General features: G+C 36.8%; 3 protein-coding genes across 17 annotated transcripts in view; 1 reads left to right on the top strand and 2 right to left on the bottom strand.

The window, feature by feature from the left end:
- The window catches only part of LRMDA (leucine rich melanocyte differentiation associated), a 686193-nt gene extending 326319 nt beyond the window's left edge, over window positions 1-359874 (top strand). The window contains exons 3-7 of the mRNA XM_075154405.1: window positions 51778-51904; window positions 62396-62535; window positions 72773-72899; window positions 249646-249730; window positions 357687-359874. Coding sequence (XP_075010506.1) covers window positions 51778-51904; window positions 62396-62535; window positions 72773-72899; window positions 249646-249730; window positions 357687-357766 — 559 coding nt within the window. The 3' untranslated portion in view covers window positions 357767-359874. The remainder of the gene's footprint in view (window positions 1-51777; window positions 51905-62395; window positions 62536-72772; window positions 72900-249645; window positions 249731-357686) is intronic.
- Window positions 359875-495479: 135605 nt separating this feature from the next.
- KCNMA1 (potassium calcium-activated channel subfamily M alpha 1) lies at window positions 495480-1022049 on the bottom strand. 15 transcript variants are annotated; one of them, XM_075154402.1, is made up of 33 exons: window positions 1020907-1022049; window positions 883249-883413; window positions 777336-777397; window positions 709535-709628; window positions 705721-705832; window positions 677151-677226; window positions 672934-673009; window positions 671020-671190; window positions 669292-669383; window positions 653525-653635; window positions 651535-651640; window positions 650009-650091; window positions 647611-647680; window positions 644431-644586; window positions 631481-631590; window positions 621474-621542; window positions 608520-608606; window positions 605349-605425; window positions 603967-604119; window positions 601804-601812; window positions 595728-595901; window positions 567613-567706; window positions 555373-555496; window positions 552205-552429; window positions 548776-548968; window positions 521601-521714; window positions 520811-520894; window positions 518213-518343; window positions 509595-509789; window positions 507884-508002; window positions 505834-506058; window positions 503763-503791; window positions 495480-498029 (listed from the first exon to the last, which is right to left on the bottom strand). In XM_075154402.1, the coding sequence occupies exons 1-33, from the start codon at window positions 1021234-1021236 to the stop codon at window positions 497875-497877; spliced, it is 4071 nt and encodes a 1356-aa protein (XP_075010503.1). In that variant the 5' UTR covers window positions 1021237-1022049; the 3' UTR covers window positions 495480-497874. The 15 variants fall into 15 exon arrangements, with proteins under 15 accessions (XP_075010503.1, XP_075010487.1, XP_075010488.1 ...); XM_075154386.1 differs by lacking the exons at window positions 520811-520894; window positions 601804-601812; window positions 603967-604119 and having other exon boundaries at window positions 495480-498026; XM_075154387.1 differs by lacking the exons at window positions 595728-595901; window positions 601804-601812; window positions 603967-604119 and having other exon boundaries at window positions 495480-498026.
- A 72073-nt stretch (window positions 1022050-1094122) lies between these two features.
- Window positions 1094123-1102500, bottom strand: part of DLG5 (discs large MAGUK scaffold protein 5) — a 115213-nt gene continuing 106835 nt past the window's right edge. Inside the window, exons 28-33 of the mRNA XM_075154385.1 lie at window positions 1101552-1101748; window positions 1100693-1100836; window positions 1100372-1100499; window positions 1099479-1099588; window positions 1097574-1097683; window positions 1094123-1095179 (exon numbers count right to left, since the gene is read on the bottom strand). Coding sequence (XP_075010486.1) covers window positions 1095076-1095179; window positions 1097574-1097683; window positions 1099479-1099588; window positions 1100372-1100499; window positions 1100693-1100836; window positions 1101552-1101748 — 793 coding nt within the window. The 3' untranslated portion in view covers window positions 1094123-1095075. The remainder of the gene's footprint in view (window positions 1095180-1097573; window positions 1097684-1099478; window positions 1099589-1100371; window positions 1100500-1100692; window positions 1100837-1101551; window positions 1101749-1102500) is intronic.

Raw genomic sequence — 1102500 nt, 5'->3', positions numbered from 1 at the left:
ATATATCTAACAGCAAAAGACATCTGCATATACAAAAGAAAACGGGCATTCTTTTTAATTGTGTATTAGCATACAAAGTGTATATGGGAGTGAATCTGCTTTAAAGGCTTCCCTAAGGAGAGAGAACAATATAGAGCAAAGTAGTAGTAAAACCCTGTGTTATGTATTCATCTGAATAATGCTATGTTAGGAAGGTAAATTTAAATTTTGTTCTCAGTTGGGATAGAAGATGCTGCAGATGTACCATGTAATAGATAAAACCTTGTTTTATATTCTTAAAAGAAGGGGTGGGGGGAAAGTGTGTGGGGTTTTTTCCACAACTGGTGCTACTGAGCCCAACTTATTGGCTGTGGAATGAGAAGGCCATGTTAGTCTGTTTCTTGGTGAATAGCCATTAACATCTTTGCAATTAACACAGACTGAAACCAGAGAATAGATGCTTGGTTTAAGTGAGATCAATCTCTTTAAAGTCTACATAAATTAGACCTCCATTTTTAGTGTCTTGTCTGAGAGTACCTTGCCATAAACAGTGTAGTAATTATTTAGTTGTCTTCGGGAATGAAGATGTGAATGAACTCTTGACTAGTTTTGAACACAACCCAGCAAAAATAGGAGTTATATCTAATCTGATATTTTGACCTGTATGACATCTGCATTAAAGCTGGAAATCCAGTTGTCACCTACATATCTTTTTGTCTTTTTTGGGGAGACAATTCTTCTTCCAAATGAATCTTCCCTGCCTAAGTTCAGATGATAATGTCACTTAGGATGGCTCTGATGGATGCACGACAATCAATGGATTTGGTTCTGTCCCCAAACACCATAGAAGGCCTAACAGAATAGGATATTTGGGATCTGTCTTAACAACTGATGCACACACTCTAGAATGTCAATATTAACTCCATAACAAATGTGCTTCTTCTAAGATGTTAAACAGTGAACGGGGTAAGCTGAGATAAGCTTTGTTATCCATCCCAGCCAGAGGGAAAGGAAGAAACAGACAACTGAGCTGCAACTGAGGTGGCTGTCAAGATCCCAAAGCTAATTCCATGTTTGTGTGTGCTAGAATTACTACTTTAATATTAATTATTTTATCCTGCACTTTTGTCAAGGTACTTGCAGTTTTGCAGGTATCGGTTTTTACTATGTCCAAAATAAACATTGTTCATCATGAACTGGGAACATCTTGGACAGTGAAGACTGAAAATCACTCATCTTTCAAAAAAAATTTAAATTTAATCCTCCATATCTCCCCACCTAAAAAACCCCAAACCATTCTTTTCCTCTCTCTCACAAAAACAACCACCAAAACTTTTTGATAGAAAATCTTGCTTCAGATTTGAAAGTTACTTCTTCTCTTAGGAATACTAGGATTTATTTTTATTCAAATATGTTGTTTGTCCACATCAGGGAGTAGAAAAGTTATCTTCATGCTGGAAGCAGTTCTTAATTTTAACTGTACTCTGATGGTGTTCTGCTGCCATATCTCAGTCATTTTTAAGAATCTAGAAAGACGTCCTAGTTGTGAAAACCTGGCGGTGACACATGGATACTAGAAAAGCTTTTTCCTCGTTGTTGAAAGCCAAACAAAAACATTTACTTCCCCTCCTTCTATTTTTGGCCTTTTTTTCTCTTTAGCGAGGTATGATTTTTTTTCTTCCTGTGTATTGGCAGCTGTGTGTGAAGGTAGAAGTGGAAGGAGGACAGGGTGCGGTTTCATTGTAGAGCTGCTTTGAGCCGCTTGAGAGGAAATTTCTCCTATCTACAAATTTTCTCTGATCTTCATCAGCATCTGCATTGGGCTGATTCTAACAGCATTGGTTAGATGATTACGTTGTAGTCTCTTAGAGGTGTTAAGGATTTATTTCGTGCTTGTAGATTGATGGCTAATGGGCTTTGTTGAGCTGTTTAAATGGAAGTTTCCCACAATCTGATACTAAAATGGAGGCTGAGTGGAGCTTTTATCACTCTTTCACCAGTCTCATCAAGAACTTCCCTTTCCTCGCTGGAAATGGAATTTCATGCTGTGTATTTCTAATCCCAATGTTACATCAATCAGCAATCTAGTAGAAGTTTGTGGTTCTAACAAAAAGAGCATTTCACATGCTGTGAAGTAGTTTCCTAGTCTGGTATTTATGTCTATCCCACACCCTACGGAAACTACTTAAACTGGAACTTGCCTTCGATTTACTATGCTCAACATTTATAACTTGATATCAAACACGTTTTCACAGCTGGTTCTCAGTGCCTTTCCCGCAATTAGAGAGATTATATGCAGGATGTGTTTGACAAGTGGGCAGTGTCCAAAGTCCACGTTCCTTGTGTGGCATTAAAATACCAGAGTAAACAAATCAGCAATGAGTGCAATTGCCAACCCCAGCAGAAAGGAATACATGCTTGTTGTACAGCACGTTTGTGTTGTCAGCAAATCTCAGTGCACTTGGCAAGGAAGTCCGTGCCCATTTAAAAATGAGGAAAATGAGTTACTGAGAGGTGAATTGTCTTAATATAACAGGCTACAATTACAAGCCATTCTCCTGTGTCTGGAGTAACATTAGACAACGCTATCTCCCTTTTAAAAAAAACAGCAAAAAAAAAAATCAATTACCTATGGTAGTCATTTCTTCACAAATAAAAGAAAACTCTGTAACCTTAAGACATTTTTGTGAACTTCCCAATTATTATTTGGACATTGGAACTGCAGAAAAAGTGGGGCACTTCAGGAAGTGGTACTGACTTGTAATAGATGCTGATCTTCTGTTTGCTAATGGGACAACACCCTAGCATGCAGGTGGGGAGCATTGCCATCATGTCGATACCATATTATACTGAAGTTCTGACTAGATATATGTCCCCTGTAGAACTTTGTGAAAAAGTAGTAGTAAGTGTCAATTCTGATGCCAATTTTGTAACAAAGCAGTCATGTCAATTCTGATTCTTAGCCAAATTCAAAGTTTGATAATAATTTCGTACTTAAAGTGGGAAGTGGACACTGAGAAGCAGCAGCTGCATTTCAGCAATGGCCCAAGAAACTGGAGTTTAGCAAAGACATTAGAGCAAATCTAATCTGCCTTGCTGGCAGGCCAGAGCAACATTAATAAAGCCATTTTGCAAATATTCTTGAATTAACTTCTTGGTTGAAATTTTGCAAGTGTAGTGGAGAAGAAGGGTTTCACGACACACGTGTTCATTGTATATTGCACCGTTTTTGATTTAAAGATCCTTGGTGTTAGTTTGGTTTGACGTTTTAAGAATTTACGATTATGCAGAAAGGCAAATTTTGGAAGATAATGGCTGTTAACTATTATTTCTAGAGGGAAAAGAGTCATATGTATAAGTCTTACTCAGGATTTAACCACGACTTTGATATTGTAGGACAGGCAGTTAAAGGATAATTTGTTTCTGTTTTGTGTGGTGTTTTGGTTTTGGTTTTTGGTTTTTTTTTTTGCTTTTGTGTTTTGTTCTTTTTTAAAAAAAAAAAGAAATGGGGAACTGTGAGGGGTCTTTTTAATCACATAAAATATATTTTGAATGTGCGGGGTCTTTTTAATCACGTAAAATCACATAAAATATATTTTGCATGTAGAATGTGGGATTGAACTAAGTTTTTGCTTTCTGTGTTTCAGTTCCAAAGTTGACCAGAAGATTTGATGGTACTAGTTAATGTACATAATTCCTAATTCAGTGAGGCAGTCAGCATTCATAACACCAATGCGAGTTGTAATTTTTTTCGGGATCAGGTCACAGATTTATTAGTGCAGCCTCAGTTATTATAGTAGTTTCAAGAGGGGAAAAAAAAACCAAAACACCTTTATAAAAATATTATGAGATTTTGTTAAGAGTAGAAGGCAAAGTTTTGGGCAACTTTTTCTTTCCCCTTAAGCTTTTAGTAACCCCTACCTCACGTACTGACAGGGACATCAGTGCTGTCCGCATTTTTTTCTTCAAAAGTTTTATCTCTCCTTCTTTCAGAAGAGTAATTTTTGAAGCAGCCATGACAGGTCTGTCATTCAGTCACACCTCTAAATTTCTCTTTCTGTTGTCAGTCAGCAGACAGCAGTCACAGTATCTTGATATTCATGATTGATGGCAAAATATATGAGAGTTGTAAAAAGGGCATTGAACATTATGGCTAAAACAATCATTTTATGCTTTTATTTTTGTAAGTACAATAAGAAGTTAGAAAAGCACCTGTTTACCTGTAGGTCTTACATTCATTTTTTGCATTATATAGAATGGTGTAGATATATCTATAGATATATCTATAAATTTTTTTTTTATCACAAACCTAAGTACTGAAAGTTGTCTGCACATTTAGTCTCAGTTCAGTATTTATGATACTTTGCCAATGTTTTACTGTTTTTCAAATTTCCTTTTAAGTGACTAATTTCCCATCAAACTCCAGGGCTTAAATGACAAGCAAGGAGCTGAGAGCAATAGCAAAAAGAATCTGAGTCATATTTTCCTTGAAAGAGCTTTATGTGTTCTTGGAAAATAAAACACATCAATTATATTGTAAGTAAATACAACACATATTTGGGGAAGGAGAAGTGGCTATTGGGCTTTCATGTCAGCAACATTTCTATACAGAATGGGATAGAAAACACCAAAAAAGGCATTTTTTTTCCAGTCGGTCCTCTGCGTGAAATTTGTTACAGATTATTTTTAGGAAAAAAGAAACCAAGCTCTATGAGTTTGAGGGCTGTACAATGGCCATTGGATTTTTTTCATTTATATGAAGTAATTGCCTATTGAACTTTGAAAATCAGCATATTCCAGTAGCTGGTGTGTGTGCCTGTTAAACAGCAATATTTGAGGCTGAATAAACAGCACTTGCACTCCATTACTACTACATTGTCTATACTGATGGCTATAGTCTTGTTTGCTTACAGGCATCTATATACAGTATCTGTCTTCTATGTTTTTTGACAGCTATATGAGGCAAAAGGGCTATTTTTGCTCTGTATGATGATTAGTTGTGTGAGAGTTCAGTTGTTTATTTTTTAAATGCTTGCAAGTGGCGTAACTACATAGGCAAATTGTTTAACGTGAATACAATCTTACCACGAAAAAGAAGTCTTGCTTGGCATATAACTTATTCTGAGCAGAGAACTAACAGAAGTTGTACCTGCAAAAGATCTCTTACTGATACAAGCTGCGTGTCCAGAGGGAAGTTGATTCTAGGGGTGATGTTCTGGCAGCTATACTGGCAAATCCTTTTATATCTGGGCCATGTATCGCGAGAGCTGTCATGTTATCCACCAGCGTGCAGTAATTATTAAATGTGGGTCCTATGGAAACTGGTGCTGTGAAGAGAGGCACCTTCTAGATGATAGCTGGTAACAGGTAACAGTCTAGGATTTTCAGAGGGCTCAGAGGTATTTACCTACTCCTTTAGGGATGAGAAATGAAGATACTGGGGAGAAGCCAGCAGATTCCAGTAAATTTTTTGAAGAATGCTGCAAAGCGAAGGGGTAAAGATTCATCTTTTCCATTTGGAATAGGTCTTAAAAGTGTCTCTGGCCACAAATTTAAAACATGCTCTAGTGTTATCCAGAAATAACTTGAAAAACTTGTCTTTGCCGTTTGTTTGAAATGAACATTGTGCACAGCTTCCACACGGGGCATAGATTCCCTACCTCTGCTGTAATGGGAATGGGTTGTAGCAGTTACTTTGTCTCTTCGTGGCATAATCTTTCTTGGAGGTTTCTCCGGTTTCAGTCCCTATTCTGGCTGAAAATTGAGGAGTTTGTGAAACTCATGTTGTGAGGTTATATGATAGGTTTATCTGCAAGACAATATAAAAGTATATTCTACTTTTAATAGCACATGTGCATCCCATCTGGGTTGGGCTGGGCTACAACATTGGGGACTGAATTGTATGTATTCCAGGCTAAAAGATGTGTGGCTCCAGGAAAATCTTACTGTTTTCAGTTTCTTAGCTTGTTTTCTTGGGACCGTTTGCAGAAATGCAAAAAAATGCCCTCTTCAAACGACCTTGTCATTTTTATAAACAACTCCCCTATTTCTTGGGAAACTGCAAGGTGGCATTTTACTTCATAATAAAGTAGTCAAATTCAGGAAATGTTAACATTACTAATGACACATATACAGTGGGAAAAAAAATGAATATTAAGTGAGTGAATACAAAAGGTGAATCTAAGACACATGAATCACTGAAAGTTCCTTGGCACAAAAATTACTCACGAAGTTGTTTAAAGACATGAACAGAAGGGTTGGGGGGTAAAGGAGATTTGTTTTATATCGCTATTTGATTTTATATTCAAATTGTAGAAATCTGGTTTGATGATCATTTTTGAACATGGAATCATGGGAAATATTTTGTTTTCCCTGAGAGCCAAGGCGATGTATTTATTTCAAGTTTTATTAAATGAGTTATAAATTTTCCCAGCAATTTACTCATAGCTCAAGAGGTTTAATTTGCATGTGTTGCCTTTTACAATATGCTTTTCGTAATGTTGCAGATGCTTCTTCCCTAGCTTCAGTAAACAACAGGCAGTTGGCCAGGTTTTTGACTGAACGTTTGCCAACTCTGGGAAATATTAGTTAACTCTTTAGTGGCCACTGAATGATTTTTAGCTGACTTTACCCAAAAGAATCTCTGAAGATTAAAAATAATATGAAGTAAAAAATAAGATACAAACCCAGTAATTTGCTGGACTAAACACAGGAAAAGAGGTTTCTTTCTGCATTATAATAATTTCAGATTTTCTTTTTTTAACATTTATTTCCAAAATGGGTTGTTTTCAGAAATCTGTTTGAAAATTGATGATAATATGATAATAATAAGAAGAAGCAACATTTCTTCATTCAAATTAGTGAAGATTCTTTAGCCTTAGAGGCACTCAAGTACAATGACGTTCACCCCTAGTGTTCTGCTCTAATTTTGAAAAGCCTACAAGGAGAGTTTTTTCTTCAACATAGTAACCCAGTCCATAGCAGGGATATTTTGCAGGTGGGATGGCAGGTTGTTTCGTGAGCAATGGAGGTACAAAGTCTGGTTTCCTGCGGATTTATGCCCCAGAGCTACGATGCAGTAGAGCTCAGGTCCCATCTCAGTGTTCCCTGTGGTGCTTTCAGCTTTCTTCCATGATTCTTACATACTTTTTGGGGCTGTCTCTTGAGCAAGTCATGTATATTCTTTTCCAATCTGGAGCTACCTGCTTGCTGATTGTTCAGGTACTGCCAGTATAATGTGTGGTGACCAAATTTATGTTTCTTCCTGTTAGTGAGAGATTCAGTAGTGTTTCACTTTCTTTCATTCAGCCTCTCATCATCGTGGTATTTCTAGGAATGCTATGTGATTTCAAACTTGGTTGAAGTTGGTGAATTTGTCCCAAAGCTACGGTTCAAAAGACGTATGCAAGGATGGCTTGTCATCATGCTTGCATAAGGACATAAGGAAATGAGGCCAATCATGAATAAAAAAGAAATGTTAAACATCTTCAGCATCTTGCATGATGTGCACTTGGAAATAATTACAGGTGGTCCCGTGATTAAATGCTCTTAGTGTAAGTGGGGCAAAAGGCCAGGCTGAAGGAATGAGTTGAGTTTGAATTACCTGACTTGACATTCACTACCTATGAAAAACTTTTATCTGTGGGTCTGTGAACACATTTTGGATAACTGTTTTGAACAGATGGTCATAAATGAAGCATGGTGCAACATCCATTGAAAGGGGATGAGACTTAAAAGGTGGAAAATTCTGAATCCTTTTGGTAGTTATCTAGGTTACCCAAGGCTCTTTCTTTGGGTATCTGAGTACGTTTGCGTTTTTTTTTTTGGTGTTACTTTTTGCTCCCTAAGTACTCTGATGATGTGGCTAGCTTTGGGCTGAAATTAAATACAGTGAAGATAACACATCAACCAGTGATTCTTCCTGCCTGATCCACTGCTATATTCCTCAGATTCATTTAATCATATTACCCCTTCCATAGTTCCTCATCAACTCAATGCCTTAAGACTGTAGTGGACTAGGAGAAATGAAATATTCTGGAGAGCAGATGATTGCTTGTACACACCCTACTAAACTTGTTTTCAAGCTGTAAGGCAAAGCAGTGTCTATTTAAAAAAAGAAAAAAAGTTGTGATTTTACAAGTTTAGTGTTAGAAAAGTTACCTTGTAGTTTCTCAAGCAAATTTAAAGTGAGGCTCGAGTGGTGCCACTGTTAGGATCCAGAGAAGATGAATATCAGATGATTTGTTCTGTCTTTCATACTAGAAACATCGCGCATGGCTAGCATGATGTCATAAACTGATGTCTTAGGGTGTCCTGCAGGAATTATGTGCCCTTTTACTTTTCTAACAAATAGCACCTATGACCCATTGAATTTCACTTAGACTGGATGAATCTGTTTTCCCCAACATTTCTCATTTTTTGCTTCCCTCTGTCTTTTCCCTTACGTGATACTGGGGAGGGAGGAGTGTTGCTTAGCAACCAGTCAGAAACGGTCAATACAGGTATAAATATTAAACCTTTTCAACCATGGTGAGTTTATGGTAGAAAATGGAAGAGTGTTGCAATTTTTCCTCATGAAAATGCAGGCAAAGTGGTAATCTAAATCCTTTTTGATAATCGGGACAAAATTGGGACCTCAGTTTCTCTGAGTTTGACTCCTGTACATGGAGAAGTAAACTTTTTCTTCTCTGGTAACTAAGAGGATGCCCACGCAGAGCCCCATGGACCTCCAGTATGGTGCTTTTCTTGTGGTGGTTTTTGGTTTGGGGTTTTGTTTGGTTTTTTTTTCTTAAATTGTGTTAGAGCCCAAGACTCTTACTTTCTACTGTCTTCCATCTAAAAATTATAAAGCACATTAAAAATATTTAGAAAATATAGTAATATTGTGTTAGTGGCTAGAAGACTCGGTCAAGACCAAGGCCTGTGTTTACCTAGGCACCAAACATTTTGTGCCCCACAAGGTGAGGAGAGTGCGTGAGCAGTAAAATACCTTGCCAAAAATCCTTTATTAATCATTTAACTACGGCAACAGAAGCCTGGCCTCTGACTCTCAGTGCCCCAGTTGCCCAGCCCACACTTCTCTGTTCAGGCAGCATCATACCATTTGGGGCTGTCTGCCCCGTGGATGTGCATGGGTTATTGATCTCAAGCATTACTGGTTGCCCAAAAGTGTAAGCTGGAAAAATTGGAAAAAACATGTTGGATTTTGCTAGCTTCAAACCCCACTGGAAGTTGCTCCTGGAATACAGTGTTTATTGAAATGATATGTGCAATCATATTCCAATCATTTCATAATGAGGAAATGAGAATATTTAAGATTTGTCAATAGTATTTTCTTGAGAAGCAGACTGTGTGAATTTTGATTGATATGACACTTTAGAACTGTAACTGAAACTGTTTTTCTTACAAAGGAATGACTACTGAATCAATTTTTTTAGTATATATTTCTTTAGACTTGCATCATTAATATTCAAAGGGGAATGTCTTTTACATTGTGCTGTAGTTTATACTAATGTGGGCTCATTTGCTTTCATGTTATTAAATCACTTTTTTCTATTGAAAAGATAAAATGAAGCAGCATTGTTCATGGGCTGCATAGAACTGTAGCGACGTGCAGTTTGGAATCTACTGCATTTCCAAAGCAATAAATACATGAATAAAAAATCAAAGATAGGAGGCAGGATTTTCCTGCCTTTGATTTCCACAGACAGCATGCCATTGTTATAACAGAAATCTAATAGGGAGATAAAAATTTACTTGTATTTGCCAGCTGTTTAATGCAACCAACTAGTGTAGTCTGTATTATTTCTAAGATGATTAGAAGTTGCAAAACCACTTCTTAACTCAAAATTAATATATATATATATTGGAAATAAATTGAATCTTATTGCATAAAACACATACTCTTAAAACTATTTTCTGTATATAACACTTCAGGTGTTTGGCTCAGGCTGTATGTTTCACTGAAAGTCTATTTACAACCATCAACACTTTTCTCAAATAACAATTAGATGCAGTTTAGTATTCTCTTCTGCTTCTATCCTACAGTCATGCACGTTTAACTGATTATATGTGACTAATGTCTTTGAAGCAATTGAGTATTACTCTAATAAGTAGAAATTTAGAACACACATAGCTTTATCATGGCTTTGTTGACTTAAATTCTTTAATGGTTTAACTTCAGAAAAAATCGTGGGCAGCCTGAATTCTACCTCGGAGCCCATTTAGAGTGTTTCTGTTTGGCTGTCTCTGGTTGGTCAGAGGAAACTTGCCAAAAGGAAATGCAACCCTCAAGGGCTTAAGCTGTCTGAACATGGATGCTCCCTCCTTAGAAAACTATCAGGGTCTTGCTTTTGAACTGAAAAGTTCATATTTTCCTCCAGGTTTTAATGGAAGTAAGGTTAATATTTCCCTATACACCTTAAATTTGAAAATGCTTTATAGATATCTGTGAGGTGTCTATACTGAAACCATAGTTTAGTTTAAAAAGAAAATATTTTCCTTCTATCCTCCCAAATAATCTTGTGAGCTGTAATGTAATACTTTTCCTTTTGGTGTCATTTGCAGAATATCTGTAATGAATCTTAAAGGGGAAAAAGAAATCTCCGTGCCACAAAAAGAAAACCTTCAATTATTATTATTTTTAAAACTAGGGATGCACCTATAGGTGGGAAGAGTTAGACTGAGCAGTCTTCTTAATAAGAATTTGTTTGGCAAACAGAATTTTCAGAAAATTCTATTTTTTAAATATATCATTACAGAGCTGGCTGATACTTTATGCTCTTACGTTCCAGTCTGGGAACACTTAAATTTATATCTTTATCATAATGAATTTTAGCAAATCTGATACCAATACAGTATTGTTCATGTGTCTATACAAATAAATTAGATGTATAAAGTTCTTCATAACTCCTAATTTTCAGTTTTTGTCAGTATTTTAGGCTTTAAATAGTTTGCTTACAAGCTAACATTAATCAACAATGCTATTGAGAAATGTGCCAGTTTTATCAATACCTTGTTTTATTTTGGTTTATGATATGTCTTCTGTTTCTATTTTAAATCTTATATCTTTGCTCTCACTTGTGTAATATGATCTCTTTAGTGCTTTGAATTAGAAGTGATGGTTTGGAGATTCCATATGTACTACTAAAGGGTCAATAGCGAAAGAAAAATACTTAAATATGGTAGAGAAAATGGTTTTGTCTTGATTTTTATATGTTTCCTACATTGATTAGTGGTGAACTGCTGTCAAGAGCTCAGTCCTCTGCAAGCACACGCCGTGTCAGGTGATGAGTGCATGTACGCTTACCATTCCTGTATTACTATTATTTTTTTAAAGGCTCTCAATGGTTGATTAGCTGATTTTCGTGCTTGATGTAAAGCTGCACACATTGCGGATTTTATTCTGAAACCATTATATCCAATTGTGTAGGCAAACATTTAAATGTTCTGATAACTTCTGGATCCAAACCAACAGGTTGTGAAACAGCTAGAAGAGCAAGAGAGCCATGCTACGCTGAACTGCCTTGGCAATGGAGGCTTCACTCATGGAGTGAGGAAAAAAGAGAGATGTAGATCCGTCAGTATGTACTTCACAAGGCCTATCCCACTTGCATGAGATGGTGAGAACCTGATGGTCCTGCTGCTTTAACAAGTACTGTCATTTGTCACTGTCTTGACATGCACATTTCTGCATGAGGGACACAAAGAGAAAGAAGGCATTAGCATCTTTCATGCAGGAAGAGCATTGCTGTTTTTTGCACATTGGGAAGCATAAATCTTGGTTTTGCTACTGAACAAAACTATTCCTGTTAATTCAGCAGGCATCATTTAAATGAGAGATCTGAGAAATGAGCTTTGGATACTTTTTGCAAAGCGTCTTGTATTAACCTCTGTTTTCACCATAATATGTGTTTATAGTGCAAAATAGTAACATTGCTGAAACTTCAGGAAATATTCTTTGTAGTTAATATTCAGTTTCCTCCTGAGGAAAAGGCAGAGGCTGTGGAAGTAGAACAGAACCAACTGTGGAGGTTGCTGCTTCTGGGGAGGTTCTTTCCTCTCTCGTGTGTGTGGCTTGTTGCAGCTGCTTACAGTGGTTACTATTTCATGATCTTCACTACTGTAATTGTGTGTCCTTATCTATCCATGCATTTTTATTTTATTTAAAAAACAATGGGTAAAAAAAAGTTTTGAGTAAACTAAATGTAACTTCAAGTGTTTAAGGGAATTAAATGTATTCTGTGACACAAGGTGTTAGGCTTCAGGGATGCTGACAAGAGTGAGGAGATCTGAGTTAAAATAGCTTAAATGGGATCAAGGTGCCTGGACTTGCTTTGATTCTGTTCACTGGTAGAGGTTCATATGAGGTGCTGAATTTTACAGTTAGGTTTTAAAATAAAATATATTAAAGTGAGGAGAAATGCACACTAAGACCTTCCTTGACGCCCTCTGTCAGTAGGACAACAAAATACGCTTGGTAAGGTTATATATAGATGCAGTCTTCACAAACATCTTGAGTTCCTTAAAATATTTTATTTCAAAAGAGATTTAGATAAGTATGTCCTAACACATAGCCAGTTAACAACATGTGATCTTAAATTCCTCCAGATTGCAATACTTGAAAAAATTATGGTGACCCTAAACACTCCTGAGCATCTATCCCAGCTGTGAAGATACAAAACCAAGCTAAAACATCAGTTTCTCTTTTTTTTTACTGAGTTTTAAGCCAAGTTACGTATCTTAGCCCATTCCAACTGTAAAAAGAAGGCACAGATTCAATTATTATAGCTCAGCTGATGAGAGGTAACTTCTTAAGTTGCCATAAATTTGTCCCTTCCCTATTAAGGTGTATGTGTACCATGGGAATTAACAGACTGAAGCTTGGTCTAATATAATACGCAAATTACATGTCAAATGATGGAGCTATATCTGTACAGCCTTATCCCTGCTGAGTTTGTTGTGTCATTCCATGCCTCTTGTCCAGAAATTGTGATCTTTAAGGCTTCTCACATAGATGTCTTTGGAAAACTTTTATTTTGTTTTGACACTTTCTCAATTTATACAGAAGGGGTATTCATAGACTGCAAAAGGCTGAGAACAGAAAAAAAATTAGTAATAAAAGAAAGACAGAAATGAAAGAATGCATAAAATATCAAGTGATTTTTGCAGGGAAAAAGAAAAGAAAATGGAGAAAAGAAAGAAAGAGTGAGGCAACTAGAAATTAAACCACTGATTTCTCTGAAGCTAATACAGGTCAGGTAAATAGACACGGGGGAAAAAAATCACTAAGAAAACCCCTCCAACTGTATATGCATAATTGCATATTATAAAGATAAACACAAGTAAATGAAGTTAAAGATGCTAAGGCATCTTACTTCTTCCCCTGCTTTCCACCAACCTCATACCTTGTCAGTAATATTGTGCTTCTCTGATTTTGACTTATAGTGCATGCATGGTGAACGACCAAGGTTTAAACATTCATTCAATATTAGCATGTGTAAGAAATGTAGGATACTTTCATTAATTGGATTAGGGTTATATGTGTTTCATTTAAAAGCTGCAGTGATCACTAATGGAATGACCTTGAAGTCATTATCTGTTAAGAACCAGGAGAAAAGATTGTTCTTCATGTTCAGTTGTATTTGTCATTACTTGTGAATATAATTTTCAGATAAAATATAATTCCAGCTCTCTAATTACTTTTTTTTTTTTAAGCTAAGGTTTGATGGTCTAAGTTCTTTCAACTATTGTTTTATTTTGTCTCACTGACTCTAAATAGTGCATTTTTTGGCCAGCTTTATTTGTAAGCTGTGGTTTTTAAACCAAGAACACTGAATACTATTCATTATATCCTTTTTTCCTTTTGAGTGCTCTTTTTTAAATTTTCATGTCATAGCCTTTCCAAAACCAGTGTAGCCAGGAGGGCTACATATATTTCAGATACCGTAGTGTTACTCAGAGATCCAGTAATTGGTATTACAAAAATATGCTGTGCTGTACCTACCAGGTGGTTCACAGCACCATTCCTTTGGGTTTTGTGCTTTATCTAAAAAGTATGTAGCAAATGACTATTGTCACTAAGATTTTCAGTCTTTTTCCCCCCTTGCCCCTCCTGACATGCAGATCTTTTTGCTACTGAGAGACGAGACTGGCTGCTGTGATTCATGTAATCATTTTATTTGTCTACCACTGTTGAGATTGCCACTCAGCATTTGCAGAAATGCATGTACACAGAAGAAGAAAAAAAAATTTACAGACTTAGTAATAGAAATTATTTCTTCACTTTTTTTTTCAGAAAGTTTTCCTCAAACAAGGATCAGCAGTAACATTGTATGACTTGGGTGATGAGGTGCACAACACAATGTTGGTTTGTGATGAAGAAGACAGAGGTAGTACATCCATAGATTTTAGGGTAAAGAAACAATTTCCTGAACAGCAGTTGTATTACCTAATATCTGGATAAATCCTTAGGCCTAGCAAAGTTTAATCCTGACAATTTTTCTGTTCTGATTGAATCAAGTTAAGAGCATCTTTGGATTGACTTTAATTTTATAACTCAGCACCATGGCCAGACCCAACTCTATTGAGTCAGGAAGAAGCACAATGAAGGGTCTGTACTGTTGTTCCAGGAGACAGAGAGTGAGCATGTTGTGTTAATAGTGAAGAATCTTCTTCCCTTCAGTAAAACTCCCTCTGATTCGTCGGGATAGTAATGGGGCTTTCTAAGAGCTGAGTAGTACTTTTGAATATGCTGTATCTCTTTAGGACAGAGCTTTTATCTGTCTCATTATAGTAACAAATACAGGAGTTTTTAAAAAAAAAAAAAAAAGTCCTGGATATCTACCTCAGCTTGGTGGTGAGTGTAGCTTATTTAGAAGACTTTGCAGGTGTATTGCATCAGTTCACCAAAGCAAAAGGCAATAAATGTGGTCAGCTGATAACTATTTTAAAAAGGAAGAAAGAAAAATGCTCTTTTCTGAAGGAAAAGGGATTGGGTGACTGATGAGGAAGTGCTTTCTGGGCACATTTTCATATTGAATGGTAGCACTGAATCTGATTAATTTAAAAAATCATTTATTGTTCTGGTAGGTTTTCATTAAGATTGTAGAAAAGCCAGGACAGCCTTCCTTAGGAGAGCCTTCCTTTTCTTAGTATCATACTTGTTTTCAGTTCTCATTTAATATTTAAATTTCCCCTTTGTCACGCTACCAACTGGGCATTAATTTCTGGTATTCAGGGAAGAGGGAAGATGGATGAAATATTTCAGGTGAGTCATCTGATCTAATTTGGAAAGGTTTCTGTGAGGAAAGAACTGCTTTTGATTTATAAGGGAAGGTTGTCTGTTATCAAGATATACATGTTGGAATTTATTATCAAGAATCTGCTTTTAATTTTAGAGATTGTTTACCTAAACTACTATATGTCAGAGCTCAGGACAAATTTTTGCTTAGCATTTAATTTTAGATACTTGCCATAGTGGACAGTAAAAAATGGGTCCCCAGAATTCGTGGCATCATTATGAATCTTACCTTCTGGCAGAGCCTGCCCGCAGTTCGTCTTTGAAATCTCCTTGGTGCTTGTTAACCCTGCTCTGACATGTAAGAGCTCCCATTTATTTATTGGACTTTGCCCATTTATGAAAAAGTACAGGAATTATTAATGGTTTAGTATCTATTAATGCATTACTTGGGTGGAATTCAAATTCCAGTATTTATGGTAAACCCCTTTATAATGAAATGAGCATAGAAACAGGAAGGCTGATTCTTAAAGTTAAGTGTCTTTTGCTATAAGAACAATTGTCTGTAAAATATGGCAGCTTTTTATTTATAATCATAAATAAGAAATAAGCACTTTATGTATGAAGGGAAATGATTAAGAATATTTGTGTGGATGATTCAATGAACCGCATATTGGTACATCGTCATGGACTCTGGTTTTCTGCAGAAAGCTGATACTGCTCTCCATCCAGCAGTGAGTTCCTATCACAGGATTGGGCTCATGTGGTATGCCACATCAGGTAGCACGTACACCTTCTGTGTCAGACCAGAACATCCAAAAACTGAAACTAACCCAGGGAAATGCAACTTTTATGTAATTTGGTTTCCATCTTAAGGGCGTGATTTTGTTCTCACTTACCCTGGTGTAGTGCAGGAGGAATTTACACTCTCTTGCACTGTGTAAAATCCCATCCTTTTGCTTTCTCTTGAGGGAAACGTATGAAGCCTTGGGCTTTGATTTTCATTGATAGCATCTTTTAAATTATAGTATAGAACATAATGACAAGAATGGATTCAAACCAAAGGTCTGTACAGCCCAGTACTGTGGTCAGTAGTAGAAAGAGAAGAAAACAAAACCAGGCAAACCTATAGTGATACTTACTATATGTTTCCAGTGATTTGCTGAGACTGGGTGAGAGAGAGAGGCATTAGTGCATTTGAAAGACATCCTATTTATATGAGCACTGTACAAAAAAATCAAGCAGTGAGCAATTGTGGTGTATATAATAGATGTTAAACTGGGAGAGGACAGAGATAGCTGTGTGAAGCAGAGTGGATGAATGTTGTAGAGTTTATAAATCAAGAGATGATGCAAAAAAGAGAGCAATTCTGTGTAATGTAAATAGCAGTACAGCTTTTGTTCATTTGGCTGAACTTTTCACACTGTGCGGAACATGCAAAAGAAGTGCTTTAAAGGTAATGGCATTTCTGTATTTTTATAACTTTCTTTTTTAGTAGTGTTTTATTGAATGAAATGTTAATCTTGAAAATATTAATCATCAATGCTAAGTATGAACAATAGTAATCAAATTCCATGGCTCTTCATATAAAAGCCGAGCCCATCCATCACAAAGCATGCCCTATGGCTATATATCAATTTTAAGCATTAAAGTTACACAGTATTATCTTAGCATTAGGTTAACTGTCAAATAAAAATAAAAATTAATAAGCTGGAAAAAAGAAAGAAGAGGAGACATTCCTCATTTAAAATCCTTAACTGATTTGGCATAATTGAAATGTCTTTTAGCAGAAATGTTAGCTTTAATTCAGATAAAACTCAGCTCTCAATACCATTTTTATGGTAGTCCAATAATTCCTGGGGTACAAAACTACCAGGGATAAATGCTGATAAAGTCCAGCCTTCTTCCTCATATCTCATATTGACAAGAAGCATATGTTTGGAATTAAAGAAGATCCAGGCAAGCTTTCAACCTTGAGGTCTCTGCCTCTTTGCTCAGAGAGGTTAGTGAAGTTTAAAATTCCACGCAGTCACCAGTTTTCAAACTGCTGCTGCCATTTCTGTTGCAGTCTCTCAGAGACATTGTGGAGTTGGGGCATCTGGCTGCAATGTTTTGAAAAAAATTGTGCGGAAGAGCTGAACACTGGTTTTGGTTTACAGTTTAATAATTGTTAAAGCAACTGTGATAGATTTTTTTGTCTGGTTAAATATATGTCTATGACTAGATGGAGTATAGCTTGCTTTCTCTCTTTTTTTTTTCTTTTCCTTCCCTCCTTTCCTGTTCTCTAGGTACCCAGATAAGGTATTTACTCTCTGAAAGTATCAGAGCAATATAATATTGTTGTTATGTTCTCATTTACTTGCCTTTAGTTGAACGTGATATGGGAAATATAATCTTTAATGTCTTTTCCTAAAATTAAGCATATCTAAGGAAAGAAATTGTCAAATTCTGTCTCTCATATTCCATTTGAAATACTAAAACCATATGTATTTCTTTCATCTGACTTGTCTTAATAAGAATCCAATGCAAGAAAATAATCAGTCAAGCCTTTAATTTTTCAAGCCTTGTAGCGAGGCAGTCTGTTCATCAATGTTGGCTCTGCATTTTTCTAAATTGCGTGGTTTTGTCATCACAGTTGTTTCGTATATAATTCCAATATATTTGTATGGCACTGGATATGTAGCATTTTTCTTGCTATTGTTTATATTTATTTATTTTAAATTTGCTGGGTGTGCCTTGCTTGTAATGAAATTATTAGTGATAACATTGTAGTCTTCATGAAGTTTGCACATTTCTTGTAAATTCTGAATGTCAAAGTTCTAGTAAAGCAAATTAAAAAAAGCTCCTTCTCTTGGTTCACTTTAACGCTAAAAAAACCCCTTGTTGATCATTCTATTTTTGCTGGTAGTTAGGTTTAAGCTATAAAATAAAAATAAATCTATGTGGAGTAAGTTAAGTTTTGATCTTCTCATTTCTGCAATATCTGTCTTACTTAAACAGCTTTTAACATTCCAAATGCATTTAAAGACATAATAGAAACAATTTTCCCCTTGCTACTAAAAGGAACATGTTGGTGTTGTGAATATACCATATCCCTTTCACTGCCTCTACTGTTTGTTCTCTGCTTTGTTTTGAAGAAGAGAAACTTGGGTCTCTGTCCAGTGAGCTAATGAATAGGAATCTATGGAAATTAAAATGGTCTCTTCCCATCTCTAATTTAAAATAAAAAAGTAAGCAAAAACGTTTTTCTTAATGTACTGTGAACTTGAACAGTAAGCAAATATTTTTGTTCCGGTATCAACCGAAGAATGAGCACCAAAAATATTTTGTCTGATGATCGTGGGGTGCAGGTGGGATAGGAGTGATATTGTATCATATTGCATTAAGAAACAATCAGGTGAAGCTGTATGCTGGTAGTTCAAAAAGATCTATAAAACATGAATGTCACTGCTAAATAAGTTACTTAACCTTGCACTATAAATGCTTAAGATTTTGTTCCTTTCAAGTGTGATGACAAAAGACCAAAAACATTTCTAATGGAAATGTCTAATGCATTACTGTCATAAATGTTCTCTCAATGTGTATATATAGAAATAGAACAATGGACTGCAATGTACTGCATATCCTGATAAAATTCACTTAACAGCTGAATAAGCGATCTTAAAAGCCCTTGTTTCAGGCCTCTACTTTATATAATTATTTTGTTCACTTTTTGACTGCTCTCAAACTTGGCTGTTGTCTTGTTATTTATATTTGCTATGTGAATGTTTTACATTGGCAGAGGTCTTTAATAAGAGGTTGCTAACTCTCCTCTCCTAGGTATTAATTGTGTAATAGGCATAATTAGCAAAATCCGATAAAGCAAAAGGTTTAAGTAAATGGCTAATTTTCCCTGTTCTGAAAGATTGGAGGTAGGATAACTCACCGTTCTGTAGCTCTGTACCAGTGACGGTAAGCGACAAGATAATGACATTTGTTGCTGATGATATTTTTTAGGTTAGTTATGACCCTTTTCTAGGTATAATTAGGATAGGTGTGTAAGCAATATGACAGCACATAAAATTCATTGCTGATGAAAATAACGCACATTAGTTTGAAAGAAATGGTACTGTTCACACATCCGACAATTCAAAAATAACTATCCTGTTATGGAGATTGACCTGAGTTTTGCTTCATGTGAAAAATATAAATTTGCAGAAGAAATGAAGTAAAGAAAGACTACTAAAACTTTACAGTGGAGTGGCCTTACCTATAAAGCTGTATTGAATCTGGTCACCTTACCTAGATTTATAAATATACATGATAGTTGTAATAACGGTTTGACTTTGAGTATAACAGATTATAAAACTAATTCCAAAATTAATTCTCATGTAAAATACAGTTTGTGTTTTTGTCTTGATTTAAAAAACAAAACAAAACAAAACAAAAAAAAACCCAGCACAAGAGAGCTTTAAACTCTGTCCTGCTAAAAACATGCTGCTTATTCCCAGTCTGGAGTTCGGTAGCTTCATTCTCTAAGCATTCAATATTGTTACACTGTCTGTTGCGTTGAAGAACCCATTACTGAAATTTCATACTCTTTGTACACACTTGCTAACTGTTTTCAAGTCGCTCCTTAATTTTATTGTACTAGTGTTGAAACAGACTGATCTCTTTGGGTTTTTGATACAAGAGACGCTACCTACCATTCTAAACTTTTCTTGTGATTCTTCTCCAAACCCTTTCAGTTTATCAACCTTCTCTAATTGTGGATGCTCTGGTTGAAAATGATATTCACATCTTATTTGCCCTTGTGCCAAATATAAAAGATAGTTTCCTTACTCCTCAATATTCTTATAAATATATACCTAGTCATCTTATTAGCCTTTCAGTGTTGTTTTGTGTAACTCAGGAACAGCTGATTACCCATCATGGCCCTCAAGTCTTCTCAGAGGTTTGGAAGGTCTCCACACAGCAGTGTGTTCAATCATGTCCTGTGCTTCTACAAGAATGAATTTACATTGTACAATATTATAAAATAAATATTTTGCTTTTCAAAAGGGATATTACGGAACAGGAAAGACTTCACACAACAGTGATGATAAATGGTATGAGACACGGAAAAACTCATGAATGGAGCAAGAAGAGATTATAATAGCTTTATGTTAGAATGGGCACGAATAATAAAAGATGAAAACTATTCATTTGTTTAGAAAAGATAGACATAGAATGCTCTGTCTTTATAACAGCAGTAAAAAAATAAGAGGGAGTTCAGTTAAACAGGCACATTTGCAACTGGTAAATGTTTTCATTTGAAGGGTGACCAGATTATGCAGTTTGGTATGGAGTGTCATTGGTATCAAGAAACAGAAAAAAACCCCACCCACCTCAGAGTGTTAATAAGATTATATGAATGATAAGCTATTATATGAATTATATGATTATTATATGATTATATGAATGATAAGCTATTAACACAAGGGTGTTTGGAAATGGTGAAGGAACTTGGTTCAGAGTCTGAACCAAATTCAAATTAACATGAAATCTTAACTTCTGCCTAGTCTATTCTGAAGCATTTCCTTAATGTTGCTTAAGGCAGTGTGGGGAACTGTATGAACTGAGTGTGACGATCCTAGTGCAGTTTTAACCCATTAATATTAGGCCAATCTAACCTTGTAATAGAATATCAGCATTTAATATTCCTATGTTTAAGACTGAGCTAATTTTAGGTACAGAAAATGTTGGGTCTTGTGGAACGGGAGAAATGAATCCTGAAAGCTTTTGGAGCCTTCTGAGCCATGTCAGTTCACAAAGGGAGTGGGTTTTGCTAATCTCAAAGTAGGTAACACAGCCTATTTTCTCTTCAGGAAATATTCAAAAAAGGGTTTATAGAAACTGTTTTTGGGGGTAAAATTAGAAACATGTTTAAGTAACAAAACATAAAGTAAATGGTTAGGCAATTCTTGGCTCTGTCCATGAGAGTACCTCCAAATATCACAACAAAATCTATAGAACAAATGAACAAACAAGTAATATAATAGCAATTCTAGTCAGATCCTGAATCAATCCTACTTACCTATAGTATTTAACATGAATTCTACTTGCAATAGTGTTGTACCTGTTAGGCAGTTTCATAAAGGCACTATGTTTTTTATATAACATTTTGTCCCTTTAGAAATTATCATGACGCATGTCAGGAGCTTTCACACTGAAAAAAATATGTCACATTAGCTTCCAAGTTTCTGATTGTCTAAATAACACAGTAACTCAACATACAGCTGTCTGGCATTTTGACAGTACAATAACCCATAATTCTTTCTGCCACTCAACACTTCAAGGTTAGCATTTTGTAGTTTGCTCTCAAGGAGTATTCATTTAAATTTTCAAGAGGCAAAGAGTTGAATGCTGTCTTATACAGCTCTCTTGATTTATTTTTTATTTACTTTTCAAATGTATTCAATTTTTTTTAACCCTATATATATATATTTTATTTTTAACCTGCAACTTTCCAGGAGGTAGGATGTTCATCTACATTTCTGTTTTTCAGAATATTGGAGGCAGTAAGTATTTACAGCAGAACTTCCTATAGCAGGAGTTTATCATACGATATTGGAAGCATCACCTCCCTTGGTATATTACAGGGGACCATACACTTGCTTAGTTATTGAGCAATTTGTTCACAGGAAAATGTGGAGTGAATCAGTGGCCTTTGGGAAGAGTTGCTTTCAATTCCAAACTTAAATCTTGAGATTTTGAGGCAAATGGAAATTTTGAAATTTGTAATGAGATGTTTGAGCAAAGTCTTGTTTGTGAACTTAATGTAGTTTAATTTTGTTGGAACTGACTTGTAAATCAAAAGTTTAATGTTAGGCAAATCCTTCAGTCGTATAAGCTCTCAGATACAGAGACTGACTTCACTTGAGGTTTTAATAGCTCAGACTCCTCAGTGACAAAAGAAACAATTTTTCTTGTAACAGGAAGTTTTTGTTGAGAAAATGGGGATGAGTAAGGAATGAGAGGTCTACATTAGAAAAAATGTTAATATTGTAGATTTTGGTGCAGATAACATTTTAAGTTTTTGGTGCAAGTTATACCTTAGATAAGTGTTCTGGCCTGCATTGATGCATATCAGTATGCATGTCCAAAGACCTTCTACCATGTCTGGCTGAACTTCTTGGTAAAGAAAACACAGAAAGACAAGAGATGCTGAACTTCCATCTTTTTTGGAACAATCCACCTAGGGCAAATTGTTAGAATTGTCCCATTAAGACAGAGCCCCCACCTGATTCAGTACAGAATTCGTACAGTACAAATTCATGTTTCAGTGAAGACATTCAGGCATAAGGCCAAGCATTGTGTTATTTTTGCAAAGATCAACACATTAAAACTTGACCTAAACATGTCAGAACCTCAGAAACTGCAAGGCTGTTGACACTAATTTTCTGGCTTTTTTGAACTTAGGCTTGCAAGCCACACCATGTATATTTAAGGTAACAATGATACTGTATTAAAAAATATTTAGGTTTTGTTATTAGAAAATAAATAGGTTTTGTATATTGCAAGTGAATGAGATAAAATACAAATATACCATGATATAGATACAGAAAAAACATTTTTTTGTTATTGAAAAAAACCCCCAACTTTCCATGCATTCCCCCCCCAAATATTCTTTGGCTATCAAGAATTAATTACAGCTTTTAAAGAATCAAACCCCCCATGTATTACTAGCATGTGTGTGCATGTGCAGAGTACAAATATGTCCTAGAAATGCACAAGAATACATTAAGTGGATTTTTTTTTTCTTTAGTGCGATTACTTTTCCTATGGTTCTGTGAGGAATATAATTCAATCTTTTAAGTCTTGGGAAAACAAGGTAGTTTTTGAGCTCTTTAAAAGAGCAGTTTGACCTGTTTTGACCAAAAGAATTGTCAGCAGCATATCTGAATAAACCGGGGTGAAATTAAGAACTGTTTAAAATTCACTGTTGAGAAACAAAACAGCCTTTCTATTACTGCCAAGTTCCTCCCAAACACACTTAAACTTTTACGTGATTACTCCTTTCTTCTCTTGTGCTATTTTTCCCTTTCGCTTCTTGAGCTGAACTGGAAAAGAGAGGCCATACACTTAAAAGATTGAAGAAGTTAACTTAAAAAAAAAGAATCCTTAACTAGTAGTACAAATAACAGAAACTGAATACTATTCCAAAGCGTGCCTGAATACCTAGGTAAACACATAACGGTTGTTGTAAGGTAAGGCATCTGGGGGTTTCTCACCGAATTCTTGCTGAAGCTCAGTGTTATAACTTCTGAAGGCATAAAAATATGTCTGTGGCTAGTGCCTTCTTCAAGGCGTAAACCCCAGTGGACAGTATGAAACATGGCTTTATTGTGCTCCCTTTCCTTCTCCACCTTTGCTTAGTCTTTATCTCTTGCTGTCTCTCACTTGCTGAGTTCTTTTACTGTCATTCTCATAAGTTTTGATTGCTCTTTCTATTGTTACTCTTTTGGACAGGCTTTCTCTCCCTCTACATCTCCTCTTTATCTTCTGGGGAACATCATTTCTGCTTCAGGGTTTTCTGTTCTTTGAGGAGTATTTGTACATGATGGAGGAGATGCTGGACCGCAGGATTATGTAAGTGACTGCGACACGCATGTACCTGTAATCGCGTGACACACGACAAGCTGGGTATTGGGGTGTTTGTCAAGGGAGAGTAGAAATATTGCCTTGCAGCTAAAGAGTGTGCTCCTTATCAGGGCTTTGTTGATCACAAGGCAGCAGCAGAAAGTGCATAGATCCTGACTTGAGGGAGAGCCCTGTTGAGGCAGATACAGCCGGTCAATGGGTGAAGTCACTGAGCTGTCTGACTTCTGAGATAAATGGACTGAGAAGAGGGGTCATAGCTGTTCATTGAAATCCATAAGATACAGGTGGGAGGGTAGCACAAGAGGTATCATGAGTCTTTTTAGAGGCCTCTTGCTTTTTGTGTTTCTTACAAGATTTCTTTTTCCTGTATCTGGAAGATGCCAAGTGTTTTTTTCAGTTTGTGGTGTTTTATTACTCCTCCTATTTTTGACTCTCACATAAAACATTTTGCTTCCTATACGACCTGAATAAAATTTTGCATAGAATAAAATAAATTTGTTCACAAATACAGTATTGAGAATGGGGGAAAGAGCAGGTGCACGTTTTGTCTACTGCTGGGATTGTAGCTTGTGAATCTACAGGAATACTTTTGTTTAAAATTTTTGTTCAGAAGAATAATAGCATGTTCCAAAGCGTACAACTGATGCATTTATTCAGCTCATCTGGCAAAACCTCCTATCCCGTCCCATCCCATCCCATTTTGATTTCCAATACCTTTCAGATGTTTAAAAAACCTTTGCCTAGTATTCTTACACTAAGCCTATATATTAGTTAACTCTGTGAACCTGTCACATCTTGTCTTGGAAAACTGATTATGAAAGCTGTGACTTACTGTTTTGTGATGCACTTGGCTACCAAAAATAGGCTTTAAGAAATAGATGCCATAAGGAAAACAAAAATTAAAAAGGAAAGCATTGGAGACTGTGGATTTTAAAACTTATATAATTATATGTTTCTTGGATGCCTTTTGACTGATTAAAAATAAAAATAAGATTGGAACAAAGCAAACCTTTAAGTGTGTGCCTGCAGTTCCTCTTCTCCAAGTAATTGAATACAGGATTTCTTCTCTAACCCTGTTCCAGCAAGAATATGCACTGCTTAGGTATTCATTTCAGTGGCATTGACAATACTGACAATATAATTGACCTAAAAAGTTCTGGATTTCCTGTTAATGCACTTTAGAAATGTACATCAACTACAAAAAAATCATTTCTATCTACATTTCACTTGATTTCCATTTTCAAGAAAGGAGGTTTCATCATTATTATTCTATTTGAATAGCATTGATATCTTGAGAGATGGAAGGAGACTTCTATTGTATGCAGGAGTACTTTATTTCGATATTTTCTTTGTCTGATTATACATGATAAACACACATTAGTGACATTCCGTGCATGTTTTGAAGATAAATGGGATATCTCTTTAAACCATTCCTGACACTTCCTAACCTGTGGGCTTAATGGCATATTCTTTCTTTGATTCAATAATTTGTCTGTCAAAAAAGCTGTGCTGACATTCTCGTTGTTGTGGGACTGAAATGGAAAGAAATCTCTTATCTTTAAGATAATTTTTGAAAAATTGAGGCGAACATTTTAGGATAAAAATGTTTTAAAAATGATTTCAGTTGGAAAAAAAGATGTAAGTGTTGACATTATACCAACTGCTAGATGGCAAGTGATAAAAGGAAGAATGTTATCTAAAACTGTAAGTCCCCTTGAATTAATTAGGGAATGTGTGAAATCTTAGAAATGAAGACAGCTTCTACTACTATGCCTTGCATAAGTATTAGTTCTGTCAAATAACTAGTAAGTTTTAAAATAATGGACTATAGATGTAGCTAAAAGAGTCTGGTTTGCCAAACCCATGTCTCTTCTCTGTGTAAGGCAAATATTAATATATGCATGCACATATGAACATGTACTTGTGTATGCATATTGTCTGTGTATGTATTGATAACTATATGAATATACTGGTATGCTGTCTATCTAAAATAATCTACTCGAGACTATTTTACTCACAGAACTGATATAGAGAGGATTGGTTCAGACAGGCTATGCAGAACCCTTTCATTTTTCTTAGCACAGTCCTTTCTAAGGTGCTGGTGTAATGTGGAAAATAAAGGGCATATGCTCTGCATGAAACAAAATAGTCTCTCCTCAACCCCCTAACTCTCCAGTTTTACTCTGATCAAGTAACGCAGAGCAATATCAGAGGCCAAGGGTTCAAACAGTGTTATATGATTGTGGAAGCTGCTTTCGTGCTTTGAAAGTTTTCACTTGAACCTTGTGAGCTGAGCCTGAATTCTGTCTGCTGGGCATGCCAGTTTTACTTACCATTTTTCAGGGACATGACAGATGTAGCAACTCTAATAGTTTTAAACTTAAAATATTATGCTTTTATGAGAGGTAGTTTAGGCAATAGGCTCCACAAGAGAATTAACTAATTCCAAGCATTTGATTAAACACTCAGGTCGTCTTTTCGTCATCGTTTTCCCTGAGTTTCATTTTTGCCAATGAGTACTCCTCAGCGCTTTTTCCAGAGCTGAGGATTCCTCAGAGCTCCTGTCAAATGTGCCTCTGGCTGGATGGCTGACTAACAGGGATTGATCGTGCACAGGGTGTCTGCCTTAATTTGTCTTTCCTGATGATTAGTCTTGTCCCGTGTAAGTTATAATTGTGAAAGGCTGACCTGGTGACTGTAGCCTCTAAGTTATGATTTGAGGCTGAAGCTCCTTGGTTCACAATGCTTGCAAGGGCTGGAGAGCTACAATGTGTTTTGAGATGCTTGTCACCATGGTAGAGTTCAGAGAACTCAGGTGGTTTTAAATAAATCAGCCAACCAGCAGACCTGCTGGCACAATATGTGGAATTGATAGGGAAGGAGCAAAAGCGATGCAGACCTGTTTGAATTAAGAGAGAGAATAACAGAATTACCTGGAGTCCTCCTTTCCAAGATTCATAACAGAGAGGTCAGGTTCTCACCTAACTATGCTCAAAGGCAAAGAGAGAATATAATTTTAGCAACAGACATAAACAAGATGGAAACCCCTCCCTCAAATAATTCTTACCCTCCAAGAAAACCCCACAACCAAAACCAAAAACCCACAAACCTAAAAAAGATGCAAGGGCTGTGTTGGTCTAAAGGAAACCAGGGGGTTAGAGATCAGAACACTGAAATGAACTTTGTTCAGAGTTTGAAACTTTTCTACCCTGTAGCTGCCACCATTGTAAATTCTAGTTAAGGTGCTTTCTAGACCACCTCTGACACCTATTGTGGGGTGCCCCTTTGGTCAATCTCAGCAGAAAGCTATTCTTTCCTCCTATGCTCGCATGATTGAACAACAGTTCTTGAGATGTTCTAGGGGATAGCTATCTTGGGGCCTAATAAAATTATTTACAATATAGCTGTATTTAGAATCATGAAATGTGTATTGCCAGCTCAGTAGTCTATTAAAGTTTATGAAAATGTCTCTTAATTCTCTAGTAGCGTTGTTCTTAAGTGTAAAGTTATCAGGTGTGCTAACATGCTTTCTATTAGTCCTTTGTTGTACTATGTGATATATTTAAAATAGGAGGGTATTTTCAGGGAAGGTGTTTGCAGATATCTTACTTTTAAAAGGAAAAGGTGGATTTTCCTAGTAGCAGCACAGAATCTAAAACCTGTGGTCATATTATGAGATTTCATTGGCTGATTCTGAAATTATCCATAGACTTTTGGGTAAGCACAGTGTCGTATTTACATATGCTGTGACTTTTCCTTCACAGTTCTTTTTCATCCAGATGGAATGAAGTCTAAGGTCTGAGTAGTTTGGGAAAGAGTGTTACAGATGTGATATGTGGGAAAAAGGTAGTAGCTTGCTTTCTTGACAGTGGTGAAACTTGTGCACAAGCTGAAAAATCTAATTCAGCATGCTATCAGCATTAATAAGCAAATATTTACATTTCCGAGGTCTGACATCACAAATGTTAATCCTTAAACCTAGACTTCACAGTTAAGCAGCAAAATTTGCTGGTAGATTGATATTTGGTTGAAAATTTTTTGAATAATAGAAACTAAGGTTAGGATCAATGTAAATGTTGTTGTAAGCTTATCTATTTTTAATCTTTTCAGTCTGGACCAGAACTGGCAGTGTTTAGTTACCATCAATATGAAATAGTAGCAGTTTGTATATTAATGTCCTCTAGAATGAGACAAAAGCTTTTGATCTGATTGCATATTAAACCTTAAGCTATTATTGCAGCAGTGTTAACAGGTTCCATTGATGTGAAACGGCCTGCGTAGGGTTGACTGATCTGTCTTTGCACTTACCAACTGCTGAAGTATTCAAATAAAATGATCACTCATAGATCCCTCAAAGGAGGAGTGGGGGAAAGAAGCAGGAGGGGGAGCTCCACACAATAAACAAAGCAAAAGCACTCAATCCTTTTCAAAGACTTATAAATATTTAATAATCATCTGTCTACAGCCAATCTAGAAAAAGAAATCTTAAAATAGACTGTTCTAAAGGCCAAAACCTGAATTTTAATTGAGGTGGTTCGAAGTACACATTAGTTAGTCTGGCTTTTCTTGGATGTAAAGGCAATATTTTCCTGGGGCAGGGTGCAAATCTTTCAAAATGTAGATATCATAACTGTAGGCAGATTTGGATTTTTGGTGTGGCAAAATAATGCTGCATGAGACAGTATTTTTTGCTGCTGGAAAAATACTTTTAGCCTGGTCACTTTCATTTTGACTGAAGGTAAATCTCAGCTGCTGTGATTATGTACAAAAAATTCTATGTCTCTATATACAGATATAAAAAAAAAAAAGTGTGAAATGGCATGATCTTTAATAACATTAACAAGTTTTTAAGAACTGCCTTTATTCTCCCCATCCTTTCTCCTAGGTCATATCACTGAAGCACCTAATTCAAATGTCCCCTTGGATGAACCTTTCGTATCTCACGCTAGCCAATTTCAACAGTCTAAGTGGTCAAATTGAGCCATTTTGTTCTCTGTAAAATAAACCCAGGCCCATTATGCGTGATTTTTCATTCACACACCCCTCCCCTTCTCTTCATTTTCTCCCTCCTTTCCTTACTACAGCTCTGTGAATGTAGAGTGGCAACATTGTGAGGACCAGTGTTTTCACTCTAGGCATGTCAACTTCAATCTGCTGCGATTTGGTGTGAAATCTGTGCCATGGTGTGGGGCAGAAAGGTCAACCCCCCCATAATTGATGTTGCTTATTCATCTGCTTCCCGTGTATTTTTCTCTCCACACACTGGCCTTTGTTTGGATAAATTGTTTGAAGATTTACTGTAGTTCTTAAAGCCTGAGAAGCGGCTCCTGCTGTACAACTTCAATGTCCCCGCTAGGCAGGAGGCTCAGCTAGGATGACACATAATGGCATTTAGATAGAAAGATCCTTTTCTCCCAAGACAAAACGTAGAGGACATCTTCTGGCATAACAATTAAGGCAATTTTCAGACTAATTTACTATGGAATCACTTTGTACAGTCCTCTTGTACACTGATATTTAATATGTTAATTGCTATTAAAACCTGAAATAATATTTTAAAGAATTCATAGACTGCAGCAAGTCAGTGTATATCTGGAGAGGGTGAGAAGGCAGGGATAGAGAAGGAAGAGAAACTTTTAATGAATGTGATGACTTAAATTCCACATAGGTACTTTTCAGATTGTTAAGGAAAACCCTCAATGATCATAAAGAATCTGAATGTAGTAATTTATTGTATTTTGGGTCATCAACCTTTGTTCTGCTTATATTAGCAAATGGCATCATTTGATGAAGAAAAAAAACAGTGCTATTTAGATACTTGGAGGAGCTTAATGGAGATTTGAAAATAAGTTTTAGTAAATGTAATAATATTAAAATTCCTTGCATTTTCAGATTTCCAGTAAGCATACATGTAAATATTTGAGCCCTGCGGTAAAACGTACAAGGACATAAACCTATAAACTTTAAAGAATGTCTGTGTCCTTGTGGCTGTAGTCCTGAAAAGGGTGCATAATTTACTGAAAGAAATCGTTTAAAATAAGAGAAAATCTTCCTTCTTCAGTAAAGAAAAGAAGGAAAAAGCTTTATCACCTAGTAATCCTGCCTGTAGATTGAATAAAATAGTTTGAAATCATTGTTTTGATTCCCATTGACTGAAGGCTAGAGTAGCTTTATTGGTTAAGCTGTTAAATCTGCTGTGGTTTAAACACTTTTTTTTTCCTGATACACCCTTGCTTCAGTTGACCTTGAAACCCATTATCTCTTTTTTATTCCTTATTTTTCAGAAGAAAATGTCTATTGCATCAGATCATTTGAACCTGTCTTAAAACACTGAATAAATATGCTTTACTACTATTCTTCTAATCTTTTCAAGGATAATATGAAAGTATAATCCATGAGTATTTCTTCTGCAATTCACTAGACTGTGCTGGCTCCTCTTAGTGATTCACTAAGGAGACTCTACCTGCGACTAATAAGCAGAGTCTAAGATATGTGTGGCACTGTGAATACTTCTGTAGTTTAGTTATGGAATACAAATAAACTGCATCTGGAAAAACACCTGGCACTTTCTTACTTAAGGTGGCCAATACAGGGTAATGCTAAGATGTTAGAATTCTGAAAAGTCATTATTTTGATCAAGAATAATGGATTAAAGAAAATTCTTTTAGAATTGAAAGTAATTGACAGTAAAATTCAAATAATTGAAGCATTATAGAATGCCCATTGCTTAGAATCTAGAGCAGGTTTATGGTAGTGCATGCACCTAAAAGCAAACCTCTCATGCGATCATACTGGTTTCATCCTAAGTGTAATTCTGTTCATGGACTGAAAATCTAGCTGCTTTTTCAAGCTCAAATATAGTTACTGCAACATTTTTGTATGAGTATTTTGCTTTGCAATATTTTCTTGTTATATGTCTGTCATAACGAGTTTACGTGAAAAGAATATGCAAAGATTCTTATTACAGAATTTATACGTATCTTAGTACTAGCTGTGACATTTATTTTACGGATTTGGCATTTCTGTATGTTCTTATTAGTTCAGGTTTTGTTTGTGCTCATTCTTTAAATTAAAAATGCCTGTCATTAACTGAAATCTTCTAAAAAACCCCACATGTCTTCTGTCATTTTTAAGACCACCAGTATGCATCAATAATTGAAATTTCACTTCCTTTTTACTCCTTTTAAATAATACACATGCAGTCTTGGAAATATGTGAAATTGTATTTTGAACAACAATAAATCTGAGATACAGACATCAGTAGGAAAATACTAAAGCATTTCATACAACTCCACCCAGTTTATTAGACAGTCTGACCATTAAAATATTGGTGCAAAGAATCTATAGCATTGAAAAAATAGCAACACATACCTAATTTATTTTTACATATATGTTCCATTGTGAAATGAGGGGGAAAAAATCATATAGTATCTTAGATATCTGTAAACAAAAGTTAAATGAAATGCTTAGCAGAAATTACCCTTCCTTTAGCTTCCTAGCTACTTTAATCCAGGCTGTTCTCATCCCTTTTAATAGTCAAAAAAACTTTTAATTTATGCACATTCTGCTTCCTGCCAAACTTGGAATATAAACTTGCAGAATAAGGCTAATTTCCTTTCCTTTCTTCATTTAGAAGTGGTTGGAAAGCCTAAAAATAGGGTATCTCTTTGCAGGGTAGTATGCCTTTCCTGTCAGGTAAAGCAGCAATATTTGAATTTATTTAGGATTATTTTTAGTGAAATGGCAGCTATAATGCCAGGAACAACTGCTTCTTGTACACTTTTAGAGATGCACTATAGTGGATCTAAGCAATCTGATGGCCTGGGTGGATGTTTTGCTAGGGCTTTGTTTGCTTAAAACTTTTAAGTGTTTTGGAGCAGGCTGGATTAACAGGAGAATTAGAAATACAAAGCATGTTAAAATCTGGGTGACTGAGCTTTCTCGTGAGCAGCCTTGCCAAAAAACTGTACAGCTCCCAGGACTAAAAAGCACATATTTCATGTTCACTTCTATGCTTTATTGTTATATATTTGTACCCGCCTTTTCTTTTTGCAAATACTGAGTATGAGGAACATTCAGAGTGTTTTTTCCCAGGCAGTTTAGACCTAACATTTGCAGAAAGGAAAGATTCTACAGTTTTGTGGCATGGGAAGTTGGATTTTGGAGGAAGGTTTGTTAGTGATAGGAGGAATAGGTTAAGCAGATTTTTATTTATTTATTTATTTAAACAGGTTTTGTCCATTGTATATAAATAAATGAGACTACAAATTTGCCCTGTGGTCAGAACACATGGTAAATATGGAGACTAGCTGCATTCCTAAATTGTGAATTTTTAAGACTCTCTACATAGTAAATATACTTTAAGGCATAGTTTGTGATGCCTGTGTAATACTAGTCCAAACCTTGTCTACTCTTGTAGTCTTTGTAATTCCAATCCGTTTTATAAGTGCTAGATCAATTCACATTGAGTTGGCTTGTTACCTCACATACTTCTGTGCCCAACTTGTATTGCTAGTAGCAAGCCAGATAATGTCACACTTTCTTTGGGAGTAGGATTAGTTATTTTTGTTTAAATTAAGTGTGAATTCAGCATTGGTGAAAAGTGCCAGACTGACACCTCTTGAAGATGAGCTCCTGGATCTCTGTGGAACAGGGAACAGAATTGCTTTGCTTTACTGGTATACCTTTGCCCTGACCTTGGACATATCACTGCTAATAATTGGGCGAGTTTGGTCTCCAAGTTGATTTTGAACCTGTCCTCTGCTTTGAATCTGATGGCACACTGCAAGATGAATTTGCTTGAAATGAATCTCCTCACTGGCAGCTGGACTAAGATTACAAAAAATTTGTTCACTTTGTCCATCAAATAGTCTTCAGTATCAACTTAGGGCAGTTTAGCTTGCTGCAGTTCTCCTGCTTCCTGCCTTCCCTTCCAGCTCAATTTTAACTGGATCATATCCCTGAACTGCTTAACCGTGGGATTGCACGAGAGTCAGTATATAGCTGAAGGGAGGAGGTGAGGTCTAACAGTAAAAGCAAAGAATAGGAATATAGAATGTGGCAGTCTAGATTCAGATTGGCTTAATTATTGTGACACACTAACATTGCAAATTAGTGGTCTGAGCTTGGTTTAAACTAATAATTTAGGGTGAAAATGTCTAGCATTGAAGCCCTATTATGGCCAAAGGCACCCAGCTTAGCTGTGTCATTCTAAAATGAGTTAAAATAACACATATCCAAACAAAACTTTACAGATTCCTACAGAAAAAATCATTTCTTCCAGCCTTTTCATTTTATATTGAAACTCACACCATACTGAATTATGAAAAAGACCCTTGAATTATTTTGTATGTGTGACGTGGTTATATTGACCGTATTGCATTAATCTTGCCTGTTGTAGTCCCATTATGTTTTCAAAAAGTTGGGTCCCTCTGTGTCTGCTTGTTGGCTTTTTTTTCCTTTTTAAAAATCTCACCCTGAATGAGTTTTGTAAATATTCAGTCTTGACTTCAGCTTGCATTGCGATGTCATCAATTATGACAGACTGCTGCCTCTTCTCTCCACTCTTCATCTTTTCCCTGTCAAAATGCACCCTTTGGCAGAATATTTTTCAAGGGCTAAATGTGAGTCTAAGGGAGTCGCTGTCAAGGTATTTTTCATAATTTCAAAAATATTTTTCTCTTCCTCTTGTTTATAATTACCTCTTTGAAACTTCAAATTGAAATGTTTCTTTACTGTTTTTTCATCGCATGCACACTGTAGTGAGATGGCAGGGCAGATTTGAAGGTTATTAATGTATTTTTTACCCTTTGGGGTTGGGAGAGAAGAAGGGAAGAGACATATGGCATAGTATATATAATGTATTCCCTCCTCAGATCCCCATCTCAATAAATACCAAAGATTTTTTATGAGTATCAAAAACTGGTCTGATACCCCTTTCGTGGGAGGACTTTTCCTCCCTTCCTCCTATATGTTAAAAGGCCAGCTGCTCATGGTCCTTGCATCCCATAGTAGATGAATAATGAAACCCTAAGCCACAACAACTGTTTGCGGTCTGGAAAGAGCCACAACTGAATACCTAGGGAAGATAGGGACTTTGTCCCTCTTCTCTGCTGTTCTGATAACTGGGGATTTGTTTAGATCCCAAGGTATCTAAAAAGCTTGTAAGGTAGCCAAGCAAGTTTTGCTTACCAAGAAGCCTATCAGATATTTTCATTTTATTTTTTGATCTCCTTAGTAAATATTGAGATAGCTTCATGCACAATCTCTGAAGCATTAAACACGACACTCATTGTAATTCTGAATTTAATTGGAATCGAAGAATTTGGTAAACATGAAAACCTGTACCCAAGACACGTTATATTGAGTGTAGAAATAGCTGTGCTGTTTCTAAAGGCTACTCTGGTGGAAGAGAACAGTGTAAATATGTTTTTGCATGGCTTACACAGCTGCCTAGGTTTGGCTGAGGGTTCCACGTGATCCGTTTTGCTTGTGTGTGCTAAGAGCTGAGGTATGGTATTCTCTTAACTCGTGTTGGTTTTGCAGGGATTGCCTGACATTTTAAGGCAATGTTGACCATGCACTAAGAAGGTGAGGAGACTAGAACCATTCCATTAGGTGATTCAGAGACTGTTGATTTTGCTTTCTTCATTTAGCATTTTGAATCTATAACAAATTATTTGAAAGTCTTGTGTTTGTGAAAAACCTTTTTCAGCATTTCCGTGGCTGAAAGGCTAATCCAATCTCCTGCTTCTAAGACTGTTGATTATTGTGCATTCATAGAGGAGGAGTATGGCCTGCTGGTTAAAACAGGGAACTACTAGGATACTGAAAAGTGCAATTCCTGGCCCTGCCATATAATTTCCATATGACCTTGGGCGAGATATGTTAGATAAAACTTACTTCGCAGGGGCATAATATAGCTGAATTGATGAGATTGTAGTGCTTTTAGATCCTCTTGAGGAAAGTTACACAAAAAGAAATTACTACCATAGTAGAATAGTTGTGAAAGTAAAGTAGAAGAGCTGGCGTGATTAGGAGACAATTTATTGACTTTCCTTTCCAGCTATCTAAAAACTTTTCTAACTTAGTTCAGGTTAGAAAAGTTGGAGCAGTTGGTTTGTTTCTGTCCTTGATATACACGTGCAACTCCCATTAGTGCCAGCAGGAGCCCTGTGCTTGCATCGCGAGAGGAGAATAGACCCCTGTGCGTGTAATGATAAGTTAGATAGCCTCTTGTGGCTCTGTGTATGATTTCTGATCTATTGTTCCAGAGATACTACAGCATGAGAGAGAGCTGCTGTCATTTTCAATAGGAAGTGAGAACTTTAAGAGCTTGAGAACTGTCCTCTTTTTTGAATAGCACTTTTGCTGCATGAAGTGTAATTTATTTTTATCACAGCAGGCATAAAGCTTCCAGGTTTTCATAAAGAAAAATGATCCATATAGTGCCCATGTCGATTGAACGATCATTTGAAAACCTGTGAATTCAAAACACAGCCCTTTTTCAATGCAAAGTATTGTTCCTTTTTGCTGCAGCTTTTAATTTTTTTAATCTTGGACTTTCATTAGTACTTCAGACATACTATAAAACAGTGTTTTCATCTCAGTAATTATTTTTCCAGCCATCAGTTTGCCTGTAGCAGGACACATTATTTAATTATAGTAAAAAAAACTTCCTCAGACAAGACTTTCTGTGCTTTCAAAATCTTTCAAGGTGGTACTTTGTAAACTTTCTATTTTTTTAGGTAGCAAATGTGAATCAGTCATTAAAATTTGGGAAGAAAGGAGAAAGGAGAGGAAAGGGTGGGAGAAGAGGGGAAGAGAAAGAAATTGTTTGTATCTTGCTTGATACACAAACACACAAAAAGAAAAGAAAACAAAGCAAGACCTATTATTAGTCCTACAACTTGACAGAACGGTTGCCTCTCTCTCTTCTGAGAAAACACTACATCTTTAAATTATGTCCATTCTTAAATGTAGAAAACCCCGCATTGTGTCTGTTAGTCCATAATTGGACTGTCTTTTAATACAAGCAGAGGCACTTGTTTCTGAATATAAACCCTGCACCTCAACAGGTCAGGGAGATAGTAAAAACCTGTTGTTTGGCTTTGTCTTGGGGAATAATGGAGTCACTAATCTACTTGATCTCTGGGAGTCAGATAAAGAAGAAAGTGAACGATGCATACATTTCAAAGATGGAAGGCACTTGTAAAAGCAATTTCTTTGGAGGGAAAAAGTAGAGCAAAGGCTGTTGGAAACCTTTTAATTAGTACTAATTACCTCAGCAGAAAACGTTGGAGGCTTGAAAGGATTTGTGTCAGCAAGTGAAAGATCAAAGATTGCGGCACTCGCATTTTAATCTGTTGGCTATAAAAACGAATAAGGGGGTGGTAATGGGGCCCATGAGAATGACAACCCAGGTGGTGGAGGCCTTAATCCCTTCTTTACTGCTAGCGCCTGAGGCCTAGTTCCAATTACATAATAAGATGATTTAATTTTTGCTTTAATTTTAACAAAAATTAAGTTTATTTTAGCCTTCAGTAAGGACGAGACAAGGCTTCCAGACAAAATCCTGTCAATATATTTCTTTTAATGTTTGAAGTCCAAGCCTTTATTTAGCCATTTTTTTCCTAAGTGGCTGAAGTTGCTCTATAAAAGGCCATGAGGCGGCAAAGGTGCTTTGATGTGGTCAGGCGACTGGTGGCCACTGTGGCGGCACTTGGAAATCCGGTAATGCCATGAGTGAGCCTTCTTTCTTTTATTTATTTATTTGTTTGGGGTTTTGGTGGGGTTTTTTTTTGTTGTTGTTGTTGGTTTTGTTGGTTGTTTTTTTTTTTTTTTAAACAAACTGCCTAATTGCGTCAGCAAGGAATAGTTCACAGGCATGCTTGCTGTGATACTTCACTTCTCTGTTTTCTTTCAAAACACTCTGGGCGGGTTCACATGATCATGTGTGAGGTAAATTACATCTTTATTTTTGTGGCTTGAGCAGATTATATGCCCCTCAGAAATCTAATTGTCATCAAATTCCTCCACGGACAAAGAGTGAGCATATGGCTTAGGCTGAAGATAGGCTGATGGCTGCAATGTAGACTTCAAATGGATAAATTTATATCCGGGAATCTCCAGCACTTCCACACAGCCAGGCCCAGCTGTTGTGTCGACAGGGGGGGTGGATGCATCTTGAAGTAGCATTGGGTTTACAATTCAGCTCATGCAGGCAAGTGTTATCTGTACTTAGTGAAGTGGTAGGGTTTGAGTTTTTTATTAATTTGACTTGTACAAAAGGTTTTATTATTTACGTTCTATGGATTCAAGCATAGTAAGTTGCAGCCGCTCATGTATTTGTTTTTATAGGTAAAAACCTAAAAATCTGGAGGCAGTGGCAACACAAATAATCAGGCCTTTATTCTGGATTACACCTTAAAATTTCTTATTGAATGTTTATTCAGCAACTAAAGCTTGAAATAAACTTTGAACTACATACTTTATTGAGTTTTATACTGGATTTTTATACTCAAAATATGTTAAATGTCTATATGACTTAGATAATTGTTTGACAGCGTATATAATAGCACATCCTCAGCTACCAGCCTATTCTGCTTGTAATTCAGCCTTCAACCTCAGGTTCTTAGGGTGTTTGATTTTATTCTGATGTGATGGAAAACAGTGTTGATTTTTAAATAATGTTGTTTTGAATGAAGTCTTGTGGTCCCTCCATAGGCTCTGTATCTATTGGCATGACAGTAAAATATGAAAAAAACCCAGATATCGAAGTTCAGTGTTGTCTTCCTTTTGCTTGCCTTAATCTGTGGAATATCTTTTGTCTTTAAGAATGGTTCAAAGCTGCGCCAGGCTAGGTTTAGACTGGACATTAGGAAGCATTTCTTTACTGAGAGGGTGGTCAAACACTGGAACAGGCTTCCTAGAGAGGTGGTCGATGCCCCAAGCCTGTCAGTGTTTAAGAGGCATTTGGACAATGCCCTAATAACATGCTTTAACTTTTGGTCAGCCCTGAATCGGTCAGGCAGTTGGACTAGATGATAGTTGTAGGTCCCTTCCAACTGGACAATAGTATTGCATTTCTTGGGCATGGAAAAATAACTGAATTGAGACCTGAGCCTCCTTCCAGGGCAGTGTAGGAGAATAACACTAGCTTGTTTTTTCGATGGTTCTTTCCTGTCAGAGCGCTCCATCATGGGCCATGGTGGGTGACTCAGCTGCTCAGAACGACCCAAGGTGCTACAGGGTTATTTGTTGCTCCAGGGTATGTCAGGGTGATCCCTTTACTCTAACATGATCCTAGGACTTTTTGTATTGCTGTCTGCTGTGAAGAGCATTTGACGGGCATAGTGACCAACTAAGAGTCTATTGATACAATCTGTGTTTTGGTAATTGTTTGCCATCTTCTTCCTCACCCCTAGCCTATCAAATCCACAGTTGTGTGTCTTCTGAAGGTGGGATTTATGCTGGACTGTACTTTCCCAATCATAGTTTAGACAATCTTACTAATTTTAGGGATTGAAGGAGGAAAAAAACCCAACACAAAAAAGCCTACCATAGGTTCTCAAGTCCATCCTCTTGGACTGTAAGATTGTTACCTGCTATCTTTCCCTGCCAGTGTTTTGTATGGTTCAATTTTAAATATACTTGCTGTGTAGAAATGGAGGACACTGACAGGACACTATCCAGAATTTTTTGTGATGTTGTGCATGTTCCTTTTTTATTTTTTTCCCCGAATTATGTATGAATTGGAAGAAATGTATTTGTTGTCTACCATGTACATTTCTAGGAAATTTTATTTGCTCACGTTTCAGAGTGTGATAATCTTTGTAATTTCAGAGACTGAATTCTAGAATCTTGTTTTGACCAAATGCTTTTCACTATTAAATACTGTATGCTTCTATTGCTGAGGTAATGTGTTAATATCACTCATTATTTTGCATAATATGAGCAATGGGAAAAATAACCAAAATGAAAACCAAAATGAACTTTAAGGTAAACTCATAACTTTGTTTTGAGCGTGCATTTATTGTTTACTTATGTAAACACTTATGTAAACAATTTTCGTGCATGTTGCAGGAGTTTAATTGAAATGCAACCCCCCCCCCAATTTGACTAAACAGATTTAATGAACAGTTTAGTATATTAAAGCATTATCAAAAATCAAAAAGATATAAGCATATGCTTTTGTCTGAATTTGAACTCTCATATATAAATCTTTGCAGGATTACCATAAGGCCCAATAACACAAAAAAGTTGTACAAACATTTAGTCCTGAGCAGTTATCATGCAACAGTGTTTGACTGAGTGCAATGTGTGGTAACGATTCCCAAAAGTCATGGGGTGTTTCCTTGCTTTCTGCTCTTTGTAAGGGTGATTTATGAGTTTACAAGTTCCTTCCCAAACTCTATAATTGCCCCGACAGTTCCCCAGATGGACTATATCCAAGTTGATATAAAACAGTACTCATTGCAGCTGGGCCTTCTAATTCATCTTGAGTTAGGTACCGGATTTCTTGTTCTTTTTGTCTTTATTTAGATTTGTTACCTCTCTAGAAACTCTGTACCATGGTAATTGGTACTACCTTCCCCTCAAACACCAGATATGCCTGAAAGCAAAACAAAGTTCTATTTAGTAAGACTTAGCCGAAAGCTTTTAGTTTTACGATTGGAAACAAGGACAAATACTAAACTCGGTCTTTGCATATACTTAGCAGGTCGCCTTTCCACTTGCTGAATCCATCTTCTCTAGGATTCCTGGAATGGATTCCAGCAGGTACCGCTTTGGGTCCAGGTGTCTCAGCAATGCATCTTCTCAGTCCTGCCTTTAGTTCTGATTTAGTGCTGTCAGAAACCAGAAACTTTGGTGATCATGTTTGGAAACTGTTGGTGATTCTCTGTTTTGTATCAATTGAGTGGTTCTTCCTTGCCCTGAACACGACTATTTCCTCTTTCTCCCCGGGAGTGTCAAACTGGCCAGTTACCTCCCACTCCAGCTGGACTTGTCCTCCTATACGGGATTCATACCGTCCTGCCAAGTATTATACAAGACACATACATACATTTCACAAATGATCTCTGGTATGCCGTTAGCTTTCTAGAAAGAGATGAAACAGCATATAATGTTAACACTGATGACAGACCCAGTAACACAGCTACTTTGTTTAAACAAGCCCATGAAAAAGTGTTTCCCCTCTTACAGCTTTTCTGGTGTTGCAAGCTTCCACTTGCATAATGTAAAATTCACTGGAGATTGCGCAGACATAACTAAAAGAAAAAGTTCTCTTGCTTGTGTATACTTGCATTTTTAGAGTAAAGCACATCCGTGTGGAAGATGTGCTGTTTAGCAGTTAGGTAGTCTCCTTGAAAGGATTCTAGTTATTCTTATTTGGCTCCGTTGTGCATAGATCATGTACGCTTTTATCCTAAGTTTTATAGATCTAATAATCTGTTTACTAGCTTTTGGGGCTTAAATGCTAGTTACAGTAAGGAAATTCATTACAAATAATGGTTTGAGTGCAAAAAGAAACATTGAAGAGTAAAGATGAAAATTTGCCTTACACTTGGAGATTGTTAAAAGGTTTTTAAATATACACCAAAAGTTAAATTTCCTATGGTTATTAAGGCACCTAAGTGATCTGATCTTCTTAAGGCACTAATGTCCCAGCATTTTCTTTTAAGGTCTGTGAGAACTGTTGTTTGCTCAATACTTTTAAAAATAAAAGTGTTCTAATTTCAAAACTAGATGTGTAGCTTCCTGATTCAGGCACCTGTGCTAACATAAAGCTTAAACCTGCAAAGCTTGAACAGTCACCTTTTTGCCATCCTTGGACATCTCTGGACTGATATTTTACCTTAAACTTTTTTTTTTTAAAGTATGCTGTGAACTTAGTGTGTAACAAGTGCTTGAGCATTAAGGATGCTGAGGAGCAAAATGTTTAGGAAGAGGATATTAAAAGTTGTACTGTGATTAAAATAAATATTGAAGGACAACCTAGATCCTTGCTCCAGAAACATAGGGGTGTAAAATATTCTTGAACAAAATTTTTATATATATAATAAATTTGGAAGCTTGTGTGAACAATTTTATTAGTGTAATTGGCAAAACTCTCATGTCAATAATCAGAAGCTATGTGATTTTTGGAAGCTTACCAACAGTGGCTTACGTGTTGATTCAGTTACTCATATTTGTTTGAGAAAGTGTGCAGTTTAAGTAGATCTTATCAAAAAACATTAACACAATGAATCTCACTTCAGTACTTTATTAAACATATTTAAATATGCATTAAAATATTTCAGAGACATTAAACTGAGGACACCATTGAGTGTTTAGAAAGAGATGAATACAGTGGCTGTTAAGTTTTAATTGTCTCTAATCTCTTGCTACTATGGCAATAAAAATAAAAACTTTTTAGAGCAATATTCTATATAATGCATTATTTGCTAGGAGTATTCTTAGTCAGCAAATCCATGTAAGCTGGAACATACATTTTCTACTTTTCCATCATTTTAATATGTAAGTTGTACGCTTCTAATAATCTTTGTGTTCTTCTTATCTGCATTTAGCAGCATTTAGAAATCTTTCTTAATATTATTGAAAGCTGAAATACCTTTTAATCGTCTTCTCCTTCTTCCCCCTTCTCAACAAATTTCATGAGAAAATTAAAAATTTGAAATGAATCTACTCTATCTTATTTTGCTGTGCAGTTCTAAAATATTCTGATGAGCCTGGATAAGCTGATGTGGCCTTTCGGGAGAGACACATCAAATATAGGCAGACAGCTCCTGTGTCTGATAACAAAGACTGAGGAGGTCAAAACTATCCCAACAGGCCTGAGCAGGTCAGTCAGAGGCAAATGTTGGAAATAAAATTTGGTGGGGAGGGGAGTAAGGGTCCTGGGTCAAGTCCTGTTCAAAAAGTCAGCTTTGTCAAAAGCTTCAGTCACATTCTTACCTACAGGCAACCTCTGCTGATCCCAACTCATTAATCGAACTGGAGAGCCGTCTTGACCCTGGCTCCTTCCCTTTGAAGTGTGGTGTCCTCTGCAGCATGAGGAAATAATTTGCTGCCTGATTCAATGAGCCATCAGTAGAGCCAGCAGACCTAATGACATGTGAGAATATTAACCTCCTACCACGAAGAGCTGTGAATCTTGAGAGGCAGTCTATAATTCACCCAGCACTCCTGAGCCTTCCCTTTCTGTCTTATTCTTGCACTCACTTTCTCACTCACAGGGAGAGAGGGAGGGAGAGAGAGAGAGGAGAGACCCCCTTGTCATAAAACTTTATTTTCTTCAGTAGTGGGAGCCTTACTGAGCTGCTTGATAATGAGTTACTTTCCTTTTGCAGTTGGATAAAATTTATACTGCAAACTAGACATCCGTCTTGCATATAATCATTTCTGTTTAAAATATGACACAGGCTGCATAACTGACATCAAGGGGGTGGTAATCTGAATACTTACCCAAGTAGACTATTTTATGTTTCCTTATTTATTTTTCATCATTAAAGGAAAAAAAGTAAAAACAAGAAAACAAACATGCATAACAATGATGTTATTCTGTATAATGTATTTTCTGGCTGCCCTCAGTCAAGAGGATCTTTCTGCAGTCTCCTTCTTCCTTCATTTTTTTTTTTCCTACCTAAAAGGAAAAACAGTTCTGCCTGGCCAAGTACTGTGTGTTACATGCACACACAAGGGTGTGTTCTTGTCCTTTGATTCTTAACAAAGAAATAGATTGTTGGTCTAATCCCGGTGCTTTAAAAGTCAGGGCTGGTTTTTCTCTTGTTGACTCCTTTAGCATGTTCAGTCACAGATTCAGGTCTCAATGTCTGGTAAGCTTCAGGAAGTGAGCCACTGTTATTCACGTGGCTAAATAATGAGAAAGGAAAAGCAAAAATGGCCCTGTGTGTATATGCTACTCACCGTGAAAATCGCGGTGATTACCAGACTTTACACTGTTATATACCCATATACAGTAAAATACTGTAAGAGTTTTGTTTTGTTTTTAATGTCTCTTCTTAGTGCTGATTGGTGCTGCAAAAGGTCAAAACTTAGAGGTTACAGGTACAGATGGGGCACAGTGTCCAACATAGCAAATCCCAGACTAAAAGGACTATTGCTGGCAACTTAGTCTTGTCTGTGCTAGAAAGGTTTTGGTTTTTTTTTTCTATAACTGTTGTGGCACATTTCTCACATTTGGTGGAAACATAGCTTGCAAAAGCAAATGAAATTATACCAAGTGTGACCACTTCTGATGGTAAAAGATGTTTCTCCACTGGGAGTGAAAGTTAGTGGTATAGTTGTGCAGCCAAAACCTTTCTATTGAAAATTGAGCCTGAATTCTGTTGGGTTACAATTAGAGGGTTATTTTGATTCTGAGGAGTTGCGGTAAAAGTATTGGTGTGTTGTGTGGATCTGGGTGCAGACTAAGATAACGTGCAGAGGGGATAAAGGAGGTTAGGGAGACAAAGCAGGGTAGGTAGCAGAAGGAAATAATAAATACATGGCAGTTATATGCTGTGTAAGAAGTACTACAGTGCTGTGGTTTGCGCATATGTAGATTCCTGTGATTTTAAGTTGTTCTAAAGATATTTTTTAACATCGAGGGATTCGGTGTTATGTCCATTAACCATTCTCTGCTATCATGCTTGAGCAGTCTATTAGTCGTTCTCACCTCTTATAGCTGGTCACAAAGGCCAGTCCCCTTGCCTCTCTCTGCTTCATCTTTTTTATTAAGTTTATTAAAACTAGCCAGATTATACTTTCTTATGGCACAGGCTGTGCTTGGTCCATTCATTATGGTTTCTTATCTTGGCAGGCAATCTGAATTGAACGGCAGCTAGTCCATTATGCACATATGAAGCCCATCACTCCTCCAGCAATGGCCAATTCATCAAACATTTATCTTTTGCCCTCTGAGCAGTGCGTCAATTTGCTTGTCAATCCTCAGCCTTGGTTGTTGTGGAAGATGGGAGAAAAATTACTTTTCTTTTCCCCCTTCTCACTGAACTCTAGTAGTCGAAATGGGCTTTACTCTACTCACTCTACAGGCTTGTTACTCCCCCCTTCTCTGTGCAAAAAGGGGAGGGGTCAGGTTACTATCTGAATTGCAGAGTGACAGATTGATCCAAGATACAGTAAAGCTTTCATTACGGCACTGCCTTTGCACTTGAATTTGCTCATATTTCCATTATAATACTGTTTTTTAGAGGGTTTATAAATAGGTTCTCAACTTGGCACATGGAGCTGAGAGGAGCTTTTAAGGAAAAATACATTATAGGGTTTTAGTTTTTGGGTTTGTTGTTTGTTTGTTTTTTAAAATAGGTAGGTTTATATTTTGTAAACCCTGGCTTCTTCTTTTGCTATTTCTAATCACTAATACTTCCTTGAATTCTTTCAAGTTCAGGAAATGGCAGTGTTGCATTTTTTTTAAAAATGCCATTTGTTTTATTAGGACTGAATTCTGTGTTAAGATTGGGAAAAAAGACAAAAGAATCAAGAGACACTTACATCCAAGTTTTTCTCTTTAATCCTCTAACCTTGTTATTCTTCATCAAATACTTTCAAGAAATTTTAGCAGAAGGATGCTTTAAGTCCATACTTAGGAATATTATTGAAGTGATGCATCCACTGAACTGCAAGGACTTCCTAGTGGTGTTTTTTCCAGAACGCCCTTTAATAAAATATGAATGCATACAGTCACTTGCTCTATGCTTGGTAATTTTTAGCTGTGTTTTGCAAACTGTATTTTGTTATATGATACTTGTTCAATCATTAGATGACTAAGACCTCATTTTCTGATCCATTTTGTATTATTTTAAAATATTTTATATGGCTTATGTGAAAAGCGCCTTGCCACAGGCTATGGTATTACATTGATTGTCATTTTATTTAAATTTACACAAAATTGTAACAGTAATATCAGATAAAATCTTGGCATGTTTAATCCTAAAGATGTAATATAAAAACTTCAGCAAAAAGAAGCCTAACATGAAGGATAAAGCTTGAGCTGTATTAATGGGATATCCTCTTGAGTAGAGCTGTATTAAATACACATAGTGAAATCTGAGAGTTTAAGAGGTTCATAAGAAGAGACGTTGAACCCCACGCCAGTCAGCCTGGTTGCTTTGTGGTAGAGTTAGGCCAGGAAAATAAATTTTCTTCTTCTTTTCTTTTTCTTTTTTTTTTTTTTTTTTTTGTGGACTAGAGTCTTGGTAGGAGAAGAATGGTGGTTAAACGACTGAATGGTTGACTCTAACATGTTTTTGTGAGCTACTGAAAACTCTAATTGGGATTTGTAGTTTATTTCACTAGGTAAATAATCCACCTGTATGGAGTACAGCTGAAACAGTTTATTTTACCTTAATGTTGCAATTTCTTCTAATTTCATTGTAAGACTTTGGACAAATAGGTTACATTCATCCCTCCCAAACGTATGTACTTCACTGAGCCTCACCTGAAGGTCTGATTCACCTTGTGGAAGTGCCCATCTTTTGTCGCTGGCTGTAAGGAGTTACTGGGCTTCTAGAGATGGATGAGATAAATCTGCATTGCTGCTTTTCAGATAATTTGAGGAGCTGCAGCTTAATAGCAAAATCTCTTTCTCAAGAAATTCTGCATTTCTGTTTTATAATTGGTAGGAAAGTGTTTGAAATGTGAATTTAACATTTAGAATTCAGAAGGCCTCTTATCTCTTTTTGTCTATCTATTTATTGACTGTACCTTGCTTGTGTTTTCTTTGAGGTTTGGGGGTGGCTGGTGGCTTGGAGGGGTTGAGTAGTTTGGGCTTTTATTTTTTAAGCAATGGAATTTGGTGTGTAAGACTCAGAACAAGACTATGAAAACCAGATGAAGATTCTGGGTTTTTGTGAATCCCCACCATTTTAATGTGCTTACATAGCTTGAGTTTATGATCGTTGTGCAAGATGTTTTCATCCCAATCTTTTTTGGTAATAAGGTGTCCCACGTAGTCTTGTATGCTTTCAGTGTATAAGGAAGGGGGAAAAACAAGGGATGGATATTCATTTTATTGTATGTCTGAAATTTAAGTATGACCTTTATAGGAAAAGACTCAGAAACTAATTGTAGATCCAGTTCATAACACAGGTTTAATCTTTCTTATGGACATACTTTCTTCCCAGGTGTTTAATGATTCTGCTCGTTCATTTCTTTCTATTTTCCTTTTGCTGACCATATTTACAGGCTTGTCTTACGTTTTATTCAAAGAGCTGCTTCCAGATATTTTCCATCTAGCAACAGAAAACTGGAAACAGATTGACTGGAAGTGATGCAAAATGCTACCTCTTGATAGCCTGCAAAATACTAACATTCCCTCTGATATTAGACAAAACAAAGCATTTCATGTTTTGGAAACACTGGTAAACTTGTTCTCCATTGAGCAGAATTTTGTGATTCCTGTTTTATGACTTATCTGGTGTAACTTGGGGCCTGGCCCACACTAGAAATTTTGGAGGTTCTTTACTTTTACTGGGGCGCTTTTTTTTTTGTTCTGCTTTGGTCCAGAAGTTGTGTCAGAACTGTCCGTTACATACGCCATTCTATTTTCTTTTTGGATGTATTATCATGCAGAAAAATGGGTATAAACACTGAATAGGACTGCAGAAAAGAAAAGCTATTACGCTTGAACAGCATAGAGGTCATTTTTTGATGCTTTACTTGTAGTTTATCTGCCATTACTATCTCTGTGCAGGAAATACATAAACCTTCGATTTGCAGTATTTTTGTGATTATAATAGTGAGAGTGGTTTTTCTTCCTGGAATTTGAACTGAATTCTAGCCACTCTGTTTTCTTTAAAATGGGTTATTTATTTTTTTTCCTCACAGGTGAGAGGTGTGTTTAGAGCAGAACCCCCCAAAGCAGGTTTGAGAGTAGAATTCTGACAGAGGCCTCAGCCTGAGGGAGTTTGCACAGAAGATTCACTGAACCCCTTCCACCGTCAGAACAGAACTGGAAATAGCTTGGGTTTTTTGCCTTATTTGTATGCTATATTTCAGATTAAATGGCATTTAAAATTGAGCAGGAATCAAAGCAAATAAACCTGAAATGATTTGCAGATTCCCAGGGAATTATCCAAAATCTGAACTTACACATGTGTCTGTCTTATGTTTTTTTATATATAGCATTTATTTATTGCTCTTTGTTTTGTTTTGGTGAGGTTAAGTCAAAGGACTAGAAGTCAGGAGCTCTGGGTTTTATTTCTTGTCTCTTAGAAAATTGCTGGAGGTCACCTTTCGTTAGTCACTTAACCTCTCTCTGCTTTACTACAAAATGGAATTTTAAGCTCAGCAGGTTTTTGAAGAGTAATTCATTAATGTTTAAAAAAAAAAAAGCTTTGTGCGCCTTGGCTGGCAGGTGCTGGAAAAATGGAAATTACATTTCTATTCTTTAAATACTGAAATTATCTAGTACTAGGGTTCTCATGTTGATTCTGCTCTCCTGTAATCTGTTAAAACATAAAAGGCAAGAAAAAAGGTATTTTTTCGTAACAGCTCTGTCTTTAACTTCTGGTAATGGCTATCTCTTGTCAACAGAGTGCAAATCAATTTCAAGGCAAAAGCCAAACTCTCTCATTTACATATTGTTAACTGCTCTCTCTTTTCCTGTTAAACAGGAGGAAAAAGTCATTAGATGTGAGGCAGCTGTCTTATTAATGGAGGGGTGGGGTAAAACGTGAGGAACACTTCTTTTTCAGCATATACTTCTGAACAGCTTGTTCTTCCAGGCAAGGACAAGAGTACCAAGGTTTGTCCATTACTTGAGAGGCTTCTGCTTTTTTTCATTTATAAAATCTTGTGTTTTCATTGTCAAATATTACCAAAATGAAGAGCTGCTCTTTAGTTTCATGGTAACTAAATCCCTGTCAGGCCAGAGGGATCGTATGAAATTGTGTAGTTGACAATTGCCATGCACACACATAGAAAAAAAAAAATCTCTGCCATGACATTCCTTTATGATTAAAACTTTGTTACCAACCATGAATGAATTATGGAAAAGAAAGCTGGAAGAAATCATACTGATTAGCCAAAGGACTTGGATAAAATGACATTTCTGAGACCTTTGTATTCTAAAGGATTATTTACTGTCTGCTTACAGAACATCTTAAGTCCTTTTGCAGAGGGAGTCAGTTTCCCGTTTAGCGCAGTGTTTTTGTAAGCTAATGAGGGCAAAGCGTGAGCCATAGGCAATGATGCTGTGATATTAGCTGTGACAGGGAGCTTGATCATAATTATCTTAACGAGGATAGGGTTAATTACAGTGGAAACTTAAAGTTTTTTCTGTTTGAGTGAGGCAGCACTGAATACGTTGTGATGTTTTGTCGGTTTGATGTGACTTTGGAAATTGCAATGGAAATCTCTTGGCAGCACTTGCTCTCCTCTGGGAGCAGAGTGTGAGCCCTGCAATGAGGTAACAGAGATGGTACCTGTGGGTGAGATAATGGGCAGCTTTCATGTCATTAGAGCAGGGAAAAGCAACCTGCAATACACCTTAGTGGTGGTTATTAGTCTTTTGAAACTAGGGAAAACAACTGCTTGCCACTGCCCCTTCAGTGCTGGTTGTATTGTGGTGGTAAGATTGTGTGTTTGTTTTAATATAGCAATACGGGGAGACATTTTTTCTGCTGTGAACTATGAGAAAACAGCACAGATTTAATTTTAGACCAGTTCTCTTTCTCAGGGGATTTCCCTCTTTTTATACTTGTCTCTTTTAGGGTGTTTGAGTGCTTCTTGTTATGCTGTGTATATATACACACTCCTTTCCTATTTTGTAATGGGCTTATAAGGAAATACTTGGAGTATATTAATATAACTATCTTACACTCATTAAAATAAAAATGCCAGTATTTGGTACTGATTTCTACCTCAGCTTCTCAAAAATGCTTTCTATATACTAATTCACGATTGCAATCCTTTCTTAGGTGAGTGATGTTATCTCCCATCTGCAGGTGGGAAATTGAGGCATATAGAAGTTATGGGACTTGCTGAAATTTGTACCATAAAACCTATTGTGTGGATTGTACTTAAAACTTTTAAATTGTGGAGTACAACAGCTGGGCAATATTTCCTTATATATTATGATGGTAGAGATTGTTGCCTTGAATTTAGTAGCTAGTATCGCTGAATGATAGCAAACACATTTTTTCCTTTTTTGTTTCTTTACCAACTGTTTTACCAGTTTTGTGTTGGTGCTAGTTTTTTCTTCTGTTTAAGATGAAAAAATAAGAATTCTGTGAATAGCAAAATAACATATGGATGTAAATTTATGTTAATGGCTACACCCTCTCTCTGTACTGTGGCAACCCCTCCCATCTCCCTGGACTGTGAATTTAGGTGATTAAATCACCAAGTGCTCACTACTCTGATGACATGAAAACAACAATTAATAAGCAACCCCCTGTGTAACATGGCTCCTTTTTAACTGAGCAGCTAATAACATTACATGGCAAAAATTATCAAAACCAGACAGGTGTAAGGAGATTTGCGCACAATTTTCTCTGCCTGTCTATGAAACTAGTACCCTTGTGTTCAGCCCAGGCTTGTGAAAGAAAGGCTGTTTCAATAGGCAACTCCCTCTAGTGTTTCAAGGCCTTTTGTCCCACTTCATGGCTTGTCATTTTGTTTTATGCCTCCCCTGCAGCAGTTTTGGATGTGTGCTTTCTTCTCCTTGCCAGTTGCCAACCATTTGCTGATTCTCATGATAAGAGTATTATATTTGCATAACATAACTCAGGAACAATGTGCATTTTGATGCTGACACTGACCAGAGCCCAAGCAATGTTTTTTCACAAAGGACCTATTAACGTCCCATAAGGCTCTGTGGTGTTGACAAGGAGGTGGCCTTCTCTGAACTCCTTTGGCAAGTCAAAGTCTTACATTGAAATGTGAGGTTTGGAAATAATCCACTATTTATATAATACAGAGTATTTAAGGGGAATTTGCTAAACTAGGTTTGTCAAATAAACTGAAATGAAAACTCATAACAGCTTGATAAACTCACTGCTACTTCCTCTGCGTTATTTTGCCTTTTAAAGATACTTGGGGGAAAGCACTGGCTGAAATGTTTGCTGATCTCTCTTCTGATCTTGACTTTGGCAAAACCAAGTCTGTTGTGACCCTTTGCTGGAATAGCTAGCTTAATATACAGCATGCTAGCACAGCTCTTAACGGTGTACAGTTTATGTAGGCTGAATCGAGTTTTTTCCGAAACAGCTTGTTAAAGGCAAATGCAAAAAGTGTGACTGTTGCTGTAGTGGTTGTTTCAGTATAATGTTTATAATAGAGGCTTTGTTCTTTCAGCTTCAGAAATTGTAGTCTCAATGCATTGTAATGTGTAGATATGCTATAGGGTGTAGTCATGGCAAATTTTCTTCAGGTCTGGCTGCCCAGCATCAAAATGGCATTAGTAATAGTTGTACCTCCCTTTCAGAATGCCAAGTCAATAGACTGTGAGCGCTTTGGAGTCCTTGGACTGAAATACACTGTTTCAGTGTTGTGCAAATGTTACTTGAATATTCATAGTTTCGTGTACAGTACCCAGTGCAAAAGTCATGGACTTGATTTCTTTTGGTTGTTTGAACCCTCTAACTGTGATTTATATGTGGTCAGTAAGTTGTATCTACAAAAGTGGTATCTTGTTTTTGTTGGACAGATGAATGTTAAATTCTCTAATTTGAAACCCATATACTTTCTAATAATATTTGTATTTTCTTCCAGTAGTAGTGCCTGTAGAACTCTCTAACAGGGACCTTGGCAGTATTTTGATCTTTGCCAAAAACTGGGGGGAGGGTGAGGAAATCCCCTCAGTATAAATGTCATTGGAAACTGAGTAAGTAGTATAGGCTGCATCTCCCTTATTAATCACATTTTATAAAACAGCCAGGAGATACAGTGATGATCTTCCCACTGGTAGGCGTAGTAGATCAGCTGTCAGGTCATGCAATCTCAGCATATCTTTAGGTGTCTGGTAGGTGAACGAGCTGTGAATGCGTGTCTGTGCGTATGCTCTGTATACCATGTATCTTAGTTGATTCATGTGTGGGGTTTTTTTTTCCTGTTGGAATGTGTAAGCATTAAGAATTAAGTTTGGAATAGATGCCTTAACAAGGTACCAAAGTGGTTTTTTTTAGGGTTTTTCCCTGTACTTTGCTATCAGAGGAATGAATACCTCCAGAATCTTGTTTATTTACAACCCGTCATCTGCACTTCCATGTTGTGAAATGCTCCTTTTTAAAGCTGCTCTCTGCAGTCTGACCTGTGGCTTGACAGTGGGACAGTAAGTTCCAAGAAGAAAGCAAATGCCTTTTCTGTCTGGAGTAATTCTGAATTTTATTTTGTAGAGAACATTTTCTTTTGTTTGCAGGGACTCAAGAAGCAAATTAAGTGGTTAATAAAAACGAAAACAAAAAAAAATATCCCTTGTCCATTTCCTATTATTGCATGTAAGGTAACTGCTAAGAAATGATACTTGAAGTTGTATTTATTATTGTTAGCGGGGTATGATATTTCTTGGCAGAAATGATGGATGACAACTTAAATTTGTGTCCAGGGAATGAAGGTGAACTGTGACAGAGTTATTTATCTTGGGAATGGAGGTTAGGGTCAGGCGAGGCTGGGTGCCTGAAGGCACAAGACATTGACAAATTCATCCTGCAGGCCCCATATCTGAAGCCTTTTGTTTTGGATCCTGGCTACTCACTAAGTGACCCCCATCCTTCATCCTGCCAGCATATGAAGGATGTGTTGCAGTGCCAGCACTCCCCTTGCCACTAATGCTTGTCATTCACTCTTCCGACAGGCCCAAACCAAAACTATTCCCACTCCTGAAAGGGAAGGTTAAAATATTTATTTCAGCTCATAATGGCCTCCCTGATTTAGTGGAGTATCATTTTTCCTGTTGCCTTTGTCGTTTGCAGGTCACTAGAAGGACTGAAAACATTCAGTTACTTGGAAGAGCTGATCTTGGACAACAATCTACTCGGAAATGACCTTCTGTTACCCAGGTTACCCCACCTCCATACCTTAATGCTCAACAAGAACCAAATATCCTTTCAAAGAAATACCTGCAAAATGTCAAATGAGTTTTATGTGTCAGCCAAATTAAAGTATGTGAAATATAGTTCATGTGCAGACAAAGCATTCTCTCGTTTGGCACCGGGAATACTTCATAGTAATTTATTATAGGTCATTCATAAATGAAATGCACCATTATATCTTCCTGTTGCTCCATTTTAGTGAGAGATCTAAGTTATGGCTCTGAAGAAATCTTTCTAATAGATAAAATAGAGAAAGAAAATAATGTCAGTGCTACCAGCGTGCAGCAGTTCCTGTGTTTGCTTGGGGTTCTGTTGCAGGCTGACCTCTAGTGGAATAGAGAGTGCAGTGAAACGCTATTAAGTTTTTATACTTTAAATAGCTCTTAAAACATTAAAGTAAAATAAAATACGCCTCCCCCCTCCCCCCCTGAAATATAATACCTTTCTCTATTTTAATGAAGTTGGTAATATGCACAGTTTGGTAGCTGCTGCGCAACCGCAACTGTAAAAGCAAGTCACTGTATTCTTGGTATTTCAACTCTGTATAAATTCATATAAAATCAAGTTCTTAATACATTAAAGTATTTAGATAGCTGGTTAAGTCCATTGATAACCAATCAGGCACTTCTCCATATGCCTGAAGTTAGTGCCTGCTTAAGTTTATTCAGCATAAATATTTCAGCATTTGCCCCAAGTACTCTGCTGAATCAGAGCCCCTTGTCTGTAGGCTTGCAGATAATGGTCTGTAAAAACTAATTATCTGCAAGGGCTGGGCATGGACTTGATTATTAAATAATTTTCCCATACTTTGACCCTTCTGGAGATTTGAAGATGCGTAATATACGGGTTTACAAAAATGAAGGGCGATCAAATTGTGGCCAAAAGGCCAACTGAGGCCTGCAGAGTCTTAGAGCACAGACCATGAAAGCCCTCTCCTTGCAATTGCAGCGTGAGGACAAGGCTGCTCAACTGCAGGCTTTTATTACAGACAATGTAAACAGAGAGCAATTTACCTCCTACTAAAGCAAAATCCTCCTGCTGAGGAGAATAAAAATAACTGCAGATTCTACGATTTCTGCACTTATTTTTGACTTTATAAATAAATAAAAATCAGCAGAGTAACTTTCATTCTTGGGGCCCTGGAAATTTGCCAAGAGTGTCTCTTGAGCACTGATGATCATTACTGTACTAGGTATTTGGCTAGATTTCTGCTTAATGCCAGGATTCTGTGGGTTGAATTTGAGTAACTGGTCTTATTGTTTGCTGCCATGGTAAAATCTGAACCGGGCATGCTTTGATGAAGAATGTACAAGAACATTTCTGCTGATGCTATGAGTGATGGTATGATGGTATGTCTGGTACAACATATCTCCTACAAAGCATGAAATGTGAATTTGGCCGTAAGACCCAAAAGCATGTGAGTATATTTGTCCTTTGGGGGTGCGTCAAGGAGGAGCTTTGCACTTGCTAAAAAGAGGGCAGGTACATTGAATAAGAACTCAGAGAACAAAATCAGAGGGGAAAAAATGATCCTGTCAGTAGCATTCTTTAAAGAGTTTCTGCTGGTCTCACAGACATACTTAAAATACTATTGTCAAGTGAGTAAGCTCTCAAAGTCAATGATAACATAATAAGAAGGATTTGATCTATCCTGGGATTTTTTTTAATTCAATCTTAAAACTATGAAGTTAGAGCTTTGAGAGTATTGAGCTACTCAGGCTATAGAAATAATGTGTACATTTTGTAGTGTGCTGCCAATAATTGTAACAGAGGAGTTGCAGAAATGCTTGTAAAGCACCTAATGTATACAAACTGCCTAGAGAAGAAAAAATAACCGCTGTCCATCATTAACATTTTGAGCCCTAGGGAGTAGTGATCTCTTGTAGGGAAGATACAGCAGTCTTCAGAAGGACGGAGACCTTCCAGATTCCTCTCTTCAGTGTGGATACCATATTTGAAAAAGGTGTCTTTTGAACTTGAATCACTTCTTCTAATGAATGATTTCTCTATAGAATTCTTTTAAAAATGTTCAAATAAAAATGTACATTTAATGGAATACTGAAATACATTACAGGAAAGATTGTTTAGTATATGACAGTAGCACTAGAGAAAGGACACAAGTGAACAAAGAATACTGATCTGAAACAAAACTTCAATTGGTGGAATATTACCATGTATACATAAATATATACATATGGAGAGAGAGAGAAAAACAAACAAAAAGCCAAATCAAGCCCTGTGAAAACTGGAATAACATGTAAACTTTAAAACTCATATGAGAGCTTTCCTGGGTATCTCTTAATATTACTGTACTCTTTGCTATTTCTCTTCTTTTATTTTGGCTTCATTTTGATCCAGATCCTGTTTTGATGGTTCTGATAAAAGCTTTCTACTCCTTTTACATGGTTCACTTATTGTGTGACATTGTATGTGTAAATAACATTTGGCCCCTCCTAACATAATGTCTGGATACAGTGTACAAATGTGAAACTTTATCTCTAAATCAGGTAAATACTTAGAAGAACCATCTAGTATTTTTTTCTTCAAATAGTGGTTACATATTTCAGTTACAGTTAGGCCACTACCAGTTTTTCTACTAGAAGTGGAAGAAGCAAATTTAAATATTACTATTTTAAAAACAGTTTCCTAGTGTTATACCTCAACTTTTCTGTAATGTGTAATCTGTTAAAAATATTTTAAAATGCAGTCTATATATCTGAAATACATAAAGGATAGTTACCAACATTGTGCAGTACTGGATTACATGTGTCTAACATGCTTTTTTCATGTGTATAGTATGTTTGTTTTTACAAAAGTCTGATTTACTTTGGGAAACATATCATCTTAGTTTCTCTATCAGACACAATGGATGGCAGAAAGCAGTACAGACTAAGATGGATGGGTGGTAGGTAGGAAGTTGGTTTTGGAGGAGGACTCACGATTGCAATCACCCATGCTTGTAATAGGAAGCCTCTTTTCTCCTTTTAAGTGTGTTCACTAGATACCAAGAATCAGTCAGGAAACTTCTAAATCGATTTATTCCTGTGTGTTATTGTAGTGTGAGGTTTCTTGGTTTTTCACTGTGCTGATCATGTGTGTTGTTATAGTGGGACTATATAGTATAGACATTTCAATTTCCTTTACATTTCAATCTTTTTAGTATTTGTTAAAACTACTCAAAAGGGCAGCAGTGATAGCTTGTCAAATATATATACATGTATGCTGAAAAGTAGATGGTGTTCACTGCCTCACTTCAAAATAGACAAGTCTGATCATGAACCAGATCTATGATTCTCTGAAGTAAAAACCCTATTTCTTTATTAGTCTAGTGAGCTGGTCATCCATTTAACATACATTCTGTATACTTCTAAAGAACTGATACCAAAATTGATCTAGCATGAAGGTGCTGAATGTAGATGTAGAATGTAGACATTGAATCTAGGTCTAGGTTATGAATGGTTTAGAGAAAAAACAAAATATTTCACACCATAGAGTGGGAAATTGAGAGCTGGGCAGAATGCCCATAATGGTATATGCATTACTTATGTCAAGAGGAGTTATCAGTGTGGTTCAGATCTAAGGATTATATGTTCTTGAGTCTTTGAAAACAGCGTGGATCGAGTACCTCAGCTGAAGAATGTTTTAATAAGTACTTCTGGTATAATCTGTCTTCATAGAAGTCTCATCATAATGCCTAACAGTTACGGATTTGTTTAACCCCCAAACTGTAGATTGTAATTTATTTTGCTTTTGTGCTTGATCCTACATTGTCCTGAAGTGCTTGAAGACCTAGAAGTCCCAGTCTGACCAGAATCTTATTATGTTAAGTGCTGAGGACTTGATGTTTAGATTGAGTGAATACGTTAAATACATAAATTGTCTCCTATTATGCACAGATCCCTATCTCCACTAAACAAAGATCTAAGCTGAAATGGTACAGCAGCCTTCCTGCATATCTTCTGAGCTCTCCATGCCACAACTGCAAATTTGGCTTGTTAGAAAACCGCAGTACCTGATGAGCCAAAAATCTTTCTTCTAGAATAAAGTGTACCTGAAGTAAAAATCAAGTAATGTGAATACCTGATGCCAAATATCTATGGAAGTGGGAGGTAGTCTTCAGTCCAGGCGATTCCTTATCCTGTTCTACAGCAATGCTTGGACCAGTTCAACTCCAGGTGTCAGAACTTTTAAAAAAATGGCGAGCTGCTGCTTTATTCTTGATTGTCTTTGTGTTGCCTTGGGAACCTTGAGCAGCATTTGGGCAGAATAGTGTTTAAAAAAAAAAATCCAGACAAACACCAAACTTTTAAAGAAAGGAAATATGGTTTCAGGATGAACCTCTCTAGAAAACCAGAAATGTCGTTTGATTGCAGGAATAGAAACATTTCTTCTTTTTCTCACATTTGTATACCTAACAACATTGAAACCTGGTCTTCAAATCTGCAGCCTTGGAACCATGGGCTTTCTGAAATACTCTTAAAAGCACTGGCAACTCCAGCTACACAGAGAAAACTGATGCTGCTCCAGTAGGCAAAATGGGATTTTTTTCCCCCAAGTATTCAGTACGCAGAAAGTTCTCCATGAGATGTATGGACTTAGTTAATTACCACCTGTGCTGCACCTTTTCCTTCTTGAGCAAAATGGTTTTAAAGTCAGTGAACAAGGCCTTACCTGAAGGCCCTAGCTCCCTACCAGATAGAGTTCAGGCCAGAAGATGGCATACAAATGACTGTGCGTGACATCCTATTGCACATAGAGAAGGGAAAGATATATACTTGCATATTGCAAACTATTTCTGTGGTTATCCAACCTTGAAGACCTAGCACATTCTAATGGAAAAGCGTTCAGGTGGCAAAGATCTTTTCACACTGCATTCAGAGCAGAATTGGTAACTTCTGCTTCAAGGCTATTTGCCTGTGGAATAGCTTGTGATTGCTACATCGTGTTTGTGATAAATTTAATTGAAGCAAATGTTTCAAATGGGAATAAATATAGGTACCTTGCTCATTTATGACTCTGGTAGAAGTGCTATTCAGCCGCTTTAATGTTAGGTTGATTGCAGCACCTGCATGACAGATGGTTAGCTGGCAGAAGACTTTTGAATGACAGTTTTGGGTCTTTCTACGTGGCGGTCTGGAATTCTGTGTGATATTTCTGACAGTCTCTATGTACGTATTTCAAAAATATTTTGAATGTAAAGCTGATCGCTCTTTACTTTGTCTCTTTGCTTTCAAGAACCTCCAAAAGCTGTAATCACAAAAGGTCATTAACATGAAAAACTCTCCTGCGACTCTTTTGGGGAAGTAGGATGGCTAAAAATTTGAAAAGAGTAAGTACAAACTTTTTGAAAGAAAATGGTGGAGCAACTTGGAAAGCACTGAGAGAAAGAAAAAGAGTGGTTATTTTTCTTATAAAGTCAATGTATTTGAGTGTGTGACTAGTAAAAAGAACAGCTGGCAGAGAAAAAGGTTACAGAAAGAAATCCCAGATTCTTTTGCATGCTTCAAACTATATGCAAAAAATAATTGAGTGGTGAGATGGGAAATATGTATAGGTCTGTTTGGAAAGTTATATGTTAGCATAGCATTTGTATAGAGTTATATAGAATAATTTCATTTAGAAACTGTTAGCAAAGGTTGTGTTTCTGCATAGGTTTGACCAGCAGTTGTCCCTGAAGAACAACCATGAATATGGTTATATCAAGAACACCACTAAGAGAAGAAACAGTATGGAGTTTGGGGATGACCAGCATCAGTCCTTGGTACTTAAAGCAGCTGGACCCTTATATTACTCTCTATAAAGGATTCATGCAGTGTCTGTGCCCTGAAAATATACTGGAGGGGATAGTGAAAGGACACAGCTAAAGAGACTCTTGAGAATACAGAGGTCTGGAATAGTGGAACACATGAGACATTATGCAGCAGTTTCTGTGTGAATCCACACAACCTCTCAGAAGTATAACAGAATGGTCTTCTTACTATGCTGGCTGTCACAAGACACAGCTTAGATGGCTGTCCTTGCTTGTGAGGGTCTCCTAAAATTGACTAAGCAAAGTGGCATTATACTATCCACTCAGAGTTTACAACTTTGACCTTGTTCAAATGTGATATCCCCTGGGGACAATTTAACTTTGAATCACACCAATCCTTCCTTGGTAGTAGTCTTCAATACTGTGGAACTAATCTTTGAAGGGTTTGTAAGGGGCCATAGTCCTGACTAGCACTAGAATTTTAATCTACAAAACAAACAAACACAAATGTTATGACCTTGCATAGACAGTTAATTCTTAGCCAGAGAAGGGAGATGCATGATTTGCTTTGGGCTTCTGCTTGTTCTTTTTGCCTTCTGGAGAACCTCAAAAATTATGGTATTTGGTACCAGATAGTGAGTGAAAATAGACAAGTCAGAACATACTTATTTGTAGGAAATTTTTGGTTGCCTAAAATTTGGAAAAAAATATATTGCTCTGCAGCTTAATTGGACCCACCATAGTACTCTATTTTCCAACTAATTCTATTGCTAATGTCTCAGTGTTGCTGGTAGCATTTGTTTTTCTGAACAGAAAATATGGTGACATAGTTGTGTATACTTGTGTGTATGTATGCTGTGAACAGTCTACTGTAAATATGCATGTGTGGTATACATACGTGTAACAAAGAAAGAGGCTTAAAAAAGTTGATCTGAGTATGAGAGATATCCAGTTCTTGTAAATGTTTCCCTAATTTAAAACTAGAAGTAGTGCAAGAAGTTAGTATAGTCTCTTGATGAGGATGAAATTTTAAAGTATGTCTAGTATGTTTCTGTTAATTATTCACGGAGGTCAAGTTGTGTTTTTGGAGGGGACCATTGTTGTATAATTGCTGAGAATGAATGTTTTATGTTATGAACTAAAGAGCTGAAGAGTGTAAAACTTTTGTTACAGATTTGTATTTCAGTCAATGTCTGTTAGAAAGAGAGGCATTAATAGATTGGTAATGATGACACTGTTGAATTAGGAGATGGATCGCTACACTTTAATTGTCATAACAGTGACACTTTAAACCAGTTTTCAAACAATAGACTATAGTGTAAGTTTTTGCATCACTGTTAAATATTCACCTGGTGACCAGTGACACTGACTTCAGAAAGATCAGTTCAGGGCTGTTGTCACAGAGCTTTAAATAAATAAATATTCACTAGCACTATCCATGGATTTCATTGTGGCTTTCCTTTTTGGAGAGAATGGAGCTGAAACTGGTCTTAGAAATGGCACAGCAGGATTTTGCAGCTCTTTGGCTCTGATTGCACCAATATGACACTCCTTAGGCTGCAATAATAAACCGTAAAAGGGAAGCTGGCAATAAAATTTCAGACTTGCTTTTGATTTTCTCCCTCTGTATTTTCCTAGCATTGTTTTAGAAAGACTTTACACTTTTGGTGGCATTGTATAGTTCCCATATTGTGATTAAAATAAGTATATGACATGCTAATTAACTAAACAGTACATGAGAAGTGCAGCATGACTTATGACTCATCTCTGAGATACACTTAATCATGAGAATTTGAACAGGATATTATTTATTTTTTCCTACATGCTTTGTAAAAAATAACTGTGATGGCAGGTGGATGAGCCTTCTTGGAAAAATAATCTGTACCTTGCATTTTGTTTTGTTTTTAAGAGGGACGAGAAAAGATAGTTAAAGTCCTAAAGAACAGAAATTTTAATTATTTTATTTATGATGTAACTGCTGATTCTGGCACGAAAAAGTTGACTATCATAAGCCACAGGTTGATTTTTTCTCAAGTGTTGCTGGTGTCCTGTTATTTTTGGGCTGTCCAAGCCTACAAAGCTTCAACTTTTCTGTGAATTAGTAACCTTCTACTTTTGAGGTGATTATGTCTGATTCTTGGGATTTGTCCTGTGCACATGTTTCTGTTGCAGCTGAAATTGAAATAATGCTAGGATGTAAATATCTATTTCAGGAGAGGGAGATGAGTAAATGATAACAAAGAAAAGATCTGGGGAGTCTCACACAGAACTGCATGCTAAGAGGTCTGTATGTGATTCCTGGTCATCCTTGCCTGAGATAATTTTTAGGGGGGTGTTTCTGCATCTAAAATCAATGGTCAGGGTTTAGATATGAGATATTAGAATCTAGACACTAATTTCAAAATTTGGGGAGATTTAGATTTTTGAGATGTAGACTATCAACTACTGTTATTTAACCAAAACTCTTAGTGAATTTGGTGTCTCTCCCTTTTGCTTTCCATAGGATTTGATGCATAGTCTTACACTTTTTGCAAATCTAAGCTGACACTGCTCTTCATCATTACATATCTAAATACATTTTGATATTTCCCCCTAAGTCTGCATGGTCAGATGGGAGTTAGAATACATGTCATACTCCACATTCAATTGTTGGGGAGAAAAGCTTCTACCCCAGAAAAATCTCTACAGAATTGACAAGCAAAAATTACTCCATAGAAGAAGAAAAAAGTTTGGGGTTTTTGTGGGTTTTTTTCTTTTCAATAGGAAATAGCCAGATACAATCTAAGCCTTGCAATAGCTACCCCCCTGCGTGCGATTGCTGTTATGGAAATAACTGTCTTTTGTAATAATAAACTATTTCTCTCGGGGAACCTTTTTGCAACTTAAGCAATCCTGCAAGAAATTAAGTGTTTCTCCTGGCTGAGGGAGGGTGCCAGATTCAAGCACTTCTCTAACAGTCTTAGGAAATTTTAAAAAAGCCTTTCACTTAAACATGTGTGGGAAAACAGTTTGTGACCTTCCTATCACAGTCACATTTCACATCACTTTCATTTCCTGAAAGAGCCGTGAAAAAGTTTATATATGAGCTTGAGGTCCAGATATGAGCAGATGAGAATTAGTACCAAATTTTGATTGGGAATTCATCCTGGCTAACAAAGAAGGTTTATATCATATGGTGCTACAAAAAGACACTACAAAAAGACACTACAAAAGATTACTTACTGGTGTATAGCATTCCATAATGTGGCTTTGCCAAATTAAAAGTTAGCATTTTTACCTTTTTAATTAATTCATAGAACTAATTTCAAACCCTCATTTTTCTCACTTATGCAAAATATTTGAGTGTGATTCCTCAGATCTTATGGGACAGAACATTAACTATGAGTCTAGATACATTGATTTTAATATATTAAAATTAGTAATTGTCAGCACGATCTTCATGTCTGTTTGGAAACAAAATAAAATTTCAGACTTAGAAAAGGAAGACCGCGTTTTTAACAATGAAGCTGCCCTTTCCATTCTGTATTGCTTCTGTTGCCCTTAAGATATCGAGGTGAAGAAATAAAGTAAATTCCATCAGCTAAAAATAACAAAGATAACAGAAACACATAAATCAAGTATAAATAATAGCAACACAAGTGAACTGAGAATTTAAAACAATAGTTGTGGTTTCTAACAGCAGGAGTGGATAAAAACAGAGCAATGAAATGCCCTGTAATGGTTTTGAATAATTATTACTATTGTCTAAGTCAGTCAATTTTTAAACATTGAAAACTTTTACACGTGTATGCATGGCATCTTTTTTGACAATCACGCCTTTTTCTTTGTGTGTATATTGAAGTAAATAAGAATGTATAGTTCGACTCTTAGACTGTCACACTATAACAAAATAATTTGCTTTATTTGATCAATCAACAGGGTGAAAATGGTTGAATATTGTTGTTATGCTTAAACCTAAGCTGTGATTTCTGATATTGCAGTGGTTAAAAGATAGTTTAACCTTTGTTTGCTTGTTTGTTTTAAAAATTGTAGTTTACAATATTGAAGGTGTATCATCATTATTTATGTTCTGAGCAATATAGTTAAGTTAAAAAGCCTTGTGAACACCAAAATATAAGGCTATTTTAATGAAAAATTTTATGCTTTACAAGACTTTAGAGCTTCATATGTAAAATACTTGTAACACTGAAGTCTTCAAGTTGCACTTAGTGAAGCATTAATTCACATATACTAATTGAGTAATTACGAATGTGTTGCTGTGGCACTCGAAGCGTTTATATGCTGGGAGTGAAAGTGCGTTGTTGTGGTTTGACTTTTTTCTTTTTTCTTTTTTTTTTTTTTTTTTTTAAAAACTCATTTTCCAGTGGGCTGAATATATTAGTGATGAATGTGCTGTGAAACTAACTGTTTGTTTCCATGCTGGAAAAGTTTCATGGCTCCAGCAATTGCTAGCCATTTTACCACACAGCATCCATCATTTTGTCAAAGTTTTAATGTTTTGTAGTGAACCACCTAGGAAAAAAAGAGGAGAAAAGAATGACAAAACAGCCAAATTCTTTCAATCCATGCCAAAAAACTGACTGAAGTTTATCCCTGTTTGCCCTTGGAATAATTAATGTGACATTTTCCCGAATGCCATACTAAATTTGATTGTCAGTTATTGAAATGTATGTTTAAATCAGCAGTGATGCAACTCTAAGTGCTTTTTTCATTAATGTCATTGAATCCTTAACCCACAACCTTTGACACATAACAGAATTAGAAAGCCTTTTGGACCATTTGGCTGAAGTTGTGCCCTCACTACAGTATCTCAGTTTGCTTGGAAACATGGCCTGCCCAAATGAACTAGTCTGCAAAGAAAAGGATGAAGATGACTACCAGAGGTACAGGTTAGTGTTTTCATTTGTAGATATGCTAAGGTATGCCAGTTTTGTTTTATTACCAGAAAAATATTGAACTAAAACCAACTCAGAGTCTCAAAGAAACATCTATTCTATTCTGAAAGCATTGTGGCATATTCTGCCATGAAACACCTGGGAATTTGAGTAACCCCATTTCAGCGAGATCACTCTCAGCAGCCCTATTTCAAGAAATATTTCAGTGCTGTACAGCACATGTTTGAGTTGAGCAGGTGTGCACAAGGGTTTCCTGAATGTGGGTGCTCATATGTGCCTACTTATGGCCTTTCCTTGTTTAAGGCCAAGGTAAGGCAACATTTATATATTCTATGGGTGACAGTTAATTTAAAAAAAAAAAAATCACTACACTCAGATAGCCAGTTGCATTGTCTTCTGCTAACTTTCGGTTATGGTGATGAGTTTCTTCTACCATGGTTATCAAGGCACTATTAAAGACCACAGAAAAAAGGACTCCTTCTGTGTATTGTGCTGCTTTACTCAGAGCAGTTAGTGTTTAGATTCAAATAAAAAACCCCAAACTATCTCTATAATGTAATTTTAATGAACTAGATTACAGAAAAGGTAATCTGGAAATTTATATGGAAGCCTGATAAAATGCTATATGGCCAACTGATCCAACTGAAATGTTGCTAAAAATTACAAGGGTTATTTTTTTGAAAATAAAAATACTTATGACTGATGATGACTGGTAGTATAGATCCCAAACTTATGGAATGTCTGCTGAAGTGACATAATTTTCATAGCTATGATCTTTAGGCAAGTGAGACATTGGTTATTAAAAAAAAAAAAAAGCCATTGGATTTCTTTTTCCTTGCTCACATCTGATACAAGATTTCAGTCTTTGTGTGCTGGCATTTTTCACATAGGCTGAAAATGGCTGTCTGAGGCAAGTCAGAGCTAAGCAGCACTGGTCACCACTCTGCTGACCTTGCAGAGCCTGAGCTTACTTTTTATTAGCAGATCACCTGCAGTATTCAGAGTTATATAATAAAACTCTGATTTTATCTTTGTGTAATCCAAACCCTGCTGTAGGAGTTAGTATAAAACAATTCAAAGTGGCGGAGACTAAAAGCAGGTTTATTGGGAAGTGGCATGAATTTGATGCACCAGTTTATTGCTCATAAATGCTATAGGTTGAAACAACAGCAAGCTGTCTTGGGTGTGCATATACTTTTTTCTTTGTTCCAAATTTTTGCAAAGGTTTTCTAGGCTATCATTAGCCTAAAGACTTTCAGCTTTTGAATCCAGCTTAGCTGTAGCATTTTGGTTTTCACCAAGTAGAGCAGCCTAGATTTAATAAAATATTTTCCCATTGCTTTCACACTTAAGTGGAAGGTATGCCTACTATCCAGCTTATGAGAGTGTAATAGTGCTGTCTCTATGTAAATTTATGTGACATTTGCACTAGAGAATTGCTTAAAAAATGAATGATATTTCTACAGTTTACTGTTTTTCACTTTAAGTATGTTTTCTGACAATATGTCTCCTATTAATCATTTAAGCAAAAGTAGTACGTTAAAGGAGCCATTCAGAAGCAAGAACCCATGGTTCATTTAGTGCTGTCTGAAAAAATTCTTTATTGATTGACATCCTCTGTGGTTATGTGATGTAATATTTATAATATGTCACACAGCCATACATCAAAACAAGCATGTCTGTTGTTTCATTTCAATGCAAAAATGTTGATTTCAGAGAGGTCAAGGTAGTTTTAGGTCACATTGTGGCAAACCACCGTGTCAAAGTGTGAAAAGATTGTATTTATGCATCTGCTGGAAACTGCAACATTGCTTCCATTTTCTTTCCCCTCAATTTTTCAAAAATTTGGTTTTTTTTTTCCATATAAACTAAGTTAATTAAAGCTTTTTTAAGAAAGAAGAGTGGACTTCTAATTATTTAAATGATTTATGGTTCTGCTGCTATAATGAAAGCTTCCTGATCCTTCTTCATAATTATTTGTCACGTTATATGAAATGTGTTTGCCAGACAACATTAGACTCAAAACCCAAAAGTATCTATCTATCTGTCTGTCTGTCTTTAGGGGAATATATTCACTACAAGGTGGAACTGATTAAAAGTACTCTGCTAATTTCACTCTGAATAGCTAATTCAGAGTTTTGAGTACACATTCTGAATCATCTTGGACACAACTTTTTTCTTCCTTCCCGCAAATGTACAGATTTATCTCTCGGATTTAACAGCAGCAAGCTCTTCTGAGTGAGAAAGTATTTATATTTTATCAAATGTATTGCTTCAAATCTCAAAAGCAAACATTTGAAATGGCCAGTTTCAGCATTTTTTAATGGGTTGAAGTAATTTTTTTTTCATAAATTTTTTTTTTGAGAAAATTTGTCACACAGAAAGCACAAAAGATTGCATTTTAGTGAACCTGAATTATGTAAACATTTGGCTTTACCATAAACTTTAACTGGTTTTGTTTTGTTCTGAATAGGAACTTCTTTTTGTAAATTTTTGCAGTGACCATTGGAACCACAGCTTCATTTTTCATTGAGCTTCAATTTCATTCCTACTGAGTTCAATTAGAGTTCAGGCTATTTAATTCCTCAACCAGAAAGAGAAAGGTGCTAGAAATCAAAGCTTTACTTAATCTTGTCATTCCAACAAACTGAAAAGATCTGTAAAACCCCCAAAATCTCAACCTTAAAAAAATGTGGAAAATAAAATTTTTAAAAACTCAAGGTCTAGTGATTTACTGTGATATTAATAACAGAGATAAAAAGTAATATTACATCTTTTAAAAATAATTAGCTTTTATCATAAATACTTGGAAAATGTATAAAACTATGCTTTTGTCAAGAAGTTACGATCTGGCTCCTCAGGTAATCCATTGGTATACCATTTCTATCAATTTCAATACTAAAGCTTTTCCCTAGTTTTTCATTAATAATAGGTTTTATACAAAAACATTGTTGTGACTTTTTTTCAAAGTAGGTTTTTTTTTTCCAAGAAAGTGGGATATATTTTTAGGAAAAAAAAAAAGAAAACCTATTTTTTTTTCCCATCCCTGTTATTTCTCCTTAGCTTCCAAATGTGTAGGAGAACAAATTGATGAAAACATTTCTATGTTTGTTATTGGAATTTTTGCTTGGACAGGAAAAGAAAATGGAAAATTCCCTGCTGCGATATTTTTATAAGCAAACTTGTTTGGTTCATTTTAAAACCTCATGGTTTTTTCCATCATTGTAAAAAATGGCTTTCATTTCTTTCTGTAACAAGAAAAAAAAAGTGCCATAAGTTCTTACTTTTTATCTTATTTTTTAAGCTTTCTGTATGTGGGAGGTGATCTTTTGTAAAGGGGTATCCTTGGCGGTGAGGGCAAGGGAAAGCAGAATATCTAAAATATAATCGTGATAGGAAAGTTTTAAAAGCTTTTGGCTCAAACAGGAAGCAAGAAACACAGAAAAATAGCTTGCAAAACAGTGCATCCTCTAAAATAACCTATTCTACAATCTCTACTTTGAAGATTGCGTGAAAGCAAAGGTCATGACCCGGAGATCAAAGTAACAGAAGTCAACACAGTAATTGCTGGTTGCTTCTCTTGTACCCGCACTTGGTCAGTCCTGTGGGTGTATTGTTTGCAGTGAAAACTTCAAACGTGGTGTTACTGAACTGTGAAAAATCATCTGGGTCAGAGTGTATTACAAAGCATTTGCTAATGCTGCAGGTGACCTCACCTATTTTCATTAAAGTGATATGATTGTGAAGGATGTATGCTGTGTGTGAAGTTTTCAGTGCTTGTTCACTCTTCTTTGCTCTTTATTGACATTTCCTGGAATGATGCATTCATTAAGAGCTGTTGACATGGAAACAAGGGCAAGTGGAAACAAATGCCTGAGTTTATTTTAAATTAGCTTAAAAGTACATATACTAGATATGCTATCTTTGGCAGGGGGAGCAAATGGTGATAACCTTATGAAGTCCTCTTAAGATATAACAGCAAGGAAGGAAGTGCATGCATTTTGTATGGATTAACTTTTCAAGCTAAATCAGCTATTCCCATCCCACAGGTTTGATTGTGTGAAATGCTGGGTCCTCTTATAGCATTTTCAGTTTCCTTGCAGTTTTGGTTTGTTTTATTGTGGTTTTGTTTTGTTTTCATGTTTTTTTTTTTTTTTTTTTAATTGAGACAGAACCTACTCATCTATTTTAAATAGTCTTGTTTTTGAATTTGGATGGTAATATAAATACATAAATCCATATTCAAGAAGCAATAGGAGACTAGAAGTCCTCACTCTGTAATGAAAATAATGCTAATATACTTGGTCAATATCAGTGAACTTACTGTTGAGGCTCTCTTTTAGCAGAAGGGATTGAAGTCTGTGGTACTTCTGTATATTTTCTATCTGCTTCATGAGACATTAGGGTACTCCCTTACATCTGCATAATCTATGAATCTGTGCTAGTTCACTGTTTGCAGGAGGCCTTGTCATTTCTACAGTACCTGGAAGAAAAAAAACTGGATTTGGTAGATATCAAATAGACACAACTTCCATCTGAGATTAGTCACTGTAAAGATTTATGAACAAGGGCTATTATAATGTTTTTGTTCAGCCAAATAAATTGAAGTCCATAATACCCCAATTTGTCCATACTAAGCCAGTAAGTCAAGACATAACTATAATTATTGTTACATGTATAGAGAGATTTTTTCTAATTCACAAAGATGTTTGCTACATTGAAGTAGAGCAGAGGATGTTAAAGTATTAGGAGGCAGTCTGTCTTGAGAGCCCCTCAGAATTACATGGTCATCACCAAGCGGTGCCAAGGTTGCACAGAGGCTATGTCATCTTCTAACATACATCATGCCCTCTGTTCTGGAAGGTGTTGGTTTAAGTTTATGACCTGGCTTCCTTAACTCTGTATTGAGGAAGTTTTGTTGCAGATGGAAATTCTGCAGCCAGCTATATGCTGTTTGGTGGGGCAGGGGTGGGGGTAGGAGTTAAACTTTTTGGTGGTGCAGAAGAAACAATTACAGGAGATAATCTAGTTCAGTGTCATAAACATGTTTGCTCAATCCTTCTGATTTTTGTTTTCATCTCTCACCATTTGAATGCTGATGTAACTTTGCCAACTTAAGGTTATTTGTTATTTCTAGTTTAGAGTAATGTAACTGAGAGCATAATCAGCCCTTCAAAGTTTGAAATAGGTATATTATTTTTATGTTCTATGATTGTCAAACAAAGGAAATGCAATAGCACAGAAAATAGAAAAATGAAAGTAAACACTTTCTGAAACAAAGAGGATGTTGCAGGTATGGTATGGGTAGAGCTAGACATTTCCCCATTCTCTGGGCAAATATTTCTCAATTTTTCAGTGCCAGATTAATTTTGCATTTTAAACTTAAATATTGATGCATATAGTACAGTTTTTGTTAATAAAAGTACAAAATAAAGGACTATACAGAATCTAGTTCTTACCGTAGTCTTTCACTAAAGGTTCAGTGGAAGAATTTATTTTCTCTGAAACTCTAACATAAACAAATTTACTATACTTTTCTTGTAGCAGAAAAAAAAAAAAAAACCCAAAACATTCTTTCCCCAAGTAATTTATTGCCACTTCTAAGATTTTCTTATAGTGTGGCTCACGGGTGATGCCATTATCTTTCAGTATCAGGAGGCCAAGCATGTTCTACAACTTGTCTGCTTTTCCAAGGGAGGTAATAAATGAATCGAGGCCCAGAGATGCTATGATATTATATGTGGTTTTGTTTTTTTTTTTTTTTTTTTGTTATGGTGTTCACAGCTCTGGAATAAAAGTTTCTTAGAACTGTTTGATAATAGTAAGAAGTAGTGTACCAAAACTCATTAAGACTGAAGGAGTTTTTATGCCTGAACCTAAATGGCTACTGAAAAAATAGATCAGAATGAAATTATACAGTAGCTATTTAACAAAAATAAGGAGTTGACATAAAAGTTATTTACACCTCTGTGTTTTGGATCAGGACTGACAAATTTCTTGCATATGTTTAAAATAGATTTGTTCCTTTCTTCCATGTGATCTTTTTCAGGAACACTTACACATTCTCTTTGAACCCTTTTGCTTCACCTGTGAAACTCTCTCCTAAGATTGTGTGAACCATCACTTATTTTTGGGGGGTGAGGGAATAACCCAAGGACTATGTTTTAAGTAATGACTGTTACACAGTAAAGAACTAGAACCATACACAGAATATACCTGCAAGGTAACTGATAGGTCTTAGTTTCCGTGTTCGTATGGCAGAGTTAAGATGACAAGTCTGATTCATTAAAGGCTGTAGAGTGAGTCAGTATCAGAGACAGTATTTCTTTATATAAAAACTAGAGTCGTGTATTGTTTAATAAATAGCAGTAGCTGATCTCAAAGTTGTCTTTGTTCTGTCCCTTTCTGAACTCCAACATGTTTCTTCAAAGGAAGGCTTTGCCCCATTGAGCTTTTGCCAATGTCAATAGCAGCTGAATCCCAAACTCACCGCATTCCTTTGCAAATGCCCCCTCAAGCCTGTCCCTCTTTTCCAATATCTTGACAGGTCTGTGTAAAAACTGTTAAAATAATACTAATCACATGCAACATTTACAAAATTGGTAAATGAGTTGTTAATCTTTATTGTCATTTTCACTTAACTACGACTGAAATAACATGAAATGTGATATTCTCTGGTCTTTTTCCATCTCTGAGTATTCCTGTTTGTGTGTGATGGATATCTGTTATTAGCTTATTTTCATGGGACTCTTGGCACTGGGAGTCAAGGGCGGGAGATGATTCTGGACAAAAGATGCAACTTTACTTACATAGTTCATTTCCTTAATCCATCATGAATTAGAAGATCACTTTACAGGCAGTGATAAATGGATCTCTAAACACCTTCCTGGTGTTTCTGTTTTTTTTTGTCTCTCTGGAGCTCACCTTTATCCTCATCACTGAAGATAATAACCTTTTTTCACACCACCGCAAAGATGTTAAAACCCAGTATCAGCAGTCTCAGAGCACATGGAGCAGTGCTAAGTTTTAAAATGATTAAAAAAAAAAAGGAGGGGGGAGGGAGGGAGACCCTGCCCCCCAACCTCGAACATAAAATAAACCTTTCTAAACTTATAATGTAAAATTTAGATGGATTTTTCTTCATTAAACAGCATTCTCTTAACTAGTGATTTTACAAGTCTGAAACAGGTGCAATGCATCGTGCAATTTATGGATCCTAGTACCTGCCATAAAGTATTTTATGATGGCTGCATTCTGTGTTATTAGTAGCTGTCTTTTTCTGCAGCCATTGGTGTTTGATAATAGTCTTAAAACACCCAAAATTACTTACCTGCAAGCAACATTCCAGATAGTCCCTGTTGACAGTTTGAGTAAGTTTAGTGCCCTTTTGTTGTACTTTACCTTCAAAACAAACTGATTGAACCATCAATAGCTCCTGAAAGCTGACAGAGGCATGTCATCTGGTCTAACCCTCTGATAGTAGGTTATCTGTGGGAGTTAACCTCCCTGCATTGTTAACTGAAATGTTTTATGTACTATGCAACTTTAGGATACTGCTGTGATAACCTTAGTAACTAAGCCATACATCACAGTAAAGAGATTTTGTGCAACAAATAACCCTGGATTAAATTTACAAGGGTTGAATTGATATTGTAAAGTATTCATTCTGGGGCTTTGGTAATCCTTTCCTGTATTTTTTATGGCAAACTTGTGTTCCATTTAGATTGAAGCTGCATCTTCATATTTCTAGCTAAAATATATCCAGGAAGCTCAATGCTTTTCTTCAGCCATTTAATAAAAAAGTATCGTATTATTTTCATATTATATAGATTCTTTTTATCCCACATTTAGTAAAAGCAATATGAATAAATGGGATTGTACTTTGAATCACCTTTTAAAAGAATTAATCACTGATATATCTTTGTTCTACTGGTGGGATAACCTTTATGGTACTTGCTTTTTAATATTTGCTTTCCTTAAGGAGTGCAATTTAAAAAAAAAAAAAAAAATCAACCCCAAACCAGTGACTGGTGGTGTAGTCTGCTGTTTGGTTTCTGTGGGTAGGGTTTTTTGGTTTTGTTTTTGGAATTAGCAAGTACTGGTGCTAATTCTGTTTTTTGAAGTGCAGTCAGGATGGCTTAAAAATACAAAAATACGTTTGTATCAAGGAATGCTATTATAATTTTAAGCTCTTTTGAAATGATTGAGAGACTGACATTAGGGCTGTGATCCAAAGTCAGCATAGATGACAGTGCTGTCTTAGTCTGTTGTCATTTTTGTTGCAGCCTGCTTTTCAATGGCATATTTCATTCCATCATTAAACATTTGCTGATTTTCTAATACCGATGTTTTCTTCACCTGAATATTCATCTTTTCTCACCCTACACTTAGTGGGTGTCTTTACTCATTTTTAGCTTCACTCTTCTTCGCTCTTGACATATTGTTTCCTTCTGTACATGTCTTCATTTGAAAGAATCTGTTGTCATCAGAGCTTTTCTGCCAGTAACACAAGATGGATAGCTTCTCCTCCACTGAAAGATAAGGGCCAGCAAAATGCCAGGGAGGACTGGAAGGGCAGCCAGGAAAGCTGGGAGGAGTCTGAGAATGTATCAGTCTTTTAGATCTGTAGCTGTTGTTTAATAACTGGTCTTAGGACATGTTCTGTTTTGTAAAGTGACTCTCTTTTTCTTCTAATATCATTGAAAATCATAGATTTGAGGATTCACATTTAAATTGTCTGAGCATTTCAGTACTGAGCATTTTCAGTTCACTTGTTAAAAATTTACGAAGCTGTTGCCTCAGAGGAAAGGTGTTCTTGACGGAAAGGTTTCTTTGCAGCATTAAATTTTGCTTGGTTTTAGAAGGGGAGTCTTACAGTCTTTTGCACATGTTTATCTGGTCTTGAGAACAGTATTATAAGATAACTCTTACCTTTTAAAACACATTTTTTGTGTGTTGTTCTTTTTTAAAATGTTATGCTATGCAGAGTTTTCTACTACTACGATTTCCTCCTCCCAGTGTCAGAAAGGATTGGTATGATTAGGAGACTCTCTGACTGACTGGAGTTTTATGCAAAGCAGCTAGGCATGGGGAACATTATCAATCACCTTTCTACCCCCTGACAGGAAAAGTCTGGCACTTCCCTCACTTTGCAATGTCTCCTTCATATTTGGTTGACTAAATGCAAATAATGTGTACTTGAGGTGGTTAGATATTTTGATTTGCCATGGTTGTGTGCCTTGCTTTGTTTCTGATCTGCCATGTTCTCTCCCTCTGCAAGCAAGGAGAAAATGGTATTTTCTTGAGGCTAAAAAGCTGCTATACTTTGAGTAAAAAGGTTAAATAGAATACAGTCCTGATGGGTCCTAAAAAGAACTTTGAATTCTTAAAGTGTTTTTCATAAAAATAGTCTCTTCCTGTGTGCCTTCTACATTTAATCCTGAGCTGGGATCCATATGCCATAAGGATACCTTGTCTCTCTGGCAGGACCAAATTGGAATTCTCCTTCCAAATGATGCCTGTGTCAAAATATAGTCCTGGAAAGCAGAGGCCAGGAATAACTCTCCATGCTTTCTCTTGACAAATTCTTTTTTTTTAATGTTAAGAGTTTTGAATATTGACATACACTCCTTTCAAGACAAAGGATGGTGTTTTAGGATGTATGGTAGAAGACAAATTACACTCCTCCCTGATTTGCTGCTGTTCACATGTCTCTAATATTGGTGATCATTGTGCTTTTAGGAAAATATAACAAAAATCTGAAGAAGTGTTGGCAAATGGATGTTTTCTGAGAATTCTTTCAGAGAAAATAGCTGGCAGTTTCCCCTGTCTTAGATTGGTTTTCCCCTGCAATGTGGGATGGAATCTTTGGAATCACTCAAAAGTCCCTTTTCCAAACTGGCAATTAAAAACAATTTCCAATTTATTCTATTTCTGGGTATACCTTATACCTCACTAGTACCTATAGAGAATATATACGCCCATGGTGATAATTTTCTTATCTGTCTGATCCACCCAGCATTAAATTGTTATGGGCAGCTTACAACATGCTTCATTTGAGAGAGTAAAGTAAGTATAATAACTTTTTACGTAAGCTACGTTGCATGAAAAACGTGAACAGAGAGAGGAAACAAAGGCTATTGATGTTTATTGCTGTTATTTTTTAGTCATTTAGTCTGCGAGTATGTCTTTATTACTGGATTTTAACTGTGTGCATTTTGCTATCTGTCAGATATTTTGTCCTGCACAAATTGACAAACCTGAAATTTCTTGATACTCGGAAAGTGACCAGGCGGGAGAGAGAGGAAGCCTTGGTAAGAGGTGCATTCATGAAAGTGGTTAAGCCCAAGGATGCTAAGGTAGGAGAGTAAATGGAAGAAGTAACAACAATGTGATTCGTTAACACTGTTTTAAAATAACTCCAAAAGCTTGGCTGCGTCTTTTGCTAAAGTAACAGACAAAAGCTTTCAATTGAAAGGACTGGTAAATGTGGTCAGGTGAGGGACAAAAGTCTTAGTAATTTTTCTGTGGTTTAATATCGAACTTTACTGTTACATCTGGTTAATGGACTGTGGTTATGTTATCAAATTTCTGGTTTCCAACCTGTTTCATATAACAAAGTAACTAATATGTGTCACTGAGCTTAGAAGAATATTTTTACCCTGTCTAAAGATATGTACCAACTGTGTGATATGCTTTTGTGAAAGAATGCAATTTTTCTGACAAGTTGTCCCCTGCCTTGTATGTTAAACACAAATATCTATCGCAGAGCTCACACCTATGGTGTTATTGGCTTTTAATGGACCAGCTGATTCTAATTTTGTATGATGTTACTTAATGTGGTGTCCTCCTAATAAGCATTGACAACATCAGAGAGACAGTTTCAGTATCTGAGGTTTTGATACCACTTGCATCAACTCTGGGCATATTGCATACTGCTGATGCAAACAGAATGCGAATGTGAATTCTCCACTTTACCCTCTTTTTCCATTGTTGATCAATACACGATAACAGAAATCTGAGCTTCAGAGTGCTTTAGTGCTGCAGATCTTTCTTAAACCTCCACTTATGTTTTCAGTCTACTTGCTTTCTGTTTGCTATTTTGTTCTCTAAAATATACCATCAATAATTTATTGCAGAATTCCAATAATGCTGAATAATAATGTAGAGGTTATGGAAATGCACTCTTTGGTAGCATAACAGTGTTGCTAGATAAATGCATTATCACAACTACAATTGCAGTGCATAACAAATTAATTCAGACTGATTCATTTATAACTACTAAAATGTTAACAGTTCTATACAAGCGTAGTTTTGATATATCGTTTACCACTGCCTTTAGTTATTTCAGCTTCATATATGTAATAAATGAAATAATTTATTTCTAAGCTGTTGTGGATATCTTATTCACCGCAAATCATCTTTACTGAATCTGACCAAATGCAACAGCTGAAATGTGTTAGATATAGCATATGTATGTTATCTTCTTTTATAATTCTTCTTATCTAATCAGATTTTGGATCTGGTGAAGTGTTTTTTTTTTAAATTTTGTTAGCAATTAGATTTTTCATTTAAGAGTCTGGTCTTTGAATTTTAACCAACTTAATAGTGTAAGAGAAGAAAAAAAGTGTCTGTTTCCGAAATTTGAACTTCCTTTTCTGGATGAAACCTCTTCTTAAGTCAATAGCTAAGGGTAAATTACTTCACAAATGTAGGGATAACATCTTTATCTTTTATATCTGTAATTGAACCTTTTGTATAGTTTTGAATTATTTACCCACTAAGTCTTATGATAAAACATACATTTATTTCAGCAAATTGCAGAAGGCTCAAATTTACTGTTGTTATTGCCATACTAAAGGTTTTTTTTTTTTTTCTTCTTTATAAATGGTTTGGTACAAATTGCTGATGGTAAAATCATTGTAAATGCTTCTCATGGCATGAATTAATGCTTCTTAAGGTGCTACAAAATTACCCTCATCATACAATATTATATACATATTACAGAAGTGGCTAATTTAAAATAAATATTAAATTGGATGCAGAACAGATATTATAAACCTCTTTAAATTGTTTTGAATTTGTGCTTGTTTCCTAGGATATTCATGCTTATAGTACACATGCATGCAAACTCTTTTTATGTCTAAGAACACTCATAGAGTCCTCTCTGCATATATGTTTTCAGATGCAGATATGTATGTATATAGCTATTTATAGTTATACTCAAAGACCATAACAAGCAGCATTCCTCTATATATCACAAAGATGATGTGCACAATAACTGTACTTTCAAATTCTATCATATGTTATATATTGAATACATAATGTTTTTTTATTCTTCAGCGTTCAGGTTTCCTGAATTTTGTGCTCTCTGTCTGTTCATCAGTTCCCCTCCCATATAGTTGCTGAGATTTTTGACCAACTTCAGCCAAATTTAACAGGCAGCTAGTGGTAATATATTCTAAGCTTTCTGAAACCAGTTAGAGGAGAAGGGATCTTGATCCAAACTAAGAGGAAGACTGCAACACATCCAGTATTGGTCATCAGAAAAACTCCTTAAGAAGTTGACCTAGTCATATAAAACCCTGCTGATAGTGAACTTCCTAAGAATGTTTTTTTCCTTCCCCCTAAGAGAGTAGCCACTGTTTTGGCCTATGCTTGCCAGGAATGGAGTTGGACTGATTAGTTTTTATCTTGGTGGATGCCACACGGAAATGTTGTTCTGCCGGATGTAGTAACAACAGTGAGCCTATCAGACTTGCTTTTTCAGGAAAAAAAAAAAACCAAAATCCTAAGTTAGGTGGGTTTTTTTTTTCCCCATTATGATAAGCAGGAGATGGTATGGCTTATTCAGCATAAAAAGCAAACTGATGATCTAAAGAGGCTGTGATGTGGGGAGTTGTTTTCATTTTAGTCTTGACATGAAATACTTGGGAGAGCAAAGTACCCCACCAAGAAAAAATACACAAAATGAGAATAAAAGCAAGAAATTTCCATTTGACTAGCTTGTGTTTACTCAAATGCAAAAGTATCTAGCAATCACCAGTCATCACTAAGTCATAAATATTTTATTTTGTATAAATTTTGACTTTCATTTTTCCCTATTTTTTCTTTTTTTTTTAACAGAACACTGCACTTTCTTGTGCTTTGCTTCATTTCATCCTTTGTTTAAAATGCATCTGTTTGTGATATGACTGTCTTATGGAAAGATGCAGTCATTTATTAGAAAACAGTTTAATGTTACAGTGCAGTGTTCCATCTCACTATGTAAGTGAGCTAAACTTCATTATTCTGTGATGTTTATGTTTTCTTTTGTCAAAATATTGAACATTGTATCATGCCTGATTTTAATAAAGATTGGGTAAGCCTGGCTGGATAAGAGGCATTAAGCCAGTTGAGGAAGCCTTGTTTAATGACCAGACCATGACCTCATTTCACTGGTATAAGTATAGATCAAAGTAGAAGATGCCTGTCCAGTATGGAGTGTATTTCTGGGTATGACAGCACTTCACATCAGAAAGACAGCTCAAGAATACGACAGTCAAAATTGCTTAATTATGTCCCAGCTTTGTAATTATTCATCCCTGCTTCTACAAAGAGTACGGTTGTCGTTTCTTGACAATAATTATATAAAACTGTACCCTTCTTTGGTTTATAGGTATATGAATTGTGCTTCCAACTGTTTAATCTTTAAAACTTACAGATGCAAAACAATGTGATTTGAAAATACATTTTAAGGCTCCATATTTTTACGTTGCATATGATATAAATAAACAAAATGAAATTATGATGTATCAAAGCACATCATAATTTCATATTTTAAAGGTCTATATTCATGATCATTTAATCTAGATGATAAAATGTGGAGATATCCATTATATCTAAAGTGTGTTGCTATGAATAGATACACACTGTCATAAGTCTCTTTAACTATAAATTTCACTGCTTAATTCTGGGACAATGCACTTGCTTTTATAAAATACATATATTTCCCAATATTTTGCAACCCCTCTGCCCAACAATAATTTTTTAGCTCACTGCATTTTTAAGGTTCACATTTTTATCAGTTTTAATTATAGTGGCAAAAGCAAGCAGTATGCATTTGGTCACCTGTAACAATCTTGCAGCTTATAAGATCAAATCATCAGCAGGTATCCATGGGTATACTTCCAAGTAACTGACTTAATATTATCTGGAGTTATTCTGCTTTCTTGCAACTTTACAAAGAGCATCGTGTCCACTGGGTATAAAGGAAACTGTACAACAAAAGATGGCAGTACAGGTGTTTTGAATTTCCTCCCCCTCCCCCCAGATGCATTGTTTTCATCACAAGTTATAATTATAAAACCTGACATAGCATTTGTTCTCTAAGGGACTAAGATGGAGACACTTAAGCAGAAAGGCAAGTCTAATATCTGCATTTCATGTAATGAGTGTATGTGATTCTTGCTCACACCGTTACTTGTAGGGTAGACGGAGGTTATTTTATTATGATAGGAAGAGTAAATATTTGGGCAGTACAGCTTAAGAAATAAGGTGAGCTAAAATCTACAGTGTGCTTTCAGATCATTGTCAGTATTCTTGTGTTTAAGCTCATAGGAAAAGCTCATTATCAAAGTGACCAATGCTGATATATGCTTTTCCAAACTCTATTAAAATCATATGAAGCATAAAGAGTGATTTTAGTAATTTTTGTCCTTAACTATTTAACAAGAATCATATTTTTCTTAAATAGATATATCCTATCTGCTTCCAAGAATTTAGGCAAGGCTTTTTTGCTAATGCATCTGATGGACTTTTTTTGCCCCTCCCTAAATGAGGAAGATGGGGCTGGTTTTAAAAAGTAAATAAAAGGTGACAGATAAACCTTTGGAGAACATCTGCATTGCTCATTTTTTTTCCTTTTACCAGCACAATTGTGTAAAGATCTTGGCTTATGAACTTACAGCATTTGAAGTAGATGTAGAGCAAAGGGCTTTTAAAGTGTAAAGAATCATTGTGTCAATGAACTGCTAGCGAGTAAGATACCTCTTTGAGACCGCTTCTATGTAATAGGGTTTCTTATCGTCCAGACGTCAAGGTTTCACATACTAAAACAGAACGACGTCACAAATTTAAGACTCCAACCTAGACTGTGATGCAGTAAATAATATTGGCTTCAAAGACATTGTAGCAGTCATGCTACTATTTGGCACACTGAAGTATCCATTTTGCTCTTTGGAATGTTTAAGTATTTTAAGCAAGAGTCAGTAACATGATTGGCTCATAATCCCCTAATGACTCATCAAAATTAGGAATAAAGAGTAACTGAAAAAAAATGCCAGAATTTATGTTTTATGTATGAACACTTTGGTGGTTTAGAAGAAAACATTGCTGAGTAGGATCTGCCAGATACAAGAGTGTACTTGCCAGAAGTAAGCTGACAGAGCTAAGTTCAGTCATTTAAAAATTTTCATTTTTGAAATCCCATTATCTCAAGCAAATCCCATGATCCAAAATGTAAGCAAACACACCTATATAAAAATTTTATTAAATAACTGTGTGTGAATAACATTTGCATATTTTTTTCTAAACTGGTGGATTTTACTTATTTTCTAAAACTGGGGCATGACATCTTGAACTAAGCCTTTCTTTGGCCTGCAGGGGAATAGGTATGATGATTAATTTGGTAGAATAAGAAATAAGAAAAGCATTGTGAAATTCCAACATTAAGTAGTGATCAAGGTGTTGGAGAACTGAGATGACCTGTTTTCCAGTTCCTTATGGTATACTGATCCACATTTTCATTTTTTTTACTTAATTTGGAAGTTTAGATTCTTGTATGTTTGTATTATCCAATTAGTTGAAAAGAAGACCAGAAGAAACTTTTAGCAGAAAAAGATATGATCCAGTCCTTGAAACATCCAATAGTATTTTCTACCTCTCTGTCTCTGAGAATATCTATATGTCCCCTTGATAGTCACATTGCAATAATAGCCATCTATTTGGTATGTCTATGTGTGCGTGAGCTCACCACGAAGCACAGTGAATCCAGAAATGGAATTTGAGCTGTGATAAATTCATAAATTCAAGAATACTTTGTTCATAAGACTTTAAAAAGCTCACTAAAGCTGTCCTCAATCAAAGCAACAAAAAATCAGTTCCCAAAGTATGGATATGTCTTGATCCAATGTTGAGAGATAAAACCTGCTATCACATCTCATGGTGCTTGTAGGGTAAATTAGTGACATGAGATTTTAAGAAAAGGGAAATCTAATTATTGGAGCTGTGCAAGTGATAAGGGGCTTAAGGGTGTAGCTGAAAAGTTATATACTAGACTAATAAGCAGAAAGCTGGTAGTTCATCAAATGAAGTTCTATAGAAGACAACTGTGAGACACTGTGGAGAATGATATGTGAACCTGTGAACATACAGTTACAGTATATAAGGATACAGGTCAACAAGCAGTGCTACTGTAGTTTGGATCTTGCTTAATATGTAGTCTTTGGATGAAATAAGTCAGCAATTAGCAATATGTGATAGCTTCTTACACATTTCCTTTGATTATATATCAAATTAAATGTGCATATGAAGGATAGCCATAGACTCTTCAAATTATCGTGCAATAGATCCCACTGTCTTCACATATGATCAGTAGCAGACCAGTATTGCACTTGCTACATAGCATGTTGTCATAGTAGTGAAAAAACCTAACAATAAATTTCATCTGGCTGTGAATTTGTGCATCATGTGAGGAAGCTCTTGCTCCTGAAAAAGGTGGAATTAATAACAGGATCTAGAGTAGTCTGCTAAGGCCAGTTGGTGAAGAGTTGCCTTCAAAGAGCCTGCAAGGGCAGCTGCGTTAAAGCAAACTGAAAGGCAGGCTTGGGGAAAAAACAGCGAACAGAGGGAAGAGAAGGGTCAGTATCCAAAGAGGAAGCAAAGACAGTTATGATAGTAAAGTTGAAGATGGGAATCTGAGCTACAAAGAGCTTGGAAGGTAAGAAGCTTGCATGCAATACTTGAATCTGCAAACTAAGACATTTAAAGGGAGTTGATTGCTATATTTTGCGTCTTCACGTATGACAGGTCACGTGATTAGAGAGAAAGAACCTCAGTCAGTAAATGAGAGAAAAGCAATGAGTTTAAACAGTGAGCACTAAGCTGCAAACATGCAGCTGCTGAAATTGCAAAGGAATGTATTCTCTTTGCTTAGCCTGCTGTAATTCCAGCTGTCAGGAAGGAAGAATAGACGTGTGGGTCATGTGTGTTAGGGTAGGGGGAAAGACTCTTCTTCATTGTTTGTTCTTGTGGTGATAATTCTTGAAAAACTGGTATATATTTAGTTCTTTGGGAAGTTATTATGTGGACTACATTTCAGTATCTAATTGCTATTAAAGGTACAGAATGCAAAAGGTAATGTCTCTTTCCTAAAATTATTCCTTTAAAAAGAAGTATATGATTGTCATGAAGCCAGTGTCCTTTTAGCCATTAATGATCCCAATGCACTTTTCACATAGGAAGGGGTGTTACTCCTGGAGCCCTGGCCTGATTCCAATTCAGGTAATTACCATCTGCCTCCATGGATTTCTCTGCAGTCTCAATTTACTAAGGCATTCTTCTCCACCTTCTGCCCTAAACCGTTATGTAGTGTTGCAGTGTGCTAGTTAACCAGCTGCTACTTTGCACCTGAAAGGTGTCTGTCTTTCAGTAGTAGTGAGCAAATTGATCCCTTTGTAAGACTTATTTAATATTTGTAAAGCACTTGGAGGTTCTCTGATGAATGGCAATAGGCACTGTATATCATTAACACATGTATTTAATTGAAGAAGCTAGCATGACAACTTGTTTATTACTGCTGTTATTTTATTTTTTTGTTAATTTTGTTTTTTATTTGTGGGTTCAGAACTATGGAAACTTCAATTATTAGATGCTGCAAGCATATGGTCTGGCTTTTGTCTTGTGATCAGCCTATTCAGTCTACTTAACAAAATGCCATTCAGCAGAATGTAATACTGTCTGTGATATCAGACAGTAGGGCAAGAATCATGATTGGTTTAAATTCCCAATAGATCAATATGGCTAGAATTTTATCCTGTAAGTTTTGTTTCTTTTTCTTTTGGAAATGGAAACACTGCTGCTGTGCAATCAGAGCTCACTGCACTCTTCTGTAGTTCCTCTTTTCAGAAAAACTAATGCAATGGATCTCGTTATCGGATGACACCACTGTTAGGCATAGGAGTTGTTCATACGTTGCATTTTGTCAAAAAAAAAATATTGTATTTAATATGGCATTGGCAAAACTCTGGGCCAGCTTATGTCTATTCTTTTGTTGCTATAGGTGATTCTCCCCTTCCCCCCCTCCCCAGTCTTTGAGGCATTATATATCTTATGTACTCTCAATCAAGCTGATAAGTCATTCCCACTGAAATAGTAGTAGTCTTAAGTGTGATGGTTGGAATATATGTTAATTCCTAACTATGAAACAAAGGTCCAATTATAAAATTTAATATTTTTTTTTCTGAAAGCTGCTTGTCACAGCAGATTTCTGAGAGAGAAAATCAGTGGCAAACTACCACTACCAAAGGGGTCTACTTGTAATTTTGTAAATGTGGAGCACCTGGTTCAAAAGTTGGAACGAACTGTCATGGCTGAGTTTACATTTATTGCTTGTTTTGACTATGATTGGATGTCATATAGGCTGGCTCTGCAGTGTATGTGTATGCTGTGTTAAGACCTGGCTTCGCTGTTTCACTGACCCATCAAAAGCTCGCCAGCTGTTAGAGATAAATGTGGTCACAATGAAGACAAAAATGATTTGTTTTTGTGATCTTCTCAGTAGTCTATCTTGCAGTAAGGGACAACATACTATCAGGAAGATCATGACGTAAACGGAGTTGTATTTTATGTTAACTTAACCAAGTTCATTGGCATCCTCCCTGGCAGAGGTTACTACTGCATGGTTTTTAGAAAGGTGATTCTCACATACAAAGCAACATTGTGTGAACTTTTAAATAATTTTTTATATCATGCTCTCACAATTATGACTTGTTCTTTCACACCAACTTATGTTGCCACATAGTTTTAGGTTGCTGATACTTTGAAGAAGGAAAAAAAGCTGAAGGTTTATAGAGTTTTAGATAATAAGATCTGTTTAGTTGAACAGCCATATTCAATTTAACATCCATGAAAAGAATAATTGCAAGTCACGTTATATAGATTATTATAGTTGTTGTCATTACATCTCTGTGTACTCTTCTGTTTTTCAGTAAGCCTTTCTCTTGGTAAATCCTAGGATCTAAATTGCTGAAAGCTTCCTCCATGGTATTTTTCATGGTACTTTTCTATTTCTCTGCTGTAAATTTCCTCCTTAATTCTTCTTGCCGCCTTCTCCTCTCCTTGATTCTTAAGGAGCATGAAAGCTGAACAGAAAGTATTTATTTGGAGCATTTTACCAGATCTTTGCGATTCAAATGACTATTCTTTTTTCTTCTTTTCTGCCTTGAAGTACTACTTTCCTTCATTAATGTAAATCTTTCAGGAAACTTTCTCTTATGATGTAGTTGACAACTTTGTGGTAGTGAAATTTCTATATCCAGACCAAAGTAGTAAATAAACAATAAGAAATAGAGTGCCTTCATCATATCATTTGCTGCAAATTGTTATTCCCCTAGTATTCTTAGTATTCTTTGGTTTTGCTTGCCATTAGCAAAATGTTTTTGGTTGCACAATGATATTTTTAATGATGTCTGTGATAACGCTGTAGCCTCTGATTCTACAGAAGTGGATTTTATCTTCCATGTGTTTCCTTTTGACGTCAGTGGGATCGTGGTCAAAAGAACAGTCTGCGGGTTACAAGTTCAGGTGTGAAGACCTAAGTTGTATTGGGGGATAAAGGACCATGTCTTCATCATGTAAAATGTGGTGCAAGCACATTATATAGCATCTTGTTGTGAAATGAATGCTAGATTGTTTTTAGTGTTGCCATAGTCAAATTGGATGGATGGAATGAGAGGACAGGAACAAAAGGGGAGGTAAAATGAATGCACCTGGTATTGGCTAATATTTCTAACCACTTTGGAAACAATGCAAGTGCCTAAAAATAGCAGTCTAGTGCCATTTCAGATGCCCTAAAGTATACAGCAGGTCCATGTAGGGATGGCAGATAAGTATCTATGGGAGATGCAAGCTTTTCTGGAGCTACCATGGGAGGCTGGGCCCAGATACTGTAGGGTGACTAAAATGGCAGTAGAAGCTTGTGTTTAAGCAGCTGAATCCTGCCTTTCCTGTTGCACTAAAAGAGAGACCGTGTGCTGCAAAATATCGACAGGTCAGGAACACCAGAGCATTATAATAATAATCCTCCCCCACGCTAACGTCAGCCAGAGTGTGGTCCAAGAGGCATACAGGGCTGGTAGTGATGAGGTCATCCTCTAAAAGCTCAAGCATATCAGTCATTCTCTCTTCATTAATGACTAAGAACATGACCAATTTCTAGGTGGTTTATGAGTTATTTCAGGAAAAAGAATTAATAATTCGTTTTCAAAGAAGGACTAATATTTCTCCCCTTGTCTCCACCCTTACCAGAAATGTATAGGCCAAAGGAATACTTTGTAAGAAATCCTGAACTTTTTTTGCCTAATGAGTTTCTAAAACTGCTCCCTTTGTCAAAGAAAAAGAATGCACCACAGTTTCATCTGCTCCCTTAAAATCATATTGAACTTACAGATTCTGATTCCAGTTCCTGAATGTTAGTTGAAGCTGATGCTAACCTCATCATGTTAAAATACAGGGAGAATAATTCTATTGAATTCTGTGCCTGGTTGCAGAACACAGTGCTAATTATAGCTTGTCCTAATCAGGCTGGCCATTGAAAATCTTACCCAGTTTTGAATGAAGCAACAGATTTTCAGTTGACTTTAGGGGCAGTGGAATAGTCTTTATACAGTCAGTTTGCACACCTGGAATCTTTATTGATCTAGGTGAAAGGCTTACACAAACTGACCCTGATCCAAGCATCCTTTAAAACTCTTAAGAAATCTTCCACCAAAATCACATTGTGATTTCTCTGAACTTTGAATTTTCTTTTTTTTTTCATTTTTTAAATTTTTCCTGTCCATTTTACAGACCAATATTTTAACTTCCTTGAAAACCTTGACTGAAGAGCATTTTGCCCATCTTGCAGACAATGGACCTGACATAAAAAATTTAAGATTTGGTGACTTTGGTTACACATCCTTGTTTCAGGGGAAAATGAGGGGTTCATTGTGTGGATAAAAAGCTCAAAAACGTTTGTGACTGAGAACTGGTGTTCTGTTTGAAGGAATTAGTGAGCGTATAAAGCTTTTGCTGAAAACTGTTGTCCTAATTTATCTCTGTTATTCACAGCATCCAAGGACAAAATGTTCACAGGAAAACATAAAAATTGTAATTAACTCTGCCATTAGGAACTTCTCTGATCAAGAAAATTTCAATCATGTTTCAAAAATGGCATTGCTTTGAATCCTATTCTGTGAATGATCTGTTTTGGAGCTAGGGTTTCTGTGACTTTAGCAGGCAGGGAATCCGTCCTTAAGTTATGTGCATTTAATTTTTAAGTGCATTTAAGGTATGCTTCAGTTCTAATGTATCAAATGTCATTATATAAGGCGCCTAGTAAATGCATGTGCATTGTCCCAAAGATGATTCATTTCTCTTTCAACCTTGGTAGGACTTGAAAACCTTAGTCGTTCTTTCTTGTAAAAGAACCTGTGGGATATTTGCTTAATGATTACATTACAATTGCCTTTGTGTTTCTAATTTATGAGCTTGAAGCAGAAGGAGATGAAGTTTTCTGTTACGTCAATACAGCAAACTATCCTACGTATCTTACTCTGGCAAGTTTCATTAGGAAATGTATCATTTGGTTTAAAATAAAAGTAAATTCAGGATTGAGAAATTAAGACTTTTTTTTTCTTCCCACATTGTAAGACTAAATATACAACTTTGTTCACATAATGGTTACAAACAGTTCACTGTGTAGGCCAAATGCTCTCTAATGCAGTAAAATTAAGAAATAATATGCTTTGAAAGTGATTTATGAGTGTGGTTAAACTGCCAGATTTACAAAGAAATAGTTCAGATCTTGGGAAGCCTCAGGAGTCACGTCAAAAATGAATTTGACCATGATTTAAACTACTACTTTTCTTACATGACATTTAATATGTGTACTTTGGAGGCCCATATGTCTTTAATAAAATAGCATTAAGTTTTAAATATGATATGAATGCAGTCAGTTTCTAAATTCATAACCTTTTCCACAACTCCAAAATGCTAACCAATAAGGGAGTCATACATGCAATAAAACATAAACCTTAGAAAATAGTTTTTTATTAGAATGGTTAGACAGTTGGCAGCTGTGTTGTAATGTAATAAATACAGGCAGCCAATGTGGGTTTATCAGCCTTTGTTTACACTGTAAGCAACTGGGACCAGACAACTAATTATAACTGAGGACCAAAGGTCATGAAAAGGATATTTTGTCTATTGAATGTGTACTTGCTAGGTGAACCTTATAATGCTAAGAAAAGTAATTTATTAAATAAGGAACACTAGTATGCTTCCCAGTTGAATTTGTCTGAGAATATAGTGTTTATTAGAGAGTCATATACTTTAAGACTGTTCTGAAGTACTAAGTGTTTCAAAAATTGTGAAAAGACATACACAGTTTACAAAGGCTTTCAATGTTTAGCAAATGGTGGCCAAAAGAGTTCAGTGTTTTGTGAAAACAGAAGTATGGGAGTCTGGTTTATGCTGAAGTTTATACTCAATAACAAAAGAATGTTAGCATATTTTGAGGGGTATTTCTTTGCAATGTGAGGTATTTTATCAATTTTGTTAAAATAATGTATTTTAAGATTACTTTCTGAAAGAGAAGCTAGCCCACAGCAAAACCAGCTTTCCAGATAGCTTGAGCTTTTATTCAGAACAACAGGTTCTGGTTTGCTTGCGGAGTTACCCATTTATTCAACATGCATAGAACAATACTGCAAGCCTGATCACACATTCTAGGTAGTCTGACATTCTAATGAAAGCTATTGAAATGGTGTGGGAGTCGGGAAAAGACAGATTTTCTGTGTACTCTTAAGAGTGTGTGGGGGTGGGGGATAAAAACTTGATTGTGGTATACTTTTTCCTCCAAAATGCTTTCAGTGATTTGACTTCTGGTTAGTGTGGTTCTAGAAAAATGGCAAAAAATAAATTAAAAAAGTCTGCTTTGAGATGTATTACAAAGCATATATTCAAATGCTAATCTGTAGTCCTCCAGAATTATGGGTCCCCTAGAGCATCCAGAAAATTATTAACAGCATGTAATCCAGCTCAGTGTGAATGCATCTTTACTCTGTTAGCCAAATCTTTACATAATACAAATCATTCTACCTATAAAAGCACAAATATGTTATTGTTCTCAACAGGCAATTTAAAGCAGCTATAGGGAGGAGAGTAAGAGAAAAGAAGATTACAAGCTAGCTGATCGTGCTTTTATTTCTCTTAAATCTCTCAGCATTTCTCTGTGGTTGTACTTGCTTAAAGATTGTACACAACTGTGCTGTCTATATGATTTGGAAAGCAAATCAGCCTAAATATAAAGTTTCAATGGGTGTAGTTTTTAGGGGATTTGATACATTTATGACAAATACACATTTTACCTCAGAAGCACTGCTGAACCTGTAATCTTTTTTTTCTTATAATTCTTTTGAAGACTTAAGTTTTACTGTAGAAAGCTCATTTATATTTGCCACCCAGTTGTGCAGCTTTAGCTGCAGAAGAGCTATTAAAGTTAATTATTTTCTGGAGGGTTTTATCAAAAGGACTATTAGTGTGAATACATACAAAAAGTGTGTGAATGAGGAAGAAAAACGTTTTATTGAAATAATACACAACTATCTCCAGTCATGCTGTGGAGTCAGGATCCTGCTCCAGTGCTGTTATGTGAATGTGACTGAGTTTAACTGGTAATTCTTGTAAGCAAGGAGGTGGATCCACTCTAGCATACATGCGCAGATTGTGGTTGTCTTTTATTGTTGCATTCTGCTATTTTTTTCCCTGCTATTATTTTGCCACCAGACTGTGGCTTGTGACTCTCAATGTAATGTTTTGCATCTATGTGGAAATAATACTTTTGATCTTTGTATTGCTTTTGTTATTCTCCACTAAGCATGTGTTGTTATGGTGTATGGGTACTACCTAATCACCAATGATTGGAAATTTATGTAAAACGTTTAGATATGAGTAAGCAGTCAGCCTATTATGATTATTAGTTGCCAACAGAAAAAGTGAACTAAATGTTTGTTTTAAAGTGAAAGGTGGAGGTACTACCACCAGAGAAGCAGTCTCTCTAGGAAAAAGAATGGAGTGGTAGAGGCAATGAACATTCCTGTTCTACCTGTTCTTGTCAAGCCCATCAAGCATGAACTGGAAGAAACTGTGTACATAGTTCTGTGGAAAAATAGCATTCCTGAGTTTGAAACAGGATGTCACTTGCATGTTTTGCAGTTAGCTACAGGTCAAGTCCATTGGACTGTTGAACATAAAGCATAAAAAATTTATGCTTCTGGGTCTTAGAGCTGTTCTTGGAGAACTTGCTCACTTTGCATGCATTTTGGCAGGAGTTTTGTGCTTTGTTTCACATTGCGTATTGTTCCAGAGATGTCTAGCAGGCCACAATATTAATCCATTGCCCCAGGTCTGCTCAAATTTATAACTATGTTGCTTTTGTATAATATCCCCCAGCTTTTCCCCTTCCTGTTATGTGATGATTTTTCATGTCTTTATGGTCTGAATAAGACTCTACAGTGCTATTTACTTCTAAATAACGAGTCGAAGATGTGTGCAATTTTCAAAGATGGAATGCTATAACAGGACTAGGCAAAAGCACTGTATGTGTGGCACAAAATTCTTCTTTCATATGAAGAAAACTTTTGAATCCACTTTTACTCCTGTTGAATAGACTCTGAAATAGTCTGCTGTGTCAATGTGAGCAAGAAAAACAAATGTAGATCTGTGCCATGTCAAATGGTCTTTCCAAAGCAGAACCCCTTAAAATGTCTGCACATGTGATTCTAGTTTCAAAACAAAGAAACAATCATTCTCTAAATATAAAGAAATATTGCATTAGCGAGATTTTCAGCAGCACCTATACAGGTAATTTGCTGATAAGAGTACTTTGGATTTTATTGTTTATCTCTGACAGTAGAGAATTCTTACAAGGTGAGAAAATAATTCATATTGTCAATAGAAAAATATCTTTAAATTGAGTTCCTGTGCCAGGCCAGAATGGCGCATGGTTTCTTAGTAAAGGACACACCTAACTTTCTGGGAAGCATTGCTGCAAGGCCGCTGACAGTTGCAAAGTAAGGAAAGAAAAAGAACAGAATGGATTTTATTTTCCTGATTTATTTTTGAACATGAAACTAGAGATGTTATTTTTCATAGCAACTTCTTGATTTCAGGGCAAGAGCAACATAGCTTTTGGGTCTTTTTTTCCCCCATATGTTTACCAGTTTCGCTGGAGAGAACTTCAGAAGAACTGTTGTTTATGTGAAGTGCTCTTTTTCTCCGCCCTCTCCTCCACCTCCCCCCAAGTAGAAATGAATAGATATGTTGTTGGTAGAGAACTTACTTGGTTTGTCCTCTTGAGGTCATATTTTGGCAAGTGGGAAGTCTATTTTTTGACTTGATAAACCCCTAGTGGAATATGGTTTGGCTTGTAAAAACTGCCGTATACAGAGCCAATGGTTGTCTTGTCCTTTACAGCCTGTCTTCTACCTTCTGCCCAGAATGCAGGGGAAACCAATGATCACTGGCTGAGGCAGTGTCATAGTAGGACTACTGAAAATTTATGGAGCTCTAATTAAACCTAAAATGCACTAATTCAAGCCCTATAAATCTTGTGTAATGCTGGTACAGTGAGTTAACATGAGGGCTGGTGTGGTCTGGGAGAACAAGGCACATGCCTAGTATTCTTTGCAGTTTTACAGCTGGGAAGCAATTATGTTGCAATCTAGACTGTCCAGTGGTCCCAAAGAAGGTTCACGGAAGTTAATTTCAAGTTTATTTTCAGTCAGGGGATGTCAAAATGTTGTAGTAGATAGACCAGCTATTGCAAATTTTAAAAATCAGATTTCTTTTTTGGCTCATATGTGGAGAAAAGGTTCAGCTAAATATTTTGCCTATACTGTAGTTACCTGAAGATGAGAGTAGTCTCTTCCAATCCCTGTATTGATAATAATGATGAAAACACTGCATTATCAGGGCTGGTGTTTAGCTGAATACATGATATATCTGTTGTGTATGGCAGAAAATATTGTTCTTTCATATGCTCTCTTAAAGAAATAGATTAATCAAATACTAATATGCCATGTAAATTGAAAATGGTAGCTACTTGATCTCAAGGTGGAGAAGAGCTTAAATTGCTGGTGTATCATATTCTCATCTATAATATTGGCATGGTGGTATAGTTTTAGTTGGTAGAAACTTGCTATAGTGGGAATAAAATAAATCATTTACTTATCCTGTGGCTGAAGTTTTGGGCCTAGGCTGAAAGGCCACTGCTTTGTAGTAAAATCCTGCCTGCCGTGCGGTGGCTAGAAACGTTTGCATTATCAGTGGAGACAGGATTTCATGCTTTCTCTTCTGCACTATTCAAAGACATGCTTACTTTTCTGCTGTAATTTGTATTGGCGAAGACTTATTTTTTTAAAAAGGAGAAGGGACTGCGTGTTTGGCTTTCATGTAGGCTTTCAGTACTGTTCTTCTCCACTCAGAAACAAGTCAGAAAAATAGCATAATCACTTTTTCCTTTGTTAGGGGCATGGAAAAAGCTGTCTATCAAGAAAAGCAGATGGGCCAGGTAAGAAGAAAATCTTATAAGGCAGCCTGCAAGCATAAGATATCACTATTGGAAGGCTGGTAGCCTGGCCCTGATGCGAATCTTGTGTGCAGATTCAGACATATGTTTGTGTGCCCTCCAGGATTTAAGAGGGGTTTTTTGAGGGCTAAGAGTTGCATTGTCTTTACAAAATCTTTTCTTTCTCCAGGTTCTGTATATGTTGAGAAGTCTTTTAAAGCCCTGTGTCAGATTTGCTCTTCGTGTGAAGTCTTTATAAATATTTATATAGCCCTACTGAGGAAGAGTCAATCCATTAGAATGCTTTAGGCTAAGATTAGTACTCATGAAGCCTATTTAGCCAGATGCGAGCTTACTTTATTTAATAACATTAAAGAGATAGTAAAAGAAAGCTTCTTTATCAGATAGTGGCAAGATCCATGAAACAGGTTTATTAATGTCTAACTATCAAATTATACTTGCCTCAGAATTCATGGAAGTAGCAGAGTAATTGCCTATTTGATTTGAGGCAGATTAGCATGTTTGTTAATGTCAAAGCTGCTTCCCATGTGTGCAGGCCCTTGATGAGGTCATCAACAGCGGCCCTGCTTTTTTGACTCCCATACCTAATGGAGCAATGCTGGTCTGAGATTGTATGGCAGCTAATGCTGATTTTTTTTTTTCCTTCTCAAATACATACTAATACTGATTTTATGGCATTTGTGCAGAAGTATCTTGTGATTCATAGTTGACTCATGCAGATATCTATAAAACAATGAATATTTGCCAGAGACAACTTGGACACAGTAGATGGAAGTGAACTAGCATCAAGGTAGTGATATTGGGAACCGCTGGTCTGCTACTGGTCCAGTACTGCTGGCAGGCTGAAGATTCCTTGTATTACTGTTAGCTTTTGAGATAAGGAAAAAAAAAAAGTGTATTTTTGCATAGTACAGACCTCTGGCAACATTGGAGACAAATCTTCCAGGCAGAGCATAACTTTATGGTTATTCTTGCAGATCTATATAAAGGGTAAGTAATTTGGGTTCAGTCACGTATGCCATATAAGGGACATCAGCCATTGCATGTGTGGATGTCTACTTTTAGTAACCATCCAACCATAGACCCTCTGAAACAACCATTTCCTTTAATGTTCTATATATTCATTAGCCCTGAATCACTGGTATGTTTTCAGAATCTTACAGTGTTCTCTTGGCAGCAATATAAATGAAGGGGTTGTAGCTCCTGAAACCATCATATTGTCATATTTTGCATGTAACCTTAGAGGATTATCCAATCCAGAAACCAGTTCTTGCTATTCTTTTGTTCTCTTCCCCCCTGTATCTAGAACATGTTGGTTCCAAATTCCTTCTATGTCACTCAGAGAAAGAGGTTTTGAGAGACAATTGTTGCAATGTGAATCTTTATCCTTCTAATTACTGTCTCTGAAATAAGAATAGATGAATGCAGTTTCTCAGTTCAGAGCCATTCCCGCCACACACATTGTTTTTTCCTTTTCTTTGCAACAAAGATATTCAGATCTCCCTTTCTATCTTTCTCTACCTGTCCTTGCTTCCCAAAGTAGGGCAAATTGACTCTCATATAAATAGTAGGATTTGGAATGATCTTAAAGATGATGTCAGAAGGGCATGATCAAAGTACTTTTCTAGAGTAAGAAAATGCAATAATACTGAAACATTTCTTTTCTTTGCAGTCACGACGGTTCGGGTTAGTTTGCCTTCTGCTGTGCCTCCCCTTTGCCACCCCCTCAAGAAGAAATGTAGGCTGTATTAGAAAAGCTTATATTTTCAAGAATAACTTTTTCCCTATTTAATGTGCGTTTTGAAGCCCTAAGAACATAAATTGCGTAGACTGTTTCAATTTCATACATTTGACTTTTTTTTCCATGAACCTCCTGCAGACAATTCTGGAACCACTAAGTACAAGTTTTATAGTTGACTCCTCTCTTAGTTCCCTTTGAGTTTTATTCTGTTAACTGGGCTTTTTTTCTCTTTTTCTTTCATATTTGATTCTCTAACTAAGGTCATTACAGGAAGTAAGTCTCAAAGTAGCAAATGTAGGATTTTAATGTTTAATTTATTTACCTTAATTTCATTTTCTGAACACTTCTAAAGTTAGTTTGGTACAATCATACCTCCAGGTTCTTCCAGATGAAAAAAGTAATTTTTATTTATCTAATTCTCTCTCTTTTTTAATGACTCTAAAATATAGTAATTTAGTTTGTAAAGAGGAGATGTGCTGGTTTTTGTCACCTTAGATCTGCGCTTTGATAGGTAATGAGTAGACTAAACTAGAACTGCAGCAACTGCTCTTGAGAAGTGAAAACAGGCTGTAGCTGTGGAGAGGAGGTGACTGGGAAAATCTGAACAGTAAGCCCACTATCCCTTTTTGTTTAAAATAACATGCCTGTAAGTTGCTTTGAGCAGCAATGATAGAAAAAAGTTGTAAAAAACCCAAGATAAACATTGAAAAGACAAGACTGAGTGTTAACTGGATGGGAGGAAGCTAGAAGTGTCAAGCAGTTTATATTTATTTATCTTGTAGGATCAGAAAAGTACATCATCTTGAGTGAAGTTAAGAAAATTTTAGATAATGCAAATGTTTCCATTACAGAGAAGTTGCACAGAAGAAAAGCACTCTTTAAAACCTTCTTAGCACAATTCATTTAAAGAAGTGTTATGTTTCCTGGCCACTTCAACAGCTGAAATACACCAAGTTAACACACATTTATGAAAGTCAGGGACTTTTGTTAATTGTAATTCAATAGATACCAGTTTCATTAACAAATTCTATCTTTTGAAGAACTACATCCCCAGGTCCAGGTAGTTGGTGATCACAACTGCTTGTGCCTGTTTTAAAGTACTTCTGGGTGAATTTAATCCTATCTAGTATTGAAACCTCTTTAAGTTCCATTTAAAATATAGCACTTCTATGTAAGCCTCATTCATCAAAAATGAACAAATTTTTAATAGAAACTCCGTGAGTATTGTTTTATCACTGCATTTGTCTGACTAATATTAAGAAAGATTGCCAAAACCCTTTAAGTTTTACATATAATCTCAAAGATAACAAGAGGTCACACAGTAAGCCCCACGTTAGTTGCATTTGAAGAGCTGAGTCGTGTTTTTGATATAAATCACATGGAATAGCCCATTATGAACACCTTGTAAAACTCAAAGGGCTTTATGATTTTTAATAGCTTCTGCAATAGTGATTTACTGGCTAATTTGAGACAAAATATGTTGCAGAGTGGGCTAAGAGAATGTGTTATCCTATCTGCATAAATAATAGTATGTTATTGGTTGTGCACTTTGGAAGCAAGCGGAATGTCTATTACCTTATATCTTCCAAGTAGATTTGACATTTCAACTTTTACTTATGAATTAAATCAACCTGGTTAGTGACAAACTGTAAAGTTGAATCATGCATTTTTTCTTCCCATGCATGTTATCCATCACTGTACTAACCTGTGAACTAAATGTAAGTGGTAACAGTGGTAATCACTCTGTAACTGCAATTTATTCAATTGAAGACCATCTTATTAGTGTAAAAATAGTTTGAAGCGACATTTTTATAATGACTGTGATAAAACTTTGATGTATCCTAAATGTGTGCAATGTAAGACATTTATAATGGCCCCAAGTGTAATATTAACACAGCCTTTTAATGCACGTAAAAAGAGATCAGTTAGTTTTGATTATATTACCCAATATAGGTTAGATTCTCATGTGGAGTTAAAGCATTGCTTGCTGGTTCTAAATGTCAAAATTAGTGGAATTTCAAGACAGATAAATGAATTCACATCTTTTGAGATGTACTGGACAGGTAGCATTGCAAAGAGGAGTTAAATATTCAGTTCATACACGTGATGGCCAATGTCACTTTATCCCTACTCTGTACACATGGGTTCTGCTAGGGGTACTGTGTCCTATATTGACAAAAACCTCAAGAGTTGTAACTGCTATGTCAGCTCAATTCTCAGCTTCTCTGTTGGAAATGTTAAAGCATAATGTTCAAGCAATGAACAGATATGAATACTGTCAATAACATGGATGTTGGTCCCTGAAGAGTGCTGTAATGGGATCTTGCCCACTACAGATCTTATGATAGATTCCAAATAATAGATCAAGAGGTAAAAGGATGAATATCCCATCATCCTGTGTGGATTCTTGAATATCATGGGCTTTTCTGCCTTTTTTTTTTTAATTTGTTATTTAAAAATATTTACATTATGCCCTTGTAAATACAAGCAAGAATTGAAATTCTCAGAACAGCTGACATGAGCAATGATTGGCTTTTGTAGAAAACTTCTCTGAAAGATATGAAGAGACAGGAAAGAATATTATCAAACACTTCCAGTTCAAAGATTGTCTCATAATTGCGTGCCTCTATGTCTGCTGAAGATTTTGCAAAACTCTGCAGAATCTCTTCTTAAGATTCAAATTTTCTTTATAATCTCCAGATTTTAAGAATAAAAGCCCCTTCATTAAAAGCAAAGAGATGCCTTAATGTACACTTACATTACTAACACATGATTTTTCACTTGGAATGACATTATTACATTAATGTTTCTTTTTAATCCTTCAAGTGTGTCACTTTTCCTAAATATTTCTTCAGTGACCTTCTTATCTCCCACAAATTCATATTTTCTCAGAATTTCCCTTATTTTTCTTTTTTCTACCTGTGATGAAGTTTCATTAAAGTAACCAAACACAAAATTGCTTGTATTTCCAGGAATTCCCTCTGTATTTGATAAGCCAGTAATTGCAGGTTATTTTTACTTCTATGTAAGGTGATGAAATAATTAATCATATTAACTGTTCAAAGTATTGTTGTCAGATTTTGGATTCTGTAACCTTTAGATAAATGAACTTGCCTTTAGAGTGGTGGCATAACGATTTCACCGAATAAGAATGACTTTGAGGTGGTCTGTAAGATCATTGGGGGGGGGGGAGGGGAAGGGACAAAAAAAATTCTACTGAAAACAGTGGTTATTTAAATGTATAGTGTGTCAAGATATCCCCAAAAGCCTGCTGTAAATACTGAAGATTTCAAGAAATCACCTAATTGTCAGATGGCTTTGTTGTAAGGGTGTATTTCTCAGTGATTTTTCTCTCATAGTAAAATTCTTGATAGAATAGTTGCACCAGTCGTTCAAACATTGTATGACTGAATCCTTTCAGAGTTGATAGTGGTAATGGATGAGGTTTCCTAAATGTCAAAAGAAACTAGTATTTTGGCATTATACAAGACACATTTTTATTTGTATTGGCATTTTAGGCATAAAATTCTTCAGTTTATTGACATTTCATGAGAAATATTTTAAACATTAATTTCATTTAACAATATTAAAAATATTAAAACTATGTCACAGACTGTTGAATGTACTTCTATACTTTGTTTGCTGTGCAAACCTCATCGTCTCTTTGTGAAGTAGGTAAGATATCTGGAGATAATATTCCTGAGTTGAGCTATTGTTCATCAGAAGACTCATCCTAGGATGATTATAGTAGAAAATCATTTCCCATAAACCTTGCTGTAAATCACTTGAGTAAAACCCACTATGCTTATTATAGGCAGTCTGTCTTACCTGATGATGGTCTTAGTAAGCTGTGATGGGTCACTGGCAACATGTGGAGAGGTTCGATGGGAGTCAACTTCCACAGTTAAGATTCTGCTTTCATATTCCCAGCTATGTGAGTAGTCTGAATTCCATCTCAGGAGAGAAATAATTAAATTTACTTTCCCAATTAAGATCAGACTGCAGAGTAGCAATTGGCTTCAGAAAAAGCCTGCTATTATTCAAGCTAAAAATTACTCTCAGTGGCCAGGTCTTGGCAGATAGTTGGACATCACTATTTTTGGAGGGATGTGCTGCCCCCACCTAGTACAGAATGGAAAGTTTCATACCTAATTTAATAAACTCATAGTTAGGCTTGTCAGGATTTCAGTTATGTCCCTAGTTCAAAAGCTTTATATGTACCAATAAGAAATAACATCTTCCCCAAATGTTATTTTGGGGAATAAAATTTATTCCTCCTTGCTCCAAAACCCTGCTCAAGACATTACTGAAAAATAAATGCAAAAACTGAATGATTTATTTGTACAGAGACAACTGTAGAGAAAACTCCTGTGACTTTAGGATTGCTGGAAGAATTAGCTGTTATAAACCACAAAAACATCTACATATGGTAAAGAAAGTAGCTCAACAATAATGTAAAATCTGAGATAAAACTTACGTTTACAGATACATATTACTTTAAAATGTAAACTAAGGAACATAATAAAAAAGATGCTAGTGTGAGACAGAAAACCATTAACATTATACTGTTTCTCAAAGTTTATAGGAAAATACAAAGTCAAAGATAATTTTTACCAAGAAAGATACAGAAGTTCCTTTACAATGTTTTTTTATCAGAAAATTTGTATGAACTTCCCACCTCATCATAGTAAAAAAATAATCATTCCATAGGTAAGAAATGACTACTGCATGCCTCCCCAGACTTTCATCAGCTGGATGAGGTAGCTACCTAACAGTTAAGGACAGAGGAAAAGGAGTATGAAACAGGATAAATTATAAGTCTTTGAATATGAAAAGTTAAATTGTTAAGTGCATCTTTTTAACCACAAATAGAATGCTAATGTATGTTTCATATTAACTTTATACTAGGCAAAATTGCAGTGTATAGCAGGAGATAACATCTACAGGCTGATTAGAATATTTTCTCCCTTTGTCAGGCAAAGAGGGGACGTGTCCATCTTTTGAATACAGTAAACAAAACCAGAACTTCATAATTTCAGCAATGAAGCCCAGTTTGATATATGCTACAGAAAAAACAGTAATTTAAGAATAATTCAATTCCCATTACTTTTTTTTCGTCTTTTATCTTGGGTATCTTTGTCCACATAGTATTCAGATGAAGCTGAATTGCATTACCAGTTTAGTTTCTTGGTAGACCAGCTTCCAATGAATTATTTTTGTGGATGTCTCTGTGTGCTTTTTAAACTTTTATTCGGACAAGGTAACTTGCTATATAGAAGCAAGGGCTACATCTAATGCACCATTAAATGATCTTGTTCTAATCAGTTTAACAAACCTGAATGGCATCAATGCCACTGAATCGTATAGTTTTCCAAGTAGCAGTATTTTTGACTTTTAAATGCAAGTCTGTTTCTTTGCGTCTGTACTTCACAAAGTACAAATACCTTTGAGTGTTGATGCCTTACAGGTTGAAGTGCCTTACAAACAGTAATGAATATTTCTGTCTTGAAACTGCAGCCACATTCCTGTGACAAAACACAGTATTCTTTTAAGCTTCTTCCTCCCATTTCAGTGAGTCAGAGTGTTGTGTTATTGTTGAAATGCCTACGGTCTTCTTTAGAGATTCCCAAGTCAGAACAGCCTGAAACTTTCTCAGGACATGGCTGACAAGTCCTATGATTTATGAAGTGAGCAGCATGGGAAGGAAAGAAATTCTTAACAGCAAATTCTCCCTTTGACCGTTTGCCTTAACAGTTACAATTTTTACGGTAGTTACTTTATTTCTTAAATCTCTGAAGCTGGTTAGAGATGTAAAACTTCAAGGAGGAAAAATACTATATATGTGTGTATATATATATATACACACATATGTATATACATATATATATGTTCCCAGTTCAAAAAATAACCTCCTCTGGTTAAAAGGGCAAGGCAAGAGTAGTGCTGAGTAGCTGGTTTTCAAGTGGAAGCCTCAACTTATATGGGAAAACTGCTCAATTTTTCTGTATGTTTGGGACTATGTTGTTACTTCTTGAAAGCTTAATAATGTTTATATTATGCACAGATGTAGGAAATGTTAAGAATTAATTTTATGTTGCTACTGTTCGACTCGTGCATCAATATTGCTGGGAAATGTGGAATGGTTACTGAGAATTTCTACCTTTGTGAATACATGACAAGATATACCTGGAATCTACATAGCTCTTCAGATCTATTGTTTATGTTCTGAAGATGCATGCCACCTTTATGGTGCTCAAGATATTAATCTCAAGAGTCAGCTTTCACTTTTTAAGGTAAAATCACGATACCTCTAGTTGCTAGATCTGTTACAGGGACAATTTTGGCTGTGCCTACATTGTAGTTTTGATTTGGGCTTGATTTGGGCTTAATTTAGGCTTTGATTTTTAAGCTTTGACCATGTGAGTTTAGCCTCTAAGTTGTTCCTGGGAGGTGGGTCCTGCCGACTGGGATTCTGCCATAAACACTGCCTCTCAGCAGTGCCTGTTTACATGCCCCTGTTGCTCCCTACTGTTCTGGCTAAGCTTATCTGATTGCAGGCATGAGTTTTCATAGGACGGCAGGAGACTCATCTGAGACTGATGCTAGCACGTGAGTGTCTTTTGTTTAAATACCATCAGAGCAGGGGGTGAAGATATGTGTGCTAGTCATAGCTGAGAAGCAGTCATTTTTGCTACCCAGAAGAAAATGGTTCCTCTCTGCACCTATGCGGAATGGTTGTTCCACTGACTTTATTTGGAATAGCAGCACTATTTCCTACCTGAATTCAGAGCCCATTTGCATAAGCACAGTGACCTTATTCCTGGGAAAAGGCGCATGTTGATTCCAAGTTGGTCCTTTTTGTTCCAGCTTCCCGTAGATGTAGCAAAGAATGAGTATGCGTGCAGTCAAGCTCTGATTTTATCTGAGAAGCAGCAGCTAGAGCTTTCTAAGCCTTCACAGTTATGACTTGCCATTTTGCGATCAAAACTCAGTATAGCACCATAGCACTCAGATTCGCATAGCTTAAAGGGGCGGGGGAATACATCCTTGGGTTTAACAATAAGCATGCAAACTGTGGCACAATCTGCGCTCAGAGTGTGGGCAAGTATACAATACAGAAAAATAGCTTGCGTGTTCCCCCAGGAAAAAACTAGGGAATTATTTCTCCTGCTTCTTTTAACCTAAACCAGCTCACTGAGACTGAAAGAATATAGCCACTTTCTAGGTAAAGCTAGACAATTTTTAGAAAGGCATAACACTGTAAAGGAACTGTCTGTAAAATGAAGACCTCAAGGAGATATAATCAAAATTAGCTCAGAGTAAGGGTAGACAGACAGTTGCATCTGACTTGGTCATATTTTTAGAGAAAAATATTTAGGACCTGTGAAATGGATCTAATAAAGAGACCAAAATTATAAAATCAAAGCAGCAAAAATGGTTCCTCTTGCATTTTTTTCTCTTCCTCATTCCAGACTCTTGGCAATATTTGGGTATTATCTAAAAAGCAATTAAATTACTTGTCTTAATGAATTAATCTTTGATATTTTTTCATGTGAGCTTTATGCCACATTTCTAGTGCGTTCCATTCGTTTTTTAGAAAGGTGTGTTTAGTATAATCTGTATTTATTTTTGCATGTTTCCTCTGTTGGACTTTAGCCATATAAAATAAATGCTATGTTTATTATCCCCTTTGACTGCAGTATTTCAAGGACTTTCCCTCTTGGCCCTTCTCTTGGAGGCTCCTTTTCCAAGGCTCTTTATGTCCAGGCCTGTTAGACTTTACAAACTGGGATGAAAAGATGTGTGTTTGACTTGCCTCCCTTGAATGCATGTTCACTTGTATCTGAACTAATAATGTGGAATTTGGAGCTGTTTTGATAAAAATTTAAAAATTCTTAGAAGGTTTGGTGCAAAATGGGCAGTGGAGTAAAGCTTTTTGGAAAGTAGATTTGCCACAAAAATATACATGTACATATAAAATATTTCTGTGTTGTTAAAATTGTTATGCATTATCAGATACTTGTATGCCTGACAAGTTCTGAAATTAGGCTGTTTTAACGTACACTTTAAAACAGTTATTTTAAAACCATATCATTTTCATGAAATTGTAATTTTTTGTTGTATGTTCATGTGCTTTACAAAGCTGATGGAATTGACACCTCATCCAGAGGACCTCAAGGCTTCCTTTGTGCTTGAACGGCAACTCAAATGGTACTAAGAACCAAAGAAGCTATAGTCACACAAAAATTAACTTCTGAGAAGAGGTGCGAGCTGAGTTACAGAGCTGATTATGTTGGTGTAACCCCAAGGATAGTATGCTGATACAGTGTTCACTTAGCCTAAATTTGAGGACTTAAGCATCCTCAAACAGCATTCATAATTTCAAAAGAGAGGAGATGTGATTGTTTCTTGGAATAAGATTACTTTTCCCACACACTGTTTTAAGGGGCTAATATTAAGTATTTGCTTTATGAGTGACTGCTCTTTCTTATCCTACGACTTCGTGGCTTTACTATAAATTTTACTTAAGTAAAAACAATAGCCACTTTTCTGCAATTTGATGTTCTGTCTGTAAATGTGAATCAGCTACATCTTAATTTACTTTTCACTAATACTGAAGGACAGTGATGTGGAATGCAACTACAAAATCAGGTACAAATAAGGGAAAGGATAATTTTTATTAAATAGAAACATTAAAGTGATAAGAGTACAAACTGTAACAAAGCCACAGTTGAATAAGCTTTTGGAAAAATCTGAAGGAATTAAAAAAAAAGGAAAGAAATGACTGAAGTTCCCCCCAAAATTCCTAATTCCTTCTGTTCTCCTCAAAAGCCAGGTAGGTCTCAAAACCATGTTTGACTTTAAGATTCATATCCGGTTTCAGTACATCAGAATCTACAGAGCAGTTGATATACTGTTGGAAGCATAGGTGAGTTTAGACTTTTAAATCAGTCTGGTACATACTTTCTCTCGGCTCATACTGTGTACTGAATAGAGAAGTGCAATAGAGAAGTGCAAAGCCAAGCAACAGTGAAATACTGGTCTTGCCTCTAATGCAGCAGGGATTGCCTTTCATTACAATCGTTAGGCCTGAATTTACAGGGGTGTTGAGGCAGATTTTAAGAGGCATCTTGACAGGCTTAGAAATCCAGCCCTGGTTTCTCAATACCCATTCCAAGTCAGGGGGAGTTGTGTTTCTATCTGCCTGAGGAGTTACTAGAAATCTTGGCTGGCATGTGTCTCAATATCTGTACGGATGTAGAATTTAGTAAATCAGAACATTCTCCTACCAGTGGAGGGGTAATTGTGATTAATGTTATCCTCTACCAAGGTTGCAAGTGGGGCAAATGGTTTGAAAAAAGCTATGTGAAGGTGGGAAAGGACTAATTTTAGTAGGAATGGCTTCATGGCAGTGGTTAAAGAAATGATGGATAGTTCTTAAAGAAAAAAATTGTTCTTCCATCTTACATTGTTCTTCTAGATGCTCCAAAGGTTCATTTCTTTCCACATCTATCCCCAATAGTGTGGACTGTGCAGTCCTTTGAGAATGCAAGATTTTAGGAGCAATGTTAAATTTTACTTGATATCTTGTGCCTAAAATTGTCCAAACACTAGGCATTGTTGGTTCCTAGCAAAACCAATGAAACCTGGGAATGCTTGGCAGGTAATGTGTTGAAACCCCATAAAAGTATGGCATAGATTAGCTTCATATTTACTAGACAGATGTGGTCTTTTAGAATAAAAAAAAAAAAACAACCCAGTATATTTGGCAGTACAGATACGATTGCAATGTGCTATAATAAGTATATCAACTTATAGGAGACAGTATGGATTTATTAAGGGTTGTTTTACAATCAATCTCTGATGCTTTAGGATGATGAAATCCTAATTTAAATTCCATTTATCAAACCTGCTAAAATAAACTTAACAGGGAAATAGCAGCATTAAGGAATTGCTTTCCCTAATCTTAATTTGGAGATTGCTATTTTCTTGACAAAGTACTGCACCTGGCAAGAAAGTCAAATCAGTATTTGATAGATGTAGCCTGTTTGAAGGTATTTACAAACAATTTGAAATTACAGTCATTATTTACTTTATTGGAAACCTTTTAGAGAATATGATTTACGCCAGTGACAAGCTTTTTGGTGCAGTGTAAGAATCTAGAACTGCAGGCTAGAAACTAGAGAGCTTAGACTGCAGAAAGTTCATTTAAAAGTCATGTTTCCAATATAAATTATATGCAGTTGTGCAAACATGTCAAAGTTTGGTAAATTGGATTTGTTTAATGTAAACAATCTTTGACCAAAATAATAACATAGCTTCAGAAAAAGACATTATGCTCCCACTTTCAAAAAGTTTGTATAACTCAATGCAAGAAAGAGCTCAACTGTAATTCTATGGAGAACTATGATTTATTAGACCCAAACTCCATAAAGCAAGCTCATAAACATGTTTTAATTTCTTTTATTGGTCTATGTTCTGGAGACAGTACTAAGAGACAAGAACATAGATACATTGCTTGGACGTCAAGGTTATAATAGGTGCTATTAGAACTAACTGCTTAAACAAAGAATTAATTTGTGCAGGCTAAAAGAGTGGAAAGAAATTTAATAATAGCCATGTCTTCTAGATGTAGCAAAAAGCAATGCATGGAATTTTACTTTTAAAAAGACATATCTTCAATGTGAAGAGGCACCTACAGTTGTAGCATCAATAAATACTTTTGGATGAATCAATATTATTGTCACTCTCCAGATTTCTGTGTGTTCTAGGAGCTGTATAAACATGGAACAGAAGTGGCAACTCCTTTCCCAATGAATTTAACATTTCATTTGTTGACCATGGGAGAATCTGAAATTTGCATGTAGGCCTAGAACTAATCCAATTTGTGGTTTTTTTTTTTTAAATGTGTATAAATTTGTGAACAACATTGCTGACAAGTACAGGCTTTTGGCCGAATCCCATGAAGCATTGAGTATTGTGGCCCTAATCCAGAACATTACCATGGCATATTGTAAATGGTTCTGTTGATGTCTTCAAAAGTTAACCTTATCCTAAATTCCTAATTGTCTAAATGAAGGCTTTTCAAGATAGAAACCGAGGTGAATTAGTGAAATGTTATGATTGTTGTGGAATTGAGGAAGAATTCTTCATATCAACCTGGTTCAAAAGAGTAGAGTCCAAAAGCATGGGGCAATGAACAGTGGGTTCTTTCCAAAGAAGTCTGTGCAGTGTCACAGTTTGCCAAGGGGATTAAAGGTCAGTACATACCAAAGTAATGAGTCTAACCTAATCCCTGGAAGAAATAGGCTTTCCAGCTAGAACTGGAAAGTTTAATTACATTTTGAATTATGCAGATTCAGGAGATATCTTTTCCCATTAACTAGGGAGGTTGGGAAGGGGCTGCAAAGTGAAAACGAGATGAAGTTTGTTGTTCCTGGTTTGAGGAGGGAAGGAGAGCTCCACCAGTCAGGAGATGTCTGAGGCATCTGTATTGTCTTATACTAATATGGTCTGAAACGTCTGCACTGAATCTATCAGGATTTTTCAAAGCAGAAGAGGGAACATAAATTCACATTGACTTTACCCTCCCCCAAAGCAAAGTTAAAACTCACCATTACAGTCCCATTATTAGTTAATGAGTCATTCATCTGCAAACCTGTGCTTAACTGTGACATGGGGCCTACCTTTTACTTTCCCTTTAAAAAGGGAGAAAATGTATATGGCTGTTCCAGTTTATCAGCAGTTGAAATGGCTAACTAGTATGTATTGAAGCATGCAAAACTGTATGGGCTCAAAGTCAGTTTTTGTGTCCTCATTTATAGGTCAAATCCCATGCAACTTTACTTGTTTTGCAGTTCCAACTACCACTTGTGTGTAGATTCTCTGGAGAGAGCTTTGGTTTAAAAGGAAGAGAAAATGCTGCTCTGTTGTTGACACCGCCATCAGGGACGTTTTGCCTTCCACGGAGGTCATGAGTTGTCACTGAATCCCATTGTTGGCAAGGAAGGGTCTGGTTTTCATGGCATTGCTATTTGTTTTGATTTGGTCTCCTCCTGGGTGCACAGATTATAGGCCAGTAAACCTCTCTTTCACTGACTAGTGTGGGAAGTTCCAGTCTCTCATAAACCTTAAGTGAGTCTTAACTCCAGAATGCTGCCTTTTGGAGATTAAATTTCTCAATGTTTTGCTGTGTTTTTAGCCCAAGTGTGCTGTTGACAGAAAGCAGCGTTTTTACTCCCCGATTGCTGTCTCTCTTTACAATTTTTTGTGTTGCATTTTTCTGCATTAGTGGAGGTATCTGTGTTTGAAAAAGGATTACGTTAGTCAAAACTTATGACAGATGATTTGCCCCCTTTCCTTACTGACTGACAGGAGCCTAAGCCACACATAATCTTTTGCAAAATACAGCCCTTTTGCAGCACATCGGAAATTTCAGAACCAGAAGATTTAACCTCTTAATTAATCTAATTGAAAAGCTGTTGATTTTTTGACAGTGCCGGTGTCAATGGTGTTGTAAGCTGCCTGAGATTTGCTGACGTTGATATTTTTTTTTTAACTAAACAGAAAATTTTCCCCTATATTTCCCTTATTTAGGATAACTTATAGTCTTTACTGCAGTGGAGGCAAAAATGAGCCTTCCTTAAAAAGTTGCCTTGAAGGCAAAGAGAAATCATTGCTTTAAACCTGAATTTTGAACACTGTAATTTTGGAGAAGCAAACTTAAACAGATCACCAATGTTCTATAGAGAATTTCCTGTAATGTAGATATATCAAAGGCTTTCAAGTACTCGAAGAGAGTCTTTCAAATATTTTTCAAATACTCTGAAGAAAGAGTTATCAAATCTCAGCATTTTCAGTCACATGTAAAACTGTTTTGAATGCAAAGTACTAGAGCTGCCTCTCAGTGCAGATGCTTGTGTCACATTTTATTTTTCTTCAGGAATAGCTTCCAGAATTTTCACAATCCTCTGTCTTGTGTTCCTCCGTCCCAGCATGAATCTCTAATGCAAAACTGGTACCGACTTTCTGGAGAACTATTTCCTAAGGCCTTCATTGATAAGGCGTTGAAGTAGGGTGCATTCTGCACTCCGATAAGAAGAATTTTTGTCCTGCAGTAGTTCACAAGTTCACAGGTAAAGTTAAAAGTTACTTGCTGCTTCTCTCGCAAAGAAAGCTGTCTGTTTGCCTGCCATGGAAACCTTTCCTGAGATTTCCTGGTTGTCAGGGATGGGTTCAGAGTTCACAGAGCTTTTTATTGTGCCCCTTTTGAGGGATAGAGGCTGATTTGCAGCACTATTTAAAGCAAAGATGCCAAATGAAAGTTCCTCGTTTTAAGTTTGTGCTTACACAAAGCTTCTTTGTGGTTTTTTAGGCCTGTCAGACTTGTCAGGCTTGGTAAGAAAAAGTATATTGTTTCCAGCACTTGGATTCCTTTCCTTCTGACATCTGCCACTCTGTAAAGATGATAAATTCCTGCCTCATTAGCCAGGGGTGTGGGATTACAGGCTGACAACACATTAATCACCAGCTTCTGTGGCAGGCTGACTAGCAATAGGCATTGTTAACAAAACTTTTCTAATATGTCACTCTTCTCTATGACAGCCTGTAATCAATCATCTTGATTGACAGTGCTGATAGATTACACTATTTATACTTTGTGTAATGAAAGATAGCGTTTCCACCTACTGTCATTTCTAGGCTAGCAATGGAGGATCACTGAATAGAAACAAACACAACAAAAAACCCCAGGCCTCAGCTTGGCATTGTGAAGTTAAGTCAGACAGCGTTGTAGGTCTTTTGTGGTAGCTTTCAGAGGAGGTGTATTATTGGGGAACCTGGTAAGCACATGCCTTTAAGTAACTCTTGAACTGAGTGTTTCTTTGCTGTCTTTGTTGCAATAAGCTGTCAGGTCAAGTTCAGGCAGGTAGGAGACCGTGTTAATCATATGGTGGCTATAGCTTCATTTTTCCATCCTGTCTGTCTTCTCCCGCTGACACCCCCCCAACCCCAGCCAAGACGAGAGATGATTTAGATGCTGATGAAGTATGTGTGTTTCATGATTTAGAAGGCAAAACTATACGTGTTTCCTGTAATTGTATGGTGCAGGGAAAGTAAACACAGGGAGGAAGTGCAAAGCCAACTTGCCAAGACACAGCAGAATCTGTGTTGGAACTTGTTTGCCTTTTGAAACTTAGAAACTTAGAAAAAAGATCAGGATTAAAGTGCATAACCAAATTAATTTGGTGTTTTGGTTTTGATATAGCTGTTTCTTGTTCTAGAATCACTTGATTATTACCTTTAATTATTCTTTACCTCCTGAAGTTTTTTCATTTGGCTGTAGTGGAAGATTTAACATCGACTATAATAGGAGGTTAAAAGTTTCTTGTAGCAAATGTCTGTTAGAATGGATTTTTTTTTTACAGTTGACTCCTTTAATTTCATGTTGATTAAGTACAAATAGATGTTGCCTTAATGTTATTATAGTGGCTCAGTTACCTTTATATATCTTCATTTGTATATGCATCCTGAGAATTTTTGTAATATAGTTTATCAGTAAATTTATTTCTTTCTCTCTCTATCTGCCTCTATAAGTATATGTGTATTTTTTTCTCATTGGAAAGGTTCATGTGCTCAATCACAATAAGAAACTTAATATCAACTTTTGCATTTTAGGAAATAGGAGTTGGAGCTTAAATTATAGTACTTGGGAGCTGAGCTAAATTTAGGCAGTTGGACAGGAACAGGGGTGGAGAAGATCATCTAAACTTTAATCTCCCTGAGAAGAGTTTCATTGTGAGGCCACAATGATTAATGAGAAACCTGACCATCTGATTAAGCCCCTCTGTGTCACAGGACATGATTAGTAGGTGACAGACACTGTAACAGTATCCAGCCAAGCCTTGTTTCTTTCACAGCTCAGACTGTTATATGATTAATGTCCCCAAGGGCTATCTCCAGGTCAGGCAGGGAGAACCTGTCAGAACAGGTGGAAGTGACAAATTCTGCAGAAACTCCTTTTGCAAGAGAGGCAGCACGCAAGAATGGATGAATGGGGAGGATTCCAGATGGGCTGGTTGACCTTTCTGTACTCTGAACAGGCACCAAGAGCATCATGGGAATGAAACATAGTAAGTATCAAAAAACTGCAGATGTTCCATAGTTATTGAAGAATTATAGCATTGCCAAGTTGGGTTGGTAAAATGCACAACACATCATATTATTGCCACTGGTTTACGCTTTCTGATATGCTACAGGAGACTGTAGATCTAGCGTGTGTGTGTATAGACTAGATAAAATACCACACACTGTGTTTTATGGCAAGAGAGGAAGATTCTTTGCTTCGGTACAGATAAGGCTTGATAGAGGTGATGCTTTAGTATAGTATTTTCCTATGCTAGTATATATAATTTATCTCATTCTCATCAATACTGCTCCATTTAGGGCAAGACAATCTTGGAAGTTAAAATAGTTTATAAAAATCCTCATTCCTTTTTATTAGGTGGTGGTGATCTAATAAAGTATTTTATATCTTCCAGAGTACCTTCACCTCTTAGGTCATAGGCTCAAATCCCCGGCTTAAGTATCCTGACATGCTCTACCTTGCAATATCACACAACACAGAATTAGCAAGGGGATTGCTAAAGTATCATCTTTCAGATAAACGGACCTTTTCATTTTATCATAGGAATGGTATAAAATATATTTGTAGTAGTATAGAGGCAGAGAAGGGAATGTTAGCACCGGGGTCCTTGTGGAATTCCCTCTGCACATGGTTAATATTCAACACAAAACCAAAAGTGAAACCAGAGAATAGGATTCCCCCCCTCCCCAAATGAAGAAGATTATTCTGTGCAAATTTTATTGCTGTTATACTGTTGTTATTAGTGTTTGGTACTATTTTTAATTATTTATAGTGTTGCTTGCTTCGGCTTCTGTTTTAACATATGCAGAGTATCATCTACCTCAGTTTAACTTTAATAGGTCTGTAATTTTTAACTGTAATTTTAACTGTAATTTTTTTTTTACATAATGAATGTGTTTTTCTCAGCCTTACATACCTTGGAGAAGAATGGCTTCTTTCCATTTTACAGATGAAAATGTGGAGTACAGAAATCTGACATAGTACGATCAAGCCAGCACAAGTTAAGTTATTGTGCTCCAACATTAGGCTTTTGCATTTAATTGAACTTCTTTAGTCTATATTTTCACCACTTTAAGGGGAGCCATTCTGAATAAAGGCTCTTATTTCTGTGGTTCTAAGACTGACTTTTTGTTCTTTGCCACTGCTTAAGCTGTCAGAGCCAGCTTTGGGTATGGTAAATGCCATGCTCCCTTGAGCAAATCGGCTGCCATATGCTATAATTTACACTTTCTGAATCTTTACTGGCTAGGCAAAAGGTCATTTTTCAGAGTGGTTTTCCCAATATAGAATTAATAGAGGAAACAGACACACTTCAGTGGACCAGTGACTGGAGATGGCAAAGCTCCTCTATGTGCATAGTCACAGAGTGGCAAGTAGAGAGAATATAGGTAAGAATAAGCTCTAAAAGCTACAGACGGAGTGAACCAAAATCCCTCACTTGAACACTCCAGATTTTGAAGTCCAAGTCTGTTCAATTTTTACTTTGTATTTTTGTTAAAAAATCCACAAACGCACAAATCTCTGGTAGCATAAAGATTTTAATAGCAATTTCAAGTACTATCTCTTACTGTGTTCCCACAAAAATGATAGACTTTGATAAATTGTGACAACTTATCTTGTAAATAGTTTGCCTAGCTATTGTTTGTTTCAAACTTTGCTATCAGTTTTTCAGACTCTTGTCACTGTATATCCTTTCCCGTAGGTTGATCAGTAAATCAGAAAGTAAGCCTGGATATGAATTGCTTGTCAGATAGAAGAGGAGACAAGACTGACTTTTTAACCCTCTATGCAAACCTGGGGGGAAATGAAAGCTATATCAGTTAGCAAAATGCATAGAATTTTACTATCCAAAAGAGGTTAAAGAAGGGCATGTTAATTTTAGGGGTAATCTGCTAATCCAGATGCAGAAAATCAGTATCATGGTGGAATATTCCAAAGTGACCCAAGTCCTTCAATGAGCTTTGAAAACCTTTGCTTTTTTGAATGTGATTGCATTAGCAACCATCTCATACAGTGTGGTGCCTGAGGCACTCTAGCTGAATTTAGAATTATCCTAATGATTCTTAGGAGTAGGGAGGTGCAGGTGTGCATCTGTTCTATTTCGTAATATGCTCAGGTGTGTTTCTGTTGTTATCAGTAACACTAATGAAAGCTTAATGTCGCTTTCCATAGAGAGTTGCAAGGATGTCTCTGTTTCCTTAACTTGTAGGATGTGTGCTTATAGTGTGAAAGGATCTTGTGAAATAGTTGTAATTAAGACATATGATTCCAAGACTGATTAAACATTCCTGTGGAAGAGCACCTGCAATAGAATGGACATTATCATCCAGAGAAAATGCAAGATGCAGCTGTAATAGAGTTAAAAATTTTACAAACCTATGTCTCTACAAAAAGGTGCATTAAAATTTTTCAATCTAGTGTATATAGTTGTAGGGTATAAAAGGCTGTCCATGTTGTGCATACAACTTGTACAGTGATATTTCCCTCCAGACCTGTATTGAGCCTTGTAGAGAACTGCTGCTGCATTGCCTAATGAATGAATTGTGCAGGGGTATTTCTGGTTTTCATTTGACATACTGGCAATACCAGGAGTGGGAGGAGGAAGGAGAATCACGCTCCTCACTAGTGTAGCTAAGCCCACAATGAACTTAATGCGCACTCCTGCTCCTTCAAAAAAACCTATTTCACTGAGGACTAGCTGAAACTATGCAAGCAGGATAATTCTTTGAGCTGACGTAGCTGCATGGAGAGGACTTGTGTGTAGACCGTAGAGCTGTTCTGGTGTAGCTGTATCTAAATTATTTCTAGTACACGCATGGCCACAGTTTATGACAAAGTCTGTGTGCATGGTCAGCAGCCTCAAAGATACAGCTAGGTCTGTCTTGCCACTGCTGCATTGCCACGGGACATCTCAGCTATTCTTCACAACCATATCCTTCTTTCCCAAGAGAGAATATAAACTGAAAATGAGTTGGCATTTTCATCATATTGCAGCTTGCAGGAAGACCATAGTGCTCCGTCAGCAGGGCTGAAATGCTTGGGTTCCCTGTAACCACAGACCTGAGTTCTATCTGAGCTGCTGCTGTGGAAGATAACTTCAAGTTTCATGCAGTTTAATCCCAAGTAGGTACTTCTAATACATCTCATTTTACCTGTCACCTTTACAATATGTAATAACCATGAGGACAGTTTCTCTTGTAATAAAGATGAGTTTGTCCCTGTATTCTTGGCCAAATTAGGAGTAATGCTAATTATCAGCCTGTGAACATGGGCACAAAAATGGCCATTTAAAATTTTGGATTCTGGTGATTAATATATGTAGTAGGTAGAGAGGATCTTGATCATCAGCTTCTTTTTGTTACAGGGAAATCCAAAATGTGGCTTTGGGCATTCCTGAATGCCCAAGTATTATAACATGTCTGGATTTTCTTTATATTAGCAGTTCTTTTTAAAATATACATTTATGGTGTGAATGCTGCTGTGCTTCATTTCTACCTGAAACAGTACTGTGCTAATAACGATGTATAATTTTTCTTGGCACAATCCGTTGTGAAATTCAGATCAGGACTGTGCAAAAAAGAATCTTTCTAATACTGTGCCAGCTACCATACCACTTTTTAGCGTTTTTCAGAGAACACAGGGCAACATGCCAATAATGAGCTTAGAAAGTATGTATGAAGTTCCTGATAATGTGACATGATTTTTTTTCTTACTTTTGCTCTTCATTTCATCTTAATTAGTCCCAGTAGGAAAGATTGATTTTTCTTTTTTTTCTTTTAAAGCCTTGTAGCTAACATCTGTTGGTATTCCTGGGGTCATTCTTGCACTGTACTATGTTTGACATTTCTTGTAAAAGAAGAGGCATTTGTTCATATTGACATTAGCTGCCTCGGTATCTCTCAGTGGTGCAGATGGCCTGTGAATAAAGACATCAAGCTAATAGGCAAGATGACAAGCCTTGATAGCACTGGTGCTCCTCATGCTTAAGTGGCAGGGCAGCATAGATTGCTTTTGCTGGGGAGGTGCTAGGTCTGCTGGCACTAAAGCATATGGAATTAGTTAAAAATACAGTGGGATCCTGGGAAAAGAATAGTACCATGAAAATCCCTGGCTGACTGTAACAGTTGCTTTTTTTCAATGTAGTATTTTATATTTCCTTGAATGGCAACACTTAAAGAAAAGTGTGTGCATATGGAAGAGAGATCCCTAATTTATTCTAGGTTTTTAGTGATTGTGACTGTTTAATGCATCAGAATAAGACATTGCTGAAAGATTTCTTCATTACATTGTTTGCTTGTGTGGTGTTATTAGATGAAAATAACGAGCGTCTTGTGTGACAAGAAAGGCAAACCAAAAAATATGAATCTAAATGAAGGTGTGCAAGATACACTGTAAGTGCATATTAAAATATTATTGTGGGAGTGTTTTGGAAAATGTCGTAGAGTCCCAAATATGGAAAGTCTGTTTCTTCCGCAGTGGACATTTATAGTATCCTCTGGAGAAGGCACACTGGAAAACTCGGCATTTCAAAGTCAGCTGATTGCTTCTTGGGGTAGAATATAATGAAAAGCCGGAAATTCAAAGGCTAACAAACAAAGCATGAAAGAGAAAGATAATTAAGCTCTCAAGAAGCAAAAGATTAATAAGTTGCTATAATTTTAACAAGGCAGTTAGTTGGCAGAGCTAGTGGCTTGGGAATCCTATGTCTGTATGGTGTGTAGGTCCTTTTCCTAGGGCTCATTTGGGATAAAATACAGCTTAGGAAAGTTCAGAGAAATCAAAGGGATTTTGCCTAATCAGCGTAGGCTCCAAACGTAGGCTTTTTAAAGGAAGCATTTACAAAGACTGACTTTAAATATTATTGTCATGGTGTTAAAACTAGAAAAAGGGGGAAGGAAGGAACAGAGCTTTTCCCTCCCCTTACTTCTAATAGGAATAACTTTGTTTTAAATAGAAGGACAACATTCTTCTCCAACAAGGTTTGACACAGAAACGCTGGTAGTAAGCTCCTCTATAATAAAGGAAGAGCAATCTTGGTTGAAATATTTCCATTTCATGAAAAGCAGAAAGCCAACAAATATATAAATAAAAGCCAGATTTTATTTTTAAATTCAGTTTGCGTAATCTAGGGTATATATAACTATAATTGGGTGAAATTATTGTTAAAAAAGCAAAGCAAAAAAGGACAGTCACTTAAAAGTATTTTGGGATCAATTTTGACCACATAAAAAAGCCAGTATTTTCTTCAAGTTGTACCTTTTGAAAAATCACGTTTGAATTTACCAAAAACTCAGTGAGCGATGCAATCAAGAATGATCATATATATTGTTGCGGTGTGTTTGAGTCTACTGTAGCTAGAAACAGCAGATTGTGTTCTTGTTTTTCAGGAGCTTAGAATCATCTGTTCTCACTTGCTTTGGACAATGTTTTTGAACTTCTCAAGATGAAAAGTGATTTCAACTACTTTAAAAAGGGATTTTAACAGTTTATTTGCTTTTTTATAGGGCTCTGAAGGCAAATACCTGCACCAAAAAAATGTTTATATCAGTGAGGATTTAGGAGTGTTTGTATCTGTAATGTGTAATGATATACATGTTGCTGACATTGAGCAATATTGTATTTCTCCTCTGCCTTCTCCCCTCATCTCAACTCTAAGAATTCATTGTGGGGCAGCCACGTAGTAACTTTTATATGAGGATCCCAGAACTTTTCAAATGTGGATCAATTAAGATTCTTTGTATACTTCTTTGAAGGAGAGGAGAAATTTGAAAATTACCCTTGCACAGTTTGTTGAGATTATGGCATACATTAGATATATGAAGTGACATGGGAGCAAAATGTTCAATGGCAAACTTTCAAAAGGTTCAGGTCTGAAGTCACAGAACTGCTTATTCCAAAAGGTGGATGTTCAAAGAGCTACCTGGTAACCAAAATAGACTTGTTAAAGCAGAAAGTCATACAAGCGGGCTTGGCAGTTGGCATAGCTTCTGAGAGAGGTGTGTGAAGCTTTACATGCAAAGATTTTCATGCACACAGTTGGTTCAGGATGGTGCAAGTCCAGGGATGTTGGCAGAAATGGTGTCTTATTCTATATGTCAGATGTTAGGCCATCTATCACACTTGAAAGACAGCCATGATTAAGGCTTGTTAGCGTTCAGTTTACTGAGCTCAAGGACAGTTTTTGCATAAATGGTCTTGTATACCAGACCTCTTAGCAGCTGAATTACTCCACTTTATCTACAGCTAGAGAGCTGCTCTTTAGTTGCTTCTTTGCCAGACTTGTTGCCCTTTGCACACCTGCTGACATAATTTTTCCTCTTCTCCTGGTGTCTCTTCTAAGCACTTCATATGGTGCACAACATCGTCACAACAAGATACAGGTCATCATTCGAGGGACCTGCTTTGCTCTTTCTGAAAATAAAGGACTTTTTCACAGATTTCACTCTTTGCATTCCTTCCTCTATTAACATTAGCAGTGAAGGTAGATCCAATAGACCTATTAGGACATCATCTGCTGTTCTTTAGCTGGTGGCTTTGTTTGTGAATGGCTGATTTAGCTATTGGCAATTTATTCATATATATCTTAAAGCCACATGATTTTAATGGGGAAATTTTGTTGTTCATGCCTGTATCTTGAAAGTGGTGCTAACTGCACAGCCATAAAAAAAATTGACAGCCACAATGATGATGCTTGAAGACCAGGTGGCAAATTAATCCTGAAAGTGAGCAAAGTCTTCAGTTTAATAGTCACATAGTAGGCTGTCTTTCACTATAAATATGATCTGTTTTACACTAAGGAATTTTTACATCCCTTTGTTACAGGTGATTCCATAGTTCTTAAATGGCTCTCAAGGAATCTGCTTTTCAAAGTCTTCCTAGTGCTCAAAATACATTTATAGTGTGTCAGAAGACATCCTGAAAACCTGAAAAGAGACTGATTTTTGTACAAATAAGACATAAAATTTATATCTTCAAGTTTCACTATATGCAGGCTCAACATTTCTGGAAAATGGCTAAATTTCATTTATGCTGAAGAACCTGGAAAGCTGAAAGAAAGTGTAGGGAAAAAAACACATTGCTAGTTCTTGGTTCTAGCCAGTAGAACTTAGATGCTTATGGATGTACTTGAGGGATGTGTGTACATATAGGTTTTATAATCAGTGCATATGCATATATATACTATATGTGAAATCATGCAATATTTCATTTTAAGAAAGCTGGCTGAAAAATAACTGTGATTAAGACTGATTGCAGAGCATTATTTTGCTTTTAAGTCTAAGCTTCATTTAGAACAGAACTATGGTCAGAGAGAGGCTGGATAGATCTGTTTCCTTAGAGCAGAATTTTACAGTCCAAGTGTAGAGCTCTGCTCTTTTGGAGCCACTTCTTCATCTCAACACAGGAAAAAAACAGCCATTGTCAATAAGGTACGGATTTTCATTTGTGGGTTTATATACTGCTACTGCTTCCTACTTTAATTTATTTTGTTAGGGGCTTGTTGCTGTATTTTACTGGAATTTATAAGCAAAAATTTTCCATGTAGGCTGGGTTAGGCCCCTTGTCTTTCAGTCACATGTTCTCGTATAACTTGTGCTTCCATTTGTCCCTCAGGGGTCTGTATTGGGACCAGTACTGTTTAATATCTTCATCAGTGACATAGACAGTGGCATCAAGTGCACCCTCAGCAAGTTTGCAGATGACACCAAGCTGAGTGGTGCAGTTGACATGCCTGAGGGACGGGATGCCATCCAGAATGACCTGGACAAGCTCGAGAACTGGGCCCATGTGAACCTTATGAGGTTCAACAAGGCCAAGTGCAAGGTCCTGCACCTGGGTCGGGACAAGCCCCGAGTATCAATACAGGCTGGGGCATGATGGGATTAAGAGCAGCCCTGCCGAGAAGGACTTGGGGGTACTGGTGGATGAAAAGCTGGACATGAGCCGACAATGTGTGCTCGCAGCCCAGAAGGCCAACCATATCCTGGGCTGCATCAAAAGCAGCGTGGCCAGCAGGTCAAGGGAGGTGATTTTGCCCCTCTACTCTGCGCTGGTGAGACCCCACCTTGAGTACTGTGTCCAGCTCTGGAGCCCTCAGCACAGGAAAGCCATGGACCTGTTGCAGCGGGTCCAGAGGAGGGCCACAAAAATGATCAGGGGGATGGAACACCTCTCCTATGAGGAAAGGCTGAGGGGTTGTTCAGCCTGGAGAAGAGAAGGCTTCGGGGAGACCTTATTGCAGCCTTCCAGTACCTGAAGGAGGCTTGTAAGAAAGATGGGGACAAACTTTTTAGCAGGGCCTGTTGCAACAGGACAAAGGGGAATGGTTTTAAATGAAAAGAGGGTAGATTTAGACTAGATATAAGGAGGAAATTTTTTACAATGAGGGTGGTGAAACACTGGCACAGGTTGCCCAGAGCGGTGGTAGATGCCCCATCCCTGGAAACATTCAAGGTCAGGTTGGACGGGGCTCTGAGCAACCTGATCTAGTTGAAGATGTCCCTGCTTTTTGCAGGGGGGTTGGATTAGATGATCTTTGGCGGTCCCTTCCAACCTAAACTATTCTATGATTCTATACGCATGGATCTCCTTTCAGAGAGAGCTCGTTCTGGTTTAAAGTGACTTTGACATGGCAATGGCTTTTACTTAAAAGCATCTTAAAGATATGTGTTGTATTGAAATGAACTAAGTAGGTGCTGGTTAATCTGCACATGGATATGCTCTGGATGAGATGCTACTTGCTGTAATCGCTGGTAATGTGCTGCTATCTTATAGTTTCATGAGGCACTGGAAACCTTGTACCAATCAAGTTATGATAAGTTTTCATACAGTAAGTGAGCCCTGTGCCCTCAATGTGATCCTGTCATTGTACAATACATTGTACTTCTGAGGTACCACAAGGTGTTGCATGATGGGAAAGCTCATTAACTTTAGTGTATTCCTAAAGCCTCCTTTAAAGTATTCTGATATAAAACAATAGAAAGTGAGTTTTATACCTTTGTTTCTTACATGTGTTAAATCTGATTTGTCACATGCCACTTTCATATAATTGATTTCTTATTCTACTAAGTAGTTTTTTTGATAATGAGACTCTTAACATTTTTTGTATTTATTCAGTCTTTGTCTCCACAATGTCCCAGATAATTTTATAGCACATAATTTTTGAGCTATGTGTTTGCACAATGATGTATTTTGCTGCAGCTTCTTGTAATATTCCAACGGGACTGTACAACACCCCAGCAACAATCAGCTTGACATGATCTTATGGGTGGAGCCCTGCCAATGCTGGTTTGCCGAACTGAAGTCTTCAGAGGCAAATCCAAGGACTTGCATGTATCTTGAATGAAAGGATTACGTGGCAGGTGCAAAATGAACACCAGGAGATAGTTTTCAGATACACTTTCTGTTTTTTATTGTGGATCCCATTGCCACAGGATGTGATAGATGCTGCAAGATTTAGAGGGTTCTAAAATATGACTGGTGATAGTTATGGAACCCCCCCGCACATTCAGATGCACATAAGCAAACACATAAAAAGGGACTTTAATAATTAAGGAAGTCCTTGAGCCATGGACTCATGAAGCTGTGGAGAATATAATGGGAAAGTGATCACAGTATACTTGTGCTGTTCTACCTTTTCAAGGCACCTGGAATTGACCAGGCCACTGTCAGAGAGTGGCTGAATAGATTTCTTTTCTTCTGATCAGTACAGCTGCTTTTATGCTTAATTTACTGTTTAATAATTTAGGAGAGGAGTGAGGTTTAGGGATTGAATATGGGCCACTGCATCTCAAGGTGACTTAGTGTATTCTAGTACAAACTGGTAGTAGTTATGTCCTGTCGTTTTCTTACTCTCCACGGCTGGTGCATCCAGTGAACATATGAGACAGTCCAGCGCTGGAACTGACACTAATTGGAACATATGTTGTCAATCATGGACAAAGAGCTGATGAATACTCTTTCTCAATAAGGATAAATGGAGCAACAAATTAGAGATCTAAACAGAGTTCTGTGAAAAATGATGTTTTGAATTATGTAGAGGCTTGTGTAACTTTAATCTGGAATGTGCCATTTGCAGAGTTTTCCATCACCTCGAATTTGCATTTTGGTTTGGTCTTGGACAAAAGTTTGGCCAAGCCTCAGAATTCAAACTGGACTGAAGTTGCCGAAAGCTCAGGTCAAAACCACGTAGAGAAACAATCTGATGTTGCAATATTTGCTACACAGGACAACGGTTGGGATTGGAAACTATTACACTGGATTAAGAGTAAATGAACCTGCACAGCTGTGGCCCTGTCTAGACAAAGCAAAAGGAGTCAATCAAGGTTTGATACCTTTATAATGAATATATTTTATATCAAAAATCTGTACATGAGTTTGTGTTTTTCCTCCCTGTAAGATGTCGAGACAGTTGTTAATGATGTTATATAACAATACATTTTTGTTCTTAATTCCATTGTTTTGCTTCATCCTAACGCCTTTATTAGTTAAAAATAAATAAATAAATAGTCAATCCCTTGTTATTAAATATCCTCTGTCATACAGAGAACAGCATAGGAATGTGGAGAAGCCATAGGAGGAAAGAACTTGGATTTCTTGCTTGGCATCTTATCCATAACATCTCTAAAGGCAGTGCGAAGAGGAAACATGATGTGCCACTTCTATTTTAACACTTTCAGCAATAATATTTCTTCAGTGGTTTACACTGCAGTGTGCAAGTACATCATGGCTGAAATGAAAATGTTTTTCTCAAGCTGAATCTCTACGGACTGTGCATACTGCCCTTTAAGTGTCATAGCTATTGAACAAAAAAAGAAGTCATGTTCAGAAGGCAGCTAGTGTTACATCTGTTGCAATTTTTTATAATGCATGTATTTAGCAGGCTATTTACATTTGATTGAGTTCCAGTTTTATTACTTCTAATTTTGGTTGCTGTTTCTCTCCAGCACTCATTGTACCTATTATTATTTTTGCCATATATTTTTAAAAATTGCTTAACTTTTTTGCTATTGTGAAACTTCTTTTCTGTACATTAAAATCTGTCACTATGTATGTATACAAAACTAACAATCATCATTCCTTAAAACAAGCAATAATCTTTGTTCCTTTGAGTTTTAATTTGTGAAATATGGATTTTTAGGAAGCTTTATTATTCCCAAAAGAAACAGGGTGCAGTTTGAGTTAAGAGGAGGTTTATCTGGTACAAATCTTTGCATGATACTTGTTTATTGATTATGATCTACTTGCAAGTAATCCAAGTGTCAGGTCCTTTCAGCTGAAGCCGCTTGAAATGTATATTGGGTGTTTGTAAGGCTTTTTAATCCAGTTGAAAGAATTGGGAGACGGTGTGAAAAGCCTCAAGCAATAACTCCTTCAAGTAAGCAATCCGCTTGTATTGCTGAATGAATTGCTGATATGGATACAGCCTGCGTGTCACATTCTGGAAGGTTTTGGTCTATTACGTTACTAGCTTTTTCTAGTTACTGAGAATTGTCTTGTTTCAGACAGTTGTCTCATAACTGTAACTATTTTTTTCAAGTAAAGATTAGCTTTCTTGTTAGCAGAGTCCTTTGAAAGAATTAAAACTAAGACTTTGATCTATGTTGTATACGCTGAAACTGTTTATATGTAAACCAGTCTATAGAATCTTCAAAGAAATTTGGGAAGCTGGTAAAGTGGATTTAAAACTTTTAAAGGTCTATGTGCAGTACAGACAAGTTCTAACATATTCTTAACTCTTAGAATGGAACCTGGAAGTGTTTGTCAAGGCTTAATCCCTCTACTTAACCACTAAAAGGCTTAGTTCTCACATTGAAAGTTTTACAAGTTTTACTTTGAGGTGTACAATATATATTTGCTTCATTTTATGGAAACAGCAGAAGCATGCTGCAGCAAAGCTGTTGCCATAGCTTGTTTCTCAGATGTGTATTTAAAGATTCATACCTCTAGTTTTGGTCCCAGGCTGATTTCTTTCTTAACTGTAGCGATTTTGCACTCCTTTTGAAAGAGGACAATGTTTTAAAACTAAATATGGCACAAATCTGAAATTTCCACATCAGGTAAAGATCAGAAACATCCTTCTTTGTTCCACTTCTGTTAATCAACAGAATAGAAACATACCCACTTATCTTTTAATAATTTTACTTTTCAACTAAGAGTTTTGCAATTGATATGGTTAATATAATTCTGAAAGTCTGTGTCCATATTATATATTGCTGACATTAAAACATATTTGTTTACCGTTACCAGATTTTTTTTTCCCATCTGTCCACCGGTATTCAAATATGTATCTACTGCACATTGGGTATTTTTATTTCAACTTCGGTGAGTTAATTTTTGCTGCTTCTGCTGTTGCTGGAACTAGAGACAGGTGTCTCTGCATTTGTACTAATTATTGGAGTAATGAAAGAAGATGGGCCCACCAGACAGTTATTTTTCTGAGGCTGTTGTTAAGAGTTAGTTGTCCCAAAAGGTGAATATTGATTGAGAAGTGTAGCATTTTATGCTAACTTTTAAAGTGCCTAATGCACTGTGATACTCTGCCAACGGATAGTAAATAAATTTTCCCTTTAAGAGTTCTTATTTAACTGAAAAAGTCTCTTAAAGGCTTGATTTAGATTCTGACTTACTGTGTGATTGTTATACTGAATATCTGCATTGTTTTTAACAATAATTAACGGCAGCATGACACAGAAAGAAGTACTGTGTTGTGAACATGAAAATTGCTGTATTTGGATAGTGAGTAAAGGAAATACCATTTAATTCGGGTCTCAATTAGGTTAGCTATCTGGTTTACATGGTTACTACAAAATGAAATAGATCGAGATTGTAAGAGAGTAAATAATTTAACATATGTGAGATGGAGATGCTTTTTGAGGAGACCAAAGATAGGAAATTTCATGGATTTTTGTAAAATCCATTCAAATACTCCTTAAATGTCCTATTCAGTAAGCATATCCGTGGCTCAAGACAATGCTCAGAACTAATGGCCGAAGGACTAAAGCTGTGTTCATTACACATGACACATATAAGAAAACATTAATTTTGCTTAGAGTTTTTAAACACATAGCTGTTACTGGTAGCAACTACAGTAAAAACATAAATTTAACCCAAAGGAAATAAATTGGGTACTCCTGAGTAACTACCACATAGTTAGAGTTTATGCTTCTCTACCCTCACAACTGCTGTTCTAGTGAACTCTCCACCCTTAACCTGTCTTTCTCTACTTACCATTTTCTCCCAAACATTAGAGGCTTTACACCTGGTATTATTATTTTTTTCTTAAACTAGCATGTGAATGAAAGCAATGTGGTATCCCCAGCCTCCTTTTTGGGCTCAGTGACTCACAGGACTAAACATGGCTGAATGAGACTATTGTCTAAGTGCCAGTTTCACAGTGGGATAAATCTTGTAAACTCAGATGAATCTTCTTCATTGACAAGAACTGCAAAAACCTGACTTGGTCATGTAAACATTTTAAGTTTCTGTCTAAAACTTTTTGATACTAGAGCAGTGCTATTTGTGCTTGCTGTTTCTAAGGTCTGAGACAGCTTTTCTAGGGCTTCGGAAGTGATCCATAAAGAACATTTCAGGACCTGGCCTTTCCGCGGAAGGGCTTAGCAACAGTTATAGTTTCTGTCCTAGCATTTGTAATTATTATTAATTGGAATATCAATTTAATTAAACCACACAGAAAAAAAAGAGAAGAAGAACTGGAATTTTATGGGTTATGTGAGCATATGGAACGTGCAACCTATGTTTCATATTTATGAATCCATGAAGGATAATATTAGGTAAGTGTACATGTAGACATCTTAGACAAGCCTGGATGTGTTCTGCCAGAATGAGCAAATATTCTTTATGTTAGTTATCTTGTTCCTTAGTTCTGGTTACCTGCCTCTAGCACCGTCCAGTGTTCACACGATGACCCCAAATCCCCAAAATGCAGCAGGGAATTAGTGTAGCGTTATGCATGGGGAAGACCTGTTCCTTAATGTCTCCATCATGACATTTTATTATACTTGTCTTAACGTGTATAACTGCAGAATGGTGTTATTGATCAGAAAATCATCCAGTCTTGAATTACCTGTCTGTGTTTTCTCTGATCTCCTGTAGCGATGAAAATAAATGCAGAAAAAGTGTGCAACTCAGCGATATTTCAGCTTCAGTGATAAACATGTTTCCAAATGTGTTTTACAAGCTGAAGGATGCTTTCACCCATAGACCAGCTCAAAGAACTTGTTCGCATTTTTTTCCATACCAAAAATAATTGTGATGTACTCTTAACAGCAACAACAAAAGAATGCAAAGACCTTGCGCAGAAAGTACAGAGTCTAAGCCAATGTAAAAAGCACCTCCATTAGCTGCTGCCTTATGAATCATAAATTGTACATTATTTTTACTCTTATTATAGTATATTAGTACAGAGAATAGTAAGGGCAGTGTCCAATATCCATCGCTATAGTAAAACTTCATTTTGAATCTTGCTTAAGTAATTGCAGCTATCTTAGATCCTGTATCCTTAAAGATGCCCCAGCATGTAGGGTTGCTTGTTCCCAAGTACTTTAATCTTTTTTTTTTTTCCCCTCCTTTGGCTTTTTGATTGAATTTCTGCAAAAGACAATGAGGCAACAATGACATTGTCTTCATCTCTTGTGACTCACCCAGCTCTATGGGAAGAGTTAAAGGCAGGCCGTTGTGATTTGGCCACGTGCAGCGCTCAGCCCTCTCTGTCCTGTAACAGAGGTACAATTTGAACTGACTTTCTAAGAAGATTGTTTCCTGATCCTTCAGGGTTGATGAAGTGTTCAATGGGATTTTTTAGTTCTTTTTCACAGTGTGCTTCTGTCCTGCTTTTACGGGAATAAGACATGAATTTTAAAGCTGTCTAGTTTTAAGTGGTAAGGGGAGTTTGGTATGCCAAGCTTGATCTTCAGTCCTAGTGGGATGCTCAAAGAGGCCGTGTCTCTTGAAGTAACACAAAAGATCCAGGATCCCATTAGTCTCAAAATAGAAAATTGTAAGGGTTTTGAAAGAGTTTGGAATAATTACATTCTCTATTATGGAGTAGTGTGGTGGAATTTGATGTGATGGAGCATGAGGAAGGTTGTGCTCAATTTTGAGCATTAGGCAAAAGTGGGCATTTCTTGAGGCAGGTGTGCTTTGCCCTTGCTTGGATAGTTGTTGGGTTGTGTGGTTTGTTTTCTGGTATTTTGTGGTGGTTTTTGTTTTTGTTTTTTGGTTTTTTTTTAATTTTCTGTTTTTCATAATACTTGATGAGACCTGATACTTTAAAATTCTGTATCTACATTCTTCTTCTTTGTCCTGTTAGCCACTTGGCTTATGGTTTAGAAGATGACACTTAAACAGTAGTTGTTGTAGCACTGATGATCTAAGGATATATGCAGGCCAAATTTATAAGGAAATGTACTATCTTTTGTTAGCCCAGCTGACATAGAAAAAACAGGAGAGCTTTTAGATGCACTAATCCTTCTTCAGGCTACAGGAATATGCATTTCTACAAGTAACCACAGTAAATTTGAGAGATTGTCTCTTGGGTAAGTAATGCAGGTTCAGTAGTGTATTATGGTTTGAGGTTTTTAAGATTTTTTTTTTTCCCTTGAAGACTATTTTTTTTTAGTTTAACTCTTTCCATAGAAATGCCCCTAATCCTGTGCAACAACAGCCTGTGTGGCAGAAAGGAAAAATTACTTTAGTCAGCTTTGGTGTTGAATTTCAGAGTATTCTGTTAGATTGTTATAGCCATATTATTATATAAACATTTCCTAGGCTTTCATTGCCTGTTCATTGGGAGTGCGAGCAAATAAAATAGAACAGGTATTTGCTCTCAGCAGTTGCCAAGTGGAAACCATCTTTCATGAAACATATATGAATAGTAGTGATTTTCTTAGTTTGTACTTCTGGAAATTAGGTAGTAGATTGAAATGCATCATTCAAGCTACTGTGCTATTTCTTTTTACTTTTTTTTTTCTTTTTTTTTTTTTTCCTTATTTTCTCCCCAAACTGCTAAATAAATGGTTTATAGTTGACCTTAACTTCTGTGGTTTTTTTTCTCTTTGGTTTGGAAGAAGACATTTGAAAAATGTTAAGCTAAATTTTCCAAACTTGTTGACTTGAGGGCAGTTTACAAATTTTATTGAAAATAGTTCAAGTGAGTATATGTGTGTCTGCACCTAAAGAATGTGATTTTCACTTATATTCATTAAACTCAAATAGCCTGTAAGCTTTGATCTAAGGTCACGCTGCTGTAGTTAGCTTGCTTAGAAAAAGTCACATTATAGGTCATGTATTACATACTTTTAAAAATATACCAATATCATCAAGCAAGGACATCTTTAAAAGCAGGCAGAAGTCTTCTTAGGATCTTTTTTATTCCTGATCTGTTTCTAATCTTTTTTTTTTTTGCCATAGACAAGTAATCACTCAGAAGATAGATATATGCTCCAGTCCCTGTCCATCTGCAGAATAATTTAAGGCAGTACTTTTCATCATATTTGTGAAACATTTTCCTGTAAACTTAAAACCTGAGTAGGCCCAAGAGCAGCACAAAAGCAATAGAGGCAATTATTCATAAAATATTTTGTTCATACTATAAAATAAAATTGGAGTCATGCCAGCTTTCTCTTTGGGAGGATTACTAAATGCTTCTGCTACAAATGTCCTTTAAGGATTGTTGAGGGCAGTGGCAGTCTATGTCCTCTGAACAAAACATCTGTAGAGAAACATGGATTTCTATACTTTACATAGGATAGCTGTTTAATGCTCTACAATGCTAGACAATGTGGTAAACTTTCTGGTTCTCATTCAGAAAGCAATATTTTGTGAACCAGCTTTGAAGTTCAGGATATGTAGTGAAGAGTGTTGGCATGAAAAATGCATTTTCTCCATTAAGTTGTCTTGCTCTCTGCTATTCAGTAGACTTGAGGCAAGTTTATAGGAAAAGTGGTAATCTTCATGGAAATTCGTTACACTTGCAGGGGTAGGAGAAAATGCTCTTCCCCACATTCATGCTGAATTTTTCTTTAGAATAATTTTTTTTTTTTAGTAAATCAAAGGAGAAACTGATTTAAATGAGAGGTTACAAATTACATACTTCTCCTTATGAAAATGCTTAATTTTTAAAAGTTTATCTTGTAATTCGGGTTGTCTCTCTCCATAAAGTTATGGTGCTTTTCCCTTCCTCACACTGAAAAGAAAACATTTGCAGCTGTGTTTATCTTCTGGCCAGCTCCCATTGCTTTTTATCTTAAATATTCTTGTATGAATGTTAATAACTCTTAATACAGTTTCTAATAAGCATCTATCCAAATAGCAGTGTGTTACATTTCAGCATAAAAATGGAAGCTTGAATAGGGGCTCAGTTTTGGGGCTGGTCCTGTTCAATATCTTTATCAATGATCTGAATCAAGTGCTCCCTCAGTAAGTTTGCAGATGACACCAAGTTCGGCAGGAGTGTTGATCTGCTGGAGGGTAGGAAGGCCCTGCAGAGGGACCTGGACAGGCTGGATCGATGGGCTGAGGCCAACTGTATGAGGTTCAACAAGGCCAAGTGCCGGGTCCTGCACTTCGGCCACAACAACCCCAGGCAACGCTACAGGCTTGGGGAAGAGTGGCTGGAAAGCTGCCCAGAGGAAAAGGACCTGGGGGTGCTGGTTGACAGCCGGCTGAACATGAGCCGGCAGTGTGCCCGGGTGGCCAATGGCATCCTGGCCTGTATCAGAAACAGTGTGGCCAGCAGGAGTAGAGAGGTGATCGTGCCCCTGTACTCAGCACTGGTGAGGCCGCACCTCGAATACTGTGTTCAGTTTTGGGCCCCTCACTACAAGAAGGACATGGAGGTGCTGGAGCGTGTCCAGAGGAGGGCAATGAAGCTGGTGAAGGGCCTGGAGCACAAGTCTTGTGAGGAGCGGCTGAGGGAACTGGGACTGTTTAGCCTGGAGAAGAGGAGGCTGAGGGGAGACCTCATCGCGCTCTACAACTACCTGAAAGGAGGTTGTAGCGAGGTGGGTGTTGGTCTCTTCTGCCAAGTAACAGGCGATAGGATGAGAGGAAATGGCCTCAAGCTGCACAGGGGAGGTTTAGATTGGACATTAGGAGAAATTTCTTTACTGAAAGAGTGGTCAGGCCTTGGAACAGGCTGCCCAGGGAAGTGGTTGAGTCACCATCCCTGGAAGTATTTAAAAGACGTATAGATGAGGCGCTTAGGGACACGGTGTAGTGGGCATGGTGGTGTTGGGTTGACGGTTGGACTTGATGATCTTAAAGGTCTTTTCCAGCCTTAATGATTCTATGCTTCTATGATTCTAATAGAATCTGAATTGTTCTTTTCCTTGCTGCCCCCATACCCCACTCTGGAAATCAGGTTTGGGGCACATTGTTAAAGTAATTGGGATCAGCTTAAGTCTTGTTCTGCATAAACTGGACCAGTTCATAAAAGTACAAGAAAGCATAATTGCGGGTGATACCAACCAGCACGTTTTCACTAGCATGGTATTAATTTTAAGTCATTTGCGTGACTGAATCAGTGGTAATCATTAGATGATAATTTTTGATTTGCAGTAGTTGTATGATAATGAAAAGAGTGCTTCTCTTGGGTACTGCACTTGAGATATTTCATGATCTGTTTTTAGGGGTTTTTATATGATACATTATATGGTGATAAATTTATTCTGTGTAATGTTCGCACACTTAGAGCACAGACTGTAAGTCAAAGGCAATACATTTTCATCAGCTTGTTTGAGCAAGTGACTACTTTGTTTTTCACCAACATAAAGTTAGAATAAAACATTCTTTTATTTCTTTACACACAGCAAAGCTTAATTTAATTAGTAAGTTTATGCAGTTTGAGAATTGCCAACAAGGGTGATGATGCCCAAAACAGTTTTCTAGAAATCATGCTAAGTAGTCAAATGCTCAATAAAATTGGAAATTAATTAATGGTGTGGAATCCTAGTTTATGAACTATGATGATTAATATCAGAGGAAAGTCTGATTCTCTAGTTCAGTAAATACAGTGTTGCCTTGTAGTAAGGTAGAGGATCTGACTAGCTCAGGAACCAGATTCTAGGTGGAACTGCCTCTAGGTGAGATGCTCTACCCTTTATCTGTTTGAAGTGCCAGCAAAAGCTGGTTCACACCATTAGGAAAAAATTACTGCCTACACAATCCTGAGTACAGTAGTTGGTGAGAAGGACCTTGTGCTGCCTAGAACCATTGAGTAATTTACATCACTAAGGACCAAGAATAATTTTCCTGGAGTAATCAAATTTACTGAGTTGAACTTCAAAGCCAGTGGGAGGTCAGTCACACAGAATTTGGAGTACCAGAATACGAAGGACAATCTCTCAGAAATGAATAATTAAATACAGTGCAATTAAATTAAAATATTGAAGTAGATTATGCAAGCATAATCTATTCCTATTGGCCAGCCTATTGCAGAAAAGTTTTGTTCAGGGTTTGGAAGAGCAAGAATCTTGATGAGAGGGTAGAAATCTATGGGTTCAGTGGTTTTATTTGATTCAGTAGATGGATCTTGAGAGTGCTGTATAGCAGAGTGCTATGTGTGTATCTTTTCTCATATATATTCATAAAATGTTTCATGTTCATGTCAAATGCTTATATTATCCATTACCTGTGTGTTTGAGATGGTGAATATAATTTTAAGTTTTCATTATTCTTCATAATCATATTTATCAATATATGTGTGTACATATATTTATTCTTGAGGCTACATATATTTATGATGGTTTATTTAGCTAGATATCAAGGATACCCTTAATTGTGAGGAATAGTTGATCTGGGAATCAACAGGCTGGAGAAAACTTGCTAGTTAAATTGCTAGTAAAAACTTGTCTGTGATATGGGCTCAACTTATCAGTCTAATACCAGTCAAGTTAGAAATGAAGAAAAGTAGAGTTGTATGTGGAACCTTTGACATTTGCCAACTTGAAGCCTTGCTGTCAGAGAAAGAGTTGCCAGTTGGAATAAACAAAAAGCCTTTTTCAGGGCTGATAAAATGTGTTGGAAGTGGCAGCTGGATTAAAGACTCCACATCAAAATGAATGCAGGAAAAGCTCTTTTCAGGACTAAAGAGGAGATTGAAGTTGTCAGCAGCCAGTCTGAGTCTGGCAAACAACGTAAAGCACTTAGGGCTAGAGAACTTTAATTAGAGCTCTCTTCAGGCAAAACAAAAGTTCTTAGTCTTCATCCTTGATAACTCACTGATTGGCTTCTGTTGTACCGACAAATATTGATATTAACTTTGACAAGAGTTCGTGTATGTGTGCCATGCAATCAAGCCCTATATTGTTATCTGAGCAAAAAGTTCAGTCTTATTGGGTGCAATGGGTATGTGAGTGATATATTGCCGCAGTGGCTCAAAAACAAGATTGTTGAACTTCTGTTTCTTTTTATTGTGTGGGTGCTGTGTTTTATATAAAAGAGCCTTTGAGTGATAAATTCCTTTATATTTTAACTTTCCCTCACAGCAAAATCTCTGTGTATAATTTTTACTGAAGTTTATTAGCCTTATGAAGTGAACTGATCTTGGCAAGTATTGTAGATAGATCAGGAGTATTATTATAATCTATTAGTTTCAGTGTCGAAAGAGTTTTAAAAGAGATAATTTGGTTCAAAAGCATGTTCTTGTGACTTGAAAAATTAATTAGAAATATATACTAACCAATAGTATACTATAAAATGAGGTATATTATTTATGAAATACATTAGAATTTGATCAGGAATGTTTTAGAAACAATATTTTTGTACTTTGATCAAAATGTGATTATTGTGACCTTGAGTGAAATTATTCATTAATTTTTTTTCTTAGATAGTAAGGAAAGATCCCTGTTTTCCTAGAAATGACTCAGTTTATTTTTCAGATTTTACCTCAATTTTTTTTCTCAGTGTATGTCATGTATACATAATGGTGAGGCTAAAATTTAATATTCAGTACTTTCTTCTTTAATATAGGAAGCACACCTTTTCTTTGGAGAATAAAGGGATACATGTTGTTGCTGAGTTGTTACCATATCCATTGTATGGTAGTATGTAGTTATTAGTTTTGGTAGAAGCAAGATATACCGCACTTGACTAATCAGTGAAAGAGATGTTTCACTATAGCAAATCTATACTATTACAATTAGCTACAGAGATGAAACGCTATTTAGAGTTTTGCAAATGTTTCATTGAATTCAGACCTATAAATACCTACATTATTTGAAGTAACTTTATGTTCTAGAGAAACGATTTAATGAATTTGTCATATTTGTCAAAAAGAGATTTGTCATAACTGTGAAGCAAAATGGGTCCTCTTTAGGAGGTCTATTTGCTAATGATTTTTGTGATCTTAGTCCTCATATGGAAAGTGTGTAAGTTCCTCAAATATGGAGAAAGCTCTTGAAAGGTCTTACCATTTAAAAATGTAAATAATACTCTTATGAGAATGTTTCTGCTTTAAATTCCTTATGTATTTTATCTGCAGATTTTAATTCCTTTGCCAGGAAAAGCAGCATAAAATTAATAAGAACAAGACAACTTCAAGACGTACATTTCTTTGATCTATTTAAGGCCTTTTAGACAGGCAACTAACAACAGTAGCTTTCATTATATTTCCTGTGTTCTTTGAGTATTTATTTATGGTACTCCTTTAGACCAAGGCACCTGAAAAATTCCAATTCTTACTGGAATTATTTTAAAGATTTGCAATTTCTTTTCCTTTAAAGTGTTGAATGATTCATATGCATTTCTTTGTCCCTAATACATTTCCATCCCCCTCTACCCTGCTTTTTTTTTTTTTTAATTGTTCTGCTTAAGGTAATCCCTTTAGAAATCAGTAGATGCAGTCTCTTTTCTTAATAAATTGATTTTCCTCTTTTATTCATCAGGGAGGCAGCTGATCTTTTCAGGATCTTTCCTCTACCCTTTTCTAGTGTAGGATTTCTTAACTTTGGTCTATTATTTTTATGCTTGGCATCATACTTTCATAGTTTGATTTTTCATGTTTTTTTACTTTTTTCTTCTCCATGATCTAAGCTTCTTTTCTTGGAGCGTTTCAGAATGGAAGTGACAGTAATTCACAGATCTCTGTCTAACACTTCCTTCTTGCTGCTCAGATTAGCCTCAAACTATGCCAGGGGTATTTTAAATTCTGGTTCATTCTGAAAATTGCTATGACCACTGTTTTTTGATAGCTAATATATAATCAGTTGTCTCTGGGCCTCACTAAGATTGGTTTTGAAACTAATGGGGACCATGGGACTTTGGACTAGCCTTTTGTCTTTCTGTTTTCAGTGACAAATGAGGTGAAAGCTTTTCTCCCCCTGCAGTCCATCTGTGTTGTGTTTGGGAGCATTGTGCTAGTAAGCCAAAGATTTACAGGGCCTTTGAGTTGGCAATATTGAGTAATTCATGGAAGAAGCTCTTCTGTGTCAATGTTGATGAATCTGTCAAGCACTATTTGCTTGGATTTGCACTGACTGTTTCCAGCCCAAACTGGGAAGATATAGAAGATCATGAAGATATAGAACATTATCAGCACAAAACTTCCTTTAACACTTAACTTTCACCTCCACCCACAATGTAACAGTGGGTGCTGTGCCATCCTTCAATAGCACTGTGTCTCAATTCTGGTGTTCAGCATCTTGTCAGAGAAACGCTGTTTCAGTTGTGGTGGAAAAGCTCAGCTCCTGTCTACATAGAATGCTTAATTACATTAAGGATAGCGTCTAATATTGTGAGATTCCACATGCAGGATTTAACAGGTTTATATCTTCCAATGGATTTCCAGAGTAAATAGTAGCTAGCATAAATTACAAAGAACTGATATAGTGTGCTTAACTGCAAGAGGAAAAAAACCAAACCAAAACAAGTGATGCAGTCACTCACCATGTCACATGGGTAGGCCAATGCCCCGCTAGTTCCCGAGCAAAAGATGGCTAACATACCTAAACCCACCTCCTCGCTGTTTATTTGCTGAGTGTGATATTATATGGCATGGAATATCTTTTTAGTTATTTTGGGTCATATGTCTGGTCGTGTCTCCCCCTAACCCCTTGCGCACACCCGATGTATTCACTGGGGGGACAGAGTGAGAAGCAGGGAATGACTTGATGCTGGGCAAAATCTGTTCAGCAATAGCTAAAACATTTGTGTATTGTCAGCACTGTTTTGGTCATGAATCTAAACCACAGCACTATGTAAGCTGCTGTGAAGAAAATTAACTCCATCCCGGCCAGACCCAGTACAATTTCCTACCTCCCCCTTCTCTGCCCCTCCCTCAGTTTTTAATTTTAAAATTCTCTGTTCAAAGCCAAGAAATATAAGCAGGTCGAGAGGTGTAGTTAAATGGAGTAAAGATGATAACCGAAGGAAAAAGTCTGTATATTTAGTATCCTAGATTGGTCAGAACCTAACTCACTAGACAGATAATTGCCTGACAAGCAGTGTCTTTGATGTTAAGCTTCAGTGAAGTAGAAAGTAAGTTCCTCAGCTGCTCCCCAACAGTCTTTGGGTGGTCTGTTGCTGTCCGATGCTGGAGCACCCTCTCACCCTGCTGAAGGGATCTTTTTTTGTGCGACACATTGAGTACAGACTGTTACACACCACTTTCTCTATGAGGTCTTGGGGGGAGAGAGGAAGAGAGAGAAAGAATGGGAGGGAGCTAGACCAGCCAAATACAGTCTAAAATAAACAAATTCTAAATTAAAAAGAATGTTAAATACAGATCATCTGCTCAAACCATGACAGCAGATTTAATTCCTTCCTCCTTTTACCTGATGGAGATGCGCCTGCAGGGCTCGCATCAATTACCTGTCGACATGTGGAAAATGATTGATGAGCTGCCTCAGGCACTGGAGTATACTTTGTCAACCACTCATAATTTATACATCTTATCTCTGCCAGAACAAAAGACAGGACAGCATGCACACTGAAAGGGGGAAAAAAAAAAAAAAAAGAAAAAAGATAAGAGAAAGAAAGAAAAAAAGGCTGTTTTGGGTTCCAGTACGTAGCATGAGTTGGTAACGTTGATGCCTATCTATTTGCTCCCTCATCAGACATCTCCTGCCACTTTCTACTGTGGCTGCTTGGGTTTGCCAGGCTATCTGGCCATTCCCTGCTGGAAAGATGCTGACATAGAAAGCATGGAGCAGTCTAGAGTTACATTTTAATTACACTGCTATCTACAAGAGTCTCTGGAGCGCTGATGTTTGCTCTGACCTTTTGTTTTAATCAGCACTCTCAAAGCATGCTGTTAACCACCACTGACAGAGATTGATAATTTATACAGTGGGGTCTTCTTAAGAAGTTTTAATTTAGAACCACTACGGAAATCAGATACGTTTACTTTTGCATTCAGACATCATTTTAGAATGTACTTCAGATAGGCGAGTCTTACAGTAACATAGAAACCAAATTTAAACTTTGAGCTCAAACTGCAATCAAACCCAAAATAATATTTTTTAATATCCGGGGGGGGAGATAAAATATTATTTGTATTTCTTTGAGGCTCTTGAAAGCACTTTCAATCGCAATCTTTATTCAGTACTTGCTAAGAACTTGCAGATAAGCCTCAAATTCTAGTCTAACTTTTCAGGAATAGCTATTAATTTAGGGGGAGGAAGGAGGCTTGTTTGAGTGCCAACCTGAGACAGGTGAACAGGGCTAATTTCCAAAACACCTGGTATTTAGTGTTGTTCAAGTGTCTCAAAATGAAAGGCAAAAATCTCTTATGAGTTCTGAAAATTTTATTTTCCAGTTTAATATATTAATGAAATTTAATGCGATCCTTTCTCCACCTGGATAAGATAGTATACTACCTCCTCAGTGTCTACTAAGTGGGGAACAAAATAAGCCTTTTAGGGGTATTACTCTGTGTTTGCTTGGAAAGTTGTACTGAAGTTGTCTACAAGTCATATTCATCCTAGTGTATGATTGTAAGCATCTGTGCTGTTCTGAACCCACATGGTTATAGTGAAGGATTAAAAAAAAGTTTAATACAAAAGCAACTTGAGTTGAAAATTTCATGGTACAATGTTTTAGAATATTGGAAGTTTTACTAAATGTCATGCACTGTAAAGTCCTGTGGTATATCAAGTCCAGTGCTCGTATACTGGTAAATTTAGTTTATATAGTCATATTTTCAGGTACTTGTCCTCTGTTTTCGTCTTACTATTTTTAGAGGCAGTTGCCCAGACATGTCAGGATGTTTTCCAGATTTCTAAGAAATATTTAATTTATGTGTATGTTTTTTCTGACACTGTGTTTCAGCATGTCTGGATTGAATGGGGTTATAAGGCATCTTGAGACCAGCTTACTACGGAAGTTGTTGTTCTGTAGCTCAGCATTTGAAGAATTAGATGGTGTAACAAAGAATGCTTCTGGATATAGACATAATTTTCTCAGTTATAGTTGTACTGTACTCAGTGAAAGTGTAAGCAAAGCTTTCAACCAAATAGATCTATTTTGTCTGTATTTTTTATGTTAAACTGCTCCAATACAGTTTTCTTCCTTCTATCATGTTACACATCCAATAGTGGATCAGATTACCAAGTTGCAAAGAATTAAATTAATTACCACAAGCCCGAACTTGCAGTCATGCATGGACTTGAGTAACAGTTAAGTATGCACAATAGCCACTGGTTGTTTAAATCCCACATGACTATTCGTATTTTGTTCAAAATGCTATTTAGTTGTCTCAATAGAACTGCTAGAAAAATGTGACTCTTTGTACCCTAACTAAATAAAAGACTTCTCTTTCCTGATAACAGCATATATGTGTTTGTGCTTCCTTGTAACCAAAATAGACTTAAAATTCAGAATTGGTAAATGTAGACGCAAACAAGAAAGAGGCTGTATTCTGAGACTGGCACTTGCATAGAGCGGCAGCCAAACAGGTTAAGCTACAGAATATGAGAAACTGGGACTGAAGAAAGCAAATTAAAAGTTTTGATCAGGCAGGTCGTTTTGATGATTACAAGTAGCATTGTAACATTGCTGCAGCCCTTATAGTAAAAATAAAATAGGAATTGCTTATTCAACTTGTTAAACCCATGAGACTAATAAGTGGTGAAACAGAAACTTCCTTTTGCCCAAATTCTGAGCAGTTGTAAGCTTGCTTTGCTTGTGCTTCAAGCTGAGAAAAAGCTAATAAATGTAGTCAGTGTGAGCCTCAGCCTGTGAATCCAACTTCTCCGCATGATTTATTAGCTTCAGTATAGCACAAGAGTAATACAGGTATATGACATTCTTTGGTTTGATGTGGACAGGTTAAGTTCCTTTCTGTCTGTAATGCAGTGTGTAAGCACATTAGAATCTTGTTTAGAGAGGGAAACTGCTGAAAATCATAGAACTAACATGCACTGATCAATATGAAAAAGAATTTCATACAATATTGCTTTGAGAGACAAGAATATATATTACAAAGGCAGTTTAAAGAGACAGCAATTTCCAGTCAGTGGGGGCAAGAGATTTCAATGTGGGAGAAACACTAGTTTCTTCCTTTGCCATCAACCTGCTATATGACCTTGAACAAGATACTTATATCTGTGCTTTATGCCATTTTTTGTCTGTCTTGTCAAGTTAGATTGTATGCTGTTCAAGGCAGGGCCTGCATGCTATTCTGTGATTGTGAAGAGCCCAGCACTGGCGGTATCTGACCTTGGATAAAGCCTGTAGGTGTTGCTCTAAAATGAATGAGTAACAATAACGGTGTCTTTGGGTAATAGGAACTACACTGTTCCTGTTATGTATGACAGATCAGTAGCAATCATTTAAAAAACCGAAAAAGGTCAACCAGCTTTGTGAAAATCTTATCTAATTATAGGGTTATAGCTGCTAAGCTATGAAAATAACACCTTTGTTTCATTGCTGTGCTCTCTCATTCTTCTATGCAGCAGTCCTTCATTTTGGGAGTAGTCTAACTTCTAAGGAAGCTAATATTCCTTTCCAGGTAATGCCATACTTATGTCTTTTTATAAAAGCACACGTTCTTATCCAGCTTCTGTGAATGGTGTTTTAGAGATGTGTGGTACGCCTTCCCATAGTTACCTCTCTACATTCCTGTACTCCTTCCCCTCTGCCCTGCTCCCCAAGCCCGCATCCCATTCTCTGTGGTAAACCAGTCCTCACAGATATCTGAAATGGACTTTTTTTAAAAAGAAAGTGTCCTTACTTTGTTTTTAAGTATTTTATTTCTTCCTAGTGCTGAGCTGCTTTTTTGTTTTTGTTGTTTTGTTTGACAGGCCGCTTGTAGATAGAACAGTTTTCCATTAGGAATTGAAATCATACATCAAATGTATTGTTTTATATGTAAGCCACTTGAGAACAATGAAAGCAGTTGCTGGAACCCAAATACCATTACAAATAGATTTATTGTAGTATGTTTTCTCCCACCTTTTTCTAGAAGTTATTACTTTAATCTTAAGAATTTATGTAAGTAGGCTTGTAGCTTTTATATGCTTTATGCATTCACTTTTGAGACTTTTTAGCTATTTAGTGGCATGGTGTTTAAAACAAGTGTTATCAAGGAAATAATTTCAGCTTTACATCATTTTTTTTATATTTCCCTCTGAATGCTACATATAAAATAGCCAGATGGTAATATAAAAGAGTTATAGTAAATGTCATGGAAACTTATCTTCACAGTGCCCTTTAGCTTGGTGTGTTCATCTCAACCTGCAAACATCAAGAAGAGATAAAGATGTCCCTTTGTCACAAAATTATATAAAATTTCAATGTCTTCAAACTTTAAATGTATCTAAGAAAAATCTTACTAGAAATATGTGCAATTAAAGTCATTCCAGCATTTGTAAAAGAGTAGAAATGCTTTTAAACTGCTCTCCCCTCTTCAGCAAGAACAAAGCTGTTTTGAAGTGAAAATAATTCCCAAACTATAATTATGACAAACTAGATCAGATGTTCCTAAGAGAATATATCTTTATTTTTCTGTCATTTTAATATTGCGTCTAAAAAGGGGGAGAAAGTTATTTACATATTACTGACGCAGAATTTAATACATTCAATAAGCATCAAAATGGAACAACATTTCATTTCAGTAATATCTTAAATGCTTTAGTCATCATACTGGATGAACTAGTGTCTTGATAATTTTTTTTTTGTCTCCTGGTTTCAGAGGATACAAGATTGCCAATTGCTCGGGAAATATATTTGAAGTTCACTGTGTTGATAGGTAAAAAACCTGCTGATTAGATAGTTGTTATAAAAGGTGGTGTGTTTCCCCAGCATTTCTCACACTTTTCCTGTCCCAATAGCCTTATGTATTAAAATGGTGTCAAATGGAGTTGTTACTGATCTTAATTTATTTTACGTGAGCTGTAGGGTGAAATGTAGTACTGATAAAGCTGGCAATACAATAGAAATGCAGCATTCTTGTTGACTATTCAACTGATGTCCAAAAATACTGGAGGTAATGTAAATGGTAGGTTGTGAAGCCATACTCATCATTGTTAATGGACACAGGCTTATTAAACTGCTCTGAGTTTCCACCTAGAGGAGGTGCTTACATTCTTTCAAATGTTGTAGCTTTCTACAGATTGACATGAAGAAATTGGAGAAGTAAATATCTCAGTGAAAAAATAACAGTAATGATCAAATGAAGACAAAAACCACGAAAACAAATTAAGGAGGCTAAAAAAGCCAAAATTGTAGCTGTGTTGAACTAGACTGGCAATCAAGATGTTGTGATTGAAACGTGAGCAATTTCCTGCTGTCTAGGGCAGTCCTTACCTTCTCTGTGAAAGTGGCACAGAATTAATTGTTATATTTCAGAAATACATTTCTTGGGGAAAAGAAAAAGGCTATTTTACTTTATGGATCTAGTCATGTAGCACCATTAAAGTTTGCTGAAGCGATGTCAGCAGCATCTCAGTCTTGCTATTAAGTAACCCTCTGCCTTGAGGTCTATGGTATATATTTGAGTTAAAATTTGGAAGAAAGTGAGGTACAGGTTTAATGTTAGTCTCACTCCTACCTTACAGCCACTGGAATATATTTTTTAAAAAAATAAGAGAAAACTTTTGACACTTGCTCTTGTTGAATTTCTTAGATTGAGGCTGAAAACAAATGACATCGGATGCCAGAAAGCAAGAGTGGACTTTCTGCTTGTTTGAAGACAACTCCTTTGAAAGTCTTTGTTTCATAAAGAAATCAAAATGACACCTAACTGTACCTAAGTGATTCTACTACCTTGTACTTTAGGGTAGATACATAGATAGATCTATGATTTGACAATTCTTCTTTTTTCCTTCATGAAGAATCTCATGAATGCTACTTGCTACTGCAACAGTTTTGTTAAGATCTCTTTTATTAATTAAAAATGAATCACTATTAAAGGGCAACAGCTATCCTGTGGACACCATAGCAGACCAAATCCAAACTGCTTCCATGGCTACCTACTAAAAAGTCTGGAGGGAGAGTGACCTGAAATAACTGTGTGAGTATCACAGGGCCTTTTGGCATTTTGTTTTTGGCTTTTCTTATATTAAACTTTTCTGATAACAAGTCCTTACTTTCACCATGTTCCACCAGTTTTTCCTCAAAATCTTTGTCTTTAAACACTAAGCTTTCCATGGCCCTTCCTTAATATTGAGGGTAAGAAGTTATTTCTTTCTGTCTAAAGAAACATGCAGGTAATATCAGCTTCTTTACAATATTCTTTGGAGGGAAGAAAAGATAAAACCACCCACTTTTGGCCCAGTGTCTTTACTGGTCAGTAAAGCTGATGTGAAGAGGAAACAGATGTATAATGCTTCTTCACTTCACTTGTTTTTTGCATATTTTCTCTCAAGGGCATCAAAACAAAAATGCGGACACAATGAAATCATAATAGATCTTGTAATGAAAGATGGCATTGGTGATGTCAGACCCTTGCATAGGTGTGAGTCGATGGATTCCTGTTTAGTTAACCCTGATTTAGGTTTCTAAGCATTAATCCTTTACAAGGAAGTTTTCCTGCATACCTTCGGTCTCCTTGGGATTCTGTGGTTGCGTGATAAGTGTTATATCCAATCTTACAGAAATTTTGCTGGTTGGTTTTGGCTTTGCATTTGTAAAAATAAGTTCCTTTTTTTTTTTTTCCATAAGAAATAACTATAGGCTGAGAAAAACAGCACATCATCTAGGCTGAGCTTGTTATGTATTGAAAGGTAGGAATCATCTTCCCTTTTTTCCTTTTAATCCTGGAGCAAATGGTGGACACAGCAATTCAGAACCCAAGCTCCCATTTATTTTCCAATATGTAACAGAATTTGAAATGTAGTTTCAAGTTCCAGGCCAAGAACCTCAATTAGTGCCCTGTGGCCATAGAATATTCCTAAAAAACTGAAGTTGCCAGGTTAGAGTATATTTCTGGAAGTAGCCAGTAGCAAAAAATCACAGGAGCAAAATGCCCTAATTCCTAATAAAACGTGCTGCTATGCTTGCCCACATGGTAACTAATAAAGAGGTTTTCTTTTTTATATATGTGTGTAATATAATACATAAAAACAATCCTCCTTCACTATATCGCTTTAGAGGCAAATGGCTTATCATTTTTGCATGCATATCAATGACAGTTAAAAAAAAAAAAAAGGAAAAAGGAAGTCTGAATGAATGATGCATGAAAAAATGAGTATGTAAACAGCATTTTCTTTTTCATTTTTTGAAAATATGAGTAAAAATGTATTCAGACTACTGTTTTCTGTTAACTGGTCAAGACAGACATTTTTCTCTGTTCTTTCAAGAAAATTTGGATTGAACATAGCTGCTCTTATTTAGCATGATCACTTTCATGGAAGGAACTGTATTTCTGTCGGTGTAGTAGTTCTTTCATTTGATTCTCATTTTCAGTCTCTCTAGTTTCTACTTTAGAGAGTTGCAGAACCCAGCATCCTGAATCCATTGTCTCTTTATTGTGATGCATGCAGGGAAAGCAGTTTTAACCTTCCAATCTAAAGTATAAAAAAATTGGATTGCACATTTGAAGTGGAATGAAAATGATGCATAGAGAAGTAGATCATTTTATAGGCTACTGTTCTATTTTATGGAATGATAAATAATGATGTAAAATATATTTTCCTCTGCATGTTTAAATTGCTCAGTGTACATAACTGAATTTAAAATAAATTCAAAAATGAGTGCTCAGCCTTGCTGAAGGACTTGGAGAAGTGCTTTATTCTTACTGTCTTTCCTAATAAATAAGCTGCTATGAATACAGCTTCTTGTTTAGATCTTAAATTTTAACTGGACTTTGACAGATTTAAATTTAATCTGGGCACTGTAAGAGTCTATACTGTCACTATTTGTCTGCCGAGTTTCAAGTGACTGATTTCTTCTTCCCATCCCCCAGCAGTTTTCTATACCTTCCTTTCAAGAGCCAGCTATGCTATATAAACTGACTGACTAATTTCTTTAAGTATATAAACTTGTACTTGGTCTGGCTGGGATGGAGTTAGGGTTTTTTTGGATTTGTGAATGAAGCAGTGTTGATAGCACACCAAAGTTTTGGCTGTTGCTGAACAGTGCTTGCACAGCGCCAAGGCTTTCTCTCTTTGCCAGACAAGCAGGCTGGGAGTGTGCGAGGGGTTGGAGGGGACATAGGTGGAACTAAACTTTATAATGAGCTCAGTAGCATCAATTAATGTAATTAATTTGATTTAAAAACTGTGAAGAGATATTATGACTCCACCAAGAAAACAATGTTAAATCTATAAATTCTTCCTTGCACATGCACTTTTCCTAAGCATGTGATGTTAGTTCAAATTAAATCTTGTCTAAAGAAATGTTTACTTTGCAGGTGGTGCATCAGAAAAAAGAGAAATGAAAGTTCAATGTTTTTATTTTGGTTTATGGAACTTACCTTGTATTCCCTTATTACTTTGCCTTACTCTTTCTTTTTGTCTTTGGAGTGACGCAAGTGAACACAAATCGCTTATTCTGAGATTAGCAAACTCAAAATGGAGGTCGTAGATCAAAAGAGAGGGTTAAGGCATTACTAAATAGACAAATTTCTATTCACTTTTCCTGTTATTTTCAACTACATTTTCATATAATATAAAGCTATTTTAAGTGCTGAGGATTGATGCTTATATTTGTTCTTTGATATTAGTATTGCCTTGCTGTTTTAAGAAGGACATTGTTTGGTTTATACATGCGTGTACACACATATATAGGAAAGCGTTGTGATAGAGTAAATTAGCAGCAACATTCTTTGGGCACTTTTCTTAAAAACAAGACAAGTCCCTTCACTGGACACAGTGACTCTTCTCACAAGATTTTTTTACCCTCGTGATTCACTGTTTGTGAGATGCATGCCTGAGTTAACAGGAATAAATATATGTGGCTAAGAAAAGTTTTGGTTGTTCCAGAGATTTGAATGCTTGACAGTGTAGATGTGGCATAAATGTCTTGATTTTCACTTTATTTTATTTGCTGTTAGAGTGTGTGTCACACTTGGTTATCATTTTTAAAGCTTCAGCTGTGAGAGAATGATACTGCTGTGAGAATGATGTCACAGCACGAAAAATCTGGAGAGGCTTTTCCAGTCATTATTCATTTAAGTACACCTCACCCACTAGCAGAGATGTGGACTAGATGACCCAATATGTCTCCTCTGCTTCTACCTTCTGTGACTCTATGAGTGATAGGGCAGTACAGGAGATCAACAGTGAGTTTATTGGCAGTTGCAGAAAGACAAGGCACTAAAAATGCCTGCACATCCTAGATGTGGATATACGATTGCATGTGGCAGTTACTTGTAGAGATCACACTTGAACACTGAGAGGTTACTTATTTCCCTCTTTCTGCCGGACCCCCAGAAAAATATGGCTTTCACTATTGAAGCTGATACCTCTTAGTTACTCAGATGATCAGTTTTCATTGCATTCCTAAAGTAAAAACAGTATGTTGGTATGTGTGAGAACTGATACAGAACACTTCCTTACGTTGTCTCTCACCTCGTAGGACATCTGGAGAAGAACCCTTACCACCCCCCCCCACCCCCGCATTTCAAATTTTACATCAAAGCTTTTTAAAGAAATTGCAATAGGCAAGAGGAGAAACTATTTCTGAAAAGTATTATACATTAAAATAAGATCTGCCCAGCTTTGATATTTAATCAGAACTGGACTAAGAAATCAAAACTTGGAAGGCTTAGGCAAATTCTACAGTGTTTCTGTTATATAGCACATTCTGTATTTTGAGATATATACCAAGAGGGGTTTTAGCTCAGAGTATATATAATCCATCTAGAGCTTTCAAAGGAATCTAGAGCAGTTAGTTACTCAAGTTTAATTGGAGATTTGACTTTGAATGGGCATTATTTCTAAAAATATAACATATGAAAGAAAATAATTGTTCTGACTAACTGTCCAAAATGTGATTGCATTTTTTTTTTTTTTTGATACAGGAAATAACATAAAAAACCAGTCTTGAAACTCAGGAGAATTGGGCATGGTAAGGGAGAGTTCTCTTTAGTCTCCTTTGAAGGCCTTTGGTAAATTAAAAAAGTTATTGCACTGTATAAGCTGGTCCAGATAACATCAGCATATGATCTGGACTCACCAATGCAGATTCAGTTGCTAGCTGAAGTTTTTTGCAATAAACAAGTATCTGAAGATTCCTTACAAAGTGAGAGCAGCTTTGGTATAAGGAGTTTTGCCATGGCTTAAAAATGGGAAGGAAGAGGATGGTTTCATATGCTTCTCTGCTTACTTTACATACTAAATATCTTTCTCCAGGGCTCATTATGAGTCTTCAGAAAGCACTATCCTGAATGCATAGTGGAAAAGGGCAAATTGTATTGTGGTAGTTCTCGTATTACTTGATCTAACTTTACTAATATTTGGGAATAAAAACGAATCCTTCAAAATTCACATTGTTTTCTCTACAAGTTGCTCTGATAACTGTGGATTGCCTTATTTGTTGAAAATACATCTGATATTGACACTTCTCAAAGAGTTACAGTTCTCTGTGAATGGAGTTTGAAACAAAGTTTTGCTTTTTGACTTAGGAGATATTATGCAGTTGATGGAGAAAATTTAAATATTGTAGAGATGGTATGTGTTTGATGGAAGTGAAAGTAGAAGCCTGAACAAGTTTGTTCTCGCAGAGGAAGATGAGGGTCTTTAGCAGAAAATGTGGAATGCTTTTTGTGCATGATCTCACCTTAAGTTTTGAGCATGTTCAGTTTTCAGATCATCAAGCTGTTTATTAGAAGGGGCTTTCTTTGCCAGTCATAAGGGTATCAGTTTTGGGTGTCTTGCATTATGGTAGAGAGAAGAATTTAAGTAATATAGGATGGCTTTCTGCTCCAGCTTATTTTCACAGACATTGCAGTGAGAAAACCAAGTGGTGAAGCATACAAAAAGAAGCTATGCAGTAGGAGGATGGATGAGAGGATGATATTGTATGGTGAAAAAAGCATGGACAGGAAGCTTAAAGCAATATTAGTGATGATTTGAGAGGATAAAAACATCTCTACTAAAAATGTAAAATTCAGTACAAAAAATCTCTGTAGATCAGTTGTATTTATCTAATAAATAAATTGTATAACAGTATGGAAAGAGTAAAGAATTATTTTTGACATTGCAGGGATACAATATTGAATCCATAGCAACACGAGAAAGTTTTTATTCTCATTTGTCAGTAACAACAAAATATTTACATACTGTGTTGTCTTGTTAGAAGATGTGGCTACTTATGGCATTACTTATGCAATTATGCACTTACGGCACTATAAGATGGAGAAAAAGTTGTTTTCTTTATCTTATTATGGCACTTGTTCATGTGTTGCGGCGTTTTCATTGTGGTTTTCTTTTTAACATTTTCTGTACTTTGCTGTATATCCCATTTTATTAGAGGTTTATTAGATTTGTCCAGTGCATTGGGTAGCTGATGAAGGGAAACAGACTATTTGTGAAAGTTACTACTTTTATTTAAAAAAAAAAAAAAAGAAAATCTCTACCTAACAAAAGAAAAGACAAAATAACTCAAATTAAAGTATATATTTAATTTGTCTCTGTTAAAGTTAAAGTTTGAAAATGGGCTAAGCAATAAAGGTGCTGGACTCCATTGTGTTTATCAACTTTATTGCAGGGTTTTTCATTCAGAAATCATAGCCGTTTATACAGGATATTAGATATGTGTAGTAATCTGTGGAGAGAATGTTCATCTGTGAGGAGAATGTTCATTAGCTCATTTAATGGGAAAAAAGCGAGTATAACTTGCTTTAAATTTAAAAGCTGTCACAATTTTTGTAATCTGAAAGGCGTCTGTCTAAAATGTAGCCATTTGAAGAGAAGGATAGGGCCTGTCAAGCTACTTCTCCTGGGCCGCTTGTGTTAGTGCTTCGTCTGCTTTGTTTGACATCTCTAAACAACTCTTTAAAAATGTCGATTTTGGCATGCTCCACAAAGGAGAACTGAAGGGTGTTGTTTAAGTTATTTGGGCCTTCTCTGTTTTTCTTTCTGTGGCACGAAAATGTGCATTTTTTTCTCTGCCTTTCCCCCCAACAAATGTGTGTTTTAGCCTCAAATGACCCTGGCATCTTAACATGTCAGAGTGTTAATAAAGCGCTGAGGCTGTCATAATGTGGGGTTAAATAAAGTCTTCATGAGCTGTCTATTAAGCTGATTTTTTGTTTGTCACTTTCTGTAGTTTCTTTATGGATGCAGCTTGTCTTGGTTTGCGGGCAGCCAAGCAAACGGGCTTTGTCTTTGTTCACTGCTCTGTTTAATTCTCCCCCTCATTCATTAATCATCCCTTTGACTATTTATACCAGTGGCAAGTATAGCTAACACACTTAACGTTTTCCTTTGTCTCAGTGGCACTCTTTGTGCAGGCCAGAGGAGGGCTAATTATTAACTGTAAAGTGACATTAAAAACCTGTAGATAAGCATACAAATGCTGCATCCAGTGAAATGCAGCTTTTTTCTTTTTTTTTTAACCTTCAAGTGCTTGTGGCCAAATGAATTTTTCTTGCTCTGTATAGTTGGGAGTTCACAGTAGCAGTGCCAATGTCTAGATAATTAATGAAGAAGCTCTGTTAAACCCAGAGAGTCTCCCAGCGTCAGGTTTTTTAGTTTCATCTCTGGACAGCTTAGCTGGATAGTTTGTACCTTATCAAGCAAAAGCAGGGTTTTAAATTGCTGCTATTTAGTTGGAGGCAGTTCCTCTTCTCTTTAAAGGTCCCATTCCTGTGTTTATTAGTATTCTGTACATACAAGTCTTGGAATGCGTTTTTTGTTCCGATTTCTTACGATGTGAGAGTTCTTAGCGTTTTCTTTCCAGCTCCCTTCTATTTATGAGGTTGTCCTGAATTTAGAAGTTTGATCTTTGTTTTTTTGAAACACTGGCACTGATCACACCTTTCTTGCTTATTGAAAGTCTTTCTGACCCTCTTCCTTCTCACTCATGATTTCATGATATCAGCACGACAACTATTCTGGAAAGACTTCTTTGAAAAGGTAATATTTAGAAAACGTGTTATGTTCTAGCTGTTTGAGGGAACTCAAGATGTCATAGGATCTTTGGTGCATTAACCATCTTTATTTGTATTTTGTTTGTACTATAGCGTCCACCTAATTCCATCACTTGCTATAGGTTTGAAACAAGATTTTCTGTTTTTCTGTGCCTTGAAAGTAAAGTGCTGCTCTGTGAGGTGGGTTCAGAGACGTTACTGCAGGATTTAAGTAATGTCGCAATCAGCTCTATTAACCTGGAAGTAGAAGGGACTTTTCCATTGACTGATGTTGCGACTGGAGCCATGTGTTCATGATTCATTGTCGTGAATATAACACATAAATGAGGCCTGAAGTTACAGCTAATTCTTTCAGTGGGTGAAAGAATATGGTCCAGTAGTGATCCACTGAACAGAGTTTGAGCATTCCTGGCTTGTGTCATAGCTGACATTTTTCTGGCTCCCAGCGTGAGCAAAGATCCTACTGAGTGAACATAAAGCATAATATCCACTGAGATAGGTCTGTGATAACAGAGCTAGGAAGAGGTTATGCTCTCTTATTCAAGCCTGTATATAAATGCATAAACCTATTACTTCATTCTATTGTTATTGCCAAATTGAATGTCTTTCAAAAAATTTCAAACAAGCGATAACGTTGTGAGGGTATGACAGGGCAGTCTGCTTCTGGCTAATTTAGGCAGATTACAGCTCCAGCTAAAGCAGTAGATCAATAGTTACAGATTGCTTTCTGCATGTTTCAGTTAGGAAATTGGTATGTTGAATACAGAGAATCCTTACTTAGGATGAAATTGTGAGTGGTGGGAAAATTCTCTGCTGAAAAAAAAGTATGGTGATGACAGAAGACTGTGTTGCATAAATATCTTTGTATTTGTTTTCTGTGCTGTGTAACTGAATAGGTTCTAACATTTTAACATAAAAATGAACCACTTTAAAATGTTGTGGGGGTTTTTGTGTTTGTTGGTTTTTTTTTTTTTTTAAAGAACAAAGATTGCTTCTGTACCTCATGCTATTTTCTTGTTTTCACACGCACTAGGTACAACTCTCTCTTCCTCTGCATTATAAGTCAGCTTGAATGAACTAAACAGAATGAGCTTTGCTGTGGTATTATGGAAGAACATTTACTTTTCCAGACTAAACTTCCAGCACTTAAATTCTTATTATTTTGCCATCCTGAATGCTGATATATTTCATATCTATTTTTAGTAGCAAGGTCCTGAAAATAAGAATTCTTATTTAAGGAAGTTTTCCTGGCATGATGAATCAAATTGGTCTTCAGGTAGGTAAGTCTCCTGCTGCAAGAAAGCAAAGCTTATTGACTTTTCATTAAGGTTTTGAGTGTGCAGTTTACACAAGACTGGGCCTGTCCTTCAGGTAGACTGCCAGCAGCCCAATAACAAAAATGAGGTTAGAGTCTTTGATATTTTAATATACTAAAAGTAAGAGATAAAATCTCTGCACAGAGAGAGGTAAATACAATTAATTCATCTAGCCTGAATATATAAATATGCAGTACCTCAGCCTATGGCATGCACAGGCAATCCCTTAGATGAGATCATACCAACTTTGTGATAACTTGATTCATTAACAGAGAGCTGTTAGTTTTAGCAAGGTAACAGTTTGAAATAATATTACACTTTTTTTTTTTTCTGGGTGTCGGTTACCAGAAGATGTTTGTTGATAACAATCTTATGGAAGTATACAGTATTTTAATAGCTAGAAGCACTTGTGAAATGGTGCTGGACTTCTGGCATCAGAAGATGCTAGGATTTGATTGTAAGGAATGTGGAGACGGTCAAATGCAGATTTGATCTTCTTGGGTAGAGAAAAGCTGTAATGATATAATAGGTGAAAATGACTATTGAGTTGACATTGAGTTGAAGGAGCAGTATGTGATACTGAGTTTTTTACACATTGTTCTGTTCTACTGATGTCTCTGCTGGGTTTGCTTTTGAGTCAAGGTAGATGAAGTGTGTATTCACAGATTTATTATGCTTATTCATTTAAATGTGCTATGCCGTTATGGATCCCTTCATTTCTTATAGACTGCATTTTCTTAGTTGTGTTTATTGCATCAACACCACTACACAATATTGGCATTTCTGTACACTGAGAAAGCTGTATTGAGAGAGATGAGTCCATAACTCAAGTTACATCACACTGAATACTTGGTGCTGTGGTGAATAAATTTTTAAAAAAATGCAATCATTCTAATATGTCACCTTTTTCCTGAAGTGTTTCTCTCATAGAGAACATTTTTCATGTTAAAATTATTTATGAAGTATTTTTAAAAAATAAATAACAATGATTTACACAATGTCAGCAGATGTACCCTGGGCATCCTCTGGCATAATGAAGAGTGTCGACTCCTGTGACCCAAGGGTGACAGTTTTGATCAGCTTTGCTTTGCAGTTCTCTCATCCTATGCAAGTGTGAGGCAACACTCACGATTAGCCAAGAGGCACCAGATTACAGCTACATGCACACACATGTGCATGCAGACTATTTAAAATAATTGCAAAACGCCAGGATTAGAAGTTCCATAGATTTTTGGCAATGGAGTTAATACTAATTTTTCATTGGAGAGCTTTTTTTGTGTCAGGTTTAAAAAATCAGCATAGTCTGGTGTTCATAGTTGGTGTTTTCCAACTGTGTTGGAAAGCTAGGGGAGTTGTTTCCAGTTCACATTTCTGCCTTTGACCTGTTACATAGCCTTGGGCAAATGATTTAATCACTGTCTACCTCTGTTTTCTGTCTCCTTTTTTGTCTTGTCTGCTCAACTCTTAACTTTTAGAAGTCTAGAACTGTTTTGTATTACACTTTTGTATTCTATTAAGGTATGTAATCATTAATATGACAAAACAGTAGTTTTATGTAAAATATTAAAACTTCCCAATTGCTGTTATAAATATAGCTGACAGTTGCTTTTTCTGTAATACTTTTTGCTATAAAAATAGCTTACAGAGATCAAAATTAGAAACTGTTAAATCTTCTTTGGTGCTTTAATGTTATTAGAAGATATAGTCAGAAGTTTTTTGTGCCTAGACACTAGACTGGACTAGACTATCAAGAAAATGGAGGTTCATCTTCCACTTTTGAGTAACTGTTGAGACACATGTGTGAGATATGGGGAAAAAACAAGGAAAAACGAAACACTTGTCAAATGTTTGGCTCTAAAAAGAGAGTATATATTAGAAGATTAATTGGAGAAATATAAAAGGGAGAAAGATTCTGTCCAAGTCTCAGGTATTTCCATTTAAATGAATAAACAATGACCGAGAAATTATAAGTTTCATTTTCTTTGAAAAGTTTCTTCCTTTTCTGATTATTACTGAGTCTAATCCTACTTTATGAGGTAGAAGGGCCCTAAGCATTGATCTTACTTGAGGATTTCCTTTCCTTCCCTGTGTCATTTTTTTTTTCAAGTTAAGCTATTTTTAAAATTTGCAGAACTGCACAGAGTGAATTGTATCTATGCACAAAGGTTGCCAGCTGGGATTTAACATCTTTTCCATACACATAAATCTTTACTTCTTTATATTCCATCACAATTCAGGCAGCCTGTTACTGTGACTTTGCCTTTATGGTATGGATATTTTTATTTTTATTTGCCTGACTGTTCAGCCCAATTATATTTGACAACACTAGGAATAGGATTGAGTATAAAACAAATTAGCAGGTCAGCATTTATGCCCACATTGGGGCAGAGAAGAAGTAAAGAAGTGAGAAATCTAACTACAAAGTAATTTCAGCCTTAAGATTTCTTATTTGTTGAGCTGAGGTCACAAACCATGCCTTTTTAAAAATTAAAAAAAGGGGGAGAAAGGACTAGATTTACTTTCCTCTTTCACTTGTCACACCTAATTATAATTATTCATTTCTGCCAGTTCTATATGGATGCTTTCGAGCTTAATTTAATATGTTGAATCTTGAAAAGATTAAATCCAAGCAGAGACTACATGACTGTCCTTGAGTTTCATTTTCTATATTCAGTCTTGAAGATATTCCTTGTTATTGAATCTTGTTTTCCAGTGGTTTAAGGGTCATCATCTAGAAGGAGTTTGTGCAAGTAATTCATCTGAGTTCAAGGAGGCATAACCTAGGCATCAATATTCTCTAGTTTATGGTAATTATTCTTTCATACAATCAGTTTGTTCATGTTTAGGAAAAGCACATAAATGAGATTGTTGATAGAGGAGTAGAACTGAACACGTGCTGAGTGGTGCCCTGATGTAAGTATCAATGACTGTTATTTGTACATACGTGGCAGGTAGATCTATGCCTCCTTGTAATACTGTCAGAGAAACAGAACTGTAGCTTTATTTTCAATATGTGTTACTTGTGTTAGGCTGCTTGTTGATGGATATTATAATTTTTAATTCCAGTATGTGATGTCAGAGAAGTGAGCTGTTTAGTTTAAATGCTATAGATCTCATTTATCAATTGTGAGTGCTGGGAAATTGAGAAACCTGAACAAAGATGTGTCCATCTGTGCAAAAGTAAAAATATTGCATTAATACTATTTAATATTAATACTAGTTACTTTAATTTTACTGTAAAGTTCCAATATGTGGATCTGGATTTAATCATGAAGCACTATTGATCTTAAAGCTTATTGAATGAAAGTGCATTTCTAGAACTGAAGACAATTCCCTGTTTAAGGGAAGTTTATGGTCAGGAGGGAAGGAGAAAAGTGCTATTGGTCGAGAGGAGTAACTGGTAAGTCTGAAAAGCATTGAATGTAGTACTTTTTAATTATAGAGAGAAAGTCTGAAAAGCATTGAATGTAGTACTTTTTAATTATAGAGAGAAAGATGGAAAATGTAGTAAGTGTGTTGAGCTGCACAGCAGAAGAATCTACTTTTTAAAAGGTTTTATGTGAGCTAAGATTATGTCTGTAAAGTTGGTATTTTTCAGGACAAATTATTGGCTTAACTTGCTTGATCTTCTGTCAGTTACCAGAGAAAAGGGCAAATGTCTAGATCTTAAGCTGGGACAGAGTGAGGACTCCAAACAGGATTCCTATTTTTCTACATGCGCTCTATAAAGAAGTGGATATTAGTTGCTTCAGTCTCTGAAGTAGATACCTGTTACTCCAAATGGAAAGCTCTAAATAGTAACTGAAAACATCAGCAAAACTAGCAACTTATTTATTAGGTTTTACAGCCTGATATTATCCTCACAATATACAATTGTGATTTTTTCTGGGTGTTTTTTTTTGTTTGTTTTTACTTCAAGAGATCTAGGTTTAGCTTTCCTAACAATAGAAATTGCTGCTTGTGAATTCCTTTCTTTCCATAGTGCTCGTTTCTCATTCCTGGGTTTTTAGCCAAGACTGCACAGAAATAGTTTCTGCTTACATGCTACAGAGTATTTCATAGATTCATGAAAGATCTTACCTAATAACCTACCTTGTATGAGAAAGAAACCTCACATTTTATCCTGAGCACTTATAAACTGCATAACACCTTATTACTACTACTATTAGTAATGATAACTGTAATAACATTAATGTTATACTGTTCTTCTAAACCTTGGTCCCGCAGACCGTGGTTGTATATTTATTTTTGCACATTCTGCATTATCCTAGTGCAGAGATCACTTCTAAGTATAAATCCTTGTAACATGATGCTTCCTGATGCATATATAGGTATTAAAACTTGAATCCCAGAGGAATCTAAAACACCAAAAGGAAAATCTGGCATATAGACAACAATAATTCGTGTGTCATTGCTGGTCAAACACCACTGAGTGTTACCCTCTCTGGTTATATGGGGTACATACATAACAATAATATATCTAACATTATCATCTTCCAACAATTTTCCCTCCTTGTACTTTTTTTTTTTCCCCCCCAATAAGCTGAATATGGATGTCATCACTACTGTGTTGGCAGTGTTAAAAACATCCTTGGTTATAAAAATGAATGAAGTTTGTAATATAAAGGAGGAATAAATTATTTTGACGTATCATATCAGGCTTTTCAGTTTTGCTGCTTAATCACTTGTCCTCACGCTGAAGTAGAGAGGGGAAAAAAATCTTCACTGTATTTTACTATTGCAGGGGATGGCAGAGGCTGGGAATTGTAGAGAAAAGGACTGGCCACTGATAATTTGTTACCAAAACTATGGTGAGAAATATTATTCTGTAGCAGCCAACAGACTTCACCTGGTGTCTGTTTTCACAAGCCCCAAAAGACACATCTTTAAGGGAGAATGCTATTAGCCAGTACAGATTGAACATCTTCATCAGCAGTGCGAATGGAGGCCTATTCTATAATTGAGACGCATGTGGCTCTGTCAGCAGGTGATGGCAGACAGACACACCTGAATGACAGTGTGACAGGGAGCAGAGACAGGGGGCCCCATCTAGCCACTCTTACTGCCGGAGTGATGAGCGCAGGGGAACACAGTCTGTGAATTATCAGCAGGCCAGAATGAGATGAGGCTTAGGGAGGGCTGCCAGACAGTTTGCAATGTGCTACACATTTCTTTCAGCAGTTACTATTTTGCTATGCATAGCCCCTTGCTATTAAGCAGACAGAACAGCTCATATCCTGTGGACGGATGATAGATATGTCATATCACTGAAAAATTGTTTGTCTTCCACAGGTGTATGGGATGCCTTCTAAAGCAGACAGAGCACATGACACTTTTCAACACTCTTTTCGATACTGATTTGGCATTCAAGGTCTATCAAAGGAGAAATCTTTCACATGCAATTATGACAGAAAATAAAGGTGATGAAGTGTTGTATACAAAGAATGGAGAGAGATCAAAGGACTGTAATGAAAACTGATTACAATAAAAGAGCTGCTTCAACCCTGAGAACTCCACAGAACTGCTTGGGGCATGACAACACACACACTTGCATGCACAAAGGAGAAGTTGTAGATAAAATCGCAGACACTAATTCATAGGAATAAATGAGGAAAACTGTACATAGCTGCTTGCTTGGATATCATACAGCATGTTAAGACACTAAAGTGATGTGAAGCCACCATTCTAACTTGGGAGATCGGATCCTTTTGTAAAGCCTTCTTTACTGTAGTATGGGCATAATGTGAAAGTTTTGTAAATTTATAACTTCTGATAAGATTGTAGGATAGATGATTGTTTTCAATTCTTCTATTGTTTTCTTGATTAATCTCCTGGGGATCATGCACAGAATTAGTCACTCATTTAAGTTTAAATATTAGCAAGGAGACTGTTTAGTACTGTTAGTTGCATAGAAATGAAGAAATTAATCAAGTTTAGTCATCTATCCTTTTGACTCCTGTTCTGATTTAAAGCCTATTCAAATGAATTTTTATTGACTTCACTGTGTCTTTCCCAAATTCCTGAGCTGAGTATTGAAACCATTAATTGGCCAGTTTCAGTTAAGTGCCAAGCAATTTTGTTTCCTATCAAATTTAGGGAACTTTATGCTAAGCACCTTTCACATGGCTCAAAAGTCTTGTGCTACAATTGAGTGCTAAACAGAATTCTTTTTTTTTTTTTTTATACATGTATTCTTTAATAACTTGCCAATGTCTTTGTAGTGCAAGAACTATCATTTTACACAAGGTGAAGAATTGACACTCTTTGCAACTGTGTTGTTTCAAATTTTTACGTTATGTCAAGATTTCTCATAAATAGTGAGCTTAGCTTCAAACCCAGAAGGAAGAAGCATTTTTGAAAACTCTGCAGAGCTTGCTTTTTTCCCCACTTATATTCTGAATGAATGCTTTTACTTTTAGTCCCAGAGCGGAGAGTGTTACCTGGAGCAACATTGACTCAAAACACTTATTTTTGCTAGGAGTTTTATAAGTGATTTAGCTCCTTGACTTGTGTGAAACGAACATTTCATTGTTTGAAAACTCAGCTACAAAACTAGAAATGTTACCCACAGCACCGATGAAATTTTAACTAATTCCAGAAAAGCAGCTTACCAGTCCTAATATCTTTTCAAGGTCTGGCTTCTCCTCTCAAAAACTGTCTCCATGAACATAAGGCTTACTACTACTTATAGCAATATATTTTGCCCACCAGTTAGTATTTTAAAAATAGTCTTGCATAATAAGCAAAACTACTGTTTTTTCTCAGCTCTTATGTCATGCAAAAGTAAGTAAGAGCTTTGTAAAGGCTATGGTGTGTCCCAGAATGAACATCCAAAACGTAATTAGAAATGTGCTTGTGTGAAGTGCTAAAACGTTCTACAAAATTTGTTGTTAGACACCTACTAGTGTGTTCTAATGAATGCTGGCCATATCAGAGCATTTTCTTTTTTTCCCCAGTTTATTTCCTACTGTTAAATACAACTATTAGAATACCAGATTTAAACTCTATTTATTGTGGTTTCTCTCTTTCTCTCTCAGGCAGCGTTCCTTTCTTTGTATTGCTGTCAAAGTCAAGAAAACCTCTCTAGAGAGGTCAGTTTTCAGAGAGGTGACTCTTGATAGAAGAGTGTCTTTAAAAGTGATGGCAAAACCAAGCCCAACCCAAAATGAGCCAGGAGACTTTGATAAATTCTCCTTTTTGCTCTTAAGTTGTTCCAAACAGAATGATTGTAAGGTGACTCCCTCTTTCTGTGTTGAATAACTTTCCCTGGCTAATGATGGCTACAGCCATCTTATATCATAAGCCCATGTACCACTGGCTGTGGAGAATGTCTGTGTCTGTTGCATCAGGCATTTTGAGTTTTATTATTGTATGTTTTTGGCAGAGCTTTCAATACTATTTAGACTCATGATCTTAATTTCAAATAAGGAAAATACACATAATTAGCAAATGGACTGGGCTCGTTGGAAAGAGTTTTAAGGCATTTCATTTGATACAATGCTCACACTTTTAAGGATAGTTATTTAAAATCACTAAACCCATAGCAACAGCTTATGCTCCAGAGAAAAGGACACAGCAGGCTAGCATTATCTTAATTTTGTTGCCCTTTTCATGGTCATGATATTAATATTTCAAACTGAGTATCATTTGGTTAATGAGAGATTTACAGTATAGATTGTCAGAAAGTGGAGCTAGTACAGATTTAAACAAATTGACCTCTGCAAGATTAGCTAGCTGAGCTTTGACTTGGCCTTCTGAGAGAGAAGACATCTCTAAATTTTTAAAGGCAGAAGGCAACTTATTTTGCATCCGAATAGCACTATTTTTTTTATTTGTGTAATATAAATCTGCAAATGCAGGTGTTACCAAGTTTTCAGGGTGAAATGAGTTGGAACAGATATCTAAGTGTTGTATACAGTAAGCAAACAGTGTAAAGCACATCCACAAAAGTACACATGAATATTCGGGAGGGTGTGTGTGTGTGTTCCTCTCTGTTTAAACTACATAAAAAGTTCCTCACATTGTCAAATGTTGTTGATCTGAAAAAATGCTTTTGTCACATGTATGTGCAATAAAATTTTTGGAAGCTGGGCAATCAACACTGTTCACAAAAAAAGCTAATCCACATTTATTGAACTTAAGATACTACTACTACTGCTTAGCACAGTAGAAGTTGCAATGCTAGCAAAAATTGGCACTCAGTGTTTAGTCTTTCCTATATCTTTAAAAGATATCTTTTTTAAGTTATGAAAAAAGGATGTTGACTCTCTAATGTACTTCTTGAGAGGGAAATCTATTGATGTTTTTCATAATTGTATGTATAGAACTAGCACAATAAATAGCAGAAAAATCTTGTGAATTAATTGTGCTGTAGTCACTCTTGTATGTTCCTAGCAAGTTATAGTACTTGCACTAAAATGAGATTTCCATAATAAAGAAAATAAAGAGCACTAATTCATTGTTAGATCTCTGTCCACTGAGAAAAGATCTTCTTGAATTGTCCCTATCCTGTAGTAATGGTTTGAAAATCAGCGAGTCGTTCATTGAAATCTCTAAATAGCCTATACAGATCATTCCAAAGTGAATAGCTTACAACTTAATACACGTTGTTCAATCTTTGTATACATTGTTCAGTAGCTTCAAAAATAACTTTATCTTTATGTGGAAAACAAAATGTGCTCAGAAAGTAATTTAATTAGATGATTATTATGTACTAAGGTTCACTTATATTAGATTGAGAATAATGGTCAGATTTTTTAAAAAAGATGACTTTTAAAAATAGCCTTTCATGATCTTTGACAGTGGTGGAGAGACGCAGTGAATAATTCTGGGCCTGTTGTAACACAGTAAGATGCTCCTGTGTAGTTTAGAGCTGCTAAATTAGGTTTTAAATTACATCTGCTTTCAGGTATGGGGAGAGCTAAGGTACCTAAAAGCCTTCTCTTCAGCCGTCTCTTACAGTTGCACTTTTTTGGAAAGCAGGTGATCTGGGGATGTCTGCACCAATTCTGTGCTGCCATAGCACTCTCATGTAGCCCTATCTGCTCAGTGAAGCTCTATTTTCAATTTCTTACAGTAAAGGTGACACAAAATGTGCCAACCACTGGATTGGGGCCTTTATAGTAAGTGTAAACTTTCTGCTAAATTTTGTACGTATTACTTATTTACAGTTCCCTGACAACCCATTTATATTTCTCTGACAAATTCTTTTTAGTTAAAATTTTCTATTTTTGCATGTTTATTTTTGCATATGAAGGCAAAATATGAATCCTTTTTGCTGTGAGATCGTTAAAGACTACTTTTACACTCCTCCCTTCAAAATTATCAAAATGCATATATGAAGTTCACAAGCTAAACATTCCTTGTGCTATTTCTCAGGAGCCTAATGTCTATACTAATTTTGGAAAAGGGCTTTGTGGCAGAAGGAGAAATGGTTATTTATAAAGGCAGAGTATTAAATGCCCTCCAAGTATATTTCCATAGAGTGTTAGCTTTGTAGTAACTGTGTATTGTCAGCTTTTTAAAGTTTTATTTATTGTCTTCTGCAATGCCATATTGCATATATTTTGGATGTGCCACTGTGTAATTGTAAACAATTTAATTGACCTGTATAAAATACTCAGAAAAACCTGGACTGTGAGGGTCCAGTGGACCAAAGCTTTAGGAGGACTTGTGACTTTGGAAATATCAGTCTTCATCTGTTGAAGATAATGCCATTTGTGGATGTTTGTAGAGATGCCAAAAATTCCTTCCCAACCACATGCCTGTAGTTGATTTGGCTCTTCTGCTAAAGAAGCAGCATAAGAGTTGCTGAAGTGAAGGGAAAGTGCGGTAGTGCAAAAAGCAGCCTAGTCTGAGAAACTGAGATCAAAGGATCCCCTGTGGCTTCTAATCCTGGCTCTGACTTCAACTTCCATTTAATTAGAGTCAAATCACTGAGGCCTACATTTTAAACTGTCTGCTAATTTTGGTGAGTTATTTTTTGGCTACCTGACTTTGAGATATGTAGGGTTATTTTTCTTTGTGCATCTGCATCTTTCATGAACTACAGGGAATTATGGATACTTAGTACCTTTAAAAATCCAGTAATATCTTATTTCACAGTAAATTAAGGATTGAAATGCTGTAAACCTGTGGACTTGTTAATGTCAGCCCTCCCTTCTCTCTGGGTTAATTTTCCAAACTGTGGGCAATATATGACATATATCACAATACTGTGTTAATATCTATAAAGGAGTAGACAAAATATTGAATTCAAGGGAATCCATAAATAAGCGATTGAACAGTTATTCAAATATACAAAGTTCTTGCTGTTCTTTTTTTTTTAAATGAGCGCTGGGTAAAGGTCCTAGTACAGTTTCTAGGGCCAACATATGTTTTCATAGAGATATTATGTTTTTATAGTTGCAGCCTACAAAACTATTTATTTAACTTTGGAGAAAGTCACCTCTTGCCTTTGCAGTGTAATCACAATTAGTTATGCTTAGAGGGAGAATTTTTTTTTAAGAATGATCAATCATGATAAGGCCAGACTTGTCTGGATCTATATTATTGTACAATAGAACTACTGTATACTATATGGATGTATGTTGTGTACTGCATGGTATATGCCTAACAACTTTCGTGCATTAAAGTATAAAAATAAAGTTTGCTGCTCAGGAGTAAATCTAACTTGAGGGCAAGTTAGATCCTAACTATGCACTGTAGACAAGGTATGATATTCTTAATTTTCATATCTTCTGAATTTTGCATTTAGAATAATAAATTTATATTCACATTAATGAAAGTTTGGGCACAGAGAAAGGGAATAGAGGTCTATAAACACACCAAGTTGCTTCTGCTCTCTTTCTGCATTTGTAAGGGTTATTCCTGTACAGACCTCACGTATACCTACTTCCGTGAACAATATCTGCATTCTCAAGTCTTATAAAAGTCAATTTTGTTTCTAATTAAAGTTCTAAGCATTTAATGTGCTTAGTCTCCTCCTTCACCCTTAAAGGAAAACAAAAACAAAGAAAAAAAAAGTTTATTGCTTCCTCACTGCCAGGAATACTAAAATATATACAATCCCATAATACCAATAATACCAATGGCTGCTATGTAGTATGACTTATTAAAATGGAGTTTATTGTCAACTTAACAAAATACATTGTTTAATCTTACGCTCTGTATAGCTTTTACAAACACAATGTGCACCTTGTTAAAAATACCTGCAGATAATGTGATATTTATTAAACAGATCTCTTTTATATTACTATGAAGTACTCATTTGTACTCACTGTCTCATTTGCCATATCCAGGAGAAATTTTGTAAACCAAAAATAATGTGTAGCCTGAGGTGTGGAATATTGTCTGCTACATTGAGGCTGTTTTTATTTTGAGTCAGATGGGCAGGACAGGCTTCTAGCAGCAGTCATCTTTAGCCACTGAAAAGGTGTTACTAGATCCTCACTCCCACGTAACTCAGTCCAGATCTGGGGTAGGGATGCCTTCTTAAGTGCCCAGACAGCTCAGTCCTCATATTTCTTTTGTTTTTTTGCACTTAGTCTTGAGAACATAGTATCTCTTGTGCTGCTATTAGCAGGGCCTTCAGTGTATATATTTTTCATATTTTTTGGTTGAAATATCACTCCAAAAGAGTGAAGGTTAAGTTCCTGGACTAATTCAAAATGAGAATTTTTCTTTGAAAAATATCTAGTTATATTGGAAAACCCCACTGACAAATATCAAAATTGCAAAAACCCAAAAGTCTTTTGTAACGTGGAAAGAGAAGTGCGATAGCCTAGCTAAAATACAGGTTGCAGGAATTTTCAGTCATCTCAGAAGTACTTAATTTTCAGAAGTGCAGCCCAGCAGCACTGCTTAGTTTATTTCTGTCTTGGGTATTGCAATCTACATTTATAGGGAAGCAAAGTGGTAGTTTTCACTTTTTGTCGCAGCATGGCTGATTCATTGAGGCATTAGAAGTGGTTAATGACTATCAAGGTACCAACATTTTGTGGTTGGAATGTAGAAGTAAGCAGTCAGCAATTGGTAGCTCAAATGTTTTATTGCAACCTGTCTAGTTTAAGTAGAATCACCTGTTTCTGTCAAGTAAACACCAGGCATTTTATTTTACTCAAATACGGAACTCTTGGTCAGTACAAAAGTTACTTTTCTGCACCAATAGGGTATGAAAGATTTCTCAATTTTTACATGCAATTGTCTACTGCATCCTTTCTAGGTTGAGTTGCTGTGATAAAAAGTTAAAGCCCATTTGAAGAGTGTCCTGGAAAAGAACTGTACTGATCTCTTTCAGATCAAAAAAGAAAAAGCAAAAACAGAACTAGGAAACCCAATACAAATCTTAAAGGTCTGCATAGAGTATAGGGCTGGTTTTCTGGCATAGCTCTGTTAAGTTTTGGACTGCATCTTTTCACAGCTTCTGAGTGACTGAACGGAATAAAGAGCATCACATGTGGTGGTAGGAGCTCTGGCTATGGTGCAAAGGACTCAAAACTCTGCAATTTAGTTCTGTAGCAAATCTGCATGGGACAAGTGTGTGTGTGATGTGGATCAATGTTAGCGTTATGTACTTTCTCAATTTTTTTTTTTCCTTAAGCAATGACAGTTGCCTTACATTCAAGGCTGTCTGTGTTCAGACCAATCAAATTATCTGTCTGTCTCTCTGTCTTTTCCTTCTCCACCAGAGGAGGAGGAGTAGACCTCTGAACTTTTCAGTCTAGTACTTGATTGGTTGATTCTTCATTGTCCAGGAGATAACAAAGACTTGATGCTTCAAAAGTAACTTTCTGTGGTTTCTGAAACATGCTTGTGCAGCCTATTAACTGGGAGGATGTTTAAGAATTTTATTGTGTGTGTGTTGATGATAAAGCTTACTGAATTTATGGCTTTGGCTTAATTTTACACTGGTGGTTGAAAACTGTGCTGGTGATAATGGAGCTCCACATCATGCTTCCTTGTGCTCCAAGACGGAACTCCTGGGAGACTTCTTCAGGGAAATAACATCCTTCCACACAGATGTGCTTCTGCTGGGAGAAGGAGCTTCTAGGGTGCTTTTGAAAAAGACAAGCCTTGCTTTACAGGTAGCACATGGATATGCTGCTGTTCTACACCCCATACCCACTTGCAAACTTTTCCTTGGAGCTGCTGTAATCAACCCTTTTGTTTCAGAACAAATGGCTTCAAGGAATTAACTTTTTGTGAGACTTTACTTAGTGTTTGTATGAACACAGTGACAGGTAGAAGCCAGTTTAAAGTCAGGAAGTTGTACAGTCAAAGCCATGGCATTTATTTGCCATGGCACAGTCTCTTTGGCAGTACAAAACTGAATCCTGAAATACTTGCTGCCAATTCAAAAGATGTGCTCATTCTGCTGAAGCTCCAGTATGTTTATAATGAAGGTATAGAGAATCTTTTCTCAGTTTTTAGTACAGCTGTCTCACCAGGCTTGCTTGAGCTGTAGGCAAAGTAGTTACTTGCCTAGAGCAGCAGACAAATAGGGAAGGTAAAATCATGGCTTTAGGCGTGTGTGAGCCAGGCACCCTCTCCTTGTTAACACTCCTTTCTGCACCACCGATATTAACTGTTTTTTCTCTCAGATTATCTCACTGATTGGCATAATCTGGCTAAATTCCTAGCAGCTTTTCTCAACTAGTATTTAGATCAAACGGTGCTGATTCTGCTTCAGATGCGAAGAATGATATGCATGTCAAAAGGCTTGTCCAGTTTTCATAATTATTCCCCTTGGTCTAATAAGTTATTACCTCTACCATTCTTTGCGCTGCTTATAGTGTATTCTTGCGTATTGTGTATCCTTGAGTTTACAACAACTCAGTTAGTTGCCTCTTGATATAATAGCAGCCTTGAAGAGGTGGGGTTCATCTTATTTGTTGAATTGATTTCCTTTGCTGCTGTCTATTTGAGAGCAGTTTCCTTGTTTTTAGGTTTGCTGTGAAAGCTTTGCTACCTAGTAGTTTTTGCCTGCTAGGGAATATGAGGACAGGAATTTAGTGTTCCTAAATCAAAGCATGGTGCCCTTGGGCACAAGGTGCTTGCTTTGAGTAATTAGAAACAAAAGTAAATTTTACTAAGGTTTTTTGTCTAGCTAACAACTGCATTGCTTGGTTGAATTACAAACTGTAGTCAGTTTATCTTCCTGGATTTACACTGCTGAGCCTTTTGTATTTCAGGAGCTTCACATTTTCTGGACTGTTATGACTTTATATATATCTTGTTGCAACCCTGAGTGGCTATCTACACCAAGGTTTTCATAAAATTTCTCCTTGGTGAAGCACTGCTATGGGTAGCAATGATGAGAGTTGTAGTATAAAAAAGGCATCAGCATTTTTACCACTGTGTCATCTATTGTTTCTCAGACTGACCCCATAGTGGTAATATTCTGGCAGCTGATGGTATCTTGTCTTTTTTTAGTATCCACACTGTTGTTCCTGTTGGGAGTGGTGTGCTGGTGGGAAATTTCAAAGGAAAAGCTGTTGTAAGCAAGCTACAAAAAGCATACTGTCAATCTTCAGAATAGCAAAGACAGTACTGCAAAAGAGAATGACTCCTACTTTTAAGGACAGTGCAACAATTTTATATCCTTAAAAAAGGAAACGATAATTTAAATGTCTGTATTCTCTGAGCGGTTGCCAGAGCGAACCATGAAATCCACATCCACTGTTCCTTCCGTGTGTTCACACTAGTAGCAGCCTACTCAAGTGTTCAAAGTCTGCTCCACCTTTTTTTAACGTATGCAGTAGAGGGAGAAGGTGGGTATTTTTTCAATCAGGGAAGTGACCTCTGTTTGGATTTGTTGACAAATATGAGCAGGCCTTTTAGTATCCATAAACCTAAATGTAAAGGATTGGCTTCTTAAAGTGATTCTTGAGTGTTCATAGGCATTGGTGGGCCTATTACAGGGTGGCAAAAGATGCAGTTAATTGGTAATGATTAAAGCTGTCTGAAACCTGATTCCCTGAGTTTTTAGAACACATAATTGTTCTATGTAATCCAGAGCGGCAGTACTCTTTCATCTATATGAAGAGATCAGAAAAGAGAGATTTACAGCTTAGGTTGCCCCAAGCCACACATAGCTGACTTAATTTTCCTTTTCAAGGGAATTTAAAGATTGTTGTTGTGACTGGTTCTTGGTGGATTATGTGTTATTTTGAGGTCACCTGTGAGTTTTTGTTAAATGATTGATTGACTGAAATTAATTATTCTGTCAGGGCTGTAATGGAGGTAAGATTGAGGACACTGATAAATACAAAAGCTAAAGCAATTCTTATAAATGCACTTATGTCTTTTTCAATTTAAATAAATCAGGCAGAATACATTATATCCTTTATGGTGTTTTGTGTCCATATATTTTTTCCCTGCATAGCCAGAATGTTTTTTCTTTGCGGATCCCTAGCTTTGAAGAGAAAAGTCAGCCTGCTTACAATGGAACAGTACTTAGTAGTTAAATGTGTTCTCTGACATATCCTAAACATCTGAACTCAAATTCTCTTTCTCTGTTTTTTTTTTCCTCAGATAAGGCCTTTTGTTCTCAATCACAGACTAATTTCAATTAAAGTTATGGATTAAGTGAACAAAGTGCAGACAAAACACACAAGATTAACAATTGATTTAACACTGGAAGTGATACTGGAAAAGTAGAAACCTTGTATGAGTTATATGTGTTAGACTGACCTTCATTTAAAAAGGTGAGAGGGGAGGAAGACAAGGAGGGACCTTTTAGCTCCTTATCCTTGTCTAAAATATGCCTGGTCAATTGACCTCTTTTAAACGCGTGGCAAGGTGAACGTATTTTTGTTGGCTGTTAAAGGAGATGGGAGTTAGTACTGTATGGCAGAAAGGAACGTTCTGTGTTTTGCAGGTGTACAGTGCTGAGGTTGTGTGACAAGTGCGGAGGGGCTACCTGCTATTAATTTTTACTCTTGAATCGTGTTGGAGATATCTAGGGTTTTGGATGAGAATCAGATTTAGTTTCACTGTGGAATGCAAGGCAGTGACTTAAAGGCAGGATGAAATTGTTCACCTAAGACCTTTTAGGCCTTTTGGAACATTCTGGTCAATGTAAATATGTTTGTTCTCTTCTAAAAATAATTCTTTTTTTTTTTTTTTTAAAGTAATGTAAAGGACATATTTAAAGTGTGCTGCTATATATCTTACTTTATGTGAAGGTTCTTATTAAACAAGTGGTCCTGTTCTCTTCAGGAAGAATGATATCAAGAGCCATGCCTGTCTTTGTGAGTTTGGGTTCTGTGATTGGTTTATAGATAACTTTATTAAATTTTGCCATTTTGTCCATTTTTTTCTAGCTTGCAGTAACAACTAAAGATTACAAAATCCTTTAATATGCTGTATATACCTCTGAAAGCATTAAATTGTTAGTGAATCAGTGAGTTCATCAGATGTACCTATTTTACCGATTGCTGACTGTTCTCTTTTGACTAATAGCGTGAGATAGGAGGTCCCTAAAAGTGTATATCCATTTTAGTAACATATCATTGAAAAGAAGCTGTGTTAACAGTGTAATACTGCACAGGCGCTACCACGATGGCAGATGATCACATATGTGTTATCTCTCTTAATAAAGCTGTTTTGCAGCTGCAAAAACAAAAGTTTAAAGGGTAATAAAACGTTTTCTTGTACAAGTCAGTGTGTTTTTATGATTAGAGTGTGACCCAGTTTCCCCTTGAGAGTCTCAATATATGTGTGGGCAAGGGTTCACTGAGCACAGTAGTAATCTTTCTCATACTTGTGTGTAGAAGATGCCAGGCTTTTCTTCAGTTCATAGTCCAGCAGTAGGAGAAAAGAGTTGATTCATATCTTGGTTCCTGAAGACATAGAGGCCTTTGTATCACGTAAATTTTTTTTTTTTTCATTTTTGTCTATTCGTTTCATCCTTATTCCATCTTTTAGATGGTCATGAAGTAATAGTTTAAATGACATTTAGGAGGACAAGATCTAATACATTGAACACATCTGTTCCATGAGGTCTTGCATCAGGTCTGCACAGAATACTGCACTCTAAAATGTAATAAATGCTTTTCATGTGAGATTACTAATTTATTGTCTACCCCTTTCCTTGAATTTTTAGGTAAGTTTTGGCCGTATTACTATAATCCTTTCTTTGTTGTATATTTTTCAAATTTATGTTTTATTTAAAAATTAGAAGAAAGAAAAAAGTTGCTCCAGTTTGGCACTATTGGAAAAAAATCAATCTTTATCGTATAAATCTACTGTAGTATTATGCATTTTTACAGTATTAAATAGTTGTGTGGTAGTTAACTATAGTCAGGAAACCTCAAAAATTTGTTTCTGCAAATTACATTCATTGACAGAATCATAAATGGAACAATAATTTGGTCCAGTGTATGTTTGACCTAAGTTGAAATTGATATGTAATTTATACATAACTAAGTTTTGAGTGAGTGTGTGTTAATGAAAAAGGGCTGCTCATTTTGAAAAACAAGCATGAGAACTGAGTGCAAATGCCCTATTAATTGTGACTTTCAATATTGGAACTTAGTTTTAAAAGCAAATCAAATGCTGTGAAAAATATTTAAACCTGAGGTTTACTCTTTAACATTTATTGCTGCTCAGCATGTCTTATAAGAAGCCCTGTAGGCTGCTCATTGTCAATCTTGGATACATTGCATAAATATTTAGCTGTAGATAAGACTGTGTTTCTTGAAATCCAACATGTGTCTGGGTTACGTTAGCAATATTTTAAGTTTGCTTTATTTTTAAATATAAACTGGAAACAAGTTAGAGAGAGACACTTTTGAAAATTTAAACACAGAAAGAACATTTTAATTTTTAAATACGTTAATTGTGTTTTTTAAGAGAGGCCTCAGTCTTGGCCTTGTTTGCAGTTCCAGCAACTATTTCATATACGCTATTTTGTTTGCACTGCATTATTTGCACTGGGTTTTTTATTCTTGTAGATTCTGTTATAACTAGTATCTTGTCTAAAACTGGCCTGATTTGAATACGTCTTCAGAAAATTGGTGTTGGAGAATTTGCAGGTGTGTCAGTCAGAGGAGTTGGGTATGTGGTTAGTGCAGCCTTGACCAAGAAGTGGTTAAGATGTTTGCCTTGCACAGTCCTTTTACAGTATCAGACACCAGCCAGTTCCAGACCGGAGACTCAAAGAAACTCCACAGAGGACAGTTATTGAAATCTCCTGCTCCTGGGTAAAGTTTATACTTAACCTCATCAGTTAGTTGTTGACTGATGCATAAAAGCTTATGCTCCCGTGGAGTCTGATCTAACTGTGCATGTATTCAAGTCTGTTGGGATAGCTGGAAATGAATGATGTACTCAGCATTTGAATGTGTAAGAGAGACCATAATTTAACAGTAATTTGATAGAAAGAAACTAATGTTAGAGTCCCCACTAAAACTAATACGCGTAGTTAGAGAAACAAATTACAGGTTTTCAGAATTTTGTGTCATTCTCGGGCATCTATCTCTGGTTTAGTGGTACTTAGCAAGCTTCACAAACCAATTGTATCACCTTCTGGGGAATTAAATAGATTTTGTTGCAGGTTTTTTCCTTCATGGAGGTAAGTATGAACTGTCTGGGACGAGTCACTGCAGATGTGACTTAAATATATTTCTTAAAATCTATTCAGTTGAAACTCTGGGGTTTATCATAATTGAGCAATCAGCTCACCTCACAAACTTCAGAGCGATCTTATGCCTTTTAAACAAATTCCAGGGATATTACTTTTTTGAACTGTCATATTGAGCATCTGAAATTAGAACTTGGGCCTTTATGTATACCTATTATAAGACCCTTCCAATTCCTATGCTTGCCTCTTAATTTTCATCTGTTTTCTCAGTTCTGTTACCTGCAATTTTTGCTATGGGTTTTGTCATAAATTCTCAATCTGAAGCTGTAAGTCTGTCAGACAAGATTCTGAATTCTTCTGACAAGATTCTGACATTCTTCTGAATAAGACCAAGATGCTATTATAAAACAGCAAAAACTTTGGTGCAAGAGAAACCAGTTTAATGTTCATTGATTCATTTAAGAAATTCAGTTATTCAAAATGCAGAACCAAAACGGTACAGAATCTGAAGAACAAACATGCAAGTTAAAGGACTGTTTTGTGAATCAACCCCCTCTTTTAATCCCCGCTTGGTAGATATATATGACCCGTTTCTTATAGAGTTTAATACAACTTTTTCAAAGATGTCGCTAAATAAACTGGGATAGGAAATTTGTATTAATATCACTGTCAGTGTTTCACGACAGAAAAATGCCATCCAGCACGTCGATGAGAAGATACTAAACATATTCATGTGATGTCAATTAGTGTTTTGCTGAGGAAATCTTGTGATCTGTGCCCTGAGGGGTAAATTACAAGAGTTACTCAAGTGGTAGATGTGGTTAGCAGTGTTAACAAAGTGGGCCTTCAGGGTGAGTACAGCTGATGCAGCAAACTACGATTACTAGTTGCAAAGATCTGCGCTCTCTCTTTGTGGATGATTTGTCCTTCCCTTCCTCTCCCCTGTTCCCCTCAAAATATGGAAGCAGGACCACAGTATCTTTTCATAATGCCTCAAGAATTTTTCTTACTATTCACCTTTATTTTGAATTGAAAATAACAGCACTTATAGACACTCACTTATAAAGAAGAGCTGTGAGATCAATCCAGTGGATGATAAAGTACATAGAGGTACTGCTGATGACCTCCACACATCTGGATTTGGATCTGTGTCTATTTGCTTCCAAAAGCCTTTTTCTTTGGTTTTCCATCATCATAAATATATAATTTTGCTGCATTGTTTGGTGAGTATACACTCACATTCATTCCTAATGCTTTTCTTTTTTTCCTCTGTTTTTTTTTTCTTTTTTCATAAGCTTCAGTCCACAAAGTTAAAGCACCATATTTTTGCCTGTGCTAGTTGGCCATTTTGTATATAAGCATTTCATACCAGGATCTTGATATCTTTTGGGCATTAGCAATAAAGGCAAAATAAAATGCTTCACATGAGTGTTAGCCAAGAGATGAGAGAAGATTTGTATTGCCATGTGACTTATGATGTAAAAAGTGGGGTTTGTGAATTTTTAAAAGCTCTATGAGAGAGAATTCTGGGAGAACAAGAGTTGTATCTTCTAAGGACACCAGGCGTTTACCAGCAGAATAATACCAACACATCTGAAATTCATGAATTAAAGTATATATTCTTTTTTGAAAATGTGACCCATCTGGTGCATTGTTGAACTGTTTAATTGGTTTGTTTCGAATTTGATCTATGTGGACTATATATTCTATTAAAAAAAAAAAAACAAACCAAAACAACATACAAAAAAAACCCCCAGAACAAAACCCTGTGTAGCCGAACAGAGAGAGAAGAAAGTTCTTTGTTTACACTCCGTAGTGCTGCACTCATTGTGGGTTAGATGGGACCCTCTGGAGGTAGTGAGAGGTCGGTTCTTGCTTGAAAGCAACCATGCTTGGTAATCAGAAAACCCACCTAAGCATAAGCTGAGGCAGACAAGGAGTGAAAGAACCAGCAAACAGGGAGCTTGCAGCAGGAATTAGAGGCATGGGAGGCTGTTGGAAGGAACAAGGAACAGACAAAAAGCCAGCCTTCATCAGTGATGGAAAGAAGGAGGCTGCTTCTGGGAGAGTTTGGCCTAGAGAACCATTGATGCTGCTGGTCTTGAGAGTAAGAAAGGAGAGAGACCTCACTTTAGAGAGACAACGTGGGTCCAGGATAAAGGAATCAAGATTCATTGGGCTGAAAGTGGGGGAACTTCTTTAACATTGAATTAAGATTATACTTTTGAATGCCATGTATTATCTTTTAAAGATATTTATAGTATAATGACTCATTGACAGGTTTACGGTATTTATATGTTGAATCATGCAAGGTTATTGAGCATCCAGTAGGAAAAACATGGCAATGGGTTTAGATAACTAACCCTGGAAAAGCAGTGGTTATCCCATTCTGAAATAGCTGTAGGCTGTTAAAAAGAAGTTGTGTTGGATGAAAATGACTGTTATTGAACTGTTTTCTCCAAACAGGTGGTAGTCTTCTGCCTTTTGAGTCCTTCTGGCTAGAAGGATGTCTGGGGTGGGAAATCTGCAACTTTGGGCAAGAAGGAGTGGCAGGTGATAATCTGTGAATCTTACAATGTGCACAGAATGTTTCTCTTCTCCCCTCTAGGGAGACTTTTCTCTGCACAGCATAAGCATGCTTCTCTCTCTCTTCTGCTGCATTCTTATTTAGGTAGCTGCTGCGAGTACCACAGCTTTAGATGCACATGGAAACTGAGACATTATTTGCTCTAATGTTTAAAATTCCACAACCCTTAATGCTTCTCTAACGCAATAGTAACAACTGAGTGAACTGTGGTCACCAGTCTAAGCCACTGGTCCCAAGTGTTTCAAGGGGTGACCTATGGGACTAAACTCACTGAGCCTGCAGAATATTCATCACTGGTGTATGAGGTTGCAGGCTTGATGTTCTGCCCAAGTATTCAACTCAGTAGCAGCTCTCCACACCTGTACTGGGAATGACAAGATAGGTGCATTTAGAGAATTAACAGAAAAGGTCAGTGGTTCAACGAACTGTTACTTTGACAAGTGTTACACCTATCTTTTCACATCTAGACAAAGGTGGGTAGACAGCCCACTGCTTTACATTATCAATTACTACACAAAGGTGGTGTAGACTCCACCAGTGTTTTCTGTTTCTACCATATGAAGCTACTGTGGTATCTGGTGTAATTGTCTGTAAAAGTGAAATTGTTACAAGTGGCCACCATATGGATGTATGGTAGAGATTATGGAGTACAATGTGTGCATATATTATAATATTGGTTTATAGATGGTTATTCAATAACATGTTTCTTACTAAACAAAATACACTGAGACTTAAGAAGGGAAATATTCTTCTTTCTATGTTTTGGATTCTAGACTTGTATGTTGGGCATCTCTAGTTTTGCACGTTTCTCTTTATTCTGTCAGTCAGTAGTAGGTGTATTTTGACAGCTGCGTTTTCCTTATGTTCAGCTTCCTAGTTCTGAGTAGGAAGAAGTTTTCCTTCTGAGATGATAACAAGCCCAGTGCTGACTGTCAGGAATCTCACTCTTTTGCCATGTTACCTGGCATTACTAATTGTTGGTCATCCTTCTGCAGAAAATCATTCATATCGGTCTTCCTTTGGGAACTCTACCTTTATTCTCTACCAGAAGAAAATAAGCTTTTCTTCTATTCCAATCTGAATATTTTCTGATGTTGCTGTTTTCCTCATGCGACCCTCTCAGTAGCTAATAACTTTTAACCCTGCTTGCCTTGAAACAAAATGAGTAGATGATGACTGAAAAATAAGCTTAAGGAAAGTGATACTAGTTCTTTGCCCATTACTTTCATGCCTTGGTGAAGGCTGTACCTTTATTGGGGAAATGAGAACACTGAATTAAATGTACTCAACATCTGTTTCTCAAGAGACACTTGAGCAGTGTGGAAGTAGTGCTTTTCCTCTGTGGTACTAGCAGGGTCTAATCCCGTGACTGTGTCTCTGTCAGTAGCAATTATTCAGCTTTTGGTTTACCCATCCCAGGGACTTAGAGGAATGGGAGAAGGGTCTTTGAACTGACAGGCTAACTAGCTTTACAACATTGAAGAGCGCAATTAATTCAACAATTTTGGAATCTTTCCCTCTGTTCTGTTTTGTTATGTCTTCTGTTCCAGAGACATTGTCTTCTTTCTCCCTCCCTCCCACCCTCTCCACACTATGCTTCTCTCTCCCCCTATCCTCCCTGCCCCCACCGTCTAATTTTAGATTAATTACTTGCATGAAAAAATCATTGGAAGTACACTTTGAACTGAATATTTTTTCCAGTTACTGAAATAACCATACAGTTAGGCTAGATACATTCCTCACCTTGAGAGAGGTTTGCAATTGGAACATTTTTTTTTTCTTTTTTATTCAGGTGTAACTGAAAGGGTTAATATGAACTGGTAACAATACCATTATTGAGTTACCAAAAAAAAAAAGCCTACATAAATAATTTCTACAAAAGAAGTTATTTCCACATGGTTTGCAACTCCCTCCTATAATTTTTAGCATCTTGCTTTTGTCACTTGTCACATTTCAAAAGGCATTTCTTTACATTGAGAAGAGCCTGAGAAAAGGCTTTTGAATAAATTCAAGAACATATCCTCATAATAGTGGTAAAAAATAATTTTTTTCAAAATCTAACAATCTAATTTTTGTCATCTGAGGGTTTTGGGATTTTTTTGGGGGGGGGAAAATAAAAAACCCAAAACCACACAAACCAAACCAAAAAAAAACCCCAAAAGACAAACAACTTGAAAAACTTATTAAAAGAAGATTTGGGGTATGCAGTGGCTGCTTCTCTAAAGACATCAATTGAATCCAGAGATAAAACACATTTGTAGGACTGTGATACTCATGAGTGATACCATCATTACCAAAGAAACACAGATTTCCTTTTGTCAGCTTTCTGTGTGAAGGCAATGATATTTTCCTGCAAAGGAGAATATTCTGCAATAAGATAGAAGTAGTAAAAAATAATCTGACCAAAATAATAATTATAATGGCCTCAGTCGTAGGTGCATGATAAACAGAATCTCAGAAAAGGAGAGCAAATTTTGAACAGCGGTTGAATTGGTGAGGAGACTTTATGAAGATCTGGGACAGGTGAGGCTTATAAAACCCTGAATTCACTGCGGTGAGATATCAATTGGATAGATGTGATTGAGTAGGAAAGGATGTAAGCTGTGCTTGATCTGGATCTTGGGAGCTGTGATCACTAGGGTGGTGGTTAGTTTCATTAAGTTACTCTCTTAGCCATGTTCCCATGAAGACTACTGAATATTTCTGTTTGAAAGTTTGACTTGGTTGCTGGAATTTAAGTTCTGATCCCTGTCAAAGTGGTCTAATAGGAAACACCTGTTGTGAAAAGGGAAAGGTTATCTTGTTGTTACCTTGATTGTCATATAGCTTTTGTATCTCCTGGACATATCTTCCCTTCCAGGACCATCTTTTGTTCACTGCTGTCACAGAAAACTGAGTTTTACATTCTGGTTTTCCAGCACTGTATCAGCAGAATACTGACAGGGTCTGTACCTCTGTAGGTTGTGAGGTTCATTATGCATAACTAAAATAACCTCAAGAAACTATTTTTACAGTGTTGTCTTGTGCTTACATTAATGAGAAACAAAGGCTGGGAAAGACTTCTAAAGCCGCCTGCCCCTTCCCTATGGCAGAGGCATACTGGTAACTCATACTTAAACTTGTAGATACAGCTCTGTTGTAAAATTTCAATATGAAAAATGTTTTGGATCTCTTAAAGATGGATAGTGGCCTGGAAATTCAGTATTCCTGCTTCTGATCATGCTTGAAGGTCAGGATATTCAGCAATTAAAAGTTTTGTTTTAATATTTAGTTGAAATGTTTTTAATCACGCATTGGGTCCTTCTGTCACTCAGTTCCACCCTTGGAGTTTTATTGTCTGACTCTTCACTCTTCAAAATTTTTTTAAGAAAGCAGCTTTCCTTATATCACAATAACAATAGAAGCTTTTTTTTTTAAGAAAAGCAATGCACCTTTGAGTTGGATTACTGTCACAGTACTCACGGGGTATTAACATGGATAGTCATTTATGCATTAGTGCAGCCAAAGAAACGCAGCCCCTAATGGACTGGTGTAATGATGCCCAGCCCACAATGTCACACAGTCGACAGGCACTTTTATTTAATTATAACATGGTACTTGCAAATTAAAAAAAAAACAATGACAAACCACTGTTTTTGTGTGGAAACTGTAACTGGAAAACATTTCTGTAATGAAAACTAAAGGAAAACACTCTAATCACAAGTAATGGAGTGTAATTTTCACTTGTTTGTTTTTCAATGTGACACATCCTTTGTGAGTATTTATAAATTATTCTAGGTGTTGATTTTATAACCTTTGACTATAGAATCATCCTGTGGTGAATGTAGTATTAAATCCCTTCTGGCCCCTTCTTGTTATGAATTTCATGGATGAGGTAATAAATCAGGCCAGTTTGTACCATTGTGTATCAAAATTGTTTAATGAGTTCTTTGAGTTAGTGAAATCAAATAGCTCTATTCTTATATCTATCATTACATTGTTTGTTTATCATCAATTCAAAACAGAACTTTCAGGATAAAATGTAATGGGTTATCCATTAGAAGTACAAAAACATAATCAAACACCCTTCCTGAATCTGGACCTTATGGAAAGGGGAAGTCCACAGCAAGTTGTGGCGGCTGTTGCCTCTGTCTATTTTGTGTAATGACAAGTTGCAGTGTTTCTATTTCAGTTCTTTGCCAAGGTTTGTGAATTTTGTGTTAAGCTTTTTTCTTGTTCTTTTTGGTGCTCTTTGGGGTTTTTTGTTGTTGTTGCTGTTGGTTTGGTTTGTTTTGGGGTTTTTTAATACCTTGTTTAAGTAAAGCTTCCTCTCTTAGCACTTGGGAGGGGACTTTTATGTAAAATTATTGGCAGCTGAGCTTGGATATTTTTTAAACTAAGACAGACAAAAGCTTGAAAATAAAAACATATGTTTGTTTTTTTAAAGAAAAAAGAAAACAAACCCAAAAACTTGTCATGATATTATGCTGTATATTTAATGAATTATTAACATCCAAGACTGTAGTGCCTGCTTCAGCGCTGTTAAATTTTATCATGTTAATCTTTTGCTGTGAATGTGAATATGCTAAATTCCATATAAAATTTCAGAGATGGGGAAAAACTTACAAAAGAAAAGCAAGTATATTTTATGAAAATCATATTTCCACAGCAAATAATTCAATCTCTTTTTTATTGGTTTGTTTTTCATAGCTCCCACAGGCACTGGTCTATAGTGTAAACATCCACCTTGTAAATATGTGGGCTATTTTTAGCTGGTTTTGTATTTGTAGGAAATAAGGTCTGAAGCTGAGAAATAGCGTCCTCATTTTCTCTCATCACTTACAATTATTTCCTCTTCAATGTATTTTTCTCCTTTCCTATCCTCTAAATATTCTTTTAAGTCAGCTTGATTAAAATTATTAAAAATGAGGATTCATGTAGGACTGTTCTGTAACTTTACTTTTAAAATTAAAGCCTTCCATGTGACATAGTAGTCATCCTGGTACATTCTAGCCTGCCATCCAATATGTAATGCTGAAAAATATCAAGAAGGATAACGTCCAGAAGCAGGACAGTATCAGGAGCTGTGAGGCCAAGGTTGATGATGCATTCTGTGAGAATATATGGTGAAAGCAAAGAAGCCAGCAGTGTGCGCATTCCAGGAGTGTAGCAGTATCAGAGCAAATAGCTGGCCTAAGTTCTTGTGTTACTTTCCAGTGTAGTCAAGATTCAAATTGCATATTAAAAAAGGACTTCCAAGCCTAAGTCCTATTGAAAGTTAGAAACAGTTTTTCAAATATCCAAATATGCCTGTTAGAAATGGGAATACACCCACCTAATTTACATGGAGGGTTTTGAAAACATTTTATTGAATTTGCTGCTTACAGTAGTATACATCTGCATTTCTTGTAACTCCATCATCATAGTCCTTATTTGTGGTATTTCGCAGTGTTAATATTATGAACTTACTTTGTTTTACTGTTAATGTACTGTTATGAGATTGCATAAAAGGCAAAAAAACTTACAGAATAGAACCAAACATATTTTATGAAAAGCACAATCCCAGAGCAAGAAATTTAAGTAATTTAAATTAGTTGATTTTATTGTGGTTTTTTTTTTCCTTCCCAGAGCACTGCTCTTAGTAGTGTGGTTTTGTTTCCTTTTTATCAGTTTTCCTGTTTAGAAATGTGCTTGGTCATATGAGGAAACAATGAAATGACAAGTACAGTTTTTTAAGATGGCTTTTTATTAAAAAAAAAAAAGCTAGCTAGCTTGTGGGTCAAAAACCACTCAAAAACTATAGCTAAGCCCACTTAATGACTTTTTAATTCTTACCTGAAGTCTTTGTTGAGGGCTTAGGCTTATATGAGACAACTGTTAGTGATGTGAAATCTGGAAAATGAGCAGTGTATCAGTTGACTGTTTATGACTGTTTATTAACAGATGAAAAAGAATACTTTAAGTTCTTCGGATCCATGTGAAATCTTTGGGTACTAGTAATAGATGACAGCTATAACCCTTAAAACCTAAGGGAAAATAATTCACTTCGTCAGATAATTATGCCAAGAATATCTTGTCATGTTTTCCCAAAACTAATTGCAAACATTGATATAACTTTTTGATGACTGAAGATGAAATCTCACCTCCTTTCTAAGTCATTATCATTTAGAAGTGTAAGTATTATCAACTGAAGAGATGTATGTGTAGTATTGTTAAGACATAGGTGACTGGGTTTTGTATTTGGAGCAGAGGATCCTTATTACATAACGCTGGATTTACACAGTGAAGCACACTGAGAGTTGTGCATTGTGAATGTTGAAGAAAAGCTTTTAAATGTGATTTATTGGTCCATCCTGTGTTTTATATGTAGTGCAACACACATGTCCTGCCCTCCTGCTAGCTTTTGCAGACAGCACTCACTCTTCTGCACTCTTGATTTTTGCACAATGGAAAATTAACACCAGTAGATGGAATAAAATTGACCAGTCTTGAGAATGCATAATGGAACCACCAAGAGACAAGTCGTTTCAGAAAATGCAACACACCGTCTTTACAGCTCTAATTTTTCAGTTTCCATGTCATGTGGAGCATTGGGCATCCTATTCTCTCACTAGTCATATTGACATATAGGTGCTGTGCAGTGAGGGGATTTGTGTTTGCGTATACCCAACATTATATCAGTTTATGTTATTTTTTGGGTAAATATGAGTCAGAATTCTCAGAGTCAAGTACACTTTTACATCTGGAAAGATCTAGCTTGCTGCATTTAACCTGGAAGAAATATTCCTCAGGTTGCAGTCTAGAGAAATCTGCTGAATAATACTTTGTAAGGATTGTTGCCCCTGGGCTGCTTAGATATTGGGATCATAGAAGAAAAAATCTGTATAATTCTATTTTCCATTGGATTGCTTTCATAAATATTTTAATTGCATATGTTGGAGATATTACTTGAAATTGGCAAAACCTGCAGTTTCAGTCACAGCATATTTGTGTCTTAAGTTTATTGTTGGATTCCTGTGTGACAAAGCTTGACAAGGAGTTTATTCTTCAATTTATTCTTAGATAGAGCCTTTGTATTTTTATCAACCGATTGAATTGTGACACGTGTTATTTGGGGATACCAGCGCTCTTCTGGTATGTTTTCTTACAAATTCTTAATGTGACTGGATGCAATTGAGGTACTATAACAGTGACAGACATCGTACTGCCTCTTGGCAGTGTCAAGCATTATACAAAATAGCAAGGTAATAATTAGCAGATAATAACACGTATATGTCTTTGTGCAGATAAAATGGAGTGTGAGGGCTACAACAAACTGTACTTCCTACTTTTTGTTAAAAGCCTGTTTTCAGTGCCTACAACTTGGCCAAGCATTGACCATGCTGACTGGAAAACATAAATGCAGCTTAATTGCATCTAGGAATCTGCTTTTATGTGGACATTTGCTAAAAATTCCCCTTCAAACTTGCTAATAGAGCCCATCTTTTCTGAGTCTCGGACATTTCCTTATGACATACAGTGGCATGTGCAAGCCACTCGGTAGTCTTTTGTCTGGTTCAAAAAAGAGAAGCAGCTAGTTTTGTTTTCATGGTATACCTCTTGGCTGTGCATATCAAGGTACTGATTATCAGGGTTATTTTTGACCTTTGCAAGATATCAGTGTTATAGTATGTAACTTAACTTATTTTAATCTAGGAAATTGCATATACTAAAATATCTTTTAGGTGATGAAATTAAGTACTCAATGTTTGTGCAATATTAGAAATAGCTTCCTTTAATTTTTTACTCCTCGTCTGCATTGCATCTTATGTCCAATTTATAATTATACAGCCTCATTTTTCTTGTCTTGCTAGGTCTAAGCATGATGCATTTGGGGATAGGAAGTAAATAGAAAGATTACTACAGAACCAAGGAGACTGTTGTCTTGTATTTCAGATATTAACCTAAGAGAAAAGGTTTATACTCTGTGCTCTGCTATTAGATTTGCTAATATTGCTGTCATGTGAAGAGTAGTTGTACAAAGGAGGTTTCAATTACACTTGCAAAAGCAACATTAATCCTGGCATTTCTAATTGCTTTTTTTTTTTTTATATATATATCTTATTTTATTTTGCAGCCTCTTATAGAATATCTCTTTATGTGCATTCTGTCTTTATGTGTATTATCTAGAAGGACGGATACAGGTAAAATTAATGAACACAACTGTAAACAGTAATAATTCACTTTGATGACAGTTTTAGCAGGGTATAATTCAAATTCTTTTTTCACCTCAAGCAATTCTTCAAAACAGAGGGCTAATGTTTTCTCTGAAAACAAAGTCTTCAATAACCATCACAAGATCTTAGAGAAAATCACATGGGATATTGCTGGAGGGCAGGAATGAAATTCAAACATGACACCAATGTATGACATGTAACAGAACTGCAAAGTAAATAAAAGAATCAAAACAAGCTCTCTGTCTTGGGAATAATTATTAAATAATTTTCGATACCATGAGAAAGGTGTGTGATTGTTTGTTAATGTGGTGCTGAACAAATGTGAAGCAAAATACAGTACCTAGAAAACTTTGTGAGCTAAACGGACATATGATGAAATAAGAATTGAATTGAACTTCTGGCTGAGGAATTTTTCAGCTTAAATATATATTTCCCAGAATGTTGAAGAGCCAGTATTATAGTTAATGCATAAGAAATGTTCTCAGATTTCTTGGTGAAAAAATTTGTATGTGTGCAAAGGTTTATTTTGATTTATTATTTGTTTTATTTAGATAATGGTGACTCCTTAACACTCTTTCCTTGTTCTAGTCCTATAGTCAGTATTTCATTTCTATTAGCACATAGTATACTCCAACTAACTGTCTTATTATCATGATATTGATAATTCTGCTGTGATATCAGCAGTGCTTCAGTCTTGAGAGTAACCAAACTAATACAAAATGTATGCTATTGTGCTCAGTAGACATATTGGACAAAGTATGCCTAACTGGGAAAAAGCAGTTTTGGAATTTTTTTTCTGGCTTTCAAATCCATTGCTCAGAACTATTGAAATATACTATTTCAGCCCATTATTATTTTTCTCTGAGCTTATTTGAGAGCCTGCAGTGTATATATATATGTAACATTCTAGCAGAAAAAAATAGCGGTTTTGCTTTTTGGTAATTCTTTATCATGCAGTTTAATTTTGCTAATTCTGAACTCTTCCTTTAATTCTTCATGTCACTAAATTATGAGATGTTCCAGAGCCAAGACATCTGCCTTCTATAAAAGCCACAGAAAGATCAAGGACATCTCCAACTGTTTTTATTGACCAGAGTGCTTCATGAGCCTTTAATGGGAATAGTGGGGGTGGGCAGAAAGTTTGGTTTTCTTAGCTTAAAATGCTCTTACTGATGAGCCTCAGAAGTGAAGTTGGCTTTCTACACTGTGTTTCATAAACCTTTTATGACTAGAAGAGTGTAAACAAGGTAAAGGTCCACTGTATTTCTTGCTGAAAAAAGGATATTCTGAAAATTTGATATGTTTCTTTATTTAAAAAAGTTCTTCACGAGCTTCATACGATATTCATACTACAGTCACTTTGAATTGAAATGTCCCAGTCTTTAATGACTTGAAATGAAAGAGAAACAAAAAATCTACCTAGGAGTTGGAATACAAATGGTGGTTGGCTAAGACTTTTTTTTGTATGTTTATATCTTGTGTCTGTCACAGTAAATTTAGGTAGAGAATGCTCCTTGTGCTTATAAAAGGCAAAGCCTGTGAAGAAGTTTTAGCCGTTTGGGGAACTGTGCGATCACTGACAGTATTTCTGCATTAAAAATCATTGGCTTATTGCAAGTCCATTATAAGTGGCTAAGTTAGCTTACTCTCTAGTCTCAATTTTACTTTCAACATTATTTAGCAAAGAAGAGTTGGGATATTGATGGCTGTTTTTGACAGCATTTTACAACTGTGTAGAAAGTTTTTATTTGTGAATAAAAAAAAGGCTGTTAATGTTATAGCAGTAAAAAAAAAAGGTAGAAGAATAGGAATAGTGAAGCTCTTTATCTTTGTTACTTTTTGCAAGGTGCCCAAGACATATTTAGGATCTTCTTTGTCTTTTGACTAGGTGAAGGTTTGTTCCCTTGAGTAAGTGACTTGTAAGAATATAGTTATAAATCAGGGCTCAATAGAAAGATCACAAATATATATCTTCAGTTGTTTCATTCATAATTTGAGCCCCTTGCTTTCGTACTTCTTTGAAATGTCTATATGCCCTGTCTGCCCTATGACATCTTGATGCAGCTGATAAATATATAGAGCTTTATGACCCTGACTGTCTAGAAGCCAGGGCATGGCCTAATGTCAGGCACCTTCAAGGCTTGATTGCAGAAGATATACCTTAAATGATTTTAAGACCTATTAACTAGGTTAACTACGTTAACTATTATTGAGTTGATCCATATATTTCCATTGTTTGTTTTGCTTCAGGTGGTTTTGGAATGATGCTGAAGTTAAAAAAAAAAAAATTTAAAAAAGTATCATTAGAATCCATGAGATATGATAGAAGAAGATACAGCCAAATATCTTAGTCCCCTAGAAACCTGAAATTGCAGCATTTTAAAGCAAGTGTAAGAACAACTTCAAGCCTGCTGAAATCAGTTACAACTATTAATTTAACAAAATACAGCACACCTTCCAATGAGATACTGATGTGGGCCAGTGCTGCTGACAATGTGAAGCATGTGTGCACATATCAGTAGTAGCCTCCAAGCATTAACGGCAAGCTTCACAGGAGAGTGTTAGAACTGCTGGGGAGTTCAAGAAATATCTTCATTATACCAACAGATTACCTTAGCTGTTGTGCCCCGGCAAAAACTTGATCCAGGGTTCTCAGGTAGGTTTGGCATCGGTTTCCAACTCCAGGAGTGTGTAGAACAAAAAATGCCAATCTCTTCCAAGTTCTATATGCTTCAATGCAGTACCTGCCCTGAACAAGAGTAAGACACAAGTAAATTTTTTTTTTCTAGAAGTAGTTTTGTACAGATATTGAGTGAGGAAGTAGAACAATGAGACAGCAAGCAGTTTCACACTGGTGCTCCGATTACCACAGCAGCAGAATAAATTGCATAAGGACAAGAGTTCATCCATTTTGTTGTTAGATAAATTCAGAACATTTTATTTCTGCAGCATAACCATCTATTCTGCATTACAGACTAATAGAGAAATTCAAAGTATGAATACACTGATACATGCAGTACATGAATAAAGCATAATAGGAAAATACAACAGATAGAAAAGAGTGGGCAGATTTACCACCCACCACCCAGAACTATGAATCTGTCTGACATCATCACTGGTTAAAAGAGAGACAGATCTCTGCTTTGGCTTAATTACACATAATTTGGCTGACAGTTGAAATACAAACCTAAACAGTCAGTCAGATAAAGATACACAAAATTAAGTATTTCACACAGTGTCCAACCCCCTCAATCTTTATTAATAACTTAATTACATTAATTACACCATAGTTTAAAGTATTGCTAGTACAAGAGGGGGAAAAATGATAGATCCCCTAAGTAATGAGCTGCATAGCAATTTTGTTAGAATTAAGACTATTAGCAAAATGTAAAGTAGCAGTAATTTGTAAATATATACTCCACAGTTTATAATTCCTGTTGTTCCACCCCATAATTCTTTTCTTTAGCAAACTCCAGCAGACATCATTTTGGAGGTCAATAGAAACATGCCAGAACCATTATGAATAGACTATTCTCAGGCTGAGCAGATATCTGAATAACTTGGTATTTCCACTACATTTTCAGTCCTTTGGGTTTGTTGCTGCTGTTGTTTAGAGGGTTTTTGGGCCCTATCTTCAGCAACCATCTGTAGCACTACAGTAACCTGAATTTTCCTTATTCTGTTCCATTCCATGATGCAACACAACTGTCTTGCTTTGAAGTACTGAAGCAAGTATATATCAAGTCACGTCTAAAGATAGTCTGGTAGATCCATGTAGTGGATCAGGTTTACTGGCTTTTAGCCTCTTGTCTAGCTAATGCTCCCCTTGAACAGGATAAATACATGGGCAGTTCTTCAGAGAAGTTATGTCTGTTCTAACCTGTTGGGCCTAGCAAGACTATATAAAATAGCAATTTGACAGTAAACTTTGAGAGTTAGGAATTATAAGCACTCTATTGTACTTTCTTATGGAAGCAGGCTGAGTATAGTCATATAGCCTATAATAATCATGATTAAGAGATATTTATAAATATAACTTCTCTATTTCACCTATATTACCATACATCTGACAATGCTGAATTGTAAGGGTGTTTGCTTTCTCTGTCATTTAACTAAAGAACTTATTTGAATCCTTGAAATAAAATTGGAGTATGTTTAGTTTAAGTAGGAAAAGTAAGTATTCCCAAGTTGTAAACTGCTTAAAATCAAAGGGATGGCACCTCCTTAATGGCCAAGTTATAGCTGGGATATTTGGTTAAGCATCTTTTCTAATCAAATTAGAATTTGCTTCTTAAGTCAGGTTTCTAACTTTAAAATGCCCTTTAAAGGTTCTTTCTTTGAGGCATTACCTTTGGCGAGAAAGCTGATATCCCTTTCAAGTGATTCTCTTAGAGTGAATTATTCTGATGACTGCAAATACCCATTACTATAAGAATATTCCTGTAAACTTTTGTAAATTGTTTCAAGATGTAAAATTATGGAAATTATTTCTATTGTCTCCAGAATAAGGTTTGCCCTTATTAAAATTTAGAGCCAAGTGTTATTCATAGGGGAAATCTTAGTATACCTCTTGGCTGGAACTGACAGGGATAATTTGAGAGATCCTGCTAACTGTAACATTTTAAAATGTAAAGATGCAACAAAATGGGAAGGTATTTAAAGCATTCATATTTGGGCTTGCTTGACTAGTCATTCAAAGTTAAGGAGTCAGTTGCATTTGCAGTTTGTCAATGATTTTGGTGCTTTGTCATTTCCATGATACTTCACTGAGTGTGTCAGTGTGTTTGCCTCGGAGACATCGGTAACTAAATCACTGAAGTGCCTGCCTGAAGTGCTTGACTATTGTTCTAGTTACCATCTAAAGAAGCTGAATAGCTCTATGGTATACACTGCATGAGCTACAGAAAGGTGCTTTTCTTATTTTTGCCATGATAAATTATGGAAGTGTCCATATAGTCACTTTATTACCTTTCTTTCTTTTACTATAGTCATCTGCCTTTATCATTCAGATGATTTGATGCTTATTCTTTGAAGATTCCCCAGATGTGGTATTTTTATATTCTTTAATACTTCTGAACTTTTTAATACCTAGTTAAAAAGCAGTCAACAGTGATAGATATCTACATAGATGTCTCTGTATTGTCACAATGGTGATTCTGCATACCTTCAAAATTATAATAAAAATATTTTTCATGGTAGAACTGTTAGATTAAAATATGCTATCCAAGGTTGCGTGTTTGGGATGGAAGAAGTCAAAGGCACGCTACATAGACTGCTTATTTGTCTAGGAGTAATTCAATGGTGATGGCAAGAAATAAAGAAATGTTCTTTGCTTATTTGTACCCCAAGACTCTAGATCTCATTTTCCTAGATTTTAATTAAAGTACTCTTCATAAATTTATTTTGAAACTGAAAAATGCAAAGATTATCACATTAAAAAGAAAAAAAAGGAAAGCCTGTTACTTTTAAAATTAACTTTTCTGAAAAGGAAAACTATGGTTTGTTTAGCTTAGTTGTGTTTGTCTTTAGGAAATGCTGCTGCATATCTGAGAATATTGCTGTATGTTCCCATTGGAAATCTTGAACTAGCACAACCATATGAACTAGAAAGTATGAATATGGTCCTGAATAGTGCAGCATTACCTTTATACTTCTTTTATTGAACCTTGATTAATACAAACACAATTTTTATTTTTTGTTTGATTTTGGAATATCTTTTCTCAGCCTTCTGTAGCCTCGTTCCTGGAAGTGTATATGGATGAATACAATTGAGTGATATGTTAATTGTTCTGCCTAGTGAATGGTGCTACAATACATACTATAGACTCCATAGGAGGTATCTTTTCATGATAGATTCCTAAAATTCATTTTAGTTACTTTACTATTGTTATTTTTGTAACATGGTAGAAAGAGGGAAACTCTGGGAAACTTGCATTTTGAGGCTGTTCGGTTTTAATTGAAAACTGCTATCTTTTTTTTATAAACTTAATATGCCCAGTTTAGAACTCTAGGCATAGAATTCCCAAAGGCAGTTCTTTATGCAGTGTTTTTTCACAGAGTCCTAGTCTTTACTTCTTTTAATCAATGGGTACAGAGTTACTGTTTCCTGAAGAGTATTGCATGAGAAAAATTTATACTGAATTATGAGACACAGCACGTGTGTAAGTTCTCTGATAATTTTTATTCCTTTTTGTAAGATTGTCTTGATGATGTAATGATACAGGCAAATAAATATAGGCTAATAAATATAAAATATAGCTGGACATAACTGTTTTTTATTAAAGAATGTTGAGTTTCTTTTATTTGAGTTTTATTTTGCTGCAAAGGTATCTAATTTTGAACTTTGTAAGACATTCAAAATGTAGTTAGGCCACTGTTTGGTGTTTTAATGGATTTGTGAATCTAGAGGAATTACGCCACAGAGTAACAGTCACTATATATCTGCATTATGGCTGGCTGTTAAAGAAAAGCAGTAGGAAAATGGTATATTGAGAAAGTATCATGACAGTATTTGCTTTCTCAGTTTCTTCTTAACTTGCTCCTTCACTGAACCTGTTGGGCATTTATCTCTAACACTGATGAATATTGGAGCAGTGAATGTTCAGGTGTGTCTAAGGTTGGATCAGAGCTGTTTGTCCAGCCCTGAAAAAGCACCAGTATTTGAAGTGGATTCTGCTATTGTAATATTTGTTGAATAGGATTTCACTGGGAACTGATCTGTGCACAGTGAGAAATAGGTCCTTTTACACACTATTTGTAATGGAGTGGAAAATTACATTTGCCATTGCAAGAACAGCCCCATTAGTGGGAAAGCAGATTCTCTTGCAGAGAGCTGGAATGCACCTCAGGCAGTGTCAGGGTGACAGTCCAAATAATGGGAGTTTGGAATGAACCGGGAGATACTAAAATGAAAAAATGCTTCTCTTCATACATTGTGATTCCTTCATAAACTTATTGCTACATAAGGAACAGTTTGATTTAAAACAGCATGAAACTAAAAAACTCCACACATTTGAACAACTGTTTATAACTTGTTTTGAGGATGAAACCTACTGTTGTGCAAAGGAAATGCAGCAATTTTATTCCTAGACCATTATCTAAACCAGTGTGAAGCTACTAATGTAAACACGAATGCTAAAGTGTTTTGTTAGAGGGTTTTTTGGTTTTGCTTTTGTTTTTAAATAACACTGCAAGTGTTGCCAATTCTATCTCAACCATATGGATTCTTTAGAAATTGAGTAAAGGATCTTCTGTGCAAGTGCAAGCATCTAAGACATGGTGCAGCCATCCCTGACCTACGCTTTCTAACACCTTTTCTTCTCAGTGAAACTGTTTTAATCTTACTCCACCAATGAATGATTAACTTCTGAGTAGGTATGTAAAAGGAATGGTGTCAGTTGTATTTTAAAGTACTTACAAGTCTCTGGCAATGAAGATAAATTGCAGATGCTGGCAGTCCAAAGAGAAAAAATCATTTATATTACCTTGATGCTTAAAAAAAAAAAATTAGAACTCTTAATGACTGAAATATGTAATATCAAGAACACTGGGGACTGCAGTTCACTGCGCTTCTGTAAATGTGTTAGAGTGTTAGAAGTAGTTCTGGTAGAGCTAGACTGCACTCTAGAATGACAGTCAAACTTGATTTTATTTAAAATCTGCCATTTCTCTATTGAAGTTGTACCCTTGCTGATTGAAGTAAAAAAAAGAAGGAAAAAGTATTCACCAGAATTTTTTTTTTTTGACTGAACTGTAGTAACTAACAACTGCTGCAAAGTCCAGTACAAACAGTTGTGAGGTAGCAATGTAGAGAAACAGTAGTTCTGTTGTACAGACCAGAGTTTAGAGAGAATTAAAAGGTCTTAGGTTTCATTGTCATTCTTCTGTCAGAGTTACCCGCTGAGTTTGTAGTCATTAACTTCTCTAGGAACTGATCTAAATGGTAAAATTCATATCGACATTTGAATGAAATATTTGCTCTCAAAGACTGCTGCAACTAATTAAGCATATGAGCCTCAATGATTCACAGATCCCAGGCCATTTAGACTAAATTAGCTGTTAGGGTTTTCTTATCCGTCCACTGTTTTGCAACAGAATTTCACTGTAGAGCTTCTTACTCCCGTAGTAATTTCTGTTACTGTTTTTCTTATTAGTGTTATTATGTGATTATTCTGTGCTGTGAGCAAAAGCTCATTTTTATTTTTTGGATAAGAAACTTCAATCATTAGAATATTAACAAATTTGTTAGGGCCAGTATCCTTACCTGTGCTTAAGAGAAGTATCTATAATGCAATTAAGTTGCAGCTTTTTAATTCAACTGAAAAGGTAGGCATCAGACATTACGTATAGTGAATTTGTAGATGATGGATTTTGTATGGGGTCACCAAAAGTAAGAGAGATACTTGAGCTTCATGCCTGTTACAGGAATGACCTGATTTTTGCTTTGTTCGTCTTCTGCAGCATACCTCTGACATGTCTTTGTCTTAGGAATGGCACCTTCTAATTACCAGCTTAAATTTTGAATAGGTTCCCTATTCTAACCCAGGTGTGAGAGAATTGAAACTCAGGAGTAGTTGGTATTTGTAGTCATTATGGGCTCCATCCACCTTCTTTTCTGGTCCTCAGGAGTGAGATTTGTATGTGTAGCCAACACATAGAAATCTCACTCCTGAGGAGGACCAAAAAAGATATAAGGAAATGCTTAGTGTCAGGCTGATTTGTGTGTTTCTGATAAAAATATTTTTCATCATCAGGGCAGATTACCTCTCTGATAGGTTTCCATTGGATTTATCCCAGCAGTGATTCTAAGATGTGGTTTATGTAGGAGGGTCTGCAGTTTGTAGCATTGAGCAAAGACTGAGGCTTTCCTTATCCAGATCAGATTCTTCTGATAAGTTGGGATAATTGGGATAAAAATACAAAAAGTGAGCAGGACCTGATACCCATGCCTTGTAAAAGGCTAAGTATAGCATCTTTTGGTTGTTATGATGTCTTGAAAATCTGAGTGAGTAAATGCCAGTTAGTCTCTGGGCCCATTAAGGCAACTCTTACAGTTCATGGTGGACAAATGAGCAGCTTACATAAATTTTAGTCTTTGTTGAAACATAATCAATTTTTGAGCTAAGAAGATCTTTATCAATGGGGAATATCCACAGCTGCACAGTGCAAGTCCCTGTACTGTACGGTTTTAGACTAGAACTGTAATTGAAATACTTAAACAATCTTGTTAGTGATAAACATTTTTTTTCCCCAATATTTCTTCAAAAACTTAAAATCCTGAGAACTTTTAATTGAAATCATATATCCTGGTTTTATTTTCTCTGATAAGAAGGTGCAAACTGTGTGGGGTGAAATAAATATATGTTTCTGGATGACACCATCTTGGCATTTCTACATATTCTTTTCTAAATATATTCTTTATCTTAGCTGTCTTGAAATACTTTTAATATAATTAAAAGCACAGAATGAGTGCCAGACTTGTCAATTCCAACAACAAAGTGCTGAAATTTTCAGTGAAACCGAGAGATCCATCTCCCACACATTGTAATGAATAGGTTCATAAAAGGAAAATAGTTTAATTACATTTCAGTTCATGGATTGTTAATAGGCTGGAGTATCTAAATTGAATAATGTGATTCTGGTAATAATTATGTGTAAATGAACTTGTTTAAATGATATTTTACAGCTTCTTTATAAAATTACAGCTAGAGGCAATCCAGTGATAGACAGACAAAGGCCATGCAAAAATTATCATAAACTATTAGCTTGTTTGCAAAGGGTTTTATGTTAATCTTTTAGTACTTAAAGCACTCTGCAATTAACATATCACGGGGAACTGCCTTGCAGCAAAGGCATGCAAATTAAAGTGCTCAGATAAAAAGCCATTCACATAAAAAAAATCAAAGAAAGGGTGGCATAGCACTCAAAGGGTACTGGTTTTATATTTGAGATTAAGGAGGTGTAATGATTGTGTTATCTAACTAGGGTTGTAATTAAAGCTTTTCTCCTGCAGACATGACAATAGATACAGCATTGATTTCGGTGTTTTAATTGTGAAAGTCATTTTATTTCAGGGCAGAAGATATGAATAGCCTAAATCAAAGGGCTAGAAGATTGCTTTGTTGATAGTACTTGTTCAACAGCTGCCTTGTTGCTTAATACACAAATGGGGAGAATGGTGAAAGATCCTGGGAGGTGATCCGTATTGTAATTCTCCTGCTGGTTTCCTTTCCTTTCATGAAAAAGGCAAGGATCTGTGTACTGATTGTAAACAAGCAATCTTTTCATACACCACCAATGTTTTTCCTCCCTTAGTTTCCTCTGAACAAAAGAAGTCATAAAAGCCTTGAACTAACTTTTACTGCTGCTCTTTCCAAACTACAAAAGTTTTTGTGATAAAACCATCATCTCTTCTCGGAGATACCACACTTTTAGTGGGGAACAAAAAGTCTCCATGTGGCTGTAACTCCTGTTATCAGAAATGCCACTGTAACAAAAGGGATGTGCTGTGGGGAACTGGATGCTAGATTTTATTTACATTATGTTTGTGGCTGTACAGTCTCCACAGCGTTAGATTGGGAAGGGGTGACTTTTTTTTTCCAATCTCTGTAGTAACAGAGTAGAAAATGAATGATCAAAATAAATACTGGCTAGATTCTCAACTGGCATATGTAGCTGTCTTGTCTACTTGTGCTAGGGGGGAATTACACGCTCAGAACGGGCAAGGGCTGGGAGCTGATGTGGGAATAAACTGGACTGGTGGATACAGTTGATCAATTTGAAACTCTCACAAGCTCCTATATTTGCAGGCTTCTACCCATCTAATTACAGAGGACTTTAAAGTAGGATACCCTCTCTGGTATGGAAGGAGTTAACTCAATATGACATGTCAATGTAGCTTGTTTCGTCTCTAATGTGGAAGAAGTTAACTCCATATGTAACTACATGCATGCAAGAGGAATTGTATCATTTTTCATTGTACCAGTATACTTGAAGTGTCTACAGTGTTTCTATTACAGACAAGATGCGAGTAGTAAATGTGTGTGTTTTCTCTTTCCTTAACAGAACCAAAATAGGGATTAAAATGGTGCAGGGTCTCACATAAGAAGAACTATCCCAAATTCCCTCGGAGCCTTTCTGAGAGACTCAAATGTACAGAAATAAGTTTGGCTTTCTGCCAGCAGACCTGCAGATTTCCTAATTTGGGTTTAAAGTAGGAGCCAGTATGTCGCAAGAGAAACCATTCTCTTGTAATTATAAGCAGTAAGGACTGGTGACACTTTGTCTCTGGGGCTACACTCCACTGCCGGTCCCCACCCTTATTGCTGCTGGAATATTGGGTTAAATTTGTATTTTTTCCTCATAATTTTCAAAGCCCTTCATGGAACTGCTCAAACTATCTAAGAAATTGCTTTTCTCCAACTGTAGTGACAGATTGCCTTGACAGCTACGTTTCACAGGAACTATGAAACCATCAACCTTGAGGATGATGCTTGTGAGAGCAACAGACAGAGCTTTCTCAGCAGCGGGCTCAAGGCTGTGGAGCCTAGTTCTGGAGGAGAATAGAATGACCACAAATCTTCCTCCTTTCAAAGCTGTGTAAAATTTGCTCATTCAGCTGATGTTATCCACAGCCAGAGGAGAAACAATGATGATTAAAGTAAAAGGTGGAAGAGACTGCGGGCAGAAAAAGTACCTGGGGAAAGTGAAGAGACAAGACCATCTGACAACTTGTGTAGCAGGGTGGTTATAACCTTTGTTCAAATAAGACATACTGAGAAGCATGGCTTGCTTATTTTGGAAGCTCTGAAAATAAAAATGTTATAAAGATGGTTTGAGATTTCTAGCCTGACTTCTAAGCCAAGGGCTTCAATAGATTCCATCTATGTGTGGTGCCATAACTAAGATAGCATACCTCGATGAGCATTTAGGAATACAGTGTGGTCCCTATTTATTTATATTTACGTATGTATATATAGACTGTTGAAATTCATCTGTGTGTGATATTATTAATGTAAAAAGATTTTAGATTTTGGGATCGTTATATCATTACTTTAAATCCAGCCCTGAATGGAAGAATCGCACAGCTACATTTGCATAAGCTTCATTACTACCCCCTCCCACCTTCAAATGTTTAATGGAGTAGCTACTTCTTGCCTGAAATATTTAGAAAAAGTTTGAGGAGAAATAAAAAAGATCTTGTGGGTGTTTTGCAGTAGATTGTGTAAGAATTTCCAGTGTGGTTTTTTGGAAGGTAGAGATTTTTGTAGCTGTTATATAGACTTTGTTGGATCTTACTGAGATTTAATCTTTACTCTCACAAGCTCCTATATTTGCAGGCTTCTACCCATCTAATTACAGAGGACTTTAAAGTAGGATACCCTCTCACTGGATCTGGCTCTTAATTCTTTATGAAAAGTCAGACTGAAGATAAAGATATGTCTAGATAGGTTGTGGTAGATTTATCTGTAGCTCTGTGTGGCTGTTTTCAATATGTACTTTTTAAGCAGGGAAGATTATAGGATAATACTGTCTAAGAAGGCACACCAGAGAGCATAAAAGCATTTTAGGAAGCTTCTTCTGCTTAAAGAATTGGTGTAACCTCTTTGCATAGAATGAGATTATTTCTAAAATGTATTCCTTGATTCTGGAAAAAAAAATTAAAGAAAAGCATTTTAAGAGCTGTTAACCGCATTAAAGATATTTAGCAATGCAGCGAAACCTGTATCGGCAAGATCTTTAAAGCATTTGCAGAGGTCTCTGAACAGGGCTTTGTAGATTTCTTTTTTGTTATTTTTGAGAGACCGTTTCCAATGTAACTCCAACTGGAAATGTACATGATCTGCATATTACTCTATAGGAAAAGGAGTTCTTGGAAGCCAAGTGCCTTAGGCTCTTAAGAACTGTACTGATCACTAGGAACTTGCCAGTAGCTTGAGTCTGTGACAGGACTAGACCTCTGAGATTAAAAAAAAAAGGGTTTACAGTGCCTCTCATTAGGATTATGTGTATATAGTAATTGACACAAGCAGATGCACATTTTGAAAGCATTCCAAGAGTAATCTCCTTTTGTCTAAGTGGTAAAGTTCTAGTCAAATAATACTGTCTGCCTGTAACTTCTGGCTTTGGATTTCTTCCAGTCTTGAATGCTCATTACATTTAACCTGGAGTCAAAGATCTGATTCTTTTCAGACATTATTTCTCATGTAAGGCCTTTGTTGCTCTCCCATGAACACAACTCTCCTTTTGGCTTGGTTGTTTCTCAGTTAAACCAAAACCTTCTATGAAAGTGTATTCCTCTGTTATGCTCTCCTGATCAAATTTTCTGTGGTTTTGTTAGTGCTTTAGTGGAACATACTGAATTCACTCCCAACTGTCTCAGGCTTGGTGTTTTTTCAAATACAGCATCAATTCGCTCTTAAATTTTCTAATGAGGAATTCTGCTGCTGAAGACACTGTTAGTTCGCTGGGACTAAAGTTGTTTTGCTGAAGTTTCTTTCTTTGTAATAACTGATGGGAAGAACTTTGGTCAATGGCCATCTGTGCTTGTGCTTAATGCTTGCTTATTATTGTCATGTCACTGCTCTGAATTCTGAAACTCTCGTATTAATATACAGACATTGTAACTGTGCACTTAGTAAAAACTGTCTTCTAAGTTATTGTAGGGAAAAAAACCTAATGGATGAATAAAATGGCCACTGCCATCTTTAGCAGTTGTTAAAGATGTAGGATAAGACAGTGGAAGATTAGTATAATTCCAGTTCATTCAGTGTTGCAGAAAGAATATGAATTCCTTAGAGGTTATGAAATTCTTGCATCATTGAACATCTCAGTTTATGTGGATCAAGTCATATGCTATATATCTCCCATATCAGGGACAACGGAAGGTCATCATCCATAATGACTTCTATTTGACTGCGCAATCTATGGAAATCAGTACAGCTAAACCCTCACATTAGAACACCTTTATCTTCAGAAAGCTGCAAAAAAAAAAAGGGGGGGGGGCCACTGTGATTTTAAGTGTGGTATTGATTCATTACATTCAGGGAAACTACTTTCTTAATTTTAGGTATGTGTTTAAAGTTTCTGGCTATCTCACAACTCTGGATCAGACTTTTGCTCATAGAACTGGCTTCAAGTTGACTGCATTTCTGAAATACATCAGATAAGCTTCTTTTGCAGGATCCGTCCCTATAAGTTATCCTAACTGGCAATTTCCATTTTAGGGCTGAACACTTTTATCTCCCCATGTATTAGAGCATCCTGTGGAAGAATTCTTCAGTGGGACGAAACTATTATTCACTGGGAATTGTGAGCTTGGAGGACTTACAGCACTAGTTCCTGAATCAACAGGCCTTTGGTTTTCTGTCCAAGTTTTGTTTTATTTTTCTGAGCTTTGCAGAGTGTCAACTTAGAAGTATGTTTTAAAAAATATTTTCTCTGAATGGCTTGCTAACTACCATGTAGTACTATGGGCTATCAATTTATTTTACAAGAAGTTAGAATGTCAGAAATATAAGATCATTCAGGGTTACTAATGGACATTTTATGTAGTACTGACATGGGGATTTGTTATCTAGCAGCAGAAGTGAGTGCCGACTTCATTAAAGTGAAAAAAAAAAGCCTACCCAAAGAAACAACAAAAAATCCTATACCTTATTTATCACTTCTACTCTTACTTTTTAATGCTAATGAGTTTCTTATTAACCTCACCATTTTTATTTTGCAATGTGTATGTTCATGCAGCAATGCAAATTTAACAGAATAGTTAATAGACGATGGCCTTTTTTTTTCTTTGATTAAAAAAACATTCTTCCTCCACTACATTGTGGGTTATGAAATAGTCACAACCATAGGAAAACTGCAATCAAGGCTTGCCATGGATTACATGATTTTTACAGGTATTCTGCAATTTTCAGGCCTAGTTTCTTTCCTAAAAGTTTTATGAACAGTCATCATCTTAGTTTTTTTCTTATGTGAATCTCTCTAGGCTTATACTGCTTGGTATTTTGAAAAATGCTGGTCTTCTTGGTACGGAGATGGAAAGGATTGCAAAAAAGCAGCTTTAAAATTGCTCTAACAAAGTCTGAAATTGAAAGCAGCAGCTAGGGTAAATATTAGAAGTGAGTGAAGTGATGCTGGCTGGGGAAAGAATTGCTGGAGGACTGACCAGGCATAGCCTTACAGAGTGTTCCACAGTTTATAAAAATATGCAGTCATGAAGTCAAAGGCATCACAGATGATAGACTCATCACAGACCTGCATACAAAAATAGGGATAATCTCTATCTCTTTCCCTCGAAGCAACATTAACAATTCTTTATGTATTATGGTCAAAACATGATGTTTATTCAATAGAAGTCTCTTTGGTAACTCAGTTATTAGTCAAGCTAGAGAGTTCCCGAAGAAACTAGTCTTTCATTCAAGAGACTGTTTCCAGGGCAGGACAAATATGAAGTATGTTCGGGCACTGGCTCTACAGCTGAAAATAGATGGTCACCAAGACCGGAATATTTTGTGTATTAGGAAAGGGTAATAATCTGAAAAGAGTACCCATTTCTAAAAATTAAGCTTATTCTTAATGGTATATAGATTACGTATCACATATCTCAGCCATGAGCAGACAAGACAGGTTTTCTTGTGCTTCCTCCAAATTCTACTCTTGTAGTCTGTGTTTGTCCTGCCAGATTCTACGTGTACTGCTACATTTTTCCAGTAAGAATTGTTGTTTCTTTTTGCAAGTAGTTGGTTTTTGGGGGGTTTTGTGGTTTTTTTTCCTTTTCTTGTGGGCTAGGTGTCTATCCACAAGAAACACAGAGAATTAAAAACAGCAGAAAATGGTCTTTGTTGTTAAAACAGGAACATATTCTTGGGCAAATGCTGGCCCAGTCTGTAGAGGCAGGTGTCTGAGAGGCACCTTTGTGCCAGATCAGCCCTTGGCATTGGATCAGGCGATGTGGGCCCATCTGCTGTGTACTAATTTTCAGACAGGGGTGTTTTTCCTTCACTTGGTCATTTCTGAGTCTTCTGCAGGATTACAATTTATTTCAACTTCCAGAAACCTAAGGCAAGCTGTAGTGCTGAGACAGAAATATGCAGTACACCTGCAAAAATGGGGGTAATCCTACTCTTTGATGGGGGGGTAGTATGTTTTATAGCAGGTTAATGGAAGTTAGGGTCTTTTAGGAGATCCAGTCTATCTGTGGTTGCTATGCCTTGACCAACAGAGACAGAACCAAGAATTTATGTCATCTTCTAGACAGCTGTCAGTGTCTCAAATGTATACATGGCAGCTAGAAGAAATGAGAAAATTTGATTTGGAAATTTAGCAGGAATGTTATGGGAGAAATGGAGATCTGGAACAGTGGATAGACAGGCGGCAGTGGGGTGGAAGTCCTCTAGTTCCAGCCCAGGCCAGAATCTTTGGTTGTTGAGATAGTTTGATGTCCTTGAACTTGTGGGATGATTCAGTTGTCATTGCACTCTAAAAGACAAAATCTGAAATCTGAAACAAACTAAGGGGCATGGTAATTGAGCTTCTGCTTTCAGGTCAGGGTAAGCAAGCAAAGGAAAAGTTTTCCCCACTTTTCAGTGTATCTTCCTTCACAGTCACTCTAGTAATGTCTGTTCATCTGCACCAAGGGAAAAAAACCAACCTGAAATGAGGAAAATGAATTAAAGAGGGAAAATTGTGATCTAGCATTCGGCTCAAAAATGAGCTGAATGCTTAGAAAGGAAAAAGCTTACTAAGCAGTTCTAACAAGAGAAACACACAGTGCTATATGTTAACTTCACCTTGTGTTTAGTCTGAGAGGAACAAAGCAATCCCTGGAAAAGACAGACAATATCCTCCCCCACACTTAGCAGCACAAAAGATGGGTGGCACCACTATGGTGGGAAACCTGCTCAGCTCATGTAACACTTTTATTTAAACTGTGCAGAACAGAAATCTCTGAATACACAGAAATGCTCTTTTGAGTTAAATAGCAAAGCTGCGCTGAATCCTTCAGTACTTGCATTTATAACAGAAATAGCCTCCAGAGTCGACTGTTTATTTATCAATTGTTAATTGAGTTGATGTTTACTCATGATTGCAAACAGATGATTAATTTATAGCTGAGTGTTATTACTATGATAGCGAAGAGATCATTAGAAAGAAGGATTATAATAGGGTTCTCTGCACTTGTGAAGCTAGTAATAAAGATTGACTAATATAATTAGATAAAGCTTTGTAACAAATACTATTAAATTGAATCTGGACTTTATTTAAATGCACTGGCCTGTTATCTAAAATGTATTAGCAGAGTGTGTGCGTTAAGTAGAACCCCTGCCTACACTGTTTACTGTCTCCTTCAGAGATTAAAATGGCTCTAGACTCAGTGGTTAAATTGCAATATTATGGTCTATGCATGAGTATTATTTCTATTGAAAACTCTAAAAAATGTTATCATAACAAAAGAAAAATATGATATTTGCTTTCAATTTTAACGTGATTTCCAACTTTAATTTTGATGATAGGTTAACCAAACTGAACTCAGGAAGATGATGTTAGGCTTCTTTATTTGCTGAGCCTGGTAACTCTTTTGCATAATTCTATTTAATGGAAGTCAGAGTAAGACTTTTGTGGGAATCCAATGACAATCTTATGGAGCATTTGATTTTTTAATTTTCACAGAAGCATGGAAGGCAACAACAGAAGCTGAAGTGGGATGGGATGAAGCATTTAAAAATGTAGATCTACCTCCATCCCCCTTCTCCCCCACTGTCTTTTTTCCTTCTGTTTGTTGGGGTTTTTTTTTGTTTGTTTGGCCCCCCCCCCCCCCCCCCCCCCCCGCCTTTCCCCTTTTTGGAACAGTGTATATTATTTCATTGGCTAGAATTGGCTAGAGCTCTATAAAGATTTATCTGTTATGTTCCAGCATAAGTTTAGCATGGAGAGGCTCTTCTTTGGCCCATTTGTAGTTGTGGATACAAATGTAATGTGAATCTAGTGTGAACAAGAATAGGTGAATGTGTTAATAGTATTTTAATGTAGGATGGGAAGAAATACAGACAGAACTTGCAGCTGTAATGTAAACATCATTCTAGCAGCGGGCATTTCAAATTGTTTGAAAATGCAATGACATCATAGCAAATAGTGAAATAATATTACAGGGACTATAAAACCATGCATTTTTTTTAGAATCTTAATAGGTTACACTCTAACTACTCTGTGGTTTCATGAAAACTGAATGCAAAATTTCCACTCTTTATTGTCGGATTCTTTATGGGTAGAGAAACACAGTTCTCACCTTCTGTGGCCTGAGTACTTGAAGACTTAGCATCTTCTGGAGTTGCTTCAGCTACAGACTGCCAAATTGTGAACCCTCAGGCTATGCAAAAATGCTCTCATCCTGATAGGTGCTGAGTCTCAAATGACATAGCTTGAGATCGGTGCTTGCTAAGCACCTATCAGTATCTGTCTCCAAATGACCACAAAGCGTTTCTGTGCTCAGCTGAGACTTGAAACCCTTATAATATTTATAATGGGAAATGAAAAGTTCTTGCCCTGTGGTTAGAAAGGGCTCCCACTGGGCTGTGCAATTACTGTTGTGCTGCTCGGCTAGCTGTGTGCTCTGTGCTCAGACACACAATACTCTTCACAGTTAGCAAAGCCGACAGGTCTACAGCCATGTTGCCACTCCCGTCCAGAAGTTACTCAAGTATTTTAGTGCTGAAAAACATATTTGGGTTATTTTCATTCTGCTTGATGGAATTTCTTTGCTGGAAGAAGAGATTTGGAATAGATTAATTTATATAAACTATTTGATTACTTAAAAGGCATTTAGAAGAAATGTTGAAATCCTGAGGTTCAAAAGTAACAAACTGGACAAATGCTTGAGCTACAGGTTCCTTGCACAAAATATTGTCACTGTCAGTTGAGTGAATAGTTTAAATGCTCTTCATAGAAATGACTCGGGAAGGATTAATAATGGCTCAAAATAGTCTCAGAGAGCCTCTGGACATGTTCATAGAGAGTTTCCACAGAAAGAGTCTGCTGGTTTGAGCCTTGCACAGCAAGTGAAGAGAGCCTTTTGATCTTGACTGACTTGATGGGACATGGGATGAAGCAGACTTTAGTCACAAGTGATTAATAAATCACTCCCAATATGGTTTGTCTTTCCTACAGAAAGTCAATTTTTTTTGAAACTCTGTGGGGAAAATAGAATTTTTTAATGCTTTATATAAATCTGTTGGCAAGTTTTAGCATTATCAGTTTTCACCAGCACTCTGTCCCAGGGGTGTCAATTTGACTATGCTGAAAAGTAAGTTGTCATTCTCAAACAACTCTTGTCACCTGCTTGCCTTCTGAAATAGTGCAAAGGGAGGTATTAAAAAAAAGGTGGGATGAGAAATGAAGAGGGAAGCATCCAAGAATGGAATTGAAGACAAAGTAGAGAAATGTAGAAAAATAACATTTGCAGCTGAGTTTGAGAAACTTAGATGTTAGAAATACATTTGAGGAAACAAATGCAGGTTGGTAGAGACTGTGTCATCCTATTTAGATTTTGTTCCTTTATGAGAATAAAACATGCTTTGTTTTCCCTGTGAAAAATGTGCAGTCTGAAGCCCAGCACACAGGGTGAGTTTTGAATGAGTCTCAAGGAAGCAAAATAGCCACTTCCAGGCAATTCACAGAAACCCAGTGCTACTGAAGGGAAAAACTTGGGTTTCAGATCAAATTTGTACGGAAACAGCTCAAAGTTGTTTCTCAGAAGCCAAACCCAGGGATAATAATTGTATTAAATGCTGTTCCGTATGAGCTGATGAAGCCTTTAGTTTTAAAATAACAAGTAATAATGTTGGTGGAGCACCTTTCATAGAGATTTTAGTTTTCATTCTAGAATTTGTGTCTTCTTCCAAGTACCTGGTCCTAGCGGTGCTTGTAATCAGGATCCCAGTTGCAACAGGCCAGTAATTTGCATTTTACATTATTTTTACTCTTAGAAATCCTGTGTTAAGGTGTAAATGAAAAGACTCCAAATTTTTCTACTATTAATAATATAGAATTTAACCTGTAAAAAAAAAAAAGTCATTATTGTTATTCCTTTATTCAACTTTCTGCTATTCCTTTGGATTTAGATCCTTTATTGTTACGTTATATAATCTGGAGACATTAAACAAGGGGGAAAAAAAAGGTAGGCATTCTTTATGGAAGTTTATGAAAACTGGCACATAATTGACATGAGAGAAGCTGTCATGATAATCAAATCTTTGATAGATTTGACAATGGTATACTTGGATACATAAATCCACGCAATCCCAAAAGACTTCAAATGGGTACTTAAATCCTCTCAAATACAGACCATTTTATTCAGTTGCTGAACATTAAGCATAGAAGAATTAGATAATTTTAGCTAGTGTATATAGAGCAGCTACAAGTTGTCTTGTTTTGTTTTCCTCTAATCTTCTTCAAAGTTTCCAGGCCAGCCTTTCACTGAAGACTATACAATATTTTAGTTGTTTGATAAGTCTTGCAACAAGAGAAGAAGAAAAGGCGGCATAGTACAGCTGGTGTTTTTAAAGTAAGTAGTTGTTTGACAACCATAGAGATATTATAATTGTAATTCATTGAGCAGGGCTCTATGAGGAAGCAGAAGTCCCTGTTGGAATTACTCCACCGTTTCCCAGCTGTTATCTGTTTTCTTCACACAAGCAGGGCTTGAATCGCATCTTAAGCCTTGAAGAATGTATGGTGCGCTGGATATAGTGTGTATTTAGTTCTGGACTGGAAAACGAAGCCAATGTAAACTCCAGTTATTGCTGGGCCTTTTCATTTCTCTGACATCAAACACAAAAGGTCATGACTGCTTATGTCCCATTTAAAACAGCAGTAAAGATTCACAAAAGTAAAAAATGGCAGTGTCTTAATTAAACATATCCAGAGAAACTGTCTGTTTACAAGTGCAACCTGTAGCTCTGTTTACATTCATATGCCATTTTTTACAGTGATGAGATTTGGAGATATGTGGAAGAAAATGGCCCTCATCTCCAAAATCGAATGGTATTTGAACAGTCTTCATTCCACATTTACTGAGGAGGGCTTTTTCAAACAAACCGTCTTGTAAGCCTGTTGTCTGTCTGACTGGGGTGGAACCATGGAATTGCGTTTTGCTTTTCTAGGATTGAGATTTGCACAAAAGTGTGAAGCAGAAGTGATCAAAATCCCCAAACTCACTATGGACTTGTGATCCAGTATGCACTGTTAGCCCTGTTGAGCCTGCTATGCTTTTTTACAAATCAGAAAAGCTAGCTTAGGATCACTCAGTCTACAAAAGAACTGTGGAGCGTAGGATTAGCTCAGCTGATGTTTGTTCTTTCTAATACTTTCTGTTTATATTAAGGAAAGGAGGTTGTCATTTGTATTACAGTCTCAAAGAGTGTGTAAGATTGAAACAAGATGGGTTTAAATGAGGAAAAGACAACCATTTACAACAAAGAAATAACTTCAGATTATTTTTCTCACTTAAAATAGAGAAGAAAAAGAAACTGGACCCAGCAGAGCTTATAATTGATTTGGAAAAGAAAATCACTAAATGCCTATGCATATAGCTAAAGAGAGAGCAATCTTAATCAATATAGAATAAGTAAACTATTTATTCAACCTGGTGAACAGTAGAAAATAAAAACCACTTAGGTTTAGAAAATTATAGTGAAATGTGTCCTGAAAATTATTCACTGGTGGTGCTGAACATTGTCATCTCTTATAATGAATTTGTAGTATACATTTTCATATCTAATTCAAACATTAGAACTGCTGAAGAAATTTTCATTGACAACTTCTTCTTTAAATTAGTATCGTTGTGAAAGAGCTGTTAAAGAAGGCCAGATAATGAAAACATACTTATTTATGTGAGATTTTTTTTTAAATCACTTGATATGATATTTTTCACTGAATGTTTGCTTTACAATGTCTTACGTAATTAAGTCTTATTGACTTTAGATTTATTAAATATATATAATAGCTAGAGGAACCGCCATTGTTAACTAACTATCCGAAATGTAATGAAAATTTGGCTCAGGTGATAATTTTTTGCTTCTATTGGGGGAAAAAAAGCAAAAATTTGTTCCCCTAGGAAGACACATATGAGATGCCTTGAAGTTAGCTTTTAATTAACATTCTTGCATCTGTCTCAAAACCAGATAGAAGTCCTGTATTACTGCTAAAAGGTATAGGTAGATATTCCGTTATTTATCTTTCTTTTGTTTCTCCTCTTTCTTAACAAACGACAAGAAAAAGCAATGAGCACTAAGTTAGAAAAGCCAAGTGCCTTACAAGTAACTGAAATTTGTAATATTTCCTAGGATAAAGTATAGCATGTTGTCACCTTAGACTGCAGAATTTTAAGACTTGTTTAATACAGAAAGCTGGACAAATCCTTTCAAGTATAGCCTGTGTGACCAAGTCTGCGTGGTCAAAGGGCTTGTGCCAGGAATATGATTTTGGAGTCTCTTTAGCAGGAACCACATTAATGTTCTATTTCTAAAATGCTGGATCAGATTTGGTGTTGGTGTCAGACATAGTGTTACACTTATTTGATGTATTTAATTAATTTGAAAATACTCTCTTTTGTTTGGCCTTCATTTCTGAATGTCCCAAATGCTAAATAGAAGTGAAAGCAAGGAATTCCAAAAGAGGCTGAGTGGATAAGCTGTTTGCTTTGTGCTAATTTTCAGTGAAATTTGACTGTTCATCTCCCCTATGCTCTTTAAAAATTCTAGTCAAAGTGTATGCATAGAGGAAGAAAAAAGCCAACAACTTTCTGATGAATACAGTGACATTTGGTTTTAGGAGGTCATGTAGTGGGGAAGTCACGGGACTCTGCCCTGTCTATATAAACTGTACTTTACTTGGTTTCTGAGTGCTTAGCTAGTGATGGATGATTCAGTCCGAATGTTAGCTTTGTGTACTGACAGTCTGTCTCTCTGATATACTTTGAACTCTGGATGAATTTTTATATGGCTTTACATGAGTACTCATGAAAACAGGAGCAAGCTATTTCATTGCCAAATCTCAGGTGGCCAACCTGGCGCAACTGCTATAATTTTTGTAGGTGACTTGAGAAATATAGTTATTATCCAGCAGTGGGGAACAATGAATGTGTTAATGGCTAGACTGGCAGGGCTGCACTTGAGGTATTCAGAACAAACACCTTAGTCAGCAGTCACAGGTGGGAAAAAAGACCTTTGACTGTGAAAAATATCACAAATGCTTGATTCAGTTTTTTACAGTACTTTATCAAATAACTTTTCCTGAGGCTTAGTCCTCAGCAGCAACAGGAAGGTTTGTTCAGAGAAGGCTGAATGGGTGTAAAGAAAAGAAGGAAAGAGTCTATTGAATCTTTGAGGATGGTTTCCAAACTCTAACCATTAGCTTTCTCTTTGTAGGGAGTTGTTCTTGATCAATCAAGAGATCAGAGATATTTTCCCTTCATTCTTAATGCCTGGTGTTTGCAGGATCTGGACTTTCATGGTCTATCTTAAGCACGGTATCTGTAGAATGTCTTTATGAGAGATTTATTTCTGGGAGAGGGGCTAAAACTACTAAATTTTTAGCTGCTTCTGCAGAAAAAACATGAAGTATAAGACCTTGTTTCTTCAGGCTCTATTAAATCACTGTATACTTTGTTGAGGGAATGGTTGGTTATGGCCAGTGTATTACAGCTGTAAGTCCATTTCCCAAATGAAAATCACCATGTGATGGTGAATATTTGAGAGCTTTGTAGCACAGAACAAGACCTAATAAATGGTATCTTAATGCTGGCATATACCTGTGTGTTGAATGGGCTGTGTAAAGGAGAGATGTGGTGGAAGGCATCATGGACACATGATTTCTAGCAAAATAGCCATCAATGCAGAAGCCCTCTAAATAATGGAGATTTTGTTGCAGTCTAGCCCTGGAATCTCTACAAAGCTCTCTTTTTCTCCCCCTCCAGTTGCAGGCAAATAGTGAATTAGAAATTTTTTTTGGACACGCCGAGATGTGAGGTTGTGCAGTGAGAGAGGGACCTTTTACCTTAAAAAGAAAGTGAGATGGAAGTGCAGCAGGCAAGAATACAAGACAGGGGCCAAGTGAGTAAATCCCATATGAAAAGCATAGCACTGGAAAACCCTACTGTCTTGCCATCAACTGCACAGATGTATGGTCCGATGACTGGTGCAAATATGTTAATTACAATTTCCCACATCTCATGTGATAATGAATCTTTTTTATTTTAAATCCCATCAACTGTGGGATTTAAAAACATCAACTTTTTTTAAACTTGTTTAGTTCATGGTGGTTACAACAAGAAAAAAAATTTGAAATATATATTTGAAATGTTATTAGAGAGGAAATACCCCAAATCAGTGCTGCTTTAATTATCTGGGATGAACAGATGAAAGAAAAGTGGTTTCTAAGTAGATTACTTTCAAGATAAAATGTTTCATTTTATTAATGTTTAACCAAATCTGACATATACATTTTCAAATTTTAGGCATGTGAACAAGACCCGATACTATTAAACACAAGATTTCTTAAGGTTTTAGGCAATGTGGTATGCCATGTGATCCTGTGAAATATCATTCGTGATTTTCAAGTTGACATTGAAATGAAAGTTGAAACAGCATTTGTATATTGCAGATTAATGAAATCAAAAGTATCTCTAACTGTCCTGCCCACATGCATTCATAGATAGAAAGCTGGATCAATGTTTGATGAGATGATGATACTACTGTGTGTAGTAAGACTAAGTGAAGTTAGATTTTCCCAAGAAGTCTTTTCTATATTGTATTAGCCTCTGGAATTAGATTTAAGGATGAAACGAGTACTGTTTTCTAGTGCTTTTTTTACATTTACTATTGATCACAAAGATTATCAAAGCAAACTTCTGTGGGGTTTGATACTAAATCTTCTTTAAAATAGTTTGGCAAAAAGTGTACAGATATTTAATGTCTTTAGCATACATTTTTGATTTCAGTGTGCTAGGGTTGTGGGACATGCTTGTCTGGTTTAGACTCTTTGAAGATGCCCCATAGGCTTCTTTCAGATCAAATCACACCTCACAAAAACACTTAATTGAGTCCAAGTTCCTCTTTTGTTGGTCTTCAAAAGCATTAAAAATAGTCACTGAAAATAAGCTATCCTTTTAGGGGAGATACAGTGTGAATTGGATCTCTGTGAAGCTGTTTAGAAAACACGCTTCCTATTTAAGGTTATCTTCACTTATTTCTTTCAGTATCATGTGAACATTTAACAAAAAAGCTGACATTCCTATCATAGTGCTGTGTGTATTCTTCTCCTGTCCTACGCGGCTATTTCCCACATTTGTCAAGGCAAAGGTTGAAGGGGGTATGGACAAGGGAAATAGGTCTCCCATTCATTCCTATCTGTCAGGAGTTCACTTTGTCATGATAACATTCAAGGAGTATATTTATCTATCCTGCTACTGGAGGTTAAAGCAAGGGTAAAAAAAGGAGAAGGGAAGAAATCATGTTTTAAAAGTTTACAAATTCTGCTGCAAAGACTGTAAACAGAGAGAGGCTTGCAGTGGAATGTGTAAAATACTGCTGCATTGATAGCGATGCGGCGGCTAGCTGCTACAAATCCGCTCGTATAAACAGAGGAACTCTTGCTGCAGATTGGGTCTGTTTTGGCTTAAAGTCTGAGGAACACATTGCTTTCAAAGTGAATTCTTAGGTGTCACTTCCCATAACTTATAGCAGAAGATTACAAAGCTACTGATATAACATATTAGTTTGATGGACAGAATTATACCCCCAACGCTTCCTGCTCTCCCCAATGACGCACACTAACTTAGTGTGCTGTGACAGCTGCCTTGATTTACCACCAGGCTGGGAGGCCAAGTGGGAGAGGGAACATTCACATGAACGCAGGGGCTGATACTGGCCCACAGCCTAGTTTATAAAGCTGCCCTGTAATTCACCACAAATGTGTCACCATTAAAAGGGAAAAAAGGATTGCAGATAATAAATACTCTTTAATTTATTAGCTAACAACAAAGAGATCAGAGCCAGTTGTGATGTGATTGTTTGACATAATATTGTCAAGGAAAAAAGCTAAGTTGACCAAAGATGTATATTACACATTCAAGCAGATGCATCAACTCTTGGCTTGTCACAAGCGGAGCTAAACAAAACGCCAAACAGAGGAGAGAACTGGCAAACAGCACAGTCATTTATCTCTGAAAGAGACATATTCAAGAGCAAGTGAAATAAGACATAGTTCTTTGGGCTTGGTCAAGGGCCAAGTTCTAACTATTATAAATTAAATGTTTTGTGTATCGTATTTGGCAACTGCAGCAGCTCTTACCATCTTGGTCATGGTAGGAGAGTGTTAGATTTTCCTGTCTCCTTTTGCCGGAATGATGGCTTTTGTTGTGGGGGACAATATTAGAATGTGTCCATGCATACCAATAGCCACAATGCGTGCTATAAAAAGGCATATAGGTTTTGCAAATACAAATAAGAGCTGTTAGGCTAGACACCCTGCAGAATTTGAATTTTCCAAAGAAAACTTTAAAAAGTCATGACTCTCAAAATCTTGCTCTCTGGATTGTTTGAGTTCACAGAATATAGTCATCAATAAAATTATTTCAGGTTCATATGTTTTTAATCTGAGTTTTGAACTACATGTAGTTTATTTTAAGGAACCTTTGCTTTTTGTTTTACATGAGCATTGTTCATGCCACCACAGTTAGCTTGGTGTCAGCATTTCCATTATAAATTATGCTTGAGTGGTTTGGATGTCAGCTGTAAAAATTTTTGCCCTGGTTTGAAAACTGATGCACAGAATCAGAGCATGCAGATTATATGTTTATGCAAGCACATGCACACATTTTAAAAAAAAATAAAAAGAATATTTAAAATTAGATTCATTAATGTTATCCCAGAACATGGATATCATGTTATACAGTCCCTAATGTGTCTCATCAATGCTGCACATTATATTCTAATATTGGAGGCAAGTAAGTAACATGCACAACCCCAGCTCTTGATTGTTCGTCTTTCAGTGCAAAACTGGAGTAAATTCAGTGGAGTACCATCAGACGTATTGTAGTCTAACTGTATGCCAAAATTTCCAAACGGTGTAATGTAATCTACATTCTGTATGATACTCTTATACACACACTTAAGACGCATTAAACATGTAAATCTGTAGCTGAAAAATATGTTGATCAAGCCAAAAGAACGTTTTCTCATATTATTAGAATAAAAGCTGGGGGATCAGGTATTATTTGGAGTGCTTTTATGTGTGTCTCTTGGAAAAAGAATGTAGTTCTGTTCCCTCACCTCTCCACCTTTCAGAAGTATGAAAACTTAGGAAGTGTTATGTTACTTGTGTTAAACAGAAAATGTTAATTTCTGTAAAGATCACGCCAGCACAAGACCTGAGCATTATTTAAACTTCCAAGCAAAAGCCCAAACCAATTTTTTGTAGTACATGGTCCTCATGTTGAGCCTTTATACAGGTATAAAAATTCTCCCATAGTTAAAGGTCTATGAAATTATTTGCTTCGACATCAGAAATATCGTCCTACAAACCTGAAAAGACTGAACTGCTGGAATTTTGTCTGCTTTTAGTACCCTGACATTGTCTTAGAAACTTTCACAGATTAAATTTAGAATGGAAATTGAAACTCCATATATATTCTTTAAGGACTTGCCCTTTCTCTAGCTCTCTTGACAGCTAGATCATACAGTAGTTCTCTGAAATAGGACAGGAAAGGTATAATGCACAGTGAGGAAAGGAGAGATGCTCAAGTCATCCCCTGCATTGTTGGGAGGCTGAAAATTCTCTGGATGATCCAGGTCAGCAGCTCTGAAGGTGAATGGGCTTCTTAGCACACAGATGTGTGTGGGTCTCTACAGTTATATGGCTTTTTGGATGTTGAGCAGCCAGGGAATAGGAGCCTCTGTGGAGGTATGGATGGAGCAGGGCGCCTTCCTACAGCAGTTCCTAGCACATTTAATAATCTCTGTCCTCAGGGCGACATATATCATGTGTTTCACCAACCTATCTGTGATGAATAGTTAAAGGAAACTTTTTAGATGATTTCCTAAATTAAAAAGAGAGGAGAGGGTATGAAGGCTCTACAGAGGGACCTGGACAGGCTGTATCAATGGGCTGAGGCCAATTGTATGAGGTTTAACAAGGCCAAGTGCCGGGTCCTGCACTTCGGCCACAACAACCCCAGGCAACGCTACAGGCTTGGGGAAGAGTGGCTGGAAAGCTGCCCAGAGGAAAAGGACCTGGGGGTGCTGGTTGACAGCCGGCTGAACATGAGCCGGCAGTGTGCCCGGGTGGCCAAGAAGGCCAACGGCATCCTGGCCTGTATCAGAAATAGTGTGGCCAGCATGAGTAGGGAGGTGATCATGCCCCTGTACTCGGCACTGGTGAGGCTGCACCTCGAATACTGTGTTCAGTTTTGGGCCCCTCACTACAAGAAGGACATGGAGGTGCTGGAGCATGTCCAGAGGAGGGCAACGAAGCTGGTGAAGGGTCTGGAGAACAAGCCTTATGAGGAACGGCTGAGGGAACTGGGGTGGTTTAGCCTGGAGAAGAGGAGGCTGAGGGGAGACCTCATCGCGCTCTACAACTACCTGCAAGGAGGTTGTAGCGAGGTGGGTGTTGGTCTCTTCTCCCAAGTAACAGGCGATAGGATGAGAGGACATGGCCTCAAGTTGCACCAGGGGAGGTTTAGATTGGACATTAGGAGAAATTTCTTTACTGAAAGAGTGGTCAGGCCTTGGAACAGGCTGCCCAGGGAAGTGGTTGAGTCACCATCCCTGGAAGTATTTAAAAGGCGTGTAGATGAGGCGCTTAGGGACATGGTGTAGTGGGCATGGTGGTGGTGGGTTGACGGTTGGACTCAATGATCTTAGAGGTCTTTTCCAGCCTTAATGATTCTATGATTCTATGAGGACAAGCTGTGCCAAAATCGATAACTTAAATTGCTCCATTTTGATGAGCAGGGCAGTCAATTTCCAGGAAGAGGGAACCAGCATGTGCTAAACATGGAAAAACATGATTTGGGATAGAGAAAGAGCAGTGTGGAGTCCACTTTGTGGCATTGCCTGGGATAATAGCAAGCCAGATGGATATATAGCAGAAGTACTTTACCATTTGTTAGAGGTAATACATGCGAGTGTTTCATATTTGTGCAAAGACATAGGAAAAAACAACTTCTGCTTTAAAAGTCTGATGGTCTCGCAGTCCGTCTCTTCATTCCCAATGCAAGGGACATAGCTGCAGATAAGGCCAAAGTTCGTCTTCTGCTTATATGGCAAATTAATTTTGATTTTATGCTGATTTTCATTACTAACATCATAGTTCTTAATACTCATCTTGATAGTTAATAATTTCTTATACTCCTGTCTTCTGAGTCAAATTATTGTTAGAATCTCAAGTGCTTTTTAATAAAAAGAGGCAGAGATTTAAAATTTCTACTTCTCGTGTGTGCAAAAAATCCCTCAAATATGGCCAAATTTCCCCCCCAAATCAAATCTAGAAAAAGGGAAGGAATCTACATTTCACTAGTATTTAAAACCTAAAGGCTAAAAACCAGAACTGTTTCAAAATCATACATCCTGATTTGCAGGGATTATGTTCTTTAAATGAAGAGTTATGTTCTTTAAATGCTTGGAGTTTGCTGTTTTATTTCCTTATGAAACGGAATTCCACTTCTTATTCCTTAAATTCATGAAAGAGAAGAGCATGGATATTTGAAGGTGAAATATAATATATAGGAGACTATTCTAGTTTTCAAAAGAAACATTATAGTCTTAACTCCCACTGAATATGACATTTAGAAATTCAGACACAGTTCAAATGAATTCAACAGCACACCATGGTGTCTTCTAGGAATCATTCTTTATGAAGTTAAAGACTAAATTGTACGTGTTCATGCTCATTAACAGTAACCACATTATATTTTACCTCACTGCTCTTTAAATATGAGGTAGCTTACAGAAAATTAATGCAGGAGCAGGTGAAAAACAAATCACATTAATACCACACAAATGCTGTAAAAAAAATTAGGAGCAGGATGTAAAACCATATCAAAACAGATACAACGACAAAATGGATGTAGCAGATGAAGAAATGGATACAACATGCTGAGGGCTTAACGTAACATACAGCAAAATTGATATAACTCATACTGAAATAAATAAAACATAGCATAATATATACATTGCAATGAATTGAATAAAGCAGATAAGAGAATTGATTAGAAAGTGTACTGAACTGAATAAAACACAACAATATTATGGATTGAATCAAATAAAAATATAACAGATTGAACTATATTGAAATTACTTAAAACAAAAAGGCTGGCTCTAAACCATGCTGAGTTGAAATAAAGAAAATATGCAATGTGTAAAGCTCAGTAAAATGCTGGGTACTAGTCTATCGAGGTCACATGACTCATTTCATCGGTTTGGCTGCATGCCACAAGCAGAGAAGATCATTAAGGTACTGAGTTTTGGATAAAGAAGGTGTAAGTTTCATATCTGGCTCTACCAGCCAAACTTTTAATTTGATTTTATAAAAATATCTTGTTTTCTCTCAAGTGCTTTTTATCCCTCCTTCTCTTGCCCTTCCTTTCTCTCTCCCCACCCTTTATTTCCCTCCTTCCCCCCGTTCCTCTTCTTTCCTCCCTCCGTTTCACCCTCTTGCGCATGTGTCCTGGTTTCGGCTGGGATAAGAGTTAAGTTTCTTCCTAGTGCTGTGTTTTGGATTTAAACCACAACAGTATGCTTTCTCTTCTCATGTGCTCTTTCACTTCCCTGCACGCTTTCTCTCTTTCACATCTGCTCCTCCTCTCTCCCCTCTCTCTTCCTCCCCCCCGCCTCACGCCCTCTCGCCCTTTCACATGCCCTCTCTTTCTTGCTCTTGCTTGTACCTCTTGCTCATGCACTCTCTCTTTCTTTCTTCCTCTCTGCATGTCGTCTGGGTAACAATGATTCCTGTATCCTGGTTTTCTGTATATTTTGAATATCTAAGCAATTGAGATGACCGATAGAAATTATTACATATAAACTTGATTTGAAGTCAAATGTGAAAATACCAATATTTTGTGTGGTGATGATGTACAGAAATGGAAATTGAACAAAACCCATCTCTCTCTAGGCTATATTGTTTGCATTTGAGCAGCCATCCTCCCTGCTCCACTCTTCTCATGTTTGTCAAAACTTGAGTTTAAGTTCAGATGTGGAGCCTGAGTTTGATTGGAGCACTTTTCTTCTAATTCATTAAAAATCAGACCTGAGGTTTAGATTTTACTTGCTCCATATTGTGAATAGATGATCCATGTTTTGGCTATGTTATTGAGTAGAGAGATTCATTGATCTCATTGTTTTTCTTTGGTTTGATTATATCACAAGCTTTAAAAAAACCTACCCTGTACTTCAAGCTTTGCCAAGACAGATTTTAAAATTTAGATTTTCTCTTCTTTCTTTTTAAAATTCAACCATTAAAAGTCTTAAAAGCTGGAAGGCCAACCAGCTCCTATCTTTGTAGTTTTATTTCTTAGCTATTAATCTCAGACTGTAAATGAAAACTGTATTCATGCCAAGACTGGCTTCAGAAGTTTGCCCTATTAAGTTCATTTTATTGTAATCTTTATTCTAAATGAAGTGTTCATTCTGGTTTAACCACAGCTGATGATGACTTGATAGTTTTCTAGTGAAGTAATACTTGACATAGGAAGTCCTCAGATAAAGAAAGAGGGACAAGAGAAACTTGGTTTTGTTTGTTTCATATTGGTATCTGTGTGGAAGGAATTTGACTTTTGCAGCTGTTTGGTCATGAAGTGTTAAAAAGAAAGCAATGTTTATGGACTCTTATCTTCAAAGAACGTCAAATGTGTATCACAGTAGAATACCTGAGCTTCTCTTCCAGTAATGAAGTTGGCATGCTATGTCCATGTTGGTAAATACCACAATGTAATAGGTGCTTGAAGACTCAGTATCCCCACTGGAGGCATTGGAGTAACAGAGGTGGAGGACTTTGTTTTATATTCTGTATTTCCATAATACACACACAGAGTAGTGTCTGGATAGAGAGGGCACCATATTAAATGGCTGTTAGAATTTGCAGAACATTTCTTTCCTCTGTATACAGTTTAAAAATCACTTTATTAGAGAACACAAATAGTCCTATCAATTCAGCTGCAATTCTTGAATATGTTTTTCAATAAGTAAACTCTTAAATAAATAAATAAATAAATACTGATTTCAACAGAAGCATGATGTTATTAGATGCTGCCCTGTCTTTCCAGGAACATTGTGAAGTATTTGAAAGCTGTAGTGGGTAAATAATTTAGAAGTGTAAGTGCTGAAGGTAGACAGATTCTAGGAAAAAAACATGGGGATGAGAAAGCCATCTGTGTGTTTTCTTTATTTGGTATTGCATAGAATCATCCTATATTTAGTATTTCACATAATTAAATAGCTGGTTTCTAACTCTGCTTCATTTTGGGGTTGCACTGAAGAGGCTTATTTGAAAGTCAGTGTAGGATGTTAGTCAAGATGGGTACCTTCAGCTGGTGTTTTCTTGTGAATTCTTGAAGCTTGACAGTAGCTGCATAAGGAAGCTTGAAGAATGCCCTATATGCAGTAATTTTTACCAGCTTAGGTTTTGTTTTACTCTCTAACACTTAAAAATTTTTTCTTATGAGCCCAGGTGGGCTGTTATACAAATGAAACAGCAACAAATTTTGAGCTGTGAACTCCAGCTGCAACTCTGTCTTTTTCTGCTAGGATGTCTTGTCTTCTTTTTTGCATTGTATTTTACTTTGTTATTACTTTCTGTAGATTGTGTATTTAAAAGTTCTCATCTCATTGCCCTTCACCATTCTTTCTGGGGGTAACTGACAGTATATCAACAGAAATGGGAATAAATACCCTACTCCTAACTTAACCTTTTGTGCTTATATCTCTGACACTTGTTGACCATTCCAATCCATTAAACAAGCATTAGTCAACTGTATACTGAAACAGCCACAACTCTCCATCAAATGGAAAGACATTAAGCTTTCACAGCAGGAATCAGCCAGTCTTCGAAATGTAAAGGAATCTGTTTAATTTTTAAACATTCAAACTGTATTAATTCCAGTGACAGTTATCCCTTAAGTCATTTCAGGCAGTTGCACACTTCTCAACTTTCACAGCTTTCATGTGGAGATCATGATTTTTTTCTGATTGAAATATTTCCCCCATCTCTCATACTTGTATTCATACTGGGAATGTTTTGAATCTGAAAAAAATACTTGGTAAGTTCACAGGTAATGGATTAAACAACTGGTAGTTCCTTTTAATGACACTTTAACTGACGCTTACGATATTCTAATCCTCTTGGTTTCAATGGATTCACTGGCTGATACTGAGTAACTTTCAAAGACAGACCCACCATCTCTTAGTTCCAGTGAAGTTTATTGGGTATTTTTTACTAAATGCTTGGGGAAAAACAAGTAAGTGAACTAAACAAAAATATTTTTTTCTGGCTTGCTTGATCTCTTCCATGCCCCTTCCATAAACTCGTATTCAAAAGATGTTAATTTACATAGAGAAATTTTAAGAAGTTGTCTGCTCTGGATTTGGAAGCCTAATCTGAGGAGTGTATTGTTTGTGTCTTGATCTAACTGTTCTTTTCTGGAGCAGTTGAGGGAGTAAATGAAAATTTAGTGTGGTTAAAGAAAACAAACAAACAGAAAGCATATGCATAACTTCAATGTAATGCATCTGCTGTAATAATTTTTGTGAGCCAGTCTTACAGTGGCTTTGACTGCTGACCTCTGAAAACTTAGTCATTATGTATTACTGGTCGTGAATTTACTTCTCCAAAGAGCGTAATCTTTGCTTGCACTACGAATCATCTTTTCCCTTTGCCCTTTTTCCCACTGGGCTAAATTATCAAGGTGTATTTAATCATTTTCATTTTTTTCGTAGTTTTCATTTTTGACACTAGGTCTGCATCAAGGACATCACTTAACTTCATTTCAAACTGTGGCCACAATGACTATGTCCATTTCCAACTACCATAAACCAGCCATAAATCAGGAAAAAGTGCCGTGATGCTTAAAACTGCTGAAATGAGCTTTTGAGCATTATGCTTACAGGAATGTCAGCCTGTCACAGAGTAAATCAACAAAGTGTCCTTAAACCTTTGTTGCATCAGGGAAATCTCTGACTTCATGGCTTGAAGCCTGGTTATTCATTTTACTGCCCTATTTCCTCCCATTGCAATGCACACATGTGATTATTATTTTGTTTGGACACTGCATTATGCTTATTTCTACTTTATTTATGGCTAGTAATTATAGGTTTTATTGCTTACTCCTCTTTAGATTTTGTCCGAAAATATTAAATGAAAGTTCTGGTGACTTCTAGGCTCTGAAAGGCCACAGATTTACATTAATGCTTTAGGAACTGTGAGTTTATTTTACAGTATTACTAGATGCTAATTCTACAGATTTTTACAATTCCCATTCCTGCCTTTCTTGTAATGTTTTATCTCTGCTCTTTGAGGTCAAAGTTCATGTGTTGAAAGCAATCATGCCTGGAGATTGCCACTTAATACTGATGCTGAGTAGTAGTGCAACATACACATCAGATTTATTGGTTATATTTGCACTATTTGAACCTGGCCTGCTGTTACTGGGCTTGTCATTCATCTCTGAATTACTCTGTCCCCTATGAAAATTTGCATGAGCCCAGTGTATTTCTTATTGTTTGCTATTCACTGTCATTGAAAATCACTTTTGTTATGTCCAGCTACTGTTAATCAATCTCTGGGATTGATTTACCCCTGAAGCACTAATCTTTTGTAAGAATATTCTAGGAGTTGAGTTCTTCTCCAACATAAGAAGCGGCTGTATTCCACTATAATCTTTAAAATAGCCAAAAGCTGAGTAGGGGTATGTGGCAGAGTCAAAAATCCTGGATAGTATTTCCATTGCCAAGCAACAATTTATTCCTGTTACTACTGAATCCCAAGGAGTTGGGAAAAGGAGATTGTTCAGAGGTAGTTCATTGTGGCTTGAAGTAGTTCAGGGGGTGACTTCAACACAGTGTAATTGATAGTGATTGCTTAATTGGGTTTTGAAATTTTCTTTTTGTTTTTGTTCCGTTCTCTCTGACAAAGTAGAGTTGAGAATAATTTTGTTTTCATCAATCACAGATGTCATTTAGCAAGTTCAACGCATCAATATAGATCAGAATTAAAGTTTGCATTTTCATGCTTTACAATGTTTCAATTTCTGCTAAAGCTTGTGTTTAATCTCTAGGTTTGTTTATGAATGATCAGTTTTAGGAATATGTTGGCATTCTTCTGATATATATTATTGTCAATTGTTAATATTCAAGTAATTTAATCTTCAAATATAATTTAATATTAAATTGGATTTTGCAATGGGATTTTTTTCCTCTTCAGTAGGATAAAAAAACCCCACCCAAAACAATTTCAGAAAATTTGATTATGAAACGTATTCGGAGAATCTTCAGATGAAGACAATTTAGAAACAAGATAGGGAGGCTAGAGCAGTAGAATGACAAGTAATTTTTTTAAAGATCCACTTTATTTAATTTATAAATTAAACAGCAGTTTACCTATACATTAATAACCAATTCATTCTGTGATCAAAGAGTATATATTTGAATTTTATGGAATATACTTTACATTCTTCATTAACAGCAACATATGTAAGTCTTGTTTTTCTCCAGAGTGAAAATTTCAATTTATCCTTAAATGTTGTGCTCTAAGAACTACTTTGGGAACATATTTGTCTATATGGAGAGAGAAAGAAATTACTTGAAGGCAGTGGTATTCTGAGCTGTACTTGTGAAATGTTAGTTTATCTTAAATCTGTTTAAGTAGCTGCAAAGTATTCTTACAAGAGGACTGCAAGTCAGTCTTGACTTTTTTCTTTTTTGGAGTGTCTTCTTTTAACAGTCTTTTGCCTGTTTCCTTATATTTGTCAATTGTCTTTGTTCAGGTGGATAGGGTTGTCACACAGGGTGCATAGCGGTGACAAAGTAAATCAAGTGTTAAGTAGGCCATATTAATTTGCATAATCCTTTTGCAAATCCTTCTAGGTGCATATTTGTTAATGACTTAGATATAATATTAGGAGAATATGGTAGAAAAAGCGTATTAATGGAAGCCTAATATTTCAACTTTTTAATTTGTTCACAGCTAATTTTGTTTTAATTATAGATTTACTAGCAAATGTTATATTGTTAAACAACTTTTTAAATCTGGTAACATTAAAAATTAAATATAATAAATAATATCATGAATACAATTAATAAAATATTCCAACAGTACTATATAAAATGATTAATAGGTTATATCTTAAACTCATAGAGAATAAGCCAACACTATATTGCCTTTTCTGAGTTTATATGGGTTACTCTTTTACCTCTGTCTCTAACGGGAAAGTTCCTCGTGGCTCAAGTCACTGAAATTAAACAAAAAAGCAAACTCCAACATTGCTTAAGTTATTCGGAAGGATGTTTTTGTTCAATCTCCTCCTCCCTAAACTGATGTGGGGTTTTTTTGTTGTTGTTTGTTTTGTTTTTTTTTTTTTTCTTTTGTACTAGTATTTTTTCCTGGGAAGAAATTTAATTGTAACTTTTTCCTAAAATAGTTATTGAAATAATTTGTGAGCGATTGCTTCCTCAATACGTATCATGATGAAAAAGGAAAAATGTATGTGCAGTAATTTAAAAAATGGCTGTTTCTGAAAATGTCTTGTTTGGGCTCAATTAATCTACAAGCTTGAAAATAGATGTGGTATTTACATAGAAGCATTGGGTTTCTAGCTGGTTTTGATTTACCATATATCGTGGGGATTTTTCAGATAGAACCTGAAGAAATTTTCATTATCCTAGTTGCTTGCCTGTGTTCTAATTGTTGTAAGTACTTTGTCAATCCTAGTTATAAATTTTAAAATAATATTACACATGGCTAATTAGATGTTTAGAATTGCATTTTAACAATCTGACAAATGCAAAAATGTATCATTTATGCAATTTTTTTTTAGTCTTAATCAGCAAATATTTTTTGTTGTCATTCATACGTATCAGTAGGATGAACAGTTAAGTTGGACTTAACTTCCTGAGGAAAAGACAGTTTATGTACACTCAAATGCTAGTGAATAGGACAAGACTATACGTAGTGGTTCTCTATCTGCACCAGTCTCCTCCTCCTATGTCTCTTCCACAGTTTGTCTCCCCACATTTTCTGAGAAGTCACTTCACAGGGCCTCAGTGAGGAATATAGCAAAAACTGTTTTCAGAAAAGATGTAAAAGTTGGGGCCGACCTATCTTTGCACAGCCTAGTCCAGCTTGGGTGTCTGGTTCTTGACCCTTTTTTTTGGGAATACCCCTGCCATGATGGCAGAGTCCCATTGTGCTACCTCTAAGGATACCGCCATGTTGCAGTCCTCAAGGACCTAGCTGCCTGGTTGTCTCAGTGGTTCAGAAAAAAAGAGAAGGGGCCTGTGACAGTGCTAGAACATAAAATACAACAGATATGAACACTATGGAAAGCAAAGGAATACTGATGATTAATAATACAGCGCAAATTCCATAAACTGTCTAAAGTATTGCTTCTCATTAGTTCAGGTGGTGAAAGGAGTTTCTGTGTAGTATATCCCCCCTGTCTCCCCTCCTTTTTTTTTTTTTAGCTTGCACAGCCTGTGTCAGAGCTCAGGACTATAATGCCAATTTTTGATCTGTGTAATTTGTTTTGTGGGTTGAAATTTATCCACTCAAATGGAGAAAGATGGGGTACTGCTTCTTAATTAAGTAAATTTACACCTGGAATGAATTATTCTTATGTATAAAGAAGGAAGTGAAGCATTCTGAAAGATTGCTTATGCTCCTTTAAACAAGCTATAATTTTACCAAACTGAATAGTTAATCAAAACAAGATTGTTCTGCTCACAACAATATCTCCAAAATGGAGTGTTGTATTACGTTAACCATACCTCAAAATAGTGTTCTTCATTGGAATGCAGTTACAGTCTAGAAATAAGTTTGTGGCCATTTCTATCAACTAATTCTTTTAATTCTTTATAAGATAGGCATTACCTGTGTTACTTCCAATTAATCTCTGGCATATTTTACTTGAGGCATTAGGACACTAATGAATCTTAAGAGACCTTTAGTAAATTGATCCAGTAACAGATCACATCAATAGTTTCTCATTCCGTGTTTTTCTTGTTTTCTGCCAAGACTTTTTGCTCCACATTCCTATTTTCAATATAATTACTAAACGGCTGTTATGTACTGTATTATCTTATGCTCCTGCATGGATGGACTTCTGTAAGATGAAAGGAGCTTTAGCTTCTAGGTCTCTGGAGCAGACACTGTTTTCCCTTCTGTCTGTGTATAATGGTTACCTAGTGAAGGCATGGAAATTTTACTGGTATTTGTAGGTGATCTCACAATCTACGTACACAGTGATGCTAATCATATGATCTCATTTTATAAGTGCCTTGTTAAATATAATAACCATGCTCAGAATAGAAAAAGATGTTGCTCTTTGATGATTTTATCCAGTTTATTCAGTAATATTACTGTAGCTTTAATTACACTTTAATAACATTGCTAAAACCTGAAAAGAAATTAATGGTGTTCCCTGTAATATCTAGAACAAATATACTTTCAACTCACAAGGAATGAGTACTTGCCAAAAACCCATATATGAATAAGGTCATATTTCTTATTCCTCATTCCTCTTTCTATTGTTTCCTAATGGACAAAATCAGTTATGCTTATTCAGCTGGGAAGATACTTAGGTATCTGGGCATCTTTTGCCTATTTTGGGTCTACTTTGTGTCTTATAAAACAGGGTTTGCGTGTATGGGAATTGAACTTTTGCTACATGCAGTTTAAATAAAAAATTCCTGGCAGAATTAATGCTGCTGCCATAGTAAAACACCGAGATGTGGACAAATGAAAAGAGTGAAGAACAGAGGAGAATGTTTCACAGAGATGGTAACAAGGAAAATATAATACTTAAAACTGCAAGTATAGATGTCATTTGATTTTGGTTGGTACCTTAGGGACACAGCCTTGTAAGTTTACCTCATTCTTCAAGAACTTAAGTAGCATGAATCCTTTGTAGTCATCTTGTAGTTTAGGAATGAGGACTACAAGTCAAAGTTGGGATGCTTTTGCTATTGTATAGATACGAATTAAATACTGGAATATAGAATTTAATGTTTTTAGTGTTTAAATTTTGAATGAACTTACACGTGGCATCATTAGAAGTGAATATGTAGATTTTCCTCAACTGTTTGGTCGTTCCATTTTTTTCTTCTCTACCTTAAAGAGTGGTGGGAAGGGATTAGATGATTTCGTGTTCATATGCTTCTCTTTCTTGATGTTTTTGCTTTGTAATGGGAAAAATAGTGTCATTTGTAGGAGGTCAGTTAATAAAATTTGAAATTTATATTGTGGTTTGGTAAGTACAATTATTTTTGATGGCTCTCATGACTACAGTGTGAGGGGAAGACACCATGCAGTTTGATAAAATTTCAGCCAAACTGTTATTTTAGAAAAATATTATTAAGCCAAATTATATACTCATTCTGGTGACTAGAATGATCCCAGATGTAAATATGATGCAGAATATGAAAATTTTCTTTTTCCCCACTTCTCAAGGAGAGGACATAATGAAGAACACTTTTCTATAATCTGTGAAGTCACCTCCAAATTATTTTTTTTCCTCTAAAGTATTTAAGTAGCTCAGTTTAGTTGTAGTAATTATCAAATACACAGAATTCTGCATCTTTTCCCCAAGCATTTTTTCCCAGATTTCCTTTAAGGATTTCACAAATTCTTCCAGAAATCTTGAATAACCAAAACATTCAGTGGATGCTCACGGTCTCTTGGGATACTCAAAGCCTAGTGAGTAACATTGTATCAAGTTGCAGATAATACGTGAAATAATAATAATAAAAAAGTTTATGCATTGCACAGAAAGTGCACAAGAAGTACTTTAATGTTTACCGTTATAATGTAGTTTGGATGGAGAATACCGCCCCTCTCACTCCACCCCACCAGTTTATAAAGCTTAGCCTGAAAAGTGTTTTTTTTTTTTTCCTTGAAGCTAGAATATGGTAGTTTGTTGTCCATTTTGCAATTGTTTTGATAAAAGATTTCTTAATTATGCATACTTATTCTTAAGCAAGCCTAAGATATTTTTCAGTGTAATCACTCTGAATTATCAAAGCATTTTTTCATGGAAATTTTGTTCTCTATTTTTGGGAGAGCTTTTTATTGGTACTGTCTCCCCAAAATTCTGCATCTGTTTGGTTGTATAGTTTGCATCTACTTTTTTTGCCCCTTTTTTTCTTCTTTGGCCATTTCCCATTTTTTACTGAAAAGTTCAATTTTCTCTGTATAGGAGAGAAGTGTAAGAAAGTCCTTGACATGGAAATACCTGATTATTTGATAGTAACTAAAGTAAAACTTACCTTGCATTCTTTTGTAACTATTTCTAGAAAATTGAGAAGTCACATAATATTATTGAACAGCTTTGACAACTAATTTCAGAAGTGCAAGTTCTGAAAGATACTAAAGAGTCTGCTTGTTTTTAGGCATGTTCCAAACTCTTACTTTCTCCAGACAAATATCTATCTACTTTAGAAACAGGGATAGTCAGTGAGGGGTGTTTAAGTGTTTTATTATTCTTACATTATTCTTTGCTAAATGGAAAATACTTTGAAATGTTTTTCTTGTATACTATTTGAAGATTGTTCCAAACACCATGAGCCATCTATCTCCTAGACTTTGTGTTTGTTTTTTGTTTTCTTTTTTTTTCTCTCTCTCCAGAAAGAAAAAATGTCTTGAATCAGTCATTAGAAGAGTTCACAACTCATGTCAGACTAGTGTAGCGCTCAGGAAAAGGTCTAAAATAAACCAAGCTGACTCTTCTTCAAAAGAAAATGAAAACAACAGCCCTTAAAATGAAAACAACTGTCCTTCAGACTACTCACCCTCCACACATTGTCTTTGATCAGAACCATTAGACCTTCAGTTAAGGTTAAGAGTGTAGCTTTGTAACATTAAAAAAAAAGCACAAAGCCAAAAAAAAAAAGCCCAACAATCTGGAGAAAGTCATAGTTTTACTTTAGTTTTAGTTCAAACTGCAAGAAAAACCTGTACAGTATGGCTCTTTGTCTTGTGAACCTGTGTAGATGCATATGAATGACACTGTTCCTTTGTTACTGTGCTCTCTGGGTGGTGTGGAAATTAATTTTGGTCAATTCTGTCATCAAAGAGTCTTTATCTTTTCAACATTTTGCACCTTGACATCTTGTTCTTGGCTGTGGTGGGACCTTAACTCCATCAGAACTTTGAGGAAAATTTTCCTTTCTTCCTTTCAGAGAGTCCCCCCCAAAAACACTTATCAGTTTGTGAATCACATGGTTTTGTTAGATCATAAGTAAGAACGATGAACATAGAATAAAGAAACCCAGGAAGCAAACCAAATAAAATTAGATGAAGTTTGTCTACATATTTCTCCCTATGCCCACCTCATTCTTTGGAGCAGGTCCTTTTCTTCAAGCTTGTTCCTTGTCACGACTTCTTGGCTTTATAGATGATACAAAACCCATACAGTCCCCCATGGATACCTTGAGGGTTGGAGGGGAACTTGTTTTCTGTCAACTTTAAGGCCTGGCTAGTCTGCTCAGTGATCTGCCGATCTTCTTCTATGGCAGATTCGCTGATGGCTGAATTCCTCCCCCTTCAGCTCTAACCTGCATCCCAGAAACTTATCCCAGCTATGCCTTCTTGAATGAGCTCAGTTGCTCATGGCAGTAGTGGTCTCCTCCCCTCAGAAGGGTCCCATGCTGTTATCCAGAGGGCTGCAGCAAGAACAAATAAAAGTTCTTCAACTTCCAAGCTCCCCAAATAGTTTTGATGTCACCCTTGAGTGATCAACCTTTCCTAGATATTTCCTACTATGATTTCCCATCTGCAACAGGTACAATTAGTGTAGGTTTTAAAGTTAGAGTTCCCTTGGTATAACTAAGAGTACTTTTTTCCAGGAGCTCTGACCTGTGGTGCTTGCTTCCTGAACGGCTCTGCCATAATTGTACTTCAAGTTATTCTGTAAGGCCCACCTATTCACTCAAACTCTTTGTAATGAGAAGAATAATGGGGAGGTGGTATTTGCAGATTGGTTTATTTAAATCTTCTTTCTTAGGCATTTTTTCCCCACTTGGAATTGTACGATGAGGAATTTTTGCTTTTTTGTGTTGATTACACCATTAATTATTAATCTTTCAAAGATTTCTACAGCTGATTCATTATATATTAATGAAATATATAATATTTATATCTTAATTTTACTGAAGACAGACTAACAGAAATGCACGCAAGTTAAAAAAAAAAAAATTAAAAAAGTCACATAACCACCACTGTCAAACCATTTTGTCCATGTTGTTTCTTAGGGTCACTGCCTACCTCTAATAAAAGTGAACCATCTACACAGAGGCAAAAGCCACTCTGTATTTTAATTAATACTCTGATTTTTATCTGTTGGAAAACGCTATTTCATCTCATAGTTAGCTGTGACTGGGATATATTTGCTTTCACTTCAGGAAGAATGTGTGCATGGGGGAAGAGGGTGAAAGAAGGTTAAAATAAAAATTATGAAGTACTTACAAATGTGCATGTTCTCATACAGACTGGTTTTATGTCTATAATAACCCAAAGTAAGTAGCTGTATTCATGCCTCTGTCAATCTGCCCACTTTGATTTGTATGGAGGGCATAGTTCTAAATTTTCTCTTGCACTGCACTGCAAAAAATGTTTTAACTGATGTGAAGACCCTTTGGAAAGAATAACTTTTCTTCATTGTTGGCGGTGAGAAAACACCCAATTATCTCCACCCACTAATTATGACTACTTTATATGTTTTTGTGTGTATGCAATAAATATGCATGCAAAATGCACTTTCAGAAGCTTGAAAACAAAGTAATTTTAAAAGCACGCCTAATCGACAATGTTTTACTTACTATAGTTCTCAGCTTTGATAATGAGTCATTTTTTTCCAAAAAAAAAATTCTGTATCCTTTTGAGCACTGTTCATGTTTAAATACAGTGTTTTAGAGGAAAACTTGCATATTTTTAAGGAGGAAATTTCATATTCCTGTGAAGCTTCTGTAAATGTGTGAAGTTTATTTCTGTCCCCAGATGTCAGCAATGAAAATCTGCATAAATATATTTTGTGTAAATCTGTTGGCAGCTGCTCTCCAGTCAGGTTCCTCAAGATATTAGCCTGTCTTTGAGTTTATGACAAAGTTAAAAATTATTCATTAAACTGACCTGCAGTATATTCAGTAACTGTAAAATTGCCTTGCAGTTCTATTTGGTTTGTAGATGTGATCACGAGTAAATTTTTAACTTAATTAATTGGCCGTTTCTGTTGACAAGAAATTTATGTGGTAATAATTTGCTCGAAATAGATGCCGACTGTAGGAAATGAGATATCCATCATAGGCTTGTGTTCCACCAGCTGCACAGTGGCTATTATGAAAGTATTTCAGGCTGCGACGACCCCACTGTTTGTGCAGTCAGGATTATATATACCCACGATCCATTGCCTGCCTGAGAGGCGCTCATGGAGGTCTATGATAACAAAGACTTTGTGATTTATGGCTTGCTGTGAAAGCAGAGCTTGATGAGATTAAACAATTTCATAGCACAAGTGTTTCTTAAGACCTGATTTGTAGTTGCAAGCTGATGGTAAATCACATTTATATATCTGAAAGCATGCTCAGCAGAGGAGTGCAATTACAGTTTAAGACAGCTACTTTTTATTTAATTTTTATCCTGGTTTTGTCTCTTTTATATCCCCTTCGTCTGCAAACCATTCACCTTCACAAGTCCTTTCTTGGTTAGAAGGCCAGAGACTGAAGTCACTGATGTTCTTCCTGTCTTGTGTGCACTCTTATTAAAAAAAGAAAAAGAAAAGAAAACTCTCTGAGTCTTTTCACAGTAGCTTTTACTGGTTCATCTTGGCTGAACTGGGTTACCGGGTTTGGCTACAGTTCTTGATATGCTTGATCATGTTCAAAATCAAGCACGCTTTTAGGCAATTTCTAATCACACAGATACATTTAAATTTTAAATACAGTGATTAAAATACAGAGAAGTAAAAGAAACCAGTTTTAGTATCTTGCACTTTGTTTTTTATATCTAATAATTTTTACATTCCTTTTTTCTTATAAACAATAGAAAACAAGACTATTTCTAGTAATATCAACTTGCTTTGGGTTTGAATAAATATTGGCATTATCAGTGACATCTTTGCTATGCTTCATAAGCAGCTCCTGCTAAATATTGCAGCAAAGCTGTTTGCATCAATATTAAACCATGATTTGTGGGGCTGAATGCTTCAAAAACAAAATCAAATGCTTATGATACACTTGGTTTAGACGGGTATGTTTTGGAGTCTTTTTTTATATGGAGTCTCTTTTGACTCAAGATCAGGTTGGAGTCCAACATGAAATCCCCAATAAAACTGAATGTTTTCAGCTGTTGCTACAAAAAGACTTTCATGTTGGTGAACACATTAAAAGAAGAAAAGTAGAATAAGCCATGAAGTGAATTTTCAAACTCTTTCTCCATTCGCTGCTATAATAGAAGACCTAGTTTCTCAATATGCCAAACATTTCCTGTGGGGCTGTGAGCAGCTCCTCAGCTCCCATCTGTTCTCCCCAAAGGCTCTCATCTTGTCTAGTCAGCAGGCCAAGGTTAGTTTTGTATCGAGAGAGGTGGTGAAGAGAAGTTTTTCATAATGCAGTTTCTGCATTCTGAAATCTTTTGTTTATGCATCACATTCTTGGAATAAATTTCTGTGCCACAAATAAAAACAATAATCCTATTACAGGAGCAAATAGAGGGAGAAGACTGAATTTCAGGAGGGTATTATTCTTTAAATTGCTTTATAACAAGTCAGCTCTCAAACCTCATAAGGCACTTGAGAGGTAAATGCATGCTTTTACAGATGTTTAGATGTTAGAAATTCTAATGGTGAGGAGTATAACTCAAACAGGCATATTGTTTTTACGGTCAGTTTTTCACACCCGTTTCTCATCACAGACAGTCCACTTGGAGTTAGCTGTTGGAGTGATAGAAATTGAGAGGTCTTTGCCATAGCATCTAGGAAGTGTTCATAAGAGACTAAGCTTAAAAAAGAAAGAGACTTACAAGGAATTTTTCATTGCTTGCATATTTTTTTCCCCAAATTTTCAACCAAATTTCCAAGTTAAAAATTTTAGTCAGGCGATAAATTATACGCTGGAAAATGCACAAAAGTTGAATGGATGTATTTCAAAGTTTAATCCTCTGTTCCATAAGCCTCCCCCTTTGCCAACATATTAATTGTGAAATAATAGGATGGAAGACCATGTTCATGGAATGCTTACTGTTTCACATTGCAGTGATAAGGTTTTGAAAGTATGTGGGGTTTTATCCAAAACTATTTGAAATAAAAAGCTCTTATTGCCTTTTGTGGATTTTGGATAATCCCCATGATGATTCTTGTCCAAAGTTTTAAACCCCGATGTAAAAATTTGAGAAAATAAAACCTCATGGCATCGCTGTTAGACCAATACCTGTTTTGCATATGCAGTGACTGAGATTACTAATCCGTTTTGCCCCAGATGATGATAAATTTCTTCTAAATAAGACAGGAGAGTCAGCAAATTAGGATTTATAATAAAATGTGCATTTGAGCTACAGAAAAAAGAGCAGTTTCGTAGAGAAAAAGACAGGCAACTCGCCACCACTGCTATTTTTTATCAGGTACTAAGTACCAGATTCTACCTTCTCTCTTTAATCAATGGGAGAAAGATGGGAAAAAGATATTTCCCTTGCCTCTTGCAGCCAAAGTGAATTACCAGCCCTCTTGCTAGTCATCCCTGCCAAATTTCCCCCCCCAGGGTTACTTTTCCTAGAGGAAGCCAATCTACCAGAATGTGCTATAAGGGTTTGAAGAGCTGATGTTAATGATACTATACAAGGTGGAGTTGAAGAAAGGAAAAGGAATGCTTGGCTTCTGCTGAGGCAGATGCCTTGGGTTCCTTGAGGCTGTACAACACATCTGCAATTGAGATGATCTCTTTATTACCGAGTTCGACTCTCCTATTTCATTTTAGGCTTACAGAAAACATGCCATGAAAAGGCTGCTCAGTGCTGCACGTATTTGTTACCTACTGGAAAAAAGTTTAATCTATTTTACCCTCTTAAACTTAGGCTAATCCACTTCCAGTTAGCCTTTTCAAAGGACCTGACATAATAAAAAATACACTCAACATGCATTCAGTTCCGTAGAAGTTGAATTTTGGCAAGAATTTTGTGGCTTAGGACAGCGAAATTTTAAATTTTGGGGTATAGGCATTAGTGTTTCCTTGATTAGGGTTCTGGCAAATTGTGGTATCACACAACTATGCTTTTTGGAGAAAACTGGTTGGGGGGGATGTTTGGGGGCTTTTTTGCTTTTGTGTCTGTTTTTATTATTAATATGTCTGCCAAGAAGTGTGGCCAAGAGTACATGATGATTTGTTTGGACCTTTTTCTGGTGGTTGGTGATTGTACTAATTTGAATCTCTGAATTATTTACTTGTATAGTTTTAAAGCCACATCTATAATGTTATTCTCAGTCATAAGGAGTCATAAATGTTACAGGTGAAATGCTTCAAGCAGGTGCAGTGTCACACCTGACAAAAGAAATTTTTCTAAGATCTTATTGGTGAGCATTAGTATAAATGCAATTTGCAGAATGGGCTGTAATAATATGGTTCCAGTATAATTTTGAGTTTCAAATCTACTCCATTTGGCAAATCTTATCACTTTCTTGTGCCTCTATTTCTTTGGCTGTAAGAAAGACTTAAGAAATTCTTATTTGTGGAAAGTTCTTTCTGGTTTTTTGAGCCTCTCATGAGACCCATGTTGAAAACTTTTACAAATTTTTAAAAATTTTCTTTATTCTCTTATTCTTTGTTCTTTTTTCTTCATTCTTGTTCTTCCTTTCTTACCTTTTCTTTTTTCTTTCTGTTTTTCTTTCTTTTTTTCTTTTATTCCTCTTTCTTTTTTCTTCCTTTTCTTCTTATCTTGTCTCTAATTATGAATTAGTTATTAGATTTCATTCACATTTTTTTTTCTTTTGAATGAGTTTTAGACAAAACAATGTGTTCAGGTGGGGTTTAGCCTGCAGAGTCAAAGTTTTCTTCTCTGAAGTGAATAACAGCCTCAGCCTAGTGTATCACAGCGAAGAAAACATTAAAAGAACATGACAGAGCCTTGTAAGAAATGGGAACCCAGAAACACCTGAAGCCCAGATGGCAAAAGCGGGTGTTTGGCAAAAGCTGTGTAGATTTCCAGTCTTTTGAAGTCATTCTCATTCTAACATTCCTTGAGAGCAGGCTAATACGTTTGACCAGACATGCTAGAATGGATCAGTTCTCATCCTGAAGCACAGGAGAACGTAATTCCATTCTTTTGTGAGCTTGCCTGTCTCTGATGTAAATAAAAATAATCTTGTGTTATTTAGCTAGAAAACTGGGATGTATTTATGCTGGAAAGGATGTGGTCTGGCTAGATTTCATATTTTTTAACTTGTTATTTAAAATATATATTTTTTGAAACATAAAACTGTAATGTTTGCAGCATGCTGATGCTTTGGTCTCGACTGATTTATTTATTATTGTAGAGTTGTTCGTGAGTTATGAACCTTGGTGACAGCATTTGACATAGTTTGTATTCAGCTAATCTTGAACATTAAAAACACTGAGGAATGAAATCTGTTTCTATTGGAGTCAGTGGCAAAAATTGCAGCATTTCAATCCTAAAATTAAAAAAAAAGAAGAAAAAGCAAAAAGTTGGGAAAAAGCTGTGCCTGGAAATAGAGTGAATCAGAGAGATAAGTTGCTTGCTTTTTGTACATCTGTGACTCTATTAGAAAATATGTTTTCGTGCTGTGTGTGTAGATAATGTATACACACACAGTGACAAGCAATCCTGTATAGAAGAAATGAGAATTCAAAAGACAAGACTGACAAATGCTGGAATGGGGAACAGACATGCAGAGAGCTGAAACAGTGAGTGTAAGGTTAGTGGGAATGCCAGGAGTCGAGTGTAAGACTCATGGTTCTACATCCAGTCACCAGTGGGTCTACTGCTAGACAACACACTGCTGTGTCATGCCTTTCCTCTTGTTCCTTCAAACTGGTTTACCTTGTTGGATGCTCTAAGACTATGCTGCCACTGAAAGGAATGGTCCTCTTCTCTGCCTGTGTTTTTGGCTGATGACTGCACAGTGGGTCAGTTTAGTTTGTTGACCTGATGGAAAATTAATGGAAAATTCTTATTTATGTATTATTTTTCTTTGGAAACTTTCAGATGGGTCAGAGGTCATCCAACGTGCTGTGTGCAAGTGCCAGCTCATGGGAGAGAAGTGCATTTCAGGCATGACTGGGAGGGCAGGAAAGCCTTTTTTTCTTGGTGGAAATGCATCTTAACTGGCTTAATCCAATTGTGAAATTGCATTTTTTTTTTTAGCACAGAGCATTATTGTGCATCTCTAGCACGACAGTGACTGTCCAGTACAAACTTTTAGCTCATAGCAAATGCAAGGTAATTTGTTTTAGATCAGCTGTCTTCTAATCTAGCTTAAGTTGACTCAAATTTCTTCACACTGACTGTGAGTTAAGAGCTTGCCCACTGACAATTATGGGAATACTGGTGATGCTCCCTAATTTATTAACTCAGAAATTTGATCATGTGCCAACGCCAAAGGGGGGAAGTGAATTGAAATGCGTTTTAATGATAAAATTCAAATCTTGTTTGACAGTGTAGATAAAGAAAAAATAAAGAAGCACAGAAATTATCTTCATGTACACAGGCAACTAAATTTGTGTAAATAGACAGCATACCATTAGAAACAGAGAGAATAATATAATTTGAAAAGTCCTTCTGTATCTTTTGTTATTAAAGTTGATATCCATATGTGCAGTGTTTGATGTTCATTAAGTATTTTCCTTATTTGGAAAACAGGAGTTTAGGAAATATAAGATTTAAAAATCTTTGATTTCTTTTACTATTTCACATAACAAATGGGGCTGACTTAAAGCTTACAATAAAAAGAAACAAGACCTCATTTTCAGTGATATCATAGTAAATGAATGAGCATCATTACAAATAAATTTGAAGTTCTCTCCTGTCTCAGGATTGATGTTACATTTGCTACATCTGGCTTTGTCTTTCTTTTCTTTAAGTTCTTAGAACAAATAATACATGCACTTCATCTTTAACTTCAGATAATCAGAGTTACCGACACCTGGGATAATGTGATGAGCAATGTAAATTTTATACACAGATAATAATTTAGAATGTCATCTTAATCTATTTATGATTGGCTAATGACTGAAATGTTTTACCATTGTGTGGGATATTTTATAACTGAAGTTTTAATGGGTGAATCAGTAACACCTGGCTGTCTGGAATGCTTTTTTTTTCCCCCTGTTAGACATTTAAATACATCTCTGGAAGGCCCAAGGGGTGTGATGTGACATGTAAGCTCTTAAAAGGAGGAAAATTAGTTCTTGATACCATAATGATCAGTGGGATGAACGTTTGCATACTTAGCATTAAAGCTGTTAAATGTAGGAGTTTGATTAAGACTCTTAAGAAGGTTTTTTTTTTTTCTTCCTCTTTTTTAATGCCCTTTCTAGTTTCACTTTGTGAAATTACAAAAGGAGCTGATGTTTTTACTTCTGCCTCTGGAGGAATCTTGAATCTTTTTATAGACTTTTCTCTTTTAGTGCCATTGTCTCTGTTTTCTTCTCAAACCATCTATAACACCAGCAGAACTTCTTAGCTGGTAAGTATATTAGACACCTAGGTGCCAACAATGCAACGATGCAAATTCAGTAAGGCACTGCTCCTAACAGAGTATCTAGTATTGCATTCTTAAATCCAAAAATATCACTCCAGTGGCAGTCCACTTTCTATTATTGCATGAAAATAATGTTTGTAACTTTTTATTCCTTGCTCTTTTTCCGTATAAAGGTTATGCTTTGAAGTGTACAATGCTAAGAATGATAAAATCACAATAATTACAACTTCTTCTCTTAAGTGACTAAGTCTATGACTTTTTTCTTCATAAGCGCACATGCATATTTACTCATGTTGTACCAACTTTATTTTCTTGCTTTAGTGTGCCTTCTGGGTGGATTTAACTGTTGTTTTTATGAGGTAACACTGAGGGTCTCGGCAGTCTTTCTACTTAGTGATACCTACCATCTGATAAATTTCTAATAAGAACTTTTTTAAAAAAAAAGTGTATCATACATAATTTTCCAGTTAAGTAGTTAACCTTCTCAGGCATTTTGATATTGCAGAGTCAGTCCTATAAACTATAGAATGACAACTAGTAGCATTCTTCTGAGAAGACCACAGCCACTGTGGTAAACAGGAAGATGGCTTGGGGGAGAACTCTGGTGTTAGTAACAGAAGAGTTATTAAATATTGGGAATAAAGGTATACTTTGAGAAATAAGGAAAAGGAAATATATTGTTGTATTCTATACTGTTATTTTTCCAGAGGATACTCTAAAATACAATCACATTCTGTGCCAGATGCATCAAGGAAGAAAACAGCTTTGAAATATGGGTGGATTGGCTTGCTCATACATATTTTGGGAGGAGATTTATTGTCATTTGAACTTCTGTTAGGCAGATGAATGAATGACAAAGAATAGCTAGTTTCTAGACCTGTTGGCACCTTGCTTGTCACATTTTGTTGTTCAGGTGAAATATTTGAGAAGTGGGCATCCAGCTTTGTCTCAAGCTATCTGGTCTGTGATAGACTTGGACTCTATAAATTTAAGTGCCGTGTATATTTATAAACGCGTTTTAATGGTCATAAATGGATGTTTTCTACAATAGTTTCCCTCATGCTCTATGGAGAAGTTTCATGGTAAACTTTTGATCCTCAAACACTTCAAATATTCAAACACTTCCTCCACCAAATGACCCTCTAATTACAGTTAATTTTAAGGGAAAAGTATCTAAACAGAGCAATTTTCTATGCAAGAATGAAGATATTTTATCTGCTCTTACAAGTGTAATATATAAGCTTTATTTCTGTTTGAATTCCACATACCTTGGCCCTGTTCATACTCATTACTGTGGCACTATTTCCCTGTTCCTTCTCTTCCCTGCTGTTGAAGAGATAGCCTCCAGTTTGGAGTAGAAATGAAGGGGACCTTTGATTTGTAGAAACTCTCAGATGCATATTCGGTCAGATAGAGAAGAGAGATGACAGATGTATGTTTCAAAAGTCATTTTCACAAAAGCCATTTTAGGTAACAGTTATCTAAGAGTACGTGAGCACCCAAGAAGTGAGGCTGCCCAACATCACTGGTTACCTTCAGTGTAAGACACTGGGATGCTGGATTTTGGCTCATCTGTTGCTAAGTGTTAGATTGCTAAGTGCAATGGAAGGAATAGTGTGGCCACGTGATTACTTTCCTTTATTCTTGCTGCATGGGATAGATTTTCTAGGAATCTATTAATTTGTGGCTACTTTATGACAGTTAGAAGTCCTGGGATGTTAAGAAAGCCTGACAATTTTAATTCCTCTTGTGATGTCTCCTGTTGCTGTCTGTCACCTTAAGTGTTTTTATATGTACACCACTTAATTTTAAGGTTCAACATGTGTTATAAATAAAATAGATGTGCTTCCAGTGTACTGATTTATAATGATCAGCAAAGAAAGTTAGGCTTTTAATCTTTTCTGTAAAGTAGTGAAAATAACATTTCTTCTGCTTTTAATTATATTTCTTTGGAAGCACTACTTCTGATCACTGCAAATAAGTAGTGAATTTTCATCTTTAGTTGAATGACAAGAGAAATAGCATACTTCACATGGGTCTGGAAGGCCAATGTATTATGTATCTGTGATGCATGGAACTTGCACAGCCCTTTTCTTAATGGATTTCAAAGCACTTTCCAAGGCTGATTAGGAATCCAGAAACACCACAGCCAGGGAAGCCTTAGATTCCTCAATTTACAGAAAGAAAAGAAGAAGGAGCCAATGATTTAGTAGCAAGCTAGAGACAGAAACCAGACATTCCCTTATATTAAGGCTCCTGCTAATCAACAGACATTCCCTTTCTAGAGAGATGCTAAAACAATTGTGTTCCATTTTACACAGAAAACTTATGCCCACAAATACTGCATGTATGCCCTCAGGTTCTCACAATTGCATGCTTATTTTCAGAATCAGCCCCTAAACACATATAAGGGAATAATTTGATCCTTTTCCAAATCAAACTCAACCTGCAACTTTTAATATTTTTAATAGTTTAATGTGCAAATTACTATACAGATGTTGTTTTTCCAGTCGTCTTTATTACTGAGTTAGGCTTTGTTTCTGAGTCTCAGTTTAAATTGTAAACAAATTATTTTTACATATGGATCAATGTAAATTTAATAAACTTTATTAAAAATTTATATTAGAACCAAGATACTTTTTTCTATATCATGGTATTTTCTAGCTACATTAGAATGAGAAATGTAATTTTAATGTAAGGGTATTTTTTTTGCCATTAATACTTTAAGTATCAAAAAACTGTGGATGACATCGTACAACAACTAGCAAGTATTACTTTTGGTTATTGAATTATTTATACAACTACATTCAAATAAATGAATGATTTTAAAATGTTATTAATTTCTCATCATTAAATGTGATTTTAATTTTCTTTTTGGAATGTTTTTAATACACGTGGTAATTTTACAGATTTTTATGTCATATCTTTTGTATTCAAAGTGTATTCAAATAGTTTACAACTAATTAGAAAGTAAATAATAGGATGGCTCAGAAAACGATTAAATCTGTGCTCAAATTCCAGCAGGTTCTCCTGATGTGAAATATTGCTATCAGTTTTTAGATTTTTGCCTTCTGTCTGGTACTGTTTCTGTTGTTTATGTCTTGTACAAGGGCCTTTCTGATACTCAAGGGGGAAAATCCTTCTAGCTCTTGGTTCTCGTCAAAACAGCTCCTCGCAGGGAGTCTTTGCAGGAGCGTTCCCTGGTTCCCAGGTACCCCTACAGAAATCATCTTGAAGTGCAGGTGCTCCAGGGTTGCCTGCAACACTGCTTTTGTTGAGTTTTTCTTTGATTTGGATTTCCTCCTTCCCTGAAGGTATTATGAGTTTGACAGTTACACTCTGATTTACTTATTCCCCAACATCAGACTGTCTTACTGGTAAAACGAAGATCTGTATTAAGCAAGACTTAAGGCTAAGCATTTAGGTACCATGTTGGAAATGAAGTTTACAAGTGATGCTAGTACAGCCTTCCCTTTCTCCTGCATTGCAGTCTGTCCTTAGCTTCTGAACACTCTTCCCACTGTTACGAAGAAGTTCCCAGGTGAATCTAGTCAGGGCTTTTGCTCAGGGGTTTAGGTACACACTCATCTTGTGTGTGCTGTTTTTTGCCTTGTCCCTAAAGCTAGGTCAGATCGCCATACTTTCCAAACTCCCTCCATCTTTCTCTTTTATCCTAATCATTGTTTCTACTTCATATCTAATAACTCTGCAGCCGTGATGACTCATGTCTTTAGGAGTTCAGGCTGTAAGCAGAGATGTAGATGATTTAAACATCTCTTAGTAAAATGGAACTGTTTTATTTTGGATGCTCTGTGACTATGAGTTCTTTGTTCATAGCTTTACTATGGCCTCATTTGTCACACAACCTGGACAGTCTTCCAGGCCCAGTTGAGGCCTGCCAGCATACTTCTATTAAATCTGATGCAAGACATCAGTTAAGCATATAATCTTGTCAGGTTCTTGACGTCTAGACAGACAGTTTCTAATGCACACAGATAATAGATGTGGCAGCAAGTTGCTTTGCCTGGGCACGCTTCTGCTTCTTCCCCCTGTATTTCCTGAGCTTTCTGTTTTGCAACAATCATAAAGCAGACAGGTAAATGTTAGCAAGAAGCAGTATTCAAATAGGCCTTATTTACAGTCGTATTTTAGTAGAATGTTTCTTTTCAAGGGGATGGACAAAGCATTAGAGGTTCTGTATTTTGTAACACCTTTGCAGCTAAAACCTGTCTAACTTTGGTGAGACTAACATGTGAAGGTAAAGTTTTGAACTGAATACTGGTGTTCTCTTCAAGTTGAAAAGCAGTTAATAATTTTTAATAATTTGAAAAGCAGTTAATTCGTTTTGACCTGTCTAAAATCTACGATGTGGTAAAGCAGTTTTAGACGATTGAAGACAAACTTTTAAAACAGCAATTATATTGTACTAAAATTTAAAATTCTTTAGCGAAGGCATATTCTTTTTAGATTTTATATAATCTGACACAAGGATCTCCTCACTTGTCTTTTATTCATATAGTATCAGAAATAATATTATTTGCATTATGAGTTTTAGGTGCTTGATTTTGTTAGGTGCAGATAATAGATTTTCCAAGAATGGGTTATTACCTTTGTAGGTTGCATTCCAAACAGACATGCAAGATTGAAGAGAGGAAGGGACTGTTCTATTCTGCTACACGATCAAAATTTTAACACATGAAGTACAGGTTTGTGCTCTTTCATTTAAATGGGGTGCTGTTGTCTACTAGATTTTAAAGGTAATGAATTGAAGTTCGATGCTCTTTTTGAGTTAGAAGTCAGTGCAAGATACTGACTGGTTTATGATGGGAGATGGAGGCGTCTTGTTGCTGCTGGGTTGAATTCATGGACAGGGGAATAAATAGAGAAGAACTTAAATTCTAGGGTTTAGTGCCTCTACTTAGAGGGAAGAGAAGGTTTGACTTCACAACATATGGATATTAGCAAGCCATCAAATGTCAGGTCCTGGACTGTCAGCTAGAAAATAAACTGAGAGGTGTGAAGTGCATTTTTGCTACCATGCCACTCAACTGAGATAACGCATGCTTCATAGTGGCTGAGGGCTACATCCCCCTTGCCCTTCCTTCTCCTCGTCCAACATCTATTTATCAGGTATCTTAAAATATATCTATATGTGCATGTAGAAGAATACTGGGCAGCTATGGAAGCTATGAAAGTGTTGGCATTGTTCTTCTGTTGTCTACAAAATAGATGAAATACAGGTTGCAGGGAAAAATAATAAAATAAACTAGGGATCCTAAAAAAACCTTTTACCTAGGATAGTATGCTAAAATTCATGTGGAACAATCTATAAAATGAGTAAGAAGTCTTTAGCCCAGAAGTTGTTTTTGACCTTGAAACCTTTTGACCTTCCTCACATAACTACTGCCAGTTCTTTAAACTATGAAATAGCCACACTTGACGGAGAAAACCATTAATTCTTCATTAGTTTCAACAGCAGTACTGAGAAAAATATTAAACACGGAGATGAAGGCGTAGGGCTGAGGATCACTCCCTTATAATGTCTCTTACATTTAGACATCACTTGTGTTTTCTGCAACATGAACGATGAACATTTTTTGTTAGGTTCAAGCTATGTAACTAGCAGTTTGCTGATCAGTTATTCTTTTAATTTCATCTACATGAGATGAACCTTTCTGAGCTATTTTGGTTTACATTGTATTTGTCCTTTTTGCTGTGACTGTAATGTTTCTACCATTTTTAGAAGAATTCAGTATTTTTTTAATGGCTGAAGCACTCATTAGAAATGGAGGGTAAGGCAACATTAAGTTTAAAATTAATGGAATTGTTTATTGCAGTTTTACCTTTGTGTTACCTGAAGCAGAGAATTTTTTGTTTTGTTTTGTTTTCATTTTGAGTCCTTTCATCCACAGAGAATGGGGATTAGCCTTTGGCTAAAATAGTGCTTTCAGGCCCTTTCAGCATTCAGTAACTGTTTACTTATCCAGGTATAAATGGGTAAAAACACAGTTAAGGCTCCCAGCTGCAAGGTCAGCTACCTTTTTAAAATTCAACCTCATGAGCTCCATTCAGTTGAGGGCTTGCTGGTATGAGCCATTAACTGCCTGTTGCATGTAACCTTCCCTTGTCTTACACAGAGCTGCACACGAACCTCTGGTACTCTACAACAGACCCTCGGTTCATGCCATACGAGAAACAAAAGCAGTTTAACTTGTGATCAGTGATCATATGATCCATTTACAGGGTGCAAGCTCAGTCAAGCAGAACTGAGTAAATCATTAAAAATTCACTCAACACCATTCCTGCTGAGTAGAACATCACAATAATATCATTTTCTCTAAGTTGCCAGTCCAACACTATTAGCAGCTTTGCTTGGTGTAACAACAAGCTTTTCAAATCCCAAATTAACTTTAAAAGTATAAAATCCATTGCAAAGCACAGTATATTAGTTAAAAGCTATAATGCATGGCAAAAAATCTCTTGGACTAAAATTGTCTCTGAGGAAGCTAAAACACTGGGACATGCACAGCTACTGGGACAGTAGCTGCTATGACTCTTGCATTAGGCCTACTTCAGGAAAACGCTTAAACTCACCTCCGTTCAGAATATTAGGTAAAAATATGGTTAAATGCTGGCCTGAACAAAATAAAGCTACGCAGAGGTCTCCAGCCCTGACCAAGTGGTTTCTGTATGTTTTACTTTTACCAATTATCATGCAAAGATTCTTGCCTTTTTTTTTTTTTTTTTAGTAAATTTTTGCAATGCCTTTCATCCAACATCTGGAATCAGCATTTTTCCTTGTTTTTATTAGCTTTGTTAATTTTTCTTTAACTGTGGTTATTTCAGAAAGCAGCTGCTGTGCATAAAAAAAAACCACCCTCTTTTTCATCAGTCTTCTAATGATTTTAGTTATTTGGGGAAATGTATTTTGGGGCCGTATTAACTAGTGATAGATGAATCTTGCCGTTTTAATTCCTCTTAGATGAGTATCCAACATTCAGAAACATATCGAGTGCTCCTTGTTCTGTGAAGCTGGAAAAGTCTTCCTTTAAGATTCATTCACTAAAAAACTGTAAAAGTTTTGAAACAAACAAGCAACTTTTTCCTCTGTAAATGGAAATGGAGAGAAAGGGAGTGGATAAGGTAATGCTGTAGTATTAAAAGTAGAAAGAAAAAGTCAAGTACATTCTGCAAGATGAGAAACCAGTAAATGAGTATTTGTTTCACTGAAAAGTCTTCTGCTTACTTTAGTTTTATGCTGCTTTTTCTTGATGAATCTGAGCCTGATGAAAGAGGTTCTGTACAAGTAGTAATGGTGGTGTGTGATGATTGCCTTTTTATTTTAAATAGCTGAGCTGGAAAAGATTTTTTTCTGTCTCCAGGTAGATTTCTGATGTTCCTGTATTTGTGGCTCTTCATTTCAGAGAGGGCCAGTGTGGTTACAAAAAAATATAACTTTGGAAATATGTTCAAATGTGTAACAGGGTTTTTTCCCCCCCTCAGATGAAAATCGAGGTTAAAGTGTTCATATATTAAGCACTGTGTTTACGGTAACCATTACTTAGTTGGCTGTTTCTCTTCTTTCAAAATTATATCCATAAACGAACAAATGGATTGAGAAAGCATCTGTATTAGCTTCTTTCACTAGTACAGAAGCACACTTAGCAGTTCTGTTTGAGAGACATGTTCTATGGGGAAAAAGAAAATAATTTTAATATCCATAGAGCAGTTTGAAAAATAGGAACTTGAAGAAAATAAGATACAAAAGAATTTACATACACAATAACATTTTAGACAGCAAAACGAGAGAGGGGATGGAAGAGTCTTAATCAAGTCAACATTTTAACCAACCTAGGACATGCCATTTTTCTCTTATACCAATGTACTTGCAGTTCTGCTAAGTACAAATGCCTAAATCTCTGTGTGTTAACATGGGAATAATTTGCTAAATGATGCAACAGTTTAAGGATCATGCTAATGGGAATAAACTTAGTTCCTCTGGTGTTTCGATAGGAAATTAATGAAGTGGTGCTAGCCTACAGGTGTCTGCCTGCAAGGGAAAGGCATATGTCTTCTGATCTTCTCTAGCCAAAATGCATAGAAGTGAGACTGCTAAAAAGTGACCATCTGTTGGGTGCTCCTCTTGGGGAGGAATATGAAATAGCTGTTGGGCATTTTATTTGCTACGTAACTGGACATTTCTCAGGTACTTTTTGTGATGATGGCACTGCAAGAAACAAAATAACATTAAAACCAGAAATTCAGTATGTATAACTACGTAAACTACTGGGGACATTTTTCTCATCCTGCTGTGTTGTATTGCCCTGCCCTATTAACACGTCATCTTCTGCATGTGGAATCAACAGGAGCTTTGACTTCAGTTTTTTGATTTAACATTCACTATTAGGTGAGACAGTTATTGAAGGCACAATTTAATAATATATTTTGCAGTGGAAAGTGCAGTTATATTGCAGTAACGAAGTATTTCTGAGTAATAAAATCATATTGTATATAAAGTGCCAGATTCAATGGGGAAAAAAAAAAAAAAAAGAAAAAAGGAAAAAGTGTCCTTTAGCACAAAGGTGCTTCAATGAGAGAAAATAAGTGAACTCCAGATGCAATAGTTGTACTTTAAGGAACTAAGCAGTTTCAGTTTTTTAAATAAGGTTGTTGGAGCAATTGTTTTGCAAAGTGTAAAACATTTAGTGCATCAGGCTGTTTCTAATAATTTAATCTAAAGGTATGAGTAACAGAAAATGAGTTCTGACATGAATAGTCAAAATATGTCATTTTCTTTTTAACTTTGATACTTTATGCAGCCTATAGATATAACATTAACAAAAAAAGTCATGCCAGGAGGTAGATGCTGAGACCAAAGTCCAATGCTGAAACAACAGAATGTTATGAATGATCTTTTTTTAGCATTTCTTCCAAAAGTTTCCGAATAAGTGTAACTGGAAATAAATCTTTCATTTAAATCTGAATGTCTGAAGATATTTGCCGTGATATTTATTTCTGTTATTCCACGCATGAAGCCAGATAACTGGAGCAGAGAAGTCAGAGATATGAAAGCTGGCTCTGTTCATTTTGTTTCATTATGTTCTGTGAGAATTTATGGTTATAGAACAATTAACTCAGTGTTCTAAAAAGTAGACCTAAATGTTAGATTTTCTACCACAACCGCCATCTTCCACTTCTGTATTAATAGATAAAAAAAAAAAAAAAGAAAGAAAGAAAAAAAAAGAACAAATCAAAAACATCCAGATAATCATTTTGGAGTATAATTTATGTAAATTAACAGAGTCACAACTTGAAGAATTTATTTCCCTTCCTCCCCCCAAACTATTACTGCCAACGGATGCCATAGCAATGGTATGTTTTCTGTTGCTATGCAAGAGACTTTTATTTGGGGTCTGATCTTGAGGCACTTGTCAGAATGGAAGAAAGTGATCAGAATATGATATACAGAGCTGAAAAACTTTTTGCATCAGGATTGTGTTAAAGTCTGCTATGAGAAGTTCACAGATACCAATGCGAAACTGAGAGAGTGCCTAGAGTATCACCTCTTTCTCTGTGAGGCTACCAGTCCTGCTTCAGACGGGTATGCAAATTCTGGTTCTGATCCCTCCTGTCAAATTCTGACCCTATGCAAACAGCAAAAACCCTCAAACATTGATGCAAATGGAATTGCCCTTTATAAAGCTAACTCAATGTAGGAAATGTAACTTCTGAGGAATACATGAATCATGTTCAAACAGTGGGAAGGACTATATCTCAGAAATGCTGCTGTGCCTTAAGAAAACACTGTCAATACAGAATTGCAGACAATGATGAATCTTGATATTTAGTTGGCTAGCTTAAACTCACAGTATCTCTTTTGATCACACAGAAACAGTAGTTTAGGAAAAAGGTAACTCCATATATGTAAGTACAGTGGAATAATTTTGGATCATTTTAGTTTTATGCCGCTGTTTTGTGCACTTGGTTGTGCTCCAAACATGAACGCAAGCAGCTCTCGAAATTATCTGCTGTATAACCGAGGCTTATTTTCTCTTCCTGTTTAATTTCAGTTCCACAGTAGTTTTACTTTGTCTGAAGTAATTCTGAGTTGTCTGCTTGTGGTATCAGTATTGTTGCTACCCAGTTTTGTATATTCAGGGTGGGGAAAAGGGAAATACTCTTTGCATTCCCTCTACCCACCCAGTTTAATAATCCATGCTTATACCCATAATCTTCAGGGTTCCTTTGATGTTTCTACTATTATGAAATGTGAGTACTTCCAACTTCTGTGAACAATATTACAATTCACAATGCATTTGTTACATTCTGTAAAATGCATATGCTTTTTCTGAAAGTGTCGTCTTATTGACAAGTGGTAGATTCAACTGCTGGTGAAAAGAAAGACGGACAGGTGAGAACAGAAATGGAAGAAGGATGTCTTGTTCCTTTAGTCCATCTTCTCTTTGGTCAGCACAAGCTGTGGGCTTCAGTATTGATAACAACAATGACTTTCGTTTGGTTTTATTATATAATTAAGCAAATATAGCATACATTATTTTGATTAAGAAGCCAGAATAGTACAAATTCAACATGGCATATGTTCAATGAATTAAGTACCAGTGAATAGGTTTTGTGTTGATAAAAGTAGACATGCTTTCATGGAGATCAGTTCTGGTGCTATGTAACCTTTTTATTAGTGAGATAAAACATAAAATCATTAGATTTTAGTACACACATCTGATACTCCTTTAAGGTGTCAAGTATGAGGAGAAATTTTAATATTATCATTGCATTTGTTAGTGGTACAACTGCTACTAGAACACCATGTTTAGATTTGGAGAAGCCTGTGGTTCTAGAAAGTTGCTGGGAGACTGAAGAGAGAACTGAGGGGGACAAGGTAAGTGATTTCTTAGAAGACTGGATAACATAACTTATGGTGAGAAATTCCAGGAAATTCTGTCTATCTTGAGTAACCAAAGGGGAATGAAGAAGAGAGTTGGTCACAGTATCTCAATAGCATCACCTCAAGTGAACAGCAATATGAGGAATAAGATTCAGAGCTTCCATCCTAATGGGCAGTGGATATGAAAACAACCAGCTGTTGTAACTGAAGCTTATGCACCCAGAGTAGAAAAAAGATTTTTAACAACAATGCTAATTTGTTGGAACAGATTTCCTAGAATTATGACAAACTGTACATAGATGGCAGTATTTTAGCCAAGACTGGAAGTGCTCAGTACATGTCAGCTGTGTAAGTAACCATAGGAACAGCTGAAACCAAGAAAAGTTCAATAGTCCTTAAATGAGCAGTTACTCCATCTGTCTTACAAAACACCCTCCCCTCATCCCTCAGGACATTGTAGTATGTCCTGCAGTTATGCAAATTTGGGGGAATAGTTTACAGAGCTGAGGGATAGACTTTGTCAAGTGCTTTCTGCATTTTATGGAGAGGGACCGCTAGTTAGAGCATTTCTTCGGTGGGAACATGGAAAGCCTCTCAACGAGGCAGAACCCAATTCATTAAATCCATCACCTCAAGAAACAAAAAGTTCTCACTTACCGGTATTTCATGGCCAGATCGAACTCCAAAAATCCACACAGAGCTTGGAAAAGGACTTTTGAAATAAAACAACTCTTCTGCTGTCTTTTCTCTCCTCTCTTGCAGGGTGAAGGTATCTTCCAAATAAAATTAAAAAATGGACATCACTTATTAATAAGTTCAAGAAAAGTAATTATAAAAATTAACGAGGTTAATTATGTTACGGAGTTCACCTCCCTCTTGTTATGCATTTCTGATATATAAATATGGACAAGAAGTCTCAGACAGCTCTGAACTACTTTATGTAGGATATTTCTTTATTTTAGGTAGAGTTAAGAAATCCTAAAGCATTAGCGCTGCAACAGTGTTTCTTGTGTACTCCAGTTTTGCCTTAGTGTTTGTTTTTTTTTTTAACATATATAAAAATATTTTCCATAGCTGTTTTTGATTGCCTCCCCCTCTTTTAGTGTCTAGTGTCTCCCATTGTTTTTAGTTTTTTTGAATTACTAAAAACTAGATAAATACACTGATGTGTTACTGTCATACGGCACTGCAGTTTAATGCTTTTGTATCTGAATTCTTTACCTCTCATGCCTTAATTTGTGAAGATCCTAAAATTACTTCCTGTTCCTGTGGTTAATCATTCCCATCAGAGTTTGTTTTCTAAGCAGGTGCTTTACAAATTAATAATATATTGGTTAACCACATTATTTATATCCCCCAAATTCCTGTATTTCTATTGTATTGTGTCATGTAAGTCGTAAAGCCTAAATTTCCATTATAGGTCAGCTTTAAAATTGACTGTGACATCGCCTTCTTTCGGCTATCCACTGTGGAAACAAATCTGAATGTAGACACACTTTTAAAATCATCAACTTTTAAGAAGGTTTTACATATTGACAGGTGGTAGCTGAAAAGAGGCAAAATGAGTCTTGCATACTTGCTGGGTCTTCTGTCTGGGAAAGAAAAAGTCATAGGAAAGGGAACTCTCACTTTATAAACACATGAACAGTTCACCCTGCCAACTGTCAGGACATGACAGGGACTCCGGTTCTTCTAATTGGGATCTAGGTGTGAAACCCTTCAGAAGATATTTTTTCTGCCTCTTGCTCCTGCCCCACCCCCATCCCTCCAAACCTTACAAAGTTTATCTTCAGTCGGATCATCAACTCTATTAAGGAAGACAGAAGTAGGAACAGAGACAAAACCAGAAATCTGTTCTGTATTCTTCCTTTTTTTTTTTTCCTGACAGGGCTGTTCGTGAGTATTTCTAACTGGAACAACACTAGCTTCATCTTTGCCTCCTCTCTGTTTCCTGTGAGCATACTCAATTAAATATTATTTTTCATGTATCTGGAAAAAGTCCCTTGAAAGGTTGCCGTTGTAGACCAGTGCTCCTATGCCTATTTTATTGCCTGATGGCTTTGATGCAGTGCACTCATTCTCGTATTATCATGATGATACAGCACAAAACTATGAGGCAGTAGGTCTTTTTTCACAGATGTGTTAGTGTTTTTTTCAGTTTGCTCATGTCGAAAAGTACTTTAAAAACCCATTGGATATTTGACAAATACAACAAATTGCACATACAAGCTATTCCAGCAAAATTATCCCTAGAAATACTAGGATGGATGTCATGTTTGCGTTACTCATATGACATTTTCTAACTGGAATTGTGTTTTGCTTTGGTTTGTTTGTTGGTGGTTGGTGGTTTTTTTTGTGTGCGTGTGGGTTTTTTTTAACATAATTTTGTACCCTCTAGTATGTTCTGAAGGAAATGATGCTTCCATAGGTTAGCCCCCATAGTAAGCAGTACCCACACTAGCTTTAAAATTCAAACCTTTCATTAGACTACCTTTTCAACTGGCAGCTTTCCTTGTATTCTGAAATCCTTCAAAAGACACTGTAGAACATGCAGCTATCATATAAAGTTGATTTAATGTTTTCCCAGTCTCAAGCTACTTAGTGCAAATAAAATTTTCTGCCAGTCAGCCCAGATGTGTTACAGCACTGTTAAAGCCCAGCCTGTTAATTACAAATGTTTTGCACTGTTTGTGTGATGCACAGATTTCTTGGAAATAGGTTTCCTTCAGCAGTATCTAGTTTTACAGTACAGTCAACAGAATGTTGCAGAATAGCAATTATGGGAATAAGGAGAATGCACAAGCTATTGGAGTGAATGCTTTAATGCTGATACATTTTTTTCTGATAAAAGCAACTCGCATAAGAGGATATTCAAGTCATTGTAGCAATTAGTTTTTCTAAAATGTCTACGTATATGAAATGTCTCATGGTGGGGAAAAAACCCAACCAACTCTGTAGTAGAATACAAAGTTTATTACATTTCTAGACTACATTATCCTTGTCAGCTAGATTAAAGCATTCTCCTAGTTTCTGTCCTATATTACCATAACAAGTGAGGAAATAATGTAGTGTTGTTACACAGAGCAGCTTATAAATTTTGACATAAGTGTGAGACAAATCACTTGAAATGTGAAGCAACCAAGAGGAATAATTAGGAACAGCAGAATGATCTCAGTAATATGACAACAGTTTCTAAAGCACCCCACAGGATTGAAATCATCAGGTTTGCTTGACCTATATCTTTAATAATACAGCTCATTGCCCTTGTATTGAAGCTAGAGGGTAGGACAAAGTATGAGCTTTATCATGTTTTAGGAGAAATTGCAAAAAGTTTATTTATTAACACAGCACAAAATGGCCCATTTCTATGATTACCAAACAGGAAAGCAAGTTGGGCCACAGTTCACCACACAGAACACTTTATAGTCAGGCTTGGCTGGCAAAAAATATTATGTAACACTCAAATAAGATAAATGGCTGCATTGGCAGTGGAAATAACCTTCTGTTTAATTAGAAAGTAAGAGCTATATGGGACAATAAAAATGGTTACTGCTGCCCTCAGTCACTGTTTAATAAATATGATAGTGCTGAAGATAATGCTAAGTGTTATTTATTTGTGCAATATCACGGGCTTAGTAATTGTTCATGTTCTTGATAGTTACCCTGCATGTAGAATGAGTCCATTTCATCTTTTCTTTGTTTAATTCTTAAAAAGGGAAGAGGATTTTTTAAACTTTTTAACTGTTTTTAAAAGCCAAAGATGTGTGATCAAAGTTCATTCACCTCTCGGTGGTGCTGTAACCAAACTACTGGTTTTCTTAGCTTACCTTCAGGATAATTAAGCTTTGAAACTAATTGTTTCATACTTTTCAGGCTGGATTGTCTATCTGCTTTGGATATGTTTCTACATCTGAGAGAGGAGAGCATAATTCGAATTTTGTGCTGTCCCTTTCATCAAGGCTGTATTTATAATTAGTGTAGTTCTAAGGCCTGACTTTAGCATGGTTTTACTTTCCTTTGGCTTTATTTGGAGTTTTAAGCACTAAACATGTACAAATCAAGTCCTGCAGGGCACAGTGTGGAAGACTGATGATTTCAGTGAGGGCTTCTCTCTAAAGGGAATAGTTTTTACTAGTAAATTGAGCATCAAATTGTGTTATGTGCATATGTATCAATAATTTCCTTTCTCTGTAGAGCATGTTTATTAGATATGGACATTGTTGCTGGTTTCACGTATTTAGGAACATACATGTATTTATCAAATGCTTGACAGAAATGCAGGGCATGGGATGCATTTCACAATACACTTTCAACAGGCTTGGTATCCCAGCCCTATTGCTTTTGGTCACAGTCTTCCTATTTTGAATCTACAGTAAGTACAGGGATTTGAAAAAGGATATCAAAGACTTTGCTTGGTTTTGTCCAAGGGGAAAATTCAGAAGATGTTTCATCAACAAGTTTTAACCCCTCTTTCCTCCCCTACTTCCCCCCCCCCCCAAATGTAGACTGTATGTCAAGAGGCAAAACAAAACAAACCAAACCCCTTTTTCTTCACACAATTCACTTTAAGCTTCAAAATCCTCCAAAATCCCCAATCTCCCTTTGCAGTCTGGTTCCCACTCTCCAGCTTTCTGCATCTCCCTCTGAAAGAAAAAAGCTCTTCTTTAAGGGACTGATAGGTTGTAGAGCGATGCTTAGCAACAACATTCCTGTGCCTTAAGTAGCTGCAAGCCCCTAGCTGAACCCTTTGATGTGACTGTCAGGGCAGATTTATTTTGTTTTAGCACATTGTCTACTTGTCCAGATGTATCAGGAGATAAAAAGGAGTCATGTTTACACTCTTTTTGGGAGGGGGAGGGAGGAGAAGAGATGTAATTAAATCGCATTTTTGATGAATCTCTGAGAGATCGAGATGAAGAACACAGGAATTGGACCGAATATAGAGGAGAAACCCACTTGCCTGCCCTAACACCTGACGTTGTAAGAAAATGAAATGTAAAGCCATAGCACAGTGTGTTGATTTGGTTCTGCTGAAGCCTTTGACTTTGTGTTTTCTCACGTGCTGGTAGTTCACGAGAGTCCAGAAAGGCCTATTAGAAAGTAGCGGTTATGCGCCATAGACTCTTTCCTGTGTGTCTTATTTAATAGATTTATTTGTCCAGGTTGAACATAATTCTGTTTTTCTCTAGAATGTTAATGTTATAGATCACATATCCCAGAACTTCTGGCTGTTGTAAGCGGCTGTCAATCAAATACTTTAAAAAAAAAAAAATTGAGCCTCAGTGATCTTGGATAAACAAATGTGCAGTGTAAGGCAGGCCTTGCTGAATTCTCCCAGAGAATAAATACCACAGATAAATCCATTTTTGTTTATTTGCTTTTAACTTGCACATTTAGCAACACCATTCTGAGCTCTATTAATAACCTGCGGTGCGCAGTGACGAGTCTGATTCCAGCATTCAGTATGCTGTGGGTATGCCAAGTGAATAAAATGCTAGTTTTAATCTGCTGTTACAAAAGTTACTCCATTTGCATTTTAAATAGGTTACACTACAGCACCCCCTTCTGCTGACTAAATAGTGTGACAAGAGGTTTTAGCTGCAATTCAGTTTTATTCCCACATGACAGAATAAAAATGCCTTGAAAGCATTTTTAACCTTCCCATTTCTTAATTCCTGCGCCTATTAAGCAAAGAGATCAGTGCAACTCAACAATAGTCGTTAAACTACTGTTATCTTATAATTTTTAGGATTTAGCTTTCATTTTTGCAGCATTGTCCCTGCTTCTGAAAAAATTAAGCAAGCAGGGGACACCAGAATGAGTAGCAAAGCAAAGTAAACCCTCTAATGTTGCAAACAATTATGCTTGGTCAGTGAAACATATACGCAGTTCTGCGTTCCTCTGATTGTCATTGAATGTGTTTGCAAGTGATATTGTGTTACTGACTTAATTTATGGAACAGTCTGAGAGGTTCCTATCCAAAAAAAAGCAATTTACCTTGCTGATTCTGTCTTCACTTTTGAAGAATCTATGGATATCAGATTGGCAAAAACAAGTGTAGAAGTTCTGAATTGTCTATATTTCAAAATACAGGTCTATGAAAAGTAATAAGTAACTGTATTGTATGTAATAGGTATTTGAGTTCTGCATCTGTGTTTATATGTAGCTTGTATACTGTTGCTGTGCCATAGCATAGCATAATCTGAGTAATTACTCCAGTAGTGCTGTGTTTTGCAGTTGTGATATAATTGGTTGAAAAATATTGCAGGGAATGACTGAAAGAAACTTGAGATCTAATACATTATCAATGTACTTCCCTTCACATAAGTGACTTGCCTATGCTTTTGCACCTTCTGTTGAAGTTGTAGTATCTGAAAACTCAGTACTGTTCCTTCAGAGCTGTTGGGCGATGAGTGAAATGCAATAAGTGGCATGTTTGGGCATTGCTGAGGTGGGAATTTAGAAAAAGGTTAGCATCTGTTAGCATCTAGAAGTTAATTGGTGATTCACTTTACAAGATACCTCAAAGAATAGTTGTCTATGGCAACTCTAAATTCTCTAGCAAGGGTTGCAGAGTTTTCTGACTTGGGGTATGACAAGCTTATTTTCTTTTTTTTTCCCTTGCACTTTATTTTACTAGAGTGTAAGCCTATTGAATCCTGCATACTGTAAATGAAAAGAAGGCAGCATGTGTGTTCCCAGAAGGTAAAGAAGGTAAAAGTGCTGGTAAAGCACTGCAAGATAAAATATTTACTTCTTGCTTGAACTTATTTTCCCTAACTCAGATCAGGAGTCAAGACCAGCAGATTTTCCTTTATTGTTTTATGCTTTTGGGGGGTCTTTTGTCGATTTCCTAATTTTCATTGATACCAGTCTAAGAGAAGAAAAAGCATTCAAAAAGTCTGTTTTAGAGATGAGTACGATTTAGCTACTTTAAATTTATTTTGTACTGTGATTTTAAATGGATTTATTTTTATTTTAAAACTTTTACAGTGAATAGATTGCTTGTTGGATTATATTAATGGGTATTCCTTTCATTCACTGTTGTGTGCTAGAATGTTTAAGTGCTCCTGTAGGGACAGATCCTGTTACCTACCATAATGAAAGATACTGAGCCACTTGAGCAGCAAAGTTTAACTCATCACAAAAGAAAATATTAGAATCTGGTATATGATTAGGGAGAGGTGGTAATAATGAAGTTAAACAGAACTGAGTGAGCAGCAGAACCTCTTGCATCCTTCTGCTTTTAAATGTAGGTAGCTAAGATACAATTTTTAAAAAGATACAAGGCAAATACCATGCAATAAGAAGTCACTTTTTTTCCTACTGAGCTTGAAAAAATAGTGTTAAGAAGATGCTATAATTCTTGGCTTTGAGTGATAAAAGTTGAAAAAGAATGGTCTTGGAAGTCAAAAAACCTAACGGGTGTTTTTGTATGCTATATGTTACAGTAGAACAGATCAATTCAGGCTCCTTAGATGCACTCATTGCCTTGTGATTACGTTTGTGTAAAGTCTTGGAGCCTTTGATCAAAGAAAGGCATTTGTGACTAGGTCTAATCCAAGCTCTTTAAGGTGTTTAACTTGCACGGGGGGGAAGAGGTTGATAACAGCTGGGATTTAAATTTAGTTTTGCTGAACTTTTGTTTTGAAAGCATTTCTATTATACACTGCTTCCTTTTCCATACAGAAGATGGATCATTGAGTAAACCTAAAAGGGAAAGAGGATATGGGAGGAAATGGGTGGGGACTTTGAATTAATCTTCTGAAGAAAAATGTTTGATCAGCGGGTAGGAGAGGATGAAAACCTCTGATGTTGACAGCAGGCAACTTTCTGACTAGTGTGTGATTGACAACTTTGATGCTCCAGTGGGGAGCGAGTGTCCAGCCGTGCTCAGGCATCCTCTGTCTGTGGGTGGTAGTGTTAATAATGTGGCAACTGGAAAGATTAATTGTGGACAAGCAGCAGGATTACGAGGAGGGCTTCACAGGTCTAAAAAGAACAGTGGTAGGAAGGCCTCTGATCTGTCAGCCCAAAAGGAAATTAGTTAGGGCAGGCTGGAGCAGGCTTTAAAAAAAGGGGGCGGGGGGAGGGGGAAGATGGAGTAATGGGAGAAGGGAAGCATTTAGGATATTAAAGCAATATGAAGAGGATATTGAAAAAGGTCAGAAGGGGATGGGGCCGATGTTCTTGAAAGACCTTAATACACTACATCCTCTTACAGTACATGCAGATTTCGGCTTGTTTTGCAGGGAACTGCAAAGTGACTTTTGTTTAGAGCTGCCTCATAAGGTAAAACTTGTTACTTGTTTTCAAAATGAACCCGAGTATAAACTCAAATCACGAATTTTCACAGATTTCTAAATGCAGAATATATAGGAGAGAGTTTACTTAAGCTGTTTCTGCAAGTTACTAGCTGCTGTGTGTTTTACTTCCCACCCTTTTTGGTAGAAGTAGGGATTTTGCCAATAAATTCTGTGTTACCATTAAAGAGGCCATTCATCATGCTTACTAATGTTATTAATCAAGATACACCACAGTACTCTTAAAATGAGATCATTTTGATAAATCATGTATGACATGAAAAGACTTTATTCCTTTTAAGTGCAATTTAGACTGTAATTTTTTTCCTCATTTATGATTCATGGGAGAAACATGGGTAAAATTCCCTTGCACATTTACACCTTATCTTCAGTAATAATTCAAAACTGCTCTTAAATGAAAATTCAAGGACTGATTCACCAAAGCTGAATGCCAGCTCATTATTTTCTGGCATTCAGTAGTCCAAAAATAATGTCCATACATTAGGTGCTTTTCACAATAGTTGAATTTGGCTGCGCACCAGACGTATCGATTACACTCAATTAAGCCTAAATGCATAAGAATTATCTGATGTTCATTTACATTTTTGATCCAGTTGCACCCTGCTTTCAACCTTGCAATTTAACATTAAGTGAAAACCAAATGGTAAAGTAAATCCAAGTGAGAAGTGATAATCTCTCTTATATAAGAATAAGGGAGATATATTCTGAAATGCTTTGAATCTTCTTAAGTTCCACTACTTCTGTTACATAAGCAAAATTCTTTTGCCTTTTCTTGTTAAAGGTCATTGGAATTGGAAGGCCAACCAAAATATAAGATCACTGTTCTCCTTGTCTTTCCAATACTACAATAATTTGGCCTACTCTATTAATAGCATCACATATGAAAATAGGCTGCTAAAATGTCTGGACTGAATATTTGCTAAATTCAAAGTTACACTCTTGGTTATAGATGAAATACTTGTGTTATTTATTAAATTTAAAAATGTCAGAAATGGGTTGCAACATTTTTTTCTAACGTAGGTTAGTAAATATTTGTCTAAATATTAGATATTTTTTTGTTTATTCTTGTGTTTAGAAATATAAAAAAGAAATGTCTAGTAAAGAGATTTGGAAAATTTGGAAAACAGAGTCATTTAAATTTTACTGTTTCTCAAACCATGATTCGAAGAGGATTAGCTTATCTGAATTACAGTCCCCCCTTTACTTCCTTCAGCAGCTGAAAGTATTTGAAGGAACGTGTGTGGTTGCCAAAAACAGCAGACCATTTGTATTTTTGAACCACTGGTTTCTACAAATTTGTTTCAAGGTAGCAGATGTACAGTATATGCTGATATAGTGATATGTTCCCTTACTAGTACCATCTAAATATTGGGGGTTTTATTCCTTGAAAAGTGGAATTCAGGAATTAAACAAACGAAACTTTTCTTTAGTCTAATTAGATTCCCTGACTCTTGAGAGCCTGTTGCCAGTGTGTGGCTGACTTCATTTTCTTCTAAATGTTACAAAGTGTTATTCTTTTTTTTTCCCCTTCACGCTTTACTTTGTGTTTGCGTACTAGAAAAACATTTTTCACTTCCACGTCATACTAAAAGTTATGCATCACAGACTTAGAAGGTCAGACTCCTGATGATTTTTTGAAAGATTATTATTATAAGTATTAGATTAGTAGGCAAAAGAAGCACAAAGCCACTTATCCTACCAATACCTGCCCTTAAGTTCTTTTCTTGTCTCATGAATTCTTTTTATTATTAATAAGAAAAAAAAGACTTGGGAAAAAGATTCCCTATATTTCCCTAGGAAATTCTTTCTAATGAGATACTTTTGTAAAAATAAATTAAAATGGCATATTAGCTCAGGGTAATCAGATTGTGTTTGCCTTCTGTATTAGGACTGGTTAAATTACTATTTTTAATTCTTTAAAAAATGGCTGCTGATGAAAGAAAGTAATTCAGATCTTTGTGACATTCAGCAAAGTATGAGAAGCACAGTTATTTTAAGGCATGACATTGAGACAGAAGTGGGCAATACCCTTTTCCTTCCTTCCCACCTTCCACCTAATACTCATCTGCTATGTCCTTCTATTTTTCAAATGTCTAAAACCAGATTTTAAAATAAATCACTATTTCTATGCCGGGTTAGGAGGTCATCTCAGTAAGCCTATAGAGATCAGGCTAGTTGTGATAACACCACGCATTTGCTTCCCCCTCTCCCCCTCCATTAAAGTGACACTCATTTATGCTGGAGGTTTAGTAAAGGCAACTGCTAACTCGTAGTTAACTATGCTTGGCTGTGGAGCAGGGGAATTGGGAAATCCCATTTCATCAGGGAAAGCTGTCTCTCCCACGTAAGCATGCCATGCTACCTGTTGGTTTTCTGGAACAGAGCAGTGTATTGGGATTGGTCGCAAACTCAGGCTGGCCCATTGGAGACCTCTAGGCTAGTTCACAGTTAGGAAGAAGAAAGCAAGACCTTTTGTAGCCTGCCATATATAGTGGTCCTGTCAGGTCCTGCTTTTGCATATTTTCTAGTCTCTTTATCCCTTCTTTCACACTTTATCCCTTTCTTTCACTGGCTGTATGGTTCCTGAGTTCATAGAAAAGCAAATACATTGTAAATAAAGTTGTTCTTCCCTAACCGTTCCCTAGGTTGCAATGGTTAAATACTTGGTGTATTGTTGCTTCCTGTAATGTTTTCTGCTATCAAGAGGCTCTCAAAGACTTCAGAGTGAAATCAAAGCCCTATTGTGCTTGGTGCTCTGCAAGCTCATGGGAAGAAACAGTCTCTCTGAAGAAGTGTTTTTATACTCTCTGCAAGCATGTAATAAATTCAACCCCAAATGAATACATTTAAATCTTTTTCCATTATTAGGCAGACTATGTTCCTCATCACACATTTATACATGATTTATATATATATTTAATCTGTAAACAATTAATTTCTAGTTAGTTATGTCTAAAATTTTGGGGAAAAAAGTCTTGAGGAGGAGTTCCGTGGAAAGTTTCTGTACATTTTATCACAAATACGAACAAATCCTGATGGTCCAATATACCCATGGGTTAAGACACTGCTGCCGTCAGTGTTACAAAGCGGTTGAATTGACACATTGCTGACATATTGGTACACAGATACTTAGGCAAGTTTTCAAAATATATATGAATTATTGAAGACTGTGCCATTGTGTTTCTTGGGGAAGATATGTGTGCCCAAGAGATCCAAAATGAGTCCTTAGCCTAAGTAGATGTTTATGCAGACATTTCTTAATATTATAATAAGCCATCTATCTGTTAAAGTATGATTAATTTTAAGCATTGAGTGCATTTGAGACAGAATAAGCTTATCAGGAAAATATTACTGTTTGTTTACATAAAAGGAAAAGTTTTTCAAAAGCAAGTAGGAGTTGATCCTTTAAGTTGGAACTGTACCACAGATTGTCTCATTAATCATATACCTTTCTGGAGAAATGTTTTTGTCAGTTTAAAAAATGGATAATGGCAGTGATTTCCTTCATTCTTAATTGCAGTTTCTCTGTGGATATATTAAAAATCTTTTGAAATAAATCATACTTTCTTACTAAATCCAAGTTTTGCATCTTATAATGTGATATATACCATTGGGCTGATCACTGCAATGTCACAATATTGTTTTCCATTTTTATTTGAATGTAAATCACCAAATGAGAAGCAACGAGCTTTCAAATTGCTAAGGTCATTTCTCTGTGACCTTACTAGATGACTTTGACAAGTGTTAAAACTGTGATGAATGGAAATAAACAATAGTATCACAGAACACAAGATTTATTGATAATTGTGGGTCAGACTTAGAGAATGAGTATCATGCTGTCCCCAAGAAATTTGCCTCTTCATCAGTTCCCTGAAAAAAATGAGTTACACACTGAAATGCTAGAGATTTGAGATATATTTCCATACTAGATGAGAAACATTTTGCAAAGGAGAAATCCCAAACACTTAAAATCTTTCTAAGGTAACAGATACAAGAGAATCCTTAGTCTATGTCTTGAGCTCCATAGTTAATAATATTTTCTTAATTATTTTGGTTTTTGCTACTTCTCATTCTGCACTCTACCATCTCTCTTTTGGGTGATGTCTTGATCAAACTAAGATTTCTCTCTGTGGCGTCCTCTGAAAATATTTTGGAATTAAATGTACTTAGCTAAGGAAATCTTCCTTTGCATGTATGTGTGTATTGAAAGAATTTTACTTACCACACCTTTCCGTAAGTGTGTTGTATATCTATTGAACCCTTGTCAGGAACGTGCCAACATGTTGCTGTTCTTCCTGTATTGTAAAATTTGTCAGGTATAATACTACAGTTACTGATGTGTATAGGTGTGTAAAGGATTTGTGGCATGCCTTAGAAATAAGGGTAAATATTAGTGGAGAAATACTAGGATACAAATACAAGCCGTGTGACACAAATAGAATATCATCAGCTATCAACAGGTATTAATGATATTCCATTATAACCAATATATCCTAATATCAAGCCACATCTTACTCATCAACAGAAAGTAAAATTTCCTAAACAATAACCATTGCTTTAATTAAAATGACTCAAAGTTTAGGTTTTGGGGGGATTTTGTTTGTTTGTTTGTGTGTTTGTTTGTTATTTGTTTTTTTTCCTACTGCAGCTTCTACAGTATGTGTAATTTTGATGAACATAGTTTGAAAACCTGGTACTCTTTCACAATCTGTCTATTTAGTATGAAGTGCAACAATTCTTAGCTCGGACAAAACTTACAGGTTAATATGAAGACAGAGATACCTCAATTTAGCAAATTTTTGGTTATGTGCATAACCTAGGCTGTGAATAGTCTAACTTTATTGGACTTGTAACTTTTATACCTTGTACTATGATATACTGCAAAATTTGGATTACTATAATGCTTGCAAGAATACAAGTTTCTCCTGTAATAATACTGTTAGAATTTCTTTACTGAGCTATTTGGTGACTTCTTCCTATAAAACTGAAGCTACTACCCATTTTAACCATCTTTCCTCAAAGCTATTTGTATTTGTTGTTACTTTGCACTGCAATAAGAACTTCTGATGCATATGTCACCAATACTTGAAGACATAACTGTCACATGTTAATGCTGTCACTGTCAAAATATTTCTGTGAATATTAAGAGTAATACAATCTATACAAATCTCTTTGGAAAACAGCTTAGGGCCAAACGTCAGTATGTGGTATGGAAAACAAATAGCTGTCTTTCTGCTGGTGCACAGGCTTACTCAGAAATGTGATTCAGAACTCCAGCCAGTGTTTGTGCAAAACAATCCTAACCCTGGATGATATTCCATAGAATTAAAGTTGCTCTAACTGAATGCTTAGCTCAGAGGTAATGAAAACTGTTCTATATTTGACAGGGAATTATATACTGTACATAAAATAACAGCAAAACACCAATAAACAAACCCTCTTGTTCTTGCTTTTCCTAAAATTGGAAATAAAGCTAAATTGCCCCTTCACTCCAATATCCTTTTTAGAAGCTCTTGAATTTTGCTCACTCAGTGGTATATTGCTGAAAAGGCAAAGTCTCTTCCAGTATTTTTAGGAAAAGCTATCATCAAGCTGTCAACAGTCTAAATTGAGATTAAAAGTACCAAAGAGAAACCTTCACTATTATCAGAGTCCCAAATAAGTACACTTGAATAGGCAGATAACATCTAGAGTGTACAGTATGAGACCACTTATTCCTCCAGCTTTTGGAGTGATTTACAGGGATGAAGTCTTATGTTAAATAGTTAGTGACATTTTTCTTCTTGTCTTACCCGGAACGACTAGGCCCAAAGAAAATAGATGGTTCTGAACAGATGCCTGTTTTTAGAATTCATTTCAGATGTTACATTGCTGGATGTTAGGGGCATCTATCTCATCCTCTGAGATGTTATGTGCCCTCAGCTCATATTGGTCATGAGAGGGAAGATTTCCAATACTTCATAGTCTAGGGTAGATTGATCTGCATGTTTACAGTTCGCTAAAATCAAAGGATTGTTCACTCTAGCTGAAGGTAAAAGTTGTGTCTATAACATTACCTCTCTGAAAATCCATCTAACTTAAGCTAAATTTTAAAAACTGTGATGATGATTCATATTCATTGACATGATCCTTTATTTCTCCTCCTAACAATGCAACACTGCTGCTCTATAACTAAAAAGCAAGAAGGTAAATGTGGCTTGTCTTGGCTTTGTATTGCTCTTTCCTTCAGATGAAACCTCCAACTGGATGAAGATCAGTTTATTGCAAACTGTAGCTCCACAGTCTAATCTTTTTAAATCGGAATCATAGGATCTTGAAATTTTTCTTATGGGGAAAGATTTGGGTTTCCTCTCTTCTCCCTTAACATTTTGCTTTTAAGGATTCTGAGCGAGTCTTTTTGGCACTTACTTCTTTAAATGCATTAGACTTCTGGTGTGGGTTTTAAGTGTTTATTATTAACAATTCTATATACTTGTCCACTTTTTTGCATTAAAGGTATTATAATTTTTAAGAGATCCTTTCATTTAGCTCACAGGACAGTGGAATGGCAGTTGTTCTGGTTAGTTTTGAAAAGTATGGTATCTTATCCCAGCTTTCTATTTTCTGTCTCCTTTCCTACATGTGGATTCACTCATAACTTCCTTCAGGTAAATTTTAGCCTGTTTCACCAAGAGAAACATTTTTAACGTTTCCCAAAGATTTCCTGATAAAGATGGTAATTTTTTGAAGCTGTGAACTGTATGAAAATATTCTTTTAGTGATGAAACCCAATATCATTGTGTGAACTCTTATGAGTACAACTACCTTGAAGGATTGCAGGCAGCCTTAACAAAAACAAATTAATCCTCCATGGCTGGTGACTCTGTGCACCTGAACCATATCATAGAACTCATCTTGCAGGTGCAGCCTCTTTGTGTAATCATTGACTTTCACTCAGAGTACTGATAATACTTGTTTTGTCACACAGGCCTCTAGTGATGCTGCCTCCACTTCTCCAGAGATGCACTATACGCCTCTGCCTTCGGGATCCAGAGACCTCACCAATCACAGAGGTATGAACTCAGCTTTTATTGGTATGAACTGCTGCAAGGTGGTAAGCTTTGCTGTAAGGCCTTCTCAGTGCTAGTTGCTGCTGCATTGGCGCTTTACAGAGAACACTGTGCCTTTCAAGCACTAGATGAGAAAACCATACCTGTCAAGACTACAGATTTTAACTTGTATTAAGTAGGATTTAAAGGTAGTCTACTGGGAAAGCAAATATATCTACAGATAATAACATTCAATGATTTTTTTTTTGTGTGAGAGAAAAACATGAAGAGATTAGAGTACTTAAATATTGCTAAGTAGCTGATTACATGCAGCATTGGTAATTTTGAGAGAATTTGTAAACTTTCTAATATTTGTAAAGAGGGAGCTTTTTGGCAGTTTAACAATTTAGGGCTATAATTTTGAAATGTTAACACGTTTTCATTGCAATAAAAAGGGATTCTTTTCCATTTTTCAACATCAAAGGCAGATCAGTGTTCAATTTCCTTTTTCACCAATCCTTAGAACTTACGAAGTACCTTGGGCAAATTCTCAAATTCCTTCTGCATACCTATGGAGCAAAAAGTTCAGGGAACAGGTGAAAAACTGAAGCAGTCAGGAAGGGTGCATTCCAAGCTCTTTCACCTTTGTTCTAAAAAGAAGAAATTTATAAAGCTTGCAGCATTTTTCAGCTTAAAACCAGAGCAACAATACCCTTATTTATTTCCCACATTACACATTGATTCCATGTTGATCATGTAAACCATTTGCATAGAGGCAGGTTTTGTAAAGGATATCAGAATCAAAGTCAGTCTTACATTTATGAATTCATGGTAGCTTAGTTTTTGTGTATGTTCAAATTCTGCAGCACTGCAGAAGATTGAGACAGTGTTATAGAATGCCTTATTACTTGAAACCTTCTGAAAGAATCAGGCAGGCAATGCAACTGAACAAGGATCCGTGATTCAGGTGGGAAGGATGAGGAAAGCAACTGATTAGACTTTAATTCATTGCAACTTATATCACTGTCGTTGTGCCAGGGCTAAAGATGGGTGTGAAGCTACATCCTGGTCTGGGTATAAATTGATACGGTGTATTGGAAATCAGATGTCTTGAAAGTGCTGTAGTGTGTTGTGTTCTGACAATGAGCTCACGTAGTAACAGTACTTTTTTAAGGGAAAGGACCAAACCAAAATCCTGGATTTGAGCACACACCTGGTCTTCAGAGATTAAAAAAAAAAAACAAACAAAACAAATTAAAATAACTCCAACACCTGCCCCACCCCCTGATTCCCAAGATATGTGTTGTGGCTTTGATTTTCAGGTAAGCATATTTGCTTTGAGTTGGGTTTCTGGTGTTGGATTAAATGGCTAGGGTCTAGTAAGTAAGTAGAATGACGGAATGTTGTAAATGCTTAAGTTCTATAAAAATACATAAAACCTACCATTAAAAGCCAGGTATCCTCAGATCTGTTTATTTAGATGATAGTGAATTAGAAGTGTGGCTTTATGGCTGATTTTGCAATCTGACTTGGCAAAAGAAATGCCAGTTGCAGTAAGCATCGAAAGTTGTGTTCCTGTATTATTGATTGACTTCTCTTGCAATAAAGCAATTGTGTGGCTCTAGTAGGTGTTGCAAGCATGTCCATTCAGAGCTGGAGCTTACCAGCTTCTGAGTACCACTGTCTTCACTAGGGTTTGAGAATGCCTGCTCTCTTACTATAAAAGGGGAAAAGTATATTCCCCAAATTATCAACATTTACCCTTGGCTGTTCACATAATTCTTTATTACTTCTGTCTTTACTCTTCCCAGAAATATTCTGCTTTGCATGCTAAACATGTGCTGAAAATTTCCTTGATGATTAAGTACAGTTATAAATAAAGTGAATGGAGAAGAAAGTGTCATCCAAAAAAAGGGTAAAATTGGCCCTAAAAGAGACATTGTTAGCATGATCCAATAACTTTATATATACATATATGTATATATAAAATATATTCACAAGGAAATAATTAAGAAAACTTTCCAAAATTCCAGGTGTTGTAAATAAAGCTTGGAACAACCTGCTGGCAGGGCCCATTAACTCAATCAACTCCTCCTATACAAAGAAAAATCTCTAAGTTCATAAGCCCATAAAAGGTTAATTGGAGTCAATAGAAAAATCTCCAAGAAAAGAATGAAATACTTAAACATGCTATTTTAGGTTCTGAATATCTTCAATTTTTTTCTTCACTGAATGCTTTCAGTGTTGTAAAAAATGATTGAATCAGCTGTTCCATATGTAAATATTGGCAGTTTTCAATGCAAACTGGAAAGAAGAATGCTGTAAGTTTGGAGTGCTCTTATTTGTCCCTGGAGAAACTTGTGTTTACCAGAATCTGAAAGCCTGGCAAATGGTTTGGTACAGCTGTAAATTGATTTTTGGGGTACTGGGAGGGGGAGCAGGAGCAAGCTGACTGTGTTTGAATGGTACAGTTTTACTTGGACATTTCTCACTCTATTTAGCTATGAATTTTGCAGAGAGAGCAAAAGCATGTAATTCTGCATGTGTTGCACCATGCATCTTATAGCTTTCGTGTTCATGCATACAGGATATTATTTCCAGACAGGATCTGGTCTTTTTGGGTTGACTCCATATTTTGTACAGACAATATTCAGGAATTGTAAAAATCTCTCTCTTGCTTTCAGAGCCCACAGAAACAGCATATGACAGTGCGGCATCAGTGTGGAATGATATGGAATAATCACTGTAAATATTATATCAAGTGTTATGATGCTTGAGTATATAAGCACATGAAGAAAGCAATAAATTTTGGATACACATTTTTAAGCTTTAGAAAATTTCTCCCTCTCTTAGGAAAGTTGTTTTCCATGAAATTACTTGGTTGCTTAGATCCACTTTTCTAAGTTGAACCTTTACTTGGTCCCACTGTTCATATTTTTTAGCAGAAAATATATTGGCCTTCTATGCAGGTTTTTGGGCACCTGACAGCAATATGACTTGATTCTTTATGAGGTCTAATTGCAGTCCCATTAGCCAAGCCTTCCAAAGTGGTAATTTTATAGCTAGTTTTATTTTTGTTTTGATTCCAAAACAATGATCTCAAATTCCTAAGGGTCTTTCCTTGGTCTTTGTTAAACTAGCATTTTGTGTTTCGCTTTATATAGTTTTAGACACCAGTGATTTACTTGTGTGAAATTTGTACAATTCTCTTACCCAGATAAAACAAGTCAGTTTAAAGACACGTCCTTCTGTCATACAATGCGCTTCATTTATTTTTAAATTCCATTGCTTGTATTGTTCTAGTTTTCAAATTTTCTGATGAAACAAAATAAAATAGGCCCCACCTTTCTTTCTGCTTGTCCAGATCTACCTACCTTTAAGAAAAAAAAATCAGTTATTTATTGTTGTTTTTAAATAGAAATGGCCATGCTTCCAATACACAAAAGTAATGAAAAGTAGTGCATTTTAGTAGAAACTTGCTCCAAAAATTTTTTCTCATTTTTTTTAGTGGTTTGTATGTATGGCCCAAGAACCCTTCTGTTCCTTATTGACAATTTATTAACTGGGTACATATAAAATCTTAAAATAGAGCTTTCAATTCTTAACTTAGTTGAAATTGATGGAAAAAGAAATTTTAAAATTGTAATAATGTAATTTTAAGGATAATTTGCTTGATGTGTGGAAAAAGGCTCCCCACTCTCCACTCCCCTCAGGTTATATATTCCTTTTTCATAATGGTGTCTTTGGTAAGGAAGTTCCTTTGTTATGTGTAAGCATTCAAACTCAAATTGCCTTCTAAAAAGAACAGTGCTTTCCAGTTGGTGGGGAAAATAGTAATTCATCATTCTGTCTCTTGAGAAGCAATATTACTAAATCATGACTATCATGAAAATCTGTTTTTCCCATATAAAAAAAAAGTGCTGGATGCACTTTGTATAAACAGATATTTTATAACATTGTCTATTACCTGATTTGCTTGAAAACCTATTCATTTGCCAAAGCCATTTGGTTTCCAGTAACATTTTACAAATGACTCCTTCTCTTGCGCTCTTGTTTCTGGGAACAACCAGTGGTAAGTCTGCCCCATAGCTTACTGGTAAAAGGAAGAAGAAGCAGTTTCCATTAAAAACTAAGCCTGTATTTATGTAAGTAGTTTTTAGAGCCTTAGCTTGGATTTATGCCAAGGTTTAATAGTTCCAATCTATTCTGGCTTGTAAGAACTTCCTGAACAAATCCACTCTCCTGTTTTGGTGTCTATTCAGTTAATTATCCAAGTGTTCTGGTATGCACAGACATCACATTTTCTCATTTTATATTTGAATGATGAGTGGCCAAATGAAAAATTGTTATTTATTCTACCAATATGTTTGAGTCAACTGACAGACACATTTTCTTATTTTCTGAAACAGTCTAATCTGAGTTTGAAAGTCATAAACTGCATTCAGAAGCAATGCTCAGAAATCCAGAATATTTTTAAGCTTCCTATTAAGCCTCTGAAGGTAATTTTGTAAAGCATTTTTGAAAAAACAGAAAGAGAGGTCCCTTCTGCTCTCAGTTTCTCTTTTTGTCTAATGGGTGTGCTGAAGATTTGTTTTGGTATTAAGATCTTTCTAAACTTTTGCATCACTAAGCAAGCAAAAGCATGTAGGCGTATAATCTGTTAGACACTTGAACTTGATCTGTTTTTTTTCTCTAATCATTATACTGTGCTATTATATTCAGAGTGTTTGGCATATTAAATTTTTAGTAATGACTGGTATGACTATACAGAATGCATTCTAACTGATTTTTAGGGTGTACCATACATAAAAGCTAGCTACTAGCTTTGTAGGAGTTGAGATACGCACTAGGTCAAGACAGAAGTGTACTTTAGAGTGCACAACAAGCATTGGGTCATCCAGTTGTGCTGGAATTTACAATCCAATAGATGTCAAAGGAGACCTAATACTTTCAAAATTTGGTGTTGAAGGAAAAAGGTAGAATTTTTGGAGAGCTAGAGGGAGTAATATAATTGATGTGATGCATGAAAGCCCTAAACTATCCTCTGGGTATTTATCTGTTCTACCTCAATTTGCTCAACCTGCTAATATTTTAGAAATAAATATTCTCAGGTTCATCTGGAACTAATAATGTCTATCGATCCTTCAAGAATTAGGCCTAGAGTTTTAAGATAATACTTTAAACTTTCTGAAGTAAAATTATAAAATTGACACACACTTAATAATAAATGTTAATACACAAAGTTCTTATTTTTGAAGGCTTTTAACTCAATACACATGCACTCTGAAAAGCCATGCTGTCTTTAAATCACAGACACAAAAAGAAAAGGAAATCACTTTGCATAAAAACTTACTTCCAGAAAGATAATTATCCTGTTTATATTATCATTGCAGCCTTCTCTGTTGTTGTTATTGACACAGTTGTTAGGTACTCATTGTGTTTTCAAGCCAGAGGCTTATTTAGAGTTTGAAATTGATTGCTGGGAAAGTCACAAAGTAATTTATGTAGCAACTTATCATAATTAGTTAGTTTTCTTAATGTGAATTGCACTTTATTCTTATCAATTGATTTTTCTGTATATCTGCATAAAGTAGCTCATTGTATGCTGTCCAAAAAGATGATAATAATAATAATAATAATAAAAAACCTGTGGGTAGTACTTTATCATTCAGTTAATCTAAGGAATCCTGAGCAATTCTTTAACAAAAGGTGTCTATATATGTATATAAGAAGTATTTGCTTTAACTTGTCTAATAACTAATAAGGGAATTAATAAGAGAACTACAAGCAGATGCAAAATATGGAATTCTGTATCAGGCAGAGATGCTGTGAATAGTGAGAAATTTTCTTTGTTGGTTTACATGAGGTGTCCTTTGAAAATACCATATTTTTTAAGCTGCATGATGTTATGGTGAGTGATAGACTGCATACCTCTTAGGCCAGGATCTTCTGACCATAAGATGAATAACCTTAAAACAAACAAACAAAAAAAGTTCACAGTAGCCTGGAACAGACAAGATCATATTTTCCAGGGGCAGGAACACTCAAAAATAAGCTGTGACATTTCCTATTAATGCCAGGAAATATGTCCCAACAGTGAGTTGTGCTGTGCTCATGACTTAGCCCCAAGGGGAGTGGGTGGAAATCCTCTTCTGTTGGCACTGTGGGAGAAGACTAAAATAAGGAGTCTGTTATGAGAGAGAAAAAAAAAAAGAAAAAGAAAAAAAAATCTCATTTGGCTTGCCTGTATGAAATGAGAAATTGGATTCTAGTGCCTTGCTTAGTTTTTCAGTTTGGAAAATGAACATTAATGGAAGCATGAAAGATGTGGGAGAAGCATGGAAAGCAAGGTGATGGTAAAGATGAGTGCCAATGTGAGGGAAGACTTGGTTAAGAAAAGGTTTTGTTTTCCTGTCTTAGCTAGTTTCTCTTAGTTAAAGGGATTTGAAAGAGAAAATCTGTCAGAGGTGGTTGGGGTCCTTGCAGTCTGGAGGTGTGGGAAGGTAATGTCAGTTGTTTAAAGACCTCTGTTGTGAGCTCTTTCTGGTGCAGTTGAGAGAAAGGCAGGCCAGGCCTTTCTCAAAGCCACTGCTGAATGGCCGCTGCTTGTGCCCGTAGACCTGCCAAACGTTAGACTTGGAGATAACAGTACTGACCCATGTCTATTTCTTCGGTGGTGCAGCTGATTTCATACCTCTAACTGCGATTTTTCCCTTCCAAGCTGCACTCTAGTTTACTGCCTCCTCAGATTTTCTGATATGTTTTTTTTTGTGGGGAGAAGAATAGGTAGAAAGGATGAGTGAAACAACGTAGGTGGGGAGAAATGATAGAAGGCATTAGAGAGGCTAGTTTCCTTAGAGAGGCTTACTGCTGTGAAATGCTTCCATCTGATAACAGAAGCCCACCTGTATGGTATTCGCCCCAAGTCTGCAAATGCATTAGACATCTGTCCCCGTTGTGTGAATTGACATACAGTCACAGATGTTGCCTTTCAAAGGAATCCAGAGATCTGGTACACATACACGTGATCCATTCAGCTCTCAGCCATGGAGTGGTTTATTGCTGGGCAGTAATGAAAGAGCAGCTTAAGGAGGGTCTCATGTAGTACCGCTCCTGAGCCCTAATCTATTTGCTTACTGGAATCTATTTGTTTACTGGAACCACCACCCATAGCAGTGGTCTTTTGTGTACAAATTTACCTCACTTGCTCAGTAGTAATAGTCTCTGCCAGCGCCTGCATGTTACTCTGTAAAGCACAAAGACTTAACCAAATGTGGAATAAATTGTGGTTGGATTTAAGTGTGATCTTAACTAATATGGTTCAAGAAATATATTTTCTGGGTCATTGGATTCATGTTCTTGTCACTTACAGGGTCAACAATTTCTTGTCTGTGTATACAAGGAATGTTGGATTTGAATCAGGATACTGTAGATTATTAAAACTTCAGCTTAAAAATGCACTGTTATCTTGTTGTATATTGCAATGATGAGAGCAACTAGTCATGTGTAACTAGGGTGGGGTGAATGAGTTGGGGATAATATATAAAGTGACTTGCAGTTTTGTGCAAAGTCTTTCTTGATGGTCAGAAAAGTTAAGATTTGGTTTTAAATGACAGGATATTTTAATTTGTGAGCCTTCTCTGTGTTCTGTGGTTTGAAAGTGAACCCAAGGGGTGTGACCACACTGACCAGTTCTGATCCTCCAGTTCTAGGAGGATGACTTGCTGGAGTCTCTGTGGGAATAAAATACTTTCTCTGCAGCAAGACTTTAAAAGACAAGAAGAGAGTAATTAAGTGGTTAATCAAATTTACGTTAAAATTTTATTAAATATCTAAGGAGTTGAGCACAAAATCCCTATTCTGCATCTAATGGGAATTAGGAGTCTAAGACTTAGGCAGCCTTTCAAAATTGTCAGCATTTTTTTTCCAAATATTATAGAGACTTTCATTTTTCCACAGTGCACATTCCCCAATCTGACTGTTGAAGACCTGACGGTTTTCCATATTTTTGTCACTATTCCCATAATTTCTGAGGTTTTCATTGCAACTTTTCCTATATTTGCCAAAACTAACCTAGCAGCCTGGGCCTCAGTCACACATACAAGTGTCACATCAGAGGGAATATGATTAATGAGGAAAAAACTGTAACTTCATATTTTTGGGTAGACTAGAAAGTGTCTGATGTTTCACAACATAGCTCATTTTGTCATGCTGGCAATAAGAAACCATGAGAATGCTCAAGCTCCAAGCAGCGTGACTCTAAAGTGGCAGAAAAACATAGAAAACATTGGCTTCTATAAGTGGAAACTTGGGATCCAAAACCATAAACCTATCTAAAATCTTCTTTAGATATGTAGGAGAACTAATGATGCAACTAGCAATTTAAAAAAAAAAAAAAAAAAAAGGCAAGTAAATTTGCCACTTGGCTTTATAATCTTTTACAGTAACGAAGTCCAGTCATGGGGCCGCAGTATTACAGCCCTTCCAGAGAAATCAAGTTCAAAGCACAGGCAATGCTGTGCAAATACAGTCTCCTGAGAGATCCCCATGTTTAGTTAGCACTCCAGCCTAGCCTGTTTTTGCAGGAGTCCTCCAATTTTATCATTCAGGCATTTTTACAGCCTCATTGGAACAAATAAACAAACATCTGGAATCATGTGGTATATTTAATTAAAAACTTTTTGTTTGGCCAGAAATAGTAAAATCATGAAAAATTGCCTGTCTCCAAGCTCAGAAAGGCCAAATGATGAAGCTGTTGGCTACAGACAGTTTTACAATGTATTGAAATTCATAGATATGCACACCTGCTACATGGCCCCCCCCTTTATTTTGATTCATAACCATTAATGAGTGTTTAGTGCACAGATTGTAACCCTTGTTTAAATGGGAATTTACTGTTTTTAATAACATATAGACATGTGTTGCTGTATTCCATACAGCCTGTACTGTTCTGTAGTACACAGACAGGATAAAGCTTTATACTGTTGGTTAAAAAAAAAAAAAAAATCTTTACAGTACACGTTCCATTTGAATATTCTGTCATATGAGCATGTTTTAATTCCAGAGGCAGTAAATATCTGCCCCATGGTATGTATCAAATGTTGGAAATCTGAAAGATGGTGTTTTCTCATTAAAATTAGAGCCTGTAATGAAAATATAAATTTTCATTGTTTCATTTAATGCATTTTTTGAGGAAAATTTCAGGAGATTTTTGATGCGTTTGCAGATGAAACTGCTCGCTGTCATCTGAGATATTATTGTATGGTCACAAAATATTCTACAGACCAGGATTATTATTTATGAAAACTAATTTGCCTAATGGACTGCTACCATTTTGGATGCACAAATATAGGCCTTTGAACAAATGGGACATAGAATCTTATTTTTGAGTTTCTACATCTCAACTTCTGAACAGCTGAACCCTCTATTGAGAAAAAGAAAATGACCTGCGCACAGAAAGTACTACTGCATCTGAATATTGTTCACAATTCTTCATACTGCTTATGATTAAAATCATTTGGACATTCCATGTTTAGCTGCATTTTTCTGAGGACTTAGACTACTTAGCAGGGTGGGATGCTTACGTGACCTTGGCCGCTGTCCTGTGGTTGGTGTTACTGGGCTGAATGAAGAGGACGTGGGTGTCATCAGAAACCGAGTGCTAATTCCCACCTAGTGAATACATGTAGAAGCCTACTTTAAAACTGGGGACGGGGCTGGGCGGGGAAGGGAAATGTCCCTGCACAGTCAGAAGGGCAGCTATCTGCATAACAGCCATGAAACTATTTTATCCCCTTGTGCGTTAGTTCTTTATGGTGCGCACATCTTGCTATAACACGTACATTTCTTCCAAACTATGAACAGCCAAAAAGATGCAATGTATTTTGCATTTCTGTGTTCAGAGTGTGTGCTGTGCTAGGAGTGGGCGAAGGTTCCTTTCTTTAATTTTGCAGGAAAGATTTCATTGCATGCTCTTATGCAAGAAGAGAAAGCTGTCAACATTTTATAGGATATGAATATCTGTATTCATGATCTAATGATATGTTTGCTGATCAAAGTTCCTTTCAGAGCTCTGAAAGCAAATGTTAAGCAGGTTGACAACTTCCCCTTTTTTCCTGTTTTGTGATATTTTTGTGGTCTGTTAGTAGCCTCAGCGCTAGAAGTAAATGATAGGAAGTACCATGATATCCTTCATTAGCTTTGTATGCCCTGAAGCAGAGAGATCACACCTGGGGAGAAGAAGGGGAGGAGAGAGAGAGGTAAACAATAAGTATAAACAAGTGAAATTGTTTTGTGTCCCTTACCAAACAGAGGATGGCTGATCCTTTTTTTGTTGATATTCATTGTGTTGCCTTTTACAGTTTGGGAGATTTTGAAAGTTATTTCTATTTACACAGGATGACATTTTTTTACTGCATGATTGACAACATTGGTGTGGTTTGTAAGACCCTTTTAAGAACGCTTGTGTATGACTCTAAAGTGCCTAGTAAACCTAGGCAACCACCTGAAAGACCCCCCACCTGTGGCTGCGTAAAACTGAAATAAAGAATGGAAAATAACCCATTGAGTATGCACTTTCCCACCTACTGAGAGCAAAATGCAATGCAGTGCAACTTTAGTACTTGCGTGCCACTGGGGAAAATAGACTCCTAAAATCACATAGTGAAGCACTGGAAAGATTCAGCGAATTTGTATTAAGCGCTATGTTATAAAACCTAAGGAACCATAGACTATGCTTCTCAAGTGAAACAGATTTGTATTGCAGTTCTGTTAGAATGTCTACCAAATGTAATGATGATATTTAGCACAGTAGGCTGAAAAAATGTAAGACTAGTGAATAAAAGTCCTTTTACAGGAATGCAGTACGGGGAGGGGTGCAAGCAACCCTTGTGATGTCTAATTAAAGACCAAGCAAGACTGCAATCCCTGAATTTGTTTTACTTTTGTTCAGTGTCGGGTCACATACAGAGAGGTGGAAAGAGCACATGGCCCTAGTTAGGTCTTTCAAAACTATTTGTAGCAGTAGACATGGCTTCTCACAATTAATAGAGAACTAAATTAGTGTTCATGTCTGGTCTGAGTGGAGATAGAATATGTGTGTACAAAATTACCATGCCAGCGTGCTGGATTTCCCCACACTAGCTTAGCTTCCTCACCACCAGCTGCTGTAGTAGTGGCAACTGTAGCAGCTTTAGCACCGTATTTAGTCAGAGATGTGCTTAGAAAAACTGCATCTATCCCATCTCTACCTCTTCCTCATAGGAGGGAGGCAACTCCCAGATGGTATTTTTGCTGAACTGTGAGTGGAGGCAGCCTGTCTTAACAGTCATTTTTGCTACCATGAAATAAAAGGAGCAGGCTCAATAGAAATAATCCCTTGGGCCCTGATGGAAGAGCCGGAATCCGTCTTAAAGCAAAAAGGTTGGCAAACAACCCTCCCCCAAAATCAACCAAACGCACCCCACCGCCCCTCCCAAACCCACCCAGTTAATTAAGTTGGCAGATTGTCTCCTTTTTCTTAAAGGCAGTGAATGATAAATTCCATGAGGGGGGAAAAGAGAGCAACTTTATAATAAATATATTAAATATAAGCTATTAGATCATTCAGAAGCAATTTGGTGCTGTCTAATGCCAACCATTACTGATGTAAAATACATGATGTGTCAAGAAAAAGAAATACCAGGTGAAATTATAGTAAGGTAAAAAAGAGATATATAGACATCCACTTAGCTGCTAATTGTGGATGTAAAGTTTGCCTCTGCCCTGTAATCTGATGCTAGATAACAATGACAGTAGAAACATGGAGTATAGCTGAAGGGGTCCCTCTCCTAGCTGTTAATCATCACACTACTTTCTTTTCACTTTTGTTCCACTCTGTCATTATAAAAAGTAATCCCTTTACCAAGGTGAGTTTAATAATAAAGTGAAAGAGAAGCTGTCAGCTAAATTATTTTTTGTGTTGAAAATTCTGTTTGCAATAAAGGAGTTATAATGGTTTTATTCAGTGGTCCCACAAATGAGCAGAATTAGAACATCAAGAGATGCTGCAAAGGAGCGAGTGCTTGAAATATTGTTAATGTCTGTAAATTCTCTTATTCTGCCAGACCTTATGTGCTTTTTTTCTGCTGTCTGCATGTTGAGGGAAGATAGCTGTTCAGATCTGAACGAAGTGAACTAGTTAAAATAGATTGCAAGACTTGTAAATGACATTCATTTGGGAGATACAGGAAACATCATTCAGGCAGAAAAAGTTCCCATGAGAGCTAAAATATGAATTGCAGTTTTGTAAATAAATAAAGAAAAAAATGCAAAGTGCAGGTATTTTCTGCAGAGTACAAAGAAAACTTGATAGAGCTCTGGTGGTGACTTAGTGAGAATAGATGCCAGCTTGCTGCAGCTGATATGGTAGCTAGAAATGCACTGAGCGGGAGATCCATGTAAGAAAAGTCACAAGCAGGAATGCACTTGTAACCTTAAATCGTCCATCCTGCAAAGAGACAGTATTTTCCTGACAGATTAATATTTAGGATCTAGAATCATTCCTTGTCAACATACCCCCTAAAGAAGCTACAGTGTTTCACCATGGAGTCGAACCTTACTCTGTCATTCTTTTTTTCACTACCACAGGCAGGAAAGATGAGGCATTGATACTGCTACCGTGAAGTTTTGGAGGTTGTTCGGGCTTTGTTCTTGTGTATGTGAGAGACCAAATGTAGAGCTATTCTGCAGAAATTTTAGAAGGTGCCAGTTTCTAAGTTAGCTTGAAAGGTTGTGCACTACTTCAATCCCATGTAGACAGTTTGGGAAGGCAAACAGCATCTGATTCATAAAATGAGGCCTTGACAGTAAGGAACCCAGTTTTAAAATCTATGTAACTATTTTGGTGGATGTTATAGGAGTTATTTAAAATTCAAACAGAATTATTCTGATAACACTGAATTTAAACTGGTTCCTTCTTCAGAAAGTACTTTTAAATAAATAAAGGCGCAACAGCAAGTTCTAGTCATTTTGATCTGTGAAGTTCAAACTCGCTTTACCTTTCATTGTAAGTATTTTTAAGTATGGTGATGGAGCAAAGAGTGAAATGCAAAGCAAAACGCAAAACATGTATGGTTGAGCTAACATTTATACTTTTTAAGTAAAAGAACTAGTGCATTCCTTACCTTAAGTTTTTACTTGTTTTGTTATTGTTTTTGCTTCAGAGGTTTGGAAGATTTTTCTTAAGTTCCAAAGCAAACTATGTAATACCAGTTTGTAGGTATTTTGAACTGCCCTAATTTATGGATTTTGAGATAACTCTTATTCTTTTTCAAATACTATTCTATTATTTCCTAATAAAAAAAAGACATCTGATTTTTGTTTCTTGTCAATTCCCCGATTTCGTAAACTTAATACAAAAGATTTTTCAATCAGTCTAGGAAATGGTTTCTCTGATCTATAGGTTAGAAGTACTGTGTTGGAAGAAAATACGTTGGTACAAGAGGGGAATCTCTAGGCAGTTTCTCCCCCTGGCTGTAGTTAAACCTGCACAGATTATGGGGAGGAAATCCCCACATGCTAGGCATCTTTATGCTTTAAAACAACTACCTGCAGGTGTTTTTTAGCTATGCGCATATGACTGGATACATGATGAGGCTTTTCAGATTTTCAGCCAAGTCTTCACTTGCAGGGTAATGTAATGTTGAGGGAGGGGGGAAACAAGATACATATACATGTAGAGGTTATGATGTCATATGTAGTGAGTTATTGCTGCGTTGATATTTCTTGTAAGTTCATTCCAAATCAATTGCTGAGCAATATTTTTGTACTATTAATTTAAAATCTTTGAGGATGAGAGGTGCTATGTATGCATACATGTAATATGCTTTCTGTATTAGTCAGCGATTATCTGCTGAGCTTCTGAGGAAAGCACCTTCATCTCTACAGAGCTTCCCTGCCTACTCACTAAGCTACAGCTATATTCCTTACTACTAAGCTCAGGCATCTTGGGAGCAAATTTAGGTCAGTGTGGAAGTATCTAAATACTCCTTTCCCTATAGCTAAAACGCAGTCAGCTGGCCACAGATTTTTGAGCATCACAGCTAGAAAATATGTCAGTTTTGTATCACATCCTAAAGCATAATCCCAAGTAGCTTAAAAGTTTGTTGACAGTATAGTAGGAGAGTAACTCAGAAGGATAATTACATCTTCGTAAGTGTGAACATTTCCTGTAGTGCCTAGATAGATACTAGGAAGCCTTCATCCAAATATTGATCTTGGGTATTTTGATCTTGTTTGCCAAGCTCTACATGGCAACAGAATAAATGGAAGCTTATGGGTGAATTTTATTCAAGATATATGCAAACTTTATGCTCCTCTTTTAAAGTAGTTTAAATGTTTTGATTGATCATCATCAGGATTAATATTTTGGTGATTCTTGATTTGGAAATAGACTCAGAGATGCCGAAGAACAGCTTGATGAGATTTAACCTCCCTAATGAGAGCTTGATAGATAACATGTTTAAATTAGGAGGGGGAGGGGGGCAGTGTGAAATAGATCATATTGTAATTTCCGTAATCAAATGCACTGAAATATGTCATTGAGAAGATACTTAGGAATCTTAAATCTTAGGATGGCTGTCAGATTTCTTTTAGTCTATGAACAATGACAATCATAATTTGAAGATGAAATACGGTCAGAGCTTCTGTATCCTTGACAATCACTCCAATATTTAGACAAAAAAGTACGCTCTTACAGATTTCATTAGTCAACTCATGCTTTTTACCTTTTCCCTCGTGTAACTCTAATACCCTGTGAGAAGCCTAGACAAGCAGAATTGAGTGTTATCTCATACAAACATAGAAGAAATTACCTATGAGTATGTAAAGCCAGAGGAACTTTAAGCACAATCCCACAGATTGCTTGTATGACCCAGGAAATAATAGGATTGCATTTGATGAGTTTGGGTGTGCTTTTGAGCAATTACAAAACCTTTTCTAACTGATATAAAGCTTCCCCCTATACATTTCTATGCTTGTTGCATAGCTGAATTAAATTTATTAGTTCATTTTTTCATATGTTGTTGCCTTGATGCTTAATAAAGAAAAGGACGGGGAAAAAAAAAAGAAAAGAAAAATTAGCAGCACTGGGAAAGGCTTGAAGAGCTGCTTTGGCTAACAAGCCAGAGAGGGTGAAGAGATTCTGATTAACAAAGCAATCTGCGTTTATGAAGTATCTTTTATGTAGAGTGTGTCTGGGCACTTACAATGCAATAATCTGTGGAGCTTGGCTAAGCAAGTCAAAAAGCTTGAAAGAATGGGAATTTTGAAAGCAGGGAAAGAAGGGAGCTTGATCTAATGTCATAAGGCTTTGGAGCCTTGGGGCACAATCAACAAAGTGTCTGGCACCTGCCGTCTCCAGTCTTTGCATTTGTTTAGAGAAAGATTTAGTAATTCTGCTTATAGGATGTGTTTCCTTTTCTTGACTTCAAGCCACCGTGGCTCAGAATCTATCTGAATACCTGTGTGGTAATAACATGTCATATGCATCCCTGACTCGGGTGAGAGTAACAGGGAAGGGTTACTTACTGAAGCTCACGAGAGAATTGCCTTCTGTTTTGTCTTTTTTTTTCCCCCTCTTTTTAACATCAGAAAGATGGTTCTGAGAGAAAACAAACAAAGGAATTTATGCTGCTTTTCACAGCAGGATTATTGCGGAACTTACCAAGTTTATTTATTTATTTTTTATCTGCTACTGATGTAAATGGCATGTCTACTGAAAAGTCAATGCTGGCCACTACTGTTTCCTGCTGAAACACAGGAAGAATTTTAATGACTTATATGCTGCTTTGGAGAAAAGTTGAGGCATTTGAGTACTACTGTGTTTCCTTTACTGTTCTTGAGGAGGTTATGCTTTCTTCTTTTGAATGTATAATATATATTGTCACCTTATTTGAGTATCATGAAATCTTTTATGGGCCCATTGTCAAGCATGTATGTAGCAAGAAGTTATCCATGGCCCAGTGCATTTACTTAGTTAATGGACAAGATAGGCAGTGAATAAAAGAAAGAAAATACTGTTTTCCTTATTTTTATATTTGAGAAAGTGAGGCAGAAAACACCATATACAGTGGTTATGCCAAAATGCCTTTGGCACTGTATGGACTTATGTATCCTAATTCTTGGTCTGCGGATTTAATAACTAGAACACCCCGTCCAATACAAATGTTTACGTCAAAGACATACATGCTTCTTAGATAATTTTAATGATATGTCCTTTATCACTGCTGTCTCCAAAGTCCTTGTTTTCATGGTATCAAGAGTTAGTTCTCCTGTCTGGATCCCATGTCACTTATCTTCTGTTTTTGTAATCTGGCAATATATTTGTGCATCTTTTAAAACTTCCCACAGGACAAAATGAGCATATTAAACATGATCTGAAGCACTGTATAGACATTGCAGCCTGTGTAGTTCAATACATAGTTGTTAATCCTGATGAATAAATCTCATCAAGTATAAAAATAAATAAAAGAAACAGGTGAGAGGGGATGTAGACAGGCAGGTGAGAATTAACAATTCTGGGCATTTGACATCATTACCCTCCTGAACATGCCAAGGAGCCTTCAATGCACGTAGGCTACAATTTTCAAAGTAACCTATAGAGGTTAGTTTCTTCTGAATCATATGGAACTTTCTAGGAGAATCGTATCTGTGGTGGGTTGTTGGGGTTTTTTTTTTTGGTGATGTACAATTTGCATTTTAATAAATGGTTTTCATTTGCATATGTGATATAGTGCCCTTAAAAAGATTTTTGATTTTACTAAAGGATCCCTCTTTTTGAAACAGCCTTTCTTTTCAGCAATTACAAAACAGAGTTTCTGGAAAGGAGCAATACCGTATCATTTAGTCTGCTCAAACCCACTCTTCTCTAAAGGTATTGTGAAGAGAGTGACAGCAGCCCAGCTCAGCTTTAATGGGTAGATGATGAGCAAGCCAAGGGCTTTTTCATCAAAGCACAAGTTTTTTCCTGTCCAGTAAACCCAAAAATCAAAATGATCCACACTATACTTTTCTGAGTTGTTCACAAAAATAATTAAGTGTTATGAGATCACTTCTGATGCTGTGTCATTTCTTTGCTGAAGCTGATGCTATTATGGCTATAAACTACTATAGCATAACAGCTGTTTATCAAAATATTCATGAAAATTTTCTGTGACAGGAGAAATGGGCATACTTGTAATACTGTTTCCATGGAAAAAGATGCATGTGCTTAGATTTAGTCAAAATTATGGCATACTGTTCTAAACTTGACAGAACTAGTTCAGTACATAATCCGTAATAAAATAGCAACTGTGGTATTTAAACACTAATTCAGTGCATATCGGTTTGTATGCAAAGACTCTGTTTAAGATACTGCAAAACAGGTTTTCTTAGTAAATGCTACCCAAGCTATGGCATATATCCCAGTCTGGGATATGAGCAACGTCTTTATCTGGGGTCCAAGCTATGGTTCCGTGGTTTGCTGTCTCTGCCCAGTATAACAACTCATGGATGTTACATGCATTTTCGATTGATGAGGTATTGAGGAGGATTTGGAAATCTAAAAAACCATATTATTATAAAGACTACAGAACAGTGGGAAATGGAGCCAGGAATGTACCTATAATTTAGGGTAAAGAGTAATAATGAGTGCCCATAAAAATAAATAACCATGATGTTAAATAGACTGCAGATCATTTGCACCTTGAGGCTTTTCTCAGATTTTGTGCCAGTAAAGAAATGTGGTAATAAGCCCTCATGTTTTTAGCCAAAAGAGTTTCTTATGCACAAATTTTATTTGTTTTAAGTCATTTGGATAGTCCCAGAAATATTTAGGAGCATGGAGGGGAGGAGAAGAGGAAGATGAAGGCAGAAGTCATAAAAAGCCTGCACTACTCTGAAGAAGTACTTCATGTTCAGATTGTCCTTGATCATACTTTTTTTAATATTGCTTCTGACTCTTTCATAGCTGATAATGCCATTCTGAAATCTGTTCTGAGCAGTTGTAATTATTTCAGTTCTATTCAGTAAGAGATCATTTTTGATCACTTTAGACATGCAAAATGAATCGGTGTGATTGCTGGTCAATTCTTATAACAATCTTGAAAGTTCTCTCTTAGCTTGTCCTCCTCAGTCAAAAAGAAAAATACTTTGTGTCTTTCTTCCCTTGGAGATATGTTATTGCATGTAGGTACTTTGGCCTACAAAATGAAGGTTAGCTTTCCCTGTACTCGCAAGTGTAGGAGAAAGTGTAAGATCAGCTTTCATAGTTGAGGAATTAAAAGCTTCTGTCCAGTGTGTGGCCTTACTTGTTGCTTCTGCTTTATCACAGAAGAATTTGTCTGATTAAAAATTGCCACAATGCTCATTTTTAAAAAACATTCATCCATGTCAATATTTATTCACAGCCCATGTTGTAATCAAATTTGTTTATAGTAGAGTCTGTATGTGCTAATCAACATTGGAACCACGTTTTACAGCTTCCCTTCTTTCATTCTTGAAGTTTCATAGAATTTGTAAGTTAGTTATGTGTTAAACATTGCAGATCAGTGATTTCCATCTTCTGTACAGATTCAGGCAGTTTACAAATCACTTGGTTGTCATGCTGTTTTGTAAGAATTTTTGTGGACATCTTCTTTCTCTCTGACTAAATTTATTGAGCCACAGTGAAAGGGAAATTTGAAAAGCAACATATTTTTAGTAAAATGTTGTTAGTTCGGTGAGAGGTGGAATGGTCAACAGCTTTCTCCATACCTCAAGTTCCCAAAGCAAAAAGGAAATTTATCCTTTCCATTGAGATATAAACTAGTTTATTTTCAGTCATTTATCTGCAAAGCTGATGCTCACCATAGTAATTCATCAAACATTTTTTGTGAAGTGTATCTGGCAGGTCTTCTTGGCCCTGCCAGCCTTTGAAATTCTAAGAGTTCTTGCATCCTCTGGGAACAGAGTGACTCTTTCTTCTTATTGCACATCTGGAAGGAATGTTGCTGCCTTTTTGTTTCAACAGGGAGAGATTGCTAGGATAGTGATTTCACCTCTCTAAACTGTGTGCTAGTATCTTCAAATTTTTGCAGATGAAAGAGAAAAAATGCTATTATTTATAAAATCTATTCATATTGCAGTTTCTAATTGCAAACCATAAAATAATAATTATTGCATAAGAATAACAATGGGACCATAAAAAATAGCAGGAAAGATTTATTAAGTGTTATCATTAAATTAAAGATTTCAGTGACTATATCAGTACTTTACTGGGCTTTTCATGAGGAGTGAGAGGCTATTTAGTGGGTATATTTATTTAATGTAATGTGTGTTAACCCTATTGTGTAATTTAACCTCATCAGGCACTCCGGTTAAACAAAACATAGGTGCTTACTTCTGTTGAATATAATTGTCCTTTTTAATGATCTAGAAAGCTTAGTAACACTTCAGACAAAAAAAGAATTTTCATTGTAAATTTAAGATTTTTTTTTTTTTAAGAGTGAATTTAGCTATTAGGAAAAGTTCCCACTTAGTACTCAATTCTATGGCCTTGTCTGAATGACAAGTGTCTTAATTCCTTGTTGCAAAAAATCAGTTGTGAATGTTTATGCTTAATTATTTAAATTATTTATTCCAATTAAAAAAATCTTAATTCAGTTTGCTAATGTAAACATAATTATCTAAAAGCTGATCCTCCTTATTGTGAAGGTTTTTTTTTTTATTTAATAGGATCAATTACATTGCTTACCCTAATCCAGCAAAACATCTGAACCATCACTTAAATTCCATTATGTGCTTTTGTCTTTTGCTGAATATGGATGGTTTTAAGCATATGCCTAAAAAGACTTATTGAATGAGAGACTATTTATTGGAACAGGGATTAATGCTGTTTGCAAGCTTTATATTACTAAAAATCTAGAAAAGATTGAATTTGGTTTAATATTTCAATGAAAAATGGCATAAGGCAGAATGCCAACAGGAGATGCATTAATAATCCATAAACTTGTGGTAGCCAACTAATTTGGGACATTATAGGAAATCTTGGCTTTATGCTGGCTGATATTTCTAACATGAGTTTCCATCAATAAGTGCAGGATATACTAAACTGGGTTATTAATCTGCAATGAAGAAACTAAAATTCAGAGAGATCTGATTTCTGTTCAGGAAGAACATTTCTTTTAGGCATTACATTTTAATCCAGTTTATTAAAAAAAAGAAAAGGAGTTCTATATTGGTATTGTGGACACCAGTAGAATGTTTTCACATTATTGATTAATGGCAAAATGTCAGATCTGGTGTGTTGTTTTTTTTTTTTTCCTTCTGTCTTTGTTAGACCAAAGCTTAGTGGGCTCTGACATTGTACCCTGGATTTTCCCTATCTGTTTCAAATGACAATGTTTTTAATCTAGGAAGATTTGGAAGCAGCACCAATATGATATGATCACACACTGTGATATGCAGTGTGATCTGACAGTGGTCAGAAACTGTCCCTGTGGAATTATATCCATTAGGCCATCCCTCTGAGACTTTCATTCGTAGGCTCTTAGTCTCTCTCTGAACATTTTGCCTGAGTTGACTCATCTGAACTAACTTCTGAAGAACTTAATAAATCTGTCCTCAAGAGTAGTTTACTATCAATGCATCAGCATTAAGAATATAACAAATATATTGACTGTTTTGAGAAGAACGTGAAATCAATAGGTTTATTATAGTCCTTTTAGACTAAAAATTCGTATACAGCAGCATGGTCACTATGGATTCCATGACTGCTGATCTCCTAAGAGAGACTAATTAATATTTTGACTCTATTCCGCATTACTGCAAATAACAGATTTTCAGAAAACACTGCATCATTTGGTAGAAAGTTCCTTTTCACCTGTGTGAAAGCTTATTAGAAGCTTGCTGATAGAAAACATGTATTGGAGTAAATATTGATGATTTTACAAAATATTCCTATATAGTTTTACTAATTTTATACTTGGGCTTCCCTCTTGCCGTAGCAAAGTATTCTTTTAGTGGATTCTGTAGTGCTAATCTCCTTGGAATTTAGTGATTATCACACCCAAAGTAAATATTAAGTGTGACATTCCAGAAAGGATTATCACCTTCTATCATCTGAGTAAGCAGGAGCTATGACTAGCACTTTTCTTTTCAAAGAGAGATGGACAAATGAGGCATTTCTAGTTTCAAATCATACTGCAGCCACCACCACTAGAAAGTGAGGAGAAACGTTCTGCGAATATCTGCAGGCAGCAGAACGAGATACGTCCAGGGGTGGGTTGTGCTTTTTCCAGCATTCATACTTACAAGAAACAAATGGAAAAACAGTGTGATTAAAGATAATGTTTATTACTAGTTGTTTGTGTTCTTGATCTGCATATAACTCGTCAAAGAAATTATATAACTTTCCCGGCTTGATCTGAAATAGATAGCAACATCTAGGATAAAGATAGTGTGATACATTCCCCTGTAATAGTCCTTATTCCATGAAGCTTATAGAGTTTTATGGTTTCCATCAAGGGTACCCAAAAGCTGCCTTCAGCCATATGTGGCCCGCTAGACCAATTTGTCCATCCTCTGTTCTGTTTCTGGCTGCTCCCTTTCTCAAGAGCCCCTCCAACGCTGGCATGGAGAACGCAGTAGCCCTGATGAATTGTTCTGGCAGTGACAGCCCGTTCTTGGCTAGTCTTTTTCCCATGAGCCCTTCAGGAATGGGCAAAGACTTAGCTGTGTAAATGTGCTATAAAGTTAACACTTAAAGTCTGGACCTGCTGCTCACGTACAGATCAACTTACCATATTGTGTATGTGCTGTAGGTCTGGTCACTCGACAGAGAACGCGATCAAGCTAGGGCTAACTGCTGCCCCAGAAAAGCTGAATGAGTACTCCTGGTTTAGGGAGTGAATGAAAGCTGAATTTTCTAGGAATGCATTTATAGTCCTCATTTTCCATCTTAAAATGAGAATTCTGATGTAGTGTTTGAAATTTAAAAAACTATTTAAGATTTAATTATAGTAACTTCTTAAAACATTAAAAGCAATTAAAATCAAGTTCAGTAGCATTAAAAATGTAAATAATGAAAATTTAAAACAATGAAATTAATAAATGGTAAAAATTTAATTTGGAATAAAACTTTTTAAAATTGATACGGAACTCTTTGAGCTGTTGTCTTGCTAATGTTTTCTTGCAAAAATTCCAAGGTTATGATCAAATTTTTGAAGGGATTTTCTCAATCTTGAAAATACCCTAGGTACCTAAGAACCTTTTCATACCCAGGCATCATTTGAATCAAGAAAAAAGTTCTTGATTTTTTTTCTGGTACTTTTACATTATTATCACAGGGAAAAAAAAAATCTTTTTAACCACCATTTGGGGATTCACTTGACTTTTATGTTTTTGGTTTAAGAGCAATCTTAAAATTATTTCTGAGTTACAATACCAATGTTTACAATTTGCTTTGGCTTTTACCTCCTTAAGGGTAAGGGTATTAAGCTAAAGGCAATTTCAAATATGTTCTTCCTATAGTAGTATAACAACTAGTTGGCTGTCCATCTTTTACAGCAGTCAGTACACTATGAAAGGAAATTATATTCTTATTGGATTTTATAATAGATAATAAACATAAATAAGTTTAGATTTAGAACACTCAAGAAATTAGTACTACTGATGGTGTGTTTTGTACTCAAACAGAGTATTGATGAAGTTTTACCTCATATAGCTGCTCCAGCCACTGTGCTCAGTTCTAGTCCAGCAAAGACTTTGGTAAAGAACTTTTAGGTCTTGTGAAACAAAAAGTGAAAATTAACCTTCAGCTCTAAATGCTGAGCTGTTTGGTTTTTGGTTTTGATTGGGTTTTTTTTTATTGTTTTGTTGTAGGTTTTTTCCCCCTGGGAATTTATTTAATCTCATTTTTTTATGGTCTAAACTATTATCATAATTCTGTTGTGTAGTTAATTCATTCCTCTGGATTTTTAGAGAACTGCTAGAGGGATTGATTGAACATAAAGCGATCAAATATTAGTGAAAGTCTTATAGTAGATATTTCAGTAAATGGAACTTGTTAGCTGCAAGTAGGAAAAAATAGAGTTCTATATTTCACTAATAATTTTTCCCACTTTCAAGTAATGATGCCTATAAAAGATGCAATGTATTGAACATTTCATAAGATATTCAGAAGTCTATCTATAAAGTATAACATAGTTTGGATACTAAAAGTTAGACTGGATTCTGAAGCAAGTGAAAAAGCACAGGTCTTTACAATAAGATAAAAATGTAAATTTTATAAAAGAGCACCAATACAAACATTGATCTCCTGTCTCTTTATAGTCTAGTAATTGCTGAGGAAAAGGTGTCTTCCCATTTGGATTACAGCTTTCACGTGCATGCTGTAATCACTGGAACAGGGTAATGACTTAATCTCCCTAAGGAGTTATCCCATTGTAGTTTTCTGAGATGTTAGGTATTTACCCACGTGGCGTACACCATGAAATTTGAATTGAGCAATGAAAGAGATGTGATTCAATTCTCTACTACCTTCTGCTGGATGCAATTCCCAGAACTACAGTACATGTAAAGAAAGAAGTAAGATAATATCACAGTTTGACTGAAGTTATGTGCTTCCTGCTGGAATCCTGGGATATCATTCTGGTGAACATGAATTGAGTGTGAATTGCATGTTGACTTCTTCACTTGGATCCAAAGGAAAAGTAGAAATAAATGAACGTGAATGGATCATGTGAAATCCCAGATGATGCCTAAATTTTCTGTGCACTTATCCTTTCCCATATGATTATTTCAGTATTTCTGTCTGCCAGAGTAGTGCAGACTACCCTTTGTTTAGTTATGGGTCCTTTGGATTTGCTCCACAACCTTTTGTCTTGATGGCATTTGCTTAGTCCGGTCCCGTAGCCCTGCTTCTCTGTTTCTCTCTGCTAGACCCTGTGCGACTTCCATCTATTTTATCCCTTATCCTAATCGTTAGTGCAAGATTTGAGTGATGTTAGGAGCCTCTTATGATTTTTTTGTTGATGATGGGGAAAATTAATTGTGAGGACAAAGGGGAACAAAACAGGCTGAAAATAGAATTAGTCTTGAAAACAATGCAAGGTAAAATTTTAAAGTGAATGGTTTAAATAGATTCACAGAGACAAACCTACAAAATATATGTATGTGTCATGACACCCACCGATATATGTGAGAATGAATAGGAAAATTATTTTCCAGTCCTATCATATCATAAACTTCTAAAGGCAGTTGAGTAGGGACTGGACACGTGTAACCCCTATATTACTCTCAATAAGTGTCCCTGAGAGATCTGAATATTGCAGTAACTTGAGTAACTTGTTTGAAAGATATCTGTAGACTGTTCAATATATGGTAAAGAAAATGGTCAGATGTCTAGAAAAATTGCTTTTGCACAAAAAGAAGAGTTAAATACAAGATACTTGATATATCTTTGCTAAACAACAGGAAGAACATTGGTTGGATAGGAGGCAATGCATTTGTGAGTAATTAAGTACTGTATATATAGCAAGGACATAGAATAATCATCCACATCTTTCACTACTGATGAATAGCTGAACAGTAGAATGGAATGAGAAAAATAAAATTAATATCCAGAAACAAATGGGGAATAAGTAAAAAAGAAAATAATGCAGGGCATATCAGAGAGAACTCTTGAAGAATGGTAAAAATAATGTGTATCGCTGGCCAAAAAAGAGTCTGTAACTGTCTAGTGAAAGGCGACAGAATTATCACTGGGATGAGGAAATGGGAAGAAATTGAGTGAAGTAAAAGCAGAAGCTGAGTACTGGGAAAAGCTGTAACATTATTACCTGGAGAAAAGCCTTCTAAATTCGGTTACAGAACCTTTGCATTGAAATGGACTTTAGCTAGCAAAGGTCAATATGTAAGGGAGAGGGAATTTAGAGCTGACTATTTAAATGCCTGAGACATTACAGAGAGAAGTTTTGAGAAATTATTTATAGTTCCTATCTTGTTTGGCAAAACAATGAAAAGGAACAGGTATACCCTTTGCAATCCATAGGAATGCAATTAATGTTGGTGAAAATGTTGAAAGATTAAAAGATTTTATTCACCTTTGCTGCAGTTTACCAAACTTTAGATTATGTCCCCAGAAGATTTTTCTTTTTAATTTTTTCATTTAAAAAAAACTTTAATGAAAACTGCCCTCTGCTTGGTTGAGGTGCATTTGACATTTTTAGGTGTCATCAATTGGAGTGAATAGAAGGTTCAGTATTTGCCCTTTTCTATATTAGAAACATTGGCATGAGAAAATTAATACAAATTTTATACCGAAACTTGGTTTTGTACCTTTGGCTAAGCGTGGAAGTTTTATGCTGAGATATAGTGAAGTTTATGTGGCTTTTTATCTGCATAAAATTAGAGCTGTTTTTATTATTGTCTTTGCCATAACCCCTCAGATTTTCCAGTCTAATTTAATCTATCCTTAATAATGACACGCTGACAAAATATGAATTGAGTTATCAAAGGATGTCATAATTTCTATCATGGCCATTTCAAGCTTTCTGCTTTGTCTGGATGAAGATGGAATTGTAGAGATAAAAACAAACTAACTACCAAAAAAACCCAAACCAAACCCAAGCCAAACAACAAAACAAACAACAAAAAAACGTACTCCAAAGGCTTCTTTGGAAAACTCAGGACCTCTAGTTGCACATCAACAAACTGATCTGAAGCTGTATATATCTGGTAAAAGGCAGTAAAGAAAATTAATTTTTTTTTTAAATCTGGAGAGAAATTCTGATGAGTCCAAACCTCTTTTTTTGGGGTTGGGTTTTTTGTTTGTTTGTTTGGGTTTTTTTGCAATCAGGCTTTCTCTAAATATACTGCACCCTGCAGGTCAGAATTATTTACTTCTATATTTTGGACATCTGAGTTCTATTCTACTGTTGCCAGTGTGTTTTCAGCTGTGCCAAAAATGAGCAGGTCTGTGGTTCCTTTGTAACATCAAAAGGAAGACATTTATCATTGAGATTTATCATGGGACAGCCAGCCAGATGGTTTGATATTTTAAAGGTGAACTGTTTGGGTCTTGATTAGCTCATGTGATCTTTTAGTTAAAGACAACTATATCAGCTGCTCACTGGAAAGGCTTTTTTTTTTTTTTTCTCTTTTTAGTAACGCGGAAAACATAAACATTAATATAATAGCAGATGTGGCATAGATTGTCATTTTAGAAAAGAAACCAAGTCATAACCAATTCTACTGATTGCATTCCAATTCTAATGTGACCTCCTGTTGCTTTGCATTGAAGCAGCATTCATTTCAGACACATGCTGATAAACAACATGCACAATAAATGACCCTTTAGCGGGGCAATTGCAAGACTCAAGTTTGGAATTTTTGCTCATGCCAAAGGCATTTCTTTTGCCAAGTCTGTAGTATTAGGCCAGAAGGAATGCATTTCATTATATAGAGACCAGGCTTATTGGGAACAGAGCCCTGTGAGCTTTGAAATGCTTTCATTCAAACTATATTCAGATTTTAAGTCATTATTGATTATGATATTAACTAGCCATTGTAAGGCACTGAGAAGACAAATGAAAGACTAGACTCTTGTCTGTTTTCTTAGTCAAGTTAGAAGAACCTTCAGCTGTTTGCATTATTATGTTAACTTATTAATAAGTTAACTTATTGGTAACGAAGATGAGAATCCTTATTTGACCCTGAGTTGTAAACCAGTTTGGAAATCTCAAGAGAAGACTATTTCCCATGAGATTTCTAGTACTTCCTGGTGCTTGTCAAAGTGTAAGTATCATGACAGTATCTTTTCCTATAGCATTTTGGTACTTTGGATTCTGGTCTTTGCATGAATAAACAATGCAGAGATGAGGAGAAGCAGGTATTTCTTCCCTTGCATCTGAATTACTTGAAGGAATTTTCAGAATTTGTGCAGGATGTGAAAAGGAAGTGAGGCAAGGTTTACAATGGCAGGTAAATACCTTTCTTTAGAACAACTGATGTGGAAGAAAGAAGTGTTTAAACTTTTTGCATACATATGCCCTTCTTCAGGTCTGTTGTCAGGCCACAAAACTTATCTGTTTGATCAACTGACAAAAATGAATGAAATAGATAAAGTCTGGGAGGAAGAGCAAGCCTGAAGAAGGGCATATGTGGCCAAAAGCTTGTCTATCTCTTTTCTCTACATGAGTTGCTCTAATAAAAGGTATTATCTTCTGCTACAAATGATATCTTGCCTCCCCCTGCCCTTAATTTTACTTGATTCATTGTTCCCTAATTTTCTATTCTAATTCTGGCATTCTCAATACTCTGGTGTATTCTTCTTAGCAGCCTTGCAATATCTCTCAGACACACTTCACAGTGGAAATGGGACTGTTGGCTTGAGTGGCTCTTTGTATAGCATGATCCCAGACTGGAAATTAAGGAAAGGAGGTATGAATTCCCACCTGATGTCTAAGATGAGCTGGTCGTGGCCTTAAGGATATTGGTCTTTCGTTTTTTTATCCAACAATTGGGTTTACAGAATCTTGATAAATGGCATCAGATAGATAGTGAAAATAATCTGGCAGCAGACAAATTTTTAGTGTCTTTATGGGTGATACTGGATTTTTCTTTTTATTTTTTGCATTATTTGTCTTTAGAGTTAAGACTGTGTATTTCAATTAAAAACAATATTATTTCTATAAAAAATAAAATAAAAGGGGTATGGTAGAGATATTAGATTAATGGATCTATTATTATAAAAGGTCACCTGGCAGTATGAAAGGGGAGTATAAAACTCCTCTTTTACCTGCCACCACCTTTGCTTGGAAAGTAAAAGCAACAGCAGATTGATACATTCTGCAGTTGTCACTCTTTAATCAACATTTCCAGTCTTGGGTACCATTGATGACATATAAAGGCACTGATATATTTTAGGCCTAAAACACCTGAACAGTAGCCTTTACCACTTATGGTCTCATGTTTGCATTGTTTGCAAAGTAGCTGAAGTCCATGGGATTTGTCCTGTTCGCTCTTCCATTTTTCTTTCTCAGTTGGAAACTTTTTCTATGCAAGGTTTGACTGCATTCAAGTCAGAGTTTGTTTGTTCTAGGCATATTACTCTTGGTCTCTTTTAAGAGTAGTTTAAGTAAATAGAAAAATTCTTGTTGTTTTCTCCTCTCATTAGAATCTTGTGTTTCAAATCATTAAATGTTCCTTTTTATCGCATCATCTCTTTTTGATAATATTTGTCCTGTTGCAGCCATACAGTCTTCAAAATAATTTCTTACCCCAAGCCCCGCTATTTTTTTTTCCGATTTCACAAGAAATTTGTCACATGAACTGAATCTCAGCTAGTCTATGAGATTGCAAAATTGCACACAGTCATAGTCTGTATTGTACACAGTTGACTGAAATTAAATCTGTTCTTAATCAAAATTACTTCATAGATCTCCAAACTGCTTAGGCCTTCTTATAAATACTGTGGTCTTGGGGAGTAAAGTTAGACTGTATGTAAAATCTGTTGCTGGATCAGAACCAGCAGAAAAATGCATATTCCTTGTTTTGGAACAAATATGGAAGAAATGATAATACATTCCCATAGGTTGACTATGTTTCTTTAAATAAGTCAAAGCTTCCTTCCAACCTTAATATTCAAGGACTAATTTTTTTTTTTTGACTCAGAAAAGGCAGTAGGATTTGATGATTATTTTCTTTTCCAAAAGGCAGGCATTCTTCTTCTGTATATATCAGTGGTATATAGTTAAATGTGTTTTGGGAATTGAAGAATGGAAAATCAAATTATTTTCTGCTTAATAGCAAAAACTTCTTATTCAAAGAAAATAAGAAATGTGGTGACAAATTTCTGTTGTAGGGGTGTTTTTTTTAAGTTTTAGCTTTCTGTCAGACTGCAAAACAAGAGACAGAAAGGAATGTTTTATTGAAATAGTTTTCACTGTTGATAAGTCAGAAGTATAAAAGTTATTTTATTGACATTTCAATATTGTTTATGTGTGTTAAGTCTCTTGGCTATCAATCCTGGTTCAGTAGCAGATATTTCTTTTAGATTATGTTCAGATTATTTTATGCTTAGGACTAGGGTCTTAATTCCACATTCACAAAAAAAAAAGGCAGAAATGTCTCAATTTTTTACATGTCCTCTTCCTGTCAAGAATAGTTGGAAAACTTTCTGCATTGTTGAGTCAAGATGGAGTACTATGGAGCACAGTACTGAAAAGTCTTTAAAGTGTACACTCCATCCTCTTTACTCATTTAATCCTCGTGTTTCCTTTCTGACATTAGTCCTCTAACAGGAGGAGTTGTGTCAAGTTTTTTATGAAAAAGTCTTTCATTTAGAAAAGAATGACAGAATCTTAATCCCAATTTTAGTAATTTAAGGCCCTGTTCTGTGCGATGTCACAGCTCTCAATGTAGTTTTTGAAACTTGTGATGTTTGCTGATTTCAATAACTGATACAGGTATCACTTTTATAGTCTTTAGAAATCAGACAAGAATGTATTATGCACAACTTTGTCTTGTGATGATAGTGTAGCAGAGCAGGGATGCAGCAATACTTCCTGCAATATATATTAGATGTGAATTTGGCATACAAATAGTAATCAGGAATATCACGTTAGATAATCATGTCAGGTGTATATATATTTAATACATTTTAAGAAAGTATCAAGTAATATTTTATCTCCAAGGGTCTCTTCATTATTCCTTTGTGGCAGCTTGTATCAGTATGTGTGTGTATAAATAAAAGAAAGATGGAAAATAAGTTAGAAGAGATGGAAAACTAATGATTCAAGAAATCACATAGCGTCAGATAATTCTATTTTGAAATCACAGCAGTAGCACCCAGAGGCATAAACTCCCCAAATTGTTAGTAAAACCCCCCTTTGATGTATCCAGTGCTACAGAAGCCTGAAGGCACTTTTTTTTATTAGTGCCTAATGTTTCTTGAAAGAAACATTTAGCAGACATTAAAATCTATATATACCTGTTTAATTTTATAATCCAGTTTCTTTGACACTTATTTACCGATGCTTCATCTCGCTACTTGGCTTTAATGTTTGGTATTATCTTTACAGCTTTGAGTATTTCGGGATTCTCTAACAAATTGGTACGTGTAATTTAGGAAAGCAATTTTTATCCTATCTTCAAGACTGTCTTTTACCTTCACCTTTCCATGCACCTTTTTAAGTGCCCCTTTCCTACCTACTGCGCTATATGGCTCTCAGTAGAGCAAAGTGAAAGCCTGGGAAGCCCATATCCACATTTCTTAGCCAACTCTTTAATATTTGCAGTGGGATTTCTCTTCAGCTGTAGACGGTTATACTAAACTCCCTTCCCTGTCTCTCCTCCAGTCCCATGGCACAAAGATGGATTAGTTTGTGTTTTGACAAAACATTCCTCATATGCCTTTTCAGCCTTTTCTCTGCCATCACATTTATGCAGAAATATGTAGTCTAGGATTGTTATTTAGAAATGCAATCGGTCTTACGAGTCTTAGACTCAAAACATTCTGGTCACCACCAAGTGAAGAGGTAGAGAAACAAATTAAATGGACAGACATTACTAAACTGCTCCTTTTCAAGAATCAGCTGTTGCTCTTAATGAATTGAGGCCTCCTCTAGCTTTGCCCAAAATAAGATTCGTAAGTGTAAGCTCTCTATACAGGAAAGTATCTCTTCAAGAAGTGATACATGAGCATATGCTTTCATCCTACTGAAGTGAGACTTAAGCACAGTTTTCTGGCAGAATGGATGGAGGGTTGGGATCTCACTTTTCAGAAAAGTTTTGTTTGGGCTCAGCTAACTATACTGAAGAAATGTTGCTGGGAAGGGACCAGCATGCAGGTCTGTCATTCTGCTTACAGTAAAATCTCCATCAAAGAGAGAATTTGTAGCGCTTTTCCTTAAAAAGGACAGAATTTATTGCCCTGAAGTTGAATATGTGAGCATGACTGGGAACAAGGGAAGAAAGAGGGGAACGGCAGGGAGAGTGATTCCTGAGGTTTCAGAAATTGGCACGAGTTCCTCTTTGTTTCCCATCTGGTTTAAAATGAAGACATCTTAGAACACAATAGAAATATTCTCACCTACTTTGTCATTCATTCAAATTGTGTCAATTCGTCAAAGAGAATTTCGATTACATGCCCCCTCCCCCTCGCCCTTTGGAAGATTAAGGGATAAATACTTGGATTGTGATAAAGTTCCTGAAAATGAAGTTGGTCCTGACAGAAAAGCACAATGCAACTTTTGTATGGAAAAACTGGGGTAAAGTATCATTTTAATTTGAGAGGACAACTCACTTCAGTTTAAGAATTTGATTGGCTGATGAGTTTTGACAAGCAATGTCACTTCAAGAAGATTCAGATGAATGAATTCCAGAGGTCAGATCTAACAGCTGACTCCAAAATATTGTAATGGATTGATTTGAATGAGGGGGAAAAAAAAAAGAAATGGTATGTAATTATGTGGTTAACGTTAGCAGTTAGGGTTTTTTCTGTCTTTCCAAAGCCAGTAATTTAAGAAGGTGATCAGAACAGCCAAAAGCCTCAAATTTTCCTTTTTTCATCCTTATAAAAACCCATCTGATTAATGATGGAACTCAATAAATTATGAAATAAAAAATCAAGCTGGTAGATTTGGTTTACAGTCTCATGTGTTATTTATTTAAAAATTGGATTGCACTGGAAAACTCCTGACTCTGTGGGCAAAGGAAATATTGGTGGAAGGTTCAGAAAAGGGGGAGATGTGTAATCATATATTTGTTTCTATTAATCTGATATATTGAAAAGGAGAAAGTATTGTTATGTTTTTGCAACTGGAGGCTGGATAGGTAGGGAAGAAGCAGCTTGATTCCTAGCACACTTCCTTTAAGCTGCTGCAGTAATTCTGTGTGTCAGTCTTTGGACTTGGACGTGTGACTTATGCATACTTTGGTGTGGTACCTGTTCATTCAAGCTTTAAATTTATATAGAAAAGTTGTTTTACGTGGATGTGGAACAGTATGATAAATGCTTCTTTTGGTCTCTACTCCTGTTTAGATTTGACTTTGGATCTGTCGTGGTCAGTCTGTGACAGGGTAAATAGATCTATTTTACAGCAATCTGAGGAACAATCCGGAAGCAATCTACATCTCCAGATTTTGGCAACAGGGGGTATTATCAGTGTCATTCTCAAGATTTTCTTTTATACTGTTTGGTTATTCATTTTTAAGATCACTTTCTTTTTCTGCCATATCTTTATTTGAATTTTATTACAGTTCCCTTCTAGTTTGTGTAAGGCAAACTCATGAAATAGGCACATGGCCCCCTGAAGCCATGACAAAAGGGATCATTAGAGTCCAAATCTTAAAAGGTTGACAATATTTGCTGGACAAATTTTTAATAGACTATAGGTCACTAAAACAATGTTTCTATTTGTTATTTATTTCTTATGGCTTTTGGTTTCCCTACCCTTTTCCCAAAACATTATATCCTTGTTTAATATTCTCTCTAACAAGCTGTGACTTGGGAAAAGGTTTAAAGGGAGGAGTTATTGCCAGAAGGGTTCCAAAAGTACAAACTGGTGAAACTATTTGAAGTAATCATCATAGCTCGAAGCTTAGATTTTCCCTCTAAAGTGCTTTTGAGCTGGAATCTGCTGTCTTTGAAGTCAATGAAGAGTTTTGCTATTGACCTTATTGATTAGCCAATTGGTCTGTGTTTCTGCAGGGTGGGGATGGCAAAAATGCATTTGTTACTATTTTTAGTATTACCAAAATTAATTAAATTTTCAGTTTTATTTATTTGCAACGCTTTCTTGATATGCTACAATTGGCATTACTGATTAACATACCAATTTTTCCTCTTTCTAGTAAAAGAATTTAGATTCAAGCTGTAATTCAGACAAGAACTTTGTGCCATTGTCAGGCCTTCAACAGCAGCATGTCAGATACCCTTAGTTCCCCCTCTCTCCCACGCCACGTTAGTCATTTTTCTCTTTGGAAGTCTGCATTTCCAGAGATAGGTCCAGCTGGCAGGCAACTTTTAGGTAAGAGTTGGCTGAAAACTATTTTCAACAAATAATAACTCTTATTGGAAACTGTGTGTTTTCCACAATGATGGTTTTAATATCTGTGTGTGTGAGATGGGGTGGGTAAGGAAAGTGGGGTAGACCAAGATATATATTAAGGTATGTTGGAACAGTGCCACATGGAAATTGTAATTTGGTTCCCTCATGTCCTCATTCTCTTTGATGGTCTATGAGTCTCAGCTGGAGTAGAAATCTATTTTATAGACACATTTCTCTCCTTTGTAAGTCAGTAATGTGTCAATAAAGTAACATAGTACCTTTTCAATTCATTGGCAATTAAAAATAATTGAACAACCTGGGAAATTTCAAAACTGCTTTAAACCAATATTGAAAATAGTTAAAAAATAGTGATACAAAACATTGGGGTTTTTCCAAGATTTATGTTAGTGTGCCTCCCTCTTTTTACCAAATTTAAATCGAACTGACACATTCACAAAACACTTTAGTGTCACTAAGTCTCCATTTTGTTGCCAAAGAAGTTTTGTGTCAAAAGTTTTTCTTGGCACTATCCTGGTGACACTTACAACAATTAATTTATAGAAAAGAAACATTAGGAAATGTATTGAAAAAAATAAGCTGTGCCTTACTCATCTCTTAGTTTGCTTTTAGTATTGAAAAGGACAGCAAAAGGCCAATTTTTTTTTTTCTTTTCTATGGTACCAGTAAATTGTTTGTTCAGTACTTATGCGTTGACCATCACTTGGTAGCTAACGTTACAGAAAAGTCTCACGTCAAATGCTGAATTTTGCTATCACCAAATTTTACCTCCTACATAGGAGTGGCTGATAATTTCTTTAGAGCTAAAAGGTGAAAGATTTATTTTTTCCCCTTAATCTTCTCCTTGAGGAAAAGTTTAGAGAGTATCCAATATTCTCTGACTATATTTTGAAAACACTTCTGTATTTTGCACAGTATCTCTGCATGTTCAGCTAAACGAGGGATTATTTATTTACTTCTTTTCCCCCACTGTAGATTAAACTGTAACTTTTTTATAACTGGGATAGGCTAATCCATTCTGTACATAAACAGTATTCCCACTTTGTTTCTCGTTGACATGTTCTTGCCAACTTCCAAAACTTCCTTCTAAAGGTTATTTGTGCTACCAGAAGAACATAATGAAGAGCCTTTGTTGCATGTTTCATTCAGTATTCAATACTGAATATTTCATTCACCGATAGTATTTTATATTATCTAGTGTAAGTGCTGAAAATCCATGGAAGCGATTGTATCTTTTTTTACCTTGTTCTTTATTTTACTATAACAGTTCCCTGTTCATTTATTTGTCTTTCAGGTCATCCCCTTATTATAGGTTCTTTGTCTTCAAGATTGGATGCACAATATGGGGATCTCATTTCCCCTTTTGGCTACTACTCTTAATTGTCTTTTATTTTTTTTTATTGTGTTTTCTGGAGAGTGTCCCAGTTCCGTCTTTTCTATGGTTGATATTATCAATGTCATGTTGTCCACATTAATTACCACTAGGTGGAAAACACCTAGCCATGTGTACCTCACGTTTTGTTACTTGAATTAGGTGCCTTGCAATGCATAGCTCTGAAATATATTGAGCTGATATCATGTGCCTGGCCCTGTTAGTTTCAAAGCAATTTTGGCAATAAAAATGTTTTGTGGTTTTGGGCATGACATTAACATTTGTTTTCCCTTAGTTCTTGTTCCATTTCCTTGATAAAAAGTCTTTGATGCCCAAGGGGGTGACCTTTTCCTTCATATTTCCATAAATTGAGTATTCATATAGTTGCTTAAGAAATTACATGTGTAGCCCGCCTGTTCACAATCTGCATTTTGGTCTCTGTGCTTTGGCTGAGTTTTGGTGGCCCTGTTTTCCCTGCATGCATCTTAGGGTCTTTCCATGCCACTCATATGTTAGTTACCAGAAGCTTGCAGGACAGTGGGAAGTTTTAAATTAACAACTCATTTTAAGAGGAAGAATTTTACAGCTGTCGCACACGACATTTTGCTTCTCTTTCCTAGTTTAATGGCTCACTACCTGACTGGTTTCTCATCAGCTGAATAACTGCCAGTCTGCCAGTTATTGCTATACTATTCTAGGGTTTTTTTTTCTGCTGTATTTTTTTTTTTCCCTCCTCTAGGTCTTGATTACTTCACTGTTTCCTTTGTGCTGCTGGAATCTAACCTCAGCAAAAAATGCTTTTAACCATGAATGTTACTCCTGGAGAGAGGCAGGGCCTAACATCTTCCTATTTGTATCTGTAGTCATCTTCCAAGAACTTTTTTGTACCCCTTTGCTGATACGGAGGTGAAAACTTGAATCAAATTCTTTTGAAGTATCACACTGTGGGAGGTCTTAAACTTAAATACAAAGCCATACAAGCTTTCTACATGCTACCCAACTTCAGATGGGATTCTTTCAGAAGCAAAACACAGTAGACATAGTTAGCAAAATGTAAACTTATAAAAAAGATGAGCAGACTAAGCTATTTTAAAAGGATGGCATAATTTCTGACACAACATAGTTTGTAAAATTTACTACACTGGGAAAAAAGAAAAGATATTTTTAGGAGTGTGCTTACCAGTGCAGTTCACTTTTTATCTTTTTTTTCCTTTTTTTTTTTCCCCCAAAAGGGTAGCCTGTAAATACGTTGTTATGAATAATGTTTGTTTTTTTTTTTTGACAGGAGAACAATTACAGTAAATAGATAACTGAAGCTGCCGAGATGTGAGGTCTCAGTCTGACAATATCCCTCAAGTTACATGTTTATGCATATGTTGAATCTCACTGTAGCCAAACAATGGTGCAAAAACTTGCTGAGAGCAAAGATGTTTTTTGGAATTGGGATCCATTAGTTGGGATGGCTTCTGTACCCTTCCTTCAAACAAGGAAAATGCAGATCCATGAACAGCATGATTTGCCATAGAATCATTATGTCATACTGATTAGTGTTTTTATAAAATAAGAAATGCCCCCCATCACAAATATACAATATAATTTACTCTAGGGCACTAACATCATATATTGCAGTTCTGGAACTATTGTAAGAGAGAAGTTTTTGCTTCCCACCTGAAAGGTAGACATGAATAAAACTTAACAAGGAGTTAAAAAGAAATTAAAAAATAAATTTATAAGCTAGTTTTTAAAAAAAAAAACCACAAAGACCCAAAACAATAACAACAAAAACCCCAAGAAGCCTGCTACTTGTTCAGTGTATTAGTTTAGTGATTTATATTGATTGTTTATCTAAAGACACAATGCTTTTTTTTTTTGGCTGTTCTCCCTTTTAATGTAAGGGAATAGCCAGTAAAGGATTAGGAGCTGCATTTGTACCAAACATCCTAGACCAGAAATGGACTGTGTCTAACTGCCAGGCGACTGAGGATTAGTAGGCATTGCATAGAGTAGGGAAGTATATTGGGGAAAGGAAGTTGCTATAGAGAAAAGCAAGATAAAAATGAATTTCTTTTGCAAAATAAGAGGCATTTCACTGGAGGCTTACATGGCTTCGGATATGTAGAAAATACTGTGGCAGTATGTATTAGCTGTGTTCAAATTTTGGACTATCTTTCAGTTTGCTGTGTGTATATGTATAGATACTCTTTTGGGGGGTGATGGAAGGGCAGGGAAGATGTGATTTAAGTCTTACAAGTAAAAAGGACTGCATTACTATGGATTAGCCTTTGTTTCTTCAAGAGTTAAGTACTTCCAAATGGAAAGAGATTTGAATTCAGAAATTCGCACTGCTTGCTTGCTTATGATGAGTGTATGAATATAATATGTATAAAACATTAAACAATAAAAGTAATAGCCTCTAAGGGAAAGGGAATTATTTTCTTTTGAAACCATGATGTCATGGTCTTACCTCACCTTTAGTTTCAGCCAAGCAAATAATGTGTACTGAGCTCTCTATCATGTACTGTTATAATTAGCTCTGTCAGGTCTTAGCCCTGCAACCCTCATGCAGATAATATGATAATATGTCTTCATAACCAAGTGACCTTACATGCACAATATTTCTCCCCTTATGAAGATTGCATGTCAATAAAGTAATTGAGTCTCAGAGGCTGCAGCGAGTGAAGATTTAGATGATTGGACTTTCAGGGCAGTGATGTATGACCGTTATTATTCTACTTGTCAGAGAGCTGCGTACAAGCGAGGATGGTCAGAAGATGACAGGGATGAAAGGTTGTGTTTCATTAAAAAAAATATTGCTGTTAATCACCACTCTATTCTTTTCAAAGTCATGGAGGAAAGAAACTCCTTTTTCATTTTAGCTCTGGTTAAGAATTTAAACACGAACACGTAGCAGGCTTTCAGAGCCCAGTTATCCGGCTTCATTATTGCTTAATTAGGGAAATAAATTATTATTTCAGTTGATAAAATACAACAAAATGCTAGACACTGAGACCACCTGTATACTTTTATTGCATCATTTTAAATTAATATTAAATGCATCATGCTAAGCTTTAAATCACATTTTGCCTACAGCTTTAAGTAATTATAACAAGTGCTGTGAAGCTGGTACAAAATCAAACCGTACTGAATTCAACTATTTTTGCTTGTACTAATTTGTTTGGACAGTTGCAGTGCTTGAAACATTTATATTTCCATACTTTGTAAAAGCAAATATTTTTTTTCTCACCAAGCTGTTTTGTAGCTGTAAATTTATCTTATGATATCATAACAGCTGGAAACTTGTAGCTTGACAAGGTTTTGTTTCATATTTAAACAGCTCAGAAATTATGTTTGAAACATAGTATATTTCTTTCTCTCTGTGAGACTTTTCTCATTTTGTTGCACATTATCTTGGAAATATCTGCAATGTATTTTAAAACAGATTATTTATGCAATCGTTTAGTTAATAATTCCTAATGATTTATATATGTAGCAGACCCTTTCTTATATACAAAAAAAAAAAAAAAAGGACCAAACTAGCCCAAAATAGTATTTACTGGCAAATGCTATATAATGAAATACAGATATAGATTCTGGAAGGCTGATGAGCAAAGGAGCTTGACAGTGCTTTTAGTGAGTGGAAAATCCTAATAGAAGCACATCTTTTCTGAGGAACTAGTTTCAGAAGTCCTTAAATCTTCAGTGTTAGGAAACTGACTGAGATAGAGCAGCTCTGATGGAGAAAGAGCTTATCAGATAATTTTTGGCTATACATAGTAAAGTAATAATTTATTAACTAAAATTAGCCACTGCATCTTTTCAGGATTGTCTCCCATAAGGACAATTTTATAAGCACAAACAAGAGAAAAAGAGAACGAAATCCTTGTATGAAAAGTAAAAAAAATCAAGTTCTTTTACGCTTCGTCCTGAACACATTCTTAACCTAGCATGTAATTGTAAAGATGCAGAGTCAAGCTTGTTTGGAAACTCATCTTCGCTATTATTAATGATTTTTTCAACAGTAATGCTCCATGTGATATAGGCCCTGTTGTTCTGTGTGCTGTAAGAGAAGTGATTTTTCTCTGTTCCAAGACAAAATGGATATTTGAGTAAGAAAATAGAAGCCAAAAAAATTACAAGTATTTAATATCTGTATTACCATGTTGTTGGTTAGCGGCAGTCAGGAACACAAGTCTCAGTCTCTTGAGTTCTCTGTTAGATAAACTGACTGCTGCTTCTCCCAGTTTTCCTGCATATATATGTAGCATTAGGAATACAACTGTTGGTAAACCAAGCAAAATTCATACTTCATAGATAAAGCTGGTGTCTCTTGGCATAGGCTTTCTTGAGTCAAATCACTATACTGTTAAGTCAGCCCCAGCATTAACAAGAACGTTAGCTGCTTTCACTCATGTGGCTGTAGAACAAAGTCTTTAAAGCCCTGAAAGTCCTGAAGTGTTCAAAATGCACAGGGATCACTAAGGAACTGGAGGGGAATGAAGAACTTACCAAAACTAACTTAAATAGCAATGCAAAAAGAAGAGTTAATAGCCTATTATATTTTTATATGTCCTTTTAGATAAGGGAAGACGACTGATACCTTCCAGTCAAATGGAAGACTGACATGAGTGATCTGACTCGTCTATCAATGTGACATCTTACTCGCTGTTAACAGTTATTGGTGTTGATAGGCACACCCCACACAAAGAGCCAAATGCAGTTGTTTTGATCCCTTGTTCTTTTAGTTCTATCCCTTCTCCCTGTTTTCTGTCACAATGTCATGTTGAATCATTGTTTGGTGGCACATGCAGGACCTCTCAAGTACTGAGGTATCAGACTTCAGGAACCGCACTGAAATGAATATAATAATGAGAACCAGAAGGCAGCACAAACCCACTTCTCAGGGAAGGAGGCAGCTAATAAGCGTCGTTAGTGGATTCTGGGGAGAAGAACCAGAGGTGCATCCTGTGGACAAGCAGGTGTAGACTGGCTGGTCTCAGGGTCCAGTTACAGGCACGCTGAGAAGATCAGTGCTGATATCTGTCACTTTGTACATATCAAGATGCTTATTTGAGAAAACAGAATAGTCAGTGTTTATCTTGTAATCAACCCTGGTATGAAGAACAGCATTATATTAAAAAAAAAAAAAAGAAAAAAAAAAAAGAAAGAAAAAAGTACTGTGCTTTTTAGATGTCTATGTATGATTTGCTAGCTCAGCTTTCTGTATTGTCTTTGAAGGGAATGGATCTATATCTTCCTCCCCTGTTGCTTTTACTAGGTTTATTACCTTATGAGCCTGAACTGTCTAGATCTGTGCATATTCTGTCTGTATTCAACATGCATAATGTGTGCTCTTTTCTCACACTGTTTAGGCATTTAGTTGGGACTCAGCTTTCAGATCAATTAATGGTGCTTTCTGTGTATGCCTGTTTGGAGGGTAGATTACAAATTTGCTTTCTGATTTTGTAAGCTTTTAGCTGGAACTTTGGATACGTGTTCCATTTTGTCTAAGTCAAAAAGTTTGACAAGGATGAGGAGTTTGAATAATATTCCAGCTATAGCCTATTTTTGTATGTGTTGATATATATATATATATACATGCTCACACGACAATAATTCTATTTACAGCAACAGCAACAGCAATGATTGATGTGGCCTAAGTGTTTCCATTTGCTTATAATTATATGACATTTTTAGCTATGTGAGATAATTTAGTGCCTTATTTCTGTCCGGAGGAGAAGGTTCTTTCAGTATTTTTTTTTCCTAATATTTAATCAGATAGTCCCATTGTTTTTCACATGTTTATAGATTCATGCAATCCAAAGCTATTCAGACTGGCTTGATGTTCTGCACCTCACAGGCCTATCTTCCACAAAAGCACTGGCTTGATTCAAAAATGTAGACTCCACCAATTTACCTGATGGTCAGTTCAAATTGTTAATCACCATATGGTAAAAAATGTGTCTAATTTTGTCTGGCTTCCACTTTCAGCCTTGGGAGCTACTTTTCTAATATTAATACTGAATATTAGTCCTTTAATATTTAGTATTTTGTCCTTGTGTAGGGTAGTTATGCAGTGTAATGAAATAGCCCCCCAGTCATTTTTTTTGTAAATTAAAAGCGTTGTACTGTTGAAACCCCTCACTCTGAGGTATTTTCTCCAATCCTTAAGTAAGAATTGTGGCTCTCTTCACCACCTTTTCTAATTTTTCAACGTGCTTTAAAAAATACGGCCATCAGAACCGTTTGTACTAATCTAGTCTCATAAATGAACAGAAGTAAAATAATTTTCCACGCTTACTCTGTTCTATTATTCATTTCCTCTCCCAAAGCGATTACTTTAACCCATCTTGCTTTACATCATGTTAGGACTTTCTGTTGAATTGCTTGCCCACCATGTTCCCTAAATTATTTTCAAAGGCTCTGCTTTGTGTTATACAGTCTCACATTTTATGGATGTGGCCAGTCCTTTCTCAATCCCTGATAAACACCCTTAGATGATGATGACACATTGATGACTGGCATTTCAGCCAATTTCTAATGTATTTAACTTTTATTTTCTTGCTAATGCATGGTACTAATTTAGTATTAGTTACTTGTTACAAAGTGAATTTGTATCTCCTTTTTGCTTTTTCATCAAAACTAAAACCATCCATTACTAGTGACTTGGACAAGGATCTCTTTTGTTTGTAAATCAGCCTCTACCAGGTGCTTCCAGCACCACCGGAACCTGGGAGGTATTCTGTGCCCAGGCAGAAGTAGGAAAATGTTAGGGTAATGCAATTGTAGTGCTCATTCACCCACCTTCCAGAAGTGTCCAAAGATTGTGCCAGGAGGCTAGATAGGTTGATCTGGGGCAGAAAGTGAGAACGCCCTTGAAGCCATTTTTTCTTCCTGCCTCCTCCTCATTTTGAGGAAGTGTATAATGAGAATCTGCCTCGCTTTGTCTCTAGCAGCGTGTATCTTTCCATATAAGTATATACTGTACCATCTTTACTTAAATTATGAATATATTTATCTGTTTTTCCTTAATGAAACAGCTAGCTCTTCCAATCCTTTCTGCTTCTTTTACCTTGAACTTGCAGCCTGCCTTGGGTTTAGTCTTTAATGTAATTAGTTTGTAACAGAAATAAAAGTGATTGGTGGCTTACCAATGTTTTCTTCACACCCATCTGTTTTCTTTTCTGCCTTTTAGTACTGGGGAAAGAATGCACTCTTTCATTAAATCTAACACAACTCAAAGGTCACTTTTAATTCGCATTTTGAAAAAGAAACTGTATAAAAATTAATCAAATACTCTTGGCCTAGTCACAGACAAGTCTAAGGACAAAATGTCTTAACTTTCTTGTTTGTCTTTTCGAGATACAATCAATTTATTTATAAATGACTTTGTAATCCCAATCTCAACACCACTGCCCTTCACATTTCAGGAGTTATAATTACACGCAGAAATATCTGTAGTTTTCAAGATGCTGACAGGAAGTCAGATTTACAGTTATTTAATATTAAAGAGAAATTATCTATATGGTCCAAAAGTGTTCCACCTGGAGATATCTTTTAAGTGTCCCTGCTAGAAGACAGTGGAGACCTTGCAAAACTGAATGGCTTCTACGTGCTGATGATCTTGAACGGAAGAAAGACTAGCTGGGGAAGTTATTTACATTTCCATATTTATTTCTTCCTCTAAGTTTTGCTAATTATATCATCATTTGTATTTTAAAATCTCTTTACAACTATCATGGAGGTTACCAAAAGGGTGATTTCCAAAAACATTGGAAGTAGTGACATTTTACTAATCATATAGCAGTTAAGCTATCTGAAATACAGAATGACATCCACAGGATAGGACAAGACACTGAACAATTCTTTCTTCAACAAGAGGATATTGGCTGCCAAGTGTGTATCTGGATTTTTATTTTTGAGTATGTCTTTCATTTAAATATCCTCTTCTGGCCAATTCTTAAGATATGCAAAAAACATGCTGAAAAGGTCATGCTGGACTGACCAACTAGAAGCATCTGCAGGAAAATTGTAAATTTTATCAAAGAAAACTTGTAGATTTCTTCAGCTGTGTCAGCTTCACATGTGGCCAGCCACAATCTTTTTGTGTGACTCAGCATTAGAATTCAACCAGTGACCAAGGAACATTTTTTAGTGGTTCTGACATATTTTGTCAATCAAGGTATCCCTGTGTAGTAACAGTTGTTGACTGGAATTCAGTACTGTTTTCCTTATCAGCGTTAAGTGCTATTTTTGAAGTATTTAACTGTGTTAAAAACTAGGTAACATCTTAAAAAAGTTAACAGTGGAGAATACAGATTCTTTAAGAAGTTATTTTTATTCGTGTTTTGTGTCCCTCCATGTGTTCTTTGTTCCTCACTTCCCAAGTACTTCTGTGGTTTAGAAAGAAATAAAACACAAATGTTCCTACTCTATTGCTTCCTTTTAAAATCTTAGTTTTTAACCAGTTTTTCACACATAGTCTTTGATACCTGCCGGAGTAGTTACTCATCAGAAAATGGATTCTGTGAGTATCTGATTTAATGAAAACATATGTTATAACTGTAAGCCCCTGTGGCTGCCAACCATAACATTATCCAAGTCTTGCTCATGTGTTTGCATTATTTGTCAAATTCTTTGATAATAGTGTTCCTTCACTCAAAAAGATATGAAGAGCCCCCCAAACTGCTTTAAATGGTAGCCAGCTGAAACCAGACTTTGAGCTGATCAACATTTTAAAACCCGAAACGTACCGAGCCTGTCACTGGCCACAAAAATATGCTCCAAGTTTTTTTACCTTTGCATGCTGTCCTGGAAAGAGGTGCTGGGGAAGATGTCCTCTGAAGACTCATATAAGTCTATCTGTATCTGTCTATCTGTGAGAGCAATATATCTGTTCAGAGCAACTACAACCTTTAAGAGCTTCTGCTCTTCAAGGTGAGTTGGAGAAGCTCATGAGAATAAGTATTACAATAGAAATACATGGTTGTTCAGTGTGTGTTTGGCCTGATCAGTGAGGTGAATCAGTCCTGCTGACGTTTACAAATAAATAATTAGAAAGTATATATATGTAATCTAGGAATCTTTTAATGTAACATTTTTCTTAGGTACATATCTGAAAAATCTGGGTGGCTTCTTATTGTTACACAATTTTAACATGTAGAACAGAATATTCGCAACTTCTTTCAATGTTTTTGAGGGCCTGTGTTAGGGCATTTACATGGGCAAATAATACTTTTCACTTGTAAGGCTCTTTTCATTTGGTGTTCTCAAAATACTTTACAGTCTAGAAATAATTTCTCTAGATTTGATGTTGACTGACATTGCTTCTGGTAATTTTGTTTTAAAGCATATAGCACGTCAGCTCTGTGTCAGTGCAAACTAAGAATTGTAACATGAGTCCTGTACTATGGACCTTTTGCAGAAGGTTAGTTAGGTTATAGGAATAATGTATCTTTTTTTTTTTTTTTTTTTTACGGAATAGAACCAAGTGGTATATCATCATAGTACCATAACATGTATGCACAGAAGTAGAAATCCCTGCAGTTTATGGGGTATAGCTGTTATCTCTTTTCAGTGGAGTTCTGTGGTAACTATGAGTATCAGGAAGAATGTTTGCAAAAGTGACTTGTGAAAGTGCTGTGCTTAAGCTTCAAAACTTGAGCTGAAACTCTTCTAACTGTTGTTTCATGAGCATGTGCTGTGTTATACTCACTGTGGACCTTCTAAACCACTCCATCTGAATTATTTTCTGTCTAGCAGCAACTGCCCCATAGGGGAGAGTGATTCTGTACTCTGGCACATGAAGATTAAAAAGCTTGCTCCAACTAGAAGTCTTAGGCCAAACCTCCAGCACAGCAGAACAAAGCACAAGTACAAAGACATTTTGACGTGTGAGTGTATGTAGCTTCTATATTAAATCAAAGGCGGGTGGTAAAGTATTCTGATAGCCAAAGCACAAGTAACAGGGTTGGGAGAGTGGAGGGAGAGAGTTTCTTTGCAAAGCTGATGTTGTTTGCAAAAATAGCAACTTAGATCCAGCCTGTTTCCTCCTTAAACTAGAGATTTGAGCAAAATTGCTGCTAATCAAATACAGTAAAACAGCAGGGTTATCTCAGTTTATGAGGATTGTGGATTTTGTTTCATTTATCAATACCTGAGGATAGTGCAAATAAGCATAACAAGAGGATGAATATGACATTAAGTTGCATGTTTTAGGCAGATTAACTGCAAGTGGGAGTCAGAAGAAAGAAATCTTATTTTATGTCCAATATCTTACGATACAGGGCTCTTTCAGACAAGAACAATAAAGCCCAAGATTTTGGAATGATAGTTAGAAGTATGTGTCAGCAATCACTGTTTCCTCATTGGATTTATGATACTGTTTGTTGTTGTTTACACCAAAGAAAGTACCAAATTATTCAATGAAACACTAGTACATATTCAGTTAATTGTATGTGTAAAAAAAAAAAAAAAAAAAAAAAAAAAAAAAACAAAAAAAAACCTCCAAGACATGATAAAATTCCGTGCTGGTTTACAGTGGAGTAAAAAATGCAGTGCTACCAGTTCCTGAAGACAGCTGAATTTCTGAATGTGACTGAAAACTTAAAAAGAATATTTTAAAAATTTATGATATTTAATTAGTTGTTTAAAAGGGATTTGAGAAACAGATACGCTTCAAAGAAAGTGTAAATAAATAAACTCTGCTAAGGAAATCTGAAGGTATTAGTTTATAAGTGGAAATGGAGAGGAAGCATTCTGTCAGGGTTGGAAAGGGGTCAGTCTCCAGAACAGAGCAGAATTTGACCAAGAAATTCAAATATAGTTTCAGTTGTGTTGGTACATGCATGGAAACAGTGCAGCAAATAACTTTTTGTTAATTTTCTGGTGCTAAATTCAAACTAATGAATACTTATTCCTTTAAAATCAGTGATGTGAGTTGGATGAGATGATGACATTTTTTATGATTTCTCTTTCTAACTAGCTAGGCTCTTGCAAGCTAATTTAAAGGGTGTGAATGTGTTTTGTTTGATGTGTATTTTGGATGTCCAAAAATGTAACATTTTGTGGTCCTTTATTCTACCTCCTTGCCCCATTTTTTCCTTTCCATAATATTTCATTTGAAGAGTCATTAGTGTATGATTCCCAGCCAGGAGGGGTGTGGCAAACTGTTTTCTCAGACAGTATTCAGTCCCATAATATTGATTGTGAAATACTATACGGCTAGGTATATTGCAGTTGATCCTCCTTACTATAGGCTAAGCACATTAAGGTTTCTGGTAAAGGTGAGAGGGCTCTGTCTGTATCTGATGTTGTATAAACAGAGGGAGAACATAACACGGCAACTCATGTATCAGGTCTTGTAATTAATTCAGTTCTTTTTTGGCACTGTGTCTTTACTTGCTATCGAAAATTTGTAGAAAACGATAGTTCTGAGCAAATGGAGTGTCTGGGAAACTAAATTTGGAAATTTAAATTTTGAAATGAAATGTTGTCGTGAATTCCATATATTTACTTATAATACAAATATAAATATAAAAATATATTAATATTTAAGCAGAAAAGGCAAAAACAAAAGCATGCTATCCTAACAAAACAATCTACTGCAAAGGTGACTGCTTCCTTAGTTGTTTTCACTTCTTCATAAAATATCTGTCTTGGACAAGAAGACTTAACTTTATAGCCCTTTCCAGCTGTCATAAATTGAAAATAGTGTTGCATTATTATTATTATTATTATTCATCTCTGCTATGTAAAGAAATACTAAAACCTAAGAAGCAAAGGATTTTCCATAGATAGAAAGCAACCTGACATTGCTTACTGTTCTCTAGCTGTTGACAGGTTACTACCTTGACAAAGAATTATATTAATAAACGTCTTCAACTAGGAAACTTGATCTGAGACAGCATACTGAAAGGACCTGTAGGAAGGGGGGATATGTGCCAGGATTATCATCCAGAATTCAGAAAAGGAAAGAGAGGCCTAAAATGACCTGACATACCTCTCAAAGGGAAGCTGTATCACTCGAGGGCTGATGCTCCAGCCTCCATGCCACAACTTTTCTGTGCTCCACCTGCCTGGGATAGAGACAGGGCTTTTCACAGAACCAGTCAGAGCATGACGAACGCTCGTTAGGTTTAGGTAGCTAATGGGTCTGATGCCTCATGGACTATTTCTATTCTTGTGTTTCAACTAAGTCGTTCTGCATTCAAATGAACACCTGTGTAGACTGCTGTCATTCAGGATTTTAAAGGACACTACCTTTTTTTTGACGGTTTGTTTCGGTAGCAATGGAGCACAAGTTTTTCTGGGACCTATTTTCAGCAGCCTGAGGCTAGGAAGCTCAATTTTTCAACAAGATTGTTTACCGGAAAGAAAAGGCTACATGATCTTTGTGACAACTTGAAGACCATTGTCTCAATAACTAGTGATAGGACTCTGTTACAGACAGGGCAATGCTAGCAAGAAGCAGCTCCTTATTTTTACTGTGATGCTGTGATAGCAAGCTTGTAACACCAGGATGGCACTAGAGAAGAATAAAATGTATTAAAAGAATTATAAAGTCCATTCTTGTGTGCTACACTCTTTCTCATGTTAGAAACTGTTTTTGAGAATGCAAGAAATGTGATCTGTGATTTACGCTAAATGACCTTTAATGAATTCTAGTCCTACTTTTGCCATCAAGACATATGACTTAATCTCTCTAAGCCTTTGTTTACTCTTTTAAGTGAAGTTAAAAGCTTCATAACGGAGACCTCAAATGGACATTTGTTTAGTAAACATGTATGAAATACCTGAGAGGTAGTTCTGGAAAATGATAGGTCAATTTATTGCTGTTGCTGTAAAGCAAACAATACTTTTCAGGTGTTGTGAAAAGTTAAAAGGTATTTAGAGATTTCTATTATCTAATTCAGGTTCATCAAAAATATTGACTCAAAATGCATGTTAACATCAACTTTTATTAGTTTTTACCTAAAAGAAATCCTAGCATCCAATAAAAATTTGGACATTTGGGTATCTATTTTATTATTCAGTGTTTATTCCTAATTGATCTTGGCTGATTAGAAGCATAGCATCCTTAGCCAAAGAAGACAGTCCTCTATAAGATGCTTTTTATAATAGTGGAGTCAAGAGTTAATGCCATCATTTTATCTATTTCAGAGCACTGATTACTTCAGCAGCTTGGGGAGAGATTTGCTTGACCCAGGACTTCCCTGGCTTTCAATGTTTCTTTGCTTATGAAAAATGTTGATTCAGTGATTGTAGTCTTTTATACGCTTTCTGGGAAGTTGCAGCCGAGAAGATTAGTAGCGCTGGCCTTCATATAGGAAGCATAAGATGGTCATCATAATTATTGATATTTCCCTTTGGTTACATCAATCTTTCTAATTCTTGTGCTGTTGTTGCTTTTCTCAACTCCTTTCTTCTTCTCATTCTGTCTTGAAGTCACTTTAGTCTCATGACTAAACTAACTAACTAACTAACTCTGCCTGCCATTACTTCAACACTTTTTTTAATTTTCTTTCTTCTGAAACATGGCTCATGGTGCCACCCGAGACTGTCTTTAATCTTTCACGATCAGTGGCCATCCGGCGTCAGAGATGAGCAAAACAGTGATGTCAAATCAGTACCAGCTCTGTGTTAGCCCAGTTATTTGTTTAAAAAAACCCAACACCTGAATTCCTTATCAGAGAGAAAAATAACAATATGTGTAAATGGTATATATCATCCATATATAGTAATGAGAAGAATTTTCTAAAATTCTGTTGGAATTACTAAATTGCTCTGTGCATCATGTGGAGCACAAGTGGTTTTTAAAAATGTCACTGTACAACCCATGGTAAACCTCATCTCTTTTCACCATAGTATTGCTGTCACTTTAGTCTGGCCTAAATGATTTTATTTCATGATTTACCTTTAGCAGTAGGTTAATGCTGCTTGCACTGTAATGCTGCTGCTTGTGCATACTACAGTGGCATTACAAAGACTCATAAATTAGTTTGTCCACCGCATCAGTATCATCATATCTACTAAGGATGTGCAAGTTTAAGCTCTATAGTAGCATTAACAACACTACAGGAATTGAAAGGTCATATCAAACTGAATATAGACAGCAGCATAATAGGGGTTGGCAAAATAGAATAATTACCTGAAATCTGATTTTGACACTATTTCAAAATTGATGAAGAGGTCAATTAACCCTGAGATCCTGAAATTAACCCTGAGACTTTTAAAACAAAATGATACCTACTCCCACACACCCAAAAAACCTTTTACATAGGATTCTCTCCTTTAGATTTCTTTCTGAAATTGTAACATAAATTCAGGTCAATTTTCAAATTTTTGTTAAAAAGCAGGAAGGCTAAAAGCTTACACAAATACCTCAGAAAAATGACGTCTTGATTCCATCAGCTGGAAGTTAAAGACAAACGCAGACTTGGAAAAAAATAGGAAATGCTACCGTTTCAGATACATAGCCATATTACTGACTTAGAAACATTAATGCGTGGGTTCATTAACACATTTATAGAACTTTCTTATTCAAATAACAGGTTAAAAAAAAAAAAATGCATGCCTAGTTTGTGTAAATAAGGAAGTGGTTCATTTGGGTTTTTTCACAGTAATGTGAGCTTAAATTAGTGCATATAAATAAAATTAAACTTTTGGAAATCATAGCAGTATAGCTGAAATTATGAAATTCAGAGTTAAAAATAGTGGTATCACAGTAATTATTTTTGTGTTTAACATATCTTGAAATAATCATCTTTGCCTTTTATTCTTAGCTGAAATTTCTTAAGCACTTTATTTTCACAGGAAACTAAAATCCCATCAACTTCCAATAAGACTTAGGATGTACAGTGCATTGGGAAATGAGACCAATGAAAATATGCCTTGATAGTTTTAAACATTTTTTTCCTTATGCCCTCCTGGGGATTGGATGAGGTTTGATTTAATTTGTGCATATATAATAAATTATATTTTAGGATACATAAATAGAAGAGTAAAGCAAGCTTACTGGAGGTGATTACTGGTCTTGTGTCAGTGACTTTCAGTGTAACATTGGAGCTACTTTATTTTTAACCTTGAAAATAAGGTTGCCAAGATCAAGAATTCTACACTGCAGCTGCTTTTTTCTTTTTCCTCCTAGGTAAGCAATCAGCTGCAGAATTGAAATGTTGCAAAGAAATTTACTTGTGCAAGTATTTTAGGAGACACTGACATTCTTACTAGCCACTGAGGCTCAGATAGACAAGCTCTTCTTATGCTGTCGAATACCAGAAGATTACCTGGCTGCTGACGATCATTTTAGGTTATGGCAGGAGGAGATTAGCTCACATTTATAACAGCTCACATTTTCCATTTTTTCTCTGTTTTCAGAGTGGCATGGAAATTATATTTGTGAATCCCTGGGGACTCTCACATTGGTGTCAGTTTTCAGATTTTGCCAGATACATCTAAATGTGGACATAAAATGTAATGGAAATAAATTGAAAAAAAAAAAATCTGTTTCTTGATTCTTTATTACTAAAGAGTTAAGAAAGCAATTTCTCAGGCTATTACACAAATCTTAAACTGGGAATAAATGTTAGGATTAAATCAGATCGCCTAAGACTCTTTTGCCTGGGCATCTCTTAAAAAAAATCATAGCAGGTACATGTGCTTTGACCATTTTTTGGAAAGATCGTACTCCAATAAGAATTTGGATAAAATCTTTATTTTAAGACTAATTTTATAACAAAAGCTAAGTGTATTATATGCATATGGTGCCAAAGAATCTTTCATCACCGCACTTACACATTCAGCAACTCTTTATCTACCTCAGTATTAACAGCTGGTGATCAAAATATAGTGGAAAAAATAGAAAAATCAGAAATTAGAAAATAGTCGTTTTAAACTGGCAGTGTACAGGAATATGCTGAATTAAGTAAATAAGTTACATAGTTATTTCTGTGCTACATTTTGTATAAAAGCCATGCATTAAAATGGAGCTGGTTACCCTCCTTGAAAAGTACTGTGTAAGTGGTACATAATATCAGTACGTAATAAAAAACATGTCAGGTACTTTCTCTAGCATTCTCATGATATGTCTCCATGGATGCTAATATTGTAAAGAAGCTAGATAAAGCTGCTGCCTAAGAGTTGAAGTGACAAAAAGCATTTCAAATATTCAAAGTGAAGATTGACTCAAACTTCATTTTTCCAATATTTGGGATCACTCAAAATGGAGAACTGGCTTTTTCCAAATAATCCTGGTCTTTATGTTGAGCTGCATGTGACCATGCCAGGTCCTGAACTTTGGAAAGTTTATCTTCAGATACTGATGTCACAGCTTTGATTTTTCCTTAAAAATTTTAATGTATATCTGAAACTATAAAAGGAGAGAGCTTTTATCATTCTTAAAATTATTGTTGGAACTTATATTGAACTGGATTTAAGATACGTTGGGGAAGCCAGAGGGAAGGAAAAGGCTTTTTATAATTTCAGTGGTATTTCATCAGATTCCACTGGCCAAAATGTTGGAGAAGTGTTGGGACTTCTCCAGTACGTATGGAAACTCAGAACAGATAAAGGACATCTTTTACTATACAGCAATCTCTTAAAAAAACACCAGAAACTTGCTGAAATGGAGACAAAAGGTGCCAACAAGGTAATTACATTATTATTTATGTATCTTTTCAGTATCACTTGACAAAGAGAAATTTCTCATATACAATTTAAGTAGTTCCCAAGAAAATTGTTTTGAGGAATGGCCACGTTATACTTTTACAAAGATAAGGCTTCTGGTGTGTAGGTGAAGTCAAGTGGGGAGGATCCTGAGACCACTCTAGAGCAGGTTAGAACCTCCCTCCTATCTTTTCTTTTCCTTGCTCTGCCTTTCTGTCAAAACTTCCCTTTATCCCACTTGGAAGGGAAGGATCTTGTTGTAATCAACTTCCTTCCCTCAACCTCCCCAGTATAGTCCTGCAATAGTGATGATAATTTAGTCCATGTGTATGTATGTATCTTTCCTTTTTTCACTTTGTAGTATCTCTTGTAGTGTATTAAGTTGTGTAGTAAGTGATTCTCCCTGGACACTGTTACTGGGAAGTCTGGACTAATATTTGACAGCTGTAGCTTGGAAATGTGTCTGAACTTGCTGGTTTGTGTTACAGCTTAAAGGTGATTGATTGCATTTGATTTTTTGAAAGGTGCTACAAGAAATGGTTTGATAAATAATTGTTCATAGCAGGATAATTAACAGAAGATACTTTTAAGTTCTACTAGATAGTGCTATTGCTATTCCAATTTAAAGATGCTGACTTCATTTCTAGATGGTGTGTATGCCCTTCAGTGCCTGTTTTGGTAGGAGGATATGTCAAATATTAAATCTCCATCAGTAGACAGGTGTGCATTATTTACAAGTTTCTAGCTGTAAGAAACATAATTGACCAGTTCAATCCTTACAATATTTTGAAATCTGAAATGTGCCTGTTCTTCTAAAACTTAGACGTTATTTTATATATTAAATAAAACCAAACCTGATAGAATTATTAACATTATTATTATTATTATTACTTTACTTCTATGTTTTACAGTTATGCCACCTTGATTTGACTGTTGTGCCAGTATTTAGTTGAATCTGTGAAAACTTGGTTTGATACTTGCAGAGCACAGAGTGGTGACAGTAACTATAGTTCAGATTCCATTATATGTGGATTTTCAGTTACTCATAACTAAAATATTTACAAGCCTGGGTGATTTTTTTAGTTACATTTTCTCCAAAGGTGAGCATTTTTTTAAAATAAAAATTTTTAAAACAGTTCAGTGACATGGAGATGTAAAGAATTTGAGGTATAAAAAGAGAAGGAATACAGAGTACAGAATGAAAATCTTTTTTTTCTTAAGGAGAACACCTTTGGAAGTTCCAAAGTTGGTTTGGATTTGATTTACTACACACTGAAAATTCAAGTCTCAGGTCTTTGTGCTGGATTTCAAAAAGCATTTTTAGGAAATCTTATGTCATGAGGGTCTTCACCTGAGTTTATATGCCATGCTATTTCATGAGCCTGCCAGAAATTTGTGCTCAATCATCTACTATATGTCAGTCTGCACCCCTTTTTGGGTGTGGGGTAAGCCAGCTGGCTCTCCAAGGAGAGGAATTCTGGTAAGAGGAATTAGCTTGAATTTGAACCTTATCTTGATGGGGCTCAGGATGGAACATGGTTGCCTTAAATCATAAGGAATTGCACACACAAACCTGCCCTTGGATTCAATAAAAAGAGTGGATATAGATTAATCCTTAGGACTATTTACATTTCTAAAAATGAACCTGCAGTTAAAACTGTATTCAGGAAAAGACTGGAATTATTATTATTATTTTAAGATTGCATTTGTGTGGAAACTTCCCTTTGGCTTCCCAAACTTAATAGTTGTCTGTGCAAACAGACAGTAACCACTCAATTCTCATGAATTTCAACAAAGGACAGGTTTTGTAGCAGTCAGCTGTGGATGTTTCAATTGCATTTTTCAGAAATCCTTTAAGTATGTAACCCTTGTAAGGATGTTAGCTGCATGTGCATACTTAACTATGTAGTAAAAATTATTCAAGAGATATTATAAGTTGAGGTAAGAGGCTTCTTCCTACAATCCTCGCTCTTTGCCACACACTAAATGTCTGTATAATCTAATGTGTTGGGCCAGGAATTCCTTCGACTTTTAGCCAAATATTTCAAAAGTGAGGTGTTGCAAAGTGAGCTTTTCTTATGAACCAGAAAAGCTTCAAAGTCTTGGAGAGTACAATTTATGTTTTGTTTTTTGAAAATAAGAATAAAGAGTTCCCTATCAAAAACATTTTAAAGATGCTAATATTTCACTTTTTATCTAAAAAAGGCTCTATCATTTAATTGTGCAAGTAGGAAGAGCTATGTTAAAAATAATATTTATTCTTAATTTTTTGCTTTTGTATATATCCAATTATAGTTTTTCAAATGAAACTTTTTCCCTGTAACTTTTCATTTAGAAAAGATCTTAGAATGTTCTACAATAGTTAGATTTAAGGTAAAGTTATTTACTACGTAACTTGGGAAGCATTGTAAAAAGTACAGTGAAGTCCTTTCACTTAAAATTACACCCATGTCTAAGTCTTCTCAACCTGAAGGGCAGATTTATGTGATTCCCTGCATGGAGATTCTTTTCTGACATGTGCTAATAATTTTATGACTTTTTTTCAGAAATTCTAAACAAAACAGACTATAGCTCTTGTAGACGAGTAGTAATGAGATTTTATCATATCTGTATTTGTTACTTTAAACGAATGAATTTTTGGTTTGTTCTTAAGATCATGATCTACATGAACACTAGTAACAAAAGTTAGTAGTTAGTTACTTTCTTCTCTACACAGTGTGTAGAGAGATCACTGTTACCTGTCAGTAAGAAAAAAAATTAAATAGTAGCAAATGCAAGTAGCAAATATTTACTTAATATATTATTATTGTTAAATATTATTTAAATACTTATTTATTTAAATGCTAATATTAAATAATATTTAAGTTGTTAGTAAAATAAAGAAAAAGTTTATGTGAAGTAGCTGGAAAGTAACTTAGTATTCAGATGATGTACAGTATTATCAGAGAAATAGTGTGGCATCACTTGACCAAGATGTATGAAATCAATTGACCTGGGCACACAGATTGGTATTAAAATTTCAAGCAGGGAGCATTAATTTGGATATGTACCTTTAATTTGTTCTTTTCCTCTTTTAATATTTTCAGTGTATTCACTATTTATGCGAAGTATCCACATATTGAGTGAAGTGTAGAGCTCCGGAAGTCCTCATTTGGAACTGACTTCAGTTTTCTTTGCATTCCAGTAGCTTTGTACTTTTTAGCCAGAAATAGAGAAAATGACAATATCTGCATGTAACTCTCAATTCTATAGTTTCCTGGTATTTTTAAGATTTTAAGATGTGCAATTGCTAGTTATAAATCTGCAACTTTGTCCTGGTTTTGGCTGGGATGGAGTTGATTTTCTTCCTATTAACTGGTATAGTGCTGTGTTTTGGATGTAGTGTGAGAATAATGTTGATGACACGCTGATGTTTTGGTTGTTGCTAGGTAATGTTTACGCTAGTCAAGGACTTTTCATCTTCCCATGCCCTGCCAGGTGTGCAGGGGGCTGGGAGGGAGTGTGGCCAGGGCGGCTGGCCCAGCTGGCCAATAGGCTATTCCATACCATATGACGTCATGCTCAGCATATAAGGCTGGGTGAAGAAGAAGGAGGGGGGGCGTTCGGAGTGATGGCGTGTGTCTTCCCAAGTAACCGTTACGCGTGATGGAGCCCTGCTTTCCTGGCGATGGCTGAACACCTGCCTGCCGATGGGAAGTGGTGAATGAATTCCTTGTTTTGCTTTGCTTGCGTGCACGGCTTTTGCTTTCCCTATTAAACTGTCTTTATCTCAACCCGCGAGTTTTTCTCACTCTTACCCTTCCGATTCTCTCCCTGTCCCGCTGGGGGTGGGGGGAGTGAGTGAGCGGCTGCGTGGTATTTGGCTGCTGCCAGGTTAAACCACGACAAACTTGGATTAAGTCACTATTAATATGAAGATAAGGGACACAGATCTTGATGGGCTGAGCTAATTTAAGCATCTTAAAGTTTTTGTATCAGAAAGTAATTTTAAGTGTCTAAAAGTTCTAACAATGGTCAAGTTTCTAGTGTATATTGTGTAATCTACTAGTGCTTATACTAAATATACGTACCACTGTCTCAAGCTTTATGCTTGTTTTCCCATATCAATACTATATGGGGCATAAAAGAACTTGGATCAAATTAGCATTTTTGTCTGTTTAAGTAAGTTTTTCATATAGCTTCACTATCAGGATTCTGCTTGTTTCATTTCCACAGTAAACACTCTTTCTCATCACAGATAGTTTTATTTAGCCCTTTTCAATCAATACCCCTCCTTATTTTATAAAGGCTTCTTGTTTTCTTTTAAATAATGAGATTTCTCCTCATTATTTATATAACGTCGCCATGATTGTGATGTAACTTTGTATAGTACTCATTATATGCGTTTTTGAATACTTGCTTTGATTACTTCCAAACTGGTGATTTTAATGCTCTACTTTCTAGTATCCACTGGAGACGCCTTCAGCTGGGGCTGTTGCCTTCAAGGTCTTGCTTTCTCAGCTATTCAGAAAAGCTAAGAATACTGAACACCGTACATCATCTTTAATATCAATTCTCTGCTCGTCAGTTCATTGTAGAATTGAGTCAAGTGTGTTATTATTTCTGCTTATTCCAGTAAGTCCTTTGCATCTTCTTACTTAGCTGAGTTGGTGGCTCCACCTTCCCCTCAAGCTCTACAGTTTTTGCTCCTTGTTCTCTTCTGGGTATCATAGCACCAAGAAGGTGATTTTTAAAATCTGAGTGAACGTTACTATTTTGATATTTTTCTGTATATTTGAGCTGTCTCTTTTACACAGTGTTGATTTGGTGTTTAAAGAGTGTATGTAGGCTTGGATCTTTAAAACTAACAGCAACTTATACAGTTGATTATAATTGTATGAATAATATTGCACAATTAATATACTTCTAGTGAAGCATAGATGCAAGGGCTGGTAAGATTCATTTTAATGTGCTCACTAATAAGTAAAAGCTGTATTCATGCAGCTGATGGCTGATATGGACCCTGATAGTTAATCTGCTACATATTCTTACTGCTGTGTAAGACTTATTGCTACTACTGCCTTTTATGGTGCTGTAGTTTTTTCATTCTTACAGTTAGCTAGCACTGTTCTGGCTGATGGAGGTGGTTTTTGTACTGTAACCCATACATTGTCACCTCAGCATCAATTACACTATAGTCGTTAGTATCCTCAACAACTGCCACAGTAGTTTTTGCCATTGGACTTGGGGGCATGAAGAGAGCAGAGACAGTTTTGGGTGAGGAGGTGTTTTAATATAAAGGTCTCATAGGTAACTTTCTATGACTGTGTTCTGTTTGTACCCATCTGTATTTCAGCTCACGACTCCTCCTTTCCTGTGAGGAATCCAAATAAACCTGGCCTTCAGTATTTACCATTTCTGTCAGTATTGGTAAATACGTAAGTCCCCCTGATTTGGAAAATGCAATATCCTCTGTGCTTTATAGCTGTGTTAGAAACAACAGAAATACTTTTGTATAATTAGCTTTATATATAAAGTGCATGAGGAAAAATAGTTGCCTTAGATACTAATCTTTCATGCCTGGTCCTTACAGCCTACCTACAGTGTTACTGCTACAATAGCACTTCCTTTTTATCCCTTTCTTGCCGTTAGAGTTATGGGATGCTGTATCAAGGAAGTGCTTTTTCCCCTTTCTCTGTCAGGTCATCTTCATCTACTGTGGTCATGTTAGAAAGCCTTTGCTGTCTCAAAGGACAATTACTTCTTTTCTCTTTATTTCAAGGCCTTTATCCAGCTCAGACTGGTAAATTAGTACAAAGTGCTTGCTCAGAACAAAACTGGAATGATGTGATTTTATTAAATGGGGTTTGCAAAGGCTACCGTAAAAGTGAGGAATGATTTTCAGTCACTTCTTCTGGACCGTGTTCAAGTTCATGTCCCTGAGAGAGCTTAAAAGAGCTGCAAGCACTAATTGTTTGTTTAATGATTTGGCCACCTTTATAAAAACTACAAAACTAAGTTTTTCATTACTGCTTTGAGTCATTGCTCTAAAACCTCTGTGTTAAACAGTTAATCATAAATCTTAAGTCTTTATTTTTGATGGTACTTTTTGATATTTCCTAGTACTTTCACAGCCATCCACAATTGCCATTAAAACAATAATTACACTGGTAGAGATGCAAGCCAAGAGTAAAACATAACTGATGGGTGATCGCAATGATTAATTTTACAGTCTTGTTTTTGATTAAAAACATAGTGTTTCACATAATGCTAGTAAATATTCAAACTATTACCTACTGTAAATTGCAATTTTTTTAACCTGTATCCCCAGGATTTCAACAGCGGAACATCTGTTTTATTTTGAGAAAAATATGATAAGCATCTGTTTGCATGGAAGATGTGAATGAAACCAGACCACATTTGTTTGCAGCGTTATGGATTATCTGGTCTTACACTGTTTATGAATAAATCATGCAGGATGGATAGCGCTGGTAACCACCACAGTATGTTTTATACTTGGTTTGAAACATAAATTTATGTATTTGTGATTTTTCCTGTAGACACTCAAAAAATTTATTCCTTAAATAAAGAAGCAGGCAGTTGCATTTCTAGGCCAGTATTTAAGCTCACGGATACCAGAAATTCTTTTAAGCCAAGCCATGCCTGCTGCTGTTAGTAGGTATGAGAATATAGGGTGAGACTTAAAAACAAAGCAAAAAAAAAAAATTACTGTGATGCAGGGAAAAAATGCTATAATATATTTTATTATTTGAGAAATAGTGTGCTCTCATGTAACTGGATTGTGACATAATGCACATGTGGATAGAGTTAAGTTTGCATGTGTAGCCTGGAAGACACATTTTGCAAACCCTCATGCCTAGTTGTGGTACTTACTGTCATGAATCCTTTGTACAGATTCCAAAATAGTTTCTATTCAAGGGAGTGGGTGGATGTACAAACATTTTTGTGTTCAAAACAATGGGAAGACGCTCAGGTTTGAACAGGCCAGTGGTTTGTGCGAGTGTTTGAGTTGCGTCCACTTGTCTGACAGTATCTGTACTAACATGTTTAAAGACTTCAGGCTGCATTTGGTCATAGCTGTCAAACTAACAGGGTCTGTTGGTTCTGCAATATGAAAAGATATGTTCTACATGACAGTTTGTGGGCTGATTTTATACTTAGTAGCCTGCGAATGTCATATGGAGGCTTTGGTATTTGGTTGTTGCTCTATCACCTCTGATATTCCTTGGAGCCAGCACTGCTGGGCTCAGTGCTTTCAGGATACCTTTGCAAAGGCAACCCAGCAAAGCCTTAAAATACCTTGTAAGGATATGTAAACCTTTTGGTGCATGTGTGGGGTGAAGTCCAACATGCATGAAGGATTCCAGTGGAGAAAGTAGATCAGGACTCTAGACCTAGTACTAACCACTGGCTTTGTGAAATGTGGACATCAAATTCAATGTTTGAACATGAAGTTCAAGTTAGCTTCACCCATACAGCTACGAGGTGATTTAAGGCAACTGCTGCCTCTCAGTGGTTAGTTACTGTCTCTCCTTTGATGTGTTGCATGTGACTTTGTGTAAATGACATGGTACATATTAAGATGGCAAATGTTAGCACAAGTTTGGTGTGTTAGCGTGAATGCTGGAATGCATTTGGGATTGAGTGAAATCTCTTAACCATGTATGCACACCCTTAATATTAGCCACTGATTTATCTCTTTAGCTGCTTGGCTACAACTGGAGATGGAATACGTATTTCAATTAGGCAAGTGTGTCTATATTATGTATTAGTTAATTGAGTTTCTCTATCCATCAGGAGTAATTTTTTCTGACAAGTTGAATCTTTCCTCTTTCCCCTTGTTTTGGGGTACTTTGGTACCATCTTGTTATGGTTCTGGCTTTGGGGCTTTTTTCCCCTCACTTCTCATAGTTCATCTCCTCAGTCAATTCACCTTCAAAACAGACTGTACAAAATCTAGTGCAATATTCCTCCAACATTGTAAGTTGGATGCAGATTTCTTTATCCTGTCTTCCAGTGATGTGAAAATACATTGCTCTTTTGTAGTCTGCTCCAGGTAGGCTAAAGGTAAAAAGCCAAGGGAAATAATTTATATGCACCCATAGGAGATGGGAAAAGAGGTTTTGCATGGAAAATTGGTAGGGGGAGATACTGGATAACTTCATATAATGTTCCCTGTTAGGTTTTTTAATCAGTTAAAACAAAGAGGGCCTTCCTTCCCCAGTAACTCTAGCTGTTCAAAAAAGCTGGATCCTTGCTGTAAAGGGCCAGTGGAGTATTCCTTTTATGGGAACACTTGTTGATGTAAAGTGTCTGGGGTCAATGTTCAGGGCAGCAGGATCTTTCCCTCTTCTGTCACAGCTTTCTAATAGCAGGAAGAAGGAGGGTGAGGTAGAATTTTACTGTGCTCTGTCAGTTCACAATTGATTTAAGGTTCCTAAAGGAACATGTGCTAGAGAAACAACATAGAAAATACTTATGTTCTGACAGCTTCTGTAGGAGCAGAATAAAAGCTCTCCGTGCTGCATCTTTCCTGTGCAGCAGCCCAGCTCAGTTGCTCAGAGGATCGAGACAGCTATTTTGAGATTCTTTCTTAAAAGCTGCCGTTTAGATATAAACAAGGGCTTAAATTACATCAGTTTAGATAATACATGATAATTACTATAAAGTGTAAGTCTTTATAAAGGTATAAAGTATCTGTGATTTAAACTATGTTTTTTAAATGTTCCTATGAATTTATTGTTTGGGAATAGGAATAGGAGCAAATAAATTAATCTAAGAAAACATTCCAGACTTTTTAGTTTACTTTAGTTTTAGTGGTACTTGTGTGTACCACTTAATTTAGCTGGATATTTAAAAGTTTAGTATGATTTTATTACTGCTCTGTACTTACCATTTTGACAATACTGTTGCTTTTTAGCTAAGATAACTACAAACTGGGGGGGGGGATAGTTTATATTGGGGTTGACAAAGCAGTTCACTAACAGTGATCTTCAAAACATTTTAGTCAAAGCCTTGAAAATCATGGCTTTAAATTCCTGAGATTTAAAACCAGTGCACTTGGAGTTTCTTTTGTTTGGTTACTGGGTCTTGAACTTTTGGGTTCAGAGTCCTAAAAAGTTTAGTCCTAAAGCATGTCTAGTGAAAGCAAATAATTCCTTGTTACCACATGACTCTGGAAGTTGAGGTTTAATGAGGAGCACTAAGCTGAACAGGAATTGACAATACCAGAACTGCTTCCTTCCCAAAGGAACTTTGGCGAATGAAGTGCAGAGACTATGTTGCAGCAGAGAGGGAAGATTATTGCCTATGGTTGAATACTGAATGGGACAAACTAATCATCAGCAAATCCCACTTTGCTAGAAAGGTCACATCTCTTTTCTCTGCCATGGTTTTTCAATGGTATTCCAAGTACTTTTTTTTTTCCTAATCCTTAGGAAAAAAATAGATGTGTGGGGTAATTACATTTCCAGTACTTTAATTTAGGCCAAAAATCGAGTCCTGGAACAGAAAACTTCCCAACACATACATCTACTCTTGGAAAAGTTATTTCATGAAAACCGAAGCTTTTAGTCAGCAAATCAAGTTTTTGACTCATGATGCTTTGAAGTAGCAGAGGTGATGCCTCAAGCTCTTGAAGTGTAACTGCTGAAGCAATTATAGAGCAGCGTTAACATGATGAGAAAAAAGATCTACTCTCACTCAGGCCAATTTGGATTAAATGATAAGAATAAGGAAAATTCCAGTAAGAGTTTAATAATAAAAATTGTTGTTGAAGTAGTGATCAGTGTTTGTGGTTTAGCCATCTATACTTTTTATATTCTAAGTATAAACTATTTCTAATATATTATAAAATATTATAATAATATAATACATATTTTAATATATATTTTATAATAAATAAAAGGAAAATAACCCCGATTAAAAAAGGCCTTTTATTAATGGAATGACTTTTCAATGAGGTTCATGTTACAGATGCAGATGCATGGTGAGATAGGATTTGAGATTGAGTAAAAGAAACACACACACAGTTCCTGTAATAGTTCTTGTCAGTAATGATGGTTTGTGTTTTCAAGAGCTTCTTTTGTTGTTGTGATCGATGACATTTTTTCTCTCCTCTTGGATCTGTTGCTGTAGCTGAAATGTTCAGCTGAAGATGTTTGCCTAGTGCCCTGTGGGATGGTGGAATTTTGACACTGTAGATGTATTTTTTACTCTCTTCAGAATCTGTCTGTCTTCATTCTTGCCATTTCTATGGTAGTTTTGTGATGGGACCTGTTCACTTTTCCCTCTTGTGTAGGCAAAACTCTCCTACCTGGTATGCACATAGAGAGGGAATGGAGTGATGACAAGGAGTTGTGTGTTATTACAAAGCTGCTTGGCCTGATTTCTTGTTCTAATTCTTCCTTCCAGGAGTGTCTGGCAAATGTGCTGGAGTAGAACGATCCAGGCAGAAAGTCTCCAGACTGAGGTTGTGAATGCTTGAAAGTGTTTATTCACATGTTGGACAGAGAGTCTGACAGCTCATGATTATGTCTGTGATGACTTAATTGCAGGTGTAGAGAAGCCCTTATCCATAAAGTCAGTTACCACCAGATTAATCATAGGCTTGCAAGTGTGGAGGTGCTTAAGTCGACAGAGATGGTTATGATTGGGTTGGTAATATCACCTGTGGTGGCACTCATCTGCACCACGATGAGGCCTTTTACCTTGAGAGGATACAGAGCCCAGACATTGCTTCCACCTCTACAGCCTGTTGTGCTGTGTCCTGGAGCATCTGGAGTAGGAGCTCAGAGGGTGCAAGAACCCCTACTTCCAGCTCAGGGCAGAGCACAGGGGACCAAGGAGGTGCTGAGAGCTACATGCTGTAGGTCACAGAGGAGATCAGTGTCCCAAGTTGGGGATGTATTGTAGGAAAGGCGTGGGGGCAAGCTAGGTGATGCAGTTTTCATAGTGGGGGTGTACCTGGAAAGTGAGAAATGCAGGACTGTAGGAGTGGGCGTGATTTTGTGGCAATTAAAGGACTGGAAAGAGAATGTTGTCTGTTTGGGATGCACCAGCACAGCACAAGTGGGTTGGCATCCTGTTTTGAGTGGTACACAGTAAGATGCTGGGAAATGAAAATGGAAGCCTATCACTTCCAGTAAGTGCCTGGCTAAGAACCAGAAGCTGTCATTGCTCTAGCTTGTTACCTGTACTGCCGGTGGTGCCAGGATGAGATTGTGAGCTGTCTTCACTACAATTTCACTTGCTTTCTAAGCCAGACTTACATATCTTATTCTTAACCCAATGTTCTTGTCTCATTACGGACAGTTACGTGTTTCTCGGCCAGGCTTTGGCTGATTTCAGTGAGTAATGTGTGGGTTCAGCCTTTGCTCCCTTTTCTGCAGGCAAGCTAGTGCAATACAGTTGAAACAAAGTAAACGAGCTTCGTGTAGGCCTTGGCAGTCCCTTGCAAAACAGGGGGAAAATGGGCACTTCCTATAACAATACATATCAGAATGGGGGAAAATTTTGCATGATCCTACCCTTTTATTTAGCTTATTGTGTCACTTCCAGAAAGGATTATTGTTCATGTCCAACACCCAGACCATGTTCAGGACATATTTGAAACCTGAATGCCAGGAAAGGGTTATAAGAAGATAATATGGATTTTATTGAGTTCTAGGTTAAGGTTCAGGCTGTTAAAATAAATCTTCGGAGTCAAAGCCATATTATCTAATATTCAGTACTGTTTGTGTTTCCAGTACTATCAGTCTTGAGACTCCATTGTGTTTTTTACATGTAAACATTTAGATAAATATTAAGGAGCTTATTGATTTTCTATACACAGAATGATGTATTGATACTTTTCTCAGATTTTATAATATTCATTTGCTAATAGCTCCATTGATTTGTTTTCAGCAAAGAAACCTCCAAACAACAAAAAACCAAACCAAACCATCCAAAACCTGAGGAAACTGAAGATGCTCTTTTCCCATGTAGTATAGCTGCGTGCAGAAATATGTACTTAGAGATAATAGGAACATAGGTAGTTGTAAACCAATGCAGTTGGTTCTGAATACGAAACCACAATCTGGGCTAGGTGCATTCCTGCAAAGAGTTGCCAGGAACACGTGTCACTGTTTGTGACGTTACCATAGGCTGCACTGGTGGCTTTGCAATTTAATTGTTCATGTTTGAAGGAACATTTAATCTCCTTTGGGACTGAATGCTTAAAGGAGACTGATCTTAGTTTGGGATTTTTTTTGTGTATGTAGGCAGGCTGACCTGCCTGTGCAGAACTCTGTTAATGTCTGTGGGATTTTGGGCAAGTTCTGCCACCTCCCTTTCTGTAACAGCTTGCAGCAGCCTGTAGTATATGTTCCCCCACTTCAAGGCAGCTGCCTCAACTTCGTGAAGTATGTGAAAGTTGCAACTTCTCAACCTTGTTTCATCTTTACTTGAAGACTCCCTTTTAAAACATTTTCATTCTGCATTTAGTCTTTAGTATATTGAATAAAGAACACAACTGGCTTGTCACCTAAATCAGCACAGCAATGGCCCATTGTTACAGTGTCTTAGGATGATATATTTATTTATTTAACATATGTTAAATTCAGCATTTCTGAACTTCCCATTTTGTATTTACTTGGCAGACAAAATAATAAAAACATTTAAACACACTTTGAATTTCCTTTTGTTGCTATCTGAAAACTTCATAAAGGAGACAGTGGAGCTGCATGCTTCCAAATGTTATGAAAGTTTTTAACCTCGAGTGCATGAGTTAACTCATCTGCACTCACGGAATGCAATGAGTTCAAGGAGACGTAAAATTGAGTATGTACTTTGCAGTTTTCAGAATTAAGGCTAAATTGTGTGCTGCTGTAGTGTTTGTCCTTTAAAGGTAATACACTGGAGAAGAGAGGTTCCACTGACGGTTAAGTTCCTGCAACTCAATATTTTGTTCCTCATATTAAAAAGACTATATGTGTTTTAATATTGGGACCAAAATAGTAGTAAAAAGCTCATTACTGTCTCTCACAGAATGTACTGACTTCTCTTATATGGCGTTGTATGAGCAGGAGTAGCATGGAACTTAACTAAGTGGAGCATTTTGCCCTTAGTACTGTTTCACTCTGTCCCACAATACAAAACCTAATTAGTGCGTCCAAAGAAGCGTTAAATAGATTTCATGCTGTTTAATAAAGGCATTACGTGTTTTTGTCTATTGCAAAACATTAGAGGGAACGTTCATAGTGCATGTTTCTGCTGCCTCTTTCACAATTAAGGTGCAGTTTTACATTGTGTCTGCCTCAGGAAGGCTCAGTAACTTTTTTACTCATCAAATGTTTCCTCTCATTGTTATGCTCTATTTGTTTTGGTGTTATTGCATAATGGTATTGAAATAGACTCCCAGTGAACATCTTTGCTAGTCATTTCAAATTGGGGGCGGGGGACAGCTCTTAGCGCTAAAATATATCAGGTTGTCGTGACATGAAGTTCAGTAATTCTTTTTTGGTGCTGATCTTTAACTAGTAACTGAGAAGGAAGAGTTTACTTCGTGACATCTGTAGCCTGAACCTTTTCATTCTTGTGAGTTCTCATTAAAATGTGAGATTTCTTCCCGAGGGTCACCATTACTGTCAGGTTACACAGCCCTAATGGTGACGTTTTGTTTCTGATTTCATCCCTTAGCTGGCCTTGTCTGGCCTAAAGTGTCTGAAGTGCAGACCTTCTAGACTATATATGCTGAAGTTCAAAAGAAGAGAAATACCACCTTAGGGAGGGGTAGAAAGGCTTCCTGAATTCTGCCAAATCTTGCCTTGTTGTACGTGAACCTGTAAAACTAAGCAACTCAGTAAGGAATATCTCATTGCATCTAGCTAATCTGTTGCCTGCCTGTTGGCAAGGTCTCCATTTGATTTTTTTGGTTTTGTGGGTTTATCTTTACCTTTAGCTCAGTTTCTTCAGATGTGTTTAAGTGATCTGGTTTTGGGTTTTTATTAGGAAGTTTATATGAAATGTTATACATTACTGATCTAACATGTTTTGCAAAATATTTCTAAGACTTTGCAAATTGTACTGAATTAATCTTCATAACCTGTATTTTATTTAGCTTCATGGCAGTGTGAATTGGTGTAAAGAGCATCAGTGTGAAAGCTGTGAACTGACTCTAGAGTTTTGGTTTCCCGTAGCCCACTGTAGACATTTGATCCGGATTTAGTGGTACATGAACATAACTATCATAGCATAACTTCTGCTTAGAGTATTTTGAGAATGGGTATTTGCCAGCTCAATACTTACCTGGAAAGCAGCTAAAGCTGTACCATAGCACTTAAAGATCAAAATGCTGTGGGAACTGTTCCATCATTATGCTTTCAACTGTTGATGTAATATATAAATCTGTTCAGGCAGCATTTTTCTGCATCTTGTTCAACTAATCAGCGTAAAATAGGTCTGATTTTTGCAACAGTCTTTATTCATAGCTAGCACAACTTCCCACCTTGGAGTCACCACCTCCTTAAATGTATGTTGTTTCAGGAATACTGAAACAGCTAGCTGCTCCCAGAAACACTGAAAACATAATAAAGGGCAACACAAGAAAGCACTTAATCAAGTCCAGAGACAACCTGTGTCCTTATGTTGTTGCTTTGCGTGAGCCTACAAAACCACACAAGTAGGATTGTGATCTGAAGGTCACGGAGTGCAGTGAATTTTCCAAATGTTATGTAATTAAAGAAACACCTGTGCCCCAGCCAAATAACTTCATGCTGATCTGCTGTGAAAATGTTGTGCTTAATAACCCTAAAAATGTCTAATTTCTTACGCCCAGTGGAGGTTGCAAACAGAGCAGCAGTATATAAAACATAAGAAACATTAATTCAAGATGTCTTAAAGGGTCTTCTAAGATCGATTTACTAGTGTCCCAGTGTATGTTTCTTAGTTTCTGCAATTATGTTTAACATGCTTCACATGGGACAAAATAGGATTTAAGACTGCTGATGATTTATGAAGACTTAAATTTTACTCCTGAACTCCTGATATTCTTAAGCCAACAGAGGTTTTAAAGGAGATCACAAGTCACATATCTTTTCCTAAGGAGAAAGCAAAAAATCCATATTGCTTGATGTTGGTCATGATATCTGTGTCCTCATTTTGCACTAGAGAGAGTGCTGTTGATAAGACATCTGAATGTTATAGGTTCATATCAGGAGGGAAGAAAATCAGTGCCACTGTTCTATATGGAAAGAAGGAAAGAAGAGGAAGGAGGGATGACACTGTTAACATTTCAGGACTATGAAGGATCTGTAGAAAGTTGGAGGGAAATCCTGCATAAGCGAAATAAGATTCCAATGGGAACAGAATACATTGAAAAAGCAGGAAAAACAAGATAAATGAAAAGGCAGGACTGATAAGCTGGATGGATGTTTTTCTGTCTCTAAATTTTACATATGCATTTCTTTGAAACCTTCCCCACTGAGTGCCAAACTACTGCCACCAAGCACATGAGGGCAGAGCAGTAAAAGGTGTGGTGACAATCCTTTATTCGTAGTCAATTCATCTCAAGGTGCACATATCTGTGCACGTTATAGGCGTAGAGACTTATTTTGCTATTACTGACCACATTCCAAATTTTAAAGCAGATTTGTAAGGATAAATTGTCAAATGATACTTCTGATTTCACAACTGAGAAGTTTTGCCCATGACTGATAACAGCACTAGTTGGAAGAGAAATGCAGATCTATCTCTCTCCCTCCCCCAATCTAGAGCACGTCCTTTCTGTTAAGTTCAGAAAACACTGTTAACTATCTGCTTAATTGTAAACAGCTAAATTGTAAAGACTAGGTAGTTTGTGAGAAGTCACTGAATGACTGACCTGGTTCTCATTTAGTCTCTGGTTGCTTTTGACAGTAACTGAAAATCATAGTGTTTTAATGCTTGCTAAGTGGAATTTATTAAATGAATAAAGGCCATAAGCCAGTGGGTAGTAGTGGTATCCAGGTGTTCATATCTCTAAACCTGCACATCACCCACTAAGGAAAAAAAAAAAAAAAAACATCTTATGTTTGAAAAGTCAGGGGTTCAAATAGCTACAAAGACAGTTTTACAGTCATTACTAGTTCCTAAAATGTATGGTATGGAATAAAGGCCCATTGAAAGGTAAGTGGTGGTGGTGGTATTGAATTGGGCAAGCAGAAACAAGCAAAAAGGAAGGTGGGTCCCAGATCCCTAGCAGTGAAAGTGCCTGTCCTGGTTTCGGCTGGGATAGATTTAATTTTCTTTCTAGTAGCTGGTATAGTGCTGTGTTTTGGATTTAGGGTGAGAATAATGTTGATATCACACCGATGTTTTAGTTCCTGCTGAGCAGTGCTTACACAGAGCCAAGGCCTTTTCTGCTCCTCACACCACCTCACCAGCGAGTAGGCTGGGGGTGCACAAGAAGTTGGGAGGGGACACAGCCGGGACAGCTGACCCCAACTGACCAAAGGGATATCCCATACCATATGACGTCATGCTCAGTATATAAACTAGGGGAAAAGTGGGCAGGGGTCTGCTGCTCAGGCACTGGCTGGGCATCGGTCTGTGGGTGGAGAGCAATTGCATTGTGCATCACTTGTTTTGTATATTCTTTTATCATTATTATTTTTTTCCCTTTCTTTTCTGTCCTATTAAATTGTCTTTATCTCAACCCATGAGTTTTACCTTTTTTTTCGCCGATTCTCTCCCCCATCCCACTGGGGGGGAGTAAGCGAATGGCTGTGTGGTGTTTAGCTGCCTGCTGGATTAAACTATAACAGTGCCTTTAAGATTCACGGGTATTTTGTGTAGTACTTGTCACCTGTCTGTATAGATCAGAAACAGAATGAGGACCTTTAGGATAGTCATTTACCAAAATTGTGGTGAACTGTGAAGGCAAAGGCAATATCTTTGCTTGGACCAGGAAACATGTGTGTGTACACACTGCACTCTGCAAAGTGCAGATAATTCATTTGTGAAATTACTTGTGAATTCAGTAATGACACAGGTAGTCTACTTCGACACAGTCTGAAGTTTCTAGTGGGTTCTCTTGAGTGCCTCTTGACAGGAGCATGCTGAGTATACATTCCTGAAGTTACAAAGGTGGGAAAACCAATGGCAAGGTCTGAGGACACTGTCTATTACCCAAACAAAGATAAAGGCAGAAAAAGCAGAAAGCAAAAAAAGCTGCAGGAATCCAATGCTGCATATGCCATTAGCCATATTATAATACACAGCCCTTTAAGCTAGGAAAATTCAGTATGTCCCCTACCCTCTCCAGTCGATTTGCTAAATCCTCCAGTGTGCTGCTCTTCCAATGATCTGCTTCTCTGTATGTAAAGAAGACAGAGCATAAGAGTCTGAACAACTGGCCCCTTTTACCAGTTCTAAATTTGTCTCAAAATCTGTATCTTTACTGACCATTGCTATTTGAATACTAACCTTTCCATGTTTTTGGGTTATCTCAAGTTTAGATATTCTCACCCAAGATATTCTTTTACTCTCACTATCATTTTGTTCTTATGCATTATAGGAATTTAATATCAGTGTGAATATTCCTGCTTTAAATTCATGATGGTACAGATCATATCTACAGTTTATTTGTTGATTTACAATTCTTCCTTTTTAATGTTGAAACTCTTTGGCATAGCTTGTTTCACTGTCTTCCTTATTTGAATATGGAAATGTATGACCCTTCAACCCTCTACTGCTGTCACCATGTTGGTTTTTTTTTTTATTCAAGATACATAGCAAAGGTGTGAGGTCATTGGGGATATCCATAACGTGGATGTGTTATATCTGTTTAGTACACAGCTCATACGGCTTCCTTCTGTGGCCTCATCCTGAAATGAGGCATCTTCTAGCCTGCCCTTCCTATCAAGACATGAGATTTTTGTCCAAACCAGAGGATAGTTTAAATCAATTTGGTATTTTCTTTTTATATTCCCTCCTCTGACAGTTGATAGGCAACCATGTCTTGCCCTGCATCTGGGTGATGCCCCATCTGTTTCCTTCAATTTTGTAATTTGTACGTACAAAAACTCAGGGTCTGATTGTGCAAGATGCTCTGTGACCATTGTGAAAGATTGCCACTTTTCCAGAGAAGTTGGAACCTAAACCGGCAAGATGTAGGAAGGATGCAGTAAAGTGATTATATTGTTGCTCTGTTGATGTGATATAAAAGGGGATATTTTAAAATGGAGTTTGGATATTCAGCCACCGTTGTGTCTATCCTTGGTCCATCTGAAAACTCTTTTACCAGTGATGACTTAGGTGACAGAGAAAAAATGACTCACTGGGTTTCTGCTCTCAATTTTATCTAGAAGATAGTTATTTTTTCCTCTCCAGAAAGGGTTTTTTACTACCTTATCCCTCATGCTTATCAGTCCATGTATAGATCAATCAAGGAGAAACATCTTCCTTCCACACAGGAGTGAATAAAACAGCCACACTGCTCTGAGCAATTTTCAGTGCTGCATGGTGAAATCTTACAAATTAATTAAGTTGGATCATATGTGTATAGGCATGAATGTCTTCAAGGTATATAACCAGATTTATATGTGCTGTAGGTTGAAATTAGCTTATTAACAAGTCCATACTTTGCCTTAGATCCTCACTGAATCAGGCCCTAAAAGGTGAAGCATCAGCATTTATAAATAAAGTAGGTGATTATAGTTTATGCTCATTTTAAAGGAATGTTGCATATTAGTTTAAGAAATCTTTATAAGTGATTTTACTCCAGAGAATTAAATTCTTCCAAAGTTATGGTGCTTTGGAAATTGGTTGTTTTACCTAGATTTATTTCCAGAGCAAAATGTTGAAATCTATTTTGGCATACTTTGAAAGCTAACTTTTTTTTTTTTGTAAGTGAAGCTTTGACTTTGACTTCTTTAACTGGATTACAATGTTAATTTAAGAATGATGAAATTTAGAGAAGAGAATCTAGTTGAACACAAATGGATTTGTTTTGGAATTTTCTCTCACGGAAGGTATCAATATTATAGATTATGTTCTCAGGTGGACTCAACACAGATCTTAGGATATTTAAATTCTTGCTAAAACAGAGTTTTTGTCTTATGTAAGTTGTTAAGCCATAGTAAGTTGCTCATAGGAAAAGTGCCAATAAATGGTGTTCAGGAACAGGGAATATATTTCTGGGCTTTGTAGGGTGAATAAAATGGTTAAATGATTTCTGTACTCCAAATGCCTTCTTCCAGCAACAATTTTCATCAGATGTTGACAATGTCTACATTTTTTTTCCCCCTTTTTTTTTTTTCCTTTTATACACCTAATCAAGCAGGCTGATTTTTCAAATATGAGATACTCAGAAGCTCCTAGTCAGTTTGGCTAAGTCATGGAAAGTTGCTGGACACCAAAACAAGGATTTAATAGCTTAGCACTCAGTTTTGCAGTGTCGCCTAACAGAGAATAAATAAAATATTTGTAAAGGAATAGTTTTCAAAAACCAAACAGACTTTGAGTACATCAGGAATACATCAGAAATAATAGAAAGCTGAACACTTCAGCAAAATGAATATAGTGACTAGTTTTAGTTTGAGAGCACTTAGGTCAAATCAGTATCTGCAAAAACATTGTTTCTGCTGCAGTTGGAATAGGAAGTGATTTTGTGACGTGTTATACACCTTTATGTGATAACTCTGTGTGAATTGCTGGCTTTTTAATAGAGATCACTGCAATCTACTCCACCAGCCCTATTTAATAAAAACCAGTATAACCCCAGTACTGGTTCTTTTATACACATTAAAGCAGTAGTTCTGTTTTTTGCATGGTGAATTCATGCATTTGACTTGTGTTCTACGATGTTCTGAAATGGATCTTGGATCCTGAGGTCTTGAAAGTTTTATTCAGAATGTATTTCTTAGATGATGTACTTGCTGCTTGGAGGACAGATATGATTTATGGCGCCTAGAGATTTTGGTCTGTTGTAACATTCTTGTAGGAAGTAAAGGGCACTGGTAATAGTAACAGAAGGGAAAAAAGTACTGGAGAGGGAAATATCAGAGAAATTTTCAAGTTCTGAGGATGGGGTTTATTATTTCAGTATCAGATCTTAGCAAGCACGTTTTCAAAATGATGCCAGAGTGCCTATTTAAGAAAGTGGTTATTAAAGAATGATGGATAATCAAACATCGGTGTGGCTTCATGCTTTTGGCTCAGATACTGTGTGCTGATGCATGAAAGCAATTCTTAGATGCTACCATGTTTTTAAACCAAGCCCAGAAAATGTAGTTTGCCCTGCAAAAAAACTTTATTTTTCCAACATACAGAGTTACAGGCAGGACTGGTATGTGCACATACACGTCACTATTATAGAAACCAGAATGTTGAAGCCATAAGGAAAACCATTTTTAATGCCCCATAAATCTGTAAAGATTGCCGTGTTTTCAGTTCTATTATTAGTTTCTAATAATAGAAATTATCTATCCTAAGGATAGATAGATAATTAAAAATCCATATAATAAAATAATACACCATACTCTTTTCATTTTTCTCTAGGCATACCGTGTATTTTTGACACACGTTCGGTAATTTCTGTTTAAGGACTGCATGTTTATAAAAATTTTCTTTTCCCCTACTGTAATTAAGGATAGTAATTAAAAATTTTGATAGATGCTAATATGGCCTACATTTTCTCTAAGCAAGAGTTTCTTACTGTTTCTTTGCTTTTATTTATTAATTTGAAAAAGAGTACTGCAGTAATCTTGCACATTTTGTATTCTGTTTCTGACGATAGTGATAAGCTAGGTTTTTTTATCCAACCAAATAAATTGATAAATATAGCTGATTCAGAGCGTTTACATAATCTTTGCAATGTCAACAGTCATTTAAATTATCCTAACTTTATACCGACTCTCCAAAATCCAATTACCAGCTAATAATAATTGTCAGTTTTACTCTAAACCTTTAATGATAGGTCACAAGGGATGTTGTACCAGAAGGATTAAATCGTTGTAGACTGTAGCTATGCCCAGCCTTAAATTACTAACCTCTTATCTCATGGTAACAGAGCTACTATATGTGTTGTCGCCATTTTTGCTAAATAGAATAAATGTCACCAAAATTAATTTCATCTTTCTTAAATTAGCTTCTTAGTGTGATTTCTCACTTCAGTCAAAATTTATTTCTTGAAGAATTTAATTTCCTTCTTAATCTATTTTATTTGAGAAAAAGGAGGAAGAACATTCAGGAACAAATGCCTTTTAAATCATTCTGTGGCTAATTTTGAAATTTACCCTTCATTAATAATTGCTGACCCCTGCAGGATTGAGTTTTTTAAGTCACTGTATACTTAAAATCAAACTGGTTCTGCCTAGTTTATCCTGGCTATGTTCAAGGCGCTAAAAGATAAAAGGGGATAAATCCTACTTGTAAGGAAAGGTAGCGCTTAATCATGTGAATACAAGATTTCCCATGTGATGGATGATCCAAGAGAATGTTGTAATTAGATGGTTTAGTTTAGTTGCATTTATTAGTTTCTAATCATATTAAGAACACATACAAGTGAAGGAAAATATACTTAATGTAAGGAATAGTATAGCTGGAAGAAATGCTGCCTTGAAAAGAAGGCATTGAGAGTTGGCATTGTCGTACAATATAGTGACAGCAGTTTCAATCTGAATTGCTGGCTTGCTTAAAAATATTTCCAATGAAATGTGTATTTTAAAATAATTTTAAAAATTGCAGCTATTGGCTTTCTATTACATTTCCCATTCTTTGGGTTTTGATGAGCTCAGTTGAAAACTTTATAGAAAGTTGCAATGTAATAGTGACTTGCGGAAACTGGACTCCACAATCTATGAGATTGTAAAGTAGGTATGTTTATTCAGCGCTGGGCGGCACGGGGGGGTAGTCCCACCAAAGTCGTGCGCATCTCAACGCAGCACTTACCATAAATATATACAGTAAAATATTACATATTCATAGAGTTTCGTATTACGCCTACACATATGTATGACCTGTCCCCGCTTTGTATTAAAATGAGTTCCAAGAAGTCATTTCCATAGACCCCTCCTATCTGCGCTTGCGCATTGCCTCCTAGTGGTGGTCGTCGGGGGTCGTGGGGATGAAGGGTAGTGGTTCCTCTTCGTCACCGCTAGTAACCTTTTGTTCTTGCGCAGGCTCAGTTGTTCCTTGGCTCTCGCTCAAACTGCAGGGTCGGTTTTAGCTGGTTCTTGAGGCAAGTTCTCAGTTTTTATCAGGAACTGTCCTTGTGAGGCGCCTCAGTTAATTTACACAACAAAGTATCAGACTTTGCCTACTAATACAATCCTTTACCTACTAAAATTCCCTTAACACCCTTCTCTCAATAGTTCTTTTAAAGAAAAGAAATTGAAAGGATGGGGCAATTGAAAAAGGGAGGATTCAAAAGATAAACCTTAAGTGACAGGCTGTGTCTGAAATTATCACTCAACTGGTGTTAAGTAAAGAACACAATATAAGGCAAAATGAGGGGGTGGGGGAAGGATTTTTAATGCTCATAAATAAATTCTATTTGAAAATATTGAAATCTAGAGAGAGTATATTGGCTGGAATAGTAAAATCTATTAAATGCCTATGATTTCCTTTTGGAAACATGCTCCTGTTTAAGAATCTATAGCATAAAGAACAGGGATGACTAGAAAAAAAAAAAAGTAATTTCTTCTGTCAGCTGCACATGATTATCAAGGTTTTGTAAACTCAATTAGTAGAGAAGAATATATACAAAATCTGATTAAATATTAGTGCCAGCAGGGCAGAAAATTAAACAGAGCATACGCATTAATAATCTATTAAACGTTCTATCAACTTTGAACAGCTGTAGCAGTTGTAATCAGGCATTTCTCTGTGGCATCCTACAGATTTGTATAGGACTAGGAAGTCACTACTAGATTATTGCAGTGGGTGAAAAGTCAGAAGTGTCTGTCACTCTTCTGACTGTGGAGGGTATCTGTGTATAGGAAAATACTGCTTTTGTGTTTAGCAGAGCTGTCATCTCCACTTTTATTTGAGGTGTTGACATTTATCTGTGTCATGGCACTGTATCTGTATCATGATATTTGTCTATAAGATGGCTGAAATAAGACCTCGGAGGAGAGCATTGGAAAATCATTAGAACCTATGCAGAAATATGGCTACTGTTACTACCTTGCCATTTCTAAAAAAGAAAGCATACAGTCATGTTGGTAAAATGGTAGGTTGCTTTGCAAACAGAATGATATTTGGAGGAATTGAGCTTTTAATACTTTCATAGAAGATGGATGATACCCACCAGCCAAGATAAGTGAAAACAGAAATATGGATAGTCTCCAGAATAATAGAATTAATTATAACTTCTGGAGTTAAGATGGGAAACCAACTATGATTGATAATTTCAATGCTTTTGAGAAAGCATTATAGGGACTATAAGTGGTGTGTTCATATTGGTAACCAATCCTGTGCATGACGGGGACCTGCACCAAGAAAAAAGAAATAAACTGGTGAAGAGTAAAGGACTTTGATGATCATGTGGTTCCCAAAACATAACGTAAGAACACGTAGAATGCTCACGTAGCAGCCCAACTGGCCCAATATTCTCTCTTTCAGTGTGGCCAGAAGCAGATGTCTGGAGAGGAACTTAGCAAGTGTATATGATCCTTCCCCTTAGTACTCTTCCAGCCTTTGACTCTTTTCAGCTAAGTTTGTTTACTAACCTGTAATGGATCTCCACTTTCCTTTGGAGTTCATATAAGCTTCTATGTTCAGCAGCCTTTGGCAAGGAATTTCACAGGTCTACTACTTGTTCTGTAAAGAGCCATATCCTTCTGTTTGTTTTGAACCTGTTTCCCACTGCTTTCTTTTGATGAGCCCCAGCTCTTGAACTGGAAAAGACAGTTGAAACTTAATCTCTCCTAACCTTTTTTAAATCACCTGAAATTCTGTAGGCCTTCAGCAATTTTAAGCCTAAACCTAGTATGGGAAGATTTCTGCATGGGAATCATGAAGCAAAATTGAACATGTGTATGCCTAGGTTTCTGACAAATTTAATGTATGTGTCCTTGAATAATTTTTATATGACATAACCCTATATGTACAATTCAGAAAAAAATATTTAATTTCTTTCATCTTTTATTTGTTTGTTGCTTGTTCTATTCCAGACTGTATTTACGTAAAGAGGACTGTGGTCCTAGAGTACTGTCTCCAGAATAAGCAATTGATCTGAATCAATCTCTACAATTGCTGGTACTGCGTGTAGTAGGAAGGAGAGCTCTTTGTTAGTTAGTCACTACTTGCTCTCAAGTCCTTCTTCCCCTGCTTTTATATAAAAACAAAAATGCAACAACTACCACCAAGAGATTTTGAAAATGGAAGGAGGTTTCTCCCTTTGTAAATGCCCTTTCTTTGTTTTTGTTCTCCTCTTGGGGGTATTGCTTTAGTGTTCCCTTGGAGTTTGTTTGTTTGGGTTTTGTTTGGGTTTGGTTTTGTTTTGGTTTTTTTGTTTTTTTTTTTTTTTTTTTAATTTAAGACTTGTTTGCTTTGTTTCCGCTTGATAGAAGTGGAAGGAGACAGTATAACTTTGGAAAAACTGAAGTCTTTACCATTTATGAAACCACAGAAGTCCCTGTTGGAGTGAGAACCTAGAAAGGCTATAAAAATGGGCCGAGGCCAATTGCATGAGATTCAACAAGGCCAAGTGCCGGATCCTGCACTTGGGTCACAACAACCCCATGCAATGCTACAGGATTGGGAAAGATGGCTGAAAAGCTGCCCAGAGGAAAAGGAGCTGGGGGTGTTGATTGCTGGGGGAGCTGGCTGAATATGAGCCGGCAGTGTGCCCAGGTGGCCAAGACAACCAACGGCATCCTGGCCTGTATCAGAAATAGTGTGGCCAGCAGGAGTAGGGAGGTGATCGTGCCCCTGTACTTGGCACTGGTGAGGCCGCACCTCGAATACTGTGTTCAGTTTTGGGCCCCTCGCTACAAGAAAGATATTGAGGGTGCTGGGGCACGTCCAAAGAAGAGCAACAAAACTGGTGAAGGGCCTGGAGCACAAGTCTTATGAGGAGCAGCTAAGGGAACTGGGACTGTTTAGCCTGGAGAAGAGGAGGCTGAGGGGAGACCTCATTGCTCTCTACAGCTACCTGCAAGGAGGTTGTAGCAAGGTGGGTGTTGGTCTCTGCTCCCAAGTAACAAGTGATAGGACGAGAGGAAATGGCCTCAAGTTGTGCCAAGGGAGGTTTAGATTGGACGTTAGGAAAAATTTCTTCACCGAAAGGGTTGTCAACCCTTGGAACAGGCTGCCCAGGGAAGTGGTTGAGTCACCATCCCCAGAAGTATTTAAAAGACGTGTAGATGTGGCACTTAGGGACATGGTTTAGTGGTGGATTTGGCAGTGTTAGGTTAATGGTTGGACTCGATGATCTTAGAGGTCTCTTCCAGCCTTAATGATTCTGTGATTCTATGAAATAAAGTTTGGGAATGGAACAGCAGGTTGAAGTTCTGACTTTAATTTACGCCCGAGAGCCAAGTTATAGCAAAGTTTTGAAAACGGTTCATGATGACTAATAGTATGTTTCTTACATGTTCTAAAACATACTCCAAAGAGCAATTTTCCAAAATATATTTCTGGTCTAGTTTAGTGTTCATTTTGATTTGTTAGAAACCTGTGCTCTCATGGTTGTAAATAATCATAATAATTTGGGTAATGCTAAATGTTTTCTTCCAAATTCTGATTGTAACTGGGTTTAGTTATAGTCACATCCAGCTAAAAATCATTTTTGTAAGATTGAATTGCATATTTCTAACCTAGGAAATGTTCTGGATTGAGTTATGAGGCATCATTTCTAAGAATAGCTTTTACAGTGACCGTAAGTAATCCTTATTACATTAGTCATCTATCCTTTGTTCCTTTTTAGTCTTTCCTTTGAGTTGTTTTTCTGTTCATCCTTATACAGGCTAGATTATAAAGGAAAAAGATTGTTCTGTTTTGACCTTAAAAATCCAAGTGTAAGTATTTCTTTCTCTCATCTTTTCACTTAGCAGGAGTACAATTTACTGCACAATGGCACAATCCCAAATGTCTGTGCTGTGCAATGAACTCAAATTAGGATTAAAGATTGTCAATTTTATTCTGAAAAGCAATGCTAGGATAATATTGGCCATCTACCAAAGCTGTACAGGCTTGAAAAGTTTTGCTGAATGTGCACAGAACTCCATTCAAGCATGGGCAGTTCACACTGGCAAAGGTCAGCTCTCTTTCTCGTTCTGTAAGGCCTCTAATTTTTCATCATTAGCGTCTTTAAAGATTGCTATGGGGGTTTCTCAGGAAATAAGGGGTGAACATTGGTTTGTGATACGATGGCACAAGGACTGTTAAATATTTAGAGGTAGGTGTCAGGGAATATCTGGAGATTGAGTAGGGTGTGGCGAATGCTAAAAAATTGGAGCATTACTTTCTTGCCTGTAGAAAACTGGGCTTTTCACAGAATAACATATGTAAAATCCGTGCTGATATGATCATATAAGTACATTTGTCATATGAATATATGCAACAAACATGGGAGTTACTCAGTTTGGGGGTGGGAAAGAAGGGAAATTAATTGTGCGGTAACAAGGAAATAAAACTAAGCAAACAGGACCAAAACTAAGTACTCAAGAGTGAATGTTACATTGCATAATGTTGTGTAATACACGTGTTATAGCAAATAGTAATAACTGACTCCTTACTGCAAGTTTGCTATTTTTCCTCCTCCCCACAGCTATAGTGTTACACTGTGTTGAGATGCCTTCTTACTTTCAGGTGGGAGTTATTTCGTATCACACTGAGTTATGTTCTATTCGAGTTCTTGACCTTTTCATGGCAAGGCTGTAATGGAAACCTTTCCTGCATTATCTTTTATAGTGATATGGCTATGCAAACATGGATATATCTCTCTAGTGAAGAGACAGCCTATGACAACAGACGGGATTTTTCTAAATCTAGGCACAGCATCTCCTTGAACAATATAAGCTAAATCTGTGGTGTGATGGTCACTGCAGAAACATCTGCACTGGTTTGCAATGTTACAAATTATGGGCAAAGTCAGAAGGTTAAACTGGGTCACAGTTAAGCTGGAAGAGGTTAGCTTAGCTCACCGTTGAAGATTTTGCAAATTCAGTCAGCTGACTTTGTAGTGGAGCAGATGATGGGTCTTGCACAGGCTATTCCACTGGCTCAGATGTAATGGTAGTGACCCTCAGCAAAGGGTGTCAAAAGCAGTTAGAAACTGAAATGGGGATTAGCATCCTAAATAGGCACAGGCTTTTCTCCAGTGGCCATTTGTCATGGCTTGCAGGATTGATAGATTCAGCAACAGCACTACGTTGTAAAATTCAATATTGTCCTGAATGTGGAACATCATCAAGTGGTCTGCTTCTGTACATTGATTCTTATCCGTGCCACATGTGCAGGGATAGCTGTGAGCATTTGTTTTTAACAATAGGCAAAATCTGAAATATCGGAGGAAAGAGCTTGTAGGGGATGTCTCAGTTGAGCCACTCACCAAAGTTCACTAACAACAGCTAGCTCAAATCTTGATATTCCACCTTTTATACATGGTGCTGTTCTAAGTATGTCGAAATCTGCTCAACTTCTGAAAGCAATTTAGCCGCATTCAAATGGAACAGCACCAAAGCTAAAAGCTTTTCTTTACTGACAGACTGACTAAGTTTAGGTGCATGTCAAAACTGCTGCTGTTTCTGTAATAGCATAGTGACCTGGATCTCCCTTATAGTCTGTTGCAAGATGCAGCTATGCTTTCCCTTCACTTATTCCATTGGGTATCGTGTCTATTGTTGTTTCCTTTTATGTGGTGCTTATGGCTTCTCCAGGAAAAGGAAATGTGAAAAGAGATACAGTCACATTTTTTGAGTCTGCTTTTGTGCCATTAATCAGAATATATTTCCTTCTGACCCTGAGAATATTCAGGGTTATCCTGGGGCTTGGTGGTTGCAGGTGATTCCTCATTCTCTCAAACTGCCTCCACATATCTAATTTCCAGACATAATGAAGGAAACATTCATGGTACTCTCTCTTTCTTCCTTTGAAGGTAGGTGAGTAGGCTATGGACAAATCTTTGCTTCCTTCTCTGCTTGCTATTTCTAGCAGTGAAGTAATCTGCTAACCTGAAAGGCAGAAGGACATGATGCGTCCCCACCCTAGCAAGCAATAAAGGGAAAGCTTCTCTGTGCACCAGCCGTTCCCTGCATGTGCTAATAAAATAGTTTCTACTGCTGTTAAATCATCCCAAGAGGAATCAAAGTAGAATTGTGCGCGTACTCTTTGTAAGGCCCCATACCTCATGTAAATGGTTCCCCAGCCTTTAGCCACTTCCAGTGTGGTTTCAGTCCACCAGTAGTTCTGTCCAGAGCCAGATTAATTATGCTAAGCGAAGATGTGGATGTCTATTGCGTGAAAAATGAGAAACCATGTGACAATAGACATCTCTTTCTTGCAGTGCTGAAAGTTTTTATTTGGCTTACAGAATTTTGAATAGAAGTTTAACAGGCTTGGGTTGGGTAGGGTGTGTGTATATCTTCACTGGATACAGTAATTAAACACAATACTGGCTGGCTGCTGAATTTGAAGAGGCTTAGATAATATGACAATGTCTTTTCAGTTCTTACATAGAAGAGATTTACTATGCATGTATTATAAACCTGTGATTTATAAACCTCATTGACTTCATTAGTCCCCAGGGGCTTCATTCTTGTTAGCCTGGAAATGCCTGTTAAATTTTTTTCTTTTTTTTTTTTTTTTAAATTATGACCTCATTAGAGTGAAAACATGGCTCCAGATCCTTGCCTTGTGTAAATCAGCCAAGTCTTGTGACTAACCCCAGCTGAAGATCCAGGCTGTAAATTGAAAACCTGTCCTTTCCAGTTGCCTCTTTCAATCCCAAAGGCTGGCCCTAGTGTTAGAAACACCCTCATACCAATGTAAAAGGGCATTTCAGTAACTTGTTTTGTGTGGCTTCTCCCAGTTAATGCAGTAGTCTCTCAGTGTGCCTAAGACTTAGGCAGACACATGTATGAGACGTAACGCAGTAAATTTCTTCAAAGGAGAAATTAGACGTGGGATGTTTAAAAATAATATGCAGAAGTGCTGAAGGCTGGGATTGCAAAAACTGTGAATGGCCAAGTGAGATTAGGTTTCAGTCTGTCCCATTTTTTTGAGTGGTAAGAGGAGTTTCAATTTCATAGTTTTCTAAAGTAATGCAGTTAATCTGAAGAGCATCTCCTAAAAAGTTGCTCAAGGTAAAACAGAAAAATGGCTTTGCTAAAGTTGTCAAACTCCACTTAATGAGTGTCTTTTTTTTTAATGCTCCATTATTCAAATTGAAAACCATCTTGAGATTATTGTTGGATTGTGGCAGTTGCACAAGTTGTTGGGGATTTGCTCTTCTTAACAGGTTTCTTTTTCTTTCTCTGTTTTAAGATATTGAAAAACCTTTCTACCTAATCTTTTACACTAAATCCCAAACAGTTTTATTTATCATTGCCAGAAGTAAGTTCCTAATGTCATCTTAATTAGGAACATGTGGTGAAAAAGAGGCAACTTTTAAGCTGACACTGTTTTTGAGTTAAAATCTGGCATCCACTTTCTACTGACAAGCCTGACAACTGCAGCAGCAATCACCTCATCAAATCTCTCCGTTGTGTCTCTCCTGGTTTTTGGCATCCTTCCTGTCTAAATTTTTATCAGATGAGTGCTTTTTTCTTGGCAAGTATTTTAAATACCTTCTTGTTGCTTTATCTCTGCACCGTCACCCTTTGCCCTTAATGTCATTTCTCACATGTAAGACTGTGGCAGAATTTGAAACAAATTAGTTAGGAACGTAGATTCAAAGACCAGTTTTTCCTCTTGGCTCACCAGTCTCTTCTCCCCCCACTTTTTAAACACCAGCATGTCACAGATACCACAGGAACACTCAGTTTTTAAGATGCATTTTTGATGCTTTAAATCCTCAATGCTGCATCTAATTTCTTTCCGCTATGGCGTGTCCTGTGTGGCTTTTCTTTATCGTGCTTCTTCACACCATTGAAAGGTTTTCAGCTGGTGATATCTGGATCTTTAATCCTGAGTTTTGGAAATACTCAGTAGACTATGTCAGAAGAATCTTTAGGTATAGATGCTTTAGACCACAGCCAAACTAGATATCCTTTCTGCAGCTTTTCTCAAAGCTGGGCTGGAATAGACTTTCTTGCAAGAATTCTGGTATTTCCTCTTCTAGTTGCTGTTGATTGCAAAGTTGGTTCTGAACCTTGAAATTCAGATGAAACCAAGAAAAATGTTTTTAGGAAAGTTATCCAAATAATTTGTTTCTTGAAATAAATACATAAATACTGGATGACATTTGCAAGATGAGTTCATATGAATAAAGATAATTTTAGCATGTGTCCAAAGAAAATTCTTGCTTATCCTACTAGACTTCAGTTACGTGTCTTTGCTAAAGATTAGAAAAGGGCTGAATCTCAGCTGACATTTGTAAGTAAGTAAAGGAATAGAAAAGTAGAATTCTGTCTTCCCCTTTATATATTGTTTAAAAATGAAAAATAAGTTTCATGGAAGCAGAATCCTATCGGCCTTTTATTTCTCAGTTGAGGTGTATCAGACTCTTAGGCTGAGTGTTGAACCATAAATTCTAAGTTGAGACTGCTTTTTTGTAGCTTAGATGGAAAAAAGAAAAGAAAGGGAAAAAAAAAGAAAGGCAAGAAAAAAATTAACAGTTTTTGAGCCTTAAACAAATCCGTGGTTCCCAAAGCAGTGTTACAGAGGCAGCCTTGTTTTGTGATAAGCTGATTTAAGAATTTCTAGAGTTAACCTATCAGCAAAATAGACTTTGACTACAAGGAAATGGACAAGTAATGTGGGCTTCTGTGGTCTGAGCCTTAATTCAAATGTGCGGTCTGCAGCATAGGTAAAACATCCTGTGTGAAAAATGTAATGCATGGACACAACTAGCAATCATTGCCCACATATAATATGGACAGGACTCTTTAGAAGAAAAAACATTGTTACTAGGACTTCATTCTATATAGTACTAGAGAGATGTTAAAACCTTTTTGATACCTTTTTATCATTTAACTTTTGTGACCAAAGGGCTGTTAACTGCTTGTTAAACAATATGACTGTGCAAATCTTCATTAAGTTCCAGTTGCTGCCCCACCAGTTTTCTTGTGAGACTGTTGTATTAATATAAAAAGTGAGATACAACTGCCTTGAAATAAGTTTTAACCCTGAATGGGTACACAAAATTGGTGACAGTATAGACAGCTCTAATTGCTGATGTCAAGGATAGCCTCTGTGGGCAAGGGTCCATATCCAGTAATTCTTGCCCAGTAATGAGAGTTGGTACCAATGGTAGTTGTGTCTGCAAAACTGAATCCATTTCTCATAGAAACCATACCAACATTGCAGAATCCTATTTAAAAGCTGCTGGATTGCCATTAGGTTTTAATGTAGTTATTTTTACATTACTAAACAGGCTGTATTTAAGCAATTGAATTCAGTGATGAAAGATGCTGGCTCCAATTTCCAACTATTTCTGTATTGTTAAATTGGTCCTTCTTATGCACAGTTGTTTAGGAAAAAAATATTTCTCCTGTTTCAAAGGCTGCATTGAAATTAAAATTTTGATTGAAAAGAGGAAACTTATTTACTAAATTCCATTTTCTTTGATACTGGCATCTTCATTCTGTAGGAATATAGGAAATAATAATTGTTTGTTGTCTGGGGTAGGGTTTGTTTTGGGTTGTGCTCTGTTTTGAAATTAAATTTTTAAAGATGCTGTGTTACAATAGAGATTAGGCTTCTTTGCTTGCAAAAAGAAAAATAAGGTGTTCAAGTTGGAAAAAAATTATATTCAAATAATTCAGCCACTTTTCAAGAGGACTTTAACAGCAAAAATCTGTAAAATCTAAGTTGTGCTATTCTAAACCTACTTCCAGAGGGCACCGTACGTCGTAACACCTCTTTGTAATTTGCAGATCTGTACTGCAGTGCTGTCATTTTATGGATGTTCTTGAAGTGTGCAAAATGCTGTCTAAGAATATGTCTTTTGTAGACCCCAGGCTGTCAGTTTGTCCCCTCTACTACATGGGAAAGGAGTGGAGGAGAGGCTAACTGTGCTTTAAGATGTAATCCATTCTATTGAAGTAAAGTATTCCCTCAGTGTATTACATTTGTGACCTGTGTCATACCTGAAGGTTAAGTTTTTCGAAATGTGAGCCTAAAATGAATTTTGCACAATTGTATTTGCAAAAATAAATTAACGTAGTAGCTCTCACTGAGAACACTGTAAGCTGACGAATGCTCAGCAAATGAAACCCCTCTTCAGGGTGCCATGAACAGGCAATAAACTTCAAATGGTTTTGAATTTGAGTAATGGAGCATTAAGGAAACATACTAATTAAGGTAAATTTGGCAATTTTATTGGAGCCAATTTTCTGATTTCTTTAGTCAACGAAGAGCAGTGTAAGCTGCTGGACACAACATTTTGAGATGCTGGCTGCTTCTTTTCATTGCCTAATGGGAGTTAAGCTCTTCTGAATATCCAGCCACAAGTTCTTTTGAAAACTCCAGCCGTAAATCCCAACTTAGGCAACTAATGAAGTGGGCTCATTTTCCAGTGCTAGCAGCAACCCCCTGTGAAGGCAGTAGAAGCAGCGAAGTATGCAGGGTTCATTTCTATAGATACACATCTAAACTCTAGGGGCAGGTGTTTTGAAAGTGGCTAAACGCTAGGCTCTAAGGGCAAGATCAATGTTGTTCAAGCTTTTAAGAGCAAGAGAATAATGCATAAAATGCTGATCAGGTGCATAAGTGACTAGTTGTCTATGTTCTCATTAGTGAAGTTGCCTAAGCATTTAATGCTCTGCTGCTGCACATGTCAGCAGAGGCTGCCATTTTGGCTGTGCTGGGGCTTTGATGGCTGAGTCCTTCCCCGGCCCCTTGTGATTTGCAAATTCTAAGTCCCTTAAGAGTAACAATGCATGTCAGAAGGGTAACGGCATGCTAGTCACAGGGTTGGAGTGTATTCTGAATATCCGGGAGAGAAACAGGATTTTTCTCTACCTCTCCAGTGTTATCTGACAATTTATTTTCACCTTCCTTTCTCACGCTATGACCTCTGTTGAGAATCCTCTCTGTTAGTTCTCCCTTACGCTGTGGGTCACAGTGCTCAGTGATGTGCCCAGTTGTTCTGATTTCAGCAAGTGCATCCAGGCCACACCCCAGCTGGGGGAATGTGTTCCCCATGGAGCACCATGGGGCTCGAGCTTGTCCCATCAGAGCCTGTGCAGCAGCTTCCTGCCCAGCTGGTCAGGGAAATGGAGCAGAGACTTGTTTCTTCCCGGTATAGAGATGTGCATGGGGACCAGCATTGCAGTGTATTGCAGAACACAGGTTTAGCCTCTGGATATCTGCTTTTCTTTACAATCGTGTTATGGGGATCTTAGGTGCTACCTGTTAACTCAGAAAGGTGTAATGGTTCTCTTTGTTGCCAGTTTAATACCTTCCTGGGTTAAGGCCTATGTTTGATTTTTTTTTTTTTTCCCCCCAAGCACCTAAATTAGTTAAAAATAGGATTTAGGGACTCTTGTAAATTTAATCGTAAAATACTTTAAATTCATTTGAAAATATTATCATATGAACATTCATAAGATTTTCTTTGACACTCATGGTATAATATGCAGTTGTTTTAGTAATCATGTTGCAGAAGAGTAATCGAACATTAAAATGCATACAATCCTGCTTCACAGTGTAGAGCCTTCCTATGACTGCACGCCCAAAGGGTGATTCAGTCACCACTTTGCATCACAGTGCCATGTTGTTACTTAACAAGCAAAAGTATTTTTGGATGCTTTGTATACGACAGCCAAGGCTTTAACTGATCTGTCCATGGAAATGAAGATGAATGATAACTCTCCAGTCTGCTACCAAATGTTATTCGTAGTTATTTTATCTTACGTAGAACATGTGCCGCAAGGCAAAGGCCATGGCACAAATGGACAATCAGCCTTCTTTTGAATTTCTAACTCCGTCATTTTGAGTTACTTAAATTTTGATGTTACTTAAAATAGCATGTAACTATGTGGAGAAGAGAAAGTTACAATCTTATGTGTTAATAGAAGAAAGTATTAGGAACTGAGATGCTGATTTATTAAAAGATCTTGTGGAATAGCAAACCAAAGCTCTTAAAGCCTTTGTTCAAAGGGAATGCTTAATATAAGGATTTAAGACCAAATACACTTCTTTTTCAGTATAATGTAATGCTGATTTGTAGAATCAGTGCACAGAAAAAATATTATAATAATAATGTTGTTGGAAGAAGGTTAAGCACATCTTTATGAAAAACCAACATCGCACGAGCAGTCTTATTGCCGATATTGTTCTCTTATTGCACTCCAGCATGTGCAACATCCAGGTCATTGCCAGTGCAAACCAGACAAGCTTAAGCTGCGATGAGTGATACTGAAGTGGGGGCAGGGTAAGGGGGGCTGTGTGTGTGGATCTGGATTGTCTCAAACTCAGACCCCAAGCAGAGATCCAGTGCTGGCAAATACAGCGAGAGTCTGTGGGGAAACTCTGCAACTGAAGTCTGCAGGGAATGGGAAAGAGTAGTTCCAGATAGGCCACCTTGACAAAGGTATTAGGTGTAGGAGGACATGCTGGTGTTCTGAACACATTGACAGTTACGAGCTTTTTAAGCAAATGTTTCTCATTGCTTTTTTCTCTTTGTTAGTTAAGTTGGATTGGGTGGCTGGTGCTGAAACAATTTAATCCTTGTCTACAAAGCAATTTATTGCAAGTTATTGCATCCTATTCCAATTGATTGCTTTATTGTTGTTGGCGTGTTCTGTGCTTTTTCTCTTAGAAATTTCATTTTGCAAATGTAGTAATAATATTTTACATGTGTAGAGTGCCTTTCATCACAAAATACTTCACAAACTAGATAGGGTTTTTGCAGTCAGTTGTTTGAAAGGAACTTATGCTGGTATCAGGACATATAGCCATCTTCCCCCATGTAGTCCGGCCAGGCTGAAGCTTTATCATGCTATCTACTTTCTTGTAACCTCTATTGTCACCTGAGTAATAAATAGCCAACTTCCATTCCTGAATCTGATGCATTTACTGCTGTGACTCAGAAACTCCCTACTTGCTGGGTAGGAAACCAGTTTCAATTATACTAGCTGCCACCCTGATTGACCACCAAACTAAGAAAAAAAAGTGTAAGAAAGGAACTTGAGACCTAAACAAATATATTTTTAAGTCTTGTTATTTTATTTTGTGCATTGTTTTAGGAGGATATGATTTTAAAAAATGTTACTGATCAAGATCCTGTGTTTATTTGACCAACTTCTGTTGGTTTTCAAATTTGCATTTGTTTTATTGTCTGCTATGGCCTAAAGCTAAGATACTGTGTTAATAAAGTTGACCAGCTAGAGGTAAGGGCACAAGATTCTGTTCTCTGTGGTAAGCTGGCCTTAAATTTGAGCAAATCCTTGGAAATTCTATGGCATTCAGTGAAAGAACTTAATTAATTTAAACTGAACTGCACACAACCTTTTAAAAATTAAATCTGCTACATATATGGATAATACTACTCTAAAATATCCAGCCTCTGTTACTTACTTTAATTCAGTGGATTTTTTGCTGTCTGCACATAACTTCCATGTAAAAGGAAAGGCTAATCTACTGGTTCAGACAAAAGGCTTAAGCTCAGCTGATCTGTGTTCTGTTTCCTTTTTATCATGTTCTTGCATTTTTTTCTCCATCTGTAAAAAGGAGATGACAGCACTTCGCTGCATCATGATTGTGTAAGGATAAATACATTGATTGTGAGATGTTCAAAATGATTGAGCCAAGTATGTAACTAGGCCAATTTATGTATAGAGATGCTTTCAAATTAGAAGTTGGGATATTTTGTTTTGGAGGAGTGTGGAGGAACAGATTAACTATCTTGCTCAAAGTATTTAGTAGTAAATAGTTAACAAAATATATATATACACGCAATGTTTAGGTTTCAGAGTTAACACCCTATTGAGATGATTGAAAATAGTTCACATCTTGCTGAACTGTCATTTTGAGCTGTCTGCCAATTTAAGAACATATTGCTGCCTCAGTTAACATATGGTTCGAGTTGATACAGTTTTCTGTGCAACCATGAGAGCTAGACACATCATTATATGAAAATGAAAACAAATGGCTGAGTCCTGAGCTCGCTGCTTTAGGCCCCCCGGTGTAAGCATGAGTTCAAAGCCACCTAGTCTCCCCATTTGGAGATTCCTGCAGCATGAGAGAGTCCGGGTGCGACGGTGAGCCGCAAGAGCCGGCTCCTGTGCCACAGAGCCATGGCACGCAGCCTGTAAGGGACGTTCCCAGAAAAGAAATTTTACAGCCTGGGCACAATGGCAAATGATCCCCTGGGTTGCTGTACCTAATTTGTCAAGATTTAATTAGATCCTGAGATTGGTGAGCCTCCCTTTGTGATTTCTACCCCTTTACTGTATCACTGGTGTCGCAGGTATTTTATACTGGGCACATTAAAGAACTGAACCCCAAGCTCTTGCTGCATCTTAACTGTGTTGTATTCTAAGTTAATGCTAGCAAATAGAAAAAGAAAGGGGAAAGTTTCTAAGAAAACACTCTCTTTAGTGAGCACCATGAGGTAGCTTTTGATATCTGCAGAAATAAAGTTGAAAAACTTTCCACTGAATTTATAATGGCTCCATTCTAGGAGCAATTGTTTTGCATACTATCTAAGGTTTTTTTTTTCTGATGTGATAGAAACTCCATGGTTGTGCTACAATTTGCTTTTCTTAATTAAGTTACAGTTTTAGCTCTGCATCTTTTTTCTACTTAGACTAGGTAAATTTTGCAATATTTCCAACTCACTTGTTATCCAGGTGTTTTCATTGCTAAAGTTCCTCGTATGTCTCCTGTCATAGTAGAAAATTAATACAGTACAAACAAATTATATTTAAATTATTTTGAAGGTCTAACTAAAGCTGACAAAACCAAAACAAAATAAAAATATCGAAACTGAGATTTCATCTTTTCCTTGTGCAGTGGGGCAAGATGCAGACCAGAGTGACCCAGGTTAAGTGTACAGCATAAAACTATCCAGATTTGGGTAAATGGAATTTATTCCTTGTACATATGGCGTTGTAACTGGCTCATTTCCCAACAATCTTTTTGACTTGACTTTCAGATTCAAAGGAATCCAAATATCTGACCAAAACTCATTTAATTTTCTCCTGCCTATTAGAAGTAAGTATTTGCGCAAAATGAAACCACAAATCAACTCAGGTTTGCTTGATGAACCATAATGAATCTTCCGATGAACTCAGTCTAAATTTCAAGCTTGTAATAAAACACAAAAGCATATGCAAAAGTCACTTTGAGTATATCCCTGTGTATCTGGTAATTTATTTTTAGGTCACTTATTTTGGGGCATTTACAAGCCAGTCAATTGACAGAGAAATGCCATTTAGAAATGCCACCTGCAGATTGCCTATATACATACTGGTATACAAATTGCAGAGGCATGCACCAAATGGCTGATTTTTGGCTGATGAGATAATGGCAGGGCAGTATTTATTTCTTTGGAGTACGCTGCTGGAGGATGTAGGCCAAAATCTCTTGCTGCTCCACAGATCAGTTGTTCAGATACACCGTCACCTCCTGTGCGTTCCTTGGACTTGATTAAAGCCTGCTGCTCCCCGCTGTGCCTTAGCAGAGAACGTCCTGTGGTGGGAGCACAATTCGCTGTGGGTGTAAAGGGGCCAGGCTGGACTGTGCAGGCAAGTTGAGCATGGCATCAACCTTACATTATGAGGATTACAATAAACAGGACAACACGTTCACAACACATGTTTTGTCATTGACACATATAATGTTTGCCTTTTCTAAATCTTTGTAGAAAACCTTTATTTGGCCAAGTTGGCAAATCATCTCCCAGAGTTCCAGGGCTGTGTTTTTGATTGTCGTCTTCACTCCCACAAACTTTCTGAAGCGATGTCCTTGTGTAGCTTACTGTATTGGTTCTTTTGTACCCATGCTATGTCTGGGATTATGCTGGATTCGGGTGCTCTCTCCAGGGTTCTCTTCACCCAGGTTATATTTAACAGTAAGCAGATCACTGATATTAGAAGCAAATTGTCTCATCCTTTCTTGTTTTCAAATGTATGCATAAATCCACATTTTAAAATGGCAGCACAGTGACCGTTGCTGTTAGGTGGAGATCATGACATCCTAAATGAATATATTAGGCCTACATGGAGATTTCTTTGTTTGTTACAGGGTGCTATTATGCTTATGTTCCTGTCTGCAGCAGGGAACCTGTCGGATTTGTCTTAGATGAGATCTTCATTTTTGGAATCTAGATTACTGCCATTAGGCTCAGAGAGTCTAATGCCCTACCACTATGCGTTTACCTAGCACAGTGACACTACGTTTTATTTATAGGTAGCGAAGAGGAAAGAAACCAGGATGCATTTCATTGATCTTTCCATGTTGTAAATGTAAAATTCATGTGCATTTTTGTTTGCTTTATAGCTGTTCTCTTTCCTTTTCCTTATTTAATATGCACTTCATACTGTGCCAAGAGGTCAGTAGGGCAAATCAAGGAGCCAGATGGCTTACCTCTACCCTAAGGAAACATACCAATATTTAGCTGGGCATTTTACCAAATAAAGGCAGGACTAGAATCCACAATAAATGTGAGAGTTGGTTAAAACTGCATCCTTTTCTTAGATTCACAGCTACAACCTCCTTGAGGCATGAGCTTTTTATACTTCACTGCCGCTTTCTAGCTTTCTTCAAGTAACTGCATTTTAGAAGATATTAGAGGGGGGTGCAACTCATTTTATTTATGGCCTTTGCACAGAAACAAGTTTCAGTTATTTTAATCTGACTGAAATAAGAAACCATAATCCATGGATGAAAAGACAGTGGACAAACTCAGTTAAATCCCTAGTACCCTGAGGACGTATATTTTGTCCATTTCTGGTTTTTTATGTTCCCTTTTTTCTGCTGTTATTCCTAACTTTAACTTTTGAAAAGCCAAGCAGTTTAAGTGGCCGGGCCTGGGGAGCTTATTTGTATGCAGCACAAATTTCAGGATCTGTTCCCAAGCCTGTGCAGAGTGAAAAATGGCCTGCATTTTCTTGATAGCCCATGTGGTTGTAAAGAATAAATGGCTAATGAATTACAGATGAACATTGACGCAAATTAATCTTCCTGATGTCCCTGGGTTATATGGCAGCCATTTAAAAGTTTAATCAATACACTAAAGTTGAAAACATGCAGGCACTGCAGTTGTTTGGATGTAATAAACATCAGAGGGAAACGGGAGGCTTGTACCCAGTCCATGTATCATAATGACAGGTATTTATGTTTAATGGACTAAATATTTTTTATTGGAAGAGAGCAAATGTCAGCTTAACTTTGTAAGCCCTGCATTCAACTTTCCTTTGAGGTTGGTGAGAGACGGCTGACATGTCATTGAAAATGAAATGTAAAAAAACCAATTGAGACAAAGCGAGGATAAGGAGCTGTTTTGCCGACAAGATGTTGCTTTAATGCTCTGCAACTATTCATTAAATAAAATGTAAACTCTACCATTTCAAACATTGCAGTAAAATGGTTTACTAGGGCAGACTTTTAATGGTTATTAAGGAAAACAAGAGCCAACCGCTGCCAAATATTCTTTTCTGGGAAACATTTTATTTGAAAAGTCTTTTCCTGAGTTACAATTTCAGAAGATTTATAATTATGGAGTGTCCCCCTCCCCCTGTCCTTTTCGAGACAAAGAAAAACAGAAAAATAACTTTCAGAATAAGCATTTGATGGTCCTTTTTTTCCCCTTTGAACAGAGTAATAGCTTTATATAAGCTTCCCAGAGGCTTGGATATTAATTGCACTTGAAGTCAATAAATTTTAGAGCCATGTGTGTCCAGGACTTACCCATCATTGCTATAAATGGGGAAGGATGCTATACAAGACTGCCAGATTCACCAGGCCTGCACAGTTGCTTGGCTATGTGAAAGACCACATGAATTTATTTTCTTTAGATAAAGAAAAATGTTGCTGTCATATCATTTGGTCTTATAAGAAGACAAACTTCTTCCATGTTAAACAAAAAACTCAAATAAATGAAAGAAAAAGGGAAGATCACGTTTTACCATCTTTATGTATTCTGTTTTAGTACCCCGTTTGTTGGCTGATCTTACCTGAATGGACCCTTGATGCTCTAGAGTGGTCTCATGAAGCTTCTGGTAATGTCTTCTGTGGAACCACTTCAGAAAGGGAGGATGGTTTTCTTTGCTTCTTTGGTGATTGGTTGAACTGGTTCTCTCTTGACTTCATCATCTCTCTAAAATGTTCCATTCAGTTAAATAATTGCTCTTAATAACAGTGCAGTGAGTCATCTGGTGGAGGTTTGATGCTTCATGATCTCCAAGCGTATTGTGTTGGCTTTACCAAAAACTGTTTAAGGCAGACAAGTGCATTGGGGGAGTGGTACAAATCTCATATTACTACAGAGGCACCCGATATATCTAACTTCTGTTTGGCAGGCAGACAATTTTATTTTAACAGCAATATTTATCTCAACATCTCCTTGTTATGTGGTATCAGGTTCTACTTCAGATAAGGTGGCTGCTAATATTGTGAATAAAGCCAGATTTGGCTAAATAATGTTGTAGATTGATAGTGTCATGTTTATAAGAGATCATACACTGCTTCCTGATAACAAAATAATTGTGGAAGAAGCATCTGAAAATGTTATTCTTGTCTACTCCCTGGATGATGAGCTATTTGCATTTTTGAGCAAGCCCATAAATAAATATGTGTTTACACCATGAAAAGTAAAAGAATGAAATGAGTACATTGGCCAGACAGTCTGTGAAGGCTGAAGAACACATAGTGCAGCACAAGATTGAAATCACACAAAAAATGGCCTTTTTCCCTCCCCCTCTTCTTCTGACCCTGTGTCTCTTGTCCCAAATAGAGTAGCTTCCTAGTCTCAAGGACCCAGTATGGCCTAATCTGGTGATGCTTCCAGACATGCTACTTTCTCCGGATCTTATATCCTGTGTAAGAGTGGGTTGCTCCTTCCATTGTATGGTCACACCGCACTATGGCTAGGATTTACCTGGAATACAGTGCAAGGCAACTGAGCCACGACGTACTGTTTTATGGCCATTAGAAATGGTCTATTGAGTAGTTCTGAGCTGACTTTGATATGACTGGTGAAGGGGAAGGTTGGAGCCTTATTATTGTTATAATGAAGCATCAAAGCAGGGTTGCAGTGTCCTGCTGAATTAAGTTACAGTTTGGTTTAGTTTCAAAAATTGTTTCTGTTTCATAAAGCTCAAAAGCAGTTTTCCAAAACTGCTCAAAAGCAGTAAGCTTTAGTGGCACATGAAGTAAAACAGCAGGTATCTACAGTAAAACATTAACAAGATTGTACCAGACAGAGGTGGTGCTAGCAGAAAATTGGAGGTAAAGAGTGGGTGACATTAGATTGATTCTCTCTGTCAGATGGAAAACTCTCTTTTCAGTAACTATTCACAACAAAACATGAAGTCCTCTGTAAAATGGTATGTTGGGGAGTGCAAGCTGCCACTATCCAGCACACTACTCCCACAGCAGAAGTCATAAGTTATTTTCTTGGTCAACCCATTATACCATTTGACTAAATTACTCCAAGTTAGGTTTTTAAAACAAGAAGCTTGGATTTCAGACAAAGAAATCCCTTTTACCGTTGTTTCTGAATATTTAAATTCTGTAGAGAGGCTGCTGCTATGTATTATAGGCTTAATGGATAAAATACAGAAATAAAAAAAAATCTGCTGCAAAAGATTTCTTTTGAAGCAAAAAGCAGAAAACGTGAGAACTCCAAGACTTCACATTTGAAGTGAGGTTCAACTTCATTGAGAGAAAGCATCTAAGGATGTATGAAAAAATATTGTCAAATGACAGAATTATTAATGATTAAACATGGCTTTTTGAGAGCACTTTTCTTTCAGTTCAAAGTTACGTGGGTGTATATATGTACCTAAGTACAGCAGCCTCACACAACTGTCTTGAAGATTTACCAGCCCAGACACACAAATCTACCTGCTCACCCTTTGCCTTAATAAGTGACGAAGAAAAAATTTAATGGTGTTTTATCTGTCCATCAAAAAAATTGCCTCTGACTACTGGCTGGATAATGTTTTGGAAGGCTGATATGTACCGTGCATTTAAGTACATATTTGTGTTTCAGTTTTTTCCTACGTAGTACCAGTGAAACAAAGATACATGGTATGTCTGTCATATAGTCAAAATCTTTAAATAGTGATACAAAACTATTTATCTAAAATAATTTTAATCTAAGTGAAAAAGAAGATGGGGAACTGTGATTTGGCAAAGTACCTTCTTCTTTACCATGTTCATTTTGAATTCATCAGGAATATGAATGTGATGTTAAAGGGTGAAAGCAGTTTGAGAATTATGCCAGACGCAGCCTTCTTGAACTGGGACCCACAGCCCTGACAGCTATTAAAAAATGAAGTAACTTTTGGTTCTGATTTTGTATAATGAGCGTGTGACAAAAAAAGGGTTTACTTCTACATTATCCTGCAGGTGTAACTCTGCTGTCTGCCAGTTTATCCTGTATTTTATTTTGATGAAGAGAGAACATTAGGGAGAAAAAAAAAAAATCTCTTCATCAAAAAGCTTAACAGGAAAGAAAAAAGTCTCAAGACGATGTCATGTATTGCTGTTTATTTGTGATGGTTAAAAGAATTATCTGAAAACAAAGAAGTCTTTCACAATGAATCTAAAACACAAAAGCTTTAATAACATTTACATCTGTGTATCATCCATGTCTCCAAATGCGAGTCATGAATAACACATAAACTAGAGTATATAGGGAACAGAAGTGCTAGCACATCATTTAAAATCCAACACACCCCATCGTCAGTGGAATCAAATACACAGCGGGAATGGTTCCAGTTGATAGACACACAATGAAGTCATTGAAAATGAAAACATGTTAATTATGTTCCTAAAGGTTAAGATAGTAATGGCTGAATTCTCTAATCCTGGACTAATATTAATGGCCCAAATCCATGCAGGAAAAGTGTGTAACGTTTCAAAAATTGTGGAAAATTTAGTTTTGAATTCACTTACTTGTGTCTCACCCATGACTGCCTCACAGCATGGGGGGTAGCAGAGAGAAGAGCAGGAAGTGCAAGACAAAGACAAAACCAGGGAGAATTATCAACAAAAAAAGATGTTCTTGGTCCAAACAAGCCACTTGCGCTACATGAGCTAATTGTAAGAATAGACCATTTCTAAACTGCAGCTGTTATGTGCTTAAGCAAACCCTGCTGGGAGAACTGCTTTGTAGAACACCTCTGCTAACACAGACACACAGAGAGCCCTTTAACAGAGGAATTCGAAGTGCAGTGTTTAAGGGAAACCTTTTCCGCTTCCAAATTTTCCTGAGCTTATTACAGGATGTGATCCTAGCTTGTCACTCTGACATAGGTTTCCCTTAAATGTTTTCTATTTTTCATTATCTTTATGCCTATGTTAAATCAAAACAATGGAGGCTGAAGGCTGCGTGTGTGTGTGTTGGGAAATGAGTAAGGGGGGGGCTGAGGGGGAATGCTCAGGTTGTGTGATAGAAAATGATAGGTGTCAAAAAACCCCACAAAGCACCTAGCTTGGTTGTGGTTACTTTCTTTGTATAACAACATTTTTTTGTTTGTCCCTGGGGACTAGCAAGATCCCTCCTATGGTACTTAATTTTAAATGTATTCTTTCTCTACTCTTCTCTTTTCTTCTCCCTCCCCAGATCCTCATCCATGCATCTCTGACGCAAGACTATTGCACCTGGGTTCCTAACTGTATTAACTCCATTGTGTTGGTGTGCTGAGTGCCCCTGATCCTTAACGTCTTTATGCTAAAACCCAAATCCTCCCAACAGCAAGGGGTTAATTGTCTCCTTTCAATGTACTTTAAAACTCTCAGCTCTTGGGAATGATGTTTCCATGAGGGTTGAATGTAATTACAAAATAATATAGGCACTCTGTCTTATTTTCAGTGAGTGATACTTAAGTCCTTGCTGTTGTTGCTGCGTGTGTTTATATTGGGGCTCTTCCTTCAGTGTACTTGATGCAAGGTATTTGCAAATTTGAGCCTTTGGGCTTTAAATGTTGTGCTGCTTCTTCTGTTCCTTATTCACTACAGATTATGTATAATTGATGACCTGCATTTACAGACATGGGTGGTATACAGATGTAAATGTTATTATAGCTTTTATATTTTATGTTCTCTCTGAAAGATCATTTTGTCTTTGAATAATACTCCTGTTCAGATTTTGGGGGGTTTATCTCTAAAAGAGAATATGAAATGGATATTGCACGTCGTATATTTCTTAAAAGTAATTTGGAATTTTAGGGTATGGGATTGGTGGTGACTGATACACTGCCTGGATGAGATATATCCCTTTGAAAATAACAGCGCCAGTACATGCCTGCATCTGTCTAACCTCATAATTCACTTTCACATTGGGTTATGGATGTCTGCATTCAGTGAGTCTATCTTCCCTTTAGGTATTATTTCAGCCCTTTGAGATAATAAGGAAAGTTTAATTGCGTTGTTAATTGATTTTTTGCACAACATTATTACCTTGATTGATTGCAGAGTTGATGAAAATGTTAGACACAGGCAGTGTAAAGTATCAGCCCAGTAAGGAGTGGGAGCCTTGTGGAGAATAGATAACCTTGATGTTAAGAGCTATATCCTTCAGATATGTCTTCCCTTGACATATTGATGGCCCTTGAAAAGGGAAAAGCTGATTGTATGCAGAATGTAATCATTAAACCCACTTCAGCTGGCTGTTGATTAATTTGTTTTTTCCTGAAGGATCTAGTTAAAGAGAAGGCCTCACTAGTATCAACAGCAGCCATTTTCCAAGCTTCAGATTATTCTTAACCCTCTCCTAGAAGAAAGAAAAATGATACTGTCTTAGTTTAGACAGGCAAATTGTCTGAAAACATTCAGTCCAACTGCAATTTGGGGATTATAACACTCACTTTACCCCGTTAACTACTGCTTCCTCTATGACCTCTCCTCCCCCCTGCCTTCAGTATTCAGCTTCACCACAGCCACAGCTAGCAGAAAGTCACGTTTGATGTTTTCTGAGTAAGGCCAGTGTCTGTTCTCCGCAGAGATGCCAACAGGGATGTCAAGCTTATTTTGCCCAAAGACTGAAATACTTCAGTAGCATATAGCTGCTTTCCAGGAGCCTCTCTGAAAGGACCAGAGGGTTCACTGCAGACACGTAAGTGGTTAAGCTTTCCTTATCCCTGAAAAGATCTTTCTTGTATAATTTTTTGTTATTGCTTTTGAGACCTTTGAGGTCCTCAGTAGGGCAGTTGTGCTGTGCATTGCTTCTGTCAGAGAGCACAAAGGATGCTGTGGAAGTCAGTGTGCCCGGTACTTACTCCTTCAGGACAGAGACTGTTCAGCGCTGCCCCAGGCTTAACAGCAGCAGCCACGTACCCTGCTGTTGGATACGTTTAACCAAACAGTGACTGTATGTGACTAGCTTTCCCACTGTGAATTCATGTGTTGGTCTAATCCTGGACTACCTGCTACCTTCAGAGCACTTTCTGTTTTAATGGCACCCACTCTGAGAGCGAAGGCTTCCTTGATGGGGCTTCCTTGGCCGAAAAAAAACATTCTCTAGATTGAGGGACAGCTTCTGTCTTAAGCATTTCTTCCATTTGTATCAGCAAATGACCCAAGACATCTAAAATATTGATGCAGCTTTAACCAAGCAATTGAATGTCTCGGAAACAGAGAGGTGGTGGAGGTTTTATCCTTCAGTTAACCATTTAAAGGATATTTGGTAAAGTAGTAGGTAGCAGGTTATTGCTTCCTGTTTAGCTTGGTAGTCTCAAAGACAGTCGCTGTTAATTTGTGCTTGTGAGTGATACAGCGATCAGTGTTGCTTGATTGTTTGGCCAGATGTGTTTTATTAGGTCCAATGTGCACATTTGCCAGTTGGCTCCTTTTTAATATGGGGACATGTTAACTTATGACATAGTCAAGTCTGACAAATTTGAACCAGCCAAATAAGTGAGTAATATTTCAAGCTGTCAAAGCGGGTGAATACTGATTAACTGACACACTCCAAAAGCTCTCACCAATATCCGTGCTCCAGTGGAAAACGTTTACTAAGCGTAATGCTTGTTAGAAAGTCTTTGGTGCTTTGACTAAACTTTAATGCCTCTGACCCTAATGGAGGCGTTTTAATGTTCCTCTCTCGAAATATGTCTTAGCCCCCTATCTTTTACCTTTAGCAAAAGCTTCCATAGAGGCTAAAAGTGCACTTGTAAACTATGTTCTGCTGTCCACTGTGAGTTAACCTTCAGCCTCCCTCTCATGAGCATGTTTTTAAAAGGAGGCTGAGGATGGGGAAAAGAGTTGAGGATAGGAAACAATGACAATGTTTTGGCATGCAGTACTGGAGGCACTCAGTGTTTGGGAACTAGACTATGGCCACTAAGTATTTAGCAATAGCAGATGGTGTTATATGCAATATAGCATAGAACAAACCTGCTAAAAGGCAAGCCCAGATGTAGCCCAGAGAACAAGATATTTGCTGAACACTTCGGATGTTTGGATCCAGATGCATTTCTGATTTCATTTGGTGCTATACAGCAACAGCTATAGAAGAGAGAAAGGAGCTCACCAGTTGTGTGGGGTCTATATGTGTCTTACAAAGTGCCAAATGCCTTCAGCTTCCACTGGAAATCAAGGGAATCCAGGGCCTTGTAGAATCAGCTTTTTAAAAAACGCATGTTTTTGTATTAGGAAGAATCATAGCAATCCTATCATTAGCAATTAGTTAAATGTTTCCTTTGTTTCTGAGGAAAGGCTTATGGAAAGGAGCAAGTAATGGCATGCAAAGAAGGTTCCCTTAACTGTATCATAATGTGACAGCAGCACTATTTCATTATGCTCTTTAATTTTATTTGAGAGACTTTCTTTCCCAGCTTTAAAAATAAAAAGCAACTTGTCTTTATTTCAGATGACTCTCTTGAGAAATTTCAAACCAATTGAGCCAGACTGAATTTTGTATGGCTTTTTTTTTCCTAATGTGAACTCCTCCAGCAGGAACACATTTGAGATCCAAAAGCAAGTTTTACTCATGAGATGAGCCAAATTTATGTCTAAACTCTCCAGAAGGGCCCTGCTGCTCAAATTTTTTTCACATAAGAATTTGTAATTTTATTGGAATGCTTGCAGACTTTCCGAACAATTATTCCAAAAGTTTGCTTTCTGCCCCATAAATCATGGTACATTTGTTTAATTCTATCACAGTTACTAAAAGAGCTTACTTCCCTCTTTTTTTCCCCTCACATTTTACTGCTAATGCAATCTGTGCATGGTTAAAGTTTGTGAAGTACAATATAATTATACTCGCTTTCTGTTTTCTTAATGACCCTGTCATTCTTTATGGTTTAACTCCATTGCTGATTAATGTAAGTATTATTAGTAGAATGTAGCCCAAAGTATAAAGCAGCCTACAGAAATGCCATTTTTGCATATGTTAGCCAAATTAACTGAAAATCTTCTAAGTTAATATGGTGAGTGTACACTGAACAGCTGAACTTTAATATATGGTAAGGATGGGATTTTACAGCCTCCTTTTCCTCCACCATTTTGAATACATTAAAAGTGCATCTTACGTCACTTCAGTGATCATACTGTTGCATTATCAAAAGTAATAGAAAGATCATTCCAAACAGTGCTAGAATTTCTATTTGAATGTGAGAGAATAGCAAGTGCCACCCCAGCTGCAGTGGAAACCAGTGGTGTAGACGGACGGTCACCTACCCCCCATAGAACATTTTGAGCCTTTTGTTCAGACCGCTACCCAGTGACATCCTTTTGTAGCCATCTGTATACACAAACTGATGCTCACTGAGATTAGTCCACCAGAAGTCAGGCTCCTGGACGAAAGGCTGAAAGCAGAGGTTGTATAAATATAGGCTTTGATCATGACAGAACAAGAAATTGACTGCAAAACTAACAAACAGTATTGCTTTAATTGTCGTCTCGGATTATTTAGTTTGCTGGCGTGGTCCGTTTTTTAGACAAATGCATGCTGCCCTCTAGTGCTGATGCTCTCGGCTTGAAGCTGCCTGATGGGAGGGAAGCCGGCGAGATGGGTCTGTTTTGGCAGGGAGTGGCTTTTTGCTTGGTTACTAAAATTGCTAGTCCAGTTTGCAGTATTTGGTCATTAATAGAAAGCAATTAAGCTCTTGTGACATTAGTTTAGAGATGAAGGGTATTTAACACATGTAACCTGACTTGCATTGGCATTTACAGTAATTTGTTCTGCTTTTACTCTACTACTTTTATTTAGACCATATATGAGAGAATGAGATATATGAAGAAGTGTTTAAAAGACTAAAAGAACCGTGAACCTATACTTCCTTTCCTCCACCTCCTTCAAGGGTATTCAATATATCCAAATTTAAGCATCAGTTCACCCATAATATCTGGCGTGCTGATGCTTTCTGTGCAGCTGGGTTTCTTTGACTGCAGTACCTAGCTGACTATACAATTTATGCTTCCGAGTACTGAAAAAAAATTGCTTTAAAATTTCAACATATTCAACAAGAAATATTTCATCATAAAGCCGGCATTAATTCCATCCATGACATTATTTGAGAGTGCAAAAATGGTAAAGATACACTGAAGAGACAAAAGCATTTGGTTTTTTTTGTTTGGTGCTTGTTGCTTCATTTTCGCTAGAGAGAGACATCCCCCCCAACATATTTCTCTGGTGATGGTTACGATAAACATGGAAAGATTCCAAAGAAATCCCAAGTGTGGGACCTTAAATTGTAACAATGATACCCAGAGGAGTACGGAACTGGTTAATGATTTAAAGTATTATGCCCTAAATGCTCCTATTTTAGCCAACAGTAGAGAATCTGTAGACAGCACATGCCCAGATCAAAGCTGATCATGTCAATGTCATTCAAGGAGGGAAAGATACCCTCTTTTCCCCCTTCTCTCCCCCCTACCCTTTTTTTAAACAAAGTATGACATCTGAGGAACAGTGTGTTGATTGTTCCACTGCCAGGATACGCATAATGGAAACATTAGCTCCAAGATAACTTTTAATCTGTCAGCCTAATGGCTCCTTAATGTGTAGGGGGCTTTAAATGTATGTCAGCCAGGGCTGTATAAAGTAATATAGTTTGTGGCCTGAATGGATCTAGATGACTCCGCACCATGACACAATATGGTTTATTATTAAGTATCAGCTCATCAGCTTATTCCCACGGACTTGGACAAGCTTCTCAATTTTCCAGTAACAGATTATGTGAGAAAAAGCTTGCAGTGCATTTTTTCTTTCTTCTTTTTTCTTTTACTTTTCTTTTTTCTTTTTTTTTTCCTTCCCCCCCTTCCAAATTACAAGTTTCATCTCCAGCTTCATTGGGAGCCCTGAAGTGTATTTACAGCAGGCTGCACTTTATCACACATCAGCTTGACTGCTAGTTTACACTGAACATTTATGCAGCTCCCTTGGCCCGGGATGCAAACTTCACATCTTTGTATTCCTATCACCTTCATTGCAAATTTTTCCAACATCCTCTCCCTGTTGACTGCTTTCCTTCCCCTCCCCTACTCTCACTTCCCCACATACTCCCCCTTTTTTCCCCCCTTCCTACAAACAAGCCAGTGAGACTTGACATGTCACAGTACTTGTCTGTGCAGGATACTTGCAATAATTCAGTGTCTTAGTTTGCCTGCTCTGATTCCTCTCAGCTCTCGCTTAGGAGTATAATTCCAACACCGTTGCTGTAGACTGGATACAGATTTGATTTTGTGCCTTTCGGTAATTTCTTTCAGTCTGAAAAAACACTTTGTGCCCCATGCTGTAGAGTGTCCAGAGGAAAATATTATCGTTTTTTGGCATTCCTGTGCAGGGAGCAGAGCAAAGAGGTAATTAATTCTCCCCTGAATGTGCAGGTTACCTTCCTTTAGTGTTGTTATCCACAGAGGGAGGGGAGAATCAGGATCAGCAGTTTGTTACTGAAGGAATGTCCTCCTTCTCCAGGAAACCTGCAATGGACCACATTCCTTGATCCATGGGGATGTCTGGGGACTCCCATTGGGAGTATTTGAGGACCACTTTGTGTCCACTCCCAATTGGGAGTATTGTGGCCACGGTGTGGAAATTCTGCTTGAGTCACAGTGAGCTCTGTCCTCACCCTTCTCAAGCACAACTTCATCCCTTTAGATAGTTTTGGAGGAATTATGCATTATTTTTGCTTACATTTAATGTTTCTATCCTCTTAAAAATAAATTAATTAGTTTATAACATAAGGGAAGTTAATATTGTGCATTTGTTGTTTGAGAACTTGTGAGTATTTTATGATACTATTTTAGGGAATTTTTGTTTGGTTTTGGTTTATTGCTATGATATTTCAAGTCTTTATAAGATAACCCTTCTACAGCATTCAGCTGTAGCATGACCAAAGGCGCTCACGTCCTTATCTGTTGTATGTCCCTCTTTCTGTTGCTCCCTCTGCTCTGATTTAAGGAGCCTAGACTCTGTGTCTTGACTCCAACCTGTAGTCTGGCATTCTGGAAACTGCAATTGCAACAAATGGATTTCATTGTGGCAGTCAGAGATCCCGTCACATTAGCAAGGACAGCTGCAACTCTTCTCCTCTTTTCCTATGTCACATTGCAGTTTTTGAGCTTGAGCTTCTCCATGCTACCAGTGGTTTGTTTGCTGGGGCGGGGTGAAAGTCTGAGTGGACCTCTCTGAGTTACGTACTTGGCTGCTTTTGGGAGGATGTAGTGACCCAGGTGATCTTTTACACCTTTTCTTATCTTCCAAGTGATCTTCTCGGACAGATTCCTGTGTCAGAGAATTCATGGGCTGGATCATATTCCATAGAAACAATTGTTCTGTTCCACCAAAAGTCAACATGAAGTACAAAAAGTCTGTCTATAATTCCCCCCCTTCTCGTCCTATAAGTTTATAGTTATAAATTTTTGATTAAATTTGGTCCATTTTAAGAACATGGACCAACAACAAGCGTTCTTTTCCGCTTTTGGCTCTAACAGATCTCCAAAAGTAAAGGATTTCTTGTTTCTAATTGCTCAAACTATTGTTCTTGTTTATAAAAATATATTTCTACATAAACAACTATGAAGGCCCAACTATAAATAAATAAATGTCTGCAAGTTAAAGCAGATGAATGAACCTTAGAAGACTGAGTGACTTGGACAAAAACTCAACATTTTTGGAAGGAAAAAGAAAAAAAATCCTTTTTTTTGCATTTGTGAAGTATCTCCCTGGTGTTACAGCCACAAGACTCAATAGAACTAAAAATGGACTACTAGGGTCCAAGTGAACTTCCTGTTTATTCTTTTTTTCCTATCACTGTTAAATATTTAGCATTTCTCCTCTTCTCCCCTCCCAGCCCCCCACCCTTGTGTGCTCTGAAGCTTTGTGTGGATCTGTGCTCCCCAAATTTCAAGCTGATTTGGCTGAATGTCAGGCTGATGTTTTTGTGGGTTTGGGTTTGGTTTTGCGGGGGTTTGTTTGTTTGGTTGGTTGGTTTTTTTAATGATTCATTGAGGATTACAAAGCAAATAATTTGAAGGAGCATGTTTGGAAATATTTTGATACTTTTTAAAACATCCGGTTGTTTTAATGTTCTTAATGATGAATATAAAATAGATAGCTCAGGTACAATTAGATGGAGTGATTTTTTTTTTTTTAACTAAAATGACTGTCAGAGTATATATAATTTAATTATCCTGATTTAGCAGAAAAAAATAACCTACACGCCACTAAAGGTGAGAGGATTAGGCTCCTAATTTCTTGAAAATATCTAGTACTTAATTTCTCATAGAAAGTCAAAGTAGAATTGAAAATAGGAAGTTGTCAACTAGACAGCTAGTTAAAGTTGTTAGAATTTCCATTAAGATAAATATAAAATGAAAAATTATTAAACTCCTGTACAAAAGGATTTTTTGTTTCAAACCAGCTTTACTTATCCATTAGATGAAAAGGTTTTTAAGAGTTTTAAATTAATTCAACTGATGGAGGTGTTTTGCCTAAATCAATAGCATTGTAGACTTGAAAATGTTTGTAGATAGGTATTTATTCTCCTCTAAATGTTGTAGGTAGGGAATTATTTTCCTTTAAAGGAAGTTTATATTAATATTTAAGGGAATTTTGCAACTTCTGTTCATTAATTGTAGAAAATGCCCAAGTGCCTATGAAAAAAATGATAATGATATTGATATTTCATCCTGAAGGGTCTCAAAACAATTTACAGACTGGTAGTATAACCACACTGAAATGCACCCAGCTTCTTGGTGGAACATGGCAGCTGTTTAATAGCCCGTAGCAAAACTATACAACAGCAGGTTGTGGAAAAAGAGATGAATATGGATCAAATACAAATTAGCAGTGGAGGATTTAGGTACTGTACTCAAATTAAAGTTAGGCAAAGTGGAATTCTGCTAGAATATTGAGTCTGTGTATGGAGTGCTACACTTTATCTGACCACAGCTCCTCGCATGAGGACCTGTAGTTAGCCCGCGTGAAAGACAGGCAGAGGCCTGTATGCTGAAATGTAATCCCTGATGTATTCTGTAGACCAATGTGTTTGACAAACAAATTTAATTGTGAATACTTTGCTATTTGCACTTGCAGAGGGGCTTATTAAAAACATTAGATGTTAAAGTCGCTTGAGGGCGATCTTGGGCAGATGTGGCAATAGATTTTGATGGGGGTGGCAAAAGTTTTGGCTTGACTACTTAGTTTTAGTAATTACTTTTTAAAGAAAAAGGAATGCTCCTGGAGAAGGCTGTGTTCCTAACAGCTGCCCCAGCTGTGATGGCTGAGAGGTGTTTCTTTATAGATGTAGAGCATTTGTTTGCTAGGGAAAAAAGCGAACCAAGAAAGGCAACGAGATGCTACCCAGACAATTCCCTTAGGTCACGGTTGGCCTGAGCTGAATTTTGACCTGTGGTCTCTAGGTATGATCTGTATGATCTCTAGGTCTAGCACATCCCATTGCAACTTCTTTTTACCATTTTCCATATAATATATGAAGATCTGCAAACTTTTTTTGCTCTAGGAAAGTGTATGGAGGTCCAACTGCACCATAGCTCTCTGCAACACATGCCCAATTTAAAAGGAGCAAACATGACTTGAACAATTTTTCATGTCCTTTAGTATGCATTTATGTATTTATTTATTTATTTGGATAATTGGGTTTTCCCTCAGCTAAGGAAAAGCCGGCGTTGCTGACATTACAATGTGTTTGTGAAGAAAGACTGATACCACAACACATGCAAGCAACTGCAAGGCCATTACTTACGCAGCATAATTAGAACATCCATTCCGAAGGGGGAAAACATTTAAAAGATAAAGAGTTAATTTAAAAATGATTCTTCCCTATGCATTTTTTTCATAATTATAGTTTTAACAGCTTGTGGTGATGGTAGAAGCAGCTACTTAAGAAAAATTAGAGGCCTCATTCGGGGAAGATGATCCCTCAAGAGACCTTGTGTTGTCATTTCTTAAGAACCGCAAGCAGAAACCTCATTCAGGATGCTGTGTGTTGTTTTGATATATAGGGGGTATACTTAGCTTATTATGGCCAATGCTGGATATTTTAATTAAAAAACACCACAACAGCCACAGATGTATTGTTTCCCCCTTATTCCTCCCCTTGTCTGTGTGCAAAAAGACAAGTGTACTCCTGCCCCTGAACTGCAAGGAGTGACTACCACAGCAGATAGGCAGGAGAGAAGCAGTAGGTTTCCTAAATTCATGTGTGGCACATCTTAGCATCAAAATCTCATTGCAGTACACAAGTGTTTTGTAGTTCTCCGAGTTTTCTGCGGTTGCCAGAGGGAGGTGGGAAATGGAGAGGGAAAACAAAACAAAACAAAAAAACAACCAGCCGCCGCGTTTAATTTATGAGCAAGATTATTGTTTTACAAATAACCTTCATCATAAGTAAAGTCTCATGGCAACATTTTCAACCGTGCTTTTATCAAGACTCTCTGAGCAGTGTGTGTAATATGCCTGGCAATCGAATCACAGCTGTGTGCCTGGGTAGGGAGTCTCTGCGGAGACAACACTTCCTTAATTTAAACAATTGTAGGCTGCAGGAGTTCAAAAATTTCAGCTGACTTTAACTGTCACTAGCCCAAGCACCTTTATCCCCAGGCGAGCAGCAGCAGCTGGATTTCATTTCCTGCTGCCAGACTGTCCGACATCTTTGCTGAACATCCCGGGAACTGAGCGTCTTTACTTTAAGGATTTTATTCAAGGTGACAGCTCCTCACACTTTAGCGTTCAGATCACCTCAAGTAGCTGAGATATCAGTGAAAATGAGAGCACTTCTCCAGCAAACTCCAAATTTAGATTGACTGAGGTTATCCTTAGGCCTCTAGACCCAGCCTCCACAACAGCACAGGCCTGCCAGTAACTTTAAAACTACAGTGGAGTTTGTAATGATGTCTGGGGAGAAATATTCTGCCGGAGCAGTGGAGGATACTATAAGCGATAGGAAATGATGTCAGATTTAGTTAGGGCTGGAGACAGTGTTAGAATACACTTGGCATAATATGGCACCGGTATCTCTGTCAGCATCTCTGTTTTCTGTCACCGCACACAATCCCGGGCCTGTCTGTAGTCCTGACAGTGTCTTTTCAGATCAGGTTATTGCCAGCTCGGAGACTGGCTCAGCGCAGCACCATACAGCCCCTTTGTTTGAAGTCTGCCCTTTTGTCATTAATGCACTTGATGTCTATTTAAATCTGACGGTGAATGCGGTATCTGTTTTCCTGTCAAGAGATCATTGACAATATTAATACCTCATGTCCTTGCCTCATTTTCTAAGCGCTGACACCTAGCTACAGTCTCCAGCATTCATCAAACAGCACTCTCTCACCAGCATCTCTATAAACAGTCTTGCTTCCAGTCCTTAAGAAATGCGGCAGACCTCAAACAGGACTTTTATCAATGCCACTGAAAAAGGAGCCTGAAGAATGCCATTAATAAACTGTTTGTATCCTTTACATTTAGAGCTCTAGAGCCTTGTTACCAACCTAATGCCTGCTGCAGTTTGACTTGGAATATCATTGGTTTAGGGGGAGAAGAACCTTGCTTTTCATTAGACACTTGTTTAGGAATGATAATATCATCCCTTGAATGTGGAAACTGCTCCACTAGTGAAATTATTGAAATTGAAATTATTGAATAAAGCTCCATGGAAGAGGGGAAAGGGATCAGGCACTGCACCATATAGTCCCCATTTGTGTTATCCTGAAAAGGAATGTGTTTTTCACAACAAATGACAGGCCTATCAATTTATATTTTTTTTTCCATAGGAGTGTGTTACTATCCTGATGTCTTAGAAGGAAAGAAGACCATGGGTTAACATTAATCTTGCACAGCCCATGCCTTCCAAGGCTTTAGTTGCTTATCTGATGCATGTTATACTGGAAAAATAGATGCAGAATATGAAATCTTGCATACGTAAGTCATACTGAGCAGAGTATTTGCTATGCGAGTCCTGGAAAGCTAAACCAGCAATGAACTGAGGATCTGCTCCTCCCCCATCTTTACCCTTTATATAAGGCAGTGTTTGTCTCCTTTGGGCAGGATTATGTTTGCCCTTATGGGGGTGAGCTAGGTACTTCAGTGATTGCTGTGTTAAGACACTCCCAAGGTAGAGGAGACTCTTTCACCTTCCTTCTGTGCATGGGAGATGACTTTAATTTGACTATTTGTACCTGAGGGCATAAAGAACAACTCTGCTAGTAAAATTTAGCATCTTTGAGGATGTTCACAGGTGGGATGTGACTGTGAACTTACGCTTTCACATACCACTTAGTACCACCAGAGGGGATGCTTTTGAATAAGGTACTGAGATCTGCAGGTACGTGTGTCTCACCCATAGCAGTTAAGGCTTCCTCAGGCATCTTGCCGCCTGTACCCACTGAGAATAATGTGCCTTGTCTCCCAAAAGCGGTGTTCTGGCTAATTTTTGAAAGCATCCTCTATGTACCCATATTTAGCATAATTTATAATTGCATCTTGCTCATGGGATGTTATTCGGAGAGCTACTTTGGAAATGTTTTTACTAAATGTTTATTTGTATGTCTGGGAAAAATGATGGAGTCTGGAGGGCTAGCCGCTAAGAAGTCCCAAGTTCTAGCCCACGTCTGTCAATGACTTCCCGTGGGGGTTTCAGCTGGTCACTTCAGTTCTCTGCCACTGCAAAGCAGGGATGGCTTTAGGTGCTTGCAGGGTGACTTTGTGAAGATTTGAAAGGTTTTTCCTGGATCCACATTAACCTGTAACTATTTGCTGCTTTTTTCTTTTTGGTTTTAATCATCAGGAAAACGCTGTAAACATGTAGCAGGGAGATTACAGAGAGTACAAAATGTAACTTCAACCCAGACTTTCTGGTTTTCAAAAGCAGGAGAGAGGTACTGTGATTTAAAATACAGTATATGATGTTTCGGTGCTATGTCATTCCATTTTTGAAGACACTTGTGGATGTGTGTTTAACAGGATAGGTCATGTGGGTATTTGAACACGTTTTCCCAGTGGATTCAAAACTGCCGATTGAAATGGTAATACTGAATATTTCAAATGCACAAACTTTCTTTTGTAGGACAAGAGAAAACTGTTCCCTTCCCTCCTTCAAATTTCCCTAGTTATATGCTTTATTTGTGTACTATGCCACTGCAGTGCTAATTGTAATTAATTTCCTTTTTATTGTAGGCATTTTGGGAAAATGCCGCTACATTTACTATGGAAAACATTCTGAGGGCAACAGATTCATCCGAGACGACCAGCTATAAAACACAGCATTGTTTTGTGCCTCTTCAGTCCCTCCACATAAGAAGCACCAATTGCATCTAAATTTTAAGCATGTAACTAAAGTCCTCTAGTCCCTTCTGCTGACTTTGCCAAGCCTGTCAAGATCATCCTTCTATCTTAGTCTGAGTAGTCACATAGAGATTGACATGATTGCCTTTAAGCAGGTCCCATCCACCAGTGTGACAGACAGCTGCAGCCGAGCACCCGGCCTGACAGGAGGAGCACGGTGATGGATTGCCTGGTCCAATTGCTGTTCGCAGAAGAGCAGGGGTCACACCTGGGGCTTCAGTGAGCATGCTCCATCGGTCGGCGCCTTAGCAAAAGCAGCGCGTTTATCTCCCTCTTGCCTCTTGAGCGAAAGTGGCTGGTGATATCAAAGTGTTTATAAAAGAGAGAGGCTATAATTTCAGATGAAAAAGCCCTTATCTGTTCTTATTTTTTCCTTGTGAATTAAGTGCTCGTGTTTCTATCACCTCACACATGCTTACACAAATCTTTTCACAGGGGTTTTTTTTGGTTTGGTGCTCGTGCCCCCAAATGAGTCTAGATGGATTATTTTTTCTTTCAACAGGGAAAAAAAAATATCCTGAAAATATTTTGGCCATGCAGAGTACTATCAATTTGTATAGTTGTTTATATGCAGAGGAAAAGGATTTAAGCAATTTTGCAGACAAACAAAATTTGCTAATTCTTAAATTACATCTCAACATTTACTAACACTGACCTTCAGAAAAGCGATCATTTTTTAATGCTATAGAATAGTGGCACAGCTTAATTGTATATACTTGGAAGAAGCCCTCATATTGACAGTGTGTATTATTCCTGGTTTATTGCACAAGATATTTTTAACTTGTACAGAGATTACATTTAGAATTAAATGCTTAAATTTGGAAAGAAAAAAGTGCTTAAAAAGAGTGATAAAAAATAAAATTGCCACCAGATGAGTATGATTATTCAGAAGGGAAAAAAGTCAATAAAAGTAACTGGTGGAATTAACATAATTAACAGCTTTACTAATACGTTCTATAGAAGAATTCTGATTAATCCCTTTTGATGCCTATGTAAGAAAGGCTATTGTCAAATTTTCAGTGGAAAAAATAAAAATGCACGGCATATTGCCTGCTTTTCTGATAAACAGGTTGGACATATTTAGAAGCATGAACTTGTTACTGTGAAAAAAAATCTCAATACTTCATGCATATATCGTGTTAAGTGCTACTAGATACAATGGGATTGACCAAGGAATATGCAAAAATTCTGACCTCTGGGCTGTTCCAAACCCACGCATACTGGTCCCAGTTGAGAGCCGTCACTGTCCAGCTGTTCTTGGCTTGTTTGGAATTACTTGGTGGTCTTTATTCACTTTCCTGTTTGAAAAAATATCAGCTTTTAGAAGTTGACCACTTTTGAAGGGCTATTATCAGCTATTGTTGCAGGTGGAAGCGAACTGGATATTGAAGCCAATCATGAAATCAGGTTTGACCAATGAAAAAGAATGAGGTACTGGCAGGGTGACAAAGGAAAGCTTGCTGCTGCTGAGCGTTTTAGGCCTTACTCTAGTAAATGGAAGCCTTCCTCACTCTGAAAGTCTATAATAAATCTTTAACAGATTCTTAAAATTAGTGATGAACATAGAATGATCCAGTTCACACCACCTGTGGCTCAAATTGAGCTCCAAGCTGTTTGCCATACAAATTGGTGTCTGGAAAGTGCATTTTGGCCACTTGTAACACCTCTGCTAATGTCATACATGGCTACGAATGAAATGCCAATTCACATTAGAAGTCCTAGGAGATATTAGACACAGGAAAACTACATGCCCTTTTTTTCATCAAAAATATCATTAGAAATATTTAGGGCACTTGTCGTCTCTCTTGGTTACTAAAATAACAGCAATCCTAGTTTGTTCATATCACATTATCTGTTTTGAAGCCTCCACACATTTTGGCCACAGCATATTACAAGCAGCAGGGTTCTGAATAGGGGTGTTTAGAATAACCTAATGTCACTTTCAGTCTGGTTGCATATATGTTCTTGTCTTTATAAAAGGCTTTAACCCTGCCTCAAACAATAAACAGCATTTGCAAACTGACCGCATGATTTTTCCATCTTTATTTTGCTTGTTTACTTTTCCTAATGTCAAAACCATTTGTATCATTTTCTTCCCAGTAAAGCTTTGGAGGCAAAAATATTTTTGAAATGACATGTGATCAAAGTCTCTTCCATTTTGGTTTTTGTTTTCACTTGGGGATAATATACCTATAGTTAAATATGATAAAGCCCTAATTAAAATTTGCTCAAAGGGAATTCACACAAATGTCACTGATTCTGGAAAATCAAAAAGATAATCTATGAATAATTATTTTTTATTGCTAACATGTATTAGGATATTATTTAAAAACAAGCATGGATGTTTATTACTGTTTATGCTAACGTAATTTTTTTTAATATGCAGAGCATTTTATTTTCAGATGTCTTCTGCTGAAGTTCTGTTTTAAGAGATGGCAAACTTTTCAAACCTAGGACTGCTATCTACACTTGATAGAACTGCGCCTGAATTTCTTAACTGAACTAAGTATCATTTAGGATCAAAGTTGCAGTAAAGTAATCCAAGAAGAGATTCCACTCTCTCTCCTTTACTCCCCCTTCTCCATATATGGTACATCTTTCCTTCTCAAGATTAACTAGGCTATGAAAAATAAAAGATTTGCCTACAAAGCTATAAGGATTTAAAAATGTGTATCTTTCCAAGGAACCACTGCATTCTTAATTCTTTGTGTGGTCACAAGAAAAATTTTGGCCAGCCTGTTTCTTGATGGTTAACAAGGTTTGAGATCCGAGGTGTGCGTGAATAAGTAACCTTCAAATACTAAAAACAACCAAACTTCAGTCTTATGCTCAGTCTTGTGATGACCAGTACTTCGGCTTTTGGCAGACATCACGCCTTTACAAATGAAGACTAGGAGGCGAGTGGTTTTTACTAGGAGCTGCCTGTAGTAGCTGTGCTGAGTGCATTCCTAACTTTATGTATTGAAAATGTTAATTCCTAACCTTTTAGTTAAAAATAAGAAAAAAAATCCAAACTACAATACTGAAGTGAAATTTTAAAGATAAATGAACTTCAGTGAAAATCCTACTGTTATGGATACACAGACCTAACTTTAGAGCAAACTGGCTCTAATTGCATGTGTTCCATGCATAAAAGATTTATGGATGAAATTATGTTGCTACTGAAACCATTTTTTTCTCCTTTGTTAGGGCTGAGTCTCACAAGACTTATTCTAGTATTTGCTTTACTCAAACCGTGAGTCTCTTTGAAGTCAATGTCATTATCCATGAGAGTTAGGGTTACTAGTATTAGAAGGCTGGTATGCAGCTCCCTTTTTAATATATTTGGTTCTTTGAGCAGAACATTACACGATTGCTGCATGTTCAATTCTCACATCTTCTTTGCAAATGTATGTTGATCTTACGTTGCTCCCATTTAAGTCAGAAGAAAGAAACAAACCTGTCTGTGCTTTTGAAAATTCTTTCTGTAAATTACAGGGTTCACTTGCTGCCAGTGGATATATTAATATTTTTTATTCCTGCCAACAATATGAGTATGTTGGGAAATGTTTACCCCCTGCAGAACTTTGCTAGATGCAGCCTTTGTGGTGAGGTTCTGAATCAGCCCATTTTATACTGACTCAGACTGAGTCTTACCACGTATTTCTTCTTTATGTGGTGTGATAGTTGGCACATGAGTTTCTGCTTGCCCCGTTTGGGAAAGTTTATTCTCTTTACTCTGTGTACAACTGTCTTTCTGCTTTGTTAAATGGTTGGCATATGTGAAAGAAAGAGATGAAATTCAGCTTTCCAGAGGTGTAACCATATAGCCAAGACTGAGGCTGTATAGTTGGCACTTAGATTTCTAAGTATCCATTTGCAGGTTCAGTCTGGGGAATCTGACAGTGAATCAGGTGATGTGAGGTCAGGGGTCTTGCATGGCTTGCTAGCTGTTGTCCTCTGTTCCTAAAGATCTCTAGCTGTGTCCTTGTCTGCTTCAATTGCCATGTCAGTGCTCTGCAAGCAAGTGATAGCACGAAATAGGTAAGTGCTCCCCTTTTGTTTTTAAAGTGAAATTTCTGCTTCACTGCTTGTAGTATAAAATTGAAATGCATAGTTTGCTTTTTCAGTGTTTTTATACATACACCTGGTAACTGTTACATCTCACTGACGAGTCTTTTTCTGCTGTCTAGTTAAAAATCTGTTTTCTACATTCCTTTCTACTCCTACTAATGAGAATAAAACAAAACAAACAAGATACAATTGTGAGAAAACAATAATCTAAAGATGCTACTGTGGGACCATGCCTATGCTAAGAACTCTGTGTGACAGGTGAGCATTGTTACACACAAACATGTCTAAATGGCTTGAAGGACTGAGATGTCCTATGCCTTCTGCTTTGGAGCCTTCTTGGAGTTAGCCTGTGACCATGAACAACTGATACAGCCTTTGATTTCCTTATGCCACTCTGGCAGTATTAGGTAGTTAGAGAATGTTGTCTTACCTACAGTTAATGCTCATTTTACTTATAGTATTATCCAAATAACCTACCAAGATCTTGGGTTATGAGAGTTAGGCCCAAGAAAAATGGCTTCTTCCAATCATTTATAACCTGTTCTTAAGAAGTCTTAAGAGTATTTTCTTTGGTGTTTGTTATGTGAGAATGTTCAGGATATATCTAGCACTCCTACTTCATCAAAGCTGGTTGAATTAATACATTTTCCCTATGCAGTACTAAAGCAGCAGAATCTTTCTGAAAGTTACCTTTTAGGTTAGGTGACTCTGATGGACTTGCCTCTGGTGGTGTTGTCAACCTGAAGCTGACCCTTTCTTAGAGTTGCTGACAATTAGATTAAGGTTTCAGAACAGGATTTTCACAAGCCTTCAAGGAGCAGATATTTGCAAGGACAAGCTAAGTCGTGGTCATGGCACATTCACAAAATATCATCATCATCTCAGCATCCTCAGTATTTTAAGGGAACAGCATCTTGGAAAATATGTTTAGTTCTAGGTTAGTTGTGTTCATAGGTTTTAATGTAAAATATATTCTATGTTATCACATTACATGGAATGTTTGGGCTGTGAAAGCAAGTTCTTAAATGTGTTCAAAACATCCTCCCAGCACAAGTTTAAAATTTCTTGCAAATATTTTGCATTCTGGTTAAAAGTTTTGCTGCCAATTCAAAAACAAAACTGTAAAGTCAAGGGTTTTTTAAACTTAGTTATATCTTAATCCAGAAGATTTTTAACAGATCATCTCACCTCTCATCTAGAATTCCATGGATCCTCTTAGAACAGAAATAATTCCTTATGGTATTATAGTTTTATAATAAAATATATAGAAAGGAATCTGTTTGGAAATGTCAGTATTATATGTAAGTTTTAATTCAGTATTACATTTGGAAGTAAAGAGGAGCTTCACAAGATCCTTCAGATCATATTCTGGAGAAAATCAGTGACAGAAGAGTGCAGCTTAAGAAATTCTACATTACTTTTACATTTGAATGGGGAAAATAAAATAAAGAATACCAAGGTAACTGAGATTGATATTGCTGGCATAATTTTTACCTATAATTGTCCTCCTACTTTTAAATTAACATTATTTTTGCAATTGAATGTTTAAGATTCAATATAGCGAAAACAAAGGAAGGAGATCTGTGAAGACAATCTGCTTATTCATTTTATAGGCTTCTCTGATTTTATAAGACCTTTGAAACAATGCGTGCACTCAATTATCTAGCATTCAGTGTATCTACCGAGTAAGCAGACAGTTGTGGACTTCAGGGAATTTCAAACACACGTGCTGTTCAACCTTAGCAATTTTCTTTTACCTAGGAATTGTTTTCAGAAATTCCCATATAATGAAATTTCTGTTTAAGTTGATAGCTGTAAATGAGGGCACAGTTGCTTCATTTCCTTTTGACAATAAGCCAAATTCATCCCTGGTGGAACTCCATTGATTTAACTCTACTTGAGCTAAGCTACACTGGGGATGAATTTGGCCCAGCTTGAGATTTTTTTATTCATCTTTTCTTTAATTTCCTTTAGCTTAGTAGTCGATTTAGGGCTGGTCAGAGGATTACAATGCAGGAGAGGGGAAAAGCAAAACTTCTCTGCTCAAGAGTCATTTCCTTTTTAATACCCTACTGATTTAACCATGACTTGTAATGTGTTTCAGGTAGCCAAATTTCAACATCAATTTTGGAAGAAAGTTCACTATACTTTGAGTCTCCTTCCTTGGCTACTTCCCAAACCACCAAATCACCACCTACTATACAATGCACATATTATAAAAGGCAATGGAAATGTCAGTGCACTGGGAAATGATTTGGATAAACTGCAGTTATCAGCTGGTGCCTGATATGGTTAGCCTGAGCTCCACTGATTACACACCTCTTTGGCCGTTACTTCAGATGGTGGTGAAGCCTAGCATACCTTCCCCCAGCTACTGCTTGCTGTACTTGGGTTTCTGAGGGTCTTGGGTGGTTTCTGTCCATGTGGTGCTCATGCCAGTCTTTTTTTTTTTTTTTCTTTTTGATGAGTCTTGGTTATTGTGGGTTCACACCCAATAAGTTTCAAGTTTGAGCAAAAGCTGAAAGCATCATTCAGCCAAAACCACTACTGAGCTGTATGTGGTTTTCATCTGAAACTGTAAATCAGCTACGTTCACTGAGGGGTTAGCAAACCTGGCCTGAATGTCAAACCTCTAGCAGCTCTCCCAAATCAGGCTAGTTCTGGCTTTCATTATGAAAGGTTTGCACAGCTCTAGCTAAGCTCTCATTTTCCACTTTCAGATAAATGCTTTTTCAGCTGTATTTATGAGGCTTAAGAGTAAAAAAACCTACCAGCTGTTACTGTTAATCACAAGTTTATATCATAACCACATACTGACTCTTATCCTCTTTCCATTCGTGTCAGTGGCAAAGCTTTCAACATCAATGGCAGTAGGAGCAAGTATTACAAAATATAGGAATACACATCCAGTTTAAAAGGAGAAAATAGAGGTCTGCCTTAAACTAACAAAGACAGGAATAGGATGCTGTACCTTCAGATGTTTTGCTCCATTTGTACACTCACTTTTGCACCAAGAAGTACTTAGAGGTAATATATAAGCAAGCACAAATTTCAGCTTCGTGCTGGAATGGTTTGCATTTTCTTATGGGGCATCAGAATACACACTAAAGCAGGGCCTTTGACATAAGGAATCAAAATATGGGATATAAAAAATGAGTGTCTATCACCCGTGCTAAGAAAGAAACTGAGATTTGTTAGTTCTGAAGTAGATACTGCTGATAAATTTCCACACAGTGGAAACATTCTGTTATCTATCAAAATGGAAATTAATATTATTTTACAAAATCTTAATCTGTTCCATTATATTTAAGCATTTAGTTGAGGTCTGATGGGTTTTGTTTTTTCTCAAATCAAAACACGAAAGATTTAGTCCGTAAGGCATTCTGCTACATTTGCCATTTGGGTTTTGAGGCTGAGCAGTTCACATTTTACCTAACTGGAAGGCCAGCTTCACTGAAATGTTTGAAATCTGAACAAGTGCTTTAGACCTGCAGACTGCTAATGAATGTTTTACAGGAGGGTAGAAAAGTAGATTTCAGGACTATGAGGCAGGATAGGTGGTTTCAGTTTGTGCCTGTTTCAGTGGTTGACTTTTAAAAGTTACTAAAATAAAAATATATGTCCTAGTTTCCCTATTGGAATAATATAGCTAATATAACCTTGCCTGAGAGGATGCTGAAACTTAGTTAACTAAAACTTTCCAATCTCTATTGCAATAATATACCAAAAGAATTGTGTTCTCTCTCTCTTTTTATTTTGTACAAAATGCTAGATTTAAACAATTTTTTCCCCCTCTCTTTGTAGTAAAACTAAATCCTAAATAAATGTAATTGTTAACGCCATTGTTAAAGCCATTGTTAAAATTCACCCTTAAGTACATTCCAACATAAATAGCAATGATAACTGTTGTATCTTCTTGGAGCAGTTTGAATTTGAGGCCACAGTACGCCGTATTTTCTGAACGTTATTTTCATGCATTCCTCCTGCTCATGTGTTTGAAAACATATCTGTAAGTACAACAGAAAGCTGTGGCTACGTTTTCTTGTTTAATCATGGCTGTGTCATGCTTGCATAAATTGTAGTAGTTCATTGGCTAGAATGCAGAATGCTACTTTTTATGAGAAGTCTCATCTCCTGCTGGGAGGTCACCTCGCCTCTTCCCCACAGAGAAGAAAGGTAGTGTCATGAAAGGCTTGGGAATTTTGTTTATCCTTACCTAACCATCGCTGTATAATTGAGGATAATAAATATATTCTGGCCTTACTGACCTTTTTCTCTGCTACTCACTGATTCCCTAATTATATGGAATGCTAAGGTAAATTCTTGATTGTGTGCAGTGATAGTTCTCGTTATTTGTTTGGTATTAACTTTTTCATGTAGCCTTCAGTGCATCAAAGAAAAGGTGACTGCAGAAGCATTTGCTTTTAAAGTAACTTATCTGGAGTTTAATAGAGGTTAATGTATTTTTATGTTTGGAATTACGGTCTTTCATCTAGCAATGAAACAAATGGTGAAGCAGTGCCTCAGAGGAAAACCAGAACAAGAAAACTGGGGGCCCTGAACGTCAGGATTGAATGCACGGTGCGTTGGGTACCCAGCAAAGACTGGGCACAGCACTGAGGACTGGAATGCTCATCCATCCAGAGGGAGAGTGGCTGCATTTTATTTGAAGGTTTGGCAATGCCCTCTGCAATGTCTCCGGTTACCCTCTGCTAAATGAGCATCTTCAATCTGAGCCCAGCTTTCTCCACAGTCAGATATAAATAGGCAGAATGCTCCCCCTAAAAAGCAATCCATCTCTCTAGGATCCCCTTACGACTAGTAGGGAAATGGGCATATATGATATAGTTGCAAAAAACAAGATTAAACTACATGTTTGCACATATGTGCAAGCTCATGTGCCATCATTGCATTTCTAATTTCTTTTTAAAATAAGTTTAACGAGGAGCCCAAATAATTATTTTAAGATGATAAAATTTTTTAAGTCTAACTGCTAGTCAAAACCAGCTGAAATATGGCCAGCTGAAATGGGGAAAGAGAGCCCCAGAGTAAAATTACACAGTGTTTAACTGTGTGAAACATGTCTGGCTGCCCATACACAGTCACAAATAACTCTAGGAGAATCTGAAGAACTCAGGCTGCCCAGGGAAAAGGAAGAAAAATGACTATTTATTATATCAATTAAACCCAAAGGGAAAACGTCATAATCAAGGAGTTCAGAGTTTTAGACTTTTTTTTTTTTTTTTTAAATTTTGAAAGACAAAGAAATCCCAATCTGATCTTAAAAATGACATGTATTTATTTTAAATGAATGATAATGATACAAGACTGCTCTCCTCTTCTTCTGAATTGTGTTTTCAACTCCTGGAGTCCCGCCCTGAGACTCCTTAGTGTCCATTAGCAGATCTATTTTCTACCCTTAAACTATGCATTCTTATAAAAATGTTAATTCTTCCAAGCCTTGAAAAAAACACCCTGATACACTGTGTATTTTATATGCCAAATTATTCCACTTTAATGGAAAAAGAACAGAAATGTTAAGGAATTCATTTGTATCTGAGTTGTGCACATCAATCTTCTAAGGCGGCACATAACAAAGGTCAGAAATAGCCTAGCGCTGTGTTTTGTGTAGCGCATCATTCTATGAGAAAATGTGCCCAAGTTCCTCCTAAAACATTGTTTTCAAGCATGGTTACTACTGAATATATTTCTAAATGACAAGGTTTATTTGTCTGTATTTTGATATGTTTAGGGGAAACTCAGGCTGACAGTTAGAGGAGGCAGGAAGAGGGAACCACAACAAGTTCCACCCAAACACAAAATGTCATCTCTTCCCTAGCTAGGATACAGAAGCATCCTGATGAAAAAAAGAGCAGACATTTAAAAGTTTCTGACATGTGTCACAGATGCAGCCATTGAGCCACTGTTCCTGATGTAGCTCGAAATGACAGCATCCAAGCCATTGGAACTGGCTGCGGGACATTCAAAGTTTGGTGCGTGTCGCATTTAATCCTTGTCATGGCACATCTAGAGAATAAAAAAGACAAATGGACACAGGCAGTAGTGATAGCTCAAAAAACTTAAAATAAAGCTTCCCAGTCTAATTGATATTATCAAGCTGTGCTAACATTTACCAGCCACCAAGTAGACAGACAGGAGGTCAGCACCCTTTTTTCTGCAATTTTCCCCCCAAGTCAGAAGGATAAGTCTTTCAAGATTTCTCTAAGGGTGACCCAAATACATGAACTCTTTACTCAGAAATAGCACTGACTTGCCAAAGATACTCCTTAATAATCAAAACATATAAAGACAAAAAGGCTTCAACCACTGATGAAGCAACTTGTCGTGCATGGCCCATGTTATTTATTTACACTAGCTTAGGATCCAGCCAATAATGATGATTATTGAACCAAAGATTTGATAATTTATTGATTGTACTACTTCTGGATATTTTACAACCTTCATTTCTGATTATATCCTTGTAAAGTTGAGGTGCAGGCAGCATAAAATAACATTCTTTTTAAGTTATGTTGGCATCTTCTTTCAAGTACTGCATCTTTTAATGCTGGCCCAAAAAAGTTTGCGTAAATAAAACTGATCATCTGCAATGGCTCAAGGATTGCAGGACAGATCACTTGAATCAAGAGCTTCATCTAGGTTTCCAGAGAATTTAAAGTCAGCAGCCCATTAGCTTGTCATTGATTGCAGGGGATGAGTGCCTGCTCCTCATCTCACTTCCAGTTTAACATAGGGGATACTTTTCCATTTAACAGCCTGAGAGGTGAATACAGAGGATTCAGTTTTAGCATTTTCCAAATACAATCAGCCTCTGATAATGTGAATCCCCTGGCAAGTTGAAGTTGAAAAAACCATATCTTGTGTATTAAAAAGTCAGTGGTACCTAGAGGTTATTGGTCTGGTTTCTACTTAAATCTTCCGGCTACCTAGGCATAGTGATAAATCAAGCATAGGCTTAACAGTACTTCCTTCTGTTTGTTAAAACAGACTTGTAAGACATCCACAACATATGGTGGTGGAAGGGAAGGTTCAGTGAAGGAATGTGTTTAATATACACATTTTTGTGTGCAGTTTTATTAGAGTATTAACAAATATATTTGTTACCACCCATCTATCCATCACAGGAAGGAAGGTTGTATTGTTTTGTTGTCTGAAGTTCAAAAATATTTTTTAAACAGTCTTTTTTCTTTCTATCTTTGCATCCAACAGCAGAGCCAAAAGCTTGAAAACATTGTAAAAAACATACATTGCTATATTTGTATCCCAGGTCAGAAATGTGAAAACAATATATCCCAAAACACCCCTTTTTTTCTCTCTCATAAAAATAGCTTTAGGAGAAGTCAAGTTAATGTGCTAACTTAGACACGAACTCTGAATGTTTTCAGGTTCTCCCTTTGACAACCTTAATACTAGCTACACTGACATTCAAACTTGGTTGACTTGGTTGCCCTCCAGAGGAAAAGAATGCTCAGAACTGGACTTCTTAATTTCACATGATTTCTTATGCCTTGGAGGGTATGTTCATGAGGTATTCACCTCATGAACCTCTTCCTGTGTCTAAATTAGAGAATGGTGAGGCTCATGGTTCAGTGGGGAGGTTGCAGCAGGTACCAGTGTTGCTGACGAACAGAACAGGTAACTGCTGGCTTGCCCACAGAGACTCTCTGTGGAAGATAGGGCAGGGCAGATAGTCCCCCCTCAGTACCAGCGAAGAGGAAAACAGGTCCCTTCTGCATGCAACAGGTAAATTGGAGTTCCCATGGAACATTGAGCTCGCCTCCCAAATTCTCCTCCTGGATGATCTGCTGTCGAGGCCTGCAGGGATGCCAGAGCAAAACCTAGGTAATATATCTTTCTTAATGGCACCTCACAGAGGAAGTAAGCCTTGGTCATGTTTCAGCTGCGTCTAAGAGCATAAATGTCAATCGAGCTTGTTCTGTGACAAGTCAAGTTGTAACTTGAGAGGCAAACCGCATCCCTTTGTCCCCATTTACAGTGGCACAGGGTGGCTTCATTGCTGGCGGAGAATAACATTTGAAGTTGCTTTGCTGAGGCTGTGTACCATTTCTGTGTCATGGAGACTCAGAATGGGAGTGTGTGGTGTAAGCTGAGATGATAGATTCTTTGCTCTTTTTGGTGACGCTGTACAGTCCTCCTGTTAAGCTGCTCAGATTGTGGAAGTGTTGTGGCTGCACATCTACCTTCTCCAATAAGAGCTTTTGTATGTATTTTATGTTCCTACATACAGCGAAATTAGAAAGTAACAACAGAAAATTAAACTAGTAAGAAGAAAGGGGTAGAGGGGAAAGGACTTGGGCAATGCCTCATTCTTTTACAGTAATGACAATGATGAACAGTATGAAAGGACATAGTGAGTGGAAAAATGTTTTTTAAAACAGTTTTTCTAATTCTGTTGGCTATAGTTGGCAATCTTTATAAATCATGTATAAGTGTTTAATGATCTTTGGTAGTAACTGTGTTCCACAGGGCAGAGTTAAGGTTGTGGCAGAAAGCCCATTTCTAAATTTCTTTCTTCATTGTGCATAATAATCCTGTTAAAGACAGGACGTGGTTATTCTTTCCCTCTATCATAAATGAGCTATCATCTCAAAGAAACTAAAGTGCAGGAGAGAAACTCCTCATTCAAATTATCATGTGGATTCCATCCACTCATTTTTGTGTCATTGGAGGACCTGTTTGCATGCTTGACAGCAATATAAATTCATTATTTTTCACTGCAACAGAAACTCAGTTTTCTTTTCTGCCAGATAATTCCAGAGGATTTATGTAAGCTAGGGATTTCCCATTTGCCTTAATGGGAGTTACCCCGCGCTTGTACAATAGATTGGTGGCACAGCAAAGGAAGATAAGTCAAAAGACCCCTAGGGAGCAATGTTGATTTTAAATATTTCTCTTCTGCTGTAATAACTTCCATAGCATCCTATGCATTATGAAATGCCTGATTGAGTTAATTTGCTGCCTTGTAAAATAAAGCCATAATTATCATTATTAAGTGTAATTAACTGTACATCTGATCACTGTGAAGAATAGAAAAAGCATGAAAACACTTTAAGATCATAATTACTGGTCCATTTGTATTGTCCTTGTTAAATATGCATATGCTAAATAATTTGATTTAATGTGTTGAGCTATGTTGCACTTTGCTTATCCTATCCTGATTACAAAGACCCCACCTTTTCTGGGAACATTTTTGGCTCAAGACCTTTTTTAATGGCAACCTGTGGGAAGGAGTAAAAATAAACAACCCTGTAAAGTTTGCTGGGGCCACTCCATAGTGTCATTTCCTAGACTTGTACTTTCTAAGTAAAAATTTTTTTAATGACTCTATGTATTTAATCTGTAGAGTCAAGACTTCCAATGGCAAACCTAGTTCAACAGAGATTCAGTTGGAAAACAGTTTTCATTAGAGAAGAGGAAGGAAAATAATCTTGTGCTATGCAGCAGTAAGTCACAACATTGTCAACCAGATTCTGCAGGTAAATGGAGCAGCCTTAACTGCAGGTCCAGCGTGGAGTTACTAGTTTTATCAGTCTGTTGAGGGCCCTTGATACCAGTGCTGGTTGTCTGGCTAGTGAAAAGAAGTAGAGTTCCAAAGTTTTTGTGGCCTTCAAAATGTCAATCTTCGAAAAAGCTTTCCCCTTTAAGCCTCATAAATTAAGATGGGCCAAAGCTTGAAAGACTTCTTAAAACTAGATAAAATGGTCTGGATCTTTTCTTCTTTTGGGAATTGAGCATTTTTGTCTGCATTGATTAAAGAGTCTAAATTCAATGAGATTGTTTGGGAAATGAGCTAATTAATGAGAAAAGATTTCAGGATTTGGCACTTTTGTAGGAATGTCACAGACTTAATGGGATTATTGACCAGGGGAAGAGGTTGCAGGACCTCACCATAGGCAGTTTATGTAAAAGAATCCATTTAACTTGCCTCTGAAATGAAACCACTGTAATGATTTCTGAGATCTGCCTCTTGTTCTGGTCAGGTGCCATCTCTTTCTGCAGCACTGTTATAGCAGAATTATTTGTGGTATTTTCTGCTTAACTCAGAGTATCACTGATTGATTCCCAGAAGCATCAAATCTCCAGTTTCCCTTGAGATCTGGTAGTAATGCAGTTGAGGTTTGGGGTGCTTTGTTTTGATTTATTTCTTTAACAGTCACTCCAGTAAAGGAAGGTAGCAGTTACAAAAAGGTTTCAGCGAGGAGTATCTGGAGGGGCACTCGTGAGAAATTTGCTCACGAATGGGTAAGCAACTTACTGTGGTGCTGGACTTTTTCCTGTACTCTCTCGCAGAGGTTGGTTACCTTTTTTAATATAATAAAGGATGAAATGGTTAAATACATCACAGGTTTGCCAATAATAGGTGTTGGTGCATAAGTCTAACTGGCAGTCAGACTGCCCAGGTTATTGATTTTACTGTCTAATGGCTGAAAGAGATGTTATCTTGATTAATTAGAAGTCAAAAACAAATGCATCTTGCTTCTATTAGATCTCCTGGCAGTTGCTTTCTTTTTTTCCTCCCTCGCCAATGTTGTTGTACATGTACCTTTAAAATGTTTTAAACTAAAAAGCTATCAAGGTCAGCAGTATACAAGCCCTAGTGACTTTATTTCAGCTGTCAATGAGTCCTTAAAGCATACACTTATTTTGGTGGTGGAAGGTACTCTTTTAAAGCATAAGGCTATTCATTTAACCTCAACAAATGAAAATCCAGTAGGCTATTATTCTTAGTGCTCTTGAAGTAACTTATCACCTCATTATCCTATTGGGCAGAAATGCTGACATGTTATCTGAGTATTACTTTATATGTTTACTAATGGCTTTACAGGAAAACATATTTTTCTCTTTTGGAATATTTAGTGTTCTGCAAAGGTGTTTAGTGCTTAATGTGACCATTGCAACAGTGAAACATAACAAAGTAGACAATTTTCCATCAGCTTCTCTGAATTGGTCAGTAAGATGATAGAAAAAAATGATAGATGATAGGGGGAAAAAAAGTCTAGGTTTAGTCAGCAATAACAAAATCTGTAGAATTATAATATATCATATTAATAATCACGTCCTGGTGGTTTACATGCTCTCAGACTGCCAAGCACTGAGGAAAAAAAGAGAATCTTGCTGCATTTATAAACAATTTACATCTCACAGAGTTTACTTCAAGCACGTGAGTAGTCGTTTGTTTTTACTGTAGTTTTATTTGTGTTTAACATGAGCGTGATCTAGAACTAAAATTGCCTTACAAAGTATACAGAAGTATAATATATTGCACATGCTGTTGTGAAGCAAAGTGAAATTGCCATGTTTGCATTTCATAACTCTAGAAGAGATCCTTGTTGTCGCAACTGGTCTGATTCTGAAAATGCTATAAAAATACCAGGGACACATTTTATTTCTTTTCAAAATCTTGGGAATCCTATAAATGCAGTAGCATTCTGCTCACAATAGTGTGCAATGTGTAATAGAAAAACACAAAGCACTGACACAAACTTTGCTGCATCATCTACTGAGCAGATGGTTTACATGACTTCCTTTCTTCTTACTTTCTCCACAATATTTTAGCATACAGTTAATCTGTTTATCGAGTTCTCAATTCTCTCCTCTAGGTCTTCTTGTCAGGAGAGATAGTGTCTAAAGAAAGATGGCCTACAGCACTGCACAATTTATAGGTGTGGAGTGGTTTAAGTAGCCAATTTGTAAAGCTTCAGACTCAATTTATGTGCTGTTTTTCCCGTGGACTTTACGTAGAAAAAGTGTAAAATGCACAAGACTTCTACTCAGCTACAACCCTCACTTTGCTTGGCAACTTGGTGTTCACGAAAAAAAACCCAGGAGCGTGTGCAGTCCAACTAAGGAACTGTAAGTGTTTTTTGAAATAAGGACGTAAAAGGACAGGATGTAAATCAAGGCAGCCCTGTGGTCATTTGAATTGGCATTCTTACCATTTATGCAGGTCCATACAACTTCTTACTGTGCTGTTGAATAAAATGAGACGTTACCACAGCAACTGCAATGTCCACAGCCATTTTTGACTATAGGCCTACTGAAATATTGACCTCAATTTTATTTAGTTGAAATTCGCAGTACAATTTCAGTAAATTTAGTGCTGCTGATAGCTGTCAGACTGAGTGCATTGGATAGCGGGTTTAGGTAGTGGTAAGATTAGCTATCTTGCATTGTACTGCCACCAGCATCCCTTGTCTCCGATCTGAAAGAGCTTCACCTAGGCAGGGGTATAATTCAGTATTTCTTTTTTTATTTGGAGACTAGGGGTGCCTGCTAGTATCAGTTGTAATGCTGAATCCTGTTAACCGGACTGAAATTCACTCTATATCAGCTGTACGTAGTGTATAAATACAATGTATATATATGGTTGTTTCCATCCAGAAGAGACATTGACTCCTTGCCTGTTACCAGCCACCACATCCATTTCAAATTCTATGACAGACAAGGAACTGAACTGGAGGGCGAATTAATAGATACTGAGGACTGCATACCTAGGTGGGTGTTGTGATCATTGTCATTTTTATTACTCTATGTGAATGGGAATCTGTTAAGAATTGTGAGATTTTGTCACAGTGTAGGTGTTCCAGGGTTTAATCTTTAAAAAAAAAGAGAAACAAACAAAAAACCCAGAGATGCTTAAAACCCTTATGGTTACAAATAAAATATTGAATAAATATATAATATATATATTTTTATATATACAAAATATTGAAAAATGGAAAAGAGCAACTGGTTTTGGGTTAGGTGGTGCATAACAGTTTACAGCAGCTCACGTTATGGCACGACAACACAGGGGCCCTGAAAAGGTATGCGTCCAGGGCACCAGGCTGCTTTAACGTGATCCTGAGCTCCGATGGAGGTAAGAGTGTCGTGTTGATCAGGTCCTTTCTTTTCCTCTGGCATTTCCCCTCTTTTCCAGGATGTCTCCCCCCTCACAGCAGTACTCCCGATTTCCTTGCTCCAAAAGGAACATCCTTTTCTGGGCAATGTCACCCTCCATTTGTGGAATAAAGGGAAATAAAAGCTGTAAAATATTGATTCTGGAAGTTTACATGAGGGAAATACAAAGTCTTTCTTGTGAGCCTTGGAATGGCTGTCAGAGGCCTGCCTCAGCTGTTAGGAAGGGCCCAGCTAATGCAGTCAGGTTTGCTCCGTCTGCCACGGCTTTGAGTGACAGCTATGGCCCGGTGCACATCCACTGAAAACTAGCATCAGGGAATGACATACAGTTTGATAACATAAGATGCTTAGGTTTTTTGGCTCAAGTGAGATGTTCAGAGCTAATAGCCCTGTGAGCAGAGTTTCAGCTGTGATCTGTACCTTGAGATATCGGTTGTGTCTGGCTCAGGAAAAAGGGGAAAGAATGAAAGCTTATTTCTAGAAAGGTTTCCGATGAGCAGCATTTGTCATTGAAGGGGAAGATGGGTATAATTAGCTTGTCAGTCTAGTTTGGGCTGAGCTGGCTTTCTGTGGTAAGAAAGATGGACTAACTGCCAGAAGAGCTGACAGGCAGTCGATAATGCAGCAATTAATGTCATAAATAATTCTGGAACCAATTATATCAAAATGGACTCCAAGCTTTAAAAAGGAACAGAATTCCCTTATTCTTCCTGCTAACAGCAAGAAGCAGCTTTCATTTTTCTCTGTAATTACTTTTCATTGTATATAGCAATAAAGTAGGGCTTTTCTGTCCATATTTAAAACTTGTCTTTCTTGCCTTCCCCCACCTCCTAAACACTCTTTACCCCATAGGACAAGGCTGTTACAGCAGATATTCACTGAAGTGAATGTATAATCTTTTCACATGGCTGTTACATGATAATTTCTGCTGCACCTAAATGACTAAGAGCCAAGTTTTCTCAAATGTCATGGGCAATGACAGCAAAAAGCACCAAACAATGGCATTTGGAAATAAAGACATTTGTGAAATAAATTGATTTGTCTTATTATTTTAAAGGTTGCTCTGACTTGCTTACACTAAACTTATTGATTTTTTTCCTCCTCTCTCCCTGTACAGTTACAGCTACGGAATCTGAGCCAAGCTATTCCCTTTATGCTGCAAACACAATTCAGAACAGCCCTGCGAGTTAATGGGCATTCCCTTACAAAAGACACCGAGTTACAAACGCTCTCTAGAGTGATATTCTCCTTAGCTGTTTCTCCATGTGCTGTAATACATATGTAGATAACACAAAGCCTGTACTGGCAAAACCCCCACAGTACTGCTTTTGCTAATGGTCTTTTCTGTAGTCTCATCCGCTGTTTTTTAAAAAAATGGACTGTAGAAGTAGTAAATTACTGTAGCATTCGTTCACAGCTTTGTTCAGAGCCTGACAAACGTTTCCAACTTTTCAACTATGGTGGCATTTACTCCTGGGAGGTTGGGGAAAACAGTTCATGAAGTTCCCACTGTTTTAAAACCAGAAACATCTGTTGGTGTCACATGCAGTTTGTTGGCTGAGTCCAGGAGTAAAGAAATCCTGCAGCTGATCAGCTCTCTCCTTAGCAGTAGGTGTCAGTATGGTGAGCAGTAATTACAGCGGAGAGTTTTAGAGGACACACGATAATTAGACCAGCTAACAAAAACATAAACACTGACATTTACCATACTTAAAACCAGAAACATGTCTGCTGTCTGTACATTGTTTCAGACCATGACAATAGAGCCATAACTAGTTTAATCAAGCTTTCAAGGAACAAACGCTTTCAGATTTTGGATATACAGCTCAGTGTTTCAGCAGGAAGAATGGGAGAAGGAGTGAGAGCAGTCTGTGGTGTGCAAAGCCCAGGCATTCAGCGGTGCAGAGCTGGGAGAGCTGGATTCCCTTCCAAGTCCTGCTACAGGGATGCTGCTGAGTGACTGCTGGGAAATCGGTGTGTCTGTCGTCACGGCTTCCCCACGCCAGAGGGACAGGGAACGCTCACCTCGCAATGGCAGTGTGCATATAAACGCGTTTAAGGTCTTTTTAAGCATTTAGAGATCATCTGTAGGAAAGGACGATGGAAATTCAGTATTATTGAGGGGAAAAGACCATCTGTTTCACATCTCATTAAGAACTATATCCTGTTTCTACTCTGTGGCCCAGCAAGGCCTGAAAACAAGGAGCTGTGTTTAAACAATACTACCACAGTTAAACTATAGTGCATATAAATTAAACTCAGTTTGGGTCCAAATGACCCACCTTTTACAGCTCACAGGAGTTGTTACAAAATGTAGTGGTAAGATTTTGGCAGAATCTTTGCAGGTCAGCTCTGTAGCCCTTCAGTGGTCTTGCTGTCATCATTTTCTTTGCTATGCTTCTGCATTTCTAGCGAAAGTACTTCACCGTCCTCACGCCTCAGATCATTCAGTGCACTCTTTCTCTTCCATAGAAAGGAGGTTTTAATGCTTTCCTTGTCTTCATAAGAATGATTTCAAACATAAAGGTAAAATCTGTTTGATCTAGTCTAGAAAGAATGGTCTAGCATGTAGTATCTCTATTTTGTCTGCAGAACTCTATTGACTTCCATTTTGGGGAAATTCAGTTCCATGCTAAAGTGGACTTTATAAACAAGCCAAGTGATTTAGCATGAAATGGCAAATTAAATGAACTTAATTTACCCACCATCACCTGCAATGTTACCCTAATAATTCAGCTTTTCTATTTTAACTGCCAATATCATTGATGCTACTGTAGGAAACTTATGGCTAAGTGAGCAACTGCTATTGTTTAAAGAAGTAACAGATTTCCAGTTCATCAGGAAGGTAAGTTGTCAAAGACCAATTAATATTACCTAAGACATCTAGTATCATCACTTGTACTTCTAACAAAAATACAGAATGAGTTTTTATTTTATTCTTAAATAGTTTTAAATAATCATTTTTATTAGGTATATTTTAATGATTCCTAAAGAAAGAATGAAAATCCTGTGAGATATTTTGTAGTCCTGAAAGGCAAATACAAGGTAAACTAATGGCACTACTGTTGTGGTTTAACCTGGCAGGCAGCTAAACACCACACAGCCGCTCGCACACTCCCCCCACACCCCGCAGTGGGATGGGGGGGAGAATCGGGAGGGAAAAAAAAAGTGAAATTCGTGGATTGAGATAGACAGTTTAATAGAACAGAAAAAAGAAATAATAATAATAATAATAGAATATAGAAAGTGCGCGATGCACAATGCAAGTGCTCACCACCCACGCTGACCAATAACCAAGTAGCGATCGCTACTTCCTGGAACATGCCTACAATTCATATACTGAGCATGATGTCACATGGTATGGAATACCCTGTTGGCCAGCTGTCCCGGCTATGCGCTCTCCCAGTCTGTTCCAGAGCATGGAAGCTGGATGTCCTTGACTAGCAGGGAACTTAGCAACAACTAAAAACATCAGTGTGTTATCAACATTCTTCTCATACTAAATCCAAAACACAGCACTAGGAATAAATTTAACTCCATCCCAGCCGAAACCAACTACTTACTTAGATATTGCTGCTCTTTTATCCTCTAAATGCCTGAAAATAGCTCTTTGTAGAGGTGAAGTGCAGAATCCAATGACTTTAGCACCTTGGTTTAGCTCAAGGTGGGAGATATTATCTAGTTTTATTCTGTGTGTGTCAGGGTGTTATGTGTTTTTATCTGTTGCTTGAAGTGGCACACTAAAGTTCCAAGCTCTTATGGCTATTTACTACTGAGACTATTGAAATCATACATACTCGTAATAACTTAGTGAATTTGGGCTGATAATACAGTAATGACCAGGTTTTCATCATGAACTAGCATAAGCATCCTTTTGGATTAACCTTTGGGTATACAAAAATACAGCGCCCTATGTCTGAAACACGAATGCAGCAGCGGTGTTAATGGAGTAACACAACACAGAGAAACAGGAAGGTGGGGAAGGGGCAAGAATTCAGCCTCAGTAGGTAGATGAAAGAGGCTCACAGACATCAGTATAATTGATGTGATTTTCAGTTACTTTTTTTTTAATGACTGACTGATTTACATAATCATGTAAAATTTTAAACATACTCCTCCTCTTTCCTTTAGGTCTAATTAGCTGCCATTACATCAGAGCTGGTGTCCTGGTTTCGGCTGGGATGGAGTTGATTTTCTTCCTATTAACTGGTATAGTGCTGTGTTTTGGATGTAGTGTGAGAATAATGTTGGTAGCACACTGATGTTTTGGTTGTTGCTAGGTAATGTTTACGCTAGTCAAGGACTTTTCATCTTCCCATGCCCTGCCAGATGTGCAGGGGGCTGGGAAGGAGCGTGGCCAGGACGGCTGGCCCAGCTGGCCAATGGGCTATTCCATACCATATGACGTCATGTTCAGCATATAAGGCTGGGTGAAGAAGAAGGAGGGGGGGCGTTCGGAGTGATGGCGTTTGTCTTCCCAAGTAACCATTACGCGTGATGGAGCCCTGCTTTCCTGGCGATGGCTGAACACCTGCCTGCCGATGGGAAGTGGTGAATGAATTCCTTGTTTTGCTTTGCTTGCGTGTGCGGCTTTTGCTTTCCCTATTAAACTGTCTTTATCTCAACCCACGAGTTTTTCTCACTTTTACCCTTCTGATTCTCTCCCCCATCCCACCCGGCGGGGCGGGGAGCGAGCGGCTGCGTGGTGCTCAGTGGCCGGCTGGGGTTAAACCACGACAGTTGGGTTTCCTCAGACCCTCTTTTGCAGCATCACTGTTTGCATTTCTTAGATCTAGCTTGTCTGAAGGGCCCAGCATGTCCAAACATTAACAGATTTTTCTGAAGGTCAGTTTTCTATCATGCAGCTAATTAAGAAGGCAAGCTGATGGTGGGCAGAGGATGGAAGGGAAGGGGAGCGGGGAGAGGATAGATGAAAAAAAGTTTTACTAGTTCAGCATATCTAGAGCTTTGAAATCTGGTTGTACATATCACAGACATTGATAATGGGGGTTTGAAAACCTGGCCTTCATTAGGTACTTAAGTTAGAACTAAGGAACTGATATTGTTCTCTTTGGAGCATGAGCTCGGAGGGCAGTGACTTTTCATGTGAGTTCGTACAGCACTGTTTCTGAAGGGATTTTTCTGAATGACTTTAATAGAAACAGTAAATAATAAAGCATGAGTGCACAGGATATGAGTTTCTCCCTAGCACTTTTGTTATTGAGAGGAGTGTTTTACCTTCTACGGTGTCTCCAACAGCCAGACTAATGTACGTATAGTTTTGAAACATCTATCATACTTTATGGCTTTGGTAGATAGGTGTGCTTAAAAATGTTTTAGTTCTTGGTATATATTTTCTTTACTTTTCTGAATCTTTCTAGATCAGTTCTTTAAATTGCAGGAAACGGATCAAGGAAAAAAGGGAACACAGAGCAGGTTAATTGAGAGCATGCTAATTACTCATAATAGCAAAACGTAGTATGGACAATAATGTGAGCAGACTGATGAACCTATCTTTGGCTAAAAAGAGGAGAAAAATAAGTCTTCCTGAAGAAAAAAAAAGGAAATTGAGGCAGGTGTGTAGAGTGTTATCTACTGCAGCATATAGGGACTATTGTCTACCAAAGTACCAGTCTGTACCAGCTAAGTTATGGGGGACGATGCTAGCACTTCTGCTGATGCTGATGATATAGGCTCCGTGCAGAGCTGAAGAATTTATATTATTGAATGCTGCAATTTATTTTATTTTACACAATTCTTGAGTAAAGAGAATGGACATCTAAGTTAGTCTTATTATGAGATTATACATCCTCACCAAAACTCTGCTCTTGGAGTTAATTTTAGGTTTGTAATAGCTTTGACTTTCCTGGTTGTTAAAGGAAAACTTAAAAATTAACCAATCCCTTCTAATACTGCTACAGAAGTTATACATTTTTAGTGTTTTGATTTTTGAAGAGGAGTAACTCACCACAACCTGAATTCTTGGACTCAGCAGTCATGCATTTCTCTGGATGAGAAACAATGCCAGCTTGGATGAAAGATGAAAAAGATGTGGTCTTGGGGTAAGACCCAAGTGTGAAGCTACATTGGGACTCAGAGAGCTCATATCTTCCAGTACTGAAAAAAAAGACAGCATAGTCAAAAGGTGTAAGAGAATGATGCTGAGACTGTCTTTTCTCATTAGAAGTAGTATCTATTGATAATATAGTGCTAGCTACCTTTCTCTCAGAGATGTAATGCTTGCATGCTGCTGTTCTAAATGGAAGAATAGTAAAGTCACTAGAAGAATTAGGGCACCCTGAGAACATAATGATGTTATCTTATTCAGTTCCTCTTCAGAGTGGAGAGCAGAAGGGTGTTAAGTTATTATCCAGAGTATTTAAACATTTTTCCTTTCAGGGACTTTTGCAGGATTAATGCAGATATCCAGTAATAAATTTGAATTTCACCCATGTTTTCTCCTGAGGTGCCTTTTTTCTTGGCAGACTCCAGGTAAGGTTAATTGCTCCTGATTCAACATTAGCAGGATTAAGTTTTCTCTCCTCCTGCTGATGGGGTTCAGTTTCTTTCCTTTGGTTAATGTGTAAAACACCAATCCACCTCCCTCTCCCCTTACCCTCCCCAGTAACTAACTATGTTGAAATACATAAGACAATAAGAGAATACACTGTATAATCAAGAATGAAAAATAATATCATCTACCACAGTAAATCATAACCAAACAACACAGTTGTAATAGAAATACCTTTCCTATGTCTGATCCACTAACACATACTTAGTCAGATAACAAATAACTTATTCTTGGAGAGAGTGCCCTGGATTTGATTTATCTCTGAGTGTAAGTAAATATGAAAAGGCTGCCAAATCTGCCTATATAAATCTCAGCTATCTCAAAATGTCATGTATGGGGGAAGTGAAAAATTAAGAAGGTGTTTCTGTCCTAATAGGGTATGGAGGCAAAAGGTTCTGCTTTTAATCCTTCTTAGGGATGCTATTTCTCTGGTTGATACCTGGGAAGAATTCAAGCAGAGCTGGAAAAAAACCATGTATATATTGTGCCAAATTCTGGTCTTATTTTTGCTGATGTAAATCTGGAGTAGATCCACTAAAGACTCTGGAATTAGTCTGGCTTTGTCCCAGTGTAGCTGACAGCAAACTGAGAGCCTTTCAAATTAAATAATGGTTAAATCTCAGCGTTGTTAAGATTTTTCATTTTGGTTATAGTGACCATTGTTTGTTTGAACAAATGGAACAAAAAGAAGTCATCTGAAGATACTTATATACTGCTGCACAAGTAAGAATAGAAAGAAGACTGGGACAATGCGAAAATCAAGGGTAAGAAAATAGTTTCCGTAACCATTGTTTGCATATGTATATTCTTGTCTGGCAACACCACACCACACTTAAGGACCCATTTAGACAGGAAAGAAAGAGGAGGCATGCAGGGCTGGATTATGCCACTTTAACTCAAGTATTAAGTAGTATCATAATCCAGGCATAAATCCTGCCAGTTTGTGAATTCTCGCCCATGGGCTTTATATTTCTCTCACTTAATTCAGTGGACATCATTGGAGTTACTCCTGACTTGTACCAGGGTGGTGAATGTCAGAATTAGGCCTTCTGTCTCCTGCATAGGTTGGTGAACCGGACGCTCTGCATGACAAAGTGTGTCAATTAGCTTGAAGTACTTGCTGAGCCTCAGTCCATCTGGGATTCAAAGGTAGTTTGTTACCTCCGAGGTGGGGGGTTTTAGTTGAACGTGTCATCCTACTCAAATTCATTAGATGAAAAGTGAGTATCATCTTACATTACATAAGTTCAGTTGGAATGTATACAATGTCAGCAGTACGGGAGAAGAAAACATGTGTTGAATACATCTAGTGTGTCTTGGGTCTCTGAAGGTCACTCCACTAAAGTAATATATAGTGCTAGTGCTAGTGGCTCAAGGTCAAGTCAGCTTGCTTTTCATAATGCATAAACCTGAAGCTCGCTCAGACACCAATCATCTGACCTAAGCCTTGGAACAAATATTTTACTAAGTAAATCAGTGAGCATGCTGGCATTTCTATTAACCTTCAATGCACTGGTGACAGAAAATGAATAATGATAAATAATAACTCAGGCCTGTAAATCATGCTTAGCATCAGAGGCAAAAAAAAAAAAAAAAGGAAAAAAAAAGAAAAAGGAAAAAGGTCTGGTGTACTACCATCTGCTAAGCTGGATGAGCCTGTAGGGAGAAACCCACAACAAAGGGAAACGTGCTTGCTCCCTCCCACAGCAGTTCCCTGGGCTTGAAAGTGGGGGGTGGGATGGAGGGGGCTTTGCAGAGACTGGTGAAGGAAACACTTGAAAGTGAAAAGCTGAATGTACACAAACAGTAGGGAGTCAAAGTAAGAAGTGCTCAGTTTCACAAGGTGGTAGGATTGTTTGGCAAGCCTTGAAATGGATGAACTCTTTTTTTGTCCTCCTCTCCCACTGTCTGACTCTCAGCGGCTGTCTGGTGGTAAACGGAAGATAACAGACCTACAGCAATTTACCAGGGTTGAGGAGCTGCTTGTTTTTCTTCCCCAGTACTCTTTATTTCCTTTTCTTCTGTTTTTCCTTTCAGTTCTTTTGCTATTGGCTAGGGTCACCATAGTCACAAAATGTCCTTAAAAAAAATTAAGCCCATAAGTAGGAAGAACTGAAACACTTACATTTAGCTACCTCTCCCACCCTGTGATACCTTCAAATGTTTCAGCTTCATTCAGAAGTGCTCCGTCTCTCATATCCTTTGGATTTTTAGTCAGTCTAATTTTAGACAATACAAATCTTGAACATTAATTTATTATAGAGCCTTTTACAAGGAGGATTTTTCTTAGCCATGTTGTTTAAATTATTTGCACTTCACAATCAGAATCTATGATTCTTCAGTGCTCAGAATCTATGGGGTTTTTTTCCTTCTGAACTATTTTTGATAAAAAAAATAAGAAGTGCTGATGAATCAGTGGTTCAAATTACATATTGTGTTGAGTTCACACCTCTGGCTGGGAATGCATTTGTAATGGATTGTCAGGTTGGAGACCCTGAGCACACTTCGTGTCCCTGCTACAAGAAGAGAACACAGCATGCATAACATCAGGTTGCTGCTGCCAAAAAACACACTGGACTTTCATTCATTGAGCAGTCTTGTCCTTTCACAGAGGTGTGTGCTGTGACCCTGGGATGGGAACAAATATAGGGAGCAGAAGCACAGACTGATGTTTGCTTTCTGTGGGATCGCAGCAGGAGATATGCTCAGCACCTGATATGGGTTGATAGGAAGAATGTAACAAACAGTTGTGGCTAGGCACAGTTCGTTACTATGCTTTAGTCTGTTGTGGAAAAACCAAACCAACCAAATCTAACCAGATATATGTGGAAGAGTGAAGCCTAACTCCTGAGAGGCGAGCATAAAGAGAGTTAGAGGCTTGAGTTCATATCTGTAATTCATTTTTTGTCAGAAATGGGTGTAGAGCAGCGTTTGAACTTTTCAAAGAGTAAAGGCATTCTTTGCCTTCACAGGACTTCAGTCTGAAATGCAGGCAATGACGTAAGATTTGTGTCTGAGTTCAAACTCCAGACCGATCTTTGGCAGAAAAATCCCAGGTGCTTGAATCTAGTGTTCTTTTTGACTATTTTTCTCTTTTGACCAAAATAAAAATAAATGTATTGTTCACCAGCTGGACTTGTGTTACTTCCAATGATTGTGTTTAAATTATATTGCAAATTGGATTACAATAACGTGATAATACCGCTTACAATACAGTCACCATCTGACATTATAAACAAAAAAATGAGTGAGTCTACACTGCTCTAAAAGTATTTTGTATGTATACGTAAAATTCTATCTTGGATGCAGCTCCTATTAATTTGGGTTCTTTTCGCTCCACATGTAATTGTTTGCATGAATCTCATCCCTGCACCTGACCTCCAGAAGGCTCCCTACTCAAAAAATTAATAATAAACTAATAATGCTCGTTGCAATCCTGATGCAGGAAGTCCAAATTAACTTCTGTTGTACCTATTGCATTCTCCAAACTAAAATGTACTTCTTAATTCAGTGCTCTCTGAGTAAAATAAAGGTACATACAAATACACTCACTTTTAAGTGATTCTTGACAAGTAGAGAGTATAAGGTTGAGTTCTTTGAGGACTTTGAAGTTTCTTCTCTCTCTTTAGTTACCAGCCAATTCTCATTTGAGGTCTGATGTTTAAAGAAATGTGTGAACTATTGACTTTCTGTATGGAAATTAACAAGTGAACAAAAGAAGGAAGAATGAACTGCTCTATCAATATCTAGGACTAAATACAATCAAAGCTAAAATCTATAGAAGGTGCAAGATATTTTAATGGTGTAATTGGAAAGTCTGAACGATAGTCTTGGGATATTAGACCACCAAGGAGAATCCAGCATTTTTACCATGTCAGATGATCACAAATAGAAGCCTTTTTAACTGAGTCAGTAGAACTTCTCATCTGTCTTTCCTGTTATGGTTTAGGTATGGTGCAATTCTGTGTTTGCCGTTTTGCCAATAATGCTGTAAAATATTCTTCATGTTGAGTAGTGAACTGCAATATTAGGCCCCTAAAATATGTACACGATGTATGCTAAACATTATATCTGTATCAAAGGAATGCAAAACTACCTAAGCCTAATATGGATAATTGGTAGAACCATTTTATTTTCCTGTTTGAGGATAACACGGACTGTCTGTGTACCTTGCTTTTGCACACCAGCTTTCATTTCAGATTGGCTGCGCCTTGATCTCCATTGGCAGTAGGTATCTGTTCCTACCACGGTCTTTCCCAGCCTTCAAATATATTTCCTTATAACTTTGCCTATAGTTTCTTGTTCATGCCTCCTGTGATAGTAACCTTCATAATAGCATATTACTTTTCAAACTGAAGTCTAAAACGATACATACCCCATGATGGGAGTAAATCTGCCCTAGTGAAAATGTATTAAGTAGCTCTATTTACTATCTCTTTCTGGAAACCTACTTTCCTGTCAAATATGGCTAATCATATAGATATCAGTTGCCAGAGGTAACTCTTGCTATCAGCATTTAAAATGTTTTATCTCTACCACTTCTGTTTTGTAACTGAGCTGCTGCTGAGTGAATGGCAAAAGTTTCTATTTACAATATTTGTTGCATCATCTGTTTGTTCCTGAGAGAAACTCTGTTTACCTACACAGATGAGATAGTAATGTAGCCTAATTTCACATATGAATGAAAAAATCATTCAGTCCTTGCCAGATTTGTTTGCTAGAAGTATTTTTAGATGTCTCATTTTAATTTTCTTTCACTTACATACATAGTAATGCATGGAGAAAACAATGAATGTGGTTATGTTAGTTTGCTTTGTTTGCTTTTGTTTCTAACTATTTGCTATTAGAACATATTATAGGCCACCTATTTTTTTGTAGATCAGTTTCTGCATGTCTGGAAATTTTGTGTTGTAACATTGAGACATGGTAAAAGATACCACTACCACCTCAGGTTATGGATGGAAGCCAGGAAAGGTTGCAGCAAAGGAAAGTATTCAACTAAATGACGGCGTATTCACCAACGAGGATGGACGTCAGTAGTAGTGACTAGAAGATGACTCCTGGCACAATGGAAAAGGTAAAACACTTTGTAGATAAGAACGTATGCTATATAGCTCCAGCTACACACAGTGGGAAAGCACGCTGCATCAGGTCCTGAGCAAGCCACATGTGAAAAGATACAACTTTAAAAACAGCCTTTGTATAACTGAAGTGAACTTGGTTTTGAAGCAGGTGGCATAGGGGTCATATTGTCTATTTATAACATAGTTGGCTAGTAAGTTCATCTCCATCGACATAAATAAACGCTTACTTGATTCTAATGACTCATATGCTATGGAATACAAGAGAAAGTATGGAAAGCCTGTATTCTGTCATTGCCAAAGTACCGGGTGTTTAAAACCAATTTGGAAAGGGGCCTTAACATAAAAAAATTAAGTGAAAAAGAATGCTAAAAACCAGCCTCCACATGCCAAACTCTGAGCAAGTAGAATGAGTAATAGTCAATTTCTAAACTTTGGCTAAAGTTTTTATTTTATTAATAAATTTTATTATTTTCATGAAAAATGTCACAACCTCAGAAAAAGACATCAGCAGATTATTCCACTAAAATGGATGTGTGGACACTACTTCCAAGAGAAAACTTATTATCCTGAGAAATTACGCAGAGTTAGCTGCTACGTTAATATACATGCATTTTGCAGCTCTCTTTAGGAAAAATTAGCCTTATCCCAAAGGGACCATCACTAAACATAATTTATTCTGTCCTTTGCTACATCCTGACTTGCCCTTGAGAAGGCATTGCCCATTAAGCAAAAGTAAGCTTAGTTTATATATGTTAGGTGGCTGATGTTGACCATTCCCTGTAAAAGACTGACAAATTAATTTTCAAGTCTCAACATTCTGTAAGGGGATTGGTAATGTAAACCTTAGCATCTCTATCCTCATATTTTTCTGAACAGAACAGAAATAATTTAACCAAGACTGAATAAGCTCTGAAAAAGGGTAGTAAAACAGGTTGTGAATAAGAGTTTATATTATTTTGTTTGTACTTAATTTAGCTATCTTATGCCTCTTTCCTGAGATTGTTTACTACTTTGGAGATTTGTTTTTTAATTTTATTTTGTGCCCGAAATGAACTATGGCTGAAAATAATAATTCAATTAATATACTATCAACAATAAGTAGATTTATATTTGTCTTAATAGTAATACCTAAAATCTGCAGAGATTTTTTGCCTATTAGTTCATTTCAAGTGTTGAAAAGAAATTAATAGAAATCACCTGCTTTTTACAAATTAAGAAACTAAAATACAAAGAGTTCAAGTGGTTTGCCCAAGGTTTTGCAGCAAATCCATACAAGAACCTTAAATTATTTTTTCTATTAGCTGCAAACTATAATAAAGAAATGAAGATATTGTAAACAGGGAATCCCAATTTGCTTAGCTGGAAAGTACTTAGCCTGATATCTGTGGTAAATTTTTCTTTCTGACCGAGTTGTTGTCAGTCCTATGCATTTACACACACACCCCCCGATGAAAAAAAAACCCCACATGAATCCGAGTTGAAATAATCATGCACAAATGAGCACTCTGACCTTCTTTTTAAACTTTTGAGGAAATTGCCCCTAACCAGCTGTAGGCAGACAAGGGGAAAAAAATCCTTAGTAATTAGTATTTACTAACTCCTTTACAGTGGAACTCTATCAATTTAAAAATGACGGTCTGTAGTTAAGATCTGGCGTGTATCTTTAGCCATTCAGATTTCTATTGAAAGGAAGGACAGTGTGCTGAGCAGAGTTTTTGGGCACGTGGTGATTACTTACCCACCTTTATTGAAATCTTAATACAAAGCTTTAAAATATCATTTACCTGAAAGGGTAGGGTGAGAGGCTGGAGCATACATGGATAAGCTTGCATGCATAAATATGACAGCCATAGAGGCAGTTGTGATTTGGTAGTGGACCTATCCACAATTATGTGCTCCTCATCACATAATTGGGGACCTAATTTTATTGAGCATTGCTAATGAGAGAGACAAAAAGTGGGCCTTTACATCTAGCCATCCCTTTTCCCAGTAAATTTGCCCTAGTGTGTGTACAAGTGTGTAATGAAAAAGAAAGTTCTAATTAGAGTAGGGCACAGCATCTTTTGTCTTCTCATGAAAATCATGTTATATATGGAAAACTTTCTAATAACTAACCATTTTCATCTGTATAAGCAGACCTGCTTGCCAGTTCTGCTGAGCTAATAGAATGAGCCCAAAGATTTTGCTGGAAATACATTTTGAGTTGGGAGAGGAGTGAAAAATCCTGGAAGTTTTCAGAAAGAATTAAACTCCTAATTATAAAGGACCAGCAGATTTTTTTCCTCTAGTGTCACCTTTTAAAAAAAATATTTTCTGAAAAGAAGGTATATGTGAAGATGATGCTACATAAAGGAGCTGCTTTATTTTTTTTTCCTAAATGGCCCCCTCTCTATAGCTGCTATTATTTTTTTTAACATGGATCTTCAAGCCCCCATTGTAAGTTTCTTTGTGCATCAAACTGTTCAAAATACAATAAACTTACAAGAAAATACAATACACTTACAAGGAAGACAAATATTTGTTTCATAACTGAGATATGTTACAACTGGTTGGGAGTGCATCTACCTCATGATTTAGATACTGACAAAAGCCATTATTTTGTACATGATATCTGTGCATAATGCTCTTTAAAGAATTCAGTAGTGTTGACGTTTGGATAATAATTGTTGCGCATAGTATCTGTCTCTGCACCCCAAAGAGTGGATTTTTCCAAACAGGAGAATCATGGACTGGGTTTAATATTAGGACAAAAGAGAAAATAAATGTCTTGTGATGTTGTGTCTACCTAGCTTACACGTTTGAAATTTCCCAGGGTAATAATATACATTTTATCTTCTAGAATGTCTATGCGCTCTCTGAACTCTCAAAATAATATGCCAAGTACCCAAGCCTCAATAGGCCCTGATCCACATGAATGTTAGCTGGAGTTTTCTAAAAGTACTTTCATTAAAATTAAACAGTGGCTTCTTCTTTTGCGCTGATGGGTCTATGACTGATAGCCCTGAAATTCGTGTCACAAATAAATGATTGGCCCTTCAACTATTTCATATGTCCTTACAGACAGGCAAATGTGATATATGGCATCCACAGACATCTCAATGAACATAATCATGATATCACAATAGATCATCTTACACTAGTATGTGTTCAGGTCACATAATTTACCATCAGCGGTGTGAGGATTAACAGGGCAAAATTATATGGATGCTGCATAGAACAGTTTGGGTGCATTATGCTGATGCTTTGGACTTTAAAATGTTAATATTGCAAATGAAAGGTACACTTTGTGTATCATAAATCTAAGTGTCTATTCTTCCTGTGTGCTCAATAAATACACTTCTCATCAACTTTTAATTATGCTGTTTGCATTATTCTGTCCTGAAGAGGATAACACTCTGTAAATCATCCACTTCTAATGTACACTACAGCATAAGTTTAGTTAATTAAACCATATATTTTATTAGTACTTGCACTTCCATCTTGTAAAACTGCTGGGAAAAAATAATATAGAGAGGTTTTTATTTATTGCAGCTGAATTTAAGATAGCATTAGAAAAGTTTAACAGGGTTAGATGTGCATATTGCTGTTGCCTGGTAGCTTACTTATGAATATCCAGTCTTGAAAACTTATTGTCTACCTATTGCTACAAGAGTGGGAAGCTTCTTGAACAAGTTGACTTTCCCACAGAAATGGTTGGTATTATCAGAACTGAATCAGGTATATGCTCATCCCTTTACGTAATTTGTTATGTTAACTCACCAAAGAGAGATTTCTCTTGTAATGAAATTCATAGCTAGTGGAATTATGAGATCCTTTCTATTCTTCTTACTTTTGAGTTTCCACTTTTTTATTGGACCCAGAGCCACCTCCTGTTTTTAAAAGCACAGTTTTCAGAGCAGAGCCACTTTATGGTCCTATGTAGGTGCCAGTGCAGTGGGGAGTCATTCCTGTTTGAGGATTCCAGGAGATGCCATGATACATATGAAAAATAGTAATAAAATATTGTGTGACAGTAACATAATTTCATGAGAAGTGTAAACACTTGCCACAGCAGCTATAACTCTGCGAATTAAACCCAGCTTTGGGTAAAGTCCCTAGTATTTTCTGTTCAGATGTAAAAAAAAAAAAAAAAAAAAAATCTTTTGAACTTCCAGATACAAGTGCCCAGAGAGAAGGTTTGACTTCAAGAGACTGTTTCTGGTTGACATAAAGACACTATCATACTGCCAAAGACGATTCTGAACTAGATCCCCTGAATGACTTAGCACTTACCGCCCCAGCTTGAATGTCTAAATAAAAAATTTTCAGAAGGATTTTATCTGCAGAATGGTTTGAAAGTCTCTTCCTTGAAGCCAAGTAAAGTTGCTCCACCTACAGAGTGTACAGTTATACAGTGTGCTCAGTTGGAAGTACAACACTGCTGAAAAAGAGGAAGTGTGTTACATTTTGCTCTCTAGATGTTCTTTTCCTTATCTCAGAAGGGTATTAGGAAAAAAGCCTCAATAAATGGCAACTTTCTAACATCAAATTACAATAGTTTTAACTGCAAGAAAAAAAAAATTTAAAAAGACCTCCCAAACAACAGCAAACCCAAGAGTACAGTGTTCAAGAAACTAGTTAGCGTGGTGTAGAAATCGCATGATTAGGATCAAGCTTATGGACTATTTTCTCACTCTTTATTTGAGGCTGTCCTTCCATATGATTTCAGGATCATTGATTATATAAAAATAGGAGGTAGAAGTTAAAATGTTATCCTTTTCTTACAAGTAAGAAGGAAAGGACTGGGCAATTTTCAGCCCTGTGTGATGAAGACTAAGGGATCAAGAGTGAGCAATTGCTTAAAATATGCTCATTTTGAGTGCTCCTGTCCTGCAGGTTGAGGCAGCAGAGATGTTTCTGTTGTATAAATATAAGACCGCAGTCTTGTTAATAGATTCCTGTTACCTCTGGCTGAAATCACTAGGTCTTGGCTCACATGTGATGTAATTAAAACTCCTAATTTACTTGCACTTGAATTTGATAAGGACTTTGGTATTAAGCTCTTTGTCTATGTTTCTTGACTGCTGTCTGTATTGTCATGTAGGATGGTTCAAATTAAGAAGTAAGCCAAATGAAAGAGGCTTCTTTTCCACTCATGATTCTACAGCATCATGCCCTAAATAAAAAAGAGCAACTTCTGCAAAATAAGTGGGAGTTGAGGAGGCTTATTCCTTCATATTTCTTCATAGTTGATATTACTTCATAGTTGATATTGTCTTTTTAGATCAGCCTTTGCTTTTTTTTGTATGTTTGACTTCCATACATGGAAAAGGGCCTAGGTATTAATGTGAGGTATACTAGGACAGGGAGCCATTTCTATGCATTTTGTTCTCTTTTGACACAACGGCCTCAACATGCTTTGTTACGTGGTAAGTCACGGCCTGGCACCATTGGTTAAAACACAGCGACATTAGCTGGTTTCTTCCATGTTTGTTTGATTTTTGCACAAAAATACATATTTTTAGTTCATATGGTGGCATGAAAGCACAAGGGCATAAAAGGAAAGGCAAAACTATGGTTGTAAGCCAGCAAAAGCACTTAGAAAACTGGTGAGTTTTAGGGAGGTTTTTAAATGCTTATAAGGAACTGTAACGCCCTAGGAAAACTGGCAGGATATATGTTTGGTTCAGTCTAAAACAGCATAGGAAGGTTCTTTAGTTAAGAACAGTAGAAGCTTCTTTTTCTCTTAACTACTGCTGAGGCAGTTAAGAACCCTTTATACTTTTTATGCCCCTCAGGGCGACTGTGTTTCATTGATGGCGTGGACTCTTCCCTAACCCCAGCGTACTCTGTGCTGTGGCTAACATCAGCCTGGCCTGGAGCTCTGAATCAGCATGCCTGACTTTAAACACAAACAGCAATGCTGCAGCTTGCTGCAGACTATGACATTTACTCACATTATTATCACCAGCCAGAGAGGGTCACAGGGGGAGAAACTGCTCTTTCTTTTGACTGCGGGGAGGGGGCACTGTGCCCCCTGAGGCAGACGTTGCCTCTGTAATGGATGTCAGCTGACCGGGGCTGCTCGGTGATATTCTCCAGTCGCAGAGCACCTACAGCTTTGATTTTGTGCGCATAGGGTTGGGGTCTATGATCCTGAAGCGGCAGTTGCAGGCTGAAGTAAGCTGATGTTCGGAAACGAGCCTCTGCAAAGCGGCTCCACTTCCTCTCCCTCATCAATTTTTTACAAGCCTCCATTCCATCTTCAGGGGTGTTTTAAATATGTTTTAAATGTATTTTCCTTCTACAGACTGCAATTGAAATGCTTCAAGAAAAGTGATTTTTTTCATAAAGTGACTGGGGTGTCTCGAAATGTCAGGGTTTTGCTCTGAGTGAGGACAGTTGGCAACATCTGCCAGGGCTGTGCTCGCGCCAGGTTGGGGGCTCGGTAAGCCCCGCAGATCACCACGTTCAGGGAGCGTCGGGCTTCACGCTGAGGGCAAGTGCTCAGGGTTACAGCTTAAACACCGAGATTTTCTCTCTATCTGTCCTACACGCATATATGACCACATTCATTATTTGGATCAGCAGAGCTGGGATTTGGGGAGCTGGGGAAAGCGAGACTGAGGAGTTAAATCCTAACGGGGATTGCAGGGCCTCAGCTGGAGAATCTCCACAAGCTTGGAGCAATCAAATGCAGCTGAGGCCAATTTAAAACAAAACAACAACAACAACAACAACAAAAAATCTGCCTGTTCTCATGGCAGGGGGAAATGGGGATTTGCAGAGCTGTTCTCAGAACAATAGCTCTAATGGTATAAAAGGCGTGCTCGGAAGTTACCCCCTTTTAAGCACGTTAAGGTATGTGGCGAGTAGAATGTCTGCGTCTGCAAGTGTGCGTGAGTAAAAGCTGGGTATTTGTTTGAATAAGAAACCCAGAAATAAACACTTAACATCAGAGGAGTTTTTCATTGTTTAATCAGAGTGCCATCTGATATTTCTGACAGTGGTTATTTTCTGGCCCTGCCATAAAACCTGAAGGACAGAAGAAAAAGAACAACTGTCCTTTTTTTTCAACATACATAGTTTCTCTGACCAGTGAAAGTCCTCTTGTTTTATATTGGGTTTGTTCAGGATGTTGAAATTCAGGGGTTTTTTTTTAAATTGCTAATTAAATTTCCTGTAAAATCTTGCAAGTAACTCAGAATTGCATTTAGTAGCTTTCTTATGAAGTTACTGTATTTAAGATTTGAGCTTTGGTAAGTTGAAATCAGTCATGTGAATCAATGGATATGCACCTTTTTTTTCCTGTTAAGTATATCTACCAGAACTAGCATATTGATATCAATATTTATGGCTAAGTGCCTTTTAATCCTATACTTATTTAAAGTTTGCCATTTCTGCTTGCACTAATGTCAATAGACCGATTTGTTAGATTTATGTAAAGTGTGCAGTAAATCTTAACACTAAATTTTAACTGGTCCTTTCAGCAGTTTGAAAAAAGTTTCAACCATTTTTTGCCGGGGAGGGACTTGGGTTTTTTACATTTGCTTCACATTTTCTCTGCTTCTAGGTAGGATAAGGTAAGTCTCAAGTGATTATATTGCCAATTGTATCATACCATCTTACACTATCTTAAAATGCCCTGCATATATCTGGTGTCATTGTAGAAGAGAATTCAAATTTGAATACCATAGTAATTGTACTCAACAGAAACCTACGTTCCTGATAAAATTACAACTTGTGTTCTATCTTTTTCTTTCTTTTTTTTTTTTTTAAGGAAAACCTCACGCTATATTCATTCAAAACTTTCTGAAGCTTTGTTTTTCCTTAGAAGATGTCCTAGATTTTATTCTTTAATGTTGTTCCTGATTTATTGAATGTCCATGTTTCCCTGGATAGTACCATCTTTTGAGTTATACATCATCGGAGTGACTCATTCCAATGATGTATTGCATTAATACATCATCAAAGCGCCTTGCTCTGCTGTTGCACTAATGATATGTTAGTATAATACATCATCAGAGTGAACTGCACTGATGATGTATTACTTAGATGGTGATGGCATTCTGTGAAGAAAAGGTTGAGGAGCAGGTTCAATACAGTCACAGGAGAAAAATTAGTCAATACAGAGTATAACTGTTTCCCTGGTAGTGATGCTGATGCTAAATTAGCACCATAGCCCCTGATCTGTACCCCTGCAGAAACACTGAGACATGCATTATCCCCGAAAGAGGAATGAATTCAGAACACTCAGCTAAAGGATTTTACAGAAGAGAGGAGAGGTGTAACTATACATATCGCTGGAAAGCTAAAGGTTATACATATAGCTATAATTACTGGCTACAGAGAGATGGAATGAATCAAACAGGGCCAAAATAGGACCAAAGTCTACATATGTTCAGAAGCTACCTCTCTGTTGGAGAATGTGACACACAGAAAGACAGAGATATAAGGGCTATAAATATGCTGTCTGAATTAAAATAGCTGCCATTTAGGAACGTCTACCAGGAATATTTAAATATTCTGAGGCGTCTAGGAAGGCTATGCCATAGTATTTTTTTTTTAACTTTTAATTACTTCCTTGTTTTAGTCATGCCATGTCAGAATAACAGGCAGCCTCAGCCTCATACCGCCTCAGTGCAGTGTGAGCTCCATGTGCGCTCAGTAACAGATAAAATTTCCAAGTTAGGTGTGTACAGCTGGTATACGTAGAAATTAAAAGGCATTAAAACTTTTGGTCTTCAAGTTGCTTAAAATTGTCTTTGTCGGGGACTAGAAGGAGAATATTGCGTATGTGCATGTATGGCTGGAAATCCTCCTGCAAAGTCAGACTGTATTATGCCGGTATCTTTCTAAAAGTGACATTTTCTATAAATCACACTTAATTTTTTTTACATATATCTATCTATCTATCTATATATATATATCTTCAGGTTCATTTTGTTTTTATACAAAATTGCATGCTCTCCTTATTCTTTTTGTTTAATTAGAAATAATGAGTTATTGGCTTTCTCACTGCTGGGGTTGTCTGACTTCAGGGAGGGCAGTTCCTTTTTTCTTAATCCTGGTAGTTTTAGAGGTTTCCCAAAATGATCTCTGGAAGAAGAAAGCACCTGCTTTCTGAGTTCACTTTCCTGACAGGTGGGGGTGAAAATAGAGTTAAAATGAAAGCTGTCAGGGTTGTAGGGAACAGAGGGAAGGTATTATACCTGAATTTATTTATTTAATACAAGGGCAGGCTGTGACATATTTTTCTTTTCTAAATGAGAACAAAATATAATATAGGTACAAAGAGGGTTGTGGCATTGTGTTCACATTCCGCAGACTTTGCTTTCCCATCTTCTCCCTCATTCTGCTAACACCTAATTCCCTCCTTCATTTTTTTCATCTTCCTTCATTTTTTTTTCAGCTGCTTTGCAGCTAGTGCCACTTGGGCTTCGTGCCCCACCATTCCTTGTGCCCTGTTTCCCACCCCGAGCAGGGCCTGAGTGGGCATTTCTCTGTGATGTGAGGGAGCATGCAGGGCCTTTAGGTAAGAGCACCCTTTGCGGGAGGCTCTGTGCACAGCATGGTGCTGCGTCCTTGCCCCAGAACCGTACTTTGGCTGGGCTGGCAAAAGGTTCAGCTCCCAGGCTGGGTAACTTTCTGCTCTGAAACTGTTGGGAGAAATTTCCGTTGTAATCATGGATTCCCCTCTATCATCACACAGGTGATTCCCACACTTGCCATTGCCTTCATAGTCTCCTTCTTGATGCCAGACCAAAAAGAAATAAAGTGGCTAGCACTGCTTTTGTCTATCCAGGCAGCTTTGAAGAGTGGTAATGCAGTGAGGGAGGACAAGCATGCCATTGAGGTGCACAGCAGTGTGTGGCCATGCCTCCTGACAGTGTGAAGGGGAACACTCTTGCCTGTCTCAGCAGTCTCCTTACAAAACTATTTGAGGACTCCTATTCTTGGCTGGTTCACATTGTGTAATAGAAACTTCCAAACCAGTCCTTCTTTCTTCCATTTCTCTCCTGATCATCTGTCTTCTACAACTTGAAGAAAGACAGGGAGAGTGTGGCTTAAGATACTCTTTTGTTCTCTCTCTCTCTGTCTTTTTCCTTTTATTCTCCCCTTCCTTTCCTTCTCTCTCATTTGTTTCCTGCTTCTGCTCCAGCTCTTTCTTTGTATAGGTGATTGCTTTAAACTTGAATTATGTGGTCAAGATACACTTTAGATATGAGTTAGCTTTTAAAAAAAACCATATTGTACCAGTTCTTAAAAAGCCACAATACTTTGTGGCAATATTCCCAAGATATTTATCAATGCAGCAAGTCATTGTTTCTCATTACTTTCAAATATTGCTAGACACTGCTCTCAGGGACTGAAATCACTGTTTCAAGCTTTTATTTGGAAATGAATGCTTCAGAGCTACTCAATATTTCTATCACTACTGCAGGTATTTTTAGAACAGCTCTCTGTTCTGATCCTTTACTGTCTCTTCAGAAGAAACAGAACAATAGAAAAGATTAAAAAAAAAAATCAGGAAATTAATGGACTTATTTTGTGTCTGAAGATTTCTGATGTTACTGTTAGGCAAAATAAAGGTGATGGTGTTTCATAAAATGCAGCAGAAACAACTGAAATATTTTAAAAATTATGTTTTCAGTAATATTTTCAGCATTCAGATTTAGTATCTGATTTGTCATGTTCCATTTGTAGAGTTGCACTAAAGTCAGATGATATTGCAAACATTGAGGCTTATTTAGGAAAACTGCAGATGCCATGAAAAGTAATGAGGTTCCCACTAGATATGTTAAACTATTACGAACCTTTTTCTTGAACCCGTTTGCTTGACTTCTGTACCCTAATTAGTGGTAATAAGGTTTAATAATATAAAAAGTAAAACATACCCTTTGGGTCTGTTAAACTAAGCCTTAGTTTTTAATGTGGCTCATACATATGTGTTTTGTATCATCTAAAACAGTCTGCCATAACACAGGACAAAACAAGATGTTCTAATTTTTTATAAATAAAGCTTGCTTTCTTTAAGATAGAAACTGCCAATTGCAGCAATACACACGTTGTTCATAATTTATAAACAATAAACACTCCTTTTGGCAGGCTGCCATGCAGTTCCTTTTCTGCTCAAGGTCTAAACTGTGAGTGAGAAATGATGTGAAAGTTACAAATGGTATGGCTAAGGGACCTGGCAGGGTTTGAAGTGATATTGGTGCCAGTCCAAATACATGTTAGACTCCGTTAGGGTAGGCCAGTCCAAAGATGTAATACAACTTACTGAAAGTGACTATATCGATGAAATGTAAAGTGAAATGTATAGTAGTCTTATTGCCATGTGGTCATGACAGAACATCATCTGAGGCTTTTCTCATTCCTGCCTTTAATATCGTTGTGGAGATGCAGATAAGCAGTTAGTTGTGCATCTGGATTTCAAATGGTTCAAACTTCAGTTAGCTTTATGTTTATAAGGGTGATGTTGCATGAAATGAACCTTTTGGGGGAAAAATGTGGGGGATTTAGGCATCGGACATGCCATATCTGGCAAACTGCCGGACGCTCATTGCTTTGAACCTGCAACTGGCCCTTTTGAAGCAATTTGCTTCCCTTCTCTGGCCTCCTCTGCCGCAGCTTACTTGTGGCTCTAGCTTGGGATCGCCCCTCATGTTCTTTCCTTCCTCTCCTGCTTGTCTGCCAGCACAAAGGTGATACCCTATTTGAAATGGGTCCCCCAATCTGCCTTATGTCATATGAACATCACACTCAGGTTTTTTATGTGACTGGTGGGCTGGTTTTCCTGTGCCAGGAGTCCCAACACTTATTTCTTCCCACTCCTTCGGGGGTGGGGAGGTGCTAACCATTCAGGTTTTTCTATTTGGCTTTATCCATGCAGAAAGTAGTTAGATTTGGGTTGGGGGGAGGACCTTCTTTTAAAAATGTTTATACTTCTGTCAAGTGGTCAGCATGTCACACTGTTCTCATAGCCTTCCTGCACCTGAATACTTGCAAGGCTGCACTGGTAGAGGTCTGCTATAAAAAGAACCAATGCTCTCAAATTTTTCTGAGATGGTTGGGTTTAAGTAGGCTCCAGCATTTTCTTGCCCACTCTGAGAGTTTTCCTGGGTATATTTCCTATAGCCTATTGCTACACTATAGGAGTATATTTATTTGACCTGGTTTTCTGACACTGCACAAAACACGTTCGCCTCCTCAGAGAGCGTACATACAGTTTACTGAAGTTCATATATTTAGTGAATTCTTTTTAAGTGTTGACTTTAAGTGAATTAAAAATCTGAACATTATTTTTGTTCATTTGCAATTTACCATGTCTATGCAGAATCAGTACATCTTTCAGTGTCTGCTACTCTCCCACTTCTGTAACCTAATCTCCTCTACCTGTATAATTCATATACTGGAATTGTAATTCTCCATTGATTCAAAATCAAAAAGCCCATTGATTTTTGTCAGAAAAAAATCAGAAAAGTTTCAGAAATGGTTTGTTACATTGATTAAAGGCCTGAGCTGAAGCTCGCTGAAGTCAATGGAAGTCTTTCAGCTGACTCTTAACAAGCACTGGATCAAATTCTAAAATGCAACTCTTTCTACTAAAAAACCAACAGCAAAATTTTTCAGATCCTCAGTAGAGGAGTGCTGTAGGAAGAAGACCAAATTTGTGTGTACATATGCATTTTACTTCAGGAATGTTCCCCTAGAATTGTGGACAGCAGTATAATAAATCAATTATCTGATTAAAACCAAAATAATTAATATGCAATTATGACAGATGTCAGGCCCATTAATATGTAAATATTCATAAACTACCTGACAAATTGCACATATGCAAGAAGAAATCTTTAAATATGAACATCCCACTGTGTTTGCTGAACATAAGGACAGGAAGTTTCTAATTTGGTTGGGGAAAATAGCAACATGTATTTCAAAATAATTTTGTTTTCGTTTATCAAATGCACATTCCCAAGAGTGAACAATGAGCTGTGATGTGTGTAAATAAGTAAAGTCTTTATGTATCTCAGCACTCCAAAACTTAAAATGTTTACTTAAAATTGGCAGAACTAATATAAATCCGAGAGTCATTCAAGCTATAATAACATAAAAGAAAAATATATACGTGTTCAGTTGAGAAGCTACAGTTCTTCACCAAGATAACTAGTTTCACTAGTTAATGACTCATTAATTAGCAACCTGGGTTAATTGGTATTCCCCCATCAATCATTAATTTTTTCATTCGTTGATCACTTTGTTTAATTCTTCATTCATTGCATATTAACCACCCATAACCAGATTTACACATTAACTGCTTTTAAGATAACCTACACAAATTAATTTCTTTTCTGAATTAATTATTAGTTAATTCCCTTGGTAATTTTTCACTAGCTTAATTATTTTCTACCTTACAATCATTATCTAGTCTTCAGTTAATAATTGTATAAACTCTTTTCTCTGTTAACTTTTAACTAGACATCCCTTATTAACCATTAAATAACCCCATCACTAGCATATCTGTTCCAAACCTCAGTTTACCTATGGCTGGGCTAGTCTCATTGCCATGTATCAGTAAATTAACCCTGCATTTGGCAACTTTGTTAAACGTGACAGGCCAATGTCTGAGCTGGACTAAATTATGTCTCCTTTACTAATGACTATCCCGCTGTCAGAATGAAAGCGCTGCTCAGGAATGTTATTCTGTTTTCGGACAAAACATGGACATAGTGATTTCTATGACGCTTCTTGTTTCTTTTTTTCAAGATGTCTAAGACTGAAGTTTTCCCCCAGCTTTGCCATAGTTGCAAAGGTGACTTCAGACCTCAGACCTTAAGTCCAAAAGGAGGAATTTTTTTCAGTCAGAGAACTTGCTTAACAAAGTGTGGCAAGACAGATGAATAGGAGGAGCATTGTGAAATATCCAGGACAAAAGAGTTTAATGACAACTCTTCTGTTGAGATTTTTTCAACATAGTACAGAAAGGTAATTCTCATGAGTAATTAAATCTCTTTTTCTCCTAATTTAACAAATTTCATGATTGTATGGCTGGAGACCCAATCCTGCTTTGAGACATACAGGTGACTCTTTCTTCATCTGCACACTATGGATCTCACATAAACAGATATAATTAGAACTAGTTAGAGTTTCTCTATTAAAACATTTCTCTAAGAATACAGAATCTTCTCTAAGAAAGTAGCTATAAAAATGCAGCTTTTACATTGTAGAAGATATAGGCCATAGCAAAAAGTAGTACAAGTGCCGACAGAGGGAAGATAAATGCTAGGTATCTGTGAGGTACCTAATCTTGTGAAGCAATCAGGTGGATTGGTGCAATATAAAATGCTTTGCTATTTTTAAATGGCTGTATCTTTCTTTAATAATTTTCCACTCCACAAACGCTTTCCTCATGTTTTCTTCTAATTTCTTGTGGAAAAGAACGCTGTAATTATGTTTTCTGTAAAGGGATAGATGCTGTGAAGAGTTGAATGTTTTTCATCTAACTCCACGCAGAGATTCAGACTGTTACTGGGAATATAGCTTAAATGTTTCCAGATATTAATATGATATTTTGAAATCCATTATTTAACATTTTATTTGAGACCTTTTAATCAAATTTTTGGAAACTGTAAGTTACTTGATGGAGTGTAAGCAGAAGTTTAGCTGAGAAGAAAGCAAACGGAACATAAGTCTGAGATCTTCCAATACCACATTTGGGTTGCATAATCTGTCCACCTGACAAAACTGATGCATTTTGAATTTTCTTTTGGAGAGGTGGGCATTTGAAAATAAAAGTTAAGAAGTTGACTTCTTAACAGTGACATTGCAGAGTCATTGAGGTTTCAACACACTGGCATTTATATTAAAGTTCTTCTGTTTTTTTGACCAAAAGAATATGCTTCAGATGGGGTAAACATGATTTCCTAAAATAAGAAGAAAATTACTAAGATACTTGCTTTCAGAGCTGGTGACAGATATGAGAAGACAGAATGCAACAGAGAATAAATTGAAGCATGTTATATGTTAAACACAATTGCTTGAAAATTTATTATTTTAAATTCTTATAAATATCTTCATATTACATCTGCTGAATTTTTGTAGAAAAACATGAGAATTTCTATTGGTTGCTAGCAATTTAATCTATTTATACATATATTTTTATATATGTATATATTTTTATATACTTACATTTTATAAAAATATAAAAAATAAAAGTGCATATATATACATTAGAGAGAGTGAGACAGAGATGCATTTTTCTTTTCCTCCACAAAACTGAAACCAAATATCTCCATAGTGTTTATAGCCATTTTGATATCAAAAGCAACTATTATAAAATTTAAAAAATCTTATTTTGACCATAACTACTTGCGGAAGTAGAGTAGGAACATGATGTGTGAGTTATGACAGATGTTCAGAGCAGAATACGTTCTTAAGGTTTCACCCTTTGAATGAATTTAAGTATAATAAGCTTTTAGACTTCACAGTGATTTCATTCCTTGGTTCGGTTTACATTAATATCTAAATCATGATGTGGACCTGATTTCATCCTCTTTCACAGTACTTAGTGTAATAAGGAATACCCTGTTTCAGTCACTAATATTGCAGCAGGAAAAAGAAATTAAAAGATATGTTTCAGGCATAATATATCTGAGTTAACAAAAAAAGAAAAGGAAACACCAGGTATATAAAATAATTTTCTAGAGGGGCAAACTAATTTGTTAAAAAGAAAGCGCACTCCAAATTAGAGGTGTTTGTTTTATTAGTATCAATTTGCTGATCTTCTATACATTGAAACCAAAACCCTTTTCTCGATATGCAAGGCTGAATCTCTGGTCTTTGATTGAGAATGAATGTGTGGCAGTAATTTGTATAGTAAACAGGTGACAGCAGATAGCAATTTCCTTGCCCTTTATATTTTCTGTATGAGAGTTCAGAGTGGGTGTCTGTGTAAATGAGAAAGGGAATCATTAGCAGTTCCCAACATGGAAATGAATTAAAACTGTTTGTGTAAAGAATTGGGACAATGGTGTCTGCTTGCTTCAGTTTAGTTAAACAAATAAGATTATTATATTGTACTTTATTTACTTTTGATTATTAAAGCCTTTTCCTAAATTATCCAGGGAAAGTTTTTCAAAAGGGCCTAAGTGATTGAGCATAAAGTACTCCTGGATAACCTAAATACTTCAAAAAAAATCCTGTGTGACTTTTATTACTTATAAAACACCATTTTGCAGTGTATTAAGGTGCTAAATGTTGTTATATATAGCAATTTGATGGTCTTATCTGGTGCTGGCCTTTCACTCCTTAACAACTGGCTGATCTAAATGTGAAGCATGGTATATACCTTCAACATCCAGCAGCGGTCCCATCCATATCATCTGGGTATTTGTTACATAGATCTTAAATGTTCAGGAGAGAAATCCCCATATGCTTACATGTTAACTATGACTTCACCTCGGTGTCAGAGATATCTCTTGGCAGTGAAGAAAAACTGTTACAGAAGCTCTAAAATCATGCATGTGATTAAGTGCAGACCTAATGACTATGCAAGAAATTACTTTCATGGGCTTAAAGACACTTCTTTTTGAAGGTAAAACAAACCATGAAATTAGATGATAACAAGGTTGAGATTTATATATTTAATCCCTTCCAGGCAAAGCTCTGGATGAATTACAATCAGAAGAAAACTATCTTAAGATAGCCAATATAACCAGCAGAATATTTAAAAAAAAAAAAAAAAGATCATGAGGGATTAAGAAGCTAGCATAAAAGGGGAAAAAACACCCTAAACAAGTCAGAAGCTAATGAAATTACTTTAGAAATACAGCCTTCGGTTATGAAGATAAATCCGTAAACAGCCCTATGGGCAAAAGAAGCTACTTAAAGATTTTTGTAAAAAGAAATAAAAACAGGGAAAGCGAATAAACAGATGCAAATCCAAAGAAGGAGGTGAATTCCTTCTGTGGCCAAATGCATCAAAGGGCAAACTAAAACTAGTCTTAAAATTAAGACTACTTTGGTAGGTACAAAGGCAATACTCTGTTACATTTACTCTTTTGTTATTTGTAAGTTGTCTGCAAGCAGCCCCTACAATCTTTTACCATGCAATTGTTTTAAAGCAGCGTTTTGATTTTGTAGTGAACCTAGTTCTTCTTAAACAAACTCTTTCCAAATTTTTGTGACACATTTTTGATCTTGTCAATTATCTGACTCCATGGAAATAGCTTAGCACTTGGACAAGAAGACTGTGCTGGATCTGCACATGTCATGAAAGAAAATGCTATGAAACTTTGTTCAATGGGAATAGGAGCTATTCTTTGTTCGGATAAGGATTTCTTGTTACTAACTGATATTTCAGGACCAACTTGCTGTACCTACTGCTTCTTTACTACTTAAACTTATCTGCCACTATTTCAATATCTTTCCTCTGGTAATGAATCTCCCCACGCCATCCTAAAAGGTCATGCTTTGTACTAAGCTATCGCATTTCCAAGGAAATGAATCTCATCACAGCTTTGGTGTCATAGGCTGAGTGCCCAGAGCGTGTTACTCCTTCTTTACAGATTCTTTTCCCTTACATGATGTAAGGCATAAAGCAGTTTCCCCAAGATGTTTTGGAAAATATAGCCTTAATGTATTGGTCTTGCTCTCCAAGTTCAAGGAGATGGACAAAGTCCATTTCGGTATTGTCACAGGCGAGGTTTATAGCTAAAATGAGGAATTAGACCTATCTAAGCTTGTGTTATTCATACCTTTCTAAATGATATTTGTTTCTGCTAACAGGTTTCTCTAGTATGCTATTGCACTAAATTATGGAATGTATATAACCATCAGCAGTTAAAATATCTAGTAATGTTTTCAGTTCTTCATTCTAGTGTTATCTGCTAGGCTTTATACATAGCTTAGGAACCAATAATCTGTTTATCTCGCTATTTATTGCTTCATTTAATAGTTGACAAAAGAAATATCGTATCAGCCAAATCCAAGTAAAAAAATTTCTCAGGCTACAATATCATGAGAGTTCAGTACTGAACGTTGTTCTTACTGGTAATACAGAACTATCATTATTGATTTCATTACTGATTGCAGAATGCTCTTCATGAAAATTAAGATATTCACATTATGACTTTTGAGTGCTTGATTTCACTTCTGATATAGCTGAAAAACGAAACTTATATTATATGTCTGTCCCTGTAAAAATAATAAAGATGATAAAAATAATTCTGGACTATAATGTTTCTCATATTCCTTTAATTTCAAGGAAGAATAAGAGAAATATTATTTACTTTGTTACAAAGTAAGTTTATAAGAATAATCACAAGATGAGAAATTATTATTTATATTATTTGTGTGTATTACATGTAGATTTCTGTTGGCTATACATTGAAGCAGGCTCAGAATTATACTTTTTTTTATATTTGGTTTGTCTAAACTTTCATAGCTACAGTGGAATAAAGAGCACTAAACTTTGAGCGCTGTAACTGATGACATATTTCCTTGTTAATTAGCTGCATCTGGAATAGAGGACTTTTACAAAACTGAGTACGTACAGCTGTTGTTAGAAAGTCTGAAACTATTCAGCTTCTAAAATGTATCACTTCAGTAAGAGTAAGAGAGGTAGGGGTCAACTAAGCTAGAAAGCTTTTGTATATAAAGTCATGGTCAGATAGGTAAAACAAAATGCCTGGCACCAGCAGCTAGACATGAAAGTCTGAAAGACAGACATTGTATATGATTATTCTCATTGAAGTTTGTTGCAAACCAAAGTGTAGAAAAAGTAATTTTGTATCAAGTGGAATTATTTTGATAATTAGGCCATTATTTACTTGTCTTTTTGGGCATGTCTGACAAGAACAATTAGACAAATACCATTGATAATTGCTTAAAGATTTTAAAAAGGTTCAAGTTAAAAGTAAACATAGAGATTGGTCTACAATATTTGGCTGTAAGCTGCATTTATTAAAGACTGCTAACACCACATTTTGTTATTACGAGATATGGAACTAGAAGAGATAATATGTTCCACTTTGGATTGCAAGTCTGAGAGCCAGACTTGAGCTAAAAGATGCTGTTAGTTAATCCAGTTGTAAATGGGTATCTGATCTTCTGGGCTTAGGAGCTCAAGGCAGACAGATATTAGGCACTCTTGCTATACCATTCCTTCATGTACCTTTAGGTTCAGTGACAAATATATTTTTAATAAGATCAAAGCGATACTGAAATGGCTGGGTAGCATGAAATTATATAGATTTCCCAAATATTTCAAAAAAATATTTTCTTAGGGGAAAAAAAAACGTGTTCATTGAAATTAAAATATGTTTTCATTTTTTTCTGTGTAAGGTAGAACTCTGATTTACTACTTCAAAGAACTGGCAGTTTTCTAGATGCAACTATTAAAAATAACCAAACTAATATTGATTTTTTTTTTCCTTACAATATAGAAAACTGTGAATAATTTTATTAAAATTAAAGGATTTTAAAAATATAAACTGGAGTCAAACCTTTCAATATTTTTCTCACATACTTTACCCCAACCTTTTTTTTTTTTTTTAGGGGGAAAAAAAAAAATCTGTCTAACCTGGAACAGATTGTTTTGTCTGTATGGGATCTTGTGTAGATTTGATTAACACTACACTGTCAAGTCTTTAGGGTCAGGGCAGATTGTATTAGAAGCATGAGAAGTAGTTAATGAATTTGCATTGACTAATCCATACAAAGCTAAAGATTTTTCTGTCAGGATTAATGTCCAAAAAGAGTAGGACACACTATTTGATACATTATCTTACACTGAATCATACTGTTATTGGACATAAGATTAAGGAACTATGTTATTTTGTCTGCTTCCATAGATATGCAACTGTTTTTTGCTATGGCACTGATGTATAGTCATTACATTAAGAATTCATTTAATCATCAGTAATGTCCTGTTGTAATTCCTCTGTATATGGTATGTGTACTTGCAGTAACTGGATAAATACTGAGTCTTGCAAACATTCACTTTATAATAGCTCCTGCTGTGTAGCCATTCAGAATGCAGCATGGAATCAGAGATGCATGTTCCACGTTTTGATCTATGCCTTCAGTTTGAACCGAACTGTCAGAAGACCTGATGATGAAACATATTTTAAGCTTTCAGATGCTGTCTAGATATATTGTGACCAAAAGTGTTGCTGTTTCTCAAAAATTTAGTGGCCTAAGTGAAATGAATACTTGGTGATCCTGTCATATTTCAGGAGGCAGATTTTGGTGAAAAGAATTGCTGGAATGCTTTTACCAGGGAAATTAGGCATGCTAGTCTTGTCAAAATGGTAAGAAGAGATAGGGCACGCCCTTAGTTCTGAAGAAGAAAAAGGGTTTAAGAAAGATTTCTTATCAAGTTTTGAATAAAATTCCAGAGACTACGCAAAATAAGCAAGTGAAAAAGTGTAGGATCCTTCTCATAAGGGGTGTCCATTTAAATGCCGATAAAGAAATTACAGTCCACAATAGCAATAAATGCAAGAAGGGAGCACAAGAGGGAAGAAATAGGGCAAGATACTCTCTTTGAACAGTTTTTTCTTTATTTTTAAAAGGTGATTCTTCTGTTTAGGAATAAACCACATGAATGACAAACTGAGGCACTTATCAGATCTAACGCTGCACCTGTAGCTAGTGCCATTGTGCTAGTTATGTTTCTAAGAGGACAGTGGAAAAAAAAATCATAAATTTGCATTGAATAAGGTTATTTTTAAAAAATGTCATGCAAATTCTTAATTGACATCTTCAGTATATCCAGTTGTCTGTGTTATATATAGGAATGTCTATATAAACAAAGCAAAATTCCCAAACAATGAAACAAAGTGATTACTGTGTTCAAAAGATGTTCAAATTCAATATCAAGGCAAAATACATTTCTTAGCAAGGAAACAGGTGATTTGGTTGGTTTTTTTTATTAAATTTAGAAGGTGATAACTTGATCACTTTTTAAGAATATTTCTTAAGGAAAAACATGAATTATATAGATTACAAGATATCTTGATATTCAGAATCAAGGCTTTGGGTTTACGATAGTTAAATGAAACAGGTAGTTCTCAGTAACGGTCAAAAAGAATAGAATATTAGGATTTACTAGGGAAAGATTAGAAAGTAAACTGGGAAATTATAATGCTGCTGTACAAATCCAAGACCTGCATTTTAGCACTGTGCGCAGTACGTTTTTTTCCAATTTAAAAAAGATGAAGTAGAATTAGAGAAAATTCAGAAAAACACCATGGTCAATATGGATGATGTAAGAGATGGAACAATTTCCATGTGAGCTAAAAATTAAACTGAGTGGGAATTTTCGATCTGGAATGAGAGAAATTAAAAGGCATGCAGAGAGAAGAATATGAAAAAAGCCTGTCAAATTGTTCCAGATATAGAAAGATGAGTAATTATTCACTCTCCCTTCCAATATGAAGGGGTTGCATCAAGTGAAAGTAATGGGTATAAACAGAAATTGTTTCTATTCACAAAGCAAACTTACGTTGTGGAACTTATTTGCCACAGGCCATTGTGACTGCTTAAACTACATATGGCCTTTAAAAACTACCTGATAGCAAGAAAGAAAAGTTCTTCAAATGCTGTGAAGTCCAAAGATGATGTCTCTAGCTCAGGGATTTGTTGGAGGTTGAATAAATGTGATGGAAAGATGTTTGTGCGCTTTGCATTATTTTGTGAGAACTGGTAGTAGATGGGAGTTATTTGATTATGAGTCCACTTCTGTCTCCCTCTGACATCTAAAGGCGTAGGTTCAGATCCTATGAAAGAATATCTGTAATGAAGTCCTCTTATTTTGTCTTGGTTTTCCTTTTTAGGAGACAGCTACATCTTTTAGTTCAACTAGTTAAGTTGCTCTTTGGGAAATGTTTTGTTGTCTGAGGCCTGACTCTGGTTTACTGCATATATGAAGTCATTACACAGGAAATGTCTGGCAACATCTAAAAAGCTTCAGTAGACTCAGTGCTGCTTAAAAGTATCCAGAGCAAAATATGATAATATAAAGGCTGAAAATTAGTTCATGAATAATATTGGCCTATAAGATAAGAGCAATGGAAGGTTGTAAATTAATATTTAGGGCACATCCTTCAAAAGTGGAGAATGCTAAATATGATTTACCTCGCTAGTAAAGCTGTTGGCTGTGTGGATTACATTCATCATTATCACTTATTATAGCCATCTCAAGATGGATGTCACAGGCTGACACCAACCATTTGGTTCCTGAGGTGAATATGATCATACGCTTCTCGTAAATAGTACTCATTCATGTCTCCAGCCTTCTTTTTTTGATCAACTCTGCTGTAAATACCACCTGCCTACTTCCGTACCACATGGTACATCACAGTGCATTTAAGTATTGTATTTAAGTGCTTTCACAGCTGCTGCAGCTTTTTTGTCTGTGTACAGATCTCTGTAACTTAGATAAATCAAATGATAACTATCTCTTCAGAGAGAACTTTACCACTCCCATCGTTCAAGAGCCTCCTTAGGCTCTATTACATCTGTGTGCTCCTCAGTTTCCCATTTGAGACCATGCAATTCATCCATGCCAAATGTTGTCTCCTTTATACTCTCTAAATGTTAGAGAGTTGGGTTTTTCGTTTCTCCTAATTGCACATATACTTTGTGAAATCATTGTTTGCATGCCTCTTTCTTCCTCTGTTTTGCCTTTGACTTTTTGAGTTTGATGGGTTTGATATTAAATTAAAATAATATTGTTTGCAAATGTGAAATATCAGCTATTACAGTGTACTGGTTTAAAGCTTATTTAAAATAATTTTACAGGTTAATGTTTGGAGGGAGTGCAAAACAAATGAACTTATCATGGAAGCAGTGGGGTTCATCAACCCAAAAATATTAGCAACCTCTCTAAAATCTTTCACTGCTACTCTGCCTTACTAGTTGCATGCTGTGGCAGATTAGTGCTGTAGAGGTTTAGGTCTGTTGTACAATGGAGGAAGCTACAAACTTCTTGTAACACGTAATGAGTTACAAATGATTCATTACTGCAGAGTTACTCTGTGTAGCAGAGTTCTCATGAAGTTGTGTGCTTGCATAGTAGCCATCTGGGGATTTCTGCAGAAGTACGCGTTTGGCAACAAGGACGATGTGTGAAAAGAGGCATGCAGGAAAAAGTTACAAGGTCCTTTAAAAGGTAATGGACTTTTTTTTTCTGTTTTCAAGCATATACCAAATAAATATTCTCATCTTGTTAAAGAATAACTAATACTGCCTTGGTTGGTACGATACTGATCTCTTAAAACTTTTGCCTTATAAGTGTCTGTGCACTTGTGGAAGTGCATGCACACACGCTCTACGTGTGTTAAATGTACTGGAACATTTTCTGTCGAGATTACCACCTGAAGAAAAGCATTAGAGCTACCATTGAATGCAAGGCTGGTCTGGATAACCTCCAGAGATCTCTTCCAACCAACGTTTCTAAAATGAGTCTCTGGGTCACTCTTCAGGAACAGGTGAATACTGTCAGACTAGAATTGATTTAAGACTGCCTCAAGGTCAGAGGCAGACAATTCTGTAGGCATTTTGAACCATTCAAGCACATTAACAAGCAACAGTTTACACACTAAGAATTCTTGTCTTTTCTAGGGATTTATTTACTAATGGGTCTCCGCACTTGCATCCAAGTTGCATTGATGAAGCAAGTACGTGGCTGTCTACATTTTTGAGACTTGCTTTAAAGTTATGTAAGGACTTTATGGTAGGCACTACTGTTTATGTTTGCATGGTCCATGATTAGTGTCTCCCAGCACTGTTATTTTGCAAATGAAAGAATCCTGCATTTACAGAATCTTTGCACAACAACCTCTGTAATGTGTGACTAAGGATCTGGGGCGGGGCTGGGGGGAAGAGAGAATTATATCTTCATGGAATGACAATAAGGCTACTGAGGATCAAATTCAAGAAATTTGCTTGAGGCAAATGGGAATGGTGAAGGAATAATTCATATATATCTTTTTTTTTTTTTAAATTATGGGTTGCCAGGCTGTTTTCATAGTTCAGTGAAGCTCTTATTTTGCAACTAAATAGTATCATTGTCAGTACTAGTTCATTAATATCATCAAAGAGTGGGCTAATTTCTGTTGGCTCAAACTCCTCTTAGTCAGAAGGATTTAAAAAAAAAAGGTCTTGATTTTTTTGTATTTCACTTTGCTTCTAAGGAGTTTTATTTCTAGTATTTATATAATGACTTAGTGAGGATCTTTGAATATACCATACATTCACTAGCTGTGGCATACAGTGTAGCATGGCAGAGAGAATGCACACAAAGATATTGCTAGAAGATAATTACGTGGATTTCACCACTTGACATCAAACTGTAATGAATCTAGCAAAAACTCCATTGTAGATCTTATTAGATTTTAGATACATCATAGCTTATGTTCAAGAGAATAAAAGAGGATTTCATAACAATGCTGTAAGACGTAGCTGTGTTATTAGAAGGAGGAGAAATTTTAAAGTGAATGTTTACTTGTGTGGGTGGGCTTGCAGCATTATTTTACTGCCTAAAACTAGTGGTTTTTTTCAGAGCTCACTGATTGTGCTTCCTTACACTATATTTTAATTGTGTGCCCTTTCCTCTCCTTGCACATTTTGAAAATATGGTATTGCTAATCTGGGCCGAGATTTTTCTGCTGTGTATAACTTGCCATACTAAATGTGAATGAACCAATGTAAAAGAAAGCTGTTTTAATTGTGTGCTTCTTTCCTGATGAGATTTCAGTTCCAGAAGTGTATAAAAGTCAGAATCCCAAATGCTTAATTTCACTGCCTCTCACTTTGTGTACTGTTTCATCAGATAACTACAAAAAGAAGACTTGGGGGAAGTTTGTAGGGATATATACAGAATTAATGCAAACCAAGAAAAAAATGAAAAGATTTATTTTCTAGTGGAAGTCTATACTACTGATGTGTATGTGAATTCATACTTTTACATACAAACATGGTGGACTTGTAACTCAGATTGGTTGTTCTGGTACTGTCTGAATAGCGATTCAAAAGGGCAATGCATTTCTCTTGGTCCATCAAGGGAGTTTGCTGCTGCTCTTCATCAGTTCACACAAACTGCCAAAGCCAATGTCTGCCTAGCCCTCCTTACGTCTAATGCACTTTCTGTATAAACTCTGGGGATTACACCAAGCTTTTATAACTGGCAGCGTGGCATAGCAAGGGAGGAAGGCAAGGGGAGAAATAAAGATATTAAAGCTTCTTACTAGGACACCAGGACCATCGCTCATCATCAGAGCTGTCCTTGTGAAACGGTGATCCTTCTAGCAGCCCTTGGAAAGTCATACTTTGCCACTAAATGGAAAACAACAATTATGCTCTGATGGATGTTCAAGATTACAGTATTTCTTATTCTCGATTTTTACAGTTTCAAATAAATGTCTCCCTTGTTTCCTGCTGTCTTCCTGCTCCCAAAGAGTACATTCACATGAGTGAAGAAGTCCTTATGAATGCTCACAGAGTTGCTAGACTATCTGTTTGTGTTATGTCTTTTTCTACTATCATGAGAAGTCAATATTTCATTTACATCTCTTTCCTCTGAAACCCCAATCTCCTTCATGCTCTCCATTTTCTGAAGTTTAGAATCAGGGTGGGTTTTTCCAGCTTGCTTATTTACCTGTGAACAAACTCCTTTGTCTTATCTTGCTGGTTTTTCCTTTTAAAGTTTCAGTCCTGCTTATAACTCACAATTGATGCTGCTCTTGTTTCATTACTAAAACCTTCTTGGAAAAAGTAACATATCTCTGTGATAGTTTTGTCATAGAGACCAATTGCTACAGCTCCTGCTAGACACCCACAATTTTCTAATTTTTAGCCCTATTCCTTTGACATTTCTCTACCTAGAATTTACTGACTGCTCAAGGAAAAAATTGTCAAGATGTAGACATCTGAATACCTTAGGTTTAGTTTTCAGGTTCTGCATATATTTTTGAGGGACTAGACTAAAATCATAGATGGATATAGGCTGTGTGCTGTAGTTATTTATTAATCTTTAGGTGCCTCCTTCCTAGACTGGTATTGAGACCCTTAAGTGAGATTTCTAAATTCTGTATTGTATGCATGGGAGATGTTAGGAATCTGATTGTGGCACCTATAGCAGATACCCCACTGAGTGGGAACACAAGGATATAAGAAATTCACAGGAGAGGAGTGCCTGACTTGTAGATATACATATCCATAAGGAATATGCATATCTTCATAAAGATACACGTATCTCCATAAGGAATGTAGAGACTTAAATCCTTTCTGGGTTGTAGAGGAAGAGCATGCCTTTAAAATTGTATGCATCCCAAATGGGGGAGATACACTTTCAAACCCACTCTTTCCACCTCCACAGAGCTTACTGATTCCTTATCAGAATCTCCCAGTCCTTAGTACTGCATAGGATTTTCTAGCCTGTAGGTACCCTCCTGGCCTTAAGGATACACCACCCATTTTGCATAAAAGAATTACAGATTCATTGGTGGACTCAGTGAACATGGTCCTTCATCCCTGAGGCTTAATGGTCATATGTGGCAGAAGGTGTAAGGTTTCAGTCCCAGTCTCTCTGCAGGGACTATCCTGTACAGTGAACAAATGAAGAAGTTTTTCTTTGCTGGTTGTTATGAAAAAATTCTTCACTGAAAGAGTGGTCAGGCCTTGGAACAGGCTGCCCCGGGAAGTGGTTAAGTCACCATCCCTGGACGTATTTAAAAGACATGTAGATGAGGCGCTTAGGGACATGGTGTAGTGGGCATGGTGGTGTTGGGTTGACGGTTGGACTCGATGATCTTAGAGGTGTTTTCCAACTTTAATGATTCTATGAAAAGTATTCAGCTGTGAAAAACTAAAACAAAACCATGGATGGAAGCCTTGATGGTTCTCTTCTAATTAATTTGTTAAACTAGTTAATTCCACAAACAAAGAAATTGTGATACAACTTATGACTGTAAAAATGCATTTTTTTTCCCTCAAGGAGATCCCCTTTGTAGGTGTGATCTACAGAGCAATCCAGCCATCAGACTTTGTGTCTTAAATATTCCATAGGTTCAGATGAATTGGCTGTAGCTGCAGTGGTGGTAGTTTGCAATTACTCTCTGTGCATTTATAAATCATAGTATATTGAAAACAATATACTTACACCATATTTGAAGCTTTATCCTGTTTTTTTTTTTTTAATTATTGTTTTTAATGGCCTCTGTTAACATCTCATGATAGATGTTTAAACAAGGATCAAAAAATATGTAATGATATAGAATTAGGATCGCTGTGAAAGCAGTGCATGGTTTTAAAATGTCAATGCTTATTCAGAATGAGTTTTGAGCACCACGCAGAACTGATTGCAGGACAGGAAAGATTGGTGGGATTTGCAGGTCTCAAGTGTTGCAGTAATGTGACAGGAAATAAGCACAAGTTAATATGAAATCTACCAATTTCTGTCAAGTGGTAATTTTTCTCTTTCAGTGTTGTAGCAACCTTTTACAAGTTTGAATTTGATTGTGGTGATTTCCTTTTTATTCACTAGTTTTACACCAGTACAACCTGATTGGTTTCAGTGGAGTATCTCCTGATTTACATTACTGAAAGACAGAATACTCATTTCTTACGTGAAATAAATTTCACACCATTTTTCACTTTCCTGTTATTGCTGTTTATTCCGTGTGGTATATTGTCTTTTTCAGTAATTTTAAAATTTCTCCTTCTTTTACCCTTACACATCTATTTCTAAAAGGCTCTTCAGTTTCCCTTTCCCACAAAGAGTTAAAAACACAAGCAAGGAATGAGTACAAATAAAATGTTAAAAAAGATATGCAGATGGATCTCTATAATGGTATCTCAATATTTCCAAGATAATGGAGCTGTTAGATCCACATCAGATCCTGCTTCCTTATGAGTAGTCAGTCAGTACAGTTTGCTGCCATGAGATCATGTATTGAGAGTTCTTTTAATATAGATTTTTTTTAAAGTTCTGTGTTGCTACCCAGATTTCTATTTCTTCTTGCCTAGTAAGCAGCATCCATTTTCTCCTTGTGTTGCAGATGCCTTTTGCTTACTTTATTGACTTCGTGCCTTTATCACAAAGCACAGCTTTTAATGTAACTAGTAAGCCTGTCATTAGGGACTTGATGGAAGCCTTCCTCAAATTGTAAATAAATTATACTTTATGTATGGCCATTATCATCTTTCTCTAGGGGTTTCAATGTCTCCAAGCTTTTGTGGTATAGACCATATCCCTTTAGGCAAGATATCCCTTCAGGATATTTCCCTTCAGGCATGATACGCTGGTTGTAGTCATTACAATATTACTTTGATTATTCTCTAAATTACCCCTCATTACTGTACTTTTTCTTTGCTTTTCTCATCACAGATGTAAACATTGTGAGTCTGTTGTGTTTTCAGTCATCCTCCATTCAACTCTTTAATGTACAGCTTTTCTCAGTGATTTTTGATGGATTAAAAAAAAAAAAAGCATGTTTCTAGCCATGCATGTTAAGTTTAAAAATAAAGGGAAATCAGAATATGGTTTGTTATTTAATTTAGTGTGCTTAAGTAACTAATTAGCCACACTAGCATATTAAAAGGCATCTTTATGGCTCTGTTGGGAAGTATTATGAAAGAGGCCTTGCTCTACATCTTGATTGTCAACTGACCTGGGCTCTGTCAAAGCTATAATAAGAATTCCAGAGGTGAAGGGCTTTTGCTGAGAATTTCCTGTCAACATCCCCTGACATTTATGTTTAGGGACTCAAGTGTTGCAGCTGACCTCAGCTGTCATGGTGGAACACAAGGAGAGAAGTAGGTTACTTAATTACAGTCATTCAAAACCTAGCCGATGCTTAACAAGTTCTCTGTTATGATTCCCATTGGGTTACATGATTTCATGGACATGAACGCTGTTGTCCGTTACATCACATCCTATGGGAGCATACGAGGATTTATTATGGAGAGTAAAATTTGTACGACAGCATCTTAAGCTGACATACTCAGAAAGTTCTTATGACCTTAATGACTTCATTTTTAGTTCTTTTTAATATAAGGGTTATGCCCCTACTACACACATGTAACAGATACAATACATTTCTGTCGGTACCAGTCTGTACTTTCTCCACTGTTTTTAACAGAACTCTTGAAGATTCACAGAAATTTGAGTCTCCATTTAAAAAGCTCTTCTTTCTTCAATGTCTGTAACAGTCCAAAGACCATTTATGAGTGTCAAGTGTTCTTCTTGTCATCACTTTTCATAAGCTCACAGATTAATCTTCATTTCCAGCAATCTTTTCACTCACTGTCCGTATATAATGTGGATTATATCCTGTTTCCACAGAAGACATTGCCATTGTATTTTAATTTGTGCTCCAAAGAACTAATGAAAAAAGATTCTTGGATAAATTTCCTCTTCCTTTGGAGGACTTCAGGTTTTATAAAATCCACTGGAACTACCATTTTTCTGTGAAGCAGAATTAATAAAATAACAGTTCCTGTACACTTTTTTTTTTTTTTAGACACCCCCCCCCCCCTTCCCCCTCCGCAATGCTTGATAGTGTTGCAATTTCTCAGGAACATTAGCCATACTTTCAGGAAGAAACCTGGCACCATGTGGAATTTCAACATTATTGTTCTAATGCTGACTGAGTCCCACTTTGGAAGTCAGACCATGAGGCTCATAATATTTTAATAATAACAGCTAAATATTGTGATATATCTTTCCTTATTGTTGCATGGACAGTTGGTAAGTAGTAGGGGTGTTCATGAAAACAGAGTCCAAATTAATCCATAAGATAGTACCACAGTTCGCCTTGAACCGTTTCAGTAGCTGATGGAGTTTTCCAGCTGGAAGCTGTGAAGGATGAAGATAGACTTTGATCATCATCAGAGATTTTTGTGTTATCCCTTTGTTTTTGTTTATTAGTTTATATTACCTTTATGTGGCTATATCCGGGATGTTGACAGGCTAAATTATGTCATACTAAGAACGTCAGAACAGATCAGGTATGACTTTTCCACCCTCTTTCAGTGAAGCAACAAATCTTTCCTTTTGAACCTTAAGGTATATTCCACCAGGACAAAGGAAATGTTTGCTTTAGTTCTTATGATTCTTAAAGACCAATTTTTGAGGTCTTTGAAGTGGCTACATGTAGCATCTTACTACCTTTTATTAGACGCTGTGTAGTTAGTATGTCATTTAAATTGCATATCAAATTGAAGAGAGCCTTCAGTCTCTGTTTGCCTGGTGCTATTATAACTACCGTCTTGAGGAAATTTTGTTTGCCACATGGACACATACATGATAAGCAAATAACATTCTTTGAGATGTCGCAGTACCTAAAGCTCTTCAGTCCTGCCCCCATTGTGAACCTTTGAGGGTTGTGGTAGCAATGAGCTCTGAATTGAGACAGAACTGTGAAAAAGTAAAGAATAGTAAAGTAAAGGCTCTTGATGCCTTCCTGTGGAACCTAATAGATTTAAGCAAATGTATAGTTCTGAAGAACTCTATTAGTTTTAAAAACAGCCTTTCTCCCCGTCAGGCCTTTTGTTCTCTTTGAGTCACAATTTTCATGGAATTTGCAAGAACATTTATGAGGTTTGTCAAACTTAACTTACGGGGCCAAAAAATTCAAACGTTATTCTTGGGGGACTGAGGTCCTGCTCACAAGAGAAACCTGCCCTGTGGGATGTGTTTAATGATTACAAAATCTCAAAGAGCCTAAAATGGCAATATAAGATAAGCGGGTTTTTTTCTTTATTCTGTAGAAACCCTGATAAGCTATGGCCTTTCCTCCTGGTTTTTATGACTAGCCATCTCTCTATCTCTTGGTAGTCCTGAGCGTAATTTGTTTTCAATTCCTGAAGGCTTTCGAATCTGTGGCAGTGTTTCAGGATCAACGTGGCTTTGCTGCAGGCAAAAGATGCTTGGTCCTAGCTTTAGCTTGACGTACATGGATTATTATGCTAATAATTTTAGGCTACTTCTTTGTCTTGTTAGTTTGCTTTTTTTTGCAAGCCTCCTAAAAGGATATTCTACAAATAAAAAAAATTGTAATTTGTTTAAAAAAAAAAAAATTACTTGTTGCTAAAATCTATTTGCTTTCATTATAGAGGACCCTGCTAAAAGGGATTGTTAAATGTTTACACACACATGCACATTTATACATATGTGTGTATAAAGAAAATTATTGTTTAGAGAACTTCCTGTGACTTCAAGGTATAAACTGACATGTTTGAAATAGAAGTCTAGATTTGGGGTTTCTGAAGCAATAATATACTCAAAATTATTTTTGCTAAGAGTATTTAAACCTCCAAAGTCAGTTCAAGCTTTTAAAGAAAACATATGCTAATATGCTCAAATTCTGCCTTCAAAATTAAGCACTTCTGCTTTACACTGAACACCTAATTCTAGAATAGGCAACAGAGGTCTGAGGTTTTAGTCTCCATGACCTTTGGTTTTGATAAGATAGGATGTCACCCTTAAAGTGTCGATTGTGGCCTTGGAGGAATTAGGTACTACAGATTTTTTTTTTTACTATTATTATTACTTTTTAAATAGCAACGCTGCTTGAACAAGGACTTTAAATAGGCATATGTAAAGCATCACGCCAAGATACACATTGTTTTCAAGATTCTTCTCCAATAGGCATTTAAAACTTCTTTTGTTTTCTAGTTTCTGTTTGATCTATGATGGGATAGTTTAGTAATAATTGCAACCTTTATTTATACACAAATGTCAGGAAAGGTATATTTCTTTCTCACTAATTCCTCTCGTTGGTGAGGGCATCATTTGAATTAAAATTAAAATATTGTTTCCTGATAGAGACAGTAATTGTCATCACTGATGATTATGAACTACCCAGAAGAGTTCCTGCCTAACAATCAGGGAATGACTCAATTTTGATGTCATCTACGCTTGTTAGAAACCTGAAAGAAATGCCTCTTCTTTATTGTCTTTTAAGATCCATGTAGTATCACAAATACAAGTTTCTGTTTTCTAGGAGCTAATGGTTAATGGAAAATATCACTTAATTTTAAGAAAATCAGCTTTGTTTTTTCAGTTGTTGGAATTCTAGTTTGTTTGCCTCCCCGCCCCCTCTCCCCCCCCCCTTTAGAATGGTCTGCCATCATGTCAGCTTTAATTTGCATGTAGAAATAGATCATTTTACCTCATTATTTTTTGGCTAAATTGAAGTGGAGTTTCAATCATCATATAAAATGAGAGAGCTCTTAGTCACGTTTTAGAATTAATATATAAAATCCTGTCTTTCCCCAGTGTTCTTTCTCTTGCGTGCATGTACTGTCAGATTAGAAAGTAATTCAAGATTAGTGAAACATGGTCAGGTTGATTAACAACCAACAATTAAATCATTCCCCAGTGAAAGACCTTAATACTTTTTAATTCTTGCTATTGGGTTATATAGATCTAGTACCTATTACAGAGGCTGCCACCAGGGACATAGGGAATAGTGTTAGCTGTACTTTGTCAAACTCCAGCAGAGCATGCTGGAACACCATGGACAGTATATATGTAAATGTCTATGATCCTATCCAGAGAATCTTTTATGCAAAGCATTTACATAAAATATATCTAAACAATTATATATGATTATCTATGTCAATGAAAATTTCATGCTACAATGGTAAATTTGTACTCAAATAACAAATTTTTACTTTGCCTGAAAGCAAACTGCACAGGCTTACTGATGTATATGTGCTTCACCCAATTATGTAAAATAATGAGCACTAATGTGAACCTTTTGTGAAACATAAACTAATCAAGGTAAGAGTGCAATTGTCAACTGGTGTAGAGAAACACACATCATAAAACCTAATGTTGAAAGAATTAAAGTAACCACTGCACATATGACTACATATGATACACCACTATTAAATTGTTTAGAGCACAGAATGAGAATTTCAGAAGGAAGTCTAAGATTCTGTATATTTCCTGTCTAAGGCTTGCTCTCACTGCAATTGTTACTGGGAATTCACTCTTAAAATGGTGCCTTTTCCTATTTGAAGTTGTGTGAATGAGCAACTATTTAAAATTTTCACTGCCTGTTGAATAAAACCAGAATCAAGTGCTGAAATATTTAAATTTATTCTCTGTTTTCTAACCTGTGCAGTTCAGTTCAGAGCCTGCTAGATTTGAGACATAGCAAGAAAAGTCCTCTGTCACATGCAGCACAGCCAGCATTGTGGCAGCACTGCAAACTTTCCCTGTCTGATCTGTCAACCTCTGGAGGCATGATGCTCAGCAGCTGATAAAGTGCTCTGTGCTGAAACCAAAATTATGGGTTCTAATGAACATCAGAAATGCTGCTGTCTTTGAAATGTGACTCCCTGTCCAGCGAGAAGTGGGCTGTTTTCACAATATTGAACAGCCACTGGATGATAATGACCTTCAATAGCTACAGCTTGGGGCTAGATTTGAGTTTGATACTAAGAGGTGAAAAGCTTTCAAACTCAGTACCAGTCCCTTGAGCTATTTAGTCCTTCCAATGACTTATTTCTTGGTAAACATAAATCCCCTTTGTCCTCATCATGCTTGTTACTCTGCAGCAGGTTTTGTACAGGCTTTGTATCATATCTTTATGGTAGATTTTCTGTAGATTTGAACCCTATTCTACTCTCATTCACATAATCTGAAAAAAAAAAAATAGTGCTCTTGGAATGAGGATTTGTTTCAAAGTCCACCAACATCAATTAACTCTGGCTCTGCTGGGTTTTGAGGCTTCAGTGAAAAGAATTTGGACAGCTGTGTATTTCTTCATCCTTTTTCTCAGTGCAATCCACAGTTCAATCTCATTGGTACGGTGCATATTTCTCAGAAATCTAACTGGTTAAATTCAGCTCAACTCTGTTGCCAATGTTGTGGGTAAAAGTACATCTTTAAAGCAGTATGTGCATGAGTGGAGTAAAGAAAGATAATCTCCCAGTTTTGCTAACAGCTCAGATATTCTCTTTAACATAGATGAAATATTCTTCCAAGGATTCTTCTTCCCTCCTCATAACTTCTGTCTTCCTCTTGATTGAGTAGGTCAGTAATGTAAACTGATAAACTGCTGAGAAACATGATGTGGACATGAAGACTTTCATCAAGCTCATCAGTTTTTAATGGCCTCGGGTGAAAAGCATGTATATCTACATGCTTATATGTGTTTGCTTCATATCAACTATTTGTTGTTTTTTTTTTATATCAACTATTTTGTTGTTTTTTCATGTTTTCATGATAGATATAAAATAATAAGGTACATACTATGCCCCTATATTTTGGGGGATGTACTGTAACACTATGTACTCCCATTAAAAGCTACAGATGTAAAGCATCTTTAATGTTTGTATTGAATATATCCTTTCCTTAACTCAAATAGCACCCACACGTGTAGGCTGGCAAGTACAGAATAGTTGTTTCCTTTAAACATTTCCTTCACTTTTTTTTTTTTTTTAACCCACCGGCTGATTATTACTGTATTTAGATTATACTTTGTCTCTGCACATATACTCACTTAAAATAGTCTCCGTTTACAAATAGATTAATTCAGATCCATTCAAATGTAGCTTGGCATGGAATACATATTTTCATTGTACTTGATTGTAAAGACCCTAGTAGATTGCAAGCATTATCAAACTAAGAATATAAACCATAAAACCTTGTGTGCCTTTGTTGTTGTACTTTAATTCTGTTTATCGCCCTAGGTAAAGATTAGCTGCTGTTGTCAATTTAATTCAGCTTCAAACAAAGCAACAAGGTCACTTTTTTTTTTTTTAAGCAAACAGGATTGAGTTGTCATGTAGTTCTAATAGGCAGCACAGGGAATCATTAGTCCACCTCAGCTCCCTGACTGATGGGCATTTCACTTCAGTCATCTGACTGAGCACTAGTGGCCCAGTACTATTGACACCGTGTCAGAGCTGAGAGAAGATGCCTTAATCGGCCCAGACACTCTCTGCATTGATTTGACAAGTTGCTGTAATGACCTTCTTGTTTTTCTGAAGGATTACTGTTTACCCAGGGAGGTGCTGCTGAGCGCATGTACTGCATTGTCATGGAAACTATTATTGTTGCATCTTGAGCCCATTAATGCTGTGGTGTGTGACACTGATATGAGACACTGAATATTTCAATGAAGCACATTCCACCTCAATAATACTAATCGCTGACCATTCATTAGGCTTACATAACTTGCAGCTAGTTCTGTGTAGCTTAGCCAACAGGAATTAAAGGGATGTGGGTGCTTAGGGCACTTTCCTGCCTTGTTTGGGTATTTTATGAGGTTCAGGTAGCTTCTTTACTTTGAAGTAAGAAAGTACCACTGTTTATTTTGTTTGCTTGTTTTCTTTTCTAATTTTTGCTCTTTGACTTAGGTAGCTTGCCAGTAATTTAGGGTGCTTCTGGTTGAAGAAAGAATAAGAAAATCAAGATGGGAAGGAAAAAAACCCTCATACCTGAGACATGTATATCCATCAAGGAAAAACAGTATTTTGAGGAGGAGAGGGTTAGGTGATGAATGGAACTTTTTCTGGATCACGTTGAAAGTGTAGCAGCCTATAACTAATATTTTTTTCCCTATTTCCTTGTAGCTTTAAGATAATGGCAAGTGGAAGACATATCTCACACTTTACAACTCTAAATTCTCCCTTGTTCAGTGAAAGCATATTTTTCTTTGCCGTTTCCTTCTTGCATTTGGTATATGAGTGTGTGATCTTTACTATCTCTAGAAATTAGTTTCTTAGTACACCACATTTGGGAACAGGCTGAAACAAGCATGGTTCCACCAGTGATTTAGGCAAAACAGAGTGGAAAAGAGCCACAGATATGAAGCAAATAATTCTAACAGGTTAGTCTGTAAGACATGGTAGCTCTTTTCTTGGAAAAGGCAGTATAGCAGGCTCTGTTGCAGGCTAGATCTAATGATTAAGCTGCAACAGAAGTGGTTGTTCTGACAAATTTGAGCAATTTCCTGTACATCGATTTTTGATGAGAAGAAAAGAAAATCCCCAAAGTTTTTTACGTGAAGAATCATCTTTCATACATGGCTTAGTAATTGGGAAATATTGTTTGAAAACATGTCGATAGAAGATGAGCTCTTAGCTAGTGGCCATGAGCTGCGAATGAAAGAATGATGCTATAGAAGTAGCACTTTAGGAAAAGGGTTTTTTATTTGAAAATTAAGAATTATTTCAGTTTTATTCTTCACTCTTCATCTTACATGTTGCAAGGCTACCCAGGCTTAGAACCTGTTATATCTTAAGATATCTGAGTGAATGAGATGTTGAAATCAGTGCCTAGCTGCAGTAACACCTACCATTTCTCTGAATTGAATCCAATACACAATCATCTAGTCATCAGCTAATAGTTTGGGTTATTGACAGATGTGTCTTATTGACTTCCTTGTTTAACCTAATGAATAATGAAATGCCTTTGACAATATTTGAGAAAGTACCGAGTAATATTTCCCGCACCGTGCAATCAATTTTTATCTGAACACACAGTCATTAATATTTCTGCTTTGATTCCAAGTTTTCTTGGCAAGATATTGTCACATAGATTCTCAGCACTTCGTTGCATGGTACAGTGTACTTAATGCTCTTTGTGACATTCTCCTTTGAGAAAGATGTGCAAACATCACAGTTTTTGAAAGATTTATTTCTCAGAACACAAGCTAGGAAGGTTTTCCAGTAACATCATCTGGAACCAAAAATACAGACATCTAAGGTTTTTCCTATTGATTAACTATTTCAAATGCTGTACTAAGGTCAAAGATGGTTATGATTACATTTTCCTTTCTATGGAGAGGAATAAATCCTTCACAAGTATAGAATGTCCCAAAATCTTTTGAGAAGAGCTATTCTTGAAAGGCAGAATGTGTTACTGTATTTGCACTTATAGTTATTTCTTGGTGGCCTCTGGGGTCATTCTTAAGGTGGGAAATGTTTTCTTTGTGTTAAGAAAGTGTTTTGGTTGAGGGTCTGCTCTTTACTTAAGCAAGACTAAGTTTATAAAATGAGTTCTGGCTTAGAAAATATTTGTCAGGTTCAGATTCTGAGCTTTTGTTTGCTTGGAACTTCCTAGTCCTCCATTGCAACAATGAAAATTCCGGATAGCAGTAGTTTAGCATTACTTCGCAAATGCATCTTGCAGTGAGTAAGCTCTGGAACAAGTTGGGTTCTGAGACTGTAAGGAAGCACTGTCTTCATTGTTTGACTTTCACAGGTGTAGAAGTGTGCTTGGTTCCATTAGACAGAAGAAATTATCTGAGCGGGACAAATAAACGGTTCCTTCATCTTCTGCATTCAGCCCAATATACAGGCAGTTGCTTGTTACATAAACCAGGAAACAGAATCCGGGAATTCTTCCTTTTCTGATTCAAATGAACCTGCCATTCTCTTATGCCACACACACTTACTTACTTAGTAAAAATACAGCCTTAGGTTGTCAACATTAAACAACCAGGCATAAATAAATATAATTAGTATTATTGCACATTTTAAAACTCTTCAGGGGTTAAATAAATATAATTAGTAGTATTCAGTATTCTAAAATTCTGTAGGGGATAACCTTATGCATTTAGAAATGTATTTATGTGTGATATATATACATATTTCATGTACTAAATAAAATGTGTTTCTATACAGTGAAGTCAGACAGGAAAAGACAAGAATATGTACTATGTTGAAGTAGATTATATGGAGTTCAGTTAAATAAATATTAAAATTACAGACTCTAGAAAAGATTCACTGTAATACTGGTAGGAGACAGTATGTTGTCTGCTGTATCCGTATTGCATTGCCTGCAATTCAAATTAAAGACTGAGTGAATGTGGGATTATTGTATCACTTTAAATTGAAACATATTTCAAAGTGATAGCTCAGCATAACTGAAGAATACCTATATGGCATCAAAATGTTGACTTAGCCAAGAGGCATACTGCATGCAGCCAAAATAACACTTAATGACATTGAAATTAGCACTGTAATCATCTTTCCTCCCCCCCCCCCCCCCCCCCCCCGACATACTCTTGAATGATACCCTTAAGGCTAAAATAGAATATTTAGGCTTAAATTTTTTTGCTTGCCTATCTACTAAAAAATGCCTTGGTCTTGTTCAAGAGCTGAAGTGGATGTTTTTACATTTGGAAGAAGTTTTTCCTGAATGCTAATTTTGTGAGACTTCAAAAGTAAAGGCATTTTTGAGGCCTTTTCTACCTGTCAAGATAAAGCAGCTTGCACCTAACACTAACTTGCTATTTAACCACTCAGTATGTTTGTGTTTCATTTTAATAAAGATGCAAGATCTAAGGGACATTTATCAATCTTTTTGATGAAGTCCTTTCAGAATTGCTATTCAAGTGCTAAACATTTAATGTCATCTTAAAAAACTGCTCCCTAATCAAATCAAGTTCTTAGGTTTTACATGCCAAAAGTGAAAACCTTTGTGTGACAATATTTTCCCTAGAATGTTGGCCTTTTGTCCTTTTAAGAAAAACTTGATCCTTTTCAAGGATGCCTCTTCATTCTGTTTGTTTTTTATATGATCAATATACACAGCTGTTGGTGACTTATGCAAAATAGTTATATTTAGAGATTAATTTTAAAATCCAGATCTGAAAATCAATAAAACTGCATTCTACATCTTTAAAGCCTGCCTCAAATTTTTTCTGGTAGGCTTAAATGATGATCCTCATTAGAGCTTGATATTCAGAGAGGCAAGGAAAGGGGGTATCTTTCCCATTTAAATGAGCCAGTAGAGTTGTATAACTGGCTGGTCCTGGGGCTTCTTTGCGGTGGCATGGTTCTGCTCTAGTAAATTAAAGGACTTTGTCATAATCTAAACCCAGTTTAACAAACTAATGAATAAGTTCTCTTGCTTTACTCACTGAGTCCCTTCTTGAAAGGTTCATTCCTATGTTTGAATAGAATACATGGATTTGGAACCACCAGATTTCTGCTGCAATTTTAAAGCCAGTAGTTGTTTAACTACTGTTGTGTGGAAAGACTAGGTCATGACAGCTAAGCACTAATCTTTTAGAACTCTAGACTTGATAAATTATCTCCAAAAGCTAGTAACTGTAACTTCAGGATGGGTCTGCTGAGGAGAGGCAAGGTCTGGGAAAACAGCAAGACAAAGTCATCCATTAAGCTTCCTTATTTTATTGTAGTATTTCTGCCCTTCATACAATCTTGCTGTTACTACAGTTTAAAATGGTATTAAAAAAGCACCGGTGAAGCATTTGATATTATTAGGTACAAAGTGTGAACTTTAAGGCTAGGCTGACAGAAAGATAACTTGACACGCAAAGTAAGACAAAACTGCAAGTAGACCAGCTACTGTCTTGCATCTGAATGAGTCTGGAAGACGAGAAAGATGATTCTTCCTACAATCAAGCTGTGAACTTGTCTCAGCTGAGCATGAATTGCAAATCTTTCCCCCGTCCAAAACATACAAAAAGTTTGTGTGTTAAAAAATTCAAATTTTTTTTTGAGGCATGAGTCAGTTCTTGTATTCACTTGCCATGTCTCAGGTGTCGTAAAGGTCTGCTCTACCTTAGAATAGTCTTAGAAGACTGTTATGCCATGTATTCATGGGGCTGTTTCATCTCCCCTGACGCCCTTTTAAAGCGTGATTAGCCGTATGATGTGCCAGTTTTCATGCCACTATAAAACTGGAGAGAATTGAAAATAGGCCACTAGATACTGTTTGTGATGAGATATATTAGACCATATCTGCAGTCAGACTGTTAAAGGCTAAGTTTATACAATTAAAACCAGATTGGACAAAGAACTTGTAAATATAGAATGATGAATAAGTTTTCACTGGCATGACAGTGGGCTGCTTATTGGAATTTCAGTTGCATTTGAGATGATTATTTTTGTCTGTAATATGTAATTTCACAGGGCCAGAATATTCAACATCAAGCCACAGAAAAGGCAACAGAGGTTTTCCAAAATAAATCCCTCTTGCGGTATGCCAGAATTTGCATTATCTGTAATGACTAGTCCCAATTTGAACAACTGCTTGCTGCTGGCCAACCACTGTAACAACTTTTTTCAGGTGAGACTTCAATAGTCACTAGATTTCTGGTTTCTCCCAACAAGAATATACTGGCTTGCTGAAACGGGTACCTCCACATTTTCAAGCAGACGTTCCAATTGCCAGTCTAGTAGTGTTAAAAGATTCCTTATATCAAGATTAAAATTTTTAGCAATATTTCATAATATATGAGATATAAAGATCATTCCAGCTGTGTATTGCGTACAAAGTATCTAATTTAATTGGTTCTGAATGATGTTTCCTCCTGTTTCTCATAGCAGAGTACCACATATTCTCAAACTGAGGTCTGATCAGTTTTCATTTTGCTGTTTACAATCAAGTATCCTGTAGCTATCCAACTTTTCCAAGCTGAATAACTATGAATTTTGCCAGTATTCAATAGATATATGTTCCATCATGCTTCTCAAAAGCTCTATTTCCCTTTTGTGGATCTTTTCAATTCCACTCTATTGTACTTCTGATGAAGCAAAAACATACAATACTTCATACAGGGGCATCCTATTGTGCAGCACAAAAAGCCTCAGCGCTTCCAAATAATTTGTTTAGGCTTTTATTATTATTATTCTATACTAATTGCACTTCATTTAGGAGTCATAGAAAATAAGAATTTCCCAAAGACATTTCTGTTGAAGGCCATTGGGAAAGTACAAATCTGTTAGCAGTTAGGTGGAGCTCTTGGAGAGTAAGAATACAAGCAACTATTCCTCTAAATAGTTCATTGAAAATGTAACTTTTCTGGCACACATAAAACATTTGTTTAGCTAAGGGGAGTTGGACAGTGAGTTATGTTTTTTTGTTTATTTGGTTGGTTTTTTTAAGGAAAGCGTATAAATAAATTATTGTTTGTGGCTCTACCAGACCTGCCATAATTAACATTGCAGTGGGAAATCATTTTAGGCAGCCGTAGGGAACAGGCCTAGGTCTCTCTGTGTCTTTTGGCAGCATACAGTATCATTGCATAGAATGCACAGCAATAAAAAATTATTACTTTACAGAGCTTTATTTTTGCCTCTTTGTTCAAAATGATGCTCTTTTTTGTTCACCAAGTTTTTTGATTCCTTTAGTACACTTGATATTTGCCCTTAGTTGCATTTTTCCCTTATGTAAATGCACAGCACAAACTGTATTTAATTGCAAGAGCTTATGTAGAACTTTGCGTCCAGAATCTGGACTTTAGTTCAGCTCATACCTTTATGACACTGCTCCTTGAGGTACTTTTCACATGTCATTAGGGTGAATACATTGTGGTTTTTCTTTCAGCAGGTCCCATCAGGCACTCTTTAGTCTTTTCCTGCCTTTGGTTATTTAAACCTAAGATATGACCATGCCAACAGACGTCCAGAAAGTAAACAGGAGCGTACTCATGAAACAGCAGTTGTGCTGTGGTAGTTGCCAGCATACATGGTAGGTGTGACATAGCTCAGGCCCCTGGGTGATGGGGGCAGGTGACAATGTATTGGGGGTTTAGCAGAACATCCACAGCTGTGGCTACAGAGTAGGGAAGAACATAAGGCTTCCTCACCTTAAGGTAAGTCTTTTATATATGCTACCTTTGCTTCTTCAAAGCAGGAAGCCTGAAAGTATTCTTGGTAGAATAACCTTTCAGGTTGCCAAGGGTCTGCTGTAACTCCTTTTGAAACCAAGAGTAGGCAGAATTCTTGTGTCAGCATTCCTGGCTTGACTTTCCTCTCTTGTGTCAGTGTGAACAACTAGTAGGCACATCAAACTCAAGATCAAGTTTGGATTGTTTCTGTCCATTATTTCTGTAACTACCGTTGCTTGCATGCTTTTGAGAAATTGCAAGATTTCCGATGTTTTCTTATTCCATCCTTTTGCAAGATTCCTTCTAAGATTATTAAATCATATTCTATATATGGTGAGGATTGTGGGTGATATTTTTTCCTTTAGTAATATGTCTAAATAATACTATTTGATTTATTAGTGTAAATGTTTCATTACTACTTTGATCTGTTTCCTTTGCAACTTTTCCATTTTGTTTGTTGCTGTGTTTGCTATTGAATTGCCTGGTCTTTATAAGTTAGTAGAGCTTTGAGCAAAGGACTATCGTGTTTTCTGCTCACTCTTCAAAGTTTCTTTTTGAGAATATTTTCAATACCTTTTAATATTCTAAATTTCTTAAGAGCGAACTTACTTGTAGTTTTACTAACACATTTTGGCAGCACTTTGAATTTTTTTGTGGTGAGAGAATGTTTCATGACTTTTCTTTGGCTATGTCTATGTACCGCTCAATCTAGAGAACAGACATTTTCTTATCGTTTTGTGATGGGCCTTTCACATCTTCTGTTGGGATGTGGCAGTCTTTAGAATTTTTCTGTGTATTCTACCACAGAGCAAAGAGTGGTACACCTGTCAGCAAAGAAAGGAAAAGAGCCTTTGCTGATACTGCGAATTGCAGTTCATCTCATTGTGTCACGGAAAATGTTATTTATTGATTGTGCTGACAGTGGCAGTAAATAGAGCTAAGTCTGTTTTACATCGCTGATGAGAATGTGTATCTCATAACTCTTGATGCACAAACTCTGACTTCAAATCACTTCTTCTTATCCCCTTCCCACATTTAAACCAAACACATGGTTTTTTATTTCATTATATGATCATGAATTAATACAGAGAGGAAATATGAGAAGTCATTTTTATTGCATATTTTTTTGACATGCAAGTCTTCTTTGACTTCTTAGTAAAAACTAACAACTACAAATTCCATTTCATCTGTGAACCCTGTTATAGATTGCATTATTCACTCAATTGACTGTAACAGTTAAGACGATTACCATCTGTGATCTAAATATATGTTTATATTGGAATGCAGAAACTATTTCATTATTAATGCCTTCTTATAAATCCAACTCTCATTTAAATGACAATCAGTTCACTTTATGACAACCAGAGTGTGTTCCAGTTCTTGCTTGTGTTTGATCATTGTGTGCAGACTCATTTAAAATGTCTTTGAATAAGGCATACAGGTATGCATTAATCTTGCATTTTCCTAGGTAGATCATATGTCCATGATAGATGTAGAATCATACACTAAAATATTCATGGCAAGTTTGTGTAAAGGACTGTGAAATATTGTATTTTAATCAAGAGGGAAAAAAACCATTTACTTTGCAGTAATTGGAGTAACAGTTCATGAATGTGATTTCTCAAAGCTGTGGAGAACCCATTGTAATTTATTTAAACAAATATTCAGTCAAACAGAATTCTTGGAGGTTTTTTGATACATAAGGACCAACAAGTGGTTTCTAGTCTCAATATCATTTCATCTTTACTTTCAATCAATTTACAAATGCATCTTCAAGGCTAGATGGATTTTATGGTACTATAATTTCAATTTCTGTGTGTCTGCCATGCTAATATATTGATTTGTTTAAAAAAAGTCAGGCAAAGTTAGTACGATTTACAGGATGTTTCCTGGTCCCTTTTTCTGATACCTTTGCATTATTGTAGAAAAATAAAGACTGGGAATCTGCATATTTCTTATAGAGGTTGGAAGTCTCTCCAGCTGGCAATAGGCAGAGCCAAGAGTGTTATGATGCCCTACCAACATCTCTTGAAGCTCTCCATGGTCAAAAGAAATGCAGGAGGAAAAAGGGTGCACTGATGGGATCATCATGCTCATGCCTAACTGAGTATTCCTTTTGGAGCACAAGCATCTAATAAATGTGAGGTGAGTCCTTGAAGGTCCTAAGCTGTACTGGAGCTTGATATTGCACTTTCATTATTTTCAGAAGTTTGTTTCTGCTGTAAGTAATGAATCAATTTTTTATCATTCTTCCCTAAAAGATTTGCCGGTTCTTTCTTTATTACAACTCCTGTAATTGCTCATGTTTAGAGAGACGCTGTAACTTAGGTTCATATAGTGTGTTCTGTGGTGAGAAAACCCACTGCCCCTTCCCTTTTAACGAATGCCAGAATTATCACAAAGCTATGCCTCATGAATAATGTATATAGACCAATTAAATGAAACCGCTGTATTAGTTTTCATGGGAGGTATCTGGTAGAAACGAGAATCTTGTAGGCAATGGCACTATGTTTTGACACCTGAAGCTAACCACATGTAGCTATCTGTAACGTTTTGAATCCTATGAATTTATACCTTTTGTTTTCAAGCAAACATAATAATTGTAATTCTAAATTATGAGTGCCTGAATTTATTTCTTTGCATGCTCTGAGGCTGTAAAATAACTTACACTGCTGTCCTGGTTTCGGCTGGGATGGGGTTAAATTTCTTCCTAGTGCTGTGTTTTGGATTTAGTGTGAGGAGAATGTTGATAACACACTGATGTTTTCAGTTGTTGCTAAGTGCCCTCCTAGTCCAAGGACAGCTCCCCTGCCTACTGACTGAGCTAGGTGCACAAGGTGGGAGGGAACATAATCAGGACAGCCAGCCCAGCTGGCTAATGGGGTATTCCATACCATGTGACGTCATGCTCAGTATATGAAGGGTAGGCGTGATCCAGGAAGTACCGATTGCTACTTGGTTATCGGTCAGCGCGGGTGGTGAGCAATTGCATTGTGCATCACTCATTTTGTATATTTTATCATTATCATTATTATTTTCCCTTTTTTCCCCTGTTCTATTAAACTGTCTTTATCTCAACCCACGAGTTTTTCTCACTCTTACCCTTCCGATTCTCTCCCCGTCCCGCTGGGGGTGGAGGGGAGTGAGTGAGCTGCTGCATGGTATTTGGCTGCCTGCCAGGTTAAACCACGACAGTCCTTTTTGGCGCCCAACGTGGGGCTCGAAGGGTTGAGATAACGACACATCTGACCCGAACGGGTTAAAACAAATTTGTTATAAGCATTCATTATATCAGTTTAGTACTCGATGTTCACAATGTTGATTTATTTGCTCTCAGAGTTTTTGGATCTGTTTTTGGAGTTGTGGTATATAGCACCTTACTGGCTGTCTATACTGCTGATTATCAGTTTGTATGTGGGGTTGGTCATCTCTGGGAAATGGATTAAGGTCATTGCTTTGCTATGCTGTGTGACCTGGCTTTATGTTATGATAAAATTATTGGTCACGAGCCTGTACTCAGCACTGCCATTATTCCTGTTCTTCGGGAGCTATCTTTTGGAAACTATTAATAATTACACTTCTTACGTCTTCACCTCAGAGGATGAATTTAGTGGGGAGACAGGATGGGACACTTTCTCCCACTTGTTCACCTTCCCTTCCATATCTTCAGAAACTCCTTTTTCTTCTATCCTCTTCATGAAGACGTCCACAATATTCCCTGAGAATTTTGAATATCCTTGGGATGTTCAAACGAGCATGTTCATATTGCTATGTCTTCTGAATGTGGTTCAGGCCTTGTTTAGAGTTAAACAACTATTCAGGAATACTGTCCAGAGATCAACCCCAGCAACAGACACGGTGACTACTCAAACCCCCACGACAGGCACTGTAGCTACTTCAACCCGCACGACAACCACTGTGGCTACTCAAACCCCTGCGAACAGGCACCGTGGCTACTTCAACCCCCACAACAACCACTATGGCTACTCAGACCCCAGCAACAGTCACTACAGTTACTCCAACCCCCGCAATAGGCACTGCAGCTACTCAAACTCCGCCAACAGTCACTGCAGTTACTCCAACCAGTGCGACAAGCACTGCAGCCACTCAAACCCCAGCAACAGTCACTACAATTACTCCAACCCCCGCGACAGGCACTGCAGCTACCCAAACCCTCGCGACGGGTACTACAGCTGAACCAGAGGACCAACCGTCGCTGGTATCCGTCGCCCCTGTACAGAAGAAGAAATCTTTGAAGCGGAAGTCAGGTCATGTAGAAAAGGATGATGGAAAACCAGGGCCATCACAAGGAGGGGAGGAGGAAGAGGAAGAACTCATAAACGAGACGGAAACCACCCGATCCTTATCCCTGAATGAGTTGCGAGATATGCGGAAAGATTTCGGCCGTCGTCCAGGCGAGCATATTGTTACCTGGCTGCTCCGATGCTGGGATAATGGGGCCAGTAGCCTGGAATTAGAGGGGAAGGAGGCCAAACAGCTGGGATCCCTTGCTAGGGAAGCAGGTATTGACAAAGCAATTGGAAAAGGGACACAGGTCCTCAGCCTCTGGAGGCGACTGCTGTCAGGCGTAAAGGAAAGGTATCCCTTCAAGGAAGATGTTATATATCGCCTAGGCAAATGGACCACTATGGAGAGAGGTATCCAGTACCTGAGAGAACTAGGTGTGCTGGAGGTGGTTTATAGTGACCTGGACGATGCCCAAACACCCAAAGATCCAGATGACGTCCAGTGCACCCGACCCATGTGGTGGAAATTGGTATGGAGTGCACCAGCATCGTATGCCAGTTCGTTGGCAGTACTGTGCTGGAAAGAGGAAGAAGCACCAACGGTGGATGAGGTGGTTAGCAGACTTCGGGATTTTGAAGAAACTATCTCCCCCTCCCTTGTCTCGGCTGTGGAGAAACTGTCCCGGGAGTTCCAGCAATTCAAAGAGGATATGTCCTATTCTCCACCTGTACGGACCAGTATCTCAGCCATTAGGAGTCAGCGTTTTTCTCCTCAAGAGAGAGGATATCGAAAGTACACACCATGGGGCACCCTGTGGTTTTACCTGCATGACCACGGAGAGGACATGAGGCAGTGGGATGGAAAACCTACCTTCATCCTAGAGGCACGTGTACGTGAGTTGCAAGGAAAAACAATCACACAAGGGGCTTCTCCCAGGAAAAATGCTGCTCCAGTTGTCAGGAAAAACCTGTCTCACGACGGTCCAGTTTCCAGTGAACAGTTCCCCAGACAGAGTAGAAGGGCTGATCTTACTTTGGATTGTAATTGCAATGAAGAAATTCTTGACTCACGTTTGCAAGAAGTGAGAGATGAATACTATGACCAGAACTAGAGGGGCCCTGCCTCCAGCCAGGTGGAGGAAAGGGACAACCGGGTTTACTGGACTGTGTGGATTCGATGGCCTGGCACATCAGACTCACAGGAGTATAAGGCTCTCGTAGACACCGGTGCACAGTGTACCCTAATGCCATCAAGCTATAAAGGGGCAGAACCCATTTGTATTTCTGGAGTGACAGGGGGATCCCAAGAGTTAACTGTATTGGAGGCCGAAGTGAGCCTGACCGGGAATGAGTGGCAGAAGCACCCTATTGTGACTGGCCCAGAGGCTCCGTGCATCCTTGGCATAGACTACCTCAGGAGAGGGTATTTCAAGGACCCAAAAGGGTACCGGTGGGCTTTTGGTATAGCTGCCCTGGAGACAGAGGAAATTAAACAGCTGTCCACCTTGCCTGGTCTCTCGGAGGACTCTTCTTTTGTGGGGTTGCTGAGGGTTGAAGAACAACAAGTACCAATCGCTACCACAACAGTGCACCGGCGGCAATACCGCACCAACTGAGACTCTCTGATCCCCATCCATGAGCTGATTCGACGACTGGAGAGCCAAGGAGTGATCAGCAAGACTCGCTCACCCTTTAACAGTCCCATATGGCCAGTGCGAAAGTCTAATGGAGAGTGGAGACTAACAGTAGACTACCGTGGCCTGAACGAAGTCACGCCGCCGCTGAGTGCTGCCGTGCCGGACATGCTAGAACTTCAATACGAACTGGAGTCAAAGGCAGCCAAGTGGTACGCCACAATTGACATTGCTAATGCCTTCTTCTCCATCCCTTTGGCGGCAGAGTGCAGGCCACAGTTTGCTTTCACTTGGAGGGGCGTCCAGTACGCCTGGAACCGACTGCCCCAGGGGTGGAAACACAGCCCTACCATTTGCCATGGACTGATCCACACCGCACTGGAACAGGGTGAGGCTCCAGAGCACCTGCAGTACATTGATGACATCATCGTATGGGGCAACACAGCAGAGGAAGTTTTTGAGAAAGGGAAGAAAATAATTCAAATCCTTCTGAAATCTGGTTTTGCCATAAAACAAAGTAAGGTCAAGGGACCTGCACAGGAGATCTAGTTTTTAGGAATAAAATGGCAAGATGGACGTCGTCAGGTCCCAACAGATGTGATCAACAAAATAACAGCCATGTCCCCACCAACTAGCGAAAAGGAAACACAAGCTTTCTTAGGCGTTGTGGGTTTTTGGAGAATGCATATTCCAAATTACAGTCAGATCGTAAGCCCTCTCTATCAAGTGACCAGGAAGAAGAACGACTTCAAATGGGGCCCTGAGCAACGACAAGCCTTTGAACAAATTAAACAGGAGATAGTTCAGGCAGTAGCCCTTGGGCCAGTCCGGGCAGGACAAGATGTAAAGAATGTGCTCTACACCGCAGCCGGGGAGAATGATCCCACCTGGAGCCTCTGGCAGAAAGCACCAGGGGAGACTCGAGGTCGACCCTTAGGGTTCTGGAGTCGGGGATACAGAGGATCCGAGGCCCGCTACACTCCAACTGAAAAGGAGATATTGGCAGCATATGAAGGGGTTCAAGCTGCTTCGGAAGTGGTTGGCACTGAAGCACAGCTCCTCCTGGCACCCCGACTGCCGGTGCTGGGCTGGATGTTCAAAGGGAGGGTCCCCTCTACACATCATGCAACCGATGCTACGTGGAGTAAGTGGGTCGCACTGATCACACAACGGGCCCGAATAGGAAACCCCAGTCGCCCAGGAATCTTGGAGGTGATCACGAACTGGCCAGAAGGCAAAGATTTTGGCATATCCACAGAGGAGGAGGTGACACATGCTGAAGAGGCCCCACTGTATAATAAACTACCAGAAAACGAGAAGCAATATGCCCTGTTCACTGATGGGTCCTGTCGCCTTGTGGGAAAACATCGGAGGTGGAAAGCTGCGGTATGGAGTCCTATACGCCAAGTTGCAGAAACTGCTGAAGGAGAAGGTGAATCGAGCCAGTTTGCAGAGGTGAAAGCCATCCAGCTGGCCTTGGACAACTGCCAACTTTCAATGAAGTGTAGTGGGCCTGACTAATATTGGATTCACTTAGGAGGTAGAAGTAAAACAGTCCAAGTGAAAGTTTCTGTCTGTGAAAAGACATACTGATTTGATATCCCCATTTCAATAAGAGTAATGTCTTGAAAACTATAGGCTTTTAAATGTTTTACTGAAGTTGCTGCAATCATAGTGGATGGAGAAATCTATTCCTCTGTGAACATGACTCCATCACTGGTTGAGAAATGTTAAAGGTATATAAACCTGTGTCAGCCATAGAACTGGCAGAGTAAAGTAAGCACAAGTGCTGAGACATCCAGTTCACTGCAGCCTTGCCAGCTCTGCTCCAAAAATAGTACTGAAAGAAATCCCTGCTGCCATGGGACTTCCAGTCCTGAGCAGGTAAGTCTGTTCAGCATAGCCTTATTTAACTGTTCAGATCCCCAAGCTGCTAGGAACCTATAACTGATAATCCACAAAATCAATTTGTTCTCTCAAGAAGACATCTTGAGATGAAAAGCTGAAATTCAGCTTGCTTATAGTTATTAAACCACATATGGTGCTTTTTAGAACAGCCAATGGACAGAATAGTCCAGGATGGGATTTTCAAAAGTGCTTAAGGCATTTAGGAGCATAACTGACACTAAAAGTCTATGGGATTTACGCTCTTACACGCCTCTGGCACTTGATTAAAAAAATCCAATTTCAGCAGATAGTACTCTAGACTGTTACTGGGAGTTAAGTTCTGTTGATTCAGCTACGACCTGCTGTTGTGGACCTGCTGTTTCAGCGCTCTCTGCAACTCATCCTATATTGACCTATTTAGGCAGGCATTTTCAATGACCTCTGGAGTTATATCATGCTATGGAATGCCCATATCTCCCTGGTTCTTTCTTTTGAAGAGATCAGCTGTGGATTGTACAGTTTCATAAAATGAAGACTATGTCTTAGAATAGGTTTTGGATGGGCGTAGCATAGACCTGGGTTTTGATTGTGGCATCTGAATGAAGCTACAATTCAAACAACAACATTGCCGTTCTTCATGAGATTAAGATGCTTTGATTGTGAATGTGAAGAATTTTATTTTCTTTTATAGAATCATTCTAATTGCAGCTAACAATTTGTTTTTATTCTAACATTTTTTGTGCTTTGAGTCCCATTACCATACTAAGAATGCTCTATGGATTCATAGTCATTCAAGGAATAAATCTCACTTGAGCATTAATGCAATAGTGAACACATAATGGCATATAGAGTATTTCATCTCTGGGTCACTACCTTGAATTTGGCTCCAAGATTATTGACAGAACCTAATTATCAGCTGACAGTTCTGTGTTGGCCTATCTGAAAACTGGTGATTTCAGTCTAAGTGGTCATGTTGCAAAAAAAAAAACCACCCAGCTTCCTGTGCTATTCTGAGAATACACTTAATCTTGAAGTAGAGATATATTAAGACACTTGTTTGCATGTTTCCTTCATCCACACTCCCTGGTCTTTGTGAGTTTTAAACCCCAAAGCCTTCGGTGGAAGGGTTCTCTCCCTCTGCCATGTTTGCACAACATCTAGTGCAATAGCCACTATTCCTATCTAATTTCTGCAATAATCTGAGAAGCTGAACACGGGTCTTAGATTTGCAGGTGTATTGTTCAAACTAACAAGTAAATACTTTTGGGCATTGTTTCTGTCACTGCATAGCAGTTTCAGCAGTCAGCAGATGTTCAACATGTGTGTGACATAATATACTCATCACATCAATTTTAGAAGAACTGACCAGGGACTAGAGGTTGTCGCCTGTTTTAGAACATTAACCGAGAAATCCTTTGTGGAATAATTAACTGAATATAATGCAAATATTGGCTGAGAAACTCAAAAATGGAGGGGAAAAAAACGAAAAACCAAACCAAACTTTGTCGATTTGTATATTTCCCTAATAGAAGTCTGTCATAGGAAACTGCTCAATCCAGCTATGACCCACATGTTACATGCTCAGTTTCCTTTGTCCAGATCTTTCATGAAACAGGGAAAATATTTGGGCATAATTTCAGCATATTAAGATAAAAAGTAGGTTTTATTTCTTCTCAGAATAGCAAGAGATGTCATTACTTCACACAGATCCTAAGCATCCAGAAATTGTCTGAAGTCCTGCTACGTCTGATGTTTGGGGCATAGCTATATCTTGCACTTAAAAGCAGAAGAGTTGCATATGCAAAGTTTTTGCAAGTGGCTCAGAACTCTAACTTATTTTATTTCTTCACAAGCACCCAGCCTTAAATTAAAAGCAGTTCTGTAAACACTAGCACGAAGAGAAGATTAAATATTTGAGCCTCCTTGTTAATTGCAACTTTTGATTAAGCTTTTCCGTGAGGTTGGCACCTACAAGATCAATTTTGTTTACATCCGAAGAAATTTAAAAGGGATATATAAAATAAGCCAGTAACATCAATAACGTTATTAGGAGAAGCCTGTTGGAACTGAGCATTTGCAAAAGGGAATTCTGGAATCTCTCTTTTTGTAGATTCTTTCTTAAACAAAGGAGACAAAGCAAACTAATCTCTCAACATTTAGATAAGTCACTGTGTCACTGTCATCCTTTTAAGAAAATGGAAGTTGAAAGAATTCAGGTGCAGAAGAACTACATTTATTGATTCCTTCTTCAAAAAACAGAAAGGCTATATTATTCAGGGACTTAGAAGTTAACTTTATTTTCAAGTCAATGAGTTGCTGTCAAATCAAGTTACTCAGTTGTATATTATCTCCTGTTTATGGCTTTTGTGTGGTTAAGCATAAGTCAATTTTTCCCCCAATTTTCTTTACTGGCAGGGACAACGGAAGGGTGTTCATGTTTGTTTGTTTATATTCAAATTGTATATCATATCATGAAGGATATACAGCCAAGCACAAAGCACACACTTTAGTGTATAAACTGTACCATTGCATTGTATAGGCCTTGAACATCACATGCTGGCATTACTTTCCATTTTTTAAATAAATGTGTACTTTTATTTTATGTTGACAGTTCCTTTCACAGTCCATTCTGTCAAAGAGTTCTAACACTGCTCTAGGTCTGCCTATAGATTGTTATTGATGTTACAGCTTTGCTGATCTGAAACAGTTTTTTCCCACCAATTAACTTTTTTCAAAACTCAGAAAAGATAAATACAGTAATTACATGTAATAATTAGAAAGCCTTGTATAATGAAGCAAGAATTTTAAGATTAATAAATAGCTGAACATGAGCCTGATAGCCTGCTTAATTAATCACTAAACTGTGGAACCACTGCAATTCATATGTCAATCCAGGCTCTTTTATGGAAGTGATTTGAATCAATTGTTAATGAAATTGAGAAATTTAGAAGGAGCTTTCTGACTTTCAAGTGACAGGGCTCATATTTAACTCAAGAAATGTGACAGTTAATGACAACATAAAAGTACTGTGAATTATTTGCCAGATCATGTGAGAATTACAGCGTCAACCTATTGAAATAGCTCATAGCTGATCAGTGTGAAAATAAACAGTCATAATGACATATCTAGAAATCTATGATGCTGCTTTAAATATAAGAGTTTCTGTCTGAAATAAACCAAGGACGTAATCCCACAAGTATAAGAATAATATTTCAAGAATTCTTCTACTTTGCCAAATAGACAAATTTACTCTTACTACTGTTAAAACTATAATCCTTTAGAAATTATCATTATCTTTATTAAATCAATTTATTAAATCAATTAATTAAAATTTATTAAAATTAAAATTTATTAAATCAATTAAATCAATTAAATCAATTTATTAAATCAATTACTTTAAACTGCCAAAGTAGTTTCATGGCTAATTCTTCTTTTTAAATGTAATTAACATGCTTACTCTTACTCAGTTACTTGAATTTAAATGATTCTGCTGTTGAATTTGTTTCCTTAACTTTGCACTTCCAGCCATGCTTTAATTAATTAAAACTTCATCCAGATATAATGAGACAGTTATGGTGTGTTAATGAAATATCAGTGGAGAGTGCACTAATCAATAATTAATTTAATTAAGGTGTATATGAGACAATATTGCTATATAATTAACTGAAAACCACGTAAGTAACACATGCATATTTAAATTTTCATTAATAAGTTTGTTAGGAATTTCAGATCATGCTGTTTTATGGATTTACATGAGATGTATAAAATTAAAGTGTTTGTCAAAGAGATTCTGAAATACGCATTAAATGTAGTCCTGAACCATTTCGACAGTCATGGAGCAATTGAAGCCACACTAAGAATGAGAGTGTGCCTTCTTGGAAATGAGATAAAAATCTGCAGGAGATTTCTTTTAACCTTTGAGAGTCAGATATGTAAAAAACCCTATGAGATGAAGTTACATGTAAGAAAACATATTCTATACTTGAAAAATGTGCCTTAGAAAAGATTATGAATAATGGAAGTATTTTTGCAATTCCACAGCTAAAGCTGGATCATCCCACTAACATGCTGTTCAGGCACCCTACTTATTAAGGACTATGTTCTATTAATATTGATGAAGTTATCTCATTTGCTCATTGTGAATAATTTTTTTATGAGAATTTACCAATTAATCTGCTCTTTAAAGGTGCTGTGAATTTGATACATTTGCTAAACTTTTATATTCCAAATGAATAATACTCTTCATGTTTCCTGTATGTTCAAAATTCATTTGTGTTATTAATGATTATTTGACCTAATAGTGACTATTATTAGCAAGGTATTTCAAATCCAAAAAGTTTTATAATTAAAAAGATAATCTCTTCCTTGGATATCCTAAACATATTCTAACTACCCGATGTTCAGCATAAAAGCTTGACTTTATGGAGGACTTTTAAAATTGGGGTACAAATCTGAGACTCAGACTGAGAGTCTCTAAGGTAAAACATCATTATTGTATATTAACAATTGCTAACGAAGAGTTTTACAAGGTTAAGTAATTGTTATGAAGAATAGTGGTGTTTTTCATAACGGAGTCCGACCATAGTTAGCAGATGGAAGATTGAGAGATTCATGATGATGAATGTCTTTACAAAGTGCAGCCCCTGTTTTGGATCCATGTCAAATTTTTAAGTTGAGTTAATGTGCATGTTTTTCCTCTCTTTAGGTGAAGCACATTGATAGCTGTTCTGTTGTTTTTGTTTATCAGGAGATCTTCAGCAATCTTGGGAGCATGCAGTCCTCCTCAAGCATAAATGAGAATGAATTTTTTTTCAGACTTTTATGCAAAAAAGCGTAGTAGGAAGGAATCTAGTCAGTTCAAGCTGTTGGTGATTGGTTCAGGCTATATATCCTTTAAAGAAAGGTGATGTGGAAGGCCAGTGTTTCCTACTGGAACAGATTACAGATGTCAGTGCATTCTATCTGTTATTTCAGGGAGAAGGAGCATTTCTAAGTGGGAGTAGGCAGTATGTACTGTAAGATGTCTCACATTTTTATTTCATTGCTTTTAGAGTATGTGCAAAGTGTGTTAGTTGGCAAGGCTACTGCACAAGCAAAAGTCTTGACAGTTGCTGAAATTTCAGTGGACTTTTTTTTCTTCTACTGTATTCAAACATCTCCAAATTTGTTTCTTTGTTTGTTGGGTTTTTCTTTTTTTTTTTTTTTGTTAGAAGTTAAAAACTGACTGTAGCCCAATAAATATCGTGTTGGCATTGCCTGTTACAGGCCACAGGCTTCGTGTTAAGCTCACAATAGAGACTTTGGGACTTGTCAGGACCTCTCTGGACTTACTTTGGCCTGCCTGGAGAATTGTTTTAGCTTGTAACAGCTTGTCTAACAATTGGGTGATTATTTTTCTGATTTGTTTTAAATTTGGCCTAGCACAACACAATTGTGTTTTAATTCTTAGTATTGTATGTATTTTTGTAACTGATAGACAGTGATAGCACGTAATTATTCTTTGTAGGATGAACCATCTATGACCCTAGAATAAAATGCAGCAGGGAAGAATCTTCACTGAGAAGGTGCGTCTTCACCAGGAGACTGAGCATAGCAGGAGAGCACAGGTACTGGCCTGGAATAGTGCCAGGGATGTAAGTAACTCACTAGCTGGTTGTTGTCGAAGGAATGCACCTTTGGGAGAATGCAACCAATTTTAGGGCTAATAAAGGGAACAAAGAACTACATAATCGACACTCTCTCTACATACAGTAAATTCAGATGTAACGTGAAATTTCTAGCCAATGAAGAAAGAGGAAAGTGTGAAAATATTTCAGGGGAGAAAACAACTTCCAAGTCAATCTTAGAATGAGGAGGAAAAAATCGTCAATATCAACATCATGCCCTCGCAGCAAAGAAGAAAAAGAAACACCTACCATCAACATCTTACTTCTGTTGAGGAAGCAGGTAACATCAAAATCTTGCCATAATACACCCTGCTGACATAGATCCTCAACTTCATGATCTGGAAGAGTAAGTATGATAGCAGAGAAAGGGGTAGATACAGGGAGTGTGTATAATAATTTCAACTGTATTCTTATTATTAAGATTTATTCTGTAATACTGTTCTTTATTTTCTTTCTTTTTTCCTATCCTTTTCTGTAATAGTTAGACTTGAGCTAACAGTAATTCTTTAATTAGACTGTTATTATTTTAATTACATTAACTATTAATTACTAGCTTTATATGCAAAGCGAATTGCCTTTTTGCCCATAATAAGATTTTTGAGTGTAACAACTGAAAAAAAAGGCTATATCAAACAGTGATAAAATAAAAATACTCCCAAATGTTGGTGATGCCTCCTACAAAATGGAATCTAGATGTCTTGTGCCTCATCCAGACTCTCCAAACTTCCATGAGGTTTCATGGCAACAGAAGTGGAAATAGATTTACACTTGCACTGACCTGAGACTAAATATTTTGGCTCAGTTCCATGAGCTGCAATACTTCAATTTAGATCCGTTTGAGCCAAATCTAATGTTTCTATTGTAAATTTCAAGATTTTGTTTTTTAGTTGGGTTTTTTTTTTGGGTTGTTGTTTTTTTGTTTTTCATTTTGAATCATAAACACTTGCAGGGCTTTGATTAAAAAGGTCATGCTTCAGTAGAGAATTACATTTCAATAAAAATGATTCAGGGAATCATTTCAGTAAAATCTTTTTTCTGCTTCTTTAAAATAATGGCAGAAAATACCGCAGTCGGTTCCAGTCGGTATAACATTCCTATATAAAACTAAACCATACTACAACATACACAACTAACATATACAAGTCCATATCAAATGAGCTGAAATAGTTTTTAAAGAGGTATTTGGAGATAACTTAAGTAGTTCTCCCAAGAATTAGCTCAATCCTGCTTTGTAAGGAAAGCATGCCACAGCATGCAAAAGTATCAAATTAGAGTAAAATTGTTTTTAAAAATAATTTCTATCTATACAAAATAAAGGTGATATTTATTTTCATGCCTTATGGATCATATCTTTTGTCTCAGGAAGAGCTGTAAACATATGGTAAGAAATAAAAAAATTTGAGATCACGGGGGTTTAAAAAGAAATTTTAATGATACCTGTTTGGTGTTGTGAAATAAGTGCATGCCACTCTTGTGCCATTTATTGTACAGGTGAGGTGCTTTTTTTAGCTGAGTTCGGGTTTCACCTGTAAGAAGGGAGAGTTTTCAAAAGGTGATATACCTCGTTCTGAAAGAGGTGTTTAAGATGTAGGGAGAATTAATTGTCCTCAGTAGCTCTCTTTATATCTCAGTTTTGGAGGGAGACTTGACAACTAGCTTACAGTTGCTGGCTAATTTTAAATGGCTTATATTAGGTAAGATGAATTTTCACCTATATTCCTTGCATATTCAGTATATGGTTGGAAGTAATTTAAGTTACTAACAGCTGGGATTTTTTTTTTTTTTAAGTTATTTCATGTGGATACAATAGCTTGAACAATAGCTTTAAAAACTAAAAACTACTCACGTTATTTCTCTGGCCAACTGCTGTGAATCAGTACACCCATTAACTATATGATTAATTGTTTTATATGTTTAGCAATGCAGTTTTTAGAATTGGAGTCGTAAGGCAATATTCTGTATAAGCATCGATTAATAAGTGTTACAATATTGCAAAGGGATGCTGTTTACATAGAGATTTCATATAACCATATGCTTATACTCTTAAATATTGTATAGGCCTTCTTTTTTACACCTAGGAAGAGGAAAGATTGCAAGCTTTCTATTTCAAAATGGTGTATATTAATTATACATTGTTTATACAGTATAGCTTATTTAAAAAAAAAATAATTGAGCAATTTCTCCCCCAACTCCTCTCCACTTTGTTAAATCACACATTTCAAACACTGGTCAGTACTTTTCCAGGAAGCTGTTAATCACAGTACTGGATAAGACTGATTTCAAAATACATTTTCAGAATCTCAGATTCCTATTCAGCTTTTACGTTAGAATATACTAGTCCTCCTTCAGCATCTGAACATGTTATTTAAAGTGGGAAATAATACTGGAAATTGCAGTGTTATGGAGATTGTAACTTCACCGCTGAAATTGAAGAACTGACCCAGAGAGCTGCGCTTGGCTGGTTTTCTGACCTCTGTTCAAGCTCACGTCAGCTCCTGTGAAGCCCGGGTGTGACCTCACAGCATGGGACCATGAAGACTCCATCCAAAACTGAAAGCTTTCTCCTGCTGGCAGGTCTGCTGAGCAACTGAGCCCCCAGCCACAGCCATCTCCTGGCAAATGCAGAGACTCTGGTAAGCTCCCACCTGGGGGGCAGAAATCTTCCCAGGGAATTGCACTCCCAACTTGAAGAGTCCCAATAACCTAGATCCGGGGTTGTCCTCGGTATCAAATACTTGCTGCATTTTAACAATGTAGGTCTCCTGCTCAGCTCTGTTAAACTCCAACTTGTCTATTTTCAGGTCTGCATTCAGCTGTAATTGCTTCTGTTTTACATACAGGTTGATTTTCCACTTGAAATACAGAGGGTTTCCCCTGCAATGTGTCTCAACATGCTACAAATACTGCCTTGGTACAAAAAAAAAAGGTCATCTTTTCACTACAGACACAGCAAGCTTTGAGCATTCATGGCTCTACAACATCCCTCGGTGAGAGGGGGAACTCTGATGTCACCTGAAATTCATCTAATAGTAATTTCAGGACTCTGCCTGAGCTGAATAGTTAACATGCCTGTCACCTTCTCAAAATCACATTGAATACAGGGAAAAGGAGGTACATGTGTGACTTCATTACTCCAGGAAGACTAACACATTCACAGAGAATTGGGCAGTTCCTTTCGGAAACAGGAATATGGCAGACAGAGGCAAGCTACCTCCTTGCAGAATCCCAAAATGCATGGTATGGTTCAGCCTCTTTCGGAACCCACGGGTTAGCATTCTTTAACCACTGAGCATAGAGGTTTGTTCTATTCTGTTCTTGCAACTTCTTCCACCAGCACACTTAAGCCCCCCTTCTTAGAGCCCTTGGCTGTTAGGGCCTGTCAATTATAAAAAAAAAAAAAAGCAGAGGTCTCATTTCCTCTGTCAGGAGCTTAATGGAACCCCCAACCCCAAACACATTATTTTGTGCAAAACACAAGTTTATCCATAGTTGAAACCTCACTAATAGTAGTATCTCAAGAACCACATTAAAAAAAAAATTGTTACTCTTTTGCTAGGGAAATAACCCCCACAAGTTGTAATAGTAAATTGCCTGAAGTAGCTATAAGGCCTCAGTTGAATGTGAAATAATAATACAGTATGTGGCACACAGAAAAATTTATTTTGTAACTGTAAAAATATAACCAAAGAAAACTCTCACCCCCAACCCCAGTAAGAATACAAAATATGTAATACATCATCATTTTTCCACTATGTGTTTTGCTGTAGATCTCAGGGTTTTATGCAGACTCTTTACCTCGGGATCTAGTGTTGGTATAATATCTGTGGAGAGGCAAACTTTTTTCCCTTCTTTCATTGCTGATGTTGGGGATGAAAACCTAACACTAGCATAACTTTGCTTCCATACCAAAGTAAACTATATTTGTTCTCTGAGAGAAAGCCAAGCAACAAGTCTAGGGCAGCTTATTTTCATGCCTTGTAGCAACTGGAGTGACATACTGCTCTTGTTGACCTATGTCAGAAAAGACAGGCTTTTGCTCTAGTCTTAAGATCTGTTTGCGTTTACTTGTTTCTCATGAAGCTCATATAGTATGGCTCAAATGCTATAAAAATAGTGACTGGTAGATGGTGTTTCTTGTTGCTGCCTGCAACATCCCTGTTCATTTGCTTTTTTCAGGGCTTGATGGTCCACTTAAGCTTTGTTTCTAAACTTGTCCTCCTTTTGCTTCGCATCCCAGGAAGAGACTCCTCTTTAAAGTATCACGCAGAATTGTGAAAAAAATGTTCAGGGGGGATGAAAACATTACAAATTGTTCTCATAATGTCACAGATTCTATTATTTTTATCTCTTTATATCATAAACATTTTCTGGTAAAGAACTCTAACATACTATGTCATACATAGAGCCTCATAAGACCGTGGTAAGGTAAACTTTTTTAATGTTCATTGACAAAACAGAAAAAGGCCTTCCCAATCAGGCCAGTCCATTTGGTTAACACACATAGACAAATGCCTTTTTGTACCTCTAGCACATGAAAGTGTGATGTGGCTAGCTCTGTCCAGACTCCCCGTTGAAAGTCCCAGTTCATATTACATCCTGGGCAGTTCTGAGAAGACAGGCATATTCCCCTTCCTGGTGCCAAAGAAATATATCTTAACTGCTCTCTTATGAGGCTGTTTATTGTAAAGGTAGTACCAAATATAAAGTACAGCCCAGAAACAATTTAACTATAAGGCCTATGGGGAAAAAAAGAAAAAAAAATTCTTTCATTTTCTTACTTTTCAAGCCTAAGGATGGTGACATGACATTAGTCCAATTTTCTGGGTATAAAACTAAATTAAATCAATGCTTGAAGCTTTCCTTAAATATGCCTCAATTTCAGTTCATCTACCATTATTGAAAAGTATCACATTTAAGTCTTAATAATTCTTTACACTAGAGTGCTATTAATGTCATCATTATTATTATACTTCCCTATCTTCAATATATTATAGCTGTTAGAATTCAAGTACAAAAATCAATGGGAAATTTGCATTTGATATAAAATATTCTAATCTATCACAATTAATTTCCTTTCCTGAATTATGTTAATTATCCTTTTCCCCACCTGGGAAGAAACCCCTATTGCATTCTTGACTAGATTTAGATCTAAAGCTGGTTCCCTGAAGTGCAAATCTTTGATAAAAATTCCATACTTACTCTTTCTTTTCTTCTGTCTTTTGTATGCACAGCACAGTGAGAAATATTAAATGAAAGGTTTGGTTTGACCAACAGTTTTTGAATACAGAAGACATCTGGTCTTCCTTTAAATAAAAAAAAAAATACTTCTTCAGTTCTTGCCGACGGGCAATTAAGCTGTACGTATGCAATTTTAAGATTAAAAGCAGCATTGAAAACCTACTCATGATTGACTGCTCAACAGTTTATATACATCTAAAGAAATATCTTTGACATGCAGTTTTCTTTCAGTTGTTTTCAAAAATTAACTTATCTCCTTCTCTTCCTAGCTTGAGAACTTCTCATCCCCAAAAGTCCTAGAAACTCTTCTTTATTAAGAAATTATTTTAGATAAATGTTCAGTTATTGTTTGAGGACTTACACTCCTGTCAGTGAAAAATTGAATGTTTCATTTATTGTAAGGATGATTCCTTTAATCTGTTGACAATCAACATCATACTAATCATTGCTGGCTTTTCCAGACCTTTCCCCAAATGTTAGAGTAACAGAGTTTGCATCAGTTTCTACCATTTGCACTGTTTTATATAAGTCTTAGTTACCTCTATTTTTTACTTTCCGCCATGAATTTTGCTTAAGGAATCCTTCTTTCTACCCTGTTCCTCACATCTGACTGATGCTGTGGTCATTTCAGTTTAAAACATACTTCCAAATTCACTGAAATCTTTATGGTCAACACTTTTTTTTCCTCCTCCAATTTTGCTCACACGGGTGAATCTTATAGTGCATGGTCATGAACCCTGGCCAGTCTGGGACCTTGAAAGAGTTATATGTACCAAAGCAAAGTGGTCCATTGAAAAAAAACTGTTCAGTGCCAGGTCTGTAAGAACAGGGCTTTAGCCTAAAGATTTAGGCTGGATATATATCTGCCTCTTTGCTCATTTTTAACAGCTTATTTACATGATTATAAGGTTACCACCACAACTAACAGAAAAGAATTATTAATGCTGACATCTGCTCAAATGCTAAGTTTCTTCTGAATTGACAGCCAGGAAATGTACATTATTTAATATTTTTTCCCACTGGCTTGCAGTTAGTATAGAAAACTTTCTAGTGTAATTTGTTTGTTTCCCTTTGTATACCGGATCTGGGGAAATTTTATAAAAGACTGGTGAAATGTCACCACATCTCTCACTTTAGAATTTGATTTGCAGTTTGACTGAGGTTATGAAGGCAAAATGCAGGACAATGTGGCTCTTTTGATTGCAGCTAAAAGATATGAGGAAAAATCTAGTTCTTTAAACATGTAGTTTTACTGGAATGTGTTTTCCTGATATTTTTGCTTTTGTAAAACTATCATTTACAGAGAGTCACAGGTTCAGAGGCTAGTTAACACAGGAACTGTTTTGGCAAGGGAGATTCTGCTAGGTTCAAAGTGGCCCAGTGTTATAGTATATAAATAGTTAGGTCATTGATTACAGTGATTATGTAGGGTTTTTTTCACTCCTCTGACCTCATTTAGTTTTTGTTTCCTTAGCAAATAGCAGATAACTACAGAATAATTAATCTTCCTCTGGAATTCCTAGCAATTACATTTTTGAACAAGGGAAATGATTGCTAGTAACCTACAGGGAACAGATAGAAATTCCTGTGTACTTAACCTATACTTTTATACTTAAAAGTTACAAATTATTACATTATACATATTATTAGACAAATAATAAAAAGACATGGCTTTCTATTCAGTGGTTTTCCATTTGTTTTCTTTGCATGTACCTGAAGTTCATTAAAATAAAAGACTCTTCTGATGGCAGCTTGATACAGTTCAAACAAACACTGCTGGACTGGGTAAATGATATAAGGACTGGAGATTTCATCCTTGTTTGAATAAGTCTGCATAGAATGAAAAGAGGTTTTGGGACTCTGCTCTTTCCTGAGCAGAAGACCCTCAGCCTCTTACATGCACTGCAGTGGTGTTTGCCCAGAGCGCCACATGCTTGTGTTCGCAGCATGCTTAGCATGCTCGGGGCTATCCTTTGAGTGTTCAAATGGCAATAGACTGTATTCAAACAGTACTCAGGAAAGAGCATAAGAAATGTGTAGGGTAAGCTGTGAAATATGAAAGTGATGGTGTGTTTCCAACTGTTTTTGATGTGGAGATTCAACTTCAAAATATAGTAAAGGGCTGTGAACAAGAGAAAAGGAACTCCAAGCCACAGCACACTAGCAGCACTAGTACTGCCTTGTTCTTGTGCAATTCTGAACCATCTTTTAAAAGATTTTACTAGCTGAAACAGACTTTCATAGACATGAAACTGGTTTGATAGTGAGGCTTAGTAGTATAGAGCTAGATTTATCACATCTAGTCATATGGTTGTGGTAGCTCAGAACTGGCTTCATAATCATGCCCACAGTAGCAGATGTGGTGAGGAAGATGTTCATTAGGGTTGGATTTCAGTTGACTTCTTTCTCGCTTTGAAAGATATTCACGAGATGTATGACTTGAAAATTGCAGCAGTTAGAGCTTTTGCATTAAAGAATTTGAGACGTCAACTATATTTGCAATTCATGTTTCAAAGCATACAACTGCTACTAACAAATGAGATGTGGCTTATTTTTACATATTCATGCTTTCAATCATCTTTTTACTTTTGTGTGGAAATGAAAGATACCTGTGATTCTTTATTCCCAGGGGCATCAGAGTGGTTGTGAGAGAATGTGGTAACACTGGGGGAGGTGACCAAAGATGTACTTTAATCCAAAAATAGGAGCCTGAGTTGGAGAGAGTCATGAACCACATTTTCATATGTGATGGAAAAGTACCTCTGGAGATACCATACTCTGTCCCTGTTTCTTCAGTTGATACATAGTACATGTGGCAAAGGGCAGTGCAATTGCATTGGTGATGGTATATCACAGCACACTAGTAATTTCTTAAGCAGGTGCAATGTAAATATTAATGAGCAAGATGGTGGGGAAGACATGTTATTCTGGTCTAAAGTCAGTGTTAACAGTTCCTTGTTTATAGCAGTAAGTTCATTTACAATCAGATTCTATATGTGTATAATGTATGTATCATAAAAGATGTGGAAAATTTCTGTCTGCTACCCAAATGTTTAAAAAAAGCTAGCTAAGACCTCTGCACAGCAAAGGTTGATTTTTCAATAGGTTTTGAAACTGTGGAAGTTCCAGAGAGCTAGAAGAATGCTCATCATTAGAAAGGGTGAAGAGGACAAACCAGACTGTCAGCCTCAACACTGATCCTGAGCAAAATAAGGTTTCTTTTGACATAGGACTTCATTAAATTAAAAGATTGTAGTGCAGATCAACAGGTTTTTATGAAAAACACTAAGAACAAAAGGGGTAACATCTATAAGAGGAATACTGAATGTGAAGACAGGCAAAATCTTCTCTGGATACTAATGCAGTTGTTTCTGGAATATATATCTGAACTTCATGTCAGTTAAGAAGAAAACAGAAAAACTGGAGAAGGTAAAAAGACATGCTAGACAAATGATTAAAGGATTAGAAAATATGCTTTATAGTAAAAGAGTCCGTTTAGCTTACCGGAACATGGCTAAAGGACTGTCTGATATCATTTGCAAGTATATCCATAGGAAACAAGTTTGGTAGGAGTTGCAATGTTGCTGGCTGACTTAGAATTTCAGCTCTGATCAGAACAGATTTTCCTATGCAGACTAACTGCACAAATATAATGAGAATCACTGAACATGAATTTTGACTGATTTTTTTTTTTTAAGTTAATAGTATTTATTCAGACTGCAGTGGATTTTTCATTTTTTCAAATTAAAATCTTTTCCCAAATGTCCTAGTTCAGTCAAAAATTAGTTTAGGGAAGTCTCAGAGGAGGGTCTGCAGTCAATGTGGGAATCAGGTGACATCATCAGTATCCAGAAGATGTAAAGGTGTAAGGAAACTGAAAGTGGCAATATGCACTGACTCAGTTTGGAATTGCTATTGCTCTCATCTAAACCCAGAATGAAACAGGTTGTGCTTTGTGATTCTTCTTCCCTTCTCATGACCTCATCATCCCACATTACTTGGGTGGTTGATAAGCTTTTTCTTGAGTTTTCCACTAAATTTTGTTATGTACAATACATCTATGTATTAATTGTCTCAAATACTCAGGCAGCAAAAGTTTGAAATGTGTCTCTGTGTCTGTACTACATACATGTGAACCAAACTCTGTGTGATAGATCATGCTCAATGCCTGTGTTTGGTTGTCCAAGCAGCTGCTGTTTTTGAATTGCCAATCTTATCTTGAAGAAACATGTCTTGTTCAGTTCAGAACCAGGTAGCTTATCTCACCTCTGAGACTGCACATCAACTTGAGGTCTGAAGTGAAATGACTTCAGCACTATCAGATCAATTTGCTGTGAGCAGCCCACATCACAATACCAGCACACATAATTCAGCTGGCTTTGGCAGTTTGCTCAGGAGAGAGCTAGGCCTACATTTGCAGGAGCACTGAATTATTTCTTCTCTCTGGAGACGGGGTTGAGACTCAAAAGGGAGCCAGCAATGAGGCAGCTAAATTTTACTTCAGTATGCTGGGCATTCAAAACTTTTCAAGGCTAAAACAGTGAAGGTCAAGATGCTAATCTTCTCAAGAACAGATGATCATAGAAACTAATGTGACACATCCAAAGATTGCATGTGGCTTCCTGCTTATCCTACTTAATAATTGCTTTCTCTTAAATTAGAGTCCTTTCTTTTCTTGGCAAATAGTAACATTTATTCTGTGAGTATCCAGACATGTGGTTGATCAGCTCAAAAGAGTTTTGTTTTGATTCTCCTTTTTAGACACAAATGTATTGCCCTTCACAAACTTATTTCATAATAAAGACATGCTCGACTATTTTTGACATTTAGCATGCATACAGGCTATACAGGTAATATATTGTTTTCCTTTATTACTGACAATCAAGTTTTACTTTCCTTTCTGTAGCATTAAAAAAGCAGCTTTAGCAGCACATCTGTCAAAATATTTACCTCCTAGGCCACCAAATGTGATGTCAGTATTTGCTTAGTATTTTAATTTCTATGTTATCAATACCAGAGGAAAGCAGATGATAGCAAGACAGTACATTATGCATCTCACAAGTTACAATAAAATAACAATTTCGATTTGTGGCACATCTTGGTGTCTCTCCTTAAATGTGTGCGAGTAATAAGTCAGATTGACAGTGATCTTAATGCTTACAGGACTGATGTATCTAAATGTTATGTTTCTTTAAGGTAAACACTGGTGTTAGTGCAGCACTTTCCAATGACTGCTTTTAATTTGAATCAGTTTGGTACGTATTGACAGTTGTCAGGTGGATTGGGTTTTTTTTTTTTTGTTTTTAACCCCAGCTGCCATGAGTTGCTCTCAGATCATAAATGGGGCACATAAAAAGGCCCTCAAAATTGCTAACAATTATCACTCTGTTAGTCAATCTCTGCAGAGAGACTATGAACTGAACAGGTTCAGAGAAGCCTAACTTTTTTCTGTCTCCCTCCTTTTTCCAGGTAAGCCTGAAAAGGCTGGTGAAGAGGAACTTGTTTGGTAGGTTAGCTAAAACTCATTTGCTAACACCATCATCGCTAACACCATCATCTCTACCCCCTGCTGTGAACAACACAATGCTGTTTGCATTGGGGCATACTTAGTATTTTTCTGCAGCTTTAAATGTAATAGACATACCCCATATGTTAATGCAGGATGGGGGAGGAAGGATAAAAAAAAAAATCACAGATTTTTCAAATGCCAGAGAGATGTTGTATGAAGGAAGCATTATGGATGAGAGATGGTTAGAATTATTTTGCTAAGACCCTACCCCTCTCATGCCCCTGCTCTTGTTATCAGCTCTGAGGCAGGGAATATCTATTCTCCTTTCACTTATCCACATTCTCTCTGATACCTTTCACTTACCCACATACACTGTGTTCCCCATGGAGTTTTTCATCTTGTTGTAAAAATGACACTTTCAGGGCTATGACTGTAGAGGCTGAAATGTTGATTACCTAGCATTAATCATTTCTGGAAATACCAGTCTCTAAAGATGCTAGTCCTCTGGTGTGCATATAATATGCATGGAGAGGGACAGACTGATAGGGTGTGTGGGAGGGCGTGGGACAGGGGAGGAAGAAACAGTATATATTTACTCTTGGCCATTTTGGCATTGATTTATCCTTTTGTGGTCACATTTAAAAAATATTGTTGACTTTCCACTCCGGTTAATTAATTAAAGGAGTCCTCTTCATTTGGTGGTGCTCTCCACTGGTTTCATTAATATGTAATGAAATTTCCCCTTGTGTCTTTATTGTCAATCTCTGAAAGCACATCTGCAGGGAAGGCTTTATACCATCAGTCTGGAATCCCACTTCCCTCTCAGCTGCTTCTCTCTGTATTGATGGCATACAGGATAAACAGAACAAGTTAATTTGTAATCTTAGGTAGAAAATGATAGCTGCACTGTTTCTGTCATTGAGCACTCTGCCAGTTTAAACAGCTGATTAGTCAGCTTCTGTGGAATCGATCTGAATCAGTTCCACCTGCGTGCACCCACCAGGAGCCACTTTATTGTAAATCAATCATTCTGAAAACATCTCACAAAGGGGCCAGTCCTCACTAACAAGCCATCAATTTAAACTGTCTGTCTGGAGCACTCTAGAAATTAGAAGTGCAACAAACATTTATTCTAAAATTATGGAGAAGTTGTTACTTTTTTTTAAACCACAGCCTGTAAGTATTTGGTGCTGGTGGTGATTTTCTTACTTTTTTTTTTTATTATTATTCATATGCATCAGGTCACTTTTCAGACATCCCAAAATTGTGAGTGCTTTCTCGTAGGAAAAAAACAATAGGTTGAGAATTTTAAGAACTATGGATGGAATGGATGGCCTTTATTACTAGAAGGCAACATTAACAGTAACTCAGAGACTTTATATCCTGCCCTTGTGCCCCTTGGGTGTTAAGATCGATCCCCAGAGTCAGAGAAGTTCTCCTTATTCTTTGACATGATGAATTGCTAAATTTTGCCTGTGCAGAGAGTGGGTCTTCCAGCTGGCAGTGGTTGGAGAAGCTGCCCCAGGGGGGAGATACAGATATATGGCTTGGTCTCCAAACTCTTCCTTTAAGACACTTCATACTACCCTAAATAAAAGAGAGTGGAGAAGGTATAGTCTACCTTTTTTTTTAATTGGCCTGTCTGGGCATTTCACTTATGTCAACAAAAAAGCTGTGAGAATCATGTTTTCAGGTTGAGTGCATTGTTTAGAATCTCCGGAGTCTTATTCAGCTTGAGAAAAAAATATGGCAGCACTTAGTTTGCAAGGTGTAGTGCAAAATACTGCATACAATGTTATGCTGTGTAATTACACATTGCCACATGATTGCATTGTCAACACTGTGTCTGATTACAAGGTAATTGCTTAGTTACTAATTTTGATGCAAAGCCTCTCAGAGACTTGCATATTAAACAAGTGTCCCACTCTTGGAAATATAGTCAAAATAAAAGTTAAATGAGACCTCATGTGATTCTATGGAAACTAATTTTACACTCAGATGATGCTGGGCCTGATCTATCTCCGATTAATCTCAGCTGAAATCCTTTCATTTATCCTCTCATTTATTGTAGGATACTTTGGTGAGATACCTCTTATCAAACAGTGTAGAGTATTCACAGCAAGTTTGGAGCTTCAGCTTCTCCCTCTTGCAGGGTTTGAATGTGAGGGGGCTTCATACATTTAATATGGCTGTATGTCTTGCTGTCTTCCAGCCTACACATGTGACTTCTGCAGTTAGTCTCTCTAACCAGCCTTACTTATTTTTTAAAAAGTGATAAATATGAACAAGGCAACATCAGCTGTTAATCCACATCATTAACTATGACTTTTGACTTTTTGACTACATGGATATCCCCCCCAAAATGTACCATGTTACTATTAAAAAGTAGAGTGCCAGAAATTTGGGTGACATGTCTCTTACATGTACTTTGCTAACACCCATTTATGTGTCAGTCAGCTGTCACTGAGGGGACAGGCTGTGCCTCTACATCAAAGCTGCAGAACACGGCAGTGCTCCCTTCCCGAGCACAAATCCTGCCTTTCCTTGCCCGCTGGTCTCATGGAGCTTGGGAAGCCTCTTCCTTCTCTGTTGCAGAAATTCCCTTCAGTAGTCTGTTAGAAAGGGAGACGAGTGAAAAGTTGTGCAGCTGCCTTCCCCCAGTCTTGTCTCCCTCTGGCTTTTAGGCCACAGAGGGCAAAACATAAAAAAGTGCAGTAATCATGTCCTCAGGTGTTGCACTCGAGATGCTCTGAAACTGTGGCAGGATTGATATTACTTAAATTTGGAACCTGTGCCAGAGCTCATTGATTTCTAATCCAAGCCATCAAACACGAGAAACTATTTTGGCAGGTAAGTGAGCTGTTTCTGGGCTGACAGAGGACAAGATGTGTGTGGGATCCTTTTTCCTGTATAGAAAGTTCCCATGCAACATTTGTGGTGTTAGGGCTTTCTCACTTTTCTTCAGAGAACATTAGCAATTCATTCAGCTAATGAGAATCCTGCTCCTCAGCTGACTTCCAACACTATTTTCAGTTAGAGCTGGTCCAGCTGTTGCTGAGTCTGTAAAGGTGCTCTGTTTAAATGATGACTTCTGGTATGATGGGCTTGTGCTACAGAAGCAAGATGACCACTCTTTGGTCTTATCAGTCAACTCGCATATTTTTGCCAGTGATGGCCATGACTTCTATTTAATTCATTTTGTATTATCTGATCGTCAACAAAATCCCTGAGCTCATTTGTCATCGTGATATTTATAATGACAGGTTTTGAGTGGAACTTAAGTACCACATAGAAACTGTGCAAGACTGGTTATGGTTTCCTGGAAGGGGAATGATTTCAATCCAGAGATGAAAAAATAGGAAAAAAAAAAATCTCTTACACCTAGTTAGGAAAATAATTTATTTCTGTATGTGTATTATTTACTGTCTGCCCCCCGCCTTTACAGAATTATGCTGTGTATCCTTATCCCAGTTCCATGGGTTACCATCAGGGTGTGGATCTTTACTTCTATTTAGTTCTCCTGTGGCTTCTAAACTCATAAAAATCACCATTAGAAGCAAATTCCCCATGAGCCATCAAACTATGGATGCAGTCAATGTATGTCTCCATGACCATGTAGCAGACTTCACCATCTCGGAATCGAGTCGCCACCTTGGAATTCCATCAGTGTTGCCCAGAAGATAGTCTATATTATCTGAATATAATAGCAAAAGTGAAGCAAATACACTTACAGAAAATGTAAGTTAAATCACATATGCACCATAATGATTTTAAATTAAAAAAAAAAAACCCTTACAAATAATAGAAACTTCTAATTACCAGGAGGATGACATTTCTTTAAATACCTGATTATGTCACCCTGATTCTTTGTGAAAATGTCTTCAGAAGTCTGAGAATTAAAATGAATAGAGGCACTGATCTTCTGGCTCCTGAGGTGATATCATGATACCTGGTCTGTGACTAGGGCTCCCAGGACCTACAACAATACAAATAATAACACATTATTACCTATGACTAAAGTTTTTTTTTCAGCTCACAAAAGTAATACTGCCAATAATCTTCCCAAATTCTGTGCTTTCTCTCTCTGATACAGTTGCCTCCTATCTGACGCTGAGTTCTGTGTCCTGTCGGTACAGGAAGATATGGCTTTAATTACCTATTTGGTTTATTATTGCTATTTTAATATGACCATTCTGATGATTTTACAGTGTGTACCCACTTGATCCTGCATATGGAATGTCTCACCATAGACACTTGAAGATCATCATGAAAACTGTCTCTTGGAGACATAGGGAAGAAGGAGATGTTACAAAGCAAGGACTTGTCTGCTTCCAAGGTAAAGGAAATAGGAAAAAAGGTAGTCTGGGACAGTTATGCAGCTCAAACTCAGTACAGCAGAAACATATGCAAAGCAATTTTAAGCAGTGCAATTCTGATTCTGAAATTACGGCACAGGTTAAAGAAAGCTAAGCTATGTACACAAGCATGGGCTTAATAAGGCAATAGCATAAGCTAGCGGAAACACTGATACATTCATGAAATACTGACACAGACTACTTTGTCCAGCTCTGTTATCCTACTGGTCTTCTTAAGAGATGAGAATGTATTAATGGGCTGTTATTGGTAGCTCTGCGAATTATCTTTGGCATGTTGCATGAGTTATGTAGTGACTGCTGGGTGCTTATAAGGATCTTGTTTCTCTTTGTGCTCTTTATAATAAGGCAAATGCTTAAATGAACAATGCATTTCAGTATCTCTTTCCTGAGTTATTTTTTGCTAATTAGGACTTCTCTCTTCTGTGTTCTTTATTTGTTGATGTTGAGTGCTTTGCACTACCTTGTAACTCTTAATATATTTTTTACTAGTGTCTTGCTGCTAGTTAGCAAGAATGTTATGCATTGATATTATTGGACGGAATGCTCAGGGGGTACAACAAGAGGGTGCAAATATCATTTTTTTTGTTAATGACAGCAATTTCTAGAATGTTTAAAATGGAAGATGAAGATGAGGAAAAGTGCAAACATGGTTACTCTCAGATTATTTAATTTCATTATCACAGGATGCTGAGTTATAATAAATTACAGTTGTAATGCCCGCATTAAACTGATACTGAATCATAACTGCATCAATCGAAAATATAATGAAAATTACAACTACTACGTGGTAAAAAAATATTTTAATAGAAAGAGGTGTCATTAGCTTACTAAGGGAGATTGTTGATATCTGTATGCATCTAGTTCATAGTAGCTACTTCTGAAAATTTGATTTGCAAAATCTTTCAGGAAACTCTAGTCTGACCCTAGTGGCTGACTTACTGGCTGTGTTTCAGTACATTTCAGGATGAAATGGGACAACTGAACACAGTGTAACATGCAGAGCCATCTATTTTCCCTTCCCCATCAAATAGTTAATGCATTATGGATTTTTTTCATGCTTTTGATCAGGAAACAAGTAAGGAGGTGACTAGCAAAGACAGAATAATGTGTGTGATGGGGCAATGTGGTTTTACTGAGCATAAGAAGTTGCAATTTTTTGGGGGGACCCTAGTATGCAAGATCCCACCATGGGATGTGCACACTGGCAGTCTGCGAGACTGTGCAGATCTCTCTTGAGATGTCAGAGTTCCCTGGCATGAGGTGTTGACTTCCCTAATATAAAGCAAAACCCTGGGCACATCTGCCATTCCAATAGCTGCCAGAGTCTGGAAGAGCTGCATTAACCAATATCAAAAAAGCTCGGAAGTGCAAGGAGTTGCATTGTAGGTACAGTGAAAGTTATTAGCATGGTGATAGCTTGTGCACAAGGGACCAAAGGGCTGAAAAATGAAAACAGCTCCATCTGTTCTTGCCAAAAGGAACCAAAGTAGAAAATCCCAAATTTCTTACTGTATTTAGTACACAAGGTGTATGATCCCTCGGTTGGCTTGGTTAGATTTCCAGTATAAAAAAGACACTTACTTAAACAGTGAAAAACTTCCATAATTTTAATCCATACTTATCCATATTTTTTCCTCGTCCATCAGTGGTTAGAATACCTTCTGTTGTAGCTCACCCACACTCTAACTGCATATGTAGTATAGCATTGAAAGGGGCTCCATTATATGCTATTTAGGGCTTCATATTTATTATATTGCAGCATTATTTGTGCTCAGTTTGCAAGCAAAATAAACTATATTTACTTTAAATGCCAATTCTGCAAATTTGACTTGGGAACTGGGAATAACAGTTTCTTTTTGGAACTGTATTTTGACCCTGACAATAAAAGTGAGAATTGGCAGAAATTTCCGTAGCTCAGTTGAAGCAATTCTCTGGTCCAAAGTCTAAATAGAGAACATATTTCAAAATAGTATGGATTATGTGTGAACTAAAAAGAATTGTGCTCCAGTCACTGTGGTATTTCAGAGCCAGTTGAGCTACAATAATAAAAAGTGTTAAAATGTATTTGTATCCGTCAAGTGAGCAGATCTAATTTAGGATACATGTGCAAGAAGCGATAAGCAAATTCTGTTCTGTTACTTTGGTTTAAGTCTTTTATTATTCCATTGATTTAAACTGAACTTCTGTGGACTTATGCCAGCGTAACTGCGATCACATTCAAGTCTGTGAAGTAAAACTCAGCATTGACGTGAATGATGATCTAAATTACACTACTTGATCATTTATAATGTCTTTTTGATCAATACTTGATGAACTTCTTATCAATGCTATTCGCATCCTGACACATTTTGACCCAGACTATTATCTAGCATATGTAGCCATTTATTCCAGGCTATATTTTACCAAATTTGACTTCAAGTGGGTCACTTCAACCTCCTTTTTGCACTGTACTCTAACAGTGTTGTGTGGTCTAACAGAATTTGGACTGAAGGCTGAAGGGCAGCAAGAATTAGAGAAGATAGGATAAAGATGATAGGATAGGGAATAAGATAAAAAGACTGTGAAATCTGTATAATTTCTAAAAGGCACCAAATGGTGTCTTTAGAAGCTCTTATGTCATATCCCTTGCTTATATTAGAAATCCAAATGTAATATTTATCTCTGATGGAGACCTTCATTGAAGCACTTTGATTTGCTTATTTGAGAAGAGTTTGTTTTTTCTCAGGTCTCAGCTAGTAGGTTTTTAGATGAGATGGACTGCTCGCTGAATTAAAAAGCAAAGAAACAGAACTGCTCTTGGGAAGCTTTGTATTTCTGTTATTTACTGATATGGTATTATTGTTGGACTAAATGCAGAGCTGTGTGTAAAGAATAACTCTCTGCTTAGGCATCCAGTCCAACATAACACTCTACAAAAGACTACTCTATTAATTACAAAATATATTGGTCTCACTAGCAAGAGCAACAAGACTGATCAATCCTCCTCAGCAATGAAAAATCAGACAGTCTAAAACGCTAGTATGACAACAATGTATAGTTTGGGACCTAAGAAGTGCAATGACAATAACAATAAAAATCCCCATTTATGGGGCACTTTATCAAACAAACATCTCAAGGCACCACACAATAAAAACATAAGAAAATGAAATCAAACAGAGCTGTGGGCTTGATTGAAGGGAAATCATTGATCCTTATTCCTAAACGCATAATGAAAAAAACCCTTCATCTCTTGAGGTCTAGCATAAAAGTTAGAAATCTGCTTCAGAAGCCTAGTACTAATATTGCGGGGAGAATTTATTTTCTTGCTGATTCTAGATTTGTTCTGGCATGACACAGAATAGGGTGCCTGAAACAGCAGATTGAAACTGATTTAGAGAGTATGGTTATCACCTTCTAGTCCAAAAAGTTATTAATGATTATAGAAATAATGCCTTAAATTTGACAAATAGTGCAAGAGTTTAACTCAGATAAGTTCTTTAGCTATTTTCTCTCCTTTTTTGATGTGCAGCCTTCTGCCTTTGCTTCAGATTCATGCAGGCGGTTCTACTATATGACTGTACCAAGTCACAAAACAGTTCTGTCCTTTTTTCCTGTTCTCCCAGCCCCAAGTCCCTTTCTGTTGATACTGGATTCCTGTCCTGCATCCAGCTGCATGATGCAATTACGTCTGTAAACCCAAGTACAAACCTTCTTGTCCATTCTTCATATGCAAGAGTAGGCACACCAGAGACTGTGTCAGTTTTCCTCTTGGCAGATCTGCTAGGTGAAGAGACTTAAATATAGAAAAAGTCATCACTAATGACTCATTCCACTGCCCACCAGCATGTGAGTTGGGAGGGAGAAAGTTCTATTAATCATTCTTTTAAATTTCTTATAATTTAGACTGAAGCACATATTAGTTCAATGGGGCTTTCAAAGGTAAAGAAAAGATTAATGTATGGAAACCAGGGTTTTATTGATGCTTTATGTTTCCATATCATAAGCAAATTTCATTAGCTAAAAAACATAAGGCAAAAATATACACAAAGTTTTTATGCAGTCACTTTCTGAATAGAAAGCGAAATAATATACAGTTACAAGGCTGGTAAACTTCTTCAGCCTGGCTCTGAGTAAGTATATTTAACATTTGAAATACTTTTATATGGAATGTAGTTTTCCCCTTCATATATCAGTTCCTATCATTTGATAGAGAGACATATCTTCAAAAATTATTTAATGTAATAATGTGGGCCAAGCTGTAGAATAGAATTCTATCAGTGATGATTCTAATTTGAGTAGTTTTTCCTGCCCAGAAGAGTGGAAATATTCTTTCCAGAACACTTAAAGGAACACTAGGCAGTCATGCATTTTGGAAGGTAAAAGCGGTTATCGGCAGGTTTTTTTGCTTGGGTTACTTTGGCTGGGTGTTTGGGGTTTTGGGGAGATTTGGTGGATTTTTTGGGGGTGGGTGGGATGTGTCGGTTTTGGAGCTTTTTCTTGTTGTTGTTGTTCCTCCTTAAAAACTAAGGATTTTTTTAATCGAGGGTTTTTTTCATGACAAAATCCTGAATTTTGAAGCCACAGCTGCTCACATATGCAAGCTGTTTATGGATACCCCCTCATAAATCCAATGGCATAATAATAATAATAATAATAACAATAATAATAATAATAGTAATATAATAATGATAATTGCCATTTTTTTTATTCTTAATTTTCAGTTAGTTGTGATTTTAAAGTTGAAAGCTTATGCAAGTAAGCTAACAGATAGCAATCTACCACCAGTAGTGTTATGAGATATTATTGCTATTGGAGGACTCCTATGGGTTTCCTACTGTAATTGCTAGAAAGTATACACCAACATCTGTTGTGAGAAAGAGCCCTGAATGGAGTTCATCATAGTTATTTTGTTATTCAGAGTGTGAAGTCATGAATAATGAGTCTTCACTGAGTACAGAATATAATTGTGATTTTTTTTCCTCGCATTTCTAAATGTGTAATTCTTTGCACTGGTTTTACTGGTTCCATTGATAAGGAAATACTTGAGCCGTAAGGTACTGAAAAGTGTGTCAGAACCAATAATTGATACTTCTTCTGAGTGTAAGTTAATATTTATTTTATTGCCATTGATGCCTCATGTCTAGCAGGAGCAGTTCAGTATTTAGACAGAACACAAATACAATTTCTGGATATCTGTCTCATTCATGCATTAAGACTGTCTCACCAGGACCTGATGCAGTGGGAGCTCCAACCATGTCCTCTATCCATGGTTCAGAACTCGAAATAGACATACTGTAAGGAAAAGAGCTAGAATGAAGCTCTGATGAGTAGTATCTCCAGAATGGCAGTAGGAACAGTTATAGGGCTTCCTGCAATAAGAAATTGAGACCAGTGAGAAAATAGACACCAACAGCTGAATTAATTCAAGTTTTTAAATTTTATAAGAAAAGTATATGGAGTGCCTTGGCAATGACCACAAAGAACCTTCATCTTCCCTTCAGGCAACCAAGAGCGTGTTTCGCTGACAGGTAGCAACTGCTGAAATAGAAATCAAAACTTTCTTGGCTCAGAGCTTGTGCTTCATGAACTTCAGCACCATGAAACACAAAGAATGGGCCAGACAAAATTGGCAGGACACTGAGTCCAGAGACTGCCACAGACTTTGTGCTAGATTTTATGGGTCCTGGTCACACAAAATCAGCCAAACCAAAACTGAACCAAGTGCTTCCTGAGGCTGAATGTCAGCAGATGTGGCTTTACATCTCATCTGTGATACCAGTACAGCTGGAGAAGCCTATATGCTAACCAACTGCTACAAGCTTCCTCTGTGCCTATCCCTCAGATGTAGCATGGGTTGATAACCTATGACCACCAACCTTTCAAATGGTTCAGGTGGCTGTCTCAATGCTGAACTGATTGACAAAGAAGCTGTGGGAGTCTCTGCCAGTTCTCTAACAAAAAAAAAGGTAAATCTCATTTCCATGCTGTGCTGGTTTTGGCTGGGATAGTTAATTTTCTTCATAGTAACTAGTATGGGGCTATGTTTTGGATTTGTTGATAATGCAAAGATGTTTTAGTTACTGCTGAGCAGTGAGTCAAGGCCTTTTCTGCTCCTCACCCCACCCCACCAGTGAGTAGGCTGGAGGTGCACAAGAAGTTGGGAGGGGACACAGCTGGGACAGCTGACCCCAACTGACCAAAGGGATATTCCATACCATATGACGTCATGCTCAGCATATAAAGCTGTGGGAAGAAGGAGGAAGGGGGTGACATTCAGAATGATGGCGTTTTGTCTTCCCAAGTAACCGTTATGCGTGGTGGAACCCTGCTTTCCTGGAGATGGCTGAACACCTGCCTGCTGATGGGAAGTAGTAAATGAGTTCATTGTTTTACTTTGCTTATGTGCACGGCTTTTGCTTTACCTATTCAACTGTCTTTATCTCAACCCGTGAGTTTTCTCACTTTCACCCTTCTGATTCTCTCCCCCATCCCACCGGGGGGAGTGGGGGAGAGTGAGCGAGCGGCTGTGTGGGGCTTAGTTGCTGGCTGGGGTTAAACCACAACACATGCTCAGTGGGATGTCTATGTCAACTATCAGGTGCAATGAATAAGCAGTAAGCTCAATAGAGCTCTCCATTAATATCCTTTTCCTCAGGTTCAGCCATCATTGACATTTCTCCCACGTTTACTTGAACAATCTGCTACCTTCAGTCATCTTTATTTGTATGAACCCAGATACTGTAGAAAAGATGCCGAGTAAACAAAGGCATCTGTAAAGTCATCACCATGGACGAGTTTCATGAAACTGATCAGTCCAAACTGCATTAGCTCTGTTGTGTGAATTCTGTCTGAGCAGCACAGTTGAATGCTAGAAACTGTTCACTAGAAACAGAAGACAGATGACAGTCCAGGCAAACAGTGCTTATGCCAGGTGGTAGTCTAGAAAAAGAAGCTGGTGATCTGCACAAGGGGTGCATTCTTTTGTTCAGCAATATAAAGCAAACATTCGTACAGAAAAGTCTATAAATAGGTTTTTCTCCATCTTTGAAACTAAATTTCATTTCTGTAGATTTCAGAGGCACTTGCAAAAGAGCAAATCTGTTTTACTAAAGGTAATGAATAAACATCCTTTTTTCCCTCATCAAGTTTAATCTCTAAGCTATTAATTTTTAAAAAAACTTATTTTTTTTACTCAAAACATATTGTAAAATACTAATGCTTGTGGCTTCAGATAAGTTTGTAATAAGCTTCTGTAAAAAAGTGGTTGAATTTTATCTAGGTTGAAGTCAATGAAAAACCAGAAAGAAAGAGATTCCTGAATGTATTTTGCAGCAGTTGCAAACATTCATTGAATTCATTACACATTCATTAACATTCATTAAATACCCTTGCTGGAATATTAGTCACTATCAAGAAGTACTATGCTGACTGTGTGTACTGGTACTTGGAAATTTTACCTCTAGATATACTATAGAGATTACAACAGGTTTTCCTTCCAAATACGCTGATATGAACAAACTTCTATTAACTTCAGTAACCTGTTAAAGGAAATTGTGTTTCAGGTCTCTGGGACCATTCTCTAGTTCTGCATCACTGTGAAAGTTTCATGAAGGTTTGTTTAGGCTACCTGGATAGGGCATACTCAGAACAGTAGCAAGTGTAATAAGAAGGGGTGCTTTCAGGTTCTTGCTGAGGCAGAATGATCATGAAGGAGCACATCCTGGTCCACCTGGATGTCTTCTTTGGCTTAGCAACAGTGGATCCAAAATGCTGACAAGCAACAGCCAGCCTGCATAGGCATAAGATACCAGTTATTTTAAAGACGGTAATTTGCTTTTTTCTAATTTGCACTGGAAAAAAGCCATGCTTCACTGAGGAAAACCTTATATAATAAAATTCAGTTTGACAAAGTTCAGCCTGGGGCAGAACCTCTACTCTAAACTTTCAGTCCTACTTTACATTCTTTTCTTCTATGTCTACAATTAATATACCTTCTTGTAGCTCCCAGGTTATCACCTTGTAGGACCATCAAGAAAAAAGACCATTTTTCCCCCATTGGGTTTGATGGAGTTGTGCAAACATGCTGTGTTTCTTTTTGCAGTCATTCATACCCTGCCACGCTAGTCATACTGATGTGATTTGTTGGAGAAAACATCAAAAATTTTCTCTCCCTCCAGAAACCAAAAAAATTAACAGATCTAATATTGTTCATATTTAGTGATGACATTGTCAGAGACGTTTTTGTTTTGGGCTTGCAATAGAGCATGTGCTACACAGTACATGCAAAGGCTTAATCACAAGTCCTTTCCATTAATGACAGCTTAAACATGAAAGAGTCCAAGCACTTTCTGCCCCCAAAGAGGGAGCTGTCACATGTACAGTTTGAGAAATCTACATTTTAATAATCCTCTATTTTGAAACGTAGAGGTTCTTTAATGACGGATTTTAATTAAAAAAAGACTTCTACTTATAACTTTATTAATGTTCTCTTTTAACACACCTCCTTTTGCAGTATAAGATCTTTTTAATGACAATGAAACATATATGCAATGTTTATGATCTGATTTAATGCCATTTTTAAATGAGAAAGTTATTAAAATATTAATCATGTTGCAGCTAATAAAAATGAGAGGAATCACAGGAGCAAAGGCCCAGTCAGAAAGCTGTGGCTCTTTAATGCAGAAATATTTATTGTGTGATGCTGTTAAATGAATCACAGGAACTAATCTTTTAATTCTTTACCAAGGCCTATAGGGGAGGAATGAGATTCAGACTAGATGCATATGATTCATGGGATTCTGCATTTGCATTTGAGTCTTACATAAAAACTGCATCTCAAAATGCTTCAGGGATTGAATACAATTCAACAAATTGACTACAACACAATGAATGAGTTGCAAATTAGTAAATTGCCATTTGCTTGTGCGGTTGATAGAACATTTAAAAAGAGGATATCTAAGCAGTAGGTGCTGTGATACATGGCACACCTGTGAGAGCAGCCAGCCTTAATCTGGGGTTTGAAAGCCATGGGGACAGACTCTGGGGCATGTGGGTGGAGTGAGGAGGAGAGAGGAATGGGAAGCTGAAGTAGCAAAGAGTCCTTTGAACCAATTCTCATCATTTTTGTAGCTTTATTTAATACTAGGAAGTGTCAGCATTGGCACCACTATAGAAGAACCAGTAAGGGGAAAGAAGGAGGGGTGTGCACCAAGAGTGAAAAGGTTTTTTGTGGTTTTTTTTTTGTTGTGGTTTTTTTTTTTTGTTTATGCATATGTCCATCAAAACCTGGCAGCCTGCAGTGATGGCAAAGATACATAATATGATAAAGTTTGGTAACCAGCATGTGTGATTGAACAAACCAATGAAGAGATAACATTTGAAAGCTTTACAGCTTGGAAAGCTGTTAGCAAGCTGGTGTCCCCTTCATCATTTTTAATTTTACTTTTACTGCCCTTCATTTGCTTTGACGGGTTGATGTTGCCATGGTGCAGTTGAAATTCTCATAAAAGTGCTGTTACCCTTTCAAGATGGCTATTTTTTCCTAGGGTTTATACCACATTTTATAGTTATGTCAGAAGGTTTACTTGGTTTATGAATTCTCCAAGCTCTGAAACTGCTCTAAAAACTCTGGGTTGCAGTTCAGCTTTTGCGTTTTAATTTGTGAGATTTAACAACCACTACAACAGTGTGTTATATCCCTACGTAATTAGAAAACTCATTTTAAATGTATCCTTTTGTTAATAAGGATAAATAAAATTTCACCTTGTCCCTCACTGCTTTGATTGCTAGTTTCTTTAAGAAAGAAAAAAAAAAAAAAAGATTTTTTTTTTCTCACTAAAGCTATGTGGTTCCTTTTTATACTAATCCCCCAACTTTTAAATGATTTATCTCATGTAGGAAAATAATTTTAAAAGGTCTTTCTACTCCCTATGAAATACCATACCCAGTGTTCATAGAGATACTCTCATGCTTGCAGTGGAAGTTGGTTCATGTCTTTCTACTCCCTATGAAATACCATACCCAGTGTTCATAGAGATACTCTCATGGTTGCAGTGGAAGTTGATTCATGTCAGATGTTAATTGGTCCCATGGCACTTTCGCAATCACAATTAATTTCCCCTTTGCTTGCTCTGTAGCTATTCAGGTTAAGGATCTACGGAGTGAAACTCTCGCCAATGGTGTTGCGAGTTACACTTTTTGCAAGATGTTTTTTAAAATGAACATACACGTTTTGATAAACCTGAAAGCCTGTTAGTCATTAAGAACTGTGCTACATGACCCCTACTCAGTGTGAACAACAGACCAACTTCACAACCTAGTGGAACTTTGGGATGGGAGAGGATGGAAGGGGCAAGAAGAGAATGAAGTATGATCCAGTATGAGAAAGGATTTCAGATTTACATTAAAGTCTAGAAAAATTGTTCAGGAAAGATAAGCCCTGAAGGGCAGCCGGTGAGATTCGTTTATTAATTACCATTTCTGTTATTGTTTGGAAGAAAAAGTGAATTTAATAAGTGAACTGTAGCTGGCTTTCATTGTAATACTGGTGCTAAAGGAAGGAAGGAAAGTTTTGGACACAACTCTACTGAATTGGCATTTATTGCCTTCAGCAGAATTAGAAGCAAAAATTAGAAGCTCTGATTTTGCTGTCTCTTCCAAAAAGCCCTCCTGTAAGGCTCTGGGAAAGATATTAAGCAGTGTCATTAAAGGCAGCATAAACTAATCCAGAGATGAACACAAGTTGCACCTGGACATAACTTTGAATAATCAAAATTTTCAACCTGCTCAGACCTGGTTTTGTTCAATTTCTGGCACTAACATAAAATTAAATGAGCAAACAATGTTTAAATGTCAAGTATGAGTCAACAAGCAAACAGAGTAAGACCCAGAATTGGCGTCTTACTACTACAAGTAGTATCAGATACATCAATTCTTGTGAGTAAATACCTTGCTGGAACAATGTGTTGAAGAGTTACAATTAAGCATAATTTCATGATGCCTCGGGGAAAAACTAAATAAAATCTCAGATATCTACACCTCAGGAGACCTACCCTGCTATAATGTGTAGTCCAGCTCTAACAGGAACAACTATTACTAGTGCCTTTCACAGCTCTGTTTTTATTTGGAAGTGGAAGCACTTACTTATTTTACACTATAGTGTACTGACCAGTACTGTCATATATATATTACATTTGTGCATAGCACAAGGACTGTTTCCTCACATATAATTGAGTTATATCCTCTAAACAATAGAAGAACTCAACTAATTTTTCTGGATTTATTATGCACTGAAGTAGTTTCCCCCAAATTTGAATGATACATTTAAAACTCTGGAATTTAGAGGAAAGCTTGTCTTTGAAAAATAGAAGATTAGATCTAGGTATATGAGTTGTCCAGCTATAGATTTGATCAGGTCATCTGAATAAGGAACATATATTTGCTCCCATTTGCACTTGTAATTTAGGGAGGAGTGAAAAGGAAGTGAAAAACAAATGTTCTTGATTCAAAGGTGTTATTACAGCGTGAAGTGTTTTTTTTCCTCCTAAGTTAATAGGTTTGTTCCCATCACCCTTGCCAGAGTCCCATGCAGCTTTATATTGTTATTTTATTTTAGCTGAATGACAGTTTAAATGTCATTGTAATCATGATCTGTCCTTAAAACTGTATCATTTTGTTTTGGTCTCTTGTTAAATACTTTCCTCCTTAATTGCCTTTTCATTCAACCAGAAGACTTATAATGGCAACCACAGCACAGCTGAAAAACAATTCATTGTATCAGACACAGACTCTCATAATGGAGCACCTTAATAAGAGCAAGTTCTGTACTTCTTGAAGGCACAAGATAAATTAGGTTCATAGTCCATTATTTGAACAAGGGTATCTGACTTATGGCAAATCTATTTGAAAGAGTATTGTAGAATTGTATTTTATCTTTAAGAAATGTGTTTTCTAAAAGTAAGATATTTACTTCTGTTGCAGTAAGGGATTTAAACAGAAGAATTTCTCTTTAATGTTTGTTGAATCATACTAGAATGATGAGGTAGAACAGAGCCATACATCAAACAACCAATGTGAAAAACTTAGCGTTGTATTTTATTTCAGGAGGGAAGGCTAGGCACAGAATGCCCAATGGTTTTGCCAAGTGCACACACTCTCTTCCTTATTTACCAAGCTATATATACAATGAAGAAGGTGACAGCACTCTTAAACTTTTTTCTACTGCTGAAATTTACGGATGTGCACATTTACTTTTTCTTTTGCAAAGAACATCAGAACGGCGGTGCTGGAGACTGCATTTCTCTAGCTCTGTAGAAAAGCTATAATGTAAAGAGAAGCAAGGCAGTTGTTTGGTGTTTTTTTTCTGTAGATGTCCTATCAGTTTGTCCTCTTTGTCAGGTAGAGAGCTGAGAATGGGTGAAAAGAGAACTCCGGCTTTCTTCCCAAACCTGGTTTTTTTGGCTTTTCCTTGCTGTGTAGTAACAACTAACAAGTACCACAGGTAGTATTTACTCTGGTGGCCATTTTCTAATGAGGAGTCTTCTACCTTAAACGTTGGACTGACATTAAAAACTTTTTTTGGGTGCCAGTCAGGCATCATCAGATGACCACTGGGTTTTAGTATGACCTGGAAGGGATTCAGACTCACAGTTTAACATCTGAGAAATGCTATAATGCACTGAAATTTCCTGTACAAGTTCCTTTGGTTTTGGCTCAAATAACACAGACTTAATCTTCTCATGTAAACACTTGCTCCTAATCTTTACCAGAAGTGTCAAAAGGTCAGCCAATCCTTTCTTGATATTTCTTGATCCACGACTAGGATACAGATAAGGTTTGAGGCAATCAGTTACTCTTTATACAAAGTTTCTTAAGGTATAAATGGAAAGGAGGCTTACTGTGATTTTCGATCCCATCTTACTGACCCCTTCATTCAACTGCCTCAGCATCTTTGATTGGCATTTTGAACTCCTACTCCTGGAGTAGGGCTATTTCACTTAGAATAAATAGATGAGATATCATGTAAAAAAATGTATTTATTGTAAGGATGTAGCTCTCCATTCTTGCTATGTTATCTGCTACGGTAATTCTCTGTACAATTTTACCTTCTAAATACTGAGCCAATGAACTGTGCTCAATCACTCACAGTCTCCTTAGTCCTAATGAGAAGGCATTCTGTAGACTGACTGCCAAGTCAGTGAGGTAAAGTAGAGACTTAGGAACAAAAGCAAGGTGAATCAGTAAACCCTGGCTGCAAATGGGTCTACTAGTGTTAACATCATACTGTTAACAAGAGTTGAGTTCAGTGGTGCAGTTTCTCCCTGTCATGGATAGGTAATGGTAGGTGGAGGTAATGGATCACATAAGTCCTTCTGGTAAAGCAGCTTTGAATTCAGAGTAGTAGATATGCGATGTTGTGGGCATTTACAGTGATTATTGGAAAATCTGCAATAGAAATTATATATGTGGAAGTAGGGAGCAGGAAGATCGAGAAAAGCCTTACAGCTGCTTCTCCCAGCCGTCAAGGGTCCATAGCTATTGGGTGCCTTTCTTCTCTTTCTCTCTCGAATAAGGAAACAAAGTTGAGCTCTTTCCTAAATACTGGGCCAGATGCTGCGCTGCTATCACACCTGCAACATTGTGCTCCGTTTCCTTTGAATTGCAGACAAGACTTCTGGCCTAAGGATCTGTAAGTGAAATTAGGAGGGCTGTGCATCCATGTATAATTATTGCTGTTGTTGCAAGACATCTGACATTTAAAACTTCAGTTTATGAGGCCACTTTGGGAACAGACTTCCTGAGTTGTGAGAATAATTAACTCCTGCCCTTCTTGAAAATTTTGATTTGCATGTGGCCCTCCTCTGTCTAGTATTCCTCTATGCTTTGAGTGCCTCCTGGGTCAATCTGTCTGTCTTCTGTGTGTTTTCCACTGGTTCAGGATGGCAATAACCAGCTAATACATCTCCTTCTGAGTGTTGGTGCTTCAATATATGGGACTCTTCTGTAATGTAAGTTTGAGGTAAGTTCATCTCTCTGGCTTCTAAAAATATATTTTTATCAACAAAGGTTTCAGCTGAAGTTCTGGACTGTCCCATGTCCTGGGAAGATAGACGCATCTTAGTTTGTATAAACTAAAAGAAACATGAGATTTGGGGTGAAAAATGGCTTTCTGAACAGATGAAAGAGATTTTGATGCCTGTTGTATTGCAGCATGAGGAAAAAACAGGTCTAAAATGAACACGGCCATTAGATACATCACGGTCTGCAGTTACATAATGAGTTTGTCTGTAAGGTACGTGGCAAATGTCATGGAGAACTCTCTTGAATATGCTAGTAAAGACAGTTTCCAAGGTGCAAGGAAGATCTCCATAAAGTCTAATGTCTAGTACTTTCAGACATTCCAGTAGGAGTATTACTTTCATTAGACTTTCATTAAGTTTACTCATGGTGATAGAGACTCTTTCCATGATGTGGAAAGGTTACCACAACTTCTTACAATTTTGAGTGTTTATTGTTACTTTTTGAATAACTGCTTTCTCAGAAGGGACTGAGAAGTCTGTTGTTTTATCACATTTGTATATTGACAAGTTTAGTGGATCTGTGGTGTGGCTGACATGACAGTACTTCTGCAGCTGAGTATTTTACAATAGTAAAACTTCTCCTGGCATACAATATCAATCGTATGATTCAACACAGAAGAAGATATATGGTATCAGGATTAGAATAGAGGCAATATTATTGCTGGAAAAAATATTCGCTGGGAAAAAAATCACTAACGTTGTTTTTCCTTCAAAAACTTAACAAACAAAGCATTCTGTTTGTCATATTGATGATATAGACCTCATCTTATGCTTTAATAGCATCCTGTTGACTTCAGTCATATTAATGGAATGCCTCTGTATCATAGATAGCAAGATTAGGATCACAGCAACAATTGAACATAGGGTCAGCTCTGCTAGATCTAGCCTTCTGTTTTATGTGCACATGGATGCTAATGTAGTGGGCCTCTGATCTGGAGGTTTATACACTGGAAATAATAATACTAGATAGACAGTGTTTGCTTGTTTGCCTCAAACATATGCTTCTCTGGGTTGGGACAGTGATAGACATCTTTGGGATGATCAGTGTTCAGAAGAACGAATGTTTGTTTTGCATGATTTTACTAGGCTGCTCTAAACGAAGGATAGGTTGGTACAAACAGTAAATACGAGGAAATTGTCCTGTTCCATTTCTGAATCCAAAGTTGTTACATTTCTGAATCCTGGGATAGCAATTTTGTTCTCAGCTTTTCCTCTCCAGCCTCTATTGTATTTTGAAGTGTCTGTGCCTGGTTTTATATCCAAGGCTTCCTAAGATTGGAGTTTGGTGATCCTGGGAGTGTGTTTCTGGTGAAGATTTTTTCTTGAAGGAAATTTATCATGAATGGCTGGGTGGATTCTGGTGCAGCTGAAGTGTCTGATACCAAGGCAAATGACATTGCTTGAAAATGATGGCCATGAAACGAAAGTACATTGCAAATCACTCAGCTGCAGAGTCTTGGAGTAAGAGCACTGCAGAGCTGATGTATGGACTGATGTTGCCATTTAATGTGGTTTCCCAGCAAACCTTTCATAAAATTCATGACTGTAGCTGACCTCTGTTACTGTGTTCCTCTTAAGGGAAAAAAAAAAAGGCTATAACCCAGCTCTCTATGGCAGTGCACTGAAAAGTGATGTGTGATGTGAAGCAAGGTGAGGCGAATCATGTTCACTTCACCACAGACACTAGAGGTGAGCCTGTAGTCAAACAGTTGATTAAATGTCACAGCATATTCGACAGTCTTCCAGGCTAACACGGTCCTATTCTGACCAGCTTCAAACTAGGAGACTGATTCAAATCACATTTTCTGCCAGCTTTACTCCATTGCCAGTGTTGCTTTACACCTATGAAAGTAAAAGCAAAATCAGCTATCAGCTGCCAGCAGGAAACACATAGCTTCTTTACGTTATTATTACCAGAAAATACGAGACAAGACACTGCTTATAGTATTTTGCTCTTGTATTAGATATAGTTATTCGGCTTCTGGTTTATGTGTGTTTGTGAGTGCTGTGTTTCCTGAAATCAGCAATTCTGGTCTGTCCTAGAAAGTTTGGCTTCTTGTGTAAAAACTGGTGTCCTGTTTTTTCACTTCCACTATAGCTCACAGTCAAGGGACAGTTGCTGATATATGTTAAGTTAATGAATGTCACAGCAAGCTGAATCTGAGGCAAAAGGACTAGTGACATGGTCATGTCTGAGCCACCTCCAGAGAGAATGGGAAACAGTGCAGATGGGGGAAAATGTAATAGCTTGAGGTGCTCAGGTGCCATGAAAATGCGAAAAGAGGCAAAGAGTATCTAGTCAGACAGATGGCATATTTAAAAGGGAGGGGAGACAGATGCTGAAGAAGCACTTGTTTTCCTCCTTCCTCTGTCTAAAATGGTAAATCAAAATCCACCTCTCATTCCTCCTTTCCTGTCTTTCAACTTCCCACCTTCCTCAGAGTACCTCTTTAAACTATGAGAGCTGAGAAGACATAGTCTTTCATATGTAAGATGATTCCCATATTTTGGGAAATGGAAAATTAATAGCTACCAGTGCACACCTTTGTCACTATCACCAACTAAAAATAATTTAGCCCTTCCATTCCCTCAGATAAATTTAATAAACAAATGTGTGCATAATGCTTTTGTCCACATTTGAATCTCTACCTTCCTGACGAAAATGATTTGTGAATACCAATTGAGGGTACTATGTGAATCCTCATCACCTGTGTGATCTTGATACCCACACTATCTACCAGTAGAGCATGCCACGTTGTATTTGCTTCTCTAGGAGGGTGATGTATTAGTCCCTAAAGGTCTGTGGCACAGTTGAGAGCAATTGCTTTCTTCTCCCTAACTCCACTTTGTTTCTTCCAGTGCATGTGTGTGTGTGTATAATGAGGGAGGTAAGGCAGGAAGAAGATGTAGAACAGAGCATGTTTCCGTGGAGGAGAGGAATATATCTTGTTCTAGTTCAGTGATGATGAGTTAGGGTTTACCTATTGAACAATGTGCCTAAAGTTTTTTCAGATTAGCTACCAAAACTCTTCTCCCCGATAGTGATTTGGTAATATGTGGAGGCAACTGCAAGTCAGAGCTTCCACAGTTCCATCCCATTTCTAGCCCAAACAAGCTGTATGTATAGCAATATGGTGCAATTGTGTAAAAAAATTTACAATATAATTATTTTTTTTATTCTAGTTCTCTCTGGGCTATATAGTCCCTGCCTGTTTTTTTATTTACTCCATAGCTATTCTCATTTTGTAGCTATTTCCCTTAGCTTGTAGCTCTAAGGTCAGTCTAAGGACAAGATGTTCCTTCCAGAGATTAATTGTGAACAGTAAGAAGTAGGTTGTGTAAATGCTTCTTTTTTTCTGTGTCATTCTGAAAACCTAGTTTGGGAAAAGCAAAGTCTCCTTCAGCTCAGGACTTAGGTCCTAAATTCAGATTTTGAGGTTGACATCATTCCTTTGATACCTCTGAGTAAATTACAACAGAATTGTTGCAAGGCGATCCAAGCCATGTCCATGTAAGTTGTAATTCTCCAGATTGAGACTGGTTTTTGTAGCCACTAAAGTGTACGGGGCAGAATTAATTCTTTTTTTTCTATTTTGCTATATTATTTTTTTCAATAATTTCATGTCATTATTTTTAAAATAATGTCTTGATTCATAAACAATGTTATGGACCTTGCATCGTGCTGGAATCATCTGTGCTTTGCTAGGACATTAATACAAGTGTAATAGTTATGGCTACTATTCTAAATATTTGCTCTTTGAGGGCAGAGCATTTTCACATCCAGCCAGAACAATTGATTAATAGAAATGGAAAGAGTAGTAGTACCACACTCAGCTCTTCTTTCTCTTTCTTTTTCTGGACAATATAAATGTACTAGTGGTGCTAAATGCCTTCATTCATAAGCAAGTACAATAAAGATTAGTCTTTAATTATTTCTGACATATGTCCTTTAAATTCAAAGCCTGTAAATCGCAATGGGCAAAGGGTAATATGTCTTAACAGGTTACACCTCCCAAAGGATTTGTTGATTGACATCAAAATTGTTTCCCCTCCCTCTCTTCTGACTGACAGAATGGCAGGTGTGAAGTGATGGCAGTGTGCTGTAATAATGTGTCAAAAGACCTTAAATCAAGACTAATGTGGCTTCAATGATAAGCTCCCAAATGTTTGTATGGCAGAAAATGGAACTGTAGGGCAGATTAATCTTGGGACTATTATAACTTTGCTCTTTCTAAAAGTGCTTTTTAGTTAGGGTCCTTGGATGATTACGGGGCAGAGGTTTTAGAAGTATTTCTTACAAAGTCATCATAAGGAGAAAAACTTTTCTATGCTTACTACTGTGGAGAGCTTACATCTAGTGGGTTTTTTGCACAGTGATCTTTTAATATAAACATAGTCCAGGACCTGAAATAGATAAAAATATACTTGTTTCAGCAGCTACTGATGGTCACTCCTTTGAACAAAACTCAACATTTAATGCTTGAAGAAACAGTAGAAAGGCAGTGAGCATAAATAAGGGTGAATATACAGAGAGACAGTTTCAGGTAAGCCACCTCTCATGTGCAGTTTGTGCAGAATTTCCTGACCTACAGGGAAACCTAACTCACGGTCGAAAGGATAATGGGTCATTAAATCTCCATTTTATTCTACAGGAGTGGGTCTTCGCATGCATACATATAAAAAATTGAATAAAATAGCACAGAAGCTGCTGAAGTCCAGTCAAATGGTGATGCAAAAAACCTAGAGACTCTGTGTAAGGAGTCCAGCACTGGTCTGAATTCTGCCCTAAGGGGCAGACAGATGTTGATAGGGAGCAATATCATAAGTCTCAAATTAAGGTGATAGATATAGTTTGTTAAGATTTGTTGTTTAAAGATAAGTAACTAACAGGTGTTGTGTTTGTAGGTATGTAGATAAATTGTGTATCTTGAAAGCATTGTTAGGCTCCAGTAAGCAGTAATCGCGGAAACGGAACAACCTTATAAGGGAGGAAAGGAACAGTGAAAAGACATGAGATTCCTTGGTTCAGATGATGTAGATGGGTTAGGAATGCTTCATGAATAGATAGGCCGGACATTCAATAGATAAAAGAACCTTGAAACTTTGTACTTTAGGTTAATTAGATGGAGAAGCTAACATTGTAGGGTTGATAGGGAAGGGTATACTGGAATAAGCTAGCTTGTTACAAGTGAAAAACATGTAAACTAAGCCAAGGGACTAACGGAGCATGCGTGAAGACTGAGTTCAACCAGAGGGCACCGTGATGAAGACTATCGACGACCACCAGAGGACCCCAAAAGACCACCAAAGAGCACAAGAGCGCATGCGTCGGGGACATTTGCATATGTTAATGAATTCTGGGAAATAACATGAATATTTAGATTATTTCTCAGAAATGTAATGAATATGTATATTCTAATTGTATTTAACCCCTATGGTTACACGATTTGGCACGCACACTAGTTGGAGCGATCCCCTGTGCGTCCAGCGCTGCAATAAAGAATACCTGCTTTCTAAAACTCCAAATTGAGTCTTAGAGAGTTTTTTGGAGACTTCTTTGTTTCAATATTCTCTGACCTTCCCAAAGTTTCAGATCAGGGCCTTATTCCTCAGTTTCTGTATTTGACAGTACTTGAGCGGAGTACTTGAGAGTACCAAATGCAAATTTTTGTGTACAAAACTCAAAATGCTTTTATACGTTGTTACAATGTCTCTCAAGACAAGAGATTTTGCATTTGTTATACAGGTTTAGCCAGAATGTTATAAATTTTAATGAGGAAAAAATGGCAGTCCTGTTGATTATTTCTCTTCTTTGTAAAGCAATTTTTGTGCATTAAAACTGTAGGACATTTTAAGATAATCATTATCCAGAGAACTTCATGCTGAAAATTTATAGAAAACCTGCAATTGGATTTTTGGCATTGTCTATATAAGTAAAAGCTTTTCTGTATTAAAAAATGCAAATATATATTTATTATTTATATAGATAAACAAACAGGAAAATCGTTTTATGATAGGTACAAGGCATGGGTGTGGGAAGACAGAGATTTTTCCTGTTAACTACTCAGCATTTACACAGGATGCTAACGATGGATGGAAAACCACCACTGTTTCACAAATGGTGTCATAGCTGATACTGAAATGTGCTGGCCAACACAATCCAGTTGGAACTGAATGAATGTTATAGGAATACCATGTCAGTGTGGGGAACGTATGAAGGTTAAATTAGAAACTCTGTGTATGAACACCAAACTGGCAAATTATTGCTTTGGCCTTAGACAGCATCCACTATGGGTAAGAGATGAACCATGTTAGCAGGGCAGGTGGGAGAAATTTCCAACAATTCCTCATATGCCATTCCTGACCTGTGAGAAAACAGAGGGTTTATGTTATCAGGGCTCTCTAAATAAATTAAACCGAAGATAAAACAATTTAAGATCTTTACTTAATGCGTTTATGTGTGGCCTCTTGTTTCAGGCTCAATCTGCCTGGTGACAATTAGCTAGGACAAGAGGCACCAGAGAGCAGGTCTTTATGGAGAATTCCAAGGAATTTTGTGCTTCCTTGGAGACAGCATTGTTCAGGGGTGTTTCCCAGCAGTGTGGTGGTGCATTCCTCCCCCCCTCTTTTTCTCTGGGTTACGCTACGATCTCAGAACCTTCTGTTAAGCTTTAGCCATTGTGTATGAGTTGGGTGGTTAAGCGTCCCTTGGCCGTACCAAGCACTCTTGCATGGCTAAGGTGGGGAACAACACTGATTGTACCAGGGACACTAGCTACATGATCAAGGTAGGGAACAGAAACAAGAGATAATTCGTCATCTCTGACAGCTCTGAAGCTCTCCCCACCTGGATCATAGCTCAAGTGGAACAATACCATTGTTACCGTAAAACAATACCATAATTACTACCCTGGACCACCTCGGATAGTAGCCAAAATGGAAATTTACTGATGACTAAAGCCAATCATCTTGCAAACTTATAAACAGCGGTACCAAGTGAGACCCGTTGAGCTCTCCTGGACTGCAGCGGGCTGCATCCAGAACCTCCCTCTGAGTGGGACGCCTCTCAGGGTCCGCAAACTCGAATTTGCGATACTCGGAGGATCCCCGAGATTTTGGGCTGGGACACTCCTTGGGGCTCAACTCTTCGCCCGTTGGGAAATGCCAAAACATTTGACGTGAGTATTTCACGGGACTCGAGGGGAATTTTAACAGGCATACCTTTATAAATTAACTAACTCTAGGCCTTTCATTAAGCTTTGGTACCATATTCATATGCATATATATATGTGTGTGTGTATTGATAAATCTAGATCTTTTGCACGCTTACAGTTATAATCTGTAGTTACATATATATGTATTGATTGATCTAGATCTTTTGCGCGCTTACAGTTATCTGTAGTTATTGATTGATCTAGATCTTTTTGCACGCTTACAGTTATAATCTGTAGTTATATATATATGTATAAATTGATCTAGATCTTTTTGCGCGCTTATCTATATAGTTATTAACAAGGACAACCTGTAGTTAAGTTGTTTTAATCTTTGTAGTATTTGTAGCAACTTGACTAATTCTTTGTGCAAGCTGTCAAATTGATCCATGTTTAAGCATTGTAAGACTCTAAGTTGCTGCTAAAAAACCCTTAAACCTTTAGTCATAAACTGTTGCCCAGGTCTGAGACTAAGGGTAGATCCAGCCGCACCTAGGTTCCCTTTTGAGAAGGAGTTTAGAAAACAAAGGGATCTACTCTGAACCTCGTGGCCCAACGGGAGGTCCTCCCTATCCCTTTCTGTATTAGACATAAACCGTTGTCCAAGTCTGAGACTAAGATTGGCTCCAGTTTGATCTCTTCTGAACGTTGTGACTCAACGGGAGGGTCTCCCTTTCATCTTTTACCTTTTACCTTTTATCCTTTTATCTTTGAACCCTTTTACTCCTAATCTCTGTACAAATCATTCCAACACAATTCTAATACGATTTTCCCCCTGTGTAACTTAATCCATGTAATAAGTAATAGGGTGAACCTTGCCATCAAATTCTGTTAAGTCACGTTTCTATAAATTTCTGTTAAAATCACCCTTTGCAAATACCTTGCCAGTGATTCTTTATGCAGCCTTAAAACCACCCATTCGTGACAAGCAGGTCTGTATGGAAAACTTTTAATTAGTTCTCAGCAATATGATGACACATACTGGGAAGAAAGAAGGACTTATATGATAATACTGCATTCTGGGTCAGAAAAAACCCTTACCACGCTGTGGTTTCTGGAAACGCCCAGAAAACTGCTGCAACTCCAACTGCCTGCTTTATTCCTGATGAAACAGGTGTGAAAAAATTAGGTTAGAAGGCAAACCAACTCAGGCAAAAAATGAAATAAATAAAATAAAGTTACAAAACAAAAGGAAAACCAAGACAGTCTCTTCACATTACAATTGTAGGTCAGTTTAAGAAAAAAAAATTACCCCCAAAAATTCTTGCTGACTGATAGCAAAGTAATGGTCATGACAACTTTGGAGAAACCTGTTCTACCCACCTTTCAGAACACAACTGGGAGTTATTTCTGGCAGAGGGGAGTCTATGCTAGAAAGAGAAAAGAGCTGATTCCAACTTTTATACAATAGCATGAGTGAAATTGGACTTCTGGGAAGGAAGGATCTGTGGTCATGGACATAAATTAACACAAAAGGTGTAAATTAAGCACAAGCAGAATGCAAAATTAAGACTTCATAAAAATTATTGCATAAATAATCTGGCTTGAAAGTAAGAGTATTAAACAACAAAAAAACCACCTTATTATGTCCTAGTACTTCCTCATTACTGCAGCTGAAAACAGGTTTAGAAAGTGAAGAAAGTATTAAGTTAACAAAGAACTAAATTGTGTCACTAGTCTGAAGAAGATACATGGAAGCATCTATTTATTTGAAGAAATAAATTTTTTACAAAGACTGAGAATGAAACAGGTCTTCATATAATGTGAAGGTCTTGTCATCTGGCAAGACACAATATAATACGAATGAATACTGCCAGACTGACTGCTCCATTTGCATCATCCATCTACAGTTTATCTCCAGTTTTCTTTTCATATAACTATGTTTTAAAGATGACCTCATCCTAAGCAGTCACTCTTTATCTCCCCAGCTTCCCAGCCACAGACTTCATATGTATTTAATCCTTACTTCTTAAAAAAAACCCCAAACACCACAATTCCCTCCTCCTTATCCCAAAGCAAGGCCTAGCAAGTGAGCTGCATTGTTCCCTTCCTCCCTCCCTCCTCTGCAATCACCTTTTACTAAACCCACACTCTAAGCTTCATATTTTCGGCTGCTTACATACAATGGTCCCTAACTTAGGTGACTTCTACCGAAAGCGACTCCCAGACTCTAACAGGATCCCAGTCCCTGCTCCAGGGACCTACAACTAATTTTTCACTCTGTGTTGCTAGTTTCTGTTTTATCTCTTCCTTATCAAGTGACTGAATCTCCTTGCTGTTCGATAGCCTGTGTGAAATGACAAACTAATTTCATTTTTTATATATATATACACATACACACACATATATATATGTCCCAGTGGGCATATCTATGGTCCACCTTGTTCTGGTTTACCCAGCAATCAGGAAACAAGTACTGAATGCTGTTTGAAATTTGTTTCCATTGCTGAAGAGGGTAATGGGAACTGGAGGGGTGTCAATCTTTCTGCTGTCTCCTACCTATGACAACTTTAAGATAAATAATCAAAAAAAAAAATCAACAAAGCAACAAAACACTAGATGGTCACTGCAGTTTGCAGTGCACTGTATTTAAATGTACACAGCCCCTTCGTACCTCTGTAAAATTCCCCACCCAATGACCCAGTTTCATGGAAGCATTACGGTCCCCTGGCCCATAATCATGGTCTAGGAGCAACATTTGATTCACAGTACTGATTTTCAAGTTAGGCTGCTCAGATACGCTTACAATCAATAAACGACAAGGCCACCAGCACAAGAAAACAAAGCACACTAACATACAGTTGGTAATTCACATTATATACACCATTCAAATGGCAGTACATTAAATGGCTGTAGAAGAACGTTTCCTTTTCACTATCCAAACACTTAAACTGAAGAATGGGGTTTGAAAACTTTTTTTCTTTTCAATTTCTTTTCTTTTCTTTATTTATTAAAAAAATCTGTTAAAAATAATTGGCCTTTCTTTCTCCCCAAAGAAGTTTTTTTTTTCTTTTTTTTTTTTTTTTGTGGGGGTGTGTGTGAAAGAGAGCTGGTTATTTTGTTTGATTGTCTATTTCTTATATTAAAAAAAAAAACGTGAAAACGTGCACTATGGTGAAGTCTCAACCATCCGCCCAAGCAGCCATTTCAGGAAATGTTTCCATTGGAAAAGTTGGTAAAATATGACAATATTCCTAAACCTCGTTTTTCCTCTGAAGCATTACTTAACCCTCAGGCAATAAATTTAATCACTGTGGTGAGAAATGGACCCTTTTAGTAAGGCTTTTAACTACACATCTTAATGAAACCTAAACAAATGGTGTCCCTGCCACTATGCTGGTTGCATATGTGTTTATGTATACTATGAGAACAAAATAAATATTTTTCATACTTAGAGATTTATTGTTCTATGGTAATTTCCAAACAGCACTGGAATATAAACAGACAATTCTTTCTTTTTAAGAACTGCAGTTTGCCGGCTTTCTTCTGTACGTGACTAATGACCACCATGAGGGCTTCACAGAAGATTGGTTTGTTACTAGATCCAGAAAACATGTGATTTTGCCTGCAAGGACAGTGTGTGCATTTTAAGGTACGTTTATCTTTATTTGACTTGTTTATTTGTTTGTTTGTTTGTTTTCTTTAAAGACAACTCACATCTCTGACCTCTGACACTGGCTAACCCATGCTGGAGGCTGTGGAAATGGAAATTTCCTACATCCAAGAGTTCATTTTGCATTAGTTAAATCCCTGCATGCTACTCTTGTCCCCCCTCCTTTCTAATTCTAGTGGATTTTGTGCTTTATAAAATCAAGCTGTTTCAAATATGAATAAATCTGTATGTCAAACCCACCTTCTTCCCCACAAATACAAATCTGAATATGAATGTCAGGACCCATGCACATGCCTAGTTTCTGTATGAGAGCATTCTGCCTATCTGGGGAAGTGATTTGACTTCTCTGTATTGCATTAGACCACTGTCATTAACGACAGAGGTGTCATTTTGATGTGATCTGTGAGGCAGTAGAAGCTTTGAAGTTGAAAGATAGAATAGACATGGATAAATTGTGCTCTGAGTATGCTGCTATTGCACCATTATTGCTGGCAATTATTTCACCAAGTGACACATCTGATAAAAAGTCTTCTGCCTTGCTATGGAAAGAAACCACAGTTCGCTGAAGCACATGGTAGATCTGTTGATTTTAAAGCCTGACAAAAAGCTCATTAGTTTTGGCCTGATCTTTCTGCACCAATCTTGAAATCTTTTGTATTGTTCCACCCTGCCCTTGTGTTTTCAGTTGGTTTCCTTTTCCGAGATAGCACTTTTGCTTTTCTGTTTTAATGTTTGGCCATTTGTGCTCTCTTCTCCATACCGCTTTCCCCAACACACCCCTTCCTAATGATGTTCTTCATATGCCTCCCCCTTCTCTCACCCCTTCCTTAACTGTCCTGAACAATGTTTATCTCTTTGTTGGTCTCATAAAGTGGGGTTTTTACAACTTTTTTTTTAATCTGCAGAGCATGTGAAATCTAACTTCTCCAAATAAATAGCAGCAGATTCCAGGTAATGAAATTTCAGGTTAGTTTTAAGTTAAACATGGAATACAGATTTGTTCCTTCAGCTATGCCCCATCGGCTAAATTCCCATGGGAATTTATTTATATTGATTCCTTGGATGATGATATGGAGACGTGATGAAGAAAAGGGAAGAGGAGCATGCAGACAGGAATCTTTTAAATAAAAAATATATAATAAATACTAATAAATAATATAATAAATAAAAATAATAAATAAATAATATAATTTAAAATAAAGAAAAAGCCAGTGGCTGTATAGCAAAAGTGGATGTATAGAGGATGAATTGTATGTACATTAGAAAGGAGTTCCTTGTCACATTAAAGGATTCTGGGCAAATTTCTCAAAAGCACAAGTTTTGAGGAACAGAGGAGTGGAAAGTACAGAGGTATCATAGGTTTTAGAGGTTCTTCCTATTTCTAAGCTGAAAAACAACTTTGTTATAACACAAGCTCATGTTCTGTGCTTCAATTACATTTTCCTGAATAAGTGAGCTGTAAAAGAAGGTGGCCTCAAGCCATCCACCTTACAAAAAGGACTTTCATCACAGTGCATCAGAACTGGTCTTCCATAAAGGGGTCACAGAGTATGTGGCATAGATTCATTCCACCTAAACTCAAGTGTCTCAGATATCCAGTTACATTGGGCTCCCTTCATAGACAATCAGAACTGATAGTCTTCTTCAGAAGGCAGTTTATGTTAAATAACTGCTGTTTGCTGGGATAACCATGGTCCACATGCTAAAGTTATTATGAAATAAGACAATGGTAGAGTCCATGGAAAGCAACCACAGCTTTGGAGCATGCTCTGTGAGACTTGGACACAGCAATAGGTCACTGTCCAACAACATAAAATTTACCAGGATTGTGCTACTCAGTCTGGAGGATTTAAATCTTCAAAGTCTGACAGACAATATTATTTTTGCTCTAAATTAATGGTCTCAGTCTAATCCTTATAATTATGTCTTCCCTATGGCATTTATAGCCAAGGGACAGGTGATTTAACTGGCTGGAGAGTCTCAGTCCCACTAGGAACAGGCCTGTAGGTCAGAGGTGTATTAATGAGAGAACTGCTGGAGGATGATGAGCTGATCCTGCAGCCTCCAACAGCACTGAATTGATTACAAGGGACTCTATAGAAAAAATGGTTCAGCTAATAACTATGCAAATCATACTGCAGATACAGCTATTATCATGACTGCAAGCACTTTTGTTGTTTGTTTTGGAGGGGGCCAGGGAGGTTGCATCAAAGCCCAGGCCACATATAAACTTTCCAGTGGTCACGGTGTAGCACACTATAATGTTTGAAAGGGGCAATAGGAATAAAGTTTACATCCATTTCTTCCAGGATTCATATCCTGTGCCAGCTGAGGTGGAAAAGGTCCTGTTTTGTAGAGGGCTTCTCTGATTAGTATTCTTTAGGTATATCCTACTGGTAGGAAGTATTAATACAAGTATTAAAACTACCACATACAACTAAGCTACATGTTATAGGGGATAAAACTAAGCATGTTCTACTGCTAGTAGTTGGTACTATTTGCATTAGAAAAGCACGTTGTGGTTAGGCATGTCATACTCCGGCCCTTTTCATTCGGAAAGGGATCTCCAGGTGTATTTTGGATATTTCTAACAAAGGTGGATGAAACGCATAGTTTATAACAAGTACAGGTCTTCACAGTGTTTATAGAGACAGTTTTGATTTGTTAGTTGCAAGCAAAGGGCGTGAGGCTGGTAATTGACTTGAACAAAGAATGTAAACTAGAAAGGACAATAATCCTTTACTTACTTACTTAGAGCTTCTCCTGCACCTGGCAAGCAGTTGGTTTCATCCTGGGCAAAGCAATGCTTTTCAGTGAGATTCGAGATGTCAAAGAAGCATTACAAAGCCCAGCCTGCTGATTTCCCTACAAAGCACCCTGCAGGCATTCAAGCACACATTAACAGAACTATTTCTTGAAAGTCCAGCTACGACAAATTGAATCAAATGGCTGTAAGGAGTTTCATTGCATGATGCTATGATCTTCCCTGCAAATTCTTTGGACAGAGTCCAAGTACGAGAAAACATCTGGAGAACCTAAAGTGAGGAAGTAATGTATCCTTGCAGAAACTCATGCAACGCTGCAGGGAAAGATGAATGCTGAAGCAATCGGTGAATTTAAAAGGGTTTCTTTGTCACACTTGCCATCCATGCAAACAACTGAGTTACCCAGCTACCCAAACCTCTACCCAGCTCCAAATCCCCTCTCCAGCTCCACTGTCAGATGTAATTTTCTACACACCTAAACATCTCTTCTTCTTCTCCTTCCAGGTTTCCCAGTCAGGCGATGAGTTTTTAAATAATTTGATAATTTTAATAAATTGTTTAGATTTGATTCTGTAAAATGGTGTTTCTCAAGAAGTAATTCATCAGCGTGGGAGACTATATGGTAGCCTAACCTGATGACTTTCTGTGTTTTCCTAAATTCCACTATATCTTGCACATTTTTATTATTTCTCCATTGCAGCAATGTCTGTATAGAGGATGATGACAGCATGGGAGTTTGCATTATCTGACTAGAATATTGCAGAAGAAGCAATGAAGTTTGCACGTTATGAAAAGACAGAGTAGGGATGGCTGATCATGTGCAGTGGGGGGATAGGAAATGACTTTTATAGCACACTTCAGAAAGTATCATAAGGAAAAGTTGTCATTGAAGTGAGCGCTTCCTCAGTGCAAAAATATTATACATGTGCAAATCATGGCCTTTCTTGGCTTTAACTGGTATCACCAAAGTTATCTTTGAAGTAAAGGAACCAGTCCTGTTTCCATCAATCCCAAACATTAAACCACTATGGTATTGGCTTTTAAAAAAGCTTTGCATTCGAGCTGGAGGCCTGGGGTAGAGGGCTACCTAATTCAGCCTGAAGACATGGATTATGCACCCTACATGTAAAGTCTTTGGTCCATGATAAAACCAACATTTACTGATTTGTTTTGCACTGTCCCTTGTGATAAACACATTTCAAAATATATATCGTATTGTATCTGATATCTAACTAGAAGAGTTTGCTGGATAACACTTGAATGAGTGCACTGAAAAAAATAGGTATGTTTACAGTTTCTCAACAATCAGAATTTTCAATTACAATATATTATTTTACAAGACTTTACTGTGGTTTGATTTGCAAAACTCTGTGGAGAGTCTAAGAAGACAAAGATGTTGGAAATAAAGAGTTTCTTCTTCCAAGCAGGCAAAGAAAGTGGAAACTGAATAAAGTCATAAAAAGAAGTGCTTTGGAGTGTTCATCTCTCTCCAACACATCCACTGGGACACTTTGAACTCACTCTTCCACTGACTGTAAGATGTTTTTGACAGAGACTGAAAGTGTCTGGTTACTGGACACTAGTGTCTACTTGCTGGAAATAAATGAGAAAGTAAAAACAGGCAAACTGCTCCCAGAGGTAGAGGAAAATTTTTGCATAATGGATGTTCTGAAAAGAAGTTATAATAATATATACATGTTTTCAGGCCTGGGGGGAGGGGAAGGGGAGTGTTTTCTAAAGAGGTCAGTCAAGTACATATAGCCAGAAGTCATGCTTAGGACCTAGCTTAGCTGCAGAAACACTACATACTTCAGGTCCTCATGGCTAGATAACTAAAGTTTTTTTCTGACCTAACCAAGACTGCACAAAATCTTTGCTGATGAAATCTGCCTATGTTATTTCCCACTTTGTTATGTTTGGATATGGTTTAGTTATTTGTCCCTGCTCTTCTTTCCCCATTTTCTTTCACAGCTAGAGGTTATTAGATACATAGTGCCTATTTGGAAGGCTAGGTCTTTGTGCTAGCTTAGGAAACAGCCAGGCACAGTGAACTCGCTGTATAAAAGAGTAAAGATCACATAGAACCATTACAGAAAACAAAGAAAGCAATTGACTTAATAAATGCCAGCGTATTTGCCAGTTGCATTTTAAGAATAAGCACTGGCTTCAGAAATTGAGTTCCTCCTTAGCAGGAAGCTATGAGACAGATAAGCGACAGAGGATAGACATGAGACTATCACGTTCTATATTTTCTCGTTTTGGCCCCCTTGATGGGGATAGTAACAGGTTTCCATCCCCTGTCAGTCACCATTATTGAAGAGGATGAGGAGGGAGGGAAGAGCCAGGATCAAACCCTGCATAGTTTTGTCAGATACTCACCATGAATGCACAACTCCTTTTCATCCGATACACTGTAAAGATTTTCTCACTTGATTTCACTCACTCACATTTGTAACTTATCTATCTCCTTAGGATGTAATTACATGATAAATTCTCTCTAGTAGCAAATCCAGGTTAAGAAGGTGCAGGTCCCAGCCATACAGCCTTTCCCCAGACTCGCCAGATGTGGTTATACACAAGAGAGCCAGCAAACAGCGAGTCAGGTAGTAAGCAGACCAAGCAAAGGGCCCTGAGAAACCATGCTGTTGATTTGGGCTCAAAGCCTCCCTCCTTCCACCCACCCTATGCCCTGAGCAAGATGCATATGGGTAAGGGCGTGCCTCACATCCCAGCTTGCTTAGGACAGTTCTGAGGACACTGTAGGTTTTTTGTCCTTCTGGCCCGCAGTCACTTATCGCTTGCACTGTAGGACAACAGAGGCCCCACTGAATATGAGTAGCAGGATTTGCTCGCGTCCTTTGTCTGCCTGGCACACAGCTTTTGAGGCAATAACACGTCAAGCTTTCTGTGGCTATTCAGGTGCTTTATTGCAAGTTATATCACAGCTCTTATATACTTCTAGAAAAGAATAAGGTGGCAGGAACTGCTGAAACATCTTCTATTTCAATGGTAAGTTACATTACTTCTATCTTCCTCCTCATCCTTTTTTTTTTTTTTTTTTTTTTTTTTTTTTCCTCACCAACCTGTTCACATCATAGAGGTTTTTAGAGTGGCTTCGTGTTCCTGTTTGGAATAGGACCTCCTTGCAGCCAAATACTGCGGCATTGGCAGTCAGTCTAGTCCCAAGACATTCAAGTCCCTCACACTCACCAGTTACTCACTGCCTTCTCCGGTTAGTCTTCTAGTATAAGTGTAGGACTTGGTAGTCTGGCTCTGCATTACATGATCGCTGCATGCCAAAGCGCACTTCACCATTAAGGTCCTCGCAGTTATCTAGATGAGCCAGCTGTGCTGTTAAACTGAGCCTCCCTCACTGCGCCCTTCCCCTGCCCCAGCTTGCTTTCCAAAGGGGAAAAATTCTTTAGTCAAGTTACAGGTGTGCTAAACAGCCATTTATTTGAAAGATACCTATATTTATTGTATCTATGTTTATGTACATATAGATAGATAGACATATATGTGTGTCTGTCTGTAAAAAAAATGTACTACCCTTTTTAGGCCAGAATGACTCACCTTTACATAAAAGCAGAGTACAGATTCCAGTGCCCTCTACCAAAAACTTTTGCTACAAAAAGCTCAGTGCTGTGATCCCTAAAATGTATTACAGAGGAAGAGTGATCAAAAGTGTCCTCATGGTAAGGCTTAACTGCGTGACTAAAAGGGAACCTGTTGGCTCTAGGTGACTCCAGGAGGTAAACTGCAGCCTACAGTGCAGGTGGTGGACTATCTGTCACCTACTATAACGCTCAATAATGCATTTTACATTATTATTATTGTTGTTGATGATGATGTTGTTGTTATATTCTTTGTATTTAAAGAAATTTTAGTGATGTTCTCTATACTTAGAGCTCAAGGCTGCAAGATTAAATTGATTTATGAATTTTCCAAAGAAGTTACAAACGGCATACCTGTAGCTAGGCCGCACAAGTCAGTATTGATTAGAAGCGGGGGTTTACATCTGTACTACCAACCCATCCGACCCATACCTATTCCTCTAACAGAGTAGCACATATCAATGTACAGCCCTCTATCGGCTTCTGCTGCTCAACGAACATTCCCACCACCAAACAAAACGAAATAAATCCACACCCCTAGAAAATGCTCAGAAAGCTTGATTTTTGGCTACTAGAGTATATATACACACATTTCTCTTCTCACCTCAAGATGCCTTTTTGTTCTTTCTTTATTTATTGTTTATTCATTTATTTATTTATTTGAAATACTATGTGTCAGTCCATTCTGTTTGTATTCAGGGAATGGGGAAAATGAACTGATTCTGTATAAATCTGGCTTTCCAATGTATGTTGTTCCCTTAGCCTATAACATACAGGCCACCTGGTGTAACCGCACTGCGATGCACTCTGGTTTAGTGCTGTTTAGCAAGCAGTACCGTAATGGCATGACGTGCTGTCAGCTAATCCCCGCAGCTGCAGTGCTGTGCATGACTAAAGTGGAGGTTAAAGGCCATAAACCCGGCACATACACTGCCCACACCTGTTCAGTCGTGATGTTTAGCAGATACTGTACACCCACAGTGTGGTGACAAGATTCACATTTTTCTTTTTTAGTTGTTAGCCATGTCTAAAAGTTGTTAAGGTTCAGGGAGAGAGAGAGAGACAATCAAAGGTTAGCCCTCACTGTTTTGCCTTTAAGCTGTAAGATCTAGGAAGGAAGCAGAGTTCTTCCATGGTCTAGGGAAAAAAAAAACGTTGGTAACTTTTTGACAGCAGTGCATTATGCCACAAAATTTTCATCTCTCCCTCTGTCATTAACTGACTACTATTTCACTGTTGCTGGCAAAACTTGTGATCTTGCAAAGATGAAAGCTGGGATGGCTGTAATGCACAATAACTGTTAATTGGTCAAGGAATCACTTAATAAGATCTTTGATTGCCTTTCCCTTAATTTTTAGAAATAGGCCTGAACATCCTCTACCTTTGAAGTGAGAGAAGATTTACAGTCTTTCTTAAAATAACATTTTTTTTAGGGGCTGCAGGTAGGGCAAAGGGTGGTGTTGTGGTAAGTGTGGGAGGACCGGAAAGAGGCTCATTTTTTGTATGTGTGGTTTTTTTGTATTGCTATAGAAGATTATGGCAAACGTTTGACCTTGCCTTTGGGCTGTGAGGCAAAGGTTTGTTTCACAGTTCCCCTACCCCTCAATGGCACTCCTTCAATTCACAAAGCTATGCTTATGAAATCAGCTCTCTAGCTTGAACCATATATTTGCAGTTAAAATAAATAAAATTTATATTTAACATCATATACAGCAAAAGGCAATTGCATCCTAATTAAAGTACTGTGAAAGAGTAGCAGGACTGCCTCATAGTCCAGAAAAGGTGTGAGCAGCCTGTTCATTCACTGCAACCACTTGCTGACTTGGACTATTATATCATTTCGGGGGCACTGCATAGGGTGCTGCCCAATCTAACCTTTGTGCCAATGAGTAACAGGGCTGTAGATACAAAACAAAACAGCTTCTTACCTTAGCTAGTCTATGGCCACGTTTGATTTAAGTGTTTTTGACTGCAAGCTGTTACATCTAGGAGACAAGACCCTAAAAAAATTAGTAGGTAGTGACATATATGCGTAGATATAAATATACGTGTCCAAATGCACACACATATATTCATGGATGACTATGTGTGGATAAATACCTCTTTTGTGATGTCGATCCTTGTGCAGGGAGCAGACACCAAATAAAACTTGTGATGAATTATCTTCCCATCTTAAAATGGGTACCGGTTCATGATGACTTATGATGTGGCTGTCCCTCACTTCCTTGTTATCATTCTCGTGCAGTAATTAGAAGTCAAGCTTACTAGTTAGTGCCTGACACCACGAAGGGATGATGTGGAGGAGTAACGTCTAAAGTAGACCTAGTATATAGCTCCATGCTGATTAACTAACATAGAGCAGTCCTTTCATTGAACTGTTCTAGACAGACATCATGGCTTTTATGGTACATAAATTCCCTTCCCCAGTGACAGTATCTAAGGATGGTTTTGACAGGTGTACTCAATGAGGGCCAGACCAGTTTGCTTCACTGACAGTGGTACTGAACCAGTTTGTTACACAGGTCTCCATAGTCCTGCACAAATACTGTTGTGCATTGATTTTTTTTTTTTCCCCTGAAACACTCTATTTGCTTAGAAAACACCAGTGTAGCCATTTATACCAGGTTCTTTACGTTATTTACTTCCAAGTTAGGACCAAATTAAGTATTTGTACTTTTTTGGTTTTGTGAATGTTTAACTGAGTCTTTTGTAGTGCTCTGCTCTTCTTCTTTCCTCTCCGCGATTTAGAATCAAAGAAGGTTTATCATACTGTGGTTGATTACAAATCACTGTGGTGATGCTGCTGCACAGAAGATTAATGATGTCAACTTTAATGACAAGGTTATTTTAAATAGCAAAATGCCAGCTGCATGCAAGCAATCTTACAGACACCAAAGGGAGGCTAAGTTTTTCTTAAACTTAAAAACATACAGTTGCATGTAGGATTATACCTAGTTCCTGCACTGCAGTAGAAGCAGCATAGTCCAAATCTTGCAAATAACTTTTAAATGTACTCATGAGAGATTAGAAAATCTTTGGACTGCTTAGCAAAATTATCAATCCATCATAACCTGACCTATCAGAGGTAAAGGTGTCATTAGATGCTCTGTTCAACCATGTAAAGTAGCTCAGTTATGCCAGATTATAATTGTATTTGACAACATATAACTGGTGTTAGGGTGATGTTTGTTGTTACTGCAGAGTTATTCACTTACAGCCTTCACAGCATCCTCCATGGCAGTTGATATTAATTATTATTAGGAAGGGGCTGATTCTGGAGACTGAGCAAGAGAGAAAGGCAGCTGCGTTACTCTCAGTTCAAAGCATTAATAGCATTCATTTCGTGAGTAAAGTATTATTTGTGACTTGGTGATACATGTTCTATAACTTTATGGGACACAGCCTGACTTGAAGAGAAAAAAGAAAACACATCAATCTCTCCGTCTTTTAGAACACAAATACATAAATTTTAATCTGAGAAAAATACAAAATGAAACCATGTACAAGTTATGTACAAACCCTTTTTACAGGACAATATATTTATCACTGGATATTACATATGACAAAGTCAGGTAGATCATCTCTGAGCACCAGCATTTGTTCTCTCTCACCAACCCATAATGGTAAAAAGTAAAATGATGAAGTCGTACTCCTTTTTCTTGATGAACTTTTAAGTTAAGTTGATAGCTGGTTCTCAGCATACCCCCCCGCCAACCCCACTCCCAAATTACAACTAAATAGACATGTGTAGCCATCAAAATATATTGTATATATGTGTCTGCGTTTGTGCGGGTTTTTCTGAAGGAAGAAAAAACCCATCAGCCTTGAACTCTACAGAAATGCAAAAGTTAAAATTATATCAACTTTTTTTTCTTTTGGACAGAGGTTAGATTATTTGCATTGGCTAAGCATGTGTGTCGTCCCAAGCTATACCATGCAGAAGCGGCATTTTTTAGCTGCTACTTAAGGAAAACTTGACACAACTTCTGCTGACCTTTTTGTGTGGTTCCTGTTAGTTATTGTCCAGTCAACGAAGTGCTCATATGCCAAATTTTTTCTATTACATATATTCAACTGCCTGTATGTTGTGTTGTGGGTTTTTTTTTTAGTTTTTGTTACAAAGTTCTCCTCTAAAATGCATTGACTGAAGCAGTAAGAAGCTTTCTCTCAACCTCACTATGGTTCTAATTAGATGCAGCGTTACTGGGTTTAGCTTCTTAAGGTAGATATTGTTCTTAATTAGACCCAAAGTGATAAAAAAGTATTTTATATTTTATATTTTCTTCCTTCCCCCTACGCCTTCTCATTTTGACAGTTAACAGTAGTACACCATTATGTAAAACAGAAACATTAGACCAGTGGTCCTATCTGTTAACTTCAGTTGAATTTCCTTGGTTATATAGAGTACTGCACATATTATAGACTATACAGTTTCAATGTGGCTGCATGTTCTATAGCAGAGAATATCTGTACAGAATAGATACATTACTTATATAAATATAGCTTTGATAAATGCTGGGACAGAATTGTCAATACTGTAGGCCTATGTACCATCCTAGGCAGTGGTCACAGCTGAACAGCTAGTCCATTCCTTTCATTATCTCACATGGGGGCTGTATCCGCACCTACTATTATTGCTCAGTACAAATATTATGCCTGGTGTGCATATATAATGAATTTTAAAAAACTATATCCCTAAGCCTGGGATTGTTCAAACATCCTTAGAAATAAAAAAAAAAATGAAAGAAGTGCTTGTTCAAAAGTTGGGGATATTGGTGGTTCACATGGCAGGGAGAGGAAAACAAAAGAAGGAATATAAAAAACCTCTCCTTTCCCCTGAATTTTTCTATACATCTGCCATTGACTTTAACAGATATTCGCAGGCCAATCCACTGTAACACAGGGAAAGGATTTCTGTTTTCACTCTGTCCTGTTCATCGCCTTTCACACACTCGGATATTTTGTTTAAGCACATTTAAAACTAGAAATTAAAGGTGAGACACACACTTCTTTTGGTGTTAAAGAAATTCACAATGATAGCAGCTTTAAAAACAAAATACCACACCACCCCGCCCCGACCTCAATATGTGTTCTTTTCAAATACATTGGGATCCAGAAGCCCTTACGAACCTGCTTCTTGATAAAACCATTTAAGCGCCTGCTCTGTGTTTAACTTTGAGCCCATGTGAGTCAGCTAGAACAGGGCAGTCGCTAATATGTTTATGGATTCGCCAGTGGGTACCAAGCAGTGAAAACATGCATAATTACCGATTTGTAAATTATTGCTTTTTATTTGTCATGCATCCAATTATTGCAGTAGTTGTTAGATGTAGTTTACACACACACCCCCACACGCACACGCACACACACACCCCACCCTCCCCCCCCCAAAAAAACAGTCCTCTCTGAATGAGAACACGCTGTTATACTTTCTCCTTCTTGTCCTACTCTATGAAGAGTTCAAGAAATGCAAATCTTCCTTACACTAGCCAAAAAAACCCAACAACAAAAACAACCTTGCCTACCACCACAGAACAAGCTATAATAAAAGGCTATAGACAATATTTTTGTAGTGCCTTTCGCACATTACATGCAAACTACTTTTCCCCTTTTCCACATTTCGCTGAGGCCAATTAAGTCTTTTCACATCCATTCACATCCTGAGCTATTGCGTGGCCTTTTTCTTTTTAAAATTCAAAAATAGGGGAAAAAATATCTTTAGTATGGCTAAACCTGGCTTCATGTACAGCCCCAGCTGTCACAACAGCCTGTAAGCTGCTGAAGACTCATCAACTCTTTCAAGACATCTGTGTGGCTTAATAAGGCTACACAGGATCCTCATTATCCTGAAGCTCATGGCCTTCACCTTGTGTAAGCAGTACTGGCTTTCCCACCAAAGGTGAATTGGAAATAACCACGTGCTTACATTTGCTTGAGGACCTGGATGTGTCGTGTCCCTCTCACCCCCTGCTTTCTCTGTCCCTATGCTCCTGGCTTTTGGGCTAGTAGGGCTTGCAGGGTCCCTTTGTGTTACAAGGGGAATAACAACGTTGTCCATGAACCTGTGGCACTGAATAACTGATCACGCCCCAGATCAAGGGGCTTTCTGCCACATGTACTTCCTACTGTTTTGCCATTGACACTGATTTGAAAGAAGAGGAGCTGTTTTGGAAAAGTACAAGGAAATGTTTGCAACTTTTTTTTTTTCCTATTAATAAATACATCGTATACTTATCATCTTACAAGCAACAGTAAGACAGTCACATTGAGGCCTTAAAAATTGCATTTAGACTCTGAAAAATCATCTTTTCTTTACACCTGGACTTTTGCTGTGCGTGGCACTCGCCACCCAAACAACATCCCATCAGAGGACAGTTTTATCCTTTCATCTTAGTGCTCACAGGCTTCGGGGGGACAGATTAAACTAACAGCCATGAGGCAGAGCGGCAGCAGATTTTCTGGCAACGTGGGAGCACACGTGTGCATGGGTGTGAGCAGGGGCCAGGAGCACACGCCTGCTTCAGCAGCGAGAGGTTTCTGCAGTGTCCTGTCAGAGCACTGCCAACATAACTAACAGGAACGGCTGCTTTTTGGTCAAACCAGGAGGAAACAGCAGGTACAATTCCTCCATGTGCTAGCCTGTAAGTCATGTATTTTTTTTTTCTTTGTGTCTTTCTTCACCCTACCCCACCCCTCAAAAAAAAATAATGACCACCTTCTTGTGATGACTCTGTATCAAATACATATACACCCCCATATATATCCACACATACATATATGTGTGTATGTGTGGACATGCATATATGCAAAAACATACACAGACACACACTCTATCCAATACATGAGTTACAAAAAAAAATATATTGTTTAGCCTGTATTAATTGTGCATGCAATTAATGAAAAAGCTGAAATTCCTTTTTTTTCCCCCTCCCTCCCCCCCCCCTTTTGTTGTCTTTTGAGAAAGGAGTAAGAATTATTAATAAAGATCAAAAACTTATTTCTACATCAATCATGATGCAGTGTGTCAGCTGTCACTTAGGCCACTTTCCCAGCCACTTGCCTTGATGTAACTTCATATATCCAAATACTGGTGCTGGCCTTGTTGTAGTCTTTAATGGCTGAATGTCAAAGAAGATCTCCAACAGGTTTTCTACATGTTCCTCCATCTAATTGCCAGAAGTCAGTCCTGCATCTTTGATTACCAGAAAGAGCAATAAGAAAAGATTATTGATTGCTTTTAGCTTTTCTATAAATGGGAAATGCAAAACCGTAACTATACCTGTTTCTCTCTGTCTCACTTGCTCTCTACAGGTGTTCTCTTTAGCTATCGTTACATATGGAATGATCTGTGGTGGGAGAGAGCTGAGTGTATTCAGATCTTGTCCAGTTGGCAGCATGATATTTTCGGGTGTGACAGTTAAACTGGACAGACACACACAAACCTTAGCTATGTAGGCGTGTTGTATTTGATTCATTAGTATGTTTTATCCAGTGAATGCTCACTTCTGAAGGAAGGACACTCAGAGATGGCACTTTGTATGATAAAATATAAGATACAATGTTCTATGCCCCTGCATTAAACACCAGTTTTTCTAAGAAAAAAAAAAAATCTCACATGTACTTGGTGAAGTTGAACACAAATTTCAAAAATTCTCCTGTACTCAGGACCAGCTTTTTTCACTCTGGTTATAATATGAATGCAGTTCATAAATGAAAAAGGAGCACTGACTTCAAAGTAAAGGCTTAACATGACCCAACGCAGAAACTGGATGTAGATTATAATGTGGCACTAGCTGAAGCAGCATAGATTGGAAGAACTCACCAGAATCATCTTCTGTTTTGGGACTGTGAAATGGGTTAAACATGGTCTAAATAATAATGAAAAACTGCTTAAATTGTTTTGTTACTTTGTAGGAGAGTGAAATATTTTAAACAATCCAATTTTACAGATACTGTATTAACAATTCTTGTTATTGTCTTTAAATAGCTATTCTACAAAATGTAACAACAAAGTAGTCACAGTCCAAGAAGTCACTCCAGAATAAAGCCTATTAGGTGTTAGTATGGTTATATTTGTACTGCAGCTAGTGGACAAACATTAAAGCTGAGAAAGTTTAGCTTAAATGTTGGATTATATGGTGGACATCATTGTTTTCACAGTAAATTCAACTGCTTTGTATTTGTTTGATTGACTGATATTTCTCTAATGATAAAAGTACCACAGTATGTTTTATTGTGGTTTTTACAATTCTGCAAAATTACAAAGCCTAAAGTTAACTTGCACAATGAAAATCTGCCTTTCCTGATGACTGGGTCCTGTTTTTTTTTTGTTTTAATCCTTATTAGCACAGCCTTTTTTTTTTTTTTTCTCTTCACACAATTGTGTCAGATGTTGCTAATTTGAGATAGAGTTACTAAATCAGTTAGAACATCAAATGCTTGGGTGGATAGATACTGCAGCACACATATGAAACATCACATTTTTGTCTGATGGCTATAAAGCTTGCTGGCAACTTTATGAAACTGCTGACACAAAAGGCACCCATCAAAGGCCTTTTGTAAGTTATCATAGTAAATACATTCATTATTTTTATTTTGATTTGGTTATTACTGTAGTTTTATGTGTGGTGTCCCAGCAAAGTGAAAATAAATTAAAGAAAAAAAGAAAAAAAAAAAAAAGCAACTGCTAAAATAAGATGTTGCTTTGTGCAGGAATTAACTGAGAACAGCAAGTTGTGAGATTATAGAGCTAAGGCTAAACCAGTTTTTATCCTGAACTGAACTCACCAAAAGGAGGTTCAGTGTGCCTTTTACCAAGGTATGAGCTATCACCAAAGTGCAAAGATCTGGAGCTAAACTTCTATACGTATCAGGAAGAATTTGAACCAAATAAGCCGATGCAAGGCCATCAGCACTTTTGAAGTAAGGAACCAACAAAATATGGTAGATGAGAAGGCTTATATCTTATGATTTCATGCATTATTTATGCACTCTGCATTAAAGCACTGTAATACATGGCAAAAGAAGAGGAATTGCCAAGCTTGCCTTCCTGGAATTAGCAACTGTTGATGGCTAATGGGAAGCGGTGTGGAATTGCCAGATTTGCCATTTATAGCAAGTGCTGCCTAGGAGCAACATGGCCCTCGGTTTAGGGTAGTGATGCTTACTATGCTAGTGTCATAGAAAGTTATCGAGGATGCTGACTTCTCTGTGGGTGTCTGTGTGGGTGTGTAGTGGGGTGGGGGGCACGGGGTGTGTGTGGGGGTGGTTGGACCTTAACATAACTGGCAATTAAGATGATCTATATATGGTAATAAAACAAAGAATATTTCAGAAGAATGTTACATGTACAAAAATATGACTTTCAACTTTGAAAATAAATAAGTTCAGTTTATTAAGAGCTGGTGTCAATGCTGAACAAAATACACATCCTCCAGTAAAGAAACATTTTGGTGAACTGTTCTCTTTTTTTTTTTTTTCTTCTTTTTTTGATTTACTAAAATACAACTTGGACCTTTTTTTTTTTTTTTTAAATATATCATTTGTCTCCCTTAATTACATGTCCTTATAACTGTGACCATCATTCTCCTTTAGGCCAAAAACTGAGGTTTGGGGGGTTTTTTAATTCTTAGGAGTCTGGCCACATATGCAGTTTTTTTAAGGGAAAATACTTGACAATGAAAAAAAAAAAGAAAAATATATTTTTTTCTAATAAATAAAAATAATTTAAAATGCTAGAGGCTATACATGACTAGTTTTGATTATGTTCATTTATAAATGAAATAGTTTCCAAAATACGTGGAAGCAATATTAAAGGCAGACAAACAAAGATCTGTCTACTTTATTTTCCCATTAAGCTTGCCCTTCTCCATCAGTGGTTCAGCATGTAAGAGGAATAAATGTCACATCACCATTCATGAAGTTTGTCAGGCTTTAAAAAAATAGTTCTGGCCTCGAAGGAGTCAACATTCATCTTCAACTTCTCTGATTGGTGGTATCAAGCTGCTTGTCGATTTATATTGATTGATCTGATTGGCCATGTGAGTGCTCATGGGCTTGATTTGAATGTTTCTGGGATAGGCATTATCCGGTTCATCTGTAAACCATTTCTTTTCTGCTAAGGAGCAAAATGGGTAGAGACAGAATAAGGAGGGAAAATGAGAGTTTTAATTAGTGAAGCACATATACACATAAACACCAAAAAAAAAAAAAAAAAAAGGAGGGGGAGCAGTCAGTAAAGTTTATAGAGAAAAGGCAATCAATAGAAGGTGACTTTGGCTAATTACTAGCAGTACAGTGCATTCGATTAATACCTCTGAAAATACTTTTCATGAAAGGAGGATGACATGTTTGCAGATTTGATAGGAGAAACTAAAGAAAACTGTCAATATGCTAGTTTGCTTGCTGAATGTAAGAGAGCTCTTTTTTTTTTTTTCCATGCTCAGGTGAACACCCTCTAATTCATTTATGGAAAAAATGATACAAATAAAAGGCTAAACTGAGAAGCCAGGGAGAGCAGAAGGGATAAGGGTAATGCAGAAAAGAGCATGTGAGTCCATATCCAGAGGAGCACCATAAAGAGTCAGAGGCTTCTCTGAACCATTTCAGCCTCAGGGTGGTCACTACCCCTGGCTCAGAAATCATGCAGGAGAATGTAAAGAAGAACTTTCCACAGTTGGTGCTAGAATAAATACGGCTTGCATTCATGCTGCCAGATGGCTGTGTTCCTGCACAGGATGGCCATTATATTGGCACTTAGCAACCTGGCTGCTCGGGCGCTGCTGAACTCTCCAGTTTGGGAAGGGGTATGGACATACCTGATCCTGCAGATGACTGTAGTAAGGGCTCAAGTGAATGGATTGGTAGCAATACATGACAGCAAGGCAAAGGAAGCAAGGACTTAAAGGAAGATTAGAGTTCCTTTTATATCTTTGGGCAATGTCTGTTTCCATGATCATAGGAGGAATTTTATGGTACCAATTTAGGGTGGGCCGGGAGCAATGTGGGAGGGAGTGAGGATGCTGAGAGGCTGCAGCATTGCAGCCATTCCCTAGCGGCTTATCACTGTAACCACTATATTGCATTTTTCATACACAGATGTTGACAAAAACTTCTTAAAATTCACAAAAGAAAAAAAAAAAGTCAAAAGAATTTTCTTAAGCCCTTTAGAGAGCAATTACTGCTGTCATTTCTTAATTACAGGCGTGCAACTTTGCAAAACAGCTCTATTCAAAGACTTAGAAACTCCTGGTCTTACAGTGGCATATAGCCAGTAGGTGCTTGTGCTTTGACAAGCATTTGTGAACAGGGGTCTCCGTTCTTGCCCTCCTTCCCCAAATTCCAGAGGTGGGTGTGCAGAGCAGTGGGCACAAATGGTTCTGGGCACAGGATTCTGCAACTGGGGCACATCAGAGCTGCTCTCTAATGTTTATGCACTACCTCTCATTCCAGTGGGAACCCAAAATGCTTCGGAATCCTTAGTGTCTCACTTGCATAATACAAACTGCCACTTTTGCTTACCACTGAAATGCTGCTGTATCTGGGCTGGAATCAGTGCAGGAGTGGAAGGAGTGCTCATGTTAAATAAATAAATAAATAAAAATAAGCAAAGCAAAATCCACCTCAGAAACCCAAGGATCAAGCACAAAAGTTCAGGAGGTAAAGAAGCAGAGAAGAGAAACTGGAAGACCAGGAAGAATAAAGGACAAATATCTGGACATAAATGCATAAAAATAAGCAACTAGCTTCCAAGATAGGGCCTCTAAAGAAGTGGATTGATTTCCAGAATTACTGGACTTCTCAGTCACTTTCAGAAATATGAAATTTAAACGCTTATACTTGCTATGGACTTTAAGCAACACCCCCACCCCCCAACAACAAACCCCAAACTCATGAGGGTTTAATCTGCTTATGTTTTTTAAAAAATTTAAATTGAAACAAAGGAATTGTATTAATTTTTAGTGGTTTATTACTAAAGGTAAACAGAACTACTGTATTGTTTTTCTTGTCATTTTCTAAAACGTATTTTACTTCTTTTTAAAATATCCTACTCTTTTGTGGTCGGGGTAAATAGTTCCCTGCCCCCTTAAAGTTGCCTGAGTCTGAACAATGTTCAATCTCCCATCTCTCTCTCTCTCTCTTACCTATTATAATTAAGTTCCCTTTGATTTGAACAGATTGGATGATAGGAATTCATAATGTTACATCCTGCACACTGAAGCTAACTGATTAAGTGCTTTAAATTATTCTTCCTGACAGAATGATAAAGTTACAATCTGTTCAGAAATGATCTACAGCTTGCCAGACTCCTACCGCTTCTTTCTACATTCATTTATCTTTTTGTCAAGCAGTTAAAAAAAAAAAAAAAAAAGCCTCAATTCCATAGATCTTTTAAAGTCATCAGAACATCTGAATTATTAATGAGACTTTAAGGGAATGGTTCCTGATGGGGGCTGGTTTAAGAAAGGTTGTAGGAAAAAAAAAATCTGGGAATGTGTACACATCAAAATAATTTCAGCTCCATTTAAAAAACCATTTAGTTCAAGTGTGACATATGAACCATTATGCATTTGTGGAAACCAATTTTATGTGATCTACGATTAAACTAACCTTTCAGAGAGGTGTAAAGTGTGATGGTTATCATGTTTTAAAAGCCTTGCAAGATCACATAAACAATTTCAAACTAACAGTTTTCTAATGGTTTGTGTTTAAAATGATTTTGAGGCAAGTTAAGCACTGTGAACTTTTATCTCTACCTTCTTTTTTTTAACATATGGTGCACAAACTTTCCTTACAAACAGAACTTGGTGCAAGTTAATTCAATCTCACAGCAAGAAAAGGGAGAACTGTGTGAGTGCTAAGGATCAGGGATGAACTGCACTGTGTTTCTCAGCAGCCAGTGTAAAGCACTTCCATCTCCCCTGCTTTCTCTGGAATTTTCAAATCAAGGCAATTATTTATATGTTAATCTTTACAATAAAACTTATATCCAGGGAGCTGATCTTTAAAAAGACACCATCAAGTCTCTTTTTGCCTTTACCTGGCAAGTAATAAATACAGAAAATAAAAAATAAATGCAGAAACCAGTAGATTCTAATTTCTTTTGCTGTTTAAATTTCTTCTTGCCAGTGCTGAAACCTTGATCCAGGTATTATCATCCCCAGCATCAAATGCTTGGACTCAGCTCTATACCTTTCCTGTTCCTTTTCTGCTGTTAAAATTGTCTTTGACCACGTAATGACGAATCTCCTGTGAAAGTCTGTCAACCTCTATACTTACCTTTGAAATGTGAGCTTGACACTCGTCACCTTCACTCTTGGCCACTAAGATATTCTGCTCCCAGTTACTAAATGTCCTTCTTGAACCCGTTACCCACTTTTCAATCTTTTTTGTTATGCTCGCAGTCTGACTTTGATATGTCTTCCAAAGTCGTAGCACAGCTTTTTATGTATCTTAAACAAACTACTTACTCTTTCCTTCAAATCAGTCCAGAAAACCCTTTTTTAAATCTTTCTATATTGTTATATTCACCAACTTTTTTTTAGTTCTCTGTCATGTTCAGGCTGTTTCTCTCCCTTTTGGAATATGCATATTGATCCTTAGCGTATGTGTTTCTACGTTATAGTGAGAACAGGCATAGTTTTGTATTTTATTTTTTAAGAGCTGTTCAAGAGAGTCCCTGATCTTCCTATGCTATTTGATGGGTTTGTTTTTAACAGCATCACCTGAGAGATGTTGGAACAGCTAAGTAACTTCACGTATCAGAAAGTAGAAAACATTTACTTTCCTCTCAAACACCTGCGTTTGCAGTGGGCTATCAACATCCCAGTGCGTCCATGAAGGTTCTAAAGGCTTCATGCTCTTATTACAAATAAATCAGAATTAACATCTTGTGTAAGACTGTTGCCAGCAGCATAAAAACATATAAATAATTAAAGTAAAATGATCAAAATACAGATTTCTTCAACTTGTGTGAGACTCTAGCAATTCTCTCCAACAGATTTATTGTTCCGGTGCTTTAAAATGTCTGTCATTAATTCTGGATTGAGTAATTACATTTGAATAAATGTCACTGTGAAACACCCTCTCTTCTGAGCAGAGGCAAAGAAAGTACTAGCTAAACATGACACAAAGATTTACTAAATCTGTATTCTCACCATAATCCCAGGTTACCTCACAATTGTTTTAAACATGCATTTTTTTTCTTTCGTGACACTTGCAGTTTCAAGTAAGTCTGTATGTATGTGTTTGTGTGCCTCCCCCCCTCCACACAAGCAGCTTATTTATAGCTAAGCTGAAAATTCTCCCATGCAATTTCTTCCTGTATGAGAAAAAAGTAATGAAAGTTTCTCCACCCACCTGCTCAGCAATTCTTTGTTTGGCAGATGAATATTTTACATGTAGCAGGCAGTAAGTAATTTGCAGGGAGAGAGAGAAGAAACTACTTACGTTCTGTGAAGGTCTTTATTTTGCTCCAAGGCAACTAAAGTTTTGGGACAACAATGCTATTCTGGACTTGCTCTTGTTGATTTTTGATTTTTTAAACTAGCAAAATTCTTACTTTTGACAACAGGAATTTCACTGGAAAATGCCTTACTCTGCCAGTTTAGGTCAGTGGGAACCCGTGCCAAGAACCTGCAGGTTTGCTAGATGTGATTTTGTGTCAACACTCATATCAACAAAGTTACTAAGAACCTAGTTTCCAGTGTTCAAACCATACTGGGACTGATAGAAGTGGCAGGATCTCCATTTAAAGCTCTAAAATGTCATCTCTTGACATTAGTGCTGCTTTTCCACTTTCAAAATCTGACCAGGGTAGTTACTAAGAATGTTTGGCTTGGGATAGGTTTCTGAACAAACGGGAGATTTCCTGTTACTTTCAATATAAAAAATTTTGACAACATAACATAGTTGATTTAAACATTCCTCTACTTCTAATGACCAACCTTTCAATTTCATTAGTATATCCACACCAGAAAATCTTCTCCTCCGCAATAAACTATTGATCAATTTGACTATAGTTAGCAGTAAAAATCGCACATGGTAACTAAAAGTCAAAACTTTAAGACTTCTGACTTTAGGACAGAAGGCGGAGGAGAATTACACTTCAATATGATTTGAAGAATTCAGATTTGCATCCATATTAGATGTTCCTCTTCTGTTGCTCAGAAAGTAGACCAGTTGCTTCTCTAATGTACACTGCTTATATTTTTTCTTTTTGAGCTGCACAGTTATACAAATACTATTTTTTTGATAAAATCATTATGTAGTATGTGACAAGTGGCTTCATATTAACACCCTTCCTTCCTCTGCTAAATGGAAAACAGATAAAACATTAATGGAAAAGCATTTTGGTGTGAAAGCCATTAACATTCTTCCAAAATGCATAACTGCTCTTGACTATCTTCAGTCAATACTGCCAACATAAAAAGATGCTCATGAACATACACGGGGGACAGAGGAGTAGGAAGGGGAAGGGAGGAAAGGAATTGGAATGAGGAATGGGAAATTAAAGTAATGTCTGCACCAGGGTAGGCATCTTCATTGAGCAGGAACCTGGGTTTTACAAAAGGACACGTGCAATTAGAAAGGCAAGCAGATGAGAGGATAAAAAATAAAACAGGGTTGAGCAACAGCAGCAGCAGCAGCAGCAGCCAGTTTTACTTCTGGTTTGGAGGGAAAAAAAAAGGCAAAAGAAAACCAACAAAACAACCAACCAAACAAACAAACCAATAACTGAATAAAGTTTGTAACTATATTGTTTTTAATTTCACAAGTTTTCACAAGGACAAAGTTATAGAAGGAAACCCACAGCAGTTGCTAGGTCATGCAGAACCATTAATTGTCATACCTTGGCCCATTCTATTCATCCTTGTTGCACTTTAGAAAAAGAAGTAAGCTATGTAAGTTTTACAATGCTTTTAAACTGTCATATTTCCTGTAGAGCACTTTAACTGGCACATCCTTGTAGTAATAAATATTCTTAGGGCAAAATATGATAACTTTCTTTGCAAAAAGAAACACATGAATTTGTCTTTATGAGGAAGAGCAACTGTAGTAGACTCATTTGTGGGGAGCATCCATAATTTGCAACGTATTTCACTGATAGGACTTACAGCTGCATTTGAATGCACACACACATATATACTGTATTCCAATCATTATGCTTAACACTGCACAGTGGTACTCTCTGTAGCCCACTTATATGGTTCCAGGTTTTGTCAGTAAAAGTGCTTGGCTTCATTGTCAATTCACACAGCAAGCATATCTTCAAAATTATCATGCTTGGGGAAGGGAAAGGTAGAAAACAACACTAACCATAAAAGCACCTTGTCTGGGTTGGCAGTTACAATGCTAATCACTCCCACATCCAAATATTTATTTTCTGCCTGCATGCTTTCTTGCTGGGTAGCCAGGGAAGGTGATATGTGTTTCTGGTCTCCCCACCCTGGGAATCTCTTCATACCACCTAGAACTAGTTCTATATTTCAAAAGGTTGGCATTTGAAAATAAAAAAAACAAGCTTGAAATATAATTTCTATGGCTGTCTAGGACAGGTTCCTTTTCACTACTTTATTTAATTGCCTGCGACAATTTTTGTTTGGCTAGGTGTGTCATTGGTGAGAATCTAGAACATGTCCCTAGAACATGATCTCTCAGCACAGTGAATATTTCCACCCCAGCCCCCTTGTTCTGCTCATTAGCTGTCTAGGGCACAGCACCTTTTCTTCCCAAATGGGAGAGACCTTAAAGGCACTCAGTTGTCTTCCCCTGTATTCCTGTGTACTGGCATGCACCTGTTGAAAAGAACCAGCTAGAACACGGAGCAGGATTTCTGGAGGATCTTCACATATTAGGATTCTTGTTGGAAGATTTATACCACCACTCTAACTTGGAAAAGTTAAACTACCATCTGGGGAAAGGAACAAAGTCCCTTGAGATCTGATACTTAAGCATAGAAAAATGCTTGCTCTTTTCTGAACATTATTTATTCTGTACATAAGGTGACTAATTCACCTTTTAAAGACGTAAAAGTCCCAGGAAGGCAGTTTTTAATGACTTACATCCAGTATTTATGATACATATGGCTTTTTATCCCAAATGTCAAAAGTGAAAGAAAATATAGCTATTCATGTGGCAGTATAAATAGACAGAATAATAATTTAATATGCAGTTAGACTCTTTCTAAACTTAAATTAAACCATTGGAGTTTTACAACTCCATGCCCAGACAATTTCAGTGTTAAAGGGAAAAGACACTATCTCCAAAAGGCTTGTATTTTAGAGAAAGTCCTTAAACAAGCAGAAAAGTCCCTGATGTTGCTTTGGTATAAAGCAGGTGCGTAGCAATAATCTATACAAAGAGTGTAAGCCCTATACAATATAAGCTTTGAGAGTGAAAAATCAGTAGGGATTTTTTTTTTTCCTCCAATGGGTTAGTTTTGTAAGCTTCAAATAAATGTAGCAACTCCTGTAAATACGAATATAAAAAAAACCTACCGCAACATACATCAACACTTCTGCACTAAATGACTTTCTTTGTGTAACTCTGACATCAAGAGTAAGTGTTCATGTTAAATATACTCTATTTTCTGATATGTAGAGTAACTGCAGTGAGTTATTTATGTTTTCAGTGTGCCTATGGGTTTAGAATTTTTTTTCTCCCCTAGCATCATAAATAACTTTTGGTCCGTCTGCTTTGTTGCTGTTGTGCTTAAGGGTTTTATGGTGGTGAAATAAAAATGACAATCACATGCACACTGTCATACATATGCAAAATATGTGTACAAAAAGGGAGAACTCCATGGGAAAACAGGGAACATTACTGCTGGAAACATTAACTGGGGAGAATGGGTGGTGAATGCAAGTTTCACACACAGTGGGAGCAGGTACACATATCAAAGTCTATCTTCCTGCACATACTTCTGTTTTTCCCGGGAATCCCTGGTCTTGGTGCGGTTCGGTCGGTTTGCTGTTGATGGGATGGAGTGAACTGATGAACTCTTCTTGCTGGAAGAATAGGAGGAATGGGAGGAATGAGAAAGACTGGCCCGGGACTGGCCAGCATTGTGGTCAAATTGCATCAAACAGAAGATCAAGTCTGTCGGCACAAGCTCAAATTCATATGGTGGGTTTGTGATAACATAACTGGAAAGAAAGGAAAAAAAGAAAGAAAGAAAGAAAGAGAAAGCAGGTTTAGATCTGTACTAAAAAAAAAACCTTCTAGAGTTGTTATCTCATGAAAATTTACCCAGATTTTTTGCATTTCTGTTTCTTTCAGTGTGTACCTAATTTTAGCTTGCATAATACCCGTTATGATTTAGGACCTTCTTATGTCAGATATCATTTTTTGTATGTTTTCAGTTGCACAGACATACTGTCTGAGTAGGATGTTCTTCAAGTTAATCACGTCATGATTTTTCAGAGCAAATACCACGCAAATCACCCTCCTTTCTCTAGCTGCACCGTAATGCAATGACTCTAGCAAACAGATTTACATATTCACAAAAACCAGTAATGTACCCACCAGCAACAGTATTTAAAAGAATCGCTGAAAATCAGGGAGAGGAGGATTTTAGGTGCAGTTATATTTAAATATGTATTTACTATGTATTTATTAAATATTTAAATACTGTCAATAGAGCAAGGGATATAATTATTTGTTTGGATTGTGACTGTACATAGAACAAGTTAAGGAAAACATATCAGCAAATTTGCAGTGAGGTTAATTTTGTTAATTCATTCCATGTGTACATTCATGGCCTCAAAGAGCATTTATAAAGAGAAATCTGCACATCCAAGAATCCAGCATTGCTAAGTATACATCCCAGGCCTGAAATAAAAATTCTATCAATTTCAAGAATCCCTACCTTCAACTAACCCCCTTTCAGGGTGGGAAGGGCTTATAGACCCTGCTGCTAAGTTTTTTCATGCATGTGAAAAACACATTTGAGCAAGGCAATAGGCATTTTCTGTCCAAGCAAGAAATGAGTAAAAATTGATCATGAAGCTCACAACTTCTTTTCAAATTAATTCAGTGCTCGTAAGAAATCTGGCTTAGCTGCCTCAGGGACAGAAGTCACTTATTAATCCAACAAATAATCCCAAGTATAGCAAGTACAGTGTAAATCTAAACTGAAAATCATTTTTTCTACCCAATTTGTCCAAATCCTTACAGAAGAAACTGCTTTGGTGGGCTGCAGGGTTGTTTATTGCCATGTTCACCCAATAATGATGTTTTTTGTAGAGAATGAAACAGTAACAGATGGTAGATTTGTGATAGTTCTGGTATGGGTCTGTGTGTGTATTTCTTGTAGGCACTTAATTAAGACACATTTCAAGTAAGCTGCTAAATGGCCTTCGGTTTGCAAAGATGGAAATGTGTATGATCTATTTAAAGCACTGAGGTCAGCCTTGGTGCTACTGAAGTAAAAATCCAGCCTACCAAGAGAAGAGTTTCCATTTCCTGGAAGAAACTATGATTAGATACAAATAGTACCAATGGGAAGCCCACAGGTGTATTTCTTGAGCATTCGGAAAAAAGAACGTCTAGCTACTAGAGTTTCTGATCTAGACTTTCTGATTTAGACTGATCTAAATCATTACCCAGTAACTTACAGCTGATTGATATAAGCAAACTGAAGTCCTTTCCTTGTATGCAAGCAGTGGATCATCATAAACCAAACAAGATAAAGATATGTTCTGAAAATTTACTTTAAATTTTTTTATTAAAATTAGCTGAAAACTTATACTATGATATTGTCAAATATGCTGAAACCAGGACAGATATCCAGCCTATGATTTAAACTCAGCTAAAGAGTCATCATGAAGTCCTCAAAGAGTTAGCTTTTGTGGCAAAGTTATGTAAAAAATGGAGAAAGCTATTTTTTAGATATTTACAGGCACTGGGATCTTCCTCTCCAAGAAGACTGAAGAACAGTGAAGCAGAGATGTTCTAAAAGAATGGACTTACCGTTTAGTGCATTGGCTGGGAGTACTTAGATGTGCATCCCTTAATCGATAAATTCCAAAGCAAAGCATATTGTATGTTTTCAGTGCTTTACAAAATAGATCTCCATAACAACCTCCATCCTAGGAGAAAGAAAGGAGAGGGGAAAAAAAAAAAGAGAACAGCACATTTTTTTTTCCTTTCTTTTCTCTGTTCACAAAATGTCAGGGAACAGGATTTTTAGTATGAGCTTGTACAAAAAGGACAATGCATAGACAGTCTGTTGTTTGTCACAAATGAGAATCTTTTACCGAAGGAAATTAATAATCTAAATGTTTTATTTCAAATAAGTAATTATGTAAAGTGATCATTATTTTGGAGAGCCTTGGTCCATGAAATGATGGTAAATTAGGGAGAGTGAGGGATTTGCTTTAAGCTGGAAATATAAATTTTGGTACCAAAGAATGTGTATTCTACAAATTACGTTAACTGTGGTATTAAACTTGTTAGTATTTTTGACCCTTTTTTTGGCAGTAGTCATACTGTCATCTAGACAAATAAATTCACTGGAGAGCATGACAGAAATTAGAGTTCTGAGGGGTTACATGGATAATAAAATATCTCTTACTCTAAAATAATGATGACATGTATGCCATTTTTCATATATAATATAAAATGTTTTGATTAGCAAAAAAAAAGTTTAGATTTGATAATTTGAATATCTAAAACATTGATTCTTAAGTAATGATGAGAGTTAATGCATTCTACCTTCACTGATGTAGTGCAATTGAGGTTCTGGCAAAATAGCATTTGAAGGATTGGTATTGCCTGTTTTATTTGTGAAAATGTTACGCCGCATGCCCAAGTGTTTTGATGAGCTGTTAATCTTAGCTATGAATGACTTCTGCATGAACTGAAAGGCTGTTTACTTCTATCTGTGCACTCTCATCACCCTTAACCCTTAAACTGGGATTCCCTGTCATTTCTGTGAAGAAAGTTGCTCCATTCTTTTTGAACAGAGCTGGTGAACACAAGGTTAATTTAAGAAATATCAAATCCTACATCATCATCAAAACAAAGTGGATGCTTTGGGATTCGCCTCAAGATTACAAGATTTGGTCCAGAAAACATTGCTAAGTACTTCTTTATCCAAATGCACTGTTTTTTAAAGATGGTTTGTTTATTTGTTTTTGGTTTTGTTTTGGTTTTTTTTTTTTTTACTTCACTCTTAGGATAGTGGAGTCAAAATGTCAGAAAATTAGGATTTCACAAGAATTTTAGTTCATCCAGAAACAGCAGAAAACAAACCTTATAGCTTTGTTTTCAAACTAATAAGCATATTTTAAACAAGAACTGGAAGCTCCGTGGAAAGACTAAATAAGCTTATAAAAACCCAGCAAAGGTATAGATATTGCTCATGTTTACAATGGATTATTGTTGTAGTGGTTATATCATCCAAGTCAGTTCATCCATCTCTTTAGCTGACAACTAAGAAGAACCACGGGATTTTCTGTATGAAATAGCCAGGCAAGGAGTCTGGGAAGTCATATAGCTTCTTAAAAAGGGTGAGAGCAAACCCAGCACCCTGTGCTGTAAATTGTCAAAGGATCCAAAAGCTCTATTAAATTAAATAATAGAAATTATATGCTAATGAAGATAGATTTTTAATTCAGTCTGAGAGAAAACAAACAGATTGCAGCCCAGCCTTGGTCCTACATTTCCCTTATGATCTTACCCCTAGGTCTGCAAACGGCCCGTCATACAAAGCCAACTGAGCAACTCGACACCTGTCCCTGTTCGCAAGTGTCTGGGGCGTGCTGTAACCTCCTCTCAATGCATTTTCCTCAGCAATCAGTGCTTCCAGCTCTGGTGTGGCTCCTCCTGTTACCAATGTCCGTATCAGTGTGAGGATATTGTCATTGAAGTATGTCTGCAGAGATAAAAGAAAGCTCTTTAAGCAAACACCATTAAAGTCACAACTGAAGACATCCAAATTACAACTTTTCTGGGTTTCTGCTGTTTAAAGTTCTTGGCTGTCTCTTCAAATAATTTTGTATAGAAAGTGAAAAGACAGCAGCCTCCAATTTTCTTCTATCCCATTAGGCTCCTATACTAGATCCTTCCTTTTAAACACCAATTCAGGCTGATTTTTATTAAAGTACAAAAATTTGAATGATTTATGTTTCCTATAATTGGTGTTAGTAGTGATGCAATGACTGCTTTCCTTCTCATTGCCTTCATGTCTAATAATGGGCTTTAGGACATGTAATTGTAAAATTCAGACCACATTTAAAGCTTACACAGGCTAGATTGCCTTTTTACTCTTGTCACCAATTCGTTGGGGAGCTGCCTTTGCGCTGCAAATGTCATTACTTATTACTGTGGCTGGACTCTAGCAGTCTAACCGATGTATTGTACTAAACATCTTATTACGAGACTTGACAGTGTTCAGACATAAGCATGTATCAATTAAACATCTTGAGTTCATTCCAGATAAATGTATGATGAGTTTGGGATCCTGGTGGTCCTTTTAAAAAACTCTAGGGTATAGGGTAAGTGTGGTTTATTAGGGAAGATTTACTCCACACTGACATTTTGCCAGCATCTGTAGCATTGCTGGTCTGTCAGGCAAACAATGGGTATTTTAAATATTAATTTAATGCCAGATGAATGACTTTCAAGTTCACTTAAAAGTATACTGGTATAGTTCAGAGATACTCAGTTAAATATCTGCAATGTAATGTACTGGGCAAAAAATGATGTTGAACAAAAAAAGGAGGCACCATCACTTAGGATGTCACTAATGTCTGTGTTTTCAGAAGCTTTGCAAGTGTGGGGGACATATGAGAAGAGAATGAGCTCACTGTAGAGTACACAGGATTGACATTACTGGATTTGTGGATTCCATTACTAGATTTGTGACTTTTGTTGAACTTAGGACTTGGAACAAATGTCTGTAATCCAACCAAGTAAAAATGAATACTGAATTCTCAAACAGTGCTTGTTGTCCAAAGATAATACTTTTTAAATAATACTTTTCAATGAAATTCATTGCTCTATCCATATAATGTAATTGTATTTAACACATGGGTAAACTGAGGTACAGGTTGAAATATTTTATCCTGAGATCAAAAAGCAGAACTGGCTTCCTATCCATGTTACTTTGATATTCTTTCTTTGTATGATGAAACTTCAGTTTTATTGTTCACTTGAGACGACAGATAAAACAGGAGAAAATGAATTCTATGTGGGAACGTTTTTCACTGTTACATTGAAGTTTCATAACTTCTCTGCTTATTTACATAGGCATATATGCCATTCACCTGTTGACTAAACTAAAATGAGAGGAACATGCCCTAAAGCAAATATTTGCATCTCATCAACTCCAATTATTTTAAATTAGCCCGGGTAAGGCACTACATATTTTAAATACAAAGTGTACTGTAAAGAGTTGTCTGACATTAGCAGGGGTTCAGGAAGTTTCAGTTAGTCTAAAACAACAGTTAATCTCAAATCAGCTCTTACATATGCGGAGGCATTGTGTAACAATTCAAGTGTAATACTCAAACCTTCCTTAACATATAGAAAAATCAATGTGACCCCTAGCAGGAATGTAACTCTGGAGTGATTACATGATGTTTAATAGGAATTGCTGTGGTGAGAGAGAGAAGACATTCAGGCATGATTGTTTATTCTTCAATTATTTCTTCCTTGATGTCCCTGAGGTGAGAATCAGAGTTGCCCTCTTTAGCAACTCTTCCCACTGTGCTACACTTTTCCAACATGGAAGTACTCAGAATAAAAAAATCAGCATTAAGTTTAGTCTCTTTTCTTAGCCTTTGTCAGTGTATACTATATACCACTCAGAACTAAAATAATTCGGACAATTCCTTTGCTCCTGCAGTTAGGCAGCAATGTTACTTGACACCAGTTTCATGGATATAAAGCCAAATTCTGCCAGATCTAGAGGTTGGAGGCACTGCAATTGTAGAAGCTGGAAAAGCCCCTTTCAGTAAAAATGTGCTTCAACATATTCTATATGGCACTTTAAGCACACATCTTCACAAAAGCATACCACTTTCTGCAATGGTATCTTTTCTCATGCCTTCCCCGCTCTTTCATTCAGTATTTTTAATTTGTTTTTCTTCTCTAAGTAGTGGTATTTGGTATTATTCAAAAATGCTATTCTCAGTTTTACATCTATGAATCGAGATAGAAGAACATGAAACAAAAGTAAAGCATATCTTCAGTGGTAGATTTTTCAAGTCTGGTTTACAATGAGGCCAACTATGGTAAGAAATGTTCACCTGCTCTAAGACTGATGGATGCTGGTTCGTGTAAAATAGCCTGGTTTTACAGACTGCTGACTTGCAGTGATTGGTAAAACCTGCAAAAGTCTAAAATTGTACTAATAATTTTATTACTCTTTAGGAGGTATCATTAGCCCAGCCTTCACTGATTTCCAACTCTTTCTCTCTCTCTTTATTCTGTAATTCAAATTATAGCAACTATAGCCAGAATCCAAGATTTAAACACATATACTCTTAGCTCATCTGAATTTTGTACCGTGCAAGTGTACAATTACCCCTTATCATAAATTCAGTTGTAGCTCACTAGAGCATGATCTACTAAGAAATTATACTGTGGCCATATCGCTCATTTTACTACAGGTCTCGTATTAAACCAAGAAATGAAAGCAGTAGTAAAATAATGTATCAAGTCAGGCACCTGTCACAAATTCATTAATACAAACAAAACAAAACAAAACAAAGTACGCCCCCTAAACCCCAGTGCAATTAAGACATACTGGGCCCAATTCTGACTTATGTCATGTGCCAACCAGGAGTAACTCTGGGAGCCATACACTACTGTGAAACTGATGCAACTGAAAAAAGAATCAGGTCTATTGTCGATGGAGCAGAATGCTGTCACCGAGGAAAGGCCTCCCACTGCTAGACAAATGTTAAGGCAAAGCTAAGACACTTATTAGCAAGGGAGGCAACATTTATCTTGGAACAATGGCTTAATTTGGGTTTCACACCATGACTGATGTGGATGTCACCATTTAATCAGATGGATGAGTGCAGCCAAATGATGGTTTTTGGTTTTTTGCCATCAATGAGTGAAAAGATTCCAACTTTCAGGGCGGCCTGCTCTGGCATTGCAACCGATCAGAAAATGCCCAACCATAAGGAAGAAAGGATGGATGAATAGGAAGCTGTAACTTGTCACCTTCTGCTAAATAGGGCTGCTTCCTCCTGTACTAATATATTTAACACTCCTCAGGAAAAACCCGTCTGTCCATGCTTTTGTTGTCACGAAAATCAGACTCATCTCATTACCTCTTGCCAGTTTGGAACTGGGGGACACTGAAAAGCTGAACTAGCTGATATCCATTTCCTTGGAATAATAATACACTGAAATTAATTTGAGAGTGATCTTCTACTTGCTCTGTGGGAGGGTACATGGCCTGGATATGCCAGTACTTATAAGAAACAGATCTACAGAATGTCTTTGGAAAGGTGCTGCTGTGCTTAAAGTAACAAGACACTTTCCAGTGATGGTAGTGAATCCCTTTTGTTGACTGTAAAATCATAACTGAAGAAATACTTGTTTGCTGCTGCCATTAACTGAACCCCACACTGGACACCTGTATGACATCGCTATAATCAGCATCTGGAATGAGAATATGAAATAGGTGTAGTCCAAATACAGAAAAAAGGAAATGCATCATAGACACTGAAACTGGGTAAATAGCAATGAAATTCTGACATAGATATCTGAGCTAGCAGTGCCACCTAGCCTATGCTCTGGAATTGTAGTGCAGCTCTTTCAAACATTTCAGGGATGCTTTCCCATTTGTTCAATCATTTTTTAAAGTATAATTACCAGAGTGCTTATGTTTTGCAGTTAATGCTGTCAAGCCTTTTAAACTAATTGGTCTTTTACAGAAAATTTAACTGAAAATTAGCACATCTTTTAATAACATTGCTTTAACTTTAATAGCACTTTGCCTTTCCTTTGTAATTACTCTAAAATTGTCATTTTCCAAGTCATATCTGCCATTTTTTTTGTGTTTGCTAGTGTTTTTTTATGGATTTCTTTTAAGAAGACTCCTCCTCCATTGCATGCAGTTTTTAGCATCGCTTTCAAACAAATATTTTAACTTGCTTTTCTTTGTCAGTTGGAGGAATTCAGTTGAATGAATAATATATATCCAAACATGAGGAACAACTGAGCTAACATCAGTAACTTATACCAATAACAAAACCAACAGAAAATAAATAACAGCATTTCATAGTTTGAAAATCTAACGATTCTCAAAATATTGTCCAAACTTTAAAGACGTTTGGGACACTTTAGGTTACAAGATGCTGCTTGCTAATTCCCTGAACAGACTTGCACAAAAAATAGTCTTGTGTTTCAAAATGTCCATACCATAGATTAGAACAGTTTCTTTTCTGTATATACAAGACTGTGAGGATCCCTGAGGGAGAACTCTTGAGTAAGGGATATACTGAAAAGTTATTTTTAACTGTTTTAACTATTGTCTTCCATTCTGTGCTTTCATTTATATGAAGAAAAAGTAGAACTCAGTATTATAGAACAAAAATCATGACCTAACGTTCTAGCACAAGGAAATAAATTCTAGGATATCGAATGTTAAATGGTATAACCTGGTTCCCGAGATCCTTGCCTCTAATGTTACCACTCTGACAGTATATCAAGTCTGTTGTCATCAGTATGTATGGGAGGGATGCCAACCTGCCAGAACTTCTGTGGTTCTCATAGCTTCAGCACCAAAAGGAATAACAGAGAAGCTTTGGCTCTCAGGCCAACTGTTCAAACCTTTGAAGGTACTGTGTGTTGATAAAACTGGTTTCCTTGCACACACAGGATTTTCTAAAATAACTATCTCAACAAGACCCAGAAAAGGAAAAAGTACTTCTCCTCAAAAATTTGCTTCTCTTAAGCTATCCTATGTCATGTAACTTTTTTATAGCTGAAGATAATCTTTTTACAAAACATCCACATTATCTAAAAGATGCTTCCAGTCCCAAGTTTTTTAGTCACATTCAATTTGATGATGAGAATGTGCTTTGCTTTTCAGGAGCGGCGCCACCTTGAGACTGACAGACTACATACATTCTTTCCCTAGATTTGCATATGTTATGACAAAACAAATATTAATATATCATTCAAGCCTCTGATGGCAGTAGATGTCTCTTCAAAGATGTAATAATGATTAGCTGGTGCGATTTAACAATAGCCATTGCCACACTTAAAACATGAACCATGCCTACAGTCTTCACGCAGAGTACAATAATGCACTTTAACCGAAGCCTGGAGAGACCACTGTTACCAACTCATCAAAAAGACAATGCAGTTTTTGAGCTCGTTATTGTCTTCTGAGCAATGATCTTCGAACTACCACACTGTGAATCACAGGCTTGTGGAATATATTGCCTTTGCTGCAGAGGACAATCTGTGTAGATAGCCTGTAGATAGCATTTTAAAAAGTAAACTTCATTAAGCCTTTTATCTTTGAAATAATAAAATAACAGACAATTTCAAATTTAAAACATCTAATACTGTCATCTTATAGGAAAGAATGCTAAACTAGCAGAACGTAATGATCTTCAGCATTCAGATTTGAATCAGACAGTGACAACACATCATTTTCTAATCTGTGATTCATTAGTAGGGTTTAGTCCACTACTTCTATATTAATAAAATTATATAAAAGAAAATAATAATTTATCATTGATTAATACTGTTGAATTACTATTATTAACTGAATACTTCAGCAAATTATTTTAAATATATTTTGTGCTTCTTTTTTATATACATACATTTATATGTATGTTTCAAATTACCTGCAGGTCAGAAAGAATACTGTATGCATGGGTACTATTCCACTTTCTAATCTTCCTTACACCTGTTTTACCCTACTACTGTGAGAAGAGATTCATTCTTAATGGAGCAGTTCATACATTGTACGTTTGTATTGTAGACCATGTAAGGAATTTGCATTCCAGAGATATCAACAGAGATCATAAATTGGAATTTTTCTATAAAAATTAAGCAATAAAAAGCCTTGAATCACTAAGCGGATCAAATAATGAACTATATCCTTGTCTCAAAGTGAGCTGGCACAGGCCAGCACAGTGTGAATTATTTCCTTCTTACAGAATTCCTGTGCAATTAATAGGATGAAAGAATGACGCAGATCTCACAATTTTTTTAGGATTTTGGGTTCAGTTTGCCGGTACTGGCTTGAAGTTAGGCAGAATAAATAGAAGCTGGTCCCTAAAAACAAGCGTACTCTAGGAAAAAAAGAGATAATATAGTGCAAGTAGATTAGTTTGCATGAGAAACACTCTTTTCCTCGGAGAAGAAAGGAGAATACATCCTTCCCATGAGAATAGAGATAGTAAAGGGAAAACATCTCACACATCTTACACTTTCTGAAGGGTCAGGAAGAATTGTACTTTTCCAACTCTTTACTAGGCCTTTGAGGAATAAAAGAGAAAATAATTCTGCCACTGATCAGCAAAGTGGTGAAAGAAAAGATAGGATGGTGAACAATTCTAACTGACTGAATCCTTGGCTTGTCTTCTTGATTAGTATTTTTTCTAAGTTAGAATTTTCTACTGTTGTTATCACATTTACTTCTCTGGCTTCAGGCTGCACTGTCCCTGACATAAAATATGACCACTTAGATGTGAAAATATTTGAAAAAAAGACTCTGTTGAAGAAAGGAATGGCAGAAACAGAGGGGCATGTTGTCAAAAACTAAAAGTTAATAAAAGCTAGCAGTAACTAAAAATATTGTGAGGATTATATATGAGTTCCAAGTAAAAATTTCTGAACAGTCACGTTCCACATATTTCTTATTGCCTCACTATTATCTACATGATATACCTTTGCACAAGAAAGCAATGGTGTCCACAACATTTCGCTCACTCTTTGTGGCGATGCCAGTGGGAAGCAGAAGAATTAACCCTACTTTTTCCAAGATTCTGGAAGTGCCCTACTGAACGATTCATTCAGGGACATTGATTTAGATAATAATGTGAGTAGATAAACAGCTTTCAGTATAACAATTTGGAGCTTTCATGTTAAATTATTCCCATTTATAATGTGAAAATGCTAAATGTTTTATTCATAGAGATTTTAATTAGAGAAGGTATAGAGTTTAAGTGTGCTTGCTTAGGCTTTTTAAATTTGTCACGTCTGCAGAATATGGTCAATAACCTTCAAAAAAAGTATTTTCTGAGTTTATTGCAAACTCTAGGCTGCATTATAATAAAATAATATCAGTGTAGACTGATATTATTCATCTGTGGATGGAACATATGAGGAATATAGCAGGGAATAAAAATATGAAATACAGATACATAAACATGAAATACAAATAAAATATCAAATAATAAAGATCACCGTGAATTTTCCTTAAAAGTAAAAAGCTTCATTCTGAATTTAGGTGAAGGTCAGATTCGGCTCCTTTAAGGAAATCTATTTGCTCATTTCTAATATTACGTGGGATTTACAACAGATGATTCCCAGCACCATGGAACTTTATTCCATGGGGAGTTCAGAAAGCCTATGCTTAGATTTTAAAAAGGCTTTGTCCTTGCTACATCTTAAGGTCCCTCTGAGAGAAGTGCAGCTCGCAGAGAGCAAGACTGGTCTGAAAACCTAGCCAATATGAAGCAAGGGAAGATGAAAAGGTGTATGACTGAGGCGTTTGCTTCAAAACTATACTATGGCTGCAAACCAAAAACCTTAATGTAGACATAACCAAAGGCCACCATCTGTAGTTTCTGGCATGCACTTATGTTTTCATTCACAAGACAACTCATGTGAAAAAGAGATGATGACCTCTTTTCACACAAGTAGAGTTCACTTGATGTGTACAATGGCTTTCGTATAGTTCTATCAGTGTCCCCCAGCGCTCATACTCAGGGCATTGTTCATGGCTACAGGAAATTAAAAGCTTAAAACACAGTTGATGCTGTCTGACATGAACAGTGACCATAGGAACTGACACACTGAATTTGGGTCTGGGTTTCAGGAGGAAGATATAACATTTTTTTGAAAATATTATCCTTAAAGCTGGACATGAGACTCTCTGCTTTTAAAATTGTGGACTCGTGGTAGTCCTAGATATCTCAGTTGTTTTAAGGTCTCTGTGTCCAACTACAAAATAACCTGTTTAGGCTCTGAAATTCTCTTGACATCTAAAAGAAAGGTGTCTTCTTCTGACTACCTGTGGAAAAGGGACTACGCTTTCATACTCTTTCACAATAAGTCTGATGGAAGAGAATGAAAAAGGTTTTATTTGCTTACTGCGCTCATCAGAGAGTCCAGCACACTGACAGCAAATGCGGTTCCACATGCAAAGGGCTGCGTGAGATACAGTTCTGTGTCTGGATCATCATCATCATCTTGGTCCAAGAACTGAACATTTGAATCATTTACTGAAAATAATAATAATAATAAAATCATCAGGTGCTTCTGGGTCAGCAGGATGTGACCTTACACATTAGACAGTCAGAAAGAAAAAGAAACGGCATATGTCTGGAAACACAGACTTGTGTCTTTGACGTCACTGAAAATGAAATCAAGATGGATGTGAAAATGTGCATTTAAAAATCTGTTGATCATTATCCTGCTCATAAGAGGTGACTTGCTTGCTCTTGAGAGGTGACTATCCCTTTGCTGTAAAAGTAGCTTCATGGCACCAGCTGCCTGCACTCAAAATGAGAATCATGATACTCTTGGTATTGGTCGGGTACAGTGGCTAAGGCTGTATGCATATATAGTGAAATGTTATCACAAGACACCAAGTCAGAACCCCTTTGTAAAATAAAGGCTGTCCATAAAACTCTGATATAGCCCACAGGCATCTGTTAGATGTGCTGCTGTGATTCTTACTGGAGTGGTGTTAATGCACTTACAGCTCGAAAGAGGATAAACTGTCGCTTTAACATGCATCTATCTGAATGAATGAGCAATACTCCAGCCATCCTCTTGCAGCACTGCCTTTTATTCAAATATTTGTCTCCATAACTTCACTTCCTTAGTCACAAATTCTATATTAGCCAGTGTGAAAAAGAATCTACATCAGGCTGTTTTAAAGAAAAAGCCCAAATAAAGTAATATTTGGCATTTAGACTTTCTCTGGCATTTCATTGTCACAGTTAAGCTCTTTGCCTCCACCTCATTCCACTAAAAATAGTGGTTTCCTTGAGATCAGTGTATCAAGTGGATCACATTTCATGAAATACTTCATTTCCATATTAGTCCTCCTCAGGCATGAAAGCAAAGACTGCTTAGCTATGCCATCAAAATATCCTTTAACTTACTAGATGATAAATTAATTTCAGTTGCCATGCTAGGAAGGGAAATTAAAAAATTTTTCAGCATTTGAAACTACGCACATTGACTATGTCCCTATTCCTATGTTCCCTATGTGAAGACATCTCCTGAGCCAGCCCAGGGAGCTTTGAAACCAACATGAGAGCTGCTGTTAACTTGATCAGGTTTCAGCTCTGGACTTTTTAGGTTAGAAAGTCTTCTGTCTGCTATTCTGATCTTCCTTCCTATACAGTTTCATTTTCCATCCACTCCTTTTCCAACCTGTATACACTATTGTGCTTGCCATGCTTAGCTTACAAAACATGAATAACTATAGATAAAGTCTCACAATAGTTGGCTAAAAGAGATGAGAATCGTTATCCTTTTTTTTAGAGCCCTGTTGAGCCAGTACTTGGCCATGATCATAGAGTAAGTCAGGACCTGAGCTGAAGTAGGATTTAAAATTCCTGCCTTCCCTCTCCTTGATGTAACCAGGAAAACATAACACATCAGCGTTGTAAATGGAGAAGTGGTCTGCCCTGGGAGTCAGAAGAATTTCATCAATATCCACAATACTCCCTTCTTTGTACAATGGCTATCAATTTGTTCTCCAGATTCTTGAGCAAAATAGTATTTGAAAGCCTGACGTATCATTTCAAAATGTACTTTTTGAAGAGCTTGTGCCTTAGTTTAATTTGCTAGTTGAAAGTAGGCACTATTGACAGTAGCATTCTTTCTCACTTACATCCAGCAGACGAATACCTGACTTTGACACCAGCTTGCTAGCCGTGCGTGGTGTCAGTTTCCAAGGTACTACAAACCTAATGTGAATTCTGCAAGTGTGATTTTATCCTCAATATCTTTATCTTCCTGATGCAAGTTAGCACGCTAGGATTTCTACAAAAAGGTCTCCGGGCTAGGGAAGGTAGCCTTGAACGTGTGGTGCTGCGCCATAGGAAACGCTCATCAAACGCTGCTCGCAAAGGCTGGCGAGAGCTCTCTTTATTGAGAGGGAGCAACACAGAAGCTTGGCTGCTTTTTTACAGCTTCAAAACCTGAGCTTCTGAGAAAAGGCCTACTCCCCAAAATAAACAAACAAATAGCTTAAGGGAAAGTATGATGCTGGGGTTTCTTTTCTGATATCTTTTACTTCTTCTTTGACTTCCTGTGAGAACTGCTAAGGCATGTCCACCAAATTGACAATAGGCTGAAACAACAAAAAGAGAAAGAGAGAGAGGGAGAAAAGGAGAGAAAAACTGGGAGGGGGGAGGGGAGGGGAGTAGGGCCCGGGAGGTGGGCACCCAGGCCAAAGAAAATGAATTGGTGAGAAGGTGCTATGAAAACAGCCGGCAGGTCAGACGGGTGTGATCAAAGGTTTACTGATGCTGCGTGAAAAAAAAAATCATTAAGAAAGGCCAGAACAAGACAGTCAATTTCAACCAGAACCACAAATAAAACACATTCAAAGCAGTGCCATGAGGGTAGCCCCTCTGATACAGCCAGATAAATAAAGAAAAAGCTGATGACAGTAAGAACAACAACAACAGAAAATAAGACAGTGATGTGAAGGAAAAAGGCACTTCTTACCCAGTTCAGTTATCATTAGAATGTGGGTTCCACTGTTTTTTTCCTGACTGATTGAAACCAAAGGCAGAAGTTTGCCAGGCTTAGCTAATAAGTAAAGTATTTAGGGGGAAAAGAAAGTACAGAAAGAGAATGAAGTAAGGGAAAAAGACAGGTAAGGCTCTAAAAAATAAAACTGAAAAGGAAAATAAAAGGACAAAGGACCACAAATCAAGTTTGTATTTGCCATGAAAAAAACAGAACAGCTTCTGCACTTCACATCACACCACTTGACAACATAAATACCCACAGCTAGAGTGGAAATCAGAGCCTGGTTACCTACCATCATCATATTCTCAGGAGTAAAATGTCTCATACTATTATACAGAGTTTGGTTACACATGATTAAACAGTTCTGGACCACGAAGAAATAAACAAATGGCCTCTTACTATTGATTAAATGCACAGGAAATGTCTGCTCATACTTACTGTGGTTTTTTTCTTTTCTAACCTTAGCCCAAAGACCCCTGCTTATTTGTTACACTATATAAAAAGCATCTTGTCTGATAGAGTGTTTATTTAAGAAAACGGAGAAAACCCAAAGGAAAGAGAGAAATATATTTCAGTTATTCAAATAAAGTGAAACAACTGTTACTAATCTTTCTTTAGAGAGAGTAATTCAAAACAGTTATCAGAAGAGAAAACATAGCAGTGTAAGATACAGTACAGGTAATTTTCCTGAGACTGCATAACAAGTGAAGTGGGAAAAAGATATGGGAATGTACATGAAAGGATAAATGTTAGCTTTTCTTACCTAGCTCTGTTATAATAGGGATGTTGGCTCCTGTTGTAATGGAGGGTTGACGTAACAGGCCATGGACTGGACTGTTGTCTGGAGATGACCGATCCATCCCAGGGGGTGTAAAGCCTAAAAGAAAAAAAAAAAAAAAAGAAAAAAAGAGAAATTTTACACAGGACAAACTATACATAAAAAAAAAAATCCCCACCAACAGGGAATTTCCCATCTCTAATTATTTTTTTTCCAGAAAAGTATGGGAAACAAATTGTCATTTAAAAAAAAAAAGACTTTATTTTCAACAATTATTTCATAAAAGCATAATCCTTCACAAATATGCAGGTCATTTCTACTGTAAGGTATCTGGTAGCTAATGGAGAAACTGAAATTTATTTTGTTATCCTAGGTAGCTTTTGCATCAAAACATGCAAAATGGAAATAATAATATAAATAATAAAATAAAGACTTCAGTGTTAGAGAGGTTTAATTTTGTCCTATTAGTATTTCAAATAATCCTGAAACAAACACCTTTCCTTAAATCTCAATTAACATTTAGAGAGTATTGGTTGTAAACAGTAGTACAACTATGAGGAACACATTGCTTCCATCAGCAGGTTTTAGGTTTGATCAACATGCAGGATTTAAAATTTTCTAACTGTTTTCCATGAGCAATACAACCCACAAAAAGTTTTTTTTTTTTTCTTTTCAGGTGTACCACTCATAATATGTATTTTTATGAGTATTACAATTATAGGAACACTGGGATGGAAGGGCCCATTCTAACAGGGAAAAAAAAGATAGGATGGAAGAAAAAAGACACAGGATTTCAAACGGTATATAAGAGGAATGCTTGAAAAGAAACTAGAAAGAGTTTTATACTTTTGAGGATGTAAAGGAAACAAAGGTGGAAGAGGAAACATATTGGCAGGCACTCAAAGAAAAAAGAGATCTGGAGAGCAGCAAGGTTCACCTCTAAAAAAGATTGTGTTTTCAGCCTGATTCTCTAGAAAGTTTGAAATGGAGCTCTTGACACAGCATTTTGTAATCTTTTTTTTTTTTTTTTTTTAAATAAAAAATACCCAGGCCAAGCCTTTTGGAGTTTGATTGTAAGTACTGAAAAATAGGCAGTTATACAAAAGCCCATGCAACAGTTGGACTGGAAATTCACAGTTGAAGCTAATGCATTCTATCTCCCTGTCCATTAAAGCTGCGGAAAGCATGTTCATTTAATGTCATTATTGCAGAAGTGATGGTGAAGCCAGAGTTTGACTTTAGGGTTTCATGTAGACCAATGCCAAGGCAGCATTTTTAAGCAAATATTTGTCTGCTAGGAATAGGATTGAGCCAAGCTCACTTTAAAACACACATTTCTGAGAAAACATTCATTTTTTTGGCACATCATGCCCGAGTTCTTTGACTTCACATGTGACATCCAGGGACAGACTTTTGATCCTTTGTCATTACTGATCTGAACTAGTTTTGAATTCTCCATATACTGATTCTAAATTAATCACAGCCAAATTAATTCCTAACGTAACTTCATTATCTTCTTGCAGTGTGGAAACTGTTTCACTGGGTTAAATTAATTGATACATTCATCTGCTACTGAATTCAGAAGAAGATGATATGATATTATCTACTTTACCTTTCTTCAGTTTGGGGACTGATTTACAAACCAGGAAATCTGTAAACAAAACTGTACTTGTTATCATGTGGTACTGGCTTTACATTGTCTTTCTGAGGGATTTATGGTTCTTTTCCAGTGATAATTACCATCACTCTTAAACTGTCCCTAAACAAGACAAACTATAAGAACCACTAGATCTGGACTTCTTGATATAATGGGATTTAAATTTTTATTTGATACTCAGTTCATTTCTCCCTATGTTTTGCTATACCACATATAGAATATATAGGTAATAAAACTAGAATCACTGAGAAGAGAGACTTACTTAGCCCTCCAGAAGGTACCAGTATGAATTTTCTTCTGACTATCACATGAAAGTTAGATACAACATGAGGATTGTAAGGACAGGATAAGTAAAAAGGGAGTGAAAAGTCTGTGAAGAAATTCCTTGGGAGAAAAGAAGTGGATGTGGTTTCTTCAACAGGCTTGCAAGACAGAAACATCGCCATAGGCAAACCTAAGACAGCAAAGCAATTCTATTTAATATTACCAGTGCATAGAAAATCTTTAGAAAGCAGATTTCTTAGAGACAGTCGGAAATGTTGAAAATATTAACAGTCATAGAATCATAGAATCATTAGGGTTGGAAAAGACCTCTAAGATCATCGAGTCCAAACGTCAACCCAACACCACCATGCCCACTAAACCTTGTCCCTAAGCGCCACATCTACACATCTTCTGAATACCTCCAGGGATGGTGACTTAACCACTTCCCTGGGCAGCCTGTTCCAAGGCCTGACCACTCTTTCAGTAAAGAAATTTTTCCTAATGTCCAATCTAAACCTCCCTTGGCACAACCTGAAGCCATTTCCTCTTGTCCTATCGCTAGTTACTTGGGAGAAGAGACCAACACCCACCTCGCTACAACCTCCTTTTTAGGTAGTTGTAGAGAGCGATAAGGTCTCCCCTCAGCCTCCTCTTCTCCAGACTAAACAGTCCCAGTTCCTTCAGACGATCCTCATAAGACTTGTTGTCCAGATCCTTCACCAGCTTCGTTGCCCTCCTCTGGACACGCTCCAGCACCTCCATGTCCTTCTTGTAGTGAGGGGCCCAAAACTGAACACAGTATTCGAGGTGCGGCCTCACCAGTGCCGAGTACAGGGGCATGACCACCTCCCTACCCCTGCTGGCCACACTATTTCTGATAAAAGCCAGGATGCCGTTGGCCTTCTTGGCCACCTGAGCACACTGCCGGCTCGTGTTCAGCCGGCTGTCAAACAGCACCCCCAGGTCCTTTTCCAGCTTTCCAGCCGCTCTTCCCCAAGCCTGTAGCGTTGCCTGGGGTTGTTGTGGCTGGCACTTGGCCTTATTGAACCTCATACAGTTGGCCTCAGCCCATCGATCCAGCCTGTCCAGGTCCCTCTGCAGAGCCTTCCTACCCTCCAGCAGATCAACACTCCTGCCGAACTTGGTGTCATCTGCAAACTTACTGAGGGAGCACTCGATCCCCCTCGTCCAGATCACTGATAAAGATACTGAACAAGACCAGCCCCAAAACTGAGCCCTGGGGAACACCGCTTGTGACCAGCTGCCAACTGGATTTAACTCCGTTCACCACAACTCTCTGGGCTTGGCCGCCCAGCCAGTTTTTTACCCAGCGAAGAGTGTACCTGTCTAAGGCGTGAGCTGCCAGCTTCTCTAGGAGAATGCTGTGGGAGACAGTGTCAAAGGCTTTACTGAAGTCCAGGTAGACCACATCCACAGTCGGTCATTTAATATTACTCGTTGTGCTGAAACTAGTTCGGTAAGACCGGCATGGTGACGGTGAGTTGCATTCCCAACTGGTATTGGTTTGCAAATGTTTCCTTGTGTCTGGCACTGTGACTGATAGCCGTATTGGCTCTTTGAATGCTTACTTCTGCATGGCAGAGCCTAGGATTTCTCAGACTCACAAAGTGAGTCTAATGGAATTCCTTCAGGCACCACCTCATGAGTTAAAGGTAACCCTGACACTCTCACAACAGCAGGAAAATTAAAGTGGGACTCCAAAGGGAGGGAATGCTATCTGAGGACAGGTGGGTATTAGTGTGACACCTCCTTCTGCAGCAGGCTCCAGTGTTTAAGTTTTGCATTCTGTTATGCTACCTAAACTTTGTTTAAGTTTTGCATTCTGTTATGCTACAAGAAAGGCAAGACACGGCTTTTGTCACACTACATTAAAAAAAGCTCAAGTAGGTGTAGACTCCTTGAGCAGTTAAAGTGACAGGCCCAGTTGGGTCCTCTGCAGAATTACAAGTCAAAATGGCAACAGCAAGACTTTTTACACTTGCTTACCTGAGAGCAGAGAAAACTAATCTTGTTCCCATGCACCCTAGGGGTTGTACTGCTGGAGCATCCCTAGAGGCCCTGGGTCTCCCTTTTTCCTGAAGGCTTTTCTCTCCCCATATCAGGATGCATTCCCTAAAACATCTTGCAGTGAATCAGGCTCTTCAGATGGTAAGAGCACATCGGTATTTCCCTACCAGCTAAAAGCACATTGAAGAAAGTTAGCATAACTGCATCTAAATGTGTAAGTCCTTCTTGCCCTCCCTCTACTGCAATGTGCACACACACAGAGGCAGACACACGCACACGCTCCATCGAAGGCTATTTGTAGCCACCTCTCTAACCCTTCAAATATTTGTCTTCCTAGGATGGTGTTAGAAGATTGAAGTAAATGTGTCATTTCTGGTAGGCACAGACTGTCAGGAGCTCTGTAATTGCACACTGCACACATAGTGCATTCAGTCTGAAATGCAGGAAGCATGTTAAAGGGATTTTGTTTTCTCCTTGAATGAAAAATAGACTCAGGCCTTAATATTTTTTATCCTATGGACTTGGAAGATGTGAGAAATATCTGTTATCTTAATTTAATTTCCTTGTCTGTGCTTAATTCAGACACTTCCAAAAATCCACTTTTTAAAAATATAAAAATCTTCCAATATTTTCAGGAGAGGAAAATTGGAGTACTTGGGGATTTTGTGTGCCTATGTTTGGAGTCACAAGGCATTGTACACCTTCAGACCACATTCCTGCTCCGAAGTCACAATGCAAATTCTATAGATAGGCTCTCTATTTTTTCCCTCCAGAAGAGAAAAAAAAAGTGCAGGAAAACTAACCTGCTTTATCAGAACTTTCATTTAAACGCATGAAAAACTACAAGTGACAGCTGTGCAGATTCAGTGAATGTGACATTTCTGAATTTCTTCAACTTGACAAGTAAACACCTTAAATCGGTAATGCTATATGCATAATACATGACCTGTATTTTGACATCCATCATCAAATGCTGACTTGAGAAAATACAGGTTTGTACGTCAAGGAATAGCACCCATAAAGCAGGCAGAAATTCAGGTCACAGGTATTAGGAAAACTCTATTTCATTACAGAAGCTGAAACAAGCTAAGGCATCAGATTTAAGATCCGTTTTCAGCTGTGAAAAGATTCAATTCCTCTGCACAGAGCATTCATTTAGAAATGACATGCTTTCCTCACAGCCTCTTTTCATTTCCCTTTTCATATTCCATTTTCTCCTTCAGTCCCCAAACCTTGTTCCATTAACACTCATAAAAATCGTAAAACAGGGCCAATAGTTGTGATCTTCTTATAACCACAGTGTCTCCTTGTTCAACAAACCACTGAGGGAGCTGTGGCTACAATTGCTTAACAGGATCAACCTCCAGAATAAAATTCACATGGCCTGTGCAAGCCCGAGTACAGTCCCTGTGTAAGGAAATACAGTGACAGTGGTGGGCTTCTGCAGAAGGGAATTCTCTTTGCCAACAATTAGGAGGTAAGGTGCAGCACAATCATATCTGTTCCTGCAGCCACTGCATCTGATACTAAATTGCTGTACTGGGTGAGTGATTGCCTTTGCATCAACTGATTTTTGGTTTTTTTTGTGTTTTGTTTTGTTTTGTTTTTCTCTTCACTCATTAAATTGTCTTTACCCATGAGTTTTTCCTCTCACTTTTGCCCTTCTGCTTCTCTCCCTCATCCCACTGTGGGGAAGCGAGCAAGAGACTGGGTAGGGTCTTAGTTGCCAGCCAGGGTCAACCCACCACCATTGGCTATAGGGATAACCACCACAACATCAAACTGAGGAAATGGCGTGGACTTCAATAGAAGGTAGCAAGCCCCGGCCCCTCTCTGAAACAAGATGCTGCCAATCAGTGGATTAAATATATCACGCCTCTGAGAGGAACACGGGCTCTGGGTTCCTAACGTGCTCAAAATCAGTGAGGACTGGCAGTTGGGAGTCACTGCTTCCCTCCCTCTTTGAGAGGCAGGGACTCCCGTGCCCTAACTCAGCTACCTGCTCTGAAGGAGTTTGAGCCTCCTGCAGTTCTCTGCAGAAAACAGCGGGTTCAATGTCTTGATTCTGTGCAAAGAAATATTTCCCAGCTCCCTCTGGGATACTACTGCTCACAAAAGTAGGTGAAACAACAAAATAATTGCATTAGAGGCAAGATCCTACCTCTTTAAGATGTTCTCATCTTTGTGGAGGGAGAACCTCGGGGAAACTTCCTCCCCACAAGAAGACGAGATCTTTTTCCCAAGACTTAATGGGGATTTCCCAAGAGTGACTGAGCTGTCCTGCACAGAGCTCAGCAGGGCCAGTTGGCTACAAACCCTCCTTGTCTCTTACAAAGTCCCACCTACAAAGTGATGAGCAGTACTGGGCTTCCGTGAGACCTGTGCCTCCTGAGCCAGGCTGATCCATGGTCCTCTCAGGAACTCAGGGGGACACTAACCGCGGTTCAGCAGTAACATGCAGGTATTCTGGGAGCCACACTGGCACTGTGATGAAGTTCAGAATTAAGGAATGCTGGCACGGCTTAACAGTGACTTCTGCCCACTGAAAGCACCAGCAATAATTATAGTTTGCCCTGCTTACGTGCTGTTTGGAGCAACTGGCCTGATGGCCAAGTGATCTGCTGATTGTGCTGGCCATAAACCACTGGTTTTTGTTCCTGTGCAATTCACTTGACTGAGTAATGTCATGAAATGCAGGAAGGTTTGCTCTACATAGCAGTAAATATATCCTTTTAGTTTGCTGAGGGGCCAGTAAAGGTTTACTGGGATTTTATTGTAGAAACAAATTTGGCTCTTGGATGTGCACTGCTTCTGTTCCACTGACTTCACCGAGACCCAGATGGGCATATTCTCAAACCGGATTTTTATGTTACGTTTATAGAATATCTTCTGTTCTGAAGGATCATAATGGATCCTTTACGATCCTCTTCCTATTTCCCCCTGCCCCTTTCCTCTTTGCCTCCCTTCCCTTTCAAAGATGTATGTTTTACTAAACTGGAATTCTATGCAGGCAGAATGCAGTTTCCCAAACTGAAGATCCACTTGGCAGACCTAAAGGTTGTGGCCTTGTCATTAAAGTGCCATGTAAATTGATAGTGCCCTTTAAATAATGCTTTTCTAAGGAAAGGTGCCATGGGATTCACTGGGTAAATGTATGCACTAAAGTCCTCAAAAATATAATTTTAAAAGCATACATACTATTAACTAGCTCTGGCTCATCTAAGAAGCATAAACAACAATCATATTTTGAGCATATATGAATAACAGACAGGTGGTGAACTGCCAAACACGCCCCCAACAAGTTATCATGCAGGAATATGGGATAAGGATTTTCATTAAGCAGAGCCAGACAAAAAGAAATAATTCTCTTACAAAAGGACCTCACAGCTATATCCCTTTGCTACTGTTTGCTGACAATGTCCATTAATATTCCAGTGAATTCAATTGAATGATAGACTATACCTGTTATTCTCCAAAGTACAGCCACTCGGGTATACCTGGAAAGTTCAGCAGCAGTCATGCAGCTAAAGAGCTGCTGACATTCATGGGAATCTGTTACAGCCATTCAATTCAGAAACAATTCTAGCTTCAATGTCCCATGTGGTCTGAGACAGAGAGTTGTAGTTTGGCCTCAGAACTTGGAATCCTAAATTCTGGTTTCAGTTCTGACTTTTACTGTAATTTGTGCCTGAAGATCTAATAATCTCTCGGAGATTATCTGTAAAGCTCTGGAAAAGGAGAGGAATGTGGGAGAGCAGATGTGACTGTGTAAGCTCCCAGCTCCCTCAGAGACTGCAGCATCTTCAGAGATGCTCTGGGGCCAAACATAGGCCAAGCTAAATCTACAGAGTGGAGGATGAAGAAGGATAGCTTTCTCAGTTTTAACAACCCTCCAATGCTTTGGGACTGGAAAAAACCCTGGAGCATTGAACGCTGAGAGACACTGTTACAGAGAACAAGCTGCCACCTTCCTCCCAAGAAAGTGCTCTTCTCTAACGTCTGTTCATTCCCATACTGTTGAATTACAGAAACCTATAGTGAAAATGTCCAAATCAAAGCTCTAATGAAAGCACAGTGGGATCAATGCTAGTTTCTGCTCCCCAAAGTGTGAGAACCGTTCCTGGGGTGGGTTAGTGGTCCCACATGCTGAAAGTGCAAAGGATTTATAAGTCTACTGGTTCTTGCGCTGCTCTAGCGAGGTAAGATTAAGCTGTAAAAACAAAGATCAAGAGAAGGATTGGAGTTTCATCATCTTGAAGTCTAGCATTGAATGATATCACATTGTTTCCATTTTCAATTGGGAACAGCATAATATGTTAGAAATGGCATTATATTTTAGCATAGTGCTGAATCATGTATAACTTAGAGGGTTTTACTCACAGATACTTATACGAGTCTTTTCCCAGTTTAAGCATCATTTTGAGTTTCACTATCAAACACACACAAAAAATCAAGATTAAGTCCATCTGAAACTGCCTGGGGTTTGTTTGTTTGTTTGTTTGTTTGTTTGTTTTTTCCACAAAATCTCATGTGGTAATTACCCAAACCATAGCTTGCCAAGGTTCACCACAAGCTTACACACCCAAAGCTACCAAAACAAATGGGCTTTCTTTACTAATGCTTTGCAGAGCATAGCCTTGATGTTCTCTCCTTGCTGTTTTGCTCACATTAAGTGAGATAAGATGTAGTTACTAGCCATAGCACCTCCCTCATGGCTGCTAGAATGGAAACTTTGTTTCTCTAGATAGTAAATATTCCTGGCCAGTATTAGTCTGACAAGAACTTCTCACTCTCAGTGGAATCATGCACAATTTTACTGGATTTATTTTTGTATTTGGTAAAGGGAAAATAAAATTAAATTTCCTTTTTTTGAGTTTTCAGCCTTATTTTTTCAGTGCTATAGCAATTTTGTAAAGCTCTAAGCAAGTTTTTGCCTAGGTTACTGATTCCTTTGGCCTGACATATCCTATTCAGTGGGTTGTTTTTTTTTTCAGCCAGTAAAGCCAAGGTTGAACTAGAACTCCTGTTATGCAATGCAGCCATCTTGTTTTATACACATCTGTCTTGGGAACATAAAATGTATTCCAGGAGTACATCAGTGACTTCTTATTCAGTCTCTAGTGCATAAGCAAACAATTCCAAAAGAGTAAAACTTAGGAAAATAATTTCTTATTTTTTAAAGCACTGTACGGCACAGAGAAGAGTAAATCACAGAAACCTGTGAGGGCCCTGAAGACAGGCATAATGGTTACAGCCAAGTAAACCAGGAGAATTGCTTGGGACTTTTAGGCTATCAAGAAAGGAAATTAAATATTAAACTGAGACACTCTGCAGGTTCTCCATTGTGCAACAAGAAGAAGGGACAGGCCATCAGGAGTTTATTGCCTGATAGCTTGCACCATCTTGTAGCTGTCTTTAAGCATCTATTTTCCAAGCCATCCCCAGAAAGAGAGGAATGATTGGGTAACTCCCTAATTGAAAACACCTAGGACAACACAGTAAAATACAAACGACTTCTAGAATGCAGAGAACAACGGTTTCCAAACTACTTCACACTTACCCTATTGTGTGGGATGTGTTCACATTAATTTTCTGCTATGTTTTTACAATGATTAGAGAATATTTTAACCCCTACAATATACTATGTGCTTTGGACTTGTTAAATTCTTGTTTTGTTTTGTAATTGTAATGTCATCTTTAGTTTTCCAGCTGTTTTCCCCCCTTTCTCTGTTGTCATGAACCTGCTTTTCCAAAGCCTGCCTACTCCTGTTGTGAAAGAATTTAATTGTCTCACATCGTTCTTCTAGTGGAGATTAATCTCTTGGTGGCGAGTGACTATTCATTCTTTCTGGTGGATTGCACCTCTAGGTATAGCACCTACTCCTAATACTACTGACCAGGTGCTAGAGAGTAGTTTGGCTACTTCTCACAGACTTTTGTTTCTTTGCTTTTTCTTCTCTTAGTTCAGAAAGAACCACTAGAACTATACAGATATTTGGAAAGAGAGAGAAGAAATAGTAACCTGTGTTCATTCAGCAATTACTACAGAATACACTTTAATTCATAATAACATCAGAAATTATAATTCCTGTGTTTTTTAGCCACTTTCATTACAAACTTAATTTTTGAATTGTCCCTACTCTTCACTTACCATTTAATAGCTTTCTACACTAGGTACTTCTAGGGCACAAAGTTGGTAGCATCTAAGTGTAGCACAGGTTTGCAGCTAAAATAATTTAGTATAAAATGATGCCAAATTCTTTTCAGTTTAATCATTAATCAACCTTGCATATTTAGACCTCAGGCAAAAACAAATAAAGATGCTGAATAAAACTTATCAAATAAATTAAGCTATATTACCTAGTTCAGAAAGACCGGTATTCAATAACTACAAATAAAACGGAAACCTCACCATTAAAAATGATATATTGGCATGTTAGGCGAGACTTTACATTATGTCATTATATCCTACATTATATCAAATAAAGTAAATTTTTCCTTAGTGAAAAAGGAAGAGCAAAGCTAGATGTTATAGCAAGCAATCAATAAAAATATTTTGATAAATAAATGTAACAATGCTGTCCAACACATGATTGGCAACTGCTGAAACATAAATTAAACAAATTTCCCATTGCTGCTTATGGGAAAATTATGCAGATTAGAATTTGATTAGGTTTATATCATGAGACTCAATTTGGACTTTTAATCTATTAAGCTCCAATAAATGAGGCATCTGAATAGCTCCCCTGAGCAGCAACAGTAATAACCACAGCAGTCATTTTTTGCAATATGTATTCCGACAATTTCTTTAGCAGATGATTCCACGTCTTTAAGTACAATTACTTTGTAACTTCTACAAAAATTTCAGGTGTATGCAGTGAGGAAATGGATCCATACAAAACGCTTAAACAGACATTTTGTGGTAATCAACATCTGTCACTCTGTTCTAGCAATATTGTTTTTCCATCAACTTGGACTTACTTACGGTCGACTTCATGATCTGTGTGGGCTAAATAGTGCCAGCAGACTTGTAAATTACTCAAGCTGGAACTGAGCTGGAAACCTATGGTAAAATGTCATTAAGTTCTCTATAGGCTGGGTCAAAACCAAAATCCCACATTCAAGGCTGTCTTGGGGATCAAAGATTTAACTGTGAAGGCTAAAGGCTCATTTTATCAAAGAAATCTGAACTGGATTCCCAGAGCAGAGCTCTGAGACAGGTTGGATTCAGATCAAGACCACCTCCAATTTATCTGGCAGGTATGCTCCATAGGCCTCCTGCACATTTCCTGCAGTCTAATCTATTTGCAAGTATCCAAAAGCTCTTCTCCTGTCTTACTCCATATTGTAAAAAAGCAACTCTTAACAAAGCCTGCCGACTAGAGAGCATGTTGTGCCCATGTCCAATCCTGCCAGATTTCACCAAATCCTGTCACAACTTTTTAGTGGACAGATTGTCATAAAGGCAGTATGCCGGTGATTTCCAAAGATTAAGTTTGTAGTTTAAAAACTTCAGGGCTTGGTTAAAAACTCAGAGTAAAGGAATGTGGATTTTGTGTTCGTGTGTGAATACATTTTTTTAAAGAGATGCTTAACAGAGAATTTCCTTCTGGCATTCATGCTTTCAGCATATCACTACAAAGATTCTCCGCAAGCCACAACTTTTTACCAGAAATCCAAATTGAACACCATAAATAGGGGGAAAAAAATCAGTGTCATGCTCTTTGTCACTCAAATACTGCCTTCTGTGACACACACAACTTCAGAGTAGCATGTCTGTTAAAGACGTCTTAGTAGATATCATGTATGAAAATGAATATCGAGTTGTTTTGAACTATGCTAGTCTGCGTAACACTAACTCAACCAACTTTTCCATAGAAAGCCCAAGAAACCACTTGCACCCAGGTGCAGCTACCATTGTGGGGAATGATAATCACCTAAGGAGTATTTGTATATTTCTTTAAACAAAACCCTTCTGATCCAAACAGGTAGCTTACCACATCCCTGCTGCAGTTTAATCTGAGCCTTGCAAATAACTTATGGTGCCCAATTTGAAATGGGAATAAGGAAACACCATCCGAGGGCTTGGAGTATATTTTCAAAACACGCACATCATCCCATCAGCACAATCATTTGCACTTCAGAATTATTGGTGTTACCGGCCAGTATGAAAACCATCCCTGCCATGCACGATAACATAATAGGAAGGTAAGTAGCTCCAGAAAGTACTTCCATTAAAAGAAATGTCAACCCTCTGATACTGAAGTTCACAGGAATGGCTAACACATCAAACCAGCCTTATACTCTGTTCAGCTCGTAATATTATCCCTGTTTTATATGTCACATATGCATTATGCCACATTCTATTCCAGTTTCAATATAGGCCTACCAAATATTAAAATTGGCTAACTTATTGCAATTACTCTTGACTGACTGGAAATATACAGACAATGAAGATTTCCTTTTCTTTCTACTTCTCTTTTTTCACATTAAAAAAAAAATTCTAAATAGAAATTGCAGTTACAGAATCAGGATGACTCCGAAGTAGTTCTCTAATTGTATATTCTTGAATGATATACCAGTAGCAATATATTAGCTACTAATTATACCTAAGGTTGTGTAGACACAACTGCCTGAAGAACAGCAGTGATACGACTGCTAGTACCCAATCTGTAAAGTTTGGAAACCTCTGCTTTAATCAGTACAGAATCCAGAATCAAGAAGCCAGAAAGCAACTTACGCCTCTGATGGCCATTCTGAGGGGAAGAATATTCAAAGCATACAGCCATCAGTGTAAATAGACAGATAATTTGCTCAAATGTATCAAGAAAAAAGGAAAAGTATACACAAAACCAGTGAAGTACTGTCTGCTCTTAAGAAAAAATGAACTTTCCATTGCTAAGTTTGCATTATTTTGGCTCACAGTTTTTCCCCTCTTCAGTCGATATTAATCTTAGAAAGAAAAGTAACTCATTATCATGATAGAATGACTCATACTATTCTATTAGAGCTTTTACTAAAATCTTTAAGTGTTTTGCCTGCCTTGCACAGTTCAAATGTCTTTTTATATTTAAAGAAGTACCAGCAGAAGTGTCTCTACACCAGCTCCATATTTATTTTATTTATATATGGGATCCAAAACCCATTACACTAGCAACCAAGCTGGTAAAGACAATGATAGCAGTAAAATGTAATGTGGTATTCTTTAAGTAGTGAAAATTAAGTGGCAACCATAAAATATATGCCGTGGTATCCAGTGCAGTCATACTGAAAACTTCTAGCAAGCAGGTTTTTTTTTTACTTTTCAGCATTATATTGACTATTTACTGTCATTCACGCATCTAAATACTACTGTTGGATTTAAAAATGGCATAACCTCTATAAACACTTAAACAACACATTAACTTTCCTACCTATTATTATTTACTGGAGAGTTAAATGGGTTGATAAAAAATACGTTTACTTCCTTGTTTGAATTTTATTAGCGCCAATATCAGTGAAAATAGCTGTCCTTTCAACTAGGGGTTTTTAATATTTCTGAGAGTCTTTAGTCTATTTCTTGTTATTTGATCAGATTCTAAGAATAAATATTAAAGTTGCAATGTGGATTTTTGTAGGTAGTCAGGTAGTTTAAGAAGTTTGAATCTGTAGTTTTGGGCAAGGCCAATCTGAAATATAAATCTGCAGATAAATTTTAAGGCCTATTTACATTTGACACTGCAAAGCACATTACCATAAAATAAAAAAAAAAAAATCAAGATATATTCCAGATTTTAAGAAGCACCCTCTTTGTCTATATAATTCAGTCTACAGCTGTCTCACTCAAAATGGAAGATATGTCCAGACAGACAGAGTTTACATTGCCACTCAGGAACTGAATGGAAGATTTAATTGAAGAGTTGATAATAATCAAATTCTCAAATGTTGATAAACCTGGGAGTCACAAAGGTAAGGTTGCACTTCTTGAGCAAGTAAGCAGAATCACTTCTCTCTCTTGCAAGGAGAGTATTTTGAAATGTGCATCATGAGATACTTTGCATAAGCACTTCCCCACCTTTTTCTCCTGACAGACTTCCCATTGCTTACCAAAGGGTAGCTCCTGCTTTGACTCACATGAAGGGAATCCTATGAAGAAACGAGTCAAGAGAGTTACTAGTCTTGGAGGAAAAGCTCAGGAAGGCACTGCTGTCCCCTGCCTCCCTTCACTGATCAGCAAGGGAGAGCAGAGAGGTCTTCAATCCCCAGTCCACCCTCTCATGAACACCTGGAAGGAAACACTCGCAGTCCTTTCCACATTGCTAGCTATCAACTTGGTCTCTACTGTTTGACAAGAAAAAAGATGAGGACATTTATTCCCTTTCATGAATGTTAGGTCTCACACGAGGCTTATCAATACCTAATAATGAAATTTAAAAACAAAAAGTCTGCAATTTTCATTAGTTTTTAGTAAAATTACTGTAGTGCTAGACACTAAAAATAAACAAGAGCAGTTGACAATGGAAACATTACTTTACATGCCACATGTCTGGCTAAGAAAATGTTATAAATAAGACTTCAAATCTGTGTTTAAAAACTCCATGAATGTCATACTTCAAGGAATCCTTTTCCAAGATTTTGTGGCAATATCCCTTTTTTATGAACTCTCAAGAAGATTTGGTAGCAAGGGGCAGGCAATGAAACCAACTAGGATATAACAGAGTATCTGAGATTTATCTGTTTGCTTAGGCACATTTATTAAACTGGAAATAGCAAGGTTGCTAAATTGGAGTTACATGGAAAAATCTTTTTGATATTTGTCCTTTAAGAGTTCACCAAAATGTTATTTTAAGCAGTTGTCAAACACTGATTTCAAGCCAGGGTAGATTAGATAAATCAATTCAATAGGGATTTTTTTATATAGCTGAACTTATTTCTGAAAAGTTTGAAGTTACTGTTCTAGGAAGACATCTTCTTCACACATGAAAAGTTAGAATGGGAACAATACAAATTATTGAGGATTTACAACAGATATAGTTTCTAAAATATACAGCTTAATATGCTAAACAAAATCATTCAAGTACCTTTTCTGAATTTAATTTTGGTTATAGCATAAACTGTTTTTGAGCAAGCTCACACTTGTGACTAATGGAACATTTGTCCTTAAGAATATCTCCTATAACTGTAGGGTTATTAATCCAATCCATCTGTCCTAAAACAAACAAGAAACAATTCCACCAACGTTTTCTCAGCCCCCACATGACACTGTCCAATTCCAGTGAAACCTCTCCTTTGTTTTTAGAGAAGGAGTTATTTCAAAAATGTCTGGCTGTCTTTGCCCTCACTTGGAGACTCATTCTAAGTCACGGAACAAGCAGACTGACATAAACTTGGGAGAGATAGGAAATCCTATGAGGACATCCAATCACATTATAATCCTGCCTATGCATTTAAGCAAAAACTCTGTGAAGTCAAACTTACAGAAAATATATATGCTGTTACACTGTAGAGATCCTTCGCCTCTCACTACTAACCAGTAATCATGCTCTTGTATTAGTACTGAAAGTATTTGACATTTAAAGTTGAATACAAAATTTAACCAGCAACCAAACCTCAAATCAATATGAAACGTCCAATCTCAATTATACTTTCATGGGATCTACTTTAAAGCTCTAAGAAAAGTTTGCAAACGATCAGATATTCCTATGACATTACAGAAATTTTACATAATCTTAATCTTGTATCCAAAAAAGTCAGTACGAAAATTCCCAGTAACCGTAATCTTATTGGGGTGTGTTGAATAAAAATAAATCACAATAACTAGTCAAGAACAAAGTTTATCCTTCTTCCTTCAATAAAAATTCCTACCATACCATTTGCAAAATTCATAGATTTACTTTTTCAGGTTTGGCTTGTTCAGATGTTAAAAAGAAAAGCTGCAAAAATACATTATTAGGAGCACAGCAGTATTGATTTTCAAATGAAGGTAGTGCCCCAGTTCAGCCTGCATATCCAACTCTGCAGATGCTGAAAGGTTTGGAAGGTTCTTGATAACAAGAAGCTACCAAGTTTTTAGAGACTGCCTATTATGGAAAGTCTGGCCTGCCTCAAATTTAACCATGTCAAACTTAAAAATCAACAGGTCTGTCTAAATAAAAGAATGCCAACTATTTTGTAAGTTTTACCCTAAAGCTGTCAAAGTTCTGCAACTCACTAGCAAGTGTTAGATTCTGCTTTTCTACAATGGACATCACAGACTAGGATTTAACTGGAAAGAACAAAGAACTAAAATTTAGCTTTCTCCTGTAACGTTATTAAACTGCTGGAATCTGCTGGATATTGATGCTTTGTATCTCTTCCACACTAAAGCAAACCGAGTGACACTGATCTCCGAATTCATGTATGTCCTTTAAAAAAAAACAGCCACTTTTATGCATATAAATAACCATTTATTAAACAAACAATACATTCTGAAGCAAAGAGAGATACCAGAATTACGCTCATGAGGCTGCCTGCTATGGTATATAACTTTCAAACTATGTTGTAATCCTGTAATATATTATCTATATGTTCCATTTTCTTGAAGTTATCTTCATAATCAAGATGCTATCACAAGTATCGTGGGCATTGGAACTATTTTTAATTTTCATTTAAAGAGCAATTAAAGAAAGACAATGGATACACAAGATAATAAAGTAAGTGATTAGCAGCATGCAAATGACATAGGCTTAATGATAATACCCTGTTCTATTCTCCAAAGGGCTTGTCGAGAGAAACCCTTCCTACATGTGGTTGTGCAGCTAATGTGCCTCAGCCTACAATTACAACATTGCTGACATCATTAACCACTGAAACAACATCACTTCATGAACTCCTTGTTGTCTCATTAAAATGCAAAGGGTCAGGTAATTTACCAGCATTGTGTGTCTACTTTTGTTGTGGGTAATTAGCAAGCATTACCCAGCATGGACTCCTACTGGGAAACAGTGAAACTGTGAAATATTAAAAAGAATTTTTTTTTTAATTTGATAGGAATTTGAAAGATTCACAGTTATAACCTCAACACACCTTTGTATTCAAGGGGCCATGAAATACAGACCTTTTATACATTTAATGTCACAAGATTTTATGGTTGGTTATTTTATAAATTAAACTTCAAATTTTAAAAAATTTACTCATATATAATTGGATCTAGATATGTATCTCCTTCTGCAATTAAGAACTTTTAAAAAATACAGAGACAGAGAAGCAAAACACCTTACAGTTTCTTAAAGACTTAAAAAAACCCAAATAGTTTCTTCAAAAAGACTTTGTTTAAAGTTAAAACACAGAGATTGGTGTAGTACATTCTAATACCCATGTTCCCTTTCTTCTAGCTAATTGAAGTCCCATATCATCATTTAAAGCAACCTTGGTAACATTCACTATTGGCCCACATCTTGTCAGGGAGCAGAATGGTCTCCTATTCTTTAAATGGAAGTTTTGGAACATAAAACACATTCCAATAAAAGTGAACAGAAAATTATGAATTCATTAAACTACTTTGGTATCTTGTGCTATATATAATATTTATATTCCAACTACTGTAAAATATGCTTTAATATCTTTAGGCAACTATAAGGACTTAAATATTTATAAAATGGCTAAAGATAAAGTATAGCTCTCTTATTCCTACATACAGATGATGTAAGGCATGCAATCAAAGACAATAACACTTTCAACCCATTTGTCATCTTAAAGGAGCCTTTCAACTTCAGATCCCTTGTGTGCAATCTACATAAGAGTTGTTGCCTACATAGGCAACTCCAGAGGAGTTTGCTCCTTAAAAACTACCAAGAGTGCTATACTTCACATAAAACAGGGTTTTCTGAAAATGGAGACAAAACTATAAATTTGCAGGCAAAACAGCTCCAAGTGGGGCTTCAAAATACTGCTGTATTTATCTCTGGGACATCTGGGAACAGGAAGCATTTTGATTTAATATTTCATAACATAGAGGCAATTGCTTCCTTGCCTGGTGTATAATTAATGCTCATAAAAAGAGCGGGATTTTTTTTATTCCTCAGCATCAGAAATGCACAAAATAGTACCCCTTCATAATAGGGGGTTTGCTTTCAAGATGTTGAACAGCAAATAATAATAACATAGAGTCACCATGAATTTATAGCAGTCTTGGGATGGTTAAATATATTTAAGTGTGAAATCACGTGCTTGATGTACTGTACTATCTACCTCCTTTGCCTGGTTTTATCTTTCTCTGGCTGAAGCAGAAGGTTTCTTGAAAGCAGAGGAGAAAGAGGCAATTGTGAAAGCTTGAAGGTATTTGGGCTAAGACTTTGCAGCATTTCTCAAATACTGAAATTCTGTCAAAGAAACGTGTCTCTCCAGCCATTCCCCAACACATTTTTTGTTTATAAGCAACAGAAATGAAAACCTCTTTTCTTAATAGTTTTTTTCTCTTCCTAGGAAAACTTTGAGAGAGAGAGGAAACTTCTCCGTGTGTGTAAGTTCCAGCAGCTAATGTTAGCGTCCAGCTGCAAGGAAAATACAAGAAATGCAAACGGTGCTGCGTGGGAACTTTTCTCTGAAAGGTTTCTTGTGAAGGCTGGAAGGCTAGCAAGGTCCTGTTTGACAGAAGGGGATGACTCCTGACATAGATGGATTCTATAGCACAGGAAACAAAGTTAAGTGAACAGCCTCTCTCCCACCCAGCCTCTTTAGTTTATTAAAGTCCAAATCTTGCAAAGACTTGCACATAATCTAACTTTACACAGGTGGATAGTTTCACTGAAGTCAGAGAGATTTATTAACCTGTATAACATTGAGCACATAACTTAAGTTTTGGAACAAGCAAGGCATCAGATTGTAAACTTGCCAGGGCAAAGGCCATATTTTATTCTTGTATATATCAGGACTATGACAACAAGCTCTTAATCCCATCTAGAGCTCCAGTGTGCTACCATAAAATAAATAACAGCTATCAGCTGATCCATCTGGTTCAGCAGGATAAGAAATTATGTGCATGTTGCAAAAAGGTAGCACTGAGTTATTTATCACAGTGACCTGATCTTCAAAAATTGGATATTTTTGTGAGCAAATGGTGATGTGGGACACGTGCTGGGAAGTTAGGATACCCTTATCTCATTTTTCAGTTATTAACTTAATTACTTAGGATGGTCAGACTTTGTTTTGAAAAATAATAATGAAACTGAACTACAACAAACATTTCAAAATTCAGTTAGTTAAACAATAACCAACCAACCAAGTAGAAAATTTTGTTAATTGGATTATTATTTTTGTCACTTACAACAACCAATGCTAGCAAAAACACAAGGAGCATTCAGAAACACATACCATGAAAACATCCTTAATAGGGTGTAACCCCTACACTAAACTATCAATCCTGACAAACCAATAACCCTGACGTCAAATGCAAAATACTTGCCATTTTTGCAAATGTGACTGGCAGGAGTGATATTGTCTAGGATAAAATTTTTCAAAACATCTATGTGATTTAGGAAATTATGAGCTATCTTTAAGTATAACAAGCATTCTGTAGCCTAAATTACATTGATTTGCAAAGACACATAGGAATCTAAGTGTTTAAAAGATTAAAGTTAGTGTCATAGCTCGCTTTGACACTTAAAAAAACTACCCCAAATCTTTCACTTTTTGCCAGCACTATTCATTTTTTTTTTAATATTACATCTATATTTAATATTCTACATTTACTTACATGCTTTCCTAAGGAGGTTAAGTAACTCCTTAAACTCTGAAATTATTTAGTTGGCTTAAGTAGAGTTTGATTTTCTGTATTTGAAAGTAAGGCTCGTTATTTCTACATTTTCATGTAATGTAACAAATTAAGCATAGGAAAGAGTGCTGGAGTTGCCACAGAATATTGAATTCCATAACAGCCTAAAAAGTAACTGCATCTATGATTATCAAACCCTATATTTTGAAATCTTCACTTAAAAACTTTATCTTATGACTATAAAATAAGAGAAATAATATTCAACATTCACGAAAAAACCCTCTTTCAGGAATAAAACTATTGTTTTGAACTTACAATAAACATCTCTAAGAACACTACAATACAGTTATCTCTGAAAGTGACACAAAACCTTTGCTAACCAAGCATTTCAGACAGTATTTATCCTTTCCCCTTACTTAAGAATTTTCTTTCATTTCCAATCTTGATAATACTATTGTTGTTCTCTCTCTTTTGCTAACATTTCAGAGATAAAACAATCAAGAACTATTAATTAGTAGAGGTGAAAAAGAATATATATTACCTGCAAACTCAATAGAATGTACATCTCAAATTCGTTTTAATAGGAAATTTCTTGCAGCAGATTGCGAGACTGAGTCCACGAAAAATTGCAATAATTTAAGAATTAATCAACAGACTATGAAATAAATCTAATGAAACTCAGTGGCTATCTGCTTTTGTCCTTTCAATCGAAGTTTAAGCCAGCTCCAACAAAAAATGATGATGAAGCCACAAGTGATTTTTAAAGGAACTGGATCAAATGAAACTAAACTTGTACAAGGTTATTTTAGCTTGTGTAATCTGTTACACTTGAAAGTCAGTGTGTAAAATTCTGAGTATGTTTACTTGATTTTATAGGATTTTCCCCAGAAGAATCCTGCCATGATGTATGAGATGTATTACCCAGGAGTTCATCCCCTCTTTATTTTTTTTCTTTTTATTCTTTCTCGTTGGAGGATCTATTACAAAAACTGTAAATGGAAGCCTTAAAAAGATCTCACATGTGTTGAAATAGTGTTCCTAGGGAAAATTCTCATAAGTTGAAGTCATTCAGAAAACAGCTGCAATTGTTACTATGCTGAAATACATCTACCCTGCTGTACTGTGATCTGTCTTGTAATGTCCATAGAAAAAATGTTACTATACAGCCTCCCCTTTCTGTACTTTAGACCTGCTTGGAGCCATAAGATCGCTTTTCTTTATTGTTTAGTAAGTGTTTTTTAATGAAATGTACTGCTCTTATTATATAGGACTCAAAATAAGATCTAAATCACTATCCAATAAAGGAAAATTATTGAGTTGGATATCTAAAGTTACTACCCAGAGGCTACTCTGGTACAGTATTTATAAATCTCTAAACAGTTAAGTATAATTGTCTTTCTGGGTTTTTGGGAAGAAAGCCAAATAGCAGTTTTAGTTACAACTGAAGAAAAATATTTTGTGTTGGGCCCTGTTCATCTGGTGGGTAAAACAACAAGTAAAATTCCCACAATGTACGACTCTGGAAAAAAAAGACAAGAAACATGAAAAACTAAATGGGGCCAGTCAATAGGTGCTACTTGAAGAAGAAAGGATGGAAAGGTCAACAGAATGAGGGAAAGGAGAATTACTGCAGCTCTCCCAACGTAACTGCCAAGGCAGAGCCCATCCCAGACTCAATCTTCCTGGGTGCTTTGGAAAAATGTTATGGCTAGGGAGTACAAATGCTTAATATGGATCTAATATTCTTTGGTCTTCTCTCCAAAATACTTCATGATAATGAACTATCCATCATATTTGAGAAGTCGTGGCAGTTCGATGAAGTTCCCACTGACTGGAAAAGCGGAAACATAACCCCCATTTTTAAAAAGGGAAAAAAGGAAGACCCAGGGAAGTACAGGCCAGTCAGTCTCACCCCTGTGCCTGGGAAGATCACGAAACAGATCCTCCTGGAAGCTATGCTAAGCCACATGGAGGACAGGGAGCTGATTCGAGACAGCCAGCATGACTTCACTAAGGGCAAGTCCTGCCTGACCAACCTAGTGGCCTTCTATGGTGGAGTGACTACATGAGTGGACAGGGGAAGAGCTACAGATGTCATCTGTCTGGACCTCTGTAAGGCTTTTGACATGGTCCACCACAACATCCTTCTCTCTAAACTGGAGAGATATGGATTTGATGGGTGGACTGTCCAGTGGATGACGAATTGGTTAGATGCCCTGCCGAGAAGGACTTGGGGTACTGGTGGATGAAAAGCTGGACATGACCTGGCAATGTGCACTCGCAGCCCAGAAGGCCAACCATATCCTGGGCTGCATCAAAAGAAGCGTGGTCAGCAGGTCGAGGGAGGTGATTCTGCCCCTCTACTCCACTCTGGTGAGACCCCACCTGGAGTACTGCATCCAGGTCTGGAACCCTCAGCACAAGAAAGCCATGGACCTGTTGGAGCTGGTCCAGAGGAGGGCCACAAAAATGATCAGAGGGATGGAACACCTCTCCTATGAGGAAAGGCTGAGAGAGTTGGGGTTGTTCAGTCTGGAGAAGACAAGGCTTCAGGGAGACCTTATTGCAGCCTTCCAGTAATTAAAGAGGGCTTATAAGAAATACGGGGACAAACATTTTAGCAGGGCCTGTTGCGGTAGGACAAGGGGGAATGGTTTTAAACTAAAAGAGGGTAGATTTAGACTAGATATAAGGAAGAACTTTTTTACAATGAGGGTGGTGAAACACTAGCACAGGTTGCCCAGAGAGGTGGTAGATGCCCCATCCCTGGAAACATTCAAGGTCAGGTTGGACGGGGCTCAGAGCAACCTGATCTAGTTGAAGATGTCCCTGCCCACGGCAGGCGGGTTGGAGTAGATGACCTTTAAAGGTCCCTTCCAACCTAAACTATTCTATGATTCTATGATAAAATAATGTCACTTTGTATTTGAGGGGACAGAATGAGAATCAGGAAGGATCAAGGGACAATAAAAACAAATCTCCAGTATCTGAGGGTGACTTTTTTTCTCCACCATAAACATACCTCTTTACAAACCTTTCTAGGAAGACAATCAACATCTATAAAAGGAACTGCAAAATAAAAACGGGACTTCCCTTGTCACAAATAAGACATCTGACCGAGTATATGAGTCATTTTGTGAAGAGGTGGGCCAAGCTCTGACTTTACAGCATTTTGTATCTCAGAAGCTGAGATATCTTAATGAAAGCGATAGTTTGCTGCGGCTTCAGTGGGATACACTTTGGCCTTTCTGTCCTTGGAATCTAGGTCTCTCAAAGCCAACAAACTGCCCTGATGATTTCCAAAAGCTCATTTTCAGAACATGAGAGTCTGCACCGCTAACCTCTAGTGAGCCTAAGGAGTTGCCCAGTCAGCTTTGAAACGTTCAATGCAGACAGCCATGAGAATGCTTTCAACATGAGAGCTCTCAACAACTCAGGTCCAATTTGAAAGAGTTTCTTGTTCTTTTTGAGTAGAATTACACATTTTATGGAAAGGAGACTAGCAAATCCTTCCAGAACAGTAAGCTTTTCCTTCGAAGGAAGGCACCTTGTTTCCATTCACAGTTCTGTGTAGTCATGTGTTTGGTCATATGCTGCTAGACAGCTGATGATGAACATAGATTTGACAACTTAGATAGTTTACTGTCATCTGCTCTAGGTGCTCCAGGGTCCTTTGTAGCTCTGGTCCAGAATATTTTTCTTTCTTCTGTGCCTTGGAACTGTGAGCTATTTTTTCTTCTTCAGAAGGTCAAGGCAGAGCACTCCGGTTGGTTAAGATGCAATTCTGGCAGGATCAGACAGGACTCAAGGCAGGCAGACTAGAGGACAAAAGTGTTGTCACACTACTTATAGAAGGTCCAGATAATTAATGCTACCCAGTCCAAAAGCCTGGGAATATTTTAACACTATAAGGAGACACTAGCAAGTCTTTGTTCCTGTATGAGAGCTGCTGTGTGAGTATTAAGTTCATCTTGAACTAGTAATGAGAAAATCCTTTGTTGATATAAACCAGATTAATTCAGTAGACTTTCTTTCAGCAGTTAACTTAATCCATTGGGAATCGGTGATCCTATTGTTACAGAACTTTTCCTATCAGGAAGCCTTACTGTCATATGTCCACCCTCCTGTTTCTTTTACAAGGCCTTTCCTCTCAGATTGCATCTGGGTTCAGTTGTTGGTGCAACGCTATGTCCCTGTTTGGAAAGGACATGTTTGGATGGATATAGAAGGTTGGCTAGCGGTGAATGTTTCTATGCCTAGGACTAGAAGTGACTTTGGTGTTAAAGTAGGTTACGAGGGTGAGGGTCTGGGGAAAAGGGAATGAAATCCCCAAATTTGTGGGTTCTTTTTCTGCTACCAACTTAGAACAAAGGAGTTATAGGTATGGCCCTGTACTTCAGCACTGGCCAATGATTATGGTTTCTCTTATGGCTTCTCTGATGGTTAAATAAATTTGCATCCTCTTGTACTGGTGCCATCTTTTGTCTGACGCGGGAGTGAAATAATCACGGATGAAAACTGGAAAGATCCTTGTCCATTCAATAACCTATCAATTAAATGACTGTAATTTTTTTTCTTTTTCAGAGTCATAAACATAAATTATATATCAGGTTTTCATATGAGATTCCACTGCTTAGTGACTACAGAATTATACTAGCTTATTACTTAGAATAGCAAGGGTAAGATTTCACTGTTAATTCCCTCACCAAAAATCTCACAGCTTAGCCCATATGTTTCTCAGGCTGTTCACATATTTTGTTTTGTTTCTTCTCTTTTCAACACCCTGTCACAGGTCAAATGACATTCTTCCACACACCCAGATTTTCTAATGTCAGTGTTTCCTATGATCACATAAAAGAGTCACGTAAAAGAACAGCACAGAACACTTTTTCAAGGGATGGTGTTGGTGAGCAATGTTTTAATTCAAAATCATACATTCAGACCTAGAAAAATTCAGATTGGCAATACTTAAGGTTTGTACTAATGTGTTAAGGATAAGTAAGAATGTCAAATAATACACAAATGTTTAAGCAAAAGTAAAATGACAACTTGCTCTGTAAATAAAGGTACTTAATTGCCAGCAAGGACCTGTGAGGTGGTTCTAGTACGCTGCTTGTTGACCAGCAAAAGTTGAATCACCTGGTTTATATAATTCCCATGATAGTTGTGTCCTCCGTACTTTAAAGCTGCATTTCATAGACAAAAGTGTCACATTGGATATAACTTCCAGTAAAGTTTGTGCTATCTATTGATCTAATTGTTTCTGACAGTCTAACCACTGTATTCAAGGTCTTTCAAGAAAATTTACTGTACTGAAAGCAATGCAACCAATTCAGGAGTTGTGGATACCATAAGCAGAGAATTTACTGGGAAGAAAATTATTTTCTGAAGCAACTGGTTTTAGAAGAACCCCTCCCTAGTCAGTTAGGCTGCTGGTTACCTGCCTTATGTTATGCCTTGTTTCCCCAGAAAAGCTACAGAAAGGCTCACCTTTTTTTTGACTTGCAGACTGATATTTACCTGAAGAAATGTCCAAAATTTCTATGTGCTAACCTATTGTGCCTCTGCTTCTCTGCATCAGCAACATTGAATAGGGCTGAAGGGATTTGGACCATGGTCCCAGTCTACGCTTCCTGACCTATAGGGGCTATGCTGTAGCAGCAACCTGGATATTATAGAATCATAGAACAATTCAGGCTGGAAGGGACATCAGAAGGTCTCTAGTCTGACTTCCTGCTCCAAGCAGGGTCAGTTAAGAGGTCAGATTATGTTCTTCAGGGCTTTATGCAGTCAGGTCTTGAATTCCTCTGAGGATGGCGAGTAAAAAATGACAGGTGTTCCTGTGGTGCACAAGACTGTGATATTGGTAGGTTTTTCCATCCTCATTCAGGGATGGTCTAAGATCCAGTGTACTCCCAGAGGTAAAATACAACAGCCAAGTGTTGGAAATATCACTAACCTCTGAGCAAAGGCAGAAGAAGGAAATTCTCTCAGACTGCTCGTGCTCAAGAACAGGAAAGAAGGGAGGAAAGGGGCGAGACAAACAGATTCTATTTCTTGATGATTTTAATTACATGTGTGATAGGAGACTGAGAGAGACCCACCAAAGAATAGCCAATAGCCTGATAGTGAAAGTACACATTTGGTTTTGAGATATAAAATTTCAAATCCCAGGTCTAAATGGGGGACTGTTTCCAGCAAAACAAGGAAACTCAATGCCTGTCTTCCACTTCTGCAATGAGTTTCCTAATCATGACTATAAGTTATCATAGTGTGAGCAAGTCAGTCTCACAATTTTTTAAGGGAAGAACGCTAAAATATTTGGGGTTGTGTTGCTTCCAGACCACAGATTTGAAACTTCAAACACCCATGGGATTGAAAAAACACTTCCTTCTTGTTCTTCTCTAAATCTACTTGATATTCAGAGAACTAAGAAAGATGATTCTAAGAAAGAATTTTTCAAGAAGTTTCCGTATTCAACAAGTTACACCCAAGCTGATTTTTGGCTCATAATTCCTATTTCCTGATTAGAGTGCAAAGAGGAAAAACTGAACTTAATCTTAGTTCTCACAGAACTTGAGGGAAAACTATGTCTAGGTCAGGCTCATGGGGAAATTGCAGACAAAAGCACTATCCTTTCTACACCTACATTTATAGCAGGACTAGATCCAGAGGGAATATTTACTGCAGCACTTAATAGGTTTATCAAAGGTAGGACTTCAGCTGCATAAGCTGGAGGACCCTTCAGGGATGGCAAGATGATTGTTTTTACACTGATGGTCTTTGCCAGGGTGCTTATGACTGCTTTGAAGCTGCTTTACACAGGCACAGTTGGTGTAAAATAGCCTTTGGCTGCCTATGAAACAGTTCCCTACTCTCAGCAAAGACTGACGGATTTTGTTCAATGTCCTTAAATGGGACGAGTACATGTCAAACCATGGGAAGAAATCAGCTTTCAGTTAATTCTAAGTGGCTTTTTGAGCAAGAAGGCACAGGAACTATAAAGACAATTTAAAATTCTTGTTCTTTTTATTTTTCTTTTTGGCTTGTACTACTCAGCTCTTTTTCTCTGTGATTGCAATGTGCTTTACATAAAAAAGAAATCTTGTTAGACAGAGGCTTCAGGTATTCCAAAGTGAGTATGACTTAGCTTTGGCTATATAACAGCAATTGCCCTGGTAAGAAAGCTGCAGAACAGGGCAGGGTGAGAAAGCAATAACTTTATATATTTTTTAGGAAAATTTTAAAATGAGAAAAAACGCTAGTTTCATGTTCATTCATTTTTCCTTTGCCAGATATGCTTTGTGATGTAGCAGAGAAACTAGGTGACTGTCCCTTTAAAAGCCATCATACCAATCAGCAGGTTTAACTGTCAAGCAAGCTGATGTAGGGCTCTTTGAATTACTGAGTGAGGGATATTCTTCCTGCCAGGTCCTGTCCCCTGTAGGCACTGCAGAGAAGTATTATAGGGCAGTCCTTACCTTGGGAATTAGCCTGCAAGACCCCAATGCTGTCATCAAACTGCATAGATTTGATGTTGAGTGACGCCAAGATGCATTCCTTGTCCTGCAGCGAAGCATCATCAATATTATTCTGATTGGCTGACAGGATAACGCACATGTCGCAGAGGTTGATGTTGACAGCCCTTAAATCAGCCCGACTTAATGGTGTACCCTTCGGCACAGAGAAAAAAAGGGGAGGGGCAGGCAGGAGAGGAAAAAAAGAAAAACAAATTAAAGATTGAGAAGGAGCTTTGGGAAATTATTTAACAAGTATCTTTTTTATGCTCTGACATTAAGCTGGTCTAACTATGTGCCAGGGAATAGGAGATGTGTGCTAATCTAAAGGGTAGTTGGTGCTGATAGCAGCATTTTAGGTTCAGTCTCAATACTCAGTCAAGCTATTACTAACAAACAAGAAACAGGAATAATGCCAGCATTCTACATCTCATAAGTGACTTGAAATTGTCTTGATTTAAGTTGCTATCATGTGGGAACCTCTGGCTCTCTGAAAATAACAAGGGGTGTGTTTTTAATGTCTATTTATCTACTACCAAGTCACAATGGTCTTGGGCAAAAGAATAGCAATTTAAAGAGGAAAGCATTATGTGTCTTACACATTTGAAATGCAATCAGGATAAAGCTATTTTTTTCTACCTGAAGCAATACACAGAAAAGGTTAATCCTTTTCAATGCATGTTTTTGGTGCTTCTAGAAGAAAAACACACTGATCTTCAAAGTTGTGTGATTAAACCCTTTGAAACAGAAGCACAACTTTATCTTAATGAGCACAACTCATGCAACATTCCCTGCTTCCACATTCTCAATCAGAGAATGCAATAATTAAAATGAAATGTTGTGGTAGTCCGTGGGTTTTTTCATAGTTAACACAAACGAGACATGACACTTAACCCATTATGTTTTGTTTAAAGATAACACTTGCCTTTCACATCCAACAGTCCACATCTCTAGTCATAGAATATTAAGTGTATGTCACAGGGGCTGCGAGGTCCAGGAAAAAAAAGATTTTTTTATGGAAACTAGATTCTGCTCTGCTGCCTCCTATAGTTTGGTACCCAAAAACCCTAATGATGATGAGGAACTAAGCTGCCCCTTTGTCACACAGCGACTTTCATAAAACCGAGTCAAGACCCTACTCTTCCGTCTCCTAATCACTCATGGTGAACGTCTCCTGAACTCCACTGAGAATACTCAATGCAAAAGTGAATTTAAAATGCACAAAGTGAAGGCAGAGCTCAATTCTTATTCAGTGATTGCCATCTAGTTTCAGATACCAGCCTCACTATTCCACGTTAGTTTCAATAATTTGAGGCATGAAACCTTGTGGAAAACAGTATATATTGAACAGATATGATTTAGTTATAAAGTACTCAAAAATTAGGATATGATTATTCCTGCCACCTTAATTCTGCCCTTTGTGTCTGTACTGTGCACCAAATGAAGCAGGATTCCTGTGGGGAAAAATAATATGCAATCATGTAATTAATTAAAGGCTTACTCCTAATTATTTTATGCAAAGGGACAGAATTAAGGCTGCCTGAGGATATTTAAAATTGGCATTTGCCTACTTTTTAAGAGCTTATTCAGCAGCTTAAATGCCTCTTTTAATACAGACTTTAAATGAAATTTCCACTTTTTTTTTAAACTAGAACAAATGTTTTTATATTCAGCTGTAACCACATCCCCATCAGATATCAGCAGCAAGTTTTACCTCGTGAACCAAAGCACAGACAAGTAGGAAATGAGTTTGAGTGGCCTCCCTTTACCACATGATTCCTACCAGTATGATCTCAGAAACTTTAGTAGACTTTTGGATTAGTATAATTAGATCAGAATAATGCTAATATTTTTAACTTTGTATGGCCATTTTGAACCAGATAGGCTGAAAAAAAAAGAAGAAAAAGCAGTAATAAAGTCTGTGTGGTCTTCAGCACCCTTGATTACTGTGTAAGATACAATTTCTTTACATATTCTGTATTTTTAAAGGTGCATTAACTAACTATTTAAGCTGTTTAACTTGAAATTAGTCCAAAACTCTTCTGAATTTGGGTGCAAACTGATTGGGGAATGTAAAGGTGGTGTATTTCCTTAATGCCTCTTCAGAATTCAGAATCGAAACTTTATAAATATGCATTATAATAATGGATACACATTATATACTGGATAGTTTGGAAGTAGTAGCTGGCTTCTATTCTGCTCCACAGTTTAACATATTATTAATTTAATTCCGATTCCTCAGTCTTTAGCCTTCACAGTGACTGGAATTAAAAGGGATTGGCAGGAAGAGGAGGATATTAACTGACCAAATCTGATATTGACACCATTTTTGTGACAGCAGAGAATCTTGTGACACCATCTGTTGGATCAGTTTACAGGAAAAAAGCCACGGGCTAACACTAAAACTGCATTTACAGTAACAAAGACCTACAGCCTGAATTAATCAGAAGTGAAGGCAGTCTTTCCATTCTATAGCTATTTTCCCAATTATTCAGTTTAGGTTATATTCATCATTGATTTATTTAGTTTTAATGCTGAAATGTAATCGTTAAGAACTGGTAAATTCATAATTTTTCATTCTGACAAAAACATACAAACTAACTTTACTCTGTAACGTACAGAGCATTCTCCTTCATACTTACACTGTGGGCTCGTTTCCCTTCTGCCTACATCTTTGTGGGTCATTTAATAGCTATGACCACCTAAGATCACTAGCTTGGAGGGCTTCATTTGTTTGTCCCAGAGCTCATGTTTCTACATTTTGGGCACACGAGTGAATGATAATGATATATAGGAGAAAAAGGACCTCTGAATTGTGGTTTTAGTGGTTGTCCCTACTAAAATCAATAGGAGCTTTTCATCGATTTCAAAAGGGTCAGGTTTTGCCATACTTCCATACATGAGTATGGTAGGACTCTGAACTGAAATGCTATGACAATGTTCCTTATAAAGTAGGCCAGCCTACAGGAAGTTTTTATGAATATAGATAGATATTATGTAGATAGAGTAACAATAATTTTTTTCAAAGGTTTTGTAGGTATAAATACATAAATAATGTCATAAATAACTACTGTCATTCTGTCAGGGAAATCACAACATCAGAACTGGCTACATGCAGTGCACTACAGTGAATGTTCGATATATAACACAGCTAATACATTTGATGGCAGCTGAAATTCATCCGGTGAGGATGATGAGGAACCGAACACTGCAGCAAGTATCTTCTAATAAGGTCTCACAGGGCTGTGTTTTCATAGACACAGTAAAGGGAAAATCTAAGTCCTCAGGCCTATAAGTAGACAAAAGTAAAAAACCCTAAGATCAAAGTCAATATGAATCTGTCCACTTGGTGTCCTAAATAACAAAGTATCAATAATATGGCTTTGGACTTACAGGCAAGATTGAAACCTTGGGGAAGTTATGCAGTGTCTCCCATTCCCTTCTCAGGTATTCAAGTGAACCCACAAACACAATGTGTTTGAGTTCATGGTAGTGAAAGTTGCTGGCTCGTAATGGCATCACTAAATTTCTTAATCCAATCAAAGCAGATTTAACATCTCCAAATATGCAAACGACTACATGCCCACTTAAAACTGTCATCGCTGCTTCACTTCGAGTCTAAAAAGAAAAACAGAACAAAAAGACAAAGGAGAAATGAGACAAAGGGAAGCTTAAATCATATATTGAGTTTTAAACCAGGAAAAACACAACTGTCAATATTGTTCATGCACAAAGAAGCGGTTTGATAATAGCTGTTCATTTTACCCTTATTTATCCTTCATTAAACGTGCACAGCGGAAGAAAATTTTGTTCTTGTTTGCAAATCCTTCAGTGTTTGGGAAGACATTGTACTGAATCACATTCTGGTCCTATATCTGCTTCTACACATGTGGATTAAGACTCTGGTTACAATCAAAGTACTATGGGTTTAGCTAGAAACAAAATTTGATCTACTATGCATTTAGCCATTAGATGGATTATAGAAAAGAGATGCAAAACCATGCCTTAGCTGACGAGTCACTAGCGGAGTTTTTTCAGGACCAATTTGAAAAGGAAAATGTGAGTGCCCAATGATCTTAGTAGGGCTTTGTCACATATCTTGTGAATTGAGGACTATATTCTCTTAGAGTCAAAGTTCTTATTTTAGGACAAGCTGCTACTGCCCTGAGAAGCAATCAGAAAACACTCTACACTGCTCTGCTTTAAAATGGATGCCCATCATACTCCACAGAGCTTCTCTCAGTAAGAAAAAACGAGTGTGCAAGATCGTGACTGATACTAACTTTTCAGGCCCACTGGACTTCCTGAGTTGTTGAATAGATAGAAGGAAAAAAGTCTCATGGAGAACATTTGAATGATATTCAGAATTATCTTCTTGTCTCAGTGACAAGAATAAATTTTTGCACTAATTTCATCAGTGGTAATGTCAGTTGAGCAGGCAACTCAAACACTAAGATGATTAAATAAAGTCATTAGGAAAAAATGACCTTCATTTCTGGAGCCAGTCTTAGCATTATTGCACTCCATCAAGTAGCTGCAGATCCACTGATATCATATGGCCAAGAAGTTGTACACTCAGTACCATTACGTAGAAGTTTTGCCAATTAATAAAACTAAGACAATGGTGAACTACAAAATTTTCCCTTCACTTATCCATAGTATATGTCCTTTCTCTAACTTATGGAAGCATGACAATGTGCAACACAGATTGGAATATGCAGCAGAGGTGTTCACTATGTAAGAATAACAGAAACTCTGAGTAGAAGTTTTCTCATCAGTTAAAAAATACATGAACTTTAATTTCTCTGAGACAATTAGACTGATTTTCATACAACTCTACCAAGAGAGTGGCCCTTCGAACAGCAGAAGACATGAGTGAATGCTCAAGTGAAGCATGTAAGTTGTCCTATGCCTCTGCCTATGGGTCTGGAACACTCAAACTTTACAAGACAGAGACCAAGTCTTGAAAGAAATTATGTAAAAAATGTCACTCTATAGTCATTGATCTGTATGTAGCCACGTACATTTGACTGCATGTCAAAAAAAGTTCTTACGACCTGATACTGCTGGAACCTCACAGGGCCAAAATAAACCTTGGGCAGAAAAATGAATTCTTTTCTGATTGAGGCATCATCAAGTATCAATTAGAAGACAACCTGGGAAATCCCATTATCTTCAAATTATGTACTAATTTGTACTTTTGTGGTCTCTAAGGAAAGCATTAAATTTGCATGGATACGAATGTAGACATAAATTGTGGACTGTGAGTTTGAAAAGGTGTAGGGAAGCATTTTGCTGACAGTGTCTTTATTGGTGATGATGCATGAAGCAGAAAGAACCTGGCCAGACTTACAGATGCACAGGCTAGTAGGGGGAAAAATTAACATGGCATCACCAAGAGATGATAAATGAGGCACTCCACAGCGCCATTTTCGGAGAAACACTTTTCAAAGTGGGACAACATGTAAAGGTTGTCTGCTAAAATGTTTAGAGCATGAAGGCAGATTTCTATCTCTGTCTATTACAAAGTACTGTACAGCAGGGCTGCCTCTCCTTGCCTGATGAATACACATAAATACATACTATTTAAAGCTGTTCAGCCAAACTCCGTCTCACAAGTCAGTCTCTAGAACTTGGAATTTAATTGCTTGACTGTTTAAACACCGATATTGCAATTCCAGGCAATGTCACGGTTATTACAGAAACCCCAGAGGAGAAGTGGAGACAAGCTTTTAACCCCTGATAGAATAAACCGGGGCTGTCACCATCGTCGGCTACACCACACCACAGTGCAGGAAAATCTAAGAGAGCAGAGCCAGGAAAAGCTTTATGAAGTGCGACAAAGTGAAGATCCACCAGGGAGTTCGTTTCAAATATCATCAGTTTTGCGTATAAGATCTGGAGTTAGTTACTTGTTACTCTTAGGTATGAGTACATGAACACAAGTGGCACAAACTTTCACTGAGCAAAATAGACTGTGATAGGCCTTCTAATTATTTTTAATGACTTGAGTCAGTTTGATGGTTTCCCCAGTTAAACAAACAAAACAAACATAGACTAGGCTCACTGCAACATGCTTGAAAGGCAGAGTAGTAGTACTACTTACTCTGGCCTATTTGGGCATCTTGAAATGTTGGAAATTGAGAGAGAAGTTCTAAGAGAGCAAAATTCACATAAATAAATAAGAGATAATGCAAAGCAACACTTGCCTGTATTAGAATCATTACTGCCTTGTGTAAAGAGATAAATGGGGTATGTAAACATTTAAATATTTCCAATCTTAATTCTCTAAAGATTTAAACTCAATATGCAATATGCAAATTTAAGCTTATGAAAAAGAAATTCTCTATTTTGGACCAATTTTTATTGTTGCATTTGGCATACAGATTTATATAATCACAATTCTTTAACCAAAATGCTAGCTTTGATTTCACCATGCTGTGTTTCTGATTTCAATATGCTGGATTTAATGATAGTAGAGATTAATTTATTAATCTATTAGACATCAGTTCTATGGTTCAGATAACCTCTTTTCAAACACAACTTATCATCAATACCTACCAAAATGACCTTTTCAATGTCCTTGGCTGGACACCAATGAAACATCCCTGTAGAGTCGTATTTTTTCACATTGGCATCCATATTGTCAATCTGCTCATTGCCAGGAATTAACAAGGGGTCATGCCTGGGGAAAAACAAGTTGAGGACAACACAAGTGGAAAATATTATGAATTATAGATGGAAAGATATCCCGAGAGCTGTGTACAAAGAGGTATAAAAAGTAAAAAAAATGAAATGTATTTACGCTTTTAACATGCTTTCAATGTGAACACTTTTAAACAAAAGCTGAAAAGAAAAAGAAGTTAATTTTTAAATTTTGGGTGCAGTTTCAAAGATTTTCTATACTCTTTCTACACCAATAACCATTTAATTTTAAACAGGGCTTTCTGACACCATCACATCCATAAAAATTTTTTTTCTTTCCAGTCCCACCCCTCCAAAATAAATATCGGAGTTGCTATTAGCATCTGCAATGAAGTAGAAGGGAGAGGAACAGAACCCCATACTGACTGACTGGCACAAGTATGGAAAGCCAATTACTTGCTTTTACCACATACAACTTCTGACGTGATGCTCTTCACAGTAAAAGCTTTAACAGGCTGCACTTTAAATATTTTAGCAATTTGCCCAATCATATTTTGCTTTCCCAAACTGAAGCCCTTTAAAGATTCAACAGTATGTCATTTTAGAGCAGACTAACAAATGCCCACATCCGGAGTACATGATTTTAATACCAAACAACAATGTCCATTTTCTTGGACAACTCTACCTGTGATAACCTTTTAAGTGTTTTTGCAGCAAGATTTTAAAGCACAAGGCTTCTCAAAGGAGAAGAAAACAAAAGACATTTTTATAAACTTGCTCTCCAGCAATATAGTTATCTAAGCACAAACACATACAGTTCTTTAATTTATATGCTAAAATCAAACATTAAGCTACGTACTAAGTGACTCCAACACTCTCAGATGCTAGTGAGGACCCCTAAGTAACTGCATTATAGAAGAACATTAGACATAAGATGGTGTTTACAAGGCACAGGGTAAGCTGACCCTAAAATCTTAAATTCAAGGAAGGAAAAGAGCTTTGGCAAAACTACAGTCTTTACTTAAGGTTTCTGTCATGAATGCTTGAAATATCCTGATACAGAATTGTAACATTTCAAAGAAGAAAATATTTGCAATATAGGAATATGCTAAGTACTCTGAGACAAGTAGCCAAATTTTAAAGCAGTTTGCCTTTTGAAGTCTGTTAAAGAAATGCCTGTATTGGCTGAACTCTCAAAACTGGAAAGTTTTCTGCTTTTAAAGCATATGAGCCAGCAGACTGTGGTAAGAACCTCTCTTCTGCATTGTCTACTAAAGCAGACTTTGAACACTGTGTATGATATAGGTTAATTTACCCCGAATATAGTATGATAAGTTACCATTCCTAAAAAAGTTATGCTTACGTGCCTAAGAAAGGCATAATCTCTAATTCCACCAGGGTGATTAACGTGTGTAACTTTATAGCCACTGATTATATATCCATTGAAATCAGTGGAAAATTCTCATTCATTTCACTCAAACAGGATCAACTCCATATAAAGTGGCTTAAAAGAATTTGAGAAACTATTAATACAATGTTCCATTTAAACCAGAATCTTTTGATGCTTTAAGAAAAAGCAATGCACTACATGGCAAAGGCATAAATCAAACTCATCTGGAAAAAGAAGCACTATGTTTTCAAAGTTTTTTACATTCACTCAAGAGAGAGACAGCTCAGTGCATTTCACTATCAACACGCTGGCACAGAGGAGTCTCTAGGGGACTACCTGGAGTCTCTGACCCTACTCCAGGTTTAGTAATGAAAGGCCTTGAGTAAGTGTGCTCCCTCTTTTGTGGGAAGCGGTGACTTCTTGGTGCAAAAGCTGTACCAAAGGGTTTTGTTGTGGTTTTTTTGGTATTTTTTTTAATTTCTAGAAAAATATCTAGACTCTGCATTCTCTTACTCCATTCATCAGCAAGCTGCAGCCATGGTAGTTTTGGCTGAGAGCTAACTGTGATGCTGTTCATAGGGCACTCCTTGCTGCTCATAGTTGCATGTGGTACAGTAAGGTCTGCAAGCATGGATACAATTCCATTTGAAGGTTGCACTAATGTTCAGACAACATTTAGTGGTACTCTGTCCTAGCTATTTTTCCTGATGGAATGTGTTAGTTATGTGTTTCAAAATAAGAAATTTTGCCAAAAGGTTAGGAAGCTTCAGGAGCTTCCACTGTGAAAAGTTTTTCTTTCTGTTTTGGTTTTTTTTCCCCCCTAAACTTTCACAGGATGTTTCTCCACCAGCCTTTTGTAGCACAGCACTGAAACAAAAGCAAAATTCACTGATCAAATCTCCTCCTTTTTGTTTCAGAAATTGGATGCATATAGGAAGGAATTTTCCTTTTCCCTTTCCCTTCATCAGGGAAACTATAATAAATCAATTTGTAAAAAATGTCACATTCTAATTTTCTAATCAGTGTTTCTCTTCTGCTCTGAGATTTAAAACGAAATAGATCATCTGAAGCTTTCACACAAATGAGTATTTAGCAATACCCTAATCCCAGTCACAGAAATGATACAAATTGAAAGGCATCTTATAACAAAGCAAGTGATAACAGATATCTGACATCAACTACCTTGAAGTCTGAGGCAATTTTGTGTGTGTGTGTGCTTAAAGCCTAGCGCAGTTCTCTTTTGGGCAAGGGTCTTGCATCCTAAAAGGGAATATTCAAAGCTTTATTAGAATTTTACCTCAATACTATATTTTCTAGTTATTTTAGGTTTAAACAGAAGTGTGCAATGGAAGGGGCGAAGAATGTAAATCATCAGATATAACTCCCTTTTAAAAAATTTTAATTTTTTTTTAAATCAACACTTGCACTTATTTGCAACATGATAAACTGTTTGGATCCTCTGCTTCACTGCTTTAAGTACAGCAAGTGGGAGCCTTAAAAGAAGCAAACAGGATGGGTCACACAACAAGAAAGTATGCTAATAGACACTGTTGTGCTACTTTTACCCTAGGAGAATGGATTATTGCCTGAAAAGGAAACCATGGTAAGACTAGCCACGCTTTGTGGTTTTTTTTTTTTTTTATATATAAGTGTGTTTATTAAATTTCAATCTTCTGGGCTAAGCTACTATTTTAATCCGTCTTTAATCAATGATTTTTCATTCTCAGAAAAGCGATCCCTGAAGATGTCTATGGAGGTTGAAAATTGTTTACTACTAAGGTCCAACTTTGTCCTCAGATGTTCGAAGATACGCTGGCTTATGTACTTAAAAACTGAATTGATCTTTGGCCTTTTTTTCTTTTTTTTTTAGAAACCATGGTCATTTTATGAAGTAATACAGTAATAAAATAGTATCACTACTTTGGACATACACACTCTCATTAATCTGATGATCGAAACCTGTTTTGCAAATACTAAAAATTAATTAATACAGACACACAGAGGCCAAGGCTGTCAAATTTGCCTAAGGGGTTTGGACACCCTCTTCCCATTAAAATTCATGTTACACAAAGCATTAGAGTTGTTGCCCTTACAGCCAAATCATGGACTGAATGTTTCTAGAGCCTCTGCCCCCTCACCCTTGAAGATGGCCCTGTCAAGCCATGCTTGACTCACATTGGCAGGTTACTGTGGAAATGCTTGTATTAGTGCTACAGCTATTATGTTCTCCAGGGCTGTAAAGTCATCTGCTTGAAAAATTCAAATTATAGAAAGAAAACCACGTTCTACCAATTAAAATCCATAGTGTTTGTTTTAATTGAGATGCTGGCTATTATGGCTTGCAGTGACCAAAGCATTTGGTCATTCCAGCTAGGAAAAGACAGCATGTACAGCATGCATGGGAGAAAAGGAGCAAAAGTTAATTTTCCCTCATCCATAACCCCCGTTTAAACATAGCTTCTCTGGTTCTTATGGCAGACATTACATACGCATGACTTAAAATGAAGAGCAAAATACCATCTTTTCAAGGCTTTGAAAAGCATATAATGCCACTTATGATCAATTAAACTTGAAAACAACGCTAAATGCCATACTACAGCTGCAACCCCAAAAAGCCTGCCTGGAAGACAACAGCCTAAAGCAAAACCATAAACCCACTTCCAGCAAACCTATTGTGAGGAAGTCAACATTACATTTTAAAGAGCACTGCTTTCCTAGCACACATTTATAACTACTGCAAACTTATTTACTTGGGAGTTTTTGAGTCTGGAACTTCTGAGTAATGACTGGGGACGGACAGAACTGAAAAGACCATTTGGGGCCAAATGGCTGCCTCATTAAATGACTGTTGTTCAGCATATCCTTGGATTCTGTCACCTTTGTCTTAACCCTCTTGCTATCATTCATATGCAATTTTGAGCATTAAAGCAATATACCCTCATTGATCTGCAGTGGAACTGCTCCTTATGTTGAGCACTGGGAACGAGAATACTATATGACCAACAGGGACCCTGGTATTGTTTGAAAATAAACTGTAATCTGTTAGTCTTTGCACATCACAGTAAAACAATGTCTTGGCTACTTTTTATTCTGCCCTACAATAACATTCTCCTTATATAAAATCAACACCAAAACACGCCTGGGAACAACACAACTCCTCTTTAACCTGTGTTTGTTAAAGTCTGCAATTATGCCTTTCTCAGGTAGATATACTATATTTGGATTTTGCCCACAAAAATCATAGAATCATAGAATCATACAGGTTGGAAAAGACCTCTAAGATCATTGTGTCCGACCGTCAACCCAACACACCATGTCCACTAAACCATGTCCCTAAGGGCCTCATCTACACGTCTTTTAAATACTGCCAGGGATGGTGACTCCACCACTTCCCTGGGCAGCCTGTTCCAAGGCCTGATCACTCTTTCAGTAAAGAAATTTTTCCTAATGTCCAATCTAAACCTCCCTTGGCGCAACTTGAGGCCATTTCCTCTCGTCCTATCGCCTGTTACTTGGGAGAAGAGACCAACACCCACCTCGCTACAACCTCCTTTCAGGTTGTTGTAGAGCATGATGAGGTCTCCCCTCAGCCTCCTCTTCTCCAGGCTAAACAACCCCAGTTCCCTCAGCCGCTCCTCATAAGACTTGTGCTCCAGGCCCTTCACCAGCTTCGTTGTCCTTCTCTGGACACGCTCCAGCACCTCCATGTCCTTCTTGTAGTGAGGGGCCCAAAACTGAACACAGTATTCGAGGTGCGGCCTCACCAGTGCCGAGTACAGTCTACTGCTTGAGATTCGGGGTCCTGGAACTATCCTTGTGTGTGGGCCAGGATTTTTGAGTTTTCCTGACTTTGGATGTGGATGTGTGTTCTCGAGTGTATGCACACACATACTTAATTTTAGGAGGAAGAAGTGGGTTTGCTGAAGGTAAGATAGGAACTGAAGACACACTAGAGAATGTCTCATGCCTTTGAAATTTCTCCTACAACTACCCTAACAAATTGTGGCAATTAACATGCTGTTAGTGTTAGATGTATGCAGCCAGTGCAGGTGCTAATAATTGAAAAAGCATTTAGAGCTTTTACACCCTGGCTGAATATTTCATGATGTGCTGCATGTTTCACTATTTACTCAGTGGGCCTCTGTCACTTCAATCTTCTCTGACTGCTTTGACTGGTGCTATAAAGCTCAACCAAGATAGAGTGACGGCTTGTCACAGGCAAACTCCACTGACTCCGGCAGCTCGCTGGGACTAGCTGTGAAGGTTGTCACGACATTCAGATGGAATTCCGCAAATGTTTTGTGACTAATACACCCAACATTTGTCGGCTACCATTAGCCATTCCCTGTGACCCTCTGCAGTCTGTGTGGATGGCATTAAGTTGTAATGAGAATTTGTTGCCTATGTGTGTTACACTTATGACACACTCTTACTGATCCTTCCTTTCACAGGTTAATCAGCAATGAAATTTGTAAGGATTCAGTGCCCAGATGCACAGGGCTTTAGAGAAGAAAACCCAGTGCGACAGAGAAAGAAAACCTGCAGTTTACTGTTAAATGCTTTCATTGTCATATTCAGAAGCTACCCTAATATTGGCTACAATCTCACACTCTGACTTTTTCCCTAAATCTACAAAGAAGAATATATCTAATACAGTGGTTGGTACCTAGTGCCCTGTGCAAACTTATGGGCTGAATTACAGTGCTTTCTTCTTCCTTCCCTCTCTCTCTGCCCAGAGGTCGTTGAAGTTTTTTTTTATCCTCAGAAGCCTTATTGAAGAGTTCACATTAATTCTCAAGACTACTAAGGACACTGATATAGAGCTGTTTACTGTAAGAATCTTGCTCATTAAAGTATCTTGATACCAAGGACATGCTAAGAATATGCTTCTAAAGCATGAATCCTCTCACATAGAAAAGTAACAAAATAGTTAACTTTTAGACTTTTATATAAGCAATTTAATGAGGGGGAGACAAGGCACACAGCCAATGTATCTTCTGGTTTTAATATTTCCCATTTATATCTACTCAAGCTGCAGAACTAGCAGTCTTTGAGGGGTAGAAGAATGTACCTGAAGAAATAATTTTTCATTTGTAAAAAAATAAACCCACAGTGAAGTGACATCATAAAATATAGGAGTGTTTTTTGCCACTTAAATGAAGTGTGTAGCCTTTATACCTTATGATAAAAGCTACCACTTTCGCAAGTCAAAGTTTATAAGAATAAGTTATTTTCTTTAAACCCAGTTTAAAGCTAAAGAGTTTTTTCTTTCCATAGCCTTGATCTGAGTGGCTCTTCTGTTACCCTGAACTTTACAAAAAAGCCTGTTGATTTTTTCTGCCGGAAAATTCTCCTTTTCTTTCGTGACACTGGTCTCTCATCTCAAAAACACTTGTGCAAGATTTCACAGTACTGAAAAAAAAGAAATCTGATACTGTTCTTATTCCCATGGTTTATAGCACAACTACCCGCTATCATTCAAACTTTTTCATTCTATAACCTTGTTAAAAACACGTCTAAGATAACACAGTGATTACTGAGCTACTCCTGTTGCTCATGTTGGTTGTAGTGAACTTGTAAAACAGAAGCAGAAAGTGAAATCTGCTGTTGCAGCTTAGTTATCATTGCATAGTAGCACTGCATAAAGTTAGCCTTGTAAATCCTTAACAAAGGATGTAAATTTTAGAGTACATGATGGAAATCTCCAAAGCTGAGGGACATAAATATAAACCATTATTATGGTTAACCAGTGACCTTTCACCTCTTCAAACCTTACCTTCATGACTGGTTTAGGGGAATCATGGAAAATGATCACATTGAGCTTATTTTACCAGTTTTTCCTTGAGAAATGTTCCCCTCTAGACCTCCCATCGCTTTTTTTGGTTCCTATGAAAGCTCACAGTTTCAGCTCATGAAAGGGCAGCACTACAATGGCAGGGGCAACACAAATTCATCCTGAGTGGCACTTAGCAGAAATGTGTGTGTACATTTGAGTGTATGTAGCTGGGTGGGCAGATGAGGAGATAAATGTGCACAGCCATTATTCATATACTTAGAATACTATACTCAACTTCAAGAAAAAAGACAGGAGGTTCCCCCCTCAACTTCAGGTAAATAATCTCATTAGGTTTCCAGAAACATATGCCAAAAAGCTCACTTTTTTCCGTGTCACTTAGCTGGGTGTTGACAATCTCTGAGCAAGTTTTATGGTTTGGTTGGGAACTATTTTAGACCCTTGATCAAGAAAAATCCTCAGGCTTATGAAATTCTCCTTGGCAACACACTGAAAACCCAGCGTCCTCTGATGCCTCTGATTCTTATGTGATCAGGGACACTAATGATGACGACCCTTTGCTGAGTATGCTACTTGTCTAGAGGCCTATGTCAACTACACCACTACATTCAGAGTGGACAGGGACAAACTATTTGTTTGCTCTTCAGGCCCCTTGGGCCCTGTCATATGCTATTTGTTCTTGCATTAAGAGGTAGTTTGACTCAGCTGGGCTGACATTTCCTTCAAGTCAGTGTATTCCACTCATGCAGTAGCAGCTACCAAAGCACTAAGTGCGGACTTGAGCCCCAGCAACAATCCTTTTAAGTGGCTTTTTTGATTCATATCCAGGGCTTTTCACATTTTTACTGGTCATTCTAGAATCCAAAATGACACATTTTTTTAAAAACTAGCTTTGCTATTTGATATTCGGGTGACATAGCCTCCTCATTTTAACATGGCTGTTCATTAATAACAGGCATCAAAACCTATGACTGTGAGATGATGAACAGGTGACTTGATATCACTGCATGACACCAGAGGCATCAAATGGTTCTACTTTTCTTCTCTGTCTCATGAAGAAGGAGACCTGATATGTGATTACTCTGCTGCTCACACCTTTTCTTCCTTTTCCTTCCACTTCCTATTTTAATTTTACTTTTTATTTAATAGGTTTTCCTTGTGTTCACATTTCCACAGGAGAAGTATCCATTCTTTCCTGTTGGAGTTTAAGTTATTTTTAAACAATACCCCTGTTCTCGTGGGTTTAATGGGACAGACTTCTGTTAATATAAACCAGATAGAAATAACCATGACAATGCAGAGTATTTTTCTAGTTAATTTGCATTTGTAGCTATAGTTGGAATTTGAAGAATTTGTTTCTGATTGATTAGATTCTTCCTGTATTGCATCAATGTGATTCTGCTCATGCCATTTGATGCGATGCAGGATTCAGTTGGAACAGTGACTTTCTAAATGTGAATCTAGACCATTTGTGATGTATACAAAGAACATTTGTATGCCTACAATCTATTTATTTCACTTAGTGATTTATTGGCATTTAGACACAATAACATCAAAAAGATGACATTGAAAAGAGGTCTTCAATCTATTTGTCTGGATCATATAGTAATACAGCTTTCTACGGTAATACAGCTTTCTACTTATGTGTGAGTAAATCTCAAAAATTCCCACTTTCTGACCAGGTCTAAATAAGCACCTGTCAGATCTCTTGTCATGATGTCCCAGGGAATCCCTATGATATAGCTTCTGTCCTCTCTTCTACTCCAGTGATAACAGAAGTCATAAAGTTTTTCATGGCATAATACCCTCTTCCCTGACTTGCCCCAGCCACTGTGGAAATCTAAAATCTACGCAGCATTTTCAACATTATCTTAACTGTAGGGCTGCTCAGAAAGTGATTCTAAAGTCACAACTCTCATTACAATTTATAAATGAACTGTTCACATATTCCTCCTTTACATGCTCCACACTTCTTGTCCTCCAGGGCCCCTCCAGGACCACAGCTGAGGAAAAGTCCGCAAAGTAGCCAGCTGTTTCTGTGGGAGGGACAGGGGTGAGGCTGGCTTTGAAAAGGAGATTTTAAAGTAAATTTAAGAAAAATACTGCAAAGATAAATATCAGCGACAGACATGACAGTGCTTTAGCTGATTTACCTCTTGTGTACTTTTAGCTGACATACACTAAAGATTTCTGGGCAGGAAAGCAAGTACCTGTCACTTTAGGTAATTTACGAGGATACAAAATAGCAGAGAATACAGCCCACCTTTGTTTACCGGAAAGGAGAAAAGCGTTTGGCCATTGCACACAAAACTTAACAGACTTCTCTTCTGATTCAATCCACTTTCTCTTATTTAGCACCTTGAACCAAAGTTAAGTCAGTGTAGATAAAGGGTAAGACAAAGAGACGGTTGGGTCTGGGGAGAGGCTGAGGGTGCTAACACAGGGCTGGTGAATAAATTTAGCAGCAAGGGAGAAGAGGATGAAAACAATGTCTGGATTTGGAAGCCTGGCAAGTTCTCCACTCGCTGCTCGACCTGTATTTAGCAATTCTGATGTGCTACTGAGCAGACAGCTCAGGCTCAGGATGACTACTCTCCCTCAGTCCCTCTTCAGCAGGCAATGAAAGCAGGCTCCACTTTGAAAATCTTCCCCCATCATGCAAACTGACACAGGCATGCTTTTCAAAAACCCACAGTCAATCTGTTGATCATTACTTATTTACAAAGGCCTTCGGGCAGAAAGTCCTGTAAAAACCATACTTGATACGGTATACACTAGCTTTTTCTGCTTGTGGAAAAAAGTACCCCTAAGGCTACCTCAAACCATCACTTTCTATTGCACATAAAATGTACCGTGTAACACTAAAGTATTTAATATATATGGTATAATATATCTACAGGAAAGGCATTTGTGTAGAAGTATGTTACCCTGTATTTGGTAATTTGATGTTTTGCTGAAGGCTATGACTTGAAAAAGCCTGCACCTAGTACAGAGGACCTGTCATCTCAGTACCCAAGAGCCAATAGAATAAAGAAGTACCCTTAAGCAGCAAAACTTTGACACAGCTTTGAAGCATATGAAAACAGTATAACTCCCCAGAATTATTATTACTCAAGATCAAAGAAATGAGGCATACTTTACATAGCAAACAGGGACAGTGTGCTCGGCTCCAAATGTTTCAGCTCTTTCTCTCTCTATCCCGCTCTTTCTTTTTATTTCTACTTCCCCCAAATTAGGATTTGGTAAGGGGGCTGGGGGGGGCAGAATCTCCCACATGTTTAAAACTTTAAGTGGTTAAAACTATTAGCACCAGATAAGACGACTGTCCAAAGGTAAGTAAATTGAAAATGATGCTAGCATGACAACTGGCACCATAAAAATGAGAAGCTTGCCAGTATGTTCATTTTATTCTTCCCCATAAACTGTAAACAAGCATGTAAATCAGTGTCATATGGGAAAGGCTGAGCTAACAGGAAGGCAGAGAACTTTTAATGATACATTTAACAGAAATAGATGGTCAATAGGAAAAAAAGCCACAGCTGGGTGCATTTTCCTCTGTGAATCAATCTCACTTTTGGTTCTGTAGCCTAAACAGAGATGAAGACAACTTGTAGAAGTTACGTCCTTGAATATGCCCTATATTGCAGTAACAATAAACAAATATGGATGCTTCTGTAACTGGCCAAAGAAAATTCTAGTCTACTGACTAAAATACAAATACAAATAAAATACTGACTAAAATACAAATATTACCTAGCTGTACCCAGAATTGTTAAAGGAACAAAATCATTGTCAACAATAAAAGTCATGAGTGATTTTATATATGGAAGGAACTATATATTCATATTAATTTTTTTCACTTAACCTCTGTGATTGCAGAGCAGTTACAGTTATACGTACACCCAAACCCCAAACTGCACAAATGTGTCTGTTTATACATGTAAATAAGTTTACATTTTTCTGTATGTGTATATATATATGCGCAGTGGAAAATCTCTGCTATGGTATGTAGTTCTGGATACAATTATGGACTGAGGTTCTAGCCTGGCTACTTTAGATATGCAAAACCAGAGCAGGAGCAGCCTCCTTGTAGAAAACTCCACGTCTGCTATCTGATTCTGTTCTCCCTGACTTGAGAAGGTAAAAGGTGAAGCACAGTGAGACAGAATGCAAATGCCATATTATTTTAATAGATTTCAATTTCTTGTTGCAGCTCTAGTTTTAACAAATGTCTTAGAGGCAGTTTGTCCTATAGAAGGAAACTACGTAGTTATACAAAGGCATATCGGTGTAAAATAATGCACACATAGCAACAAGGGAAAAATATCACTAACAAGATGATGTTTTCATCACCCAGTTTTAAAGTATATACTACCCTCTTAAAAATCCCTGTATTTCATAATTAATGTGCTTTTAGCCTGAGTAAAACGGCATTAGTTTTGAACTTTGCTTTGGCAAGTACATAGATTATTAGACTTTTTTATCAGTCTAAATCAATTAACAGAAATTTGATTTCAATCGACAGGATAAAAGGAAGGTAATATTCAGGTTCATTTTTGATTGTGATGATACATCTCACATATGGCCTTAAGTACAGAAAACAGTACTCAGAGGGAATCCAACAAAAAGAGAATTGCCTGAGGCAAACTAACCACATGAGTTCCCCTGATTGGTTAGTGCTATCATTAGTGCCACTGCTGTTTAAGAACTACACACGGACAGGACAGGGTGACAGCTAAGACTTTAAAGCCTATGTATTTTTCAAACAGCTTTTCAAACTGTTTTTCATGACAGAATTTTTTTCAGCTCTATCATTAACTGCTGACAAGCTGACAGAATAAATACTTCAGCCTTTCAGAAACCATCTAACAATCTTTTTTTTCCACCCCCTCCCCTTATTTTTGATGTGGGGGGAGGAGAAGAAGAAGGAAGGAAGAAAGGAGATGAAGATATGAGTTTCTTACAGTCTTACCTCATCAGTTTGGGTGAGGAGTTGGGTGAATTTCGCATGCCTCCGTTTCGCTGCTTTTTTTTGGGTGATAGTGTCGACGGCTGCTCATCTTCAACTGGAAATATAAGGAACTCATGAGATTAAGTACTGCTCTAAGTGCAAGATGAAATACAAGTGAAGTAGCAAAGAACACACACTCTATGTCCATTCACGCACTGATACTTCATTGCTAACACAGGCCCAACAGTAATAAAAATCAAATACATGTTAGTCGAAGAGATTGGTTTGAAGGAGAAGCAGGGAAGAATACCAGGGGTTTGAACACAGGCGTTCAAATTGGTTTTATACTTCAAAAACAAAGAGGGGGAACCACATTCGGGTTATTCTTAGAGTTATTTTCAGTTAATCTGTGCTACAGAAAAGTAGAATTAGCGCTCTGCTATATTCCCAGAAAGATAAAGTACTATTTGTAATACCAACATAACAGCTGCCAGCCTGCTTTTGCTAATGAACTAGACACCAGTTGGTTCTTGCTCCTCACATGCCAAACAACAGAGTCTTCATGAAGAGATGTAAAATATTCAATGCCTTGGTGTTCAATGATTCAGTTAGTCGGGAATGTGAATGTAGCCTGCCATTGTGCACAGATCTCCAGCACAAGTCAGACCTCATCGCTCTACCCTTCTCACAAAAGGGAGTTTTAACAGGAGTGAACAGAATGAGGTTGAATGGAAGTGGGGAGACAATACCTGTATAACAGAGGATGCATGTCTTATGCAATCTTTTAATGAGGATGAGGTGCATTTTCAATGACAGATCAATTTCCAGATGTAAAATCACTTACAGTTTTGCCAATCAAAAACTACTCTTGGATAACCTACGTCACAATATGTATCGCTTAAACAAGTGCAGCTTCCAAATAACTCATCTATAAGAATTAACCATCACCATTACTGTTTCAAGATGGTTACTGCACTTGATAATCTGCGCATAAGGTTTACATGTGCTATCAAAGGGAATTATCTTATGCTTTCTTTCTCAAATTCACACTAATTCTGAATTATTCTAATATAAAGAAGGAAAAATGCACTTTTTTTCCGATCCTATTATTAACTGAAAAATTAACTAGAAGATAATATAACTGATGCCTAGGAAGCTGTTACTTTAAAGCTAAAAGGAAAGAGATTAGTAGTAGTAGTAGTAGTAGCTATATTAGAAGAGCTTAATACACATTAGCAGTGCACAAGCAGAGGCTGGAAAAAAAATTCTATTTGCAACGAGCTAAGTAGGAACAACAACAAAACCTGGATATATGTCACGTGCCCTCGACTTATCTGGGAAGAAATTAAGCAATATCCTTCTGCTATAACCTTCTTCTGACACTGTTTTATTAGAGACTGCATTCTAGCCTGTCATGTCTGTCTGTTTGCCCAAGTCTGCTATGGAACTTCATTTTGCCTTGGTCAAGACCGAAGGACTGGGCCCTGAAAAGACAGATGTGCTGTCTTTTTAAATGACCTGGTCTCACCTAACACATCAAGGGAATCAAAACAAAAGAAATACCAAAAAAGAAAAAAAAAGCTAACCCCAAAACAAATGCCCCAAAGAGTGATGTAAAAAGTAATACTTAGATCAGAGCAATGACTGTCTAATAATGATTTATTTCACTAACTTAACTTTCTTTTCTTCTCGGGCAGCATCCCCAAAGACAGAGCCATTTCCTTATCATTTGACTTTTCTTTTTTTCCAAGTCAGAGTCCTATAATGGAAAAGCTTATTGATGTTTAGTCAAGTACCATTCTTGGTTTGGCTAAGAGATAAATAAGCCCATAGAAAATTCTCAAAAATATACAAATTGAAATTTTCTTTCTGTGACAGTTTGTTTGGATCACTTCAGTATTTAGCTGTTTGTAACATGAAGTGAATATGCACAGAATTATTTTGTTAGTAATATTTCTATTTCTGATTATTACAAAGTGCAAGTATTTGTGCATTTCAGAACACCCTCTGCAAATCACTCTCTTGGAAATGGCCTAGTCTTGTATTTGCATGCTATTCCACACAAACAATAGCTTTCTTTCAAGATATACACTGTGCTCTCTTGTTCTTTATAAGATATAAATATTCAGTGCAAATCTGATGAATCCACCACTTAAAAGATCAAAGGAACAAGAACCATGCAAAATGTTCCTTCCAGAAACCAGCTGCTCTCTTGGTAGTAAAAATTCTAAATTTCACTTAATTTAATCTGCTACCATGGGGTTACAGAATGTTTGTCAAGAGATTCAGTATTGCACTAGAACTAAAGTGTATTGTTATACTATTTTAACAGTTTAAGGAAGATATATAGTCATCAGAACCACGTGTAAAAATCCTATGTTAACACAAGTTAACTGTAGATCATATTATAGCCAGAAATAATTCTCTGAACAACAGAAAACAATATCAAAAAAGAGTACTTTTCCAAGTTTTCATCTAGCTAATAAGACTCCCATCTGATCCTTTCAAATACTGAAAGTTAGTACAATAAGGATCTTTTGTACTATATGGTCCAACATTTCTGTTCTCCAGTGCTGCCAGGTGATGCTACCCTGCTTTCCAATTAAAAACCAAAGTCTTACTAGTAATCATCCAAAATAACCATTTCTAGAACTAGATTTCCAGCAGTCTGCAGTTATTTTTGGTACTGCATCTACAATAAATAAGCTTCCTCTTTTGATATGGGCTTGTCATATTCAAACTACGTTACTGTCACCAAGTGCCTGGAAAGCCCAAGGTTAATGTGACTTGCTAGTTAATACCTGTTAGCAAAGCCTTCTGAGGGATCTCAATTTGTTGCTAAAGCAAGGAAAACCATTTATTCTCATTGCAGCAATGAAAGGTGATCTATCTTAATCATATCACATCCAAACAAGATTTTGTTTTTCAATGAAATCTGTGCGCAGAGTTTACAGGGCATCTGCAGTTTAGAAACGCAGCTCCGTAAGAATGGGGGAAGGGAATCCATGAAGCTGAAATATGTGAATGGTATATAATGGACACCATTACCTATGGCTTGGTTCCCAAAAGTGTTGCAATGATAACTCACAAGTGGCTTCTTAGTAGTAAGTAGGATATAAAACTTATTTAATTATTATCCTTCAGATACTCTTATCAATTTCCTGCATATTTAAAGAAATAGATCTAGCAAAATTTTTAGTAAAGCCATAAAATACCATTTTAGTTTCATGGTTCCTGTGTCTGCATTAATTTAAAAGGGAGTCTTAAATTTGCTTGTTCTTATGAAAGACAACCATATTTGAATAATGGACTGTGATATATGACAACTCAACTCTGATGTTGTATGTTTGACCTAGTGCTTTTGTTAATGAGAATGTGTCCCCATTTTTAGTATTTTTGATGTCTTTATGCTACAGGATTTGTATTAAAATACAGTCATATTATATTATGCAGACTTTCTTTACCAGCTTTCGTAAAAATTGCAAATAAGTACAAGAATTGGACACAGAATTTTATAGAATCAGAACTCAATCCAGCCTCTGAGTTCTAATAAAATTCAAGAGCTTGTTTGCACATCCCTAAGTATAACACTTAATGTACTGTTGTAACAACCCAGTGCTCACTTGTCTAATAGGCAGAGAATCTAACAGTTTTGCAGTTCAGGAAGACTCAGTGCTAGAAAAATGTCAGGCATGTCTAATGAGGCTTCAGATGCTCTGGTTTATGCTGGAGTTTAATTTAAAGTTACACTGATGTTTTAACATGTTTGCTTATTCTTGAATAAAGAGGATTCATTATTTCAATGACATAACCTCCAGACAATGTTCCATGAATTGATTTAAGATGTGCTGGTAATTTTAACAGCCTTAATGTGGAGCTGAACATCTGTAACAACATATTACTTGACTTTTATCCTCATTTCATTTTTTAAGCAAAATAAAGGGAATGTCTTTCAGAAACAGTGGACAAGTTCATAACTTTTTTCTTTGTTATTTTGTTACTATTTTTTAAACAAATCTGTCTCCTTCACTGCCTCTCCCAGGTCACTAGCAGAACAGTTTACAGACACTGGTTTTTAGGCCCCAAAAAGAGCTGGAATTTGAGATAACATCTACGTTACTGAACATCACATGAACTGGAATACCTGGTGAACTCATTCTGCCTGGCATGTAAATGCTTCAGGGCAAATAAACCATACGAAAGGTAAAGCACAAACCACCCAGAAACATTAGTTGACTAGCTATCTTGATTAACTTATTAATCACTGCATCTGGAGAAACCCACATCTGTAAGCACTTAACAGAGCATTAGTAATGTCATAGTCACATTGAAAACAGACTGCAAAACCATGCACAAACCAGTCTGTATTGCCTTATGCATCCAACTACGGAGCTACCTACGGAGATCTTGGTTCAACCCAGGCTTTTGGGAGTGGCAGCGGTATTTTACAGGCAAGCTGAGTGCCCTTTGCAATCTACAGTACGTAGATTTTCCTTGTTCAACAGAACTCAATAAGTTAAGGTGCAGCAGCGAGGGGTTGTTGGGTAGGAAGAGGCTCCCTTTACGGTTATTAACAAGTGGAACAGGTTCCGGGATTCCTGCAGTGGACGTGGCACCAACCAATGCATTAGTAGTTGCATTCTTGAATTGATATGAACATTTTGGGTAACTTGATCTAGCTGCATTCTTTACTTCTAAATAATAAGAAAAAATTTAAATTAATGTCTTTGCATTAAAAATTATTTCAAACCACAGGCATGAATAAATTTTGATATTATGTGGAATTACAGACTTTAAAGCTTAAAGTATCAGTTTCTACAGCTGAAATAAAGGTTTATACCTACAGATTTCTTAACTTTTTTCCTAAAAATGGCTTTTTATAAAAGAATACTTATAAAAGGATTATTCCACAATATCATCATCTTTAAGCAATAATCCCATCCTAGGGTAAGAGTGTCTGAGGCAATGCTTATTTCCCACATGTTGATAAGAGCTTTGAGATTTACTAGCTGTGGAGGATGTTTATTCCTTTGATTCTACTGAAAATGACGGGGGAGGTAGAGCACGCTGCTGCTATTAAAATAAATAAGGAATAATAGAAAAAAGTAAGGTCAACACTTCAAAATTGTGCAATTGAATTAAACTGATGTTTAGGAACCTACATAAAAGTTGTTGGGTATTCAGAACTGCTGAATACTGTAAATTTCAGGAGGTCATACATAGCACCTCTGAAAAGAAAGCTAATAAATTTAATTTCCTAAATACGGATTTAGCTTGAAACTGTGATTCTTAGTCTTGCATTTCTAACATATCAAAGCTAATTAAACAAAAAATCCCATATTAATACCTCTAACAAATGCCATTCTCTGTAAAAGACAATAACAAAAATATTTTTCAGCTAAAAATATGCAGTAATGATCTTCTCCTGATGCTTGTTTCATTCTGAATGAGTATATTATAGAGAAGAAGGTGTCTTACTGAGCCACTAAGATCTTATATTCTGTTATGTATTATGAAGTGAGGAGGTTAGGTAGGGAGTAGTTTATGGACTGATAATCTTGCAGCTTTATTTCCATATGTTTCAATTGCCTTAAAGTTTCCAAGGAGAAGTTCAAGTAGACAGTAGCTCAAAATTGTTTGAGCAGGTTGGCATGTTTTTTGGCATCTTTGTCTAGTTTACCATCAGCTAGAAACACTATCTGGTAATGGGAAAGATATGTAAATAGCATCCACATGCTTGCCATTTGTGTTCAAGCACAAAATCTGTCTCTCACAAAAAAGATGATTATATGTGAATTACAAGAGTCACTTGAATGTACTTTTTAACAAGGTTCAACTATTTGGTGACAAAGTGTCCATTCCCAATCAACAATCTCTGAATTGATGGCTTGCTACTACTCTGACTAAGGTGGACAGCAAAATCAGTGAGAACAGAACTAGAGCCTAACTCGCAATGTTATTCTGGTCTTTGCTAATAGTAGTAACATTTAAAGTATAATGATAATAATGCACTCTCATGAGAGTTCACACAGATTTTAAATCATTGGGGAGTAGCATATATCTTTGATTAGCAAAACCGCCACAAAAAATGCTGTGTATCATATTGGATACACTACTTGAAAATTATCAATTTTACCTCGGAGTTACTGGGTTTTTGTCAAATCTTGTACTTCTGTTTTTGATATTCCTCCAGTGAAACAATTTTCAGATGATAAAATATATCTGCAGAGACCTATCTCCCTACACAAGTCACTGGTCAAGCATGTATTTGAACACTCTGAAATGCATCAATTCGGTTCTATTTTTAAACTACAGAGAGTAATATTGGAAATAATCTTTATAAATCTACATGCCTGCATCAAAGTATCTTCACATACAATGGAAGAAGACCAAAATCTATTAACAATGCTTATCCACCCTCCAATCAAGTTGTTTAAGAAACATCATAATCTTTTTACAGTCTCTTCTGGAGTTCAATAAGTGGTGGTTTCAGATACCAGACCTGACTATTAAGCACTAAACTTCCATAACAGTGTATGTCTTATTGCATATTCTGTGCAGACATAAGCAAGCTTTCCCAAGATTTTGTGCTTGCAGTGGCACAGCATGAGCCAGAACTAAAATACCTTGGCTTTCGATACGGCTTAATAGCTTGAGCTTGGCATCATATTTAATAGCATCACATGATCTTGTTCAGCATGAAGGCACACCGAGCTGCTTAAAACATATCCCACTTCCCCTTATTTCCAACAGTGTGGATATGGTACTACCACTGAAAAGCAAAACATTAAACAATGGGGATAAAAGAGTTGCCATTTTTTTGTCAAATTATTCCAGATTTAAAAATTCTAACTACCAGTTTCATCCCATGACCTCTAACCTCCTGCCTCTGACAAGAGCTCAGCTGCTTCAGATGAAAATGGAAGAAGCCCCACAGCGGATGACTATGAAATACCTTGTTCATAGAACAAGTTTCTTTCTGACTCCAACAGTTTATGGCTCATGTCTTTTTATTCAATCTTGAAAAGCAAAGATTATGATATAATATCTGAATAACCTATCTTTGGTAGAGATCATTATCTCTTTCTCCATTCCTCTAAAACAATTATATATTTTTTACCCTAGAGGAGTAAAACTGGTTATTTTTAGTCTAAATAGCCTGTCAAGTTGTAGATGCACACTGCGCCTCACACACAAGCATGTCAGGATACACATGGGACTACACGTGCAAGCACAGAGGTGTAATTTTGAACACAAGATATGACTGTGCTTCCAGATTCAGCAGCATTGTACAGCTAGGTGAGAAATACAGGCCAACACCTGTCACTTCTGCAGGTACATACTATAATGCGCAGAACCTAAAACACTTATGTTTTTTTATAAGATCCTTCTGTTCAGCAAAAGCAGATTCTTTTTATTAATAATTTCTTAAAAATCTGATTGGGTGCTTCCACCACTATGTGGGCTGATTTCCATAGAAAACATATTTGGGAAACAAAGATTGCTGTTAATTATATGGAACTAAATACATCCTTACATACTGCCACTGCCTCACTAGGTTTGGCAACCAAACTGTCTGGACTGGGGTAATTTGTTGTATCACTGCGCAATGTTAAACCACAACCTCCACAAGGGTTCTCTTCCAAGAATGTGATGAGTTTAGCACCAGCAAGTCTACTACAAGATAACTATTTTCTAGTCATAGCTAGATTAGTTTCTCTTTATCTAATATGACACGTCTTTATTTTCAATGCAAATGGCCACAGGACGAGTGTGCTGCCTGCATTGTTTATTCTGCCAAAGTTCATTAGAACTATTCAGAACACTTGTCGTGTATCCATAAGGCATTGCTATTGTTAACTATGAATAGAGATACTTACTGGTCATTTTGAGAGTAAATTTTGAATAGCTTTTTGAGAATGGCAAACAATAAGGAAGTGGATAAGAGCAGAGTAAGAGTAAAAAATTCCATGTTTTCTGTAGTATTTCCTAATTGCACCCTGGGTGAACACTACCTGCTTTTGGTAAATGCTGTACAGAAGTTGCCTAAGAAACCTGTCAACATTAGACAGATAAAAAATAATGTCTATAAACTGTGAGATATTAATGCGATTTATGTAAAGGTATTTTGAAACTGCATACATTCCTATTCCTTCTCCCCACCCTCAAGAACTCCCTTTCAAGCTCAATGAATATACACTTGCCTACAGACTGCATTAGGGAATCATGCCCGTTTCTATTTCTATACATTTTATTTATTATAATGAAGATAATTTGAAATGCAATCTGCAACTCCCTGAACATTTTTAAAACAACCAATGTAGTTAATCTAATGCCTATGGCATTCTCTATTTATTCTTTGTGAGCATACACTTGCCATAACTTAAAATTGGGCTGAGCTTTAATTTACATGTAACAGGGCAGAATACCAGTACAGTGCTTTCAACAAAATGGCTGAAACTGGCTTCAGCATGATTTGCCTGGAAGGGAAGATGAAAATGTGTTTTAAAGGAGAAAAAATATCCTGACCAAAACCAGACATTCTAAACAACCACCACCGATACCCACTGCTCGTTTCCTCCCCCATCTCTATCAGCTGCTAGGCTTTCAGCACTGTTTTTCACCAGACACTAGCACAGTGTTTTCCTTCATAGTCAGCCATCAGCCAGAGCTGTCACTTGCAGATACTTCATTTTTGTTTCAGTCTAATTCATACTGCACCCCCTTAATCTCTGTAGTGAGTAATACCATGTCACTGTACAGATATGCCAGATCCAGCACTAGAAGTATAGAGAGTGTTTTTAACAGTTAAACTATCTTGGTTTGAAAAAATATTTTATTTCTCCCCCCAACTTAACTGTTCTCTTTCTCCTAAGCATCTTCCCAGCTGACCTCCAAAGGAGCAATCACTGTTCTGCCATCCGGCACGTCTTCCATAAAGCTCAGCTTTCACGTGGTGGGTGAAGACAAGCTGCAGCTCTCTATTACTAAATGCAAATAATCAATATGTTGATTGAGCTTTTGGCTACCAGAGTTGTTCTGATGGGAGTGACAGTGAGCACGACTTCCCTCTTTCAATGACAAGCCTGTTTAGACTTTGCTACCTACCACTTTGTGAATCAGGCAACTGAAAATACCCACAGCAATTCCTCCAAACTGTCAGCTATTGCTGTGATTCCACCCAGCACCCCCTGTACAAGACAACAGATTAACCATTAGGCTAGATATGTTGAAAATATACAGCTTCAACCTTTCCCCAGCTAGCTCAGAGCAATGTATAGATGATTATTTCAACCGTCAGCTGCCGCATAGACTTAAACCCCTGCACAATAACTCCTGGATTCATCTGCCCCTTGTCAAACTTGCACAGCTTTAGTTTGAGCATACATAGTGTGGCAGTTTCACTGCGGATCTAGAATAATCCAGACGGCTGCTGTCTCTTTGTTAACAGGAAGCTAAACTGATGAGTTTGTAATGCATTTCTTATCAAAGGTAGTTTCAGAAAAGAAAATGTGCCCAATCAGTTGGGGTTGGAATTTAGCATAGTATCAAAATATGGTTTAATCAGAACATTTGTTATTTGTTGGGAAAAAAATATTATTCATCCCCTTTAAAAATCACTTTATGCTAATGAACTATTTATTTTACAAATTTATAATTATTATTTGATTTTTTGGTGGTAACATGTAATGAAATCTTTGACTAGAAACTACAATGCAATGGTGCTTGATGAGATACAAGAATGTTAATTTTAGAAACTGCAGAGCAGTGTTTGCTTGGTGTCTGAAATGGTAATTCAAACGAAACGGGATTGCTGTTTCTATGTGCATTACAAACTCAGGAAATGCATTTCATTGCTTTTTTTTATACAAAAAGAAACAGATATGCTGCATATCTCTAAACACTAGTACCATTAGAAAAACAGGTGAGGCTCACTGGCTTTTAGTTGCAGTGTGTGCCATGTGAAGCAGATAAGAAAACATCAAGATATGAGAATGTCAAGAATGCGCCATCTCAGAACATTTTACAAATACTGAATGGTGCTTACATGAGACATTCTCTTTGAAACAGTGCAGCCCAAGAAATATCTTTTTTTCTTTTTTTTTTTTTTGTCTCATTTTGTCCCAGGCTTGCACCTTTTGTCTAAAGGCACATAAATTGAATGACAAATGCATTGCTGTACTGTTTGTGGGGTTTTTTTTGCTATTGGCATTCAATGTTTAAATTTTATATTAATAATACACAGTCTTGCAGTCTTAATTCTCCTCACACATAAAGGACTGAAATTCAGCTACAGATATAGTCCTCATCTTTGCTTTTCCCTGAATGCTGTAAAAAGACGGTTAATAGAAAATGTGGAATGTTGCTAGGCTGTATTCTAGACGGCTGCTCTGATGTTCTGTGAAACCATGATAAACTTTAAGTTCCTGAGCTTTTAGGGTTACACGTGTCTATAGAACAAAAGATAGACTGCAAAGGTGTTTGGAAACCCAGTAAACTTTCAACTTGAATCTTTTGGTAAAAAAAGTCCAGGATATGGTTTTACACTACTTTAATTTATTTTTAGGGGTAGAGCAACGCCCTAAGGTTAACGTAGAACTTTGATATTTTTTTTTTTTCTTTGCTCCTCCAGCTTAATTCAAGAGCATAATTATTACAAATGCTTTCCAGAGATACCAGTTGCTATCACTTCGCTATTACTACAACTTCAGCAAGCAAAGAAGTGGTTTAAGGCTGTTCAAATCGTGGTTGATCTAAAGTGCATTGAAGTCAGAGAAAACACTTACATTGATTTCGGTGGACTTTAGATCAGGAGATGTTCATATCTCATGCTTCAGGGTCAAGCTGATAAAATGAGGCAAGAAGAAAGCCTTTCCTATATATACAGCATTTCACAATTGGCTTGGGCAATTTAGAGAAGAAAGGCTTCAGATTTCATGGACCTGGTTTTTTGTTCCTATACAGCAGTATATACACAACGTGACACTATTTGTACGTAACAACCATCTTCTCTTTCCCCTGACAAATGTGCACAGTAGAAAAAAGCTACTTTATTTAATTCCTAATCAAATCCTAATTTATATTTAGACTAAGTCAAGGTCATTGAACCTTGAACATCTTTTCTGATTAGATTTTAGTATTCCCTCATAAGTTTTTCTTGATTTTTATTCTCTATTCTCCATTGCCTTCTCAATTTATGATTCACTCTGTAATTGTTTATTCAAGTCATTATATTGTTATTGGAAAACTTTTAAATGAAAAATTTAAAAAAGCATCAGTGGACTTTTTTTCCCCTGTCCATTTAATTGTCCAATTGACTTCTCCACATGTTGCACCCATACAGAATACCATGTGGGTAAAGTTAAGTTTATTTTGGGAAAGAGTGAAGAAAGGGAGATGTGTCTAAATTGTAGAACTTAAAACCGAACACGGTATGCGTTCATGGGGGTCTGTTCTCCAGACAAACATCAAAGTGAAGGGAATTGACTTTGTCTTTTGAGAGTGCACTTTGGAGAATAAGGAAACTCCAAGTCTCTCACTGAGTATGGCGAGTGTAAATATTCTCCGAGTTAAATTTTAAACTCTGTTATTTCATTATGACAAGTTGTCCTGCTACCTGATCACTGAGGAGGAGCAACAGCAAAATGTTACCTCTCTGTGTCAGAAAAGAGCTGTTCAGATCTTGTGTGTCCTACTGTGTCACAGCAGCTATGAACTCCAATTTTAGGGCTTCAGCTGCTGCGTCTGGCAGAAGCAAAGTACAAAAGGATTGCTCAAAGCCACATGTTAACTTTTTAATAGACTACCTGATGATCCCATGGCTACGAACAGAAGACTGGGAATCTCTTGATTGAGAATTTAGTTCTAGTACTGATCTCTTACACAGCCTTGGGTTGCTCACTTGCAGTCAATTCCCTTTTAACGGAGTTCCTTACTTATAGCTCTTGCTAAGACTCAAATGAGCAAATTATCTGAAAATGTGCTGATAATCTCTAATTTTCTCAGATCTACTAGGTATAAGATGGTGAGGTTGCTATTGCTGTTTGGAAAGTACACTGGGAATACATTCCATAAAAACATACCACATGCATATGTGATAAGAGTAAATTGTTATTACAGCGTTTTGGTTTTTTTTTTAATTAGACATGAAAATGTATCTCTTTAACATCAAATAACTGTAACATCTTTTTTATTTCTATGTTTCTTTTTTCTTTCCTTAAAAAAATACAGTGTCGATTAAAGGACACCAATTTCCTTATGAATGGTCCTTTGACAGTTCCCCAATGCATGACATGTAAAGCCAAAAGGCACATCTTTGGGGGATTCTTTAAGAGTAGCATCACACAGCTAATTGTAATTCCACACCCATCGTTCTAAATTCAGTGCGTTGTCATAGACTATCCTTGTCTCAATACACAGTAACCCAAAGTGCATTGTTCTTTGTCCTATTGCCTCAGAGAGGATTTTGACACCAACTGTAAGGCACACAGAGGGAGAAGTTGCAGCACTAGCGAGGGCAGACTGTAGTTATGTAGTTCTGTCAAACTGTAGGAGGAATCTGTCCTGTTTTCACAAAGTAAAAGACGTTTCCCCTTTGTGACTGAATACACTCACAATCTGATGAGTCACTGCTAAAACCAGTGAAGTTCTCTATGTGGACAAAAAATAAGCTCCTATTGAAAAAAAAATTAAAATAAAAATTTGAAAGGCCACTCACCATTGTGCCTATGAACAGGTTGCTGTTTACACTCCCACAGCTCCATTAAATTCAGTGGGAAAATATACAATGCCTAGAAGTATCTAAGGGAAAAAGTAAGCACAGGAGTCCTTGGTGATTGCTCTGCTCCTTGGGATTAGAAATCTTGTATTTACTGCATAGATTGTGTTCCTCAGGAAGAGAGAATATTTCAGTGCATAGGAAAGGGATAGTTATATGCCAACTTCTTTGGAGCAGGACTCCACAAAATTTCAGCCAGGTCTTGCTGCAACTGTTTCCTTCCTGAAAACATTGGGAAGTGCAGATTTCATCCTGCATAAATCTCTTTAGAATTATTACTTTGTTTTCCAGTTCAAAGTGCCAATTTATCTCAACATCTTAAAAATACACATTTCCAATGTAATCCCAACCTGCATATCCTGAAATTTTAAACTGAAATAACCTTTCCTCTACCCTGCTCATGACAAGTTTAAAAATAAATTTGTAACGATGGTGTTTTCATTAACACATTTCGTGAAGAAGACATACTAGGTCCCCGTGCCCATTTCCCTGCCAGTGCAGCACTGTTGAGTAAAGAAGAGATTTTCATAAACTTCTTATAAATCTAGAGGACTGTATTTTTAACTTCTAAGATTTTTTTTTTTTAATTCTTCTTCTGCTTCCCAGTGAGTTGTCTTACTTCTGAAACACACAATTTAGAGGACATTGCTCAGTTTCGTTTTTTTAGTAGGTGATTAATATGCCACCAATAAATTGGATTTTTTTTTTTTTTAGTTTTTAAACTTTGATACCATTGAATTTCTTTTCCATTTTGGCTGTTGTTTACCCTTGTAAAAAAGGGTGTATAAGTGTCTGTGTCTCTGAACAAGAAGAATTGAAATCTTGACATTTAACTCTGGCTTTCTTATCGTCAGTCTTATCCGACTTTCATCCACATCAGTGGAAATCTTCCATTTATTAGATGTTAATAGGATCAGGCTCAGTGATCCCCAATATCTTTCTGGTTCAGCTGTAATATTCCTCTGGGATGGAGGTCTTCACACGACTGTTACCTGTGAGGTCATAATATCATTTTCATATGTAAACTAAGTATAAAATGCTGTGCATGTTTACATACATGCTGGTTTTATATACAAGTGCTTACACTGTATATACCTATTCTATACAATTAAAATGAGCCATCTGAAATATTAGAATTTTTTTTTTTTTTTAAATGAAATTGTTTCCTCACAAAACCAATACATAAAAAAAGTTCTTGGAGACTTTTCAGTCGCTACTTATTCCTAAGCCAGCACTACCACCTGCTGGTTACATGGAGTTTCAAGCCCTAGTGCTGTTTTTCTATCTTCAAATCTATGCATAAGTATAGAACAGTATTTCTCAGCTGTTCTTATGCATAGAAATTTTATTGTCAGAAGACAGATTTTTAGCACATTGGTTGCAGTTTAACAATACTCTATTACCTGAAGTACTTCTTTCATAAAAGTGGGGAATGTTAATTGTTGACAAACCAATTCTTTTATGCAAAATACTGTAACTCACAGGGTAAACATCCAAATTAATCAAATAGATTGAACCTGTTGTATTAAAATGCCTATTGTAACATATGCTGGTTTTATCACTTACAGATATACAACTAAATAGACTTCACGACACTAAAAGATCAGTATATTTTTTTTTCTAAGTGCTCCTTACTTTAGTGAGTTCTACAATGTACTCCATTCTTGTAAAGCTCTGTTTTTCTCTGAACAAATGTCTCCAAAAAACCAATATCACCTGGTAAATATATTAATATAAAAAGCAACCAAGGTATAAATAACTAAGATTAAATCTATAAAATAATAGCAAAAATAGCAATAGCAAAAATAGAGATGGAATATAATTCATTGCTATGGAAAATTATGGGAGTATAGCACATAATTTCTAGGTAAACAATGGCAAAACAAAGGAAGTGAAACAACAATAATTATAATAATAATAAAAAAAAAAAGAAATGGAAATGTGATGTCTACCTCTGACTCTATCTGCAAAAGAACCCGCAAAAGAATTAATACTCACATCTATGCCAAAGCATACAGTAGCTTGGCTGAAATCAATTGCTATGGGGAAGCAAGGGCTGGCAATTTCATAAGGGTGGAAAATAAAGCATAAGCTAAGAAATCCAGTGGTAATAACTAATAACAATGTTACTTACAACAGTGTTTTGATCTCTAACTCAAAAAGATGCATGTATTTAGCAAGGATCATATTTTTCAAATAAAACCTAAATAGGATCAAAATACCTCCACACAAAATAAAAAAAATACTTATAAATTCCCTCTGATTACTTCTCTAATATTCAAAAATATTGCACTGATAACACTGAAATACAAGCAGAAGTTAGGGTTGAACTATTCAATATTATTGTAAGAGGGAAATGCATGCCATCTCACATTCACTTCGTGTAAGACAAACTCCAATGGTATAAAAGTATGCAGATTAACAACTGAGAAAGAAAGGAAGTAATACTGAATATACCAAACTAAATTGATAGTCAGCTTTAAAAAAAAAATATTAAATATGTTTTGTCCTTTTATTTTTCACTTTGTTACTAAAGCTACACAGAGATGTCAAGCTTGCTTAGTTCACGACAAGGATCAGGCAGATCACGCAAAGAGATCACAACCCACGATGAGGAACAGCTTTAGAAAGAAAACTCCATCAAAGATAAATGCATTGTGCTACATACCTCTCGTTTCATTAACCAAACCCTGATGAGAACATGGACATTAGTAGAGAAAGCAAAGGTAGCCTACCAGCAGCACCCTCACTGTTAGGACACAATGCACTGAAACAAGAGGAGAGGAAAGAAGGCAATGGAGAATTTTTGAGAGAGGATTGTCAAAGTGTTGAATTAGCCGCTCAGGTTGCTTAGCTATGTTCTGCAGAACGCTTGGTGTTATACCAGGGAAATCACTTATACTCTGCGAGTATAAAATTAAATACAGATGATGTTCCTTTTCAAAGAAGGTAGCATGATAAAGAGGAAAGAAGACTGATCAGAAAAAAAAAAAAAAAAAGAAAGAAAATTCTGCAGGAAACCACTGAACTGCCAGTATTTCTGTTATAATTATCACACCAATTTCACAATAAAGTCCACAATCACCTGGAGGAGGATGAACTCTCTCCAACAAAGAGAAAATTGACATATAAGATTTCGTAAGATTACGGGTCAGTTACTATCCTGAAAGTAACTATATCAACCACAAATGCCACAGGATGTCAATATATTTGGAAATAGTGTTGCTGCCAGATGTTTTGAGAGTCAGATACTGAAAGCATCCAGAAATCCAGTGCTCAGGGGACACTGACAGCTGTCAAGAAAGTCATCTTCCAAAAGTGAATTGCTTGGAGCTCTACCTCTGAGGATTTTATTTTGTCCTGCTTGAGGAGAAGAAGAGGGCAGACAAAAGACTCATATGCTAAAGGCAGATTAAAAACAAATGCATATTTTGACATACTTTATATTCCTCATGGGCAGAACTCAAGGATACTGCTGAGGAAATCTGTGGACCCAAGGGACAACTTCAGGATATTTCTTGAGGAGTATGTGGGGCTTGAGTATTGAGGCTGAATATATAAGCCTAAAGATACAATTCTTTCACTCCCTCAAGTTACAATTTGAGATGCAAACCAAAAGCTTATCTATCTATTTAGAAGGAGAAATCCCAGTAAAACTGTGGATGAATGAGCTGCAGCATGCAAAGATTCAACCAGCCAATCAAAAAGACCATTAAAGCTTGATCAGCTACTAGACATAACACTAGAAATCGTGAATCCAAAAACAGAGTATGTATTTTCATTCAAGTAGGAGATAGTATTTTCAGGAATTATTCAGAAAAGAAAGAAAGAAAAAAAAAAGTTCCACAGACCATGTTATAGTAAAAAAGAACACATGGTGGTGATCACAGGGGAGATCTGAAACAAAAATTAAAATAATTCCATGCTTAAAAAGAGGCAAATTTAGGTGTAGGGAGTTCTAAGAATGCAGAATTATACAATAATGGCATATTGAAGTGCACAGATCAGGCACAGAATTCATACTACAGAAATCATGCAGAAGTATCAGGTGCCAATGGGTTAAAAGAATGCCAGTTCCTGCTCCTGCAGAATTTCAGACTGATCAGACAAATCTAGACTACGCGATCACAGATCCTTGGCTTGAGTCCCTGTCATTGCAAATTGTGTGTTCATTTATTTCTCTTCCAAATGTAACCAAAGGCTTTTGCTGAGTCATATAACTCTCCAAAGCGTAAGATGCCTGTAAGTTGGACTCCTTGTATGGAAGGATCCTCTCAAACAGCTAGGGTTACATTACTGATTCCAGTCTCTGCAGATCCTTGCATTACGATTATCACCACAGAATCTGTGCTGAGACTGACATCTGTCCCAAGTCTACCGTTCTCTCGTCTTTTCTCCTTTGTCTGAATGAAGAAATCAATAAAGTGTATCTTGTTACCCAGGGCAGTGAGACTCTTGACTAGAAACAACCAAAATATGCACAATGAAATGCTTTAAAAAAAAAAAAAATTCATTTTTCTTTGGACAATTATTCTATGGAACACAAGCTCTTGGTGCAAAAAAATCCAGCTTTTAAGAACTACGGAAAAATTTAGACCTTTACCAAATGAAAACTGATTTAATTTTCAGCAGATTTTTTGTACATAAAATGAAACAAAAATTACATTTTCATGTCTCAATTTACACAAAATATAATTTAGCAACAATTAAAATTTAATTTGAATAGTACTCTGAAAATGTGCAACCTCACACAATAGGATAAATATTTTTCTGTGGAATATCAGAAGCAGTTCTTAGCATCCAAGAGTTAATAAAAGGTATTTTGCTATTTCGTTGCTTGCCCTGACATTGGAAAGCTTATTGGCTTTGTTCAGAACCACGTAAAAAAAGCAGCATTTTCATGTCAAATACAAGACAAGATGCAAGAATGGCTATGAGTCCAATTCCATTATTAGTGAGAAATATTAGCATGTCATCTGAAAATTTGGGAAATGTTTCCCATATGTTGTAAAGGACACTATGTAGTGGAAGCCAGAAAAGTACATCCTGTTCTATTCAGCGGTGCATCTCACTTCTTTTCACTCTTCTGCTGCCTCATCATGTGAATTATATTCATTTTCACACCCTGCGATTCTAAATAAATACTGTATCACTTCTTTGCTGACACCCATCTTGTGACTGCCTGATCACAGATAACCTGACAGTCCTTGCATTTTTTGGTAGATCAGGAATGATTCTAACAGAGATAAAGAGTGAATAAAAAAATCACTGGACAAATGCCTCTTAATGAAACATGCTACCAGTTTGCAACTGTGAATTTACCTCACAGAATCATAGAATAGTTTAGGTTGGAAGGGACCTTTAAAGGTCATCTACTCCAACCCCCCCCATCGTGGGCAGGGACATCTTCAACTAGATCAGGTTGCTCTGAGCCCCGTCCAACCTGACCTTGAATGTTTCCATGGGGCATCTACCACCTCTCTGGGCAACCTGTGCTAGTGTTTCACCACCCTCATTGTAAAAAAATTCTTCCTTATATCTAGTCTCTTTTAGTTTAAAACTAACTCTTTTAGTTTAAAACCATTCCCCCTTGTCCTGCCGTAACAGGCCCTGCTAAACAGTTTGACCCCATCTTTCTTATAAACCCCCTTTAAGCACTGGAAGGCTGCAGTAAGGTCTCCCTGAAGCCTTCTCTTTTCCAGGCTGAACAACCCCAGCTCTCTCAGCCTTTCCTCATAGGAGAGGTGTTCCATCCCCCTGATCATTTTTGTAGCCCTCCTCATGGAATAGGAATAAGCATCATCTCTAAATTAGGCTCCAAACTTGTAACTGTTTTTATTCTTTGCTAGAAGAATCTTAGTTCTATTAGCTGATGAAACTTTATCAGCTAGGCAAATGTTTATCTTGACTTCTAAGTTGTGTCCGTATGTTGTAACTTCTATTTTTACTAAAAGTCCAAGCAATATATACCATAGGGGATCATGTAAGTACTACAGAACAGGGGCTAGTTGTAGAATAAACCATCTACGTTGCCAGATGGCACACCTGCTAGTCCATTCTGGCAAGAGTTTGCTTAAGAACAGAACCTCCGTATCTTGTTGCCAGTCTTCCTCCATAGCAGAGCTATGGTGATGTAAAATTTCTCTCCATATTGCAGTGCCGTGTCAGACAAGACATAACACCACTGAGTTAGAGAGTGAAGATAATAATGTCAGGAACATGGGAATGGAGAAAGCAACATGCCTAGTGCAAGCAAAATCTTTTATGCAAGAACGAACAAAGGAAATTGCATGACAAAGATCAAAGACACTATAATGATTTTTTGTATTTCCTTCAGCAGTGCTTCACAGTAAACAAGAACTGCGTTCCAATTAAAGTTCAGAAGCAGCTAAAAACTGCAGATGATTTTTAACATTTTTTTTCCAGAAATCTAAAAAGAGATTCTTCCCTGCTGATGCAGATAAACAGAAGGTATTCATGCCCTCTTAAAGAGTATCCCCTTTCAAAACCTCCCTAAATTAGACAGCAGCAAGGCAATTCTGGTAATTTCCCCATTCCTTCTTTCTGTCATGTACCCCATTTCACTTTCCTCTCCTCCTTGCCGTGTGTCTATGACCTCCTTCAGCAAAGATCAGAAGACATGAAAATCGGCCTCCGCAGGGGAATCATTATGTTAAAAGGACACCCAGGCTTATATTTAGTACTTCAAAATTTAAGGATCTCAAAGCACTTCTTAGCACAAAATGTAATATAATATATAGAGAATACAATATTCTCAGTCTCTGGGTAGAAAAGGAACTATAGTCATGTAGTAAGTCAGTGGCACAGTCAAGATTGGGATCTTTGCCTTGTGCCATTTGCCTATGTAGAATTTCCAGTCAAACTAAAACATCCACATGAATTTTTAACCAGATGACACTGGCCATTTCTTACACAGTAATAATGCTTTTTCTACCCTTCCTTTTCAAAATAATTGTACTGTGCTAACAAGGTCTGATCAGTATCAGTGAAGCATATGTGTGTGAGGTAGCACAGAGTATGTTTCTTAAAGTCATTGATAAAAAGTGAATTACAGCATTACAGCATTCACTAATATACAAAATATCGCAAGGAAAGCTATATCATTGTATTATAAAAAGGTATGCTAACAGAAGCTGGTAAATAGTCTCAAACAGCAAAAGTACAACAACTGAACTTTAACCTATTTTAAAGTATACCGTCAACATATTTAAGAAATTGCACACTAAAAAGATATAGCTATGATTTCTTAAAAATCAATTAAAAGTTTTCCTTTTCTGCTCAACTCCCTCCTCTCTATCATAATTTCAATCAAAGCAATGATACAGAATGGGTGCTTGTTTTGTGGCACTTCAAGAACCACATACAGAGTTGTGTGACAACAATCTCTTTTCATGTAGCACACACAAAAATCATAAGGTTATGTATCCCGGCATATGCAGATACCTGGAAAGATTCTAGGTACTCAGTAGAAAATATGATGACCCAGAAAAAATTGTCTTGCAAGTTGCTTCTGGCTTCCAGGCTAAGGGCTGGACCTACACTGAACTTGATAAGATCTGAAGATCTCTGCTTCTAATTCAGTGGACTCTCCTGGCTTAGGTAAGCATTAGGTTGGTTCCCTCTAGCTCCAATTCTAGAAGTATGAATCACATTGTATGTGCCTTTGTGCTCACACTACAGATAATGTGACTACTTACCTGATTAAAGGTATGCATATGTTAAAGATGCTGGGGGTTTTAATGGAATAATCAGATGGTGGAAACACTGTACTTGATTTTTTCCTTATTTCTCTTGTTTTTACATCAAAAGCAATAACACACCCATACATAGTGCAAGCCAACCACATTTTAACTTGGAGGGCTTTTATTCTAGTTTTTTTTTAATAATAAACTGCATTCCACTTTACATGTTGCTACTATATTGTGGTCTGTTGTATATTTCAATAAACACCTCCTTCTATACATTACAATAACGTCAAATCACATGAAATGTAGATTAGGCCAGAGGACTTCTTTTTCTATGAATCTGAGGGACAATATTCCAAGTCAGTGAACATATTTTTCCCTGAATTATGAAAGGAGCCAACCAATAAGGATATCAAATGAAAAAAATATTATAATACAAGAGTACGAGAAGTACTGACTTTATGAATCAACCGTCCATTTTAGTTTGGCAGCAATTTCAAAAGAATACAAGTTACACATCAAAGTGTATCTGCATGAGCTGATAGCTTTCTGCTGTTATTGGTTCAATATTAATTTGAGACCTTGCCCAATAACATCAACACAAATTAGCTAAGACTCAAAATGGCAATCAACTTGGGGGACCTATCCTGAAAAGTGGTACTAACAACTTCCCGGCATCAATGAGCTTCTCAATCCTGCAGCTGTTTTTTAAAAGCTTCCTCCCAAAGGCACATTTAGAACTAAATTAAATGCAACTTTGACTTAATTAACGTTTTAAATGATAATGAATACAATGTAGATTCATAGAAGGCATTTACATTGTGTTATAAAACTGATAAAAATTTAATAACTCTTTGTTAATAAGTTATGTCTCTCTAGACCCATAAAGCCTAAGGCAGTCGGTGCTGTAGTCTAGGGTCTAATCTAGGTTCCTAATGCAGGTGGAATAAGGAAGCAGGAGACTGACTTGACACTTGACATTTGCTCTAAGCCTGCTCTGGATCAAGCCACTGCTTGTTCACAAGTACTTTATTTCATATAGTAAAGGTCAGAATTTGGGCTCAAGGCAGGGCTATGACAGAAATACTCAAGCTGAAACCGAGCCAGCTCTGGCATCTGTCGCTTGAAATAGCTTGGAAACAGTAGAGAAGGAGAGCTAACTGGCTAGCATCTGTCCCACACCAAGGAGGTAACAGGAAGAATCTGCTGCCTGGTGGTAAGAAACTGTCATGGTGAGTTTCATGACAACCAGACACACTCAGGAACTAAAAATGCAAACATAATTTCCATGTCACCTTGCATAAGACCTTCTGCTAAATTCACTCCACAGGATGCAGACAGCATCTTTTCTAGCTTGTCCCCATCAAAGCAAGCCACTCACTAGTCTCTTCCCTGGTAAGAATCACTACTCAACGTAAAGGTCTAAAGGAATTAAATGCAGACTTCTTGATCTCTCCCTCCCCCACCCTCCCAATTCTTCAAAAGATTTGCTGCTAAACTTAGTAGTGCCTCCATCCCATGGTGATGCGAGAGTTCATCTCCTTGTTACAGACATCACAAATTGGGCAGAGTATCCTCTCATCAGCCTAGTGGTATATACTGCATCACAAAACTCATGTAAAAAAGTGTGTGCTTCATTATTTATATTTTCTGGTTAGGAGTAACAAGTTAGATTGTCTTACTTTTACCATTCTACTGTCTGAAAAGGAACAGCTTGGTTTGGGGCGTTGTTTTGGTTTTTTTCTACTCTTGCATTTCTACATCTTAGTGTTCATCTATATTCTCGTATGATATGCAGAAGAAAGTTAAATAATTTAGCAGCACTTAGGTTCTATTAAAATACAGAACAATAAAAGGGATTCATTTTTTGAGTGTTCGAGTCAAATGATATACTTGAAGTCACCTATTGTAAAATACCTATTGTTTCATATTACTTCCCCTCCCATAATTAATGTTGTCTATTCAGTGTTTGAAAAGGAAATATAAAAGTCCCAGTGCATTCATTCACAGGAAAAAATGACAGAATAGATACTTGGAGTCTCAGGAGGGCATATGCCAGCCCATTCTGATCGCAGCTTCTATCTCTATGTTAGCAATGCAGAAAATCCTACAGTTGCATCAAGGAGAGGATCACCTGAAGGTCTGCACATCAAGAGTGAGAGAAAGTCAGACAAATCAAAGGGTTGGTTCAGTGAAACTACTGTTCCAGCAAGCAGTTCTGGAATGCTGGTTAAGACTGTGATTGCATATATTGAGTCAATTCATCCTATCTTCTTTAGCTCATCCATAAAAGCAAGTATTTCTTCTTGTCTTGGCTACTTCAGCAGGACTAGAGTAGTAGGAGGTTACTTTTGTTCTGTAGAAACTTGTATCTTAACTGAGTTATCTAAAATAATATTTTCTCTGCAAAATTGAACACTCTAAAATATACACAGGTGTCCATTTTTACATTATTTTCAGTATTTTGAAAGGGGACACATGCAGTCTTGCAGAGGTATTTAGAGGAAATGCCATAGCCATGTCAATTCTCAGGAACACAACCCTGAATACATGGGAACTGATGTAACTGAAGTAAAAACCTGTCATCCTAAAAGAAAGAACAATATTTGGAACTAGGTTTACGTAATTCAATCTGTTACCCACAGTGTGGTACACAGGCTTATAATTTATATTCTCTGTGGCTTTAAATTAACAGGAATTTATTTGGCACTATGTCTCATTCTAATGTTCCTTTTTCATTAATCTTATTAAAAAAATCCCAGGCTACCCAATATCATTCTCCAGTATACAGAGGTGGGGTCATTCCATAGAAGTGAGCTGTAAAAGCATAACAATCTGATTATAATCACTTTCTTATGACATTATGATGCCATCCCTGAGGGGCAACATCTGTCTTTCCTTTCCAAGCAGATCCGATCGCTTATTCACTCCTTCAATTTCTTTTTCCTCAAAACATAAAAAAACATTGGCTTTTTGTGCAGGACACAGACAAGACAGTGTGACCACACAGGGATCAGTAGGTTATATTAAAGAGAAAGGTGTTTATGCAGCATATGTAAAAGTAAGAATTTCAGAGCAAATGAGTCTCCACCCCTCCTGTGGCCACAATAGAATTCTCACAGCTCAGAAAAGGTGTGCAGTGGGAGAAAGCAATGGTAGTACCCCACCTTTTCCTCTTCAGAGTATTATAAATATAATGTAAATGGGATCATATTTATAGCTGGTTTGAGAATCTCAAAGTCTCTAGCCATCACAAGGTGGTATATGTATACTGTAAAAGGGAAGCCATTACTGCTAAATGGTGAAAAGAGAATTCTAGCACTGAAAGTTGTCTTTTGACAGGGCACACATAGGTCCTTCCTGCACTTTTGCTCATCCATAAAAGCAAGTATTTCTTGTTGTCTTGGCTACTAGCAGGATTAGAGTAGTAGGAGGTTACTTTTGTTCTGTAGAAAGCAGAGGTTACGGTTCTTGCATTCTAGGAGAAATCAAGACTATGCTGTCTTTTCAGCTAGTAATTTAGGAATCCAGGACATAATAGTCAACTCATTTAGAAAAGCTCAAGCATAGTTATACAACTGATGAGTTTTAGATACACTGACCAATGTGTGTGTGTGTTATGCCTTCTTCTCTCTGGCTAAATCAATAAGTGACATCATTTCAACTCTCATTATAGAATTTGGATTTTAAAGTTGTAAAGACGCACTGGCAGGGTCTACACTGCCCTAAGTGGCACAGGTTAACAAAGCAGATAGAGTGTTCCTTGACCTAACTTGCTAAACCACATTGCCAGACAGCTTCAGCACAGTGTACCATCCTTGGTTCAACAGCCATCCTTATTCAAGCTACCCAACATGTTCATCTAATCTTGCAGAATGCAATTTTAGGTCCTTTGAGAAAAACTCAGCAGCTAACGTGTCTGTTCAGCATAAACCACGTGATGGCACTAGAAGACCAGACAGAATATACGGATCTAAACTGGGCTTGGCACACAGGTAGGTACATGCTTTGGCTACTTCCAAAAGTTAAGCTTTCTCCAGCTTGTCTTAGCATGGTCTTTCTTTCCAAATAGGATGGCTAGGAGTTTGGGCTGAACCCTGAATTCAAAATATAGTGATAATTAGTCTGGTCTTTTGTCTCCGGAGATCCCTGATATTCACCAAAGCCAAATCTTCACATAAAGCTTCTCAGAACTATTAGAGCATGCCAAAGCATATTTTCTCACAAGCTGAATTAGATATGCCTGGGCCTAATATCAAGAATGTCCTTGGAAGTTTAGATTCCCATGGCAGTGGGCACAGTGACAAGTTTTCCTTTTGGAACATGAACTTTTGATGTTCCTGAGAAGCAGCAGCCATATGGTGATACAGAAACACAGAAATTAAATGGTTCAGGTTAAGATTCTGTCTGTATCAATTAATCATTTGAATGGCACTCCCCAAGATTTGGCACAGACTTAAGCAGAAACATCACACTTATTAGTAACAGAATTTCATTGTATAAACCAGCCCAGGTTTTTCAGTGGCTAAGTGACTCTCTTCACTCTAATTCACTTGAGTTTCCAGCATAAAATATGCTTGGACTGTTGTTCATGTAGCAATCTACCAAAAGCAGCTAAACCTGAAAAAATGTAAACACACAAAAAAATTTAAAATTCTACTTCCTTACATTTAGAAAGATCATATCCATTTTTTTTCCAGACATATAAATTTTTTTCCTGCCTATAAACTCAAAAGCTATTTTAATGTAATTATATTTAATCAAATTATGATTTTCATTTGCTGGAAGTACAGGCAACAATATAATAACAGAGAAACTGATTCACAGTGAAAAATACACCGCAAGTGTCACTTTCTCTACCTATTATACAATTAGTACACTAAATCCTGTGTACATCATTGAATATGTAAATTGATATATTCTACTTAACACAGATTCTTACAAACAGTATTAATTCTTACAAAAGCTACTCATTGTTTCAAGAAGTTTCATACAGTGGTCTGTGATTTTATTTACCTTGAAAAAAAAAGCCTGCTTTTATAACCAAAAGTAAAAAAAAAAAAAAAAAAAAAGGAAAGAAATGCATTAAGCAATTGTAGAAGCAAACCAACCCAACTGGGGCACCACGACCAAAGCAAGCCCTGTAATAGTATAATGACCTTTAATGAGTGTCTGGGGAAACAATACAGTCCTAGCATAAAAGACAAAGGGCAAAACCCATCATGGCTCCACTGACACTAATTCAAAATGATTTTCAGAACAACTAAAGAATGTAAGAGAGGTAATCTGATCCACCAATCTGACCTCACTTTGATTCTGGGGCCCTGCTGCTGCCATTTCTAATTGTCAAACACTCTACATTTCACATCTGCTCATATTTAATGAAAAGCTGACTCTCACCACCATTCTTTGAGTTAACTAGCTCTGTCAAGATGGGCATCATACGACCCCTGTGCACTGCAAAGAAAACACACTGATTTCTATTGAAGTCTTGCCAGTGAAACGTTGCATGTGTGTATATATATATTTTAATTGAAAAAGAAAGGCTTATGTTGCTTTGCAAAGAGCATGAATTGGTATTGATTTTTGTACTTATTACTAACAGTCAAAGGTGACTAGTCTCACAAGGGGAAGAGTGAGATCTCTTTTGATTTGATGGAGTGATGAAGAGAGGAAAAGGCCCTTACAAGATAGGATGCTAAAAATCCTCAAAGCTGTCAATATCACTTATCCTTCAAAATAGATCCAACGTGTTTCCCAACAGTATTGGTTTTGGTGGCAGTAATACCATTATTGTGGAGGGTTTTGGCTCAGCAGGCAACACAATCAAAAATGTTTACTTTATCTGCCTCTGTAGAGTCTTAAGTGAACTTGAAAGCTATGGTAAACCTACAAATTATGGTTTTTCTTTCCTTGCCAAACAGTGCTAATGGCAGAAATTTTACCCATTTGTAGGGGACATAGTCATTTAGCCCGGTCTGGTTGCCGTTAACACCAGTGCCGGGACCCACCACATACTCTCTGTACTACTCTGTATTAATGCAAACTATACCAGACTGTGTTACTGACGCTGTTAGGCTGTGCAAGTAACACTGCCTGCAGTAATTCTCAATCCAGGAAGGTTTCTTGTTCACTTTTCTCAATAAAATATGTTTTGCTATGTTTTACTCTGATAAAGGTCTCTCTAAAGGATAAAAACTCCTGTAACTTAGAATAGGACTTAAAACTGGGAACCATCTCCCCTCAGGTGATGCATGAGTTGCAACCAAGTAGATAAAAAGGACATTCAGAGGGCTCATACATATACAGAGAAAAGATTTCTGGTAAAATCTCTAAGTCGTCCTACTAGAATCAGTTTAATTGACAGAGTCTTCAGACAAAAAATGCTAACAAAAATCATAGTACTGTTATATACTCCACATTTGTATCTGGAAAAATAGTTCAAATATTGAAATAGTTAAAGCAAAATTTTTCATCACTTGGGCTATATACTGCAATACACATATAGTATCAAAAGGCAACCAGATGCATAATCTCCTAACTACATTATACTCTTAGTAGTGGAAGGCATTTTTATCTGTGATGACTGATCAAAACTCTTAATGCTCCCTATAGATGTATCTGAATAATTTTATAGTTTTTCTTTGCCATTTGGGTAGGGAAAGGAAAACAGTTCCTGTCCCAAGACATAGTTTTGCCTGTTATGAATGTCTAAGAAAATGAAAAAAGAAAAAAAAAAAATCACCATTTTATTTAACAGTCTTCCTCAATTGTTGACATCACACTGATAAAGGAAGCTTTGGAATCCCTACAGCTTGTCCAAAGAATTAATGGCTACGCAGAATTGTTCTAACTTCTCTATCTTCTCCCTCTCAACTCTGATTTTTCAAAAGACTTTTGGGGCATATTCCAGAATGGTACTGTCCTATAGGACAGTATAGATCCTATAGATCTATATAGATCTATACCTATAGATCCTATAAGTATAGATTCTAGTGTTAATTTCAAAAAGTTTGCATCAGGAAATTTGCATCAGGCTAGCCCTTCTAAAAAGGCACTACAAAAAGTACAACCCTTTTTACTAAGATTTCTGCTGTTTCAGTATTAGATAGAAGGTCCTGCCTTATTGAGAATGAAGAGTTACAAACAAAACTAAAGATAACGGTAGCAGTATAGAATAGAATTCCAGCTACTACAGTTCAGCTACTAAATTGTATCCTGTATATTTATTCACTGCCTATTGTATGCTGCTTTAGTGCCAGCACTATTAAAGCTGTCCACTTAGCACCAGTATAGATTTAGACACAAGTCTGTTCCTCCACTGAAGCACTTATTGTTTAATTAATGGCAATTTATATTGTATGAATTAAATAAAAAAGATGTCACCAAACTGCACTACTAAGGTCCTGCATGCTGTCGCAAGAGCATGCTTCATAAAGAGCACACAAAGCAAAATAATGAATAACAATTTTCGTATTAAAAATAAATTAGAACAGAAATATAAATACAGAGCTGTAGTAAAATTTGAGTTTGACTTTTTTAAAAAGCATCAGCCCAGTAAAACTCACAGAACTACAATGTACGACACAAGACGGGGATGATACCACAGACACCACAGACATGGAACAGCATGTGTTGGTGTTAAAACTTACAGGCACGTAAACTGGTGGAGCAATCATTAACAGAGACAGAAGAAAGTGGGAAGGCTCTCTCAAGGGTGTCCATGTTACTATGTACACTGCCTGACATGCAAGAGCAGTCACGCTCAGAGCGTCCGCAATCAAAACAACATGCCAGTTTCATTCTCTTGTAGATGGACATCTTGGCTATAACCATGTGTTGGATGGGAGGAGAGGAAGAGCAGCAGGTTAATGGCAAGGTTATATATATATAACAAGGCAGCTGGAAGGTAATTTAAGGGATTTAATACAGGCCTTAGTTTATGTTAACAGTCTTGACCCAGGAAAAAAAAATGCAATGAGATTATTGATAACACTTTGGCTGTACATTAAAAGTAGGGCAAAAGATATATTGCTCTTTATTTCTGTTCAGTCTTATAGGGTGACCGCAGACATGGGGAAGAATTACTGTTTACAGTCAAGTGTTTGGATCAAAAAAGAACATAGTAAAAGCAGAGAATCCTAAGAATATATTTTTCCCTTGGCACAATTAATACTACTGGGCTAAAATGAAAAGAAAAATCTAAAGTTGTTAATTCATTAAATATTTTTGGCCTATCCTGCTTCCTGTAAAAATCAAAGACTTTTATATATCTATATATATATATGTATGTATACACACACAAAACCACACATACACATATATTCTTACATACACACACTCACACACATATATACATTATACACATACATATATATACATATATAAAAATATATTTATTCTTAAATATATGCTAATAATTTCTCTGTATTAAACTGTGCCAGGGAACTCCTTTATTGCAACAAATTACACATTACTAGCGAGTTACAAGATGTTAATAAAATTTTCTGAAAAATTTACTTTGTTTACATTATATCTCCAGGAATTCAAATTAACTCTTGACAGAATACCAAAATTTGCCCATATAAGAGACATAACTAATAATGGTAAATATGCTTGACATTAAAATCAGTTCACAAATAAGGCATCACCAAAAGCACACAGAGCATTGGTCCATTGAAACATGCTGAACCAATCACTGGCATGTTTTCTGCTCTGGAATCAAAGGTAGATCGAGAACCAAATAACTGAATGTAGAATTAGGGGCTAATTCCAAAAGGAGTGCCATGTTAGAACAGAACATTTATATCCTTCAGTCATGGGAATGTCCTTGTTATATATATCTAGAAACATACAGCATCCTATTTTATAAATGCATCATGCAATTTTGGATGTTACCTGAATCACAGGTACATTTAAGTCTGAAGAAATGCAAAGGCCACTTAGATTGTTTCACATGTTGCACTGAACCAACACTTTTGGTAATGGTTTAGATTGAACTGACTCAATTATACTAAAAACAAAACAGAACACTGACAGGCAAAAACAAAACCTTAAAAGCAAATGCAGAAAATAAGGTAATGTTTCTCTGGCCTGTACCTTCAGTTTAGGATGTCTTTTTTGCATTATGGTAATGACATTAAATTTAAAATAATTTCTCTTATTTTTCTTCCGGTTTCTTAATGCCACAGTCACCAGGGAAGAGGGATTGAAATCGCTCAAATGGGTCAAGTCCTGTTCTAAGGCCTTGATGACTTGCCATACAGTATACTTGTCAAGCAAGGGTAACATTATGATTGTGGAAAACAGGCATTGAGGGAGATGAATGAGTGATCTCTTCAGCAGCGACTCCATTCCTCTAAAACTTTGCTCACATGACTAATGCCATGTTCTTTTAGCATCCTAGTAGAGTTATCTTACAGCTGTTCAGAAAGTCATCATGCAGCATCAGGCTTGTTCATTGCATGGTACATCATTCCTCAGAGCTTGGCTTTTAGTAAGAAGGTTTCCACTGCAGCTTTTGATGCATACACATTCAAACTACACAGAAAATTCAAAACAGCATTTGTTTTCCCATGTTTCCCTCTGTCTAACTCTTCCCAACACATTCTTTAAAATTGAAAAGTTGGGCAGAAAAAGAAAAGTGAAATATGTTACCAAAAATGTGGAAGTCTTTCCATTACGCCTATTTTATTATTTTCACTTTAAGGAAATGAAAGAAAAATAAAGGGCATTTGTGAGATACACTAACAGTAGGGTGAGGCAAAAGGCAGGCCCATTTTGTTTTAATTATAGCTGTTTTGAAGGACTTTTTCTAATCAAATGCTGTAGCAAAACACACTGCTCAGAAATTCTCAACTGCTATGTCATTGGTTAGTAACAGTCCCTGGTTTTCATTTACTTGTAGCCATATCTTGTCAACAGTCAATAATAGGATAGGACACATTTATGAAAATTAAAAGACATCATCCTTAAGGGCAAAGAGGGTTGGGAAGGAAAACTTTTTGTACCATTTTCATCAGACTTAAACCAATGAAGTGGGAAATTTAAGCCCTTCTGCTCAATAGGGGAAGGACTCCATGGCGCTTCTCAAAAGCAATGCCCTTTCAGGGACTGTTTTTAACTATTATTATCAGTTGTTCCGGAGATCATGCATCATTTTAATATTTCACATCATTAACATGCAGGAAACAGGCTTGGACCTGGAAATATAAGTAGCAGAAAGGACTTGCTATAAGGGTTTCGACCAGTATATAAGCAACTGCATATCAGAGCAATACATTTTGGAAAGAAAACATGCTGTTACTCTTCATTCCTTTTATACAGTCATTGTTACATTCATACCAAATACAATACTTATTTTCTTTTAAATAAAACAAAACATGGATTATTAGTAGGGATGATTAGTGACAAGATCAAAGACAAGACAGAAATGATTTTAAACGGTTCAGCCACACACATACCATTTCCTATAAAACTTCCATAAACATTAACAAAAAATGGGAATTATCAGAGAGACAAAGGGACCTTAAGAACAGCTTCTGTGTGGGTGTTAAATTCACTTGACACCTGTAGCACCTGCATAAGAATCAACTCATTTCTATTCATAGAAATGTTATGGATGTTGAATAGAACTGTTATTTGCAACTAGTAAAAATGTAAGTTGGGACATAAAGGAAATTACTTCCCTATTTTCAATTGAATAATAAATGGACAAAAAGGAAGAACAGATCCTTCTACTTTGTATAATGACAATCCCACAGCATTTGTAAAACGAATTAGTAAAAATATCAGGGGAAATTATCATGGACACGGAAATCAGACTACTTAAATAATTTACTAACAAAACAAGGCATATATGAACTAGTCATTTTCTGATTTGTTAAGAGTAAAAGGAAAGCAAAATTTCTGTCAATTATTTATAAAGTAAATAAATTCTTTTAAAAACTTTTTTTGTTGCAATTTTTCTCAGAAGGCTATAGCCTTCCATTCTAATAAGGAAGGAATGTCTAAGCTTCTAGCAGTACCTTGCTTTCTGATCTCAAAAACTCAAAAAGTCCAGTTAAAATTTCTAGATTGTCTGGATCTGAGGTGTTGCTTAGAGTTCACAAACAGTAATGGGAAATATTTCCAGCTGCAAAAATAAGCAAAGGAAACTGCAGATTATTCTCTACCTAAGATGTCAAGGAACAGCTCCTTTTTTTTTAAAGCAAGCAGAACAAAGTATCCCTTCATCTTTGCTGACTTTTTTTTTTTTTAAAAACCATACAGTCTACCCAATCCTCCTATTCCACCCATCACTATAGCAGTTTTCCTTGTGACCTCAACGGTAACAAAAAGTAGATCTACGAGGACATCTAGTGGATCTCTATGAGATAACAGCTGGTTAAGAAGATGAACTGGGGGTTTCTCGACCAGCAAATGGTAAAAAAAGGTCCCACTACACTTAGGAATTGAAATGCATATAGTGTCATTTCAATTCATCAAGTTCTCATGATCCACACTATGAGTAGAATAACAGCAGCATTAAAGACGACCAGACTGATTTGATCGCCTTTTAGCAATGCTGGTTAGCATCACGAGACTGAAATATTGAAAGGACTTCCCCCAGCACAATTTCAGTTTCCTGAAAAATACAGCAGTGTATCTTAAACTGTTTGTGAGAATTTATTTTCTCTTAACACAACAGGCAAAGCTATCTCTCCATTATTTAATTTTACAAAACAACTTCAAGACCACCAAGTCAGCTTGTTCCCTATCTTGCGATTTTTGCAATCAAAGGCAATTGGTTAGTAGTTTGCTGTAATTCATACGGTGCTGTTCTTTGTCAAAACTGTAGAAACAGCAGGTGACCTGAGTGGACATTTTGCGCTATTTTAGTAGCTATAAGAATGATTCACAGGTTTTGAAGTAATGGCACATTTATAGACCAATTCATTTTAATTTTCAAATCTGATCATGACCTTTCCTTCGTTACCTTAAAGAAGACTCTCAGCCAGTGTACTCTCAAAGCTAACTGCATTTCTGAACAAACTGAAGCTATTGGGAAATGGAAAAAAAACAGCCAAAGCCACATGACCTTTTCTTTTTTAATACTTTCTTAGCATGAAGAGCTTTTTTATTTGTTTATTTATTACTATTTAACTAATTTCTCTGGTTTAGAAATGCCTCAACATAGAAACATATTTAAAATAAATACATTGCTTCAAATAAATCCAAATTACTTGCATTATTTTGCCTCAAAGTCAATAGGATTCATCATTTTATCCACAGAAATTAGTTTCTTTCTGGTTTGTTATTAAAGTATTGATTCTTATCATGCTGACCTGTTTCACAATCTGCTTTTCTGTGCTGCCCCATCTTTCTGCTGTGTCATTCTGTTGGCTGAAAACAGACTTTTGGAGAAATTTCTGTTCTCTGTCTGAATGCTTTCTACCACAATAGGATCTCCATCCTTTAGTGTAGTTTGCAGGCACAAGATAAATAGTAAATAATGATAATCATAATGAAGGCCATCACAATTCCAAACACTTTGTCACACAGCTCCAGGAGTGTCAACTTTTCCTTGATTCTTTGCAAGATCCTATGGTGTGTACAACTGAGAGGGGAAAAATATCTCAATCCTGATTAAGACCTGAAGTGATATCACACAAAAAATACAGGATATCTGGTGAAATGTTAAAAAAGTTTCATAGCCTCACTTATTTAGAATAGCTGCAGTTACACGATATGGTTAGCAGCCTCAATCTGGTACAGTAATGCCTTACTGCAGCTATGAAATATTGATCCCTCTTGCTGATTGAAAGAACAAGCCCATATAATCCCAACACTGTCCTATAACCAGTACATCTCTCTGCAGTGCTTGTATTTCTAAGCAGCAAATTCTTTCCATGTCCCAAATGCTGTGTTTATTTAAATTATCACAACTGTACACACTAAAAGTGGCTAATGAGAGCCTTCACAGATCTTGTACACTTTAAAGTGGTATGGCTTAGATTGACATGAAGTGGTCTATAAAGTTCATATTCTATATATAATAATAAAGTAAAACTTTACAGCTTAGGTCCTGAAAAGTCAGTGTGGCTCTACTCATGTAATTAATTTCAAAACAAGCAAGCTGGGGAAAATAATCACTGTAGCTTGTTTCCTGTTGAAGATACCTGTAGGTTTATACATTAAAAGTTAGCCACACATTTAATTCATTGTCTGGCTTTACCCCCATCACCTTTTTTTTTGGCGATGGGGAGAAAGGAGTTAGATAAGGACAGTAGAAGCCTGCTGTGTTGCTCTGTGTGTCAGCTATGCAATGGAAAAGACAAAGTACAAAAAATTGAACATGGGTCTGACAATGAATTGCACTTAACCAGGCAAACAGTGCTATAGTGGTAATTATCCCAGCCTAACCGACATCCCTAAAAATTCGTGACATATCTCTAGAATCATTTCAAGGAAATGCCATTGCCAAGGTCTCATTTTCAAATAGGGATAAAAAATAAGGTTGTGGGAAAAAAGGGGCAAAAAAGGTGGAAGTAGGGAAAACTGCTGTATTTTCTTCAACGACACCCTAATCTCCGTGGGTGTAAACGATGAGAAACTTGTGGGTATGACGTCACTGCTACATGCAACATAAAGAAAGAAAAGAACCAAAATACTGAACAAAAATACTCTCTGCTAGAGAAAGACAGGTTGGACCGCACTCTGGGCTACAGGGAACCCATTTTTACTCACAATAGATCACTATCAGTGTGCAGTTAAAATATAGTAGGGGCCGTGTTCCAAGGCAGCAAGAGGAAAAATAAATCAAAAGTTTGTCAATTGTCATAGATTACAAGAAATTCCTTCAAACACATCAATGTACACATGATATGTCCCCTCTGGGGTTCAACCCCCACCATTCACAGCAAGCACTGTCACTGGAAAAAATATATAGAGAATTAGACCATAGCTGTTGCACAAAATGAAAGAAACAGAAGTAGGAGGTCATCCAGTTTAGAGATTTCATCCCAACATGGCTGTGTTTTATATATAGACATGTATGTGGCCCCTTGCTGCAAAAACTACAGTTAAATAGAATAGGAAAGAGATTGAAAACATTAAAAAAAAAATTAACAATCTGTGAATAAAATTTCCACATAAGCATTTCTCTGGACATTGTGACATCAGCATTCATATGTTATTCAGGGAGTGGGATGGGTAAGGAGAAAGGGATGGCAAAGAAACTGCAAAAGGAAAGCGAGGTTACTGTAATTATCCCTGGCCTTGTGGAAACGTACTGATCTGCCCTGAATTATTAATATTAGGCCTAACAGATTTGGACAAATGGCTATGTAGGTCAGACTCACATTTAGACCCCAACAATGACCCCACAAGCTAATGTTCAGACTGTACCTAAATTGATGTGCAACCTCAGATGCATTATTTAAAGAATGTGGTTTTCAAATGTCACAGGAAGCTGCATTAATTAATGCCACCATAATTAAGTTTTCCATGTAAAGATACTCTTTCACATTTAATTCACCTAAACGTGTCAATATTTTTACATACAACCTTTCACTTCATCTTACATATTTTCTGCATTCAGCTGCCTATAATTGCTATGTTACTTGCTAATTAAAATATATCTTTATCATATAGGAGTACATATATGCATGTGTGACTATTTGCAGTGTCTTTGAAAGTCAAATTGACATATTAGCTGTTGACAGATCAGTTGACAGTTTCCTAATTCAATAGGGAAAGAGTTTTCTTAACTTACGCTTCGTTTTGGTTAGACTGCATTTTTAAGACAAATGATATGTGTAGCTTACAGATGGATAACATAGTTAAGATTTTCAAAAGTGATTAGTGATTTGAAAGCTAGAGCTAAGACATTTTACGTGAATGATAGACTGCACTAAAAACTTACCTTTAAAAAAAATCAGGTCCCATAAAAGGGATCTCAAGATTGTCATCAAAATTTGAAAGACCAAAAATCACTAATTACTGTTGAAATTTTTCATTTACATTTTTTGCTGATTGACAGAACTTTAAAAGCAAAGCAATTGTATTATTCCTAATAGTTGTGAGCATGCTCCTAAGTGGAAGCTGTTCTCAGCTGTACTGACAGCTGCCAGCTATCATGGTATCTGTGACCATATCTGTGTGTATGTAGGAAAGGAGGGGGAGAGGGCAAATGGGGGGAGAGGGAGAGGGGAGACAATGAAAGGGAAATTTAAGATTTTACTCTTACTGACCATTTTTTTTTTTCTTTTTCATCTGACTCAGAGGATTCCCTCCTTACTGTTCAGTGCTCACTGCAGCAGCTCTGACAGGCGCCTCCTTCAGCCTCACTAACCCCATCATTTTGTTTCTTCATCTGTCCAACGCCCTTTCATTTATTGGACTGATACGTGTGACCATGCCATTTGGAACATTTCCTAGTGCTACACACAGAAGTTGTCAGTCTCACCTCTCCATGGCCCTACTGCTGGTAATACACCCATTGTGTTGGTTGGGTCACAGGATACTCTCTTTTCTCCCTGGTTTCCTAGTACTGAAGAAGTTAATTGATTTTCATTCATGTAAAATAATAAAGGGCTCTTGCCCTTTATACTGTGAATTCCTGATTCCTATCTTCTAACAGATTTCAATGAAAAGTGTAGATCTCCCATTAAAATGATAGAACTTTGGGAATTTTTTTTTTTTTTTATCAGCACATCTGTGAAAAGCATACACAATGTGAAGGAGGAGTAGAGAAGAAAATACAAATAAAAGAGGTCTTTTTTGACAGAATCTGATAAAGTTAAACAGGTAACATACTTCTCTTTAACTGTTGGGTAATTTGGAAAAAAGATTGGGTTTGAGAGTTACAGGCACCCTGAGGCATCTGTAACTGGCTTTACCAGAACTTACTCAGCAGCCTCATTGGCTTTGGCAGCAGTTCAGAGGTCACATTCTCACATGGATAAACTGTTCTTGAACAATTTTTTTCCAATATGTTAGGCAATGCATACATTCCTTCCACATCAGGCATGTTTTCCATGTGCTTTGCTCTCCTTGTGGCTACTGGGAGGATAAATACCATTTTCTGTCAGTGTTTCAGCTGCTTTCTCTCAATTATACTACTTTGTTCCACACTCCTGTTTCTTGCAGGGAGGGGAGTTTCTTTAAAAACTCCAGTGACATATTTTTTCTTTTTAAAATCATCTTCAAGAATTCATCAATTTCAGGCACCCCTTAAAGGCAGAGAAGGTCCAGTTTAGGCTTTCTTCCATCCTCTAAGACAGTGCAGTGATAACACTATGACTGGATCTATAAATAAGAGAGTTTTTTCCCTTTTGAAAGTAATGGTAAAATAGACATGATAAAACTCTTCTGAGATCTTTCAAATTTACCTAATCAGTACTTTTGAACTGAATGATCTTTTTGACGGCATAATACCACAGAATGCACATAAATATTCACATATCCATTGAGAAATGGATCCCTAAATCCTTTTGATATCAGTATTACAAGTACGCATACATCAAACACATCTTTGGCCAAAATGTGGTTGTGATAGTTCCTGCAAAAAGTCCGTTCAAAGTATACACAGATAAAATGCTAATTTCTATATATTTACAAAAACATAGATGCAAAGTCTGATCCCAATTCCAAAACTCAATTATTTCTTCCTGCAAAATTTTCCAAACAATTTAAAAAGCAGACCCAAGAATGTAACTAAACCAAATATTAACATTACAGCTATGGAATCTTCTAAAAGGATATATATAAGAAGCACTAATATGTATTTTCTTCCAGACAATCCCTTCCTCCCGTAAAATTGATCATTTATTTCAATAATAATTTATTTCAATAGTTATATGATGGAATATTATTCCCTAGTTTCTTCTTTTATAGAATCACGTTCAGCAAGATAGACAAAAGTTCTTTACTTTACACAAAACTGTTGAAATTCCTGGATTTCTGCATGGTATGAATGAGAGTAGAACTTCACGGTTAGCTCATTCTTAACTCAGAAACCTCCACAGTTAGATGTAACTTGATTTAATTCTTCAGGTCTTAGCTTTGGACCATAACGGACTTTTTAATGAAGAAACAGGTGTGAGTGGTGTGAAATGTAATAAAAATATATGGACTTCAGAAATGCAAATGGCACTTACTATGTTGCTGTGCATTTATTTCTTAGCTTTTCTGTACCACTGTGTAAAACATGTAAATTTATGTACAAATATTCTTCAAGGCTGCACAGTTCATGAAAAGGAGAGGAAGGGAGCAATAGAAATATTACTTACGCCGTTTGCAGCCACATTTTTTTATTCTTTTGGGATCCGTGATGTCATCATGACAGGCCTTGCAGTAAAAAAATGCCCTAGAGAGACAGAATGGAAAAACTGACACATTTCTTAATCCATACAAATGAAATTAGGCCCACATTTCCTCTTGTTGCAGTGCCAAATTAATGAAACATGCCAGCACTAATTTCCTTTAATTTTTGAAAAGGTTTAGACATTTAAAGTAGGAAATATTTGCTGCAAGATCATTAATTTCAAACATAAGACTCCAAATTAGTGTTTCTTTTAATATACTTTTATTTGAAAAGTAATTGGGAGAAGGGATGCTAATTATGACACAGTGTATCAGTTCATTTGTCTTTCATCTTAGAAAAAGCATCCAATGAATTTTGTCACGAAAATATATATATAATGAATTCTCTGTTTTTATCGGATATATCAGATTCTTTTTTTTTTTTTTTAAAGACTGTCTAGCACCCTGGGCCAATTTTTCAGCCTGGTCACAAGTAGAACTTTATTTTGAATACAGTGAGAGATTGCAATGAGATCAATGTGCCAATAGCATCATATATGCTATTTACAAAAAAAACCCCAACCCAAACCAGAAAGGGAAAGTCCTATCAAAATAAGTTCCTAAAGGAACATATAAATGAAAGAACTGAAATAATCTTGATTCAGACTATTTTTTTGTCTTTTATATAGGAATAGAGCAGAACCATTTTGGTTTTGAACAGACAAAAGCCAAAATTTCAAACGAAAATACACAATTAACAAGGTGAACCATCTAGGTTTCCATTTAATGCTTTTGGTTATGAACTTCTACTCTTTTGTATGAGAATAAAATAGTTTTCAAACTGTGAGTCGATGTCAAGACATAAGCAAGGAGAAGAAAACTGTCTCCAATTTTTACCATTTCTCCCCAATCCAGCTGTAAGCCCCTCTATTGAACAAGAATCCACTATCACAAATATTCCCTCACAAAACTTCATGACACGAATGGGACATAGGTCATTTCTACAGATCATGTTTCTGTAGTCCACTGCAGGACAAATGTCCCAAAGAGTACTTTCAATCCTATGTGCAAAGTCAAGAGTAAACCCCTGAAGTGACTGCTGTAATAAAATTATCCTTCTATATAATTGGGTTTAATTAAGTGGATTTGAAGCGTGCGGATTTCTGATGTTAGTACATGTAAACGGATAAAGAATAACAACGGTGCAATTCATAGTTTGTGTTATATTTAAACACTCAACATTTTAAATGAAGCTATGTACCTAGGCATAATTGTTTCTAAGTTTAGTGGTTTCTAAAGTGAAACTATTGTTCTAAAAATGCAAAAGTAGTTCTAGCAAGAAGAGCAATTGAACATTGCATGTTATATTTTATTGTGAAATATATATTTGATAAATATGAATAGCTTTAGCTTAAAGGAGCTGAAATTTCTGCATTAGCATGTAACACAAAACTAAAATAATTTAATTTGAATTTCAGGTATATAACATGTTTAATTTTGCTTTATTAAAAAAACCACTTTTTTTCCCCTCCAAAAAACCTCAATTTTAGAACATTTTTTTGACTCTGATTCATAGCTCAAAAGGGTGAAATCAACACTTTACATAATTGGTTTTGTTAGTTGAAACACATCTGATAATCATTTGCTTCACACAGAACAGCTAAGAAGCGTGGTAAGGGAGGCAGCATGTTTATAAACAGAGCCTTCTGCAAAAAGCAAGGCAGAATTGGGAATTTTGTTTCAGCTTACTATTAGATAAAATGTGCTAGATGAATGATGTATAAATTTTCTCTAAACACATTAATAACGGTCAACTTCTCCCTGTTAAAAATGCTATGCCAGGTAATTTTTACTTACAGTCTGAAATCATTTCATAGGAGTGTAAAATGCCTTGTAAATGAAAAGAAGCTAGCATCTCAGTAAAGGGATATGAAGACAGTTCTGTATATTCAAATGGAGAAAAGCACCAGAGAGGAAAAGAACTATACGCTAAAAGGCAGCGTACCTGAGGCAATGCTGGATGCAAATACTCCAAAGATGGTGCTAGAAATATGAGAGGACAGGAGCACTGCTGTGCTGTTCTGTATGCTTCACCTAGCCAAAAACTATCCTAGCTATTTCAATGAAAATAGAATTCAAGTTCTCAGTGATTTCATTGTTTTCATGTTTTGACTTTCTTTAAATATTCGTGGCAAACATGCATTGCGTAAATATTCTTTTCACTGTAATTTAATCATAAAAAGTTTAGGACTTAGTAAAGGTTATCACTTGAATATTTCATCATTCTAAGCATAGGATTTAGTTAAAATATCTACCTCAAGAAGAACATCAAGTAAAAATCAGATTCTTGATAGCATGACTTAAAACAAAAATACAAGTTATGAGGAAGCACTCAGCTGCAAATATTCCTTTTCTTTTTTTTTTTTCTTAAATCTTACAGACATTGAATAATTATTTATTTTAAAAATTATTTTCTCATTGCTCTTTTATTCCTTCAAAGCATATTATAATCCTAACAAACAAGAGTACACAGATTTGGTCCTAAACACAATACCATAAAACCCCTTTTCTTTCAAACCAAATCTAATACAGCCAAGTACAATGAACCAGTCTGCAATGGTTGGGATACACTGCACTGTTGTGGTTTGATTTATTATTATGAGGACATAAGAATATGTAGTTCTAGTAAAGAAAAATGACAAGAACATAAATATTATTCTTCTAATGCTATTACCAAATGAATACAGCAGCTTCCTCACATCAAATATTTGCTAGAGTCTATGTAAATAAGAACTACGCTAAACCTGAAACTCAGACAAAACTGTAATCCCTGTCCTCTCTCAAAGTAATTAAACTGAGACAAATTAATTATAGAGAAATCAGATCAAAATATTTTACATTTTCTAGTAGGACTCAGAAAAAAAAGCCTCTTCATTTCTTTTCACATCTGCTGTAAAATTATTTCATTTCCTTGATATTTAGGACTGTAGTTAAGAAAATGGCATGCACACGATTGGTTGACTAGAGTACCAACTCAATTCCTCCTGAGAATCTTTAAACAGATTATAATGAAAATTAGGTGAGGTGTTTACATGTAAAGAAAAAACAGAAATTAAATACTATATGTTTAAATTTAGAGATAAAAATATATGAATTACCTTTTTACTTCTTTGGCATCACTCGCAATGAAGAATCCTAAAGTACCTTCTTGAATCTTGACGTGGTTTCCAGGATTGATTAATATACTGCTCAGTGAAACAAGAACAAAAACAACAAAACCATAAGTTTAAATTACTTTTAACTGAATGTTCCAAAATAGCTTTATTTGGTTCTGTTATAGGGGACCCACTAGTTAGGAAAGGCTGCAAGGAAATTTTAAGCCATTCTTCCTTGAAATTTCCAATCAAATAACAGTTTCACATGCTTTTTACAAAAACTTAAGTTTGAGACAGCCACACGCCTCCGCCTATAATCACATCATTTAAGTGTTTACATCTGTTTTCTTATGGTTTTGCATTAAATATAGACTATACAAAATCACAAAGCCTCTCAGAAACATGATGTGTGAAGCTGAGCATTTCAGCTTTCTTGCTCTGTCATGCAAAGTGGTGAAAAATTCACAATACGGTGAAAAGGGAAGAAACAGCAACCACCACTCAATAACAATACAAAATATAATTTATGAAGCTAAACCTTTTGATGCAAATTTTTGCCAATTTCTAGTGAAATAGAATGTTAATGGGACCCCTATCTGGACATATAATATTATTGTTTAAAATAATAAATGCACACATACACTCAAGGGGAATGGTACAAGACAACCAGTCACGATAGCTGAAAAAACATAAAATGAATAGAAAATTTTTAAAACACTGCTATGCAGCAATGGAAGAACAAAAATAACCCAACCACGCTGACAGAATAGCCGCAGCTAAATTTGATGAAGGAAACTATAAACTGCTATCAAGAAGTGAGGTACTCCATGCCAGTCTACGAAATCTCTTTTTTATTTTCACAATAATTTAATGCTAGACTTTAGGTAAAGCAATTTGCAAAGTACCAAGCTAAATATGAATATACAGATAGAGATAGATGAAAATATATTCTCCAATAAGTTTTATTAATGTGTAATACCACTAAGCTTTTGACCTGCTAAAACTTAATAGAGCTTGTCAAAAGTTCTCCCTTTTTTGTCTTTTATTAAAGCTTAGCCTTTTTAAGTCAAAATGTAGTAATGGCACACATACGGAATTTACAGTAAATAAAGACTACCAGCAATTTAAACGCTTGAGGATTTAGCAAAAATTGATTTTGGGGAAGTATATATATACAAAAATAAATAAAGCACATTTCTGAACAGACATACATTACTAAAATTTGAAGGCCAAAAATCTTTCATGTTATTGTTAGGAGGGAAAATTGGTCTTGGCAGATCTTTTATTCAAGATGTTATTTATCGTCTATATATTAGTAATAAATTAGTGTGACAAAAATTATACCTGAAAGCTTTAAAATAAGCACATTGTTTTTTGTGATTATACATGACCACAAGGCCCTATGAAAAGAATATGCAGGCTGCAAACTAAAGCGCTCATGAGTTAAGCATTAAAAGTTGGTCATGCAGCCATAATTTAGCTCCCATTATGTAGATGTTATGATACAATTCTTAATTTAATAGCCACAAACTACTTTTTTCTCACAATCTGGAACTTCATTCAGTGGTGTTTTACTGCCATTACTCTAGGCATGGCTTCATGTAGTTTATCTTTCTTTAAAATCAGCATCATATTTTTCCTACGTGTTTTTCTGCAGTGTTCATCACTATAGCATGCAAAAGATTCACAAACACATAATTTATTTTACAAGAAGAATGAAGATATAGTATTATCCCATTTTACAGATGAGAGATTAAGTCACTATGAGATATAGTGGCTATTAATTTGGGATGCCTACAGGCCATTTTTTGAAAGTATTTAGCATTGCATAGCTCCATATATGCCTTCTAGGGATTTTTGCTGTAAGAATGCTCAGCATTTCCAAACCCAGCCTTTGGTTCCCAAAATAATAAACACTTAATCACAAGTCATCTGTAAAAGGTTTGATTTAAATTATTAGCTCGCTCTCACACAGATATTCTGTGGCAGTGGCTGGAGCAGAAATTATATCTCAAAGGCGGCATTTACCCAGATATCCTTCCTTTTCCTTCATTCAGTTTCAAGCTTTGCAACAAAAACGAGAAGAGAACTACAGAAAATGGAAGTCATCACCACAGAAAGCATGTTCATCTCCACAGCACACTTCAGTAATATTGCAAAAAATGAAATATAATGGTGTAAATAATGCCTTTGTTATGCACACAGATAAATGGGATGAATTAAAGTTGCACAGCTAAACTTCACATCTGGTATTTGTTTTGTTAGTGTATTGGGCTTAATGGTTGCGCTTGCAACCAAAACATTTACCTAATGCAGTTTTAAAATGCAATTTCACAGGCTTTAAAATGGAATAAAACAGAGAGGAAAAAAACCCAAACAACCCCACAAGAATTTCTTCATATGAAACCAGTCAATCAAGTCACGAACAGGTTGGAAAATTTAGATTCCCTGCACAAACTTTTGTCACTTGAGCCAACAGAGCACTTACTAGCTATTACAGAGGTACCTTAACAGGCCATCACTAAGGGAGATGAGACACACACTCTAGCAGCCTGCGTGAGCCTAGATAAGACACTTCTCAAGAACCAGGAGAGAATCTTTCTGCCACTAACTCTCCAAAGTCTTTCTGCCAAAACTTTCTATCATGTCTGTAACTGCATTCATGTTGCAGTCTCCACCTTTCCTCTTCCCTGTCTGCTAATCCTTAATGTGCCATTATGCTGAGTATTTAGCTGTTAAACTCAAAAATCTTCTACAGATGCTAGTCTCATCTATTTCTACTATACTGTTCCTTCTAAAATATGTGAAGACTTGTAACATGGTTAGAAAAATTGGCTATTTTTATTAGGTACAAATGGGTACTGCTCTCTCAGAAAAACATTTTTTTTGCCCTTATTTCGTTCTTTGCCCTTAATCACAGAAGGATTACAGCTTTTCAGTGAAAACAGATGAACATGTTTCTTTACATAGACCCATTTCCCGCCCCCCCCCCTCATTCCATTCTTGGAGATAGATAAACCATACCCAAACAGTAAAAAATCCTACCAAAAGCTCAACAACCCATACTTCACAAGCTGAGGTAACCACTAGATATGTAAATGTTCACTCCGCCTCACAGAACTTAAAATCTGACAAAGTCATAAGCAAATGAAGCAGTTCTTTTAAGAGGTAGTGAACATAATCTTAAATCAGAAGTAACTGGCTTCATTTAGGGTGTAATGAATTGTGAGCATGATTTTGTATCTCAGGGTTTTCTGAGACACATGAAATCAATTCAGATGGGTCAGCGTAGAGACTTTATTTTTGTCAGATCTTATACTTCATTCACATATACTTATTTTCACAAATACAATGTATTTATAGCCACAAAATATAGATGTGATCACAGTTAATGCAGTATGACCCAGCAGCAAAATCTTCTGTTGGGAATAAAAATTAATTTGCCTCATCACTGGTATTGGCAAAGAGTTACAGCAAAGGCTCATAAAGCTTTGGGTTTATATACAGACTGATATTTAACCAAAGCCAAATCATGAGCAATTTCTACTGAGTCTATATGGATTTATTAAATACGCTGCTTATTAAAGCAGCAATTGAATTATTTCTTATGAGACCTTTAGTCATTAGGTAAAGTTATGCTTTGATAAGCACTCACTCCAATATGTACAGCAAGGGAAATGTTTTGAATTAAAAGAATAGAATATAAGGAACAAAGAGGACAGAGAAAAATAAAACAGGCTTATGAGCATACCAAGAAGAATGCATCCATCAGTTATTTGGAGATGCATGTATCTGTTTATGCATCTCATGAAAATATGCATATATATAGCCCCACAGTTGAGAAGATAAGTACATGGCAAAGTAAATTGGAGTTTTAAGAGAGAAAGCTTCAGCTAATGTCTCATTTTTATGTATCTCCAAGGCTGGGGAGTTTTGCAGATATAGGAAGACATAGGAAAAGGGAAAAAAGGACAGAAACTCATTACGTTTAATAGCAATACATATAGCTAATCCATATACATTCTGTGCCACACATTGGAAAAAATGCTGTTGAAAACGACATCCCTGATTTTTCCAAATATATGTTTTTATCATAAAATATAATTTTACTTTTAATCTCCTAAATCAGCTCATGAAATCAAGCAAAGGATGCCAAATACTTTAAAAGCTTCAAAGATTTTGATCAGATTTTATAATTTTATAACATTTCTAGTTTAGGTTACCTCAGAAACTAATCAAGTAATAGCAAGCTCAAAAAACTTTTTGTCATAGCTTCCTTAACAATTCCAGTTCCAGAAATACATTCCTCAAGACAAAGCTTTTTATGACAGGCGTCACATGTCACTGCAAAAAAACCAGATTATCTTTTGACTTGCTTGCTCCTTCACACATAAACATTTAGAACACATGGCAATTACAGCCATGTAAATTGAATATGTGTAAATTAAATATGATTTAATGTGTTTAACGGGAATTTAGTGTACTTCACCAGCATGAACTTAGGAGAAGCCAGTTCCATTACTCTATGATAATACAACAATTTGGAAGCCAAACAGAATATGCAGTTTGGAAACCTCTGCTTTACATTTATCTGACATCTAGCAAAAGTTAGTCCATTTGCTAAACAAGATTCACTTGGTAATTAGGTGCAAGATCACGCATCTAAGAGCAATGAAAACGTGACACATCAAAAAGTAGAAATCACCCTTGAATTCAGTTGTACTCTCAGGAATCAGAATGAATCGTAGAATGGTTTGGGTTGGAAGGGATCATTAAAGACCATCTAGTTCCAACCCCCTTGCCATAGTAAGGGATATTTTTCACTAGAACAGATTGCTCAAAGCCCCACCCAACCTGACATTGAACACTTAAAGCTCAGGAAAGAATCAGGAACAACAGTATCTATACAGTTGAAACTGAGTTCCCAGACTGAAATATAAGCAGGTGAAGCACAAATGGGAATTAGCGCACATTTGAGATGCACAGTTTAAAAAAAATGAAAAATTCAAATGTGGTCAGAAAAATTCTAGACAAATGCTTATGGATCTCTTTACACAGATTGTTCAATGCAAAGTTAAGATAGGATATGATGACTTTTTCATATGTCAGTGGAGAACAGACATCTGTTAGTAACTCTGACAGTGTGTTAATTTTGATCAATTCAACTCACTTGGATTATATCTTTCTGATGTTTTAAGTATACATGCTACCTTCAGTAAAATACAGATACATGTAAATATCTCTTCATCCATTCTTATTTACCTCAAACTATCCCAGAACATGAGCATTGCTCAATGCCTTTTTGGTAGTGCATGGATGATTGGCTGCACAATACAACAATATTGTGACCTAGATAAAGAATACCGTATTATGTCTTCCCTTAAAGCATTAAAAGTGAGCTAAGGTTTTGATTACTAATTGCAGGTCTTCCATGTTTTGCAGAACTTAAAGATATTTGATGAAGAACCTGATTGTTGGAGGTTTGCACTGTAGGACAATTTGTGAACTGACACTTTGGGGCAGGACTAATTCCCTCCAACTATTTATTTTTTACTCATTTCTGCTGTTGAGTGATTTTTATTTGTCTCCTGCTTTCAAATATCATACGTGTTGGACTCAAATTATGTTTCTTAGGTTGAAACAGCATTAGAAAGTTTGATGGCTGATATCTTTTCATGTTATTAGAATATACAAAATGGTATTTCTAATGAATTTTCAGCATACAAAAATTTCAGTTGAAAGAAGAAAAATGTTCCCTGTAGCTTTCTATAATATTCAGCTATCTTCTATGTGAACCACATGGAAAAAACAACCAATCAGCTTTAGAGTCTGAACCGTCATTACACGGTATGTATTTATTGGTAGGCCACTTGCTAAGTGGCATGGCTCCACAATTTGCTTTGCACAGCTTGAAACTGAGTAGGCTTCCTTTACTGCTGAAGTTGTAAATGGACATAACTTTGAACTCTTAATCTAGACATAGCATTTATACAGTAGATGACTCTCAGATTTGTATAATTCAGTCTTCTCTGAGAAAAAAATGAGGAATCTTATTAAGATGGAAGAGGTGCAGTAAAGGTCTTAAAACTGCGCTGACAAAGGCATGTGGAGATGCCCAGCAAGTACAGCACAGAAAATAGGGAAGGGTAACAACATTTTACCAGCACTATATGGAGACTAAAAACTGGAAGACATAGATAAGGTCAATCAGTAGAGACATAAACTGGAAGAGTTCTTTGAAAATTTTCCTTGTCAGCAGCCTCAGTTATGTACTATTCTTGTTTGTTCTTAGTTTCAAGGTTACATTTTAGACAGCACTAAAGGTGGGATTAATCTCATCTATCTTAGAATGGAAGCTGCTTTCAAGAACTGTTTCTCTCTTCCCTTGCAATCATGGATTAAGTCTGGAGAACTAAAAGGACATTAGACATCTAACATTTAGATTGATAAAGGTAGGCGAGATGAATCCCATTATCAGTGACCAATTGAACAGTTCATCCCTGCATCAAGGAAACTTGTCTGATTCAAGTAACACTCCCTTTTACTCCCTTGTAACTGCCATCATCCCTGTCTAAAAAAAGATCAATTGTTGAATTAAATGAAACACAAACGGCAAAATTTTGACTAAACAAATGACAAAAGCTGTAACAACTCTGTTTTAAACCTTGTGGTAGATGTACTGTACCATTCCCCATGTGATTGAAACAGTAGCAATATCATCTAGTAATCAGGAAGATATAATACTGTTTAAGAACTATTAATAATTATCTAAAACTAGATATGTGGTATTACTGACTATAGCTACCACATTTTTAAATAAAACCAGCTATTATTCTTGATTGCTTCATGCCATGCCCAGATGAAATGCACCACTATTAGCATAATGGCCTTTTAAAATGTGCCATGTCGTTCACACAACTATAGAATTAGAATCACAAAATTAGTTTGAGACAATATTTTTTGTTTCAGGGTATGTTTTGGAGCGTGAAGGTAGGTGCACAAATCCCACAGTGGGAGTTGCGTGCATACCAGCTTCACACTGATCGTAACTCATAAGTATTGCTTCTTTCTTCTGGGCTCTATCATTGATGTTAATTCAGATCCATATTGCTCCACACAGAAAAATCCAGTAAGACACTAAAAAGAATACAAGGCAAAAGACACAGTGCACATTACATGCTACCGTATATTAAAGCTTAATTACTACAAGCATATAAAAGGTTGCTCCCAGGAGTTAAGTTCTTTACAATAGCAACTACTAAGTCATGGTCTATAGGATGTGCATAAGGTATTTTATTGGGGCATAGTCCAAACTAGTTCAATGGTGCTGGTGAATTCAATACACTTTGAAACAATTAAATTATTCCTTCTAGTTCCAGATGTGATTGATTATCAGTACAATGAAGCAGCACAATATACTTTATTCTGGGAGCAAGCAACTTCACTGGGTACAACACTTCTTCATATTGCTCATCATGCCAGCGTTAACATGCCTTCACCACAAGATAATATATACTTAAAAGCAAGAAGCGAAGTAGAGGTGCAACAACTGCAGATCCTTGAAGATGCTAAGTGTTGCAGTAACTTCTCTGCAGTTGGATCATATCAATAATGCCAAACTGACAGGAAGCCACCTCTCTTTTCACACATTTACTCAGAAACCACAGGAGAATAAGACTAAAAATAAATATAACACAACACACGCAACAGAACAGACATGGAAAGTAAAGTTTGGAGAGTATGATGAAGAAGTGTCTGGACAATGAGAAGGGGTCTCCAAAGAGCACCACTGACAGTCGGACAGACTGCTATAAGCAATTAGAAAAACAAAGCTGGGAGGGGGAAGACAGATGAGGAGAGGAGAGGATATGGAAGAGCATGCCTTATTTACTTCATCCAAACCAATAGCAGCAAGATAGAACGTAGACTAGAGAGGGGCTCACAGCATGGTATACCAAAAGAAAATGCAAAACATGCCATCCCGAAGAAAAACCCAAACTGAGAAACAAACACATTCAGTAACATCTTCATAAATGAGCTTAATAAATGTCATTAAAATGAATGTGACATATAGTACAAACTATCCATGGCACTTTCACTGGAAGAGTACAATAGCTTTAATGAGTACTGTATTATGAATAACTGGGCTTAAAACAGGACCAGCAATGCAAAGAATCAGGTATTTGGTTGTTGTTAATGGAAGGTGAGATTACAAGAGAACATGAACTACTGTATTGGAAGACGTGTTTTGAAGGAGGACTCTGGGGAAAGAAGGACATCAATGAAGGTGTGAATATGGAGACAATATGGCATCACAAGGGCTGGTAAAGACGAAATATACATCGTCACAACACAGTACAAATGAAAAAAGAGGAGGGGAGATGTTAAAAGTATAGTTGGCTTTTCAAATGCAACAATCTGATACACCAATGACTCCACAAGGGCAAAAAAAAAAAGCCTAAAAAACTTATACTGTTTCATTTTGTACTTCCTGCAAAGAAGTTAGTGCATGAGTCACAAGAACCAATGGAGAGAAAAACGCTGTTCTCTCTCCTCTTTAGAGATTGGGGGGCTCATATATAAATATATAAATATACACGCAGATATATATATATACACACACAGACAGATGAAAATATATATATGTGTGTGTGTGTATATACAGAGAAAGATAGACAAAGATGTTATCTTCCTGTGTTCTTGGCAAGGAATTAGTCCTGAAGTTAGAAGGAGTGGAGGTAGGATTGAGGTTGGAAGGAAAGGTAACGAAGAGGGCATACCGCTTTCGGCTTCTGCAAACGACAAGAAAAAAATTGCAAATCAAACACTTTGATAAGAAATCAACTGACACCAAAGCAAAAGCAAAAAAACCCTTTATTTAAAAGTCTTCAAGGCTCAAAGGTTTTTCTGCTGAGAATGAGAACAAATATATGGATAGACAAAGAGAAAATTTAACAAGAGGAGTAAACATGGGGTGCAGGAGGGAAGAATCCCGGTTAGGCTTTCCTTCTTGCTTACTCATGTGGAAAAAAAAAATAAAGGGAAAAAGGAAGGTAAAAATATCTCTAAAAGGGATTTCAGATGAGGCGTTTGAATGTCTGCATTTTGAACTGATATTTTTTGCTATCTATTCAGCAAGCTCTACTGGGACATTTTCAGGTTGATGTTCTCAACGTTCCTTCAGCATTTTTCCTACAGAAGAAACAAAACCTCTCTACAAATGAACCAAGACAGACCATTTTTTAAGCTAAAGTATTTGGCTTGCATCAGGGACACAAAAACTTATTTAAGAAGTGCTTCCTACTCTTAATAACTGATTTTAATATTCCCAGATACTAATTAGAGATGAAGGAATGGCTAACTCATATTGTGACATGGAACCACTAAAGTACAGACTTTAGTAGCTGGTCAGAAGCCCACTAAATTCAGCCACGTTTTGTAAACTCAGAGGTTTCTTTGATAACTGAGCTCTAATTTAAACATTATTAAATATATAAATGTAAAGGTAAAAAAAAAATTAATCGTGGCTATTTTAATTAATCTTTAAGATACCTTGATGAGAAACAGTTGCCTAAAAAGATAAACATACTACAGATACTTTACCCATTATTTGAAAATTAGTTTGTATTTATTATATCTATGACTATATTACCTATATTTAGGCTTGAAAACGTTTAAATTCTGCTTTTAAGCAATCTTGTAAAATCACAAATTGTTTATAATTAACAATCTAATACTGTCAAAACATGCTATCAAGGTGTGCTTACTGTTTTTTGTAGCTTTATTAGGAGTCAAGAAAAAACGAGAAAAAATCCAACTGCAAGCAGTTGGAAGCTCAGCCACTGCTAACTTGTACATTAATATTAGCTTGGATAGAGTTCTGATGATTTATAATTACTATTGATCTCAAATTCCCTATGGTAGAGTTAACAGAATTTGGCTGTAAATCAGAACACTTTAGAAAACCAACATCTAGGAGACTGCCTGCATAGGTAAGTGAGTATTTATGCCATTCTACATGTAATGAAGACATTAACAAAGTCAATGAAAATTCTGCCATTGACTTAAAATGGTACTAGGATTTATCCTTAACACTGAGGTGAAAACTTAGAGAGGGGATTAGGAAATCTAGAATGCTCTCACATTACCACTTTTGAGAGCTGCACACACTTCTGAATTCACTTTGCGTTGCTTTAGCTCTGAGTGCAACGTGATGAAGGCAGATGAAACTAATCTTAAAAGGAAACTCCCTGTGTAAGTAAAAAATCAGATATATAATTTACTTATATAGATATTCTATTATGACTAGTAACGAAAATTAAACTGGTGGGAGTAAGATCTTCTCATCTCTTAGGTAGAAAGAATGCTTTGAAAATTTTCTCTGCTCCTGAAAATACCGGTCCTAGACCTGTCTCAGCTCTGGCAGGAAATACTTGCTCTTAATAAAAGGGTGCCACCCTAGATAATATTCTAAATTTTCATTTATATTTGCCATTATGGCTCTAAATAGTAAACTATGTAAAACGTCTCAATAGTTTTACAAAATATGAATCTAAACTATAATCATAAAATAAATCAGCACATATCTACTGTTGGTCACTCTCATAAAGAGTGAAAGCTAAAAGGGTACCATAATCAGTTTCCCCCTCATCTTTATGAAGAATTACCAAATAAGAACTTAAGATATGAAGTAGAATAAAATATTTCAAAAATCAACAACAAATATAATTGGCAAATGTCAAATTTATCTTGTTCAAAGACAGCTTGCACTTGTAAACCATGTTATTCTAATTTTTATCTTAATTCCCCATCTTTTCATTTAATAAGATGCAAGGAAATGCAAGTATACCTAAGAAGCGAGAAACTGAAGTTTTGTTCCATTACCTTTCTAGTTAGACTAAAAGGCTCCAGCTCAGAAAACCAAAAATATGTACTTAACATATTTGGGTTGAAGAGCACAGGAATAAGTAGAACAGTAAAGATATGCTGCAGGTAGCTTTGTGATTCACCGAACAGTGACTATAAAATTATCACTGGTTAATAAAGTCAGCAAATATTACTGTGGATCAGGGTTATAAGAAAATGTGAATATCTAGCTTACATGCTCTCCTCTTGTTACATAGGTATTCACAAAATCCAGCTGTTTACATCCTTTTGTTAGTATTGTTTCCTGCAATTTTTAGGCTCTTTTTTTCTACCACATTAATTAATTGTGAACTGTTACCTGCGTGGCTTTAAGTAAGGAGGAATATATGATTGTGTTATTGGATCACATTGTGTTACTTTTTGTGGGATCCTCTGCATCACCTTGTGATTAAGAACTCAATCCAACTCCCACTGAAGTTAGTGCAAAGAATGATATGGAAGCCATGAATAATCTGTTATTACTGAAAAAGACTGTAATATTAGCACTCATGTAAGTAAATGACAACTGAAGTAATGACAACCGAAAGTTGGGCAATAATTCTTAGGACAACCAACAGAAACCAAATATTTTCTAATATGAGAAATACAAAATCTGGTAAATACTTCCACTGCTGTTACTATCGTATTTTTCTTTTTTCTAGGAAGAGATTAAACTGTTCAGAGACAAAAGAATAATAAATTATTTGCTTTCCATTAGCTAATGCGGAATGAAATCATTCAATGAAAAAGTATTTTAAGAGCCCATGGGAGCCGGAAACATTAAAAAAAATCTGGTATTTAAAAAAAAAAAAAAAGGATTTCTTAATCAGCATAGTGTAGACAAAAATAATATCCAATAGCACATACACCACTTCACATATCACTGTATAACACAGGAAAGAGTCAAGCAAAATCAACTAAAGGGCATCGAAATAATCTTATAAGCAGTTGTAACATTGCATTTTCCATGTCAAATGCCCCACATAGGTTTTATAGATATTTTTAATAAAGAAAAATGACAACATATAATTACAAACATTAAAATAAACTTTCAAACCCTCAGAAATTGTGGCATGAGCTCAAATGACAGAATTGGTTCTCCTGTGAGGAGAAACAATTGCCCTCAAAAGTTTTAGGTAATTAGTGGCCAAAAATAAGATGAACTAGTATGTATCGTTCCAGATTTGCCACAGTGGTACAGAATATAGTTTTTGACAGAGGAAAATAGAATTCAGCTCAGAGTGAGTATTGTCATATTTTTATTATATGCCCCTCCACATGTTGCAGAGCACATTTATAACATTTTTGTTATACAAAAATGGATGTGGTGTAAAGCACTGATGGACAAGTTGATAGAAGATTGACTCCAATGTTCACTCGGATTTTTATGAATTTTTGTACAAAAAAAACGCAAGAAACACTTCTTTTCCTGTCTGTGAATCTGTACTAATAATAACGAATTTTTTTTCTTTTTGGTTGAGGAAAGGAATCAGCCAGTAAGTAATTTCAAGGCTAAATTAATCTTTTCCAGTTTCATGATATTATTCATACATGCAAGATTTGTCAGAACAGATACCATATAAATACTATGTTTATCCTGTATCCTATCTAAATTGGTTCTTCCAAACTCATTTAAATGACATTTTGAGAATACACATCACCATAACGAGTTTTGATATCACATCTGTTTTCCACTTTTCCATTTTCAGTAAAATAAGTTGGACCTCCAATTAAAACTGATAGACTATGAACAAAAACATTGTAAATTTTTGTTTAAGTAAAAATGAATTGCACTTCTGGAGATGGGACATATGTATCACTGTCCCCCCCACCTTCTATTAAATGTTCTGACTTAAATTAACTTTAGGGAAGAAGCATGGGGCAGAAATAAAAGCCTTTCAGTGCTATGCGAAATGGTGTAATGTGATGGCATGCTAATTATACTCTGAAATGTTTCAAAAATATAATAGCTATGTTCACTCTGAAAAAAAAGCAAGCAAAATTCTCGACAGTGCATTCCAGAACTTCAAAATTTTTAGGCATTGGACATACCTGCTTTCTCGTTTTTCCGACTTGTATTCTATGGCTATCATTAAGAGCTTTAGTTTCGCAAACACCAGTCTGCAGAAAGAGAAGAGGCCAAGAGTCAGTCCTTTTTCATAACCAACATCACATATGTAGAGATGGCTGTAGGGTATGTATTTTCTTTGAGAACTTACACTAAGATCTTTTCCCATTTTTTCAGTTAGGTATACACAGAACATATATTTAGGTCTATTTTGAAGATAATAAACACATATTTTCCTAAAAATATAAACTGACAAATTGAGAACAGTAGCATAAGCACCAACACTGTGTTCCTAAGTCTACTTAAGTAATAATAACAAAGGTCATGATACACAATATAAAATTGCATTTGGCTATAGTTGTGGATGTCTTGAGGAAATTTTTCAAATCTTTGCTGGAATTCAGCCATATGTTGATTGTAGTGTGCATTCCTTAGAAAATATGTATGTACTGAATTAAAATGACAGTACACTATTAATAAATCAATATTTGCCAAATACCATCACAGAGAAACAGGATAACTGGAAGCAATTCGTGACCAATATATAGGAAGTACACTCTGATACTGTAATATACATTTTTTTAAGTTGTAAAAGTCTGTACAAGTGGCTATTTATTAAAACAACTCAAGGGTGATATTCATAGACTTGCAGAACTGTGAGTTAGCACAACACCATTTGCTTCAAGCTAATAGGCTCTCTGAGAATAAACAAAGAAACCAACCATTTTTAAAAAAATAACTAGAAGCCATTTTCCAATTTTTTCATTGAAGTGTATGCAAATTCAGTGCTACTTGCTTCCTGTTCTATGAATTTGTCACAAATTATTCTAGGGCTCACCTTTCAATGAGATGGCTGCCATCTTCTATATCATACACTAACTTTTCCAGTGCTCAGTGCTTCGCTACAAATGTCCTTCCTTCAGTGTTATTAATATTTTTGCATATATTTTGAGAATATTTATTTTCTTTAAGCAAATCTAAGCAATATTCTGCATACTTTGCATAAGTCACATACTTAGCAGAAAACAAGGAATTGGCTGCTGAACTGATAATATTCCATTTCTATAATAAGTTTCAGAAATCACTGTGAACACTTAATTTCTGCTATTTCTTCAGGATAAAAGAATAATTACAGATAAACATAGATGTAAGGGTGCTGACAACACTGAGGCAATGTGCTGCATATCACATAAGGATATGTACAATAGAATTTACTTTGCACTAAGTTTTGCAATGTAATGCTTGAGTATATTTTTTCTTCAAAAATTTTCCTTTTAAAGGATTGTAAAAGTACCTCTGTAGTCTCCTTGTCTGGGGAGGCAGGTGATATCTCAGTATTGGGAAGTAACACAGAAAGACAAATAGGGGCAAGATTCATTTAACTTTTGTTCAAAATCAATTAAAACTCTTATTCTACCCCCAGAACTCCAACAAATGTCAGAAATGGGCAGACAAAATCCTGATCGTTACTGAATTCTTGATTAGCCCATCACCTCCCACAATATTAACAAGTTAGTGAAGCCTGACTATCAGCTTCAAAAAAAAAGAAAAATAAAATCAAAAATCAATTTTCAAACATTTTAACTCTAGAGTACCCTATATGTTGTATTAAGACTATTAGGTATCTATTTTAAAAGAGATGATATAATAAAATACAACTTCATGAGCCATGAATGTCAAGAGTTCTAAAACTATTTTTTTTATTTTGACCACCTACATTCCTTTAGGAAACACACTTAACTTCTCTTCCTTGTTTTTTTAGTATTTGATAATCTATCTATCTATCTTCCTAAAAAGAAAAAAACCCAACAAACCCAACATAAAGATATAAGCACAATGCTACCCTAATATTTGGCATCAGTATCTCATTCCAATCTATAGATTTACTAAAAATATTTAAGTGGTAAAATAAATAGGTTTACATGCACTTGGCCATGCAATTAAACATTAGGATTAATAAGTCTCACCATTTAACTGTATTGTGGAAATGTAGTTTGATATGATTAAAATGAGAAACAGAAAGACCTTATACCTGCTTTTTTTCCCCAAATACATAAAGAACCTTGTAATAAGAAGTTAGAACACTTTTTACCTCAAATTATTATGTAGAAGTCCACAAAAATTGTCAATGACAGTACATGAGGCATCAATTTCTATTTTATTTTCAACTGTCAGCATCATCTGCTAACTACTGATGAACACAGATGGTCATGAACAAAGGCTCTTAAGAATTTGAATCCGACTGTTTCTATCTACCAGAGACAAATAAATTGTGTTTGACATTATATCTTCCTTCTTTACTGGTAAGACTATCATTGGCATAAATTAACCATAGATACCTGCTGTATTACTTGCATGTGAAAGTACTGGGATATTTAGAAATTAAAGAAGTTATAATTCTCCTTTCTGAGCAGCAAAACATGAAGATATAACCTTTATTAGTTCTTAATTATTTAATTTTGTACCAAACATTTAAGAAAGAATTTTAATTAGGAAATCTACTGGAAGGAAGTTTTTTCTTTTCAAACAAATTTTTGATTAAAATCTTGTACACCATAAAACATTCAGGTTTCTCCTCAGGGTCAGTTATAACACTTTTAGCTGAACTACTTTTGACAAAGGAATAGGTACTTTCCTCAGGAGAGAAAAAGTACTTTCAATCTACTTCCATACTTTGGTTCAGCTGCAGTTAGCAAAAGTATTTTGATATAGGATAAATCACGTTGCTATTCACCTAATGAAAAATGTATGGAAAAATATAATTCCTGATAAAAAAGTAGTATCTTATGGTAGCATCTTAAGCTGAACAAATTACTTACAGTATCAGAATTCTTTCATAAATTTTTTTTTCTTCTTTTCAAACTATTTTTTATGCACATTGGCAACTGGTGCTTTCTTTGGTACTTGCTAGTACACTGTGTTCCTTAGGAGTTGGAAGTATGAGAATATCAGGTACTTTACTTTTATGGAGCAGCAGTGTCTAAAACCAGTGCAGTCAATAAAGTTCATATGTTGGAATAGAAATTATCATAATATCTATTTAATAACCAAAATATCTATTTTTAAGGTTTTTTAATGTCAGGCTCAGCTAATTTCCAATCACATGAAACTGGCAAAAGCATGGGCACCTTGTGCTTTCAAGCTACAGCTGGGTTCTTCCAGATGTTAAGCACTCATGTATTGCTCAGGCAAGGAAAAAAATTTAAGCAAATACTGCAATAGTAGAATTTCACATAACTTCTCAAAAATGTAAAAGTAAGCACTGATGTAAATGGTTATCTGATCAAGTGTAAAATGATAAGTTTGTTAGCAAGAGTTTTGGGGGTCTTGTTAAAATATTTGAGATGTATTTTACAGGTGTATTACTAGATCATTATACGCACTTCTACTACTGCATTAGAATTGCTGGACCTTTTTAAGTATGCTACAAGAGAGCATGTGAAAAGAGAAGTTAGAGGAGGAATCAGAAATTAGAGATGCTAAGAAATGGAAAGCCACTGGCTGAAATCTATCACATACATAATACAGAAGGCACTGGTGTTGTCGCAATATTAGTTGCAACTCCTGTAGTTTCATATAAATTAGGAAAAATTCACTGGCTACCAGTGGAAAATTTGCTCAAAAAGTAAGAGTACTTAACTACTATTACACTTATAATACTGTTTAACTTGCATGGTGTTGACTTATTATTTACACCTCAGAAAGACAGCAAAAACTTTAAACATTCTGCAAAAGGATAAGAAATCCTAACAGGCAGCTCAGACATATAGGAGAATGAAAAAAATAAGGCTGTGCAGTGTGTATCTGTAATCATGCAGATGTTTCTGAATCTGTGATTGCTATATATCTTACATTGATGTGGAGTAGAAGTAACTCCAATGAAATAATGGAATCATTAGCTTAATGATTAGTGAACAATGCCAGTGTGGAGTTTAGTTTACTAGACAGGCTTTAGTTAAGTGGGCAGTTCCATGTTAGATTAGAATTTTAACCATAATCTCAGCGGTGAAGAGATACAGAGATACCACATATTCAAGGTATGTTTTCCAGTCTAATCCCATCTCACCAATAAAATGAAACACAATAGAATTTTATATTTTGCAAGTTATGAATCACTGGCTACAAAGCAATACTCATTGCCAGGTTCAGTGCATGAAAAACATTGTTCACACTTACTGTCAAAACACTGAAGAATGCACTTTTTAATTTCTTTAGTCAGAGTCAGGAACCAATAGATGTATCAGAGGAAGATTTGAAACTGATGAAAAGTATTACATGCAAACAATGCCTAAGGCACCTGCATGGCAACACTTTAAATGTACTTTAGTACTTCAAGTAAACATTTCCCTGATGTATCTGAATACAATACACAAGTTTTGAACTCTCTTCTTTTGTTTGGTGTCGTGGTTTAACCCCAGTCAGCAACTAAGCACCACACAGCTGCTTGCTCACTCCCCCCGGTGGGATGGGGGAGAGAATCAGAAGGGTGAAAGTGAGAAAACTCGTGGGTTGAGATAAAGACAGTTGAATAGGTAAAGCAAAAGCTGCGCGCGCAAGCAAAGCAAAACAAGGAATTCATTCCCTGCTTCCCATTGGCAGGCAGGTGTTCAGCCATCCCCAGGAAAGTAGGGCTCCATCACACATAACGGTTACTTGGGAAGACAAACGCCATCACTCCCAACATCCCCCCCTTCCTTCTTCTTCCCCCAGCTTTATATGCTGAGCATGATGTCATATGATATGGGATATCCCTTTGGTCAGTTGGGGTCAGCTGCCCCAGCTGTGTCCCCTCCCAGCTTCTTGTGCACCCCCAGCCTCCTCGCTGGTGGGGTGGGGTGAGGAGCAGAAAAGGCCTTGACTCTGTGTAAGCACTGCTCAGCAGGAATGAAAACATCCCTGTGTTATCAACACTGTTTCCAGCACAAATCCAAAACACAGCCCCGTACTAGCTTCTATGAAGAAAATGAACTCTACCCCAGCCAAAACCAGCACACTTAGTTAAATCATAATATGAAGCTACTTTATCTTTGAAGGCTCATCATGGGAAGTATCTGGAAAGGGTTCTTGTCTCCCCAGTCTTTAAATGATCTTGTGGTTGAAGGTTACAATACATGAGCTTCCTGTCTCCAACAGGGTAACAGATGGGAGAGGGGGAAAAAAAAAGGCAAAAAGAAAAAAAAAGGAAAGGGGGGGGGAAGGGTGGGAAAGGGGGGGAAGGGGGGGAAAGGAGGGGAAGGGAGGGAAGGGAGGGGAAGGGGAAGGAAAAAAGGAAAAAGGAAAAAAGGAAAAAAGGAAAAAGGAAAAAGAAAGAAAAAGAAAAAAAAAGAAAAAAGAAAAAAAAAAGAAAAAGAAAAAAAAGGCCAAGGTTTGCATAAATCAATCAAAAAAGTTAAAGTACTCTTTAAACCTAGCACAGTGGAAAAAGACCTCCACAACTGGAACTCTACTAGGATAATTTGAAATTCATGGTAGCAGGAAAAGTAGACATCCAGAGGGACTACAGAATACCAAGTATACATTTTAATACAAAAGCATATAGAAAATATGGGTAAATCTTGATAAAGATCAGGCTCTTTTCTAGTGGGTTCATGAGTCATTACATAAACAATCTAATAGAGTGTGTAGAGAGTGACTTATGTCACTCATGATAATATGACGTGCATCACTCATAATGACATACATTACTCTCTCTATATACACATATACATACACAGAAGCACTTCATACAAATTAATTATTTGTACCAGTTCCAGTCAGTGGCTGCTGATAAGACCAAGAGCAGGTGAGCAAATAAATCTGCTGCTCACGGTAGTGGATACCACTACCATTACTAGGATGGTAGTGAGAACGTGAGCTGAATATTTAACAGTGTTTGGTTGCTGACCTGTCAGTCTGTTATGAAAATACTGAATGTAAGAAATGTCAATGCAGAACACTACATTGATTTTTCTCTGTATTTCCCACATCAAATACTATCTTGGTTCACGAGATGGTTCCTGATTTGAAATGCAATGGAAGTGCTGTGAAGTGTTATGGAATACATCCTACTGCAATACACACTAGGCCAAAATAGTTTCATAAATATTTGTCTTTCGTTAATTTTGTGTACTTTTAACCTGCTAAACAAAACTATCACTCCACTGTTTTTTCTGGCTTCCATAAAGCTGATCTTGTTGGAATAAGAAAACTAAGTAAGGATGTTGTTCCTGTAAGAGCTCTACTGAAGGTTTTAAGCACAAAGAAACTAAGCTTGCTTTATAGAAGTGGGCATTGTTAGTTTTCTAGGTATGGACAGGAAACATGGCTGCCACATATACAGAATTTTGAATTAATAAACCAAAATTTGTCCAGCAATTACTAACCCCCTAGTTATTGTTTGTACCAAGTGTAGTAAAATCCAGGTTATCCAAAACTATGGTGTAAGCATTGGTAACGGTAACATAGGCCTCCATACTTTAAATGCATTAAAGAAGAAAGAACTGTGGGAAGCTGCAAGGCCTCTGTGCTGATCTATGGATACTTTTCTACTGAAGCAGCCTTTTCATACTTGTGAAAAGGTTGCTGTCCACTGAGATGAAGTTAGGGAGCGCAGTGGGACATCTGTTTTCACGTGTTGGCTCTTGCTGTCTCACAGGTGTGCCTGAGGAGGCTATTTAGCACACATTCGTTGGCTGGCTGGAGGCAGTGGGAGCGGCCAACCTTTTGCTGGGGGGGCCCAGAGGAGAGTTTCTGAGAGCACTTGGAGGAAAGTGTAAAATATAGGAAACATCTCTGGCAGAATCAGATGGAGTCTGATTTTAATCACAGTCAGAAGATGGAAAGCTTCATTTAGAGTCATGTCAGTCTAGAAGCTGTCTTGTGGCTTGGCCACTACCTGAGCTGAGCTTAGGTTTGTGGAGTCTAAAATTTGACACCCACCTGCAATAAAATCCTGGGTTCAGGCAAAAGTTCTTAATTTGACTGGTATGGACTGATCCAGCATCACTGCTTCAGAGAGGCAGAAAACTGTACTGGTCATATTATGTGTGGCTTAAGTCTTGAGAGTTCAAAAGTGCCTAAGATTTACCTCACCCTCTGAGACAAGTCAGAAATCTAGTCGAAAAGAATGATACAAAGATAGAAGCAAGAACTTGACAGTTACAGGTAGCCCATGCTGTTCTTGCTCTGTGAAAGACTGGCTTAATTTGGAGTCACTCTCAGACTAGGAAGTGCTACTACTATGAATATATCCAGAAGCGAAATAGTCTGTTGTGGAGCTGAGACAGAATGCAGACAAGTGCTGAGTGACACCTACTCGCCTAACTTAGTTCTCCTTTGTCAGGACAGTGAAGTTTCTAAAATTTCTGTCATTAGCTCCCCAAACAGTCTGTTATAAAAACATACAAAAAATTTCATGACAAATGTGGGAATATAGTTATAAACCATGCAACAATAGGCTGCACAAATACAGAGATAATGACATCTCTATAATTTTGCCTTTTATTAAAACATGGCTATGACATTTGATTGAATGAGTGACTTCAAAAATAGAACCAACAGCAAATGGGCCCAATTTAACATATATTAAGAGAAGTGGACACCTTTCATATGCAGTTTCCACTGCTAGGTCACAAGTGTGAACCCATAGAGGCAATCCTACCCCCCCCAGGAAACTTTTTGGGTGGAGAATGGTGAGCCTAGAACCTGGGTGAATGTTAGTCTTGCATTAGTAAATATTAGAAGGCCCACTAGAAGATTCTGTGCTAGTGGGGAATAGTTTGGCTAGTTTACTCTTCAGTCAGCATCATCCACACCTGGTCCAATAATATCCAAGGGCACAATGTGATAGGAATTACATTCATGTATTGAAAACATATTAGTGGGAATATGTTCACACAGTACACACACATATACTCAGAGTTATAAATAAAACTTGCAGACTGATATTAACTTCTATTTCTATCTAATTCTTCACCCTGGTGTTGACAACAAAAGCTTGAAATTCTTCAACAATATTGAGTGTCCCATCCCCAATGAAAGAGGAGATGTTTCTGCACTCTCTTTATGTTTGTTATCCAAATCATATGGCAGCCTATTTACCAAAGAATCACATTCCTAGACTGGCAATCAAGACCAATAACCTGAGGAAGCAGCACATCTCATTTAGTTTCAGGGTTTTAAAATGTCATTAACTACATGAATTTTAAAAGCTAAACTACAAAAACTGTTCTCAAAGTCTGTATATCACACTAAGCCTGTCCACTGATTTTATTTCCCCTTCACAAACCAATGCAACGGACTTTTTGCTGTCCTTTGGTTCTTCTGGAAATTGAATAGCCAATTCTTACGGTAATGAAAATACCTATGCACCAATCTCATTAATATGTAACACTACATTTTAACTTTCAATGTGCTTTAATAGATTTTAATAGAGTTATTAAACCGTTGGAAAATTTGAGATAAATCTTTTTCCTTAATTTAAACTAGGAAACACAGTTAATTAAGCCTCCAGATAATCAAATGCTTGAGGAGAGCTTCGAAGTTTAGACGTGTTTCTAAATCTCAATAATCGCCCTTTCTTTATTGATTATTTTATCTCAGCTCTACCTGCACAGTTAAATGACTGTCAGCTTCATGTCAATTACCGTCTCAGTCACATGTTTCTAAGAACTCCTATAGAAACTCTATGTTTGACAGTGGTTTGGCACGGAGATTTAGTTTTCATGATTGTAGGTAGTATAAACAGCACAAATTACCGTTCATTCTGAATATAATACAAATTCCTACAATATGTTATGAGATTTTCAATTTCAAGATATCCAGGCAAAGTTTTGTGCTTATGGTAATAAACACTTTCCCTCAATAACCTAGTCACAGTCTAGTTAACACAGTGGGGGAATGGATTGTGAGCCCCTTCATTTGACTAGCAAATTGAAGACTGGGCTCTGTCATAGCTACATTCGAGAAAAAGACAGGTTTCTAAATGGATAACATTTGTCTAACGGTTGTTTCTTCCTCATTCTTACGCCATAACCTATGTTTATGATACTGTAAAAATCAGAAAAGGTGGGAGAAATGAGAGGAGTTAAAGCAAAATCATTCTCCTTTACATAAGAGATAATATCTTCATCCTTTATTTCCTCCTCTAAGAACGGAGTCTGCAGAAGTTTTTCTATGTTATCTAGTTAGACATCAAACTCTTCAGAGTAGGGTCTGTTTCTTTTTAAGCACTTGAACAGTGCCTAGCAAAAGCTGTCCACAGTCTTTGTTGTGACCTTTTGCTATGGCTGTAATGAAGAATGATGCCAACAGAAGAGGAAATATGACTGTGCTAAACTATCCTGACTATGTTTGTGGCCACAGTATTTACCATAGAAACCTTGTGCGTACAAATCTCTCATTCACAGAATCATTCTAGGACAAATATAAGGATTTCTCTAGAAACAAAGTTGTAGCATGGCTTATGCTATGGTTATATACTATATGCTTTAAATACTCCTTTCTCATTACAGAATAGACATATTTTTTCTGACATATTTCACTTGTTAAAAGTGGTTTGCAACCAGTTCCACAGAGCTCTGGATGCCACACTGCTTATATGACTCTACTACATCTGTTTCAATTAATGAATAGTTTCCTTGGAATGGGACATAAGCCAAGACAGTGACACTGACAACCACTATTCAAAGAATGGGAATCATTAGAAGAAACAATAGGACAGCACTTACAAGTAAATAATTCAGTTTAAATGGATTGCTGATGAATTTGTTCAACACTGAAAACATTTATGCATTCATTTACAATCACTTAATTCCAAATCTCTTCTGAAAACAGGCATTACAATGTTTGGAATGCTTCCATGCAGTGATTGCTTTAATGTTTATCTTATTGGATCCCATCTGATGTAGCAACATTAGGACTGTAGCGGAGTGAAAAGGTCTCCTGCAGAAACCTTAGATTTCACTTGAGAGAAGGCAAATACTTATGTATATTAATACGTATTTCTACTTACTCACAAACTGCAGGGAAGGACAAACCCACAAAGGCACTAGACAGATATTCTGTATACATTTCATTTGCAACTCCTTCCAGGTAGTATTTCTGCCACGTATCCTCCTCAATCTAAAACAAAGAAACACAGATGCAGAGTTCTGAATAAAACCAAAAGCTTTCTTTAAAATTTACAAATAACTGCTTAAACATGAATCAGATTTTAACAAATAAGTCAGTAGACTGTTATGGCAAGTAATATTGCTTATTTTTACAGGATTTCCTGGAATACAAAAAAAAAAGTCCATGCAGTCAGTAAATCAAGTACCCTATGTAAAAATAACACACTCAATTCTTGGCAAGCACATTCAGCATGAGGTGAAATAAGGCTGTAGAGAGCTTGAGGAAAAAAGTTTCTCAGTTTTCTCTTTCTGAAAATTCTCTAGTGAAATGGATGCATTATATTGTTATTTGAGTCTCTCTAACAATGTTTCAATTATTTTCACCTTGTTTAGAAGTCCATCAGCATTTAAAACTCATCGTTTAAAATTATAATTTTTTTTCTTCTCTGCATCTATAACTAACAAGGAAACATGAGAAACATATTGAAACAATTTCTTCAATGGTCATCAGTGCTTTAGGACAACCACTGAAGAAAACTGTTATTGCTCAATTCAGAGATATTTTACTGTTGAAGGTATGAAGGAAAACAAGTCAGAGGTGCTACAGGACTACCATCAAAAGCTCAATATATTTGCCTAATCAGAAGTTTCTAGTGATATTTGAGATGTGCATGCAATCCCACCTAGCTTGCAGCTGCTGCCCTGGGGGTCTGTGGATGCTGTGTCATATCTATAAAGCTTATGTCTCAGACACTCTACAAGGTCTTTCAATTAGCATCAAACACCTACATTAAGGTAACTGGATCAAGCCGCTTAGTATCCATCAGTAGGAACAGCACTATAATTCAGAAGAGCAAATAAAAAGCTAGCTGATATGACTGGAAATATAGCATATGCTGAACCTGTTCACTGTTGAAATCCCAGTTCTCTATACAGTAATTTGTGCCCTCATCCAAAGTTTGTTTGAGATTTGACTGTCATTCCCAATGAGACCTTCCTAGGCAAACTACGGAAACCACCACAAACACACAGCCTGAAATATCTAAGGCTTCACGTCAAACAGTTGCTTCCCTATTTATTACATCACATTAAAATAGAGCAAAAATTTCAACCACAATGGGACATTCCTGCGTGTAATTATCTCTTTGGCTTTATTCACTAATTGTGTTATATAAATTCTGCGAACAGAGAAATTCATGCTTGCAAGAATTACACACAGCACCAAAAATGTATGTATGATAATACAGTATATATGAAATTAGCGAGAAACATGTCAATTACATCAGACTAGCAAAAATAATGTGTTTTTTTTTTTACATTACTACATTTTCATCAGGAAACAAGTAAAAAGAGAGAGATTGAGAGATCAAAGATTTTAATTTTCTTAAATAAGGCACATGATTTTACGAATCATGGAAATATTTATCTTGTAATTTAGTTCATGTATAAAAGCTATATATTATTCTTTGCAGAAAAATAAACTCAGTTCCACTGTTTAGGTAGCCCCATTCTGGTCTTCATCTTACAGAGCAGAAAGTAAGACAGTATCGAGTTTAGGTGTGAAGGCCATATAAAAACATTTTTTTAAAAACTATTGGTAGAGATTTGCAAAGCTACCTGAAAAGATGAATTACCAAATACCGACTGTTTTGAGAAGGACTTGGATAACTATATATCTCTTAAACATTTCACAAATTGTCTTTTTCTGATATCCCCAGCTCTTCCTGAAGCTCAGTCTATGTTGTAAAGAGATGATGATAGCAATCCTAGCAGGAAACAGAGCTGCAGCCAGGCCCAATGAAGTGGCAAAAAGGATGCTTCAGGAACATCCATCCTCATAAATTACTGCAGGTAAGGCTCAAGTGCTTTAATCTACACTGCTGATCTTGCTTGCCTAAAGTCCCAGAGCCAGTGTAATGGCAACCAGCAAAGTATGAGCCAGCTTTTTTTTCCCATTACATAGAGAACTCTCAGCATTTCAGAAATTCTTATCAAAGGATTCAGTCCAATAAGATAAACAACTTATGACCGCTTTAAAATTTTGTGCAGCTACATTACTGCCCACTATGCCAAATGCTTTGGATAATATCCAGTCAATGATTTTAATGGTATGAAATGCCTTATGGCCGCAAAACATAGGCCTGTATATTCTTTATGGTAAAAGCATTACAGTATGTTAGGAGGAGTGTGGGGTTTGTTATGAACATATATTCCAAACAGCAATATTAGTGTACATCTCTGTCAGTAGTTAAGAAAAGAAATTAATACATGGGGTGTAAGCGACTTGGGTAAAGGTGTCCAAATTAATTTTTCAGCTATTCAGCAATAAATCAAATTCAGAAAAGCATCTTTAAGCAACAATTTGTCCTCGCCTGTTGTGTCAAACTACAACTGTTTTAAAACAGCATTAAAGCAAGAGGTTCTTGCATAACATACAGGACTTAAAGGAAAACTCACCATGTAAATTCAAAAAAGGATAAAAATTTAAGATGGGAAAAATTAAAGCACATACTCTAATCACCAGACAGACATACTCTAATCACCAGTGTGACAAACAACACACTCTATGCATTTATGATAGATCCAGCAACTGGCTTTCTGCCTCTTAAATTTAAAAATGAACTCATGCCTACATAGATATCATTCAAGACTTTTTTCTGGATATTAATTCTATTTTTCCTTTAACTGGTTTGTTTACATTGTTGTTTCATTAGTTGTAGTTCTTATTCTACTCTAAATTGTGCTTCTAAACAAGGTATAATCAGATGAAAACGTTAAGTGTTTAACAAAACTTTAAGTAATTTATTTTTAAATTTTAAGTTAAATCTTTATGAACTTTTTAAAACTTACATGCTTTAGGAAATAAAATTTTATAAACACAAGCTGTAAAAGCAAACTACATTTTAAAAACAACAGCTGTAATGGTTACAGAGTCCTACTCATTCTCCAAGAGTCTAGAACAGATTTTTGTTATTCTTTCTTATACATTTTTACTAAACACTTAATATTTTCTAAAAGTTTTAAATTTAGTTCTGTATTCCATATTCTTACTCCAGTTCGAAATCATGAAGCTCACAAAAACCCCATTAAAAAAGTATTCTATAGAAATACAGTGATGTTGCTCTTCCTACTTCTTTTTTCTCTCTTTTGGAGAGCTGCCTTCATCCCCGCTTCCCCTGCCTGCAGTTCCATAAGTCTCTGCCCTTGACTCTGCCTCTTTGCTTCTCTTCTCTACCATATCATTACCTAAGGTCACCCACAATACCAACCGAACTGTTTCTCTAGGCTAATGTCCTGTGTATCTTGCTTTCTATTTCCCTCTTAACTCCTTTATCCAAATGGAAATGTCGGCCTGCCTAACTGACAGGTGCTGGAGGATGTATAGCCACCAACTGACAGTGCTTTCACCGATAGAGTTCTTTATCTTCCCCATCAGCAGTGTTACCACCTCCTCTTTCAAACTCCTCTTTTAGGCTCATAACATGGTTATGTTCTTTGCCTGCTTCAACCCAGTCACTTATTCTGTGCTTAAATCATACAGACAACTTGTCTTCCCATTAATCAGGATAATCTGTGAAAAAATGTCTAAATCATGTTAGAAAAAATGTCACCTTTAAAAGCTTTAAGAGACAACAAGGCCAACTCCACGTCAAACTAGCATTTTATGGATAGCCAGTAGCAAAAAAGTGAGGGATTCAGTACTGTCATACATACTAAGCTCAGCGAGCAAAACCAGGATTATATTATTCATTACCAGGAAATAAAGCAACAGCCACATTAAAAGGCTTCGAGAAAGGGAATTACAGCTGAGCCTCTACGGTTGCAGAAGCACATGTCAGGAGTGTAGTGTCCTAGCAGCATACATAAGAGCTACAACTCTGCTGTCTAACTTAAGGAAGTGTTTCCATACCACATCCACACATGGCTTGTACTGAAATGCTATAATAATAATAATAATACTGAGCTTTTCAAACTCTTTTACAACTTAAAAGCACCTCTTCCCTGTAATAGTCTGATCCACAGTTCGTTTAAACCACTCAAACATTCTCTACTGATTCTGACATGCTTAGGATCATTATCTGAACAGCACAAAGCAGAAAGAAACAGTGTGTTTTGACGTAATGATTTCAGTTAGGGGAAAAAAATCAAAATAAATTTCAGATCATATCATTATTACGTTATAATATTATATTCTTAAATAAAATTTATTACCTTGTCATATTATATTATCAAATATTACTATTACTTTTATATTATATTATTAGATATTATTTTATAGTATAATATAACTTTCATTGGAATTTGGTGTGACACAAATCTCTCTTGGACAAACAATTTTCCAACATTAAAAAAAAAAAAAATCTGAATTCCACAGCTATTTTGACAGGTCTTTTATAGTATTTTATATAAGTTTGCATTTTTATCCTACAGGCTGAGTACTAATTTGGGATTCACTGATCTTTTCCCCATACTAAACTAGTCAAAAGGCATTCTTTCAAAAGAATGTTCTAAAGAACAGAAGGATTGGAAACTTTTTAAGAAACCAATGAAATATAAATTACAATGAATTTATTTCTTTTAAATTTTCTTCTCCTGTTGATAGGCTGCCAGGTGACCAGTTACTTTAGTTCTGGAGAAGTAAACAACTGCAAGAATAAATTGCAATATGGAGATGTTCCAAATCACACACTCCCTGACAAGTGGGTTGCAAACAATCAAGAGAAATTTCTTCCACAGAAATTGTTTCACCATTCAGAGACCATGTGGGATGCTAAAAGGGATTTGCATTGTGTTATTCTCCACCACACACAGAGAAGTCACATCACATTTTTTATAATCCTTTTATTTATGTTAAGCTTGCAAATGTTGCTGATCAACATCTCTTCATATACAGAAAACAGATAAAGTGCAGGCTTGGTAAAAAATAAAAGTGATGATAACAAGGACATGTTTGTAACTTATGTTCTATTTTGTGGCTTTTTTTTTTTTGACAGACACCACCTGGGGTTGGAAAAAATATACAAATACATTACATGTTTCTCTTTTCTATTTTCTTCCCTTGCTTTCTTTTCTTTAGGCAGATATTTTGCTTTGGAGGAACGAACTGCAGATCAGACTTATAGTTAAGTGCTCACCCTTAGTCAAGGACCAAGAAAGGACTGGAAAAAACCAAACTCATTCACAAAGCAGCGATCAAGCTTCATAGATACTGGTTAGTGTTAAGTTAACCTTCATGAAGTAATTGGAATGTTTAAGATATGTTCTGTTAGGATACCATGAAATGTTGATTAATGAATTTCAAGAATTGCTGATATTTGGGATGCTATAAAATGTTATAATAAGATAATGATAATAATGGACTAAAGATGATCTTTGCATTTTATCTCCGCCTGAACCATGATGTTTTCCCTGTGATTTCAAAGAGAAACATGGTCACCTGTCTGGTATTTTTTGAAAGGCAATACCTGCTGGTCTGCTGGAAATGAAACAATTATTAAGAACCTCCAGTGTTCAATATTGCTTTCCTAATTCCTTGAGTCTTGCAGTTACCCTGAGTTTTAATAAAGGTTCCACAGATAAACATAACCAGTTTCTCCCATGATCCGTGACATTAAGGTACTAATTTCAAAATCCTTAAAGTGAGAAAAAATACTTTAGGACTCACTGTGTTCTTGACTAATTTAAGCCTTCATGATGATATTTTAAAGTCTGCTGCTGCAGTTAACCTCAAAAACTGAATCCCTAAACAAATCTGATTCTTCATAACGTGTGTTTATTTTCCTTTAAAATACTTAACCATAACTTAAGTGATTGTTATCCAGTCCATCTCCAGATGTACTGATACCTATCTACTATTTACCCATACTTATCTATACATTAAGAGTAAGTTGCCAAAACTTAGCTGTTAATGTAGAGATGAAAAAATCTCCCCCATATGCACTTACAAAATGGATGTTTCACATGCGAGTTGCCGGAAAACAAGGGGGAATAGTTAAATGTTATGTAAACTTTATAGAAGCAAAAAGAGCTGAATTTGGGGCGAGTTTGGTTCAAGATGTTACTAATCAAGGTTACCACAAATGTCATTCAGTAAAACTATGAAAGTTATTTACCTGGTTAGTGAAATTTATACCTTGATTTTAGCCTACCTGAAAATATTGCTTACAAAGACAAAAACAACCTTGATTTTAACCTGAAAAACAAGGAAAAACCTACAGTAGTTTCAATTTTATGGCTTTAAAGATAATTTTGTTTCTGCAAATAATTACTGGTCTATCCTATTTCAGCTCCTGACAGCTGGATACTTGTATTTTCTACCTTTGTACAGTACAGACTAATACAGTTGAGACAAAGAGAATAGATTTCATTTCAGTGGAAAGTTTTCTGTGGTAAAGCTTTGCTTGTTGGTCGAACAAACACATTCCAGCAGAAAGCATAAATCTATCTTTATTAAGTATTGTGGGTTCCAGGAAGCCAAATGTGCTAGTTTAGTTCTTATATCAGAAGGTGACCACAGGCTCCTGTTCATCGTTAGTTACCTCTGTGGATAACTGCCAGTTTGAGAAGTTAGGAATTTAGATCATAGAATCACAGAATGGTTTGGGTTGGAAGAGACCTTTAAAGATCACCTAGTTCCGACCCTCCTGCCATGGGCAGGGACGTCTTTCACTAGATCAGGTTGCTTGAAGTTCCATCCAACCTGACCTTGAGCACTTCCAGGGATGGGTCATGCCATCCACAGATAAAACCTTTATTGTTTACCAGAAAATACTGCCTTGGTAACAAAAATTGTGAATAATTAAGCAGTCAAATACTGCTTTGGAATGAGGGGATGTGTCTTTGCTGGCAGAGTAATTAAAGCAGAAGTTAACGCCACCCAATATTTAGAATTGAATAAATGTGGCAGAAAAGCTGCAGTGAGGAACAACATGAGAATACCAGAAGGCATGAAGTATACAAACACAATAGCAGTGTACCACTTCAGTGCGGGAAAAATAACCAACAAAAAACCTTGATATTACTGATATTATAAATGATACTGCTATCATTTATTCTTTTCCCTTTTACCTCTTCTCATTTCTGGCATGTTATTTCCTTTTGCATTTAGCCTCATACATAAGCCTCTGCAGATCTTATGTAAGACATAACTGTTGAATGAAGACACAATAATTGAGGACAATTCTATTCCCCTTTTTTAATTTCGACCTCTTCCTTTACTCATCAAATATTGTACACCTCAAGCATATCACCAAGCAATGACAAAAGGCACTTCTACATGCCTTTCCTTACAGAAAATGAGCATCTGTCTTTATGAAAGACCTTCCCCTGCATGATCCTAAGGAGAAGGCTTTGCAGGTCATTCTGTTATTTTTATCACTTAAGTTAAATAACTAACATACTTCAAGCCAATACGCTGCAACATGAGTAAATGTAACCTTCTAGAAAGATAACAAGACAGTACAATTAGTGGTTGATGCAGCAACAAGGAATCATTCACTATCTTCTACTGGTGACCACACTATAAATTATTAAGAATAAGAATAAGTACATAGCATTTTCTTTTGACTTTGATGTTAAATCATAGCAAAATGTTATCACAGGAGGCTGTGTTGGTACAAACAGTAAGAAGTAATTATTTTATTCAGAGACCTTACAAACTCAAGAGGAAATTTTAACGAATAACAACAAAAATTTAAGTTATTCCAATCACAGCTATGAAGCAAAGTAAAGAGAGTTTAGGTAACTGTTGGACCTCACACAGATGTGCCATACCACCACAGTGACTTGAATCTGTATCTCCCAAGTTCCTCTCTAGTACTGTAAGCATGTGATTATCTTCCCCTGACTATGTTACACCGCAATTCTGTCTCCTGGATAGTCATAAAACAAATTACCCAAATTCAATAGCCTACATGAAGAATAGCTGGAAAATGACATAGTGTATCCCAAGAGAAGAAATCTAATTTTCATCTATATCTTTTTTTAAGTCGGAATGCTCCCCTGCTCTTCTCTATCTGTATATAGATACAATGTTGCTATCTGCAAATATATTTACATAATACAATCATTTCCTAGTGAGACATGGTGACAGAGAGATGAAAAAGCGATGTACATCTTGCAAGCACAACCATTAGTATTGTCAGGAAAAAACCTAAACCCTTAATACACCCAGTCCTACCCCTGGCAGTGTAATTATCAGGAGCTCTGTAGCCCCAACTGATCTATCTTGTTCACAGCATTTGCTTCTCAGTGTAATGACGTAAATAGTTACATGAAAGAGATTGAGTATATCTGAACCTGATAATGCTATATAATCTCTTCTGTCAAGTCTCACCATCAAGACGGAGAACTAATGCTAGAGTTGTAGCATGACCTAGGATCTTTTATTGCATTTTGCAAGGAAAAACAGGGAGAGGATGGTGGGGTATTTTTAAAATATTAAGGAAGTGACACAATGAAAATTCCTTTATAGCACAATGAAAGCAGCTGTAAAGTCTGCTCCCTAGCATTGAATAAGCTCAGCTCATCATCACCAAGGAAAGAGCACGAAACAGTACAAAGCTTTTGAGAATAATTTCAGATGTTTGGACAAAGATCATCCATTTGATATTTTAGACATATATTTACCTTGATAAACAACCCTATTTAACTGAATAATAATAATAAAAAAAAAACCCACAAAAAGTACAGTAAATTAATGAGTTAATTTTATTCGTTATCTCTCTAGAATAGCACTTGAATATTTTAGTTCTTGTTTTATTCTGGTGGTCTAACTTTTTTGTTCAGCATATGTGTCCCAGTATGCAGTACTTTGTCTAAGTGCATGCAATTCAGAAATTCTGAACAGTCTTCCCAAAATTATAAGGTTTATATAAAAGAATTAAATAAAGTGTTGTATAAACAACATGAAAGTTATTACCTATTTCCTTTCTAAAATACATACAAAATTTTCTCTTCAAAGATGCCCAGAAGGCCACGAAGAGAAATGTTTTACAAAAAATGCCTAGAAAATAACATCTTTCCTGAGGCAACTTTCTTGAGCCCTTGCCAAGCTGTTTTCATCCACTTCCATCTAACACAGGGACACCTGCCTCCCCCCAGCCTCAGAACGCTTCCAGGGCTTCATGACGTTTAATTTTACAATTCTCTTCTTCACAGCATTGTGGGTTTTTCCCTAACAACATAGATGAGAATAAAAAGAAAGTACACACAGAATATTCTTGATTGGTAGTTGAAAAGATGTTGTATATTGAAAGCAATGTATTTTAAACATTTCCTCATGTTCACCTATAATGACCTTTCCGTCCACCCAAATTGCTTGTGTGAATGTCTGGTTTTATTATGCCTTTTGATACGGATATCAAAATCTGACAGATAAGTACTAGGCTGAAAGCAGCTCATACATTCCTAGCAAAGAGTTAAACTTCTTAGATTTACGGTCTTATAATTGAATTTCCTTAAGTATTATAAATTATCAACTATCTCTTTACTCAATTCCATTGTCTGCTTAAATCAAAGCTAACCAGTATCCTTAGTGGTATAAAAATTTTACAACCTCAGGCAACTATTCCCACAGTTTTTTCTGTGTGCAAGAATGTTATTTAAAATTGGCATGTTTTATAAAACATAAAATATGCTAATTAAGATTAGCTCTAATTTCAAACGAGACATATATGCACTTTCTCATTGTTCATACAAATGTAGTGTCTTGTAGTAGGTCAAAGCAGAGAGAGTATTCTTGAAATATTATGACACCTAATTCTTCGTTAGATGTTGGCCTGGATGGGTTTGAACTCGAAGGCATATAGGCTCTACTTTTAATACTTTCAAATTTACAAAACAGGGCAGTATTTCTATCCAATCATAATGCAAAAGATAGATCTTTTAGAAAATAAATGTCTTTGGGAACAGGCTACATTAATATTTTGTCTAAATCTTATGAGGAGGATCAGCTAATCCATTTATTATGCAGCCTCCTGAAGAACTTCACAAGTTCAGAAGTTGCATTTCCTCCCCACTCCCCCCTTTTAAAGTTTTACTTAATTTGAAGAAATCCACTGTGCATACCCTAGTCTCATACTTTAAAACAGTTCAAGGCTGCCTAGATGGCCAAAAATAAATAGCAAATCAGTTGATGTGTTCCATCACTGTAAGTAAGCACTGATGTAAATCTGTGTGGCTTTATTATGTCTCTCTTTCAGCCTGGACTAGAAAGGAATGCAGCGGGAGAAGTGGGCATTGCATATGTGTGGGTGTGAGCAACAGCTGCCAAAAGAGCCCACAGAACATTCCTGCTCTCAAAATAACTTAGAGGAGAATTGAGGAAGCTCTAGATCATTTTTCAGATCTGGTATGAGGTGTACCATTTTACCAACAGAGCAAAGACAAAACTAATTCATTTGTGGACTTGTGTTACACTGAAGAACCACATTCCACGTTTTATTAATTTACATAACAATACTAACTCATACTGGCTTGCATGGTTGTAATAAAGGGACAAAATTTGACCACCTCTGCCTTGTATTCTATTTACTTACTCTTTGCAATGTTTTTCATATGGGTAGACTTCTGGTATACGTTTGCTAATCCAAACAATAAAAAAATTGTGGTACAGTATAGTATTTCCATCTTTTTCTGAGACTATGCAAGTAATAAAGAGTCCCAATTCCTTTATTAATACACCAATGATAACATTCTGTGCTATAAAAAGAATGGACTGTTGAAATAGAGTTTACAGGTGTAAAGTTGGGTGGGTGGGTTTTTTTTTTCGCTTAACATATCATTTGTTATGCAATCTATCTTTCTTCCTTTAAGAGTTTACAGAACCTTAATCTTTTTGAGCTGATTTTCTTTTTGTTCAGTATGGTGCCAAAGAGAACATAAAGACTCCACATGAGATTACATCGCTAAAACAAAAAGGAAAATATTAGGAACAAATATAATATTTTGAGGTTTCTTAGTTTTACCTCTAATACTGGGCAGACTGTTTACACAAATCACTTTGCTGTAAAGTAACACATAATGAGATAAATGTGTGCAATGTCACCATCAATCATGTTCATTTGTGTTTGACTGACCAAACATTTATGGCACATTAAATCACTTTCTAATCACGTTATGAAGGAGGAACAAACACACATTTCAAGCTTTCTTTAAAAATACAGAAGTTTCAGTACATTTTCCTGACGATCTCCTAACTAGTGGGAGTCTCCACTAATAACGTTTGCTCAAGGAATTTATGAAGGTCTGACAGTACCTAAAATTAGTACTCTAAATGAAAAGGAGTGGAAATTCTTTCAGGGAATGGACATCTTTCTTTTCAATAGAGTCCTCTAACAATTCCATTCAATGTAGCTGCTCTCCTAAAATACACTGTTGATTCACAGCCACCACTAAGTAATATTTTTCTCTTTCAAATACAGTTTTAAGAGTGAGACAGCTTGGAGAAAGAACATCCTTTCAGCTAAATAAAAAAAAAAACCTTTTGCTGTCGCCAATTGAGTTGGATTCTCATGAAGAAATATGTCTCAGTTCTTGTATGCTTATTTTGCTTTAGATTGTAATATACACAGAGATCTTTGGAAATGACGATATGCATTTTACTTGCCTGGACAATTCATTCTTAGTTAAGTAGCAGACATCTTTTTAACAAGTACTAACAGAGTCTTGCATTCTCCCAATGCACTATTTAAGGGCATTTTTTCTCTCAGTGCCATCCGAAGATGATATCTGAAGTAACACAAGTTAAGGTATGTCTGCATCCTATTCTTTTTCTAACTGTATATAATCACAGATACAAGAGCAAAACTGACATTGATAGCTCCCTCCAAAACAAAATCATTGCTATTTTTATGCTTATTCTGTGTATATAGAAATACTCAGATGTAATCTGAGTAGTTCCTTGCAAAGCTGAGCCTTCATCTTAAAACTGTTCATCAGTGAGAGTCCAATCTGTCACTATACTGAAATTATTATAAGAATATCTTATAAAATAAGAAAATATAGGATTGAAGGTGGGTAAGATAATGGCATAAGTGGTTAGATATATTTTCTGGAAAGATGACACCTTTACATTTGCAGTTTTTGACTTGTCTAAACATTTTAACTACAAATCCAGACCATAAATGTGTCTCCCTCTAGTTCCCCCACAGTCAGATATCTGTACACTTTACCACATTCTGAATCTCTCAATTTTCTCACTGCCAGTTTAAATTCAGTATTAAAACAACTTGCATTAAGACTGGGGCTTCTGAAGATACCCATATATTTGGATCTCCTAGGAATAACTGGGTTAAAATTTTGGCATGTAAGTCCAAAAGAGCTCTTTGACTGAGGAGAAACAAATACATGAATGATGTTGTAGGAAGTTCAGGCTTCAGTTCCAACACATGTTCCTTATTTACTCTCACAGAGGTCCACTAGTCACTTGATGTAAAAGACCAAAATGATCAGTCCTTTTTTCTGGGCACTTTGTTGCTATGTGGCACATACATAAAACATATTTTTGTTTTAGCAGCAGGGGTTTTTCTCAGAGATAAACATGTGTTTTGTCTAAAACAAAGCAAAACACAAAACACCAGAAATATCTCCCTAGAAATGGATAATGCTTTGAACAATCATTTAAAGGCCAAACACTTGCTGAATAAAAATAAAAACATAACTCGACAGAACCTGGCTCATTGCCCAATTTGCAGCAGAGAATTTTTGTATGTGAGTGTCCACTGGTTTTTTTGTCTTACAAAATCTATGAATGTCTTCCTGTCTGTTTCATATTTGAGCCATGTTCTCTACTCAGCTCTCTGACAAACTGAATTGTGGACTAATACATTCTAATGAGACAAGACATTACCTTTATGAATGACCTCATAGAGAAGAGGTTGGCTAACATTGTTGAAAGGCCCGGTGCCAGGCAGCTCTGTGCTATGAAACCCAGCTTGAGCTCAGCAAGACAGATTGCATCATCCCCTTCTTTCCAGTTCCAGCTTGGGATATTTAGCAGATGAGCCTGGAAAACAAAAAAAAAAACAAACAAAAATCCCCACTGGTGAAGAACCAGAAATACTTCCTCAAATACAGTACAGTATTGAAGGAGGTAGCAATGAATGATTTTCTTTGTTACTGGCTTGACTTTTTCTGAGCAGGCAAAAGCACTCCAAGCATTTTACAGTTCCGAAGTCTATGCTAAGAAATGTTCCAATCTTACTTATTATAGACAAAATCTTACATTTCTCAAACCATATTCTGGCTGTGACACTCTGCCAGGCCCATCCTCACATCTGAATGAACCATAGAATGTTGTAAAGGTTTTTCCTTCCCTTCTATGTATTTGTTTTACAGCACTTTGAGCTACTCTCTGACTGATAAGGCACATACATAATATACAGGAATCCAATATAATTTAGATTACAACTTTTGTGAAGCTGCAACCTTCATAAGACATTGTCATTTAATAAGGTATACAACATCTTCTGTCTTTTCTCTTTCATTCCTTCCATCCTGAAGGATAGCACTTGACTTAGAGAAAATCCAAACTTCCTAAGACAGCTAATTATAAGGATAGAATAAAGAAAACAGCTGATCAAGACAGACCTCCAGTATTGACGCTTGTCAGTTAGATAGGTATTAATATTGTTCAGTTATTGGCATAACTCTATCGGATTCCCTCTTCCACCTGCCTTAGACATAAGGAAACACAGAGGCCTTCATGCTTGTTTCCCTTCATAAGTTAATATTACAGTTCAGCGCTTTGATAAAAGCTATTCTTGAAGACACATTCATTGGAAATACAAAGGAAAAATGCAGTATTTAAAAGATCTTCCCCGCTGAACCTATTTAAAGCAGAGAAACACCTTTTATTCTATAAAAAGACAGGCTCCTTCCATTCACATACAGGAAGAGGACATCACAACAGTAACAGCAACAGCAATTGCTCTTGTTCTAGCCAAAGGTTACAGGTATAAGGAGTTGTTAGCAGTCAAACCTTCTGAGTACCAGGATTATTGTATTTCATTGAATGAAGGTCTACCCAGCCAAGCTTTTTCTCCAACACTGGGCAGTGGTTGATGCTTTTAGAAATAATGAAAGAAGCAGGTCACATACGAGTAGTCCATCCTCTGATGTGCTCTTCCCAACCCTGTTAATCAGCAGTTTATGGACTTCCTCATTTCAGGATTAAATGAATTGGTCCTGCTTGACCAACCTGATCTCCTTCTATGACCAGGTGACCCGCCTGTGGATGTGGTCTACCCGGACTTTAGTAAAGCTTTTGATAATGTCTCCCACAGCATTCTCCTAGAGAAGCTGGCGGCTCATGCCTTAGACAGGTACACTCTTCACTGGGTAAAAAATTGGCTGGACGGCCAAGCCCAGAGAGTTGTGGTGAACAGAGTTAAATCCAGTTGGCAGCCGGTCACGAGCGGTGTTCCCCAGGGCTCAGGACTGGGACCAGTCCTGTTCAATATCTTTATCAATGATCTGGACGAGGGGATCGAGTGCTCCCTCAGTAAGTTTGCAGATGACACCAAGTTGGGTGGGAGTGTTGATCTGCTGGAGGGTAGGAAGGCTCTGCAGAGGGACCTGGACAGGCTGGATCGATGGGCTGAGGCCAACTGTATGAGATTCAACAAGGCCAAGTGCCGGGTCCTGCACTTCGGCCACAACAACCCCATGCAACGCTACAGGCTTGGGGAAGAGTGGCTGGAAAGCTGCCCGGAGGAAAAGGACCCAGGGGTGCTGGTTGACAGCTGGCTGAACATGGGCCTGCAGTGTGCCCAGGTGGCCAAGAAGGCCAATGGCATCCTGGCTTTTATCAGAAATAGTGTGGCCAGCAGGAATAGGGAGGTGATCATGCCCCTGTACTCAGCACTGGTGAGGCCGTATCTTGAATACTGTGTTCAGTTTTGGGCCCCTCACTACAGGAAGGACATTGAGGTGCTGGAGCGTGTCCAAAGAAGGGCAATGAAGCTGGTGAAGGGTTTGGAGAACAAGTATTATGAGGAGCGGCTGAGGGAACTGGGACTGTTTAGCCTGGAGAAGAGGAGGCTGAGGGGAGACCTTATCACGCTCTACAACTACCTAAAAAGGAGGTTGTAGTGAGGTGGGTGGTGGTCTCTTCTGCCAAGTAACTAGTGATAGGATGAGAGGAAATGGCCTCAAGTTGCGCCAAGGGAGGTTTAGATTGGACATTAGGAAAAATTTCTTTACTGAAAGCGTGGTTAAACATTGGAACAGGCTGCCCAGGGAAGTGGTTGAGTTACCATCCCTGGAAGTATTTAAAAGACGTGTAGATGTGGCGCTTAGGGACATGGTTTAGTGGGCATGGTGGTGTTGGGTTGATGGTTGGACACAATGATCTTAGAGGTCTTTTCCAACCTTAATGATTCTATGACTTCATTGCATTTAAAGGCCACAGATTTACCACCAAAAATTTGCCAAATTCCTTTCCAAAGTGGATTTATAATTTTGATCTCCACAATATTTTTAGAAACAAATTCCACAAAGTTTTGAATTACGTTTTACATGAAAAAACACTTAATTTTATTTATTTTGTACCTGCTACTTAGCAATTTCAGGTCTAAATTGTCATGCAAGAAATACAAAATCACAATAAATCTCCAATAAGACAACAATCCTATGGTTTGTTTGGTTTTTTTTAAGTATCCACAAAGAACTGACTTCAAATGACTTGCCTAGAGGTCACCAATTCATCTTGCGTAGCTCTAGTGTAATAAGATGAGCAAAACTTTTGAGTGGTTAAAAGCTCATCTGGAATCAATAGCAACTATGGACACTGTAGCTTTGAGAATTAGACCCTAGGCAATGAATACATGTCAGAGGATTTTGATAAGGTGCCTTGCATACATAAATAAAACTGAATTACCTTGTAACTGGATTACGTGACAAGGATTATTAGGACAGTTTTGGTTGGAAAGAAAAATACTTACTATTAGTGGAGACAGAAAAATTGTGTATGAGTGAATGCAATGTAGCAAAAAACTCTGGGGAGAGACACTATCGGTTGCCACGTTACCTTATTGTGATACTGCAACATCTGAGTGATAATCCTTATCTTCGGATGATAATTCTTTATTGAAATAACTCTAAAAAATAAAAGAAAAAACAAAATAACTTTTAGCTGGTGGGATACTTGGATTATGTATCCCAATACCTTTACTTTATTGTGTTGCCAAGTCCCACAATTAAAACTGTACCCTCTTATTCATCTGGCTGTAAAGCATACCGATTGAAGTCAGACCTATGCAATATTTACATCTAGTCAAATTCAGTTAATAACCATCAGCTAATACTAGAGAACATCAAGCTTCAGGAATTATTTAGTCGAATGGTTTACTCTTATGGAATTTGCAGAAAGAGAAACTTGTTTTAGCAGCTCTGTTCAGTTACTGTACTCATTCTGTTAAGCAAATAATACACTTGCAATTATTACGTCACCTTCAGTGATTATTTTCGTGTCTTTGAATCAACATAATTGATCAAGTTTTCCAATAACAAATGTCTGAAAAGAATCTGTTTCTTTCTGTTCCACCACATATTATTTATTTATAGTTGCTAGACATTCAACATATTTAAACACCTTGAATATGATTTTGTTTGCCATAAATCTACATGCAAATTCATCTTAATTTTTATGGATTATTCCAAAGCTCTATATTGAAACTGATATTTGAAGTCTGAATTTATCAAAGATGGGGCTACTTCCATAATCTGCAGCTTGACTGCATTCTTAATTATTTAATGAGCCTAAGATATACTCAACTGCGTACAGCTTAAAATTGCCTGGAAAGAAAAATGTTTGGGAAATGAGTGGATTGATAACGTGTTATGAAGAGAGGAACATACAATTTAAAAATTAAAAAAGCATTGAGCAAAATTAAAGAGAGAAACAGGCCAAAAAAAATCAGTTCTGCATGTACAAACTAAAGGCAGAAAAAGAAGATAAAACAATCAAAACTTAAAAATAATCTGAACTATTATGGAATCACCAGTCTCATAAGACTCTGAATGCCGTAACTGTTTACACTGGTGTTTTGTAGGAAGTATCTTGCAAACTGCTGCTCTGGCTTGTGCTTTGAAGCATATCAAAGCTAGAGCATGAAACAGATAAAAAAAGTTGTACGCATGATTGTAATTTACGTTCTGTCTTGGAAGGAGAAAACAAGTCTTCCTTCTAATTTTCCATTTCTCATTGAATCATTTAATTAAACTTTCAATTTTGTTGAATTAAATTTGTTTAAATGTGAGAAAACACAAGAGAATTCCACTCTCAAAATAACACTTTTGCATTTTATTACATTAAATGTATTAAATCTATTAAGAATGCACTAATCTGCACCTGGAATATTTTTAATGTACTTATGCAATTAATGTCAAAATAAAGTTTCTTGCACTGAAACTCAAAAACATGTTTGGAAAATGAAATCAGGCATATTTAAGCCCTGCACTTTCCACAGACAGCCAGATCTCTTGCACACACTGAACTTCTTCCAGAGGAGTAATTTCATTAATTTTTTTTTTATTTCTCCCCTTTCTTCAGTTCACAGCACGCAAACATCTGACAGGCCAGTAAAATTGGTTCATAACAGTGGCTAATTCTATGTTAGAGAATTTTTAACAAATCATTGACATTTTAGTTTTAAAAAGCAGAGACTGGTCTCAATAAAACTAGGTTTGTATAAACAAAACACAAAAAATGGAATGGCTTAGCTTTGTTGTAATTCTAGCTGCCATATACTTACTGACTCTTTCATCTTCTTCCTTCAGAGAATATAGGGAGGAAAGCAGGACAAGATCTGGTGATCTCTAACGTGGTGAGTGTCTTGTCAATCAAAATAAGCAATGTTTGGTTTTCAATGTAAAAAAGGGGGATGGAGCTAGGAGACCACTGTATTGTTACCGTCATGAAGTGTATACCTTCCTTTATCCCAAGCAGCGTAATTACTTGTAGAAGCAGATATACCGAGGAGCAATGAAGTATGAAGTGATTAAGGGTCCTTCTGTCCCATCGTTAATACCAGCCCACGCAGTACATGTACGCACATAACATATTATTGCAACACATAACTGCGTTCCCTTTCCTCTCATTTCTATTGGGACTGCGTTCAGCTATGAATATTTAAACCCTAGGTCCTGCAAAATTACTAAGAGTACCAAAGCTTGTGGTCCAAGCGTCTCTTAGATACTCTTTCTAAAGCAGCTAAATTAAAACAGTTTAGGCAGGAATTTAGGGTATCCTTATCTTTGAACTTTTGAGACAATCTTGTAATTTGTCCCCTAAAAAAAATCCCACAATGTTCTTTAAGTGCAACAGATCAGCAATAAAGCTGTGTGTGGCTATAGCCTATCTGGACACCAGAAGTTGGCTAATCAAAGTTAAGAACCAAAAACCTATTAAAAACTAATGAGTTTACCTCATAATATTGGAGGCATCTTCAGCATCTGGGTCAGCGCAGTATTTATTGGCAAGGATTAGGCACGCATCTGCTGACTCTATCTGAGACACCAAAGAAAAAGCAAACATAAATAGCAACCTCTCTTTCCAGCTCTTTTTTCGTCATAAAGTATTAGGAAATCCAACACTGCCATCATGAGTGCGAATGTCAGTTCTTAGTACTGCTAATCAAAAATGGTTCTTAGTACTGCTAATCAAAAATGTTACAAGGCTAACATGAGTTAATGTGAATGATGATAACAGCTCTCATATACACATAGGAACTTCCTGAAACTTGCTTATGATGCTCAGACTAGGTCAGTAGTTCAATTATTGACTCTTACGTTCTATCAGCTGAGGCCTGAAGGTGTTAATGGACATATCTTTTGTAACCAGATACTGAAATTGAGACCCCTAAATCCATAGGAAGTTCCTGTTATATCAGTACAGTGCTCCCACAAGTCCTGCAGCTTCATTTGGGAATTTAAGTACCTTCCTATTAGAGACAGGAAGAGGTGGCTGAACTGATGATTTAAAATCTGAGCACCAGTTTTAGAATACATGAGAAGGAGAACTGATCTGTTCACAGGTCCTCTATGTTCACACAAACCATAGCTCTATTTAACTCAAAGCAGATGACAGAAGTATTTTTCAGTATATACAACAAAATACCAACACAAAAAAGGGTGGAATACAGAACACAAAATACCAACACACAATTTTATAGTCATAATTAGAACATTTTGTTCTGATAAACTGAAACAGTGTGTGTTGGGCTACAAAAGGTTAAGCAATCTCTGCAGCCAAAATGGACAAAACACATGATTAATACTCCAGAAAGTGTTAACATTGCACTAAAATATTCTTGGCTTAAGTAGCCGGTTTATATTCCATTAAAAAAAAAAAAAAGGAAAGAAAAAGAAACATAAAAGAGTTAATGTTGTATCTGACAGCTTGCTATCTTTTTTTTTTCATTTAAGCTTCATGCTTTGCTTTAAGAGTACAAAATAATTTACCATAGAGAATTCTAGACAATAAAACCATCTCCTTTTAGCAACCAAAAATTTTAAATTGTATTTTTTTTTGCAGGATTCTAGACAATAGAAAAAGGGTTTGACAGGTGAAAAATTATTTTCTAATCATTCTGATGAAGGTAAGACAATAGCATTTTAAGCAATTACTGTAAGACAATGTACTATTATATCAAACATTAATGTAAAATAGACTCTTGAACTAAACCCCAATGAAAAATTCATAAAAAGTTAAATGGAATGGCAGACAGTGTATCTTAAGTCACAGTGTTACCGTAGCTTTGAACACTTAAAGATATAGGGAAAACAAGGTTTATAAGTACAGATATAATAATTTATTAGGCAAGCTAATAGAGATGGAAAAACAATCTTTTGGGGTTACCTGAAGAAGAGCTTTACTGTTTTTTTCCAAATAATGCAATGAGTACTGTAAAAAAAGTCAATTAGCAGGAGAACAGAACAACAGAGCTGTTACCTTCACTCTCGCCAGGTCATGGGGATTAAGGACGGAACCCTGATAAAATTCCACCTGAGTGAAGTGTCTTTTAAAAAGAGCTTCCAGCTCAAGGTTAGGGGAGATACTGCATTGGGAAGAGAAAGAAAACACAAGAGCAAATGAGAAGTCAGTTTCTGTAACTGCCCCATTTCCTTTGCCCCTCATTTATAAACCAACCCATTTATTTATTTTAGGTATTCAGACTTCTGCTGATGCTTTTCCTGTGGTGCGGAAAGAGCGTGCAGTACTTAAAAGACAAATACTATACTGCTTTCACTTCCTTCCTTCTGTCTATAGAGCTTCTGGCCCACTTCATTGTGCTACACTGCACGTTCATCATTCGTCAGTTTCTCAGAGACATGAATCCAGAAGAATTGGTGCAAACATTTGAAAACATGCTCACAGAGCATTCTCCACAGAAATTGTCTAATAAGACAATCATCCTAGTAAGACAATCATTTGATCGCATCAAATAAGAGAGCTCAATGCAAAATCACTAAAAGCCAGAAAAGGAACCCTATAGGGACCGTCTGGCTTGCATGAACTATAATTAAAACAAAGATAATTATGTTGTGACTTTCTGTCTCATTTCATTTTGCCATAAACAAACAAAAAAAAAAGAGGATCACAATGTATTATATAATGTGGCACCAACCTTGTAAATACCTTTTCTGATCCCACTCATTAAAACAGAAGGGATTTAACAGCTACATAGTCATGATCTTTGTCATGTCAGATACTAAATTTAATAAGAAAATAAAACAGATACATGCAAACATTTGTCTGTGAAGGTACAGAAAAAAGGTACAGGCACAAACAAGTAGCCAGGTGCCAAACTCCTTTCATGTGCATATGCAGTTTCCTGATTCCTATCACCATGCTTTTTCACTGTGGAAATCTGGATCTCTGCTTTCCTCTGCCAGTCAGTTCTTGTTATTACTTAGAGAGGGGAAACAAGCAAATAAACAATGTAGTTACTTGAGGATATAATCTTTAGTTCAATTTGAAAGGACTAGATAAAAAAATTATGCAAGTGCTGCTGATGCTTAGTTTTTCAGCTTCCTTTGTTGAATCATCATAAATGATTCTTTAACTTTTTAATCATTTTCTTTGACAAGAAGAAAAGTGTGGAACTTGCTGCTAAATGCAAAAATATTGCTCATTCATAGCTTGCAACGCTTCTAAACAGATGCCATTCCAGAGCAGAAAAGACCTTTCATACTGTCTCTCTCTCTAGCACTTGGCTATTTCTAGCAGCTTCTCCCATAGGCACGCCTATTTGATGTTGTATTACGTGTAATGCAGAGCCTGCAACAAACAGCGACCACCTTAAGACACCTTTTCAAATCCCATATCAGAAAAATGCAAGAGACTATGTGTGTGTAGGAATGTATATATGTGTAAAAGAGCAGTACTAATTATCACTGTGCCAAGAATTTCTTTTCTATCTTCACTATATCTGTAAAGTAATGTATCTCATTTATATTAAAACTACATCTGCAGCGACATTTTTCTTTTTATAAATAGTTTGCAATATGAAATAAGCGTTTGTTCCTAGTGAAATAAAGGTGAAAATGTGTTTTCAGACAGCATAAGTTCATATGACATACGGTATTTTTCACCAATTTTACTGATTTTACCAATTTTGGTAGTTTCACTAGAAATATTTGCCACTAATATTTCAGTATTTTTTATTTCATAATTCCATTCCCACTTCAACTATGCGTTTAGCTATCTACCTCACGATTGATGTGATTGGGTCTGAAGTCTGCTTGAAACACCTATACTTAGCAATGGGTTATAAAACCATTGCAGAAAACAACTTTTTTTCAAAATACATTGTTAACAAAAGTAATTGCAAACATTAATTTTATGGTTATTTGGAGCTTGAAAGATCTCAAAAAAGATACAGCCCAATTTAATGAGTTTTAGTAACAGACGATAAGACTAATCTTGAAAGATTACTTACTTATGCAGAAAGACAATTTCTACGTTGACATCATCCCTATCCTTGTGCAGGAAGTCCTTCAGGAAGTTGGACACACTTTCAAGTGTTATGTGACCACAGACAACTATGTGCCTGTTACAGAAAAATCAGAGTTAATCTTGCAAAGAAGATAAAACAAAAAAGCAAGAAAGCAAAGAAGAAAATTATAATTTATTGGCCAAAAAAAGAGTATTAGTCTCTTCTTGATGTTTCTCTAGATCCTATTCCATGAAGTCAGGAAGAAAAACATCCGTTCCAAAAGGTGCTTTGCAATTGCAAATACATATACACTCTCACTTGCAAAGACTAATATTAACAAACCATTTGGCCAAGTTGTATTACACATTTAACAGTAAGTGGCATCATTTATATATATGTTTATACTCTGTATTAACCAGTCCCTTTCAAAGTCATATTTCTTTATTTTACACACCTTTCTCCACTTCTTAACCTCCTCTACTTGGATTTACTGTTTAAATTTTTGGTTTAGGACATTAAAAGACAGCAAATCTCCCTAAAATGATTCAATATTTTTCCATGGTTGAAAGCAGATACTTATGGAATGAAGGCAGTGCACAGCTTGCCAATTATAGGCCTTAAGCATTAAAAAAGAAATCTTTGTCCTACCATCACTCCTACAAGGAGAGTACTTTACAATAAGAAATCATTATTTATTGCACCATTGCAATAGATTGCTTAGAAAAATCAAAGTTTGCAAAGACTGCGATGTCCCAAAGGTTTCTACTGCTTCACGTTTCCATTAATAGATGTATCTGACCATGTAAGATGAAGCACAATATATACCTATATACATATTCTTGAACTCGACATCTTAAATTCTGAGAGGCTGAAGAAAAGGTCTAGGAAATTGCACTCTTCCCCATTTAAGGGATCTTTACTCCTTTATTATTGTAAAGCAAAGTCCAAAAACCCTTAGAATGATTAGAATATCCTACAATGTCTCACAATTTCCTTCATGGAATAAACTCAACCCCAGCTTCCATTACTGTCATGGATTTAAGACAGGCGGTGATTTTGATATGCCTATTGCTAACACTTCCAATTACCACATTGCTCACAGAAGTCAGGAAGAGGGACAAGGTGGTATAGATACAATTCCTGAACTAACAGAAAGTCAACTTCATCACAGTCATATAGTTTATGCACAAACACTACAAACACACAATTTCACAAACTTATTTGGCACATGAACTGCCAAATGTGAAGCAAAGTAATTCCAAGGGTGAGAAGCAGACCATCCAAGTCTCATCTACTTCATAAATGTTCTGTTGAAAACTCAGTAATGCAGAAACCTCATTGGCTGGAAACAACAAATAATAGGTAGCAGAAATGAATACTTATGTAATGGGCTATTATAGGAATCTGTTCTAGCTTCATAATTTGATGCTTGATGAAATGTGTGAAAAGTGCATAGAACTCATTGGAAAAGGGATAATTATGCAGAACAAAGAATAAACCAGTAATATGCATCACACAGTGAATAATATCACTATCACGTGCTGTTACTTTTGCAGTAGTTCAGATGGTCACTAGAAAAGCAAAACACAATGAACTGTTATACCAGTCCAGCACACCTTGTATTGTTCTACTATTACCACTTTTATAACTAGCGTAGCACAGAATTTTAAAGCTTTATTTAGAAATATGACAAACTCAAACACTCCTTTTGCATGAGTTCTTAGTGACATCCCCAGGACTCGGATATAATTTTAGAAATAGCAGTAGTCAAAAACTTCAATGGTTTCATTCTTTTTAACAGGCAAGGAATATATGTTTATATGAGAGTCTGATCGTGCTGTTTTGTATTTAACCTAAGACTCAATACTATGAATTTTTATTGCTAAACTAGCTACCCAGAGTGTCTGCTTTGGCTTCAGTAAGATTTTGCTCAATTTTCACTTAAGTTTTTGGTGCAGTAGGTGTACAGAGCACTGAGTTCTCAGACCATAAACACTTAAAACTACAAAAATCCCTGAGTTAAAGCTTTCCTGTTTTATGAGGTGGTAAACACAATATCAGAAAACAAGACATAAAACATATTAGCTCATCCTTTTTTGGTGCAAGGTGTCCTTAAGAGGTTTCCTCTGGGATCTTTGCAGCTTGGCAGAGTTTGCAGCAGCCTCTGTACTGGATAAACCCATGCCTATATTCCCCCCTTCAGAAGCAATCTTCCTCAGTTTCCCTGGTGGTCAATTGCCTGAGCTGCCAGCACTATGTCTGCATGTGTTATTGCACTCACAGTTAGGTCAGGATAACAACCTTCAACACAGAAGGGTAAAATATGATTTCAAGCACTAAGATTCACTCCCCACCAAATGGATGAATCTCCATCCAATATATCAATGTAATTGGAAAACCTCAAGAAAGTTCAGATTCTGAAGAGATGTTTAAACCTGAGTAGTTTACTAGATCCAAATTCTGAACAGACTGTGTTTGATATACTACATTACACTAACATATTGGGAAGTTCTAGCTGTCTAGTGGTATTCAGCACTTTTCCTGAGCGTAAACCCATCTAGCATCAAAAACCACAAAGGCCCAAGAAAATGATAAATAGCAGCTAAAAATATTCATCTGTATTCCCTATACTGTCTGTACACGTTTTCTAAGATGACTAATTTTAAACTATGGGTATTATTTTCTTCAAATGTTTCCATCTATTACTAATTAAGAAATTGAACTTTCCATTTGCATAGTTGATACATTATTTTTAATAATAGAAATAATTTCTTCTTGTAGACAACTGCTCTGTACAGACCCTGTGCTGTTACCTTTAGCAGAGTCTCTTCCTGAATGCTCTTGTGCTACACTGCATTCCTGTGCAGAAAATTTACTCCGTTCCTGGGAGTAATTTCACTTCATATGGGTTCTTTTCTGTCATTGATTAGAGTCCACATTTTAAAAATATGGGTAATCTGAAGAGAAAAACTACAAGCCAGATAGCGTGTGCAATTCAAATTACTCTATTGCAGAAGAAATTTTCATAGGATCATAAGATTACAAGATAATTCAGTTTGGAAGAGACCTCCAGAGGTTATCTACTCCAAAAACCTCCTGCTAAAAGCAGATGCATTTGGTACAATAATTCAATCCTGTTATGATTCTCATTCAGTAGGGTTTCATAGCAATCTGATCCAGTGAAAATAAAACATTTAGCTGTCATATACTCTTGCATTTGAGCATCAGGGCTGATTCTTTTGAAAGTGTCAGAAGGCATCTGCATCATGGTTTCATTTAGCACTCTGATTTGGGGCTGGACATGATCTATTCTCCTCTTTGCTGTTCTTACATAGTGCAAGACAATGTCCTGTGCAGTGATTGCAACAGAAACTCCTGGTTTTCAAACAATATTTTCTGATGAGATACTTGCATTAATTTTTGGTTGAAAACTCCCACCACAAAAAAAAAAAAAAAATCTCCTTTTAACTTAAATTATATTTTTGCTTAGAAGTAGAAGAAATTGAAAACAGATTTCCTACTTGCCCAGAGAGAGTTATTAGGTACATTATTTAAGAAAACTTGGAGAGCTTATATTGTTCCAATCTGTCCTGTGTATGATTTGAAGATTTATAACTTCCTCTGTTTGTTCCAACAACCATTCCCTTCCCATGTACTACCCATTTTTTTCCACGCACCAAGAGTTTAAGTAAAGCCAACATATTGGATATCTTTTGCTTTCAGCTAGAGTTGGTTGGTAGGAAAATATTGTATTAATAATTTTGGGTCAATAACCTCTGCATTAAGCTTTTGCTTATGAAAAACCTCAAAAGTAATACAGTATTCAGCTAAATTATTACAATTTCCAATTTTTTTTTTTTTGTTCCTTAAAAACAAAATTTAGAAATTCCCTTACAATACTGAAAACCACGATTCAGGAATTTAGACATTTTTATTGCTGATAAATATTCAGGAGGACTAAGGTTTTCTGTTAAGTAATAGTTGTCAATGGTATCATGTATCAGAGGTGCAACTGGTTTAATATACTAATGGAAATCCATATTACACGATTGTCATGCTGCAAAAAGACTCTTTTACAGAGAATCAAAAGCTTATCAAGAGCCATATTCTATCAACCAATAAAGCCAGACTAATCCATTCTCTCCCATATGTAATTATCATTCTCAAAAGTAATTACAGTGACCAAATATGAAAAATTAGTACAGTTATACACAGTTGATTTCAACGGTAATTCTATACAGTTGAAATTCTCTTTTTTTCCACTCAAGTATTGACATAATGATACATTTGCTAAAAATACACTACCTTCTTATAAAGTAAACAAAAATGGTGATAAAAGGTCCAAAGCTACCACAGATACAAACAGTTTCAGGAAGAAAAAAATGAAAAAAGCAAAAGCTAAACCATCTAGAATTCTGACATGAGATAATTGAGAACATACACTTAATCCATGTAAATAGCACTGTAAATGAAAACAGATCCACTGTGAATAGGATTCTTCAAAAAGGATCTTTGCATGATTCTTCCTTCAGAGGACACAATATGAAAGGCAAATCTTTTGCCTGTTTATTTTGAAAGAAATTATATCCATTTTATTGGAACAAGTATAAAGAACTTGAAAAAACTCACTCTAACTAGTCTGTCATAATAAATCAAAGATAATAAATACAAAATTCTGTTCAGCATTCAGCTGAATACATGGTGTTCACTTGTCAAGTAACTAAATGAAGTGTGGCGCATATTGATCTAGATGTCTCTATAAAACTATAATATTTATATCAAATACATATGCTAAATCTCTTTATGGTCTTTCTGTTTAGTGTTCTGATCATGCCTTCATCTATCAACCATCTAAATTCTTTCTTTGTATACCAGTAGCAGGCTGCTGTGGTTGAAGTAAACAGGTTCTTGTAAAGTCTAACTGGTTTTCTTCAACAAAGGATGGGTCTCACTCACTTTTTCTTATTGAGAAAAGTCAATAAGAGTCTGTACAATAAGGGTCTGTACATATGGTCTTCTTGTTTATCTATTAGTGGTATGCATTCTTTAAATATACCAGTTCACAATACATTTCTAGCTGCTTGTGACAATACATTTCTAGCTGCTTGTGCTTTTTATGATTTAACCCAACATTACTCAAGATTCTATTAATTCAGTTCAATTAAGTGAAAACTTTATGCATGCGCTTATGTGTCTCTCTCTTATTCGGTTAAACACTTATTTTAATATAAAGTCCCCTCTCAGATTAATACAGATAGACTAATAGGTGCTGTACAGTCATGGTTTCATGTTTTTCTCTTTTTTCACAGAAGATGTGAACCCAAGGATGGTCCTCTAAGGACCACTTATTTAGCCAATGTATATAGTGAACTAGAACAACATGTTATAATATTTTAACCATTAAAAAAACTTGCCTGTGTATTGCATATATGACAAAAGCAAAGACTGAGAACAACTCATCTAGAAAGGACACACCAGGTTGGTTTTTAAAAAATAACTCTAGCAGGTATGAAACTAAAAAGTGTTACTCCCAAAATTGCCTTTTTGCCTCAGTCATTCATATCTGTGAAGACAGAACATAAAATACTCTGAAATCAAGACATGATTTTTTTTTAAAATTCAAGTGTAAGCTACTCTCTCACTCTGATTCTCAAATCATGCTCTAGAAATCTTCTAGTACAAAGGAGACGAATCAAAAATATTCAAGGATATAACAAATTGTCTGTCAAGTGTGTAACATCCTGGCAACTTTATTTTAACATTTGTTCTCATTCAACCGTTTGTTAGAAAGTAGGTTTTCATTATTCTCTCTACTCCTGAAGGATTAAAAATTTTGAAACTGTTGAAGTTACGGAGAAGCCAAAAGCACTGACTTTCAAATATGTATCAACATTGAATGTATAAAAGAATATGACTGGAAATGTGATTGCAGTGAGAACATGTCTGAGGTACCTTTAATTTCTGTAAATTGGACCTGATAGCTTCAGCTGCCAACTATTTAGGAACCAGCGTGAACTCATGCAGCCTGTACTGAAGCTGCTGTGATTAATTCTGACAGAAACTATCTGTTCTTTCCAACAGGTTCCACGCTCTTTGGAAACTCTCTTATATTGTGAGTAAAGAAAAAGGAATTAGTTAATACCAGAAAATGCTCAAAGAGCTACATTCATTATGTGGTGTACAGCACTGGATTATACATCAGATTAACATAAATGGGAAATCATTAATGTCAGGCATTTGAAAGTTACCTCTGATGCAGATATTAATTTACTTTGTGACCAATGTAAGTACGTAAAATCAAGAATCAAGAAGGAATAGTTTCAAATTCTCTTAAACATAAAATTGGTAATGTGTGACAAACATAGTGTCACACACAAGACCCTAATCAGTTGTGAATTATTACAGCTATGAAACTATCAAGTGCACTTATACAAATCCAGGTTTCAATCTTGCTCAGTGAATATTGGTGGTGTGTCACTGGCAATCTTTAAACATTAGAAATTGTTTCTGAAGCGCATAGAAATAGTACAGAGGAATTCACTTATACAGGTCTTCAAATATTTTATGCCCACCTAAGTGAGATTTCTACTAGAGAACAGGCCGATAGAGTGCATTTCAGATACTTTAATCCTGGATAAATAGCACAGTCATTTGTTTAAACGGCATATTAGAGCTTGCATCTAAATCTGTTTGCAATAGCATGCTACCATAAGTGATTCACTGCGAGCTGCTTTGTTTATTTCAACTTCCTTGCTCAGTTACAGCTAAATGAGTTTATCTTACATTTTTATGATCTAAGGAATTGCACAAAGCTTGTCTATAAAGCAAGTTAAGAAATAAAAGTTAATATTCTTTGCTTGATGCATACCTCTGAAACTGCAATAATAAGAAGAAAAGCACAGAGATTTGTTTCTTCCAGGGACTGGATTAGTTAAGAAGCTTCCACTGTAGCTTTAAGTAAAGGATGAATATTCATCCTTTCATTCAGTCTTGATGGTAATATTATCTACAGTATTTCATAAAAAATACCACAACATTTAGACACAACACAAATATATCACCATAAGAAATAAGTAAGTAATTTAGTATAAATAGAAATAAAAACTGTTAAATGCTACAGCATGCACAAGAAGTCCATACTAGAAAGCTTACAGTAAAATGCAGGAGTTAACTACATCTCCAACATTAGCACCTCAGTTGCAAACAGACCTTAATCTACTATTCTAATCCCTCCAAACCCTGGGCTTCCTTCTCGTACTATTTTGTGCAGCAGATAACACACGCACAAGACACTCTGTTATTACTTTTGAAATCAATTGAAAATATTTTCCCTTAAATAAATTGTTTTCTACGTTCCCACCATTTCCCATTTTCAAATTGCCTTACGCATTTTTTAAATGATCAGTAAGTCAAAAATAATCAAATCCTTTGTAAGCAATGCAGGAGTTAGCAAATGCTTTAAGATTTTTGAGCATTTCATTCAGGACTAGAGCCAATGCATTTCTTTCCATAGAAATCACCCCAAAATGTCATGACTAATTTTCTGCAACAGAACCTGAGTGAAAACAAAAAGTCATAATTCACTAAAACTTGCTGATCAATTCATCACTTCTGCCATCTCACATTGCACTCCCTGGAATGTCCACACTTAAAGTCATGGTCTGTATATTTTGTAGAATATGGTAGATCAGCAGATTTATAAATCAGATTCAGTCTTTCTTGGGTCAAAATTTGGACAGCAACAACTGCTATTTTGATGTCAAACCCAAAAGTTTTTTTAAAGTTTAGGCAGATAGAATGAAAAGTTGAATTTTTTACCTTTTTTAACCAGATATATAAAATTAGTGCTGTTATTGTAGGAACAGAACGTGATTTGAAACCTAGAATACACAATTTTTTAAGTCACAATATTGTTTTATGTCACTTCCCACATTTCCTTTCTTGCTTTCATAAGAATGGATATAGTTTAATAAGCATGCAAAATTGAAAAAAAAAAAAGGTTTGTCCTATTAGTTCTATCTGTCAGTCTATTTAACACTCATCAGATTTTCTTTATCACTAAGTGAGACTTCATTTGAAACAGTGGGATTAGAAGAATGGCTAGCAGATGGGAAATAGAGACACCCCTGGGGATCATAATGCAATCCATGTCACATTCTCTTATTACATTCTCATCCCACTGGAAAATAATCTCTTACATATTGTATCAAATCATTTAATATAATAATCTAATGTCACTTTCTTTGGAGCTATGCCTCTCATTACTGCAGTAAATGGACCTTTGCCAAAGTATTTGGATAAGCCTTAATTTTTTTTTTCTAATTTTTAATCAAATTCAAATGTCTAATGAGTCCAAGGTGGCCTGTCAACTTAAATTATCTGTTTGTCTTTCTGTTTACCATATCTATCTGTCTACAGTTTTTATTTTTCTTTGTGAAGTTTAGTTATTGGATCCCATGTTTCCTTCTGGAAGGAATCTCTAACATATGATTCTTCCTGTTGATATGTTGATGATTTGCTAATTTATGGCTTGTAAATTTAAGAAATCTGAAGAAACCTCTGGGAAGCAGAGCAGATCATGAGAGAAGAGAATGAAGAGGTTTTAATAGCTTATACAGTAAAGAACTGTGATTTCATTAAAATACAATTTTTAATCTTATATATTAACTACAGTAATGCCTCTGGATCTTTTTTTTAAAAATCTTTGAAAATTTAACGAAGTTTAGCATAAATATTTACTATTAGGACAAGACAAGCAGTTTATATATACACATACATGTGTATAAAATAATAATAATCCCTCTCTCTGCCAATATCTATTCATGTGAAGCTGTGTTCTGCTTGCTGCCCTCATAAAGAGTTTCCATTGGATTTGATAGCAGTTTCACATGAAAAAGGCAAAAAGAATTTAGTCCATGGAATTAAAAGTCAATAATTCAATGTAAAGGAAAGACTGAAAAAAATCATTAAGTTACCCAGTCTCTTTTTCAGTCCATCAGTTTGCAAATGTTCTTTCCATATGCTTTCTAGAGCTTTGGGCAGGCTGATTTACAATAAGCTAATGTCTTCAACTAGAAACTATTTCACAGAATTAAAATCCAGTCTGATCATATGAACACATGAATACAGAAATGAAACAACTGAATAAGGACAATCTTGATTCTCAAGTAAACTAGTAAATGCAGAATAAAAGGTTAATTCTAAATTAGTAGAGGTAAAACAAATCTGGATCTTTAGCCAAATCTCAGACCAGACCCGAGTAATATGAACATTATAAATAAACCTTTTTTTTTTTTTTTTTTTTTTGGCTTAAAAGAAGTAACAGAGATGATCTTGTAAGTTCTATTTTGGCTAGGACTGAATGTGTAAGTTCCAAATATCAAAAAAGAGTGCAACATCAGAATTCTACTTATCCCAAACCAAGAATTTCCTGAACAAAACCCCTGAACTTTATAGTTAAGAGGTTAGTTGGAGCACTTCAGAAAATCATCCAAAGCCAATGTGATCACTGACTGTTCCAGCCTTCCAGAGGTATGCATGCATGAATTAACCTGTAGGCTTATTGCTACGTTCTAAAAACAATAGTTTATCAGCTATGGTGATAGAGTAGCAGATACCTTTTCATCCTTCTATGGTACTTCACTTTGAAAATATCACTTTAAAATGATCCCTTGATCATGAGTTCTACAGATAGATTACAGAAGGAGCCTAAACAGAGTAAGTCAAATCGAAACCCTTAAAAAGAAAAGAGCTAAATGGAGATAGGGTGTAGGGAACCAGCTGCTGGTCTCAAAATTATTAAGAAAAATAGAGGAAATATCATTAATACTCGAACTGTATACCATTTCAGTTTGTAACTGATGAAAAAAATGTCAAACAAACAAAAAAGCATAAAACTTCCCCTGCTTATATATATAAAACTATACATTATTTTCTAATCTAAAGTCTAATCTATAGACTTTTTATAATACTGTAATAAAAGGTCAGATTTTTTCCTTCTCCACCCAACTACATGTTATATCTAGCTTTTATTTCCAGTATTTGTATCCAGTATTTTGTCATTACAAAATACTTTATCTGTTCATCATGATACTAGTTTGTCACTAATTTACTTTATGAAATTACCTGAATATAACTTCTTTCAAGTATATGCTTTAATTAGTTATTTCTTAGTGATCTAGCAAGTGTCACAATGTTTTAGTGAGATATTGTGGTGGTGCATTCCCCCGCTTCTCCCGGGCCACTCGTTGATCTCAGAAATTCCCATGAAACCTCGGCCTTGGTGTACTGAATCTGACGGTTGAGTGCTCCTTGATCATATCAGAAACTTTGCATGGCTGAGGCTGGGAACATACTCCCACTGCCTGGCCCAGGCACCATCTTATCCGAGTTGTAGCTCAACTGTAACAACACCGAAACCTTAAGAATTTTAGTCACTACTGCCTCAGACTGTGGCCAGGATGGAAATTTACAGATGACTAAAGTCAATCATCTTGCGACCCTATAAACAGCGGTCCCAAGTGAGACCACAGCGGGTTGCGCCCAGAATCTCCCTCTGAGATGGATGCTCCTCAGAGTTTGCAAACTCTCGAGTCTGCGATATTCAGAGGACCGTCGCTGGCCGGCACAGGACCTGGGCTGCAATACTCCTCGAGGCTCAACTCTTCGCCCGTTGAGAAATGCCAAGACATTTTACGTGAGTATTTCACTGAACTCGAGGGGGATTTTGAACAGGTATATTTTTGTATATTTATCTATCTTTGCCTCCGTGTGCATGTGTATGTATTGACGGAAGTATCTGCTAGCAAATATAGTCTGCTAAAATCTTATGATCTATCTTAAGATTGTGAATGAACCTTAGACTGCTGCTAAACACATATAATCTCTTAGACATATACCGTTGACCAAGTCTGGGACTAGGGGTAAATCTAGCCAGGTCTACTCTGAATCTCGTGACTCAACGGGAGGGTCTCCTTACCCTTTTGTATCAGACATAAACCGTTGTCCAAATCTGAGACTAAGATTAGATCCAGCTGAGTCTTCTCTGAACCTCATGACTCAACAGGAGGGTCTCCCTTAACCTTTTCGTCCTCAGCCTCTGTATAAATCATTCCAACTCAATTCTAACACTGTACCCTGGTTTCAGCTGGGATAGAGTTAATTTTCTCGCTAATAGCTGGTGTAGTGCTGTGTTTTGGATTTAGTATGAGAATAATGTTGATAACATGCTGATGTTTTAGTTGTTGCTAAGTAGTGTTTACACTAGCCAAAGACTTTTCAGCTTCCCATACTCTTTTGCTTTGTATGCTTCATCCGTGTAGTAAGTGAAAGAGTGGACCTTGCCATCGAACTCTGTTAAGTTGCGCTTTATAAATTTCTATTAAAATCACTTTCTGCTAATAATTTCAACAGTGATTCTTTGAGCGGCCTCTAAACCACTCATTTGCAACAGATATGACCTATATAATGTTGCAGATATTTTTCAGCGTGACGACATAATGCTTGGTGATGAAGCAATTAATTAAGAGTTAACCTTCATTAAATATTTGTCTACTTTGCATTCTAAAAGCATTTCTCATCTTCAGAAAGCATAAACTTGACTCCATTAAATCTCACAAAAACTCTGTCAGGTAGTTACTAGTCTATTAATAATAAAAATATGCCAACTGCTCTACAGAGAAAGTAAATTACGTTGTTACCTACTTCTACAGAAATCAGCAGAACATTGGCTAACATGTAAATAATACTATGTAATATACCTGCCTTACAAAAAGTATTTCCCAAAACGTAAAATCACGTATTACAGAATTCATCCAGGGAAAAGCACAGGAAGCACAAACAGTAGTGACTGAATTGCTCATGTAAAAGAACAGAAAAACTACGTAGGACTCAATGTGGAAAATACTGGAAGCCACATCACTGTTATCCTAAGATACCTCTTAGCAGTATTAGAAAATAATATTTTTTACAGTTCTGACTGCTTCTTATGCCTGAATTTTATTTCCCAGTTACATCTTATTTTTTTAAATATATAGATATATATTTATTATCACCTATTTTCTGTCTTTGTAACTAGAGTCTGGTTTTCTCTGTATCGTTTGTATTTAGTAGAGACTATAGCAAGAAGCAATTGTTTGTTTGTTCTGAGTATAACTAAACTAAGAAGGCCAGTTTTTTCTTGTCTACTGACCATCTGATTCTGTTGTATTAGGGTACACAGTAAAAACATTAGAGTCTTCTGATGAGCTAATTTGTAAACAGTAGCAAAACAGCTGTTTAGCAGTAATCTCATTACCTACAGAGCAGATCTCATTCCTTACAAATCTGAAATTCAAGACAAGGATTGTTACCTTTTTTAGTAACTTCTTAATTTTTTTTGCACTAGGTTGTAATTGTGCCAAAGTCATTACCCTACTTGTCATTAAATGTGTATGTTTGGTCTCAGTCACATTTTGTATAAATATATTGGTATGCATTTTGGTATATATGCAACAGTGAGTACTGTTGTTTATTTAACAGGTGAAACTTCAATCAAAGACTATAGTAAAATTCCTGCTTTGTGTTCTATGAGACCTTAGAAGTCTCATTAAAGGACTATATCACAAAGCAGAGATTATAAATTAAATTTAAAATTCCCCATGGACTTGTGTAACAAAACTACCTAATATCTACTAAATTTAACCAGTGATAATTGCATACTGCCTACAAACTACTTCTGTTTCCAAACTCTGTATGTATGTGTCTCATCTAAGAGAGAAGTAAGCCTCTTTATTGTGCAAAATGATTCCTATATAGTTTATGAGTCCTTTGGGGACTTTATTGACTGAAAAGCAAAATGAAATGTGGGATCAAACTTGCTGGTGTGTTGGTTGTTTCTCTTCTTTAGTAAGTGGAGCTTGTAGAAATAATTTTTATGCATACATTCTAGCTGCTTCAATAGTTAAAATTCTACAGCAAGGCTCTCCTTAGTATTAAAGTGATGTAGTGCAATCCTCAAAACATACATAATCATATGTTAATTTTAACTTCCCACCTAAATGTTTAATAATCATATGGAAGCATGTTATTCCACAGACATAGTTCACGAGGCAACATGTATAAACATATATATAAATGCTACAAAGCAGATTCCATGTATTTATCTATTTTGGAGAAAGTTAAAAAGTATACACATTTGCTATTTTAAGAGCTGAAACTACATCTTTTAACAAAATCTAGCTGCTTTCATTTTGTACATGCATTTGATTTTATCTAGAAACTTTTTCACATTAGGAATAGAACAACTGTAGTTTCTCATTATGTTTGCTGCCAGAATCTATGCTTGGTTGCTCAACTAAAGACCTTATATTGCTAATTACTACCACATGCCCATATTCCAAGCAAAGGAAAACTTATTGGTTCTGACAATCCATTCTCTCAACACTGAATTTCAAATGAAAACTTAAAATTTGGCCAAACATAACATTTCATCAATCTTGTTCTACTGACTGCAAAAGCAACATCAAACAAGGGGTGTTAATGGCTTTTTACTGTGCAGTTCCCAAGCTTAGATTCTCCGATGAAAGACACACATGAGCAACGGACGACTTTAAACTACTTAGTAATTAATAATTGAACCAGAAAACAATGCATAAAGTAAATGGAACAGTTTGTATGCTGATGACAGAGCTGAGTTTCAAACGAAAAGTTATATGGGCAGTAGAGATCAGCAGAGAAAGCACTGACAACAGAGTGAGCTAAAAACAGATAGTGCATATAAATAAAGACAAAAAGAAAAGGTGAAAAAGTAAAATTAAGCACGCCCCAAAGCTAGCAGAAGCCTGTAATCTGGAGTTGAGCTTTTCAGGATGTAGGGTTCTGACTGAAGATCAGGTCCAAATTTAGAAACATCTGAGCAATGCTGGGTACTAGTGACAATGTAGAAGGGGAGAGACTAAAACTTTGTATGTAAAGTAGTTTTTAACCATGTTCCCCTCTGCTATAACTCCTTTGGAGCCTCAAAAACAGAGGTGTAAGTTCTGTGTTTGAAAACTTCTCTTTTTGAGAAACCAAGTATGAATACAAATATGAAACTGAGTAGGCTTCTGTCATAAATAAACATTTTGGGAAATTAATTATACTACTCTGTCTCAGAAATAAATGAAGGCATTTTGTTAATCTGGATAAGTGAATTATGATTAAAGTTTCCAACATTAGTGTTTACAGTAAAAAAAAAAAAACTTTAGACATTTGAGGGTATCTCAAAAAATGAAAGTATTGAAGTTTTCAATTTTGTCATCTAATTGCTTGAACATTATTGAACATAAAATAGTATAAGCTATAACTTATAGAGTATAATAGTATAAGCTATAACTTTTTCTTATAAAGAAAAAACTTTGCTTTATCTACCCCGTGATGTAAAACAGTACTCTAGAATTGGGTCTGTGGGACATTTACTGTCTTTCTGCTCCACAGAGATGAGAAACAACTTGATAAAACCATAATCCATACTTATGAAATCATGCATGGGTGATTATTTGAAAGGAATAAAGTAAAAAACATATCTTCTTAAAGTAAAGAGAGGGACAATTAGTTAGATGCATTGCTTGCAGTACCTTCTTTACGATATGTGGAAAGGATTCTATATGACTAGTCTTTTAGGACAAATATATCTCTACCAATGAATATCACAATGATACATAATGAAACAAAAGATGGCAACACTAAAGGTGATATAGAGGAGAAACTACTGTATTGCCAAGTACATCTAGTTCATTAAAGGCTATATCCCAGCAGGTCTAGACGCTGGGAATGCCAGAAAGAGCTGGTTTTAACTTGGGTCAAGAAAACAAGCAGACTTTCAATCGAAATGTAATGAGCTAATGTGATCCAATAAAATTTAATTTCTGCTACCAGGTAAAAATAGTATTTTTTACAGGTTTGGTTTTTTTCCCATGCTATATTGATACTAAGGCTACTACTTGCTCTTAGGATAAGTTTTATATGGTGTGTGGAAGAGAATCACTTTAAAATCCCTGGTCATAGATCCTAAAATCACGAGTGTTTGCAATATTCATATGAAGTCAATAGGAGCTGCATGAGATCTGAATCTGCTGTTTGAACAATGAGAAACAGCACTATCAGACTTCTGACATAGTCAGTCTAATGGAATAACCCAATCAACATAAATCTCATATTTTGCACTCCAGTAAGCCCAAGTTTTCTAAAGAACTGACTTGTTGGAAAATCATGTGAATTTTCATTGTCACTTAGTTAAGAGATGACCACATGATAATCTGACGCCCAAAACTGTGAAGTGACAAGACAATCTTGTTCCAGAAGCTAACTGCATATGCAATAGCAGCATTTTTTATAAGATATGTCACTGTAGTCTTAGTGGTATCCAGGTTCTCTTGAAGTAGGGACAAAATGTTGTGACTTGTACCATAGCATAGCCCAGGTCTCTAATTATAGTGTGACAACTCTCCAGTGGTAACATCTGATATCAAGGCGTGCAGCCTTATAAGCCATGAGTCAGCTATTACCACCTTCAGGGGCTCTTTGAAGTCACACAACCACACCTGGTCTTTTTTGACTTACTTTCTGCCTCGGGTTGAGTTAAAAGTCCCGCCGTATTTCTTCCGATTAAGGATGAGAGCAGCAATTTCTGGCACGTAGCGAGCAAACATTGCCTACATGCATGAAACAAAAACACAAAAAAAAAAAAAGAAAATGGCATGCAGAGAGTGTTCTACTGCAGCAGAGGCAGCAGAGCCTCTTGGGATACTTACTTTCTTCCACTAACCGCACTATAGGAACCACCATATTTCTTGCGGTTTCCTATTAACTCTATGATTTCAGGGACGTAGCTGGCAAACATGGCCTAAGAAGAAGATAGGAGACAGAAGAAAAGACTAAAAAGAGAGGCCAAGGAAAGGGGGATGATGAATATTTTCAGAAGATATATATCTTTAAGATCTGAAAATGCAAAAGAATTAGATCTATGAAGTTGTTTAAAAAGAAGATTTAAAAAATGTAAAAGTTCTTATCAAATAAAACAAGAGGGCTCAATGTAAAAGTTGGTGTTGGAGAAGGTGTACACTTTATAAATTAAGAAAATGGTCAAAAGAGGAAAAATAGGCACACAAAACAAAACAAAAACAAAATTAATTCAAATTGGTATCTAATCATGAAATGCAGTTATATCTAATTCTTCCTGAAGAAGGAAGAGGAAAAAAAACCTATCCAAGCTCCACTGCAAAAAACAAAACTAAGTATTATCATTACTGTTACATTTCTATTTTAAAAGACAGACTTTCTTCCCCCATGATTAGGATTCAAAAGAAGATAAAACCAAGATGGACTCAGGGGTTATTGCCCCTGTCAAGAAACAAAAATGTCACCCCCCTGCCCCCAAAAAAAACCTTTTCCAAAAGTTTATGTTTTTAAAAGGATTGTAATGACATGTGATAGAAAAAAGGTTTTGAGGAGAAAATAAAAATTATTCTGCCATGTTTTGTCCAACAAACATCTTCCTTGTGGCTGGATACTTCGAAGAGCTACTGCCAGTTGACATGGTCTTTGTCTTCGTATGTCAATAAACATAGATCGGAATGCATATATGTATCTGTATGTGTTTCATATATGGCATTCATAACATTAGTTATATACATATCACCTCTGTAAGATGTATGTATATGTGAAATCTATATATGAGAATAAAGTAACAATATACGTATGTATTTATGTGCACAATATATTTTATGAGTCATCCATAAAGCACTTACCTTGCACAGTGTAAATATTAAAATAAACCTTGCTGTTCTAGAGAATAACATTGCAACAGGTCCGATAATATTACTAACACTGATAAGTAATAGAAAAGTTGACATAGGACAATTAGTAACTTTGGTGCTATGTACACACAGGACAAAGAACACGAGAATTTGCCAATATAAAAGGATACTGGTTATGGCCGTGTGATAAATTGTGAGTTAAAATTGTGCTACATGACATGAAAGGATGTTTGAAATTAACGAGAATGTGGTTTGCCATCATCTGGATCAGGCAAGCTGCTCTTTAAGGCAGTCCAAAGCCACAGTGTTTGTTGGAATTCTGGGAAGGAACACAGAAGGGTGGGTAGGACTTCTGAAACCGCAAAGTGCCTTTAAGTATCAATAGCAGCCTCAAAAAAATGCACTATAGTCAGTCACTAAAAAGTAAAGGACTACAAATAACATTATAAGTTGAAATATTAAGGCACTTCATATAAAAACATGCATTACTTATTTAAATGGATTAGAAAAATTCTGACTCTACTAAATTGAACTGCCAAAATATTTATCTATAAAAAAAAAATGAGGTGCATTAAACATATTTAAAAGTTTTATAATTAATTTTAATTCACTAAACTAGATATTATTATTTCTTTAATCACAGCATTGAGATATATAGAATCAAGTATTAAGGTAGCTGGAATAATAATAATAACAATAATAACAATAATAATGAGTTTTTACCAATCCCCCAAGGATGAAGAAGACCATGAAAAGGCGACCAAGGGTTGTTTTTGCATAAACATCTCCATAGCCAACAGTGGACATTGTAACCATCAGTAAATAAACACATTCCCAATACGTTAGCGGTTGATTATTTTGGAAATTTTCCCATGGATCCCCTGAGTTCTCCACCTAAAATGTACAAGAAAACACATCTTGGATTAATAGCGTTGTACCACAAATTAACTGTACTGATATATGTGTGCACACGTGTGTGTATATATATAATTTAGCATATAATATAAACTCTGGATCCTTTCCTGTGATTTATTTTGAACAAATACAGAACCTAACCCAGTCCTAATTATAGCATTACAGTTCTTTTGCCAATATGCATAGCCTTGCCACTCATACTTTTTATGGAAAGTATCTTTTCCATTCACCGCTAAATAATATAACTTACTAATGCAGCTAAGTTAAGTTCATTTTATAGCAATTTGTTCAGAACTTTTTCAGAATGAATCTTACTTGTAATGCAATTATACTTAATGTTTGCTTTAAAACATTATGTAGCTATTAAAGGCATTCATGACATGTTAAGTTTAGTGATACACTATTACTTTTCCAAGAAGCCAGCTACTCTATGTGATAAAGTTATAAATTTATCAGTGGGAAAGGAGCAAGCCCTCTAAAATTTGTTCCACAGTAAAAAGTTGGAAGTTTGAGGATTCCTACAGTAGAATAGAGAAACTCATGCTGAAAAGCAAAGGAAAAAAAAAAAAAAAAAAAAAACCACACACAAAACCCAAGCCCTAGAAAATAGCATTTCCTCCCTCCTGATGTGATTTTAATTTTAAAAAGCTTGCTTTTTTTTTTTTTTTGGTTCAAAAATAGAAAAAGCTAATGTTTCTATGATAAAAATGCTATATTTGCCCAGAGGAGTGTAAAAATGTGGTCATCCGTGAATGAGAAGTATATCACAAATGAAAACATGCAAAATTTAGGTGCACCTTTATAAGAGTGAAAATTAAATTACTATCTGGTGTCACAAGAAGATAAACATTCTGCATTTAATCTTATATAGCTGGATGAAGCTCAAGGTAATTCAAGAGAAGCCAATTAAATTGCTCTGGACTAACATCAATATCATTACATTATAATATAAGTCCCAAACCATTCCTGAATAATTTATTACTACTAGCACCTAGAAATTTTCCTGATTCTAAGTTGATCATAAAATGTACTTAACGGACAAACACTTAACCATATTTAATTACCAAACAAATCAGTAAAAGCTATTAGTTTAAAATGTTTAAAATACACAATTGACATATACCTATCATATATATGCATATTCACATTTATGAACTCATATGTACTTCTATACTATCTATCTTACATTTTCCAGGTATTGTTAAGTGTGGAATAAAAGTCTATTACAAAAATCTATGTTACCAGTGAGTGAAAGCTACACCAAAAAATCTGAAATTTAAAAACAAAAGAGAAGGAAATAAGCTCCCCGGAATGCTAGCAATCCCATTACTTCCTGTGGAAATACAGAACTGCTTTCTTCTGGCACAGCCATTGATTTCCCAGGACCTCAGTATTATTTCAGCTCTGCCAACCCCTTCCAGGAAGCACTCCGGATAGTTATTTAGGAAACATTGCCACCTACTGGTAAATTGTAATCATTCAAGAAGTTGCATCCGTTCAAGTCTCATATTTTATTGCTGAAGTTAATGATATATTACTTACTATCCAGAATTAGTTTTGAGTAAAAGCCTAAAATTCGGGAAGTTGTGATGTCTTTTTTTATTGTACTCTATAGATGTGTTAAGGGATTATCCAGAGCAAGGCAATTTCAGGTAATAAAGTAGCTCAGAGAACAGATGATCCATGAGAAAAAGTCAATGAAGTATGTTCAAATATACTTACCAAATGTATGAACCCAGCTGCTGTCAGCCACGTGCTGATAAATATAGAGCACAGATTCACTAGCTTGATGGAATTACTGAAAATAAACAAAACCCAACAACAAATAGGAACTTAGACTGGAATTTATCACACATTTTTAATATGTACCTGTACACAACTGCATACGTTAGACTGAAAGAGTCTGATGATGATTTCTGAAGAGATGCAGTCTGCCTAAAACAATTAATCAAAAGCCTATGCAAAAAATGTATGATTTTGTTTTTGCAGAGTTCACATTTGCATAATTTAGATAGCTTAAAAAAAAATTCCAACGCATTTGAGAGCTGAAAGACAAATGGAAACCTTAGCTACATCTGTACTCATAATCAAACAAATAGAAATAAATAGTGCTTTTTCACAAATAATTTGGTTGCCTCTCAGTACACTCACCTTCTCATTTTTCATTTCTATATATCTCAGCAATTATTTACATGTAAATATTCTGCTACCTGGAATACATCCATGCAGGTCCAATGAATTAAACTGAGCAATGCCAATTAACATTAGCGGCTGAACACTGCATTTATATGTACAATTGACTGATAATTTTTTATTTCATTTTTGGTTAGCTTGTATGCTGCTTCTATATCCATTGTGCTTTTGACCCCAGACCTGTGGCCACTTTAAAAACTAACAGCAAGAGGATGCTTTTGTTGCATATTCACCACATGTTAACACTTGCATACATGACCACAGGGCAAGACTATTTCCCTACAGTTATAGCAAACAATTAGTGAACTATTGCAGCCAATCTGTAAATGTCATGCTGCTTTTGTGAAAAAATTATGATTCCCAAATTAAAGAACTTAGGTATTTTACACTTCCTGTGTAAAGTCCTAAATAATTTTCATATTATTCTGCTTGCATGAACTCCTATCGACTTCTTTGTGGAAATTCATACGGAGCTAGAGTGTTTCATACTTCACATTCACATTGCGGGGGGAGGGAGGGGGGAAGAGAGAGTGAGAGAGAGAGACCTACCAGTCAAACTCTGCAAACTCTTTTTAGTCCCACTGAGTAGTATGTTTCCTATTGTAGCAAGAAGTGATTTTGAAGCAAGGACCTCGCTCAGTTCAGCAGGAAAATACCATACTTAAAAGTTTGTGGAAGAAATATAAGTAAAGCTCACTCCCTCTCATCTTACAAAAATCACTATGATTTCAAAAGCTAAGAAGGATATTCAACAAATACACAAGGAACTGAAGTCTGTGTATTACTATGTCTAAATAAGCTTACCCATTCATGGAACTGTATTGGAAATAGCTCTCCTTTGTTTTTGAAAACATTTCTAAGAAAGAATAATGCCTCAGAGAAATCACTATTATTCCTAAAGCAATATATTCCAAAAGAATAAAAATTGTGAAAAATTCACTATCAGTGTTAGTAGTAGTAGTTTTGCAGTAGAATTAACTAATATTTCTGTTTATAACTACCCTAAGGACAATAAGAATACATTATTTTCTAAACAAAGTTGAGAAATGAACATGGAAAATTAATCAGACCAGCTCCATTAAAAATATTTTTAAGAGTTACAGTTAGTGAAGTGGGCAACTGTGGGTACTAGGAAAGAAATACAAAAATACTCAAAAATAAGATAATATACCAGCAGTTTTGCAATTAATTAGTGTTCACCTGCATCAACACATATTCCCTATTTCTCTATTTCTTAAGGTATGGTTGATTAATGTTCATATTTTGCTGGTGATAAAATTCAGTGATAGCACAGGACCCTAAACAACAGGTTCCTAGATTAAACAAAATGATAGAAATTATGCTGATGCAAAGCTCCATTATGAATGGCTAAATATCACCCTTTGCCTGAACTTAGAACAGGAGTGGCTCCCGATACAATAATGTGTCAGTTGGTCTCCACATATTACTGTAATACAAGTAAATGACAGCAGTCATTACAAATAACTATTTACATGACTTGTTTGGTACATTTTTTTTTTTTGTAGATTTATTAAACATTGTACCTTATCTCTCCTCTATGAAATACTCTTGTGTTTCTGCCAGAGTCTAAATATAGATGAAGGATTAGTCACAAACATTTTCCTGCTCTTTAAGCTCTTCTCAACATCTGTGCAAAATCCCTCAGAGCGAGCCCTGCCTAAGCCCTTGTAGTTTTGTGGAAAAATATTAGAAAACAGTGAAGTGAAAGAGAGAAATTTTCAACCGAACACCACACAATTCATTCTATTTCATAAGACTTGGGAACAAAAATATTGAGTAAAATACATTTAATTTCAAATTAGGGAAACAAATAGATCCTTGGCAGAGTACAGTCTTTTAATATGCCGCAGTAAAATTTTGCTTTGCCTTACTAGTTCTTTTTAAATATAATTAATAATTTTTCTGATATTCTAATAATTATCTAACACTCCCACACTATTTTGCTAGTCTTCTCACTGCCTCTATTTTTGCATTGTTTAGCTTCTTCCTTTGGATTTCAGTGTTGAATGGCCCCTTCTGCCCATTCTGTAAACAATATATGCTCCTTTAATCCTCATATCTCCATCACTAATTCCAGGAGTAATTTTAATTTATAGGTTAGAATAAACCTTTTTCTTTACTGGAGGAAAGAGGAAAAGGAGGACAGAATTTCTTCTCTAATTGCACCAAATATTAAAAACACAGCAGTGCCCTTTATACCCTAACAGTTTCTCATCTTGTCAGTAGTTACTTGTTATTAATGTCAAGCACACTGAAACGCTTCTAGTCGAAAACAGTCATATAAGGAAGCTCTGCTTTACAGGCTTTCTAATAATCAACATTTTGGCTTTACAGATAATATTAATTATCACAGAGATGATGATATCTAACCTAAGAGTAAATTTTGCACCAGAGAAATGCTATTTAAATGAACAGGTCAATCTTGAATAAGCCAGCTCTAAATACACGGAATGCGATTAATGCAGTATCCCTTCATTTATGGATCTGGAAGTTTACAAATCCACCAGTCCTGAAGGGGCTTTTAGCCTTTATCCAAAATCCTTTGAGTTTATGGGTGTTTCCATTGACTGCCATTTCTTTTGGTGAGGTTGTTCTGTGTGTTAAATGCAAACTCATTGGATATTCTGAGCTCCTGCACAAATTACTCTTCTTTACTATGCTGGCAGCATTCTAAGCTACTGGACTACATCTTCACTGCACATTCTTGGATTTCTTTATTTGACAAAAACTGGATTCCTTACAGTCATACAGCGAAAGACAGATAGTGTGAGAGTTTTACAGCAAAGAGAATAGTTTCAAGGGTAAGGGTTGAAGAAACAGCTGTTTACCATGAGTGTGTACAAATCTCAAGGATCTATTTCCCCATCACCACTAATTAACATAGCAAGTAAATGGAGTTACTTGCATATAAAGCCTTCAGACATGCATCATCAACTGGTGGAGAGAGCACAGGATTTCAGAATGGAACTGAGTTTACAGTAATTATTGGAAGCTGGATTCAATACTTCTGCTGGGGCATTTTAGGGAATGATGAAAGGAAATGTATCTTCAACTGCAAGGCATGGGAAGGTTCCTTTTTTTTTTTTTCCCTTCAAAGTGATCTTTTGTTCAAAGTTGTGCTGCTTCTGCACAACTTTCATGTATTAATAGCCTGAAGAATCAGTGAAAGCCAGAAGGTTACTTGGAATATTTTAAATATTCTTTGAAAGAAATGCTGATGACAATGAACACAATATAAAGATAGCTGAGTGTCAAATTAATTTTTAATGTTTTTGATATGAAGAAGGATGCTCAGTTCAAAAACACTGAGATAGAGCCGCAATGATTATTTCTCAGAATAGAGAAACTTCTTAGCTGTATTCTGTTCAATGAATTGTGATTTCTGTTTTTCCAAGGCAGCAGAATATGGACTGATTATGTGGAAAGAAGCAATACTGAATCAGTGCAGAGCTCTGTAATTCATTCTGCTTTTAATTTATCACTCAGCACTCAGTCTTGCTGAGATATTTCAAATGTAACAACACATCAAGTAAAATCTTCTACTGATCACATGGCAAAAGATGCTGACACTGATAAATCATTCATCAGCAGAAAAATGTTTAAAGAACAGATAACAAGTGTTTTTTTTCCAGAAAAGAGAATCATATATTACTAGGACCACAAACATAAGCCATTTATGTTCTGTCACCAATGCAACTAACTCAGTATGTAAGAAAAGGTCTTACCTTGTTTTAAGGATATTCAGAAACTGTAAAATTTCTGAAAACTGTATCAATCTAAGGGCTCTTAAAAATCTTAAACCTGCAGCAGAGAAAAAAAAAAGGCTCTAGTAAAGAATAATTCAAATTATAACAACATTTCACTCACAATAACAGTGATCAATGAAATCAACATAGATAGCATGCAAAACATCAAATACCTTTGAAATGTTCTTCCATATTTAACAGTTCCAAAATCCTTACCAGGTCTTTTTCAAATTGTTTTAATCTTATTGCCTTAATAACTGACGTATCCTACGAGGAAGCCTTAGTTTATGTAGGAAGCCATGGGAGGAGACATACAGGCTGAAAGCTAAGGGGAAAAAACCTCACTGAGGTTCTGTTGGTAGTTCTAGTGCACATGTCCTTCTCTTCCAGGTTGTCAAAGACACACACAGATCTGAAACTCCTCAGTCCTCCAAGCTCCCACATCGCTTAGTGAAAAGTAAGAGATTATGGGAAAGAGATCTGATAACCTGGATAAAGCAGACTGAGTATATGCCTGATTAAATTGGTAAATCTTAATGACGTAAAATCTTTTATTGTAATAATGCTCCCTATCTCCACCCTAATTTCCAAAAACTCAAGCAGGAGAACAGAGGAATGACACATTCTCTCTTAAAACTGACAAATCCACTATAACTCTTTCCATTGGACTATAACTATTAAAGAAGTAACTATTTTTACAAAGAAATAGCATTTTTATGTTGAAATCAGGTTGCATGAATAGCAATTCCCAGACAACTGCAAAGCCAGCGAGACACACACAGAGAGTGTGTGCGCAAAAGAAAATACTATGGAAGATTAAGGACTTAAATTATAAAAGAGACTTACGCTGATAGTAAATAATTTGGCTGCAGATCTTTGGCATATGAATAAAAGTACATTGTGTATTATACACATACACAGCTTATAAAATTAAAATAAGGCTTTGAGGATAATTTTTATTAGACAGTACAGCCAAGAGTTACATAAAAGTTGCGTAACATGGTATTGCAACTGTTACAGTTAGGTCCAGGGCAGCTTCTTCTCATGCTTCCTCTTTATTCACATTTTACCCACTTCCAGTGCTGTATATCACTTTTTGTTTCTAGAAACTTAAGGAAAGACTGGTCCTGGCAAACATATAAACCTGGTCACAACCTTCATCATCTCAGTGGAGCCAAGAAGTTCCCCTCAAGAGCAAAGATGCATGTGGTGATATGTGTTTATTTCTGCAGTATTCTTGGAAAGTTGTTAAACTAAAATTTTTACTCTTTTTAAGGCTCATAAGGAGCCTTATTGAGTAGCCTTTTTAAGGCTCATAACAAAGTAGAGTGTTAAGCCTTAACAAAGTAGAAAATCACTCCTGTCTGTGGATGACATGGATATAAGGTTTCTTTTTAATTACTGACTGTGGGGAACTCTGAAGATTAATCACAACTTGAAAACTGGATTTGGGGATCTAGATGAAAAGCAAAAAAATGATGCTTAATAATTATAAATTTCAGATCCATTTGCAATTAGAGGATGATCATTTTGGATCATAGTGCTGAAACTGTGAGAGACACTTCCCTCTGCTCCACTTGCAGTAGTTCCCACAGTTGATACTTCTGTCCAAAGAGATGTGGCTGGATTTTTGAAAAATGGCTGGTGGGAGAAAAATCCTCCCTTCCAAATGTTTTGCATTGCATCTGAAGTTACCCATTGCAATGTTTCAAAAAGAAGCCTGAGAAACATCAAAGTTAGCAATAAAACCTCTATCTCCAAACTCTTACAATGCTTAAGACATATTTTAGTTGCTGAGACTCAAATGATAGAACAAAAAAACTGTCATCAATGCATTTTTTGTGGAAGAAGAAAATCATTATGGATGAAGTTCTGCATTTGCTATAGCCTACACTATTTTAAAGAATTTCCTTCAGAGAATAGAATTTTGAAAGAGAAAATAGTGGAGTTTGTTTGAACACTTTACTTGAACTACAGATGGAACTGGCTTGTAATTTTGAAAGGTTACCATCACCTTGTAAGCTCTGTATCTTTTCTAGGACATTACTTTTGGGGCTGTGTTTTATATCTAAAGGAATTATTACACAGAAAGGATCAAATTTTGATCTTCAGAAACCTCAGTGTATTAGTGTTCTTCAAATATGAAGAACAGAAATAAATTAAAATAATAGTTTTCCTTATCATGATGGCAAATGAATTCTTTCCACTGTTCTACCCTTTTCAAGGCCCAAATAGTTTTGTTATTAGGTTCCTATACACATGCCGTTTTATATGATTTTCTGTACTTTCTGTCTTGCAAATAATCTGCAACTTCCACCGTCCTAGCAAGAAAGTGATATTTAATAAGAATCTCTTCCTATGTTCATAGTATCAGGACATAACAAGGCATAAGCCTTATTAAAAGGCACTAAGAAAAGGCAGATTCTCTAGATGAGATATTGAAAACTTCATAGACAAACTACCATGATCCTGTATGATGTTACCTCCTCGTATTTTATAGAAAAGGTGTTTATATTTAATTAGCTTTTGTAGAAACATCAGTCATGTTAGAAATACTGTATTTTTGTATTTACTACAAAATACTTTCTATATTAGTCAAAAAAGTCCTCTGGTAGATCAATATATATAGGAAATAGAGATTAGGAAAACCCTTCATGACAATACACCTTTGAAGCCTATAAAAATTATGTATTTCAAGTATTTTCAATGTCCATTAAAATTATATTTTCGGTTTTGCTTCAAAGGACCTCTAAAGGTCTTTTTTATGAAAATCTAATTGGAATATAATATTCTTTCCAGCTATGTAGAGACATCAACTCATATAAATTTCATCAGCAGAATGAACATTGCAGGAAAACACACTTGTTTGCCCTGACAGTCACTGCTCCTGTTCAGGTGCTGAACAAGGAGTGCAGTCTGCCTCAGTGGGATAAAGTGTTAGGGTACTGGATTTAGTAATGAATCTACTGGTTCACTTCTGAGTTTTATAATCCCCTTCAGCAGAAAATCTAGCCAACTGAGGGCTTTAAAATCCATTTGACATTGACTGATGTCAGAGTCAAGGAAAACCTGGCTCAAGAGGAAACAAGCAGAGACTGGGAGTAGCATTCTTAGTATAAACCATGGTGAGAAGGGCAGACAGTTTGCAAATAGGGCTGAAAGGCTTATAGTTGAGCAGGGAAGAAGCCTGTTTAAAGTAAGAAAATAAGGAATATTCATAAGAGGTGGGTATTCCAGAACAGTGTAAAAAAACCCTCTGAAAACACAAAAGAACTCTGAACAAAACACATAAAAGGACTGGACAACGGTAGGGCTGCAGCTGGTAGGTTTAAGTAATCTTGTTTCCATGTATTCACAGTACCTTGCTCTCAGGGACTGAGCGTACAAGCATTGGTTAGTTTAGTGTTTGCAAGTGAAACCCACCATGCCTGCAGTGTTTACTCCCCATAAAACTATTAACACAAAGAGTCAGTCAGCAAAAACAACTCTACGTAGTTTACACTGTACAATGCACCAGTGTGCACACCTCCCCAGTAGCTTATACCATGTGAAGACTGTGTGTGGTCTATTGACAACATCCACTAATACTAGCTGAACTGAAACAAGGAAGAAGGGGAATTCCCATTCTTGAATAGTTATTTCTAAAACTTGACTGTGAAAGGGATAAGAGGTGCTGTTTTTGAATGAATCTGTTTGGCACTCTAAAACATTTAATAGCATTGACTGCTTGCCGTTCTAGTAAATTATGCTCATTTTGAAAGACTGCAGCTAATTCAGAGGTTTCAGCCTTATTCTTCAAATAGACTACAAAAAGCTGCTGCTGAGAATAAACTGTAAGCATAAAACTCAGATGAAATGAGTTTGCCCCTAAATGTATGATTATTTTTATCACCTTGAACTTAGCAAGGCGATGAATCAACTGAATAATTCCCAGAGGAAAAGTCCACACAGCACTTCATTCTGGTGCTGGTATTAATGACATGCGAAAGTGTGCTTGCAATCATACATGCATCCATAAACTGGTGACACAGTAATCCTCACAGCAATAACCTTGTTGCAATGAGACTGCTGTCAAACTAAAAATAGCCTAAATTATTCAGTAGGTAGCTCACTATGAATCCACACAAGATCAAAGTTAAAACAAGTTAAATAGAAAAGATTTTGATGGGTCTAACTCAAGAGTAATTATTGACAAAGCATCTGTAAAAAACAGCCTGTCTGAAAACTAATCACATGTAACCAGTAACTCAATGCCCCGTGCTATGCTCTCTCACTGTTTTCAAATCAAATTTGACTCACAACTAAGAAAATGTTATCTCTTTTAGGCCCACTGACTCACCAAGAATAGAAATTTTGGATGTTTGTTTATGCATCAAGAATAGTAAGCAAAATTCTATAATAGGAGCACTAACAGAAATTCCCATTTTCCAAAATCTGTCTCAGCTACTTAGACAAATGTGTACATCTCTCTTTCCTTCACAATATTAGGGAATGTATTTTATACATGTGGGGAAGAAGAATTTCTTTTAACATGAAATAACAAAAAACTGTTTTACATTTAAATGATATAATCAATAGTTGAGAAACGGTAAGTTTCTTATGTATTACAGTAAAGTCTATTCTAATTTTGCACATTTAATAGGATCCTGTGTGCTAAAGTTAATTGAGCAAACTGCTGAATAGAATGCTCAGGAAGTACTTGCTGTTTTATCTCCATCATGTCACTCACCTTTTTCTTGGCAAGAGGTTTTATATTGGAATTTTCTTATAGCATTTAACTGGAATAGGATGTAATCTTCTATACTACAATTTATACAAAAAATAAGTATAAAAAGATTTAATTTACCTAGATCTCTCTAATCATGGAAAAATATACTGAAAAAATGAAGGGCCTCTTCAGTTTGTCAGTCTTCTGCTTCTAAATGGATGACTAAAGTACATGTCTGAGCTGGAGTTTCTCTGAGCTGCAATGCCCAGGATAAAGCTAAGAGTGTCATGGATTTCTAGACCAGAAAAAACTTTTAGGATTATCAAACCTGATTTAATAATATGAGACAAAGAATTTTAGTCAAAAGTTTCTGCTTCTAGTACAATAATTTGAGTTGTAGGTATGACGATTCAAATGAACCTCCAAGTATACCACGGGATTGTTTTATTACTCTGAAAATATTTGTTTAGCTACCTGTGTGGCCTGTACAGCTAACGGACCATTTTCAAAAGTCCTGAAAATGTAAAATATGTGTGTAATATGTTCTATTATTTTTACTAGGTGATTTCCTAGATAACATGTGTGCTGCAATTTTATTTCAGATTCTGAGTGTTCAACTTGGAATCTATGAAAAAAAAAAAAAAACCAACAACAAAAAAACCCCCAACAACCACACCTGACTCCCAGAGATCAAATGCCTACCTCCTGAAATTCTATACACTGAATTTAGATACGAAAAATGGACACATCCACATCTTTCAGGCCAATTTTGAAAGGTCACTAAGAGAGGCCAAATACCACCCAAAAAAACTTAAATAAATTTTAAATATTACAGAAACCAATGATCTATGCAACAGGAAATAATATGTCTTGTTGAAATATTGGGCTAGATGTAGAATACAACAGGAGTATTTTTATTCATTTCACTACATACTTGTTCAGTTCTGTGAGGTGAGGTGCAAATACTCTCTAGCTATAGCTTTCTGACTCTTTACTAGGGACCCAGTAAAATGGATGCTTTAGACCAGAATAGTGATATAAACATGACCAATTTATGTTTATATATGAATGACCAATAAATTATGTGCCAGCAGCAATGCAATTACAGTAGAAAATTATTTTCTCTATAAAGTTTACAGCAAAACAAACTACATTATTTTAAGCTTTATTTGACTTTACAGTCTTAAAGGTGCTGAAATATGGTATTTTCCTGTCTGTCAGACAGTTTTGCAGTCTCTTGGCTGAACTGACGCTTTCCACTGGATTAATATACAGCAGCAATCAGGATTACCCATAAGTTACAAACCTCCAAAAAAGGAAATTTACAATTTTTAATCTATAAAGGGGAAGAGGAGGAAATCACGACAACTAAACTTATTTGTCTTTAATAAGATTCTAAAAATAGAAACAGGAATTGGGATATTTCTTCATTCAACATGAGAAGTCAATCTACCTGAACACCATCAAGCATTACATTATTTCTCATCAATGAGATACATAATCCCTTTCTTATTGCCATATCTTGCTTTTTCAGTAAATAGCATATCCAAAATATTGGTATAAGGGTCCAACCCACAGAGATTCTGTATACCATTTCTATTCCTGACAAACCATTCACCCATTCATCAGAATGGTATCTTCATCAAACCTATCAATGGCTACTTCCACCCTATGTTTGATTAAGACCATATGGTTTACTGAAGACTGAAAAAACCAGAATCCGTATTTAGGAAATCAGAACCTTTTCTGAGATGCATATAATGGCGAGGTAATTTTTAGGATGCAAAATAATCCTAATCTGAACACATTCACACAATGCCACAGAGCAACCTGAGATTCCACTCCCTGTAGATAGGTTTGAAAATGAAAGCTCAAAGAGCAAGACAAGAAGAAATAGCATGGGAGGGAAAGAATCTGCCATTTCTTGGAAGCAACACAGCCAAAATATTTTGATACCTCTCCCTGCTTCTGTTACGCAAACGTATGAGCAGGGAAAACAGCCCACAGCATGAAAAAATCAATACCCTATGAACCAGAACAGCAAAAATGCATCGAATTCAGAATCTACATAGGTTGTATACTAATTGCTTTCAAGCAATGCTGTATCAAAGACTTGTTAATAAATCTCTCTGCTGCATATTTCTTTAACTTACTTTTATACCTGTTAAAATAATGACAGCCATTTTAAAAATAATTTCTTAATAACTCCACCATTGCAGATTATTACATTCCATCCTTCAATAAAGACTGGATTACTTGATTCTAGGTGAATACCGAACCCCTTTGATGAAATATTGGAGATATAGGCACATTACAGCATGTGAGTTTGGGAAGGAATTTTTCCTATAAAGCAACTGAAATCCTGTAGCATTATTTTGAAGTTGAAAAATTAAATATAATATCTTTTTAGAAAAGAGTAACACTAGCACCAGAGACAGAATCACAAACTACAGTTCTAGAACAAAAAGTTTAGAGTTGGACCTTACCCCAGTACGAGCCGACCCTATAACAAGACACCAAGGAGTTTCGAAAAGTGTGTTGTTCTTCCTTTTCAGGGATATTAAGTCCAGCTTTGACACGATATCCATTTTGGAACAATTCTCCAAGAGATTTTTTACGCCTTCTAGCACTTTTATAAGTTTCTGTACGCGTGCCCCCAGAAGGGTTGTGGTAGACTAAAATCTTGCCAGGAATCATGACTATGTATCTTCAGCTTCAGGAGCACTGCACATAAGTATTGTGGTCCCGTCTTCAGTCACAGCATCCACTAATAGCAAAGATAGTCATATATTTACCCTTCTTTTTGCTAATTCAGTATCAACGTGGAGAGACAGCTCAGAGTTCTTTCTTTAACAGAACTTCTCTTTGGAAGCAGATGTATTTAACTGGACACAGGATAATGCGAAGTTCACCTTTACACGTTGCTACCAAAAGATAATTCAGTATAATCTAGTCCATTTCTGTTAGCATAAAACAGAATTAATTCAGATACAAAACTGAGCCTCACAGAACAGACTAAGAGTATCACAAACTGGATGGACAAAACAAATCACAGAAGCAGGCAGACAGTGCAGATGCTCCTCTGATCCATGATGTATTAGAGCTTAAAAGCCATCTTCTATCCGGATATTACCATATAAGCTTCTTTCAGATACACCAAAGAACCACACCCATTGATCCAAAACCCACAAATGTGATGCTGTTCACTTGGAATGAACAGGTACTCTCGTAAAGAATATAGTTGTAGTTCATGTACATAAAGGAAATTGTTTACTGTGTATTATTTTCTTTGGCAACTTTACATATCTGTCTTCCGGTTAAAGCTAGTATGCAGAAGGCAGAGGTCGCATAATCAGCCAACTCTTACAGGATTTATCCCAGATGAGATAAAAAAAAAAAAACCCACAACCACAATAACCCTTCATCTAATCCCAGTTAATGACAGCTATATTACTGGAGGAAAAAAAAAAAAAAAACAAAACACCAATTTAACCATCAAGCAAGAGCACAAAGAATAGAGCACATTAGTTCTCTCAAGCAGACTTGCTCTGTGAATATTCAACAAAACTGGATTTTTGTTCAGTCAGCTACCACCTCATTCAATTAGAAAAAACTCTTCAAAATAAAATGTAAATGTGAGATATTACCTTCCATGATACACAATATGCTTGCTTAGTCAACTTTTCTGCTTTAAGCATAACATACAAACTTCATCTTGAAAAGCTATCTTCATTTTGAGGAATATGCTTATCATTTCTATTTTTTGTCCCCAGAGGAGCCACAAAGATGTATATGCCAAAACTATATCAATATCTGGAGTACAATGCAAAGCAGACACAAAAATAGACTGCACCATGTGCTTATAGGAAACGTACAGGATCTCAAAGCATTTTGGAAATGTTATTAAAGCTTGACAATGCCAAATATAGAAATGGGGAGAACCGTACACTCAAATTTCAAGTAATATGCAGTGAGTGAATCAGAGGCAAACCACTTCTGGGACTCCTTTACATTGTAACCTTTACGCTATGTTCTTACAAACAACCCGGTCATGTTCCCACATGTTCCCACGTTCACAATAATAAAGTTCCACTGAGTCTAGTGGGAACAGTTTTTGATTCTATACATACGCATGCAGACATATGTATATCTGTGAGAACTTGAATCATTCCTCTCAAATTGGAAGGATTTGAACAAGGTAATACTTATCTGTGTTACTAATCACATCTTGTACAGCTCAAACTGAAATAATGTCCTACTTAGTTTTTACCATATAAGGCATACTATTTTTCTTTCTTTTTGTATTTCTTCTTGCATAGTATTATAATCTTGTTATTATCCAATTTTAAACCTATCATTAGTGTACTTTGTACTTAGCACAGCAAATGTGTGGGTGTAGAAACCATTTACCTTGTGAGCCTGGAACATCTCTAAAGGAAAACAGTACCCAAGTAATAAATAGCAAGAGTCAAGCTGTTTAGTTTACATAACCTATATTTTGGTTTTACTAATTTGACAGTATTCCTTAAACTCTCTTGGCTCCCTGGCATAGCCAGATTTTTATCAATTTTCTCTCTTTTTCTGTCAGTGCACTGTAAATCAGTTGCATACATCAAAATCTGAAAACAAGAATCAGATGACAAAATCTGGAAATAAATCTAAAATAAACCTGTTCCACAAGTTAAAAATCTGAATCTAAATTTCAGCAGCAGCAGGATGATGACACATTGGGCTGAGAAGCACTATTCAGCATCACAGAGTCACACAAAGATGCTTGTATTACTTTCCTGTGCAGAAGTTTCTGCTTTCCAAGGGAATGTTTTTTAGCATTTTGTTCTACAATCTGATTATGCAAGACAGCTTATTGTTTTCAGCGAGAGTACAGTTCTCTACCATCTATATTATCTACCTATTACTTGGCCAAATTTTTCATATTAGATGTAAAATTAGATTACAGAAAATTGTTCTCTGTAGGCTATTTTTTTTTTCTTCAGTTGTCAAGAAAAGCACCTTTTAGATATCTCATCATGTAGCTCAGATGAGCATCTGACTAAAAGTCTGAAGTCCAATTAAGCAGATGATGTCATTAGGAAAATGGCACTGTTTCCAGTGTTTCTGTACTTTTTCCTACCCCTGTGAAGGACACGGTTGAGTTTCCTGGTCTGAGGTAGACTTAAAACTCCTAAACTCTGTGTTATCAGAAGCACCAGAGATGTGTGCAATCAGCTTAAAAGTATTTACTCCAAACTAATCAACATTCATTCTGTTCTAAAGAGCTCTAGGATGACTTGTTAAAACCTACTGTACCTTCCATGAACCCAACCTATTTAAAGTATGTTATGAGCGAAGTTTTCTGTATTTTCAACAGAAGTGTATCCTTGGAGCATATCACTCCATGACCCTCTCTGAATTTGCCATAAAAATGGATTGATATACTTATGGAGGCATTGCTATCATTAAATAACAACTTGCTTTCAAAGTCCATCCACATGTGAAACTATTAATCTCAAGTACGCAGGAGAAAAAGGAAGACTTCTCAGCAGCTGAGCTCCACTTTACTTTTGGCTACTCAGGAACTAGGTGCTTGCTACACCATCTTGCAAGAGGGCAAGGGAAGAGCAGATCTTTGGCATAGACAACCAATGTATTAGGTAGAAGTGGGTATCAAATTATTGTCCTCTAAAGCACAGGTTAGACAGGGATGACTGATTTGCTGTGCTTTTGTAGGATACTATCTGCTTACAGTTGTGCCCAAAAGCACAATCTAGAAAAAACACAAAACACAAGGAAACCTGCCAAGGAGAAACTTGCTGTAGAGAAAAATAACTTTGACCATCCAGTGACCATTCTCTCCTTGAAAATTACTTTTTAATTTATTTTATGGTAAGGCAACACAGAATGTTCCACATGTTATCTTTCCTCTCTTTCAGGTTGCTACTTCTGAAACTACAGTGTAAAAGCCATTGTTCTGCAAGAAATGGCCCTTAAAATTTCCATTGGTCCTACTTCAAAAAGAGTAAAAGTATTATTCATAACACAAAAAAAAAATAACCTGGTGTATGTAAATATAAAAACTCTACAGGTTGGCCAACAACTATTTGGTACAGCTTTGTAGCATCGTCTTATGACAAAACCAAAACACTCTAATGTCCATTCTGCTAAGCACTTACCACTCATTAATCTCACTAATTGATTTAGAAGGTAAATTTACAATCCAAACTTAAGTTCCTGAAGAAATGCATATAGTTGCATTATTTTTTTTTCTATCTCCCCGTCTCAAAGTCTCAAGATATTAAACCATTTTCAGAAAGCTTGGCACTAGCAATAAGAAAAACAGAGTCACTACATATGTAAACATGAACTTTGCTGTTTTATATCACTTCAAGCAATGACTATGTCATATTCCATAAGACAAGCAGAGATATACCCAGTAGTGAATGAATAGCAGATCTTTACATAAAATCAGAGTGTATTATCCTGTAAGCAACATACTTTATAAAGGAAGTATTATCCCACCAAACTGATGGTGGTGCCATTTTTAATGAAAGGCTGAAAGCATGAAGGAAGCATAGACAATATTCATACTTAACTCATGGAAAAAAGAGCTAGGGAGAAAAGGAATTTATTCATTGGTCATTTTGTTATTTTTTTATCTTACAGTTGCATAATCCTTTCTAGATACTGAAGTCCTTATTCAAAAAGGATGCAAAATATGCTTTTTTTAATTCTTTGATTTTTGGAGAATAACTTAATTGGACAATTTACTGATGATGCTACTAAAATCAAGATGACCCTTGAAATAAGAGGATACACCTCAGCAAGCTAACCTTGCAGAGAGGTGGCACTGAAGGTTGGAAACTTGGGGTTTGTTTTTTAAAGTGCCCATTACAACTCAATATACAGTAGTTTCACTTCCTGAAGAACAACAAGTTAGCATCTTGTATAATTTTCCCCGGCATTCATCAGGAACAAATTGCACTAAAATCAGGAATATACTATTCTGAGAGGCTGTGACTGTGGGGTAGGACAAATGATAAGAACAAAGGCAAAGGAAGGACAAAGGCCAGATCTAAAGCCTGACTCACACTGCAGGCCTCACGTTGGTTTAAAAAAAGACTTGCAATTCTGCCTGTCTTTGCTGCTGTGAGTCACAAGGCAGGGGCCATAACTGCCAAAGAAACAATGAGCATACTATGAAATAAGACTTGAAAAGAAGTCAAATATTTCAGTTCTAATCAACTGGTATGATATAATGCATCCTAGCCATTGAACCTTCTTTAGCCTTTGAATTGCACCAAGAAAATATTTAAAGAATAGATATGGGCAGATACATGCAGATATATTAATTATGAAAAACTGGTTATGAAAATGATACACCACGAACTTCTATACATGATTATGATCCAAGTGCAATTAAAAAAAAAAAAAAATCAGTTTTCTGACCAGATGGGTGCCAAACTTCATAAAATATTTATGCTTGTCCAAGAGAAGTGATGCCCTTTTACTCAGTGTACAGAAAGATTCTTTGCACGTAGTTTAAATTTATATTGTAATAACAACAAATAGAGTATTTCATATCAGTTGTCAGATTAAGAATTTAGGCATAAAATTTCATAGAAATCAAAGATTGTGTTTTAACAGCTTTTTTTTTTAATATAGCAGTCATGTAGGTTCATACACCACCTATCAGTATCCCTTATTTCACCCCATGCCAGCACTAAAAAGTAGTCTTCACCTATTCAGTATTGTATCATGTTTAAATACAAAGTCTGAGAACTGCAAGTTCAGCACTAAGGCTGAATGAAGAATAAATCCAATAAAGGGCGTAGCATTTAAAACTCCTCTCTTCAAACTCATGTCAGACAGAAAATCTATCCGTGATCTGCCTACTGAGAAGCAAATTCTCAGTGAGTTTCAAGTGCACACAAATGCTTGCACTAATAGGCCAATGCTACCGAATCGCTAAGAATAGATAGGGAAAATTTCTATGCACTATCACAGTAGATTAGAACCAGTGCCTAGAAAAGTAGGTGTCTCATGTTTTTCTAGAAGATGCTGTTCCTTCAAATCTATATATCATTTGCTATTTTCCGCTGAATACAACATATTTCTTATACGATCCACCTTGCATGCAACTGTGTATCATTTTCTTTAGATGAATTTCCAAGTTAAGAGTGAGCATGAGAGAATCCAGATTAACCTATCTTGGTTTGTTTTTATTTTCTAGATGTCTCTGCTTTTACAGTGCTCATATCTACACTTTGCCCACAATAGGAAGGAAAGTGAAACAATGCAGAAGCATCCAAACTCAGTGTTAATATGGGATTTAATAGAAAATAAAAGCTGGGATCACACTATTTTCTTTACAAATTATCCCATCTCATTTGAATTTATACTTGCAATATCTTACATGTAGACACTCAGATGTTCATTGACTGCCATGCCATCATGATAGATATTGCCTGCCAACTAACCACTATAAAAATAACTTTTTCTTAAGAGTTAGGAGTGTCTTAACCACATATCTAGTCATTACTAACCACTTTGTTAACTATTGTTTAATATTAAGTATTTGAATTTTAAATAATTAAATTATATAAAAAGTATATATAAATTGTATATATACACAATACAAATTTTAATATGTAATAATATAAATTATCTTTATTTTATTACATACATAATTAATCACTTAAGCACATAATTAAAAAGTGAACTTCTAAATAATGTCATATCTATTGCCTACAGTAGCCTTTACATAACAGAACATTGGTAAGAACACCTATAGGATTTAGAATTTTAATAGCAGCTATGGAAGTTGGATGTTGAATAGGAAAGGGTCACAAAGGTTGAATTTTGAAAAAAGAATAAATACGAAGGTTGTGAAAGGCATTCATATCATATTAGGATTTTATATTTATCCCACTGTGATTATTTCCTCTTCTGTCACAAGGCTGAAGAGGCATTACATCCTTGAACTTCACTGACTCACTTGACTTACCTCAGAGAAAAGCATTCCAGATCAGAATTAAGTAAAAGTGAGCAAACTGATGCAGTGTGAAAATAATATTCACTCCGACATCAGCACATAGTGTCAATGCCATACTTGGCCATTAACATTAGAGCTATCTCATAGCAATAAAAGACCTTTCTGCTAGGCTATGGAGATATGCATCCGCATCCCCTAAGTCTAGCATCAACTGAAATTATTCTACATCTTGAAGCACACGACACTTCGAACGACCAAGGGGCTGCAGTGTAGATGAATGAGATTGACATTAACTGCTGGATGCACAGTGATTGGAAAGGAACCAGTGTATCTCTGTAGCACAGCATGAACACACCTGTACATAAAACTCATACAGTTCTGAAGGAAAATGTTCCACACAGTAAGAGGGTGACCAAAGAAAAACATAACCAGCAATTAGGAAGACAATAAAGCTGATAGATAATTTATACTGAGCAGCAGAGTAATTAGATGATAATGGGGAAATAACCACTGGAGTTTTGAGTACCTTGGAAACCTCATAATGCAGTAGACTAAACCATTTTGCTCTCAGTCATCTTTGCTTATGAGGGACTACAACATTTTCCTTTTGATTATGCAGATTATTGTCTCCAGATATCCTGACTTGAATGCAAAACCTCTTGAAAATGAACTTGACAGGTAAGATACTAAATGGCTGATTCTTTTCAGCTAAACCTCCACAGTGATGCTAAAATATTATTATTTTTAATAAAAACAGCACTCAGAATCATAGAATCGTTTAGTTGGAAAAGACCTCTAAGATCATCAAGTCCAATCGTTAATCTAGCACTGCCAAGTTCTAGAAACCATGTTCCTAAGCACCACATCTACAGGTCTCGTAAATGCCTCCAGGGATGGTGACTCAACCACTTCCCTGGGCAGCCTGTTCCAAGGCCTGACCACTCTTTCAGTAAAGAAATTTTTCCTGATGTCCAATCTAAACCTCCCTTGGCGCAACTTGAGGCCACTTCCTCTTGGCCTATTGCTTGATACTTGGGAGAAGAGACTGACACCCACCTCGCTACAACCTCCTTTCAGGTAGTTGTAGAGAGTGATAAGGTCTCCCCTGAGCATCCTTTTCTCCAGGCTAAACCCCAGTTCCCTCAGCTGCTCCTCATAAGACTTGTGCTCCAGACCCTTCACTAGTTTCACTGCCCTTCTTTGGACATGCTCATGTCCTTCCTGTAGTGAGGGGCCCAAAACTGAACACAGGATTCGAGGTGCGGCCTCACCAGTGACGAGTACAGGGGGACAATCACCTCCCTACTCCTGCTGGCCACACTATTTCTGATACAGGCCAGGATGCCGTTGGCCTTCTTGGCCACCTGGGCACACTGCTGGCCCATGTTCAGCCGGCTGTCAATCAGCACCCCCAGGTCCTTTTCCTCCGGGCAGCTTTCCAGCCACTCTTCCCCAAGCCTGTAGCTGCCTGTTGTGGCCGAAGTGCAGGACCCGGCACTTGGCCTTGTTGAACCTCATACAGTTGGCCTCGGCCCATCGATCCAGCCTGTCCAGGTCCCTCTGCAGAGCCTTCCTACCCTCCAGCAGATCAACACTCCCGCCCTACTTGGTGTCATCTGCAAACTTACTGAGGGAGCACTCGATCCCCTCATCCAGATCGTTGATAAAGGTATTAAACAGAACTGGCTGCAATACTGAGCCCTGGGGAACACCACTTGTGACCGGCCACCAACTGGATTTAACTCCATTTACCACAACTCTCTGGGCTTGGCCATCCAGCCAGTTTTTTACCCAGTGAAGAGTACGCCTGCCCAAGCAGTAAGCAGCCACTTTCTCCATGAGAATGCTGTGGGAAACACTGTCAAAGGCTTTACTAAAGTCTAGGTAGACAACATCGACAGCCTTTCCCTCATCCACCAACCGGGTCACCTTGTCGCAGAAGGAGATCAGGTTAGTCAAGCAGGACCCTGCCTTTCATGCTGACTGGGCCTGATCACCTGGTTGTCCTGTACGTGCCACGTGATGGCACTCACGATGATCTGCTCCATAACCGGCCCCAGCATCAAGGGCAGACTGATAGGCTTGTAGTTCCCCGGATCCTCCTTCCGGCCCTTCTTGTAGATGGGCATCACATTTGCTAACTTCCAGTCAACTGGAACCTCCCCGGTTAGCCAGGACTGCTGATAAAGGATTGAAAGTGGCTTGGTGAGCACTTCTGCCAGCTCCCACAGTACCCTTGGGTGGATCCCACTGGTCCCATGTGTGTCTAAGTGATGTAGCAGGTCGCTAACCATTTCCCCTTGGATTATGGGGGCTTCATTCTGCTCCCTGTCCCTGATTTCCAGCTCAGGGGGCTGGGTACCCTGAGAACAACTCAGCTTGCTATTAAAGACTGAGGCAAAGAAGGCATTAAGTACCTCAGCCTTTTCCTCATCCTTTGTCACTATATTTCCCCCCGCATCCAAGAAAGGATGGAGATTCTCCTTAGACCTCCATTTGTTGCTAATGTATTTATAGAAACATTTTTTTATTGTCTTTTACAGCAGTAGCCAGATCAAGTTCTAGCTGGGCTTTGGCCCCTCTAATTTTCTCCCTGCATAAACTCACGACATCTTTGTAGTCCTCCTGAGTTGCTTGCCCCTTCTTCCAAAGTTCATAAACTCTCCTTTTTTTCCCTGAGTTCCAGCCAAAGCTCTCTGTTCAGCCGGCTCGTCTTTTGGCACATGGGGACGGCCTGCTCCTATGCCTTTATGATCTCCTTCTTGAAGAATGTCCAGCCTTCCTGGACTCCTTTGCCCTTCAGAACTGCCTCCCAAGGGACTCTGTCAACCAGGCTCCTGAACAGGCCAAAGTCTGTCCTCCAGAAGCCCAAGGTGGCAGTTCTGCTGACCCCCCTCCTTACTTCTTCAAGAATTGAAAACTCATTTCGTGATTGCTATGCCCAAGACAGCCTCCAACTATCACATCACCCACAAGTCCTTCTCTGCTTGCAAACAACAGGTCCAGCGGGGCACCTTCCCTAGGTTGGCTCACTCACCAGCTGTGTCAGGAAGTTATCTTCCACACACTCCAGGAACCTCCTAGACTGTATCTTCTCTGTTGTATTGTATTTCCAGCAAACATCTGGCAAGTTGAAGTCCCCCATGAAAATAAGGGCTAGTGATTGCCCTTACAGGATAATGCTGAACAAAATGCTGTGTACTAGACCTACCTCTGTACAGTACACTTCCATCTGCCTTACTTTATAGAAGCTGATTTAAAAAGAAGACAAAATCATTTTACCTATGTAAAAAAAGACAATTTTAGAAGTTTAAATACTGTTTTTAAATTAAAAGATGCATTATTCTATTTTTGATCTTTATCTGCCATCTGCTATATTTTTACTAGCAACAAACAAAAGAGCTGATAAAGTCAAATAGGCTGCTTTTCCAATATCTCAGCTTTTGCCCTGAAGTAGCAACTAGAGAGATTTTACAAGAAAGCCTACTTCTGGCAAATGCCCGTGCAATTTTGAAGACAAGATAAGCTTAGATAGTTGGAACCTAAAATAACAAGAAAATTCAAGTTCTTTGGCTTCATATCCCTTTATACATATTAAATCAGAGAAGTAAGATCGGTAAACAGATTTAGAGCAAAATGTTTCATAACTAACATAAGCCTATATAAAATTTGCAAACACAATGTACTGACTTTTTCAAAAAGAGTTAAGAACTAAATGTCTGAATGAAAAAAAGCGCACTCCAATGTTTGGTAGCAGCTTATTTAACACTGCTCCATATTAAAAAGTTCCCTGAACAGAAGAAACTGGAAAAAGCAGCAGGAAGAGCCAAAAGCATGCATTTATAAAGAACAAGCAAATACTGCCCTCTGAGTACCATTAGCTTTATTGGCAAAGACCTTCTGGCAATCCATCAGGTACACCACTGCAGTGCAAGTAGTTGTGGAGGAGTCAATGATGTCAGAGACACTTTTGTGATGCAAAGAAATGTCCTTACATTTATGGACTGGATTTTCTCTGCTGTGTTTCTATTTTTATTTTATTATTTAGAATTGGAGATAGTATGATACTAAACACTGCTGAAGGTGATAACAAGGTTAATGAATGCTGTGTCTAGAGGTCAGCAGTGAATCAAGAATAAGCCCTGCATAATGTAAGCATGGACACTATAAATACAGAAGTACTAGAGAACCTTAGGCATTCAAAAATCAATGGCAAAACAAGTGGCAAAAAGTGGCAAACTATGAAAGATACTGTTTTCTTGACTTAAGTCAATATTGTATGAAACTCTGCCAGATGGTATAAATATCCTGCAGTCCAAAACCTCAGAAAAAGCCTTAAATAATTTAGCTGGAAGAACACCTATCTCTATATGGCAAATTTTCCTTCTCTACGTGTCACCTGACTTTGTATAGCAAATTACTGCAATTGCAAAAATTGAATAGTGGATCAAGAAACACATTGAGGAGGAATGTAGCATTGTTACAAACTGTTATCCATCCAGCTGTTACTTCTGAACTGTCACATAAGCAGGAAGGTCAGAATTTTGTTCATATTGATACCTGAAGCATAGAAGCACAAGAAGTAATCTTACCTAATCCCAATGGGTTTTTGGCCTATCAGGTGATAGGCAGTCATCTAAATAAATGTATTAATGAAGTTTCCCCTTTTGAGTTTGGAATTATAAGAGTGAAAATCTCAAATCCTCTCTTGACTTTTCTTATATTCATACATATAAAGTTGAGCGAAGGAATTGCCAAAAGATTATTAAAAGGATATGAATGATCTGGTTTAAATAAACCTCCAATCTCAGTTGAGTATGTAAGCTCATTCAGAGTTCTCTGATATTCAGTAAGAACAACCACAACATGAACTTTCTAAAGTCTTGTATGGAATTCCTAACTTCTAATCTTTCTAGTGAGATCCCAACTATCTTTGCATCAGTTCATATCAATTCCAGTCTCAATAGGATTTTCTTGTGACTAATTCAGTCTTGCAAAAAGGTCAGAAGGAATATGGCTAGGTTTTTGGTTTTGTTTTTTGTTTTTGTTTTTTTTTTTTTTTAAATTACTTAAACTGCATAATGCATCTTTTCTTAATTCCACATAAACCAAGCCTCGTGCACTACAGAGCACACTAGACAACTGTTGCTGAATTAATGAGAGCTACATGGACATTTCAGCACATTTAGTCCAGGGCTTAGAAGGTAAAAGAGATCCTTTAAGCTGTGTTACAGAAGTTAGATGCTTAGAAATACAAAATGAGCTAAAGCTCATTTGAGCTAAAAGCTCAAAAATGGTCACCAGAAATCATAAAACTTACGTTAAAATTACCAGAATATAAACTCTCATGTTCTAGGTATAAGGACTTCTGGTTTGGGGCTTATGCAGATATTAATTATATTACTTGTAAAGTATAAAATAGTGTAAACAACAAGCATTGAAAATTCAAAGTTGAGAAGATCACGCTCTGCAACAACATTACGCAGATTCAATGTATTAAAAAAAACAGTTACCAAGAAATCAGTGAAAGAAGATATCGGGGGAAAAAACTACTGGATAATGTATAACAAATAGATTGAATGCCTACAAGGTACTGTAGAAGTTAACATACTATCTTGGAGCCAAGACATGAAATTCTATTTTCAACTGGTCTTTCAGCTGACTTTTAAAAATAAGAAACAATTAGTTAAATAAAAAAAATTAATCTTATCTCTCACATTACCATTCAGGAAAGTGTGCAGGTTAGTTACATGCTGTAGATACCTCAGGAAAATTTAGAAAGCATCTGACTAATGATAATGCAATGATCTTTTTGGACACTACAAGTAGTATTTTTAAATGCCCCTCATGCAAAGGAATACAAATGCCAAAAGACAGCATAAGTGAATTATGGGTTCCATAAGCAGTTTGAGGAAAGGGGATTCTTCTTTTAGAACAATATTCCATATTCCGCTAAAGACAAAACTGTACAGTTTGCATAGCCTTCATTTGAGTAGTAGGGACTTTATCACAGAGTCTGTAAGACCACTGAAACCATTAAAGAACACAAGAGCAGTAAATAGTAATAAAGTAATTAAACTGATAATAAAAAGCAGGGTAAAAAGAAAACATTAGCATGTTTTTTCACATAATATCCAGATATTAAGAACATATTTTGATTAGACAAGAAGGGTTATGGAGAGAAGAAAATTACATAACATCTTACCAAAAAATGCAAAATGTTTGGTTATTAAGAGGAATTGCAGTGATTTATTTTCATAGAATCATAGAATCATAGAATCATACAGGTTGGAAAAGACCTCTAAGATCATCGTGTCCAACCGTCAACCCAACACCACCATGCCCACTACACCATGTCCCTAAGGGCCTCATCTACACGTCTTTTAAATACCTCCAGGGATGGTGACTCCACCACTTCCCTGGGCAGCCTGTTCCAAGGCCTGACCACTCTTTCAGTAAAGAAATTTTTCCTAATGTTCAATCTAAACCTCCCTTGGCACAACTTGAGGCCATTTCCTCTTGTCCTATCGCTTGTTACTTGGGAGAAGAGACCAACACCCACCTCGCTACACCCTCCTTTCAGGTAGTTGTAGAGTGCGATGAGGTCTCCCCTCAGCCTCCTCTTCTCCAGGCTAAACAACCCCAGTTCCCTCAGCCGCTCCTCATAAGACTTGTGCTCCAGGCCCTTCACCAGCTTCGTTGCCCTCCTCTGGACGCGCTCCAGCACCTCCATGTCCTTCTTGTAGTGAGGGGCCCAAAACTGAACACAGTATTCGAGGTGCGGCCTCACCAGTGCCGAGTACAGGGGCACGATCACCTCCCTATTCCTGCTGGCCACACTATTTCTGATACAGGCCAGGATGCCGTTGGCCTTCTTGGCCACCTGAGCACACTGCCGGCTCATGTTCAGCCGGCTGTCAACCAGTACCCCCAGGTCCTTTTCCTCTGGGCAGCTTTCCAGCCACTCTTCCCCAAGCCTGTAGCGTTGCCTGGGGTTGTTGTGGCCGAAGTGCAGGACCCGGCACTTGGCTTTGTTGAATCTCATACAGTTGGCCTCGGCCCATCGATCCAGCCTGTCCAGGTCCCTCTGCAGAGCCTTCCTACCCTCCAGCAGATCAACACTCCCGCCCAACTTGGTGTCGTCTGCAAACTTACTGAGGGAGCACTCGATCCCCTCGTCCAGATCATTGATGAAGATATTGAACAGGACCGGCCCCAAAACTGAGCCCTGGGGAACACCGCTCGTGACTGGCCGCCAACTGGATTTAACTCCGTTCACCACAACTCTCTGGGCTCGGCCGTCCAGCCAGTTTTTTACCCAGCGAAGAGTGTACCTGTCTAGGCCGTGAGCCGCCAGCTTCTCTAGGAGAATGCTGTGGGAGACAGTGTCAAAGGCCTTACTGAAGTCCAAGTAGACCACATCCACTGCCTTTCCCTCATCCACTAGGCGGGTCACCTGGTCATAGAAGGAGATCAGGTTGGTCAAGCAGGACCTGCCTTCCATGAACCCGTGCTGGCTGGGCCTGATCCCCTGGTTGTCCCGGACATGGCTCGTGAGCACCCTCAAAACCAACCGCTCCATGATCTTCCCCGGCACCGAGGTCAGGCTGACCGGCCTGTAGTTCCCCGGATCCTCCTTCCGGCCCTTCTTGTAGATGGGAGTCACATTGGTGAGCCTCCAGTCGTCCGGGACTTCCCCAGTTAACCAGGACTGCTGGTAAATGATGGAGAGCGGCTCGGCAAGCTCCTCCGCCAGCTCCCTCAGAACCCTCGGGTGGATCCCATCCGGCCCCATAGACTTGTGAACATCCAGGTGGCATAGCAGGTCATGAACTTCATCCTCTTGAATTATGGGGGGTTTATCCTGCTTGTCGTCCCTGTCTTCCAGCTCAGGGGGCTGAGTACCCTGAGGACAACTGCTCTGACTATTAAAGACTGAAGACTATTTTCAGCATAAATCCCATAAACTTGATATTACCATACTATTAGTATCCTAGAGGGAGTATGACTGAATGAAATATGAGTGAAAAAGTTAAAATCACTTATTTAAAGCAATATAACTGGTATCAGCTATGCTATTAAGTTGCAATAGCTCCTCAACATTCAGAGAATATGACTACTTTTGGGCTAAGCCTGCCACTCATTCACACAGGAAAAATGAAGGTACCCCCCTACCTATGGCCCCTCCCAATCAGAGTAGAGTAGAAAACAGAATGAATTTAGGGTCAATTTTCTATGCAGTGTTAAGTACCACTCACAGAGAGTGATAGACTGGGAACAGATGATTTAAATTATCCAGTTTACTTTGAATTCAGAGTTGTAGGGAAGCAAGCACACAGTTTCTACGAATGTCAGCTAGATGACAGGAACTAATGACACTTGAGACACTGTCCTTGTGTTTCTCCTCTGCTCCAGTTGTCTTTTGGCTAATTTGTTTGAGCTATCAGGAGGAGAGAAGAGAAGCATATTTTCAGACTTGTGTGCAACAATATTCATAAGAATTGGTTGTGGATGTTATGACAAATACATATTTGTCACAAGGTTACCTTTTGCTATTAATATTGTAACAACTAAAAGGCTGTTGTGAAGTATCACTTTAACTGATACCCGTCAAAACGTACACGCTCTGTGAAAAATGAACTGATTAAGGTATCTAGAAGAAAGCAAAGAATTGTTGTCTTCAATATAATACAGATGTGATACAGTCCATTCAATGACACAGTATTGACAAATCACCAAGCAGATTGAGTATTCAGAACTATTTTCATTAAATTCATTCTGATACCTGTTTGAAGGCATTTGAAGTGTACGAAGAAATGTCACTGCACAGAAAAGTAGTGCATGTGCACATATATATAAAATACAATTCTCCTAGGAAATTTTACATAATTTAGCTTCCATTATATATAAAATAACTTCTAATGTAAGTAAAATGACACGAAATGTTTTAAAGCTGTATAAAATACACTAGCTTTGTAAGTTGTATTGTAGAATTTGGATGTGTATTCAAAGTTTTTGCCAACAGATGGCAGAAATGCACAATACTTAACCAACAAAATCATTGCAAATGATTGCAAATTTAAGGTGCTAAGAAAGGGACAGTTTTGAGACTTGTGGATGCATCAAAAGACAGTGAATTATTATAGAGTTTTGGAGCTCATAATTCCTCTCTCACACAGGTAGCTCTACAATTTAGTTATCAGAGCACTTCTTTGTGTCAGTATAACTAAGGTACTGCTCTAAGTTCCACCAAAAGATATATGTTTTCCAAAAGGAATAAAGTGTTCTGCAGATTCAAATATGGTTTCAGGCTGAGCTGTTCCATAGAAGTTATGTCAAAAAAGTCTACAGGGTATGGAAACAAATGTTGTTTTCGCGTCACAGATTTTTAACTAAAGCTTCATCTTGAAGCACACTTGCTGGATGGCCAGGAGACCATCACACCATCAGCTTAACTATCTTAATAAGACACACTGCTTTTTCTCCAAAGCCATTTATCTCTTTCCACAGAGGGAAACCAATTTCATTCTTTGACTCACAAAAATAGCTGAATGTCTACCAGAGATGTTGGACTTCTCAGACCAGAAATTTATCATCCAAAATTACTCGAGTTGTCTGTCACAGGACCTGGACAGAATTTGAGCAAGGACTGGAAAAAAGGATCCCCTCTTTTCCATAACTATGCTAATCAACACACAAAGGGATTTGTTTGCTATGCTGTGTATGTGTCTATGTTTGCATCTGTTGTCTGTCTTCTTTTCCCCATTGTAAATCTTCAATTATTTTCTGAAAAAATAGCATGACTTCAGCAGCAGCCTAGACTAAAGGGGATGTCAGGGAAGAAGGATCATGAAAAAATCTTCCTGATAATAGAATCTATTAGGAATCAAACAGTTTCTATCGCTTGAAATTTTGTACAGTAGAATAGATGAAGCACTGAAAGTACATGGTCAGGCAAAGGAAATGGATTGTTCAATAGATCTTTTCTATCTTTAATTTCTGTGATTCAATAATATGAGACACAATCAAATCCATATATTAGCCTTTATTTAAATCACTGTAGTTCTAAGGCCGATTGTTCCTCATTTGCGTGTCCTTGTAAATGCGAAGCCAAGATTATATTTTATATGTTTAATCTTCCTCTAACAATACCATCCTGTCAAGGCAATTTATTCCAATACAGGCTGCTCATAAAATCAGTATTTCCTTTTTCATAAGCATGCAAGTACATGATAAAAGGCATTTCAGTTATTTTAAGTGCCTTTGCTATCATAGAAGATAGAATAACAGTTTTAAGTTGTGTGTAGAGTGTTTGTAAATCATTACTGAATACAACTGAAAGATGTTCATTTGTTGCAGGGCTCTCCAACTTGGCAGACTGCAAGCTATCCAAAGAAACAAAGATCTGAAACTGAAACTTAGCTATGATACTCAGATCATTATGACTTTGTGTTAAAAAAAAAGTTTTACTGTGACATTATTTCTCCCGTTGCAATTTTTTTGTTGTCGTGGTTTAACCTGGCAGGCAGCCAAATACCACGCAGCCGCTCACTCACTCCCCCCACCCCCAGCGGGACGGGGAGAGAATCGGAAGGGTAAGAGTGAGAAAAACTCGTGGGTTGAGATAAAGACAGTTTAATAGAACAGAAAAAGGGAAAATAATAATGATAATGATAAAATATACAAAATGAGTGATGCACAATGCAATTGCTCACCACCCGTGCTGACCGATAACCAAGTAGCGATCGGTACTTCCTGGATCACGCCTACCCTTCATATACTGAGCATGACGTCACATGGTATGGAATACCCCCTTAGCCAGCTGGGCTGGCTGTCCTGATTATGTTCCCTCCCATCTTGTGTACCTAGCTCAGTCAGTAAGCACGGGAGCTGTCCTTGGACTAGGAGGCCACTTAGCAACAACTGAAAACATCAGTGTGTTATCAACATTCTCCTCATACTAAATCCAAAACACAGCACTAGGAAGAAATTTAACCCTATCCCAGCTGAAATCAGGACATTTGTTTTCATCCAACCACCTTTTTAGCCTACCTTCAGTTAGACTGTAAAGACAGTATCTAGACTCAGTAGTGCACTGAAATAATTTGGTTGAAATTAACTGTCAAAATTACCTGTAAAATCTCAAGAGCCAGAAACTCCACCCTTTCTGTTTATCATTCTTTCCTTGGGAAGATTCTCTCCACTCCACAGAAGCCTGCACTTGAAGTGGAGAATTGTTCTTCTATCACTATCAGAAAGTTTCTTGTACAGTGTTGTGCAAGAAATATTTATGATTTTATAAAGCAGAGCTTTAGTTTATGTGTAAGTATCTACATAAATGCTACAAAACAGTACTGGAAAAGTATCAAGGGGATCTACATGCAAATGAACATCAGAAAACACACCGATGTTTGTATCTCTTACAGTTTTAAGTCAGAGCATAACAAATTTTTATATCTACTGTCAAGGAATGTACATCACTGAATTACAGATTCATTAAAATTTTCCTCCCTTTCTCTACTCTCCCCCAATCTTTCAATAATATGTAGATTATTCCATGTGCCAGCTGTATTCTGCTCATGTAGTTCCTTTTCTTATGCTACCCTATGCTAGCAAAAATGATACCCTAGAAATCCTTTCTAAAGGATTTATCAAATCTAAAAATTTGGTATTTTGCAGGTTTAAAGTGCTGTTGTGCTTTCAGCTGTACATTAGACAGTGAACACCCTACCATTCCTAGAAACCTTTTGATGGAAAAGCCTAACCTGATCCATCTTGCATATTGAATTTTCTTTGCATACTGGAATCCAGGTGGAAGATTAGCTTTGAAACAACATCCTTTATGAATACTGATTGAAAATTTCATTCATATATGTTTTGAGATACAAAAATACATTTTATGAACAACTGAATGCAAAAGAGCAGCAGGGAAAGTGGAAGGCCTCACATACTAAGAGTTACATAATAGCTGAACGGTGGCATTTCTGAACTAGTGTAAGAAAAGGAAAAATCCCACTGGCTTTCCGGTATAGTACATTAAAAGATGATACATTCAGACCACATGTCCTCTGCTATACTTCACATTTTTCTATAAGCATTTAGTGCTCTCCAAAGGCAAAGTTTATTTTTTATTTAGGATGGTTTGGGTTTTTTGAATCCTGTTTAAACTGTGTGTTCGAACTTACTTCATTGTCAGTTAGCTAAACCAGGACAGTTCTTGTGAAATAGGGAATTCAGGGAGTCACATTCTGGTGACTTTAATTCTGCCTAGTACTTAGATGAACTTATCACAGCTGACTTACATGAATCAATAGCGAAATAAACTGGAAAGATCCTGATGCACAATACATACCAGACAATGTATTGTATTTGGGCTCCTAAATGATCTCGAAATTTAAAGCATATAAAGGAATCCTGCTTAATCAGTAACAAATTCTTAAAACATACACAGAATTATTGGGATACATTGAAGTCCGAACCTGTTAAATGATTTTCACATTGCCTAACATTAAGCACTCCCTATTTACTTGCCCTGCTAGAAGGCTAACCTCCCCGAGATTCCTATTTCCACAGGGATACTTGGTGCAGAAACCAGAACTTACGTGTCCTCAATCATCCTCCGCTCAAGGATATCTCTCTCAATTACAAAAATTATATAAAAGGAAAAGTAGGCATCTAACCTGAAACTGTAAATAATATGGTCCAAACACCCTCCCTTCCCCTCCACTCACACTCCCAGTCCTGCCACTGTATTACCTACAAGTATGTCCAAAGTATTTGAGCTCCACAGACAGAGTAAATTTTGCCATCTCTTTAAAAGGTGTAAAGGAATAGACAATCTTCATTAATATACTTCAGTGTATTTGCTTAAAAATGCTTTCATCACAGCATCTCAAAATAATAATTTGCTGATCTAAATTACAGCTATGTCAGGGACTCCAGTAATTCACATTTTTGAATTAGTGAATTATTTCACCAGGGATGATTTCCCCTAAAGTGAAAACCCCTTTGGAATAAACACAGTAGAAGCAGGTGCAAAGCTCAAACATTGTAAACATGTCACTCCTAAGATGACTACATTAAAAAAAAAAAAAAATCTGTGCCTCAGCAGATGCTAAATGTCTCAGGAGGATTCCATGAGAAAACAGGTAAAGTGGGACTATAAACAAGAAACCAATAAAAAGTGACATTGGTGTAATTAAGAGAGATGGAAATCCTTTCAGCCTTATGAATAAATGTAAGTACAATGCTTAAGTCTGCTTGCAAAATGACATAAATCTTGTAAAAACTATCCAGCAGAAACTGCTAAACGGGCAACTCTCTCATTATTCCTGTTGGTACTGTTAGATTGCTGTGTCACCATGAGTCAGTCAATTATGCATTCACTTTCACAAAGGGTATTAATCTCAAATAATTCTCTCTTCGCCTCATTTCCCAAATTTTGCAGTTTTGCTATTTTCTCATTTCATATTCCTTTTCTATGGATCCTGCGATTCTAGTTTTTGCTCTTAGATAGTCTTCACCTCCAATGATTTCAATCTCAAAGTTCTGGGAAATTCTGATATGTCACATTCAAATGTGAAAATACATCCCGTCAATTCACATAATACGAAGAAACTGGGATTGAGTTATAGCTAGTGAAATCAGCAATTTTCTTTTAAGCATATGCTTGTTTTTTATTTACATACCTTCTTTTTTTTATTTGATTTCCTATCATAATATGGAACTGTATGACATTTTCTCCTTCAAAAAGCATTACTTTGTTTTATGTACATGACAGAAGTATGTGATGAAGACAGTAATCGTATGAGGATCTCTAGTGATCTTTTCTGGCTGTTTTACTGCTTTCTTCTTCGGCATACTAATAACCACTGATGTATACAGTATGAACTCTAATGTGGTTATATATTTATTAATCTCTTTTCATACAACAGTAATTCATCAATAATTTTTGGATCTTTGCACTTCTGTATCAAGTTGAAAATATTATAATACTACAAAAGATCCTCTGTTTTATTTTCCTTTCCATGTGATTTAAGATGACACTCTCTTCAGTTTTCAGGGACAATGAGTGCCTGTATTTCTGGAGAAATGGATTGTCAAATTGTGAGGTTTCATATGTTGTCTAAAGGCATGGCATTCACAAAGTATGCCATTTTTAGGAAGTTTTCCCTGAATAAAAACTCCCAAATTTTGACCTTCATATTACTTAACTAGAGAGAATACGCAATTTGTACAAGAAACTTCATATGCCAAACTTCATACGGTGTTCTTTAATTGATTTATTTTGTCTGCTCTGCTTCATTTTGTATTCCCTTTTACATGTGGCATTGTCTTCTCTAATGCATTCCTAGCAGTCCTACACAAACGTTAAGCCCAGTAAGTGTCTAAACAAATCTTCCAAATGTGTTGTTTCAGTGGATTTAAAATTTAGCTATGTTGGCTCAAAATGTGAAGAAAATTTGTTGATTTCATTGTTGACAATGATGCATAGCAATCCAATTCAGTGAATGAATGGTCTGGATCACCTGTTAAGGTTGTAAGCTGAGACAATTACATCAAATTCACCGTTTTATAAAAACAGCCTCATGTTATGCAGTACTTCCAGCTGGAGTTCACCACCACTTAAGAGTAGGAGATTATATTAACGAATCAAGAACAAAATGGACTTAGTAAATGCTTTTTCTGACATAACCCACCTGTCTGCTGAAATAGCAAGTTCACTGCAAAAACAACTTTGGTAACATTCTTCTGCTTACGCGATGCCACAAGATGAAGAAATTCTCCATCAAAACGTGCAAGGTTTAAGTAATTTTATAACAGCTATTAAAAGGAAAAACTATTTTACTTACCAAGCCAACTTCTGTTTAAATATACTGACACAAACACTGGAGGGACCGTGAAGAAATCTACTACTGAGTTAACTTCTAGCCAAAACCATAGCTTGTCATTGGCTGCTATGAACTGAAAAAAAAAAGAGGGGGAGGGATGAAAGAATCAGATTATGCTCATGGTGGTTGCAAGTATGTGCAATATTTTCGATTCTAAAATATTAAACTCCAAAGTTAGTGAAGAAATAACTGATGTTTTAGGTTAGTCCAAACAAAACAACATGTCTCACTGGAAGGAAGTCTGTATTGTGTATTGCTTGATAACCACATTGAGATTAAAATGAAAGGTCTAACTAAAGAGACAGATCATTTATATAATGACTCGTAATATCTGTGCTAAAAAACATCTTCTCCACATATATTAATAATGTATCAGTAATATTAGAAAAGTGTAGGTAAGTATAAAATATTTCAAAGTATATCACCTTTGCTCTAGCACACCAAACATGTTGGTAGTAGTCTCATCATGTATTTGCTGTTCACATGTTTCTAAATACATGATAGTTTACAAAGAGTCCCATTATCATCCTATCCAGAGGTAATCACCAGGATGACTCCTACAAGGCATAATTCAGGATTGCAGCAGCACTTCAGTCCTTCAAATTGTGACATGGATGAGGTCATGAGAGAGTCAGGTCTCTCTCTTGACTACGAAATCAGCCTAGGGAAACTGGCAAACTTAGATGCCAAGGACATCATAGTTTGAACTTGCCTATTCATCTATGTACTTAAATAAGGTCAAACTACTATTCACATTCAAGTAATAATTAAAACATATGCTTTATATAAATATGAAATCTAAATATACAAATAAATATAAAATTTTAGTGCATCACGAAGATATTTAATGGAACAGTTTTACTTATGTAAGTCTTAAAACCTAGACTAATGTATTTCAAAACAGTGCTTGTATTTTTTGAATGACAGATAATATCCATTGTCTTTCTTCCAAAGCAAATACTGACATTCTCCTACTATTTCATCCACTTAATCTCCTTGCTTTAGAATTACTTTAAAACTTTAACAGCACATGTTTATGGTGCATACCAACTTTGCTAGAATCCCAGATAAAATATTGGAAAGGGGACTCTATTGATGTCAAGAACCTTGAAATCATACTTAAAAAGAAGACAGACAACATAAGCAGTATTTGCCTCAGAGAAGACTCAAAACCAAAAATAAATTGACGTTTTGTTAGTCTTTATTGCTCAATATCAATGCTCCAGCATGAAAACTGAACAAAAACATCCAGTTTCAGCAGAAGCTTTCAATTCCCCTCTGTTGAATTTAGAAGTAGTCAGAATATTTGGAACTAAAAGCTTTTTAAGATGTCAGATCAATATTTTCCTAACCTGCAACATATGTTCTAATCATCATTTTATCTTTCCACAGGGCACAACTTTTAGGCTTTGAAAAAGGTTAAAGTGACTTATTCAACAATGAAAATGAAGTCTGTCGACTGTAAAGGCCAATCATACTTTTCTGTGGAAGTATTTGAACAGTTATTCATTTAGGTAATTAGTGACTAATAAAAGCCCATTTCATTACAGAAGCAATCCTACCATGCTTGAAGAGATATCATGTTCTTCTAGAAGCACTAACATAATTCTGTCACTTCCAAAGAAGGATTACTTCCATACTTGCCATATCTCTGCCAGACCCTACTGCTTGATTATGTGCTAACTCATGCAATTTGGCCTTAGTCTTCATCAGCAGCTTGCAAACTTCACTTCTGAGTTCTCACATAGTTGGATACTAGCCAACAAAGATTTTAAAGTGGATATACGTGTGTTTGAAAACAAATATCTTCTAGAACTGGAGAGATGGTAATATTTATATGATTTTGAGTTGCAACACCATTTCATGGAGAACAGATGGAAGAGGATGAGATTTTAAAATATTTCTTCAAATACTTTAATTTGCCAGTGAGTCCTCACAGGAGGTATTTATCAGGGGGAAAAAAAAAACACCCCACCACAACAATAACCCGAAAAACCCCTAAAATAGCTAAAGGTATGAGATGCTTATTACATAACTAGCAAATTCATTATCGATCCAATTCTTGCATCCACACAACCAAGTATCACCTTTTCCTCAGGAACTCCTGTTTAGTTCAGCAGGACTTCTTGGAGAACTGAAGTTACACCTATATTAGCATCTTAACTTAGATGAGGAGCACTAATCTGAAGTAAATCCTTATCAACCCCACTTACTGCACTTCAGCTTGCATCACAAAGCAGTTTTGGATAAATCGAAGATTTCTTTTGGTTGAAACTAAAACTGGACAAGGTGTTCTAGCAGTGCATCTCACATATTGTAACTGCTAAAGTGCGTTCAGTCAACGGGACCAGAGCCTACTCTACAGTACTCTCTCCCCTTCCAAAAACCACACAGTGTGGATATGAAAGTATTAGCATCAACTCCCAGTATATTCTCTTTTATTGTGCTCGGCTTCTTGATAATATATCCTAAGTTACTGCTTTGAGTAAGTAAGAAGGGCCAATACGTAATTTTAATTCTCTCGGTAAGAACGTACAACCTTATCACTAGCACAAAATTACAAGGCAATTGGATACTTGTGAAAAAAGGGTTCTTGGAAGTTCACAAGTACTATGCATTGAATCTGTTATGTCAAAAAGTTAACCTACATTGCAGGCCTGGTGGACATCTACAAAAGCCCCCTAAATCCTTAAGAATTCAGGGCTATTACACTATATGCTTTTAAAATACAGTTTAGAATCCATACATAGAGTGTAAATACTGAAGGAATTTATCTGTTTAGCTAAAGGAGAGATGATGCACCTAGACTTGGTAATGAAATAACCTATATTTTCAACAAAATTCCGCATTGGATCATCGGAAAAAGTTGGTCGGAAGTGAAATAGGAGGAACTCAACTATCATTGTGACATAGGAGCTCCTATGATTCAGGGGCAAAATAGACAAAGGAAGATCATGAGGTAATACTTGTTTCAAGTTTAAAGACCAATGTGGCAGCCTTTCTGCTCACATGAGGTTGTCCTTGTAGTTCTGTTATGTTTGAGGCCTTTTTTCCCTGATTTTCCAATTAACAACAAGCATAGTTTTCAAAGCGTATTTAAAAAAAAAAAAACAAACAACGAAACAAAAAAAAAAAACCCAACAGCTTGATTTGCAAGCATTACTGGCCCAAACTTTTAAAAGTGCCTACCTGTTTCAGACGTCCCAACTTTTAGATCCTGAAACAGCATTACTGCATTTTCAGAAAGTGATAAGTATATTCTAAGGATAAACATTTCAGCATGTTGACTAGTATTTACAGCTTCTGCAAAGCATTCATTAGCAGTCTGGAAAAGTGGATGTGCATAGAACTGAATACAGCAGATCTACATCTCCACAGCAGCCGTTATCTCAACCTTCGACTGCCAAAGACATATCTAGCAGCAGAGGAATAGATCAAGTATTCACTAGTCTTGCTAAGGTAGTTATCACTCCATTGAGAACACAGAAACATTTGACGTCACTGACCAGCACTGAACTATAATAGTTTTCACCTTCTACCACACAAGAACATTCTGGAACAGACGGCTTAGCTTATAAACTATCGGTCTCCTTAGCAATCTTAGATGCTTATTATTATTACCTAAATGTTCTCAATCAAATGCTTGGGCTCATGCATTTTAGAAATCTGCTTAATTTTGTCTAGCCATTGTAAAGTCAGGCTGTATTCAAAGACTCTCTCTATCTAATAGCTATATTCCCTTCCTGACTCATGCTATCAAAGACACACTACTTACACGCAAGCCGAAGTAGAGTAGGAAGAACACATTGAAAGCCATGTCGATCTGTAATGTGAAATCTTTGTAGAAATTCTGGCAGGATTCTATTGGGCTATTTGAAAGAAAAAGAAATAGGAGTAAATTGTCAGTATAAGTTTCTACTCTGGTGAGATTTTTATGCGTTTTATTAAAGACCTTGATTCAGAAATCACATTTCTGTTTTCCAGTCGTTTACAAGATACAAGCAAGCATTTCAAATGAATTATTTCATTCATTCAATTAGTCATTCATACAGTCTTTATATTCACCTTTATATTCAGGTAATATCTGAGAATTAACATGCAGATACCTTTAAGAAAGGACAAGCAGGAGAATACCTCAGGATTCCTTAACCCCATATTAACCCTTAAAGAACTGACTTCTTTCTATAGGAGACATACCTACAATACTTTAGAAACAAACCTAACAAGCACACAGCTACAGTGAAACATTATATGTTTTTAATTCATGCCATAATATAAAACCTTAAAAAAAAAAAAAAAAAGTAGTTGCTTAGGAATACGTTACCCATTAGCAACCTGGGGTACTTAGTCTTCTAGAATCCCTTGTTTATAAGAAGTTGGGTTTGGGTGTTTTTTTCCTTTTTCTCACTTCTTTTTTGTGTATGGCTATTTAATGTACTTTATGTACAGTACTATGAGCTGAGTAGAAAAGCAGCATAGCTCACTGGTAAAATTAAATAACAAAATAAATTGAGGAATTTGAAGCAGTACTCTAAGGGTTAATTTCTGCATGCAGGTTAATTAAAATACATTTGTGTGTGTCAGGCAGCCGTTGCAATTTCTAGCTTATTATATTATGCTTTTTTAAAGAGTGGGACAGGTCCAAAGCATACTCTATACAAACTGGTACTTTATAGATATACTTTTATCTAAGGAAGGAGATAACTTCCACAAGTATGATTAGTGATTTATTTGTGACATTTCTAAAATAGGTTGGTGAAGCCACAGAACAATGTTGAAGTCACAGACCAAAATGAAAGTCATGTCCCAATATATGCTGATGTATATACTACATATACAAAATGTCCCACCATATGTACATAAATATACACATATATATTGCAAATGATCACGTATTCATCACAAAGTCAAAAACTAGAATGTAGATCATTTGATCATGTAGAACCCTAGAAAACATCCTTTTAGAAAAGAAGAAATTCTCTGGCTTCCCAGGTTAAATAAATCACTGAATGGGAATGTAATACCAGTTAGTATAGAGGTAGCTCTGCAAATATAATGCTAGACTGCTCAACAAGCAAGATTCTATGCGTTATGAATATCGGTTACCTAATTTAAGGCATAAAGGAAATTACCTGGGCTACCAGGTCATTACACATGCAGCCAAATTTTCCATTCCTTCTATACATTACAAGTCAAACAAGTTAAGTACAACATGCCCTCTCCTGTCTTTAGATGCATGAACATATAGAGCAAAATTTTCCTTGATGTACAATAGCTTTATACTTTAAAAGGCTTCAGTGCTATAGGAAATTATATTAAAATGGTTTTTAAAAAGCTATTTGCAAAGACATTGAAGTGATGAAACATTTCTGTTATAGTTCAAATAAAACTGATTTACAAAAGCAGGCAGAAGGGAAGAGAAGCCAAATGTTAACACATAGGACAGAAGACAGCACCTCATACTTTACAAATACAGCTTTAGCTACAAAAAGAGGATGTAATCCGAGAGCCCAACAGGATCATTTTCTGTATGGCATTATTGAGAGCAAAGGATTTTGTCAAAATAAGGTAGACTACACATTGAGTCACTATGCACCCTATCAACAGAAATCACAGGAAGTACAGTAGAAGCAGAATGAACAACCCCTGCACCACACAGAGGCTTGGACCCTTAGTTCCAGGTTAGGTTCTTGTAAAAGCTGCAGAAATTCACTGAAGCCAATGGAATTGCACAGATTTATAACTAGGATAGAGAGCGTCATTATCTTCCTTTCCAGAGTTATTTGGTACTTGTCACGATTGTTAGATAAGGTCAGTTAAGGTTGCAGCTAACAGCTGTACTTTTGTACCATTGTCCTTTACAAAAAACCTACAAGTTCTGACAAATTAGCTAATGCATAATGGATCTTCGTCTTGTTTGCAAACCACTTAGCACAGTGGATCACAATCCTGATTTGGGACTTCTGTAGCTAATACCAGAGCTACTTTTTCTGCTAGTCATATCCCTAAAACGTCCTTCATTTCAGATATCATCTCTCTTTCAATTTCTAAGTTATCCATTTCAAAGACAAATACAATGTCCTTTCCTTTTTATTTTAAATGATGATTTTGTCACTAAGGCTAAAGAAATTATTATTTATACTCACAGGATGGATTATACAAGATTTTAAATTTTCTAAATTAAATTTTTGTGATATTCTTCAGTTTGGATTTTTTGTTTTCATCAGTAGCTCACATTTGAACTGAGAGAAAAATATGGCCACTAATCTTTATCATTGCACCATTCAGCCTGCTGCAAAAAGGAAACCAATTTGAAATTCCTCTTTACATCAAGTTTCCCAAAACCGGAAGTGCTATAGTTCTTAGAGTTCCAGACAATAGTGTGCTGGGGTCTCCAGGACTAATAATATATTCCCTGTTTTAAACTAAAATCAGATGGCTCATCCTATGGGATTTCACCCCTTTAGGTCAGCAAAGGTTTCACCTTTGAAGGAGGCAACAGACTGTTAGAACTGCTTTTATTACTCTTCCATGTAAGCATGCTTCATTGTAAGTGTGGTTTCATGCATTTATACGGCTAAAAACCAGGAGAAACTACACTAAAATCAATGGAATAACATTATACTAACAATGATAGGAAAGATTTAACATAACTGGATAAAAATTACAGTAATGATGTAACTCTAAATGCAATATTTATGTGCACTTTGAAAGAATGTTTTTAATTTGCTACATAAAAATTGAAAAAATCCACTGTAGCCATTACTTCTTGCATTTTGAAAAGAAAAACTCACAGCACCAGTTTTATTTTACTTAACATAGGGATATCCTGCTGATTATCAAGGAATCTAATTCCCCTTTGCCCTGCCATTTTTTTCTATGTAATAAACTAAATGCTACAAGCAATGCCTGGGCTACACAAGATTTGAGAGACTGACAGTTTTCTTCAGGTCAACATTTATATCAAGTTATCATCTGCTGCAACTGTGTGCTCTGTGCTACAATTTAATATACAAATCGCATCTAAAGAAATAAAGTGGGCTTAGTTTGCCTAATCCGCAGTAAAGACAGAACCTTATTTGATTTTTCAGGCATGGACTACACTCTTAATTCTCTTCCTTCCTCTCCTGCTCTTTAAACACTGCCATTTATTTCAGTTTCACATAACCTCTATTTACTTGTTCTGTTTATTATTACAGCATTTTTACAGCAACACTAGTAGTTATAAAGCCCTGTTATACAGGTATCATAGGCATAAACTAGTTCAATGAGCAAGAGTGACTACAAGAGAAGTAACAAAATTACTACAGTTTAACTTTACACAGATGAGGCAAAATTGTGACAAAGTGTTCCCAGCATCCTTGAACCTTTTTTGCAATCGACACTGAAGTCAACACTTTACATAACACTTTTACCACAGCTGAACAAACAAATGAACCCCTTGTCACTTGAATTCAAAAGAATTTACTGCTGTTTAAATAACTACTTTTGTCACAAGTTTATTTCATGTATTTATTCTCACTTCTTTCTGGTTCATTTAATATACTTCTAATGCATTTGAAATGGTTCTACTAGGATTATTCTTTGAATAGTCATAGAATGACTGGGAGAGGGCAAAAAATAGTATGCATTTTAATGTTTTATGAAATTATTTGTTTCTGTGAGTATATTAATATGAAACTTCCCACAGAAGAAGCTTTCACAGAATATTTCCAGGATTTTGCAATTGCAACAGAGTTGAAAATATCTTGAGTGTTTTTCCCTGTATCATTTCACCTCTTGATAGGAGCTGTAAAGCCCCTTTCCAACTTCACATCAAAGCCTTGGCATGACATATCAATCTATGTCACAGTGCAATCACTGCCATTATGACCACACAGAAGTAAGGGGAAGAAATTCTACATTCATTCAGATTTAGGCCAGCTTTGCAATCATAGTGACATCTACCTGGATGATTTTACATAAGATGGTTGCACAATAATGGGAAAGGTCGTGCACACCCAATTCAGTACTTGAAATAACTACCCAATATGCAATTTACAGTTCTCTATTTTTTCTGTGTAAGGAAGCGGACTCTTGTATTTTTGGCACATGTCATGTCAGTCTGCTCCTAATGTTTTTTGCCTTTTTTTTTTTCTTTTTAATGACAAGGCCTGCAAAGACTAAGATGGATGCCAATTTTTATCGATGTATAATTATATACCAAAATGCGAAAGGTTAATTTTAAGACATATTAATCTAGTTACAGTTTGCCAAGTGTTTAGAAGATACAAGTTCTATGTAAAATGCTCATAAACCACCACAAAAGAAAATTACTTCTACTGTAACTTCAGGAAAGTACTGATGTTAATATTGTACCACAGCTGCTACATCTTTGGAACTTTAAGAAGTTATTGGAACTTTTAGAAATTCAGAGAATTGTCTTAATTTACAATTTTAATTTTCGGAAGCAAAGCTGTCTTCTGAATGGTGGAGGAAAACTAAATCCATTATTGAAATGAGGTAAAATATATTTTAATTCTTAATATTAAGTAAATAAAATGTAAAGTTGGAACTAAAAAAAATTGTTACAAACTTAACATGCCTGAGAAAGAAAGACAACCTGATACTATGATAAATTAGGAAGTTTTTCATTTTCTTTGCTCATGACAGTTTTTAGATTGCACAATAGTACATTATATGAAAAAACAGTAAAATGTGCAGTTTCTATCAGAAGGAATGTCCATTGATGAGAGGGAACTTTAAAATCAAATTATTATTATGTACAAGTAGAGGCTGCTAAAATATAATCAACACAAATTAATAAATAATTGAGAGAAAACACTCAATATTTAGAAGTTCTTTAGTATTTCACCATTTGAAGACATTCCATTCACTTCTTTCTTTCAAATTGTATTTGAATGCTATTAGTATTTTTAATTTGGGCAAGTAAATTTTCTTTGTTCATAAAACTGTCTATAGTGGTCTCTTTTTTTTTTCCTAAACTATTTTGTTTTACTGGAAGCTCCTCTGTAATACTGAATTCCTTCAAATTTATTTATAGGACAAACCCAACTTTATGAAGTTTAGAGTAAAAAATAAGTTTGGCACAAATTTGATATGACAGTATCCATTTATACTCCTTTAATACATATTTTTAACAGTACAGAAAAAAAAAATTAAGGGGGTTATAGTTAGGCTTTTTAACTGTGTTTCAGTGACGTAATACTAAAGCAAAACTAAGAGAAAACCCAGATGTATCATTTAGTAAAAGCAATATTCATTCAATGCAGAATACTTTCTGTTGCCTTAACTATGGTTTAGTTGCACAACTCAGAAGGGAATAAGCAGTTAAAAGCTTCTTTACTGAAACAGGCATGAACATATAGCAAAATTATAAACATGGATGTCTATCAAGTGCCAATCTAGTGAAACAAATACCATAATTAAAATAAATCAGCAAGACTAAATAAGAACCAAAGGTGTCAAACATCTCACAGAGTGATAGCGTAACAATTTTTTTCTTACTTCAAATGGCTTTCATTTATTAACCAAGTTAGTCCCACAGTAAGAAAACAAAAACTATTTTCTTGCAGTATGTGTACTGATCTTCTAAATGCAAGATGCCTTGGTAAATGCCTCAGTTTAGAAGGCATTTCTCTGAGTCATAACATCAATAAGCTCATTAATTTTTTGATGGCAAATGTCTTCTAAATTACTTCACTCTCCCTTGACATGATGCGGTCCACCACTGGGGAAGTTTTGCTACTAGCATTTTCAGTTAGCACTACAGGATATGCAGGAAGAGTTAAGTTGGTTTCCTTCCCAAAAAGGAAGAGCAAGCCAGCTGGATCAGAGCAATGCTTTAGTGAAGGCAAGGGGAAGACCCACTTTGCCCATAGCAGAAGTGCAGTGTAATCTGCTGTCACAGCCCTAAGTCTTGGGATCCATAAAACTCCACGGGATCATTACGTCCCTAGTTATAGACATTTTCTAAGAGGTTTTGTGTACCTGGAGCTAGTGAGCGAGGGAGGAACAATCCCTTTCTCACTGAATTTTGTGGACAGTTATGACCTGATAGACAAGGATGATGCTGTGACCATTTCCTGTATCTTCTTATCTTGTCATTGATAATGATACGTTTAAATCCTTTTTGACCACTCAACTTCCTACCTCTAAATCCTTAGCTTACTGTTTCTCCTATGCACACATACGTACTTACCCAGAGAATCTTCTGCTCCCAACACGTTTCAGTGTCAAATCCTGGAGCTTCTTTTTATACTTATAGTTAAGATGCTGACCATGCTTGGTTGTCTCTCTCACACCTTTTTTTTATTGTACCTTCCTCCTGTCTGGACTCCATATTGCCTATTACTTTATCCTCCTCTTCCTTCAGAAAGCTTCAGATAAATATTCCTGCATAACTCCTTGGGACTTTGCCAAGGAGTCAGAACAGACTTTGCCAAGTCTATTCTGACTCTCCTTCGCTTAATGAATTAAACCGTATTTGTCTTTCCAGTCACAAAAACTCCTCAACTTCAGTGTGCGATGAATTTATTTTGGATTACTTTATGTCTTTGTTTCCACCTCCATTCCTGCCTTTTCTACATGTGGAGTGGCCTCCCTTCTTCACTTTGATATGCATCTTTCACGTTCCTTTTGAAAATGCATTGCTGACCTTAGGCTCATACACACTAAGCTGTCTTTGAATTACATCAACAATCAGTATCCTCTTTGTTCAATTTTAAAGTAAATAAGCAAAATACAAATCTGATCAAAATAAAAGATGAACTGCCAAATAATGTGAAATAAAGCTATCTTCCAAGATTCCTTAGACTATTGCTTAATTTACACCTTATAAATTGGAAGCACCTCAAGGGAACTACTTTTCAGAAAAAAGCAGGAACAATGCAAGTGCCTGTCCTTATTTCCCTTTCCTATTTTCTATCGCAACATCTTCTGTTATTCGTTAAAGTCTGACAGATCACAAGCTGGCATTAGAATATTACCCTTCTATTTCTAACCTAATTAACAAATGCATCATGACTCATCTGTTCTGCAGATGCTTTCTACAACTAAGTACTTCTATATTATCTCCCTAGCACACTGGGGAACCTTGACAAGCTTTTAGACTAATTTGGGGTAAAATTAACAGGTTTCCTCATCCTCCTTCAAAAAAAATCCACTGTCAGAAGAAATAAGCAACAACAAAAGCAGATAAATGAATTGGTACAACAGCATGATTTAGTAAAGATTTTTCTACGAATCAGAGACAGAGACGTATGGTTTTTCCTTTTGAGTCTTTCACTTTTCTAGATCACGTGATAAGGAACAGGGCGTACAAGTTTTTTTTTCTTCCTTTGAATGTTAACTTGTTTTAAATTTAAAGATATATTTAAATGCTGTGACTTGATAGTTTTTAATGCAAAATTAATTCAGTTTAGAAACTGAGATAGAGAAGGACTTCCAGTGGGAAAGGAAGAGAGGCTCTTAATTTTAATTTCTGTCACATCCATATACAAAATTAAGAGCCAAATTAAGTTGGTACAACTGCATAACAAAGGTATACTTTCCTGATGCCCATCTCAGATGCATAAAATTTTTCCTGGCATAACTCTACTGACTTTTACAGAGCTATTTGCGACTGACAACATACCAAGTGACAGAGTCAAATAACATTGCTAGTACTTATTTTATCTAAATGAACTAATACAACTTGGTAGAATTCAGTATAATGTTATCAGTTTTCATCTTTCTTTTTCAAGTTTTCCATGAAATTGAAGTACATCATGCTTCTTCATAAACTGCCCTAGTAAAAGATAAGCCAACCTACCACAGAAACTCAAGCAAAATAAAATTCTTATCTTCCTCAGCCCAAACACAAAATTGTATACAAGTATGATAACAAGAAACATTTATTTACATTTTTATATTGAATTGCTGGGATATACAGAAAATTCGCACATTAAAATTGCTTACTCTGATAGCAGCATATTTCATAATTTCGTCAGGATGTATGTACATCCACTACTGCCTGCAGCATATGTCTTCTCTAATTACCGACTTTCACAAACAAAAGCTATAGAAGATTCCTGCAGAACTGCTAAACAACCAGGAACTGATTGCTAAAACAGGTATAAGTAAATGGCCCAGAGTCAACCTCCATAACTCTTCTACGTTCTTTCAATAGTGTACAGAAGACAGAGCATGTGTTTTCTTGCAAAAAAAACCATTAAGATCTTTATCCTACCTAAGATAACTGCATTTGAAAAGGTTTGCTGAGAACCACATAGGTAAGTAGGAAGAGTATACTATTTTGTTTCGCTTTAGATTTGTTAATTGTTTACCATAAGCTGAGAACACTGGCAACTACAAATAGTATTACTTTACTTTGACAAAACAATCTCCCTGTTGACAAGTCAGTTCTAAGAGAACAGAGCAACAATGCCAGGGATCACATTTTTAATCAAAGGTTTTTATGTGAGGCTATTAACATATTAAAGAGAAAAACATCAGTATACTGTTTCAACTAACATTGTATTATTACCTTTTTTGACAACATTTAATAAGTCACTTCAGTTATATCTACTATGCTGACTGCATTATAGAAAGATTCTGTTAAACTGCATATCCTATTTACTAAAGTTGACAATCTTGAATGTTTCTACTTCTACCCCTTCTAGAAAGGGGTAAGACGACCCCTTTCTATTACTTCTCCTCTGGTATTATTTAATATAATTGTTCTTTAATATTCTTTATCAAAGTGTATCAAGGAGTAATAAATTGTTGTAGCTGTTTACTCCAGAGAACAGAAAATAATTGGTGACATGAAAATGAAAACACATCATACGATGCTGCAAAAAGAATACTAATCCCTTTTCCATGTTCACATTGAATTGAACAAATGGAAATGGATCAACTTAGTCAGAAGTATATCAGAAGCATAAAACTTTTTCAGTTAAAACATGTAGTTGAACACTGGAATAGGTTCTTTAGGGAGAATGATGGATCTCAGATTTTTAAACGGTTGTAAATACTTTTCAGCCTAGGATATATGGACCATTTACAGTCCTTGCATTTGCATATGTCAATACAATGATCTACACACATGACATTTCTAAAATTTCCTCATTCTGTAGGAAGGGACCTACAAACCATCAATCTCTTATCTAAGTGTCTGTTTGAATAAATTTATGTATAGCCACTCTTACCTCGCAGCAGAAGGAAGAGTGACTTCCTGAGATTCCTTCTTGCTCTATTTTATGTGATTCTATTTTGCAGCTGCTGTCTTTTAAAATTACCCAAAGGTGCTTTTCACATTTGCTATCCACTTTACTCAAACTCAAAGTTTTCAACAGCCCACCATCATCATCAGTTTCCAGCTCTAACTACTCTTCCATCTCAGTGCCTTTTATTACCCTTTTATTCTGTTGATACTGTTGTCCAACTTCTAAAAGTCTCCCTCATCTGACTGCACTCTTTGAAAAAAATCATACAATCTTCAAAAATGAGAATGTCCTCTACCTATCCTGACTCCAAATTAAGATTATTAATCATTTCTCTTTTGTGTATCATCATAAAACTGAGCTCTGATTTTCTGCTTGATATGTGCAACAAACAGATTTCTCTAGATGATTTTGAGTATTCTTTCTATATGTTTCTTGCTTGCTTACACACTATAATTAAAAAAAAATTAATCTCGTCCCATGAAATATAGTCTAAATTCAACTATCCTAACTGAAAATGACAAGAGTACCAGATGAATTGAAGTGTTAAAATATTTCCAGTTCATTTACCTGACTGTCTTTTCTGGAATTCCCTCCTGTGATACTTTAATGAAAATATCTGGCTACTATCTAGTTTTTACTGAGTAATAATAAACTTGAACCTAAGGTATATTATTTGACTTTATTGTCAGTAAATAATGTAATTGAGCAATGAAAGCCACAAGTACTGCAAAGTGGTAGAAACTTGACATTACATTACTGGATCAGCTTTTTTGGTCATGCTTTTTAGTGCATGCACCCAAATCCATTATTACCCATAAAAAGCTACCCATATTGTGTTAATGGCAATACTAAAGCAGTCCTAATACAGAGTTACACCAGGCAGGATATATTGTTTCATATTTCAAATGAAGGCATAACTGTAAACATGACCCATGTACATTGCTTCAAAAAATCTACATAAAACTAGAAAATATATTAGTCCCAAACAAATTTTCATAATTTCAGATTCTCTGTCTCATTCCTCCTGAGGACCTTTTAGCCTTATCTATCCCATCAGCATAAGAGTCCTTTTAAGCACCTCAGTAATTTAATATCTAAGATACATTTAGGGTGCCATAGGTCATGCAACTCAACTACTCCCAATCCAAGCTATTACACATCTAGCATCCTTGTAAATTACCATGGGGAAGTCTGTATTTGCATACTTGTTCCACTTTACTGGAAATAATGGTCAACTGAGTTGAAGTAAAAAACCTTTCAACTACCAAGAGTAACCATCTGAGATCTTTGAATATATCCTGAGCACCACAGTATATCTGTTTAAATTCCTCTGCCTTAAACCAGCTGCAGGCAATATTCACTCCCATCATGTATAAACACTTATGAAAGTCCTTTCTATCGGTTTCCCTTTTTCTTTCCCTGGACTCCTGGAAAGTCTTTATTGCACACATACAGTAAAAGTAAAGTAAAGTAAAACACACATACAGTTTCTCTACCCATACACTCGTCCACCGTGGCTTACTTTCCACATGTATATAACTGCAATCTAGTAAATTTTCCTACTTAGAAATTTTCATGTCAGAGCTGTTACAGCTGTGGGACCTGATTATTTACCAGGACTGCCTTAAGAGCAAATTATCATATTCCTAAGGCAAAATGCTCATTCTATGAAAGACTAACTGAATAGCCACATTTACTTTGCAAAAGAAGAAATTAAAAAAATAACTCAACTCTTTCCTAGTTCAACTTTTCAGACAAGAAAACTAGCCTGGAGGCTGAGTGACAGTCTCAATCACAGTGGCTTTTCATAATGGGAAAGGCAAAGCCCTTTTTAGGCAGATTAATGACAGTATGCCTTTTTTTTTCGGCAGTCACTTTATCTTCGTTGACAAATGGAATAAGGTATTGCCAACACCTTAGCAGTTGCTTAAATCAATTATCACAAGCCTGGTATAAAACTATACCTCAATGTAAGAAGAAGATTATAATGATGTTAAAAATGAATATATAGTGCCCCCTTTTTTCGAACACCATCTCAAAATGGCTTGCACTGTATCATCCAACACTTTTTTATCCTGGCTGCTGTGCATGGGAAAACAGATGTGTAGTTAGGTTTACACACTGAGCTACTGGCAAGTCAAAAGGACTGGTGTAATAATCCATTTTGCACCTATTTCAGGAGGAAGAACTTCATGTTGGTATATAGATATATGTCTGATCAGTTTTACAGTCCTAAAAGAATTTTCCTTCATTATAAGAAAAAAAATAGTAACTGTCATTACGTGGACTATAGGAATAACATAAAACAAAATAAAATCCTAAGTAATCCTAAATAATAAACATTTTCAGGGCAGCACAGTATCAGCATGTGGGTGACATGACAACAGTTGTGGAAATTACTTCCCTTTTTTATTGTTTTGAATATATTGCATGTTTTCAGTTACCTGCTTAAAAGTACACACTAAAAGCATATTTTGGCTTTATATATGTATCTGTTCACAATTATCATTTTTCAAACATCATAATATTTTATATTAAATGTATGGGATAAATAATGTTTATTCACCAAGTTGAATATTCATTTGCAATCTGTAAATTAATTTTGACCCCCAAAAAAGCACAAAATTGAACTTCTGAACACATACACTCAACATCTGCACTGATCGACAGCACTACAAAATTGTGTTCAGACACAACGTTTCAAGTCACTTTCCAAAGTGTTGTTTCATCATTTTATCGGGAAACAGTAGGATTAGCATTAAATCATATCTTCTACTGTGCTGATGAAGGATTTATTTGAATACATTTAAGAACATACAAATAACAGGTTGCTTAGGATGGTTACAACATCATTTGTAAAAGAACCTTAGAGCAGTGTTACAATTCTTCATATGAAATTTCATTTTAGTGGTGTTTTGTAAATCAATACATTTTATATTATTTTGCAGCCTATTTAATATTATTAAAAAAAACCAAACCTGTTGCACTTCAAAATTCTTCCCAAATTCTCACTTTTAATAAGTTATTACGTATAATCTTACCTCTTTTCACTGTCACCTGCTGCTAAAGTTGACAGCAGGGAAAGGTTTATCTTTCTAAACACTACTGGCATCATTCAGCCATTGTCACGACAGAATAGGTAGTACACTTTTTCTTTCCCACATCTTGACCTCACTGCAATTGTCTATCTAGTCAATAAACTACTGTAATATGCTGCAAATTTTAAATATGTAGATCTGATATATACTACGTCTGTACATACATTCTGTAAAAGCTTAACTAAAGATATTGATAAGCATAATTTACATTTGCTCAAACTTTCTAATTTTATGGGTTCTTTTAATTCCAGTTCATGCACTTAATGCTTAGACTGCATTCAGTGTATACACCATTATGGTAAGCACATTGGCATGCACAGGCAATACAAGAATAGATTATAATTAATCCCATAGACAACCAAAAAAGGTGAAGTTGCATCATGCAATGAAACCACAGCTTGGCCTGGACTGCCATGCAGAAAAAAACCTACATCAATGAATCTGCTGTACGGCTCCTAGGTAAGAGTTGATATGAAAGAGGTGAGTTATTTCAGCAATGAAGTCACAGGCTGAAAATGTTTACACTACTGTAAATAAAATACTGTACATAGCACCAGTATTACTCTGGGGGGAAAAAGATTCTTGTAGAGGAGGACAAAAAGGATAAGAAAGAGAAGAAGGTGGAGAAGGAATTATAAATTACAGTAACAAGTCTGAAATCCAATCGGTCCTTTTTAATAAGCATTTTGTTATTTCATTCAAAATAATCTCATTTGAGCTTTCAAAGCAAACCTGAATTTTCAATGTATTTTGCAAAAAGCAATGGATGAAATAGTGAGATACAGGGTAATTTCAAAATGTTGATGGTGTTCAGTAACTGATGAATAACTGAAGATAATAAACACACAGATATGTAGAGGTGAATTTTTCAATGCAGTCCACAGGATCTAAACCACACAACTTCCACTGATTTGAATGGATAATGTATTGGACTGAATGAATATGGGTAATATCAGGGATGCATTGATAAGAGTGATTTATTCAGCCACCTTCCGCTGGTTTTCTAGTAAAAGACATCTTTCTGCTGAATAAAGCATTTTTTTTTGCAGAAATTGTGGTAATTCTGAATTGCCTTTACCTTACTCACCTTCATAGTTGTTCTGAATGTAAAAATGTGACCTGAATAATAGGGTGACCACCTAGCCTGTTTTAAGGCATGTACTTTAGGCCCAGTACTTCACAGCCTGATTCCAGTAAGCTCAGAAAGAAATAGTTAACCAGGAATTTAATTTAAAGCAACACTCACATAAGAGATCCTACCCTGTGATGAAAAAAGTATGATTCTGTAACACTATAACATATCAGGTGTGTGTCCCATTACAAGAAGATTTGTTCCATGTTTTTCAACAGGTATACTGTTTTTGAGCAATTTTTCTTAATTACCCCTAATTGTAGGTGGTCACTCTATTTTTATCACAGTTCCCAAATATATCAACTAATTATGCAGGGCAACAATTCAGGGAACACCAAAAATAGTCTTCTCAAGAAAACTAAAATTTCACTTACTGTATAAAGTTTTTAATAGAACCTATTGTTGTTCCAGTTGCAGAACAATAGCTTTTGGTATCTCTGTTTTTATACACTGATAAATTTTAAATATATTATTCTTTTTATTTAGCAAATTGCCACAGAAATTTAGATCAAAATAAAATCAGCTTAATTGACAGTAGAAATTATTTTCTGGCCTCTTGAAATTGCTCAGAAGATTTGCAGAAAAACCTGTCAGCACCTTTTGAATTTGACAGGTAAAAAAATTTACATATTCCAGTTATAAAACCTCCAGTTGTACTATTCTTTAATAGTGAAATACACATTCTTTTTCCAGCCAAACACTTTCATTCTTTTCACAGGAACAGAACTTACAGTCATGATTCATACCACTTTTGGCTACTGTGTGCTATTTAACAAGACTAGTAGGATGTTTCATTAACTGTTTATTAAAGATGTGAACATTTTCTTGGGTGTACAGGTATGCACTTACAAACTGTTGCAGTGTGCATGCAAATGTTATCTACTAGGAAAAAGGTTACTGAGTCAAGATAGATTTAAGCACTGCTGACAAAACCAGCAACCTAGTAAATTGTTTAAGGCAAGCCTAAAGGAGCCCAAAAATTTAGAAACCAAACTTGCAGACTTCCAAAGTGTCCCATCCAAATAGGTACTGTACAGTCAGTAATGGGAATTATGGCATACACAGTATGTACTATAACATACATGTATGTATCACAACATAAATGATACATATTATGTATGTATACATTCCCATTGTTGTGAAAATAAAATAATTTATCTTTTCTTACTTGACAAACATTGATTTAGCAAAAGATGAAAAACAGTCCTTATATTTATTCTTAATAAAAATAATACACAGGTAATTTTTCATCTAGTCACAATAGAAAAGTTGTCGAGACATGGACAGAACACAGAGCTGACCTTATTCCTACAATCTCATCACTCTGAATAATATGAACATAACAATGTAAAAACAAAATGAGAAGAATCATATCCTTGGTATCTGCTACTAATGCAGTAGAGAATGATGGAAGCTACAAATGTAAGGATCTCTGAAGATCAGGTTAAATTACAGTTTACCACACATCTTTACAACAGTTTATTGTCCTGTAAACAGTGACTTTTGGTATAAAACCAGCTAGTCTTGAGAGATCAAATTATTAGGTTCAAGAATAGATTCAGTCTTCCATTTTCAGATTGTTGCTATGAACCAACCTCATGTTAGAAAAGTTTCTCTGCTTCAGCTGCAGAGAAGCTATCAAACTCATTAATTTCCTAAGAAGTTAAAATGGCAGAAGTTTCTCCCTTTTAGTATAGCCACAAGCCATAACAAACTTTATGTAGTTCATACAAGCCTGTTGCAAATCATAAATTCTAATCACTATGAAGGATGCTGTACTGTTGAAACTAAATGACCAGAGCTATCGAATTTAACTAAATTGTTGGGGTATTTTGCTCTGGAGTTCAATTCTTTCCAATCCCTGAATACGAAATTCCTTTTAATAAATCAACTACTGGCAAAGTTTAGTCTGGCAACACAGGGCATCTGATTCTACCTTTCTGTTTTCTCCTAGGCATACTGTGATGCATAGCAAAGAAATCAGATGAGTCAAACTACAGTCTCAACGTTGTGAATATTTCTGCTTATATACTCCATGGATTTCAGCTAGATTATTCACATGCAGACTTAAGCACATTGGATGGAGCCTTGCATAAATAGTGACCAAAAATACCGTAAAAATCTTCAACTGGTAAGAATACAATAAAATTAACTGATCCAACCCACTCATTAAAGAAAGCTCAGTTGTATTCAGAGTCTTTTTGTCTAACCTGTTCTGAATGCTTGCACCAACAAAGATTTCAAATCTCTAGATAGCTTATAATTCATTGCTCTTACAAACACAGAAAAGCCTAATTATTAGTAGTATCAATAATTAATAACAAGCTTTAACCTTTATTATTCTTACTGCTCTTGTCTGTACTGAAGAAAATGTTCTGACTTCAGAGGGAACTTTCTAACATGTTGATATCCTGACCTTCACTTAATTTCAGTACATCTAAGCTTCCAGAATCTAAACAGAACACTGCATTAGCAACCTGTTGTCATTTTTTTGCTTAAGTTTGTTAAAACTAAAGGTTGATATTTTTAAGAAATCTAATGACTGAAGCTCTTGAGTGCTTTTGAAAAATTTAATTCATTACATATTCCATACTTTAGGAGATGTATATGGACGTGTCAATATTTTTCTATACATTGCCTTTTTCTATGCACACTGTATTGGTATTTCACAAATTCAGTTCCTTGTTCTTAGTAAGATATGCTGTTAAAGTGAAATCACAATTCAACAAAGGTACAATAAAGACATAATTAAATGTTCATCCTTATTTTTCTAAACCTAAAAAAGAACAAAGACAAAACATTAAAGCTCACTGCATTTAAAATTGAAGATTTATATCAATGAGACTGCTAAATATTTACTATGTAAGGTGGTACATATCGCTTCAAGAAGGAATTTGACAAAACACACTGATACTTTTAATAAAAAGTATAAATTGCTAGGAAAAATAGTCAAGAGAGAATGTCATTGATATTTCACTAGTATTCACTGAAAATTAGCTTACTCGTAAAGTGGTGTTAGAAAAAATGGCAGACTATGGATAATCTATTTTCCCTATGATGGAAACACTTAAGCCTGACAATTAGAATGAAGATTTGCAACAATGGTGCAATAAGCAACCTGTACTCTTAACATAGAAAACATCCATCAACAACTATTATTACATTTTCATTATATCATGTAGTATAATAGAAATAAAATGATTGTAAAAACATTATTGTCACAGGAGTTTTTGCTTTGGAAAATAAATAGCCAGCAAAGGAGGTCACTATCTGTTATCTCTATATTCCATAATACAGAATAGATGGTTACTCTTCAATGAGAATCTATCAAATTACATCAAACTATTTTAACTGTTTAGTAGAAAGCTAAAAAGATTTAAAAATTATTAATGTAATTTAAAACAACAAATACTTACTCCACAGTTGCTTTTCCAAAATATGATCTAATTTTTATTTTGATATTTTACAATATCAGAATAAAATTCTATATTATAGAATTCTACATCTATCTACATATGTTATAGAATTCTATATCTATATATCTACATCTGTAATCCAGTTCTAAGTCTATGGAAATTATAATATGAAATTAAGAAAAGAATTTATCCTTCGACAATATAGGACCTAATATTTAACACCGGAGCCAGAGGAATTAGTTACAATTATATACACTAGACTGAAGCTGGGAAAGAAGGAAAATGAAAAAAGAGCAGATATGAACTTACAGATGTAGAAATTTCACATCACAGATCATGCACTAAAAGATTACTGAGAACAATCTAATCTCTGTCTCTCCAGATAGAAAAATGATGGCAAACACAATGAAATTAAAAAGAAAACGAGTAAAAACAGTCAAACAGGCTGATTCAAGGGGAAATGCATAATTAGTTACCTAACTTCGAAGCACAATGTACACTGAAGAAAATAATTGCAAAAAAATGAGAATAAGCTGCCTAGGAAGCTTTGATGACATGTGTTTAATGTAACAAATATCGCATTACAAAACTGTGAAGTCAAATCACTAAATAAAAGTGGTATGAGAAATATTCTGCAAAGCTGTGTGCTAACATAACTGTTATTGTCTGTATGATCCCTTTAAGCCTTTGGACTTGATTTCACTTAACCAGGTAGCTGAGTAAGAAGTTTGAGTAACTTGACTGAAGAAGGCCATAAGCAAGTCACTGGAACTATAGGGAGACTGTATTCATATCCATTAAACCATGGTGATTTGAACAATTACATTGCCACTGCATTTTAGCTACAAAAACAAATGCATTGGAGTTTCAGCTTTTCCCTAGGTGGCCAAGCTTATTCAATTCATGTCAGGCATTCGTGTTGATAATGGAGAGCTGGTCTAGAGAAAAGGCTTTCTTTCCCATGAACTAACAGTGCCTTGAGACAAGCCTTGAGATATCATGCTAAAACAGTTCTCAGCGAGTGTACTTAGTAGTCATCCTTTCACATACAAGGGTAGACTAACACCAGCCTGTCCTGATTGCTGTAGCTGTTTATCTCACCTTTTTCCCCCACCTCCATCAAGCCCATTACATTTCCTTTCCAGAACTCACTCTTTTCCCAGCCAGTCTCCCTCACACAAATTAAAAAAAAATATAAAAAAATACCTCCCTAATTCTCCCTATAAACACTATTTAAGGACCACACCACAGTTTGTCCCTGTCTGCCCAGGATTTTCTCTGTAATGTGCTTCTATACCGTTTTGTAATTATTTCTGACAGGTCTTGCTTTTCCTCAGATCTGTAGAAGGTGAAAGGATTGACATGTGGGTTAATTAAAGAAAAACAGAAAGAGGAGGCAAGACCTAGCTGCCTTCTGACCAGGAAACTGCAGTTGCCTCTCATCAACTGAAATGAGTTAGACCTGGTCAAGAGCATTGGCCTCTGATGAAAGGGCAGACTGTTCATCTTTGCTTCCTACAGGACAACTCTGCCTTTCTTCCCTGCATTCAGTCCTTAGCCTCACTCCTACTGCCGTTGCCAAGAGAAACTGGAGGGGAAAATACACTAGATTTTGTCTTGTACTAAAAATTGGAAAAAAACCCTAACTCCCAATTTGTAACACTTGCATCACTGTTTCCATGTAAGTGAATTAGCACAACAAATATTACCAGCTGTTAAGTTAAAGCAAGGGCAGAAACTTCTGGCTCTGCAGAATGTGTGTTTTGGATAAGATGCACAACCACTGCACAGGTGTCGAATTTTTAATTTATGAAGGATGGTACAGAAAAAAACAGAAGATGAATAATTTTCTCTAAGTCAAGATTGCAAAACAGAATTTAAAAAATAAGTAAAATCATTTTACATCCTCTTGAAGGAGCATATCTGCATAAACACACTTGGCAAGGAAGAGCACTGATATAACCTGGAAGCTTAGAAATACCAAGGAGAAAAGAAGGACACAGCAAGTGACATCAGAACCCAATGGCTGAGCTTCCAAATTCTTGTCTAGTCAAGGGCTTAGGAAGAAGAACAGATGAGAATTGTAAGCTACAACTTATTCATGGAAATAACATGAGTTTCTATTAGAACATGATTTAGTAGGGTTCTACACTGCTGACTGGGAATACCATAAAGACTATTACTAGAATACTCAAATCACCTTTAATCCCTAAGGGCTTGTCTAGACAGAAACAGGGAGAAACTAAGTCAAATCTGTTGGAGAACTAGGAAGAGCAGTGTCCCAGGAAAAGGCAAAAGCAAGTGTAGCATAGTAGCAGATAATGCAGTAAGGACCGAAATACATACTTTATAATCTATCTCTGATGATGGCTATAAAGAACATATTTCTATTCAATACCTGCTTATCTAAAAAAAGTATGCTGCAATGATCATTAGGCATTAAATGGGCTAGTATGATGGAAGATTTATTAAGATTCTGCTTTATGGAACTGTTGGATCCTTAAGCATTCTTTTAACGCAAGACGTTTGATCACAGACTTTGTGATCAAACCACGTATGACAAACTTTTGCACAGTATTATTAATTAGCATGTTAGCACACCCACCATCCCATCACTATTGCAAAATCCTAGACTGACTGGCCTACGTGTAAAGCGGTGTTATGAAAATTTGTGTGGGTAGGTCTATTTTCATGATGACACTGCCCAAAGATGTTTTTTAACAAAGGTATCAGATTGACAGACCTAAAATTCCAAGTTGAATAAGAGCTGGAGAGGAGTTGCAGCTAATTGAAAAACATTTTCACAATAGTTTTATTAAGAAACAAATATGCCAACAAAACCTCAAACAAAAATTCACTATTTAAAAGTAATTACAATTATTTTTATTAGAATTGCTGAAAACGAAAATTCTCATACTTATGTGAAGTTTAGGCATTTGACTCCAAAGCAATATGATCTGTGGGCTGAACCTTCATATCCCACCAAATTCAGCAGCAGTTCTGAGTGCTCAGTACTTCTTTAAATTAGAACATTAAAACATTGGACTCAGATGCTTATTTTTGGATACTAAATTTTGAAAATTACCATAGGTAACAATTATTTGTGTATTATAATCTGAGGGGCTTTTTATTTCTAATGCGGTAGAAAATTATGCAAGTATTTGAATCATTTCATCACATCATCACAAGCAATAAAAAAAACCCTCACCTGGGAGAAAATATGTGAAGCCTGCTTTTTGTATGTTCACCTAATGCTGCAGTACTACAAGTCCCTTCTATCTGTGTAGCAACAGAATCCATGCACCTACATTTAGTTCATGGCATGGTAATTCTTTCACTTATGACTCTATTAGTAATTCCCTATATTTTTCATTACCTCTTTGGCACATCCCACGGAAGACACTCTGGAAAGTTAGAAGAATTAGCATTTTGAATACTAAGGAAAATAATCTCCAAACTTCATTACCCACAGAATCATCAACCCATCAGTACTGTAAATCTTGGCACTAGCTGAATAAAAGTAATTAGACTGGCCCTCTAAGTCCATAGGGGGCTTCCCTCCCTTCTTGCTGCTTGTTTAGATGGAACGCAGAGTACCAGAACCAATATTCTGTAATTCATTCAACCTCTTCTAGCAGCTTGCATGCATCTGAGGCCTTAAAATGGGTTATATTTATTATACATAATGGCAGTAACATATTGCAACTTCACTGACAGACATGTTTTTACACTCACACTAAGTCTGATGGTGAATTGTGGCCTTAGGAAAAACAAGAGTTGAAAGACATGTTCCTGACTGTGACACTAGTTCAGTTCCATACCAGTAAACAGACATCTACACATGGAACAACCTCTGTGCTTCCGTAAGTATCAAGGTTTGTAGTCTCAGGTACTTTGAAAAGCTATACACTAGCCCTATTCAAGCAATATTTTTGTTTTATATGTATTTCTTCCCTTTCCCAAAATGCATTAGTATTACTAATGTATTTCTAGACTAAAAAAAGTAAAATAAAGTATCTTAAACTCCCTCCTCTGATTAATTCTTGAGAAAAAAATGAGAAAAGTTTTCATGCCAGCATTACTATTCTGTATGTGCAGCAAGGAACACTGCAGTTAAAAATGTCTAAGAATTTAATACTATGGAAATGCATAACTGAAGAGTGACAGATATTCAAATACACGCACAGCTCAAATAATCTCTGCATCTGCAAAGTATGAAAACTTTTTCATTTACCTTTCATTTAGAGGGGCATAATTAATTTGCTTTGATATAGACTGGCCATATGCAATAATTGTTTATGCCTTTCTCTCTTACTGATGACATGAGCAGTTATAATGAGCAGCATAACAACTTTGTTATGTTAAAGTGTAAATTGTACAGTAATTAAGAAACAAAATATTTTTGGGTTTCATACAAATGTGTTACACTACTTTCGTTTTGGACGAACAACAAAGACTGAACACTCCATAAGAAAGAAATTACTATATTTTTTCACTGAAAAAGGGTCTCTGTCTTTAGGCTCATGCATATTTAAAAATCTAATCCTTTTCTGCCTAGTCATTTTTCACTGCATATAGTGAGTGTACAGGGCCAGATATAAACTTCATTTTAAAAGAAACAAATGAAAGACTTAAAGCTAATATAGTTGGCAGGAGAATAAAAGAGCATATGAGGTACTTAAAATTACTTAAAATATGTTTCAACTTTTTCTTATATTAACTACATTTCAAGTTCATGATGTTTCTATAAATTACATTCTAGAAATATACAGCACCCATGCTCCAAGTCCTGTGTTGCTTTCCAACTTATTGTAAGAAACTATACAAAATGTTTATGACATGTACTAATGGACTACCTTTTTCAATATTATGTTAACATAACATTATGAGATTATTAATCAAGATGATTGACAATTTTCATAGTCAGTATTTTCTGTGAGGGATTTCTCTTATTAATTTCTTCAATCCACTTGACAAAGTTCAAATCTGAGTTCAAAGTTGAGCTGAAGGTACACACTGCAACTCAATTTTCCTCATTTCTATTTCTTTTACTCTGTGAGGATGCAGATGGAAGCATATAAAAGGTGGCACGATAGTCTTGCAGTTTTTATTGATGAGTATACCCCATCTAGATTGACTTTTATGGAAATTTCACACATGTTAATAAGATCATAAGTATGGATATTAGTATTTGTGAAAACAGAAATGTATGAATAGTAAACACTATGCATCTGAAGACATGTATGTAAAATAAAAATTCTACATATGATTTGAAATGGTAATTTATTTATCTGAAATACATATTGAAATAACTTTGAGCTACATTAGAACACGGGTTAGTTTAGTCCTGCCTATATGTACTACCCTTGCATGATATGTATTTGCCATACAATGGACACTTGAGCGACTAAACAAGAGGAAAAGCATTTTAGAAGCTAAATCAGAACAGGAAACAAAACATTATTTTTATCCTAGCTCTACACTTACTAGGTTAACCTAGATACACCAATGAGCAGGGCAGGTTGGGAGGTAAAGTGTTCCCACTTTAATTTTTACTAGTGGAGAAGAAAAAAAAAAAACAAACCAAAAAAAACCCCAAAAAAAACACAAACGCACAACACACACAAAACCACAGAAAACCTTTTTTAGAAGGCACAAGCTCGACTTCTGTACAGTTCCTGTCTCTCAATACTCTATCCTGAGAAGGGAAGGGATCTTAGATATCTGTGTTCCACATAGATGTTTCCATGACATAGATTGTCATTATTCTTTACACAGGTACATCAAGAAAAGATAGTAGGATCCCAAAATAAACATTCATAGGACTTAAAACTGGAAACTCTTAATGAATTTAGCTGGATGTCTTGGACACCACAAGCCATTGAGCTTCACCAGCTTACTTCTGAAGGGAGTAAAGTATTAGCATTTTAATTGAAGTATAATTTAGGTCTTGATAAAGTGCATCTTTCAGGAAAAAAACAATCATTCCCAACATGAACAAACAGGGAGGTGAAAAGTCCTCATTTTCTCTTCATAGAATATGTCAGTGGACAGTCACTCAACACTATTAACATTTTACACCTTATTTTCCATTTGAGTTTGTCCAGCATCAGCTTCAAGACATTGATTTTTGTCGAGCCTTTATTATATTAAACAGCCTTTTACTTTCTTCCACAAAGATACTTACTACAGTATAACCAAATCACACATCAATCCTCTTCTCAATAAACCAAAGTGATTAAGCTCTTTAAATCTGCTACTCTAAGAAATTTTCTCCAGCGACCTAGTTTCCTATGCTCTCCACCATTCACTTTTTGTGTCCCTACACAGAGTGAGTATCTGCAATCTTCAGTATATGCTTCCACAGAATGGAGATGATAAACCGAGCCTCACAGAGCTTTGGGTATTTAGAACTATAAAGCACTATAAATTCTGTTTGATGGAAGTTACTTTTTAAGTGGAAGACACTGCTATCAACACTGATGTCAATAGCATGCTTTAGACAGTGTGCATCTCATCTTCTCATATGATTCAGGAAGATGTAAACATTAGAAAACACTGGTCCTCAGACGTACATTTCAAATCACATGCTCCCAAGCCTTTTAAAAAAGCTTCCAGATACCTATGTGACTTGAAACATTGCAAATTTCACACCTTGAACCTTTCCTTTTCTTAAAAAAAGGAAGATAGGCTTAAAAAAAAGAATGAAGACATTCAATTATCTAGTATAAATGTACTCGGGGTCATGACAGCTTCACATTTGATAGAATACTGCACATAATAAATCTCTTGTACAATTAGACTGCTTACCTGGCAGACCTACATCAATCCCTGGGGCACAAATTAGATTGAAACTGGTCACTGCATTTTCTCCTTTCATGTCAGTAATGATATAACTAGGACACTACAAATATCATCATTTGATCTGGGAAAAAGCCTTATCTTTTCCCCTTCTTTTACCTAGAGTTCAGATCAACTGTTCTTTTCTGTACTGAAGTATGGGTGAAAAAATAGATGTAATACTTCGTTATATGCAGGTGGCACTTTCTTTTCCCTTTAGAAGTGTATGAAAGTTCTCTGAAGGAGTATGACTAGCACTTCAATAGCAGAATAGAGCTCATTCTATTTTAGTCCTTGATTCCATAAGCCTGACTGTAGTGTTCTCATTTAGAATTAAATCTAAGCTTACAAGGCAAATAATACCCATATGATATCAAGAGTTAAAAACATAGGAAGGCACTTAATCACCTGTCTTGCAATAAGAAATTTCTGTCTGATATTGTACTTTCTGAACTTTAGAAGTAGTAATAAAGGTTTTCCTCCTTCCTCAATAGAGCTAAAATCTTTATTGTTGCAACCAATTGTAAGTTTTCAATAAATAAAGGAAGACTGACTGGGTTTTATATTTGGTAACTGATTTGACAACAGTGATCCTGGCAAATCGTAGTCAATACAACTTCAGAAAGCAAAAAAAAAGTCGAGAAGAGAATCAGTAAAATAGGTCAGCAAGCTGCAGCAGTTTGCTGCCATCATCATGCTGTCTTAACCTAGAACTTATTATGTAAAGGCTGATCCCCAGTATGAACCGGGCACCTAAAAGCTGACTCCAACTTCTACCTGGTTGCCGATTTCTAAGAAACCTAATATCCACACAAAAATCTGATAACAATTTGCCATGTCTCATTTCTGAATAAGACACTGGTATAGAAACTAATATGGAAACTCCATCACCCACACTTGCTTTTTTTGCTTTCTCTGAGCCATCTAAATGACGCAAAGGAACAGAAATTAATAGAGTTCATCAAGAGATAGTCTGCATTCATCGGATAATATTAAAAACCTTTGAAAAATATATGAGTAAAACATGCCAAAAATTTCTTTACTTTTATATATTTTATAACAAAGAGACTCTGGTCACTTTTTATGAAGAAGTAGAAAGCTCTCATTTCAGGCTAATGCTCTTCCCTTATTCTCCCATCACCATCTTGATTTGTTATAGGCACAACAACTTTAGCTGAAGATTAGGTTGTTTCTAAGCTGTGTCTCTTCACTTTGAGTTCTTTCTTTATAGAGTTAAGGGACACAATTTTGTCAGTCATTCATACGTTGCAAATCACCATTAGATTTATTTCATTCTAAGCTAGATTATGCAAGTCCTTGGAGGGGAAAGGAGTGGCAGGAAGTTGGAGGGAAAATTAGGCTGTACAAAAAAGTCCTGATAGCTTTAAGGCCCTTACAGATGTGCTTATTAAAGATGATAAAAACCTAGAGACTGTTGAAACCAATATTAAATCTTTTAATATCTGAACATTTAGATGTCTTTTTTTTTTTTAATTTGCCTTTGGAGATAGCAGGAGGAAATGTGCTTGAACCATCTTTTCCAGATGGTTTAAACATTTTCTATGAATCTTAAATTCTTTTCTCTGATTTTTGCTCTGCCAGTTACAAATAGATAGGCTGGCTGATAGTCACAGCAAGTCCTATAGAGACCCAAACATAAAGTAGACTTTAATCTTAGACGACTCTTCAACTTAACATGACCTTCATTTCCAAGAACAGACATGAAAGTGAACAAGAAGGTTTAGAAAGACTTGTAACAAAGGCGCTAAGGACACCCACAAATCCTATACATTTTCATTGCCATAATCCCCACATCCTTTGCTTCCTTCCCTTCACATGTGTGTGTTTCAGCCAGCAAACAGTTTGACAAATTCCCAGCTGGAGTACCAGCTTCCTTGTATCTGTTAGGAATCAAGACCTAGCTGCATATGAACTTCATATAACTACTAGTTGTATTCAGATGGCAGTGCAGACAGTGAAAAAAATTAAAGTGACTTCTGCGTTCTCTTCAGCAGAAAGCTGCTTTCCTCATCACTCAAACCAAATTGCTGGGGAGCGCATAAGCTATCTAGAGTCAGAAGACGTACAAGATGAACCCAAGTAAATGAGAGAAGTACCACAGATCCCTTCCTACTCCCAACAATGTTTTCAAGGAATGATGAGAGTAGACTGACTGCATAGCTCTCTTTAAATGACCGCTTGATTCCTTTCCCCATTTTGTCAGACGAGATCCTACTCAGAGAGTCTGTGTCATGCTCTCCACAGTGACAGCATGCTACTGCAAGGGTAATACTTCCCTTGTTCCCCTCAGCAGAGCAACAACTCTTTAGAAAGTAGCGAGGTGCAGACAGGGGAAGTCTGTCTATTAACAGTTAGGCTTGAGCTAGGATGACCCTGGGTTTTCAAAACTCATCTTGTGAAACTGATATCCTGATCAATGTATCAGCACGGTGCTGCCAGCAGTTAGTATTTCCCGACTACAGGTTCCCACCTGCTGTTTTTCATTTGGTTATGAGCTTCAGTTCTTTGCCCACATCAGTAGTTTGAAAAAGGAATAAAGTTTATTTTATTTATTTTAACAAACCACCATTGAACCCCTCTCCTTCTCTACCAAAATATTTTTCAAGGATTCATTATGATCATGACAAAGATTTAAATAAATAGCTATGCACCTGCATGGAATTTTACTAGCCACATGCTGTGAAGTTAATGTTCAGAATATTAATTTGCTTAACAGGTCTGCTGTCATGCTAAGGTCTATTTTCATTGTGTGTAACCACATTTAGTTGCATGGAAATGTTTCCTTGGATAATTTTGTTTCTATGCAAGTAACTGTTCCTTTGGGAGAAGCTTATTTAAGTACTATACATGCATTTATATGTACTTCACAGACTTTTCTTCATACTGTATCACCTACTTGCTACTCTCTGTGAATGCCAAAAAGAATATAACTCCAAAGACTGCTTTCCAAAATGTTGAGAAAAAGCAATCTTCAGTGTAATGTCTGCCAATTCTAAGATGTAAAACTCAGAGAATGAAAAATCTGCCTTTAAATAAATGTTGTCAGCCTGCCAAATATACTATATTTTTTTTTTTTACCATTTTTGTGGTATTTCTTTACACAAACCTGTAGCTGTCTGCTTGTTTACTAATATTTTAGACTTAATTTTCTGTTCTCTTCTTCCTGTCCTCTCTCTGTCCTGGAGGCATTCAGCTTTGGGGTTTTTTTTTTTGTTTGCGCCCAGAAAAGAGGAAAGCTCCAAATGTTCATCAGGTACTAGCCTTTGAGTGAGATACTTATGATATTAGACTAGTCTCAACAGACTTTGTTCTTGTGCAGGCAAGTAATTTATTTTCATTTATCTCCTGCCTGAGAGGTTATTCCACTGATTAATCTACACAGGCAGGTTCATTCCCATCTCTCCAAACCTGATAAAACTGTTAGTGACACTCCTAATCAATACAAAAGAAATCTGATTTACTTTTCAGTGTTAGTCACTTGCATGCAAAAACTTGCTTTCTCCATAAACCCAAGTTTTATCCATGTAGCAACCAGAGTCAGAAAACTTCTTTCCGGAGTATTAATCAAACTCAGCCACACATCAACCATTACTGAGCTTTGGTGCAAAACTTCCAGAAGGCTGTCAGTATCCTGTTTGCTCTTGTACCATTGGGTGGCATCATCGCATCTCAACACTTTGTCTTCAATTTATTGATAGATTGTTGAGTTGACAAGCACAGACTTTGTCTACAATGCAAAAATGTTTTGTGCTTGACAGCTGTATTAATTATGATAACTAAGGACAAATAATAGGAATAATCATCTCAACAATTCTTTTAATACAGCTTGTCCCTGTCAATAGTGACCATCAATGAGACAAATGAATTCTGAACAAGTAGTCTTCCGACAAGATATATGAAGAAACTCTTGTGACCGGAAGTAAAAAAATAAACCTATACAGCTCTATGTATCAGTGAAGAAAACCAGTCCACTAAATATATGAAGTCTCAAAGGAGAAAGATAATGGTTTTAATAATTTCTCAGCCTTCCTCACAGTTTCTGAGAGAATTTTCCAAGACCAAGTAGAATAAAGGAAAATACACCAAAAGCACCCTTGTTAATGTATTAAGTCCAGCTGCCACGCTTTCAACTTTACAGATATGTAGATTTACTGATTCTTAAAAAGTTATTTTGAAACTCAGCTTCATAAACTGGGAGGGGGAGGGCATAAATATGTCCAATGCTCTGTGAGACCAGAATACCTTAAATTTGACATTCAATATAAACACCACAAACAATATTTTTATAGTTTAAGCAATCTTCTTTCATAACTCACTGGCTCCATAATAGTTACAGAGTAGGTCTAACATTTACGAGTTAGGAGGGGCTCAGCCGAGTTAAACATTATAATTTTCTTTAAATATACTATAAACAAGTTTAAATGCCATTTATGGCACTAATTACAAATTTTGTGAGGGAACATGTCTATGTGGTGAAAGAACCTGTTGACCAGTCTGCTGCCAAATTTGTTCACATTTCCATCCCACAACATGGCTCCTCCTCCTCCCAAAATATTGGAAGATTATTGTTTTTTATTGTTTTAACTGGATACTAAACAGCCATGACAGTGTTCTGTTGGCAGAGAAAATCATGGTTCTTGTGCCAGCTCCTGGAACAGCATGCTTATTAGTCACGGCTTTATAAATTCTCTCACATACAATATCTGAACAACTTGAAAAGAAATTCCCAGATTTCTCATTGCAAGCATGTACTACCAGCTGCACCTTAAAGTACTAATGCTTAATACAAAAATAAAAAAGCATTGTCTCCTAATGGTAGATAAAAAAGCTACAGATTCTCGCAAAAGCAATTCTCTTACCATCATACTACAAACTCACTGGGATTCAGTTCTGCCTACATTTCCACTTACCAAGATCCAAAATCTTGAAGAAATCTGGTGTTGAGTACACAGAAAACAGTCTCTAAGAATCTTCATATTTTTGCACTTACATGAACCCCAATAATCTTATCTTTCACTGATTAACAAGCAGGTACTATTAACATACGTCTTAAAAACTGAACTGGAAACTAGGGTGTTTTTAGCAATAACTGCCTACAGAGAAATGCACACCACGTTAGTAGACACCATAACTATCCCGCCTTTTCAGATATAACTCCCATTGTATTCGCCATTTCCCTATCATACCTGCATCACAGGGAATTTTCACCTGCTGCTGCCAAAAGGGGATCTTTCAGAAGTTATCAGTCACATGGCCACAGATGTACCCAACTGCCACAGTTTCTTCATAGTCAAATTGCCTATGACCTCTACTTGTAAACTAACTGCTCAAGCAAGTACTAAACCAAAATAATTTAAATATTCAGGAAGCTAAAGGTTACCGCCTGGGTTAGAAGATTCTGCAGTCCCAATGGCTTAGCAAGAGACACTAGTCTGACCATTGGTCAGGACTCGCAGATCATAGCTTGATGTCTTTAATGGGCCTACCTTCCGAGCAAGACTCTTAAACTCATACAGACCAAAGAAAATCGCATATTTTTTTTTTTCTTGCACATCCAAAATATTACTATGAATGCCAAGGAATTAGTTTCTGTTATCATCTAAAGTAATTAATATATCACTATTTCCTTATGTTGATTTTCAGTTAAGTATGAAGTGGATCAGTTTTGCCAACTCAAGGAAAAGTAAAAGCAGAGCAAAAGCACCACCAGGGGATGCCCTTAAAAATCAAAGGGTGATCCTTCTTAGTCTGTTTTCAAAATTCTGATTCCAAAACTGGCACCCACACCTTTGTCAATGTAAGTCATGCATACTACCTTCTCCTACCCTGCTCATGCGTCCTCCCCAACTCTACAGTTGGCAGAAGTAGATGGAAAGAGCAGAGAGAAGAACAAAACAAGTCTACTAGCAAATACTAGTTCAATTTTGGGGGAAGATGACTAGTGATATCGCTCCATTGTTTGATGGTCTCTTCTGCCTTTGCTGGTGATAACCCTAATTGTTCTCTTGGCAAACTCCAATTTGCCTTTCCCTTCTGCACAAAAAAGAGGAAACTGACTGAGTTGCTATTAGGAAATACACAATCTAAGAACAGAAGCTTCTGTTGGTGGCAGGTGAGACCTGCAACCCACAATTACCAGCTGGAGCTGTAACTGCAATCTCACAAGAAAAACAGCCAGAAATTCCTGAGCTAACAGCAGCTGTTCAAGAGATTGTGAGCAGCTGCCAAAAGTGACAGAAAGTCGTGGGAGTCCCAAATATTTTGAGAGATCTGGCAAGTAAGACAATAATCATTACATGTTAAGCCAGAGCTCTTGATCCAAAAAGAAGGTGTGGCATATTACCCAAAATGAATAAGCTTAGTGATCTTAATTTATTTTGCATGGGTCAAATGATCACATCATTTAGGGAAGAGGTGAAGAGAGACATTTTCTTTCTTTCAATTTATTTCCTTCCCCTTTCTGCTTGTCTTTCTGTCTGTTCTCTACATCCATATATTTTTTGACCCTACTTGTGGGTTTTGTAGGGAAGAGATTACTTTCTCATTCTTTTATGTAGCACAGAAAACAGACAGGTTCTAAAGGTTAAGATACATAGGCCTCAGGCTTACCACTAACAATAACAACAACAATCTTAAAATCCATTAAATACATTTTGTAATCACACCAACTGTTGCTGGAATGATCAACATGCTTCATGGACACTGAAAATTTACTGTCTTTTCTACCAGAGATTGTTTTTCCAAACACCACTAGGAAAAATTAGCTTGCAGTACTGCTGCTGTATTGCTTACAAAAGATTACATTTCCTATGTTTGTCATTCAAACCTTTCTTACAGACACGTAATCAAAATTTGAACTATGAAGAATTATCTAAGCTACAATATTCAACCAAAACTGTAGTTTTGCTATGGGGCAGGTTAAACCACCAGGGATAACGCACTTAAGTTTGGCCAGTACTAAACGAAAAAAAAAAAAAATACTGAGGGTATGAAACTCTAAAATGGAGCACTGATTCTGTACGAAAGGCAAATTACTAAAAAGCAAATGAATATATTGATTCTCCTCTCCTCAAATCATTCTGACTATGTCTCTTTCCTCCAGCTGTAAAACTAGGTTTATAGGTTTATAGGTTTGGGGTTGTTTGGGATTTTTTTCCTTCCATTTGTTATTCATCTTACCCTATGCTCATACCATAGTCTGTATTTTACCTTGCATTTGTGCTCAAAAGCCAATCAATTAGAACCTTGGTCTTGCAGACTTACAGTGTCTACAGTAACAAATACAGCACAGCAGGAAAACTATCAGTCTTCTCCCAGGATGCCCTAGAAAACTTTGGGATTACATGAAAATCCTGCTGTGTTTTGGTGTACAAAGCCCACAATTTCCTGAATTCACAGTCTCAGCTTTTCCAATATAAATGCTGTCTTAGTGTTGAAGCAAATTGTAGCTGACTACAGTTTATTTGTACAATTAATGTAACTGCACTACATCTTGGTGAAAGTCTGAATTATTATATATTAGCAGGTATTCTCCTTGCATGAAATCACATTATTATGCCATAGAATAGTACAACTATGTAATAATGAGGTAAAAAATCACTAGGGAGATTTGTGAGGATAAAAAACCCCAGTATTCTGTGCCTGGTTGGTAGCCCACATAAAGGTACTGCCCAGGAAACTTAACATTTTCACCTACCACTTAAAGGTATGCTTAAAGGAAGAACTAGGAGAGCAAACTAGAGAGGAAGAAAGACCATAAAATTTAATACAAAGTTTGGAATAACTATTTCAAGGCAAGCAATTAATTATTTTAATTTAAGATCTCCTTGACTTCTGAATACTCCCAAAATTCATTTTTAACTGCTTTCAGCAATTGAGGCTCCACAGACTGTCTAGCAAATTTCAGGCAGAGTGCTCTGGTGCCTCTTCACATGTTCATCTTTAAACTGATCACCAGGTTTTGAAACAGAAGGCTGCCCGCCCGCCCCGCCCCAGCTAAGATGACTGGGAATTGTTGCCAAGCTCTCTGGTTATTTCCTGTGATGGGTTGGGATTTTAATCTAATTTTTATTTTATTTTAATTATCAATTAAAAGTGTCTAAACATTTAAAATGCATGTTTGTGTCACTACCACATCTCACAAAAGTGGTTGAATGGCTTACCTTAAGGTAAGCCTCAGGGCCCTGAGGGCACCAGTAGGCCTTCATGGCCTGGGCCAGCCTCACAGGACGCCCTGCCCAGGTGCCCCAGGAGCCCCATCCCGCGCTGACCATCAGGGAACAGCGAGGGCGGCTGCTCCCTGGGGGTAACCAGTGGCCCAGGGTGGCCGCGACATAGGCCTGGCCGGGCCCTCACCCACAGCGCGGTCCTCCTTCAGTGCCACCGGCCCGGGCCAGTGCAGCAAGGTGCTGCCAGAAATGGGTGCTGCCAAGGGTCCTGATCCTCAGGGGAAGGGCAAGGCGGGGGGAGGTCTGGGTGGACCAGGCTGGGGCAGCACCCCTACAGCCTGGCCGGGGCTGAGCACAGGTGGCCTCCTGGGCCATGTGCGGGGGGAGGCGCCCAGGCAGCCTGCCAGGGCCATTAAGGCCTGTTGATGCCAGAATGAAATTTCTTCTGGGCCAAAACCTAGCAAGCGAGTATTTAACCCTGTGGAAAATTTTAATGGCTGAGATGCAAAGGCATTTTTTTGATGGAAATATTATCGCAGGCTTTTGGATAGGAGGTTAGCCAGGAGCTGCAAGATTATAAATTGCTGCTTTTACTTTTAAATAAAAGCTGCAAAGTATTATTTGTGAAATTGCTTTCTTAATCTGTCTTCCCCAGTAAGTGCTCTCAAAATTGACTTCTGCACTAAAAATTAATTTACAGGGCTTTAAGCGGTGAAAAAAGGACAACAAAAATACAATCTTATGGCTGTTATGCTAAGGACATAAATGAGATGGAACAAACTCAAAATGAGCATTTATCTGCATTATTTTATTTTGTAATCACTACCTAGTGTTATTTTCCATTAAAGGAAAAAAGTAATTACAAAAATGTGTATCATTAAGAAAATGCCATTCCTACAATATATCCTATGTGTTCTGAGGGCTCTGGCAAACATACAGCTGTAGTTTGATCACACATAAAAATGAATAGAAAAGAGGGATTGCATTTTCCTGATCCATCTCGTAGTATAAAGCTACCCTGCTCTGTTTCAGAGGAAGACCACGAATAAAGCAATGTAATTCTCCTGTGGTTTAGAGATGAGTGCATTTTTTCAAAACATATTTGTACAAATATTAGCAAAAGTTATTTTAATATTAAAAGACAACAATAATATGAAAGAAAGGAAAGTCAATGTAAAGTGCTAAATGGTACTTTGATAACAGAAAAAAGCAACATGAATACATGTAGGAATAAAATATTCTGAACTCAGTTTACAAAAGTCCTGGAATGACTATTAGGCTGCAAAAATTATGTCACCGTTTTCTTGGGAAAACATTGACAAAAAGTCATAGCTCCACTTTTTGCTACACAGAAAAGAATGGTATTTCATAGCAACGCTGGCTCTACAGACTTAAATATTGGAGTTAAACTTAAGATTGAAATTTAACACCAATATTAACATAGGTGCAGAAGGACATACAGATTTTTAGCATTTTTTTAACATCTTAATTTGTAAATCTTGATAGAATCTTATGTAGGTTTAACTTCTAAATGGCAAGCATTGAAATGAAACCTACAGAAACCAACTCCTTGGCTGTGTGTTTCCTGAAACACTTCGAGCTTTTAGCTCTCCAAGCAGTCTGACCTTTACTACCAATTTTTAGTAGCATACTCCTATTTTTACGGTCAAACACATAATTATCAACATGTGTCAATAGAAATCAATTACAAAGAGATTAGCCAGTGGTTGGGGCATCTTTCATTTTCTGTCAACTTTTTCCCTTATTAACATCTTACATATTAAGATTGCCTGAAAGCTTAGAGAGTGATACACCATCACAGTGACAGCTTACTGAAGTTGTGCAATAATTGAGTCTCTTGATAACAATGTTCTCGGTGCCAGCCAGTGAGCTACTGGAAGCCTGAAAGGTTCCTTGAGAATGAAAGGACACACATCACCATTATTACAGTAGACAGTTTTGCTATAAGTCCATAGCTTTGAAGTTCTCAGTGTAAAACATCTGCCCTTAATTCAGCAGTCAAAAATCCTTCAGCTCTCTACCCACAAACTCCTCAGTCAGCCTTGTCAAGTTACCTATATTTTGACGCCCTACAGAATCTTAATAGAGATTTCCAAGCCTGCCATGTAATACAATCTAAGTTGCTGGCAGCCACGACTGCCTTCACATGCCATATCTTTCTGATCTCTGCTGTTAACAATACTTTAAGTGTCAACAGATTTCATCATGTGTAACGTGTCAGGAAGAGCCAACGCATGTGTGCTGCAGTTGACAGATTTCCTTCCAAAGATATATAGCATGTATATTATGCAGGCAGGTCCATTATAGCCATTCTGACACTGTAAGTGCACTAGCTGCTTTGCAAGTTTGCTTCAGTGTTCACTTTTAAAGTGAACTGATTCAACTTACTTTGGAAAGGGGTTAGATGGAAAAGAAAAAAAAAAAAAGAGGAAAAAAAAGCCCCTAAAACAGACCACTGACAGTTCCTTCCTGCCTGCCCATGAATATATCACAGTTCTTTGGCAGCTGGAGATGTTGACCTCTTACATCATGCGCTAGACTCTTTGGCGGTTTAACCATAGTGTTAACGTTAAACCACCAAAGCTCAAGGCAAACTGTGAATTCCACCATGTGCTACGCTATAGCATTTGCATACATATAAGAAAATGTTCCAGTATGATTTCCAGACCACAGACATTGAACTTCAAGAGATAGTGGGTGTTTGCAGATTAGAAACATCTGTGTGCCTTACCCATATATCTATCAAATGCATGGAAATTCTATTTCATTTCAACAAATGTGTTCATCTAATCCTGTTATGACTGGAACCAATAACTTCCAATCTATTTAATAATTTTCTGAATATACTTAGAACTAAATTTGCATATATGCCAGTCCACAAGTGATCAACAAAACATTAACATAAGTGATCACAGTCTGAGACACTCAAGTCAGGAAGCTAATACATTGAACCCATCAAAAATTATAAGAGGCCTTAGCCGGTATTGTTTTGAAATGTACACAGCTATTTGGTCAGCTGCATTCAGATCACTTAATATGGTCAGCTCTTTTTTCTTTTATTTTCTTTTCAGAAAGTAGCAGTTCTCTGAAAACAATCTATTCACGTAAAAGAAAGATATTCTCACCAGAGCAGAACTATTTACTATTCCTCTAATTTAGAATGATTCCACTCTCCAATACAATGAAAAGGTTAAATTTTTAGAGGCCACATCAGCCAAAAGGAACAGTTCACAAATAAACTCTAGTCTACAGTGTGATACCCAGTCAATTACTTGACAGTTTTCTGATTTAATTTGTCAAAGGCTAACAAATAGTTTTGAGAAACTGAAGAATTAGTTTAAAATGGTAACCTTTTGACAAGTACTTACACAAGTGAAAAGTTTTCAGTCTTGACATAACTGATCAATATTATTATGAATTATTTAACAATAGATGTTGATCTTATTTTAAATGATATACACTTTACATACAAAGAATGGCACTGCACTATACTCAAATAAGAGGGCTTAAGGAAATTATTACCACGTTAAACAATGATTCATTAATGTGCAGTTTAAGAGATTCATGTTTCCACCAGCATTGCTTAAAGCAGTGAAGCAAGGAAAAAAATTCTAAAAAAATACAGATTTTTTTACATATTGGATGAGATTGTAGAGGTCTATAGTTCAATTAACCTGTAAGGTACCTCAAGGGATAAAACATATTCTTTGCTGAAAAGAATTATTACAAATTAACATTACCAAAAAAAAAAAAAAAAGAGGAGTCATAATACACATATGGAGGGCCACTGTGAATGAAAAATAATGAAAGAACATGCACTTGACTGAATATATAGGAGGTCAACATTTGGCGAAATACTGTAACATTTGGAGGCCATTTGGTGATCTCTTTGAAGCTAAGCAAGAAACACCAGTGTTTCTAAGGAAAATAAACCCAACAAGTTCAGCAATCCCTTTGGCAGCATTGTAAATAAAATAAATGACTGGCTAGGTCATTATGGTGCTTCTATCTTACACTAGAGTCCATTAACATATGCATATAAACAGGTGGATCTGTCTATATTGTGCTGGAATGCCTAATGCACTTCTGTTATATTCACTTTTCATAAGTGGCAGACAGACCCAAGTATTTTCAATGACTAAAATTATTATACAATAACTGGATAGATAAATACGTAGATATAATTCAACCTCTCTTTCAAGGATTAAATAGAGAAAATTAAAACATTTAGACAAAGTCCTACAAAAATGGGAGTTACTTGCCAAATGTGTATGTGAATTCTTATTTCGTGCATCTGTAAAATTAACACCATTCAAATACTTTTGGAAAAAGGGACGTTTAGCTCAGAGGCAGACAGCTACCATCTTAGAAAGAACATAAAAGAATTATAAGTAGAATTATAATGCTTATAAGCATTATAAGTAGAATAACACTTGAAAATACAAGCCTGTAAAATAACATTAAAAAATAAAAAGAACTTGCATAATTACTTTAGTCAGCAAACAGATCTGCAGTACCATGTTCTCAGTACAAATCTGTTCATTAAATATATATATAATTCCTTATGCTGACAGCTGCTATAAAAATTCTTGTAAAAAGCACCTAAGTATAGCAGTTTTGACTCCCAAGTATATTGTTACACTGCTTATATTAAAAAGGGCATAAAAAGTATTGCCATGAACTTTAAGGTCTTACAGCTCTGAAGAATTTAGTTTCTATTCTTGCTATGCATAACTTCATTTAAATTGTAACTGTCAAAGTGATTACATGTTTTTACTGAATTACTTTAAAGCAGGAATCATAAAAAAATCTCACATATGTGCCAGAGTCCACTTAAGGTTCCCATCCTTTTGCGAGTGACCACATCAAAGCTTTTGTCTATAACCAGGTTTTGATACTCTGAAGTGGTAAATATTCTTCAATATTAGAATGAGCTTTACAGAACTAATTTGATTACTAATGCATGTATATATTCTAGTCACCAATTAAATATCTTTCAATTGCTTCATGCATTTCTTTGCAAAGCTCCAGACAGCTTCAAATTACACTTGACTGGGAGAAATGGATCACTTTCCTTCGGGGGGAAGTGGTTGGGAATGGTGGGAAATGCTGGGAAAACCAAAAGAAATGTCAGAGCATAAGATCAGGGAAGTGGTCTGGGAAAAACAGTTTGGGAATGGGAACTCTGTATTGGAAAACACTGTGAGGTGCTGGACATAATGGGCCATTTGACATCCAACCTTGGCCACTATAGCCAGCTTCTCTTATAACAAACTCTGATTTGGGTGCAAGGACAAGGATTTTATCTGATTCCTCCACTCTTTTTTTCCTTTTTCTTTCCTTTTTCCTGTTAGAAAGATGTAGCCCTAGATAACAGGATATAACTGAAAGGTGAAATATCCAAAAGAAAAATAGCGTATTTCTGTTAAAGCCCTTTTTTCCTCACTCACATCCTGAGTGTAAAGTAAATCTTCCACAGTTTTAGTGAAGAAAGTGATTATGTATGACTTAGTTTGGTTTTTTGAAAGTGACAAGGCCTACCACATTAAAAAGAGAGACAAAGGAAAAAAGTGGATCTTCTTTAAGTAAGAAAGAGGTCAGGTTTATTGGAATGTGAGAGAACAACTTAATAATTTGAATTGGCAAAAACCTGCAAATTCTTGTAACAGTCTAGCAGCTTAGAAAAAAAATACCACAAACTCCAATTGTTTTTTATGCTATAAATCTTCAAAGGAAATCGAAGGTTAAGTAGTATCAATCTCATGTAAGACCCAAATCAACTTTTTTAATGACTTTCCATTCTCTTCACAAACTGTCCGTTAATTCTTTTTCTACATCATGTTTTAAAAGTCTGATCTTATATTTAATGCAGACTACCAACGAAGGGAGCTATATACCAAGCACTTCTGCAAATTTTGTGCAAAGATCTTGTGGAAAACAAAGGAATCAATTAATTAAATCAATCAGCAAAACAGTTTATAACAACCAGCTTTAGAAAGTCTAGTCTATATTACACCTATACAGGTTAAATTTCCCAATAAGGAGAGAAATATCTGCATTTTGGAAGGTTTTGAATCATACTATGTATCACCTGGGGGGGGGTTGGAAATCAGTCCTTTTTAAACATGGAACAAAATGTTCCTCTACAGACCCTTAGGGTCTGAACACTCTTAGCTTATAAAGACTGCAGATCAGACTTTCCCCCCTCCTTCTGATATCTTCCCAGCACAATCTCTTTTCTTCAGGTTGCCACTGATCCTATCCTGCCTGATGTCAGGTTCCATCAGTTTGGCTAGAGCACTCCAATAACTAAAGATGAGCCATAATCACAATTCTGGATCTGGATACTCCAAATCCATCAAGCATATGTATCAAGATCTCTGAAGATGACAAATGGATTATTATTATACTTTTATAAATACGTATTTAGCATTTCTATAGCAGCAGCACACTGTGGTGCACTAAGTAGCCCCAAGGGACATGGTAACTATTCTGGGTAGTAAAAGAATATTCCCATAGGTCACTTATGAAAGCTTACATAAATGCTGTAGGTCTGGCTAGATTTTTTTGTCTTCTAATGCTACTACTAACATAGATGAGTTTTGTGTGGTTTTGCTATAGTGTAAATTCAGTTTAGTAAAGATGAGGATAACATTGAAGAGAATAATACAAAATTGTTTACATTAAAAAATTATTATTTTTAGCTCTCTTTAAAGTCACTTGGGTTAAGAAAATAAGCAGTACGGGTGTTGGCTTCATACAGTGGTCAATTGACTAGGAAAGAACTAAAAATGCTGGTTTACATCTTTAATCACTATAACTTTAAGAAAATACTTTTAAAAAGGTTTCTAAACCCCTGCTGAGGTAAACCATAGCTATAACTTCTTGAACAGCTCTTTCCTCTGTTCTTAGAATTTATGAAAAGTGCTTGGTTGTTAGATTGAGCCAAGTCCTCTAATGCTTTAATTTCTAGAACAGGTACAGCATGACTGTAACATCAACTGTGTCTCTGAGACCTGAAGTCAAACAACTCTCTAGAGAATTGTGCTAACTGTAATGAATACTAAAATTGTACCAGAACAAATATTCTTCAGAAAAAAGCATACAGAAATGTATCTAATGAACTCACTTTACATATTAGCGTGCCAAATAACGCTGACTTCCTCAGTGTTTCAAGTTGTAGGTTGCCCTCTTTGTTTATATGTAAAATTCAAATACCCAGTGGAAGGACTAAGAGATGGTGGGGAGGGGTTGCTATTCTTTTCTGGGCTAGTGCAAAGAGGTAAAAGGATCCCCTTCTCACACTACTGGCAATACATAAAATAACAGGCAATATACAATCAACACTAGATCACCACTTACTCTTGTTAAACTGTGGGGTTAGTATTATATATATGCATCCCCTTTTGAAACACCTTTTCTTCTCTGACTTTCTGGTTAAATTGTGGATCTATGTATTTGTCTGAATACAGTGGCCTGGATTTCTCCTTTTCTTCTCTCTGTTTCTGTTGGCCTCTGATAGCTTTGTATGTCTCATATAGAATGTGTCAGGGCTTATCTTGTTTCTGTTGCATCTATCATACAATCCCTCTGTTCAACCTTCACCTCTCTTGTAATGCCTTTTCAGACACATGGCTTTAAAGAGTTTCTGTCCTAATGTGTTTCTACATTAGTTCCTTTGAGCTGACTCTGAAGTTATGTTAGAGAATCCGTTATGAGTTACATCATGATCACGTCATGCTTCCTTCCTCATGTTGCATGGGATCTATTTCAGACTCCACGAGTTCAGGTGGTCTCCCTTTGTGTTAACAAATATCAGTCTCCTGAATCAGATTAAGGTCCACATAGAGTATATTCCATTCTATCAGCATTTGATGTAAAAACCTACATCAGACGCCAAGTGGGGGTTGGAAAAATCTGGCAGCTGGCATGAGTGGGAGTAAGCAGCCTAAGGACAGTGTGCAAAATGCAGCAATGAATGACACTTCCATTTTTATCAGAAACTGAGCCTGGGTTTGCTAAAGAATCTGATCTGCTGCTTAAAATTATATTTCTAACCTGCAATTCTTTCTTAATGCTACTTCCAGCACTGATGTGAATTGAAATTCAGTACAAATGGGGCTCATTAATATCTGGAAAAGATGGGCAAGTTATCACCCTAAAGAGTTTTATTGTTCCTCCCCTTTTGATTGAGGCCTGAATCTGATTTAGAGCTGAGTGGCTATGAATCTTCTTTGCTTTACTTGTGTTCAGTGGTTATCTACAGAATACATAAGATTTTAAACATATACACATGTATGCATACACACACACATCTAGAGAAAAGAGAATATGTATTACATGCTGAAAAGCTTAGTTTAATATAAATCCCTAATGGAAAAAAGAATAGAAACATTAATACATATTTTGTATTTCAGACAGTGATACTTCAGGTAGCATACCCTATATATTGATATTAAAGACTTATTAAATGAACTTCCTGTAGGGGAAAAAAATTGCTACTAAGCAAAGATCTGTTTATGCAATATATAACACCTGAGCCTCTAAGGTGCCAATAATCTTCAATTCCTATTGATCTGAATAAAATCAGAACCATAAAATATTCCTTTTCTATTATTTGAGCGAGTGTTTGCACAGAAAATGCTTGGTTCTGTGTCTGCAATTAATATAGATAACTAATTAAGGGAATAATATTTTATAATTCAAAACACTAACACTGCATTACGATAAGCAGACATCAAAATTATTTGCCTATTACTATAAGGTCCTCCTGGTGCCATTTCATTTTGCTTTAAAAGTTAATCTCTCTTAAAAACATGAAGAAACAAACACATTTGTGAAATGCCTAAACATAATTGAGTGCAGCTCTTCGTTTTGTACACATGGATCTTATCTAAACAATTTCTAGCTATATCTGTTGTCTCCTCATTATCTTCTATATATAGCAGTCTCCTTAGCTGTTAAAAGACATTTCAGGATAGACCTGTTTCAATTTCATATTGAAAGTAATTTCTTAGTATGAAAATCATTTATCAAAGGTGCCCCATCTAAAATAATGCCATTTCTATCACTGTTAGGAGGAAAAGTGGTAACTGACAGCAGGTAATCTACAACATGACCACTGGGGGTCATTCATTTTACACAAATAGTACAGTGAAGTATTTACTGTTTTTGAGTAGGAATAATATTTTTAATAGAAATAATTATTTCTAAAGAGAAGAACACTCAGAGATTAATATCCAGAGATATTAACCACCTGCGTTCTCTGATTTTAAATAGTAAGTGGGGAAAATGAATACTACATTGTTCAAAGAGCTAGCCAAAATAATATCAAGAAACTGAAAAAACAGGCACATCATTTAATACCTATATAGAAAGAAAAAACCCCACCTTTTCCTGACTTTTTATTATGTTTTTAAGGGGACAAACAGGAAATTGTAACTGCTCTGACATGGATTATGAAAAATGAAACACTGTGAACTCCGATTTACCTTGTATGATTTACTTGTGCTTTTATCAAATTGTCTGCAATCCTTCTAAGCACTATATAGAGGTCTCAGTGAAAACAGAGCTGAATGCTAACATTCAGAGCAAAACAAGCATTTGATTCATAAAATTCTACGTGCTAAATAAAAGCCAATATAGTCCTTAGAAGCATAAAACCTATATATTTGTTTGCCAGTCAACTGTAAATATGACTTAAAAATCAAACCACACTTTAAAAATAAAACAAACGTAACATGCTCACCAAAGGTTCAAAAAATTTAAAGTAAGAAAATAAACGGTAGGTACTAGGTACCTGCACATCTCACATCCAAACTTTTTAGAACTTCAGGAAGTAGCTCATTTTATTTTGTATATAAGCTTTATTCATATACATATTTATGTGTACTCATAGTTAAGAAAATGAAGCACACAAAAACTCTGATTTTTTTCAGTAAGAAAATACCAAGCATACATTGACAATGAATGACATTGAAGACTTTTTTCCAGTGAAGCACTAAACTTAGTTCTTTACCTACTTGTTTAAACAGTATCTGTACCTGCAAACAGATCACTAGACATACATTTTAAAATTTTTATTTTAAAACTTGAAAATTCTGTCCAGCATAATATTGACACTAGATATTTTGGCTGCTAATTTCTGATCAAGAAATCATATGCTTACAGAGAAAGACCAGGCCTCCACTTCAGTTTATATTCTGACCCATTACTAGCTCCTGTCTATTAGTCCTCATTCTCTCCCAGACATATCTACTCTCTTTTCTATAGGCACACTCTTATTACTATTAAGAGGACATAAATTCACCATTAAGCTAATATGCTCAAAAAAGTTTCACATCTATAAAATGATAGGTCTTATAAACTATTCTAACAGATTTATTACCACTTAAGCACAATAAACCTAATAAACACAAACCCAAACCCCAGCCCAATCAAATATATACATCCCACACCTTTAAGACTACTCCTCTCTCTCCCATCTTCAGCATTCCAAAATGACTTTTGCTACAGATATTTTTTTTTTTTTCTTCAGTCATCTGCAAGCCCTGAAGTCTCATCAGGAATTTTAGACTTGGCCAGATAACTTTTTCCTTTGCCAAAAGAGAAGGAAGTTCACACAGTATACACCCAGTAATCAAACATGAATATTGTATAATGGGAAGAATGACTCCCTGTCTTTCTTTACATCTCCTGGTGTGTTCATTTTCATTGTTTTTAGTTAATTAAGTTGAGTTGCTCATTTTAGAAGTGAATATCTCTCATTTGCTTTACAAGTAAATAATTTCCACTGGGGGGGGGGGGGGGGAATCAACCCGTAAGTTCTGTATAAGGCATCCTCAACAACACGAATACCTCTTATGCTCTTTGTTTAGTGATAACAATGAATGCCTCAGCAACAGTAACTCTTTCGATATTTTTTATGTGAATGCACTAGAATCCCATAATAAAACATGTACATCTTTTTGTCCACCAAGTTATCACTAAGCCTTCTAAATAATTTGAATTCTTGTCCTAAAACTCTATAATGATCTGCCAATTTATTTAATTTTTGAAAAATCAAGGTCATGAGGGGCATGAATATGAACTGCGCTGAGAACAAGGGAAAAAGCAGCAATCTCCATAAAAATAAATTCTACCTGCCAGGATATTCTTTATAAAGTAGAAACTACCTGCAGTGAAGTTAGATAAAGAAATTAGAAAGGAAGAGCACCCAGGTTGTTTACTCTCAGTTTTTAAATTAAATACACAACTTGCCCCGAAGTTTATCATAGTGCAAGTCTGGTTACATTTACAGTGCTTCAGAAAGAAATGGAGCAACCTCAGAGTTCAGACATCTTCAAAATATTTTGCTCTGTGTAGTGCCAGTTTGCCACAGTTTGGAATTAAATTGAGTGGAAAAATATTTCATGCAATAAGGATCTAACTAAATGCTGTTGAGTAGCTAGTTAAATGAGGCCTACTATTCTGGGACCCACTCAGTACACTGAATTGGCCTAGCCAATTCAATTTATCATAGAATCATTAAGGTTGGAAAAGACCTCTAAGATCATCAAGTCCAAAGATCATCGAGTCCAAATTATCCAATTTGTCAACTATCCTAGGAAGCTCACCTTCAGTAAATGGCATCTTCTTTCCTCTTTTGCATAGACCAATGTATCGGTCAGTGACAACAGAAGAAATTTCATTGCAAAAATCTGGAGTTTTATAAAGTTACAAGAAAAAAAAAAAAAGCTGAGTTCTATCACTTAAGGAGCATAGAGTTTAGATCAACAATCTAATAATCCAACTCTCACAAACACCAACTTATATGTGATCGTAATCATCATCACAGATCACAATATGAGACAACTCATCTGAGTCTTAGTACCATCATGGGCCACCTAGATGGTGCCTTGTTGCCAGTTCAAACAAGAATTTCTATTGCAGAGAAAAAGGACAAGCAGGAAAACATCACACCGAGCCAATAAAATAAATTAACTTGCTATGAACTTTCTGAATTCTGTATCTAAAAATACGTAATTTCTTATAAAACAGCAGTCCAGGGTGGCTAGATTCTGCTGTGATCAGCAACAGTTTCCCTGAAGCTAATACTAAGATGGGAATCCTGTCCAACAAGGCTTGGCACACTAACCACAAGATGTCCAACACTGCAGCTTGGACACGTTTAAAGTCCACAGAGGGATTCACATTACTGGAACTCAAAGCTCATCTTCAGCCATTTGAAAGAGGCTTCCTTTAACTAGGACTTTGAAATTCCATATTACTTGGGCTACTAAAACCAAAGCACAGGGGAAGAGGAATGATTGTTCAGGTAATCTACAGGAATTCACCTGTTCCTAACACAAGATCCCACCACTCTCCCCAAAATCACTAGTTTTGGCAAAGTGAAGCAAGTACATTGCATTTTGATCTTGAGTTACATAGAAACAAGTTTGTGGTCAGGCAAAGCTCATATGATGCCTGATATGGCAGGAAACCTGGACTGTTGGAGCCACAAAGGAGCACTACAGGGAGCAGAGGCAGAGGCTAGCTAAGTTGCTAAAGAGCTAGTGTATGCCTCTCCAACAGTGCCAACGGGGTTCCTATGCCATCCTTACTAAACCTTAAATCTGACTTTCACAGGAAAACCTCCTGGGAAACACAAATGTGTAAACAACATCTGTCCCACCTTTGGAGCGAATCCAAGCTACTGCAAACTCTCTTGGTGCCATGAATCTGCAACTAGCACCATAGGGATGTAAAGAGTAAATCAAACTAATTTTTACTTAAGTATTCGGATGATTATATATCTCAGTTCAAATGCAATGTATTGCTGAGCAAAACATTTTGTCTTAACCAAACATTATAAACTTGTTATTTTTCCCCTTTCTTTTCAACCTGAACAATCTAGTGTCCATATATAAGAAAGATTGTACACTACACTTGGACACAGAGGAAAAACAACACAATAAAATATGACATAAAGCACACTGCAGGTTGTTTTATGTAACATATTGGCACCATATTAAAATTATGCATTCTTTATAGAGTAATAGTATTCTAGGTTTTAAACCACACAGAGATGAAATTTCATATCTCTGCAAAATCAGCCATGAAGGATTCAGTGTGGTAAAGCCTCCCCTTAAGCTGATCTAGCAAATGTGGTTAATTTCTTAATTTCTGATAAAGAATTCATCATTAATGTAAGATGTCTGAGATAACTTGTAAATACTTCATTTTCATATCTTCACTGAGAAACTGATGCTGACATGAACGCTTATCAGCATACTACATGTCTGTAAATAAGATGTAAAAGCTATATGTAAATACATAAATGAGAGCCATAAATGGGATAGATAACATTTTGATGAATTCCTATTCACTCTACTCATCAATGTACCTCATGTAAATTATAAGTCGGTTTGTTGTAGATTACTTACTTGAATTTTGATTTTACCTAAGTGAATTTTGCAAGTGCCATATGCCTGACATTGCTGGAACCTGGAAAACTTAAGTCCCTTGTTCCTTTATAGAAAAAAAGAGTAGCCATTACTCATTTTCCAAAAACCAAGAAGCTTCGGATAATCAAGGTCACATACTTATACGATTAATTCTAAGGTATCAGGTGAGGCAGATAGTAGAGGATGACTAATAAAAAGAAGATATCAGGAGGAAAAAAAAAATCCAATAAAAATTACGTCCAAACTCCTACTTTTGACTAGGAAATACAAAATGCAAACATATGGTTGAATAAAGGGGAAGAAGGGAGACAGTGCAACATCTGGCAGAGACCAATAAACATCTCAGTTTTTGAAGAAATGTACATGTTTGTCACAGACATTTCTCTCAAGTCAGTCTTCAAAAGATCAGAAAAATCTTTTTTATGTTCCCCTTCCTACTGTATCATTATTCTTTTTTAAGGTAATATCTCAAGTGACAATGTAGCACTAGCGATAACTAGTGCCAGCTGGTGATATGTTACTGCATAGCACTTGCAGCAAGATCTTAAATACTTTTACACTTCTTTTTTGTATTAATTGTCTTAGAGACTGAAATCAAGGGAAGTTTCATATCACCACAAAAACAGAAAAGGAAGCAACTACGGATACGCATGCAGAGTCACGATGAGAAATATAAAATAGATTCCCTTCAGTTCTTTGGGAAGTCCCAGCATTATTAGTGCCTGAGTAACCAGAGGAAAGAGAACTTTGGCTTCACTGACTCACATCAAGATGTTCCAGCGATTTTTTTTTTTCTTTTGGTCCCATTTTTAATCTGAACATTATAAAAAATCCCAAACACAATTATTTCTGTACTGGTATCAATTTATTTCCTAACTACAATTACCTAATTGCTGCATACCTTTTCCCATGTTGTGTCTTTCACTGAGCAACATCAAACTACAGGAATAAGTCTCACTTTAAGCTCTCGCTGCATTACAGAAACTAAGACACAGAAATTAGGTTTTCTTCAACTCTCTGATCACACATCAGGACTGAGGTACAGAATTTAGATGTCCCACACTGAAGTCTCAGAGTCTTATCCTATTTACCTTATCTCCCAATTACAACATGAATAATATATATCATAAAAATCTAGGAAAAAAAAAAAAATCAGAACAAACAAACAAAAAACCATACACACCAGGACTGGAAGCTAGATTTTTCTAGCATAACTTTTCCAATAAAGTCAATAGAAGCTACATATTTGGCACCTCTGAAAAACAGTCTGTAAGCAGGTTGCAAATGGTAATAACAAAAGTTTGAGACAGAGCTAAAATACAGTCCAGATCTCCGGGTTTTCTGTGATTCACTACTAGGCTGGGAATAGTAAAATAGGATCGGTAACATATCACAGGTAATTCTACAACATCTCACTAACTGTATTCAACTAAGATGGGAAAATCATTTCAGCAAAGGTGGCCTTAATTTCAAGTAATATGGGGTCAATTTCTGGCTCTGTGTTGAAACAAAAAAAAAGTGTCTTAAAGTAAAAAAAAGAAAAAAAAAAAAGCTGTGAATTTGGGCCATAGAGAAACAACATATGAGATTCTTAAAAAGTATAAACAAAAAAGTAATTCTATGAATCTTTATTAAGAGAAGTTACAGCATTTTACAATAGTGATGCATAGCTGTTCATCCTACTATCAAAGCCATAATTGTGAGAGTCAAGAAGAACGTGTGGAAATTCTGAGTTCTGTGATGTTTGAGGGGAAAATGTTGGCAACAAAGCGCATTGATTTTCACCAGGCTAACAAGGTATTAAAAACTATTCCCTATATCCTGCCAATATTCGTCTGTTATTCAGCAGTTTCTGCTCACCTTACAATAGAAGGGGTCTGGAAGATCTTAGAGCTAGAATTTGAATTTGGATCAAAACCATGTTTTTGAAGTTAATCTCTTGCCTGCCTACTGAATTTTATTTTGTATTGCAGAAAAGTGTGAGAGCACACAAAGCAGATTCCTTTACAATGAAACTAAGTAGGAGGATGTGCTCCAGGGACACACCTAATAGCCCTCAATTGCGAAGGAATCTTCACTCCCTGGGAGTCGACTAGATTTAGTCTGAAGTGAACTCCCTTCAAGGTACATAGGATCCTCAGCACCAACTGTTTTAGTCAAAGAGCAAGTACTACTTTTGGACAACTACTTGCTAGTGTAGACACAGCTTTTGTTTTCATGTTTGCAATTTTCATTTTTTTTATTTATAGACAAGTGATTTCTTATTCTGACAAGCATTGCTTAAAAGGTCAGACATTAGAATCTGATTCCTTTGCCATTTATTCCAGATGTACGCTATGCAATGTTTTTGACTTCAAGTTGCTCCAGTCTTGCATAGGTATGAGAGAAGAATTAAGCAGACTTTCTCCTAAGTTCCCTGCTACCTTTAAAATCCCACTAATCCCTATGATGCTTATCCAGTACCCTTGTTCTCCTTTGTGCTGATGAATCTGCCATATGCTCTTGTCTCTGAAGTGGATGATGTAAAGATTCTTTGAAGAAAGGGGATTGGCATTTGGTATAGTCCTGGCTATCCTTACACAGATGCTACCAAATCCATTGACACAGAATATAGAGCTGCTATGACGAGTCAGAGGGGAAAAAAAAAAAAAGGCTTCAAAAACTTCTCATGTTAAAAAGCCGTGAAAGTTCATTCCCAAATCATTTGAAACTGAAAAGAAATAATCAACTACAGAAAATCAATTTCATCCCTTGTCAATTTTCACTGACTTCTATAAGTTAAATAAAAAAAAAGAATCTGTTTTGTGGACAATTCACTTGCAATGTGATAAGGAAAAAATACGCTAATAAATTACTAACAGAAAAGCTGTTATGCAAAGACAGAACCTTTTCTACCTCAGTATGTCTTCCAATACACGGTCTCGCTAAACGGCATGCATTTCATGGAGAAGGTCACCAACATATATGTAGGAGAATAAGTTTGCTTAATCTACAGTCTGTCAGCATACCTCATCAAAATATCATTTAGAATTCATCTGTAAAAGCTTTAGTGTTAATGACGACTGCAAGACACACAGAATCCAGACTGATTTACAAATCTTAGTTTCTGGATGGTCAGACAGAGAATGCACACTTTGTCTTTGAAAAAAAAATGAATTTGGGGGTTGAAGTCCATTACAGAAATGCCTATGACATCAAATATTTTTGGAATAATTACACTTTCTAATCTGTTTTGAGAAATATTTATTCTGTCTGCATTTTATTAGTGTGTTTCAGTACTACCATACCTACCTAATAACGGCATCACTGCATTAAAAAAAACCCTTCAACTTCGTTTCAAAGCCAGCTAATCCTACACATCTTTGTTTAAAATATTAGGTTGACAGAAAACAGAAACAAGTGCCTCCCTCCTGCTTAAGGAATTCAGTAGTTTAAGTGGAATATAGACTCATTTCCATTTACGTCCTGGAAAATATATCCCGTCAGTGTTCACAACCCTGTGACTTAGCAACAGTGTTTGGAGAAAAAAGAAAGGGGCGGAGGGGGAGACAGAGAGAGAAGAAAAAGCCCAACCCACACACCACACATACTCCAAACAATACTGTTTATATTCACTGGTCTACATCCCATATTGTATTCAGTGATGACTTGTATGAAATTATATTTATCTTTTTGAAGTTTAATAAAAAGTTGATTTATTTACAGATTATACAGTCAAGCAGTATAAAATATCCTGAATTTACTGATCATCTTTTATCATTACATGACTATGAATTTATTCTAAAAAAGAAAATCCATATCCAAGAAGAATAATGCCTCTTTCTAATGGTTTACAGAGTGTGTACTACTATTCTGCTCCTTTCTCTTTCACAGGCTTTTACAAGCAGTCACAAACTAATGCTACTGCAGTGAAACTGTCCAGGAAAAATAAAAACAAAAATTTTTTATTCTATTCATTAAATTCTTTGTACCTTTTTCTTCATATTCTCTACATAACAGGAGTTGAGAGACAAACTGGGAGAACAAAGAATATATAAGCAGCTATAGCAAAGTACTGTGCTGATCTATGCGTGCAGACTATTCAGATCAATTCAAGTTTTAAGAGCACATTTTCAGAAATGGGATTTCCATACATACACACAAAAATAAAGTATTATGTAATATGTCCTGACCTACACATACAGTATGTGAGCATGCATACAGCTATCACTGAAGACAGGTTTCATCAGTTTGAATGAAACTGAATCCTGGGCTTCAATTCAAGTAATAAACAGCTTCTACAAGGCAAACTAAAGGAAAAGTTTTCTTCACAACTAATAGCATGATACTGTTTTTGTTTTGCCTAAATGGGCAGCAGTAAAAACAAAAAGCACTACATTAACTTTGCCTTTGATAAATAGTTATCGTGCCTTTCATAAATAACTAGAGGAGAATAAGAAAATGCAGAGTTTTCATTGAAATGTAGTACTCAAAATCACTGAAATATTAATGTCCAGTAATATCCAATTTGGACTGTAAAATGCTTGAACTGAAATGTTAGAAATAAAATGGAAATGCCAAAGAGTTCAGGAAAAAAAGCTGCTACAATGATTCAGTCTAAAAACTTGTACTATTTTAAGAAACTGAAAATGAGCTTAGTAAGTTCAGTTAACATAAAAAAAAATAAAGGGGATTAAAATGTCATTTGCACATGCCGAGAGATATCTTCTACAAAATATTACAGTGGAAAGATCACTAACAGGAAAAAAGGAGGTAAGTGGAGGATGAAGCCAGATGTTTGGATTGAAAGTTAACACACATTTTTAACAGCAAGGTCAGTTAACCACTGCAATTAGTTCTCTAGGTAAATGGAAAACTTTGTATCACATCACATCTTTAAAATGAAGTCTGAATATCTTTCTGATCAGAAGATACTTGCTTAAAGCTAAATACCGTAGGAACTGCTATATTAAGAAATGTGACAAAATTATCACAATAGGCCCTTTGGCTTAAATTCTGAAACCAGTGGTATTTCACAATCTCATTTAGCCTTTTTCCCAGTCTACAACCACAGTAATTAAAAAAAAAAACCTATTTAAGAAATCCTTAACATAAGATATCACAATATCTTCATATGCATTCAAGCATGAAATGAAAAATGTGAAATATGCCATAATTTTATAATAGATAAGCAATCACCAATAGTGGTCAGGAGGAACTTAATTCTTAGCTTTATTTCTTTATAAAATTTTCAAAATCAGTAAACAATAAAATCCATTTCAACTGATGATTCCTCCAATTATAGTTCACAGTTCAAAAAATTTCTCTGGTACCCTGCTGCAAATTAATTTTAATTAAGGCAAGCCAAGATAACCCTGAAGTTACTTTCACTCTTTCTTTTTCCCCCACTTTTATTCTACTCTCTTTTTTAATTTTACACAGAAGGTTTGCAACACTTCAGATCTACAGTAGAAGTGTAATACTGTAAAAGTGTTATAGGGATTTATACAGAGTGACTGATAATCTGACTGATACTCAGAAGAGGCGTTTATTTATTTTCTTTTTTAATCTGATACCAGTTTATGGATCCTAATTATTTCTCACTTGAATTTTATGATGATAACATAATGCATGTCACTGAACACAAATTTCAAATATAAGATAAGAAAAATTAAGGTTAAAATTAAGTTCTCAAAGAGCTTTACAAGAATTTTTTTAAGTATTAGTATTAGTCAGAAAGATTATGTGCAGTGAGGAATGGATTTTCTGTAAATAATAGTATACCAACTGTTGACTTCAGTACGGTCTTCTATTTTTTAAAATCTAAGTCACCTAAGAGTGTTTTGACTAATATGACTATTTGTGAATAGCAAAACTAGTTATCTAAGTGCACTTTTACTCAGAATGAATACTGTTTAATAGTATAAATATAAACAATATTAAAACATACTTCATATACTCAACATAATTTTATTCTTATAATTCCATTTTCTCATAGGAATAGATAGAAACTGAGTCATCTGTTGAAAAATGTTAATCTTTTTCCATAGACATAGAGTATAATTAATACAAATTTGAACAATTACATGTGACTAGAAAATTCCTTTGTTTTGAGAAAACATTAAATTCAAAAGGGTAACAAGAACACCACATATGGCCGATGCAATGTCTTTTAGGGCTATTATCATCAGACTATCAGACTCGCATTGTCTAATGAATCTTACAGGTATCACACTGTCTCTAGCAAACTTCTGCAATTTTCTGAATTATAAGAATTAATTATTTTATGGATGTTGCAAAGAAATCAGCTTGCACAGAATCCACTATTTCTAATGCTTACCAGTGCAGATCCTGTGAGAAAAACAAGTCTGCAAATCTCCAGAAAAAACAATGCATTGATATGGTTTTATGCTCCATCAAGTTGTTCCACACAAGTGGCTGGCCCTCATTTTTGAGGCCAAATATTTCCCATCAGTACCAAATGAATAAATATTCCATAAGCTAACAATTTTGCTAAAGAACAGAGTCTGCCTGACTCCCTCTAATTGCACTAGGTCTGATAAGAGTAAAAAAAAAAGCTTTATGAGTGTTAGAGTGAGCAAGATCTGCTACAATGCAACAAATTGCCATTTTTAATAATCACATTTGTATTTTATGCTTTCTATCTTATTGAGGCTTGTATAGGGTACCCTATCACATGCACACAGCTGAATACAGCTGATCATTTGATCAGTGTTCCCTTGCAGCACTCTTCCTGTGCATATTTCAAGTGCCTCACAAATAAAAGGATAACAATATTGTAATGCTCCATTACAGCTTTTCTTCTGTACACATTAATCAGATCTTACAATTCCCTTTGTGAAGCTGGTGTTCTGTCAGGTCTCAGCGGGTTTTAAAAAAGGGGGGGGGGGGAGGAAATAGAAGAGAAAGGTGGGATAGTGATGTTCATTAAATTGCACCAGCTATGTAAGAAAGGCTCAAAACGTCAGCAGCATATGGGGAAACGGGGGAAGCATGTAGGTATTCATGTTCACGTATATGGAATTTCCTTTTTCTTTTTTTCAGTGTTGTTGGATTCCAGCTCTGGTATTAACAGAAGAGATACTTTTTTTTTCCCTAGTTGCTTAATTAACATGGCATAGTTGGCCCTGTGACTCTGTCAGAAACAACATATGTATCAAAAGTGGAATGGGTGTTCTTGCTGCAAGGAATTCTATTTTTAAGCAGAAATGACTCATCAGCTACTGGGGTGTCCCAAAAGCTAGAAATTGTCAAGCTGTCAGGAGAAAAGGGAGAAGAAAAAAAGGAAAAGAGGTCACATCTTTATTTGTATCTGTAGCTTGAAAAGCAGAAGGTAAGACACTGATTGTAGACTCTGAAAGGCAATCTTCTATGCAAGCCATGTTTTGATAACAGCTACATGGTATCTGGTATTTCCAAAGCCTCATCTGAGTTATCTTCTCTTTTATATTAGATAGATTTGTAAATTTGTCCAGTGGTAAGGAAGAATGTTGTTAATTCAATGTGCACAACTAATCTATCTACAGGGAAAGCAAGCACGGGATGAAATATTTGCAGATGCATTGTCAGATGAAACAGGATGAAACAAAATATGCAGAGATTCATTTGAAAAGAAGAAAACAATGAAAACTAAAGAAAGGTTCTAACCTGTATATCAATTATATACCGGTATGGTTTTTAAAAGAATTTAAAATATAATTTAAGAATATGTTCTCACTGCAATACTGGAAACACATGAAGCAGCATGGTATGAGTTTGTAAAAATGGAGAAGTGAAACTGAGTATGCCATAAATGTGATCTATAGAGTTTCATTACACAAACTGACCTCCAAATTATTGCATACAGTAGGTGGTGAAAATAAACACAGGACAGATTTCCTGAGAACTTGTGCCCACTGAAAGCTACTGGAATCTAAGCTGCAATTAAATGCTAGTCTAAATTTTTTTTTATCCATATTTCCTAAGCTCAGATCCAAGTCATTACCAAAAAAATGTGTATATAAGCATAATGGTGTCAACAAACTTATTATTTTATTGCTGTTGTGTAGACAGTAATTTATTATTCAGACAGACAGCCATGATTAGTAAATTATAACTAAAGCCACCAAGTTATAGTTTGCTCTTCAGATGCAGCATAACGTGTAGTGTGGTAACACAAATATTATATATAATTTTCAAAATAAATATAAATTTATAAGACTAGCAAACCACACAATAAGAAACTGAGAAGATCTATTGCAATCATTTTTTCATCCCAGGGAAACACCATACGATTATTCCCTGAAGCACATTCTTCAGATTAATTTCAAGTGTCCAAGGGAGGAACATTTCATATTACTATCTATAGAAGACAAGGAAAATACTAGTGGTAGCACCAGTTCCTGCGTTGGATCAAAAAAGAAATGAATAGACATGGATAGAAATTTAAAAAGGACATTGGTTCTGGGGTTTTGAGATAACAGAGAAACTTTTAGCACTCTGGTTTCACTGGCCTCACACACCTATGAGTTCATGCAAAGAGATGAATTGAGTATGGTATCAAAACCAATGCAAGATTTACATATTTTAGAAGTACGGTTTTCTAGACATGCCTGATTATACCTGACATCTGCTCCGAACCTTCAGGTGAATGAGAAACTTTTCGTACTCTTGCACAAATCAAACTCTGAGATCCTACCCTACAAAAACTAATGGAATTTAGAGCAGATGGGGACAATCTTCCCAAAACAGAGCTAGAAAGCAACGAAGACTGCCAGGAATCAACTAGAAGCAGCTGTCAATTTGCAGTCCTTTTTCACCCTGATGTTTAACCTGATGTCTTTTGATTTCTCAGTATGCAAAAGCAGAAGCAATCCATTGGGAAAGCAAGATGCAGTTTGGCGCATAGGAATGTTGAATACCAGCCAGTGGTATTCAAATGGGCTGTATCAATGGGCCCTTGCTTGGAAAAAAGTTGCCAGGTGAGGCAACAATCTGCTATAGTCTTTGTCAAGCCACTGTCTTCCCCCCACTCCTTGAAGGATCTCGGGTATCCGACATAAAACATAACAGCATCCAAAACCAAACCAAACCAAACAAACAATAACAAAGTTTTTTTTTTTTCCTTAAATACAGCAGAGATGAAAGAATTTGACTCAAAAGCAGATTATAACATAGATATACAAACCCATGCTTTTAAATCTACTTCTGACAAACAGTTCCGGAACCACCAATATAAACTTTCTTGCCATGAATGCCATGTGTCATGAGATGACAGAACTGACTTGCAACACATTAAGGGGAAAAAAGAATTTTCCACCTGTTAGTACTATATACTTGTTGGATTTGTTATTCATTTTCAGACAAGCCATAAAATACTAACATCTAACATCAAATCCTCAGAAACATTCCTGTGTGCCTGCACACAGCCTCTGGATCTAAAAAAAAAATATTTCTCACTGATCAGCTACACTAAAAGACCAAACTCTTATCTGAGTAATTGTGACCTTGAACTGCAGAGCAACATGTTATGAAAAGAGAGTCTGCCCTGGGCCAGAAAGGATCACACATCTTCCTTGGGCTTGGATCCATTTCAGTCTTTTGAGAGTCTCCGAGTTCATCATCATAAATAATAAACTGTGTTACAGAAGGCGAGGGTGTTAAATATTAACTTTTTATCAAGAGTATTTTTTAGGCAAAAAATATTTTTGTAAGATTGAAATCCTATAGATAACCTTGCCGCTCTACAGGCTTAGATCCTCAGAGCAACAAAGTAGTCTTCATTTCCTTTCAGTGTCCCAGTCACACCTTTACATTACAGAAGACATAATAATCAGATAGTCCATCATCCTACCAAACAGAGCATTGCCAAGTATATGTACAACTGAGATACCAGGTATTTTATTTTCTTCAGAGCTCCTTTTGCAGGAAATTCCACAACCATTCTAGGTTATCTTTTCCAATATTTCACCACTGTCACAGCTATCAAACTTTCCTTAAGATCCAAACTAAATCTGCAAAGTTGTAAATTATACAGACTTTATAGTTTCTCCAGACACCATGGAGATGACCTTTGGTTACCCTTCCATTTACATATTGGAATGGTGCCAAGTCTGCCCTCCCTACATCACAAGGTGGAGGGTTTTTTTTTCTTCCCCAGGCTGAACAAATCCTTTTCCAACAACCACTCCTCATTCCTTTAACTTATCTGTCACAAGAAGTTTCCTAAACTTTTCATCATTCCTGTTTTTCTCCAGACTCTCTTATTCATTTTTCTACATATTTCTGATATGATGGTGTGTAAAAAGAAGCATGCTTTGAGGCCTTACTAAGGCTTAAGATATTCTACTGGTGTTAGTCTAGAAATTTCACTGCTGTGAAATTTTTCCTTTCCCCTCCACAAAAAACATGAAGCCAGGTTTTAGGGTAAAATCCTGCTCCCTTCAAAAAGCCTTGTTATGTAAATATAGTTAACAGGCTATTCAACACTTAATTTAAAGCTGAATTTCCTCCATTCATCCTTAAAAGAGAGAAACTAGAGAGCGCAACATGTCATGCCCTCCTGCAAACATGCCAGTGATACAGATTTTTGTCCATATCACAACCAAATTTCTGGCTATCCAGTACAAATTGGGGAAGGAAAAACTAATGGTAAAGTGCTTCAAAAAACCATTAGCAAATTCCATCTTGCCCTTAAAAAAAAAGGATCCAATTCTTGAAATACGATACTCTCATTTGCCCAGCTAATATTCTAAGAATGCTGAAAATCTAAATCATATAAGAATTGGCTCACGAAAAATGAGGACTTAGCTTCTTGAAGATCAAACTCTTAAGCCTGCTATGTTCAGTATAAACACTATTAATTCAAGTGACAGATATTTACATAGAGGCCTATCTGGCAACATTTTAATACAAAAAAAGTCACTAAATATCACTGCATGTATAAAGTTTTGTTATTTACAATTACTGACTTATTTTTGGAATAACAAAATGATACAATGAACTTCAGTGATTCCTTAGCATGCAACTGGCTGCAGCTGGAAAGCAACTTTGCAGAAAAGGACCTGAGGGTTTAATATAAGCCAGCAATGTGCCCCTGTAGTAAAGAAGGTCAGCAGCATCCTGGGCCATTAGGAAATGTATCTCCAGCATGGAGACATAGACATACAGGAGTGAGCCCAGTGAAGGGTCATAAAGATGATTAAGGGACTAGTGCACTGTCATATGAGGAGGGCTGAGAGAGCTGGAACTGTTTTGTCTGGAAAAAAGAAGGCTCAGGAGGATCTTATCAATGTGTATAAATACCTAATGGAGCCTCCTTTAGGAGTAAAGAAAACAGAGCCAGACTCTTCTCAGTGATACCCAATGACAGGACAAGAGGAAATGACATTAGCTGAAATACATGGAATCCTAATTAAACATAAGGAAAAAAAAAAAACCAACCACATTTGACTGTGAGGGTGATCAAACACCAGAACAGGTTGCCCAGAGAGACTGTGGAATCTCCATCTTTGGAGATATTCAAAACCCTACTAGACACAGTCCTGAGCAACCTGCTCTAGGTAACCCTGCTTGAAGCAGGAGGGTTGGACTAAACAATCTCTTGAGGTCCCTTCCAATCTCAACAATTCAGAGATTCTGCATCAAAACAGCTGAAACAAAATTGCATGTTGAAATATAAGCTGGGTAGTAAAATACTGCAACCAAACGAAATAGAAGATGATAATGGCTTTTTTCCACAACTGCATATACAAAACAGATGTGATTTATGCCACAAATGTATTAATTCCTCATTTTTTAGATATTTTCCAGAAATTTCCACCTTACTGAAATGTTTTACAAGGCCTAACACTTCAGAAAACGTACCCCATTGCAATTTATCACATCATCAAGGTTGTATTCTTATTAATCATGATTAATAAGAATATCTGTATAATACCAAGGAGTAAAAACAGTAACCAAAAATTTCCCCCGAGCTTGATTTGCCAATTAGTATAGAAGTAAACTTCTTTTTTTTGCCATTTTATCTGAAACTCATTGTCATGGTTTAATCCCAGCCAGCAACTAACCACCACACAGCCGCTCGCTCACTACCCCCCACAATGGGATGGGGGAGAGAATCGGAAGAGTAAAAGTGAGAAAACTCATGGGTTGAGATAAAGACAGTTTAATAGGTAAAGCAAAAGCCGCGCACACAAGCAAAGCAAAACAAGGAATTCATTCACTACTTCCCATTGGCAGGCAGGTGTTCAGCCACCTCCGGGAAAGCAGGGCTCCATCACACATAACGGTTACTTGGGAAGACAAACGCCATCACTCCGAACATCCCCCCCTTCCTTGTTCTTCCCCCAGCTTTATATGCTGAGCATGACGTCATATGATATGGGATATCCCTTTGGTCAGTTGGGCTCAGATGCACCGGCTGCGTCCACTCCCAACTTCTTGTGCACCCCCAGCCTCCTCGCTGGTGGGGTGGGGTGAGGAGCAGAAAAGGCCTTGACTCTGTGTAAGCACTGCTCAGCAGGAACTAAGACATCCCTGTATTATCAGCACTGTTTTCGGCACAAATCCAAAACATAGTCCCATGCTAGCTACTATGAAGAAAATTAACTCTATCCCAGCCAAAACCAGCACATTCTAACAACTGACACATCAGCGTGTTATCAACATTATTCTCATCCTAAATCCAAAACACAGTACTATACCAGCTACTAGGAAGAAAATGACCTCTATCCCAGCCAAAACCAGCACACACACTCACAGTATTTCTCATTCAATTCATTTGCAACAATTAATTTTGACCATTGAGCAAACACAATCTACTGGCATTGATTAATAGAAACTTCATTGCATTGTTTTGTCTGGAGAAAACAGGATATTTCCATATTGCCTACCCAGCGATTATGTACAACTAGTGAAAATCATTGCAATCCAATGTTGATTCATCAATATGATAAACATATACAGAGGAATTAGCTCTATTTATATTATAATCTAGCTGAAGAATACTAGAAAGTTTTATGAAGGAGTTTTACAATCTTCCTCAACTCCTAAGTAGATTGGAAGGGTTATTCAGGTAGTGTTTCACAAATTTTATCTGCATATAATTTACCAAACTTGAGGTCTCTGAGCATGTCAGAGAATAAATGCAAACATTGAGCTAAGAGATGGACAGCACATAAAACATGCCTCTAATTTCTACAGGTATGCCTCACTATATCCAACTTTTTTAATAATTCAAGAAAGATAACGCTTATAATGATTGGTTGCTGTATCTTAAGGGACAGATTTCTATCAACAAACCTAGAAAACATACAATCATACCCAATCCCTTTGTCCTAGACAGCTAAGTGCATACTAATACATGGAGGGTAATCATCTGGATTTTTTATCCCCATTGTGGTTTGTTTCTTTTGCTTTTTGCCTTATAATAATCACATCACTGTTGTTGCTGGATTTCACTCATAATTAACACCATCTGTACCTAATAAAAGCCTTCCATCTCTCTAGTACTCAATTGCCTGCAGAGGCCATGCATTGCATTGCATACCAACCTGGCTTCAACTGTAGCATGCTATTATGAAAGCAATGAATCTTAGCTATGGACATTTTCCCATGAAACTTTGCAGAGCAATGAAGAAAATTAATGTTCATTGCCACAAATAAGGCTTTCTTCAGCAAATTGCTTTTCAATTAAACCAACAATGGTGTACACTCAGTTATCTCTTACAAACACAGTAAAGATAAAATTAGCCCTTAGTTATGACTGAAAATCTTATTTTTTGCTGTATCAGTTTAAAGGGTGCTGACAGAGTCTTTATAAACCATACATTTTGTCATTTGCTGAGAATCAGCAGTAGTAAGTTATAATTCTGTTGTAGTGAAAACCAAGTGACTTGAAAGTAAGGTCTCGAGAAATTAATTCACATATTTAACCTAAATTTTCTTTACATCAGAAAATTACATCTATCACTCCATTTGACTATAGAGCAGTTAATAAAACTAAGAGTTGTTTTTAGGAATTAACTCTTTATTTTTCCCTTTTTTGTAAAGGAGAGGTGGGGAGAACAAATTCAACCGGATTTACTTATCACCTCACAGAAATGGCTGCAGTATTAAAAAAATTAAAATCAACAAAAAAATCAAAATTGACAAGGAGACTGGCTGCAGCATACCATGGGGGATTTGGATAGTCTGTATGAGACTGTCTGTATTATTTCCCAAGAATTCTCATTATGGAGGGAATAACACTGTTTTAATCTACTTGCGAAGATACAGACCATTGTAATTTTAGCAATTTGAGCAATGGTAAATATCATCTAACAACATTTCCTTGAACCAGATCCCAGAATTTAAGGTCAGCTTCTTCATCTCTATTCATGCATCATGAAAAAATGTATATATATTAACTCTAATGTGTACGTAAGGTATGAAGGAATGCTCCAGTGGCCACTTAGTGTGGGTTAATGAGTGTAGTAAGACAAAGAAGAGTTTTATAAACATAATGAAAATATTTTTGCATGAGTAAATTTCACTATAAGTAGGAAGAGTTGACAGAAAGCTTAGTGTTATTTAAGCCCTACTTACTTAATTCCTTAAATACGAAGACTGAAATGCTATGCAGAGTCTGTACACACTCAAAATACTGGTAAATGCAATACTTAAGAGAATAGGAGCCTGAACTGCAAAGGATGTCCTCAGCAAAATGATACAGCATAGCCCTAAAACACTGAACTTTCTCTAAGAACTGTATTTCTGATCATCTTAGATACATCTTAATTTTTTTTATATATCAGGCCACTGGGATTCACTCAAAATTCAGATATAGCACCATTGAATTGTTTGTTTTACAATTGAAATTTCAATTGCTTTTTCCCCCAAGGGCCATGAAACTGAGAAAGAGTCATGAAAATGTTCTGCAGATTAGTCCAGGTGATGTGGAAAAGCTGACTGATTTGTAATGAAAATATGAGATTGGTATCTAAAAATACTTGATTTTTGGTGTTTACACAGACTTACTGAACTACTCAGTTAAGCTTCATACCTCAAACATATCTGTAAAAGGGGTAACACAGCCTAAAGAAATGAGAAGGATGTGAATTCTCTTGGGCAGTGACAGTCTGTGTCTGTAACAGATTTAAATAAATAATCCTCATCAGGCTTGTAGTATTTCTATAGAACATTTTGCTGTACTAAATCAAATGGCTTTCACAAGACAAAATGGCAGCAGTAGCAAACAAGCAGCAAAGCCAAACATGGTACACAATCACAACTTATCCTCAAATATTCCCACAGAATAACAGAGTTCACAAGGACTTGAAATAAAGTGCCGCTTAGGAAAAAAAAAAAATTTTGCTAGTAAAACATTCCAAGAGAACTTGCTAATGACATTTTTCTCCTTGTGCTGTCACACAGGAAATTCCTCAAATAGAATATCTATTTCCAATGCATCCTTCCTAATCTATTCCCATAGAATGGCAAAAACCAGTGTGCATCCTCCAAAACAAGAAACCAGACTTTTCATTTTGCATTGTTTTGTTAAACAATTTCCAGTATAGCATCTCTGACATCTGTGTTTTCAGCTAACATTGCTACTAAGCAAGTAGGTAAAAGACTTGCTTCACTCTAAATAATAAAAACAAGGTCAAAAAATTGAACTGAAAAGCACCACAGGCAACAGATGACGCTCAAGAAAACTGTATTCCAGGACGGAATGACAATCTTTTCTAAAAGTCATCCACATATAGAACAGAACACAAGAATACAATTAATGTGTCATTAAGTGAGAGTGCATTTTTATGCAGTCAAATATGTATGTGGATACTTTTTATATATATATTTAATAAAAGCCAGACGAAAGAATGAATAATGATGCACTAGTCAGAATGTCAGTAGTTAAGCTGCAGACATGGCAAAGTAGCTTAACAATTAAAGATGTCTTCTTTTTTCTTATAAAATTATTTGATTAATGTTTGAAATTAACTTTTTGGTTCATTGTCACAGAACACTACCTCAATAAACTATATCCTAGAACAGAGCTGTAAAGATAATTAATCTGATCAATTAATACCGTGTTTTAAATTGCATTATCCCATACTCCGCAGGGATTAATTCACAATTAATGCAATCCCAAATGGGCAAGCTCTCACACTCCCACAGAGCACAGCATGATCAGTGTCAATCAAACCTTAGTTCGTGGTGGCTAAAAGCACATCTTTGTGCTCTCTCTCCTGTCATAGCATTGATGAAAGGGGTATGAAGATGAGGAGGATATGTAGGGTATTTTCTGATAGCTTTAGAAACTTGGAAAGCTTTAAGGAGAGTCTAGAATAGACACATCTGCAAAAAGCACAAAGTTTATTTTAAAAAATTAGTTTAGAAATCAAGCTGAGAATCAGAATAAGGGCATTTTCCTTATGGTATATTTAAGACAAACTTGGTAGTTTTACATTTGGGTAGTATTCAGGTTCCCTGGATATTAGATCTAGACAAATGGGATTTTATACAATCAGTATACACAAGAAGCAAGTACTTCTGAAATCTTCTCAGATATACAGATATATAGAACATTAAAAAAAAGTAGAGTTGTCTACAAGTTTAACTTTTTTATTTTTTATGCATAAAAAGAAATAAAGCTGTCTGATTAAGAAAGCAACAGTTGGTAACAAGCTCAGGGCTCAGCATGAACCTATATGTCTGTGTGCATATTTGTATAAATCTTCCTATTCACAGTGCCACTGTTATTCTTAGATCCAGCTGTTTTACACTCATTGCCAGATGGCACTTTTATGTACAATTCTAATCAAGTACTATGTGACAGAGTATTGGAAATAATTAGCTATTTAGGAATAACTACACTGGTGCCTCTGAAAATACAAACAACTCCAAAAAAACTAATCTGAAAAACACATGTTTTTATGTTTTCACCTTGCCATTGATGGGCTCTATTATTTCTACATTGACATCAGTTTTTAGTGAAGGGACTCCAGTAAATGAGGTAAACTTCAAGAGACAGGACAGTAATAACTAGCTTTTTAGCAAAAAAATTAAATTTCTGTGACTGAAAAGCACAGCTTAGATCTGTGATTGCATATTACATTGTATTGCACCCCGGAAGAGAAAACAGAACCAGAGTACAAAAGGATATTCTCAACACAAACAGCTTCCATGCTACTGCCATTACAAGAAATAGAAAACGTGAGCCCTGAGTTACCAGTTTAGTGAGAAATTGAGTTCTCTGCTAGTGCTTTTACTGACCATGCCTAAAGATGATCATGGCAAGCAAATATTATTCTCTACTCTATTTGAGTCACTAATTTAGTATGATAGACAGAGGTCAGGATGACAAATGGAAATGAAAATAGGCAATTCATCTTTAACGCTGATGTAAATAAAAGTCAGAGAAGTACTTCTATATGTATTTGTTAAAGCACCTTTTACATGCAGAAAAATAAACAGAAGTGGACACAGGAAGGAAGAAGGTTGTAAAAACTACGTATAAAAAAGCATAGAAAATGAAAAAGTATTGGCAGACATCAAGCTCCCTATTCTATTGCAGCACATTCAGCAGACTCTAGAGAACCATCTAAAAAGTGCACATAAGTCAGATTTTCCTCTTAAGAATAAAGGATAATTCCATTATCTCCTTATCTTGAAGAATTAAATGATAAAAAATTTTAAAGGAAACATGAATTGGAAAAGAACATAGCATATATGATGCTATTCTATACTAAAGTAGATCACTTTCTTAATCAAAACTCTTCTAAGTAACTGCTTATGACTTCTTTGAATGTTTTGCTTTTATTCAAACTCAAAATGGAAGACAGATGTTAAAGTGAATGAATCTCTAAAAATAAAAATTTAATTAGTTGGTTATTTGTTACCTAAAGATTAAAATAATTATGTGGGTGATATTTATAATATCTCTTTGGCAAATGTTTCACATTTAACTGCTATTTCCAGTATTGAAAAATACTATTGTATTTTTCAGTATTTTATGAATGAGACTCTACAAATAAAGGAAGGAAGGAGTCTAGTCCTTAGTAATAAATGAAACATTTCCTACCAGGATATGACTGGATTTAATTGACAGGGATGCCAAGATAGTAATTTCTCTGCTAAATAAATTCTCAGTTTAAGGACTGAAATCTTCCATTAGTTGCTACCATGCATCACTGAAAGTGTACATATCCACTTTAAAGAAGAATGTTCTATATACATCTCGTGGTACTAGGAGACAACAATTCAGGCTGGTGGCTTGTAAAAAGTAGAAGCATTGAATAAACAACAGAATAATGTTAACAAAGGGTATTGGAATAATCCCTATAGTTTTCAAAATTAATAACCTTCATTCTTTCCACCAAGAATGATTATTTTTGTGATTTTGTTTAGAACCTTTCTTAAAAGGCGAGTTAACTACTGCTTCTTACTAAGAAAAGTCAATTCAGATTAATGCAGATGTATTGGATCACAACTGTGCCCATATTTTGTAATGGAGTATGGTGCAGAGATCCCTAAATTTGTGCCAGAACCAGAATTAGTACAGACATATTGTATAGCAACACAAAGCTCTGCTGAGATGTAGGACTAACTGGTATGGAGGATACTATGTTGATGAAGCTGCACTATTTTCTGATCTCGGATGTCTCCAAACAGCATTGCACTAGACATACCATTTGGTACGGGCGGGAGTGTTGATCTGCTGGAGAGTAGGAAGGCTCTGCAGAGGGACCTGGACAGGCTGGATCGATGGGCCAAGGACAACTGTATGAGGTTCAACAAGGCCAAGTGCCGGGTCCTGCACTTCGGCCACAACAACCCCAGGTAACACTACAGGCTTGGGGAAGAGTGGCTGGAAAGCTGCCTGGAGGAAAAGGACCTGGGGATGCTGACTGACAGCCGGCTGAACATGGGCCAGCAGTGTGCCCAGGTGGCCAAGAAGGCCAACGGCATCCTGGCCTGTATCAGAAATAGTGTGGCCAGCAGGAGTAGGGAGGTGATCGTGCCCCTGTACTCGGCACTGGTGAGGCCGCACCTCGAATCCTGTGTTCAGTTTTGGGCCCCTCACTACAAGAAGGACATGGAGGTGCTGGAGCATGTCCAGAGGAGGGCAACGAAGCTGGTGAAGGGCCTGGAGCACAAGTCTTATAAGGAGTGGCTGAGGGAACTGGGACTGTTGAGTCTGGAGAAGAGGAGGCTGAGGGGAGACCTCATCGCGCTCTACAACTACCTGAAAGGAGGTTGTAGCGAGGTGGGTGTTGGTCTCTTCTGCCAAGTAACTAGCGATAGGACAAGAGGAAATGGCCTCAAGTTGCGCCAAGGGAGGTTTAGATTGGACATTAGGAGAAATTTCTTTACTGAAAGAGTGGTGAGGCCTTGGAACAGGCTGCCCAGGGAAGTGGTTGAGTTACCATCCCTGGAAGTATTTAAAAGACGTGTAGATGAGGCCCTTAGGGACATGGTTTAGTGGACGTGGTGTGTTGGGTTGACGGTTGGACACGATGATCTTAGAGGTCTTTTCCAATCTGTATGATTCTATGATTTCATGTGGTACTAGTCTGGAAGAACGTCTATTAGAATGATGAACTGGGTAGCATAGAAATGCTCTTAATTTACCCTCCTCTGACAGCTGTGACAGCATTCATTTTGCCTCCAGTCACCTTCCCTGTATCATGAATATAGCAGAGGGAGCAATGGGTAGTATCTTCAGTATAAGCCTTATTGATTTCCTCAGTGTCTTCCACTAGAATTAATCATGACACACATCCTTGCCTGACAGAAGTCAGTGGTCCTTTCACTTTTTCCCCTTCCTTCACTATCTAAGAAAGTGGTGGTGTTATCCCATCTTTCGTGATGCCCCTTATGTACGAAGTCATGTAGGATTCCTTTGTGGACATACCTGCCGTTGCATCCGCAAATCTACTGACAGATTAAGAATCTTGGATGAATAGATCACTATCATTTTAGACAAATGCTCACAGTAGTACTCTTCAGCTCTGGATTGAAGACATGTTTTTTGTCACTCTCTGCCTAAGATCAAACGACAGCTAAGTGTCTGTGGCACAGGTGGAATACAACAGCTATAGAATGCATTGACAAGGGAAAGCCCACAATGGTATATGCCACTATCTGTCTGGTGTGAGCACTAGATCCTGTTTGTCTCCACTGCTCCTGGCCAAGCCATAGTCTCTGTTCCAGCTGTTTTGTTGAGGATATCACAAGCCTTCCCTTCACCCTATCTTCATTATTTCCTGTTTGACCAAATTCTAAAAGGAATTACTATTACTAATCGTGCACTTGGGAATCTTAAATAGACTGATATATCGCTACATTTGATTCTACATTGCTGAAATGGGTGTCAGGTCAGCTGCTAATACAGAATAAAGCAGAATTTTTCACTTCAGGGATATATCTGGGGAGTTTCTAACCAGAATTAAACTACTAATGAGTACTTACCAAAAAAAAAAAAAAAAAAAAAAAGACAAAGACGTATGTGTGGGAAGAAAGAGGAGTAAGAGAGAAGGAGGAGAAAACAAAGAAGAAGTGTGCAAGTAGAGTATATTAACTTGAGGTTGCTGAATTTAAACTGCAGCCAGGATTTAAACTGTGGCTGAAAACCCAGAAGAATCTACAGTTAAAACAGTTTTCTATCCCCACTGACAGAGCAGCTAATAAGCTGGTAGCAGTACATGGATTAGGTGGCCCACAGAAAGCTTAAGCACCCAGAGAAATCTCCCATGTTGTCAGTTTTGCTCTCCTTGAGGAAAACATTCAAAAAAAGGCTTCTAGAATGCGATGCCTAAAAATTATTATATAATCCATTAGTTTCACAAAAGACAATTGCCCTGACAAATAGCTGTATTTTGTTGGTTTGAAATTGAAACATAAGTGGAAACAGGTTTTATTCTATTTACTACTTTTCACCTGGATATGTTGGGCACCCAGAAGCTTTGCCATTGTGCTTTAAAAAGTTTTTAAAAAGATCTTCAGAAAAGTACCACCTTATGTACTTCAGTGGTGACATATTAAAGAAAAAATTGCTAAAATTAATAAGAACACTCACCGCAATGTTAAGAAGGAAAAATGATTGTCCTCACTTCAAGGGAGCTCAAGATAGAACTTGAGTTTTCCCACCACTTGGCTCCTCTCCACAAAAAAAGTACCTTAGTTATTTGTGTTATGCTTGACACATCTAGGCTAGAAGGGTTTGGTTTGAAACTCACACGATATAAAGCTGACATCCATGTGTTCAAGAATGCCTTTTGCTGGTTCACATAAGGAGTTTTTGCTGAGTCACATAAGGATTGTTTTAGAACGTAACCACTGCCATTACAGGCAGCTAGGCTGGCTCACATGACTCCAGCATACTATCTCAACCATTGCAGTAATGGCAAGCCTAAAACTTGCTTGGAGAAATCAAATATGTAGTCCTAGAGCTTTAAAATGCTATTGATACTTCAGAATATCATCCTCCCAAAATAACTGGATTCAACAAAATAATATTCTATTAAGTCCCTTTTTATTGGTTTCTTCTGTGCTAGGCTACCAATCTGCCTGTTATACCACTGACAGTGTCCAGCTTGATATGAAAACAAGGGTGGAGTATGAGTGATATCAAAGAGAGGATATTCCTAGTTACACTGTTTTGTATCAAACCATCAAATACCTCAAAAGGTCAGGATGAAACTTTCTATTGCCTGGCCAAAATTACAACACTATATCATAATCTTGGTGTAAATCTGAAAAATATTCAGATGCTTTGCAGATTTTTACTGGCTCATCTTATCTTGGGAGAAATCTATCAAACCCAGGAGTTGGAAATCTGAACAGATATGCAAGATATAATGCTCATACTGTCTAATTCACTCAGAGTTTTTCAGAAGTGTTCCTAAGACACTTTTTTGCAAACTGTAATTTTTTGGCAAATATTCTTCCTCTGTATTTCTTATCCTAGTCTTGAATTTGAAAGATTCTACAGTGAACATAAAAACTATAATTTTGCAACAGTATGTATAATCTCAACATACAAAAGTAGTTTTTCTACAGATCCAATGTGACTGTGTTCCACATAGTTTATATAAGATCTTTTTCCCATTCTTGAGTTACTTTGGTAGACCATTCACTATTATAAAGTTCTTCACACTCGGGCGATGAAACCAAGCACTGATTTGAAGTAGATGAATGGAGCAATTTAAAGATGTATAATTGCTGCAGGAAAGGAGGGAAAGGAAAATGTACTAGAATACTCACTTTGACGAATCTATGAAGTATATTACAAGAGCACCAATACTAAGAGCGAAGACTAAGACAACCTACAAAAGAAAAGAAGAGAGTGATTATTTAACAGTGTTAAAGTGAAACATTGATTCTTTTACACACAAAAAAAAAGACAAGGAAAATAAATCATATACTAGCATTTTATTATTTCAGCTGTAGTTTTCTTTAGTAAGCTACTCCTACTTGAATTTCACACTATATATTATCATAGAATGCTTTCTGGCATTGAAAAAGAGACACAAACAAGTTGAATCCTAGCTCGGGGAAAGCCAGTATACAATTAGGTCCTAGATCCTAACCTCTGCTAAACTATATTCTTTAATTACAAATGGCAAGCAATCCTACTGCATGGCATTCAAATCACACTATAGCTTTATCAGATCTATCCTTCAGGACTTCAGTAAGTTTCTGCTCATTGGTAGGTAAACCAAGAGTGATGACATCTTAGACTGAATTTCCATTTATATACATGGTTGTGAAATCCACAGGATAAGTGTAAGGCTATGTAAAAATATGTATTTACTCTGCACTCCTGTCCACTGAGACTATAGTTAACTTTCAAACAGGTTAAAAAAAATAGCTTGATGCAGCACGTCCTGATACAACGAATACATACCCCGCTCACCTCGTAGTCCCAATGTTTCCCCCCCTTTAAATCTCCAAGTTTTTGAACCAAATAATTTTGTTAGGTCTAGCATCCAGCACTTATTAACAAGGCAGAACTTGCTTTTTTGGCTGGTGCAGCAGAAGCTGGATTAATCACATCTCCATCTGTCTCTCTTCTTTTTTCTGAACATAAAGCCAATACAATTGTCTGCTCTGCTGGCTCCCAAAGATTCTCCAACATTGTGGGAAGATTTAGTTTCACATCCTACCCAAAGTAGGTCTGCATCTACACAGGACAGCATAACTGAAATTTCTGCACTCAAATTTTGGCTTGAGGAATCATGAAGTACACAATAGTTTGTGTACCCATTCTCACTTAGATATCCTTACTCTATGTTTCTGTCTCTTGAACAATGCCACCCACTAGGTAATTTGGAGTCTGAAAACATGAACCCAATAAGCTATTTTTTGTATCTTAGAATGCAATTCTTCTGGAAGAAATCAGAAAATATTCCTGTCTGCTGCACTGAGTATGGGAAACATGGAAAATTATGTCTCCTGCAACTCATCTGATCTGCTGGTCTACAGAATCAAAACAAAATATCTCTTAGTCTTCTGACAGGTACTTCTCAGTAGCTACTTAGAAGTAACGTCCCTCAAAATAAACCTAGAGAATTGATTTCTCAGTATTGGGTAAACCAGGGTACTAACTAAGGGAACATGCAGCTCCTCAAACTGCCAGTTAAAATACAACTTCTTAGGTCAGAAGTGGCTAAAATTTAAGACACTATCTCAACAACAGCATGTGTGAAATAAACTGGTGGTAACATTCCAGTTCTGACTGAGCAGATTTATTAATCTGTATGAATACCATAACTAACGCATACTACCACCACTATTGCTACTTTTGTTGACAATCTCAACTGTTCAAGCAACAGATGATCACTGAAACAAAAATTTCTTCATTCAATACAGGCTTCAGATCTCCTTCTGAAGCTGCTGTATTAGGAAGGAGCCTGACAGTCATAGTGCAAGCAATACAAGGGAACATGCAATGTGTTAATCTTAAGAGACTTACTGAAACAACAATGTAGAAGGTTTCTCTACACTCAGCTATCATTCAATGCTGTAATGGCAGCAGTATCTGAAGCAAGATATAATTATATAACCAAACTCTGGAGCTCTGCAGGGCCAAAATCAAACATGCACATATTTTCCAATAAAAGAAACTCATTATTTCTTAATATTATGTAATCACTAAAACTTGTTAAAAAAGTTCTGTTAAACAGAAAGTTTAAATTAATTTTTCATTCCTTTTAGATCTTGCTGACCATAGCTTTTTGCTTTGTGAATGTCTGAGAAAGAGTATTTTGCCTGAGTACAAGTACTTATTGTCTTATCTGATGTATTATCACCCAAATCAATGAGATCAGTCAAATTCAAGGACTGAAGCACGAAACTCTTCAAATAACATTTTTACTACCTAAGTCTAATATAATGTTAACATTTAGAGTTTGAATCTTCTTTCATTAAACAACATTATTGATGAGATGTATAGGTGTTGCAAGATGAAATAAGCTAATAAATCCGTATCAACTGGTAAGAGTCTGTGCTGGTTTTGGCTGGGATAGAGTTAATTTTCTTCATAGTAGCTAGCATGGGACTATGTTTTGGATTTGTGCCGAAAACAGTGCTGATAATACAGGGATGTCTTAGTTCCTGCTGAGCAGTGCTTACACAGAGTCAAGGCCTTTTCTGCTCCTCACACCACCCCACCAGCAAGTAGGCTGGGGGTGCACAAGAAGTTGGGAGGGGACGCAGCCGGTACAGCTGAGCCCAACTGACCAAAGGGATATCCCATATCATATGACGTCATGCTCTGCATATAAAGCTGGGGGAAGAACAAGGAAGGGGGGGATGTTCGGAGTGATGGCGTTTGTCTTCCCAAGTAACCGTTATGTGTGATGGAGCCCTGCTTTCCCGGAGGTGGCTGAACACCTGCCTGCCAATGGGAAGTAGTGAATGAATTCCTTGTTTTGCTTTGCTTGTGTGCGCGGCTTTTGCTTTACCTATTAAACTGTCTTTATCTCAACCCATGAGTTTTCTCACTTTTACTCTTCCGATTCTCTCCCCCATCCCACCGGGAGGGAGTGAGCGAGCGGCTGTGTGGTGGTTAGTTGCCGGCTGGGGTTAAACCACGACAGAGTCTCATCATCTCATAAGAAACTAATTTGGTGAATAGAACTTGTGGATTGCCACCTTACAATACAGGTGTATTACACCTGTACACAATACACCCTGAATTATGATTAGCAGTAATCTCAAGGCCCGTTTTTCTCTGAATTAAGTTACTGCAAATCGAATTGATTGTGCAACCATGCCCCACCCCTTGCAGTATTCCAAGCCATGCACAATCACAGCTTGGATCTGAATCAAATCTGCTCCATTGTCTAGCTCTAGAATTATTTATTATCAATACATTTAATGGGAATTGTTTATATTTTTTTTAAAAAACAGAATTAACCAAGGTGCTTAGGGTTCTGGGAATACAGTGCTCACATTTTTGGTGAAAATTTTGATTTGACCCAAACCAGTTTTAAACATAGCTATTCAATCTTACATGGTTTAAAGTCAAGTATTAATGGGGATGTTTTAGCCTACATTCTGTGGTATCTTTCATATACTAACAGCACCATCAAAACCACTATTAAATAGAGATCTCTCCTTAAAAAAAGAAAACAGAAACAAAGCAAACTACTCAGCCAACCAACAAACCACCAAAAAAACCAACCCAGAAAAAACCCTAAAATCGAAACAGATTCACTCTTTAGCAGGAGTTTTGAGCTGAAAAATGCTGAAATGACCATTAAAGCTGAAAATGAAATTTGAGAAACTAAACTTTTAATCTGTTTGGGACTCTATGATACTCTTCTCATTCTTTCAAGTTTTACAAAGTACACAAGTAAAGCTGGGCTCTTCTCTTCCGTTTCACATAGTAAATCTTAGGTCACAACATTCAGTCATTGCCTACTAGCCAAAGGAGTCCTCTAGAACAAAACCGGCATAACTGTATACCAGCCTTGAATTTTAGTTATATCCAATCCCTTAATAATCATCACTGTGCTGCTTAAATAATGTTATATAGACTCTGGGTAAGATCTTCCAAGACACTTAAGGAATTCATATAACTGCCACTAAAATGCAAATATATAAATTTTGCAAGAAGCTCCAGATTCCCATGCTACACCAAACAGTGAGATATGTATGCAAAACTACACCATTCCCCTCCTGTAATATATATCTGATTTTAAATCAAGGCTTGTTTTCTCTTCTATTGCCCCAAAACACATACCTAACATTACAATTCATAATGTCCCCAAAAATCACAGAAGGGGCATGAGAAGCGAATGGAATCTTAAACTCCATTTTTATCCCGCTAGCAGAGAAACATGTTTTTCCTTTGCTAAGCGACAGAGGTATTGAGCTGAACTAGAATACATCAAGCGTGTGGAAAAAAGCAGGGCCTGAACCAATCAGGTTAGAGTTATAGTAAAATTTAAAACAAAAAATTAGTATCTTCCATGCTATATAAACATATTTGGTAGAGTCTCAGATGCAAGTTTTTTGCTGTATTCCCACCTAAAAAAGCTGAATGCAACCTGGTTATTCAGATCCACGGACACAATTATTGAGTTTAGGTCTAGATTCACATTAGAGTCTTTGCTAGATTGTCATGGGCGATAACCTATTTTGGGGAACTTACTATGCTTGAAGAGAGGTATGAATATAGACAGGCTGATACCACAAACTCACAGCTACTATAATCTAAGAGAGAAAAAAAGCATATATGTATGTGAATAATTGCCTTTTTTGTTAACCAGGCCATGGGGAGAAGCTTGCTTGCTCTGTTTATTATTCCAATGCATTCGGCAGAACATTGCAAATGCTACACATCTATTATAACTTCTCTCTGTCTGGAAGGAAAGAATCTTTTAATTTATAATAACTTACTGTTTGCTTAAGATTGAGAAACATGAAGTCATATGCTAGCAGCTACACTGACTAAGCAGTTAGTATCAAGTTAAAAATAAACACCAGCATGATTAAAGGAAAGAGGGGGAAAAAAATGGAATAGTTGATGCATATCCCTAAATTTTTCAAAAAAAAAAAAAAAAATCCAGCCACAGAATTCAACAAAAGTGTACAATGCCTTTTTGAGGCAGGAGTAAAAGAAACTGCAGATAAAATCCACTTAAAGAAAACTGTAAAAATGTTTTCCTCTTCACTGCTAGCAAGATGCTCCAGAAGAGCTTTGACTGCTCTGTTGCAGTCAAACTTTATGCATCCACATTAAGGACAGAAAAGAAAAAAAAAAACACCGGAATTTTTAATAAGGGTGTAGCAACGTAATAAAACTGCAGGGAAAGTATAGGCATTGAGAAAACACTATCAGAATTAAGCCATGAAAACCGTAAAGGGGATCAGCACACCTTCCAGGACCAGGCCTATCTGAAAAAAGGATGATAGTGATAATCCAACGGGTGGCACTGTTTCCCCTACAACTGCATTGAACTAATGTCCTGGCGTTATTGAAGAAAGATGGGAAAATGCAAAGGCTGTTCACATTAGAGAGGAGGACTACAGTTAATACATCCACAACAACGAGTAATGTAAGGACTCTAGAGCAGGAACTTCAATCTCTCATTACCCTGTAACGTCTGAACGTTCTGTGGAACATGAAACAGAACTCATGGAAGTTTCAAAGGCAGATTCTTATAAAATATTGAACTATCCAAACATCATTAATACAAAATAGCATAGAACTCAAGAGGTAAAGCAGGAAATAAAAAAGCAATAGTTGTCTATTGTTATATTCCTCTCAACGTTAAGTATTAAAATAAGTAGTACACAGTGAAAAGAAAAAAACTTGCAGGAAACCTGTAACCCCTAACAATTCAGGACATCAGAGGGTCCTTATTTTGTTATCTGATGACAATCTGTTGTGTGTTGTTCTTCAGAAATCTGTGTCTGAAACTCTTATTATTCTAAGGTTAAATTTTTCAACCCTAAGCCTACTGTACTGCTTAGAATATATTCAGTTGCTCATTATTAATATTTTTAGAATTTAACTTAATTTTAATTTCTACATCCATACAGTAAATTCTGTTAATGAGCTACTGAGCTTTTTCATATGATGCTTTAAAATAAAGCTCTATTAGCTTTTATATTTCAAATTACTTAAGGAGAATACAAATTATTTCTTACGTCCATAAAGCTACAACCTCAAGGATCCACTAATTTTGGAACACTGAAGTTTGCATTAAGATGATGTCAATATCCTGAGGTTTTGACCTAATTTGGATCACAATTTACGTATTTTAAATATAAAAAACAAACTTCCTTTAACCATAGAAATGGAAATAAATTGTATTTCTTTTATAGACAAACAGAATTTACTTGTCTGGACTTGCTAGGAATGAAAACCTGCATTTCTAAGGAAACACCAGCTGCAAGTCACATTTCTGAAGTAGGAATTACTTAATCCTTGCTTGGCAATCCCTGCATTAATTTGCAGACTCCAGGAGATGCACCAGCATCTGTGCAATTATTCAGTTTAACAAAAGTAAGACTTAAGCAAGTCTAGACCACAGAAGAGCCAAAATAGCTTACTTAAATTGATGTCTCATTAATTGATACCCTATATGCAAACAACAAAATTCAGAAAGCATTCCATGTAGGCAAAGCCCTAAGTGGTAAGAAATTATGCGCTGCAGCTGATATAAACAGCTGAGCAATTAATATCTCTTAGGTCACTATAAATACAAATGAAGTGAGTGCTATTTACTATAATGCAATATAGATTCTTGCTCTAAAAATCAGTGTTCTCCACTCATTTTTTTTTTTGTAGCACTTGCTTCATTAAGATGTTTTTATTAATATTATCTATGGACTTATCACAGTGAACTAAAGCAGCTGCATGATGTTAAATTATACAATTCATATGAGTTCATCCAACAAAATGTTCTTCAGAACCTTGTCATTTGTCAAAACAAATTAAATGTTATATATATTTTTATAGCAATCAACAGTAAATTTCTGTTTAAAGACTTTTTTCCCACTATACCCTGATACACAGAAGTAAAGCAGGAGTGAGGATCTCTAAAATCCACCAGCAGGACCTAGCACCATACTCTGGATGGAGCTGTACGCTGACTTTTCTCTGGGCTTAAACACATTGCCTTGCCTCCAGTCTTTCTGCCTCTGCTTCTTTACCTGGTCCCTCTCAGACCAATATATAAATACCGAAAACAACGAAGGCAAAAGTACAAAATATCCACCACCTGCTCTATAAGGTCATGAATTCCCAGGGGCTCTTAGAAGGTCATTCTACCTCATTCAGGTTTGCAAGATCATATTTCTTATTGATGAAATGCTCTCTTAATATCTTCCAGAACAACTGCATACAATGCCAGCTTCTCTTTAAAGAGAACTATCTAACCATGCACCAGTAGTCGTGAGCCACCTTACAAGAGCAAACCAGGAAATGCAAGCAAATGAGAGCTGAAGTGGGTGAACAGGAGGAGAAAGATAAAGTGATAAAACAACGAAAAGATAAAATAAGATTCCATCTTGTTCCTACCAGCAATTAATAATAAATGAAAAGTTCAAACAAGGATTCTAAGAAAGTGGGAAATTTCCTGTCATTTACCTTTTATTCACAAAATAGGGAAACAGATTTTGCAGTTAATGTACTCCCTATATAAGAGCCATGCTTGATGGAACATAATACTATGAAGAAGAAGCAGTGGTATATGCATTGGTTCTCATGTGAGTACAAGCAAAGTGCAAATTCTACAGTCAGCACCCGCTGTTGACCACAGGATACATGCTAACAGCTATGAATCTTAAAGGATGTGTCTGCTGGGTAGTGTGCTAGCTAGTAAATCTGTCTGATCCTGCCATTTTGCACGCAGAAAAGGCAGGTGGTGCGGGAGGGGAGGGGAGGGGGACGGACAACAAAACAAAAAACCCCACAAAAAACCCCAACACATTTCTACTATTTCTTCCACACTTTGAATGTTGGCTAGAATTTAGCATCCAATTCTAGAAGGAACTAAGCACCTCCAAGCTAGACAGTGAGCAACTTCTTTCAGGGAAGTCAGAAAAGGTTCAAGAGCACACAACTCTGAAGAGCCTTTACTAACCCTTAGTTTTGAGCCTGAAGCAATTAAAGTACTAAATCCAAACTTTGCAATTTTGATAGTCACATTAAAAACTTCTCAGAAATCCAGACTTGAAAATGTTTGCATGGAAGTTATTTCCTTTCAATTACATTTCCTGCATTTTGATTTTGTTTACCTTTATTACAGAACAAGGAGTTAACTAAAAAGTTAATTAGCTATTAAATTCTACAGTAACTAAATTAGTCACCAACACGCAATAAAGAGACTACTGAAAACTTTGGCAGTTTTATGAGATTCTTCGCTACATAAATTTTCCCTCTTGGCAAAGCTCATATAGACTTACCATTTACCAAGAAAAGTCAAAGTTTATCCAAAAGAGGAGGTGAAGGGGAGAGAGAAATGACTATTTGATAAACCAATAGGCAGTAAGGTCCCAGTGAACTTCTCTAGGAAAATTCATAGCAAGGATTTCATTTTAAAAATAAAAGGCAGCAGTAAAGTAGGTCAGCATGAGCTCTGGTTGACGATCATGAGCAATCAGATGACTTGGTTATTATCCCTAGTTCTGCCACTCATGTGGTGTGAGACCTAAAGCATATTACTTGACCTCTCCAAGCTTCCGAATCTCCCTCTTGATTTCATTTGGCAAGGATACTGCATGTCAACTCATTAGGGCAACAGCTGTCTTTCATTACAGGTGTTTGCAATGGATCTAGCACAGCTGGGACCTCTACTGCTGCCACAATACTAATAAAAAGCTTGAGTAGGACACTGTGTAACAATGTCAGCACTATCTATGACAGCAAAGGGACTTTATTTACTACAGGGTTTTATTTAAATAGAAAGGTGTCAATATCCCCTTCTAAGATAAACTTCTTGTTTATCTTTCTGGAATTACATTTTTGGTCCCATTAAGCCACTACCCAGTATAGTAGGGTTTTAATTTATTACTGAAACTAAAATTATGTATTTATTGTAAATATATCTTAAAAAAATACAGTTCATACTTAATGCATCTCTTTTTATAGACTTGCATTACAGTGATAAGAAACATAGAAACAAAATTGCTGGGAGAGAACACAGATACAGCAGATACAGAAGAGTTACCAAAAAAAAGAAAAATTAGCCACATATTCAGTTCCCACATATTGAACTTATGCATCAGAACAGTAATTTGAGTATTATCTGAAAGGTACAGGTAAGATGCGTGGTAAAGGCCTGAATCACTGTGAGCTTGCCTAACTATTCATAACTGTAGTAAGTCATTAAGGTAACAGGTCACCGGGAGTAGGATATGCTACATCTCTGAATAAAACCACACAAAACAGAACTAGCAAATTCAGCCTGTCTGCCATCAGCTGCATTTTATTCTCTCTCCAATAAAGGATCACTTGAAATTAAGAAGAGTCTTTCTTATTAAAGGGATGCTGTAGGATCAAAATTCAAGAATCTTTAGAGTAGACACCAGACTCAGGAATATGAAAAATCAAAGCAGGAAATAAACCAAAGAAAATCAGTATCTTAATGCACTTTTGTTTTCCACACACATTCCCAATCTCATTTGAGGAAGAATTTTAAAAAAGGAAATCTTTGCTGTGTCCTGTTCTGTACATGCTTCTAATATGTGTTAATATTTCAGCTTTATTTTTCTTTCTTTATCAAAGCGATTTTTTTTCCCTTGACTTTCCACTGACATATTAACAATAAAATGAAAAATTCTATTCAATCCATAAATTTGAAAGACTGAGATTTTCTAATTAGTGAAAAAATACATGACAAAAAGTCCCATCTGTTAATGGTGCTCTGTAGCTTGAAGTTAATTAGGTTTGCTGGGAGAGTGCCTGGCAATATGACCAATTAAAGTGCATGCAACTTTTCCAATTCAGTATTTAATTTCATCAGTCAGAAAAAATAGCAGTAGTTTCTATCACAATGTGCCATTTTCTAGAGCTAAATGCATAGCATTATATGTATGTAAATATGTGTGTGTGCGCGCATATATATATATATATATTTTTCCTCCAACCTAAAAGGTTCTTCCTCCTGACTACCTAGAAGTCATCGAAATCACCTCCCATTAAGGTCAACAAAAAAAGAATTCACTTTTGTACATTGGTAAAAGCATAACTCACACTGATTTCCAGTGGATGCATGACTGGCTCTACGGTCACACTGATCAAGAGAATTATTGGTAACAGTTACCTACAAACTATTCTTCCAGTTGTCAATGTTCTTATTTTCAAGTTCCTCATAGTCTGACTAGATAAGGGCCATCAGTGAGCCTACTGCAATGTCATTTTAGAGAAATGAGTGGCTGACCTGTCAAACAATCAAATCATGCTAACTGAAAAGCAAACACGCTCAATTGCAAAAACTGCTCAAAGGCAAAAGAACCCAGATCTAGAGCATGGTCCCCCTACCATATACAACACAGCAGGAGAGTAGCACTCATAATGATGGTTGATTATTCACAGTCCCATCCCCAGTGCTAGGCCTGGGGAAAGCCTCTGCTCATTGTGTCATGCTCTGAAATGCAGTATATGATGTTCCTGTGTTTCAGTTGTGACAGAATGCTTTTTATCTCCAGATGAAGAATTGGAACCAAATAACTTCAGATGGAACTCTTTTTTCTAATAATACATCATCCCACCTCTGGATAAAGAAAGCGATCGAGGTAAGTGAGATGAAGCAGCAAGCAAAGACTCTTGCACTTTCTGGTATAGTTCCTACAGAAAAAAATCTCCCCCTGTGCATGGAACATCTTGAAAAGCACAGAAGTGCGCTAACTTATGTAAAGAATAAAAGAGACAAGATATTGCCCCAAAATCATAACCGGAATCTGTATAATTAATTTAGAAAATAATCTAACTACAGTGTTTCACCATCAGGGAAATTAATCACCTGAAAAAAAGAGGAAATCAAAAAAGGTCTATACCAGTAAAAAGTAATCATTGGCCAACAGTTAACCCACCCTTGTATCTGGAATACCACAATACAGAACTGAAAATTACTAAACTGTAAAAAAAAAAATATACTGGCAAATGCTGTCTTTTTAAATTAAGCAATTTTCTATTTCTTAATTAGTATTTGTTCCAAACAAACAAACAAAAAACCCCAAACCCAAGCAAACAAATTTCACAGCTCTTCTTCTCTTTACTTCAATATATCGTACTCCTCACCAGTTCCCATCAGCAATTTGTTAACTGAGCAACAACATAACAGAACATCCAAGAAACTGTCAAGGAAAAAACAAGATGGAAACCAAAGAATGGTGGTAAAAATGCCAGAAAAGAATAAGGTAAAAAAAATGCTGTGTCTCTTAAATGTTGAAATCAGAACTACATTTCTGGAGATAAGGGTTTGGGGTAAAAAAATACTAGCAAGTGCTCTCAAGAATGAATAAAGTTGCAAATACGGACCTTCTGAGAATTTAGGCCTGATCCTGCAATCCATAGTGTGTTGTTAAAATATTATACATATTAACACTGCTGCTAAAGGAACTTCAAGCTTTATTGCCATGTCATAAGAAATGACAGAAAGGAACTACATTTCTTTGTGAATGGATCACTTCAAGGATTACATTTAATGAAATTATTTACCTTACACATGCAAATTAATGCTAGATTGTATGGCAGACAAAAAGAATTCTCACATTCCTCAGTCATTTGGACATTAGGGTCTGACATGCAACCTACACAACAGACAGTCATATCACTAAATGTTGAAAGAGGAATTAGAGAAGGACTAATTAAAAGAGGTTACTTCCTCTTGCTAAGGTTTTATGATTGCATGGGTTGGGTAAGTTCACTTACTCAGATTTGCTGTTACTATTCCTAAATTTTCAAATAGCAGAACTCCACAAACACAGAAACAATTACCTCCCTTTTCAATTGTTTAAATTCTTAGTCACAAGAACTCACACATACAACAAAGGGGGAGGCAGCTGTGGAGATATTCTCTGAAAAAATGGAAAGCTCTTGGCTTCAGTAAAGCCTAGTGAAATTTCATTCAAGAAAAAGACTGAATGGAGAAGAAATGATCAAATCATTCAGCATACAAAAAAGCATTTGAATGCTTGTCAAGGACTGTACTTTAAAACAGTATGAAAACAAGACAACAGTCTTCAGAAGGGAAAAGAATCACTGCTAAATGCATCTAATTAAGTGCAAAAACAGTTTTCTGCTGCACTACTCAACATTACAGCTCTCATCTTCCATTTAACATTACCTAATGTGGTGGGTTTTTTCTTAAATCTTTTGTAATATAAAGATCATTTCCAGAATTGTAATATTTCCACTTCCGTTTCCAGAACAAAGATAGAATTGCCGATACCTGCAAATGAATGAATCCTTGTATTCATTGGTCAAGTTCTACTATAAGTCTAGGAAAATCCATAGCTGTTTTCATAGACTTCTAAAGAAAGGTAGCCATCAACAACTTGACTTTTTAATAGGGACCACTATATCATCAGAGATTTGCATGAGGATTTGCAGGAGCTCACTCAAGTCACATTGTCTACTCAGCAATTAGGCACAGCTTACTGTCAAATACATCAGAAGCTTTCTTGTGGCAATTAAATGAAATATCAAACACTGGACATCAATGAACAAAATCAATGTGAGGAAACCATGCTAAATAGGAGGGGGAAAACTATTGTTGATGGAGTTAAACAACATTGTATTTTTGAAAGTCACCTTTGTAAGCATGTTTTTCCTTCTTTTTCTCTGGCATTGTTTGTCCTTCAGTCATTTTGCCAAATTTGATAGCTTTGACTGATAGCCACAGGAAAACATCTCTCACACCAATCTGCTTTCAAAACTGAAAAATTGACTTTTTTGATCATTAGGAATAAATCTAAACCTACTTAACCACCCAGCTTTATATGAGAATTTGTGAATACAAAACTCTGCCTTTAATTAGTGTACAAAAGAAAACTACAGAGAGAGCAATCTGAGTAGTGACTGTAAATTGTAGACTGACTAAATTTTAGTCATTGTACAGACTTAAGATGTCTGATAATTCTATATAAGAGCATATGCATCAACTTATCTGAAAACAGAAAATAAAGCCAGCATAATACTTTTCCAGGGGCTATTCAAAACATAATTCTAATCAGAACTTTCAATTTCCCATGGCAACACAAATACAGACAATGTGAGCTCTTTTGTTTTTAGACTAATCTGAACTGAAAAGCCTGCCAATTAATTCTTTGACACAGTCATTAATCATGCAATATGAGATCTCTACATAATTAGCTAATAAAATTTAGCAATTTCACTGGAGCAGCTAAACCTAAAGTAGACAAATATTCAGAGTTGTGGTGATCTTGGTTTATGGGGAAGCATTCACTCATGGCAAGAAAACCATTTTCAATGGGTTTTGGAAGTAAACTGAACAAATGTTCATATAGTGGTTTCTGCGCCTTTAAAAAACATGAGCATAAATTTCCATTTTATCTTATGGAAAATCTGCACAAGTATAGTTATATGCGACTACAGGTGAAATCTTGATTCACAATTTGGTGCAAGGCTGCACGGCTACATGGAGATTTCTTCACACTTTGGTATTTCAGAGAAAGGCACAGAAGCCTTTGATACTATCAATTACAGGCATTAGTGATTTCCATACTATAATCATCAATGCTGATGGTATGTTGTGGGTATTGTTAATCTGGAATTATGCTTCAACATCATGTACCAAATGATGAGAAATTCACGTGAAGTGTGAAATGGAATCAATGATTTGCAGCTATCACTGAAGACCAATGCAGGAAAATAAATGATGTAGCAAGCAGTAATGTAGATAATGATACAGCAAGCAAAGGTAAAAAGTTATTTTTACACAACAAACCTTTACTTGTGGTGAATATTTTTTCTATTTTTTGAGGGGTAGGATGGAAAGAGCAATTTCTCTGTAAGGATGCAAAGACTGATTTATTCAGCAAACTTGTTTCCTGCAGATGAGTCTTCCTGTGTTACTATGTGGCTATAAATCTAAAACTGAAAGCTATTTTATAAGCCTTTTTAACATGGTTTAAAGATAAAAATCATATAATCATATGATTAAAGGTTTGCAGAACCAACTTCCAGTGTAAGTCTAATAGTCTTATTTGCTACCCTTGCTTTTAAATAACATGCAGCAGTGACCGCTAAATCTGGCCTTGAAACCAACTGTTACCTCAGCTGACCTTTTCTTTTGTTAGTGACAACACTATGTCAGGTCCTTTAACTTTCACCCTCTGGTGTTGTGGCTTTTGTTGTTCTTTTTACATAACATGAAGAGTTTAATTCAAAGATAACTTTTCAAAGTCATCCCTTCCTCTGGGTCCACAGTCTTTGCATCTTTACCTGGCTTTGCTAGCCTGTGGTATCTCCCATCAGCATCTTTATTCTTCTTACAGACGTCCTCTTGAGGGTGGAGACCTAGAAAATTGTCTGTCTTCCTGCATGCTTTATATGGTCCCTTGTGAAGGTATAAGACTGTAAGACTACTGAGTTCCACTCTGGAGTGGTCTTATTCACAGACATAAAAAACAGAGGGTGGAAAATGAGGAACATGCAACTTCAGCTTATGTTCTGTCTCATAACTGTCAGTTATTTTAGATTTTTCCTCTTTTCTGCATGCTTGTTTCAGCCTGGCTATATTCTCTTTTTGAGGAACTACAAGAGCTTTTATTCTGAAAACCCCCAAAACCCAAAATTGGACAAACCACCAGGTAATCAAATACCTATCCTGGCCAAAGAGATTTATAAGAGGTATTGCTGCAACTCCACATCTTTATGTTAGTATGCAGTTTTAGTTCACATTTTAAAATTTTACAGAATGGGCAGAAGTTGAAAGTACATATTGGGTTTTAAGGATTTTTTAAGTGTTGCAAGAAAAAGAAATATATCTTGCATGAATTACACAAAATCTACAGCAAACTTCATGAAAGACAAAGGGTTTTTCTCTGAATGAGTAGTGCAGAATCTGGCTGAGATTCTGGCCTGGTAAATAATGCCATTGAAATCAAAATGCTCTTCTTCCCCCCCAACCCCCCTCATGTTCTTTCCTTCCCTCCCTCCTGAAACTCTACTTAACTATTGATCACCTACACAGATTCAGTCCTATGTTGCCTTATTCAAAAAATGTTTTAGTTTAAAATAGGTCATCTTCCTAGACTCTATTCTAGAGCAGAAAATTTGAAAGCCAGATATGGGGAAATTACCTTTTTAACACATTTTTCAGATATAACAACAGTTTAAGTCTTTAGTCTGGGATGAGAAGTTTCTCTCTCCAAGCTGTAGGCCCAGCTCCTTTCCTCCATTGTACTGCATCACCAGAACCGCTTCCCTGATGCTCAGCCTCCCCTAAAGACACTGCTGTTCTTCTCTTTTAGTGAAGAGTGAAGGAAAACGTGGCAGGTGAAAGAGAAGGAGCACCAGTGGTGGGTGGGCTATTTGTTTTTGTATCAAACCAAAATCCCATCAACCCCTGGGCTCTGTCAATGACCTCCCCCCTCCACTGAACCAGCTCACTGTACATACACCCCCCTGCACAAGACCAAAAAGTGGAAAAAAACAAGAGAATCAAAGGTAGTCCAATGACACTTAAAAAATGCTTATACCAAATCTCAGATGAGAACTATTTATACTCTGGTGATGACACTGCACAAGAACAAACACTATCAAGTCCTAATACTAACAAATAATTTGTTTTCTCAACAGCTTGGCTGACATGCTTCCTCTCTGACTCCCAGACAAAGCTGGAATGCTTTCAGCATTCATAATTTCAAACACTAAATTAAGTTAAAATTCCTTTTGCTGATTGCCTAAAACCTCAGAATCCCTCTCTGATCAAAACAATCTTATGACAAAGTCCTATGTAAAAGCATGCCAAGGCAAGTGAACACTGCTGACTCAGAAAGGAAGTCCACCTACTGATTCATTAACATGACCGCCAGCAACACTGATGTATTCCTTGGAAATCTCTTGTTTAAGCAGTTTCTCAGTTCATAGTTTGGTTTCTTATCGTGGTTCCAGATATATTCAACACCAGGAGGACCAAACACACATCCATATCTGCTTACATACTTGACTTTAAAGCTGCAGCTTTTTCTTAACTACAACAGCTGTAGTAGGATGTCACTAATAACAAGAACATGCTGCAGGGCTATTCCACGATGTAAAACACGGCCAGGAGGACAGGCTTTTGTGAAGAGCAAAGCCTTTGTTAGAATGGGTGATACACACAGTTTGCACTGGCAAGGCAACCCTGAGGCAGGCGCTCTGCCACTGACAATGGAGTTACAAGCTGCACATTAACAGAGCAAGCTGTTTTATCTTTGTTCCAGTTCTTTCGTGGATTAGAAGCAAATGACCACTGTACTGAATATATAGAGCACCTGTTTAGATTCTGTTAACTCTGACCACTTTACATATTTTCCCAGAACAAAGCCCTTTGTGTGATTCAACAGAACTTAAGCACAGCCCCTTTATTTGCAAACACAGTAGTCAGTAATTCACCTTCTTCTCAAATCTGCCAACCAAATCTGAAAAAAGGCAAGCCTGTGCTGCAAAGATTTTTGGACGATACCTGCATGGCCATGTTTGAACTATAAGGAGTTAATTAATTATATGAAAATAAAATATTAAACTAAACTAGTTGAATAATAGCTTATTAATTTTAATTTCTGAAATATTTTTTTGGAAAAAGTAGAATAACAATTAAATAGATGCATAAAGATAACACAAGTAAACCCCTTCTTCCTCTCCCCATCCAAAAAGAATGAAGGCTGAAAAAAAATCAAGTCCTCCAATGCCCTTCAAAAATTTAACATTTTATAAAAATCTTACACTTTTAAAGCAAAAAAATTCTTATATAGAAATGTAACAGATATCAGATCAAAACTTTCTCCCAATTGCCCCAGAATTCTAAATTTATAATCTAACCCTTCATTTAAGACTCTAACAATTTTAACTTCTTATTAAAAGTTTTTTGATTCCTTGCAAACAATAGGAATCAGTGCATTCACTTACGCTCAGTTCATGTTTTGACAGATTTCTTCAAGACCATAGAGGCTAGAAACTTACTGTGTTAAAATTAGAACTTAGGGAAAGCATTCTGATACCCAGGAAAAAAAAACAATTAACAGTGCCTGTTTTAAAAAGGAGCTTTTTTCCTCTGTGATTTTATGAAAAAAATCCTGCATTTTTGTTTCTGCAACCCAAGAGGTACTGAGTGATCAAAGCTCAAATACCATTTTAAATGATAAAATTCTCAGTCTGTTACCTTGAGAAAATGCCTATTTTATATTAAGGCCCCAAGACTCCTGAAGGAGCTCTTCTAGCACTTGTAAAAGCAGCTGAGCGTGCCTAAGTTACTATTTTTGAGAGAGAGGTAAATTGTTCATAAACAAAGGTATCTTGGAGCTACTACATTTACATGCTGTTTCAAAAAAGGATTAAATGCAGATTAGAAGCATTTGAGAGAAGTTCGTATCAAGAGGTTTGATGAACTTGCAGAAACATTGCCCTCCATAAACTCACAGGAACACTACAGCTGACCAATACCAATACCATAATAATTATGTTCAGTGAAATAAGTATTATGATCCATATATTTCTAAAGAGGTAGATGACCCAAAAAATGCAGAAGAATGAGCACAAAGATATTGTCAGGTTGCAATGATAAATTTGTACTTTTCTCCTCATAAATACCAACAAATGAAGAATGTTTTAATACGTATGATTATATATGATGACTGAATCAACTTGTCCTCCTGGAAATTTTCAGACAAAACAGGTATGTTTAATAGCATTATATTTTAAGGAAAAAAAAGAAATCAATTAATCAAACAACACTTCAGTGGAAGCATACCTATAGGGATAAGAATTTCATCAGAGGTGGGAAGTCCATCCATTTCAGAACAGCCAATGGTCAGCGAGAAGGGTATTTACCTAAGATTCATAAGATTTTTTTTTTTTTTTTTTAAATCAGATTAGGGTGTTAAATCTCAGTCTTTGAACATGAGAACCTCCACTGCATCTCTCTCAATTCCTCTCATCTGAGGTGTTCTATTTTGTGTAAATAATTAAATGTCCTTTGGAAGAGGAACATGCCACATCTCCCACAACTAAGTTTAAGTTAAGTGCTATAATTAGTCTGCTGCTGAGAGTTCTTCTTACAGTCTCCTTTCTCTCAGTCTCTCCTTCTTTCAATTTTGAATGATTATTTTCAAGTAATTTGGTTTATCGCAAAGCATATTGAAAATTTTGCAGAACTGGTCAGCTCTTTACTACTGAGATTCTAGGTTCTTACCTTTTAGTTTTGGGGGGTCTTTTGCTCAGGACTATATAGACAACATTTAGATTAGGACACTTTTTACTTTAGTAGTTTAGAGCTACTGTGAAACTGACCTGTGGAAAGATACATCCCTAGGGACAGTGCAAAGGTACCTCATTACAATTAGTCTATTATTAGGTAGGGGGAATTGCACAATTCAGGTATAAACATAAGTGGGGACTCCTCTGAATTTTATACATTGCAGTCTTGTGCAAGAGATGAGATTTATCAAGTCATTTATATCTTTGGCCAAAAATGTCTGAACATATTTGAGTATACCTCCTTCAAGGACTCAAGCTGCATTACAGAACAATTTTGTGTCAGGGAGGCTGATGCTGGGCCTTAAGTGTCCTGACTTTGAGGCCAAATCCTGCATTTCAAAACACCTCTGTCCACATCCATGAAAGGAAAGATTATGTTTTGCTTGTCTGATAAATCTCTAAACTAACATTACTAGTTTGTTTAAATTCAATTTTCAAATATATGTGAATGTGTACATATTTTACTCTTTCATAAATGTAGATATTTATGCAAACACCTGTTTTGATGAAGTTAGATAGTAACTAGCAAAGAGTAACTTGTGGGCACTATGTGAAAGGTGACAGGAAGAAACAGTTATTTTCTTTTTTTATAGTTGCCAGTTCTGCTCATTTATCTGGTTTTGGCAATGAACCATATTAACTTTTGCCAAAGAAAATATAAGCACTGACATTGTGCTGAGGCTAGCAAATTATGTAGGACTTCATTTCATCAAAGGAAATTGCAACAAAACTACCAAAAAAACAAGTGATCCATTACACATCAAAAGACAGACAGCTTAAGTCCAACTCCATTTACTATGCAACAATCTGAAGAGTCTAATACCTTCAGCATAAAGCTTTGATAAGTAGTTGTCCATTTTAATCAGATTTGTGCAAACTGTATTATTTAGCTGGTTATGGTGTTTGAATTTTCGTGGTTTTTTTACACAGTCAAATTTATTTTACGATGTATGTCTTCAATTGAAAAAGATTTATTAAGTAAATCCAATCGCTCCAGACAAAATTCTCAATTTATCATTTAAAAGGTGACATTAAATTTTATAATTCACAGAATAGCATAGTACCTTCACCACTAAATAACCTCCTTTTCTGACACTCCAAAAGATTTTCTACAAGGAAGAGGAAAGAAAAAAAAAGAAAAAAAAAAAAAAAGGCAGTTTCACACCACAGAAAATCAAAATTAAAGGGAAAAAAGGGGCCTGTAGTGATAAGACAAGGCGACAAGGCGTAATGATTTTAAACTGAAAGAGGGTAGATTTAGATTAGATATAAGGAAGAAATTCTTTACTATCATGGTGGTGAGACACTGGAACAGGTTGCCCAAAGCAGCTGTGGATGCCCTGACCCTGGAAGTGTTCAAGGTCAGGTTGGATAGGGCTTTGAAAAACCTGATCTAATGAAAGATTTCCCTGCCCATGGCATGGGGGTTGGAACTAGTTGATCTTTAAAGGTTCCTTACAGCCCAAACCATTCTGTGATTCTATGATTCTAAATGTTCATTATTTTCCATTACTCATAAAGCCATAGTGTAAAAAAAAAAAAAAAAAAAAATCACTGTTCCAGTTAGCTACTAAATAGGTCCCAAGAAGCAAGATAAAAGCACAGTAAGCAGAGGTGTAAAATCAGGGAGTTTATCGTAATAACTTTAAATAACAGTTATCATAACAACTTTAAATAGTTTTCATTTGGTCTTTTTTTTTTTCTTTTTCTTCGAGGGCAGCGAGTATGCTTTTTACGGAGAGGCAGGAGCACATGACAGAATTTACTCCTTTCTCCTTTTTCTTTATCTGTATCCAGCCAACTACTGAACACCCTGGGTTCCTGTCAGCCTCAGTGGAATCTAGATTTCTTAGTTTCACTATACTGCATTACTGACGGCAAAGGATTTTTCCAGAATGCAATAAATCACATTAATAACTAATATTTACATTATAAATAAATGAAGTAAATAATATGGTATAAAAATAATCAAAGCAAAATAGAGGCTGACTATCAGCTAAACAATGAGTTCTATTGATCTGCACATAGAATCTAAAGGGAAGTGATGCTACTCCCATCACAAGTAACTTCAGTTTGAAATAAACTAATCTTGGCATATGTAAACCAGATGCTTGCAGTCTAAATACTTTAGAGAAGTTACATCAGAGAGTCAAAGAACATGTAATGCATGGGAGTAGCAACACGATTAGCAAGAGCATGACTGAGACCTGGCTAACAAAAGTCTTCCTTCAATGGCTGAACAAATTAAAGGTACACCAAACTATTGGTCATTAATTCGTGTGTCCTCCAGTAGTAATGGAGTACATAGAACTCATGCTTTCTATTATATTTGGTTTTGTTTTTCATTTAATTCATGAAAATATTATGGAACTTTTTATCTAGAAATTATATTTAATAAAGTATAAGCTATATTTTAAAATATATATGTACACAATTAAAATTGGCTCAACAAGGTACCTTAAAATGATATGCTATAGCTAGTGGTCCTGCAGCAATAAAAAGGTAGACAAGAACGACCAAACTCTCTCTCTGGTGCTATAAGGCCAGATGTTTAAGGTTAGTAACAAATTAAATTTAGGTTTTTTAAAAAGGGAGCAAGATTTTCATATGAATCATCTCCCATTTCAATAATCTTGACACTAAAAAATGCTTGGCAAAGTTAGTATCTGAGCACTTTTTAAAATCCAGTCTTTAATAGAAATGATTCAGTTACAGGATTTTCTCATTTTGTCCAGAAGCTTTTAAACCCTGTGGCCAGATCAATGTCCATACGTTTGATGCTCATTCCATGGTCTCCTGAGGCATGCACAAACTAGAAAAGAAGAATGTACGTTACACAAGTGCATTGCTATGCCTTTGTCACAGAAAAAAATACTCTCCGACACCAAAGTGTTTTCAGTATATGAATAGCATTTTCTCATGTTGACATAGACTGAAAGTATGAGGATTTTATAATCTTAGTTTGGTTTATTCCGTATTTGTTCATGTCCTCAAAATACTGCCTCTAGCAGACTGAAGAAAAGCCCGGGCTTTCATCCTTTTCACAATGATAGAAAACATTTTAATGGACAAAAGCTCTTGCCTTCAACTAAAGCAACTGAAGCTGCCTAACTGTGATGCAGAATTCAAAGGAGAATCTGAAATACTACTTTCAAGAATGCTCTGATACAGTAGTGGAAAACACAAGAATTCAGGGAATTTTGAAGATTTCCAAGCTCAGACTATACATGGCAGTTTAGATTCTAGATTGCTATAAAACTGTATTGGGCTTGCGTGGCAAGGTTTTGGTAGCAGGGGGCTACAGGGGTGGCTTCTCTGAGAAGCTTGCCCCCCATGTCTGATAGAGCCGCTGGCCAAGGCTGAGCCCATCAGCAATGGTGGTAGCACCTCTGGGATAACATATTTTAAAAGGGGGAAAAAACTGCTGCAGAACAGCAGCCAGGAGAGAGGAGTGAGAATATGTGAAAGAAACGACTCTGCAGACACCCAGGTCAGTGAAGAAGGAGGGGAGGAGGTGCTCCAGGCGCCAGAGCAGAGATTCCCCTGCAGCCCCTGGTGAAGACCATGGTGAGGCAGGCTGTCCCTCTGCAGCCCATGGAGGTCCACAGTGGAGCAGATGTCCACCTGCACCCCACGGAGGACCCCACGCTCGAGCAGGTGGATGCACCCAAAGGAGACTGTAGCCCCATGGGAAGCCCGCGCTGGAGCAGGCTCCTGGCAGGACCTGTGGACCCGTGGAGAGAGGAGCCGATGCTGGAGCAGGTTTGCTGGCAGGACTTGTGACCCTATGAGGGACCCACGCTAGAGCAGTTCATAAAGAACTGCAGCCCATGGGAAGGACTCACTTTGGAGAAGTTCGTGGAGGACTGTCTCCCATGGGAGGCACCCCACGCTGGAGCAGGGGAAGAGTGTGAGGAATCCTCCCCCTGAGGAGGAAGGAGCAGCAGAGACAACATGTGATGAACCGACTGCAACCCCATTCCCTGTCCCCCTGTGCTGCTGGAGAGGACAGGAGGTAAAGAAAATCGGGAGTGAAGTTGAGCCCGGGAAGAAGGGAGAGGTGGGGGGAAGGTGTTTTAAGATTTAGTTTTTATTTCTCATTATCCTACTCTGATTTGATTGGCAATAAATTAAATTAATTTTCCCGAAGTTGAGTCTGGTTTGCCCGTACGGGTGAGTGATCTCTCCCTGTCCTTACCTCGACCCACGAGCCTTTTGTTGTATTTTCCCTCTCCTGTCAAGTTGAGGAGGGGAGTAATAGAGCAGCTTGGTGGGCACCTGGCATCCAGCCGGGGTCAATCCACCACAAAAACATGGAACAACTCCATTCCCTTGCATTTACCCCCATTTCTGTGAGATGATGATCTTCCAGTATCTAGGTCTCGGAATTCTCTAAGACGCTTTCTTGTATTTTAGTTCTAGATGTCTTTCTCTATCACAAGGCAGAACATTCTCCCTAACGTATTATTCAGTTCTCCATAAATAACAATTCTATTCAAACATTATAGGTACTAGAGGTTCAGTATCACAAGTAATTCCACAGTTTTGAGGCTAAATTTCTAACTGCGTTGGGTGGCCCTGTTGGAAGGAGATAGACTACTCTGTAGTTTAGATCCACTGCCCTCTTTGTGGCACAGAAGGAGGAAGGCTGTGTCTGGGGAAAGGTAGGAAGCAAAGCACAGGCAGAGCTAAACAAAAAATAACGGAATACACCCAGTGTATACGTTAACTTCTATTTAGCTTTAAAATCCCACACACTTCTTACATTTTTCTGTTTATAGCACGCACACTTTCTTCACACTATTTCTTTCACACCATGTGGGCTGACACAGTTGAAAAGTAGGCCATACAAGTTTTGCATGAATAGTGTACTTCAAAAATTGTTCTGGCACTTTGTTTAAGGAGCCAGGTTTTCTCTGCTGGTCCTTGTGCAGCAAGGTATGTTTTGAATCTGTGACCTATTACATTTGAACTTCCTGTTGGAAGACTACAATAAACCGTGGTTGTGTGAAAACTGAACTTGTTTTAAAAATGCACAAACATTTTCAAAAGAGATTAGCTTTATACTTATTTTGAATTTCTTCTACCCATTGTATGTTTGGCTAAAATTCACTTCAATTTCCACTTCAAGTAATGAACTTGAGAGAACCTGGATTATCTTTTTCCCTGTACCAAATCAAACTCCAATTTAAACCAACAACTCACACTCATCAGCTTCATTATCCTATTTTTCAGTGGTGCGATAACTTCAAGCTCTTCAGTTTTAACGATCAACAGTATTGCAGCATGCATTAGTCAGTTTTTTAATGTCACTGCAATAAAGTTGCATTAGGCATGAGCTTGAGAGCTCCTTTAGTCGCAATTTCATGGACTCTAGTTTATAATACATCCATGTGTATTTTTCCTCGCCATATGGAAGCAACTTGCCACTCATTACCAATCAACCAAAAGTGAACTTCTTAATCAAATCCCTTCTTTTTTTCGATTAAATTAAATTGCATGCTTTCATTGATAGTTTTGTGTGATTTCTTGGAGTTATAATTTGGAGAGGCCTGTAAAGCTGAGTGATATGACAATAATAAATATAAAACAGATACAAGCAAAAAGTGTCAAGTTTGGATGCTGAAGATGATGGAAATTGTGCATGTTCAGCAGTGTCAAAATGAGACATTTGCTCAGATATCTTAATAGATTAAGCTCCCAAATATCTAAAAAACTGGTGCACACAAACAGAGAACAGAAAATAACATTCAACAACACTTAAAAACTTGAAAAATGAATTAAAAAATGTTAGTATTGATATGCTACTTTTGCCACTTAGGAATAAACACACACAGACTTACCGGCATCATTCAGTTCAGAAAGCTTATTTAAAACATGGTTAAAGGTAAATCTTACAGCATAAAGTACTGTCCTTTTGCATTCATCAGCTGGATAAACTGTTTTCGTCCAATATTTTTTTCTTCAAAAAATACACATTTGGTGCAACCAAAGTTATGAAAACTTGTATGTATTTTTCTGTATTATTTGGTGTAGAAAAGAACGTCAAAGTATTATTTCAACCATTTCAAAATGATATTTGCGGTTTTCTTTTATTTCAGAAATTATTGTATCCTAATAGATAAATGTTATTTGATAAGTTAGAAAATTATTTACTGCTTTGTGCAAAATCTAAAATAGTATCAAATGCAACTTTAATTGCACCAACTCGTCAGATATCACAAAAATAACCTGGCCTGTTGTCTATTTCCATCAGTCTAATTATTCTTTTACAGCCTCTACTTTGTTTCAAAGTGCAGCTGCTTATTACTGTTAAAAGTATTATCCATCTGGAAATACATCTTCCTCTCAAGGGCCTTGCTGATTTACTACCTAGCAACAACTAACTTCCTCAGCGAGTTTCCAGTTTGCAAAGGAACTCATTAAAATTCACGTTTTTAAGTGTTTACTGCTTTGTTCCCAAAGCAAACACTGGAAAGTGCTGTTGGGGGAAGGAAAATAAATAAAACTTCCAAAGAATCTTATGAATAAAAGTAACAAAACAGAAAGTACATTATCAGGTTTGGCTTCTTAGCTGTTCTTAGCTCCAATATGGTGTCACGGCATAACAAGGCAATTAATGTATAATGCATTAGTAGTAAAAGGATCACTTTCCATTACACGAATGAAACCATATCTACGTTCTGTCTCAGTGTATGCCTTTTTATGAACTCTGCATAGCTGGTATAGGGGCAAAGAGAAATTAATTTTGTTTGATTTTGTGATGTTTGGAATGACATTAAAGTTTCAATTCCTCTGAGAGATCCAACTTGAATTTAGACTGAATAGCCAACTGTATCTTTATTCTAATGTAATGCCCCTGTCAAGCAGTATCTAACTGTCTTGGTTTCAGCTGGGATGGAGTCAATTTTCTTCCTAGTAGCTGGCACAGTGCTGTGTTTTGGATTTAGGATGAGAATAATGTTGATAACACACTGATGTTTTAGTTATTGCTGAGCAATGCTTACATTAAGTCAAGGACTTTTCAGCTTCTCGTACTGCCCTGCCAGCAAGGAGGCTAGAGGTGCACAAGAAGCTGGGAGGGGACACAGCTGTGACAGCTGACCCAGACTGGCCAAAGGGATATTCCATACCATAGGACGTCATGCTGAACAAAAAAAAAAACTGGGGGGAGTTGGCCAGGGGGGCGTGGTCGCCACTCAGGAACTGGCTGGGGATCAGTCAGCGGGTGGTGAGCAATTGCATTTGCATCACTTGTTTTGTATGTTCTTTTGTCATTATTATGATTTTCACTTCCTATTAAATTGTCTTTATCTCAACCCACTAGTTTTACCTTTTTTCCGATTCTCTCCCCCATCCCACTGGAGGGGAGTGAGCGAACAGCTGTGTGGTGTTTAGCTGCCTGCCAGGTTAAACCACAACACTAACTTAAGCATACACTAGCAAATATCTTCTAAGCCTTTATGAAACTTTAACAAGCAAAAATATTTACAGAGTTTTACCCCATACCAACATAATCCACTTTTAGCAAATTTCTTGTCATCTTAAATTACATTCCACAGGCTAGAAAGAAGGGGCAGCCTATTCTCTGTTGTCTCTTCCATTGATATTTTTTCTATCAGATTCTGTTCTCCTTTCTTTTATTGCCTTACATTATCCCACAGTATTTCCACAGATATTTTCTTCTTCACGAAAGATGTTCTTCAGACTTTTAGGTAAGAAAGATTTGTGCTCCATGTATATAGATCACTCTAAACAAGTATGCCTGGGTTGTTCGTATGACTGGGGACAGTGTCTGACTCCGCCAGTGTGGAGATTCTTACCCGGCTCCCTGCTTCCCCACTGCCTGTTAAGTGGCCATAACTACTTGTGGCAAATGCACTTGTTCAGCCTTTCACAAAAGAGCTTCCACACAGGAAATACCTCCTATCCACAGTAATTATTTGGGTAGACATACTTATCTGAGCCATGGATCAGTGATTGCACACAGATAGATACTAGCCCTGGACTGAGAGATGGTAAATTTCTGGAGCACGTGCATGGCTACGCCAAGTCTGCCTTTCTGTGGTCCACAGGGCTAGGAGAAACACAGGTAGGAAAGCAGGACCCGAATGCATAGACATAGAGACGTAGTGAAAGTAAGGAAAGAAATCCAGGTGAGCTTTGGGTGGAAGAGTAGTTTAGGGTCCTAACTTAAGGATGTGGAGATGTGCAATAAGATGATGAGGAAAACAGGTGAGTCCTCTAGTAGTTTGTGGGAGAAGAGTGTGGATAAGAGAATGAGTTGTTCCCTGCAAAGGACATTTGATAATCCTTATTTGAAACTATTCTGAAATTCAGCAAGTCAAGCTGCCAAGTCTCCTGCTCTTCAGCCATCATTAGCTATGCTAAAATTACCTTCTCAGATGAGCTGCTTCCTTATCATCTGTTACAATGCTTCCCAAAAAAACTTCATAGCAGCGAGTCCACAAAATTAATGACAAAAGCAATAGCCCAAGGAAGCAAACAAGCTAAAAGTGAATGAAATGACTAATAAATGGGTTGGGAAAATGGAATGATAGGTATCGGTGATAGAATTTGAGATCTGAATGCAGTTATTCACCCTTAAAACATTTGGATTACCATAGATATATCCTGACCTCAGAACAGTAAAAGAACTTCCCCTTTTCAAAAAGTCAACAGCTGACAGCCTACTCAAAAGAAGAGTCTTTACAACAATCTCAGCACAGTCTCTTCTACTTCATCCTAATGCAAATTATCTAAGCACTGCTCAGTTTCAGGCTCTGTCCAGGGCTGGCTGAATATATAGGACTTGGCATTCCACTATTATTCAAAATACCAGAGGATAAGGATTATTTTATTGAACACACTCAAGATACAAAGCAAACTTTACATGAAAGAAGCAGAGAGAATGTTTCCATTAACTTTAAAAAAGGTAAAACAGGCTATGGACTTTGACAAATACTTGTTTTACAAGGTATTAAAGCCCAGACTAGTTTAAGACTTACGAGACAAAATTGTACTTTGAATTTTAACCAACCTGTTTATCGTGCTCTACTCCTTCAAGGACAGATATATTCTTTCATACAGGCTCTCACAGTCTTCACAAAACCCTGGGGGAAGTTTATTACTAATAAAGCCTGGCACTTGGTATGTACTAATATTTGGGTGTACCTGGTAGAATAGCTCTGAAAAGATTTTCCCACAAAATAAATTATTTGTTAGCCTTAGCAAGAACAAAATAACTTCAGCTAGGTATCAACCACGCATTCCCTTCCAGTTTCACGAAACATCCTGGATGATTTTAATCTCTACTGCCTCCTAACAGACGGCAAAGTGTCACTTGAATTTGCAAATATAACACTGGCAAATAGACATGGTGATAGATACAGGAGCCAATCTTCTATTTAGAGCAGGTAAAATCCACATGTTTTAGCAGTAATGAGAAATAACACATTTTCTTTAAGGAAAGTTTTACCTGGAGACTTGGTTTAATTGATTAATTGATTATAAAGCACTAAGGAGGCATTTCAATTTTTTTTACAGTGGACATTGCATAAGAACTTGATTAAATGAAAGCTATTTTTCTGTTTTGGCACACAGACATCCAGCTGTTTTAAAAGAAAGTTCATTTAAGTGAGGACATCAGCGTAATCTCCTTGGAGCATATCTAAACTTCCCAAGCTCCCTAATATTTCAGCCTGCAAACTGGAGGAGACAAAAACCTTACCATCATCTTTGTGTCAAAGCATCTTCAAGTTCTTTGCCAAATCAGGTGGAGTGTTTCTTTGACAAGTCTGAAATTATTGGCAAAGACAACTATAATATTAGTATAGCGTTTTTTGTTACTGTTAATTAACAGTAGACAGGAGTTTATTTCAGATGTGCTCTAATATCAGTCTTTATAAAATAAGATACTAATTAATAACAACTAAGTAGGACATGTCAATTTTCAGGATATGTCAATAATCTAGACCCTATCCAAGGCCATATCCAAGCCATTTTCATATAGCTAAGCTGCTTTACTTGATTTAGATGACAGCAGCTCCATGGCAGCATGGTACACAACACAAAAACTTCCCAAGAAACTAGATAAATAGTCAGGCATCTAACGTATATTAAGCTCCATCTGCCCTTTCTATACTGCCAGAAGTACCTCATCTGGTTTTTCATAAAATTAGCTTCGATACCCCAAACTACCAATTATACTTTAAAGAACAGATCCGATTCATTCTAGCTGAAAAATAACACCTGTGCTGTCCTAATGGACAACGTAACATAGATGTACAAATAACATTGTATTGACATTATCAAAACTGAATAACGGCATTATGTCTGAGTGGGTTTACGGGATAAATTAAAAGCAACAAAGAGCATTACTCAAACAACTGCTGAAGACTGTCACCTTTCTTATTAAATACTACTTTACTTTATATACCAAATTTCTCACTGAAACAGAAAGAATTATTTGGAAGATACTGCGTAATACCTGAATGAGGATAGGTGTGTATGTGGTTTTTTTCAACACAAACATGCATGAAGTTCACACAAAAAGCTACTCAACCTACATGAACATCCTACACGGATGTTCACTGCAAAGTTATACAGTTTTGTCACCCAAAACACATTAAAAGTAAGAAAAATAATACAGATGTGATAGTGAGAAATAAGATTGTTTTAAAAAAATGAAGATGCTACAGTATTTTAAACTTTGTATTAGCATGTCCTGATACATATCCATACCTCTAAGCACTGTTACATGAATATGTCTTCCAAAACCTCAGTCCTAATCACACACTTGCCTCCAGCATTTCTGTTCTACTACTTCTGTTCCATCTATTAGTGGAAAAGATGTCTGCCAGAACATAAATAACCTCACTAACATATTTGCAGGGCTTCTTGATTGACATTACTTTGACTCCAATTTAAATCTGTTTTCGTAATCCATTTTACTGTGTTGTAGGGGGAGCTGTGGATATTCTGATTCAATGTGGTCTAATGACTTCCAGAGAAAAAAGAGAACAATTTTGATTCCAGAGATGATAATACAATTGATGACATACAGCTTTGAGTCAGTCATGGTTTCCTATGTATGTCATTTCTCCCATTTTCAATCTCATCTGTTTAAAAAAAAGTTTCTCTTTATTGAGGTATTCATGTCACTGGAATGCCACAAAAATTCAACATATGATATTTATATTGAGTTCAATAAGTTTTAAACAATCATTTTTTTAAAAAAAATATATTGTACAATATCCCATAGCGCAAAGAAGGACATACTTGGAATCAGACCACATTGTGCTTACCTAAGAGATTAGCTACCTAATGGGATTAACAAAGAGATTTACAGCCTTTCACTTAGAAGACAAAGTTTGACAATAAACAAAGTTATCACATGAGTTGTTCAACAAAGTATAATATATTTCTTAATGAATACACATTCCTCATCTTATGTACTTACAGTGTAAATATTAACTTTTCCTTTGCTAAAACTTTTGAGAGGCTAAATATGAGAATGGGGACTGAAATGTCTCTCTTGAAAAGCATTTCTCCTGTATATCTGGAGAAGCGGATAATCACATATCCTAAGTTAGCTCCTCAGTTTCCAGGTGCTTCAATCTATTTCAATTTATGGGCCTTAGAAGAATAATTGATAAAAACAAACTTCCAATATACTTACAAGCATTACATATTAAATACATTCTAACAAAACTGTAAAATTTGTGCACATATTTCAAGAAAAATGTACTCTTGCAGACTGTTACAGATTGGTGAAACCAATTTGAATTTCTAAGCCTTTGCTTCTCACCTTTATTGCTCTATTTTTTGTTGAGATTCAGCCAATTAAAAATGTGCTTTCTTAATTGAGGTGAAGCTTGTGGTTTTATTCCTTTTTAGAGGGGTAGAAGAATCCTTGTAAAAGAACTGTAAAAAGTATGCCCCTATGGACAACATGATGTTGATTCTGTGTTCACTTTAATTGGCATATCTTTCCTTCTGTGTTCTTCCTTCAAAATCTCCCGTGGCTTTTTTCCACTCTCCCTACTATGTTTTTCACTGATTTTTTTTTCCTCTGTCTCCAACCCACACTTCAACTTCTGTCAAGAGAATTTTAAGCCATTAACCGCTGAATCAGATTTCCATACTCACAATATTTAACTGAATTCAACAACTCATTCATCCATATCACAGTAAAATAAATGAAGAAAAAAAAATAGAAAAACTACTTCAGAATAATGGAGCGCCTTAGCTTTCTAGAGTTTGATAATTTCACTTGGTATATAAACATACTGAAGGGATAAACATACATTAATCAGGACTGGAATTCCCATCTAATCATGATTTTTTTTGTTCTTTTTTTTTTAGACATTTACATTAAGAGGATCAGAATAAAGAAGAATGACACAAGAGTGATTAGACACTTACTGCATTGTGCTTACTTTTCAGACACTGAAATATTGTTTGAAATGCAGAATTTCACCAGGAATACCATCCTAATACGTCAATTGCCAGTCATTAAGAAAAAAATTTCCATAAGAGGTCAGTGGAACACTGGAACCGTTTCCCCAGAGAGATTATGGAATCTCTGTCCTTGAAGACTTTCAAGACTCAGTTAAATAAAACCACAGCTGACCTAATCCCTTTAGTAGATCACCACTGCAAGGATTCATTCCTACAAAAACTTTACAAAGTTCTCCAAGTTGTGTTAAAATGATGTGTTAGGGAGTCCCTAACTGAAGGGATATGAACAGCTCACAATGGTCAAATTTAACCTGGAGAGTAAACTAAAGTTCATTTTATTATACAGTTGCAGTCTGAGTCTCTTTTATATCCGAACTATGACATTATTTTATTTTACCAAAATTGCAAAATAAAAAAACAAGACAAACCAAATTGCATTAACTGCAGTTAACTGCAAAATAGAATACTCTTATTTTAGATAAGATGATGAGGAAAAAAAGTTAAAAAACATAAAAAGAAAAGAATTACTTATACGAAAAAGTAAACAAAACCAGCATATATTTTACAACATAAGTTTGAAACTTGAGACCAAGAGAACTATCAGCAAGATACAAGTAGAAACCGAAATGACTGGAAAATAAAATAGAGCAAGTTCAATATCACTACCCTACAGATGAACTACAAAATGAAACCATAATATAATGGCTGAAAATTAAGATTTAGGGTTTTTTTTATTGAAGTATTTTATTATATCCCTTTCAAGGTAATGATAGTAATGTGGATGGTTTGATATTTTCAAATTGTGTGATGTTGTTTCTCATAGTAATGTTCCCTTAAAATCAAGGGTTTTGGTAGTTATGAATGATCACAAACATAAAACTATTTTAATTTTAAATAGTCTTTTCAGCTGGAGGCCCTAAGCTCTTTGTTGCAGTTCTTATAAATAGACCTTGACCTAAATATCCTGAGATTAGGCAAGCCCTTAAAGAGTTACACCTAAAAGCATTACCTTCAGAGGATTAGAGTAGGCACATTTCATACCAAACTATGACCTTCATCTAACACAAATGTCACGTTCATTTAGGAAAGGTATCTGTATTAGGAAAACAGCAGTCCTCTCAACCAGTTTTCTCTAATCCATGTGGATCAGCATATTTGATTTCATTCAGTAAGTGCCATCCATAATAGGGACCTGATTATGAAACTTTACAATGCTGCATATTGCACTGAATGGAAAGCTAAACAAACACTCAGGACTCTCTTCTCCCCTTAATGCATATGTAACTTCTGCCATTGCAAATGAAGCCTAATTACACTCATTAGTCCTATTCAACACTTCCTATTCAACTTACGGATTGCAATAGGACTTGTGCTTTAGTGTGTAGCACCAACTAAAGCCCACATAAAGGAAAACAATCACCTTATCTCCGTATTATTAGATTCTTGTTCATCTTCCAAACATGGCTTTCTATTTAGAGGTTGGAGGACAGCAAATATAAGAAATCAGAAAACAAATTTAAATTTAATAATATTTATTTAAATTTAATAATTTTGCCTCCTCTTTGTTGCCTACTGTATCCTGGAGTCAGGATAATACCATGGATTAACTGCATCATTTCAGAGCATCAGTCTTCTGATGGAAACGTACACAGAAGACAAGCAGCATAATCACCTTGCTTCAAACCAAGTTAATTTATCGTGAAAAGGTGCAGAAAACAAAGAAATCCTTTGATGGATAGTAAGTTAAATAGGGCAGAGGGATAAATAAATTATAATGCAAAGCACTGGTAATATATGGAGGAAGAGGAGAGAATAGTTTATGATGAGAAATTACTAAGCATTAGCCAGGCTTCCCCGACTGTATTACAGAAAGAAAAGCTACTACCACTATGAAATCACTTTGAAAATGAAATGATTTTTTAAAACAAGGCTGTTGAGGACTCGGCAATTTAAATATAGACTAGGTTGAACCTATTATTTTTACTTGTAGGCCATTCTACTTTATATTAATGAGGCCATAGCATTGAAAATACTTGCAAAGCTATCAACTGTAACTAGGGCCTGAGCATTCCATGGCTTCCTAGCATCATCATTTGTTGCTGAACTGGGATCCAAAACCTGAGCTTTGATTTGTTTAACTATCATTACCATTTACTCTGGAAAGGTGAATTAGTGCAGTGTTATCTGCCTCACAGATGCAGACAACATGAAGCAATAGCTTGGAGAAATACAAGCTGTCAAAACCATCTCAGAGCTTGTAAACACATTCCATAAATATAGGATTATGTATATGATTTTTTTATTACAAGTCAGTAATTCACATTATGCTGAAGCCAAGCGCATCAATATTTTGTTTTCTTCCTTCTATTTTGTCCAACTCTAACTTCCCACACCAGTTCATACTTCTGGCATTAGCCCTTAGAGGTCAGCAGGAGTTATCAAGGAGACAGAGCAATAGTGATGGGAGCCAAAAGAATAATCTACCTAAAATAATAAATTTAGTTGCTTAGGAAATAATGTGTTATTTCCTCAAGCACAGAGAGACAGAAAGTGGAGTAATAGAATGTGACTGTAAATTCCCTTCCTTTCTCCCTTTGTTCTAAGTGGAGAACAAGGGTACCACTGCAAGAACTGAGGAGTGGCAGAATGATGAGCAGAGCTGAGAGTCTTTGAAACTATTTTCCTGGGTATATATTTATTATACTTATAACATGCACTACAGAGAATAACACTGTATCACAATAAAATAAGTTAAAATAAATAGTCAGAGAAATTAGGTGTAACTGAGCAAATTCACCTTGCTAAATATCAGAGTTGCTATTTGTATATTATAAGATCATAGAAAATATTTGAGATGTCAACATTTTTGTAAAGTTAAAAAGAAAAACATAATCATTCAATAGCTTTTTCTGCCCCGAGTTCTGTCCAACTTCAAATACCTCTCTATACACTTAAGAAATACTTTCTGGGCTTGTTAAAGCTTTTATCACAGTCCCATGGTCATGGTAAATCACCTAACTAAATGGGAATATACATGCCAAACCCAGAGCTGGCATAAGCAGAAGCACCTCCATTAACACCAGTTATACTGTGCCTACTTTCACGATAGTGCTTTGAGCCTTAAGAGTCCAAAGCTTTAGGGATCTCCTATAATGAAAAGCTCTTACAACATTTTGATAAATTACCAGCATATTCTAACATTTAAATAACAAAGCAGTGCTACAACTAACCATTTATCTTCTCAGAACTCCAGGGGCAATACAGTAAAGGTGTTCTAAGCAAGAATGTGTTCCATATATTGCACATACATACCAGCACCATCAGCATGTTTGTTTGTTTCTTGCTTTGTCAGGTGGACTTCCTGCCAAGATTTCTACAAATTGCCTGAATTTAGAATATTACTAGGAAAAAAAAAAATTATCTTTTTTTTGTATTAACGTATATTTTTGGTATAAAACATATATTTTTGGTAATAATATATGGATGATATAAAACTAATATTTTGCTTAGTTCTGTAACAGGTTCAAGCTAAAATGTCACATACAGACTTGCAAAATTTTTGAAAAACAGCTTGGTGTGAGAGCTTTCTCAACCAGTTATCACAAACGGCAGATGATTCTCAGTCCTGCTTCAGGAATGGGACTTAAAGCAACATGGCAACGTTGCCTGAGCAGCTGAATATTACGTACACCTCCTTCATCTCTGCATTTTCTTTGCAGACTCAGACAATCTTAGTTAGTCTTGACTGAAACAGAGAAAACTCATACCATTAATCTCAGAATTGTTTGGGAACATACTCATTAAGTAAAAAGCACCAATTATTATAATTGGCCTGAGGGAAAAGATAAATGTAAAGTAATACCTAATTCTATGATCTGATTTCATTAAAATAAAATTAATTTGGGGGGTTTGGATTATTTGCCTTTTTAAAAAAAAAAAAAGAAAAAAAAGAAAAAACAAAAAACAAACAGGAGTACCACTATTGTTTTTCTAGTAGAGTGAACTTTATTTATTTTCTCAAAAAATCAGGCTCATTTTTGTTGCGGCCTCCAGAAACTCTACTCATGGGTTAAACTCCTAGGCTGTTAAAGACGATATTATTAGCCTATCAGGTTAAAGAGAGCAAAATGTCGTTAAGGGTGTACTGCATTTTCTGTAATTCTTTTCATATTGAAAGCACATACCCTGCTGCGGTCTTGCTGCAGCTGAGCCCGTGCCTGGCTATGTACCTCATGGACCCAGACCCTGATCCTGAACCTGCGGACCTGACTTTTCCCAGCTTCACCTCAGACCTGCTTCATTGCTTGTCTGGGAATCTGAACTCTTGGCTGAACATGGTTACGGTTGCCAAACCTACTTTGTTGTTCTTGTTGGGGTACTGTAGGATGATGCCCTGATTGGTGAGGGCATGGCCCTGCCTGCCTGCCACCCTCAGCTCATTTTCCCTACGGGGCAGCCAGCCCCATTGCTCCCTGACACAAGCCATTGAGGTGTAACAGACAAAATGGAAGGTAATAGTTCTCCACTTAATGGGCACATATGGGGAAAAAAAAATAACTGAGATATGCCTCTAATAATCCACGCCCAACTCTGATTCTGACAGCAAAAGATCTAATGGACCAGGAGACACATAACACTCTAGAAAGTCATATCTATAACGCTGAAGACTCTTTCTCGATTCATAGGTACGATTCTAACCTGCAAAAAGAGTTACGATGCATGGGCCTTCAAATTATTCTTTTTTTAAGCAGATTTTTTTTAAAATAAAATTTGCATATTCCCAGCCTCAAGAATAGGCTTGACAGTGCAATTCAACCACAGAGCAGGAAAAAAGCCAAAAGAAAACCCAAAGAATCTACATACTCTGTTTGAGATGCTGTGAAACTTGACGGATTTCAGCTGGACTTCTAGGAACTTAATAACTCAGGAAGCCAAGTGAAATTTGTGCATATACAAAACACTATTTAGGAAGCCTTTCCATCAGTGATGTCTTACTGGATGTTGTACAGGTAAGCACTCTGTCATTTACACAGAGCACAGTGAAGACTTTGGTTTGCCTCCTCACTCTATTTTGCTCTCTTTTATGCAAGTGAATACAGAAACAACAACAGTTACTTTGCAGCCATAAGCTGAGAATTTGTTAAGCAAGACTGACCATAGAAAGTACTCGAGAGAAACAAATATGCTTTAAAAATTTTAACAAAAGATACCTGAATTTTACACAGTACAAAGCTATTATTAATTTTCTTCAGAACATATCCCTTAGGGCACAGATATCCTTTTCTTTGTTCCTTTTATATTTCCTCTTACCTGTGAGCTACTGAATATGTATTTCAATTTTTAAAATGTCACGAGCTAGCCTATGACTTTATTACATGATCGTGTGACATGGTCAGCATTAGAAAATGTACTCATTTTACAAAGGTACCGTATGGCAAACAAAATTGAGTATTTTAAGATTATCCTTCCCAAATGTACAAGGCTCACAAGACAGGTATCAATTATTAAAAGACTTTGTTTTAAAATCGAATTCAGTGTTCTTTTTAGTCATCTTCTGCTGTGAATTATCTAGAGATCATGTTTTTAGGTTTGGTTCTGAGATTTTTTAATATATCTTTAATTATCTTTAATGTCTTAAGAAGAAAAAAAAAAATTCTTAGACACATGATAAAATTGTCATATTTGTAACACAGTTGTATACTGCCTTTCCACAAATACGTATTTAAGTAAAGCCTTCTTTAGTAAAGCATTCTGAGATGAAAACAAGCCATCATTAATATATCCTAAAAATCAGTCTTCAAAGTTGAATACAATTCTTTACTCTGATCAAAGATGATTTAAGGCTGACATGTAATGCTCTAAAATATAGGGAGATTATTAGAGGCCAATAAAGCTGGATGAACTGACACATTCAATTTTTGGAGGCAACAGAAGAGCCAGAAAGAGCAGAGCTATTTTAATATTAGTTAATAACAAAAATTGAATAGTCTTTAGTTTTGTTACCAGCAGTCAGCAAAACCCTTAGGACATCTTTTTCCTAATTTATTCCACAGCAAACTACTTCAAAGATATGTGATGTGTCCTCCATTTTTAAAGGGTATATTTTATAATATTATTTTATTTCAAGACAAAACTTAGAAATTCATTAGCCCAGCTTCATTTACCTTCTTTCACTATATCTGTTCATAGACACAGAGGTCAACGACACAGCTTATAAAATAAATCATATCAAAACAAAATGCAAACAGCTAGCCAAAGTGTCATGCTCCCAACACTGCAAATTACAAGACTGTAAAAAAATATTTCAAGAGAAACACAGTTAACAGATAATTAGTATTTTGTGTAGAAAAACAAAATACTATGGAGTGTGGACAAAAGCAGGTTTTTTTTCAGTAGATCATTCTAATTACTTGAGAGCTATTCATTTATTTCACAAGTATCCATAGGACTTTTTGAAATCTCAATATCTAGATGGAAAAAAAGGATTCTTGTGATGAAATCTATTCGCTCATCTAATCTTTTTAGACAGCTGCAATCAGAGATCATAAGCTCTTCAGGTAAAGGACCATTTTTTTTATGGTGGATTTATACATTGTCTTTTGCAAAAAGTGCAAAGCATAAACTAGTACTTTATTTTACATAATAAAAAATAGTGACAGTTAGAGACTTGACAGTGATGTGTGCATTTTCTCCCCATAACATTCCTGTCTTACAAGGTGCTTGGGCTTCTGGCAAGGTATCTTCCACTGCACTGCATATTTGGGAAGAAATACTACCTTACTTTTTTTCCATTGCTAACGCTTCCTTTCCCCCAGTGAATCTAGACTCATTACAATCCATTTAGCACTTCCTCTATAACATTCATAAGGTGATTTCTCAACACTGTGACATGACTATATAAAAGAAACAGATGCAAAGTCCCAGACACTGGCCCAATTAACAAGGAGAACAAAGTGTAATGAGAATTTCTAGTGGCTAACGTAGCAGCAAGAAAGAATCAAAAATAAACAAAGACTCTTCTGGCACAGACTACTTCATATTAGAACTGCACGAAATACGACAATACTTGTCTAAGTCTGTGAACCTGTCTAAACCAACAATAGTGAAATAGTTCTAAATCATGTCAAAGTTACATGATTAAAAAACAAAACAAAACAAACTTAAGCATATACTTTGAAATGTGCTATAACAGTACCAAACATTTGCGACTGTCCAGAGTTTACACAGATGCTCAGGTTTTTTTATTGGCAAGATTTGCCTTTTTCTTCACAGTAGAATGAAGTTGGAACCAGAAAAATCATTAAGCAGTGGACATCGCTGAATGAGGGAAGCTAATTGGAGATTTTCTGCTCTGAGGAAACTTAGGATACATGTGGTCTAATTTTAAGAGGTGATGAAGCACAATGCGTGCTCAACACGTTGCATGAAATGAGACACTCAGAAGTGGAAACAAATTCACTACTTCTGTCTTAGGTTGTTTCCCCCTTCTGTCAGACTACCAGCAATTACCTTGCATATCCCAGCAGACAAACAAGAAAACTCTTAATCCGGAGTCTGGTCTGGAGTCTACTGGCGTTAACTAAGCACTGAAAGTTGAGGACTAACTATTTTGGGAAATTTGCACGCTGCGTATGTAGTCACAGAAGGTTGAATGCAGAAGTATAGAAGAAATTAGAGTAAAAAGGCAAGTCGTTCCATAGTAAAACTTATTAAGTGTACTTTAATACTCAGTAGAGATCGCTGATAATCAGATGGAAGTAACCTATACTGAGTGAGCTACTAGACTGTCGAGAGATTCTGACCTTCAGATTGTTTCTTCAGAAAAGGCTATATCGTTCCTGAAAAGCGTAGCGTCTGGCTAGCTCACTATTTTGAGGAAAAAAGGTAACATACTGCAACATACATTAATTTTACTAAAGTAATTTTTTCTCTTTTATCACCTGACTTACTGGCTAAGTTCAATGTTCAAGTTACTGGCCTAGTTCAGTGTTCTGAACTAGGAAAAAAAGCATTACAAAATCATATATAGACCACAGACACACAATTCTATCTTTTTCTAAGATGATGTATCGCCACTGATTGTGGCCAAAAGGTAAGCATTTGATGCTGTTCTCACTTTGAACTAAAATTTTCAAAACTGTGACCTAGGAACCTCTTTTGTTAAAGTTAATAATATATTTATGTTTTTCAAATACTTTCATTTATTTAAGGCTCACATTTTTAAGATGTCTCAGGTGGCAAATCAGAACATGTAAACCAGGCTCTTGCTCTTAAATGACCACTGGAGTGAGAAACTTACTCTCACTTTCTTCCTGTTTTTCTTATCCTCTCCCCAGTGTCATGGTATTAGAAGGAGCAGTTTACCTGTCCACTGAAGGTTTCTCTTAGAATTAAATGAGCTAGGTGCTGCCTTACCTATCTCCTTTAAAAATTCCGTCCAACCTTACTACGTATCCATTAGGACTACAGTCTTATTTATTGTTCTGGAAATTCTGGATAATAAGCATAACCCAAGCTTACATTCCTTCCCAATCTTATTTTTACATTCTTCCCAATCCACTGTTACCAGTGGAATAAGACATTATGCTGACTATGGTATGGCCAGCCTATATTCCTCCAAAACTTTTTCTTCTGTTTCCAAGTTCAACCAAATTTGACAAAGCAATTAAGATCTCAAACTTATTAATATCTTGTATTCTTGATAATCAGCATTTGGAGAGAGTGTAGTAATCCTATTAATGCTCCTTCTGAGGAAACAGCAGAGAGCTGACCCTTTAGCCGCTTTTATCCATAGGGCAAATAGACAATGGCTAACTAGGCCATTAGCACACACCTAGTTCCAGACCACTATAGTATGTCATCTATAATCTTCCTGATAGGCCACACAACTGAATTAAACAAATTTAAGAAGGATTTTAGGACATGGGGGAAAGAGGGATGGGATAGCACTGAGACGATTATATGAAATAGGTAATATATGGAAGAGATAACTGCTGGGACAGTTTCACTGACATGGAAAAAAATAAGTTGAGTGTAAGTTTTAGGTCAAAAGGGGAGCAAGGAGGTCCTGAGGATATTGAAGTGAGAAGAGTATTACAGATGCACCATAGGAACTGTGTTTCACTAGATCCATTAGTTGCACAATGAATAACAATAAAATATTACTTTGAACGAATAACAACCAACCTTATATATGCGCGCACACATACTGTATGTTAGCCATAATAAGTCTGAGAAGCTGATCATTTAGTCACACACTGAGGTCTCGCAGGTATTGGTTAATTAGATGGATGAAAAGAGTTGAGAGTTCCTTCTAGAGTAAAGTCACTGCTAATGACTAAATTTTTGTGGGTGAAACCAAAGAGGAAGAAAACTTTAGTTATGCCACTCCCAAACTGTAAGTATACAGAGATATATGACAGGTGTTCCAGACTACATCTCCTTCAGGACTGAGAAAGCAAACAGCAAATTAGATGGGGTCATCATGTCAGTGGGAGAGAAAACAAACAGCTGATCTTGAGAGGCACTGGTAAACCTGGAAATTATGCCTGTGCTTTTAAACTAGGATGGAAATCTCCACACCAAGTATGCCATCAGTCAGCTGTATTTTTTTTAGCTTTAATGTTATTGAATAGCACAGGTGTGGACATTTTGGTTTATCATCCTTCTTAAAAAATAAATTGGGATAGCTGCAGAAATCTGTCTTCATACTGTGCCTAACAACATATTTCACAAAGATTCCTCAAGGCAAACAAGAACAGGTTGCCCTACTATGACTCGGGCATCTTTTGAATCATACCTGCTATTATAAATGGAGAGTATCTTTATATGGTTTTTTGGGGGGGCTTTTGGAATTAATAGCCATTGCTGCTTTGAAATTCCAGCCCTCTGTCTCAAAAACTAAAGCAAAGTATGTTAAAGAGTTACACTGTTCCATACATATGGAGATATGTGTTCTCTATGCATACATGGATATATTTTCACATTTGAGAAAAATCAACTGAAGAAAAACTGAATTTCAGGAAAAAAGTAAAACATAATGGAGGAGTTTTAAACAGTTCCCTCTCAAGGTAATCCTTATAAATGAAACAGAAGCAGAAAATTCAAATGCCTATCTCTTGCAATAAACTGAACATCCAAGTGTTATATACATAAGCTCCAGTAAACAGGTGCATATGCCTGGATTTATTAAAAATGCAACGCTGTTGGGTTGTAGTTACTTCAGTCATTTAACTGATCTCCATTACAGAGCAACTTCATGTATACACCAATATAGAATCACATAGAACTAATAGTATAGTCTTCATCCAAAATACATATTCATAGAGGTCCCTTAATGATAAACATACTATTTTGACATATTATTTTAAATACACTGTTTGAAGTATTTTGATTTTTCTCTCTTTTAGTAGTCTAGAAGCAATTATCAATCATTTTCACAACCAAACCACGTATATGTGTATGCATGCGCAAAAGGGAAGAGCAAGGTAAAATCCTTACTGACATACAATCCTTCTTTGTTCATATTTCTTTGATACAACCAGAATTCGCACTACTGAAAGTGATGTGGTTGCCAGAAACATACTTTCCTTTTTTTCAATGCTCATCTGTCTTATCATGCTTTGTTTTGAAACAACCTTAGTTCCATAAAATTATTACTTCCTCTCAAAATTCTGTCATTGATGCAGTCTATGTACCACCCTCTTTTATGTCTTCCTGATCTGCCTTGGAAGTTCTGAGGTACAGTCAGACAATGTGTTCAAAAAACAGCAAAAACTTAAAAAAGCCTGAAAATACAGCATGAAGTACACTCCTGCCTCCCCTTGCACCATGCAACACCTGAATTGGCTTACACGCTGTCTACATTTAAGAATTAAAGACTTGACTTAGAGCCCAATGAGCTCAATAGAAGTCTTTCCACTGATGTCATTTGGCTTTGGATCAGGTCCTAAACCAACAGAGGTCATTAAATTGTTCTCTTGTTCCTTGTTTTTTCTCTGCCAGTCACTCCAATTCCACTATGATGCCATATGACCCGACATAGAAAATGGATTGACTTTTTACATAGTCACATTAACAAACTCTGATAGGCAACAGAAATATTCAAGTGTATAGATATTCATTTTTCAGTACATTCCAGTTAGTGCCACGTCTTGATTTAGTCAGCTAGCACCTATGAGATCATTTTTGGCTCTTCATTTGCAATTTAGTGTTTGGAAATTAACAGTTTTGAACTCCATTAAGAATTTCAAATCTAGAACTAGCCAGTTTGCAACATCCCTTCCCCATTCCAAACATCTCTTAAATCCTAGCTTATAAGTGTCAGGTTTTATAATACATAGTTCTATTTATATGCAAATTATGAAATAGAAAAGGGTGAATTCTTGAATTTTATTTAGTTTCCTCTAAAGGATTTCCTTCTTTTATGCTTTCATTCTTATCTTTATGTGGTGGTTTTCTTTTTGCCTATCACACCCCATTTATCTGGGTGCTCAAGAACAAAGCAATAGCGACAAAGTACTTCAGAGAATTTGGGAACATTGAATGCAAACTACACTCTCACTGACCCTCAGGGAAAAAGGTACCTTTAAAATGTATTTTATCTGGGAACAGAAATTATATAATGCCTTTAAATGACAGTAGTGATAAGTCAAAGAAGTTTCTAAAATCTATTCCACAAAAAAGCAACTCAGTGATCCTGGAGGTCTGAATAAATCACAAGCAATTAAAACTGGGCGTGAGGCAGATTGTAGATCTGTCTTCATTTCAAACCCCTGTAAGCTCAGCATTGGTCCTTCCAAGACTCTATACATGATCCAGAAATAAATCCTGCTATATAAGTTAGAGTGAAACATGAGAACGCACTGGAAAAGAAACACTGCTTTGTGGGAAAGCGATGCCCAGAAGAGCTTCAGGCTTTAAAGAATAATAAATCTGGCCTCCTGCAGATGCTATTCTACTAACTTACCATTTCTTCCCTTAGTGCATCTGTCTGGTTCACTATATACCATGAAATGTGTTAGGAAGTTCATTATGTCTGGTAAGCTAAGCTACTGCTGAATGGGGAATACTACCAGCTAAAAAAAGAATAAGAGAAGGGGGGGAAAAAAGCTCCCTGGTTCTTTTGAAAGTATCCTATAATTCTGCTCTTTTTAGATTTTGTTTCTCTTTCCCTTAGAAGTGATAAGAACTGAAGATAGTTATTGATTATCAGGATACTTTCAACATTTCAAAGACTTAAGTATGTGATTAGACTCTAACACAACAGCAGTTCTTGATTTCTCCATGCATTAGAGAAAACAGCAATAACCTGTCTGATACTTCTTTTGAGTGACTATGTGATCATTACACTGGATATTCAATTTGGCAAGAAAGTAGTGAAGCCACTTTAAAACAAACAAAAAAAAATTTAAGTCTTTCAGGAAGACTTGTGGGGCATCATTGCAAAGTAAATCAGTCAACAAACAATTTAGTCACAAAACAATGAAGAGATCACCCCATGTGCCTGCACAGATGACACTGGCCTGAGGCTTATCTTTGTAAGCACAGTAATAAGAGTCTTATTTTTGGGAAGCTATTATATTAAAGAATGTGCATCTTTAGAAAGCACATATATATTTACTTTACTAAGAATATTGATCACAGACCAATGACCTCTCTCAACTTAAGTAAACAAATAAATCATTTTGGCTAGATTCCATTTTACATTTAGCACAAGTAAGTTCAAGGCTGATTCTCCTTCCAGTCAGTTGTGTCTTCCAGGCTCCATGCGGTAGGAAAATGCTGCTATAATAAGCAATGCAGGAAAACTAAAATTACTTTTAAACCAAACCTTCCTGTTACTAATTACTATATTGTATTTTCAGTAAATTAATGAATGTGCATTTTAGTAAATTCAGCCCAAGTAATTAAAAAAAAAGGATCCAATGCTATCCTTCTTACTCTGACAAGTTGCCAGTAGTTCCTATTAAAAAATCTCCTCTTAATGGTAATAAAAATGTAGTACCTTGAATGACACATGCTGTCTTCCTTAGTGCTGGTGTTATGTTCCACTTTGACAAGTTACTTAGTCATTTGTGGTTTTTATTACTAAAAATCATCTCCACTGTACTCCTGAAGCATCTGATTTGAACAATGTTAATGTGATGTGGTGAGGTGGGAGTAGACTGGCAAGGGGGAATACTTCACAGACTCTTACTTCCTGTTTTCGCATAATTTTATAAAGAAAAATTAATGCAAAATAAATAATCATTTTCTTATTCATAACAGCTAACTTCCTGAATGCAAAACAGGGAATGTTTCAAAATAAAACTGATTAAAGACTGCCTCAGAATTTTAAGCCTATAAAAATTATTGAGATATCATTTCATTTAAAGACTACTAGCCAATGCACAGATTTTTAAAATTATAAAGAGTATATAAGTCTAATTATTAACTGGTAACCAAACATTTATACACACACATATATATGCACATATGAAATTGGACTTCAGTAAAAAAAGGACTAGGTTTTTCAGAAGCATTTAACAACTTAAGTCTGATAAAAATAAATAGGTCTCAAATGCCTAAATACTTCTAAAAACAAAATGAAAGACATTTTGCCTTTCTTTCCATCTACTAGCTCATAAATGACTTTTACCACCAATAAATATATAAATATTTAACGACTATCTATTTTCCCAAAATAAATGTGCCAAAAATTTCACAGAAGGTTCTAATTCAGTGTGCTGGTAGACTTTTTCAGAGTCCAAGTAGAATGACTTTTATAATTTGATTATCCCCATCATGTATTGAGCCTTGAAGCAAAAAATTCATAGGAAAAACATGGAACAAGGCTGACTCCCCAAGTACTAAGTTCTAGAGAAAGAAAGTGCGTGATGACTCTCTTCATGAAAACAGCATTAGCAGAATCTGAAGAGAAACGGAGGGAGAGCTGCAAATGCTAATCACATATATGCTTGGATAAGAAAGAATTTCAGTATTTAGACAAGATGACCATAAATAAAGTTAGAAATAAAGATTCCCTAATTAGTATTTTCATGTTTAAAGAATTTAAAAATTTCTTAGTTGTTTTTTCTAATATTTATGAGGAGGCTGGCCTTGCCAAAGGTGGTAACACCACTGTTGCCAGCTCAAGGATTTTTAAAGCCCAAGGCAAGCTGAAATCTGTCTGTCTAGCACGTAAAAATCATTTACACAATAAAAAGCCCAATAAACACTTCATTGCCTCTAGCAACCACCTGCTCTGCCCATATGTGGTCACTGAAAATCTAGTATAAACCCTACCTTATTCACTAGTCATTATTCATAGATGAAAGCAATCTTTGATTTTTAAATTGCATGGCCAGTATACGGAGAAAAAAATTACATTAAATCTCATTCACTAAATTCATATTCCTGCCTTCACTTGAGGCAGTGCTTTACCCTTTGGAGCACATTGTACAAATATTAGTATTACACTGGACATATCTTTATTCTATAATCTGGATTCAAAAATCCCAGAAACCTATTATTAGTTTCTAGCAGAACAGGATGAAGGAGGCAGAAGAATGGAGGAATCACAAAGAGAGATGTTTCTTCACTTTCATTATATTACAATATCAAGGAGAATTTACTTTATAGTGATGGCTCAAGCATCTCATGATTCCATGCACTGTAAGCTCTGACATGCAAATAATGACTTAGTGGGGGCTTTAAGAGCCCATAGAAAATTCAAATTACTTGCATTCAGTGGATGCCTAACCCCTTAAATATCTCCTTAAAATTCTAGCCTGATATTAGCCCACAGAACATATCCAATTACAAAGTTTATTTTCACCAAGTTTCTGCCTCTTCATACTAGGCACTATAATTCATTTTATGGCTTGTTACGTTTATCTGCCTACCACTGTGGCATACAGTTCATTGAATATTTTAGGTTTTCCATTGTATTAAGATGGCTTTTCAAGCATCAACAACTTTGATGTAATTAAAAGACTGCTAGAACGTAACAGATGGATTCAATCCTTAAGTGTAATAAAATCCAAGAAACAAGGGAACGCCACAGTGTGAGAAAGAGAGAAGAAAAAAGAAGGAAACCTAACCCCTAGCAATAAACGTTCAAGATTTTGGAATTTGCAATCAAAGCAAAAAGTGAATTGATGCAGTGTTTAGAGACACTGGTCATTCCAAATGACCAGTTATGAAAGTTAAGAGGCATATAGAACAAGATTAAATGGAGAACTTTATTAATCGGATATTGTAAAAGGAGTTTTGCCTCTACCACCGATTCAACAACTCTGCAAAAAAACTAAAATTGGGAAACTTCCCACCTAGTATTCCACCTTCAAAATTTTCACTCAGTTCTTAAGAATGAAGCAAATGAATGATGGCAAATGAAGCTTTCCTGGTAGAACATCTGCATCTAATCTTTGATTAAGTATTAGCGCTCAACTTTTTTGCTAGCGTCCTCACAAATCATGAAAATTAGCCAGAGCTGGTTGGAAGCAGTTACTGGGCAGCATACACTGCCAGCGTCCTTATTACATTTGTATTGTGATACCAGGCCTTCAGTCTTCTTGGCTGTCAATCTCGTGCTCTTCTCTAGAATTACGTTCACTTAACAAGGAAGAAAAAGGATGCAAAATAGTATGATGTCTGCGTCTAGCTTCCTGACATCAAATATGTACATAATTATATACATCACTAAAAAACTTTGTCAATACAACACTGTAAGTTGTTGTAAATATCAAAGTAAATATCTGCAAAGATTTCCTCTTTGTCACAAATTGAAATACAACGTCCATACGGTCCATGTGCAGAACAGAACAAGGAGCCCAGAATTATTCATAAGTTTTGAATGCCAAGTGTCTCTTTGCACATCATGCAACCAACATCAGACCTATATAATGAAATGCATGATGTCAGCTGCTGTGTCTGGATGCTGTAAAAGGATGCAAAAGATCCTGATGCTGTATTTAAATTGACAGGGCTTACTATATTGGGAGTTTTTGCTGTCTCAGTGGGAGCCCGGGGACATTGCTGTCAAAGCAAGAAGCAAATATTGCCCTGTGAAGGGAGCCCTGTCAACTTTTTGTGTCTTCCATAGTAAATTTTTCTCCATGTTCATACTTGGAGACTCCACGTGCTTACGTCAGTTTCAGACCCATACCTTTAAGTTGTCAGTCATTTTAAATAAATTCCCCTTACCGTTCCTTTCCATCAAATCAAAGTGAAGCTAAATAGCAATGAATCACCTCAGTACTATGTTTTCTGGTTAGAATCAGCACCCATTAGACCAACTAATTTTTATTTACCGAAAAACAAACAAAAGAACCAGTCTCTGCCTCCTCAACAACAGTGAAACTACTGACCAATCCTCCTTACATGTAGCTGCACATTTATACTTAGTATATACTTTTGCTTACCAAAAGCTTCCTGATCTCATGCAAATCAGATTAAATTACATTAGACAAGAAAAGCTATATATTCAGTAGAGTAAACAAACCCATTCTGACCCAGAAAAAATAATTCTGCTTGTGGCATATCTCTAGACTTTGCAAAATCCACTGGCCAGCTTCGTTTGGCTCAAGTAGATTGGGAAGGAAGGGAAATCAACATGGAAATCAAGATGTCTGTGAGGTTGGCGTTCAGACATATGATTTTACAACCATTCGTTAAGGTGTCTTACCTGAACCCAGCAGAAATGGAAAGAAAGGTAGGCTGCCCTCCAGATTCATACGAATCAAATACAAAAAATAGCACAAATAAAAATGAATAACTTCAATTGTATCCTTAGTCTCTTTGAACATCATGTTATTCGTACATAATAAAGAACACCATACAAATTTTTAGTAGTTTGCTATCCTAACAAGTGTTTTGAGATTTTTGGATAAACAGATATTTTACAGTCACACACATTTGTGGGTGTTTTTTTTTTTTTGCTGCATGCATTAGAATCCCAGTCCTTATTAGTTTTTACAGACCAAGAAACTAATTAAATCCAATTAAGGTTTTTTTTCTGAATAAGAATTTCAGGCCTAGATCCATTAGGAAGGACAATTACTATTCTGGATAAATATCCCTGCCATTGGTCACTAATAGTCAGATCTCTATTTTCTGTTTTTATTATTCTTAGATATTGGTTGTACTGCAGTATAAACATGGATAGAGATGGATATTTTCTCTTGTAAATATAACACAATCCGAATACTCATGAGTGGATTTAGAAATTACTCTAACATTCAAATGACTTATTTTTGTATGAAAAAAAAAAGGTTTGTCAATGCTGTTGGTGCTCTGCTTCACTAACAAGAAAAAGCTGAAGTTTGTTGTTTGGGAGTTCTGGGTCTTTGGAAAATTAAGCCCCTGAAATTAAGATGAGCGAAGAAAAACTGGGGTACTCTGCATATCAGATGCTTTTAGTCTTTGTCATGATTTATATGCCAGAAAAATAGAACTATAGCTAACTGCATTGCATTTAATTCACATCGTTAAGAGTTTCCAGGTAGGTACTGAAAGCTCTTCCCAAGCAGTAAAATTAAGGTCTTTGGGGAAAGTTTCTGACAGGAACAGTCCCATCAGCTTGTCTTTGGCATGCTTAAGGCTTGTAAACCACTTTTGATGGAGCTGTCTAGCATTATTTACGAAATAGCTGGGAGTTCATGTCCTGTTTAAAAATAACATCAAATACCATAATTTTCCATTTTTCACCCACTTTTTAAGTTAAAAGAATTAGGTATTTAATCAAGCTTCATAAACAATCATATATGCCAAAAATACCTATTCCAGGCAATATAAAATTCATAGCTAGCCAGCTTTCAAAGTATAGATGAAACTCAGGACATCTCTGTTTAATTGACTTCTAAGAACACAAATTTGTCTGACTGATGGACAGGTGACACTGTAATGTTGCCTTCCATTGCAGTATTGTGACAAGATGAAAATAGCTTAGATTTATTGTAATGAATGCTGATGCCAAACATTCAAGCTGAAAAATAAAGACAGACATACTCATCCTGCAGCTCAATTCTTACGGAGGAATTAATTTGGAAATCCTAGAAATCACCATTACAGATAGTTTAGTTATGCTTAATTTCTTAAGTAACATTAGTTCAAAGATTAGACTTCACATTAATCAATACTTGTAGACAGAACTTGCTTATGCACTCAAGTATATTTCCACACACAATTATAACACTTTGTGATTAGCAAAAAGACTAGGGTGACTCTAGTTTTCAGTAGAATAGGAGCTTCATTAAAGAAGAGCTAAAAGGTTTGGGGAAAGAAAAGTGACCATAAAAGTAGCTAAGTGATCATCCTAAGTACTGGAAAATCACCTGATAGCATATTGCCGAAAAGAAAGATGCTTTATTCGCCTGGAAAGGCTGTGAGAATATTCTTCTCATGCTAAAACTACATATTGATGACAAAGAATACAGCTTGATTTTGACAGTGAGGTTTTGCAAACAGAAACTGTCAGGACAGGCCATTTGGAAAAATCTTTAGTACGTTTAATAGGGGAACATACTAAATATGGAATTACAAGGACATTATAGAATCATAGAATATCTCAAGTTGGAAGAGACCCATAAGGATCATTGAGTCCAACTCCCTGTTCCTTGCAGGACTACCTAAAAAACTAAATCACGTCACTAAGAGTGTCGTCCAGAAGCTCCTTGAACTCTGACAGGCTTGGTGCCATGGCCACTTCCCGGGGGAGTCTGTTCCAGTGATTGACCACCCTCTCTGTGAAGAACCTTTTCCTCTGGCCACTTCCCGGGGGAGTCTGTTCCAGTGACTGACCACCCTCTCAGTGAAGAACCTTTTCCTAATGTCCAATCTGCACTTCCCCTGATGCAGCTTCCTTCCATTTCCTCCTGTCTTATCACTGGTCACCAGAGAGAGAAGATCAACATCCTCCCCTCCTCTGCCCCTCTTGAGGAAGTTGTAGACTGTAATGAGGTCACCCCTCAGCCTTCTCTTCTCCAAGCTCAACAAACCAAGTGACCTCAGCTGCTCCTCATAAGTCTTGCCCTCAAGACCTTTCACCCTCTTGGTTGCCCTCCTCTGGACACACTCCAATAGTTTGATGTCCTTCTTGTATTGAGGCACCCAAAACTGCACACAGTACTCAAGGTGGGGCCGCGCCAATGCGGTGTAGAGTGGGACAATCACCTCCCTCGACCGGCTAGCTATGCTGTGCTTGATGCACCCCAGAACACGGTTGGCCCTTTGGCTGCCAGGGCACGCTGTTGATTCATATGCAACTTGCCATCAACCCAAACCCCCAGATCTCTTTCCATGGGGCTGCTCTCCAGTCTCTTGTCCCCCAATTTGTATGAAAACCAGGATTACCCTGTCCCAGGTGGAGAATCCAGCACTTGCGCTTGTTAAATTTCATACAGTGTTTGCCCAGCTCTCTAGTCTACTCAGATCTCTCTGTAAGGCCTCTCTACACTCAAGGGAGTCCACAGCTCCTCCTAGTTTAGTATTATCGGCAAACTTACTCAATGTACATTCAATTCCTGTGTCCAGATAATTTATAAAAATATTAAAGAGCACTGGCCCGAAAACTGAGCCCTGGCAAACCTCACTGGTGACTGGCCACCAGCCTGATGTGTCCCCATTTACTATAACTTTTGAGCCTGACCCATCAGCCTATCGTTCATCCAACGTATTACGGACTTGTATGCTGGACGTTTTGTCCAGAAGGATACTGTGAGAGACAGTATCAAAAGCTTTGGTAAAATCCAAAAAATCAACTTCAAAAAATCGACATCAACTTTAGTTAAGTCGCTCATCTAACTAAAATCACCTCCACACTACTTCTTTCACATTTCAAGCTATGTATTATTCTCCAAACAGGATAACAAGAACTGCATACAGCCTATCAAGCAATTCTGAGAGCTTTATCTAAGTGCCTTCTTCACAGTATATGGAAAGCAAATAATGAACCACAAGTTATGAGAGTTTTGGCTACCCCACCGAATAAAAATCAGCTCTGAGTAAGGAATGAGCTTGAGACCACTGCTCTAACTACAGAGCCAGTTAAACACACTGGCAAAATCCATCTGCAAGGAGATCCAAGAAGAAGATACTGTCAAAGTAATTTAATGCATTAAATATTTAAAGCACTTCTCATATAATATTCAATAAACAGAAAGGTGAAATACATTTTCTTTTTACGCAGTCCTTTTGTTTCTCAGTAGATTAACTCTATTTTTCAATGCAAACAAAACAAGAAAAAAATAGACAACTTATTTGTGTGTGAATCATTACACATCAAAACCCAGCAAAGAAGAATGAAAGTAACATAAAAGACACTGTTACAATTCAAAGGCCTGACCGTGTAACACTTGCAAAACAATTGATGATGATAAATAAATTTTAATTCCTAAAAGCTGCACATACTTTCATGAAGAAGTTTTGAAATGGAGATGGAAAAAAAAGACCCTAAGGAATTTTAACAATTCTGAAATATATCTCAGACTCAAAATTAAGACTTTAAGCAAATAATAATAATAATAATAATAATCTTCTAGAAGTGCTTTTTTAATGTATTTAAATGCCACTTTTGAAACCTAAACTGAAAGAGAAGCATAAATTTAAAGAGGGTTTTTATTTAATTGTGTTACCTATCAAAAACAGTACAACTCTAAGCTTCTTTACTTATATGAAGAAATAATATTTTTTAACAACTACAGAACATAAGGACAACAGCAGAGGTACTACCCATATCTTATAGGGTCTACACAATGAAAGAAATAACAGTATAAAATTGAAGAAAGGTAAATTGTGGCTAATTAGCTACCTGAAATTATTTCCTAATATTGAGTTCTAATAAAGCTGCAGAAACATGGCAAATTCTTTATCTCTTACAGAGAAGTACTAAAAGATGTAGGGTGATGAACTGTTCTTAGTACTTACAAGGCTGCACCTCTTCCAGTTATAGACACAAAGTTTATGATAATCATCAGGGAACTGAATTTATGATACGCAATGGTTTGCGGAAAATGGTCTTGTTCCCTAAAACTCCATAAAGTGAGAATTCACAAAAAATCACTTTTGCCATATCAATATGGCATCAATAGCCCATTAGGACATGATCTTTCTACACACAGAACTGGAAAACCAAGCTCTACTAAAATTCATGTATGTTGATGTGGATAACCAGCAGATTATCTGGAAAAATCATTTAATACATCAATAACATACATCATATTGACATGTAGGTGACAGAAGGAAAGTGTTATCAAGTAGAGTCCCTCCCCGACTTGGATAACTTGAGGTTGCAGATTATCCACATTCCGACTTTTAGGGAACAAAATTTCTTTCTCAAAATTTTCTGGGTTATTACATTTTACTCACAGGAAATATGATATACCAGAGGATGGCAAAATATTATAACGTACAGTGCACAGCTAATTAAATCATTCTATAAAAAGTGAATGCATTCTTAAAAGCTGCCCAACTCGGCAGATTTATTGTATACAAGCTACTCCATCATGATTAGTGAGTGGTTTTTAACAATTCAGTGCAAAATTCCCTTTTTTAAAATATTATTATTCTCTTTTATTTTTGTGTTTTGTAGGCAGAAAGATTTCTGGAATGTTAAGGAAGCAAGAATTAAGTTTATTATAGGAAATTTTTACAATTGTTTCTAGAGGTCTTCACTGGATTTGTTGAAAGAGAATTCCTTCATTCTTCTAAACTTTTAAGGTAGGCCCCTTCTTTCTGGAAAATATTGTATAAAATATTTTGTTTTCTTAGAAAATTATTCAAAAACTATATGCTACCTGGAGCACTAAATCACAATAATATGCACAAAAATGTAACCCAACAAACAGTGAGCCCGATATTTGTGTTTGTAACGGAGGGCACACACTTGCAAATCTAAAGTCAGCCAACCAGTCTTCCACAGCGTGGGGTGCATTATTATATTGAAATCCCTATTGAAGAGCTTTTTGGTTTGAATTTAACATGACCCTGACTGCTTGTTGTCATGAAAGAGTTAATGCCACTTTCCATGTAAATCAAGGTATTGACAGCGATGGCCTGAGAAATTTCCAGTGTAAATAACTGTATTCTTTCTATTTCCATCCTTGATAGATACTTAGTATTGCCTGTGGACTCACTAGCTGCTAGAAGTGGCTGCAAGTCATTGACAACCTGAACATTACGGGGAAGCTGCTTTGTGCATGCAAATGTTATAATATTCACAGAACTAAAACACCAAAATGTTTTTTCAGTATAAAATGATTATTCATGATCATAGATAAATTAAAACTCTACAAATTACATTTTTGTAATAGCTTCCTAGTTAACTTTACGTTAAGATCTTCTTTTGGAAGACCTTCTTTACTTCACTTTTTGTGAAGATTTTTTTCTTTAAGAAAATCAAAGTAGAAAACAAGGATTTTTTTAGGAATGTAGAACTTCAAATTGAATTTTTAGCTTCAAAACTATTTGATTAACAGAGGAGTGAATTTCTTCTCCCCAAACAGAGAAAAAGATATTCTACAAACATGGCTGTCATCTTCTGAGAGTGTCATTCAAGCCTGCTAGGTTAATTATTGTTTAGAAGTCACTTAGTCATGTAAAATTCCGAATGAACTGAAGCATCAAATAAGCAACAGGACTGCCATTATACAATTCTTCAGTCTAGGGTGAAACAACAGCATAAATGTAGGAAGTGAGCTAATACCTTTTAGTCTAGTAAATTCACTTAATTGTTTTATGGGGGCTGCATCAACATTTAAGACACTGAGTACAATCTTACGTTATCTTGATTTTATTGCATTGCTGCTTGCAGAACAGACTTGAATTTAACTAGCACATGCCACTGAAACTATATGAGAAAATTTAAGTGAATGCCACAGTTAAAAAAGAAAGGTAAATTATGAACTTTCTGAATTTATAATACAAAACTTGTTTGAACTTGGTATCCTACTTTCCCAAAGCAAAATTTGATACTGTTATTTAGCATATTCAAAGATATTTAAATTTAATTTTAATAAAAAGCTAGAATAGTAAGACATAGGGATGAAACCAGTATCTAGATTAAAATATCCAATTATTTTTTATCTAGAGTGCAAATGTCATTGCAATTTGCAGACAACTTCAAAAGGGTATTGTTGCTTTTCACCAGTAAAATTGAGTGAAACCAAGGGCAATTGTGAGTGAAAGGGTATAAAGTCATTCCAACTAGGCTTATCATACAACCAAATATTCTTAAGTGTGTGTAGGTTTTCCACCCAACACTTATACGTGGGCAGATTTTCTTATATTTGATCATTTGTCTGTTATTTTAGATGTGCAGATAAAAGAGAAAGAACCTACTCTGTCCACTCCTACTACATGATCAGATCAATGCTTTGCCTTGGGCTTTGAGCATGAGCAGAAACAAAGAGTGAGTCACACAAAAAGGTGTGGGCTTGGAGCACAGCAGGCTGCCAGCCCGCAGTGAGCTCTGCCTCCACCAGCTGCATTAGCTCCTTGAAGTTACAGCACATTTGTCCAGATTGCCATCACTGAAAAAGTTTTTTTCCACCAAGTTACTAGAGTAAATGTTCAGTTGTTATTGAGTCCCAAAATAGCACATCCATCTGCTGAAACAAGTGTATAATCTAAAGATTTATTGTTACATAAGCTATATATTCCATACCGTTCCCTTGTCAATTTTGGAAGGTGTTAAGCCAAATTCTCTTCTGGGGCTTCCCTTCAGTGTAATTTAGATCAACTCATGATTCAGCCCGTTATTTGGCTATTAACAAGCATAAGGTACAGAGGGGATGTGTAGAAACTATCATGGAGAAATGCAGCTGCAAAAGGGCCCACTGATCATTATTTCCTGAACCATCTAATTTCAGCCAAGTCATCCTTGTACAACTCCAACCTACACTGCAAGTCACAGCTTCCGTCTTTGCATCTTCGAAGAAGATCTGAGGTTGAGGACAAGGCTACAACACTCAGTCCAGATGCTGGAGGTCAGCACCCCGGTATCATTATGTCTCTTAGCATCAGTTCAAAATGCAGATTCATACAACGCTGCTTGCACTCTTTCCAGTTCTTAATAGTGTGCTGAAGTAATCACACAACTCAATCATGCTCTGCAGGCTCCAAATCAGATGTTAATGCAATATGAAACTACCAAAAACTGCTGAGAGAAGCCATCTCAGAGCCAAGGAACAAAATAATTCACAATGAGTGAATGCTTATACTTTTATTGAATTCTAGGCACATATAATGATGTTGTCTTCATATACAGTCTCGTACTGCTGCATAGCTAAAATAAACATTAACCAGGAAAAAAAAAATATTTTAAGATGGTAACAGAAACTGTAATCCAGGATCCAGAAAAAGTTCAATATATAAACTTGTCTATTACAGAATTCTGAAAAAAAGCCTTATTGCACAGGTTTTCATAATCTAGAAGTACAGACTACCAAAAAAGGGAACTAATAGTATGGGGTTTTTTTGTAAAATTATATACTTTTAACTACTGAAAGCTCATTACATCAATGACATTAGTTAATTAATGTCTGATTTCATCTGCATACAGTGTAGTTCATCTGCATACAGTGTAGTTCATTTGAATACAGTGTAGTTCAAGCAAGGAGCTCGTTCAGAAAAAGCATCTGGTAGAACCTCTTAGTATACTAAGACTTCAATATCTGACTAGGCAACCAAGAGTTTGTTCTGATGACATGAAGTTATTAACTTGGATTTTCACTGGATTACAGGGTTGAGGCTTAATAGTCTGTACAACAGCTATATCAACTCTACAAAAGCACATCCAACACAACACTTATTGAGGCCTTATTCTGTTTCTATTTTTCTAAGCCATCTCAGAACTCTGGCTTACTTCTCTGAAACACAAAAGAATTTATAAACTAAAAAAAAAGGACTCAATACAGATTAAATTGAATAATAATGAAATATAGTGTAATGCTTACATCTTTGACAACAACAGACTATAACAATGCATTCATTAATTTTCCCTGTTACCACTGATCACTAGAACAACCTGTATTCAAAATGGTTTTTTTGTAGTTTTCACATTTCATGCTTATGTTGGCCACAGGATAAAATTTACTACATTTGAACTAAAATTGATTTTAGAGAATAAGAATTATGCTATTATTTAATGAAATTTATGGTTGCTTATGTTCCAGGAATAGCTACGCATTTAGAAGAGGAGCTATGAACGTAACATAGAAGATTATTATGGACTGAAATCTGCTAAACAGTGGAACAGTTCACATACTATTTCTTCAAGAGTATGTATTTGGCTCAGGGTTTTCAATAATGGCAATCATTGAAGTACCTAATGAAGCAAAGTTCTAAAAATCAGAAGAGAAGCCTATCTATCTTCCTTCCTATCAAAACAAATGCATTACCATTTGACAACTATAAACAACTCCACTATGCTTTACAAGCTAAGGTAAGCTTAGTCTTGCATCTAAATTTCACAAGTAGAAATCCAGCATGCATGTTCCTTCCTCCCAGGTAAGACAAGTATTCCTATGACATTTGACAGAATTAACATTTATTTATCTTCCTCATAAAATTATACATTATTAATCAGCTTTTCACAGCCAAAATCCCGTACCTTACATAAGAGTGATGCATAACGCTTTTCCCTAAAGAAGCCACCGTTCTCAATAAACAAAGAATCCAGGGAAGTCTGTAGCATTTTATAAATATAAAATATTACTATAAAATATATGTAAACATATTTTGGTACTTTGAGGTACAGTCACCAGATTAGGGCGGTTTTATTGTCACAACTAAATTTATTTGAAAAAATTCTGTAGGTCGTCAACTTAGTAATTTTTTCTTTAACTGAGAAATTATTAGAAACTTTTTGGTACTAATTCCTTGATTGACATAATGGCTGATGTAATAATTTCATGTATCACCTACTTACTAGCATATGAAAGGATACCAATTAATCTGTTAGCATAGCATAACTGGGGCGGGGGGGGAAGGGGAGAAATGATAAATGTTGTCTTAACTACATTTTGCCCCAAATAAATTGATACAATAGTAGATGTTATGGATCTAAATTCTATAGATTTTATTTGTTTAATTCAACTCCCTCATTCTGAAATGAGGATATGCAACTATTTTTCTTCTTCTACTGTCACACAGTGGGTATTATGTCAAATTCTCTTGGTAATTGAGGCATGCATTACACATATATTTCCTAGGATTGGAACCAATGGCTAGCTCTTAACTATTGCAAAACCTGTATCTCCTTCCAAATGAAAATGCACTCTTCTCTTTAAGATCACTTTTTACTTTTATCTACACTTTTCCAGTGGAACCATGTTTGCAAAAGAGTTAAAACACAGTTTCTGTATCTAATTCAAAAGCTTTTATGCAGGTATGTATGCCCTAAATCCAGAAGTATCAGGATAATCTATGCAAGCTTCACCCATTACACATTCCTGTATAGTGCTCAATAACTTGTAGTTGAGTTATAGAGAGTGACTACGGAATACAGGATTAGTCCTGTATAGGATCCAGATACATCTACAGTGAATGCCTTAAACGCTTAGGAAAAACTAATCTAAAATGTTACAATATTTGTGTTCCTTAACTTCAAACACTCTGGAATCTCATCTATTATTAAGACTCCTCAGTCTCTGCAGCATTTCTATTCTGTATGAGCACTCAACCAAAATGCATCAGGTGATTACATAAAAATACACATGCTATGAAGGCATCACTCCTCTTGTGTCTGAGATGAACAAAAGCAGTTAAGAAAATGCCTTCATTTTTGTGTAGCAGGGATATTAACTATATTAGAGGCATGGTGTTATTATTATAAACCTAAACCTAAACTCCATCATTTTTCTAACACTCTATCACAGTGATGCCGGGGGGGGGGGGGGGGGGGGGGGGGAGGGAGAGGAGTTGGGTGTGGAGTGGGGGGTGTCCGTAGTTGAATAAATCTTTGAATGAACGAGTATATTTAGGTTTTAGGATTCTTCTACGGTTAAGATTATCACTTTACAGACAGCATTTGAAGCACCTGGAAGGACAAAGGAAAGATAGAGCACAAAGCAGGGCTAAATAGCATGAAAACCAGACAGAAATATTTCTGGGCAGATACTAAATTGCACTTTAGACTTGGATTAATGGGGAAATAATAGTAAAGCCTCTGAGAAAATTTTAAGTAATCAACACAAGGATTTTGTCAGGGAAAAAAAAATTGTTACATAAGGGAGGGAGAGTGCAACCCAGGAATCATCTATAGTCCTTCTGACACATATTTCTTTCAGTCCTACAGCTTTGCCTTTGCACCAGCAATTCCATATTAAATTTAAGTACCCTACTTACTTTATATAGCCCCTGTTACCATAGTATCTAACCACCAGTTACATGAAACAGCAGGTTTCACGAGGTAAGAAAATGCCATAACATACATTTGAGAAGGGGGAAGATACACAGAGTGGTTAAGTGTCTTGCCCAAGATCACTTATAAAGTCCAGTGCAAAGGAAGAAAATAAATGCGTCTCACAAATTTCATACTATTGTATTAAGTGTTGGACCATCTCTCCATTTTAAATGGAAAGGGAAGATCAGTGAACAAATACTAAGGATAGCAACAGCTTTTGCTTTTTGTTACAGTTGTCCCTTCAATTAAAATAAAATCAAAATCTGAGGAGTTTTGAGCCCAGGTATCATACTATGGGGGGGGGGGGAGGGAAATATCATTAAAAGGAGAAACTGTATTTCTTGCTGAAGAACCCAACTAAAGTCTGATTACAAGGGCAAGTAGTGCTGTTTGAGAAATATAATGCATTGTCATCGCCTGTCAGTAATACTCCATTTTGGAAGAAACACCTTCTTGATAACAGTTGATTTTTCACTTTTCAGGACACTTGGGATTTTTATTGAAGACTGAAGTAGAACGGTCTTCCACAATTTAAGGTGGAAGGTCTACATACAGACACCTGCTCAGGAGGAATTTTAGGCTGGCTTTCCTTACAAACAGGCTATCAAGATGCCATCAGTCAAGAAAAGGGGAGAGTCTCTCCTTTTTTCTGAACTTATGCAAAGGTTGATCAGAGATTACATATCAAACTATTTATATCATTTCATCCTTGATAAAATCCACATACTCTCCAAATGGAACACTGAGATATTGGTTGAAGTTCAGCCATTTAATACGTGAATGTATGGAAGCTATTAATTAGAAAAAAATATATCCAGAGCCCCATACTAACAATACATTCATTCAGTAGTTCACCAAAAAATGAAAAAAATGCTATTTGGCAGATCTCCCTTGAGCAAGAAAGTAGCTTGGGTCACAAAGGGAAGATTTCTGCCTCACTGCTTGCAAATGGAGGAACAGTGAAAAGCAGCATCTCCTATCAGCTCAGCACAGATCTCTTTCAATGGGAAAAATATCAGGAAGGACTGAATTATTGTTCTGTCTGTACTTGCTGCGAGACCCTCTTACCAGCAAAGCACTTCAGCTTTCTACATTTCTATTTCTTTCAAACTGTTCAACCGACTGTCTTGTCTATTTAGAAACAGGCTTTTCAGAGCAGAGATTGTTCCTTACTATTACATTTTTCCAAAGTTTCTACTTGGCACCAGTCTCGGGTGGGGCTTCTGAGCAGCAACATAGTGTCAACGCAGGAGTTAACTGCAACACAGTTATGAGTTATTTAAATGTGCCAGTGATTTGCCTTCAAAATACAGCTTTATCACCAAATGAACCAACACACTGAATCAATACAATAGGACCAGCAATACAAACCATGAGGTTTCTCTGGTTTTATTTGAGGCATGGCAGCGTATGGCAGATGCACCCACACTGATAAAAGACCGGGCATCAGGACTGCTGCATCCTTACTTTTGGTGCCCTTACAGTGGCGAGTGCCGACCATCACATACATACTTCGGGTCAGTAATTACGGTCGCATATACACCTCGGGTGAGGAGGAAGAAAGTTAAGGTCCTCCGCCAATTAGAGTTGACCACAGATAAGATTCGACTAGGGTATAAATGGAGCCCTCACCAGAGGGCAAGTTGAGCCGGTCCTCCTCGAACCAGCGGGTCTGTAGTCAGGGACTCTCACTTTGGGTCGGGACATCGCCCAAGGAAACTCCTCAAGGTTGAGAGCCCTCATCTTATAGGTGAGTGATTGTGCACATTTTGGACCCTCATCCTAAAGCCAGCTGTGCCGTACACCATCCTAAACCTGTGGTTTACTGATGTTGTCCAAGTGTGAATGATTTTGATGAGCCTCATTTCTAATTAGTTTTCTGCTAAACAATTTGGGTTTAAATAAAGTTAATTTTTTAATCTATCACCTGCCTGATTTCATTTTGTGAGCCTCCGTGACACAGCATTCATTTCTTGACATGCAGTGATCAGAATGTTTTTGGTTTTTGGTTTGTTTGTTGTTTTTTTTTTTTTTTTCCTTAGGCAAAAGTTTCCCCCAAATCTTACTGACTATACTTATATGAGTGAAGCTTTGAGAAACAGATCTGGATCTCTTCTGACTAGGCAAAGGGAATAAAAAAAAGCTACAGAAGTAGATGCTGGAGCAGATAAAAACACAAATTAATTTGCTTGCTCTAATCAATAGGCAGATGTTGTCACTGGAGTTAACTGCTATGTCCTAACAGCTTGAAATGGTATGAATGAGAAGCAAATTGAAATAAATATAGAAATGACCAAACCATCCATAATTAAAATTAATAAAGGAAAGATCCTGTGGCAGGAATAGAAGTAGCAATAGCACTGGTAAGGCTTGAATAAAAACTTTTTGTATTGGTTATAGATGTCCCAATGACAGTAGATCTGGTAGAAGCGTCTGAACAAACAGAACTTCTCTTGGCTCCCAGCTGATATTTTTTTAAGTGCTTCCCTAATGAGAAAAATATTGCCATCATATCCCTGACCCTCATGATTTCTCATGACAGAGAACAGACAGCTATAAGATTAACCAAACTTGTAAGGTAAGCTGAGAAAACTGGTGATGCAGATCACGCTTACATTACAATAAAAATAAAGAGCATCCATATAAAATAACCACAGAAAATGCTACTGTAAACCTTAAGAATTTAGCAAGCCAATAAAACGTTAATTCTTGTCAAACCTAAAATATCTTCTACTTTTAAGAGTTCATTTGGCTGCAAATGGCTGTCACCCCTAATCCAAGTACTGTGCTTGTAACAGATGTTGCTTTAATAAAGTGATCTGTGCCGGAGATGCTTATTAAACTGCACACAACAGCACAGGATTTACTGCTCCAGTGCTCATCCTCTTTGATTTCAGCTTCTGCTCCTCTCAATGGAAACTTTCTACTAGGCTGGCAAAAGCAGATTTCAAAACACAGTGCAACAGGCTTTGGCAGACCATTGAGGGAGTAGTTTAAAGGACAAAGTAGTGCAAAGCATGGACATTGTAACAGGCAGGATCCCCAAGGCAGCTAGAATATATTGCTTTGAACATCTACTTCTTGCCAGTTGTTTAGCTATCATGTCAATTACCAAGGGCTAGCAGACCTATTTTGGAGCACTGCTTATAAATACATTCAAATTAACTGAAATTAATCAATAATTCCAATGATATAGTAGATGGGAGGACATCTTTATTCTTTTCTTCACCCACCAGTTGTGATCGGTATTTGACAACGAGCAGCAGGAGTGGAAAAGCATGTTTCGCAGCTGCAAGAGACCTAAGGACACAGCAGCGTTAAGTAGACTGTACGCAAGGAAAACCCAGTGTCTGTTCCTGGACAACTCAACGTCTGCTCTGGTCCTCTGAAAAGGCTTTATTTTTAATGGAATTTTAAAGTGACATAAAATATTTTTTTATCTTTACAAAAAGAGCGGAGTACTTATTGTTAGATCATGAGACAATTCACAGATTCAACTCCTGATCATGCTCCTATCTCCTAACATGACCCTGCAAATACTTAGTTTGGTGGATTACACTTTGAATAATCTCCCTTTATTGTTGAGAGTGTTTCAATATTCTGTGTGGATACAAGTTCTGAAATGGAAGCTCATTCTAGTGCTTTTTAGTTAAGTGCTGTAAAACACATTATTCTCAGAAAGATGCAGAACTGAAAACTCCCCAAAATTTTATAAACAAATATCAGAAGAGACATTGCACTTAATCTGCTTGCCATCTAAAGTACTTTCCATTTTGATCTGATGTGTAAAAATGCTAACAATACTGAAGGAACAACAGATAACTACCGACATTCAAAAAAAATGAACATACTTTCTGCTGAGATATCTTTTAAGAGCTGGAGATGGACTTGTATAATACCAAAAAGATTTGGATTTTTTTATTTAGATTTGGTCTCCTTTAATCACTAATCACTATCACTGATTAGAGGATCAGGAAAGCTGAAGTGTGGGATTTTTTTTTTTCCCTTTAGCATATAAACATAATACGCACAAATCACCAAAACAGGCATGACTATGGAATTTTTAAGTTAATAATTTAGAGATGTTAGAATTATTATTTATTTGGAACTCCTGCACACTCTCTTTCCTTTCCAACTGTTGTTGTTGTCCTGTTCACAAAATTAAGGTACAAATGAAGATTTCTTTTTCTCTTAAAAACAGGCCTAGGTAAATAAACAGGACATTTTGGTAACTGGAAGTGGCTCTACAGCGTGTTAACAATATAAACATCATTGGTATTGAATTTTAGAACTGTCTAAATTCAATAGCTTCAAACAGCTGGTGGGTAATGTTAAAAGAAAATGAATCAGCTGAATCCCAACTGAGTGACAGGAGTTGGACTTTTTGCATATTCAGATACAATTCTACAGATGACAAATATTCCCATGCTATTGTCAGTGACAACTTCTTCATGTGAGCCACTACAAACATCAAACTTTGCAGGCCTCTCACCCAATTCATGCAACTACAGCATGAATTAATGAATAAAAAAAGTCTGCACACAGCACACCTAGAATTTACCTTACATCTTTTATAACTGCTAACTTAGAAGAAATTGAAAGTCTCTGCTTACTAGAACACAGTGGCAGTATTTGCTATTTACAGTACCATTACTTTCAAGTCAGCTGCTGTGTCTCTGGAGAAGCACTTTCATTATTGTTCCTAAATAAGGAATTTCTTTCTCTTTTTCTTTGACCTCCCAACTACAATTAACAACACTCAAAGCACTTTTGTAAATATTTATGCAGACAGTTGCAAAACTGAAACCCCAAATGTAGGACTAGGATACAGGGGGTCAATACAGACAGTGAACAGAACTTAACAGTCAATACGTAGCGCTCTACAGGGACCATTTAGAAACAAGGCATATTTTATTTCCAAAACAAAAGTGTTAAGACCAAGTAATTAAAAAAATTAAGCACTACCACCTTCTTTCAATGGAAACAATTTGTAAAGGTGAAAGAAAAACACTGTTAAGACATTTTGCTGGTTCTTTTGGACAGATTTCAGAACATGAGCACTGAAATAAGTGCTTTGTGTTCAGTTAGCTATTTTTGTTACCTAACCCTTACTAAAGGAAACAATTGCAAGATCAGCCATTTCTATACTCAATTTTATTCAAGTTCTAGTAGTTATGGAGTAACTTCTGACATTCTGCAGTGTTCAGCAGTCACAGGTGGATATTCCTCAATTTCAGCTGCTAAACTGCATCGTAAAATAGACTAATATTAAAATATAATCTTTCCTTTTAATACTTGTTAAAGTTATCATGGATGGCTAATAGAAGAATTTCCACAGGTCCACAGTTGCTCATAGGAGGTTAGATGGAGTACGGGATAACCTATTGAAAAGTGATCCATGCTAGGAATTTTGAAAAAACCTAATCTAAATGAATTTCAGTTTCCAAACAGCAAACTTCAGCATCTACATGAACTGCATTCCTTTTTATAGCACCAGTGACAGTTTGCAATTCCAATTAAGCCTTGCCTTCCACATCCTAAACCAATGCTCCAACCACCATGCTGCAAGAAAAATGCAAACTGTGTCTCTGTTGCCAGACAAAACTTTTCCCAAAGCAAGTATATGTTCACAAATGCTTATGCATCATACAAAATGTTCTGACCAGCTCCAACTCACATATCAACACCATATTATTTTTTTTGTGCCTCTAATTTCTATCCTTAGGTTAAAGAAATCTTGCAAGAATGTTAGAGAAATTTGTTCCTTACACAAGGAAAGATACATTTCTTGAAGAGTTCTCCAACTGACTTATCATTTCTATGAACCAACATTTGTATTTTCTTCAGTTAGTCCCAGTACCACATTTTTTGGTTTTCTTTTTGTGGTTTTTGGTGTGGGTTTTTTGTGGTTTGGTTTTTTTTGTTGTTGTGGTTGGTTTTTTGTTGTTGGTTTTTTTGTTTGGTTTGGTTTTTTGGGATTTTTGTTTTGTTTTGTTTTTAAATCTGAACACTTTAAAAAAGTTATAATCGTGGTATAACCATGTTATAAAATAATTAATGAATAGGGAAATTTTAAATTACTGGAAATATACTTAACATTTTTTTCTGTGCTAATTATTTCCAGCTAATCGACCTATTGCCTGTTTTTCCACATTTAGTTCCATGGCTATTTGGAAACTTTATTTAAAAAAACAACAACAACAAAAAAAAAACCCCACAAACCTAAAAAAATAGAAAAAAATACCACATTTTTTCAGTTTGGTCATGGTCACTGACACACACTGGTGAAATATTGTCTCACCCTTCTGACAGTTGTGGTTCTGCTTGTCAGTCAAAAAACCTTCATTTTTGGTATAAACCTGCACAGGGTACAGTTACATCCGTATAGAAAATACATCTTACCAAGTTTTATAGTTAGCATATCAATTACCTCAGAGGTACACTGCTTTTTGTAGATAGACTGACTTGCATTCTAGCTATAGATATAACTGGAGAATCCAAAGTTTAAACAGATCTTTTTCCACTTCTAGTGGGCTATTCAGCACAATACACACATGGCAAATACCTATCTGATAGGTTGGTTTTTGTTTTGTTTTGTTTTTAAAGTACTGCTGAGTTATCACTTCTGACTTTAATTTCATCCACAATAAATTTCAGCATGCATTTCCCTCCCCCTGCCCTTTTTTAAAATGACTATAGTGTTTGCACATATTTTTAACTGGGAAAGATTTAACAAGAGGGCAGATTATCACCAGCACCGCTTGTCACAAAACTTGGGCAGGCAACCACATAGCTTCCTGTTCCTTCCCAGTTAGATCAAAGCTGTTCATATTTGAACAGATATTTCAGTAACAGAATCTGAAAGATCTTCTTAATCTGGATATTGCTAGGAGGCATGAAAAAATAGTCAAGACTTCATGTTTTCAAACACTGGCCGTTGTAATAAGACTAATAATTTTTGCCATTTTTAATGGCAGTTTGACTTCACATTTGAAAATAGAATTGAAACTATGAGATTTATTCTATATGGACTTGAGAACTATAAGGACAGAGGACATATACCGAGTTGGTGACTCAGGAGAAAAGTGAAAAGCAGGATGTGACGAACTGCCTCTGAGAGTTTCCTAGGTTACATAGTCTGACTATCCAATCATACAATTTAACCTGCTTTAAAAACCAAACATTTGGATGCTTACATACAAACTAAAATTAATAATTTCTGCAATATTGCATCTTTAAAACCCAACAAAAACATAACCTGCATAAACAGCCAAGTTTGCATAAATATCCAAATTTTGCTGAACTTTCTATAGAATCTTGGAAAAAATTGAAGAACTGAAGAGTATTCTACCTCATAATTACTTAGGAAGAATGCTTGCAATCAATACTGAATCAGTCTCATCTGACATTTAAACTGAATTTCTGTATGCACAACCCACAATTCACAGTGAAAATTGAAGCTACTAAAAAGTCTATGCCCAAGATTAATTTAGAATACTATTTTAATAATTAAAAAACCTAAATTTCAGAGGGCTGTCATTTTTTAAGCTTAACCAATTTTAAAGCATTTAACAGATTATACAGAATTCACAGCAATTGCAGCTATAATTTCCCTTCAACACAGTATTGCCACAAGAGAGAAACGAGGAAGCAAGGATAGGAATTGGCAGGCAGGAAATAAACTAACTCTCAAAACCAAAAATTTCTTCCTTCTATTCCTAGGAAGTAGGTAGTTTTTATAATAATTTGATGCAACAGCTCAGCTTGTTTGGCTCAGAATTCACATAATAAAATCCTTTATTTTACACATCCATTTAAAGGCTCAGTGTTGTCTTGCCAATCCAGTACTGAATTGGGGCGAAAATAAAATCTAAAAATGTTAAAATATTTTGAATCTCCACCACCAAAAGTGTATGATTGTATTGGCTCTCAAAATTGCAAAAGCTCAGCGGTATCCTTTGTTTTGCCAGTCCCTTCTCTGTAAATTAAGCTCTTTTAACATGACAAGTTAAGAACCTTTTTTTTTTTTTGTAATTTGGAGTTTTGCCTTGGTTTTAACTTAAAAGTTCCCTAGACAACATTTACCTTGAGAAAGCTAATAAAAAAAAAAAGTGTACTGAAACAGTTAAATTACTGCATTGTTATCTATAACAAAAAGATACTTAAGGTTGTCTTAAAAAGGCTCTTCTCTACACCTGTGACACAGAATTGAATGAAAGGCAGGATAAGTGTAAAACAACTGGCATCCTCTTTTTCTAGACTTCACAAAACATTTCATACATAACACATCACAAGTGAGATTTAAGGACAGATTATATAGTTTTTTATTTAAAAAAAGTGTTTTCAATACTACCTTTGTTTCTAAAGTTGAAAATATCAAAACTGCCTGGATCATACGAACGTCCAAGGCTAATAGGAACTGTCCATGTGAATCAATTAAGTAGCTATGCAAATCCTATCCCAGTTCATATTTGCATACGGTTTTCAACTTGTGTTTCTCTAGGTTACAGGAATGATACTGTCCCCATCCTCTCTAATGGAATAACATGCAAGTGTTATCAGACCTCTTAGGCTGAGAGTTTCTCCACTCCTAAATAAAAATGCATACATATGTAACTGTTTTCACACTATTTTTCCTGTTGCTTTATATGGTTTATGGTTATTGGATTATAGAAAGTGAAAATATTTCAAAACCTTTGTGGGGTGGGAGGGTGGTGGTGCTTATTTGTCCACAGAAATACAAAATGAGACTTAGAATAAAAAACAGTATGTACCTAATTCTTGGTAGCCCAACTGAAAATTACTGTGTACTTTTCAATTACAAGTGGAGAAGACAAAAAGAAAAAAAAGAGCCCATTGTATTCTAACTCCATTTGCAGGCCAACATCTGTGATGTTCGAATTAAACAGACACCAGCATTTGAATTTCTAATCATTTACTGAAGGAGAAATATCAACAGAGGAAACTATTTTTGCTTTTGCTGATATTATTTTACACAGCGAATACGGCTCATTTTTTTCCCCTCAAACTTAAAATTGTTTTCCTCAAACTAAGAAAGTTTGAATCACAAAAATATGTATGGGCCAACAAAGAAGTTTTCAGTTTACATTGTAAATTAGCAATTGAATACTGATATACAATTGCATTAGATATTACCACAAAGGAAACTTCCAAAATCAGTCACCATCTCATAATACATAAAACTGACCACAAAGAGTCTGAGTATGTGAAAAAGATGGCAAGCCACTCCCATGGTACTCTGGCAGCAGAATTACAATGCTGTGATACTTTTTCCTTCACTAAAAATATTATGGATTGAATTGTTCAATAAATAGTAGGAACACTCCGGGGAAAGTGTCATTTACTAGCATCCAAAAGATCAGATTAACTGCCTCCAACTCCGTCAAGCCCACAGATTCCCAATTTTCAAGCATAATCAAATCACAACACCCAAAAAATTGCATGCTATCATTTAATTCTGTTTAGTTCTGTCTATGGGAAAAGACTCTCCATCAAACTGACATTTCTAAAATTAATAAAAGCCCTTACTTTTCCTTCTGTCTACAGTCAAAATCACTTTTCTCTGGTGAGAGAACCTTATCGTTTTTTATCCAAATATGCTTACAGGCATCTTCTAGCAGAAATATTATACCTTAGCAAAGCATCCTAAACTGCTTCTCTGTTAGAAGCTACCGCAGTGTATCTGAAGTAAACTATATGTAAAGAAAAACAGTATTATCATGACTAACTCAGATGTCACCTGTTGTTTAGAAGACTTCATTTTCACTCAAAAATTAGATGATCTGATGAATTAGTTTAAAATATGTACATATTTAGCCATTCAGAAAAAAAAACAGTGAGAAGTACACTGTTTTTTGTAAGTTGACTGAAAATCTCACACATTTTCAGAATTTGTTCTGAGAAGGTGACTGAAGCAGTAAATTTACAATTAAATAGTAAAAATCATGTCAGCAACTTCCTCCTACAGGGATACTGAAATTTGTAATTTACTTTTTCCATAGGAACACCAAATTTACAATTTACAAAAGCAAGGCATATTAAAAAAATAATTTAAAAAACCCCACCTTTAGTCCTTACTTTCCATGCATTGTTGAGGAAAGCTGTGATGGTTTTAGCATTAAAATGCCAAAACAAATTCTTTATTTCAAGAATAAAAAATAGAAGTTGGAAGTTTCTTACACCTGAGACAAAGGTCACTTAGTGGACTTACTGAGATGCATGATTTTTTCAGGGACAACAGGTGTAGAAAGGCCACAGGTAAAGATTCATTTCTACCTGATTCTGATTCTCAGGCCTGATTCTGTCTAATGAAAATTTGGAAACCATTCTAATTAGAGAAAGCTCTAACATTAACATATTTTATCTTTTCTAAGATGGAAGCACTGGAAATCAGTAGGTTCTCTGTTCTTATCTTTCTGCTTTCCCTTTTTTGGAAGATATTTAAGATTTTAAATGTCAAATAATGAACATGTTGACAGGTCCATTGAGAGGGATTTATTTCTTTCTTTCAACAAGATTTTTTCAGTTTTCCCACCTGTTGTGTGATGAATTGCAGTTGTTCAGTAACAAGTAATATAAAAAGACATTATTATAAAGTAAAAACTGATACAAGAGGACTTCTGAGGTTCCCTGCAAAAATTGAACTGAACTTGTCAAAAATGTCAGTTATAACCAATGTTTCTTCTTCCATGTAAGTAACATCTTTCAGAGAGCAGTAAATCTTCCTTTACCTTTCCATCAACAACTTCTAGAGAAGATCAGATTTATTCCATAATATATCATAAGTGTAGAATTAGAGATTAAAAGGTCGAGGTAAAATTGATACTAAAAATCATCTTGTTTATGTAATGTATGTTATGGTTAACAAAGATACTCTTGCATTCATATGATTTTGAAACTAAATGGATACAAGTGATATAATAATCTCCCTTGTCAATTAGTCTGTTATTCTGAATCTCTCTCTCTCCATAATAGACACTGGTTCTCACATGATTTTCCTCCTCTTCCTGCCAATATCTGAGGCTTTTATCCTTTCACTATTGTTCTCTACCTTAACTTCCAAGATCATGCTTGCCTTTTCCTTTTACATCTCCAGGTGCCCAGCCACATTAGGGTCCAACAATGCTTTCCACCTCTCAAAAGTATAAACCACCACATACATTCACTTAATTAAGAGTCAGCAACGTCCACTCAGGATATTCAGGAAGAACTGCAATCAGAATTCAGACATGTGTACTAAAACTAAAAAGGGAATAAGAAGAACATCCATGCTTGTAATCTAATATATTAAAAAATTAAAAAAAAAAAAAATTGTTTCATCATGTTGAACTTATGAAGCTGTATCTAGTTTATAGTGGTATGAGGAGAAAGAAAGAGATTGATTTCAAGGGTCAAATATGTTTCCAGTTTAAGAATTAAGTCCCAAGATAATTAATTCTCAACAGGAATTCATTACAGTTTGTAAATGAATTCATCTATTCACTATCTTTTCAGTGACAAAGGTTCTTGATACATAGATTAAACTCTCAATTCAACCTCAGTTCCTCGTACTCTCACCTCTCCTCAAATTGAAAATAAGTCATTCATTTGGAAAACCTATTAGTTCCCTATTAATAGAACAATGACCTTCTAGTCAAAATGACTGTCTTCTTACTCAGTAAAATTTTTTGTTCACTTGAATTTACAATAGAGAATTGCCACAGTTAACTCTTCGCTGACACTTTCATTATTATTAAACTACAATAACTTTACATCTACTTCACACAATTCACATACACTGTTACATTGGTTTAACTAGAGGTAAAATCAGAAATATATTAAAGTAAGGCCATTAGTCAGATTAGGTTAGTGGTCAGTTTCATATCTCCCTCAGTTATTATTTTATGCCTGACAACATCAAAGCCTTCAGAAGACATTTTAAAAACAACAGAGGAATACCTAAGCTTTAAAAATATTTCCTTTTTACCTCAGGCAGCTGGCAGTTGTTTTCTATGGATGTTTTTTGTTTCCACATGCTGTACATTTCTGCTAAATCTTTTTTTTAGGTGACATGATCAGAACTATTCCTAGTAAACTGAGAGCACACCACCAATAGTATCCAGTCTGGCACAGTTTAACTAAGCTTTGGAAGAAGCTCCCACTTATGTTATACACAGAAAAGTTTTCTGAAGGCTTCTTGATGGAATTGCTGTATTTTCAACTTGCTTCGTGCCTTCTACACTGAAATCAGTCAAAACAGGTTTACTCACTCCATGTGTTCTAATCTTCATGCGATTAGACATAGGAGTTCAAAACCCAGCCCAGTTTCTGAGAACTTTTATGCACAAAAGCCTTCTTATCAAGGGTGGTTCTAAATTGCATGCGTCACCATTCATTTTACTTTTTGGACATTTTTGTAGGCTTCATAAGGGGTATTATCTAAAATTCCCAGCTCCTATTAACAGGACATTGCCCTGATTGACTCTAATATTAATATCAAGGGTAAGGAAATGCTGCCCTGCAGCTATGTAATAATTCATTACCGTGTTATGTAATCTAAGATTAAGATGCCTGTTAGTATAGAGCTTAACAAAGATATTTGGCTTATCCACCTCTCCACAAGGAACACCACTCTTGCTTTAAATTAATGATGAAGATAGAAGTCAAAGAGTGAATATTTGAGGAAGCCTGCTCTAGTATCACAGAGTTTTTGATAAATCTTGTCTTACCACTATGTTCAACACTGTCCAGCATAGTCCCAAAACATTCTCTCCTAACAAGACTTTTCAGCAACTAAAATTTTCTTCCCCTGAGATCTTCAGAAAGAATAGCAATATTAGCACTGCCTAACCCTCCCCAAGTTAACTGTTACATCTGATGATTTGCACATCTATACCAGTGTGTCAAGAGCGGAACACTCCTCCCTTAGAAATAAAATAGCCATAATGCTGGATTAAATAAAACTACTTTTTTATATCACAATTACAAGACAAACATTTGGAAAGTGAGTAACATTCTGAAAAGGTGGTTAATTTTCAGAGAGAGTATATGTGCATTTCAGAGAAATGTATTTCCCAAACTTACATGTGCTTTAATGGTCTGTTGAAATATGTGCGACAACGTCTTTGCATTGTGCCAAATCATTGTGACCAGTGCCAGTGACCGAGGACTAATGAGGTAGGGACCAAATTGTGGCACTCATTCAATAACAAGTATTTGTTGAATGTTGAACCTGATCTAAAATACTGCTAATAAAGGATGAATACTGATTCCAATTACCATTGATGCTGTGACTTTTTAATGCAATATTTAGTACATCACTCTATGGGACTAATATAGGATCTCTAACATGCTCCTGGTGGGATGATGTTAGAAGACATCCTCACATTAACCAGTAATGAGGGACATTTTCAGATCATATAGAAGCAATTGATTTATTCTGAGGGATCTGCAAAGTGCTGGTGGTTTAAATCATCAAAACAAAATAAATAAACAGTACTTCATAATATAAGCCAAAAAATCCTGAAGTCATAGCAATAGGGAATTGCTTCGTTTGTAAGCAATCTGAAAATTAAAACAGAGTGGCTTTTGTGCTGTTAGGAACACTTACACCAGTTGCAAACCAGCAATTCCTAGTATTGAGTCCTAGGAGTTAGACATTTTAAACTATTAGGGCTAGACACTTCCTGGTTTACAATACAAGACTACAAAACATAGTAAAATACACAGAGTTGGCAACACTATTGGCCAGTCCCCAAAAGCTGTTTTGCATCAGTTTTGAAAAGGAAAAGGGAATCTCTTTAAACCCTCCCTTTGTCAGCAGTATATCTCAGCTGCCAAATAATCACAAAATCATCCCGCTGTAAAAAGCAGTAGGAAATGATCATACGTATATATTTCAGAAAGTCTGTGGGCAAGAAGTAATCTGGATTAGTCCTCCTAACCTGACCATGCTTTTTGCTTGTTTCTTCCATATACTTTTTTATTCCTGCTTTATCTCCCATTGGACAGGATTTACACAGAATTAATCTTTCACCCCACAAAAACATGAAGCCCTACAACAATAGCGATTTACATTGCTAACTGCTGGTGGCTTCAAAATTTTAATTGGTGGGCTTTTTTCTGTTTTTCATTTATTTATTTGAATTTTTTTTCCCTAAAACTATAAAAAAACCTAACACTATTAATAAAAGCACAATTTTAGATGAGAAATCTGTCAAAATATCCCCCTCAGTTCGAGGCTATCACATGTTCTTCCAGTCTTGAGCATACCAAGGCAAAAGTTATACTATGAGTAGAAAGGTCTATTAAAACCTATGCCAGAGTAAAACAGAGCACTCCTTGCCCTGAACTTTTTTTCATTTTCTTTAAGGGGTGGCCAAGGGTGGGGCCAATGAGCCATCATAAGTCCCTTAACATTTCAGTCTGTTTTCATTTTTCAAATAGGAATGGGGAATAGATAAAAATTGTTTACAGTCCCTTCATCTAAGTTTTATATATGACAACTTATGTTAATGCATTCAAAGTTCAGGTGCATAGGTATAAGGAACAATTTTACTCATCCCTTACAAGAACTCTTATTTGTGCACATATAAACCAAGCTCTCTGCTGACAAATGACTTTGCATACATGTGATCCCCCATGGACTTTATCAACAATGTAAGTATTGACTGAGAGATGTCACAGGTCATATTCCTATTCCCAAATCCATCAGAAAACATCAGAATGTTTTTATTTCCTAGAAACATAGGGCTAAAACACGCTGTGGAAGTCCCACCTCAGGCAGAAGTCACCATTAAAGATAAGAACTTTGCAATACATTAATATGAGTAGAGCATCAGAATGCTAACATTAAATTAAAGTAAGAAAAAGATATGAAAATGTTTCTGTAATTTCTGTTATAGACATGACAGGCATTAATAATAAAACATAGTTCATGTGTAGGACATAAAAGGCCAAGGGGGGGAGGGGGGAGGGGGGGAAGTAAAAAGAAAAGAGAGCGAATCCTGACTTGAATTATGACATAAACTAAAGCTTTACAAAAGTTTACCTGTTTCTCTTTTTTTCTTTAACTGAAAATTCATAAAAGAAAATTCACTCCCTTTCCAAGGCAATTTACTTGCTTCTAATTTTTTCCTCTTCCAAGTTTATATGCATAAACACTGTGAATATAAACACATATCCAGCATTTGAGAAAAAACATAATCATGAGACTATTCTGTAGACATGAGAGAGCGAGTGTATCTTTGGGCAGTGCAAAAGCATGATGTGATTAAATTCTCCCCGTGATGCTGACCTATTGGAAACAATATTCCTTTCAGTATCAAAACAATACTGTTGTAGGGAATGGAATTAATTTTCTATGTCAAGATGAGTTATACAGGTTTTTTCCCTTTACAGTGTCTTCAAATTTATATTACAGTCTTGCAAAGATTACATAGGTAAGTCAATAGCATACAGTTATACAATAATATATTCAGGCATTTTCGAGCTTTACTAAGAGATTTATTAAGTACTGGCACCATTTCTTTGATTTATAAATCACGAAACACTGTGAGGGTTAGAAAATAGTGGTAGAGGCACATAACTCAAAAGTTTAATGCTCTTAAGTCTCAATCATGCCGTTTACTTCTGTTTTGTTATGCACCATGCTACGTGTCTACATTAGCTATCTGGCATTCTCTCTAACAAAAGATTGCTTTGAGGCTGTATTTATAGAAGCAAGGGATTTTGCATCTCCAAAGTAATCTACCAAAGAGGCTCTTGAAGCTTCTGCAAATAAATGAAAATGTTTAACAGAACTACAGAGATTTAGTTATTGTTCTTAAAAGGACTGAAATTCTAGCATTTCATTTTGGAAGAATTATATGAGAATAAAAAGACAACTATGCAAACTAAATTATGTCTGATTATTAGAAGGTGACAACAGTTAAAAAATTCAGATTTTTGCAAGATACATGCATATATTTTTGTAGTCTTAGATAATACCCAGCATTTTCCTCATTATACTAATGCAGGACTGAAAAGAGCTAGTAAGAATAAAAGTATAGTTACTGTACATATCCTATTTAGTTACCCTTTGCGGTATCAACTGTTGTTCTTAAGATAATTGAGAGCTTAAAATGACAGACAAAGCTATAATATTCAGAACTTTAAAACTTTTATCTTCTTTCCACACTAGGGATGGAAACTAGAAATTACAACAAATTGTAGTTGCTGGATCTTCTAGTTGAATATCAACTTACTGCTTTTAACTATACAAATGCTAACCCTAAGAAGTGGGGAAATCTAGGATTTCTCTATCCATCTAACAAGAAATAGCATTTACTGGGATGATGCATTATGCCAGTGATAAACTTTAACGGGAAAAATTGAGAAAAGCTCTTATCGAAAATCATTTTTGCAGCCTGCCATAGGAAGCGAAGCAGGGCACAGCGATGTGTGAGAAAGCAATGAAACATTATTCAAGGGTGTTGAAAGCTCTGTGAAACTCTCTTTAATTTCCTGACTTCCCAGCTTCCAGAAACAGACAGGATGCGGTGCCTTTAAGGACCACAGAAAGGCCACAAAGCTGCATCCTGTGACCATCATGCTCACATGTATTCACCTAGAATGTAGTCCATATGTACGTTTTAGATCATCATGAAAGAAATCAGGCAAAATCTAGGATTTCCTGTCTTTTCAAACATTGCACGCTTGAATGTCCAATGCTAATGTAAAATGGGTTTTGTTTTGGGGTGAGTTGGTCTTGGAGGCTTTTTAGGGGGTTTTGGTTTTGGGGTTTTTTGGGGGGGGTGTGGAAAAGATTGTCATATTAAATGGAAATTCATATTTGGGGAATGTATATGAAAAAAACTTGTTCAGTTTCCCTACAAAACCATAGTAAACCATAGCAGAACAAATGCATCCTTATTTCGACAGGTTTAAAAGTAAAAAACAACCTGATACAATTATATCTAAACATGACTATCTGTAACAGATGTTCCAATTATCAGCACTAAAATTCTCTAGCTGCACCATTACATTTCTTATTCAATTATTACAAAAAGTTTTCAATAAAAACACAATACTAGCAATTCTGTGCAAGCATTCAGTCTTAGCTCCCTAAATGAAAATTAATGCTATCTTCTGCCAAATTTCTTGGTCTACCTCTAAATCACATTCTCATATGAGATGCCTACTATAGGATCAAGCCTAGTTCAATATATTCCAGAAAGGGCTAAAGCAAATGAGCCACAGGTGACATTCTGGTCAGCAAAGTAAGAAGCTTCAGTTCCTTCAAAGCAAACTGCTAAACATGCTCAGTTTTCTAAATTTCACATCTGAATTAAAGCCACAAGCTCTTTGTTCAGATGTGCTGCGTATATTGAACTTTTCTATATATATGGATCTTTTTATTTTATTATTTCAGTCATATTCTAATATTGACCTAGTTTTATACAACTGGAATGCCACTAAAATCAATTAAATTAATTCAGATTTATAGTGCCACAAGATGCGAGGAAGAACAGATCCTCAGCTCTTGAAAGTATCATGAAATTAAATATATCCATCTTACTACAGTATATGTATTCCGTGTGATACAGATGTGTGTGTAGCAAATGCCGAGGTTTGAGGGCCTCTAATTGTTCTATAATGATGTGGTACTACTCACTTGAAAAACCAGAGGACTCTTTCATTTACATCATGAAAGACTGACGTGAATTTTAGCTGCCATAACTGGAAACCCAAATTATCATATCAGTAGAACAGCCCTCTCTATGTCTCTGCTTACTGAGTTTATGAGTCACCTTGGAATACCAGGCAACCATCTTCCAGTTGTTGAAAGGTTTTGTTCTGTGTCACAACCCAATAGAAATTACAGGAATGACAGCAGTTACAGTAGGCTAACAGCAACTTACAGAGATACTTAAGTACAGATTTCTCATATGGGTATTAATGCACAGCATTAGCTTTTTCATTAGCTATAGCCTTCTGTTCCCACATCATGCCACCCACATGTGGCTGCTGCACAGTGCTGCAGCTTCCCCATAGAACTCTAACGCACTGTGATTTAGTGACTTCCAAAAAAAGTTCAAATGCTGCTTTATATATTGCATGAAAATATCAACTTCCAGGATGTTATTTCTAGAAATCCTTGTTTCATAAGAATTTAAAGTGGGATGTCCAAATCAGATCCAAACCAATATATTCCACCTATGCTGAAGTAGCTCAATTTCACTGGCTTTTGTCAGCACTGAAAACAGGAAAACACTAAGATTTTTCTTGCCTCTGGAAAAATTATTGCATAATTATTTAATACAGTTTTCCCTGAGGGCCATGAGTAAACAAGCATCAAGAGAACGAGCAAATAGAAATAATACAACAGCCAATACGATCACAGCAAGATAATGAGGCAACCATGTACACACTCTGATAGTTACCAAGAGAGATTTCCCATAATTAAATTAAACTAAATGTCAAGTAATTTAAATAAACATAAATTCCTTAGATCCAGGGATATACAGAATTAAGATTTATTTCTATTTCATACCATTCATAATGTTTTGTGGAAAGGAAGGGGGTGAATGTGGCATTATATATACAAACAAGACTAATCAGACTACAGTCAAAACGAATTTAATAGGACTCCTGTATAAATCCCAGTACAAGCTGTAGGGCTGGCTATACTTTCCCATGCATCTTTGTTTTGTCTCACAAGGGTGACAAAGGATAGTGATGCTCCCTTGTAACATTTTTTCATAAAAACTGGACAAAAATAGGATTTTCATTGCACAGGAAAACTTCTTGGGGTTTCTCCTCTTTCTTCGTTTGCCAGCTACCTCTGAAATTGTTAAATAAACTGAGCTAAACTACAACTTAGTTGGAGTCACTCCAACTTGATAAATGATACTTAACATGAACATAACGTATTGAAGACTAAAGATGAAGGATATTACCAGGTACATCACAAACTGAAATCTATTCTTTTCATATCATCACATCTTGCATTTTGCTTGGAGTGAAATTAGACAGGTGGTGTTCCTTCTGATTTACAGGAAAAAAACTAAAATAATTTGTATTATTTTGACAAGCTGAGATTCTTCTGAATATTTAGGCGTGTTCAGACATGACTACAAAGCAAAGTGCAAATGGGTTTTGCTATGACTCTATCTATACTTGAAGGCACAACATCACCAAAGATTTTAGACATATTTTTAGGCACATAATGACAATAATAAATTCTTCTCAGTTGAACTTATTTAAGAGGGAATGGGAAAACGTCCAGTTCCCATGTAGCACCATGTGCAGTGAGCTTTGAAGTAAAATGGACTTTCAGCCATTAAATATACTCTTTTATATGGGAGATACTTAGTTTTTATTCCTATCCAAGTAAGTCCTGCTAGCCAGTGAAGAGACTACAATGAAATATCCACCTCTACCTACAGTGGATACCCTTCTATACATTAGTCCATAATTTTTTAGGCTAGAAGTTTCTTAGCATATGTTGCATTATTTAACCATGTGGAAGCCATACTGTTCTAGGTTCTACATTATACCAACCTTCCCCCCTAAACATTTTACAGTTTAGACAAGCAAGAAAACAAAGTTGAAGGTGGAAGTCAGCAATAATTCCCACTTACAGATGGGAAACTAAGGCCAAGCAAGATCAGCATTTGATGTTGCATAACACATCAGTGGCAGAGTCAGTCCCAATTTGCAGCCTTAAGCCACAGATATATTCCTTATATATGTAATATATACATATACACACAGATATTTTTCTAATATGTTTATGTATATAAACACATACATATGCACACACATATGTACATATTCTCTCAGTGAGCCACTAACACATCCTGTCTTGATGTTGTCATTTCCTACTCAAGAATTTCAGTACAGTACCTATTACTTGCATTTGCATTTTAAAGCACTTACCTCAGCTTTGATAATCAAAAGAATCAAGCCCAATTTAGTTTCACCAGAGAAAGCAGCAAGATCCAGATGAACTCAGCATAATGGGAAAATTTTGTGCCAACTCAGAAACATAATAAATTTTTAATGCTAATCAGGAATTGAAAACAGAATGTGACAGTATAAGCTTTTAATTTTAAGAATCTTATTAAGGGCTTACTTTTAATTCTGCCTTCCTCCTTTAATATTAAGAGTGCCAAGTAAACAGGCTGAAAATATTTACAAATTTGTCAAGATAGGAAAAAGGTGGAATAAAGGAGCTGGAACTGATATGATGCTCCAGCTGTTCACAAACTGGAAAATAAATAAGCTGTAATATTTAAATGAGTTCCACTGAACATGTGAAATCAGGAAAGGAAATAAAGTAGCGTGTTCTAGAAATTGCACAGGATTCTCTAAATTGGTCCAAAGAGGAAGAAATGCATGCGTGTTTTACATGTTTCCAGTATCACCTGCATGCAGTCCAAGAAAATCATCATGGAATTAGAATAGAGATTACATTTATATTTTTTAATAAATTCTTTTCAGTTGGAAGAATCATCCCCCTTTTCCTTTCCCCTGAGAAGTGGATGGGATCAAAAAGCAATAGGGGCCAAACATGAAAAGTTTTATTGTGCAAATGGCCATGAGCCTTGCAAAGGTGTCTCAAAATCAGTGTCTCAGTGATGTGGGTGGTGGCTCTGTCAGCAGAGCACAATGAATGGGCACATGAAAAAGCCCAGAGAAATAAGCTTAGGTTTTTCCTTCCATAATCATTACGTATTAGTCTTTACTAAGCCATCAAGTATTGCCACTCTAGCAAGTCCAAACAACCACCTTTCCTCATGACATATTCCCCATGTCCATATATCCACCTGAGAAAGAAACAGTATTTCAAATGTTTAAAAATGTTCAAACTTCCTTAAGCCTTCTTCCCACTCTAAAAAATGGACAAGAAGTTTTAAAGTTATCCAGCTTCACAGCTAGCACTTTTTAGTGAATTTCAATCCGGAGGCTTCTATATGCATTAAGAAAAAAAAAAAAAAGAAATCAGTTAAATGATTTTTTTTAAAGGGAAAAAAAGAATAAAGAGATGAGTCATAAAAGAGAAACAATATGAAAATTGTGTTATGCAGCTCAAAGAAATATAACACCAAAGAAGATAAAACGTAACAAAGATGGAGACTCACACAGAACTCAAATAAAATAAACCTTAGTGTAGGCAGACAGGTTTTTCTATTTAGGGGTTGTCCTAAATATACTGCTAAAATTATTAAATTACTTAACTGGAATCCAAATACTATAGTTAAAATTGATTCTTTCAAATTCCTTGTTATTAAAGACTACATGACATTTAGTATTTGCATATAAATTATAAGTTTTAAATATATTTCATTTTAATTTTTAATCACTGAAATTTGGTAGGGAGGTTTTTTTCTTAATGTACCAGAATACATTAGGCACCTTTATTCTATTTCTGAGCACTAATCACTTTGCCTCACCACTGTAGGCAGAGAGCAACCCGGAAACACCTCTGATAATCACTGCTGCAATGAAGGTATTGGTATTAAAAGAACTCCTTGACCTGGCCCCTCCTTGTAAAACTAGCAGATTCCTCCTAGCTGTTTTGCCAATGTTTCAGACTAAGCACATTGGATATCCTTTAGAGATAACATTAGACTGCTGAAAAACTAAGTGGCAAGTTGCCAAGATTTTTGGAGATTTCTATTACTTATTTAGAATAAACACCTTGTCAAAGATTTCTCCAAATTGCACAAATCATCCTGCCACACAGAATGGTAACGGAACTAAACTACTGGTGAACAATAGTTCAACTTAAACACAGTGAAAACTAAAAAAACCCACATAAATCTAGTGTTCCATAACATTTATTATTATATTATTGCTTTTACATCCTTAATTTGTCTTTTTGCACTTATGCATTAAAATATTCCACTTGATTAGAAAATCACGTATTACCTCTTCCAAATTCTTTCCAAGTTCAGGAGATAAATAGTATGCTGCTACTGCACCAAGACTATGTAATGTAAGCCATTCTAGAGACTGCATTCATGCTTCATCTGTTATCAAAACTTTAAAGTTGGGTAGTAAACACAGCAGACATTCTGCACAGAAAAACTCAGTTCAAACTGTCAGTGTCCCCAGATTTTAAACAAATTGAAAGCAATTTTTATTTCAAAAAGTGTTTTTAGAAGTTGCAACAACCTAAATACTTTAGGATATTTTTGCACACATACAATTTGTGATGTAATCAATGCTTTAGCTCCATGCCACTGTTAAACAAGATAGAAGAAGTATAAATATAAAAGGATATAAAAACCCTAAATCTGCTTAGTAACAAAGTATAGGTAATATATAAATTTCTTAGCCAGCAGATAAAATTGCTGCAGCCTATTAAATTACAGAATTATCTCCCAAAAGAAGTGTTGATGTTTAATCAGCTGGATGACTTGAACTGGACTAGACAAGCCAGTGTCTAATGAGTATAGAGCACAAAGACAAGTATGACAGCATAGAATGATGCTATTATTGTTATCTGTGTGTCTACATCAAAGAGGCAGATGAATGAGTTAAGTGCCCTGAACAATCTCTGTCTTGTGGGGATTTCTTGTGTTTTGTTTTGCATGTGGTACTATTTGTCAGCTAAACAATATGCCAGCTAAACAATAACGGAAACACCAGGCAGTAAGTCTCAAAATCTCTTCTTTCTTTACCAGGTCAGGAGAAGAAACATCCCTAGATCGTCCTTGATTCAGTTTTCCTTTTAAGTACAGACAGCAGAAGTCAAATGACATTGATCTCACCCTTCTTCAAAACACGCCTTGCAAATCTTTCTAATAAAGGGGCATTGTAATTGAATAAAATATTTTGTAGCTGTTGAAGAATGCTAACTTATCAAAAGAACATCTCTCTTCACATTAGAACTAGACTGCAACATCAAGTCCAGAACCTGAAGTTTCCTGCTCTGGAATTCTAGGCAAGTGCAGAGTCAGACAACAGCCTCCACATTCGCATACATACAATACAAAAGGTGACAGCTATTTTCTCCAAATCCACTGTGTTTAATTCAGCATTAAAATATAATCTGCTAAAAAGTAACATACATTAAGATAAATAAGGGACTGTTACCATAACAAAAACTAGGGGAAAGAAACCAAGCTGAAGACTATTGCAAAGCAAACATTACAAAAATCCCATTCTCCATCATCACACTCAAACTCATTGTGCAGTACCCCTGTCCATCCTATCATTGGCTTTTCACAACATAGCACAAAATTAATTGTGCCATGGTAGGTTTGAAAACCTGACTTACAATCTGGGAATTTCTACATTTCATGGTCATAACGACTACTGCTTAAAACTCTTACCAAACAGCTACATTATTTACAAGCAGCACTAAGTTCACTTCAAGTTGTTAAGGATGCGGGCATAGGAGGAGAATAAAATTCTTAAAGGACTCAGCAGGATGATGCAGAAAGGTCAGCTGTGAAAGTAAATTCATATAGATTTGCTTTAATGGTTCATATTCCAAAGCTTTTGAAGTTTTTTGGTTTGGTATTGGGAGTTTTTGGGGTTGCTTTTTATTGGTTTTAGTTTGGGGTTTTTTGTTGGGGGTTTTTTTGTTTGTTTTGGTTTGGGTTGGGTTTTTTACAACTTTTTAGGATACAATTCATTTTTATATTTCAAACCTAAGAAATTACTTAAGCAGTTAAAATAACAAGATTTTTTGCTTATTCTAATCTGATTAGGTTTTTTTCGCACAAACAAAAAAAGGAACCACATCTACTGTTATGCAATAATATCACTCTTCTCTTTCAAACAAAGGTAAAACAAGAGTTTCTTGATACAATCTGACAGAACTGGCCAGGCATGCTATTTAGAGGTAACACTATCTGAAGGCAGGTTACCTTTTCTGAAAAGGCTAGGACAAAAACACTTTATGATAATGTGTCTGGGCTATACATCCTGAGATATTTCCCCTCATCCAAGTCAGCTTCATGCCAAGTCAATCATAAAGTAGCCACCCCAGATGCAAACTGAGACAATACTAATTATTCCCAAGTTATCCTGTTGCCATGCAAAGCTGGAAAGGGGGTATCACAGATTTTATTTTTCAGTGCTAGGTCCCCTTCAAAATGAAAGGAACTCATAACTCCCTTTTCCTTAGTATTACAAGACGAACAACCAAAATTTGAGATTTCTTCCAATTAGCACAACTTAGCTAAATAATTTTACCAGCTGACTTTGACCCTTAGTAGGAGCCAAATGACTAAACACAGAGCCATGACCTTCTGAAACCAGTGTAGCATAAGATCATAAAAAGGGGGGATTTAACTTTCTTTAATGATCAGGTAGAGTATTAAATTAATAGTCACTTCTGAATTTTGGTATTGACTTCTTGGGTAAACTTTCAGTACAGAATTTGAGTTTGGGTCTCATATCCTCTTTCCGTCTTAACTGAACTGAAAGCTCTCTAGGAAAGCATCTGTTCATGTGCTTGTGTCTTTGCAGTGCCTAGCAAAGCATAGCTCTGACTTATGAGACATCATGAAATCTTACAGTTTTTTATGTATTTTGTTTCCTAAACCTAAACAAGATTTCTTTTACTAAGCTTTTTTGCCCACAGGGCATTAGTAAAAAACTAAAAGCTTAAAACTTTCTGTTGGATTAGAACAGCAATCCCATTTGACATTTGTTAAGTAAGACTGATATGACAAATGAGAGGCTATATAATAAAAAATAAATATATAGAAAAACAGAAATAATAAATAAAGCCTTTACATTCTGACCACATATGAAAAGAAAGATATATGGGGGAAGAATTGATTTTACTGAGAACCTTTAGTCTTGGGTTTTTTCTTTCTTTCTTCTGTTGGTAGATATTTCTGCCTCTTATATGAACTTTCAGCCTGTGTATAATGATTCTGACACTATCTCTGTCTTTCAGGAAAAAGAAAAAGGATTTTTTTTGCTTTTGTTGAACATTCTATGCTCCTTCAAACTAAAATCTAACCTGAGTGTTTGTGTTAAAACAGAAGAATGCAAAAGAACTTTATCATTTGTTCCATGTTAATATACAGAAGTTATATAATGAATCATTCTTACCATAATGAACGAGTCTTACCTTACCATATCTTGCTGGTAAAAAAAAATCGTTTGTACTAGGTAACTGGTTTTGCCATTAGAAATAGACTCTCCTGGGAAGACAACTTTTGTCAAAGCAACTGCACCTGTAGTAGGACACCTGTAAGCACAGACGTTTTAGCCATCATACTCTTGACTACTGTACTGAGGCATGGGCGAGGAAATGAATAATGAAGTCAGTGATTCCAAAGTGATGGCTCAGTGCTCTGTGGTCATCATCCAACTGAGCAAGATACAGTGGATTACTGTGTTCCATAAGTGGTAGCATGTAACCACATCAAATGTGGTTTTGAAAGGTCAAATGTTGCTGGCTCTATCTAGAAGCAATTTTCCAGGTTGTGTCTTACGTACATGTAACTCAGAAGAAGTAGTGTTACATACCTGTCAGAATGTGAAGTTATGCCACTTCTCTTCTGTGGCATTTTACATCAGTGCAAGTTAAATTTCCAATCACAGTTAATTGAAATCATTATGTTGTCAAGATATTTCATAATATTAACAGTGGATTGATAGTCTTTTCATGTTACTATTTCAAAATACCATTTCTCAAAAGAAATGTTTTGCAATTTACTATGTTAATTAATACATTACCAGATCTATTGATTTTAAAAGAAAATGTTGACACTAATATAATGCTTTCCTTTATAAAATGTATTACCTTTTCCAGAAGACTGGTTTAACCTGGTTAAATATGGGGGACTCTAGCACAGTAGGAGAAGAAACAAAACTTAATTTTCATTTTGCTTTTCCAACTTCCATTAATAAAGCCGAAATATGCCTCCAACGCAAGAAAGTCTTTTTACTTCAAACTGATGTCTCTATTCAGTGTAATGCTATGAGACTTCATTGCTGCAATAGTCACATTAAAAACATTGTTTTGTATAACAACAAAAAGAAAATATTTTGAGGAAAAGAAAAAAAAACAAGCATTAAGCTTTGCCTTACAACTTCCCTTGACCTTGCTTTATTAGACAGCAGCACTAAAGTCTCTACATGGCTGTGTTAAAGTTTTCTGGAAAAATCTTATCTAAAGACCCATAGATAATATGCCATGGCGTAGTAGGAAAGTGGGCAATATTTCATACAAAACTTGCATTTTTGTTTTTTAACAGTTCTCATAGAACACTGGATCTGTCAATAGACCTAATAATTTTTTGTCATTTAAATTGCAAGACTAAAATTCATCTTTGTTTATTTATTATCTAATATTGATTTACCCATGTCAGTTTAAGGGTAATCAGTATGGCAATATAGAGAAACATCTTTACTGTCCTATGTCAACTCCTAGAGGATATGCAACAGAAAAATTATGTGCAAGATGTAAATCATTAAAGCCATTCCAAAAGCACTTCCTTCCTGTGATTTCATGTCAATGCTTTTAACAGTTTTAAATGAAAAGCAATACCCTGCTTTCGACTCATTATTCATAAATAGAGAAGGAATTACTTTAAAATTCAATTATTTGCTACAAGGTTTTCTAAAATGCAGAAACTTCAAAGTAATGTTTATTCATCCAAGTAAATTTGCTGTTGAGTATTTTATTATCAAATTATTAAGTGCATTACAGAAATGTAGAACTATCATAATCTCTGTATTATACATATATGATTGGGAAATGAAGAAATTTAGCAATTTGTGTATCATTTTGTAAGATAGAGTCAAAAAAGAAATTAAGTTATCAGATTATGCATTAAAAGCAGGTAACTGTCTCACTGTAAGGCAAATGAGCAAGTACTACTTCAGAATACTAACCAAATCTAATCCTTATACTTTAAAACCTACTCATAACAGTTTAAATAACTTAATATTATGGCTAAACCCTGCTCCCACTGAAATCAACAGAAGACATACAGAATCATGAGTTGTTTCCTTTGCTGTCTTTTGAGAATATACTTACTGAAGTACCAGATGCATATATACTTGGGAATAACTGTCACACCGATCTATTTCTATATAAACAGATTTGTACATTTAATGGATCTTCCGTTCAGCAGTCCTTAGGCAGAAAGCACACTATTAGATAACTGTATGAGAAACAGTATTTTTCTGAAACTTACTGGTTCACATTACCTTCCTACAAAAATGGGAAAAGGAACAGTTCACTATTTATTTCATGTCATTTATCAAGAAAAAAAAAATGGCAGGGCTTTCAGAATGCTATACAATTAAGGCTTGGGAATGAAAATATAGTTCTGTAGTCATACACATGAGAAAAGATCTCACCGATAAGTTTGAAAATTTTTACTAACGTTTCCAGCATCAGTTTCCCATCTTGAAACTCATACAGACTTAGTCTGCAAAGAAGAGCATGGCATTCCAAAACTGAAAAGATGTCTAGAAAACTGGAAGTGCTATAGAGAACTATATAAAAACCAGAATGTGTCCAAACACATAAGAAGTTGGTTCAGCCAGATTTTTGCTCAACCTATAACTGTTACTACCATTAAATATGAATTGTATGTGCAGGAATCTGGTCCTGCCAAGGGAAGGCTTGACAGGGGCAGTTTTGACAGGATTTCATTTCTATTCAATAGCATCTGACCTTGAGCCCAGAAAATTCCCTGGAGGACTGCAGCAGGCAAGTTTTTCCGCTTTGTTTTTTTTTGTTTGTTTTTTAATTCTAAAGCCTGTTCATCTTCCTTTAAGAAACATCCCATAATTAGCTTTATATTAAGAATTTGCCTGCACATATATTAGTCTTTAAATTTCTCGTATGAAGGCAGGTGTCTCTAGTTCTGATAAAGTTTCATTTGGCTCTCTGACAGGAACAGGCTCTTCCAAATATGTTATTTTCATCCTTGAAAATAGCAGACTACATCTGTCTTCAATTAAACCAGTGTAAATGTGGATTGATTGCACTAACTTCAATTAAATTACACTGATATAGACGAGACCAAAATTTGACCCAGAAGCTAGAAACAAATTTAACTTTGTGTTTTAAAATGCTTTCAGTTCTTACAGTTCCTTCGATTTTTTTTCCCTTCTGACCTAGTTTTTGACATTTTCATAATGAATCACACTACGCATTTTTAACCCAAGCCAGTAAACAGGGAAAGGCAATTCAAATAACACATTTGTCAACAATTCTGTAAGCTAAATTATGCTTTTTAGACTATTTTCTTTTTGCTAGTAATAAAAACATGTATTTTGTTTTTACAATACTTGACTCTGTTTCAACGGCACTTTGAACTAAGTGTTTACCATAGAAAACATACTCCTGTCACCTTTTTCTAGAAGGAGAATTTAAAATTAAAATGGATTATTTCAAAATTTTTAAAAAAAGCACCAAAAACTTCTAAGTTTTTTAATTACATTGAGCAAAATAACTTTTCTCCTATTTTCAAAATACTTGTCCTCTAAAGTAGAAAACATCCAAAAATGGAGAAAATAAACAGTCAATAATACTTTGCTCCTAGTACAAGATGAAAGATAAAGCAGTAGAACTACTAATTATACACATTCATATTTAATCAAGGTTTCCCAAGTGAAACTCATGTTTTAGCTGAATTCTTTCTAGTCAGTTATTCATTTTTAAAGCAGTGTTAAACCACCTTTTCACATCTCTTAAGCTGAAACTAATCCAGCATCCAAGACCAATAAAAGAGAATCAGGAGGTACTTACTGTCTTCCTTTGTAATCGCTTCTTTTAATGTCTAAACCAGAATTCTTGGACATAACTTTATACTTTGTTAGAGAAATTGAAGGACTTTATATTATCCACAAGAAAAAAATTGTAGGAAATTCACTATATAGGAAATAAAAGGCATGCACATAGCTTTCTGAAGGTGTAAGAGAAGCAAAGGTGCACGGCTTTCTTTTTAACCCAAGAGATGAGAGCAAGTCACATTTTCTCAAAGTACACTTTTTATTGTTTGTTTCTACTTACGGTAAAGCACAAGAGATTACAGTGCATTTCAGACTAACAAATCTCATAAATGAACTGTACCTTTAAGGCTAATAGTGCCTTTTGTTGTCCTTATATAGTCTTCCAGTGTATAAGACAGCAGGTTTACTCCTTTGCCAGCCCCCCCGACACTCCTACTGAGGACTTGGAAACAGTAAACTACCCAGCTCCTGCATTTTATTGCCTTTCAGTTGAAGACAACTCTGATTATCTTCTTTAGTGAATTAGGACCCCCTACAAAAATTTTTCTTGACAAGCAGATCCCTTTCTCCTCTCTCAAATGAGCTCTCCTAGCCTGGAGACAGCCTAACATTTACAGAAATCATGCTTTTGTGGAGTAGTGTTTAGAACAATCTCTGCTGCTAATTCACTCCTCTTATCCATTATAAATTTAAGATAAGAAAAAGGAGTAAGTTAAAAGTCCAATTTTACAATAAAAATGAAGTAGTTAATCTGACACAGAAAGACAATTGCTGATCTGGAACAGAATCCTTGAACTGATCATTGAAACCTCCCAGTCTCGTACCATCTGACACATTCAATACAAAAAGAAAATATGGTCAAGGTCAGAGAACAGGAAGGACCAAGAGTTTTGAAAGTTTAAGAATAAAGCTTCTGAACCAATAACAAAAAACATGTATGTCTCAAAACATTAAGTCCCTCATTTGCAATAAATGGTATGACTGACCAGCAGAGAACTGGTCAGTTCATCTTATTGTATTCAAATTTGTATCAGGTGCTAACTATCACATCAAAAGGAACAGAAGAGCATGCCTTACTTTAGTACTAAGTGAATGGGTTGAAATACTCATTAAGATAAGAATAATGTAAAATTCTAGAAAAATATGATATCATCAGTACCAACCTCCAGAGTTCCCATAAAGTAAACACAGGGCTTTGCAAATGCCTATCAAAATTCTCTGGCAACCACATATTAAATCCTCATACAGTTCAGGCTGCCATTATTTGCTGAAGAAAGCTTGGGAATCTTGAAATCTGAATCCAATAATATCAAATGGTGATGCCTAAAATTTACTGTAAAGAGATCACTGAATTAAAAAAAATAAAAAATAAAAAAAAGCAAACCACAAAACAAATCACAAAAAAACCCCCACTCTCCCCCCCCAAAAAACCCCCACAACCACCACAAAAACAAAAACAACAACAAAACCCAAACAAACCCATACCACTTGGAACTGATTATAGTATATATTTTTAAAATACTTCCCCTCAATTTTTCCCCTGGGCAAGCAAAACAGCACGAATGCATTCCACTGTAATACATTACAGCACGGAAAGTGTTGAAAACTGTTCAGTTTAACCTCTCAATGATCTCAAAATTCTATTGGTCAAACAAATCTGCATTTCAGCAATGTCTTAGACTGTTTCTTCTATGCTTTCTGTATTACTGATGAAATCAATGGAACTTCCCGACAATAATGGCATTACACTGAAGTCACAAAGGAATAAATGAGGTTCCTGAATTGTATAACAAGTTTGGGGAGTTAGAAAAGTTCTTTCACACCGACAAATAAAAATGGAAACATTATTTAAACCTTCTAGTGGCTAGATGCAGTTCATTAATTAACTCCATCAGTTTTTAGAATAATTTTCATATCTAACAGGTTGCTAACAGGTTCATTTTTATCAAAGTCACAAGGGTTTACCCAATGGGAATCTGAACATGTTGTCAGTAAAATAAAAACATGAACTATCTGATTTCTTTAAACATAGCTCTATTTAATGTATTGTATTTTATTTCACACTGATATTGTATGTTTAAAAAAAAGCTTGCTATTCTTGATATCCTAACCTTGTAAACCATATCAAATTGTGATGCCTAGTTTGCAGTGAAGATACTTTAAGCTAATATATACTATATTAGTATGTATTTTCAAAATATTTGTATTCTATATAAAGGTAAATTTTATATAATTTATATAAACTATATATAATTTATATAATTTATAATAATTTATAGAATTTATATAAAGGCAAATTTTATATAAGCACCTAAATGACACTGAAATGCCAATATTCATGCCGAGTCAGATGTTGCTGTAATATTAAACCTTATTTAAAACAAAATGGGAAAGAGGATTCTCACACACTCATCATTGTACCTGTAAATGAGATCTAATAGCAGGTAATACAGCTGTTTACAGTTAGCACGCTAATTCTGAAAGTGCAACAAAAATGAAGATTTATTTTCCAAGCTTTTTCACACATTCCTATTCCCCAAATAATCAGAAAGACAATAAAGTAGAGAATTCCCTTATAAGTGCAAGCATCTAATGTCAGTATTCTTAACTATACTAGCTAAGACAAAGCTGAAGTCTCTCTCAATCCAATGCTTGCTTTGCAGCAAACCAAAAGTTTTCAAACTTCAGCTTCTGCTTATTCCTGTAATTCTGTATCAGTGAATTAAATCCTGTGACTAATTCTCAATTAGTAATATAATTTAAGATTTATAAAACCAGATTTAACATTTTTTTACCACAAGATACATTCTCTTAAGGGAAATAAGAAAAGATCTCACATAGGCAAGCTTTTCATTTGTAGAAATTAAACAGTGGTTTTGGATATGCAGCAGAACTGCATCATTAAAAAATAGGTCTTTCATATCAAGAGCCATCAGCTATAAAGAGACCATGAGCAACTAGTGTTGATGCCCAAGGCTCTTTCCAAAAGAGAATACATAATGAGCTTAATGGACTGAATGGCAAGGAAAAATTCAGATTGTTTATCTGTCTGCACCTATCATGCCCTAAAGAGATAAAAAAAGCCAAAGTGCAGAACAAAAACACTAAGGAAAAGAGCCTTATAGCAAAAAAATATTTTGATACATAGATATGCTGTCTCCAATTGCAAAATATGGAAGTAAAAATAATTCATACGTAGATATAGAAATATAATATGTGCGTGTATAGATATACGTATTTACATAAAGATGACATAATATATATTTCATAATACTAGATGGATTTAACTATATAGGACAGAAACGTATTTTGGACCTGAAAATGTGCATTGGAACAGTTAAAAAAATGTTCACTAAATAAAGTGAATTCCTGATTTTGGTACTTTTTAAAAGCTGATTTCAATGCTTTTTACAAGCATGGGTAATTATTTTTAATCTTAGCTTGCACAGAAACAAAGGGAAATCAGGAAGTTTAGTTACATGTTCAAAATCACCCAAGTTAGCGTTATAGCTGAGAACAGAAACCATGTCAAACTTACAGTCCTGTTCTGCATTTACTGAATCACACTGCTCACATTATTTTTACAGGGTGACAGAAAACGCTTAGGAAATTAAGAGTTACTGTTATGGACTGTACCATCTCTTGTACGTCCTCCAGCTGATACTTCAAAGAGAGGACAGTTTTCTGCCCAACTCACTCTTCCAATGGATTTAAGCCAGTGGCTGACAATCTTTTCCAGTCTGGAGAATCCTAAAATTTTTTTATTGTACTTACAAACACCAAACAGCAACTGTAAACCTATAAACTGCTGGCTTGGTTTTCTTAATTACTTTTCACAGCCTTCTACAACAGCAAGTTGAAAACCATCAAACAATTCACCCAAAACAACTTTGTAATATTTACCATGAGAGAAAACAAGGCAAATCTGAAAGTGTCATCTATAGGGAAACTTTACTACAATAATTTTCTAGAGTTTGATAGAAAAATATCTACAGGTTTCTCAAACATCTTTCTGTTAGTGACATGCAAGCCTTTTATGTTCAACATGCTGACTTACGTTGCTGTTTTGTAATATGGAAGAATGTCTGATTTGCATGTACTTCATTATTTTTGATAATATTTTACAATCCTTTAAGTATAACAGAAAAGGACTTTAAAATCTTGTCTGACAGAGCGCAGCTTGATCACATTCCTTGAAACAAATCCTTAGGCATAAGCATCAATGACAAAATTTGCTCAGGCCTTCGTGGAGAACAAAAAAAATTGCAGTCTTGGAAAAAAAAAATAAAATGTGAGCAAACTGCTATCATATTCAAGAAAGATCCTGCTGAATTCATCTTTTCATACCTGTGCTGGGTTTCATACATAATACTATGCCAGGCTTTTGAGGGATAGGAGAATGTGACTGTTCAGCTTTGTTTACATTGCTTAGAGCAAAACGTAGAATTGTCCGATTTAACTAAAACAACAGAACTGATTGTGCCAGGTTCTGTTTACATATGCATGGTTGCTAAACTGTAGCATGGAGTAAAAATGGTAGCATGCAACACTGTCCAGACAGTCTAATGACACCCAAGACACACACAGATCAACTGCCCTAATGGCGCGCTCTGTTGATTCTTCTAGTTCAAAATTCTCCTTGTAAGGCTTTACCTTACAGTATTTGGGTTGGACAGATTTAAAAATCAAAAATGAGGCAACCAAAGGCACAAGGCCAGATTACCTTCCTTCTCCAGAGGAACAGATTAAAAAACGACAAATTATAAAATTAAAGAAATCACAAACGTGTGTGATCACAAAGATCAAACATTTTGCATTGACACTGAAACATAGACAACATACTCTTGCTTGTTACCAAGATACACATCTATACTTTCTCAAGGTACATTCAGTACCTTCAGAATGCATGTTATGGGATTAAATACAATGGCTTGACAATAACAAAGAAAATAGTGTATCTCCATGCAAAAGCTTAGCATTCTGCTATCCTTTGCAGCAGGCTCATGACAGTATCACATTTTGTGTATCACAACAATCAGATGGCTCACTAAATCTACTCATCTCCACAGAAGTAATTTTTGCAAGATTTTACCCTGACAGGCATAAATTGTTTTTTTAACAGTACATAGGAGTCACATGCTTTTCAATGAGAGGACTGTGGGCACCTGACAGAACTGGATGGCTTAGTTTGCATGCAGTGAAGAGTATCTGTCTATGCAAGGCAGGATCAGGTTCCACATTTCACCTTAGTTCCTAACGTGGTATCCCCATTCTAAGCAGTGTTTGAAATCAAACTGTCTTTGAAATCAAATTTTTTGAAGTTTGGACTAGAAAGAGAGGAAGAATCAGATTATGTTTCCTTTTCCATTCTATACCTACCTTGCCTCAATTAAATTAGTTTTGTGAGCCCCTCTCCATGACCACAGTCAGTGGTTCTATAGCTCATTAGGCATGGAATTACATTGCAGAAATTGCCTTTTCACCCATCTATCCCAGCTAGCTATGCTGAAGAGAAGCAATCTTCACAAGACTGAAAGAAGCAGCAGGACTGCTTCAAACTTCTCAAAAGTCCCATCCCTTCCCCTTTTGAGAAAATATTAATAGTTCTTTCCTTTTCTCCCACCTTCCCCACCCACACATTTCTCCTGTCCTCATCCTGAGATGAACGGAAGCGTCTGCAGGATGGAGACTCTCTTCCTAGTAAGTAGGGAGCAGGACCACATGCAAGGGCACACATGCAAGTTTCCCCCTTAAACTCATGGCATTTTGCTATAGACTTCTAGAAGATCCTGAGAGCTTTCAGCTTCTAGGTGAAACACATGGAACAGGCAGTTAATATTCCCCGATTTTTACTTTGAATTCACAACTTCTTCATCCTAATTTCTACTATTAGATTTCCTGCTCCCTTCTCAGAAAGATAAGTAGGTTGTGTACTATTACTTCAGACTGAACCAAGCCTTCCAAACCTCACCAATAAGGAGAACCATTAAAAAAAAAAAAATTATCTAGGGAATATGTCAAATTAGCCTTGTGACTCCTACACGTCAGTAGCCGGCATTTTAACTGATTCTGACTGAATGGTATACTATTCTTCCAGCAGCAGGACAGACATTAGACTTCACAGGAAAAGTGGGACTTTCAGCAGCTTTAGTGCTAAGCTGTGAAGTTGCCTCTGCTGCAGCATTTGAAGCTGAAACAAAGCATTAAATACAATAAAGAGGAACCTCCTGTGCCAAAGCAATGCACATTTAAGGAGCCAAGTAAAACTACCAAAGCCAAGCAGAATACGCTGAGAACATTTCTCAGGAAACTTGTACCTATTCAAGTAACTATCAAACAACAGTTTAAAAAAAAAACCAACACTGAATATTTAAGAAGCAAAAGGAAACTGATTTTGATAGACAATATTTTGTATGGAAATTAACTATTACTTTTTTGCTAAACACCAAAATAGAGATTTTTTTTTTTTTTTAAAAAACACAAGCTTAGCAGTTCATTCCAGTTCAGTTACCCCACACCTCAGAACAAATCATTGACGGCAGAGCTGCACAAAAACATACACAGAATTATCTTTAAAAATATGCAGTATCACATCAGTGTTTTGATTACCAGCACAATTTTATCAAACACACTAAATACAAAGAGAAAAAATATTAAACAAACAATATTATCAACTGCATCACCAGGGCAGCCCTTTGCACGGGAACAGCATAAATGCCTTAAGGGTAAGCCATCTGTCTCCTCTGGTGAGCTTTGCAAATATGCTTCATTTGCAACAGCTGTGTCCATATCTTTTGATAGATATCTGACTATTGTCAGTGGCCCATAGGTGGAGGGTAAATTTCCTCTGCACCACACTCTTACCATGAGGATGCAACACAGCATTATCAGAAGGAACACTTCTGTATTTATGTACTATCCTTCCAGCTGTACCTAAGAGAGAAGTAGCAAGGACTTTTCCTAATTTTGACATTAATATAGTGGTATAGTCTTACAAATATTTTTTCAATAAAGACTTGTATAACAGAAGTCACCCTCTACAATAGTAGTCTCCCTAAGCCAGTTTTGCTGTAACTGTCTGAATAGTAACCATGTTCTTGACTTTCTCCAAATAATCATACCATTCAAAACTTGACGCAACATGATTTTTAAATGTGTTTGCTCTTCTTCATTTTAATGATAGAATACCACAGGTACTTTACTTTAGAAAAAAAAAAGGAAGTGGTAGATGTCAAAGATGTCAGCAGAGTATTTTTATTCCCACTGTAGGAAAAGTTGCATGCTTTATAATAATATCAGAATAGATTCTACAAGCATGGCCATCTATCTAGAGGTCACGGAAGACGCTGCAGCACAGCAGAAAGTTTCTGAAGATAACTTTACAGTAGGTAACTCCCATAGCAGCAGATATAAGCTGACTGAAACACCACAGAAACAGGGTAGATTAGACTACACCGAGATCTGGCTTACAAAAAGAAGGCTTTTAAAAATTAGCCACTTTAATTAAGATAAACTTTTAAGAATTGTATGTGTGATGTATAAACTTAATTTTCTATTGTCCTAGTTTCGGCAGGGATAGGGTTAAATTTCTTCATAGTGCTGTGTTTTGGATTTAGTATGAGGAGAATGTTGATAACACACTGATGTTTTCAGTTGTTGCTAAGTGCCCTCCTAGTCCAAGGACAGCTCCCATGCCTACTGACTGAGCTAGGTACACAAGGTGGGAGGGAACATAATCAGGACAGCCAGCCCAGCTGGCCAATGGGGTATTCCATACCATGTGACGTCATGCTCAGTATATGAACGGTAGGCGTGATCCAGGAAGTGCCGATTGCTACTTGGTTATCGGTCAGCGCGGGTGGTGAGCAATTGCATTGTGCATCACTCATTTTGTAAATTCTATCATTATTTATTATCATTATTCTCCCTTTTCTGTTCTATTAAACTGTCTTTATCTCAACCCACGAGTTTTTCTCACTCTTACCCTTCCAATTCTCTCCCCGTCCCACTGGGGGGGCGGGGGGAGTGAGTGAGCGGCTGCGTGGTATTTGGCTGCCTGCCAGGTTAAACCACGACAGTCCTTTTTTGGCGCCCAACGTGGGGCTTTGAGTAGCCACCGTGTCTGTAGCTGCCCCTGAGACGCGCCGCTCCGCCCGCCCCGATGAGGCACCGCTGCTTGCCCTCCCTCTTTTCTTGTTCCTGAGGGTTGATCTCTGGACAGTATTCCTGAATAGTTGTTTAACTCTAAACAAGGCCTGAACCACATTCAGGAGACATAGCAATATGAACATGCTTGTTTGAACATCCCAAGGATATTCAAAATTCTCAGGGAATATTGTGGACATCTTTGTGAAGAGGATAGAAGAAAAAGGAGTTTCTGACGATATGGAAGGGAAGATGAACAAGTGGGAGAGAGTGTCCCATCCCGTCTCCCCCTTAAATTCATTCTCCGAGGAGGAACAAGTGCAATTACCAATAATTTCTAAGAGGTGGTTCCCGAGGTACAGAAATGACGGCAGTGCCGAGTACAGATACCAGATTAGACTTATGACCAATGATTTTATCACCTCATAAAACAGCAACAAAATGATAATCTTGGCCCAGTTCCGACTGATGATAAACAGCACAAAAGGGAACACATACTGCAAGCAAGGTATTACATGACCCAACATTGAGAGCCAGCCCCACAACTTTGACAGCCAATACATCAACATTGTGACCAATCAATATAATGGATGCTTATAACAATTTTGCCTTAACACACTTTGGTCAGATCTATCGTTATCTCAACCCTTCGAGCCCCTTTCTGAGCTAAGAATTCAAATGCAAGGTTTTAAGTCCAATTAAGTCCAGTTCTCAGTAGAGTTCGTGTCATTCTTTCATGAAACATACTGTTTACCTTTTTCTTGATTTGATTTTAGCATGTACATCTACCTTATGCTCACCTAACCCATCTCCACATAGCAGTATTTAAAACTGGTAAAATTGAGGAGAAAAAATATTATGTTTGATTAGCCATACACTTCATGGGAGACTTAACTGAAAAGAAAGTTTAAGATTGGCATGTATTAACACTAAAAGCAAGCTGATGGAGAAAGAATTAAAGTCAGGCACCTTTCTTCCCATATTGCAATGTCATAGTTGATAATAAAGTAACTTCTTGGTCCTAGATATTGCCTCATACTGAGAAATTAGCATGTTCTTGTTTTTATTATTTTAGTTTAACCACTAATATTAATTTTTTTTTTGAGACAAGATCCACTGAAATTACAGCAGTTTCACAAAACACAAGGTAGCTATCTTAAAGGTGTAGTGACAACCAGAAATGCTACAGCTACATTGCAGAACTGAATAGTCCAATGCTAAAGAAATATATATGCCAAAAGAACTTTCTCTCCCTCAGAAAGGAGAAGCCCACCCTTTGACCCAAAGCAAAAACTCTGCAAAACAATCCTTAGTATTGTCAATAATAAATAAATATTCAGAAAAAGAAAATGCATAAACGGAACTTAAACTAGCTGCAGTTACCATAGAAACCAGCAAGACTTACCCAACACTTCCTACTCTATTCCATTATCATTCAGTATCTCACGAACTTAAATGGAGAAGCATTGTTTCTATTCCTATGGAAACCCTGGAAATAGCCCACACCATTGTCACAGGAGATTAAAGCAATCTAGAACATATCTCTTGGATTCATTTATGTGCCACCAAGGCCTATGAAAGATTAAAAATAACTAAACAGAGTCCATTTTTCAATAGAGAGGAGCAGAATCCAAACCATTCCCTATGAACAGTAGGTAAGTGACAAACATCGGCAAGCAGTTTATAATGTGTAAACAATTGCGATGAACAAATCTGTACAGTAACGCTAACACACTAAAAGGTACATTCTCAGCAGCTTTGTGTACTGTCTTTATACTAATGCCCTAACTTGATAAGACCATGCCCTTTAGTCCTTATGACATTTCTCTTATTTGTTGACCAGGGTGAGGAAAGGGGAACTTTTATACAGATGTAACAGTACATAAGCTAAAATGCACACACAACTCTTTCCGTCTCAAAAGACCTTAAAAAAAAAAAAATCTGCTAGACACAGATTCAGAAATACACACACAGTTAAATAAACAAGATTCATGAATATTTGAATTACTATGTATGAAAGAGAAGATGCTTCCCCATCACTCCCTTCTGACTAATGTCTCCTTTTTCTACTCTATTAATCTAAAGATGTAGAGTGAGTAAACTTTTCATCTAGCAATTAGAAGATATGACTGCAAGCTGTAAAAAATGCCCCCCAGAGCCATTCAATTGTCTATGTATCACGGAGACAAATCTCTGACCGTGTTAATATGAGATCCTTTTTTAGGAAGAACAGGAAAGAACAGTAACTTTCTGTAGCCCATTCCACTCATACAGTCTTTGGAATAGGTATGTTGGAAGAGTACTCCTTCCCATACTCTGTAATAGCTGTTTGATATTTGCCCATTGTTTTGTCTGTTTGCCCATTGATATTGTTTGTTGCCCATTTGTCCAATCCATTTTTTGAAACTGTTGACACTGTCTACACAGTCTCCCTTTACAAAAAAAAAAAAAAATCCAGAAGTTCACTGATCCTCATATAAAAAACCCTCACTTTTTAAAAATCTCTCTAACAACTTCCATTAAGTTGTCCTTGTTTTTAGCATCTGGTTAATAACAACAGTTTGGCATAGATTGTCCACCAACTTCCTTTGTGAATGCTGACCATATCGCATACCAGCCTCTTCTCCAAATTGAAAACTCCCAGCAATTTTTACCTTGTAAGGCAGCTGTTTCGCATCCTTATTGCTTTTGTTGTCTTTCTTTGTCCTTTACTCTGTCACTCTTAAGATATAAAAATAAGGACTTCACACAGTACTCAAGATGTGGGTATATAAAGATTTTTTTAAGTAGCAAAATTATATCATCCATAATAATGCCAAAATCTTTCCTCAGCTAGTTCTGACTAGCTAAACCAGTTCTGGCTTCAGAATCATGTAAGTGTGGCTTAGATTTTTTTCCCCTTTGATACATCGTCCTACTCTTACACACATTGAAGTTCATCTGCCACATATTTGATTCCATGGGTATGACTGTGCTACTAATTTCTACAGTCTGAGATCATCATCAGCTCCTTTGTGTTTTACTTTCTTCATCCATAAAATAAAAATAGTCATCTGCCTTAAGAGACAGTTGTATATGTAATTTATTAACAGCTACTTACTGTTCTGTGATCCTCAGGGACATGTAGAAAGGCAAATTAATGGTTAACGTGATTAGATAATGTCCCTGAAAGGTTTAGCAGTCCCAAATGGTCAGGTAAAATCTCATTTTTGTGCTAGGAATTGGAAGCGGATTCAGTACTGAGTAGGAAAAAAAAGTATGCTCTCTCTCCTGACACAGGATGACAGTAAACCTTGTACTGAAACTGTAGTGTATCTTTTGAAATCTTTCAACCACATCCCAAGAAACTCCAATTTTGCTTTAACTTTTGTGAACTATTTTACTTGCTTATGAAAACAAGTCTTGATATGGGTCTTGGTTCAATGAACATGTTTAAAAAAAAAAAAAAAAAAACAAACCACACCAAACAAAAGAAAACCCCAACCCAAACCACTGAGGACATGGAACATTCTGTGGTTCCTGCCTGTGCAGTCAGACCTGGAGGCTGAGAAAGGCTTCCCCCTTCTCCTCTAGTTCAGAAACCTAGAGCGCAATACAAGGGAAAATATGACACTAGTTATTTTTGCCTAGACTGCAAAACAAATCCTGTTATCCAAGATTCACTGCTGAAAAACTAATATCAGGTTTGGATTTGTAAGAGGCTTGGGATGTTATGAGTATGAAAGACTAAATCACTGAAGAATACCTTCAGTTTCTATTGTCAAGTCAATTAATATGCTTTATTCTAAATTAAGTTCTATTCAGATTAACTGCATCCTAAGAACATTACAGGTACTCAGAAAAAAACCTGTATGTTAATTCCAAAAGAAGATTGGTTGCAGGATGCCTCCAGGGTGACAGGGTCCCACAATGGAAAGAAAAAGAAAGACCAAAATTTACGAGAGCTTCGTTTATCCTTGAAAAAGTTTGTTAAACTCCATATTCAAATTCTGAGATGTTGCATACTTGAGGTTGCTCAAGGTTTCTCTTCCTGCTTTACAAATCCAGTAAAATAGCTGATATTGTCAAGAACACTATTAAAAAATCTGTATGTATACCAAATGTACCTGCCTTTTCCAAATTCGTATCTGTCAGGAATACCAAATCATCCTTTGAGCACCTATTCTCATTAAAGTCACGAGAGAATCGTCACTGCCTTTGGAATTAGGGAGAAACCCCACATAATTTCTCTGCTGCTAAATTTCACTTTGGCTGCTAGGCAACTGTAACTTATTGCAAGAGGTGGTGGGGGTTTTTCCCCCTCAATGTTAAAAGAATTTGAGTCCTCTCCTTCAGCGGGGAAAAAAAAAATGCAGCAAGAGCAAAGCAAGCTGTGAAAATATCCTGGGAAAAAAACCAAGCAGCATATAGCATACTTACATTTTTTCCAGGAAAATCTACTTATATATTTAAAAATCCACTGATTTTCCTTACTTGTATTTTTTCAAAACACTCCACCAGCTCTCAAGCAATCCACCTGAATACAAACTTAAAAAAAAAAAAACAAACAAACAACAACAACAAAAAAAAAAAACAAAACAAAGCAAAACCCACCAACCACCAGTACTTTTAATTCCATTGCTTCACACATTATTTTTTCCCCTCTAGGGGACTCTTATTTGATATAACTTTTAATGAATCTCCTCTTTATGACATATTTATGGACAAAACCTATGTCTTACCTAAGTAAAAATAACTGACTTACACTTAAGAATGTTTGCTTGAGCAAGAGTATTGCAAGTTAGTTACATTTCAGTACCACATGTATAACCTGATAATTGTGATCATTATAAGCAAACTAGAAAACCTGAAGGCTTACATTTTTATAGAGTCACAGAAAGATGCCACTCTTATCTTTCCCTGAATGAGCAGTGAGGCCTTCTAGCATTTTTAACAGTTCTTCAGAAGTCCAGTCAAGGGTCTGAATCTTTCCATAGTTAAACATTTAGTGCACTTTCTACTCACTGGATGGTCATTGATTCAGACGTTTAATCACATTCTAAAGTTTTGACACCAATTTCTCAGCAACTGTAATGTTTAGGCCTTGCAGAATGAGACCCTCTGCCAAGCAGAGTCCCAAGTCCCAAGTTTTATTACTAACCTCAAAACTTTGTTCTATCTTGCCAAAACATTTGCAAGACTTGCATTTTTCAACATTTGAACATGTAGGACTGTCAGAGCTGGGGAAAAAAGAATGACTGCTGGATTTTTTGGATAGATGAAGAGAATGTAGCAACAATTATACATTCCAACCAAACTATGTTACAGAAAATTTCTATTTCATTTTAAATGTATACAGGGGAACATATAGTCACTTTTTAATTTAAGAAAGCACATTCATATACCACTCCCTCATTTTTAGGTTTTTAAATGTAGCTAGTAAGTATTAAGAACATTAAGCAACTTAAATACTCTTCTAATTAAATAACTTAGTAATAAACAACTTAAATAATTAATATACTACTGCCACTAATTGCCATCCCCTCTTTTCTCCCTCCGCCCCAGGTTTTTCTTCTCCACTTTATTTCAATGCTGCCAATCTAAAAGACATTTTCACCATGCAGTGATTAAAAACCAAAGCCTTACACACTCAATTTTAACACAAATTTGCCTATTTCGGACTGACTCTGTTTCCTTTAGGTACTGTGAGAGTCGAGAAAGTAGGCAAAACCACCACATGGCGCTTAGAACAAGCTAAGTAAAGCTCGTATCTCTGCTGTGAATTTACAGGTCACGTGTTAAAAATGGAACAAACAACAATTTGCTCCACCATATTATCTCCTGGATTTGCAATTGAAATAATGATTTTTCTTTCTTTGTCAGTTTAAAGGAGAGTCCACATTCAACTGTGTCCTAGATAGAACTGTGGTAACTTCAACAATATATGTATGACTTTCTCTTGTATATCAGCCACTTTACCTAATTAAGGAAGTCTTTTTCTTCTTACTGAAATGATTACAAAAATTAATTTCAGGAAGCAAAATCAGTTCATAAACACCTGTAATTTCCTGCTTCTTCAGGCTAATTATGAATGTGTTTGATTCTTCTTTGAGAAACCCACCTCAGGAATTTTTATCTGATACTTCTGATACTTCCATCATCTACAGCATTATATAGCACTTCAAAGTAAATCATATTTCCTGAACAGATTTTAAAGTAAACTGTTACCTTTTATTGTTATTTATATTTATGCTACTCAACATCAACTGCAAACAGAACTGCATGGGTTCAATTATCATGTTCTTAAATCATGTGCTTATGTAATTTAATATGGGCACATTTTTAAACAGTATGTAAAATTCTCATCTACATTATTTAAGAGCAAAAGTCACATTTTCAAAGATTGTGCCACCAAGAACATTAAGTTCCAGTCATGCTTTTAAAACCTGAATAATGAGGAGAAAAGGATATTCTGACCACACAGCTGTACGCACCATGCCTAGCCAGCTCAGTTTTCTGCACTACTTCAGAAAATAAAAAGGGTTTCTAACTGAAGGATGTTTTGGATCACCCAGTACAAATGTCTTCCTCCAAAGCCTGCCCTTCAGATGAACCTGGGTAGTGTGAATATTCCTTTGTGCATAAACCACTTCTGAAATGTCAAGTGTAGAATTTTGCTCCTAAAGCAGTAAGACTGTCTAGTTTTGTTTCAGTACTTTCTCTCTACAATATTCACATAAACTACTGAATCAACTGCATAATATTAGCACAATCCCATGTACATGCCACTTTTACATCTACTCCGTCTAATCTTGCTGTCATTAACAGACAAGAATCACATGCTATGAGACACTAAGTTGACATAATTATAAAACAAGTGATGGTCAAATGTTTTGAAAATTTGATGGTTTAATTATGTAGCAAGTAAATTTCCCATTCTTGTTTCTCATGTTGCTCCCCCACAAGGAAAAAAAAAAAAAAAAGAAAAAGAAAAAGAAAAGAAAATTCTCTTTTTAATAAAATGAAAACTACTCCTGGAGACTGAAAGAACAGAAATCTGTTTCCTAATGGTTCTCTGTTGGAATTAATACAAACACACTCTGAGGAGCAGGGAACAGGGGCAACTCCTCCCTCATGCAATCAAGAGCTAAGGATACAAGCGGAGATATTAACACGATAAATTTGAGACACTATCCTTTCCAATAAACGTGCTTTTAAATACTCATGTGATGAAGGAGTAGCATACTAAGAAATGACACAAGGCAAGCATTTCATATTGAAGAACCAGACATAATTGACCACTTCTGTGGAGCAACGCATGAAATAAGCAGCACCAATTCTTCTGTGCTCCAAAAAAGTAAGAAAGAGTAGGTGCAAACAATACTGTTTTACATAAGAGCACCAGTATAAGAAGTTTTTGTGCCAGGGAGACAGTTAATTCTGCCACTATTCAGAATCACTCCCACAGAGAATACATGAAAGTTTTTCTGTATACTGAGATTAATTTGCACAATGCCCATATCTTTGGCTTCACCTAATTAGCTCTAACATATACATGTAAAAAATACTGCCAAAATTTAAATGACAAGCCTGGGTTTTTTCCACAACTGCAAACACTGCTGGCAGGCTGAGACATCCATCATAAATAAGTTTTACACAGAAAGTTTCAGATACTTAAAAAGGTTGATTTATTTTTATTTGAAACAGAACATTTACTTGAAATCAAAAGCAAAATATTTCAAGGTTTAAGATGATTTTAATTTCTCCTCTCTTTGTTTAGTATTTAAATGTAATTCTTCCTCTTTTATCAATGGAATGGGAGGGGAAGAAATTAAGAATACAGTTTTTGGGTTTGTTTTGGTTGGGTTTGTTTTGTTTTGTTTTTCACTTTTATTTCAGTTACAGAACTCTTCCCTCCTCCACAACCATCAATGAATTAAATGTTTTTAAGAAAACTAGTGTGGAGGAGAATCATCTCTTTCAAAGATTCCAGAGCCAATGCGTTTGTCAGGAATGGATTACATCATTTCACTAACTGTCTCCAATGACCCAGATCATGAATAACAAGCAACATCCCTTACTTTCCAGTAGATGCACTGAAACGTATGATTTGGAAAATGTTTTTCCAATTATTTTCAAACAACAAAAAAAAAGTTGTTAAGTTTTCAACTAGTTCTACAGCTACAATGTTGAAGAAGGCCTTCTAGCCTGTGTTTTAAAGGTTGCCTACTGATTTGCATCTATTGTCTAAACAGAAACGTTTGATTTCACAGAAGAATTGGGCAAATGGTCCTATGTTGATGTGAATGTCCAATTTTGTACTACAACTGCACAGATGTGAAACTGTGACCTTTAAAAGTAAATTTTGTCCTTTATTTTCCATACTGTTGGCCTTCATTTTCTTCACCTGTGCGTAGCCATAAAGTTTAAATGTTAAAAAGGTAATTATCGGAGCAGCCACTATATAAATATTGTTCCAACACTCACAAAGCACCTGGACAAACTGACTTGATAAATTAGGAAGTTGTTTTGTAAGGTTACTGGGGAAGAAATAAAAGCTAGACCAGACATGTTGACAGACTCCAGTAGAGAAAGAGGGTCCAAAAAATATTCAGTTTTGGTTCCACAAACAGCACTTGACATTCCACTAAGATTCACTTTGGAGAAAATGACTGTCCAGGTAAGAATAATGATGAGAGTTTTTTCCATGAGCAGAAAACACAAATAAGATTCTACTTTACACTGATATGTGTTCAACACTTTGCTAACTTGTCTCCTTCACTTCTCAAATAAACCCAGGCAGCAGTTACTCAACAGCCTTCAGGTGATCATGCTGAACTGAAGACCAATTATAACTCTTTTCCCAAGTCCATTTTCAGTGAACCACTTCTAAAACTTTTTCTGCAAACATTGGACATATAAAATTTATTTTAATTTAAACTCTCACAGTGTAAAAATGTACTATAATTTCTTCACGTGCAGGTATCTCATCTCTTTTGATTTCATAGCACTGTAAAGCCACCAGTTCTTCCTTCTTCGGGGGGAAAAAAAATAATTCCACACTTTGATTCAGAAATATAATAGCTAGCAGGAACAGGCTGTGTTAAGTTAGTAGGAATTCACGAGTAAGTCACAATATTTTCAAACAATATACTTTGATAAAAATACTGACTTGACTTAGCTACATCCTGTATCTACAATGTGAATATTCTCTCTAGCACAAATGTTCATTGAAGCAGTTAACCTTTAGCAAATATAACCATAAAGTAAAATTTAAATGAACAGTCAATGTTCATTCTGGAAATGGTCCTCCAGAAATTACAGCCTATCAATTCAAATCCTGAAACTGCTAAGTGTTATATTAAAATAAATGTATCTTGTTTTCTAAACTAAACAAAATTAACTAACAGACTCCATACATCGCTACTTATTTCTCAGACAGTTAGTCATATTGATGAGCCTAGATGTGTACAATAGCTGCTGTTATATCTTGATAAGAATATAAATATACTCTCAAAATAATCTGACCCAATGATGTTAGCCAGCTGTCTATAAAAAACTCGGGAAATAAACTAGTCCCTTATAAGATGTAATGGTAAACTGCAAGTACAAAAAAAATACCCCAAAAGAAATAAAGTCATCACATGGAATTGAATAAGTTCTCCCAGTCTCTTGAATAAAATACATAGTAAAATGTGGTTTATATTTTAGGTTTTGGTCTTGATTATTGGTTTGTATTTGTGCTCACACACACCTCAGTAAAAACAACACAGGCCAATTTCTGATTGCTTAGCTAGCAGCATAGGACTCTGGTTTTGGGTGATTGGAACAAGAAGCATGGCTCTAAGGTTTGTCACTTTTAATGCTGAAGATGTCAGGAAAACATGCAAAAGATCAATTCGCCGCTTTTCATACGACGATCAATATGTCAGTTTCACATGCAACACGCTTTCAAGCTATTGCTAAAAGTCAGCGTTTAACATAAGCATATGGGTAGAAGGTATTTTTAGGAAAAAATAATCAAAATAATATTATTGCAGAATTAAAACAACACAGTAGCAATTGAGCCACCTCAACTTTTCACTGTAAAAGACTTGACTGCAATTTCTTTTCTTTTCCTTTCCTTCCCTCCCCCTCCCAAATAATTACTCTATAGACCAGAACTGACTCACAGTAAAATATCTCTTAACCAAAGTAAACAATCAAGGACACAAATTCTATTTTCAGTTTAACCCAAGGTAGTTCCAAAGTCTTACTGGGATTCTCAAAAGTTTTAAATGGGATTTAAATCACTTTAGCTGTTACTTTAAACTAAGTACATGCATTCTAACAAGGAAACTAATCAAAATCACACAGGAGACACCTTTTACTGCAGTGAACTCCACAGAAAAGCCTTGGCAATTAAGTATGATTTGACAAGGCTATCAAATAATTATATTCAGATAAAGTGAAAACTGTAAAGTTTTTTCAGTGGAACTTTAAACCACATATCAATATCTGATTTGTGGCTCTATTTGATACATAACTGTTCACATGTTTGAAGGATTTTCTAAGTTAATAAAGAAAAAGATCAAGAGAACATAAAATCATTAATAGTCTACTGAAAGTATCACAAATCCCATTAAATGGCCAATTCAAAGTTGTCTTTGCTTTACAGTTCTAACCATTATCTACATTTGTAACACTGTGCCTATCTTCCAAGTTGGCTTCCATTTTTGCTGGCACAATTTTACTTCCAGACAAAATAGGCCTATAGTTTTACCACATAATATGAAATTACTAAACTTAGTGTTTGTAGCACAGTTCAAAATCATGGTGCCAGAATACTGAAATAGGCTGGAGGGTGGGCTGGAAGTCAGTTTTTCTTACTTGCTGTCTCTGCTTCTCTCTTGCAGTAGGAATTAGTCTGCTATTTTACCTCCAAGAGAGAAGATTGGGATTGACTCAGCACTGATGCAAGAAACCAATCAAAAATCCTCCACTAATGCTGGGACACAGTGTTCGTTAAAAAATGTTCTTTAAAATAAGAACATAGAAAATCATAGAAAACTTACAAGTACTCTGCCAGTTAATGTCTGGGCAGATATCATGACTCCTGCCCAATCCTTCACGGACGTCATCCATCCCACTTCTGCTGCCACATTCTCCTCTTTTTCATCTGTTGGTTTGCAGGCCCCATCTGCCTGTGTATCTCCACCACCATTGATCTTCTGGGCCTCCTGCAGAGTAAGTATTTGGGTTAGTTAATGTTTAGCAATTTAGCAGTGAAAGTCAGCATACAGTTGTGGCTAAGAAATGCTACGAAAAAAGCAAATCAGTCTTCCTGGATTCCTGCTAGATGAAATTAAGCACCTACACAGCCATATCTTTTTAGAAATAATAAAAGTATAAATGTTCTATGAGGTACCAGACTTACAACTAGATAATAATACTGTCCTTGACATTACATCTTAAAAACATATATTTGGCATCAAATGTTCCTTCCCTATATGTTCCTTCCCTATAAGCAGCATAATTGCCAAGAGCTATGTATGCAATTATAGAGCTACACATAAACGAGTCTGTCGGACATACATTGAAGGACCTTTTGATGTATTAGTTCAAAACAATGTGTACCAGATGTGAACACAGCTTATGTACAATTTTAATTTGTACAATTAATTTAATCACTAGAATTAATTACCTGAGTAAACCTTCACTGAGAAGGATGATGTAACAAGACAACAATTATCAAGTGTGATGGGAACAAAATACACCATAAAGAATCTGCAGGGAGCTGCCATGCTATCAGTGAACCAGTGTTTCAATGAAAGTGTTCAATATATCACAGGAATTCTTCTGTCAGTAAGTGGCTTTCATAGAACGGAGAGCTAGAAATTACAGAGGAGCCTCAGCTGCACTAGGCTGACTGATGAGTCATATGCACTGGAATTTATATCAGTCTCTCGCGGACGCTGCAGCAAGGATGTCGTGCTCTGTAACTGCCTGCCATGTGCTACAGTCACGGAAGCTGCACAAAAATCAAAAGAAATGATAGGAAAAGCCAGTCTAGATTGTACATCATTTAAAACATATCATATGCAAAGTATCAGACTCTGCCGTGAGCATGCCTTTGGTGACAGCATAATACTAATGACTTCCTGAATACCTGACAAGTTATGCTAAACAAGCATAGGGGAAGCAGCAAAATTCAGTGCTGAGGCAAGTACTGAGCACATCTACATTAGTGTTCAAGCACTCTGCACAGACCAACAGCTTGAAAGATCTTGTTTATACATGACTTGCCTATAGGCCGCTAAGCAGGAAATCAATTGCCATTAATCCCCTTTGGGATACCTGTTATACAAGCAAAGATGTTTGACACTGGTTCAGTGATTATTACTACAGTGGGAATACTACACTATCACAGTCAAAATGCATAGCTGTGAGATGGCCTTGAGGACACAGCTGGACATAAAGGTAAAGGCACTTCCTGAGAGCAGTACTGAACTAATAAAGCAGTTGCACTGAATGTCAGCAAAGGACAGTAGAGCAATACTAAAAACGTAATATGGAGACCAACAGTTGTTTTTAGAGAATCTCAGTATTGCAACTTAATTAGCTAATCAGATTCTTCTCTGTTAGTCTCCCTCCCAAAATGCGGGCTCTATCTTCTTACTAGCAATTACAGCATAGTTCATGATGTGGCTATATTGGTAATAACAAATTATTCAGTTACAACAGTAATTCAGTACTTCCTAAGCAAACAACCAGACAGAAGATAAATGATACTTTGTATTTGCATAACTGGACCTCGTTCCCTAACAAATTTGGATACAGTGAATCAGATGTTTTGCACTCAGCATGGAAAGACACATACTGCATTGGACACGCACAGAGCACTACCTACAGAAATGGGCTCATTGCTTAGGACAGCGACGTATGGTACAGCACAAGACATTTCCAGGAGAGCAACGCTTGGCTAGGGGCAATTTGTGACCGATATCATCACCGAGCTATATAGATCAGTCCCAAAGAAATGCCTTGACCACCATTAGTGTTTTCATTATAAACCAGGAAAGAGAAACCTAGCTTCACTTTTTTTTTTTTTTTTTTTTTTTTTTGAGTTGATGGTGTGGCTATACATACCAGTCATTGTAATAAAGCAAAATATTGATGTTTAGGCAACCTAGACACATCTCCAAGGCCCTGGGGACACTCACAGACCTCACTGGCCCTGGCCGCTCTCCCCCAGCGTCCCCCCCCACCCTGCCAGTGGCCCAGGGTGCCATTTCAGCCCAGCCCAGGGCCACCAGCTCCCCACAGCCCTGTCCTACCCAGCCGTGGGCGCTGCTGAGCCAGGCCCCACCAGCCCGGCCAGCCCACAGCTGGTTCCTCTCACTGGGCCTGATCCTCACCCACAGGCTGACGTCCCAGGCTGGCCCTGGCCTGGCCCCAAGGAGGTTCCTGATGCCTGGGGCTGCCCTGGCCTGCCCCGCTCCCTGGCTGGGGCAGTGGGACAAGGCCCTGGCTGCCAGGCCCGGCCAGCCTGGGCATCCCCCGGCGCTCAGGGAGCTCCCAGCCCCACTGCTGCTCCCCCCCAAGCTACTGACTTGTTAAAAATTACATGCACCATATATTTCTCTCTTCCCACCAGTTTGTCTGCCTTTTGTAACTGCTAGAGTTTGTCTTTCAGATTGTAAACTCTACACGTCGGATTTTACTGCATGGTCCTCCCCTGCACGGCACAGTGGGCTTTTATACTCTGTACAAGTTTATACTGAATAATAGTATTAACGGGGTTTTCACAGTAAAAGAGGTGTAATTATCTCTTCTTCTCAGATGAAAAAACTGAGATGGTGATTAAGTGCCTAACTCGGTCACCAGAGAAGTCATTGGCAGAGCGAGGATGAAACCACAGACGTTCTTGATTTTTCCACCCAGGACCCCTCTTTAAAATCTCAGGGATGCACACCTTGCTAAAAACATTCATAATTATGGATGCTATAGAAAGTCACAGAACTTTACAGATCATTAAACAAAAAGAGCTGAATGGAAAAGTCCATTTTATGGTAGTGAACTTGCAAATATTAAGGTTGGAAAACTCTGTTATTGTTTACATACTCCTTCCTTACCACCAACCTTTTTGTCAATATATGAAACTGAATTTTAAAAGACGTGATTATTCATAAGGTTATAAAAATAAAATTTCCTAGCACTCAATAAAATAGTAGACAATTTACTTCATTGAAGAAGAAAGGTAGCTTCTATATTTTCAAAAGGTTCTAATACCCTACCGTTCTTTTTGCTGTATTGACCTTTGGTTGCCAACAGAACAGAGCAGTAAGATGCGACAGACCTATTCAGTATTTGATTCTCTAAAGGTATGAAAGTCTGTAATACATTTGAACGGCTGTATTTCTGCATTTATACCACTTATTTCACCTCTATTAAAATCTCCCACCCATATTATTTCTTAATTAAAATATAAGTAAAACAATCATCCCCTGCCAAGTATCATTTGGAGCAGAGTCTCATGATCAGCTACATACCAAGCCTAACTCTTGCCATTATTGTAGCTATAATTAATATGCAGATTAGTTGCTGTTATGTAATATTTGTATTCAGTTGGGATATTTTATATTTTTCATCTAGTGGCTAGCTTCTTAGCTTACTTAATTGGCAGTTAAGTATTAAGAAAAGTTTATTCCCAAGTCATGAAGCAATTGTGCAGAGATCACTAAAGGAGATTTAAAGACTGCTTTCATTTACACTGTGTACAAATCAGTCCTGTTATTAACTGTATAGTCTGTTCCATTGCTGCTTCTTCACCTCAAAGCATTGAGTAACCTACACCACAGCCTAAAAAAGGTGCCTAAAAAAATAACCTGACAGTGACGTACTTGTTTAATTATTTACAGGCTCAGTAGCTACAAGTAAGGTAATACTATCTTTATCCACCCTGCTTACCTGTTGTTTCACAAAGTGTTCGTTATTTTAATTACTTGATGACAGGAACATTCAGGTAGATTAAGTGAGAAGCAGCATATTTTGTGAAATATGTATTTCCTGAACTTAATGACAAAATGGAAGAGAATGCATGATGAGAAGGGGTGTACAGGAATCAGGACTCACTGTTCTACCAATAGTTTGACACAGACCTGGACCAGCAACTTCAATGCTTTGTCTTATATTTTCAACAATAAATATTTATTTAGATTACACAAGTACTGGGATGCTTAAACACAGTTACCTTAAGAAAGCAGACTTCAAAAAGGGAAAAGACACTCAAAAAACAGTTTTCATTTTTGAAAATGTAGTCCTGCCTGCTTCACTTTACCTCTCTCTAGAATATCTGTACACACATAGAAATAGCGCACAGACACTCCATTAAACCCAGGGCTGTACAAAATAAAATCAGAAAATTATTATGAAAACTTAAAACATCATCCGAGAATAATTTGCCTTTTTAGAAGCCCTAAAAAAACCAGGACACTATGAAGACAACCTGGTAAGCACTCTCTAAAGTATGGTACTGAAAAAAAACCTCGGTCTCTTGTTAAGATATGTTAGAAAACATAGGAAACGGGCAGGTAATGTGAGGGAAAAGAACTGGGTTAAAGTCTGGTGAAACAAAGAAAAGGACTCTGATATTCCTGCTTATCTAACATTTAACTAGTATGAATAGCACACAAAAATCATGAAGTTTCAACTGTAGTGAGAATACAGGACATTGAGTCATGCCCACATCACACAAGAGGAAGCAGTATGCTCAATTTAAGCAGACGTTTAAAAACACTAATACCAATGGAGCAAGCCCAGTACCGGCCTTGGAATTCCATCCTAGAGAATGCGAGATGAGAAAGGGCCTGGCAGAATGGCAGCTGCACGTCGTTTGAAGTATGCAGTAATAATACAATAATAAAATATAGTTTGGGGAAGTTAGAGAAGGGCTGCTTTAGATAATGATGCCAGCAACTTGCAATTTTATCTCTATTAACTGCCCCTCAATTAACAGCATTGCGTTCCTAGAGTCTGCATTTTAAGAAATGTTTTATATCAGATCAACAACACTTTCATACTAGCCACTCTTACACATTGGAAAGGTATGTTTATCTTCCTTTCCTTTTCATTCATCTGTTTCCTCAAAGGCACCAACAGGTGCTACGTGAAGAGGAATAATTTTGCTTATAAGACTATTTCTGCTAGGCAGGCTTCTAAAACACTGAGTTTAAAATTATTAGACTTCTATCAGTAATTCAATTACATGCCCTTAGATACATTCTGTCCACATTTTGATAACTCCAAACAGAGGTCTTAAATTCATATAAAACCATAATATTATGCTGCATTCTCAGCAGCTGGGCAACGTTGCAATGTTGGACGGGGCTCTGAGCAAACTGATCTAGTTACAGATGTCCCTGCCCATGGCTGGGGGGTTGGACTAGATGACCTTTAAAGGTCCCTTCCAACCCAAACTATTCTATTCTATTCTATGTACAGTGTACATCAAGACATCAGGTACCTACTGAATGCATTGCCACGGCAGATACTCTCCATCAGATATAGTTACCATCTGTAGTCTTCATCTTAATAGTTACTAAGTACCAGTTCATCCAGTGCTAAAAACAAGCAAAACAAAAAAACCTGAAGCAGTTCACCTGTTCTACTGCAGTTTAGCAAACACAGGATTTCACTAGAATATTAATAAACAAAGCAGATGGGAATGTGAGAAATAAATAGCTGTATGGAGACTTACAAACCTTTTAGAAAAGAGTCTTGTAGGAAAGAGAAAGCAAAGGCTAAACTAACTAAATGTGAGCCAAGAGATACTCCCTATAAACTGGCCTATCCACAGCATTTCTTTGAATATTAGGTTCTTAGTCAATATCAGGTTACATTGACGTCAGTTATCATACTGTAGCTACGGTTTGGCTAGTTTCAAAGGATTAATTATTGATACCCAGAAAAACATTTTTCCTTTCACTGAATAAAAGGAAACAGAATGATCTATGGAAAACACGGCTGAGGAGATAGCCAAGCATTTTTCTCTCATAAAATATTCACAAGCTATGTAGTTTTGTGTTTGCAAATTTGGCAGGTTAAGAAAAATTAAGCCCAAAATAGATTCCAAAACTTTTCTTATTAGTTTAAGACTGAGATGGTAAACTCCTGTGAGGCAACTATTCTTTTTGTTTTCTGCATTCCTGCAGAAATTCTGAGAAGCTCCTTGCCAGTCCTTACTTACAACTGGAACCTTACTTTCTGTGCTGACCAAAAAAAAAAAAAAAAAAAAAATCCTTCACTGTGAAGAGTCTAGGTTCCAAGACCAAATACATTTTCTCTTTTTCCAGTGACCAGCTTCTCTGTTGCATTTGTGCATACCTTCAGTAATCCTGACAGATTTTTTTTCTGTGCCTTCATATTTCCGGTATGGGTTACTTGTATAAAAATCCCTTTTCATGTCATTGTTTTGAGTGACAAAAATTGCTGCAGTAGAGGAATTAATTCTAAAACCTTGACCTGAGTGGCAAGGGAAACTAGACTAGTAAAATACAATGTTCCAGCCATGATCCTGCAAACAGCATAACAGTCTGTCAAATGAAGGGTTCCTGGGTATGGCTCTCACTTAAGAATATGATATAGCAGACACCCACATTATCTGAAAATACAAAAAGACTCAGTTCAAAGTTTAAAAATTTCTACACGTTGATGGAGGTATTATGATGTAACACCTCCATTGATGTAAAACAGTCTTTCTGAATAACTGGAAAGCTGGCTGAGTGATTTTCGTACCAGCCTAAGAATTGGGAGACATGCTGAAGTCCCTGTTCTGCCACCAAATTTTTGAAGTCCTCAGCCACGTTATCTAGTTTCTTCATGTCTTTACCCCACAGCTACAGAACAAGAGTAATGGTAGTTTCTGTTGCACGGGATCTTACCAAGATAAATATATTTAGGATTTAAAATGTTTTGGTATTACACAAATGGTAGATGATGCAGGCATAGTGTAGGGAATCATAAAGTAAGACACACTAAAACTATACTGGTAAAAATTGTTAGACTAGTTATACAAGATGATCAAACATAGAAGACAGAAGTGTAAAAGGGAAGCAATGAAGAACTGCAGGCATTATAGTGAAATGAAAAAGCATAGTCTTAATAATGATACCAGACAAGTAAAAATAGATGATAAAACCAGTGCCCCCTGAAGTTATAGAAGGGGAAGAATATAGAAGGATTGCACAATATGACCATCCAACAACAATTTTTTAAAAATCACACTTAATGAAAGAGATTGACAGAAGGAGAGCATGATTCTCGCAATAAAAACAAAGTTATTACAAACTTACATGCATTCAAATGGACAAACAGGGTGTTTTTTAAAAACGGATGATTCTTGGTTCAAGTTAGCAATGGTTTATAGCAGTAATTACGTAAGTTTTGACTATAAGTTCAGAAGTTTGTGTCAATAGTTTCATTTATATTTATTCATAAAATAAATCCTTAAGTTTTCCTTTGCTACTTCTGATTGTATGTCAGACCACATTTATAGAAATAAATAACTAGTGAACTTGTCATAAAACTACGTAACAAGTTAACTTACTGTCTGCAATAAATAAATAAATAAATACAGGACAAGTCAGTGATGTACAGGTTAGGAGTATTCACTGAAAATATTTCACGAATTGTCAAACTAACATCTAGCCCGTATCTATAAATTTATTTTCCTTTTCTATAGTCAACAGAGTATTTCTTATTAATTTCCTTTACAAAGACCAAATTATTATCACATTAAAATATTCCCTAAAGACTCTGTTCAATTATAAAATAGCAGACAAAAGGGCAAAACAAGCATTTCATTTTATTAATGGGGACACTAAGTTTAAATCAAAGGAGACATGTCATTATTCTTTGGTCCTTACATACCGTAGAAATAGGTACATTAGGCAGATTAGACAATTACTATGTAAGACAGAATATTTAGTCTTTAACTGCCTTTCCTGTAGTTCAAGCACTATACTGAGACCATGTATTCAAAATGTATTTTAAAAAGAACTTTAGAGTAGCCATGCCATGCCAGATCACTAACCTTAAATATAACGGAAACTACACTTGTAAAAATATATGAAGCAATATCAGATGGGACCAAGTTATCAAAACTATAGAAAGGGAAGGGTTCCTTAATGCAAAAGCATAGAGAAGGGTAGAAAGGTGCATGCATTTTCTGTTATCCTCCCATTTTGTTTCCTCCTACCTAATAGAAGGTAAATCAAAGAAAGCATACAATTGAAAACAGAATTGATAAAGACATTTTCATGAAATGAACACTGCCAAATTACCTACATCCTACTGACTGATTAATCCAGGAGAAATTTCTTTCTGTCACAATGATAAAACATTTTAAATATCAATAATTCAAAAAAACCTTTTTATTACTTGTTGTAATAAAAAACACATTTCACTTACTGTCTTTACACTTAACTCATTTTTGTGATGCTATATGATTCATTGCAATCCAAAAGTCTCAAAATGCTTCATGAATGTGAGAAAAAGGTCTTAAAAGTAATAAACAGTGGGGAAATTACCTAACTTGTTTATCTTGATTACAGGAAGTACTTAGCTGATTGCTTGTAATTTTGTTGTTATTGTTAACATTAAGCAATACCCAACTCCAATCCAAGCTTTTCAATCATCACCCCTTGGCACTTTTTTTACTACTGTGAAAGGATCAAAAATACATTTAAAAAATCACACATTTGATTCTATCCAATTTTAAGAGAATTACCAGTAAATCTTTTATGATCTATGATCTACATGATCCAAATTATGAGAGCAGCTTTTACAAAACAATTATGTGGTAGAAGCTGAAATAAGAAAACTGCTGAAAAAACTATTCTCTGCCAGGAATATTCAAAATTAAAATAGGTCATTAAAAGGTTCCAAAAGTAAAAGGTTTATTTCACTAACAGATATATGCAAATACAACATACAAAATAAGTATCAAACTACTTTGTCGGTGAAATTAAACTTCGCAGTATCTTTTCAGTTGCATACTTTATTCCATCCTGCTCAATTATAAAAGAGGAGACTTTTATCTGTTAGCAAACAGTACGCTTTCTTTCATTATATTAACTTCATAATACTTTCTTGTTTGCCGTATCAGAGGTATCCGAGAGAAAGAGATGCAGACTGGATTGTAGAACGAAAATCTTCCCCTCTTCTGTGTATTACAAAATAGTAATGCAGCTAGCACCAGTGACTAAAACTGTGCTCAAAACCACCTCTTTGATGCCCAAAAATCACAAAGGCTCCATGGATTAGGAGAGGCATTACACAGCTTGAGGGACAGTCTCTAAGCACAAGGTACCATAACTACTCCAAAACTAGGATCATAGTCCTTGTGTAAAGAAATTAACTGCTCACTTCCTTGAACTACAGAATTCCCTAGAAAACTTGGTGACAGGAATTTTAGGTCTTCATTTGATTCAAATGAAACATTTTCACATGGGAGGAATGGACTTAAACACTTGTGGTTTCTCTTTTACGTGAAACAGCAAATTATTAATATTGTGGGGGAGTATAGGCAACCTTCCTCAATGCTGAGCCTGTCAAACAGAATTTATTTGCATTTACATTTTTACAAAGAGGTTTATAATTTTTCAGAAGGTTTTAGAGGTAACAGGATAAAAGATGAAGGGGGGAGGAATTGGGACAAAAATAACCGAGACGCTCACAAATATAACTATTTGGTAATATCATAAAACTCATGGATCAATGATGATTTGAAGAACGCCGGAGAATTGTTCTATTAGCTGCCAAATTGGACAAACCAGTGATCTCCAATGCCTTTTTTGATTCAAGGGTAGCATATAATATTTATGCTTATTGTATTAAAATTATAAAGGAAATCACAATGAATTAAAGGCAGCTCTCTATCAGATATAAAGCCGTATCTAAGCCTTCACTGGCATAGGAAATTAAGTTCCAGTGTGCAGCACATAAATATTTGAAGAGCAGCAGGTCAGCAATAAGTAATTAAAAATATTTAATAGCACACAACACTTCTCACCTCAGAGATTACAGAGTGTAATGCAGCTTTCAGACTGGAAGAACTTTGGCGGGGGGTGGGGAGAGAGAGAATTAGAGAGCATACAGATGTGCAGGAATCTGGAGGAAAGACACACAGCTCTAGTTTTCAAAAATATTGAAAATGCAGATTTAGTTGTAAAGTAACAATTTTAATGATTACTTTGAAATAATTACATTAAACTAAACATTTCCCCCTAAAGGACCAGTTATCTCACATTGTAAGAAACATACAAGTGCTATTATTTAATCAAGTAGCTATGACCTCATTCATTACCCACTGCTATGGAAACAATTTTGTGTAATCTGAATCTCATTACTCCCTTGCATAAATAATTAAGTAGTCAAAAGTTTTTAAACCTGAAAGAAGAAAAATTCCTTGTAGATATATTTCTTTTAGGTAACATACATTATTTTGGTTCACTTCCCAGACACCAAATATCAGCATCCAAATTACCCAAAGTCAGTACTTGCAGACTACAAATACAGCAGCTGGTACATTTATGATGCAAAGAAACATAAACTGTTCCTGCAAATTAATAGATACTGACTGAAATCCAAAGCAGAGAAGAGAGGAAAGCTAAATTTTTGTTTGACTTGCATACTACAACTCCATTAACTTTTATTTATGCCATATAGAATGAGAACAAGCCCAGTGAATTCTCTTTGACTTTCTTAACGTCATTTTAAATAACAAGAATAACTTTAACTGGCACAGAGATCATCTCCTCCTCTTGTGGGTGTACCAGTGATGCACTGCTAGGAATTGATGCATGACTGTGGCACTGAACATAGCCTTTGTAAGCAATCAGAAGTTGGACTACCGGAAAAATAAAGATACATGGTGTCCATTCTTGGCTCTCATGACACAAAGAATTATATCTAAGTCTTCTTGCTCATGGCAGGATTGAATCTGCCTGTATCAAAACTTGTAGATGAAACTCTTACTCTGACAGGTCATTTTCTAAATGAGAACAGGAACTCTTTGAAGTTCCTCAGCGACTGGAATTGTTAGAAGCAGCCCTGGCAGAGTTGCATTAGTAGCAGAGGGCAGGTGAAGTGCTTAAAGGCAGACGCTGTTCTGCCTCATGAGTCTGCAGTTTCTGACTTTAAAATTTATCAAACTAGCAAATACTGCATATATCACAAAAACATGTTACCTCTGAATACTCAGTCTATAAGTTATGCATGATACAGCAAGCAGTTATTGTCCATTGATCAGGAAAGATAACTGAGATTGGAGGATAGGTCAATTTAAATTTGTAGCTCTTTTTCTAAAATTAAATAATAGAAATCTATTATTTAAGAAAGAAATTAAAGGATAACAATTGTTAAATCATCACAGAGTATTGAGTTTTAATTTGCTCAACCTTCAGGGGAGCAGAAGTAGTTGACAATGATCAGTAATAAAATTAACGCTACTATGGAAATTTCAATCTTGAAAAGAGGTGGAAATCAACCATGCTCTTTGTTTATATCTTGCAATTTTGTGATAATCTGGTAATTTTATTACAAGGCCTAGAACTCCATTTTTTTCTTTTAAATTTTATATGAATTATTCTGCTAAAAGAGTTTGCAGCAGCATAAAGATCAAACAGCTTATCAAAGCAGGCTGTCGCACTTTACACTATTCATAAGCAGTGTTTTACAGAACCTACTCATCAGCCTGAAGCTTTAGAGTCTTTCTCCATTTACAGGGCTGCATAATTACCTCACACAGCTTCCCAAGATGCAGGTGCCCCCCAAAATTTACCTGTGAATGAGATTCGCTGACAAACCCATCCAAGTATCACAAGAAGTTAAAAATTTTACTTTTACTACTTCTTCCTGTGAAGGAAGTTTCTTCCTTAAGACTAAGTCATATATCAGATTTTTGTACTGTGTTCTTTTAATAAAACTTGACTTCGAATCTATTTTAAAGGGCGCTGTGGAAACAGTCTCCTTGTTATTGATTGGATCAACAGAAAGAGCTGTAAAAATTCAAATGAAAAAATGTTACCTTAATTCAGTTTTCATTTTTTTCAGGATTCAAAAATGATAAAACAATTTTATTTCCTCTAAAAACCCACTACTATTGCCATACGAATTTAAGTTGGAATCACTCAGTTCCACAGATTTCTGCTCATGCAGACAACCACAGGAGTAACAAAGCTATAAACTGAGCAACTTTCCAAACTCTCCTTCCATTTTTATAAAGCAAAGAGTGTTTTACACAAAGTTCCAAGCAATTACCCAAAACAGAGGCTAGTGTAAAAAAAAAAAACAACAAACAAAACAAACAAACAAAACCCAGCAAATTAGTAATTGAGCTATTTTCCTTTCTATCAGCTTTTTTTCCTAAAGCTATTAGCTTTGTCCATCACATGCACCTACAAACCTGTAGTGCTTCTACAGGTCAGAAAGTGATCTTTGTGAGCTGCTATTTAAGAACACACCACTTCATTAGCTCTCCTGCTCCATGATCTCCAGCAACATCTTTGCAAGTGTGGTGCTAAATGCAGTTTCCCTCTCGTCTCTCAACAAATTTATGTAAACACACAATTCAAACAGAAAGACAGAAAGGGGGACAGAATGACTGGGCTCTCACACTCCCGCCTCTTAGAACTCCACTCTTACCAGAAAGGTCCTGGCCAGGTTTCCCATTATGATCAGCTATAGCATACATGTTAGCATATGAAAGCAAACCCTGTTAAAGTCTGTAGTGTCTTTTTTAAACATAACACCAGTCAGAAGAGGGAAAAAAAAGGGAGCCTGAATTTTGCTACTAGCCACCTCTCTGGATACTACCATCTCTGTAGCGATTATAACCTAGAAAAAGAGATTGTAAGTGTTGTGAAGCACCATGTGAAACTAAATTCACAATGATACCACTTTGTCCAGAACTATGGAAGCACAGAGATAAAGCTAGTAGTTCCTCTGACTGGATTTGGGTTGATGGCAAGTTGCATATGAATCAACAGCGTGCCCTGGCAGCCAAAGGGCCAACCGTGTTCTGGGGTGCATCAAGCACAGCATAGCTAGCTGGTCGAGGGAGGCGATTGTCCCACTCTACACTGCATTGGCGCGGCCCCACCTTGAGTACTGTGTGCAGTTTTGGGCGCCTCAATACAAGAAGGACATCAAACTATTGGAGTGTGTCCAGAGGAGGGCAACCAAGAGGGTGAAAGGTCTTGAGGGCAAGACTTATGAGGAGCAGCTGAGGTCACTTGGTTTGTTGAGCTTGGAGAAGAGAAGGCTGAGGGGTGACCTCATTACAGTCTACAACTTCCTCAAGAGGGGCAGAGGAGGGGAGGATGTTGATCTTCTCTCTCTGGTGACCAGTGATAAGACAGGAGGAAATGGAAGGAAGCTGCATCAGGGGAAGTGCAGATTGGACATTAGGAAAAGGTTCTTCACTGAGAGGGTGGTCAGTCACTGGAACAGACTCCCCCGGGAAGTGGCCATGGCACCAAGCCTGTCAGAGTTCAAGGAGTTTCTGGACGACACTCTTAGTGACGTGATTTAGTTTTAGGTAGTCCTGCAAGGAACAGGGAGTTGGACTCAATGATCCTTATGGGTCTCTTCCAACTTGAGATAGTCTATGATTCTATGACTAATCTCCTAACCTTCAGTCTAAAGCTGTCTTATTCTAAACCTAACCTTTCTTAAACGTTTCTAATCCTGCTCTCCTAATACACCCATGACCTCCGACCCTGTTAAGATGTTTATCCTAACACAGTAGTGATTGGGAAAGAAGCCTCTGAGCTTCCAATTAGTTCAGTAGCTGTCTAGTGACAAAGAAAAATATCCTAAGAGACAAGATTTATGATCATTTATTCAGGAGATAGGGAGGTATCATCCTTCTTAATTTTGTACTTTCTACATTTGCTTGATTTGGGGGTGGGGTTTTTTTTCCCCTCCTGCCCCCCTCTCCCCCCCCCGCCATTCAATACATAACAGTTTGTCATTTGGTATCTGCAAGTTTGGCTCAGAGCCTCCACTTTCTTTCTGTGCATCTTCTACTATTGCCATTCATTGTGGTGACACCGAGTACTGAAAAGATGATCAACAGCAGCACACATCCTTCTGGATGAAACTCTGCCAGCCTCCTGGAGTGACAGCAGATGTTTTTGTTATTCCTCATGTCTTGTAGGAGCCAATACTAACCCAGGGAAGGAGCCAAAAACTGAAAGCAAGACTTAAAACAGGAATAATATTATGGTCCAATGGGCACTGAGATCATCGTTTAAGGCATTCATGGGAGGATGCATGCCAAATTACCAAAATGGTTACCCAGCCTTTCAGCTTGCCGGAAACATTCCCCCCCGCCCCCCGCCCCGAACAAAATAAAAATATAATTGTAATAAAAAAGTACCACCAGGCAAGGTCTAAACCCAGTAGTGTGTTTGGCAAGGCTACTGCAACTGGGACACTGGAATAATAAAAGCTACCAGATACAGTAATCAGACTCCAGAAGGAGGATGAAAGTTGCATTGTTTTGAGTGTTTAATTGTAAAAGCAAGCATATGGCAATTGCTGAAACAAACATGCAAACACAGTTTGCTGATATACAGTTTATAGGCATTAGTGAGAAAACTGAATTTCCGAGAATTATATAAATTCAAATTTACATTTTTATCAGTATGGAATTTACTTGGCATCTGCTTCATTATTACTTCTGAAAAAAATTGTTTTGCTTAGTAAATTTAGACATAAAATTTAAGAATGTCATAATAAACTCGGACCTCATATTGACAGGCAAGATATACTCTTGGTTAGTGAGAATTCAAATTCTGTCATAAAAGGAAACTTGAGCAGTACAGGGATTCTCACAGGTTAGTAGTCACATGTTTTTAGTTTATGTGGTGAAGTTAACTTTTTCTGAAGATACATTTAATATCAGCACTGAATATTTAAAAAAAAAAAAAACCACAACTGTTTTGAAATAATGACAATTCCTGGAAGAAATTAAAACTGAAATCTTACGTACACTCAATATAGTGACTATTTTAAACTATATAGAAAATAAATTATACATCATTTTCTTAGTGGTTCTGTGGGACAAACTGAAGAAAGTCTCATTCACTGTGACATTTTTTCAAGCCATGAAAACTTCTACGCCAATAAGTTCTAACAAATATTCAAACAATTTTATTCTAAAAGCAAACTGAAGCATGTCTCCTTTAAAAAAAAAAAAAAAAAGGCCAAAAATGGTTTTCATTTTCATATGGTGCTTTCCAAATATTCTATTCAGTTCAGCTTAACCTTCATTTTCAAAATTAAAAAGGATTAAAAATCCTTTAAGACAGGTTCAAATATGGCTAGAAGAATGGAGGGAAATATAATTAATCAACTCCCACAAATTTATGTTAGACGTACGGCAAGCTTCCCATCACAAGTGAGATTCCTAACTACATTACATGACTTGCCTCAGCTTGTAAGAAGAGGAGTATCAGAAGTGTGAATAAATCTTGTTCCTGGCCACCAAATTAGTGCAAAGGCCATACCAACAATTAACTCATACGAAGAGAAGAGCCAATTTCTTGCAAAGAATTTACAGACCTTTTAACAATTAATTCTAGGTTACTAGAATACAGCTCTGAGTCTGCTTCCTGACACCTCAGACATCCAGCATCCCAGTGATGGTGGCATCACTGGCTTGCTGTGCTCCAGACCCTGGAGCTCAGAAGAACGTTTTCATTACTCAGAGACCTAGCAACAGTGATATTTAGTAAAATGATCATCAGTCACTAAAAAGAAATATATTTTTAAAAATGTATGATTTTCTGCTGTGCTCTGCACTCCCTGTAATCAGCGAGTTCTGATGGAATCCAAGTGGGGGAAATTTTTCATCAACATAGGCATATCAATTATGAGAATGTCAGCCCTGTTGGAAGCCAGACTCAAACTGTTGTTAGGTAGGCTGTTTATGATATGGCTGGAGCAAAATAGTAGAAAAGAATAAAAATAAATGGAATACTTAACAGAAAAAGTAAGGTTAGAACTATATACAACTTGCATGCAAGTCCCAGGTCACTGTAACAAAACTGTTCCCTCCCTCATTCCCTCAGTGAGAGTTTGGGGTTGTGTTTTTGTTTTTACAATTAACTCACTCTCTCACGTACACACACACTGCAGGTATTTTGGAAAATTCTGATACATCCTTGATAAGACTCTCATCCACTGAAATGCAATCACCTTTGCTGCTAACAACAGATATAGTGCACGAAATTGACAAAAATCTAGTTGATGCTGTTACCAGTTGTACGGACCATGATAGACCATTACATCAACAAAAGTAAAACACTTCTACAAAAATTGCATTGTGAGTTCTATTAAGTCTGACATTAGTAAAACACCAGTTCTGTATTTGGTAACTGAACAAACATGAAATGACTGATTTTGAGAAGGTATTCCTACTGAATCAACAAGTCTTGCTTAAGAGTGCTTATACCAAAGAACTGCTCCCCCAAAATATCATTCTACTCTCTAGGATGAAGAGAGATTCTAGCATAGACTATCTCAGAAAACAGATTTGTTCATGTTATCAGACATACAAACAATGTTACCTCTGATAACTCTGACTCTTTCACTCCTGTGAATCTATAAAATCTGCAGAGGTCCCTGAAGAACTGAATACAGCTTCCTGAAAAAATGAATGCTTTCACTTTTATGAAAGCATGCATCCTTATCTCTAGAGCATAGTGTCAATACTTCCTTCTCTTCCTATGTCTCTTTGCAATCAAAATGTAGCTTGTTAAAATTTCGGCTTTTTTTTACAATGTGATGACATAGCATTGCCATTAGATGAGTTCCAGGTGGTCTAATCAAAGCTAAAATCCTGATTATTAGAATATACAGGGTAGCAACCTAGTTATTAGCACAACAAAACCAGGAGATTTTTAGTTGGTTGGCTCTGTTTTGGTTTCTTGAAATTAAAGAAATTCCAAGTCAGTGACCTAGACAATAAAGGTATCTTGATTCATAAGAACCAAGGATCTGGGCCAGCAAGTACGAAGACATATTCCCTCCAGGACAGGACAAAGCATATGGCTCTATAAATGACTCCATATGACTTCCATATGGCTTTATAAATTCTCTTTTCCTTACCTATGTTGCATTTGATCCAACATCTGCTATCTTTCTTTTTACCATCCATATTTTATTATATTGCAAAACCACTCACAACTAATATTTAATAGTACTATATAAGTACTATATAACCTGAAAAGGATTTTCCTATGGGCCACAGATAAAACTAGTAAAATTGTAGTCAGTCTTCAGACTCTCTTCAGAAAGAGATATTGTACAATCTCCCATGGTTCATCCCAACAGATTCATTAGATTTATAGATATACTAAGGGTAAAATATATACCCAAGCTTTACCACAGGAAAACAGTAGTGTTCCAATTTCCTTGCTTCTTTGCACAGAAACCATTATACACATAGTTGCATTTCGACCTCTTCCACCGTGCTGTGAAGAGCAACTTGGAACTATTGACTCTGGTGACTGTTTAGCCCTTTTCACTGGATAAAAGGAACTGCCATCAAACCACATAGAAAGCTTGCATTGTTTGTGAAAACTGAACAAACTAAAGGAATTGGCATATTCTTTCTCTGGTGTTTTCAGAGCCAAAATTATTCAAATTAGTAAGTACCCACTGGTTTATGGCCACAGATCAATCATTAAGCTCACTTAGTTCTATGGATTCAGTCTGGGAACACAATTGTATCTTCTAATTATAAAAGTAATCCCTGTAGTTCTGGCACCTAGTGCTATGCAATGACCACTTCTGCAGAATGAATGTAAATGAAGTGTCTTTAGTTTTGTATATGTGTATTTAAGAGTTCTGCGACTAAATCCAGATCCAGAGAGATTTCAGTTCTAAAGCACAGAAAAGAAAAATATTACTGAAGACAGAATCAGCTACTTATTACACATAGCACCCATTTAAAATATTTAAATAATAATTTTATTACAAACTGTATAGAAGACTTTAATGAATCTCACAACCAATTTTCATTAAAGATAACTTGACAGCTTTGTCATTTCTCAATTCAAGGGCTGATAGATTGCTATCAGTGCAAACAAGAATAAATAACTTGAGTCAACAATTTGAGGGAAGACTTGTTGGGCTTTCCTAGGGGGTTAGGGATTTTACTTTAAATAAATAATTAAAGGCCTTTACATAGATCACAAGTGAAGCTATAGCAGTCCAACATTAGTTACCACCTGTAACTAATGAAACAAAACTTCAAAAAATTAAAAATATTTCAACCTTCCTAAAATACAAACAACTTGGAGAGTGTAGCCTCTATGACACACTAGTTTGTGTAAATATCCTTATTGCCTAATGCGAATATTCTAAAATTTACAAACAGGATAAGCTGTTGACTACAGTATTTGCTCTTTCAAAATGACAAAGAAACACTTGTGCACAAGGTTTGAATTCAAAGACAGTGGTTCTGTACTGAACTTCCTTCGGGTCAAGTCCATTTGTTTTGAAGCTAAAAAAAATACAAAATTCAAAATCATAATTTAAGCCTGACTGCCAGTCATATTGATTCTTTTGCTGGTAGTCAAAACAGTCTTAGGAACCAATTGAAAACTTCATGAAAGGGTAAGGGCTAAAAATTGTTGTGCTCATAATTTCTCAGTGGAAGTACTGAGTAAGTTGCATGACTTCATTTTTCCCTGTATATTCACCTTTACTCTACTTTACCCATCATGCATCAAGTTAGCCTCAGGACAGAAATAGTGGAATAAATGGAAGGAAAATTATCTATTTTTCTGCCCTTGAATTTTGCTGCTTACGTCAGTCTTCAAACACGTTAACAGGGAAGACCAAGAAAGGTAACTTATTCAGTGTGGTAGTGCTTGTTCTGGGAATAAACCAAGAGCGTTATTCCACAAGGATGTTAATTCAACATTTCTTATAAGTACTAAAAGGGAACTTAAAAGTAACAGGAAATCTTTATAAACAATAACTTACTTGGCGCTCTCAGAATTCCTTGGGACATGGATTAATAGTGAAAATTACTTTTTGTACACTGTCTATGTTCAAGTGTACCAAGAAATAGTTTTGAAAAGTCAATACCATTCTTCTACACAGCAAGCTTAGATTGCAAGGAATCTATTAAACAGCTTCAGCAAATATCAAGATTTCTCCTGCAGTGAGGGGGTTTTTGGGTTTGGATCAGTTCAAATGCAGGTTAATGCATGTGGAAGGAACCATTCATTTAAGTAGGTAGCGCTACCCATTTAAAGTGTTACTGAAGTTTGAAACATTTATCTCAAGTGTCTTCTAATGGAACTCTAAGATGGCATATAACAACAAAATTCAGCTACTTATAATTATTGAAAAAAACCTATGGTTTTGCAAGTGCAAGGAAGTTAAGCATGCTGCCGTGGTCAAATTCAAAGGCAGAAATTTTTATTTTGCCTATTAAAATCCACTCAACGATAAAGTGAATTTTCTATTCCCCAGAGCTATTTTGTCTTAGAAATATAAATGTAGTGCTGTCTTCTATTGTAGGCTTCAAGTCACTGTGGCTATTCTTTCATTTAAGTAAAGCATTGTCTTTCTCTAGTAGATTTTACAGATTATTGCAAGTCTGAATATACTTAACAGAGAAATGTCTACTGTTCTGGGGAGAGGGGAAGTCTGTGCGTTGCAACAGTATAAATTGGAGATTATTTTCTGATTCGGAATACTACCAGTGTGTTTGCACATTTTAATAAGTACCATTCCCTTTATATCATCTCTAACACAATCATTTTGAATGAAGTACTAGAGATGACATAAATAATTTTCACTTTTATCAGTATCCTGCATTTGCCATTTGCTGCTGGGTGCAGTTAAAAACATTACAGTACACATGCCAATAATGTTTGATTACTATCTCTGGATTTCCCATTGCTACTTCGTTTTTTGATTTTGGTTTTTTTGTTGTTGTTGTTGGGGTCTTTTTTTGTTTGGTTGGTTGTTTGTTTTTTTTTCACATTGGCAAAGTACAGTGAAAGGATGAGGAGGTTTATTTTATAGCATGCTTTCTGGGTACAAATGAACTGACAAAAGAATATCAGCATCATTAGGGGTTAAAGGAAAGATGAGTTGAGGATGAGCTCCTCTTTCTCTAGCAGAAGTAAAAGGAAACTTCTTTTTCTTAACTTGGGTAAATCTGTTCCCCTCTCAACTCCAGTCCCTGTGACTCCCCTTATATCTTCACTACTGTGCTGTAACTTCTCCTCCACTTTCCAGTAATCTAAAACAAGCTATGGTTCATTCATTATATCAACTGTATTGCTAATTCACACTCCAGAACCTTATAGACATATTTACCATGCAATATTAATGTCAAATGATCAATTATATAGGCATAATTTTACACATAAGACCCTTTATGATTATTCCATACAAAGATTAAATCTGTTTTTACCACAAATACCTATATATATTAATTTTAAAATTAAAAAAGAATAAAAAAAATATTCCAAAACCTCCCATAAGTGTCTAATTAGTGATGATATATTATTAACAAGATTTACTCGTTTCACCAAAAAGTTTCTACTCACTATGGGACTGCAAATAGGATAACTAGTTCTATCATTACATATATTTTTTTTTTTTTTACAACACTGAGAAAATTACAATAGGTTTGCCTATTTATACTTGTTTCTAGCATGAAAGACAAAATAAGCTTAAAGACATACTATTGTGTTTCAATTAAATATTAGTTTTCTGTATGTGGGAAGTTGTATTCAGGCTCTACCAAGAGACCAAATAAAAGTAGTCAAGTTTGCTACTTCATCAGAGGTCACATACCTCTACAAAAGACATAACATTATAATTTAGGGGTTTTTTTCCCACCCCTATAAAGGAAAAACAACAAAAGATAACATGAGAAATGCTTTGGAGCCTGATTTTATTTTCTAGGTAAATAAATACGTACATATACAAGCTTACCCTTACCTAGGAATAAAAACGTATTACAAATATTTCCTTGACACACACAAAAATCCAAATAATAACATCATATTGTAAAGCAGGGGCATACACTACTGAAAATACCACATAAATAAAAATAAAACTGACAATTTCCTCGTACATGCTGAACAAAAGCAAAGCAAAAATATAGTACTATATAAGAAAGAAATAGACTTAGATTTTTAAAAGTAAATGTTTTACTTTTGCTACTACGTATTTGCCAAGCTATTCTAAGTAGAGCTGTTCTTTAATGCCTAACCACAACACCCTGAAACTGATGAGAGTTCACTCATCGAATCGGATTTGGGTGCTGTCAGACAAGTAATAAACATAGAATATCTACATATTATAGTATTACCCCTCCAACAGAAATCACAACGCTAATCCTGTGAGTAAAGACTACCTACGTTAACATCGTTAGTATCAACTGAATACCAAAAAATCATTCATTTTTATACAGTTGCTTCTCTCAAAGCACTGGCTCTGTAAAATTGGAACTGCTTTTTGCACACAGCAATTTACTAACACAATTTGGGAGTTTCACTTGAACCTACCATCAAGAGGCATTTGGAGAACAGAAAACTAAACAGCTAAGGGACAGGATGGGGACTTTGAGGTCTGACAAACTACCTTCATGAACAGTGAAGCAGAATTTTGGCGAGAAGTTAAGATGGTAATTTGCCAGTCTCAGTTACATCATTTGCACACTTGAGATTGATTGATTATATTGTCTGGAAGTGAAGTTTTCACACTATGATCATCATCAACATTTATATAGAATATTTCAAGCAGCTAGGACTGAAGATAATAAAAACATCTAATTTTTGCTTATATATCTCACTATTATTACAATAGTATCAAAACATCCCACAGACTTGAGGATTACTCAGAACACTGACAGCCTTGAAATATTTGCCTTCAGATTATTTAGACAAAGCAGGGAAGCGTTGTTTTGACCCGTTTTTCCAATTTAAAAAAGTAGGTACAGAGAAATTGAAAGGCATGCAGGAATCCTGTAAGGAAATACAGATCTGAATTCTAATGAATGGAATAACCTTCCTCTTTCATGCAGTGTATGTAAGCAGAATTCTTTGCCTTACTAAATAAACCATACCAGACTTTAACTTACTTCTGAGAAATTTTTTGCGAGTCCTTGAGGTCATCTTTTCGAAATAACCTCATGTTACCTGGTGTATACATAAAATGCATTCTTATAGTCTGGGTCCTTTGACAATTTCCTATTCTAATTAGTTTCCATTGGGCTAGAAAATATAGTACTGCTCAGGACTGTAAATTTAGCCCATGTCCTCATTTCCACCCCCCTCCCCCTTCCTTAAAGGGAGAGGGTCATCATAAAATTCAAGCTAGTTCCTAACGAAGTTTTGGCAGCGTTTTTGTAAGACGTTGTCTCATCATAAGAATCCCTGCAGCAAAGCTACCATTTAGAAAACAGATTACCAATTTAATTCTTTGATTAATTCCTTGTGTCTGCTACCAGCGACTCAATCTTTCAATGTAATAAAATAAGAGCAGATGGACAGCTCCCAGATACAGCAAAACTGCACAAAGCCAGGACAGCAGCTTCATCCACACGCTAATCCTAGACTTCTAAGCCCAAGAAAAAGTTGTCCTTGAGAACAGGATCCATTTGTTGAGAAGATCCATTTTCACATGAATAACATATTCTAGGATAAGTGTATGTGAAAGTATTCTCAGTCAAAAAATGGAACTGCTACTTCAGTTCACGTTTAAGAAACTCCTGCATACAGTGGTTGAAATCAATCTGGATTCCTGCCTCCCATGCCAAGGACTATACTTTGTTCTTTTTCTATCCAAAGAACTGTTACTATAGTCTGTGAAGAAAATAAATTCGATCTTATGGATGAGAGAATAAAAACTTTGCATTCCAAACATGAATTTATTTTTCCATGTAGAGTTTTAGAAAGCAGAAGCTAGTAATTTAGAATTAAATACAGAGTACTGCAACACTTTTCTTCAGAGTCTTGTGGTGTCTACAAAAGCAACATCCTCTCTTAATTTAAGGAAACCAACTTACTGTCTGAGAACTATACAAAAGCAGTTTGTGTTTTATTCTTTTTGGTAGCCTAGAGAGCAAGAGATGAACATTAGACTAAAGGTAATTAGAAGCAATAACTGCTTCCATCTGCTATGATTTCTGAATCTTAAGATCCCACCTTATGCCTCAGCTTTGCTAATATCCAGCATTCAATAAACTGAACTATCCCTATATTAACCAGTACTGTAACCAGTTAAGCTGAACTATCACTATATTAACCGGTATTGTAACCAGTTAAACATGTTAACCACTGGATTGAAAGCAGAAAGGTGATATGGCCAATCCTTAAAACATACCAAGGAAAGCAATATTTAACCATGGAAAACATGAAATCTCCTTGAGTATTTCTGAAGCATTACTCTAGAGTTCAAATGGTACCAAGTTGTTCTTTAACAGCTACTAAGTTAACAACAACAAATAAAAGGCTAGATGGAAATTTCCAAACAGTCCTTTGATAGCAGTTCATTTAATATTTAGCAGCAACACTTTTAAAAGGTATAAAATAGAGAAGGCTGTTCATGGAAGCTCTACTACTGAGTACTTTCACATTTCTTAAATCAACATACCTTGGAGAACAGCTCTATGAACATCAGATTACATATGTCTTTAAATTCTTATTGTGCCGATTAGGACTCTTTACTTTTTATTTTTTTACTTATTTTCAAATATTCTTTATATTTCTTGTAGATTTTTTTGCTGCTGGATTAAATTAAGAATACAATGCATCTACATCAGACTGAATTACAGATGCTGAGATTTGGTTCACTAGACTCAAAAAGTACTCATTCAATATTTAGAATGTTAATGAACAAAAGGATTTTATTTGGGGGTTTTTGTTGTTTTTGTTGGGGTTTTTTTTCCCCTTTGCAGCTAGCATTGCCGTTTCACTTAATGATAGCTTCTTTGTTGTAAAAAAACATCCTAGGGTCTATGAGGGGGCAATAAAGAATGTCTTAATATGGAAAAACACTGAGGAGCCATTTCAATACATTTTTTTAGACAACAAACAACAACTTGTTTGAATTTCATTGTGTAAAATGACACTAGAGGTTTCCACAGTATAGAGAATTCTCTCCCAGATTAGTGTTATATTCTTTTAGCATTTTCGAAACACACTTCTGAGTTATATTTCATATCAATATTCACTAGCCATAAAGGCAACAATGTGTGGCTCAGATCATAAAAATCAAGGAATATTAATCCTTCAGCCTTTTTCTTTTTTTTTCCCCCCTTACTTTTTTCTTTTTTTTTTTTTTTTTAAAATGGAAAAAGAAATTATGCTATTTGGAACTTATAAAATAGATAGAACAGTGACAGTGATTCTACTTCATTTTCTCTCTGATGAGCAATTCAGTCATCTATTAGTAAACAAACAAAAAACCTCACCCAAGTAAACCTGTTCTTGAAAGTTTTCTCTTCTATAATTAGCCGTACCTTGACTTCTTTCTGAATATATTTCCACATCATGGTAAAATATGTATATATAAAATTTTTGTTAAGTTTTAAGTTGTCCCAACAACTGTGACAAATTACTATATAATACAACGTAGTTATAGTAGTCAAGCTATTACTTAAGTGCTTAAAAATTTACCAAAACAATTCTAATCTCCATTAAAGTATGTTCAGAATTCATATCAAAAGCAACATAAGAAGCTTCACTTGAAAAACAGGAACTTGAAGTGAAACTATACTACAGTGATGTGATAAAATGCATTGATACATACTTTTCTACCAGGAGAAAAATATTTAATTCTTATTTAGTTTTACATAAAGAAAATACGAAACAGTCCTTCATATATGATGAGCAAAACCCCAAAGACTAGTGCAGTTGGATTTTATTGATCAAGCAATACCATGTCTTCCGTCCAGTTTTAGATAACAGATGTCCTGTGATAACCGAATACAGATATGTGTGTAGAAAAGGGCAGGAAGGAAGCAATTTCCTACACAGTCTGATTGTACCCTTGGGGATTTGGTTTGTGTGGTAAAGAAAATATTAATCTGAAAGTCTTAAGCAGTTGTGTATCACTAATAAAGTTTCTGCATCTCCACAGCCTGAACAAGAGAAAAGCAAAAATTTCTCCTCTCACACATGGAAATGCAAGTGTCTATTAATTACCTATAAAATAAAAGTTTTTGAAAACAACCTCAAACTCACAACGTTTAAATTTTGTTTTCAGAAATGTTAATACCAGTTATCTTTGCCCTGAACTTTCTATTGCAAAAGTTTTGGATTCGTATCAAACTTTACACCCACATAGTAGAATAGTTGTAAAAATTAAATGTTTTTGGTCACAGCACTCCAGTTGAAAAAACCGAAGCTTGATGCTGTAGATGCTATGAATTTGTTTGGGTTCAATAAGAAACTAAACAAACTTACAGAAGAGAAATCAACCATGAGTTGTTTAATGCACACCAACTATATTAGGCTCAGAAAAATCACTCAAGTTGCAAACAGCTGAAGGTTTGGAGAGGAATAGGAGGGATGATTATATACGCCAGCCTGGCTTAAATATTATTCTATAGGCATCCATTTTTGGCTACTGTTTGCAAAAGAATATTTGGCTATATGGCTCTGATACAAACCTGTTCATTATGTTCTTAATCAGGAAAAGGGAATTATTTACTTAGATTATTGAAAATAATGTTTTGCTTTGGTTTAGCTAAATTCAAAAGGAAGAAAGCAGGGCAAACAAACCCTCATAAAGAAGTTAAATACTTGGAATCAGTAAAGCTAAAAGGATTACAGTCACTCGCCACAACACACACATAGAAGCTTTGTGCCAAAAATTGCAAGTTATACACATGGCTGGGTCAAGGAATACGCTCCTTGTAATAGCCAGCTCACAGGCAGAAGCAGAAGAAAAGGAGACAGACAAAACATCAAAGAAATCAGGTGACTTAAAGCCTAGGAACAAAATTTAGCTGGTACACGTTTGTGTTTTCATTGTCTTAACATTTGCTTTGTTGTTACGTCCTAGCAAAAAAGATAAAGAATGGAAATACCTATGCCTGATTACTTTAAAAAGACATGGGAAACATGTGCATTGAATCTGGTGCTCTTGGTTTTTTTATTTGCCATTCTTCACATGCTCCTTTTTAAAACTGTCCTTAGACAAACATTAGGGGAAACATTTTAATTAACTTTGTTTTAGAAAGGCTGAAATAGAAAGTGTCATTCTGTAATTGAGGGACAGCTGGCTGTTACTGTGATAATGATATGTCAAATGAAGATCTTTTCCACTGGAATATGTTGCTAGCCCTGATTATAGGTTAAATTCCCAGAATTAAAACCCATTCATAAGGATTTGAAAGCCAGAGCTTAAGACTTGTCTTCCATATGTGCCTGTTCTCACAGAACAGTGGATGCTACTCTGTAACTGCCCACAAGAACAAACAAACAGAACAAAAACATGGCTACAGGGAACATCTTTAAACTATAAATAGTTATTAACTGAGATATAGTGCATGCTGTGCACCTTATTACAGTCTAGCAATATGACTGTGACTGGAAACACGCCAAAAGCCTTAAGACTTCCTTACTTCATATATAACATTTGAGCAATACAATGATTTCTTAGGCAATTTTTATGCCACTGGTCATCATTTATTTATTTTTTGTAAATATTACTGTATAACAGTGTTTCTGCAATCAAAAATAAGCATTTTCTTTAGCCATCATTGCAATTTTCTACTGTTTTAATTTTAACAGGAGGCATAGAAAGGAGAATGGACTCAAACTGGGTTTTTTAACGTATTTTTATACTTTATAAAATCCAACAGTGCATAAGATGACTATATTTGTAGCTCACAGCGTAAATGATCAGAAACTATACTTTTCCTATGTCTAAAAGGCAAACTTCAATCCTGACCTATATGCAGTTCACATCAAGTAACTGAAGACCACAAGACAGCGCTCATGAGCTTTGGTCTCAAATACAGAACCAAATTTCTGAATGGTTTTCCCTAACACATACACAAATGAAGATCCATGTTGGAGTACAAGTTCCAATTTTAACAGGAGTTAATGTGTTTTAGTCTGCAGTACACAAACACCACATGTTTACCTTTCACTGCAGATGCTACATGCATCATATTGCCCACTAAAGTTACAAGGCTGAGTTGCTGCTGCAGGCTAGAATAATACTTTTTTTCAGCAAATGAATTTTGTTTACTGCTTTTGCTGCTCAGTGAGTGAAAAACCATCAAGTTTGGAGCTGAAAACGCAATAGAATCAGTAGATAAACTCTGTGGATCCATACAGCTAATTGTTTTGCTTTTGGCTATGGCATATGTATTACTTGACTGCTAATTTCACGCTCTGATACTGCTTCTTTATAGCAGCAGATGAAACTGAAGCTCTAGTACCCTGTTCAAATAGGCTGATAAATATGTATTCCACCCCTTTGCAATATGTTTGACACACTCCTCACCCATTGTTATGCTTCCCTTTTATGAAGTCTAAAACAGTCCCCTATTTTAGCTTTTATTCTTGCCATTGTCAAACCAAATTTATATATGCTCCTGGCTTATTCAGTATGCAAAAAGGAATTCTAATTTTCCTGTTTACAGAAATCCTCTTACAAATTTGTTGTGTCTGTAGAGTATTTAGATTTGCGGTGGGGGCACACACTGCTGCGCACTTCTAAAAACCGTCAAGTGAATAACCGCAGCACATTTCTCTGCAGGTGGACGAATAAACACTGAAGAAATCATACTGTTCCATGTGCATAACTGAACTTACCAATTCAAAATTCTTCTAGGAACAGCCATATTGCTACTGTAGTTAATTCAGACCTACCTGGCTCTAAGGACTGTCTGAGATGAAGATGCAGCATTGTAGGATAGCCTACAAGAGGGTGGCTGGAAAAACTAAAGCTTTGGCTGCTCCCTGAATTATTTGAACACCGTGAAGTGAAAGCAACGTTTCTAATGCTACCTTTAAAAGAAGTAAAAGGAGACAAAGAATATTGTTATTTATCAAATCCATGATAATTACATAATCGTGGATCATACAAGAACGATAATAAAAAACAAATTGTTGTGGAATCAAGAACAAATGGGATGAAACCGAAAAGCAAGTCTAAGGAGACAAATCCTGCTGGTCTAATTCAAATACATATTTATTTCCACTGAAACACCACAGTAAGATTATATGTTCTTACACCACTGATATACCAGGAACTATCTATAATATTTTTAGCTGTGAAAGAACCTGTAACTGTTGCATTCCCATATTTTTTTTTCAGTGAAATGCCTCCCCTTCTTTTTTCCCTTGGGTTTTTTTTGCTTTGTTTTTTTTTTTTAAGGAGGGATTTTTGAATAATTAAGGAGAGGATCTAAAAGCCAGATAATAAACAGGAGATGGAAAATGCAAAACAAAAATTAGGAGAACTGAGGTACTCCAGACACGTCAAGAATGAGAGGACTTGGAATGAGTAAGTCTTTGGTATACTCATGCGTGAAATGTAAGAAATAAAAAAAAACACAAGTAGTGTATGTAAACTTTCAAGTTCATACTTATTTGTGAATTTAGCAAAAATATATATATACACACACATATGCATTTATATACATAAAAATAAACACACACACACGACAGGCATACAATTTTAGATGCTGAGCAAGACAGATCTGGTTTCCTATAGAACAAATCTTCATCATTGCCTAGCAACCAGAGCTATTTTTAAGTCAAACTGTAATAATTCAACATTTCAGCTGTCTTTACTGAGATTTGGGAGTGGGGGAGATCACTTAAATCCCATCTCTTCCCATTTATCCCTCCAATACTCTGACATTTGAACTTTTCAAAACCAAAAATCTCTCCTTCACAGAAGCCAAGTTAGGACAATTTCCACATATAAAATACTGAGGAAAATGCTGAGTGACAGAAAAGGACATTATTCAGCAAACACTCCTTTCATTCCATGTATGGGTACGGTTTACCGTAATTTGTATTTCCTATTTTCAGAACTATCTATAGGTTCTGATACAATAATAAAAGGTCTGTGCAGCTAATGCTGTGTAGCACAACTGGTTCTTGTTTTAAGGGCTAAGTAAGTTGTAACAGTACAGTCTTGGACATAAAAGGCATTTTACTGAACATTATAAACTGTTGTATTGCATTTTAATTACAAAATTCACTAGAAGAAGCAAATGAATACTATTATCCTGGGATTTTGTACAAACGAGTTAACTGAAATTGAAATTCCCTTATATGAATTATAACACAAACATGATGGAGGAGGAGATGGGAGTTTAAAGCCAAAAAACAGGTATAATACTTTCCCAAATCCAAAACCTGTTTCTGTCAACAAAAAAAGGCTAGATATATTATGTGAGAATAACATCCCTGCAAGTATATAAGGAAGATATGATATATGAGGTATTAAAAGACTTGGTCCTGCATATTCAAACTGCTTGGGCTATCTTGAAGACAATCTTCCATATATTCTTGCACATCTCAACCAGATTTTTTTTTTTTTTAAAAAATGTTCTATGGTTTACTTTTTGAAACATCAGAATCAGAAAGACTGGAAAAACACATATTTTAATTTTAAGTGAAAGATGAAATTCTGATGCATCCACATAGCACCAGAAGGTAAAAAGATGTCTCTATGGCAATTCTCATGATAAAAAATTCTAAGAGCTGTTAACATTACATAACCTGAAAATGCACAAGATTGAAATCCCCGAGGGAAAGATGAACCAAAATATAGCTTTTACATACAATTTTCCACAAATAATACATATAGGCAAGAAACCTACAGAAACTTACACCAAAGCATTCTCCTGGCAAGGTTACCACTTCCAACCAAATAATATGCTTTGGCCACAGCGTACAACCATCTATACTGTCTTCAGGTAAGAATATGAAAACTAACACAACAAAAACTCAGAGGTTCCTCTCAGATAAGCTCTATTCCTGTTTCAGAAACAAGGCAACTGGAACACAAGGAAGTTCAGACACTTCCCAATGAGACTGATTTTATGGTAACTGAGTTTCAGTGCTGGTTCCAACAGTGGAAAGTAATTAATTGCTTTAAGATATGCTACATTTGAGTGGTTAGAAGATTGCACAGAACAGAATCAGGAGAACTTAGCTAAAATTAATTTACCAATTAATTTTTTTTTTTTAAATAAGTAATTCCTGGATAGAGGATAAATCAAAAGGCAATTGCAATTGTTTCTTAACTATGAGATACACAAAGTATTCACTATGTAGAAACTGATCAACTCCAGATCTTTTCTTTTTTAAATACTATAAAAATCTGTAAAGCTGCTTTATTCTGTAGGGTTTCTCCCAGAAATAGGTTTAGGCAGAGTACCTCTTCTCAGCTGTTCCTTCTGAAATTTTAGTACTTTCTACGGCACTTCCAGGAAAGTGTTGTTTTATGGGAAACACTGTTGAAGCCCAAGAACCATGTTCAGTCACGTTTCAGGAAATAAATTATAATTCCTTAGAAAAATCTATGGATCTATATAAAAGCAAAAAATGAGAGTATAATTTGATCCTTTAAATGTTCATTTTTGTCCTCCAGTATGGTGGGTCAGTGCTAGCCTCAGTGCTTTTACTAAACATTAACACAGCAGTTTCTAAAATAAGTAAAGGATATTAAGATAACATAGTCCCAATTCTTGTATAAAAATCACCTGTAAAAAACAGCATGGAAAGACAATTTAGAGACTAGGACAAGGAGCCAAAGAAGACACAGACAAAAAATTCTAATTAGAATTTCAGTTGACATAGGCAAGACAAATTTCCTACGCTACACAGCAGGCAGTATTTGATTCTCTTCCCTAAACTGAAAACATATCAAACATTATGTGTACCAACTGCGTTTGGGATGTCCAGGCATAATCAGGGCTTCTGAAAACTGAGGCAATGTAAAAGAATATTATTACATATAATACTTATCTCTTAAGAATCTAGAATTTTAAAAACACAAAACAGACAAACAAATGAGAGCCTCAGAAAGTGTAAACCCCCTCAGAGAAGAAAACTATCACAGCCAACAAATAATTCACATTTAAACATTCTCCATTCACTAGCCTATGTTATTTCTTCCAGCTTTTGTTTTTCTATACTGCTTATTAGCAAAATTACGGTGGAAAGCCGGAACAACTTTTTCTTAATTGGGCTATTATTATACCACTTGCTCCTCTTTTTTTTTTTTTTCTTTGGAAGATTCAACGTAAAAGTCATGTCAAAATGTTCAGATCTCTAAAGTGTGCCATCCATGCAGGTACATATATACGTGTATTGAAAACATTTAAAATATCATTTCCCACAACAAACAGGGGCAAAGAAGCTTAATGATACAAAGTTTTTTCCTGGCTTGGATGCCCAATGGTTATTTGTTAACTTATAAAAATTAACTTTGACTACCTCCTAATGCAAAATGTTCCTTTAGGAGCTTTAGGTATTATTATAATTGCAAATTATTACCTCTTATGTTGGCTGTGTTCTTCTAACAGTCATCAAAAAGATAAAACGCCCTCAAAGTACCTAATTATTTGCCAAAGATATGTCCTAGTTTTCAGTTTATTCAAGTCTAGATTTCTATCATTAAATATATTTTCTAGAACATTATTGTGCTTGGTAATGGCAGCGTAAATGAGGTGTAATGACAATAAAATTTTAGAAGAAATAAAGAATAAGCACACGTAGCAGCAGCCCAGTGTCTTTGGAAGTCAAATGGGTAAAATAAGTTCCAACAGGCCTATAAACCTTCTGGACTCAATAATCTTTATTTTAAAAAATTAATCTCATATTATCAGTAACAAAGAATAACTCCATTAAAAGTTTGGGGGGGGGAGGGTGTTTGGGTTTTTGTTTGTTTGTGTTTTGTTTTGTTTTTTTTCTTTGACTACTGCTATTTTCCTCTTCGGAATACTGTCCATTCCAGTCTAGCTAGGCAATAAAATGATAATTTCATTCTTCACTGGTAATATCAAGGAGTGTAAAGTCCTTGGCTACAGTATTGACCAATAGATATAGTTATATATCGTTCTTAAATCTGTCTATTAAAATAACAGAGAGATGTTCTTCAATGAAGCAAGAGAGGACTATTTGATAAATAGGATATTAAAAATTATTAGCTTCAACATATAATAAACTGAACATTATTTGATTATTGTATTTGATATCTTTAAAATAAAAAAATAAATTTTAAAAAAATTAAAGAACATCTACATATTTTAACGTAATTTTTTAAAATGCCATTACCTCAGTCATTCAAGCCAGTCTATGAAAACTAGGTTAGGCCATGTAATTTCATTCATGTAATTCTGTTTTTCTCTTTCCAGTCAGTTTTCATTCTTTTGTGGCTTCAACCCAAGGAAACATTACTTCTAGAAATAAATCAGAACTGTGCAGTTTGTTTTTTTTTTTTTTTAAAACTCTGTATGATTGGCTTAAGAATAAGTCAACTTAAGCCCGACAGAGGCAAGATGAGGTTCATAGTAAATAGGGGTTTCTGAATGAGAATAAGAATAAAAATATAAGGTTCTACTCACTAGCATTTTCCTCATGAAAAAAAAAGAAAGGATGCTAAGAAAGATTAGAGTACTTCTCTTGCAACAGTGAAGCTAACATTACAGCAGCAGGGGCAAATTCCCACATCTTCATAGTGAGAACTCTCCATCAGGAGGACTTGTAATCAATAAGACCTGTCAATAAGAGTTTTAGGATTTGCTCATGTATTTGAGGGAAATTTAAAAAAAAAAAAAAAAAAAAAAACAACCAAACAAACAACTTTCCTATGATGCACAGTTACAGCATGGCATCATCTTTTACAGTTAACCCTGCCCATGTTCTTGCTATTACCTTGATTTCTGTCTAGCAACAAAAAAAGTTCCCATGAGTATGAAATAAATGTAAACTACTATCTCCCTTTCACTGTAACTGCAACTTATTTTACAGAAACAGAAGTAAAAACTTTCATTATTTTTAGTTATAGGTCAAACAGATTTAAATTACCACTCAATTCAGAAATGCAACATGTAAACCTCTTATTTCACAAAGAATAATTAATGATCACTTATTGCATCTTTAAATAAATAGTACAACTAGAGACAAACCACACAATGTTATATGGGTCATCCATCACAAAATAAAAGCTGCAAAAACACTTACTTGCCTTTCACATTTGGTAGCTTATGAAATGCTTTCTAAAATTATTTCTAAACAAAACCCTCTGAGAGGTGCTTGAATGTTGATGCTAGACTGGCCAAAAAAAAAACCTACCAAAAAAACCACTCACATCTAACTTCACACACCAGCTTCCACCATGTGTTCTGTCAGGCTAATATTTGATTTAGAATACATATGCTTTTGACAATTGCCCTCCTCAAAAAGATGGCATGCATTGTTCTTAATACTCCACAAAAATATCAACAGAAAGATTTCAATTTTGGTTCAGAAGTCCTGTGCAAAGCGTAGAATATAATAAAAGTGGAGTATTATAACAATTTTTTCCTGAGATCATTATTTATCAGCCTTTTGGGTTTTGGGGTTTTTTTTTTCACTTTTTTTTTCCTAACATAAGCTTGCTCTCCAGTGGAAGAAGAATAAATCCTTACTTCAGGATTTCAAATAATCAATAGAAGCTCCTCAAACAAAGCCTTTTTTCATTTTAAAAAGAATTACCAAGAAAAGATCCAACATAATCTTTGCCTTAACACATTTAAATCCTATCAACTGCACTATCTTCATTAGAATTTTACTCCATATGTGTTAACACGTCAGCTTACACAAGAATACGACTTTTTCACAACAAAACTATGACTAAGAGTCTTCCAGTTTCAAGGCTATCACCACTTATTGCTGTAACAAAAGGACCTGGTTTCCAAGCCGTAGGGCGTTTCACAGCCGTTTCTACTGGAACAGCACTGAAAAACGATCTTCAAAGCTATTTTATTGCCTAGTAAAACTGACAATGTATAAAGCATGAATCTAACTCACCAGAAGCTCAGAACTAACGCTGGATGAAATACACTGAAGTGTTTTACAGTCTGCATCATTAATGCTTTGTCACTTTCAAAGGAATGGAAAACCTAATTTTCTTTAGCTCACTAAGACTACCTTTTTACCAGATAAAACTTAAGGATAAAAGAACTAAACTTTGGATTATTTCAGAGACAATAGACTTGGTCAGTTATAGACTTCTGCTATTATAATGCCACAAAAGTATTAGTCAATATTTTCAAAACACTTACCATTAGAGGTACACTAAAGTTTTTAATCTGTAATGCCTTAAATGGCCTAGTTTTCCAGAAACGGAAATAGCTAAACATATACCTTCCGGAAAAAAGAAGTTCAAGCACCTTAGAAAATTGCTGATCATTTATGAGCCTGCTTTTTATTTTCGTTTAGTTGCAGATGTTTCACCTCTTTTGGGTGTTTGCTACACAGGGACAAAAGAGAAAGGACCTTCAGAGAAAAATGTTCAAAACCATCAATTGGTTGAAAGAATTACTTAAGACCACCAATTGTATTTGTAGTTGATTACTAAAGAAAGATCAAGTTATTTGTCTGAAGTATCTAAAGATGGCTGCTTACATAAACAGAAGTAACAAGGCAAAAGTAAGACAGAATAGTCACCTGGCTACCGTGGCAGACTTTCTGACACTGTGATAACAGGGACTGAGGTAAAACAGTCGTCTTAGTGACTGAGTGTAAATTAGCCTTTTAAACTAACCCAATAGAATGTTAAAAATCAAAATACAGAAAGAAACTTTCCTACATTTTTGCAGGATGATAGCGATGGAAAAGTTTATTCTTGGCTATGTCACAAAGAAGAAAATTCTACAACACTTACGCAGAATAAATGTGCGCCATAGCTGCTAAATAGCTAGAAATGTAATTGAACTTTCTAAAATCTTGAAGTAGCATGCAAGCTTATGAAGTGATGAATGAAATGCACAGCTGAATTTCTAAGCATGGGCATTAACCTAGAATTGTAGGTTAATTTTGTGTATTAAAAGTAACAGAAGAAATTGCTATTAGCAGTAGTGAGAATGTATTCAGGTTGAACAATACAATCACAAATTGTACAGAAGTTAACTTCTGGTCACCTTACTCTGATACTTCTGACTACAGAATAAATTATATATGTTTGACAATAAATAAAATAACAGTCCTTATTCACCAAGCAGCATGTGTATCTGTATTGTCCACACAAACAAGGGCAAACGGCAAACAGGAAAGCAAGTCAGGAGAGATTTAATTGGCATCCCACTGAGCTCTTGGCTTCTGTGATTCAGAAGCTCTAAAAACCATTTTTTCTTCCATATAAATATTTCAAGGGAGACAGGATCAAAGCCCCTTCCATTTTGCAGGTATCTCATAGCTTTCATCCTAACTAAATATAAAAATAGTTAGAAATTATATTCTGAAATGGCATCCAGAATTACTCTTCCTCAGAAAAGGGCTAAGAGTAGAACCATCTAATCCAATTAGAGACACCTGGTGATACGACTGGCAAGCTCTGGAGAATCAAATCCAAAGGGGCAAACATCCAGCAGAGACAAATTAGGGTGCAAGACAGGGAAATGTGACTTTTTAGACACTCAGATGTTGAAGTAAGACCTCAAATGGAAAATACTCACTTTCAGCATTCTCTCCCTCCCTGCCCACTCAGCCTAAACACCTAATCTAGGAATTTCATGAAAACACGATCTTGCAAAACTCCTGTCCTTCTTGCACAGGAACAAGAAAGGATGTGGAATATTGCCTTTCCACTGAGCATACCATGTAGACATATCCACAGACTATGTCCATTTTTTGTGTTCCTTAGCTCATTAGCAACTCATGTATTCTACTTGTAGGTAATTCTCAGTCACGGACTGCTCCTGTGATATACTGTCTGCCTGCTTAGCAAGTAGCTTCACTTGCTAATCAGAGCTCTAGTACAAGATCTTTTTCAGAAAGTTAATTGAGAATCAATAATACAAGTGGATGAATACACAGACTTCCTGATTTAATGTGCATGCATTTTATTAATTCAACTTCAGTTAAAACAGCAAGCTCCCTGCAGAAGTGTTAGAACAATTTGGGTTTGTTGAACCAAATGTGATAGAAAATTATCAGATTATAAACAATGGGTTTTTTTATTTAAAAAAAAGGGGAAAAAAAAAAGAATTTGCCTTCAGCCACAGAAAAACAGATGGTCAAACTGGTTATGAGGACCAAACTTTTCTGTGCCTTAGAAAGGTAGTCAAGATCACATATACTTGAGCTTTTCCCTGCATTTCTTGTGTTGCCAGCATATGTAGGTCAATACAGAGTGCTGGGAAGCACTCCTTACTTTGTGATGAGTGGAATAACTATGGATATTTCAAAACTACTTGTCTATGCCACGGCTGCCTGTGGAATCATAAAAACCTTGTCTCTTGGCTGTTAGATTTGTGGGTTTTTTTACTCTGCAATAATGGCATTGATTATGTACAAGGAAAGAGGTGTTTTGATTTCTTCAACTCACAGTAAAATTCACATGGGACTGAGAACAACTCACTAAATCTGAACTAAATTAATAGTAGGGATATTTTACTACTACAGAAAAGGGTAAATGCAGGCATTAAACTCTCAGTAATGGCAGGCTTTCATGTCATATGTTTTCATGTCATGTTCTATCAGTGTTAGCATGATATGCATCATTTACTTACACAGATTAGCTGTATCTAATTAACAAAATAATAGTTATACATTGATTTTGAAAATTACTTTTCAAGTCAGTGAGCACAGAGGTAGTATACAACAGTAGAGATTTTACGAGGGTTGAAGGAAGCAATGAAAATTATACACTAGAAAGACAAAATAAAGTATCTAGAGAAACGGGATGAGCTCCCTGCTGAGTCCCTCTAAGTGGAACAATATTTGAAATTAATTCTGCTGTAAATAAGTGCTGTTACATTCATAATTGTCATTTACATTGCCACAGCACTGCCACTTTGCATATAAAAACAGATTTATTTTATGGCATCTCCATGCAGGAATTGAAATGCTATATAACTTCATAATAGCTCATGTTTCTAAAACAATTTCCTAGAGAGATCCAAATGCCTCTTATTTATGTATATGTTCAGATCTTTTCTTAATGCTGAGCCATTTGTGGCCAGCAGAAGGGTAAAGTGTTCTCCAGCAACAGTCAATGTTTTCAGGCAATAGCACTTAAAGATTGGTGATGGATAGTATCTCCAAATAAACTCAAATAGTAATTTTGACTTGCAGGAGGACAATCATACAAAGTAAGTGGAACCAAGGTTACCCTTAGCATTCAGAAATCACTTCAATTACCAAACTGTCTTCTCATTACCCTTTGCGTTCTCTTAATATCACTACCAATCACAATTACTTCAGTTTAGTACATCAGCTCTTTAGGGATCATAACAACTCTTTCTAGTTGCTTATTAGCTGTTTTTTAGTAAAACTGTTTTAGACTTCTTTTTCTTAAGTTCCTTTAATTTTCCATTAGGAAAAATCAAAGCATTTCATTATGGCTTTATTTCACTTCACTTGGAATATTTAAAAACTTGAAGTGACTAAATCATTGCTTCCACTTTTTAATGAATTGCTATTCTTTTTATTTAACACAGTATTTCACGAGACAAAATTGTAACATATATCCTGAATTAACATTGGATGCTGTGAGCATCCTGATCCAAAAAGGGAATCAGAGTAAGGAAATGAAACTGACTTGAAATAATAATTTGGAAGTTATAAAAGATCTTATTTTTCATATGTGAAGGCTTCACATTCTCTTATGCAAAAGGGAGGTTTACCAAGTACGTTTTAAGGTTACTAATACCAAAGGAAAGCAATTGTTTTAGTATTGACTCAGTGGTACATCATAGACTTGCTGAACAAGAAAATACTCTGATTCTTTGTCCCCACTTCACTTCAGAGGCCTGGCCCAGCATGAATGACTTGCTCCTGCACTGATCTCCCTAAAATTATCCTTCACAAAACTTATCACACTGTCATCATTACAGCACAGAGGCAGAAGAAAAAAGGAGCATTGGGAAAGGAAATGAGATAAGGAAAAAGAGCAGGGCAATCAAAATATATTGGCAGTGTCCCCAGAAGGACTGGCAGAGAGTGGTTCTATGTTGATAACACCTGGAAATACCTGAACAGGAACAGTCATTGGCAGGCTGCCCAGCTACCGATAGCGATCATCACCGCTGTCAGAAATGCAGTTCCTTCCTACAGTAACATCACATAAAGTTACTCAATGTTTTCTGAAACCACACAGTGGAGATGCAGAAAATGGTTTCCCTTAGAGGTTAAGAAACACGGGACTTGTCCTGTTGTGGAGCACTTAATTAAAACCATGTCTTAACAGAAAAAAATCAGATTACAAAATAGAAAAAACCATTGCCTATACATTTTAGTAAAGACAAGACATGGTTACCAATAATAAAATGAGAATGTAGGGTTTGATTCTTAGGCCAAGCCTAAGAATGTTTTTTTTCCTTTCTGTAGTGTATGAAATTAAAGTAACCACAAGATAACATATATTGATTGATCAATATTTGTCCCCTCCTGGCAAGGATCCAGCTTTCAGAAACTTCTCTGCATTTGTGGATTTCAGAAACACTCATCATACTAGTTCTTGATTGTCCTGGTTTCAGCTGCGATAGAGTTAAATTTCTTCCTAGTCCTGTGTTTTGGATTTAGTATGAGAAGAATGTTGATAACACACTGATGTTTTCAGTTGTTGCTAAGTACCCTGCTAGTCAAGGACTTTCAGCTCCCACGCTCTACCAAGCACATAAGAGGCTGGAAGGGAGCATAGCTGGGACAGCTGGTCCAGCTGGCCAGTGGGGTATTCCATACCATGTGACGTCATGCTCAGTATATGAATGGTAGGTGTGTTCCAGGAAGTAACGATCGCTACTTGGTTATCGGTCAGCGCGTGTGGCGAGCAATTGCATTGTGCATCACTCATTTTGTATATTCTATCACTATCATTATTATTTTCCCTTTTCTGTTCTATTAAACTGTCTTTATCTCAACCCACGAGTTTTTCTCACTCTTACCCTCCCGATTCTCTCCCCATCCCCCTGGGGGTGGTGGGGGGAGTGGGGGTGTACAAGTGGCTGCATGGTGTTTGGCTGCCTGACAGGTTAAACCACGACACTGATTATAGCAAAGGAATTCAAAAATGCAAGGAAAATAAACTAACCTTAATCTATGCATTATTTACAATGTTTTCATTATTTTCAGGCTCATTATGAACAAAATCCACACATAGCTCTCCCCATCCCACCCCCTTTTTTTTCTTAAGTGAATTTAGCTGTGTCCAGATTTGGTCACAGTGAATCAGTGAGTGAATTGGGTTCCTTCCTCAGTTCTGGCTTCTGACATCCACAGCAATCATAACAGCCTTACTGCCAGCTAGTCAGTATCTTTCTCATCAATCTTATCTTTAGCTGCCTGTCAAGGAGAGAATGGGAACATAAAGCATCGCTTTGTAGAAACCCAGACACAGCTTATCAGTGATTTAAATTTTACAAAAAAAAAAAAAAACAACAAACCACAACACACCACCCGGGGAGATAAATCTACCTCAAGATGCCTATTGGCGGTAATTAGCATCTTCTTTTAAACTGACCAAAATTGTTCTATAAAAATTTCCAAAGGACAGTCTACTGCTACAAGCAGATGAAGAGCTTTATTCAAGTTTACATTTCACATCAGGGATATAAAAATTCTCCTGCACACCTGCCATTCATGCAGTCTTGTTACTACAGTATATGCAAATTAACTCGTTCTACGGAATTGTTATCAGATAACTATTTGCAGGAGCAAATTGGAAGCAATGTTTCCACTATCAATTACTCGCCCAAATATCTGATAAATTCTGTTTTTATTTGGGGCATTAGAAAGGCCTCCATTATGGTATGATTCCACAGTTCTTCATAAATGTTTCTTTACAGAACTGTAACAAGATCGTAGTATCATAGTATCAATTGCAAATGAGCCACCGATCCATAGAGATTTCCCCAGTGTCAACCAAGAAGCCTGCAACATAACAGAGGTTTTAACTGAGGTCTCCCATGTCCAATACTGTACTGTAACTACTAGACTTTCTCTTCTTTCATGTTTTGCTTTCAACAAGAACAAATAAAATTAAGTAATACTAAATGCAGAATAACCACTTAAGTTGTGTAAGTAAAAGAGATACGTGATTAGGGAAAAAGAATACTGTCTTGCTCCAGAGATATTAAGCAACAGCAACTATTTCAAATATAATTCTCTCTCAAACTCCATAGACTTTTAAAGTGTGCTCACTCTTCAAGCTCTAGCAAGTAGGAAAATCAAACAAGCAATAAGTACTGTAACCACGTTTCAGTCAAATAATATGCAGGTTGCATAGTTAAAGACACCAGCATTTTTCCAGGGAAACTGCTGCTCAGTATGAGCCAACTTCCTCGTTCTGGAGTTCCATTCATTTTTACCTCTTTGCTCGATAGCCTCAAAGGTTTTTAAGTAATTCAAGATGCATTTTCTAGAACTACTAGAAATTAGCTTAACTCAGTAAATACAGAATTTAATGTCTGCTTTATTGCTGACACCATTTTGAGTTAAACCAACAATAAGCTGTTCTGAAAATTCAGTTTCCTGCAGATAAAACAGGTAAACCTTCCATCCTTATCTTTTAAGATCCCTATGTGCAGGTCTTTAGCCATTTCGTTTTTTTCTAATAACAGAACAAGAAAATAAGCTTTCATCCTCCTGTACTAATTTTGCTCAACGTTCTACTTAGAGGGAAAAGCTCCAGAGCAGACTTCAGCTCTTTTAGTGCTTCTCTGCAGAGACTACACAGCAAGAGGGGTTTGATGACAATAACTTTTTCCAAAGACATGCCAGAACCCAATTGTTTTCTCTCCTTCAGCCTTCTCTCCTTCGGTATGCTCATATTCATATATATATACACACACCGAAGATTTCCACATCTTTTCATGTGTTGAAATTTCTTTTTCATAGGCATTAAACAAAATACACAGCAAGTGTATCAACCTTATACAAACAGAGCTCCAAAATCTGAACTGTAAGTACCCTGTGGGAAATATTGCTGGAGCATGAACATTCATTCATTATAAAAACTGATTAAACTTTTCCTTCTTAAAGCCTTAAGGTTATTTTCAGATTCCCTGTTCCAAGAACTGGGTCACCTTCACTTCCCATCCCACCTCCCCCCGCCCCCTCAATACATCATTTACTAGCATTAATTACCTTAATTCAAAATAAATTCAAATGAGCAGAGCATGTGGAGAAGTATTCCAGCAATACAAAGACTGTCTCTGGAAACATCAAGGGAATCAGAATCAAGCAGGAGACAAACTAACCCCTTTCTTCTCAAATAGTAAACAAAATCCCATATGGACTTTCAAGACAGAAAATACAATGCTGACTGTTTTCTATACTTACTACTTTCTTGCCAATTGCCTTATTAATAAACTTTGATAAAAGTAATCTACAATATCAACTGTCATGAACTTCCGTGGGAGGGAATTTCTTTTTGGTCCATTCTGCATCCCAATCTCCCATCAGAAATGTGACATTTCATGTACCCAAGTTAGGATAAAGTATCTGTGTAGGTGCAGATTTTGATGCAGTCCTTGTCCTGCAGTACATATATTCTAACAAGGGTGAACACCGGCAGTGTAGCTGTTAGGCAGAGAAAGACACAGCCTGATAACTAATATTGCCTCCTCAGTCTGTTACAACTACACTGCTGCCACTTCTAAAACACCAACAGAAGTTCCAGGCAGATGATATGTTTCGTTTGGACATAGTTCAACAGTACACAAGGCAATAGTACACTGTGAACGAAAGATGTTGTAAAAATAAGCTGTTACGTTTTAGGCATAGTTCTGGAAGCAGGGGTGAATAGCAGCCCATCCTATGGCCTCTCCTGGCATGACCAAGAATTACAATGCACATGAGGCGGGCTCACCTGAAGAGAAGTAACACACAGGTTTGGGGCAAGGGGAGAAAGTTTATTTCGGCTGTCCATTTTGTAACCAAAATTGGGAACGCAGGAGAGGATGATAAAGGAGTAAGAAGTTGGTAAGAAAGAAACCAGCAGATGAAAACCCACTGCTAAGACTTGAGGTCTCAAAAAAAAAAAAAAAAAAAAAAATCTATGCAGCCAACACAGCAAGAAGTTTCATCACTTCCATTTGCCTGTAACTTCTGAGAAGGTAGCTGAGGTAGATGGAGAAGGAAGAGAAAAGCATTAAAGTGATAGTATTAAAGACTATGGAAAAATGGAGTCAGTTCTGCCAGCGATGAGCAATTAATAGAACAAGGGAGTGCAATCATACTAAAACTATTTCCTAATTAAAATAATTATATTAGCTGGCCTTTAAGGAAATGTATTTATAGCAAGTGTGACAAGCTATTAAGGATTCAATTTAGATCAGAAGTCTCAAATTATGTCCTTAGGTATGGGGGGGGAGCGAGCTGCTGGCAAACACAATAACTCATCTCACATCAGAGTAATTTGTCTCCGGCGAGGGACATAGCAGAATAATTCCAGTTAAGATCAGAATTCAAATAACTTCTGTGTACATGGACACATGAAGATTGCAAAGTGTGATACATTCAACAAACTACTGAAGTAGTTGTCAAATAGCACTTGATTTGTAGTATTTATAAGTTGTCTTATACAATTACCACCTTTTAAAATTCTTATAGTTTTTGATCTGTTTGTTCATTTTTTAATAAATTTCTATCCAGTATATACTAAACCCTACAAGGTTCTCATAGTTGTATTTTTCCTATGCTTAAATATTGCTAAAGACATCTGGAGTCTCTCACCTCTGAGAAATTTAGGCAGATCCTATGGGCTGTCAAAACGTCCAGAACCAGCATATTAAGACTGAAACCTCCACACTGATATATCTAAAAGGCATGGAGTTTTGGAGGTGAGTGAGGAACACAGGCAGGAATAAAATATCATACAAGAATTACCTAAAATTTTTCCAAGTTCTTTATTTTCATTGCCAAATGTAGCAGAACTGTTGCTTAGCATGGCAGGTCAAGATCAAACAACGGGCATCCCAAAGTCAGACCGTGAAATCAGTAGTTTGGACTTGCTCTTTCTAAACACAAATATTCTCTTAGTACAAAATCCTTCTCCTGCCACGCGGATTGCTTATCAGGTTAGTCTTAAAGGATAAATACATTTTGTGTTGTACAGAAAGGTCTCTTGGAACTAGATCAAAGGTATTGAAGGCACACCAAGAGCTTATTGCCAGCAACATTCAGCAGAAAAGCCGGTTTCTGTCACTCAAACCTGGTATACTATACATGTATATTGTAATTACTGCAATCTGTGGAAGTCATTAAGAAATTTTTTAATCATTAATTTAATCACATGTCAGGAGGTACTGCAATATGTAGAAAAATAATGTATATTATGAATTCAAAGAAAAGTAACTTGACTGGTATTTTTAAATTTATATTTAAATTTAAGTTTATGTTTAAACTCAGCTGTTGTCATTGGCATTTCTCATCCAGCAAAGGCTTTTTCTCATTAGATTTCCAATGCCTGTCTGCTCCATAATCCTAAACCTTTGCCTCCAGACTACTGAAGGCCATTTGATTCACCTTTTTGATCCTGTTTCATTCCGCAGAAGCTGCTATTTCCCAGGAGTAAGCTTTTCCTCTGTAAGCCCTGATTGCCGTCCCACTCCAAGTGCTGATGTACATTTTTCTTCCGCCCCAGCATTATTGTTATCCACAGTGATTTATTGATGAAATTAATTTTGTCCCCTGAGCGCAGTAGCATATTAATAATCCAGAGATTACTTTGGTGTATCAGGGTTCCCTTTAGCAATGTGGGAAACTCATTTGCTACCATGGACAACAAAATAGAGTTCTGCTGATAGCAGAACTAAACGGGATAATCCAGAATACTGAACTTGTTGGCATCAATTGGAGTGCAACACAGCGCTTAGTAAATTTGCAATTAATAGACATCATCCTCCTAAGGAGATGAGCACCCTAGGCCACTAAAAATTCAAGAGTCTACTTTGCAGTTCAGCATGAAAAGACCACGTAGTGCTACAAGAATGTTTTCCTTCCTTTTTCTTAGAAGCAATGGGCATTCAGAATCCTCATTTTTATAACAGAAAGATAGACTGGACAGAGATGGCAATAGCCCTAGGACTGCAAAAGTTTTATTCTATGTTTCTTCGTGATCTTCATCAAAAAAAGTAAAAAAAAAACCCACCACCACAAACCAAAACATAATTTCAGTTAACTAAGTGAATGGAATTGATAACTAGACACATCTGACAAATTCACCACTAGATCAGACAGTAGGAAAAGGTGCAGCAGTGCTGCTTCAAAGAGCCCAAAGTTTCCTGTTCTTTCAATGGTCTGCATCATCTGTTCTTAAAACATTACTATCTGAATATCATCCGCTATTTCCTTTTAAAGCAATTGTGCATGTTACCTTAGCTTGATCTTTTAGGCATTTGCTTCTTATCCTTTCTATGATGTAGGTAATTTCATAGTGATAAAACATGCCAGACAACATGATAAGAGTCTTGTTCCCATTTATGTCAATACCAAAAAGCTGGCACCAACTTTTAGTCTACTTTCTTCATATTACCTGCAGAAGGGTTATCTAATATGTCTATGGGTAACCTAGGTATAGCTCTCAGGAGTTTTCAAATGCACCTTAACCTATGAAAAATATATATGAAAGGAGTGAGAGAGAAAATAATTTCTACTTCATCCCATTTTAGTGACTTTTGGTGGAGAACACAAAGAATACAGATGGTTGTGGCTCTTCTGGCTTTAATATGGAAGTTCATATACTAAGAACTCAATGGACAGCACCAAATCAGTCCATACAAGTCATAGCAAAAATACATGATAGGTTACATATTTTTTGAAGGTGTATCTGCTTGATTGAAACTAATGATGAAATCATTAAACATGACGCTTGAAATAGCTATATTTAACTGTTTAAATTCATTATAAAGCAATTATCCTTTTAAAGTGTATGTATAATCAGCTTTATGTTTCCATGGCGCTGTTAAGCTTCAAAGGTTTCACTATGCACTTGATACAGCTATTAGCGCACCACTGTCATAAAATTAACTCCACTTAAATCAGTCTGCTAACGTAATAGTAAATACACACACAGCAGTATAAGAAACAATTGCATCATGGGTCCTTGAATTTTAAAGTATTGAACAATTCAATAGCACATATTCTAAAACTAAAATATTTTTAAATTATATGATTATATGTAATACCCCCTCCCCAAGTAATATACTTTAAACATTTTCCATATCGCTTTTCGATTACTATCCTGAAAACAAGAATAGTAACAATGACAGTATTTCAGGTCTAATTTAGATGGATCTGATCTAAGAAAGAAGAGGAAGAACATGCATGTCCTCCATACACTTACATCAGAAAGACAGAGCTCTGAGGTTATTATGACAATCCAAAAGCACTTTATTCTACAGTACTGGAATGAATTCTTAAGTCCCTCCATTTTATTTAATCAAAGCACAGAATTCATTTTAGATTTGCACAGTTCATTCATCAGACTGAATTAAATTTTTGATAAGTCATAGTTAAATTTTTCATAACATAATGATCTGCAGTATAATAGCCCTTTCACTTGCTTCTCCTATGTCTTCCCCATTTCCATGCCATCAGCCAGACTGAAGGGCCTCAGCACTACAGAAAAAGAAATACCAGCTACTTTAAAATACTGAATATCAGAATATTCACAAAGCTTCAGGCTAAGAATGAATATTCAAAAAGTAGTAAGTCAGCACATTATTAGATTGATTCCTGGATTCCACTGTTTTGGTTCTTTCTTAACACTATATCCGGATTTAATTTTGAGGGTTTATCCCTCAAAATTTCTCATGTATTTCAGATGCAAAATGTTATTCTCTTACCTAGAATCCTACCAAAGACACTCCCAGAAGATTAAAAAAAAACCCCTTTTTACAGACATTTTTGGTCAGATGTTTTTGCATGAAATGCTTATTCCATCAAGACTAAACATTTAGGAAAACTATCTTGATTTTTCTGAATTCTCTCCACAAAACAAGCTTCTAACCTTTGTCTTCTACTGTTTCAGCTATTTATCTTCTGAAAAGTCCTGCAGTCTTTGTACCTGAGACACCCATGGTCACACAGACTGCATTGGAACTAAGGGTTCCTGACTCCTGGTAGCCCTATCAACCAAATCTCTGCTACAAAGCCAACTTTGCTTTAATTTATTACAAATAAGTTAATATGGTATGCAAAAATGCAAGTCTACTGATGGAACATATGTGGATAAAAAATAAAAATAAGTAAAAGGTAAATAGTCTCCCAACTCAGACAAATTTATCTTCTTGAATATGGTATTTGTTGCAGCTACTCCCAAAATACACTTCTTATTTGGCAGCAGGAAGAGGAAGCAGAGGTAAGGGTGTCTGATTTTTTTCTGATGAGCTTCCCAGTTTCGCTAGTCTCCATTCAGCATTTATTAATTAATTTGCCCAAGTGCTCAAAAAGCATTTTTTTTAATTCACATAGTCAGCAGAGATTTACATTTTATTTTCTTTTAAATTGAACACTGTGTTAATGATGCATCAAAACCAACTTTTAAATCCCAGCTCCCCCAAAATCTTTCATAGAATCATTCAGGCTGGCAGGGACCTCAGAAGTTCACCTCATCCGAACTCCTGCTCAAAACAGGGACAATACTGAATTCAAAACAGGTTGCTTTGGACTTTGTCCAATCAGGTCTTCAGACATCACTCCCTGCCCTGGATGGTGCTCCCGCTATTTCTCCAGAAATTCTTGTCAGAATATACAGTCAAATACGCAGTAGCTACTGACTGCTTTATGAAGTAAGCAAGTTAACACAATCATTTTTTTATTCTGGCTCAATTTATCACGAAGCTAATTAAAGGATCCACTTACGTCTCAAGTTCATACACTTCTGGATTTATTTTAGTAATTAATAGGAAGAAAAATAGTATTTCATTGTCTTGTGCTGTTAATGGAATTTAAAATGTAGTCTTCTCACTAGACTAGCCACTGGTTTTTCTATTTTCTTTAGTCCATAATAAAGCTAAAGGAAAAGAACCAAACAATTTTATGTGTCTGAATTTGTGAACAATTAGGAGAACATGCCGGGTTTCCTAATACAATAAAGCTATACCATGCTGGTCTCCAATACACAAGGCCTGCCATACTGAAGCAATATTTATATCTGAATATAGATAGACTATGTTCTAGCGAAGTAAAATTGAACCATTACTGTAGACAACTAAAAAGCGACTTTGGCACTGCAAGTTCCTCAGTATCACTAGCAAAATACTGCACATGAAACCAGTACTCTAACAAAAGATTCAGCCTACCTTGTATTATGCAAATATACATATTTCATATAGAAACATTTTTGTACAAACTTTCAAAAAGGCAGTATTTACATATAGCAGAATTAATTCCCATTAGCTGTAATTTTCCAATAAATCATACAGTTACACATTCTACCTTCAAAAACAGACAAGCATGCCTGTCATTGTCCAACACATCCCAACATTTTGAAAAACACAACGATGAATCACGTTTGAAAAATATAGTATGCCATACTATCAATTTTTGTCTTCTACTCAGAATTGACATACTTTATAGAAGTCACCATAGAATTAGAAGAGCAAACTTCACTCAAGACATGCAAATCCAGATGTCCCATCTTTCCTTAAATTTGAAGTGTTGGACTATAACTTTTTGATGCCAGCCACCCTTTTTTGAAGTTTAAGAGATATTTTCATGTATTCCAAGTGGGACAGATTTTAAATTGATACATCTTGTGCTTTGGCCAGTTAGGAACAATTAGGTTTCTGACCTACTTAAAAGAAAGGCAAAAGATGCCTTCTAAAAAACTGAGGAAAAACCTTTTTAAATAAAATAAAACACTATGTTCAGATACAAGTATAATACCATGCTTCCCCCCCCCCCCCCCGCCCCATTGGTAAGTTTGTATCAAAAAAAAAAAAAGAAGTTATTTTAGAATTCTTCTGCATAAATTTGTGAATTCCGGCACCGGTATTATGATTTAATTCAACAGAAATCCATTTGAGAAAAAAAATGTCATCCAGAATGAAAAAAGACTGCTCGAGACAACAGCAACTAGAATTGCTTGAGGACAATGTCAGAACTGTTAGATTTGGTTGGTTTTGAACTCAGATCAACTAAATCTATACATCTGATTTGGGCTAAGACAGAAAATGAACAAAAAAAGCATACAGAAGGAATAAGAGGAGCCATTTCTTAGGACTCAAAAGGAAGAACTGTTTTCCTTGTGGGAATCACTGTACTCAAGTACCCACTGGAAATGTGAGCATCTAATGAAGCAGGCAAGTCTTTGATGGTTATCAGAACATATTAAGACATCCGATAAGACAAATGCACATTTCTTTAAAAATAATTAATCTTTAATAGATTTGTTTCTAGTAATGAGAATACTTGAGGAACATCTTATCGCTAAATATCAGTAAATGTACACCTAGAGGAAAGAATTGCAGATGCTCAAATTCACTCAGGTAAGCAAGGGAAGGTGACTCGTCCACAGAGGAAAAACTGCAAAAATTATATCCCAGCTAAAGCACAATGTGCACCAAGACACTGTCCTTATATTTAAAATATAGGATGATGGTATTTTTCCCTCACTGACATAGCAACAATAAAAAACCAAGGCCCCCAAAAAACAAAAACAAAAGACAACACTCACCCCCCAACAAAAGAAAATTCCAAATGCAACAACAGAGGAGGAAAAAAAAAGCAAACCAAACCCACCCATAGTTCATAGAAGCATAGAGTCATTAAGGTTGGAAAAGACCTCTAAGATCATTGTGTCCAATCGTCAACCCAACACCACCATGCCCACTACACCATGTCCCTAAGGGCCTCATCTACACGTCTTTTAAATACCTCCAGGGATGGTGACTCCACCACTTCCCTGGGCAGCCTGTTCCAAGGCCTGACCACTCTTTCAGTAAAGAAATTTCTCCTAATGTCCAATCTAAACCTCCCTTGGCGCAACTTGAGGCCATTTCCTCTCATCCTATCGCTTGTTACTTGGGAGAAGAGACCAACACCCACCTCGCTACAACCTCCTTTCAGGTAGTTGTAGAGCGCGATGAGGTCTCCCCTCAGCCTCCTCTTCTCCAGGCTAAACAACCCCAGTTCCCTCAGCCACTCCTTATAAGACTTGTGCTCCAGGCCCTTCACCAGCTTCGTTGCCCTCCTCTGGACACGCTCCAGCACCTCCATGTCCTTCTTGTAGTGAGGGGCCCAAAACTGAACACAGTATTCGAGGTGCGGCCTCACCAGTGCCGAGTACAGGGGCACGATCACCTCCCTACTCCTGCTGGCCACACTATTTCTGATACAGGCCAGGATGCCGTTGGCCTTCTTGGCCACCTGGGCACACTGCTGGCCCATGTTCAGCCGGCTGTCAGTCAGCATCCCCAGGTCCTTTTCCTCTGGGCAGCTTTCCAGCCACTCTTCCCCAAGCCTGTAGCGTTGCCTGGGGTTGCTGTGGCCGAAGTGCAGGACCCGGCACTTGGCCTTGTTGAACCTCATACAGTTGGCCTCGGCCCATCGATCCAGCCTGTCCAGGTCCCTCTGCAGAGCCTTCCTACCCTCCAGCAGATCAACACTCCCGCCCTACTTGGTGTCATCTGCAAACTTACTGAGGGAGCACTCGATCCCCTCGTCCAGATCGTTGATAAAGATATTGAACAGGACCGGCCCCAGTCCTGAGCCCTGGGGAACACCGCTCGTGACCGGCCGCCAACTGGATTTAATTCTGTTCACCACAACTCTCTGGGCTCGGCCGTCCAGCCAGTTTTTTACCCAGCGAAGAGTGTACCTGTCTAGGCCGTGAGCTGCCAGCTTCTCTAGGAGAATGCTGTGGGAGACAGTGTCAAAGGCTTTACTGAAGTCCAGGTAGACCACATCCACAGCCCTTCCCTCATCCACTAGGCGGGTCACCTGGTCGTAGGAGGAGATCAGGTTGGTAGAAGGAGATCAGGTTGGTTCAGCTATTCCTGCAAACTTCTTGCACCTTATAACAAAGTATGAGGGAAGATCTGTCTTGTAATTTATTTATCTGAGGCTCAAGAACAGAATCAGAGGAGGGTAAAATATATTTTTTTACTTCTTTCTTCCAAAAGATATCCTGTAAAGGAATTTTACAATTTACTATACAGAGAGTATTTCTGCATATAATATTTCAACAGCTAGACATGCATCTGAACAATGTCCTTCCTAACACTGCCTGCATCCATTGAAAGCGTCCCAGCAAATCTTTCTCCACAGTCACAAGGTGGGAAGTAGAAAAACATCCTGAGGCGCTGATGGAGCAGTTAAGCCTTGGAACAGCGGTTGACATGACACTGTAAGACTCGGTAGCACTGTCACTGGGGCAGTACAGTCTGTGGTTTGCATATCAGTAACAGATAAGGCTGACACTGTTTGGTACATCCAGAAAAAACCAGAAGAGCATAGCAATGGCTCAGATTTACACAGTTTTAATCCCATATAATTCCACAATAGGCCCCATGCCTGTTGGTTCTTATTGGTTGGCTCCGGGCTTCCAAAGGCACGTAGCCAGCAGGAAACATTAGACAAAAGGACTTAGGTGGAATTAGGTGGCATTTAGGCTGGGCGAATCTGGGCCACGCTATGCTATCCCCTTTCTGAAAGCCCTGAACAGTGCCAGTATATTTTGACCGACAAATAAGTAACAGATGGATTACTGGAAAAGAACTGCATCTGAGTAACGCATCATACCAAGATCTTAGCACATAAAATCAATGTCTAGTTTCGATACATATCTTCAATGCAGTTTCTCCAATAGCATTGGATTTAGAAAATTTCATGACCTGCAGTCCAGTGGGATATGAGGGAAACATCCAGTTCATAAACGGATTTCTTCCTCATTGACTTAGCCTATGCATAACAACACTAAAAATTGCTGATCTATGACATTCTGCTCGAGTTTCTGCCCTCTTCTTTTGCTTCAATAAAGGATTCAATCTATCTGAACTGTTATTGTTCAATTACTATAATAATAAAAAAAGGCAGCAAATAGATAGAGTCAAGGAAAATCAGCGATATATCTCCAAGAGTGCTAAGAGCAAAAACTATGTGCAATCCCATGTCACTAGAATCAAATAGTTATCTACCCCTATTTAAACCACTTTATATAAATAATTTTTAATATATATGTCCAAATAAAGAAGGTATGTGAACTGTTAAAAGGAATTTGGTTGAGTTTCATTATAATCCTTATATTACACTCTCTTCTACTTTTGCTTCTCTGCTTCCTAGCCAGGTTATCATCTGTAGTGATACACAGAGATACTAATTTGTTTTCAGATATGTCCAGGCATAAATCCAACTCCTAATCATGAAATTAATTTTTTCCATAATTTTAAAGATAATCAGAGCTGAAAAATGAGTCAAAAAACTCTTCCAAAACTCTAACTCAAAACAACCTGTTTCTCTGGTCATTCACACATGAAGTGTGATAAACCTTTCAGGAACTTGAATGAGGAAAGGTTGGAGATCTAACAGTAACTCTGTAGCTCAGTAGTCTCCAAAGTGGGGTGTGCAAGACAATCCATGGGGTGCAGGAAGAAAATATTAGAACTTCAGTAGTACATGTATAAAATTTATAAATAAATATGCATATATTGGGGATGCATGCTCAGAAATTTTTTTACTGATAGGGGGTAACAATCAAAGAAGTTTGGAGACCACCACCCTAGCTGATTCTCCAAGTGATTTTGGGCCATGTTATTCAGATGCTCTTCCCCAAGTAACTCAATGGCAAACTGAGCGAAAAAGTAAGAATCTGCCTTCACACTAGGTGTGTGCAGACCTTTCTAAGCTTTCTGAGCAAAACATTTCACTAAAAAGAGAAGCAATTATTCTTAATCCCCTAACTGATGTTAACATGATAAAGTTCTACTGGAGACAAGCAGTTTTTAGCTTACATATAAGTGATTCGGACAGTTTAGACACAGGCTTCTCTGCTCTCTTCTGCTTCCATACAACTGCTGGAAGTCTGCCCCAGGAAAGGGTTGTTGTTGGGGTTTTTCGTTTGTTTGTTGAATGGGGCAGCTCTGCACAAAGGACCTGGTAGGAGTTCATCCAGTGAACCAGGCAGGGTTTGTCCACAGTGGCCTCCAGCCTCACCACCTTTTCTAACCAAAGGAAACAGTGGCTCCAGCTTCCACATCAGCTTCTTAGTCACATCCCTCAGAGCAAGCACTCTGAAGGGGTAAGACTACCTGCACGTAAGGTCTGAGCTAATAGATTAGCTTCCAGCTCTCAGTCTGGATATAAACCTATTTTGTAGACATACACAGAAACAAAATCTATATACTGCCTGGCTTACATTAGCTAATTTAAGTTAAAATTATAACTCTTTTAGGAAGATGGGGACACAGGATAAGATAGACAACACCTGGTTCTAATCAAGGGCTAGTTTATGTTTTAAAAGTCATGCTTAGTGGAGATGAAAGGAGAATGCACCTATCCTCTCCTAGTTATTTACCAGTTTATTCAAAGTAATCAATTTTTCTCTCACAACTGTAGGGAGAAGAGAATTCTTACACTCTTTTTGAATAGTTTCTGCTAGCAGTTAATAAGTTCTAGAAATAAAAGGTGTGAAACCTATCCTGTCTATGGCAACTTTACCTGTTCAATAAATCATTCTTATAGGATTCATTATAGAATGAACATATGCCACTCATATATTTAGTTATGCACTACATATATAAAAACTGATTAAGTGAGGTTACAAGCAAATTTCCATTAAAATACTTTCCATTACTATGAAGTAGGTAATAACTCAAGCATCCACACTACCTTTTTTCTTCTTCTTCTTCTAAGGCAACACTTCTATTGGGCTTTGCCAAATTTGAAACCCATCCAAGTTTACCACGTTCAATAATTGATGTATTTTGATCTTATATTTCGGTGGATTTCTTGCTAAGTCAAACCAGGTCTTTGACAAACACATCACAAATCTCAAAATTTTCTTAGGTACACTGAAATAAAATCTCTATATAACTGTACATGATTATAATGCTTTTAATTAAGTTGGAAGTTTCCATCATTTAGATTAATATTTCTAATATTTTAAGGTGATTCATTTAAGTGCAATTAAGTATGTACCCACTTTAATTAAATTACCAAATCTGAACAAGTGATGTGTACAAGGAGTGACTTTTAAATTGAAGTCTGTGCAGTGAGACAGATGATCACTGAAAGTAATGAGATGTGAAAGACTTAGAGAGACCATTGAGAAATGTAAATTCTTATTTTTGGAAAAGTTCTACCAACACTCCATAGTATAGATGCTGTTGTTCCGTAGAGCATTTTAGATCAACTGAACTATGGGAACTACTATTTAGAATGATAAGACTGAGAAGCCACATCACAGACAGCTGAAATATTTTTGTGACAATTTTATCGTGTTGCCTTCAGAGAAAGTACCAGCAGCCTTTGTTAATCTACTGCAACTCTGTTTGGGATTAGGACTATTTAAATCAGAGCATGTATTAATGGACATCATTACCCTTTTGTGCTCTTGCAGAGATTTATTTTCAAGGCAGAGAGAAGTTATCTGTTATTTTCCCCTACGCAGATTGTCCAATTTAAAAGTCAAAAACAGAAACAGCTTAAATTCCTTTAAGGGACATTAAAACAACACTAAAAACAAAATATATGGCTCTGAATAGACAGTAAAATTATAAGAATTTTTCCATAACTTACCTGTCTTTGATCCACTGACAAAAACTTCAAAGGAGTATTAGGGATATTGAATAATCCTTCTAACTATGTCGTACTTATCAATACCATGCTTAAACCTTTAGATTATACAGCTACAAACAGAATAATTTTACTCTCTGAGATAAAATAAAATAAATTCAGAAAGAGGAAATCTTACCATATGATGAAACTCCATAACCTCAGCACTAATCCTCAGGTCTTAAAACTACAGCATGATGAAATACAGTGCATTAAAAACCAGGAAATACGATTAAAGTAACTATACATTTTGAAGATATCTCAGCTGATCTCCCTACTACTTATTTCTTCAAAATAGTTCTTGTTTTACAAGTTCAAAACGATAATCTCTCCTTTGTCCAAACTCCCTGTATAGTGGAAAAGCAGGTGAAGCTTCCAAAACTGATAGGTGACTTGAACAGTCAGCAAATGAAAGAACACAAGCCCTAAGCGAGAAACCTCATCAAAAACCTAGGGATTTAGAGAATAGTCAGAATTATAAATGAAGGGAAAGAGGATAGAGCAACTTCTGTATTTGACTGTTTTTAAGTTTAGATACATGGTTTCTCTGCATCTTCCACAACAGACTGAACACAAGAGTCATTTAAAGGACACACTAGAAACTGGTAGAGACTTGAACCTTTCAGTCATCAGTGTGGATCCAGTCAGCATCATCTGTTACCTGTTTAGTAGCTTGAGATATTTAATAAATCTCTATAGCTAATCAGTCTAGGCCACAGAGAACAATACACACTTTTGCAGTAAACCTCAGTGGAACAGCCAAGAACCAGAGGGATGAGGAAATGTAAATATCTTCATAGAGCCTCCGGAGGTATCTTTACAGTACAGCTTGGCATGCATAGCCACACCTTCTCACAAAGGACAGGTTATGTTGCATCTCTCTTTACAATATACATTTTATAGACAAACAGAAGCCATTCCTTTCAGTGCTAAGTCAGACACCTTTCTCAACAAATAGATCATTTAAACAAGAACAGAACATTTGAAGATTGAAGCGCAGGGGCATGATGCATTACTCTGGCTTCCCGTTTGTTAAGCAGGCTTGTTGGTCTTACCTTGCCCCATTCTGCCAGCTAATTATGCCTTATGACAGCTGCAAGCAATTTCCTAAGTCACATATGCACATTCCATTAGTCTCCATAGCAAATGACTGGTAGACAGCATTAATAAGAAATAACCACACTAAATCTTACTCTCAAATACTTTCAAACAGAAGGGGAATCTAGATACCATTTGGGACACTATTTAACAACTATCTCTTCGAATGTGTTAACAAGCAGACAGTAACCCAATAGCTATAAGTGGCCTTTGATGACACTGTTTAATTTTCTAGGGACAAGGTAGGACACAGAGCATGGCAGGCTGTGCGCTTTGCACTTGCCAAGTAATGGATACCATCAATCATTAGTGGCTACATCTTTCTTTTTAATCAGTCCAAGTCAGACATGACGCAAAATGAAAGAGTTAGGATGCGAGAAGCATCACTTTATCACGCACACTAACCTTCAGCTTTTTGTTTTAGCAAAAGACTTTGTGTCTTCAACCCCCATAACTGATAACGCAAAAGGATCTGTTGCCAGAGTTCACAGTGCATGCAACAGTGACTACCACATGGCTTGCAAGACTTTTTTGATTTTTGATTACTGGCAAAGGAAGCAGTCAGACTGCACTTCCATACTTCTGCCTTTGCCTCATTAGTTTGATGGTCCCCTTACCAAAGGGCATAAAAACATGCATCTCGGTGCATGATCCATGCAACTGTTAAATGACCTAAGAAGTCAAAAAAATAACAAATTAAGCTTAAGATTCCAGTCAAGTATTTAAACATGACCATGACCTGAATTTTAGTACTCTGACAATCCTTCAGCTACAAGCAGAAGTATAGGAAGAGGGTATTTTCCCTTAGCACGTTCATCCTCTGTGACTGGCGCACGGTGTATTGTCACACACACACGCACACACACACCAGCAGCAGCATTTACATTAAGTCTATCTAAATAAAAAAAACAGATGAGAAATACATTTTCTACTTGTGCTTCTCACCGAAATTCATAAAAGGTGTTTTTTTCAAGATGTTTCGAGTTTATATAGAGACAATACAAATGCAAAGATGAGAGCCTTCCAACCCTAGAGAATTAGCTACAGACGGAACAAACAGGTCATTGAATTTTAATTCTGGTTAGACTTGCTGTATTGTTTCAAACTACAGTTTAACCTCTCATACCCCAAGCATAGGAAACACTTCGAAAAAGCACAGATGTAAATACAGCTATGGCTACGATGCTGTTAGTTACACCAGGAACTGCAACTTGTGTAGGTCCTGCAATAAATTGATGCTGAACCTTGCAAAGTTTGTTTTTTCACGCAAGGTTGTTTAGGTGCAGGTGAATTACCTTTCTTAATTATTTCTAAATTGTGTTTTTTTCTATTCGTGTTTTCAAGCAAAAAAGGATTCTAAAGAAAAGCATTCTGTAACTAAACATCATTCACACTCTGAAGACTGGATTTTCAACCAGATTTCTGTTTTACAGTTCTCTTATTACACAGAACATGTTGGCTTATACTAAATGCTCAAGTTTACTGTGATTTGCAGAAATACAATAATCACAAAAAAGATGACAGCAGTGTATAAGAAATATTCTAAACGGCATTTAAAAACGTAGTATGTATTGAAAAATTGTGCCTGATGGCACACTAGAACATGATCAACATTCTGCAGGGCTATGGTTCTCTGCAGACAGCTAGATATAACTCTGATAAATGTACACTCAGTCTTAGACATACTGCCTCTGGCTAAAACAGATACAGGTTAACACACAGCAAATTTAAGCAGCCAAGCAGAAATCATTCCAGAAGTTAAAATAAATCAGTAATTAAGTGACCCTTTTCAGAACTAAAATTATAGTTCTCATTTCCTTTTTCCTAAATACTTTGCTGGCTGTTATTTTGAGACGGCTATTAACCGCTAGGTTATTTTTGATGTCCTGCATGTGACAGATGTCTCTGAAATAAAAGGCAGCTGAAGGACAACAAACTCATTCTCCAGGATGGTTTTTATGTCCAGTGTTACTGTGAGGATCAACCCCAAATATACTCTAACAAACTCAGAAATCACACTGACAACTTTCATACAAACACCTATTTAAGACCACTGCTCTTTCTCTTACTAAAGCAAGCCTGTATTTGCAGGATGTTTAACCCTAGAGAAGGAAACATTTACCTAGGCTGGAAATGCACTGGAAGGGAGATCTTAGTTGAAATTGAGCCAGGGGATAAGGAAACTGGAGTTGAAGGGTATCCTGCAGACAGAAATCTGTAGTTGCTTTTGCTGCTAGTGTCACTACAATGACAAGAAGGACCACCACACAGGCTCTCAAGTCAGCAGTTCCTGAACAAATTGCCAGATACTAAATAATTGCTATGGAAAAAGTGAGGAAAAGGGAGAAGAGAGAAAAGCAGATAGAGAAAAGTCTCAGTAGTCGAAGATATCCTTAAAATAGTAGTAAACAAGTTATGACTACAGTCTGGGTCATTGTAAGAATTAAAAATTCTTTCATAATACAGTATCAAACTGGGTCTGCAAGATGTACACATTTCTGAAGATACCAGTTAAATTTAGCACTGAAATGATGTGATCATACAGGAACAACGCAGTCCCTGTCTCTTCGATCCAGGGATAATACAAAAACAACTTTAGATGACTCAAGATTAAATAGCGGATTCTTTACCGAAATGCTTAAAAGAGAAGTAATAACCAGCCTTGTGGCGTTGAGACAGAAGATCCCTTTCTCTGAGTCAACATTTGGGCCCGGTATTAACTGAAGTTTGAAATCTTCCATTACATACCAACGAGTACATTTGCACAACCGTGCAGAAGTTCATCCTTCTCTGAAAGGCTCTTCCCTGCATTGGCACTGTTACACTGGTACCACAGCCTTAGTCACATTTGGGTCGCAATGAAAGGATAGCTAAGATGTGATGAAAAACACAGTCCGTCATTACTGTTTTTTCAAGTAGGTTACATCAGTCTTTTCGGATGTTGCTGAGGCAGAATGTATAACAACAGGTGCCAGAGAAATCCATCTGTACTCCTTGGAAGTGCCAAAACACACAGAACTGGAAAATGTTGCTGCAGACACTCTCAGGTCAAAAATGACCACAGAAGACAAAGTAAACCACCAGCCAAGGAATCTAGTAACTCATGGCAGCAGTTCTGTTCTTGTCCCAATTAGAAATAAAAGGCAAAGTTTCATAACATCAGTACTTGGTTGCCTGGTATTTGTTATTATACCAATGTTTAGAAGATACAAGTTAGATATTATTACAGTAGTTTTGCCTACAAATCTAGCACACAACGTCACAGTAGAAAAGAGACAGACAAGATAGACAAAAGTTCCAAAAGTCACTTGGATCCAGACATATTAAAGAGATCAGAGACCTACTATCAACATAAACATGAATGTGCAAAAGGTACCTTAGAAACTGCTGCTGCTGCTTTCGATTCTGACCAGCCAAAACTAATTCAATGGCAGTTTCCTGTGGGTCACTTTCATTTATTTGACTGTGACGTAATGTGGACTTCAAAATCAGAGTATTTCTATATCTGAAACCCAAAGGATCAGAAACCCTCTTGCTGCACATACTGAGGATAACGGAAGGAGGAGGGGAGAAGCGGTTTACTGAGCCTTCAAGTCAGAGTTGCCATTGCTCTGCTGAACAGACAAGCGATTATTGGAAATTTAAGCCACTTATTGAGAGTTTAGTGACTAATTTCACCATTCACTTATTGGCCCTGAATCTTGTGAGCTTTGCACAGTAATCTTCCTTAATGAATTTTTTGAAGCAATTATCTTTAACTCACTGTTTTTTATTCATTCATTCATAATAAAAATCCAAACAAGAGTTGCTCAACTGCAGCAAATCAGCTCACATTGCAACAGGAGTACGGCTGCTGTACTTTACAATGCCCTCCAATTCCAGAAAACAGTAAAAACAGGAACGTGGTAACACAGAGGTGTTCCTAATATCACAAAACGACAGTCAGGACTTCCTATTGTTCAATAAGAAAGCCACTTTTATTTACTCAATGGGTTATAAAACTTGGCAAATACAAAACTGGAACTACAAGTCATCTCAGTCAGACATTAAGAACACTCAGTTTTTGCAGCGGTGTACAGTATCCTAGTGTAATATGAAAACTGTATTAATATGAAAACTTGAAGGTGGCAACCTGTACATATTTCATCAACACACCACAAACAATCTTACACGAATCCTAAGATATAACAAGACAGGCAGACCAAAGGCTGAGAAGTGTTGAATAGCATTCTGGACAAAATTAGAATTATATTTTTGCCTCAAGCAGACTACCTTACTTTTTCAGCACTTAAATACTCCTTCTATTGCTTTATAGTGATGATTAAATTATAAATTCTATGTGCAATTGACCTTAGTTTTGGAACCTCTAATTAGAACGTCAGTCACAGATGGAAGAACATGATCTAAATCCTAATGACTGTTCAGGTCAGTTTAGGTTTTGGTTAAGAACGGTACTGCAGATTTACAAGGAAGTCTGAAAACCCTTTTATTCATGGAGAATAAAATATACATAATGCTTTTCTACATCATTTTCTCATTTGAAGTGGAAGAGAGAAATGAACATGTGACCACACATCAAGAACTTCTGAATTCCACTCCAGTCTGACATGATGTCCTTTAGTAAACTTCTACATCTTAGTAGTCAAGACACTATTTGCTTACTTGTTAATTTTATTTTTCTTTTTGTTTGTAAAACACATTGACCCGGTTGAAGTAAGAGAATAAATTGTTGGTGAACAAGCATAAATTCTCCATTTATACAATGCTTTGAAGACAGAAATGGCTAGGTAATGTGTCCTCAGATGAAAGTTTTAACACAATGGGAAAACAGCTTTCTTTGTAAGGATATTCATGTGATGTAAAAACTACAGACGAGTCACAATGACTTACATTCCACCTTTTTTATTCTGGGAGAACCTCAAGGATATGGCAAGAGAATTAAGCAATTAGCTGTTTCTAGTTTGCTCCCTCACATACCTATTCTTTCTTCCTCCTGGTGCAAGAATATGAAATTAATTGCTGCCACAATTCTGATCTAATAGGATTTGTAACTTTAGTTCAGCAGGACCTAAGTATTATCTCCAGATCTCAGAACACTATAAATAGTCCTTGCTATTTCTTAACTGCCACGCAAAACTGCAGAGGACTCTCGGAAGGTTTGTATAGCCCTAGCTGCAGTCACTTCTCACTCTTCGCTGAAGTTCAGTCCCACAGTAATGGCTGTTCATACAGCCAAGCTTAGGACAGTCTGAAGTTTTACATTTTCTTCTCTAGTAGAGCTTCCTCTCCCTGCCCACCCACCCCCCCCCCCCAAAAAAAAAAAACCCCACAACTGATCTCTGCTTTTTCTATCATTTCAGTAGCACCTTGGGCCCTTCCTTCTTTAATTCTGCCCTTTCCACTTAATTTGGTTCTCTGTTAGATAGGTAAATCCACACAGAAGTTTTCCACTATTGGCAAAAATTCAATAGAGTCTATGATTATTCCCCAAGTCCCGAAGCTGAAATTTCCCTCAATTTAAGTTCCTTTTTTTAGTTTTAGAAACAAGACAAAGATTACATTTAATAATATATCAAGTGAGTACAAAATATTTTTCCTATGTACATAGTTCTTGATTTCCTTCACATAACTACCATTACAATAATTGTTTCATTTTTTAAACCAACTTTGTGCAAGAGAAGGCTGCTTTATGATGCCTCAAGCTTTTCTTAAAAATCAATTAAATAAAGTACTTATTTGCTAATATGAGGAAACTCTGTATATTTTTCCAGGAGATCTGGAATTGCCAATAAAATACACACCAATTAAATATAGGACCAAGGCACACGCTCTTCAGGAAAAGGATAATACACTGAAAAAGCCCTGAAAGGGTTTTATCTTAGTATTTCTATCTGTTAGCATGCACCCTTGTTTTTCACTTCCAAACTGTGCTCTTGGTTTTGGGGGTCAGGAGAGTGTTTTATTTTATGGGACAAGGGAAATAAGAGAAATGTAAAATTATCTAAGGCGTTAAAGCAGATTAAAAGCATCTAATGCCATAAGCTGCTTTCAATGCCTTCGATCTATTTAAAGGAGGAGGGGGAAGGAAAAAAACACAAGAAAAAAAACATTGTGAAGGAAAACAAGAAGCCTTGGTGATAGAGTGAATAAGGAGGCATATTTGATATAAGGTTTCAAAGGGGACATTTGTAACATTTCGGGGCAAAGATATGAAAACTCAAGGTAAGCTTTCAGGAAGATACACAGACTGGCGATTTGGAGTTGAAGTTACCAAGTGCATAGTGTACTCTTGGTGATGGATAGTTACAGCCCTGGACTAGCTTTGGACAGTTGTTTCTAATAGCGTAGCTGCAAAGGGAGAGGCGGGGGGGAAGTAGAATAAGCAACCAAACACAATAATAGAATGGCTGCAAGCACAAGCATGTACAGTAAGGCACCTCAAAGCACAAATACAAAAATAAGGCTGGCCCATGGACCTTCCAAGGCAAGACCTTTCCACATTGACATAAATTGTCATTTTCCCATAATGTTACTGAGCTTCCAAATGCAGTATTAAGCACAGACAGGGCTGCCGTTGGAAAGACATTTGGTTGAATTGCCACATTTATATTAAACTGTCTTCAATAACATTCTCAGTTGTACTGTTCTAGTTATTTTTCTCATATCTAGATATATCTGGTTAATCTTGGCAAAAATACCAAATATTAATACCTGTAAGAGGAATAAATGGAATAAATAGGAATAAATGCATCTTGTGGTTATCATTTTCTAAACAATAAAGAGACTCCAGCCTTAGGAATCTACTGGAGAGGAGCTAGTATTGCACACTCTGCATGTTATAACTGAATGGCATTGATAGCCTCTATTTTATTTCTCCCCTCTTAGGGAAACACTGGAAGATTAAAACATTGAACAAATAGTGTTAAGGTTTTACAGAACAGGTTTTTCTTTAGTCCTTGGGGGGTGGGGGGGAACCACCACAACTTTCTTTTTTTTAATACCATTTTTAATTATGTGTATTTCACAGGGACATTCTGTTGTGTTGGTAGACCTGAGCAGAGCTTCATTACTAAATAAGAATGCTACTCTCTGATCCAGTCTAACACGATATTCCATGCCAGTGATCATTCAAAACCTGCTACACACCAAGATGAATGCTGGGAATTTTCTACTAAGAATCTAGACTGAAGGGCCTTTGACAGCTTTTGAAGTTGGGCCTTAAACTGCTCTCAAATATCTGTTCACTACTCATCATCTATCTTGCATTACTGATAAGATTCTGGAGCCGAGGCATCCCAGTTCTCTGTACTGCCTACAGATCTATCAAATAAACCCCATCTTGTCTCAGGAAGGCAGTTTGAAGCAACCAGTATTTCTGGTGCTTGTAACTGAATAACTGGTGGACGTTAGTTTGTGTAGACACTTATGAACACAAACTAGCTAGCACAGGGGACAAACCAGAAGTTTGAGACATCAGGAGAACAAGGCAACTGTTCAGGTTATGTTGAGTCCTTAAATAGCTTGAAATTAATATTAAACCAGAACTACAGCAGATGTTTAGGGATCCTCTACAAGATTAGAAACAACATGTTTGACTGAAGTAGATAAAACATTCCCTTGCTCTCAGTACACTATTACCTTACAATCACTTTAAGTGAACATGTCATGGTTATTTCCACAGGATTGCAGGACTGAAATCCACACTTCCCCTGTTCCAGCTCTGCTCAAGAGGATTTGTGTACTTATTAAGTGACTATGTAAAAGCCAAATGACCTATTCCACCCTACGTATAAAAGCACAGCAACTCTGTATTGTCCAACATATAGCTCAGCTGCAGAAAAGAGCCATCTTTCAGAACAAAACTTAAACTGCTGTTTAAGTCTCTGAGTTCAATGGAAACAAAAATAGCACTTCAAATGTTTTTCTGTATCACTGTTACAGTTAGTCTAAATAAAATCAAAATGTTACTGGACAATTCCCATCAGTAAACAACATCAAAGCAATGCAGAACTGATGGGTCTACTGTCCACTTGGAAGCCAAACCATTCTACTCTAACAGAATTTCACAAGAAAATAAGACAATTTCATTAAATCTGTTTAGAATTTCAGCACAATTAGCCCAGAAACAGCTAGTTTAATTTGTTTTTTAAAAACACTGCCAACTTTTAAGTTATACTGGAATGTTTTCCTAGATAAGTAAATAATCATCTTTTCCCTGTTATTTCTGCAGTTATCGCATATTGTTCATTGACTAGCTCCTCAGTGACCTTTTTTACTTGTAACATTTCCAGAGTCAACGTACTTCAGGATTATTTCAAAGTCAAACCAGTGAAATGTAAAGTTATTTTTATGCCTGTATTGAATTGTTCATTATCTATATGACATTCTGAGAATAATTAAGGACACACAGCCAAGGTAATTTTTCCTAATTAGAACAATATCTGTACAGTTTGCAATGAGTTCTTACAAGCTTGAAACCGAAAACTGCTTCTTCAATGAACAAGTTGTTTTCCATACCTGAAACTAACAGATAAAATATAGTACTTTGCTAGACTGCTGGAATTGAATGCATTTATATTGATAAAAACAGCATGAAAGCATTTCTAAGTGAAAAGAAGTGAACAGCTATTTTGATGACTTCGAAAAAAGTGACAGAAAAAAGGATACACATAAATCAGACAAGGTTAATGTTGGGCGACCTTAATTCTCTGGACATCAATATTTACATATCTCAACAATCAAAAGTGAAATCGTTATTCATCATGATAAAAATTACTACTATGAAGAATTATCATTATTACCACAAGAAACATTTTTTTCAGGAGGGTAATTCCAATTCAAATAAACCATTTCAACTCATCTTTGAATTGAGGAACATGGGAAAACATTATTCTGTTTACAGGGATACAGAAGTGTCTGTTCAAATTCATGTCAGCAGCATGACATTCACAGCATAGGTCTAAAGTTAGAAAAATAAACAAATTTTACCCTTGTAAAACACCATCACAGCTTTACCTTTTTTTTTTCTTCAGGTGAAAAACATGGAAAGAATGATACTACCGTTTTATTTATCCACTTCCCATTTCAAACACCATTAAAATGCCAGTTACTAAGCTGTATTTTTCTTTTCCAGTAATTCTTAATTTTCCTCTGGTTAGATACTACTACCGTCCAATGGTAAGAAACCTAATAACTTGGAAACCAACAGGCAACGCTCACTGAAGTAGTGGGGGTTCAGATGGATTTTACCATTGATAAACACTGTGCCCAAGGTAAGAGAAACCCTACCTCTCCCCAAACATTGAAGGGAAATATTCTCGAGAGGTTTTGTAGTTTTTTGAGGGGCTAACCCACCTAAAGTTTTATATGCCTTTGGCTAGAAACAGAAGGGGCAGTGCTTTAAAATACCAAGAGGGGTACAACAGAAGTACTACAGAAATCTGTAGAGACTCCAACAGAGAACACCTGGTTGCAGCAAGTTTTTCCCTCAGATTAGCAGGTCTGAGAGGCTTCGATTACAGCAAGACACATCCAGCCTTCTGGTTGCTCCCTCACTGCAACTAGTTAACAATTTCTACCAAAACACTTGGGTATTAACCATTCTTAGAACTGTGTTTGTTGTGAGGGCCCAGTTCACACCGGTGCTGAAGGCTCACAGCACCGGGCATTCTGGGTGCCATCTTCTCATGCAGCAATGATTTCTGGCTGTGTGCTGTCACCTCACCCATTGTTTGGAAAGCTCTGCTTCAGAAGACCAAAGAAACATTTGAGAGAATGGTTGCAATTACGACAGAAAATAATTACAAAATCTATTTATAAAAGAAAAAAATCCAGAGCTTTTAGCTTCATGTTTTTCCCCACTCTGTACTGCTCAATCATTAGCATATTCATATTTTCTGGATCGTGCTATCAAAATCTACATAACAGAGATGAACTCCCTCACACAGCAAATACGTGTGAACATCTCTTAGCAACAACCGGTCATGAGCCAGCAAGGAAACTTAACAGTGATCCCACTTAAAACATCCCACTTATGCATACCAAATGATAATGCCATCAGTAAAAATCCGAACTGTTCACTAAAGCAGCATGCTCCTGAATGCTTCAAATTAAATCTTCCCCACAGAAGCCAGACACCAGAAGGAGCTGTGCTTTGTCCTTGACAGCTATTCCAAGAACACTTGCAAGGGAACAGTAACATGTACTCCTGTCCCCAACTGTTTCAGTTCCAAAATCTTTCACATTCAGGCACTGCTTAAAATTCACTATGCACAAAATGTGCCTACATTACCATCATCAGAGGACTAAAGGAAGAGAAAGAGGGAAACCATTAACACTTTTCTGTGTTACTCAAACACGTGGATAAGTAATTTTGCCAGACTAATATAGGTACCAACCACTGCAGTATTAAAAATCAACTTCCCAACTGGCCTTTACAAAGATGCCTGAAAAATAAGAATGAGCTTGATGACATCAGCCTCGTAATTGCACATGTAATAGCAAGGGTAAGTATCACAATGATATTAAGGTTTTTAAGTGAGGCCAACTTCAGCATTCCTCCAACTGAGTGGAACGCTCCAGAAAAAAAGAGTAAGCATGGTCTTCTCCCTTTCTTCTCTCACCCTTTTCTGCCCAATAATAAGGCCTTTATGGATAAACAGAAAAATACTTATAGGTGTAACTCCTCTCCTTTGCCATCATAAAGGATTCATCGCTATGATGGACACTCAAGCTTCAAGGAAGGTGATCCTTTCCAAAGTCAGGTCACATTTATATGCCTACAGATAGATTTGGTGAATTATTTTATGCACACGCTTTATTCATCTTGGCCAGAAAGCTTGGCTGCTTATGGCACTGGACTTCACTTGCTGGAGTCACATTGAATTTAAAAAAAAAAAAAAAAAAAAAAAAAAAAACAAAAAACCAAAAACAAACAAAACCAAAAAACCCACACCACCCACCAAACTGAAACTTTTTTCATTTTACTGTAGGCTATAGAACCTTTAGCTTTAGGTGACATACTTCTCAAAAGGCTACTATGTATTAGGTCAAAGGCAATTAAGTATTCACAAATCTATTTGGGGTAGGTTGGAAAAGAACATTGCCATTTTAAGGATAAATCAAGAAGAGATGAGTGAACTAGTTCAGAAAGCTGGATAAAAATAAAGCCTGACCTGACTCTGTGCAATATGCAGACCACACAAGAGAGGAATTAACTTTACAGGAGTGAACTTTCCCCAAACAAAGTAATAAATAAGACAAACGCCACGGATGCTGTGTTGAGGAAGGGAGAGATACAAATATAATGGGAAGGACAGCAAAAAGACAAGCAAAGCCTTCATTAAATTCAGTTCCAATTTCTTGAAATAATTCTTTAAGGCAGGCAGCAAGTTTCAATTGCCTAGAATGTATGAAAGAGGGATACTAACTGCTTGTTAGTAAAAAAGAGGCATAGAGAAAGATACTGAAAAATATTTTCAAAGTACTTTTTAAATAGAACTTTCAACTCAAAGAAATGTAGCTACACATTCTCAGAAAGAGACGTCTTTACTCCAAATCATGTGTTACAGTTTCTAGGAAAATGCACTACATACTTCCTTTAACATAGCAGTTAGAGCTTACATTAAGTGAAAAAACTAAAACCATTTCAGGTCATTACATTTTCTATAACATCTAACATCTTCTGAAGTATTCCTCCTCTCTCCTTGTGTTTTTGTCAAAAACAGATATGCATTTTTCATCTTGAATTTTTCAATACAGACAGACTTGTTTGAATTACAATAGTTTCACTGAAAATTATATTGCCATTCAGCTAGCTGTGACAGAAATAACTGTCTGAATTACTATCTAGAGGAAGCAGCCCCCCACTAAAGTTAAGACCATTATCGCTGCCAGATACTTTATTCAAAGTCACCCAGATTCAGTGTGGGTTGTATAGCTTCATCGCTTTTTTTTGTACTGGCATATCTCATGTTGAGTAAAAAGGAAATTATTCTTAAATATTCAGCACAAAATGAACAAAATGTTCAGTAGCTTATCAGTTCAATCCTTTCATATTCATTTTGAGCATATATCATTAAAAAGCCTCTGAAATTGTAAATACTAGTTCTAAAACTATTACCTGGTAGGTTTTGATACCTGTTACCAGGCACTGAACTATTCAACAGGGAAGTTATAAATCATTCTCCTCCATATATTGAAAGACACTTGTACATTACTCATACCTCAGGAACTCAGGACTCCTTAGCTGATTCCTCATTGATGGCTTAAGTAAAATTATTTGTTCACTGCCTAGTTGAACAGGACAGTTACTGTCCAGATGTGATTCTATGAAGCCATATATCAATAAGCTAGGAGAAGTTTCGATGAAGTGCTCCAAGTAATAAACTTACGGGTATTAGCGAGCTATGTGCAGTCTCTGTGAATAATTCAAGATAAAGCAATAACTGTATGTTGAATAGCAAGAAAGTACAATGTATAGCTACATATAAGATACATAAATTACTTCAACCACATCATCTTTTTAAATAATCATCATTTTAAATAATTTTAAAAGAAAAGGAAATTAAAACATTTTTCTTTCTGATCTGATTTTAAGATTTAGTTCTCAGAATTAGCATTTTGCTGTCAGGTCATTCTACCAGTTTCCAAGAATCCTAACAGACAATTACAAAAACAATCTGAGATGAAGTATAGCATGAGGCTGCATCTTACTGCAATCCCGATTTCAGCTTTGTACACCTTGCAATGAAACTTTGCAAATTAAGTCTTTTGCTTTACTAAAGCAAGGTTATATTTTTACCTTTAAGCATGTCTAAAACTGAGAGTGACTTAAATGAAGCCACCATACAAAGCACACTACCAATGTTTCCCAGTGATAATGAAACCAGACGAAGTGTGGTGTTGGGCAGTATTTTGGGGCATCAACAACCCAAATCCGGTTTTAAGAATTAAGGAGACATAAGCCTCCTGCCTAGCTGCAAGAGCAAGTTAGAGGCTTGTGTCACTAGGTGCTGGCTTCTGCGATGAAAGTACTCCTGACAAGGGCTCAGCAGTGCAGAGGGTTCAAAGTTCCAAACATCTCCCAGATCATCCCACAGTCAAACTGGGACATTTGTTGTGAGAGGTCAGCACTGAATAAACAAAGGGGATGAGTATCCCTCAAAATAAATAAGTAAATAAAATTAACAAACATTGAGAGAATGGCACTTGGAATTCTCCATCTATATTGCATCTTATGATTCATTTCACGTGCACACAACATGGAGAAAATAAGCGTGTTCTTTTTCCGAATTATGATGGCCCATTTTTGTAACACGAAGCTGCATTATTAGCAATCCTGTGAAGAGAGAAATTTGCACATAAGGCTGAGAGAGGACTTACTAACAGTGAATCACCTATCTGCTGATCAGTATTTTGGGGACCACTGGAAACTAAAGATGGTAAATGACACCACAGACTCAGGTTGGCCACCACCGGTACAGCATTCTTCAAACCTTCAAAGAGCTTCTCACCTAAAGTCTGTCATAATGCCAAGAGCACTAAATGTTCACAAATTAGAAGAGAAAGTATACAGAAGGAAATTGGGTTAAATTCAGAGGGATACTTTCAGATAAAAATCCCTTACCGATATTCTAAACTAATAAAATTTTGCAATTAATTTATTCTGTTCCAGACAATTAAAAACATTCAAGATGAATAATCTAATAGATGTAGTCAGAGAATAAGGCAGAAGCCACTCTCTTCTGATACAACTAGTAATGATGTATGCCATTTGTTGTTATGCAGTTGAACTGACTCGAAGTTCTGCATTAGCCCTCATATCGCAGCCCCTTTCACACAGAAAATTGCCAGCTTGAGTATACTCCCACATTGCAACAAGCATGCCATGAAATGGCTGTGAATCACAGATGGTGCCAGCAGAGATCCATCCATTCTCATCTTTAGTCATTCTGCAGGCAGGCAGATGCATTGGCTGCAGAGCACCCACCTCCCGGAGCTTCAGCAGCAGCTCTACTCTGTTTTGCCACAGGCATTCGGATTACCTGCTCGTGCCTTGCCTCCTTAGTCTGAAGATGGATTCTGCATTCCCTGCACACAAAATCCCTCATGCATTGCTGACACTGCAGCACCTCTTTTAAAGTCTACATATTAAGCCACTTATCCCCTGCCTTGGTCTGCAAGCCAGTTCCCACTCATAGGCAAGCTCTGTGCAGACATCAAGGGCACAGTATGACTCTAATATTGCTCCAAAACTGGTAAAACTTCAGGTTTTCTACCACATAACTATTTCTGTAGGTGGTATCTTTGTGGAACGCAGAAATCACTATAAGCAAAACAGAGTCAGAAGTTGCATTTTCTAAAAGCAGCAGAATGAAATATTTCAGCATACCTAACATTCAACATTTTTAAAGTAGCCATCCAACAATATGGAAGCAGAAACTACTAACCACACTCAATACCAATAGCATATGGTTCCATCTCTATTTAAAAACTTTAGTATCCACCAAAAGTTTAAATTAATTCTATACTACGCTGGAGAAACAAAATTTATTGGTCTCTTGGCTGGCACCATTGTAGTAAACGTCCTGTCCTTCCTTCCTTTTCATGATTAACTCCCTACATTTCCAAAGAAAGTCATAAGCATTAGTGTAGCCAACTAGAAATATGAGGTATCTTTAACAAAAATCAGGACAAATACTGCCATGGCACTGAGTAGTGGAAAGCACTGGCTAAACAGTGGAAAAAGAGAAAAAACTCCAAAGTACTTAACTTCACTAGCTCAGTGTAAAAGAGGCCTGGTACACATTGCTGAGACAACAGCAAAATCTGCATTACAGACCTCTGGCCACTAAAATCAACATTGATGAGTGATGTGAAGAAGTCGAGTCCCTAACACGATGTGCCAGGGAAGCCTCCGCTGCTGTAGCCCCGCAGTAAAGCGGCTTTGGCAGCGCAGGCGGTGGTCAGTACAGAACACAGCTGTGCAGTACAACTGCATCTGCTGTATTACTGTTTTGCCAGTAAAGCATACCAATATCCTAGAGGGCTAAAGCACTTCTGTTACAGATGTGACCTAGCATACAGAAATCGTATCTTGCAGATCTTGTCCAAATACCAATACACATTAATGGGAGCGCAGCCAAGTTTCCTACTGCTCTCACAAAATTTGGGATAAACTAAGCTATGGCTACGTGCCTCCCGTCTCCTCTCTTCACTTATGCAAAATCACAGTTTACTCATGTTAAAAGCTATCAAGGGGGTGGTACATATCCACACAGAAGTGATTGCTTAACAAACTAAATTTAGTACAAATGTAAAGCTAGTCCTGCTACACTTATTTAACAATACAGAAATAACACCTGTTCCTCCAAGGAGAAAACAACATCTCTGTTCATAAATTGTGCTTGTCTTCCTTGAAACAGGGACAAATCACCCTCCATCATTACCTGTCTCCATCCCTTAACTGCCAATGCTGTCACCTGGCGAGGATCTTCAGCAGTGATGGGCAATGGTTTGCTGAACTGTGTATCTGAACTAGTATGATTTTTGTGTAAGTTGAGACTCTGAATTTTTAATTTCACTTCATACATAGAACGGAGATACATGTACACACAATTACCATGTATATGTATACACGCACACAAATATGGTACAGAAAAAACACTAATTTGCTCTGAACAGTTGCTTGATGACTAGGAAACAGTAATGCAAGGTTATCTGCAATGTATCATCACTGTTAGAAACTGCAGCTTATAATAAATATGAAGAACTGCAATGCTTACTTCACCCTTACCTTCTTTCCACCTCATGAAATATTTTAAGCTTCAGAGAGAAAAATCATGGCAGATTAGAGGCTAGAGTTCTAACTGACATCTTGTGCTATCTACTTAACTGGTCATTACCATGAAACATGCTTACACTTCCGCATTTATAAGAATTAAACAGCTTAAGAAGCATCTCCACAAACAGAAATATGAAAGAGGAAGTATTTTTATCATCTTGTCAACGTCAGAAAAAGTGGGAAAAACCCAACTATATGACACTAACTGTTACTATCTATTGAAAGTTTGTCTACTAGCCATCACCACTTCTTCTACCCATTTTTCATCTTTTCAGTAATTCTAACACACATAGGTTTTAACATTTATGATCTGAAAACCATACAACTCATACAACTAAAAATGTACTGCATAAATTAAACAAATACTCATAGGTCAGCTGAAAAAAAAAGCATAACAATTCTCTTCCGTTTACACTTTTCTGAAGAGTTGGACTCTGGCAATATTACAGGATTTAAATTATAGGCTAATTATCTGAATCTAATTCAGATTGGCATGTGTATGTTCCCCTGAGCACCACAGGTGACTGCAGTTTTGTAAAAGACTATATATTGCCTTCTGCAAGCAAACAGCAGCTTAGCACTCCAACTTAGCACACTGTTGTATTACAGCATAAGGGACTATTTAAGTTCAAACACTATTTTTCCTACAAAAAAAAAATTTTCAGTTAATTTACAGTGGTACAAATTTTATGCGATACACACACGAAAGGATGTATGTAGATTCAACTTTTCTTGAATAAGAAATATTTTTCTTTGCAATTATTTGTAAAAGCATAATTTTTTTCTACTAAAGGACTAGGGGTAAATCTAGAAGCCATCCGTCTGCAACTTTTGTTTATAGTACAATGATTGTGTAGTTTGCATTTATAAACAAATTAAATCACTAACTCTAAACAGGAGGCAAAACTCCTGCTTACTGCAACCATGAGCCCCAAGTTCAAATTTCAAGTACAAAGGTCTTATTGTGCAACATGCAGTATCAATACTGGAAAGCATCATGTCCACGACTACCTTCCCAAAGCCAAGCCGTAAATTGTAATTCACTTGTAAATTCTATGTGGACCTAACATGGTGCAATAACAGGGTTTTTTTCTCAAAAGCCAGCAATCAGAAATAAAATAAACTGGAAAACAAAGTTAGAACATAAGTAAATACTTTTGTCCCACAGAGAAACTGTGGGACAATTTCCACACACACACACAATTGTGGGACCAAAATTAGAGCAACACCACTTTTTTCTAACAAGTATGTGTATTGCATAATACTGCACATGCAAATAATGAAACCTACAATTTTGAAACGAGCTAAAAACGACCTCTTATTTTTCTTTCCAGTCTCTTTAACCATAACCTACACTGGATAAGGTGAAGTCATCAGCATACAGTATCTCACCTTCTGCATCCCCTGAGCAGCTTGTTCTGCAGTGCGCAAACAGACACAGAAAAAGGTAGATGAGAAAAAGAAAAGAGAATAGGGAGGCAGCAACTCCACATCGAGAGATCTTTACTATGGTGCCATAGAAACAAGACAATTATATTTATTGTTGGCGCAGGCTCATGACGTAATCCACTGTCCATGACCACTGTCTGCAGAGCTCGCAGACAGCTTATAACTGGCATCTGTTCTCAGCCACAGAGCAAATACCAAGTTATTCTGAGATAGTTAAAACAAAAAGTCAGCAACTAAAAAACTTTCACCATTTAACATTTTCCTATATAACTTGGAATAATAAAACCATTTACAACTTTTCTCTCCCTATTTATTTCTCTCCCTTTACTAAATATTTTAATACATCTTCAGACAAGGTCTACGCCTACCAAAATACTAGACACTCACGCTATTCCTTGTACTCTTTCCTCCTCTTGGCATAAAGTGAGAAATACTTTTTCTGCTGCTCTCCCTAGAGCCAGCAAAAGCTCTGCTGGAGGCAGAAATACGCCGTCAGCTGCGGGAGCTGGTGTGTACACCAGGTCTAGACATGCTCTTCCCTGAGCAGCTAGAATGCTTGGAAAAAACACTACCAAACGGTTTTGGAGAGACTTTGGTATTTACTAGTGAGCTAATAATTCTAATATTTTGCAATTTTTTTTATTTTTTATTTTAAATATACAGGAAGGAATGAAAAGTGAAACATTATCCCACCCACTCCTGTCTGATTATAGGTCAAACCAAGGCAAAATCCCTCCTTCAACAGAACTGAGAGAAGTTTTCAGTCTCCTTAAATCATAATTAGGCCTTTTATCCTGGTTCTTTCACATTCCAAACCAGCGCCTTAACGTGTTTTGTTTTATCACAAAAAGGAATACGAACACAATATAGGAAAAACAGAAGCTGCCATCAAAAAACACTGTCCTCCTCCATCCACTCAGTTTGCAACTGACAGGGTGTTAAGAGAAAAAACAAAAACAAACAAAGTGGTTCATATAAGTTTCAGTCTTCAGGCTACTAGTGAAGAATAACTGAGATCAAACAAATAAGGAAAAATTCAGAGTAGAATTCACATCTCTGAGCAGCACGAAGGTTATGCAGCCCAACAGTCCACATCATTCATTTGGACCTGTGAAATACCCTGTGGAGAGGTTTGAATCTTTGAATCTTGAAGTAGTTCTCTCGAAGTAAAGGATGAAATAGTACATGATAAAACAGCTTGTCAGAAATCCTTCTACAGCTATTCCAACTGGAAATAAGCAGCATTCTCAAGGAACAGCAAAAGGAAAATAGTTATGTCTGATATACTTTGTCTCTAGGCCAGAAGAAACTAGGCTGAAAAGCCTATTTACAGTCTTTAAGAGATGTATTAATACAAGGGGACAGGGAAAGATTCCTCGTAACTACTGGGAACTAACTCACAGGGGAGAAAAACAGATTATTTACAGGAGAAAAAGACAGACCAAGAGTAAGAACTGATATAACTGACATTCTTAATTGCCCAAAGGGGAAAGATTACATCTTTTCCTGAAGGGGTGCAGAGCACGCTATATAATAAAACAGAAATAAAAATTCTGACACCTACACTTAATGGAACAAAATACATTATAAATTTAATATGAACCTGAGAAAGTTTTTTTTTTTAATAGACCATAGCCTGGTTTTTTTATTATGTGAATAATCCACTGCTCGGCATCTTATACATTATCAGCCTTTGCTGTAAGATACAACATTTTGGTATGAGGTTTCCTGTTTCAGTTAAACTCAGTGGAATTACCCAGGTGAGAAATGCTGGCTTAGTCGATGACTAAGGTTTTGACAAATAGTTTCTGTCGATAACAATAACAAAAGAATAAGCACTAGCAAGGAACTGAACATTTCAGCAAATTACTATACTTGCTAAACACAAAAGCAGGCAAAAAGCCAACTTCTGGCCTTGAGTATGTATAGGTCTCCCTCTGAAATCAGTTATCAGCCACTTTTATGGATTTAAGGTGTTGGCAGAAAAAACACCCTTTAAGCTATCATCCATTTCTGTGAAATCTGCGCCTAGGAAAAGTCTAGGTTAGAGCAGTTTTATAAGTTAGGATACAGCTTGCAACCAACACTGAAGACTCTTTTCTTAGTAACACGGTAATTGTATTTGATGATGAGGTTAACTCCTCTCTGCCCTCCCAAGGTTCATTTAACTGGAGTAGCTGGGAAGAGAATGAAGAGAGGAAAGTGAGCACGCAGCCCAGGCGCCGGTTCTCCTTCCATCCCCCGCGCCTGCGAGCTGGTTGCTCACGCGCGGCACGAGCCACGCCGCACCTCTGCCACAGCAAGCCCAGCAGCGTGGTTAGACCGTGCTGGTTTTACCCTCACCTCTGAAATCTCTAACTGTCCTTTCTCCATCTTTCTCTGAACACTCAGCAGAGGTTTTAATTTGGAGAGGAAGAATTACGGCTTTCCCTTTTTTTATTTTGAGCCTATCGCCTGCCTGCATACCAAATAACTAGTTACACTAAACCATGCTGGATTTCCAACTACTGACATGTTGTATCTTCCCATGCTAAGGGCTGTCCCTCAGACAACCTGTGTATCTTTAAACATTTCCTAAATCCTTTAGTTTTGCAAAGTACTTTTGTTACACGTTAAACATCTTATCAGCAGTACCTTCTGCAGCCATCTCTTGTTTCCAGAGGAAGAGGAGAGGGAGGAAAAATACCAACCATCAGCTACAGCTGTGCAGACGCAGTACAAATCCAAGTTAGATTTTTCTTCTTACTAGCTAAAAGTGATTAAATAACAGATGCTTACTACATTAAGAAACCTCTTCTTCCTTCAAGACATTGGCAAGTGAGGTACATAGCTTGTAAATGCTAGGCAAAAGGCATCCTCAGAAAAAGCAGTAGGTAATAAATAGTTGATGGAGCTGCTGTCTATAGACAGGACAGTGTGCAGGAAACTATATGGTAAGGTAATGATACATATTAAAAGTGTTCAACATTGTTAAAAGCTGAGAAACACATATTCTTCAAATGTGAAAGCTAATGAGGATTTCATCCTTATTCTTACAAATTTTATTTTCCATATTAGTTCAACAGAGAACAGGAAATCCTAACCACTGTGAATTAAAATCTGAGCTTATATGGCTACAGACAGTATAAAGGAAGAAATCTTGCTATGTTAGTTTCTACTGTTGGATATTAAACAGGTCAGTAATCTATTAACTTACAAAGTCAAACTTCCTCCCTTAGCCAACAATCCTGAAGTTCTGTAAACACAAAGAATTTTTTAAGCTTTAATATTAATACGTTTCTCTCTATTGCACTCTTCACAGCTCAGAAGAGCAGCAAATTCTCCAAATGGTCACACTGCGCAGGGTGAGGAAAAGATTGGGGCTCAAGTTAGTATAATCCACTGAAACGGTCCTTCCCAGTTTTCAATCCGGCCTTTTATCTATGTGTAGGAAGCCAAACAAAAAACTCTAGATTTGCTGGTTTCTTTTGATCCATTGAAAAAGGACCTTTCCATACAAATCCCCCTACTTTATCCTATTCTGACCTGCCTAGAATTTTATTCCATCCCATTTGTTACCCCATCCTATTTCTTCCCTTTTCTGCATTATCCCCTTTCCCTTCCAGTAATTTCCCTTTTGGAGGGCCACTGCAGCAGCTGTATTTTTCAGTCTCTTCCCTTCCTCCCTCTCATCTTCCTGACAGCAACACTCCAGCTTACTATTATAATTTAATGTCTGGACTGTTATGGCATGATTTATTGAAACAGAACTATAATTTTATGTAATTCAGGGCTAAGGTGTACTTAAGCTCCTAACTCAGAACCTGTACCTCTAGAGCTCTATCTCTTGCCACTCAAACCTGGTCTATGAGGTGTACGGCCAAAGAAAAAGAGAGTGTGTGAGAGACAGAGCATAAAATAATATTTCATACAGACATTTGCAAGATACCTTAAAGCACACAACAGATAATAATAAAACCTGTTGCAGAAGACTTACAGAAACAAAAATGATTCTGCAAAAATTTCTGTAGTAACCTATGCACCCAAAAATAAATGAGATGCTGTATTGAAAAGAAAATTATTTTAAAATCAGGCATTTGACTGGAAATTTCACAACTTCACATTCACACAATTTGTGTGGAAGACATAAGAATGACCTACAATGTGAAACAATTACTTTTTCAGTTTGATTCTAATGTTCATCCAGCATATAAAAATAGGCCAGCCTCTGCCACCTGGCTATGTCAACCAACGAGCCAGAAAAAAGTGCAAGTCAGTCCAATCTGATAGTCTTTCGAATTTTTTGTGCATTACATAAAATAGCTACAGCAGGAGATAAATTCTGGACTCTTTGCAGCACCTACTCTGTCAGGCACTTTGAGTGCAGTTTACTGAGACTCGAACAATTCCTTTTTTACCTAATTTTTAAAAATCTTTTCTGTATCTCTCAACACTTACTCTAATGTAGTCCATTACCATACAGAGACTTCTAGCAGGAGAGCCAAACTGGCATAAAGTTTATTTCTCTGTGCCAAACCTGCAATTCACTAGAGGGGCATGCTAAGTCTCCAGGAGGTTCGAAAGGACTAAACCTTTTTTATTCCCCAGATGGCACTACTGGACAGCTGTGTTCTCTCCATTTGCCTCAGATATCTTGTATTGCAAAGCCTACAAAATCTTTCTTAATAATTTTCTAGTTAGCTAGGAATAACTAGGAAGTTTTAACAGTGGCTGAAAGAACACGAATGAAAACTAGATCAAAGACGAAAATATACATGCCATAGCATAGCAACTGATATACAGAAAACAAAATATCAAACAAAAATAACTGGTATGCTGACTACTAAGGAGTGAAGCTATCTCAAGGATTTAGAAACGGTTCAGAGTCTGCTCCCTGAAACTGGTCAGTACAAATCCAGACCAAGTAAGAAGAACAGTTCAAAATTCGCTTTTTTCTGAATAAATAAGTGAAATAGTGCTGAAACTGCAATCAGAGCTGAAAACTTTTATTAATGCCATCTTCAGAGAAGCCCAAGTTTGAATAACCACAGAAATTGTTCAGAATGTTAAAATACGCCCTTTGAAGAGCATAAAGACATGTATGGGTAGGAGGGAAGATTACAACTGAATAGACCTGGAGAGTCAGGTCTCCAAGATTGCCAAAACTGGTCCACTGCCAAAGTAATAAAGTGACTTAAAAAGGGAGAAAATAAACTCAGTCTATCAGCATTTAATATAACTTGCAGCACCAAAACTGTATACTACATCAAAGATGTAATAGCTCGTAAAAGCCTGTGGAGAAACATCACCTGCTATTGCTCAGCAACTGTTTGTACAGTGGGAGGGGCTTCTTTCTTTTATGAAAAAAATGCATTTAATGGGGTTAAATTTAAACGCTATTTTTCCTGTAGCAATAGCAACAAGCGTTTTCAAAATAATTGCTTGCTTATTAATGGGAAGCTAACTGGAGATACACCCTTCAAAACCACACATACCCAATAAGAAACTGGAGACAGAAAGGAAGGAAGCGCAGTGATGTCCTCGTGAGTTCTGCATTAATATATAAGCACACTGGCATTTACGACACAAGCTTTTTCGTCATATAGCAATAAAAATGCAAATGAAAAACAGGTTTCCTAGGATGGCTCTGAATAGTAGCAAGTCAAAGGGAAGTACATTAAGTCTAAAAATAAATATACCAACAACTTCTCTTGTAGTTTTTAATGCAGAAAACAAAATTCTCTAAAAGATCTGGTTTTATGCTAAAGAAAATTTGATTTTTTTTTTTTAAGATAAACATTTTGCTAAAAATAAGTATTTTAGGATTAAACAGATACATTAATATGATTTAAATAAAAATCAAAGTAGTTTTAACTTTTAAATTTTGAGGATCTCCTCAGAATTTTTGGACTGAATTCCAATAACACATAATTAACATTTTGTATCTGCCAAATAGCATGTTATTTTTGTCTGTCATTGGTTAACAGCATAGTTCATGACACGATCATGACATTCCATTGCAATTACTAATTTCATTTTATGACCAATCATTCCCACTATTTTAATTGAAGCTTCAAAGTCAGATCAACATTTACAGAACAAGCTCTTGAGTTTGACTGGGTCTTTGACAACGTTGATGAATGGTGCCATTTTATTATTGTAGAATTCCTTTCCGGATAGTTTAAACAAAAGCTATTTTGTGGTTTTGCTAACGTTGGTTACATATTACATAGGCTTCCGTTGCCACTGCTATGTCTGTCAAGGTCATAAAAACATGTAACTGCTGATATGGTGTCCTGGTTTCGGCTAGGATAACAGAAGAATTCTGAATTACTGATGTTTATATTTGTAATTCTCTTGCAATGCACACATACGCAATAAATCCTTATTGTGCTGGATTATTCTGAATTTTTTTTCCTCTGTCCTTCTCTTTTTTTTTTTTGAAACCCCTTCACTTTTCAAAAATTAAGTTTCTACAAGACATTGACAAGTTCCACACCTTTCCGTACCTGGAGATGACTGTTTGTGAAATGGGTTGAAATAGGTCAGCCTTATCTCCATTTTGCAAATAGACACAATGAAACACAAAGAGATCAAAGCAGTTCTCAGAGATACTTTGGAACGAAATATGGAAGCATAACTCATGTTGCTTTAAATTGCTTCTAGCATTTTCCCAGTATCTGCTTCAAAACTTCCTACAAAAAGTTTATTATTAATAAGCTTCCAGTGAAAAATGTTTCTGCTTCCCAGGATTCTTAACGTGTGTTGTTCAAATAGAGGAGCCTAGAGAGGTACTGTAGCTCTTTTGGATCCTCTCTTTCCATATATCCCTATACAAATAATAATTAAAAATAAATGAATAAGTAAATCTTATTTTCCTCTTACAGATGTTCAGTATATTTTACCAGCCTACCCCAAACAATCACTATTTTATTTTATACTTCTTTTTGTGGAACTCAAACTAGTATCCCGTTCACTCTAGTAAAACATCTCTTTGCATAATAAATGCTTTCATTTTCGTAAGTTTATAACACTAATCAGAAGATGCATTGGATTTGTTTTCAGAAGGAAACACTTATGCAGTTTCAAAGCATTTCTGGAAGAAAGCTTGTTTGTTGGTGGGGGGGGTGGTTTTTGTCTTTGGGTTTTTTTTTTTTTTAATTTCAATCACGCTGTTTAATGAAATAACAGTAAAAAGCCAGAAAGGGCAAGCTTGACAGTACTCTGCTTAGATGTGCAGGCAACATATGGTTTGTTTACGTGTGTGTGCATGCATAGAAATACATAAATATAGTTAATTTTGGTTAACTAGCCAAAATTCAAACTTGACGTCTAACAAGTTTGAATACTAGCTGTTGTCACTATGAATTTTAGACACATCTCTTCTCCTCCCTACTTTTTTTTTTTTAAAATACATCCTAGGACCCTTTCTCAAGCCCTTAAATGGCATTTAAACCACCAGTCAAGTGTGTTGAGGACAACAAATGTGTATATAATGCTTTTGTTGAAGTAAAAGATTACCTGCACAACTCATGGAAACAACTGGCCCATTTAACTACAGATACTGAATTTATTATTACAGTAAAGTATCTGTTTTACTTACTATTGTTATCACAGTTCAAAAAAAAAAAAAAAAAAAACAAACAAAATCCCACAAAAAAAAACCAAACACCACACACCGCAACATAAAGGCATAGTGTATTTTAGTGATCACTCTGTAGTACTGAAATAGCATATATTTATTGCCAGCATCCTATTATGTTCAAGAAAATAAAGTTGCCTCTGAGGAAGAAGTCATCTTTAACTGGAGGGTCAACGCTAATACTTTTATGATATGTGCACTGAAATTTGTAAGCAGCAGTTCTGTGATTACACCACAGAAACCTTGACAGTGTTTTAGAGCTTTTTAATAATAAAGAAAACACATTATAAAACCTATGAAACCTTATCGTGTCCCAGAAAGCTAGAGTAAAAGCTGTGTTTACTGCCACTTCAGGAATGAATCTACCAGTCAGATTAGGAAAGCTTCTGCCCTCTGTAGCTAATACCCAAATTCCCTCTTCTCTCCTACATCAGAACAAGAGGGAGGACTGTAAGAGGGACAAATCTATTATTTTATTGTTGGCCAGATTTCTTCTTCCTTTGCCTTTAAGACTGGCACATTTGGGGTTCCAGCCACACTAAGACTGTGTCTTCTGCTAAACAGGGACTTTAAAAATCAGGATTGGGCACAAAAATGAAGAGTAGTAATTAGAAAATACTTGAAATGAAATTTCTGCACAAGTCCTCTCGAAGGACTCTACTTTGGCCCAATTCTGTTACCTCTTACCATTGACTTCAGGAAAATCCAAGTTAGGTCAATGCTGTAGAATTTGAAGTGTCAACATGGACATTTCTTTTACTAAACACGTCTTCATCTTTCACTAACTACTATTATTTCTGTACTTTAAAAGTTTCCTCTATACTCCTGACATATTGCTGCTACTTCCTCCTTTCAGTGGATTACTGCAAATCTAGGGATGACAGAGCAAGTTATCTGGGAATTGCAACACACATTCTCAAGTACGATCAAGTATTAACACAAGCCAGACCCTTCCCACCAAAAGTATTGAAACACCAAACCACCTGGTTTTGTTCTGGCAGCACACCGTGAAGGGCAGTAACTTTCAAGTCTCCTCTATTATACTTGCTTTTTCAATTTCTAACATACCTGTATTTTCCGAGCACTTCAGAAGTGAACATGACAGAAGATGGGATACACCCTCATCATTTTGCAGGGGGTCATGCTAAAGCCACCATGAACTGAGGCTGAACTCCCTACAGCTATAGGAATGCTCCGGGAGACTGGCCAAGGACATTTACTGCAGGGTTTGGTCTCTAACGGCAGCAGCGGTGAGAATTACATTTCATTACCATCAGGGCACCTCTGAGGTATCATCTGATGCACGGTCTGTTCTTTAGTCCCAGTATGTATGTGTTTTCAGTTCTAGCACGTCATTTATAACAGGATGAGAACTTTTTTCTTCAGTTGACATTATTTGCCTCTTGCAAGTTTTTGTTGATGACATTTACTCATTTTTAATTAGATACTTAAATGTTTATTTATGCTCTGTCTGGCACCACCACTGATGGGCAGTGGAAAATATGGAAAAAGTAGTAAAGACAGTCCTTGTTTTTTCTTAACCACATTTCAATTTTGTTTCCGTAATACTTTTCAATTAAAGAGCCAAACGGGAGCTCTAACCCTGAGCTAATTCACTATACAGGTCTGAGTGTTGCTCCTCATGGTAACATTTAGAACTGAGAAGGCAACACTGTCTTTTAAAAAGGATCATCTACTAGCCTGACACAGGTGTGGTGTTGTGTTGTGTTTTTTTTTTTTTTTAAATTGAACCAACCTGGTCAGACAAAATAAATGGCTATTCCTCCAGCCTGACAGGCCTCTTCCAGAAACCACTAGCTGCTGCTGCTATTAAGAAGCTAACAGAGAAAGCATTATCCAAGGTGAGGAGATTGCTCTAGCAGATCCAAAAACCTGAACATACGTAAACTCTGCAGTCAAATAAAGAATTGCTACCTGTAATAGACATGTATCTGTGCAACTTTATTTCTCCAAGACAGATGTGTTTTTCTTATTGTGAATTATATGTCTCATTGTCCACTTCTTACACAGATCGCTTTTGTCAAAATGTGGAAAACAGCACAGGAAGAGTGAAGTTAATTCCAAATCTGGAATGCTTTTATGCATCTAAAGTAATGTCTTCTTACTGTAGATGATAGTTAACCATCTATTTAGAAATCTTTTCAGAACCTCCCTCTTAACTACTTTGATTCTGCCAAGACTCCAGCATTTCTGGTAACCTTTCAGCTAACACCTTCAGAAGGTAAGAGGTATTGCTTAAGGCTAAAATTTTGGTTTTTTGAAAGACACTCAAGACAGGTACAGTCTCAATGTAGAATTTCTCACTCCAACATGGAGGAGACTCAGTTCATGGTTTCTAGACCCTAGCACATACATGTTGCAAAATCTACCTCAAAATTATTTCACTACACTGGTGATCGCTAGAGCTGCATTCCCGACATTGTTTCAATAAATAAATTCAATTCACTATTCTTCTTCCTCTCTTTCTTCATACATGTGTTACTCTGTCTTTCATTGTTTCCAAGATCTTCAAGAGGAAAGTTATTTCCAATAGTCTGTTCAACAGCTGGAATCAAAGAAAATTCAACTCAGATTTAAGTTTCTCAGAAACACTAAAATAAACATAAAATACACCATAATGACAGCATCCAACTGTATAACAGAAGAGAAAATGTTTTCCATCAGGACCTCCAAAAACAAAAGGCACAGGCTGGAATTATCATCTTCTTCAACCTATCTACAACGGGCATAAATCCTCAAAAGGTTAACTTGGCCAGATAAATGGAGCTTGATTTTTTTTTTTTTTTTATTTCAAGACAGCAGGGCTCTACTTCACCAGACAAGATGATCTCATCTTACCACTGTATCAGTTTGTCCACTTTTCTCAGGTTTGTAAGTTACATAAAATTATTAAATTAGGGTCTTTACATCCCTTCATAGAAGCCTACGCCTCAGTTTGCATTCATGAATGATAGGCTTCCATGGAAACGAAACTGACACATGATGCATAAGGAGGTATCACTCTTCATCTGTTTTAAGTAACAGATCTTGAACTTTTAACAGCAGGTTCTTTATTCACATTTAACTTAACATAATCTCTGAACTTGAACAAAATAGAGAGATTTTACAGTAGACAAAAGTTAGCTTCAGTATGATTCTTGAAAACATACCACAGAAAGGATATTACAGAAATCTTGAATATTGGATAAATATCAGGATTATACTTTGAGGTTACAAATAGTAGGAGCGGTAGCAGCAATTCCAAATCACACTGATGTCCATCAGAAATATTAGGATCTAATAAGTTAAAATGTGGATGAACAACATGCACAAAATGCATCTTATGCCCACTGTTTTGTCACCGAATTAGTCACCAGCAATTCCTCCTGCAACGCTTCTGAAGTTTCCCACACTGTGGTATATTTTCAGAGCTTTCTGAGTCATTGGGCCAGGAAGGAGACACTGCTGGGTACATTATCTCCCTGAAAAAATGTCAAGTCACACTAAACAGTATTTATCATTATAAAGTACATGCTTCCCACTGGAACCCAAATACAGTTTCAGAGGGAGAAGCCAAGAGGAGGAGGGGGGGAAAAAAGGGAAAAAGCAGCTCCTCAACTCAAATCATAGCAAATTTAAATATGACAGCACAGATATTTGTGTTACTATTTTGAATACAGTTCAATCCATCCTTCTAACACATTTTCAGCAAATCCCAGAAGTACCAATTAAGCCATTTCATTTTTATACAAACTGGAAACTGGCACTTGGGCTCCATTATGCCACCTTTGGCCATACTATCAAGTAATATCTCACTGCCTGAACAGTTTCATTTAATATAACTTGACTTAACAAGGGCTTAACAAGCACTAAGGTATCATCCAATGAAACTAAGAGTACGAAAATGAAACTCCTAATTCTTACTTATGCTATTTTTGTGTGGCATTTGTAAATCTGCTCCAAGTCACATCAGAGTAGCTTTATTCTTCTCAAGGAAGTCAAGTGCTCCAGTAGGATGGCTTATTAGGTAGAGGTGCAACTTCAAGAGGAAAAAAGTGATGACCACTGTAAGAGCGAGGTAGAAGGTGCACAAGGAACTTGCACCATTCGATACCACATTCCCTTTATTCACTACAGACCTGACAAGTTATTTTCTGGTATTCTGCAAACAGGTAAGAAAAACTGAAGTAAGGTGGAGTTAATCACACAGGCTGCAGAAGTCAACTGTGGATTCAGACTGGAATAGTCAGAGAAAGCAGTCTCTGCATCCACACCTGAACAACATTTTACAGGCATATACAATATATACACAAAGTGAAAAGAGGCATGTCCACAAAATTGTCCATTCAAAACCTCGAAGTATTTCTCATCTATCCCTAACCAAATAAAATTCTGTAACTTTAGTTGCAATTTTAGTTTTTATTGGATCATTTTTTTATTTCAGCTTGTTTATAGACACCATTTTTTGTTATTTACCACATGTAAAGACACCATCTTTTGCTCCCAGGAAGAAATTGTGAGTTGATTCTTTATAGAAGTAGGATATGTTAGTGTCTAAGAGATGATTCAGTGTTCTTGCTTTCTCAAATATTAGCTTTGTATACTATCAGAAAAAAAAGCATAATTCAGACAATATTCAAGATCACAGTTAAGTTTCAGTATTCTCACCTAAGACAAAGTATCTTCTTCTGAAGGGTCAGCATTAATTTTTCTTGCAGCACCTCCATTCCCACCAGTCTACCATTCAAATACCAATTGGGTCTAAAACCAAAGACCTTTAAAGAACCAAATATCACTACAAACATATCTCTGAAGCACATCATTTAATCTAACAGAAAAACCAGAGAATCTCCCCACTCACTGCTTTTCAGAGAGAAGCTGTCATATCAGTGATGAGTCGTGCTGGTTTATCAAAGGTGTTCCAGATCAGGCCATCTCATTTTTGGTAGGGCTTAGAGGATTTTGAGTAGGCATTGGAATGCTTTATAGCAAATATATTAACCTAAACTAGCTTAAATTGACGTAAGTAAAGCTAAGCTGTCAGGCTACTGGAACACAGAACAGGAAAGAGTGATAAACAATGTGAAGGAGTTTTCTGTCAGTAGGCCAGTGAGACTAAAGAATAGAAGACCATATATATGTATTGCCTGTGTGTACTAGTACCCTTTATGACAATAAAAGAAAAGCTCTCCGGGCTTTTGAACTTAGCTATAAGATTCAGAAGAATTATAGCTACGTTTCCTTTATACGTTATTTATATTGAATTACTTTTCTTATATAGGTTTTCATTAACAGGCTTTTACACTTAATTATTGGGGGAGGGGGGAAGGGCAAGTTCCCTGAATTTTTCCTTTGTGTTTGAGGATCAAAACTGGAAATAAAAATAAGATTTTCCTCATGACAGAAGGACAAAGTAGAAGAAAAAGAAGAAGTTGCCAAGGTTAAAAACACAAACAAACAAAAGCCCAATCAGCAAGTCCAGCTTAGTGAGAGTTAAGATGACTCCAGGTCCCTTTCCACAACTAATTTCCTTTGACTATGATTCCTGTTTTTCTTTCCTGCTTATGACTCATTTACCTGGATGAGTCTATGCACTAAATAAGGCTTTGCTACTCTATGAATGTGTTCATCTCCTCCTTTCTAGAATTCTGTAGATATTGTTACGGTTCCTGCTCTACGTCCCATAATTACTTGAATCACACATGTTTCTAGCACTCAGAGTGATTTTTAAGGTAATACCACATAAGCCTCAGTAGGATTCTGGACAGAGACAAAAATCTTCATAGTATGTGCTAGAGAAGTAGACGATCCAAAGCTTTATGTTAACAGATGACTCGAGTAAAATAATAGCTATTTTCTCTGTCGTATACAACAACCCCTTTATGAAAGTAAACTGCCCAAACCACATGAAGAGAAAAGGAAGCCTGGCTTTGCACATTATTGTGTAGTCAGGGTGACAGTGCCAGTAATAACCAGGAAATGAGGAAGGGCGTGGATGACAGCCTCCCACCTCAAGAAAACCAGCACTGACCTTTGAGATGCTTCAAGTTATTGGTTGTACCTTTGCAGTATTGTAACCCTCTGAGACATCCATAAAGTTTATAATTATGAACTACTTGAAAAGGGGTAAATTCATGTTCATACTATTAGAAGTGCAGACACACATGCATCTGGGATGCTTCCTAGCAAAGTGCTGCAAGTTGGTCTGTACGTGCATCAGCCACATAGTTTAGACCTCAACAATTCTCCTGTTTATCAATCCCAGTTACTGATGTCTCCCTGCAACATATATATGGGAGGGGGGAACAGTCAGCTGCTGATGATATGATGAATAATAACTGGCACACAAAGTACACCAAGTCTTTTCGAACCATATTCCATAGGCCATTATCTACATATGGAAAACACTGCAGAACAGATAACCAGATCTCAACTATTTTTAAGGAGTACCTCCCTTCCTTTCTACCTTATCACCATGACTTCTTGCACAAGCTTTGTATTTTTATATTAATATAAACTACGCAAACCAATGTTGTTTTGATAAGGAACACAGCTGTAGATCACAAGGGGAACAGCAGAGGTAAATGGTTCTACAGGTAAATGAGGAAAATAAACTTCAGTGATAGATTTGCACAGATAGTGGGAATAAAAACCTCATTATTGTATTCTCAGCAGCTGCCAATCCTTGTCAGTAATACAGTTTAACCTTACAGAGATTTCAAAACAATGTATTCTGCTATCACATCATTAATCAAACAGAGACAGTACAGCTCTGGACATATGTACTGTGATTATAGAGGACTAAGAAGTGGTAAAACCAAAATAAGACAGTGGCTCATGGAGTAGATAGGCAAAGATGACCCCAGAAGCTAGAATTAAATCATTCCAGGTCATGCATTTTCTATAGAGGGTATTAGACTAACTGACAATTCAATACTTGTCTATTCTTTAGCCTTATCATTGAAAGCACTCTTCTCCAGACTTATTTAGACAACATTATCTGCATTGCTCATCTTTTTCTACCTATCCTTATTATGAACTGCTATCCTAAGTTATCTTAGGCTGTAAATTTTTTGCAGCCTAAGTTTTGCAGCAGTAAATTTTAATGCACAAGTGTACTAAATATAAACAACAACAACAAAATGACACACTGTGTGGAAAATAGCAAAATTTTTTTCCATTGCAGTATGGCAGGACCTCTTATTCTAAACTAGAGTTTCATTTCAACACATTATACTACAAGATGTACACAGAAGAATCTGTGTTTTCTTGATACCTATATAAAGTACTGCCTAAATAATCAGTGCATTACAGAAACAGCAAGAGGTTGCTTTGGAAAAGTATAACCTCTGTTAATGCACAGATCGAGTACAAAAAGAGAGCAACAGAATAAATATTCTTCCACATAACATCCTAATAAAAGGTCTCTGCCCTGAACCAGAGGGAACAACTATCCTGATGCCATATTGACATCAGGATTGACATTTTACTTGCTTTCCTTCCCATGTCTACATACTGCCTTTGTAGCTACTAAGTCACATTACGCCACCATTTGTTTAAATTTTTCCTGAAAGCAAAATATTCAAACTCTAAAATATCAACTCTTCAACACAGACCTAAACATACAGCTTCTTGGTGTACTGTAATTCCCCTTAAGCACTACATATTCTGCACTGACCAAAGACTTACTAGATACAGGTATCTAAAACTCAGAATTTCTATTCTGTCGAAAATTCTACATACACTTTTTTTTTTTTAAATAAGATTTTGTTTCATATCAAGTTTGGGACAGAAGCTAATGCAAAGCTGCAAAGTAGACCATAAAACAGACCTTAGAGCCCAGCAGGCGGGGTTCCCAGCACTGCAGCAGGGACACCAGCAGCACTGCGGCTCTCAGCCCAGAGTAGCAGGTGCTGGAAACTTGAAATACTTCAGAGCCCTGATGGACTGACAAGAAAGAAGGTATGTGTTTCCAAAAGCCATCCTGTCTTCCCAGGGATGCTTGTCAAGACTGACACCTTTCACTTTTGACAAACTGGTGTTTTGTGACAAAAAATACATTTCATTGGAGCACCCCTGGTGAGCTCTGTTCAAGGTAAGATAATAGATTCATCAGAAGTAGCTTAAAAAAAACAGGTGCCATATTAAATGCATAAAGCTGGGCTAGTACCTTGCTCATTCAGGTCCAGAAATACCAGTCATGTCAGTTTACTCTTAGCAAGCACTACAAGGTCAGAAAATGCCCGTGCATGCCAGTCACTTGACAGAAACATTGTGTGTTGCATGAGGAACACAATTACTCCTATTGGAGCCACCATCACACCATTACTCCTATTGGAGCCACCATCACCATCATGAAGTCACCAGGTGCTTCACTGGCTCACTCAAAAGCACATTATGCAAGGGTCCCTATGGCCTTCCATCAACTACGTGCACTACACTTCACACAAATGCCACTGCATAAGTCACTGGGAGGCTGACCAACTCCATCAGGGCACCTCGATGACTCAGACTGCCAGGCACAGGACTTGCAAGGACAAATACTAGTATTTCTTTTTGTTGTGGGTTTTTCGGAGGGTTTTTTTGGAGGGGTTAATATAATGGTCATTATAAGGTATCTCTTACCACGCTTCTACATTCCTGTAGGTCAGTAGACTTCAGGAAATTATTCCTGACTTTACACTAAAATTAGGTTTATACCAGAACCTAGTATCTGCCCTTTTCAAGTCTGCCAGACACTGAATAAACCTCCTTGACAGTTTTTCCACAAATTTTCCCACAGTGGTGACCTGCAGACGTCAAATCATTTTAAGTTATTACTAATCGATTTAAAAACATGGTGTTGCAAAACAAAGCAACTATCTTTTCTAACAATTTCCATAAATTCAGGATGACTCCATGACCTTTTCTTACTTCTCAAGCCAATGACTTTTTTTTCTTTGTCAGCCAAGATTTTATCCTGGGACAAACAGCAATGAATATACTTATTATTATAAATAAATTTAAATATATTTTTATTTTAAAGCATATTTGTATATGCCTGTATTTCCCATCCCGATTACATTGTATGTCCTGTGTTGACCTCATCCTTCCCCTCTTGTGGCAACTTTGAGGAAAAAATAAGTTTTCCTATTGAATTTGCCTTTTTTTTTTCAATACACATCCTCTGCTAAGTAAGCCCTCAAATATTTCTCACCTGAAATGTAAGGTGTTATGTTCCATCTTCTTGCTTTGCCACGGCACTTTAGCCAGCAATCTACTTACGTTATTTCTCATGCTCAAGAATCTTCCTTACAGTAAAAGTAATTAAACTTTTCTCTAATTTGTAGGAACAGATACTTACCAGGTTCTGAAATCTTAATTATAGTAAACAAATAGGCCTTTTTAGCATGCTAAAGAATATCAAAAACAAAAGTTGGCTGGAAGGGTGACCCCACTATTCTGGTATTACCAGAGCATGGCAACCCTGTCTCTTCATATCATCAATTTTACATTCACCTACCCTTGTTCTACAGGAGGCATAGGCAGAAGCCAGCAGAGCCCTCTAATTTCATTTCTGCCCAAATTCTTTGCCAATTAGATATGAAAATCGAGTTTAACTGATTTCAAAACCCATATGCTGCTATGGGGGGGAGGGGGGGAAATAAATGCAAAGTATTACATATTCAAGTCATAACTACAGACAGGCACTTCCTTTATAGTAGGAAGACTAAGAAGTTTCGAGGAGTTGAGGGGATTATCATACTACTTGCCTTTATTAGTGAAAACTATTTAGTTCATACACTGCCTAAATGGCTATGATTTCAAAATGTTGCCAAAGATGTCACTTCCATGATTTATTTTTCGTAAAATTCAAATGCATCATTTTTAGACCTTGGTTGGTTGTTGGGGTTTTTTTTTTTTTTGCTCTTGTTGTTTTTTGTGGTGGTTTTTTTGTTTGTGGTTGGGTTTTTTTGATCAGGTTTTAAAGTGTCTGTTCTCTGCAGAACCAGTTCTGTTCAGAATATTTCAGTGCTTTGAATTTCTCTGTTGAAGTGGATATAGACGTCTGTGATAAACCCCTCATTTTCTAAACCTGCTGAGGTACTAGACTGAAAAAAAAACATATATAAACTGTATATATACATACACAGGTCATGAACATAAGTTTCTCTAAGAGGAGGAAAAAAAAAACACCTAAGTTCATTTTCATGACTTTGCCTTCACTGGTACAGGCAATACAAAGGCTAACCTAACTTCTTCTGACCTGTTAACGAGACCTCCTTTGTTTCCACACACATTATGTATTCTAATTAAGAAAGAAAGTTAAGCTGCAGTCTGTGTAAGGCAGTCTGCCTGGCTTGAGAATAGGAGCTGCACTTCATCTCCTCTCCAATCAATAATCCATAAACTGGGGTTGAACGTGCAGGCTGTTTGCCAGTCAGCTGTAGCTTAGATCTCATCACCTTTTCTAAACCTTTCCTTCTCTTTCATGGTTCAATCAGCTCTGCCCAAAGGAAACATTTCAAATTAATAAAATAAAACCCCATGTCTTTTAGTACTCTAGCTTGTCATTTATTCCCCTGCAGACCAACATTTTTGCATGTAGCAAATCCAGATTTTAATGAAGCTTGGAGAAAACCTGCGTCAAAATGGCTGTTGTCCAGCCTTCTACTAGAAATGAACAGGTCCACTGTGAAATGTAGTAACACACATAGCACCTTGGATGAAGTTTTAGGTTTTAGTTTCAAAACTATGAAATCTATGGAGGTTGATGTATTTGCAAGCTTTCAACTTCACAGGTATTCAATAGGTATACAATGCACACACAAATGATTGCTGTATACAAATTCCTGTGCCTTCAACTTTACATTATAATTTGTTTTTATTCACTTTAACTAATTTACCACTGTACAGGTAAATTTTTAAAGTTCTCTTTTAAAGCATCACTTCAGCATGCTCAACTTTTAAGCCTTAGTATCCCTGAAGCTATTATAGTTGGCTTTAATTAACCACTCAGGCTAGTGAAACCTTTTCCAATGACCTCAGAATGTAAAGACAGGTACGCAGAAGCAATATTTCATTTTTAAATAAAGTCAGTAGAAAAACACAAAAAGCAGTAGAATGGTATCATAATGACAAATGCCTACAGCCAAGAACAGAAGAGTGCAAGCTATTGGTCTGGAAGGTTATCTAATATCAAGCATGTAATATTTTGTTTCATGTAAATGAGTTAATTCTTTCTTGTGCTTATTCTGTTGTTGCATTACAATCATTCAATTGTCCGAGTTAACATATTTATGTACTTCAATTATGGACACATGTTGCCATGTATTTATTTTAAATTTTTCAGGAATCCTTCCTAATCTTTCTCCCCTAGGAAGGTGAAAAAAACCCACAATCTTTAATAAAGAAGATACAGATTTTTGTTCTCTCCTTGCTATTTGGTACAGATATAACCAGAAAGAAACCAGAAGACTGTACTATTAAAAGTGTAAGGACACCATAAAGTGAGCACGTATATCTATAGCTCCTATATAAGCAAATCTCTTCAATACAAGATTTCTTTGGGAGATGGAAGTGTTGTGTGTGTACACACAATGCATTAGCTAATGATAGCCTGAATTGTAATTGATACTTGATCTTTTCAATTTACACCAAGATAAGAAGAGGAGAGATGGGGGCAGGGAAGAGTCTTACAAGTCTTGGTTTTAAATTTTTAATTTTAAAAAGTGTTATTTCAGCTGCAGTGACAAAAATAAAGCTACCTTTGAATTTAAATTATTTGTTAGCTCCTGTGCTATGGTAAACATTACATCTGAAAAAGAAAAGACTAATTTCAGGGTTACAAATTCCCTCAGAGCATTTCAGTGAATAGCATTGCCATTGAAAAGCTGTTTTTGGAGGGATTCTTGCTTTCAGGTTTACCCACGCACCCCAGTTAAATAAAATATATACATGGAAAGCTGACTTCCAGATTTTTGATCCATTGTAATAAGAGATGCACTTCAAGCAACTAGCAGAGTAGCAACATGGCATAATTTAAAATTTTTAGATGTATCATAGTACTAAGATTAAATTAATTTTTAAAAGAAAATACAAAAAGGATATGAAAGGGAAGAGCATAAGTATTCTTGTGCTTTTTGGCTTGTGAGGTACCAACTGCATTTGTGAAACTTCGCATGTAACTAATCTGCCTACTGCTCTAGCATTGCTGCCTCTTAACAATAATTTTAGCTTATCTGTCATTACTCAAATTGTAACTTTGGAAATAAACTGTCATTTAGTAAATAAGTGTAGATTATCATGCCTGTTCCTGCAAAAGTCCTGCCGTGGGTTGTTCTTTGTTTTGGGTTTTTCCCCCACCCCACTCCAGCCAGCACCTGAAGCATGGTGCTGCGAAGGAAGACAGAAGACATCCAGCATTTCATCACCTTGCTCTGTTTCTCAATAACTATCATTTTCTACAAAGGTTTGGACTCAGCCATTAATCTAATGAGGGACACAGAGGATTGTCATACATTTGGAGGGCAGCATTATTGCCTCTCCATCCATATTGAGTCAGATGCTCCCCAAAATCACATTAAAGGGGGGTATGTGTATATTTTTTTTAAAAAAAGAGACCAATTCCTGCTGTAATGGTGAAACAAATAAAAAAAAAAATCAACATTTATCAATAAGGAAAATGGGAAAAGAACATTTTCAGTTAAGATAAATTTCATACAAGAAGCAACCTATACTTTTTTTTTTCTTTTTTTGCAAAGAGAAACATTATAAAAGAAAGCCACACATTCCCCGTCACTTTCAGTCCGTCACAAGCTCAAGCTGTGACAGTATGTTTCCATTTTCAATTGAAATACTGGTGGGGTCAAGAGAAACTAGGGATCTCTCCATTTTCTCAGATCTCAAGACACCTGCTGATATTTAAAGCTGCACTGAGGATAGTATCCAAAAGGGATGTTTTGGATTGCAATATAAATGCATAGCAGGATGCACATCTCCGTGGGGCAAACAGCTAAGTCTGTCAACACCTGCTGCAGGGAACCTGACTGTGGGTAAGAAGCTCCACAGATGCACTTGCCACAGGATATAAATTAAAACTATTAAAATTCATAGGGCACAGTACAAGAATGAAAATAAAGGAAGAGGAACAGTCTTAAAGCTAGGAGAAGAGATCAGGTTTTACATTTTTCCAGCTGAGTTCACGCTCACAATTCTAAAACACTTGCCACCAAACAAGTCATACATACTGCTGGCAGACAGACATTGCCTTTGGGACACTACTTCTATTTTTAATTTCTAGGGCATTGTTCTATCCAGTGTGCAGGCAAGGAGGGGGAAATTCCTTAAATGAAAACCTACTGAAGACTAAAGAAATTCAGCATTAAAATGATTTCTGGTTCTAGCAAGGAGGAGACAATACATTTTGTTGAAAAATAACTCGATTGCCTGCATAAGAGCTGGAAGTAGTCATCTGCTTTTACAAACCTACCCATCACACCAAACTCAACTTGCTGTATTTTACACCGTGACATCACGATGTAATTTTACTGCTGTGGTTGCATGGCGTGTAATGATATCCCGACTGTAATTATACATGATGCAGCACCTATTTGGATAACATGGCCTCAGTACTGGATGATGAAATATTGCACTACCTCTTCAAGATTACTCAAAACACAGTGGCACGAGCATATCTGGAAGGAAGGAGATCAATTCCCCTTTAAACTGGAGCTGATCTACAGAGAACAACAGTTTAGGAGATTTCATTCACTGATCAACAACTTATTTCAAAAGTAATCATTAAAGGGACTCTGCTGGGACAGCAAGACGCATGCTTTTTCCCCGCTCAACCCTTATTGCTCTCCCTGTTACCGTTTGTACTTTAGAAGAGATGCTGAAATCCAGTGCAAGGGGGAAAAAAAACAACTTTTTAAATAACACAGCTTTATTGAAAAAGACATGTTTAGCCTCTCACCATTGATGCCTTATGCATACAGAGGATTTTCTGTTCCCCGGTGGGGGTGGGCACAGCCCCCGCCTGGGTGAAGGGCAGTTACAGGTACGCAGGGAGCGGATGACATCAGCAGGGTTCAGAAACCGCTCGCCCCATGCAAGCTGGGTGCACTCCTGAGATCAGCAAGAGCAGCTTCACCTTACAGGAAAACTCCTGCCATTCCCTTCAGCCCAATGATCCGAAAACTTCACATGGTGAGAAGCACTTCTCGCCACAAGAAAGCTGTGAAATATTTTTGAAAGTTTCCAGTTCCAAGTGGCATTTCTGGAGCAGCCAGCTGCTGGGAACATCTATTTTGCTAGAGGAAAGCAACTACACCTGCGACACAGATACAGCCAGAGTCCAATGCAACTCCAAGGAAATCTGAAGTCCAAGCAAGCATTTTGCCATCCTGTTTTTACAGTTAAAACACCTCTAAAAAAAAAAAATCTTAATTCCTTTACAAAGTAGAAAGAGCTTCTTTAAACTTCTTATTTATTTTTTAATTTATTGGGAGAGTATTTTTTCCTCTACCTACTTAAAGACTTTATGTAACAAAGCTTCAAGTAAAATCAGAGTAATGTTTCATTATCTGCTGTAAATAACAAATGATCTACTACCTTAGAGCCTTCACTGAACACTGGTCTACTAAAATCTCGGGCAAAGAGCCAAATTCTGGATTTGTGAATATGCATGTGCCTCTCACCGACTTCAGTGTGAGCCACGTGAATGAAGCTGAAAGCTGAAGTTGGCTCTAATTCATGTTTTAAGCCTAATGAACTGGTAATAATCAAATTATTTGCTCCATTTTTGCCTTGTATTTTTAATAAGATATATTAGCAGCAAGATTAGGTAAAAGAAATAGAGCACAAACAGAAATTCCCAATACACAGCTCCTCATTTATCTTAAGTATCTCTGGTAAAGGACTCAAAGGACTAACAAATTTTGGACAAAAAAAAAAATCAGAATTTAGGTTAATGATTTTTCTTTTATGTTTTCTGTTCTGTGCTGGATATAATTTAAAATGTTTATTTATTGCATATAAGAATAAGGTAAGTTATACAAACCAATTTGCTTGGCTTCTGTTGAGTTCAGTTTTACTTACTGCACAGAAACATCTTAGAGGAGTGTCCCATCAGCCAAAAGAACGGGGGGCAGAGCAGTGAGAGTGATTGACAGACAGTAAAAATAGTAGGGAGAGTAGAAAAAAGCACGAGGGTCAGATGGAACGAAAGCAACCTGACCAGTGCAAGGGAGAGGCAAAATAGCAGGTACCAGATGCAACTCAATTCTCTGAACCAAGAACATGAAACTGGATTTCTCATATTGTTGCTACATCACAATTTGACTCCCTTAAGTGTGCTTTAGGTCTTTTATATGTGTATACACACACACTCTCATTTAACAAGACAACTACGCTGCTAGAAACTGCCAGAAACCAGTTACAAGCATGGGATTGGGACTCCTGTGATACAGACTGTGGTCTGAATTAGGATTGCATGCTCTGTGTCCTGGAAGGACAAAAACCCACCTATCTTTTTTTTAATGCAAATATTATATCTGTATTTCACTAAACAGTTTCAGCAAAAGTCAATATTGTGGCTTATCAAACCTACCATGCTTGTTATTTGCTTGTTGTTTGTTAAACTAGATTAATAACATTTCTTTGATTTATTGCAACTTTTGTAATAAATCTGACAAAGTGCTGCACTACTGCCATCCACATTCATCTCAACAGGTAGCTTCAAATCACTACCACTGATTTCTAAATAAATATATTTTAAATCACTCGTCATTTAATGTCCCCTTGAGGAAGTTTTGGCCCATATAAACACAATTATTCCTGATTAATTTATAGAAACTAATTTAATTGCATAAGTAATGAGAGTTTCTTTTCCCAGTTGGGTAGGAAAAGTAAAACAAAATATGCACGTGTCCCTTGAGAAGATGCAATAAAATGAAAATATTTATAAGCTAGGGACTTCCCATTTTGGTGTATACAGTGAAAAGGAATATTTCAAAAACTACTGCACCTTTGCATTTCTTATGTAATACTAGAACAACTCTGCAGATGACATTAGTATTACAAGAAAATATTTAAATGAAGATCAGTAGGACAAGAGCCAGAACCAGTCCGACCTTTGAGACAGAATGGCGTCACCTTTTCTTGAAAGCAAAACAAGAGTGCAAGATTGATCAAATGGCATATTCCTTCCTCACCAGCACCAAAGGCAGTTGGGTTTCCTATCACTGACCCAAACCTCCCAAGAAATTACAAACAGCTTTTACAATACTGATTGTAAGCAGTCTCTTCCGTGCTTTTCACAGTACTTCACAGCCGAGGCAAACGTGACTGAACTGAGATTTGGCTGCTTCCGTGGCTTCAGCTTCATGACTATACTTACAAAAGTGAGCTTGCTGGAAGTTAGAAAGATTAAAACTACTAAAGTAATGTTTCAATATAACTAAAACAAAATGGAAAAAGGTAGCCCCTTTAAGATGATTATTTGACATCTGCTGCACCAGAAAAAGGAAAGGACACAACCTATTTGCCAACCTTGTTTTCTAATTGATCCATTCCTGGTTGTTTCTCAAGTTGAAACAAGCCTCCACATTCCCACTAAAGTGCCTTATAATTGGCTCTAAGTCTGCTTCTTATGGGAAGGCAAGGTCCCTCTACCACAATTTTTCCTGATTGGCCTTCCGGCTGTCAGCACCGTAATTCCTACCTCTCCAGCTGTCTCCCTGCTCCCCGCTTGTACACCCAAAGCTTTTTCTACCTGAACAAGCTCATTGCTCCCAGGGAAGAGTCTCCCCTTGCCTCGAAGGGGCTATTTGATCTGACCCAGACTATCAGAGGCTGGACTGCACAAAATAGCTGTATCTCTTCTTGCCAGCCATACCCTTTCCAACAATTCATAAAATAAATGTAGTAAATTGTAAGTAGACATAACCAATATTTCAATCATCCATTACCAAAGATATTTACATTTCTACAGTCAACTGTCCTAATTTAACTTAGAATGACCTACTTAGCTTCAAGTACTTTTAACTCTTCATGTGTTGAGTAATAGTGATTATTGAGAAACTACTCCCTGTTCCTAATGAGAACATTTTTCTTCCTTTGAATTTTGCACCAAATATTTTAGTCTGAAAAATGAAATACTCATTTTGAAGGAAATATCTCAGAAATATATCTAGAAATAACTACTTGCACTGTCATGTCATGTCCCCGTCCCCTGGGAGGGTTTTAACGGCAGTAGATCCTATATGTTTCTACCAGCTCTACTAAACAATCTGAACATTTTTTTCCCCTCCTCTTATCTCATACTAAAACTCTTGACCCACCACCCTCCTTCTATCACCAGCCAGGGCTCCCTGCAGCACTGCCCCCCTGCATCCTCCTTCCTGCCCCAAGGCTGTAAGGCTGGGTCCTGCCCCCAGGGCTCGGCTGAAGGCACCAGCACCACCCACCTCTCCCTGAGCAAGCCTGACTGCTCCCCAAATGGTGGAGATGACCTGCATCCCCCTCAGGTTTTGGCTGCCCCTCAGGTAGATATGCGTCTAGTTAGCTTAAGATCATCTCTGCCGAGTACTGATGGGAGCATAACTATGACAGCCTGGAGTTCAACATGGGCTCCAAAACTTGCCTAAAAGAAGTGGCTAGCGCAAGCAGGGCTGTGCGTTGCCATAGCTACACTGTTGTCATTACTCAAACTATCTAGTTTAAAGTTAGCAACACTCTGTCCCCACCAGCTCCAGTCCCACCTATGACTGCTGTGGAGACAAACATTCTGATTATTCAAAACACACAGGTCTCCCACAAGGAGTAATTTTCACAGGGTCTACAGAAATACACAGTTCAGTTCCTCCTTTCCTCCCCACCCAACTGCCAAAGCAGCAGGCATTTCCTTAAAAACGCCCTGCTGAATTTCTAAAGATGGTGTGCATGTATAAATAGAAGTGGTTTGGCATGATGAGATCCCAGGGAGTAAATTGGCTCACTTCAACTTGCAGCACAGAAGAACAATAGTCAAACAAAATAGAAGGACAGAGATCTATATTCAAAATTAATTCCAAACTACGGAAGGGAGATACTCAAGAATGACAAACTTACAAAATAATTAGAAATCGTGAGAGATTTTTTTCAAAAGCAGAGTGAGGCTATACATTCCCATGGGTCAGAAGAAGTTAGCTGCCTATCTTCCATAATGGAAAATTACTTTATCAGGCCTCAGGGCTATTTTTGTTACCTGTACCTCCATTTGAAGTAATTGCCCGGTCCATAGGTCTAGCTCCCTTTTAATCTTATTGATTAATTCTACCCATCTTCAAAAATTCTGTTTAAATTCTTATGTAAGAAAAAAAAGAGAAAGAGCTTTTCTGCAGGTGTTAATGATATCAGAGGACTTTCCTTATTCTGAAGCATCTTATATTTACACAGAATCTTCAGGATAAAGATTACTAGCACACACTTTACAAACAATTACGTAGTGGCACAAACAGAATTGACTAGATCCACACGTTCGAAGGCATCACTTTCTGTACCGTTACAATGCATGAACCACACAGACTCAGACAGCAACTAGTACTGCTCAGAAACACTATCCCCAACACTGCAAAATCTATTAGGAGAACCAAATAAGGGGCTAGGACACTGCTGCAACATTAACTTCCCAGTACATTGACTGGTAATTTTATCTTTGATCCAATAGCTCAAGTCCTCCCTGCAAGCCCCATTATAGCAAACAATCATACCCTCTAAAGAATACTATTGGGGGATGTTTTAAAAAATTAAGTGAGGAGGGAATTATTTCTGAAAACAGAGCTGGACCTGCTGATCATTAGAAAGTTCAGAACCTACATAAAAACCGTACAGCATGAGCGGTACAGGCTGAAGAGGGGGTGCTGTGTCACACTAGCAGGGATGGCTGCACCTCCCAGCTGGTACTCTTGCAGAGCTGTGCCTCTCCCCTCAGCCCTTCTGTGTCTAAATGTACGCTCCCCTATTCATTTTACCTGTACACATTTGTATGACATGTTTTGTAATACAGGATGCTGAAACATAGCCAATATTTACAGAGTTTTTATTTCTGCCTCTGCAGAACAGGAGTCGATAAGCTACTTTTTGTTTCAGGTTTTGTAACTTTTAATTTCACACAGTGCAAATAAAACTAATCTATACGCCATGCAAGGAGCTAGGTCAGATAACAAGAAAAAACCCTTAGCTATTGTAGCAGCAGCATTATGTAAGTATCCGATGATGCATTTTATTGCCTCAGCTGGTCTCCTGCCAGACTGGTAATATCCCTGTTTCAGGTGACCTGCGTAAAGGCACCAAAGATTTTGGGATGGATGTGCACAAGAAAGTATCAACTAATCACTGCAGTGGGTTTGCTGTACAATGTGCAGACTTACCTTGTTAGGCAAGGGCACTTCTTCCTCAACAGGTAAGTGTGATGCAGCTGAGAAACTAGGAGCAGAAAAGGCAATACAATCTCTTATCCAGAATCTCATACAAATTAAAGTGAAGGAAGGTACAGTCACCATCTTCTCAGCTCAGGTTCACTATGTCACACTCAATATCACAGGGCAGGTCTTAAGACGGCAAAAAATAAATCACTACTTTTCACTCACCAAGCCTAGGTGTTCTAGCTTTGCCTCAAGAGAATTTTTCTAGCTTGTAATAAAAGTCTGAAAGTGGCATACTATCTGCCTTTTAAAAACCTGCCTACTTTGACTTCAGGACATTTGCACTTATCAAGTCATATTCTTAACCTTTTTTAATACTTTTTAAATATTCATGTCTTTTTAGTCGCACTATCATCAGCACTCTATGCTCAAATTCCAGCAGCAGCAACCATACATTAGCCACACTATACACTCCCATCATTTTTTGCAAACAGATTTCTCATTTTTATTGTTTTACAGCTCCTAACAAAGGAGACCCGGCACTCCTTCAAAACAGACCTCAATCTTTTATTATCGATGGGCCTCTGGTAGTGTCTAAGTTAATTTGGACAGCAACCTCCTCCACCAGAGAGTCAATTCTAGACAGGGACAAAGCAGACAAACTGCACTGGACAGCAAATGCATGGGAGCAGGGAAAGAGTCCCGAGTGCCTGCTTGACGCAGCAAAGCCAGGCTGCTACTGCCGTCCGCTATTGTAACAAAGAGGTTCAAGTACAGAGGGCAGCAGCTATTGCTAAGAAGAGCCATGAAGCAGGAGCCACTGCTTAATCCTGCCCTTTTGCCCACACCAGCAGCGCTAGCCCACTCTTACCTCTCCTTTCCACCTCTTTCCTCATCCCCAGCACAAACCACCGAGCCCTGGCCCATCTCTGGCCTTTCATCCCTGGGATAGCAAGCAAGAGCCCTGAATCACAGTATCACAATGCCAGGATGCAGGTACTGTGTCTCTTTCCTGACCTGGTCTCTCAGACCTTTTATTTTTATCCTCTTTCTTTTTTCTTGCCCCTTAGCTTATGCTCTTCTAAACAAGTCCACTCCAAAACTCAAAGTGGCAGTAATAACACACCACTTGCCTGCCGTCCCACTGTCCATCCTGCTGATCTGTTACATCTTTCCTTTACGTGGTGCCTGCCTATTCCAACTGCTCTGTAAGCCACTCAGGGCAGACTGCCATGCAATACTAAGTTTTTGTGCCCTGGTTAGACTATCGCTTCATAACTCCCATAAAAATGCTGCTGCTATTAGATTTCATGTAACTATTTGCATATATACAAATATTTATCTTACCTTAAATGGAATGAGACAATATAAGTAAAGATGTTTTTAAACTTATTTTCTTAACAGCAGCAGTTTTGGTTTTCCAAATTCCTTTCTTTTTAGATCAGCCTTTCCCATTTTCCCATAAATATGATCTTACCTTTGAGTTCAAGTGGTAATGATTCATAAGATGTACAAAGAATAGGCCCCTGGAAGTGATCTTCTCAAGAATGGTATTTGACTTCATTAATAGTCTCCTGATATTCAGGCATTAGCACTTATTTAAGTGTTCTTGTGTTAGAGGTTGCCAACTCTTGAGAAGGTTGGCACTGCTGCTATGATAGGGTTATGCTAAAGCTGGCTGCATTTTTTGACAAGTGTTTGTTATTTCAAGCACTCCCATATATTAGCTAAAATATATTAGCTAAAACCAAGTTCGAAGTAGTATTCTAACACTGTTAGAATAACTAAATATTCCTTGATGAGGTACATTTCTGTAACAATATCATTTCAGATTATCTGTGTGTTTCTGTCCTGCCATGCAATATATATGGGACTGATAATGCCAGCTGAGTTCCTCAATGGTGCCTGATCAGGAAAGGACAAAGGCTGCCAAGGCAGTTTTTGACTGGCAGACAGCTATGCGAGGGAACCGCGCTCAGAGCAGGCACCAATTACTGCAATGGAGGCTTTAACTCACAACACAATGAAACAGGACTAGCTTGACAGACAATTAGGAATCCTGCTCTTCTAATCAATGCAAGAGCTGGGCCAAATCCATCGCCAAAATATGCCTGCTACCACCAGTTATATGGAAGAGCCCAGCTTCGGACAGACAATTAGGAATCCTGCTCTTCTAATCAATGCAAGAGCTGGGCCAAATCCATCGCCAAAATATGCCTGCTACCACCAGTTATATGGAAGAGCCCAGCTTCGGACAGATAGTCTGTCCGATTCTCAATAAAACAAAATGCCTTACAAATAACCCACAATGACAATTCAGAAGATCCCTGTATGCCTCTCGTGTTCGCTGCTCAGGCATAGTCTTTCAGAAATTACCTAGAGTTAGCCTTTTGCTGATCAGAGGTAATCCACTTTCAGAGCAATCACGCACATAAAGAAATGCTGTATTCTTAAGAACAAACTGAAGGCAACCAGGACAGCATGAAATTCTTCTTCTTTGGCTGCTATGCTAGAGTGTAACTTCACTTCCACAGCCGCTTCCCATCAGTGATACTGGACCTAATACTCCTTTGCAATAACTAGAGAAAGTCAGAAGTTGTGAGGCAGTCACTTCAATTGTTTTCCATACTTGCATGTTATAATCTAGAGGAGCTTAACGATCTAGAGCATCCTATCTGGCCATCTCACCTTGCCGCACTGGTGACGCGTGGGTGATTTTCTTCAGTTTCCTTAAAGTCACGATTACATGAGGGTCTCCGGTTTCATTTAAATAAAAAAGCCCAAGTGAAAAAAAAACCAAAACACTTCTACATGTTTATGACTTCAGAGGAAAAAAGAAAAACTTAAAAGGATTAAACGCATGAAACATTAACCAAAAAAAACTGAAAATGTGTTTTGGATCTCGGTATTTTGGAGAAGGAGCTGTCAGCATTTCTACACACTGCTTGTCAAGGTAACCTGCAGAAAGTCAGCCAAGTAATATTAACAGAACCTGATCCGAAGGTTTAAACAAATTAACCAGCATGTTTGACTCCTCTCTTCAAAGGCTGACAGTGATCAGTGCTGCAAGCATATACCATTGCCCTCATCCACAACCAGTCCTTTGACAGCACAGCCGTTAAACGAGCAGCACTCCACTTTCCCTAAAGTTGCAACCTGCTTTTTTCTGATTAATATTTAGAGAATTCATTTTGAGGGGATGAAATCCTGATCAAGTCTTCATTTTACAAGCATACCTTCCCTTTTCTCACATTTCATAGGAAACTCACATTCACACCTGCTTTTTTATAAGCATCCCAAAAGTACAAATTGTTCTTGTATTTTGTACTTTACAATATTATGATTCTACCCCAAGGCATGCTCTTGACAACAGGGATACAGACTGTTGCATCACAGTGTTTATATTGTTTTAAGTGCATTTAACTCAGCCAGCTTCTTAGATCTATTAATTCTCTAAATATTTAAAGGACAACATTATACGCATGAGACAGCTATACCGTGTAATTTCCTCCTCCTTAAATAGAACCACATGCCAGTGTGGCTATAGACTTCATTTTGTGTATTCTTTGTTGGGTTGGTGGGGGGTTCACTCATTCTGAATCATTATTTCATTCTTTTTTCACTGTTTTCATTACATCCCGTGCTGAAATACTAGCTGGACTAACACCAATGACCTGCATATACCCAAATATCTCCAAAAGCATTCTTAAGGTAGCTTTAATAAGTATTGTTACATTACATCTAAGGATGAAGAGAAGACGTTTCATGGCAGCACTGGTAAATGAACTTAGACTCCTGACTTGCACTCCAGTGCCAAGATGTACCAAGAGAAAAAGCATCACAAGTGAAACCGAAGGGCCCTGCCGCACACGGACTGCTGGAGCATCAAAGCAGTACCCAAAGGACAACCGGTTTGATCTGATACGTGGACTCAAAGCAACTTGAAACACCGTGAAATCGAAGCAACTCATCTGTTAATTCAGCTCTGGCAGTGAGGGCATGCTGAACTATTTAAGTAGTTTCTTTTAAAAAGGGCATTTTTTTTTTAGAAGTGCTTTGGCCATCTTAGAATCACTGATTCTCAGTCACTGGCAGGAAACAAAGTAACAGGGACTATGGAGAAGCTCCTGTGTCCCAGCTTACACTGTACCCTCAAGAACTAAGTTAGTGGAGTGGAAAGACAGGGATGGCATTTGCACTGGTGGCAAACATCCTATTTATAGCATCCTAAATTAGGATATTGGGGATATAATTAGTTAAGGTGCACTTTGAATAAAACTAAGTTAAACTTCAGAGTTAAAAGGACAAAACTGAACACTGCTGATAAGAGATAAAATTCCAATCAACATTAGACTCTACATTTTACCTGAAACTGTTAGATAAATTTGTTCCCTTTTAAATTCATAAGATCCTTCACATCTCTTGCATCACTCACTTTTTCAGATCTGCAACACTAATGAAAAAGCACTCATGCTCTGGAAAAATGATTTGGCACTTTATAAATATGATCAAAATTAAATCGTCAGTTCAAATCTAGCAGCAACAAGTGAGAATCATTATCTGGCATCTGCCACTTAGTAGCCTGTGACATACACCAGTAGTTTTACTGTGGTCCTAGATGGAAATGTGCCCACAAAGAAAATGCATCACATAAATGGTGGTACTTCTCGTCTTCCAATACTCTGCTCTAGTACCTCCATTGAAGCCCATGGAAGAACATGAATTTGCAAAACCCCTTTCCCGAAACAAACAACTCCCATCGCTTCTCTTAAAAATAAATAAATGGTGTTTTCAGATAAGGGTTGCAAGTGTCCCTGAAAATGACCACATGCCAGGGTTGTCAAAAAGCACATGTCAGTATTTCCTTCTTTCCCCTCTTTATGCAACAAGAACATAAACGTGAACTCACCAGTTGCTCATGATGAGTTTCAGCCTGCACTAACTTTCAAAAAAGCTTTCCTATCAGCTTACCTGGGCACAGAAACAAAGCTAAAAGTTTGTATGCTGCAGTCCCAATTCACTGCCAAATATGGGGGCGTGGGGGGAATCACTAAATAAAAATTAATGCTCTATATGTCATTGAAAGTGTAAAGAAATTTCGCCATTCTTCCATTCCCTATCTTGTCTGTTTTCAAATAAAGTTTTATTAGAAATAATACTTCCTCTCTAACTATACATATATGTAGGTGAGATATACATATGGTGATCCCTCTCTCGCACATACCCCTCCTGTGATTTTTTTCCTTCCACTTCCAGTAAAGAAATAATTTCTTTCTGATACATAGAGCTGAAGTTTTATTATGCTAGTCATTCAAAAAGGCAGCAGATATTTTAAACAAGTTCTTTAAAATTCAAAAGAAGTTGAGCTGTGATCATCGAAAAATAGGATCAAAGAGAAAGAGGCATTTGTGACTTTGCTCATTTGTTTGTTGGGTTTTGGTTTTTTTTAAAGAAAAAAACCACAAGTCATCTTTATCCTGTACAACTAAGCAAATAGAAACAATCTTTGTTTTCCTTCAGCTTTCTCTTCCCAAAAACATTCAAAAGATGTTTAGGCATGGTGTCACAAAACCCCACTTCAGAAGAAACTAAGCAAGCTTAATAGGATTAGCTCTTGCCTTTATAAAAAGGAATAGCTCATATATTATATTTTTTATGCAAATAAAGCATATATATAACTTGCTCATATACATTTTATATATATATATAAAGTCAGTATATATATATGAGCATAGATAAAGTGAGCACACGTATATATGCGTGTGTGCACTATGATACATGTTATGCTCATATCATCACCCTCACAAAAGCACTTACTTAAGGGTCGCTACTCGAATACTAAGAACAGCTAAAACAAAGTTCCACATTTGCAGAATCACCCTAAGGAAATATACAGTAAAGGAATTCTGTTCATCTCCCATTCCCTCATTTTGCCACGAACGGTTACTGCCACAGGGAGAGCAGGTCCACTTGTTCCAAAACGTGGTCCACTTGCCAGACATGAGAAGAGCCAGAAACCCTCTACTAGTTATTTTGGCTAAATGTTTCAAACCGGAATTGGTTTACACAAGCTCACAGGTGCTGAAAGAGCTGGAAGCATTACTCGGCTGCCTCCGAAACAGGTGACTTTCAAGATGAAAGGGGCTTCCATCCAAGTGATGCAAAGCAGTATTTGGCACATTGCACACATACAAGAGAATCACCACTACTGTCATCTAGATACTGAGCTCACTTCTATTAGAGCATATGCCATATGTCTGGCTAAGATGCAGCAAGCTTCACGAATGCATCTTCTCAGTTCCCCACAGCTAAGAATCCAGCAGCCTGCGCTCATGACAGCCTTCACAGAAAAGCTAAAGCCAAAAGATTGTCACACTGAACTTCGCTTTGAGCAGGGCAGGACATAGACACTAGTTGTCCAAAAGTCACGCTACAAAGCCCCTAAGATTATCAGTGTATCTGCGTAACAACACAGATTCCTCATGACCAGAGGAAGTCTTAAAATGCGTGTTGGAGAGTCGTCTTCATAATCCTTCCTTCCCAATTTTCTAGATATTCCTGAAGTCCTTGCATCCTCCACTGTGCTCCAAGAACACCCCAGGATCAATCAGAATAACTAATCTTTCATAACAAGCACACTGCTCTTGAAAGGAGATTCATTCTGGGCATGCTGCAGCTGTTCCTTTTCTTGTTTGTTTGGGTTTTTTTTTTAATTAAAAACCAGAATATAGACATGCAAGCACAGGTTTATTAGAATTCACTTCTTGCTGGAAAAGTTCTGTTAGTTAAAAAAATTCCTTCTTTTAAGGACAATCCTGATTTCTCCTCATGAAACAAATATTGTATATCATGCACAGGTTTTCTAGTAATTTCTAAGCATATAATCATTTCATTTAATAAGGCCTGTTCAATTTTAACAATAATTAATAGATATATTTGATGTTTCACACATCCCGGACCTTCCAACTCACCATAAGGAAACCCTCAAAACACTACTAGTTTCTTTTACCTGAAGGGGCTCACTTCCATCAGCATCCCATTTAACGAACTATAGGAAAGCACCCTTGGAAACTGAAAAAAGCATCAGTGTTGCCACTCATTAAGAAGCAAGTCCAGTGTATTCTTCAGATAACTATCCTAGAAGAGGAGAGGGAATGTCCCTATACGTTTTAGATATGCCTGCAAATAAGAATTTAGAAGCCACCATGAAGAAAGATTGCAGACAGACAGGAAGCAGTCCTCTTATGGATCAAGCCCTTGTTAAGAATGGAAGATTCCTACTGAACAGGACAGGGGAGAAGGGAGGCAACACTGCTGCCCTGTGAAGTAGAAAGGGCAGATGAGGAAGTTGGGGGCATATATTTACCTGGCCAATCCTATCTTTACTTAGGAAATTCTTGTACCCAAGTCTGTTGTTGATTTTTGACACAGATTTACGTGAGCATTATATCATCCTTTATATTTATCATCATTTATATCATTTTTATCAATCTTGTACTAAAATTTCTTAGAGCAAAAATTTAGAACATCACCTTCGATTCACTCCACTAAATAAACAAATAAAACATAGAACTTGGCTTTTTTTTCCCCCTCTTCAAAAGGTCAGTAAGCCAGTCTCTTACATTTCCACAGCACCTTACACACCAAAATCTCAAATTACTTTACAAACTTCAAGTATCATCCATCTTGCGGAAAAGCCTTCTACAGGCAGGAAACTGGCCGGATAGATGCCGCACCTCTTAAAAAACAAAGTCGTCTTAAGAATTAAAGAGCAAAATTCTGTGTCTCTTACAAGTACATATTTTTGTAGCTGGACAGAACAACATTGTCAGGTTTAAAACACTGGCCCAGAACCTTACAGTCTATTCTAGAGAGAGGTGTTGATTTTTACTAGCTGAGGTTTTCATTACCAATACTTGTCATCCCACAAACATTAAGACAGGCACACGCAGACTTTGGTGGAGTTCTTGGTGATTCACCACCACATACATACTTTCCACTCAGAAATGTTTGTTGGTGGGGCTCCTGTGACTCACCTCCAAAGCACTTTCTTCCCCATCACCATGGTCCCTTGGTGGAGTGTTGGTGATTCATTAATGCATGGCCAGTCATCTTAACTCAAGCAGTTTGCCAGATGACTACATTGAGACTTCTGCTTGCTGAGTGAATTAAGTGTTCTTCCACATCAGTTGGTATCTCTAGTAGGTGAGCTCTGAAGGCAGAGCTGTTCCACTGCTATTCCCATGAGTCCGGTCCTTCCTAGTTTTGCCTTGTCCTACTATTTCTGGGGGCCAACGGAACACCTTTCCTTGGTATTTAATCCCTCATTTTCCCTAGTCAGGTAACTACAGATAACTAACAAAGGAACACTTCAGAAGACTAACAGCACTACAAAGCCACTTCCAGACAGCCCATTAGGCTGAACCTCAGCGCCAGGAACAGAGTATCTTAGTTAGAACATTATGAAGTTAATGATGCTAACCAGAAGTCCAGCAGTACACACTTTGTGCTCCCTAACTATAGACTTATCCCTAGCACAAATTATTCTTATTTGTCTACTAGGAAATAACTCTGTTGTTAAACAATAGGAAGGAATCTTAAAGCAGAGCCCAGGATCTTTTATTTAAGAAGAAAAAAAAGGAAAAAAAAAAACCCACACCACACAACCAACAAACCCACACACAGCAACCCCCTGGTAAGTTCTGCAAAAACCTGTCCTGGAAGAAAATCAGGAGTAACTCTGAAGAGGCAGAAGCATAGGGCATACATACAGAGTACTTGAAAATGTTCAGATCCAGAAAGTGCTGCCCATACATTACCTCATGCATATTTGCATATAACAACAATTATGCTATTTGTAACTAATATTGCTGTTATTATGGAAGATCTTCCTCCCCACCCCCAAGATCCAAGACTGATGACTGTACATATTTTGGCCAACCAACTGAAAATATAAAAGGTGCTGAAAACTCCCTAAGAGAAAAGAAAAATAGGCCTGTAGACACAGTTACCAATATGTGCAGAGAAGACTTTTAGGACTCCAAATTATTAGTAGAGATCACTTCCCCCCCCCCCCCTTGGTTTCCTGTCACAACAAGCTTTCCCCTTGCCCTGTGTTTCCAAATGGCCTTCATATAGAATAATTACTTTAAACATGTAAGTATTAGCTATTTAAGTCCTTTCAAAAAATGCTTTTGGTTATGATTATCTGTCACATACTGTTTATTTTTATCTCAGTTGTAAAAGTGAGACTATAGATCAAATCTCTAACACCCTGTTCTACGCTCTGCTGTACTTGAGGTTACAGCCATCAGTGCTCTTTTTGTTCCTTGCTCATTTATGCAATGAAAAGAAGTCTAAAGAGGTAGCATGTTCTGTGCTGCTGTCAGTGGTGAAGACTTACAGCACAGGTATGGATTTAATAAAAGTCCCCCAAAAATAAATAGATATGTCATATGACTTTGGTTGTGGTCCTCCTTATGTCCTTCAGTGAGAAACTGATGCTATTTAAGTAACTTAAGAATACTGTTTCTTTTCCATCATCTGCCACTCACTCACAGCTCAGATTAGCAATTACTTCTACACATATATATAAAACCAGATCTCCTTTACGGGTCTGAAATGCTACAACTCTTTCTCTTAAAAGCTTCCAGTTCATTTCCAAAAAGTAGGCCAGCCTACAAAAGCATATAGAAATTCATGCTGTCTGCAAAATTCCCGTATCTGTTACTTCCATGACTTTTGGAAAGATGATTTATTTAGAAGGAGTTCACATTTTTCCTACTACTGTTAATTTATTTTCGTGTTAAGTTTGCACCTATATATTCAAAATTACTGATCTACAAAGAAAAAAAAGAGGTATAGCAATAGCAAAATGCCTATGCTGTATGCTGCAAATTACACTATCACTTTGAAACAGGAAAATGCATAGGCATACAGGAAGGGAGGACTCGTGTGTGGTTTTGTATTGTTTTACGCGTTGTGATCATGGTGGTTTCTACATTGTAAAGCCTTATATGCAGATTAGCATCCCTGTAACCAAATTGCTCTTCCAAATCACTAGAATCAACCATTACACCTTGAAGGGCGAATCTATCAGTGACTGCAGACAGTAGAAGAGTTGTCAGCAGTATAAAAAACCCACCTCACACATCTCTCTAACTACAATAGGCTGCAACTGGAAAAATATGCAAAAATAGTCCATAAGAAATATAGAGCAAGAACTTGTACAGCCCACTGTCTCCAAAAAAGATCACAGCCAGCATTTGTGTGCACACCCTCTGACTCAAACTGGGATCTAATGGAAAAGGATGAATACAAAAAGTACCCACCTCAAGTGTAATAAGGAAGCAAGTATGAATTGTTGACCAATTACTCAAACCTCACCAGGATGTGAGCCCATAGCTTCCCCAAACTCACGCCAGAGTGGATGTGGTTTTCCAGTTGCACAGATGAGTAAACCCTCAATGCTTTTAGTCAATCCCATACAAATACATTTTGTTTACATTTAGGTCCAAGGGATAAGCCTGAAGAGGCTGCATTCATACCGAAAACATTTGGGACCATTTAATCCAGACAAAGTTGGAGGCAGCATGGCTTTACCTTCAAGCCTGTCAAGAGGACTCCCTTTCACCACCCTGCAACTAGCAGGCACGCTAACAATCCACAGCAAAAGCAAGTGAGTGGAGCCTCCTAACACAACAGTGAGTACTCACAACCCAGTGGTAACACCGACAGTGTACCTGAACCCTGGCTGTGCCATTTTAGATGCTGTAGGTTACTCTTTCCAGCATGCAACCACTGCCTGATCAGCAAAAAAATTTACACAGAGAACCCTAAAGATATGCAACACTGCATATAATCAAATGCAAAAGCATGACAGAAAAACAAGAACACCCTCAGAACACTACAAATTTGTCCCTAGATGGTACTGAGCAAGCTGTGCTTCATCTGCATATATTCTAGTGCCAGATATGTACAGAAAAAGACAAAAAACCTGTCTGTAATACCTGTATACTTACAGAAAAAAAACTTAGACAGACATGACTATATACTGTAGCACATGGATATCCCACAAAGCAACAAGTCCAAGATAATTCAGCATCTGTTTTTCCTCTGTTTCCCCCTGCTACCCAACTCAACTTCCACAGTCATACCTCATGTATGAAGCCTGGTAAATTCTAACCGACATTTAAAAATAAATTTTCTAATTATTGCTTCTGCAACTTTTATGAGATTACATTCTGAAAGCAAAAATGACACACAAATAAGAACATATTCAAGGAAAGATAAACTGTTTTCATGCATTAATAATCAAATGCAGCTAAGTAGTCTTATTGGTGATTTATTGTGTATGAATTAAAATTCTACACAATTCTGGTTTTTTCCTGAATACGTAATTACAAAAGCTTGAACAATTAAAGTATAAAATGCATTTATACTTTTTAAATGCTCCTCTTTGAATAAACATTAAATATTTTTAAATATTTAAATTAGCTTTATTCCACTTCTATTTAGTTATTTCTTCATGTTTTGTACCTAGGGAAACATTTTAGGCCAGAATTCCTTAGCCTGAATTACACAAGAACCTCCATGAAGCGTATGAGAATGTATCATTTAGTACACGTAGAACCAGGCTATACAGACACTACAAAAAAAAAGCAGCCCTGTATCACCCATTACTTTGTTTTCATAGCTTTACCCAGCATATCTTTTGTTATGACAGCTGCAAAATCACCCCATTACTCAGCCCTCTCCTCCCTGCTCAGCATTACATCCCTGTTTGCCTTTTGCACACATCCATTCACACATGCCCTGCTACGCTGGCAAACTCTGAAGATCTGTATTAGCTATTATTTTTTCCTCCCCTCCCTCAGAATCAGGCTCACACCAGTCTGTCACTCCCTTCCTCAGTATTACCAGGACTAGCCCGCATCCTCAACATCACTCTTGTTTCAGCTACAGCACTTTCAACTGCCTTTCATCATCACATCTAGCCCATGTCACTAAAAACTCTCTTCTCTTGCACTAGCAGAAGTCTGGGGTTGATCACACTCCCCTTACTATACATCCACATACTGCCTTCATACAGGTCTTTCCTCCTGCAATTGCCTTTAGCTGTTGGGTAGTTTAAGTCATTAAAAGAACTGGCAACAGCTCCTGATATACCCTCTCACAAGGCAGTGCAACCAACGGTTGTATTCTCTTCTCTGAATTTGGGATTTAGCAATAGAAGAAATTAAATTATTTCAGAAGGTGAAAGGATAAAATGGGAAGGATTTTAGAGTAGAAAACACAGAGTAACTAAGAAAGGGGACGAGATGAACCTTCACATAAACAGCAATTACTCACTCCCTTTAGGCAGAGGCTCAGAGAGTAACGTTGTACTAACACAATTAGGAAACGCAACTTTCAGTATTGTTAAACCTGCTTTGTAGGCAGCTACATTTATTTCCTCACAACCACATAAGCTACATGGGGAATTTCAGAGCCACATTTTAAAATAACTCCAACTGTTTTAGAATATTCATTAGGCAGCTGTGAAAATCCTGTCTCCTGCCATTCTCCTGATCACTCCAACAGGAAATGCCGCTCTGTGAGCTGACACTTCTGCAAAGCGAATGCGAAATTGTATCGACAGCAGACTAGTCAGTGCAAACCTCTGACTCAGTGCTCTTTCGCAGTTTCAACAGCTGCCTCAGGAGTAGGGCTGTGAGGAACCAAACCAGAGGTAAAAATAATTATTTCCTTTCCCTGCTGTTACGAAAATATGACTCAATAAAACCAGGACCTCATCCTAAGTGTTTGCAAAGGTGGTCTGATATGCCTTGGTGCCTACAAAATTAAGATCTTCAAATGGATGCACATATATCCCACACCATCATAAGTGCAAGAACCAAGGAAGAATTCTCTTCCAAAACACAAATATCCACACTTAATGTTTTTGCCTGCAAGAATTTCATGATTCTCGAGAAAAGTATTTGGAACTATGTATACTTGAAGGTTTCTCTAAAATTTGATGGTTTACATTCTTCTTTCCATGCCATTAGGTTTATCTTTTTTTATTCTTTAGATCATTTGAGTTACTCCTCGTTTGTCATATTACATAATTTTGTTTGCCTCTAATGTAACTAAAAAAATGTTTGAACCTCAAGATGTATAGTATGCCAGAGAAAATTTACTTTAGTATTTACCTTTATATTGCACTGATTAATTAAGTTCAGTCCTATTGGGCAATGTAAATGTTTACTGCATCTGTCCTGTAGATTGAGTCTCTAAGGTCATAAGCATCTTTGAACTGTAAGAGAAAGAGAGACGCATAGCGATCCTTAAACTTGCCCATCTATTGTACTTCACTTGGTGTAGTTTTAGTTTCTCTAAAACATCTCCCTAAGAGTGACTCTCAGTTGACTTAAGTAATACTAAACAATATATGAAATATTTAAGTGAAAAGATGAAACCTTAAATGAAAAAAGACTTAAGAAGGATGGTTATGCACCACAGTCAATTATGCAGCTTTGCCAATGTTCTCTTCATAGTGACACTGCGCAAGTGCATAACATTTAAATAAATGGAAAAAGAGGTATTTTACTAACTTAAAGGGGTATTTTACTAACTTTCAAGAAAACTTGGGAAAGATGCACTTTGTGAGCCATCTCCCAATGCTGGATAGACATTCCAAATATGGCTAATTCACCACATGTTAAGAGAGGCAGATTTAAGACTTGGAAAATATAGCCAACAAAATCTGTAAAGCAGAGTTAGAAAGTTTTCACTTCCCGCTAAACAATTGGTACTTAAGAAGCAAAACTTAGCAGATGAGTTAAGTATTCATACAGCATTTAAACATCTAGAAGATCTGGAAGCAGAGAGACTCACGTGAGCCTCAGGCTGCAAGTGTCTCACACTGGAATTGACATGAACTCAAAACACAGTGTAAGTCATTATATCCAAATGGCAATCGCAAACAAGCCAGCTTTTCACATCGCCTCTCGATGTTCACCGATGGCACTTCATCCCTGTTGTTAGTTACGATGAGTACAGAATGTGCGCGTGGTTCGGAGCCAAGGAACAGCCTTCCAGGTTCCTGCAGGGAAGTCATAAGCCTGGGTTTCTGAGATCATAAAACGGTAAGTAAAAGAAACAACACTACAGTTCATTTACTAGACATTATCTGTCATAAATTGTTATCTTCCTACATAAAGCTGGCAAAAAGCCCAATTAAGATGCTATTAAAAATACAGAGAGGAATATTGAACAATACCAATAAGAGATCAGACTCCACAGACCTTGTTTTTTTTAATCTTGCCTGTGAAAGGTTACACTTCTATGTCTCCCGAAAGCCAGAAAAAAGCTATCCTTCATAGCCAGGTTTACCAGAGTAGAATGACAATATTTAACATATTTTGTAGAACGTTATTAGGAATTTTAAAGACAACTCCCTCAGAAAGTAGAAACTCTGAGGAAGTTAGAAAACTAGTTGAAAAAAATGTTAAGAGGAGACAAAATAAACACAATGGCAATGATAGTGTCAGAACTGTTTGGATTACATTTCAAAACCAGAAAGAACTCAAAATACGGTCAGTGAACCATACAAGCCATGCTTATCTTAGATCACCAAAAATGGTCCCAAACAGATGAAATTTTTTGCCTAGGACTTAGATTACCAAACATCCTTGCGCACAATAAACCAGATAATCCAGGAGTTTCTGCATTATAGCTGCACCTACATCCTGTCATTAACATTGAGACTGCACTTTCCCAGGTATGGGTCCAAGCTGTTTTCCTTTCATCCATGCTGGACCACGTGGGACCATTACGGGAGACAGTACACTTCATTTAGGTGGTGCCAGTTGTCACACAGGCAGCGTTACAGGACAACTTCCCAAGCAGGACACAGCAACGGCAGAACCCGTTGCCCAACACACCACATTCACAGAGGGGGTGAAAAACAACAAAAACACCCTACTTGTACCTTTAGGCTTTTTATTGTTAAGATATTCCTGCAGGAGTGGAAATTTCCTGCAATGATGAATGTTGGTCACTAGTAGACTGTGGTCAAATCGTGCTTACCATCTTGAACCAGCTTCGTATTTGAGGTAGTTGTGTTTTGAACAAATTAAAGACCAGTCCAGGCACTCAGACCTCAGATTTCTTGTTTTCTCAGTATAACTGTGTGTGGTCTCAGAGCTTCACTCTCATTTAAATGAACCCTTGTCCTCTCATTAAGTCAGAAGAGGGGGAAAAAATGGCCAAATGTCTCAAGAAAAGTTCTCAATTTGATCACATTCAGCTACTTAGTACTACCACCTCCTCTAATTAAGACTGCATTTTCCCCCTCACTCACTTAAGCAACTTCAGTTTCCCATTGCACTATCATCTCAGCCTGACTGAGTGCAGAAAAACCCATTCAAAGAAGAGAAAGTTTGAGTTACACTGAGTGCCACAACTTAACTCTGCCTCAGACTTCGTACGGTTTTTGTACGACTCAATAAATGAACTATTAGTTAGAGAGAACAACTATAAATTTAAAAGCTGATAATATCTCACACATTAATAATGAATGAAACAGCAATATGCCATTTTACTGTCCCACTAAAACCAGTGCTAAAAGCTGTAAACTGTTCATCCATGAAGGCACACTGTGCTGCGAAAGATCTCGATGGAAGCACACATTTTCATGTCCTTTCACACATGCAAAGACTTTGTTATGTGGGGCTACAGATATTAGAAGCACCAATATTTTATCTTTTGGTCTCCACAGAACAGCAGAAGTATTACTATGGGAAATGGGGGAGGAATTGTGTTAGTCAGCTGTTTTGGGTGTGCAGGTATGCTGAACAGCCCAATTTCTAGAGGCTCAGGACACTTGCAGATCTACAGTTAAAGCTTTAGTTTCCACACTCAGAGCCTTAAATGGACTTGGGAGTGCTTCTCCCATCTGTGAGATTCACTCAGAAAAAGTGCTCAAGACTATTACGGTGTAAATCTCATCTGTCTGTTTTACATCATTCTACAGCTGCAGCATCTGCCCCCACGTTGTCACCCAAGAATTTCCATGGAGTAAGACTCTACAAGGCAGGTTTTGTAGCTGCCACTCTTTTACTTAAGATTTTTCTATGGCACCAGAATTTTTTTTTTTTTTTAATGTATCATCTACCTTCCATCTCTTAGACCACAATCCTTTAAAGACTTAAAGCCTGTGCATAAGTAAGGGCCAAGGCTTGATTTTCATCCACTCTGTGCTTATTTTGTCTAAGTGATACTGGTGGTAGATTCACAGAAATAGATGGAAATCTCACATGGAAAAGTCTTTAACTTATGTAGCTCTTCAACTTAGCAGTTGCCAGAAAATGTGATATTTTAATCAAAAGGCATACCAGACTTTGCAATTACCTTACTTCGAAGTAAAAGCAAGTAAGGCATTGACATTTATGATTAATAGAGGAAAAAAGATACTGTGATGCCTGTATTTCAGTGCGGGATCACAGCTGTGCCAAGCTTATCTGCTTCTATTAAAACTCCAATCATCTAGTAAAGCTGAGATAGCTGCAAGTAGGAGCATCAATGTACTCGGGCATCATACAGGTTTCTCTTCTTTCCATGATACACTATATTCTTACCTTCTTTCCTAAAGCTTGAATAAAACCAAGGAATTTTCTTCATGCTTTTATCTTGGAATTTACATAGGTCATTTGTATTTAGGAAGCCCTTTCATCAAAAGCAAACTAAAAAAAAAATCCTCCTTGTAACCCCTTTTCAAAGGTTATAAAAGTATCATTTAAAAAGCTGCATTTCCAAGGGACAAACAATGATTACTAATTTCAGCTTCCATTTTTACACAGTAAACTTCTGGTTCCTGTGGTGGACTTGAATTATCCTCCTTTTACTATATATAATATTTGTTTCCTTTAGTATCCCACACCTGTCTTAAAAAGTGGAACTTTCACAGCAGACCACTAGCCTTCAAATGCTCTAAAGAAACATAAATGGCAATCTATTTACGGCACTGTTTTTCTAACACCAGAGAGAAGTATTTTGACTTTGGATAGAATGCAAAATTCCCACTAAAGTCAGTGAAAGAAGTGTTTGGATGATAAACCGAGACCAATAGTGACATACCACAATCTTTTCCTATTTACACTGGATAAAAAGAGGGCACTGGACACTAACCAAGCAAACGTAAGAAGAGTCCTTTTCTTCTAGCAACAAGCTTCCTTCAGTCTGTCCAAGTCTCCCACCCTCTTTACTGCAATTAATCATCCTGAATGATGTGGTACCTGCTGGTTTTTTTCCCCTCTCTGCTCCCCATCTTTTAGGACGAACTCTAATGAAAACACTCCACTTCATGAAGGTTCACAGATGCTATTCTTCACTCCTTTTCTACTGAAGTTTCGATCTCTTCCTTGCACAGCCAGCAAGAACAAAAGCTGCTGAATTTCTCTGCATATCGCAGTTTATCTTTCTACAAATAAGGCCTGTGACTAATACTATTTCTGATATTGTTGCGTTTACTAAAGCCTGAAGAATATTTTCAGGCCATTCCTTGTGCCCATTCGGAACTCTGCTTTCCCCTTCCAAGGCTAGAGCATTCTCCACCCTCCCACACAACTGCTGCACCCTCCATTTTCTGGGAAGTGGGATATGCACATTCTTTGTCTGGGTGACTTTCATACCCTGCTGCTAAAGCGTAACTCCCTGGATCTCAGTTTTCTGTAGGCAGGTTTTTGTTGTCCTCTCTCCCCTGGAGCAAAGTTGTGCAATACACACAGAAGAGCGCACCACAGGAAGGGTAAAGAAGAAACGTGATCTTACTTGTGCAATATAGACAAAGGAGGTCTCCATGGAAGCTGAAGGGGCAGAGTTTATGGGATACAGAGAGGATAAGAAATAGATACAGGGGGGAGAAGTGAAAAGTGTTTTGTAGGCTTTTATGTGGTCTGACATTTCTCCTCTTTTTACTCTCCAAAACTCAACTTTCCATCAAAATATAGAACTGGCTTATTTTTTAGGTTCATTCACAACTCTCCGTAATTATGTAAGTGCATTTATGTTTGAGATTATTTTAATTTTGAGCTCACTGCCAGATTTCATTTTGGGTAAACACCTTTGAGTACCTGAAGCCTAATTTGCATTAAGTATAATACTCCTTACTCTTCTTTCTTTCCTGGAGTGCTTCCATGTGCTCTTAACACAGTTGCTACACTCTACGTAACTGATGACTGATGTTTTTCACACCCATACACATTTTTCCTGAGATCTATTGCTGCCCAGCTCTAACTTCCTATTCCTATGTAACACACTGGAATTTTAGCAACCGCTGTTGCATTACTGTGGTGGTTTGGGCTGGGATAGAGTTCATTTTCTTCACAGAAGCTAGTACGGGGCTGTTTTGGATTTGTGCTGGAAGCAGTGTTGATAACACAGGGATGTTTTAGTTCCTACTGAGCAGTGCTTACACAGGGTGAAGGCCTTTTCTGCTCCTCACCCCACCCCACCAGCGAGTAGGCTGGGGGTGCATAAGAAGCTGGGAGGGGACACAGCTGGGACAGCTGACCCCAACTGACCAAAGGGGTATCCCATACCATGTGACGTCATGCTCAGCATATAAAGCTGGGGGAAGAACAAGGAAGGGGGGGATGTTCGGAGTGATGGCGTTTCTTTTCCCAAGTAACCGTTACGCATGACGGAGCCCTGCTTTCCTGGAGATGGCTGAACCCCTGCCTGCCGATGGGAAGCAGTGAACAAATTCCTTGTTTTGCTTTGCTTGTGCGTGGCTTTTGCTTTACCTATTAAACTGTCTTTATCTCAACCCACGAGTTTTCTCACTTTTACCCTTCAGATTCTCTCCCCCATCCCACCAGGTGGGCATGAGCAAGCAGCTGTGTGGTGCTTAGTTGCCAGCTGGGGTTAAACCACAACAATTACATGTGGATGTTTTATATGTATATTTTGTAGTGATCCTAGAACAACTAATTAAACATTTACTGTTTGACCTTTCTTAGCAGGGACTCTTCCACACTAAACAAAAGGAGCAAAAATATAGCTACTTGAAATTTTAGACATCTCTCCTAAACTTATGGGACACATTTTCTTGTTTCAATAAGACTGTTCTTTAAAGGAAAATAAAGAAAACCAGGAAATTATCAGACCTCAATATGAAATCTAAAAGAAAAAAAAAACCTCCAGCATCATACAATCCTCCATTACCCTCTGGGATCTGTATGTAGCTAAAAATAAAATACTGAGTTACAGTATTTCTGGTACTATAGAATGCCAGTCCCTGTAAGGCATATTTAGTACTTTTGTTTGTGGTTTGGTGTTTTTTTTTTCCTTCTTTAATTATTCATCTCAATGGAAAATTTCAGTCAGTCCAAGATCCTCTTTATTTTAAAGAGCAGATTTCATCTCTGGAAACAGACTACTCGGGGGATCACGAAATCCCTGGCATTCTTGGGTTTTTAAACTCATTAACCACCTTACAACTGTTATCAGGGGACTTTCAATACTTGAAGAACTAAACAGCTAACACTTTCAAATGCTGGAATGTCACCAATAACAATGAATGGCTTTGGACCTGGAGTGCTGGAAAGTTGCCAGTTTGGCCAAGGATTTGCTGAGTTTACATTGAATTCTTGGACTGGATTCTAAATCCCTGTATTTGGATTTCAGCTTTGGCACTGGCCCATTTGTATCCCTAAAAGTAATAAATTATCAGAATTTCATACTGATTTAAGAACCTGAACTGACAGTGGCTTAATATGAACCGAGAGTTCTCAGAACATCACAGAACAAGTGTTTCAGTCCTAAGCAGATAAAAATTATTTAAGTACAAGTTCAGATTTTATTTGACTACTTGCTAGACCCATTTAAAAAAAAAAAATGAACGAGATAACACTTCTGAACCTGCAGAATGTTATTTCTCTCCAGGAATGAGGAAGATACCTCTATTAACCTCTACCACCTCCGGTTCCCAGAAAAGACCTTCAGCCAGCCCGCCCAACACAGAGGGGCTCTGCAGGACTCTCCTACTGCAACCTGCACAGAGCTGAACTTCAACTCGAGTACTGTTGGGGGAAATTATTGTTATAATAATGAGACTTATTTTAAGTCTGTATTATAGTAAGACTTCATACCAAAGCGTCAGGAGGTCCCCTACTGAGTAATGATTGAAGAAATAAAAAAATATTAGGAAAACCCTACAACTCTTTAGACAAAGTAATGTACAGGCTGCCAAGGAAGATGCACCCAAGGCTATTTGGAGCTGCATAACCGTACACTACAGTCCTGCAGGCAGATATCACTTTATTCCAATTCCTATACGATGCATGCATTATCTGGAACTTATTAGTTAGCCCCAGGGTCCCGACATCACTAGAAGAATACCAGAGGGACTCGTATACAAACTTGTGCTGGCATGAAGCAGCCTATTATAATGTATTACTTTGAGAATGCACCAGCTCTGTCAGATATTCATTCAAATTAATCCAAAGACAACATACTAGAAGAAGGTATTTGTACAAAGCCACAGAGTGGCTCTTTGCAAAAGGAATGGGGCGCAGGGTGAAGAGAGGAAAAGGGTGGGTAACCTAATTGATGTTTGGCTGCACGCATCGTGGGGACTTTATGATGATATTTCACTGGAAAATGACTCAGACAAAAAGAAAGAAGTGTTAGCCACTAAAACAGAAAAATAAAACTGCTAGGAAGTGGTGAACAAAAGCAATACAGTGCAGCTTTTCATATGGCATCTCTTAATGCACTATATCACAGTACTGTAATTTAGATTAAGGATAAAAGCAAACAAAAAATAAATATTAAATCTGCACTAATATAGTCCTCTGAATGGTTTGGCTGTACATTTACCAGTTACATTTGTATAAATGCCACACACAGAGATCCCAACTAAAAGAGGACTACGTTCTGTGGATAAAAATCTCAAAGAGTATCCAAGAATAAAAGTCATTCCAGGTAATGCTATCAAAAGTTACATTTTTCAGTGGCATCTGACTATGTGGATATTTTGTAAAATTTCACTCTGGATTGACAGAAACAGCAGTTTCCAAGAAGCACTTACACTGCACATACTTATGAAGTATCATTAGAGGGCTGTGATAACATGTGATAAAATAGGACACTACTTTTTCTTCCGTGCAACCACAAGTAGGAGTTTTAAGAAATTAAATTGCTGTTTTATTTGACATAACCAAAACCTATTTGTTGATAACTTCTAAAATCAATTTCTACCAGTAACTACATTGAGAGAGAAAGCATTAGCTTTTTTTTTTATCTCTTTGCTGCTTCTATCAGTGTGTAAAATAATTATAAGAATTTGGTTAGCCTCAACTTGTTACCAGGAAAGGATAAAGCAGAAAACTTCTGTTTTAACCATTATCCGGTCACTGAGCTATATTTTAAGTACCTACACAATGAATGTTTACGTCTTAAGTTCTATAGTAACAGAGCTTCTTCCAAACAGGATAAAAGGATCACATTGCACAGAACCAAGGTAATCAGAAAGCCATCTGGATAAATTAAAAAACAGTTAAGGTGTAATTTCTCACTAAAACTGAGCACTCGCAGCTCCATCTGAAGTCAGACTGCAGACATCTCAGCACTCTGAGAAGCCCGAGACTTGAGAGCTCCTTTCACCTCAGGGCACTGTCTATTTCTGCTACGCTAGCTCCAACTAGTTCCAACCCGGCAGCTTCCTTCCTGGCCTAAATCTAGTTCTGGTCTAGCTCAGCTCAGACCAAGATGCTCTGTGAAGTACTCATGAGGCTTATGAAGAGGGCAATAGAGGAAGAAAGTGAGCTATTTCATTTTCTTGTGGGGAAAAAAAATTGAAGGTGCCTATCTGTTGTGGTTTAACCCCAGGCGGCAACTAATTAACTCTATTCCAGCCAAAACCAGCACAATATCATAGAAGACTTCTACATTATATTGTGACTTAATCTACCATGCATCTCCAATTCAATTGACCAACACCGTGGAGTAGCAAAGTTTTGAGTAACATTAAGCATTAGCCTGTCATATACATTGCAAATAACTATTTCAGACCTCTCTTTGCAAAGTAGAAAAGCCTGGGATATCATCAATCTATTTCTCATGTAAACATCATGTAAACAAACAGCATCAAACCTTCTCTGACTTCTGGTAATCAGTCTTGCCAAAATTCTGCCACTAACCAGGAACTATGAATTACACTCGACATAGCAACAGGCCTCCACATTCTGATGTTCATCTCTGGGGGAAAAAAAAAACCAAAACAATTTCCAAACATGGAATGATAGTCTCTGTGTAATTTATTGCCATGAGTACCTCACTCTGTGTTGAGAGCATAAACTTCAGATGAGATGAAAGAAAACAGCATTAAAAAGCTAAGTCCAAAAACATTGCCCTGAAGAATTAAGTGAACTCTATAACACATGTAGGAATGGCCTAGAAAGGCATAAATGCACCAAGCACTCAAAAAAGTTAAGTAATAGTCAACATTTTCTTTTCACTCTCTTCTCACAGACCAGCTTCTGTGGTGTATATTGCTCTCATCTTGCCACTTTTCTTTCAGTCCAGTCTTGAAAAGCTGTGTTAAATTTCCCAAGGGCTCATCGTTCAGTAAGTATGCCTGTTACAACGTACTTACATGTCTCTGCTGTAATAGCCAACTCGACAAATAAACCACATAAAATTCTTAACAATTCTACAATTATATGAAAACAGAAGAATTATTAAAAGCCAGTCCAACATATTAAATGACTGACCACAGCTTTTATAGTCATTTAGCTGCTAAATACTTCCTTATTGACATCTAATCAGTTGATTTGAGGGGGTTTGTAGAATTCATTGTATCTCCACAAGTGAGAAACATATTTAATTGCCTATTCTTGTATGCTTTCCACAATCTATATAGACATCAAACTGAGCGCAACACTTACTCTGATAGAACAGCACTTTGGTGTAATTGTTCATAAAAGATTTAGTCACATTTATATATATATAAAAAATATGTATTATACATGTTTATATAGCCATACCCTATGAATGGAAACATTCAGAGAATACAGCTAGGCAGACAGTAGAATTGATGTATTGCACAGAATTTTAAGATAAACAAATTTAGTTTTAATATAGAAAGAACTCCTGAAAACTATAAAGACTTGTCAAAGTCAGATTCCTGAAAGAAGAACATGAATCAAGCTATTAACTGGCTTTGGTTTTGACTTTACAATGTGAAATAAAATATAAGACTAAAAAGTCAAATATTTATTTCCTGTCAAAAAAAGAAAAAAAGAAAGAGTTTCATCATCTTTTCCCCTCTCCCAGTTAAGAAAACCCAGTTAAACTGACAGTTTTGTAAGTATTCCAATTTTTGCAGAACTATATTTTTCTGAAAATGTATTTATTAAAAATGGAATTCAATCCTCTCCACTAAGAAAAGACAACCAACATTTATGCAATCTTACAAACCACCTAGAATCTTTCACTTGAGAGTTGGAAATTCAAGTGAGACAGATGAGACAAGCTCCTTCCAACCTTCATGTGAAATATTCTTGTTGTGGTTTGTTTGGTTTGTTGGGTTTTTTTAAACACAAAAAAAAGGTGAAACTTAAGCAGCAGGAAATAAAAGCACAGAGGATGCTGAAAAAATTGATAGACGAGGATGGAATTTGACTTAAAGGCAGGTAATGAGATTGATATTTATTTTTTTAAGCTGGATAAAGATCTAGCTACTAATCTCCTAAATTCACAAAAAGCTCTATGGCCTACTTTCTCCACATGTTTTAAAGTCATGCCAAAAGGCCCAGGCACCTGCCCTGCCCTCACAAAATACATTTCCCCAAAGATCGTGCATTAGAAGTCTTCTATCAGACACACGCTCCATAACACAGGCAATGACACCGAAATCATGCTAACTGGTGCCATAATAAAAACAGAATGTGTGCTAAGGAGCCCTGGCAAACTACAAACCCTGCACTGCAAATAGACACCGTCCTTTAATCTCTTCATTGCCATTTCTTTTCTAATCTAATTCACTTCTTCCCAGCATTTATACTGCTTACCTTTCGCACGCCTCCCAAATCAGGTAATACAATTCAATTTTTACAGTCATTTTTACATTCCTATTCCCAGTGATGCAATGACTACACTGAAAATATTGCAGAGAACTTAAAGAACAAGGTAATTCTGGCAACAGAAATGTCTGCATAGAGATTTTGTATTCTTCTTATACAAACAGAAATTTGGGGACAAAACTGGGTTGGCAGCATACCTTTCACGATTTTTAGTTTGGATAATAGCTTGCCAAATTTTAAACAGGTATACTATTTTTCTGAAATACTGCCTTTGTTTCATTTTGTTTCAAACAATGTCAACCCATTTATTTTCAAGCAAATCCATACAGGGAATTTTATCTTCTTTATAAGATGGATTAAATATATTTGTCTTACTAATAATGAAAAAAAAAATTTAGCTTTTTAGCAATGCAACAGAAACAAGCATTTCAGACTATCACATTAACTCTTTGACTTAAAAACAACACTACACAAAAAGCAGTCTAACACCAAGATTAGTCTTCTGCTTGTGACGTGTCACAAATTACATTACGGGTTATATAATGCACTATATGTTTATTCTGGCTCAGATTCTTTCACCTGTTCTCCCCTGGCATTGCTAGCACTACCAGATGGATTCATTTTAGATTTAATTAATTTACTACATCTCCTAGGATTTCGAAGAAGTAAAGCACTGACAAGAACCCTGGTTCTTTCCTTTCTTGGATACAGAAAAAGAATCTAGACACAGAGAGATTTTCCTTTTAAGAACAGAATACAACATACACAAATAAATATCTGGGGAGAACACGTGTTGTTCAAAGAAGCTAAAAATAGTACAATCAACAAGCATATGTTTAACTGGGAACCTTCCTAGATTCTAAAAGTAACATTATTCTTTAAATCCAGCATGGATATGAGTACTCAGAAACTGATTTTTTTTTTTTTAATGGCAATGGAGCAAGCATATTCAAAGTGTCTGCATATAGATAAAGTGAATACCATACACTGCATACTGAACTAGACCGATTCCCTCCTTCTTGTCATCAACCTTCATCCTCTCCACGTTATTTTTCTATTCTTACAAATTCCTCAACACACTACAGCTAAAATAATTTCATCCAAAATAAAGATTTTTTTTTTTTATTTATTCCTTTTATTCTCTGCTTATGTAAAAAAAAAATCTTCAAGAAGGGAACTTAGTACAGCACAGCAAGTTTTAACCACCTGTAGTTCTTTAAAAATAGTAACTGCTCTAATGGACTCACAAACCACGTTCCCTTCGTAAATCTAACAAACGGGGTGAGTGGATGTACATTAATGAAATCATCTGCTTATTTTGATCACTGGGTTGCTTTATATGGACCGGGGCAAACCAGTTCTTTCACAACCCTCCTCCTCTCCCGGCTTTCTCATTATCTGCTTTCAGATCATAAGATGCATGAGGCAGAGGATCGCCCCTTTTCAAAGCTGGTAATAGGATCTGGCATAACTAAGCCTGCAAAACCGTCCGGCCTCTGAATACTACAATAATAAAAATAGTTCAGATGGACCTTTTAAGTTGCTAAGTCCAATTTTGAATACACAACGCTCCTTGTATAGAATGGAACATTTAAAACAATATCCTAGAGCCCTAGTAATGAATTTTCCCACTTGCAGAAAATACTACAAAAACCACAAGCCTTTCAGCCCTCTAAATGGAACTTAAATGGTGCAGAAGCATTGACACACAGTACAGGAATGAATTTTACTTCAAATGTATCAATATGAAACACAAACCAGCCTACAATGAATGCTGCCATCTCTCCATAGCCTGTTCTCTATAATGGATACACTGCATTTCTCCTGATATTAAAATATTTTCATAAAGTTTTAGCTCCAAGTGTCACACAACTGCACAAGACAGGTTTTCAGAAGTCTGGTGACACGCTTAAAGAGCATCAGCTCAAGACTACGTAACCTAATCAGAAGCCTGAGGCCAGAAGACAAATAGAAACAACCTATAATTAAATTCTGAATAATGATTTTTTTTTTTAAATACATTACATCAATGTAACATTTTCTACAGGATCTGCACTGAATTAAACCAGTATTTTAGTTTAAAATAAAAAAATCAATTATTTTAAGAAAAGAATGATCTAATACTTTAGTTTAACATGATATTCTTTTAAATTATTAGAAATGAGCCCAAAAAAAAACAAAATAAGCTGATCATGTAAAAGCAAACATCCAGGAATCACCATCAATTTAATTACAGGGGAAAAGAAGCCTCTACGTGCACTGATATTAATGGCCAAAATAAATACTGCTATGGTCTAAGACACATGATTTGTTCTGACATTAAGTGAACTGTCATTTCCATCAGCTCTCAGAGCACGTTCTCATTTACCTATAACCATTAGAGCCATCAATTTCAAAAGTCATGGGCATTATGTTTTTTCTATAGGAGTGTCGTGGTTACACCATAGCCTACATTTACATACCATTTAAAATCCAAAGAGTATTTTACAAACCAACAGAAACTACAGTCTTACAGTCACTGCTGAAAACAATCCATACCCAGGACCAAAACTATTTGTCCCAAGGAAAAGACAATTCAATCCGACAAATACTGTTATGAAAAAGCCCGCATTTAAAATGGTTCCTCTACTTCTTGTTCATAAAGATTTTTTTACTGAGCTGAGAGAATATAAATACACAAGACACAATCTTTAGAAGTCTGTTTACATTGCCAGAAGCTTTTCTAGAACTTTTACCTTTAATTGGAGCTATCATTACCTTTCTCTCCACTTCTAATAAATGTTTTGAAAGTAAAAGCTCTGGAGCTCAAGTTCTCAGTGATAGGAAAAGCACCCTGAAAACAGTCTGGGCACCAAGCTCTACCGCCTGTTGTCTCACACTAGATCAAAAATGCAACAACTGCTTTAAACAACCTGTCCCAAACCCATTTGCTTCTCCCTCAGTCAGGACAATAATAATACCTTTACCCATACGGACTTCATACACTTGCCAAAATTCTCAGAAGATCAATAAAATAAAAAAGGTAATTTTAGAATAGTTATACTGAAATTAATCAATAGTTCTGTCACAGCCCAACACCTGAACACCTGTGACATTTTAAGGCAGTAAGATATCACCCAAAGCCACAGCCTTACCACCATCTTTGCCAACCTGCTGGTTCAGGGTCCCACCCGGGCGGGGGGGCAGGGCCAGCACACTGGGGCACAACCCACAAGCACAAGCTGAACGCTGAAGTGAGAGTTACGGCATAATAAAAGAAAGAGCTCTCTGGAAGAGCAATTGCAGGAAGCTGTACACATACTGCACATTTGTTTGTTTTTTTAAAAAAAAAAAAAAATCAAAAAAGAAGGGAAAATAAAACCAGCAACTTACCAAAAATCTCACCTGGGATTTCTCTAAAAGCAGGGCTAACTTTACCTTGATCAAGGAGCAAGACACAATAAGAGAACACGAGAGCTCCACACTCTCTGCACTTCAGCATTTATACCCTCAAGACTGATCTAGCCCAGCTGTGGGGACTGAAGCCCGGTAACAGGTGGAGTAGATCAAGTGTGCTCCTGGAGCTCATCCTCCTCCATAGTTTCACCTGAAGGGAATCCACTTAACCACTCTGGAAAAGCTAGCGTTTACTTTCAAAAGTGCATTCCTCATCCAGCTAAAATGTTGAAGTGAACAAAACCATATTCACCAAAGGACATAACGAAATTAATATTTAGCATGCTAATCATGAAACAACCTCACTTTTAAAACTTTTCAGTATTCAACTTTTACCTATGAAATCCTTTCCCGTCAGTAAAAATGACTAAAAGCACTTACGATGGTTTAGGATCTGGAGCTCCTACCACCTGCCAGTCACAGCCTGTCCTCAACACAGCTCAGGTACCTTGCAGCGAGTCTCCTATCAGACTTTAAAGTTTGCATTTATTAGCACTGTCAAACCATCACCTCAGGATGGTAAGTTCAGTCTTAGAAGACTAAATCAAAAATACTGCTGCCCCAAAACACTTCACTTGCTCTGATGGATTAAATTTGTTTTTTAAAAAGTGGTAAGTGATGTAACTTAGCTTCAACAGGCATTAGGTCAGATCAGGTATGGTTTACATCACCTTCACTTCAGACCAAGTCATAAAGTAGATGTAAACACCGCATAATGTGGCTCGGACACCTTCACAGAAATAATCAGGTATGCTCTGAAACGAAATTTGTATTCCCCTACCATCTGAAGAGCCACAGGTGCAGCACAGTTCAGTGCTGAAGGACAGCCTGGAGCTCTATCCACCACGAGCCCACCCCTTCCCTTCACCCTCCAACACACCCACCCACACCCCTTAAATCAACTCACTATGTGATGTGACCCACCTCTTAATAAGACACAGCAATACCCTGGCTGATCATTAGTGAAGGATTTTAATAATTAATAACTCAGCAGGTTTACTCTCCTAGCACACCCGATGCAAGTCGGGAGTCTTTTCTGTAGTACTCTTGAGCTGTTGCAGGCAGAAATTTTAGCTATTTCAAAACTGAATATTCTATTTCTTCGTGTATAAAAAGCAAACAGACAAGCCTATGAAATTCTGGGTTTACTTTGTTGTTTAAAAAAAATAAGTAAATTTTCACCCTAGACGTTGAACTATTTTCCACCTCTACAAATTATGAATATAGATTCTCTCATTCAACCACTCTTTAATAGGAAAGAAAAGTCTCTAAATAAAATGTCTGTAATCAATTGTAAGGATACATTTTACTTTTGTACACAGCTGGCATAAGAGCAAGATTAAGATCTATTCACCTTAAGGCATTAGCATTTCTCACTTTAAAGAGCACAAACCCAAAGACAAATAATCACATGGACAGTCAATAAAGGCAAAAGTTTATATATAGCTTTATTAAAGCAACTGTAGCCATGGAAATAACATGTTCCGATTATTCCCACAATTTCAATATCGTGGGAGCATGAAAAAATTATTTTTTTAACTTATTTTTAATTAAAGTTATTTCTAAGAGCAATCAGCTTGAAATAAATATTTTTGATTAGGGGGTGTGTATCAACTTCTTAGGTAAAAGAAAATTAAAATTAGAGTATTAGATGTTAATGCAAGACACACTGCTGCTTTACGGAGCTTTAAAACAGCGTGTAAATTTACAAACACTGAAGTACCTTTTCCTATGTTTATATATACAGAGAAGAGAAGGGGATTAGGTAAACCCTACTCAAGTCCCTAATACGATGTGTAAGGTCAACATTAAAAAAAAAAAAAGGTACTTGGATTTTAGCTGTTATGTTCATTGACAAACATCTAAATAAGGAAATAAGTTTTCAAGAACAATAATACCTCTTTCTGAAACCATGTGAAATTATCACTGACTCTGAAATCAAACTCCTCATTCAGATCTTAAATATAAATTTTGGTGCCTAAACAGCTGTTTGTGCAAATGTTGACTTAAGTTCCACATATTAACCTAAACAACTGCTGTATGAGTTTTCTTGAAAAATGATGCATAACTTAATAAGAAATATAATGCCATCCATTGAAAATCAGAAAAATCAAATGTTTTTTTCTTCCGCTCCTGGAATCACATCTTAGCATTCAGCTGGCAACTCAAAGATACCAAGGTTCTCCTATAGTACATATCATTTACGTTAACATTAGAATTTTATCACTTAAATCATACAGGCAGAGTCAAAGCTCCACACTTTGGACAGCATTTTCCACTTTTAGTAAATCAAAACTTTGTTATATCCTAGGGACACATTCCAAAAAAGCAACTAAAATTATTTTTGCAAATATCAAAACTGTGAAGTTTTTTGTGTTGTTTTCTTTTAGGAACAACAGATCTATAATACGAATTCTGCTCTTCCGACTCATGAAAAGACAACACCATAACTTACACATATAAGGCAGAGTCAGAGGAAGAAAAACAGCATTTAGTCAGGTAAAATTTTGCATGGCCTTAAACCAAAAACCAGAGCCTCAATCAATCTTAAGCATATAATCCACATCTCTCTAAAAAAAGCACAACATAACAAATGGTGACTATAACCTTATCCTGGAGACAGCAGAAAAATAACGTTAGAGACACAAGGAAACGAGTATGCATTATTGCTGAGAGCCTTAACTGATATGAAAACAATGTGAACATAAAACCCGCAGTCCACTGTTTCTGATGCTGAAGAAATCAGAAGCCTTTGGATATAAATTAATTGGGAATAGAAGAAAACTAACACAAAAAGCTGGTAAAAACTTCCCACATAACAAAATCAATTTATCAGAAGTATTCTCATGGGGAAAAATGTTTGCACCACATATAGACAGACCTTGCAGTATTTTCTCCTAACTAGGCTGTTCTTGTGATTAAAAGGAAAAGGAAAAAAGAGGTTTTTTCCTTCAGTCCTTAAAACCCAAGTAGAGTTTATCAGCTTCCTTATGAAACAGTATTTATAGTACGATAACCTAGGAAATGGAAAAACATCACACCACATCTGCCTGTTGATCAGCAAACTCACTTTCAAGAAAGCTATGTCAAATCACTTGTAGCCAAAGGATTCACCACGATATCTGAAGGCATCTGAAGTGCTCTACACCAGCTATGACCATTATAGGTCAAAGCAGCTAGTAACCGGTTTCAAGTAATTTCTGTCCAGCAGAATACCCCTGCATAATCACAAACTAAAATGAGTTTAACAGAGTTCATACTGGAAAAAAATTACAAGATGCTTAAACAAAGAATCACTCTAATATATTTCACTTTATTATTGTAATATTAAGGTCACCATTTGCAAATGTTTTTTTTTAAAAAGACATACCTGTAATAACGTTTCCCCTATACTTAAAATAGAAAATTAATCCAACACCAGCAGTGTTAGAGTTAATCTCATTAATAATAGCGAATTAGTGACTCACCTTTTTAGTTTAACAAATAAGAGATAAACCATTACATAAAAATGTAAAAGATATCATGATAAATGAATGAAATATAACAAGAAAGAAAATGCTAACTATTTAGTCAGCATTTGCTTGGACAAAGGGGAGCAAAACTGTTATAATAAATTTATTCCTCGGTATAAAAAAAGCAATAAAAATGCAACACAGTAGTCCTCTATCTAACAGTTACTGTGACAAGCCACTCAAATTCTAGCCCCATTGTTGTGTTCTGCTACAATTGTTTATGATGTTACAGTACTTCTCAACACCCTTCTGGCCTGGTGATGAGATTTGTCTTTTTTCCTCCACTATATGTTAGCAGTTCTGATAGTTAAATGAGGTCGTGAAGCGAAGGACGTGCGAAGGGATGTCCAGGACGCAGGGCTGTAGCTGCAAAGGCGTCTCCGTCCTGCAGGTGATCCTGGGGCGAGGGACCTTGGCCAGTTCCACTAAACGTGGACTTACTGTGGCTCTAAAAAAAGCGCCAGTATTTGCCACTGCACATCAGCTTGCAGGAGACATGCCATGATAGGATATCGTCAGTAGTTCAAGCACCCAAATTTTGGTTTCCAAGGGGGGCCTGGCAGAAGGTGTAAGTCTTAACTGGAATGGAAACATACCTTGTGTGATTTTAAAATATTATGTTTCCAGGGTCCTAATCCCAGACATAATGGCTGCAAGCCAAGTAAATACACCTCGCTACAATAAAAGAAAAAAGCTTTTAAAAGCTTAAAATGTTAACATAAGAATCATTTGAAAAAAAATATCTGATTCATCTAGAACACTGTGCACTTCTAGGCCTGAATCCAAAACCATTGAAGTTACTAGGATGGCCTCCCTCTACTTCAACAGGCTTTGGATAACGCTCTCCCTTTCTGTAACTCTCAAACAGACAAATACATGCAATATATCATCTCAAAGCAAACTGAACTCAACACATTTCAGTGGCAGCACATTCATTTAAACAGAGCCATGCATACTATATATGGGAATAAAGTGTTCCTCTCAAGGATGCAAACCCGATGTATTCTCAGGCTATAAATACCATCAGGATTCAAAATGGGCCTTTCCTGACCAATACATGTCTTGACAGCCACGGAAGATAGGTGTCTTGCTTTCCCATTTATTCATCCAGCTGTATTATTGGTAAAAGTGCTAACAAACTTCTGCTGCGTGCCCTCCTTCCCTTGTCACCCAAGATGACCTATGTGCCATAAAAAGAGTGCTCGCGCTTACAAACCATGAGGTCTAATCTAAAATTTGTGTATTTAGCCCCATGCAAAGGTGGTATAAATGCCAGGCTAGTCTTCTGATCTAATTTTGCACTCACTTCGCAGGCTGGGTGGAAGAGTCGGGCATTGTAGTCCTGCAAGGAGCAGGGAGTTGGACTCGATGATCCTCATGGGTCCCTTCCAACTTGGGATATTCTATGATACGATGATTCTAAGCCTTCAACCATGTCACAGCATGTGAACTCATTACAAAAACATAGCATTCTATGATAGCTTTTTAAAGTGTAGCCCCTTTCCTTTTGTCACTGAAATGATATGTGCGGGAGAAAAGTATTTTTTAACCATTGACACCCACACATAATGTTTCAGGAATCTTTCCCTTAGAAAACCTCCACAAGCTGTATTCACTGTGTCCTTCTCAGACTTCTGATAATTCGATAATTTTCATACATGTAAAATACATAATTTTATGCAATGTGACTAGGTATGTTTAACAGAACCGAAAGGATACCCCATCCCCTAATTTCATCCAGAGTTATTTTATGTTTACGTCTCACTAGGTTCTCTGGAACTGCTGTCCTACAACCCCACGCTACAGAATGCCTAACTGCTGCTGAACTACAGCCTGATCTTGCCGAGCAATTATTACCAGCCAACCCTGAAATTCACATAAACTTTTGTCCATCTAAGTTGGATTCCACAGAATAGCAGAGCCAATCTCTGAAGGAACACTGACGATTGCTCTGCATTTTACCTGCTGACTAGAGATTACTGCTTCTTTTTAAGATTTGTCCCAGGAAGGACACTCAATGACTAAGATTCACAATCCACTTTCTTGCAATAGCACAGGACAGACATGGAACATCATTGCTTTTTTAATTATAATCATTAGATCCTGTCCCTGCAGAGATTATACTTAGGACTAGCGCTTTCTAAATTTTCCCTGTTTCTATATCTAGGGCTATAAACTGCCCTCATTTTGCATTCAGAAATCCCACTGCATCAAAACTATATAGATCATTGTTATTTGAAAGCTTTTTGTTCCCTATTACAGGCATTTCTTCTGTTGAGCTAAACTGGAAAAAACTGTGAAATCGAATGGTTTCCAACCAGCATTTACAGATTTGCAAATGTGTGAGAGTTGCAAATTCCTTCTGAGCATAGATTTTTCTCCTTAAATGTATGTGTTCCAAAGCCTTGAAAATAAGTATGATACTGCATCAAAATAATTTCAGTCGAGATTGCTTCGTTTACAGCTTAAATCCTTGTCCATACATTTTCTTTTCTGCATGCATAACCAATTTTAGCATGAGTTTATAAAATCTGAAATCCATTATGAGCTCCAGAGAGCCGAAAGCGTCGTCTTTTTCACAGCGTGCAAGGCAGCGGCACACACCTCTCCATATCGGTGCCTTTTTCACTTGTAGAAACACCGTCTGCAAAGAGCTGTGAGTACCTTTTCTTTCAGTCCTTGACCTCTCCACCATGTCCATCCCTCAATTGGCAACCTGTCTGGTGGGACGCTCACAGAGTAATTACACGCAGAGCCACCTGATAGCCATGAGACAGGAACGCTTCAGTGCCTTGAGCCAGGCTGCGCATGTGACTAACGAGCAAAATGCATTACAGTTGCTGCTAATCCCTTGAGCCTTCCAGTTGTTCATACGCTTCTGCTCGGTACATCTTCGAGAGAGTCAAGGTGAGGTTTCCACATACAGATTTAAATGAAGGGATCTCCTGCGTTCCTTTTCTCAATATATAGTGCCTTGTTTTGAGTTTGTTTCTTTAATTTTATTTGCAGAGGAGGTTTATGCAGGTATTGCTAGGAAAGCGACAAACCTAGCTATATGAGGGCCAGTTTGGTAGAAACGCTGCTTCTTTTAGGGAAGACTGAAATTCTTCCACTTACAAGTTTTCTCAGGCCTTAGAGGTTTGGGTTAAAATTCTTAACTTCCCAAAGAATACTTCTGCAAATATTGTACTTCCAATAACATTTCCATTTTTCTACTCAAAACAAATGGGAATGTTGATGGGTTTCTATTGACCAAATCTAGCACTGTATATTTTATTAAACTTCCACAATATGTAAACCAATATGAAGGAAGATTATTATGGCTTGTGATTTCAAGACAGCAACTGCCATCTATACTCATAATGTAATTTATTTTACATTTATATGAGTCCTAGGTTGGGGCAGGGGGAAGGCTCTTCAAAACACTGAAATCATTCCAACAGGAGCATAGCGATAAAGATACATTCTACCCGCTAGAGCCTTGAAGGCATAAGGTACATAAAGGGTACCACTCTTTGGGGAACTGAGGAGCAGTGATAGAGGGGCCAGTATCACACTCTTCGAAAGGGTTCAAGTTTCACTTCATTCTGCACTGGCCAGCTGCAGGTGCCAGCTGTGCCCCAAACTTCTGCTTTCTCATTCCACTGCATCTTCTTCTTGTTCAAGAGCTTGTTCAAAGCTGAAGCATAATATCAGGTAATGTCAGTAGAAAATGCCCTTCAGGAACATAAAAAATACAGTAGTAGATCCATATAATCAAAAAAACTACAGATTGTATAATACGCATTTAGCCACTATGTGTAACTGTGTACTTCACCATGAATATTTATTTAATTTTTCTATTATTTCCAGAAACAAGAGCAACTATTGGTGTCAAGAGTCCAGCCCACTAAATTTCAATCTCACATTCTACTTTTCATACACAAACAGGAATGAGTTGGTCAAGGGCCAAATAAAAAGCAAAGAGAAGACAAGTTCTTTAACAATATCTAAGCATTCCTAACATGATGTAAACAGTGAGGAGAAAAACAGCATTTGTTAAGTCTCTGCAATATGACTGTAGCTAATTTTGGAAGAATTACATCTAAACTTATATACCATATTAAATAAAGGAATATAAGGGCTTCAATTGTAATGACTCTCACATTACATGAAACACTGACAACACAGGTCAAGATTTACATTTTCCTTTTTGACAGATTTTAAAAAATGTCATCTCACAAAGCAAGTATGGAGCATAAAAATCCTAAAACTTCAGCAATCTTTTTTAGTACATAATTAATATTAATGTTCTATTCATATACGATGACATAAAGTGGATATGGAATTTTAAGGGACAACATTTATCATTCTGTTACCAGAAGTTTTCATATTCTTGACTTACAGTATCTTGACTTTCTTATCTCAAAAAAAAAAAAAAAACCCTAGTGAAATTTCATACCACAAAGTGTTAAACTGTTTACAACACGTTTTTAAATTCCAACCTTAAATTCAAAGAGACAAGGAGGGGGGGAAAAAAAACCACAAACCCCACATTCTAAATCCTTCTATGCAGCCATTAAAAAGTGTTACATCACAAAATCAAGTTGACAATCGCTGACAAATCTGAGGAATACAATGTTGTGCTCAGAATATAGCAGGAAAAAAAAAAAGAAACTTTTTGCAGTTCCTTGCAATAACATATATGGACACGGGTGTCAGCACAGTAACTCTGCGAATTATTCACATATATATGTGAATTCTTCAATAAGAAGCCACAGAAAGTAGACATGAGAAAGATTTCTTTTAGCTCCCTCACTGGAAGCACTCTTTATGTAGATGGTGAGACGATGTTGGATAACCCAACTCTGCTACAACCTGCGGAGCAGCAGACGAGGCAGCACAGGGAAGGAAAGGTCCTAACGTGCAGAAAACTTCTTCAGTCCTGCAGTAGGAGGAGCTACTTCTTGTAAAATGGCTTTTGGTAGCAGGTCCATTATAGTCGACGTAGCATATATATGGATTCACATTTTTCACCAGCAGCCTTGGCAGCCTTTCCCAAGTTACCATGCAGCACAAAGCATGTGTTTGGTAACAGCAAAGTTTAAGACATTTCCAGTTGTTCCTTCAGTTAGCCTTTATACCCTAAATACTAGAAAAGTGTTTTGCAATAACTAGTTACTCCTTACACACACAGAATTCCCTTCAATTTCCCATTTTAGCATGTAAGGAATGCAGGATCAGCCCTTCAAAGTTCTTCTTCACCACAGGCTTGAAAACCCTTACAAGTGGAACAAATAAAATCCAAAAAGAGATGCATATCTCCCCCTACCTGCAGAGTCCTTCATCCTCCTGCCCCAGGGAATGATATTCATGGACATAGCTACTCCAGGTCTCAAACATGAAATAAACTCAAATCTTACAACCTGACATAGCCGCCGTATGTCAAATCATTCAGACTGGAAGTGTTGGAACCCCTCGATACCTCTTATTTAGCGAGCTGATACATTTACCCTAAGAGATTTTAAAGACAATTTGGATATGCCTTTCTGTACTGATTAAGAAATGAATGATCTGCTTTAACGGACTCTGTCCCAACAATGGGCTATCAGTCCAACAACACCCACCAAGACACTATGCGTAAGAAGTCTGTGTACAAGTTTCTAACTTTTCATTCTCTCAAGGAAAGAAGCACGAGGTGATAACCTGTAGGATTTTCTTTTTCATCAAGATCCCTGATAGCCCTTGCAGATTTGCTTTATCATGTGGGGAGGAAGATGCTAAATACACACGGAAGAAACTGAAGGTAAGCCTTAACTATCCACCCATTCTTGAAAATCGCCTTTTACTGCAGGAAATGGTATTTTACAAGACACGCTTATCACAAGTTCTTTTGAGCTTTGCCATCATACCTGGCTAACACCTCTCTGAGAAAGTTCAGGTTTGGTTTTGAACGAAATAAAAAATGCCTATAGAGAAGTGATACTGCCTGGTAGGTTTCAAGAAGCTCAAGGTTGAGATAAAAGCTTTTATTTACTCCTTATCTCTAGCAATCACTTCTTCCGTAGACAGGCCAAGTTCACTGTAACTGTCCTACTTCCAACTGGAATGTGGAGGTTCGTTTAAGCAATCCAAACTGGACGCCTACCTCGCTAAACTCAAATACACAAACAAACAAGTACTGTAACTTCTCACGCTCTAACTTTATTTCTGGTTTCCCCTAAGTGTTAGGTCCTTCGTACAGCTGCGTTATGCGCTGTATCGAGTGTGTTTGGGGGGAGGGGACAGGAGAAGGGGGAAGACAGCTCCCTGTACGTCAAAGCAAGCCAGCAACCTAGCAACCATATATTAAAAGGTGTGTGTGTTTTTGTGGGTGTCTGTGTGCCAGGAATAACTGAAGCAGATATTATTCCATTTGTAATCCAAAAAATGTGAAAAGGGAAGGGGAGAAACTCCAGCTGCTGGTCTATTTTGGGGTCTGTCAAAATCCACTTTCACAAATACAGAGTCTTAACACTTTCTATCCCATTTGTCTTAAACAAAAATGAAAGTCTGAAGCTGAGCAAGTCTTAGATTTGGTTTGAGAGAGACCCTTCAAACCAGGAGCCGACCTTACTTCATGTACTACGCTTTCTTCCAGCTGGTAATATGCAAAAATCAGAGGGGCAGAGAGGCTGCTTCAAAGATTTCGCACTTAGGTTAAAAGAATATTGATTTAGTGTGTTACTTAGGAATGCACTAAATACTTCTGGATATCTACATTTAATTTATCAAACAGAAGCGTCAAAGATTCTCAGGGCGTGGAACTAGCTTTAAAAAGATTTACTTGAGTGAGAAGTTTACCTTTTTAATTTTGCCAAAGTTTCTTATTCCGTAAGAGAACTGAGAGTTTAGATCAGCAAATAAACACTCCCACCCTGCCGTCATATGTGGTCCCAGGGATGCGTGTCAACTTCCGAACCACACCGTCCCACCATGCCAGCGTGTGCCTCGCCGAGATGGCGAGCCGACACCAGGTTTAACTTCCGTGCCACCAGATGAAAGCGTGGGGTGGGAGGGAGAGAGGGGGACAAGGGGGCACGTCTCAGGGCTGCACCCAGCACCTCACCCCTCCAGCCACGCTCCCCACGTTGCAGCTCCCGACAGCCCGTGGCGACCCTACCACAACAGCAGACAGCACACTGCCATCCAACAACAGCCCTAGGCATCTCCACCAGTGCCACCTCGCCAGGTGTCCGCTCCTACTACTCCTCCTCACCACCACCACCACCACCACCGCACCAAACCATCACTGGCACCAGGAGGGGAGGGGAGGGGGAGTTACCTTGTTTTTGACCCCACAGTGGCAGCAGACAGTCCACAGGTACTTGAGGGTCCTCCACAGCAGGATGATAAACAGTCCCCCAAAGAAAGTGACCATGGATGAGGCAAGGAAAGCCCACCACATGCGCTGTCCGCGGCTATCGCAGGGCACCTCCATGGTCACCGGGATGATGAGCGCATCCATCTTGGGCACATTGACGGGGGAGGAGGACGAGTCTGTGTTGAGATTGTTGGCGTTGATATTGTTACTCATTCTAATGCCGCCGCCGCCGCCGCCGCCGCTGCCGCCCGGGTAGGAGCCGCCGCCGCCGCCGCCGCTGCCATTTGCCATAGCTAACAGCGAGCCGGGCGCGCAGGGGCTTCCGAGAGCTCCTCCCGCCAGCGCCCCCCAAAAAACCCATCACCAGCCATATTGCTGCTGCCGCCGCCGCTGCTGCTCAGCGGAAAAAGAAAAATAATAATAATGAAAATAAAGAACCCCAAATCAAAACAAACAAACAAACAAACCAAACAAACAAAAAAAGAAGATGAAGAAAAGCGGCCGCACAGCGCCCGGGTCCCTCTCGGGAGCCGACAGGCCGGTGAATTCCGAGCGTCCTCCTTGTGCGGCAAAATAATATTAAAAAAAAATAAAAATAATAATTAAAAGGTAGTCTCCTCCTCAGATTCCCACCCCTTCCTTCTCCCGCATACACAGCCCCCACCCCGCCCACCCCAAAAAAATCATCCACCACCACCACAAACTGATGCCTCGGAGCGTCTCTCCAAGATACCCAGCGCTGCAACCCCGCTGGCCTCAGCGGGGATCTCTCAGCCTCCGCCGCGGATCTTCCCGGAGGTGGTCTGTTATTATTGTTATTAGTCTTTAACTTGTTATTAGCGATACTCAGTCCCCCCCGCGCACCCTCCTCCTCCTCCTCCTCCTCTTCCAAGTCCAGCCCCTTCCTCTCCTCTTCCCCCCTCGGTGCCGGCAGCCGCCTCCTGTGGCTCCTAATTCATCCTCCGCTGGCCCATCTGTGCGTGCGCTGCCGCTGCTGCCGCCGCCTCCTCGCCCATCCTTCAGGAGCTCCCTCCAGGGCCCAGGCTGTCGCTCAGGCTGCTGCTCCCACACGCGCAGAGGCGCCGCCGCCGCCGGCTCCCCGCCCCTCCCTAGCTGCCGCCGGGGGACGCGACGGCCCCGCGCCCGCAGCCGCGGCCCTGCCCGGGGCGCATGCAGGGCCCCGCGGGGAGGGGGTGCCGGGCCGCCCCGGGATGCCGCGCCGCCGCCGGGGGTGGGGGCGCCGGCTCAGGCGGGCTCCCGGCCCCCCATGGGCCGCGCCGTGCGGCGCCGCCGCGCTCCCTGCCCCGCGGCCGCTCGGTCCCGCTCGCCGGGCCGCCGAGGCACCGGGCGACGGCTCCGGAGGACGGCGCGGGGTGGGGGGAGAGCGCCGAGGCGCTTCACAGGTGGCGGCGAAGCGATGCCCGGCCGCGCCGGGGAGCTGCCGGTCCAACAAGTCCCGCCGGCCCAGGCGGGTCCATCGCCGCCGCCGCCGCGCAGCGCTCTCCGCAGCCGCGGTGGGGCGGGGGCAGGCGGCAGCGGCCCCCCCGCGCGCGGCCGTGCGCGGGGCTGGTTTGGCGGATGTCATGACGCAGCGGCTAACGCACGGCGCTGTCACGGCCCCGGCCCCCGCAGCCCCGCCGGTTTCCCCCCGGTGCCCATCGTCCCCATCCCTCCCCCGGCGCGCAGCGCGCACGGCGGGCGCGGCCCCTGCGCGGCCGGGCTGCAAAAGCGCCTCCGGGGGCGGCAGGGCCGGGGCCCGCAGGCGGGGGGCGCAGGGCAGGGAGGGGCGGGGGGCGCGCCGGGGCTCGCGGCGGGCGGTTGAGCCGCAGCAGCAGGTGCCCGGGGATGCGAGCGGGGGGCGCTGGTTTGGAAACGCGGTGAGGGAGCGTGAAACGCATCTCGGGGAACCGTGGCGTGGGTCTTTCGGCTGAAGGCGTTCTTGGTTTGTCTTTAATTGACACGGGAAAATAGAGCAAACGCTCCGCAAACGCACCGTCAATTGCTGCACATCCCAAGAACATTCCTGAAATTAACCCTTGGAAATAGAAACGGCAATTTAGTTTAACACACTAGGGGGGGAAGAAATCCAGCAAGAAAATCTGGATCGTTGTCTCCTGCTTTTTTTTTTTCAGATTCCCATTGAAAAGCAGAGGAATTTGTATATATATTTATATATTTGTTTATATTTATATATAAATGAAAATTTCCATTTGGCACATGGTCTGCTCACCCGGTTGTCTGCACAAAGTGTTATGCAGATCCTCTTGACATCTTTCCAAGGGTGAAATACAACAGCCTATGTGTGCGTGACATTTCCCCATCTGATCTAGTCACTACACATGCACAGAGCCACCATTATGAAATAGTAATCTCTTAACCTTTACCAGTAGTAGTTCCTGTTTCTGCATCTGCTGTGGGTTTGTTTATTTTTGTTTTCTACTTACGTGATGGTAATGAGATTTTATGAGTTCTCCCAAGCTTTTTATGGCGCTCTCTAACCCTCTCACCTCCACTTTTTTGTGCAATAACACCACCATTTCCCTAACTTCATGAGTTTATCATGATGTCCCACTCCAGTCTGTTCCTCCAGACTGTTGCTTCAAGAGAGGGCTTCCTTTTTCAAGAAGGGATTAGCAGAGGTCTCTGAATAGAGAAAGCATTAGACAGTAGTATGGAGGTATATACAAGTGAGAAAATACTACATTACTGTATCCCGGAGGAAAACTGTCAGTTATGTAGTGCACCTGCAGCAGCCCGTTCCCAGGAGGCTGTTGTAAGAGGGAACTAAGTGGAGGATTTCTAGATGCAGAAAACAAGTCAGGTTGAAAAGAAACAGCATGTCACAGCCGCCACTGCGCTGCCGCAGCTGCTACCCCCTCCCACGTCTTTCATTACCAACCCTCCCCACAGCTAGAAAGCCACCTGGGCCGAAAGGTGTTGTCGTGACAGGATCACACACCTTGGGACCTGGGCTCAGAACCTGGTCCTGATGGTCATTTGCTCTGCATTTCTGGGTTGGTGTTCAAGGAGTACCCTTTTCACAGCTGCACACATACCTACGCATCCTTTTATCCATCAGCCAACACCAGGAGTGGAACAAGGGCAGGAGCATCATAACACAGCCACTCGATGTCTGATCTTCAGAAGTGCCAGGTATACTTACAGATGCTCTTGCAGCTAATGGAAACCACAAGCACCTTCAAAGACCTGGGCAATGAACAGCAGTAGCACAGCATATCCCAGGGAAGGCTTTTGCACGGTGGAGTTTCTTCTGTATTCTGGTCTGGTAGATAACAAGGGCTGGGTCTCTGAAGCCATGGATGTGGCATACGTCTTCTCTTGCTGTTGTTTGAGAGGGCCCAGAAGATTTGACAGAGAGGCTGCAATCTGAAAGTATTAGTTTTCTCATTTTATACATTCAGAAGGTATGAGTTTAAAAATATTTATTTCACCCTGGGTACTGTTGCAGCTGAGTGCTACAGACATTGGTTTCATGAGCACTCCACGTACAAATGGGACCATTAGGCACTTCTAAATAGCATCCCCGTGATACTGTACCCACAAATACAAAGGATGATCATAAAGAAAAATTCAAACTAAAGCAAACCAAGTGCACTAAAGTATATAGACTGTACTTTAAAATAATTTGAGCGTATTTACACAACATTTACACACAGATTTGGACAGGGGTAGGAGATTTATTGTGATCACTTGTAAAAAGCTGATTTTAAGTTCTGCTTCTCAAAAACTATTCATAAACCAACCAACGCATACATTAGGAGTTCTAGATTATAAATTTCACGCTGCATACGCAGGGGAAAACCTTTCCTGTTATCTGTATAAACAGAACTCCTCTTACTTATACAAACAGGTCTCAGTTCTACAAATATTTATGATGAAACTCACATACAAAGGTACACTCATTGATATCAACTGCTGAGACTTACATTACCAGGGAAAAGTTTGCTTAATAGGGATTATCTGCTAAAGACAAAGCATATATAAAGTAGGTAACTTTGTATTTTGTTCACCGATTCGTAGATAGAGATACAAATGATACTTGAATGAGTATTACTCAAGTTAAGTACCACTTGAGCTTGCTCCTTTACGGAGAAGGAAAGGCCTGCTTTCTAGTACAGGTTTTATAAAGTGGAGTTTGAAAAAGCATGCTTCATTTACTGTGGCAACAACTGCATTTCATGTTGCCTTCAGACCAAATAAGGTTTTCCAGCTCTCTTTCCTGGAGCGATTTATTCCAAGCAAACTCAAAACTTATGCGGATTAGTTTTCAGAATAGTTTTCTATTGAATATTTCAACACAAGAGCTCAAAATTGACTTATTTAACTGAATAATATTTACAGAACAGAACTTAATAATATTTACAGAACATAACAGACACCTGTTTTTTTCTGTTGCTACCACATAGCATAGGCCGGGACGCAATCATGCCAGCTTGACATAAATCCAGAGGGTTTGGTTCCAGAAAGCAGTATTTTAGCAGCAAGGAAATGACTCCTCTTTATGTAAAACAGTTCCCTCTTGTGGATACTCTGTGTACAGTGTCACAGACAAAGTATTTAAAATATTCATCAAACCTGGATCTTTGCAATTGAAAAAAACCTCCATGCAGCAATGATCTCAACACACAGGAGAATCTTGGTTTTGGCAATTAAATATACAAATAAGGAGGAATGAGCTATTGCATTTAATCAGATATAATTTACCTGCAAAATTGCTCATTATCAATAACAAATTATTTCATTAAGTGCAATAAACACAGCAAAGCTAAAGAAAGTTGCATAACTGTACCTCTATAAGTCAAGTATAAATCACAGTGGGTTTTTTATTTTGCTTGTAAGAGAAAACCTTCTGCACATTCCAATAAAGAAAACCATTATTAAAAAGGAAGGAAAACATACACTACATAAAGAAAGGAGACAATAACAGCAAAACAGTCAGGATTTCCAAGGGTCCATGTACTAAGTACTGAAGACAGAGAAACTCTTTGGAATGATAATTCTTTCAATTAAAACTAAAAAGTCCAAGAATCATCGAATCATACAATCATTAAGGTTGGAAAAGACCTCTAAGATCATCGAGTCCAACCGTCAACCCAACACCACCATGCCCACTACACCATGTCCCTAAGCACCACATCTACACGTCTTTTAAATACTTCCAGGGGTGGTGACTCCACCACTTCCCTGGGCAGCCTGTTCCAAGGCCTGACCACTCTTTCAGTAAAGAAATTTCTCCTAATGTCCCATCTAAACCTCCCCTGGCGCAACTTGAGGCCATTTCCTCTCGTCCTATCGCCTGTTACTTGGCAGAAGAGACCAACACCCACCTCGCTACAACCTCCTTTCAGGTAGTTGTAGAGCGCGATGAGGTCTCCCCTCAGCCTCCTCTTCTCCAGACTCAACAGTCCCAGTTCCCTCAGCCGCTCCTCATAAGACTTGTGCTCCAGGCCCTTCACCAGCTTCGTTGCCCTCCTCTGGACATGCTCCAGCACCTCCATGTCCTTCTTGTAGTGAGGGGCCCAAAGCTGAACACAGGATTCGAGGTGCGGTCTCACCAGTGCCGAGTACAGGGGCACGATCACCTCCCTACTCCTGCTGGCCACACTATTTCTGATACAGGCCAGGATGCCGTTGGCCTTCTTGGCCACCTGAGCACACTGCTGGCCCATGTTCAGCCGGCTGTCAACCAGCACCCCCAGGTCCTTTTCCTCTGGGCAGCTTTCCAGCCACTCTTCCCCAAGCCTGTAGCGTTGCCTGGGGTTGTTGTGGCCGAAGTGCAGGACCCGGCACTTGGCCTTGTTGAACCTCATATAGTTGGCCTCGGCCCATCGATCCAGCCTGTGCAAGTAAGTGACACAGCTTCACTGGTGACACAATATTGCTCCAGGGATTAATTTGGCATGACAGTTTAAAAAAACTTGTGAATGGAGTAACAGCATAAGATCTATATGTTCTCTAAACGATGACTACATTATACAAAGAATATTTTTTTTCTTAAGAAATGAAATGTGAGAGAATAAACATGTTCTCCCCAGTTTTGCCAAAAGGCATTTGGTCTAACTGAGTCTGGGGAAATGATAGAAAACAATTGCATGTCATTAACTTGAGGGAAATATATTAGAAAAAGGCTAAAAGCCTTTATATACCAATATACCATAAAGTTGTTTGCCACAACTTGGTTGTTTAATGGTTATATATAAAACCTTCCCATTTGATTAAAGGTACAGAGTAAATGTTGAACAAGCAGCTTAAGGTTTTCTAAAGGTAAATATTTTTCCAAGATAAAAAAGTCAAAGTTCCAACAACTGGGCATGTATTGATTCCCTGCAACACCAGGTTGCAGGTTGCTATGTGAACAATCCCTTATAGGATGCGCTGTTGTTACCTTAGGTGATAGTTTAGCCAGCCAGATAAATAATTACTATTTGTGACCAATAGCCTCCTCCTTTACATTTTTGCTGTCACCGTAGAACGTGCTGTTGGCTGTTCTGTAACTTCAGTAGCTGTGGCAGAGCAAGAACTTACACATGGAAGTACAATAAAATAATAATAATAATTGTTTACTAGTCAAAAGGGGAGATCTGTATTCCTGAGGTCAGTGGGGCATTTGGTCTTGACTTCAAATGATGGAGACACAATATCAACCAGACTTTACATATGATCACAGATGTCTTGCATAATTAGCTCTGAACCTTGCTTTAATACTATTCCTTACTATTCCTACTTCGTCCTGGCAGAAGGGTGAAAAATAATACATTTTTAGTAATTAGACGGGTACAGGAAACATGTCATGAAATAATTCTGAGAGATTTTTGTTTTAATGCAAAATGTTTGCTCTCTGAGACGCTGAGGAAGATTCCGTGCTGATGTAAAACATACGTAAGCATGCTGTCTTTGTCGTAAAGACTATGAAGAGGAAATATTTGCAGGAGGTGATACCAATATGCATATAAAACTAGCATGGCTGCATATAACTGTATATTTGCATATGACAAATGATTATCTTTAGCGTTTGTTCTTTTCATAGAATTTAATCAAACTATTTCAGTGCCTATTAATTGAAAATCCTGTTTAGTGTATTTTGCTACCATCTACCCAATCCCTGTTCCAAGACTGAAGTACACATTTAGCATGATAATATATTGCACTCTATAACACCTTCTTATCAAAGCACTTTGCAAATACAAATACATTCAGCTTCATCACATCTCTCTGTAACAGTATACGTGAACACTATTCTTGGCAGCGAGGTTACGTAACGATTTCCTTGAATTAGTTAAAACTTTCGTATTGAGATCTATTTTGGCACTTAACCCTGGCAAAATCCTCCAGCTGGCAGGACAAAGACGTATCTCAGCAGAATGCTTTAATGGGTCACCCAGTCATTCAGAGTGATCATCTCCAGAGTACTGGAACCCTTGCACTCAATCCAGCCAAATAAAATATTAAAGAAAATCCTGTGTTCATGTTAATCCATAAGGTATGAATAGAAATCTTACACAAATCAGTATTGCAAACATGGAATATTTTCCTTGGATCTTTTTTTTTTTAATAAGGCAGTTCTTGGATATCCTTATATTTTATTTAATAGTTAGACCTAAGCATACTTCCTTGTCCTTGTTTTCCTCTTACCAAATGTCCTGAATCACACAGTATCTGGTTAAATGTGATATTTCTTGCCAGTAGGACCACTTGTTACTGGAAAACGAGTATGGTTTATGCATTAATGGAATGTTAAGAAGAGATGGCTAGCATCTGAAAAAAGGTGACAGCAGAAATGATGACTTCAGGAGCTATATTAATTAAGCCATATTATATCCTCTGAGGTCTGTGAGTGCATTTAATAAGTATCAATCCACACACTTAAAAGCACTCTTGGCTTCTGCGAATCCGAGCCTGTTTATTACTGTTTGTACTAATGATTTTTCCTTCCAGTCAGGGATTTTGCCACAGGAGAGAAGAAAGTAGGAAGATACCAAGGGATATTCTGAATAGTAGCAACCGCTGTTAAAACACAGGTAGGCTAACAAAGGAGATACAGAAATAGCAGTTAAACAATGCATCAAAACAATACCCAAATCAAATCAAAGAAAAAGACCTTTAAAATGTCTCTCTTAAACCATTAGGTCCCCTTTTTCTGAGTGGGCCTTGATGTCCATCCAAACTGTAGAGAGAAGCAGCAAACCCTTCACCCTGTACTGAATGGTAATGAGACCAACAGAGAAATAAGTTATGTGAAGTGGTGCACAAAGAGCCACCCCAGAAGTAGGGTAAAAATCCTCTGACTTTGCTTTGTGTTGGTTTTGTTAGGTTGTATCAAATCAGGGCAGCAACATCGCCTTGCAAACATACCGGTGCCATGCCAGGACTTCCTTCTGCACCACTTTGCAACTTTGTTTGGTGGAAGCAGCTCTCCAGTTCTTTGTATAAATATTGGCATCCTTTGGTCCTTCCAGATAGGCCCAGAAACTTCTAATGGAGTAACACAGCAAATATTATAGTAGTACAGCAAATATTTAAGTCCTCTATGTGCCACCATCATGAAGACACAAAGCAGTGTGAGTGTGTCTCCCATACCTTTGTGCAGTTTCCAACAGCGGTGTTCCCACTCTGGCTATGACTACTAGCTACAAACAAAGCATTCCAGAACTATGCAGGTATTGCCACAGTGGTCGCAAAGACCAATACTAATTTTTTAAGATGTAATTAATTTGGAGGACTAAATGGTTGTTGTCTCTTCTTTTAATATTTTTCTGTTCATTTTACTTAATATCTTGCATACTGGAAGTGCATAGGCCAGGTAACTTTATTTAATTTCTTCTAGGAACCATTTGGCTTTGATTCTAGACCCTTCTAAGACATGACTAAAAGGGAAGGGAGGGAAAAGAAGTTTCATTGTAAAATATGATACGTCTAAAGATGCCTGTTTGCATTGGGCAATTCTCTTTTAAGTCCAGCAGCCAACTTTGCCACGTAGCACTTGCAGAGAGACACTGCTGTCAGAATCGGAGCCCCTACAACGGAAGCACCGCCAGTCATTCCTGAAACCAGCCGCCAGCCTTCACGTACTGTAGGGCTCCAGAGTCTGTGGTGTACAATTTTTAAAAATTACTTGGGGAGCAAAGTAATAGTAGCAGGTTTGTACTGCTGCTCTACTCCAATTAGGCCAATGGAAATTTTAATAAAAGTCAGCTAATTGTGAAAAACAAAGAAAAATGTGAAGATGTATGTGTACTGAAACCAGCCACTGAGAAAAACAGCTCTGAACACTAGCTAATTTAATGTCCACCAGGTGTAAATCTGCTTAACGCTGAAAAATCAGACATCAGGCATGCTAAAACCATAAAAGGGAGACCATATGTTTACAAGCAGCCACTCCATTTATTTGCAGCTTATCGTGACACTTACGCTTTGTTCTCCCCAGGATATATTCACATTTAGGAACTTGGTGTTTATTTTTGACAATAACCTCAACATAATTTCAGGAAGAGCAGTACTTGCAATGATCTGCTTTGCTTTCTTGTCTCTCACCCTTCTCTGGAACTGAATAGCTGAGAACTGGAAATTTGCAACTGAAAATAAATTAGAACAGAAATAAATCAGGACCACTTTCTTTATCAAACATCAGCCCATACAGTAAGGTTTGAAAAGCTGAATCTCGGCATAATCAGAAGACGCTCTTTCTCATCCTCCTATGTAAGCATGTATCCACCAAAGAGTTTTTCCAATAGGAGGAAGAGATAAAATCCAGTTAATGCACAATCCTGCAAAATGCTGAGCATTCCTGCTTTGATCCAGCAAAGCATTTAAACAGGTGTCTAATGTTATGCACAAGTAATCTCACAGAATCCTGTAACCGAGTCACATGTTTAAAATTAAGCATGTGTTTTAGGTCCAGGGTGACAAGGCTCAGCACCTTGTATGATTAAGTGACTAGTAAGCTGAAGAGGTTGTGTGGGAGTCATGTCCTTAATTGCTTGCTGACTTCATCAGCGCTGATATCTTACTGAGGTTGTACTTGCTAGTGTGCAGTATAAAGGTGACCTTTAATTCCAGAATGAATATAGCTTTAGGATTCCCTTTCCTATTTGGAACTATATGTTCTTCCATTAACAAACTAATGAAATAATGAAATAATAATACCCAACTTAGTCACAATTTTGGAAGCATCAGTGATTAACTGACATTATTTTTTGTATTCCTGATATAAGATGAACCTCTGAAATACTATTCTAAAGACATAATATTCTGTTTTCTCACTGATAGATCCAAGTATGTCCTCTCACAAGTCAATGGTGGTGCTAAGGATCAAATATATACCAGTAGTCACAGACACGTGTCAAATGTCGGAGCTCTGCTAATGCAGCAGTCTTATATGCGGTATAAGCCTGCAGCAGGCTATAAAACAAAATACCCTCGGGCTGAATTCAAACTAATTGAAGTCAAGGCCACAATGAATGGCTGCCTTAAAAAGGCAGTATTTTCCAACAGAGCTTATTTTATTTGTCCTGTGCTAAATTCAGTGGAAAGTTGGGATATTTAATGGGAACCAACAGAATGAAACTCCAGTTATGACCTTCAGCTGCAGCCTCTGGGCAGTATAATAATGGTGGAATGAAGCTTTATTAACTGAATAGTCTCATATGCTACATCTACGCATATTCATGGCTTTAATTTAATCTGATCTGCAGGCAGATGTTAACTTCTGTTTCCTGACATAAGCTAATGGTAATTCAACCTCTGGTCAGAACTTATCTACGTTATTTGGGAAGAGGCATGGATTGTTTGTGTCTTATGCAGTGGATGCAGTTTTGCCTTTGAATACAACTCTGTAGCTGCATCAATGAAAGATAAATGTGGATATCTAATAATAATTTACATGTGCATATCTAATAATAGACACAGGCTAATTTGTAATCAGTGTAGCAATATCTTTGGGGAAAAGCATAATAAAGCATCTATTTTCATAGATGTTCACAGGTGGATATCCTGCAGGTAATTTTTAATTATTAATTAACATGCAGTTTTAGGCAGTGGAATACTAAATTGTATTTAAATGTGAGACATATTAATCACAAACCTTCCACCTAGTCACCATCTCAGTCTCATTCAAAGTCTCTGACAATAAACTCTTGTGTGTTATATTACCTTATTTCACACAACAGGTTTTCCCAGCGTCTCCTTTACTAGAAGGAAGTTCACTGCTATACATGTGATAATACATTATTGCTCATCTAACCTCAGTATGTGAGAAACAAATATATACAGTCTATTGCGGTAGTTAGAATACTTTTAGTTTTTACATAGGGGCTTTTTTGCAAGTTTTATGGTAGTTGAACATGATCTGTTTTTCATAAATTATGACTATTGCTAAATGCGTATTATAAAGTATTACTTAGTATTATAAACATTTACTAAGCTTATAATCAAGACTTTTTTTTTTTTTTAATTTCCACAATGTCATATTTCAAGTGTTTTTGTATCAAGAAATGGGTAACCTAGAACTTTTTAAGGTCTATGAACTGATGAAGCTCTATAAGCATCTATGTCTCTTAGGATCAAGACAGGTGAAATGCAAAGTTGTATAAGGTGTTTATCACCCACAATGAAAACTGCAACATTTTAAGTGCTAGAGAACCCTACAGCCATATTAAGATTCGATAATATAGCATCATCAGTACTTCAGTGGTCTGAGTGTGGTCCTGGAGGAGCTCTAGCAGTGTGACATTCATTCTAATTTAAAACAAGAAAAATTACATTAGAGTTTCAGGGGTGCTTATACTCACCTCCATAGACAAAACAGGCTCACTACTAACTTGCTTTCCTACAAGGAAACTCACCTTCCTTATCTAAATAAAAAGTTCATAAAACAATTTCTCTTTTCTTTGTGGAAAGATTCAGCTATATAGAGAAGGTAATCACAAGCAAATTATTTACTAACTGCGACAGAGCAATAGGACAATGAAAGTTTGTCAAGGGCAGGTTAATGTTAATATAAATAAATACTGTTTTAATAGACAGTATTTAGACAATGCACTTCGTTCATTGTGCATCTGGTTAGTGCCCTTTCAGTGACAGGCACTGTCAACTAATTAGGGTGTGTTTAAATCCTGATTGATGTGTCAATGCAACACACTTCTGTGTGCATTGCAAGAATCACAAAGTAATAGATTTAACCAGTTTTTTATCACTACCAATACAGAAAGACATAACCTCGATATGTTCAACTTTCTTTTTAAAAAAGAGGGTTTCCACTGCCTTTTTCCCAGATGGTGCAGTAACTGCTTTCTAACACCAACTAAAACATACAGCCAACCTTCTTCAGTGGTTTACCTTCCCTTTTGCGAAAGAATTCCTGCCTTCCAGACTCTAATAAATTCAGTATTAGCCAGTCGTCTCTGGATTAATATTAGGTTTCAGGAAATACTAAACATAGAGCTATTTCTTCTTTGGACAATCAGATCACATTTGCTTTACCTTCTTCAGCTTGCTCCAGCCTCTTCAAAACTCCCATGTTACCTGGTTCTGGCCTTAGACCGATACTTCTGCAGAACAGAAACATCTTTTCTTATCATCCCAGTCTAAGTATAATAAAAATATCCCAGTTCTGTAGCTTGTTAAACCCTCCTAGATGAAGGATGAGAACTCAAGATACTGAGGATAAAGTGACTCATACCGAGGATGAGCTGTACGTTAGGAGTCAGTGCTTTTCAGTGCTTCCACAATGTGAGAGAAGACAGTTCTAGACTTGGCCCTACTGAGGAGGAATACACCAGGCAACATCCAAACAGGGGCTCCACGATGGAAACAGAAACTGAAGGCAAAAAGGTATTCAAGTCTGAGACAAGTTTTTTGAGTAGCTGGTTACAAAGGAAATGCAAGGTGGAGGTTCAGTTATATCGAGATTTTCTTTTTCCAGTGAACGGTTTGAATATTCAGGCTGGCTTCCTATTGAACTGAGATCCATTGGATGTGGGTCAATGCACACACATTTCCTGTTATATTTTCCTCACGATGCCCAATATCTCTTGTATAACGTGTAAGTGTTCTTGAAAACTAGACAGAGGCGTTTAAATCTCTTCTACACCAGGCAATGTAACTATTACTAGAAAGTACTACAGATGGCTGACTAATTGAACCATGGAAAGTATTATCACACCATTTCTCAATTTAGCGCTCATTATTCATTTGAGTTCAATCTCATTTCATTACTGTTATAATTCCATACGAAATTAAAGTGAGTTTCAGATTTACACACCTGCGTGAGGTTATTTTGCAGTCTTCTGAACTACACCTCTTTTCCAGCCAGTCCTACCGGACCACTGAAAATGGTTATTTATTTATTTCCTTCTTTTGTGAAGGTTTGGGATTGTAGCTTAATTATTAGAGCCGAAGCCCTAAAGCCAAGGCGCACATGCAGCCGTGGCTCTGTGACCTTGAGCAAGTCACATGCACTCCATGGGCTTCGTGTTTACTTCTGTGCAAAGGGTATTGTGGGGGTTAATATTTCTACTGCGCTTTTAGAGCTTTAGATGAAAGGCACTGTAAAACCTCAAAGCAAACTTATTAATAATATATATATATACACACATATCTTTCCAGTTTATGTCTCAGATATCCAGCATGGGGATTTGTATTTCCACAAAGCTGCGGGTCTTCTCCAACAAAACAGCTACGGCAGCTACTTATTTAAAGTTCTTTTGCACCAGATTAACTGAATGCCTGAGAGAATGATACTAGGTCACCTTCTTAAAATGGCCTGAATACCAGCAGAAGATTAAGAAATGGTGGGAGCGACTATATTTTGTTACACTGAAAGCATTACAAGCAAAGTGTATATGAGCAAAGTGACATTCAGTGACAGATTGAATTGCATTATGATAAACTAAAAATGGCAGAGAGACTCAGTCCTTCGGAATAATAACTCTTGAAGATTTTCCATTTTGATAATCGGTTGATTGACAGGGGGGGTTACAATAAGAAAATGGCTATGACTTTTAGTTATGAAAAAAACCGCCTTGTGATCTAACATAGTTTCACCCTTACAACAATAGCATTATGAACTGCAGCTTTGCTGGTTTTCATGAATCCTGGATCATTCTTTTAAAAATTATCTAATCCGTAACTTTCCCAGCAGTAGCACAGCAGCAGCTGTAACCAAATACTCATAATACCAGATCATACGTGATACAGGAACACGAGCTACCTTTCATCTGCCCAGGATACTTACAGTGCCACCCTATAATTAACTGTTGCTGTGACTTTATTTAAGATCATGTGTGTTAAAATATAGTTGGAGTTCCGAGGTTCTCAAGGCCTTAATACCATCCATTTATGCAGCTTGTCTTTCCTCCTGGAGTACTGTAATGCAGAACTCGAGTGTGTGGGTTACTTGAATAGCATTTATAGAAACATGCATCAGAGAGCAGTTTTTTGTGCTCTATTAGTGTAGGTGAAACAAGGAGAGGAATAGAAAATACCCAGGAGCAGACAAAGCTGCTAGTGGCAGCTTTAGTACTAGAGAAACAAACAGGAGACAACACAGTCCAAAGAAAAACAGGCTGAAAAGACAAAAACTTCACAGGGTTTTTGTTTGTACAGCAGGTTACTTTTCCATAATTTTTGGCTGGTTTCCTACGTCAACAAAAATGTTTGCAAAGTATAACCTCAAGGGTTTCTCTAGTCAAGGTTAAGCAAGTACCAGTTTGTTGATAACGTATCATTTTATCGAGTGATGTGTCTAACTGATACAGCATAGGTGATATTACTGGACTATTAAGCATGAGAATTTGCACTCTATATTAAATTTCTAATATGCCTATATGTGTGTATTTTATGGGTTTTTTAATGAAAGACATAAATGCAATTAAATCTTCACTTAATGTGTTGCAGTTTTAATATATTACAGGATCAATTTCCAGCATTATATTTCACACTGAATGGCAGCTTTTTTTTTTTTTTTAATTTGGCTTTTGAAAAAGAAAGATGAGGGGTGAGAATAAGCTTCGTAACTGGCCAATATCAATGTAGAAAAGGAAATATTTTTTCTCCAGGCATAGTAACATCCAGCTGAGAAAAAAAATCTACTTTGTCGGTATACCATGAGCTAAGTCAGTGAGTCACTGGCAGCTAGAAATCAGGTCACAGTGGTCTACAGCGATCCTGCTGCTGGATTGTATTCTCTAACGGAGAATGCACATGGACAAAGGTACAAATTGCATCAGCAGCAACAGCTGGGTGAAATAAGATTTAACTGCTTATTGGAACCAGATGGTGGGCTGTTAGAAATAGTCTAAAGCTGCCCTGGAGGAGCAGGAAAAGGCTTGAGAAATGCTGCAGCAGGCAGGAACTGAAAGCCTTAGTGTAAAGACTTTGTAGGATGAACATGTTGAGGCACTCATTCCTACTGTCTCCCTACCTCTATTACAAATTTTAAGGGCCGTGAGCAGAGGAGAAAGATACAAATTATAGAAACAGATGGTGAGTCAGTGAGGCATAGAAATACAGGTGCTATGTGAACAGATGGAGTGAGGGGGGGAAAGGAAAGGAAGAATGTTAAGTCTGAGAGTCAGTGGACGCTGCCTATCTCTGGATGCACAAAATTCTGCAGGTGTATAACAGTTCAGTCTTGGAGGGGGATTCAGAAATTAATTACATCACTTTTTTTCAGATAGCTCACTTCTTCCCACTAGGGACACTAGTTTCTTCCCTCCCCTGCCTGCATTAAAACAAGTTGACTTGTCCTTGAATACAGCTGACTGCCAGAAGTTTTTAAAAAAGTTATCTTGTGGCAGGGCAGAACTAAACCAATATGACTAAGAGCCCTTATCTCCTTAATATCATGACAATGCCTTTTTTCCAACTCTAGACCACATTAGTTTACAGATCAATGTTAAACACAATGGCAAAGTGGAATGCTCTTGCTTTCAATCCCAAGGCTGATAGTATCACTGTCCTAAAAGATGGTGCCAGTAGAGGTATTCAGTTTCGTTAACCATCTGATAAACTTCTTAGACTGCATTCATCAAATGCCAAATTCAACATCACTTTCCCATTACACAGCAAAGCACAATCTCACCGTCTGATGTTAATTACATCGATTTCCCTTTTATAGTAAAAGGACAAAAGGCAGCTGTTATTTATCCCCAAAAGAGTTGTTTGATGACTTAGAAAACTATGAGGTAACTCTTAAATTCAAAATTAGAGTACATTTCCTCTCTACCTTGCTGATTCAGCACAGGGAAAGGTCATTATGAATTACAACATTCTGTAGCAGAGCTGGCTCTGTGAAACCTGCAGAGTTTAGCCTAACAGGAGTCCTCGCTGGTAGCAGTCTGGGGTTGTGAACTAGGTTGGCTGGAAATCTTCTGATTGACAGATTCAAAAGTTACACCCACCATGCCCAAGCTTAGCTAGGGAGGCAGCCTCTCATCAGCAGCTGGATGCAGGGTTGAGCCCTTTAACGTCTGAGGACCAGTTCTGCGATTAGCTGTTCGACTCTGATTAAAATGCACACATGCCTGCCATCCTGAGGGCTCACTTTTGAAATACCCTGTTTGGAGGAATTTACAGTTGTAAGCAAGGCATGGCATTTCCTTCCATTTATCATTATGCTTTCTTCCATTACCTTTTGGAAAATGAGGACTTAGTATTCCGGGCATTACTTGCTGGATATCATTGATCACAAAGCTCTCAGCTTCTCTATTTCTGAAGAGAGTCCCTGGTTCTTTCCTGCAGCAGCATGTCTATTTGAAAAATAGGATTGCTAGGAAAGATTATTTATCATTTTCTCATTAAATCCAGAAGTTAGAAGGCAAAGTATCTGTTAGGTCAACTAGTCTATCCTCTTTCAAGAACAAGACTTCTGCCTTTCACACATTTTACAGTGTAAACTTTGCAGGACATACATGCTTTGGCTTGGTTGAGAGCATCCTTTGCTTTGGGTTCCATTTTGAAAGATTACTTCCAGAGCTCCGACAGAGACACTGAAGTCTGGGTTCATAATTTCAACTTCCATGTCTTGTCCACAGCAACACTTTCATGCAAACCCCAGATACCACCCTAAACACTGACATTAAGCAATGTCAACGCTCAAGCCTTTTCTGGCTTGTGATCAGAATGAACGTGAATGTACACAACTGCAGCAGAATACACTGAGATCCCAAAGTGGCATCCTCATGGGTGCCATCACACTCATTTTCTGCATGGTTTTTGGGTCACCCTGTATAAGCCTTTGCTTGGCCTTTGATTCTTTAGTTATCTCAGTTTTGTTATCTCAGTTCAGTTATCTTTAATTATCACTCATTTACATCAGTGTTTCATCATAAAATCGAAGAATGATATCACAAAAGTCTGCCAGCTGACTGAGGAACAAAGTTGAATGCTTATTAGATTTTGAAGGCAATACGCAATAGACTACTATTTTAGTAGATTTATGCAAGTCATGTAGCCCTACTACAATAAGATGTCTCATAAACTATTAGCTTTGGGAACACTGCAGGATAAGGCATACATTAAGCAGATTAAAAACAAATAGGAGGTGGCAAAAGACAATAGCAGCCATTAAAGGAAGGATCACAAGATCTGTTGGACAGAGTAAACACTCTTAATGTGGAATCACTCTTGCGCAAAACTGAGCGTTTGAGCCTGCTGCAGTGGTACTCTGAGCAGTAGCGAGTGTCACCGACTACCTTGAGAACCAGTGAATAATTCAATGCAAGCAACCACCAGTACCACAGAGCACTCCTGTCCTGAAGAAGCCTTTCTAGCAAAGTATCTGAAAGACGTTTGTATACCCACACGGTAAAATAAGAGGTCCTGACAATCTGCACAGTTATTGTTTTTACAGTTGCAAAATCCTTTTTTTGCTTGGCTAATATATTTAAAGGAATTTATTCTTTGACTTATCCAATACATGCAAGAGCTGAAATCTTAGTCAGACAAAAAATTGACTTTCAATATTAACTCAATGATCAGAAAAGGTTCCTGTAGATAGGAGAAAAGAGACTTTATCTAACCTGTTTTTGAAAAGTGTTTTGGCCTGATTCCAGATGCTTGTGCTTATATGATTCAAGAAGCAAAGGGGGTAAACTCACAGGAACAAAATTGTTCAGAAATTTTTTGCTCTCGTGCACAAATGCACACGAGAAAATGTATCAAGTCTACAGTCACTAGTATGACAGATGCACCCAAGGTCTTGCTGACATTGGCAGCCTTACAGGGGCAATCTGTATATAAGGACAATATGTTCTTGAGCAATTCCTCCTAATGAGGTAGGCGTACAGATTAGTTCCTTTAATATCTCTGGCATGAAGTCTTGTCTAAGTCAGTCTTTTTTGTTTATGAACTGAGCGCTGCGGAATCATTGGAGGACAACACTGAATAATAATAATAATAATAATAATAATAATAATAATAATAATAATAATAATATAATTTGGTAGCAGGTTGATGACAGGCCCTGAAATAGATCCCTGGAATCTTCCTATCCGTATAATATAATTTTTTTTTTCCCCCAACTGGAGACAAAGCAGCTTAATAAAAGGCTCAAAAACGCCCGTATCATAAGCATTTTACCATTTTCCATGAGCATGAAATTGCAAAGGGGAAATCATACAGACTGTGAAAAGTAGTCCAAAAACTATTGTAATTTAAACATGCCATATAAACATTGAAACATGCATCTACTACTTTTAGGAAGGGATGTTCACTAGAAAACTTATTTAATTCCAGGCCTGCCCATTCTTTACATATTTAATCCAAGGAAATGATGGTTGAATAATATATTGTAATACATGAAAACAAGGACACACTAAACATCCTTCATTTACTTAGGAACAGGTTGAATGCATGAAAACTGATATGTCATCAGAAACAATGCAATCCTGTATTAAAGGATATAGGTCAAATAGCCTCTATTATGGTACTATGACAGCAGTGGGAACTGTAAGTCCTGTTGAATAACCCCAAGGGGAAGAGCCATGCAATGTGAAAGAAACGGCTTTCGAGTATCTCCTATCTTGCTTACAGTGGTAGAATGAAACAGGCTCATGTGAACCCCTGACAATTTTTTCCCCTATAAAAGACTTAAAATGCGTTCTGGGTCATGACTAACCCATCCTTCATCCCTAGGGTTCTTACACATGCTTCTTATCTCTGTTTTTGTGAATGGAACAATTACCCAAGAAAATGACACCTACTTCTCTCTTCCTTCCCTTCCCCTCAAAAGCTCCTATTAACCTTAGCAATTCTTTATCCTATCAATATATAGCTGAAACCTTTCCAGATTGAACACTGCATTCTTCTAGCACTACACTTTTTTGGCCAACTGAACTCATGAAGTGTGAATTGCTGTTTCATACTTAATTGTAGTAATTTCTTTTAAAACAAGAAGGTTTTTTTTTTTTAAAAAAAAGTCATTTAGTATTTCCCTTATGGCCTCTCTCTGAGTGTGAACATCCCTGATACACAAGGATATAGGTGAGGATTTCTTCCTAGAATCTTGATTGAAAAGATGCATTAAACATACCTATATAGATGGTATATCTAGACATGTTACCTATTTGTATTATTATGGGACTTGGATGTCCTAATCAGCACCAGTCTCATTGAACTGGGTGCTGCAATGCTTTGTAACTACCATCCATCCAAAAGCTCTACTTTGCAACTCCTTTTTTTTTTTTTACAAGGTTACAGAATAAAGTGGATACCTTGAAAATAACGCTTGATGGACCTGATGAAGTAGAGAAAAGTCATATAGGTTTGTAACTCTTTGTAACGTTTTCTATGATGTTTGTCATTGTGGTATCTCAGTCTTTCATAAACAGTTAAGGCACAGGCTCTAATTTGTCTGCAGTCTCTGTAGTCATTTATATACCCACAATGAGTTTAAAATGAACCTGATATGGTAGCATTATTTTCACTAGTGGTAATAAAAGTGACACCTGAAAAGGTAGTTCTGCTTCATCTAGCCTTCTACATAATTAATTGAATAAGGAAGAATAACCATCCCCACTGTACAGACCGAGAACTCAGCCAGAGAGATGACGTTACATGTCCAAAGCCTCCCTGTAAGGCGAAATTAAAACCAGAAAAAGAACAAATGAGCCTACGTACAACTGCAATGCCTGCGCAATTCTATTCAAACAGAGGCTAGAGTCTGGAGATCAGCTGCAGAAGGAAAAGACTGGCAGGAGTATGCTTCCCCCAAAAACTTTCTGGAACTCAATTCCACCTAACAAATACGTACTGTAGTAATAAAGTGGATCTTCTGTGTTTTGGCACCAAAGCAAGATTTAGAGACTTCAGGTCAGCCTTTTCTTCTTCAAGCATCCTGCTCAGATCTGAAAAAGTGCAGCTCAATTATGAGTGAATTATGGGCAAATTCTTTTTTTGTTTTATTTTGGTAATTTTACTTGCTAATAACAGTAAAGACAATGGTTATCTTTCAGCAGTATAGAGTAAAACTTGACATTTCTTTTTATAATGTGCAGCAGAATCAGCTCAGCTGCATTAAGGTTATTCTTTCCACAACTCATGAATCAGCCATTCATATTTTCATAATGTCATATGAATTAAAAGATCATAAAGTCGTTATTTTTAGCAGCTATTTCCTTTTCAATACCCATTGCATCCAGTTCAAAACTTCACTATGTTACAGTTTCTTTGAAGACGACTCTTCCATATGTGTCTCCTTCCACTTAATAATAATCATTGGTTTAGTTTGATCCTTCAATCACATTTCTGAATGAACGGGAGAGCCCCCATTGGGACTATCCATGTTAACTACAATGACTTATATTGTGTTATTCATATGCTTCTTGGCATTAAGAGAGGCATTACCATGTGCTTGGGGCAGTCATATGGGTAACAAGATCAACTAGGTATTTCAATCTGTGTGACATGAATAGGCTTCACCAAAATGAGAGAAATGCCAGAGTTATAAAAGGCAGAGCATAGATGTCATGTTTATTTTGTGCTTCGGGCTCATTAGCTCTAATTAGCTGTCAAGCCAATTAGCCAGAACAGACATGCCAAAATCCTCCCTGTAAGACCAGCTCAAGTATGTGAGCCAGGGATGGGGAACTCCACGGCCGCTCGCTGCTGCCAGTCCCTTTCACCTCCTTAGTGCAGCAGCAGAAACAGTAACGTGAACACCCGTTTTTGCAAATGGACGAGGAAAGGACACGGCATATAGCAATGACAACTTGAACTTCATGTAATACAGAAGGAGCCCTTGCTGAGTCAGCCTCAATGATCTGCAAATTGCTATATATTGCATTTCCTTTTGTTACCTCCTATTTATTGCAAGACATGCCGGTAGCTACACGGAAGGGACAGAATTTGCCCTGCATTTATTCTTCAGCTGAGAACCAGCACAGGGTTTATGTTTCCCTTAAACCCTCAAAACAAGGATTAAGTGTGACTTGACTGCTGTTGGCCCAGCCAGTTCTTTTACAGAGAGGTGTGAAATTCATCTAGTCTGATCATAGCAAAAACATTTTAGTCTCCTTTTCCAACTGGTATTAAACTAACTTCTGCAGAATGAACCTCTTGCAGGAACAGCTGCAGTAGCAGTAGGTGGGGAGACAGGAGGAGAACCCTTGAATTTTACAAGCTGTTTTAAGCTCTCCCGAGGCTTAGAACTGTTTTAGGGTGATTGTGTTTGTCCCATTTTTAAAACTGCTCTGGTTTTTGGCCTTTATTATATTTTTGTGTTGTACATTTTGTTAAATTTATATGTATTATGACTATATTTCAATTACCTTCCCCTTCCTGAAAATCTAAAATTCTAAAATTAAAATTATTAACTCTGTACTGTTGTTTAAGTATAATATCTTTCTAAATAAGGCAGTTGTACTCAGTTATTTATCATATCATAGTAGAAGCAGCTAGTCATAGCTTTTGCAGGGTATGAGCATACAAATATGCTTTTTTTAGGTGGTGTTTGTTTATTCCCTAAAGCTGAGAAAACAAAGAGGAGGCTAGGTCTTGAAGTCCTCATTTAATATTTCAGATAAAATCAGAACAGTAACATAGATAGCTCTGAAGATGAAAAGTAACCACCTAAAGACAACTCAAGGGGAAGTTGCTATGACAATGGCTTCTGAATAGAGTAAAAAATTTAAAAAAACCCCCGCTTACTTATCAGAAGGAAAGTATGGCACAGGAGTTGAAGTCATTCTGAAATTAGACCCCCTACATCAAAGCTTTCAATCAGACCCCCTGCACTAGAGCTTTCAGTAAAGCTCTAACAGAGCTTTTGTGAATCCAAGCCTCACTGTGACCCCCAACATCTGTAGAAAAGTATGAGAAATATTCTCTCTTGCTCACAGTTGGAAAATAATGAGACAGCTAGGTAGCCTACACAAAATGACAGTCAAGCGCAAGCTAAGCAGTTAAGAACGTCAATTCTCAATTCCATTATTAGATACTCAATCTGAACGTCTTTCTATGTGCTGCATTGGCATATTTTACTACGCAGAAGAGGTACACACATGCTGTTCTACACCCGTTACTGATACAAGTCAACTTTCCATGTCAGGGCTCCTCTAACATCTCACCAGCGTGACACGCCTGGTATGCATCACTCCAAACATGTGAGCTGTTAATTGCCACAGCGCAAGATTTCCCTTGGAGGAGAATTCCCATGGTGCGATTTGTCTGCAGAGCGTATTCTGTGCCACTTAAAGAGACAGCTGTTACAGCAGATGACAAAATCTGAAAACAAATTGAGACAAGCGTGGCTTTGATATGTGGAACTGCTGTTTTAGAAATGCCAGGAGGTTTACGTTACAGCATGGCTGTAGAGGTGGAGTTCCTATGAGACTTCAAGGTCTGCATTTGGCACACAGAGCGTGTACTAATTCAAGGAGATACACCTGGGAGGAAGTGGTTGTTTGGGCGTACAACGTACACAACATGAATGTTTTTAACGAAGGTAAGTTGTGTCACCAAAAATATCAGTTTATGAAGGCAAAGAACATGCTGTCTTTGGGCATCAGCTGACATGGGGACAGGGACTCTACAGATTTAACACGAAAGATTACCGTAAGGTTTCCAAGGGTGACTTTGGATGCCTTCACTTCAGGATGCCAAACCTGAGACACTGTTAGAGAGGACGGCTCTGCCAGGAAATTCCTCTGAAATCAATTCAAGGGGTCTTGTACTAAATGCCCAAAATAAGAAGCAGCCCAATTGGTTGGTCATTTCTAGATGTCTTGACTTTTACCATTAGTGATTTGTGCATTTTCTTTTTAGGGTAAAAAGAAGTCAACACATTTCTACTAGAAAGAATATCCAGTTGAGGCACTGGGCCATCAACATGTTCCCTACAGGAACATGTCTGCTTCAGCCATACAGAATTAAATTTTGTAATAATAAGCATAAAGATGGTAATATATCTTAGCTGATTGAGTTTAAAAAAAAAAAAAAAAGATTCTGAAATGACGTGTTACTCCAAGAAAGTAAGAGTATCAAATTACAGTCTGTCCGCTGAAAAATATAAAATCATGTAGTTGAAGACAATATATTCTGCCACATGAAAGTAATTTATAACTATTAAGCTATGACATGGTATTTTTTTAAATAAGTTATGCTTATGCTAGGTTTGTCATCAACTCTTTGTTGCAATATACCTTTAAATTTTTATACAGAAGCTCAGATTAAGCTTAATATCAAATTCAGATAAATATTCATATGTTTTGAATATGTCATGAAATAACTAAAAATTATATTCAGCTACTGAAAGTCTCTCTCCATCAACACCATTTTTACCACCTTTTCAAGAAATTAAAAACGGCACATGGTAAATCTTCACCTCTGTACAAAGTACCTTCTAACAACTGGATAATTTTTTAGACTTGTTACTAAGAAAACATAACATTTTCTATTGTAATTTCTATAGATAGATTGATTTTGACAGTAAAGTTGTTGTTCCCTAAGTTTCACTCAGCTAAAACGAAATGTACTGATATGATGGAAGTTTTGAATATTGCCAAAAATGTATTAATTTCTCTTTCATCTGAGAAAAAAATTAGAGGCTTGGTTGTAAAGGGTGTATTTTTCTGTGTGGTTACCTATGCTTCAGCCTATGGAAACACTGTAATATTTCAAATAGCCATTTGTCACTATGCAGTTGAACCAGGATTAATGTCTGTGAGTCTTTACTATAAAGCACACTAGTATCTTGAATTAGAAAAAACAATAATGATTTTATTTATGTTTTGCTCTTTCTTTTCAGTAAAAAAAACCAAACCCAAAACAACCCCCAAAAACCTAAAAAACAAACCCCACAATTACCCTTTGGCTGCATTTTACATCATACGTCATTTTTCTACACTGAATAGTTTTTACACTGAAAATCTTTTTTTCACAGAAACATGTCATCTCATGACAACCTCTTCAGGAAACAGATTCATTTCCTGCAGAGTTATATGTAATACTGTAACATAATAAATATAATATAATATAACTTATAAAATAATTACCTATAACATATAACATATTTCTATAAAATACATTTCTGTGAGGTTTTCTCAGATTTCTACTTTTTTTTATCAATAGTGGAAGAGCCATACCTGATATTAACCTTTTAAGTGGGGAACACCTAAAAAGCATTCTAACTTCTTAATAAATAGCATCAGAAAATAGATGTTTCTCTAAGCAGCATATTATTCCCCTGCTACGCTTAAATCAACATTTCCTCACATTTGATTGTCTTAGGGTCTCCTGCTCCTCCAAGAGTTGGCTCCAAAATGTAAAAAATAAATCATTTGTACTCTTTAAGATCTCATAGCAAATGAAGTTCAGCTTTGATATTCCACTTCTAAATGGACAAAAATGCTTAATGAGAGAAACAGGTATTGATGCTTCTTGCAAGTGGTCTATTAGATTTGTCATTTATTCACTAGTGATTTCTTTAAGAAAAGGAGACTGTAAACTGCCTTCATCACTTTTTCGGAAGTTCAGCCATGACAGTATGGTAGTGTCCACCTTCCCACAGGAACCATCTCTGATTCAATGACAAAATTTTCAACAGAGCTCAGACTCCAGCATCTCCCACTGAAAACAAGTCTAGTGCCAATTCTAGGAGCACTATTCTTTTACATTTTCCCCAAATAAATTAATAATTCATGTGAATGGGATACCTTGGGGTCTAGTATTAGTCAAACAGATAAACACAATCAATAGTAATTTTAAGTTGCAAAAATGAATTTTTTAATTTAATATATTCTATAATTGTCAGTTAATTTTCATAGCGGTATAACAATTTTAAACCCTTACGGTGAGGGATTGTTTCTCGTGCAGTGTCTAGCATATTTTAGTCACAAATGCAACCAAGTGAGTAATGGTAATGCTAACACAAGAAAGAAAATAAATTAAATTTTTTTATCTCTCTTGTTTCTTGAAACCCTGCAAAACAGTCCTATCTTTTTCATGAGAAGAGGGAATATTTTTCATCACTCATAACTATATGTAACGCTTACAAGTGAAGCACGGACATTTTTCTATTTCCTTTTAAACATTCAGTTTCGACATGAAAGTGTTTTGCCTCAAAGCTAAAAAAATTACAGAGAGCTGCAGACAAACTCTTAGCCTAATATACATTTTAACATTTGAATACATTTGAAGCAAACCTAAAAAAAGAAAAATGTACTTTGTATTTAAAAGATAACTGTCTTTGCGGAACCATCCATCAGACTAGAATCAGCTTGTGCCAAACGAAATGCTGAACAAGATTTGCAATGTCCAGAGAATAAGATAAAATGCAGTCCAAATCAGAGTCCTTAATGAGCTAGACTGCGCTCACAGTGGTCTTACTAGCCTACTGTGGTGGGTTGACCCCGGCTGGACGCCAGGTGCCCACCAAAGCCGCTCCATCACTCCCCTCCTCAGCTGACAGGGGAGAGAAAATACAACGAAAGGCTCGTGGGTCGAGATAAGGACAGGGAGAGATCACGCACCAATTACTGTCAGAGGCAAACCAGACTCGACTTGGGGAAAATTAATTTAATTTATTACCAATCAAATCGGAGTAGGATAATGAGAAATAAAACCTAAATCTTAAAACACCTTCACCCTTCCCTTCTTCCCAGGCTCAACTTTACTCCTGGATTCTCTCCCTCCCCCCCACCAGCGGTGCAGGGGGACAGGGAATGGGGGTTGCAGTCAGTTTATCACATGTTGTCTCTGCCGCTCCTTCCTCCTCATGCTCTTCCCCTGCTCCAGCGTGGGGTCCCTCCCGCAGGAGGCAGTCCTGCACGAACTTCTCCAACATAAGTCCTTCCCACGGGCTGCAGTTCTTCACAAACTGCTCCAGCGTGGGCCCTTCCCACAGGGTGCAGTCCCCCAGGAACAGACTGCTCCAGCGTGGGTCGCCTGCGGGGTCACAAGTCCTGCCAGCAAACCTGCTCCATCATGGGCTCCTCTCTCCACAGGTCCACAGGTCCTGCCAGGAGCCTGCTCCAGTGTGGGCTTCTCATGGGGTCACAGCCTCCTTCAGACATCCACCTGCCCCGGTGTGGGGTCCTCCACGGGCTGCAGGTGGATATCTGCTCCACTGTGGACCTCCATGGGCTGCAGAGGGACAGCCTGCCTCACCATGGTCTTCACCAGAGGCTGCAGGGGAGTCTCTGCTCCGGTGCCTGGAGCACCTCCTCCCCCTCCTTCTTCACTGACCTGGGTGTCTGCAGAGTTGTTTCTCTCACATATTCTCACTCCTCTCTCCTGGCTGCTGTTGCGCAGCAGTTTTTTCCCGTTTTTAAATATGTTATCCCAGAGGCGCTACCACCGTCACTGATGGGCTCAGCCTTGGCCAGCGGCTGGTCCGTCTTGGAGCCGGCTGGCATTGGCTCTATTGGACATGGGAGAAGCTTCTCGCAGCTTCTCACAGAAACCACCACTGTAGCCCCCTCGCTACCAAAACCTTGCCACACAAACCCAATACACCTACACATAAAAAATGCTTTTGCTTATTTTAGACAGTTTTCAGGTCTTGATCCATTGATTTAATTTCCTTTAAACACTGATTAATTTCATTGCTTAATAGGAATGAAAATCATCTCCTGAATTCTTCTTCCGGCTTTCAAATTTTGCTAGCCTAATGCTCCAAATCTTTGCTAAAAGATGGGTGTTGACTCGGCCTGTGCAGTTTCACAGTCAAGACAAAAAAAGCTTTTGATGAATTATACCTGGTGTATAACTTAAATTTAATCCATGCAGGTTTAGGGATTGCGTTTCTCTGCCAGTCCTTGCATGTTAAGTAGCAGGTGATAGATTGGCTGTTAACACATGGCATAAGCAGTGGTGACAGGTCTGTTTGTAACAGAGAATGGCGATGGCCCTCAACCTTTTTGATCCATTACTCTGCCCCGTGAGCAAGGCTCTGAGTGGGAACAGCAGGTCTCCTCACATGCTGTCATCATTTATTCTCCCTTCAGCTGCTGCGCTTGGGCAAAAATGTAGCTGTAGCATTGGTGCATTATACAGCCAGGCGGGATAAAGAAAAGGCAGCCCCAGCCTGGCTTTAGCTGGCCAGAGTCACCACGAGCTCTCAGGCGAAGATCTTGCCCCTGGCTACTTTCTCTCTGACGCTTTGCATTCTGCTTCCTCCTCCCTGCGTGCCTCTAACCAAAGGAGAGCCAATATTTCTTTGCCAGGCGAGGCAATTACTGCTTTCCAGCCACGTGGCTTTCTCCCAGCTATTGACTGCATTACCTTCAAAACAGGGTAGTGTCAGAAAATTTATGTACCGAGTTTAGGCTCAGTCTTCCGTTTGCAAGATAAGCCATAACAACCGGACAGCGTGTCTCAGGTTAACGACAAAGAGCTTCGCTTAGGGCAATTGCTCAAAATATGCTCCCGAGGACTTTATTTGACAGGCTATATCACAAAATTAGAGTATTTATCTTAATCACTGCCTAGAAAGAATGGTTCCCTATTGTAAATATAAAGCATTTCCCTATTTCTTCAAGAAAGTTTGTGAATTAATCCTGCCTTACCTCTGTTCCTTCTGTAATCAATGTTAGAAATAGTATCTGAAGCAGGCAAATTATATTTCTTGTGTTAATTTGCTCAACTGATTGTCAAGAAAAGTTGTTCTCAGCTGGTAAAGTAAATAAAATATTACTGTATCTAGAAGACAGAAAATATGACCAGATAGCAGGCAGAAAGGTATTGCTTTTTAAAGGCTCCTGCTCCTCAAAAGACATTTCAACAGTTTAACACTTTAAAAATCTCAGTAATGCAGTGACGTCTGACCTATGTGGTTCCCATTACTTGACATACCACAGTATAAAATATAACAGCAAATGATGAAGTATAGTGCTGAGTAGGAAAGACAACCCATATGCTGTAGGAAGAGTCTGGAGCATTGTGGCTGACTCAGTTAACTCCATCCTATTACAAGCTTTTTAATCAGGGACCAGTTGTTTACAAAGGCAAAATGCACATGGAGCCTGATGCCCACTTTCTACTAGCTGACCAAAACGCCAAACTTACAAGCTTGAGATGATTTCATATATAATAAGTTCTCAAACTGACCTCAGTAGCAGTAATGTTGTCCAGCCACAAAGATTTTTTTAAGAAAAACTGGGAAGGTATTAACATTATGGGTATGAATGTTTTAATTTCTGCCTTCCTTATTATTTTAAATACTGCAGTATGGGAGGGGGAAATCTGAAATAGAGTTTCCAAGCAAATTTCTTTCAAAAGTGACTTCCAACAAATGTGAATGTGCTGTTTGATATCTGTAGTAACTGAGCTCTTTTGTTCAACTACTGAAAAGACGCAGCAGTGGTAGCCCTGGAGGGATATTCCCTACAAAAGAGACAGTCCTCTAAGATCATTTCACTCAAGGTCCTCTTTTGAGATAGGCAATAAAGATTTCTGCTTTCATTAGGAAATAAACTTTAACCACAACATCATCTCACAGAGCACCTCAGACTTTAAACTACTAGGTCAACGATGTCAAATCTTCAGAAATAATGGTTAGACCAGAGTTGAAGCAATGATTGAGAGTGACAGTTTCTACATCCCATCGCCAAATCCCTTCAGGTCAGCAGTGCAAGCTTATGTCCTGGACCATCTGCTGTAGGAAAGAAGCCTGCTCACTTATAGGCCTCACTTATTCTCCCTCTCCAAAGGGAGTGGGAGACACCTGAAGAAGGGTCTTAGCAGCCAGCACTGCACTTCTCTGGAAAAGCCACGAAAAACTCCATGTTCACGTAAAAGGTGATGACAGAGTAACGCTGCCTGTTCAACTGCAGCGGTAGGAGCTGTGTGCCATGGTCGTACCCAGTCTTGAATTTTTACGGCATACTTGCAGAGGACAGTTCAGCTCTGGTGCACTGCCTGCTCTTCCAGAAGGGAAGGCTTTAATCCTATTATCCTCTGGAGCCGACTACTTTCTGGCAAGAGTCATTAGGGTGTTATCTGTGATTAGCAATCTCCTTCTCCACTGAGCCTGCATACCCTCCCTAAGGCAAAACAAAGACTTTCTCTCTCAGGGTTTCTTGTGTCATAAAAAATAGAGCTGAAAACACCCTACTCAGTCATTTTGTACATTCGGGTAGTGTTCTGTGCAGCGTGTTTGAGCTCTCTGCACAATGCAATTTCAAACTCTAAGGCATCTGTTCCTCAAGTAATGGATCTAATTGAAAAAAAAGTTTCTCCTTTAATCTTTACAAGGACATATGAGTGCATTCCTTCTCTAGAAAATAAAAGTTAATGGTTCTCTCTTTTCAGAGGTACATTTGATTATTCATTTTATATGTTTGAAAAGGGTTGTATGCATAGTCTGAGATGTAATATTTGATTTCTAGGCCCCTGTCAGAAACAGCAGTTAAGATCATTAGACATTTTCATTCAATAAAGAAGGCTAAAAAGGGATAGCCCTAATGGACACCCTGTCACATCTTGTCCATCTTAAAAAAATATGTCTCTCATAGTAAACACAGAGCCTCTGAAATACGACAAGATGCCTCACTGGCCTTAGCTTTCCTTTCAGCTGAGCAAACTGAAGTAATTCACATTCTACAAAAACTATTCACAGTACCTTAAAAAGTGAAATCTCAGCCTCGGAACACCTGCCAAGAGAAGAGAACAAAATAATACGAGGGAAGACTGTGTAAAGGGATTCAAAAGCCTCAAATCCCTGAGAGAGCTATTATTAGCTGACAGATTTAGATTTCATTTCTGCGAGAAAAATTTCAGACATTAGGGACATTTTATCATTAGCAACAGAGCAGAAAATAAAATGTAGTAACTTTTACCATATATCTTATCTGAAAAAAAAACAGATACTTCAACCGAAAACTGTTCTCAAATTAGAAGTACAGATCAATATCGTCAAGACAGATTACTGGAGAGTTCGCCAATTTATGTCTCAGAGGAAAACTAAAAATTTTAACCTTTCCTAATAATAGTAATTTCTCATGAAGAAGCTAGGTTGGCCAAGCAGGTCTCCCAAAATTAAATGGGTTGAACCATGAGAGGAGACAGACCATGGTATGGCTAAAGGTTCTTCTATAAATGACTGGAACATTTTGGGGGGGAACATTCCAATGAAAATGGCAGAAAGGAAGAAATTATCTTTGGGTTTTTTTCTGTTTCTTTTCACCTTTTCTATTTATTTAATCTTTCCCCTCATAGAAAAGAAGCATGGAGAAAAAGAAAGAAAATGGCTTTAAAAACCAAAGTGCCAAAATTGTTTAAGTTCTAAATAGCTGAAAACAGTTTTAAAAAAAAAAAAATCAGGATTTGAGAAAAATTGTGTCCCCTCTGTAGCTCTACTTACATGCAGTCCAGCAATGTTTTCTAACAATTACAGTGACTGCTCATGTGAAAAGCACCTACGTCACGGGCTTCCTTTCTCGCTGGTAAAGCCACCTGAAGGGGCCTAATGGGAAGAACAGGAGGAGGGGGAGGAGAAGGGAGTCATTCCATGGGTAGCAGGACTAGCAAAGCTTTATCCTGCAGTCTCCCCTTCAGTCAGAGCACTAGCAAGGTCTCCCTTCTCTTCCTAGCACTATATTTTTGCTTAACCTGTAGAAATTACATTTTCTTAAAGATTTTTTTAACTTCTGTCAAATAAGGATGAAATCAGACAACTTTTTAAAAAGTGATTTGAGAGAGACAGCAATTGCAGGAAACAGATATAGACAGCATAGTAAGTTGTCTTTAGGAAACCAGACTATAAAAAAGTAGGTGGACAGTGAATGACAGTACATTTTCTGCAAACCAGAAGGTTGTGAGCCACCAATAACTGCTTATATGTGGAGCTTTGAAATGAAAATGCACAAGGAAAAGTTTCAAGGCTAATGAAACATTTTCCAAAATACATACGAAGAGTTTTATAAAAGAGTTCACTGACACTCCATCTTGCTGACAGCAACTTTAAATTGAATAGATAGAAAAAAAGTAATTCCATTGTTTAACACCAACTATTCAGTAGCCAGAAGCAAGGAGGACACACATGTAAGGCATTGAGCTACAAGGGTCATAGGCTCAAGCTTGTGTTCTCTTCCTGGCCTTGACGTTGTCCTGTAGCAAGATCTTCAACAAACAGCACTTTTCATGCCTCATTCTCTGTCCCCTCAACCTTCTTAGCCATTTAGACAGTAAAGTACCATGATGCTAAAGTTACAGGCATACTTCAGGATTTGTGCTCTATTTGCTGTCTCTCATACTTCCTTCTAATTTTAACAGAGAGTTAAATTAGATTTCCACGTGTTAGTGAAAAAATTATTTTACAAGGCTTAAAGACTTTACAAATAGTTATTTTACATGAAAATAAAAGCTATGAATAATTCAAAAGCAGAATTCAAGCAGTGGTCATACTCTGGTTGCACTTAGTAATAGCTAGGAATAATAGTAATCAGCAAGGGTCTTTGCAAATGCCTGTAGGGATTTTCTCCTTCAATGCTATAAAACTTAAATTCATATTTTATTTTCTATTCTCTGCATTCTACTTCTTGATTTTTCACATGCATCATTATACAACAAAGAAATATGAGATGTCTTATTTCTTCTTTTTCTTCTTCCACTAAAAAATATGACAAAATAGGGAGAAGGAAGGGGTTTTTTTATGTACTTTGGGGTTAGGCCAGAACATGTTTCTCTGACTTTCTGCGTGGGAGGTACATCTTAAGGAAATAACAAGATTCTCTTGTTCTTTTCTTCATGTTTTCCTTTGTAAGGTATTCCTCAAGCTTTACCTGCAATTCCTTCTTCTGTCTAGTGCTTTCTTCCCTTCTCTGCCCTTCTCACAGATAGAGGGAAAGATGCTGATTTTTTCCAGAACAGTTACCAAACAGGTCCAAACCTAGCCATCAGTATGGTGAAGCTGAATAAAAAAGCTATAGTGTACTTTAAAAGGGAGACATTAGCTGAAAGGTAATGAAAGATACTTCGGTGGTAATAAGAAACCCACTCCATGCATATAACAAAAGAACCACTAAAGGATAGAGTGCCCTATAACAGATGGATCTATAGGACAGGACTACAGCATAGCTCAGTCTCTGATGTGTCACTTTAGTCAAACCTGACTTAAGGAAATAAAGTGCTTTAGTGCCTGCACAATCGCTACTAGCATCATGGAATAAAGAAAGGAGAGGGTCTGAAAATAGAGGCTATGGAAGGAGCTGGTTGAATAAAACAGCCAGGCCACAGGAATTCAAGGCAGGATGCCGAGCTGGGATAAGACCCTTCCCTACGAAGCTTTATACCAGTCATATCACCAGCTGTTAATAAAAAAAAGAGAGAAAGGGGCAATTTCTACAATATAGGCCACTTCTGTGGCTAAGATCCTTTATAACATAATGCTTTTCCTCTCCCTTTCAGCTTGATTTGCTAAATAATTGAATAATTGGACTGTGAAACATGGCAGAAGGATATTAAAGGCTATTAACATGTGAAATGAGCTGTGTGCTGGTGTAGTTCTAACCCCGCATAGTGAAAATCTATGTAATTCATATGAGACTGAAGGATAATTAGTCCTCAGTGCTGCCAGAAGTCTTTGATGTGTGAGAAATTAGACAAACTTTCACTAAGCTTTCTTCTGCCACTTCCTTCCCAGTCACATCAGTGTGTTCCAGTTATACAGGTATAAATATATGTTGCAAAGTTAAAAGCTAGTCCAAAGGCAGATATAAGTAAGGCAGCCACCCAAACCGCTTCCTGACTGCTGGTTAGGAGCCTGGTTCTGGCCTGAGCCCCGCTTTCCACATTCTGCTGGGAAAAGCTCTGGAGACCTGCTGACAGATTGTGTTGCACACCGCTTATCCAGATCAAACGGAGAAAAGTTGAAGTTCTCCCAAAGGCACCAAACATGAATGAACTTCGTCTTTGAGGGCTCTCTGCTGCTAGCTTACACTCTCTAGCAAAGCTTGCCCTTTCACACTACCGCTGCAGCTGAGTTTAGTTTTGAGATCAAGCTAAGACTCACACAAAGAAGGAGAAGAAGAAACATAATGGTAGAGCTCTGTGCTCCCCCTTTCACAGAATGTGGGGAGGCATGGGAGCCGTGCCTGGAGCCAAGGGTACCCAGACTCAAAATCTCTGACCGGACTCGGTTCCTGGTTACCAGGTTCCCCTTTTCTTCCTTTCTTCTGAGGCGGAGGCAGGCAGGAAGCCAGCAGTGCTCCACAACATTGGGACAGCGCTCTGCAGTTTTTTGTAACAACTGTTTTAGTGCTTCCTGAACTTCTGTACAGACCAAAATGAAAACGCAAAATGAGATTAGTGAATAAAATGGCATTTTTTCTGTAGAGTTATTTTCTTTCTAGCTTCTTTAGCCTGGGGAATTGCTCTTTGCCAGAAGACACTCTCTCTTCAACTCCAGTTCTGTACTGTGAGAATAATACTCATTCAGACTAAGAAAAAATTTACATTTTCTAGACTGTGGCAAAATCTATGTGAGAAATGTTCCTGCTGATGGATTCTGTTGCTATGCCAGCAAAGGAGACCACACTACAGCTCTTCACATTCTACCATCTACCAACAATATTTTACTCTATGGCCTTATTGCAACAGACAAAGCTCTTGGGTCTCTACAGAGTCGACTCGATAAGAAGCCATCCAGATATACATGCTGTTCAAAAACTTTCCGTTTGCCCTGCAGTCCAAATATATAATCTAGTACTCTCTGAAGCCCCTTGGAATCCATAAACTGCTCACTGCATAGACAGCGCTGTTTTACCTTTTTCTGGGTAGTATTTTGCATTCTACTTAAGTCTTTGAGAATTCAGTGTGTAAAAGCGTCAAAACATAAACTGCTTACAGGGAAAACAGGGTGATAAATTCAAACACAATACAAGTACAGATTTATGTGAACCAAAATCACCTTACAAAATATTAATTGAGCGAGAAGGACAACATGGCGAATTACAAAGGTTCTAGAAAAACTGAAAATCAAAGAGGAAGGAAGTTTACTCTGTGAAGTCAGCTAAAGCACTAGCAATACAGCTTGTTTTGCACTAACCTCTCTGATTTCCATTTCACATTCTTTTTGTTGATATATGTGTGTGTATAGATATGTATATACACATACACACATTGGTTAAGCAACTGAGATTTTCCAGATTCAGCTGGACAATGTTTATTTATTTTATCGTTCTAATCTCTTGCACTGTGTAAACATTTGCTATTGGAATATCTGGAGGGAAAATTTCCAAAAAGACAGTAATGTGTAAAAGTGACACGTGTCAACAAAACTTTGTAATCCCTAACATTGATAAACATTGTGTGGTACATCTAAGGAACAAAAGGCATCAGAAATGATTCTTTCTTCTCCTGCGTGAACTTTTTACTTACCTGAGTTTGAAGAAAATGAGAAGAAATAAGAGCACAACTGAGGAAAGAAGATTTCAACTGAATTTGCAGCCCATTGGAGATCCTAATTGCCCTAAGGGCTGCTTTGTCCCTTCCTCTTGGCATCAGTACTCAAATGGCTGCATGGGTCAGGTCTTGCCTTCTATAATTTGTAACGTGGTGTATTGATAGCTACCTGGCACTGTGCTGCTACCATACTGTAAGATTTATGGAGTCTACCACCATCTACAAGTTGACCATTCATACATCTCTCTTGCTTATCCCTTTCCTTTTTATTAGGATGCACTGGGCTTTTTTTCATTAGAGATTCTCTATTTTAACACTTGTGATAGTAGTAGGTAATTATGTATGTCTTTCTTCTCTTCTCCTGCAATACAGCTGCTTTGGGAGTTAGTTCCTTTGCCTGAAGTTGCAAGATTTAGTATAATTCACATTCTCAACATTTTGTTGGGGGTATAAATTATGAATCTTACCCTGTACATGACAGAAATACAGATTTGCTGAGCTGTAGAATCGTCAGAGTAAATCAAAAGTTGTACCATTCCACCAATATATCATATTGCTTTAGTCCCTTTATTTTAGTTGAAAGTTATTCCTTTTAACTTTTAACTCGTAAGGCTAGTGTACGCAGTAAGTTACTGGAGAATGCCTCATGGAAGGGATTGTCCAAGAGCATCCAGCACTCTTGTGTTTATGCCAGTCATCTGTGTTCTATATTCCCTGCAGCTCATTTGCAAGCATTAAGCTTGTGCTGTAAGTTAATACAAGCATTCACCCAGCTAAGTTCAGCTTCTGCTAGCCATGTAGCCGCTGCAGACCAATTCAGCTAGAAAACTTGCCCAGGAAGCTAAATAAATATTCAGGCAGCAAGCCCACACTGAGCTCTAGTCTGCCACAGCTATGTTGATAGCAGTATTTCATTTGTCGAGTTTAAAGCTAGTTTCTTCTTCTATGTGTTAGATGAAGTCACGGCAGTGTTAACAATATTCTCAGGAACATACAGAGCATAGAAGTACAGGACTGTAGGGCAGCGTGTGCATCACCCAAGCCAGGACTCCCAGTTTCAGGGAACCATGCAATAGATGTCTGTCTAGTTCAGAAAGTCACACAACATCTATTCCACACCTATAACACAGGTCAAAGAACAGCACCATAAAGGTACCATAGTAAAAGACAGACTCTCAATCATAATGTGCCTCATGATGGGAACAATAGGGATCAAGGGAAATCACACCTAGAACTTAATAAATAAAACTTGTAGATGACTTTAGGTAGTGACTGTGCAGAGAGGGAGATGGAAACCTACAGTGAAACTCATTGACCTGATCTGGGCCCTCCCTGTCTTGATTGAAAAATATTGCTTGAAATGAAGAATGGGTTCTTACCTACAAATGAGGGTACAGGTTACCATGAAAGAAGTTTGAGTTTGCTGTCTAGCTTCTTAGTTCCTGGAGCTGAAAATGTTTGATAATTTTCTGGGAAATTGCATCCACATCTCTCTGCCAAGACGATCTGGGATGGAGCAAAACCTTGATGAGTCTCAGGAACCCCACTTATTTCAGTTTTGAGTGCAGTTATATTTAGCATAGATACGCTATCTTAAAAATAACAATTAAAAAAATCTCTAAACTACTTACCGAAGAAAGTTTGTGCCCATATATGTGATCCTGTGTCATAACAGCTCAGGCACTGCTCTGAGTCTTAATGAAGCTCATGTGATATCAGTTATAAATGGCAACTGTGCAGAGCAAGTGACATAGTGTATCTGAGAAGGAGTTATAAAAAAATATGCTAATTCTGAAAATAAGATTCTTGGAAGGAAATGTGAATATGTTGATGGAACTCTACAGAAAGCAACATATTCTTCCACAAAGACCTCGCTGTTGCCAAGAACCTCTTTTTACCCGTCTTAAATGATTACTTTATATAAATGCAGAATTGGTATGTGTTTTTTCAAAAGAAAGACGGTTCTCTGTTAGCGATGTTCACATGCTCTTGGGGATGCAGAATCTTTAATCAGCCATTATGTTATACAGCTTTTCAGATGTCTCTTGATCTCCCAAATTCTGATGACTGAAACATGTTTAGAACAAGAACAGCTATAATTGTAAAGACTTGTGCCTTTCTGAAAAGTCATAGCTAATGATAGTTTTTTAAAATGAGCTTCTTGGTACTCTTATCTTCTAGAGGGCTGGTGTGAGGAAGGAATTACATGCGTTCCTGGCTGCTCCCTTTAGTTCCTCATTCTACTTCTGAAATCTTTTCTATACCTTGCTGAACTAGCTATTGTGGAAAAAAAAAGATAACTGAAGCCCTTTGTGCATTTATCAGTTGCATCTTAACCTGTTTGCAAAAACAGTACATTTTGGAAACTACTCATCCAAATAATTCCTGTGAACACAAGTTCTGTCCATTTTTCACTTCTTTTTTTTCTCAGGTTTCTTTTCCCTGCCTTGGTTGAAACTAGAGGAATGGCTGAAATTTTTCAATTCAAACTGTTTTGTGCAGGAAATTCTAGCTAATCAGTTAAAAACATTTTTTCAAGAATGCTGATTTTACACAGGTTGGTTTGGTTTTATATGAAAATGGAATACCTTTTATTATTCATTTGAATGTCTTTCGAAAGCATTGTTTTAGTGTTTCATACTACCTACAGTTTGTGTTCTTCAACTTCTTTTCTCCCCCATGAGCTAGGATTCCTCACTGAACTATGTCTATGCAATGGCCAAGACTCTGTATCAAGAGGAGACGAAGGTGTGCAACCACAGATTTAATTTATCCAATACCAGCTATACAAAAAGAGCACCAATCCATTTCAAGATGGAAATAGAGCTGTTTTCATTCAAAACATTACATGGGTTATTTCCTGTGGTTTTCATTAACACTCACAATCTAAAGTTTCTCATTGTTCATATGCCAAGTAAGATGTAGTGTGGTAAAATTATTCAGCATGGCTGCTGTGATGTGTAACCTAATTCATGTGATACAATTTTGGTTCTTTGATAAACAAGTACAAACCTTTAAACACAGTAAAGACCAATGACTAATAACTGTTAACGAATTAAAGCACAAGTCTAATGATGTAGTTGTTAAAATTACAGTAGCAGCTTATACCTCTCTGTTCTAGGGCTTCCAAATTTGCAGAATTGAACCAGGGTCAGTACTGTTGTTCCTAGAGACATTACGTTATACAGTGCTGAGAAAGTGGAATATTAAATCATGAAAAAAATCGAGAAATCAATACAAACACCAACGACAATCTTGTTAATTTCTTTAGTTGCTTTAGCAGCTAACATATTTCTGCCAGAAATGAAGCCTCCCCCTCTTTTTCCCCATGAAGATACTGATAATTAATGTCAGAGCAACACAGAGCACGTGCATTTCTGTTACCTAAAATATTTGACCAGAAATACTTCCTGCTCCTTTTTAACTCAATAAACATCAGAAAAAATGTATTGGATTTCTTTCCGTTATACTATTCAAATGAAAATGAAGAATAACACAAACTGCAAACACAGAGTGGGGAATGATCCCACCGTGTCAATTAAATTGACAGCGTATGGAAAAATGCTGGTGAATTCACTATATATTTCATTTTACAACCATTTCAGCTTGAATAGTATATCTGGGAAAGCTTCTTATGTCTACAAGAGGTTTTTCCAGAAGGGAACATTTATTATAGTTGTCTTGGCAACATGATCTCTGTGGAAACATAAATCAGAGCTTAAGAAGGTTTTGGTTTTAATCTCTGAAATAAAACAGAGGAAAAATAAGACAACTAGGTGAGCAGAACTTTATCATCTGGCCTCTGTTAAATGCATGAAATGACCAGATCCATTACACATTAATGTCTTCCTACCTTGCTTCATGCTGATGAAGCTTTGAGTGGAGTACAGTCTTAAACAGGAGCCAGGAGCAATGCACTGAGCAAGATGTAAGCAAGCTGCATGGAGCCCACATTAAAGCATCAAACAGAATAATAGGCTTAGAGGAACAGGACCCTTGACAAAGTGAGAAAGAATTCAGAGTAGAAAATAGAAGACGGAAGGTACACATGATCATGATTTTTCAAAACCTTCAAGTTGTTTTGAAAAGAAGACTTATTAATTGTTCCATATGGGGATCCAGCCTTGAGAAGCAATGCAGGGAAAGAGTAAAAAATTCAGATTAAATGAAACTAAAGTTTAAGCTGTTAATTAATGAATGCCTTTAAACAATGTAAGAATTACCTAGAAAACCTCTCTATATCATTAGTAATTTTTAAGCACAGACTAAATGAGATTTCTTCACAACCATTCTTGTAAAGAAATTGCTTCAAAGGTTTGCAAAAATATAAAATATTCGATCCCACCACGTGTTTTTTTTACTGGAAAAAACAGCAATCCCTTCCTCTCGCACACTGGCTGAGCCTAGCAGAAAGCTGGGTGTTCACAGTGCTGCCACCCATGTGACAGATGAGCCTGGACACAGCTCCACCTGAGCAGGCACACAGCCTGTCCTAGGGAAGTTGCTGCTGCCGTCATTGCCTTCATATTAATATTTATTGAGAATCATGAGCTTCAAATTGGGAATCAAAGTCTAATAACCTTTCTTCTCCTGTTATTTTAACTAAAAGGCTCGTCTAGCGGCAACTGCAAAGGCAGAACAGAGATGAAGTGCGACCCTGAGGAAATGGCTTAGCCTTCAAGAGCTGCCTGGCTCCCGTCACTAGTTTTGGCCCAATACTACGTAGGAAATATGTTGTGAAATTCAAAGAGGTAGCTGAAACATTTCTAGCTAAACAGCATGTAAATCTAATTTGAACTGAAGACAGAGAAGAAAGTACTGAACGTGCCAAAAGACAAATTCAGCCTGGATCCAGATTTCAAGTAAATTTTGCTTGCACTTTCCCAAGACCCCAGCTGTGGGATGTCATGTAAAGATCTTATTTTCTGTTCATTTTTCTGCACAGTAGCTATAGTATGTTTCTAGTTTGGCACCAGTATAGCAAAGCCAAATACATTTCTTTCTTCAGTCAGCAATCACTAGTAAAATTTCACAGGAAATAATCAGTTAAATCTAACCTGACATCAACCAGATATCAGCCAGGTTGGACAGGATAAATGCCATTTTTGTGATCTTATTGATGCTGTTACATTTAAAAATGAACTGTGATCTAAAAGGAACAAAAAGGGACAGTCAGAGACTGAAGTTACTCTAATTCAGTGTGATTTTCAAATATTTCACTAACACTTTGAGAACTTTTTTCCTTTTTTAATCTCATAAACTAATTTCATTATAGCTAATGTTCTCAAAACACACCCAAGGACATTGATAGATGAAACTTAACACAGAAGCAGCGTGTCTGGATAGAAATCGCTCAGTGTCCCAGTAAGACATTTCTGTTCTCTCTCAAAGAAAAGATCAAAACCTTCTGATCTTCAGAAACTCTTAGCTTGTTTCTGTAAAGGTAAAAAAAATCAGTGTCTCCCTGCACTTTTCTTTATTGTTCTTTCTCCTTTACTACTTTTTAACTTAGGATGTAATAAATCACCCCTATGCAGTAGGGCAGACATACAATGCTGAACTGTGATCTTGAAACTTGCTCGTCTTCGTTTCAGATGCAGTGAGGGATGGTCACACTGGCTATAGGAAATGTTTTGAGTTTTCACTTGTGCTACATGTCACACAGTGCTGCTGCGTAAAGAGAAAACTGCTCCCAAGTACAACCCACTTGGCAGAACAAAGTATAAAGACGCAAATGACATAAGGGCACTTACTGAAGCTCTGTAAGGCAAGAAAGAGTTCTCCTGCTTTAAAATATTTTTTCAGAAAGCTGGTGTACTTTATGATCGTCCACCAATGTAAGTGTGACTGTTGTCTACTCACAGGTTAAGGATTTGTCTTGGCTAAACTTGTTAAATTCCATCTTTCTACCACAAACAGGTAGTTGTTATCTTGGATTCTGCTGTGCTGCCCATTACTAAAGTATCTGTGGAACTTAAAATCTGTGATGCACTTATCTTCATTGTATCCCAGTGAAACAAAAAAAAAATACAATTTTCCTATTTTATTGATGGGTAACAGAGACAAAGGGCACTTAAGGTTGTACCTAGGATCTCAGGAAAGCTGGCAGAGTGAAGAAAAGAGCTTCACTCTTCCAAACTTCAATCTGCCACGTGAAACCTCACTGCATAAAATGCTTTTTCTCTCTTTCTTTCCCTATTTACTATGCCAAGTTACAGTCCGTGTGTGACTTTTGATAGCAACAGTAAAAGAGCAGGGGAAATGAAACCTAAGATATGTTTATAGCATCTTGATATACAAGAATCTTCCTCCTTATTTGTATGGGGATGGTTTGCAGTGCCAGCAGTTTCATTATGTTGAATCAAATTGGACTGTGTTTGAAGCAGGTGTTTGGACTAGCTTTAGCACCTTATCCAGTGTGATTCTCTGCATCGCTGGAATGACCCTATTTGACTCCAAACTAAGAAGAGCAAACTGACTACTTGTGGCTGGATCATGCAGATATTCTTGAACAGGCTGCAAAGCATGAGAAACAATTTGTTTTGTTTCTCATTTCAAAGGTGGAAGAGCGTACACTTACATGATAGATGTAAGAAGGAAAATGATGTTTAACTTTTAGTTGGAGAAGACAGATGCTGAATTTTCACAATTGCCTGCAATTATGTGTTTTCAGAAGATTCTAAAAGAGTCTAAAAGCTGCTCTTTCACTTGCCATATTGCCCTCAGAGACAGGTTTTGCTCATGTCAAGGTTGAGTGATCTCAATATCTGAAATGGCAGCATGACGACAAGCACAGAAGAGAATGAGAAATAAAAGTACTCGCTCTCTATTTCAATCCCTTTTCATTTGATGCTTGCTGCTGATGCCACTGCGGCTGAAAGCATTGTACTTCTGGTGCAGAATCTCTGGCTGGAGACTCAGAGCTGGTAGTTTTAAGACACAAAGTGATCTTGTTCACTATTCTGATTGTCAAAAGATACTTTTGCTTTACTAATGGAATCCAGCGCGAGCTTGTTGGAGGATTTTCCATGCACGGGAAAATATGGCAACTATCAAAGGAACTTTAACTTTCTTTACTCCAAAACTGGTTTCCTGGCCTCCAGCTGTTAAAAAAATGCGCAGAACATGTATGCATTCTGTAGCATCAAAACAGCTGCAGGGGTATGAGACCAGATCCTATATTGACGTTAAGGTTGTGAAGCATCAGCTAGCTATAAGAACATCTAAAGAGAGGAGGCAGAAGAAGAAACCAGCTATTGTAACAAGATGGTTACAAACACTCTCTTCTTTGGCTGGCTAGGTTCTCTCTCCAATTATTATACCTCAGTTAATATTTTTTTTCTTTCAAATGCCATTTAAACATCACACTATAATACATGATATAAAAACTCAGGTCTCACAGCTAGAAAATGTCATTGGAAGTGCTGTTTTCATAATGCTCGTTCTTATAATCAGAAGCAGAATAAAGGCTGTATTAGTTACTATTTGGGGTTAGCGCAGACATATTAGTTTTGTAATTAAAATAGTATTTTCTAAGTGTTTTGTGCTTTTACCAAATGGCAACTTATTCTTGAAGGCATTAGCAAAGTATAATGTGGCGTGACAGTTATAATCCACTGGAATTAAAATGTAAAAGTATGATGCTATACTGGGCAAATAGGTGTTTAAGTGATTTCTCCATTCTTTCTTTTTCTGGTTTTTCTCTACAAAGTTCTTTCCTTAGGTCTTAGAGATTCTATAAACCTCATTGATAGCATTTCAGAGTGTAGGCATATGAAGAGACGTTTTTTATTTGTTTACATCTGCTGATTGACCTCTTCTCCAAGTGACTGCCCTAAAAGCAGGGAATATTTTCATCTAGAATTTAACATATTGTGGTCTAAAGTTCAGATTTGATTTGTGTGCTATATCAACCCATGAAGTGCTACATAACATTAAGTGCTCTGAAAAAAATCTCTATTCCTGTATATATAAAATAGATTGTCAGAACTACAGAACAGCTGCATTTCTCAGGTCTTCACCTGTAAATTATGAACAATAACATTCGTTTTATCTCATAGTGACTGTAGTAAGACAAATTAATGTTAACACATTGTTGATACATTTTAAGGATGAGTCCATAGAAAAGACCTTGGATATGTTGCTACTTTGCAAGCATAAGGTCATGTCAAACTAAGTTCTTCAAAACTGTTAAAGACACTACTTCTCAGTGTGGTTAATTAACAGTGGGGGGAGAGGAGGGAATCTAACTTTTTATCCTCTACAAAAACATTCATAAAAAATATCACAGAAATTATTTTTAATGATCAGATACCCCTCTTCCCCTTCCCCCCAAACCCTGTCAGAATTAGTCTTGCTCCACTTAGCTTATGGAGTTAATGTTCATACCTTAGCTGTAGTCCTGGCAATCAGCTCCATAGTTTAATATTTGAGCAAATTATTATGAAAAGTTGAAAAATCTTAACTATCATTGTTCTGGATCCTTCAGTAGTGGCATCTGATTATGCCACAACAAGGCTTCCTCTCTTGATTTCAAAAGAATGCAGGATCACGCCTACTGGGAATAATACTTTCCTGTTCATTATACTATGGTTTACATAGCCTGAAATGATGAATTAGAGGGCTTGTTAATGCTCTGTAAAACAATGGCAGCTTTGAATGTGAAATGAACTCAAAATTAAAAATAAAATATTAATATCTTAACAGCATTCCAAAACTTCTAATATATTCTTAATATATTGTAAACTACATAATATTTACCCCTTATATTCTAATATATCCTATATTTTGATACATTCTAAATACAATTAAGACATATCTATAGCTCATAATGGGAAATTTTTCTCACTAGATATGATTCTGTCTTGATAAAAACATATATGCTACTATGCATAGAAACCTCTTGTTAAAATACTGTTTGAATAATAATGTACACAAAAACCCATTAGCATTCATGCTTTTCTCATTATAGCTAATGGCAAAACCTCATTGATTACAACAGGAGCTCTTTTCAGTGAGCGTTTCTGCTTACTTTTACTGCAGGCGAAATTATACCTCTGTAATCTCTGGAACCCTTAGTATTTTCCATTGCCACATCAACAGCTGCTAGCAAGTGTTCAGCCTTTTTTCAAGTTCATGAGTCTCTGCCGATGTCCCCAGCCGGCTCGCTCCACGAGGTCACATCAGAAATACACACGTTCTGCAGTTTGAATTGTCCTTTCCCTCCCATCTAATAACTTAACTCAGCACAGATTTATACCAACTCAAATGAAAGATGCACGTAACATGGATATTTGGGTGTAAATCTCTCTGTAGATCAATTTAATAAAGATCAGTGACAAGCCTATTTTAGCTAAATCAAGATTAATTAATGAAATACAAAATAATAATATAGTCACCAGTTTAAACTAGATAATGTTTGTTTTAAGCCATGCTTTCTGTTAATTTGATTCAAATCTGTTTTGATTAGGTATCATGTAATGGCATGAGAGGACAGCAGATGACTTTTCTATGTACTTTATCTGTATAGATAAACAATACATGTTGTTTGCCATTTGTCATGTTTTTTAAGTAAAGATGCTTAAATTATTGTTCATTATTTTTGCTTTCTATGAGTATGAAGAATGGGATTTGGGGTTGGTTCACATGTAGATATTGAACTTCAAAACCTCCTATCTGTCAGCATCAGTTCCTTTCCAAAAGTGCAAACTTTCCCCTTTTCACGGTCACTCACTCAGGGAAGATACCCACAATATTATAGTTCACGTAACCAAACACAGCTATACACAAAATAGCATGTATTTTTAAAAATGTAATAGATCCCGGAATAAAAAAATGAAAAAGATTTTTAAAATCACTCCCCTTAAGGTGTTCCTGAATTGAAAAGCTCCTAAACTTCTAAATAAAAACATACAATGAAGATTTACATAAGTTTACAGGGGAACTGCCATTTGGGATCTCATCCAAACTGCCATCTGATGGATATAGATGCACACACACATCCTGTTTCAGATTGTGGCCTGGCTTAACTGCTTTAAAGGAAGATGCAAGGAGCTATCTACATACATGGGAAGCTGCGAAGAAAAAAAATGCCTATAATGCTAATTACTTTCCAGGCTCTGACAAACTCCTGGCCGTGAAGATCAGTATTTCTCATTTAGTTAGTCCCGTCACAGGAAGGCACTGATTGTGGCAAGTTCCTCCTGTCCTCATGTAAGTTATTTTCTCCGTTTCTGTGCTAAAGTTTCTGTACTCTTTTCATTTGTTATACTGAGTGAAATAGTCAGAATTTTGCCTTTTGCTGGCACTTCAGCTTCTTCCGTTTCTTTGTTGATGAAGAAGACAATGAGTTCATTATTACAATGATAAAGTGATAAAGTGATAAAGTGTATGGTCCTTCTTCAGCCCATGCCATCTGCAGATAGGAATCAACATTTATAATGATGCCAGCTGCAGATGCCGAAGTTACCATTACCAAAGAGGGGAAAAACTCAACAAAGCTGTAAAACGAAATCTTAAAGATACATTTGTTATTATTATTAGTCTCTTTTAATAAGGTATATGTTCGGTGTGCCAAGACAGAACAAGTAATATCAACAAACTTCAGCTACCTTGGAAAGAATCTATCATCATTAACGAAGACATTCACAGCTTTACCAATGAAGGCTGTAATGACAATGTGCACTGTAGAAAGATTTTTTATGTTGTAACCGGATAAAGAGTTGAAGCTATTATCAAATTGACAAGGCTGCTGACATAAAGTATGCAGGCAATTATTTTAGTACATTGATGGCTATATTTCTTACATTCAGTATTTAAACACGCTAGCTACTCTTTTCTTTTTGATGCCTGTGTGTAATTCTCATAAGTATTATCATTAACTATGCAGAACAGCATATCAACTTGTTGGACTGACTTTGCAAAGGGCTGGGCTCACAGTGTTTTGTTATTATTAAGGGATATACTTTGTACAAACTCACATATCTGCCTTGTTTTCTTCCCATTCCATTAGGTGTTTCTGCAGAACCTAGAAAACTCAGCTCAGTTATCTGCTGTCTCAATGAAATAAGAGCAGGAAGCCTTGGCGATACCTGATACAGGAAGCCCACTTGTGAAGTTTACTAGTTCCACAGGAATGGCAGTGATGTTAGCATGCACTGACGTGGACGTGTATGAAATCGGTAGGGGACGAATTCTGTGACCAGAACCAAAGTGGGATGAAAGTTTATCACAGAAACAGTTTTCCTGACAGAAATGTTGCTTTGAGAAGCAGTTAATGAGAGAAATCCACATCAGTTCCTGACACAAAAAAAGTTAAAGAACTAAATTACTGTGGGAAACAATGGTTAATGTTTTGTTTCACAGTGGAATGTATTTTTTAATTTTTAATGTGTTGTAGTATTTTATGTTATTTCATTACATTTGTTGCAGAAATATTAACCTGAGAATGGCTATACTGGGTGAGAGCAGCAGCCAGACTCTCTGGACAGCATCCTCCCTCCCACAGGAGCACCTAGTGGGTGCGTAGGAAAGAACGCTGCCCAGACAGGGCCTTCCTTCCCCATGTGTTTCTTCCCAAGAACTAATAGCTTCAGATCTGCTTGATTTGGAGGTGCATGCAGTTCACATTCAACAATCACTGACGGACTTCTGCTCCAAGGATCCGTTTGCAAAACCAAGCGTGCTCTTTAGCCCCACAAATCCTGTAGCAAAGAATACATAAATGTAACTTTTTTTCTGTGTAAAAAAAATATTTTCTTTTGTTTGCTTGAAACACAAAAATCTCTTAGGGTGGTTCTTATGTTTTTTATTTTGAGACATGGGATAGTTTATTTCTGTTAACCTTCTCTACATCATTCATGAATTCAGGGAGCTCAGTATTGCCCTACAGATTTCTCTTGTCCACCTTGTGTCTCAGTAGTTACACACCTCTGATCACCCTGATTAGAACTAGAAAACTTCTATATGTCTTTTCATGAGGCTGAGGGCCTCTGACAAGGCGCACAGTACTGAAGACTGTGCTCCATGGCTTTGTACTGGAAATGTTTTCTATTTTATTTCCTATTTCTTTTCCAAGAATTCCCAACATCTTATTTACCTTTTTAACTACAATGAACATTACACCGACTGTTCAAAAAGTATTCAGAAAGGTGGTGATAGCTAATAAAGAGTCTACACACACACAGTTAAACTGTTACCTATTAATCGCATTAGCTACACACACATATATTTCTTTTCCCTTTGTATATTGCTTTGCATTTGCCATCCTACAACTCCCTGTAGGGAGGGAGCCCTGTAGCGCTTTTGAGTCGATCACCTCAAATAACTTTGGTCACCCCACTTTTTCTCTCTTTTTTAGATAACATAGGAATATGCCTCTGACAACCTCTTCCTGGTGGAAAACCAAGCACTTGGTCCTCCCCTTTGTTTTCTGTTATTTGGCTCTTAATTCGGAAGCGGACTATTCCTCTCATCCCAGCGTTACTAAACTGCCCTTACAGACCTCACAAAGGACCTTCTTCGACGCTTTCTGAAAACCCTAGTATGCACTAATAATTTAGCATCCTTACCTCATGAGATCTTTGACAGTGTTAACAAACACAGAGATGTGAGGTATCGACATCCCTTTTACAAAGGTTCTCTCACCTCTTCTCTAGTATGTTATAGCTACGTGCCTCTACTAATTGCATTCTTTATTACAGTTTCTACTAATTTGCCTAGTATGCAAGTCAGACTTACAGTCAATCTGCACTCATCCCTGGATCCAAGTTGTAGACATCCCAGCCTCTGTGCCTCTGTAACATTTTGAGGAACAGGTAACATAACACATTACTACATAAGCAATTTCATATTTAACATCTTTTTGAAGATGAAGGTAAATAATCTCAGATCCTGGCAGTTTTTACTACCGAGACTGGCAGTTTTCTGTAAAAACCACCTCTTTTATAGCTTCTTCAGATTAAGATTTCTCCCATTAATGTCTGGTTTAAAAAAAAAAAAAAAAGCACTGCTGGAAGAACTTCTTTGATCACCTTCTTCCTGAATACTGATGCAACCAATACATTTAGCTTTTCAGCAATGGCTTTTATCTTCCCTGACTGCTCCTTTTATACCTGGATCAACAGTCCGCTCCAAACAACTCTCTCTCAAAATCTTTCTAGGTTCTAATGTGATAAAACCAGATTTTGTTGCTAGTTTTCATCTCTAACAGGATGCTCCAGTTTTATCTTTAACTAGCAAAATGTTAGGTTTATTCATGGTTGCTTGCTTGGAAATAATTTCTACTTTGAAAGACTTTTTTTTTTTTTAGATTTTTTAATTACTTCCTTTACATTGCTGTGCAATCATGTTGGCTTTTGAAGGTCATTAAAATAAAATAAAATTCTATTGCAGTGGATTTGTTTCAACATTTCTCCTTAAAAGAAATGCTGTTCTTTATAGAGTATCTCTGCTACCGTTAGATCTTGAACTAGTACATCTCACTTCAAAATGGCAAGTCACAGCATAGTATGGAATGCCATATCCTGCATTACGCTTATCATGCCATTTATGTAAAATGTCATAATATGGCATGAAATAGTGCATTGTTTTATTTTAAATACATAAAACATTTTATTTGATTAAAAAGTCTAAGACTAGCCATTATGTGATACAGCTTGACATCTCTTATCTGATTTATTGGATAGCTTGCGATACAAATGAATATCAAATACAATGAAACCATTTAATACTAGGAAGAAGAAAAACAGATAAGCATTCAGCGTACTAATTAGAGGAGCAGCTATTTTCTGGATATGTCTCATAGCCTGGAATCATTTTTCTACGGTATTGAAAACAGATGCTCTTTTAATTAGAAGCAGAAAATCTGAGTTTCAGCTAGCAACACCCAAGAGTACGCTTGACTGTATTGGAGATAAACCACAAACTTTACATGAGTTCTACCACCTTCTGTTATGTAAATGTCTGCTTATGTATACATCTGCTAGATGGCATCAGATCGGTTAAAACGTGCATCTCCATGTGGCTGTGACAGTCTCCCCTTCATGGAGGAGGGACTACTAGTCAATAAAATAGCGTGAGCTGTACTTCTTTAACATCAGTGGTCCAGACCTGTAGCTTTTTAAACAGAGAATCCTGGATTCTATCCCCAGTGCTGTCTATATGCATTTTAGTTGGTTGTTGCTGTCTACGACTGTATATAGAACCAGATTTATTACTATGGGTGTGTTACCAAGAGAGCAGATCCAGCCTGATAGAAGGAAGAATATTAATTCCACTGAGTTCAAAAACATCTCCTGTAGTCTGCTTATCCTTCTCTCTCTTTTATAGCCATAACAGCAGTGATAGATGCCTAAAAAATACCTAAACCAGAATAAATCTCAGCAGAGAACACAAAATGAAATGTGACCTCCCAAAATTTTTAATTTTACAACAAAAATACAATAGGACCACATTGCAAATGACAACTTCACACACACAAAGAAACCAAATCCATATGATCACCACAGGTCATTCTATGTCTAAATGTGGACAGTGAGAATGAGAAGGGAAAAGTACAGCCTTGTTTACAATACTGTCTCTTGAGGTTTGGGCAGCCATCCCAAAAATAATAGCCAGCAAGTCACAACAAAAGGTATGGCCTGGACCTTAACTCCTTTTGGCTCTACGTAAGGAAAAAGTTAACTATAGCATTTTTATTCCTTCACAGTGCAGAGCTGTCCATGACAACGCAGTTAAGACAATTCTTATCTTCTACATTGCTTTGACTGCCCAAAGTCGCATCCTGTTCACCAAGTATTTCTAAAGGCAGAAATAACCTAACGTTTTAACTTTTCCCTGGTTAAAGTCTCAGTTGGAAGCTGAGAGATAAGTGCGCAAGAGGTACCCTCTTGGCTTAAGATGACACGATCATGAGACTTGCCTAAGCTGAGCCAATGAGCTGGTATCTTAAATACTCTGAAAGCTCTAGAATCACTGATGTCTATCAAAGACTGGTTAGCTCTGATAAAATGGAAAGACAACTCCTTCTTAAGCTCTTTTAGTTACTTAAAAGAATGAGAAGAGGGAAAAGAACTGATGGAATAGGGCTTTAACGGGCTCACAGTGCTAATGACACCTGCGGTCATTAGCTTACTCAATACATTCTCACTGGATTTGAATAAAAAAGGTTGGGGTGTTTAGATTGTATTGTCATATTAACATACGTACAATATCCAGACTAGCTTGCAGACCTTGGCCCTAAGCAGATCACAGGACATCTGAATGCAGACTGTAGCTGCTTGTTACTATAGCGAGGACAGTGTGGGAGGCAAGCTGTAGAGTTTTAAATAGGCTTTAAGACCTAGAAAAAAGCCTGAGTCAACTGCAGAGAATAGGGAGAGTGAAGGGAAGGAAAACTGATATAGTGAGATGCATAAGCAGATTGGCAAGACTTGTGACAGTTGGTGTTTTCCTTAGAGCCTCAGCTTTTAGAATTAAGCTGATTTAATTTAATATTAAAATATTTCTAGCTCTTGACCAGGGCATTTCAACATTAAATTTGTAACAGCCTCTCTGAATTTACACATCAGTTTAATGAAAATAATGAATCCTTCAGAGAGAGGGAAAAGAGTTCAGGAGACATGTCATTTATACCATTTAGCTATTGGAAGCTAAAACTTTCTTATTGTAAATACAGTCTTGTTTTGAGAGTCAGTACTACTTTGACAGAATCACATAGAAGTACAAAGGGAACCAGCAAGGTTGTGGAGAGCAGAAGGCTAAACGGGAATAAGATAAGAAAATACTGCATTTTCCTTCTGTTGTAGTTGCCTTGGTACACAGTATTTAAAAGCTAGCTTCAAATTAACCAGTGTCGATCAAAGCGCATCTAGAAATCATGGTAGTTGGGGCTAGAGATTGGAGAGTGCATTGTAGCTGCGTCTTGATCTTGTATGCCAAGACAAAGATGTTTTCTTCCCAAGGAATGATTTGAACTTCTCTATTGTAAAAATCTTTTTCTTTTAGAATTCAGAGAAATGAGTAGCGAATATATCTGTGGTCTCCTGCTGATCAGTCCTACAGCTCTAAGGATCCTCAAGCACTCTGCAAATATGAATTCTTTCATTCACACCCCAGAGTTGCAAAACCAGCCTTATATCTCCATTACAGAAGAATAAATGGTGATTTGGCCACAGCATGTGACAAGCTCAAGGTCACACAGCAAAGGAGGAGCAGATCTTGGAATAAACCAGGACAAGCCTATAATTCCTGGTCCCTCTTGGCTGGCATTCTTTCCTATTCCTATGCTCGAGTCTGATGACTGTACAGCACTGTAAATACCAGCCAGTCCTTCAGCACAGAAGGACAGGGTTTGCTTTAATGCTATTTTTAGTTAAGCAGATCCCACTTTTAAATCTGCAACGCCTCCATTTTCAATATCGTGATTATGTTTAATGTTCCATAGGAAGATGAGGGGATTAGTATGAATCAGAAAGCACAATGCAGCGTAGGCAGTACCGCGCTGCCTTCTGAAACACCAGCACAGAGCGAGCAGGAGCTTCGATGGGGGCTTTACACGGGGAGGAGGCATTAGGCAGCTGGACGTGTCAGCTGGGTGCCTCGTCAGGCAGCTGGTGCGAGTGGAAGGTCAAGAGCACGTTTACTGTTTACTGAATTTGTAAATTACTAATTATTCAGCTCACTAAGCAAGGCAGGCTCATTGCCTGCGCGTGATATCCCCCCTCCCATCAAGTCTAAGCGCATATGGAAGAGTAGGAATTCTCAGCTATATCTTGATAGATGGAAGTCATTAAAGTGCCATAATAAAGGGCATAAAGAGCTATAATGGGTAGGTCCCTAGCAAGTCTAAGCACACCTTCATGTTTGTCAGAGAGCAGGTGTAGAAAAGAAAGTGCTGCTGTGCACTGAAAAAAGCAGTACTCTGTCTCTGCGGAGAGCTGAGTGGGTAGCCTTGCTAACCAGGAGATGGGTAAGATGGGGCGTCTGTGTCCACGGGAAGCAGTGCCTAGGAGGAGTTGAAGAAGGGCCTTCATTCACATCCACAGCTTTCAGCTGTGGGTGAGAGAGAGCATCTCTGAGCTGGGGAGATGTCAGAGGTACTGACCGACAGAAGCTGTGGGAGCTACAATGCAAGAGACGAGACTGCCAAGAAAGGAAGCAAGGAAACGGTCCGCAACAAGAGGGTCAGAAAAAAATTACACAGCGGGCCTTGAACCAAGCCCAAATTAAAGGAAAACCTGGGGAGAATATATCCAGCTCTTAGTTAGCTTGCAGTGACTTATAGTAGCTAAGTGGCATCATCTCCAAAAGTGTATCGCTGTATAGGGAAACCTCTGCTACGAGAAAAATCAAAACATAATATTTCTGGAATGAATAGGGTTAAAGGATGCAGTTACACTCTTTACGAAGTCTTTCGTTCCTGCAATATCTACAAAGACCCTTTAGGATTGTCCTAGACTGAAAAAAAAATTAACCCCTCCCTGTACTTGATGGCTCCGACAAGAATGGGAGTGAAGATTAACAAATTAGCAGATCTTCCCAGGATAAAGACAAGGAGGGCAGTACAGAAAAATCAAGAAAAGAGGAATTATAGGTAAAGTCAATGTTTGGCATGGAGGGATAGAAATAAGGGTCAACCATAGCAGATGAATGAGACAGTGCATTTTCCAGAATATTGGAAAAAACAGAAACAAGCAATCCAGGTGGCAGGGATGGACTTAAAAACAAACAAACAAACCCCTAAAATGCTTCCATGGAAAAAAATAACACAGTAATGAAAAGCAGCCATTAAATCCAAGAGAGAGACTGTGAATAAACTGTATTGTTTCAGAAAAAGTTCTACGCCAAGACACCTCCAAGCAAGTCGCTCAATCTATACATATCACTAGAAGCCAGGCTTTACAGACAGTGTTCAGACACTGGAAGCAGGGGAAGTGAAGCGATGCATTGGTGAGAGACAGGTAAAGAGTATTCTGCTAGATATGGCAAAAAAAGTTGGGTTTTGTGATGGCAACTTTCATTTTTTGATTCTGGCTGTGCACCGGAAAGGGGATATACACCTGAGATGAGGTGGCTTTGAAATTACAACATCATGTGGCTTTTTCCTTTTTTGGTTTTGTTTTTTTTTTCCCCTCATTTTTAGTGGGATTACTTTAATACAGGCTTCCATGGAAAGAGGCAGCTCTAGACTTTTTCAATCACAGTTTGATTTGCAGCCCCTGCATTACCCTTAAATGCATGAAATTGCACCTGACATTTTGAAAGATGTGTTTCAAAAGTACGAGGCACTATCAGCTTCTCAAAGCATTTCATACAGCTCAAGACCCAGTGGATAGATCCTTACACCAAGGCTCTGCCAAGGAGTATTTCAGTCTTGCTGCATATATATAATGCATATACATATGCTGTTTTAGAGTATATGTGAAGCTGTTCCTCTAAGCCTTCTCAATATAATTTATGACATTAATGTACATCTTAGATTTTTTTGTAGGTGCTGTTGCAAGTTATGACCTCACGTCAATACCTGGTTTCCCACCATGGCTCTATGGTAGGTAACCTCAGTGACGTTTGAACAGCTCTGGAGGACTGGAGCTTTTAAGAACACTTGAAAAACTCCATCAGTCATGATGACATGCTGAGTAGTACACACACAGTACTTTGAAACTGTTGTTCATACTAAATGATGGTATACTCCAGGGGTAGCTGCACACAGGTCAGTGAGGCATTAACTCACTATGGGAGCTGACTTTTAAGTGACTCGAGGAAAGAGGGAGGGCAGTGGCTCACATTCTGTCTAATTAAAGAGAAGTTTTCTTTTAACTGTTACTTTAAAAGCTCTCAGGTTATAAAAGAAATAACATTCCCATGAAATGACTAAAGAGACCTATGGGACAAATTAAACTGGCAGAACTACTGTGGAATATAATGCAATCAGCAGAGGCAGAAAGGCAGGCAACTATATCCTGTATGCAAGTATGGCTAGAAACTGCTTCTCCCCTGTTTTCATCTTCTCCCAACTAGAAAAGGGCTATACAGAGATCCAGGGAAAATCCAGACAGAGATAAACCTCACACTTCCCACGCAGTTTCCATATACCCCCTGAGTTTGAGCAGTATCTTGGCTCCCTTGTGCATTTCACCTTTGTTCCTTTCTGAAAAAAATTTCATCTGTTTGCCTTTTGAGCTTAATAGAATAATCAGGAAGTGACACTTAAAAGTGAAAAGCAGATTTAGAGATCTGCAGGCTGTTGAATAATGTAATTATGGATCTTCAGTTGTTGGAAGGAGCAGCAAAATGTGATGGATTAAGTTGCAATGATTTTAGCACATCTTTTCGGCAAACTATATATTTTCTGCTATAGTTTTGCTCCGTTTTCTACAGAGGAACATCAGTCACTTTCATCAGACTGGAAGCTTCTTTTGGAAAAGAAGGGCAACAGTGAGATTCGGAGTTTGCATGAACTGCTATGACCCCCTTTGCCATTTTGCCATGCCTCTGCTGCACTGCCTCGCAGCCTCACCCAGCCCCAAGCTCAAGGGCCACGAGAAATCAACTGCAAAATAATTACTGCAGCACTTGGCTCCAGACCTAACTTGGAAAGTGCTAAGTCATCGGCTCTACAAGCCATAAATTATCAGTTCTGGTCAGTCTCAACAAAAAAATATGAAAGCCACAGCTTCTTGAAAGCACATCTAGACATAGCTTAAATCCAGTCCAATTAAAATAAAAACACAGGATGAAAATGTGTAATGCTCTCTCCAGTGGTTTGTGGTGCCTTTAGCACAAAGGGGGAAGCAGATAAGGATGGCTTTGGGACTGAGCAGTGCTCATGCCATCCTGGGTATGTTGGTTATGGTCTAAACCTGGTCTGAAAAGCGGGGAATAATCTTGGACGCTTTCCTTTTCAGGGTTCCATCTCTTTGTGCCTGACTACAAGGAAAAAGTAACATTTAGACATAGGACTAACGATCCAGGAGATAAACGTACTAGAAAAAACATTTTGTTTATTAACTGCCATTGAACATTTTCTGATTCTCACATTTACTTATATTCTCTAAGTAATTTCTGCGGTAAGTTTTTGGCCTAAAGACTCTGACAATTTAAATTTTTTTGAAACCCTAGCCTTGCAGAGCACTTGATAAATAGCTCATGTGAGCTGTTTCCATTACTTTGAGTGAAACCAGGCTCCTTTTGCAAATAGTTGTGTCTTACAGTTCAACATTTGCCTTCTTTAAATACTTTACTTTTATTTGTCTAAGATTAGCTGTTTCACAAACGTTCTTTGCCAGATTTCTTCAGACCTCTTTACTAAAATACTCTGTTAAGAATACTGCTCATAGATAAAGTTCTCCATTTTCTTAAAACAGAGAAAAAATGTACTTTCAGTTATTTGTCCAGCTGTGTTAATAGGATATTAATCAGAGAATTAAGAAACATTTATCCAGTTATTGTGCAGACCCTGGTACCGTTGCATTTAAGTACCTCGCAATCTTACCCAGAAAATATTTCTGTGAGGAAAGGATGTACCAATGCTCCTATTTCCTAGCCTAAGAGCAAGGCCTGGAGAGGCTATAGAGCCCAGAGCTTTTGACAGAAAAGAAAACACAACCACGGACTCCACTGGAATATCTCTTCTTTCCTGAGAAAAAAGAAAAACTATTTTACTGATTGATCCTCTCCACCACCACCACTCAGCTATTTCTTTTTTCTTTTTTTTCCTTTTTGTCAAAAAATAACCATATAAACAGAGTGCAAATGGTAAACTACCAGTAGTGAGGCTGGTGTGCTATTTCAAAAATCACAGACTAACAGGACACATGCAATTCCAGTACTAAAACGGGACCCAGCCAGACTTGACCCATCTTGGGTCAAAATCATCAAAATGGAAGCGACTAAAAAACCAGACGACTATGTCATACTCCGTATTTTAAAATCGGGCCAAAACTGTTGAACACGGACTGCAGCGTCCTACATTCAGTGTATACAAATGCTTGAATGGGCTAATAGGGGGAGCCAGGAACGCCCTGCTGACACTTTGGAAGTCTGGTGGCTGGATGCTGTCAGGCACAGATGCTGCGGCCTCTGGGTGACAGCTGCCCGAGTGGAAAACAAAACCTGGATAGCACACAGTGCTTTGGGAAAGGCAGATGCTTCAAAAGGGGTGGTTAAACGTGAGAAAGGGAGCAGTATAAAGCCAGTCAGCAAAAAAAGAAAAAATGCTAAAATGTCTGGGTGACCCCTTGAACTAAACTCCTCGTGGGAGTTAAGTCCTCCTGTGCTCCAGGGTCCTGCTTACTCAGGCTGCAGCCCAGGCCTAAAGTACCGTTCGTCCCCCCCGCCCCAGGGTCAACGCTTTAACTGCCTGTGAAAGAACCGAGCAGGCCTTGCTGTTCTCCCGTTAACAGAAGGCTGCTAAGGTAGAAGAGGAAGTCGTGTTTCCTGTGCCGCAGCAATTAGGGATTCTCATCCTGAAAACGGGAAACCCATGTCCTAGGAGGATCCAACGGGAGAGAGCGGGGGGTCAAAGCTGCACCTCCCATTCCCTGGAAGGCGACAGGGTAAGAGCCGAGAAGGGTCTGCAGAAAGGAACGACAAGCAGCAGCGTTTTGAATGGCACTCAGAGAGCACTGCAGAGTCTTTTAGGAATATTCCAGGCACGAGTCTTTGTTTTAGTCTCTCTGACACTTTGTCTAGTCTCTGAATCCCAGTGGTACTAAGGTAAGGTGTATTTTGGCACACCATGAAAAGTCCCAAACTATTGTGAAAGATTTACTTAGATAAATTTCCGTAAAAAATGCAACAGTCTTTACAAGTATCCCATTTACTTCCAACTTGGAAGTTAAAAAATTACAAATGCTTTACCTAGCTAAATATTTATAATAGCTTGTTTTATGCATGCAATGCATAATGCCTTCCAAGTACTTTAACAAGCTAGAAATAGAGAAACATTCAAAGCTGAAAGAGCCATATTTGGGGTGAAAAATGGAAATTGTTTAAAAACACCACCATCAGTTAGAAGAGAAATGACATATTTTAATGTATGGGCTATTTTAAGTCAAGCAGGCTGTAAGGATTATAGTTAGAATTTGGCCAGAATGTCAGGCCAGGATATCATACTTGCAGAAGAGAACAGCTGTCAGTGATACAAGTAAATAAGCAATAGGAGCCCTCCAAAGAAAGAGACATCTGCACCTATGGCCAGCCTGGAGCCTGAACTCAGGAGCGACCTGTGTACAGCACTTCTGGTGCTCCTTCCTGCAATGTCCTGGGTTTCCTGGTGAGAAAGCATTGCCTGAAATAAATACTTACTGTCCAAAATTAGAATTATAGAATCATGGAATCATTAAGGTTGGAAAAGACCTCTAAGATCATCAAGTCCAACCATCAACCCAACACCACCATGCCCACTACACCATGTCCCTAAGCACCACATCTATACATCTTTTAAATATTTCCAGGGATGGTGACTCAACCACTTCCCTGGGCAGTCTGTTCCAAGGCCTGACCACTCTTTCAGTAAAGAAATTTCTCCTAATGTCCCATCTAAACCTCCCCTGGCGCAACTTGAGGCCATTTCCTCTCGTCCTATCGCTTGTTACTTGGGAGAAGAGACCAACACCCACCTCGCTACAACCTCCTTGCAGGTAGTTGTAGAGCGCGATGAGGTCTCCCCTCAGCCTCCTCTTCTCCAGACTCAACAGTCCCAGTTCCCTCAGCCGCTCCTCATAAGAATCATAGAATCATAGAATCATACAGGTTGGAAAAGACCTCTAAGATCATCGTGTCCAACCATCAACCCAACACCACCATGCCCTCTACACCATGTCCCTAAGGGCCTCATCTACACGTCTTTTAAATACCTCCAGGGATGGTGACTCCACCACTTCCCTGGGCAGCCTGTTCCAAGGCCTGACCACTCTTTCAGTAAAGAAATTTCTCCTAATGTCCAATCTAAACCTCCCTTGGTGCAACTTGAGGCCATTTCCTCTTGTCCTATCGCCTGTTACTTGGCAGAAGAGACCAACACCCACCTCGCTACAACCTCCTTTCAGGTAGTTGTAGAGCGCGATGAGGTCTCCCCTCAGCCTCCTCTTCTCCAGGCTAAACAACCCCTGCTCCCTCAGCTGCTCCTCATAAGACTTGTGCTCCAGGCCCTTCACCAGCTTCGTTGCCCTCCTCTGGACACGCTCCAGCACCTCCATGTCCTTCTTGTAGTGAGGGGCCCAAAACTGAACACAGTATTCGAGGTGCGGCCTCACCAGTGCCGAGTACAGGGGCACGATCACCTCCCTACTCCTGCTGGCCACACTATTTCTGATACAGGCCAGGATGCCATTGGCCTTCTTGGCCACCTGGGCACACTGCTGGCCCATGTTCAGCCGGCTGTCAACCAGCACCCCCAGGTCCTTTTCCTCCGGGCAGCTTTCCAGCCACTCTTCCCCAAGCCTGTAGCGTTGCCTGGGGTTGTTGTGGCCGAAGTGCAGGACCCGGCACTTGGCCTTGTTGAACCTCATACAGTTGGCCTCGGCCCATCGATCCAGCCTGTCCAGGTCCCTCTGCAGAGCCTTCCTATCCTCGAGCAGATCAACACTCCCGCCCAGCTTGGTGTCATCTGCAAAGCCTCCTCTTCTCCAGGCTAAACAACCCCAGTTCCTTCAGCCGCTCCTCATAAGACTTATGCTCCAGGCCCTTCACCAGCTTCGTTGCCCTCCTCTGGACACGCTCCAGCACCAAAATGTCCTTATTGTAGTGAGGGGCAAGATGCCCAAGGATGCAGTGAATTGTATTAATTTGTCTTACAAAATTATTGTAACATGGATGGTCTTCATTTACTGTAGGTTTTTCCTCACTGAAGCAGCAATGCTCACTTTTCTGAGACTCGGATTTCTTCTCTGAACACCATGGCCCTTTGATAGCTAGAGTTCTGCAGGCAAAGCACCAGTACAATAGCAATGTCAACAGGTGAAAGCCCTGGGCTTTTTCTCGTGCGTGCCTACATCTTCTGCAGATATAAAACATCTTTGTGAGAAGTTCGTGATACTGGCAGAAACAGCCAAAAGATGTGTATTCCAGTGATGTTACAGCTGTCAATATTGTCACTTGACAGCTGTTGGCAGTCAAGTGCTGACCTGACCTCAGCCTTCACTGCTTTGGGTACTCTTCGAAAATCAACTCCCACTTTCTCCCATGTCACAAAGTGCTATTTTCTTTACTGGGAAAGACTGAAGGGGCATACATTTGCTCCACAATCAATAAATTTCTCTCTAGAGGCAAAACTTCATGTAGAAAGACACACAGCTAATTGCCCTAAGTGCTTGAAAATTTGCACTAAATACGTTTATATATATTCCATTAGCCAATTTTCTGCAGCTTAGCTATTTGGAATTGTTATGTGTGTCTGCAAAATACAAAGTTTTATTCCCTATAAATCAGAAATTGCATTGTGGCGCTCGCGCCCTTTTTTCTCCCCTGCTTTTAAAGTCTGTTTGCCAAATGCAGTATTTTTATTTGCTGAAATTTCATGACAGATGGTGGGCGCAGACTGATAGTAAGGCATTTTTACAAGCGATGAAAATGCATTTGACCATTCTTATAGGCTCCCAAAGAAGTCAAACCAGCAAGGCAAGGCAGGGAGGAGAGCAGGGGGAACTGCTGCTTCTCTCATGTCACTTCGTCGTTGAAGACCCAGCTGGGTGCTGCAAAGCACCAAACGTTCTGTGACCAACAAATAACACTCTCTATTTTGTGTCTCAGTTGCTGTTTTGGCAGCTCCAGACCACCCCCTTTCACCAGATAGACATGCTATCTAAAAGTTGTTACATTAACCTTTTCTTCCATGTACAGCAGTTCTATAAATTTTCCTATTTGGGCTGCACAGGGGCCACAAATGAGATCACAGCCTCTTTTTACAAGGTGTTATACAAAATTATAGATCAAAAGCTACAGCCTGAAGTCAACAAGACTGGCAAGGAAACGTAAGTGGTATTATTCTTCACCCAAGTGAGACAGAGAATGTCACTCCTTTGGGGTGAGTCTACATAGTTTAGATGGCCCAGGAAGAAAATGCATTAAAGAAGATATATACAACTTGGGGCAAAGTTTCTAAAGTTGGGGTAGATTTAGGCCAGTTCAAGGACATTATGACTGTAATATTTTTCTCTTTTCCCCTTAAAGTCTGCTGAGATTTTCATGGGATATCTAATGTCAAACCAGACTGACTTGCCTAGGATTATAAAAGAAAGCCACCATTTCCCAGAAATGGGAGACAATTTTCTGAGTCCCCACCTAGTAGCTTATCATCACTTCCTTATTTCTGCATCTTCTAACACCACGGTACATTGAATGCAACCTCAGCTTTGAATAGAAATATATTAGTGTATACAGAGGGAACAGCAGCCTGTAAGCTACTATCCTTCCTCCTTCTAGTCATGAGATGTTCTGAACTGCTCTCAGCTGGGAGTCTCATTTTATGCAGCTTACGGAAAGGCTTCTGAAAAGCAGCACATTAACGCAAAACACAAATGGTAACTGAACAGGATACGATGAGACTGTTCTCACAAATGTCTCATCAACAAACATCACAAAAGAAATAGCACTCCATCTACCAGTATACGCAAACCATAGTAAATAATGAAAACGTAAATAGGAGAGCAATAAGGAAGGCAGGCAAGGCGTACAGATGTTATCATTGAAACACAAATAAAGCAGCAAGGTTACTGGTGAAAACAGAGGGTATTTTCTATAAGGGAAATCGTGCATATTTTTCTGCTACAAGAGAGATTAGTACTGGGGTGAAGAGTAAAGTGCATGGATTCATTCTTTTATCAAAATGTTGGAGTTACGAGAACTGAGTCCTATGTGTTTGCGAAGAGTCATTTGGGAAAAATAATTTGAATTTGTTTTTAATTGAAGTACTTGCACGTCTTGCGTTGCAATGTGAATGCTCTCATCAGAATTCAAGGAGCTTTTGTTTCTGCAGTGTAAGTCACTTCAAAATGCCTCTGTTCCTGAATGAGTGTATCCATACTGTCCATTTTGGTTTAAGTAATCAACGTTAAATTCACCTGACTAGATTAACTGAAGCACCTCCATACAGACAGGCAGTAAATGAGAAAGGGAAAACAAAAGATGAAGAAAAGACAAGACTATAAGGCTCATTTTATCTTGTGCTGCAGGCAAGGCTTGCCTCTAAAGGTATCAGGTAAGTACAAATGCAGTCTTAAATTCATCCAACAAATGCACAAACCACATTTGCACAGAAAATGAATACGCTAACATTCACATGAAAAAGGTATTAAGAAATTAAATTAAAGATAAAAATTGGAATCTATTTATTCTTGAGTTCTTAAAGCACATGCATTTTCTTTAATTAGAAGCAAGCATCCACATAAGAAATGCAACCTTGTAACTTTTAATAGCTGAAGCATAAGCATAATCAGTTGTGATGGAAACTCCAGATTACATGCTCTCATCTCCTGACCTTGGAGTCATCGTGTTTCTCTCAAGCTGTAATTAATACCCGTGTATTAGGGGGGGCAATGACTTTGTAGGAATGTCAGTGAATACAGGCACTCTAACATCCTTCGTATTGTCACAAGTGCCACAGGTCAAGTCTGTGTTTAAGGTTGCTGCACACCAGCAGCTGGGCAGCCGGCACGTCTCCTTTCTAGACACAAAGGATTGACCACAGAAGTTCAATGGGGTGTACACCCCATTTTCAAGCACAGTGAGGAGAGCACTACAGAGTTAACCCTATAGTGACCTGCATAATGTCATGCAGCTCCTAGTCATGGACTCCCTTCCGTCATTAATGAAAGGGGTGGGATATTGCTACTCAGTACTTCTTAGAAATCAAGGCTGTAATTTCACTGCATTTCAGCTGTCCTGTATGTAAAACTAGAGCTACCAAGAGGCTGCATAACAAAGACTAATCTTCTAGTACCAAAGCGTGGTAGATCAGAACAAACTCCATTAACAAACTAAGCACTCATGTAGTCCAGACCGTTCTCCTTCAAATTGCTCTTTGTTCTACAAGTTTCACAAAAGGAAAAAGCAAGCAGTCTAAAAGAAAAATGTTTACATCTTGTTGGAGAGGGGGATTTATGTCTATCTCTGCCCTTCATCAGGTTAAAACTGACTGATGATTCCTCCAACTCTGGCTGGAGGCCATAGCAATATCCATTATGTGGACTGCCCAGCTTTATACTTGTATAAACTCAGCTTTACCTCAAGAAAAAAAACCCAAAACAAAAAACAACCAACCAAAAAAAAAAAAACCACAACAGAGGAAAAAAAACCCAACACAAACCTGAGTGCCAAATTTATCTTTCATCTGTCTCTCTGCATTTAAATTAAAAAAAAAAAAAAAAAAAAAAATCATGTTTGTGTCCCAACCCCGCATTCCTCAAAGGTGAGAATTGTCGGGCTGCTAAACAATGACAAAAGGTAGCAACAAGTTTTGCCTTTGAGCTGCAGGAAAAACTCTATTGCCTTCAGTGGCACTAGAGCAAGAGCTCAACGTCCGTTCTGGAAGACCAGAAAAAGTAGGAACAGAATGATATGAAGACTAAACTCAGAGAAATGCTGATTGCGAGATACTGAGATGTTATTTCCTGGAGTCATTATTTGCCTCAGTGAGTGCACTGAAATCACCAACACTAAAGTAGTTTGACACTTTACGCAGCATCACGCAGCACAGTTCTCCTGTTAAGCTACATAGTTAGGGTAACATGCCTCTCCTCTTTAGGGCATCATTTAGACTATTAATTAGTCATTTTTTAAAAATCCCTTATGATTTCTTAAAAATTGGGCTGTCTTTATTTGCCTCTCAGCTTCCTAGCTGTAAAACAGGATAGTTTCCTATCTGTAAGACAGGTAGGAACATCTGTAAAAAGATGTTAAGCTGCATAAAAAGGACTCTGTAATCTTCTGGGGTAAAACACAGGGCTCTTCCAAGAACCAAAGGCACTCAAAAAAAAAAATTGCCCCTGCAATCACAGCTGGTAACGTGGTGCTCTGCCTCTCACAGATCACTTCACCGTTGAAGGGTTTGTTTTAAATATTGTCCTGTTTGAAGTCACAGCTAACCATTCACTGACCTTCCTGCCCCATTCCCTCTCTCTGTTGCTAGATGTTGTACAAATAAGCCACCTGTAAAATCCAGGTAATTAAAAGTTTTACAGTACGTCCACAGTCTCAAAGCAAATGAAAAAATAAAGGTTAGCAAAGAGGGGCTCTGGGGCCTCCAGCAGGGTGAGGAGAGAAGCGAGAAACACAGCCAGCATCTCAGTCCCTTAAAAAACAGCAACCCGAACCGTGCAGAGCAAGCACACAGCAGGCAGAGCTGGACCGCAGCCACTCTCCCACTCGCGCCAGAGCAAGACTGTTTCTTGTGCCCTTTGATGGTAGAGGTTAGCACTGGCAACAGGGCACCGATCACTTCAAAACCTGTACACAGAGGTGTCTGTAACTTGAATAAAGAAATTTCGAAGAGAAAGGTCACGGCCCAATGCATGGATCGCAAAAGGAAAGACATGTAGCAACTTCTCGTGAGGCACTGGGACAATTTGCATATGCTGCGTACAAGACAGCAACACATGGCAGAGGAGTTTGTTGACAAGTTAATGACTGTGTTACTTACATTGGTGTCTAAACAAAAGAAAGATGCAAATCTGTATTTTTTTCAAGTAAGAGGAAGTTCTGTACGTCTAACTTTGGAAGCTGGTACCTAAAAATGTACATCTGTCAGTAGGAAAAAATGCTGTTATCACTGAATTCTGGACCTTTAAAATTTAAAGCTCGAAGTCAACATAACTAGACACTGGTATTTCAAACACTTGTGTCTTAGAGGGCTTCCTCCACAAATTTGTATGAATATACCCTAAAGGATTGTAGAGAGCTCTGAATACGTCATAAAAGGAAAATGCTACTCAAGCTGTACATATGTTTCCATAATGAGAAGAGTGTTGTATCTGTGACAGCTTATACAACAGTGACTTCTGCTGTGAAAGCCTTGTCAAACCAGGATATCAGTTATTAAGGTTAAAACTTTCTGGTATTGCTCTGATTACTCAAAATACTTAATATGCTTTAAATAGAACTTAACAATATGCTCCTGGCAGGAGCATTTATAATGTGAGAGGTCTCAGTTCCTGTTCTTGTTCCTACAGCAAGGGATAAAGTGTCCGTTTTAGTGGGACAAGGATGGAGACATAAAAATCAAACTGTTTGTTCACTAGTCCCAAAACAAGAATAAAACTTTTTCATTATCACGAAATTCTGAACACTTAATTTTGAACACAGGTGGATTCAAGAGTTTTCAGGACTTAATCTGACATCTTGATCTGATGCCATTGCCTGTTACCAGAGTTAAAAGCAGAGGCAGTTTTAGTGAACTTCTGTTATGCCTGCATCCTATAAACACTTAAGGATTTTCCTTCCAGGGAAGAGGGCAACAACACGTTTAACAGCCTTTGCCTCTAAGAAAAAAGAGAACATAATAAAGTAATAGGCTTTGGAGGTTTGAGGAAGTCGCTTTGGTTTTTCATTTTAAAAAAATCAAGTGGTTTCAAGAAAGAGCTTTACCTATGATAAAAGAGCCCATGAATCCTCACAAATTTTAACACAGAGTTATCTTCTGGAAAAACAGTTACTAATGAAGAAAAACCATCTGTTGCCCATAAATTAGAAATAGTTAAATGTCCATCAGAAAATATTTATTTGACTGAACAAAAGAACTGTCTGCACCCCTCTGTGTTTAAAGCCAATTTCCTTGCTTGTGTATTCACGAATAGGTGGAAAATAGCTCTCTGCACAGGCTATACACATTGAGTTAGTCAGCATAAACTGTCACAAAGGCTTTCCATTTTAAGTCATACCTTTTATAAGTAGGACTTGACACTAAGCCAATCAGCCTGATGCTCTCTCATGCTTTTTGCATACTTTAGAGACTAGATTATTATTGTCTGGTCTCAACTAAAGGTCTGTGGCCATACAAGGCTTAGTATGCCTTCATCAATTTAGAGTGATTGTTACAAAATAGCCCATAATAGGTGTTTGGATTTAACACACTAGAAATGTTGGATTTACAGATAAGAAATACGCAATCCTTTTCAATCCCTTCAGAACCACCATTATTTGAACTCCCATTAATTGTACATTATAGACTGCAGCATACATTATTTTAAGATTCCGTCACTTTGTTTTCTCATACCATGCATGGCAGCCATTGATTTACAGTCATCACCAAGGCTGCAAGTTCTCATCATTGATTTTGCTACTACCTTCTGTCTTATGGAAGAAATTGTCATAGAATACATATTCTTTTATTTTCTTAAACCTAAGCATGCTTGTCTGGTTTGGTTTTTTGGCTATTGAAGTACTTTATGATTTACAAAAAACAAGAGAAGAATCTTCTGCCAGGCTTGTGACCTTGAGGACGACAGTTCAAAACTCTGCTCTTAATCTTGCAAGAAAAAACAATCGGTGCTATATACGGCATAAAATGACTGTAAATGAGATGTTGTAACTATAAAAATAAACAGAGTGTCAGAGATGTTTGATGTGTCAGTTTGCATCAAGGGAGAGTTTCTCGAATTTTAAAAGAACAATTCGATAAATGTAAGTCACCTTCCATGTATTATTGTTTCTGCTGAAGAAATAATTTTTAACGTCTTTTTTTTCATCTGTTGTAGTTTTTGTACTGGCCATATTAACATACTGGGAAAAGAAAGTTACAGTCTCTCTCACATACCAGAAATATTTTTTTTCTCTAATCGTTACATTCTGTACTACATACAGTAAAAATCCCCAAACAAAACTTTTAATGATGAGTTATTATATAGCATAACTCCTGTTTTGAGTAGCTGGCTTGAGACACCTTTTAAAGGGTCCTTTCTTTTTCAGAAATTACTGAACATTTTCCTGAAAATAGTAAATACCAAGAAATTTGATGAAATAGAACAACAGCCTGCCTTTTGCTGAAACTTAACACCTCATTACAATGTTTATCAAATGAAATATTCCATTCCAATTCATTTACATTTTATATATATAACTTTCAGGCTCATAACTTTTTAAAGTAGGTATATTAAAAATCAAACACAAGGCTAAATAATTGAAAACCAGAACATCAGGGTTTTTTTTTTTTTTATGTATCCCATCAGCTTCATTCTAAACAATTTTGCCATTTTTTCTGTTTCACATTGACTAACAAACCATATGTTGGTCATTTATTTGTCTGTAGTACCACTGATTTTCAGGAAGTATTCTTGGTGTGTGATATTTGCAGAATTAGATTTTAAAAAAAAAAACCAAAACAACAACAAAAAAAGAAAACAAAACACCACACTCAGAAAGCACAGGAATATATACTCAAAGGGGAATCCCACATTGGACAGGTTAGCTGACCTAACTTCCCCTCCCCCCCCCCGCCCCATTGAGGAATAGGACACCGGTTTGGAGTGACTGTAGAACCATGAATTCACACCATCAAGCAGGACAACTCAATGGGTTATGATGGAACAAACCTTTATTTAAACAAAAAACACATCCGATAAGTAGCAGGGGGTAACAAAAAGCCGTAAAAACCAAATCATTGAAATAGATCAGGTTTACATCTGGCGTACTTGAAAGTCGTCTCTGGATTAAAGACATTCCTTTAAGAATTCAATGGAAAAATAATAAACCATTGTTTTAAAGGGCAAGATAAGGTTGTGGCAGAGCTAGGAACTTTCTGTAAATACACTCTTCCTTGCTCCAATAAATTTCATTGTTCTGTGCTAGAAGAAAGCAGCTCTGTTCCTTTACCAATGCTATTTTTAATGCCTGGAAAGCAAATTTCCGTTTGTTCATGTGGTAGTAAGCTTTGGCTACTCAAAGTAGCTTCATTCAATCTAGAAAAGGTGCAGAGAAGAGGTAGCAGGAATGAAGAACCCACCATTTAAGAGTCTAAAAGGTAAGTTTGTTTAGCCTAGTAAAACAAAAAACTGAAAGTGCTCTGCATCACGAAGTACATATACTGAGGCAAAGAAGTCAAAATAGTATTTTCACAAGAACAAGTATTGAGGTGCCACAGATGCATTTGGTCTGGACATCAGATGATTTCTAAAAATAAGGGAGTTAGATTTTTGAAAGTCTCATTATCAGAGCACTGAGAGCAAGAAAAAAAAACTACTTTCAAACTCTGGCTTAATTGTTTCACGAAAGGATTTCTGTTTCTAAGTAGCTCTTGCTGCAGGTAAGAGAACTTAAAAGGAGTTTAAGGGCCCATGACTTCCAACATCCAACACTGGTTTGTTCTTTCCATCCAGTATTACAGACTGCCTACATCTTCAAATGACTGACAGTACAGAGGGTGTAAAATAAAAATTGGGCTTTAGTGCAAGAGTAGGGTGGAAAGAAACAAGGAATATGGCTACTTCTGGTGAGTTCCAGCATTTCAGAACTCTCTTTATAAACTGACCTCTTGTAACTTCCGTAACACCCTAAGTTACAGCAAAAAAGGTTAAAATTAGAATAATGATAGTTTATTTCTAGTGAATGTCAAGCACCATTTATGGATCTCAGTAATTTGTAGCAAGTCAGTTCAACTATACTGCTGCATACCTTACCAGCGCTGTGTTACCACACAATCAGAACAGTGCAGAGGGAAATCCAAATTAATTCAAAGATTGCAGCCTCTGTAAGCCAGCGGAGGTCATAAAATCCTAAGGCAGGTGTGTGGACTTTCTCAAGTCGTCTTCTGTTGCTTACCAAGTACGTTCTTTTACGAATGTACTGCTGACACTGCTGGAAACATAGTAAGGCATCACTTTCAGAAACTGCAGATGTGGAATCCTTGCTAAAACATTATCTGAAATTGCAGGCTGCTGAATGCTGGAGTGGATCAGCCGCTGCTGTTCACAAGATCATCAACAGTGAGTACAACAAGCATCTAGAATCAAATCAGTAATTAATACACAACTGCATAGTATGCTTTATGAAACAAACAGACTTTACATAATGTCCTAAAATACTTTAGTATTAGATAACAGGGCCAGGAAGAGAGAGATTAGGTTGCATCAGCAATGGAAAAAAATATCTTTGAGAGTTTAGATGTGCAAGGAGTTGAGGAGCAATGACACCAGTGAAGCATGAAGCAAGGAAATGGGGCTGCATTGGATGGGAGACACACCTTGAAAGAAGATTTATCTGCTAATCATGGCAAGACTATAAAGCAAAGGGAAACTAAAGCTGAATATAACAATAAAAAAAGGGGAAGGCTTGGGATATATCCATAATATAGTTCTCACAATAAACTAGAAGCTCACTCCTATTCTGAGAAAAATTTCATGGAGCGCTTGTCAAAACTATACCTCTGTGTATGGTTACATAGCAGAAAAGCGACAAGTGAAAGGAAAAATGCGTCAGCAATTGCTGATCAGAAACCCCATTTCAGCTCCAGAAGGCAGAGAACTGCCACTGTGGAGCCAGGACTGGAAGCATCTCGCTAGGGTTAACTCATGCAAAGACTGAAACATTATGAAGTATCCCATGGAGGAGCACAGCTGTGGACTGAAGCCAGTGCAGCCCCAACACTTCCTTAGCCCACGCTGTCAGAAGACAGCTCTGATCCTGTTCTGCGCAGGACAACAGAGCAGTGTCACCATCAGATAGGAATTCAAGTACCTCTTGGAGTTCAAACCTTGCAGCTCTGAGGGAAACTCTGCCATGTAAGGCCAGGAGGAGGGGGAGGATATGCAATTGATTTTTACAACTTCATTTGAATTATTTTGCAGCTGTAAAATAATCACTCTGGCACAAAATATGTGGTACCACCTTGAAAAATGAATTCTAAATAATTGAACGGCAAATCAGTCAGAGCAGGTCTCAACAGATCACATTATAATTGCAGCTATTAAACACACATTTTTTACTACAGTACAAGTCAGGGTATAAAAGTATGAATGCTAGAAACACATTTGCAGCCAGAAGCTCTGCAAGGCCACACAGTTCAGCCAACCCCAGACATAAGTGATACGCATTTGGCACCATGGGACCAACCTGAAGGGTTGCTGAAGACATGCAGCTTGTATCACCGTCCTGGAATTCAGCTCCATGTGTTTGGTTTCTTCGGTAATTGCACTTACTCATCTTTGCATCACAAACCTACTTGTTACTATAATGATGCGAGCAATTGCTAGCACTCTCAAATCATATCTCCTCAGCAGAGAACAAGTTTCTATCTCTTACCTTAGGATCTTTTTGCTGACTCCGCTGGAATTATCCTCTCAAAATGCTATAACTATCAGTTATTTTCATCACAGAACTGTAAGACTTACAATCGCATTTAGACCCCTTGCACATATTTAGATGAAGAAATGCATTTTCAGCCTTTTATTGCTTACACTAGCCAAACATCAGACAAGCTCAAAACTTAAAACCTTAGGTTTGTCACAGGTGGGCCACAAATCTTGTCTTAATTAGGCTAAACAATTAGATGATTTGAGCATCTAAATGCTAAGCTCAAATGCTAAACATTTGTGGAGCAGGCAGATTTGGCAAATGAAGGAATTATGATTTTAATTGATTGGCATTATTGCTAATGAGATAAGATGAATCTGCAGCAAAACCAGATGCAAAAGTTGTGGGAAAAGTGTCACTTCCTCTGAAGACCAAAGTCACCATCTTCAGAAAGCTGAACATCCCTGCCTTCAGAGGAAGGGCATAGGGAAGGTTACATAAGAAAAGTCACTCACATTTGCACTGAAAAAACTTTAAAAGAAAAAAGCCATTGCAAATATAAGTGAAATTTTATCAAGAAACACAGATTTTTTCCCAAGCTGTTGGAAGTATTTAACGCTTTGACAGACTTGTTTCCAATTTTGGATACATCAGTGTATTGTTAAATATGCAGTATGTACGTGGATTAAGTTAAGACTAAACTGCTGTCTCTGTTTTCTGAACTTTTAATAGATCTTTAGGAAGATGGGAAGGACACAAAATCATACGAAAAGCCAAATTGGACACTTAGGAAGTGGGGGTTGAGGGGAAGGGCGTTGTTTTGTTTTGTGTGTTGGGTTGGGGGGGTGTTGTTTCAGTTTTGGGTTGTTTGTATTTTATCTCTTAGACATTCTCTTTATACTGTGAACAAGCAAAAGAAAGGGTCATAAATCAAGATACCATACCTCTGAAAGCTTCCTCAGCCACTGGTGTTATTTCCTTCAATATGACGGACACAGAAAATAACCCATGAACACACACATTTAGCATATAATGTACTGTTAATAAAACATAGCAATGACAGAAAATTCACCATAAGTGACTAGGCTACATAATACAAAGATCTTGGTGATTTGCTTCTTAAAACAATGATTAGATCTCTGCCATTTTCCCTCCTACATTTTTGGGAAGATGACTCATATTTTAAAAACTTGTGTGTGTGAAAAGAAAAAAATCATCTGGAATTTCATACCTTACACATGGGGGAAAAAAAACCTTTACTGCACGTTTAACAGGTGCATTTTGTAGAGGAAAATTAATTACAAATGCTTACTTGAATGAGATCTACTGAAATCAGAATACCTTTAATAATCCTATTCTCACTGTTTTTAAACTAAGTTACAAGATGAAATAAATACAAAATATAAAAAAAAAACCCAAAACATTTTCCATGCTGGAGGTCTACACGATAATTTCCAGTACTGAAAAAGTTTTGAATTTTTTTAGTCACAGTATGCTTTTAATGCACAGTTTACTTCAAGAAAAGGATCCATCTAGACAACTTCTGAATATAAAGTTATGACATTCATCAAAAATTATTTATAATGTAATAAACAAGCATTTTTACAAAAGCTTGTAAGGAATTGTTTGTTAAAATGGAGTTGAACAATCCCAAATTAAGCTAGTATGTTTACACTTAAGTAATAGGATCCCCTATTTACCTGGGTTTTGGATTCAGGCTCGCATCATTTGATCATTTGGGCTGTGCTAGCAAAAGCATCTCTTTGAATACTAAGAGAGAAAGAAGTCAAATTTAATAGTTAAAAAGTTTGCTACCAGACATTTTCTAAGCAAAATGACACAGAATTAAGATTGAAAAAAATAATCTCTTTAAAAGCAACCAAAGGAATAAGAGAAAAGATTACAATGCATGGTACTTCAACCATGCATCCATCCCAGATGCATATAAGAAAGCCGTTCAAGACTGCTTAAGACAATGTTTGCATTCACTGAAAGGGATTATGATACGGCCTCCAAATTTACCAGACACTGAAAAAGGACCCTTGTCTGAGGTGGAGAGGTTGGCAGCTGTCAGAGTGTAATTCTGGATCGGGCAAACACTTGCCCTGCAATTCAGGTCAATGTGAACAGAATGCAAAGGCTTGAAAGCAAGTAGATGCTTGTGAACATATTAACAACAGATCATAGGTATGGGCTGCAGTATGTTCAGCCATTTTATGTCAGTTCAGCTATGGAGAAATGAAGTTAAAAGATGCTGATTTCTAGCTAACTCCTTAGCTGCAGCCATACGTGCTGCATGGTAGCTTATGAGTATGAAGGTGAAATTTTCAGACTTTTGTTGTCTAGCTATATTACTTTTAAACTATTTTTAAAATACCCACAGAACTATATTCTTTACTTAAACACCTGGACAAAGTTACTCTGTTCAGCATAATGGCCAAATCTAGCTCCAGCATATAATATTATAAAATAAAATGGTGTATCAGGAAACTCTTGATCTGAGCTAAAGGAATCTTTCTAGTGTTTAACCAAGACTTCAATTCTACTTCCTTGTGATCAGAAGACATGCAAGGTATGGCTGTTACTGACCTGCCAGAACCTGCCTATCCTCATTTTCTTTGTCCTCTATTAGAAGATGGCACCATGGTGGTTTTTTTTTTAAGAAAAGCAGGTAAGATGCAAGCCCTGTCTTATGACAGGCTATTAGTAGGTAAGCAGATTACAAGAAGGCTGACCATCCATCAATCCGGTTCATGGTGAAGTTGACTATTTGACATCTGAGAATAAAGTAACTGATGAAGCAGAAAAGTTAATACACAATAATTACCTTCCCTAAGCTCTCAGATAACTCAATGAACAGAAGAGGCTGGTCTGTCTGAAATGTAAAAACTGAGGCACAGAACTCTACAGTGTGCCTTTAAGCTCATGATTCATGTTTTTGCCTAGTAGGTTTTCCCTGGTTTCCAGTGACGCCCTCTTGAAAATAACAGTGATAGACTCATTCTCCAGTTAAAGCATCCAATCAATTGTATTTCCACTTGAAATCCTTAACACCACTGGGCCAGAATGTTAAAAATATGTTGACACAAACCAACATCTCACTTCTTGTGCCCTGCAGTTTTTGAACGTCTTTGGTATTTACATACGCAAGGCTAGGCAAAAAAACAAACCCGAAACTTGTTCCTCTCAAGGTGGGCACTTGAACCTATATGTGCCAATTTTAGCCAGAAAATAAGTCCTTATATGAGGACTCAACTAAATAAAGCCAAGGAAAACATTAGCTGTACGTGCCTTTTACACACAAGTCAAGTTATAGAAATTGACCTTTATTTAGTAATCAGTTTCTTGAACTTTTTTTTTTTTTTGATACAAAGTGACATTTTCATTTTAGTACAGAAAATCCATGTCAGAACAGTACCTGTCTGTTTCAGTTGTACCACTGGAGTCTACTCTGACCTCATACTTTAAAAAACAAACAAACAAAAAATGAGATAAACAAAAACAACTGCTGTCCCTCACCATGAGAAGTACTTTGACTAGTAATTCATCCATACCATTTCCTATTTTTTAATTTTTATATATATATAGTATTATAATAGTATGGTATAATACTATATAAAATACGAATTATAGTTCAAAATACTCTCTCTATATAGTATATAACTATATAAATACTATATGAAGTATTTTGAACTATAAAATAGCCTCTGTAAAACAGAATTTAAATTTAGGACCAGATCTTTCTTTGAAGAACTGTGCAAGAAGAATCCCTTTTTTTAATTAAAAAAGCTGCAAAGAGAAGCAAAACTACAGCCTGTAGTGTAAAACTAGAAACCCTACATAATGAAATGTTAGGAACAGTGACCGAGAAGCAGTTCTACTCAAATGATATTTTAAACAATTAAAATACAGTACCCAAGAAACATGGCACAAGAGACAGAAGAGACAGGTACAAAACCTGTGTTAGGAACACAGTCAGAAGTGCAAAAAACGAAAAGGGAACTGATACAATGGAGTTTGGTACAACAGGTAAGTAAATATTGCAACCAAAACTAAACGATCACTTATTTTTTGACAGTGAAAACACTAACAATTTAGTACCTTTCTAAAGGCTTTTAATCAAAGCCCTAAAACTGTGGCTGCTCTTAAATAAAAACAATCTATGTGAATGCTACACACTGAAGTACAAAGCTTAAGAATTACCCTGCAAAATTGCACCGACATAAGCTTTCCGTATTTACAGTATCTAAAAGTGACAGAACACAGCATGCTAGGCCTAGCTTATGACTCTTCCCCACCAGTACTTAATCCAGGCCCAACAACCAAAAATTATTATTTCTCAACACACATTAAGCTTGGATTGTTCAGATATATTATGACGTTTAAATATTAGAATCATGCATAAAACAAGAAACGATATCTTTGACAGACAAGCGCTGACAGGATACAAACAGTGGTCTGCCCTGTAGAGGAGTGTACTTCCTTCTGAGCTTACTCCCAAGACGTACCGATTCAATCCCACGTTATTACCTGGTTGTCAAGTCAACAATGTGCTTAGAAATGGTCAAAATTGCAACTAAGAGTCACATTGCGCACAAACCATTCACTCATATTCAGAAATTTCACTCCGTTTTGGAGAGTTACCTCATTAGGTGAAAGGACACAGAGTAAAAACAAAACAAAACAAAACAAAAAGACATTCAAGTAAACGGCATCAACCAAATACTTTGAAAAGGTTTTTGTAAACTTGACATTCTACAGGGTTTTGCAGCATTGTTAAATTCATTACTCATGGACAAGTACACGCAGGTCGCAACCCCTCGTGACAACCTGGCACGTGTACACGTACGATGTAAGAGACAAGCTCGGTGAAGTGATCTACCCATTCCCACATGCCTCGTCGGGTCCTCGTGTGGTCAGTGTTATCATTCCCCTTCATGAAACAGAAATCACTTACGGATATCTTTACAAAGACAGAAATGGACAGAGTCTGTTGGATAGAAAGTTAGTTGGTTATTTACATCTGCAAAGTAGTTTCACAGCGAAATAAATCTACAGCGGGCCAGCTGGGATCCACAGGACTTTGTTTTGTTCTTGATCGACAGTTGTCATAATCTGAGTGCAAATGCTTGAAAGGGCTCCTCCCTGGACAATGCCTGGAGAAAAAGAAACCCCCCCACGAATGAGACTGGAACTAACAGTTATGACTAGTTACAAAGAGCAGTCTTCTGCATTTTTCTGCAAAGTGTTTATCAACAGATCAGAATTAATCTACTCAATTCAATATTTGGCAGATGCATGACTCTATTAAAACACGAAAAAGAATAAACAGAGCAAAGAGGTCAAGCATTCAATATACAGTTTCTTCTGCTAACTCTTGAAACAGCCCAGGGAAGTCGCAGAACTGATGGCTATAATCTACTAAGACAACTGTTTTGTTAGAAGCCTCCATGTACTATTTTCAGAGGCATCAGGTGGCAAAGTTTAAGTCTAAAGATGGTCAGAACCTGCTATAATAAACCTTCTCTGTTCAGCATGTGGTGTTAAGAGTTTTATATTTATGTGGTAATATACATAGAGACTATAGCTGTAGCAACTAGGCACTATTTACAAATATTAGAAGTAAATTATGAGGCAGCTCCCAGATCATTGAGCTAAATAAAACAGCGGCGGTTGCTACTCCAATTCTTATTGTCAACTACATTGAAGGAACAAAAGGCCAAGAGCAAGCAACCCCCTGAAAATCAATTCAAAAGATAAATGAACACCTTGCATTCTACCCTTGCTAAACATAACAGTCATAGAAAGTAAAATGCCAACACTGGCGCAGGAGAGGAGAATGTATTAGCTTTAAGACTTAAAAAAAGTGAGGAACTTCATGACTTGAGAAATATGTCAGCAAAGCCTCTGGCCTCAGCTACCACTAACGCTGGAAAGATGTGGAAAGTCTTATAAGGCTTAAGGTATAATTTCCATTTTGAAAAGAGAGAATTTGATCTCACGTAAAATATTACTTGACTCTGCAGTATATACTACAGTTAATGATGTCAGGTGAGTTTCGATACAGAATGCAGTAACCGACAAGGTCTATGAAAGGTGACAAATGGCAGTGAGGAGGTGATTCAGATTACACACCGTACTCACAGCTTGGTACAGGAAACAAAGCCAACTTGAAAGAGACATTAGTAAAAAAATGAACTTCATGAAGTAGTCTCAGAGCTCAGGTCTGAAAGAGTGTGTCATATAGCTTCATGAGGAAGCTACCATGTCCAACATACCTATCTACAGGCTTCTTACAATTTCATCGAGCTTAAATGTCAATGCAGTTTGAACACCAATCCTCTCTGACTACCAGCATCTGGAAGTGTTGATGACAGCTGGAGTCCACTATACTTGGCACTAAAGAGGGAGGCCCTTCCCACAGGGCATGTGAGAAGATACACATAGGACTCTCTTGGACTGAGTGCTACTTTCACTATCGGGGTGAAATTAAAATGCAACAAATGACTTAACAAGGAGCAGAAGATAACGTGGTGATGCAACCTGGCCATGCGCATGTCAAGTTCTGAGAAGCTTTAGTACATACGATTTAAATGAACATTTGTATGATGATTGCATACCAGGTAACTGATTTTGTTGAGAATGTGCAGCTTCTCTCAGGATGTGCCGAGATAGCTCTGTACTAAATACATCCCTCTTCCCCACCCTGCACTTGGCAGGTATGCCTCAAAATATTTCTCTAAGAATCCCATTGTTTGGGGGATGAAAAGTTGAGTTTGGGCTGGTTTATAGTGGTGGTTTTTTGGGTTTGTTTTGGTTTTTTCTTTTTAAGTTTTGTTGCCATTCACATCAAGATGGCTAGAATTTTATCCCCACTCTTTTGAATATATGTGGAACCACATGGAAATATACACTGAAATAAGCAGAGACAGTCTTCAAACACAGTTTTCTTTCTCTGGTGAAAATACAGTATTAACTACAATGCAAGATTCATATAATATACTTTCTGATGTTAAAAAGGCCTCTGAAGTTGAATTTAATTATTCCAAATTACAATGCATGCTCAAGAAACCTTGGACAATGTTTTTCCTTTCTTGAAAGATTTAAAGTATTTCTCACAAATCATTCATTAATTTACACTACAGGCGGTTTTGTTGTTGCTGTTTTGTTTGGGTTTGTTTTGTTTGATTTTTACAATTACAAACCAACTTATATCCTTTACATGGTATAAAACTGACAACACCACGTCAAATTATCTTGCATATACTTCCAATACTACTGGCTTGTAATAAAACATTTTTAGAATCTCTTTAGGTCATAAGATTCATAACATGCTAAAACAAAAACATGTAAAAGCAAGGGATAGTACTTGTATTTTGAGATTTCCTCTCCTGGTAAAATAAAACACCAGAGCATGAGTTTGCAAAAGGGAAGGGAGAATGAAAAAAAAAAAAACGTGCTCTTTGAAGGAACATAGGATCTTTTTAATTACAGTGTAAATGGATTAAATTGCCACTGTGTTCCTAGTGAAATGTTGATTAAATACTAACCTGTAAAGTACTTGCTATACTCTTGTTCTATTTTTTGAGCTGTCTCAAACTGTTCTTTGGAATGTTTTTGTGTAACTTTGTCCCTCAGGAAGATTGGGTCTTTTTGCTCTCTGCAAAAAAAGAAAGAAAAAAAGAAAAAACTTGTATAAGAGAATTTTTTTTTTTAAATGGAGTTGAAATTATTACCTCCAGTTGGGTGAATGTGAAAGGCTAATTAATTTGCAAACATAATCCTGTGCATAGAGTGCCATCTACTGTGTTTCAGCAGTATCAGCATAGTCATCAGGATCATTTCAGTGCTAACAAATTTATTTGCTATGAGACCAAGACAGTATTCCTTTAAAGTCTCAGAGATTGGAAGGGGGTTGAAGGAGAAAGAATATAATTTTTTCCAGTTCATGTGAATCAGATCATCCTCTCTTATACACTCCAGTACTCCCTACACAAAGCTGGGCTCAAGTACCGCTCTTTTAAGGGCTTGAAGTATCAAGCATTAAGCAAATAGAATATTTCTACATCATCTTATATATGACACATTTTTGAGATGACTGTTTCTATTATAAAAGCTGTTGGAAATAAAATAAGAAAAAAAAATAGAGAAATGCAAATGATAAAAAAAAAAAATTTGATTTCCGATCAAGGCTTGTAACTCTCTCCTCCAAATCTGACTCAGAGTTCCCAGTAGGGGATTCTGTTTAAAAGGAAGCAGAATTTATAATCAACTAGTAAGGTCATATAGATAGGTACTGAAACAATATAAGCACAGTTTCTCATAGCACTGAGAAAAGAAGCACAATTTTATTTTATAAATAAAAAAAATCACTACTAAACTAACCTATCACTGCTGTGCAGCATTTCAGAAAATGCCAATAGAACCTGTGCTATATCAAAAAGGCTGTTTGGAGAAACCTTTGGTGCTCATAACAGGCAGAGACAACGTGCTACTGCATCTGATTTTGAGGACTGCTAGAAATCCTTGCTTGTCTAGTTCAATCGCTCTCTGTCAGTTTCCAAAAAAAGGAAATAGCTGTAATGGTCACCATTCCATTTCCAAAGGGGCTCAAGACATGACAGTTCCATTTATCATTCAAGTGCATAATCCTACAGTGGTAATGAAATACACCACACTGCTTTATATCTTGCTTCTACTTGAAAGTGGTGATACTTATCTTCTTTATTAAATAGATAGTCATCAAATTTACCACAGATCAAGAATATAACAAGTCTTCAACTTTCAAAATGAAGATGGCACAAGATCTTTCAACAAAACTGTTTCTTAATACTTAGGTTGGGAGATTATGTCACTTCTTGCCAAATCAATCTATCAAAATGTGTGAAGGTTTACTCAAACATTAGGGGAGGGACTGGGGTTTCTAACTCCCATGTTCTGTTCCTGGCTATATTTGAGCAGGAAATTCCCAATTACTGAAAGAGCACAGCCCAAGAAGACTATATACTCCATGGCAAAAGGGGACTTCCCTTGCTGATTTCACTGGAGAATGAAGGTGGGAAAGCTGAGGTTACAAACCAATTGGCACTGCATCCACACACTTGGCCCCGCTGAGAAGATGAAGAATAGCCCTTTGTCATGGTCACCACTTAATCCTCAATGGATCTCACCCACATCTGTCTTATGGATTAATACAAAGGTGAGTAGGAAAGATCTGAGTGCCTCCTGCAGTACATACAGTTTAGTCTACATTGTTTGATTTCTTTGAAAGATTCACTTAATTGTCACGCAACCGAAATGAAGTTAAGACCATTTACCTCACAGCGGCTTTTATGAGGATTAAGTTCCACATTTTAAAGAGATTTAAGATGACTAGGATGAAAGAAACAATAAAGGTAACAAGCTTATTTTAAGCGAAAATAAACATCCCTGAACTATCCCCCTCACAGACTTACTTGATTTGTTTAGCATTTTTGTAGCGAATAAAAATTACAATAGGGTAGATATGAACACTGTGGAGCCGTTCGATGGCATGAGGAGCGATGTCAAGCAGACAATGACAATCCTAAGATCAAATGTAAATGCAAAACACCCATTCAGTTAAAGAGCACAAGCACACATGCAAATTTCCCCATTTCTTCCCCTACTTAAATCATAGCAATCCTACAGAATTTTGCTACACATTTAGCATTTTGGGGCTACTGAGCAATTTGTACCTAAGGGATTTATAATGAAACACAGATGAAAAACTGCAAAAAATTCCATTCATAGTATCGAAAGCATGCATTGATAGAAATAAAAGTATTTGAAGAACTAATGAAATGAAAACTCATACTGAAATATATGCAATACATTTTTTCCAAATTTAAATATTCATGTTCATTTTCTCTTTCAGAAGTCATAAGCAAACACAAGCATTAAAGTAATAAGACTTTCTGTGTGATTTGACAGAAAACTATAAGCAATGTGCAGATTTGAATTAACATCTGTCTCTAGGATTATTATGATGTTTATGTTCTAGATGACTGCATTAAATGGAATAGTTAAAAAACCTAAATCCTTGTTTGGAGGGTAGGGGGTGGAATCTATGAAAATAATTTCTAACTTTTTGTAATAATACTGTAAAAGAACACGGACATTCCTAGTTTCCACAAGGTGAGCTTCATAAAATAATCTTTAAAGAGTTACATGCCAAAGTGAAGTAATTTTCAATTTACTCGGCGGCCTGGGGAACAGTTCTCTGAATGCCTTAGAGGAGGACAACACTAACATAATTTCCACCCCCCCAACACAGTACGACCATATATTGCAAACTGTACAAAGAACTACAGCACTGAAAGTGACTCGCCTTTTCTGTTATCTCTTTTATTGAAGCTACAGTTGTCACATCAAAATGTCCACTCCTCCGTTTATAATCGATAAACAGACAATCCTTCACACCCCGTTCAATGGCTTGTTGGGAAGCTTTCATAACCTCTGTTTCACAGAACCAGAAGAGATCCACTTTCGTTACTATTCCTTAGGCACAGAACAAGGTTAACAAAACAGTGTCTGCAAATTCAGATTCTTGGTTTTTTTCCCATGTTTGCGCTACCATTTAGTTCACTTATAGAGATGTTACTATCATGTATTCTAAGCCAGAATAAATTGCTTATATTTGCATACTTACCAAGAGGACATCTGCAAAATTTTCCAGGGGATTCTTTGACCAACATGTCTTTCACAGCATCAAGTAAAGGTCCTAGAATAAGGACAGGCCTAGGAGAGGTACAGTCCACTTTCTGCACACGCTGATATGCCAGACTTGCAGAATCTACACACACAGAAGATTTACTTACAAAAATATAAATTATTTTCCTGGCATTCTTCAGATAAGCAGAAGCACCCTAACAGTAATTATGAAAACAACTTGTTTCCAAGGGATAAGGGCCTTGACAAACACAAAAAATGCTCACTAGGCATTATTGCAATTTTCTCCACTTGACAGCTTAAAATAGATGTTTTTCTAATTGAACCTGGTGCTTCTCCCCACTCACCCTTACCCAAACTTTAAAACCAATCTTTCCTATTTTTTCCTAAAAGTGTAAATAAGACACAGTATTTGGTTTCTCTGGTTTGGTTTGTTGAGCTCTTCTACGGAAGTAAGCATTGTAACCAACATAATTTTTGTAGAGGAGTGAAGAAACAGAAGTGAAGATTTTTGAGTGGTGCCCAGGATTTCTGTTTAAATTAAGTGACCTGGACAGAAATTAAATAGTTGAAAGGAAGATCAAAACCATGCATCAAAAAGTGATCTCCCTCTGCAAATGAAACATTAATGCTAACAGATCTAGGAATAAACTACACTCTGGCTTGTTATTTAATACAAAATTTTGTTATTAAAAGTAATGTACGAGATGGGACATATAATCACGATTTGTATTCAGACCAACCAGAAAGCAACATTATTCGTTGCATCATGCTGCAGCTGTTTAAAAATGAAAGAGAGGGAAAGGCAACCCCTTCCCAAGTATAGCAAAGGTACTTGCCATCCAAGAAAGGAATTGAGTCTGTACTGATTGTATCAAGAGCCAGTAAATCCTTTCCATCTTTGGAACCACTTCGCTTGTGTTTATGCTTTCTTCTGAAGAATGACCTCCGTGCTGCTGCTGACAATGTCTTAGATGAGCTGTTTTCATCTTTAGCCTCAGATATGCTGTGTCTCCTGTAGAATTCCTGATCCATCCTATAATGAAACAGACTAAATGGTCGGTATTTAAACTTATCTTTTAAAATTTTTTCGACAAACAATATCACCGCTGCTTCTGGAACACACTGGAAATGCTCGTCTCAAGCCTTAGCCTAAGTGTCTTCATCACAGAAAATTAATCAGAAACAAACGTTAACATAAATCAAATAATAAGCATCTGAAAACCTCACACTACCATAATTTCCTCAGGATTCTTATAATATAAATAGTAGCATGGCACAGAGGGTGACCACTCTGACAGGCAGGGCAAAATTCTCCAAGGCAGAAGGAGCAGTACGCACCTACTTGCCAGTAAAGTCAGCCTCGCACAGAAGTGAAGGTCCCATTCTTTCTATGAAGCCACATGTTACACTCATCCTTACAAATAACTTGTTAGCAATCCAAAATAACAGTTTTATTTTATGCGGTTTTATTTTATACGAGCACAAATGTTTTGGCCACATAACACATGTAAAATGTAGTTGGTTTTACTATCCATTTTCCAGTAACAAACCTATCAATGATGTGTAGGGTCTGTATGTATATATTGTACTTCCACACATTCCACGTAGTACCATTGTCCCACTGTCAGGATGAATTTTGAGTTATGACATGGACAGAAGACTATTAGAAGAAGAGGAAACCAGAAAACCAGTAATCTTAAAATGAAAAAAATATTTTAATCACTGAGTGATAACTAATGTGATTTCAGTAACAATGTAAAAAATCTTAGTTCCTGCATACTCCTC

This window comes from Calonectris borealis, chromosome 7, assembly GCF_964195595.1.
Source record: "Calonectris borealis chromosome 7, bCalBor7.hap1.2, whole genome shotgun sequence".
In the NCBI taxonomy this organism is placed as follows: domain Eukaryota; kingdom Metazoa; phylum Chordata; class Aves; order Procellariiformes; family Procellariidae; genus Calonectris; species Calonectris borealis.
The sequence above is the reverse complement of the archived record's forward strand: the minus strand, read 5'-3'. Positions and strand labels throughout refer to the sequence as shown.

Coding starts and splice junctions, on each gene's coding strand:
- KCNMA1 (XM_075154402.1), bottom strand. CDS start 1,021,236: ATGGCAAATGGCAGCGGCGGCGGCGGCGGCGGCTCCTACCCGGGCGGC. Junction 509,790..518,212: donor TGGACTCTCTGATGAGCGCA/GTAAGCAAATAA, acceptor TTATCTCTGCAG/ACATACTTCAATGACAATAT. Junction 498,030..503,762: donor GATGAATAGAATGGGCCAAG/GTATGACAATTA, acceptor TTTGCTCCTTAG/CAGAAAAGAAATGGTTTACA.